Genomic DNA, 1153433 nt, shown 5'->3' with positions numbered 1-1153433 from the left:
ATTTCTGCCATCTCAGCCGGCATTTTCAACATAGCTCCTCTGACAGCTCCACAGAAGGAGAAAAGGAGACTAGAGTAACCTCATACTCTTTACTGCATCAGCCCAGACAGGACTGCCGTAACTTCCACTCACAGCTTTTTGTACAGAACGAATCACATGGCTTAAACATAACTGCAAGGGAGGCTGGAATATGTAGGGGAGCATGTGGATTACTTGGTAAGCATTACTATCTCTGCCACAGGTACCATCTGCTCATTTAAAAGATATAGTAGTATAACAGAACTGGGATCCAGAACTAAGTGTAGAGTTCCAAACTATTTTTCCAGTCATGTGCTAAATTATTTATAGGTCATAGATTCCACTATTTTTTAATTGTACTTTTATCTTCTACCATGCGATTACATTTGCTGAAAATTCCTTCCCTTCCTTATCCTCCTAGTTAAACCATACTCATTCTTCCAAATACAATTCAATACATTCAAGAAACAGTGCTGTGGTAATTAGCTATCTATTCTAAAGAGAAAGCAATCATCTGAAATACAAACAGATTCTGGGTAAAATAAAGAGTGAATATAATTTTAAAAGACACAAAATTCTAGAAGAAAACATAATATTTTGAGTGAGGATATAGGAAGAATCTCAAAAAAGATCAATTGATTCAACTACATAAACATAAAATTTCTAGACATAAAATATATTGGAAGATTTTTAAAAATAAGGAAAAATACTTGTAAAAAAAGTAAATAATAAAATATTTTACATCTCTGCCCCCAAACTACAAAGAACAAGCCAATTCATAAAGAAAATATAAATAACCATAAGAAAACTTTAGAGATAAAAAATCACTAATTATTAAAGAAATCATTTTAAATTATTAAATAACTCTTAAAATGCAATAGCAATGAGGTTTACTTTTACATTTCTAAAATTGGCACTCAAAATTCTAAACATAAGTTATGAAAACTCATACTTTTTGTGAGTATCATTAGTAGGGAATATTTCTGGAAAGTATTAACTAAGTTCATGAACTCATTCCACAAATATTTGTATACCTACTCTGTACTTGACACTATCATAGGGATTTGAGATACATCAATTAAAATAATAGTAATAGTAGTAAAAGAAAAAATCCTTGCTTTCATGAAACTTACACTCTAGTTGATGTCCTAGTTTGTTTTGTTTTGTTTTTTTTCAAACGCAGATCCTGAGTTTGAGTGCAAATAATTTATTTAGAAGTAGATGTTTTGGAAGGTATAATAGTAAGCAATTGAATTAGGGATATGAAGGCAACCAATCAATGACAAATTGTTATGTCAATTATCATAGTAAGAGAGTGTCAGTATTGGGAGAAACTCTGGGAAATAAAAATTAAACATTCTTGAGAATTAGGCACAAAAGGCTTGAGAGAGCTGGCATAATTGCGGACTAACTCATGGAAGTTGTTTGAGAGCTTCTTTTAGATTGTTACTCTCTCCACATATTCAGTCTCCCACACACAGAACAGTTTTCTACAGATCCAGAGGGAAACTGTCAAGCTCAAAGATGCAGAAACTGGCACTTAGGTATGAGCAGAAATATAGTAAAATATCTGCTAGGTATATGTAAGGCACTTGCAGGTATGCTATACTAAGACAAAAAACAACAAACATTTTTTAAAAAGTTAGCTACAAGAACATTAGAAGGTAACAAATGTTGTTGGCAAAAAGAAAAGACATGGAATAAGATAAGAGGGATTGGTATATCCAGGCAAAGGAAAGACCAGTTTCCACTATTAAGTAGTTGAACAGGGTAAACCCCTTTGGGAGGATGAGATGTATATACAGATTTGAAGGAGGAGGGCGAAAATCAACCAAATATCTGTGTGAGATTATTACAAGCAGAAAAGACATCCAATCCCATTGGATTTTTGCCTGGAAAGTTTGAGAAACAACAGTGAACCTAATGTAACTGGTATTATAGCCACAACAGAAAGAGAGGTAATGAGTTGGCTTGGGAATGATAGTATGTGAATTAGGCAGGATCCTAGAGACTTGTAAGGCCTTTCACTGTAATTGAAATGGGATCCAGAGCAAGGTTTTAAAAAGAGGAAGACATAAAATGTTTTCTGTTTCAAAATGATTGTTTCAGCATTTTCATTTCTGGTCATGAGAAAGTAACTGGTGTCAAACTTACCCTGCCAGAATAAACAAATAAGACAGTAGACAAAATAGACAAGGTAACTGTTTTCATAATTGGAGAACAGACAGCCCAAAACTGTGCTCCTTGAGAACAAAGGAAATTTACAAGCTCACATAAAAACACTTAGAAATAGATTTAATGAATGTCAAGCACAGCCTCTACACTAAAAACTACAAAACAATGGTTAAAGAAATTAAAAGAGGCCTCAATAAATGGGTAAATATACCATGTTCATGGATTTTAAGACACAATATTGTTGTGATATCAATTTCCCCAAATTGACCCATATGTTTCAATATAGTCCCAATCAAAAGCATAATAAAAATTTTGGTAGCCACTTAGAAGCTAGTTCAAAGTGTATATAGAAATGCGAAGATCTTGCATAAACAAAATTATTTCTTATAAAATTTCCCCAGCTTTATTGAGATATAATTGACACAAAACTTTGAATGAGTTTCATGTGTACAACTTGATGATTTAATAAATGGATATGTTGCAAAATGATCACCGCAATAAGGTTAATTAACACATCCATCATCTCATGTAGTTACAATTTGTATTGTGTGTTGAAAACTTTTAGGATCTACTCTCTTAGCGACTCTAATATACAATACAGTATTGGTAATAACTAAAATCACCATGCTGTATATTACATCCCCAGAACTTATTTATCTTATAACTGAAAAAAAACTTTTTTTTTTAATTTATGTATTTATTTTGAGAAAATGAGAGAGAGAGAGTGAGCATGTGTGCATGTGTGGTGCACATAAGTGGAGGAGGGCCAGAGAGAGAGAGGATGAGAGAGAGAGTCCCAAGCAAGACTCATGCTGTCAGAGCAGAGACCAACTCAGGGCTCAAACCCATGAACTGTGAGATCATGACCTAAACCAAAATCAAGAGTCAGAGACTTAACCAACTGAGCTACCCAGGTGCTCCTGGAAAAAACCTTATTTAAAAACAAAACAAAACAACAACAACAAAAAACATTTGAAAGACTTTCACTGCCTCATTTCAAGAATTTCTAAAAAGGTATTATAATCACACTGTGAAATACTGGTATAAGGAGAGAAAAATAATTCAATAGGCCAAATAAAGTTCAGAAATGGAATTTGCAGAAAGTTCAGAAATGCAATGCAATTCATTGGGGAAATGGAAATCAACAAATGGTACTGAAACAACCGGATAAACATATAAAATAAGATACATAGCAGGAGCTACCTCACACTATACACAAAAATTATTTTGAAATTGATCACAGACCTAACCCTGAAAGCTAAAAGTATAAACTCCTTGGTACATTCATGAGAATATCTTAATGGTTATGAAGTAGACCAATATTTCCTTGAACGGACACTGCAAATCATAGCTATAAAAGTTATAAATTAGGCTTGATCAAAATTAAACACACAAATCTCTCTTGAAGTATAAAATGATACTACTTTGGAAAACTAAAAAAAATTGTCACCGACACTGCACCTTAATAATTTCACTTGAGTATTTACTTCAGAGGAATTAAGACACCTGCACACAAAAAAAGAGTTGCACAAAAATGTTTGTAGCTGCTTTATTCATAACAGTCACAAACTGGCAACTACCCAAATGCCCAACAAGTGGATAAACGATATATGGTGGCATATATAGACATTATAATACTACTGAGCAATTTACAACATGAGCTATTAATCCAGCCAATACCATGGAAAAATCTTTAAAATAATTATGCCAAACACAAAAAAGTAATGAATCATCATTGTGCTTGAATTATATATGCAATAAGAAGTCGGAAATGTCTGTGATGTAAATTCTCCTTAATTACAGGTCTACACAAGAGAAGGAGAAGATGACTCTGAAGTAATTGAGAATGTTCTTTCAGATCAGATTATTCAAGTACATTGTTTCTCAACTCTGCAATTATGACGTCATAGAAAGTATTAAAACTGCCGAAAAGAAGAGTAGAGTTATACATTTTGTTGTTGTTATTGCTTTCTCTCAGCATGGCAATACTTGCCAGACTTCTGCAGTGTCTAAAACTAATTCTGCCTCCTGAATGTCATTTAGGGGATGACTCAAGGGACATCTGTGCTGTTCTGCAGTTCTGAGTGCAAACCTGATGGTATTAGAGAGAAAGTTGGGGAAAGCCAGAGCAGTCCAAAGAACCCTGTGTTGAGTTTGGAAGTTTTTGCCTTTCTTGCTGAGATATATATGACTATTAACTCATTTCACCACAATTCATGATTGGGGTGGAGTTTTTGTTGAAGGCAGAGGAAGGTGTGATCTACTTTGGCTCATGAGCCTGTGATTCTCTGGCATAGTTCTTATCACAAACCTAAATTCCAGATGGACAGTGTGACATTTTTATAAAAAGAAATGGCTGCTGAAGTTGGAAATAGAAGTCTCTAGTAAAGTCTTATTTAGTGTGTTCAGATTTGGGCTTAAAAGGGGCAGCTCTGTTAGGAATGAAAACATCCTTCATATCTGTTGTTTCCAATGTGTTCAATATGACCTGAACTGGGTGGAGCTAGAGTTGATGTAAATGATTCTAAACTCCAGGGACAAAAGCTAACAAACAGGATCTTTGGATCCTCCCAGAGAGTCCACACAGAACATATTCCTCACTAAGATTGAAACTTTTCCTCGTATTCTGCCTGGTTGTAATAACTCTGAATAGGGATTGGAAGATCAATGGAGACTGTTTCAGGTATATTCTGTGGCTCTTCCTTCTGAGTTCGTCTCCCACTGAGAATCTTAATTACTCTTAATTACAGAAAACTTAGTCTGTCCACCATTCACTGTATTTCCCAATTGAAAAGCTTTATTATGTAAAGCTTTCAGAGGAGGCCCACATAATCCGGAAATGTAGGCAAATATGACTCAGCTCTCTAAAACGAAATTCTTGATGGGGGAAAAAAAAAAAAAAAAAACTCCCCTGGAAAGAAATAAGAACCAATGCTGCAGCTACCTATAAAATCTGGGAAAGTATGTTAAGTGGGTGTCCTTACAAGGAGTTAGATGGAAACACAAACTGTGAACACAATGGGGTTTGCTTTTGATTTCCATGTAGTTTTAGCTGTTGCTATTTTTAGCCCCACAGGTACTTGCACAGGTGCTGCTTCAAGGAGCAGCTGAACCCAGAGGCGTCCATGGTTTACTAGAGTATATCGGTAAGAGTATATTTCCATCAACAGAGCTTGGAAATTTCAAGGGCTTATGACTGTCAGTAGCCATGTTGACATTGCCCAAGATTGCAGAGACAATCTCATCAGTCTTCTGATGCTTCTCTCTGTTGTTCCATGTCCACTATGTCTTGGGAGTGCAAGGCCATTGTCACGGTGAACGACATTCAAACTGACTTACTGTTTTTCGCTGGTATTTAGACTTTGGCTTCCCTGTATTATTGCCAAAACACAGGTTTCTTCTATGTGTCCCAGTGTATTCTGATGTTCAAAATGACCTGAACTGGAGAGGTAGAAAAAGTGGCCAAAGAAGTCCATCAGGCTATAAAAGACACTTTTAACTTTATGACAAGGGGCTGCAAAAGTTCATCAACATCATCCTCTTTTTTTATAACTCAATCTAAAAACTTTATTCCTCACCTAATACAACATTCTATAGTTTTAATAATTAGAAACCTAGTGCCGTCTCTTACCAGTCTCAAAGCCTCTACCCCCCAGCAAACCTTAATTAAATTTCTACCCGTCCCTCCCCTAATGAAAGTGTGACACAAAATGATCATCATTCTCATTCTTTCTGTTTCTCTCCCTTTCTTTCTCGCTTGCTGTATCTCTTACACACCTGCGCAATCCTGTTCAAAAAGCTAATATTTTTTCTTGAATATTTGTACTACCATAGCAGTGGCACCAGCAACATGGTCCTAAAAAAAGGTACATCTAGGAATATACATGTGAACACATCTCAATCATGTCCTTTCACTATGAAAATTAAGATTTTGCTCGGTTTTTGCACTTACAACACCCAATTCCCAGTGGCATTGTTCTGGTTTTCCTCAAAAGGTGGCGGCAAACACAATGCTATCATCCCTTCTATTAACTGCTCAATACTGTGCTGGGCTGACATAGTCCATGAGGGTGGGGATGGGGAATGGTGCCTAATCTTGGCCAGTGTGGATCCCATTACAGGGGATTAGGTTGACACTAATGGGCTTGATTCTGCAGCCTGTTCATCCTGTCTGCCAATAGTCAGAGTGAGCAGCCAGAGAACAGCACATCTGAGTGTCCGTGCCAAGACAACTGCAGTAACTGAGGCTTGCTGCTATCAGAGCCCCCGCAGAATGGAGGCAGAAGGGAATGCGGACAAGAGGAGAGAGGAGGCCAGCAGCAGGGGTCTCAGATTCGCCTGACATGAAGAAGGGACATAGAATGTCAGGTGACGTTTTTGCTGTCAGCGCTTCCTGTTTAGGAAGAGTTGATGCTCACTCAAGTGTACCCCTCAGGCTATAAAGGTTGGTTTATGGGAAAGCCCAGGATTATCACAGATTCAATAAATAATGTTTTCTGCTATGCTTAGGAAGAACTGTTTTCTATATCTGGTGTGTTACAGATAGATGACTTTCATCTTTTTTTTTTTTTTTCTTGGCACAAAACCTGACAGAGAGGTAGAATTTGTGCCCCAAATGGAAAGTTTCCTTCCACATGAACTTTCGTTGGTGCCAGCTGGTGCAGCCACAGCTGATATTCACTGCAGGTAATAAGAGCCAATTCTCAGAAGCAAAAAGGAGGGACAATTAGGTCCAAAAGCAGTTTCTAAACGTCTAGTCCCTCAAACACACAAAGAGGTCACAGAATCATTGACAATATATGGTCCTTGATTTATTTGGTAAGACAACAAGGGGAGGCTTTTACTCAAAATCAGAGAACCAAGCTAATAGTCTCTTGATTGGAAGATTGGCACTTTCGTTTCTGTTCCTTAGATGTCTCTATATTGTCCCACCTGTCCAACCTTGCTGAGAGAGTTAAAACTAGCACACTGTCATGTTAATATTGCTTCAAATATTAGAAATGATCATTTTTAATCTCTTTAAAATGTTTATTACGTGTCAATTACAAAGTGCTTCAAGTTTATTATTTTTGTATTTAATTTCGGACCTAAATATTTGCATATTACTTTAGTCATTTTCTTGAAAGTGCTATACAAATTTGTCAGCCTCCACTCAAATCTTGGTGTCAGTAATTATGCCCATGACACAACACTTTTTTTCCTTACAATATCGAGGCTACCAGTATTATTCAAGGATAACTGTGTAAGATGAGGCAAAGTACCTAACCTCCAGGGACTAGCAATCCAAGTGGGAATTTATGCTAGACTAATGGTTCAAAATATATATGTCTATATGCACCTGAATACAGAGAGATGTTAAATAAGGCTGAATTTTTAATTCCTACACTTGAGATGAGAAGGAATGAACACAGTCAACAAAAATTTAATGATGTGCCTAGACCCTTTTTTATACGATTTAATCTTCTTAATTATACACACTTAAATATTTACCAATGTAGCAATCCTTATCCCTCAAAATATTTTTAGTTAGATGATTTCCTATTTTTGCCAAAAAACGTATCATGTAAGTAGGGCGAGAATAACTATTTTACTGTTTTAGAAGAAGAAACATGTTCAGAAATACATTCAGAAATATCCCTCAGTACCGATTCCTTTTCTAATACTATAATCTTTTCATCATGTTTTCTTCTGCCCTGAACCCTTATTATCATGTCACTCATTACCCTCCCTGGTCTGCAACCAAGAAGCTCACCGGGCAATTCAAGAATATGCGAATGTGTGGCTAGAATGAGATCACTATTAAAAAAAGAGGATTTGTTTTGTTTCATTTTTAACCAAAGAGCTGAAATTTGTGCCTTTGGGATCCACATCAGAAGGCCACTTAACTCCTTCTTCCCATAACTCTAAGGGCTCTTTTAGAAACTGAAATATAGCCTGAAATATGCCTTAGACATTTTAATTAGCCAGTGATTCAGTCCTTCTTTGTTAGTCACAATCCAGTCCGGATGTAGAAGTCGCATAAGCTATGTGAACAGAGAGAATTTCACATAAATAAGTGCTCACCAGGTATCAGAGAACTGAAAAGGAAAAAAGAAACATGGAGGTTTCAGGAAGTAGTAACTGCAGGAAGCTAGTGCTAACCCAGGGCCCGGAGAAGAAAAGGACAAGGTTGATATTACTAAAGTTTAGAATCTTGGCGAAGGGGCCCAGCGGGACTGTGAATCAGATCTCTGCAAAAGGATCAGGGTTCCAATATTATTGGAGCCTCAGAGGAGGGACCCTAAGGAGTTGGGATTCAGAACTCTGAGAAGGATGTCTTTAATGAGACTGGTTCTGCTATTGCTGGAAAATCTGTAACTCAGAATTGGCTTCTTCAACTGTAGCAAACTGCTGCCTTTAGGTGAAGAGATGTTGCATAGTAATATCCTAAGTCTCTTCCTCCACCTCCAACCCTCTAGTCTCCCTGTGTCACCCCTACTGGCAGAACTTAACAGGAACCAGCTGGCAAAGGAGAAAACCTAGTTTCCAGGGTTTCAGCACCAGCTTTACAAAGCAGAGTATGAAAGGGTGGTTTGGAAGCTGAGAGAAAACAGTTTAGTAATTATCACACATACAGAGGGCATAAAGAAGTAATATAGATCTTCTGATAGTTTATTTTGCCCGTGTTTATTCTCCCAATTTCACAGAAGGGGGCTTAAATCTGAAGGTGCATGTTTAAGAACACAAAATACTTATTAATGAATTTCAAGTGGTTCTCAAACCTGGTAAAACATTATTAACCCATGAAGCAGTTTTTCTAAAAAATGCCAGGGCCCATTCTGGACAAATTAAATCAGAATTTTCAAAAGCGGGACCTAGATATTAGTTCCTTTGTTTTTTTTTTTACTTAGAAGGCTATTTTCATGTTCAACCAAAGTTAGAAATTATTGGTAATAGTAGATCAAAAGAAGAAATATAGATTAGCAACAGAAATAAGACCTCAAAAATAAATAATAAATAATTCAACCTCCACAATAAAGAATTCAAAGTGTATACGGTATTATTTTTTTTATCCAACAAATTGCCTGTATTTCTTTTTGATGTAATCTTATTTTATTTGATGAATGTTTGAAAACAGATACTCTCATCCATTGAATTAAAAGTTAAAATAATATTTGTGAAAGATATTTAGTTGTTTGCTTCAGGAGACAAACCTTCATTACATTTGGTCCAGGAATTCTACTTCTAAGAATGCATTCTAAAAATGTCCATTTATTTATTTACAAAATATTACCGAAAGACTACTATGTTCTCAGTGCTGTTATAAGATATAGGAACATGGCAGGAGACAGCAATGTCACTACTAATATGGGGTTTGTATTCAAGAAGGCAGAGGCATAAAAAATGCATAAACATATACATAATCAGATAATATAGTACTTTAATGAAAATTAGTTCAAATAATGGGTATAGAATGAAATTACTTTAGATAATAGTCAAGGATGGTTTCTGAGGAGCTGGTATTTAGAGTCAAATCCAAACAAGTCTGTTATAGTTGAAGTGTAGGAAGAAGTTCAGTGTAGCCAAGCTCAACAAAGGGCAAAAGAGGTGGGAAAGAAAGTCAGAGTTACTCAGGAACCCGTTCAAGTAAAGCCTCAAAGGCCACAATAAGGAGTTTGAACTTTAATTCCAATGAGAAATAATTTGGAGAGTTTTAAGAGCAAAGTGACACAATCTAACTTTGGTTTTAAAATGTCACTCTCAGTTCTTGGTGGGGGGAGGCGGGGGAGAAAGGGGTGGTAGGTACAGAATTAGGATGACTGGTGAGAACAGTATTAAAATTATCCGGGTACAGGTCTTCCGGCTAGTTCAGTCAGGAGAGCATGTGACTGTTGGTCTTGGGGTCATGAGTTGGGCCCCACATAGGGTGTAGAGATTATTAAAAATAAACAAAAAAAAATAAGATAAAGTTATCTGGGTGGGAGATGAGAGTGGTTCTAGCTAAGTAGTAGTTATGGAGATGTAATAAGTGGATAAATAGAAAAAATAAATTTGAGGTAAAGGATTGGATAATGAATAAGTAAAAAGGAAAAATACCTAGTTTTTTGTTTTGTCTTGTTTGTTTCAACTAAGATGAGATACTAAGGCAAAACAAAAACTTAGGGTGAAAAACTTTTAAATGCTTATTGTAGATTTTGTTTGGGAGCAGATGCCAGCATAAAGGCTGGAAAAAAGAATCTATCAATGTAGGGAGTAGATTATAAGTATGTATCTGGGGGTCCTTAGCAAATAATGGTAATCAGGGATGCTAATAAATGTCTTCACAAGGTCACTCATTGGAAAGTTTTTTTTAATGGAAAACTGGAAATAATATGATAAAGATTAGTGAGGGAATATAGTGTAGATAAAAAGAGAATCAGATTGACTTCTGGTCTACAGCTACCATCACATTTTCTCTACTTAGACAAAGTTAGAGTCGAATAACACCCTTGTGTGGCTCTGAAGCCACATATATGATTGTGACTAAGAAAGAATCTATGTGGCTTATTAATGTTCATTCATGATCATATAAAGATTAAACGATAAATGCAGAGACACCCATGATTCGCAGGAAAAAGTTTTCTGTAGACACAACTGTACTCCATATACTAATGCATCATAATTAGAAAGATTTTCATTCTTTCCAGCACATCTTGGTTGGAAGTTATGATCCAATCGATAGCAGTTAATGTCACACTATTTTGGACTTTAAGTGTAAAATATGGGCCCTTCTATTTGTTTATATTTAGATCTAATTGTTCAATTCTGCCTTTATCTATTACTCTTTATTTGGAATTACTCGTAACAAAAGCTCTCAGATGAAAAGGATTCACTGTGTAAGTGCCAGTGTATATTTCCTGACACCAAGCAACAGACAATAGAGTTCTCACATGTGTTTTTGTTTTTTGTTTTCTGTTTTTTTTAGCAGCTTGAAACAATGCAAATTTCTTATCTCACCTTTCTTGAAGTCAGAAATCTGGTTTTGGCTTGGCTGCTTTCTCTGCTCCAGGTTTCATAAGACTGAAATCAAAGTGTGGGCCAACTGGGCTCCTTGGAAGACTCTGGGAAGAATCTGCTTCCAAGCTAACTCAGGCTGCTGGTAGTATCCCTTTGCTCATGACTGTTTCTTCACTGGCTGTCAGCTGGGAGTCCATGTCTGTTCCCGGAGGCTACTTACATTCCTTCTAATGCTTTCCATGCAGTCCCTCTCCAGCAGTTGATTGAATTCCTCTCATGCTTCAGAGCTCTCTAATTTCCCTTTCTGACACATATCTGACTGACTTTTTTACCTTTCCCTTCTGCTTTCAACTATTCATGTGATTACATTAGGCCCACCCAGATAATTCAGGTTAATCTCCCTGCTATAAGGTCAGTTGATTTTGTTTTTTAATAATAGTAATGTAATTCACCTTTTTTTACTTTAAAAGTCACACCTGACCTCAAAAGTAAATTACTTACCAATTTGAAACCAATCTAGTTGAAGTAAATTCAATGACTTCTCAATTACACATTTCTAATGATTTTCTTTCAGCACATGTCAGTAGTTAGATAAGATTAACCCACATCTTAATGCCTATATCTGCTTTTATTTTTGTTAAACTATTCATGTGAGATCATTATTATTTAATTATTTTTATATGGATGTCACAGCATAATAATAAATATTATAAAATTCTAATATGGACCTCTTCATCAATGAGCTATTACACATACAAGTCTTTTGTCTCTCCTAATGTTTAGTAGCTGTGGAGGTGGAAATAAGTTTGCATACTCTTCCAACACTAACCAGAAACGATTTACGGTAAAATACTTTGTATTAGCCTTATTTCAGTCCAAGTCAGTACTGACTTTTCCCTGATTAAAATATCGATACAGACTTTTAGAAAACAGTCCTAGGTCACATTTTCCTCCAAGCACAGACTTCTAAAGAAAATAAAGAGAATATATACCTCTTGCAGAGAAGCAACCTTCAAAATCAATAATGAATTAATAACAACTAGATAGTAATAGAAATAATGAGTAAAGAAATAAAATAAAGCATGACACATCGGAAGCAATTCAGGATGTAAAATAGAACGATGTTTCTTCTGATAGCTTTTTATTCCCCATTTTCCCCAAGATGCCCTAAATTAATCTTAATCTCGGTGAAGTCAGTGGGAAAACAAGAAAAGAGAGAAGGACAAAGTGAAAGTTTCTTATATATTTGGTATAGTATAGATGGCACAGAAACAGGAAAGACGGGACAAATTTCTAATTGTCCTATATTTGGAAATCTTGTGCATTACTGGTGGGAATGTAGATTGGTGCAGCCCCTATAGAAAACAGTATGAAAGTTCCCTCAACAAAATTAAAACTAGAACTACCATATGATCCAGCAATTTCACTTCTGAGTATTTATCCAAAGAAAATGAAAACACCAATTTGAAGAGATACATGTGTTCCTGTTTTATTGCAGCATTATCTACAACAGCCAAGATACAGCAGTAACCCAAGTGTCTACTGATACATGAATGGATAAAGAAGATGTGGTATATGTGCGAGTCTATATTACTCAGCCATAAAAATGAATAAAATCTTGCCATTTGTGATAACATTGAGGGACCTAGAGGGCATACAGTAAGTGAAATAAATCAGACACGAGGCACCTGGGTGGCTCACTCAGTTAAGCAACCGACTCTTGACTTCATCTCAGGTTATGATCTCACAATTAGTGAGATCAAGTCCCAGATTGGGGCTCCATGCTCACTGTGGAACCTGCTTGGGATTTTCTCTCTCCCTCTCTCTCTATCCCTCCCCTGCTCACTCCTTGGTGTGCACATGCACATACGCTCTCTCGTAATAAACAAACTTTAAAGAAATTTTAAAAATGAAGTTATTCTCCTTGTTTTTCAAATGAGCTTTTAAAAACACAATAGCTTCATTAATTAACTTGAGGGATCATGCATTTTACTTTAAGTATCATATTTCCTCTAACTTAAAAACTATCTTTCTAAATGAAAGCATTTGAATTACAAGCAGTAAAAAAGAAAAAAAGAAAGAAAAAGTGACCTCACTATGTAAATAGAACTATCCCTTTCGTTATATTGGCCCTGCTTCTCTATCACATATCCAATATATGATAGTTTTCCTAGAGATACTTTTACATATTCTTCCACATACTAAATAAAGAATGAAAATTCTGTATCAATTGATTCAGAAAGGAAATATGATACTCTCTTCATTATATTCAAAATATTGAGAGATTATCATTCATGTATATACACACACTATACACTAAATCTCTGAGCAGCTCAGTCCCACAATTCTGTAATAGTAATTCTTTTTTTTAATTTTTTTAGGTTTATTTATTTAGTTTGAAAGAGAGAGAACGTGCACACAAGTGGGGTAGGGACAGAGAGAGAAGGGAAAAAATATCCCAGGCAGGCTCCACACAGCCAGTGTGGAAGTCAAAATCCGACACTTAACCAGCTGAGCTGCCCAGGTGCCCCTATTAATGGCAATTCTCATCAATTTTTCTGTAGTTTCGTAAAAATTCTGATTCACCACAGGGTTATGAAAACACTGCCACAGTTCTCTTAATGTAGTGTTAAAAAGTTCTTGATATCTAAAATACCCATAGAATGCAGAAAAAACTGCTTTTGGTGTTTCAGAGCTAATTTCACCAATTCCCAAACAGAATGAAACAGAATGACTGGGGGAAAACAATTCTTCCTCAACTAAGCATCAAACTCTTGATATTAAAAAAAGAGGTGGGGGTGGCACCTGGGTGGCTCAGTCGGTTGAGCTTCTGACTTTGGCTCAGGTCATGAGGTCATGATCTCGCTGTTCGTGAGTTCGAGCCCTGCCTGGGGCTTTGTGCTGAAAGCTCGGAGCCTGGAGCCTGCTTTGGATTCTGTGTCTCCCTCTCTCTGCCCCTTCCCCACTCATGCTCTGTCTCTCAAAGATGAATAAACATTAAAAAAAAAATTTTTTTAAACTTAATAGAAAAAATAAATGACGTTGGTGGGGGTGCTGCCTGGGTGGCTCAATTGGTTAAGGGTCCTCCTCTGGCTCAGGTCATGATCTCATGGGTCATGGTTCAAGTCCCAAGTCAGGCTCTGTGCTGACAGCTCAGAGACTGGAGCCTGCTTCAGATTCTATGTCTCCCTCTCTCTCTGCCCCTCCCCTGCTCATGCTCATCTCTCTCTGTCTCTCAAAAATAAATAACCATTAAAAAATAAAAAATAAAAAGAGAGAGAGTAACAATTTAAGTAAACTTTCAACACAAGTAAAATATTTATTTTATTCATTCACTTGTTGAACAAAGTCAGTAGTGACTACTGAGGTTTTTTCCGTGCACAATGTTATGGAAAACACAAAATAGAAGAAATGTCCTATTCTCAGTTTAAAATCTGGCTGAAGAATCAAAACAGTGAAACATAAATGAATCAACTGGAAAACAAAACAACTGACACAGTAAAAAATACACATAAATGTGTATGAAATATCAGATAAATTGTGGTTATCGCAGACTGAAATTCAAGATAAAATGATTTGGGGCAGAAGGAAATGTAATATTTATTCATTCCTATAACCTACCTCATTAAGTACAATTTTGATGATTGTTGGATTTTTGCTAACCCCGGATAATACCAAACTGAATAGAAAGTAATATCTAATTTGTACGTGTAAACTAATTCTTTTTTTTAATGTTTATTTTAAAGAGAGAGAGAGAGCAGAAGAGAGGCAGAGAGCAAGGGAGACACAGAATCCTAAACAGACCCCAGGCTCTGAGCAGCCAGCGCAGAGCCCAATGCGGGGCTCAAACTCACGGACCATAAAATCATGACCTGAGCCAAAGTCAGATGCTTAACCAACTGAGCTACCCAGGCACCCCTTGAAGATACTTTAAATGAAAGAGATTTGACTGGCAAAGCCCACTACACATATATAATATGGACTTAGTATGTATAATATATTGTATGGAATATATGTAATATGTATATAATATGGACTTAATGCCTTCCATTTTTCTGCTGCAAATTCACTACTAATATTATTGGCAATTCTTTCACCTTCTATTTTCCACTGATAAGTTTCCTTGTTTTGCCACCTTGAAATGGTGGCATCAGGAAGACATAACCATTGTTTTATTTTGATGTAATATATCATATTTCCATTGAGATATTTATCCATGGCATTTATTTATTCGTTTATCCATGGGAAATATTTTCACAGAACGTTGGGAAGAAACATTTGGGGGAAACATTTAGCCCCCAGAGCAGAGCTGCAATGAGACAGGCAGAGCCATTTTTCACAATCGCAATGGGAATGTATACCCAGTATATATATGATACTTGGAACACATAAATCTATGCCAAAACCTCCCTCTATTCCACTCTCTACCCCTGAGCCCCCAAAACCCTAGCATATTCATCTCTTTTCCCTTCTTCCCGTTTCCAGAATGTATGTTGCTTTCACAATTCTAGCTCAAACATTCCTGTCTCATTTAAGGGCTCAGTACCCAAGCAAATAAGAGTATAAAAGAGTGAGAATCATAACATACTTGAACCAGTATGCTTTACTAAGCAAAGACGATATTCCTTAATCAGAGGGACTTCTAGTATTTTAACATGATTCAGAACAATTAGAGAATATCTTTATGCAAAGTGGAGATTATGAAAGAGTTGACACTTTATAACTCCTAAATTATAATTTCAATACAATTTGGGGTTCCTGGGTGGCTCAGTCCGTTAAGCGTCCGACTTGGGCTCAGGTCGCGATCTCGCAGTTCATGAGCCTGAGCCCCGCATGGAGCTCTGTGCTGACAGCTCAGAGCCTGGAACCTGCTTCAGATTCTATGTCTCCCTCTCTCTCTGCCCCTCCCCCACTCATGCTCTGTCTCTCTGTCTTTCAAATATAAATAATAATTTTTTTAAATGTTAAAAAAATAAAATAAAGTTAAATACAATTCAGGTTTCATTTTCTCATCGAACACATTGTTCAGTACTATACACGTACTTTCTCCTCATAATTATCTTAATAGCATTTCCTTTTCTCTAGTTTACTTTATGGCAAAAATAAATTATGTAATACATACAATATACAAAATATATGTTAATAACTGCTTGTGTTATTGGTAAGGCTTCCAGTCAACAGTGGGCTGTCAGTAGTTAAGTTTGGGGGGAGTAAAATTTTATATGCAGATTTTGACCTGCATTGTTCAAGGATCATAGCCTTCAAAAGGGACCAATTCTGCCAACACCTTGATCTCAGACGTCCAGCCTCCAGCACTGTGAGAAAAGAACTTTCTGTTGTTTAGGCCAGTCAGGTTGCAGTACTTTGTTCAGCAGTCCCACAAAAATAATACAGTTGGAAATATTCCCAAAATTGATCTCCTGATTCAGTACAATTCCAATAAATACCCCGGCTGTTTTTTTTTTTCTTTTTCAGAAATTGACAAACAGATCCAAAAAGATACAGCAATTCAAGGGGTACAGTATATCCAAAACAATCTTAAGAGGAACAAATTTGTATCTGGTCTCAAAACATACTACTAAGGCATACTAATAACAATGTGGTACTGACATAAGAATGAATACATAGACCAATGGAATAGATTGAGAATTCAGAAATAAATCCTTAAATTTTGGCCAGCTAATTGTGACAAAGGTGACAAGATAATTCAAAGGGGAAAGACCAGTCTTTTCAACAAATGGTGCTCTGAAAACTGGATATCCATTTGCAGAAGAATGAAGTTATATCCCTTCCTTAAACCTTATACAAAAATAACTCAAAATGGATCATGGAATCAAAAACAAAAGCTAAAACTATAAAACTATTAGATGAAAACGTAAGAGCAAACCTCACGGATTAGGTAATGGTTTCTCAGATATGACAACAAAAACACTAATAAGAAAAGATAAATTAGATAAATAAAACTACATAAAAATTTAAAACTTTTGTACTTTTTTTATATTTAATCTTTTCACATGTATACATCTCTCAGATTATTTTTGATCATAGCCAAAAAGTTATTATGCACAAAAATATTTAATTACTCATCCCACCATCACAACATAATTATTTTCATCATAACCTCTAATTTTAGGTTTATCTATATAAGGGAAATTATGGTACATGCAAGTCGATATTTTTGTTTTATGTTTGCATTTATAGTATGTATTTTTATCATCATAACAACTGTAATGAAGTGAACAAAGAAACAGAAATAACGGCCTAGTGGTTGGGTCTTTTTAATCATGTATCTGATAAAGGAATTGCATCTACTGTATATAAAGAAACATTGCAACTCAACAATAAAAAGACAAATAACAAATTTAAAAATTGACATTGAATTGACATTTCCCCAAAGAAGATATACCAATGACTAACCGGCATTTAAAAGATGTTTAACATTATAGTCACCAGGGAGATTATATCAAAACAACAATGACATGCTACTTCACATCTACTAGGATGAAAAGACAGATAAGAACAAGCATTTGCAAGGATGTCGAGAAATTTGGAATCCTCAGACATTGCTGATGGAAATATATAAAGCTGTTGATGTTTTGGAAAACAGTTTTCCAGTTTCTCAAAAAGTTAAACATAGAGTTGCCATATGACCTAGCAATTTTACTCCAAAGTACACACTCAACAGAATTGAAAACATATGCCAATACAGAAATTTGAACATAAATGTTAATAAGCAGCATTATTCATAATAGCCAAAAGTGCGAAAACAACACAAATTCCTGTCAATCTATGAATAGATAAGTGAAATAGGATGTATTCATACAATGGGATATTATTTGGCCTTAAGAAGGAATGCAATTCTCATATTTGCTACAACATGGATGAACCTTGAACACATTGTGATAAATTAAAGAAACCAGACAAAAGTACTATGTATTACATGATTCTACTTATATGAAATGTCCAGAACAGGCAAATCCATAAAGACAGAAACTTAGATTAGCATCTTTTAGGAGCTATAAGAAGGGAGGAATGGGGAATGACTGCTAATGTGTGATGGGTTTCTTTTGGGGGTGATGAAAATGCTCTGGAATTAGATGATAGTTGTACCACTTCATTAATATTCAACACATGTACATTTTAAAATAATGCAAGTGAATTGTACACTTTAAAATTAATAATTTTAACAATAAATAAACTCTTAAAAAATGCCAGCATTGGGCACTACTCCAGACTCATGAAATCAGAAGTTCTAAAGGTAAGCTGATTGTTAATTATTTTGGCAGCTCTTATATAAAAACAAAAGGTTACAAGTAGTTCACTTCCTCATAGCCAAATGTATAGGACTCCTAGCTCCATAATTACTTTGAGACATTTCTTTTCTATATGAAGATTATTTTTTAAGTGTTTATTTAAATTCCAGTTAGTTAGCATACAGTGTAATATTACCTTCAGGTGTTCGACATAGGGATCCAACACTTCCATACAACACCATGTGCTCGTCACAGCAAGTGCATGCCTTACCCCATCACCTATTTCACCTACTCCCCCCACCCCACTTCCCCTATGGTAACCATCAGTTTGTTCTCTATTATTAAAAACCTGTTTCTTGGTTTGCCTCTTTCTTTCTTATTTTTCCTTTGCTTGTTTGTTTTGTTTGTTAAATTCTACACTGAGTGAAATCATATGGTATTTGTCTTTCTCTGACTGACTTATTTCGCTTAGAATAATACTCTCTAGCTCCATCCATGTCATTGCAAATGGCAACATTTCAGCCCAAGTGTCCATCTACTGATTAATGGACAAAGAAGATTTAGTGAGATGTGATGTGATATACATATATATTTCATATATATATTTCACATATATAATTTATATATTATAAATATACTTCATATATTACATATATGATGGAATATTACTCAGCCGTAAAAAAGATTGTTGCTTTCATTTTAAGGGAGAAAAGGCTATAAATGCTCAAAAATGTTCAATTACTCACCATTCCACCATTATAACACAATTATTTTCATTTTAACATTCCTTTCAATCCTTGACCTTTTCCATATAAGGGATGTTATGATACACAGAAATTTTTTATGTTTTTATTATTACATGATTATAATGTAATAAAATTAAATAAATTATCCAGTGCTAATTAAGGTAACAATACTTCAATGATAAAGATAATGCTAAAACTAGAATCTCAGTACACACAAATTTTCTTTCTGCTATTGTCTTTTTAAGACTATCTTCCAGAAGTGGGAATTTGGGGCTTTAGCATTTGTATGGTATTCCACTCTGCTTTTCAGAAAAGGTAGCACTAATTTTGTTTTAATGTTCGTTTATTTTTAGGGGGAGGGAGCAGCAAAGGGAACGGGAAGGAGAGAATCCCAAGCACTGACACTGCAGAGCCCAATGCAGGGCTTGATCTCACAAACCACGAGATCATGACCTGAGTGGAAAGTGACCCAAGTGGTCACTTAACTGACTCAGCAACCCAGGCACCCCAAGGATGATACTAATTTATGTTGGTGCTTATGTAAAATTTTTTTTCACACTTCACAAGTGTGTCATTTTATTATGGCGATCATTTTTTTTTTTTTGCAAGTTTAATGTTATAACAGTGTTTAAAGGTCAAATCTCTATTCTTTGTTGTGTTGTTGTTGTTTACACAGGAGTGAAGTTAGGCCCTCCTACAGTGTTACTCATCTAGTGCCAGATGATAATATGCAACCACAATAGTAGGTTAATTAAACTAGCAGTACTCCAGCATAATTTTTAATACCATCTGTTTGGGGAATCATCACAGCTGAACCTTCCAACCTACATACTACATTCACAAAACCTTCATTAATGGGCCACATTAAATTTATTTCACAGCCACCCTGTGACATTCACAGAGTAGTTCTGAGTAAAATTATAAAAACTGTAAGGATCGATGTATCCTATAAATGATCCCTTCCTACTTAGTGGCCCTCTTTTCTCCTCACTCTATTTTTTATCTTCATTTTTATTATTACCAAATAATACATATTTATTATAACACAAAAAAAGTGCAAAAATATATAAATCTTTAAAATCATTTATCCATCCCTGTTATTCAGTCAAACCCCAACTTTATGATAACCAATATTAACAGTCTAGTGTGTATCTTTCAATTGTTTCCTTATGTTCATGCAAGCATATATTGAAATGTTTAACATCTTTTCTTTTTCCTCTATGACTCCTGGGACTCTCATAATCATTCCACAAGTTCCCACTAAAAAATGTCCTCCATTTTTTAAATTTACATGAATGACTAACCACTTAAGATATTAATCTCCCAGTAATAATTATTCTTAACAGGCCAAAAAGCTGTAAATAGAAATTAAATTCTGACAGCAGAATTGCAAGCATCAGTCAGTGGAAAAAAGAAGATTGTGGACAGTTGGACTCGTGGAAGGGGCACTATGTAGCCTTCCTAAACCTCAGAAATATCTTTGAGTTCTTAGCCTTTCTTACATGTAAGGCAGTCTTTAAGCAATTCTTATTCGTTAAGCATACACGATCTGGAAAGTTTCAGTTTACAGAAAGATGTTGATATAATCTCACATTCACATACATACATAGACTTGTACCCAGTTATTCTTTCATCCATTGCAGAATATACTAGTCCTTGCATGTTGCTGAAGAGCTATACATGCTCATCAATGAAAAGTGTCTGTTGTTTATGCGTTGACTTTTTATATGAGGACAAACCAGGTGGAAAATAACATGTAATGTATTAAACAATAAAGATGATTATGAAATAATAGAAAATAATGAGGAAAGAATGAGGTAACACAACAGCAATGTTTAGGCAACTCCTCTCACCCCAACTGCCCCAGGTAATATGTGGGAGAAAGGAATGCAGGCAATATCTAAGGTTTGCTTTTGTCTGGATCTTTGAAGTTCACACCTGCTCGTTATACCTCTATTCATTGAACTGTAGAGCTTAATTGAAGCACTTACTGGGATTAGAGAAAATATAAAACTTAACTAGACTACAATATTAATATAAAATATTAAGTTTTCCTGTAATAAAATCAAAATTTCAAAATACCATTGGAAAAAAATACTATAGTTCTAGAAACTGTAATAGAGACAGTTTAAGTATTGAAATAAAATCTTACCAAGTGTCATGGGAACATTGTTTAGAAACTCTCAAGATAGATAATCTCAGAAGAGAAATGATTAACATTTCAAACATTCCTCTAGAAATATTTTTATTTATATTTCTTTGGAGAAGAGAGACTTCATGAGACTAATATTATTGTGCCCACATAAAATCAACATGAATTCTTGACATAAAAGGTAGCTGAGTTCACTTTGGTTATGCATGCATTCTAAATACTGAAGCAACATTTCAGCACTGAGAGTCTATGATTTAATTTTGTGAATTACTTTGTGTACTATTTCTCTAAAATATTATTGGGTGTTTCAATCTTGCATCCATTTTTTTATCTCTCTTGCTTAACACGAACCTATTCTGTTTTAAGGAAACTAGTAGAAATCTTAGTCAAATAGGAAAGCCAAAGATGAAGACAAGAGAAACAGTACAAAAACCCAGGTTTGAGGGATGAAGTAAGATCCAAGACATTAAAAGTGTTCATGAAAATAGCAGCTGAGGATTTTGGAAATAGGTAGGAAGAACACAAACAAGAATAGGGTAATAGTTAATATTGGCGATCCGGAGCATTACAAAAGAGGCAAAAGAAGGATTTTATTGTCTGGCAGCTAACCTCCCTGGGATGGACCTTCAAGGTTAACATAGCTATAAAACTGGATTTCTATGTTAGATTAGGGCACTATTTGTGAATATCCACTATTAGGCTTACTCGACCTAATATTTTACAGTCATTAGCATATTAAAAATTGATTTATTATGTAATCTTTGGAAATGGGACACAAAGTATGTCGTAGAGGTAAAGGTTAGAGCCAGAAGATAAATCAAACATACATAAAGTGAGATATCTAAAATCTGGTACCTGGCAATTCCTGGGGCAGCATAAGGCAATTGGTATCTCAAAGGACAAAATGCAGACATGATTAAAGTTATCTTATACTGAGCATAAATATATATTTTACTCAATGTAGATAATAATAAATTTTCTTGATATTTTTAGAAGTGAAAATGGTCTTAATAAAAATCTCATCAGATTATAAGAAGAATTAGGGAAAATAATATTTTTAAAACATGAACAAATTTTCTAATATTTTTTTTAAATCAGGTGTCAGATTTAAATATATCCTCATATTTTCGGAACATATCATAAAGGTTTTAAATATCATGAATTGTTTTCCAAACAAAGCAAATAAAAATATGCAGATAATCTAGTATAATTCTGCCTAAAATTAGTGAGTTCATGATTTGATGAAATATAAAATTCAACTAGAAGATACATGTCCTCTGTCTTTATGCACAAAATTATTATGAGCATTAATGCTTCACAGGAGATATAAAAAAAACCATTATTTCCTGATAAAATACATGTCATTATCTAAATTTTAATTTATTCTGATCCATGGGAGGGAAATGAACACCCAGAGGCCGATGAAGAATTACAACAATTAGAAATGTTAAAGTTTTGACATGGTTATTAGATTTTAGACAATAATGAATGGACCACTATGATGACAAGTATGATTTGTTTAATTTCTGAAGCAAAATAAATATTAATTATACAGTCCAATTTTTAAAATTGTTAAATATTTCTAGTTTTGATAAGCTAAAAAGCCTGCATATCTGAAATTACAATTTCTTAAGTTTAAAAGATTATTTCAAGAAATTCAGCTGTATAGCCTTTGAGAAAATAAGTTAACAAGAATTGCAGTGTAATACGGTTAATAAATAAACTGTATTTATCATACCAAGGAACTACCTTGTCACGCCTAGGATCAGATCTCAGTGAACTGATCTGAAGTACTAAAAAGCAGTTGGTTCTTTTATAAAGGTAAACACTGCCCTTGACACTGCCTTAAGCTATTTGCTTAAAACTCCTCCTCTTCACAGTTAGGTCTAAGTAAGCCATAACTAACCCTTGTTCCCATTATCACAATTTGAGACGTTCGATGTAGTGAAAAGGGCACTGAAAGGAAATATTGGAGAAACACCTCAGTGCAGGTCATTGCTTATTATAAGTTTTCTGTAATGCTTTGGTCACATCACCTAAATCTTCAACTCCGATTGTTTTCATCTCAACAGTGAGTGAATTGGGTAACAGAATCTATTCATATTCTTCTAGCCTAACTGATAATGTACTAACTAATGAAAAATAACTGTGGTAGACTGCTACTTGATTTAATACTCTATCATACATTGATGCTCTAATAAATCAACCAAGACAGTTGGTAGTAGATACAGTATAACGTAAGACGGATGCTTAAACTTTAATAGTTGTTTAGTATATTTTAACTATATTCAACTGTCAGCTTTTGTTAGAAATATATAGCCCTAAACTTTTTTTTTTTAATATCTAAGACAGAGGTTAAAAACCAACAACCAATGAGTTAAACCTCTTTAGCAGTTGATGTCCAGTGTTCCCTGTGCTTAAAAGAAAGAATACATCATTTTTTTTTAAGTCAAGAGACCTATGATTTAAAAATACGGATATCTGAATATCTAATTTCTTTTTTAAAAAATGGAAGATTTAGGAACACTGGTCCACTCATTAGTGGAGAGAAACAATTGCCTGTTGGTGACTAGCTGGGGCCCTTTGACGGGGTGCCCATTTCAGCCCCCACCCAGTCCCACTTTCTCACTTACTTTGTAGGCTTTTGTTTTTTAAATCTAAATCTCTCTATTTCAGAGATTCATCAAAGGACTAACTGAGTTGTGAAAATAAAATGAGGCTTGGTCGACAGAGAGCATTTCTTTGAGGAGAGCTATTCTTCAGGATTTTAGGCAGAATTCTTGAAATCAGCAACAGTGACTATTACCTTTTGCTATTTGCCACCAAGAAACATATCATCCTAGTAGTGTGCCATCAAAATGTCTTCCCCCAAATATGTGCAAACAAAAGGGAGTCCGCCTATTTTTTTAAATTTGTTGGATAGAATATACACCCAAGCCGCATACAGTTTTGAATTGTAGCTGTAAAAAATTAGCTGCGTGAACAGGAACCAAGAGACAGACTGTGCACTATATTTCCTGCTCATATGTTGTCTCAGCTGTTTTGCACTTTACAGTTTCAGCTGAAGAATGTCCATTTATCACGTAATGCTAATCAGTTATCATTCTACTCTACATTTTGTACAAAACGTTGCTGGGAAGTCTGTTCTGGATTTGATGGATAGCCAGAATGGGACAGCACATAACCAAAAAAGGCATAAATACTCACAGATGTCTGGTCATACAGATGAGTTAAAATCAAAGAAAATTAGAGCTGGGTAAGACAGACGTGATCATAGAGCACATCAGGGGAGCATAAACTTGCTTTTTCTTCACCTTTCTCATCCAAATGGGCTTTCTTCTCATTAAAATAAATATTCAAACCAGAAGGTCTTTCATTTGTTTCCTTAAACTAGTAGGTTTTCCCCCAAAATGTAAACCCTGCATCAAGAAGACAAAAAGCAGAAATCCTTTTTATTACCAAGGACTTCCAAAAGCTGTCCAAATCTAAATTAGAGCATATGGTGCAAACTCCCCCCTCTTATATCCTTCAATATTCCCTACACCACCCCCTCATCCCACTATTGTTCTGGTTTGGGAAATCTGTTTATATTTTCTTATTCAAGAGCCACTGAATAAAAGTCATTTTTGCTGTGCAAACTAATTGGCTAGCTAAAAATAAAGCAGTAATTTTCTGTTTTCTTATTCCATCAATGGTTTTGTATTTTTGTCAAGCAATATCTGATTATTACAAATGTTTCTCACATGTTAATTTTTATTGTTGAATATTATTATTTTCATATGTTGTTATCTGTGTGTCAGCCTTGTGTTTATTCCAGTGGTGTCCTTTTCACATTGCTTACCAACCATTACTCTTATAGCCACCTATGAAACTATTCCACATTAACTAGACTCAACCAGATCTTATTTCTGTATGTTATTACTTTTGTCTATAAAAATAAGTATTGTTGTTTTCTTTTGTATTGCTTTAACGAGTAAAAATTTAAAACTAAAGAATGGCTGTTCTTTATTGTTTTGTTTATTTATTTTTGAGAGAGAGAGAGCCTGCGCACACACGCACGCACACATTCATGCACATGTGCATGTGCGCTCATGCATGGGGGAGGGCCCGAGAGAGAGGGGGACAGATGATCCAAAGCAGGCTCTGTGCTGACAGCAGCGAGCCCCGTTCTGGCTGCCAGCAGCGAGTCCCATGCAGGGCTTGGACTCAAGAACCATGAGATTATGACCTGAGCCAAAGTTGGGGGCTCAACTGACTGAGCCACCCAGGATCCCAGGAATGGCTATTCTTTTGTTAGAAGACAACAGTGGTTTTCTTCTTTGGCATCGTCCTGTCACATTGAGATACTTCAAAATGCAAGGTAGATAGATTTTATTTGGATATTCTGTCATACAGTTAATTTTCAGTTCACCCATAAATATAAAGTTGGCCCTCTTGAAGTTGTATTGGTTTTTTTTTCCATTTTTTGATTGACTTATAATATTTAACTAAATAGAAGATAACTTTAAAGTACTGCACCAATTTGTCTAACAAATGTCAAAAATGCCAAGATTTCAAATCAAGTGATGACGGCAATCCAAGGAAAAGGTTTGGTGATTAGGGGAGTTCTGCAGATTAAACTCCTCACCCTAGATTTTTTAAAGCTTTTTTTTCTTTAAATGTTTTATTTATTTCTGAGACAGAGAGAGACAGAGCATGAGTGGGGGAGGGACAGAGAGAGAGGGGGACACAGAATCAGAAGCAGGCTCTAGGCTCTGAGCTGTCAGCACAGAGCCCTACGTGGGGCTCGAACTCACAAACCGTGAGATCATGGCCTGAGGTGTAAGTTGGACACTTAACCGACTGAGCCACCCAGGCACCCCCTCACACTAGATTTTTAAAGGGCAGTCTGGTAACTTCCGCAGGCCATTAATAAAGACCAATGTAAGTGTTGTGACAGAGAATTCTCAAAGTAATCATTCACTTCAAACTGATGTCTTCAGAAATAATTTCTAAGAATAGATTTTCTAATATAAATTTCTCTATGTTTTAAGTGTGAATTGCTAGCAGGAAATTGACTTTAATTTATATGAATATACTATCTTTCCAAAAACAAACGATAACATCACATTATTAAGCAGAAAAAAAGCACCATTCCTCAAATGAAGCAGCCCATTTCTCACATATATAACCACTAATTCTATTTCCATTTTTAATAGAATTGTACAGTTGTTGCCAATACATTTGCTAAATGAGTTAGTAAATAAAAACCAGCCCCCCCTTCTTTTAAATTCAAATATCTAAAAAAAAGATAAAGGGGAAATTATAAATTATAAAATGCTGACGTCATGTTCTACATGGTAGTAGCAAGCAAGAAACATAGCAAATGAAAAAGGGTCATATAAAAATCTAAAATAAAAAAATTTAGACTCATCTTTTCAAAATTTAAAATAATCATTTGATGATTTACATATATAACTCTAAGACATAGCCTGCTTCATTTATCCATCTAAAATTTTTATTTATTCAGTACACAAATATTGAGTAACTCATGTCTAATTCACTAACATGTGAAAACATGTTATTAGGACCTAGTATCCTAGAGTCAAGGCAAATTAATTTTAGCTTGATTTAAAGCCACAGAGAATATACCTTATTGTTCCCTGTTTGAGAAAGAATAGGTTTGGAGCAATCAATAATATAAATTCAAGATCAGTATTAATTCACTAGACCTGGATATGTGACCAATAAAGCCTAGCAACACAATTTCTTATGCATAAAGGAGTGCAGTTAACTTCATTTGTCAAAACTTGGAGGAAAAATAGATAACCTCCAATGCTTCATAATAATGCTTTTTACTGTTTTGACAAACTTCTTAAATGTATTAATTCATCATTAATTTTGTTCACCAATGTTTATGGAACACCTAAAATATGGCATGTTTCTGTGCCAGCTGTGACAAATAAGTATAAAGATACAACAAACTACAGAGAAAGACAGAAAACAGGCAATGTCAGTATAAAGTGATGAATTAAGGGAGGCATCCCAGAGAAGATGGAGGGGAGGGGCCATGCTTAGGGACTTCAGGATTTATCCTGAATGCAATAGGAAGGCACTGAGGGTATATAAGCTAGGAAGAAATTTAATATATTTTGTATTCTTAAAAGATCACTCTTAAAGTTTGAAAAAATGGAAAATCTAATAGAAAAACATAAGACTAATGCAAGAAGACCAGTTGGAAGATTCTTTCCAGAAATAAGATGAAAAAGAATTATTGTCTGGAACTAAGGCCATGATTATAAGGATGGAAAGAAGTGATTTGATAGGAAGTAAGAGATAGAAAAGATATGCTAAAGTGATCAATTTGATGTTAAGGTCGGTGAAGAGATTAAAACTGACATTTAGGAATCTGCACATGATTCAAATTCACCATATGCAAGACTCATTCATTTCCATGAATAGTCATCACATATATTTATAATTTCTACCAAATTTCTATACCAAAAATTATCTTACTGATATGATATATAATTTATTACTCCTCCCAAATTCAGATATTGGTCTACATTTATGCATTCATTCAGTTATTAACTTGTGAAGCATTTATTAAGAATTTTCTGAGTGTTCCACACTGTATTAAGATAAATAGGACATAACCAGTTGAAAAGAGATAGAAGAATGGAGGGAAAAGCATGAGCAATTGTGACTAGAGGGGCCACGTGTACAATGAACTAAAATAATGTAGTAGATTAGAACTGAAATTGAAAGGAAATATGATGCAGAAAGGAGCTGCTTGAGAGACCATACTGAGACCTCTATTCAATACATTAATTACCATTAATCTAAGAAAAACTGGTAAACTTCAAATTTTTAAACAGGAAGAAAAGTAGTCCCATTACTATATTTGTGTTTTGAAAAGGTTATTCTGACTGTGGTGTCAAAAAATGGATTCGGGTTGCTAGGATATAAATAGGAGACTGCTTTTTTAGGAGATATATTTAATGGTAATTAACAGCAGGATGATGAAATGAAAGATGCGGAGAGAAATAGATGAAGATATTTAGGAGATAAAAGCTACAAAGCTTGGGAAAAATGTAAAAGGAGGGACAAGGGGAGTATATAGATTTCTATCTTATTCTGTGGATAAAAGTACCATTCATTGAGTAGGTAACATTAGAAGGGAGGCAATTTCATTTGGGGAAATGAAACTTCACATTTCTAAGGTTCCTTTGAAATCTACAATATGAAAAGTCTTCCAGACAATTAGATATGCACGTGTGTTCCAAATAGACTGGTATGCCAGACCTGAAAAAGGTAAGTGATTCTATTTTCCCTGTACAGGGGAAGATAATGGAGCAGGAATGGAGCAGAAAACAAAGGAAGGTGGAGTTTGTGAAGGGTAAAAAAGTAAGTTTTTAAATAGTTGGATGACTGAATTGGCGAGAGAAATATAATAAGGTTGACAGTCATTGTGGACGTAAGTATCACACACTTCTAGTGGAATTTGTTTTCACTGGAATTTCTCTTTCCATGCTGGGATATAGACAACATATAGCTGGGTTCATCCATGGTAGGGGAGTTGTCACACAGGTATGGTTTTAAAAAAAAAATGAGCAACAAGACATTTGGTATATTTGTAAGAGTACAAATGAAATTATGAACCATGGAATTTAATTCGGATAAGGAGATAAATGAAGAAGAAAGCTGACATATTGGGGAAAAAATAGAGTTATAAATGTTTTCTCATGATTCTGAGAAAGAGTTAAACTGGCAGTCATAGAATATGCAAGGTGGAAAAGAGTGAAATCACATACTTAATTGTGAGGATAATGCATGTATAGGTGATGATACGGTTTAAAGTGTGAATGTGGGAGAGAAACCAAAGAAAACAAAGAAATGCATAGAGAAAACAGATTATTGGAGGGTGAGACATTGAGGGTGGCTTTGGAATTATTAAAGATGAGAACAAGTCTTGTAAATAAGGAGTTTACATTTTTGCTAAATAAAGAAGAATAATCAGGTCAGAGACTGTCAGTAACCAAGAGAAAAACATGATAGTAGAAGCTTGATTTCCAAAGGTGCAAGAATGAGTAGAAGGGTGTTATGAACAGAATCGTCTCACTCCCGTCACTAATTCATATGCTGAAGCCCTAATTACCAGTACCTCAGAATGTAACTGTATCTGGACATAAGGATGTTAAAGAGACAATTAAGGTTAAATGAGGACTTTAGAGTAGGTCTTAATTCAATATGACTGGTGTCATAAGAAGCAGCAATTAGGTCACAGATGCCCACAGAGAGAAGATGATATGAAGATCCAGGGAGAAGACAGCCATTAATACGTCAAGGAGAGTGGCCTCAGAAGAAACAACTCTCCTGACACATTGATCTGGCACTTCTAGCCTCCAGAACCATAACAATAAATTTCTGTTGTTTAAGCTGCTCAGTCTGTGTTACTTTGTTATGGAAGCAAAGGAATGTAGAAGAATTCGAGGAAGAATGGCCGGGAAGCAACAATAGAGAGCTGCCAACCCCTATTCTTGGTCCTGAGTTCATGGGATATCGTAAAAGAAATTACACCCACTTAAAAGAACTACAGAGAAAATTAGTTCTCAATAGGAGAAATGACCCTCAATATGAGTACCTTTCTATTTCCAATAACTAGAACTCAATTCCAAGAAAGAAAGCAATCAAAAGAAATCAAACTCTCCTCGCATCTGAGGTCAGGGTATAAGCTGGTGTGCATCAACACTTCTAATAGACACTGCTAAGTACAAACTAAGTAGTTTAATTAAGTGCACTCTTTAGATCAATCCAGATTTAGATAGCCAGTTTAGATAGCAGCTGGTCTGGCATAGAATGAGAGAAAACCAACAATCTCCATCTTTCACATTTCTTCTATTTTCATACTGACTAAATCATGGGATACATTTAAAACAAACAAAAAATGTGTTATACATCCTCAATAAGAATAATGGGAAAGGGAAATAAAAGTGAATGCAGACACACTAATTGACCTGTGGAAAGACAAATTTTCTTAGGGGAAAGGAATTCTTAGATGCCAAGCTAGAGAGACATGAAAAGCAAACAATGAAATACCAATTACAAATATTTTTAAAGAAGATTATTAAAAAAGTTAAGATATCTTAATTGTTTTCTTAGAGAATGTGCCCAGGATTGAAGATGATTTAATAGAATGTGGAAAGATTTCATAAAGTAAATTGAACTGATTTCCCAAGAGGAAGACAAGATGAAGAAAATATTTAGGCTGTCCTGAAAGGAAAGAGTTAATAATTGATGCAGTTGGGGAACTTATTCTTCATGAACGGGTCAATTTCTTTAGATGTGAATATATTTGAAAAAGAAAGCTAGAAAGATCAGATAAGAATACTTCAGAAACCATTTAATAGTTTTAAAGGAATCAAGTTATTGTACCTGGGAAGGCGGTTCTGCCCTGTGTTTAGGGAAGGTGAAAAGAAAATTTAGGAAAGATTAAATCTACAAAATAAAAAAATAAATAAATAAAAAGAAAGAAAAAAAGAAAGAAAGAAAGAAAGAAAAGAAAAGAAAAAAAGCCAGATGAAATCTTATAAAGTCTTTTATAAAAATCTATCTCCTGTGTGAAAATGCCACAATCAGGAAGAGGGTAGTGGGAAAGTGTTTCATTCTGTTTTATGTTGTTTGTTTGTTTGTTTGTTTGTTTGTTTAAATTAACAGATGATTTGGAGAGACCTCCTAGTCCTTGGCTCTTGAAGAAACTGAGGCAAAAAATAGAAGAGTATGCTCAGGGAATAAATATCTAAACCTGAAACAAACAAAATAATAAAAAGTAAATTCTACCAGCAATATGTGTTCTTCCTATCAAAAACAGAAAAGAAACATGTGCAATTGAAAAGTAGTTATTTTTTTTTTTAATTTGAGCTTTTGGGAGGATTGGGGTTAATCGGGAAAATTGAAGAGTTAAGAAAAGGAACCTTGGCTTTAGAAGTAAAGGAAGTCGAAAGTGTTTTCCTCATTTCTCTGAAATGACTCATAAAAGATACTATGGCTTGGAAAATTAAAAACTCTGAAAGGAAGCACAATATGTGGAGCAGCCAAAAAAAGGTATTTTTTTCATCCCCTGAGTTGCTGAACATGTAAGTTTAGAAATGTCAATAGCGGCACCTGAAATTCAGATATCTATTAACAATGGCTCTCTCATTCATTCAGTGAGGATCCCAGAAGAAAATCTTCTCAGAACGTAGCAGTGATAGTCACTATAGCACAGAACAAAAAAAAAAAAAAAAAAAAAAAAAAAAAAAAATAGGGCATCCCATCTGTGTTGAAAAAATACAGACAAAAGCCTAAGTTTGGTCATGTGTGGAATTAAGGCAATTGATGTCAGCAGACTTGACTGCTACAAATGGAGAGTGCCCTATTTACAGTGTAGGTAGAAGCTCTAACACCAGGAAGCGCTGGCAATAAAGCCAGCTTTGGAGTGGGAAAGTGATGCAGAACGGTTTTTATTTCCTATTCACCCATGGGAATTTTGGAACAGTGAAAAAACACAACAGTTTGGAGATGAGAATTTATTCCCTTTCGGAATGGGAGAAGGTTTAGGCTAAAGCTGTCATTATTAGCATATAAAGGAGACCTCTGTTGCTGAAAGGGTTAATCGGTATGCACGAATTCAGGGTTTAACAGCTTTGAAATTTAATTTTTCTAATTATGAGGGGAATTTTAATTTTATATTATGATTTCTCTCTGAAAATGTAATAGTGAGGTTTAAGTCATGTTGCCAATGGCCCTTTTACATGGTATAAATTGGATTTATTTCTGGGCTCTCAAGTTTTCTGGGGGAGCAAGACAGGTAGTAGGACTTCAAAAGTTGAAATATTTAATCCAATGGGAGTTAAATGTTCACCTAATATATAATACTTTTTGAATTGATATAATTAGTCTTATTAAGTTCTGTTTCAAAACTTCTGAAAAGTAGACTAGACCTGTTACCCATTTTTGTGTTCTCAATACATATATTTCTTATTTATATTTATATGTATCTATTTGCAACAGGAAAAAAAAAATACTGGAAGAGAATGGACATCTTTGAGGATGTGCTTCTCTAGACCTTGGACATTCACTGGTATTTCAACATGGATTATGTGAAATTAAGTAGTCAATATTAAAGTATTTTTATAATCTCAGAAAGACAAGGAAAGGTATGTAGAACAAGTCAATTTATAAAAGGGCAAGAAAACTGAATGTTGGCTAGTCCTCGGTGAAGAAGAAAGAACTAAAAAGGAGATATATGGTGGTGTTAAGAGAAGCTTAACTATTGTTAAGCTTTTATTATTATTATTATTATTATTATTATTATTATTAATTTGCCTATGTCCCAATTTTTCTTGGTAGCTAGGCTTACTATGTAAGTCTTGCAACATTCACAGTAACCCTTAACAAGCCAGAATGAAGAGAATGGACTCCTGATATGAAAATAATAAGCTGATATAGCTCTAACCTATATATCCCACACTAGTAGTAAAATTATGTAAACTGATGTCTTGCTTTTGTACCTGTTACTGGAATGGAGCATCCAATTCCTGGCATTTTTCTGATATCCAAAGTTAGCACATGTCACATCTGCAGGCAGTTTCAACAATAAAACAACATCAAATAATGTAATTACTGCATTAAAAAAAAACTGAAAGGGGGTGCCTGGGTGGCTCAATAGGTTGAGCGTCTGACTTCTACTCAGGTCATGATCTCATGGTCTGTGAGTTCAAGCCCTGCGTCATGCTCTGTGCTGACAGCTCAGAGCCTGGAGCCTGCTTCAGATTCTGTGTCTCCCTCTCTTTCTGCCCCTTCCTTGCTCATGCTCTGTCTCTCTCTGTCTCAAAAATAAATAAAAACATTAAAAAAACTTTTTTAATAAAAAAAGCTGAAAGATACAATTTAAAATCTTACAAAAGCAAATAAAACGTAAAAAAAAAAAAGACTGTCCCACCCAATTACTAGTTTCTTCTTACAGTTATGTTCTCCTTCCCTATTTGTATCTTACTATCAAAAAAGTTCTGTATCTAGGGGTTCCTGGGGTGGCTCAGTAGGTTAAGCATCCAACTTCGGCTCTGGTCATGATTCGTGTTTTTTGAGTTCCACCCCACGCATCAGAGTCAGAGCCTGGAGACTGCTTCGTATTCTGTCTCCCTCTCTCTCTCTGCCCCTCCCCTGCTTGCTCTCTCTCTCAAAAATAAACATTAAAAAATTTGAATAAAAAAAGTTATATACCTAAAACTTAAAGCAAACTTAAACTATGTACATGTAACTAAAAGCTAGCCTTTCACTTCCTGTGACTTCCATATTTTATGTATTTTCCTTTCTTAACAAGTGGCTTTCATTTGTGCTAAATGACTAAAATTGAGCTCTCATTATAAATCACTTGGGGGGTGTGTGTGTGTGTGTGTGTGTGTGTGTGTGTGTTTAATTTAATGCATAGAGTAGTACTGGGTATGTAAGATAAAATATTCTGTTCATCACAAGGCTTTTAAAAGCCACTGGCTCTAGAGTAAATGTTTAATACTTTTGTCTATATGGCAAATAACTTTGACTAGTGTTAATAAATGTTATAAATATCTTCTCATGAACTAGTCTTTAAATCTGCTTTACCATTCCAAATTGTCCAGATATGCAAAGGATTTCTTATTTGGAATATAATACTGGGTAACTATCAAGCTGCCTATGATGTAGCCAAAAAATACAAATAGTTCCACTTACCAAGGCCTCTCTTGAGGATTTTAAAGACCACAATTTGCTGCCTTCTAATTCTGGATTTCTGGCATAAAAATAAGACAACTTTGGAATGGGGGAGGTTTATAATCTATCCGTAAGGCTATTGCCAGAAAATAAAGCATATTCAATTTCATTTAACATTCAAAGTGGCATTGCTTTATGAGAAATTTAGTCTTATGAAATTATATGGCAATGTTTTGTTGAGTTTGAATCCTGTAGGAAGAGATCATTCCACTATACATTCATTTGTCTAATTGAATATTTTCCACTGACAGTCAAACTAAGCTTATATTATTTGGCCAACAGCCAGATGTAAACTTTTGAAGTATTGTGTCACATTCAGAACCCTCCAAGATTGCACTAAACTTATGAAGCCGAGTCTTGCAAGACTGACATGGGCTCAGGAAATCCACTGCTGAAACTTAATGACCTGTAGTAACTTCTGTGTTCTCAAAATATGAGCTACGTGAGTCTGGACAAAGCTATTTGCTGTATCAGGAAAATATTGTTAGAAGTACATTCCAATAATTAAAAGAAAGTCTGAATTTTTCTCTTAGATGCATATTCCTGAACCACAAAAACATACTCATTGTACATACACATATCCATACCCATATGATGGGTGGAGTGTTACACGTGGTGACGTCAAAATATGTGCGTGTGTTTGATTCATCATATATTTTAAAGTATGCGATACACACACACACACACACACACACACACACACATAAGCATGTACAAGCATAGATAATTCTGGATAGATACACTAGAACACTAGAAATCATTACATAAAAAGTACTCTGAGAAGTGTGACTGGGGAGTTGGGGATTTAAGAGAGAAACCTTCATTTTTCACCATATGTTTCTCTGAACTATTAATTTCATTTTGAGCAGCAATAACAATTTTATAATTTTAAAAGCTAGTTATAAATATTTACATCTGAGATTAAAGAAAAGATGTTATTAATCTTGACTTTAGATGAATATACAATTAATTTTCTATAAAAATCAAGAAAAATTAATTCCCAATAGAAATTTTTGTCATATTTACAGATTTAAACGTGCTCAACAAGAAATTCAGTCTGATTTTTTTTTATGTTGCATATACACCCTTAATACAGATGTAGCTCTTTTTCAAAATTTTATTTGAATTTTATAGGCTATTTAACCCAGAGAGCACAGACTCACACAAATAGTTAGACATACTGATGACAATGTTCTCCTGCTCTAGCTAATTTAGCCATCTTTTCTAACAGTGACGTAGTTACTTTTGATCAACACTGGAACTTTCATCCCTTGCAGAAGACTCACAAATAAATTAATGAGGAGTCTCCAAGATCAAAGTATTTTAAGTAGGCTAAGGACTATTACCATAAGAATGTGGCACAAGAGGGATAAATATGGTCTGCATTGGGCTACAACCGGTGAATTCCAGCAATCTCAAATATTTTCATAAAATACCCTGAAGGGTAGGGTGCAGACAGAAGTCAGAGGGGTGTGCCATTATTTCATGGAATATGCTGTTTGCTTTAAGAGGCCAGTGAAGGACATAAAAATGATTTCCCCTTCAGATAATCTGTGAAGAGATTGTCCAAAGTGCAGTGACAAGAACTGAAGAAGTGATACCTCATGAAGGCAAGGAAACCAGACTCCATCATGATCCTTTGCCACAAGGTTATAGTCCACCAAAACTCAACCTGGAAACTAACTCTTTTGGTAGACCCCAGAATCTCTGTATCAGACTGCTGGTGGACTCTGTGATTAGAACATTATTTCCAACTAACAAGACTACAAATTTATGAACTTTGTTTTTTTTGTTTTTTCAGAGAATCCCCATATAAACTTTATCTCCCTCCTCACGGTTTCCCCTATTGTTAACATCATGCATACAATTTGTTACAATTGATTACATTTGTGGTACATTTGTTACAATTGATGAATAAATACCGATACATTATCATTAGCTAAAGTCCACAGTTTACATTAGGATTCACTCTGTGCTGTAGTTTGATGGGTTTTGACAAATGCATGATGTCATTCATCTACCATTACAGTATCATACAGAATAGTTTCACTGCCCTAAAAGTCATCTGCGCTGCACCTATCCACTCTCCCCTTCTCCCTCCTTCCTCCAAACCTCTGGCAATCACTGATCTTTTTACTGTATCTGTAGTTTTACTTTCCCCAGAGTGTCAGGCAGTTGGAATCATACCGTATGTAACCTTTTTAGAAGGCTTCTTTCCCTCTGCAAATATGCATTTAAGCTTTCTGTGTCTTTTTATGGCTTAATAACTCATTTCCTTTTATCGCTGAATAATATTCAATTGTATGGCTTTGCCACAGTTTGTTTATGCATTCAGTTTTAGAAGGACATCATGGTTCCTTGCAGATATGTGCACTTTTAATAAGTACAATTATCTCTCTGCCAGCCCTTCTCTGAGTTTAACTGGTGTTTCAAGTGGGTGATCCACAGCTACATTATTCTTTCTTCCTGCCTTTTCTTGGGAAACTGAGTTATAAATGATGTACCTTTAGTTTCTCACATCCAATATTGCCTGTGTTTTCATTATCCTTTCTGTTTTTTGGCACCTTCTGAATGAAACGGTATCGCAGGATACACTTGGTGCTCCACAGACCACTTCCTGCATCTTAACACTTTATAGTCTATGCCTGAAATGGGGGTAGATCTGCTCCTAAAAAGTATTTCATGGAAAGAAATAGAATTCCTAATGTTACCTTTGGCTTTACAGATTTAGATGCATCATCCATCTATGCTCATGGAAACCATAAAGACGAGTCTTAAACTTAGAGATCTTAAATCAAGAGTGTAGAAGTTGGACCCCAAAAATTCTGGGAGGGAGAAATAGAAAAAAAGAAACAGCATAAACTTCAAGTTTCTCATACGGATCTTAAATAAAAGACGTTTGGAGCTAATAGCCCTGTGCAGAAAGTGGATCAGATGATATTACTTATTTACCCTTTAAGGAATATATATGAAACAAGCACATATATTAGCACCAGCCAAGTTCCTTAATAGATAAGATTCTTTTTGAAGGTACAGACCATTGTCAATATTGCTCTAGATATTTTATTAATATTAATATTAGTATTAAAATAAAATTTACTAATTTTCTATGCAAATTAATGTATTAAGATATTTTTAAATTATTTTCATAAGTAAAGTTATATATTAATAGTAATGTCTTCATATCTGAATATTAAGACATTATTATAACTTTAAGTTTTTGTGTATATCTAACCTCTAATTTGAAATTTCTCACAGGATGATGTCAGAGAATTCATTTAATAAATATTGATGACTTATTTATCCTTTTGGTCTTGCATTTAAAATCTGCCAAGCAAGTAACAATGGCTTATATTTGCAAACTGAAAATTTCCAATTGTCAGGAAATCAGAAAAATATTTATCTGTTCATATCTTACTTTTGTATAGTATAACTCAATAATGGGCAATTAGAGACAAAAAAAAGCCCACTACAACACTGGGGTAAAGGCTGTGGTAGGCAGAATACACACACACAGACACACACACACACACACACACACACTCACTCCACCCAAATATGTGATAAAATCTTAATTCCTTGAACCTATGAACATGATACCTTGTATGTCAGTAGGGACCTTGTAGATGTGATTAAGTTAAGGATCTTGGAAAGGGGGGAGTAGGGATGCCTGGATGGCACAGTTGGCTAAGCATCTGACTTCAGCTCAGGTCATGATCTCAGTTTGTGAGTTTGAGCCTCTTGTAGGGCTCTGTGCTGACAGCGTGGAGCCTGGAGCCTGGAGCCTGCTTCGGATTCTGTGTCTCCTTCTCTCTTTCTGCTCCTACTCCACTCGCGCTGTCTCTCTCTCTGAAAAATAAATAAACAATTTTAAAAAAGGGAGAGTATTCTGGTTTATACAGGTAGGCCCAATAAAATTACAAGAGTCCTTATCGTAGGGAGGCAAAGGGTCATAGTTTAGAAAGGAAGTGTGAAGATGGAATCATAGATGAGAATGATTTGGTCACAAGCCAAGGAATGTAGATACCTTCTAGAAGCTTGAAAAAGCAAGGAATATATTCTCTAAAGTCTCCAGGAGAGCTCAGCAATTAATTTTAGTCCCTTAAGACCCATTTTGAATTCCGGCCACCAGAACCGTAAGATAGTAAACGTGTTATTTTAAGCCACTGAATTTATGGTAATTTGTTATAGCAGCAACAGAAAACTAATAACAAAGAATAACATCTTCTGCCAGTTATTTCCTCGTTTCCTCTCAGAATCATGGTCTACTCTATTTCTAGCTCTTTTTTCTCCAGCTTCTAAAGAAAGGTAGCCAACTAAAGGATGGGTGGGTGACTAGAGAGTGGGAAAAAGGAAGGATCCAAAGGACTCTACTCTGTGATTAAGAAGAGTTCCTTCCAGGGCATTCCTCCTCTATGATGCTAGCATCTTGCAGGATGGTTCATCCCTATTTATTTAAAATTAGAATTAATAATTCATACAGCCCAGAAAGATGAGACCAGGCATTTTAAGGCACTTATAGATTTGTTTTAGTACTAGTTTATTAGCTATCATATAATTGTATATATAATTATTTAAAAATATGTAATTTTAAATAATTTTATAAATTATAAATTATATATATAAACGTAAATTATAAAAATTATAATCCCAAAATCAGATGCTTGTGCTACCTAATGTTGGATTTTTATAATTTGTTACTAGTTCTCAGCTCACATTTTAGCTTGAAATTTCCAACGGCCCTTCCCAGTTGGAGCTGAGTTTTCACAATCTGGCCCATGCCATCTCCTTTCCATTGTCACACCACCTTTCGACAGACCACATCCTCCTCAAATTTGACTTGGCCACACTATCGGGCTACCAGTCCACTGAACGTTACCTCCAGCTTTCATTCCGGGTGTTCCATTAAGGCGATTGGTCTTAAAAGCTATGACACGTGCAATTTTTTAAAAAGATACAGAGATATTTCTCATATTGTACAAGCTGTTAATAAAAGTCTAGAGCAAAATACCCATCAATCTCATAAAATTATGATAAAGTGATGCAAATGTGCCACTAAATGATTCTTGATATTTTAATAGATAACTATTAAATATGTATTCTAATAGATATTTTAATAGAAAACAATGAAGAGCAACACCAGTTAAATTAAGAGAGCAGTAAGTCTGTAGATGTCAACGAGTTGTCCAGGTCCTACATTTTTTAAGGCAGCTTGTTTGCCCTGATTTTTTAAAATACTAAAAAAAAATTCCTTTGAAATATCAATAATTTTTGAGTAAATTTTTATTCTAAATATTTTCAGAAATTTTTACAAAGGAAATATTTTACCAATAATACAAATGAAACATTTCTACCATATTTTTCTACCATATAAAAGCGTTTTTTAAAAGTTAATATTATTTTATTTTTCTACTCACAAATGACTAATAGCCTTCCCAGATATGAATTAAAATTCTATAATATCTTCATAATATGGAAGAATGCATTAACTCACAGTCCAAATATATCATCAACACCTTGTCCACTTCCTCTCAAAGTAAACTTGGGTTTCACAGTAGTATATTCTCACAAATTATTTTTTTCCTCCATAAGCCTATATGAATATATTACTTGCAGGCAAAAATAAAAGTAACATTGATCTGTATTCAATTTGAGTCCAATTTGAAAAAAAACCTCCAGACAAACAGTATTGCACAATTTGCATAGTGCTTTTGGAAAAGCAGCAGGATGTCCAAGTATGATTGAGATTGGTCCCCTAAATCACAAAATTACATCAACTCCAGGAGTTATGGTTACTTTCATCAGAAAGGTGAAAGTTGCCTGCTCAGTCAGATTACTTTCAGCAATATGCCAGGGCTTGTTGGCCATATGTTTCAAGTTGTAAGATGTCCTCTTAGAGTTATGGATGCAGTTTTGCACTCAGGAAAATGACAGATTTCCCTCCCTTGAAGACATTAACTTTATTCCACTTTGTTCTAACACTGTGTGCAGACAATGAGAATGATATAGTAGTCCCCTGTTTTCTCAATGAATATAATTCAAGATGAGCCTATTGCTACATTCTCACATGGCTCCTCTTTGACCTGATGAATTCCAACTTACTCTCAGCCTTGTTTTCTACCAGTGTTGTCTCACTTATGTCACTCTCTTTCATTTCTTATTCACTCAGTAATAATGAATTATTCATTTGATAAGAAAAAGTATTATTTATTATTATTGCATGGTAGCCATATTAAATATACACTTAAAGTAAATATTATTTAAATATAAATATAAATTTAAATATAAATACAAACTTAAAGAGTCAACTAAAAAACACAACTTATAACTGTTCTCATACAGAACACTTTGCACTGATAATGAAAGTTCAAAATATGCCAATTTTTTAATACAACAATGTACATTTATATATTAATCCACAGAGGTCTCTTTCTTTCCATCCTAAATGATGAAATTTTTTCTTTAATCCGAATGTATTTATCCTTTACTTACATTTTAGGTCTTTAATTAGTCATCCTTAAACGAATATGCACTTAAGATTTCTTGACCCCAAGATCATGCCAGCTACCCAATCTTTCTATTCTACTTAAACATCTTTTTTTTTTTGCACTATTCTATAAATTTTGCTTCTTTGATTCATGTCAATTAACAAATATATTTTAAAAATAAAAAATAAAATTTTATTTCTTTACTAGACTGAAACAAAGATCTATCTCCTTTTCTTTTTCTTTCCATCTTTTATTCAAATATAATTAAAAAATGAAAATTCCATACTAAAGTGTGCAATATAATATTTTAATATGCACATACTCTATTTCTTTTTCTTAAATCATTTCTTTTTATTTATTAGTCCTTATTTTATTCATTTAAAATCATAAACAGCTCAAGAGCATAATCATATAGTGATTTTCCCCAGCAAGTCCTGTGTTTCAGCAGATAGTTAATAAATGGAGTATGATCATGATGAAAAGCAACCTTTAGAAGAAATATTGAGTCATCCTGGAGTATCAATTCATTTTATTCAATAAGTACTGAACACCTACTAGGTGTCAGGCACTGTCAGAGTCATGGTAAATATGGCAGAGAAGATGCCCCGCCATCACAGAGCTTACATTCTTACATTCTTGTTGCAGAAGACAGACAATGAACATAAAATGGATCATATAAAATCATGATGGAAAAAACAGTTCAGAGAGTAATACATGTTAGAAGAACATAAAACAAGATGTTGTGATAGAAAGTGAATGGGAATGGGATGCTACATTAATCTGAGGATGAAAAGATGCTTCTCTGAGAAGATGACAACTAGGCTGAAGCATGAATGATACAAAGATGTCAACTATGCAAAGACCTTGCAGATGAGCATTGAGATAATAAGAAAGCTAATAGGGAGAACCTAAGGCAATGTTTTTATTTTATTTTTTTAAATTTTAGATAGGGAGGAGAGCATGAGTAGGGGAGAGAGGCAGAGGGAGAGAGAAAACCTTAAGCAGGCTCTACGCTCAGCATGGAACCCCACATGGAACCCCATCCCAGGACTCTGTGATCGTGATCTTAGCCAAAATCAAGAGTTGCTTGCTGAACAAACTGAGACACCTAGGTCCCCTAGCACTGTTTTCAAAACAGCAACCAGGCACAAAGTCAATATACAAAAATCTGTTGCATTTCTATATACTGATATTGAAGCAGCAGAAAGAGAAATTAAGAAAACACTTCCTTTTACAATTTCATCCAAAAAATAAAATACCTAGAAATAATTTAACCAAGGATGTGAAAGACCTGTACTCTGACAACTATAAAATACTGATGAAAGGAACTGAAGATGACACAAACAAATAGAAAGATATCCTATGCTCATGGATAGGAAGAATTAATATTTTTAAAATTTCCACACCATCCAATGCAATCTATAGATTTAATGCAATCCCTATAAAGATTTCAATGGCAATTTTCACAGAAATAGAATAAATAATCCTAAAATTTGTACAGAACCACAAAAGACCTCAAATAACCAAAGCAATCTTGAAAAAGAAGAACAAAGCTAGAAGCATCACAATTCCTGATTTCAAACTACATTACAAAGTTATAGCATCAAAACAGACTCATACAATGCAAACTGGTGCGGCCACTCTGGAAAACAGTGTGGAGGTTCCTCAAAAAATTAAAAATAGACCTACCCTATGACCCAGCAGTAGCACTGCTAGGAATTTCCGCAACGGATACAGGAGTACTGATGCATAGGGGCACTTGTACCTCAATGTTTATAGCAGCACTCTCAACAATAGCCAAATTGTGGAAAGAACCTAAATGTCCATCAATTGATGAATGGATAAAGAAATTGTGGTTTATATACACAATGGAGTACTACGTGGCAATGAGAAAGAATGAAATATGGCCCTTTGTAGCAATGTGGATGGAACTGGAGAGTGTGATGCTAAGTGAAATAAGCCATACAGAGAAAGACAGATACCATATGTTTTCACCATATGTTATGTGGATCCTGAGAAACTTAACAGAAACCCATGGGGGAGGGGAAGGAAAAAAAAAGCAAGGTTAGAGTGGGAGAGAGCCAAAGCATAAGAGACTCTTAAAAAACTGACAACAAACTGAGGGTTGATGGGGGGTGGGAGGGAGGGGAGGGGAGGTGATGGCCATTGAAGAGGGCATCTTTTGGGATGAGCACTGGGTGTTGTATGGAAACTAATCTGACAATAAATTTCATATAATAAAAAAAATTAATTAAAAAAAAAGAAAGAGAAAAAAATCAGCCCACATCTTTGATGAATATGTTAAGCAGCTGCATAAACTCTGATCAACCCACTTCTGATCTTATTATTACAGCAGAAAATAAACCCCTTACTTTGAGCCATTGTTAAAAAAAAAACAGATTCATACAGTCATAAAAACAGACATAAATCAATGGAACAGAATAGACATCCCACAAGTAAATCCATGCATACATGGCAATTAATTTATAACTAAAAAAAAAAAAAAAGAATATACATGGAGAAAGGATAGTATCTTCAATAAGTGGTGTTGGGAAAAGTAGACAGCTACGTACAAAAAATGAAACTGGACCACTATCTTATATCATACACAAAAATTAACTCAAAATGGAATAAAGACTTGAAAGTGAGACTTTCAACCATAAAACTCTTAGAAGAAAACATAGTAAGCTCCTTAATATCAATCTTGGCAATGATTTTTTGGATTTGATGTAAAAAGCAAGGCAACAGAAGTAAAAAAAAAAATAAACAAGTGGAACTACATCAAACTAAAAAGCTTCTGCACAGCAAAACAAAACATCAGTAGAATTAAAGGGTAACCTACCAAATGGGGGAAAATATTTGCAAATTATATATCTGATAAGGGGTTAATATCCAAAAAATATAAAAACTCATTTGGGGCACCTGGGTGGCTCAGTTGGTTAAGCGTCTAACTTCAGCTCAGGTCATGAGCTCATGGTTCATGAGTTTGAGCCCTGCATCAGGGTTTGTGCTGACAGCTCAGATCCTGGAGCCTGCTTCTGATTCTGTCTCCCTGTCTCTCTGCCTCTCCCCTTCTCGTTCTCAGTATCTCTCTCTCTCTCTCTCTCTCTCTCTCTCTCTCAAAAATGAATAAAAACTTAAATAAAACTGAATTAAAAATGGACAGAGGATCTGAATAGATATTTTTCCAAAGAAGATATACAGATGACCAACAGGTACATGAAAAGGTGTTCAATCAGCATCGTTAATTATCAGGAAAAGCCAATTAAAATCACAACGAGTTAACACCTCATACCTGTTAGAATGGCTATTACCAGGGGCACCTGCGTAGCTCAGTTAAGCATTCACCTTTAGCTCAAGTCATGATCTCGCACAACATGGGTTTGAGCCCCACGTCAGACTCTGTGCTGGAGCCTGCTTTGGATTCTGTGTCTCCATCTCTCTCTGCGCTCCCCTGCTCACACTCTGTCTCTCTCTCAAAAATAAATAAACATTAAAATTTTTTTAAAAGAATGGCTTTTACCAAAATTATAAAAGATAAAAAGCATTCGTAAAGAAATGGAGAAAAGAAAACCCTCGTGCACTCTTGGTAGGAATGAAAATTGGTGCAGCCACTATGGAAAACACTATGGAGGTTGCTCAAAAAATTAAAAATGGAACTACCATATGATCCAGCAATTCCACCTGTGGATATTTATCTGAAGAAAATGAAAACACTAATTCAAAAAGATATATGCATTATTTACAATAGCATCACTATTTATAATTGCTAAGATATAGTAACAACATAAGTTTCCACTGATGGATGAATGATCAACAAAATGTGGAAATCTATTTGGAATACTATTCAGCCAGAGAAAGAAAATGAAATCTTGTCATTTATGACAACATGGATGAAACTTGAGGGTATTATTCCAAATGAAACAACTCCAACAGAGGACAAATATCATATTATCTCACTCATATGTGGACTCTAAAAAACGTTTTTTTGATTTAAAAAAAAAGAGCTCATTTATACAAAAACAAAACAAAACAAAAACAGATTGGTGGCTGCCAGAAGTCAGTGGAGGGAAGGGTGTAAGAAAAATGGGTGAAGGGGGCAAAAAGTAAAATCTTCCAGTTATAAAATAAAGAAATCATGGGGAAGTAATGCACAGCATGGTGACTATAGTTAATGATACTGTGTTGCATATTTGAAAGTTGCTAAGATGGTAGACCTTAAAAGTTCTCATAATGGCACCTGGGTGACTCAGTCGGTTGAGTGTCCGATTTGGGCTCAGGTTATGATCTCATGCTTCACGAGCTCGAGCCCCGTGTCAGGTTCTGGTCCGACAGCTCAGAGCCTGGAGCCTGCTTTGGATTCTGTGTCTCTGTCTCTCTGCTCTTTCCCCACTCATGCTCTGTCTCTCTCTGTCTCAAAAGTAAAATAAACATTAAAAAAATAAAGTTCTCATCACAAAAGAGAAATTAGTGACTGTGCATTGCCACAGATGTTTACTAGACTTACTGTGGTGATTATTTCACAATATATACAAATATCAAATCATGTTTGACACTGAAACTGATATAAAGTTATATGTCAATTATAGCTCAATAAAAAAATAAACGCATAAGTGAAATAAAACAGCAGCCAAACAGCTCTCCCTGCAGCCTAGGAGGCAGGGGAAGAGTGACAAAACAGTAATGATTTCACTTATATGTGGAATTTAAGAAACACGACAGGAGAACATAGGGGAAGGGAAAGAAAATTAAGATAAAAACAGAGATGGGGCGCCTGGGAGGCTCAGTTAGTTGAGCGTCCGACTTCAGTTCAGGTCATGATCTCACAGCTCCTGAGTTCAAGCCCCGTGTCAGGCTCTGTACTGACAGCTCAGAGCCTGGAGCCTGCCTCGGATTCTGTGCCTCCCTCTCTCTGCCCCAACCCACTTGCATTCTGTCTCTGTCTCTCTCAAAAATAAATAAACATTAAAAAAATGTAAAAAAAAAAAAAAAGAGAGGGAGGCAAACCATAAGAGAATCTTAAATACGGAGAACAAACAGAGCACTGCTGGAGGGCAGTTGGGGGGGGTGGTAAATGAGTGATGGCCATTAAGGAGGGCACTTGTGATGAGCACTGGGTGTTGTATGGAAGTGATGAATCACTGACTTCTGCTCCTGAAACCAATATTACACTGTATGTTAACTAACTGGAATTTAAATTAAAATAATAAAATAATAGTAAGACTGGAAGAGTAACTAGATAGGGCTCCTAAAAAGGCTTACAGTGCATAGTAAACAGTTAGGTTTACTCTACATGCAATAAGAAGCCTTCAATAAAGTGAGGTGACATGATTTGACTTCCTTTAAAAAAAATCAATGTTTATTTATTTATTTTGAGAGAGAGAGGCACAAGCAGGGGAGAGGGGCAGAGGGAGAAAGAGAATCCCAAGCAGGCTCCATGCTCAGTGTGGAGCCCAACGTGGGGCTTGATCTCATGAGTGGTGAGATCATGACCTGAGCAGAAATCAAGAGTCAGTCACTTAAGGGACAGAGCTACCCGGGGGTCCCTTGACTGAATTTTTAAAAGGATCACCAGAAAATGAAAGATATGCAGGCAAGATTGAAACAAGCAAGTCAATTAAGAAGTTATTATAACAACCAAAAAGTTTAGTTATAAGAGAGATTGCAAAAAATGGAGAGGTACAAATTATATTTCATTACAATGCTCTTGCAAACTCTAAGTCATCAGCACTGGGCTATATTACTCTCTACCTTTGAAGACTTTCATTGGTTAATATGTCAGTAATTCCTCTACATCCTAAATGAACCCTTTTTGGTTGTCTTATTTATCCATTTTCTTCCCAGTGAAACAGTGGAATACTTGCGTCATAAAATTAGGTTTTAAAACTGCATCATCCTGATATAAGCATTTTGTCCTTTCTATAGATATATGGAGTCAGTTAAATAACAGCAAACCATAGGTTAAGAGCAATTAAAAGGGGAATGTCCTGCTCAGTTTCAGCTTTCAAGTGTGGAACTGCTATCATATCTACCCACATTTTAGAGCTGTGTTTGAGACCTGATTTTATCTATTTTTAGGTGTACTTCCATGTATTTCATATATAATCAGAACCCTGACTCTTCCTATTAAGCTAATGTAGTTATTATTAAATAGTCTTTTATAAAAAATTATATTTTCTTTTAAATTTGTGTTTTTGGTAAGAAATGGGTCTGAAAGCAAGATGGCGAAAATAGTTTTTTTCATCTAACAAACTGAAGATAATTGTATTGATTTAATGTGGTGACATCAAACTGAGAACAAACTGAGGGCTGATGGGGGGTGGGAGGGAGGCGAGGGTGGGTGATGGGTATTGAAGAGGGCATCTTTTGGGATGAGCACTGGGTGTTGTATGGAAACCATTTTGACAATAAATTTCATATATTAAAAAAAAATGTGGAGACATCATTATGCCTCCAAAACACAGGATTATTAATTTATAGTTTTGTGGAGGAGGACATTAATTGTTCATATGTAAACACCACCCATAATCTTGAAAATTTTTCAATTTTTTCTCAACCATTTAATTTTCTTCTGAGGTTAGTTTTTTCTTTGAACTTATTGCTTTAGGGCAGACTGATAAATCAAATATTTGATCTTGAAACTAGCATGAAGTTTCCAACTTTCATTCAAATCATCCAGTGTCATAGGACAAGACTGGGGAAAGGAGACAAGCCTGTATAATGCCTAAAGCCAAGACCCTCCCTGACATTCACAGTGATAACTAAACCAAAGGAAATTTCACAGTCCTAGGGATGTGACATTGAGTAGGGTGGTGCATTTGGGAACTAGGGACAAACGAAGAGGAAGGGCTTTGGAGTGAAGGATAACACAACTGGATTTAGTTACAAAGTCCTAATGAAGGCCAGGAGTCCAGGTGGAGCTCAGTTCTAAGGAGCAGTAACAAGTTATATGACAAGATTTCCATGGCTTCCTCCCTACTACTGCAATAAAGAATTTGTTGCAGCTAAAATTCAAACAAGATTAAAGTATATTTGACCTTCTCTGAGACCCATCATCACCCTATTTTCCCTGTCAGATACTCAGAACTCAAATTCTTTCATCTAGCCTTCCTGAGTGTTGACAGATGGGGAGAAGAGACATCCCCCATTCCAGTCACATGCAGATCTGGAGGAAAAAAGGACAGTAGCAACTACACAGAACTGCTTTCCAATGTGACAAACACACCAAGTTAAGAGCCATCATCTGCCTTTGTTTCTGCCCTGAATTTTAATAAACAAAACTAAGAGTTTTGCTCATCCGCCATGGTTGGTGTTGTATGCTCATTCTTCTGAAAGAAATGTTAAGAAAGAAAAGTCACAGAATAGGCTAATTTTCTGAATATGCCTTTTTTAGAAGGGATTCTGGAATATGTCTGTGACTTGATTTCTGCTTCTAATTCACTCCTGAGTTGAGGGAAGGGGAAACAAATGCTTCAACAACTTTTCTTTTTCTCTGGTTGATGTCAGTGGGAAAGGAGCCTTTATAAATGTCTACGGCAAATTAGTTGCTGACACAATGGTGATGAAAGTTGGTCTTGTTTTATGGCAATACAAAATGAGTTTATAAAATTACGAAGCCAATATTTACTAATGGTAAGATATAGTACAAAGGTGTATATAATGTTAAATAAACATTCTCTATCTTCCCTATTTCCTTCACATGACCTCCAGTCACATAATGGTAGCCTTTAGTAACACCTCCTAGTGTGTTCTTCAGAATTTTGCTATGCATGGTCAACATATATAGGGATATCTTTCTATTTAAAGAATGATATTCAAAACAATACTTTGAACTTGTATGTTCACTGATAACATTTAAAAACATAAATGCTTCTATTAATTGCCAAATTAATGGTTACATTTATTTATAGCTGTATCAAAAGACAATGCTAAAAACTCACAAATTCATTGAAATACAGGTGCTTTCAATATTTAAAACTATTTATAAATTTCTTAAATTAGTAAATAATTGAAAGGAAAAATAAAAGAAATTTGAACTTTTGGCTCAGAAAATAACAAGGAAGAAAAAACAAAAATCCAACCCTTCACTCAAAATATGTCTATATATTGGCAAATTTGGAAATAAGTAACAATATGGAACTTTTAAGAGGAATATCATTTTTACTGGGATTGAAAAATAGTTAAATAGAGATATTGGCTAAATGAAGTGAGGAAAAGCTAATGACTCCATTGGTTAGATTCTCTTAGTCCATAAGTTACTCTCCAGAAATTTAAGTGTTTTGACAGGAGCATAAACTCAGCATCCTGCAGCTGGAACATAGTCCCAGGAGCAAAATTTACACACAGAATTTCTGGCTCACCATCAAGAAAACTTTTATCCAAATAAATCAAAAAAATTACAGTGCTGGAAGGGACAATAGAATTCCCAAAAGAGATATAGCCCATTCCCCTACATCGAGACATTCCATACCTTCCAAAAGCATTTACCTTCCTTGCTTTTAAAAATCACCAGCATCAGTAATTCTCCCATATCTTTGTGTGATGCAGTCCATAACCTCAAACCCTTATGGTTAGAATCGTATGGTTTTCTGGAAGTCTAACTGCAAATTATTTCAGCCATAATTCAGTCAATTCATCCTCCGCTGTTAATGAAAGAGAACGGAACACAACCCCGCAGTTCATTTAGTCTAAGAAGATTATTAGCACGTGTTAGTCTGCAATATTCTCTAGAGAAATATTTTTTCCAGTTTACCATCATGCACCTAAAAGTTTTAGCAATGGTTTTGTAAAAGCATCTGCATTATTTGCATGTGCTCCGCACAGATGGGTGAAAACACATTTTTGATCACTGTTCTAGTATCCCTTACATGGCAGGAAGCAGGACAGAGTGTATAAAGTGAGAGATCTCATCCTTTCCTGAGATCTGTTTACTCTGCGGTAGGGAAGAGGTAAAAGTCATTTTGAAATGTTTGTTTGTTGCTGCCCCAGAAGAAATAGGTTTGAAATAAAATAAAACAGCTGAAGAGCCTTCATTCTGAATGGAATGTGGATCTGTTGGTTCCAAAACAAAAATCTTACAGAAGGTCCTTAAAGAGCAGCCAAACAAACCCCAGGAGGAAGAAGGCACAGTGGGATAAATGTGTGTTCTGCTAAAGGAAATACATTGAAAAACGGACTTGTAAGTGGGATAAAGCCAAGAAGAAAACATAAAGTATTCATGGGTTGATTTCAGGGAATTCAAAGAAATAAACTTTTATGTGAAGTTGTAAATGAGCCATATGAAGGACCAGGGAAATGGAGAAAATGATCAAAGGAAAAAAAAAAAAAGGTACCTAGGATATTAACCTTGCAGAAACAGCCTGTTTGATTTAAAGAACACACGAAAACGATCCAGAAAGCAAAGGCAGAAAATGAAATGGGGACTACAAAGGGCATTGAGATAGAGAATAAAAGGTTTTACAGATAAATAAAGCAGCAATAAGCTTATGAGAGCCATGGTTGCCTCTTGAGAAACCAAAAGGCAACTGGGTAATGGAACAGGGAGATAGCATGGGATGAGTTATCCCTCCTTTCTCCATCAGAAAGCAGAAGAAAACAGCTGAAAGTAGATTCATTTCTACCAAAGGCAATGAGATACTAAAAAAAAAAAAAAAGGAAATTGAGTGTAGCTCAAAAACATGTTAAGAAAACCAATTCTTAAGCCAGCTGAAACTAGAAACCTAAAGAGACTACTAGTGATAGAAGAAGAAATAAATATTTGCATAAGCTGACTAGTCCTGGAAAGCCAAATGTACAGTGGGTACAGTACAACTTTACATGGGCTAACAATTTTCTTCCATTAAACAGTAATATTTTTAGATACAGTATGAGATGTGTTAGCTGAATGAAATATAATTTCGTTTCTATTTGAAAGAAATGGAAATAAAGAAAAGGTTGATGAAAACATTATTTTTGAAGTATCCACATGACATAGTTTTACTTCAAATTTAGTACACCTCTAACATCTTGCACCATAGCAATGGTATAATCTCATGACAATCTGGAAAAAAAATTAAATTATCAATATAGTTCTTGTAGAGATATTGTGGAGACATGCTTACCAAATATCTTTGCTAACTGCTTGCTAACATCATTTCTATTATGCTAAATTGTTTAGAAAATTTCTATAAATATCTGAACACTTTCTGTTCCTCAGCATTCCACTTTAAATTCGCTGCAAAAGTAAAGACAGTCAACATTTTATGTCAGTATGGTGAGTTATATAGAAGCATATTCACACATTCATTCCTGTCAAATGCATACAGATGACCAGAAAGAGTTATGCAGTTAAATCTGAATAGCAATTGCAAAAACAAAAATAGGCAGCTTATATGCACAATCTCTAGTGCACATCTCCACATCCTCAAATTCTCCGTATCTGATGGCTTTCATATTGTCCTTCTCATTTTAGAATTAATTTTCTACTTTAAATCCAGTCAAATCTGTGTACAACGCTTGCTACATCCAGGTCACTGAACCTAGATATTTAAGATTATCTCCATTACTTTGTATCCACCAGAAGGAAGAAAGGGAAAGAAGTTTACAGGTTCTCAAGTTATTACCCCTTTTGTAGATTGAAATTAATTTATCACCTTATTGTTACAACATACAAGTCCAAGAAGGATCTATTACATGGTATTCTCATATTTTAAAAGTGTCACATCAATTGTATTCTCTTCATGACAGTATGAGAATACTTCAGATATATACCAGAGTTAACAGAAAACTTGAGGAAATAACTTTAATGTGCTCTTCTGAGTGTCACCTCAACTCTCAGTAGAACATTACCAGAATGAGTGGCTTTTCTTTAGTAGTAAGTTTTACAAGCTATAGAGAAAATGTTTTCGATTGCAGCATAATTGTAATAGAAACAGATAGGAGGACATTAGTTCCTTCATCTGTCAAACATGAATAATTTCACTAAGGCTTAGAAGTGTTGCACTCCAAGAGAAGACCTCTGTTGACCATTCAATCTTATATTATCTCCCATCAGTAAGTGCTCTATTAAGGTAATACGGTTTATACAATCTACACTGCAGCACAGTGTTGATTTTAAATTGATTCAATTGTATAATGCATACATTACCATCAAAACAAGTATTCCAAAAGGGAAAGACTGATACAATGCAATGCCTTATTGATATAATTAACAACATAAACTATTTACCCTGCAATATCTAACCATGCAGCTAGAAGAGTCTGAATATATGAACCGGTCATCTTCTGTGATGGATGATGAGAATCTGATTTCTGCCAAATACAGCATTAATTTCAGTGCCAAAGTGACACATAGTGCCGATTCTTTAGTAATATTTACTTGACAATTAGCTGACTATCAAGAATATAAAATGGTTGAGGAAGGTGTCTCTTTTTCAGTGAATAGTGTCATTCAGACTTCTCTGAATTTACTTTGCCTTTTAATCAACAAGTTTAACTCCACCTTGTAAATTAAATATCAGAAACGAATTAAGATGTAAGGTATCTTATTCTCATGTCTTTCTAGCCTCAATCAACTTAATAGGATACGACATAAGGCTGACCTTGTCAAATTACTTCAAACTTAGAGAGATGAATTTTTAAAAACAGGGGTTTTTGCTAAAACTAGTTTATTTGCTATTAGCAAAACTATTTAATATCATGGTGAAGAAAAAACAGTAATTTCTCTTGTACCTTTGCAAAGCATATCAGAAATAATACTATCAGTTAAAAACAAGGGCAATAGAAATTATCTTATTTTTGTATTAAATTTTACTTCCTTTCACTAGGTTCTATATTACTCTTAGTTTCTAAAGATATATATTTAACTAAATATGTTATAAATTTTATATAACTACTACCTTTTTTCTGATTCACCCCCAAACAATCAAGGCAAAAACATTACCACAGTTATCTTTTAAAGCCCATGCATCTTTACAGTGTGAAGAAAATACAGGGTCCAAAATATTTTAGAATCTGCCCAACTGATGTGTTCCACATGGTATGAACCATGTTTACTATGTACTCTGTGAAGATGCCAAATAGTCATGGACTGAACAGAAGCAGATATGTTATTTTAATAAGACAAATTCTAAAGAATTCCTGTGATATTTCTAAAATTAAAATCACTCTCAAATGAGAACATCCTCCATTGCCTTTGACATTCCAAAGGCTAAGTTCAATATTTTGCATATGATGCTCAGCGTATAAAATTGATGAATAGAAAAGACCGTATCTGCTTTTAATACCAGAGGGGCAATTATCGTGGAAACTCTGGTTGGATACATAGATAAGACTAAGAAAAGGTAGAGAGACACCTAGGCAGTTCTGAAAACAAATACTGAATAGATAAATACATATCCAATTTAAACTAAACCCATAGAAAGTGTCTGGCAATGCTAATGTTTTCCCAAAGCTTTGTGGTTAAAAGTATTCATTTAACATAGGTCCAACTTTAAATGCCAAACAAAGAGAGTGACATTGTTTCCAGATGTAGCTTTTAGCAGATCATGTCTTGAGTAATTAAGTGCAGTCAGATCTGAAAAGACTAGTAATTGAAGCAGCATAGAATACAATTTATTGCCAAACAATTCCAGACAGTAGGAAGAAAGTAGAATTAAAGTGCTTCAAACATGAGACTCCATGTTCTTGGAAGCTGATTTTATGCCTTGAAGTAACAACATTCATTTTCTTTTAATATGCAAATGCACACATGCATATGCACACACACACGCGCACACACACACACACTAAATAAATAATAAATGTATTTGACTTTAAGAGATAAGGGAAGTTCCTGGAAATATGTATCATTCACCCCCACCTTGGGGGCTATCCATTGCTTTAGTTTTACTTTGTTTTTATTTGTTGTACATATATATGATATTATTTAGGGCAGTTAATTGCACAGATAATGAAAACTCTTTAGATGCCCAATTAACCCAGCCCTACTTAGTCCAAAGGACAGACAGTTTGACTCCAAACATGAACATCATCAGCTCTTAGCTCTCAGCTCTGATGTGCTCAAAATAGTTTATGCCCATGTATAAACTGAACCATCAGAAATAAGACCTCAATCCATTAAAACGTCAGAAGGTCAAGTTCACAGTGAGACGATGGCTACATTTCCAAGTGCAGAGCCTGCATCATTGTCAGAATCTCAGGATTATTTAGGTGCGTTGATTTACTAACACGGCAGCCAACAAGATTTGTGTTCTTGGACATTGATTTATAGATTGAATTCATTGTGTGCCACAAACTGTAAATAAGGTCTACTTAGAAACAAAATTTCAAAAAGACCAATTTTCAATATCAAAAAAGCATACAAAAGTCCTCAAATGTATTATTTCTGTTCAGTAATGGATGTGAGAGCTGTAGGCCAAATCTGTTTTAACACATTCTTACTGGACTAAAGTGATGAAAATAGATTTTTCTATTCTTTATAACTGTCATTTCTCACTTTGATGCTTTTGAAAACACAACTGACCATAATATGTATAAGAAAAAATTTCCACTTTATTATACTCTTAATCTTTGCTACATTTTTATAATTAAATACTAATATCTCTCTATAAACTTCTGGGAAATCTAATCTATCAAAGGCCAATGTATTATTTCTTCTTATAGATGTAATGGTTTCAGTCCAATTGGGCTGAGTCTATATTCAATTTTTTTTCACATTCAAAAGTATTGGGAAAAGGTTAAATTTTAATTTTTTCCTGGAATTTAAGTTTTGCCTGGTATTGTAGGCCAACCATATGCATTGTTTAAATAATAAATTTGGATTTGAGCATTTTTATATTTGTCTCTCGTACATAAAAGATGAAGAGGTTAATTTATACTTGTCAACACAGTAGCCATTACCTATATATTATGAGTTGAACATTGTAAGCAAAATGTACATGAGTGATATAACAAAAATTATCTATTAGAGTGCATTTGTCAAAACTGTTAAGGAATTAAAATATTCATTTAGCAAAGCCTTAATTAAAAATGAAGCAGCACTGGTTTTAGGCAAGAAATAGATAGGAGAAACATGATTTGCCCTTTATTTCTAGTATACTTTTGTTTTCATCTAATAGCATTCCTGCTCTTCTAAGGAAAAATGTTTTCTGTACTTTAGCCTTACAAATCAGCATATAACCTAAGGCTGAGGGAAGACAAGTATTCCTTGGGGAGGTTATTGGCTCAAAAAAGGCAGGTAGACAATGCAGGTGCATCACAATCCTCCTTGGTCCATTCCACCTAAGATATTCAATAAACTGTTTTTTGTTTTGTTTTGTTTTGTTTCTCCTCATATTACAAGCTTGACAGTATGTAACTCTTGGGGAATGAGAGAATTTTTATCTCATCATGGCAATCAAGAGTGTCCAACAGGTGAGGAGAAAAATGGAACGCTGGTGCTCTTTGAGCCCTGGATCCAGGCATACCAGAATTAAATCAAATGCTGATTTATCTCATTATGTGAAACAGTAAATGTCAACTTATTTTCTTTTTGTTAACTAGAATTGGGTTAATTTTTCTTGTAGTTGAAAGAATTTTGACTTATGCTAATATTAGAATATGTGATATCTAAATATCAGTTCCACATCTTAATTGGACCAACCAAAATTCCTTTTTACTTATGGCTTTGCTGATTACTAAGTTTACTGGGGGCTTCTTTGATATGCTTTTTGGGTGGGATACATTATAAGACAAAAGGAATTCACCTATCCCATAATAATTATTGATTGCTGACCAGAAGCCAAATGAACTACACCAGCATGGCCTCCAGTTTCAAAGAGCTTACATTCCAGTGAGGAAGATAGACCAAATCAAAAACAAGCAAACAAAAGAAAGTACTAATTTTGTAAGTTTTATGAAGAAAACATGAAAGAGCATATTTAAAGAGGAAGATCAGCAAAGATCTGTCTGAAACATTCATACGAAGGATGAGCTAAAACTCACCATTTGGAAAGAGGAGGAAAAATATTCCAGGTAAAAGGAATAATGTATGCAAATATCCCAAGGCAGAATAGAGAATGTCTTGTCCCAGAGCAGGAGAAAAATCTACTTGACTGGACACAGTCAGCAAAAGAGAAAACAATAGGAAAGGATGATTTTGGAAAGCGAATGAGGGTTCACAAAACAAACCGGATTTTGAGGATCATCATTATTACTGTGGAATATTTTCATTCTTAGTACATTGCAAAATTATTGAAGATGTTTAAGCATGGAATAACATGATTAGATTTATGTTTAATAAAATCACTGCTGATATTGTACAGGTGAATTTCAGTGAGTAAGTGTAGGGAAAAATGAGGCAAGTCAGAAAACTGTTACATAATCTAGGTGACAGATGATAGAATAAGGATCCTAGAATAAGGAAATAGTTGTGCTCTATAGGAAATATCTTGAAGATGAAATTAGTAGGATGTGTTGGTGGATTGGGATATTAGAAGACAGGGAAAGGACCTAGATTTCTAACCAATGTAATTATGGGGTTGCTGGTATCATTTACTCCCATAGATAATATGCAGTGAGGGGAAGATTCGGCGTAAAGAAGTATGTAAGAGAAACACGAGAGTTTTAGACACAGTAACTCAGAAGAGTGTATACTTACACTGATTGCTTACCAGAACCAAGTAAGCTCAATGTTTATGTTATGGTGAGGAAAAGGGATTCCTGAGCGACTCAGTTGTTTAAGTGTCTGACTCTTGATTTCTTTCATTCATGGGATCATGTTCACGGGATCAAGCCCCATGTAAGGGCTCTGTACTGGCAGCCCATGTCTCCCTCTCTCTCTGCCTCTCCCTGACTTGTGCATGCACTCTCTCTAAATAAATAAATAAACAAACAAATAAATAAATAAACAAACAAACATTAAAAAATATTGTGGTGAGGAAGATCAAAACAATACAAACAAAAACAAAAAATGAAATAGCTATGAATTTTGTAAGTTTCATGAGAAAAATTAAAATTTGTAAGAGAATGAGGAGTGGACAGGTATGGTGAGGGTCAAATTGAGAGACTTGGCCTGAAGATATAAATTAGAGAATCATCAGCATGAAGATTATGTTTGACTCTGTTGCACTGAGATCACACTAGAAGAAGGGGAACACGGATCAGAAGAAGGGCATAGAGAATGCAACAAAGAGACACTGAAAGAATAATTAGCTTCTCACATGATGGCTAAAGCTATGCACTCAAGTTTCCCTGAGTTTCTGTCTGATAATTGAGAAAATGATAGTCAAAGAGTAAACTTTTTTGATAGAGCTTCAGTCATATTCAATTGTATTTTCATACTGTTTAATCCTTGCCCAGTTAAAAGGTTCACCATATGTATTATTTTATTATTTATGCCTCTTTAACATATCAGGTCTATATGAATAAGGTAGTCATAATTTGTCTAAGAGTTCCCAACGTGTGAGAGATCAAGAACCAAAACAAGAACTCTGACATCGCACTCTAATGTATTCATTGCCCAGATTCCATATATTTTTGAGCAGTTTTCTTGCCTCTATTAAAGACAACTAGATAATATCTCAATGAGTAGTATGAAAGTTCACTAAGCCTTTGTGAGATACCACTGGTTGCTTTGGAATTACTTAGGAATTTACTTAGGAATTACTGTGAATCATAGACTTAAAACTGATCGATGGCTTGGTTTCTGAACATACAATAATTATTTGTGCACTTTTGGAAATATGACCCTTCTCACTGAGTGGTAAAACCACCATATATATATTGCCAGTATTGATTCACACTTACAGAACCTGTGCCCTTCACTTCAAACCATGAAAACTAAGGCACAGAAATATTGCAGACAGGTTTGAGAACGGGATTATATATGTGGTGAGAAATATATTTAACTTTACAATGTGTCACCATTTAAAATATGTATCATTTTAAGCAATACCAAGTTTGAACATAAGCTATTTTATATACAAACCTATAATATCTAAGAAGCCATTTAGAAGATATAAATACAACTGACTATTATCCCATGTATATTATTAAAAGATAAAATATTTTTTCTTCCTTGATATCTCTATCTTTCTATATAAGGCCATTACTATAATCGCCTTTAGAATAAATAAATAGTAATAACTCTAGTCTTAAATGCACTAATTTGCTTTACTGTAGAATTATACCACAAAAGCTTGATAGTAACTTTTAAATTGAATCACACATATTATAATTAATTGGTAGATTCTCATTATAGATAAATCCATAAAACTGAAGCTGAATTAAATTATGTTTTCAGAGAATGCAAAATAAGTTTTTTTGCTCCCATGATGTTGGGTGAGGTTTTTTTAAAGTACATTTTTAAAAGTGAAGCAGAAGATATTTGGGATGAATTTTGAGGATTTCTTATCCACCTTCCCCCTAAAATGAAACTGACAAATGGTAGGCAGTAATTGGCTATTGCTAAATTTGCCAAAAAAAAAAAAAAAAAGTTGATGATGAAAGAAGTTTTCACTCTTAAAAAAGACTTATAGAGAGTTGTGTTTTACTTAGGAAGGTGCTATATGTTATCACTAACTCACTTTTATTGCTGTCTATATTCTCAAAAAGTCAACTGAGACATTCCAATCAAGTACGTGACAATGATTGTATTTTGCACAAACATGTCTATGTTTTGTTTTCTGGTGAGCAAAATTCACAATTGTTTAACTCTCATTACACATCACCCAAAAGCTTTATCAGAGGTTAGATCTGATAAAACATGACAATTGAGTATACTAATATATGATGTCTATTCCTGAGCCAGATTCTGATTAACTAGAGGTAGAAAAGGTTCTTTGATATGCATCCTGAGTACAAGACAATGTCAAAGTAAGTTTCTAAGGCAGATTAGATACTGCTATGAACACCAATATAAAATCCATAATGCTTTAAAACATTATAACAGCACACTGTATATTGTTTTTCATTTCATGCTCCTTAAACACTGGACTCATTTTCTGAGTCAATCTTCTTCACTCCTTTATATGCCTTTGGCAGCTATTGTTTTTCTTCATGCTATTTACAAGCTGAATTTCCTTGCTTGTCTTTGAGATTCTCAGGTTTTCCCCCCCGCTTTGGTTTCCCTCAGTCTTATTTTTTTATTATTAAAAAAAATTGTTGAATCAAGTATATTTGAGCTTGTGTAATAAAATGCCTTAAATATCTTGATTATAAATAGATTGAAACCTAAAATAATATATGGATATATTTTCAATCTATAAATACATTAATAAGGTACACATTTAGGCATTTATTCTAGATAGCATATAAATATATATCTATACATTTTGCCTAATTCATCTTTCTCATCACACTAACAAAGTTTACTTTAAATCTCTTATGCAAAATCCATTTTCTCATTTTATTCTCATCAAAGTAAGCATTAATTATTTATGCTATGTTAATAATACTAAGTTCCACCTATGCCTTTTGTTCCATAGCAGTATTATCTCTGAGAATTTTGGCTCATAACATGGGGTCCATAGGAAAATGCTAGATGCTGCTATAAGAGAGAAAAGTTTGCAGCAATTGGCACTTCAAAGCCAAGATGAAACCTTTTAGGGGCTTATCCAGAGTAGGTACTCAATAAATATATTATTATTATTATTATTATTATTATTATTATTTATTACTATACACACACTTCATGTTTTATAATACTGTGACAGATACAGTGCATATTTTCAGAAAAAAAATCCTTATTTGTTATTTCACATATTTTTTTGAAACTTTTTTGAAATGTAGAGGCAGATAATCTACCTTATCCTGGTCCTCTATTAATTCTCCTCAAGTGCAGGGACAATATCATAGCCAGAGAAGTATCTCTATCACCTAATCACATGACCAGTTACATGACAGTTCAAAATCAAATAAATAAATTTAATTGAGGACGCTAACACTTAGGAAAAATAGTTTTGTCCATGGTCACACGGTTTTAAAAAAAGGAGAAAGCCAGAAGGTGATTACAGAAGTGCAGACACCCTACCTTTCTCTCCACTAGACACCCTGCCTTTCTCTCCACCCTACCTTTCTCTCCAGTTATTTATCTGTGGGGAATGGGCAGGAAGAATTCATTGCCTAGCATCTGAAAATATATATGTATCTCATGTCAAAACCCAAGAAAAATGTAAAACTGTGTTGTCAACCTAAAAATCCAAAGTTGAATGCTTTTTGTGCTGTTATCTCCTGCTGAATTAAGAATATCTTACCAAGGAACTAATTACTTGTTTGGGGATTTGTTTCAAGTTAATCAATCTGCTCCCAGACTAGCTGACCAAGGATGTGTCTCTAATTGTGAAGCATGACAGCAGTCTTTGACTCTACAGTGGACTGAAACTCTATGGCTGTATTCACATATCCAGTAGGGTCCATGCTCCTCCCATTGGCCATCCTGGGATTGTTTAATTAATTAGAAAGTTGAAACACTAAGAATAATCACTCTTTCCATCACTCTTTGAAGACACAGCTGTCATCAGGCATTAGAGAATCTACTATCCTATAGTTTGTTTATTTTCTTCTTATTCTTATTGTGACTTCTCATTCATAGAAAATAAAGTTGTTTACTGTTTTTCTTGCTCAAATTATACTTCAACTGTTATTGGTTGAAACCTGAAATTGACATTTTTAAGGGCCAAAAATATAGTTCAATCTGTTTACTTAGTACCTGCTGATTCAACACAAAGATTCACTTCATATGTTTCATATAGTAATTGTTACAAGCATACATCTGAAATTAGACTGCCTGGGTTCAAATTCTGGGTTCCCTACTTATCCACTGTGACTTTGAGTAAAGTGCTTGATTTACTATGTGTAAATTTTTTATGTATCAGTTTCTTTTAAAATGAGAATAATAATAGTCTTTACTTCATAGGATTATTTTAAATATTAAATGAGTAAACATTTGTCAAACATTTAGAACAATACCTGGATTAAAAGTATTTGTTAACATGTGCATGTGTGTGTGTGTGTATGTGTGTATATGAGAGAGACAGAGAGGCAGAGAGAGGGAGAGAAAGGGAGAGAGAGAGAGAGAGAGAGAGAGAAGGAGAAAGAAAAAGAGGTTACATATATACATATAATATGTAATTCATTTCCAGAGATATTAACCCCATTTGATAGATCTAAAATTGATAACTTGATGATGAATCAATTAACCTACTCATTCATCAAATTTATACTGACACTTTAAATTCTAAATACCATGGTTACTAAAATGTTTTTACAGAGTAGTGGTGCAGTTAAGATATGTATTTTTTAAGCTAATTTTATGAAGAATATGAGAAAGAAACATAAAAAAACAAAAAGTAATCTGAACAGCAACTCAGAAAAAAAATATTTTTAATGACGGGTACTGAAATTCATGAACTTTCTATTATCACACAGTTGTCAGAATATCTGCCTATCTATGTTTGGCACAATCTAAATGATTATTAAACAACACAGAAATCTGAGGGAAAATTGGGCTTCCTGGCAAAGGCCATTTTTGTAAACCATCTCTCTACATGAGAGCAAGGTCAAAGACTAGGAGAAATCATGTGGTGACATCCAAACTGTGATTTTCCAGCTTTTCTTTTCTTTTTTCTTTTTTTTTAGGATTTTCTTTTTAAGTAATCTCTATAGCCAATGTGGGGCTCAAACTCACAACCCCAAGATCAAGAGTTGAACACTCCTGTGACCGAGCCAGCCAGGTACCCCTCTAGTTTTACTTTTCTGTCTATTCTGATTTATAACTATTAATTGAAATGAGATTTCTAAAAATCTACACATTTACAAGCAGTGTTGTAAGGATCGAGTGAACATTTTTATTTAATTTGCCTTGAAGTGATCATTTTGCTCTAATTTATTAAACTATAAGGATGAACTCATATCTATTAGCTTAAAACAATAATAGGCAAGATTCTGGAAGAGTGTGTGGGACAAGAAACGTTGCTGAAACCATTTTTTGGAAACTATTGTCTACCATAGTCTATTCTCTGGTCATAATAATTTACATCCCCTTCATGTGCAAAATACAATCATCCCTTCTTCAAGATTCCACAAAGTCTTATCCCATTATGGTATTAGTCTGGACTGAGGTCCAGGATCTCATAATCAGTCCAGTTATAGATGAAACTCCTCAGGTATAATTTGTCTAGTACAGCTTCTAGAGAATAATTCTTATTGACCTAAAGGACTGTAATCTGAACAGACAAGTTATCTGTGCTCCACAACACCATGTGTTCCAACACACCATGGTTAGGCATGCTATAGATCATTTAGAGTTTTTTCTTTTTTATTTTTGAGAGAGAGAGAGAGAGAGCAAGTGGGGGAGGGCAAAGAGAGACAGGGCAAGAGAGAGAATCCCAATCAGACTCAGAATTATCAGCACGGAACTCTATGCAGAGTTTGAACCTTGAACCATGAGATCATGACCTGAGCCAAAATCAAGAGTCAGATGTTTGACTGAGCCACCCAGGAACCCTTAGATACTTCCGTTTAAAAAGGAGAAAAATCTAAAACACCAAGGAATCACAGGTCCATATAAATTCTGAATTCCATCTGGACACACATTGCCAGAAATGATTCTCCATGGCTCTTGGCTTTGCCTTCTAGGTTTCTTGTAGCTTCTTCTAAGGCATTCTTCATTTGTCATAGGAAAAAAAAAATGTTGGTGTTTGCAAATTAATGTGTTTGTTAGCCTGATTCCTACCTACAGAAGTTTGAGGACCCAAAGACATCTTTTATTTTTTTATTTTAAAAATTTTATATTTTTTAAAATATTTATTTACTTTTGAGAGAGAGAGAGACAGAGTGCAAGTGGGCGAGTGGCAGAAAGAGAAGAAGACAGAATCTGAAGCAGGCTTCAGGCTCCGAGCTGTCAACACAGAGCCTGATGTGGGGCTCAAATCCTTGAACCCTGAGATCATAACCTGAAAGGAAATCAGGAGTTGGATCCTTAACTAACTGAGCCACCCAGATGCCGCTCAAACCAGTCCACCTTAAACTTACTTATCCTACCCACTCCTTCCTATGGAGGAGTCTCTTCCATAGATTCTTATGGGGGAATCTCCATATCTTGCCCACATTTTCTCCTTGCTCCCTCTGCCTCCAGACAGATCCTATGTGGCTTTCTGTGGTATGGTTGACCCACTCGTTTTACAAACTGTACATATAACAATGTTTTCAATGACAGCCCTCTTTTGGCCTTGCCATACCTAAATCGTAATAAAATGTATATCTAAAAATCAGTTACATAACAAATCATATCAAAGGTATGACTTAGTTTAGCTTACAAATTAGTAGAAGAGCATGTGGGACCAGAATAGTGAGGAAGACATTTCTGAAAAATAAAATCACCCACACGGGTCACAATTTGAGAGAGAGAGAGGGGAAAAAAAAAACTAAACTAAACCAAATCACATTTCTTTATTTCTCTATGCTGGTAAGTCTACAAAATAAGCCAAACCAGATATCTGTAATACTGTTAAAATTTGAGTTAGAGTAAATTAATTTAGTTCATGAGACACTCACTCCTCTTGTCACTACTTCATACACTTAATGTTTCCATTCTGGATGTTTTAGTCCACAATTTTGACCTGTACAAACGTGTTATGATTTGTATAGACTAGGAAAACTGCCCCTTTGCCACTTACACCCACAAAATGGGTGATGAATAAGTTTAATTTTTTTATTGAATCTTCCTATCAAATTATTGTCATATTTTATTTTTTAACTACCCCTATAAATTCACAAATACTGATTTATCATCCAACTTTGTAAGAAAACGGGATTCAATATTATGGAGTCTTTCTGATAATTAAAGTTTTCACCTCCAGTACCATCCACTCATTTATTCAACAGCTGAGAATAAACAGTGTATAAACAGTGTTTTTCCTTATAATTTGGTACCTAGGATCTTAGGGATTATCATAGATTTTTATACCAAATTCTGAATTCACATTGAAATTTACATATGTCTGATTTTAAAAATAGTGGTTTGATGCTGTATATTTTAAATTGAATTTAAATTAATTTTTCCTGTTGAGGTTGGGAATTGTATTCTATCTCTTGAAATAATCAAACATCCCCTGGGGGTATTGCAACAGCAATCAATTAAACATTCACAGAATTACTATTCTAATAAAATTCTAATTAGTTTCTATCTCTTCCTGTCTTAAGTGGTTGCTGGTGTTATCATAGAATTATCTAATAGTTTCGGAGATTTTTATTTTTCATATACTCAAGAAGAAACATCTGGGGGAAAGCAACGATCTGATTAGGCATATGATACATACTTGAGAATTCTACATTTATAAATTGTTTACTTTCAATAATGTTAGAAATACCCATTTAATTTATAAGATTAGCTTATAAATTTGTAGCTAAGTGAAATAAATTTAATTCAATGAAGTTGAAAACAAGGCTTTTTTGTTATTATTTCTCTACTCAAGTCTGAAAAGATGGTAATGCAATACCTAAATGCCAAATTCCTACTTGGAGTGAATAAAAACACCTAAGGAGTCTTGAAATCATTGTAAGAACTCTGAGTTAAGTCTACCTACATACACTTTCCTTCACATAACGAAACTGATCATCGCTGACCTGTTACTGGAATTTCCTGGTGGTATATGGAAGATTGCATTGCTGTTATTTTGAAGTATACCCTGAAGAGGGGGGAGACTTTTTAAACAACAGAAATCATTAATTTAATGTGTAAAAAATAATAATGTAGGCAGAACATGGAATACTGAACTCTCACCTGCAGAGAGTAAACTGAGAGAACATTTGGTATACCGCAAGTCATGCTGAAGAATTTCACACGATGTGAGCTCCATAGAAGATAATGAGTGCAAATCATGAGAGCTGTGCAGAAAAGTTAACTTACCATGTCAACAGGAGAACATTTGTTCCTTTTATGCAGTATCAGCTTTGCTTCGGGCAATTCAATGCAGAGCAATTGATAAATCAGCATGTATTCAGGCACTGCTTTGAGCGAAGTATTTACATTTTTATTTCTGAAGCGGTCAAATGTAGCCTAATATATTTTAAAAGAAAAATCTCATTTCCACGTGGTTGGAGCATAATAGTTTCCTAATCGGTTAGAAAATTCTAAACTGATGATTAATCTATATTTTGAAACACAAAAGAAACATAATTAATAATAATAAGTTCAAATTTTTTCTCTCACATTTTTCTTGAAACCCTCCTTTTGTTATGGCTTTCTCGAAACTGCTCTTTCCGCTTACTGGATCTGTACTATTACTCTGCTGCCCTTCTTTTTCTCCACTGAATCTCTTGGCTCACTTACTTCAAATCCTCAAAGGAGGATATCTTTGTTTTATGTTGACATGAATAGGGACACCATTCAGGGAGGCAACTATATACAACAGACATTGTCCTTCAAGCAACCTACAGACAAAATCCAAAGATATTAAATTTAGCAAAAGATTCAAAAATCCAACTAGCTTACTAAGTCTCATGATCATGTCAAACCAAGCACTCTTCAGACCCAAAATTAACATCAATCTAGGACTTAAGTCACTTTATATTATGGATTCATAGAATAATGTTCAGCATAAGGAGAAACTATTTCCTAAACTATTTATAAGGAGTCTGCAAAAACTAAATGCATAGATATAAAACTGAGGATATGCAACTCAAATGTAATCATATAACTAACCTACAGCTGCAAGAACTGGAAAGAAATCAAAATCTTACACCAGAGACGAGATGGCTTTGAAAACAAGTGCAATGGAAGATATTCTACTGGCACGAAACCAACTTACTGCAATAGATAATCTAAAGAAATAACCATTGAGAAGTATGTCTCTACCAAAACTAGAAACAAGCACAAACTTTTGAAGCCAACTATTCCAGATGTCCACCCACAGGCACAGAGCCGCAAAATCAGATGGTATGACCTGAGTGCCAGAGAAAAACCTTAAAAAACACCATGAACAGAAAAAAAAAAGGCAGTTGATCTTAATGCCATACAACAGATGGCAATAAAATGTAGAAACAATTATTTTTCACACCTTGTGCCAAGGTTGGAGAGGAAAGGACGTAAAAAAACATTCTCATTTGTGGTAAGAAAGTATATTGTTGTCAGGTCAAATCTAGAATATTCTGCGGTCCTTTTCAAAATAGATTACAACACTGAGAACTAAATATTTTAAACCAGATTATACATTTTAATTGAGCAAAATTATATACAATGACGTCACATGTATTCTTTTCCAATACATTTATAGGATTTGATGCTGCTTGGAAAACCCTTTCTAAAATGTAACAAGTAACACAATGAGAAGAGAAATGTATGGAATTTACCATATTAATGGGATAGATGATGGAATTTTTGATCAACATTTTACTTTTTTACTTCATAATTTTCACAACTTATTTATCACTCATCATATGCAGAGCTGAGCACCAAGATTTATGTTTTCCTCATTGTTCACTTCAGGTGGGCAATGCCATAACACAGGTGCAGATGGTGTAAGACTATGGAGGACCAGTTTTAACACCAACTTAGTGTCAGTTGGCAATATGGATTGACGAGAACATACAGCTTATTCATAATGACCCAGATTTAAGGAGTCCATGAAATCATTTAGTAATGCCCAGAGTACTTTGGCACTCGGATACTACCTTCCTCATCTGTTGGTATGAATTCAGAGAAGGCAAACTGATGATGATATTACTCAAAGTAAAATGAGAATAGAAAAGCATATGTATAGAACAAGTGGACAAACACATAATGCAGACCAAAACAAAATGACAAAGCCTTTTATCTGTTGCTTTGATTATGTGCCATTGTTTTCCAATGTATTTTCTAATTAGAGTGTAATAACAGACAGTACATGAAGTCCTTCCTATGTACCACACACATTGTACGTGTTCTCTTCATGCTCATAAGTCTTTCTGGAAGAGTAAACCAATGCTTACTGAGGTAACAAAAATCGGCTAAAGCAACACAACCAATAAGCCTCATGACAGAAATTTAAAATTATCTACACGTCTCATTAGTCTAAGGAAAACCCAGGAAAAAGTAAGGAAGCCTCTATATACCTAACTCCGAAATAATGAATGAGGTTTGCTGTGTTCATTCTATCTGCAGCATGTTGTTACAAATCATTAAGACATCCAATGGGAATTATAAATTTCTTCCCAAATATTTTAACAGGTATCAATATCAATGATTTGTTAGGATACACAGTATTTCAAAACTGAGTTTTTTCCTTGAACGCTTAATTAGGCCAGATGGTTGATTTAAACAGACTGAATTTCTAAGCTACAAGGCAACAAATATTTTTATTATCAAAAGTATTTCTCTGGCAAAATAAACTAATAGTGATGCCCCAGAAATGCTATATGTGCAACTAAATGGCTTATGAGCAATTTCATGCTGTATTTTTTTTTGTGTTTTTAATATGTCTTTGTTTATTTCATATTTTGACATCTTAAGTAGCTTTGCAGGTGTGCAAATAAAAAATGCCTTATATTACCAGGCAGGTAATATAAATATGTCAATAGGCTGATATCATACAACAAGGAGTGGTAGATACATACATCAAGGTCTAAATAATACTATTCAAGGTATTTTTTAAATCATTATTCAGAGCATTAATAATATAATATAGTGTAATACAATATTCATGCACATACAAACATTTTACACATTCCATTGGAATTAACCTCATTTTACAGATGTAATATAAATAAAATGACCATGAATTAATTTACTCATTCATAAAATATATATTAAAATTTTACATTCTGAAGTCGATGGTTCCTGAAAACCCATCCAGAAAGACGATTATGTCTTACATGAAGCTCCCACAAATAATTTAAGAATCTCAATACTTTACGGAAACTTCACTGATTACTATTTGGGACTTAAAGCATTATGCTTTCATTATATGTTCTATATTTTATATAATTCTATAAGCATCATAAGCTCCCCCAAATTGTGACAACGCATTTAAACATTTAATTGATCATCTACTACGGTATTATGAAAAGGATCAAGCATCCGTGGATCCCTGTTATTTATTAACAATAAGGTGATTGATCATAACATATATTCTCTAAAATATAATTTGTTCCAAGAATTGAATGTCAGTAACTCTATTATGGCAATGAACAGAATGTATCAGACAATAGTGAAGAGCAAATTTTGAATGCTAAGGAAGAAGTAATTATAATCAACTAGTCACGTCCTACTAGGTGCTATTTTACTATATATTAATTTATAAAGAATTAAGTTCAGAATAGGCAATATAAGGTTAGGAGGATATGATCTCCCTGTTGATAGCTCTAACCAGTAATTGAAGCCTGCTTCATTCTGTACCATCTGTATACTCCATTTGGTCATAGAACATAGAAAGCAGAATCGGACCCTTAAGCATAGATTAATCAATGCTACTTCATGGTCTGTCATAATTCACTGCAGTTACAAATGTTATGGGGGAAAACTGGTATAAAATTACTCTTTCAAATAAAATACAAAGAGAAATATAATTTATAAATTTTAAAGAGTAATAGTGTAGAACCATTAGGGCCATTTCTGGCTTGTTAATGTCTGATCTCTAAATTATTGGAATATTTTTTCTGGTGTGTTGATTTTGTGTTTTTACGAAGTAATATTTGTTTTTATTTCCTTCCCCTTTCTTCCTCTATTTCCTCCCTCAGCTTGGATGCCAGACAATGCAATCAAGTCTGTTCATTTTATTAGTTGTGTTGTTGTTGTTGTTGTTGTTGTTGTTGTTGTTTTCCAACTTCTGGTACCAACATCAGCTGTATAACAAAGGAAAATAGAAAAGGTATCTGGGAAATTGGCATTTAATCCCCTCTTTTGGAAAGCTCTCACCTACACCTTCACTATTTCTTACAAGAATAGTCAATTCTCTGCAAAAGCCCAGCACTTGTAACTCCTCGCATGTACCCAGAACAGAACAGCTCCTAAGTATAGAGTCTTACTTGGGATGTTGTGAGAGACAACTGCTCCCACTTGAGCTATTCAGAGATGACTGCAATTATTAGTGAGCTTGTAGGACTCAAGGAGTTGCAATAATGAAAGCACATTCCATAACAACTCGGAAAGTGAAAATATCATGGAAATTGTCTTGCTCCCCCGTCCTTTCGAGCCCCTTGGGGATTTTTGGTCAAACACCATTCCTGCTTTAAAACATTCCTCCCACAGACCAATCACCTGGATAATTGCATTTCCACCCTGAAACATGTAAGGGGGAAAAACAACAAAAAAATAACACACAATGACGCATAGTCATTAAAAGAAACATTTTTTATTTGATTTCATATGCACCTTACATATTTCTAAAGGTCTTGGATCTTGAGTTAAACTGCACTGAGCAAGCACCTTTATTATCACCAGGTGTGTGTGTGTGTGTGTGTGTGTGTGTGTGTTGTCAAGGCACTGAGTATGATAAACTCCAGTAGGTAGACTGAAAGGCAAAAAAATGAAATCTCTTTACCTTTTAAGTCTTGGCTGGATAACTATGAATTGAGAATTTATCTCTCCCACCCTAAAGAGGCATAAATAACAGTCCTGACAAGGGGAAAGTACACAAGACACCCCCTCACAGGCTGAATTCCTTTCCAGCAAGGTCTTCTTTGTGATTTTTTCTTTTTAGTCCAGGTGCAAGCTATTACCCTGTTTGTGACAACAAAACATGTGATCTTAGCCTGAATATTTACAAACGAGTACAGGTGGCATTACAAAATAGACTTTGGAATAGATATTAGAAAGCAGAAAAACAGCAGTCTGTCAAAGAGATTTGCTTCTAAATTGTTTTACTTACAGTTACAATCTTTTGTCATTCAAAGACCATATTTTCTGCCTGAAATCATTATCATTATTGTCAACATTATTGTTACATAGTATTATTTATCTTATTATTATGAAAATGTTCACCAAAGCCACCATCAATTGTTTTTATTATATTTACACAGGTAAAAAAGGAGTAACAATGTAATAAAATCTGAAATTAAGGCAGACTTTAATGATCAACCCTTTTGCAAGGTTACTGACTTTGAATAGAGCTTTGCTTCCATAAAAATTATTTGGGGATATCAACACAAAAAAAGAGATAAGTATCAGAAAAATGATTTGAAAATGAGGATGAATCAGTAATCTAAATCCCTTTTATATCTCCTTTTATCTCATATTCTTCATCCATTGAACCATATCATAAATGTCATGTATAACAAACTGACTGATGGTCTCCCTGGCAAATAGTCATTGCACTACAGATACTAGTTTTTTGAAGTCATGTAATTTTCCCCCCAAAGAGTTATTCACATATATCTAACTTTGGTTTAAAAAAAACAATCAAATGTTCTTTTATTTTTTTTTATGTTTTTTTATTTTTTTTTTAACGTTTATTTATTTTTGAGACAGAGAGAGACAGAGCATGAACGGGGGAGGGGCAGAGAGAGAGGGAGACACAGAATCGGAAGCAGGCTCCAGGCTCTGAGCCATCAGCCCAGAGCCCGATGCGGGGCTCGAACCCACGGACCGCGAGATCGTGACCTGAACTGAAGTCGGACACTTAACCGACTGAGCCATCCAGGCGCCCCACAAATGTTCTTCTTTTAAAAAATTAAGAAAGGTCACAAAAAAGGAGACAATGGACATATCTTGGTGTTTTATAGTATTAGGTGAAGATTATGTAAAACTGAATGTATAGTTGACCCTTGAACAACACAGGTTTGAACGGTGTGATTCCACTTATATGTGGCCTTCTTTCAATAAATGTATTTTTCTTCCTTATGATTTTCTTAATAACATTTTCTTTTCTCTTACTTTATTGTAAGAATACAGTATGTAATACATGTAACGTATAAAATATGTTAATCGATTGTTCGTATTTTCTGTAAGCCTCCCAGTCACTAATAGGAATTAGTAGTTAAGTTTTGGAAAGTCTAACGCTATATTTGGATTTTTGTGCAGAAGGTCAGTGCCCCTAACTCCCATGTTGTTCAAGGTTCGACTCTATACTGTCCAACTCTGACCTATAAATTTTTAAAATTTCTTTAGTGTATTTTATAAAATGTTTGTGGTTTTTTGAAGTTACAGTTTCTAATGGAAACAGTTTTGGGGTAAACATGTTAGAACACTTCGCTCTTGAATGTTTAAATCAACAGACTATACTACTAAAGATTGTCATATCATAGTTCATAAAACTATTTGTAAAATAAATGAAATAATGTAGATTAGTCCTAGACTCAAAAATTTATTTTAAATCGTATTTAATTTCTAGCTAAGAGAATTGTTTTTGAAGATACTCCACTATTCCAAGACCATCATGCAACCTTTCAATATATCTTACCTTAAAAAACAACTTGCATTTGAGCAACTTTAAGAAAAATTATTTTTCTTCAAACACTGAAAGAAATCAACACTGCAGAACTCTTTTTATAAAATATTAAATGGAAATAATTTTTAGGGCCTTGGAGCAAGACTCATTAAACATAAATTTCCAAATTTTGTTATAGCAAGTAAACACTGAGTTTGAACTCATAAATAAGTAAATTAATTAGCTCAGTAATGTTTTTAAATTTTTGTTTAATGTTTATTTATTTTTGAGAGAAAGAGACGGAGCAGGAGTGGGAGAGGAGCAGAGAGAGAGGGAGACAGAGAAATGGAAGCAGGTTCTAGGCTCTGAGCTTTCAGCACAGAGCCTGATGCAGGGCTCGAATCCACTAGTGGTGAGATCATAACCTGAGCCCAAGTCAGGTGCTTAACCAACTGAGCCACCCAGGTGCCCCAGTTCAGTAATGTTTTTAAAGATCAACAGTATTGTTTAATTTTAAAATGTCCTTGAAAGAGTTATTTATTCACTTTTTCACTATTTCTTCATTCTTCTTTTCCATAAAAAATATCTACCAGATTTTTTAGATTTCTCCAATTGGTATGCAAAGAAACCTTTCTAAATTCACAGCTATTCAAAATTTTGAAGATCTGCTGAATAATTCAAGATGATAATGTGTGTTCATGTGTCTTTCTTATGATTTTGAAATATAAATATGAAATATATGGCTCATAACATCCATAAAAATTGAACCCAAATCAGGGGATAAAGAGTGTTAGTAAACTTGGCTAATTAGAAAGATCTTTTTTTCCATGATACTTAAATACAAGGAAAAATGTATTAAATATCTGATATTATAAATCACCTATCCCAAATGAATCTGATGACTAAAACATTGCATTAAAAGCTAAAATCAGAGAGTATGACACTTTTAAAAATGTAGGAAGATTCCAACTTATCAAACTATAGTTAGTTCATCTATCAATAAATGAAATAAATCTCGTCAGTATCTCCATAAAGACAAAGACTATGACTTCCACTTAGATTTGTTATGTTTCTTCATTTCATAAATGCATGTGTACTACCCACAATTTTACACAAAACCACCACCACCTTTCACCATCTCTAACTCCCTTCTACCACTATCACTTTAAAAATACTTTAAGATGGGGTGCCTGGGTGGCTTAGTCAGTTAAGCGTCTGCCTTTGGGTCAAGTCATAATCTCAACGGTTTGTGGGTTCCAGCCCCACGTGGGGCTCTGTGCTGACAGCTCAGAGCCTAGAAACCTGCTTCGGATTCTGTGTCGCTCTTGCTCTCTGCCCCTCCCCCACTCACGTTTGTGTCTCCCTTTCTCAAAAATAAATAAGCATTAAAAAACATATAAAATAAAAATAAAATACTTTAAGAGACTATAACCTTAACAGATTTTAAAAGAATATCATCAGTTGAAAATATCCACATTATCTGTCATTATTCAAGGATAATGTAAACAGAAGCTAATAGTAGAGTTATATTATAACAACAAGAGGTATAAAATTATATTAACCCTAGTATATCTCACAAGGGAATTAACATTACTAATTCAATACTTTGGTAATACTGTAAAGATCATTGAATTAATACATGAATTATAAGAAATACTGATTATAATAAAAGTAAATCAACTGTTATAATTTTAGATTACTTGTAAAAGATGAGTCTTTTATGATAAATATACCCTTCTGCTATTTAGTAAGTTCAAACACTTCTCAGTTGCCTATTTTATGCCTTCTGCTATAAACTATTCTTGTAATAATATTGACAAATTTAAAATAGTCACCATTAAAGTTACTGGCTGGTTGTGAGAATTTATTATGTGAAGTTATTGAATATATGATAATTCATCTATCTTTCAGTATTTTGCTTTATTTCAAAATTCATTTTCTCAGAAACATAAAGAATTTCCCCAATATGCAGAGTTTGGAAATGGATTTAAATATTTAAAAAAAAAAACACGGTAGAAAAATTTCATTATCTCATTGAATAAACAAGCCACGGTAATAACTTGACATATGCTTGTATTGTTTAAAAAAGAAACAGATGGCAAGAATTTTTAACTCTATTCTTAATTAATGAATAAAAGTAGGAGAGTACATAAAGAGATAAATATTCCTTGATCTCGCAAACTAGAAATATAAAACAATGACTGTATTTTTTACAGATTGTTGAATAGCACATGTTGTGTTCTCAGTTACAGTCCGAGATCGTGCATTTTGTCCCTGTTATATAAGGAAAACCCCTTTCTGAGGTGAGGTGAGAAAACAATGACAAATTCTTGAAGGAAGCAATGTTTTGGCAGTATTAAATTTAATCTGAAGAAGAAAATGACCTAAAATGCCTATTTGCCAATTTCTAAATTCATACTCCTACTTGAACAAAGTAAAAACATTTCAACAAGGACAATGTATAAAATCTAGCTACAAAGTAAAATTATCTAATGATGTATATATACGTCATCTTCTAAATGAGCAGATTTAATATCAGTTAGCTTTTTGCTGCAAACCAAACTTTGGGGGAACTCAGTGGCTTAAAACAACAACCCTTAGCTCACTACTCTGTAGGTCAGCTAGGGCCAGGCACAGCTACGCAGTTCTTTTTATTTCAGCTGGGCTCATTCACATGTCTGCAGACATGAGGTAGTTGTGCTCATGAGGCTTAACTGACTGCTGCATGGAAGACAGGGGAGTCTGGGCAATGGCAATCTTATCATCCGGCAGGTTTTTGTTTCCGCCTTGTTACTGTGGTAGCTGGACAGGTTTTCCAGCGAGGTTCTTGTGTGTTAAGGCATCTTGAGGTCTATGCTTAGAAACGGCACAGTCTTGCTTCTGCCACAGCCTCCAGTCCAACAAATGTAACAGTGCCAACTCAGATTCAAGGAGTGGAGAAATAGACTCCAAAACATAAAAAGCAAGCTACAAAGTCATAGTGCAAGGAGTGTGGCCCAGGTCAGGATCTCAGGGTTCGTGGGTTCAAGCCCCACGTCAGGCTCTGTGCTGACAGCCCAGAGCGTGGAGGCTGCTTTGGATTCTGTGTCTCCTTCCCCCACTTGCACTCTCTCTGTCTCTCTCTCTCTCTCTCAAAAATAAATGAAAACATTAAAAAAAAGAATACAGTTGTTCAAATTCCTTTTTCAATAAAATTTTCAAACACTTGTTTTATAGTAATTGATCTCATTGAATTATTTATGGCCTTTAAATAGGGTTTTTTTTTCAGCCTAATTTTATCAAACTAAAAACATAAAATTAATAAGAGAATTAAAACTGATTTTATGTATATAAATAAGACAAATTGCTAACAAATATAAGAAGTTTTACATTAAAAACCTTACATTCAGGCAAGATTTCAACATCTATATTTTCAACTACATTTTCAACATCTATTCTTTTCTCTCTTCAAAATAAGAATGATTTGAATATGTCTTTTTTATCCAAATTGCATCTTCATTTCTGCTGATATATTTCTGTAAAATGAAGAGGACTCTGATAATAAGTTTTAAAAAATAACAACTGGAAATCATCCCAAATTAAACATCTGCCCACATGCAACACATCTCAAAGAAGAGGCACAGATCTGTGAAGGCAGAAACAATGCAAAGATAATTAAATATAGAAGTAATTTTCATAGGAGCTTTGAAAATTTGGCTATATATGACAATGTAGACCTCAAAAGTATGATGGTAAATACTTGTTCAAATGCAAATGTGAAATGCTTTAGTTTAGAATGCATGCAGAATATGGACTTGATTTTGGCTGGCATCCTACTTTGGTAGGTCCACATGGTAAATTAGGTTCAATCTCATAATTGCACTTGCAGTTAGCATACCAGTACAGAAAGGTCAATGCTAGGTTACTGTTCAAGCACAGATAAGGTGCAAGGTTTGATGGTCTCTTAGCCTGCTCCACTGTGAGACACGATTAAAATTTCCACAGAGCACAGCATTATACAGAGCTCAATCAGAAAAAGGGTAATGCCCCTTTGAGGAGTTAGCTCATTTTCTTTTTATTGGTTGTAATGTGTGTGGTGCCAATCCACTGGTTTCATCTTCGTTGCTTTAAAGAGAGGCTCATCTTGGGGCGCCTGGGTGGCTCGGTCGGTTAAGTGTCCGACTTCACCTCAGGCCATGATCTCGCGGTCCGTGAGTTCGAGCCCCGTGTTGGGCTCTGTGCTGACAGCTCAGAGCCTGGAGCCTGTTTCAGATTCTGTGTCTCTCTCTCTCTGACCCTCCCCCGTTCATGCTCTGTCTCTCTCTGTCTCAAAAATAAATAAACGTTAAAAAAAAATTAAAAAAAAAAATAAAGAGAGGCTCATCTAAGTCAACATATAAATTAAAACACAACTATGTCTACTGAGTTTTTTTGGATTTTGTCTATAAGAAATTTTAGTTATTAATCTATTTGTTTCATTTCATTGCATTGGTGCCTCACAGCTGCCTCCTATACCTTAGAGGTAGAAGAAAAAATTTGAGATTTCAAAGAATCTGAAAATTCTCCACAATGAATCCATTTGAACTTAACTCATATTAGGAGTGACAAGACTATTCACAGTAACTTTTAAGAGATATTATATATGCAGCCTATTAATATCATTCAGAAGTCCTCCCTGGCTACACATAACCAATTTGTGTGAGTGTGTGTGAGTGTGTGTGTGTGTGTGTGTGTGTGTTTGTGTACACATCAGCATACAAATCATACAGCATATGCCCGTTATCTTGCTCCTTCACTATAGTTATAGACTCAAGACTTCATCATTACAAATAAAAATCTTCCCTCTAACTTAAGCAACAATGTATTTCATTTACAATATCCGTGCAAAATAATATCTTTCTACTTGATCACTCCATTGAAGAAGTTGGTGGGTTTACATAAGTGAAGAAAAATGGCCTTAACATTAAATGAAACTATCTGAAAAACCCACACAGGAAAGTCAACCTGTGAGTAATCATTGAATACATGATTACTTTTTTTCAAAGAAATTGGAAAAGTCAATAGTTAATAACCTTATTCCACGTGAGGGTTCTTATACTCAGAAGTGTGATTTCTCAAAGTACCAAAGAATAGAGCATCAAAATCTCCTGTCTAATCTCTTCACTCAGACTCACTGTAACAACAATTACAGTGATTTACAATTTAATTGTAATTTATCAATTACAATTGATAAAGGTTGCTTTATCAATGTCATCTATGCTTTGCTTTTTGGCCAAGGCTCAGAATTACTTTACAGCAACATTACTTAATACCAACTCAACAGCATCTTAACAACAAATAAGAGCATATTTAAGACAGAATATGTATTATTTTAGTTTCTAGAAATTATGATAGTCCATATTTTATTTTATTTCTTTTTTCTAAGTTTTACTGAAGTATAATTGACAAATAAAACATAACTTATATTTTAAATATTCATTTTCTCAAACAGGGAATGTTTTTCCAAAACATTTTAGAAACAGGGTCTTTAATGTTGAAATGAACTATAGATAGTGTCTCCTTGACTCTCCCATTCACTCTAGTGTTCCCTGATATATGACCTTTTATGTGTGCTTTTAGAAATCATCTGGGAATAGAAATTTATTATTTCATCTAGGAAGACCATGTAACTTTGTGTCAAGTTCTTATATTGATTTAATCTTCCTCATTTTAAGCCTAACCCACCATTAATAGTTCTGCTGTATGAAACCAGTCAGAATTCTTTATTCCTTTCCACATGAACTTCTTTCCAAATATTTAGTAGTATATTAACAAGAACAATAATAACCACAATTTACTGAGCACAATGTTCTAGGAATGGTTCTATATGTTTAGTGCATATCTTTTAATGAAAGGCTAACAACAATCCTAAATATTAGACCCAGTTGCTAATGCTGTTTGGAAGATATGGGAAAATAGGGGAAAGATACTGAGGTTATCTACCAAAGGTTAAGTAATTTGCCCAGTGGCACTGGATTAAACCCAAGAAGCTTCTTTGCACAGCTCTTCAAGCTAACTATTGTGCTGTAATAATACAGCTCTCATATTACCTTTCCTTCTCAAACAAATACATTTAATTAGGTCACTATATCAAGAATTAGAGCATCCTCACTACCCTTTGTATTTTTCTATTTATAAACTGCAGCTTTTCAAAATTGAATACAATAGGTCAGATGTGGTGTAACTGTGGCAGACCCGTGACGATTGATTTTCCTACTTCACCTAAGGACTATTAATGTAGTATTAATACTAGTATTAAGGTAGTTTAAGCCAGCAAAAGCTTGGGAAGACAATACTAGTAATGTTATTGCTTTAGCGGAGCCAAAGAGAAATACAAAAACTCAAGACTCATTCACACAAACTTTTGGCAATCAGATCTCCCTCTCTTTACTTTGTAGATATAACATTAAACCTATGTACAAAGCTATACATTTATACACAGTAAATTTGTCCCATTCAATTTAACCTGTCAAAAGCCTTTTGAACTCTGTTCTTTCATCCTGTATGTCAACTATCTTTTTAGCATTATATGATTTATCTTATTGTTGTTATCATCAAACAATTTCTGTTCATCAATATTTCATTTTTGAGCTAAAACAATGGTTTCGGTCTAATGGTCAGCCTAAGGTTACTCAAATATCTTATATTTATTCTCACAAAAGCAGTCAGGCAAAACTTATTAAAACTTAAAATAGTTTTGAAAACTCATTTGCCTTTCAAACATTCACTTTCCATTAAAATTGCAAAGGAATTGCACAGGAATTACTTGGTAAGGATTCACTTGCTTTCTGACTTATTTACCTATTTTCTTCCAATTTATGAGATTCCTAGATGAAGAACAAACTTTTGCTAGCAGAGAATAAATGTAGTTTCACTTATAAGCAGGAAACTCTTTTTTCACATGTGCTATAATAGGAAAAACATAAAAGAGAATAAAGTCACCATGATTGGAGAAATTTCGCTTATTTTGTTGTTGCAAACTCTGCAGAATTCCCATTGGCACAGTCATTTTTCTTGAAGTCACTTGGAACTTTGATTGTTTCTACAGCTTCCTTCTGGGATTATTTAAAAATGCATATGAGAAACTTAAAAAAGCAATGGAAAAACAATTTAAACTAATCAGTGTCTTTATTCAGTTAGCATTACATTTCCAAAGTTTTCCTATAATACTTTCAGAAAACACATTCATCCTGGTCCAGTGATAATTCTTGGTATTCACCAGTTAGAGAAAGAAAAAAGTCAAATATACTACAGAAAAATATAGAATAGTGCAGGAAGACCAGGTTTTTATTTTATGTGAACCTGGAACATAGGAATTTCTTATCTGATACAGAGATCTGAAAAATAAGTGAAAATACAAGTTTTAAATTAATGTATACCAAGAGCAATCTATTCTTTGGTAGAAACTAGACTTGTGTAAAGCCTTTAATAATATAATTAAGAATTCAACAACGCCTCTCTATGTAATTCACAGCTCCAAATGTCTACAGCTCTAATTCTGACCTTTCAAAACCCCATTAAGCTATGTAAATACAGTACAAAGAAATGTGTACTGTGCATAAACAGTATTCTAATGTCAACCAGACAAGGACACATTGCCTCACTGTTGTCCCCAGTGCTTATAAGGGCAGTGTTGAGGCATTAATACATCCTTGCTATTGATTTGTATATGACAGATCTACCATGGGACTCATGTTGTGGCCTTTCTGTTCAATATGTGGTTCGAGGGTGACCCTTACTTATATTATTCTGATATATTGGACACATTGTGATGGTTAATTTTGTGTCACCTTGACTGGGCTAAAGGATGCCTAGATGGCTGTTGAAACATTATTTCTAAGTGTGCTTATGAGGGTGTTTTTGGAAGAAATTAGCCTTTGATTCAGTAGACTGAATAAAGAGATTTGTCCTCACAAATGTAGGTGGGCATCATTTAATCCATTGAAGGCTGAAGAAACAAAAAAGGTGAAGGGAGAATTTTCTTTTTCTCTTAAGTTGTTGATGCCCATCTTATTCTGCCTTCAGATATTAGAGCTCCTGGATCTCAAGTCTTCAGATTGTAGATTATAGATTTTATATTATAGATCAAACTATACCACCAGCTTTCCTGGTTCTTCAGTTTGAAGATAGCAGATTGTGGGATTCCTGGCATCCATACTTGTGTGAGCCAATTCTTATACTAAATCTCCTCATATATATCTATTTATGTCTTATTGGATCTATTTCTCTGAATAACTCTAGCACAGATATTACAAATACTTTTAGCAGTTCAATGAAAATAATAACAATTAATTTTTTTTGAAAAGAGAAAGAAAATAAAACTTAAGGTCCAGGACCTCATATTAAATATCTGGTAGGAAAGTGCTTTTTTAGTTTCCTATGTATATATTTTTTAGAATCCACAATATTCACTATAGAAACTAAGAAAATATAAATCACTTCAATTGCATCAACCATCAAAAATTTTCATTGACATTTTGGTATTTACCTTGCAAAGTATCATGTGTGTATATAGGGTGTGAATGCTTATATGCTTCCAATTATATAAACACATACCTAGGGGCACCTGGGTGGCTCAGTCATTTAAGCGTCCCCCTTTGGCTCAGGTCATGATCTCATGGTTCGTGAGTTCAAGCTGCATCAGGTTTGGTGCTGTCGGCTCAGAGCCTGGAGCCTGCTTCAGATTCTGTCTCTCTCTCTCTCTCTCTCTCTCTCTGCCCCTCCTCCCTCCCCCACTCTCTCTCTGAAATAAGTAACAATTAAAATTTTTTTCATTGACATTTGGTATTTACCTTGCAAAGTATCATGTAGGGTGTGAATACATAAATGTTTACAATTATATATAAACACATATCTAGAATAAGAAGGAATCAAGCACTGAACACGTTTCAAAACTTTTTTTATTAACAATATATTGGGAACATATTTTATGTCAAGAAATATACTAAAATATCTACTAAAACATCACTTTGATGAATAATCAACATATTATTTTGTGTGTAGTCCAAATAAAACTCCTTCTTACCCATGCCTTAAGGCTTACCATGTTATGTGATGAATTTAAAAGAAGCAAAAGTAGAATTTGTTGAAGTCTTGGCAAAGAATGTAAAGAAAACACCACTTATCCAACTGTATTAGTTTTCAGTCTCTGTGGAACAAATTACTATATATGTAACAACTTAAAACAACACTAACTTACTATCTCATGGTTTCTGCGAGTTAGGACTGTTAGTTAGCTGGGTCCTATGCTCAGGGTCTCCAAAGCTGACATCAAGGTATCAACCAACCTGTGTTCTCATCTGGAAGCTTGACTCAGAAAATACCTGTCTCTGAGCCCACTTTGGTTTTGGCACAATTTGCCTCCTTGGAGGTATGGGAGGGAGGTCTCTGCCTTCTTGTTAGCTGTTCTGGGGGTTACTCTGAGGTCCTAGAGACCACACATTGTTCCTTGACACATGATCCTCCTGGACAGTTCAACACCTGGTAATTCATGTCCTCAAGGCCAGGCGGAGTGGTCCTCTCCAACTTCTGTGTTTACCAGCCAGAAAAAACTCTTTGCTAAAACAAAAACAAAAAAAAAAACAAAACTAACTTACCTTGATTAGGTCAGGGTCAATCTGGAAATGCTCCTTTTTACTGTACAATATAACATAATCAGGAAAGTGATATCTCATATTCTCAGGTCCATATATATTCACAGGGAAGACATTATACAAGGGTAGGGTTGCTGGGTATAATCTGAGAATTCTGTCTACTACAGCCACATAATTGAGACCAGTAGTTGCTCAATTATTTGGAAATAAGTTTGTATACATATGCAACAAATAAGTTTATATCTGTTTGCAATTTTACCTAAAACAAAAATAATCATATTTATTCACCAACATTTTGATATGCAGGTATATTTATTAACAAATCATGCATATGGGGCACCTGGGTGGCTCAGTCAGTTAAGCATCCAACTCTTGATTTCAGGTTAGGTCATGATCACATTGTCCATGGGTTCAAGTTCCACATTGGGCTCTTCACTGACAGCGCCACTCCAAGTGGAGCCTGCTTGCAATTCTCTCTTTCTCCCTCTCTCACTGCCCCTCTCCTGTTCATGCTCTCTCTTTCTCCCTAAATAAATAAATAAATAAATATAAATAAATAAAATCATGCATATATCTAGTTTTGAATGCTTTCAAATGGAGAAAAGCTTATGACTCACATTTAAAATTGTAATCAGTATTTCCTTTTTTACCCAGATTTTTTTGAGTTTATTATTTATTTTCCAAAAATTAACTGGTAGATCTATATAACAAAAAACATGAATTATACAATCTTGATTGTATAATTAACTTTTTTTTTGGCCTGGATGAAAAAAAGCTTCAAAAATATTGCCTAAATGTTTGAAGAGGAAATGGAATTTAGGTTTTACAATTAAAAAATTGACTTAATTGATAAAAGAGTGCTTTTTAATTATATAACTTAAGTTGGTTGCACATAACATAGTATTATGACCACTGTGATAGATTAAAACAAATATTTCTTCCATCTGGCCAAACCAAAGACCTCTAAAAACCTCCATTTCATTTGTTTGTTCCTGGCTCCTTGTCTCCCACTTTCTATTCTTTTCAGTCCTCTATATTCTGTGACAGCAGTTGAATGATTTTTAGGTGTGTAGTTTCTATTTTACTTTTTTATGGTTTGATCATTTATAAAAACCCTCTTTTTCCTATTTGGTTTCTCCCAGCAGCATACTCTCCTCCTAAGAAACCCTCACCAACTTTGACCCACTACAAATATTTGAGCTTAGTCAATGTCAAATGACTCATTACTTGCTTTTTCTTTGTCTTTTTTCTTTTTTTGAAGAGAACCATTTCCCTAGCTATACAATATGCAGAAAAGTCTATAAACGAATTTATTATTTATTTATTTATACAATAAATTTATTTTTGTAGCTTTTTTCAGTGACTTATCTAGCTGCACTAATGTTAGTAAGACTCTCCATTTATTTCAACAGCCCAAGAATTCTGAAAACTAGCCATGAAGAATTGCAAGTTCTTACATAGAATTCAATGGGAACAAGTGACTACACGCTCCATAGAATACACCAGAGAATTCTTAGTAATTTCTGTTACTCTCAAGTCTAGTTTTTTATATCTCTACAGATAAAATGGATCTTTCAAATGCAATGGCTTTTGAATCATCTGCATATTAGGAATATAACTAAGTCAACTGTGAATGCAGTACAAGGTATAAAATTGTGTTACTATATGTATTGCAAAAATGAAACTTCAATCAAAACTGTTAGAGAGTCTGAAGAGTAAAGTCGGGTGTATTTTCCATCAAATTAAAGATGAGGGAAGAGACATATTTTACCTGTGATTTTAAGGCTAAATATATTTATGCCAAGTACCCCAGAAGCAGACCTTGATTTGAGGATCTATATGTAAATGATTTATAAGGAAATGCTCTTGGGGAAACCATTCAAGTGGTAGGGGAAACAAAAGAAGGAAGAATAGACAGGCCTTCTGAGCCCCAGTCTCAGAATGGTAGTTTCAAACTGACCCTGCAGAGATATTCTGGAGTATAAATTGCCCTGGAGTTGCCTGGAGCCAAGGCAAGGAGTCTGGGGCTTGGGTACCCCAGCTCCCATTGGCCATTACTTAAGGAGCATCATCCAGTTGTTTGGGGCAAAGAGATCTCTGAAGTGCAAAGGCAGTCCTCCTTAAATGTCTCAAGTTATTGAAAGCAAAAGCAAATAAAAGGGCACCTTCCAAACACAGAAACATGGCAAAAAGGAACGCTAGGGGATCTGGGGAAAGCATGTAAAACAATTCTTATTTGCATTCTAAGATGTAAATTGGCCAATTAAAACATTTTATACGACTAAAATTAGGCATACAGAATGTGAAAAATGTTGCTGAATATACTTTTTCAGTAACTATTTGTCAAACTTGGAATATATATGTATATGGTTTTATTCTCCCTCGTTTTAACAATAACAAAGTCTATATATCTACCAGAGACTCCAAAAGGGAAGATACGATCATAGTATGATTAAACTGAGAAACACAAATCAGTAATGCTCTCGTGAAAAAATTGGAATTGATCATTGTGATCTAGGGTCAAAACATTTCAATGGTTAGTTTCAGCTTGAAACTGAAGTACCCGCTGAGGCAACAGCAATACAGCAAACGTATTAGATTCAGTATTGGCCAGAGCATTATAAATTTCATTTGCTTATTTATGCCTAAATTTTAAAATTAGTACCAATACTGTTATGAATAATAACACGAGATTTACAACAGGCTGCCCCCCAGAACACCTTCCTGGTAATTTAAGTTACACTCTCAGACTTACATGGACCAAATGAACATAGGTAAACTCTGGCTCATTTTGACATCTAGAGCAAATTTGTAAAGGATGTGAGTGTATGAAGGCATATTTGCATTCAGAAGGAACATACTGAGCCTAGGAATGGACAATTTATCTTAGTTGAAGGGAAAATTCTGTCTAAGTTAGTAACTTTGGGGGGGTTGATGTTTTGGAATTTATGTTTTGCTTTATTTCCTCTTTCCTCATGATTCCCAATACTCTCCATCCAGTCATCCTGGCCATTCTGTATCCTTCGCCTCAGGGAAGAGCTGTAATTGTGTATAGCAGAGGGTTGTCTCTTTCCCTCTTTTATGATTCCAATGTACAAGCTTTAAGAAACTAGAAAGAACATGACTGAGGGGGGAAAAAAGTTAATGCAGAAAATATGGTAAATAAAATGTTGAATAAACGAGTAAAGGATGGATACTCAGTTGTTTTAAAATACAAAATTTGATTAATAAAATTTCAGTACATTACTAAAAAGTCTCAGAATCTATTGTCATTTTTTGTTGGTGTGAGTTCTGAACCTCCTAGCCACATTGTATTTTAAATAAAAAATGACTCAAAGTTTTCTATTTGCTAAAGTGAATACCCTATTTGTGTCATACATCTATATGCATACAAACATGCACACATACCTGTGTGCACGTGCATATTTAAACTTTGTATCCCAGTTAGAGAATACATATTATTCTCAAGTTCACATGAAATAATGTCACATATTGGCCATAAATACGTTCTCAACAAATTTCAAAGACTTGTCATAGGGATCACATTCTATAACCATTATGAAATAAGATTAGTGTGATGGTTAATTTTATGTTTCAACTTGCCTGAGCCACAGGGTACCCAGACATTTGGTTGAACATTATTTGAGGTGTATCTGAGAGATATTTCTAGAAAAGATCAACATTTGAATAGGCAGGCTGAATAAATAAAGCAGGCAGCCATCCCTAAAGTGGGTAGGCTTCATCTAATAGAACAAAAGCCTGAATAGAACAAAAGTCTGACCCTCTCCCTACCAAAGAAGGATTCCTCCTGGCTGACTGTCTCTAACCTGGGACAGCAAGTTTTTCCTGCCTTCCCACTCAACTGAAACATTAGTTTTCCTGTCTCCTGCCTCCTGATTCACCCTGCAGATCTTGGGACGTGTCAGGCTCCAAAATTATATGTGCCATACATACATCCGATTGGTTCTGTTAATGTGGAGAATCCTGACAATTAGATATTAATAACAATAAACTACAATTTTAAAAAATTCGTGTATATTTGCAAAATAAGAAATATATGACTAAACAATTCTTGAGTCAAAGAAGAAACCATAGTGAAAACTAAACTATTTAGAATGAAATGATTCAGGCAATAGCATATATGAAAATTTATTAAGTAACTGTGAGGAATTCCCTCTTCCCCGGGCATCAAAATTCATTATGGTGTAAAAACAGCAATTTTGTTTTCCATTTTAATAACCACACTTGAAGCACTTCATATTTACTCAATAATCGAATACTGGTTTATAACTTCCATTGCTTTGAAAAAAGGTAATAGTTTGTAACTGTGTTCCTATACTACCTTTTATCCCCTGTGTTGCCCCTGTGCCAGTAGATTGTAAATTGCCTGTTTTATGTATCTGTTTCTCACTAAAATATGAGCTCAATGGACTGACAGTTAAGATTATGAATTACTCAACTTCTTTGCCATAGCACACAGCACATAAGAACTAGAAAAAACTCAATGGATTGGTTAGAACTATTTTGAAATTCGAAAAACAAAATATCTATCAGTCCTCTTGAGACAGTTGGGGGAGAAGCAGACCTGCAGAATATACTGAAATCAGTACCAATTTATGGTCTTAAATGGTTACATTCCAAAAGAAAGATATGGAAGATTAATGAAATAAATATCCAAGTTAAGATGTTAGAGAAAGAACAGAGTATATGCAGAGAAAGTAGAAAGAGGAAGATAGTAAAGATAAGAACACAAATAAAAGATCTAAAAGCAAAGATAAAATAAAGCCAAAACTTTGATGGGGGGTGAGGAAGTATGATATTTGAAGGAATAATATAATATGTAAAAATTGGGAAAGTCTGATTAAGAAAACAGGAGAGAAGTAACCAATAAACAATATCAGGAAAACAAGAGTACATAGATACAGATGCAACAGAGAATACAAAGATAATAAAATGAGACTAACAATTTTATGTCATTCATTTGAATATTTACATGCAATTACTAGATTCTTATGTAATTAAAACATCAAACTTTACTTAACACTATATCGTCCTCTAACAATTATAGACTCTGAAGCAAAATTCACACACACACAGACATACCTCTAGCATCATATAGTTTGGGGGGAGGTTCCATGCAACTTTAAAGAAATATGTCTTTCCATCATTATAAAAGTCTTCCAGAAAGTAAAAAAGTTGACCATTCTCCATTAACTTCAAAAGAGCAAAATCAGAGAATGACAGTAAAGAAAGAAAAACACAGGCCAAGTTGATTCAAAACATAGGTAGAAATTAATTTTCTTAAGCTGATAAACATTTATTACCAAAACCTTACAGCAAATATTCTTAGTGGAGAACTATTAAAATCTTTTACTTTAAAATGACAAACAAGTCAAAGATGCCCACTGATTCATCTATTAATTCATTTACTTACTAAAAACATGTTGATTAAACCTATACTAGGCATTCTTCTAGGCACTTGTGATATAGAAGTGAATAAAACAGATAAAGATACCTGATTTCAAGGAATTTACAGTTTGGCAGAGGAAAATAGAAAATAAACAGTAAATACAATTAATAACAACATAGATGTTAGAATCTGAAAATATTATAAAGATTTATAAATGTTATTTGTTTTTTTTTAGTAAGTTTCATGCAAAGCATGGAGCCCAAGATGGGGTGAGATTTATAAATGTTAAATATATATGACAAATGTTATAATATGAAATATGAATGAAAATGAGGAAAAGTAAAGCAGATTAAAGAAAATCAGGAGTGGAAGGGTGGAAGGGACGTGTGTGATACAGGTTGTATCATTAAATAGGTAGTCATGCCCCAAATGTGAGACCTGAAACCATTACAATCCTAGAGGAGAACAGAGGCAATAACCTCTTTGTCATTAGCTATCACAACTTCTTGCTAGATATGTTTCCCGAGGCAAGGGAAACAAAAGCAAAAATAAACTATTGGGACCACATCAAAATAAAAAGCTTTTGCACAGCAAAAGAAACAATCAACAAAACTAAAAGCAACCTACAGAATGGGAGAAGATATTTGCAAACATATGTGGTGAAGGGTTAGTATCCAAAATATATAAAGAACTTATAAAACTCAACACCCGAAAAACAAATAATCCGGTTAAAAAATAGCCAGAAGACATGAATAGACATTTATCCAAAGATGACATACAGATGGCCAACAGACCCATGAAAAGATGCTCAAAAACATGACTCATCATCAGGGAAATACAAATCAAAACTACAACGAGATATCACCTCACAGTTGTCAGAATGGTTGAAATCTATAAGATAAGAAACAACAGGTGCTGGCAAGGATGCAGAGAAAGGGGAACCCTCTTACACTGTTGGTGGGAATGCAACCTGGTGCAGCCACTCTGGAAAACAGTGTGGAGCTTCCTCAAAACGTTAAAAATAGAACTACCTATGATCCAGCAATTTTACCCCTAGGTATTTATCCAAAGTATATAAAAAATACAAAGTACTAATTGAAAGGGATACATGCACCCTATGTTTGTAGCAGCATCATCAAACACTAGCCAAATTATGGAAACAGCCCTAATGTCCATTAACTAGCAAATGGATAAAGAATATATATATATATATATATATATATATATATATATATATATATATACATGCATGCAAAGGAATATTACTTGGCCATAAAAAAGAATGAAATCTTGCCATTTGAATGATGTGAATGGAGCTAGAGAGCATTATGCTAAGCGAAATAGGTCAGAGAAAGACAAATATGTGATTTCAGTCATATGTGGAATTTAATAAACAAAACAAATGAGCATAGGGGAAAGAAAGAGGGAGGGGAGGCAAAGAGACTCACAACTATAGAGAACAATTGATGGTTATCAGAGGGGAAATGGGTGGAGAGATGGGTTAAATAGGTGGTGGGGATTAAGGAGAACACTTGTGATGAGCACAGGGTATTGTATGTAATTGTTGAAACACTAAATTGTACCCCTGAAACTAATATTATACTGTATGTTAACTGGAATTAAAATTAAATGTTAAAAAAATAGGTAATCATGATAAGCCTCATTGAGAAAAAGGTATTTGGGAATCATATGAAAGCTATGAGAAAAATGAAACAAACATCTGGATAAAAAGAATTCCTGACAGTGAAACTATTGTAAGACTTTTATGTTTGAGAAATACAAAGAAGACAGCATGGCCAAAGCAGCATTCTAGACTGGGTTTCCCTGATATTAATCCCATTATCGAGAACTTGGATGCTCAGAATTTATTTGAGAGGTGATCCTGAGAAGCATGCAAAAGGATGGGAGGAATGTAAGGCAGAGAAACAGTGGCTGATAAAAGGTGAGTTGATGAATCTCGATTCTTCTGAGGACTAGCCCAGGATGCATCTTAGAATTACCACCGAGAGGGAGGCAAGAATATTTATCCATTAATTTCCATACCTTATAGGTTAAGGGATGTGTTGGTTGAAATACCTACCACATAACTGGCACTTCTGCTCTGCCCCTGCAGTGGACTCAGTGGTCTTCTGGCTGCCAGAGTCAGGCAATGGGCAGAGAAACAAGGGTCAAACAAGGCTCAAGACAAACAAGTATTTGAAGAAAGATGGTGCTAGTGGGCATTTGAAATAACCATCACCATAGCTATAAATGAAGTCAGAGGTACACTTATGTGGTGTGTGATGGGGAATCAACAGTGTCTGCTGCAAGCAGCAAAAACAAGGGGAGTGGAGATAAGGCGAGGGGAAGAGGATTAAGGGAAGGGTGATCTTACAGAGCACTGTACCTCTTGTAATGACTTGGCTCTTACTCTATATTCAATGCAGAACCATTAGAGAGTTGTAAAGTCATTTAGCTGTGTTATTGAGGAAAAACTGTGGGTGACAGAATGGGAGCAAAGGTAAGGGCAAACTTTTAGGAAGCCATTAAAGTAATCCTCACGAGAAATAAAGACGGCCTAGGCCAGATTGGTATTGAGCACTAGGAGAGACAAGGTCAGATTCTGGATATTTTGCATAAGGTGAAGGTTTTTTTCTATTTTAAATTGCACTAAAGGTTCTTTACATTAATTAGGACAAGAAAAAGAAAGACCTAAAAATTGGAAAGTAAATAAAAGATTCATCCTATATGATGACTTCACAATCTACATGGAAAATTCAAAATACTCTGGAATCTAATTATTGCAAATAACCATATCTTTGGCAAGATAGATAGTTAAGAGATTGGTACTTTAAAAATCAATTGCATTTCTATATATCAGCAACACATAACTATTTTAAAATTATTTTAAAATACATATTACCAACTGATGAGATATTTAGGAATATGTCCAAAGGAAGATGTGTAAGATCCATGCAAAAAAAAAAAAAGAATTATAACATGTATTGATAGACAATCAAAGGCTATGGAGAAATATCTTGTGTTTATGGACGAAAGCATTAGATTAGGGAAAAGATGTAGGGTTACACCAAATTCATCTACAAAATCAACTCAATCAAATTCTAACAAGAATTCCAAATGCAGATCCTAAAATGTTTGTGGAAGTATAAAAAGAAAGAATAATTGGGACAAAGATACAAGAATAAAGTGAGGGAACTTCTTCCAGATATCAAAACCTGTCACAAAGCTATAGTGTTTGAACATGTAGCATTTGTGCCAAAAGATAAAAACTAAGCAATGCAACAGGTTAGAGAGCTTGGAACTGGGGAAAATATGAACATAGTATCCAGATTGGGAAGAAAGAAGTAAGAGGGGAGAAAGGAGAAGAAGAGATGTCAATAAATGTTGTGAGCACAATTGGTGAATCCATTTGAAAAAAAAAAGTATTCCTACTTCACACTTATTTAGAATCCATTTCAGATGGGTTAAAGAATTAAGTGTGGAAAACAACACAGAATCTTTATGCATAAAACTATAGAATAATATCATTCTGATTTAGAATGAGGAAATCATTTTTAAATATGGCCCCTTCACACCATTAAAAAAAAAATCTATTAACCTGACTACTTAAAATCAGTTTGTCAAAAATACATCAAAGAATGTGATGCCATATAGTGCAAGAAGATACTTGTAACACACATAACTGACAAAGACTTAGTATCCAGAGTAAAGAATGCTTACGTATCATAAGAAAAATACAAATAGACAAAATAGTCCCATTTCATATCTACTTGCTTAGCAAAATTTTTAAAATCTACAGTTGGAAAGGATATGAATCAATGGAAACACCTATACACTACTCATGAAATGCATGATGGCCTTTTTTTTTTTTTGAAAACTCAAGCATTCACATACTCTACTAACCAACACTTTGATTCCAGGGTACATTCCAAGAAATGTATACTAAGTACACATTCACATGTATACTAAGATACATGTACAAGGTTTACAGAAGCACTAAAACATTGGGTTCAAAGTAAATGTCCATAAACAAGAGAATAAATTTAAAACTACAGTATTATACTAACACAGTGGCATACTATAGAGCAGGGATAATAAACTATAGCTACATTCAACATCATAGGTGAACTATTAAAGCATAATTTGGGGATTAAAAATAAGTTTTAAAAAACTAAAATATATGCAAGTATGATACATTTCTTTAAAGTTAAAAAATAAGCAAAACAAAACAGTACTTTATTCAAAGTCTACTGATTTAAATGTTCATTCTATCAAAAAACCTTTGCAGAAACAGAATGAAATATCTGTGTCCATTGGCCTACTCAAGTTGACACATAAAATTGGCCACCATGGTAAGTATTGCCAATATCATTTTGTATATATCACATACATTATATGAAAAAAGCAAATAGAGAAAGAAAATGTGTTGGAGATTAAGGTGAGGGAGGGTACGATAGTTGAAAAGAAAGTGAAAGAAATGAAAGGGATAGTGAGAAGGAGAATTGTTAATGAGATGGGTCTCTCTCTGGGCTACAAAATCAGATGTTATTGGGGAGTATTGAAATTAACCCATGAATTTTAAAAGTTCAATATTTCCAACCAGTCACTTAATCTAATTTACTGTGTGCAAATTATTAAGCTCTCAGTGCCTCCATTTCCCACACATCAGATGAGAATAATAATAATAGGTTTTTTTACTTAAGGGATTGAATAATTTGGTTTATTTAAAAGGTGGGAATAGCCAATACTAGGTACATCACTAGTGGGTAATATTCAATTGACCTTTCTACCCGTTAAATCACTTTTAATAAGGAGCAGGAAAATGAATCTACATCTACTTTATTTCATCACAATTTTGGTGTTTCTTTCAATTAATGATAGGGATAGAGGAGTGTATTAATTTTATTGTATATTTCATTATTTCTAAAGCCTTTGAGATAATATGCATTTTCTGAAATTTTTACTCAGTGGATAGTGAGCATGATTTTCTTCTGTGCTCATACGACTGCAAATAGTTTGTGAAGTACTTACACATCAGCATAAACTAGAAACTAGAAAAAATATGTGAAAATATTTTAAGATACCCAGTATTTACGAAAGTTAAGTTTACATTTTTAGTTATATTATTGAATTTAATTCATTTCATAAGATTGATTACAGATATCTTTTTCATTCTATCCACCACTTAGGAAAATATAGCAAAGGCTATAATAGTTATTTATCTATTAAAACTGATTTCACAATTAAATCAGGCAATATATATAAAGCCTAAAGAACAGTGCCTGGAATATGGTAAGTGTAAAATGTTACCATTTTAGTAAGATTAGATTTATATTCATACCCATATTCATACAATATTTATTGTTGTTGTTAAATAGAGGTCTGAAGTGGTATACTTTCTTCATAAACACTATTTTAAGTCTTAGACTAAAAGGAAAGAGAAAAGTTTTTGACTTCCTTCTCAATCTGGTAGAAACCCTTCTACACAGAAAGCATTATGTGCCCACTAGGTGCAAAAAGACAAGGAGAAAGCCATAGTAACATGTTTCATTCTTGTTTGCTATGTGTAGTCATGTTTCTTCTGTTCCTTCTTATATCCTTGACGAAAAAAATAAAGAAGTTATAGCTAATGTGTAGGTAGTCACTTCCCACCACTCCATATTCCAACAGATGCATATTGTATATGTAACATTATTCTAAAACAGTTTTATTTCCTCACTTTATAAAAGAGCCTTTTAAAGCCATCACAAAATAATAACCTAAGTAAATAACTTTGTATTACTTAAATCCGGGATTCAGAAGGTGAAGATAATTTTTAAGATTTTATTTGAAAATGTGTATATTAAAAAATGTGGAGATAAAAAACTCACTTCTGTGATCTCCCCAGTCCTTGAAAATGACATTGATCATTCAGAGTAATCTCAAAAAGTATTCCATATTTTGCTGAATCACAATTTCCCCCAGAGAAACCACCAGTCTCAGAAAGAGTAGTCCTTATCCATTATAAGAATGGTATGAAAAGAGTTTTCTCTCAGTATAAAAATAGTAATTCTGCTGGATTATGGGTAATTCAGTCAAGTTATCTACATTAATAAATGGTGCCACCTGTGTGATCCTCTTTTGCTTTCAGAAATTGTTTTGAAATCCCCAATGTCCCTTCAGAGGCCCACTTGATATTTTTCCCCCTACAATGACACTGGGAATAAATTAAGCTGTTAAGAGAAGATTCATAATGAAGCAACAAAACACAAAACAATTAAGACAAATATTTTATGCTCATTTTATTTCCCTTCATTAGTATTTAAAGGTCAGAAAAACACTTACAATTTGGAAAAAAAGAATAAAACATAAATGCTAGTCTCCTTTTGGTTTCACTTGGAAAAATATTAACATTTTTCTGAAATGTAAGCCCAGAAGCAATTAAAAAGAAATACTAATATTCAGGATTAATGTATGACATATTCTTCATTTTCAGTTAAAGAAATCTCGCAATAAGACTCGCCATAATGCTAAATTAAGAGAATGGTAGGTTTTAATCCTTATTCTTAAACAATCAATCAACGCTCCTTAAAGTATTATTTAGAATTGAGGTACAGAACCTTTTACATGGCCGATAGGATTTGCATTCTAGGTGCTAACTCTTTATTATCTTACTCAAATAAAGGCCATGCAATCTAGGATCATCTAGTTAATCATAGAACTAAGAAGCTCTGATCAAAGTGAAGGTTCTTGGTTAGGTCAGAAAACTAATAATTCCATTACTGATTTTTAAGTTCATACCATGATATTGTTAATTTATTATTCCTTGTAAGAACTGAAATCTGTATTTCATTTCATTTGGGGGAAATTTATTGAAGAATTATATCAGTTAATACTGCTAAATACTAAATGAGGTCCATTTGAAATGGCCTGTTCCCCGTAGCAAACACTGGTATCCCCAAGTTAAAACATATTCCTATAGAAAAGACTAAAATTTTAAACAAGTTTACAAAAATCACATTTACATGCTTCTTCTTTTCTAATGCACTAATTTTAAACTACCAATGATATTCCTGATATGATATTTGATGTAAAAATAATATGACAATAAGTATACTACAGAATTCTACTGTGAGGAAAAAGTATACATTCCAAAGATTAACATAAGCATGATAAATTTTATTAACTCACAATCCCTTGGAATTTTCAATAATTTAAGAGGGATTTAAACTGAAGTTTACCTTAGTTTATCTAGCCAATCCTTTTCAGATTCTATAAATGTATGGTATAGACAAAATAGCTAAGGATTTATTTTAAATAATCAAATCAAAGGCCTATTTTCAAGAGTTTCTCAAACAATTTACATATAAAAAATACATTAATTACAATGTTTTCCTAGTTATTCATAAATGAAAGTTCCCATATGGTTTGTACTCAGAAAAATAACTTAGGCTAGTCAGTTTTTTCAGTAACTCCTGTTTGAGTAATTGTATACATCTAAAATTAAAACACTATGTTTCCTTTAAATATTATCTAATTCAATTTTTAATTTATTAAAATTATCTTTACTACCAAGAGGTGTCATTGGAGAGATATTTATAAAAATAGTAAATGATATTTAATCTTCCTACGAGGACAGCTAAAAAGCAGAAAAATTGTTTTGTCTTTTAAGGACACTGCAGGTCCCACTTATTATTTCTTGTTCTATACTGATGATAACTTTTTTTCAGACTTTTTCTCATGTCACTATGTCTCTTAGAAAGAAAACCTTTTTTTTAGTGTTTATTTATTTATTTGGAGAGAGGGAGAGAGAGCGTGTGCAGGGAGGGGCAGAGAAAGGCAGAGAGAGAGAATCTTAAGGAGGTTTCACGGTCTAGTGTGGAGCCTGACACGAGGCTTGATCTCATGACCATTGATCATGACCATGAGATCATGACCTGAGCCGAAATCAGGAGTCAGACCCTGAACCAACTGAGTCACCCAAGTGCCCTTCTTAGAAAGGAAATCTTAAATCTATTCAATTCAGAGGACACAAAGAACCCATTTGCAAGCTTCAGCCATACCTATTGTCAGTGGTTCTTCATAACTACCCTGCGTGATGGTTACCCTGTGTGATGGTTAGTTTTATATGTCAACTTTTCTAGGCCATAGTGCCCAAATATTTTATTCTAGATGTTTCTGTCAAGGTATATTTTGAATGTGATTAAAATTTAAATTAGTAGACTTTATGTCCTCCATAATGTGGGTAGGCTTCATCTAATCAGTTGAAGGCCATAAGAAAAAAATTAACCTCCCCCATGAGAGAGAGGGGCTTCTGCTAGAAGACTGCCTTCACAGTCCAAACTGTAACTCTTCCTTGGGTTTCCAGTGTGTGGGCCTACCCTACAGAGTTTGGACTTGTCAGTCTCCAACACCACTTGAGCCAATTCCTTAAAATCTCTGCGCCTGCCCCCCCTTTTTTCTTTCATTTATATACATATATAATATATATTATACAGCAAGAGATAAATACATATTCATATATCATATAGAGATATTATATAATATATACCATATATACCATATATATAAAATATATATGATATATAGGATGTATGTATACACATCTTATTTCTCTTATTAAACATCTGTTTCCCTGGAGAACACTGACTAATACAATCTATAAAAGTGGGAAAAACAAACAATTTGGAGACTGTTATTTTACTCTCCTCAGATGTAATTGTTTCAGTTAAAGAAATTATTTGACTATTTTAGATTGTACACTCCTTCATATAAGAAGTTAATAGCACTAATTTTGACCATTGCATCTATAATTATTTGTAATTATTTTCAGTATATGTAATGTTGAATTTTCATTTTATCCTGTCTTCTATATGGCTTAGCAGTTGTCTCTATAATCAATTCCATGACCACAATGCGAAAAAACAGTGGACTTCAAGATTTTTATAATTACAGAGAGGTTGGAGGGAAGATGGCGGCGTAGGAGGACGCTGGGCTCACAGCGCATCCTGCTGATCACGTAGATTCCACCTACACCTGCCTAAAGAACCCAGAAAACCACCAGAGGATTAGCAGAACGGAGTCTCCGGAGCCAAGCGCAGATGAGAGGCCCACGGAAGAGGGTAGGAAGGGCGGCGAGGCGGTGCGTGCTCCACGGACTGGCGGGAGGGAGCCGGGGCGGAGGGGCGGCTCGCCGGCCAAGCAGAGCCCCTGAGTCTAGCTGGCAAAAGCGGAGGGGCCTGTCGGACTGTGTTCTGACAGCAAGGGCGACTTAGCGTCTGGGAGGTCATAAGTTAACAGCTCTGCTCAGAAAGCGGGAAGGCTGGAGGACAAAGGGAGGGAGAGCTGCTGAGCCCCCAGACAGCAGAGCTCAGCTTGGCGGCGAACAAAGGCGCTCGCCAGCGCCATCTCCCCCGCCCATCCCCCAGCCAAAATCCCAAAGGGAACCAGTTCCTGCCAGGGAACTTGTTCCCTCCGCGCAAACACCCAACTCTGTGCTTCTGCGGAGCCAAACCTCCGGCAGCGGATCTGACTCCCTCCCGCTGCCACAGGGCCCCTCCTAAAGTGGATCACCTAAGGAGAAGCGAGCTAAGCCTGCCCCTCCTGCCCCCGTGCACCTTGCCTACCCACCCCAGCTAATACGCCAGATCCCCAGCACCACAAGCCTGGCAGTGTGCAAGTAGCCCAGACGGGCCACGCCAACCCACAGTGAATCCCGCCCCTAGGAGAGGGGAAGAGAAGGCACACACCAGTCTGACTGTGGCCCCATCGGTGGGCTGGGGGCAGACATCAGGTCTGACTGCGGCCCCGCCCACCAACTCCAGTTATACACCACAGCACAGGGGAAGTGCCCTGCAGGTCCTCACCACTCCAGAGACTATCCAAAATGACCAAATGGAAGAATTCCCCTCAGAAGAATCTCCAGGAAATAACAACAGCTAATGAACTGATCAAAAAGGATTTAAATAATATAACAGAAAGTTAATTTAGAATAATAGTCATAAAATTAATCGCTGGGCTTGAAAACAGTATACAGGACAGCAGAGAATCTCTTGCCACAGAGATCAAGGGACTAAGGAACAGTCACGAGGAGCTGAAAAGCACTTTAAACGAAATGCAAAACAAATGGAAACGACGACAACTCGGATTGAAGAGGCAGAGGAGAGAATAGGTGAACTAGAAGATAAAGTTATGGAAAAAGAGGAAGCTGAGAGAAAGAGAGATAAAAAAATCCAGGAGTATGAGGGAAAAATTAGAGAACTAAGTGATACACTAAAAAGAAATAATATACGCATAATTGGTATCCCAGAGGAGGAAGAGAGAGGGAAAGGTGCTGAAGGGGTACTTGAAGAAATTATAGCTGAGAACTTCCCTGAACTGGGGAAGGAAAAGGGCATTGAAATCCAAGAGGCACAGAGAACTCCCTTCAGACGTAACTTGAATCGATCTTCTGCACGACATATCATAGTGAAACTGGCAAAATACAAGGATAAAGAGAAAATTCTGAAAGCAGCAAGGGATAAACGTGCCCTCACATATAAAGGGAGACCTATAAGACTCATGACTGATCTCTCCTTTGAAACTTGGCGGGCCAGAAAGGCTTGGCACGGTATCTTCAGTGTGCTAAACAGAAAAAATATGCAGCCGAGAATCCTTTATCCAGCAAGTCTGTCATTCAGAATAGAAGGAGACATAAAGGTCTTCCCAAACAAACAAAAACTGAAGGAATTCATCACCACTAAACCAGCCCTACAAGAGATCCTAAGGGGGATCCTGTGAGACAAAGTACCAGAGACATCGCCACAAGCATGAAACCTATGGACATCACAATGACTCTAAACCCGTATCTTTCTATAATAACACTGAATGTAAATGGATTAAATGCGCCAACCAAAAGACATAGGCTATCAGAATGGATAAAAAAACAAGACCCATCTATTTGCTGTCTACAAGAGACTCATTTTAGATCTGAGGACACCTTTAGATTGAGAGTGAGGGGATGGAGAACTATTTATCATGCTACTGGAAGTCAAAAGAAAGCTGGAGTAGCCATACTTATATCAGACAAACTAGACTTTAAATTAAAGGCTGTAACAAGAGATGAAGAAGGGCATTATATAATAATTACAGGGTCTATCCATCAGGAAGAGCTAACAATTATAAATGTCTATGCGCCGAATACCGGAGCCCCCAGATATATAAAACAATTATTCATAAACATAAGCAACCTTATTGATAAGAATGTGGTCATTGCAGGGGACTTTAACACCCCACTTACAGAAATGGATAGATCATCTAGACACACAGTCAATAAAGAAACAAGGGCCCTGAATGATACATTGGATCAGATGGACTTGACAGATATATTTAGAACTCTGCATCCCAAAGCAACAGAATATACTTTCTTCTCGAGTGCACATGGAACATTCTCCAAGATAGATCATATACTGGGTCACAAAACAGCCCTTCATAAGTTTACAAGAATTGAAATTATACCATGCATACTTTCAGACCACAATGCTATGAAGCTTGAAATCAACCACAGGAAAAAGTCTGGAAAACCTCCAAAAGCATGGAGGTTAAAGAACACCCTACTAACGAATGAGTGGGTCAACCAGGCAATTAGAGAAGAAATTAAAAAATATATGGAAACAAACGAAAATGAAAATACAACAATCCAAACGCTTTGGGACGCAGCGAAGGCAGTCCTGAGAGGAAAATACATTGCAATCTTGGCCTATCTCAGGAAACAAGAAAAATCCCAAATACAAAATCTAACAGCACACCTAAAGGAAATAGAAGCAGAACAGCAAAGGCAGCCTAAACCCAGCAGAAGAAGAGAAATAATAAAGATCAGAGCAGTAATAAACAATATAGAATCTAAAAAAACTGTAGAGCAGATCAACGAAACCAAGAGTTGGTTTTTTGAAAAAATAAACAAAATTGACAAACCTTTAGCCAGGCTTCTCAAAAAGAAAAGGGAGATGACCCAAATAGATAAAATCATGAATGAAAATGGAATTATTACAACCAATCCCTCAGAGATACAAACAATTATCAGGGAATACTATGAAAAATTATATGCCAACAAATTGGACAACCTGGAAGAAATGGACAAATTCCTAAACACCCACACTCTTCCAAAACTCAATCGGGAGGAAATAGAAAGCTTGAACAGACCCATAACCAGCAAAGAAATTGAATCGGTTATCAAAAATCTCCCAACAAATAAGAGTCCAGGACCAGATGGCTTCCCAGGGGAGTTCTACCAGACGTTTAAAGCAGAGATAATACCTATCCTTCTCAAGCTATTCCAAGAAATAGAAAGGGAAGGAAAACTTCCAGACTCATTCTATGAAGCCAGTATTACTTTGATTCCTAAACCAGACAGAGACCCAGTAAAAAAAGAGAACTACAGGCCAATATCCCTGATGAATATGGATGCAAAAATTCTTAATAAGATACTAGCAAATCGAATTCAACAGCATATAAAAAGAATTATTCACCATGATCAAGTGGGATTCATTCCTGGGATGCAGGGCAGGTTCAACATTCACGAATCGATCAACGTGATACATCACATTAACAAAAAAAAAAGAGAAGAACCATATGATCCTGTCAATCGATGCAGAAAAGGCCTTTGACAAAATCCAGCACCTTTCTTAATAAAAACCCTTGAGAAAGTCGGGATAGAAGGAACATACTTAAAGATCATAAAAGGCATTTATGAAAAGCCCACAGCTAACATCATCCTCAACGGGGAAAAACTGAGAGCTTTTTCCCTGAGATCAGGAACACGACAGGGATGCCCACTCTCACCGCTGTTGTTTAACATAGTGCTGGAAGTTCTAGCATCAGCAATCAGACAGCAAAAGGAAATCAAAGGCATCAAAGTTGCCAAAGATGAAGTCAAGCTTTCGCTTTTTGCAGATGACATGATATTATACATGGAAAATCCGATAGACTCCACCAAAAGTCTGCTAGAACTGATACATGAATTCAGCAAAGTTGCAGGATACAAAATCAATGTACAGAAATCAGTTGCATTCTTATACACTAACAATGAAGCAACAGAGAGACAAATAAAGAAACTGATCCCATTCACAATTGCACCAAGAAGCATAAAATACCTAGGGATAAATCTCACCAAAGATATAAAAGATCTGTATGCTGAAAACTATAGAAAGCTTATGCAGGTAATTGAAGAAGATATAAAGAAATGGAAAGACATTCCCTGCTCATGGATTGGAAGAATAAATATTGTCAAAATGTCAATACTACCCAAAGCTATCTACACATTCAATGCAATCCCAATCAAAATTGCACCAGCAATCTTCTCGAAACTAGAACAAGCAATCCTAAAATTCATATGGAACCACAAAAGGCCCCGAATAGCCAAAGTAATTTTGAAGAAGAAGACCAAAGCAGGAGGCATCACAATCCCAGACTTTAACCTCTATTACAAAGCTGTTATCATCAAGACAGCATGGTATTGGCATAAAAACAGACACATAGACCAATGGAATAGAATAGAAACCCCAGAACTAGACGCACAAACGTATGGCCAACTAATCTTTGACAAAGCAGGAAAGAACATCCAATGGAAAAAAGACAGTCTCTTTAACAAATGGTGCTGGGAGAACTGGACAGCAACATGCAGAAGGTTGAAACTAGACCACTTTCTCACACCATTCACAAAAATAAACTCAAAATGGATAAAGGACCTGAATGTGAGACAGGAAACCATCAAAACCTTAGAGGAGAAAGTAGGAAAAGACCTCTCTGACCTCAGCCGTAGCAATCTCTTACTCGGCACATCCCCAAAGGCAAGGGAATTAAAAGCAAAAGTGAATTACTGGGACCTTATGAAGATAAAAAGCTTCTGCACAGCAAAGGAAACAACCAACAAAACTAAAAGGCAACCAACGGAATGGGAAAAGATATTTGCAAATGACATATCGGACAAAGGGCTAGTATCCAAAATCTATAAAGAGCTCATCAAACTCCACACCAGAAAAACAAATAACCCAGTGAAGAAATGGGCAGAAAACATGAATAGACACTTCTCTAAAGAAGACATCCGGATGGCCAACAGGCACATGAAAAGATGTTCAACGTCGCTCCTTATCAGGGAAATACAAATCAAAACCACACTCAGATATCACCTCACGCCAGTCAGAGTGGCCAAAATGAAGAAATCAGGAGACTATAGATGCTGGAGAGGATGTGGAGAAACGGGAACCCTCTTGCACTGTTGGTGGGAATGCAAATTGGTGCAGCCGCTCTGGAAAGCAGTGTGGAGGTTCCTCAGAAAATTAAAAATAGACCTACCCTATGACCCAGCAATAGCACTGCTAGGAATTTACCCAAGGGATACAGGAGTACTGATGCATAGGGGCACTTGTACCCCAATGTTTATAGCAGCACTCTCAACAATAGCCAAATTATGGAAAGAGCCTAAATGTCCATCAACTGACGAATGGATAAAGAAATTGTGGTTTATATACACAATGGAATACTACGTGGCAGTGAGAAAAAATGAAATATGGCCTTTTGTAGCAACGTGGATGGAACTGGAGAATGTGATGCTAAGTGAAATAAGCCATACAGAGAAAGACAGATACCATATGTTTTCATTCTTATGTGGATCCTGAGAAACTTAACAGAAACCCATGGGGGAGGGGAAGGAAAAAAAAAAAAAAAGAGGTTAGAGTGGGAGAGAGCCAAAGCATAAGAGACTGTTAAAAACTGAGAACAAACTGAGGGTTGATGGGGGGTGGGAGGGAGGGCAGGGTGGGTGATGGGTATTGAGGAGGGCACCTTTTGGGATGAGCACTGGGTGTTGTATGGAAACCAATTTGACAGTAAATTTCATATATTAAAAAATAAATAAAAAAAAAGATTTTTATAATTACAAAATATCAGAAACAACTAAAATATCCAACAATAAGTGGAATGGTTAATTAAAATTTGGTCCTTCTATATGATGAAATATTACTAAATAATTAAAACTAGTATTTATAAAATTCTTCATAAACAGAAAAATGTTAATGCACTATAGGTAAAACAGGTGTACTAAGATGTATATGAAGTACACCCTTAACTATAGTTTTAACTGTAAATATAATATATATATGAAATACAACATAAAGGAAAAATGTCAAAATGTAAATAAAGGTTATTTCTAGTTGGTTGGATTGCATGTTATTATTATTCTATTCCCTTTTATATTTTCCAGTTTTCCATCATAAACCTGTGTTGTTTTAATCATTAGGGAGAAAGTTCTAAGGTTTGAGCAAAGAAGACATTGTGTCCAATTTGCCTGGGTATGCTCTCAGCACAGCAGAGTTTCTAATATTCAGTAAATGTTTTTTTTCATGATAAGAAATACATACACCTATGGGATAATAATATTGACTATTAATAATTAATCTTTGAATCATGTCTGTTATCAACAGCATTATTCTCCTAGTCAACAGTACTTTATTATTAGGGTTTACTGTTATATGAAAAGGCACACAGAAGAAATCATAGTGGTAGGAGTAACCCTTAAATGGTCCTCCTTCCCCCACCCCCTACCCCCATGATTTCTTTCCCTAATCCACAGGACTGAGAAGGGGAATTTGATGAGAAATAATGCCTATGATTATGTTAGGTTACATGGTAAAAGTGATTTTACAGATTTAATGAAGGTTACTAGTCAACTGAGTTTTAATCCAAATGGAGATAACTCCATTAAATCAAACAAAATCTAATCACATCAACCTTTAAAAGCCCAGTTTTCTTTAACTGGTAGCAGAAGAGGAAATTCGAGATATTGAAAGCATGAAAAAGACTTGATGTGTGCCATTGCTGATTTGAAGATGGAGGGGGCCACTTGAGAAAAAAAAATAAGATTGCTTCAAGGAATAGAGGGTAATCCCAGGCGGCACGAAAATGGGGACCTCAGACCTACAATCCACAAGGAACTGGATTCTGCAGATGATCTGAATGAGCTCAAAGTGAATTCTTCCCCAGAGCATACAGGTAAGAGCTCAGACCTGTTGAGACTTTTCATTTCTGCCTTGGAAGACTAAGCAAAGAACCTAGTCAAACTTGTCCAGGCTTTTGACCTATAGACCCATGAGCTAATAAATGCATGTTGTTTTAGGGCACTAAAATTTGTGATAATTTGTTCTAAAGTGATAGAATCCTAATACACTAAAAAATTGTCCTTGTTTTAATGCAGAGGTTCCCAATTTTTATGATGTTTGTCATATGCTATGAGTAAGATTTTTCTGTGGTTATAAGACCCAAATGTGTACAGAATATCATATAAACATGGAGGATTCTTAAATTTTCTCCCACAATATTCGAAGGTACACAGAAAAATATTGTTCCTTTGTTCTCTAAATCTGACCTGATCTTCTGCCAGAGCCCATCTGATATAGAAGAAAACTTATTCCTACCAAATAACAGTATTTCAGTTACTTCTGATTTTTATACTTAAAAGTCCAAGTCCCTCACAGAACTCTTTTAAAGTTTTGTGGGGTTCGGGGGGATCTGGGGGGAGGTGGACTGCTCAGGCTTTTCAGGTAGATGATCCATCTTTACATTCTTACCTTTTCACTCTTCTCTTTCTCAAAGTGGGGTATATGTATATCAGGGGGCATACTTTGTTCTCATGACTTCAGAGTAGGACGGGTACTGGAATGCCCTGTGTCCTTCGGCTCCTCTGGTGTCTGAGGAGATTTCTTATCTGTCTGGCTACTGCTCCTTGGGCTAGAATCCCCTGCTGTCATTCATGGCCAGGGCTCTGCAAGGCTGCGTCAAGACCTAGTGGTGAGCTAGGTCTTACCTGTATGCTCTGACTCATAAGGCCTCACCTCAGCCCTTGCCAATACTGCCAATCTCCTTGTATCTGTTCCATGTGTTCCATCCAGAACCTAGAAAAGGCTACCCATCCCTAAACCTCTAACCGCTGCAGTAGGGTCATATCCTCTCAAACATTCCCAGTGGGAGCAGGGTCATGCTAGCATTCTGCCCATACCTCATCGTCACTTCAAGCAACTCAGCAAAGCTAAACCACCTCTCTTCTTCAGGCAAGAATGGTGAGTTACAAAATTTAGCTTTGTATGGCCATCTCCTAGAATTCCAGAGATGAATGTAGGCAAGGGTTCCTAAACTTGGCATTCCTTCAACTTATATAACACATTTTCTCCTATACAAAACAAAGTCTGAAAATGGGATATTGGGGCCCAGATTCTTCACTCCTTTTCTTTTCTGTCTTTCTCCCTCTTTATTTCTCAAAATTCCTTGGGGCCAAAAATGAATGGGCTTTGAGCTCTCTATCTACTGCTTTTACATCATACCTTCTACCATGGGTACCAAGCCAATAAGACGGAAGTTGTGTCTTCTCTACACTTAAGGAAAATTTTCAAGGTAACCTGGGTGGCTCAGTGAGTTAAGCATCTGACTTGATTTCAGCTCAGATCACAATCTCCCTGTTCATGGGATAGAGCCCCACATCAGGCTCTGCCCTGACAGCGAGAAGCCTGCTGGGGATTCTCTTTCTCCCTCCCTTTCTCTCTAAATAAACAAATAAACAAACAAACATTTAAAAGGAAGAGCAGGAAAATTTTCAAAAGTTTGTGCATTGATGTATAGACACTGGTATATTAAGAAAATTTAGAAAATAGCCACTCCAAGGTATTCTTTCAAACCTATTTTCTTGTGAATTTTTTTGATTTTCAGAAATTAAATATTAATTCAATCTTAAACTTTGCACACTGCCACAAATTCCTGATCCCATCTACCCACTGTCTGAAACCAACAGAAGCTTCAGTTTAGCTAGATAAAAGTCCTTATAAATAGAAAGTCAAAAGAGAAAATCAGAATAATATAATCAAAATATCATATATATATGAAACACCATAAAGTTGAAAGCAGTCTCAGTGTAGATAAATATTTTACTTTTCTCATCTTTGATAGACATTAACTAGTTACCAAAGTTGTAAAAAAAGATTTTACCTGAATCTTACTGTGTCACAGGAGGAAAAACGAATGCTATTTTACTAAATACTGCATTAAATGCTATAATGAGACATCTAGTCTTCACATGGCATTAATGACCTTATCAATAGTAAAATTTAAAGGAATTTTCCATGGGAAAACTTATGATTGGCTCAGGCTATGTCACCATAAAACATAAAAGGTCAACTTGGAAAAGTCTTCCTTCTCCAATTTAAAGCAAAAGTAATATTTCCACATACCTGGAACTCTTTAAAACATCCAAGACCACCACTGTGGACAGAAACAGACACAGCATCATGAGGGGCACTTCTTCGCTGATTCAATCTTGGCTTGTAACTAAATCCTAGCGTTGGATGAAATGTAAATGCTTATAAATTAAAATCTGCTGGTTTTGAAAGCTTTCCTCATATATGTAGTATTTATCCAGCTTTCTTACAGAGACTTGGCTGGGAATATAAAGTAAGAAATGATCTTTTCTCTATATTTTCAAGTCTTTTAGTGTAAGAATAAAATAGAAGTATAGGATTGTCCTAATTTATTTTTAATCCTTTCCTGTGATTTATTATGTAGGACACTGGACACTCCCTAGAGAGCTAGAATTCTGCACCATAGCATATTCAACACTGCCATTTATTCATTTAAGTCTATATGTCTGAAATCGCAGTATCTGATATTACCAGGAAGTTCTCACAGTCATAGAGAGTTTGCTAAATGGAAATTTCACTGTGTGGTCTTTCAGCTGCAGAGAATTCCACTTTCTATAGAGAAATGTCAGTAACAACTTAATTTCCTCCTGTTGTGTGAGCATCTTTTATCAACAAAAATGTTCCCAATAATCACATCACATTTTAGAACGTTGCCTTTGGTTTATACAGGCTGAGGAGTTAAGTGAGAGAAAGAGCAAAGGGAATTGGAAAAAAAAATAATTGTGTGGTAAAGAGAGCTCAGTGACTACTAGCTGTGTATGAAAATGAAAAGTGTGCAGATTAACGGATCTGATACCATTTCTATTACTCTCATTTATTAAAGTTATAGCAAACTGTTTACCCTGCTGGTTAGCTCTTGCAAGAGTGACTCTGATCTCATGAATGTCAGCACTTGCCCTCCAGGTTTACTCAGCTTTCAGCACAGATACCTTTCTTGTCCAGCTCTTCAAAGCAAAGAAAAGAAGAAAGAAGAAGGAAAAAATCATCCAGTGGGGGATTACAACATCCTCCACAGGGAATCCCTCCTGAGATCTTCTGGCTGTAAGAATATGTTGAGAAGCAGCTCAGTGTGCCATAATCCATGCCGAATGTGACTGGAACCTTCTGTGCAAGGCAGGCCAAAGGTCACTCTGATGCCAACACAGAGCAGGAAAAAAAATGCATATTTTGCATCTCTGTCGAATAGTTATTATCTATAATTTTTTACTGTCAAAAGTCAAGTTCATTCTTTCCTAAAGAATTTCACATTTTGCCAGATTAATAACAGCAAGGCAAAATATTTGCCAGAAAGTATGTAGGCAATTATAATTTTGTTATTTCAATCCATGTAAAATAATAAGTCCCAACCCCAAGAATGTGGGACTAGACTTTTGGACTAATGTTCTAGGTAATCCCAGATGTAGATAAATCTCTAGAAAACTTGAGCAATTTAATAACTACCTTAAAGAAGAATCTGTGAAACTGTATTCTTATTCCATTCAGTTTGGTTTTTCTAAGTCTACTTCATCTCAGCCCATTTGAGAGACTGTTTTATTACTAAAGCTTTGTCAATCTAATGAGAGAGGAACAAAATAATTTTAGACAAATGTCTATGTATGAGATGAATGTAAGTGATTGGTAAATTGAAAATAGGATTTTTATCCACTATATTGAAATGTTACAAATTCTTTTATCTGTTCCTTGTGACCTCTATGTGTTTATTTCTCTGTTCCAACTGTTATTTCCTCACTCCAAACCTGCTTAATCTCTCACATTAAATGTTTCAATAGCTTCCCATTGAGAGAAATAAGAAGCTCTCCTCTCTGCTATTTACTCATTTACCATACCTCTACTCCAGCATCCCATTTAACTTTCTAAATATAGTTGTGATCATGTCACTTCCCTTTTGGAATTTTTACAAATTTTCACTTCATACAAGTCTGTTTTTTGCTTTGTTTTGTTTTTGAGAAAGAAAGAGAGAGAAAGACGCAGAGAGAGAGGGAGAGAGAGAATCCCGAAGCAGACTCCATGCTGTCAGCACAGAGCCCGACACAGGGCTCCATTTCAGGAACCGTGAGATCATGATCTGAGCCGAGATCAAGAGTTGGACGTTAAATTGAGTCACCCAGGCTCCCCCTCATTTCATACAAGTCTAAACAACTCACCATTCAAATACATTTGCAATCTCTGAACTATCCTTTCAGGCTCATCTACTCCTTCATGGTCACCCCCACTTAAAAACTCCTCACACAATTGCTCACTCCTTACCCAAATCCTAGCTTCTTTCATTTAACTTCACACAATCTTTTAAAAGAAGGGTACTTCTATCTCTATAGATAGGGCCTTTACACATACCCTACACCCCTAAAATGTCAGTTATCTTCTCACCCTCTTACTCTTAGCACAAATGTTATCACAACCCACCCTGACCATACAATGTGTAATATATTTCTCCCATGATTATGTCCACCTAAAAGATAATTCTTTGTTTGCAGACCCCTATCTCTATAGACTTTGGCCTCCTTAAAAATTTTGTAAATGTCCATTGAATAAAAGCATGTAAGTGTCTAGTAAACTAATATCTGCTATTATTTCCTATGGATTTATCCATCCCAAAATATTGATACCATTGGCTCATTAGTTCTAAGGCAATGTAATCCTCCATTAATACCTGTGATATAATTGCTGATTCTATTGTAATTTCATCGATATAAATAAATTACAATCATACCAGCTGTGGTAAACAGACACCAGGGCTTTACTCAGATCTTATTATTCAATTATAAATGAATTAGGCTGAGATGATACAATACAGAGTCCCAGTTAGCAGCACTTTAGACTTATTTGTGGCAGTATCATATGGCTTTGCCTGAACAACATATTTCACAGGTCCTGAGTAATCATTAAGAACACCCACATGAAACGATGAGAATATATTTTATGGTTTCACATCTAATTCTTTACAAATATAAACCTGATCCTCTTGAGTATTAGCTTTTATAATCTCTAGTAAATTAGAGAAAAACACTTTTTTCACCCTCCTAGAATTGCACACCTAAATATCATCAGTTTATATGCATTTAAAAACATAGAGTTCACCTTATTATTACACAACAATGGCAAGGCAGATGGCAATAATTGTTTTGCTTATTAAATAATTAATGTGTTGTTTTTTAAAATCATTTTCTTGAGTTAACTTTAAAGTATTCAAATTATTTCGAATTTATAACTAAGGATAAGATTCACAATCTTTCTCATTTTCTTACATCTAAAAAATGGGTATCATCTGATGTAACTCTAAGGATTTTTGAACATATGAGAAATATTTAATAGGCCATTATAAAAGTGCTTTAGAATGCAAAGATATTGATTAAAAATGACAAATCCTTAAATGCGTACAGAATGACGAAGGATTTAAATTCTAGGAAACACAATATTCAAACAATTAAACATGGATTTCTTTTTCTTTTTCAAGCTTTTATTTAAACTCCAGTTAGTTAATATACAGTGTAATAGTAGTTTCAGGTGTAGAATTTAGTGATTCATATGTAATACTCAGTGCTCACCACAAGTGCCCTTCTTAATACCCATCACCCATTTAACCCACCCAGCAACCCTCAGTTTGTTCTCTATAGTTAAGAGTCTGTTCTATGGTTTGCCTCTCTCTCTGTTTTCCTCTGTGTTCATCTGGTTTTTTTCTTAAATTTCACATATTTTTTTTTAAATTCCATGTATGAGTGAAATCATTTATTTGCCTTTCTCTGACTGGCTTATTTGCCTTAGCATAGTAATCTCTAGCTCCATCCACATTGTTGTAAAAGACAAGATTTCATTCTTTTTGATGGCTGAGTAATATTCCATTGTATATCTGTAATACATCTTCCTTATCCATTCATCAATCCGTGGATACTTGGGCTCTTCCCATAATTTTGCTATTGTTGATAACGCTCCCATAAAATCAGGGTGCATGTGTCCCTTAGAATCAGTATTTTTGTATCCTTTAGGTAAATACCTAGTAGTGCTATTGCTGGGTCATAAGGTAGTTCTATTTTTAAATTCTGAGGAACCTCCAGACTGGTTTCCAGAGTGGCTGCATCAGTTTGCATTCCCACTAAGAGTGTAAGAGGGTTCCCTTTTCTGTGCATCCTTGACAACATCTTAAACATGGATTTTTTAAAGGCATTTTACAATCTATTTCAATTAAGAACTAAAATCAGTGACAATGAAACATAGCAAACAAAATTATGGTTCTATATTTTTTTATTTCACTAGGAAGTCTCAACCAATTTTGAAAAACAAACTTCCTTGTGTCACCTCTCAAGCAGAACATATTTAAATGATTATTTATTCCTAACCAACCCACAGCTTTTACAGGCCTATTGTATTTTAGTTCCATCCACCTTTGAATGCATTTCATTTTTGTAGTGTAAGGGAAAACATTTTAAATGAGAGGCTTTAAAATAAATGTATGTATTTAAACGTATTTAAATACATGTATATATAAAAATGAAAGAACTCTAAAATCATTATAAGTAATAAATAGATAAACAAAAAGTAAGGAAAGATATCTGAATTTTTTTTTAATTTTTTTTTAACGTTTATTTATTTTCGAGACAGAGAGAGACAGAGCGTGAACAGGGGAGGGGCAGAGAGAGAAGGAGACACAGAATCTGAAACAGGCTCCAGGCTCTGAGCTGTCGGCACAGAGCCTGACGCGGGGCTCGAACTCACAGACCGTGAGATCATGACCTGAGCCGAAGTCGGATGCTTAACCGACTGAGCCACCCAGGCGCCCCGTTAATCAAAGCAAAAAATACCTTTAAGAACAATGATCAGTAGTAAATAAGAGTTTGAACCTTAAACAAAATAAGATGTTAGACATTTCAAAATGTGATTAAGCATTATGTATGCATTTGAGAGACCAATTGTGTGGTCCACCTGTGTTTATTTTTTTAATTTTGTTTTATTGTTTATGTGAGAGAGAGAGAGAGAGAGAGAGAGAGCATGCATGAACAGGGGAGATGGAGAGAGATAGAGAATATTTTTTGTTTTGTTTTGTTTTGTTTGAAGTTTATTTTTGAGAGAAAGAGAGCACGAGTGGGAGAGGGGCAGAGAGAGAGAAAACAGAGAATCCCAAGCAGGTTTCACACTACACTGTCAGTGCAGAGCCCAACACGGCGCTGGAACTCACGAACTGCGAGATCACGACCTGAGTGAGCCCAAGTCAAGAGCCGGACACTTAACCAGGCACTCCAAGAAAAAGAGAATCTTAAGCTGGCCCCATCCTGAGCACAGAGCCCAGTGAGGGTCTCAATCCCATGACCCGGACATCATGACCTGAACCAAAATCAAGAGTTGGACACTCAACTGACTGAGCTACTCTCAGAGCTGAGCTCAGTCTGATTGAGCTACTCATTCATAAAAGTAAACAAAATCAAATTGTATTATAATTTCCATGAAAAAGAGCATATCTGCCTCAATAATTTTAACAGTTTGAGCAGGCCAACAAGAACCTTTCAAGTCATAGTAAGCTGAGTGGCAGAATTGATTGACTTGGTTATCATAGTTGAACACTTCCTATAGTGCACTTTCTTTAACCAATTTCATGTGAATTATGTAAGTCTGCATTGTACACTAGAAATACTCTGATGTTTCTAGTATGCTAATATTTCTTATTTATTTCCCTCACAAGTGATTTAAAGAGAGACATTTTTACCAACCAAATTTTTCCAAATTTTTGGTATTTTAATTCAGTAAGACACTCATTTTATAGATGGATAAAATGAGGGACATGAGCGAGGAACTACTTAACCAGATAAATTTGGTCAACCCTTCTAAATCTGGGAACCACAATTCTAGGTTAAGGAAAGGGAGGGAAACTGTTAGGGCCAAGGTCAGCATAACAAATGGAAAGAATAGACAGACATATACATAATATGACATATTAATAATTTATATTTTTTGAGAATGAATTAATCCAAGTAATAGATAAGAATGAGAGAAAGCAGGTGCAAGGGGTAAATGAAGGTGTTGGCCTCCCTCATCATTTTGTATCAAAGGAGAGGGAGACAGGTAAGAATCAGATGAGACTACTTCAAAGGTATTTCAAGTCTTGTCTTTTAGCGGGTGCAGTCGGTTAAGCCACTGACTCTTGATCTGGGCTCAGGTCATGATCTCAGTTTCAGATCCAGCCCCACGTGGGACTCTGGGCAGACAGCAGGGAGCCTGCTTGGAATTCTGTCTCTCCTTAACTGCCCCTCCCCTACGGGGTGCACATGCGCTCTCCCTCCCTCGCTCTCTCAAAATAAATAAACTTTAAAAAGTTCCTTAAAAAATACTTGAATATTTCTAATTTTTTCCCATTTCATACATATATCACCATTGGCAGCACCTATCTCATTCCTTCCTGATTATTCCAAGTGTTAAAATATTTGCTTTATTTTGGTTTCTTTCAGGGAGAAGTTCTTTGCATGCCTCTTCTTCATGCAGCCAAGAACACTTTTAAATTAACTCTGTCCCAAGCTGGGATCTTATTCACCTTCACTTGCATGGGTTTGAACGGTCTGTAGTTCCACATTCATAGGATTCTGCCATTCTTGTTTTTAATTACATTCTTAAACTCCATTTCTGACTTATTTTTGAGAACATTTTTGAAAATAATAGCAAATGACTACTCATATAGATCCCCTGTCTAAATTTTTCCTTAAATTAGATTTATACATTTTACTTTAGGATTATATAATGATAGTTTATGTGTTACATGTTCTAATAATAAAATTATATATAAATATATCTATTTTTTAGATATATACTACATTTTTTTAATGAATCCCACAATGAAGCAAATAGACAGGAAATCCCAGTCAAGAAAGACTCATTATAAAAATGTCCCCTTAAGAAACAACTATTATGAATGAAAGGAGTTGAAACAAGTGTTGGAAATGAACTGAAATTTGATCGCAGCTTTCCAAAAGGCTCTAGTATATTATTCCCTCCCAATTTCCATATTATTATCTTTTTAGTAATGAAATTAAAGGAAATTAAGAGTATGTTGTTTCTTTATCTTAAACGTCCACTTGAATACTCTCAGCTAGCTTGTTATTTATTATACTTCTTTAATTAAAAATGTAATGACAATAATAATATAAGAAGAATATTCTGAGTCAAAAGATTTGACAAATATTCCTCTACATGACTAAAATTTTACTGTGAAATTTATTACATCTATACTTGAACACACTTATTATTTTCTTCCCATCACATATATTCATGAATTTTTTTAACAACGATGGAGTTCACCTTTGTGTCTAAAGCTTTTAATCTCAAATCTTCTCAATTTTAAAATGCTAATAATGACAACATGTCAGACACAACAAATTCTCAAATTCAAATTATCTATAACTGAGAAATTATTTATACATTGTTACCAAAATTTTACTTTTTATTTTAATATCCCAACATAAAAGATGTTAAAACTTTAATCTCAAACTATAGACATAGAAAATAATAAAAATGTTCATATCATATATAGTTCTGAGAAATATTTATTCAAACAGAAAAATGAAATTCTGCTTTTAAATATAACTATATGTAATCAAGACTTGCACATTTTAGTTAGCTTCTCACAAGCAAACTTCCACTGCATTTGAAACAATACTAAATAGGGATCAATGTTTCAGGGACATTGTCAATAAATAAATGCCTAGATTCCAGCCTGGTAAGAAAAATTTTTTTTAATTTTTTTTTAACGTTTATTTATTTTTGAGACAGAGAGAGACAGAGCATGAACAGGGGAGGGTCAGAGAGAGAGGGAGACACAGAATCTGAAACAGGCTCTAGGCTCTGAGCTGTCAGCACAGAGCCCGATATGGGGCTTGAACTCACGGACCGTGACATCATGACCTGAGCCGAAGTCGGACGCTTAACCAACTGAGCCACCCAGGCGCCCCAGAAAATTTTTAAAAGGAGAAATTTTAAAAATTTTTAAAAATTGTTAAAAGAAATGCGAAATTATACACAAACATTGTAAACATTAAATATCCTTTATAGTTGAAAAAGTCTGGAGCAAAATTGGGTGTACATACATATGAATAGTATTTTTAACTTAACCTGCCTCTGGAGACTTTTATACAAGACAGATAACATAATTTAGGACAAACACGGGAAAAAATGGAAAATTTTCCTTCCTGTGTTTTTTTAAAGTTTTTAATTTATTTATTCATTTATTTTGGGAGAAAAAGAGGGCAAGAACAGGGAAGGGGCAGAGGGAGAGAGAATCCCAAGCAGGCTCCACACTGTCAGCACAGAGCCTCACACAGGGCTTGAACCCACAAACCCGTGAGATCCTGACCTGAGCCAAAATTAAGTGCCGGATGCTTAGCTGACTGAGCCATCCAGGTGCCCCTCCTTCCTGTCATTTTCGAAATTGAAAATGCTTTTGTTTTAATTATGTTTTTTAAAAAACAAAAGAATTATGTTACATAGAACATGTAATTTTACTGATAAGATGATTCTCATCCATAATTTTGGATGGAATTTGCCTAATATCTGCCTGATTCTGTGATCAAAACTGTTGATCATTGTCTATTGTCAAATTCTTAGACGAGAGTACCCTAACGTTTTGGAAGTCAGTAACAATGAGGTTCAAATTAAGGTCATTTAAAATCGAAGCCAAGTAAAAACAGAAGTAACAGCATTAAGAAATTGAGCTGTCATGTATTTACCACTTACTAGGGCACAGACATTGTTCAGAATGTTTTACAAATAAATCTAATTTAAATCTTACAATAATCATGTGAAGTATGTACTATTTTTATTGTCCCAAATTTACAGATGGGGAAACTGGGGCACAGAGATGTTAATTAAATTGGTCTGAGCATACAACTAATGAGTGACTGATTGTAGGTCAGACCTAAGCAGTCTGGCTCTGAGCCTAGACACTATACTATTCAGTTTCTTGTTATGAAAAACTGCAGACATCTAGGAAAAAATAAAAATTGGAGTTTGCATAGGACTATAAACACCAAGCCACATATATTTTATTGCATATCATAAAATCTGCATAGCACTTTATCTCTCTCTCTCTTAAGGCACTTATTTCACTCCATCTAGTATTATAAATATTTTTACATATCTTTTTCCATGTAAGTTTACATTAAGACCCCAAGTTCCTTGACATAAAAACTGGGTCTGATTTTTCGTATCCTCCAAAATCTCTAGTAAAATTTTCTATATCCTTTAAGCATTTATTATTTTTGAATGATAGAACAGAAATCTCTCTCCTTCATTTAGAAACCGGATTTAAAAAATGTAGTTAATGCAATGCATAATACAGGTCTGGATTAAATCTTGCCTTTCCATATAATTCTCTCCATGACCACCCCCTCTTATTAAAAGTAGAAATAGATACCGACTCTCCCAATGACTGGATTCATTTAATAAAAACTGAGCAAAACTGAATATAAAGTTTCAACCTACAGTGATCTAATTTTACATTTTTTATAATTTTAATAACACAACTACTTTATTTAAAATTCAATATACTTGTACTTAATTACTAATTTCCAGTCTTTCTAATTAAACTGGTGAAATGTTTTAGAAGCCACAGAATGTATGCAACCATTGCATTTTTAGCATTTTACCATGTAAAGATAGGGAAAGAACTGAGACCAACAGCAGAGGATGACCCAGATAACAGAGATCAGAAAAACTGAACATGTTGATAATATGGTGGTAAGTTTTTCCAACCTTAAAGGTAACTAGGAAATAATAGGAAGTAGTAACGGAGAAGTAGTAGAAATTAGGGATAAAGATAGAATTGGCATTTAACCTCATTTGAATGGATAGTTGAAGAATTCAATAATGAAAGAAAAATAAGTATGAGAGAAAAAATGAGAGAAAAGATGAAGACAGATCTTGAGGATTAACTGTGCTTCATGGGCAGAGGAGAAGATATGCAAAAGAAAGGAAGATGTGGAGGGGAACTCACTGGCATTTTAGCATAGTTTTGGTGTTTTGTTTGTTTTTGAGTAAAGATCAGTTGTTGTTTTTTTAACTGAGGTATAGTTGACATAATATTACATTAGTTTCAAGTGTAAACCATAATAATTTTATATTTGTATATATTGTAAAATTATCACCACAATAAGTCTAATTAACATGTCATCATACATAGTTACAGTTCCTCGTGATGAAAACTTGTAAGGTTTACTCCATTAGCAACTTGAAAATATGCTTATGGTATTATCAACTACAGTTGCCACACAGTATTACATTACATTGCAATGACTTATTTATTTATAACTGTAAATTTGTACCTTTTTACTCCCTTCACCCATTTTGTCCAGCCCTAACCCTTGCCTCTGACAATCACCAATCTGTTCTCTGTATCTACAGCATAGGACATTTCAAATACTGTAGATAGTATAATAAGAATAAGAAGTGAAAAGAAGTCTTCAGTTTTGGTGACTAAACAGTGCTTAGTGACAATAAAATAGTTTTATTTTAATTTGGGGAGCCAAATATGGTTGATAAAGAATGAAGATTGTATGCATACTGAGAAAGAAAAAAATATATGTATAGATTACATTTGAAAAGAATGAATAGTGATTGAGTGGTGATCTAGAAGTTTACAAAGTTATGATTTAAGCACTAAAAACTGTTGTTAGAACTCCTAACAGAGGGAAAATAATTTTAACTAAAAAAAAAGCCAAAAAACAAAAATGGAGGTATGAATAGTTTTTGAGATGAAAGTCACTGTAGTTTTCTGAATATCTCCAACCATTAATCTATGGTATATTTGAATCTGAAACACCTTTAGAAATATCATCTTACATTTATGTAACATTTCATATTTTCCAAACAGATTTCTTGGCCCTCAAAGTGTTGTGATTCTCACAATAACTATATGAGTAAGAAGGATGATTACTGTATCTTTTCAAGTGAGAAAATATGTTCCCTGAGAAATACCATTTGACCCTGTAGACTTAGTGGTATTGCCTGGGCTAGAACTCATTACATTGAATCCTAGAGGTAATGCTGTTTCCATTAAGAGTAACAGGATTCAGGAACAGTTGCCTTCAGAGTTTATAACCAGGACTTGACTTCAAAAACCCAATAACCCAAGTATGTGTAAATGCAAAAAGTTAAGTATCCTTTCACCTCCAGTCTCAAGGCTATGAAGTGGTTCAATAGCAATCATTGGCCATTCGCTTTTCATTCCTTTTTATTCATTATTTTATCTCACAAAACCATTAGTTGAGTTGATGTGACAATCTCTATTTTAGAGCAAAAGTAAACAGAATGAGTTATTTGTGTATGTTCCCAAAGCAGGGCAGTGACAGAACTGGCATTAGAACTAAAAAATCTCAATCCCTTATCCAGCTTCTTTTAATATGCACCCCTGTTCCTCACAAAATTAGTTCTATTTATTATAACAGGTTTATTATGTTACAGTGAATATATAAATATATATGTGTACATATATACACATACACATATCAAATATTTGTGTATACTTGAATTATGTATTTTCAAGCAACTGGGAGGAACAGAAGTTCATTTTGCCCTCCTAATCATGCAAAACCAAGAACTGAAACAGATTTCCCTTCATTTTGTTACTTAAGCAAATGCATCCTGTTCTGAACTTGGCTTTGATGTCCATGATGCTACATAAACTGTTAGATTAGCTACTGATATACTTCACAGTAAGTGGAAAAAAGCATATAAATATGTTATATCTAAGTAAATAAAAGATAATTACGACTTAGATATCATCCATGATTTCAAAATATAAACAATGTGGGTTCAGATTGTCTGGTTCCTTATCACTACCTGGGAAAAAAATAATGACTGTAAACCTACAGTACCCATGAAGTTGTAAGAATACATTGTGCAGAGATATCTACTGATTGTGAAATTAACTTCACGGGGAAAAAATGAATGTATATTGCACCAAAGACAGAGGAAGCATAAAATATATAATACTGCATTTACAGGATACATTAAATCTTATTGGATCAGTGATAAATATTTGTGCTTCAGCAGTTTTATTATTTTACAGACTACCTTCCTTGAGAATGTTCACAAAATACATGGATAATTTATTAATCAGTATTTAGATACAGTCATTTTAAATCCAGTAGCATGAAATGTGTGCAAAGCAGCCATTCTTTAAAAAAAACATTTAATTAATGGGACAATTTCCCATTCAAGTTATTTTCTCTGAATAAAGTTCTCTCTATACAGAGACAACATTTATGAAGGCTGGAAGGCCCTTGTTCAGAAAATGTGTACAAATAAAAGTTGTTTTGATATTAATCACATTTTAAAATACATTGATGTACACATTAAATACTGAAAAACAAGTTTTTATTACTTATGACAGTGAGATATTTGCACTTACTTCTTCTGATTCCTGAAGATTTAATTCTCTTATCATTATTATTATTATTCTTAGTTCTTATCATTTCAGTCAATCAAACTCTACTCAGGTGCTACTGGTTCACAAGAATGTCAAGGAGCTATTTAACTTTCTGCTTCACACTCATACGGTTCATTTGGAATGATGAGAATGTGCTTATTATTTTATGAATGAATTATTCATTACTAAAGACAACATGATCCATGAATACAAGCAAGTAGTATTAATCAAGGAAGACTTATGGCCATAAAGTCATCATATTTAAAATCTTAAGACAAAGAAGAGGAAAATGAAAAATTTTTTAAATGCAATGAGCTGGAAAATGAACCAAAAAATTCCCTATATATCTTGAATTCTCCCCCAAGCATCTTATACAAGTCATGACATCTCACAAATCTCATATTTCTAAGGATTTAAATTCTTATTATGCCTCTATAACTATGTGGCCACTCTATTAACTAGCACCTCAGCCCACCCCAATCTTCAAAATGAATCCAGCTTTCTCATCTCTACTTCAGATTTAATAGACTCTCAAATTGTGATCCACATTCTCTTTAAGGCAGATTTTTCCTTACCAAAAAGGCAGAACAATAGCTTGAAATATAATTGGTCCTTGTTATTTGAAGAATCTTATTCAACTCAAATAATAATATTAAATTATTAAATGGCTGAAGAATTTGAACACTGATCTAAGACACTTGGGGCCATATTGATTTTATTTCGAGCCAGGATGATGATGATAATGATGATGACGATGATGATGATGATGATGATTACAGCCACAAAGAAACAAGCCATGAAAGCACTATACATATATCTTTTCTCGCGTAATACCAATGAGGTAGGTATTATTATGTATGTTTTCCCATTGAGAAAATAGTGGCTCAGAGAATTATGTAACTTCTTTATTATAGTACCATCAGTGTAAGACTGATTCAATCTCTTAACCAAGATCTGTTTACGTGAACTTGTATTATTTTTAATTTGCTGACCTAGTTTCAAGGGGCCATACTTTAAGATCAAATATAATAAATTAAATAATTGCATTTATCTTTGTTTCCTTCAAAATCCCACCAAAATTTCAGTAAAGGAGGGGGTGGAAAGCATAAACTCAAAAACACAAAAAGAAGAAGAGGAGATAATATATAAAATAAGCAAATATTTGGAAAACAGAAAGCAGATTGAGGGTACTCATATGGCAGCTAGGAAAAAAGAAATTTCTGTTAGAAAGGCTTGAGAAGATTAAGGCCAAAATATGAGTTAAGGCTAAAAAAATTGATTAAAAACTTTTTAAAAAATTGAAAACGTTAATATTTCCCCCCCAAATCCCTTTTGCTACATTTCCCATTTAGGCAATTACTCTGTCTCCACCTAGAAGAGGACTCTAGTTTCAGAGAGACTGAACCTAAAAAAAATCTAGTCTTGAGAACATGGGCACAGATTAGGGTGGTAGAAAGATGCTATTCTTGAAAAAAGAAGATGAAACATTCACATCTGAAACGGTTAAGTCCCTCTCAGGCCCACCCACCCCTCAAGCTCTCAGAATAGTTCCCAGTTAGCTCAGGCCACACCAACACTACCCAATCTTGCCACAGACAGGGGCTGGAATATTCCTCTTTGTAGTAAGTAACCAGCCCCAGCAAAAAGCCCTTCAGTTACTGCATATTGGTTCCTCAAGAAATCAGTAGTATTACTCAACCACTCTGGCTTTTCATATATCAATTCATTTGTTTCAAGTCTTTTATCTGTTTGTAATAAAGCTGCTTCATCTCTTTTACAGTTGCTGCTTGCACGATACAGTTTTTCCAACCTTTTATTTTCAAGTATTTATATCTTTAAATTTAAATTAAAGTATGTCTCCTAAAGACAGCATGTAGTTGACTCCTGGCTTTTTTGGTGCAATTCCATACTATCTGACTTGATTACTTAATTCATTCATATTTAATGTTACTGTAAATATAGATATATATCTATTATTTTACATTGTTTTCTATGTGATTCATATCATTTTTGTCCCTCTTTTACTGCCTTCCTTTGTGTTAAATAGTCACTTTCTAGTAACATCTTAATTATTTTAATAATTTTTCATTATATTTTAGAGCTATTTTCTTAGTGATTGCTCTGGAGCTTACACTATATATATATATATAGTGTATACACACACACACACACACACGCATAGGTATATATGTATATATATATATCTATATACACATAGGTATATACATATATATATATCTATATACCTATATAGATATATATATATGATAGATATATATACATATATATGATAGAGGAATCTTAACTTCCAGAATTTACTTCAGATTTATATTGATTCCAGTGAAATTTAACAACTTTCTCCCTATTTTTTTGTTATTCTCCCTATTTTTGTGCTATTATTGTCAAACATATTCCTTACATATATGTTACAAACCCTACAATACATTAGTATAATTAGCACATTTTATAATCTTATATCTTAAAGGAAGAAAGAACAGAAAATATGTATTTTTAGAACTTGTATATTAATCTTCCTATTTATCATTTCTAATTCTCTTCATTTCTTCCCTGTGCAGTCAAACTACCATATGATGTCATTTCCTTGCTCATATAAAGCTTTGCTCCCACCCATCTCTTTTGTGCTGTTTTTGATAAATACATTACATTTCTATATGCTATAAGCTGGACATAATATATACATATATATATATATATATATAATTATATTATATATTGGCATTATATATAATATATTTTTATGCAACAATTATATATATATATATATATATATATATATATATATATATATTGTCTTATGCAAGTACTTTTAAATTGTTTTTTTATAAAGGAGAACAAATATGCAACTATGCTGTTATATGTAATTACATAACTGCCTCTATTGATACTTTTTTGTGTGTATGTTGATTTGAATTACTGTAAAGTGTCACTTGCTTTCATCCCAAAGTACTTTCTTTAATATTTTTGTAAGGTTGAATTGCTAGCAACCAAGTCTCTCAGTTTTGCTTATCCTGGAATGCCTTTATTTTATCTTAATTTTTGAAAGATAATCTTGCTAAATATGAGATTCTTAGTTGACAGTTTGGTTCTGTTTTTTATATTCATTACTTTGAATATTTTGAGTATGTTGCCCCACTGCCTTCTGGCCTCCACTGTTTCAGATGAAATCATTGGGATTTGCTTATATGCAACAAATCATTTTTCTCTTACCGCTTTCAAGGTTTTTTGACATTCAGCATCTTGACTATGATGTATCTGGCTATGATTATCTTTGTGTTTGTTCTACTTAAGATTAGTTAAATTTCTGGATGTATAGCTTATTGTTTTCAGAAAATTTAGGGAATGTAAGGAGACAGACAGTATCATGGGTGCTATTTTTAAAAGATGGTAAAGAAAGGCCAATCTTCGGATGTGCAGCTTGACCAGACATTAATTAAGCGACTGTAATTACAGCTTGTTCATGTACTCAGAGCTTCTAAACCACTTTGTGGTGTTTCTTAAATAGGAAAAGACAAAGCATGATATCAGATGTATTAGTATTATATTGTTGTGTAAGATATTATCACAAATTTAGTAGCTTAAAATAACATCCTTTAACTAGCTCACAGTTCTCCAGGTCAGAAGGTCTCTAGGCATTGCTCAACTGGGTTCTCTGCTCAAAGTCTCAAAAGACTGAAATCAAGACATCAGCTAGACTGTGTTCTCATGCACAACTTGACTAAGGAAGAATTCATTACCAATGGTCAAATTGGTGGTTTCGGTGGCTGGCAAAACTCAATTTTTTATGGTTGTACAACTCAAGTTTTTGTTTTCTTACGGACTTAGTTGAAGGCCACTCTTAGCTGCTTGAGACAAACCTCAGATTCTAGCCATGTGGTCCATTCTACAACAAGGAAGTTTGCTTCTTCAAGTCCAACAGAAAAATCTCTCTCCAGTCTGCAAAGTGGGAGTCTTTTATAACACACGGGAATTTCATGAGTGACTATATTCTAAACAAAGGAATGACTATCCATATTCGCAGGTCCCACTACAGCGAAAGGGAAAGGATTATACACGGTATATACACTGAGTATGAGAACTTGCTTAGAATTCTGCCTGCAAAACCAAATGTTTCCAGATATTTGAAAAGCCTCTTATAACAAATTCAGAAAAAATAGCAGTAATTTAGCAAATAAAAGAAATTAGGAGAAATAGTGACAAATTAGGAAGCAAAAGAAAACCTCCAAAGAAAAATTTATAATCAAATATAGCTTTTCATATTTATATATGTTCATATATAACATGTATGTTACACATCATATAATTATAATTAATATCCTCAGAGAGAAGAGAATAAAGATATCTTAGAAACTAAAATTGTAGTAAAAAATTATTCAAAATCAATAGAAACTTTGAAAAGTAAAGGAAATTTTTAAGAAAATAGAACAAAAGAAAAGACAGATATTAAAAGAGAAAAAAAGATAAGAAAATTAGAGGCACAATCCAGGAACCCCAACATCTAAATATTACAATTTCTAGGAAGAAAAGAAAAAATTAAAAAGAAATTTAAAAAAGAAATAATAACAGAACACTTCCCTGAATAAAGAAAAAAATGTTTCCAAATTAAAAGTACCCATCCAAAACCCAGTTAAATAAATGAAAATATATTCTCAACAAATCATAGGATTGTGAAAATTTTGGGACTATGTTAAACATCCTAGCAGATTCCAGTTATAAATATAAAAACAATGTCACATGAAATATCTAGTATCAGAATGGCATAGAACATATCAATAGCAACGCTAGAGACAGAGGACGATGGATGAGTATCTCTAATATTCTCGGGGAAAAAATATTTGCAATATAAAATTCTATATCCACTTGAATTATCAGTCATTGGGAAAATAGAATAAAAACTATTTTGACATGTAGTATCTAAAAAGTTATAGCTCTCGTGCACCACTTATCAAGAATCTAATATAAGAATGTAATAAGAATAAACCAAAAGAGGAAGAGATGATACCTAGGAATCAGGATTCAACACTAGAGAAAAAGGAATTCCAAAAATTGAGGCAAAAAGAACTCTCAGAACAGTATTTATATTCCAGCCTAGAGAGCAATCTATATTGTATAGGTAAAGACCTCTAAGAGAGATATGTAAAAAAAAAAAAAAAAAAAAAAAGTTAGATGACCTAATGTGGATACATGGATTGATAGGAGCATTATAGATTTTCCAGAAACCTTGGAGTGCATTAGTGACAGGTACACAGAAGACTGCACTCATCACCAAAAACAAACAAATGAAACAAACAAACAAAACTAACTACAGTGGGGGTATGCATAGTGGCCACAGATCATTGTAATAAAGGTTGATCATACTTCACATACTTAACTATTACATACTGTAATCATATTTACCTATGTAGTCCACCTTTAAAATGAATATTAACTAGGGTGCATTTCTTAAAGAAAAGCTTCCTTGTGTTTTAAGAATGAAGTTGTACCTCTCTCGCTTAGAGTTGCAGTAATTTACCATTATCTTTTTAAAAGCCCAATGCCATTCATCCTCCATGCTGAAACAAGATAATTAATATAAACCCTGTTACATAAAATGCATTGACAAAAGATGGCTCCCTTTCTCTCTTTCTATTCTGTATTAGATTTTGTCACTCTTCTGCTTAATTTCCTGAATGGCTTCCCTTGGTTTTCATAAACAATTTGCCGGTCTTTGTTTAGCATTCAAAAATCTCTGAGATTTTACCTCCACCTACTTTTAAAGGCTCATTCTGCTCTCTGCTCCCTATCCCCTACACTCACATCTCCAATCACAGCTCCAGTAGCTGATTTAATTAGGCTTTGGATGGGTCCTTTTAATCATCACTAACTCTGCTTCTCTATCTATAAAATTCTCACCCTTCCTTCAAGCCTCCATCCAAAATTCAATCATCATAGGTATTTTCCTGAATATTTAATCCCGAATATCTCCTCCTGTCCCTTCTCCAATGGTTTCTAGCTCAATAAACAATATTGAAATCCAGTTTCCCAAATTCTAAACCTAAATATTATTCAAGATTCCTTCCTCTCCTCTCTACCCCATGTGAAATTAAGGACTAAATTCCATCAATTCTGACAGTATCTCTCCAGATCTCTTTTATATATCTCAACTGCCTGTCTCCATCTCAATTTATGACACAATCAGTTCTCCTCTAGAATATTACAGCATCCTGTGCTTTTATTTCCTTGTCTTGCCTCCTGTTCCAATCCATCACCCATACTGGTACTGGAGTGTTAAAGGGGTTGTATGTTTACTGTTACTTGAGAGAGAAATTTTGAACTGATTATATCTAGTCCTATAGTGGACGTGAAGCAAAGCTTTCCTTTCGTTAATCAACCACCACCAAATTGTTCAAACCTGTATTTTCTGCTCTGACAGAGGGCTCAGTTAAAACTGTAAGGGCCCTCTGTTTCTGGGTTCTTCGCAAGCAATGAGATAATGGAGTTGAGGGGAAGCAAAAGCTGCGAGGCAAATGCCACTTTGAATTGATGGCAAATGAGCTGCCCAATACAGATTTTAATTCTCTCTGGACAGTTGTAAGAGTTGGGCACTGAATCAGCTTCCAAGCAGCTTCCTAGTACTTTGTACCTTTGCTACTCAAAGTGGGGTCCATGGAACCCTAGTAATCTCACTCCTGGTATCTTAAAAGAAATGCATATTCCTGGGCTTCATCCCAATCCTACTGTTAAAATATGCATTTTAACAATAAATCAGGTGACACATATGTACATTCAAGTTTGAGAAGAAGCTATTCTCTAAAAGAGAAATTTTCTACTAATCCACAGCACCCCACTCCACTCCACCCCTCTTCCAGGAATAAATGTCATTCCTTCTTTTTCAGTTGTCATGGTTTCTTCCTCTATTCTCAGTCTGAATCTTCTCTACTTTCTGGAAGTGGAAAACTCACTCTGCTAGCACACATCTAAATCTTTGTGTCTGTAACTTTGGCCAGAAGCTTCTTTTGAATCCTAGCTTCTGTGCTTCCAGAACCTGTTAGTCATACTCATCAGAGTAATCTGGCAAGGGAAAAGGCCTTTGCGTTGCAGGTGAAAGAATTCTGTTAGTGCTAATGGGAAGTGAAACTCACAGTAAACAACAGTGTAAAATTTTGAAATTAATCCTGATACTGGAATATATTTAACACAAATATAAGCGTTCTTCTTGACACAATAAAAAGCCTCAGTAGCAACCTGATGCTCTCAAGAAAGAATACATTACCTTCAAAATGGCCTGCCAGGTTATGTTGGACATTTATTATTTTTTGGCCCCAGAAGATTTTCTTCTGATCTTTCTCAGAGCAACTATACCTCTTCAACTCTCAGTCCAGGTACTTCAGATAAAGCTAGTTCCATTTTTAGTTCCAGGGGTGGGCATGAAACCTAAACCTGGCCAATCTGAACATGATCAATGTGACTAGATAGTGACAGTCCTATGCCCCAAGCCAATTCAGTAATAATCACAGGACTTTCACTGAAGAAAGGGAGTTGGGCCAGATGACAATATGCTAGTTTTTGTGGGTCCAGCCACATACTGTCTCAATTACATTTCCATTTTTGTTTTTGTCTGTTTGTTCACAAACCTTTAAAAGTACAAAAGGCATTCTTAGCCTGCTGGCTGTCTTAGTCATTTCAGGCTGCTATAACAGAATGACACAGAGTGGGTGGCTCATAAACAACAGAAATTTATTTCTCACAATTCTGATGGCTCTGAGTCCAAGATCAGGGTGCCAACATGGTCAGGGGCTCAAGAAAACACTCTTCTAAGCTGTAGATGGTCATTTTGTTGTTTTATCTTCATGTGGGTGAGAGTGAAAGAGAGCTTTCTGGGGTCTATTTTATAAGCATTAATCCCATTCATGAGAGTTCCACGCTTATAACCTAATCACCCAAAGACTCCACCTCCTAGTACCATAGCATTGGGGGATTAAGATTTCAACATATGAATTTGGGAGATGGGGGACACAAACATCAGTCCATAAAACCAGGCTTACATTAAAAGAATCTAGGCAGGGTGCCTGGGTGGTCCGAATTCGGTTCAGGTCATGATCTTGCAGTTCGTGAGTTCAAGCCCTGTGATGGGCTCTGTGCTGACAGCTCAGAGCCTGGAGTCTGGAGCCTGTTTCAGATTTTTGTCTCCCTGTCTCTCTGCCCCTCCCCCACTCAAGCTCTGTCTTTCTCTCTCTCTCTCTCAAAAATAAATAAACATTAAAAAAATAATAAAAAATAAAAAAAGAATCTAGAATTGATTTGGCCTTCAGGCAATCCCTTGTAAGTGACCAAAACAAAAGAATTGTCCTTTATACTGGAAGGACACAGAAAGAGAAGATCCTGGTTTTGAGTTCAAGCTTCACATTGGGCATAGAGCTTACTTTAAATAAATAGATAAATAAATAAATAAATAAATAAATAAATAAATAAATAAATCTGGATTCATTTAGTAAATGCAACACTTTTTGCCATAATTCTAAAATGTTTTCCTTGCTTTGAAATTTAGAGGCTGGAAGGAAAACGCACATATTCCAAGTGTTCATCAACCATATGGTTGGATGTGTTTTTCTTTTTTGTAAAAATCACCCTCGGTGCAATGGAGTGCTGAGGCGACCAAATCAAGGAAGTAGCAGAAAGTTCTACTCTATGATACTCACAAACAAAAGGAGTCAAATCTCACGAATATAATGCACAATTTGAAAACAAAACATTACCAAGTCAAATTTAATAATGCATTAAAAGAATAAATAATGGGGCACCTGGGTAGGTTAGTTGGTTAAGTGTCTAACTTTGGCTCACTCATGATCTCACAGTTCGCCGAGTTTGAGCCCCACATTGGGCTCAGAGCCTGCTTGGGATTCTCTCTCTGCCCCTCCCCATTATCTCTCTCTCCAATAAATAAATAAAATTTAAAAATAATAAGTAATTATTATCTTTTAACCCTTTTTACATTTCAGGGAAAAGAGACATGATGTATAGTCTCTTCAACAAATGGTATTGTGAAAACTGGACAGGTATGTGCAAAAGAATGAAACTAGACCACTTTCTTCATCACACATTGGAAGAGGTAGTATATAATGCAATGGAACATTAGCCATAAAAAAAATGTAATCTTGCCATTTGCAACACCACGCATGGATCTAGAGCATATAATGCTAAGTGAAGTAAGTCAGTCAGAGAAAGATAAATACCATATGATTTCAGTCATATGTGAAATTTAAGAAACAAAACAAATGAACAGGGGTGCTTGGGTGGCTCAGTCAGTTAAGCATCTGACTCTTGATTTCGGTTCAGGTCATGATCTTTCCGGTCCTGAGATTCAGCCCCATGTGGGGCTCTGGGCTGACAGCACAGAGCCTGCTTGGAATTCTCTCTCTCTCCCTCTCCTCCTCTCATCCCGTTCTCTCTCTCTCTCTCTCTCTCTCTCACTCTCTCTGTCTCTCCCTTTCTCTCTCTCTCAAATTAAACTTAAAAAATAATGAGCAAAGAAGAAAGAGACAAACAAAAAGACTCTTAACTATAGAGAACAAACTGATGGTTGCCAGAGTGGAGGTCGATGGGGGGAAGGGTGAAATAAGTGAAGGGGATTAAAGTTATACTTACATAATGCGCACTGAGTAATGTATAGAATTGTTGAATCTCTATATTGTACACCTGAAACTAATATAATCCTGTGTATTAATTATATTTGCATTTTGAAAAAGGAAGAAAAAAGCAAAGAGACATCATGAGGCTACTTCAGAGGATAATTAATTTAAAAAATAATTTAATTAAAAATAATATTTAAAATAAACCAGAATATAAGAACAAAATAGGAACAGCCCACAGCCAGGCTTCTAAGGGCATAGGACACCTTTTAGGATACTGCTGAAATCACAACCAGGAATTATTGGAAACTGGACTCATATAGAGGACTAAGGATGCTCCTGAGCCCTCACTGTGCAGTCATCCTTTAGCAGCAAGAATCCCCTGCTCATTTCTCCATTGCTTTTTTATTTCATTGACTCAGCTACCCTCTGGCCATGCTTCTACACTTCCTGTGCCTTGACTCTAACTTTCTTAGAGTTTCTACTTATCATAGCATCGGTTGCCCATAACTTGTAATAACCAAAAAATGTTTAAAGGCTGGAATATATGACATATATCATGTTCCCAGATGATAAGATTAAATAATATAAAGGTATCAATTCCTGTCAGATATATATTAGTAAATGTAATACATTTGTAATGAAAACACAAGAGAATTTTCTTTTAAAATGCATGCATGTATGTGTGTGTGTGCGTGAGTGCGTGTGTGTTTACTTATACACGTGTTTATTCTGAAGTGTATCTAAAAGAATAGAGTGATATTAACAAAAGTAGTTTGGAAAAAATATTAATAAAAATGAGAGAACTCTACCATGAGCTGTTAAAAGATATTTTAAAATTATAATTATGAAAGCAGAGTAGAATTCTGGCAAAAAATATTTACAAGGCTATATAGTCTCTAAAAGCATCACCTAGTATCAATTGTAAAAAAGTATTAACATATTATTAATGAAGTATCACAGATCAATAAAGAGATGACGCTAAGGAACAAGTAATGTTGAAAAAACTGGCTGTCAATTAGGGAATGTTCCAAGTGTATCCTCACTTCACCTCAAACGCCAAAATAAATCCTAGCTAGATTAAACTGATAATATAAAAACCTATATAAAACCAGATGTTCACCTTCAATATAGGTAAATAAATGTAAATTAAAACAAAAAATAAATATCATTTTTTACTAATCAAACTAGTAAATATCTTTAGTAATAGTGATTTTTATTTTGGGGATAGGTGCTAGATACAGACACAATGATGGACTCAATTCAAAGTGTAATTATTTACAACTCTTTTTAGAAAGTGACTTTTCAGTATGAATAGAGAGGTTCAAAAAAGTCAGACCCTTTAACCAGAAAATTTCCTTACAAGGAACCAGAAATATGTACAAATATGCACGTACAAAAATGTCCACTGGTCTACAATTAAACATAGATTTAAAAAAATTTTGGGGCGCCTGGGTGGCTCAGTTGGTTAGGCGGCCGACTTCGGCTCAGGTCATGATCTCGCGGTCCGTGGGTTCGAGCCCCGCGTTGGGCTCTGTGCTGACAGCTCAGAGCCCGGAGCCTGTTTCAGATTCTGTGTCTCCCTCTCTCTCTCTCTGACCCTCCCCCATTCATGCTCTGTCTCTCTCTGTCTCAAAAATAAATAAACGTTAAAAAAAAAAGTTTTTTTTAATAAAAAAATTTTAAGGGCACTTGGGTGGCTCAGTGGGTTAAGTGTTGGACTCTTGATTCAGCTTAGGTCATGATCATATGGTTCCTGGGTTTGAGCCTCACATCACGCTCTGCATTGGCAGTGCAGAGCCTGCTTGGGATTCTCTGTCTCCCTCTCTCTCTGCCCCTCCCCTGCTCATGCTCATGCTCTGTCTGTCTCTCATTCTCACTCTCTCTTTCTCAAAATAAATAAATAAACATTAAAAAAAATTAGGTCCATACAATCAAATATAAAATATTACTTTACAACAACAGTACAATTCTTTTCTTATGACCAAAGTTATTAATAATTACAGATTTCTTTAAATACTTACATACTCCTAAATTTGTAAATCACTCATAATTAAAATACTATCTTGGCAGAAAAGGATAATTCGAGATAGTTTAGTGTGATAGATTGAGCTTTTCGTTATACCATTTACTAGTTTGGGATTATTATACAAATAATTCTTGCTTTCTGGGCTCTGTTTTCCAGTAAGTAATGAGGGGCAGGAGGGGAGAGGCTTAACTCCATGAGGGTTTTGAAGATTATATAAGATGATTATAGATGTTTAATAAATGTTAGCTCTCCTTACACTCTCCCAATTTTTTTCTCCAGAGATATATATCTAATAAAAATGCGTGTGTGTGTGTTTTCCAGTTGAGTTGTACTACTTTATATACCACTGCATAAATCTAGTTTTACTTAGATTAAAACCCAGTTTTACTTAGGAGACATTTGAGACTAAGAAATATGGTGATTTGTCCGTAGTCACATAAGCACTAAGCAGCATATCTGAGATGAGGAGCCACGTCTCCTGATTCTCAGTTTATTGCAGAGCACCCATGAAATATCAGTGCCAAAGCTGAGGTAGCCTGTAAATACCTGAATGCCTAAAGGACATCTTCCCACGTTTTAACAATTACCTTCTTGTTTCTGTTATCTGTGAAGCATCCTGACTTGGATGCGTCCCAACTTATTGTCTTAGTTCTGTTTTGTTTTAAATAGGGATTCAATATAAGGCCGGCAATAATAAGGCTTGCTCGAATTTGAAATGCAAGAGTAGGTTTTTCTTGACCGTCTAGATTGGCTACCTTTATAAGGAGGAGACTGATGGTAATGGGAAAGAATTTATGCCAAAAAACCTAGCATTTATTTAAAAAACAGTGGGTGAATTGATCCCTACCAACGAAGAGTTAGTTTTAAAAATTGAACAACCCTAGGAATGTATTTGCTGAATATTTTAAAAGACTTTTTATGACCACAAAGATTATTACAACATCATCATCTTTGTATCTGCCTACTCACCTTTAGAAAACAGGGATATGAAACCAGAATAGATTGTGCTTCACTCTGCATGATTGTCCCGAGCTGTGTGGGAGAGCCGTGTGTGTTCTTTCTTGCATATCTTTGTGAAAATACATGATAGTGATCCTGATGGCCTGAGGAGTGGTGGGTGTTGTGCCATGTGGAGTTAGTGGTGTGTTTGTGGGATGGAAAACTGTAGGAGGCTGGTGTGATGTGTTGGGAACATGCATCACTGTATGAGTTAAGGATGAGTCAAGTGTGTACCTAAAAGACAGCAAAATTTTTCACATGTGCTCAAGTGGGGCAAAATTTATTCTCAGTACACCTTGAATTATATTTGAGCCTGCCCATTGAAAAATTCATGGAATCACTTCCAATATTATCTTTAGAGTTAAATATAAACCAAAGGTAGCCAGAAGGAACTGATTTTCCAAGATATGGAAGCACTCCACTTCTATCACTACCAAGAAAGCAAGCAAATTTCCTAATTTACCTCCCACTTAGAATCAATGCTGGGTTTTAACATACCGAGCACAAAAGAGCTGTGGAAAAATTCAGAATTTAGTAGGGAATTATGTACAAATTAAATGTTTAAAATTTGTTCTTCAAAATAGAATATGCCATGTGACATTTAGATCAATCAAAAACATACTTTTAATTATTCATTACAACTAGTAATTCTGCTCTGGTAATTTATTAATCAATGTATTGCGAATTAATTGAGATCATATTAATTGTTGCTAGGTATACAAAGCGAACAACATGTTCTTCCAGCCCTGAACCCCTCTCTAAATTCAATGCATTGTCGGGTTTTTTTTTATTGCAGCCAGTGGACATTTCTATGCTTCTATTTCACCCAAAATATTAAAATTCTAGTTTGCCATCTGTTTCCACAACAAAACTGCAGATTCTTTAAATGATACTATATTTTTGTCTGTATGCTAATCCTAGTAGAACGTGTAATACAAGACAGACACTCAATAAATATGGCCAAATTGAGTTCATATAAAGTGAACATGCGATAAATGAGGTATGTAGAAAATATTATGCATGTAGAGAAAAAGGAAAAAGAAAGCAAGAAATTGCCTAAATCACAAAACCTGAGCCTTGATGGGTGAATAGCAGTTTGTAAGATAGGTCTTGTAATTCGAGTCATTTGTCTTCCCGAAGTATTATGGCAGCAATTGCTAACACATCTTGCTCCTATCTACATAAAGAAGGTATCTGGTGGTAGGCTTTACTGGCTTTCCCAAGGAGATGGTTTCCTAGAAGGTACGGTAGCATTAAATCAACACTGAAGAACAACATGAACAGAAGGTAAACTTATTTTTCAGCCATCAGCCACATCAAAGAGATGTTTCGTAACAACATAAAATTAAAACTTTTTAAACATGGATATCCTAAATGGTGTTTTATTTCATTTTTCATTTAGCAAATATGTATTGCGCAACTACTGCGTCCCAGCCACTTTTTAAGGTCTAATGGGGAGAGAATTTTTCCAAACTTTTTTTTTTATTATTTTTGAGGGCAGAGACTGTGGGCCTGGGAAGTGACATGCCTCATTCAGGATAACAAAGAGGACACATTTTCTCCCAGTTTTTGATAGAAGCATCCTAAAAAATTAGCAAAAATTATTTCCAAACAAAGATAAATCTCTAAGAGAAAATGGATAGATGCCACAAACAAAACATCCTTTAACTTACCAAGATCAGTAGTTAGTTTTCTCTGATTTCCCTAAAAGAAAAAAATTATAACTGAAGTGTCAGAGAATCTCAGCACCCATAAGGTATATCCCCAAGGTATTCCAATAACTAGCCCTTGTTTACAAGGACTCTTCAAAGTGACAATTTAATAAGCATGCCCATAAGAAAAATCCCAAAAGGACATGCATAGGAATTGCCTGTATATACTGGTGTCATCTCAAATCATATAGTAAAACACTGCATGAGGTCCTTTTGAAACCAATATGCAATTAATCCTTATAAAGGTCTAAGTTCTGGACCAGTCATGCTGAAGTCTCCTTGTTACCTGGCATACGTCCATTTCCAGTTAATACGTATAAGAGTTCTGCCTAGAAAGCCATGCTCCATTACCTTTTGGCAAGTCAGCAAGAGTCTCCCATTTCTACTGTCCCCACCACAGGGGCTGAAAGCCTGGGAACTACATTTCCCAGAATCTCTGGGTTAATTCCCACCAACGCGAGGCATTCCTAGGAGATTTGGAAGGAAGAAGAAAAGCAGAATAGTCTTCACAGAAGTGAGGTTTTGCTGAAGACTCCTGTGAGTTACTCACCTCAGTTCTGAAGCTGTGATTATCACCAAGTAGTTTACTATACTTTCTTAAAACTTCTGAAACAATCCAGAAGCAATGATACAATTTCTCTTTAAAAAAAAAAATTGATTAAAAAAGATTTATTGAGAACTTATGAGCCAGGTACTGGCAAGGCTCTGTGGTTACAAAGTCAAGTGAACATTTCCCTGCCCCGAAGGAGCTTATTATAATTTTTTATAACTATCTGACTACAACAAAAGACTCAGACCTACGGAGACTGATCTTCTCTCATTTACAGATGGGAAGAAGAGGCAGTGCTGCTTTTGTTTTCACTGAATACTGAATGCAGCAATTTGATCCTGCAAAGCTGCCAAGGCAGTGCCAACTGTCTATGACAGCATATGGGGGTAGACAGACACTCACATACACAGACACAGTGATTTTGTAAGCCTCCTTTATAAGATACCAAACTAAAAATAAAAGTTTTCATCAAGACTATATTTTATCACGTTAAAATAGCCTAATTTGCCAGGCTGGGGAGAAAAGATGCCGAACCACTTCTGGCAGTTTGAAATGTGATCTAAATGTATTAGAGGAGGAAATTTCTTTTGCCTCATCTACTCCAGAATCTCCTCACTGACTAGTGTTACAAGTAGCATAAAGAACAGAGTAAGAATGTTTATCATGCTCTTCATTCCTATGTGACTTTACCCACTTCCTCAAATCAGACTAAAGAAGACAATAATGAGGAAATGATGAACAAATCATTTAAGCCAAGTGTCTTTCATATGTAGTTTAAGCCATGATTTTAAAACTCAAGTGTTTATGATCCCAAAATACTTTGAGATGGATTCAGGATGTCAATTTTACTTTAAATTCAAACAGGAGACACAGTTGTTTTCATAAAAGATGAACTAAGATAGCACTAAACTTTTGATGCTGTATTTTCACTGAAATCAATGAAGAGGCCAAAAGGAAACAGAACAATTTCCTTTTCATTTTTTATTTTAGTGTGCACATTTCTGCTAATAAAAAACCTTTTACTTCTACCCTTATGACACTACTTAAGTGTGAGTATTATATATGGAATAATTCATTAGGTTAACAAAGAGATTAACAATAATGTATTCAGAGCACTTGATAAAGAAAACCAGGGCTCAAAATAATCTCAGCCAATATAAGTCACTGACCTTTTCAGAATATAAACTTTCTCTCTATTCATGGCTCTGTGGGTTCTCCACAGACTTGCTGTAGCAAAATGTCTGCATTTTCCTTCTTCACCTTGTTAAGAAGGACCAAAACAATTACCTTTTAAATGAAGAGGCAAAGCTATATATACTAGAAATCTCAAACATAACAAGATGAAAATAAGTCATTAACAACAAATTGAAAACTATATACAGAGCAAATAAGGAAGTTCAACTTTAAGTTATCTTAAAAGAAACCTAGTGTTTTTGTAGAATAATATTGATAATATGTGATTACAGTGGAAATATAACCACCAAAGGACGAAATATAAGAAAATGGAGTCCACTTCATGGCAATGAGATGGTTATAAATAAGGCTACCCTAGCCAATGCCACAAGTGCTCAGGATATTAGTTAAAGGAATATCATGATCCTTCCAAGAAAGGCATGTCTTCAGTTTGATCCCTATATAGAAAGGGACATTAAATTGCTTATTACCATGCCTGAACTAGTGAATGAATGAGTGAATGAGTGAATGAGTGAATGAGTAAATATAACACTCCCAGTCAATCCAAGAACCCACAGGATACAGAAAATAACAGCAACACAAATGCAGAACAGCAAACTCCAATTACAGAGAGAATCCATTCTTAAGTTAAATAGTCATAGATAGTTTGTAGGAACTGTCGCAGGGAAAAATATCCATGGAAAATGTTTGATTAAAACTTCATGCTTGAAACAAAATACTATCACAGACAAAAAGTGTTCTGAAACCTGAAAATAAGAATCCTAAAATAATAGCAAGGCCAACTCACAAAGAACACTCAGCACTGCTGATTAATACCCTGCCTCCCGTCCTCTGGTGTTCATCAAATGCTTAGAGATTATTTTTTTAATACAGATTTGTTAACTTGGCAAGTATATTTTGAAGAAAAAACTGCAGATGATTTCTCAGTAACCTCATCATTACAAAGTCCTTCATTGGGAAGAACTGGAAGTTCATATCACAACCAACAACTATTTTTATTGTTGAATATTTGTATGCTTAGGCTAATGCATCATAAAATGTACAATGTTCTCATTCCAGAGAGAACATTCAATTGTATTTTCCTACTTTCATTTTATAACTGCTTAAGCTGAAAAATTGTTTCAAGTATTGTTTTAAGTAGTTCCTGCAGTGATACAATTCTACCTGACAATTTCAGTTAAAATTCTCACATTTAGAGTGTTAAAATGAGGTGAGCATCATCTCTTAGAGAATTCTGTCTTAGTCTTATTTCTATCTAGGTGTGATATATGTTACTAAAGAAAAAAAATGTTTCCACCAGGCTTATAATGTAAGTCTGCTCTTAGGTACAATCCTGTGCATTTATATTTAATCTGTGTAGACAATATAATAATTTCTATATAGTTTGGGCTGCTGGGACATAGAGATTCAGAAATAAGAGAGTAATAATTTCAATATAGTTTGGGCTGCTGGGACAGAGAGATAGAGAAATAAGAGAGAAACTTGTTTCTCTTTTAAGTAATAGCCTAAATACAAGCACTGGACTCTGTTGCAGAGGTTCTATGATGTCTGGTATCCAGACTTCTGTTGTATTTTCCCAAATCTGCAAAAGCCTTCTTCTGTGTGGTCAAGATTGCTTATGTCCATCCAGTGAAGAGAGAAAAGGAACAATGACAAGATGTCCCTAATATTTAAGGGTACAACCTTGAAGAGACAACAAAAATTTCTATCCACATTCTATTTAATAAAGACTGGTTACATGCTCATATATGGCTGAAAAAAGAGCAGAGAAATCTAGTCTTCATTGTGAAAAGCCATGCACAGCCCAAACTCAAGGCTTCTATTCAATGAGAGATGTCTTTGCTTTGGTTGCCCCGAAAACAAATGCTTACACAAAGAGATGATTTTAGATCATTATCTTAGAAACACAAATTTTAAAAATGAGAAAAGAAAGAAGAAAATCCCCGAATCACATACCAACAATAAGCAGATTACTTCTATAGGGTTATAGTCTTTTAAGTACACTCGGAGAGATGATATGAAACTTGCATCAGAATCACTGCACCTGAGGGGCGCCTGGGTGGCTCAGTCGGTTAAGCTTCGGATTTTGGCTCAGGTCATGATCTCGTGTTTCATGAGTTCAAGCCCACATTTGGATCTGTGCTGACAGCTCAGAGCCTGAAGCCTGCTTCGGATTCTGTGTCTCCCACTCTCTTTTCCCCTCCCCTGCTTGTGCTCTCTCTCTGTCTCTCAAAAAATGAATAAATGTTAAAAAAAATTAATAATAAAAAAAAGGAATCACTGCACCTGAGAAAGGGAGCCTGGGGCATTCCTTGAAGACCACTTTCCCATTGGACAAGGTTTCCTCTGAGAATATTCATGACCTTGTACTTCTTGGTTGCCATGTGCTATAGAACAAGCTTGCACCATAACCAGAGAAAGACTTTAGGCAAAGAGGAAAAGAATCCCCACCCTTGGGATAAGAAGGAGAAGCACACTGGGAATTTCATTGCTTCTTTTTTTTTTTTTAATTTTTTTTAACGTTTATTTATTTTTGAGACAGAGAGAGACAGAGCATGAACGGGGGAGGGTCAGAGAGAGAGGGAGACACAGAATCTGAAACAGGCTCCAAGCTCTGAGCTGTCAGCACAGACCCCAACGCGGGGCTGGAACTCACGGACCGTGAGATCATGACCTCAGCCGAAGGTGGATGCTTAACCGACTGAGCCACCCAGGTGCCCCATGGGAATTTCATTGTTAATGCATGTAATCCCAGGTGGGTCACTGGGATATGGGATGCCACCAATAGCCACAACAGGCAAAACTAGCATTCTTTGTGCTTCATTAAAATGACTTTTTTTAGTCATTTAGAAAGTTTGTCTCTTATCTGTCAATATTACAAGCTTAAAATTATAATATCAAAAGAACATCTCCTGCAAAATTTACATTTTATATGTCTGCTTGTGTAAAAACATATCTCAAAAAATTGTCAAAATACCACAATTTTTAGAACACATTCATATAATTGGCTTGAGTACCTTTTATATGGAGAACCATAATCATATTCTGTTCTGCCTAGTCAAATCCACCTATAATGACAATCATTTTTTAGAGCCAAAACTGCATGCTCTAATAGTTTTGAAAATATAAGACAGGGATGGTTTTTTAAAAGTTAATATTAATTATCCTGTTTCTATTATAGTACTCCCAGAATTCTGAACTGTACATATTAATATTGAGTTGTATTTCCCATCATTATAAAACACTTGAAGACAAGGTATTTGTCTTATTACCTTTCTAATAGGTAATAATTTGTCTCCTCATGGAGACAAATCTATGCATTGTTTATAATGAGTATTCAGTTAAGGCTTCCTGGAGTGAAAACATTCTCCCATTTTAAACTTCACTCACATCCAGAATAATGAACAAAAAGTCATAAATCCCATGCCGCAAATAGAAGTCACTGGCAGTGAATAATTTAAAAAAAAAAAAATAGTAAACAATAATAATAGTAACAAATAGAGAAAACAAAATTATTTATACTAGTAATACAATAGAGAACAAGTAATATTAAAAATGCATTTCTTCCTAACTTTTATCACTCAGATCCTACCCTAAAATTAGGTCTTGGATGGAATTTGGTTTACTTAAGGACATGATATTCCTGGCCACGTCTTGAGAACAGCATGCAAAGACCAAAGATGTAGATTAATATTTGGTTTGAAATAAATTAGTTACTACCAGAAACTTAAATATCCTCTGGAGAACATAACAATGTATTGTATCAGAATCTCAGAAAAAAATATTTTCTCTGAAGAATTCAATCCAAGGTTAGGTCCATCTTGAGCTCTATTCATATTTCATTGTCTAGAACAGCAAAATAACCTTTTAGTCAAGGAAGTAAGAGGACTTCATAGACCTAACACAATATCATATTCAACCTACAGTACCCATAAATTTCAAAATTTTTACATTTGTTTTCTATTCCTAAAGTTGGCTATTTTTTTTAAATCTTTATTTATTTTTGAGAGTGAGAGAGAAAGAGAGAGAGCAGGGGAGGAACAGAGAGAGAGGGAGACACGGAATCCAAATAGAGTAACTGAGCTGTCAGCACAGAGCCAGACACAGGGCTTGAACCCATGAGCAGCGAGTGCATGACCTGAGCAAAAGTCGGATGCTTAACGGACTAAGACACCCAGGTGCCCCTAAACTTGGCTATTTTTAAATGTTTTCAATTTAACTCACATCTATTCTGCAATGTCTACAGAAGTATGTTTCAGGCCAGATTCTACATTGGAATCATCTAAGGAACTTTTCAAAAGTACCTAAAACCTGGCCCCATCCCTAATCAAAATAATCAGAATCTCTTAGGTTGAGATACAGTAATCTTTTCCAAAGACTTTCTAGGTTATTCCAGTGTTGCAGGTATGGTTGAGACCTGTCAAACTGGATAGAAAACAAGTAAATGCCATATTATTAAAGTAACATCATATCTCATTACAACTACATGGTAAAAGCATAAGGACTCTATTATGTGACACAAGAAACTACTAAAGATGGGAATTTAGCATTCAAAATATCCTATGAAAAGGTAAAACACTGAATAAGATAGTGTAATAATAGTTGCTTAAAGAGTAGATCTTCAATTTGTTGATCATTTTCCTTGACTTCTCTGTTATCTTACCTCTTCTAGACTGAATTATAAACTACTAACCTGCTTAAAGGATTTTCAACATAAAAGAGGAGCTGCACCATCAAAATGAATGAGGTAATAGTTCTTTTTTTCTTCCTAATTTTTATTTAAATTCTATTCCATTAACATACAATTTAATATTGGTTTCAGGAGTTGAATTTAGTGGGGCTGCTAGGTGGCTCAGTCAGTTAAGCATCCAACTTGGGCTCAGGTCATGATATCGCAGTTTGTGAGTATCTCAGTCTGTGAGCTCGAGCCCTACATTGGGCTCTGAGCCTGGAGCTCAGAGCCTGGAGCCTGCTTTGGATTCTGTGTCTCCACTTCTCTCTGCTCCTTCTCCACTCACACTCTGTCTCTCAAAAATAAATAAACATTAAAAAGATTTTTTTTTAAAATGAGTAGAATTTAGTGATTCATCACTTACATATAACACCCAGTGCTCATAACAAACATCCTCCTTAATACCCATCAACCATTTAGCCCATCCCCCACCTACCTCCCCTCCAGCAACCCTCAATCTGTTCTTTATGGTAAAGAGTCTCTTATGGTTTGCTTCACTCTTTTTTTTTCCTTTTCCATATGTTCATCTGTTTTGTTTCCTCAGTTCCACATATGAGTGAAATCATATGGTATCTGTCTTTCTCTGACTGAGTTATTTCACTTAGCTTAATACACTCTAGCTCTATCCACATTGTTGCAAGAGGCAATAGTTCTAAACAAATAGTTTTTAGAAGTAATGAAGCAAATTCAATTATAACATACACTTTCCACTTTTTTCAAGAATACTCAAGATTTGGGGCACCTGGCTGGCTCAGTCGGAAGAACATGTGACTCCTGATCCCAGGGTCATGAATTTGAGCCCCACATTAGATGTAGAGATTATTTAAATTAAGAAGAAGAAGAAGAAGAAGAAGAAGAAGAAGAAGAAGAAGAAGCCTCAAGAATTTACCTAAGCAAACTAAAAATGAAACATCAAAATCATAGATGGAAATCTATTTTTTAATTTATTTATTTTGAGAGAGAGAAGAAAATGCTCTCGAACACATGCATGCATGCTTGAGCAGGGGAGGGGCAGAGAGAGAATCCCAAGCAGGGCTCAAACCCACAAACTGTGAGATAATGACCTGAGCCAAAATCAAGAGTTGGATGCTTAACCAACTGAGCCACCGTGGTGCCCCTATAGATGGAAATCTTAATTAATATTTGTCTTGTAGATTTTTCTTCTTTCAAAATGAATAATTACATTGACTTATATATACTAATAATTGTTTATAAACATCTTTTTTTAATATTTTTATTGTGTATCCATTAAACTCAACTAAAATACATAGGTCTTTTACATGTTTTGAGATTAATCATAACTCTTCATCCTACATGTAGCAATAAATTATCTTCAGGTTCATTTATTTTCAATTTAGGAAAGGATCCTCAACTTCCTCAACTATGTTGTACATCTGAAGCTACTGTAACATTGTCAAATATACTTCAATACAAATAATAATAATAACTTCCTCAAGACTACATAGGAATTCTCAACAAAGAGTCTCAACACATTATCAGTAGTAGTTTTGAACCATATTGCAAGTAATGTGTTATTCAGAATAAAATAAAAACAAAATTTTGTTAATTTTCAGTTTATTTTCAGTTTTCTAGAACAAAGAACTTCTCACTCAAAGAATTTCTCACTCACACAGAGAATATCTACATTCATAAATTTCTCTCTTACCTCAAAGTCAATATTTTTTTTTATTTCAGAGAAAGAGAGAGAGAGAGAGAGGGTGGGGGAGAGAGACAGAGGGAGAAAGAGAGAATATTAAGCAGGCTCCACACTCCGCATACAACATGATGCAAGGGCTCAATCCTACAACCCTGGGATCATGGCCTGAGCCAAAATCAAGAGTTGGATGCTCAACTGACTGAGCTAACCAGGTATCCCAATATGCTCTTTTGAATAACTGCAAAAGTATCACATTTATGACTAGGATGATTAAAATTATGTGTGAGAATGTATCACATAAGAAATTTTCATTTATTGTGGGCATTTTGACAAAACAAAAAACCCAAAAATGTTGAAAAGTTCTAATATAAAGAATCTGTTGTAGATATAAGCTCAAAAGCTATAGTTTCTGATAGTCTACTTAGCAATCTTTCTATGTGGACCAGTAAAAGTCTATACATTTTGGTGCAGCATCTTAAACATACCCTTGTAACAGAATGCTAAAATGGAAGCTTTAGGGGCACCTGGGTAACTCAGTCAGCTAAGCATCCAACTTTGGTTCAGATCTTGATCTCACAAACCGTGAGTTCGAGCCCTGCGTTGGGCTCTGTGCTGACAGCTCAGAGCCTGGAGCCTGCTTCAGATTCTGTGTCTCCCTTTCTCTGTCCCTCCCTGCTCACAGTCTGTCTCTCTCTCTCAAAAATAAAATAAAAACATTAAAAAAAATTTTTTAAATGGAAGTTTCAGCTGAGACCTTAAGATAAGAAGTGTCAAATACCAAAGTGAGATGTCAAACTAAATATAAATCTCAAAGTAGGTGGTGAAGAACCATTTGAATGAGCCTTAAACTCCTCACCAACAGTGAGAATGTAAGAGGGTTTCAAAGTTGTATAGAAAAGAAAATACTTGTTAAAAAAGATTTTTGAAAAGAGCTTTCAGTTTTCTGTGAGTCAAAAAGAAAAGAAAAAGAAAAAGAAAAGGCCTGGAAGTTGTCCCTCAGTGTGGATTCTGTCCACCATTTCATCATCTGTTTACAATCTGATGATCAAATGTACTGGACAATCTGCCACCAGAGCTCTCCATGCCTACCCCCTAAACAAAGCTTTGAACTTGGATACTCTATGTTGGACTGAGGGTTTGAAGGAAAGATCTTGCCCCTTCACCAAAGAAAATTAAATTGAATCAGTGGGAAACTTCACTTTGAGCAGAGGCAGCAGTGCATATGGTACCATAATAAATCCCTATTACATTTTTCCTGTTCAATTGTGTTCTTTACTAGATAATAAAGACCATTTTATTGACTATTCACACCAGCTTTATTTAATGCATAATTTTGATATTCATGTCATCTAGAATATTAATGATTATTTTGAACAGGGTAGGGCTAAGGGCAAAGTCTTGTGGCATAATGTTAAATACATTAAAAATTCTTTCCAGGGGCGCCTGGGTGGCGCAGTCGGTTAAGCGTCCGACTTCAGCCAGGTCACGATCTCGCGGTCCGTGAGTTTGAGCCCCGCGTCAGGCTCTGGGCTGATGGCTCGGAGCCTGGAGCCTGTTTCCGATTCTGTGTCTCCCTCTCTCTCTGACCCTCCCCCGTTCATGCTCTGTCTCTCTGTCCCAAAAATAAATAAAAAACGTTGAAAAAATTAAAAAAAAAAAAAAAAATTCTTTCCAGGTTGGCCTTGATATATTAATCATATCCTCTAGGGAAAGCTTTTCAGCTACCATATGTCATTGATCATAACACCTCCTTTTTTTCACATCTTAACATTTCTGAAATCAAATAGTGTCTCATAATTTCTGTTGACCAGGCCATGGTCACTAGTGTAGTTTCACTGCCAGTCCTTGTACTAACATCAAAATGGGCAACATGAAAACTTACAGAATGGTTGACAGCTATTTAGTAGAAAGTTTTGGAGACAATAGTGGAGGACTGTTCTTTTTTTTTTTTCATCAAAAAAAATAATTTACTGACATGTAATATACATACCAGAGAAGGGTGCATAATTATATAGCTTGATGAATTTTCATAGAGCAAACACATCTGGATAACTTGTATCCACATTGCATCAGCTCTTTTAACCATCACAACTATTCTACCTGGTATTGGAATCGATCTAAGGGAAGTCAGTTACAAATGGATGAGCTTGAGGGGCGCCTGGGTGGCGCAGTCGTTAAGCCCCCGACTTCAGCCAGGTCACGATCTCGCGGTCTGTGAGTTCGAGCCCCGCGTCAGGCTCTGGGCTGATGGCTCGGAGCCTGGAGCCTGTTTCCGACTCTGTGTCTCCCTCTCTCTCTGCCCCTCCCCCGTTCATGCTCTGTCTCTCTCTGTCCCAAAAATAAAAATAAAAAATGTTGAAAAAAAAATTTAAAATAAAAAAAAAACAAATGGATGAGCTTGAATTTAAACTAATCCATCAAAATCCAGAGTTCTTGGTAACACTCATAAGCATTATTTAGTGTTGATCCAGACAAATCCATATAAGCATTGTCCACCAACCACATGTTATGTTTTTTTGTAGCTTCCATTTTTCTACCTAGTGGAGGACTGTTTAATAAGTACTGCATGACCAGTTCTCTTGAAACCACAAAAGACAATACTGTGTGGAAAAACACACACCTCAATGACTAAGCTAAAACATAATTCAGAAGAATCTGAATGTGAAGACATTTTAGAGATAAGCCAAGAATTAATGTCATTTAAATGTTTGTTTTAATACATATATGAGTGATATATGAAAATTTTATGTCAAAAATTTGACTAATGAAACTCTTTCAGGGGCACCTGGGTGGCTCAGTTGGTTAAGCATCTGACTTTAGCTCAGGTCATGATCTTGTGGTTCATGAGTTCAAGCCCTGCATCAGGCTCTCTGCTGTCAGCACGGAGCCTGCTTCAGATGCTCTGTCTGCCCCTCTCTCAGCCCCTTCTCTGCTCATGTTCTCTCTCTCAAAAATAAATAAATAAACATTTAAAAAACTCAGAAAATATAGTGTAATGCTTCCAGGGAATAAATGCATTTATTTTCTTTCTTCATGTTATATAATGAGGAAACATATAATTAATATGTTAGATTTATAATATAAATATCATATACTAAAATTATTATATTTATTATATCTTATTAATATAAAGAAATATAATTATATAAAATTTTAACTAGCAATCAATATAAAATATACTATATAGTTATATACAATAATTAATATACTCAATTGTTAATTACATGATATATTTTATACATTAAATTTTATAATATGAAGTATTTAATTAATAAATCTAACTTTGACTCTCAAATAAGTAGGAAAAAAGGCAAACTAAGTCCAAAGTTATCAAAATTCAGGAAATAATAAAGACCAGAGAAGAAATAAACAAAATACATACAGAAAACTAAAAGAAAAAAAAAGAAACTGAGTTGGTCTTTTAAGATCAACAAAAATAATAAAACTGTAGTTAAACTAAGAAAAAAAAGAAGATTCTAATAAATAAAATCAGAAATGAAAGAGACATTACAACTAATACAACAGAAATGAAAAGAATTATGAGAATAGTATGACAACTATATCCTGACAAATTGGATAACTGGAAGAAATGGAAAATATCTAGAAACATCTCACCTATCAAGACTAAATCACAAATAGAAAATCTGAACAGACCAATAACTGATGATAAGATTGAATCAGTAATTAAAAGCCTCCCAAAACAGAAAAGCCCAGGGCCTGAATCCTTCATTGAAGAGTTCTATCAAACATTTAAAGAATTATTTGCAATTCTTACAAAAATTGTAGAGCAGGGAATACTTTTGAACCCATTTTCTAAGACTAGCATTACCCTAATACTAAATCCAGAAAAGGATAATTTATGAAAACTATTTGCCAATATCCCTGATAAACAAGATGCAAAAATCTTCCACAAAATATTAGCAAATTGAATTCAACAGTACATTAAAAGGATCATGAATCTTGATTACGCGGGATTTATCCCTGGAATGTAAGAATGGCTCAACATATGAAAATCAATAAATGTGATACACTATATTAGCAGAATGAAAGACAAAAATCATATGATTACCTCAATAGATGAAGAAAAAGTATCTGACAAAATTCAGCAACTTTTCATGATTAAAAACTCTCAACTAGGAATAGAAGACTGTATCAACAAATAAAGGCCATATATGACAAGTAACAGCTAACATCATAGAAGACAATGAAAATCTGCAAGTTTTTTAATAACATCAGGAACAAGACAAGGATGCTCATTCTCATGACTTCTATTCATATTAGTAGTGAAATTGCTAGTTATAGCAATTAGGTAGGAAAAATAATAAAAGGTATCTAAATTTGAAAGGAATAAGTAAAATTACCTGTTTGCAGATGACATGATCTTATATGTAGCAAATCTGAAAGACTCCACAAAACCTATTATAATAATCATATTTAGCAAGGTGTCATGAAACAAAATCATCATACAAAAATTAGTTGCATGTCTGTGCTCAAACAACTAATAATCTTAAGAAGAATTATATTTTTAAATGTTTATTTATTATTGAGAGACAGAGAGAGACAGAGGATGAGCATGGGAGGGTTAGAGAAAGGAGGAGACAGAGAATCCAAAGTAGGCTGCAGGCTCTGAGCTATTAGCACAGAGCCCGTCGCGGGGCTCAAACTCACAAACCGTGAGATGATGACATGAGCCGAAGTTGGACACTTAACCAACTGAGCTACCCAGGCACCCCAAGAGGAATTATTTTTAAAGCACATTCACAATAGCATTAAAAAGAATAAAATTTTTCGATATAAACTTAAATAGGAGACAAAAGATTTATACACTAAAAACTATAAAACATTCCATAAAGAAATTAAAGAAAACACAAATAAATGAAAAGATGTCCTGTGTATGGACTGGAAGACTTAATATTGTTAAAATGTTCATGCTAGGGGCGCCTGGGTGGCTCAGTCGGTTGAGCGTCCGACTTCAGCTCAGGTCATGATCTCACGGTTCGTGAGTTCGAGCCCCGCGTCGGGCTCTGGGCTGATGGCTCGGAGCCTGGAGCCTGCTTCCGATTCTGTGTCTCCCTCTCTCTCTGCCCCTCCCCCATTCATGCTCTGTCTCTGTCTGTCTCAAAAATAAATAAATATAAAAAAAAAAAAAAAAAAAATGTTCATGCTACCCAAAGTGATCTACATACTCAATGCAATCTCGATCATTATCACAATGCCATTTTTCACAAAAGTTTTAAAAAAACATAAAATTCATATATAATCATAAATGACCTCAAATAGGCAAACAATCTTGAGAAAGAGGATCAAAGAGGCAGCACACTTCCTCATTTCAAAACATATTACAATGCCACAGTAATCAAAACAGTATGATACAGGCATAAAAACAGGCATATAGACCAATGGAATAGAAAAGAGAGCTCAGCAGTAAGCCCATCCATAGATGGGTCAAATGATCTTGAGCATGAGTGACAAAAATAACACAATGGGGAAGAATAATCTCTAACTAATGATGTTGGAAACACTGGCTATCCACATGCAAAAGAATGAAACCAGACATTTACACCACAAGCAAAAATCAACCCAAAATTGAATAAAAATTTAAACCCAAGACCTGAAACTATAAAACTCCTATCCTACAAGGAAGGAAGAAAAGCTCCACGATATTGATTTTGGCAATAATTTAATGCATATGATACCAACAACACAGGTAACAAAAGCAAATGTAGATAAGTGGGACTACATCAAGCTAAAAATCCTGTACACAGCAAAGAAAGAAAGCAATAGAATGAAAGGCAACCTATGGAGTAGGAGAAAATATTTGCAAACCTTATATCTGATAAAGGGTTAATATGTTGAATGTATAAAGAACTCCTACAACTCAGTTGGAAGAACAACAACAACAACAACAACAACAAATATGAATTGCTAACGGGTGTTCAACATCACTAATCATCAGGGAAATGCAAATCAAAACTACAATCAGAAGTCACCTCATATCTTTTAAGATGGTTATCATTTATAAAAAATAACAAAGGTTGGCAAGGATGCAGGGAAACTGGAATATTTGTACACTGCTGATGGGAATATAAAATGGTACAGCTGAAATGGAAAACAGTATAGAGGTTCCTCAAAAAATTAAAAGTAGAACTAGGATATGATCCAGAAATCCCACTTCTGAGTGTTTATCCAAGAGAACTGAAAATAGATTCTCCATAAGATATTTGCACTCATTTTTCATTGCAGAATTATTCATAATAGCCAACAACCTAACTGCCCATTAACAGATGAATGGATAAGAAAATGTAGTGCACATATACAATAGAAATTATTCAGCCTTTAAAAAGGGAGCAAATGCTTCAATAATCTACAAAATGGATGAATCTTGAGCCAGTCGGTAATGAATAAATACTACACGATTCCATTTATATGAAGTATCTAAAGTGGCCAAACTCACAGAAGCAGAAAGTAGAATGGTGCCTGCCAGGGGCTAGGGGTGGGGAATATATGGAAATGGGGAGTTGCTATTGAATAAGTATAGAATTTTAGTCAAGCAAGATGAAAAATTTCTAGAGATCTGCTGCATAACAATGTGCATATGTTTGATGTTGTCCTACACACTTAAAATTTATTTAGAGGGTAGATTTCATGTTATGTGTTTCTCACCACAATAGTAAATAAATAAATTCTATTGTCTAAATATCCCATCTGTAAAAAATGGGATATGTATATGGGTAAATGTATACAAGGTCAATACATATACATCATAAATTTACTATGAGGGTTAATCATTAACATATGTAGAATGAATGGAACAATAACTGGAATGTTGTTAGATGATATTGTTTCTTTTTACATAAATTCACAAATAAATAAAATATATTGATTTTTGTTGTTATATAAGTATCCTATTGATGTTTACTAGATATTGATAATCGATTGACAATTATAAAGTCTAAAGGTAATGAGCCAAGAAGGTACCAACAATGCTATCATTAACTAAACCAACAGTAATATTTCCCAGTGTGGTAGTTGTTTGAAAGTTGTATGATGATATCTGGATACTGCACTGTTCTTTCGTCATTATTAACCTTTGTTTTTTGAAAGCAACTGGAAAAAGGTTAGTACTATTATTGTTTTCTCATGCATAAACATTGAATTAAATTTGTTTTCTCATACCTAATATCAATTTCTTTAATAACACCCAATAATAAAGTGAGCATATTAATACCATGCAACTGTGTACCACTAACTGAGATTATGTATAAATGCTGAAATATGAGCAAAGATATTTGGATCCTAATACTAGGATTTCCCCTACTCACTATATGACCTCAGGCAAATTATTTAAACTTCTCTGGGTTTGTTTTTTTCTCTAAGAGAATGAAGATGGAAAACTGAGGTGTATTCCAGGGCTAATGTTTTTGCCTAACTAACTTGAATACAACTATGCCTTCTTGTTTCTGTTTTGTGGCAAATTTCCATATACTATCACATTCAAAAGATAAAAGTATAACCCAAAACCACTGAAATATATTCTTATTCACATTTCTGAAAGACAAAGGGAGATGCATGAAATGGCATGACACAGAACAATATGCTCTAGATTATGTCTTTGCTATTTTCTGTTCCCCAATATCCACAATGGCTTGCTCAGGAACTCTCTCCTCTCTCTGACGCTGTATTTGATTTCCAAAAATCTTTCCACCTGAAACAACCTCTACTGTTTCTGCATTTTATTTCATTTGTTATACACTCTCTCTGCATGGATCCACATTCAGCCATATGTTGTATAGATCAACTTAGCCTTTTTAGATTTCAATCAATACTTTTTACCCATTATTGCAATCAGCCCACAGAGCAAAGTAGGCAAACACTTATAACTTAATTCTTTTCCTTTTATCTGTATGAAATTCTCAAATGTTGCCAAAAATCCTCTGTGTCCCAATTCTGATCCAATCATGCATAACACTGAATATACCCAAGGAATATCCTTGAAAAGAGACTCACAGATTTGGCAGTACCAGTAGTGACATTACTGCCAGACCCAAGATGTGTAATTAATATGGATGACACAATGCTTCTCTTCTTAGGCAAAATGCTGGTTGTTGAGAGCGCATTGCAGATCTTGGCTGAGAAATATAAAATAATAAGTGAGTTAGAATTATACTTTCTTCCATTTGCAGGAGATTCTTACACTGTGTTTAAAGTCCAGAATAAGACACAGTCTTCTCACCAAATTGTCTTTGGAAAGAAGTTGAAAGATTTGTTACCAGATATCACATTAAATAAATTGCCAATAGTCTTAAAAACAATCTTCCTATCATTTTGCCTTCTTTTATTTTTATTTATGTGTTTATCAGAAAATAAGTTGTTTAGTTTTCATTACAGAACAGTCTCTAAGTTAAGAAATCACAATGATATGAAAAAACTTAACTGACTAGAATCATGTAATCATATTTCACGGAATAAGACACTGAAATGATACAGAAACCTATATAAAATATAGACTGAGAAGCCTGGGAAGATCACAGAGTGGAAGAATCCTAAGCTCACCTCATTCACAAATACACCTAGATAAAAGCCACATCAGTATAACTGACACAGAAAATAAAACAAAGCCTATCAGAACATACTCCCCATAATTAATCATACAGAGGAGTCCACACTGAAAATAGTAGGAAGGGTAGAGTCCAAGCTAACCAGCAAGACTAACCACAAATAGGAGGGATACCACAAGCACAGAGAAGGGTGAAGAACAGACCCCACCCCAGACACCTCAGACATAGAGGACCCACACTGGGAAGACAAGTTCCTAAAACATTAGGGTTTGAAAACTGCAGGCGCTTAACTTCCTGAGTTTTTACAATCACTGGGCTTAACACCAGGAACTTTAACAATCTGTAGCCTCAACTCAGAAGAGCCTTAGGGCAATGGGAAACTGAGACCCTGCCCTTAAGGGTACAGCATACCAAAACAACTCCACCAAGATACAGCATAAAAGCATCAGTTTAAAAAAGAACCTGGAGGATAGGGAAGATTTATTTACAACTAATCTCAGAACTTGCAAAGAAGTGGCAGAAATCCTTAGGAGACTTTTCCAAGAACGAAAGAGCTGGTGGGCACCATTGCTCTCCCCTGCCCCCCAAACCTACATACTCAGACACCTACAGGAACTAGCATAAACACTCACCATTTAGCTTGCTAATGCCATGCACACCGACCCTATACTCTACTGCAGACTCCCCTCACCAAACTCACCTCACTCTTGAGGAGTTCCTCCAAAGTAGTACTAGATGCCTATCGTTCATCAAGCAACCCCAACAGTAGCCAGCACCATTCCAAGGTGACTCTTGCTCTGAGGAGAGAGGAAGATTAACACACACACCAGTACTACTGCAGCCCCAGTACTAGGCTGGAAGAAATGTCTGATCTGACCACAGGCTCCCTAACAGACAGCCCTAACAGACTGGAGGCAAACATCTGGCCTGACTGCCAGCCCCACCCACCAGTGAAAGCCTCTCAAGGGACAATGCAGGGAGAACACCCTGCAGTTCAGTGCAACTGCAGTTCCAGCAAACAGGTTGAGGGCAAGCATTTGGTCTGACCAAGACTGGCTCTTAATAGCACAGGGACCAAACCCTGCCCACAACAGACAAAGAAGGCCATTGCAAATGACTGGATTAAAGGCAAACATGGTTCAACCACAGTAGGGTGCATGCAAAACACACAGGAGACACTCATGAAGCACCAGGTTCTGGTGAATGTGGGACTTTGCACTACAGGGCACTACAGGACCTCTTCTTCATAAGGCCATAGCTTCCAAGATCAGGAGACATGGTTGATTTTCCTAATACACAGAAACAGATATAGAGATTTAGACAAAATGAAGAGACAGAGGGATATGTCCCAAATTAAGGAACGTGATAAAATCATATCAAAAGTACTAAATAAAATGGAGATATACAACTACGCTGAGAGAATTCAAAGTAACAGTCACGAGATACTGGACTTGAGAAAAGAGTGGGAGATCTCAGTGAGATGTTTAACAAAGAGAAAATATAAAAAAGAACCAACTGAGATGAAAACTCAATAACTGAAATAAGAAAAAGACACTACAAGGGATAAATAGTAGACTAACAGGAGCAGAAAAAATGCTTCAATGAGCTAGAAGACAAAGGAATAGAAAACAACCAAGCAGAACAGCAAAAAGAAAAAAAAAATAATAAGAAATGACAATAGGTTAAGGGAACTCAGCAACATCATCATGAGATAGAGAAACTGAAAGGGCCTCATGAAAAAACATTGCTTTTTTTTTCCATTTCTAGATTCTATTCTTGCTAGGACCTGCACCCCACCATATACATGTCTTATAGTACTGATAATGTGTTTCCTTCTTGTAAAGGTCTAGGTGTTAACAACTTCTCTGGAGTTTTCCAGGACAATACATAACATCTAAGGAGTGAGGTTGTCATGTATATTTTTCAAGACCACTGACTCCAGACACCTTGATGCCAAGATCCCTGGCTTCAAGGCATAAAGGATTTACAGAGTACACTTGGGCACTTGCCCATGTTTTAGCCAGTTCCTAGATGCCTGAGAGGACATGTACATTAGACTATCTTCCTCAGTAAAACCCCAGACTCCAAGCAAAAATGGAACTCATTCTTTGTTCCCTTTCTGAGTCTCCCAGATATTCTGTCTATATCTGCTCTCTCTACATCTTCAATAAACTATTTTCTCAACTTCCTACCAGCTCACATTTAATTTCCATTCTACATGAATCCAAGGACCCTCTTGGCTGGTCCTATAAGGCACCCCTCTGGGTCCTCACACCCAGTCAGCCTACATCAATCAAGCATAGTAACATTCATATTAGAGGGATCCCAGAATAAGAGAGAAAAGGGGATAGAAAATTTATTTCAAGAAATAATAGCTGAAAACTTCCTTAATCTAGGGAAGAAAACAGAAATCTAGATCCAGGAAGCACAAAGAGCCTTTAAGGAAAAAAAAAGAAAAAAAGCAAAACATCAACCAAGAAGGTCCACACCAAGACATATAATAATTAAAATGGCAAAGTAGTGATAGAAAAATTTTAAAGCAGCAAGAGAGAATGGTTACCTACAAAGGAAACCTGAAAAGCCTATCAGCTCATTTTTCAGCTTTGTAAGCCAGAAAGGAGTAGCATGATATATGCAAAGTGCTGAAAGGAAGAAAACTGCAACCAAAAATACTCAATCCAGCAAGGATATCATGCAGAATAGGAGAGATAAAGAATTTCCCAGGCAAACAAAAATTAAATAAATTCATCACTATTAAGCCAGTCTTATAAGAGATGCTAAAGGAATTTCTTTGAATGGAAAATAAATTCACAGATATATACAAATACAACCAAAGTAACATATCAATCATTTATAAAACCAGTATGGAGTTTAAAGCACAAATGTAGTAAAATTAATTATATCTATAAAAATCAGTCAAGAGATTCACAAAATAAAAAAATATAAAATATTATATTGTATACATAAAACGTGTGAGGGGAGTAAAGATTTAGTGCGTTAAGAATGGGTTCAGGGCACCTGGGTGGCGCAGTCGGTTAAGCGTCCGACTTCAGCCAGGTCACGATCTCGCGGTCCGTGAGTTCGAGCCCCGCGTCAGGCTCTGGGCTGATGGCTCGGAGCCTGGAGCCTGTTTCCGACTCTGTGTCTCCCTCTCTCTCTGCCCCTCCCCCGTTCATGCTCTGTCTCTCTCTGTCCCAAAAATAAATAAAACAAAAAAAAAAGAATGGGTTCAAACTTAAGTGACCATCAACTTAATATACACTGCTATATGCATAGAATGGAATATGTAAACCTAATGGTAACCTCAGATCAAAAACCAGTAGTGGATATGCAAAAGTAAAGAGAAAAGAACCCAAGCATAACATTAGAGAAAGCCATCAACCCACAAGGGAAGAGTGCGAGATAAGAAAGAAACGGAACTACAAACAACCATAAAAAAGTCACAAAATGGCAATAAGCATATACCTATCAATAATTACTCTGAATGTAAATGGGCTAAATGTTCAAATCAAAAGACACAGAGTGACAGAATGGATAAAAAAAAGAAGACCCATCTATATGCTCCCTATAAGAAACTCATTTCAGAACTAAAGACAACATGAAGTTTGGAAGTGAAGGGATGGAAAAAACATTTATCATACAAATGGAAATGAAAAGAAAGCCAGGGTAGTAATACTTATATTACACAAAATAGACTTTAAAACAAAGACTATAACAAGAGACAAAGAAAGACACCACATAATCACATAATCATAAAGTGAACAATACAACAAAAAGATGTAACAACTCTAAATATTTATGCATCCAACATATGAAAACTCAAATACATAAAGTAGTTAATAAACATAAAGGAAATAATTGATAGTAATACAACAATAGTAGAAAACTTAAACACCTCACTTACATTAATGGATAGGTCATCCAAACAAAAAATCAACAAGGAAACATTGACTTTGAATGAAACACTGGGCTAGATGTATCTAACATATATTCAGAACATCCGATCCTAAAACAGCAGAATACACAATCTTTCCAGGTGCATATGGAACATTCTCCAGAACAGATCACATGTTAGGCCTCAAAGCAAGTCTCAACAAATTCAAAAAGACTGAAGTCATATCATACATCTTTTCCAATCACAATAGCATGAAACTAGAAATGGGCCACAAGAAAAAATCTGGTAAGAACACAAATACGTGGAGGTTAAATAACAAGCTTCCAAGCAATGAATAAGTCAACTGCAAAATCAAAGAGGAAATCAAAAAGTGTATGAAGACAAATAAAAATGAAAACACAATGGTCCAAATCTTTGGGATGCAACATAAGTTGTTCGAAAAGGGAAGATGATAGCAATGCAAGCCTCCTTCAAGAAGCAAGAAAAATCTCAAATAAACAACCTAAACTTACACCTAAATTACCTAGAAAAAGAACAAACAAAACTTAAAACTGCAGAAAGAAGGAAATAATAAAGATTAAAGCAGAAATAAATTAAATAAACACTTAATAAACAATAGAGCAGATCAATGAAACCAGGGGCTGGTTCTTTGACAACATCCACAATTGATAAACTTTTAGGCAGGCTCATAAAAAGACAGAGAGAGAAAAAAATAAAAAAATATATAATCAGAAATGAAAGAGGAAAAATAATAATCAACACCATAGAAATACAAAGGTTTATAAGAGAATATTGTAAAAACTATGCCAAAAATTGGACAACAAATTAATGGATAAACTCCTATAAATATCACCTCCTAAAACTGAATAAGGAAGAAAAGGAATTTTTTAAAAATTTTAATGTTTATTTACTTTTTAGACAGAGAGACAGAGCACAAGCCGGGAAGGGGCAGAGAGAGAATGAGACACAGAATCCAAAACAGGCTCCAGGCTCTGAGCTGTCAGCACAGAGCCCAACACAGGCCTCAAACCCACGAACTGTGAGATCATGACCTGAGCCAAAGTCAGATGCTTTAACCGACTGAGCCACCCAGGCACCCCAGAAAAAGAAAATTTGAGCAGATCAGTTACTAGCAATGAAATTGAATCAGCAATAAAAAAATTCCCAAAATACAAAGTCTAAGATCAGATGGTTTCACAGGTGAATGCTACCAAACACTTAAAGGAGAGTTAATGCCTATTCTTCTGAAACTATTCCAAAAAAAAAAAAAAAAAAAGAGAAAGAGAGAGAGAGAAAGAGAGAGAGAGAAAAAGGAAGAGAGAGAAAAGCTTCCAAATTCATTCTGAGGCCAGGATTATTCTCATACCAAAACCAGAGAAAGACAGTACAAAAAAGAAAACTACATATCAATATTTCTGATGAACACAGATGTAAAAATCCTCAACAAAATATTAGCAAACTAAACCCAACAATACATTTAAAAAAATCACTGACCATGATCAAGTGGGATTTATTCCAGGAATGCAAAAGTGGTTCAATATTCATAAATCAATCAATGTGATGCATCACATTAACAAAAGAAAGGATTAAAACCATATGATAATTTCAATAGATGCAGAAAAATTATTTTACAAAGTACAACATCCACTCATGATAAAAATTCTCAAGTAGGTTTAGAGAAATGTTCCTCAATGTAATTAAGGCCACAGTGAACATCTTACTCAATGGTGAAAAACTGAGAGCTTTTGCTCTAAGATCAGGAATAAGACAAGGATATCCACTCTCACCTAAATGTGAAACTTGAAACCATAAAATTCCTGGAAGAGAACATAGGCAGCAATCTCTGAAATCAGCTGTAGAAACATTTATCTAGATATGGCTCCTCTGGCAACGGAAACAAACCAACATTAAGCTATTGAGCCTATACAAAAATAAAATCTTTTGCACAGTGAAGGAAACCATCCACAAAACAAAGAGACAACCTACTGAATAGAAGATACTTGCAAATGATATATTTGATAAGAGGTTAATATCAAAATTATACAAAGAACTTACTCAACACCAAAATAACAAATAATCCAATTTTAAAAATTGGCAGAAGATCTGATAGACATTTTTCCAAAGAAGACATATAGTTCGTTAATAGACACATGGAAAGATGCTCAACATCACTAATCATCAGGGAAATGCAAATCAAAACGACAATGAGATATCATCTCACATCTGTCAGAATGGCTAAAATCAAAAACATAAAAAATAAAAAGTGTTGGGAGGGTATAAAGAAAAAGGAACCTCATGCACTACTGGTGGGAAAGCAAGCTGGTGCCACCACTGTGGAAAAACAGTATGGAGGTTCCTCAAAAAATTAAATATAGGATTACCATTTTACCAGTGATGCCACAAAGAAAATGAAAATACAAATTTCAGTAATATATATGCACCCCTATGTTTATTGCAGCATTATTTACAAGCGCCAAGGTAAAGTAGCAACTCAAGTGTCCACTGATAGATCAATGGATAGATGGATGGATAAAGAAGTGGTATATATATACACAATGGAATGTTATTTAGCCTTAAAAAAGAATAAGATCTTACCATTTGCAACAACATGGATGCATCTAGAAGGTATAATGCTAAGATACATAAGTCAGTCACAGAAAGACAATACTATATGATTTCACTTACATGTGGAATTTACTAAACCATCGAAAGAAAGAAAGAAAGAAAGAAAGAGAAAAAGAGACAGAGAGACAAACAAAACAACACTCTTAAAAATACAGAACAAATTGATGGTTACCACAAGGGAGGTGGATGGATGGATGGGTAAAGGGGATAAAGATTACACTTACCATTATGAGCAGGTTGAATGACTATGACATAACATTTCACCCTCACTGGTAATCTGGTTAAAAAAATGTACTAGGTGTACTACAAGTCACAAAGATTTTTTCAAGACCTTTGATAGATATAGGCATTATTAATCTTAACTTTGGTTTAATCTGTAAATTTACCATAATTGCTCTTCAATCATTATACACCTAAAAGCTAGAACATACTTCCAATCAATATTGTTATTCAATAGTTTGTCCTCTGGCAAATTGAGTAAACATATATAAAGTTTTCTAAATTGGATACTATTTTTTATTGTATGCCTACAACTTCAGACTTCCAAAGCAATAACACATACCTTCCTCTGAAGTGTGGCTTACTAACCAGAAACACACACATGCATACACACACACACACACACACACACACACACACACACACACGATTCAAATACCTATTTCCTGTTATTCCCTGGAAGCAACCCTCTTTTACTCATAATTCTTCTGATTAATTGGATACCTTACTAGAATTATCTACTAATCAACCAAAAGAAAAATGCCACATAGCTATATCAGCATGTCAGTTCTGATATCCAACACTCCCCCTGGCTCTCTTTAAGTGAAACCACTCCATTCACAGCTCCTGATGAGGGGGTAGTCATAGATGGCCATGACTTATACAATTTGTCTTAGCTCCCTTGTGTTTGAATTAGAAACAGATATTTAATTCAAGTCCAACAATAATCTATAGGCTCACCAGCAACACATGATGTTGGGTGATAAAGCAAGATAAGTGTAATTAACCTGATTTTCTCTGGCATTTGGGCTTGGAGAAAACTGAGCAATTGATGGAAGCTCCTAAACCTGAACAACTGCACACAGAAGATCAAAAGGTGTCTAAAGACAGGGAAGCTGAATCTGGGAATGAACAATCACAGAGAGCCAAATTCATGAGGACACAGACATTATGAGGTACCAAAAAGTAGAGTGGATACAAGGGAACAAACACTGAGTCAAAAGCAGAAATAAGGAAAGAGGAATAAATGAGATAATAATTAGATGGAAGATAGAAGCCAGCTACTTAATGACGAGGGAGAAGATATATGCCCTTTGGATTTCTGTAAAAGCATCCTAACTGTAGCTATGCTGTTGTTATCTTTGCCCACTAACATCCATCCATTCTCCATAAAACTGCCAGTGCAGTCTTTTAAATTATGCATCCTATCACACTTGAATATTTTCCTGAAATCCACCAAGATCTTCCTATTGTATTGAGAATAAAATGTAAGGTCTCATATGATCCACCCAGGTCCTACTCGCCAGCTCATATTATACTACCCTTTCCTCCTGCTCACTGAGCACCTGTACCTGGAATGTTTTGTCTCCAGGTCTTTTCTTCAGATATCAGCTCTTCTGAAAGGACTCCCCTAATCACCCACTTTAAGGCATCCTCATGTATTTCCCAACCCCTCCGCTAGTCGCTAACCCATCATCTAGTTTTATATTCTTTTCAGCACTACTCACTACCTGCAATTCTTACTTGTTTGTTTTGTTTTGTTTGTTTGCTTGCTTGCTTGCTTTACCACCTGCAATCCTCTTATTTGTTTACCGGTTAAGAGCCCTTATTTTTCTCATCCAGGAGAATGTAGACAGAGATCTTGCCTGTATCCCCAGTGATTAGAATTTTGTAGGAACTCAAAATATCTAAGAAAGGAGAGGAGGGAGGGAAGAAAGAAAAAGGGAGAAAGGAAATATGAGGAAGAAGGAAAAAAGCTCTTCTTGAAGAAACCCCAGTGCTCCTTTGAAGTCTTAATCAGACTCTTTTCAGATCTTGTTTTTTCTCCGTGAGTCCTTGTATGTTCGCAGGTTCTCCAGTTCTGCTTTGTCTGTGAGTTGATAGTTCATATTTTCCTAGTAGTGTGATGAACTTGAGCTTTACATTAAACTCTCATATATATAAAATAGCTTGCATAAGTTTCAGTTCCTTCTTAATAAAAGAAGAAAAACCCTTATAGGCCTAGCAGTAATGGCAGAGAAAAACCATTTTTAAGGATAAAATGACCTACCTATTTCTTCACTAATCAAAAAAAAAAAAAAGATAAAATGATTAAATTTGTTTTTAGTTTCTATTATCCTGTCACACAAATTATTTCATCTAATTAAGGTTCTCCTTAATAGAAAAATATGTTCATGTTAAAATGTTTATACAGTATAGAAAAGCACAAAGAAAAAGTAAAAAATGTGTCATAACTTTGTCACCCAGTAAAGATCACTGATGTTTTTTGCACACATTTTGTTTGTTTGTTTTTAAGTTTATTTATTTTGAGAGAGAGTGCACATGCAAGTGGGGGAGGGGCAGAATAAGAGGGAGAGAGAATCCTACAGGCTCTGTGCTGTCAGTGCAGAACCTGACTTGGGGCCCAGACCCACAATCCATGAGATCATGAGCTGAGCTGAGATCAAGAGTCAGACGCTCAACTGATTGAGCCACCCAGGCACCACTGTTTGTTTTTTAAAGTTTTTATTCAAATTCCAGGTAATTAACATACAGTGTTTTATTAGTTTCAAGTGTACAATATAGCGATTCAGCAATTCCATACAATACCCGGTGTTCATCACAAGTGCACTCCTTATCCCCATAACCTGTTTCACATATTCCCCCACCTACCTCTTCTCTGGTAACCATCAGATCTTTCTCTGCAGTTAGGAGTCTGTTTTGTGATTTGCCTTCTCTCTCTTTGCATGCATTTTAAATAAAAATGAAATCATAACCTATATATTTATAACCTGACCTTTCAGTTACTAACATAATATCCCCCATCTTTAAATATTCCTCTATACCCTTCCTTTTCATGTTTACAGTTTAAAATTTTTTATACAATATGAATAATTTTATATAGTTTGCCATTTTTTACATTTCAATACATTGGAATTTTCACAAATATAAATAATACTGAGATGAACTTCCATAAAATTAAATTTTATATGTCTCTACAATGTTTCTGTAGGATAAATCAGAGTTATTTTTGCCTTGTATTAATTTTGTCTTCTGAGTCAAAATCATACAACTATAAAATACTAAAAATTTAACAATCAAAATTAAATTGAATTATACTCATTGCTCAGAAAAAAGCAGGAGTGGGACAGAATATATGCACACAACATAAAATAGTTGGCTTATTTTTTTTTACAATACTGTAGAACAGTGCAGATATAATGACCAGGTTAGATAGGAGAAAGATACTACCTCAAAATATCACATAGGAAACATTAGCGGGAACTTAATGAGATTTTTTAATTGCTCGGGTCTTTTAAAAACCTACAGTGAGGAAAGATTTATAAAGTGAAGTTGCCAATCATATGATGAATTGACAAAATTCTTGTTTACAATCCTAGATGCCCTTACAGTTTGGCATTAAAAATAATTTTGGGGCGCCTGGGTGGATCAGTCAGTTAAGTGTCCAACTTCAGTTCACGTCACGATCTCCCAGTTTGTGAGTTCCAGCCTCACATCCCGCTCCGTGATGCTGTCTTTTGGGATTCTCTGTCTCCCTCTCTCTGTCCCTCCCCCACTTATGCGCACTAAATAAATAAATTTTAAAAATAGTCTTATTAAAAACTCTAAACCTTTCCATTGACTTAAGATCAGTGTGTGTTACTTTAATTTAAAACTGAGACAAAAAAGAGGAGAATAGATAGAGGAAAAGCTTTCCTTTCCATATATTTTTCAAAGAAGCCTGCAGTTTGAAATCCCCTGGAAGAAGAACTGCCTCATGTATTGAGGAGAAGAGTCTAGGCCCTCTTTAATCAGAGATGACACAAAATCAAGACTTTTCAGGGCAATACCTACAGGAAAGGATAAGTATTCTGACAATGTCATTGTCTGCAAACATCTCCTAATGCCACCAGGTAAAAAACAATCACCATCAGCAGTATCCAATGCTTATTCAGCTAGTCATGGACCTAAATGACCCTTACTCAGATTTCTGCTACAAGATTTACAGAGGTAAAGAAACTGACATTCAGCTGAAAAAGAAAAGTCACTAAAACAGAAAAGAATCAAAATAGGATATACGATCACCAATAATCAGTCAATGATATCCAAAGGGCCAAACAGCAGGCAGTAGGTAGTGATCTTTCTACTGACGATTTTGGATCTTGTTATGTGTTATTAAAAGCATTCTTTAGATATGTAGATACTGCATTTGTATAGTTAAACCTCTGGTGTGCTGAAGCTACCCCAACACCAATATTGACAATCTTTTCCAAACTGCTTTTTTAGTGACATCACATTGGTAGCTAGGAACTGACCTTGGTGGGACTAGTTACATGGAAATTTATTTTTTCCTTTTTTTAGCATAGTGCCAATTGCTAACTTACTCAACACACTACTGGAAAATTGTATTTTTGTGAATTACATACTCAGATTCATAAACTCTCCTGATGGACAAAGTATAAAACAATGAAACAGTCAGTATAAAACAATAAAATAATGTCACAGGCTATGGTAGTTAATGATGTTAGTATTAGGCCCAGAAAGCAAATTTTCAATACAGATCCTTCAATGAGAGCCAAAAGGCAACTTGATTTTGTTTGGCTACATCTCCTGCTGGAATGACAATTTATAAATGCCCTTTTTATAATTAATTTTATTGAGATATCCTCTCCATAAATATCCTCTCCATAAAGGGTACCACCCAATACAGATACCTGAGTTTTAATATATGTCACTCCTGTAACAAACAAGAAAATCAAGATATAAAACATTCCCTTCTCCCCTGAATGCTCCCTTGTTTTCTTTTCAGTCAATAATGACATCACTTCCTACTGCCTGCCCAGGCAACCATAATTCTGATTTCTAACATTATGAATTGGCTTTATCTATTCTAGAACATCACCTAAACAGAATCATACAGTAAGTACACTTTTGTGTTTGACTTCTTCCACTAAAAGTAGTATTTTAAGATACATCCTTGGGTTTTTCAGTATTTATTTTTCTTTTTTAAATAATCTTTTATTTGGAAATAATTCCAAATTTAGAGAAAATGTATAAGAATTAGAGTAATAACACAAAAAACTGGATATCTCTTACCTAGATGCACTTATTGACAGAATTTGCCTATTTATTTGACATTTATGTATGCACTCTCTCTCTTGTTTTATACATATATAAGATTAACCAATGAACAACATGGAGGTTTGGGAGCACAGTTAGGGGGTGCCAACCCCTTATGAAGTCGAAAATCCAAATATAACTTTTGACTCTTTAAAAACTGAACTATTTAGGCTCTACTGTTGACCAGAAGCCTTACTAATAATATGAACAATCAACACATATTTTGTATGTTATATATATTATATACTGTTAAGCTAATGAAAATTATTAAGAAAGTCATAATGAAGAGAAAATACATTTTCAATACTGTAAGTAAAAATATCCATGTATAAATGGGCCCACACAGTTCTAACTTGTACTGTTCAAGGGTCAACTGTACACACACACACACATAGACGAATACATATGTATGCACATATTAATATCTCCATCCTTACATTTTATACAATATATAAAATTTTTCTCAAACATTTGAGAGGTTACACATGTCATGGTTCCTTATCTATATATACTCAGTGGGTTATCTACAACTAAATATTCTCTACAAAATCACATTATATTCAATAAATTTAACACTGATAAGATCCTTTAATAAAACTATCCCATATTCCAATTTTGTCAATTATGTCCTCTCAAGTATGTCTTTCTCTGCAATCTTTCCCTCCTATTTAGGATCCAGTCTAGAATCAAACTTTTCCCTTTTTTATTGCTGAGAAGTATTCCTTTGATGATAGATTTAAGTTGCTTATTCATTCTTTTGTTCAAGGACATTTGGGTTATTTTAAGTCTAAGGCTGTCATGAATAAAGCTGCTGTTAACATTTTTGTGCACATTCCTGTGAGAACTTATACTATCATTCTCCTGGATAAATAACAGTAAAATTCCTGAGTCAGAGGATAGGAAATGTTTAACTTTGTAAGAAATTGCCACACAGCTTTCTAAAGTAGTTGTACAATTTCACAGGCCTTAAAAAGATCTGATCATTCCAGGTGCTCCATACTTTCATAAACATTTGTCATTGTCAGTCTTCAAGTTTTAACAATCTAGAAAGATGTGAAGCATTATCTCTTTGTGCTTTAATAATTCCCTGATGACAAATCATGTTAAGCATATTTTCATGTCTTATTGACCATTTTTATACTTTTTGTAATCTGCTCAAGCCTTTTCCCCTTATTTTATTGATGTGTTTTTATTTGTATTAATGATTTATGGAAGTTCTTTATATGTCATTCACAAAAGCCAAATATATGTATTGTGAATGTTTTGATTTTTATTGGAAGGGTATCTTTTGGTTAGGAAAAGGTTTTGATTTTGATTAATTGCACTTATTTTTATGTTATTTTCCTAAGAAATATTTCCTTAATCTAAGGCCTAGAATTTTTTAAAGTTTTAACTTAATATGACTAGTTCTATGATCTGTCATGAATTGATTTTGGATAATGTTATTCAAAAGAGTCGACATTCTTTTTTCCCCCATACTTATCCAATTGTTTCAGAAATATTTGTTTAAAAGCCTTTCCCTTTCCTCTTGAGATTGCATAAACACATTTATTTAAAATAATCTGTATATTGTGGATCTATCTCTGTGCTTTTCTTACATTCCATTGATGTACTTGTCTGTGCTAATACCAATGTCACACATTCTTGATTATTACATCTTTAAAATAAGTCTTAGAATTAAGTAATATAAGTCTTCTCACTTTGTTCATGTTTAAGATTGTTTTGTTTCTTCTGGGGCCTTTACATTCTTCTATACATAGTGGCATCAGTTTATTACTCTCTCAGAAGAATCATTTACTAGGAGTATGATTGGGTTTTCGTTACATTTATAGCTAAATTTGAGGTAAATTCACATCTTATATAGTGAGTCTTTTTTTTATATATTTTTTTAATGTTTTATTTATTTTTGAGACAAACAGAGACAGAGCATGAGTAGGGGAGGGGCAGAGAAAGAGGGAGACACAGAATCCGAAGCAGGCTCCAGGCTCCGAGCTGTCAGCACAGAGCCTGATGCGGGGCCCGAACTCACAACTGGCGTGATCATGACCTGGGCTGAAGCCGGACCCTCAACCGATTGAGCCACCCAGGCACCCGAATATAGTGAGTCTTTTAATAGCAAACATGGTATATCTCCCCATTTATTTGTTCTTTAATTTTTCTCTGTAATTATTGTAATAGTATACAGTACTATTCAGTGTAGCAATGTGCTGTTGCTAGTCTACAGAAGTACAATTCTTTTTTTTTTTTTAAGTTTTATTTATTTTGAGAGAGTATAAGTAAGGGAGGGGCAGAGAGAAGGAAAGGGAAAATCCCAAGCAGGCTCCATAGTCAGCACTGAGCTGCATGTGGGGCTCAGACTCACGAACCATGAAATCATGACCTGAGCCAAGGTTGGACACTTAACTGACTGAGCCATCAATGTGCCCCAATGCAACTCTTTTTTTTTTTTTTTTTATTTTATATCATAGGGAGATGCTACATCCAATCTTTATGCCCCTCATTTCTTTTTTGAATTATTGGACTGGTAGGACTTTCAGAACAATGTTGAATATAATGGTAAAAGCATATATCCTTGCTTTATTCCTGACCTTAGAGAAAGTGCATTATTTTAGATTATTGTAGATGCCTTTTATCAGATTGATGACATTCTATTCTACTAAATTACTGAGAGTTTTTGCTATCAATAAATGGTAAATTTTATCAAACCTGTTTTGTTTTGGCTGAGGTTTTTGTTTTGTTTTGTTTTGTTTTTTCTGATCATAGTGTCCATGTGATTTTTCTCCTTTATTATATATATGTAGTGAATTACATTTTATGAATGTAGTTTAATGAGATAAAACTTACTTTTTAAAACTTCACAATATTAAGGGAATAATTCAATTAGTTTGATCAAATATATACAGTCATATATCAGCCACCACAATCATGATACAGAATATTTCTATGATCCCAAAAAGTTATCCTGTGTTCCTCTCCCCTCACTTTAGTCAAATTTCCACCCTTACTTTAGGCTCTGACAATCACTGACTGGTCTACTTTGTATCCCTATATTTTCAAATTTTTTAGAATTTTGCAAATGGTATCAGATAATATAAAATTTCTGGTGTCTGGAGTTTTCCATTAAAATAATGGTTTTGAGATGGGGCGCCTGGGTAGCTCAGTTGGTTGAGTGACTTCAGCTCAGGTCATGATCTCACGATTCATGCATTCAAGCCCCATATCAGGCTCACTTGCTGTCAATGCAAAGCCCACTTTGGATCCTCTGCCCCTTCTCTCTGCCCTTCCCTCACTTGCACTCTCTCAAAAATAAATAAATGTTTTTAAAAAATAATGGTTTGAGAAAACACTGTCCTTCCTTATTGAATTGGCATATTTGTCAAAAATCAATTAACTGTGTATTTGTGGGTTTATGCCTTTCCCTTGATCTATGGTATCCTTACACCAGTGTCAAAAGAGTCTAGATGACTATCATTTAGAATTAATCTTAAAGTTATGTAGTTTGGTATAAAATCTTTCAAGTGGTATAAAATATTTCAAAAAAATCATGTTTCTATGCATACTCATTTAGGATTATTTTCTTGATGAATTGATTTCCTTATCATTCTGAAATTTCCCTCTGTATCCTTGGCGGTATTCGATGTCCTAATCTATTTTGTCCAATATTAATATGAACACTCCAGATTCCTTCTGCATATATTTTTCTATCATTTAGTTTCATTCAATATTTTCTTTTTCATTTAATCTGTGTCTTTATGTGTAAAAGTGACTTTCTTATAGGTAACAGTTGGATTTTGCTTTTTTCTTATCCTGACAATTTCTGCCTCTTAATTGGATTTATCAATCTATATATATAATGTAATTAATGATGAGAGTGGATTTCAGTTTACAATCCTGATATTACTTTCCTATTTATCCAACTTGAGCTTTGCTCTTTTTATTCTTTGTGTTCTACCTTCATTTGGATAAACGGAAGACTTAGGTGTCATTTTATCTCCACTATTCTCTTGCTAGTGATACTTCCTTTCTATTTTGTTTTGTTTTGCTTTGCTTTGCTTTGTTTTTAGTGATGTTCTAGGGTTCTAGTAGTGTTCTAGTTTAATAAAGTTGAAACACTATATTTCCATTTTCTTCTCCCATTCTTTGGCTCATATTTTCATAGCTTTTATGTCTACATATGTTATAATCCCCACAATACTTTCTTATTATTTGCACATTAGTCAATTATCTCTTAAAGACTCTAAAATCGGAGCACCTTGGTGGCTCAGTTGGTTAAAGATCCAACTCTTGGTTTCAGCTCAGGTCATGATCTCATGGTTTCATGAGTTCGAGCCCTGCATCAGGCTCGATGTTGGCAATGGGGAGCCAGCTTGAGATTCTCTCCCTCTCTCTCTGCTCTCTCTCTCAAAATAAATAAACTTTAAAAAGTAGAAAAAAGTAAAGACTCTAAAATCATTTGGAGATAGCTTTTATATTCATTTTCCTTAACACTATTTATTTTTTTCTCTAGGTCAATTTTTTTGCTGACATTTTTCTTTTCTGATAAATAAAATTCCATAACATTCTTTGGAATGTGTTTCAAATCTTCAAATTTTATTTTGTGTTTACTTTTGAAAGATAATTTCACTGGACATAAAATTCTAGTTACATAGTGTTTTTTATTTGTTTTTAGCACTTTAAAGATGCCATTTTGTTGTCTTCTGGCTTCTGTTTTATGACCAGTCAAACATGACTGGTCTTCTTATTGTTCCACTATAGATAATATGGTAATATATGTATATGGTACATAGGTAATATGTCCTTTATTCCTCTACTTTCAATTATTTCTCTGTATCTTTGGTCTTCTAAAGATGACATTCCTATATGTACCTTTCTTTGTATTTATCCTACTTGAGTTTGGCTGAACTTCTTGGATCTGTTATTATTCAAATTTGTGATATGCTTAACCACAAAGTACTAGCTTATTACCTTAATTTTATGGAATCTTAGTTGTCATCTTTGGTGGTCCTATTTTTATTTTTCTCTTAGTTCAAGTGTCTAGCTCTCATCCTGGAATTATTTCTACTCAAAGGCATGTGTCACTGTGTAACCCACTGTAAGATTCCTACTGGCTGTAGCACTTATTACAGCAAAAAGAAAAGCACAGGGAGCCATAAGTGAAGCCTTTCTTTCTACAATGTCCTATCAGATCCTTTTACTGATAAGGTCTAATATTGGGCCAGATGGCAAAGAAAAAAAAAAATTTTTGCAAGTCCAGTTCCAGCATCATAAAGCAGGGCAAAGAAGGATGAATTTTGATAACTAGCACAGATGGTATAATACTTTCTTAATTATTATAAAATAGAAAGAAAAGAAATCACAGTAATTTCATTTTCAATTTCCAGTCACCTGGCAGATCCAATCTCCAAACTGTATCTCTTCATCCTAGTAAAACTGTTGTTCTCAGTTTAAATTCTATTTACTCATGCATCATACCAAATTGAGAAGTGCCTTGTCAGCCAGTTCCAATATCTAGGTCATCTGTGGATTTATGAGAACCTAGTTGGGATTCAGCGGAAAACCTGAGGTGTTCAGTAAGACCCTCTTACTTAGCAGGGCTTGAACTCCAAACTCTTCACCATCATCCCAGCAACAGCTTCCTACAAAGTCTCACCAGTACACGAGTGCACAGTATCTTCCTGGGTCTTGCTGACACTCCAATAAACAGTGTAGTGAGTTGCTTCCTAGAACATTTTTCCAGAATCAAAATGGACAGTGACCTAGAGAATTTCCCTGGAACCCCAGTAGGTGTTTTCCCCCTCACCGACCTTGGTCTGTGACACTTCAGGAAACCTCCTCCATCCAGTGTTCCTTCTTATGAAGAGTGAATTTCAGCACTGCTATAGGTAGTATCTCTTTCAGGTTTGTACCTTCCTGTGTATACTCCCTCAACCTTTCACTTGCTATTCCAATATTCTCTAGAGCTCTCTTTACCCTCTCTTAGTAGCTAGTCCCATTTTACAAATTAATAATTCTTTTCAAATTACTAGTCTGCTGTCTCCTTGAGGACCTGATGTCTTTAAACAACCTCAATGCAACATGACTTAAAATGTTTAAAGAACCTTCTCAAATGGTTCATAGTTAAATTCGATTCCATTTAGGATTTTACCAGCTATGTTTGATGCCTGAAATGTCTATAAATGGAACAACAGTAAGAAATGTAGATTTAGTTAGAATGGTAAAATTAGGGAGACATGAGGAAACACTGTTCACCCTAAAGCCTACACTCATTCTTCAAAAGTAGGATCTAAGAAATACAGTGCAGATGTTAATATGTGATGAGCCTGTGAGGGTAAGACATTTGCATTCTAATATGAGGTTTAAAAAAAAAACGTTATTTCATGTAACTCACCACATCTGTATATAGTTGAAAATAATATGAGGTCATTTAACAAGAGACAATACAAAACTTAAAATCTCCACCCTATGATAAATAGGACTTCTACATGATTACTGATATTTCTTTTCTATGTGAACATGGGTTCAAATTCCTTCGAAGCCCATTGCTCTAAGTACCTGTTTTCTTCCTCACATTCCCTTTTCCAAAACAATTCATTTTTCCCTCCTTCTTCACTCTCACTGCTGCTCTTTCTTTATGCTTGCTTGTAGTGGTGTTTTTCATTGTCAGGTGGAAACCCAGAGCCTGGAAAACTGGTAACTACTGGATTTTGTTTTACCCCCTAAGTACTTGAAGCAATGGATTCCTTTTCCACTGCTGTGAGGCCCTGAAACTTGGGAGGCCCGCTGCTGTTTGCTCTTCTAGAAGCTTATTGACTATCAGTGACTCTGGGAACCACCTGCTGCGGCTAGGGAATGTGATCTGGCTTCTGCAGTTCCTAGTGAGAAAGTACTCATTTTCTTAATAATAAAGTGTTTCCCTCTAAAATATTATTGAAAAATCATTGCTACTGGCTGCTGCCCTTCTCAGGAAAAGGTGCTTTTCTTTTAGCAAGATACTGACTGATGTAGATAAATAAGCTTGATTTATCATATGGGCTTGCAAACTCTTCTTTACGCTAAGTGATAGCAACTGTTGAGTTAATAAATATTCTAACTGTTAAGCATATAAAGTCATTCCATTCAAATCAACAGGCATTTATGAAGTATCTGGTACATGTTTAGAATCATTTTAAAGCAGTAGTATTCATAATTAAAAAAACATTAGGCCCTGGAGTCAAACTTTTGGTATTTGAAATTTAACACTTCTGTTTACTACATATATATTACAGGCTGCCTTTGTAAGCCCCAAATTCTTCATCTGTAAATCGATATGACAGTATTAGCTACTTCAGAGGAGGAATACATAAGATATATCTCATAGAGTTACTTATAATTTTTATAATTTAAAATATTTTTTAAGTATTGGAGAATTGTGTGAAATTTTTCCTGCCCTCAAAAAATTTGCATGAAGGAAAAAATAAACAATAAAAGAAAATATAAAAGAATAAATCGCCAGGTCCTATAAAATAAATTTTATAAATTACAGCACTACTAACGTATGAAATGAAGATTTGAGAAATAGTCATTTCCTAGAGTTTTCCAAATAACTTTTTTTTAAGTTGAAAGTGTAGCTTGGCATAAATAAAAGTCGGTTACACAAAAATAATTAAAATCTTTGAATTTTGTTTTATATCCAAAAGTTCCTGGTCTCCATAAGAGCATATATGGATTTTAAAAAGTAATAGTCTATCATCTAAAACTCATGAGCCCTCAAAATGATCATTTTGTGCAATATTATGAAAGAAAAAAATAACAAAGTAAGAAAGTCTTGGTCTCTGCTTCCTTAATGAAGTAGTGTCACTACCTGGTAGCTGAGCAAAACTCCCTAATAGGAAAACATAAAAAATTGGGGCACTTGGTTGGCTCAGTCAAGGGTCCGACTTTGGCTCAGGTCATGATCTCACAGTTCATGGGTTTGAGCCCAAAATCGGGCTCTGTGCTGACAGCTCAGAGCCTAGAGCTTGCTTCGGATTCATTCTCTCTCTCTCTCTCTCTCTCTCTCTCTCTCTCTCTCTCTCTGCCCCTCCCCTGCTTGTGCTCTCTCTCATAAATAAACATTAAAAAAAAAATTTTAAGTACACTAAATTATATATGAGCTACATATTTGTAAAAGACATTTGCTAAACAATGATAATTTATGTTCTAGTGCTCTGTGCAATGTGTTTTGCTTCATTTTTGTTTTATTTTTATAAGTCTTAGCAGGAATGTCTCCCCTGTGAGCCAATTACCCTAACACTGTTTGCCCCTACCCTTCCCTAAATTTTGGAGAACAGTAAGTTCCCTGCCCAGTTGTGGACACTTAGTAAACTAAAGTGAATTGAGAGGAAGCCATGATTCATTTACCCTACCAGTGAAATTGCATTTTTCCTGATGAATTTTTATTAATGACTACCGCTCCTGTTAGGTGACCTTGGAAATGACATAAAATGTATATAGAATAATGCCAGTTCAGAGGTAATTCTGTCACCTGACACCTTCCTGGGGTACAGTTCCTTGAATGTCTTGTGGGAAACTACTCCACCTTTCATATAATTTAAGTAGGACAGCCAAGGACTGGCATAAGACCTAAACCAGAACAATCAAAACCTCTCTCCTGAATGTTTGTATCTTGAGCAGAATGACATGAGGTAAAACAACAATAACAAACAAGCAAACATTAAAAAATGGCCTTTTTCCACCATCTAGGTGTGAGCGGTTGACTCCATTCTTGACCATGTCTTTTCACAAGACTTTCAGGATCAAGAGACTGCTGAACAAGCAACAAAATCAGAATCATCCCATTCCCTGATTGATCCATATAAAAACTAGTAATGAAATCACATAAAGTGACACAAGAAGATGCTGAGGAAGACCTGAGCTGGGTCTGTAAGGAATTGAACATAGGATGGCACAAACATTTATGCTGTATCAAGGTCACTCGCATCTTACCATAACAAGCTCTAAAGGTCACCACTATCTGGACAGTTGGACATGTTTCACTAGAAAATAATGAATTTTCTCTGTTTCTGCATTTCTGTGCTAGTAGGTTACTTCAGTAATATGTGAGACCTTTTGTTTGGGGCAAAAAAAGAAACCAATTCAAACTTCCCCAAAGAAAGGGATCTAAAGAGACTTTACTGATAGTTGACACTGCCCTAGTTCCTCTCCTGCCAAAAGCTTGGTTGTTCAGATTTTTCTGTCAATTTTGTGAGCTTCTCTGTGTATTTCAACAAGCTACTCTTTTACTTAAATTAGATGAGTCAATTTCAGTTACTAGCAACAAAAAAATCCCTAACTCACGAACATTTGTACAAAGAATATTTCTAACATCAAAAGAAAAAGAACACATCCAGACGCTTTTCCAAGTTTTCTAATCCATGTCCAATATAATGCAAACATGACAGAAAAGAATGATTAAATCCTCTTTATGGCTAAATAACAAGTAACATTCCATTGTATAGATATACCACATTTTTAGTCATGAATTAGTTTGTAAACATTTATATTGTTCCCACTTTTTGAGCATTATGAACAATGCTGCTGTCAATATTCATATTCAAGTTTTGTGTGGACCTGTTTTCAATTTTCTCAAGCATATACCCAGGAGTGGAATGGCCATGGCATATGGTAATTCTATGTTTAATTTTTTGAGGAACCACCAAACTGTCTTCCAAAATGGCTGTGAGGTCAATTTGAGTAGACAAACCAGTCTCTGAAAATGATGCTTGCAAACGAGTTACTACCATGTCAAAGTCTCCATGATATATTTGACCCTAAAATACTCCCAGATGACAGCTGTAGTGCTGCTAGAGTGTCTTGGTTCCTTTTTCTGCACCTGTCAGGAGAGGCCCTACTAATGAGAGACTGTTATACCCTATGATTGATCAAGTTCTCAAAAACAATTTTCTCTTCTTCCTGTTATGGGTAGTTCTGAATATTAGATATCTTTTTTCCCCATGGAGTCAAAAAGTACCTAAGTATATATGATTTCAAGTTGAAAAACTGGAGACAGAAATCAGGTATTGGCAGTTTATCCATTTTCACTGGTGTGTGAATTGTTAATATAAATGCGGGAACATAAACATTACTGCAAGTCAAAATGTTTTGATGAACAAGTTTTAGCACCTCAACTTTACAACAATTATAAATAAATGCGTTACATTTTTCTAGACAATGCCAGCATTTGGGTTTTTTTTAAAACAAGTAAATTTCTTATTGGTGGGAACTATATGGTATTTATAGCATTTTTATCTTACAGTAGATTCCTTCCATTCATTATATTTTTCTAACTGACTTGTCCTACATGTTTTTAACATTGTCTGTCTTCTGGTTCTATTCCTATTAGTTTGCTATGGTTTCAAGTGTATTAAACCATAAAAAAGACATTAGACAGTATGAGTATATCTTAGGATATTTTTATAAGTTTTAACATTATACATTTAAACAATCAGAAAATTAGATTATAAATTGTAATTATATAGTCAATCTGAATTTTACTGAAGTGTATTTAATATTCTCCCTAACCCTAAGAGACAACAAATTATTCTAGCTTCTAATATAACTTCAAGTATAAAGAAATAATTCCTCTAAATATTTTGTTGCTAGATATGTTTGCATATATGCCATATCTAAATTGTGAGCTCCTTGGTTGTGAAGGCTGAGAAGCCAAGATGTAATATGATAAAGAGAGCACAGAGTTGAGTACGGGATTCCAGAATCTGAATCCAGAGTCCGTTTCTTACCACCTGAATAAATGTGGTCACAGACTCAAACCCCCTGCCTCTCATAATGCTCAATGAAATAATGTATGTAATTATACCTCCTGAAAAGATTGTTGGGGGATTAAATAAAATGCTATATATAAAAATCATTTAAAACAATGCTCAAAAAGTATGTGTTCTTTTCTTTTTTCTTTTTATAAACCTCAGACCATAGGACAGTTCCTTGCATGGTAAACATTCAACACAAAATGTTGAGGATGATGTAGTATTCCTATAATTTTTTTAATGTTTATTTATATTTGAGAGAGAGAGAGAGACATAGCATAAGCAGGGGAGGTACAGACAGAGAGGGAGGCACAGAATCCAAAGCAGGTTCCAGGCTCTGAGCTGTCAGCACAGAGCCTGACACAGGACTCAAAGCCACAAATCATGAGATCATGACCTTAGCCGAAGTCAGACACTTACCCGACTGAGCCACCCAGTCACCTCTGTAGTATTCCTTTATATCACTAGATCTTTAGTAATTATTTTCCCATATATCCTCAAAGATATAGCAAATAGTTGCTCTACTTTACATATATGTGCTGAAACTACTAATGATTAAAGTCAGTGACCATTGTGAAACATACACTACTTTTTAAGAAAGAAAAAAAATATTTATTTCCTCACAAAATGTATAACTGTGATTGTCATTAATCCTGGTCCCTAATATTTCTTACTCTCCTCATAAGAACATGATAGGACTGTACTTCCCTTCCTTCTGGAAGTTAAATATGGCCACGTTTGGCCTGTCAAGTATAAGCAGAAGTGGTTTGAATCTCTTCCAGGCAAAAGTTTGAAAAGCCAATGTGCAGTCCTCCATGGGCTCTTTCCCTCTGTCCTGACAGTAGCGTTTTGGAAGTAGTGGTTCTCAAGCACTACTTGTGCCATCTTATGGGATGTTTGACAATGTCTAAAGATAACCTTTTTGGTTGGCACAAGTTGGAGAGTAGACATCTAGTTACCTGAATCTAGTAAACGGAAGCCAGATCTGCATGAAGTATTCTGCAATGCACAGGACAACCCTAGCCTCTCCCTGGGGCAATAAAAATTATTCAGCCCAAATGTCAACAGTGCCACTGTTAAGAAATCCTGGCTTAGAGTAAGAAAGATTTGATGGTAGCTCCTAGCTATCCAGAAATGGGCAGGAAGCATAAGCAAGAAATAAACCTTAGCTATTTCAACCCATTAAGAGGTTTAGATTGTGTGTTATCACAGCATAGCCTACCTTTTTCTATGTTTATTTTGCAATTTGAATGAAATGAGAACACAATGCACTTTCCTGAGTAATGCTTAAATAACTTAGTTCTGGTATTTCTGTACTTAATAAACACTGAATATATGAGTGCTGAGATTAAAATTGAGGTTGAAATTTGTTTAAAATTAAAAATAAATTGATCAATTCAGATTTCAAGATAGGTTAGCTTATCTTTAGAGGGAAGTCATTGTTCATGAGAAGCAACTGCTTTTAATGCCTAATGTCCTTGTTCCAAGAAACCCAACAATCCAGTCAAATGTTTGGGGTTGTGGGTGGAGAAAGTTATTGCAATTTGCTTTTGAAAATAAAACTGCAGGTTACAAGCGTATTGAAAAAAAGTTGAACTTTATATCACTTTTAGTTTAGATCAGGAAGAGAGCCCGAGTCAGAAACCAAATTTTCCAGAACCTTTGGACTAGCCTCCAGAACTGTGAGAAAATAAATTTCTATTGTTTAAACCACTCAGCCTGTAGTATTTTTTTATGGCAGCCTGAACAGACTGATAAACAATGATGTAAGAAAAAGGAACTAGATCCAGGAAATTCAATCTATAGAGGGAAAAAAAGACCTTAAAGAATTCATGATAGAATAAAGCAAACAGATCCAAAGTAATAATCGAAGAAATAATAGAAACATTCTTAAGCTAAAAATAAACATTAAGTTGAATATTTAAAAGGTTCACCACTTACCAAGAAAAAATAAATGCATACATATATAAAATATTTAATGAATAAAAAATAATTATGCAAATATCAAGAGAAAAAAGTTACCTACAAAGAAATAAAAAAATGAAACTGCATTCAAGTGTCTACTATATGACAGTAAGAATGAATTAATCAATACTAAATGACAGTAAGAATGAATTAATTAATGTATGTAGTATTTGAAGAAAAATTATTGGTACTTAAGAATGTTATATCACAGTCCCTAACATGTTTGTAGGGCATGTACTAATCAAGTTGGGCTACATGTTATAACGAAACACTTCAACATATTAAGATTTATTTCTCACTCACCAGCATTTTTTTTTTTTTCTGTGAACCACAGGCAGAAAATGTCTTGGTAATAAAGTTGTGATCTGTTTCCTTTTCTGTTTTCAGTTTGGGTCACCTAAGTTTTGGTTCTCAATTCTGTTTGTGCATTTGAATCACCCAGGGGACTTTTAAAAATACTTGGCCCTACCACATAACAATTAAATAAAAATCTCTGAGGATGAGCCATGGCAACCCTATTCTTTATAGTTCCCTTGGTAATTCTAATGAGCAGCTAGGGTTGAGGACTATTGCCTTAGATCAGTGGTTAGATCAGTGGTCCTCAAATGCTAGCATGTGTCAGTATCGTCAGAAGGGCTTATTAAACTCAAAATGTTTGGCCCCACCCCCAGAATTTCTGATTCAGTAGGTCTGGGGTGGTGTTGGAGAATTTCCTCTTCCAACAAGTTCCCAGGTGATGCGGATGCTGCTGGTTTGAGACCATACTTTGAGAACACTTGCCTTAGACCAAAGAATGGTGCTTTTTGCAGTCCCTTACCAAGGTTTTAAAGAGTCAATCTGTTCTGATACTCTGATATTTTCTACAAAGTCTCCTAAATTTCTAGCCACAGGCTCAGAACCTAAGCACCAATATTTAACACATAATATTTTAGCCATTTGCTGAGGGGGGTCATATCACAAACTCCCAAATTGGCTATTCATTTTGCCTCTAAATTTTTATTATTGCCAATAAAGCCCAATTAACATCCTTAAACATATATCCTATTGCCTTGTGCAAGTGGTCTGCATTCTCCAATATGAAAGCCACCATTCACACGTGGCTATTTACATTTAAATTCATTAAAATTAAATCAAATATTCATTTTCTCTGTCACACTACCACATTTCAAGTGCTAAGTAGCTCCATATGGCCAGTGCCTACCTTATTAGACAGTACAATAGAACATTTTCATTTTTTTTAATTTTTTTAACGTTTATTTATTTAATTATTTATATTTATTTTATTATTTATAAAAAAATTTTATAAATTTTATTTATATTATATTTTGAGACAGAGAGAGACAGAGCATGAACAGGGGAGGGTCAGAGAGAGGGAGACACAGAATCTGAAACAGGCTGCAGGCTCTGAGCCGTCAGCACAGAGCCCGACACGGGGCTCGAAACCACGGACAGTGAGATCGTGACCTGAGCCGAAGTCGGACGCTTAGCCGACTGAGCCACCCAGGCGCCCCGAACATTTTCATTTTTAAAGAAAGTTCTGTTGGATAATTCTGGTTAAATGTTTGTTTGTTTTATTTTTAACTTGTTTCTTCACCTGGGTGTGCAGCTAAACACATTTTACAGTCTCTTACTTTGAGAACTGGCCATGTCCCTAGTTATTTTCCATGAATTATGAGGGAATAAAATGTCTCTTCTAGGCTAAGCATGGAAGCAATTTGTCCCAAAGGATTGCATGAACAGAGGGTGGGCCCTCTCCTCAAGCCAAGATGGTACCAGGAAAGTGAGAAATCTGAAGGCCCTGGCACAAGCCTCCTGAGAAAGCCTCTCTGAAACACATTGTGGGATGATGTTCTCTTAGACTCCCGTCAAAACCCAGTGCTGCTCAGTGCTCTGAGGAAGAAGCCAGGGCCCAGGTGGGACAAAGTGTCATGTCAGTATTCATGTACACAGACTGGGGAGCCAAATTAATTCAGTTGAATTCTGGTTCTGCTTCTTATTAGCGTGTAACTTAGAAAAGTAAGTGAACACTTTTATGCCTCACTTCCCTTCTCTAAAATAGGGTAATACCATTTTATCTTCCCTATAGTGTTGCTTAGATAGAAGAATGAACTACTGCATTGTTAAAACATTTAAAATAGTGCTGGACACTTATTATTAGACTTAGAAACAAGATTAAAAACACAGTCTATGCTAGCAATTGCCAAGAAACAAAAACCAAAAAGGCAGGTCAATATTAAATGATCATGAGTTAGGCATTGGTTACTAACCATAGAAATAATTTTGCACACATTAAATATGATACATAATTATGTATATATAATTATATATGCATACATATAGAGACATAGATAAAATATTCCAGATACCGTTCTAGAAAAGAGCAATGAGCAAAACAAAAGAAAGCCTTATAATAAGAGAGATCACATTCTAGCACTTTAGTAGGGTTATAGAAAATTCACAAATAATATATAATATCAGGTAAATATAAGCATTATGAAGAAAAAAACAACATAAGGTATAGGAGGTGACATTTGAGGAGCAACTTGAAATAAAAGAAGAAAGTCATGTTCAGATCTAGGGATAGAAAGAGCTGAGGAAACAGCAATAGAAAATCCCTGAGGCATTATGAGCTTGAAGTGTTCAGTGAATAGCAGGAAAATCAGTGTGGTCAGAATTAATTGAGTAAGGTGGAGCCCATAACAGAATGAGACTTCACAGATGGTTGTGGTCAAGACAGTAGAGTCTTATGGTCAGGATTTAAATTTTATTTTAAAACAAAGAAACAATAGGATTGTTTGAGCAGAGAAGTTTCCTTTATCTGATATACAACTTTAAAATATAATCTACTCTGGCTGCTGAGTCAAGAGTACAAGTGGGAGGCTAGTTATGAAGCTTCTGTATATGAAGCATGTAGTCCAGTCAAGAGATTATGTTGGCTTAAATCAGAATGATGGCTGTAGAAGTGGTGATAAGTACTCAGATTCAGGAAAAAAAAAAACAACAAAACTTGGATTTGTGCATAAATCTATGATTTATAAGAGTGTTTGGCCTGAGAATATGGGTGAATCATAGAGCCAGATACTAAGATGTAAGAAGACTCACTGGTTTAGTCTTGTTACATTGGAACTTCCAAAGAAGAGTTTGGGACGCAAGTCTCATGCACAGGAGAAATGTGGGATGTTATATATTTACTGACCTTCATACATGTGCTTAAATCTGTGAAAATACATGAGGCCACCTAGGAAGTTAGTGCAGACAGAAAAAAATCTAGTTGCCTGGCATCCAACCAGTTACTTAAGTATTTGCCACCCAGGCCTGGCTAACAAAGGCCTATGACTATTTAGTTTCTAAAGCAATTCCAAGATTTCCCAAACTCATGTAAATGAGGAAAAGAACTTCCAAATTGGTGTTGTCCACAGACAGGAATCTTTCCAATATCCCTCTGAAGAGTCATTATGGAGGATAGAGGTGAGGGGAGCTCCAGCCATTTTTGCTTATAGGAAATATGGCTGCTCCCTTGTAGAATTCACTCTATAGCCAGGGAGGAAATAATTTAGAGACCAGTGTCTACTAGAATAAAATCTGTATCTTGGAGTTCTGATCTCTGCATGTTATATTCCATTTTCCCTGTTTCTAAAAGAGGGGTCTTACTGTATTTGTTTTGTGGTTTTATTTATCAGTTAGCACATAAATGGCCAGGTCATGAGCTGGTACATATAGACCTTATTAAGGAAAGTGAATATAATCCAGAGATTCTAAAGCAGTAACTGAACAATATTTTAGATACAAGAGAGTAAATGTGTTTTCAGATACTCTTTGTGTCTATCAAAGAATGAAATATAATGAATATTTTTATTATTACCTGTTTGGAAACTCCTCTTTTTCCCCCTCCCCCAACTTGTCCTTTTGTGAACTACTTCTTCAATTCAAAGGTATTCTATAACCCACCTGAAAAGGCTTAAAAGGCAGGCATATAATCCAGGTCTAGATTCATTTTGTCAATTCATTTGTCCACAGTGATTGGTCCAAGCCGATTATATGGTATCATATAGTCCAGATTTCTGCCTTGAGTTTTTTGTCTGAAGCAAGTGAAAAGGGTCCTTCTACTTAAGGTCATGGAGTTTTATGAATGTGAAGCCATTGCCTTTCACTCCACATGGGAAAAAGGTGTCTGATGTAAAAGGAAATGAAGCCAAGCAGTAGCAATATCAGATGAGAGGAGGCTAGATGGAGACCCAATGTCATCAGACCTCTGCTTCTGGAGTCTGATATCCCCAGACCTGTTCTCAATCTTGAAGCTCTTTCTTTGAGTCCATGACCTTCCAATTTCATCACATGATGAAAATCCTTGTATAAGCAAGTTTGAGTTGCATTTCCGCAACTTGTAACTAAAAAAATACTCTTGTGGGGCGTCTGGGTGGCTCAGTTGGTAGAGCATCCAACTTCAGCTCAGGTCATGATCTCACGGTCCATGGGTTCCAGCCCTACATCAGGCTCTGTGCTGACAGCTCAGAGCCTGGAGCCTCCTTCGGATTCTGTGTCTCCCTCTCTCTCTGCCCCACCCATGCTCACACGCTGTCTCTCTCTCTGTCTCAAAAATAAACATTAAAAAATTTTTAAAAATACTCTTGAAAAAGTATTAGTACAGAAACCCACTGTTATCACATTCAGATTGGAAGTTCCCAGGTGAGGATGCTGTATAATTCATATGCCTATGGATCACAAGAACTAGAGATGTAAGAACATGAGAGAGACAGGATGCAACATTGATTTCGGAAAACAATCCCTTGATCTTATTCTAAGCCAGGATTCCCCAACTAGTAGTCCCAATATTAGTGGTTTGCATGAGGTTAAACGATATGCTACCAAAAATTATTTGTATAAGTTTAAACAAAGAAACAAGATTCTTTTCTGTAACATTTTTCAAAGCTTCTAATTGCATTGTAATTCTTGCTGTGGTGTAAGGCAGCCACCGTGCCATCTATTCAAAGAAAACCATATCATTTATTAACATCTCCACAGAACACAGTTTGGGAAATACTAGACGAGTTTTATGTTGTAGATAGGGAAAATTGTCCTTAGGAATCTTATTCTTATCGTATTCATTCTGATTTAAAGCCTTAGAAATAAAGAAGAATGAGGCCAGAAGGAAAATACCATTTTTCCCCTGTGCAAAAACAGTCCCAGATAAGGATGCAAACCAATTCAGCCTAGATACCCTACATCCAGGTTGCTAAATCAAATCACAGAGAAGCAAAGCCCTAAGCCAAATAAACAAATATCTAGTGATGGAGTCACAGTGACTTTGACAGGAAAATATGGGAGTATTTATGAATAAAAGAAATTTTCTAGTTCCAAAAATGACTGATACGCCTAGATTCAGCAGTCTATGGGTCCTAACTGATAGACATCAACTCTCTGATAAGTAGAAGTTTATTCAAGCTGTTTTAGGTGTTAAGGATCTTCTGATTGCTATATAGTTATGAAATGATAGTGATTTATGAGAGAATTGTGGTATCTTTAGCTTCCAGATTAATCTCAAAATATAAAGGAATCATTTTCAGTTTAAAGATAAACTAAAAAGAGATTAAATCCTCTGCTCTCAACTGTTAGGTTTAGTACTAGCCTGAAAGCATGAAGATAGACTAACACCCTTGAAAATCCTTGTGATCAGTCTTCTTCTAAGATAAAATGCACTGGTATTTTGCTAATAATTGATATTCAGGTCATTTTTTTTTCACTTCAGCTCTGGCCAGTTTTTAAAGTGATGAGTATTATTTGAGAAAAAATAGATGTGTGCATAGAACTTGAAACTGAAGGAATTAAAATTGCTCTAAGGTCTCAACTAATAAAATCCAATTAAAACAAATATCCATATCAGTAGCTTTGGTGGAAACAAACCTAAAAACTGTCTGTGTATGACTGATATGTATAGTACCATAAAAAAAACCTAAGTAGACCTAAGTTATATCTCATGGAAATTGGATTGTAATTTCCAAGTTCAAAAAGTGGAAATCAAATAAATTATTTAGAAAAAGATTTGATGAAGAGAAAGGTAATAGCAGAAGATAGAAAAATTATGTCAAATAACGCTCAAGTTTGCAATGTTTAAAAGTACTATGAAAGTAAATCACAAAATATGGTAAATATCATTCATCAGAATTCACTATGGCCCAGAAGAACTATACTTCAAATCATGTACTCTATTAGTTCTGAGTCCATGCATAATAAGCCATTTTTGGATTGCCACAATGACTTGCCACATATAACACAACATGGAATAATCTGAATGGAAGACAAAAAGCAATTCAGTGACTGGAAATACTTGTTTCCTATGGTAATTTGCCACATTTCCCAGTCCAGGGTATAAAATAGAGACATATTAGCAATAAATTTTACTTATTCTTGCTCTGAGCGGCAGTTTCTCCAATTCTTGGCAGAATTTTTTCCAGTTATATAGCAAATGCCCCAGTAGTTATCTGCATGCATTCATGAGCAATTCTGTTCAGAAACTATGTGACAACTCCATTTGTATATTATTTGTTTTGATTTGCCCCTGGTCATGACTAACATCAAATCTTCCTTCCTGCTGAAAGGTGGGAAGGCACTTCATCACTCTTTTAGGATGTGCTCCATAGCCTGAGTTGAGGATTCTTTTTGGGTGCTTTTTGGACAGTGCTTTTATGAGGAGTGGGATGAGAGAAGCAAGACAGAACAGGAGGGTGAAGGGGAAGCTAAGCAAGGATGTGTCTCAGTTGGTGACTACCTTCCTTCTGATCCTACAATTAAGTTCTGAAATTTAAATTTCACCAAAAAGGTAGCCCACCTTAAGGCAAGAAGTTTCCCTTTTGAACACTCAATGTCACACAGTCATTGGCCAAGGTCTATATGTAGGAAGTAGGGGAGGTGGTTTCTGTTTGGCCAATAATTCATATGCCCATGGATCACAGGAACTAGAGAGGTAGGAACACTAGAGAGACAAGATGTGACATTGATTTGGGATAACAATCCTTGATCTTATTCTAAGCCAGTATTCCCCAACTAGTAGTCCCAATATTAGTGGTTTGCATGAGGTTAAACGATGAGGCTCTACCCTTTTGGTAGAAAGGGAGAGCAATGAGTTATCATTAGCCAACATTCAGAGCAACAGGAAGATGAGTATATGTGATGCCAAAGGAACCCAGATGAGGCACCAATACCCATTTATTGTATAACTCAAATCCACTTGTTTGTCACATTAAATGTACTTCATCTGAGCATAGCTTTTCTAGGATTCCGGTTAATCTCATTTCCATAACCCTTACAAGAGAAGGGTTAGTGGGATGAACTGCCTCACCTGCTGCTGTACCTGTTCCTAAACCCATAACCAAAACATCTCCCTCTTCCATTACCCTTTCTACGTTCTCTTGCTCACTTTCTGGTGTTTCTGATTGTCAGAATTTCTTGTTTGCCTTGTGAGATAACCCTTGGTTATCATGCCTTTTTCAAACCATGGTTACTATACTTATCATTCATTTTGTTACAGCTATAGAGATGTCCCAATGTATAGTAGCAACTATGCCTCCTCATGATGATCAGGATCAATTATCCCTGCCAGTATGTTAGAGTCAACATACTCAGAAACAAACATTTCCTTGTTTACTGGTCTCCTAGTTTGAAGTGTACAAAGAAACCAAGTAGTATCTTTAGGTTTAAGTTTGGTGAAAATCTCACTGTGTCCTCTAGCGAGGAATCTCTGGATCCTTCTGCAAATCAGAATCTCAGGATCTATAGAGGCTGAAGTTGCAAAGATCAAAATCTCAAATTCCTAAATGGGTAATGATTAGAAAAGGTGAGCCACTCTTGTTTCCTAGACCTATGTATTCTAACTATTGGATACACAGCTCCATATAGTGTTACCTATTAGTTAATGGCTATTCATTTCAGACGTCTTTGAGGACAGCACCCAAACAGCTCAGTGATTCATCACCAAACTGATTCTCTCAGCCAGCAGCTTTTAGATGGTGTGCTATGTGGATTCTATGGTTAGAATTCACCACTACAACTTATTTCTAAAACATACGTATATGAAGTCAGGGCAATATTCTACAAAATCCCACATTGTTGGGTCAGATACCATGAGCCCTTAAATAATGTTGTGGAGGGAGGAACTGAAGGGGAAAAAAGCAAACCTGGATCTGGATCTCAGGTCAAGCTCAATCAGAAACATTTTCTTTTTCATAATGTGTCAAGAATGATATAAACCACTTGACACCAAGCCACTTAAGTGGTATCCTCAAAGAATTACGCTATGCTGGGAGCTCAATGTCATTCTTTGTTGTGGGCAGCTTGAATGTCCAGCCTTCATGTAAGGGAGCCCATGCTGCCAGGTCCATGTCTCCTTCACTGCCACCATAGGGCACTAGCATTAAGAAGGCCAAGGACATAATCTGACTGATATCTATTAACTGAGACATTTTGTCCATCTGGTTCTTCAATTCTTCTTCAGCAGTGGATGCTCTCTGGTGGGCATCAGAATATGATACAAAAAGCCTCACCCTTTGTGCTTACTCATTTGGGCCCATCCACATGTTTCTTTTCCAGACCTTCTTATCCCTAATCTTCCAATCTTGAACTTTCCAAGCCATTGATTATAAGGTAAGCAATTTGATACTGCTCGTGTGCCTGTATACACATTTTCCTCAGGCCATTTTTCTCTTCACAAAGAGTGGATGGGGTGCTACTCTTCAAAATGCAGTATAGACTTTTAGCCTATGGTAGTTGTATGGTGATGTGTTCCTAATAGTTAGAATACATGCGTCTGGAAACCAAGGTTTAGAAGTTGAAGTGACCCAGATGGAAAATTCGCTTCCAGATATCAAAGAAAGAAGTCACCATACTGGCAATAATTGACCAGTGGTCATGAGCCACTGTTCATTTGCAGCTGCATGCTAGGAACGGTGAGGAATATGTTGGGCAATTCTATAGGTAAGGGACCATCTGTGAGATGAAATGAGATAACACATACAGCAACTAGGGAATAAGTGTCTGAACCAGTCAAGAGGAGCTGAGAGAAACACCAACAGCATCTACTACCCCCATTGCTTCCAGCAGTTAGAGAAAAACTGCTTTCCATCAGTCTATCCATTTCTGCCTGGTACGAACTCTGCTGCTAGGTATTGTTGCCATTTTGAGTGCATATTACCATCATGCCTCTTCCAGACAATGCTCTTTCCTGTGATATATCACCACTTCCACAGAGAACTGTCCCATCTGTGTACACTTCCACCTCTCCCTCTGAATGTTATTCAACAGCCTCATGCAAACACTGCTGCCTCCTCACAATATACCACCAGTTTTTAAGGAATAACTGATTCTGCTGACATCTATTGCTGCTCTCCACTGCCAATATTATTGATACATGGGAGATCTTGAGAAGCCAAACTCCATTATGATCTTTGGCTACATGGGAAAGAATGTCTCTTGCTTTTTTGTGTCTCTTAGGGAAGAATTTAAACAGCACGGCCATGGTCCCCAGTATTTTGCATTATGTACTCAGAGCTCTCTTGACTTAGGATTCAAACATGAGTTCATGAAAGGCAGGATAGGGATTAATTTATATGGCAAACCTTTACGAGTATTCTCAGCATCATTCCTTCTATTTGAAAACTGAGGATAACTCCCTCATCTCTTAGGAGATAATTCTTTCCTAGAAGGCTTCTCTGTCATACAAATAAGTTTCTGCAAGCTCCACCTGCTCAGTCTGTCTGTCTGAGATTTCCAGATGTATCTAAATCCCAAAAGTAAATATTGGTTAGGTTTAAGCCAAAACAGAATATATAATACTTTGGCAGATATTTTATACACTCAAGTGTCTTCTAAATCTAATTGTTTCATCTGTCTCCCAAGTCTGGTCAGAAGCCCACTGAAGACTGAGTTTATACCCTGAGCCTCCATGAATTTTCTCAGGCAATGCGATGCCATTAGGCCTCTCTGGGGACTTCAAACAAGGTTTCTCCTCTATGTACCCCAAACTCATTATTGTCTCATCTCCTCCCTAAAACAAATGCATTTCCTACTCTCCTTGTTTTTTCGTTATATTCTTATGAACTACATTTTTATCATTTTTATTTAATTTTGTAACAGATGCAGATTACAAACAGCAGCAATGATTCAGAAGCTACCAAAAACAAAACCCAAAGGTTGTAAAACACATGCTGCATATGGTTTATAAACGTTTTCATTTCCTAATTGTCTCTGTGAAGATCTGAAATGTTTGAATCATGCTTGAGGTTGATAGTATTCAACAGGCTTAAAATTGTTATTTTTTTAACTGCTTTTCAAATGTTAGATTTGCTATTACCTTATCTATCCATCTATCTAATTTTCATATACAGATAATGTTTATATGTAAATATATAAATTTATAAATAAATATATATAGATATAGATATAGATATAGATATATAGATATAGATATATAATCTCTACAAACATTAAATCAATAGGGGCTCCTGGGTAGTTCTGTTGGTTAAGCATCCAACTCTTGATTTGGCTCAGGTCATGATCTCATGGTTCATGAGATTGAGCCCCACATCAGGCTCTGTGCTGACAGCGTGGAGCCTGCTTGGAATTCTCTCTCTCTCCCTCTCTCTCTCTGCCCCTCCCCGCTCACACAAATGTGCTCGCTCGCTCTCTCTCTCTCTCTCTCTCTCTCTCTCTCAAAATAAATAAGTAAACATTAAAATATTTATAAAAGAAGATTAAGGCAATAAGGTATATCAAATAGTAAGTAGTAGTCCCTGGAAAATAGACATAATTTTTAGATGACTCTAGGTATAACACTTCCAGTAATGTGTTTTGAAATGAACAAATACTATAATCTGGTAAGCAACAAAAGGAGCATAGTTTCTCATATAAAATCTTTGGTTTTAACTTCATGATATATGGTATTCTTGTGACTCAAAAATTATTAAATATATTAAAAAAAGAAAATAAGGTTAAATAATTTGGACTTACATTTCATCTCTCAACAATTTATTGAAAAAGATCAAAATGTATTTTCCTAGAGAGACATGTCATGAATATTTCTGGGGGAAAATAGATTAGAAAGCTCATGCTATTTTAGCATTTGTTTGAAGTCTGAAAATCTGAGTTCTATTTACAACTCCAATCAACATAATCAGCTAAGACCAAACATTTCGCTTATTCTTCCTGGAGTTTCTATTTGTGTACTATCAAATAATAATTGCTGTGCTGAATTAAAAGAGTAACAGTAAGTTCTTGAAGTAAGTTTGGTACTTTAGAAATGGAGCATGTATTACTGGAGAACCTGTAACATGGTGATATCGAGCATACATTCCACACAGTCAGTCTACCTAAGTTCAAATAACAGCAACAACTGTACAACTTTGAATAAGTTATTTATTGTTTCTCTGCCCCAGTATCATCATCTACTAAGTAAGGAAAGTATTAGTACTCATCAACTACAGTCATTTTGAGCATTCACAATGTCAAAATCTATAAAGCTTTAGAAGAGTAATTGACACATAGTAAATGTAGTACATGAAATGTTTGTTTAAAAATACTTTCAGGTAACTGTCAAAAATTTAACATTGCTTAATTTATATAAATGTCTAAGACAACAGAAACAAATCATCATTTTTTAAATATATAAAATAAATACACCCATAGCAGAAACAAAACAAAAAGTGTATTTTTCTTGTTGTTGTTTATCAGCTAGTAAGCCATCAAGTATAGTGTTTCTGTCTCTGTAGTGGAAAGAATGGTATACCCAAAGTATATGATTTGAATTAGATTTTTAAAAAATGGTTGAAATGGTGAAAATCAAATCTATATATCTTATCAACATAAATTTAACTTAAAAAGCACCATGGAATTCTCTAGGCTTCCTAAATAACTTCAAAATAGTTCATAGAAAATTTCAAGTTTTAGACATAGAAGAATCTGAAATTTTATTTGCAGCATAGGGCTTAAAGTATAATTTTCTTGCACCCCTAGTACCAAGTATGTTAATGATGTGACTCTGTGCTGATAACTAACATCTAAACATACGTGCTATGTAATTTCAGCATAGTTAACATACAACATTTTATTAGTTTCAGGTGCACAATATAGTGATTCAACAATTATATATTACAATGTACTCTTAAAACCCGTCACCTGGGGTGCCTGGGTGGCTCAGTCAGTTGGGCGTCCGACTTCAGCTCAGGTCATGATCTCACAGTCCGTGAGTTCGACCCCCGCATCGGGCTCTGTGCTGACAGCTCAGAGCCTGGAGCCTGTTTCAGATTCTGTGTCTCCCTCTCTCTCTGACCCTCCCCCGTTCATGCTCTGTCTCTCTGTCTCAAAAATAAATAAACATAAAAAAAAAAAAAAAAAAAAAAAAAAAAAAAAAGAGTGACAACTGTTTAAAAAAAAAAAAAAAAGTCACCTATTTTACCCATCCCCTCATCTGTCTCTCCTCTTATAACCATCAGTTTGTTCTCTCTAGTAAAGGGTCTGTTCTTTGGTTTGTTTCTTTATTTCTTTGTACGTTTTGTTTTTTAAAGTCCACATATGAGAGAAATCTTACGGTGTTTGTCCTTCTGTGACCTACTTCACTTAGCATTAGATTCTCTCTAGATCCATCCATGTTGCAAATGGTAAGATTTTACTCTTTTCTATGTCTGAGTAATATTCCAGTGTGTGTGTCTGTGTGTGTGTGTGTGTGTGTGTGTGTGTGTGTGTGTGTACCACTTCTTTATCCATTCATCTATCGATGGACACTTGGGCTGTTACCATAATTTGCTTATTGTTAAGTAATGCGGCAATAAACAAGGGGCACATAAATCTTTCAAATAAGTGTTTTTTGTTTTTGTTTTTTGATACAAATATCCAGTAGTGGCATTCCTGGATCATATGCTAACTCTATTTTTAAAATTTTTGGAGGAAACTCTACCCTGTTTTCCACAGAGGCTGTATCAGTTTGCATTCCCACCAACAGTACGTGCAGGTTCCTTTTTCTCCACATTCTCACCAACACTTACTGTTTCTGGTATTCTGATGTTAGCCACTCACACAGGTGTGAGGTGACATCTCATCATGGTTTTGATTTGTATTTCCCTAATGATGAGTGATGTTGAGCATTTTTTCATATGTCCATTGGCCATGTGAATGTCTTCTTTGGAGAAATGTCTGTTCATGTCTTCTGACCATTTTTAATTGCATTATTTGTGTTTTGGTGTCAGGTTGTATACATTCTTTGTATATTTTGGATACTAACCTTTTATTGGATATGTCATTTGCAAATATCTTCTCCCATTCAGTAGGTTATCTTTTAGTTTTGTTAATATTTCCTTTTCTGTACAGAAGCATTTTATTTTGATATGGTCCCAGTAGTTTATTTTTGCTTTGTTTCTCCTGCCTCAGGAGACACATCTAGAAAGAAGTTGCTGCGACCAATGTCAGAGACATTATTGCCTGTGCTCTCTTCAAGGATTTTTATGGTTTCACATCTCACATATAGATCTTTGACCCATCTTGAGTATATTTGTGTGTATGGCATAAGTGGTCCAGTTTCATTCTTTTACATGTAGCTGTCCAGTGTTCCTAACACATTTGTTGAAGAGACTTTTTCCCGTTGTATATTCTTGCCTCCTTTGTCAAAGATTAATTGGCCATATACATAATCATGGGTTTATTTCTGGGTTCTCTATTCTGTTCCACAGATATCTGTGTCTACTTTTGTGCCAGTTCCGTGCTGTTTTGATTACCACAACTTTGTAGTTTATCCTGAAATCTGGGATTGGGATACTTCCAGTTTTGTTCGTCTTTTTCAAGATTGCTTAGGCTATTCAAGGTCTTTGGTGGTTCCATACGAATTTGGGGACTTTCTGTTCTAATTCTGTGAAAAATGTTATTGGTATTTTGATAGGGATTGCATTAAAATTGTAGATTTCTTTGGGTAGATGGACATTTTAACAATATTTGTTCTTCCTATCATTGAGCATGGGATATCTTTCAATTTGTTTGTAATGTGTTCAATTTTTTGCATCGGTGTTTTACAGTTTTCAGAATACATGTCTTTCACTGCCTTGGTTAAGTTTATTCCTAGGTATTTTATTCTTTTTGTTCAATTTTAAATAAGATTTTTTTAATTTCCCTTTCATTGGTGTAGAGAAATGCAATGGATTTCTGTATATTGATTTTGTATCCTGAGACTTTACTGAATTCATTTATCAGTTCTAGTAGTTTTATAGTAGTGTCTTTAGGGCTTTCTATACAAAGTATCGTGTTACCTGCAAACAGTGAAAGTTTAACTTGTTCCTCACTCTTTTTCTTGTCTGACTGCTGTGCTAGGACTTCCAGTACTATGTTGAATAAAAGTGGTGAAAGTGGACATCCTTGTCTGGTTCCTGACCTTAAGGAAAAACTCCTAATTTTTTACCATTTGAGTATGATGTTAGTTATATATTTTTCAAATATGGCCTTTATTATATTGAGGTATGTTCTCTCTAAACCTACTTGTTAGGGTTTTTATCATGAATGGATGTTGTATTTTTTCACATGCTTTTTCTGCATCTATTGAAATTATATGGTTTTTATTCTTTCACATGGTGATGTGATGTATCACATTGATTGATCTGTCAATATTGAACCACCCTTGCACCGCAGGAATAAATCCCACTTGATCATGGTGAATATTTTTAAATGTATTGTTGAATTCAGTTTGCTAATATTTTGTTGAGGACTTTTGCATCTATGTTCATCAGATACATTAGTCTACAGTCCTCTTTGTTTGTAGTGTTTTTATCTTATTTTGGTAATAAGGTAATTCAGGGCTCATAGAATGAATTTTGGAAGCTTGTCTTTCTCTTCTATTTTTTGAATACAGTAGGTATTAATGTTTATTTAAATGTTTGGTAGAATTTACCTGTGAAGCCCTCTGGTTCTGGACTTTTGTTTGTTGAAAGTTTTTAAATTAGTGATTTAATTTCATTGCTGGTAATTGGTCTGTTCAGTATTTTGATTTCTTCCTGATTCAGTTTTGGGAGGTTATATGTTTCTAGGAATTTATTCATTTCTTCCATGTCATCCAATTTGTGGGCATATAATTTTTCATAGTTTTTGTAATCCTTTTTATTTCTGAGGTGTTAGTTATTATTTCTCCTCTTTCATTTCTGATTTTGCTTATTTGAGACCTCATTTGTTTGTTTGTTTTTTGTTCATGAGTCTGGCTAAATGTTTATCAATTTTGTTGATCTTGTCTAAGAACCAGCTCCTGTTTTCACTGAGCTGTTCTTTTTTTTTTATAGTTTCTATTTCATTTATTTCTGCTCTAATCTTTACTATTTCCTTCATTCTGCTGTCTTTGGGGTTTTTTTTTGTTCTTGTCTTTCTAGTTCCTTTAGTGTAAGGATGTTTATTTGAGGTTTTTCTTACTTTTTGAGGTAGGCCTATATTACTATAAACTTCCCTCTTAGAACAGCTTTTGCTGTATCTGAAAGATTTTGGACCACTGTGTTTTCGTTTTCATTTGTCTTCATGTATTTTTTAATTTCCTCTTTGGCATCTTGTTTTACCCATTCATTGCTTAGTAGCATGTAATTTAGCCTTCATATATTTTTTCTTGTGGTTGATTTCTTGTGGTTCCAGATTTTTTCTTGTGGTTGATTTCTAGTTTCATAGCTTTGTGGTTTGAAAAGATGTATGGTATGAATTTAATCTTTTTGAATTTGTGGACACTTGTTTTGTGGCCTAACATATGATCTATCTTGGAGAATGTTCCAGGTGCACTTGAAAATAATGTGAATTCTGCTCTTTCAGATGGAATGTTCTGTATATATCTGTTAGATCCATCTGGCCCAATGTGTCATGCCACTGCTTCTTTGTTGATTTTCTTTTTGCATGATCTATCCATTGATATAAGTTGGGTGTTAAAGTTCTCCACTATTATTATATTATTATTGATTATTTCCTTTATGTTTGTTATTAACTGCTTTATGTATTTGGGTGCTATCATGTTGGGTGCATAAACATTTAGGACTGTTATATCTACTTGTTGGATTGTTCCCTTTCTGATTACATAGTATCCCTTTTTGTCTCCTATTATAGTTTTTATTTTAAAATCTATTTTCTCTGATGTAAGTATTGCTACCACAGCATTCTTTTCACTTCCATTTGCATGATAAATGTGTTTCCATGCCTTTACTTTCATCCCTTCACTTGTCACAAGTTTGAAATGAGTTGTAGGCAGCATATAGTTGAGTGTTTGTTTTTTTTAATCCTGTCACCCTATGTCTTTTGATTGGGGCATTTAGTCCATTTATATTCAAAGTAATTATTGGCAATAGGTATGTACATATTGCCATTTTGTTACTTGTTTTATGGTTGTTTTTGTAGTTCTTCTCTGTTCCTTTCTTTTGCTCTTTTCTCTAACAGTTTGCTGGCTTTTTTTTAGTGATATACTTGTATCCCTTTCTTTTTATTTTTTTGTGAATATCTATTACTGGATTTTGATTTGTGGTTACCATCAGGTTTATATATAATACTTTATGCTTATAGCAATCTACATTAAGTTGATGATTGCTTAAGTTTGACCTCATGCTTTCTCCTTCTCCACTCCACAGTTTAGGTATATGGTGTCATACTTTATGTCCCTTTTACTTTGTGAATCTCGATTGATTTTCATAGATACACTTAATTTTATTATTTTTGTATTTCTTACTTTTCTTACTGCTGCTATGGTCTTTCCTTCCCACCCAAAAAGTCCCCTTTAATATTTATTGTAGTGCTGGTTTAGTGGTCATGAATTTCTTTAACTTTTGTTTGGGAAACTCTTTCCCTTTCTATTCTGAATGATAGCCTTGCTGGGTAAAATATCCTTAGTTGCGGGGTTTTTTGTTTTGTTTGTTTTTTTGGTTTTTTTTTTCCCCCTCTCAGCACTTTGAATATATCATGCCACTCCTTTCTGGACTGCAAAGTTTCTGCTGGACAATCTGCTGATAGTCTTATGGTGTTTCCCTTGAGCGAACACATTTTGAAAGTTCCTTACATATAAATATTTTCTCAAAACTTCGTAGTTAATAATTGAAGAGGCAGTGACTATTTTCTGTATTGCCTTTATGTTTCTGAAAATGTACTAATTATATTTATTCCGAAGTAATTTTGTTGTATGAAGTTGCTAGATATACTCTATATCAGGGGAAGTTTGTATTATAGTCCTCATCTACTTCCTCATTCAGCACTGGACACATAGACATTGAACTCTTAACAGTAAAATATTTTCACCATAGTTATGAATTGGTAAGCCTTTTAAAATGCAAATATTTGGGTGCCCATCTTTTACCATACAGGAGTGTTTTAATACATATTATTTACTGGTTCAGAGCTCAAGCTACAAAATGCATTTGGATTAGATACTCCTCATTTTCCATGTCAGTTCTTGCTCATTCTATTATAATGTCTCTTTTCAACAGTTTCAGAAAGAATGTCACTTGCTGCAGGTTACACAGTTGATTTGTTTTCAGAGTCAGATCCACAATCTATGTCTATTGACTTATAATCCAGGGATGTTTTGACTACATCATTTTGCCTCCTAGTTGGTAAAAGAGAATATATACTATTTTCTGATGAAAGGCTCTCAATATTAAATATTTCTTCAGAGAAATATCAGGTTCTTAAAATTAAACTTTGCCAGTAAAATCTTAAGCTCTTTCTCCTCTATTGCCAGTATTTGTTTTCTTGGCAAGATTTGTGTTTTCATCAAAAATTTCTCTTAATTTTATTCTATTTTAACTATATAAAATGGTATCTAACTTGTGCACTTGCAGCTTGCAAGAAATAAAGACAAGGTGATAGTACTTCAGATATTGCGGCAAGTCAGGCATCAAAGTGAATGGTGAACCAACATACAAAAAGCAAGTCTTTTGGAAAGCATTTCTTGGGGGGAAACTCACAGAAACTAGTGCCCTAAAGTCTACTGTTGACCATCACCTTCAAAGGCAGAAAACAGATGTATCAATGACAGGAATCTAACTTGAAAATTTGAGGTCTATTAAATATCTTTATTAGGAAATCATTAGTCCTTCCTATGTCATGCATCATCAGGAGCTGGGATGTAAGAGTAGCATCATGGTAGAACAAGCCTCAGACTCTCCCTTGACGTAATCAGGGAGGACACATTCCAAGATTCCTGCTACAGCCTTCCTGAGCTAGTCAGTAGACCAGTGACCTGGTAGACCACCTCCACATCCTGCTAATATTGATTGGCTTACACACACAGTTGCAGCCAATTTCCATGGTGTTCTAGAGGAGCCCTGCTTGATGGTTAACAAGTAGTTTAATTTTACCTCTCATGCAAGTAAGAAAAACAGAAAATAGTGTCTAAGGTTACTAAGCTAGGTCTCACAGAAGTGCGGCCTTGTTTAGAGAGAGTAGAGTCTAGAGATGGAAGGGTAAGTCTAATGGTTTCCCTCAACTTTGATGTTCATAATGACTCAGTCAGTTATGTGACTCAGTTTATTTGTGTGTTTTGAGTATAAACCTGAGAGAGAGGAGAATTTTCTTGTTTAAAGATTATCCCAAATACCTTCCCACATCCTTAAATCATCTTTATCAAGTTTATAAGAGACAAGTAAACTGTTATATTAATAATTTTTATTTGTCAAAAGGATTATTTCTATATTTGTTTATTCCAGTCTCTTAGACAATATTTTTTGAGGTGTTTAAAATAACTGTCTGCATGGTCCAAACACTCGTCACTGCAGGCAAGAAGAAACTCTGCAGAGGACTAACCTGAGGAAAGGAGCAGCCAAAACACAACAACAGAGTACACATTCTGAAACACTTCCTGAATCACCAGATGCAAAACAGTACAGGAACTCTTCTTAATATAGCCATTAATATAGCCTGCTCTCAGGAGCAGGAATATACCAGGCTTTCCACACACACACACACACACACACACACACACACACACACACACAAGAAAACAGTAAACTAGACAAAATGACAAGATGGAGGTATTCACCTTAAAATAAATGTCTATTCAAGATCACCCAAATCTACTCCTAAAATTTAATTTTAGCTCACATGTGGCTGGAGGCATAAGTATTCAGATCATCCAAATCTTCACAGCCAGCCATGTCTTTGAGTAGTTGTTGATCATGACACCAGGCTCTGGCAATATCATCCATTTTATTCATTTTCATGATTGATGTAGATTACATCAGACTTACAGTGGTTGATATCAGCTGTTATATTGGCTGAAATAATGGATTAATTGTGCCACAATTAATATATTTCATATGTAAAGACAAGACTTTAAATAAAGGTCAGAAGAGAGGCTGAAATTTCAGACTTTAGTAAAACTGAAGTAGTCATGATGGAAAATTTCAACTTACAAATGAAACTGTTCTATCGTCATATTTTGGTTGTAATATAAAACATATATATATATATATACACACACACATATATATATGTGTATATATATGAATATATATGTGTGTATATATATATATACACACACACATATATATATATGTATATGTATATGTATATGTATATATATATACACATATATGTGTGTGTGTGTATATATATATATATATATATATATATATATATATATACACATATATATGATCTTTTATTTGAAATTGTGTTTAACTATTTGATTATTGCCATGGACTCAAAATTCTGGAATTCTGGGATTTGGGTAACAATGACTTCAGTGAAACTTGACCTTTAATATTTGATTGAACATTTATAATATACTTGTCAAAGTGAACTTTGGAGTTTAGGAACAGTATAAGTCTTTTGCTTTGCAATTCAGAATTGTAAAATCAATCCCTATGAGTCCAATAATAGAGAGAAATTATAGTTGGAAGTTTTGTTTTACCATCATACTAACCTCCATTAGAAGAATGCAAGGCTATTGTAAAGAAGCACATCATAGAAGAGACTAAATTTTAGTTCTATGATTTCCAGTTTGATACATTAGGCCACTTGTTGAATAACTGTTAAAGCAAAAATAATGTTTCAATTTTTAAGAATAGTATAAAATTTTGAGTCTGTATCATTTAACTCCTTTTTCTTTCTAATAAAAATCCTCAGGCATCTGGGAAGAAACAGGGAAAATTTTTAAAATATTTTCTGTTGCTGGGGTGCCTGAGTGCTTTGAGATTCCAACTCTTGATTTCAGCTCAGGTCATGATCTCAGGGTCATGAGGTCAAACCCCGCATCCCACTCCATGCTGGATGTGGGGTGTGCTTGAGATTCTCTCTCTCCCTCCCTCTGCCCCTCCCTGATTGCAGGCTCTCTCTTAAAAAAATATTTTCTCTTGCATTTGGTTAAGTATTACCACCTTTTGAGATGTTATAAAATTCTCAACCTTTTAAAATTATGCAATTTAATGCCAAAATATTATCGTGAGATCAAAGGCATGGATTTTTTATAAGTGAGTAACTTCTTGACATTATAATAATATTTCTGCACATACATAAAGAAATAGAAAATTGTCACCAAAAAGAAAAGTTAAAGATAAATGATTTTGTGGTTGGATATTCTTGAAAGAATAAATGGACCTTCCATGTTACAGTCTGCTCTTTCAGAACATTATCCTTTTGGTATTATTATTAACCATATGGCCTTTATAATTGCTAAATATGTTGATCATTTTATTACGCTTTCTACTAATAAGGTTACTGATTCTCCTGTAGTATAAAGAAAAGAGGCTTAAGCCAGGCAAATAGCAGTGTCTTGCTGTCCTTATTTTTCTTCCAGAGGATATTTTCTTTAACATGGGAATAAAAAAGGTCAAATAAGTTTGAGAAACATGAAATTGAATAGAGTTTATAAAGTTCATTTTGTAGTATTTCTTTGAGTCTTTACCATGCTAGTGTGAACTATGAATCATCAAATAAGGATTTTGTCTCTTTCTTTCAATATATTTTATAACCCTCACCCATCACCACAAAGTATCTGTCAGCTGGGGTGTTTTGAGCAACACACTTTGGTAAATATTGGTTAAGTTTGAGAGGTAAAAGGTCTTGAGTAGATTTTCTTTTATCTTTAATGAGAAAATGACTCATACTTAATTAAAGTTTGTATTGTACACTTCTGATGTCAGACAAAATGTTATTTTCTATTTGTTGATAGATATTTGTTTTCTATCGCTATCATAACAACTTACAACGAACTTAGAGGTTTAAAGCAACACAGTTATTTTCATGCAATTCTGTAGGCCAGGACCCTGACACAGGTCTCACTAGGCTAAAATCAAGGTGTTAACAGGTTGTGTTACTTATTGGAGGCTTTTGGGTGAAAACCTTCCCTTGCTTCCAGTTGTTGCCAGAATTCAGTTCCTTGCAGTTGTAGGACTGAGATCCTCGTCTTCTTGCTGGCTGTCAGCTGAGGGCCATTCTCAGCATCTAGATTTCTCCCATATGCTTTGGCTCCTCCTTTTTCAGTCTTCAAAGCCAGCAATGATGAGTTGAGTTCCTCTCTTCAAACATCTACTCCATCTTTTATCTTATTTTTCTGAGCCAGGAAAGGTTCTTAATTTTAAGAACTCTTGTAATTAGATTGGGCCAACCTGCTGTAGTCCAGGATATTTACATCTGAAAATCCTTTTTTGCTATTAAAGTAATATACGCCTAGTTTCCAGCCATTATTCTGCCTACCACAGATGATAATAGAAGACTGAATGAGACTCTGCCCTCCAATGACTTTTAGTTAGTATGGGTTCCGTGCTCCCCTAACTCATATATAAATATTAATCATTAATATGATATTTCAAGACATTTATGATGAGATCTGAAGGTCACAATATTCACACATCCCTTCAGTATCAGAATACTTGCTAGAGCAGCTGTGATATATTTTCATGTTAGGTTCGAGTGGATATTCCCGAGAGAAATTCTACCTACCTGGCCATGATAAAGCATGTATCCTCAACCCATTCCCCAGTCCTTATTTGGAAATGACTGCACTCGCTCTCTCTCTCTCTCTCTCTTTCTCTCTCTCTCTCTCTCTCTCTCTCTCTCTCTCTCTCAAATTCTCATAGTCTAATATATGAATCTGGACCCAATATGTTTGAGAGTAAGTTGTTCCTACATCTAAGGCACTCCATTCATAATCCTTTGAATTACATTTCTCTCCTCTCTCCAGGACAGATATAGAAATAGGATTTGGTAAAGACAGATGCTGATAAGATTGTACTGAAAATATACTACTCTCTACCCTGAGTTACTGCTTTTTGTGGTTACACACTTTTTCTCACTCTCCTCCTGCCAAACATCTTTTTGATTTCTAGTCATAATTTTGCTTTTAGTTTCTTTTAATGTGGATGACTCTTTTACACATGGTTATTCAAAGCAAGAGTGTGTCCTTTGGATAAAATTAAGTTAAAGGCTGCGTTTCTCCCACCTACTTCTTTGTTTTAGTAATATTAGCTTGTTAATTCTTTGGGCAGTGCATTTTAAATGAAATAGGATGACAATCTCTTTTGAGCATGCATTTTATTGAGTGTAAGGAACTCTTTCTTTCGTCAGATCTAGTTTCCATTTTCCTTGAGAAACACTACATAAATATTCCAACTGTTTTTCTTTGGATTGGCCTTTCTAAACTCTATGCAGACCATTTCCCTAGGGTTAACATATTCTCTCAGCCTTAAACATGGAAATTAGTTCAGTTATTCTCCCTCAAGACTATCTCCTGGTCACTTGTATTAGAATTTGAGTTTCACCAATATGTGACCCACTCTTTTACAGATTATTTTTCAGAATGGGTTACTTCTATATCCTATTAAGCCCAGTGAGTACTTATATAACTCTTGAATTATGAACATGGAGTGATTAATTCTGTTTCATCCTTTCTGTGAATACTACATCTCTATTAGGCCTGACCTTTTTCATATCTCTGAAATAACATTCTCTCTCCAGCTTCTACTACTTCTTTCCTAGGGAAAAAAAAGACAAACAAAAACAGTCTTTTGTGTGACAGAAGATCCATTCGTTGATGGGCTTTCTGAAATCCTATAACGTTAGTTATGGCTAAATAAAACTATAAAAAATATTGTTTATGATAAGGAATTGACAAATCATACTGCAAATGTATCCTCAATATTGGCAATATTTAAAATCACTGTTTTTAGAGAATGGGCAAGCTATTTATTCCAGATATTCTCACCTAATACGGTTATTCATTTTGATTAGACCTATAATTCCCACATAAGTTTTAGAAATTATTTCTTGGGAACACATACTTAAGGTGAATCTTGTTCAGTGGAGAAAATCAGCAAAGTTTTGATTATTAAATAAACATCTACTCCGTGTTATAATCATTGGCTCTTTAAGATATGTTCAGTATTAGCCCATTAGGTTACTGCACCATATAAAAAGAAAATAAAATTAGATAAATGTCCTCAACCTTCTTGCTCAATTCTGAGTTATTTAAAACTTGACTCTAGACATATACTGAAAAGTAGCTCCTTTCCTTTTTTTTAAGTTTATTTATTTTGAGAGAGAGAAAGAGACAGAGTGTGTGTGTGTGTGTGTGTGTGTGTGTGTGTGTGTGTGTGTGTATGAGTGGGGGAGGGGCAGAGAGAGCTGGAGAGAGAGAATCTCAAGGAGTCTCTGCAAACTGTCAGTGCAGAGCCCAATGCAGGGCTCAATCTCATGATCCATGAGATCATGACCTGAGCCAAGATCAAGAGTCCAATGCTTAACAACTAAGCCATCCAGGCACCCAGCTCCTTTTCTAATAACATATTACCATCATTAAGGAATACTTTTTGGCCAAATATCATAACCAAAGGAGGCTGTGGCATCTTTGGTGCATGAACACTGTCAGAGACACTTCCTGGACAGTAGATGCCAAAGCTCCAATCAGTTTAAGGCAAGGAATTGTGGCGGGACTGGTGCTATGGAGAGGAAAAGGGGCATCAAGATGTTACATGACTTCATGAACAAGGAGCCCAGAAATATAAATACCTACCACCCACCCCGAGAAGGAAAGGGAATAAAACCAAATTTTCTAATTTAATTTCCCCTAAATTCCAAAGCAGCAAATCTGGGTAACTTGAACTGGATCACTAGAATACTTCTTTTTGCTAAGATACATGATTTCAGACCAGAGTAGAGGAATAATGCCTGCTTTATTTCATATCCCCTGCCCTACTCCTCTCTATACCATATGGATCTCAGATCTTTCCATATTTCACTGAGTACAGGAAAGAGACAAATCAGCTTATGTCCTTTCTGTAGGAGTGGGCCTCTTTAAAGACTAGATTTGGCTGCATATAAGGAAAACATAAAAATGTCATTGGTTTAATTAATGCAAAATTTAATTTCTCTCTCAAAATTAAAGACATGAGGTAGGCAGTTTTAAAGGCAGGTTAGGTGGTTCCACAAGTGGCAGTTCCCCTATCTCCTACTAACATTCTGCTCCACCAGCCACAGCATAATGACCTCCATTCCCAAGGTAGCCACATAGACAAAAATGGCTATTGGAGGAGCCACCAATACATCTCCATTACTAGAGTAGGAAAGGGGAAAAAAAAATGTGTCTTTAAGCAGACATCTTAGAAATCTCACATAGTCAATCAGAAAAGAAAAAGAAATACATGAAATCCAAATGGTTAAGGAGGAAGTTAAACTTTCACTGTTTTCAGATAACACGACACTTTGTATAGAAAACCCTAACACCTCCACCAAAAACTACTAGAACTGATAAATGAATTCAGTAAAGTCTCAGGATACAAAATCAATATACAGAAATCCATTGCATTTCTCTACACCAATGAAAGGGAAATTGAAAAAAAAAACAATCTTATTTAAAATTGAACAAAAAGAATAAAATACCTAGGAATAAACTTAACCAAGGCAGTGAAAGACACGTATTCTGAAAACTGTAAAACACCGATGCAAAAAATTGAACACATTACAAACAAATTGAAAGATATCCCATGCTCAATGATAGGAAGAACAAATATTGTTAAAATGTCCATCTACCCAAAGAAATCTACAATTTTAATGCAATCCCTATCAAAATACCAATAACATTTTTCACAGAATTAGAACAGAAAGTCCCCAAATTCGTATGGAACCACCAAAGACCTTGAATAGCCTAAGCAATCTTGAAAAAGACGAACAAAACTGGAAGTATCCCAATCCCAGATTTCAGGATAAACTACAAAGTTGTGGTAATCAAAACAGCACGGAACTGGCACAAAAGTAGACACAGATATCTGTGGAACAGAATAGAGAACCCAGAAATAAACCCATGATTATGTATATGGCCAATTAATCTTTGACAAAGGAGGCAAGAATATACAACGGGAAAAAGTCTCTTCAACAAATGTGTTAGGAACACTGGACAGCTACATGTAAAAGAATGAAACTGGACCACTTATGCCATACACACAAATATACTCAAGATGGGTCAAAGATCTATATGTGAGATGTGAAACCATAAAAATCCTTGAAGAGAGCACAGGCAATAATGTCTCTGACATTGGTCGCAGCAACTTCTTTCTAGATGTGTCTCCTGAGGCAGGAGAAACAAAGCAAAAATAAACTACTGGGACCATATCAAAATAAAATGCTTCTGTACAGAAAAGGAAATATTAACAAAACTAAAAGATAACCTACTGAATGGGAGAAGATATTTGCAAATGACATATCCAATAAAAGGTTAGTATCCAAAATATACAAAGAATGTATACAACCTGACACCAAAACACAAATAATGCAATTAAAAATGGTCAGAAGACATGAACAGACATTTCTCCAAAGAAGACATTCACATGGCCAATGGACATATGAAAAAATGCTCAACATCACTCATCATTAGGGAAATACAAATCAAAACCATGATGAGATGTCACCTCACACCTGTGTGAGTGGCTAACATCAGAATACCAGAAACAGTAAGTGTTGGTGAGAATGTGGAGAAAAAGGAACCTGCACGTACTGTTGGTGGGAATGCAAACTGATACAGCCTCTGTGGAAAACAGGGTAGAGTTTCCTCCAAAAATTTTAAAATTAGAGTTAGCATATGATCCAGGAATGCCACTACTGGATATTTGTATCAAAAAACAAAAACAAAAACACTTATTTGAAAGATTTATGTGCCCCTTGTTTATTGCCGCATTACTTAACAATAAGCAAATTATGGTAACAGCCCAAGTGTCCATCGATAGATGAATGGATAAAGAAGAAGTGGAATGTATATAAATATATGTGTATACACATATGTGTGTGTGTGTGTGTGTGTGTATACACAATGGAATATAAAGAGTAAAATGGAATATAAAGAATAAAAACTTACCATTTGCAACAACATGGATGGTTCTAGAGATAATAATGCTAAGTGAAATAAGTCAGTCAGAGGAAGAAAAATACCACATGATTTCACTCATGTGTGGAATTTGCTAAGCAAAACAAAGAAAGAAAGGAAAGAGACAAACCAAAAAACAGACTCGTAACTATAGACAAGAAATTGATGCTTACCAGAAGGGAGGTTAGTAAGGTGATGAATGAAATAGGTAAAGGGTATTAATAGTACACTTATCATGATGAGCACGGAGTAATGCACAGAATTGTTGAATCGCCGTATTGTACACCTGAAATTAATATAACATTGTATGTTAACTGTTCTGCAACTAAATAGAAGAAGAAAAATAAATAGATAAAATGTGCTCATTCTAAATCTAGTAGCTCTTTAATCTACATGCCATTGTTTTTGTAAAGAACTTGAAGGTGCTTCACAAGATTCCATTCATCCATTACAAAGCTTTAATTTTTAATAAAGGAAAGATGTCCAGATATGAAATAGCCACGTTCATAAATATTAATAAGTATGCCCAAATTCAGGATTTTAAGAAGAAGAAGAACACTCCCTGTAATACCAGTCTTAGTTTGACAATTTTTTGTTTTGTGTTTATTTTGTTTTTCCATCATGCTCTCTTTTGGAAATTTTTTCTTTTGAGAAGATTTTCCATCTTATTTATTTAGAGATCTATTACTTGGAGTTCTTATAAGTTAATGATTTTAAAACTTTATAATTAATAATAGCAAGGACAATTTATTTTTAGTTTAAGTTAGTAGATTATTTATTTTAATTATTTATGTGACTAATATTGTCACAGACTACTCCCTCCCGACAACTATATCAGGACATCTTATTTTGCTGACATTCTGGATTTTCACACAACTCTTTGTCTTTACTTTTAAACCAAGAAGGTGGAAGATGAATATAGTCAATGGTAATGGTGACAACCAGCATGAGAAGGGAGGATGCCCATGTATATGTGTGTATTCTTACAAATCTTTGTAGTTGTTAGTTATCATCTCCTTTCTCCCTCAGTTTCACTCTATTGAAATCCCATCTCTATTATCCTGGCATGTTCACGGATGTTTCACAGACTGAGAAACATTGGGAAACAGTGATATATAGAAACACCAGTGTGGAGAAAAACAAAAACACACCCTGAGGAGGAGGACTACTGTCTTGTCTCAACAAGATGGTGGCAGCATAAACTGGTTCAATGTATCTTTAAAAAAAAACAATTCTATCAGAGTTCTAGATGAGTGCTCTGTCTCTGCATGCTATTAGCATATTTTTGACAATCCATGTTAATGCTCCTGAGCTATAGTTAAATGTTAGAGGTTCTAGATCTTTTTATCAAATTACATAGTATTCCATAAGTTTACAAAACATTCTGAAATATATTTTCACATGGAATAATCTGAGTAGCACTTCTCCCGTCTCTTTTTAAGTTAACTTTTTGTCTCAATTCAAGAGTGATAGTTTTACATTGTTTTATCTTTAATAGGAAGGGTATTTTATTCCAGGAAGACAGCTAAGGATGAATCACAGTCTTTTATTTTGGAAGATATGACAATCATCCTAAATTCCTAATTCTGTACAAATAAATAGCAGAGTTCTCAGAAACATATTTATCTCTTTAGAAGTATGAAACTGGTTGAGAGAAAAACAAATGCAATTTTTTAAAACTCAGAGTGGGTTCATAACTCAGCATTTTATTTTAACTGAGAGCCTCTTTTCCCTATTTCTTTATTGGTCAACTCATTGGTTCATTTTAAGAAATATTGAGCACATTTGTCTGTACAAAGAACTATATGAGATGGCAAAAGTAAGAAACAGACTTTATCTTTCAAAATTTTTACAGTCCTCTAGGAAGAAGGACAGTAATACAGAAAACTATAACATAAGATAAAATATGGAAGTACATACTAAAAATATTTCAAAATAATTTTTTAATGTTCATTTATTTTTGAAGGAGAGAGAGACAGAGCATGAGCAGAGGAGGGACAGAGAGAGAGGGAGACACAGAATCCAAAGCAGGCTCCAGGCTCTGAGATGTCAGCACAAAACCCGGCTCAGGGCTTGAACCCATGAGCCCTGAGATCATGACCTGCACCGAAATCAGATGCTCAACTGACTGAGTCACCCAGGCGCCCCAAAACTAAAAATATTTTTAAGTGATACAGAAATGATTAAAGAAAATGGATACATTTACTTGGGTGGAATCATGAAAAAGTAACTGAAATTGTTCTGGAAATGTTGATGTAATTATGTTCTCTATAGATAAGTTGGAGAAAGCTTTCCCAACAGAGAATTGAAGGAGCAAAAGCTCAAAAGCAATAAAGGACTGAGTATGCTTATTCTATTATGGGCCAGACATTGGGCTTATTACTGGCCCTACAATGATGAATATGAAGGAGTTTCTACATGATGAATTCACAGTCTGTTAACAATCTGAGAAGAGCAAGTAGAGAAGTTTTGTCATTTAGACCAGGACCATCCAATGGAGTGACAAAGTAAAGGATACTGAAAGCCAGGAAAGGAGATTATTTAGCAAAATGATTGTGTGTGTGTGTGTGTGTGTGTGTGTGTGTGTGCGCGCGCGCGCATGTCTGCTTTAAGCATGTGAGACACATAATTATAGTTGTGATTTAGGAAGATTAATTTGGTAGAAATAAATAATGTGGAGTTGGTAGAATGGAAGTAATGAAACCAGAGAGGAGTTTACTTCTGCATATTAAATTCACTTTTTTCTAAGTAAGGTTTTACATTTATCTCTCTCCCTTTTAATGTTTTTATTTCTTGGGTTCTGGCCTTTGTTTTTAAATGGGAGGTACAGGGAAGTAAGCAAGGTCTCTTGCCCTTTCTTCACTCACCACCTGCTTGGGCTTCTCTTATCATATAGCTTACATGGTCTGTCTGTTGCTTCTCACTGTTTATTCCTGCATCCATTGTTTTTTGTTTTTTGTTTTTTTCTGTAATCTCTTTTGTCCGTGATGCCAATTCCCAGTACTCAAAAGCTGGTTGAATATATTACTGCCCACTTCTGATCTTTAAGTTCTTACATGAATGTATGTTTCATTCAGGTTGGCAGTTCAATTTATTATAAGCAGAGCTTATACTGACAGAACATATATTCAGGTCTTTTCATTTAAAAAATATATAAAAGAGAAGAAATTCTGGTGCCTCCGATAAAAAGGCTGCCCAATTACAAAGTGGGATAGGACCAGATGTATGAGTATAGAGGAGAAGGATCAGGAATCATAGCAGATAAGATGACAATGGGACACCAGTGTAGGACTGTAGTTAAGAAAAGGAACATGATAGTGGGATACATGATAGTAGGATCATAAAATGTAAGAGCCATAAGGTAATCAGCATTAATCAGTCCCTACAGATCTGGGCTTAGCACCAAAAGGAGTGTGATGACAGGGCCTGCCTAGGGCACAACTGCAAGGTAAGTGAATTTGGCTGCAGCAGCTGCTGACCAGTCTTTTCCACACCCTTTTCCATTGCAGTGATGCCCACCCCTTTGGTAAGTTATCAGTCAGCATTGCCACCACCCTATGGCCAACCACCCTGGCCCTACCTTACATTGCAATATCATCTGGCTCTCTGACTCTCTTTCTACCATCCTCAAAATTTGCAGTCAGGATCCCAGAGCTCTGATAACAGCTTTGGAAAAAGAATGTAGTTGTGTTTTCAAAGGACAGCTTGGAACAATAAGACTTAAACTCAATGTAATGTGACTCTGCAATGGTGCAATTTCAAACAATATGGCACGTAGTTCAGAGATATATTGGGATGGGGAAATACAGTATTTCCCTTAGTAGTGTAGTATATATACATATAGCATAGTAGTATAATATACTACTGGCCTGTAGTATATTTTCTTGTCCTGTAAAACAAGATATTTTACTATTTTCTTACTCTATAAAAATATTTAAACCAAAACCACATTATGCATGCAACTGTCTACCATAATACATAAATCTGGCACATAATATTTTACAATAGCTTTAGGTAATTAAATGGGTACAAAAACCCATTATTCATTTAATCTCAAGACATATTGCTCTGTACTTTTTCTCACTGAATTTCAATCTATTTGTTTCTGACCAGTTCTTTAAGTTAATAAGGATAATTTAAATTCAGAGTGCACTCTGCAGGTACTGTGCAAACTAACAACCCTATGTTAGGTATTATGAGCAAACTATATATGTATACACCCATATGTCAGTATGTATGTATATGTATTCATATATTCTCCTGTTTGAAAGCCAAGTCATTCACTAAAATATTTTAAAACATTAAAACATATTAGAAAGTGGTTGGTCTCACTCATTCCTTTTTTCTATACTAGAAAATAGGACTGTATATATTGAAACTCAAAGCCACATCTCTTGAATTGTCCCTATTTATCTCAGCATATATAAAAGTCTTCAGAACTATATTTTGAAAGTTTTAATCAATATGATGATTCCAACACATCAAAAGAAAACAGCTGAGGAATAAGTCTTTTAAATCCATGATCTTTTACAGGGAGTTCTATTTAAAGCAAATCATCACAAATAGTGTGCTTTCATCACATTTTCTACTAAATTCAAAATCTGCCTTCTAGATATGCACATTCATTCTTCCACAAATTGTTTATTAATATTTTTATGTACCAGTATAAATAAGACAAAGTCTTTGCTTTTATGACTTCTAAATTCTACTTGAAAGGGAAAGACAATGAAACACAATAATGACTATCAGATGAGAATGGGTGCTATGAATAAAATAAAACACAGTGACAGGACAGTGAGCACATGATATGATAGCACTTCATATAGGAGGGAAGTAAAGGCCACTTAGAGGAGGTGATCTTTGAGGTGAAACCCGAATTTTGCCATGGATCTAGCTATGCAAAGATCTGAAGGAGAAGCAGTCCATGCACAAGGAAGAGCAAACTCCAGGACCCTCAAAAAGGAACAAACTTAGGAGATCTGAAGACTAGAACGTAGACTGATGTAGCCATGGTGTAATGACTGAAGTGGCGAGAAAAAAAAGCAATCAGAGAGAAAGGGGTTTGCGCCAAACAATGGAATGCTTTTTAGGCCTGTTAAAGAACTCCGGTTTAATTCTAAGTTAAAGCAGAAGCCGGTGAAGAGTGTTAAGCTGGAGAGTGAAATTACTTTTTTTTAAGAGATGGTTTCATTGCTGTGTGAGAGATTGCAGGGGGACAGGAGTATAGAAACAGGGGCTACTGGGAGACTGTAGCAGTTCTTTTTTTTTTTTTTTAATGTTTATTTATTTTTGAGAGAGAGATAGTGACAGCACACAAGGGGCAAAGAGAGAGGGAGACAGAGGATGCAAAGCAGGCAGGCTCTGAGCCAACAGCAGACAGCCTGAGGTGGGGCTCGAACTAACTAACGTTGAGATCATGACCTGAACAGAAGTCTGACGCTTAACTGACTGAGCCACCCAGGCGCCCTGAGACTGTTGCAGTTCTTAAAGAGAGTGTCTAGGTGGCTCAGACTAGGGTGGTAGTAATTGGGATGGAGAAAAATTCAGGCTATATTTTAGCAGTACAGCGAACAGAATTTGTTTTATATTGGGTTGTGTGACAAGGCAGAGAAAGGAATCAGATTTAACTCTAAATCCCAGTCAAGCAATGGCACTTACTCATACTTGTGACAAAGGTAAAAAATAATTAAAAACTAACTCATATTAAAGTCACTTGTTAAACTAATACTATTGGAAACAAGATTCCTTTCATTTTAATATGATAAAATTCTATTCAAAAATATTTGTTAAGTGCCTACTGTGTGCAAAGCACTTTGGTAAGACTTACAAATCTAATACAAAAGATACCAATCTGTGCCCTCAGTAATTACTAAAAATAGAAGACATAGAATTAGCTGGAGAACTAATTTGTAGATAACACTTTCAAATCGAGTAAAACATTTATTAAATGCCTACCGTGAGCACAGCACTGCTAAGAATAAAAGGTGGTTATACACAGATGAAAAAAATGTGCCATCGGCAGCAAGTAATTTAAAAGCTAAATGAAAAACATAATTTCTCCTGGAATTAGCTACCAGAAATTGTAAAATATGTATCTATCCATTCTATCTTCAATAAGTTGGGAATCATCATTACATCACTTTGGAGATATATCTCTCTACTTACCAATAGCACCTAGCAGTCATATTCCTTTCCCCTTTTTATTTCATGGCTCAGCAAAACATGTCAAAGGGACTACAGCAATCAGCACATTGTGTTTGTCTTATACTTTGCTTGGCTCATGCTGTTTTAGGTAGAGAGGCTGCACTGCTAAATTAAAAGGCTATGTACTCACAGCAAGTGGGTTCTGATGACCTAAATGATTGGAAGGAGAGTAATTTGCTATGCCATCTGAACTCTGAGTGTGCAGAGCAGAGTTGTGCATGGGGCACAGTTCTGTGCTTTCCTGTGCATTCATGCATTAGGATTTCCCATTCCACATAATTAGTCACTTTATATTAAAATAATCAATAAGAAAAGGTTTTAGGATCTTGTATGTTGCTAATGGTATGTTGCCACCAGCATAAAAATGCTTCAAATATATCTGTGGAATGTGAAATGTTTTCAAACTATCATCAGACATTTTCATGGCTGGGTGGGAGGACAGCAAAAAAGGGTTTCAGTTTTACAGAATGACTGAAGGTACGTTATCTGCTACGTATAATTGTAGGTGTTAAATGCCAATAGTCTGTTTTCATTGTGAAGAAACGTTTCGTATTATGTCATAGCCAATGAATGGTATGTTTATATTCATGAGGTTTGTGGCAAAGGTGTGTAGAAATGCTTAAGGAGTGGAAGTCCTACATATGGAAGCAATTGAAGGTCAAAGCCCAGAATCTTACAGGTGAAATCTATTCTCAGGGACTTGGTACAGCTGACTCCTCTCTGAGTTCAAATGAGTACCTAGAGGCTGGATCTGGCCCTCACAGTGATAAAAATAACATGTCCTCACACTTATGATGATAGACACCTGTTATTTAGACAATTTCTACCAATGGCAAAAAAATGAAAAGCAAAAATCCTCATTGCCAGCGCCTCCCTACTCACAGCTGCTTCCTTTCCATACTAATCACAGCAAACAGACACCCATCTCGAAATTGACCAGAGAATGCAAATGGAAATAAAAATCTTCACTAAAGCATCTGAATATGATAGCTGTCTGATGACAGTGCTGAGGAAAAAGGGGAAATTTAAAAGAAGAAACGGAACTGAAATGGAACCAGAAAGAGATAAAGTAAAAGTTTAATATATTTCAAATTAGGAAGTCCATCTTCAGATTTCAGTGCCCTGCATGGATATGAATATAAAGTAAGAAAAAAATCTGAGCAGGGATGTTTATCTTTTTCAAGATGACACCACTGTATTCACTTAACGTTTAGAAGAGCCTATCACGAGAAAGGAGAAATTATTTCTTCTTGTTAGATTGAACTGAGCCTTATGGAAATGATGGCATTTGTCCTGGGTCTTAAAGAACCAAAGTCTTTGTGCAGGAGAAAGATGGAAGAAAATAATATTGAATTAACAGCCCTTTCCATTCTGTGGACAAGTATGATCAATCCTATTTTGGTGAATGTCTCCACTAGGCCTGGGGAAGCTGCCTTCTAGACTCAAGGTTGTTTTTTTTCCTACCAATAGAACTGATCCAATCCTGACATCCATTGGCCAATTTTCCAGTTGCACTTACTTCTAAGTTATCTAGAGCCGTATCTTGTGGTTTAAGATTGTGCAACTCAGAAGTCCATCTGCATTTTCAACTCTCCTGAAATTGTCCCAGCTGAACTTTAAACAAGGCAGGTGTTCAGATGTTCTGCTGTATTCCACTTTTCACATTGGCCTTGTCCAGCTTATGATAATTTTAAACATTATGGTTTAATGGTGTCAGATTGTCTATGTTCTAGGACCAATGTTTGCATTGGTCTTGTACTGTCACTTGATATTCACGAAAGTAGAAAGAACCTGGTGTCACAAAAACACAGATGATGAGAGAAAATAACTACCTTATGGACGTTTTGCTTAATATGGGGTTTACTGCATATTTGTGAGGGTAACTCGCAAGCTAGGAAATTCTACACAAATATAAGACAGTAGTTGCAGAAACAGTATAATGCTGTTGGCCTTCCAAAGGATAAACTAACCTTGAGCCAATTTTCTCTCTCATTTTCAATGATGGCATCATTAAACAATACAGATATCTCTATGTGGTGTTCATATGACTCATACCTAAACCCTGCCAACCATGAGTGAAGTTTGGTTGCTGCAACTTCTAAGCACATTCAGCTCATTGAGAACTAACTTACTAAGGTTGTAGTTGATAATATGAACTATTTTAACTGGGCCACTCTCTAACATCAGCAAAGGGAGCAGAGAGCTACCTGCTGGTTCTAGTTACAAGCTCACAGGACGTCAAAGGGACCCAAGGGACGATCTGGCTGGCAGGTCCCAACATGCAGCTTCACAAAGTTTCTAAAACTTATAAAAGGAATTGGACATTTTCTGTATAATAATAACACACATGGACACAAAAATAAGGTTTTTATTTTAATTATAATTATATATATACTATTGGGGAAAATAATAAATGGATTTTGTGAATTGTTATAAGTAATTATGAACTAATTTAGTAACCATTGTTTTGAAGCAAATAAAGCTACTAATTTTTTTAAAAATCTACTTGTCCCTTGTCTTATCCTCTTACTAATGGAGAATGGATTAGTGGCTGACTAATGGCTAACACTTTGCCATTTCTAAAACATCAAAGATCGAGAGTTTCCTTATTTATATATCCCTTTGAAGATTCTCATTTGGCTAAGGGACAAAGCCCAAACTCTTTATCAGACTGTATAAGACATTCAGTGTCCAAGTCCCAGCCTACCTTTCCAGCTACTTCTTATCAAGCTTCTCATTTTCTTCTCCCACTCATCCACCCACTCTTCTCAACCTCAACTCATACAATACTGCATGCCTTGCAGCTCTTCAAAAATGCCAGGATATTGCACACTGCCTTGCTTTTGCATACACTGCTGCTTCTGCCACGAGTGTTCTTTCCATCTTTGTTTGCCTACCAAACAAACACCTACTTGTCTTTCAAAATTCAGCTCAAGCATTTACCTTCTCTGAAAAGTTTCCAGATCCCTACCTCCTGGATGTCCACCCCAGTGGAATTCTCACTCTCCCATCTAGGGTGTACGTATCATAGTGCATCTCCCATCAAGCACATATCCTCATTTACAAGCCTGCTCTGGCACCCTCACTCCCTTCTGCCCGCCTTCCCACCTCTGCCTTGTTCCTTCTGATGGTAAGGAAATTTGCCATAATTACCTCAGGATCCCAAATACTAGCACCCTGCCATTCAGCATTTGTGCAAGAAAGGAAAAAAGGGAGGGAGGGAAAGAAGCAAAGCTAGAAAGTCCTGTCAACTCGACTTAAAAATATATTCCATATCTAACAGATATGAATCTAACAGAGCCTGAGCATCTCAGTTGCTACCACCCTCATCCTGGTCACTCTCATCTGCCCTTCTGCAAGTCTTTCTTGTTGGTCTGTCCTCCATACAGCTACCTTTGAAGTGTTCACATTTAACAACAACAGAAAGATCTTCACAATCCATCTTACCTCTCCAATCTCCTGTTGCATGGTACAACAATGTACTTAATTCAGTACCATCCAGCCACACTGTTCTTATTCTTTTCTCACCGAGACGTCAGAGTTTTCCTGTCTGGGGGCCTTTGCACTTCATGTGTCAAGAATATTCTTCCCTAGATCTTCACATGGCTGCTTCCTTCACGTTATCCAAATACAAGTTCAAATATAACTTGCTAAAAAGAAGTCCTTCCTGACAATCTGGGGTAGCCTCAATCCCAATCCAAAGACTTATTGTCTAAATGGAATGCATCACTATCTAAAGTTATCTTTTATTTGTTCAGTTATTTATTGCCCATGTCCCTCACTGGTAGAATAAAGATGAGCTTTGTCTTCTTTAATACTCTGTCCTCATGGCTTAGAACAAGTCAATGTGCATACTCTATGCAGTAAGCACTTAATACACATTTGTTGAAAAGAGAGGGAGAAAAACATTAAGATGCTGATATAGTCTTTATCTTTTTCTAGTTCACTTATGCTCTCATTTTCCCAGATAACTACTTCATGATATGTCTCTCCTTAAACCTACACTTCCTCTCCAAAACTGCCAGTGTCTTCAACTGCTCCTACCTCTAGGATACATGCCCTATCCTTAACTACTCTGGCCTCTGGGAATTGACCCTATAAATTTACCCAGAGTTTGCCAGTGGCAGTTTTCATCAGGATATCAAAGTGTCGAAGAAAGGGGTCATAATATCTCCCTGCTGCTCACTTTCTGCTATAGACTGTGGTTCTACCATTTGCTGTATCCTTCCAAATCTATAGCTTCAGAAGGGCAGTGCCTCCACTTACTACTGTTTTCTCCCCTTTCCGCTTTAGGCCTAAGAGTGAAACATCTTTCTGATGGTGTTTGTCTCCTTTGGGTTTTCCTTATATTTTCCAAAACATTAGTAAGGGTCTTGAACAAACTTAGATTCTATTTCCAATGTAGTCCAGACTAATGCATTCATCCCAGGCTGAAAATATTACTTCCAACTTCACTAATAAAATTGGGACACTCAAAAGAAAATTCCTAAGACCCGCTCACCATGTCTAATTATCAACCAGCATTTGTTTCAATGTCCTCTACCAACCTGCCTGTGACTGTAGAGCTGCCCGTCTGATATTGCCACTAGCCACTTGTGGCCATGGAGCATTTAAATATAGCTAGTATAACTGAAAAACTAAGTAATCTTACTTCAATTTACTTAATATGAATTTAAATTTAAAATTACTCAATTCAGTTATTGGTGATTTTAATTATGTCTGGAACACTTGCACATATATATATACATATAAATGTGCTTTTAGTACATTTTTTGAAATCTAAATAACAATCAAGTATTTTTGATAAAAATTTAGTGACCAAATTAAAATGTTCACTATATAAAGTACACACAGGATTTTGAAGATCTTATATAAAACAAAGAATATAAGTTACTCATTAATAATTTTTATGTTATTACATGTTAAATTGATAATATTTTGACTATATTAGATAAACAAATATATTAGTTCATCTGTTTATTTTTACTTTTTAAAATGTGACTACTGGAAAAAAAGTGAATTACATGTATCACTCATATTCTCTTTCTATTTGCATAACACTGATCCAGATCTAGTCCCTCCACACCTAATGTAAGTCAGTCTCTCACTCATACCCTAGCTCATCTTTTACCTACCTAATCACAACACTTTAGCAATTCCTTCTTCTCTATCCAAAATTATCAAATTCTCCTGTCAACTGGATCCTTCTCATGCACAAGTAGATATGCTGTTTTTCCCCTTTCAAAAAACATTGTTTTTACTCCATTTCAACCGTTTTGCTACTCCACTAGGCACCAAAATTCCCTGAAAGTGTCTGTGTTAATGGTCTCTAATTCCTTTCCTCCCATTCTCTCTTAAACCACTTAACCCCTCCATTGCTGTTTTATTTCTTCCAAGTTTTTATTTAAATTCAAGTTAGTTAACATATAGTGTAGTATTGATTTCAGGAGTAAAATTTAGTGATTCATCTCTTACATATAACACCCAGTGCTCATCCCAACAAGTGATGGGTGTTCCATCACCCATTTAGACCATCCCCTGCAACCCCATCCCTCCATCAACCCTGTTTGTTTTCTATAGTAAAGAGTCTCCTATGGTTTACCTCCATCTCTGTTTTTATCTTAGTTTATTTTTCCTTCCCTTCCCCTATGTTCATCTGTTTTGTTTCTTAAATTCCACATATAAGTGAAATCATATATTTGTCTTTCTCTGACTTATTTCACTTAGTATAATACACTCTACCTCCAACCACATCATTGCAAATGTCAAGGTTTCATTTTTTTGGTGGCTGAGTAATATTCCACTGTATATATCACATCTTCTTTATCCATTCATCAGACATTTTGGCTCTTCCCATAATTTGACTATTGTTCATAGTGCTGCTATAAACATTGGGGTGCATGTGTCCCTTGGAATCAATATTTTTGTATCCTTTGTATAAATACCTAGTAGTATGATTGCTGGGTCATAAGGTAGTTCTATTTCTAACTTTTTGAGGAACCTCCATACTGTTTTCAGAGTGGCTGCACTAGTTTGCATTCCCAAGGACGTAAGAAGGTTCCCCTTTCTCTGCAACCTCACCAATACCTGTTGTTTCCTGAGTTGTTAATTTTAGCCATTCTGACAGGTGTGAGGTGGTATCTCGTTGTGGTTTTTATTTGTATTTCCTTGATGATGAGTGATGCTGAGCATTTTTTCATGTGTCTGTTAGCTTTTATTAAAGTAACCAATTATTTCTATACTGCTTGCCCACTGGCCTATTCCAAGTCCTGATGTTAGTTGATCTACCAAATAAATTTGAAAAATTGGGTAACCCCTTCCTCCTACTATACTTTCATCCTTCTGATTTCCATCAGATTCTCTTGGTTTTCCTCTGGTATCATATATTGCTTCTTTTTGGTCTTTTTAATTGATCTTTCATCATTTTTCAACCTCTTAATATTGGAGTGGTCCAGGATTCAGTCATTGGTCGTCTATTTCTCTACCTTCATTCCTTTGGAGTTTGACAGCTAGTCTTGTGGCTTTCCATATCTTCTGTTTGCCAATGATTCCAAAATTTGTATCTTGATGCCAGAGATTAATCTGAATTCCAAGTCCTATTTCTTACTGCCTACTTGACATTCTGAACTTAATTTTTTCCAAACTGGATTCCAGTCTTTCGGATTCCCATCCTTTGTGTTGCTTTGACCAAAAAATCCAAAGTCATTCTTCATTTCTATCACACAACAGCACGACAGTCAGGAAACCCTACAGGCTCTATCTTCAAAATATATCAAGAATTTGATCACTTTTTACCACCTCTACTTTACCATGTTAATCCAAGCCCCTATTATTTCTTACGGGGATCATTGAAACAGCTCCCTGTTTTCTCTGCTTTATCCTTTGCCCTCAACTGTCTATTCTCAACACAGCCACCAAGATAAGCATGATAACAAGAAAATCAGATCTTGTCTTCCTTCTGATGAGGAAAACTTAATGATTAACATTTTGTTTCGAGTAAAAATCAAACTCTTAACAGCAGCCAATGAACCTCTACGTGATATGGCTAAGACCACATTTCCCATTGTTGTCCAGTTTTCTCTCTTCAGACACAACAGCTTCCAAGTTCTTTCTAGAGAACACCAGACATGCTCCCATCTTGGGCCTATGCGCCAGCTATTTTCTCTGCCTGGAACAATTTTCCAGATATCCATGTGCTACTTCCCTCATATTTTTCAAGTCTTTACTCAGAATTTACCTTTCCTAGGAAGGATTATCTGCCCCCCACCAACACTTTAAACTATGACACTCACCCAAATCCTAACCCCCTTATCTTGCTGTTTTGTGTTGTCATCTCCTAGCACTTATCACCTTCTTACATACTATATGTTTGAATTATTTTTATTTTTTTTATTTCCTACTGCATTAATATGTACACTCCACAAGGTTAGAGATAGTGTAGCTGGCACACAGAAAATATTCAAAACTGTTTGTCAAATGATATGATAGCTCAACTTCTTCATTTAGTCTTAATTATTCAATTCTTAAGAGCCACGTTTTCCAATGCAAATCAGGGGCCTAAGCTCCACTATAAGAAAAAAAAAAAAAAAAAAAAAAACACATTCCAGACTCATCCACTTGAAAGTCCTGGTACCCAGAGATCATGGTATGAAGATGGTGGTGCTTTTTAAATGCAAGAAGATAGAAGGCAAGTGATCTATTGAGGAACTGCAGCCTACCAGTTGTCTTGAAGACTGACCAGTCTGCAACAGCAGCTCTTCATGAAGCCTAAGACTTTTACTCTGTAAAAGAGTTAAAAGTGACTTCTGATTTCTTCTAGTAAACAAACAAAATAGAAGCATAAAACTCCCCACCTTGAAAAGTCTGGGTATTATTTGGTCCAATTTCCTCGCACAGATATTCACTAGTAGCACGTGATCTCGGTAGTAGTCTCCCAATTAAGGGCTAGTCCCCTTATCCCACACTGCCTCATCTTATGTGCATGAGTGTCTATCTTTACATGCACAGACAGGGATTTTAAATGCAGGTTATTGGTTAACAGACAGAAAACTTGTGGGGTTTTTTTGTTGTTTTATATATATATGTGTGTGTGTGTGTGTATGTATATATATATATATATATATATATATATATATATATATATATATATAAAATGCAGTTGTGAAGAAACTGCACATTTTCTTCCTGGGAAAAAATAATATTATGCTTCTAGGCAAGCAAGCCCACGTAAGCATACTTTACCTAGAACTTAGTTAAGTATAATATTAACGGTATTTCAGCACCTAACCACCATTTGTAAAAGTACCACTGTGGGAAACTGTGCACAAGGTCTTACTTCGTTGCACTGAATGCACCTCACTGCAAGATCCATAACAAAGAAAACCCCCGAAATGTTTCTGTTGTTTCTCCACAGTGAAGGTACATCATGGACAACAACACCATTGCTAGAGTGGAAGGGGCAGCATTTCGTGATAGTTGGGAAAACAGTCTTTCACAGGTTTGTTGTCAAGGTATCATCATTGACAGAGTAATAATTATTAATATGATTATGATTATTTCAAATGTTTATTTATTTTGAGAGGGAGAGAGCACGAGCAGGGAGGAGCAGACAGAGGGAGAGAGAGAGAATCCTAATTGGGCTCCACAAGCTCTCGGCGCAGAGCCTGACACGAGGCTCCATTTCACAAACCATGAGATCATGAGCTAAGCCGAAACCAAAAGTCAGATGCTTAACTGACTGAGCCACCCAGGAGCCCCTTAACTGCTGTTTTCCGTCAACCTTATTACCATTTTGTGTTTAGGAGTCTGCGAAAGAATAGCTTAAGACAATGCAGTGGCTGTTCCTACCCGGAGGGGTCTTCAGGGCCATCTCAGTCGCCAGCTCAGCGCTCCAATTGTCCTCAAAGAACTGCTGAATAGGCCCAGAGGGCGCTGCATGCCTTCAGGTGAATCTGCAACCTCGGATTGAGTAGCAGAGTAGCAGAGTAGCAGTAAATTCGGGAGCTGAAGCAGTCCAGTCACCCTAAAATTCCTCATTGGTCACAGTCTTTTCAGCAGTGGTCTGCTCTACCTTTTCAGGATCTCCGTAGAAGGAGAGCTGGAGCCTGAGCTCGCGCAAGTGTTCACGGGAGATGGCGCTGTACTTGCGCAGAAACTCCGGGACCAGCATGCACCACATCAGTCCCACTAAATGAGCTTTTTCTCTCTCCTTCTCTCTTTCTCTCTCTCTCTGTATGTCTTTTTTCTCTCTTTTCTCTCTCTCTCTCTCTCTCTCTCTCTCTCTCTCTCTCTCTCTTTTTTTCTTGCAAGAGACAGCAATGCCTGCATAGTGCCAAGAAGAATCTGGGTTACACAGAGCAAAGGTAAGCAGGTTAACCTAAGACCTCTGTGGGAGCCTGGTATCAGCCCTAGGGTCAGCTACTATCAGAAGTTGCAATCCCAGAAAGCTGCCTGGACCTGGTTAGTGAAGATTCCAGGAACGAAGTGGCCAGCAACAGGAGTGGCTCCAGCAACAGCAGCAACAGCAGCAGCAGCAAATTTTAGCACAGTCACTGGCCAGTATTCCTGGACTGATATGCCACTGACATTAGCCAGGTTTTTCATGGTAACTTCAGGAGTTGCTCCCAGGTTCTCTTCAAATTTCCGATGCAGATGCCATCACTTTCCCTTTTATTCCATTTAGAAGTCAACCCACCTAACTGAATTCCTGCTGCAAGGAATTTGAGGACACCCTCCTCCTTCATTTGCAGAACATCAAGGGCTCCAGGGAGGGTGAAGTTTCCCCTTCAATTTACAATGGGAATCCAGAACAATGCCATATGGACTCCTTTCTGGTTAGTGCAGAAATCTGCTCTTTTTATTCAAAGATGAGAAATACGTACAATATCAACAGGATACAAAATTCCTGAGAAAGGATTGTTTTAGAGCCAAATAGTGCCCTCACTTCACATATGCTGCTACTCAACAAAAATATGTTCTCTAATAGTTTTTTTTTTTTCCATGCTTTCAAAAAGAGGCAATTTCTTAGGAATAGAGTTAAGAATGTAAAAGATATACTGGATCTTTATTTAAGAAGCCATACTAAACTTGACTTGGCTTAATCAAGCTAGCTTACAAAATCCATAGAACAAGAAATGTTTTAATTGCAGACAAATTAACTTGGAACTTCAAGTGTTAAGATATATTTAGCCTATAAAATTTTGTAGCTCCTATAGAAATACTAACTAAAGTAAATCACAATACTAAAAAAAAAAGATTCAAGCTTAGTAGATCTATTTACCACAAGATTTTTCACAATCACAATGAAAAATTGCTATAATTGTCAGGATATATGTAAGAGGCATTTGGTGAGTTGTTAGGTTTTTAGAACAGATTTCTCCAATTGATAGGAAAGAATGGCGACAGTAGAAAAGCAGGACACTAGTGTATCATTTGGCTTATTAAAAGAAAAAAATTACTGCTTCTACTTAACTAAGGTGAGTTAGAGGTACTTTCAGAAACAAAACAGAAAACGTAAAGATTATGCTGCTTTGAAAAGATTTCCAAAGAGACTACATGTCTGCAAGATACTTGAAAAAATTAGAAAGAATAGTGAGGAGTTTAATATTATTTATTAGTCATATAGCTTGTGACCAATCACCCTAGTGAGGTTCAACACATGTTGATTCCTAAAGCAACAGTCTTTTCAAAGACTGGACAGCGTCTAGTGTTTTTCCTTATCCCAAAAATGTTTATCTAATATATTCTAAGTGCAAGGTATTATTCTAAGTGCTGGGTAATGAACTAACACACTATATCCAGTCCCTGACCACCATCACCAAAAAAATTAAAGAATAGGACATTATTTCTGCTGAGGTTCAACTTAAATACCTAGTGGGCCATATAAGACATGTAAACCAACCATGATAAAAACAGTATTTGAAAGGTGCCTACTGAGTACAATAAATACTCCTCAATAGATGCTCCAAAGGAAGATGTGGCTAAATGAACAGGGAAAGATTAATGGAGGACAAAATATTAGGCAAAGCATCAATCCCACCATGGTCTTCATCAGCCATGCCCTCTTGTGACATGATGGGGAAATCTTAAGCTTCAGAGTATGAGCTGGCTTGGTTTGAATGCTGGTTCTGGTACCACTACCTGTGAAAGGGTGGTAAACTTCTTATCCTGTGTGAATCTACTTCTTTTAGTAAAGTGGAAGTAAACAATATCCCCATGCCTTTTTCAGATTTCTTTAGGGACACAACTGTCCTCAGTTGGTTGTTTCTTAGCCCTTCCCAGTCTGGTTTTATTCCACATCTGACCACGGAAATCAGTACTCAATAGGCACCACTTTATTATTATTTTATGATTGTTAAATCCAACTGAGGCCTTTTAACCATTATCTTAATATTTCTGCTGTCTTTGACTCCCTGTATGAATCTCCTTAAGATTCTTAAAACTCCTTAAAACTCTTTCCTCTCAGGTCTTAATGGCTCAACACTTGCAGCTATTTTCTTCAGTAGAAGTATTTTTCAAAGTGCAGGTCAAGACTCACTAGTGAACTCAGTGGGTTACCACCACAAATTTGTGGCGTTTTTTAATAAAATAAAAGAGAATTGACTTGAAAACATCTGATGCATCACACTAATGTTTGGTGACATTTGTTTCATGGTGTGTGTGTGTGTGTGTGTGCACTCACAGGCATGTAGATGGGTGATTATGCATGTGTATACCTGGCCAAAATATGAAATGTATTTCTCATTTCAAGTCATGATGAAAATTTTGCAAGCCACGATTCTAGAGCCATTCCCTCTCAGTTTAATTTTCTAGTTCCTAATTTTAAACTCACCTCTTTGATATTGATTCTCTTCTAACTCTGTAAAACCCTTAATTATCTCTTTGCTAGTTCTCTCACCTGAACTTCCCACCCATCTTACCAGCTGGTTTTTTATAGATACCTAAACTCATTATAAATTATTGATTATTTTAACCGAGTGACAAGAAGAAAGGGACATGTTAGCATGCTTAAACTGACAACAGTATGAAAGACAGGTTTAAAGAAGAGAGACTGGAAGCAGGACATCAGAAAATTATTGCTGTGATCTAGTTAAAGTGATTAGAGAATGAATACGAGTGAAAGGTTTCTAAGAGAAAACAATATGTGCAATAGCAATTTCAGAAAGAAATATCTATATATAAAGGTGGTGCATGGCAAATTTGATGCGAAAAATAAAGAATAAGAAGATTAGATTATTTTTCCAATGATTCCTATCTGAAGATGAAGCAATTTCAGTAATGATCATCTCCAGGGGCACCTGGATGGCTCAGTTCAGCATCTGACTCTGGATTTTGGCTTAGGTCATGATCTCATAGATAGTGAGATGGAGCCCCCCTCGGACTCCATGCTGACAGCGCAAAGCGTACTTGGGATTTTCTCTCTCTCTCGCTCTCTCTCTGCCCCTCCCCTGTTTGTGCACACTTGCACCAGAGCGCTCTCTCTCGCTCTCTCTCTCTCTCTCTCTCTCTCTCCCTCTCCCTCCCAAAATAAATAAACTTTAAAAAACACAGAGTTTTAAAATAATAATAACAATCTCCAGTGACAATAATATCGTGTTTATTTTATTTTTAACTTGCACTAACAGGATACTACAGCTAAGCAGTTAAAAACCTTAAAATCCAGGGCACCTGGGTGGCTCATTTGGTTAGGCATCTGACCGGCTCAGGTCAGGATCTCACAGTTCATGGTTTTGAGCCCCGCATCGGGCTCTATGCTGACAGCTCAGAGCCTGGAGCCTGCTTCAGATTCTGTGTCTCTCTCTGCTCCTCACCTGCTCACACTCTTTGTCTCTCTCCCTCTCTCTCTCTTTCTGAAAAATAAATAAACCTCAAAAAAATTCTAAGCACCTTAAAATTTTTCCAGAACTAAGCCCAGTTGGTAACTTAGTTTCATTAAAATGTTGGTTTAATAAACAGTATTTTTAATCAAAAATAAATATATATTCAGCAAATTAGTTCCCCTGAAATTCTAGTGTTGGCTGAACCTCATATCTGTACTTGTACTATAATCAAACATACAAATAGGTCATATTTTTTTTTAATTTTCCCAGTAGTTCTTTGTTTTATAAAAATTATAGTAAAAACAAGATATAGTAAAATCCAAATGTTTGGATTTTAAGTTCTAGATTTATAAGTGAAGAGATTCTTGTCCCAGATGGGTTCCCTTTATGTCACATTAAAATATCTCTTGCTCTTTTCTAGAAATGGTTTAACTTTCAAATTATGTGTCAACAACAACAAAATCTGTTATACTGTTATATCAGATAATTAGTACCTCGTTTTCTCTTCTTCAGCTAAAATTCATAAAATGCCCTCTAACTATATTTTAACAGGGTGAGGACACTCTAATTAGATCAAGACCTCAGCAAAGAAGACAGTTATGGATGACAGTTTGGGGTTTTGCTACCCTTCAATGAATCCAGCAGCTATATAACTAAGGTCTACCTTAGTTATAAAGTCAATGAGTGCTTACAAATTCTTCTTTTTTATTTTCATACCAGTAAAAGAGCCAATGAGATACTACTTATCTATTGGACTTAAAAATCAGAGGACCCTTCTTTACATCTGATTTTATCATTTGCTACTGATGTGGCCTTGGAGAAAGCACTTAAACTCTCTGAGGCTCTTTTTTTTTTTCACTTGTAAATAAAATTAATGTATTTTATAATTTATAAGGCACTGACACATAAAGTACCTAAATAATCTTCTTTCAGGTTTTCTGCTGAAAAGCTCTATGAAACAAGCTTAAGGTAAACGAGACAGGCCTGCCGTTGAACTACCAGTTACAGTAAGAAAAGTAAGGAAAGAAAGTCTAAGTCCAGAGAAATGAAAGTGGCTCTTTGTGATAAAGGCAAAGGGAACATGGTCCACACAGTAGCTCAAAGTATGCAAGGTGAATAAATAAGACAGAAGAAGGAGAAGAAGAGGAAGAAAAGAATGGATTTCATACAAATGGATACACTGTAGTAACAGGAAGCTGCATTAGAAAGTGCATAGAAGCACATAAGGATATAATTGGTTTCGCAAATAAGGGGTGCTACCAGGGGCATGGTTTCAAGCTGAATATGTAAGATTGTGTAAACTTACCGGGAATCATTTAGTAAAAACATGAGATTGTCAGTCAAATAGTAGGTAGACGTAAAGTAGGAATGCTGTTGTTACATTTGTATCCAAGAAAAATGGCATTACAACACTGCTGATGGAATATTATAAAAGAATCATACAAACTGCATTCATGACTTGTTTCTTTTACTTCAGGTATGTATTGAAAAATGCAGAGTGGAGAATAAGCTGGAGCATAAAATATTCCATTGTCAAAATATCTTATATAACGTAAAATAGCAAAAGCCACATAGGAAGGGAGTAAACCCAGGTTTGTGTCGGCCTCTCAAAAATAGAAATAACCGTGGGCACCAGGTCCATCATTCCACCAACACACTAGTCCGTAGGGCAAGTTACTTTCTGATGGCTAGGTTCCCTAAGGAAACCTTTTTTTTTTCCCCCTGAATTCATATCAAACAATCTTATCCCACCACTGATGGGAGGTTGCTAAGCCCTGGGAAATTCTTGGAGGTGATAATTCTACCAGTGTGTCTATGATTCAAAAATATATATTCTTTCTATGAAACAAGATGTCTTTTATCAAGCACTGTGAACTATAACTCAAACTTTCTTTCAGTTGAACGTTGAGTGAGCTTGGCTTCAAAGCAAGCATGATGAACAAGAAACATGGCTAGTGGACAAGAGGAGGAAACGAGGACCATACGAGAGAGGTAACTGAAAACAATTGATATTTCTCTAGGGCAAGACTCTGAAGGAGGGCACACTGTATAAAGAATAGTGCCCAAAGAGGCCATGTTTTTTTTATTTTTTTAAATATTTTATTTACTTTTGACAGAGAGAGAAAGACAAAGCATGAGTGGGGGGAGGAGCAGAGAGAGAGGGAGACACAGAATCTGAACCAGGCTCCAGGCTCTGAGCTGTCAGCATGGAGCCCGACGCAGGGCTTGAACTCACAGACCTTGAGATCATGACCTGAGCTGAAGTCAGATGCTCAACTGACTGAGCCACCCAGGCGCCCCGCCATGGTTTGTTTTAATAGCCACTGAAGATGGAGGAACTCCAACCAGACAAGTAAGGGCACAGAGTCAAAGTTCAAAGAAGCAGGAATGACTTGAAATCAGGTGTATAACAAAATCCTGGTATCAGGCTATGGAGTCGTTCAGAAGATACGAAACAGGTAATAACTATATCAGGAATAAGACATATACTATGGCAATACCACAAGTAAATCAAAGTGTTATTTTCTTTTTAGGTAAGTAGTTGAAAAAAGTTACCCCCTGGAGAAAATTAGTAGTTACCAGTACATGAAGGCACAATTGAGCAAACTGATGAGGTCCATATGGAGAGTATAGATGGGTAAACATCCAGATACAATAAATTCATTTTAGGCATATCGGATCCTGATTGAATAACATCAAAACTATTTCTAGACCCTGTCACATTGGTGGGATGGAAATAACAAATGTGTTCCTGTTGTTTGCCAACATGAGTTCAGGAACTAAGCAAGGATGCATCTTCACATAAAGTGCAAAGAAGTCCACAGCTGAGCAGGAGTGGGAGAGGCAGACATCACCACATATGTAACAAAACCTGTCCTTGTTCTGAGTCAACAAGATCTTTCATATCACATAAACCTACATCCAGAGGAAGAGAGAAAGTGATAGGATAAAAAATAGAAAATTCAAGATGTCTATTTTCTCTATATTTTTCCCACTAGAGACTTTTTTCCTAGATGAACTAAGTTTAGCCATTTAGTTTATGTCCCTGAATATATCAAGATCATTCCAGATTTATACTAGTGATATTTCTATGTTATATTGTTTCTATTTCTCTTGTTAATGGACTGGGTTTTATTCAGCAATATTTAGAATAAACAACTTGGGCTTTCAATGTCAGATTCATAGCATTCATACTAAATTAAGCAGTACCTTTTTAAAAATAAAAATGAGTTAAATATTGTTTTCATCTTGTAATTTACAAATCGAAAGCATAAAAGAAGTTAACAAACTTAGGATCATCTTTGAGTCTTGGGTCCTTAAATGGAAACTCAGCTATGAAATTGTTAGCCTCTAAAAGGAATTGCCCACTGTTGATTGTGGTCATCTTCCTGGATTCTTCTCAATTTAATCCTGTTCTTCCCACTTCTTTATCCATGTTCTATTTCATTTCTCTTAACCACATTTGCACCACATTAGTCATTTGATCTCTACATTTTGATCCTTCACTTATCTTCAAGGATTTTGACAAAGATCACTTAATTCTTCCCTCACCATGGCTAAGTCAGAACATAAGATCATCCTTCTTATGGATTGACTGTTTGTGTACCACCCCACCCCCAACCCTCCCATAATTCAGATGTTGAGGCTCTAACCACCAGCATGGCTGTACTGTACTCCTGAAGTATAGAAGTAATTAAGGTTAAATGAGGTCATAAAAACTGGGCCCTGATCTGATAGTATTATTGTCCTCTTAAGAAGAGATGGAGAAAGATCACAAGCTTTATCATTCTCTCTCTCTCTCTCTCTCTCTCTCTCTCTCTCTCTCTCCCTCCCTTTCTCCATCTCCATCTCTCTCTCTTTCTCTCTCCCTCTCTCTCTCTCTGCCCAGGCTTAGAGGAAAGAACATGAGGGCAAAGTGGCTGTCTGCAAGTCAGGAAGAGACCTCTCAACAGAAACTGACTCTGCCAGAACTTAATTTGGAACATCTATGCTCCAGAACTGTTGAGAAAATAACTTCCTGTTGTTTAAGCCACTCAGTCTACAGTATTTTGTTATGGCAGCCTGAGCCACACCAAGATGTTCCCAATATGCCACTTTTAAGCAAAGGATATGAGTTGGAGGTGAGAATCCACAGACAAAATGTAACTCATAATAATATCAGAAACCATCACTTGTTTGTACTCTCTTTATTACTAAAGGATGCCAAATCTGGGGGAAAGGCAATCCAAAGATGTATAATTAAAAGAGTTTTCCCTCCCTCAACATTGTAGTCCAGAGTTGACACTATTAATAGTGTGATGTTTATCTTTCTGGACATATTTTTGAAAGTCAAGAATTAAAAAGTCAAGTGCATTTCATAGTTTTCTAGTTCCTGCATCTAAAAGAATCATTGGAGACACTATTTTACAGAACAGATTTTTGTGATTCACCTTCACAAATTCCGATTTATCAGATCTGGGGTATGATCCCGGAACCTGCACTCTAAGCATCCAAGTAATTCTGATGATGTACTTCAAAGAGCACATTTGGTCAAGCACTAATTTAAATATTCTAGCTATTGGTTCTCTGTTTTTATTAATATTACTACATATTTTAATGTTCAGTTTCATGCATTTTTACCATTACTTAAACACATATTCATTTTATGACTTCTTCATAATATATTATTTGTGTAACAGTCTTTAAACATTTATGTCTCCCTTTAGAAAAACAGAAAATCATATTTTAATTGGGCTGTGAAGTTGGATGCAGGCCTACAAGAACTCATAGGAAAAAGGTGTTTCTCCATTTTATTTTCCTTTTTATTAGTTTACAGTCACCAATTACTCGTTTATTCCCACATTTTATGGTTGAACAAATCTGATCCCATAATCTCAAGGCATTCATAAAGACAGAGAGATTAGCAAAATAAAAGACAACCAAATGTGCTTTTTTTCTCCTCCAATGAAATGTGAACTAGAGCAACTGAAGCTAATTGTGAACTGCCAGTGATAAAGAAAAAAAACACTAGAAATTTATTTTATTGATGAGGAATAAACAAATAAGAAACACTCTGCTCCCTTGTAGTTACCATTAACAGTTTTAAAGCAATTAAAAAATAGTCCATTAAAGACTACAGGTGATTTGTAATGTGAGTTGGACATTGTTGTCATTGGGGTCAGTCAAGATAGATTTTCATTCAATTACCTACACATCTTGCCTCCCCAAGGATACTTGAAGGAGTCATCTATACCAAACTCCTCAGTGATTTTCAACTTGAAGTTCATTAGCTCAATGGCAGATTGATGTATTGCACTTAAAATACACTCAAATGTCATCTTTTTAAAAATCTACTAACACAGCCTTACACTATGGAGTTAAATTCAATCACTCAATTTAGCTTTTGGTTCTTTGGAGAAATTACTTTCCTTTATCAAATTCAAGCTGCAAGGCTGCCAGAAAAGGTGTTAATCATGTCATTCGCTACCATTAATGTAAGCTTTGTTTTTATCCAGTTCTCAGCTCAACATCCTTCTGCATCAATTTTTTTCAGCCAGAGTCTTCCACTGTATAATTACTTCCTAAGAGTAACTTATGTGCATTAGGAAGCATATTAAACAATCAATAAATATTTATTAAATGTCAGCCATGTTCCTGAAAGACCTGTGCCCTTTACTCAAAGAATATATCCTCTTATTGGCAAAATATGATTTTGCATACATGGAATTATTAAAGGGGCATAAAATAAAATTAAGTGTTAAATTATGTGGCTCAAAGAACTATATGCTACACAAGTTCAACAATGGAAAGAAGGTCAGAAGATTTAATCTGGGCTCTGAGGAAGGAGCAAGGTTTTTGCATTACGAAAAAACCATTACGGAAAAAAAAATGGTGTGAGCACAGAAAGTGAGCTCAGAAGCAAGGACTGTGTGGCCAAGGTGAGGTAGAGTGAGCAGTCAGCCTGCCCAGACTGGAAGCTTCATTTATTAGATAATATTCTAAAAAGAATTGCATTCTTGCTTCTTTGAATTATTCACCTACAGATTTTTCTCTGCACTTCAATTTCAGTCATTCTCTACCATCATTTGATTTGCAGGATACCAGAGAAGAATTTAAACTCAACTTTGATTGTTTAAGCCTATCTCCTCCTTTTTCTTCAAAGGTTGGGAAGTGATGGATTCAACTCAATGTAATTAATCACTGACTGTACTTTATTATAACAGCCAGACATTTGTTAGGACCAAAATGCTGCATTGTTTTAAAGTAGAATCGTTCCCTGTGAGAATTATGAATTGGGAACTATAACAAAGAGGAACTTAATTGAGAATATCTTAATCATAACTTAAATGAATTTACCATGGGAAGAATGTGTATATATATGTATATATATATATATATATATATATATATATATATATATATATGTGTGTGTGTGTGTGTGTGTGTGTGTGTGTGTGTGTCTATATATATATATGAATATTACATTTGGATTTGACCATCAATTCCTGTTTATCTAGGGAGCTGGAGAATCTCTTGTCTCCAATTTTTTTCACCATCCTCTTTTTGAAAGGAGGGCTTGATTTATTGTACTTGACCTCTCTGCTCTTCTATTTCTTCTTTGGTGTCATTGTCAGGGTTCGTGGGGACCCTTGACAGTGATACATAGTCTAGTTAACCCACACATTTAGACTTGGTGACCTTCTTCAGAATCCCAGCCATCCCCCTTCCCACCCTCCTTCACAGTCTTATGTATTGTTTTCATTATGTGTATATAAGTGTTTGCTAAAAGTGTCGGTTGCCAATTTAAGCTATTTATTGTCTTCACTCCTTCAGCTGCTGCTGGATTTCTGAACTTAATCTGCCAAGAACTTCCATGCAACACATGCTCACTGCAGTTTTCAAGTGGTTGCCAGTTGCTGAACTCTTTGTACACGTTTGCAATTCATTGTGTTACCCCCTTACTGCTGTTTCTGGCATCTGCTCTGACTGCTGGATTTTCGGTTATGGAGAAGTTCAGCAATTCTCTTTACAAACTCTCTGCCCAGTGGGAGGTGCTATTATTTTACTTTATTTGGAGAAATTAGCAATTCCCCCAGGAAATCAAACAAAACCCTTGTCTTTTATACTTCCCCATTTTCTCACTCTGACTGAAGTCGAAAGGTATTTCACCCAGGGGCTACGAGGATAGCAGAAACATTTTTTGTTTATTTTATTTTAAACACCAGACTCTCCACTAAATGTGGGTATAAACTCCAACTTCACAGAATTAAGATCTAGCTAATGGCTAATGTTGCCTGAGTACCTAAGTGCCAAATTTGTATGCTAAATATTCTACCCAATTTATTTTAATTAATTTCTACAACAAACCTATAAAATAAGCATCATTATTCCCCCTTATTCAGATAAATAAACTAAAGTTTGAAAGTTAACAAGTTTTCCCAAGTTAACAAAATCTGACATTTAAATATAGGTAGGCATAGGTAGTAAAGAAACAACTAGATGCCAGTTTACTTCTGTATTACATTGCCTATCACCCCATCAACAACACTGAGGAAATCAATTTAGAGTGAGATTGTGACCTCCCTGTCCATGACCATTATTTTTTAAAAGGTAGGCAGCTCTCTTAGAGCTTAGGACAAGATGAGAATAATGGACAATGGACTTTACATTATGGGATGTATTATTTAGAAAAGGTACAGCTATTGTTACAAATAGAACCTCACATATAATAGAAGTTCATTATTCATTCACATAACAGTCCAAGGGGAGAGAGTTTAGGTCAGCAGGGTAGTTCTCAATGCTGTTATTCAGGCACCAAGACTTACAGGGTTGGTCATTTGTAACATATGGTTTCCAACGTCCTTCTGGTCACCTTTGATTATCACCATTCAAGCCCAAAGAAAAGTGAGAAAGAGCATACAGGGGCATGTCTAGGAGTTTTCATAGCTTGCATCAGCAGTGACACACATTATCCCTACTCATATAGAACGCTGGAACCAACGTGAAGAGCATGGTTTCATGACTACACCTAAATGCAAGGAAAGTTGGGAAACATTGTGTTGTTGGCTGGCCATGTGCCCAGCAATTCTATCCCAATGGAAAAAGGGGGAGTAGGTTATGAGGGACATAGAGTCCTCTCCATCACAGTCTACCTCTGTGATCATCAAATATCTGTATGCAGATAAAATAGACTCTTTCTCTTCTCCAAGGAGACAACTCACTGCATCCACTCCAAAGTCCAGTATCTCTGGAATGTGAAGTTTCCCCACCAGGGCTCAATGGGTTATTTTGTTTTGCAGCACAGAGAAGTATCATAAAGGTTATCTTCCCCAAGTCCAGTCAATATACATTCATGAAGCAGAATAACCACAACAAAAATATGTGTTAAAAAAGAAAAAATACATGGAGAAACAGAAACTCTCTTCATTACTGGGAAGAATGCAAAGTAGGAAAGCCACTCTAGAAGACAGTTTGGCAGTTTCTTACAAAAGTAAGCATACTCTTACCACATGACCCAGCAATCGTGATCCTTGGTGTTTATCCAAATGAGCTGAAAACGTATGTCCACATAAAAACCTGCGTATGAATAATTCATAATTGCCAAAACCTGGAAGCAACCAAAATGACCTTCAATAGGTGAATGGCTAAACAGACTGGTACATCTATAAATGGAGTATTATCCAGGAATTTTTTTAAAGGAGCCATCAAGCCATTAAAAGACATGGAAAAATCTTAAATGCAGATTGCTAAGTGAAAAAGAAAGCCATTCTGAAAATGCTACATGCCATATGACTACAACTATATGACATTCTGGAAAAGGCAAAACTGGTGACAGTAAAAAGATTAGTTACCAGGGGCTAGGGCTGGGCCAGGGTGGGTGGAGGTTTGAAAAAGAAGGGAGGCATGAATAGGTGGAGCACAGGAATTTTTAGGACAGTGAAAAAGAAACTATTCTGTGTGATATTAAACTGGTGTCTGCAAGTCATTATATATTCGTCGAAACCCACTGAATGTACATTACAAAGAGTAAGCCCTAATGCACACTATGAAATTTAGTTAATAATGTATTAATATTGGCTCATCAATTATAACAAATGTACCACAGTAATGGAAGAGGTTAATAATAGGTCAAACTGGGGTGAGGAAGGCTTTGGGATGAAGGAACACAGAGGAAATCTCTATACTTTTAGCTCAATTTTTTCTGTAAACCTAAACTGCTCAAAAAAGAAGTCTATTTTTCTTTCAAAGAGAATACTAGGGAATTCAGCAATCATAGTCCATTAAAACAATGCGCTCCTACTGAGCTGGCATTGTATAAAACCTTGACCTGGTAATAGAAGGAATCCCCAGATTAGTTAGGATTCTGCTCTGTGGGAGAATGTACATGCGTTCCTTGATTATGATCCTCAGAGGCTGCTGAATTTGCCTTCTGAGAGATTCCTTCTTCTCTGCCACACTCCATGGCACATTTGAGATGAACATTGTGTGTATGTCTTCCTTACAGATCAGAAAGTCCAAAGCTTTCTCAGGTGAGGCTTAAGATATCCTTAGCAGTACAAGTGCCTCAGAAATGAAGTAGGTTTTTGGTCTGTTTATTTCCTGTCCCATCCAAGTGTCGGTAGCCCATACTCAAAATAATTTCTTAGAAATAATCCTTCAGCCTGTTTTTTTTTAACTTCCTTGCAGGGTGTGTGTATGTGTGTGTATGTGCATGTGTGTGTGTGTGTGTGTATGTACACTTAATGATAGCTACCCTAAGGACATCTAAAATAATTGGGTAAGGAGTGCCTGGGTGGCTCAGTTGGTTGAGCGTCCAACTTCGGCTCAGTTCATGATCTCATGATTTGTGAGTTTGAGCCCCACATTGGGCTCACTGCTGTCAGTGCAGAGCCTGCTTTGGATCCTCTGTCTCCCTCTCTCTCTGCCTCTCCCCTGCTCATGCTCTCTCTTTCTCTCTCTCAAAAATAAATCAACATAAAAAATCAATAAAACAGTTTTTAAAAAATAAAAACAAATTAATTAAATAAAATATAGTTGGATGAGAAGATATCACTCTTTATCTGATTTTTTGTTGGAAGGTTGAATACCTTCATGTAACTTAGACATTTTATTGGGCCTTTGCATTTGAAGCCTTTCTCAATCATATTTCCTATTAGGGTTTCAGAAAGAAGCAGCTAGCTTCTCCAACCCTGTGAGGCCCTTTATCTGTGAATTTTCTCTCTCCCCATCAATCTCTGTACACAAACCAGCCAATTCTTACAGTATCTTACTTGAAGCAATGAATGGCAGCCAACATGTATAAACATTCTGTCTCTTTTCAACTACTACACCTAAAACTATATGAGCATGTGGTCTGTATTCCAAGTTATAGTTGGAGATGGTTTCCATAAATGCTAATGTTTTGCCATGATATCATATATTTCTCCAACTTTTAGCCTGTGGCACCACTGCCCAAACATTAACTTCTGGATTGGTTACAATAGGCAAACTGGTTGAAACAAACACCAAAAATTTAGTGGTTTAAGAAATATGTCTTTTTCACATAAAAGTCGGAGTGAGGGTTACAGGCCAACTCTGGCTTTTCTCCATGCAGTCATTCAATTAGTCTGATGGTGACTCTGCCATTTCAACACATCTGAGTTCCAAGATCTCTCTGGTCATTGTCATACTAGTTAGGCAGAAGTAGAAAAGAACATGGCAAAATATTCTGATAAACCAGGCCTTAAAATGAAACGCACTTCCATTCACATTCCATCAGAGACAACTCAGTCATATGTCAATATCTAACTCTACAGAAAGGTGAAGAATGTAGTATAGTTGACCAACCAGTTGTCCAACATTTCCAGTCCAGAGGAAAAAGGGAGAATACATTTTAATAGGCAGCAATATTGCACAACTCACAAAGGTCCTTAGCCCCACTGCAGTTAAATTTCATAGGATATTGAACAATTTATACCCCCTCCCAACCATACAGGAGGATGGAAGTCATCTACTTCCATGTCTGCCCACCCAAAGAGTCCTTTCATCAAAGCCAATAAACAATTTCCCTTCCACCTCACTTAAAAGTTTACCTTCTAATTTTCTGTCCCAGAATCTTTCTGTACTCAAGATAGTTGTGGGTGGGAAAGTTAATAATAAAAAAAAAATACTCCCAGGAACAGACAAACATGGCAGAGCATAGTAGTGCATATTACTCTAACCATTTGGGTTCATTATGTGTACAATCAACAGCCATTCCCATGTTGCACTTGCAGCCTTAGACTTTATACAAGGTCTTGCTGCAACAAGCAAAGATCAGATTTACAGTACATTCAGCCATCTTCTTTCAAAACAAAGTACCCACATCTACAGGAAGAATGAAAATCCATTTACTGGCAAATGGCAGTCCCAATAAAATGAAACTTTTCTTTCAAAAAATAATGATATTCGCAGAAGCATCATCCCTAATATTACACTTACTAGATGTGAGACCCCATTCAAATCGGTTTACTTGTATTACTTTCTTTAATCTTCCCAGATATTATTATCCCTACTTTACTAAGGAGGAAACTGAGGCTAGGAGACTTTCACTAACTTACACAAGCAGAGGCAGATTCAAACATTAGCAAACAGCACACTTAGCTGCATAGTGCAAAATGTTTTTATTCAGGTGAGCAATTACATCACATTTTTCTTCAAGAACAATACATTATTCATAAGTGATTCTTGCTTTACATTTATGCAATTAAAGGCCCATTCAGAAGGTTTTCCCAGAGTGAAGGAACAATCAGCTTCAAAGCAGTCTTCAAGTCCTTACCCGTTAAAGAAGCTGCCTGTAGCTTTTTATATGACAGTTTTTACAGCTTCTACCTACCAAGATTTCAGAACACACTGTTAGAAAACCTTGCAACTGTAGAGAGTTGTACGATAGTGATTTTAGCTTCATCCCATGTAATATTTGAGTCATCTAAACCTACTGCTTCTAATTCTACACTTGCCAACCAACATTTTGATTATGAGTTGGCTTCCCATGTGGTTCTGCAACAGAGAAAGAATGTGCTGATCAAAAGGATTTTAGAGCAGTTATGGTTTCTGTGACAATACTTTCTTATGGCAAATTAATAAGTGGCTTAGATTACAATATGACTTCCCATGCAAATTACAAAGAGAGGAAACTGCAGCGATCATGCAAACTTGGATAGTCTCACCTGCACTAATTAAATTTTTCATTGAAAACCAATAGACCAATATTCTGGGATCTAGGAAAGAGGATTGAATGCACACACAGCAGAAGACCTCACTGGCCATTCTGTTTGGTTCAAAGATATTTGACTAAGAGTAAAAGAAAAGCAAACAAATAAACAAACAAGAAAAGAAGAGCAATGAGAAGACTGCAAATTAAGTCATCCAAAATTCAAATTGGACACAAATGTCAACAAGGAGAAACTACAGGATTTTAAGGAAAATGAGGATTTGGTCAATTAAAGAGTATATTTTATAATATTACACCACAAGAAAGGAAAGCTTTAGAAGATTATCAATAAAAATAATTTACAATTTCCTACATGATTATTATTCAGACTCAGGTGCTAAGAATAAAGAAATTGAATTTAACTGAAATCCGTGCAGGGGAAAAAAATAAAGAAGCAAAGACTAATATAAGTTTCATGTTTGAGAGCAATGGGAAAGGGGTGTGCTTCCAACAGTGTTGAAAATGTCAAGTGGGGAAAAAAGGTTCTGTTTTCTGAAAAGTTTTGTCTCCCTGTGTTCAGATATTGATAAATTTTTTCTGACAGATGTCTGTTGAACATCCATTTAAGCCCAGTGCTGTACTAGGCACTGGATAAAATATGAGAAAAATAGAAATGAAGCTTTGAATTCCATAAGAAGCTTTAACTAAGACAGTCTATATGAAGTTTTGATTATTATTGAGTAAATAAGACAGATACACATAGTTTCATGGTAACAAGACTATAAAATGAGTGATAAAGATTGCAAGCTTCATAGATATTCAAAAAGAAAGACAACAAGGAAGACAAAAGTTGGGAGAAAATTTCATGAAGAAAAAACACTGAATATGGGTCCTTCACAAAAGCTTTCAGTTACCGGTATCTGAAGACACACAAAAAAAGACAGCTAAATTATGTAGCAATTGAAGGAGAAAGCTCTGGAACCATTAAACCCTCCTCCCCGACCATAAACAAACAAGTAAAATAACATATATAATTATATAACTCATGTCAAAATAATTGTGAATTCACAACTTCTATTACTAAGAAGTAATGATAAATGACTGGAGATTCCAATTAGTTATGTTCTGACAACCCTCCAGGATTAAAAGTTTGCGGATGCTTATACTGGGTGCCAAATTTGCTAAGACACACATGTATGTTTAGAGAATCAAATAAAAACCATAGAGCATTTGTGGTAGAATAGCAGTCTTCCTTGGTATATTTCAGTTGTCTGTCAAAGGGAGACCAACAAAATTATTTAACATTTTAAATTGATTTCCAATATCTAAAAATCAGAATGGCTCAGCTAAATATTCAGATTCTCAGATTGCATATTTTAAAAATCCGAAGATTCAGGAACACTCGATCTGCTTAGTCTCATGTAACCAATTTACTCTTTCATTCATAGAGTGTCCCCTGAGCTCTGACCATGGGCCAGGCACCATTCTATATGCTGAGCATATATCAAAGAACAACAGCCAAAAAAAAAAGGGGAAGGGTGGTAAAGAAAAGTTTCCTTGATTTTGTAGAGACCATTTCAGTAGAAGGTACTTGAGCTAAGTAGCAGCTATCATTTTAAACACATAGCATGATGGGCCATCCTACCTCTCTGTGTTCTAATGGGAGACAGAGAGATAGAGAGATAGAGAGATAGAGACAGAGAAATAGATTTTGGAGAAAAGTTTAAAAAATTAACTCAGTCCTTTAACAAGGAAATAAAATGAAATACTGAGATTCCTTTTATTTTTTTTCAACATTTATTTTATTTTGAGAGGTGGGGGGAGAGAGAGAGAGAGAGAGAGAGAGAGAGAGAGAGAATCTCAAGCAGGCTCCAGCACGCAGAGCCCAATGAGGGGCTCAATCCCATGAAATGCAAAATCACAACCTGAGCCGAAATTCAGAGTCGGATGCCAAACCACCTGAGCCACCCAGGAGTCCCTGAGATCCCTTTTATTTGTATTTATTTATTTATTTATTTATTTATTTATTTATTTATTGGCCTTTTGTTTGTTTGTTTATTTTCTTGAGAGAGAGAGAGAGAGAGAGAGAGAGAGAGAGAGAGAGAGAGAGAGAAAGGGGGCATGGACAGAGGATCCAAAGCAGGCTTTGCACTGAGAGCAGAGAACCCAATGTGGCCTCAAACTCAGGAACCCTGAGATCATGATGTAAGCCAATCTTGACTTAGCCTACTGAGTCATCCAGGCACTCCATCCCTTTTATTTTTAAGCTGCTTAAGTCATTTAGATAGATTTTATGGTTCGCGGAACCCCTAGTTTTGGGAACTGTAGGGTTCACTGATTAAAGTCAAGATCTCCTACCTGTCAAAGATGGGGCCAAATCTGGATCTGAACTTCAGTCTGCTTGTTCTTGTAGTTCGTATAAATACAATCATGCAGGTATATACCCTTCTGTGTCTGGCTTCGATCACTCATCATTATGTTTGCGAAGTTCATCCACATTATTAGTTAGACATGTAGATCATTCACTATTATAGCTACACAGTGTTCCATTGTATGAATGGAGCCACAATTCATAATCCATGATGGATTGTATTCATGATGGATGTGTGGGTGGGTTCCTGTTTCTGACTATTGAGAATAGTGCTACTATTTGATGGGGTCAAATCTGGATCTGAACTTCAGTCTTATTACAGTTTAAAACCTTCCCAAGAATTTCTACTAGTTCCTACAACCTATTTTGTCATGGTTTTCTCTGCCCCCATCACATTGCATCCTTGAAAGTTCCATCCCTTGCCTTGAGACATCCTGGAAACAATTCAATCTCTTCATGATTCAATCTCTTCAAGACTTGGATAGAAGGCAAAGGTGGGATGGGATCTGTAATCTCTGCATCAGGAGCTCACTCTGCTGCCCGTAGGCACAATTCTAGGCACTGTGGAGTGGGAAGGAGTCAAAGGCAACCCTAAATGAATGGAAAATGGGCTTAGGGGATGCCCCAGCCTCCCCATCAAACTTATCCTCCAGTGGGACATCTAAGAGTTTCTAAGAGGGCCCACACTGGGGTGGATTCCATAGCAAAACATACTTACTAATGCATCTTTCATTGCATTGTTACCTTCCTTGTCTCATTTCCCCCTTCTTCACATTTGACTATAAAACCACTTCCCAATAAACTACCTTCACCGAAGGCAATATCTCAGATTCTTACATTTAATGTTTTTGTTCCTCTTTTTGTTTGCTATTAATTTCTGTTTTTCTGTTGTTCTTGTTGGGGTGGGATACTGAAACTAATATGGTGTCCTAAATAGTGGTTATATGCAAGGGCTCATGACCATGACTTTGCAGCAGCTCTCTGATTCCTCTTTCCTTCCCTTGCTCATCCTGTCTCCCCTATGCCTTTTTGGAGCAACAAACAAATCTTTTACCCTCTAATTAGCAGAACAGTCCCATTCATTCCTGTAGATTCAGAGTCCTGTTCTATTCACAAATGTTTACTTGGCTTTTTCCAAATAAATGTAGATTCTTTCCTAAGGTGGATTTGAATGTCAATTGTTAATTATTTTTTCCATGTTATTACAAATATTGGTTGCATAAAGATAGAAGGAAACAAAAGAGAATACACAGTTTGAATCTAGGACTAATGTCTTGAGTTTCAGAAAAGATTGTAAACTAGAAAAGATTGTGGGTGATGCAGGGGGAAACCACCAAGTCAGATTTCAAAAACTTTTTTTATTCAAATAGCAGCTAAGTGAAAATGAGTGATAGAGTTAGGATTTAATCCGGAAAAGAACTTACCTGAACACTGGCCATAAAGGAGAAAATAACTTAGCTCAGCTTAGAAAGAAGCTTAGCTTCTTTCTGTAGATAGAAATGAAGCATAGACAAATGATTGCATGGTTCAAATTACAGGATAAACTAGGCTTCCTAAGGAGAAAAATAAAGGAGACCTTGAAAAATGCTATATGAGCTCATTGAATAAATTCAGACAGTATAGTCCTAATTTACCTGCTTCTTTTTATGCAACAATTGTGAATGGACCTCAAGATTCTTCACAATGGGATAAAAATAAATTTGTTCATTTTCAATAGCTTGCTAGAAATGTTTAAATGCAGAGATTACTGGGAAGGAATGAATTCCTGTTAAAAAAAAAAAAAAGGAAAGTTATGATTCCTCCTCCTATAAGTTCACCTCCATTGGCTGCCCCCACTACCATTCCTTTCTGGGTGGCAAAAGAACAAAAATGTTCAAACAAGAGATGGGGAAGGAATCTTCCTGAGCACTGTGCTGAGACCCATTTTTAATTGGGAATTCAGAGTGTAAATGTGGTGTATGGTGAGCAGAGAAAAAGGAGCTACTTTTAAATACAGGACCCACCCACAGATGTCAAAATCAGGAAGAAGAGTACTATCTAAAATGCATTTTATTTATTTGCTCTGAAAGCACTTTTAATGACTACTTGACAAGCAACAATTATCTAGTTATGTCTAGCAACTTTCTGAATTTCATTATGGGAGTAAAAAATGCAATACAAAAAAAGAGTGGATGAGATTTGCTTACCTTCTAGAAGACAGATAACTAGGCTTCGGTGCAGATAAACAAAGAGTTACTTTCATGAAAAGAAAACAAAATCAACATCAGTGTGTGCCTGGACAAATTTAATTAATACAGTTTAAAAGGTAGATTTGGAAACTCCGTAAGTATAGCCTAGACACCGATGAGTTTCTTATATATTATGCTAATAATAGAGATGCACTTTGAAAAGTTTGCCAAAACAGAACAAATGTTAAAAACCACCCTTACCTTTTTGGCATATTACCTCCACATTTCTTCCTACGATAAGTTAAAGAAGCCCAGTCCTTGACAGCAGCCACATCTCAATGGCTGACATGACCAGGAAACCATCTATGCAAGACGAATGCTGTGCAAGCAATCTGGAGCATCTCCATCTTTCTTCCCTCATATTCAATCCATTTCCAAAATCTGTCACCTTAATTCCTAAGGATTCTATTTACTTCTCTCCATGTCTACTACCACCACCTATGTCCCAGCTGTTACCATCTCCTACCGGAAATACTGCAGTAGGCTTCCAACTTCCAATATCCTCAACCACGCTCGCATCTTCTAACTGCATCTTCATACAATTTCAGGGAAATCTTTTTAAAAATATCAACCTGATTGTTTATCCCCAAATTTAAAATACTTAAAGGCTTTTGAATGCTACATGATGGAAGACAGAATTTCTTCATATAGCCTGCAAGCTTTTTGGAGGCCTGTCTCCAAACTATGACACTAGTCACAGCTGGCATTGAATTCTCTTTTGCTCACTATTTGCAAGTGTTCTGGAGGTAACTTCCAGTTAGAAGAATAAGCCATGCAAACTCTAATCATATTCAGACACTGCTCATTCTAAAGTATCCCCCCTTTTTTTAAATCATCTTAATTGTTATATTTGGGAATGCAGAAAATCCTCAACTTACCATAGTTCGGTGATCCATGCTCAATGCTCCTTCTGGAATTAATTAGGTTCAAAGCATTTGATCAAGAAAGATTTATATAATGTATTAGAAATATTCAATTTTTAACTAAGGGTAAAGAAGGCTTAAAGTGGTAGTTACTCAAATCAAAATAATAATATCTTAGAATTTTAGTCCTTTGTGTTATAAAAGTTTTATATCTATAATAAATAAACTTCAAAAATGTCTAACGAACTTTGAGGTAACAGAAATAGTAAAAAGTCATAAAATTGAGTAACTTACAACACATTTGAAATCACTTTAAACTTCCAATTTATTCAATTTAAAATAAATATATATATGTTTTATCAATAAAGTTATATCAAAGTAGATAAAAATCTAAATGGTTTAAACACCTTAAAGTCATATTTAAAAATGGTAATATTCTGACTAGAAACAAAACGAAGGTTAAAACACAAAGCAGAACACAACCTGAATGTTCTTGGAGAAAAAAAAAATGACTTTTGAAATTTGAATTTGCACACTAAGGCAGGCAATCATATACAACATTGGAAAATCAAAGCTATCAAGCAAGAAAAAAGCTTTCCATTTCAAAATAATACTTCAGTATGTAATAGACTTTAAAAGAACACTTTCAGGGTTGTTAGGTCATTTTTGTGTCCTCTCTCAAGGGTTGTTATGTTGTGAGACTCTTTCCCAAAGAAATTCAGATATTTTATGACCAATTTATTCTTCCTCTATTAGAAGAACAAGGAAGGAAAAAGTCAGATTGGCCTACAATTTTTTCCAGAAACACACCATTACACCCATTCTTTAGTTCCTCTTAAGAACAGAAAGATCTAGAAGTAAATTTCTACTCTTTTTTAATCTAAAGGCATTCTGCATAGTAGATTCTTGCAATAGAACTTTATTAGATGGTGGAAGTACTGAATGACAGAAAGAATTATCAGCATACTTACAAAACAAAGTAATGCGTTTGTCAATGTGTTTTTGGCCTTTTTTGTTCAATGTAAATAGCAAGATCACAAGTTTATGTGTTAAAGATAAATTAGATATATGAAATAAAGTACAACATATATTAAGAAAGAGTATTACTGGGCAATCAAAAAAGAATGAAATCTTGCCATTTGCAGCTAACATGGATGGAACTGGAGGGTATTATGCTAAGCGAAATTAGCCAGGCAGAGAAAGACAAATATCATATGACTTCACTCATGAGGACTTTAAGATACAAAACAGATGAACATAAGGGAATGGAAGCAAAAATAATATAAAAACAGGGAGGGGGACAAAACATAAGAGACTCTTAAATATGGAGAACAAACAGAGTTACTGGAGTGGTTGTGGGAGAGGGGAAGGGCTAAATGAGTAAGAGGCATTAAGAAATCTACTCCTGAAATCTTTGTTGTACTATATGATAACTAACTTGAATGTAAATTTAAAAAAAAAAAAAAAAAACTAAAAAAAAAAAAAAAAAAGAAAGAAATAGGATGTGAACCACGCCAGGCCAAGAAATAATGTCGTTACTAAATAAAGGCACAACATCTTCGGACTTAGTTAGCATGAACTTTCTTATATAAGCCATATGTAAAAATTGTTTGTATGATAGAAACTAAGAAATAATATTCCTATTAGAGATGTGAAAATTCAATTCAGAGTCAGAAACCATTCTGGTGCTAGCCTGAACTCTATTACATAAGTATATCATTTAAAAATAAACCATTTTCACTCTCTCAGACATTTGGTGTTCCTGTGACTAAGATATTTTATGCTACCAAAGAGACTTTCTTATTTTGACAGACATAAAGGTAGCTTATGAGCCACCAAAAATGTTTGCATGTGACACTAAACATGTAAGCTTGCCATCAACACACAATGCTTCTTGGCTAAGGCCTTTACCAAAGTGCATAAACAAGTTCATAAGGGTTGATTGTTTTGCTGCTTCAACCGATTTGCCTGCTTGCCATAAAGAGCTCCAAAGTGCAACATCTTGAAGATATTCCTTATATTTAACACCACAGGAAACCACTTTGGCACTCTCAATTTGTTGAGATTTTTTTTTTGAAGTGGGGGGCACTACATGGTGGAAAAACATGCCGGGGTTGTTTGTTTCCCACAAACAGGCCATCTTGCTGTGAGAAAAGGGAAGCTCCTATCACAAGCTTCTGCAGAAATGCACTGATTGGCACTCTGCTGACTCGTTGATCTTAAGCACAGCCAGCAGAAGCCTGATTGTAATTATACTTGTTCCTGCTCTCTATGTATACATCAGGTGCAGCGGGGCTCTCGGGATGTGCTGTTTAGTATCAAAACCCAACAGGGTTGGAGAGTTCCCCTTTCTCATTCACTGGTAGGCAAGGAAACACATTTAACATGGCTAAGTTGTTTGAAAGCCAAGTCAAACATAGCAGGGCTCATGATCGGAGCCTAGCCAAGTGCTCAGAGTGGGTGGTCAATGCACATTTGTCTAATTTAATTGAATGATCACAGAGAGCTTTAAGCTAAATTGGAGCTTTAAAAATTTTCCATTATAAGCGCCAGTTTTTAACACTAAAATATGGTGGAGGATTCATATTCTCAGAATGTGATTACCGGAGTCTTTCTGAAAATCTCCTGTGGTGTAGGCTAAGATTAGCATATGGGACCAGTATGGTCACAATGGAAACTTCTGCCATAATTTTTTAGCCCTCCTATAAAGGTAATCAGCTATTCAGTATCCTTTTAACAAAACCATTCTCTTTTTCAATTATCCAGTTATTTCTGTTTCTTACAACTGAGAATCTTGACTGATATCAGAGATTCATTAAGAATATTCCCGAATTTGAAGCCTTTAGGCAATTAAAACAGAGAAAATAAATTTATGAATTAACACAGAATTGGCAAACACCGTGATATTAAAATATGACATTTCAAAATAATATTTTTAAATTACATCATAACACTAAAAATGTAAAACAAACATAATTTATTTAAAAGTCTTTTAGGGTTATCATTTAGCCTTATACAAAGATAACCATTTTTGAGAGTGCAAAGAGTGCTCCATAAGCATCTGGGAATAACCGCTCTAGAACAAAGTATATTCCTAACTGCCCTTCTCACCATGCCTCATAAACTACCATTTTATTTCATCTTTATTACCCCCTAATTTGTCTCCTTTTATTCCTTTGTAATGACATTGTAATGGATTTAAATAACATTAGTCTGTGGATAAACTAGGTTGGGAAAAATGGCTTAAAAAGAAAAGAATCCCCAAATCAATCCATAGAGGCAACAAATCTTTATGAAAACCCAACTGGCCTTCTTGTTGAAACTGACAAGCTGATCCTAAAATTCATAAGGAAATGGAAGGGACCCAGAATAACCAAAAAATACATATTGACAAAGAACAACGTTGGAGGTTTTCCACTTCCTGACTTCCAAACTTACTAGAAAGCCACAGTAAACAATACTGTGTGGTATTAATATAAGCATATAGATTAACAAAATAAAGTTGATAATTCAGAAATAAACCCATACATTTACAGTCAATTGATTTTCTACAAGGAAATCCAATAAAGAAAGAATAGTTTCTTCAACAAATGGTGCTGGGACAACCACATAGTCACATTCAAAAGAATGAAATTGAACATGGATTTACCACCATATACAAAAATTAACTCAAAATGGGTCAAATACTGAAATGTAAGAGCTAAAACTCTAAAACTCTTAGAGAAAAAAAAAAAAAACATGGGTGTAAATATTTGTGACCTTGGATTAGGTAATAATTTCCTAAACCAAAACCATAGAAAAAATAAGTTGGATTTCATCACAATTTTAAACTTTCATGCTGCAAAGGATACCACCAAGAAAGAGAAAAGACACCCAGAATAGGAGAAAACCTTTGCAAATTATATATATGACAATGGTTTATTATCCAGAACATATAAAAACTATTACAATTCAATAATAGAATGTCAACCCAATTTAAGAATTTAGCAAAGGAATTGAAGACACATGTATCCAAATAAGATATACAAATGGCCAAAATACACAGTAAAAGAGACTGAATCTCTTTAGTCATTAGGAAAATGCAAATCGAAACTAAAAAGAGATGCACTTCAAACCCACTAGGATGACTACAATCAAAATATCAGACAATAAAAACATTGGTGGGGATGTGGAGAAATTGGAATACACACACACTGCTGGTGAATATGTAAAATGGTGTGATCACTTTGGAAAATATTTAGCCAACTGCACAAAAGATTGAATATAGAGTTACCATATGACCATTCTGGGAAAGGTAAAACTTTAGGGATGGAAAACAGATCAGTGGTACCAGAGATTGGTAGTAGAGGTAGAACTTTGCCTTCAAGAGTCTGCAGAAGAGAATTTTACAGTGATGGAACTTTTTTACATAGTACTCTGGTGTTAGGTACATGACTCTTGCCTTTGCCAAGACACATAGGATTATTCACAGCGAAGATTGAAGTTTCTAGTTTGCAAATTTTAAAAAATCAACCAGGATGTCAGTTAATTGCATGATGGAATATAGACTGTGACATAAAAAAATCTTATTAGATTACAAATATAAGGCATAATTTCACTGAAGGCTAAAAAAAGTCAACATAAATAACTGTAAAACAGTGTTTTGATTAGATATTAAAGCTAAGGACAAAAAGAACTGTATACAACCACTGTTGTCTTGTTGGTAAATTTGTCTGTCAGGGGCAGTTTAGCAATTCTAAAACTACTTTACATGTATATAGGGTTGAACATATAATTAAATAAATTGTACATAGTGAGACCTAGTTTCTCACTGCCTCACTGAGAAGGAAGTTACAAATAAGGAAGGAAGAAAGGCTATAATGAACTTCATGGTGCTGTTAGTTTCAAAAATATCAGTATGAATTTATTTTTATGTTAATATATATACATACAGGTTCAGTAGATATATGTGTATCCATGCATACATACAGGTATTTTCTAACTTTGTCAGCTAAGGACCTAAAAGTTGATATCCGGTAACAATAAGTACATCTCACACCCAGATCTTGGTTTCCAGATACCTAATTCCAAAAAGACTTAGAGATCCTTGAAGAAATGACTTGTTCTAAGGCTGAAATTGAGAAAATACAAGGTGAGCCTGGAGTATCTTACAGTATAAAAAAAGTAAGAAAAGGCTTGGGGTGCCTGGGTGGCTCAGTTGGTTAAGTGTCTGACTTCAGCTCAGGTCATGACTTTATGGTTCATGGGTTCAAGCCCCGCATTGGGCTCTGTGCTGAAAGCTCAGAGCTTGGAACCTGCTTCCGATTCTGTCTCCCTCTCTCCCTGCCCTTTCCCTGATCACACTCTCTCTTTCTCTCAAAAACAAATAAACATTTTTAAAAATTAGAAAAAAGAAAGAAAGTAAGAAAAACCTCAAGAAAAGGAGACTGAGTAGGAGTCCCTGTCTTAAGGGCACAGACGTGAAACAGAAAGAGTTCCCAATAGCCAACCTGAAACGATTTCTGCAATACAATAAATAAGGATCATATTGAATTACAAACCCAAAGAATATAATAAATATGCATATGCCCATGCTAATATAAATAATTGAATAAATAAATAAATGAGGAGAAGGAACAAATCTCTTTATGGAAAATTCCAATAACTAAATGTAGAAGGAATGAACAATACACAGGCAGTCCAGTGATGAATGCTAAAGCTAATAAGTAAACCTGTAAGCGAAACAGAATGTTTGCCAAATTTCAAAATATTTCCCCAAAAGTATTTATTAAAAATTGTAATGGTTTTTACCATGTGTCCACAAATGCATTGCTACTTCTCCTTCCAGATAGTGAAATTTAATTACCTTCCTCTTGAGTCTAGATTGGCTTTAGTGACTTGCCTGTAACAAGGGAAGTACAATAACTTTACAGTGGAGAAATTTAGAAGATACCACCTTAAGTAGTATGTTCGTTTTCTAAGACTATGGTAACCACAGAGTGCCACAAAGTTAGTGGCTTAAAACAACAGAAAGGCATACTCTTACAGTTCTGGAGGTTATCAGTCTGAAATCAGTTGCCGGCAGGGCCATGATTCCTCTGAAGTCTCCAGAAGAGAATTCTTCCTTTTCTCTTCTATGATGGTTACTACCAGTGTTTGGCATTCCTTGGCTTCACTGCAATCTCTGCCTCTGTCTTCCCATGGCTTTATTCACTGTCTATCTGTGTCTATTGCCCAATTTTCCTCTTAAAAGGATAACAGGCATTGGTTTTAGTGTCCAACCTAATTTGTATGACTTCATCTTAACTTGATGTAACTGCAAAGACCTTATTTACAAAAAAGGTCACATTTTCAGGTTCCAGGTGGATATGAATTTTGTGAGACACTATTCAACCCAGAACAAGCGATCAAGAATAACGCCAACAATAAAAAGTCATATATCTTTCCACTAGATTTATAAGGACTGATTTAATGTATTTTTAGAAAATTCCTACATCTTGCCGTTAGAGTCTGTTGATCATCTTTTCCATGTGAGTTGTCATTTTCCTGGCTCTTCACATGTTGAATAATTTTGAATTTTACTCTGGGCATTTTGAAAATTGTGTTATGAGACTTCGGGTCTTATTTTAAGTATTATGGATAATGTTGAAGTTTCTATGTTAGCAGGCAATCGACCCCATGGGGTATAGGCTTCAAGAACTGACCAACATTCTATAGGTTTTGGTTTCCTTGTCACTTCAACTTTTAGAGCCTTTACGATGTTATTTGGATCTGTTCTCTGTGTGTTCCACTCATTGCTCAGCCTGGAACTTGAGTGGGGGGTCTATCTCTTAGTTCAGTTCTTAAAGTTGTTAATACACTATTTAGGATTACATCCATGCGTATAGAACTCAGTGGTGAGCCCAACAGTTCATGACACATTTATGTAGGTTGCTTTTTCAAGCTCCCTCTTCTCCATAAGTTCCCTTGTACTTTCCAATTCCCAAGGACTCTCCTTTTCAGTCCTCCATCCTGAAAGCTGGGGCTATATTTACCTCACTCAGCCACATAATTCTTGCATACAGAGTGGAGTCACGGTAGGGTGGAGAGAGACTCAAAGCTGTAAGGGCTGCTCCCACCTCTTGGGAGCACAGTCCTTCTGATCGAAGAGAAAGTTTCCCCTCTCTCATTTTAGGCATCATTGTAGTAGTACTATCACGACTGTTGCTACCAAATTTCCTTCCTGCTCCCTAAACATGAAATAAGGGGCTCCTTCTAGAGATCTCTATATCGTTGCTGATGTCCACTTCTGGATAACCAATGACTTGAACCCAAACTAGAAATAATGGAAAAAATGGTAAAATCACTACCAGTCCTGAGTCACTAAAAAGTATTCTTGTTATTTTCCTTTCAGAATCCTCAAATTGCTGCTTAATCATTATGTCCGAGTTTTATAGTGTCTTAAGCAGGAGAGACAGGGTAAACTATGCTTATTCCATTTACCTGGAATAAGAACCACTATAATGAACACAAACTAGAAATAAATAATAGAAATATATTACAAAAATCTACAAATATTTGGAAGTTAAACAACATATTCTAAATACACAGAGCATTCTAAATGCTTCAGAAGACCCTAAAATAGATTTTTAATTAAATGTAAATGAAAATACAACATGTCAAAATTTGAGAAAAGCAGCTAAAGCAGTGCTTAGAGTAAGAATTATGCCATAAATATTCATATTAGAAAAGAAGAGGGCACCTGGGCAGCTCAGTCAGTTTAGTGTCTGACTGTGGCTCAGGTCATGATCTCGTGGTTCATAAGCTCTGAGTCAGGCACCCACATCAGGCTCACTGCTGTCAGCCTGTCAGCACAGAGCCTGGTTTAGGATCTTCTGTCCCCCTCTCTCTCTGCCCCTCCCCTGCTTGCACTCTCCCAAGAATAAAAAAATATATATAATTTTTTAAAAATAATTAAAAAAAAGAAAAGAAGATATCAAATATATAAACTAGGTTGTGAAGGGTAGCAGAATATGCCACCCCCAAATATACCACTTTGGCATAGTGATTATTTTGAGCTGTAAGCACATGAAAAACAGCAAATACATGGAAAGGTTTTCTCTGAATTCCCCTTATCTGCCTAAAGACAGATCCTCCAAAAGGAACTCTATTGTCAGAAATCCCTGCCCTAGGAGATCCATCAACCAGGAAACATCCACTTCTTACAGGAGGGGAGACTAGAAAGCTGACCCCACATCCAGACAGATTTTGTCAAAAACTATCATAGTTCCCATCTATTCCTCTATGGACCTATTCGCCTTTCCTAAAAATCATTTACCCTCCCCTAAGACACTTCCCTTTTCCCCATTAAGATGGTAGGTATGCCCGAATTCTAAGCCAGCTCTTTGAGTGACTTATATTTTCCTGGTTATTTTCCTTATATACATAAAGTATACAGGTTAAAAACTTGTGTTTATTTTTGGCATGCTAATCTGCTTTTTATTACAGAAATCCCAGCTGAGAACTCGGAAGTGTAGAAAGAAAATTATTTTTCTTCCTTTACTGTTTTCACTCTCAGAAACTGGATAAATAAGAGTTGAATAAAACTAAAGCAAGGGGAAGGAAGGCGATAATAAAGACAAAAGCAGAAATTAATACAACTTAAGAGAGAAGAGAAACAATAGAGAAAACCAGCATAACCAAATGTTCTTTGAAAAGATGTATAAGCCAACTGACTTGTTGCTTGGATCAAGATGATGATAGAGTAGAGGTGGTGAGAAATAGTCAGATTCTGGATATATTTTGATGGTTGAGCCTATAGGACTTTTGATACATTAGCAGAAGGCTATGAGAAAAAGAATCAGGGATGTCTTCAAGGGTTTGGATCTAAGCCACTAGGAAAATACATTTGCCATACACCAATAAAAGGAAAACAGAAGAAGGAGCAGGTTTAGGAGGTACATCAGTCAAGATATGTTTTTTCTCTGAACATGACAGAGGAAACCATATAAAAATTACTTTAACATTATGTAAGTTTATAGTATAGCTCATGTAAAACAAGTCTGGAGAGAGATAATCAAAATATTGGAGATTCAAATTCACATATTTATGCTCTGCTATCCTGGCACATGTTTCTCCTTCTCAATTTCAACTGTTATTATTCAGATGAGACCAAATCCAGTAAATATGTGCTCATTCAAGCTGAAAGAAGGAAATTCAGGCTCTCTTTATGGGAACCCTTTCAATTGTGTTAGTTCTCTTTAAGCAGCCACGCTGAAAGTCCCATGTAATAGATCCATTGATATCACATTGGTTAGAGTTAGATGCAGGACAAGCCCTTTTGCAAGAAAGGCTCTAGACAAAGTAATATCTGATACTGGACACTGATCTATTCAACTAAAACCATGGCTCCAGACGGCACATGCTAAAAATTCTGTGGAATAAGGAGGAAAGGGAGATGGAAATTAGGAAATATACAGAGCCACATGGGGATAAAATATGGCAATGAGAAAATCTTGGAAATTCTGTGATAGATGCACACAGTGATATGACATAATGACATGAAGAACAGTATGAGAAATGTTAGCATTTGTAGTGATCCAAAGGCAGCAATCTAACAATCTAGCCTATTCAAAAAGCCAGTCAGATGGTCACAAACATTTTGAAAGAGAAAATTCAGGTGTTAAAGAACAGGATAGAAGTAAGAAAAAAAAAACAGGCAAAAGAGTTTAAAGGAGAAGACAGAAGACAGAATCTGGAAAAATTATCTGAAAAGGAGCAGCAAAGACTCCACAGAGTGCTTGTAGACCAAGGAATGGAGTGGAAAGGAGAGGGGAACAGTAACTTGTACTAAAAACTTTGGTCGTTGTTGCAAATCTAATTTCGATTATAGAACAGCTCCGATATACCATCCATGGTACAGATGGGACACAGTTACATCTTTATCACTAATTACTGGTAACTAACAATTATTGGTAATATTGGTAATTATTAAAGATATTTTGGTCAAGTAATTTAGCATAAGAAAAAAATCATTTCATTTACTTTTTATAGGTAGCATTGGATTTGAGAGTTTTTTCAGCCACCAAGTTTCATTTGGTCACTCTGAATGCATGGTGATACAATTTATACATTAATTATTACAAAACACTGACAACTATCAACAAAGGCTGTGTTTTTATTAATATATTTTAACAAATAATATAGAAGGGATGTTGTATGCATACATGGTAGTTTATTGATTCAATATATTTTTGTTTAGTACATGAGACAGAAAAGGAGTAACATTTTGTTATTTGTATCAATAAAGAATTCTTTCATTGAAGGCACATTTCATCATCCATACCAATGATAAGGGAATTCCTAAGAAGAAATCTATACAAATGTAGAATACAGGAAATAGCTGGGCAACCTCCTTTATGGTTATTTCTTATTATTATTTACAAACACCTATATAACAATTGTCCAAAAAAAAAACATTCCCCTTCCTTACCTTTCTTCTTTTCTTTAAAGAATCTTAACCTATGTGAAAAAAAAAGAATCCAAAATATTTTACTTGCGACTATATTACTTGACCCAATGTTATAGAAATACCTAAGTTTTCGTTGACAGCTTCCTTTCCCTTGTATTGAAACGAAGCTGCTGGAGAAATTATTTCTTGTAGGTTTGAAAATGATTGCAAATATCAACAATTGGTTCAGTAACTACTGGAATTATTGTTTTATTTAAATATAAACTATTTTATTGTTTTAAGTGGATCAAGGATAGTAACAGTTTTATAAGAACAGAGACTTTAAAAGATAATACTTCCACTCTTGTGGCCTAAAAACTGTCTGAATAAACCTCTGATGAAGGAGGTTTATCCACAGTTATACACCCCCCATCTATAAATGAAGAATTGAGTCTCCATAATATAGACAAAAGGGAAACATGTAATGAAACTTGAGCAATGTATTAAAAAGGAAACTGCCCTTTAGAGATAATGGATCTATTCTCTACTCCATGCATGAATGCAACTCTCATTAACACTAATGGAAGTTACGCATGAGCATCAAGAAAATATACCTGGTATAACGGATTTCCAAAATGGGTAATGGCATCTAATCTATTCCTAGTATGGTTGCGTCTTTATGTAGCCAAACAAAAGTACCTCTGAAATTTGGGGATAGAGATAAGCATTTAAGTAAAGAACTTTAAAGTATTAAGAAACTCAGAACACAGCAGTACCTTTGCATGTTTTTCTCAAACAACTTTTTCCTCAGGGTGCCTGGGTTAAGCGTCCTACTCTTAATCTCGGCTCAGGACATGATCCCACAATTCGGTTCATGAGATCAATCCCCACATCTAGAGCTCCACGTCCAGCTCTGAGTTGACAGCATGGAGCCCACTTGGGATTCTCTCTTTCCCTCTCTCTGCTTCTCCTCTGCTCGCTCTCTCTCTCCTTCTCAAAAATAAATAAATAAACATTAACAAAATAATAAAACTGTCTTTAAAAAAAACTTTTTCCAGTCACAGTGATTTACTTATATTCGGCCACTGCATAGATTTTAGGAGACTGGTTTCAAACAGTGATGTCATCTGATTAAAACATCATAACCTATAGTGCACTACCACGATGCCTGACACAAAATTAGTGCACAGATAAGTTTGGTTGTTTTCCCAATTTCATTTGGATATTCTGTTTTGAAAATTGTCATGATATTAGCTATCAATAATCCAGAAAACTGTTTTTCTCTTCATCAAAGATTCCTGATTAAACATTACCTATTGATGTGTTGGTAGCTTCAGTTAGCTGCCTGAAAAATTTTTACTGTAAAATTTTTAAAAATCAGATAGTCACAACATTCAAGTAAATGAAATTTTTTATTAAGCAAGTTATAGATATAATTTACCTAATTTATTGAAAATAGTCAAGTTAGATATTGATAGAATATTCCAATATACATCAAAATAAAACAGGGAAGTTCTGTTAACCCTTCACCTAAATATCCTCCATGATTTCTGTCAAAAGTGTAATGTCAGTATTGAACACCAGTACTTATGTTCAGAAATACTTAAGGACAGGCTCTCTGTAGATCTGTTCTGTGTTCAACCATAGGACAGAAAAGAGTCCATTGTTTTGAAATCAGTTACTTCACAGTTCGTGGTTTTGGTTTCTGTATAAGTAATTAATTCCCCAGTTTATCTAAATGAGTTCTTATCAGTTTCATGTATTGACATTTTAGGAGTTTTCTCTGATCGTTTCTCTGCAATTTTTTCCTACTAAAATTAAGTTTCAGACATTTGCCAGTCACATTTCTTCTTGTTCAATAATGGGGATTGCTTTTGTTCAACATGTAGATCTTTCTTTCTCTCACTCAATCTTCTTCCCTCTCTCTCTCTGTCTCTCTTCCTCTCTCTTGCCTTTTGCTTTCCTCTTTGTCAACTGTACATAAAACTTAAGCATTTCTCCTCTTCTTTATTATCTAACAGGGTAAAACAAATTAATTTTATTGAAGCTTTCAAGAATCGTGTGCAAGATAGAAACCAAACTGGCTTAATGCAGATATAAACAACTTCATATTTTCCATGATAATCATATATATATAAATACACTAATAAAATTTTTTGCAAAAGATTCAAGCCATTACTTCTGAGATCTAAAACTTGAGAAATGAGAGAAAAATAGAGATTTTGACATGGAATGTATAAGCATCATAGATCAAACAAGTAGTAGGGGAAGCTGGCAAGAATAGAATTAGCTGACTGAAAATTTCCTATGTGTATGATATTTGAAATATTAAGTAGTACTATCATACATTTAGGATCTCTTTGAATGCAAATATCCTGAAGCTTAGAGAGATTTAGTAAAATTCCTGAAGACATATACATTATAAATAGTATATGCACATGTGCATACACACATATGGGTATATATATATATATATATATATATATATATATCCAAAACTCTTGAATTTTCCACAGCTAGACAAGGCTGCCTCATTAATAAAATGGAATTTTATTTACCCAAAACTCCCTAGCCCCTGAGTAGGTAAGGCAAGCCAACGAATTAGAATGCTTTTGGTCTCCTACAATACTTCTAACTATATGCACCTCTAAACTACATGATCTATACACTAGAAAACAACTTTTATTTATTTGTTTGTTTATTTATTCATTTTTTATTGAGAGAGTGATACACAGCACATGAGTGGGGGAGGGGGAGAGAAAGAGAGAGAGAGAGAGAGAGAGAGAGAGAGAGAGAATCTCAAAGTAGGCTCCACACCCAGCAAAGAGCCCCATACAGGGCTCAGTCTCTCCACTGTGAGATCATGACCTGAAGCAAAAACAAGAGCCAGTTGTTTAACCTACTGAGCCACCCAGCACCCCCCAAAAAATATCTCATTTTCAAAAGTCTACAGTGGCCCAGTTATTTCATATCTCATATTGCATGTTTATTGCTATTAATCCCAAATATAATTTTTTCAAGGGCATGTTTTCCCATTCCGATTCAGAAGAACCCTATTGGTTCCCCCATTTCCTAATATAAAATGAGGATAACCTGCCCTCTACCCTCACACAGTTGTTGAAGGATAAAATTTATGCAAAATAATCTTTTTTGTTGGAGTGAGCTATGTTGCAATTTTTCAGTTCCATTGTTAGGGACTGATCTATTCCAGCTGCTAACTCAGGAAAGGAAAGGTAAGCCCTGGAACGCTGCCAGGGCCAACTGCTCAGACCCAGAGAATCCCAAGGGGGCTGGACAAATCAAAAGCACAGCTCCTGGCTGGTTTTGCCAGCAATGTTTCCAAACCAACTCAGATAAACTCATCACAAGAGAAGCCTATAATTCAGGAGAGGAGGGTTTAGAAAAGAGAAAAGGAGAAATTTATTTCGGGTGCTGGCAGCCAGAGAAGGTGGCAGGCTCAAGCCCCAATAACCGACTGCTCCACCAGCTAAATGGACACCTAGGTTTTATAGAAAGGGTTTGGGGTGGCGGGCAGGGTATGTGAAAGAGAGCAAGCAGAAAGCGTGTGATCATGAGTCCATAGGTGTTCAGCCCAGGATCGTGGGCAGGGAAGGGGGTGTGTTGGGTGTGGTCTCCTAGGCATTCTGTTGCTATCAGGACTTTTCTGGTCTGGAGGTTGGAATGTTCCTGTCAATGCAAAACATCTTCATCATGCCTCAAGAAAGTGTTACGGGAAATAAGAACAATGAGTTTCAGTTACAGCACCAGTTAAGTGGTCTTGTCTATTTCTGGTTTTAACTCTTGAGCAAGAGGGCTTATTAACACCATGACCTAAAATAATGCTTTACACATAATAACTCTAAATAAATAATTGAATGGATGATCTTTGACCTCTTGGTTCCACATACAACTCCAAAGAAGAAACACCATAAAAACTATTACCTATTACTATATTATAATTAAAAGAAACCATTTTTAGTGTTCTAAAAACAATATACTTTACATAGGTAACTATCATTCTCTTTACCATTTTCTTTATATACATCTGTTAATTTTGCATTTGAAGGGGCAAGAGGGCATAATAGCAAAAGCATGGGAAATCCCCAAAAATACTTGTTCAAATCTCCAAAATATTGTTAATAGTATTTATGGTCTTTATGAAAGTTAAATAACTTGTTTGTGCTTCAGTTTCCATAGCTGCAAAACTGGAGCTAAATATTTACCCCATTGATTTGTTATGATAAAAAGGCACTGTACCTGGTACATATTACACATAAAATAAGTTATTATTACTTTATTGTCATCACCATCAACATGTTCAAGCCAATACAATGAAGTTGGAAAGAATTACTTAATAATCTACCATTTATATGTACAATTTACTGAAATGTGTTTTTTAGGTGTGAACAATATTCGATAATTGATGGGCATTAAGTTAATTAGAGTGCACAAAGCACTAATTGCAGGGAACCAAAAGGATTCCCTAATACAAATGCCTCTCAAAATACAGAATTATTGTAATATCATCTACCATAGTGTAGTAGTTCTATCGGCACACCATTACATATTTTTTCTCTGCAAAATCTAAATTTGCATACTCAAACGATGAATTTGTGCCCTTAGATGTTTAAACTGAATTTTTTTCCTTTCTTTCCTTATTGCTTTCCTTCGTTTTTTCCTTTTTTTTCTTTTATCTTTCTTCCTTTTTTTTTCATTTCCGAAAATTTAAACTTCATTCAATATTCCAAGAAAATGAAACATTTTGCTAACTTCCTCCCCTTATTTTGTTATTTTATTCTCTCTTTACCCAAACTCTATTTTTAAATCCCTTTACTTCCAAGAAAGTCTCAAAACTCATTCATTCTAGAGTATAAACATATAAAGGCCAGATAAGAATTATAGTGATATTTGTGGAAAGGAGAAAGGTGTTATTTTACATTGGTTTAAACTAAAGTACTCAATCATCTAACAAACACCACCAAGTATAAAAAAATTGGCCCTCAAAAATCTCACCCACTCATGGCTGGCTCCTGCCGAATTTTCATAACTGCATCTCTACAAAGTCCTAAATTATTGACTCAACACTTAAAGAAAAAGTATAACTGTCAGAAACAAAATAGAAACACCAAAAGCACAAGAAATCAGTTACATAACTTTTAAAGCACACATTATGAGTTTATTCCAAACTTCTTGTCAAGGTAGAATATTGAATATTAATAATAGTTAAAAAGACCCGAAATACAATTTTGTGTAAAAATCTACCACAGCTATATCCAAGTTATCCTTCCAAACTTTTTCTCCTTGCTCATATTGTATCTGTATCTCCTAAAAATAAGAATATTAGTTGTATTTGCTTAGGAATCAGAAAAGAAAATACTCATCCTTTCATTTTGGTTCATATTTACCAAAGTATTACACCTTCATGTTTATTGTAACAAACCATATTCCAGTTAACACCTTAGCTATATGCCCTTCAATCTTTGATAAATGTAATGGAATTCTGAGTATGTCTAAAAGAATTGCCTTCTGGTCTATTCTCAACCGGCATTATATTACACCATGTTTCTTTTCAGGTCTGAATAGCTAAACCTTAAATTTGATAGATTAAAGCAATGCTTTTTTTTATTATTAAAAACACATACTGAGAAGAATAAACTTAAGAAAGAATAAAGATTGACTCTGTAAATTGGACCATACAAAGTGCAAACCACAAAAGAGAATGGAGTTACATTAAAATAAGTATAATTTAAAAGTCAAATTTAAATATATGCAGAAAGCATATGAAATTGTGTGTATTTTAGCCATCAAGAACAGACAATATTATTTGCCTCCAAATTCTTAAGTTTCTTTAATGAAATAATATAATGTTTAAAATATGAAGAAAACCACTGTAAAAACTGAGTTACTATGGCAACAGAAAACCATTCAACTAGTCTTAGGCACTAACGAAAGTGAAAATGAATCCTTGCTCCATGAGAAACAATTATTAAAGACGGATATGCACGATGCTAGTTACACTTTTGAGTTAAAAAATATTGCAGTAATATTTAAAAGCATATTTCTTACATTTCTTATAGGAACATTATGTTCTGAGTCTTTAGAAATAAACTTTTTAAAAATTAAGAAAACATAGCTCTAATTCTGAAGACAACATGTGATGTCTCTTGGAATAAAAATGGTAGATCAAAACAATTGATTTCATTTTCTGCTTCACTCAACATATATTTATTAGGCTTCTATGTCCTAGCACTGTGATAGGTACTGTGGATAAAATATTGAACAAACAATACAATCCCTATTATCTTGGTTACAAAGTAAAGTAGGAAAGACAGCAATCATTTAATCATATATATATATATATATATATATATATATATATATATATAGTTACATGTAACCATAGGATCTTTGCATATGTTGTTTCTGCTGTCAGAAGCAATGGGTGGAAAGGAGGGTAGGAAACAAATTCCTGACATAGAGAGAATGTTTGGTGATTTCTAGAAACTGTTTTTAAAAAATCCGGTAGGGGCCCAAACATTCACGACCTTCGAGACCAGTTAAGACTTTGGTATTTAGTCTGAACGCAATAAAGAACTAGTGAGAGAAACGATTCAGAAAAAAAATGAAATAGTCATATTTTCATCTCAGAGAAAATTAAATTTCAGTTTTGTTGGGGAAACAATTATCAAAATCTTACAAAACAACAAAAGATTTGTATGTGAATGGCTGAGTTGCATGTCAGTTCCGGCTGCCAGGCTACACTTCTGCTCCCCACCATTTTTTTTCATTTTCAGATTATGCTGAAGGAGCAGCTCCTACTGGGATGTGTTCTTCTCATGGCACAACAAAAAGTTCTCGGCAACTGGCAATGTCCTAAAGCCTCTAGCTTTAAAGTGAAACAAGATCTCTTTTGCTCCAATGCCATTGGTTCCCACGAGCCAGATGGCCAAGACTGACTAAGTAATCTGAAAACCTACTTTATCCACTCAGAGGCATGGCAAACTACACGGCAAGTGGATGGGAGAGGAGATATGTAATTATTAGAGAAGGGAGAGTATGATTAGGAATAATAAAACAATCTACTGTAGAGAATATTCTAACTTACCCACATATGTATGTTTAAATACATTTTTGTGACTTCAATAAAAGTATAAGATCATTGAGCAAGGTCATACCATTCTTAAAATCACCTTTCTTGTTATTTAAGTATGAGGAGACAGGTGGTAGATCTATCATTAATGAAGCATTTAGAGGAAGTATTCAAGGATGACTACTTCAAGCAATAATTTGAAGACATCCTGCAAAATGTCATAAAATATGTATCTTCTAATAAAACAAAACAAAATTAAAAATCTTCTAGCTAATGGATTTTGAATCTCACATTGTGATTCATATTTGTTGTTTTGTTTTATCTATATCAAGCAATTTACTTTTAAAGGTCCCATGACCAGAATATTAGGGCTTATTCCCAGCTATTTGTGCCCATACATATCACAAATATACACAGTAATATCTCATGTAAATAAACCTTAAAACGTAGCCAACCACTTCCCATAAAGTAGTGCAGTTAATTGATGAACATAGTGAGGGTAATGATTTGGCATTTAAAATCTGAATCATATTTTATTTGAGAATTGATAGTTTAACTTTATTAGAGATAGATAACCAAAATATATGTGCTAAGGTAGTAACTTCATTTTGTACTTTTTAATGAAGAAGGAATTTCTAAAGCCATAAACAATTATCTCTTTGCCACTGAAAACGCTGCCTAATGATCTGGCCTCCTGGAAATTTCACCAATTTTTCTGGAAATTTGAACACCTCCTGCCTGATCAAACTGCACAGGAATTGTAACATTTCTTAAAAAGTATCTTATTAATCCTAATAAATACTAATTTTCATAAGTATTATTTCATGGAAGTTTATATTCATTGGGTTTACCTTTTTAAAAGCCACTCATTTGTAATGTTAGTGTTCTTTTGCTATGTAACAAATTATTACAAATTTAGCTATTTTGAGCCATACAAATTTATTGTCTCACATTTTTCTTGGGTCAGGAATCTAAGTACAGATTAAGTTGGCTCTTGTGCTAAGAGTGTCACCAGGGTGGAATCAAGATGGCAGCCAGGAACCGCAATCCTGGCTATTGGCAGAATTCAGTCTCTTGAGGCTGTAGGCATGGAAGTCTCCATCGTCTAGCTTATTGGACGTCAGGAACACTCTCAACTCCTAGAAGCTCTCCTGAGGACCTTACCAATCTCCCACAACCCCCTTAAGGCAGTTCACAACATGGCAGTTTGTTTCTTCGAAGACAGCAGGATCTACTGTTTGATTCTTTGTCTTAAGGGTTTGACTGATTATATCAGAATCACTCAGGAAAATCTCCCTTTTCATTAATTCAAAGTCAACTTATTAAGGAGCTTATTTATATATACAGAATTCTTTTTGCAATATATGGTCACATAATCACAGGAATGATATTCCATCATATTCACAGGCCCTTCCCACAATCAAGGGGAGGGGATGGGATCCTCAGGGCCATTTTAGAATTCTGCCTACTACACACAGTTATACTTTTGTTGTTGTTGTTGTTGTTGTTGCTTGGACAACTGGCCCTGCTGACTCACTCAACAATCTAAAATTGTAGAAATGAAATTTCAATCCACACAATTCATTATAAGTACAACTTGACAATCTATACATCTAGAAGGTCCTTGAAAAAAAAAAAATGTTCACAATGTATACCATGCTGAAAAACTTTTATAATTAAAAACTCACTTCACATAAACACATATTTAAACCTAAAATAATTTTATTATAAACAGTGAGTGAATCAGAGGGGTTTAAAGGGGAAGTAGGATGGGTTCTTTAATCATTTTACTCTCACAAGTTTCTCTAATTCAATCCTTCCCTTTCACTTACTCCCTTTTCTCTAGGGATGACCCTGGGCAAACATCAACACAGAGAATCTCTACTAGCAATTTTATTAATTAGTAAAAACCATAATCCTAGGGTACTCTGGGTTCCTAAAAATTGTGAACTAGATTTTTAGTGAACAAGCAAACAAATCAATGAGAGTGAGAAAGAGAAAGGGAGAATATTGGCTGGCAACCCTAAATTTATCCCAACCCAATATAAGTCCTGAAATTTGTATTTTAAACTGAATGCTCAGTAAATTTCAAAAGTTGCATTTATTTCCCTTTGTTTTAAATTCTTAAGGCAGCCTTTATATATTCAAAAAATATATATATATCTGAACTATTTTTTTTCTTTCATTAGATGTGTATAATAAATTGAATATCTGAGGATGGAAGTTGATAAATGTTAAATGATGAAGGAAATTATTACCTTTAAACGTAAGTAGAAAAATCCAAAGGCTTAAAAACCTGGACACCATTGGTGTTGCCATTTATTAGTAAAAAAATATATCTAATTTCATCATGGTATACATTACAGTATAAATATTTAATTGTTGATCAAAACCACTCAAGGGAGAAATGGGTTTTTAGGTACATTCTTCAGGCAAATATAAAGAAGTGCTCAATTACCCAATTCAGTTAGAACTTGAAATCTGAACACTTTTGAAATTCATGGCCAATTTAAATGGATTGACACTAACCTTCTTATTATTCTGTAATACTTTTTTATTGTTTATAAACTCCCTTTACTGTTATATATTTTATCCTATCATGAAATATGATTCAGATTTGAAAATATGGAGATGTAAACTATAAACAATTAGCTTTACCATACTGGATAAGATAAACCTATATATATGTATATATATGAATATGAACTGAGATTATTAATCAAAATATAACTTAAAAATATAATACCATTCCACCTACCAGACTGGCAAAACTATGAAAAATGTTTGGAAAAATGCACTGAAATTTCACTGTAACACTTTAATCCTAAGAAAAATTTAACAAAAAGCAGACTATCATTCATTTTACCGGAGAAGTTTAAAAGGTAAAGATAATAAAAGGATCTCAATTCTAAGGTGATCTCTTGCTCTGAGCCCTTGAGGACTGTATTACAAAAAGATTTCACAGTATCCCTTTAACCATCAATAAAATGAACAGATATTCAGAAATTTAGGAATTTATTCATAATTCTGAAAATATCTTTGTCAGCTCTTCCTAAAAACCATTTATACATCATTCTACCATTTAAGGTAAGAGGAAAAAATTAAGACAGTACAAAAAATAAAATCATCTTAACAAATTTTTTTATTCTACAAATTTACTTTAGCATAATTGATCTTTTGGGGTGTTCAGTTCAAGAAATTGTAACATGTGTATAAATTCGTGTAACCACCATAACGATCAGGCTTCAGAATAGTTCCATCGCCACCCAAAAAACTTACTGGGCTATTATTTGTAATCACGGCATGCCCTGACCCCTGGAAAATACTGATCTGTACTCCTCACTAGGGCTTTGTCTTTTCCATAATGTCACATACATAAAATACACAGTAGGTGACCTTTAAACGAAATGTGGAATGTTGGATAGGTACAAACAAGAGTAACCACCCCCCCAAAAAAATCTTAATATAATCACATAGAGCTTATTAAAAGTAACTTTGTGGAAATAGAGCTTAGAATTCCTCTCGCAGGCTTAGAACCGAAGACAAAACTAGTCCTATAATATATGAGGTCAGAATGGAAGGATGGAAATGATGCCTTCTGTTACCAGAGTAAGACAAGAAAATGTAAAGCTGTCCTCAAATTCACCTCTCAGGAATATTTATCTTTTAGATATGTTCTACAACTTTGGAATTTATTTTAAGCTGGCTGTACGCATTTCCCCCTTTGGAACATGGGGCACAGTATATCCACCTGTTAGGGTCAATTAATTTGTGAAAGAGCTCCAACAGCTTTGAGCAAAAGCTCTTTTCCATTTATTAAGGCATCAGAGAGTTGCCATATGTTAATTGCTAATCCATTTCTCACTTTGAATAGTGAGACAACAAAAAGACATTTTTTGCGCAGCATATTAAATTATTTTTTAAAATAGCAATGGATATTGCTCTATCCATGTGGGATAAACTTTTCCCTAAGAATTTCTCTCTTATTTCTGAACTTGTTTTCTCTATTCCAGTTTTTGGAGACAAAAATATGGACAAAGTTAAAAAATTCTTTTAGGGGCACCTGACTGGCTCAGTCAGTGGAGCATGAGACTCTTGATTTCCAGGTCATGAGTTCAGGCCCCACATTGGGCCTAGAGCTTACTTTAAAACAAGGATGGGAGGGGTCTTTCAAATGATTTTGATTCATCCTTAGAAATCGGTTGAAATCATGAGTATAATAATTTATAATAAGGAACAACTCCAGGGGTGCCTGGGTGGCTCAGTTGGCTAAGCATCTGACTTCTGCTTATGTCATGATCTCACGGTTCATGGGTTCGAGCCCTACATCATGCTTCTGATTCTGTGACTCCCTTTCTCTCTTCCTATCCCCTGCTCATGCTCTGTCTCTCAAAAATAAATAAACGGCGGGGGGGGGGGGGGGGGGGAGAACAACTCCCTAAATATTGGCTTATGATGAAAATCACATAACTTTGTATCAATTAAGATATTGTTTTGTTAGCTAGACCTTTCAAATAGCAAATTATTGGAGCAGACAACATTAAATAAAATCATTGCAACTAGCTGGAGCTGTCACATCTAGAAATTGATAAAGAAGCTTCCACATTCCTACTTGAATTCACGGTATTTTATTGGTTGTTGGATGGTTTCAATGACCACTTCGAACTCCATAAAAAAGTAAAGGAGAACATTTCCAAAGTGTTTAATTATCTACATAAGGATCTCTATCCATTACAGATGTATGTTTAAAATAATTCAAGGATTTAAAAAAAGGAATACATATTTATTTCAATTTATACTTCCTATTATCTTCCCATTCCTTAATATAATATAGAACTTCAAAATCCATCGGTCATTATATTTATAAAATGGCGAGAATATCCTGATTCACATACTAAACTTCACTATCTTAGAAGGTTGCAAAGTCTTAACAATGAAAACTGCTCTCATAAATAATAAAATAACAAAGGCTTGTCTTGAAATGCTGTTTTCTGTTCACTGCAGATTAGAGAGCTGTCACAGAAAACTACACAAAGATAAAATCTGGTCCGCAATCTGCAAGGCCTTAGGAAACAGCTATTTTCCAAATAAATCTCAAAATATTATTTTTATTTTGTTCTTGGGCACTTCACACTCATGCTGCAGCTGGTTCATTTCTCCACTGAGGACAGTTAGACAATTCCTGTATTTTCCTCTATTGTATATTGTATTCCATAAGCTACTTAAGAAGTCATTGGCCTAGACGAACAACAATAAACATTTATTGAGCCTCAACTATGTGTTAGGTACTTTATTAGTCACACGGCTTAGAACAGAGAGTCACTTCAAAGCAAACATACCCAGTTGGATTTCCTACTTCCTATCTTTCTGAGGACTGTATCTAACCAACCACTTGGAGCAGTCATTCACAAGAAAAAATTTGTTGTTCATCAGTTGATGAATTTTGTGCTCCTGAAAATATGATATAGAAGAGTCAGCACTGCATCTGGGGAGTAGCTAAGGATTAGTCATCTGAGTAAGCAAATAAGGAGAGGACAGGAGTAAGGGCTCTGGCTAGGAGTTTATGGGTCAGAAAGGGAACTTGGTGTGGAATGAGAGTATAACGAAAGAGGACTTGATGTGATCTGGTGGAGAGAAAAGAGGGACCAATAGTATGCAAAAACGTGGAGTGGTGTAGATTTACTATGTGCCACTCATTTTGTATTTTCTTTGGCTCTGTGGACACAACAGTTCCTTTTTACTTACCTCATATAACTAATATTTCTCTATCCACCCACCAACAAAATTTGTTCTTAAAAAAATAGAACTTCCTTTGCTTCAAATTCTACCCCATTTGTCAAATGCTGGAAAAGAGTCAGCTAAAGATAAGACTCAATGCATTATATATACAGCACCCATAGATCCTGCCACCTTAAGGTCAGCCTTTGCCCTTCCCTTAAGGAAAAAAAAAACAGTGTTTAACCCAACTCTGGACATCCCATTCTCCTTTTGAGGATTTAGAATACCAGAAGAGAAACTAAGCAAGAGCCGCCTTCTTCAGGGGAAAAAGGGAGAGAGTAAAATTTTAAATGTCTCGTTTTTCTTCTCTGGTTATTTCAGTTTTATCCTTGACTTATTTTGGGGTTTGGATCCTATTAATCTGTCTTTGCATCTAGTCGCTGTAAGCTCATAAAAGCAAATCACAGATGACAGCTAAGCAATGATTCAGAACCCACATCCTTCTCCAAACCCACCTAGCCTGCCTAATTGCACTACATACTCCTCCTTTCGAATTCATGATTCCTTATGGTAACTTCAATAGTCTTCTTCAAACTTCACCCTCCCTCTGCTTGTACTGGTTTGCTAATAGACTTCAGCATTTTAGATGCTGGTGATTCTCTACTACTTTTGGCATTATCTGTGGGCAGCAAATGGTTAACTCAGCAGTCTGAGTTGCTTAGAAGTTGCACATTCCAAAACACAAAGGTCTGCCTTTAGATCTGGTCATGGGCAGCTCTTACAAGATAATCTCTGGACACACACACACACACACACACACATACTAGTAAAAAAGTGCTTTTTATTAAAAGAAGCAGCAACATGAAGGGCAGACCAAAAATAAATATCCTTAACAGAGTGGCACTTAGGTCTTTTAAAATGAAATCTATACCTCATTTTTGCTTTGTGTCCCACCCCCTCCTCCTTCCCCACCCAACTGTGGAATCCATCTTTAGTTATAAAATGTCACTTATTGTTGTACGATCATATGCCGCCATGCCTCTATGTCTCTGGTCATTCTATTGCCTGTGTGTGGAAGATCTATCCTCCTCATTTCTAACTTTTGAAGTCTTACCCTTCAAGACTCAGTTCAAGTATAACTTTTTTGATGACACGTGTCATAATCCACCAGTCAGAATCAGTTGTTCACTTTGTGCTGCTTCAGGCGTTCGGCTCACACTTTTATTATGAATTCACAGTCTTAGGATTGTTGTTTGTATCTCTGTCCATCAGCTGATTAAAGAACAGGAAAACAAGTGTTTAAATTGTTTTTATATCCTCTCATTTGTGGTGGTGCCCATGCGCAGGTGGGTTTTTAGCCCCCTCTATATCCTTTTCACTCCTCCCAGTTCCAACCTATCAATTTATAATCTAAGTAAAAAGCATAATTGTGACCCAAAAACAGTGTCAACATGAGTCTTCTCATCTCACTCTCTCATCAGATTGCAACCAATATACACAAATCATATGAATTTTTTGGAATCACTTCTAATTCTAGTGCTTTGTTCACAAGAAACAGTGTTTCAATTACATGTGATTGAAGGCAAAGGCCACCCAGTCTCTCTTTAACTATTCTCCATTGACCCACAATTAATCAACCTCCTAGTTAGATGGCAAGTTATTGAAAATTAATGTTTTAAGTAACAAATGTTAGTGCAAGACTATAGGATTAAAAATGTATAAGCATAAAAGTGAATTTAATTTGGGTACATTATATAAAATATATAATTTTACATATATGTCTAAATAAATAGAAAGAATTAAATAAATGGGTTATAAGTCATACACAAAGAAATTACAAAGGCCACTTTTAAAAAAATAGCACATCCAGGGGCGCCTGGGTGGCGCAGTCGGTTAAGCGTCCGACTTCAGCCAGGTCACGATCTCGCGGTCTGTGAGTTCGAGCCCCGCGTCAGGCTCTGGGCTGATGGCTCGGAGCCTGGAGCCTGTTTCTGATTCTGTGTCTCCCTCTCTCTCTGCCCCTCCCCCGTTCATGCTCTGTCTCTCTCTGTCCCAAAAATAAATAAAAAACGTTGAAAAAAAAAATTTAAAAAAAAAATAAAAAAATAAAAAAATAAAAATAAAAAAATAGCACATCCATAATCAACATAATTAGTTCTGTGACCATACCTATTGCTGTCTTTTTACAGAACTATGACTACCAGGTCACAACCAAATTTGTCAGCTGAATTCCAGCTGTAAAATTCATGTTTCTCAGAGATATATGAGGGGGAGAAGAAACACGGCCTCATTTTCAATCCCTACGTTGAGACCACAGTGTCGGCTGGAAAATGATAAACTTTAACTTTTTAAATGAGTTCATTTTACGTGGATATCACTTACAAAGAATAAATGTGAAGCAGTAATAGTGTATTTTCTGATACATTTCAGACTTCAGCCAAAGCTAGAAAGGGTGGCTGTAGCATTACAGAAAAAAATTTCCTGCCTACCAACACATATTGCATACAGCTGTCTAAAATAATCTCATCAAACTGATACATAGTATACAGTTACAGATCTTCATAATATAAATAATCACTGTAAGGCAAAAATGATCACATTAGATTTTTAATTTGATTTAAACAATCTATTTGTGCTTTTACTTTCATATTTTTTCCCAAAAGCTGAAATTTATCCCACGACCTAGTAAAAAACAACATTTTCTAGTACATGTACAATTGGGATTTTATTTTACTTTTTTTTTTTAAACTTTTAGTTTCAATCCTAAAATTGAAGTGGTATTTTTTTAATCTTATACTTTGTTCATTTTTTTTAATCTGAGTTTTTAAAATTTTAAACAATAATGTTCAATCTTTAAGCACATAGATGCAAAATATGGCATTTAAGATCTCCAGTGTCAACCCATGTACCTACTATACTTTCTTAGCTAAACTTTCTTCCAAATTGTACAATAGCAAGATGATTTAGTTATGTTGACCTCAGATTGCTGACTAGTTCAAGAACAATGTCTTTCACCCATAAGATGTATTAGTCACAGTACCAAACACTGTATACACTCTAATGTAAATCGGCATAGTAACATGATTTAGGGGCACCTGGGTGGTTCAGTCACCAAGCGTTTAACTTTTGTATTTGTCTCAGGTCATGATCTCACAGTTCTTAAGTTCGAGCCCCACATTGGGCTCTGCACTGACAGTGCAGAGCCTGCTTGGGATTCTCTCTCTCCCTCACTCTGTCCCTCCTGTGTGAGCTCTCTCTTTCTCTCTCTCTCTCAAAATAAATAAGTAAAAACACTAAAAAAAATAGTAGCTTGATTTAGACACAGATATTTGAGTTCAAATACCAGACCAAACAATAGTCATGTCACCATGGTAAACAACTCGGACCTCTTTGCACCTCCCTTTCCTCATTTGATTTGTGATTTGTGATTTGATGTGTGATTTGATGATAATAGAGTACTTAATTCATGGAGTTTTTATGAGGATGAAATTAGTATATGAAAAGTGTTACACAACTTGCAAGTGCTCAATAATTGTTAATTGGTGTTTTAGTTCTAGCTCTGTCACCAAATAATGTGGAACACCAGGCAAGTCATTTACTCTTAAGCAAAGATAATAGCACTTTCACGAACTAGTTATTAAGGATGCCACAAGTGCAAAATTTTAGTAATTTATGTACTAACTTAAAAAGATTTTTTTAATATAAGTAATCAATCTTAACGGAAATGGAGTAAACAGAGTTAACAATGTGCTGAAAGAAAGTATAATGGAAACTGGGAGATTTGAGAAGATAAAAAAAGAGAGAGAAAGAGAAGAAAATAAACCAAAACATTGCCTATTCCTGAGCTGGGAACTCGATAAACTCAGAATAGAATGTGTGACATGTACAGGCCAAAAGTAAAAAAGTTTAATAAAACACAGAAACCTGGAAAATATTATGAACTTATGATAAGGTAATTATTTTAGAAAATGTAACATGATAAGTACCCAATAAATAATATGAATACACATGTATTCAGAACAATCTTAGCATGTATGTATTTTTATCTCCAATTGATTAATTGGAAAACAAGTTCCAAAAATTTAAGTTTTTTACCCAAGATCCACAACACAACTTGAACAATGTTAGAGCTGGAAGTCAAACGTAAGTCCTTGCCTATAAAGCCTGTGTTATTTCTAGGATATTAAACTGCCCCTCAATTCCATGAAATCATATTAGAAGTGTGTCTGAAAACAATGGCAGAAACTGAGGCTGAAACAGCCAATACATAAAGTGCCAAACATTTTAGAAAGATTATGTCTCTTTTCCATTAAAAAGAAATGAAATGTATGGTTCAGGTGGCCAGACAAATAAGTGGTAATGGTATCATCAATATCCTAAAGGAAGAAGTTGAATAATTAATTAACACTAGGAAAACATTAACAATGCAAGAGTGAAAAGAACTGACATAATCTTCTATAAGGTTGTATAAGGTTGACTTTGTATATTATATTTTATATTGTACTATGTTATATATATATATATATATATATATATATATATATATATATAATATATCAACTTGTATAGGGAATTCCAAAAATAGTTCTGCCACGGGCAATTTTAACCTTCATATTGGCTTTAGAACCTAACATTACACTTCTTATCCACTGGTGAGAAGCAAATTTAATCTATCATCCTTATGACACTCTGTGTCTTATATTCCCTATATTAGTGAAGATAGGCTTACTTCTTACTTGCTGTAGCCCACAAGTGTCGAAATTTCTGTAGCTTACAACAGAAAACATTTATTGCTCATTGAAAAATACCTAAAATGGGTTTTTCTAATCAGTGGCCGGCTCTCCTTCAAGCTGTGATTTGGGGATCTAGGCCTCTTCCAAATTGTGAATGTCATCTCTGATCTTCATTATTTGGCTTCTGATATCCAGAGACTATGCATCAAGGAAAAGAACAGGGCAAAAATCATACATGGGAGGTTTTGTAGGCCTGACCTAGAACTCTGTAGACTTCATACATTTCTACATTGTGTATATATTCCTTTGGCTAGAATTCATTCACATGGTTATACCTACCTACAAGGGAGGATGAAAAAGGTAGTCTAGTTCTACGCACAGGAAAAAGATTTGGTGAGAAACTAGCCAGTCTGTCTACTTGAAGATGATACCTCATTCCAAAGTTCCACATATCTCAATGAATTGAGGTCCATTAGAAACGCATCCATCCTAAGACGCTTGAGTTCTCCCAACATAGATGTGATTTCTGCCATATGTGAGTCATTAAACAAGTTTGTAGGGTTTTTGTTTTGTTTTGTTTTGTTTTTATACTACTTTTAAAAATTTCATCTTAAAGACAAAATAGGTTAACAGTGTGATTCAGAAGCCAACATCACAAGTTCAAATTCCAACATGCTTACTTATTAACTTTCTGACCTTGAAAAGTTGCTTTAACTCTCTGTGACTCAGTTTACTTATCAATAAAAGAATACTCATCTGAAATACAGGTAAAAGGCTTGATTGGTATAATGTATATAAAGCTCTTAAATGAGTGCCTGACACAGGATGAGGATTCAGTAAATGTTATCAATTATCTTACATACGCATTTATTATCTATTTACAAATCTCATTACTTTTACTAAATCATAAATCTCCTGAGGGCCACCATCATGCCTTACTCATTTGGGACTCTATGTATTCTTTCTATAGTACCTTAGGAATATTAGGCAATCGAATATTTATTGGATCAAGCAAATAATATCTTTCTTAGTTTTTAATACAGGTTTCACACACACTGTCGTTTTCATCTGATGAAAACGATAATATATCAGAATAAAATATATAATGATGTTTCATATTCAGTTGCAAAATATTAAAATATGTTTATAGTTTCCTCATTATTTCACCCAGTTTAGTACAAAAACATCCACTTAAATGTATAGGGTGGTATTTATGATTGAGTTTTACCCTGTGTGCCCTTTATATTAGCGTAAACTCTTCAACAGTGACCAAAAATTATTACAGCTTGATGTCTTTTCAGTAGCCAGAATGAAATGAATTGGTCTCAGTCCAATTCCTAGTGGACAAGTGTCTAAATCAAAAAACGCCACCACAATTAGCATTACTTTAGTTAATAGTTTTAACCACTGAGGTCAAGGATAAGCTGAATAATAAAATTTGAACTAATCTTGCAATGTAAATTGTAACTGTTTCCAAAATAAAGGTTAGGTAAGCTTGGACAGTTATCTGTTAACTAGTTAATTCACAGAATAAAAGGGAGAAAAGTGCTCTAATGAGGCTGACTAGGAAATAATGTAATTTTATGAAACTGAATTTTCTTTAGTAGTCATTCAAATGAGGCTGACTAGGAAATAATGTAATTTTCTGAAACTGAATTTTCTTTACTAGTCATTCATTTCCACAAACAACTTTAATTTTTTTCATGAAAAATTAAATTTCTACCAAAACTAACAAGAATTTTCAGCCTACTATTAATTTTGAAAATAAAGTTGAGAATCTAAATATATGCGCATTTATTTCACTCCCAAGTCACAATATAGACAACTCACAGGGAAATTTCTAAAAACAAGGAGAAACACAAATGTTGCCTAAGGTCCACACAGAAAAGTAGAAGAAACAAAATTCTTGGCTCCAAGGAACTTCAGCAAAGACTTCGAAGTACAAAGACTAAACATGTTTCTAGTAGCAAAAAAGGTAAAAGCTGAATATTCATCCCTTCACAGAATGATGGGATTTTCTATACTTTAAGGGAATCTAAACATTTTATGTTCACATACAAGATAATTAAGATTATTATAAATTGAGTTGATTTATCCAGAGTTATATAGTGACCTTCACTCTTCACATTGTTCTTAGTGTCTACCCTAGACGATTATGTGCTAACAAAAATCCATATGTATGCATGCATGCATGTATGTATGTGTTTGACATTGTTCAAAGACCTGAGAAAAACATCAGTGAATACAGGAAAACTCCCTGCCTTCATGGAATTTACATTCTAGTGATGGGAAAAGGACAATACATAAGAAATATATTTAATAATGCGATAGTACAATGTCAGGGAGATCAGTTTGTGAGGTGATGAATTGGTTTGATAGAGCTGCCTTAACAAAGCACCACAGACTGGGTGGCCTACACAGCAGAAATTATTCCTCACAGTTCTGGAGGCTGGAAGTCGGAGATGAAGGATTGGTTTCTTCCGAGCCACGAGGAAAGTTTTCTCTTGCAGGCCTCTCTGGTCGGCCCTCTACTTCCTGTATCTTGACGATATCTTCCCTCTATGTGTGTATCTGTCCAAACTTCCTCCTCTTAAAAGGATACCAGTCATACTGGATTAGGGCTCACACTAATGACTTCATGTTAACTTAGTTAACTTGTTTAAAGATTCTGTATCCAAATACAGTCACACTCTGAGGTACTAGGGGTTATGATTTCAACAGGTAAATTTTAGGAGCTTTCAACTCAGCTCAAAACAGGAAAGGGAGTAAAACTGGCATTATTTAAAATGCCAAGTCACGAAGTTGGGTTTGAATGGAAAGGGGATGTTTGGGCAAAGTCATGAAAGAGATGATTTGTAAAACAAAACAAAAGCTACAACATTTTTGCAATAAAAGTTTGTAATAAAAACCAAAATTTGGCTCTAGCTTGGCTTCAGGAAGGCGTGAAACTCAGAACCCAGAATACCTCCAAGACATTAGGCCACCCGTGCTCTGTTTATCACTCATCTCTGCTTCTCTCTGGACATCTGCTTCGTTCTTTTCCTATCGACCTCCTCTCTCTGCTTGTCAGTCCACATAGTTGTCAAAGGCTCTTCATGGTTTGCAGTTAATACATAGCCTATTTTTAGTTTGTTGTAGAGATGTACTAGCTCTTCCTAAATGCTAATTCTAAATTCCCAGGAAAGAGAGTCCATTTGGCCCAGTCGATTGTGAACAAAGACCTAGGACATGTAGAACAAATATAGCTGCCCAGGATCCTTTTCTGTGGAGGAAAGATGAGGGTACAGCTTGTACCCATAATGTAAATAAATGACTCCAAAATAGTTTGTGACAGACAGGAAAGATTTTCTCCTCAGCCATTAGATACCACATTTTTTTCAATTTTATTTATTTATTTTGAGAGAGAAAGAGTATGAACACTTAAGCAAGAGAGGGGCCAAGAGAGACAGAGAGAGTATCCCAAGCAGGCTCCACACTGTTGACATGGAGCCCTACTTGGGGCTCAAACCTACAAATTGTGAAATCATGACCTGGGCTGAAGCAAAAAGTCAGCCGCTTAACTGAATGAGCCACCCAGGTGCCCCTAGATACTGCATTTTTTAAAGAAACTTCATTGTTCCAGTTCTTTCTCTTTTTTCTACTCTTATACTTTCTTTATCCCAATTTGCCAATTCTGTGTCAAATCACTCTGAGCATTTCTTCTCTGTTGGGAAAAAATAGAAAGAGCACAGGAAAGGGGGTCATAAAAATAAGAAGAAATCTTAAGTTTCATATCCATAGTCCCTTGATCTTAACCAGGCTCCTTTACACCTGGCATATATTAAAGCTCCTATCTCAGTATAGTGTAATTGCTTGTTAATTAAATCCCCAACTATTTACTCAAAATTCATTACAAATATATTTATTAATTTTTCACTTTCGGCCAGGCACTCTGATAAGCCAGGATATCCAATGGAGGGAGAAGGAAGGGGGACCTGATACATTATCTGCACTTAGAAATTGCTATAGACTGAATGTTTGTGTCCCCACCCCTCAAAAAAATTCATATGTTGAATCATACTCTGAAGCGATATTGTTAGAAGGTGGGGACTTGTTAGAAGGTTGTGAAAGTAGAACTCTTATGAATGGGATTAGTGCCCTGATAAAAGAAGCTGAGAAAGCTCCCTCACCCTTCCATCAGGTGAGGTTACAGTGAAAAGAATACCATCAATGAGAAAGCAGGATCTTACCAGACACCAAATCTGCAGGTGCCATGATCTTGGATTTCCCAGGCTCCACAACTGTTAAGAAGCAAATGTTTGTTGTTCATATACCACCCAGTTAGGATATTTTATATATCAGCCCAAATGGACTACGGGAGAAATTATTACTATTTGCAGTTCAAATTTTTAATCTGCTTTACTTAGGAAGTTTGAAGCAGGGTCCTCACATGAAAGTGAAACAGAGAAAGTGAAGACAGAGACTGTAAGTTTCTAAAGAACAGGATCTGAATCTTGCTACCTTAAGTGCTCAGGATTTCACATTTTTTAAAAGACTAAGTAATGATCTTCTGTAGAGCATATACCCCGTTCTCATATATTTCATTTATAAGCAACTCTTGAGGGAAATTTCAGACTAGATGGATAACAGAATGATTCTATGACAGACTAGTGGGGGATAAATAAACCAATGTAAAGGTAGGACTGTAACGTAATGTGAGAGAAAAACATTTTGGTTGTCACATACTAATCATATCATAGAATCTTTTAAATCTCAAAAGATGTTCAATCTTCGTTTACCTCTACATGGTTTACCAAAAATGTCATGTATGGTGATGATTTTGTTTTATTTTACCTCTAATTTCATCCTCCAACCTCAACATTTATATCTCTCAAATATTAACAATCCATTAATAGCTATCCAATTTAGGGTTATTAATTAGAATAAAGTTGGCAGTTTGACTTCAGAGTTCAGCCTGTTTTCTTGTGATTCTTTAATGTGGTTGACTGCCTGCAAACATTTAAATGATTCCCCTGCCACTTGTCTATGTATTTAAGCAAATAGACTATTACAAGAACAAAGACCTACTTGGTTTTTCTAATTGGACAGAGGATAAAAGAAATCTTTTCCAGCTTTGTTTTATTTCTAAACTCATTTAGCACCAAGTGCATATCCACTTCGACTTTTTTGGAACAGGTTCATTATGAAAATGGTCTAATAATGAGTAGTTGGACCCAGAGTTTTTACACATCCCTAAATGAATGCAAGCTTGTTTCTCATCATTTCTTTGTTTCATAATTATGTTCCCTTTCAGCCCACCCTTTCTGGGGTATCTTCCTAAACGTACTCTCTTTTGTACTATGTTTCCTTTGATTGTGAATACCTCGTTATATGTAGTAATTTCCATTATAGGTCTACAATATAAATTCATCAACTAATTTCTAGCTGTCTTCTTTTCTTAAATAACTCATTGACAATCTATAATATAGGTCTTGTTCAAAATCTTATTACTTGTATGAGGGAAATATAAGTAAGTAAGCCTTTAAATAAATAAGAATATAAAATATAAATGTTTTGTAAGTCTGAGGTTGAGGAATTCCCAAGCCAAAGATGCACATACTTGGGTTTTTTTTGTTTGTTTTGTGTTGTTTCATTTTGTTTTTTAGGGAATGTGACTCCGGGAAGCAGATCTGAGGAGCAGGGACAGAAAACATGGAAGGAGGAAAAATAATGTAAGATTGCAGGATCTTAAAAACTAAAGATTGGGACAACAGAACCTTCACTTCTATATAAGTAAAACATGTTTTTGTAAAGCCCTTCAGTTGTCTTGTATGGGATCCCAATTGCTGATGTTTGATTTTCGGGAATTTTACATGTTGGTTTTCAAACCATTGGTAGTTTGAAATTAGCCATGGTGGTGATAATTTATACCACAGAAATCAGCAAACACTCCCTTCAGGGCATTTATTTTTACCCCCAGAACACCACTCATGCATATTTTCATCTATTCTATCAGAGTCCACAGACTAAAGTGACATTTTGCCAATACAGCTTCACTGAAACACAGCTACACCCATTCCATGACTGGGTTTGCACAACACAGTTAGATGTGAGTAGCTGGGACATATATCACATGGCCTGCAAGCCCTAAAATAATTACTATATGCCTCTCTACAGAAAAATGTTTTCAAGTCCTGTGTTAAATTATGCTGAATGCATTTTCTGCTTTGATATAATAGACCCCTACAGCAAGACTATTCGATTTACTTCTTTGTGTATCAATGTGGTAAGTAGGCTACCTTCACTCTTCCTCAAGTAAGGTTCATCCATATCTGTCCCAATCCTTATGCTTTGCTCTCCCTATGTGGGTATATTTCTTGGCTCCCTAAATTTATCTGGCACTTATAGAAAGATTTCAAATTGCAGCAGATTTTAAGGTCCCAGACCCTGGTATAATCACATCTTAGAAAAACAGCATAACAAAATTATCTTTGTGTGTGTGTGTGTGTGTGTGTGTGATGGATTTTACTCTTTTTTCCCCCTAGCACTTTATATATATATATATATATATATATATATATATATATATATATACATATATATATGTGTATATATATATATACACATATATATATGTATATATATACATACATATATATATATATATATATATATATATATACATATATATATATGTTTTGTCCTTTGTATAGATGCTGGCTTAACCCACGAATCCATTTTGGTCTTCTGAGTTTTGTATGATCCAAGGTCCCCACTATATCACCCATTGATTTTAGTATGTCTCTGATCCAGGAGAACCAGGGACAACTTTGATCTTCAAAACAATGACGGTAAGCCTCTTCTTCTTTACTTGTTTTCTAGGACTTTGTTCAACTCTATTTTTCCTCTTTTATTTCTTATGCTCATCATCCCACCACTAAAATAAAATGTCCATAGCTCATACATACCTAAAACAATATATAAAGCTTCTCTCTAAGTCTTGGGTCTTTCCTACATTTCATTATTCTCAAGGAATTTTTTGAAACATTATTTAATTCAATATTTGCATAACTACACTTATTTTTAAGGCACAGCTATTCTTCTCCATACTTAACTGTTTCACTTATTAACTTCTAATCCCAACACTAATCATAATGGCTGATCAGAATTTAATAAAATTCAAAAACATGAGAAAATCCCTGAAGAATTGGATGCCAAATATAACTCATGCTCATGATTAAAATTCATTATATTTTTTCAAATAAATTTTGAAATTATCTTGATTCAAAATGCAACCATAAAGGCCAAAACTAAAAACATATCATTTGTTTTTATTTTCTTTTCTAAGATTTGGAATATCAGAAGAGTGTCACCTTCTCATAATTACCAGAAAAAGAAAAAGGGATGAGTTAGTTGTCTTGTTTCCATCATCAAAGCACATTTGAGGTGTCATATTTGTCAAAATCTTGCAATGAATGAAATCCAGCTTATTCTGTTTAGAATAAAAATAGGATAAAAGTGAAACCTGAATATATTAGGCTAGCTTCAGAATTCTCTCTCTCTCTCTCTCTCTCTCATATCTCTATCTGTTGTCTCTGCTTCCCCTTCTATTGGCTTTATTCTCTACATGTAACAAAAATGATGTAACATCTAACAAAAACTTAGAATGTTTTTAACTTACATATTACCAGTTAGGCATCACAGAGTTTTAAAAAAAAGTCTCTTTACCAGTAGCTCAAGAAAATGTGTCCTAAAGGTACTTTGTCCCAGCCAATAAGAGCATATTTGTCTTTTCCTGACCTTACCAGTATGGCCAGAGGAAAACGACATACTGTGACTGGTGGGGACTAGACCACATGCTCTCACCTGTAGTATTTGAGGGAAAGGCAAAAACCTCAAATAATAATGAATTCTCTTCAAAAATACAAAGAGCAGGAAAAAGGAAAAGAGGATCATTGTACCTACCAATCTCATCCCTATGAACTATACACAGCTGCGTGTTCCTAATGTGAAAATGTCCACTATGATGAAGGTATATACTGACATGAAATAAAACTAAAAATTGAGCAATACTGCTATTCTCTTAAAGGGTTTGATTCATTTCAGGTGAAAGAATAATGAGTAAGTGGATGAATGAGTGAGTTTGCATGGACTTGTCTTCTTTGTCCAACCTGGCCTGCATTCAGAAACTTCAAGGTCAAACTGAACACTTGTCAATTCTTAAAACTGGTTTATTAAACTGGGTGTTGAAGTCACCGTCTGCCCCACGTGTATCCGCACTCTGAAGCTGCTCCAGTCCCAGAAGAGCTAACAGAGACATCTTAGGCTTGAGAAATAGCCAAATTTGAACTCAACAGCAACATTGTCAGGATCACGAATGTTAAAATTTTTCTTCAAATATCCCTGTAAAGGGAGGAGGTCCTCATTTTAGGGCTTGCTTGAAACTTATGAATCCGTAGATATGGTAAATTGTCTTGTTTTCCAATGACTTAAAATCCCAATCACGACAGATTTTTAAGACAATGAAATTTATTATTTAACTTGATCAACATAGAACATTCAATTACTTATTCATTCATTGAAATTTTTTTGCCATGTTACTTTGAACAAATCACAAGTCACCTTTAAAAAGAATATATTCCCCATTCTTCCTCCCATCACCTGAATCTTCACCTCCCATTTTCTCTCCCCATTCTTTCCAAATTCCATACTGAATACTGTAAACTAAATGAATCTATTTCATGGTAAACACAGCACTCAATTTTAGCATTTATTTTATTAACTTGTAATTGTGTCTGTATGTATGTGCATTTCTCCATTAGATGGCAAATATGTTAATATCATAGACTTATTAATAATTATATGTCTAGCCCCAGGTCCAGTGGAAGATTAACAATTATTCAATAAAATAATTCAGATTATTTCCAAATTTTCAAATGAAAGCACCTGTTTCTGGTGTTTGGTATAAAATTATTTTTAATTTAGAAAGAATTGAAAGCCTTCTGAGGATTCTGAGATTTCTTGGTAATTTTAAGGGCCCTAGAGATTATTTCCTATGATTTCAAATTCAAAATGTAAGACTTCCTTTCCTTGATAGGTGTAAGAAATCATATTTCTCTCTCTGTTTAGGATATAAATAAAAATTGTGTGTTCTGTAGATAAAGGCAAAAGTGAGGAAAGAGTAGAGAGAATGGTGAAGAGATGCCTAAGGAATCACATGTATAAACATTTTACATATGATGGATGTTTACATATCATCATTTTGGAGTCAGTTTGATCCTGTGTGAAGTGAGAAGGAAAGATATTGTTATCTTTACTTAACAAATCAGTAACTGGAAAATTAGAAAGTTAAGGGACTAAGACAAGTTCATGAATCAAGTTAATACATGAGTTCAGCCTGTGATATGGAGCAAGATTATAATTACAGTGAAGTTTTCCAATCTCCTTCACTTATTATTGCATTACATTGGGCCAGAAACATCATCCCTTTGAGCATCATTTTTCTTCATTTGGGAGTAGGGATTAAATAGCAGCCACCTAATAAAGTCATCATGAGCAAAAGGAAAGAATACCTAGAAATAATTGTTCAATAGGAAGAATGGTTTTACAGCCAGCCTCTTTGGCTGTTCACTCTGACTTCACTATGTAAACCTGCCTGTTTAGAACGTGTTTGCCTAGAAGATGTCAAGCAAAAGTGGAAAATAACTGTATGTTGTACTTGCTAAGATGTAAAAAGAAGGGCATTAGAAAAACCTTTGTCTGCAATTCATTCTGCAGACCAATAAGCAGTGTTACTGCCTAGGAATGGTTTGATTTCCATGGGAGAAAGGGCTTGTGGCTCAAGATGATGAAGTAACCGCAGGGTAAGATGGGAAGAAGGAGAATATATGAACACTGAATACTATTTACCCATGAGACATTTGTAGAGAGGTTGACTGAAATATTACCCAGGACCTATCTTGGCCAATACAAGGAAATTTTTTCAGCCTCATAAAAATCTTCTATATTGAAATGCTGGTTTTAAGGACTAAAACACTAGATTAAAAGACAAACTTGATGTGATCTAATGCTGGTGATATGGTGCATTTTTCACATGTAAGTTGCTTGATATTTACAGACCATTAATATTTAAAACCACAAAGTTGTTTCAGACTTTTATATTAGATGTGAGAAGAAATTGTGTGTGTGAGCTAAGTGTTGAATGAGCTAAATATTGTGAGGTTTGGGTTAGCAATGTAGACAATTTGTTAAAATCCTCCCAGATCCATCAATATCACAACTTTCTATTTCATTTAATATTTGATGAATATATACTTTAATTCATTCTAGTTCTCATTAACCAACAGTACTTCCATTTTAAAAAGAAAATATGGACATTTTAAATGTTTTTTCAAGTTTATTCACATGATTTGCTTGATCTAACTGGAAAATAAAACTTAATGTAGTAAATAAAGCAATCATCCTAATGTTTGTATTTTGATAGCAAGTAAACATGTTATTTACTTGAACAAGAGTATATACCTCTGAACTGAGAGGTAAGATATAATTTCTCACAATATTCCCTAAAGTCAAAGATGATCATTTGGAAGAAAATATAACTGAAGAACAGAAACAGATATTTCTGATATTATTATTTGAAAGACACTGTTGGGTTCCCACTTCAATCTTGATAATGCAGTAAATTCTAGGATTTATAATGTTCAGATGCTCCTAGAATCTGGGACACATGCAAATCCTATCCGTCACAGATCATGTTCTTTGACCCTTCAGCTTCCCCCACCAAACATCCCACCTTGTGCAGTCCAATCCTTTTGGGCTGCAGAATCTGACACTGTGCAGAGAAAGATGTGAGGAATGGGAGAAGAAAAACCACAAGAAGCCAAATAGATACATGTAATAAATCTGAGGGGCAAAGAGAGAAGTCACATGGGCTAAAGTAGCATGAACAAAGAGGGATATTTTTTGATGTCTGGGTGGTGGAGGTAACTGAAACCCAGAGTAAAGAAGGGATTCTGACTCTGTATTGAGCTTCCATTAGATGGAGCTTTATCACTCAAACACTGGAATTCTTTGGACACATGGATCCAGCCCTTAGAGGGCTATCCAAGATTTCAAAATAATCCTCAGATAAAAATCAGTACTGCTAGGGATTTAGGATGATGATACAATCAAGTTTATGTACCTTATAAAGTTTAAGAGCCATTATGAAGATGACCATACGAAGTCAAGGATGCAAAATTGAGAAAAATATCTATTTAGAAGTGGATATATGAGCCATAAATCCAAACAGATGTAGCCCCACATAGTCCACTACATTGAGAAAAGAAGCCTATTCCCTTAAGAAGTGTCGAAAGTGAGGGGTGCTTTGGGTGGCTCAGTTGGTTGGGCGTCCAACTTCGGCTCAGGTCATGATCTCACAGATGGTGGGTTCGAGCCCCATGTCAGGCTCTGTGCTGACAGCTCAGAGCCTGGAGCCTGTTTCAGATTCTGTGCCTCCCTCTCTCTCTGCCCCTCCCCTGTTCACGCTCTTTGTCTCAAAAATAAATAAACACTAAAAAAAAAAAAGTGTCAAAAGTGAATATAGTCTTTGCTTACCCATTGACGACACATCCACATATCTCCACATTCAGTTTCTTAAGAAATTGGAGTCCTTATTATAAATAAGAAGAGTTCCAAGTTCACCTTGCATGGATAAGTGAGTGGCTTCTTCTCATCTCTCTGTGGACAAGACCAAATCTTGTGGGGGGCGTGGGAGGGCAGGTGTGATAACAGAAGACTTATAATTAAAAGAAACTTTGAAGTTTTTGTTCAAGTTATTTGCCTAAAGAACTTGGAGAACAAGCAAGAAATAATATTTTCCAAAGGCTGTTAGATGCTGAATCATAACTGGAATATACTACAGACATTGAGTAGAAATGTAAAAAATTACAGGCAGAGAAAAGCCACCATTTTTAATTTGTTTTCAAGCCTTACAATGGGAATTAAAACTGTAAAAAATAGTACTTCTACAAAGACACTAACTCAACTGTGGTAGAACAGGGGTAGGCAACTATGGCTCAGGGGCCCACTACACATTTCTTTCTTGTTTTTTAAACCACTCACAAGGGGTGCCTGGGTGGCTCAGTTAAACATCAGCCTTCTGCTCAGATCATGATCTCAAGGTTTGTGAGATTGAGTCCCACATAGGGTTCTGTGCTGACAGCTCAGAACCTGGAGCCTGCCTCAGATCCTGTGTCTCCCTCTCCCTCTACCCCTCCCCTGTTTGTATTCTGTCTCTCTCTCTCTCTCTCAAAAATAAACATTAAGGAGAAAAAGTTAAGCCACCCATGAAAACAGTTTTTACTTTTTAAGTGGCCAGAAAAAACATCAAAAGAAAAATTATATTTGGTAACGTGAAAATTATATGAAATTCACATTCCAATGTCCATAGTAATGTTTTATTGTGACATAGTCACACATTCATTTACACAGTATCTGAGGCTATTTTCATATACAAGGCCAGAGTTGAGAAGCTGGGATAGAGACCAGAGGTGGCCTCAAAATCTAAAATATTTACTACCTGGCTTTTTACAGAAAAAGTTTGCCAACCACTTCACTAGAACAAGTATACAAGAGAATAGAAGACACCTCTGTTCATAAATGTACATTAAAACCAGGGGGAATGTATTCTCTCTCATGTACAAGCTGTATTAACTCTACCTGGCAGTTCCACAGGGGACAGTTGAACAAGACGTTGAGGCTCAGAAGTTAAAATGAAAGCAATATAAAGAATTCATAAGCCCTATTGGAAACCATGGCTCTTTTGAAAATCTCGCAGAATCTTACTGTTGGTAATACAAATCAGAGCTGTAGAGGAAAATGAGGACAAATTAGAAGCTATCAGGAATTCGGATCAACTAAAGAAATTCCAACTGAAAAATGGGATGAATCTGATAAACCAAAAGGGCTTTGTCTCTGGCTTTAAAAGATGAAAGATCCCAGATGGCTGAAATAAACAAGTTACCTGGTCTTAATCAGTGAACTCCACTAGTTACAGGTTAAGAATGGCCCTAAGAAGAATCACCATGCTTACTTGGATATCCATTCAGAACTCAGCTTGGACAGAACGAACCAGTTACACATTTGCACTGGTTTTCGCAAAGATCTTTCAGTGGTTAACAGCTATTAATATTGTTATAAAGTAAACAAAATTTCTTTCTCAAACTACAGTTGTGTAATACCTGAAAAGTGAGGGAAATAAATCATAAATAAGCCCCCTTCCCCCAACATAAAATTAGAGAGGCAGGACTGTGATGAACACAGTAAGTCTCTTCTTGCTACTAGTTCTGGAGTTTTTCCAGGTAAATTACACAGCACTCACCAAGCCTCCTCCTCCTCTACCCCCAGTAGAAGAGTAAAAAGAAAAGGAGTCAATGCATGATAGATTGTCAATAAAAGGATCATCTGGAAGTCCTATTTAAATATTGGATTTGCCTTTGAAGGCATCTGTGAAGATTGACCAGGGTAAGTGTGTTAAAAGGGTGAAAATATTAACTCATAAATTTCCCAGTCTTTGTACCTCATTAACTAAAGAGAATGTACTGTCTCTCTACTTAGTTTCTCTGTGCCATCTTCTCTTTTATGCGGTGTGTCTTTGTCAGAATATTATGATACAGAATCAGATAATAGGCTGAGAGAAAGAAGAAAGAATATATGGAGTAGGAAAAGACCTTTTATGAGACACTAAGATTGTCTACATAATAAAAGTAATTAGAGACTGGAAAATAAAACAAGAAAGGTGTGCATTGATTAGGAGATAGTGAAAAACGTGGTTCATTATTATTTATTTACATTCAGCTACACTGTGAGGTATTCATTGTAGACAAAGACAGAGTCCAAAGCAATATAGAGTAGGAGAGAACTGGGGAGAGAAGAGAAGAGTTTCAGAATTGAAGTAAGTGTCTGCACATCTATTCGAGTATAACCATAAATACGACGGATCTGGAATTATAAGATTCAGAAAGGTTATAACATACTTCTATCACATAAATCATATATTTAGTAGGTAACTGCTGCATTAGATCCTTTACCTGGAATAATACTCCTCTCACAGGAGTGAAAAAGATCCATAGCCTAGGTGACCATCCACAAAATTTCACAGCAACCTGAAGATTTTTGGCTGACCTGCATTCGGCATTCCAGCTCAAGCTTCCGTTGCTTTCTGTGTTAGTATTGACAAATGAAATTATTTTTCTATATCTTTTCCCTCTAATTTGTAAACATATACCTATAAATCCTCACTTTTAAGGTGATACAATGACTATTCACTTCTCTGGAAAAACAATAGACTCAATTTTCTCTCTTCTCAAGAATATTTGACAGCATATTTGCCTATTATGCTCTAAAAGGGTGATAAATATAATCAATGCAAAGTGAAATATTTATGTGCACAATTCCATTTCTAATGCATTATCAAAATATCTGTTAACTGCACTTAAATAAAAATTTAAAATATTGTGTTTCTTCAACCAGACAAAGAGTATGCCACAAAATCTTTAGAATGCAAAGACTAGCACTTTTATGTAGCATTTTAATACATTGGTGCGGCAGCCTGACAAAATCATCTCTAATTAGACCTTCTAGAAGTGAAGAAATAACTTACGCTGAATGATTGAATTTTTTTTTCAAATTGGAAAATATTGTTTTAAAAAGTGTCTTTTAAATATATCCTGCTACTGGATAGTAAGGGTTATTATAAGTGAAAAGCAAACATATCAAAGAGAATGACTTTTGATGAGTGGCAATTACTCCTCCACTGCAAAGAATTATTGTGTCAAAGAATCAGCAAAGCAGGATTCACACACACTCATTCAATTCAACGATTATTTACTGAGTGTCTTCTTTATGAAAGGCAATGTGCTAAGCGTTCAGGTGCAAAGCTGAGAAAACCACAAGCTAATGTGAAATAAATGTGTCCGTTTCCCCCCTGTGATACCAAATGAGCTATAGAGCTGCACTGAGCTAGTGGAGAGGGCAAAAAAATATGCTGCATGCCACATGCAGGTTTAAGCTGGACTTCAAGGATTGTAATTAGCTGTGATATGGGGGGAATGTAGGGGAAAAGCGAGCAAAAGTAGAAAAGCAGGCAGGGTCTGACATAGGGAGTAGAGATGTGAACAGATTAGAAGAACTACTTCCAAAGACACTTCAGAGACTGAATTAATAGGACACAGAGCATTATGGCATAAGACTTGAGTAAGAAAGTCAAGGTTGGAAAGTTCTGTTTTGATACATCTGCTTGCAAAGTTATGTCCTTAAGTGACACTAAAAATCCGGGATAAAAGGAAAGTTTTCAGCATAAGGAAATCAATCCTGTTTTGAATATATATTATATTTGGGGCAACTATAGAACATCCAACTGGAAATATCCAGCAGCTTAAAATCCTAGTTTCTGGACATAGGAAAAGCTTCAATCAATTATTTATTCAATAAATAAACATCAAGTAGCTACAATGTATTAGGCACTGTATTGGAAGCAGGAAGTGTAAACAATAATCCACATGAATCCACTCTTTAAAGACTCCCAATCTAATGGTAGAGTTAGACCTGTAAACACCTGTATTTACAAATCAGTGTGGAACGTGGCCTCTTAAAACAAAAAAAGGCTATAGAAGGAAATGGGAAGAGAGGGGAGAAAGAATTCCACCTGAGAAGAGAGGGCTGGCTTCAGGATCAAGGCAGTGCTAACTATGAAAAGGTAGACTCTGCCATTTGTTCTTTTTGGCCAGCGCTCCTCTTTATAAATCTTGTTACATTCTGCTAGGAACTTCCACAGTGTGCCCCTCCAAGGCAATGTTTCCACATTTAACATATTTCTACACCCATCCGTATCTGAACATCTGCACCTACCACTTGGAATGAAAGTTTTCTCATAAGACTAAAGTAGGTAGCAGGATATTAAAGATATATATTATTTCCACTATAGGGTTTTTCCCTCTTGAATTCCGAAGTTGTCCATACAACTGTCTTTTGGTTATCTTTACTTGGCCTCAGACTTATGATATTCAAAACAAATTTGCTGGTAGCCTTCCATCCCTCTCACCTTGCATGACCCTTGCTTCTCTCTCAAGATTCCTCATCTCAGTAAATGACACCTTTGTTCTTCTGGTTGGAAGGACCAACCAGTCAAAAAAAAAAAAAAAAAATGTTGGAATCTGTTTTTCTCACATCTCCACATCCTCCAGTGGTCTTTCTGATTCTGCCCTGACTCTTGTGGGAGCAGTTAGAGTTGGGTTTTGTTTTTTTCTTTTTTTTTAATATCCATTCTAGTTTTTCTTCAGTTTTAGCTTTCCAGTCTTCTCAGAGTAAAAGCCAGAACTCTCACTATAAACTATAAGACCCTAAAGACCTTTCTGATTTCTCTCTTGAATAACACCAGGCAGTCACTCACACTTCCCTGAATTTTTTCAAACACAACAGGCATATTCCCATCTCAGGGTCTTTGTGCTTGCTGTTTCCTCTGCATCAAATGTTCTTTCCCCAGACATCCCTGTACTTGTGCTCTCACCTCATTTGAAGCTTTCCTGAGTTTCTTGTTTCCCGCAGAACCTACGGTGCTTACGCTATCTAAAATTTTAATCGCATCCTTCAATCTACCCTTAAGCTCAAACATTAGTCACCTGGAACCTGTATCTTGATGACTACAAGAAATCTTGTGCCTTCCACCAGTACTTCTGATACTCCTCATCTTCTTTGACCAGTAGATACCTATCAGTCCAAAAAGTCGTAGGGCTCTTTGACTTATTTCCACTACAAAATACAACCTCTCCCTCCATTCTTTAAATTACTACTCATCTGAGACTTTGAATTGAACATCCTAAGAGCTTAGAAATAACATAAGTCAAAATTCAAAATTAATCCTCAAGTCTGAAAGATCTCCTCGAACTGCATGTCCCTAGTGGTTGTCCTTCCTCTTTGCCCAGATTTGTCTCCATGGTCCTAGAACTCACATTTAGTTAAGCTAAACTCCCCTTCTTAAATTCTGTCTTTTCTAACTGCCCAAACTCCACATCCAGTCTGAGCCCTCAGATAATATAATAATTATTTGTACAAAGATATCCCTACCTAAAGCAATTCCATTACAAAACAGATTGTTTAGCTTCCCAGCCCGAAATATTTCTTTTGGATTATTCTCAGTTTGTGTGTCTCTATAGAAAAACAGACTTATATTTTTGTTATTTACCTTACATGTGCATGACTACGAAGATCCTTTTTTTTTTTTTAATTTTTTTTAACGTTTATTTATTTTTGAGAGAGAGACAGAGTGCAAGCAGGGGAGGGACAGAGAGAGGGAGACACAGTATCTGAGGCAGGCTCCAGTCTCCGAGCTATCCTATCGGTGCAGAGCCTGATGCGGGGCTTGAACTCAGGCGCCGTGAGATCATGACTGAGACGAAGTCGGATGCTCAACGGACTCAGCCACCCAGGCGCCCCAGCTATGAAGTTTCTTAAATGTGGTCACTTCCAGAAACAAGGGAGAGTCCACCACCAAAAATTTACAACCTCTACCCTTAGAGCTATTGAGAAATCAGAAAAATTGGAATTCAGTCCCGAAACAATGTATTAAATAAATTAATGTAAGCACAGCAATGAAAATTGTGTAAAGTGGTAGTTAACCCTGAGGACTCTTCAACTTAGTACCAAGGAGAATGGGACCATTTATAGATACCCTGAGACATTCAGAAATGCATTCAGGTTCCTGGAATATTGCAGCACGACACCTAAAACAATTTTTGAAAATAAGTAAACTTTTTTGAGTGCTTATGTTATAAAGATATAAACCTCTCTGTTCAATGAAAGGTGATAATTTTAAATTTGAGCTGAAGTTGTTTTCTTAAAATTTTCACTTACCAAAACTTTCAGTTAAATAACAATTGCTTTAGGCTACATTTTGAGAATGCATGCTCAAACCTGTGGCCAGTTGCTTTGCTTAAGTGTTTTTGAATCTTCACAGCCCTCCAAGGTGTGTCTTACTTTCCTATTTTTTCAGATGAAGACGGATTAAAAAAAAAAAAAAGGTTTAATGTCTTTACAGCTCATCTACTATACTACACTACTCCAAAGAGAGCAAATATAATAAAACTGTTTACTTCTCTGATCCTTGCATTATCGAAGAATCCCATGAAGTTAAATATAATACAAGGGGGAACCTGAAGATAATTATTGAAGTGCAGACATATTAATTGTGAATATGAGACATTTTTATTATTCATCAATATTTCCCTTACCTTTGTCATTGTGCTTATATATATTTAATAGGCATGTGAACACTAACATTTCGTTTTAACAACAGCCTGTCATCTGAATAATCTGCCAATTCCGTCAAATGTGTTCTTACATTTATAAAACACAAAAACTATACTTTCTACTCAAATAAATTTAAAATACAATCTGTATTCATGAGGGTAGTTATTATTTAATTCTTACAAAAAGCAAAGAGAGGCTCTCCTTATTTCCACAAAGATTTTTGTGGGGGGTGAGGGGAAGGGGGTTGGATAATTTGAAGATTTTTACATTACAAAGGTCATCCACAACACAAAGATTAAGGAGCTCTGTAAAACAAAATTCAGAATGAAATCTTTCTTGAGATCTGAAGCTAAGAAAGTATCTTTTGTCTTAAGAATGAACTGCCTAAAGTACTTAGACTATTATGCACAGTTGGTACTTAATAAATACTATTTTAATAATATGCATTGATTTAATGGTTTGTAATGAATTGCAAAAATGAGAATATGGGCATTTTCACATATATCTGGTTATAACATTGTCACTTAAATGCTTTACATTAAGATTTATAAAACATCTTTAAAAAATGTTTTTCATGTGTGTGTGTTGCTTGTATAGTGTGTTAAAGTGCTAATGGGATTAAATAATTAATGTATTGATTTTTGTAATTGCCCAACTGCAAGTAAGCATTTGGCATATTTTCTATGAATAGTTAAATGCACCTAAAAATTAGATACTTATATATAATGTACTTAATTCAACTGAACTAAAAATGGAATTTAATTTTTTCATTATTCTTTTTTTTTCAATTTCTTCTCAGATTAATTATATGAATTTTGGAGTGAAATAATGTGTCAACTTGGTTAGGACTAGCTATTTAAAAACTTTAAAAATAATCACACTCAATACCCAGAAAACAAATAATCCAGGGAAGAAATGAGCAAACGACATGAAGAGACACTTCTCCAAAGAAGACATCCAGATGGTCAACCAACACATGAAAAATGCTCAACATCCCTCATCATCAGGGAAATGTAAAGCAAAACCACAAATGGGATACCCGCTCACACCTGTCAGAATGACTAATGTTAACAACGCAGGCAAGAATAGATGTTGGTGAGGATGCGGAGAAAGAGGATCTCTTTCGCACTGCTGGTGGGACTGCAAACTGATGCAGCCACTCTGGAAAACAGTATGGAGGTTCCTCAAAAAAATTTAAAAAAAAAGAGAGAGAACTACCCTACGACCAAGCAATTGCACTACTAGGTATTTATCCAAGGGATACAGGTGTGTTGTTTTGAAGGGATACATGCACCCCAATGTTTATAGCAGCAGTATCCACAATAGCCAAAGTATGGAAAGAGCTCAAATGTCCATCGATGGATGCATGGATAAAGAAGATGTGGTATATATATACAATGGAGTATTACTCAGCAATCAAAAAGAATGAAATCTTGCCATTTGCAACTATGTGGATGGAACTGGAGGGTATCATGCTAAGTGAAATTAGTCACTCAGAGAAAGACAAATATCATGTGACTTCACTCATATGAGGACTTTAAGATACAAAACAGATGAACATAAGGGAAGGGAAGTGAAAATACTACAAAAACAGGGACGGGGACAAAACATAAGAGACTCTTAAATATGAAGAACAAATGGAGGGTTACTGGAGGGGTTACTGGAGGGTTACTGGGGGGATATGAGCTAAATGGGCAAGGGGCATTAAGGAATCTACTCCTGAAATCATTGTTGCACTATATGATAACTAACTTGAATGTAAATTAAAAAAAAATAAATTTAATTAAAAAAAAGAAAAATCCCAGCCCTTCCTGTAAATAAATGAACAAATGAACAAAATCTATACATAAAACCTAAAAAAATAATGAAACCTAAAATTTCAAAATAAATAAAAATTTAAAAATTCTAAGGATTCAAAATTTCTAGTTGGTATATGTTACAGGTTGTGGTAGCAATACTAAGATTTCCTCCCTCAAAATCTAGAGGAATGCCAGAATTAATGTTTCCTTAGTGCAGAGTAACTCCAGAATTTCGCAAGTTTTCTAAAGAACATTAATTATCCTATTGACTGAGTTTATCCCAGTATGTCATCTTTTTTAAAATAGTTGCCTTCTTTCTAAATACGATTAGAAATATTTTTATTATTTATAGATGCTTCAATTTAATTTGGTGAAACTGAAAAAATGTTCAAAATCCCAGAGTCTCAAAATCCCAACGTGATTTTCATATGTATTTGATTATAAATATTTATTTTAAAATTTTTTTTTTAACGTTTATTTATTTTTGAGACAGAGAGAGACACAGCATGAACAGGGGAGGGGCAGAGAGAGAGGGAGACACAGAATCGGAAGCAAGCTCCAGGCTCTGAGCCATCAGCCCAGAGCCCAACGCGGGGCTCGAACTTGGGGACTGCAAGACCGTGACCTGAGCTGAAGTCGGACGCTCAACCGACTGAGCCACCCAGGCGCCCCTAAATATTTATTTTAAAATATTATAAATCTCGGGGGGCCTGGGTGGCTCAGTCAGTTAAGTGTCCAACTTCAGCGCTGGTCATGATCTTGTGGTTTATAGGTTCAAGCTCCATGTTGGGTTCTGTGCTGACAGCTCAGAGCCTGGAACGTGTTTCAGATTCTCTGTCTCCTTCTCTCTCTGCCCCTCCCCCACGCGTGCTCTGTGTGTGTGTCTCTCTCTCAAAAATAAAAAGATTAAAAAACATTAACCAAAATCTATAAAGAACTTACTAAATTCAACACCCAAAAAACAAATAATCCAGCGAAGAAATGGGCAGAAGACATGAATAGACCATTTTCTAAAGAAGACATCCAGATGGCTAACAGGCACATGAAAAAATGCTCAATATCACTCATCATCAGTAAAATACAAATCAAAACCACACTGAGGTATCCCCTCACACCAGTCAGAGTAGCTAAAATGAACAACTCAGGAAACAACAGATGTTGGCTAGGATGTGGAGAAACGGGTACCCTCTTGCACTGATGGTGGGAATACAAACTGGTGCAGCCACTCTGGAAAACAGTGTGGAGGTTCCTCAAAAAATTAAAACTAGAACTACCCTATGACCCAGCAATAGCAGTACTAGGAATTTATCCAAAGGGTACAGGAGTCCTGATTCATAGGGGCACATGTACCCCAATATTTATAGTAGTACTTTCAACAATAGCAAAAGTATGGAAAGAGACCAAATGTCCATCAACTGATGAATGATAAAGAAGAGGTGGTTTATATATACAATGGAATACTACTTGGCAATGAGAAAGAATGAAATAATACCATTTGTAGCAATGTGGATGGAACTTGAGGGTATTATGCTAAATGAAATAAGTCAGTCAGAGAAAGACAGATATCATATGTTTTCAATCATATGTGGAACTTGACAAACTTAACAGGAGACCATGGGAGAAGGGAAGGGGAAAAAGTAGTTTCAAAAAAAGGGGAGGCAAACCATAAGAGACTCTTAAATACAGAGGACAAACTGAGGGTCGATGTGGGTGGAGGGAGGGAGGGGAAAATGGGTGATGGGCATTGTGAAGGGCACTTGTTGGGGTGAGCACTGGGTGTTGTATGTAGGCAATGAATCAAGGAATCTATTCCTGGAGCCAAGAGCACACTGCATACACTGTATGTTAGCCAAGTTGACAATACATTATATTTTAAAAATTTTGTTAAAAACTCTTTAAAGATATTAAAATCTATATAAAAATAAATGAATTAAAAACCAACATAACCGCATCTAACAAAACCAACATTCTGATATAGACATTAGCCTGGTCCCTGCACAAGAATGATACACAAATTCATGAAGAGTTCCATATTAAAAAAAAAAGAAAGAAAACAGCATTCTGATATGAGTTATACAGAGCAATTACCAAACCAAGGAACCAAGAGATATCATCTTTGTGAAATCACTTTTTGTTTAGTGAACTGAGATAATATAAAGGATTAAATCATGGCTCGCTATTATTGTAGCTAGAAATTTGTAACTCAAGGATTGTAAAGACTTAATGGGGATGTCTATTTTCAAGTGGAATGGAGCAGCTTGCAACACAATGCTCCACCTAGAACAACCAGAAAATCTGGATAAAGTGGAAAGCTCAGAGAGTTGTTTAGGCAGTGAGCATCAAGGTCGATAAAACTCCAAAGACAGAAGAACCTTGAAAAAAGAAGTTTACTATTACGATCATTTTTCCCCTGGAGCATTTGTCAATCATGAGAAAGGCCTTGAATGTGACAGTTATCATTCCTGTGATTTGGTTATGCAAAATGGTATGGTTGACTTTAGGAAAGAGAGATTATCCCTGATGGACCTGATCTAATCAGGTGAGCCTTAAAAGGGACCTGGCTGTTCCTGGTGAGAGATTCCAGATGTGAGAGGTAATGAAGGAAATTCTCCTTTGCTGTGTTTGAGAATGGAAAAGGCCACACAGCAGGGCATAGCAGATAGTACCTAACAGCTAAGAGTAACCACTGGCTAGCATACATCAAAAAGTTGGGGACCTCAGTATTACAACTACAAAAAACTAGATTCTGCCAACAGCCTGAATGAGTATGAAAACTGATTCTTCCTTATTCAACCTTCCAGGTAAACACACAGCCCAGCTGCCACTTTGGTGTCAGTCCGGTAAAACTGTGAGCAGAGAACTCAATCGTGCCATGCCCAAACATTTGACCTACAGAAATACAACCTAATAAGCGGGTGCTGTTATTCATGCTGCTGAATTTGTGATAGTTTGTTATGCAGAAATTCTAAGCAAAGACAGAAGGCTGGAATCTGATATTTATACTGATGAAAAACCCAAGAACTTCTTTGCAAGAAGAACCTGAACAAGCTTTTGGTGGAAACTTTTGCAAGACTCAGGCCAGTCTCTGTGGGGTTGGAGACTAAAACCTTAAGTAGAAGGCCTCTGAAAAGCTGATCAGATTTTTCAGCAGGTAAGACAGAAGTAAGGTCCAAGAAAATGGAGTGCACTTTCAGTTGAAAATTCTGGAGAAACAGGGGTGGATCAGAAACACACTGGTCTTACCAGGACTACAACCAGGCTTTATGCAATAAACTCTCTGTTGGATTAATGAGTCACTCTCTTCAACTAATGGAAAGGGTAAACCCAAGATAACATTATCTGGAATCTCTATATCCATCATTCAGTCAAACATAACTGGTCATGCCAAGTCAGGACCATGTGGTTGAAAACAACAGAAAAACAGTAAGTGATAAAAGAAGATCCACCAATAATTCAAATGTTAGTTACTTAACAAAAAGATTTAAAGTAACTGTTATGAAAATGTTGTAGAAAATAAATGAAAACAGTCACAAGGGTGCCTGGATGGCTCAGTCGGTTAAGCATCTCTGACTTCGGCTCAGGTCATAATCTCATGGTTCCTGAGTTCGAGCCCCTCATCCTCTGTGCTGACAGCTAGAGCCTGGACCTGCTTCCTCTCCTTCTGCCCCTCCCCTGCTCATGCTCTGTCTGTCTCTCTCTTTCTCTCTCAAAAATAAATAAAACATTTTAAAGTTAAAAAACACAAACCACAGTCACAAAAAAATAAAGTGAAGAATTTCATTAGAGAAGAGAGATATAACAAAATATTATTATATGGAAGTTATAAACTGAAAAAATACAATAATTAAAATAAAGCATTATAGTCTTCTATTATTTATGAGAAAATTAGCATCAGAGTTTTTTGAAATGAAAAAAAAAAAAAAAAAGACCAAATAACCATTACTCAGCCTATGTTGTTTTTAACTAAAAAAGCGTAACATGGACATTACAAAATGACACTTACGGACCAATTTCCAAATTCCTCATGACAAGTGGATCAACAGTTAATAACAGGTTGATAGTTATTTAGATGATTCATGTCCAGCTCTATACTTGAGAAGAGTTTAAATTTTTGTTCTTCAAATCTGGCAAATCAAATCTACATTAACCAAGAGAATACCCAATCTTTAACATTAAAGTTACCAGAGTTCTGGAGGCACAAGAACTCCTAGATTGGTAACGTTTAGGAGGAAGTCCCAAAAGTTTAAAGCTAATTTCTCTGAGGACTTCCAGTTAGAAAAAAAAAAAAAATTCAAGATTTATTTTGAAAGATACTCCTAATGACTACATTTCAAATTCATAAACCTTGTCATCAGTATCCTATATGAAATGCCTTTAATGAGATTCCCCTCAGAAATGTAAGAAACTTGGGGTACCTGTTTGGCTCCATTGGTTAAGCATCTGATTCTTGATTTCAGCTCCAGTCATGGTCTCACAGTTTGTGAGATTGAGCTCCACATTGGGCTCCACACTCACAGCGTGGAGTCTGCTTAGGATTCTCACCCCCTCTCTCCCTCTTTCTCTGCCCCCCTCCACTCACACTCTCTGACAAAATAAATAAATAAACTTAAAAAAGAAAGAAATGTGAGAAACTGAGAAGATTGTTGCCATATCTGGTCAGAAGGAAACTCAGAAAATGCTTAACAATAAATAAGAAGCTCCGTGAAAATCATATTCTACTCCATCTAAATAAACTCTGATCTTCATTTACCTATGAGGTATTGATTCTACTTATATGCTAATTGTTTTTGTTTGGTTCTTGAATATAACACTGAAGATTTTTTTCTAAATATGTGAATTAACTAAAATGTTTAGGAATACAAGAACAAGCATACAGTAAACTTTTTCTTTTTTCTTCATTTCTACTTTGGAAAATTTTACTTACCCAAAATGGTATCAACTTTCTTTTGAAAGATTGTTTTTTTATTAGTAAAAGCCTACTTGTTGCAGAAGTTTTGAGATATTACACTAATAATGGATATTATCTAGATATAAAATTATTAATGCCCGAATAAAAAGAAAAAATAAGATGCAAAATTCCTTATTCTGGTTAAGAAAAATGTATTAATATTTAGTAATCAGAGGACCATAATTTTATTTTTTTCAAAAATCAAAAGCTTTTCTGTGATTATAGTTAACTATATCCCACAAGGTTTGAAACCTATTTTACATAATATAAAATAGTAAAAGCTATCACAATAATAAAATTGAAATCAAATACAAAATCATGTTGGAAATCGTAATAACAAACGTAGGCTAGAAATATGTGGGATTATAGTAAATTGTTATGAAATAGTTAGATTACAGATTTATTCATATATATGAAGTATAAACCCTTACCTTTAAAACAAGCCAATATTCACTCTCAACAATAGCCAAATTATGGAAAGAGCCTAAATGTCCATCAACTGATGAATGGATAAAGAAACTGTGGTTTATATACACAATGGAATACTACGTGGCAATGAGAAAAAATGAAATATGGCCTTTTGTAGCAACATGGATGGAACTGGAGAGTGTGATGCTAAGTGAAATAAGCCATACAGAGAAGGACAGATACCATATGGTTTCACTCTTATGTGGATCCTGAGAAACATAACAGAAACCCATGGGGGAGGGGAAGGAAAAAAAAAAAAAAAAAAAAAAAAAAAAGAGGTTAGAGTGGGAGAGAGCCAAAGCATTAGAGACTGTTAAAAACTGAGAACAAACTGAGGGTTGATGGGGGGTGGGAGGGAGGGCAGGGTGGGAGGGAGGGCAGGGTGGGTGATGGGTATTGAGGAGGGCACCTTTTGGGATGAGCACTGGGTGTTGTATGGAAACCAATTTGACAGTAAATTTCATATATTAAAAAAAAATAATAAAAAAAATAAAAAAATAAAACAAGCCAATATTAACACCTATTATTGAATATTACAGACAAGTCTCCTGAAATGGGGTAAAATGAATTCTTTCTGCCAATGCTTCCTTTTTTAGTAGTCATTAAAATGAAACAAACCTGTAAAACATTTAAGATCTGAGCTTTAGACGTCAATGTGAATTACCTTTTCTGAATTTTGGACCCTTTCAATAATTCAACACGTGTATTTATTTCAAGGTTGGTCAGTATAAAATTTCACACTGGTATGTGAACGGTTTTTATTTCTGAACTAGATCTTAAACTGTGTACTACAGGTGTATGCTAAAAATTACTTAGCAGAGAAAATCATATTGAAGTTTCCAGCTTCCCAGATTCTAATTGCTAGATTGAGGAATGACTAATAAACACTAAATAAATGAGAGAATATCCAAGAACTCTTTACCCACATTTATCATGATTAAATATGGTTTATGGTTTATGTAACTCATGTCTGAGATGCCTGGGGCTTGCAGTCCACTTTATTTTGCAGTTGGCAGGGTGAAGAAAGAAATGACATTTTGGTTGGCTTGAGCCCCTGTTCAACACTTGGGTGGAAAAACAGTACTTTCTTGGATTCAGTTTTACATGGAGAATGAATTTTGGAATTGACAGATCTTTGTTCTAATCCTACTCTTGCCCCTTGTTAGTTTTTGGAAGTTAAAGAAGTTACTTTGTTTTAAACTGAGTTTCTTTTATCTGTGAAATAATATCCATGTAGGTAGTCATATAAATATGTATAAATATACATGTGTGTGTATATATATATACATATGTGTGTGTGTATGTATATATGTGTATATATATATACACATATATACATATATATATATATATATATATATATATATTTTTTTTTTTTTTTTTTTAAGTTCTTGGCCCTTAGTAGGCATTCGATAGATGGATAGGTGACAGATACTCCTGGGTGGCCTGCCCCTCCACCCACAAGTGTCTTATGCAGTGGTTCAAAAGAGTTAATAGAAAACAATTTTAACAGTGTATCTGAAATATGTGTAAAATGACTAAAACTAAAATTCAGGTATACTGTGTCTATTGGAATCAAATCCCACAGTGTACATTTCTCATCTTGCTAATATACAAGTGTCATGATAAGTTTCTCAAAGGTTGCTTTCATGGTGAGCCCTCCCAGGCCTTGGTCCTGGATATTACTTTAGCTTAGGCACTCAAGACAATTTTGCCTGGAACACATTTCAGGCTTAGATGAAGGAAGCCTCTGTATTTACTCAGAATGTTTGTTGATACCTTTGTTTCCTCCTCCCTGCTCATGAAAATTAGAAAATGTGATGCATCTATAATGTGCCTCTCCTTGCCAGACTCTTTCATCGCAACTGCCTGTCTTCACCTTCCGTTCCCTGGGAAAACACCGATTTCCTCCCCCCCCTTTTTTTCCCCATAAAATGAGGTATATGTGACTTAACAGGTTTCCTGGCCATCTAAAAGTAGAGCGTTCCTATGAAACCTTTCACAAACTGAAATGGCATAAAGTGAAAAAGCAATTACCATTAATTTACATGGAAAATTTTTTGAGCATTCCCAGAGACAAAAAAATAACCTCTCTTAGGCTTTTCTGATACCTTAAGACGGGATAAACAAAATCAATCAAGATAAAGCACAGATGCTCACAGAAACAGCTCAAAGCTATTGGGGCTTGATGCTGAGATGTTGAGTGTAGTTCCAGGGAAGGAGCTTGCTGAGCCACTCTGGCTGCTTGGGGTGCGCGCGCTGCCTCTATAACAGCTCGCTGCAAACAAACGCTGAAAATTATTTTCCCTTTCCGCCTTATTTCATAAAAGTGAAAATTCTCTTCAGACTTCTTTCCATTTGTGGGAACAGGTACTAACAATGCAGGTCTTTCGTAGACAGGAAGTGGTATAGCACAAACTTTCAAAAAGTTGGGGACACCTGTGTTTTTCTTTGGGTCTGTATCTCCTATTTGAAGCTCATTTTCCAGACTTAGGATCCTTACAAAAGAATTACAGAATTCCTAGGGAACATCATGAATGTACTTATTGAAATAATGTTAAGACCTGTGTTACTGTGCTAAATGTGGCAAAAGGGGATTGAGTTAAAGGGTCAATGCCACCATTAAAGTTTCCAGAATCAGTCCAGTCTTCCTCTGAACTCTACCCAATAGCAACTTATAACACGTTCAGGTCATATAATACTTGGCTTCATATTACAGTTTTGTAGGTACATGGCTTCAGTTGTTTGTTTTTTAAAGCACCAGGGACCAATATGAGGAAGAAGAAAGAGCGTGAACTTTGGATGTCACACAACCCAAGGTAAAATTTCAGTCTCACAATTACTGGCTTTGTGACCTTAAAATAGCTATCTTAATCTTGACTCAATTGCTCATTTACTGTATGACACGTACCCTCTACGTGTCCTGGTCTCCTCACCTATAAAATGAAGATAACAATGTCTACATATATATTTTAATATCGTAGTGTTGTGATGAATAAATCAGGTATTTCATATTGTGATTAGAACAGTTACTGATTACAATAAATGCATCAATATTAGCTTTTATAGCAATATTAATAATTATATTACTAAAGTATATTATTAAACTCTCTTAAGTTTTAATTTTCACATGCTCTGACAGGTTTATAGAGATAAACAAGTAAATATATATATGCTATTCCTAAAATGCCTACAGAGTGAGAAAATTTAACTTCTAGTATTTTAAATTTGCTTGAATTAAAAAAAATGTCTTCTTACAAAAAGTAACTCAGGGTTCCTGGGTGGCTCCATCGGTTAAGCATCCAACTCTTGATTTTGGCTCAGGTCATGACCTCACGGTTCGTGGGATCAGTCCCCGGGCCAGGCTCTCTCCCTCTCTGCCCCTTTCCTGCTTCTGTGCATACACATGCATGCGTTGTTCTCTCTCTCTCTCTTTCTCTCAAAATAAATGAATAAGCATTTTAAAAACATAATTCTGGTTTAGTAAAAACAAACCATGCCTTTTCTCTGACATAGTTTTCAAATTTTCTCTATTTTAAGTATAATGAAAGAATATAGTTTATTCCATTTGGACTTGTTCTTCTTTTTTTTTTTAATATTTATTTATTTATTTATTTTGAGAGAGAAAGAACAGGTGCTGAACCTGGAGCCTGCTTAAGATTCTCTCTCCCTGGGGCTCCTTGGGTGGTTCAGTTGGTTAAGCATCCGACTTTGGCTCAGGGCAAGATCTTGTGGTTCATTAGTTGGAGCCCTGGATTGGGTGAGCTCAAGCCCTCCTCCCCCTCCCCCCGCCCAGGCTCTGCACCCTCTCTCTGTCTCTCTGCACCTCTTAGGATTCTCTCTCTGCCCCTTGGTCACTAGCATGCATGCACTCTCTCTCTTTCTCTCTCTCTCTCTCTCTCTAAAATAAGAAAAAAAAAAAAGATTCTCTCATTCTCTCTGCCCCTCTCCCCTGCTTGCTCTCTTTCCTCTCTGAAAAAAACTTATTAAAATATGAATTTGTATTCAATTAAATTGAATCATTGTTCTGAAACTTGTGATTTCAAAAGTAGTTACATTTTGTAGATAATTTCCAAAATCTTTTAAGGCACCTTAAAACTTTGGATTAATATTGAATTAATTAATAACCATTAGATACCTAATTAATTTGTAAAATAGAATACTGAAAAGTCAAAACCATTGATTAATACTCAACACATAAAGTTTATATATTTTACTTATTCTTTCTGTGCTATACAGAGATTGTATCTTGGGGTGATGTTAATGAATGCTCATTTTTGCCACTTCAAGAAAGTGTAAAAGGGATGTGTGACTATCAAAAACTTTATTATTTATTTTCAAAAACTTTGCAATCTGTTATAATCGTGTAACAGATAGTTCTCTATTCCACTCTTCAACCCACCTAGCTTTCTCTGTGAGATAAAAGTTACTTGGGGTGCCTGGGTGGCTCAGTCGGTTGAGCATTTTTGACTCAGGTCATGAACTTGTGGTTTGTGAGTTGGAGCCCAATGTTGGGCTCTGTGCTGACAGCTCAGAGCCTGGAGCCTGCTTTGGATTCTGTGTCTCTCTCTCTATTCCTGCCCTGCTTACACTCTGTCTCTTTCTCTCTCAAAAATAAATAAAGAGTAAAAAAAAATGTAAAGAAATAGAAGTCACTTTGTTAAAAGTTATAACTGATATGAGTGGTTGAGATCAGGCAATATAGTGAGAATGCAACTTTTTTGTTTTTTTGTGGGTTTTTTTTTTTTTTTTTTTTTTTTTTTTTTGGGAAAAAGTAATTTGTCCACATCAGGAGTTCTCAAACTTTTTGGTCTTTTCCTACCTTTATGATTGAGGATCCCCCCCAAGACTTTGTTTATGTGTAGTTACCCATAGTTACCACATTAGAAATAAAAACTGATGATTTTTTTTTATTTCTCTGAAGAGAGTAATGATGAATGCATTGCATGTTGACAGTAATAATATCTTTTTTTTTTTTTTTTTTTTTTTTGGGACAGAGAGAGACAGAGCATGAACGGGGGAGGGGCACACAGAATCGGAAACAGGCTCCAGGCTCCGAGCCATCAGCCCAGAGCCTGACGCGGGGCTCGAACTCACAGACCGCGAGATCGTGACCTGGCTGAAGTCGGACGCTTAACCGACTGCGCCACCCAGGCACCCCGACAGTAATAATATCTTAAAATAATTATGAAATTAGTTTTTACCTGGTGGATTCCCTAATAGCTATCCTAAAGTAATGTGTCACTTCTAAAATCTGAAAAAGCATAATGAAGAACTAAACTTGTATACAAACTTATTTATCTTGGATTATAATATTTCAATCTGAAGAGAAGCTATGAAATATGTTAAAATTTTAGCAATTTGTTCAATCCTGATTCCTTGGTTTACTAATACCTTCACCTACAATATGAAAGGTAATTGTGTACCCTCTGTGTTATCTGCCTACATTGTAAAATTCTGTGATTTAGCAGAAAACTTTTCTGTGCTTTATGTGAACTTTATTATAGCCTTGATTTTTTAAATGGGGGGAAAGAAAAAAAAACAAAGTTATAGCTTATCAAAGAACTAAGGTTCTTTTCAATCCTGTTATCATCTAAATTTTTAGTGCTATATTATCACTTTAATTAAATAGTTAAACCAAGTATTATTTCTCAGGTACCCATGATCCTATCTAAACCAAATGTCCAAATCTCTCCTGAAACATTTTTTGATTTCTACCTTTCAAAACTCAGATCTTAAATGTAAAAAAATAAGATTAAAATTTCAGGATATTTTTATATCTAAAACTATCAGACTATTTCAGAGGGTCCCTGGAAAACCACAAATATTAGCTCTTTCACTTCTTAAAAGATGCTAGAAGTATCTTAATTATATTAGTTTGATAGTTGCATGGGAAGAATTGTCAAATCAAAAGAGACCCTCAGACTTCCTTAGGTTAAACTGAAGAGTGGTAAAATGTTATTAACATAAATATTCAAGAAAATTCACACTTGATGGGAAGCCTTTAGGCATTTGTTAATGCCCTTGCTTTCAAAATGTTTCAACCTTAGGGAAAACATTGATCAAAGCTCTTAAGAAAGAGTTTTTTCAAGTTTTCCTATATTTCTATTTTTTCAGAATTCTGTTCATGCTTTAATATTAGTCAATAATAATATAATGTCATCACTCATAGTTTTAGTTATTACTTAAAATGTTCATAGGCCACCTTACTTCTTTCATTTGAATATACCATCTTCTAGGCCATTTGTTCTTAAATGATGATACCCATCAAATTTATAAAACTGTAGATGTCATAGGTCCTACTTCAGTGTTTATTTGATATTTTTTTGTATACTCTTGATACATGTGTTTTATTTCAGTATCATTATATATCTCAAGATTTTTTCTTCTACAAAAAAAATAGACCATTTAAAAAAATAAGATAAAACAGTCAATGACATCTTTAAAAACAAACAAAAAAAACCATCAGTCTCCTTCAACAAAGCACAGTCTCAAAGCCTTTTGGAAAAGGACTGTACTTGGGACTTTAGACTATTGACACTTTAGGTAAAAGAATGTTGGATACACGCTTCTGAACTGACACTGTTTAGACCCTCTTTCTTTCTTTCTTTCTTTCTTTCTTTCTTTCTTTCTTTCTTTCTTTCTTTCCTTTTAATAATTTATTGTCAAGTTAGCTAACATACAGTGTATACAGTGTGCTCTTGGCTTCGGGAGCAGATTCCCATGATTCATCCCTTACATACAACACCCAGTGCTAATCCCAAGTGCCCTCCTCAATGCCTGTCTCCCATTTTCCACACCCTCCTACCTCTACCTTCATCAACCGTCAGTTTGTTTTCTGTATTTAAGTATCTCTTATGGTTTGTCTCCCTCTCTGTTTGTAACTTATTTTTCCCTCCCTTCCCCTATGGTCTTCTGTTAAGTTTCTCAAGTTCCACATACAAGTGAAAACATATGATATCTGTCTTTCTCTGACTGACTTATTTCACTTAGCATAATACCCTCAAGTTCTGTCCACATCATTGCAAATGGCAAGATTTCATTCATTTTTATCGCCGAGCAGTATTCCATTATATATATATACACACATACACACCACATCTTCTTTATCCATTCATCAGTTGATAGACATTTGGGCATTTTCCATAATTTGGCTATTTTTTATAGTACTGCTATAAACATTGGGGTGCATGTGCATCTATGAATCAGCACTTCTGTATCCTTTGGATAAATTCCTAATAGTGCTATTTCTGAGTCGTAGGGTAGTTCTAGTTTTAATTTTTTGAGGAACCTCCACACTGTTTTCAAGAGCTGCTTCACCAGTTTGCACTCCCATCAATGGTGCAAGAGGGTTCCTGGTTCTCCACATCCTCCACAACATCTGTTGTTTCCCGAGTTGTTCATTTTAGCCACTCTGACCAGAGTGAGGTGGTATCTAGACCACTTTTCAACTGTGCCAGTGGACTATGTCAGGATTTCTAGGACTGTATGAACTGATGAGAGGAATTTTTATGTAATGCTTAAGTAGGGACTATTGTTCTATTTCATGAATATGTAAGAAAGGTTTGTGGTTTTTTTTCTGTTTGTTAAGCTATCTGAAAACCAGAACAATTCAGTAAACTCTATTTTGGTAAATTGAAATGCAGTCTCTTAAATGATACCTAATTCTCACTGATCACCAAATTGAGAAACTCTTATTACTTCTCCTTACTTTTTATGCAATATAGTTATTTACATAGGTTTGATAAGAAAGTCTTTCTTTTTACCAGATGTTAATAGAACAAAATGATTGTACAACCATGGTCTTATCTTGAGTGTCATATTTGAAAACAATGCTTGTTTCATCAGACAGACAAGATGCTTTTGAGAAACAAAGGCTAGCTTTATTATGAAGACAATGCTTATAGAGCCCTCCTGGGGAAACTGCCTGATGGCTGGTTTGCAGGGTCCAGCCTAGCAGGTAGTAAGGAAGGGTACTTCCCATTAGGTCAGGAAAATTTGGATATTTGGATCACTATGAGAAGAGAGAAAAATCACCCAAATTTAGAACTAATTCAGGTGAAATATAGTGGAGGGAATATCATGAGCTTCATTTGGTCACCTTGTGATAGTACATAACAAAAGCTTTTATAAGTCAAATTTGAACTGACTTATGAAACTTTTCAGAAAGAAGTTAACCTTATGCTGTTTGTAATGGTTAAATATTATATGGCTCTTGATTTGTAAAAAGTTTAAGAAGGCCTCTGTGGTAAATTAATACTTTTAGTGTACATGTACGAATAATCAAGTCAAACCTAGTGAGACCAGACTTATTTCATAATCAAGAAAATCTTTCTTGGGGCTCCTGGGTGGCTCAGTTGGTTTAGCATCTGACTTCAGTACAGGTCATGATCTCAGTTTGTGGGTTCGAGTCCATCAGGCTCTCTCTGTTTCTCTCTGACTCTGCCCTTACCCCACCTGCAGTCTCTCTCTCTCTCTCAAAAATAAATAATTTTTTTAATTTAAAAAAATAAAAAAAAGAAAATCTTTCTTTGTGACTATCACAATTTTAAGATAAGCAGAGACTGTCAGGGAAAACTGTGAAAGACTTTCAAAGGTATCAAAAAGATTGCCAACTGTTTTCAGTAGAAAACTGTGCTGTCTAGGGGCGCCTGGGTGACTCAGTCGGTTGAGCGTCCGACTTCGGGTCAGGTCACAATCTCCTGGTCTGTGAGTTCAAGCCCCGTGTCGGACTCTGTGTTGACAGCTCAGAGCCTGGAGCCTGCTTGGGATTCTGTGTTTCCCTCTCTCTGCCCCTCCCCAGCTCATGCTCTCTCTCTCTCTCTCTCTCTCTCTCTCTCTCTCTCTCCCTGTCAAAAATAAATAAACATTAAAAAAATTAAAAAAAAAAAAGAAAACTGTGTTACCTAGAACACACCCTTCCAGGTTATCTGACTCTTTGGGGTTTGTACTATTCATTGTCTTTAACCTATTTTATAATTTTGTAAATTGTAGAATATCAAAATACAGTTGACCCTTGAACAATATGGGTTTGAACTGCATGGGTCCCATTACACAAAGAATTTTTTCAATACATTCAGTATAGTACTATAAATGTGTTTTCTCTTCCTTATAATTTTAATAACATTTCTTTTCTCTTGTTTACTTTATTGTAAGAATAGTGTATATAATATATGTAATGCACAAAATATGTGGTAATCTGTTTACGTTATCAGTAAGGCTTCTGGTCAATAGTAGTTAAGTTTTGGGGGGAGTCAAAAGTTATATGTGGATTTTCAACTGCATGAAGTAAGGGATTTTCAGCACCCCTAAGTCCTATGTTGTTCCAAGAGTCAACTGTAATGTGAATAATACTCGACCATCGAAGTGCAAATTGTGTTTAGTGGATTATTGCTCTGTAGATATTAACCAGTTTGCCAGTTGTACATGTATTAAGCAAATTTATTTGAACATGCACCATAGGCCTTTATGGGTACAGCTCTTTGGATTCTCATGCAAACTGGTAGTAACATCTTACTTGTTCCCTCATTGCTTAGTGATTTATATAGGATTTTTGGCATGTGTTCATTTAAAATATAAGAAGTAGGTTATAAGTAGAATAGTTGAATAAGTAGAAGGATGGTAAATACATTTGGATAAATAGAAAGAAGATAAATATACCTTCACAGGTTCAAGATAAAGCATCATAAATAAAGTCAAAAGATTACAAAAAAGATAAAATGTATAATTAAGCCTTAATTTTGTACTCATTGATGCTATAAAGACAGAAGCCATTCAATAAAAAGCTTAGATTTTAAACTTGTATGTTGGCACATTTTATATATCTTTATTTTCCATAGCACTGGTTGGCCTACCTGTCAGAAACTACTTTTATGAGCACCATACACACAGTTTCATTGATTTAAATTGGTTAAAAGTCACAACGGTTGCATTTCTGAAGCTGTGTAAAAGTTCTGTCACCTAAAAAATGATATCTCTGAAATGAGAAAAATCAAACTCTATACATTGAGTAGTGCCCTGTTGAAGATGGATTTCGAAAAACTGACAATCTTCATCAACCCATAAAATGTCATGTACCTGCTCTTGCCAGTCTCATGACAACAAGGCACCCAATGTAGAGAACATTTATAGTCTTAGGGACTGATAACCCTTATTTCATGCAAAAAGGGTTCAGTGGCAACTAAAATTGGGAAAGAAGATTGCCAATGAAAATTAGCATACTAGAAGTTCTGTGTATTCATAACATTATGTCATGCCTATGAAATCTTAATTAAAACAAAACTTTCCAAACCTATGTGAGGATTTGCCCCTAGAGATACCTATTAACAGCACATGGAATAATATTCCCCACAACAATGGTTTGGGGTATCTGTACTATGTCATAGGTCATATTTTAGGTTCTCACTAAATCCTTAATAAATTCTCTAAAAATTTAGGTATTTTTAATGATAGGTATTATAAATGCTTATAACAGAAGTATAAACATACACAAGAAAAAATAAAAAGTCACATGTAATCCCATCATGTAGAAGTCACCACTTTTAAGACTGCTTTTTTTTGTTTGCATTAGTAAGTACATCTATTTTTATAAAAAAAGGAATATCATACTGAATGTTCTTTTCTACAGCCTCTACTTTTCATTAGAATATTACAAACATCTTTCTAGCTGTTAGATATTCTGAAACACAATTCTTTTGAAAGGGTCAGAGAGAAGCAAATGGAGAGAGAGAATCATAAGTGGGCTGCATGCCCAGCACTGACCGTGATACAGGGCTTGATCTCATGAACCCAACCATGAGATCATGACCCGAGCTGAAATCAAGAGTCGGACACTTAAATGACGGAGCCACCCAAGCACCCCTCTAAAACACAATTTTTAATGGGTTCATGATATTCTACTTACAAATGTACCATAATTTTATCAGTAAGTATTCAAGTTAGTTTCAGTTTTTCAATATCCTCAATTCTACTGTGGATATCCTCATGGTGATATCTTGGGTACATCTATAATTACTCATTTAGTATAAATTTCTAGTCCAAACATAGTAGATCAAAGAGTATGCAAAATTTTAGTGCTTTTGATCTGTATGCGTTTAGCTTTCAACGTCTTTTGGCTCCTCCAAACTGAAAACCTGTATTATTATGTCTATATTTTACTAGCAGCTCTCTTTCTAGTTTTTGAAGATATTTAAAATCATGCCCACGCTCTTCAAACCTTCAACAGTCTTCATCCTCAGCCACCTGACTATATCCTTCTTTGGAGAGAAAATGGAACACACCAGCAAAAAAATGTCTTAACTTCCCTAGCTAAAATAATTCTACTTACTTATATCACCCTCTATCCTTTTCACCTTTCCTCAAATTAAAATATAAATCTTTGTCCCACATATTGGATTGTATTCTTCTGGCTTTCTCAGAAGACGTTCATGTTTGCTCAATTACCTGTTCTCTATTCTACATCATCAGCCCCTCCTATTTCTTCCCAATACATTCTCCCACACACCCCCCAAAGAAAACCCCAAAATTCAACACCACAGTCCACCCCACTTACTAACTTATACTTCTTTTCTCTCCACAAACTTCTTCAAAATGTTGTCTCTACTTCCTGTCTTCATTTCCTTACCTCCACTTACAGCTCATTGCACCATAAGTGTGATTCACCTCCTTCTCTTCCACTGCTCTTGCCAAGGTCACGTTTTCACTTATAATTCTAAAGGAAACTCATCATTTGGTCCTTTTCTTTGCCCTCTCTTCAACACTTAACACTCTTGATTATTCCCTCTTTGAAACATTCATTTTCCTTGTTTTCATGAAATCATACTCTTCTGTTTTTCCTCCTACCTTTCAGACTCTCTGATCACTCTCATTTGACAGCTTCTTTTACTCTACCCATGTTTTAAAGTTAGCTACTTCTCAAGTACTGCACCAGGCTCTTTTCTGTCTCCTCTTTTTTGTTTTATTTATTTCCCATACAACATATTGTCTCTAAAATATGTCATCCACATTCACGAGTTTGAGTATCATCGACCTCATCTTTATCCTGTGCCAACAGGATAACTTTATCCTAAGTGACTAACAATTTTCATGTACCACCTATAACTTTAACGAAGTTACTTAAGCTTTCTCAACCTTAGTTGTCCCATCTGTAAAAAGGAATAGATTGTACATCTGCCGTGGGTCACACTATAAAGTGCCAGTGAGACAATTTAAATATTTTGGCACAGTACCTGGCAAAAAGCAAGTGCTTAATTGTACCCTTCATTAATAGTAATTCAAATAATTTTGGATTAAAACATCACAAAATTCAAGTAACTTGTAGTAAGAAAGTATTTGGTAAATAGAAAAAATTAAGACCAAAGTAATGAATTGATGTTTACACAAAAGACTGTATTAGTTTATGTGGCACTACCTGCAATAACATATGAACCTAAATTTTTAATGACCAACAAAGTAGAATTTCATTTTTCACTCATTTAAAATACAACAGGTGGGTAGAGGCGTTGCCCATTCATTAATTTATTCGGGTACTCTGATGGATGCAGATTTGGTAAACATACAGTTCACCTTCCAGGATTTTGCAGCTGGTCTTGCCAGATATTTTGCCACTGTATACCTTGGGTCTCCATCTTTCTAGCCTCTTACACAAATTTTCTTGCCATCCACTGACGTCTTACCAAGCTAAGAGATATATCTTTTAGGCTTTTGTTGTTGTTGTTGTTGTTGTTGTTGTTGTTGTTGTTGTTACAGCTCTCCTCACTTCTAAGTACAATTTGGGTAATAGTTCTAGTAACACAGGCTGCCTAAGAGATAAATGCCAAAATCTCAGTGGCTGAACACGGTGAGCACAAAAAATTAACATCACTTGTATAGTATCTTTCTCAACTTCTTGCTAAACTATAAGTTAAGAAACATACATCAATTCTTGCAGTATAGGTAATTAGTAACAAGCAGCATGACTTGGGTGAAGTTATTTACCTTTTTCCTGTCTGGGGTGGGGGGGCACTTTCTATTGCCACGTATTTTTGAAAGCACTTCATACCTATTAACTTATTTAATAATCACAAGGACCCTCTATTATTGGCCCTGAGTTACAGACAAGTAAACTGAGGCCCAATATATCTACATTCAGAAACACTGTCTTTCTGATGTAAAATGTTACAGATGATCTAAAAGTTAGTATTTGAAACTTCTTAACAAACCTTTTTGGGGGTGGGGAACCTTCACACATCATCACGTGTATCTCATGTGGTTACTTTTTAACAAAAGCCTTCTAATGACACACACTTTGTCACACTCATAGGTTTGGGTAAATGATGAAAGAATAGTAGAAAGTCCGACAAATCTTTAATCACTGCTTTTAAGACGCACACACATTTCTTTCATCTCTGCATAAAGTCAGTGCAGAGGTCAGCACTTCTCAGAAGTTACCCTGGGTCCAGCTGCTGGAGAAGAGCATAGATCCATGTTAATGTCCCACGCCGTGTGATCAGGATGAAAGGGGCCATTCTAAGGCATCTACTGACTCCTTCCTCCAGCACCTTAGGTTACACCGCCTTACGCTTTATGAGATCTGGAAAACACATGGGCATAATGTCTTTATTAAGTTCAGAGAATAATAGAGGAGCCAGAAGGCGATTTAAAACCCAGAACATAGCATGTTAGGAACTCTGGTATTCATCTCAACTGCCTGATTCAAGAATCAGTGAAATGTCAAATCAAGCAGTGACATCTCTGCACTGAGTGAAAGTTGCCAAAAACACTTACTATATTGTATTCTCTACCTTGAGATAAAACATTAGATACATATGACATATGTAATACTTTGTGATATCTTGATTTCTGCATGATGCAAGAAAAAGTTCACTTTTTATTACCTATAAATAAAAATACATACCTAGAATATATTGAATATCTTTCAAATATGCAATAATACTTACATAAAATATTGCTTTACTAAACTATATATTGTGTATGTAATTCTATATTACTACAGTTGGGCCAGTATGGTTGTCTTTTAAAATTTAATCTTCATGAAACAGAAACTTACGTGTCTTATACACCACCGTATCCTCTAAAACAACTTTGTGCCAGGCATATACATTATATGACAATATTTATACATTTAATAAATACACATGACTGCATATTATTAACAGGCAAATGAGCTATAGAGAGGGTAAGTAATCTATTCAGGTTCACATGCCAGCATACATGTGTTTGAATTCAAGATTATTCCTAAAATAATCCAGTACTACCACCACTATAAAAAATGGGGAAACAAGGGGCGCCTGGGTGGCTCAGTCGGTTAAGTGGCCGACTTCGGCTCAGGTCATGATCTCATGGTCCGTGAGTTCAAGCCCTGCGTCGGGCTCTGTGCTCTCAGCTCAGAGCCTGGAGCCTGTTTCAGATTCTGTGTCTCCCTCTCTCTGCCCCTCCCCCGTTCATGCTCTGTCTTTTTCTGTCTCAAAAATAAATAAACATTAAAAAAAATTTTTTTTTTTAAAAATGGGGAAACAAGTGACAGTGACAGCTAGTGCTCTGCAACTCACAGAAGTCCCTAGGTCTAACCCTGAAGTGTGCCACTAGGAAACATGTCAGCCACAAAATTTGAATCACTGTCAAGACCCATATCTCTCTCCACTTATATCATAGGTATTTTTGTCTCCAGCATGGACCATGACTCCATAAAGAACAGACTTCATGTCTTATTTGTATTTGTTACTATGGAGCTAGTATAGTGCCTTGTACATGGTAGAGATCCAGTAAAGTTCTGATGAATTGAATCAGAGAAGGACAATATGTCAGTGGCACAACTAATTTGTAGAATGGAATATTCTTTTTATTGGATATGGCAGAATGTAAGTATATACATATAAACATATGTAGGTACATGCAGGCAGGCTGACCTAACCTACTATCAACATAGCGTCAAAGTCCAAACCAAACTAAAGGGCTATAAAGCAATGTTTCCTTCTAACTTTTTAGAGAGATAAAAGAATTTAAAATGAAACCAGATTATCCTGCTGTGTGTTAAAGCTGGCAGTGGTGGGCATGAATCTCAAAGTAGACATAGATGCTGTGTTGTAAAAGGGACATTGAAAGGCAAATAGCAAGGCAAAAGCCAACCAACTAAAATGTGGCACAGATAACAGAAACAGCCCAGACAGTGGTTAGCATTAATATAAATACACACCGGCACCTTCTATTAGACTTTCTTAATATCATTAACATGCATATGTGTGTATGTTAAACATGTGTGCATACAGGCGTGTGTGCATACATATACATAGCAACAGACAGATGGACAGAGAGGCTCATATTCAGAATTGGGGCTATCTGGCCAAGGATAACAAGACCTCCTGTGTAGATCTGGCATTCAGAAAGAAGGCTCCAATCTGGGAAAAAGACAGGCTGTAGAAAAAGTTTGACAAAATAAAGAAGTGCTCCATTCCTAAAGGACATGAGATATGAACACATGTTGTCAAGCACAAAAGAGTAAATCAGTTGTCCCAGCTACTCCAAGTTGCATACAAAGCAAGACAGAAATTATTAACTTAAATTGGAGAAAACAGGGCAGAACCAAATTTGATGCAAAACTGATGAAATGTTTAATTTTCCCGCGTCTCTTTCTGTCTCTTTCAGTCTCTTTCCTCATCTTTTTTCTTTTTTTCTTACCTCCAAAAAGAAAGGGAGGTCTCTTACAGATTAAGGTCACACATGAGAAAACCGTAACATCATTTAAACAATGACAACAGACAAGTAATGATGGGAACAATAATCATCCCAGACAACGAAGTCTAGGGAAACTATTGCTATTGTGCACAAAACCAAATGCTTATCTTTCAGGCATTCAAAGCAAAAGGGAAATATAATAGGATACATCACTCTCAATAGCTAATAAGGCAGAAAACCAAATTATCAGGAAAGAGATATTTCCCTAGCTCTGAAATCTGAGAAGAAGCATTGCACGGGTCTACACTGGGACTTCTTGGAATCACACAGATAGTATTGTAATAAGTTCTTTCAGGAGGACCAAAAAAAAAAAAAAAAAAAAAAAAGAAGAAGAAGATATAAAGAAACTTTGGATAAGTAATGAATTCATAGAAGTAAGATAGAAAAAAATCAGCAATGCAAGTGAAGATGCGACATATAAGACTAAAGGAGACAGGCAGAAATAAATCATCACAAAAGGTAAAGAAGCACAAAGAATATAAAAATAGTAGAATCATTTTCACAATTGACCTGGACATGACAAAATACGGATGTAAAAATGATATAAAATTCCATGGACCAGTATCTGTCACTGTAAATGTCTTCATTTTTCTTAGCAATGTATTCATTATTTTCATATAGGTCTCTCTGGCAGATCATTATGATTCAAAATTCTTATTTTAATGTAGTGGCTACTGAATTAAAATTTAAGCTACTTTATAAAAATTCATTATGTTATCTTTCAATATCTTGCCTTAAAAGCATCCTCCATTCCTAAATGTCATATTACTTTGTAGAGCTGATCTTTTGTTCGTGTGAGAAAGAATGTAAGTTTTGGTATTAGACAGATTTAGGACTGAATTTCACCCTTTAACTTATTGGCTGTTTGACCTTGAGCGTATTAGTCAGCCCTGGCCTTTTTTAATTTATCATATGAAGTATATAATTCCTATATCTCTAAGTTGTTGTTATTATTAAGTGAGATCATGTATATAATGTCCCCAGCAAGTTTCCAGGCAAGTATTAGATAAGTAGATAATGGGTCCATCTTCTGCCCTACTCTGACAGGGTTGGGACCCCATATCTTAAGCAGGTAAACGAAGCAGATACATGTCAGGTAGCAAAAAAAGAAACCTTCAAAGGAAAGAATTTCCTAAATATTTATATAATGAAAACAAGCTTAAGAAAATCACCCCATGTCCATAGTTGTTAAATCATTTCACATTCAACAGTTCATTCATTGAATATCTATTCAATATGAAAAGCATCATGCTGGGTGATATATGTACTAAAATAAACTGCTCATGCTTCCCTCAACAGTCTAATGGGGGACAGACATATATACCTAAATATTGACTGTTAGTCAAGTTCCAAGAAAAACAAATAAGACTGCTGCCTGTAGAACAAATGGGAAGTTTCACAGTAGTTCCAGAAAGGGTAAGAAAACCACCATGAAAGTTCCTCATCAGCTGTAAATTAGAATATTCTTCATATTATTAAATGTATGCAACACTGTAATGATTTTTGTCTCCCATGAAATAACATTTCCTCTCAAAAAGGTTTTAGTGGCCACATTTTATCCTAAGAAATTCATAAGTACCAAGATTCTTCAGTAAAAAATAAGCTATATTTTACCCCTGCAAGTTTAACTTCGGTTTTCCCAAATCAAATTGAAGGTCTGATCTCCCCTTTTCTAATAAATACAAATCAAATTTAGTCATTCTCTTATCCTTGCTCTACCACCTGAGACCCACCAATTTTCATGGCGTTTTTTTTTCTTTTTTTTCATTAAAATGAATCTCTGTAATATGGCAACCACACTAGTTTAGTTTTATAAAATTATCTTAAGCATTTTCATGACTTATTTCGTTACTTAGAAGATATTTCAATATTATGGTTTATTTCAAGCTGGCAAGATATTTTCTTATAATTGTTTAAGGAAGTTTTTTTAAGTTCAAAAAAAATGTTCCTTATAGTATTTGTAATAACTTCCTGACAGAGCATAGAACTTTACAGAACACCAAGAACAGATACAGAGGAGTAATTCCTCTAGTTCACTCCCATGGTTCCCAAGAGTTGTATAAGGTTGGAGTCCTATGGTTAGTTCAAAGATTGTTTAGGCTCTTAAAGAATTATTCTTGAAGTTTTAAGTATTCAAGTGGAAATAACAGTACATTCTAGGTTAGGCCACACAAACCTATTTCACTAAGGGAATGGCAAACTAATGGAAAATCAAAATGATATTTTTAGCCACTTGTATATTCAGCAAATATTTATTGAACATTGCTATATGCCAGGCCCTGTTTTACTTGCTGGGGAAATATCAATTGGTAAAACAGACAAGAGTCCTTATCCTCCAAAAGCCTACCTTCTGATGGGGAAGCAGTTATAAACCCAGGGCCAAGTTATCCATTATACATGGGGCCTAATGCCCAGGATCCTTCTGGAGGCCCACAAAAATGTTTTTAATTGTAATTTCTTTTAAAACCAGAAAAAATGTGAATATTACAATAATGCATCCACCCTGGATCATATTTTTCTTTATATCAATGCAGTCATAAAATACAATTATAAATATTTTTTTTAATGGAGGAAGAGGCCATTAAGGCAAAATTGCCTTGAGACCACAGAAGTCATACTGCAGATTGTAATAAATGCAATGAAGAAGTAAATTACATGGTATATTAGAAGGTGAGATGGGGCATCTGGGTGACTGTCAGTTGAGTGTCTTCAGCTCAGATCATGATCTCGCAGTTCCCGAATTCAAGCCCCGCATCGGGCTCTGTACTGACAGCTGATTTGGAATCTGTGTCTGCTTAGGATTCTGTGTCTCCCTCTCTCTGTCCCTACTGCACTCGCACTCTGTCTCTCACTCTCTCTGTGTCAAATATAAATAAACATTTTTTTTAAAAAGGTGAGAAGTTCTATGGAGGGAAAAAATGGATGGCGATAGAGTGTGGGATAAGGTTGTTTGTAATTTTAAATAGAGTGTTAGAGAAAGCATCACCGAGAAGCAACATTTGTGCACAAATTAGTAGTAGGTTAGGTAAAGAGTGGTGCAGAGATCTCTAGGTGAAAAACATTCTAGGTAAACAGATAAGCAGATGCAAAGCCCTGAGATGGGGGTGTGTCTGGCAAGTGAGGAAGCAACAAGGAGGCTACTATGGCTGCAGGAAAGTGATCTCTAGGAGAGGAGAGGAGTGGAAGATCAGGCCATTCAGGTTTCAGGGGTCAGACTGTATAGTGCTTTGCAGGCCACTTCAGGTTTACTCTGAGTGATATAGAGAGTAAGTGGAGGATTTGGGGCACTGCTGTTATGAGTTGAATGCTGATGTTCTAAAGTTATGCTGATGTTCTAGCTCCAGGTACCTGTGAATATGACCTTATTTGGAAATAGGGTCTTTGAAGATCTGATCAGATTAAGATGAGGTCATTAGGGTGGGCCCTAATTCAGTATGTCCAGCGTCCTTACAAGAAAAGGAAAAGACAGAGACCCAGGAAGAATGCCATGTGATGACAGAGGTTGAGTTTGGAGCAATGCAGCTGCAGACCGAAATGTGACAAGGATTGATGGCCACCATCAGAAGCTAGGAAGAGGCAAGGAAAGATTTGATTCAGACACTCAGAAGGAGCATAGCTCTGCTGACATCTTGAGCTCCAACTTCTGGCAGAACTGTAAAACAACAAATTTCTGTTGTTTAAGCCACCCATTTTGTGGTACTTTTTTATAGTGACTCTAGGAACCATATAAGCATTTAGTTCTAACAGCATCTCTCCGGCTGAATGCTGAGAACAAACTATAGCGAGGTCAAGGATAGGAATGAGAAGCCTATCTTAGGTCAAGTGTCCTGGGAAGCAGATTCTGAGACAGAGGATTGCAAATAAGAGATGTATCTAGGAGTGCTCTCAGGAAAAATACAGGGTGGGCATGAGGAGGTGGGGGGAGAAGGGGCGGGGGAGAGGGACTTAGGAGGAAAAAGTGGAATAGCAGTAGAGCCCTCAGGCACTCCAGTGGGGATTCACTGAACCTGGGATGGTCCTTCAGAATCATCATGAAATAGGAAATAGGCCTATTATAAATACCCCTGTGAAGGTATTGAATACAGGTTGACCTCTGGGGAGGCAACAAAATCTTGAGTAAGACATCTCCCTTCAGCAGAGAGAGGGAAATACTTGAGGGACTCATTTGTGAGCAGCCTACATTCCTCCAGCTGTGCAAATGAATACTTTGGTCCTAGGGAGAAGGACAATGTAAGGTGTTTCATAGCATCCCTGAAAGAGGTTATTACATTATAGAGGAGAGAGTCAAACAGCATGGGAAAACATGGGAAGTAGAGTATACACATGGAATTCTATGTGTGCAAATAGCATAGTTGTGTGTGCGTGTGTGTGTGTGTGTGTGTGTCCTAAGAAGGATCTTCCATTTGAACAGCACTCTACATTTATAATATATTTAATTTGGTAGTCACAATAAACTTGTAGTGTAGGTAGAACAGATATTTTAAAAATTGCTTTGATGTTTATTTTTGAGAAAGACAGAGCATGAGCAGGGGAGGGGCAGAGCAAGAGAGGGAGAAACAGAATCTGAAGCTGGCTCCAGGCTCTGAGCTGTCAGCACAGAACCTGACGTGGGGCTCGAACTCACAAACTGTGAGATCATGACCTGAGCCGACAGACACTTAACTGACTGAGCCACCCAAGAACCCTGGTAGGACAGATATTTTAATATACAAATTTTACTGATAGGGAAAATAAAGCCTAGAAATATTAAGTGACTTTCCCAGTACAGAGTGAGTCAGTGGTAAGAACAAAACTGAAAATACAGTCTTCTGAATTCACATCCTGAGCTCTTTGTACCATGTCATGTAGCCTAAATATCACTTCAATTATTTGGCAGTGATTGGGCTACACAATTCTCCATATTTTTTTATTTCAGAACCACCAAAAGAGTATATGGCAAGAGCTGCATAGTTGCTTATAAACTTACATAGGTTTCTTCCTGGACCCAAAGCTAGAGTATATTTGCCAACTTCCTTTACAGTTGGGTGTCACCATATGACTGAGTTCTTGTGAACAGAATCTGAGTGGATATGGTAAGGATCATGCAGGCCCATAAATAAAATGCTAAGAAACCTTCCCTCTTTTTGGTTACCTATAGCCTGTCCAGTACAACCTCAAAAGCTTTGTGTAAAAGGCTTATATATCACCCCCCCGCCGGCTCCACTTTCCATGTTAGAGTCCTGACCCAGGATTATCCCAACCATTATAGAATCAGAAACACAGTATGCATACCTTAGTGTAACATGTACAGTATAGATATGGAATGTTATTCCATAACCTTTCATATAACTAATATATCTCATTACAATTTTTTTTCAACGTTTTATTTTTATTTTTGAGAGACAGAGAGAGACAGAGTGAGAGCAGGGGAGGAGCGGACAAAGAGGGCGGCACAGAATCTGAAAGTAGGTTCCAGGCTCTGAGCTGTCAGCACAGAGCCCAATGCAGGGCTTGAACTCACAAACTGTGAGATCATGACTTGAGCTGAAGTTGGATACTTAACCGACTGAGCCACCCAGATGTCCACTAATATATCTCATTTAAATCTAATATTAAATAATTTAAGGTAAGAATATACCAAGCAATTAGCATGTATACATTCAATCTCTTCACCATTTGTGAGAGAAATTGGAGGAAAGTTATTATTCTATTTTTCTAATTGTTAAATCCCTGAGAGAGAGAGAGAGAGAGTGCTTGAAATAATATAAATAAATAAATAAATAAATAAATAAATAAATACTTCAGATTTATACCATTCCAACTTGAAAACACACCAGATGTGTTTCATCTGGAGGGAAAATTTGCTCATATAAAAAAAAAATCACAGGAAAGTAATCTGAATATTCAGGTTTAAGTCATGTGGTCATCTGTAACAAATCTTGGAGAGAACTATTTACAGTATCCAATTTGGCCTCGATCATGTGCCTTCCCTCTGTAGGCTGGGTATCAAAATGGACAGATCATTACCAATATATAAAGTGAAGAGGAAAAGGACACCCCAAGGAAGAGATATACTATTTCCAGAAGTGTGAGGAGAGAAATGACCAGACAAAACCCACTGATAACTACTTTTGGCTTCATCAAAAAGAAGAATGAAGTACAACACCACTAGGGCTATTTTCCAATTAAGTACAGAAATGCAGCTGGATATGAGGAAAGAAATAGAACCAGGGCCCAGAAAGCCATTCAAAATCTCTCTCTGCGGTTTATCTACATTCCTCTCTGTGAGTGTATTTTAGCTTCTCTCTGCAACTTAGCCTTCTCATCGCTTTTGCTGGGTGGAAAAGCAAGTTTAACTGATGATAGAATAGTCTATATCTCTCCTCAAGAGTGAACCACCTCTGATTCTTGAATTAATATGGCAGGAAAAAAGGGTCACACCACAGTTTGGTCATTTACATGGCCAATTCAGAGAAAGAAACAATGACTCTCTCAACCCCAATTCCAATTTCCCTAGGTACAAGACTTGATTAGCTTGGTGATCAAGCAACTTACGTCCACCCTTCCATGATCCAATGAACTGTAGCTGAGGAGGGAGCATCTCATTGTGAAAACTTGCTTTTAGGATCTCTACCAATACAGGCAGAGGGGTAGTAAGATAAACTTGTCTAAATGGTATATTCTACTGACTGTTTAGCCTTGAGAAAGTTATTATACTGTATACAGTATCGGAATCTTAGTATTATTATTAATAAAATGGGCCTAATATGTTGCTGGTTTCTTGGGAGGATTAGACCCATCCCATAGCAGGTGATGATCATTACTTAAAAGAAGTTACAGTCTAAAATTAATCAACTGAAAGAATTAGTCATATTTTATTTATTCTGAACAGAAAATGTTATCCCCTGGCTTGATCACTAATTAGATGATTTCCAAGCTCTAATACAGTTCTTTAATGCTGATGATTTTTTTAAGTCGATCGAAATCATTAGCCCAGCAACAACAAAAAAATCAAATGTACTTTAAAAGCAAGAGATTTGCTAATGTTGTAAGGCTATTCCAAAGCATGCTATAGTATAAAATGATTTTGAAAGAGTTCAATTTGTTTTGAGCAATGGCTGCTTACCCTAGTCAAGGTGACTAATTTGAATTTGATGGCTCTCATTTAGATGTACAACTTCTATTAATATATAATCTTAATAGAATGATAGATATATTAATATTAATTGGACATAGTTTAATAGATATACCTTATGTATTTGATAGTATATATGATGTAACACTCACCTTGAATTATTTCATTCACCAAACATTTACTGAATATCTACTATGGGCCAAGTACCCTGTTGCCAAGTAGACAACAGCCATTATTTTTCCTACCACGTCTCATTTTGCTTTTATAAGAAAAGAAGTGAGGTGTATGATTGAAGCAGATACCAGAAATGAGAAAATCATCTAACTGGGAGTCCTACAAAAATAATGTGACCAACATTCCCAGAAGAATAATGCAATATGTCTTCTATGAGTTCACCTTTCTGGAAAATCCAGTAGGCAATCTTAAGGGGAACCTAATTTCCTAGGTACCAACATAACACAGATTGCATGTTAGCACTATAACAACATGCACTTAGAAAAATCTTCCCTTGAGTACATCTTATCTGATAATTTATATATAGGTGCAGAAGAAAAAAGAAGTTCTGATTAAGACTAACCATTTTAAAAATCTGACTGCATTCTTCAGGAAATTATTGCACAAAGTCAGGTTTAGGTAGCACGATATAGCAGCATATATGGCCGTGGATAGCTGCTGAGCTTCCTCCACCCTCAGGGATATATTGAGACCCTTTGGGTAGTATAGTCTGAAAAATCCTAGAGAATGATTTTGATTAGCCAAGCTTGGGTCGGCTGCCTTTACTGAACCAATCAACCATGGCCAATCGACAGGACCATATAGTATGGACAAAGTCACCTCGCATGTAGGAACCATTCTTAGAAAAAGGGAGATAATTATGAGGTAGGTATCTACTCTTGGTGTCTACTATAGTCTTAAAAGAGAGGCTGGCGAGCAGAACCCAGCAGAGTGGCAATTTTTTACAAAGGAACAAAAAGTCTATTTCCTTCCTTTCGAGAACATGGCAGTCATTATTGATTATCTCTGGTTGACCATGATATTTTCATTTACAAAGTACAAGCATATTTGTCTTCTTAAGAAGGAGGCCTTAAGAAAACAGTGTTTGGTTTTTGAATATCTTCATATTTCTAGAATCTAGAATCTAGACACTATGATGTGCTTCTTTTAAGACAACTGTGTTTGTATATGTGCTGAGTACTTCTGTAAGAGCCAGTGTTCTATTACTAACATTTACAGTATATGGCTGAAAATATTTGGTGTTGAACCTAATTTGCAGCCATGAAAGGTAATTTAATTGTTGGATCTAAGGGAAGGCAATGGGGAAAGTTACAAGAAGGAGAAGGAGAAGAAGAAGAAGAAGGAGAAGGAGAGGAGGAGGAGGAGGGGAAGGAGAAGGAGGAGGAGGAGGGGAAGGGGTAAGAAGAAGGAGAAGGTGAAGAAGGTGAAGAAGGAGAAGGAGAAGAAGCAGGAGGAGGAGGAGGAGGGGAAGAAGAAATAGAAGGAGGAGGAGGAGGAGAGGAGAAGGAGAAGGAGAAGAAGGAAAGAAACAGAAGAAGCATCATGTTGTTTCTTTCACAGTCCTCCAAAACTGACATGCACGTAGGCAAACATTAGCGAAACTATGTCACAGAGTTCTAAGGAGACTCTTTCATTGGGAAGCAAAAAAAAAGGATTTGGAAAAGTTTAGGATTAGTTAGGAGAAGCTGTTTTAAAAAAATATCTAGAGGTACCTGGGTGGCTCAGTCAGTTAAGTATCAGACTCTTGGTTTCAGTTCAGGTCATGGTCTCATGGTTTGTGAATACCAGCCCCCATCTGGCTCTGTGATGACAATGCAGAGCCTGTTTGGGATTCTCTCTCTCTCTCTCTCTCTCTCTCTCTCTGCCTCTCTTTCTGCCCCTCCCTCCTCTCTTTCAAAATAAATAAATGAACTTAAAAGAGTTTAAAAATATCTAGATCTAGATTTACCTTATCTATATGTATAGATAAGCTTCCAGGTCTTGAAGAATGTAGAATACACAGATCCTCTTATGGGTTGAAAAAGAATAAGGGTAAATTGCTTGAGGCAGGAGAGAAAAGAAGATACCAAATTAGCAGGTCGATATAATCTGGGTAAGATTTTACAGTCTTTTAAATGGCCCTTTGATGTATATTCCAGGGAACAGAGAGCATCACCAGGCACTTCTTAGACTTAAGCTATCCCTTAGGGCAATCAAATAGGTTGATAGTCCATATATTCTAAATTTAAGTAAATATTCTAGTGAACCCAAGGCCTCCTAGAATTCTCATCATGCCATGGCATACTAGGAATCTGAGTACTATGATTTGCTACCTGCTTTGCAGATGTAATTTAATCCTGATTACCTGGATTTGTCAGTGTGTCTGGGCCCAGTAGCATTTACAATATTAACTGTCCACTGATATTTGATCAGCTATTAGAGAGTATTTTTCTTGATGGCAGAAGCTCAGTAATTTCAAATTTTGTGAACGTTTATATCAAGTTGAACCAAAAGGTCACTTCATGTGAAGGGGACATTGTCTAGTGTCTGCATTAGCCATTCAGTCAGTTACTGAAAACCTAATGTATGCAAAGCTCTGTTCAGGGTGGTGCACACAGATAAGTTATAGTCTTAGGAAAAAATAAATATGAAAAAATCTGATTTTGAGTTGGGCACATGATTGCCTGAAGTAGTCAATGTTTTCCATTAGCCTTGTAGCTAGCTAAGTGTTACCATCTCAGCATTTCTGAGGATGAAATGAAAGAATGGTGTGTACAGCTCTAGGAAAACGTCACGGGTTTGAGTATACCTTTATCTTCCTCCTTTTCTTCTTTGCTTTTGCAATGGAGGCATGATTGCTAGAACTGAAACTGGGAATAAAGGTCATAGGTGGCCACACAAGAAGATAAAGAAGGCATCTACACCCAGGATGTTTTGGGGGGCCATAATAACTCTGGATCACCAACTGATAGACTTTTCACTTGAAAAAGTAATAACCTTCTATCTTGTTTAGGTTGCTGTTATTTTGTGTTTCTGTTGCTTGCAGCAAAAATGAATCCTAACTAAAATAGAATGTATGGGTCATTAAAAAAAATTTTTTTTTTTTTTGCTTTAACCAACATTTTTCCCACTAACTAAATACCAATCCAATCAGATAAGAGGGCTTTTACTGAGCATGAAAAAACAAGATCTCTCTGAATACATACATACCTCACATACTCACTCCCCTTACATAACAATTATGACTGAGATGTATATCATTGTAAAAAATCCTTGTCCATACCTCTGTTTATTTCTGTAGAAGTTGTATCTGTAAATAGAAACATTGGATTAATGACATCCATATTTTATAAGTCAGTTGACATACATTTTCAACTTTCTTTCCAGAAAAATGTGTCAGTGTATGTTGTTAGCATAGGGGCATGCCTGTCTCAACACACTTTTTTTTAGAGTTTAGAGTAGGCCCCTGTTACTTTTCACCTAATTTCCTGGGCAAACCATGAAACCTGGTAGATCTTGTAATTGCGTAAATTTTTATGTATGGGATTGTTTGTATAGGCAAAGCATCCTTCTCTACATTTATTGGTTATTTATTTGTGTTTACCTATTCTGTGAACAGATTATCTATGTTCTTTTCTTCATGTTCACCCTGTTGGGGACCTTAGTGTATTTATTAATTTGAAAGAATCCTTTGGTCAGCGAGTTTTACTAGTTATTAAAACATGTTCATATTGGTTATCCTATTTCATTGGATATTCAGCTTTTTAAATTTAGGAGAGTTCTTTTACACATGGTAAATATTGACTTTTTTCAACTTTAATAGAGCTAAAGTCAACTGTGCCATCATATTCAAAACCCACTCTAGCACACAGCACTACCATGTATAATAGTTATCTTTGCTCAGTCATCATCTTGGATACTATCTTGTCCCTGAGAAAATGTTAAATATAGTTGTGTAGCAAATAAGGCACAGAATTTACTAGATTTTATTTTTCTAGAAGGTTCACCATAGAAAGATATTGGCAAGAGTCATGGATTTCTTGGCAATGGAGTAGGATGCTTTGTGTCTTAAATATAGAAGACTATGCTTATCAGATTGAAGAGGATTTGGAAGCATGAAGTTTGAGCCTAACATACAGGTAGCTGCTATAAAAGCTGCTACATTGACATTTGATTAAATTGTATAAATAATTAACCTATTCTCTTCCTTTCCATGCTTTTCTTTAACTTATTTTTTACTCACTTCCCCCCCCCCCCCTTTTTTGGTTCTTTCTTCCTCGTTTTTTTTTTTTTTGTCTATAACTTTATTTGTGATCAATTCTTTGGTGAATACTTTCAATTACTTATTTGACTTAATATGCTTACTTTTCAGTTACTATGTTTCATATTTAATAACTTAATATATATAGTTTTCAGTTAATATATTTTATTTCTTGAAATACTAATTTCCATTTGAAATTTAATTTCTCTCTCATATACCTCCGAAACTGTCAAGATGTGATAAGATTGATTCTAAAAATTGGTCTATAGGTACCGTTTACTTATATTTCTGCTGCTACCATTAATAACATTTAATACCTATACCATACCTTTCATTCCCATTTTATTATTTTATTGCTTTTCCACATATATCCATTTAGGAGATGAATTGGGTACTTTCCATTTTGCCTCCTTTACAAATAAGAGCCTCTTGTCACAACTGGCTAGAGCCTACTATTTCCAAAATTATTTAAGTAACAAGTGACTTCAGATGTCAGTTTATATTTTCTTTATGTAATCGGGGGAGTTCATGGATGCCTTATTTTAGGCAAATTCAAGTAGCCTAATTTAAGTGTGTGAACATCTCAGTCAGAATCCAGCAATATCATGAAAGCCCTCTCCCATTTTTTTTAAAGGAATTACAATGCAAAGTACTGTGGATACATAGTAATCTAAGGTTATACAGATGATTAAAATTTGGAATTTGCATTTAAGGAAGATCCAATAATCTGAGGAGGCATACAGACAAGCTACGCGTTATTTAAAAGAATAAGAAGAAAAAAAAAACAACAGAATGAAATGGGTGTTATCCTAGATATACCACCAAAGTGCTATGGGAATATAAGAAAAGGGGTGATTATTTTGATTGGGGTTGGTAAGAAAAGGTTTTTTGGAGCATTTGGCACTGGAATTGAGCTTTGAAGAACCCATGAGATTTTGATAGTCACTTGTATTGGGTATGGTCTGTTAATGCTAATGAGGTTTTGGGTTCTTCAGATGTACTGTGGTTGATTATACCTCCAAAGAGCTCTGGACGGGCATTAGACCCTTCTGAATATATACATTCAAATACAATTTGGATATAATGTGCTTGTTGAATGCATATAATAAATCTTACTTTCTCTCATAATTGTAACTCGAATTTACTGGTACAGAAAATAACACCTTAGTCTTTTTAGATCATGAAATTTTAGAGGAGGAAAAGACCTTATAAATTACCCGCTTAACCTTCTATCTTATTTATAAAGAAAGCACAAAGGGCTCAGTAATTGACCAAGGTCACTCAGTTAACTTGAGAAGGCTTTCCCCACCATCAGAAGGCATTGCTTTGCAATCGGCACCTTTCTATATCCGTTATGGCAATTTTTACTGACATTGTGAAATAAAATCATGAAATCCCCACGTCCGATTATCAGAGGATACTTTAAAGTCTGCAATGAACTTGCACGTTGAGGTAAGTTTGAAGAAACATAAAATGGACCAAAGGCAGAAAACGCACCGAGACTAGGTACCTGCATAATGAAAATATGAAATAATCTGCACCTAGAAAAGGAGAAGCTGGCAGGACTTTCATTCTGACGTTTACTCACCTGGGGTGGAGTGGAGGAAAAGAAGAGGGGCGAGAGTGCGAGAGGGGAGGGACAGAGACAGAAAGAGAGGTAGAGAGAGAGGGGCTGAGGTAGAAGCGTGCCTCAAAGCCGGGAGGAGATGTACCCTTTGTTTGACAAACCCTGAAAGGGAAGCCTCTTGTAGCAGCCCTCTCATTCCCACCTCCAAGCGTTTGCCGAGCTGCTAGGTGGAGTCCGCGCGGCGGAGCCCGAGTGCACTCCAGATCCGGGTTTTACCTGCCACCCCCTTCCCCCCGCGCGAGCCCCCTCCCCAGCTCTCGGCGCTCTTGGCGCTCGCCAGCCCGCGGCTCATTCTGGCCTCGGCTCGGGCCCCGGCTGCGTCCGCCGCGCGCAGGCTGCACGGCCCCGGCGCGCCCGCGCTCCGACCCGCTCTCGGCGCGTCGCCGGGTCTCCTGCTCGCCCGGCACCGCTCGCCCCAGTTCCCGGGAGCGGGGATGCAGATGCTGCCGCTGGTCCGGGTGGGCGCCGCCGCTGCCGCTGCTGGTTTTCCCCGGACTGCTCGTTGCCTCCGCTCCGACAGCTGCCGCTGCCGCCGCCTGTGACTCGCCCCCTCCCCTTTCTTTCTTCTCTCTTTTTTTTTTTTTTTTTGCCTCCGTCCTCTTTCTCCGGGTGTGCGCGCGCGCGGATTGCACGGTTTGCTTTGGCAGGAGCTCGCTCGTGTGTGCGCGTGTGTGAGTGTGCGTGTGTGGAGAGCGCCAGAGCCTTGCTCGCTCTCGGAGAGTCGAAGAAGAGAAAGAACCGAAGAGGCGGCGGCGGCGGCGGCGGCGCGGAGCTCGGGGCCGCGCGATGAAGCTCCCACATGCCCGCAGCTGCCCGGCCCGGCCGGCGAGCTAATCTGCCACCCCCCGGGCTCCGGGCTCCGCGACCCCCGGGACGCAGCCCTCGGCAGCCGGGCGCCCGCTCCGCCCGCGCGCCCCCACCGTGCACTCGGGAAGGAGTTTGCGTGGCCCTCGCTCCGGCTCTCGGCGCAGGTTGCGGGCGCCAGAGGAGACCCTCCGCGGGGAGAAAACCTCGGGAGAAGGAGGAGGGTTTGGCGGAGAAGAAGCCACCCCTGGCTGTCGCGGCTCCCCCTACCTATTCCACTGCTCCCTTTCCCAAGCGGAAAGGGGAGGACGAGGAAGAAGAAGAAAAAGAAAGAGAAGGGGGTGGGGTGGGAGAACTGGATATAAAGATCGGCTGGGGGGATGGTGGAAGATTTTTGGTCTCTCCAGCAGCGTCTTTTCTTGAGCGGCGGCGGCAGCAGCAGCGGCAGCGGCGGCAGCAGCAGCGGGAGGAGAAGCAGCCCCAGCTATGACTGCCGCATGTTAATAGCTGCCGCTTGGGTCTCTCGGCCGCTGCTGGAGACGGAGCCCGACTCCGAAGTTGTGCAACTGTGGACTGGGAGAGACATTTGAACCTTGCTCTCTCTTTGCTCCGTTTTTACCCCCTCGGTGTGTTTGAAGCGAGACAACGTACAGGAAGACAAATCTTTGGTTCTTTTTCCCCTCTTCCCCTTTCTCCGTGGCTGTGTAGCAGAAGAAAGGGGGAAGGAGAGACTTTTTTGTTGTTTCTTTGGCTGGGGTCTCCACCCTCCTGCTGCTTTCTCTGCGCTGTGGTTATCATTCCTTGCGGCGTGTGGTGGGGGTGTCTTCTCCGGGGCCGGCCGGTCTTTTGCCCCGGGCTCCATGGCTGGATTGTGGAAACTGCACTCGGCTGCAGGTTGTTGAGCAACTGATGGGACGATCTCAGGGACCGGCGGTTACGAAAGGTAATTTATTCTTCTCACTCTTCCTAATAGTGGTGGCCCTGGCCCGGCGCAGGCGGCGGCGTCCGCGGGGCGGGCAACCGAGGGGGTGCGGGATTCACGCACACTCACCCACCCACTCACACAGTCGCCCTCACACACTCGCCCGCACGCACACTCATCCGATCGTGATGCGGGGCGGGAAAGGGAGCCTCCTGGCTGGTGGGCGCTGGGGTTTGGCACGGGTTCGAGTTCTTCCAGCAACTGGGCGATTTGGCGGAGGAGAGGGATGAAGGGGAGAGCAGACCCGGCGCATTCGCAGTCCGACACGCTGCGAGTAGGAACTGGAATTTCCACCCCGGGAATTCTCCCTCCACTCTCACCCCAGTGTCATCCCTTGGTGGGGGCTGAAAGCAGACCAGGGGGCGCCTTCTCTCCGCTGACCCAGAGCTGGTGCCGCTGGAGGCGGGAGCGGGCTGGAGAGCAGACAGGGACCGGGTGAGAGCTGCGCTCTGGGGTGATGGGGACTGAGGGGCGGCGAGCTCACCGCGATCCTTCCTAGACGCCCGTCTGGAGCATCCATGGTGGCCGCGGTTGCCCAGGTCGCGCCCCTGAGTGGCAGAGCTGCGCTGCCTTTCCGTACCCCGCCCGTGGTGTCCCCTTCACGGCAGTTTGGTTTAGAGCTGCTTGCCCAGGCTTTGTTAGGAGGTTTTGGTTGGAAAACGCTGCTACTTTCGTGGGTGGCCCGGGGCGGCGCGGTGTTGGGAGTGGGCACGGGGCGGGGGACGGCGTTGCACGAATCGGGGCACCGGGGATGCCAGGGCGGGGTGGAAAGAGCACTGGTATCCGCGGTCGGCTGGGTTACAGGTAGGAGGGCGGGCGACCCGGAGCCTCCAGCGGGAGAAGGGGACGCTCCGGCTCTGGGGAACGTAGGTGCCTCCGCGCCCCCGCCACTGGTCCCCCGCCGGAGCTCAAGGGCTGAGCGTGCCAGGCCCCCACTTATAGGTGGGTGTGTGTTCCAGGGGTGGGGGCGACCTCTGCTACCAGGGTCAGTTGGCGGTGGGGTCGGCGTGTGCGTGACAGTGTGCGCGCGTTCCTGCGCGCTCTGGGGATGGCCGGAGGTATTTGTGGGGATGGCAGAGCCGATGCTAGTTGAGCTGATCTTGCTTATCGAAATCGCCTGGGATCCGCTTAACTCGAAAATCTGGTTTGAGGAGGCCGCGAGGCCCCACAGGGGTTGCAAGGAAGCCACACGGTGTCCCCTCTGCCCCCGTGAGGAGCACCTCCGCGAGGTGCGTGGCGCGCGTGAGTCTCTGGTGCAGCGCTCTACGCACCCCAGATTGGCCCTGATGAGGACCAAGGGATAGAATAGTCATCTCCGGGGCACATTCACATAGCCGAGTCAAGCCAGCACAACCCTAGTTCCTGTAATTCTCTGGTCACTTCCCTCAGTCTGATAGAAACCCGCGCTGCTTTATTTACGGCCAGAGATATCCCAGAAATTGGGCGAACTGGAGGTGTGTGAGCCACCTCTGGGTGTCTCCTCCCTGTGCCTGTGTGTGACCCTGCCTGCGGTAGTTGGGGCACATTGTAAACAACCGTGTAAGCACCCCTGCCACAGTCTCCTTTACAGCCGAACCTGCTGGTGTCTGTTGTGTTTACTTTCCTGGGTGGATTACTCATTAGGAAGTATAAGCCTTCTTGCACCTCTGATTTTACATCCTTCCAGCCAGCTGCTGGGGAAATGAGGAGACGCATAGACTCTGGCAGGAAGGAAAAACTGCCTTCTGGGTTTTGCTCTGAAGTAAATAGGCGGTCTGCTAATTTAGTGTCATATGGGCTATCAACACTAGTTAAAGAATGACGTTGTAGAATCTACAAAGGCACACTTTAGTAATTTTTCACTTGCAGAATGCTCTTCATTTCCCTGTGAGATTAAACAGAATTTAGATAGATTTCCCTGGTTTGTTTTTCAGTCTGTAATGGTACCAAATGACCCGGAGTTCTGGCGCCCAAGTTGTCTGTTCGTGGATTACAGACAGAATTGTCAGTTCTTTTATAGCATCACCAAGGTTTCCAGATAATTTGTGTAGGAGCTAAAAGGATATTTGTGTTGAAATATCTCTCAGCTTTGTTTCCCTCTTTTTTTTTTTTTGTCACCAAAGCAAGGGTTAAAAATGTACAAAGATGAATGGTTTTTAAAAAGTTAAAAAGCTAAACTGCTTTTCAGTTTCAGTAATGAAAAGCTACTAAATTCCTTAGTTGTAGATCAGCTCCGACTGCTTTGGTGTTTGGTACAAATGACTGTGTTCTATTTTGTTTTTAAAAGTATAGCACTGTAAGTGTAAAAAGGTACTTATTTTCCAGGTACTCTAATTCTTTCTTTCTCCTTTCTTCCTTCCTTCCTTCCTTCCTTCCTTCCTTCCTTCCTTCCTTTCTTTCTCTTTCTCTTTCTTTCTCCCTTTCTTTCTTTCTTTCTTTCTTTCTTTCTTTCGTTTGATCTTGACTTCTTGAAAAAGCTTAGGCTTTTGCACACAAAAAAAAAAAAAAAGGAATAAAGAATCACTGATGCCTGATTCTGATTAAGTTCTGTTTTTATGCACGATTGCTAGTGGCCGTCATATTCATAGAAAACTTAGAGAATTGTGATTTAATTTATGAGGCTCTAGCTTCATACATTTGTTTGATTTCTAGGGGATATGTGTTAAAGTCTTTACACTTGTAAATATTTCTGAAGATTAAGGGACACTTGTCCTGTCATTTCAGAAGATCTAATCGTAATGATTCCCAGCCCTTACACTAGAAGATTTGATCAGATCTGTTCTTTGTTTCCTAGCAGCCTGCTTTTGCTAGCAGTCATACATTCCACAGGTCCTGATGTCATTAGAACCTAGTCTGTCAGTGTATTGTGCTGTCTTTAGCTGAAGGTGAATGTGTCAAAGTGGTGGAAGGCCATTCCATAGCACTTTCATATCACTAAATATTCAATAACCTGCTCCATTGGTGTATATGGTGGCCTAGACTATTTCTATACACTTGGGTGGGAGGAAAGATCAGTATAAAGGTTTATGTGAACTATTTAAATATTTTAGTTTGACCTGTTAGGCTGTATCAGGCATCCCTGGCCTGAAGAGTGATAAACCAGCATGTGATTTGCCTGATGGGTAAATGCTTTTGATGTCTCATTTTAAGTGGCTTGGTGTGATTATCCTTCAGAGTGAGAGCTCTCCTCAGAAACATGAATGGAAGGTTTTCTTAATGATCTTCTTACAGTTTGGAGATTTAAATATTCCTTTCCACAGGGAATAATAGCAAGTGTGAGACGTACTGGCTCCAGCTACTGTGGCTGGCATTGTTTCTAGTAATTAAGAAAGGCAAATTTTTTATGGTCTTGATTTGTCTTTGATTCTTTGGTGAGCTGTATGTAGCCTAGGAAATCCGAAGTAGGAGATTTAAACATGTTATAAAAGCAAAAAGGTTGAAGTTAGTCAAATAATACAATGCTAAACTGAATTGTTCTTCAGATTTCATTTGGACCACTTTACCTGCTGCTTGAAACTCTCCCTGAAAAGGGTTGCCAAGCAAGAGTGACAGTGACTGTTAGAAGGGGGGCATTTTTGCCCAGAAATCAGTAAGGAAAACTTAATTGCTTTTTGTATTTAAGAACAAAGAGCAATTTTTGAGAAATGTGCAGCCTTAATTTAGCATGGTATGGATGGCTAGAGCAGTTGGAATTAGAGGGAGGTGATCTTAAGTTTTGCAAATGGCTGTTTTCCCTTGGATTTCTTAGATTTGCATTACATTCAAATATGAATTTGCTCACATAGGGAGAAACCCTGAAGACAGAGGCTGTATTGTAATTTAGCTTTTGTTTACATTGAAGGACATATTTACACTTAGATTATTATTGCATTTATGTCCTTTCTTTAATGCAAATGAATTTCTTTATAGAAAGTCTATTTTATAATAAAATATAAAGTAGAACATTCAAATGCAAGTAAGGTCCTCCTGACATTTTCCCGTTGTTGTCTCCATTTGTGTGTGTGTGTGTGTGTGTGTTGTTGTTGTCGTTGTTGTTGATCAATGGGGAGAGAAATCCAGATTTTTCATTCATTGTGATTTTGGTATTGCTGCTTATTGGCCAGTTTGAAAAAGTGGTGTGAGCATGCCTCTAGATAGCGTTTATGAGTCCTAAGATGTGCATATATCCCTTCAAAACTCTTTAATGTCATGCTGACTATCTGTGTGGCCCTATAAAATTAATTCAACTGCATAAGTGGCCATTATAACTTTTTTCTTAGAATTATGAAGTGTGCTCATGCAGTAACAAATACATTAAAAATTAGCCATCTACCCAGAATTAATTGTGATTCTCCATTTGTTTTAGGGCACGGGTGGAAGAAGGAGAGTTCTTTCTACATTTGATCATAGAAGATTCTGTAGATCCTAATAATTTATGTCTTGCTTATGTCTTACTGACATTTAAAACAAGAATTTAGTTCTAGTATTAATGAATTTCTTTATCAGAGTGATTATATGTACACATTTGAAGAAGTTACCATTTGGTCCATATTACTGAAGAATCTAAATGGAATAATATTGGTGGTAATTCTGTTTTTTGTGAAACTTATCTCAGAGATGGAAAATTAAATCCCCCAACTGAATATTTCTTTCTGGTAAAACTTGTGGGTCAGTTATTTTGTAGAGCAGGTTCAGGAAAAGCTCTCTTCAGAGTACGTAAAAAGAAATGGAAAAAGAAAACATTTTTGTAACAATGCTATGATGTTATTTGCCTTTACTCTTATACTTTTTTTTTTTTTTTTGAGAGAGAGAGAGAGAGAGAGAGAGAGAGAGAGATGGGAGAGAGGAAGATGGAGAGAGAGAGAGAGAGTCTTAAGTAGGCTCCATGCTCAGCACAGAGCCCCATGTGGGGCTCAGTCTCACAAACATGAGATGATGACCTGAGCCAAAATCAAGAGTTGGAGGCTTAACTGACTGAGCCACCCAGGCGCCCCTTACTCTCATACTTTTACAAGTGTACCATGGAGTTTTCCAGAAGGCACATGATCTGTGATGACATCGTTGCTCTGATAGCATATGTCATGTGTGCTTGTGTATTCTTATGTTTTAAATTTTTCTCAGTTTACCTATTAGTACATAAATATTGATAGCTATAATCAACACAATCAAGTTGCTTTAGGTCATCAGTTTTTAAGCATGTGAAAAGGCCCTGGGACCGGAAGGTCTAAGAACCACTGGTGTTGGCTTTTGCAAGATCTGTCTCCTTGTCCTTACAAGTGTCTCTTCATCTGACCGTATAAGGAGTCATCTAGGATAAGAAAAAATAAGTAGACTGTTCAAACTTTAAAAAGACACAAGTAGGTTGGATGTTTTATTATTTGACATTTTCAGTATTCTCTTTCCAGTGTAGAAAGCTTGTTTCTCATTTTTTGGTTCCCAGTTACTGAAATAGAAATTTTAAAGATGCAGGTCTCCAGCCTGATTTGCTGACAGTAGCAGAAGAGTTACTGGGAATACTTAATATCTGGGCCCTGGGTCTGGATATTCTGATATCTGGAGAGACAGAATGGTGTGGTGGTGAAGAGAAGGGACTCTGTGGTGTCTTTGCCTAGGTTTGATAACTTACTTGGCTTTGGGTCAGATACTGGATCTCTCTATGCCTCAATTTCCTGATATGTTTTTTAATGTTTACTTTGAGAGAGAGTGCAAGAGCATCTGAGTGGGAGGGGCAGAGAGAGAGAGAGAGAGAGAGAGAGAGAGAATCCCAAGCAAGTTCTGCACCATTAGTGCAGAGCCCAGTGTGGGGTTCAGTCTTATGAACCCTGGGATCATCACCTGAGCAGAGATCAAAAGCCGGACGCTTAGCCAACTGAGCCACCCAAGTGCCCCGTTTTCTGATATGTTTTAATTGGTCATAACAGTTGTTCCTGATTCATTGCTTGTTGTGAAGATTTAAAGGGAAAATATATGCAAAGTGCTTAAAAGAGTTCCAGGCACATAATAATGGAGATGCAACTATATGCTGCTGTCATTATTACTATATTTGCTGAGTCCCAGAAGGGTCCCAGAAAACTTTAATCAACTCCCCATGTGATTCAGATATGCAGTTATGTTTCACCTCATTGCTTTAGAGTATGTCTGTTAAGTGCTCTTAAATTTGAAAATTTCATATAAAACATAATCTTGGCTTTATTTTACCCTCCCACTTTAAAAGTCATGAAAAGTTCTGTTTTTGTTTATGTGTTTTTTTTTTTTTTTTTGTTTTTTGTTTTTTTTTACTTATAGTAAGAACTAGTAAAACACCTTTCTTGGCTTAGGCTAAGTTTGAAGTTGGGTAGAGAATGAATACCCAATTAAAACTAGATTTCAAAGACCCTAATTGAATATTTATGTATCTTGGGAATTATTAGGGAGGAAATCACTTTTCTGAAGTGATATCAAGACGACTCACTGCACTCTTAGTCTGTTAATCACTATCCAAGCATCACAACAGGCCATTTTCAGTGAAAACGATCTTTGGGGTAATTATCTAATGTAACTCAGTTTGTTTGTGAATGGTAATATGCCTAATGAGTAACGGAGGCTCCACATAGAGATTAGTTTTACTAGATGCTAAAGTTTGACTGGTGAACTGTAATACTTTTGAATGACACATCGACATCTATGCAAAAGCTTTAGAGATCTATTATTTATAAATTAAGTACATTTGGGGGGAATATATTCCGTGGCTGGTTTAATTTCTGACCTAGGCCTGCCACTATGAAATTAGTGTTACAGTACTTGTCTTTTCCACTTTGGTTAATGCTGACAAGTGTTGTAGAAACTAAGTTATATTCCTTAGATGGGCATAGCTGGGCACTGTCCCTAATTATGAACTTCTCAGAAACGGCCTTTGGAATGAGAGGCACTTGAATACAATCCCCTTTCCACAATTTTCTAGCTCTATCATCTCTATCTGTAAAATACAGGTAATAAAAGCTACGTTGCTGATCTGGGGAGGGGAATAGGAAGTAAACAGAAAAATACCTGACAGTATGAGCACTTAATGAATGGTACCTGATACTGTTAGTTACAGTATTATTAGAAATGTCCTTAAGTGCCATTAGTAAGAAAATTTAGCTAAATCAGATATCATTTTTTTTAATTGAAGCGTTCTCGATGAACTATGAAAATCAATAGCATTTTCTTAAGCAGTTGAGAAAGGTTTCAGGGATCTTCTTGGCTTTCCCATGTTCTTTCCTTCTCTCCTTTCTTAACCTTTTGTTCAGTACCTATTTTTTAGTTTTTCCTCCTAATCTTAAAATGTTATGCTCTGCTACTAATTCCCCACCAAAAATCATATAATCCTGATAGGAAAATATTTTTGACAGTCACCAAGTGCTGTGCCTGAAGATTGACTTTAAATCATGTATAAAATGAAAGTAGCAATTTAACTTAAGACATTTTAAATTAAACTCCTGATCATCTTTTCTCATGGCATCAGCAGCTCTTTAAGCTTTAACTGCATCAGGATTTTCTACAATGTTGTAACCAAATAAAGTCATCATCAGCTTCCAAGATTTAAAGATTTCTATAAATTTAAAAGGTTTATAATCCTAAAGTTCACGTCCTCAGAAGATTGCTATAAATGCAGGCGGACCCTTAAAATTCAAATCCCAAAATTGCTTTAGAGACCTGAAATATTGAAAGGGTCATGAATAAGTCCACATTTTAGAAATAACATCTGTATGGCAGTGACAGTTGCCAATAAAAGACGTTATTAAGGTGTGTGACTCCTACCTATAATTATCCAGCATTTTTGTTAAAGCAGAAAGAGTGTACCACAACATGGTAGGTGGTGAAAATGAATGAAAAAATAAGCTGAGCGTTGGACAGCTGAGTGGCTAAATTGTACCAGAATCAAGTGTTGTAAAGTATGACTCGAGAAAACGAAAGCCAAGTAGAAACGACACCCCCTTCTGTTTGATCAGCTTGTGTTGGTGTTTATGTGTCCCGCAGAGGCAGAGTGTGTTACTATTCAGGACAGCCCCAGTGGCTCCACAGAAGCCTGAGCCTGTGAGAATAGGGGAGAGACTCAAGCCCAGTTTTTGATGTTCTGCATGGGTGGGTAACCTGAATACTAAAATGCATTCCATTGACAGCTGACCCTGTAAGAAGTTTTTCAACAGTCTCTTGTTTTGTTTTGTTCTATTTTGTTTTGTTTTTCCCCCTTTTCCTTTCCTCAAAGCTCTTCCAAATACTTTTGAATAAGAGTAAATGGTCTTGACTGATGGTCATCTTTTTGTCTGAGATTTTATTGCTGGCAAGAGTGGAAGGGCTCAGCTGGTTTATGTTTATGTCTTCTGTTCTCTTCAAATTTTCAATGTTCTTGATTTGTCAATGACCGATGGTTGTTGTTTGAACCTTGACTCAGAATACTGATCATGACTTCAAGGAGTGGACAAAGAGTCTATTGAGAAATAGTTTTGTGTTAACATGAGGCATGTATGTATCTATAGACTTTCTTCTTTATATTGGCTTTAACTGTTCCGTTGAATTTGTTTATTGAGGTTTAATCATATTATTGACTGTAGTTGACTTTGGAAGAACAGCTCAGACAATGTTTTCTTTTAAAGTAATACACATTTTTTTGAGTTCCAGTTAAAGTTCACTTTAATTTTCAACAATTTCTATGTATGACAGTTAGATATTCTTAAAGTCATTCCAGAATGCTGCATATTTTATCACATGTCAGTTGTCCTATGGACCTAAATTCAACATACAAGATTTAGTAAAATGAATGTATTCATTATTTCTCTTTTAATTGCAATGAGACCTCCAGCTAGCTTTAGGCTGAAATGATTAATTTATTGGGAGGTTATTGTGTTTCTTACCTAAAGAATCTTAGGGAAGAATGAAGGCTTATGTAGACATTTGAAAAAAAAAAATAGTACCTTGAATACCACTAGGATTCTGCTCCAGCTGCATACCCCTACCCAAGCTACTGTGTTTCCTTCTCTCTGCCCACTGGCTCCTTTCCCTTTGACCACAGTTTCAGGTAGATATCAAGTTTAGATCAATCTACTGTCACCAGATTAGTGGAGTCAGTAAGGTGGTGTAGGTCCTCTACGGACAAATATATAATTTGCTTGAAGAAGGAAAGACTTAGTTAAGAGAGGGATTTTGTGCACCAAAAAAGTCAGTTAAAACCCAAATGTCCACTGCAGTGATCTGTTGTTAACTGAGACAGATTAAACATTAGGAAAATTGGTTAAGAAAACCTTTAAAAATGGTTTTTATTCTCTTCCTGTAAGTGGCCAGGGTGATTGTGGAAAATGCTTCCCTACTTACTTGACCTAGAAAACTCAACAAACACATGCAAATCGGGGGATTCGAGTCTACAGGTTCAAGAACACCTGTGAAACTGCCTGAGTTGTCAAGGCTATGTATATCTGAAAAGCCACCAAATATTTGAAAGATGTGACTTTACTTAACATATGCTGGTCTGTCCTATGATGGTAGAGTTACCACTATACAATTTCAAACAGGGGCACTGGACACCAGTTTGGTGGTACATAGAGAGCTGGATTTTTGCTACACATGCTTCAAAATTCAGAGGAATACTGACCTTAATGTAGGTGCAGGTTTAAATGTAAATTATTGAGGCATTGAGCATATCCAGGTGAATAGAGCTCCCAAGATGTGCCATCGGACACAGAACTCATGGTTAAATTATCTTATGTATGAGCTCCACCAGCCACAGTAAAATGGCCCTTACTGAAACGGAAAAAAATTTTTTTTTCTAAACTACATGGAGAAAAAATTGTCCCAGAAGAAACTGAAGAAACAAAAACTTATGGCATGGGAATAAATACAGTGTAGGGGCACCTGGGTGGCTCAGTTGGTTAAGCATCCAACTCTTGATTTTGGCTCAGGTCATGATTTCACAGTTTCATGAGATAGAGCCCTTCATCAGGCTCAGCGCTAACAGTGTGTAGCCTGCTTGAGATTCTCTCTCTCTCCTCTCTATCTGCCCCTCTCCCCGCTCATGCTCTCTCTTTCTCTCCCGAAAACAAGCAAATAAACAAACTTAAAAAAATACAGCATAAAAGAAATGCAGATAGAAATGAAAGCAGAGGGGCACCCAGGTAGCTCAGTCTGTTGAATATCTGACTGTTGCTTTCAGTTCAGGTTATAATCTTACGCTTCGTGGGTTTGAGCCCCACATAGGGCTCCATGCTGACAGCATGGAGCCTTCTTGGGATTCTTTCTCTCCCTCTCTCTCTGGGCCTCCTCTGTGCATAGTTCATTTTCTCAAAAATAAGTAAAGAATTAAAAAAAGAAGTAAAAACAGAAAAGATGAGTTTGGAGCTATGAATCCACCCATTGAGACATCTAATTATTTTACACTTGATAGTATACTCATTATGACATATTACCCATGGGAATATATGTTTAGTCAAGTAAACCTTATGTTTAGAGCAGAATATTCAAAAGCATATAAAGTAAGACATTTCAGGTAATTGAGTTAGGATAACTTTATTAGGTGTCTAAAGAATGCAGTGAAAATATACTTCAACCTATCTAATAATAATGTTATTCACATGACAGGCATTATTGAAAATAATGGATCCATTATTACAAAAACTAGAGTTTGGGTAGTATTTAATGCGGACACTTGACCGGCTCAAATGAAATGATGCTTTAGAAGTATTATTTGTAGAAGTTGGGAAACCTTCTAATTTTAGCATTTTTTTGTCTTTATTCAAAATGGAAAGTTGTATTGACTTTCCATTTTTAACTTCCAACTCAATATAAATAGTAATATATGAAGATAATTTGGGAGAATTTTAAAAGATTAGTATAAACTTAATTAGAAGAACTCCCATGTGACTTCATATTGTTGCATATCCTAGAAGAAGAAACAGTACTAAAAATTAGTAGGCTGTCAACATTGTATTTTTCTAATTTGACATTATTAAGCAAACTTTGTGGGTATTTCTTTTTTTGTGTGCATTTGATTAAATGTGTGATCTTATCATGGTGAAATAGCCTGCTGGGCTGCAGACAGTCATGTTCAGAAATGAAATTTGCATAGAGCCTCTGAAGAGACATTTTTTCAAAATTTTTTTTGAATAGTGGATGATAGATTGCAGTGGTGTGTATGTGCATTTTCTTCCTTAAATATAGGGAGTGTTGATACGGAGCAACAACACAAAAGTATTGGGGTATGAAAGAAAGCATTAGGTTTGAAACTGACAAATTAACCTACTTTATTACAAATGAATGAACTATATGTATCAGGGACACGGTATCAATGTCAGAGGATGGTTGTCTGTCTGCTTTGTTTCAGTTATCTGGCTGTGTTAACTTCCTTTCCTGCTACTCTGTCTTAGCATGGTAGATGCTATTCTGGAATTTTGGTATTATCCAAGTGTTCATCATGTATGTGTGCTCTTTTGATTCTACTTGGGTGCCCATAATAGGTGAATTTTGATTTCCATTCATTCTTCCCAATGCAGCTCATTCTAAATTCTGAACAATCATATTTTAAAAAGTTTTTTTTCCCTGATTATAGTACTTGCTCATGTTGAATACTTGTGAAATATGGAGATACATAAAGTCAAAATAGAAATCACCCAATATATCATAGTGGTATATCTCAATGTTCACAGAGATTATTTCACACATATTTTAGCTTGATTATCCACATATTATATCTATATATTATCTATATTTTATGCGTATGCATGTTTGTTTTAGTAGAATTGAGGTTCACCTGTATATACTGTTTATATAATTCTAATTTCCCAATGCCATTCCTTTTTTTGAAAGCATAATTTTTAATATTTCATAGTGTGACACACTGATTTATTTAAACATTTCTGTATTCATGTGGGTTGTCATATTTTGCTAGGACAAGTAATGTTAAGCTTGGCTCATTTTCTGATGGTTTCTATAGCACAGATTCCTTGAAATGCAATTACTAGGACAAAGAGTAAATAATTACTGTCTGACTTTTACTGCTTGGTCACAGTGATGCACATGCATGGTTGTTGTCTGTGCATAAGTGGTCCTCCTAACTTTCTGGACATTCTTTCTTAAGAATTGTTAACTCTCGGTTGTGTATAGTTAGTAGCTACTAACTCTAGGTTATTATACACTAAGTAAAGTTAGCAACTTGTGTTCGGTAGTTCATAAGAATTACTAACTCATGTCTATCAATGTGTAAAAGCTGGGGTTAGTAAAATATGAATAAAATAATGAAATTTACTGGCCATTAACATTTTAATAGGACCATGCCTAATGTCTTTGAATTTAACATAATATTAAAACAAAACAGTATAATGAAACTGATTTATGAAGAATTAAGAAGTACACCATCCAATTTATGTCCTCATAAACTTTCTTAGTTTTGTTCTCTGCTCTGAATAGACCTCTTATCTCTTGAGTTCATCTAAAACATCAACTTGACAAAGCTGTCCTTTTCCAAACCCATATGGAACAAGAACAGTGGTGGGGTTGGTTTGGACTATTTTAAAATTTAAGCGGAAAAAGTAGAAGTAAATTGTCAGAAACCACATGTAAAGTAAATGAAAGTTGTCCATAAAAAGAGAAAGAGGTCAGTACAGAAAAGTAAGCAGTACAATGTGGCTCGTCATTAGTAAACATGCACTCAGATTTTGCCAGGTGTAAGTTCAATTAGAGACCTATCCATAAGAATAAGAGTGGGGTACAAAATGTGAGGTGTTCAGAGGCTCTAAGTAAAATGGAAGAGGAAACCAGCAGGTGTGTAATTCAACTTTTAATAATTTTTATAGTCATGACAGTACCTGTTGAGTTTGATTTTAGTAATTCACTCTTTGGTCAAAGAGAGGAACAGTTGTACTTTAAATAGCATCTGTGTGACTTCTGCTTCCAGTCTTAAAGATGTAAATATAAGGTATATTTCTAGTGGTGAGATTGGTAACCAATTCTTACTTCACTTTCTATAATGTCTTTAAATCTGCACCAGAACATATTTATAGGACAGAGTTTAAAGCTTGACAAATAAGTGAACGTATAACTGCATGAATGTGCTTTATGGACCTAGAAGAAACAATTGAACATGAAAGCAGTTTTTGAAGTTACCGTTCCAAGATAAATTCAAGTACCACTGTAAATTGCTCTGTACCTGCATATGAAATCATAAAGGCATAGAAAGAATCTTAAAAAGTACACCGTAGCACACTTTATTTCCTGAAAGTAAATATTAAATGGCTGTTGATTAGCAACTCCCCATTTGGTAATTAGTGGGCGTAAGGTTTTAGTTATGTAAGACGAGGAAATTCTAGAGATCTGCTACGATATTGTTAACTATAGCAACAATATTGTATCGTACAGTTAACCTGTTAACAGGGTAGATCTCATGTTAAGTGTCTTTACGACCATAAAGTAAAAGTTAAAAGACATTAAGTTGTCAAGGATTGAAGTGACCTGTCTAAAGTGACATGACTGGTTTATAACATATGCTGCTGTTAGTAAGGAATTTCTCCGTCCTGCACTTGAGTGGCCTCATTTCTGATTTTAGGCATGGAGGAGTCACTGTGTAGTTGGATCACACTGGTCCCATAACTTCTTTTGGTCTGTTTCATTTGTAAATTGTGGATAGGCCTAGGGGCTCTTTCTTATGAGAAACATCCACGAGGTAAAATAAAATGGTATAAAGCTCATTAGAATACCTGTGCTTGCAAGTTGCTATTTCAGAAAACATTATAGGTAGTTGTATTTTTTTAAGAATTTTCTTTCTTTTAAAAAAAAAAAAATGTTTATTTATTTATTTTGAGAGGGAGAGAGCGCCTGAGTGGGGGAGGGGCAGAGAGAGAGGTAGTGCAAGAGTGTCTTAAGCAGGCTCTGCGCTAACAGCGCGGGCTGGATCTCATGAACCACGAGATCATAACCTGAGCTCATATCAAGAGTTAGGCGCTTAACTGACCGCTCGCCCAGGAGCCCTGGTTTTTTAAGAATTCCGCCTTACATCCTTAAAGGGCTGAAGCACAAGATTGCATGCGATAATAGTATATTGTAAAACAGTAAAATGTTAGACATTCTAGTTGTGATGGTTTAAAAAGAATTGGACGTAATGAAGATATTTTACATTCTTTAAAAATGTTAAGGACTCTAAGAATATTATCTCAAATTTCTCTGTATTAAGGATGCTAATTTTTAGCAATAAATCATTTTAAGATTTGATATGGGATTTGATAAAGTTCCTCATATCAGTTTTTTTTCCCCTTGTGTTTATATATCAAATGAATTCCATATCTAGAGCTTGGGGCCCAAGGTACTATTATCTTATATTAAGGCAATTTCAACATCTCTTTATTTATAAAGCAGAAGTATAATGTTGAATTATTGATAATCAGTGTTCCCCCATCTCCCCCCCCCCTTTTTAAATACCTGAATTTATTTACATAAAATTATTACACATTTTTTAGGGTTGAAACATTAATGTACATTTAGTTCCCTGTTAAACAAATGATTTTTACTGAAAGTAATAAACATACATGAAGAAGCAAAGAAAGAGAGTAAACTTGGGACTAACAAATGCATGATTTCCAAACCTCTGTCTTTAAAACCTTGTAAAAGTTACTTAATTTCTCCATGCCTCAGTTTCCTCAGGTTTAAAATGGGGATGAAAACACTTACCTTTAAGAGTTATTGTGGGGGGGCGCCTGGGTGGCTCAGTCGGTTGGGCGTCCGACTTCAGCTCAGGTCACGATCTCGCGGTCCGTGAGTTCGAGCCCCACGTCGGGCTCTGGGCTGATGGCTCAGAGCCTGGAGCCTGCTTCCGATTCTGTGTCTCCCTCTCTCTCTGCCCCTCCCCCGTTCATGCTCTGTCTCTCTCTGTCTCAAAAATAAATAAAAAAACATTAAAAAAAAAAAAAAGAGTTATTGTGGGGGTTGGAGGGAAGGGAGGGTGGATGATGGGCATTGAGGAGGGCACCTGTTGGGATAAGTACTGGGTGTTGTATGGAAACCAATCTGACAATAAATTTCGTATTAAAAAAAAGTTATTGTGAAGGTTAAATGAGACGATATACGTAAAACATTTAGCACATAGATGGCTTTTATTATTAGTGTTAATTTTTCATCTGTTGTTGAGGTTGGTATCTCCTAAGTGGGTCTCTATAAATTGTTCTGCTTTTTTCTGCAGTTTTCAGAAGACCAGCTTCATTAAGGCATTAATTTTGTCATTCACTATATGTATATATGTATACATATATATATATTTGTTTTTTTAATTTAATTAAATTTTATTTTTTTAATATGAAATTTATTGTCAAATTGGTTTCCATACAACACCCAGTGCTCATCCCAAAAGGTGCCCTCCTCAATACCTCACCCACCCCCCTCTCCCTCCCACCCCCCATCAACTCTCAGTTCTCAGTTTTTAAGAGTCTCTTATGCTTTTTAAATTTTTTTAAAATGCTTATTTTTGAGAGAAAGAGAGAGAGAGACAGAGTGTGAGTGTGGGAGGGGCAGAGAGAGAAGGAGACACAGAATCCAAAGCAGGCTCCAGGCTTTGAGCTGTCAGCACAGAGCCTGATGTGGGGCTTGAACTCATGAACCATGAAATCATGACCTGAGTTGAAGTTGGACACTTAACTGACTAGAGCCACCCAGACACCCCCACTATGTATGTTTGTTAGCACCAAATGTCTGCAGGATCCTAGCATTTATATGGGGCATAACATGGCAGAAACAGCCTCTGATTTCATAGCACTTGCAAAATCTTGGAAATAAAGGGGCGTTAAACAATGCATCTATTATCATGAATTACTCAGTTAAAATTGTGGTAAGTGCTACAAAGATCAAGTCCAGGATGGTATGAGAGTTACAGCAACAGGATCAGACCTTGTCTGTATTGGAGGGTGGGTGGGATCTGGAAAGACTTCCCAGAGCAATTGACATTTGAACTGAGATATGAAGGTTGACTAGGCACCCTAGAGAGTATACTGGTTCACTGCTCCCTTCACATTCTGTCATCAGAAGAGCTCATCACAAACCCACACATGTTCCAGTGGAAGAGGTTAATAGAGCTGCATAAAGAAAAGAAAATTGAGCATAGTAGTTTTGATTCGGCAGTAGGGACAACACATCTGAATTTTTCCTTTTACAGACAAAGTAAGTTAACAGAGAGAATATTTTAATACCAGTTGTCTGCCCATAATATTAAATTTCAGGATAATAAAATAAACTATCTGTTGACCATAAAGAATGGGCAGGTAGTGTAGATCTGAGATGAGGAGAATACTCAAGATCTATACAGATGTTGAAACCAAGATTTTTTAGTTTAGTTTTGGAGATGTGTGTCTGTGTTTCTGTGCCCGGGAGGTTGTTTTACTCTAGAAGGTTGGTTTCTGTTCATCCTTATCCAATTTCTCCCCATCCTCATTGGCTGCTATCTTTTGTTCCTGAGGAATTCTGTAGAAGTGAGGAACTAGCTTTAGGAATACCAGTACTAACATTTGGTAGTGCTCTGGTTATTATCGCTTCCTTGTCAAAGAATAGCAATTGGCAAATTGCAATTGGCAAATCTGGCAAACAATTGTTAAAGGAAATGTGGAATTATCATTAACTAAGAAGAGTATACTTTATGTATTATCTCTTCACTTCTGGAATTAAGCTTATTCTTTAAATTCTGGAGGCTTCCCACAGTGTTTGAGGAGAAAGCTGATTTTATTGTTATTTAGTACAAATCATTTCATATTAATAGAATAATAGTAAAACATATTTTAGAAAACAGATATTAGTTTAAGAGTCTGAGAAAAATGATCAATATGGATTAGGAAAATTATCTTAGGTGAATAAATTTAAAAAAAAAATTAATGTTTATTTTTGAGAGAAAGAGAGAGCATGCTTGTGGGCGCGCGCATGTGTGGGGGAGGGGCAGAGAGAGGGGGAGACACAGAATCCAAAGTAGGTTCCAGGCTCTGAGCTGTCAGCACAGAGCCTGACGTGGGGCCCTAACTCATGAACGATGAGATCATGACCTGAGCCAAAGTCAAATGTTTAACCGGCTGAGCCACACAGGCATCCCTGCAAATAAAATTTTTAATAGAGAAGAAATACTATAGTAAGAAGACAGTAAATTTGGAACCATTAATCGCTTTTCCTCCATTTATCAATGTTAGTTGGGTGCTTCCTATGTGATAAAATTAAATACAATTGTGATAGAGATAAAAAAAGGGAAAATACTGAGTTTTATGAGAATATTAGGCTCAGGGATCTCAGCCACTCTAGATAAGAGGGTTTTTCATCCTGCTGAGCTCTGGAGTATAAGTAGGAATTGGCCAAGCAGACCACCTTCTTGAAGAAGGCTGTTTCAGTCTGTAGAATAAGAAGGAGCTTGGTTCATGTGAGAGAAATTCAGAGAAGGCCTAGTGGGGGGAACATTAAAGACTGAGAGAGGTAGTGGCATGAAATCTGGCTAGTAAGTAGGAGCCCTGAATTCGCAGTTGTTTTTTAAGGTTAAGTATTTTGAACTTTATCCTAGGAGCAATGGGAAGATATTAAAGGCTTTAAGCAGGGCAATAACGATATCAGATTTTCATTTTACAAAGATCATGTTGGCTCCTCTGTGTAGACATAATTGGAGGAGGCAACAAGAAAAGGTTGTGGAGAGACCAGTTCTATGAGAGTCCATGCTTCTGCTGTGCAACTGGGAGGTGTAGGACACAGCCTGCCTTTTTCTGGCATCAGTTGGGTCATGTATAAAGAAGAGATTTGCATTAACTATGCCTTTTTTATTTTTAAAGTTTTTATTTATTTTTGAGACAGAGAGAGACAGAACATGAGCAGGTGAGGGACAGAGACAGAGGGAGACAGAACCGAAGCAGGCTCCAGGTTCTGAGCTGTCAGCACAGAGCCTGGCGCGGGGCTCGAACTCACGGACTGTGAGATCATGACCTGAGCCGAAGTCAGCCACTCAACTGACTGAGCCACCCAGGTGCCCCAGTAATAATGCCTTTTGACTCCAATATTCTGTACTCTAATTTGATTGTAAGGACACAGGTGATCTAAGTGATGATGATCAGTGGTTAAATGATCTCATCTAAACTTGTTACTCATTGTACTCCTGTTACTACCTATTGATATACTGGTGTAGTTATAATACTCTATCCCAATTGTTCAGTCAGATGTATTTTTACCTGAATGTTAAAATTTCTTCCTTCTTTGGAGACCTAAAAGTAGAATTTTTATATGTTTGTATTTTATTTATTTTTAAAATTTTTATGTTTGTTTCTTTTTGAGAGCGAGACAGAACACAAGCAGGGGAGGGGCAGAGAGAGAGGGAAACACTGAATCCGAAGCAGGCTCCAGGCTCTGAGTTGTCAGCACAGAGCCTGATGTGGGACTCGAACTCACGAACCTCAAGGTCATGACCTGAGCTGAAGTCAGATGCTTAACTGACTGAGCCATCCAGGCACCCCTATATATTTGTATTTTAAATGCTTCATAAAAGTCCTATGTTGGAGCTATAGTTAAGAGGGTTCAAACCACAAAGTTCTTGCATTATAGTTCAAGTAATATATTTATAAATTCTCATTATTGAAGTCATTCAAAGGGATTCCTGTTTTAATGACATATGAAAAGACTGTAAGTAGCATATGTTTCTTGCAACTCTGCAGTGGTGTGATAATCTGAGTGACAAATGCAAAAATATTAATTGTGTATTATTAAAGAACATTTAAGGCATTTTAGCTTTTATCTTTTCCATTAATAATTTAAATATTTTATTTTTCCCTGTGCCTCTTCTAGTTCTCCTCAGCAATTTGTTATATGTATTTTATGGCATTTATGACATCGTGCCATGGCTTCTGATTATTCCTTGTTTTGCTTTATACCTCTGTGGAAATATAAATTCATTGAAGGCTGGGGCTGCTTTCAGCTTTTCATAATCTGGAGCACCCGAATATGTAAATAAGGTTTGTGTTTTATGTTCATATGTTGCTTTTTTTAAAGGTGATGATATAGTGTGTAAGATAAAGCATCATATATGAAATGCATCTTGTATGATTTAAAAAATTAAGAGCCCATATTCTAATAACTTGGTTGTGTCTATGAGACTTAGTGATTTAGAACATGCTATAGAGGCGGATGAACTTCAGGCTAAACCTTGGACCTACTGTATGAGAGCAGGGTGACTTTGGGTCACTTTCTGAGCCTTGGTTTCCTCTCTGTATCATTGGGCTATTGATATCTATTTCACAGCAGGATTGTGAGAATTAAATTCATTCATATAATGTAGTGCATTGTCATAAGGTTTGATTATTACATATGAGAGTCAGATGGGAAATATAGGAACTATCGCCCTTGCTCCATGTAGCAAGAAGGAGTGGAACACAGTGATTCAAGCCATCTTTTCTTTTTCGTTGCTTGCAAACTTTTTGTAAGATTAACATCACATTTCTTATCTGTTGCCTTCAATTTTCGTGGCCTTCCATTTGGAATCATTTTGCCGTGTTACTTCATGTACACCATACTATCTTTTATCTCTGACTTATTCTGAAAAGGATGATTATCCAGCAATTTATGAGATACAAATGGAAGCCTGAACACTTGTAGGTGCTGTCAGATAAGAATGCCAGAAATGCCTTTATTACTTATTTCTATCGATTCTGTAGGCATACATACCTAATTTAAAATGCAGTTTGTCTGCAGTGTTTCAGGGAGGATTCACCTTCCCTTTTCCCTACTGTACCTTTTCCCCTAAATCATTTATTTTTTAGAATTTGAAGAAAATTACTCATTTTAAAAGTGACAGTCTGGGGTGCCTGGGTGGTGCACTTGGTTGAGTGTCTGACTTTTGATTTCAGCTCAAGTCATGATCTCACCATTCGTGGGTTTGAACTCTGCATCGGGCTCTGTGTAGAGAGTAGGGAGCCTGCTTGGGATTCTCTCTCTCTGCTCCTACCTTGCTCTCTCTCTCTCAAAATAAATAAATAAAAAATACAAGTGACAGTCTAAGAAAATAGTGTTATTGTCACAGAAATAATTCTTTCAGAGGACAGTTTATGAACTCAGAGTCCTTTATCTTGAACCAACTTCTGTCATGTTGAATGAAATGATTGTTTCATAAACACATATAAGACAATGAGGGATTATAATGAAATAATATTCAGCAAATGTATTGTCACCTTCGAGAAAAAATATACAATTGACATGCATAATTAAAACAGTATAGTTTTCAAAAATATTTTCGAGGCAGGATTCTGAAAGCATTTGCAGATGTGCATGAACTAGGAGTTGGTGCCTTTTATATTTAGCCTGTGAGAACTTGCCCTTTAGGGATAGGTTTGTAATATGATGTCAATATTTGTGTCCTCTTGAAGAACTGTTATTTCAGTATAGGATATTCTCTGTTCTCAAATTATAGTATGTAGAGGAGATACAATTTTAAACCTGTGTTGACAGCTGAAAGGACTTTTTAAAAGAACATAAAAAACCTTAGGTTCTTATTCTGGGTAACCAAATTTCTGATTTTACTTATAATCCTAACTGCTCTAAAATTTAGTTCATAATTTTTCTATGAATTTTTGACTTAATACTTTCTTCCATAACTAAGTTGTTTAATTTTTAATTTTTTTCTGAATGTTGTATTAAAAACAACTGTTAAACACAGTGTGACACAGTTAAACGTATTAAAAAAACTTATTTTGAATAATACAGGGTAATTGTAGCAAACCAGATGTTGCTAAGTTCTTATTTAATCAGAGATAAAAAATATTCACAATATAGTTTTGTCTAGCTGTCAGCTTAGATAAATGAATCCATTTCAATCAGCATGCTCCTAGCGAGAAAAGGAGGCGATATAATAACATTTTTCCAGCTACATTTGTTGAATATAAATATTAATCTTCAATGTGGTTAAAACCATGCTGTGCCAATTCCATCATAACCATAATTGCAGAGAAGCCCTTTAGATTTTTTATTTTTATGAATTTTACTTCTTTTTATCCTTCTGGAGGCATTGAGTTAGATTCTACTTTTCATTTAGATTATATATCCTTGTAGCTTTGTGTTAATCTTATATCATCTTGAGGCTACTTGTTAAACACTGTTGTGTAGTTTATTCTGCAAACATAATACTATCATATTGTCAAGGTTTTTTTTTCTCCCAAACCTACATCTTTATCTTTACCTTTTTTAAAATCCATTATAATTCATGAGAGAAATTTAAATACTAATATTTTATATATTCCTTCTTTTGTTTATAGTGTTAGTTAAGAAAGACTGCTTCCAGAGCTGTACTGACTTCTCAGGAAATGGTGCATAAAGTGAGACACTTAAAGGAAAACAAAACCCAGACTAACAAAACAAAATAAAATAAGGCATAAAGCCAAAAAAAAAAAAAAAGTTAATTTCAAGCTCCATTAGAAATGCCAGTGAGAAGAATGGCAGGATATCATGATAGGTACAGGGACCAAACTTGTAAGGAATGAATGAGTTTACATATTCTAGTCATCTTATTGTGTAGTCAAGAAAGGTGGAAAGGAGAACTCAGACCAGAAAGTGAATAATTTCCTCTTAAGACAGGATCAACAACATTGCTTTTCTATCGCAATAAAAGTTTTGAAATTTAAATTTATATTGTTTTAGGGGCCTGTACACAAGGGGTTATATAGTAAGATGTTTGGTATTATGGTTCTAATTGTTGATTTTTGTCATATGTATGAAAAGCTTGTAGAGAAAATTGCTGGCATCGTAGAAAACCACCATGAGCTGTATAATAATTACTGGAGCTAATTGATTGTTCCAGTTTACGTGGATGTTTGTCTAGGCCATTTACTGAGGAAATACAGAAAATGAAGATTGAAGTTGGAATTTTATTTCTACCTCTAAGGGTAATTCTTAAGGATGAGTCTCAGATATTTTTTCAAAGTCATGTTCTCTCTCTTATCTTGGTTTTATTCATGTCCTCTTCAGAAAGCAAGTTTTGAAAGGGTTCTTCTTCACGGGTAGATAGGAAGTTGGTTGGAAGCATGTCACAAAATTCTCTTTAGAGAGAAATTAGAATGCTAAGGAAGGAGGGGGAAATCATAGGACTAGTTTTATCTCTTCTTGCTTTGATTATGGAATTTTGAGAAAACAGCAGAGAGCATATTTGACGGGCTGTCGCTTTGCAGCCCTAGATACTACCTAAAATATGAGCAGTGCAAAGACAGTGATGCAAAATTGTCCTTTTATGGATTGCTCATTGGTCTTCTTGCTTCAGTGAGTTGAGTGAGGAGTGAAACAATACTCTTAGCTTCTCCTAGAACAGGGTGGTTTTGGATGTAGGTGTAAAACCAGATTGGTGAGTGGTGCTGTCAGTCAAATGCCTACTTGTGTTTAAGATTTATATGTCAACATGTGGGTGTTTTGCCCACACGCTATGGGGTAACAACCCATATTTGATTTTTATGTTTTTCCTATGGTGTGGAGGGTGTGTGTCTGAGTGTTAGTGACTTAATGATTGTCTGGGCAAAAGAGGTAGGTCATTTGGAGTTGTCCTTCTTATGTTGGCCAGTTTCTGTCTGCCTCCCTATGCCTTATGAAGCACAATAGAAACAACAATCTAGAAAGCAAGTAATCAGCTTCCCAGGGCAATGTTAACAGATTCCAGATTTTGAATGTATGATTTATGGGAGTTGCCAAACATAACATTCAGAAATCCAAATTCACAAAATACTAGGTAAGTGCCTTTATATTTGTTAACCTCTCATCTTAATATTTTAATGTCTTGTTTAATTAGTCAATACCTTTTGTACTCATAAAATTTCTATAGTGGTAAGTGAAAACTTATATTGATAATAACTTTTTTAAGTTTATTTTTTATTTTTAAAATTTATATTTATTTTGAGAGAAGGAGAGAGAGAGAGAGCATGAAAGTGAGGAAGGGGCAGAGAGAGAGGGAAAGAGAGAGAATGAATCCTAAGCAGGCTCTGCACTGTCAGTGGAGAGCCCCATGCTGTGCTTTAACTCATGAACCATGAGATCATGACCTGAGCTGAAATCAAGAGTTGGCCACGTAACCCAGGTGCCCCTTGTTGTGGATACCTGAGTGGGTTCTCAAAGTCAGAGCTGATGGGAATTTCATGCCATTAACTTTCTTTATTATTACTCTTTATTCCAGCTTTCAGAAAACTTTAATATGTTTATTTTTCATAGGTATAATTTTTTGGGTGAACTTTTAAATATCTAAAATGTGTTTATATGCCTTTATTTGGGTCTTTATTGACATTAAAATATATGTTACATGAATGTGGGAGACACTTTTTTATTCTTTTAAAACTTATTACAATTGTGATTTAGTAGTGGTCAGAAACTTTAAATGTGTGGGTTGACTTTGGTCCACAAATTAAAAGTTCCCAAATTATAGATTTATTGTTTTCTTACTAAAACATTGTGTGTTTGTACTTAGTTGAAGGAGAAAAAAGTGGACTGGGTTTTCCAGATTTTCTCTGGAGGGAATAAAGAAAAATTGTGTTATAAACCTTCCTTTTTTTTTTTTTTTTTTTTTTTTTTTTTAAAGTAAGCTCTCAGTCCCACATGGTCTTGAATTCATGACCCTGAGAGCAAGAGTCGCATACTCTACCGACTGAGCCAGCCACGTGCCCCAAACCTTCCATTTTTTAAGACCAGAAAAAAAGTGTATGCTTAAGGAGTGGTGGTGTTTAGAACGCATGAGAAGACGTTAATAATTCATAGTGGTCCCGTAGAGGTGCAGAAATGAACACACAGCTGCTCACTTTAGGGACCCACCTCGAATCCTCTGCAGACCTGGTCCAGGATCAGCAGCCTGGCTAACTTCAGGGCTGCCCTAGGCTTGTGGTCATTTAGGAATCCTTGGGTGGGCACCCAAGTGAGTAATGGTGGGCTCTGGGGACCTGGGAGCATTATCTCACCACCTTCTCTGATTAGACAGTGACACATAATGATTTCTGACACCTTCTGTAAGTCTGGTGGAGCTTGAAACCGTCTGTATACAATGGGGGAGGGTCCTCCTGTTCATTAAACTTGATCTTCAGAATGTGACACCAGCCACCCTTTCCTGCATGATCCCCCAAACATTCTGGAGAATGGGAGGGAAGAGTGTCTCCCTTCCATGGTCTCCAGGCCTATCACTTCTAAGCCAGAATCTGCTTTGTATTTTATCCCTTGGCAAAAGGAGGGGAAAAAAAGTCAATTTTATCATTTCACCCCAAGGTTATAACTCCTTCCTGGAATGTAACAACTTGCACTCTGCTGCTTTCAGTGCAGCTGCCTGGTGGGATGGAAGGGCAGTCCAGTGATCCCAGGGAGTGGGAACAGCCATGTTCCTTTGGTATGGTGTTGTGACCTGTGCTGTTCCCTGAATGGTACTATGGACTCGTTAGTTCCCAACCGAACCCACCTTCCTGGAGTTTATGGCCCCAGAGCTGAGGGGCTGTGTAAGCCTGAGAATTTTAGAAGCATGTAGCTACTGGGTTAGTGCATGGCCTTTCCATTTCTGCCCTTCATATTTCCATACTGACAGGGACATTATCCTTTCTGCCCGATCCTCTTCAACCTCAGTGCTGTCCGGGGGGCATTAACTTAATGCCATTTAACTATCAAGCAATGTGATTCACTTTGCAAGATGTACAAAAATCAGTTTCAATACCATGGTAAAGATTTATCTGTATGAGTAATTACAAATACCACCTTGTTATTTACTTTATTAAGGTATAGATTATTATATTTTGACAGGCATCTGTTTATTAGGCATCTCTGTTTTTATTTCCTTCTACTCTTTTAGTGACATCCAGTTTAATTCTGGGGCTAATCTTACTTCATTCTTAGAAGAAGGGTCATTCTCTGAGGCTTATCAACAGCCAAAACTGACCTTTCAGTGACAAACTTAGCTCATCATGTTCTTTGGATTTGGTTTTGTATCTGTTTTTTTGGTTTTTTTTTTTTCCTGGCCCATGGTCACAGTGAATATTCCAGTGAATATTTTCCTGGTCTTCTTAATTTTTTTTTTTTTTCATCACTGCTCTGTACCTTCTTGTTCTCTGAATCCTTTTCATAAAAACTCTCATGCTCTCATTTTTTCTGTAGCAGCCACTCAGAGTGCTGTCCACCCCTAATCCTTGTCTCCCCAAGAATTACCATTCAGAATTTATGATGACTCATCTTGCCATTACAGGTTAGTCACTTTTGCCAAGCTTAGATTTAGTTCTCTATTGTTCCTCTTCAGTTCAAATATTACCATAAACATTAACATTTCTAAACCCAATTACAATGCTCATCCTTCACATCAGACATTAGCACAAACCTTTCTCCTAGCTTTGTGAGGACTGCCTCAGAATCTATAGTTATCCAATTGGCTGAGATTAATGACTACCTCTTTAAAAGAAAACACCGTTAGTTTATTTTAGCTGTAACTAGACAACCTTTAGAATTTGGAAGAGCAAATAAATCATTTCATTTTGAAGTGTTGGAGACAGAAATCTTTTTTTGTTGTTGTTGACCTATCTCATTGCTTTCCACAATGTCAGGACTCTCTTGTTTTCTTTGCATGTGTGATTATTTTAACTTTAGGGTCTTTTTAAAAAAAATTTTTTTTAATGTTTATTTACTTTTGAGAGACTGAGAGAGGCAGAGCATGTATGAGCAGGAGAGGGGCAGAGAGAGAGAGGGAGATACAGAATCTGAAGTAGGCTCCAGGCTCTGAGCTGTCAGCACAGAGCCAGATGCAGGGCTCGAACTCACAAACTGTGAGATCAAGACCTGAGCTCAAGTCAGACGCTCAACCGACTGAGCCATCCAGGCACCCCAACTTTAGAGTCTTTAGTAGCAGAAGTGAGATTTTGATGTGAAGTGTATAGCAGAACAACATTCATTTTCTAAGACTCTTTTTAGATTCTGGACCTTAGGAGAAATGCAAGTACCACTCCTGAGGTGAATAATCTCTGAATTAGGAAGTAGAATATATTTGACCTTTGTGTGTTGGCCTTCCTTTATGGGAAGATGGAAGAATGAAAACTTGGAGAGGTTTTCTGCTTCTACTTCAGATTACCTGGCAGAGTAGTTGAGAGGCACCTCAGGTGGGATTGTGGCATGAAGTTGTACTTTTTTTTTTCTTTTTAAAATTTTTTAATGCTTATTTATTTTTGAGGGGGGCGGGGAGAGAGCATGTGCAAGCACAATTGGGGGAGGGGCAGAGAGAAGGAGACACAGAATCCGAGGCACGCTCCAGGCTCTGAGCTGCCAGCACAGAGCCGGATACACGGCTTGAACTCAAGAGCTGTGAGATCATGACCTAAGCCCAAGTCGGACGCTTAACCAACTGAGCCACCCAGGCGCCCCTGAAATTGTACTTTCACCAAGCTCTGGAGATGTTTAGGCGTTAGTTTCGAAAAACAAAGCAAAAGCAAAAACAAACAAACAAACAAACAAACAAACAAACCTGATGGAAAATGGGCACTTTACAAAATTCAACTCTTTTCTGCTATCTCCAGAGTTAAAAAAAAAGGTATATGAAAGTGGAACCTCAGTATCTTCACAACTGAGATACTTACAAACTCTCCGTGAGGGAGAAACAGAAACAGAAGATATACCCTACTGGGAAATCATAGTTGACCTTTTTTAGATATTTAGAACTAGATTATTTTACAAACCTGTGCTTTGGGAGTAAGTTCTATATCTCAATGAGCATAAAAGCTTTTTGTTTTACATTTTGTGTTCTGGAGCTTACCATTAATTACAGTGCCTAGCACAGAATATGTGCTTCATAAATGCGTATTACGTGAACGAAGGGGTGCAGCTTTGATTTGCCCTCACAAGGGTATCTGCAAAGGTGACTTGAGGAATTTTTGCCTTTACTTTTGGCAACATATTTTCCCATAAAGTGTTTCTTATCTCTAAGAATTACATTACAGTCATAATGGAAAAGAGTGATCAGTTTTTTTAATTCTTTCCTGAGCCGAGCCTTGGAATTTTATAACTAATGAAACACAATGTTTTTCTCCACAAGTTCAAATGTAGCACTTAGATTTTCATTTTTTATTCATAGATCTATCTTTTGTAAAACCTTTCTTTTGTCAAAAATCAAAGGTTAATAAGCTCTAATTGTTAAACACAGTCAGTAAAAGCTCTGATATGCTGATATTCTAAAGCTTTGAATACTTGAAATGGTCATCATTTGATGTTCTCTGACATCTGACTGCTCAGCAAGCTACTCTAAAATTTTATGTTAAAAGAAATGAGAATTTTCTTAAACGTTTTATTTTAGCTCAATTTGCAACAATAGAGAAAAGCTGTAAAAATAGTACAAGAGTCCCTATATACCCCTTAAATGGCTTTTCATAATGTTATCACTTAAATAACTGCTATGGTCTGAATGTGTTCCCCAAAAATTCCTATGTTGAAATCCTAATGCCTGATACGATGGTCTTAGGAGGTGGGGTCTTTAGGAGGTTGGTTAGATTGTGAAGGTGGAGCCCTCATTGATAGGTTTGGTGCTCCTATAAAAGAGATGTTACAGCGCCTGGGTGGCTCAGTCGGTTAAGCGTCCGACTTCAGCTCAGGTCACGATCTCGCGGTCCGTGAGTTCGAGCCCCGCGTCGGGCTCTGGGCTGATGGCTCAGAGCCTGGAGCCTGCTTCCGATTCTGTGTCTCCCTCTCTCTCTGCCCCTCCCCCGTTCATGCTCTGTCTCTCTCTGTCTCAAAAATAATAAAATAAACATTAAAAAAAAAAAAAAAAAAAGATGTTACAGAGTTTCCTAGCCCCTTTTGCCATGTGAGGACACATGGTCATATATGAACCAGGAAGTCTGACCAAACACCTAACCTTCAATGCCATGATCTCAGACCTTTAGCCTCCAGAACTGTGAGAAATAAATATCTATTGCTTATCAGTTACCCAGTCTCTGGTATTTTGTTGTAGCAGCCCAAAACAGATGAAGAAATAAGCATTAGTGTAATACCATGAACTCAATTCTACAATGCGGATCTTACAAATTTCACCAGTTTTTCCACTAATGTAGTAGGGATGTATTTATATGTGGAGGAACTTATAGTTGGAGCTATGTATGCTGGACAGTTATTGCCATTATTTGTTTTTTTTCCAAATAGTGGTGACAGAAGTTTGATCAGCCTCTTTTAATCCATGATGCCATGAGAATGATGTCCCTTTTTTCTTATCCTGAAGTACATATCTGGATGCTATCATACGAGAAAAGGAATACCCTACTAATGTAGGTCTTGTCTAAAAGCAAAGTGGCATGAAATGAACTTTCTGATAGTAGGGAAGCCTATATCATTACTATTTTAGGAAATCATTAAATATTAATAATGTTAACATTTGTTTGTATCCCCATTTAAATGATCTTTTCCAAAATATGATAAATTCTGTATTTCCTAGTGGTTGTGGATGTAGAATCAAGTTAAATATTCTAGTTTGAGGTTAGAACCATAACACTGTAAAAGGTAGGTACTTCATTAATCTCATCAGTCATAATAACCACTATTCTTATAGTAGAAGATAGTAGGTGCTACAGTGTAATTGTTCCAGACTGAAACAGGACTTGAGAGAGATTCTCAATAAAAGGAAAAGCTTTAGAGGGCTGCCCTGTTGTCCTCTAGCCCGTATGCCTTGGCCCTGGCCGTCACATTCCCATACATCCTGACCCATACATTCCTCACTCTCATCGGTCATATTAGGCTCCCAGTGGTTTGCCCAGTAAGCTCAGCATTTCATGTGTTTGTGTCTTTGCTTTGGAGCTTATTGAAGCCTTGTTCATCTGTTTATGAATAATGCATAGTTATAGAATGGCCTGTGCCACGTGAGTTTTATAGATGCTGAATTTTTGAATTAAATCTTTCAAATTAATAAAGCAATGGAGACAATTTCTCTGGTCGCCCCATCTAGGCATTATTAGCCTCATAATGTTGTTTTGAGAAAACGTGAATTTTTGGCTAGCAGAGATTTGTCTGATTTGAATTAAAAAAAAATTTTTTTTTAATGTTTGTATTTATTTTTGAGACAGAGCAAGACAGAGCATTGAGCAGGGGCAGAGAGAGAGGGAGACACTGAATCTGAAGCAGGCTTCAGGCTCCGAGCTGTCAGCACAGAGCCCGACGCAGGGATGGAACTCTCAATCACGAGCTCATGACCTGAGCAGAAGTCAGATGCTCATCTGACTGAGCCACCCAGGCACCCCATGTTTGATTTAAATTTTGATATATTTTCCTCCTTGGTCTTCAGATTAACACTGGGAGTATAGTTGTTGTTGTTTTTTTATAACTTTTTTTTTCCACGACCATATGTGTAGTCATTTAATTTTGTAAATGGATGAAAAAAAGCCAGGCTAACATCAAAGGACTTTATAAATCAAAAATCTAAAATGTACTTAAAAATAAATATTTAAATATCTGATCTTCAAATGTTTCTAACTGTAAAGACTTAATAATGTTTGGAAGTCAGACTACCCTGAATTTAGGACTTGGCTTTAGCATTTTTAGCCATGCAACATTGGCATGTTCCAGAGTCTGGGGAAAATCAGGGATGCTAAATGGTACGTACATCCACAGTATTAATGGGAGAATATATCTAAAGCAGAGATAGATATATCTAAAGATATAATATATCTAAACAGCAGAGTGTTTGGTCCCTAATGAGGATTTAATATTAATTATTATAATCTTTAAAGAAGGCATCATTTTAGAATTTAAATCAGAGTATACTGTATGGAAATAGTTTGAGAGAGTATTAAGGATAAATTAATGGAAGTATCATTAGTTAGAAGTAGACATTAGAAGTTACATTATTAAAACTTGTAGTTTTAAGTTACATTATTAGAAGTTAGAAGTTACAGTATTAAAACTTGTATCACATAATTTTGGTATTTTTGCTATTTTCATTTTAGATAAAGAAAAGATTAGTTAATTTATTTTTAAATGAATTTAGAGATTGTTATAAATGTACTTGCTTTATCAAAATAGGGCAAGAATGGGCAGATGATCAGGCAACCATATGAATAATGAAAAGTAGAGAGATGAGAATAAATTCGTATGACAATGAGAAAAGGGGGAAGTTATACAATGGTGACTTTAATACATCTTCCCCTTATTACCATGGTAGTAAAAGTACACACACAGGAGCGTTTTTATTTTGCTAGGCTCCTGGAATAAGAATATTGTTAATCCCTAGTGAAATAATGCATGCAAATATGCTTAAAGAGATTTAACCCAATAGACCTTTATTTATTTATTTTTTTCATACAACCATGCATCCCGAGGTGAGCGGTCCAAAACTAGCGCAGCAGGTTCATGGTGACAGTAAGACCCGAAACTCCTGTTCTTTCTGGTCCCTTAGCCTCATAATGTCGCTCTGGTATCGTATGTGCCCTGGTGGTCACACCTGGGATACTTTACTTTCAGCCCCTTACATTCCAGGCATTCCTGGCAGCCATGTGCCGAAGGACAAAATGTGGTTGGGAGGGTTTGGAACCAGTATTGGGAGAGGAACACTTTACGAGACAACATTCAGCTTATCTGTCTTTCATCATAAGACGGGCCACCCTACCTGCAAAAATGTCTGGGGAAGCAAGTGACGTTCCCATAATACTTTCTCATCCTGAACAAAATTAAGATTCTGTTATTTGGGAAAAGGGGGGGTGGGTGGTAAGCAACCTGTCCTGTTTACAGAAACCCTTAACAGTTCCTGCACATAGTGAGTTTTCCATGTTCGGTAGCCAATCTACTGTCGTTATCCTTGTTACAGTATTGGGTGGGACTAATTTTAAATCATGAAGATTAGTCCCAAAAAATTTGATTAAAGTAGAACAGTACTTAGCAGAACTCTCAAATATTGTAAATATCCCTAATGTGGCAGCCCTTCTTTATCATTTCTGAATTTGTAGTGTGGGGTTTATTGCATAAGTTATTAAGAAACTATAATGAGAGATTTTTTCCCCCAAGTCATTTAAACCTTTTCAATCCCCAGTGTGTTTCTTTTATTTGCATGTTATGTTTACAAAAGATGCATATTACTGTTTATCTCAACCGCCTGTCACATGTGAGTTTTATAGTAGTACAGATTTACTTACCCATTCAACAAAATATTTACTATGCACTAATGAGAAGTCTGTATCTTGATATGACTAATAATTTATTGAGGCTTATCGAGCTTGCAGATCAGTGTCAAATATTTTAGTCTTAGGTAAAAGAATTCAGATAGCCTCCTGGGGAAGAAGAGCAGGGTGGCTTGGGCCCAGTCAGGCAGGCTTTTGTCCCACGGAGGCATCCAGGCCATACAGGTGTTTATTGTGCCAGACAGGGAAACTGAGGCAAAAGCCCCGTTGTGTGGAGTGGCCTGACACAGTGAAGTTTGTCGGAACGATGTCTGTGAGGAGATGGTCCTAACAGTGTACAGGGCTGGAGCCAGGCACGCCACATAAACGGTTTGTGGCAATAAAACTAAATCTACGAGACTTCTGTGGGTGGAGTTAAGCTGGGCGTACTTGCAGGCTTGTCTGGCAATAGGGTGGGGCAGAAACTGAAGTTGGAAGACATCCTGTAGTTCCAGGTGAGAGGGTTTGAAGAAGGAAGAGGCCAACAGAAGACTAGTGATTCACACAGGGAAATAATTTGTGGAGGTTGTTGGGAGGGGGTTGAAACACAAAAACAGTCTCACGGTGTGAGGCCTTTGTTTTCTTTCTTCAGGAACACTGTATTTTACAACCTCAATCTCCTCATCCTTCCCTCTTCCCCTGGCTATTTCAGCCTTACCCTTCAGGGCTCCCATTAGACCTTGCATCCCCCAAATCTGGATAAGGTTGTCCATCTCCGCGTTGTCTTAGCAACTGCACTTCCTTTGCCACAACAACTTAACAGGGCTTTTTGTAACTATCTACTGTTTTGTTTTTTGTTTTTTTTTCCCCGCACATAGTATCTGTGTTCCTCCTTTTATCCTCTGGATCTATCTCACTGCCTGGCACATGGTAAATTATAAATACAAATCAAGCAAAAGTTTCTGTAGCCTGAGACATTTGCATTGTAATTCACAGTACCTGACTGAATGTGTATTTCAGCATATCCCAGTGAAGAGATACTTCGGACTGTGCTGTACTACTCCCATGCCAGAGTGAAACCACTAGCTTGGAATAAGGAAAGGAAGGACACTGTTTGAGAGAAGCATTACTAGATGGATAGATAGATGAGGAAAATTGTAAACATAATGACCTTGTTTTAGTGGCTAACCTCTCAGAGCCCCAGTTTCCTAATCTAAAAACAGAAGAGTGGTGATATCTTCCACCTAGGATTGGTGTTCGAATTAAATACGATGATGTGTATGAAGCAGCAGAATCAGGCTTGCAATTGACTAAGCGATCAACTGTTTTGTATGTATTATTTTACTATATTATATTATGTTAAGAGACTGGCCCTCAGTTGTCATCAGGGCATTTTGAAAAAAACACAGCCGAAGGAGGCCATGCTGTATTGTGGGACTTTCATCAGTACCATGATTTACCCAAAGTTGTAGTCAATCAGGATGATTTTGTTGCCTCTGTGTCAGCTTAAATGTGGAGAGTGATGATGCCTCAGTAGTTCTGAATGTTATTATACTGTTGAATTATGTGCTTGAGTATTTATTATTACAGACTTTTAAAACAGATTTACTTTATAATTAAAATTATGAAAAATCATTATTCAGTTTATTTGACTATGTTAATGAAATGTAAATATTCCCCAATAATAATAATATAATAATAATAATAATAATAATAATAATAATAATGTCTTATATTGCAGGTATTAAGCTTAGGTTTTAAGTTCTTTAAGATGTTTAAATGCTTTCATTTAAATGCTCAGATTTTCTTTAAGTGCTCCCCTCCCTTTATACTGTATACTAATTTTTCTTCTTTCATCCATTTAGTTGTAAGATGTGCTAACTGTTCTTCCCAAGCTATACTGCTAAAATAATGCAATGTTTGTATTTTTTGACCCTGATAGAATATTACCTTTACCATCCAATGCTTCATTTTATAGAGCCAGAAGTTGAAGTTGTTGGAAGGTTAAAATAACTTATCAGCAGGGCTTCTGAGTGGCTCAGTCTTGGTTAAGCGTCCAACTTTGGCTCAGGTCATGACCGCATGGTTCGTGCATTCTAGCCCTGCATGGGGCTCTGTGCTGACTGCGTGGAGGCTGCTTGGGATTCTCTCTTTCCTCTCCCTCTCTGCCTTTCCCCACTCACATTTTCTCTGTTTCTCTTAAAATAAATAAACTTAAAAAAATAACTTACCAACATACACACACTCACAGAGGAACAAGCTGCGATAACGAAGTCAGCACGAAAGCCACTGTCTTTGGCTCAGTTGAGTAGCCTCTGTGGCAGTGATCTCTCTGTTATGGCAGGCAGACAGCTTTGGAAACTAGAGCTCCTGAGCCCTGGAGAAGGATATTGAGGAGTGTTCTGGGGTTGGTCCCTACAATATATGAGAAGATAGATGAGGTTAGTCCCCATGGTGCTGACCATAGGAATGTTCCAGGGTTACAAGTCTCGCTTTCATCATAGATTCCTGTAATGCTTATTAACCAGTCATTAAGAGACAAACAGGTGAATTTAAATTATGTAGTCTGCACTCAACAATTATACATTTGGGTACCTGTTCAGAACCAGGCATTAGTCTGGTTACTTGGGGGCAAATAGACAACAGACAAAGATCCCTGCCCTCGTGAAACATTTTTGTAGAGGAGAGAATATATATATTCAATATGTGTGTGTGTGTGTGTGTGTGTGTGTGTATAAAGTGCATAGTAAACTTAATAGCTGAGTCAATTCTATTGCCCTTGGAAGGTAATTGGTGTTATAGAGAAACAGCAGAGAAAGGTACAGGCATTGGAGTGACAGGTTGGGGGGTTTGAAGGCAGGTTGTCACACTAAATAGAAGTTCACGGTAAGTTTCATTGAGAAGATAACATTTGAACAAAGACTTGAAGGATGTGAAAGTATATAAGAAAGTTTAATCCAGATTTCTCTACAGCTTTTAATTGTATACAAATTAGAAAATGAATACGGAAATGAAAATTATCACTCTACCTCTTGGGTATTGTAATATATAGTCCATAGCTATAGATATGAACCCTGTTCTGTAGGTAAGTAGTAGAATTTCAAGGACCTTTGTTAGGGAAAACTTAATTGACTAATAAGGAACAGGGCAAGTTTTACTGAAAGAATGAAGATGATAAATATAAATGACCTGCTTAGGCTAAGAATTTTATCATCCTCCTTCCACAATGAGAACAGTCTTTTTGAGAAGAAGATACTTTTTCCTTTTGAAAATTAACGTTTCTTTAGTGTCACAGTAAGTTTATTATATCTTAAAATGTGTTTGGTATAATAGTTACTTAATATATTTTTAATCAGTTTTGGTAACCAGTTGCATAGGAAAGTAGTATGTTATCTGAGTGAATGCAAATTTTGGCTTCAAGGCTCAGCATCACATTTAAATTTTGTCTTGACACTGGAAGTTATAGAATGTCAGAACTGTTTGCTAATAACTATGAGCTCTAGAGCCACATATTCAGTATTCCATCCTAAATAACATTACTATGTTGTTAGTGTAGTTTTTTCTTATGGAGAGCCAAAACTGCTAAGTAATTCAAAAGTCTTGGTATGGCAAAATACGAGCCCAGTTAATAGTGGTGGATGTCTTAATTTGTGACAGAGAAGAATATTTTAATACCCTTTGCTCAAAATTTTTGCTGTGGTGGAAATTGTGGTTTGGCCCATGCTAAACTGGCAAAGTGAGAATTATCTGTTGATATTTAACTGGGAAGAGAATTTTACAATGTCAATAATTATATTCTGGTTTTAACACATATCGTGAATCAGGCCAGTCAACAAAAGAGTTTGTTGAAATTGGTTTGCTGAGGTTGTGTTAGGTGTTGGATCAATGTGGCACTGACCTGAATATTGTGCTCTATGCTGTGACAGAAAGAGTATGAACTTTTGAATAAATTTTGTGTGCGTGTGTATTGGTGTGATTTTGGGAGGAGTCAGAATAAATTCTGAGGATTAGAGCTAGAAAGATAGTAGGTATGAGCCTATTCCTGGGCCTTGACACTCTGGTGAGAAGTTTGGATTTTCCTGCAGTTAGCAGGTGTAGAGTATGGATGGAGAGCTTTAGACTTTGAAGAGAGACCAGTTATATGCTTCTTGGAAAAGTATTAAGGACCCAAGGAAGCAGGAGCCATGGGAATGGTGAGAAGGGTGCTGATGTATGAGGACCTAAGGAAGTAAAAAATTTATTCAGGAATTGATGATTAAATTAGATAGAGGTGGACAGTAAAGTGGAAGACAAGATTGATTTACATATTGCTTACTTATAGTGAGGGGATAGAGGGAAGTGTGGTGTCCTTTTATGAAAAATTTGTGGGAAAGTATTGCATTCAATGTAGGACATTTCTTTCCCTTACACATGAGTATGGGCTGGATATAAGATCTGAAGCGAAGGGGAGAATCCGGGCTAGAGATACAGATTTGGGCATCTTTGAGTGGAGGCTGAGGTCAAGATTATGGATTGAATTACCAGGAAGAATTTAATGTATAAAATGTGGGCATTGAATATGGCCAAGGATAAAGTCATGGGGAAACTCCTAACATTGAAGGATGAAAACTAGAAAAGGGAAACAGGAAGGAATGGCCAAAGAGCTGGGAGGAGAATCCCTTTGGTTTAAAAATGGAAGCAGAGAGGGGCGGCTGGGTAGCTCAGTCGGTTAAGCGTCCGACTTCGGCTTAGGTCATGATCTCACGGTCTGTGAGTTCGAGCCCCGCGTCAGGCTCTGTGCTGACAGCTCAGAGCCTGGAGCCTGTTTCAGATTCTGTGTCTCCCTCTCTCTCTGCCCCTCCCCTGTTCACGCTCTGTCTCTCTCTGTCTCAAAAATAAATAAACGTTAAAAAAAAATTTAAAAATGGAAGCAGAGAGAATGTTTCAGAAGGTCTTGCTTAAACGTGATTAGTGACTTTGCCAGAGCAGTTTTAGTGAAAGGTGGTGGTGCCTGAGAGATGACTACAGTTGGTTGGTGACTGAATGAAGGGTGAGTAAGAACAGACAGCAAGTTTAAATTACTTCCCCATTTGTTGGGAAAGAAAAGGGAAAAATTTGGTGGTGTCCAAAGGAGAATTGTAGACATTTATGAGAGTTTTTTTTTCTTGCTGTCTTGCTCACTTGCACCATGAAGATGTGAGAGGCTAAAATGGTATTGAGTTCAGAAGTCAGAAGTGAAAACGTGAGCAAAAGAAGGACTAACAACAAAGCAAGTTCCCAGAAGAGATGGCGGGGGAGGGAGCTCAGCTTGCTCCTTTGCATGTGCAGAAACAGTACCTACCTCACGGCTATATCCCAGATAAATGTTCTCATTTATCTGGCCAAGGGCCTGCTAGTAATAGGCACTAAATAAATGTTAGATCCATTCAGCCTCTAAATCCACACTCCAAAAGTCAGCCTTATGGACTTAAAGTTTGCATTCTGTAGATAGGTATTTTTTTTTTAATGTTTATTTATTTTTGAGAGAGAGAGAGACAGAGTGTGAGCATGAGCAGGGGCAGAGAGAGAGGCAGACACAGCATCAGAAGCGGGCTCTAGGCTCTGAGCTGCCAGCACAGAACCTGAGGCGGGGCTCGAACTCATGAACCATGAAATCATGACCTGAGCTGAAGTCAGAGGCTTAACCGACTGAGCCACCCAGGCACCCCTCAGTAGATATGTATTAAATGACAGTATTCAACTTTTGTTTATGATATTGAAAAAAAGTATTGAATTAGTTGATCTCTATGTCTTAATTTGCAACCCAAGCCCCTGATTTGGCTAATTTCTAAATTACCAAATCTTTCTGGCACGTCATTGATTGAATAAAGCTTTAAAACTATCAGCTTATAGTTCTGAATGATAGTGCAGTGTGTTAGAGCTTGTGGACCAAGCCTGGCTTACAGAATTGAGAAAGACACAAAGCAAAAATTCCTTAGATAGTGAGATGAGCACAGAATGAATAAAGTCTAGGTGTGTAAAGCCATCTCAAAGTGATTGAATTGCTCCCTGGGCTGAAGCGCTTTGCTAGGGCTGGGTTGAAGTTTTACTAGACTTGAAAGAATGTGTTACTGCAGAGAATTGGTTAACCGTGAATATATGGAAAATTCATGGTTAACCGTGAATATATGGAAAAGGAATTCTCCCACTGGTGAGACTGTCACTGTGGCCAGATAGATAACTCGACTGGGCATGGAGGTCTTTAAATACTTGAGTGAATTGATTCCTCTTGTTTTGATTCCTTGCTTGACTTTCCCTGAAGTCTGCCTTTAGGGATGGAATGGACTGTTGGATGAGACCTCTAGTATCCTGGTCCCTGTGAAGGTTATTTCTCCTTGTAAATTAATAAGTTGACATTCTGTTTATGTATCATCAGTCCCTGTGGGCTTGGATATAGTGAGTCTGCTCTTGACAGATCTTTATTTTATTTTATTTTTTCTGGATATACAGCCTTCATCAGTGTTTCTAAGTATGTGAGATTGAATCCTCACTAACATGCGTCAGTGAGGAAACACCCTGAGCTTTTTCTTTGGTGAACATACCAGCCATTTTTCTACTCTGCATCTTGGAGATAAAAATTTATATCACTCAAAGCTGTTCTTGTTCATTTTTTTTTTGGTATTATATGAAAATAGTCTTTACTACATATGAACGTTATTCTAATAAAGCTTTTTAGGGGTTATACATATGATATAAGATTTTTGTGAGCATGTATCAATATTATGATAACTATTTTTAATGATTGTTAGCCTTTGTTAGTGGAGGTCAATGTAAGATCTGTAGATTCATGTTGACTATCTTATTAAGTGTAAGAAAAACATGATAAATTAGAGTAATAATTCCTTTGAATTACAGTTGTCACATGAAGTTGTTATGGGAAACATATTATTTATTTCATAATTCAATAAAGTGAGTTAGTGCTAAGTTTCCGTAGTGTGGTATATATCAAAACTCTTTGTCTGCCTGATGAAATCATTATTGTAAATCTGTCCAGGACTATGTTCTTCCTATCTTTTTAGATAAGCAAGTCTATGAATTTGACTTTCTATTCCAGATGTTACTATATTAATATCTTTTTGCTGTACACATGAATTTACATATAATTATTTACTCATTTTTCAAAATGAAAGAAAACTTACTTTACTCATTTACAGTTGTATTCCATCTTATAGTTTTATATATATTTTATTGTTGTTACTGACTTAGTAAGAAATCATGTAAGTTTATTTTCCTTAAACTGTTTTCTTTTTTTTTTAAATTTTTTAATATTTTTATTTATTTTTGAGAGAGAGAGAGAGAGAGAGAGAGCACGAGTAGGGGAGGAGCAGAGAGAGAGGGAGGCATAGAATCTGAAGCAGGCTTCAGGCTCTGAGCTGTCAGCAGAGCCTGACGTGGGGCTCAAACACATGAACTGTGAGATTATGACTTGAGCTGAGGTCAGACACTTAACTGACTGAGCCACCCAGGCTCCCTTTGCCATCTCTTATCTATGCATATATCACAAATTTTAATTCTGTGGGTTGGGCTGTTTAAATATTCTTTGGCTAACTGAACTAGGATAGCTGCATTTTGCTCCACCAAGAGAGAGAAGGCTCCAGTAGTCTCCATTCTTTGACACAGGGAAGAACACCGAACAAGATGGGAGAGATCACCACCAACAAAATCCAGAAGTCTTTTGTCTATGACAACTTCATGAGTGAAGCTGAGAAACATGCTATTTTTCTTTGACCTGAAGTAGAACTTCAGTCTGCCCTTTAGATGTTCTGAATATTGATAAAGAGCACAAAAAAGGAATCTTAGGTTAGCTTAAAAAAAAAAAAAAAAAAAAAAAAAACAGCTGTAAAATAATTAATGCAGCTGGGCTTTTCTGCAGTTATTAGTATTCTGGAAATATCTCACTAAGTTACATTAGCTTTTTGAAAAGTCTGCAACATCTATTTTAAAAATCTGGTCAGTAATCACATCTCTAGTGCATTAAATGTAAAACAAGATCTCTTTAAGAGCCGGATAATACTGTGATATTGCATATAAAAACAATTATGTAGTGAAATGGTTAGGGTGAAATGAGGAAACACAGCGAAATACATCTCTGAGTAACTTTTGTAACAATGTGAATCTGTGTTCCTGAGGCATATAAATTGACACTGGCTCTTTTGCACTCCTGAGTTTGTGCTGAAGGCCTACAACTTTCTCCTTTCAGCTGATTGATTTTGAGTTTTTCAAACTGATTAATGTTTTCATTTGAATGGTAATGCTGACTTTGCAGAAGATGTGATCTTTTAATTAGCAGATGCTGAGATTAGCATTAGAGCTGAACAGTAATTAGCATTTGTTCTTAAAGTACAAGAGCACAGACTGAGTGCTGCAGCAAATAGGGCTCCGTGTTTTCTTCTCATTGCCTCTTTAGATCTTCTTTATGAGAGAGGCTACAAATTATTGATACTCTCAATCACTGTGTCACCAAAAACATTTCCACAAATTGAAGTTTCACTTAAGAGCAAAGTATTTTCAGTCCCCTTTTACTATATGTGTAAACGTAGGGTTGTTTTCAAGGTCTATCCAAATGTTTTATACTGGAACGTAAACACTAGTGAAAGGGTAAATTCTTATACTGTATGTATGTACATACATACATGTTAAAGCTATCTGTAAAAGTCATGACTCTTGGTTTCCAGATTGTGCTGATTTCGGTACCACCCACTCTATTTCCAAAGGTATTTTGAGAATCAACTTAAGATCAATGAGCCCCATCTGGAGACACAGAGTTGCAGAGGTTAAGGATTGGGGTTAAGATGTAGGCAAACCTGGATTCAGATCCTTTCTATGCTACTTCCGAGAGCATATTATTTGATAATTCATTTTTCAGTGTTTTTATCTATAATTTGAAGATTGTAATCGAATTATCATAAAGATTAACACTGGTATTTCATTAAAAGCACCTAGGCTATGTTAATAATGAGTAACTATCACTGTTTTTAAAAACATACTATGTATATTAAGTAATATTCATTCTCATAACCTACCTTTAAAAAATATAGAAAAATGATTTATTTATTTTAGCTTAGTTAAACTTAGCAAAGAAAATAATTAACACCTAGAGAGTAGCTAAATCCCCTTAAAATAAATATGTTCTCTTCTTTCAGACAGGCAGGCTTTTTATATTATCTGTGAGCAGCATGTATGTATGTCTCTACTTCCTCTCCAGAAAGCCCTGTCCGGTTATGTGTACCTATTCTAGTTCTTTTTTTTTTAGTTAGGAATTCTTATGGATGCATTTAGGTGTATCCATTTTTTTTTTTGTTCTTGTTTTTTGATATAAATGTTTTCTACAACCAATGTCAGACGGAGAATGTCAAAGCATCAATGATAAAATATTCATATAAATTCAAGTCAGTTTGACCACATATACAATGTTAGGCTACATTTTTAGGTTGAAGGTAGAGACTGGGATGTAAACATGTGGCTGACTGCTTAATATATATCAAATTTCAATGTGATGAGACTTTAGCCAGTAGCACTGAAAGAGGAAAATTATTGCCGATTCCTAGTGCCCAGAGAAACATGGTCCTATAGAGATTCTTTTTTTTTTTTTTTTTTTTTTTTTTGTCTTTTTTAAACTAGTGGTGACATTTAAAATAGCCCTACAGTAAGTGCATTTACATTTGTTACTATGGATGTTACTCTCTCCCAGGAGACATCAAACAGAACACTTAAACTCTGAGTGAGCAGAATAATTGATGGTCTCTATCTGTATCCTCACTCTTTGCTGCCTACCCACTAAGATACAAAGGCAGAGAAAAAGTCACAAATGAGTCAAAGTAGATTTACAGGAAAACAAAACAAAACAAAACAAAGCAAAGAAGCTGCAGCAAGGTATAATGCTTTATTTCTTTAAGAGTTTAAGTGGTGCTTGAATGTAATGAAATTTTAACATGAAGAAAAAGGAGGAGGATTTTCTTGCAGGGTATCACTTCTATTGAGAGTAGGTAAAACATCTGGATGTCTTCTTTAGAGGAGTGTCTATTCATGTTTTCTGCCCATTTCTTCACTGGATTATTTGTTTTTTGGGTGTGGAGTTATGTGAGAGGGAGGGAGCCAAAACATAAGAGACTCTTAAAAACTGAGAATACACTTCGGGTTGATGGAGGGTGGGAGGGAGAGGAGGGTGGGTGATGGGTACTGAGGAGGGCACCTGTTGGGATGAGCACTGGGTGTTGTATAGAAACCAATTTGACAATAAATTTCATATAAAATAAATGAATGAATGAATGAATAAATATTTTTAAAAAGTAGGTAAAACAAAATGTGAAACTGAAGTAGAAGGGTTGTTACTTTAGAATTAGAAAATAGTTAAGAAATACATTCTTGAGAAAGAACTGGCTGTTTTAAGTTCATAAACTGATGTCTGTTTACTTGCATTTGTATTTAGTTGAGTGTCAAAAGATAGTAAGGCCATTGAATATTTGGCAAGCACTTTGGTTTAGTTTTCAGACCTAATTAATAGGAGTGTTCCCCCAATTGATCTTCGAAGATCTTTTCTTCTCATCTCTAAGCAGGACCTTCAGTTCCACAACTTTAATATAAAGAAAGGTTCATCTTTCAAATAGAGCTTACTTGGACATGTTTAAAACAGATGTAAAGATCTTTATAATTTTTTAAAAAATTCTGTTAGTGCTGAAAGAAAATTTTGTTGAATAGGTGACAATTTTCTATGTTTACTACATATCTTATTAGCAAAATTTAGGAGAGTTCAATGGATATATGGAGCTATGTATAGATATTTTGATAGAGATATACTCATGAGCTACTGGCAGTGTTTCCATAAATGTTTATTTCTTCTTAATGCATGCCAAAAGATGATTTTTTTGTTCATGCATTTACTTGTTTAGTGTAAGTTTCATGAGAAATAAATCTATCTTATTCATTATAGTTTTATGCATAGTACTTGCTATAAATATTTGTTGAATGAATTAATGAAGGATTTTGTTGAAACTAATGATAGGTATGATTTTAGTCGATATTAACAGTACTTATTGAGCACTTAACTGTTAGGTCTTTATGTTCATAATTTCATTTAAATCATATAAGTAATGTTCTTTTGTACTTATTTTTACATGAAAATAACTGTATCTCTATGCACACATATTCATACCAAACCTATATGGTAGGATTTATAGTGAGAGTATAAACCTTTGATAATTCCTAGGAATAGTGTAATGAACTATTAATGGAACAAATATAGCGTGTGTTGGGCCTAAAGGGATAGAAATAATTTAGGGATGAGATGAATAAAGGGATAGAATGGTTCAATAAAGATGACAAAGACTTATATGACAGGTTTATAAATGTTTAGGGTAAAGGTTTTGGAAGAGGCTGTGTCAAAATAGATATCAAAAGATCTTGAATGACAGGCATAGGGTTAGTATTTCATCTGGAAATTGGACGTCATGTAGATTCTTGAGTGAGGCATCAATATTTTGAAAATACATTATCAATACCTTTTTTAGCCAGATTAATCTTTAAGTGTCTTGGAAATACTTTTGAACGAAATTATTTTCATTATTTTTAGGACGCATATTATAAAGAAAAATATTTTTAATTGTGCTTTTTATATCTGATTGTCATAAAATTTGTAAGTTCCTTAGAATCTGTAGATTTTAATTAGAAATGTCCTCCCTTCTATCCCTGTCCATTTTTGTTTATTTAAAGTTAATGTATTTATTTTGAGAAGACAGAGACAGCATGACCGAGGGAGGGGCAGAGAGAGAGGGAGAGCTAGAGTGCCATGCAGGCTCCATGCTGCCAGTACAGAGCCTGACGTGGGACTTGAACTAATGAACCCCAAGGCCATGACCGGAGCGGAAACCCAGAGTCAGACTCTTAACTGACTGAGCTACCCCTGTCCATTTTTAACCTGGGACCTTTCTGAGATTTTAGTAAGCAGCGACATATTTATCACGTGGTTGCAGCATAATGTATTGACTTTTCAAATTGTGTGCGCAAAAATGCAAATTGGATATACCATTTACTCTTAGTATCATTTGTACTCTCTTATTTTGCATAGGAGTGCACTAATAGAGGAAAATATGTTTTATAGTTCATAATGTATCTAAATATTAAAATTTTTTAAATTTGCTGTGGTATGTGGCATGATTTGCATATCAGAACATATCTGATCATGAAGGCCTTGCTCATCTCTCACCTTGCCCCCATTTTTCCCGAGTGACAATCAGTGATGATTTTATTTGCTTGATTTCCTGTTTAAAATCTCTTTGTACCAATTATAGCTTCAGTGTGGATGAGGATTGTGTTTATTATGTTGCACTGCTCTACCTCCAGTTCCTGCAGAGGACAGGCATGTAGTTGGTGTTGAGTAAATATTTGTTAAATGAGGTGAATAGCTGTCCTCCAGACCGATGAATTTGTGCTTCAGTGTTTTTTGAACACACAGGATTGTTAATTGCCACAAGGAAACCTGTGCATAGCTAGTAGAATGCTTCTGCAGTTTTCCTCTTTATTCTGTTATCTCATACAATGATTTATATTTGAAACAAAGGGCATTTGCATTATTTTAAATATTAAATCTCTTATCTACATGTAAGCATAAAATTAGGATTAATGTGAAATCCCAAGAAAAACCAGGGTCGGGGTTTATCAGTGAGGAGCTTTCCAATGAAACAGTTGCATGCATTTTTCATGAACATTAGAACTAGCAGTGCAGAAAATACATAGAATTCCCAGTGCACAAGTTATCATTGCCTGAAGGCTGTTGGCTAACAGTTTCCCCCAAACTGTTTAGGAATGTACTTTTATTTGTTGGGTAAATAGAATGTATGTAATGATTTCATTTTTGTAGACTGTCGTTCTCTTCCTTCTTCATAAATACATTCTTTAATTTTAATATTTTAATATTAAGGAATATATGACTTTTGGAATTTAACAGTCATCAAATAGCTCTGTGCAAGACACTGTTTAAAGGGTATAGCAATAATGGATTGTTTTAGGGTTTAAGGAGTTTATTGTAAGCTATAACCAAACTATAAGGTGACATGAGAACATTGAGAAGAAACATGTAATTTCAACAAGGGAATCAGTTAAATGTTCACTGAAACAGATGATGTTATATATAAACATTTAAAGATGAGTATAATTTCAGAAACTGGATTAGTAAGAACACTGTGACCCCACTGTGTGTTCGGTGGAGAGAGTTGAATTTCAAACCAAGTGGGAAATTAACACAAGTATCAGGTAGAGATCCAATCATTTACTCTATTATTGTTAGGTCTCAACTAGAAACCATAGTCTGGACCCGCATCAAAAGGTTTTTCAAATACTTCTCCCTTTGAGTTAAACTTATCCACACCAAGAGAGAAAAGAGCCCTAGGTTATGGGCAAATGGTGACTTTTTACACCTTTCTCTTGCTAAATTAAAGAATGTAAATGCATGGACAGACTCTGGAGGTCCTCCCTACCATGTAGTTTCTGCTTCTCCCAGGGGCGGCAGTGACTAAGAAATGAAGAGGTTGTGTAATGTGTTTTTCTCTTGGGAGTAGAAGTTTCTGCATGAGAGGGCATTGGGGTTCCTCCTAACAGCATATATCTTAATAGAAACTGGCTTAAGTTTTAAATGATATGTACTTATAATATTCAAATAAGGCCTTTTTAGTTCTAATATTGGCTTTTGTTTAAAGGCATCATTGAGTTTCGAAGGAAAATTATTAAATTTCCATTCTAGTTCCTCTTCTTTCAAGGACCTTTAAAGGGAAATCATGTTTGTATTAGTAGAAATCTTTGGCAAGTAATATTAAAAGGCTATTATGTCTGATTTGTGAATGAAACCCAAGGTTGATTTTAATACCATCATCATAAAATAAGTTAAAGGACATTATTGCACCATGCAATCTAATAAAGCTAACCACACTATTAAGATTGATTTAAATTCAATTTTACTTTACTAATAACATATTTTAATGAAATACTATCCTTGGACTTAATTTTTTTTATACTGAAGGTAAATTTGTATTGGCAACTTTAAATACAGTTCATTGATAGAATGCAAAGATTAGGATTATTTGTTGCTATTCAGATCTACCTAACTCTCCCAATCTGTCATATTTTATAGAGCAAATATTTGTGGGTTATGGACTTCAGTGTGAGACCTTTGGCTGTGAAAGTTTATTAGCTGACTCCAGTTACACTGATTTATGTAGTTGTAAATATGATGAAAGGGGAGGGATTCCACGTTACTGATCAGAAAACAGATTGGGGATTAGACTCGTATTTCGGGCCATCTTCGCTTTGGGGAGTATTTTCCTTATAAAAATGTTTTAATGATATAAACACTCATTTGATAGAATAGAAATAAATAAAAGTCTCTTAAATAGAATCATAGAGGAGTTGCAGAACTTGTTTTTCTTTCTCCGTGAGGCTTAAATAACTATACAAGTAATAAATAAACATAAAACTGATGTTTCTCTTTCTCTCTTTAAATAGATGCATGCATGTGTAAATATATGAATGGTATACTCTCTTATATTATGTGAGTTTAAATCTGGGACAGTGAGAAAATAAAACTAGCATTTAATCTTTTAGGGTTATTGTGCAATAACAAAATAAACTCATAAAATAGAGCCAAATAAAACCCATTCTTGGTTTTCTTACTCTGGAACCGATGTATCCTGAGTCGATAATTGGAAACACACAGATGGGATCAGCCTCCATAAAAACACAGACTGGAAGTTGGTAGAATGTATGGACTATGGTGGACATAGAATGATACTGGGGATGTTGTACACTGGCTGGAGAAGTAGGCAGCCAGATTAATCTTCACCTAAACATTTGCACCTATCACCTTGCTATGACTTCACTGGATGACTTTTGCTCTTTCTGCTTGTCTATTCTTTTATTTCCGCCACTCGTCTTTGCTTACTGTGCCATGTACTTGGTGTTCTGTTTTTGTTTTTTTTTTTTAATGTTTACTTATTTGTTTTGAGAGAGTGAGTGGGGTAGGGGCAGAAGGAGAGGGAGAGAGAGAACCCCAGGCAGGCTCAACTCTGTCAGTGTGGAGCCAGATGCAAGGCTCAGTCTCATGAACTGTGAGATCATGACCTGAGCCGAAATCAAGAGCTAGATGCTCAACCGACTGAGCCACCCAGGCGCTCCCCATCCCTTTTTTAAATGAAAGATCGCCTGTATAGAGAGAAGTGAAGGGTTTGGTAAAAGGGGAAACCCTCCACATAATCCTCTCCTTACCCTCCTACTCTTCTGCAGATTCTGGTGTGAATTGGGCTGTGGACCATTGAGTGGGTAAGGGCAGTGTTTAGGGTCTGGTGAGTGGATTAGGGCAAAGACAGCATCCTGGGCATTCTTTCTGTCCTTCCTTCTCATCCTCTTCTCTCTGAAGCACTTTCAATTTTGCTGTCCTTCTGCTTTCCTTGCCAGACCGTCAAGGACGGCTGAAGAAAAATCAAATAGACTTGTGGATCAGTGCTATTACACATGTAAGGTGTTTAGCCTCGGCAGAAGCTTGAGTACTGCTCCACAAATCCTTTTGCTGCCTCCCAATCAGCTCTCTTTCCCATCTATCATGCTCTTGTATTTGCATGTGCTGTTCTTTTCAGAAATACCTTTGTAAAAAGTTTCTTTTCAGATAAACCCTAGTCATCCTTCAAGACCAGCAGGATGTTACTTCAATTTATAAAGCCCATCTTCCTCCTTCCTGCCCCTTCCTCCTACCCATCTTCCGATGTCTTGTTGCTGGCAGAGCAAGTCTCTTCCTTTTGTTCATTTTTAGCATATCACAAATAGTGTTGTTGCCTAGTGTTCATACCTGTCTCTCTCACATTAATGTAGGCTATGTCCATGCTTCATTAATTGTTGTCAACCATGTGCCATGTACTGGGCTAGACATCAGTGTGGTTTGCTAGGTAAATAAATGCCCGTGAACATGTTATCGGTCTCAAAATGCAGTCTGCTGGAGAAGCCAGAGTCGTCATAACATTTGTCGCAAATCTCTTCCTGTTTATAATTATCATACTTTAAATATATCACTACATAGGAATAGCATTAAGTGGTACACAGATGGAAGGGTGAGGAAATAGTTCAAAAGGTAATCTAGTTTTCCTTTCAGGTAGGACAATGAAATACCTTCAGGCAGATGCCTGTTTTTGTTGTTTTTGTTTTTGTTTTTAACGGTTTCTTAGGTTCTAGGCTGCCATGATTTCTGCGAGTCATTCCTGCCAGTTTGTTAGCATAGCTATGCTACCACTTGTTTTAACTTTTTCTGTGATTCTTTCCCCCCTTCACCACCTCTTCCCTTTGCTACTGTCTGTTGCCTCCTACCTATGGCTCTTTTCTACATAAAATCTACAACTCTGTTCGGCTCTCATATTCGTCAGCCACCTGCCAGCTGTTGAGGCAACAGCTGATTTTTGTTATATGGTGAAAGGGTAGGGCCACTGGTTCACAGCTGCCAAGCTTCTGGTTCTTTTCCCTCACCACCTTGAAAACCCAAGTCCCTGATTACATAAAAGAGCCCAGCTGCTATCTGTCTTGTAACAGGTGATCAGGGAAGAGTTTTCCGTAAGATGATTAATAGTAGGGCTAGTCTGGGAGAAGCTAGATGGTGCCTGATAGAACTTCTGTCAAGCATCAGGGGTGAGTGTAGTCGTTGCTACGTTGCCGCACATTTGGGACTCTTAAAGGGTGTTGTGTTTTGAAAAAGTGCAAACCTTCAGGACCTGGCTATTTGCATATGCCCAAAGTTGTCAAGTTTCACCATACTCTGAAACTTAAACATGTACTTAGGTTGGAACTTAACAGTATTGGCTTTGAAGATCTCCCAGTCAGATACAAATTTTACTTGTTTTCATTTGTCTTATTTTTGTCAATGTTACTGTTTTAATTGTGTTTTGTCCAGAACAAATGAAGATTCACTATGCTCAAAATAATAGATTTATGCTGGTAGCCCTTTTCCTGTGTAACATTTCAATCACAAATGAGGTTTTAATTATTTTTTCAGACTGAAAATTTTTTGTCTATTTATTTATTTATTTTTGGTAAGGGATCAGAATTGGGATGAGTGCTTTTGACTAGGATTACCTATTGCGTGGTCTCAAATTTTATCATGTGCTTATAGGAAAGATGCTCCATTTATAATCTATAAGACAAGACAAATTGAATGCTACTACTAGGCTATCTTGCAGGCAAATACTATATGTGAAAATAAAACAACGTGACACGGAGATTTTTTAAAAAATAGTTTTCTATCATCTGGTTTAGTTTCAGATGCCCTTATTATGAGCACGTTGGCTTTCAGAGAATGATGAAAAGCAATCACTTTTGGTTTTAGCTAAATTTATTTAGTCAGTAAGTTAACATAAATTTATTGGGTTCCAGACACTGAGCTACATCCTGGGGACAGAGAGGTGAAGACAATCCACAACGAACCTTCATTGTTTTCTATATCAATTCAGGGGCACTTTTATAAGTAGAAATGTTGCCTGTATACTCTTTCCTATAGGCAGACGAAGATATATATGGTCATTTGTGTGCTGTAAATTCTAGAAAATATTTAGCTCTTTTCTGAAAGTTCATGCGGGCATTCACTTTTTTGGTAATACAAGTTGTAAAACATGGTAGGTTTTTAAATATTGTCTGCACAGTTTGTGATGGGAGTTAAACTATTTCAAATGGCTTATTTTCCACCATATTTCCCACCTATTGCCGTAATTCACAGTTACCTGTTTCCCTGCCTCAGAATGATATTTAAGTATTGAAATTTTTCAGGCAAATTTCAGTTAGTTGCAGGGGCTTCTGGAGGAATTACAGAAGAATGATTCTGCTATCATTTACATTCTTTATTTTTAATGTTTTTTTTTTTTTTTTTTTTTTTTTTGAGAGAGAGAGAGAGAGAGACAGAGCATGAGCTGGGGAGAGGCAAGAGAGAGAGGGAGACACAGAATCCGAAGCAGGCTTCAGGCTCTGAGTTGTGAGCACAGAGCCCGACGTGGGGCTTGAACTCACAAACCGCGAGATCATGACCTGAGCTGAAGTCAGGTTTTTAACCCTCTGAGCCACCCACCCAGGTGCCCCTATCATTTGTATTTTATAGAGTTTTATATTTTACTGTGTTTTCACATTAAAAATCAGAGTGTATCCTCTCAACTTTTCTGCAATTTCTTATATAATAAAATGATCCTCAAAGATGTCAATAATAGTAATAATAATAATAATATTAATGATACTTGTCATTTATAGACATAGACAGTACATAGACAAAGTACATAGACTAGTACATAGACAAATATGTACTATATGCATTATAGTAGCCATGGAAGTTATACATTATTAACTTATTTCTACAGTTAAGAAAATTGAAGTTCAGGCCTTCAAATGCCTTTCCTGTTCCCTGGCTACTCAGGATTTGAATCCATATCTGCCTCTAAAACTTTTTCACTGCCTTTCTGCCTTTGTGTCTCTCTTGAATGAGTTAATCGATATCATCCAGCCAGTTATGACTAGTGCTGCAATATCCAGATCCTGTGGAACATAAACTGGTGCATCATTCATTGACTCCTTATTTATTTGAAAATTAATGTATTGCATGCTGGCTCTGTTCCCATGATTATGTTTCATTGCTCACAGAGCTAATAGCAAAGAAACCGATTTGAATTCTGTTTATTAGTAAAACTTGAAACAAACATGAAACCATTCACAACAAAGTTAGTTTGATTTATCTTTTAGAGCTATTCTATTTACTGCAGAACCCCCCCCCCCCCCCCCCCCCCCCGCCCACCACCACTACCACAAGGAGGGTGTAGTAACTTAGTTTGAATGCCACTTAAAGTTTTAGAGGGGCAAACTGCTCTATGTGTGAAATGCAGTGTTGACTCACTGAATCTAAACATTCTCATTTACTTGTCTTTGCTTCTTTAGCAGTTAGAGCCAGTGCTACTGTAGAGTAAATTTTTTTTTGTCATTCTTATAGATTCCTGGATTATCTTCTAAAGCAGACCCATGGTGAGTTGTTGAAATGCTTCATTTCACAAAGTTACATATGACTAGGCATGCTCTAAATTGAAAAGTTAAATTACTATTCATGTAACATTTCTTTGCAAGTATTGAGTTTGATTTCCATTACTTACGAAGCAGCTCATCAGTGATTTTATTTCTATTGCCTAGTCCATTTATTGTTTGTTTAAAGTCCTTTAAAAAACACATTTCACTGCTATTTGATAATCAGTTGACTACACCACAAATACGGGGTTAATATTAAAATATTGATTATTTTACCTTTCAGTATAATTTGATTTTCAGTAAAACCCAATCTGACAAGATTTGTTTGTGGATTGATGACCGATGGGCTGCAATGGTTAATAGCTAGAGCATTTAAAATTAGCTATCTTAGATTTGTCTAAAGTACTCTCTTTTCTTTGAGACCCTAACAATTTTTCTTTTACCAGCACATCTAATCAATTTCAAAGTGAAGAAAAATAAAGCCTGAGCCAGTTTTGAAAATTATTCCTCCTTGAAGTGTTCTGAGTGCTGGAATTTATTCTACAGTTCCAGCTAAGCAGGCTTCTAGACTGAAAAGAAGGGAATGAATAGTGTCTAAATCTGCTTTAGGAGAGAGCTTGTTTATCGAGCTACACCTCATTTTCCTTTATCTGTCACTGCGTAAATAATAGGTAGAATTTCTTGGTTGGTTGTATTCTACGTGCACAGCATAAAGCTTAGAGTCACTAACTGTAGCATTTCTGATTCTCCCTTAAGCTATCTTTTTCTTGCTAAGCTCCTTTACCCAACTCACCTCCCTGCCTGCAATATGATCCAAACAGAGTCATACAGTTTAGACAATTATGGCCTTCAGTGCCAATCTTTAAATTTGTACATTAATTCTTGAAGTATAGGTCATTTGCAGGATTAAATAGAAATTACAGTAACCTAGACTATTAGGTATGCATTGATTTTTATAAAGGCGTTTTCAGCATTTTGTTTGGCAACGTTTTTCTGGAAAGGTAATAGTAAGGATTTACTGTGTCTAACAGTTTTGTTTGGCAAGGAAACAAACCTTTTTCTGGAAAGGTAATACTAAGGATTTATCAGAATATCCAGCATATTAGGGGTCCAAGTAGTACAGAAGTTTCTTTTTCTTTTCTTTTTTTTTTTTTTTTTCCTGTTTTGGAAGAGAAGTTTATCAGTAGGCAATGAATCACTCTGTTTTGTCTTCATGATCTTCAGAGTCCAAGGCTCCTGCCTCCTTCATCCTGTTGGCTCTAACTTTCATTGTCAGGATCATCTCATGTTACACGATGGCTGCTAGGGCTCTAGCTATCTCATCTACATTCCATGTTGCAGGAAGGAAGGAAGCAAAACAGGGAGGACAAAAGGAATGCATTTTTCGGCTGAATCTGTAGCCTTCCAGGGAATTCAACACAACACTTACATATATCATTAGCCTGAACTTAATAACATGGCCAACACCTAACTGAAAGAGTAGTTGGTAAACCTAATCACCCTTAACTGGGTGCAATTGCCCCATTAAATAAAATAAAAAAGTTGAAAATGGATTTTATGTTCAGCCAACAATTACGTTCAGCTAGTCATTGTCCATATACGTGATAGTTACTTCTCCAATTTTCAGTTTCCTTATCTGTAAAACGGGAAAAACAGTGTCTTCTCTATGGTGTTTGTATGAGGGTTAAAGGGAATATCGTACGAATGATACTTCGTCCTGGAACACAGTAAATACCACCATGGTTGTTTTCTCATTCTCATTTCCCTTATCATTATCATAACATTAAAGCAGTAGGAAGTCTCCAGGCTTTATGGACACTTATGACAGGATGATCCACATTAATTTGTGAATTACTTCACTTTTGGGACTAATCTGTGCATTGTAACTGGTGTCTCTTTGTATTGTCTCTATTCTATATGCTTTATACAACGTGGTTATTTCTATCTTCATGCCCTATATATAAAACTCAGAACTGGGGATTAGTCATTCTTTGAAGTGGAAGAAGATTAGCCACAACAATGATTAATCTATTCTGAAATTTTGGGAACTACAGAGTTTGCGGGAACAATCAATCTATCTAAAGAAGAGCAGAAGCTCTTTAGTGAAGGGCTCTGTATGGGGGTCAGAAAAGTGCCGCCCTGGGCAAGTCACATGGTTGTTCTCCTTTTCAAAGGAAGGATTGGATTGGCTAATCTCTGAGGTCCTCCTTTTTTAAAATAATATGACTGTGGGGATCTCATTTTCTTTAGATCTTTTAAGGTCAATTAGGTTCTTGTGGTGTTTGCTTCCTTTTATATGAAGATGGATAGGGAGGGGCTTATCTGGTGGGCTTTAAGGAGCCCTTACAATTTTACACTGTTGATTTTTGCTGTCTAGATGCTAACTTCTTTGTTTTCCTCTCGTGAATTCTAAGAATTACAGATTATTCCAATTTGAATTACTCCAAGTAGATACTCTGAGAATGAAATATAGTCATACTAACATTAATATTCTTTTTATTGCCATTTTAAAATGACTATGAGATTGATTGTACATTATTGTCCTTTATAGTAATACATTTTTGACATGCACTTTATGAAAGGAACTGTACTTGTTTTCCTACCAAATGACCAGTGCTTTACTAATAAATAACTGACCTATCCCAAATAACTCCAGATAAATACTTGTTCTGGTGTTTGTTAGTTCTGGCTCCTTGGGAAGATTACTTATACTCTCAAAGACTTAGTTTTCTCGTCTGTAGAAATGGGAATATGTATTATACTTGTTTTATCGGTCTATGAGGGAGAGTTAAGTACAATCATGAAAACGCAGTGTTAACAGTATATCTGGAGGAAGAGACTATTACAATTATTTTGTTAGTAGTACTACTACTTTTACTATTTTAGAAACAGGCTTAGATAGCCAGCTAATTTAACGAGGGTAATGGTCCATTTATTGCTCTGTAACAGACTGTTCCAAATCTGATGCCATAAAACAACAACCATTTTATTATGACCACAGATTTTGTGGGCAGAATTCTGACAGGGCATCGAGGTGATTCGGGGTGTCTCAGGTCTGAGGACTGGATCATCTGGAGGCTCCTTCATTCTGGTTTCTGGGCTGTGGTGACTTGAAGGCTGTGTCCAGCTGGACCATTGACCACAGAATGTACACATGGCCGCTCCACATGGCTTGGACTTCTCCCAGCATGACAGCTGTGTTTGGAGGGGGAACATCCAGAGGCGGAGTGTTCCAAGCAACCAGGGGGAGACTGCATGGCATTTTATGACCTGGCTTCGGAAGCCACATAGCATCACTCCTGCCACATTCTATTAGTTGAAGCACCCACAGACCCTCCCGGATTCCAGAGGAGGGGACATAAACCTTCTGTGTCATTGCAGAGAGGTCAGAGATCTAGGGGCCATCTCCAGTGACTGCTCCTTGTAGAAGAAAGAAAGATGACGAGGAATAAACATGATTTGGTATGAACATAGTTTCTTGGTAAATAATTCTCCAAAGTAGTGTAACTCTAATCTATTTCCCTCTAATAAGCATTAAACGTTTTCATCAATGGCCTAAAATCACTGTAAATGTAATCTTATCTTTTAATCCTGCTAATCTTGGATCTTTACACTCCTAACACTAGGGTAAATCTTCCTTTTAAAAGGTTTAAAAGTCACTGTGGTTGTCAGGCAGGCATACATTATTTTTCTTACACAGAAGTTTTTCTAAGATTTTTATGAAGATGAAATTGCCTGTTTTTAAAATTTAGTACAACTACCAAGTTTACCATAAGTCCAGTATAAATGTTAATTAAATTAGAAAAAAAAAAAAAAAGCTTGTAAACCACTCTTAAAATGCCAAAAGGAATAATAGGAAGCAAATAATTCTTATGTCAATATAATATTTGCCAATATTGTACCATTATGATTATCACCACAGTATTTTGTCAAAAGATTTGAAAAATGAAAGTGACTTTGATGAATTTGTCTTAAAGGTCAAAATCCATTGTCAACAAAATAGTGACTCAAGTTTTTTAATGACCGCGGATGAACATTCTTTTTTCTAAGGTCTGTACTTACACTTATGTTTCGGATGTGAATATCTCATTAATTTTCCATACTCATCCGTTATCTATTTGGAAGCAACAGCATATCATCAAACTTAGTTCTAATAGCTCACTTGTTCAGATTGTTGCACTTTGGATCATGATTTGTATTCCAGTTGTCTCAAATTAAATGGGCCCTGATAGCTTATTTCAAAACCTGGGATTATAGTATCCAGTGGTTAATGATACTATTGTTACCTTACTAAAAGGAAATACGTTTACATCCAAATGACCATACTTTCTTCTGTCTGCTATCAGGACTGCTATATCGTTTGTATTTATAGTGATTTCATACTAGGAGCACTTTGCATTAGTAGGAGACTAAAAATTCTTTGAATAGCCAGGGTAAAAATGCCTTTTCTTGATGCTTTTTCTCCTCTGAGTGAGGTGAGGAAACAGAGGTTAAAATGTGTCATGCCTATTTTTTTTAGTTACTTATTCTTAGTCTAAGCTGGTTATATGAGCAGTCCTGACAGTTAACTTTGTAAATCATTCAGGAATCTGACTGCTTTCTCAAAACATACCTGGGCCTTTAGGCAGAGTCTACAGGTGATTGCCCCTGGATGTTTGCCTAAAGATGATTTAGAAAATTGGTTGGAAGCTTTGCTGTTCCCCAGCTATCAAAAATTAACCTGCCAGAAATTTGCAGACACGGCAACATTATGTTAATGATTCTGACTCATGCACCAGACTTTTTTTTTTTTTTTTTTTTTTTAAGCCGGCTTCTCCAAATTCCAAAGATTCAGCATTTATTATTTGGTAATTTACTTTTGTATTTGCACTATGAATAGGACAGTCATTACCAGCCTCCTTGATTGTCTTTAGGGTGTTGGCTTAGTGTATTTATTACAGGTAGGTAACCAGCGTTTTCTTTTCCAGTGGTGAACATGGTTCTCATTTGCTGGGAAAAAAGAGAGGAGAATCTTGAACCAAGACTGAATGCCAGGAGGGACTGTTGTCTGATTTCCAAACAGGCCAGGGAATATATTGTGCTGTAGGATCCCCTTGCGTATTCATTAAAGCATCCTGACTGGGTCACAGGGGTGAGAGCACAGGGAGCTGAGAGGGGCCTAGCGTGTGACATGTCCACAACTTTGTTTATATATATGTTCAGCTTCACTCATATATGGAGATATACATGGCTTAGAATATAGTCACAGCCTTTTTGTAAATTTATAAATTACTAAGTTCATTGCTAGGATTATTATGTGCTTTATAATTAAAGTAAGTTTCTAATGCTTTGAAATTTTACGTACAAATTAGTTCATTCTTAAATTGAACCAGATGATCTCCAAAGGCTTTTGTAGCTGTAAATCCCTATGGTTCTGTGATCCTGATTATTTTTCTAAAATAAAGCCTCCAATTTTATTTTTTACCTTTACTAAATTCTGAGTGTAAACATTACCCTGATCAAAGTGTTACACAATGAAATAGCATTAGCAGTATTAATGGTTGAGTAAAGGAAAGCTTTCTACTGTTAGCTTTTCCTACTTTAACCACTTCTCAACCTCACTGTGCATTTTTGTCTGCCCAGTTACGTTTGTATTTATATTCAGAGTCAGTTTAGTCAGAGTGTGTAAGAAGGATTTAGTGTTCAGTCCCACATTCGCTCCCATCACGTGGGAGTGTGGTCCAGTTCTGTAGAAGTTTGAAAATTCAGAAGCTTCAAAGGGCCAAGCAGAAATCCTTAATGAGTTAGGTATATATTGCTTAAGTGTTGCCAGATTCTCAGATTATTTTTCAAGAAGCCAGAAGCCCAGGTTTTATTGTTAAATACTCCACTTTCTTAGTGCTGTTTGAACTTACTTTAAAACTCCTAAGAAGAAGAAAAAGAAGGAATATGAGTGACTCTGTAAGACCAGGTCTGTTCGTTCTTTAATCTCCATTGTAAAGCCAGGCATGCTGTTCAGCTTCATGCTGATAGATACTCTGTTGTGAATCATTCCCCCAAATAGACTCCTCCCCTTGGGGGGGATCTCCACTCCTCATTGCTATGTTGTACGAGTGTGAACTTGCCCGGTAACTATAATTATCCCTGGATTTTGACGAAAGTTCCTCAGAGGTAGTTACCATGCCTATTAAATTTCTGAACAACTTTCTTGTCTCCCGGACTAACATCAGGTTCACAGGCATCCCAGATTGATGCTGACCCTCTGGTAATCCACATACTCAAAACTCTCCCTTTATACCGGTCACATTTCTTTCTTGTGGATCATCCTAGAATGTTTTCCCTGTTTTCTGATTTATTCTTTGTCTTTCAGAGTCATCCTGATCTTGACTCCGTGCACATCTCAGCACTAGCAGTCCCCTTCTTACTGTCATTTCATTACTGTCATATGTCCCTTCTTATCGCTGTTAACACTCTTGTACTTTTTACATTAATGTGAAGAATGGAATGAATCATGTACACAAAGTAATTACAAGTGTAACGTAAATATAGTGACCACATATTAGGTTAAAGAACAGGGCTGTGGGCTGGTATTAGAATGACGTTACCTGATGGCTGAATCCATTTGTGGTTGGCAGTCAGGGTTGATATAGCCGTTGTTCTTGAACACAGACTTGCTCACTTCTGTGAAATTTTAAAGTGGAAAATTCTCAAGAAAAGAGCTTCTGGTCTGAAGGAGCTCATATGGCACCAAAATTATAGTATACATAGACTGGTGCATTAGAGTCCCTGAAGTGATTGAGCTGGTCCTCTTATGAAATGATTTTTGGGTTCTTCTCTCAAACATCAGTTTGATTTTGTCTGTTTTCCAGTGTATGGACGAGACTGTCATGAGTGATCTTGCCTATTGCCTTGTTGACACCAGTTAAACTCTATCCTCTGCGTTTCCCTGCCATACGTGTCTGATGTGTTCTGAAAGGATGATGTTATAGTCAGATGCCATTTTTGATTATTTACTGTGAGAGAGATGTGCATTATTGTCTTATGTTGTCCTGGGGATCTATTAAATGCATTTATTTTTTCACAACAGTGTTATGTAGAGGGGCTGTTATTACTGTTCTACAGTGGGGAAGCCAAAATATAGGAATGGAAATTACTCAGCAGATCACACGGGTGGTAAATTAGTCCTGGGAGGTTGAACACAAAGCTCTTACTTTTAACCACTGCACTCTACTCTTTCTCATTGGTTTCGGATAGCCCATGCTTAGTATTGCCACGCTATAAGGTAAACAATAATCCTTTTCTAGCACCACACACATCATTTCCTAATAAGTTGTTATGGAAGCTTTTAAAAGAATAAAGTAAAACTCTTCTGTCAATATTTTGAAGAATTTACTGTTCCGTTTCACAAACTGAAAATGCATTTGTCTGTCTGCCTGCAGTGTTCTGGCCCCACTCCAATCTTTTAAGCTCCTTCAAAGATTACTGCAGTTGTTGGATCTATGCTGCAAGTTACCTCAAAAAATACATAAATAAATAAAATTAAATAAATAAATAAAACCAAAAAAAACAACACAAAAACAGAAAAACACAAAACTCTGGTCAGGTGGTCCAGGAGATGGGAATACTTCTCCAGCAGGTGAGTGTTTCTCTACATTTTCTTCAGCTTCACTTTTTCTTCCTGACCAGGTTTTCATCTGCTCTTTTCAGTCAAGTGGTCAGTCATTCTCTTTGATAGAGAATTCTGAGACAAAGCGAACATTAGTTGTTTGGCTGTCTTTTAATTATCCTTAATTTTTATACCATTCATCTCAAAATGTGTGCCTTTTCCTTCCTTGTTTGTGATTATTGCATGTTACTTTAAATTACTGCAGCATTTTCTTTGTCTTTAGCTGGGAGAGAATTTAAAAGTAAATCGGAAGTTATCTTTTCTGCAAAGCTGAGTAGACTTTACGAAAACCGCAAGAGTTTTCTCTTAGCTGGGACTGATAATTACCAACATTTTTTTTTTTTTTCTTCTGGGTATGAGCCCAGTAAAAGGACTTGACATAAAAAAAAAATTTTAATGTTTTATTTATTTTTGAGAGAGACAGAGTGTGAGTGGGGAGGGGCAGAAAGAGAGGGAGACACAGAATTTGAAGCAGGCTCCAGGCTCTGAGCTGTCAGCACAGCCGAAGTCTGACGGTTAACCCATGAGCCACCCAGGCGCTCCAAGGACTTGACATTTTTAGGAACATCATTTATATCTCTCAAGATAAATCTCCAGAGGGTAGCTTCTTTTGTTTGTTTGTTTTGTGGGAAGAAGCATTGTCAGTTAATGAAGACTGAATCAAACACAGGAAACACATTTTTCCTTTGCCAGTAATTCACTTTATGTTAATTTTTACCTTCCATCAAGTATAATCTGGGAACAAACTAGATTTATAAACTCGAAGGATGACTGAGGACATCCAGGATAGAATCACATTTTTAAAATGCAAAGCTAGTTAAATTTGTAGTGCATTTGACTATCTGTAGTCATATCCTGTCATTTGTATTTATGGAAAAAGAATCTGTACCTTTGACAAACTAAATTTAATATCTTTACTATTAACAAATCCTAACACTTTTGGGATTCGCTTTCTTATTTTTTTGTGCTTGAGGTCTTTTGTACACACACATACAGGTACACTTAAAACCAAATTTTAGCATGTATTCAAACATGAAAATTTTAAAACAACATTTCTCAGCTGAACACAAAAGCATACTGAAAAATTCTTAATGTCCATTCCACAAACCTATGACAAATCTTGCCCATAGCTCTTAGCGTCAGTTTCATTGTAAAATATATTCACTGCTTTTACTTTACTTTCCAATATCTTGAATTTCTCAGGATTGAAATGCAGCATTTCTATTAGATCCATATTCCCAGGTCTACCCCTGACACATTTGCCCTCCTATGAATAATATCATAGTAGTCTGTGATAGATCACAATGTCAAGAAACTGATCTTGGTCCAATTTTTAACTCTGCTGGAAGAAATAACAAATTCCATTTGCTTCCAGATTTTGGAGAGGAGAAAAAAGACAGTTATTGAAAATATAGTTTTAATGTTTACTCATGGTTTCTAATTAGTGCTGTTTATTATTGGTATTTTGTAAGCCATTATAATCCTTTGGTAGCAGGTTTATATTGTGTGGGCCAGCAAACCTATTTGCTTACATTTACAGATGAGGTGTGTATTAAAAAAGATCCAAGTTCTTTGAACTTCAATTAGACACATTAAGGTAGTTCAGGAATACTTTAAATGTATATTGTGAGTTCCATTTTTAAAAATTGGAGATAAGTATTAAAAGTCAACTAAAAAAACTTACTATTGCTAATATTTTGGTGTGTATGATTTGGTTAATAGTCTTGAAGTTTAAATCAAAACATTGTAATGTTATGTTATCACTGTTTTCTGTAGTCAGCTTATATGAACTTATAAAAGATTATTTTACTGGATACTATTTGGGGATCCATTTTGCTTAATTAAGGTTGTGTGTGTGTGTGTGTGTGTGTGTGTGTGTGTGTGTGTATACGTGCACTTTTGAGCAGAAGGCATAGTAGTTTGTGGGGGAAATGTGCATGTGGTCCCAGCTGCCTGTTTTTTCTCTGAGAATAAGAAGAGGTATGTGAGAAGGACATTTTAGCTACTGGTTCCCTGATTCCCCCAGGACTCATTTATTTTTATAAACTTTAGGCTGGGCATTAACATTTCTACCCCATCAAAACTAAATAGTAGTAATCCCAAGGGATCTTAGCGCTGAATGGATTCACGGACCAGGCCCCTTGGTAAATTGCAGTTGGGGTTCCAGGAAAAAAACAAAACCAAAACAAAAATGAAACAACAACAACAACAACAACAACAACAAAACACTTCCTTATGACATCAGAGAATCCACAAATGAAGACACACTTTCCTATACAAGCCACCATAGTTTTGGTACTGATGATTTCTTTTCCATCTATATCAGAATCCTGTCTCCATCCATATTGCTCTTGCAATATTTAAAACTTATCAGGACCCTCGGATGTGTAAGCATGTGGCATATGTGACATCATCATAAAATGGCTCATGGGGCCTTAGGGTCAAGATTTTGATCTACTTCTCTAGGATGTGTGACTTTGGGGATGTTACTTTATCTCCCTGATCTCCATCCATATGCATAACGACCATGCAAATAGTACCTGCCTTCTGATTGTTATGTTAAATAACATAAGGTACATAAAGTGCTTAGTTCTGTATCAGGCATACAGTAAGTGCTCAGTTTTTTGAAAGCAATGAATTGTCACTGAGATTCTTGAGATGTTGTCTAACTAGTGGAAGAGTAAACCTCGAGTACTACTACACATACCCATCCCTTGCAGCCCCCAAACTATACCATGAATACGATTATAAGCAATAGATAAGTTAACGACCTCAGGAGTAATATATCATTCATACATGTCATAAAGATAAAGTAACTCAGTTTTAGGAAATATAATTAGATACCTTTGAATATTGCAAGTGCAATAAAAATAGTCCATATATACTTTGCTTTCTTAAATCCCATATCCAAGATAAGAAGATACTAATGTGGTTTTACCTGTCTTTCCAAGACTTTAAAACATTCCCACATTTGCCTCATTAGCTCTTTTTTAAAAATAAAATTTATTGTCAAATTGGCTTACATACAGCACTCAGTGCTCAACCTAACAAGTGTCCTCCTCAATGCCCATCACCCATTTTCCCCTCTCCCCCACCTCCCCATCCACCCTCAGTTTGTTCTTTGCCTCATTAGGTCTTAATATCACTTCAGGCATGCCTCTCCATCAGTTGAGCTTATCTCAAAACTAATTCATGATCTATTCCAATAAAATCTCTGACCAGAATCTTCTCATTGCCACCATATTTAATTATCTTTTAATCAAGACAAATGGCATGACGATTTAATAGAAGACTGTCACTACTCAGAATTGGTGAGGGTTCTTCCTAAACCAAGCAACCAAGCAAAGCAACCTAGAGTCTTTGCAGTTTTATCTTCATGGTGTTTGTATTGCCTGAAGTCTCACTGAGCTGCAAGTTAGCCTGACAAGCAAGTCTCACCGCTGACATGGTGAGAGGAAGGAGGGAAATGGCAGTGTTCGCTTTTCATATCTTACTCTTGTACTTCTTTTTTTTTCTTTGAACATGTTTATATTCTAAAATACTCACTTTCATTGGAAATCTATGTGATTCTATTATAAAGTGATGCAAATCAATGCAGACTCAAATAGGTTACCAAGATATATGCCAGGGACATACTAGATTCTCTCTTTTCTACAATTTCAAAAATCATTACTTTATGATTCAATTTAGGAAACATTTGAATAAGTGCTTCTTATCTAACACTGCTGGAGGCTTCAGGGATTCCTAAGGAAGTATAAAAATCATTCTTACAATCAAGGAATTTCAAATTTAATTGGTGTTTATGAGATGTGTATGATTAGATGTCAAAACACATGATGGACATACCAGATACTAATCCCATATGAGGTCAGAGTTGGAAGAGATGAGAATAATTCAGATATTTGAAGATGGTTTCACTGAATATTAAACCTGTAAAGATAGGAAACATTTGAAGAATATTTGGAACTAACAATAGTTTGGTTGTCTAAACTATATGGATGAGGGATAGATGAAGGCTGTATCTCCTACCAAAGCATTTAGCCAACAGCTGTTTATAGGAAGAAACACAGGTGCACATTTCTGTCTGTTTTTTCCCTGGGCATTGCTTGATCTACTTGTTAATAAATAATGAAATGACTAGAGACAGTGCAGTGTAGTGTAATTTATGTCAGAAGTAGAGTGTGATGGTAAAAACAAAGGCTTTGGTGTAGATAATGTAGTTTTGAGTCTTATTTTTGATATTTACTGACTTTCTGATTTTGGAAACATTATTTAATGTCACTGAGTATTATTTTTTTTCATCCATAAATGTGTATTTCAGGGTGGCTGTGATATTTTAAAAAGGCGCCTTGGTGGCTTAGTCGGTTAAGTGTCCGACTCTTGAATTTCGGCTCAGGTCATGATCTCATGGTTCGTGGGTTCAAGCTCTGCATTGGGCTCTGCTGACAACAGGGAGCCTGCTTGGGATTCTGTCTCTCCCTCTCTCTCTTCCCCTCCCTTGCTCATGCTCTCTCTCTCTCTCTCTCTCTAAAATAAAATAAACATTAAAAAAAATAAAAAACAAAAAAGTAAATGCTTAGCAGTTTCTGTCACATACTACACCTTGACCCAAAATGATTGAACTGTGACCTTATGTAAGAGGCTTGCTTAAGACCTTTGTCATCCGTGCAACCAAATCTAGTCTCTTCATCTGTATTTAGAGAAAGATATCAATTTATCAAGGTCTTTTAAAGACTTCAAATGATTGGTGTTTTGAAGTCAGTCGAAGTGATGTGTGGTGGTGCTGGGGACTACAGATTAGAGATCTTTGTTTTTTCAGGAGGTGGTTTACAAGCACAGTGTTGAGTAAAAGAGACACGAGGTTAAAGAATCACAGTAAAGTATGATACAAAAGCATAATATAGTGTTCCAGTGTAGTATTTACAAGGGCTTTGTAACCAGCCAGGGAAGTCAAAGAGCATCTTCTTTGAAATGAAGTAATATCTAAATGGAGTTCTGAACGGCTCTAGGATTTACCATGCAAAATGGGAGGAGAAAAGTCTTTGAGGCAGAAGGAAACACAATGTATGAGGGTCCAAAGGTAAAGAGGATTGTTCTTTCAAGCAACTGAGTTCAGTGAGGCTAGATGTTAGACTTCAAGGGGAGATAGAGGACTTAAGGAAAGAGGAGATTGAAGAGGAAAAACAGAGATCCAGGAAGGGTGCAGCCAGCCATGGTTACAAGTTTCCACTTTCAACATTACTACACATTGAAGGAATCAAGATTTCTCTAAAAGGGCCATCTTTAATGTGTAACAGTTATAAAAATTATTTTATTTCTTAGCAGTGCCATAGATTCTGTGAAATCTATGGTCTTTTTATAGCCACCTATGTTGTATGGGTATTTAGCCATCCAGGACTACCCTAATTATACATTTTTCCTTCCTATGTATTATGTGTCTTATTTTGTAATAAGGACCTTTATGAAATTCCATACAGATGCTGAGTATCTGAATTCTTCCTGATAACAGTAACTCTTCAAGTTAGAAAATAAGTTCAGTTTGGGGTCACCTTCTCGGGAGTCACCCCTTTCTTCTGTAATGCTAATTCTATTTTATAGCTGTTTCAGTTTTACCAGGAAGAAATATTGACCTCACCATGGCGTTATTTCTAGACTCCAGTGTCTTGAAAAAATTTGGGCAACTTTTGCTTTCACATTCTTTGAACGGTCTATTAGTAATCACCGCTGTCAGATGTTCGACTAACCTGGGCTACTTGTTGCCTGGACCTGAACTTAATTAAAAATCTCTTCCTTGGTTTCTTCCCATGACCTTTATTTTGGGCCCTCGTTTCCTCCTAATCATATTTGTTCCATCAGAGTCAATATTAAGAGCATTTACCTTGATTTAGAAAAGAGAAGGAAAATATGAGTTGAAAACTTCTGTCTCCTCTGATTTTGTCCTACAAAATTACAATGCCACCTACTCATCAAGAATCGTAGACGCCTTACGTTCTTATTTTTGGATAATGAGGAACCTGTTCATTACTTTTATCCTGTGATGCACTACCACCATTCTCAAAATCTGCTAAAATTCAACCACAAAAGGACATGTCTTTTACAATATTTCTGGACAAAGCACCAGCACCTCTGGTCTCAGCGGTAGTGCCAGAGGAGATTTACAGAAGAGTATTCAGATGGATTAGGAACTGTGCATGTTTAGATGAGTTTAGACTCTAGTACCAAGGAGAAAAAATTCACATTTGAGATTTCTGAAAAATTTTGAATGTAATCTTGGTATATTTCGTCATTAGGAAGATAATGAATAGCTAAATTTAAAAGTTCAGCAAATGTAAAATCATTGCAGAAACAGTTCATTCTCAAGTTGCTTTATGCTATATTATTTTCTAAGTATAAAATATAGTTTCACTAACATTATTAACTGTAATAATTGGAATGAGATTTACAATGTGTAAAACACTACTTAATAGAAGTTTTGTAGTAAAGATACCCCTAATTCTCCCAGAAAGAAAGAACTTAAAATAATGTATTAATTCACTTTGGCAGTAAAAAAAAAAAATTGAGAGGTGCCTGGATTGGAAGTTTGCTTGGGGCCCTCTCTCTCTGCTGGCAGCACGGAGCCTGACATGGGGCTCGAACGCACAAACCCTGAGATCGTGACCTGAGCCAAAATCAAGAGTTGGACACTCAACCAACTGAGCCACCCAGGCACCCAAAGTAATTATTCTTATAAAAAAAAATGAACTATTCCTAGGGGAGAGGAACCTAATGGTTGGTTCCTGGTACATTAAAAAAAGACCACAGAAGAGTCTGATCTTTATGGATTTTTAAGTTTAATTCTAGCCCTTCATTGTGCAAGAAGAATAAATACTTCTAAGCTTCTCCCATTTAGATGGCATGTCTTTCTACTGTGAGGTGGCAGAAAAAGCCTTAAATGATACATGGTGTGCCCCTAGGCATGTAATGAGGCATTCAGTGCAACGTGATTATGACTATGTTACTTGGTCATTTTAAGTTCTGTCTATCAAAACTGTGGGCACAGGTTTCTCAAATGAATCGAAAAACGTTCCCAGGGCCAGGGAGACATAAGTACTGGAATAGTGAGGAACAAACTGGCCATAAAGTGGAAGCGATGGGTCAACAGCAAACGTAAAACAGAGAACTTCATAGTTGTGGAGAAAATAGCCTATGTGTATTTAACCATTTCAGGGAGATTTCCCTCATTTGATCCAGGTTTAAATTGACTTTCTTAGAAATAAATGAAAATTATTTTGAGATGAACTTGTTGATATCTTTGATTATCTGTGTAGTGTCTGCATGAAAGAATAAACACATAGATTTCAGGAAGTTTCCATAATAGTTACAGATGCAATCAAACTGGCCAATATTGAGAATTACTGCTCCATAAATAATTGTGGTTGGTTTCTAACTTTGATTTTATTCAGTCTAATAACAAGTATTGCTCTATAGATAATTGTTGATGGTCGCAGACACTGATTTCATTCAATTAAGCTAGTAACCTTTTTAAGAAACTGCCTGGGAGAAAGCCAAGAATCCCAGTCAACTGATTTCCAGGGGATCTGAATTGAAATTGTCCTAGCCTAGAAAATGTTCCATGTAGGTCACAGCTGTGTTAATTAACCTTTTCCTTAAGCTACCCTCTACACACAGAACTCCAAATGGGCAGATGTAGCAAAGAACCATGTTATCTGGGTTCAGATTTTGCTTAGAGTGATTATAAACTTGGAAAGACATGATGAAATATATTTGAGACATATAATAAGAGTATGAAGGATGCTGTCTTTCTAAATCACTTCAAAATTCTAATTTTCTCTCCCTCTCTTTCTTCCATTCTAAAAATCACTGATGTGTGTATTCAACAAAAGCAAAACCAGTGTGAATTACACAAAGATTTGTTTTCTTTATGTCAAATTATAGATCCATAATGATAAATGTTGTGCCTGGAAGACATTGAAAACCTGGTTAAACATAGTTTTACCTAATGAAATGGACAATTATCAGAGTAGTGTAAATTGATCTATGACCAGTACTGCCATTACTGAAATTTTTCTTATCTTTTGTGCTTTCCAGAACGGAAAAGGAAAAGAAAAATACATTGTATGGAAACCATATACTATGTCTGGGGGAAAGAAAAAAGCTTCTTTAAAAACACCACAGCCTTTGAGTAGGTACCAATACAAGTTTGGAAGGCCAAGGTCTTAGGTCCAACTAACAATGTCAAAAAAAGGGCATCTTATGTTTCAGGGCTACAGCCAGTCATCTGTAAAGCTGTATTGTTAATCATGTTAGTTAGAGGCAGAAAAGTATTAGTGAAAATTCACAACCATCTGTCTCTACCTGGGAAAGATGGAAAGAAAAATCATAAACCCTTCAAAACGTGCTCATCTGAATGATCAGTAGTGGGTGTTATCTTTATATACAGAATATTAGAACTAATTTTCATTAATTGAATCAACTTGATTAATATTTTTGCATATCTTGGAACTTAAGACCTACCAAAGAACAACTGGATAAAAACCATTCATGACATGGATACAGATAGTGGGTTTTAATAAGTGAAACTTCATCATTTGCTGATGATCTTTCTTCATCATGTTCACAGTTCAGAAGGTTATTTCCCACGTCTCTTTCAATAACTGACTTTTCCCTGGTTCCTTGGCGGGGCTGGCATGTACGGGACCATTCTAGGCTGTATCTTCCAGGGTTCGTGTCTACCCCTTGATAACACTAGTTGTTCCCTATCTTCCCAGGCTAAACAAAAAGAGAACAGTTAATAAGGTGGCTTTGAATAGTGGCAGAACAATGTAGCAGATATACCATGGGTTATAAACAACCTCTAATCTCTGTGGCCAAAAGCTCCAAGTAATATAAGATAAAAAGTGTAACATAAGGAGTTTTGTTAGGGGAAGAAAAAGGGAGATAATTGGCTAAACTGGACAGGTTTTGAAATTTACTAGCCTTGAACATGATGAAAAGTGCTGAATCAAACTGGCTTTTGAATAAAAGCAATATAACAAACTGTGGAGGTCAGTCAGTTCCAGTAAGTGGGAGGTCCTGGCACACATAGTAAGATAATGTGAAAAATTAGCTTCAATCTAAGATTTTTGACCTTCAATACAGTTTCATTTGAACTTAAAAGATTAACTTAAAAAAATAATGATCTTCAAAGTTTGCATTTTGAAATTGATCTTTTCCTTAGTCCTTACAGAAAACACATTCATCAATGCACGTAAATATTTTGGGAAAATTATCCACAGTGGTGTAAAATTAATAAGGAATTCTAACATATTAATTTTTGCATCTTTACTATTTTACATCTTTAAGTCTTGATATATTTATAGAATTTTATTCAGGCAATTACAATTTGATAACAAACTCAACGGTAGCTTGTACCATTTCAGGTTAGATTTTTATTTTTAGTTTTGTAGTGAGCCGAACAGTGATTTTATTTTCAGAGAGGTGCTCTGGGTTTCTTCCTTCAGGCCTCCTTTAGCCACCCTGCACAACTCTATCCAAAGCATCTTTTAGACCCTGGACTTGGTTCTTTGTTTTTTGAGCTTTCAGGCTTGGTACTACTTACCACAGAGCTCCATTTTCTAGGCTTTTTCCATGCTTCACTACTGTGTTACCTTTTTCAATGCATTTAGGGATAATTTAGAAAGATTAAATTGTGCTCATACATATTCATAAGGCAGAAAAAAAGAGATGACTTTTATTTGGGGAGACTTTTAGAGAGTAGGGATTCTAGACCCTTAAGAAACATGCCATTCAATTTTAAAATTATTTCTGTTTGAAGAGCTTTGTCACATATTGGTTTGATTGACTAAACACCAGTGTTTTTCGATAGAATTTGTGGACGAGGGATGTTCTGCAGCAAATCCTATGTTGAGGTTTGTAGTACATACATTTTTACAGACAGTTATAAAAATATAGGGATAAGAATTTTTAGGAAGCACTTTTTTTTCCTAATCTAGTTATTTAGAATTTAATGCTTATCTTTATAGAATGAAGGTAGTTTGATATGTGTAAAAATTTAATCATCCTAAAAAATTTTATGTCTGACTTAAAAATCTTTTGGATCCAAGTGGTAGTAGTCCAGTAAGTAAAGTAAACTATAGACTAATATTAGTGCCTTTGTTCTTTAATAGTAAATTCATAATAACATTATTGTAGTAAGGCGGTGGAGAATTAGTGTTTAGTATGATATTTTCAGTAATGGAAATGTGCAGGATTATTGCTCATAAATGAATTTTAATTTAGTTTTTTGGTATTAGTAGTATTTAGTATATAATGTTGGTATATTAGTAACATGTAGTATTTTAGTATTAGTAGTGTTTACTATTCAGTAGTTTTGCAAATATTCTTAATTTTGATGTATTGTGTGTATGTATATAAATATATATATAAACATTTATTTATTTATTTTGAGAGAGAGAGCATGTGTGTGTGAGTGGGGGAGGGGCAGAGAGAGAGAGGGAGAGAGAGAGAATCCCAAACAGGCTCCACACTATCAGTGCAGAGCATGACACGAGGCTTGATCTCATGAATCCTGAGATCATGACCTGAGCCAAAATCAAGAGTCAGCCATCCAGGTGCCCCAGTATTTTCCTTAAATATTATCATACTGAGCCTAATAGTAATTTTGGTGCATAAAATGCTATATTTTTAAATATGTTTAAAAGGTTTAAGCAGACATAAATAAACTGTATAAATGAAAGCAGCTACAGTTCTAGTTGGAAAACTAAACTTTCAACTCAGTTGGAATATACCTATAATAACTTTTGTAATAGCAAAATAAACACCTCCTATAATAAATTACTGGCTTGGGATATTTGTGAGTCATCAATCAGCATTTTTGTATTTTCCATGAGGGTCCCAGCTGCAGCTTAGAGTGAATAAAAGCCTCTGTCCCCTCCCCCCCCAAAAGATTTATCTGTTTAAAGTAAGAGTTACATAGAAAGAGTACTTGTAACACCACTGTACCATCACTGATCTCAGAGACTGGCCAACCTGCAGGCACCCTCCTCCCATTTTCCACTGTCACATTAGCCGTGGAGAGTTGAGGAGGCCCAAATTTGATTCATTTGCACCCAGAATGTCCCATTTCCTTATCCTTCTTTTGGTTTTAGCTTACCTAAAATCTACCCTCAGTGTTTCAGCACAGACTAGAAAGATCAAAGTGGGTTATTGTTAGCTTGGTAAATAAGGATGCTGTCCCTCTGTTAATAGCATAGCTCTATAAGAAGAAAAACAGTGTATCTGAAACTAACATTGTGTGTCAACTATACTTCAATGAAAGAAAGAAAGAAAGAAAGAAAGAAAGAAAGAAAGAATGAAAGAAAGAAAAAGAAAAACAAAAGCGCCTTTTCTCTCTCACGTACTGGTAAACAAAAACTTTGAACTGATATTCAGTTAAAAGGCAGACTGTCTATGGACTGAATCTCTGTATCTATTTCAGAGAAGCATTATACGTCTTAAATTGGAATAGGGTATGGAGTATTTTAGTTATATTCACTTTTTTATTTCCACAATTTGATTAAAATATTGTAATTGTGCAATAAGTACACATGTATCTTCAAAGAGATGTTGAAAGCTTTAGAGATGTAAAATCCTAATCAAGTAAGTTTGGGGGAAGTATATGAATATGACCTTAGTTTAAAATCTTGCCAAGGAAAATTTGATAATTCACTTAAAATTTATAAATATATATAATTATCAGGTTGGCCAGGATACCATTTTTTATGATCCCATGTAAATGTATGATTGATTTTCTAAAACATATGAATCTACTTTTTAGATAACCCATAAAATTTATTTTGCTTTTATTATGAATCCAATTTATTGACCGATCAAAATGAAAAAAAAAAAGTATAGAGAGTTTGGGAGGAAAATATGTATTTTTTTTTTTTTTTTTAGTGTTTATTTTTGAAAGAGAACACATATGAGCAGGGGGAGGGTCAGAGAGAGAGGAAGACAGAGGATCAAAGTGGGCTCCACGCTGACGCAGAAAGCCAATGGTAGGCTCAAACCTGTGAACCATGAAATCAAGTTGGACGCTTAACCAACTGAGCCACCCATAAGCCCCAGGGGGGAAAATATATCTTGATTAATATTGCTTCAGATCTTTTGAAAGTTATTTGTATTTTGAGTGGGCAAAGTGAACTTCTTAATGTAAAAGTTATAGGCCCAGTATTCCAATTTGAAGTAATTCTGGCCTTTCTCTGGTGAATTCGTTTTTTCCCTCAGTTCAGATGCAGTAAACTTCATCTCAAGGATAGTTATTCCTTTTACTTTCTGATTAATCTTACTAAATCTACATCTTCTTGCTATCAGTTATGTTTTAGGGTCTAATAAAGTGTATAAGAATTTATTGGACTCAGCCAATTTTGAGGGAAATTCTGTGGATTGAGGAAGATACTCATATATCTTAATTTCCTATGGAAATGCCCTCTGGAAAGTTTAACATAGAGTTGTGGTGTACCTTTTTAGTGCTAATAATCTACTCTTAAAGAGAAAGAAATGTCCTTCCTTTTCATTTTATTCCAGTTGCGTGTGACATATTTAAATATGACACATATTTGGAAAAAGACCTTAGGTAAAATTAAATGTTAAACCTCTAATATATCACTTATCAATTTGGCAAGAGAATTTTTTTGAGAAACATTGCTACTACACTATTGGAAATATATGGTAAGAGTTTTTCAGATGGCAAAAACTATATTCTATAAGACTAAGGATATTTACTTGGAGTTTGGAGAGGACTCTTGGGAAAACGAATAATTTTGCCAACTCATTAATTATTTGCCCTTTTATAGTTAGAGCTTTAGGAAGTGAATGGTAAGTGATAGTATATCCACTGTTTCCTGGGCATTCAGATAGTAACTTGTTCAATTAAAAATTCGTGTTAGGTCAGACATAATGGATTCCTGTTGTTACTTTAGTATTTATTCAATGAAAGTGATCAATATTTGTGGCCCCAAGGGAGCTACACTGATAAGAGACTCTGAAGTAAGTCTCTCTGTTCATTATAAACTTTTGGCTAGTCAGTGCAGTGTCTGCTGTATGACTAATATTAATTAGAACATCAAGGTGGAATGAGAATTCAGACATTCTTTTTCTCCCTTTTTAAAAGCACATATGCTTTATTGGTGCATTTCACATTGTCCTCCCTGTTCTCTTGTGTGTGCTTTTTTGAGAAGGGATTTCTAAACGAATTTGAGAACAATAGGTCTGATTTTGAGAAATTTAACTACATGCACTTGAACTCTGCACAGAGCCTATTTGTTTCCAGTTTGAATAGATTAAATCTTATCATGCTAGTGTGCAGACTGGTTGTACCAGAAAGGTAGGGAAATCATCATTCTTCATTATCATAGTCCCTTTTGCCAAGTTTTAAATGTGTCTGTGTTTAAATTTAATGAAACTGATTTGTGATTTTTCTGAAGCATGGCATTAAATAAAGCCATAATAAAATCTATTTTGCTTTGCTACTTCAAGCACTTTCCAAATATGGCCTAATGCTCTATTCAAGTATTAATGTCATTTGTAGAACAAGCTGTCAGATTTGACTGGCTCTAAATTTGGCAAGAGCCATTATCTTAAAAATTATACCAAAATGCAAGTCTTTGCCATTCTTGGGCAAAGCCTTACTCAGACCATCACATTTAATATAATAGATGATTTATTAACTTGCCATTTAACTCATCTGAGTAAAAGATTTAAATGAGATCGATTTGAGAGCTGGCAAGAACTTTTACAAATTATATAGCTCTGCTCCTTTGTTTTACAGATGGATAAACTGAGACCAAAGGAAATTAGGTAGCATGCCCAAGTTAAATATCAAATTTTTGCCGGAAAAACCAGTTCTTCCAACTTGCAGGGTTTTTTTTTTTTTCTTCCAAAATATCATGTCTAAGAGATTGGTTACTGTGTTTATAAGACACAATAATTGTTTAAAATTGTTTATGTAAAGCAATTTGTTTTCAGATACCAATTTGTTTCTATCAGAGTACAAACAATTTAGACCCCTGGAGCTTGCCACAACAGTCACATTTAAAGGTCAGAATATGTAAAGGTTAAATGTTAGAGGCCCAGGAATAATAGTTACAGCTTCTAAGACTAAACTGAAAATTGTAGGCTCCTGAGTGCAGGGACCCTGTTTACTTCTGTATTTTCATAAAAGGCAGTCTTTAGGGTTAAAGTGCTCATAGCATGTTGTTGCATGACAGATTCAATTCTGTAGAGGGTGGGAATTTGAGAGAATTTTACATGCTCAGCACCAATATTTCCCACACTGGAATCATATTGTTTGTATTACTTTTCAGTTAATGTTCTTAATAAGAAAAAAAATCTGTTTATGTGAGATTAGATATTCCTGGAAACATATGTCTGTGTAATCATGAAGGTCCTAAGTAAGCATTTTAAGGAGGGAGTGGCAATTACAGCGGGTTTGCATGTAACACTGCATCAGAGGAAAGACATATACAACGCAAAGGCAGTTGGAGAGGTTGTCAGGAAATTAATGTTATCAGAAGCATGTTTTTATTATCACTGCCAACAAGCAGACGAAATGTAAGAATGGCCAAGAAATGCAGAATGTCCTGAACACCTGCCTCTGAGAAAGTGTTTCCTTAAATATGGAGTCCTTGCTATGTCAGAAACACCCGATTTTCGTTTCATGATTTTCCTGATCAGTTCCCTCATTGACCATAGTTATGTCAACACTTCATTTTGGAAGACCTGATGCTGTGGTTTCCAAATTCTTTTCATACTACAAATATGGGAAATGATAATATTTGTGTGGCACATTCATTCCTAGAAAACTCTGTCTCATAATAAACTGAGGAAATCTGTTGTTAAAGGAAGCGAGAAGAAAGCAGTAGCTTTTAGTAGACATTATTGAACGTCTGTTATATGAGAGGAACATTAAGAGACCTTCTCTTAGAAAACGCTAAAGATAGGTATTAGTGTTTTGGTTTTTTTTTCCTATAAAATTGGGACGCCTGAGTGGCTCAGTCCACTTCAGCTCAGGTCATGATCTCACAGTTCATGGGTTCGGGCCCGATGTCGGGCTTTACTCTGACAGCTTGGAGCCTGCTTTAGATTCTGTGCCTCCCTCCCTCTCTCTCTATCTCTCTGGCCCTCCTCTGCTTGTGCTCCCCCTCTCTCTCTCTCTTTCAAAAGTAAATAAACATTAAAAAAAATAATAATAATGCTCAGGGAGTTTCAACTAAGAAGTAATGGAACCAGAATTCAAATCCAGATCTTTAGAGTCTAAGTTAGGACTATAAGCTCAAATGCCCTTAGGAGCCAAGAAGGTAAATTGAAATTGTGAAATTTATTATTTGTGGTAAATCTTTGTTCTTCACAATTGTGTTGCATCGAATGTCTAAAGTCCTTGCCTGTCAAGATTTGACAGAATTGAATGCTACCCAGTTTTTCAAAGACCTCATCTCACATGAGTTTATATACTGTGGCATTAGGAGATATAATTACCCGAGGCTCAGAATACAGAGTATTGTTAAGTTTTTTAGTATTTCAGATTTTAAAATAAATGGGAAAAATTTGCAAAATGAAATCTATGCTATGTACATAGAACTTTTATGTACACATTGGTATGAAGTAGGTCTTTATAAGATTGATTTTGTAGCATTTAAGGAAAAAAATAAATTACTAAGGGCTCAAATGGGTAAGGAAAATAGAGAAGCCTACTTCTTTTCTGATCTCTGCTGAAGGCAGCTGCGTCCTAGAGCTCACTAATTTACGGAAGAGTATTCACTGCTTTTGGGCGTCAGATTATTCAGAAGCAGCATTCATGGCCAGCCCAGAATTAATGTGTAAGTGACCTTTCTCAGAACTGGGACAGAGGAAAACGTCACTTATCATTGGAAGAGGTAGATTTTTAGATGTCATGAACCTCTCTTCTGTTTGCGCTAAATGGTAGAAGGGTTTCCTTTTCATAGATGTTCATTCTCATTAGAGAATGAATGGATGATATATAGTTCTATCTAATTCTAGATTCTTGCTGTTCATTTGTGTGATGTTTAATGCAAACCAAGAGGGAAGAAAATGATGTGTCTGTTTAACAAAGAACCCTTCAGTATGTATTAAATTTACCATTACAGGCGAAACACATTGTTTTGTTTTTTTTTAAAGTGCTTGATCTTTGTAAGGTACTCAGATAATAGAATGAATTCATAGTCAATTCCATATAATTTGTATATTTGAAGATTATTTAGAACAACTGATTTGTCTAAGTAATGGTGTCTTATAGGACATTAAAACATTTTACTTTCTCATAAAAATCTGTGCTTATGCTAAAGCAGAGCTTTTATAGAATTTTAAAACAAGCTGTGTTTTGAGATACTGACTGTTGAATTTTTGTGTGTCCATTTTTTGGATTTTTCTGACAAACTTAAATTTTTGATGAAAGCAATTTACGTTCAAAAACATGAAGTATGTTCAGAAACTGTATGTTTTAAAAATAAGCAAAGGAAGTGAGTCTAAAAAAAGGCAGAGATAGGGTAAAATCCTACATTTTTCAAATGAATTTAAAGGTAATTTGTTAGTAAGATTAATGTTGCATTCACATAAATCAAATATCTGTGCAAGCACTGTATTTTATATATTGCAGACTGTAGAGTAGATTTTACTTCTTGAGCATCCTTTTTAAAGGGAAAAAATGCAATCATGATTTTCATTAAGTGGAAAGTGCTCTATTCTAACGTTTCCCCAGACAGCTAGGGATGCACTGCTGTTAAGAATACTGCTGTGGCCTCGGCGAGGACTCCATGATATGATGCTATACCTAAAACTCGCAGTGCTTCTGCTGTTCAATTGACATGTGAAATATTTAGGAGGAAAATTAAGTCTTGAATGATTTGAATTGTCAATCATATTGAATTCATTTTGATGTTTATGAAAAGGAACCTTCATTTAAAGTAAAAGTTATCAAGATTCTGTGTAATCAAATGCCCATCGAAGAGCATTCAGATTGGTGTGTAAAGTATATTCTACATAGATAATAAGTTGAAGGTAAATAAAATATCCTTTAAACTATTATGTGGAGTGATGTAGTATATTATACTGTAGATTCTAACATCTAACTGGATTTTTTTTCTTCTTCTTGCTAGCTATATGATTTGGGGTAAGTTACTTATACTTTCTTTTTTTTAATTTTTTTTAATGTTTATTTATTTTTGACAGAGAGAGAGAGACAGAGCATGAGCAGGGGAGGGGCAGAGAGAGAGGGGGTGACAGAATCTGAAGCAGGCTCCAGGCTCTGAGCTGTCAGCACAGAGCCCGATGAGGGGCTCAAACTCACAGACTGTGAGATCATGACCTGCGCCGAAGTCGGATGCTTAACCGACTAAGCCACCCAGGCGCCCCAATTATACTTTCTAAGTCTTGATATTCTCCTTAATAAACAGGGAATAATGATTAAACCTACTTTGTTGTTTTGTTTTGTTTGGGGATAGAATGAAAAGGAGCATGTGAATGCTCAATACAGTTTCTGGCATAAGTGTTAGCTTTCTTATTTTTGTTGTTGCTATTGTTTTTAAGACAAAGGTACACGTTGACTCACTCAGGACCAGATTTTAGTTTATTGTGTGGAATTTATTTGATTTGGAGTGGAAAATAAATATTTAAGATGACTCTTCCGCTTCTGAAGTTCTCTTTTCCTGAGTATGGTATTTGAAGCAAACGGTGTAATATGTGCCTTTTTGCACTTGGCAGGGGCACTGTCCTGAATATGGAGAAAACCAGCCTAACGTCTTTACTCCATGCAAGTGTGTGTGGCTTAGTTGCCACTCTTGCCCTGAATATGCCCATCTACGGAGCCATTTCTGCAGAACTGTACAGAGATCCTGTACTTGCCCCACAATAGGCTTGTATAGAAAGGCCTTGTGACATATTTTGTGGCATTTAATTGTTTCCATCTGTTTTTAGCCAATGTTAAAAGACAAAGAGAAAAAGAGAAGTGCACTAGAAAATGGAAGTGTAGTTTTATAAAAGCTGTAGTAAAATTTTTGTCTCTTACCCACCGCCCCCCCCCAGCATGTGGCATGTGAGAACGGATTCTACACTAGTTCAAATTTACTAATTCTGTGTATCATAAAAACATTAAAGCCAGGTTTTAAGGCACATTTTCTCTTGCTAATGTCTGTCCCCCCAAATGGAATTTCTGGTGCAGATCTTAATGACACTTTGTTATTTACCTAGTGCACGTTTTAATAGGCATTTGGAAAATACTTACTGCCACAAAGATATCTGTCTGTAGGCATAAAGAATGTCATTTTAAAATAAATTGATAGAGTAGATATTAATGGTTAGAAAAATTGCAAAAATTCTGACTTTTTCAATAAATAATCTATTGTCTTCTGCAATCGTGGTTATAATAAAGGATGCTAAAATGACCTTCATCTTGTAGGTGAATCTACATGCAACATAATAAATGAGCAAAGAATTAAGAAATCTCAAGTGCATATGTAGCAGTATTAGAGGAAGAAGCCACTGCGATTTGAATAACTTTGGCAAGAGAAAGTTAGCTAAAGTGTGGAAGTCTGAGAAATATTTGATGACAAAGTCCTGGCACGAGTGGTTTTTTTTTCCCTACCTTTCAACATGAAGAATCCCTAACACTTTAATGAGCAAATATAAAAATGATAAATGTGAACATTATTATATAAACCGCTGGAGAGACTGCCATCTCCAGTATGAAACTGAGGAGTTCCAAATTGTATCCCATTAGTGGAAGACAAGAAGAGAAGAATGTGTTATGAGCTTGAAACTATGTTGGCCCCATGATGCAAACATCCAGTTCTCCATGACGCTGAATTTCTGTGAGGGCAGGACAGTTTATGCTGTATTTAGCAACTTGTACTCCCAGTATCTAGCCTAGAACTCCTCAGTTAATGTGCTGAATGAATGACTATTTTATCAGAACAAATGTTTAAAAAATAACATGTTTAGGATACATAATGTCTCTTCTTTATGTGTTTCTGTGACTGTCAGAGGTAGAGTGCTGGTGAGTTAAGAACAGCTTAGAAATCAGCTCCTGGCTTTGCACTAATTTTGTGACCTTTGGCAAGTCACTTTCTTTTTCTGGGCTTTACTCTCCTTTCTGGAGAACAGTGGTCTCGAATTGCAATGGAGTACAGTTCCAGCCTTCAGAGTTTATGTAAAGAGGGTAGAGTCCATTTCTGTACTGTTCCCAGACAGTAAATATTGTCCTTATAGCAGGAACAAAGTAGTTCTTCTTTGCTGTCAGGTTTTGTCTGCTGTACTGAACTTCACTCCTTTGTATTATCAGATGACTATCTCCATCTCCTCTTTGTGCTGTAAGTTTATCTGAGGGTAGGAATCTTACCTTTATCAACTTGGAGTGATGCCTGTGATGTGTGTTTTTTTATACTAGCCCTAACACCTTCTTTAGTAACAACAAAAAAGTACCTTTTAGTAATAACTAAAAAAAAGTACTTCCAAGAGCATCAAACTAGTGTGGTAGCCGGAGGGCTTCTGTTTTAATAGGATGTGCATATAGGAGTTTATGTTGATTAGGAGTAACTATTCTGTCACTGTGTTATCCTAAGGGAGCACTGGGTTTCTGGTTCTTTTCTCCAGGAATCTCAGATGTCCTGCGTGATCTATCCAGTCTGCAAAGTTTGTCTCTCCATGTTCTTTAGAAATTTGAAGTAGATTGTTTTAGAAGGAACATGCATTTTTCAGTTTACCATAGCTCTCACTACTCCACATTGTTTCTGCCCGGCCCCCTTGACTCATTTACATAACCTGCCAGGTTCCTGCAGGCCTTTGAGTGTTAACCATGTCTAGACAGGTCAGACTGGGCACTTGGTTACTTACATATCTAAAATAAAAGTGATGTCTGTTGGCCTCAGGGGAGATCCTGCAGAGTCAATTTGTTCTCTTAAAAATAGAAGTAGAACACTAAATACAGATTAAAGAAGTAGGCATTTGTGACTCTGCTTTTTATTTTTTAAAGCATAAGATCTGGGACTGTAACACAGGTCAAAGACAGATGTTAGGGAAAAGACAATAAGCTGGCATCAGAGTGCATAATAATAAAAGTGTGGGCCAAAAGCAGAAAGACGGGAGAATTATTCTGGCAAAATGAGGAATAGTTACCTGGGGGCAAAGACTTTTAGACAAGGGAAGTTGATTATCCTATTCAGCAAAGTGATCCATTTAAATAAAGGTCTTGCTGCTGGGCCGAAAGGAATATATTATATATTTTTTCAACATCTTCAGAATGTTGCTGTCCACAACAGAAGCCCCCCCGCTCCCCAAGATAACTCTAGAGCTTAACCCTGACCTACCCCATTAAAGGCATGTCATCCACAAGCCTAGATGTTTTTATGCCACTTAACGATTTTGGTCCATACAACTCTTGGGTTCACACGTGTAATGGTTGCAGTGTACAGAATGTATTGTTTTCATCTGCTATGCATTAACCTCTTTCTGACTTAAAAGAATAGCGCTCAGTTCTGCTATATGTGCATTTAGTGAATGTCTATTCCCAGTAGTCATGATTTTATTCCAGATCTTGACTATATTTTTTCTTCGTTTCTAGCTTTCTGGGCTGTAAAGTATTTTGTTCTCTAGTGGGGTTTACACAGATTTGTTAAAGAATCATTTTGTATTACAGATTTTGGAATCCCTGCTGTTCATTTCTAATTCATTTTAGTCATCTGAGTTGGTAATGTGTAACTGAGCTTCATTTTATGTTGGGTTGCCTGTGTTCCTTAGACAGCCGCCCCCCACCTTCCCACCCCCCACTTTTTTGCAAGCTGGTACATTAGTAAGAACACAGCTAAAATTTAGGGGGGAAGTGTATTTTAATGTTTTTTTTCTAAAAGATTTTTAAATCTTAGGCCTGTAATTTGACTTTCTTAAATTCTTGTGAACTTCATCTATAATATTGAGGTAATGCCCAATATACATAATGGATATTTTTGTGAAAATCAGATAATTAATGATTGTGAAAGAAAGTGGAAACTTTGAAGTACTAAACAAGTTTAAATTTTTATTTCTTTCTTATTTTCTAGTTATTAGAAAATAAATTCTTCAGGTTTTATGTATTTACTTTCAGAAATAATGTCTGAACTTCCAGCAAGTGTGTTTTGATGGTTTATGGCTACCTATGGGTGGGATTTATACTATATACATTATATTCCCTTTTAAATATTATGAGGGCCAGAGACTTGATTTCAGTCTCTGACACTTTTGAAAAATACGTCATTTGACCTCTTGAGCCTCAAGTTCCACATTTTGTGGATGATAATATAGGCCTGACCCACTTATACGGACTAGAGTTACGTATGTGAATCTTAGAATAGCACATGAATTAAAGTACTGTAGTAAATGGTTGATATTGCTTTATTTTGATGAACGCAGGTAACATATGAAGTACCCAGCATAGGGCATGATCCTAACACCAGTGTTGGTTTTATTTTCCTCTTCTCATTAAATTATGGCATATTTATTTACTTGAAATACTATTTTTTGATCAACGTTTCAGTTACTTAGATAGAGTCAACATCTAGAGTCACCCTTAGCATAGAATTGACTAGAATCCAGAATCTAGAATCACAAGGATATAGTGGAAAGAATGTTTAAATAGAAGTCTCAAGATCTTGAACCCAGCCCCAGAGCCACACCTAGACAGCTGTGTTCAGAACAACTTACTTAACCTTTGTGGATTCCACCTCTCTCATTTATAAAAATGGGGTAATATGATCTATATTGTATACCAGCAAAGTCTGTTGTGGGGATTGGATAAATTTATACATGTCAAAATGTATTACAGGTTCTATTGAACTACAAAAATAAGCGATGCTATTGTTCGTATTAGGCCAAGCAATGCAAATATCAGGAGGGGACACTTCAGCAGAAGAAAGCCAGACCTTCATACCTATAGAAGAAGCAGTAAGGGCCAAACCCTTGAGGGAAGCCAGCCAAGTATTTATACCTGCTGGGTAAATTCTCAGTCGAAAGGCTTTGTGACTGTGAGCGGTCAACAATTTCCAAAGGACTGGTCAGGAAATTAAGAGAACAGATTAAAGTAAAATTGCATAATGATTCCCCAGGATCTTTAGATTTGAAGTTGTGCCACTGAGACATAGCCGATCCTTTCACTTCTTTGTTTTAACTTTTTTTAGCCAGGTTTGTCTACTTACGGTGATGGCATGGATCATGTTTATATTCTGAAAAGATGGTCTTTTTCATCTGCCATTTCTCTTGCCCTCCAACATGGAGCTAAATTTTAAAGTTGTTTTTTTCCTCAGATCAGAAGTCTGGAGTTCTGAGCAAAGATAATTCATTAGCGAGTCACAAATGGAATTTTGGCTTTTCTAAAACTATAAACACATACGGTATTTCTGGTAGCCTTAAGGGTTGAAGATAAGAAATGATGTCAGTTGCAAAATATCTTAGGGTGCATTACAGTGATATTTCAAAGGGGAAAAGAAACGATTTATTAGTAGGAGATAGTTTTGAGCACATATACAAAAAGGGGTAAATAAGAGCACAGTGCAGCATCAATGCCTAGTTTACTCCACAGGTTTTGTATCTTTTGCATACAGACATGCCAACGCTTAATTCATACTGAACAAAACTCCTTTAATAATAAGGTTCTTATGTGAGTACAGTTTAGTGCCTTAAACATGTGATTGTTCCAAATCTGTTCATGATCATAAAAGAAGAATATTTCAGACTCCAGCAGGTTGTGTCTGTCTAGACTGGTTTCAAAAAGGATATTGCATTATTCGATAATGGAAATTGTAAAATTTCAGCTTAGGGGCAGCTCCTTTTAAAATATAGATCTCCTGAGGGGCGCCTGGGTGGCTCAATCAGTTAAGCATCCGACTCTGGATTTTGGCTCACAGTTGTGAGATCTAGCCCTGCGTTGAGCCCCATGTCAGGCTCTGCACTGTCAGTCTGGGATTCTCTTGCCCTCTCTGCTCCTCCCCTGCTCACATTCTCTCTGTTTCTCAAAATAAATATATAAGCTTTAAATATCTATCTATCTATATATGTATATATACATATACATATATATACATACATGGGTATGTATATGTATATACATATGTATATATACATATACATATATATACATACATATATATACATATGTATATATACATATACATATATATACATATACATATATATACATACATATATATACATATGTATATATACATATACATATATATACATATACATATATATACATATGTATATATATACATATACATGTATATGTATATATATGTATATGTATATATACATATATAGATAGATAGATATAGATATAGATAGATAGATAGATATAGATCGATCTATGTGGACTGGGTGTTGAAGCCAAAAAGGTATAACTTCTGAAACTTACCTTACTTGTATGTAACTAAACTGCTCTATCAAAAACTGAGTCTTTGTTGACATTTCGGAATGTTATTTTGTTTTGTGTTCATTAGCTAAAAATGTTTGTTTCCTTGAACAAGAGTCATTTTCTCATAGCAGCCAGCTGACTATCTTCCCATTCATCCATTCAGAATACATTTACTGAGCATCCAATAAAAAAAAAAAAAAAAAAAAATTAACATGAGAGAATTTTGAGTGTGAGATCAAGGAAATAATTTTTGAACAGATGATATTTAAGCTCAGGACTAAAACATTAGAGCTAGCCCTTCATCTCTATAAGGCTGGATTTTTGATAGGTAAGGTCACATCTATGATTCTATATGTACATGAGTAATACAATAATCTCCTATGTTTGGCTTTCCCATGTTTGTCCTCAGTTTGTGGACTTTACTGGTTTCTGCTGCTGTTTTTCTTTTCCTCCTTTTCCATCTGTTTTTTGTTTTATTACCCCCTACCCCTCCTCCCCATCCTTGCTTTATGACAAAAACAGTTGGATTTAGGAGATTGATGTCAAATGTGTTGTTCTTACATTGGTTCTTAATAAATATGTGATTATGGCCCAGTTACTTAGCCTCTTTTGGCCAAAGTTTCTTCATCTGGAAAATAAGGATAGTTATGTGTTGTAACCACTAGAAGGTGATTAATATTTCAGCATTAAATGTAGTAATACATGTAAAAGGCATCTGAGAAGTATAAAATATGTTGGAAATATATGTTGTGGTACATTCACCCCAGGAGGGGCTGATACTATTAGAGGAGATATAAACCCAGTTGATTTGTTGCTCTCTAAAATCAGTTTAAAGTATTTTTTTAAGGGAAAGGATAAATTAATGGAAGTAAAAGAGGTTTTTGTATAAGGTGTTGTTTCCTGTCCCTAATACACCTAATATACTGCGTTGCTCTGAAATACAGCACTTACTTTGGGAAACATTAGTGGAGATTAAATGTTGGATAATGTTAAATTAAAATCCCCCGTCCAAGTTATAGTTTTTTATTATCTGAGATTATTTTTCTGAGAAAATTATTTCAGAGTAGATTGGCTTTCTAAATTAAAAAAAACTGTCACTGTTTAATGATTAAGATGACATCCTATACCTCTTTAAAAGGAGGTAGTTAGCTACAAAAGTCCATGTAAAGATGTATATTTTAATAGCAAGATATCAGAATCAATTTATATGTCTTACAAAAGGTTTAATTAAATATATTGTGATGTATCCACTTGGTGGAATGCTTTGGAACATTTGAAACATTGATGCAAAATGTACACTTATTGACCTGGAAAATAGCTGTAATATTTTACTGAATAAGAAAGATGAGTCACATTATATGACCTATTTTTATAGTAAAACATACTGATAGGTATAATGTAGAAAAAGGTCTGGAATATTGTCTATAAAGATATTATATTTTGATAAGTCTTCTAGTAGTTTCTGATATCTTTAAATTTTTATGTGCCTTTATATCTGTCTAGAATTTTGAAAATTAGCAAATACCACTTTATTATCTGACAAAGCAATAAAGCTATTTTAAGTTTTTTTAAAAAAATCAGATAGGATTATTTGCCCAAACGGGGTACTATTCCAAAGACCAGTAAGATTATGATATTCAAAACTGAATTTTTAGGTATATCCATTGCTGCTATTTTTATTTTTTTTTATTTTTTAATTTTTTTTCATTTTTTTTAACATTTTTTATTTATTTTTGAGACAGGGAGAGACAGAGCATGAACAGGGGAGGGTCAGAGAGAGGGAGACACAGAATCTGAAACAGGCTCCAGGCTGTCAGCACAGAGCCCGACGCAGGGCTCGAACTCACAAACCGTGAGATCATGACCTGAGCCGAAGTCGGCCGCTTAACCGACTGAGCCACCCAGGTGCCCCTATTGCTGCTATTTTTAAACTTTTTACCTATAAAGTTCCTTTTTTAAAATGAGTCTGACAATATTTCTCTGAACTAACTTTTTTTTGCCTCAAGAATACTATTTCTTACACATAAAATTATTACTCTAATGAAGAGCTGAACATGTTAAGAGAAGGTACATGTAGTAAAACTTATTAATCATTAAGAGTATCTACGGGGAGTTGATTCCTGGATAAAGCATTAAGTTACAAACAGGTATGGAAAGGAAGGCAGAATCTAGACATCAGAGTCTTTAGGCTGAAGGATCCCTCTCCCTTTGATTCCTTCTGTATGTCATAAGGCCAAAGAAGCAAAGGAAAGAGAGAGTGGGGCAAAGTAATTTCATTTTTAGATCTGGGCACATTGGCTGACCTTGACTGAACATTGGTTAGTTGTCTGGTTACAGTTTTGTGTACAACATGCCCTTTCTTTTAAATGACAACACCATAACATTGATTTGGGGGGAAAGTTTAAAGGTAGTGTTAGATTAGAAGAGTACATTTTTTCCCCCAAGGCTTAGAAAATTTGTTCAGTTATTGTCAGTATCATCTTTCTAGAGTAACCACTGTGACTGTGTCTTCTGGACTACTTGTTTTGTTTCTCTGTGCTGGAAAGGCACTTGGCTTTTAGTTTCTGATTCTTCTAACTTTGGGAACCACATCCAGTGGAAAATACAAATTTTTCTTTTTGCTCTCTAGACTTTAGAGTGGGCAGCTGCTTGCCTTCCGAATGTGGAACATGTAAAAAATATATAATACAATAAAATAAAGTCTCTCCTAATCATTCATTGAGAGGAAGCTTGGGAATTATTTGCATATCTTAAAGTTCTAAGTAGCAGGCTTCATGAGTGGTCTTAAAGAATGCCATTTATATGCCTTCATTCTTTCTCTGAAGTACTGGTAGCTGATAATAGAATTTTTCAGTTAAAGAGGATTAAAAAAAAGGTAAGTCTCATAATTTTAAACACTGTGTTTAATGGCTACTTTTGCAAGATCAAAATCTGTACTGGATAATGAGGTTTCATATCACATTTAAAATCCACATTTGGTTTTTTAAATTGATTGGTAATCATTTTAATATTCGTGTAAGATAGTAAGAGAGTGCAAATGTCTTTTGCATGTGTGATACTATAGATCGGTGGAAAGTTGGCTTTGGGATATGGGAAGTTAGATTCATAATGCTTTTGAATTCCTAACATTTTATGAGTTTTTTGAGTAATTTTTTAGATGATTTGTGGCTGCATTACAGAGATCCTAACACTTGTCATATTTAACATGGTAAATTCTTTTTTGGTTCCTATACTTATAATCTTTTTGCCTAACACATTGCCTAGAATTGTTTATTGTGGGTGAATATTGGTAGCAGATTTAAAATAAATAGCATTGATACAAATAAAAGTATGAAATTCTACAGTAATTCAGATTTGATATTGGTTGTTATACTCACGATTTAAATTTAACAAATAGTTGAAACCTGTTGCCCAGAGGTTACAACTAGTAGTTATTTCATTTATTATTACTTGGCAGACTCAGAATTTCTGTTATCCATTGAAAGATTTCAAATATGGAGAACTGCCTCCTACTGAAAAGCACACATTTTCATATTAGATCAAATCTTTTTTTTTTAAGTTTATTTATTTATTTTGAGGGAGACAGACACAGCACGAGTAGGGGAGGGGCAGAGAGAGAGGGAGAGAGAGAGAATCCCAAGAAGGCTCCACACTACCAGCACAGAGCCCAGTGAGGGGCTTGAACCCACAAAGCCACAAGATCATGCCCTGACCAAAACCAAGAGTTGGATGCTTAACTGACTCAGCCACCCAGGCGCCCCAAGTCTCTTTTGTGTAATCATGGTCCACCTACTTTTTTTTTTAATCTGCACAGTTCCTTAGTAATGTGTTATTATGCCAAAGAGAACAAATATTAAGGAAACACAGTAAAAGATTATTTAGCAAAGTAGCTAATCACACTTTGTTAGGGGTCTTCAGTAAGGCTATCAGTAATTGCATCACACAATGTCTAATACAATTGGAAAAATAAAAGTATCCTCTGTTTCGTTTGCATTTGTGTTTTCTTTGCAAGTTGTGACAAATGTATCGCTTGAATGTATTGGGATTATTAGCTTTTGCACTTATGACAACTATACCTACCATTGGCTTGATGGTTAAAACTTAGCTTCCACAGAAATAGCCCTAAAACCTGAAAGTTTTTAGGGGAACTGTCTTCATTCGTACTCATGAATAGGCCCTTCATGTTCCTCAATTCCTGCTTTTTCTTTCTTTACCTTTTCTTTTTCTTTTCTTCCTTTCTTTGTTTCTGTTTGCATCAGTTGCCTCAGGCACTGACGGTTTTCATGAGGTTTGCCCTTGCCTGTACCCTCAACTGTGCTGATCACAAATACTGTCACCCTTGTGGCCTAGAAAATGAGAGATATTGCTCTCCCTGTTTGCAACTAACTTTCAGAAATGGTACAGTTCTCCAAAGTACAGTAGAGATTAGACTCTAATGGTTCAGACATTACTGGTAAAGTTCAAGGATAACAAGGGAAAAAAAAAAACCCCAAAACAACACTTGGTAATTTACAAATGTTACAGAATCTCAGATCTCAAAGGCTTGCATTTGTCGTCAGGCTCTTCTAGTACCTACCTGTTTCCAAATACCCAGGGCAGCTTACTCTCCACCAGGTGGAGTAGTTCTGGCACCTCACTGCCTCTAAATCCTGGCCCACTTTTGAGAGGGACATGTCCAGAGTCCGGAATGTCTTCTGACGTTGAGATGATTCATAGGGTTCAGGTCCATACTCTAGAGAGCTCTCTCCCTTTAGACTCACCAGCTCTATAACCATACCTGTTTGCATCCACAGTCACAAGGCTGTGGTCTTGTCCCCAGTATATAGTTGACCTCAATACATTCTGGATTGTTTATCATTGATAAAATAACCTGCCATTTCAGTCTTTCAGTGGCCTTTAAATTAGTGTGAGATGATGCTTATAGTCTGAAACTCCACATTTCCTGCAAGCATCTGCTTGAGCAAGCAATATTTTTTCTGTGATAGCATTCCCCAGAAGTAACAACTCACGCATTCTCCAGAAGTAATGACTCACCATAACTTCATAACACATATAAAGAATATTAACTGATTTAAGAGGTATAACCAACTTCCTTAATCACTGAGACTACTCGCTTTCCTTCTGATATATCTGTATCAGTTTACTCCACTGCTTTTAAGTCTTCTACAAGGAAAAATGGGCAGTTGTTTTCTTCATATTAACCTAACCTAACTAATAGTCTGAAGTCTGCACAGATAGGTACAGAAAATTTTATGGCAAATTTAAATAAAAGCTTAGTGCCTACTCTTTGCCAAGACATCTCACCACGTATCATTTTTGAGCTACATGGGAGTGATGGATCCAGAGATACATCTTCTTTCTGTCTAAAACTATGCAGAGTTTTAAAGTTTATTAATCAGTGTTTTTGACTACTAAGGAAATTGGAAGTTTATATTTAAAAATAATATTTTGGTTTAATTACTATGGACATTTTAGAAACCCACCTCTAATTCCTCTTAACTAAAGTTTGTCTAGCTGTCAAAATAACTGGGGCGGGGGGGATGTATCCCAAATTTTACATTGGTACATTCATTTATTGTATTGTGCAATGGAAGTCTTCTCCTTAAAATAATTGTGTATTTTCCTTAAAACACAGAAACAGATGATGAAATTGCATCATACTGGGGTGGAGCAGGGTGGGATATCAAATTGGAAAAGGTATCAGCGTATGTTGTGAATTAATAAAGAGATTGTTCATGCTTCCTTTCCTCCCTTCTCTCCTCTCTTCCTCCTTTCTTCATGTCACTTGAACTGTCCTTCCCCTCTTCTCTTCATTTTTTTGTACATTTTACACATGGCTTTGTTTAATCTTTCTATAATAACTTGATGATCTTAGTATACAAAGTATGTATTTTTGAGGTGTTTGGCTATAGGTAGTTGTGTATGGTTTCTGGCAATGAAAGAAGAATTACTTAATCTTGTAGAAAAAGAAAGAAATATGACCTTGGCTTTATTTGGTATAATGCTTTAACCAGCCGGTATAATGCACATAAAAGACCGTATCTCTAGATGTTAATTGTAACAGAAGGTTTACCTGCCTGTGTTGATTAAATCAGCCTTAAAAAAAAAAAAAAAAAAAAAAAAAGGATTGCAGATTTATCTTCCGAAGTAAAAATACAGAATGTTTGTCAACAAATGGGGGAGGGATATAAATGTTTTTAGTTCTCATTTACGGGATGCTGCATTGCATATATATGTATATGTGTGTGTGTGTGTATATATATATATATATATATATATATATATATATATATATGACAGACTAAAGGGTAGATGTGTCTGTTTCTTGTAATTTGCTTATTGCTAGCTAGAAATAGTTATTTTTCTGATCTTAACAAATATGTTTTCTCAAACGTAAGATGTTTATCTGTACTTTTCTCCTGTTTTCTCCGCGATGCACCGAGGTTGCTGATGAATCCATTGACTTGACCCTCATGTATTTAAGTTTTCCCTGGGCAGCACTGTTCTGCAGTCACACTTTGCAAATTCCAGTGTTAGTGTCTTGCTCAGCGCTGTTCTGTGCCCCTTGGTAAACTCTGTGCTCCAGAGGTAGGAAAGCAGGACAGTCATTCATTGTTGTAAACAAAAAAACATGTGTTTTCTAACCTCACTTTTAACCTGTTCTCGTTTTAGGTAGGGGTTTAAAGGAACCCGACTGGGAACATGGCATCATGCTAGAAATTGTTGCAGCTTTTGTGAAGTGCATTGCTCTTCCTGCATTCCAGTGAACTTAAATTCATTTTACATAGGACCAGAGAAGAATAGAGAGGAGATTAGTCCCCTTTAGGAAATTTCTTAAAATTCAGTTGCTTTTTCTTGGCAATTTTGACTTCTGCTTTCCTTTTTCCTTTTCCCATTTCTTTTTTTCTCCAACTCATGCATAGGAGAACTGCAGAAGGGTATTTAATTCCCTCAGAATCCTTTAAAAAATGAAACTAGATCTTAAATATATTAAAATACTTTGATTTATTCTGCTGTAAAATTAATCCTCTTTGTGGTCAACTATTTCACAGTTTCTTGGCATGGGGATATATAGTGTATTTTTTAAAATACCATTATTTGAAACTTGATTTATCTTTTTGGCATAGATATTTGAACCCATAGAATATTTCACATGGATTGTAATGCCAAATTCATGTCATCCTCAGAAAACAATGGAGTTTGTTTTTTGCTTAGAATATAGAGTCACTTGTTTAGTGTTTTTTTCTTTTTTCAACAATTAAGATTTTCACTTTGTCATGAAAGCTGGTTGGCATTGGCAATGAGAGTTTTAAAGAAGGTTTGATTTTGACAGCCTTTGTTTCTTTTGGAAGTAATATTGAAAAGTTTTGTTTTCTAGAATATTTTAGAGCATTTGAGATAGTGACAAGTCATTAAATGAGAGAAGATAAATTCAGTCTGACACTTCAAGATGGTATCCATGTAACTAGGGCAAATTGGTGAATTACATATGATCACCTGGTGAATTGGGAACTATGCAAACAGTTCAATATAATAATTCCATCTGACATGAATTTTTCCCTCTATTGTATTTCCAGATAAACTTAGTGGATGGTTGTAAGTTCTTAATGTAAATTCATCATATTCATTGATTTTTTTTTTTAGCAGTATGTTCTTTCTAGAGGTTCTAATTTGAATAAGATAAGAAAAAGGGTAAAAGAAAACAAAACAACATGCCCCATACCTACACCCCCCCCCCCACGCACACTTTCTAGATGTATAATGTTGGTAATAATATTTCTTTTAAAAGTATAAAGTAAATCTTTTTTTAAGTAGAGGTCACTAGTTTTATGTACATTTTCTTTATTTCAAATATTATCCTCTTACCTTTTCATAAATAGGACATTTGTGTTCTTTGACAATTATAAAGGTCAACAGCCACTCTCAAATTATTAAGACAAAAAACAGCATCCAGTTTTACTTTCACTTAACTCATGTTTAATGATTCAACAGCCCTGACAAACCTGGGGAGAGCTATAGTAGAAATTTTCAGTATGTAGAGGAGACTATATTCTCTGTATGTCAGTAGAAAATACATTTGCACACACCAAAATAAAAGCAGTCCATATACAAAATATTTAGCTATTGTAGTCATAATGTAGAAGTTGACTAGTAGAGAAGTTGCACTTTGATGACCATTTGTCCCCTTGAACATCTTAGGATTTTAGTAACAGTCGTCTACTAACATAATCTTCGGTGCTGTGGTCTTGCACCAAGAGTACAAATATGTTTGATGATGACATTAAGGTGACATCCTGTTCCAATATATTGACATTTCCATTTTAATGCATTATACCTGTCTATTGAGGATTACTTTAATGTGCTCTTGAAACATTAAAAAAAATTACCTGAAAAGATAAAAAAACCACAAAAAACCCACTTTAAGGGAGGTAATTTAACTTACTACTTCTTTCTGCATTGTAGGAAATAATTGTTTGAATAAATGTCACTTGATGTACATTAACTGAACTGTAAATGAATTCTGTAAGCAGGTTCGTGAATGGTAACCAGGAGCATAGAAATATAAAAAAAAAATTAGAGAGAGAGAGAGAGAGTGAGCAAGTGGGGAAGAGTAGCAAGGGGAAGACGGGGATAGAGAGAGAGAGACAGAGAGACAGAGAAAGAGAGACAGAATCTTAAAGCGGCATTGGATCCCACAACCCTGGGATCATGACCCAAGCTGAAAACAAGAGTCAGATACTCAACCCACTGAGCTACCCGGATGCCCCTGATCAAACATTTTTTAAAGGTATTGTTTATAGCTTTACCTCTTTAGAAGAAATTGATAGTATAGGATTACGGATTAAAATTCTTGGTAACTTGAGAAAAACTTGTTCTCCTTGAGGAATATGTATCTTTTGATATATGACTTTAGTAAGCTATAACAAATTATTTAATATTTGTTAAATGGTTGAGGTAAGATTTGAAATGCTATGGTTAAGCAGTGATGATGAAAATCTGACCTAGATGACTTAATAAAATCTGTGAATGTATTGATGCAACTAATAAGTTGCAATTTTCTGTCTGGCTTCAAACGACAACTTTAAACATGAATCAAGAGGTATGATCAGGACCAGATTCGTCTTTCTCCAATTCTTGGTCCTGCTTCCTCAGTGTTCGCTCTCTAATTTAGTGATTCAAAGATGGTGCCCACAAAGGACTACATGCTTTTTCTTTAAAATTCTGATAAGAAAGAGGAAAGTTGTCTTCCCATACTGTTTTATAAATGTCTTAGGATTAATGTCATTTGCTCAGACTGGCTTGATTTGGAGAGTATACCTCTCCCAATCCATCTGTATGGCAATGAGGATGGCACGTATTAATTGGCTGATATCTAGATGGATGTGAGACCAATTTCCCATTGTTAGGAAATTTGGGGTACTATTTAAAAAGATAATGGATGAGGGGCTGGCAACTAATAGATGTTCATTGTGATACTAAGTGTGTTTCATTTTTTTGGAGCTCATGGACATTGAGAATATTGATAGGTTGAGAGGGCTTAGCATACATTTTTATACTTTTGGACAGTGACATTCACACTCTTCCACTGATTTTTATGATTTTTTTGTTGTTGTTAATATGATTTCACCCATCCAGTGTATTGGGAAAAGTTAGTAGAACACTATAACTAGAGCAGAATATAATATAATTCTTTTAGGCCTCCCCTTAACACAGGGCTGCTTTGGAGAGGATCATTTTCTCAGTGTTATGTAGTTAATAGTGTGAGTGGGTTTTGCCGGGAGAAAACCTTGCTCTGTTTTTTCCAGCTGCCATGCCCCTCCCCTCACCAAAGGATGTTTTTACCTGGTCCCTAAGATATATTTATTTCACCAAGTAAATCATTCTCTTTGATTGAATCATTTAGGGGCTTTTTGCTCTACACACCAGAAGACCAAGCTGGCAGTGGCTGTAAATAAAAGAACACTTGTGGGGCCCCTGGTTGGTTAGGTGTCCGACCCTTGATTTTGGCTCAGGTCATGATCTCATGGTTTGTGGTATCAAGCCCTGCGGCAGGCTTTATGCTGACAGCGCAGAGTCTGCTTGGGATTCTCTCTCTCTCTCTCTCTCTCTCTCTCTGCCCCTTCCCTGCTCACACACACATTCTCTCTCTCTCAAAATATGTAAATATGTTTTTAAAAAGGACATTTGCTTACTAAATACAAATTCCAAAATAAAGGGGTATCTGTGATGGTTTGGCCTTGCAACTGAATCATCAAGGACCAGTCTCTTTTCAACATCCTTGCTATGTAGTTTTGTTAACTCTAGGTAATAGGATGGTTTTCGGATTATCTTGGCATCAGGTCCTGACATAACAGCATTCAAAGATGGAAATGGTGGATTTAACAAATATTTTTCTGAATTCGCCCAGCAAATTGCCTTTCCATATCATTCGCCAGAGCTAGGATATGTAATAATTCCTATCTGTAGGAAGATGATTAAGTAAGTAGGTTTCCAATACCTATAATGGGGATTGTGCCAGGTAGAACGTGACTGAGAATAGTTGGGTGACCAATGTCTCCAACTACTGCCAAAAGTTAGGAAGAGACAGCTCCTTCTGTTTTGTGTAGACACATGGAAGTAAGAGGCCAGGTCCCCACTGAAGACTTAGTATTGAGATCCACCTTTTCTCATTTAATTCTTGTGCTTTTTCAGTGGTTCTGAATTTTTAGGAGAGTGCCATTTTACTAAAATACTTGATATAATAAAAACTCATCATGCTAAACTTATTATATTTGTAATTTTCTTCACTCAGGACACTAATGGTGAAAACACATTGGGTCAAACACGTTGGTTCACTTTTCAAAAAAGCAAAGTGAAATTATACACGTATATGCACAATGCACCCATACAATATTATATACACCTAGAGATGTGTAAATGCTTCTATGTATTATAGAAAGATACATTTTTACAATGTACCCCAACTGAGGAATTCTTGTAATTTAAAATAACCTCATCATATTTTCCTTTCATTTCCTACTTGTCAAACTTTTCTCCTTTCATGGGCTTAAATGGACACCACTTTCTATATCCTTCTATTCCAATTACATGATCAGTGTAATCTATTAGGAAGAAACACTTTATGTATATTTTCACCTATGGAAAATATTAGCATCTTCTCAGAGAAATGTTTACATTTCATGCCATGTTTCTGTTTCTCTCACAATGTGGCTATTAAGATACTTATCATTATATACCAGACGTAAGTAATTATGACATAGATAATTTTGTTTCATTGGTCACTTCCAACATTAGAAGACTGTTAACATGCTGAATAATAAATTATAGGGATATATATTATGGCAATAATTATCTTTATGACATGGTCATAACTTATACTAAGATATCCATTTAGAGATAAGTTCTAACATAATAGTTTTTTTTTCTCATGCTATTAGAATCAGAACTTCTAAATCAGTTTTTTCAAACTTTTGAACAAGGCAGATAATTGGATGTTGATATACCAAAGATTGTCTCCATGACTGTTGTTTTTTTTTTTTTTTTTTTTTCCAGATTAGATCAATAAAAAAAGAATAAAGGCATATTTCACAATTCCAATATAATGTTAGGAGATAGTAATAGGGTACTGAAGACAAAATGTCAGGGCTAATAACTCAGCTTACCACTTATGAGCTCAGTGACCTTGGGCCACTTACTTTAGCTCTTTGTTCCCTGGGTTACTTTACTGTTAAATGGTTGTTATGGAGATTAAATGAAATTAACCACACAAGCAATTAACATAGTGCTTAAAATATGGTAAGCAGTAAGTAACTTACCTCCTGTCACTATCATTTGATTTGTAAGACTTGTAGAATTGGTACTTAGACTTATATTTTGAAAAATGGAAAACAAACAAAACTTACCTCCCTTTGAATTCCCAAAGTGTTGTGGTTCTTCATGTGTCCATTAAATATTTGATCTACTTATAAAAGGATTTTAACACTCTTAGGCTCCATAATTGTATATGGTCACCAAATTATATTGATTATTACCACATTTTTGTTTTTGTTTTTGTTTTTTTAATTTTTTTTTTTTTAACATTTATTTTTGAGACAGAGAGAGACAGAGCGTGAACAGGGGAGGGGCAGAGAGAGAGGGAGACACAGAATCTGAAACAGACTCCAGGCTCTGAGCTGTCAGCACAGAGCCTGACGCGGGGCTCGAACTCACAGACCATGAGATCATGACCTGAGCCGCAGTTGGCCGCTTAACCGACTGAGCCACCCAGGCGCCCCTATTACCATGTTTTTGAATGTGCCCATTCTGATCAGCCACAACGTGTGTAACTTATAAAGTTTATCTGAGATTAATTTAGCATAAATGACCTCTTGGAGTTGTCCTTCGTATTATCAGAACACCCAGTTTGGCTAACAAAAATTTAAATAGTTAATTATGAAATTCAGTATTCTAATTATATGGCATTGTCATATAATTAAAAGCTTATTGACATATTTTATCTCTCTCATTATTCATCCCATTATCTGTCTATGCACACACACACACACATACAATGTTAAGGAATATAAGACTATATTTAAGTTATTTTTATCCTGGTATGTGATTTTATTTACAATGAATTGGGCCTTGACCAAGTCGACCTTTGATTAATTTCATGTTCCTCAGTTGTAAACCTGTAGCATATTATTATTGTTTTAGTTCCAGAAGTTATATTTCTACATATAAATAATAGAACATATTATAAGCACCACATATTATAAATGAAATGTTTAAGAAATGAATGAACTCTAAAAAATGATTTAAGAATGCACTGCCTCTTTTCCTTTAAGTCACTTAGAGTCCTAGTGAAAATACTGATCTTGACTGAAAGAAGTTAGAAATTGGTGAAATAAAGCTCATTGTCCAGGGCATCTGGGTGGCTCAGTTGGTTAAGTGTCTGACTCTTGATTTAAGGTCAGGTAATGATCTCACAGTTAGTGGTTTTGAGCTCCGCATCTATCTCAGTGCTGATAATGTGGAGCCTGCTTGGGATTCTCTCTCTCTCTTTCTCTCTCTCTCTCTCTCTCTCTCTCTCTCTCTGCCCCTCCCCTGCTGATGCTCTCTCTCAAAGAAAAATAAACCTTAAAAAAATATTAAAAAAAAAGATCATTGCCATACCATTATATTTCCTTGTAAATAGGAATTGTGCTATATTTATTTTGAATTTCAAAGGCATAGTATTTCATCTGAGTTAATAAATGTGTGTGTGTGTGTGTGTGTGCACATATTTGAATAAATGAATGAATGGTTAACTACAGAAACCACACAATAACTTCTTATGGAAGATGTTTATGTCCTTATACCATTTTCAGTATATTAAAAAAATGGCTACTGTTGAGAGGAATTTAAAACAGAGACAATAAGAATAATATAATGACCATTTTCAAATTATTTAGGAGAAGGTTTTGTTTCTTTTACATCTAATCTGCATTTTTTTAGGGTAGGTCTTTATGTTTTATGGTATGATAATTTTTGGTAGTTGGAAATACACTGCTTTGTTGAAAGCATCAGTTTTAAGCTCTGATGTAAAAAAAAAAAAGTAGTTTTAATTGCCATTAATTTTTAAATCATGCAACTGAAAGAGGAAGAGCAAATATTATACCCTTCAGAGTTGAATAAATAAGATGGGAATGGTGTTTCTTCAGTGTCTGTGGACTGGTATAAAGTTTGTGGGGTCAAAAAGTATAGAGCCACAATTAATACCAAAGTCTGCACGAACCTCAGTAAATAAACAGGTATAACTTATAAGGAGGCCAAAATCATAATTAAAATGACCCTAAGGTTTACTGAAATATACTCATTTTTCATTATGGTTGAAGTATAAAATACCATTCTGGGAAAGAAAGTAAATTTAATCTAGTTTGTTTATTTCAGTGAGAAAGTCTTCTAAATTTGATGACAAAAAACATAATAACATAGAATAGTGTCTGGGGTTTTGAGGCTACAGTTATGATACTAGTAACATTTACTATGGCTTATTCTGGAAAGCACGCTAAGATTTGGGAATCAGATTATGGTTTAACTAGATGGCAAGTGTGCACATGTTTGTAATTATCTTTTGTTTATGTAAAAACATATCTGTGTGTATATGTATAACTGTGTATCCATAATTTGAACATGTAAAAAAAAAAAAAACATGAATTTCAAGATAGCCTGCAACATAGTCATTCATGACCATGCTATACATCCCGTGCATGGTGGTGTTGGAGTGAATAACATAACAGAGGGTCTGCCTGGGGGCTTTTCTTTGCTAAATACCAAAGTTAGAGACCAGAGTCAGAGAGAAAGTCCTGAACACTGGAAGGTAGCTGGAAGGCAGGAAATAATCTGGTTTACAAAGGTGGAGAGTTTTAGATGCTTTTTTATGGTCTCTTTCATGCCCATTCTCAAAGTACTCCCTGTCTTCAGATTGCACTGCTGGGAAGGCAAATAGAACCTTCTTGACCAACAAACCAAGAATAATTTTAACAAAATGTGTACCTGAATGGCTTGACTATGTCATCTGACCCCTGATTTCCTAAGATCGCCTGTCCAATTTGAGGCTCCAGTGGAACAGTACTGGGGGACATCACAGGCTACTCAGGTGAACCATTTTCACGGCTTTGTTTCCATCCCATCTATAGCTAGTTACCACACACTGAACACCCGCCTCAGCAGAGCAGCCATGAACAAGAAACAGAGTTGGTTAACTGCTGACACACATTATGTAGCAGCTGGAGGTTTTGTGAAGTAGAAGACACCAAAGTCAAACTCAAGTGCTGTAGTATCGAGGGGAAAAGAGCCATGGAGCTGACTCATCAGAAGGAAGAGTGCAGATATTTGGAGTGGAGAGAATAGTTGTGTTCCCTTTTCTTTTTTGTCCTTTAAACCACTATTACCATAGCACTTTGGAAGGGGTCTGCATAAAACATAATTTCTGCTAGGTTTGTATTCAATATGTTGAAGAAAGCCTTCTTGATTTCACCTGTAAGCCATATGATTTAAAGCAGTTGCTCAGACATTTCCAAAATGGATTTATTTCCATTTCTTCATAGTGATGTTAAAACTCTTCCTTTTCCTGTAAATGGAAGTAAATACAGACCTGAGGTACTCAGAATTCAGGCTTACGGACTTATTTTACTTGTTATGATATACGCAGTTGTGCTGTGTATAATATTAGCAAACACCTTACCTGTGTTTTCTACATTACAACGGTATTTGTTAATCAGAAATTATTAGATTCCAATAAGAATGTCCTGATTAATGCTCTATCCGTTGATAATCCCCGAAGAAAGTCACTGGATAGAGAAACATTCTGTTGGTCCCAAATATTTGTTTACCAACTTTTAAATAAGTGAATCTGATTTCAAGTCTGTTAATAATTCAGATCTAAGAAGCAGTAAGCATTGAGGAGGGATCAGCCAATGTGGGATTAATTTTAACTCCTAGCTGTGACCTTCCTAGTTGTGTTACTAGAGCAAGTAACTAAGTTTCTTTCCACCAGTGTCTCCACTTTGTGGATATGAAAAGCTCTCTAGTGGTGTTTAAGAATAAAACAGATAATGACTAGAACATACTGTAATTTATCAATTTCAAGACCTACATTGTATTTATATTTCAGCGTATCTGAAATTGGATGCATCATAATAGTCCATCAGTTTAATTGGCAACATATTTTTTCCCTTAACGATACATAAAATTATGTTCTGTCTTGTAATCAGAAGCAGCTTATATTTGTTGAAACATGATTCATAAAGTGGCATATAAAATATATTCTGCCCTTTAATGAGAGGTGTCTTAATCTCTTTGAATATGGGAAAATGTGCACCATAACTCTGTTCGTCCCCTTTCCTTTTCTGTACAGCTAGTATTTGGAGTTATCAGACAATGTCTAATGTTAATGGCTACGTATGTCTCAATCTAGGCTCTTTTTGTGTTTTTCAAATTAAAAAATAGATAAACAACAAACATATTTGTAAATGTACATGTATATGTGTGACTATATACATGCTTTTTTATTAATAAAATATAGACCTCATAAATATAAAGCAAATAATAAATGTACTGAAATTTTTGTGACTGAACATCAAGTTAATAATTGCTATGATTCTGCTGAATCTATTTTCTTTTTTAAAGAGATGATATTTATTTATTTATTTATTTATTTACTTATTTACTTATTTATTTGTTTACTTTGAGAGGGAGAGAGAACAAGTGCATCAGCTGGGGAGAGGCAGAGAGTGAGAGGGAGAGAGAATCCCAAGCAGGCTCTGCACTGTCAGCACAGAGCCCAGTGTGGGGAACATGAGATCATGACCTGAGCTGAAATCAAGAGTAGGATGCTTAACCTACTGAGCCACTCGGATGCCCACCCCCCCAAATCTATTTTCATACCTCACCAAGTTTCCTGCTAAAGATTTGATCACCATATAATACATAAGAGGTTTCAAAAACTAGTTTAATATCTTTTTGGGTTTTTTTGTTGTTGCTTTGACAAATTATGTGATGAGGTAGACTTGTGTCAGAGTGCAGCAATGAAAATCGGACCCAGAACATGGCAGGTTGAGAGTCACAGGAAAAGATAAAGAAGGTAGAGTGATTCTTTACCTTTTCTTTTTTTTTTTTTTTTTTTTTACACAAATATCTCAGGTTAACTGAAAGTCTGGGGCTGGGAACAAAGAGGAACTCAACTGCTCTTTCCTGGTAAATGCCTGCAAACCTAGCCCTGAGGGAGCTTTTGATGCCCCGGTGTGCCTTTCAGCAGGTTTGTAAATTCAGCAGATACATGAAATAAAAATTAGCAGTTGGAAGTTAGTGCGTTGCTTTATATTTTGATAGATAAATTGCTTAAGGATTTAAGATCCATCCACAGTGAGGATGATACATACTGTATTAGAATGAAAGGATTTATTTGGTCTTCTTTTTCCAGAAAACTGAGATTACTTCACATCAAAACAGAGAAAGTGTAAATAGCAAAAGTCTTTATTTGAAACTTCATTTGGAAATTAAGACTCTCATATTTCCAAAATATATTATCATAAGGTAAGATTTTGTGTCCCTTTATTTTTGGAAGTAAGTAGCTTGCTTTCCACAAAGCAAAACCTGTTGAATTATGTTTATAAAATATTACTTTGGAAAGTAGCAGTGCTCAAATATATAATTTATATGTCAATTCTTCGACTCATTACTTCAAAGTTACTTTAATTAAATCTATGCAATTACGAACACATTATTATGGTACATTTAGGATACTCATACTATTTGAAAACTATCACCAAGGTATTTCAAAAGGTAATATCACTTTTATAGTAGTTGGTATTCTCTCTATACCTCCTTAAGAAACTATAAACAACATCAAAACAAGAGATCAGTGCATAGCACTGTAATTGAGAATTGCACCCTTATCCAAATTATTATTGATTTCTTACTCATAATTATTGAGCCACTTTTTGAATCTGATGTTATCTGTCATACTTTTTGATTGCATAGCTAACAGTTTATTTTTTAAAGCTATTGTTTTACTTATTAGATAAGTTGGATAATTTTGATCTGAGTGGCTGTGTTGAAAATCATTACTCAAGAGATCCCAGAGGTGTTTTTGGAAAGGAGAGTCTCTCTCTCTCTCTCTCTCTCTCTCTCTCTCTCTCTCTCTTCTTGGTGTTCCTTTAATTGAATTGAATATACTGCCAACCTAATCAATTTTTAAGTTTGGCTCTATGCCTTATATAATATATGCGAAATTGCTTATTTTAAGCCTTTGTCTGTAGAATGGGAATGTTTATATGTACTTTGAAAAGCTGTGGAAAAAACAAAAATATTTAAGTTAATTTCTAATTTATTAACAGTGATGATAAGAATTTGCCACATTTTTCGTTTCTACCTTGAATTTTTATAAAGCTTTAATTTGTTATTTTTATAAAGCTTTTTTAAGCTTTTAGTTTTTATTCCTAACAAAGGACTTTTCTCCCTTCTTTTTTTAATTTGTGTCATATCCCTTTAATTGACACAAGGGTATCCTGGGGAAAAGGTGGGCTTTTGAGTGTCACAGAACTCACTGAATGCCATCTTATTTATTTATTTATTTTTTTACCTTAGATTACCCCATTGTCTCATTTCTGATGTAGGGTATAAGAGCAAAACTAATTTTTCCTCTACTCTTCTGAGTTCATGGATGAAAGCCACGTGATAAAAGACAGGTCAATAAGGGAAAAGCAGAAGTTTATTAAGACATACATATACGTAATTATACCTGGGCAATACCCAGGGAAAAATGAGTAACTTCCTGAGGGGGCTAATTCAGTATTCAGTACCATCTGATTAGAGAAGTTTGAGGGATGTAGGCCTCACAGAGGTGTAAGAGTCTAGGGAAGGCTATCCAAGATGGGCCACTTTGACATGAAGATTATTTTGAGTTAAAAGTAATCAAAACCCAGCAGATGCAGGAAAAGCTCTCTGCCTCCCCCTCAACTGCCTAAATTTACATTGGAAAGGAGAGCCTGTACCAGAAAGAGAGCTATTAATGGAGACTCCCCTTTGCCTGGGAACGTTATCTGCATAACAGGACAACCTTATTTTTCCAAACATCTCTTTTCACCTTCTTGCTAATAAGCTTTCTCCTCTATGTGTCTTCAGACCCTGCCTCTCTCCTTAGCTCATATAAGCTCATGTTGCCTCATTACCTTTGGAATTTCATGTCTGTGTGAATTCCTGGTACGTAGACCCATTACGTTTGATTTTTTTCTGTTCATCTGTCTCATGTCAGTTTCATTCTAAATCCAGCTAGAAGGACCACAGGGCAAAGGAAGAGTGAATGACTTTTAGGACAGATGAATGGGCCGTTAGAAAAATAGTTGGGAGGTGTGATAGTTTGTGACAAAGTTTGTTTGGGTGTGGTGTCTGTTTTTCATGTCCTCTCTTGTGATAATGGTCAGTCTTCCCTGGTTCACAGAACTCCCCAGGAGGCACAGTGAGTTTCTTCTGGAGAATCTGTCTTTAGGTAGATAACTGAGTTCAGAGAAAGCCTCTCCCTGCATTTGCTGTTTTTCATGGGCCTACAGCTCAAAATAATTAGTATTCCAAAGCAGCATATTTCAGAGTGAGATGTCCTAAACTCCTACAGTCGTATTTTAGGGTGGCATATTCTGCTACCCTTCAAGGGTTTGTTTTAATTATCTCAGGAGATTCTTATGAGGCTTAAATAAGATACCCTCTGGAATGGCACTTTTACCACTGTTTCCTCCATCACCAGAAACCAACATTAATATACTTACCGTTTGTCAGGCTTTCTGTTTTGTGTTTTACTTGGAGAGGCTTGTTAAATTCTGTAGATACTCATTTTACATGTATGGAAACTGAGCTTTAAGAAGAATCAGCACCTCAAGATCGCACAGCTAGTACATATTATACCTAAGGATTTCAGTTCTTTTTTAAACATCTTTTTTTACAATTTATGACACTTTCATTACAAACTAATTTGAGTGTACGTTTTTTTAATGTTTTTAAATTTATTTTGAGAGAGAAAGAGCATACAAGTGGGGCAGAGGCAGAGACAGAGAGGGAAAGAGAGAATTGGAAGCAGGCTCTGTGCTGTCAGTGCAAAGCCCAATGCAGGGCTCAATCTCATGAACCGTGAAATCATGACCAGAGCTGAAACCAAGAGTAAGACACTTAACCGACCGAGCCACCCAGGTACCCCTGAGTGTATTTTTTTTAATGTTTATTTATTTTTGACAGAGACAGAGACAGAATGTGAGTGGGTTAGGGGCAGAGAGAGAGGGAGACACAGAAGCAGAAGCAGGCTCCAGGCTCTGAGCTGTCAGCACAGAGCCCGACGCGGGGCTCGAACTCATGAGATCATGACCTGAGCCAAAGTCGGATGCTCAACCGACTGAGCCACCCAGGCGCCTCCCCCCCCCCCACCCCGAGTGTATTTTAATGATTGAATATTCTTGAATTAATCATTAACCTGTCCATGCAAAAGTTATTTAATGATTCCTATTTCTATGTGCTTTTTTTTTTTCCTTGCACAAAAGCATGAAGACATTAAGAAAGCTGTCATGAGACTATCATAATAATATTAAGGGGAATAGAATCAGACTAATTCCATTTATATCATGTTAACCAGCCTGCATTTGTGATCCATCTACTTTGGCACACAAGCTGCTTGTTGGATTGTGCTGGTAGAGATAACCCTTAATTCCTGTGTCTCCTGTTTGTGAATCATTTCATTAAACAAAAGCCTTTGAGTCTTCTTTTGTTGCCAAGAACAAATGGTTAGATTTTAGGAACTGTAGCTACTTTTGTTATTCACAAATTCCATAGCCTTTCAAAATTTATCATTCACATTCTCAGCTCTGCACACAATCAGTCATTATGTCAGCAGCTGCCCAGGGAGCCTCACTTCAATTCACTCAGCCAAATAATAACCATCAGGACATTGCTACATTAAAAATAATAATAAAATTAAATCCTTAAATAGCAGAGTTCTTTACCTCTGTAGTTAAAAATTAATTACTTCTATTTAGCAGAAATCCCATTGTACATTTTGACAGGGAGAGAAAAGCAATATCTGTGCTGAAAATTAAATTGATTAGATTGATATGTTTTAAAAATAGAAAAGGTTATAAAAGGTTCCATTTCCAAATAAATGACTTCAAATGATTTATTGCAGGCTACCATAACTTAATCAGATGTCAGCTTTTGTTTTTGTAGTTCAGTGAGTGAGCAGTCAAAACTCTGTGACTATTTGAAGAATTATTAATTTTTAAATAATTTTAATGCACAGAATTAGCATGAGTCTTTTCTACATTGGAAACAATAAGCACATTGCCACATTGAACCTTTAGCCAGCTCTCAAATATGTAATACAGTATATTTGTGATTAAATTAGAAAATAATATTTTAAGTTACAAGTTGAGTGTTCCCCTCCACCCTGCTCCCACACCTTGTCTTTCGTTCCCTCCCCCCCTTTTTCTATGGCGTTCCATGGCACATCACTGTTCAGAACATTGAAATAACACTCTACATATTGCAATCAAAGCATAAATATAAATATTAGTTTGTACAGCATCATCGTGAGCCTGTGTCAGGGACACTTTCATAGAACTCATTTGTGTAGTGTCAGGTTCTCATTATCTTAAATGCCCTTGATCATGTTCTTTTCTACTGATGTCTTAAATGAAAGCCCATGTTTTTGTCTGCATCTTCACTTAATTTCCTTCTCATTCCAAAAATAAAGGAAATGAGATGAAATGCTGACTCAGGATGTCAGTTTGCTGGCAATTTTCTTTTAAGTCACATATGGAATTAGAGGCATCAATCTATGCACAATGATGCCACCTTCTGCTGAACACTTGACATCTTTGAAAAGATTTGCTTTACTTTTGGAGTATGGACTTGAACAAATGAGGAGCTTTATATGAATTTGAATTCAGCTTTGACTAGATGAAAAAAAGATGCATACATGAACTGACCTGAAGGCTCCTTTTCTTTTTCTTTGATGTACATGAGGGCTATTGTTAAGAATCTGGATAATCCTCTTACAGGTTTATGTTTTATATTTTCTCAGTTGTTGACAAAAGCTTAATAATTAACAATTCCCTGTTCATTAGCAAATCCAAAATAATAGAGATAATTTCTTAAAAGCTTACCAAGAATATTAAGTTGATAGTAGAAAATGTATATGGTATCCTTTATTATTATTATTATTATTATTATTATTATTAACTTTAGAGTTTTCAATTGTGTTATTTAACATCAAATATTGTGATCCAGGTTTCTTTTTTCAGACAAGCATAGCAGAATGCTGAAAAGTAGATTTTTTTTCATAGATTTAAGAATATATTTAGCTTACATTTATTAATAATGGATAGGTCATACTATTTTATTATGTTTATATTAATGAAAGGAAAAAATGTAGTTGAAATTTATCAACTTCTTAAAAGTCATATTCACTGAGTAACTCATTCTCATATACAATGGCTGTGTTCTATCTCGATGTGATCCCATCTTACTGGTGTCATGGCCTTCATTCGGTGTTTCAATGCAAATGTTTCTAAAGGGTTACTAAGATTTTGCATATACTTTAAAATCTGCCAAACAACTGTACATGCTCTAAATGCATAAAACTTCCAAACATATCTGATACAGGATTAATATGAAACTGGAATGGGCCAGCTTAATGAATGCCAAGCTTAATGTACAATCTATTCTTTGAATAAATCATACAGGAAAATTGCAGAGTGTGTAAATTACATAGCCATCATAAATCAATATCCTTTAGATTGCTCTGCCTTAGATAAGGGGTAGCAATGCTGAGGCCATGACATCCTTGAAAGTGGATGAGAGGAAAGCAGTTAAAGTGAGAGAGGAACACCCATTAAGGAAAGGAAATGCTCAGAAAATTATTATAAAAGTTGAGTACACAAATTACACATCCCTGGGCAGTGGTTATTTTATGCAGAGTACATGGATGAATGAGAAGGTTCATGCTGGTTTTTAACATTGACTGTTGCAGAACTAAGTTAAGATGTTTGAACTGTTCCTGCAAATTGACCTTAGTGCTTAAGAACGAGTTCTGTAAATCCTAGCATTGTTAGAGCCATTTCTTAAAAGAGAGTTTGAACTCACTGATGAAGATGTGCATCATGGTCTCTGTTCTAATCTCTACTTGGTATAAGAAAGTTAACTTTCAAGGAGGGCACTGGTAATCTCTTAACTATTGCACTATGGATCATTTCATTGTTTTATTATAAAAACAGGTCTTGCCGTCCATTTTACATGTGTATTGGCTAAAGGAAAAATATTAGCTAGCAATAAAAAGATCGTGAATTTAAAACAAGGCTTTTGAAAATACCGTCTACACTGGCAGAACAAGTTTTGTGTCGAGAAGTGAACACTTTTTAAAAAGCCTTTCACAGGATCATATGAACTGCCAGGAAGTTTTGCCAAACAGATTTTAAGGGGGAAATCAGGCTATCCTAACTGTCCAAATGTTTTCTCACGTTTCAAACAAGCAGCTGCTGGGAGTTCCTGCCAGTAGTAAACCTTTCAGGCCGACTGTGGGCAGCTGCCAATCTTGTGTCAATATTTTAAATTCACTTACAACCATCCGAGCTGGTGTAAAAATTTCTCTTTCTCCCCAAAGGGCCAACAGATAACTGTTTGTTGCTCTTCCTGGTTTTACTCCCCTAGTGGTGAAATAACCAAAGCAGCAATTTTGGTAGAGAAAGAGAGATTTCTTTGAGTATTAGGAGTAAGAACAAATCTCATTCTGTCTGTTGGTGAGGACAAATCTGCAATAATAAAACCAATAACAACGATGGGAGAAATGTAACAAAATGTTATCTATGACCAGTTCAGCAGATACCCAGGTAATGAATTTATTTATTTAGTGGTTATCGCTAGAGTGTGTGTGTGCATGTGTGTGTGTTTTGTTTGAAAGAAGGAAAGTCCAGAATTTGACCTTCAGAAACATGCAGATCAAGATTGGCAACGGCACGAAATAAATGCCTGGAAATGAGTTTGAAGGTAGTTATTAAACGCTGGAGAATAATTATCTGCTTGAGTCTTAGATTACATTATAAAGATTATATCATGATCCGTGCTCTAAAGAAATTTTCTTTGAGGTACTTGAGACTCACCAGTGCATAGTATTACTGCAGACGTAAATTGAGAGGAAACAATTGGCGGAAGGTTGTGCCTGAGACCACATTGGAGGAGTCTGCCTTTCCTGCCATAGGGGGATTTTATTTCAAAGCTGATAATAGGTAATCGTGGGGAAAGAACGATGAGGGGAAGCGCTGAAGGTATAGTAAGATGAGGGCGATGCGCTAAGAGCCACTTGTTTGTTGGGACAGTGAGAATTTGCCCCGAGCTAAAGATAGTACAGTGGAGGCTACTTGCTTAGTGGAAGCAGGTGTTTCAAAATCTGTCTGGTCGTTGCGTGTTTTTATCTAACAAATAGGTATTGGGAATTTTTAGTAAAATTTGAACAATATGTGGAACTGGGCATCATTTACTTCTGTTTTGAACAGTCACTGTCTCTCTTGTTCTTCTTTTTAAAAAATTTTTGTTGAGTGCTGGAAACAAATTCCTCCAGTCATGGATATTAAAAAAATTTTTTTTAATGTTTATTTATTTTTGAGAGAGGGAGAGAGACAGAGTGCAAGCGGGGGAGGGGAGGGGAAGGGAAGGGAGAGAGGCAGACACAGAATCCAAAGCAGGCTCCAGGCTCTGAGCTGGCAGCAGAGACCCAGGTGGGGCTTGAACCCATGAACTGTGAGATCATGACCTGAGCCCACGTCAGATAACCGACTGCGCCACCCAGGTGCCCTCAGAGGGCACCAGAGGTTTAATTTCACCTCTAAAGTATGGTGGATTTTTTTATTATTCAGGTTCCACAACTTAATATATATCATAATGCATATTCATATTTTTAAAATACCATTAAAAATCCTAATTCGTTATTTATCTTAGATTATGACATAGACCTACAAGGTAATGTGATTTTTAAAACCAAACTTTCAGAATTAGTGCAATTAATGCAAATAAGACCATCTTTTAAAGTAGTCATTTTGGAAAACTACACATTCTAGTGGTGAGGATATTGCTGAATCATTTTTGAAACTTCTCACTGGAATTATCTTTATAATCAGTAATGGATAAGAAGGTAAGTACTACTGTTTTGCAAAAAACTGCATGAACTATTTCTTCCTATCACTTCACACACCTGGCTTGGCTCAAAATGCATTTTGACTTTCCAAAAAAATAAAATCCACTCCCAAGAGACTGCAGTATACTATTAAATATGGTATAGATCTCATCGGTATCCCAAAACATTAGTGATTAATGAATGTGAAAATGAGTTCTAACAGAAATGCTGAATTCAAAGAGGAGTCCCAATGTATCTCTTTTTAAATTAATAAAAAAATTGCTGCACATAAATTTTTTAAAGGCAACGTATAAAAGGAATCATATTCCTTAGTATGTATACATGCTAATAAACTTTTTAAAATAAGTTAGATTAGTTTATAATATAAACTCATGTTATTTTCCAGATTTGTAACTTTTCAGTATGGAGATAACACACCGAACATTTGCTTCTTGGGAGAATAGCTTAGATACTAACTGCGTAGTAGACTGTCAGAGCCTGGGAGATGGAATGCCTTCTTCAAAAGCCCAGCTTTAGCTTTTCCTAGCTGTGTGGTCTTAAGGGGAAAACAAGGCACCTCATTTTCCTGTAACTCAGTTTCCTCATCTGTAAATCGGTGTTGAGGTGCATAGGTGGCTCAGTCAGTCAAACAGCCAACTCTTGATTTCTGCTCAGGTCATCATGTCATGACCCATGGTGGGTTCTGTGCTGACAGTGCGGAGTCTGCTTGGGATTCTCTTCTCTCCCTCTTTCTCTGCCCCTCCCTTTCCCTCTTCCTCTCTCTCACAAAATAAATAAATTTAAAAAATAATAGTGTCTTTCTTATAGATTGTTTTAGAAATTAATAATTTAGTACATGTGAAGTACTTAGAACAGTACCTTGCACATGGAAGATGTTACCTAAGTGTCAACAGTTAGTAAGGAGATACTGATAGATTTGAATATATCCAATCTTTCTTCCTCTCTAGTGAATATAATATTAAATGGTCCTGTGATTTTCACCTGAAAGTAGGTGTGACATAAACTGATTATGGGAAAGTACTGTTACAGGACTGACTCTATCATTTTCTTTGATTGATTGCTTGGAGTTTTATACTTTTATACTAAAGACCAATTAATTAGATGTATATTCCTTTTGCAGTTCAGGTGGCAGTAATAAGTGTCTCAAACGTGGGATTTTTAAAGTTAGTACAGCTTTCTTTCTCAGGGTTTTGAAATAAATGATTGTTTTACAAAAAATGTTTATTAAGAGAGAGAAAGTGAGTGGGGGAGCGACAGAGAGAGAGGGAGAAAGGGAGAGAGAGAGAATCCCAAGTGGGCTCCTCGCTGACAGCACAGAGCCTGATGCAGAGCTCGAACTCACGAACTGTGAGATCATGACCTGAGCTGAAATCAAGAGTCGGATGCTTAACTGACTGAGCCACCCAGGCGCCCCAGAAATAAGTGATTCTTAAACATCATGGTGAATTTTATGAATGGTTCCACAGACTACTTTGTATCTATCGTTTGTTTTCCTCATTTAATTCAATAAATACTAAAGAATGCACACTAGTTTTGGATGGTTACATAAACTATGCATCCAACAACAACAAAAAAAGACATACTAAACCTTGCGGAAATCACAACGTAAAGACATGTATTTAAACACAACACAGACTCTTTGCACTCTTCCCGTCATTATGTTCAGCATTAGTAGATGATAATCGATAGGATGTTTTTTCAAGGGTGTGAACACGTTGGTTCTGTGCCTGGGGTCGCAGCTGTGGCTGCTGTGCACAGATGTGACAGTCTCTCCAGGTAATTGAGAGCTACAATGTTGTTTGTGGAGTGCTGCTGATAATTGTAGAATGTAGCCCTCCTACTTTGCTCTTCTGCTGCATTTGCAGTAGTAAAGACTCCGTTGTGTGACTGGGTTTGCCTTCAGGTAATCGACTCCATCCTTGTTTCTCATTTTGTAGGGAAATACATTTGATTTTAATCCAACAGTTGTGCAACTCTCAAGGGAACACGCAGTGTATTATTGAGATGGAATCCTCTCTGCGCACTCCAGGTCATGACGGTTCCAGCTTCTTTGTTCGTATTACCGGATAAAGCGATTGAGTACCCCACTCTGCCTTTGGATTATGCCATTGAAAAACCAACTGTTAAATGGCAACAAAGCAGTGAGGAGGCCCTTTAAAAAACAGAAAAAGTTCTGTTAAGCTTTATACCTGAGGTGTTTTACTTAGTGTATTCCCACTCAGTTTTATAGCATATGAATATTTTTTAGCTTCTGTATGCTTATTATCCCTTTATTATTTTGTTTGTTGTTATAATTTTCAGATTTTCCTTTAGGAGAAGTTAATTGTGTGTATTATGTGTGTGTCGTGTGTGTATGTGTGGCTTTCTTATAATAACGTGTGTCTGTGGTTTTCGTTGTGTCGGTTTTAATCAGCTCCAAAGGGCCTTGGTGTAACTTCTCCTGGGTGCCTTCTCATTGATTTAAATCTCATTAATGAGTATTGCTAATACAGTGACTGCTTACGGAAATCCCAGAACGTTATGAACCTTTGACTAGGAAGGTCCTTCCCATCTTAAGAGAAGAATCATGATCTGCCAGTCCTAGAAAGGAATCACGTTTGATAATGTAGCACACTGGTGGTAACTCCTGAGTCTTTGCATACTACTGCTCAAATTTAGCAAAGAAAGAGTTCTGGGTTATATTTATAAGTCACTAAATTATGAGACAGGATTGAATTATTCAATTATGAAGATAAGATTGTATTGTTCAAAATTTTAAAAAGCTAGTGTTCCTAGCAATCTTAAACCTTGCGCCTTGCATAAACCATTTGTAAGAATAATTTAAGGCTCTTAATTCGTTGAAACAACAGATGCTGTAAATGATTTTTTTCAACCATTTTACTTTGTCTATAATAAACAAGATATACTTTTGTTAGAATACTTCAGTTTTGAGTATCTTCCTTTGAAAAATGAGTTTTAGGCTACATTTGGGCTTTCAGTCTTAGGACATATATATATTAGAATTTCTACATTATTATATCCTAAGAGGACTTAAGTAGCATCTTGTATCTCTTCTAAGGAGAGTTTCAATTTGAAGTACCAAGAACAATGTTACATATGGTATTTTAAAATGGGTTACAGTATCAGTGAGATTTCTGTTTTCATGAGTATGGATAGTTGATGGAGGAAAACACTAGATTTGGGAGGGGCCAGGGCAAACTTTTTCTAGATGGTTAGTTTTTATTCAATTTTAGTGACTGTTGCCTTGAGGAAATGTAGATTCACTCTTACCAAGTCTTCTGATTTTTAAAGAGAAGTAGGATATTTAGGTTTCCCTGTGATCTTTACTAGTTTTTAAATGTTGCCTACTGTTTCAAACTTTTTTTCTGTGATTATTTAGTAACCGTTCCTGGAAAGAAGATGGACAGTATCTTTTCATAAAGTCTTTTGTTTTTCTAATTCTCAGATTAGCTTGAGTTTAAAAACATTGAGACTTGATTAAAATAAAATAATATGTATACCTCTTAAATGTTCTTTTCAATCATTATTGACAGTTACATACAACTGTGTAGGTAGCACCTAAAACACAATTTATAACATTCTCAGGATGCCAGGGGGCTCATGATTTCACAGTTTGGAAGTTCAAGCCCTGCATCAATCTCTGTGCCGACAGCGCGGAGCCTGCTTGGGGTTCTCTCTCTCCCTTTCTCTGCCCCCCCCTCAAAATAAACTTAAAAGATAAAATTCTAGAAAATGGGGGAAAAAGAAAAGTACGGAAAATTCACTGGAAAAGGGCACTTAGGAAACATTCAGGGGAGTTGAGAATGTTCTTTTTTTTTTTTTTTTAATGTTTATTTATTTTTGAGAGTGACAGAGACAGATCATGACCTGAACTGAAATCAAGAGTTGGACACTGAACTGACTGAGCCACCCAGGTGCCCCTAGAACTTTTTATTTTATTTTATTTTATTTTATTTTATTTTATTTTATTTTATTTTATTTTATTTTATTTATTTATTTATTTTTAAATGTTTTTTAATGTTTATTTGCTTTTGAGAGAGACAGAGACAGAATGTGAGTAGGTTGGGGCAGAGAGACAGGGAGGCACAGAATCTGAAGCAGGCTGCAGGCTCCGAGCTGTCAGCACAGCCCGATGCGGGGCTCGAACTCACAAGCTGTGAGATCATGACCTGAGCCAAAGTCGGACGCTCAACCGACTGAGCCACCCAGGTGCCCCTAGAACTTTATTTTAAAGGGTATCTGCCTTTATAACAGATAAAGCCCAAAGGCTACAATTTCTATTGTTAGTCTCTTGCTATAAAGCAAAAAAAAAAAAAAAAAAAAAACTCATTCTTTTGGTCAAGTGAAGGAGGAAAGGGAAATAATATTTATTTAACACTAATTCTGTACTAACCACTTCATATCCATTATTAAATTGCCATATACAAAAAATCTGCAGTTTCTAAAGCATCATTTTTTACATGCAGGAACTGAGGCTCATAATGAAACAATGACTTTACCCAATGTCTAACAATTAGTGGGCAAGACGAGAATGAAAAACCAGAATCATGGTTTTAAAGATTATTTTTCTACTTTTCTATTTTTCCATAAGCCTGGAAATGTAGTTTTTGAAAATTAATATGATAATAAAATGGTTATGTATAAGATTACCCTATGATGCTGACAATATCTAAAAGGTGTAAACCATTTATTAATTGCCTAACACCATTCTGAGATATTATTTTCAACATTACCTTCAAATTTATGAGGTAATATTGTCATCCCTATTTCACAGATCAGGAAACTAGGGATTAGAGATAGTAAGTGACTTGCCCAAATTCACATATCCAGTGAATCTTGGAGGTGGAATTTAAACAGTGGTCTTTAAAGACTGAGCTCTTTGTAAAACTATTTTACTTGTTTTATTTTTATGTTTTAATGCTACTAATTTTTATTTTGACAAAACTATTTTTGATGAGTTACTCATTTTATAACAAATAAGTTTATGAATTACAGATATCGATGAATAAGGAATATGACAATGCAAATAATATAGATGTTCATAAAACTATGGGAACAATGTGGATGAAAGGATATATATTTTTATATAAACATAATATTTTTTTAAAGAATCAGAGTACAATTCAGATATATAACATACTGTACTGAAAAGTGAGTTCTATAGTCCAGACACTGGATAATTAGCAATTTAATTTTTTATCCCATTGGTGGAGTGTTTAGTACAAATTAATTGTACCCTTCTGTTTCATTCCTGAATTAATTAGAAATTAAGATCAAACTGTTACTTTTAGAATCATCAAAGCTAATTTAAATAATGTGGATTCAATGAAAAAGCAAGTTTTCCAGCTACATCCCCCCAAACTGGTCTTACCTACCTATTTGTAGAGTCAGAAGCTGGAGAATCTAAATCTCCCTGAAAGCTAGCATAACAAGGCTTGTTCTAATGAATTTGGAGTGGGAAGGAAAAGATACTCCTGGGCGTGCAGGTCTGTGCAAAAGGGAAAGGGCCCAGAAAAACGGAGAGGACCCTGGCATATGAACTCTGCTCTAGTTGAGTACGATTCACTGAAAACTAGCTTTGTACCAGTTTTTCCACTCCTTTTCGGGGAACAACTATGGGATAGAGAGAGCAGGATCTCCTCTCTGACCTGCTCCTAAGTATGGAAAGATTATGGCAGAGCACCAGCACTGCCCAAGAAGGTGTCATAAGAAGGAGAGAGAAAGGGGCTCATCTGTGTTCATTGCTGCTTATGGCTTTCATATACCTTGAGGTTTCAATGAAAGTGACCTTAGTGTGTTTGCATATTTATGCTCTAGAATTTTAAAGACTTCGACAGGGGACACAACTCTGCTTAACCCATTCACTCACTTAAGACTGCTGCTGCTAGTGTGTGAATTCAACCTGGCACCATAACTGCATTTGAGATTCACAATAAAATAAAAACCATTAGTGAAGGCATCAGTCAGTAATAAAAATAAGGTCTGCAAAACTTGTACTTTAATTAAAAATGGAGGCTGTTGAAAATGAGAGATTAATGGAGTCATAAAGTAGAAAAATGAAAATGCATATGTAAAACTCAATGGAATAATAGTTCTGAACATTTGCCTTGTCTTAAAAGGGTGTCTGAAATCTTACTCTCATCATTAAATTACAGTTCTGAAGGTCATGAAGCCAAGGAAGGAGAAATTTGCACAATCAACATTATTTAATTGATAAGAGTATTATAGTTTACTGTCTTATAGTGGAAAGCAATACCATTTTCCCTTTCCATTTTATGTTTCCTTTCTTTATAATAAAGTAAAATATTCTTCTGTTATACTTTTGCTGCATATGTAGACACAAGAATACTCCTTCAGAAAATTTCAAGAGATCAGAATTTATTTTGAGTCATGAAAATGCAAAGCTTTAAATGTTGCTCATTTCTAATTGATTTTCTAGAGGGGGGAAAATATGGAGGAAGAAAGGAACTCATTTCTGTCGATTATTTTTGTGGAAACCTTTTTGAATTCAGTAAAGTAAGACAGTTTGGTCTGCTATGTGGTTTAGTATCTCAGGTCAGCACATCTGGTACTCTAATTTGGTCCTGCTACAGTTTTATAGTGGGGACTTAAGTCAAATCATTTACCCCCCTCCCCTTTTGCATCTACAGATTAAAATATGGAAGAGTCACTGCTGGGATGTGTTACTAGCATCTTATCTACTCATTGTCTATGTGTGTAGATTAGCAAGAGATTTGCTTCCACCATAACAGTTCCATATTGCGATGTAGCAGTGATCATTTATCGTGCTAAAAAATTTCATCCTTCTGTGCACAATTTTCTTAATAAATCATGTACACATAGCAATGTCTTTAGATAAGAATGATAACCTCATGCCTTAAAGAGGTTTGAAGGAAAGGGAAGATAGGTTGCTGGTAATTCCCTTAGTTCAAAGTATTGCTTTTTTAGGCATTTCTGCCATTGGACCCACAATAGATGGACATTCTCCACAGAAACCTCACTACCACAGTCTTCCACATCCCAAAATGAAAGATCTGATTTGGTTGTCCCATAAATCATCTTTTCAAGAAAGCAAGCTGTTCTTGCAATATGATGGCAGATGGAGCAGCTTTTTACCAGTGGGGGGTTTTGTTCTTTGCTGCCAAGGATATTGAGGAAAGAAAGAATTATGCTAATTTATCTGTTTTTCTCCTTTGCAAGCAACTTTACATATATCAGGAACTCATTTTGGGATCTGAATTATTATTTTTTGGCATTTGGCACAAATTGTGTGCTGAATGTATATATACTGTTTAACCTTTAAACGTTAGATATGAATGCAATATACTGTTAAAGGGTCTTCTGCTTATTGAATTTCAAAAAGTCATGGGAAGGTTAAGGTCTAGAAAACATTCTAGGTAGTCTCACTGCCCAGTTTCTAAGATCATGTGCAGATTATGAGAGCTCTTAAGTAGAGACCTCCTTTCTCTTGGATAAAACGTAATAAATAGAAAAAAGTTTTTAAAAATGGGCCAACTCTTATTCCAATTAACCATTCGAAGATAATTTATTAAATGACCAGGCTAATGGAAGAATAGAGTGCTGAGGCTCTTTGTAAACTATACCAACAGTGTTGGCTTCTGTACAGATAGTTTTTCCATCTCTCCTGACTATACGACGGCTGCTTAGATGAAGAATCTGCTTTCTCTTTATGAAGAATACCGATTTTCCATTCTTTGCCAAGGGCATGGGTTATTCCAGGGTGTAGTCAAGTGATCAATCCATCAGGACATATAATTATATCCTTCACTTTGGTGCCTTCAAAGAGAATATCTTGTGAGAATTATTAGTTTTCTCAAACAGTCACACATGTATTGAAATTGCAAGATCAAATCCAAAATCCTTTGAGCTTTTTTGGAATAAAGATAGCATGTGAAAATGATGAGCATCCTCATTACAATTACTACTTTCTAAGAAATGCTTTTTCCATGCCCTCTAAGATCAGCTTATTTTTTTTTAAGACTTCCTTTGTTCCCTTTTCTTTCATCTGCTGCTTTTTACTTGTCCCACTTCAGGGGAAGATAATTGAATCACCTCAGGCTGAGTGCTTGTGGACCCTACAAATTTAATGCCTCTAAATAAATTATGCATGTTCCACAGGAGTTAGAAAGAGTGGAATGGGTATATTCTAGTCCAGGTTGTGACTTCAGATGAATAGTTAATATCTTAGCTGTCTTGTATTATTTTGATAGAGAAAGGATAAAGGATATCCAGATCTTAAGTAAGGACATTCTACTTTGTGCCAAATTTCAACTTTAGGTACATTTTCTGTTTTCTGAGCTTCTTACCCTGTTGAATGATGTTGACAAAAACAAAACAAAACAAAACACAAAAACAATAAACAAAAACAAAACGAAAAAACAACTACTATTTCTAGGGTATTATTCAGGATAATGTAGGATATATTGCAGTTAAAAATAAAAGTTTTGATGCAATAAAGATTTGTTTCTTGCTTCTAACTGATACGTATCAGGAGATTTTCTTGGGTTACTTCTTCCATAAATCAAGATTTGTAGACCCAGTTTGCCTCCATTTTGTTGTTATTCCTTCTGGAATATATGACTCCTAATCTCACTGTGGTAGTACAAAAAGAGCTAGAAGACCAGAAGCTATATTTTAAGGGCCATCTCTGCCCACAGTTTATAATGTGGTGAATGAGCTCCATTGTCTGCCCATAGTTAACGCTCCCATCAACTCATTTAACAAAACCTATGCTTTTGCCCTGAGAGCTACTTTCAAACCATATTATGCACACCTAGATACTTTAGGTTTCTTAGTGCTCATAAAACATTAGCAGAAATCTAGAAAGAGAACAAAGCTAAAAGAATGACACTATCAGACTTCAAGATTTACTATAAAAACTGCAGTAATTGAGACAGTATGGTAATGGTGGAAGAATAGATAATTTTTTTGTTAAAAGATAATGGAACAGAAAAGAGTCCAGATGTATACCTTCACAAATAAGATCAACTCCTGGTCGACAAAGGAGAAAAGGCAACTTAGTGAAGAAAGAGTCTTTTCAACAAATGGTATCGCAACAACTGGCTATCCACATGCAAAACGTACGAAGCAAGAAACACGTTCATCTTTCACACAAAATTAACTCAGTAAATGGATCAAAGACCTAATGCAAAACTCAAAACTGTAAAACTCCTAGAAGACGATGTAGGATAAAGTCTAAGTAAACTTGAGTTTGGTGAAGACTTTTTATACAACAACTAAGACACCATCTGTGAAAGAAAGCACTGGTAAATAGGACTTCATTAAAATTAAAAACTTCTGCTCTGTGAAAGAGACTGTTAAGAGGAATGAAAAGAGTAGTCATTATCTTGGAGAAAATCTACAAAACACCGATCTGATGAAAGATTGGTATCCAGTGTATACAAACAATTCTTAAAGGACATAGGAAGAAAAAACAATGCACTTAAAAAGTGGGCAAAGGATCTGAACAGATAACTTACAAAGGAAGATATGCAGATGGCAAAGAAGCATGTGAAAATAGGCACAGCATCGTTGGTCATTAGAAAATGGTAAACAAAAGCAATGAGATACCACCACATAGTTCCTAGCATGATTAAAATCCAAAGCACTGCCGCCAGACAATGTTGGCAAGGGTATGGAGCAACCGGAACCCCCATTCATTGCTAGTGAGAATGCATAATGATATAGCCACTTTGGAAGACAGTAGGGCAGGCTTTGTTTCTGTTTTTAAGGCGTTTATTTTTTTAAAGTTTTATTTATTTACATTTAATAATCTCTACACCCAACCTGGGGCTCAAATTCAGGACCCTATGATCAAGAGTCTCATGCTCTTCCAGCTGAGCCAGCCAGGCACCCCAGTATGGCAGTTTTTTTAAAAATAATACTCTTGGGGTGCCTGGGTGCGTCAGTCAGTTATGCATCCAACTTTGACTCAGGTCATGATCTCATGGTTCGTGAGTTGGAGCCCCGCGTCAGGCTCTGTGCTGACAGCTCAGAACCTGGACCCTGTTTCGGATTCTGTTTCGGATTCTCTGCCCCTCCCCCGCTTGCTGTCTGTCTCTGTCTCTCTTTCTCTCTCTCTCTCTCAAAAATAAACAAATATTAAATATAAATATAAAAACAATACTCTTACATATGATTTAGCAATGATGCTCGTTGGTATTTATCCAAATGAGTTGAAAACATAGGTCTACATAAAAATCGGTAAATGAAGATTTATAGGAACTTCGTTTGTAACTGCCAAAACTTGGAAGATATCCTTTGTTAGGTGCATGGATGCACAAACTGTGGTATATCCAGACAATAGTATATTATTCTGTTATTCATAGATAAAAAGAAATGAGCTATCAGGGCATTAAAAGACATGGGGGGGGGTCTTAGATGCATATTTCTCAGTGAAGAAGCTAGTCTGATTCCATACTCTAGATTTCCAACTATGTGATTTTTTTTTTTTTGGTGGTGGTGGTGGTGGTGGTTGACATCTTTATTGCCTTGGAAGTAGGGGCAGGTGCCCAGAAGCTCTTGGGTGGGCAGCTGCCTCTGCCATCACGGGCTTCTGGCTGCTCAGGATGGCGCTGAGTCTGCGAATGGCAGCCATGTATAGATCTGGGCAATACTTCTTGCAGATCATAAGCCTTGTGGATCATAAGCCAGGCATTCTTTTTAATGGTCTACTTGTAGGAGGTGGTGGGTTTTCGCCGGCCTCATCTCTACTTCGTGACCACCACTACACCTTTGCTATCTGCCCATTGCAGGAGAAGAGGATGTGAGCCTTCCAGGCTATTGGGCTTGGTGTTGTATGTCTGCATGTACCTCTTGATCAGGAAGCTGGAGCTGTTGCAAAACACCATCCATTGCAGGGGGTCAGACATGGTGGCAGTTCCTCTCACTACCATGGCTGGAGACGGAAAGAGCCCAACTATGTGATATTTTTGCAAAGGGAAAATTTGAGAGATAGTAAGAAGACCAGTGGTTGCCAAGGACTCATGAGAATGGGAGAAGGAGGGAAAGGTGGAACACAGATGGATTGTATGGCAGTGAAGTTGTAGTACAGTGTAATGTTGATATATGTCCCCATAACTTGTTATAACGCATAGAATGCACAGTACACAGAACGAACCGTAATGTGAACTATGGCCTGTATTTAATAATTAATATTTGCTCATTAACTGTAACAAGTATATTACACTAATACAGGATGTACTAGTAGGGGAAACTGCGTGTGTTTTGAGGGATGGGGTGAAGTAGTTATAAGGGAACAGTATAGTTTCTGCTCAATTTTTTTTTTTGGTCAACTTCTCTAAAATAAAGTCAACTGGTTAAAAAATAATTTAAATACAACAGTCATTTCTCCTTAATCTAACAGGTGAATGTGTCTTTTTCTTTATTGAGCATGAACCCACCCCTAGCACATACTGACTTTGTGTTTTCTGAGCATATCCACCTTTTGCCATGTAGTAACCTCTTGGACACTTTAACTTTTCCACTTGCTGGAGGTGAGGACTTTCATATACTGTTAGTTCGTTGCAAAGTATTAATTTTGCAGCAGATTCTAGTTTATTCAAATCCAGTGGTTCTCAACTGGGGACAATTTTGCTTTCCAGAAGATATTTGTCAATGTCTGGAAACATTTCTTGGTTGTTATGGTTGAGGTGGGGAGGCAATGTGTACTGTTGGGATCCAGAAAGAAGAGGTCAGGGATGATGCTAAACATTCTGTAAAGCACAGGGCAGCCTCCCATGGCAAAACAAACAAAAAACAAAAACAAAAACAAAGCAAACAAAAGCGTTCACTCCCAAATGTCAGTAGTACAATGGTTAAGAAATTCTGCTTAGCCTTAGCATTTTTCACGCTTTGTTGGAAATGAAATCTATTACCTAATCATCTTCATCACTCATTAATTCAGTCATTGGATACTTATTAGGTAGCTACTATAATAAGAACTTGTAATTAATGTTTTTAAGTGCAAATACATACCTGGGGGCTTGATGCAACCTAGGGTATTAGGGAAGTCTACCTAATAAGTTGAGATTTGAAGGGTATGGGATAGTGAAAGTTGTAAGAGAGGCCTGGGGAAGGTGTGCACAGGGAGGAGTGTTCAAAACAGAGCTAACACTTTCTGAGACTGATCAGAATCAGGTCTGTCTTCTCAAGAGGAGGAACTGATCAGTTTTTACCTCACAGGTAGCTTACAGGTGCCTTGTCCCTGGATTCACACCCTTACTTCTGATTTGATATCCGGTCCATGGTTGACTGTAGACAGTGTTTGATTCTCTACCCCAATTCCAAGACACAGAATTAATAACTGTGCTTTATAGGTCACTCCAAACCACTCAAGGAATCGAGTAAAAGTTCTAAACTAGCCACAAATACCCTTGTGGTGAGCCTCAGGGTATTAGGCAAGGGCTCTGTATAAAGCCATTTTCCAGGACGTTAGGGACTGAACCTCCAAAGACAGTGTTAAAAAGTGTTGTTCAATCATGATGAGTACTGACTAATGCATAGGATAGTTGAATCACTATATTGTAAACCTGAAATATATCATACTGTATGTTAACTATACTGGGATTAAAACTTTTAAAAGATAAATAAATTAAAAAGTAATTCAATATAAGCCTAAAAAAAGTGTAGTTCAGTTAATCCTGAAGGAGGGACTGCGAAGGCAGGGAACCAGGATGGGCTTGGTTGAAGTCTTGGCTATGTAGATTTAACAGGACACTTCCTCTTCTTACCAGCAACTTCTGGAAATCCTGGAAGAAGAGTAAGGACCAAACAACATATAGGAGCCAGACTTGATTGGCTTTATGGGCCTTTTGACTGCTGTTTCCTAAAATGCCATAAAACCATTTTTAGATTGCTCTCAGTAATGTCCTGAAGATGACACTACTTTTTAGCAAGCACACTGTCCAGTGAACTTATAGAATAAGTGTCTTGTTTCTCCCTATTTTCCAGATACATATCATGTGTAAAAATACAGTTCTGAAGTATTATACTTTACTGTTTCATTTGTAGCTATTTATTGAGAGTATCTATTGTGTGTCTGAACTAAGGCACTGAGACATAACAGTAAGTGAAAATTTATCCCTGCTCTCAGGAAATTTAATTCTATTTGGCAGGGGCTGAGGGGTGGGAGGCATAGACTGTGAAAAAAAAATTATAAATAGCTTATTGAATAGAATGATTTCAGATAGTGCTAAGTTCAATTAAAATAGTACAAGGTAAAGAAATGTAGAGTGATCTGGGAATGTTCACCTAGGTTCCATTAAGGACTAAGATTTAGAATGAGACCCAGATGATAAGAAGGAAGAAGCCTCTTGAGGAGCTGGAGGGATTGCAAATGCAAGAGCCTTGAAACAAATTTGGTTTACTTCAAAGGGAGAAAAGGCCAAACTGGTTGGCATTTAGTATGGCAGGCCAAGTGGGATAAAATATAAAGTTAGAAAGACTAGGTCTGAATTACGTAGGGTCCTAAAATGCCACAGTTAGAAATTTGGATTTTCTTGTACTTTAAAATAAGTTTAGATAGTTAGAAGAAGGAGGAATGGTAGATCTTACGTTTACATTGTAAAAAATCATTCTGGTTACTACATGGATAATGAACTGGGGATGAGTTGGGGGTAAGAGTAAAAGGCAGGAGATCAATTACAATGCTTTTGCAATTTTCCAGGTGAAAGATAATGGTAAGTTTCTAGAACTGTTGTAGTGAACTATAAAAAAAGTTAGTTTGATTCAGGATATGATTTGGAATTATTCCATTTAGTTCTGTGTCATTTTCATATTTATAGGACTGTTCATCTTGGGATCATTTTAAATATTTGAGTACATTTTTTTGTGAACGTATCAAGTGTCTGATGTATAATGTTGTACCTCCCTTTCTTTCTCCCTCCCTCTCCCCACTGCCCCCTTCCCCCCTCTTTTGAACTATGAAAAGGGAGGTAGACAGTTTTAGGCCATTTCTCTAATGTCTCTTACCCAAGATAAATTTTGTTAAAGATAATTAGCAATTAAATTCCTGATAATACAAAAATTTTAAAGTGTAAATGGATTTATTTTTAAGTGTTTTTATTAAGGTTTTGAGACTTAACTTTTGGGAGTATTTTATTACCTGGAAAAGTATTAAACCCTGAAACTTGTAGAAATGAAAACACTGTTGACTTCTAAATTCCCTTACAACTCTGAAGTGGCGCCTGAGTGCTCAGTCAATTAAATGTCTGACTTTGGCTCAGGTCATAACCTCATGGTTCCTGAGTTTGAGCCCTGTGTGGGGCTCTGTGCTGACAGCTCGGAGCCTGGAGCCTTCTTCAGATTCTGTGTCTCCCTTCCCCCTTCCCCACTTGCTCTCTCTCTCTCTCTCTCTCTCTCAAAAATAACTAAACATTTAAAAAAAAATTAATTCCCTTACAGCTCTGAAAACTGTGGTCACTTTCTGGTTGTATGATTGTTTTGTTATCCACCGTGTGGCTTGAACTGGAATGTATGGTTTTTAACCACATTAGTGTATTTCTTAGAGCTAAATTCGAGAGAGGATCTGGCAGACTACTCTAAGCTGCTGGTCCCACTAAAGAAGTAGCAATTATTTTAACTTTTTAAAATATATAGCAGATTTGTGGTGGAACCATTTGCAAGTACACTAGTAGATTGAAGGCACTTTGACCCAAAGATTAATAGGAACCTCGCAAAGGCTTTTGCCGTGTCATTATTCAAAGAGTGGTTAGAGTACATTCATTATGTACTGCCAGGATCCTTAAGGGGTTTATAGGAGGGCTGGAAATGGATCTCTTTACATCAAAAGCTATTAACTTGTTTTTTTCTTCTTGCATAAGGGAGACATTAGTAGGCTTTTCTTTATGCATTGGGTTTGGTACTTTTTTGAAGGGCACAGTAAGTATGAATTGTGAAATGTGAATGCAGATTAGTGGAAAGTGAAGTAGCTTGTTTCCTGGTCATATTTTTTGGTTGCAGAAAGAAAGGCAGAGTGAAGATTGTAGCTTCTCTTCTTATAGAGTATGCAGGGGCTAGATCAGCCACTAACCTGTCACGCTAACAGCGTTAATAGCAAAATATCTTCTGAAAATCGTTTTTCCTCTTCTCCACCCTGACGTAAAACTTTAAAAAGAGAGCTATTATTTGGGGGCATTCTAAAAAGAAGATAAATAGGATATTAGTGAAAATAAATGATTTCTTCAAATTCACTCTACTTTGGAAAAACATTGTTACAAGCAACACTGGACAAGGAGATTCTGGTTTTGCTAATGGGCCAAATTTTTACCATTTCAGAACTCCAATTATCCAGCAGCCAGAGGACCATTGTATTTGCCTTGCTGTCATGTCAAGATTGTTTAGAGGATCAATTGAGATAACGCTCAAGAAGATTTATGACTCATGAAGTAGTGTCATATCATCACAGTGCTCATGATTTGAGCTATCACTCCTTTCCTGAAGAACTCACAACACACACACTGTGTGCTGCAATGTTGTCACTCTCTTCTGTGGAGTTGTCTCCTGCTAGTTCGCAGAATGGCAAAGATGCTCCGAACAGTCTTCAGGTTAAGTGTCATCAGGGAGCTTTGTCAGGATAGCAGCTTTGCACCACCCAATACACTACACCCGTAGGGCACACCACACTCTGACCCCGTTACGACACCTCGAAGATTGTCCAAAGATGAAAACTCCTTCAGTTGAATTTTCCTGGTTGTTTTGCTTGGCAAATTTATTATTCCAGAGAATTGAAAATATTCCAAATAGGATTATTATGTTCACAGTCACAATGCTAGTGAAATCTCCTCTTTACTTAGCAATTACTAGTTATCAGATATTTGGCAGGTTCTATAAATTACTTCTCTAATTTAATTATGATAGCCGTCTTACATTATTATGTTCCTTTTAGTTAAAAGAAAATGGAAACTTTAGAGATATTAAGTAACTTGTCTAGATGACAACTGGTTAAATGGTGTAATTACGAACCAGGCTGCCTGGTTTTAAAACAAGCATGAAACTACCTTACACTTCCTTTCCAAAGTTATTTTTTGGTGAACAATCTAAACAAAATTTTAGATAGAAATGTGGCATTTTTGGAAACTGAAAAAACACCAATCAAGGAAAATGCAATCTTTTAGTTTTGTTTCATTATGGGGAAAGAAAATTTTGGTCCTCTGCAATCACTTGGACTAAATTGCTAAGTAATTTGATAAAAATATGTACAACAATATTTCTTTCTGTTGTACATGTCCAAGCTATTTAAAATTTTTCTTTACCTTTTATTCTGTTAAGAATCTTGGGTATTCTTCCATGTTTATACTTAGGTGAGAAAAGGATGGGAATATCTGGCTAATTCTTGAAAATTGACTTTATGCATTTTACTGGTTTAGAAAATGTCCCCCCTCTCCCATAGGTTGCATTTGATGAGCACTTCTGAGCATGCAAAGTGTGTAAAATTTAGAATCAAAGGGTGTAGATTCAATCCCAGTTCACCATTTGTGAGACTCATATATTGAGAATTAGTATATCCCACTGAGTTCAAATTTGGCCATCCATAAAATGAGAGTAACTATTAAATTTTTTTTGTAATGTGTTTGAAAGTGCTTTTTAAACTATCAAATGGTATACAAATGATTTAGTTACATCATTAAGTGATAAACTGCAGATCCCCAGCAACTGCATAGGGTAGGGGGTTCCTGTCGGTATAATTCTCTTAAATTTTAAATATGAATGTATTAAAATATGTGCATGTGCTTTGCAGAATTGTTTCGCCTCTGCTATACAGTGAATTTGGTCCCCTGCTTCAACTCGTGTGTTGAAGCCCTAATCTCGATGTGACTGCATTTGGAGATAGGATTTGTGAAGAAGTAATAAAGGTTAATGAGGCTGTAAGTGTGGGACCCTAATCCTATAGGACAACCGCCCCCATAAGAAGTGAGAGGGACATTAGAGCTCTCTTCTGCATGTGAGGATACAGTGAAAAGTCAGGAAGAGAGTCTCACCAGGAACCAAATTGGCTAGCATCTTAATGGATTTCTCAGCCTCTGGAACTGTGAGAAATATATTTCTGGTTGAGCCACCCAGTCTGTAGTATTTTATTTATGGCAGCCCAAGGCACATTTTTTGATATACTGATATACCTAAGGATAGTAGTAACAAATAGAACTAGTAGAAAGTCACTAGTAATAAGTTATACACACACACACACACACAGAAAGGGAGATTGATTTTTTTTTTTGACAGAGAGGGCGTGTATGCATGAGCAGAGCAAGGGCAGAGAGAGAGGGAGAGAGAGAATCCCAAGCAGGCTCCATACATAGCGTGGAGCCTGACATGGGGCTCCATCCCAGAACCAGGACCATGAGATCATGACCTGAGCTGAAATCAAGAGATACCCAGCTGACTGAGCTACCCAGGCATTCCACGGAAATTTATGTTAAGGAATTTTCACAGGCTGGAGAGTCAGGTTAAGAGTTGATATTGCAGTCTTGAGTCTGAAGGCTGCTTACTCAGGTAGAATTTCTTTGTTGCAGCCTGGAGGTAGAATTCTTTATTCCTTGTGAAACCTTGATCTTTGCTCTTAGGCCTTCAATTTATTGGAAGGGGCCCTTCCCCCATATTATGAAGGGTAATCTGCTTTATTTAAAGTCAGCAGATGGTAGGGGCTCTTGGGTGTTTCAGTCGATTAAGCGTTCGACTTCAGCTCAGGTCAAGATCTCGTGGTTTGTTAGTTGGAGCCCTGCATCAGGCTATTCGCTGACAGCGCCTGCTTTGGATCCTCTGTCTCCCTCTCTCTCTGCCCCTCCCCACTCACACTCTCTCTCCTTTTCTCTCAAAAAAAAAAAAAAAAAAACAAAAAACGTAAAGTCAACAGATTGCAAATGTTAATCACATCTAAAGAAACACCTTTAGAGTAACATTTACACTGGTGTTAGGCCAAGCAGTTGGTCATTATAGTCCTCCAAGATGACATAAAATTAACCATTACACTGCTGTAACAAATTACTACAAATTTAGTGGCTTAAAATAACACAGACTTATTACCTTACAGTCTGGAGGTCAGAAGTTTGGAATGGTTCTCACTGGCATAAAGCCAAGATATTGGCAGGACTAAGTTCCTTTTGGAGGATCTAGAAGAAAATTCTTTTCTTCTCCTTTCCAGTTTCTAGAGTCTGTCCGCATTTGGCTCATGGTTTCACCTCTCTGTCTTCAAAGCTAAGTTTTGTTGCCTTTTCCCTGGTTTCCTCTCTTTCACTCCCTTGCTCCCTTTCTAAGGGCTCTTGTAATTACATTGGTCCACTTAGATAATCCTGATAGTCTCCTTGTGTAAGTTTAGCATCCTTAAATCCATTTGCAACCTTATTTTCCTTTTGCTATGTAACATAAGATATTCACCAGTTCTGGGGTTTAGGGCAGGGACATCTTGGGTGGGGAACCCATTCTTCTGTCTACCTCATTAACCTATCTTTGTGGTCAAAGAAGCATATGCTAATTGTTGTGACTAGAACTTTAAGTGAAACCACCTGAATTGGCAGCCCAGCTCTTCTTCCTTTTAACTGAGCTCCTGGCAGGTGATTTCATTTTGCCCCAGTTTGCTCATCTGTAAATTGAACTCATAGTTTTTGAGAAGATTGAGTTGATACTTGTAAAGTACCTAGATGTGTGGTTAGCATGTATCAAGAAATCTACTCATTTGTCTGTTACTTTTTGATTATAGATTTCAATTGTAGTTGTTTAAGAGAATTAAAAGTAATGTAGGGGTGCCTAGGTGACTTGGTCGGTTAAACATCCAGCTCTTGATTTCAGTTCAGGTCATGATCTCAGGGTGGGTCGGACCCCTCTTCAGGCTCTGCACTGAGTGTGGAGCCTGCTTGGGATTCTCTCTCTCCCTCTCTTGCTGCTTCTCCCCTGCTCACACACACCCACTCTCTCTCAAAATAAGTAAATGTCTAAAATAAATAAATAAATAACGTAAATTGATTAGGGGGAAGTAGGTAGATCTAATAATGATCAGTTCCACAGCTTTTCTTTAGGTTTTGTGCAACCCAGGATAAATCACTTTGCCTATTTTACATTATCTTGCAATCTAGAGACACTGTGACATGTTCTATATATACACCTGTACCTACTAAATAAAAGATATTTCATGCCTGGAAACGAAGCATCACCAGAAAGGTTAATGAATATATATTAAAATAAGTGTTTGAAGGAGGGATTGATTGTGTTCTGATGTTCTTCTGATTTGAAGGAGGATGTGGGAGTTTTAGAAACAGATAGTAAGGTAGGCTTATTATTTTAAAGAATATATAGCCCTATAATCAAACATTAAATCACCTCAGAAAATCAAAAGCAAAACCAGATTTGATTACAAATTCAACTTCAGACATAGGTTTGTGTGTATTTGTAGTTTTTATTGTTGGAAATGAGAAGTAATCTGCCAAATATTTCACCTGTTAGGACCTGGCAGCCTAACACACAAGTATGGAAATAGCACAGATGATATATCTTCTTTATACTGAATTTGAAAATATTTACAGAACACTCTGGTGTGCATTTTTTAGATTTAAGATTTTGATAGCAATGGCTGCATATTAAACGTGTTTGCGTTTTTCTGTTTTAGCTCTCACAATTCCTGTCTGTGACAAATGCTGTGAATTTCGTACTACTATTGGCATAATTAGGGAGAAGCTAAATTTTAACCAAGCACCTGGGTAATATAATCCATTAAACCATACATGAAATAGAATGTTAAATTCTGAAAGTTTCAAACAATAACCTTATTCTCATAGTTCTACTAGAATTTTTATTGTGGAAAACTGACTTTACAGATGAGTTCACTGAAATGCATTCCTTAAAAATAGTGTATACAAGATTTATAACAGATTTTGTACTGTTATTTTTATTTATGTTACAGTGCAATATTTGTATATTAACATATGCTTATATTCTAAGGCAGAAGTACTACTGAAGTGTGAGTAGAAATAACTTTTTTAGTAGCTCAATAAAAAACCATCACTTTGAAAGTTGTATATAAATTCTTATTTGCTTAACTAGCTTTTCCTTTTTTTTTCTTTTAACAGATATTTATTTAGCATGTTCCAATACTAATTCTGGGTGTTGAGGACAAGTTAAAATAGAAAAGATCCTGCCCCTATGCATCTTATATTCTAGCTTTTTCTTTGTTTCTTTCTTTTTTTTTTTTTTTTTTTTTGCTAACAAAATTCTTTATATTTCTTGGTAATTTAATGGTAGTCTTTTGTTACTAGATACATGAAATAAATTATAGGAGTAAAACTATAATAAATTATTATATAAAAAGTTAATTTTCAACTACTGTGATATAGGAGGAGAAGGGGGTCAGTGAGTGAAAATAAATATTGATTACTGACATATTGCAGAGAATTTTGTCCTTTTAGGAATACTAGGACCTGTTACATTGAAAAGTATAACTTCCATATAGGCAATTAAGAAAAAGTATAACTTGCATATAGGAAATTAAGAAACCAGGACCTAGAGAGTTAAATTGTTTGCCTGTGGTTGTACAAGCGAGGAGGAAGCAGGACCCTCAGCTGGGACTGGAAACCAAGTGTATTTCATTCCAACATAAATACTCTTAACCCAAATGAAACCTGACATCTTGGTTTGCAGGTTACCAACTCTCTTGAGTGAGATATTTCTGGTGTTTGTGTGCTGTTAATATGTACTGTGTTAAGAGGAATTTGAAGTCTCTTTGGCCACATTGCATGTATTATCACACAGAAGGAGTCCTCTGACATCAGAACCATTATAACCTATTGGAATCCACATGAAGGTAATAAAACAGACTCATTTGTCTGCATCTCAGTGGGAATTCTAGGAAATCTGGGATTTGCATATAGGTTTCAAATGAGCACTTATTTGAGAATACCATAGGTAAACATGTGTAATTTGTTTCATTGTTATAGAAAAAAATAGATCCTGTATAAACTGTTTTTAATCATGTAATTTAATTTTGAATCTCCATAAGCATGAAATAATTTTCTGTAGTTAAAATTTACTTGTAATCTTTTCTCCTTTATTTTCACATACCTGGAAAATTTTTGTCATTGTAAAAAAAAGTACATTTTGTTAATCTAAAAAAATGCTGCATATATAACAAAATCTTACAGGAAGCGTTTTTGAGTAGCAGCCATTTGCTATGAGCTGGGTGTAAGAGGATGAATTTGCTAATCTTTTTAGCAAGGAGCTAAATATGTGGCAATACGTTCACTTTGTTTAAATGTTGTCTGAGACACATGAGGAAGTATATGGTCATTTGGTATGTTTTATTAGATATTTTCCATAAACCATAATCATGACTATTTTAAAACTATTATAAAAGATAGAAATCGAGAACAATTTAGTTAGCAAACTAGTATTATTTCTAGCAGTAGCTAAAATTACTTATGTGGCAAAATCTATAAACCATTATTAAATAGATTTTATTTAGAAGAACTTAATTCTAATTAAGAATTGTTTTTGCAACATTGTTATATATCCAGCTAGCCAATTATTCCAGTTAGGAATGTAGTTAAAAAAAAGAATTCAGAGTTTGATATCGGAATATATTTAGCCTGAGAATTGTGTGAGTGTTGGTATTGTCCGAGAGTGGTATTTTTTGCCAAACTACTTTTATATTTTATACAATAAGCTCTAAATTTAAACACAAATTTAAATTTATGAGCCCAAACTTTGGAAAATATGTAAAACAGAAAGTTGAAGAAATAAGATACAAAAACATTTAATGCTCTCTTTGCACTGAAGGTTATCCACAGTAAACAGAAAGCTATATAGTTAACATAGTATATTTTGGTAAGCACAAGACTATTTAGCCATCCAGCAACAAAGTTTTTGAGTGAAATCTTTAAAAAATACTTTGAGGAGTTTCTCTTTCTCTTTGAGGTTAATGGGGAACAGAACCGTCATTATCAAAATGTGCTACTAAACTATTTCATTGTTGCTTTGAAGATAAAACAACTCCTGTTAAGGGAAAGAATACCAATTTGTATTATAAATTTAAGAATGGTTAGTGGGAAGGCACCTGGGTGGCTCAGGTGGTTGAGCATCCAACTCTTGATTTTGGCTCAGGTTGTGATCCCAGGATCTTGGGATTGAGTCCCACATGGAGCTCCATGCTGAGAATGGAGACTGCTTCAGATTTTGTCTCTCTCCTGGCCATCTCCCCAGCTTATATGCTATCGCTCGCTCTCTCTCTCTCTCTCTCTCTCTCTCTCTCTCTCAAAGAATGGTAAATGGGTAATTATACTGAAAAAGCCAGAGTTGTGTTGGAAAATTTTAAATCTCCTTTCTTTGGGGGAGCTTTTGCACTGATGCTTTGGGGTAAATTTTCAACGCAGTGTGTGTTAAGATTGAACCATGTAACTCTCATTGATGTTAATGGGAATCTCTGGGCTAAATCTGCTCATGCTGTGCTGAAAATGTACCCCCTAACGTTTGAGTAGTTTTGGGCTATCATAGATACTAAAATAAAGTTATTATGGTCCACAGTATAAATATATATTTAGGTAGTTTTAAGCATATTTATTTGATACAGTGTTATGTGAATTGTTGTATAAGAGCTCAAATCTGATACACTGCCTCCTAATATTGAAAATAGTTGTGTTTAATGAACTAAACTATATATTTTACTTCAAACAAGACAGGGATGCTGTGGTTTATTTTGACTTCATTTTATTCCATGCTATGATTCTGAAAAGAAGTCACTATGGCACAAAGTGAAAGCACCCAATGGATTCGTTAATGTAATGCCATATGTTAGGAATATTCTTAGAGCTTCCTTCTTTTTCTCCATTGTCCTTTTTAAAAAAAATTTTTTTTTTAATGTTTATTTTTTTGAGAGAGATAGAGACAGACAGACAGAGTGTTGGTGGGGGAGGGACAGAGAGAGAGGGAGACACAGAATCTGAAGCAGGCTCCAGGCTCTGAGCTGTCAGTACAGAGCCCGATGCAGGGCTCAAACTCACAGACCGCGAGATCATGACCTGAGCCTAAGTCGGACGCTTAACTGACTGAGCCACCCAGGCGCCCCTCCATTGTCCTTATTTTTAACCTAAGTACATCCAAGTCTTCAAAAACATATCTAGCATAAGCCATATCTTGAGCTTTATCATCTTCTTTTCTTCATTTTGCTGGTTGAGGCAAAGAACATAAACATCCTTATAAATGTGCTCCTAGTTTGTTTTCTTTTCTATTTTCGTACATGTTTTCTCATTCAAGTGCTTTTTCATTGCATTTTTTTTTTTTGAATGCTGGATTTAGAGAAACTCAAACTTATTGGAAAGCTAATTGGTCAGATACTGACTATATTATATTTTGGTTTGGGATAGTATTATTTAGTTATAGATCCTTGTAACTCTGTCAATAGTCAATCAAAAACAACTTTTTTTGATCATTTAAGAATGATAAGAGAACTTTTCTTGTTTGTACTTTCTGGTTAGCAGATTATTCCACGTAAGAAACTTCCTAAATTTTGCTGTGATTACTAGTGTTATCGGCTTCTATACAAAGAGGGTCTCATGGGTTTGGTTTGTTACACTATTGAAATCTCCTGGTCCTCTTCCTGCCTTATTGTGTACTGTTCTTCATAGTCCCTCAAACTGAAAATTGATCTCCAGTCAGTAGTGTGCAGTGATTTGACCTGCTCCGTGATCAGTCCTGCTCTGACGATGTGAATAAAATTCATAGTGGGAGACTTGATTACTGTCTCTGTTCAGACTGAACTGGTTGAAAGGGCTGTCAAGCTGCCTGAAATTTGGATGCTTTGGATGTTTGCCATAAAGAATTCTTTGCCCACCAAAGAGCTAAATTGAGCAGAGATGAAGGACTGGTGTGTATAGATTTCTTTTCCCCCTTGCTTCTGAACAACTGGAGGACAGGATACAAATTTAAAAGCTATACCCTTAGCATTTAAGTAAAATAACTCCTCTATTCTTGCGTGTCCTCCTGTTGTGGTTGCAAATAACTTTATAAAATAAAATAAGTGATGTACTTGGGAAAAAAAAAAGAAGAGCTGGTTAATAGAAACTCAGATCTTCAACAGTATGGTATCATAGCTTGTCCCTGGTCTTGAAAGCTGATAGTAATGTCAGAGTTTCCTTCCTATAGGGATCAAACCATCCTTTGTTTGAAATGAAAAATCAGTCCTTTGGTCATTTACACTTTTCTTCCTGTTCTTTCTTTTCTTTTTTTTGTTTGGATTCTGATTTTAGTGTAGAAATTTGATTTTTTTTCTCCTGATTTATATAAAAAGAGAGGGATGTTCACTGAAAAGCCAATAATATAGAAAATTCTAGAAATTAATAAAATCACCTGATATTGATACACAAATGAATTTTGTTAAATTTATTATTATTTTCTTAATGTTTACTTTTTGGGAGAGAGAGAGAGAGAGCACGTGAGTGCAGAGAGAGAGGGACACAGAATCAGAAGCAGGCTCCAGGCTCTGAACTGTCAGCACAGAGCCCACACAGGGCTCAAACTCACAAACTGTAAGATCATGACCTGAGCCAAAGTCAGACACTTAACCGATTGAGCCACCCCAGTGCTGCAAATTTTGTTCAGTTTAGATCACTGTTCTTCCAGATATCTCTCTCTGCATGTTTATTAAATTGATGGTATTCCATAAACTGTTTTTCTTTACTCAACAATATGTCATGACTCTTTTTTAAGACAATATATGTAGGTCTGTGTTCTATCTTTATGGCTGTACAAGATTCAGATATTTAGCTGATTTTCTAATGGTGGACATATGGGGGTATTTCCAGCTTTCTAATACCATAAACAAGGCAGAGGAATAACTATGTCTAATTCATTGTTTTGTGTCAGGATATAGCTATTTAAGCTGTCTGAGCACGTAGAGATGGCTTAGAAGGGTATAGATGTACCTCAGAGAACCTAGGGATGTTCAAAGTTTGACATCCTTTAGGGCCTGAAATCAAGAATAAATGAATTGGGGTCACTTTTGGGCATATTTCATCATCTTCGCTTCTCTTTGGCATCTGTTGGTAGTCTTTGTGTTGGGGTTATTTAGTGGAAGATGATTGTTGCATAACTATATGTCCTCACAACTTGAGGTTGATTAATGTTTTCACTTTTATTTCCAAATTCCAAGGAGAGAAACAGTATCTGGTTGGCATTGGTCAAGGGGCTCTTGCTTTCTAATCAGTTAGGTTCAAGGAGGGGAGGAGTACCGCAGATAGATGGAGCACATAGTAGGAGCCGTGGAGATAGTAGGTGGGCAGGCTTTCCGAAGAGAGGGAATAATGATGGAAAGGATACTTCTGCATGTATTTTTATGTTTGTCTTATTATAACTCTGGGATAAATACCTATATGTAAAATTTCAGGATAAAAGATGTGTATTGTAAATTTTAGCATGTCCAGCCAATTTGATTATCAGAAAAGTTTTTCCAGGAGGCACTCTTTCCAATAGTACCTGAAATAAATGCTCTTTTCCTTGGTGCTTACACCAACAGCCCTTGGTTGCCAGTCTTTTAACTTTGAACTATGTCATAGCCAAAAAAATACTACCAATTATGTTTCTATAACATTTTTTTAAGGGGCACCTGGTGGTTCAGTCAGTTAAGCATCTGACTCTTGATTTCAGCTCAGATCATGATCTCACAGTTCTTGGGTTCAAGTCTCACATCAGGCTCTGCACTGACAGCATGGAGCCTGCTTGGGAATTTTTCTCTCCCCTTCCCTCTGCTCCTCCCCTGCTCACACACACCCTCTTTCTCTCCTTTCTCTCTGCTCTTCCCCCCACTATGCGCACATATGCACACGCTCTCTCTCTCTCAAATAAACATTAAAAAAGTTTGTATGCTTCACTGAGACAGATAGGCACCCTATTTAAATTTTCATAAATTAATTTTTCTGTGTCACTTTTGGCTCAATTTGTAGGAATTTTTTTCTCAGTATTTGGATTATTAATAATTTGTCTATCATTGATTATAAATTATTTTACCACTTAGACTTTCTATCTCATTTATTATGGTTCTGCTATACAGGCATTAAAATGTTTTACTTAGCCCATTATTAAACATTATGGAATTTTGAGTTTGAGGAATATATATACTACATAAGGCTAACTTTAGCCTTAAGTACTTAACATTACTAGATCTAAATTGCAGGTAAGTATACAAAAATGTATATAATTGCTCACAGAATTTAGTAGTCATTTTTCTAACTTGAATGCATATAATTTCAAATCCATCTTTCTTTCCTGGTTTGGGGAACTAGGAACATGGACTTTAAGCCTCTTTCATGGCACTGTTGATAAAAAGGTGGGCACATTCATTGTTCTATGGGAGTGGGCCAAGTCTCTTAGACAATGTGGTTTCATTTCATCTACTGTAAAAGACATTTGGAACTGTAATTTCTATAACTGTGTATTGAGTATCTATAATTTATCAGGCTATTTATATGTGCTCTTTATTTATTCAGTGTTTCAACTGCATAAGGTAGGCATTGTTGCCTGCTTTATATGTATGGAGAATCTGAGGTTCAGAGAAATGAACTAAATTTTCTTATCATGCTGTTCGTATATGATAGAACTGAAATGTGAATTTAGTTCTGTCAAAATGTACAACTGTCCTTTCTGTGATTATATCATATATATTATACTATATGATATATAAAAGTGATACAGACCTGTGCTCTATAAACTTGGTTTCTAATTGGGGAAGAGAATGTATTTAATGGATATTTGCCATCCAGGCCAATGATTCTTAACTAGAATAGTACCACCCTTGTAGCATTTGAAAACTCGCAAGAACATTTTCATTTGTCACATTGACTGGGAGTTGCCACTGGCATTTAGTGATTGGGACACAGGAATGTTAAAACATTTTGCAATGCCTTACTTCAGGCTCCTAGAACAAATAATTTTTCCCCACATTTGCTTTTGTGCCCCCATTGAGAGACCCTGTTTTTCCCTGTGATAGACATGACGGTAGGGTACATTTCTTCTTGTTGTGTTATATTACTGCCTAGTAAATGTGCATTGCCTTTAGGTTTTAGTCTTTCATTTCCTGTCCTGAAACCTTTCTAGAATCATAACCACAAATAGGAGCGGACATACTGATTGGGACAGTAGCTTTTACCACCCTTTACTGTCTAACCCAGAGTTTCGATACTGGACGTATTTGTTTGCTAAGAGACCATCCAAAGCCTTCGTGGTATAATAGATTGTACGTCATCATCTGCTCCTGTGATCTGATTTTTGTCTGTCAGAATATTTCACTGATTACTTTCTTGCTCACACTTATCTTCTGTTAACATCGAGCTACCAAGAGAACTCTGCTTTCATGCTCTTTTCTGCTATGCTCTCGGGGCTTGTTCCTTTCTCCCATTTTTTTAAAACCTCTGTAGATCTAACCCATTTTTTATTTTTCAGTTCAGGTATATTCTCCTCCTGGAAGCCTCCCCTGAAGCTGGAGGTGTAGGGGTAAACGTTTGTCCTCTACAATTCCAGAACACCCTATTCATTGTGCTTTTAAGGCATTTACCAACTTACAGTTTCCTGTTCTTGGTTCCCCTCTAGCCTGTAAGCTTCCTAAAGACAAGGAATTATGTTTATTGCAGTAGATAAGAGATTGTAGAGTATTTTCCCTAAATTGGAGTTTCATGAATGTTTGGACTATTCTTAATGAATATACCAGCAAGGTAAGAACCTTGAGAGTGATTTTGGAGTAAGCTGTCCTTGCACTGATTCTGACTATTCAAACATTGGCTTATGTCTTGGGCTTCTTTTCATTGGAATGAACCTTGTAAAATCTTAGTACGTGTCCTTTTCACAAAAGAGATATTTATATGGCTTTAAATCCATCATGGTTTTCTAAATCTATCATCAAGTTTGGCAGTAGACACATTTTTTTGGCTTAATAAGGCTAAATTTTTATTAAAATTTACTCTCTGCAAAGGCTTTATTCCAAAAAAAAAAAAATCAAATCATTTGCTTTGAATAAGCAATTTAATCAAAGTAGAAGATAATAACGTATACTTTGCAAGTAAAGTAGGAATAGGAATTACACCCATGAATGGGAGAGAAGCTCAGAGTTTTATTAGTGACTTCTATTTCTATTTTGAGCTATTATCATAAATTGACTTACAAACAAACTGAGCACTGGATGTTGTATGTAAGTGGTGAATCACTAAATTCTACACCTGAAACTAATATTACACAGTATGTTAACTGGTATTTAAATAAAAATTTGGAAAGAAAAAAAAAGAAGAAAAAAAATAATGTGGATTAAACCTTAAAAAAGAAAAGTTTTAATGGGCACATGCCACTATTAGGAATGCAAACAGTTAAAATTCAAAAGTATAAGAAATCACTGAGAAATGGAATTTTTGGATAATTAAGTATGCTGATTTAAAGGAGCTTCAAATTTATGAAGTGTGAACTAGTTACCTAAATTTTTCATTTGTATTACAAATATTTCTAAAATGCTTTAGCACATTAATTTTTAAGTAGGGCATTATAGAAATGATATATCCTCTTTGATATGAGATCTTATAGTGCCTAAGGATCATTTTTTGAAATATGAAGTTTCTAATTATAATTGTGGGTTATGAATGAAATTATGTGACATATCTCCTGAGTCCAGGACCTACTCTGGCTACCAGCGTTTTAAGAATAATGATTTATAATGTATTTTCTGGTGATTTATCTCTTTCTCTTAAAAATTGTATACAATAGGGGCGCCTGGGTGGCTCAGTCGGTTAAGCGGCCGACTTCGGCTCAGGTCATGATCTCGTGGTCCGTGAGTTCGAGCCCCGCGTCGGGCTCTGTGCTGACAGCTCAGAGCCTGGAACCTGCTTCAGATTCTGTGTCTCCCTCTCTCTGACCCTCCCCCGTTCATGCTCTGTCTCTCTCTGTCTCAAAAATAAATAAACGTTAAAAAAAAATTAAAAAAAATAAATAAATAAATAAAAAATTGTATACAATAAAAATAGAGTTTAACTTAGCTGGGGTTTGTTGGTAATTAAGGTTTTAATGTGTCTGTGAAATATAAGCTCTTTTGCTGATCAATGCTAATGACCAAAATGAACTACGGAACATTAGTTCAAATAAGTAAATGGTTAGAGGTTGACAGAATAACTGAAAATGTCACTTAAATTAGTGAAGTGCTCTTTCCTGTTATGATATATATCTGAGTTTGCTTTTAGCTTATAAATAAATGTATATACTTATGTATGGTAGTAAGGAAAATTGAAGTATTCCACAATTCTCTTAAAATATTCTACTTTTTATATAATTAATTGAAAAGTGGATACATTTCAATGAAAATAAAGCTGCCACCTCACATTTTGTGGATTTTTGTCTTGAGAAAACCCACTAGTCTATGTTAGGTCAAGGTTAAAGAATTTATTGTCTTTGATGGCCCTGACCATTGGATTGCTGGCATGGTGAAAATCCATAATGCATTAATGGGTGAACTTCTCACCTATGTGATACTTCTCACAAAGAAGTAAAATGATGAGATTTATTTCTTCTGCTTTGGGGAAATGAGGCAAGGTGCAAGAGTTAAAAAGCTGTCTCCTTACCAATAAACCACAGATAAAAATGGTTGGTTTGAGTCTAAGTCCTAAGCACATGAGAATACTTACTGAAGCTTTTTTTTTTTTTTTTTTTTTTTTTTTTTTTTTTTTTTGTAAATGAAAGAGCATATATAGGGAAATTTTAACTTTGGTGTAAGCATGCTAATATTGCTGACAGAACTATATCTTTGTGATAATTAGCTATGCTCTATAAGGCTTTACCACAGCACTGTAATGACTCAGGGGACATGATTTGAACTCTGGAACTTTTGAATCCTTATAATTAAAAACTAATGGGATTCTACTTTATTCAGTGTTCTATTGTTTAGGGTACAGGTAAAACATCACAAAATATATAGTATAATATCCTGGGAATGTACTAAATTAGAAGTTCCTCAATTTTATTTGAGACTGTCACTTCTATGGTGTTTATTCTGGATATGTTCTTATTTAAACATTGAATTTTATTGAACTTTCTGATCTTAGTATTGCCAAAACATCATTCAATATAAAATTTTATTTGCAAAAATTACATAAGAAATAGTTTCCATTGTTTGCAGATACTTTAAATGTATTCCTTTATCTGAGGATTAGAGTAGTTTTTCTGGAATATTAGGAAGGAAGGAAAGAAGTTCTACCCTTGGAACATTTTGTAAACTGCTTTCCTCTTTCTGGTATAATCAGGAAAGAAACTGAGAAAAACACTCTGTGTTGAAGAGATACTAATTATGTGTAGTAGAGTTTAGTAGGGTGAATGAATGTTGGCATAAAATGAAAGTAAAAGGAAGCATTCTAAAATTAAATACCTAAAGCTTTCAAAGGAGAACACTGTGGTCACTATCGCTAAATGTCCTTTGGGGCAACCTTCTTTTCCTTAAACTGTGACCAGTTTCCATAGGTCTAGAAAATGTGCCTTAGAAGCAGGATTTCCTGAGCCATATTTTGAGACTCTGGAAAACCTTCTGCCTCTGTTGCTAGTTGGGTTTGACCATGTTAATCTTTTTAATTTTGATTAGGAACAATAAACGTAAATATGATTTTATACACTACATAGTTTTTAAAAAACTCTTTGACAAGACCATAAAATAATGTCTTTTTGAATTCTGTCAAGTTAGATTGGTGAGACAGCTTTGTTAGGATTTTTCTATTCACCAAATTGGATTTAGAAAGAGATTTGTCATCCTAATAGGTTAAATGAGGGCAAAATCTGGTCTTAAGTGGTATTCTATTATGATATTGAATAAAATATCCTAAATTCATATAGGAGGCATGCTATTTGCTTCCTCATTAAACACAAAAGAGTGACTATAATCTATATAAATTTAATTAATCTATATAAATCTTTTAAAAATACATTTATAAACTATTAATGAAAAATAGAATTATTTACTTTTCCTTGGAAAACTTGCTTAAAAATAATAGGACCAGCTTATTAAAAATTAATGAAGTGTTGGGTTAGTAACAGTTATTTATTTTTTATTTGAAGAAAACTTCTTTTAAAAACACTTCATGGAGAATTTATATCCAGGTTGTGAGGATGGGCTTGTCTCATGTAAATAGGGGATACCTAGAAAAGCACTGCTCAATGCATAGATTCCTTTTCATTCTGTTTCATTCTTAAAATTATGCAGCTTTTAAAGACATATCGTGACTGTTTAAGATTATCCCTGTAATGAGAAATCACAGCATGCATCTTGAAAAATGGTTCTACTTCATCTTTTCTCATTCATCTCCTAGTGCAAATTATAAATGCATGAGTGCAATGTATGGCTATTCAGGTCAAATTCTCTTTCAGGACTGATGTTCCTGTTATGCAGTTTATCCATCTATTAACATCCTGAAATGTCAAAAGCTTCATTTTTTTTTTAAGAGTGGAATGTCAGTTTCTTTTTTTTTTTACTTAGAGCAATTTACCCAGGAAAAAAGAGATTTGACAGTTGCAGCCATTGGGGCAAAGACTGGCTGAAAGGAGTAAATGTTCAAATAAGTATCAGAGTTCCCACAGTTTGTGCATTTCTAGGACAATGCATGAGGTAAAATGGAAGTACAGATAAAAAATATCCATGTATGTGTATAAAACATCTGATTCCCAAATTTCCATTTTGAGAAATATTTCTTCATTCCTGTAAACACTTTATTTCAAACTCTGAAGGGACTTTTGTGTTCTGACCTGATGTATCATTGATATTGCATGAAGGTAGAGAAGTTTTCAATTAACTATTGTTTACATCTAAATATCTAATGTAAACTGTGATTAAATGTTTTTCCCTGATTATTATATTTTATTTATTGTCAGATTAGCAATAAGGAAACCAAGGATATTATGTATATGGAAAATAGGTTGGATAGAAAACAAATATTATAGATACTAGTAATACTAGAAAATATATGATGTATTGTATAAGAACTTAATTGTAATATATAAAATGCATAATGTATACAACATCGATCTTCCCTTTAAAACAGTTCAAACGAATGTGTTAATTAACTTAATTGTGGTAATCGTTTCACAATGTACATATCAGATTGTACACCTTAAAAATAAAAATTTGGTGAGTAGTATTTAGATCAGTGCTGGACTACACAAGCTACATTTTCATATTGGCAGTCAAATCTAAACAAAACGCTCCCACTCAAATCTCTGAAAATTCTCCTTTTGTGAGGAAAGGGTTTGGGATAGCTGTTTTTCTTTTCCATTTCAAAAATGAGTTGGACCTGAGAAATGATTTGTTTGTTATCCCTACTCCATATGGATTGAAAATACCTTCCAACATGCCCATGTTGTAGAATCCAATCAAGTCTATGCAGTCCTGTAAGGTCTGTGAAGCTGAGCCTCTCTTCCTTTCTTTTATTTTAATTCTCTCGTTAGACTCTGCTGACTGAGAAGGTCTGCCAGTTTTAGAGTTTCCCCTCTAAAAGCAGTGTAAGGAGCATGGAAGGTAGCAGGTTATTTTGGTAGCTTATTTGGTATTTTGGAGTGAGTGAGTGAGTGCCTGTGTGTGTGTGTGTGTGTGTGTGTGTGTGTGTGTGTGTGTATTAGGGTGGAAATCGGGCTCATTATGCCTTTCAGTTTATTCGTTTGTTGGTCCCCTGTCAACCTGCCAGCCCTCTCTGTGGGATAACTGCCCTTTGTATAATAATCTGCCAACATTCATGGTGGTTGCATTCACTGTACCCATTCTACTGTGGAACTCCATTACAACTGGGGTTTGAATGCAAAGCTTCATGATATCTGGATATAAACAGTGTGCTGAGCCACAAAGGCATTCTTTGTATTTCTTAGTCTTTTTATAATCCCTAAAAAAATAGCTTTGAAGACAGGATTTTCTGGAAATGGGGAGGCAAATACACGCAAGTTACCCACTCTGTTCCATACTTTCATAATGTGATGTGTTGAGGGAGGAGGGAAGTTCCTAGTTTTAAAACCTGATTCATTTGTTAGGCTAAAGTGGGCAACATTTGAGGCCAATTTCCTACCTGCGGAGGTGTGGGTGAATTGGCCTTTGTTTTCCTGCAGTTACCTTCCTTGGCAGGTGGCCACATTGATTATTCTTGGCTTCTGCTTTAGAAGTGCCTCTCTGATCCTTATAATCTCCTGCTTTGTCCACCGCAGTCCTTTAGAATTCTTACCCCTGAACTGCATTCTCAAAGGAAGAGGTGCCTTTGACCTCTTTATGGTTATATGGTTACCTCCTTGGTTGATTGTCTCCTCTGTGGATGACTGAGGTGCTTTGGAGAATAAAAAAAAAAAATGACAGAATCTTCAGCAGATAAGTGACAATTACAAATTAAACGGGCTTGTTTTCCTTTCCTCCACACCCTCACCCATTACTTTAGAGACAGAATTAAAACCCTGAGTTACGAAGAAAAGTAAGACAATCGGGATGTTACAGCAAGCTAATGAAATACTATGCCTCTGCCTTTTATCATTCCCTGCGGCCCCTCCTAGGGAATTTGCAGAGGCTTTGTGAAATTCCAGGTACTTTCTTCCTTTTTTCCTCTTTTCTGTTTTGTCGAAATTTTGACTTAGATGGAAATGGTGCATTCATTTGTTCTGTACAAAAAAATCTGTGTAAGCTGATACTTGAATGAACACATTAAAGTATTGAGCACATGCCTAGTACTCTGCTTCACATGTGTTTCCTCATTTAATCAACTTAAGGTGTGACCATGACAGTGCTTCCTTGGAGATTCTTTGTTGTTGTTGTTTTTTCTTTAAAGACATGTAAGTCTGTTCATATTATTGTACCTTGGTTGTTTATGCAGAACATTGACCTGCATAAATACCTAAGAAAACCCTTATTTAAACACATGCATACACTAAAAAGATAACCATGTCTACTGATATTTTCATAAATGTAGATAGATACAAGGCAGGTCCTAGGTCTTTTAGCTACTGTAATTAAAAGAGGGGCTCCTGAATGGTTTGGTCTGTTAAGTGTCTGTCTCTTGATTTTGGCTTAGGTCATGATCTCACAGCTGTGGGATCGAGCTTCACATCAGGCTCCATGCTGAGCATGAAGCCTACTTAAGGTTCTCTCTCAGTCTCCCCCACTTGCACGTGCCCTCTCTCTCTAAAAGAAAATATATCATGATCTCTCTAACACTGAGTTTTTTGAAAGCTTTCTGCCCAACATGGGGCTTAGCCAGCCAAATGCCCCTTAACGTTGAGTTTTAATTCATCTTCTGAGTAGTACTTCAAGACCTCCATGCAATGCAGAATACGCCTTTCTGTTCATTATGTTTGTAGGTGATTCTCAAAATCATCGTGCCTCTGATTCACTGGTATTTGTGTATGTGTATGAAACAGAGAAGAGATTGACTGGATATATCAGGTACTGTTGTGGCACAGAGATTTGTATGTAAGTAGGCAGTTTGGTTTTCATACAAGAAGTTCAGAAACCATAGCAGAAGGACACTGAGAAAGATTGTCATGTGTGGTATCTAATGTTCTAAATCATTCTCTATGCAGCTCTGTTCATCAACTTGGCTGATTTAATTATGTATTTCTAAATTTGATCACCGGAAGAACACTGTATGTACACACACACACACACACACACACACACACACACAGCTTTTGTATATATTTTTAAATATTGTACAGGTAGCACAATATATTTTCTATTCATCATAAAAACAATTGAATAACTACTAAGTGAAAGTCAGTGTAATAAACTATAATGGGCATTTTACATGAATGTAAATGCCTTACTCTAGTCTTAGGAATTTTAGGTAAGCTAAAAGAATGTAACAGTATTATGAAAGTGTATTTTACATTAAATCTTACCAAGTAATACTGTTTCCCCATGCCAGCAAACTTGACTCATGATCATTCCATGGGTCACACATGCACTACTGTGATGTGATTAGATTCCTAATCTCTGGCACTGTTCTCATGACTGAGCACTGATGGTAGTATTAGGGAGATTTAAACATTCTCTTCATAGGCCCACCAATATAGTATTTAAATGCTTTTCTGTCAGACTGACTCCAACAGTGATTGATCCAAACTCACGCTTCATTCTAGCCTTTGCTCAGGACACTTCATTTCTCAGTACTTCCTATTAAACAATTATAAGAATAGTTGTAACTCCTAGATATTTATTTTGAGACTTGGTGAAAACATGTGCACAAGCCCTTAGTACAGCGCGTCATAAATACTCAGCCTTCCATCAGTCTTTAATTAGGTGATCAGGAGTGTCAAGGAAACATAGACACTCTACAGACTTGTTGATTGTGGGTCTCAGCACAGTTTTGTTTAACTTAGATGTTTGTTAAGCTCAACAATGCAGTTAGATCTGTTTCTTTTATACTAAAGGAGATCTGAGAGATTTTTAAGTAAACACCCATGCCACCATCTTTCATTTCAGTAACTGAGGAAAATGTATACAGAATAATGAATGAGCTGGTATTGGATTGTTTTATTTGATTCAGATATAAAATACATACCTTCTAGCCTCACTGTACTTTTGATGATTAAGTTATGGTGCCCCAACTCACAGAGGTTGAATTCATTGTTCTTGAATAGCATCCCTTTGATTATCATTTACACCACGTAAGAGGTTTTTCATGTATTTTAAATATTACTGGGAATGTGAACTTCTTTTATACTACATTTTAAAAATATTTTTTTCTTTTGAATTTGTTCTAGTGAGAACATATAGCTCCACAGATATTTAAATAGTCTTAGGACTAAAATTGTCTTGCCCTCTGTATATTAGTATGAATTGGCAGAGATGGTTCCATAGTTTGGAATTGGTTCTGTGTGATGATGGAGCCCAGGGGGACAATCTCGGATTTCTAGGTCCTTGGGTTTGTGAAGCTCAGGTTTTTTTGGAACCCGTCTGCTGCCAGCTGGCTTATTCTCAGAGGAGGTACTCTGGCAGGAACTCTTCAGGCGGATAGAAGCCGTCAGTTCGCTCAAATAACTGAAAAACAACATTATTGGAATACTCGTTCGGGATTTATTTTTTTCAACTGGCCGTGGCTGCCATGTAAAGAGGAGCGTGAGATGGGGTAGGGTATCTAACTCGGCCTGTTCTGCACTTCCTTAAGTTCTCCATCTGAAGATGAAGTGCTTTACTTTCACACTGTGATGTGGTGATTAGGCTTGTATTTTAGACAGGACATGCATCAGAGCCATCATCACTCAGATTCAAACTAAATTGGACATTCTGCTCTAGGGAATAATTCTGCTCTACTCACATCTGACTGCTTGCTGTTCACCAGAGGGTAGCCCGACTAGCTCTTAATCCTCATTTGAAAGTCCAGTCCAAAAAATCACCTTCTCGGTAAATCCTTTCTCACCTTCCTCATTCCCACCATATCTTCCATGCTTGTCTTTGTTATAGCAATTAACAACTTCTAATTGTTTTTGTCTCACTTTTGGGGGGCAAGGAGAGTGGGATGGGCATTTATTTCCATACTGTCTCTTTCTGTGTAGGTTTATTTTTTTCAAATCCCCAGTTTAAGGTCAGGCACATACTAAGTGCTTAATAAAAGCAGAATGAGTTAATGTGTCATTTGGCTACCTCTCTGTATTGTAGACTTTAATATGGTGTCACTGGTGGTGACTGAACAATATTGCTTTTGTCCAGTTTGACTAAATGCAGTATATACCAGTTCATCTGTCTTACCTTATTTATCTTGCTCTGTCTGGAATATTACAACTCGTCTGGAGAATTATGCTGAACTTTCTCCTTTAAAGACTTCTTTATGAAGTTGTTTTTCACTAGTATTTAGCAACAGTAGTGGTAATAAATAATGATACATCAGGAGCCAAAGGACTTTGTTTGTTGTTTTTTATAGGTTTTTTTTTTCCTCCTTTGAACTGTGTCTGTGTGCATGGGGGTAGGGTGGGGTGTACAATGCTGGGAGTTATATTAGTTTGAAGCACCATAGTAACTTTGAGGCCAGAAATGGATTGAATAACAATTCTTTTAAAATAGTTTGCTTTAAATGCACTCTCTGAGATGTAACTTTGTCAAAATAACATTGATATTTTTAAGATGTATGTATATTTTGTCTTGTTTGGTATAATGAGTGGGGTGTGGGTCTTTTGTTCTTGTTTTATGTAAAACTATTTTTTTAAGTATATAACCTATGGAAATCAATGTAATTTTGAGGAATAGCTATATTTCATATTTTCAAAACTATTAATCCATGGAGATATTTGTTAACATGGGAATATTCATATTTTTATTTGGGTAAATTTTATTTGAATATATTATTACTATAGGAATTTACGACTTCTTAGAAAAAAGCATACAGGTGTATCAAGTTAAAGTATAAAACTCCAGCCCCTCCTGTTGCCCATAAGTAAATAAGGTAAATGATTTACTATGTATTTTTCTAGACTTTTCTCTGTATGTACTGTGTCCTATATGGGATTGTTATTTATAAATGAGATATTTCTGTGCATAAATATGGCATCTACATATAAAGCACATAAAATATTCATTTAAGAATTAAAACACAGTTGTTATACAGAATGTTCCCTCAGATGTTTTTGTGATTTCAAAACTTATCTTAGAAATATTCCTGTTAGTGTATGTAGGTTTCTTTTATCAGTTTTATAGTAGTCTTTTATAAACAAGATCCACAATTTAGTTATTCAGTCGCTTATAGTTGGAGTTCTGGGTTGTTTTAAGTTTTTTCCTACTTTGAATATAAATACGGCAGACATCATGGTCATACCTATTGGTGTCTTGGTGCGATTATTTTGGGAGAGTATAATTGTAAAAGTGGAATTATAGGGGGAATCATGAAATAAATAGTGTTTTGCTAAACATTGCAAACCACTCTAAAATGGAGGTTTTTCTTATACATGCTTATTTTAAAACTAGGATCTTGGTATTTTAGGGCAAGTACTTTTATTTCTGATTATAAAATAATGAGTATTCATTGTAGAAGTTTTAGAATTATGAAATGTTAAAGAATAAAAAAAAGGTTTATATTCCTACCATCTAGAGGCAAGCATTATTTTTATTGTGATATGTTTACTTCCAATCTGTATTTCCCTATGCATAATTTTTACTCTGTTGATAGCTCACAATTTTATCTTTTAATTTCCTATTTGGCATTATAATGTAGGCATTTATACCTGCATCATTAGAAACATTGAAACACCAATATGCTGATTATCCTATTTATCATATAGCACTACTATGATACTTCGTGTCTTTATTTTTATACTTAATAGGTCTCCATTTTTAGCAATCTTGAATAATAAGGTAAGTATCTTTCACGTAAAGTTTTCTCTGTATTAATTAGTCTCTTAAGTCATAGAAGTTATATAAATATTGGGTTAAATAGTAGTCATATTATAATAGATTGATGCTCTTTGCCAAATTATTTCCCACATAGATTGTACCAATTGCATTCCCTACTGTAGGATTAAATATGCCTATTACAGCATTCCCATGCTGCTGGTAAAGGGTTTTTATGATGCTTGAAGGGATACAATCCATTTCACTTCTTGGAGTCCCAGGGTATTATTTCTTATTTGTTATAGGCACTTTATAGATTTGGCTTAAAGTTAAAATTTGGGCCAAACCTCTGGAGATTGTCAGTTGACCAAAATTATTAATTCATGACTATTTACTTATTGTGTAGCTTCCCTTGCATTATCGGGATAAACAATGATAAACTATTGAATTATATAAATATTTAATAGTGATAATGAAAACTCACACTCTATCTCCAGAGAAATGTCATGTAGATGTAAAGTTTCCTTTCTAATTTGTATGTTTCTGAGTGACCCCGGAGGAGAATGTCTTGGGCATCCATACCTGACATACCCCACATAGCTCAGGGTGGGGAAAAAAGGTATCACCGTCTCCTTAGTGGCCATTTTCTCTTTCATATTTCTCTTCTTTTTGTGATAAGCCATATTCTTTTGAGATTCTTGTCTCTGGGCTTTACCACCTTCTTTCTAATTGCTGAAATGATGAATCTAGTCATTTTTTCATTCAGGAAATCTTCAAGGGTCAGTCTCACCAAGTCCTTAACCTTGTTTTCAGTAACTTCAAACAGCTGTGATTTTAACACCTCTCAATTTTTTCTTTAAATGTTTGTTTATTTTGAGAGAGAGAGTGAGAGAGATAGTGTGCAAGCAGGGAAGGGGCAGAGAGAGAGGGACAAAGAGAATCCCAAGCAGGCTCCATGCTGTCAGTGCAGAGCCTGATGTAGGGATCAATCCAAGGAACCATTAGATCATGACCTGAGCCGAAATCAAGAGTCTAGTGCTTAATCGACTGAGCTACCCAGGTGCCCCTTAACACCTCTCAGTTTTGAGGCTTAACCATTTCTTATTACTTTACCCGTCTGCTGTGATTATCCTATATCTTATCATCACCATATATTTATTTCAACTTTCATAACCACAAAAATTAGACCTAACCTTTCTGACTACAGTCTCCTCTCCTCTCCTCTCCTCCTCTCTCCTCCCCTCTCCTCCCCTTCGCCCCTCTACTCCCCTCTCCTCCCCTCCCCTCATAGCATCAATACGTTTAATGCATTGATATTTTTTTCCTTATCTATGTTAGATCCCATATCGTCATTTTGCTAATAGCCTTGCAACTACACTCAAAAGCCTTGCTCCTTCTCCCTCTATCATACCAACCTGGCAAGATGTCCTACTATGTGTCACAAGTGATATGTTGGGAAGACCCTGGCCAGGACGGGTTCTAGTCTTTGCTCTCTTGCTGACTAGTATTATAACCTTGGCAAGTTACTTCACTAATCTAGGCTATATAAATTGTGATGTTTGGACTAGATCATCATTTTCTAAAATATAATAGATGCTAGACCCAGATGTTACATAAAAAAGGAATCTCACAGTCAAATGAATTTGGCAAACACAGCATATTATTTCCTCTTACAAATTTACAGTGCATAATAACATCTTAAAGTCTGAGAATTCCTATAGGGAGAAAAAACAATTTAACATTGTTTATCCTAGCATTTCTCAACCTATTTGACTATGGAGCCTCATACACTTAATTCAAAGCTGCAGAACTTGACTTCAGTTAAACACACTTTGGAAAATGCTGGCCCAGATTATCTTTGGCATTATTTATTTTTGATCTTTAATTTCATGATTCTTTAATTTACTTTATATGCTTGTTCAGTCACCAAGAATGTCTAGGATAGATGCACTTCAGTATCTCCATAATTCAGTGAGATGGATTTATGCTATGTATCACCCACAAATAAAATAGTGCATTGACAGTGGTCCTTCTTTAAGAAGACTTTTTTAGAGATCAGCAGTATTTTATATGGTAGAGAGAGAGAGAGAGAGAGAGAGAGAGAAACAGTTCCTATGATTTATTAACTACAGCATGGCAAGTAATCCCTTATTCCACAGTCATCACTCAGGGAAAATGAAGGTTTCTTTAAGACCTTCCTTCAAAGTCACTTAAATGAAAAGATGCCTTTTTTTTGAAATGCATGTATATATAAGAATTGCCAATAGTTGCTTTGCATAATCTAGTGATTCTGATAGGTTGCTTGAGTAAGTACAAGTTAAACAGATGCACGGATGTACAGGATTGTAAAGTTCAAAGGAAATGCAAACTTGATTAACAAAAGTCACTGTCAGAGACTAATTGTAATTCTGCAGCATATGAATCCTTGAATAATGTCCCCTAAAAGGTCAGCCAAAAGTTCTGCTTCTGTCTACTGTTCCCTTGAAGAGAGTTTTCAAATTTAGGTATTTCCTGGCATCATAAAAGTCAGAGCTATAAAGCATTTTTTTTAAAGTTTCTTTTACAAGTTAAGGCAACATGAAATTCGTGAGAATAATTGTTGAACCTTATTTAGTCATTAAGTAATAAAGAGATTTAGCTTTTAATTAAGTTAACTAAGTGTAGTACATGTGAGTGAGAACTATATAAATTGTATACATCCCTTTTTTGTTTGCTCATTTCATTGTCCTAAATTTATCTTTTAAGAAAATATTTCTAAATTTGACCTTTCTTCAGATATTGATTTAGCATATTAAAGATTTATGCCAATGTTATTAGTTATGCATTTTTAAATAATTATGTTAGTTTTATTATAAATATGGGATATAATTTCCCAAGAGCATAGCAGAAATAATGAATTAGTACTTAGACATTTTTCTAGCTCTAATGATTAAATGATTGCTTCAATAGTGTAATTTTTCAACTCTACATAATTAATGACTCTGAATAAGCAATTAAATTATGTTTAATTTTGATAACTGTTATGATTAAATAATTACATGTTTTGTTATTTCTAAAAATTAATTGTTTTATCGGCTGTGATGCTGATTGAGTTCTCATTTAATTTATTGATTTTTGTTTTATAGGAAACATTTCTAAGTCAAACAAAAAGCCCATGTGATAGCATTGGGAAATCTCTGTTTATTGCATGGCCAGGAATAAAAACTCTGGTCTAAGTACAAGGGCAGTTATTATTAACAGATTCAAGAAATCTACCTAGAGGATCGTCATTATTGATACTTTCTGACAGGAAGTTTTCTGTGGCATACTACACTTTTGTGTCTCTTTTGTCCTCCTATAAAATGTTCAACATTTTATTAATGAGTTGAAGAATGACATCAAATGTAATTTCTCCTTATTTGCAGAGGACACTTACTTGGTAGCAAAATGATACATTTCAGAATAAATTCCAACATTGTTCTCTTCAGGCCATAAAATTTGCATGAGTTGAAGAGGTTCATGGCATCTGATTTCTATGATTCAAGAAATCATCTGAGGAATTACTATATTGACATGAAGTGGGTTTGGAGCTACTCATGTAGATAAGACTGAGGGGGTTTAATTCATTTGGCAGTTCTGATCGAGGGCTTACTGTATGTGTGGCTCGGGTGTTCCTGTACCTGCAAGGAATTTATAGTACCAGCTGAAACAGATACATTTATCTGTTTTCCTATGCATTTGATCTGTCAAAAGTGGCAGGTTTGCGTAAGAAAAGAACCAAAGTTATTTTAACCGTGGGCATCACTTTGGAAGTTTTAGGTTTCAGTTACCTTACCACGGTTTGACATTGTGGTGGTGTCATTAATGAAAATTAATCTTATCCAGAATAAAGCAGTTATGCTTGGTATTGACATAAAGAAACTTAAGAATGACAGCCATTCTTAGAGGTCCTAATTATGAAAAATTATGATGGTGAAGAAGTTCCAGATCATATTATATAAAGAAATGTAGAAAAACTGTTTAGCCTGAGAAAGAGTATAAATACTTGGGGGCATGACAACTTTGTATAGATGTCCTTAGATGCCATGATCCGTGCTTTACTATTCTGTGTCCTGTAACTGTCCAGGATGTTTGTGAGAGTTAATGCAACTTTCAGAGCACCCAAAATTACATATGTGAATGTACAAGAAACTTTAAGCTTTTCCATTGATATGTGAGACCTCCCTAGATTAGTAATGAGAATTGTTTTTAATTTTTTTATATGCCTTTCATTACATCAAAGTGAAAACTTCCAGCTTTGTAAGGGAAAAAAAAAAGGAGAGATAGCTCTTTTTTTTTTTTTTTTTCATTTCCTTCTAACAGGTGGGAAGGTATATTAAATTATATTCCCCCCTCCCCGCCCCCTGCCCCGTGACTAAGTCACTTCCTACAGCTAGAGGAAGGTGCATTAGCTCTTTCAGTCCAACAGGTATCTCTTAATGCATTACCAAACAGTAGAGCCCAGTGTGTTATTAACACTGTTTTGGTTTTCAGTATATAACTCACAACTACTCAGAATGGTGTTTTGAACTATAAATCCTTCAGTATGATGCCTGACTTCACTAGAAATAAAGAAAGCTAGTGCAAATTATGCCTGTGTTTAAACCCCTCGATTCATATTTAAAAGCCTAGTGAATCCATTCATCAGTTGATGGACATTTAGGCTCTTTCCATAATTTGGCTATTGTTGAGAGTGCCGCTATAAACATTGGGGTACAGGTGCCCCTATGCATCAGTACTCCTGTATCCCTTGGATAAATTCCTAGCAGTGCTATTGCTGGGTCATAGGGTAGGTCTATTTTTAATTTTCTGAGGAACCTCCACACTGCTTTCCAGAGCGGCTGCACCAATTTGCATTCCCACCAACAGTGCAAGAGGGTTCCTGTTTCTCCACATCCTCTCCAGCATCTATAGTCTCCTGATTTCTTCATTTTGGCCACTCTGACTGGCGTGAGGTGGTATCTGAGTGTGGTTTTGATTTGTATTTCCCTGATAAGGAGCGACGTTGAACATCTTTTCATGTGCCTGTTGGCCATCCGGATGTCTTCTTTAGAGAAGTGTCTATTCATGTTTTCTGCCCATTTCTTCACTGGGTTATTTGTTTTTCGGGTGTGGAGTTTGGTGAGCTCTTTATAGATTTTGGATACTAGCCCTTTGTCCGATGTGTCATTTGCAAATATCTTTTCCCATTCCGTTGGTTGCCTTTTAGTTTTGTTGGTTGTTTCCTTTGCTGTGCAGAAGCTTTTTATCTTCATAAGGTCCCAGTAATTCACTTTTGCTTTTAATTCCCTTGCCTTTGGGGATGTGCCGAGTAAGAGATTGCTACGGCTGAGGTCAGAGAGGTCTTTTCCTGCTTTCTCCTCTAAGGTTTTGATGGTTTCCTGTCTCACATTCAGGTCCTTTATCCATTTTGAGTTTATTTTTGTGAATGGTGTGAGAAAGTGGTCTAGTTTCAACCTTCTGCATGTTGCTGTCCAGTTCTCCCAGCACCATTTGTTAAAGAAACTGTGGTTTATATACACAATGGAATACTACGTGGCAATGAGAAAAAATGAAATATGGCCTTTTGTAGCAACATGGATGGAACTGGAGAGTGTGATGCTAAGTGAAATAAGCCATACAGAGAAAGACAGATACCATATGGTTTCACTCTTATGTGGATCCTGAGAAACATAACAGAAACCCATGGGGGAGGGGAAGGAAAAAAAAAAAAAAAAGAGGTTAGAGTGGGAGAGAGCCAAAGCATTAGAGACTGTTAAAAACTGAGAACAAACTAAGGGTTGATGGGGGGTGGGAGGGAGGGCAGGGTGGGAGGGAGGACAGGGTGGGTGATGGGTATTGAGGAGGGCACCTTTTGGGATGAGCACTGGGTGTTGTATGGAAACCAATTTGACAGTAAATTTCATATATTAAAAAAAAAAAAATAAATAAATCTAATTTTTAAAATTAAAAAAAAAAAAAAAAAAAAAAAAAAAAAAAACAATAGCCAAATTATGGAAAGAGCCTAAATGTCCATCAACTGATGAATGGATAAAGAAGTTGTGGTTTATATACACAATGGAGTACTACATGGCAATGAGAAAGAACGAAATATGGCCCTTTGTAGCAACATGGATGGGACTGGAGAGTGTGATGCTAAGTGAAATAAGCCATACAGAGAAAGACAGATACCATATGGTTTCACTCTTATGTGGATCCTGAGAAACTTAACAGAAACCCATGGGGGAGGGGAAGGGAAAAAAAGAGGTTAGAGTGGGAGAGAGCCAAAGCATAAGAGACTCTTAAAAACTGTGAACAAACTGAGGGTTGATGGGGGTGTGAGGGAGGAGAGGGTGGGTGATGGGTATTGAGGAGGGCACCTTTTGGGATGAGCACTGGGTGTTGTATGGAAACCAATTTGGCAATAAATTTCATATATTGAAAAAAAAAAAAAAAAAAAAAAAAAAGCCTAGTGAAAGTAGTGAAAGTAATGACTCCAGTCAAATGAAAGGACCTATCACAGACATTGGCAATTTATTAAGTTAGATACTCAAAGATGTTGCATATTCTGTGAGAAAAAAATGTTGAAGTTTTGTGCTGTGCTCAAAACCAGAATCATAAGACAAGGAATTGGCCTGTTGATCAATGCTATCTTTTAAAATGAATCTTGACTTTGTGTATCTTCTATATGGAGAAATTGCATTTATTTTACCATGGTGAAAAAAGTCAGCTTGAGGTACTTGTTAAAAGTACTATTAGAAAATTTATATCTTTATTCTGCAGTGATCAAAAGAAGCTATATTCAGATTGTAATTTTTATTTCTACCTCAATGGATTATTTCTTGTCCATCATTTCTTAAAGACAGACAAGCTGACTTTTTAATGTTTCCCCATCATCTAAAACCAGCAGCGAATACTCTTAGATATTTTTGTACTTTTTCTCAATATGTAAAAAAAGCAAATATTATTGAAAAAATAGAAAATAATGATTACCAAAAAGAAGGCAAAGCAAATCAAACTTGAAAATCCAGAGATAAGATACTCTTTATTTTCATATTCATATAGGAATGTTTTTAATCAAAATGATCATAATATGGTTATTTTCCAATGCATTTGGCTCTTCATTTTGCATTTATTTATGTTGTTTGAAATTGCAAGGAGGGTAAGTTTTGAACCAGTATCAAGATACTAATCTTTTTCTTTTTTATTCAAAAAAGCCACAGCTTTCTCTTTTTTTTTTTTAATTTTTTTTTTTAACATTTTATTTATTTTTGAGACAGAGAGAGACAGAGCATGAACGGGGGAGGGGCAGAGAGAGAGGGAGACACAGAATCGGAAGCAGGCTCCAGGCTCTGAGCCATCAGCCCAGAGCCCAACACGAGGCTCGAACTCACGGACCGCGAGATCGTGACCTGAGCTGAAGTCGGACGCTTAACCGACTGAGCCACCCAGGCGCCCCATCTGCTTTCTCTTTTTAACATTCTGCAATTATTCTTCCCTGGGTACTTCAGTGAGATCGTGTAATAAATATTCTTTATTATTATAAAGCAGAGCTGTGGGGAGAAAAAACATGGCATATTCAAACGAGTATCCTGGTAGTACTACCAGAATAAATGTATATTCTTAAAATACATTAACAAAACTTATATTCTCTGGAACGTGGACACATAATTCTCCAATTAAACTTTTACAAGACAGAATTAAGGTTATTTAATGAGCAAAAATAAATTTCTATGATACAAAAAGCTTAAATGTGAGAAAAGGACTAGTCAAAAGTGTAAAATATGGTAGATATAATAATGAATTTTAAAACCTTAGTAAATCATGACTGCCATTTTATTAGACATTGTTTCATAAACTGGAAGACCTGGCAACCTGATAAATCTGCCTTTTAATATTCAGTGGTTAATTTTTTAAATCAATTATTCCTTTGTCTCCCACTGCACCAGTTAGCTAAATTTGTCTTAAGGAATGTAGAAATCTGGCGTAATGGCAAAGTAATAATACAACTGAAAGTAAAAAAAATCTAGACTTAAAAAGTAAAAAACTATTATTTTAAACGTTTTTAATATAATTTCAAAAGGGAATTTTGAACTGAAGTTGAAGAGGTTGGGAATACGGTTATTTAAGATATATAGATTTAGCTGCCTTAACATATTTATCTTATTTCTATTAGAATTGATTATGGTTGAATGATAAGTAAATATGATTTTTATGATATTCCTAGTTACCATGTATAAAAAAGCAATGCAATTTTTAAATGTAACCAAACATTTTGAATCTTATGAAATAGTAAAACTTGATAATAAACAGACTTTTATTTTGCTATTTAAAAATATGTTCCATCCATATGAGGATTCTTTTCCTCCACATTTTTTTTTGGTTTTTTTTTTTTTTGTTTTGTTTTGTTTTTTGTTTTTTTTTGAGAGAGAGGGAGAGAGAGCACACACAGAAGGGGCAGAGAGAGCAAGAGAGAATCCCAAGCAGGCTCCATACTCAGCGTGAGCCCAATGTAGACTCTATCTCAGGACTGTGAGATCACGATCTGAACTGAAATCATGAGTTGACCGTTTAACTGAATGAGCCACCCAGGTGCCCCTCCTTCACAATTTTTAATATTAAAAATTTTTTTAATGTTTATTTAGTTTTGAGAGAGAGAGACAGACAGAGCACGAGTGGGGGAGGGTCAGAGAGAGAGGGAGACACAGCATCTGAAGCAGGCTCCAGGCTCTGAGCTGTCAGCACAGAGCCCAACTTGGGGCTCAAAGCTGGGGACCGGGAGATCATGACCTGAGCTGAAGTCGGTCGCTCAAGCAACTGAGCCACTGAGGCACCCCCACAATTTTTGACATTTAATAAATGTTCCCCGAATAACAGAACACAATAGCAATTTTAAAATGTCTCCATTCTACTGAGAACCATTTATGATATAATTTTACTTTTAAAGGTAATTAAGTATTATTGTTTTTCTTTCAGTAATAATAGAAATTATAACACAGCAATAATCCAGGTTATTTTAACCACAAATCTCTTCTTCCTAAAATGACACACCACAGTTCTCTATTTTTTTCTCTTTATAAGGTTCACCGTATTATAAAACACAGTGTCCCATTATCAACTTTAATCAAGTCCAGACTCCTTGCTGGATCACACAAAAGGCTATAACTGCTTACCTCTTTTGACGTCTGTTAAATAATATTAGTACTTGATTTATAGGTTGCAATGAAGATTGAAGGAAATGATGCTTGCCAAGTACTAGTACCTTTATTATATAAAGTAAGCACTCAAAAAAATGTTAGATATCATTATTTTCCATTAAACTGTGGGGTCTGTGAGGCTTTTTTCTTTGTGATATTTATCCATGGCTCATAAAATTGTGCCTTATTTATAGTCAATGTTAAATGAATCAGTAAATGAATGAATCAATGTTTCATAGATGGTATTTTCACACTATACCTTGCTCCTGCTTATTTTTTTTTAACGTTTATTTATTTTTTTGAGACAGAGAGAGACAGAGCATGAACAGGGGAGGGGCAGAGAGAGGGGGAGACACAGAATCTGAAACAGGCTCCAGGCTCTGAGCCGTCAGCACAGAGCCTGACGCGGGGCTCGAACTCACGGACCATGAGATCATGACCTGAGCCAAAGTCAGATGCTTAACCGACCAAGCCACCCAGGCGCCCTGCTCCTGCTTATTTTTGAGTTAGCCATCAAAAGCATAAACATTCACTACTTCTTAACATTTATTCTACAAATATGTATTTAGTAATCACTCAGGACCAGGTCACTTTCTAAGGTTGTCAATAGGTTAAGATATATTTAGTTATTTTAGAAATTTATTAGTTTGACAGATACATGTTGAATGCTTAATGTGTATGGACCGGGTATTGTAGAGACAGTTTCAGAACGGGTTCAGGTTGGAAGCAGCGAAACAAGTTCAAATACAATGCTGATAATCAATTAGAGAAAATTATTTGAGGTCCTGACATCCATGGAGCATGAACCCATATGTGTAATAGTTTCAGTTAAGAAAATATACCTGTCATAGTGCTTTTAGGATTTTGAATTCAATACTGAAAAGTAATTATGTAGTAGAGAGTATAATTTTTATGAAAAGGTGTGCTTCTTCCAAAATACTGTGATGATTTTCTTTCTTTGTAGGCAAACCTGGATCTTTATAATAACTGTCTTGTCAAAAGTGTAAAATTAAGGGTAGTGATGCAGTGGTCTTTCGGTTATTCCTAATTACTACTTTCATACATTGGGGCACCTAATGATTTGAGTGATATGTTATGAATTGAAAATTTCTGTGCTTGGTAGTTCTCAGACTTACAGCTGAACATGAAAGGAAAGAAACTGAGTCTCTTCATTCATTTGACTCCCCAGGTGAAAAATCCCAAGAGAGGAATCTTCTAGGTTTAGCTGCTCTGGCTTAGGGAGACAGGCCCCTCACACTTCCCAGAAGGAGAAGTTGCTGCTGTTCTGGGCAGACAAAGTGGTCCAGGTGGTGTAAGTTATCGTTAAGATGTGTGCTGTTTTGAATAAGGAAGTAAGTCTGTGTGTATATATATTTTATGTGTGTGCATATATACCTATATATGTTTATAGTTATATGCACACATATATAAACATATCAAACTCTGCCATTTTACATAGTTTCTATTTAAAATGCATTTTAAGTTTATTTTATGAATTGTTTCCACGGAAAACCTGGTGAAAAGCCTATTTAGCCTATTTAGTTATTTAGATATTTGTGTGCATATGGATAAAATATGTATATTCTTGGTTTTATCCCAAGGAGGTAGCTTTTATCTTAATAGGTAGCCTTATCTTTCAAACCATTTTCATATAAATGTGTACATTATTTACCTATGCATTTTCTAATAAATTCTGTATAATTTTCTCAATTAGTCATAACTTTGAGGCAAAAGGGAAGCAGCGTGTTTTGTGTTCCCACACGTCATCTTAATGTTTATATGTAGATTGTGATGTTAAATTTGTAGGAAGATAATGGGCAAAGGAGGAATTTGATGGGCATCATTACTGGATATAATTAGTGAGAGTTAGAAAATTTAAGTTAGAAATGTCAAATTTTGTTTTGCGATACTGATTTGAGATGTTGTAGTTGTATTGAAAGAAATGAAAAATTTTGGGGAAAAAATGGAAAAGTATTTATAATTACATCAACAAAGAGGTCTGAACAAAATGTGTAAATCAAAAATGCTCATCAGTTGCCATGGCAGTGGTATATTGATAAACTAGTTGAGGAATAGAAAGCCAAGAGAGTAAAAGATAGGAGGTGGTGATGATATGGCCAACATAGTGATGATTTGAGAAAGTAGATTACAAAGGCTCCTCTCCTCTCACATGTCCCTTCTGCTCCTGCTATATTTCCCAACATAAAGACCTTTCAAAGTTGAGAAGAATACGAAAATAAACTGGAGAGAAGATTAATTAATTGATTAACAATGTTTGAGAATTCCTTTATAAGAAAGGAAAGGGCAGATGCTTCTGATATAGCCTACTGTTTGTGATGAAAGTATGTACTCAATGAATATTTGTTGATGGGGTTGACTAAAAGGCTAAGGTTTCCTGAATGTCTTGTGGTTGTATCATATAAAAGTAATAGATAAGTCACCCTAACCTTGGAGAAAGCAACTTTATCATCTTTTCTTCACTCTGTACTAAACAATCCATTTCTGGAAATATAAACCACAGTGAGATATCACCTCACACTTTTTAGATTGGCTATTATAAAAAAAGACAAGAAATAACAAATGTTGGTGAGGATGTGCAGAAAAGGGAGCCCTTTGTGTGGTGTCGTTAGATATGTATATTTGTGCAGCCAGTATGGAAAACAGTATGGAGAATCCTCAAAAAATTAAAAATAGAACTAGTATATGATCCAGCAATTCCAGTTCTGAGTATTTATCCAAAAAAAAATGAAAACAGTAACTCAAAAAGATATATGCATCCCTACGTTTATCACATAGGGATATAAAGCATTATTTATAATAGCTAAGAAAGGAAACAATCTAAAGCATCCATCAATGGATGTATAAAAGAAATGTGGCACACGCATGCAGATGCAAACACACACACACACACACACACACACACACACACACACACACACACAGGAATATTAGCCATTAAAAGGAAATCTTGCCATTTGTGATAACATGGCTGGACCTTGAGGACATTATGCTAAGTGAAATAAGTCGGAGAAGGACAAATACCATATGATCTTACTTATCTGTACAATTAAAAAAAAGTAAAGAAAAAGCAAGTTCATAGATACAGAGAATAGATTTGTGGTCGTCAAAGGCACAGGATGGGAAGGAGAAATTGGTGAAGCGAGACAAAGGGTAGAAATTTCCAGTTATAAGTAAGTCAAGGAGGGAATGTACAGCATAGTGACTATAGTTAATAATACTGTATTACATATTAAACTTTGTTAAGAGTCAATCTTAAAAGTTCTCATCAGAAAAGAAAAAAATTGAACTATATAGTGATGATGGTTAACTAGATTTATTGTAATTATTTTGCAATATATGTAAATATCCAATCACCATGTTCTATACCTGAAACTAATATAATATTTTATGTCAATTATACCTGAACAAAAAATAAGCTAACTGCGATTAACATTGGAAAGGTGCAACTGAAAAATATTCCACATTGTTAGCATAGCATAATATATAGAGATGTTGAATCACTATATTGCATACCTGAAATTAATATAACATTTGTGTCAACTATACTCAAAAAAAGAAAATTCCACTATTGGAGGGAGTCTTTATAGATTAAGAGACCATTAGTAACCATATGTAAGGGGCACTTGGGTGGTTCAGTTGGTTAAACATCTGACTCTTGATTTACATTCAGGTCATGATGTCATAGTTTGTGAGTTCCAGCCCCACACTGGGCTCTACCCAGGCTCTGCACTGATATATTGGAGCCTGCTTTGGATTCTGTCTCTCTGCCCCTCCCCCACTGGCTCTCTATCTCTCTCTCTCTCAAAATAAATAAAAATAAGCTTTAAAAAACATTTAAATACTGGATCTAAACTTTTACTGGATCGTTTTTTAAAAAAATGAACAATAAAACAAACTGGATAGTGGGTGATATTAACTAGTTATTAAATCAGGTGTAAAAATAGAATAATGGCTAAATAGAAAATATTTTTAGATATAAGTACCAAAGTATATATGAGTTAAAGGTCATTCTAAGGGTAATGATTTCAAAATACTTTAGCTTCCACTCACCCTCCAAAAGAGATGACAGAGTGAAGGTTTTTAGCAGTTTTTATGTGTAGCTGATGGCTATAAACCCATGCTTTGCATTTTTCTATTTACTTTTCTTGTTGGAATTAATTCTTTTAAAGCAATAAAGTTAACTAGTATTGTTTGCCACTTTTCTAATACCACAAGTGGATTTAATAGTCTCATTTTCATTTTCATGGTAGAACACTTACCCAGCCATACTCTGCATTTGTGTTTTTCTTCTTTTCTCTCAGAAACGTGTAGTATATAACTAATTGTAATACCAAGTATTTATTTGTTTTTACTGTGTGCCTTGTGTACTCTAAGTGATTGACTTTGTTACCTCTTAATCTTCACAGCCACCTTATGATGCAAGTAATGATTATTCCCTTTACATGGGGGAGCAAACTGAGGTGCAGAGAAGTTAAGTGGCTTGCCTTAGGTCTCAAAACCAGTGGAGGATCAGGGATGGAATCCTTGGCAGTCTAGCTGCACTGCTGATGTTTTTAACCACTAAGCTATGCTGCTCCTATCAAATAGTTTATTCTAAATACCTGGAAGTTCTAAGTTAATTACATTACAATATAAAATGGACTTACAGGAACACAATTGTTTAAGGAAAAATTATGTTAAGAGCACTACAAACAATTATAGGAATAAAGGAAGGGTTTATTTGAGAAGAATTTTTAATGGTTGAGGTTGTTTATTCGGGAAATGGGGCACAATGGCATATATTATATACTTCGTATGAAGCCCTCTATTACGCGGAGATAAGACTTTTTTTTTTTTTTTTTGATGCTGTAGTGACCCAAATAGAATACAGACTTTGAACTCTGACTCAATAAGCTATTGTAACATATATAAAATTTTTAAAATTATTAATCAGGAATGTGAATAATCTGCCCATTACCTCTGGGTTCAGAGAGGCCAGGACAGTGGGTTCTGAAGAAATTGGCATGATTTATTGGTACTTCCAAGTCTTATTCATTTCAATTTATCAGCATGACCTTGCTAAGACTCTTTAAAAAGCTTCTAGTGTTCACCTTGAGTTCTCTGTTCTGCCTTGGTTTGAAGAGTGGTATAGTTTTATGGCCTTTTTTCTCCTTTCAGTTTATATTTGCTGGAGTAGGTCAGTCTCTGGTTTCAACTTTTCCTTCAGTCTCAGTCTGAATTGATCGGAATATTTAAGGTCAGTGGACCAGAATAATTTGTCCTTGGCCCTTTTACTTAAAAGTGGAAATATAAAGACTAGATTTATTTTATGAAAATAGGAATCTTTTTCATAGTGAAAATAGTGACTTCTTTTCTAAAGCGAATTCTTTTATTGCCTGATGGGTGATATTAGCTGAGATGCAACTAAGGTTTGACATTCTGATCTTAAAATTTGGCAAAATGAAATCTGTTTATTGCTCAAAAATGTATCAAGTAAAATAAAATACTTTCATCAGCTGTAAACAGATGCCACAACTGTGTGCATTATATTATTAGATTGTTAGTATTGTGTTAATTTTACTTTAAGCCTCTTCTAAGAAGTCTTCCTCTGAGACATGTATTTCACTCTCCAAATATGTATTTGTACCCATAGACTATCTTTTTAAATAGTTTCTCAGTCCTTAAATGATAATAATGCAAGATCCATGCCACAGAAATTGAGCTGGTTCCTGTTATGTATAAGCAGATACTGTATTTGGTTTAAGAGCATTTTGTAGTTCTCAGGTGAAGGTATGTATCAAAATATGAAAACATCATATGAAAATATGAAAAACATCTTTCTAAAATTGGTGATGTGAAAATTGGGTATTTTTAATTTGTAGAGGGTGTGTAACAGAGCCCTTTGTGGCCATGTCTGTTTAGACAAAGCCTGCCTTGGCTGTCCCAGCAGACCATTGACCCCACTATCTCCTCAAGATATTTGTGTATAGGTGGGCTATTTGAGCCTTCTTATGGGAGTTGTGTATCTGGCAGAGAAGACAAGAAGTGGCAGGTTTTCAATAAATGATGATTAAATGTAGGGAGAATAAATTATTTTGAGTATAGTCTTTTGGGTGCAGATATGAGGTTCATGGTAATATTCAAGTTTTGAAGTAAAATCCTGAATCTATTAGTTAATTTGGTTCCTTTTATTACTTTAAGATTTAGTAATAATAATTACATTTTTGTCAATTTGGTTTCTTTTATTAAAGATTCAGTAATAATAACAATCTAATAATTTATTAATTATTCTATCCACACAAGTATATATGTGGGTGCTATTTGTGTAGGAAAACGTAACACTAGAACATTATTTATAGAGTGTGATACTTATGACCAGTGGAGAGAGGAGATTATATGAATCTGACCATAATTTTCTTTCTTTTATTCACGGTAAATTCCTTTTCTTTTTTCTAAAATTTTAAGAACATAAAAGCTTTTGCCCCTGATCAAATTACTTGCCTCTAGTATGTATTCTTATTGTTGTCTACTTGTGTGATTATAGATTTCTGCATTCGAAAACAATGATATTGGAAGAGAGTGCATTTAAGCCTTAAGAAATATGTTACATAAAATTCTTTTCAGAACACTTAGGCTACTTCAAATGCACTGTCTTCTGGTAGTTCATTAGTGAAATGGAACATTGTTTCTGTTAATGCAGTAAAAATGATTCCACATATTAAGAGGAAGAATCCAATATTATTTTTTCCTTAAAGAGGAAAAAATAGTTATGTAACTAATGGCCATCTACAATAGCTTTTTTCATTTCCATAATACTAATCATAGTTTTTATTTCATTTTTGTAAGCATTTTGTAATACTCTAGTGAAGCAAACACAATTCATTCCATGGGATATTCAACAAGGTCATTATATTAAATAGCTTCTTCAGTTTTTGCTTCTTAATTTTCTTTGCTTGGTCTCATTTTAAATGAAAAACAAACATTAAAATTTTCCTTGCAGTTTCTCTCCATAAAGAAAACTTCTTGCAAATCCGTTTTATTATTTACCATCATCAGGAAAAAGACTCGTGTAAAAAAATAATCAATTAAAATATCATGTCTGTGAAATCCTGTCCTGAAAAAGGTTTGTTTGTTTGTTTTCTGTTTCACACAACCAGTTGAGACATCAGGTATTTTTACCTCAGTGAACACTTTGAGGCTTTATTTCAACTTACTCCTTGGTATTTGACAGCTTGGTGATACAATTTACTGACACAATATACTGCTTTGTATTTTTTATTTTCAGTAAAATGTTGGTCATATTATATGTGCAAAGATGATTGAATTAGTCAATTAAGTGACATTAATTTTAAATCCTGTCATTACAAATTCAGTCCATTATCCACTGGCATTAGCAAATTTTCAAGCTTATTTTATCATGTTAATGTGGGACAAGTAATGGTTCATAGCCTTCTTTATCAAGTGATTACATTTTCTGATTTTACAGTATAAATGTCCTAAATTAAATTGATTTTTTTAAAGATCAATATGTATTTCAGTTTGTATATTATCATTAAAATAGTTTGGACTAAGAAAAATATTAAAAAATTTTTTTTACATGTATTTATTTTTGAGAAACAGAGTGAGACAAAGAGTGAGCAGGGGAGGGGCAGAAAGAGAAGGAGACACAGAATCTGAAGCAGGCTCCAGGCTCTGAGCAAGCGGTCAGCAGAGAGCCTGACGTGGGGCTCGAACCCATGAACTGTGAGATCATGACCTGAGCCGAAGTTTGATGCTCAACTGATTTGAGCCACCCAAGTGCCCCAAGAAAAATTTTTAAGGGCAAGAATTGCAGTACAATTAGAACTAAATAGTGCAGTAGAATTTTTTGTTAAATTGAATGATAACATCACATGTTGATATTTTTCCATTATCGTTAATGTGTATCTGTTAAGGGATACAAAAAACGAAAATAAGAGCTTTTCACTTATAAGGTCACCAAATTTTAAAAATATTTAATACTATTTTACCATTTTTATATGTGTTTTAAAACAACTATACTGTTGTATCTATCTATATCTAAACCTAAAGCTAGCTATATATCTATATCTATATCTATATCTATATATCATGTGTATCTATATCTATCTACCTTGGTTTCTTGCTTCTTTTATGTTGTAAGTATTTTTAAGACTTTTATATTTTTTATATCAGGGATCGTTTCATTTAGGCATCAAAAGCCACCTGTGTGTGTGTGTGTGTGTGTGTGTGTGTGTGTGTGTGTGTGTGGCTATTTGGCATTCATGACTGGTGAGCCTCTTGATAAAAATATACAAATATCACAGTTTTCAGACACATGAAAATTGTCAAAAACCAATTAAACACCTTGATCTCTTTGGGAAGAAAGGCAAGAATCCAGAATTCATGGAGAAAATATTCAATATATACACAATGGAGCATTTCTATGAAAAAAGTTACTCTAACAGAAATTGGAAATAGTCCCCTACACATGACATGCGAAGGAAGTTATAATATTGCCAGTGGTTCAGGTACTGACCTTAGAACTGGGGTGATTAAGTACAGCAGTTTACTTAGCTTTAGTATTCCCCTAGTTATGCACAGGTATGCAGGTGAGAGGTGCTGACAGAAATTTCCTCCTTCCATCCTCTTTTAACCATCCAGCTTTAATCCTGACCATGTTCATGCTGTGGATCAAAAGATCAAGTCTTAGTTTTCTCGTCTTGGTCTTTCAGTAGCCTTCAATACTGGTCATCTCTTCCTTGAAACATTTTTTCTGCTGTCTTTTAGGGCACCACTTTCCTTGTATTTTTCTGGCATCTCTCTTAATTTTCTTCAATAGTTTCTCTCTATTGTCCCCAATCTCAGAGATGCCCAGAGCTGTGTTTTTGCTACTTTTCTGTTTTCTGCCTGTATTCTCTTCTTTGGTGATCTCTTCTAATTTGACATTAAATCTTATCTAAGTGGTGATTCCTCCCCAATTTTCATCTTTGCCCAAACATTTACAACAACTCTGGGCTCTTTGTGAGACACTTTGTGAGACATCCACACTATGACTTGTAATACCTCCAACTTAATATGTCTAATGCTAAACTTCTGAAAGGTTTTCTGAAGCTTTTATAGCCTCAGAAAATTGCAGTCCCTTCAGCTGCAAATGTAGAAAACATTGACTTCTTTTCCTCTCCCACCTCCTATTCAATTCACAAACAAATCCTATGGGTTCTTCCTTACATACATTGAAAATTCCACCTCTTCTCACTGCTTACCCTGTCACTACCTTGTAACTAAAATGCGTCCTCACTCACCTGGATTATTGCCTTGTCTTTCTAACTAGTCCACCTGGCCCCTGTAATCTGTTCCCAACACTGTAACCACAATCATCGTTTAAGAATGTGTCATGAATTGTAGTATGCCCAAGATTTTCCTGTGGCTTTCTAACCCATGTAATAAAAGACAATATGAATGATAGCCTACAAAGTTGTACCAAAATAAAGATTTAGCTCCCTGGTAGCTATCTGATCTCTTCCACCATTTTTTTTTTCCTTTCTCTACTCCAACCTGTTAGTCTCCTTGCTGGTATATAAAATCCTTTCACCTCTTGCCTGAGGGCCTTTGCACTTGTCCCCTCTGTTGAGAATGTTCTTGCTAGAGATAATCCACATACCTTGCTACCTTCATTCCTTTAGATTTTTTTATTGAAATGTCACTTCTTACTGAAAGTTTCTTTTGTCATATTACCTAAAACTTTTAAATTCTTACACAGTTTTATTATCACTGCACACTATGAAACATACTCTATATTTTATTTAGCATGTTTTGTTATCTAATTCCCTCAAAGTCAGGAATATTTGTTTTGTTCATTGCTTTGTTCCCAGCACCTAGAAAAAATGCTTAGCACATAGGAGAGACTCAATACATTTGTTGAATTAGTTAAGTATTTACTGGATGAATGAATTTTAAATCACTTAGTACATAATCAGTTCTTAGTATTCACTCTTATCCTGTTGTTATTTTCATTAATGTACATAGTATTATATATAATACTGATTAATCATTTTCTGCAGTATTGGTTTTCTATCTTGATCGGATTTCTATGGGAGAAATATCTTAAAAAATGACCTACTTGTACTCTTGTATCATAGGATGGAGGGTATTTCTTTCAGTCTTTTCAACAAAATGTATGAGAGGTAGGACATAACGGGAGATGCCTGAGGGCGACCCAGAAGGAAATAGTCTATGCCCCAGGTGGCCTTGGGAGCTAGATAGTGCCATGTTGTGATGTTAAAGATTATAAATATTTCTAAGGTAACTTTGAATATAGTTTACAGTATTTAATCCAACATAAGTGCTATTTATTAGAGGTAGGCATCTTAAAAGTGACCAAAATTATTAGAAAGGACGATACATGTGAAATTCCCAAAGAAATTGAGATTATTCAGCCTGAAGAAAAAAGGGTGATGGCAGCCTTCAAGTATATGACAGAGGGCATGGACCAAATAATTTTTATAGCTACCAAAAAGAAAAGAACAAAAGAAATTAAGAAATGGTCTTTGGCCCAAACTTCTTACGAGTTAAGAGCTGCTAAGTAGGAGGATGTGATATTAATAAAATTATCTTCACATGGTAGTTTTTTTTAAAAGAAAACCTCTTTGTTTAGAAGCCTCCAGAACCTAAACCCTAAGAGGGTTTTGGATATTAGATGGGTAAACATAGTTGCTGGATACAATATATTTCAATGGACTTTTCTCTCTTAGAGTTACAAATAGTGAAGGCTACAACCCTTCAGACATTTAATGCAACAGTTTTGAGGATATGGTTACTTTCAAAGCTCTTCCTCTAGAGGATTAGCAGCATGTACTTGTGTTATTTCGTTCTGTAAACAATACTGTGAGGTAAACGCTGTTTTTATATTCATATTACCAGTGAAGAAACTGAGGCTAAGAGGTACTATAACCCACCAAAGGCCATGAATCGAATATTCTGAAAAGGAGACCCTGGATATGAGCCCTCGTCTCTTCTTTCCAAGAGGCAGTAGAAGGTTGTGTGTTCCGCATGGTATGTTGAGCGCAGCTGCTTGGGTTGAGTCCTCAGTGGCCCTTTGACTTCCTGTGACTTTTTAAATGTCATTGGCCTTCATTTCTTATGTTTGTGGAATGGAGGAAACTCTATTATCTATGTCATTTGTGTGGTGATGTGTGTATAAAGCAGTGCCTGGTATATAGCAAGTATTTAGTAAGTGGAAGGGGTCAGAGAAGAATAGCTACATATTCTGAGAAGAGAGAAGGAGCTTTGTTTTGACTGATTGCATGATTTTAAAAAGCTTTATTGAAATATTTGCTTTTGGTTTGAGTCTTGAAATACAAACAGCGTTAAGCCAGTCGAAGAAAGTAGAGAGCAAAATGAAGTGGTTAAGAGCATGTGCTTTGGGGTTAAACAGGCTTGATTTGTAGTCCAGGTCCTGCCAATTATGAATAAATTTCTCGGCTTCTATTGCTACATCTTAAAATCAGGGCAGTAATGATAGCTACTTTCATGATGTTGTGAGGATTAGATGAGTCACTGTATGTAAAGGGCTTACAACCAGGCCTAGCACATAGTAAAACCAGCTACTTTATTGTGAATTTGCCTGTACTTTAGGACAGATACTCTGAGAGCCGTGAACGGTATGAATTGGCAGAGAGTAGTGGGTATATAGGAAACTGATAGATTTCTATAAATTAAAAATTAGAAAAAAAATTATAAATGTAGTTAAGAATACTGCAGTATGTTGTTGTTGTTGCTGCTGTTGTTAGAAATAAGCACAGGGGTGCCTGGGTGGCTCAGTTGCTTGAACATTTGACTCTTGATTTCAGCTCAGCTCATAATCCCAGGGTCGTGAGATTGAGCCCCATGATGGGCTCTCTGTTGGCTCTGCGTTAACTGTGGAGCCTGCTTGAGATTTCCTCTCTTTCTTCTTCTCTCTCTGCTCCTACCCCCCACTATCTCCCTCTCTTTCTCTGAAAATAAATAAGGAAAAAAAGCGTAAGTCATAAAACCTGCATAATTGGTCATAAAATTGAAGAAAGAGATCCAGAAACAGTTGAAGGACTTAGAAAATTAACTGTGTGCGAGCTGAAGTGGAGAAGTTCTCGGAGGAAGGATGTGTTTTCTTTTATGATACAAGTGTATGTTTAAAAATCTCTTTTTATTTTATGTATATAAGGTAAATCTATGTAAGGAAAAATGATTACTTCCTGGACACTTCTGCTATATGTCAGTGTCTATTATTAATGCCTATTTCTCAAAGCTTTGTACAGCTATTTACCAATGAAAACCTGATCCTTTTTATATTTTAATTCAGAGCATAACATTTGTCACCAATGCCTCCTGAGTAGCTCTTACCTTTTCCCTGAGTTTAAACTCTGTATTATTGATAAAACTGTCTAGCTTGAGGAATTGATATATCTTATTAGAACTTTATATTGAATGTGTTACTATAACAGTGGCTTCTCTCACAGTTTATTGGCATGAGTGGTGTTTGTCCTAACAGTTTTAGAGGAGATGACTGTGATAATCATAATGTAAGACTGGTAATGCCCTTAGAGATGTCCTAGCTTCCCACTCCGGTGAGGGGAATTTTAGGTTGTTTTTTTTTCTTTTTTTCTTTTGACAGAAAGAGCATGAGTGGTAGATGGACAGAGAGAGGGGGGCAGGGGGGAGAGAAGGAGAGAAGATCCCATGTAGGCACCACACTGTCAGTGCAGAGCCTGACGTGGGGCTCGAAGTCAGAAGTTGTGAGATCATGACCTGAGCTGAAGTCAGGTGCTTAACCTACTGAGCCCCCCGGGCGCCCCAAGGGAATTTTCGGTTTCAATTGTTGAAACAATTACTGTGTTTTTGAAATTGTATTGTTGAAAATGGTTATAATCATTCTTTCTAAGACTATAGGACAAAGTTATTAGCCTAAACATAATTAATGAACTAAATTAACTAAATGATTATAAACTTGATAAGAAGCAAAAACAAGTATATAATTTCACCTGAAACACTGTGAATTTTTATATCTAAATCTTATATGATCTATGTAAATTTTATATCTAAATTGCATATTTACTCCAAAAGACTTGAAGATTAAACTTCATTGAAGTAATTTCATGAATGATGTAATACAAAATATCAGAAGTGATTATATAATATTCTTCCTTTGCTTATTAATAAAAAATCCAATGATATCTATACTTCATTTTATCAGGTTTCCTGAGACAAAGGCCTCGATTTAAAAAAAGATCGATTGAATTAAAAGCTGGTAATATTTAGCTAGTTAGATACACATCAAAACCACAATGAGATTTTTTTTTTGATATTTGAAGAAGTTTTGCTGTTTGTTGCCAAGAATTTTTCTGGTAGTGTTACTCATCTCTTGAAGTGGCTACAGTTGTGAGCATATTGGTTATGATGCTCAATATGTGTCACTTATTTCTGTCTTTTGTGAATATTGTGGATGTATTTTTTCTTATGAATCTGCCACTTAGTAACTCTGTTGTGTTGAGAATGTTTTACATTCTTTGTGCTGCAGATTTATCACCTATTGAATGATACTTGTGTTATATGATTTATAAATTATGATTTTAAAAACATATGTATGTAAAATATCAACTATAACATTTAATAGGTTAAAAAACTTGTCTATTTGCTAAAGACAGTTCTGTGTTTTCAGATGGATGATTTCTTTTAATCTTTTTAACAAACTTTTTTTTAATGTTTATGTACTTTTGAGAGAGAGAAAGAGAGAGAGACACACAGAGTGTGAGCAGGGGAGGGCAGAGAGAGAGGGAGACACAGAATCTGAAGCAGGCTCCAGGCTCTGAGCTGTCAGAGCCCGACGTGGGGCTCGAACTCACAGACTGTGAGATCATGACCTGAGCTGAAGTCAGGCGCTTAACCTACTGAGCCACCCAGGCACCCCTTAATGTTTATTTTTGAGAGAGAGACAGAGTGTAAGCAGGAGAGGGCAGAGAGACAGGGAGACACAGAATCTGAAGCAGGCTCCGGGCTCTGAGCTGTCAGCACAGAACCTGACAGGGGGCTTGAACTCGTGAACTGCAAGATCATGACCTGAGCCAAATCTGGTGCTTAACTGACTGAGCCACCCAGGCACCCCTCTTTTAATCTTCTTAATAACACTTTAAGATAACTTGCAGTGTTGATTTTACAGATGAACAAACTGAGGCTCAAACACTTTAAGTTCATTGCTGCTAATATCAGAGGTAGAATTTGTAATCAGCACAGCCAGGCTTTATGGGCTGTTTATTATTACATATGTATTTTATATGTTTTATGGATTATTTGTGATAAATAATTGGGGGAGTGGTCAAACTACTTAGTAATGGAATATCCTGTTATTGTGTGGTAATCATACGTGAAATATGAAGTATTGAATATACAAGGCAAGATTTTGTTATGTTCATTTTGCATAAAAGCCTGTTGTGCATCTATGTTGCTATCAGTTCTTTTTTTTTAATAGTATTTACCTCATGTTTTTTAATATTTAATTACACAACGTGTTTCCACAGGGCATTAAGTTTGTTAGAAAGCAAGACTTTCATGTTCTTTATTTTTATGCCACACATAATATTGCAATGTCTAGAGTAGAGTAGATTTCAAATAAATGTAGAATGAATGAATGAACAAATAAGTGAAGCCATTAACACAGATGGAGAATCTGAGGACACTCTAAGTGTGGGTTACCACGTGTACAAACAGGTTGGTGTTACCGGTGAGGACAGGACATTTGAGAGATCACCAAATTCAGAAATAATGGTAAAGTTACTATAGTGTGATGTGCCGTGGCCTTTTCTCTTTAATAGTATCTCAATGTCATTATCAAGTTTTGAATAGCTCTGTTGTGATTGATATTATAATAGATGTAATAAAGAATAATCCTGCAACTATGTTCTTCAAACTCTTTTAGCAATTATGACAAATCTTACTTTAGCCTTAGGTTGAATTTCTAGAGGGAACATTAAGCAGTAGGATATTCTCTAAATGACCCCCTACCCACCCCCACCCCCGTATTTATCTGGTAAAGAAAATGGAAGATGAGATGAGATGGGTATTGTTGGCTAACACCATTATGCTCAAGTCATAAAACAATGGCTATGACATTATGACTACCATGCAAATGCTACAGCCTAGGCATCTTCCTAACTAAAGTTGTTCTGAACAGAAACGAAACAAAACAAAGAAAAAAAAAAAGCAGAAAACAAAAAAGGGAGATTGTAATGTTGAGTTTACTTGACTACTTTGGAGATCACAATGCAAAAAAAAAAAAAAATCTTTAATGCTATCAACTACTCAGAAGCATAACTGGCTTTTCTAAGTTGGAAAATCTAATTTGCTTGAGTTCTACGGAGCTGCTGAAGGGACTCATACTTTGGGAAATGGAAAGGCATAGAGGAGACTCTCAGCAAACACAGGCTATTTGATGTTCAAGATCATTTAAGCTAAAATACCTCAGAAAGAATCCTATCCACATATTGGAGGCAAGGAAAGTGTGTCTGTCCTCTCCAGTGCCATCCCTGCCCTACATTTTCAGGTGGTCCAGGTGTCCTTTGCACGGATGCTGTTGTGTGTCAGGAACTCTTAGCTTTTGAATCAGCAGAGTTTTGAGGGAGTGCTTTAGGGCCATAAATCTAAAGTTGATTCTGCTTCAAAACTGAAAGCAATTCCAAGAACTCAAGCTCTGCAGCCCAATATTTCCATTTCTAGCCTAAAATGGATAGAACTGTAGGACACCAATTGGTGTCCTTGGAAGTGGCAAATACTAACCAAAAAAATTAATTTGCCTTATCTTCTGAGTCTCTTCCTAAAATATCGGCAAAAAATAGTCTTTCTGTTTCGTATGGTTAGAACTCTGTATAATGCTTGCAACATGTTCAGTACACAATGAATGTGGATTGATGTGAGTAATGATGACAGGAAGAAAGATGATATTTATAGGGCTTAGAAAAGTAATTATCTTAACTCTTCTTTTGAAATTGATTATAATCTTTTTTTTTTTTAATTTTAAGTTCCAGTATAGTTAACATCCAGTGTTATATTAGTTTTAGGCATACAATATAGTGATTCAACACTTCCATACATCATCTGGTGCTTATCAGGACAAGTGCACTCCTTAATCCCCATCACCAATTTCCCCCAACCCCTACCCTCCTCCCCTCTGGTAACCATGTTTGTTCTCTATAGTTGAGAGTCTATTTCTTGGTTTCTCTCTCTCTCTCTCTCTCTCTCTCTCTCACTCTCACTCTCACCCTCTCTCTTACCCTCTCCCCCCACCCCGTCTCTCTCTCCCCTCCTCCCTCCCTCCTTTTCTCTTTTGCTTTTTATTCTTTTGTGATTGTGAAGCTCATTCACTTTCTCAACAAATAAGTCTATTTATTAGATAACTGATTTGAACTAGGGCTCACAGTTTACAATTTGATGATAGCAATTTCATGATATGCTAGCTACCCTGAAAAATAGGGTAGTAGTATTAGGGGGGAAATTAAGACATTTTATTTAATTTAATTATTTATTTATATTAAAATTTTGTACTGTTTATTTTTTAGAGAGAGACAGAGTGTGAGCGGGGCGCAGGTGGAGAGAGAGAGAGAGACAGAGAAAGAGAGAGAGAGAATCTGAAGCAGGCTCCAGGCTCTGAGCTGTCAGAACAGAGCCCAATGCAGGGCTGGAACCAACAAACCGTGAGATCATGACCTGAGCTGAAATCGGATGCTTAACCAACTGAGCCACCTAGACAGCCCCAAGACATTTTGTGTTTTAAGAAGACATAACGGTGTTTTAGTTGCTTTATTTTAAAACAACCCTTTTCCTGGGGCTCCTGGGTCGCTCAGTCGGTTCAATATCCGACTTCAGCTCAGGTCATGATCTCGCAGTTCGTGGGTTCAAGCCCCATGTCAGGCTCTGTGCTGACATTCAGAGCCTGGAGCCTGTTCCTAATTCTGTGTCTCCCTCTCTCTCTGCCCCTCCCCTGCTCACATTCTGTCTGTCTCTCTAAAAAATAAACATTTAAAAAGATAAAACAACCCTTTTCCTTACAATATGTATAGAGTCAAAGGTTCTAGTTGTCTAGAAAGCCACACTTTTATGGATTAAGTGGCAATAATTAGGCTAGTTTTACCATCAGCTGCATAAACATCAGTGTCTATTGACCCACTGTAAAGGCACAAGTGGAATGCAGCCTGGCACGCTGCTGTCTGTGCTGAGTTTTAATAGTGCATCTGTAAGATTTTTCCCAGTGGAAAATAACAGGATGTCGCCTTGTAATTTTTTTTACTATTGTATAATAAAATATAGCCATAATAAATAGCATCTAAACAAATAAAGTAGATTTGGACTCAATCCATTTTGCCTTCATCACTTAGTACGGCCCAAGCTTTTAAGTAGTTGTGTATCCTAAATTGGCTTAATTGGATCAAGTTGCATTTGTCTTTCTTTGCCTGCAGTGAAGTAGAGAAAGGTTTTCGTTTTATTTGCTATTTAATATTTAGGTAATATTTTCAGTATATTTGCTTGTGTACTCCATTGTGCTATTAACACAGTTTGTCCAGATTGTAATCTAAATCGTGCTTTGATTAAGTTAGTTGACCTCTTAAGCTTATTGCTGTTGTTTTGTGACTGTTGCTATTATTATTCTTATCCCTAATGTTGATAATTAAATATTTTCAAACCAAGAGTGCTGTACGTTATTAAGAATTTGCACAATTGGCTGTAAGTGTTCTGGCAGCAGGAATAATGTTTAATTCAGTTTTGTGACTATTAGCTAACCCAGCTCCAGGTTTACTGTGGCTTTCTTTGCTGGATTGATTATTGAATGAAAATGGCTATAAATAGTTTTCTTTACTTGAAATCTAAGTATATATATAGTTTATGCATTTTAAACTTTCATCCATTTTAAACAAATATAATTTAAATTGAAATACAGAATGTAAAAGCAGTTGCCTATTATTAGGGATTTTGTGAAGCAATAGAAGAAAGAAATTGATTTTACAGGTGAAAAATTATTTCAGCCAAGTTTTGAAACCTCTTTTCTGCCACTATCCTGGAAATATCTTATTCTTCTTTGGTCATGATTTTTGGCAGTAGTAACCATAGCATGCTATTCTGATAGTCATAATAGGTGTATAATCATGTAAGAGAAGATGGAGATAAGACTGTGTTTTCTATAAAACATGGTCATTTAGCTTTAAATAGTATTTGAAGGGATAAGAAACACATTAATTTTCATTTATAGTTATAGGTCAAGTCATATTTGTGTATTTTATTCTGTATGAATCTGAGAAATTAACTTTATTTGCTAAGAGGGAAAGTGGCAAGAATAGAAACATTTTTCTTAGGGCCCCTGTGTGGCTCAGTCGGTTAAGCATCTCACTTCACTTCATGATCTCACAGTTTGTGAGTTCGTGCCCTGCATTGGGCTCTGTGCTGACAGCTCAGAGACTGGAGCCTGCTTCAGATTCTGTCTCTCTCTCTCTCTCTCTCTCTCTCTCTCTCTGCCCCTCCCCTGCTTACACTCTTTCTTTCTCTCAAAATAAAGTTAAAAAAAACACCATTTTTCCTATTTTAACTATTAATGTTTCCTTTATATCTTCTGCATGTATACTTCAAAGTAAATTGGTCCTACTCAGTAGCAATGTAAACTATAATTTAGTACTAACTAAATTTAAAAAAAAACTTACTATTTTAATTCACCTAAGAAATTTCCCTTGTTAAATTCTTTTACTTGTTATTCTGAAAAATACTGTTCTAATTGGATAGCCCTTACTTTAAAAAAAAATGTTGAATGCTTGCAGGCAACATTTTTTATTTTTAAAAGTCCTATGAAGAAATATGCTCAACCTACCACCTCTCCCCCCCAAAAAAGACAACTAATTAAAAAAATATATACACTGTTTGGAACGATTGATATGGATTTACTCCATCATGGATATGTGATATCAAATTTATATGTGGATTTATATACTCTTCTTTATATCTATCTATCTATGTATATATAGATATAAATAAAATAAATATGCTTAAAAAGTAATGTCCTCAAGAGAGGTGGATAAATTCACAAAAACATACACATATCCTTTATACTTTATCAAAGCTGTTAACTTTTAATTGTCTTATTATGCCAGCATAATTGGACCTTATTGATTGATGTTTAGTTTGAATTGTACATGAGTAAAACTTCAGTTAAATAGAGTCTTGCTTCGGTGGCGGCCTCTTTGGGTACAGAAAAATTCCTGAAAAATCGAGGCAAACATCCACTCAGTTAACGTGACAGAGCTCCAGATGTTTGACAGTTTGAATAACACTGTTTCCACAGTTCTTTCTAGGTACTTTTCAGTTTTCCTCAGATCTTAAGGTATTTGTGGTGGTTGTTAAGTCTGTTTGCTGCTTCTGCTTCTGATTTCTCTTTGTTAGAATACTGGAGAACATAAAGAATAAGTTTTGACTGAAGGCCTCTCTGTGAGTCAAGTTCACTGGATTTTCATGCATTGTGAGATTTTTTTTCTTTTTTCTTTTAAATATATTTCCAGATTTAGGGCTGTGTGTTAAATTGGTCTGATTTCCAGATGGTGGAGTCTCAGATAAGGTGCTTATTACTGTGTAATGTAAAGCATACCATTTTAAAGATTTCAGTACTGATGATTTTCTGCTTGAAATCTTACACGAAGTGGGGAAATAAAGTTTCATGTAATGAACTATGGGCAAGGCAAGAATGGGACAGAAAAAAGAGGAGAAAGCAGCGTAGCAATGCAATGGAAATCTGATATTTGATATGTAAGCTAATCCCTTTTAGTTCTCCAGCTAGATTTTTTTTTCACTTGCTCAGAAACATTTCTTTACTTCTTCTTTCTGCTTTTTGATCCCACACCCTGCCCCCTGCACAGTTGGAAAGCCCCCAAGAGACTTTAGCAGAGGTCATTTCTCAGAAGCTTTTTAAACTTTGATTTACATCTATTGATTTTTTTTTTTTTTAATGACCAGAGGAATGAGAATTTTTGGAAGAAGCTTATCTGAGATTCAGTGTCTGGCTTGGCAATCCAAACTTTCTTAAACCTTTGAGAACACTTCATTAGACACTAGGTTCTCACCGTTAGTAATACTTAGGATTCTGGCATACTGGATTTTCCTTAGAATTGAGATCAGGTGACAGGGATTGAGAAATGGGAGATAAAAATCATTTTTCTAGAACTGAAAGAAACTATAAATCTATAAAAATTCAATCATGAGTCTGTAGAAAATATTCAGTAGCACATAGGCACAATAACTTGTTTTTAGGCTATTTTCACTACATTTAATAGTTTGAGATTAAGCTGTTTTATTTGTCTAGGTTTGCCACGAAGGGGAAGTACATTTTTGTGAACTAAGAACCTGATAATTAAGGATAGGATAATGTTTAAAGTAAAAGATGTTTTCATGTATCAGAATTGTTGTTTCTAGGCATTTTTGAAGTTCCCTGTTTAAATTTTGAACATGCGATAAAACACAACGAGATATAAGTAAAAAGGCAGATTTCAGTGTGTTCTACCAATAAATGATTATTTAAAAGGATGGAATGTAGGCACATTTTATTACAAATGAAAATAGCATCATAGCTTCTTATTATAGAATTTGGAAACTTTCATTAGGATGCGAATGTGTTATGTGCAATTATAGTTATAACATAGGCACTTTTGAGGGGTAAAAACACAGATTACATTGAATGATTGCTTTGTATATTGATAACATGGAAGCTGTTTCTCAAGCAGAGAAAGAAGACAATATGTTGCTGAGGAAATAATGTTCCTGGAAACCCACCAAGTCTTCTTAGAGCAGTGGCTGCATAGTCCTTACACAATATAAGCTAAAGCATCAGTTGTTTCATTCCTAGGCTAAACTCTGAGAAAGAGGTGTTTGTAGGTATGAAAGCTTTGCATTCGTTTTGGATACCTGGTAATGAATAATGTCCCTGCCTTTTTGTATCTTTATAAGCTGAAGGAGTACAGAAAAAAACCCCATTCCTGGAAGAATTACCATTCAAGGGTACTACCTTAGTCAAAACCTGTTGGGATGAGAGTTTTGGTTATGGATGCCATGGACTTCTGATAAATTGATTGGTTAATCAGGACATTGCCATTTCTGTGAGGGAAGAAACAATCTCCATCTAGGTGAATTGAAACTAAAGGAAATAAGTAAAAGGACTAATCTCTGAAATTTGATCTTAATAAATACAAAACTCTCTTCTATGAAGGCAAGGTCTTTGTATATACTGCTCTAATGCTTGATATCACCCAGTGGCAGGGTATATGGTAGACATTAATTAAGCATACTTCTTTTCCCTTCCCTATCCTGTCTTACCCTACTTTATCCTATGTTGTCTTATTCTAGGCTATCTTCTGTTCTCCTCTCTATGTGTGTATGATGGCAGACTGTCACTATAATAAATGTTTTCCCTTATCTTTCATTAATTATAACTTCTTTTGATAGTCATCAAACTAAAATGTAAAAGGGTTAGCCTTTTATAAGTGAAAATGTGTGTAATGTTGATTAAGCTTTCAAGATTATTTCTTGTTTTGGATTATCTATGGTCCTTTCCCTCAGTTAATAAACTATTAGTTGTCGATGTAGTGCATATTTTTAACATCATTTATACTTTTGTTTGCCGGTCCAGAAAATATTAATTGTATTTTTCAGTGAGAAGGAGGGTTGTGAATAATTTATTCTAATTATCATGTTAAAGATGAAGATACTAAGGGCTAGAAAAGGTAAGGGATTTTAATAACAAGCAGTAGGAATGTTTTCATATTACCGTTGATATTCTGATCACTGTCACACATTCTTTCCTTTCATTCTTCCCTTCTTTTTGCTTAGTTTGCATTTAGTTTGCTCTTCTTCTCTTTCTTCTTAGATGTTTCAAGCTATGAATTTACTTTTAAGCACTGCTTTAGCTGCATTCCATTAAATTATGGTATACTCTGCTTTAGTTTTCCTCAGTTGAAAACTATTTTCTAATTTCTCTTGTGATTTTTTTTGCATAAGGTACTTATAAAAGTTTTTTTTTTAATTTCCAATTATTTGGGGATTTCTAAAAAAAATTAAATTTTACTCTGGTTTGGTCATACAGTTTACTTTGTATAATTTCTGTTCTTTTAAATTCATTAAGGTTTGTTTTATGATCTAAGTGTCTAGCTGGAGGTTGGGGTGAGAAATAACAGAATTTCCAGGCAAAAATACTACAGGAACCCCACAGTTCTTACCAAAAGAAGAGTAATTTTTCTGGCAAAAACGCTTAATTTATTGGATGACTGGCCAGTTCCACAATCCTGAAACAAACTGTTTTTGTCAATGTTGTCCAGTTTTATTATCGATTTAAAATTACAACCAAGATACCTTCCTTATTACAATGGCTTGCATTCATGGGGGCAGAAAATGATTTTATATGAAAATTTGACCCATTGAGGACTAGGCTTTGTACTCTTGATTTAAAATGCACCATAAGTTTACAGGTGTGTTTGTGCTCTAAGTCTTGAGGCTAATTTCTTTAGAGGATGAGACCTTCACACACTATTAGCATAGTATTCAAAGTATAAGTAGTCGGCTAAGCTTCCGACTTTGGCTCAGGTCATGATCTCACAGTTTCTGATTTTGAGCCCCACGTCAGGCTCTGTGCTGACAGCTCAGAACCTGGAACCTGCTTCTGATTCTCTCTCCTCTCCCCTCCCCTCCCCTCCTCTCCCCTCCCCTCCCCTCCTCTCCCCTCCCCTCCCCTCCCCTCCTCTCCCCCTCCCTCGCTCATGCTCTCTCTCTCTCTATCTCAAAAATAAATAAACATTTAAAAAAAATTATAAGTGTACAGAACTACACAGCATCCTTGGTGCATGAACAAACCACTCTATTTGGAATAATCTGTCTGAGGAACCAGTCAGCAACCTCAGCTGGCTGATGCAGAAATTCTGTCTGGTAAAGTAGAGTAGTGTCAAAAAGGTGTTCGTAATAGAAAAGAATGTACTCATCTTGTAGAGGGTCTTGAAAACCAGACCCTGTGAAAAACAATAGGATGTTTTGTGGATTAATGTGCAGAAATCATCATGGGGAAAATGAGGTCTAAGATTATTCTGGCAGCTGTTTGCAAGGTAGATAAAACAGGGATAAAATGGCACTATAAGAAATAACAAGTTGTGGGGCGCCTGGGTGGCTTAGTCGGTTGAGCATTGGACTTCAGCTCAGGTCATGATCTCATGGTCCGGTCCGTGAGTTCAAGCCCTGCATCAGGCTCTGTGCTGACCGCTCAGAGCCTGGAGCCTGTTTCGGATTCTGTGTCTCCCTCTCTCTCTGACCCTCCCCCATTCATGCTCTGTCTCTTTCAGTCTCAAAAATAAATAAATGTTAAAAAAAAATTAAAAAAAAAAAAAGAAGTAAGTTGCTATTGTAGTATTCCAAGTATGGGGGCCAGTGGTGACCACATGTTGGCAGGAGGTCAAACTAAGTGTAAAATGCTTTGGGATCTTGCCTTAGCACTATTACCTTATAACCATGATAATCTTTATCAGTGGCACATTTGGAAATAGAGATGAAAGCCAAATTCAAACAGTCTCCTGAGAACATAATGTGGTGGTACATGCTAATAGTTACTGATATGGACTGAAAGTAGAAGATATTTGAAGATGACTCAGACTAATAGATTGGGAGATGGAAACTGGGTAGTTGGAAAATAACATCACAGCTAGAGAGACAGCGCTGGAAAATCTAGTAATGGAGGTGGAATGTCATAAGTGTAGTTAATGTGTCTATATACAGTTTGACTCCTATTTTCTTATTTAACTTCCAAGTAATTTGAAATGATAGATATGAGGCCATATACCTGTTTTTACAGATAATAAAATTGTGACATCTAGTATTTAACTGTTCTAAAAATGATTTAAGGACTCTCATAGACAAAAAAAAATATATTACCTTATAAGTAGTTTACTAATTCACTCTATTTTTTTTTTTTTATTCTCAGTTCTCACTGATCTTTTAAAACATTTTAGTGTCATCTTAGGCTGCAAACCATCTTTTACCTGACACTACAATGATCTTTTTAAAGTGTGTTTGTACCCATGAGTTATTCATTGCTTCCTGAACCTTTATTGGACAGTTCAGTGGGAGGTGTCACATAAATATAATTAATGCCACACAGACCAAGATAATAAAATATATTTTCATCTCAATTCCAGACTAATTTTTACTTGGATTTCCTGGAATCTTATTTAAATATTAGAATGTGAAGGTGCCTTCAAACCATAATCAATGTTGTGAAATTCTGAGATGATTATTTCGTAAAGAATTCATTTAAGAAAGCCTGTGGTTTTTCATTGCAAGCATCCTCTTATCAAATATGGACAATAATAATCAGCACAATGCTATTTGAGAAGCTGGAGGGTATAGACTGAATTTGGATTAGTTGTATTCAAATTCTGGCTTTGACACTCAGTGTCTCAGAATATTTATTTGTGAAATAAACAAGGAAATGTTCATACTAACCTCAGAAATTTTATAAAGGTGAAGTGAAGATATAAAGTGTTTGAAACCTTAAAAAAAATAAGGTTAAATAGGAACATAGAATCTTCAAAAATATCAAGTGTTTAAAATTTTAAAATGTTACTAAAAGTGTTTGGAGAGTATAAAGTTTGTTTCTTTCTCATTCTGTTCCCATTCCTCAGCCACAATGTAAATATAAACTCTTTGAGGGCTAGTTTTGTCTGTTCAGTTCACTCCTGAATCTACAGCACCTAGAACTGTGCCTGGGTACTGGGTAAAATATTTGATGAAGTAGTGGATGAATGGGTGAATGAATGAATGTTGCTCTACTTTTTAAACTTGCTATCTCAGAATTAGAAAATTTGCCTTGAACATTTATCTTTATTTTGTATTCCCCTTTTTTAGTTAGTAATCAGATCCTTACCATTTTATTTTCCATTGTTGCTGTCTTACATATGTGCTTCATAACAAAGTTTTATCTAAAGTATGAATTAATTTAATTTTTAATTTTTAATTAAAGCTATCTAATATTCAGATATTTCCATCTATAATTTGCAAAGCATAGAGTGAATTTCAATAACTGCTGGTGAATTTCTTTTTATGTCACTTTTGAATGGTAATGAAAATATAAAAATATAAACACACCAAATTTTCTATCCTTCCTGAGTGCTTTCCTTCGAAGTAGTCACATTGCTCAAAAATGATTCTAGTAGTTCGTTTTAAAATCCCTTTTAGGGGTGCATGGTGGTTTAGTTTAGTTGAGTTTCTGACTCTTGATTTTGGCTCAAGCCATGATCTCATGATTTGTGACACTCAGCCCACATTGGGGCTTGTGCTGACAACACAGAGCCTCCTTGGAATTCTCTCTTTCTCTCTTTCTCTGCCCCTCCCCTGCTTGCATTCTCTATCCCTCTCCCTTGCTCCATCCCTCAAAGTGAATAGGCATTAAGAAATAAAAATAAAAATCTTTTAGATCACGTTTACTTATTGGAAAAGAAATTTATCCTAACACTTCATGCTGATGGAACAGTATCATTTGATATGATTTGATATGACCTCTTCCTCCCTTCCTTTTGGTTTTCAATTCCCTTCAGACATGCACTCCCCTTTTCCTTTTCTGCAATTTACCTCAGTCCTGGTCTCCTTCATCTTAGGAAGCTGTGACCCCGTGTAACTTTGTTCTTCTGTCCGAGTTGTCTACTAATTCTTAAATGCCTAAAGGGATATAATTGAATGAAGCATTGAGACAGTTATAGCCAAACTGTAAATTAAAGAATCTCTGATCTTATGGACAAAAAGAAAATGGACCTATAAAGATAGTTAAGCAAACAAACTCAAAGACACATATAATGTTGCATTTTTGTTCTTGGTCTCAATTTATGTGAGGCCAATACAGATGGTTTCCAATAAATACTTAGAATTTTGTTTTGTTTTGTTTTAACTAAAACGAAAATACTTTGTTTACCCAGTCAGAATTTTTGAGGCCCTGTTAAATGCTTAGTTCTTTAGGAATGGGTAATATCAACTGAAGAGGTAGTCACAGCCTCTGTTCTCAAGCAGTTGTAGGGGTTCAGCCAAATAGAAGAATATAAAAAGTGGTATATGATCATCAGGGAACATAGGACTGGTTCTGTCTGTGGTTGAGTGGGTTTGGTGCTGTTGGGGAGAAAGAACTTCATGGAATAAGTCATGTTTGGATTTCAGAATGTATTTCATTATTGGGGGAAACAAAATGTAAAGCTTGAGGATATTTCTAGGAGAGCCTGTGCTTTCATTACCCATGATCAGATGTAGAATGTTAGTTAAGATTGGATGGAAAAAAAAAAAAAAAAACCCAGGAAAAAAATACCTTACATGTACAGCCAAGAATTGACTAAAACAATTGCTTGCATTTGCCTGTTCAAGTAGTCAAGTGTGCCATTCAAATATGGAATGAATTATTCTTATGGTATAAAACCTCACTAATTGGCCAAATATGGGTGGGTATTCACTAGGAAAATATAATCTGAAATCCTCAAACAAAATATAATGCTTTTGTTAGTGAATATATTTACCACTAATTTGTTTTCTTATATATCTGATGGTAATCAATAGTGATTCTATGAAGAGCTTAATTTTAATTTTATGCTAATGAGTTTCTCCACATATCTAATTTCTTATCCATTTGGGGACAAGATTATAGAATACATGTTAGATTTTGTCATTGTTTTGGCACATATATGATTACTTAGGCTTTTGCTAATAGCATATTACTACTAATAGCATAATAAATACTAAGTATCATAGTAATTAACTAATGCAGCTGATGCTCATATAAAGCACTTAAATAGACTCACTAGAAAGTTCAGACTTTGATATGACCAGTGCAGAACCATTAGAAAACATTGAAATCCCAAAGAAAATACTATGAAAGACACTCTTCCTTTTTTTTTAATAAAATGTTTGCCATATTGATATTAGTTTAATAATAAAAGGAATAGAAATATTATGGTGATTTAAAGAAAAATAAAGACTAAAAAAATCCCTTTAAACCTACCACTTAAGTCTTATTTTTTTGTTTATTCCTTTCTACTTTTAAAATCTGAATTTGTTTAAATTATTATAATCACAGTATCTGTGTATATACATAAATTCACAGAGCATGTATTTGTATATACTGATTAAGTGGCAAGATACATGTCTCATTTTTTTTTCCACAGCATTTCTAACGATAAAAGTGATTAAATATATCCCAGGATCTTATTAAAAGTGTCTGTTGCAAAAAAACAACAAAAAAAAACAACCCAGAAAATTCTTAGAAATCATATAATTTATTTTATTTTTTATGGTCTTTTAAAAATTTTTAAAAAATGTTTATGTATTTTTGAGGGAGAGAGAAAGAGTGTGGGTGGGGGAGGGGCAGAGAGAGAGAGGGAGAAGCAGAATCTGAAGCAGGCTCCAGGCTCTGAGCTGTCAGCACAGAGCCCAACACAGGACTCAAATCACAAACCGTGATATCATGGCGTGAGCTTAAGTTGGATGCTCAACCAACTGAGCCACCCAGGCGCCCCTTTTATGATCATTTTTTTAAAATTTTATTTAAATTTTAGTTAGGTAATGTACAGGGCACTATTGATTTCAGGAGTAGAATTTAATGATTCATCACTTACATACAACACCCAGTGCCCATTACAAGTGCCCATCACCCATCTAGTACATCGCCCACCTGACTCCCTCCATCAAACCTCAGTTTCTTCTCTGTCCTTAAGAGTCTCTTGTGGTTTGTTTCCTCTCTCCTCTTTCCCCCCACTCTTTTTTCCCATATGTTCATCTGTTTTGTTTCTTAAATTCCACATGAGTGAAATCATATGATATTTGTCTTTCTCTGATTGACTTATTTTGCTTATCTTAATTGATTATAGCTCCATGCACGTTTTTGCAAATGGCAAGAAGAAATCAGAGAACTTATTACAAAATCTTACATCTTCTTTTAATTAGGAAAATGTTTAAATTCCAATACCTACCAGAGTCATTAATTATTCCCAATGTACATTACAGCAGATTAGGTGGTTGAGGAAGATCTGTCACAGGTGAATTGAATTTCATTTTTATACCATGGCTCTGCTGCTATACCCCAAACATTGTGGGGAAAAAATATAGTTGACCAACAATAAGAAATACATAAGTATACTCAAATAGTCCTACAAAAGTAACCATAAAGTAGTACATTCTTGTCTAATCGTGTAATGTATTTTTTTTTTTTTTACAGGAATGTTTAAATGTTCAGTAAATTGGAGGAAAAGAACATGGACTTTTAGCTACTGAAGAGAAAATTAAGGTAACTATTAGATTATTTTTTGCCAATCATAATTGTTAGTCATTTCAGTGTATTTCAGTGAATGTTTACATTCAAGTTAATGTATGTTTTTATGAGGTTCATATTAAAAACTGTTTAATGAGCTACTTAAATGGAACTTTATATATTTTGTGGAAAATAAATTGACATTTCATGTGGACAAATATGTAAGTAATGTAGTTCAAAATATTTGCCATTGTGAGGAAGTATACTCTAGCTCTATGAAAAATAAATGTGCTATTAAAAATAATTTGTTACATATATTAATAACATAAATGATTTGCATCTTATTTAGCAAATCATTTGAAGACAAATAGGCCTTTATATTTTTTTTCAATATATGAAATTTATTGTCAAATTGGTTTCCATACAACACCCAGTGCTCATCCCAAAAGGTGCCCTCCTCAATACCCATCACCCACCCTCCCCTCCCTCCCACCCCCCATCAACCCTCAGTTTGTTCTCAGTTTTTAAGAGTCTCTTATGCTTTGGCTGTCTCCCACTCTAACCTCTTTTTTCTTTTTCTTTCCCCTCCCCCATGGATTTCTGTTGAGTTTCTCAGGATCCACATAAGAGTGAAAACATATGGTATCTGTCTTTCTCTGTATCGCTTATTTCACTAAGCATAACACTCTCCAGTTCCATCCACGTTGCTACAGAGGGCCATATTTCATTCTTTCTCATTGCCACATAGTACTCCATTGTGTATAAACCACAATTTCTTTATCCATTCATCAGTTGATGGACATTTAGGCTCTTTCCATAATTTGGCTATTGTTGAGAGTGCTGCTATAAACATTGGGGTACAAGTGCCCCTATACATCAGTACTCCTGTATCCCTTGCGTAAATTCCTAGCAGTGCTATTGCGGGGTCATAGGGTAGGTCTATTTTTAATTTTTTGAGGAACCTCCACACTGTTTTCCAGAGTGGCTGCACCAATTTGCATTCCCACCAACAGTGCAAGAGGGTACCCGTTTCTCCACATCTTCGCCAGCATCTATAGTCTCCTGATTTGTTCATGTTGGCCACTCTGACTGGCATGAGGTGATATCTGAGTGTGGTTTTGATTTGTATTTCCTTGATGAGGAGTGACATTGAGCATCTTTTCATGTGCCTGTTGGCCATCCGGATGTCTTCTTTAGAGAAGTGTCTATTTGTGTTTTCTGTAGGCCTTGATATTAATCAACCAAGAGTAACATTGGAATTTCCTTTCTTCTTGAAGTTACCAAAGTACATTTCTGTAAGGTGACTTTGTAATACCTAGAATATAAATTATTATAAAAACACAACTTAAAAGTAGAAATACCAATTTTCTTACTCACATTAAATCATGTTCATTTTGAGTTGTTGATACAATTGGTTTGATTATAAATTATTAAAAATCTATTTTCAGAGATTCTGTAGTTTTTACTTTAAGAGTACTGAGTGTTTTAAGATATGATATTGTACTCACCATTGTAGACCTTAATTTTTCCAATTAGTATTCCTTCCTTTAGATATTCTTGCCTCAATTTCTTTGCCACAGATTTCTTCAGCATATATATTCACATAGGCAAACATCATTTTCTGTTTCCCACAGTAGTTATGATTGAATCTACTTTATTTGTATTTACTAGCTTATCTATACATTAACATATAAATTTTGCAGGCATTCTTTTACTATCTTGAATAGGAAATGTGGTTTGCTACTTAGTGAAATTAGCAAAAAACAGGCTGATTCAGTCATCTTTTTAAAAATTGAGCCATGCAAGACTTAGATGTGCTTGCTCTGGATATACTAAATTCTGGTGGGAAAGATAAGAAACTATGAGATTACTGTATTCATTTCACAAAAGTCCCTGACAAACTGTTAAGGAAACAAAGTTGGGAGCAAGTCACTTTTGCTGGAGGCCCTTGAAATCTTCATGGAAGTTATGAAGTCACTGAGGGGTTGTTGGAGCAGGAAAAGTGAGGTCATGCATTCCAAGCCAACAGAATAGCTTATGAAAGTGTACATAAAGGAGCAAGGCATGGCCAGTGAAAGACTAATGTTTCTAATGTTGCTGAAGGATTACTCACACAGTGGGACAATGTTAGGAGATGAGCAGGTTTGCCGGACTAGAGCTTAATTTTCCAGCTGAGGTGTCTCTAGAGTGCTTAAGGGTATTCTTAGGGTTGTGAGGAGAACGTTTCATAACCTCTTCTTGATACTTATTTTCATTAAGAAATGTAGGAAAGGGGCTCCTGGATGGTTCAGTTGGTTAAGCAACCAACTCCTGATTTCAGCTCAGGTCATGATCTCAAAGTTTTGGAAGTCTGAGCCCCATGTCAGGCTCTGCACTGACAGAATGGAGCCTGTTTGGGATTCTCTCTATCTTCCTCTCTCTCTGCCCCTCCCCCACTCCTACTCTCTCTTAAGCTCAAAAATAAATAAACTTTAAAAAAAGGTATAAGAAATAATTGAGACATTGTAATACTTAACATAATGACTGCTACAGGCACCCATATATGAAGTTTCTGGAAGATTCATAGGGATTTGTTACAGTGTTAATTGATTGACAGGGATTGCTTCATTGTTTTTTAATTGTGATATAATTTGCATCCCATAAATTCATTCTTTTAAAAGGTGTACAATTCAGCATTTTTTAGGAAATTCACGAAGATATGTAACTATCACGAGTATCTAATCCAGAATGTTTTTATCTTTCCTGAAAAACACTTTATAACCCATGAGCAGTTACTCACTGTTGCCTGCTTGCTGTGTCTCATGGCTACAGATTTACCATAAAAAATGGAATCATAAAATATGTGGCTTTTTGTATGTGCCCTCTTCATATAACATAATGTCAACTTTTACCGTTGTTATATAAATCAGAACACAATTTCATATCTGAATAATATTCCATTATTTGGGTATACCAGATTTTGTTCATCCATTTATTAGTTGTTAGACATTGTTTTGTTTTGTTTTTCCTATTTTTTGGCTATTATGAATAATGGCTGCTATGAATATACACAAGGTTTTATGTAGACATATGTGTTCATTTCTCTTGGATATATACTGGGGATGGAATTGCCGGGTCATGTGGTAACTGAGTGTTTTAACTTTTGAGGAACTTCCAAACTGCTTTCCAAAGGGGCTGCACCATTTTACATTTCCCACCAGTCATGTGTTCCAGTTTTACCATATCCTTGCCAAAAGTTATTGTTATTTTGATTATAGCCATCCTTACGGAAATCAGATGTTATCTCATGGGATTTTGATGGCAGTGATTGTTTCTAAGAATATGTTAGTGTACTGATTTGATATTATATGTGTTTGGATAAGTGTGTTAATTGAATTAATGTCAATCTTTAAAGTTTACTGTTTTTTGATAGAGAGTGTGTGTGCACACCTACATGTGGGAGAGGGACAGAGAGAGAGGGAGAAAGAATCCCAAGCAGGCTCTGCACAAATAGTGGGGCTTGATTCCACAACCGGTGAGATCATGACTTGAGCCTAAACACCAGAGTCAGACGCTTAAATGACTGAGCCACGCAGGCGCCTCAAATTAATGTTAATTTTTGACTACACAACTCATATTTAAACAGTTGATTTTACAGTGTTAAATACAAATTACAAAATACAAATTATAAATTGAAGACTATTTGATTAATACATGCCTGAGTAAACAACAACAACAACAAAAAACTGCACAGCTGATGTTTTCCCTCCTCCTATTATAGGATATTTTTCAGATTCATTATTTAATATAAACATTAATAATCTACTTAGATTTATTAAGGATAGTTTAAAACTTAAAATAATCAAGATAATCAAAATCAGATCATCATCATTATTATAACATAACTCAAAATAATCAAAACTATGAAATAGGGATTTGTCTCTTAGATCCTAAGTGATTAAACTTGTCTTAAGGACAAATTTTGTTTTGAGTATAAGTTATTGGTAGAGCACAGCAACGTTAATACGAGACTTAATGACATCTGAAGCACAGATAACCAGGTTTTTCAGCAATGTTTAAAGTCATGTTCAGTTTAATCATTTACAAAGTTTCACTGAACATTGATAAATGTTTAGATGCTTTATTTGAAATTCCTGTAGAGGATGAATCAAATCATTGGAAAAAGCCTAGAACTTCCTGCTGTGGTCAAAATGGCTGAAATCACACATGAAAAATTATATGGGAAAAATAAAAATATATTACATTCTCAGTAAATACTGTTGGAAGACAACATTACGCATACTGCTTTTGTCAAACAAATTATGTTGTATGAAAGATTCACCTTAAAGTATATATATTTCCATATCAATTTATGACCAATTTATGCCACTTTAGGATATTTGCTAAATGATTTTTAAAAATCAGGATTATTGATGTATAATTCATGTGTAGAAAAATTTCTATTTTCAATGTACAATTTTTCTGTTTTGATAAACGCGTAAAGCTGTGTTTATCTTGACACCAAAATCAAGATCAAGTACGTTTCTGTCATCCCTGGAAGTCTTCTTGTGCCCCTCTGTAGGTCCCACCTCCTACCACTATCAGCCCTGGGAACCTTTAGATTTATTCTTTTTTAGTAATGAAATAAAAAACCACTTGTGAGAGGAAGCAGAGCAAAGAGGTCAAAATTTGAAGAGAGACACTATGGATGACTTGGGAGGTATTACTTACTCTCTCTGTACTTCAGTTTCCTCATTGGTAATATGGGGTTAATAAAATCATGTACTACATGTCATTTAAAATAGAGCTAGGCATATCTAAGCACTTGCAAACACTAAGCGCTTGTAAAATAAACTACAGTTTTTTGAGCCTTGAAGGACATACTGGAAAGGTCAACAGTATGGCACCTCTCGGAATGGATTTAACCCCAAAGTGTCAAATTGAAGTTTTCAAAATAATAAACTAATTAAAAATAAGGACCGTTCAGAAACCTCACCCTCAGGAAACTTTTTTAAGTTTATTTATTTATTGTCAGACAGAGAGAGAGAGAGAGTGCATGCACAAGCCGGGAAGAGGCAAAGAGAAAATCCCAAGCAGCCTTCAACACTGTCCGTGCAGAGCTGGACATAAGGCTGGAACCCACGAACTATGCGATCATGACCTGAGCTGAAATCCAGGGTCAGATGCTCAACTGACTGAGCCAACCAGGCACTCCATCACTCTCAGGAAACTTTTGCTTAATAGCTCCATTCTTCCTGTTCCTTAGGCATAAATCCTTGGAGTGAATCTCAGATTTTCTTTTGTATGCATTGCACATCTATCAGCAGATACTGTCTGACTACTTCTGAACCTCTCCTTGGATATTACTTTGGTTCAGATCACAGTCCCCTCTTGCCTAAAGAATTACAACATCCTTCACTTTTCCTTGCTACATCATTTTCAGTGTTCAGAACTCAGAGCCCTGGTCTACCTTCAGTCTCCTCTGCATTCCAGCTACCCTGGCTTCATTACCATTTGTTGAACACACAGGCTATTCTACTTGGGAGACTTAGCATATTGCTTCCTCTGCCAGTTGTCATTCTCCCCGTGCTTATTTCCTAGGCTCTAACTATCCTCTATTAGGGCAGCCTTCCCTGAATATCCTGCTTTACGTTTCTCCAGATCACATATTACCACATGACAGAAAAGTTTATTTATTATCTCTTCCCATTAGTTAATATATTCTAAATATTTTCTCCTGAGAGCATCCTTTTAATTTCTATTTAAAAAAATTTTTTTAATGTTCATTTATTTTTGAGAGAGAGAGTGAGAGAGCATGGGGGAGGGACAGAGAGAGAGGGAGACAGAATCTGAAGCAGGCTCCAGGGTCTGAGCTGACATGCGGCTCTGGGCTCGAACTCACAAACCACGAGGCCGTGACCTGAGCTGAAGTTGGTCGCTTAACCGACTGAGCCACCCAGGCACCCCATTCTTAATTTCTGTTTTTAAGTGTCTTTTATATTGGGTAACTGGCCTTATTCGTGGATTTGGACATTAGAAAGGTAACTCGGGAGGCAATGTGGGTGACTGTGGCCATAGGCAGGAGGATTATGTGGGAAATACCAGGTGAGGCATAATGAAGACCTGGTTTAAGGCAACAACCCTGGGGATTGAGTAGTAGTAATATGTTTGAGACTATTTAGAAGGTAAGTTGGCAGGTCTTAATGACTGCATTTCAGTCGTGAGAGTTGAAGTCTCGGTGGGATGTTTCTCAAGTTTGAAATCGCAACCCCATGGCTTAATGGTGCCATATACTGAACTTTAGGGAGCAGAGTTCTTTGTGTTTTGTTTTGTTTTACAAAAATAATGTTCTTTTACAGAAATAATATCCAGAACTAGATGTTTATTTTTATCTCCAGATAGGAGTGATCTCTACTAATATAACACTTGAACTGAGGGTCATTAATTATTGTCTCATTTCTTTACCATTTGTTTATAGAAATTAAAAAAAAAAAAAGTTTTGGTGTGCCATGAGATTACATTTTCTAATTAATTTGAAAACCAGTCAGAAAGTGCAGGATGTAAGAACTGGCCATGGGCAGAGTAAAAACACATTAATTATTCAGATAGTCTTCCCTGCTTATTCCATTCTTGGAAATATAGTGGCTGTCAGAATCTGTCAGCTGTAGAGTTAGTGCCCTTCAGAATTTACATGCATAAATGGTGACCTTTGGAAATTTGCATAAAGATAAGTCTAGCATTCAAATGATAGCTGCCAGTCAGTTGAGCAAAGCAAAAGTTGTCAGCCACTGCTTAAACCACAGAATGGGCCATGAAGCAGTAGACAGCAAATGGATTATATATAAAACAACGGTAGTACTTTTTTCATCATAAATGAAAATAAAGCCTTTTTAATGGAGTTTTACAAAGACTAAATAAATTATAACCAAAAATTTAGTATCTTTGGATGAGTAGTTTTGGTAGCCGTAGCTTTATTCACTAAACATTTTTTTAAAACTTTTTATATTTTGAAATGACTAAACTTAAATTTTAATCATTTAAAATGTTAGATTTTATGTAGTAAAGTAGATGTATACTAATTACAGAAAATTTAGTAAATATGACAAAGAGAGAATATTAATACGATCCAAAACCTCACAGCCAGAGGAAGCCATGGTTTACATTTTAGTGTAAATTTTTAGTTGCCTTTTAAATAAACAAATATACATGCACATATATGAGGATACAAAAATGTTTAAGTAATTTTTGCTGTCATCATACTACATTTTACTTATAAGTACTACAGAGATACATGTTTATATAAATCTTTTTGTATATAAGTGATTGTTCCCTCAAATAGATTTTCAGTAGTAGAATTCTAGGTCCTAATGTATGACTCTTTTTTTAAAGCTTTTGGTAGGTATTGTTAAAATTGCTTTTCAACTTTTACTTTCATAAGATCTTAGTTTGCTTGTTGTTGTTTGTTTGCTAGTTTCCTCACCTTCCTTTAATCATTTTTAAATGTTATATTTTAAACGTCTGGTAAGAGCTTGCCATTTAGTAAATTAAAACGTATATGAGGCAGAAAAATAATTATGACTTAAAAATTCATTTTTTCTTTGATTATTGTTACAAATGTCAATTTCTGTATAAAATAACATGTCCTCACTTACCTCCCCAACAACCTACACAGAAAACACTTATATTTTAGAACGGTGTTGAATTCCTAAAACTAGTAGAAAAAAATAATAAAAACAGAATTTTAAAACTTTGAGCATTCAAGAAAATTATACATAAATTTTCTGATAAGAGGGACTGATGATCAGAGCAAACACAGTTCATTCTTCATCTCCTGTAATTTTTTTGTAGTATGTCTTTACCTGTTTTAAACACCGTGCCTTTTCCTGCTGTGGCAAACAAGGCAATGAACACCATAATTTTTGAAAATACCTGGACATGTCCTTTAACTCAATACTTTAAAGATAAAACTAAAAGACTAGTTGACAGTAAACAGTATTGATGGGTATACAGCTGTTTCCTTATATAGTTAACCTTGATATGGGTGATATATGGAAAGTACTAGTCCAGTCAAAACTCTAAGAGGATTGTGATGTTCACGTTCCATTATTTCTTATTTTTATGAGTAAATCCTGAATTAGCAGTGACCTAGACAGAATCCTGTGTCCTGAGTCTTATACTTGAACAGATCTTCATTTTAGACTGTTCACTACTGACTTTAATACATGGTGTATTAAATAAGATACAATAAAAAAGGTATTAAGATGATTCAAAAGAGATTGCTCATTTCTGCCTGAATCAGGGGTGCTATAAATATATATATTATATTGTATTTTTATTATTTTATTTTATATATTTATTATTATATTATATATAATATATAATAATATAAATATGTATATATATTTAACGTCTATTTATTTTTGAGAGAGGAAGAGAGAGTGTAAGCAGGGATGGGGCAGAGAGGGAGACACAGAATCCGAAGGAGGAAGCAGGCTCCAGGCTCTGAGCTGTCAGCACAGAGCCTGATGCATGGCTCAAACTCACCACTAGCTTATGACCTGAGCCAAACTCGGACATTTAACCAACTAAGACACCCAGGTGCCCCAGGGGTGCTATATTGAATAGAGAGAGATCTGCTCCGTGCTACTAATATTTATAGGTTGGAATTTTATGCCACAGCTAAAAGTGAAAAACACTTCATTATGGGCTATTGAATTTTTTTTGCAGAAGAATGATTTGTTGATGATTTTTAAAATTAGGTATATACCTTTATATTTTTGATTGAGTATATATGTTTAAAATTACCCATTGTAAATCTTTGAGGAATTTTAAAAAATGTATACACACATGCAGCTGTGACTGTTATTTGTCCCTGTATCTATCTCTGCTTATAGGTTTTTGTTTTTATTTTTTGTTTTTATTTATTTTTTTGTATGCAGTTCTTTGAGATTTAAGACTTGTGTAGAATTGTGTTTTCATCACTACAAGTATGGTACAAATAGTTTTATCACCTAAAAATTTCTTGTGCTGCCCCTTCTTAGTCATTCGCTGCCTCTGTCCGTTACCCATAGCAACCACTAATCTGTTCTTTATTCCATAGTACTTCAATCCATATTTTTAGCTTTTTCAGAATGTCATATAAATGAATCATACAGTGAGTAGTCTTTTGAGACCGACTTCTTTCACTTATCATAATGTCTTTGAGATTCATTCTTGTTTTTTGAATATATCAAGAATTCATTTCTTCTTTATGGCTGGGCAGTATTCTACTGAATGGTTGTCTCACAGTTCATTTATCTGTCCACCTGTTGAAGAACACTTGGGTTGTTTCAGTTTTTAGTGAAAATAATGCTAGTATAAACATTCATATGTTGTGTGTGTATGTGTGTACACAAATTTTCATTTCTCTAAGGTAAATACCTACGAATTGGATTGTTCGGTTACCTGGTAAGTGCATGTATATGCTTTTTAAATTATTTCTGTGTTTTATTTTGTCTTATTGGATTTTGTTCCTGTTTCTATCTTATTTCTATTTTAAGTGCAATTGTTATTACTTAAATCAGTGTTGTACAGAAACTTGTCTTCTTCAAGTGCTAAGTTATTAATTTTGTAACACTAGTCCGATTACGTCAAGACCTGTTTTTATTGGTCTCTGAATTTAAGTAGGAAAAATGATATACTCCAAATAGAAAATGCTACTTTTATGATTTTTCCTTCCATGATAATTTTTACTTTTCTTTAGGAGTATGTCTTGTTTTCTTTAGTAAATTATCCCTAAACACTAACCACAAAAAAATAAAGCTTGGGCGCCTGGGTGGCTCAGTCGGTTAAGCATCCGACTTTGGCTCAGGTCATGATATCACACTCTACGAGTTCGAGCCCCATATCGGGCCCTGTGCTGACAGCTCAGAGCCTGGAGCTTGCTTCAGATTCTGTGTCTCCCTCTCTCTGACCCTCCCCGTTCACGCTCTGCCTTTCTCTGTCTCAAAATAAACATTAAAAAATTTTTTTTTAAATCTTAAATATTTCTGCACTGGATGCAATATTCAGTTCTTTTATTCTAACTAAAGCTTATGTGCTTTTTACATAGAAAAGACCCTCACAAGAAAATGGTTTATAGTAAGTATTTAGAAATACTAAAAACTACATATGAATTTTCACATTGTATATTAAGGATAGGAACCAAGTAACCACTAAAAGTCATCACAAAAATTTTTAGTAATTATAGCAGACTGGATCAATATGTCAGAACACAGTTTCTATATGTATCCAGACCCCTTGAGTTACACACATTTTACAAATATGGTTCCTATTAGGAAGAACTCTGGATCAGGTTACCTTTACTGTAGGTCTGGTCTTGCCATTAACTTGCTATGAGACCCAGGGAACATCACATAATCTCTCTGGATTGTAGTATTCTCATTTGTCCAATTAGTGAGGGCAGCACTGGATTATCCATAAAGGACCTTCTTGCTTTAAAAAAAAATAGGATGCTGCAATTCTGTGATGGTCTTGGATCATTGAGTAGAAAAAGTAATTTTGTGTGTGTGTTTAATGTACTTTGTCATTTGGCAAGGATATGTACAATACATTTTTAAAAACTTTAAAAAATATGTACGATTTTGAAAAACAGTTTTGGTGTTTTGAAAAAATCAACCGACTATTCCAGAAAGTTTGAATATTATACAATTATTAATTTCCCTACTGATTTTTCAGAAGTTTAATAATATGAAAAACTCTGGATTTTCTTTTATGTTGAGTAAATATGAGTTAATGTATGTTCATGTTCCTAGTTTTTAGTATTACATGACTATTTTATTGGAACCGTATTTGAAATTTTTCCAGATTTAATTAGAACTCCCCTTAATTATGAAACTTAGGTTTCATAATAAATTCTCAGTTTTTCAGAGTAAATATGTATTTTCTGAAACAATTTAAAGCTTACACAAATAGGGGAGATTGATTAAAAACATCAACTTTGGTTGCATATGCATAATGCAGAATAACTACTACTTCACAAAGTAATATATTTCTGTTTGTTTGTTTGTTTGCTTGTTTATTTAAAGAAAGAGAGATGGAGAGAATGACCAGGGGAGGGGCAGAGAAAGAGGGGGACAGAGGATCTAAAGTGGGCTCTGTGCTGACAGCAGACAGCCTGATGCGGGGCTCAAATCCCTGAACTGTAGGTCATTACCTGAGCTGAAGTTGGCTGCTTAACCAACTGAACCACCCAGTTGCTCCTGAAGTGACATATTTCAAAGGCTAAGGAATGTCATAAATCCTTAAGAGGAATGAAGATTAAACCACGTTAGTTTTAATTTCTTTTTAAAGTCACTTATTTCATATATATTATATTAGTATCTGGTGTGTGTAAGACCTCTGCTGTGTTCTGGAGTGATAATGCTCTCCTAACTTAAAGGAAATAGGAAGTCTAGATGGGGATACAGAAACATGTACAAGTAGCTACATTACAATATCCCAAGTACTATAGTAGAAGCATGAGAAAAAGGAAGGAAGTACTGGTTGCATATGAGAAGGATTTTACTACTGGAGAACAGAGAATGGCCCCTCTAAGTGATGGTCATCACAAAACCAGAGTATTCATTAGGGAATAGGAAATATTGTGTTCTGGAGGAATATAATTTTTCAGAGTGATAGTGTTAGGTAGAGATACTTAAGAGGAAATTTAAGGACGTAGGAAGAGACCCTTTTTATATTATGTATTTACTAGAGATCTAATTTTAAAGTATTATTGTAATACTGTTGTTTGAAAGAACACGTGTCTTGGAAGTATGAGCGATGCATTAAAGGTAGGATAAAACAATCAGATAAAAAACATTGCAAGGGAGTACAAGTGCCAGCTGCAGTATTCTGCAAACTGTTGGCAAATAGCAGAGCTCTCAGCATTGATGAAAGTTCAATGATCAACTCCCTTCACTGCACTTTAACATAAGCCTTTGAAATATATATACCTTTAGAACTTATTTAACCCAAGGGGACCACATTTTTCCTTCTTTAAAACATAAATGTTATACTTAAATAAACCTTTCTTTTATATCTTTCCAATCCATCTAATATACAGTCTATGTATTTTTTCTTCCTGAGTCCTAAAATGTGTTAGTGGAAGAGAATTTAATTGCTTTTGCAAAAAGAAAGAAACAAATAAATTGGATTTCTTAGTTTGGCTTAGTGCTGCCTTCAATGTTCTGAGAACAATAATGCAATTAGCTAAAATGTTTATCCACAGAATTTAATTCCTGGGGAGTAACTTCTCAAATTGCCTCTTACAAGTGTAATGGAAGCAAGCAGTTGTTTTCTGGTTTTGTTGCCAAAAATTGTGAATGGCTAGATTTTTATAAAACTTGGTGGTGATGCATGTGTAATCATATAAAGTCTCCATTGTAAATTTGAAGAAACTGAATTTTGTAGACAATCACTTTTTGTTACATTGTGTCTCAGAGTTCCCAGCCATGAGTGAAGAAATCCTCAGTGTTATTAACTATTCTACACATTAAGTTTTTAATAGGTTTCTTTTTCATTTCAATTTAATTTCATCCCTGATTAAATGCACTGAATTAGCAATGGTTTTGGATTGTCAGTTTATGGATAATCTAGTGATAAGTTGTTGAAAATGAAAGTTTGACATTTATTCTGGGCATATATAAATATCCATAGAAAATAGATGCTTCTGATTACATTTATCGGTAAATATTTTAGCCGCAATTCCCTCTGATACCACCTTTGAAAAGCATTGCTAATAGGAAAAGAGCAGAGGAAGTGTATTATAAAACCTTTGCTGAGTATATAGCTTCTGAAAAATTATCCTTGGGCAAACGGCTATACAGATCATTCTAATAACTTTGCTTCACCGTACTGTGTTATTTCAGGTGCTTTCTAGCTTTACTGGACTATTTCTTAACCATGGGTAAAGCATACTAGTAGACAATAAATATAATAAAAATATGAAGATTATAATGGGCTATTAAATCCACTCAGCAAAATACCACAGCAAATTAAAGCTTTCATTGAAAAAAATAGCCAATTGCAACCCATTTGAAATAGATAAGAAAATGGTAAGATAGCAGATGTTTTGACTGGCACAGACTTCAGTAGAATGCCAGGCAATAAATTTAATACTGTAAAACACTTTGGAAAACATTGATATGGAGGAGAATAGCTCAACTGTTCGTTTAGAAAGAGTAACACTAATAGGTATTTTTATTCCATTTTCTGAGAGCGCACATTGTGCCAATGCTAAGACACAAATAGGGAATAATGAACTAATGGAGTCTCCACCAAACTGTATTCACCATAAATTGAAGACCACATGTGAATTGAGATCCATTTTTCAAATTGCGTTTACTATAGCTTGTTTTAGGTAAAAAGGAAAAAGCTTTATTTGTGAAGTTATCCCTAGATTGTGCATTTCACCCAAATAATTGACACATTCTCTGTACATACAAGGTATCCAGTAACAAAATTCTTTAAACTTTAGCTGTAGCAGAAAATGAACTTTAACAAAGTTTAAAATTAATAAAATAATATTACATTTTTCACATTATCTATAGTCATGTTTAATATATTTAAAATACAAATTCAATTATTAATGTTGGCCCATTTCTGCCATTAATGATGTTAAAGATTTTAATTTGCTCTCCTTGATAATGCCCTGGATCAACCAAACTTTGGTATTTTAAAACTTTTCTGTGAATATACTTATATCAAGTTATAATAAACACATCTGTCATGTCGATCTAGAAGGAAAGATTCTTGTTTTGACTTAGATTGGAAAACTATTGCCAATTTGATGGATTTGAACTGAGTTTTTGAGTATTTTATCATTCGAAGGGCTTTGATCTCTGAGAACAGGTAGTATGGGTAAAAATCAAGAGTAACCAGCACACTTTTGACTTTCCCAGTCACTGCCTTCTCTGTCACAACCAAATAACTCATCCAAGAGGAAAGCCTTTATTGTTGTTATATTAACATAAAATGTACTTACTGTAAATCCATGTACTTCCCATGAATAAATTCATGTACAAGTTGACCCCAATAACATACATTCGGATAGTGCTTTGACTTTTTTTTTTTAACTTCTCACATTCAAATTCTTAATCACTGGTTATCTGTTATGTCTTACGCAGTATGAAACATAAGTTCATGTAACTTATTTAATCATTTATTAAACTTTTGTAAGGAAGATATCATTACTATTACGAAGAGGAATGGAGATTTGATTTAGTAGAATAAAGATTTATATTTCATTAGTAGTTTTCAATATAATTGTTAAAATCATAAAACAATATATATCAATAATACAATTTCTAGTTCATTTTTATAAAAAAAGTCATCAAATCATTACATCATCACATAGTAATTATTGCAAAATTAGATAAAGTTATGACTTTTAAACACCGGCTTTTTTTTTTTTTAACTTTATTTTGAGAGGGAGAGAGAGAGAGAGAGAAAGAAAGAAATGTCAGGCAGGCTTCGCACTGTCAGCACAGAGCCAGACACAGTGCTGGGACCCAGGGCTTGAACCACCAACCATGAGATCATGACCTCAGCCAAGAACAAGGTTTGGCCGCCCAACTGACTGAGCCCCCCAGACGCCCCAGCACAAGCTTTTTCTTTCTTGCGTGTTAATACAGCCTCTGTTTTATTTTATTTTTTCCCCTCTATAACACTTTGCTTTCTTCTCACAAAAATTTTTGAATTTCAAAAAACTTTTACAAAAGAAATTAAGTAACAGGACAGATGTAAGTGATGCAGATTTGCCTTCCGTTGCTGCGGTCTGGTTAGCATTAGATACTCATAGTCAAAAAGATATCCAGAAGGGAAATAGGGCAAATGTGAGGATATGAAAATATGAGAGCACATGATTTCCACAGGTCCTGATTTTTAAAACCCCTTCAGAGACTACCTTAGTTCCCCAGAGAATTGTATTTTTTTACAGCATCTTTCTTCTACCCCTTGATTTCTAGATAGCTCATACCTATGTCCTGACCAGCTTTTCCTTGCTCTTTTGCACCACAGAGCTAGAATGGCAGTGTTTCTAATGCTCGTTGAGACTACGCCTGTTTTGATCCCTGTATTTTCTAACTGCTACATTTAAGTACCTGTCTTGGGAAATGTGAATAACCACAAGAGCTCCTAATCTCCCACAGAAAATTCGAAGATAGTAATTGGTCTTTTCAGGCTCCTAAGTGGTATATTGGATCTCTTCAAGAATTCTTTTTTTTTTCAAAGAAGTTATTTTAAAGTATATATTAAAGATTCTACTTCTTCTCTGCATTTTACTCCAAAGATGGTTGTAGAAATGGAATGTATGATTAAGAAATTGGTCAGTGGAGTACCATACCACACACATATTTTGAAACGGAAGTAAATCTGGACTTTGTAAGTCGATGCTGTGATGAAATTTCTGGAGTCAATCATTCTTCACAATATTTTAGAAGTCTTTGTCACATCCACCAGCCTAGCCTCTGAATGATGAAATAACAGAGGGATGTTAGTTTTGATGTATTTTACCCTGAGAAAAAGAAATCATTGAACAATGTTTTACAGAAAATAAAATCCTGAAAATTTGTCAGTGTCCTTTGTGATATGTCTAGGTATTAATTAATATTAAGGAACAGTTGAAGTGTGATAAACAAAGTAATTTATTAAAGAAGAAACAGCCTTTGAAACTCTAAAGATAGAAAATATGATTTTAGCTTTGAATTTTGGATTTTGATCGATTGAAAATACCCATCTTATTAGGTCTAATAAAAGTAGACCTTTTATTAGATATCATGGGGGTGATAATTATTAGCCTATAAATATATTAACAATAAATGGCACCAGAGTTCAATTTGAATAATGTAATTTTTCATCGAGATAAGTTACTTTATCTTTTTTTCTCATCTTTTAGCACTTAACTACATGGCAAAGAATTTTATATTTAAAGTCTTCATCCAGACTTGTTTAGCAAGTTTAATTTGTGATAATCCTATCTATGAACATTAACCTGATTCACTATTATGTAGTAAAATAATGTCTCTTTTTATACCTTTCTGGCTGACCACTCTACCTTTTGGGCTTCCTCTGTACTTTTATCCTCCAACTTCACCCTGATATAGAAACCTTTTTTTTTTTTTTTTTACATTTATGTGTTCGACTTGCTTGGTAAACTCTTGAAATATGAAATGACATATTCAAAGAATCTTTCAAAATCTAATATTGATTTCAATAACTGAATCAGATTTGATGTAGAGAACATGTAAATAAAGGAATATGCCCTTTCTTCTCTTCTCTTTTGCATATTTTTTTTTTTTTTTCCTTCCATAACTGTCTCCCTAACCCCTGTCTCCCTCTGCACATTCCCCCACTGGTCCTTTTCTCTCTTTGATTCTTTTTTACAGAAAAGGAAAGAATAACTTATACTAGGGTAACTTGAATTTATTCACATATTCTAATGAGAAATAAAAGTTCTGAATGGACCATTTATAGGACAGGACAATCCCTTACTTGTAAGTAGAGAGTATCCGGAAATAGAAATTGTCTATAGTCAGACATTAATAAAATTATTATTTATTCAAATGTCAAAATGGTATTTGAAATAAATTGCTTACTAAATAGATCTTTGCTAATAAGTAACATTAAATGGACTGTGTGTAACTAGTGAATAGAGATGATTTTTTAAAATATTTTTCATTGGTAAAGGTCACTGCCGACTAGTTTAGCACTGACTTTGTGCATTTTATGGCTAAGATGTAATATTAAAAGCAGATTATTTCCAGTATAAAATCAAAATTTTAAATATCATAAATCATATATTAGACAATAATATAATAACAAAATTATTAATTTATCCCCGTTTCATCTTTTGGATCAATTCCATTAATTTTCAAGATCTATTTTACAAAGACTACATGTACTTTATATTTTTAAGGTATTTAGATTTGTAATAAAAAGTAGAAAAATGTTGTTAGCTAATAATGGAAACGTCATGCTTTTGTAGTAAATGAATAAAAATGCTAAATGAATACTTCAGCCAGCTAGTACTGGTTCCATTACTGGATATATTAAGGATATCCTTTAACTTCTATGGGCCTCAATTTCTACTTTAAAATTTAAGAACATTGGACTTAATGAGCAAGGTATCCTCCTGACACTAAATGTTTAATATTTAAAATCTTCCCTCCTGCTGTGTAAACTCAAACTCTTTCCTTTGGGATTTTAGGAGTGGGGAGGAATGTCATTCATGTTTGCTCTTATATATGATAAGGTAGACAAGAAGCTCAGTCAGAATGACAGAGTATAATTTCCAAATTTAAAATGTTGTGTTGACTAATGCAATAAATTTATGCTTAGTTTTAAGCACAGGCGATGAGAACCAGAGCATATGATCAGTCCAAGTGTGCCCCTGAGACAATATAATTTTCTGCAAATCAAAATAATCAGCAAGAGAGCATATATGTCCTTAATAGAGTCCTGAGAATTTATCAGTTTCTATTAGCGTATTCCTAAAAAAAAAAAAAGAAAGAAAGAAAGAAAGAAAGAAAAAGGAAAAGATCCAGTTGGATTTTTAAATGTCCGATAAATAAAAAGGTTTTGCGTATGTAGTATCTTAATGATGAATATATCTAGAAGGGTTAATTCCATGTTGAGGAGAGCATTGTAATAATTACAGAAATGAATATAATTATTCCACGTGGAGTTGAGGAATTAAAATGTCATGTAGTGTTTTATTGCCTCCGTATATTAGACCATTATAAAAAGCTTTTGTTCCAGTTGAACAGGCAAGCGAAATAGAGAATTTAAAAAGTTCTTACGCTATGTAAGAAGAAAATGATACACTTTATTTTCTAGAGGAGAGTGGAAAGTCAACTAGAAATAATTCCTCTGTTTCAACCCTACATTTTGTCAAAGAGAACCATCACTATATATTGTCCACGAGATGCCCTGTGAATAACTGGCGATGTGAGGCTAGAGTAGTCAGAGCTTCAGAGCTCTTTATTCCCTCCAAACCAGTTATTGTGCTGCTAATTAGAATTGGATATTGGTAGTAGTGGAAATGAGGGAGACTATCAATGTTACTTTGTGTTAAATTTTAATCACACAAGTTAGGACATTCAGAATTATGGTTTCCATGGTGACTACAACACTGAGCCCTGTGTGAAGGCATTACAGTGGGGGTCTTTGATTAAAAGAAAGTAAACCAGAAGTGAAACAAAATGCTCCATATGTGCAGCTAAAGTTACCAAAAAAAAAGAAGAAAGAAAAAAAAAGGGAAAAAAAGGTCCAGCTCCCTTGTCCTTAATTATATTTGCTTAATAGTATGTCACGTGTTTGTGCAGGACACTGAAAGGTCTGTTGTGATTCTCATGGGGCTTCTGTATTTTCATTAGGTTTCAAATGATTATTTTTATAGCACCTTTTGCATTTTTTAATGTATTCAATTTATTTTCATTTTTAAAATATCTGCAGAATCTGACTTTAGGGCTCTCATGATAATTCATGTGGAAAAGAATTTTTTTTCACTGGAAAACTTTTTAAATGCATAGAGTTGTAGTACTGGGTTTTCGCTTATAATCTTTCATTTTGAATATTTAGATTAAGATGCTATTTAAAGTTCCATTTTTATGAAGTTAATTTCATCATCAACATGAAAAGAATCCCAAGCAAGAAATGAGACTAGTTCAGTACATGTAGAGCATTGGATCATAAAATGATTGTAAAAGTAAAAAGTAATTGAAGACACTGGTCACTAAGGGTAAAATGTATTTGGAGAAGATTTTTTTAAAGAATATATTTTACTCAAGAATGGGGAGTAGGGGATCGGTGAAAATGGGTGGTAGGCATTGAGGAGGGCACTTGTTGGGATGAGCACTGGGTGTTTTACGTAAGCGACAAATCATGGGAATCTACTCTTGAAGCCGAGAGCACACCGTGTGCACTGTATGTTAGCTAACTTGATAATATATTATATTTAAAAAAAAGAAGAAGAATGGGAATAATTAAGCTGTTCTGTTAAATTCCTATCTCATTTGGGGTAGAAATGTAACATTTAGTATATATGTTTCATACAATTCAAAAATATATATACATAAACATGAGTGAGAAATGTTTGTGCTGTAGGAACAACTGAGACCTGCTCAGATAAGGAATTTTTCATGTACTGTAGAAATGCTCTATTGAGCATCTATAATGGGCTTGTTATAAGTTTCTCATTATATAAGATACGTTTCAAGGAGCATATGAGCTAGCGACATTTTTGCTGAGAATAAGTGAAGGTAAAGACAAAATTTTTTTCTGTTTTCATTTCCAAGTATAGAAAGTGCTGATCGATAGCTCAGAAACTTGTAACATATATTCAAATAAGATTACAGAGATTGTTTCTCTATTAATACTTAGTCATGGATGAATGCCAATGGGTCATACTTTAAAATCAAACACCATTTTATAGACCATTTGTCTGTTGCAGAGGTCAGCAAACTTTCTAGAAAGGGCCAGGTAGTAAACATTTTAGGCTTTGCAGGAGATGTGGTTTCTGTGCTTACTGCTGAACTCTGCTATTGCAGAGCAAAGGCAGCTGTAGTCAGTGCATTAAAAATGAGCAGAGCTATGTTCCAATAAGAGTTCAATAGACATTGGCATTTGAGGTTCATATAACTTACACATGTCCTGAAATATTTTTTTTAATTTTTTCCAACTATTATAAAATGTGAAAACAAAAACAAAAACATTCTTAGCTGTGGGACATACAAAAGCAGTGTGGCAGATTAATCTCTTGTTTTTTTAAAACCCTGTTTTTCTCTTTTGATTTTTGTTTTGTGTTGTTTTGGGTAGAGGCTATTTGTTTATTGACATTCAAAGTGTGTTGTTTACCTGCATGATAAAAATTAGTAAACACTAAACACTATGCATTCAAAATTATATTTTAAAATTCTATATAGTTCACATTGATCATTTGAATATTTGATGATCCCTTCTATTTTGAAACAATTGTTTAACATCATCTAAGTGGGTTTCATAGGCTTAATTAATAGCACACTTTTCACACGTGAATTTTGATCAAATTGAGAGCTAGACAAGAATTTGGGTAGATTGAGGTCAAAATGTTAATAAGTGGTTGGAGAACATAGCTTACACAGATGGCTGCCGTGGGCTCCCTAATACTCCATCCCAGAATTAAGCACTTTCATGCTCATCGGGATACATATAATTCTCTCCGTGTAGGGTGATGCCAAACACACCTGAATCTGTGCTTTGCTTGTGTGTGCCTAACTGCCCACAGAGGAGAGAGGGAAAGAAAAGACCCGGGTATGCCATGTTCCTTTCCTAAAATCATCGGTTAGAGAAGTCATTTTTTCCTTCTGGCAGAATGAATCAAGTCTGGCAAATGCCTGAAAGTTATATTGAATGCTGTTATTTGTCTCGAAAAAATGAATTTAGGGGAAAGAGGTTTGCTTGTTTGTTTTTGTTTGTTTTCTCCTATCTTTTATCGTTCATTCGCATCTTTTTATTTACCTACTGTATTTGGTCAGGTTGCCATATCAAAATACCATTGTCTGAGGTGGCTTAAACAACAAAAATTTATTTTCTCACAGTTCTGAAGGCTAGAAGTCCCATCTCAAAGTGCCTGTCTGTTTGGTTACTGGAGACACCTCTCTTCCTGGCTTGCAGATAACTGCCTTCTTACTCTATCCTCACATGGCCTCTCCTCCATACGTGTGCATGGAGAGAGAAATAGAGGCAGTGAGCTCTCTGGTTTCTCTTTTTATAGGGACACTAATCCTGTTGGATCGGGGCTTCATCCTTATGACCTTATTTGAAGTTATTTACTTCTGTAAATGTCCCATCTCCAAATACAATCACCTTGGGGTTTGGGGCTTCAATGTATGAATTTCAGAAGGACACATTTCAGTCCATAATACTGACTCTTTACCAGCTTTTTGTTCTAGTAGAGATAGATCAATCAGTTGATCACTAAGTTCCTGGTACTATGTTATTTACATCATATTGGCAGAGACAGACGCTACACAAATAATTTCATGAACTGATGTGTAATTGCAAACTGAAATAAGTTCTTTGAGGAAAGGAACAGTACTTTTGAGAACATTATAGTAGTAAAGAATACATATGTAATGCATAATAAAAAAAGCTAACTTAGCCTGGTAAGTTCATAGAAGGCCTCGTGGGGCCTGAGAATGTTCCAGAAAAAAGCAGCTTGTGAAAAAAAAAATCCCCCTTAACTACAGGGAGCATGTTCCTGTAGTCTTTCCTACAGTTCAGATACTGTGAGGGGAATAGTACCTTGAACTTTTCCAACTGCAACTTACTTTGTGGTCCGCAGAAATACTGGATTGAGTCCACAGTCTATAAAAATTATTTAGTTGAATTTGAAACAACTTACCTGAAAAAGTTTAGAACCGTATTTGACACTTCTTTATTCTCACATTTATATGTATATTTTTCCTTAGCTTTTAATTTAAGACTTCATTTTTTCTGAGCAGTTTTAAATTTACAACAAAATTGAGAGGGTGATAGAGATATCCCATATATCCCATTCCTCCACACATACATAGAGGACTCCCTGATATAAATATACAGCTGCCAGAGTGGTACATTTTTTTTAAACCAAGTGTCATCCAGTCAGAGTCTGCTTCATGTGAATGAAGGTCTCGGCGCTTGGATTTCTCAAGAGAAGATTTCTGTGGGGATTTGCCACTGGAATAAAGACAGCCAGAAAGAAAGTAGCAAGCACTAAGCACTTTATTATCTCTCAAGGTGGGAGAGCTGGGGACATGTTCCTCCAGGTACAATCGGCCTCTCAATTGTTTTGGGATTGCATATTATTGGGTCTCTTTGGTCTGGGATGTGCTGTGACTTATAGTGGGGTGATCTCCAATGGACACGGTTTCCAATTACTTGGGAGACTCCTCCCATGGGTTGAGAGTGGCCCTCCAAGGTTTATACCAGAACTGTCACAACAGCCTTTCTCCATGGGGACAAGGGTGTACCTGCAATGCAAATGTATTATAAAGAGTCTAGAGGTTACGCTGGGGCAGAGGTGGAAGAGAAGAGTGCATGTTTATTCCTGTCTTATGATCTGTCATTCCCAAGGTTTTGGAAGCCTTAAAGTCAGGATGTTGTACCCCCAGGCTTCTGATATGTAGCTTATTTATCACCATCCTTGCCTCAGGCTCATGTCTGTATCATTTCCCTTCCAGGACTTGGGACTCTGACTGGAAGTGTTCCTTCCATTGCTCATGTCTAGCTTCTGTCTAACACAAGGATGGACCTACATTGACACATTATAACTACCCAATATGAATAGTTTATCTTAAGATTCACTCTTGGTGTTGTGGGTTTTCATTGTTATAAAATCATACAAATAATATCGCTATCCTAAAGAAGTTTCTGTGCTCCACCTATTCATTTCTCCCCCGACCCACCCCTTGAAACCACTGATCTTTTGTTTCCGTGGATTGGAAGAATGTTTTTTATTTTTTTAAAAATTTGAGTACAATTGACATACGATATTACGTTAATTTCAGTTATACAACATAGTGATTCAGCAGTACTATATGTTATGCTATGTTCACCACAAGTATAGCTATCATCCTTCACCATACAACACCAACAAAATATCATCGACTATTATCGATGTGGTACCTATTATCCCTGTGACTTATTCATTCCATAACTAGAAGCCTGTATCTCCCACTCTTCACCCATTTTGCCCATCCACCACCCCCCCACCCCGCCAAAATAATCAGTTCTCTATATTTATAGGTTTGATTGTGCTTCTTTTTGTTTTTTAGATTCCACATATGAGTGAAATCATATGGTACTTGTCCTTCTGTGTCTTATTTCACTTAGTGTAATAAGTGGACCTGTAGGTCTATCCAGGTTGCCATAAATGACAAAAAGACCATCATTTTTATGGCTGAGTAATATTCCTCTCTCTCTCTCTCTCTCTCTCTCTCTCTCTCACACACACACACACACACACACACACGTACACACCCCTTCCCTACATCTTCTTTATTCATCTGTTGATGGTAACTTGGACTGCTTCCATACCTTGGCTATGGCAAATCATGCTGTAGTAAACACAAGGGTGCATATATCTTTTCAAATTAGTGTTTTCATTTTCTTTGGGTATATACCCAGTAGTGGAATTGCTGCAAGATATAGTGAAGACCTGTGCTCTGAAAACTATAAAGCACTGATGAAAGAGATTGAAGATGACACAAACAAAAGGAAAGATATTCCATGCTCATGGATTGAAAGAACTAATAATGTTAAAAGGTCCATACTACTGACAGCAACCTATAGATTCAAAGCAATCCCTACGAACATACCAACATTTTTGATAGAACTAGAACAAATAATACTAAAATTTATATGGAACAAAAGACCCCAAATACCTCAAGCAATCTTGAGAAAGAAGAACACATTTCAAGGTATTACAATTCCAGATTTCAAGATATACAACAGAGATTGTGGGAAACTGACCATTACATGCAAAAGAATGAAACTAAACATTACAGAAAAATAAACTCAAAATGGATTAAGGATCTAAATATGAGACCTGAAAACATAGAACTCCTGGGAAAGAACCTAGTAATTTCTTTGACATTGGCTATAGCAACATTTTTCTATGTATGTCCCATAAACCAAAGGAAACAAAAGCAGAAATATTCTATTGGGACTACATCAAAATAAGAAGTTTGTCTATAGTGAAATAAACCATTAACAAAGCAAAAAGTCATCCTACTGAATGGGAGAAGATATTTGCAAATGATATATCCAATCAGGAGTTAATATCCAAAAAAAATACAAGGAATTGATAACCAGCACCAAAAAAAAAATCTGATTAAAAATGGGGCAAATGACCTAAATAAATATTTTTTCCAAAGAAGAAATACAGATGGCCAAAAACCATATGAAAAGATGCTCAACATCACTCATCATCAGGGAAATGCAAACCAAAACCACAGTAAGCTATCACCTGACCACCTGTGAGAATGGCTAGAATCAAAAAGATAAGAAATAGGAGCGCCTGGCTAGCTCAGTCCATAGAGCATGCAACTCTTGATTTTGGGGTTTTGAGTTCAAGTCCCATGTTAAGCATAGATATTACCTTAAAAAATAAAAAAAAAATGATAAGAAATAACAAGTGTAGGTGAGGATGTAGAGAAAAAGGAACCCTCACACACCGTTGATGGGAATGTAAATTGGTGCAGGTATTGTGGAAAGCAATATGGAGGTTCCTCAAAAAATTGAAATGGCTTTAATATTTATTAATATTGAGGATGCCTCAACTGAGTGTTACTGCTAAGCAGTGGAAACATTTTTCAATCCATCAATTTTTTATCACCACCCAGAATGAAAAATAAAAATTTTCATACTGTAAAAAGGTACTACTTATGTTTACTTTGTCCTTTGTAAAAAATGTCTGGTTAATATCAAGGGGGAAAATCTATTCATGTTTTGAATAATTAAGTCAAAAGTATCAGAATCATGATAAAAATAATGGATTAAATAAAAACCTTTTTTCCTTTTTAGAACTCTAGTAGGTTAGTATCATCCTAATATTGAAAAGAATATTTAAAACTATTTGTAATATTCATGAGAGTAACAGAGAGAATGATGGAATGTATCTAGACAACTGAGATACAAATAAAGTTGTGGTGACTGTGCTTACGTTGCACTCCACTTGACCAGAAGTTTTTACTAGCCCTTTCCCAGGTCTGATCTTGGGAAGTTTTCATGGTAGCTACTTCTGTCTTTGAAAAGAAATGGAAATAATTGAAGAAGGAATGTAGATGTCAAGAGTCTTTGGAACCACTGCTCCTTGGCTTATTATGGAGAATACAAAAATAGTGGCAGATTAAGAAACAATCATGATTTTACAGAGAATAATGCTTGCATTCGGAAAAGAGACATAAAATTATGGGTTTGACAAATTTTTCCATGTATATTAGGAACTCAGTCTTAATTATGCTTGATTATAGTAACTATTTACATTTCTTATGTGAAGGGCACAGTTCTAGAAGACATACTATTTGTATATTCCTAGCACTGATTCCTAATTGTATTAGTAGGATCTATGTAGTCCAGATACATATCTGTAGTAATATCCAAAGGGATTCCTTGAGATTTGCAGTGACAATAAAAACTTTTGTTAAGACTGATTGCAGCATTCCTCTGGCATGAACACAGTCTATTAAGTTGAATAGAATAATACACTGTATTCTGGTACATATTATTTATTTCAGTTGATTCAAATCCCCCATAATCTTGAACTAAAAACATATATATGTATATGTTTATGTATATATGTATGTGTATACATACATACATACATACATAAATCATATATGTGTATATATACATACATACATAAAACATATATATGTATATATAAACATATGTAAACATATTTATATTTAAAATTATGGGCAAAAATTAATACTATAAGACATAGATTTTTTTATTTACGGATCCAAAATGGAATTTAAATTTAGACCCTAACTTTACTAAATTGTTGTGTTGAGAGGCTTCTTTGTATTAAATGCAAAACATGTTTTTCACATTGCCAAATGCTAAGCTTTCTAAATAATTAACATTGCTCAGTGTCGTGGTCAACCACAGCAGAAGAAGAAAGCATTTTGATCTGTATAATTCAACATCTGGTTGTCACTGTAATGCTAAGCCTACCAGAAATACTCTTGCCAGATGTGACTTATGGTTGCATTATATTTTATTTAGTTCAGCAAAATGTATTTGAAGTCAGAAATCTTACCAGGAATAAACAAACCTCAAACAGGTTAGCCATTTATTCACTGAAATAGTAAAAACATTCCTAATGAGAATAGTTAACATTTATTGTGAAAGCCCTGGACACCTGTTATTTACTTATATATATTTACTTGTTTAGTTTTCACACCAACTCTCTGAGAACAAATTCTATTTGTTTTTCATGGTATAGATGAGAAAACTGAGCAGAAATAATTTGTGAATGGTCATCCAGTTACCATGCGGGAAAGCCAAGCTTTGAATTGAAACTGAGAACGAAATGCTGCACAATGCAGTCTCCATCTATGTTGCTCTGGTTTGTGGTGTAATTTTTGACCCTGCCTAAAAGAATAACTTGAATGGCTGAATTTCACAGGTCAAATAACTTAATTCTTGTAATATTTAAGAAAGGACAACAGTAATATGTATTACTGTATTACTATAGTAATAGTAATCCCTATGAATTACTAGTGCATTTTAAACATTCTATATATTTTTTTTAATTTTTTTTAACGTTTATTTATTTTTGAGACAGAGACAGACAGAGCATGAACGGGGGAGGGGCAGAGAGAGAGGGAGACACAGAATCGGAAGCAGGCTCCAGGCTCTGAGCCATCAGCCCAGAGCCCGACACGGGGCCTGAACTCACGGACCGCGAGATCGTGACCTGAGCTGAAGTCAGACGCTTAACCGACTGAGCCACCCAGGCACCCCAACATTCTATATATTATTAAGGGAGATAAATAAGGCAATATTTTATTAAGATTCTTTCTCTGGTGAACACACAGAATTTTTTACTGTGTTTTAAATTATAATATATTCTATATATGTATTATATATTCTAATAAATCTGTATTGATGAATCACATTATTTTTTAAAAGTTATTTTCTTTTTAAAAAAACTTAATATTTTTTTGAGAGAGAGAGACAGAGCACAAGTGGGGGAGAGGCAGAAAGACAGGGAGACACAGAGTCTGAACCAGGCTCCAGGCTCTGAACTGCCAGCATAGAGGCTGATGTGGAGCTCGAACCCATGAACCACAAGATCAGGACCTGAGCTGAAGTTAGATGTTTAACCAACTGAGCCACCCAGGTGCCCCTAAAAAAAAGTTATTTTCATGTTTGTATTGCTTTAAGGTCTTTTTCTTATTTTAAGTTTCTTGTTTATTAAAATTCAACAGGATAGGTAATATGGCTGTTAAATTAGTGGAATTATCAACCCTTTGCAATATTACATTCACATTCATATTTGGAGAGGCAAGGGGAGTTCAAACACTTTTAACTATACATAATGTGTTTGTAGAAGAAAATATTCTTGCAACTCATTTGATATTCCACGTTAGTGAAAATATAAAACACAGTTAGTATTGTTCTTTAGTAGGTGAGCTTATCTCCTATAATAGCTAAATGATGTCATTGATATTTCCTTTAGCTAATAACAGTATGCTGTATGCAACAAATCATTTCATGGAATGAAGTGTCATAAAGTAGACCATGCGGTTTCATATTACAACTCAGATTTAAGATAACAAAATAGAATGTTATGGATGTTATTTAGTCTGATTTGTATTGGTTTTATTTTATTCCTATGGCATTGTAAGCTAGGTAAGTAATTATATAAGTAATTCAGCAGGATTTGTGTACTTTGGTTTCAATGATAAAATTTATGTTCAATGGCTAAATCTGATACAATGAAACCTTATAATTGTTATAATTTTGCAGAATTCATAACAAAAATAATTTGAAGTATTTTTTTTACAACCAGAAGCCATGATTAGAGCCACATGGAAAAACTTACATTAAAGAATTAAACCAAATAATATCCTTAAATAATAACCTGCTTTCATATTGCAGAAGTAGGTATGTCATTAGTTTTTCACATATTAATTTTCTCTTTGCTCAAATCAATTATGAAAGAATAGTTCTAGCCCTTTAAGATTTGGACAAAGTCTGAAAGTATAATACAATAAATACAATAGTTAATCCTTTATTCCTTTCTTTATATCTCATGAAGCCCTCAAACTTCCTTTAAGGTTCCCACAATCTTTCTTTATTCCTGACTTGTTGATGGTGTCTTAGAGTTGTCCACAAGAAAAAGGAAAACGGCAGCTGTGTAAATCAATTTTTAGTTTACATTGTATCTTGTTTTACCTTCCAAATGAAGCTCTATTACAACAGCTTCTCTGTCATCTTATAGAACATCTTGAAGGATTGGTAAAAGGCAATAGAGATTCATATCCCAAGAGAGGAAGGAGGCTGGATTAGCTCATATGTAATGGACATACTATACCATTAATTTCACAAACGTCTATTTAAATCTATAAGAATTCTTTGGCTTCTGGCTTGCATTCTCAGTATAAATGTGTGTATTCTATAACTGAATGAATGAATTCACTTGAGAATGAGTGAATAAATAAATAAAGGGATTCTTTTGTTAATCACAGACTCAAAATTATACAATAATTTTCCATAACACTATGTAGACAATATCTATGAGGAATGTATCTGGAAAAATAACCACCAAATATGCAGGATAGTGAGTCTGCACTGTATTTTGGAAAAGGTAGTAGGGATGGGGGAAGGAGGGAGAAGGAAAGGAAAATAAGATACAAAAAGGTTAAAATCAAGAGCCCCAGTACTGTTTGCAAAATAGATGTAGGATTCTCTGAGATGTTTTACAAAATTTAACATCTAGTAAGGGTTTTTCTGTTCTTTTTTTTTTAAGATCACATTAAATTGACTATTATACTCTCCTGTATGCTTTCTTTTTGTGGAGATTTTCCCTTCCTTTTGCCTACAATGAATTCCAAATGTGCCAAACTTATTAGCTTGTCCCTTATTTCTCCTACTGGGCCCCAGTTGGCCAATGAAAAGGCTATTTTAAACTACTGACCCTGCACCTGGGTATTTGCAGCCCATGGGGGTATTAGCTGCTGTCCATTTTTTCCCTGCTCTGCTGCTTATAAAGATTTGCCTGGTTGCAGTCTGTACAGAGATTAATTTGATCATTCCTTGCTTATGAGAATAGGTTACCAGAAGCCTCACATTTATTTTCCAGCTCTTAATGATATGGAGGACTGACTTTGGACTGAAGCCTGGTTTTCTGTCTTAAGCCTTGTGAAAAGTCCTCTACTTACCAGTATTTAACTTGGAAATTGATTTTTAACTTAGATTACTTTATATAAAGTATAAAAACATCAATAACGATGCATTTTAAAATTCTTAAAACTAGTAAGTATGGTTTTCGAGTGAGGTTCAAATCTAAATATTGTGATAGCCTGATTTTGTTTTAATTCTGTAAGAAAACACGGGAGTTTTTATGATGCCAAAGTGTTTGTATTGCCTCTTGCTATATCTAACATGCTATTAAGCTTATTTATGAGACTTTTTTTTTTAGTTTATTTATTTTGGGGGGTGGGGGGGGGGAGCATGTGTGTGGGAGGGGCAGAGAGAGGGAGAGAGAAAATCCCAAGCAGGCTCTGCACAGACAATGTAGGAGGCCCACGTTGGGCTCGAACCCACGAGATCATGACCTGACCTGAAACCAAGAGTTGGACTATCAACCCACTGAGCCAGACAGGCGCCCCTTATTTATGAGTTGTTTAAAGATATTATTATAGATTAATTTAAAAGTCAGCCATAAAAAAAAAGCTGTTGATCCTTCAGCTTAAATATATTGACTTAAAGTCTAAGTAATAAAATTTCCTGTATTTGTCTTTTTGACCCTTAATAGGTCATAAGAACAGTGATTTCAGCTGTGAAATTCTGATAGTGGCATTTTCTATTTATAGACTGGGTCTGCCTGGTTCATGAACTGCTTTTCCTGTTATTTTTGTTTGTTTGTTTGAATTTTTGTTTGAATTTTTGTTTTAATTGTTTTCAATTTTTGTTTGTTTTTTCTTTAAATTCTAGTTAGTTAGCATATAGTGTAATATTGGTTTCAGGAGTAGAATTTAGTGATTTATCACTTACATATAATATCCAGTGCTTATCACAAGTGCCCTCCTTAATACCTATCCCACATTTAGCCCATGCCCCACCCATTTTCCCTCCTTCACCCCTCAGTTCTCTATAGTTAAGAGTCTCTTATGATATGCCTTTCTCTCTTTTTTCCCCTTCTCCTAATGTTTATCTGTTTTGTTTCTTAAATTCTACATATGAGCGAAGTCGTATGGTATTGGTCTTTCTCTGATTGACTTATTTTGTTTCACATAATACACTCTAGCTCCATCCATGTCATTGCAAATGGCAAGATTTCATTCTTCTTGATGGCTGAGTACTATTTCATTGTATATATATGTACCACATCTTCTTTATCCATTCATCAGTTGATGGACATTTGGGCTCTTTCCATAACTTCACTATTGTAGATAATGCTGCTGGAAACATCGGGGTGCATATATCCCTTCAAATCAGTATTTTTCTATCCATTGGGTAAATACCTAATAGTGCAATTGCTGGATTGTAAGGTAGTTTTATTTTTAACTTTCTGAGGAATCTGCATACTGTTCTCCAGAGTGTCTGCACCAATTTGTATTCCCATCAACGATGCAAGAGGGTTCCCCTTTCTCTGCATCCTTGCCAACACCTGTTGTTTCTTCTGTTGTTGATTTTAGCCATTCTGACAGGTGTGAAGTGATACTTTATTATAGTTTTGATTTGTATTTCCCTGATGATAGATTCAGCAAAGTTGCAGGATAAAAAAATCAATGTACAGAAATCCGTTGCATTTCTGTATACCGATAATGAAGCAGCAGAAAGAGAAATCAAGAATTGATCCCATTTACAGTTGCACCAAAAACAGTAAGAATAAACCTAATCAAAAAGGTAAAAGAGCTGTACCCTGAAAACAATAGAACATTGATGAAACAAATTAAAGATGACACAAAGAAGTGAAAAAACATTCCATGCTCATGGATTGGAAGAAAAAAATATTGTTAAAATGTGTACATACACTCCCCAAGGGAATCTACCCATTTAAAGCAATCCCTATCAAAATACAAATAGGTATTTTCACAGAGCTAGAACAAACAATCTTAAAATTTGTGTGGAACCATAGAAAACCCAAAATACCAAATACCAACCTTGAAAAAGAAAGGCAAAGCTGGAGGCATCACAATTTTAGACTTCAAGTTATATTACAGAACTGTAATCATCAACACAGTATGGTACTAGCACAAAATAGACACATAGATCAATGGAACAGGATAGAAAACCCAGAAATGAACCCAATATATGGTCAATTAATGTTTGACAAAACAGGAAACATTGTAGCATCTGAGGTTTTTTTTTTTTTTTTTTAATTTTTCTCTCTATGGTTCAAATTGGGCAATTGTGTGGTTCTTTCCTAAAGTTAACTGATTATTTTCTCCTTCCTATCCATTTGGCACTTGAGCTTATGGATTGAGTTTTTAACTTTGGTTATTGTATTTTTCTGCTCAAAATTTTCTATTTAGGGACACCTAGGTGGCTCAGTCCAGTAAGCATCCAACTTTGGCTCAGGTCATGATCTCATGGTTAGTGGTTTCGAGCCCCCACGTCAGGCTCTGTGCTGACAGCTTGGAGCCTGGAGCCTGCTTCAGATTCTGTGTCTCCCTCTCTCTGTGCCCCTCCACTGCTCACACTCTGTCTCCCACTCTCAAAAAAATAAAACATTAATTTTTTTTTTAAATTCCATTTAGATCTTTTCATCTTATGTTGTTTATGAGACTTTGTATTTCTTTGCTAAAATTGCCTTTTATCATTTGTTTCAGGTATTTTTATAATTGCTCATTGGAACTTTTTTGTGATCGTTGTCTTAAAATCAGATAATTCCAACATCTCTGTCATCTCAGCATTGACATTCAATTTTTTTTATTCGGTTTGAGATCTTACTGGTTATTCAAGTGAAGAATGATTTTCAGTTGAAAATTAGACATTTTATGTATTATGTTATGAAGCTGTGAATTTTATTTAAGTCTTCTATTTTAGCTGATTGGTTTTGTCACTGCCCCAACTGGTGAGGTTGAGTGTTGCCTTGTTCGGTAAGATACCATAGAGCTAGAAGTCCAAATTCCCCAATTAGCCACCATTAAAACCAGAAAGGGAGCTTCTTACTACTGTTGGATGGAGCTGGGATTCCCAGTTCTCACTAGTCCTTTATGGATGGGCCCCTACTTGGGAGGATTAATAGTGTTTTGTTACTATTCCCTGTGTGGCCTCCCATGACACCAAAGAGCAGTGGAGCCTCCTTACCTGTGAGCAGTGGTGAAGGCCTGTCTGTACTTCGCCTCTGCTCAACCTACCCTGTAAGTGGGGCCTCATTACTGTTGGTTGACAGTGAATATCCGGGTTCTCCCTGCAATCTTTACTGGTAGTATGGAGTTGGGTAATCATTGCTATTGCCTAGAGGGATCAAAGTCCAAACTTCCCACTGGGCCTTGTCTGATACCACCACTCTTGGGTGGGCGGCATTGAGGTGCTTTGTTATAACCTGGTGGAGGTAGGGCTATCAGCTTTTCTTGACCTTTGGTGGCATGGATAGTGGTGGGGCTACAGTGTTTTGTTTTTGTTTTTGTTTTTTTTCTGCGTTGTTTGCCTGGGGTAAAGTGGTTTTTGCTAGAAGTTTTCTGAATTATTATGCTGCCTCTTTTCCTAGAGCAAGTTTTAGTTGGACTTTTTTTGCCCATACCTGTTGGCGTTTTCAGGTTATCAGCTTCTTGTGTTCCAAGTCTGGGTTATAGAAGTTCAAACAAACAACAGGGAGCTCACCGCCACATTGTTTTTGAATCTATAGGTCTCTAAATCATTTGCCTTATTCTTGCCACTCCTCATAGTCTTCTGGTGTTTGTTTTATGTGTAATGTTTTTAGTTTTACTTAGCTAGAGAAATAGAAAAAAAGTAAAATACATGTATACCTTCTTTCTTGGATCAGTATTCTCTTTACCTTATTTTTAAAGTTTATTTATTTATTTTGAGAGAGAGAGAGAGAGAGAGTGCGTGAGCCTGTGTGAGTAGGGGAGGGTCAGAGAGGGAGAGAATGCCCAATATGGGGCTCCATCCCATGAACTTTGAGATTATGACCTGAGCCAAAATCAAGAGTCAGACGCTTAATGGACTGAGCCACCCAGCACCCCTAACTTGTTTTTAGTAAGAACAATTCCAGATACCATTCTGATTTCAGAAAATACCAATTTGAATATATTTACTAATATCTGTAGATTCAGGGTTAAGGAGAGTGAATGGGTTATTGCTAATTTTTGCTATTAATGAAAATTATTAAGATAACATGTTTTACTGATAAGTATCTTTGTATATGAAAGCCAGATTATTACTAAATTTTGTCTGAATAGATGGTTCCATCTATTAAGATACCAATTAATAACTTAACAGTTACTAACTTAATGTGGGTTATACCAATCCACACCTTTGCCGTTATTTTTACATTAACTGTCACAGTTGTACATAAACTTTACGTTGTTTTAATTTTGTTTAATTATCTTATTCCTTCTCTTGAATTGGCAGTATTTTTTCTTCTTTAGTGATCCAGACTAATTCATTCATTTGACAAATTGATTCTTTAGACATTTTCTGTATGACAAATAAAAAGAAATCATATTCGCCCTTTGTTTATTCACAGTTTAATAATGGGTTGGCCTAAGTATGAGAAATTACTGTAGTTTTGCTTTTGTTAATAGGAAACTATATTTAAGTCTTATTTCCTTCTTTTACTTCATTCTTTCCTTTATATTGGGTTCTGGACCCTTGGAATAACAAGCCAAACAAGAACCAAACTTATTGACCTGGTATATCTTGTGTCTTACTGATTTCAGATCAATTTATTAAAATTATGCATTTTCAAATAACTTCTGCATAATTGATAGCTATGTATGATTTTCCTACAGTTATTGTGAACGTTTATGTCTAGAGGTTCTGTTTTCAATTTTAGGTTAAACCATATTGTTGAGACTTGAATTCCTAATGTCACTGGGAAACAGGTCAGGGAATTATTTCAGAAGTCACTCTTTCACAGAAAGCAGAAAGCATTGCATAGAAATGGGGGGACCCTGGGAGCTAACTTACCTGATAGAAGGGGAATAATAGTAAAACAAAAGCTTCCACCTGCCTCTGGTTGGGCCTAGTTAAAGTCTATAATAAAGTTTCATAAACTCTTCAGTGAAAAATGCTTCACAAATATAAGAAAACGTTGTCCCTTGCATGTTATTTAAACAGGAACTGCTAAGAATATTCTTTCTCCCACTCAGTGTGTGTTAATTATTTTGAGCATTGGAGCTGATAATTTTGTTTATTCTTTTATATGGTAAGTACATACTGCTCTTATTCCCAGAGAAGGCTTTTATTTACTTGAATCTTTTATTCACCTCTTCTGGTAAAGAGATGAGTTATTTAAAGTAACATAATAAAAATGAGTATTTCCAACAATTGTATTGTTATGCTTGTTTTTTTTTTGTTTTTTTTTTTTCTTAACTGTCTCATTATTGGTTAACCAGTGTTTTTGTAGTTGTATTAAGGGAAAGAGAAGAGAGGAGATAGACAAAATACGAGCGTGGTTTGTTTTTTGCAATAATATATTAAATGAAAGAGTTATAGTTCTGTTTTTTTTCTGTTTTTTTTTTCTTCTGGTTATAGGAGTTGGTATTTGTCATATAAAAATGTGTTTTTTTACTTAGTTGTTTATAAAAGGCAAATTTGGTAAAGTTTAATTAAAAATATAAAAATTTTCAGTTGTATTCATCAAATTAATATTAATAAAGTTTTTAGATTTATATTATCATTTCAGCTTAAATTCTCCAACCTTTTATGGCAATCCTAAGTAAATACAATACTTACTTAATCTATATCATAGCTTTGTTGTTGTTCTAAAAATATTTGACAATAATGTGCAACCAGTATTCTAAGTTGGCTTCTAAATTGTATCTGAATGGAAGGAGATGTTATATTTTTATAGCTATTTCCTAGTTTTTTTCATTGACTTTAGAAAATATTTTATTTTTAATAAATAAATAAATAATTTTTAATAAATAAATATTTTTAATATTTTTAATAAGAATAGTCTTGAATAAAAAGACTAAAAACGTTAAAACTAGGTTTTTTGAAGCATATTAGTGGATGCTAACTAAACTTATTGTGATCATCATTTTCAAATTTATTCATATATCAAAACATTATGTTGTATACTCTAATGCAAAATTAGGTCTATTATATGTCCAAAAAACTGGAAAAAAATTTATTAAAAGTCCTGTACCAAGCAATTGACAGTTATATTAGCTTGCCTTTCATGTATTGATAATTAATTCATTCTTGAAGAATGTTATTTATTTATAAATAATTGCCTTGTTTCTTTATTATTTCTAGTGGATTTTGTTTTGTTTTCATACAGAACTAAAGAGTTATTGAGGAAAGACAAAATGTGTTTCCATCGTAGTGTATCAAACAATTTTTGTAGAACACTTAATAATCATGGAAGCTCCAAATTTAGAAATTTATTACATAAAGGCCACAACAATGTTAAAAGTTTTATCACCTAGCACATCGTTTACCTGAGGTTGAGATCCTGTTTTTTAATGTTTGTTTATTTTTGAGAGAGTAAGAGTGAGAGAGAGCATGAGCAGGGGAGGGGCACAGAGAGAGAGAGAGAGAGAGAGAGAGAGAGAGAGAGAGAATCCCAAGCAGGCTCCGCACTGTCAGCTTAGAGCCCAATGCTGGGCTCAAACCCATGAACCATGAGATCATAATTTGAGTCAAGGTTGGACACTCAACCAATTGAGCCACTTGGGTGCCCCAAGAAATGCTGTTTTTATAAAGATAACCTTCTAATGAGTAGCAAAATAAACCAAACATAAATTTGGTTGTTAGTTGATCTCATTTTCCTCTATTTTTTGTAACTACTACTTCCTTTCACCAATAACTTCTTATTCCTCTCCTTTTTCTCTTCTTCATCTTTCTCATGAAAAACAAAACAAAATAAACCATTTATTTAACTAAAGTGCTTTTTTTCCCCTCTTTTTTCTTTTTTTATGTACCACATATCTTTGGCTTTTCAGATAATCTACTTGATAGAACCAGGGACATACATTTGAATAATATGGCATGACATTTCCCAAAGTAGAAAATCTAGATGAGGACATTTTTGCCATGTTCTGACATCAACTTATCATTCTTTCTTTTCGCTATTATTCCAATAAAGCATTGTAGAATTTAGTAGTAGTCTTGCCTTTTGAAGACTATTTCTTCCCTTCATTGGTCTCTTCTGTGGTTTAAACATCCATCAAAACTCCTTCATATTCATTGTTAAGAAGTTTAAGTTATTACAGAATGGAATTTTGAGATTATAAAAAGGACTGATTTTTGAGTCCTTTTCTCTATGTGTTCATTTTTATAATAAGCTAAATATGTGAAATATGATAATGTATTTGTAATGTGTTGATTTGAAATTATTGTTAGTATATTTTCACAACCATAATAGTGACATGTCTGTATCAATTTTGGCTGAAGACCTATCATAGAAATTTTTTAAAACAAGTACATTTTTAGTAAAAGCTAAAACTTTGAGTGTTTTTAATATTTCTACATCTATTAGAATAAACCAATTAACCTTTAAATTTCTTTCAAAAAGCCATTGAACTTACTCCCCCCCCCCCCAAATTAAGGAATACTGACATTAGAAACTTAGTTTCCTCAAATGATTTCATTTAATTCAGTTCCAATTTGTGGTAAAGAAAAGATGGTTGAACACTAAATTAGATCAGAATGTATAGTAATAATATTTAGAAAAATATTTTTGCCTACATGTTTGAATCTTTTTTTTTTTTTTTTTTTTTAATGTTTATTTATTTTTGAGACAGAGAGAGAGCATGAACGGGGGAGGGGCAGAGAGAGAGGGAGACACAGAATCCGAAACAGGCTCCAGGCTCTGAGCTGTCAGCACAGAGCCCGACGCGGGGCTCGAACTCACAGACCGTGAGATCATGACCTGAGCCGAAGTCGGACGCTTAACCGACCAAGCCACCCAGGCGCCCCCTACATGTTTGAATCTTAATGTAAATGACTTATAAAAGTGGCAACAAAGTATGGGCTGTGGATTTATATGGTGTGCTCACTGCTGGCTTCCAGTGTGTGATAAGGCAAGGGAAACTTTTTTGGGAAACTTTTATAGCAATTTGTTATTTGTTTTACTATCCAAAATCATGAGCAGTGGACTTGTTTTGCTGCTGAGAGGTGGTATATTTTATGAAAGAATTGGTTTATGATAGATTGCATTAAAAAAAGGGGATCCTTCAGCACAGATAGTCTATAAGGCACTACTTTAGAAAATAATCCTATTGTTTGGTTTAGTTGTTTTCTGTATGGTTATTTCTGGGATAATTTAGAAAAGTCTCCCTTAATGTTAATTAAAATGATAATAGATGTTTAAAACTAGTTAAGCCAAGGGTGCCTGGATGGCTCAGTCAGTTGAGCCTCCAACTTCAGCTCAGGTTATGATCTCGTGGTTTGGGAGTTGGAGCCAACTCCCACCTCGGGCTCTGTGCTGACAGCTCTGGTCCTGGAGCCTGCTTGGATTCTGTGTCTCCCTCTCTCTCTCTGCCCCTCCCCTGCTCATGCTCTGCCTCTCTCTCTGTCAAAAATAAACAAACAGGGGCGCCTGGGTGGCTCAGTCGGTTAGGCGTCCAACTTCGGCTCAGGTCATGATCTCGCGGTCTGTGAGTTCGAGCCCCGCGTCAGGCTCTGTGCTGACAGCTCGGAGCCTGGAGCCTGTTTCAGATTCTGTGTCTCCCTCTCTCTCTGACCCTCCCCCATTCATGCTGTCTCTCCCTGTCTCAAAAATAAATAAACGTTAAAAAAAATTAAAAAAAAAAATAAAAAGATTTAAAAAAAAAATAAATAAACAAACATTAAAAAGTAAAATAAAATAAAAATAGTTAAGCCAAATTCCTTTTTCTTTGTTTGTTTTCACTTTAGAGGACGTGTGCATAAATATAACGGAGCATCCAATTTTGTGCTTAAATCGGGTCCATACTCCATAAATGAGGCATATGGATTATGAACTTTGGTGAGGGAGATAGTTTTTGGGGGAAATTTTGACTGCTGAGTAATAAGTCAAGGGGGATCATGTTGATTGTATGTTGGTGGTAGTGCAGTGAATGCTTTCAAGAGCATTTATTGAAACTGTTTTTAAAAAATGAGAGATTTTAGGCAAGTATATCAATTAGCTGTTGAGTTTGGTCCAAATTGCTTAAAGATAGGATTTTTTATTTCTCCTAAGATGAGTCATTCAGACACAGGGTATGGAGGCTGATATGGTTTCATAGAAATAAGCTTTTCTTTTGTTCTTACATGTGACCTTCCTTCTCATGTTTGCAAATGGTCATTGGAGTGACAGTCACCATGGTTTGGCTGGAAAAGGAGAAGGAGAGAGGCAAAAGGCACCTTTCATCTAAGACTGCCATTCATTTTGGAGATTATCTAGGCATTGCACTCAACAACTTACTCCTATTTCATTAGAAAAAAATGATGCTTTGTATTCTTGCTTATCTGAAAGAGTGGAAGTGTAGTTTCTCTTTAAGATGAGAGCAGGCCTTCTGCTGAAAGAAATGAGAGTTCTGTTAGTAAGGAGGAACTAGAGAATGGGTATTGGGTAATCACCCAGCAGTCTCTGCCATAGCAATTGTTTGATATTATGGATTTGAGCATGCTTCAAATTCTGAACATCTGACCTGCTTTTGTCTTCAAATAAGACTTCAAGACTTCAGATAAGACACGTTTTTTTCTTTTTTTGGTCTTGCTAAGTGTTTTATTCTTTGATAAAATGATAGATTGATAAATTCTGCAAAAGAAAACACTTTGGTTTAAAACAGATCATTTGAATAGTGAAACAGTATTCTGTTCAGAAAATTAATATGGCCCAATCTTTGTTTGGTTCACTTTCCAGTAAAATGTTCTATTCATTCAGTTAATATGTGTTAATTAAAGTAATATGGCTCAGTACTTAATTTTATTAGCTGTGGTGAATATTCATACTTCTGAGGGGAGTGTAGGTAGCATAAAGTAAAATTTAAAGGCTCTAATACATAGGAAGCAAAAAGTATTTTAATTTAATTCCTATATTATTACATTATTGACTATAAATAGAAATCCTGTATCATACATATGAATAGTTTCCTTATTTAAGGTGTGGTCTTATGGTGTTTGTTGGCTTTATAGTTCTCAAAATTCATAGCTTAGATAATAATTATTGTGTTAAGAATGTAGGTACAATTCAAGCTGGTAGAGTTTTTAGAATCATTATAACTATATTGATTTTTGTATTTTCAGAGAACTAAAATATAATTTAATATTTTAAATAATATTTTTTTTCTTTTTTCTTTTTTTTTTTTTTTACAACTTTAGATCTGATTGGGTATGACTACACAGTTAAAAATGTTAAGGTCCACATTTGTATTCTCTTCTCTTTTTTTTTTTTTTCTGTCATGATCTCTTTTACATTAGGTGGCTTTGCTATGTGAATGTGCAATAGATTTACTAATCAGTAATTTTAAAACATTTTTGGCTTCTTTAAATACACATTGTTTGGTGTTTCTTCACAGGTATTTTTATCATGGCAAACTCTAGAATAATAATAAATATTTCACTAGACAAAAGTTTAAACATTAGTTCAGAATCTCATTTTGTGGATCAAGAAACAAAAGCATAGAGGAATCAAGGGTCATACCCAAGGTCAAAACAGGCACTTATTTGGTAAGGTGAATTTGAACTTCATTCTTAATTTTTTTTTTTTTTAACGTTTATTTATTTTTGAGACAGAGAGAGACAGAGCATGAACGGGGGAGGGTCAGAGAGAGGGAGACACAGAATCTGAAACAGGCTCCAGGCTCTGAGCTGTCAGCACAGAGCCTAATGCGGGGCTCGAACTCACGGACTGCGAGATCATGACCTGAGCCGAAGTTGGCCGCTTAACCGACTGAGCCACCCAGGCGCCCCTGAACTTCATTCTTCAAATAGTTCTTTTTCTATCACCTGTGTCAAAAAAAAAGAAATTTGTGTACCAGGTAAAAAAAATCCCACACTACTTATTTTAGAACGCTATTGGAAGACCTATATTCAAATTTTAGCTTCGTCTCTCTTAAGAACTGCATAACCTAGGGCAAAATACTTGTCTGTTATCAGTTTTCTATAAAACTGGCAAATGCCATCTTATTAACAAATTAACACAATTGCTGTGAAGATCAAATGAGATGCATGTGAAAAACACTAGATGTCTAATAATAGTGTCAACAAGAAGAATCATTTATAATTCTATGGCAGTATATTATTGCTCTAGTGCCTTATTCATTTGACCTGCTTATTTTTCCTACATTGTATGCAGAGGAAGAATGAAAAATATTTCTATATGCTGTGATGCTGAGTACAAGTAGGAAAATTTACCCTATGATTTCAAAACAATTTTATTTTGTATTTATTTTACAAATTAATTAAAACTAGTTTATAATAAATATGATCTATAGTATCAAATAACTCAATATTAGGAACATTAGTAAAGTCATCTGATTCTACATAGTTCCACAGGTATGATTGATAATCATGAGTCAAAATACCTTGATGGTACTGATTTTAGTATCTATTTTCAAGAAAACAAAAACATAGGGGCGCCTGGGTGTCTCAGTTGGTTAAGTGTCCAACTTCAGCTCAGGTCATGATCTCACGGTTTGTGAGTTCGAGCCCCACATCAGGCTCTGTGCTGATACCTGGAGCCTAGAGCCTGCTTCGGATTCTGTGTCTTCCTCCCTCTCTCTCTGCCCCTCCCCTGCTCATGCTCCATCTCTCTCTCTGTCTTTCAAAAATAAATAAATGTTAAAAAATTTAAAAAAAAAAGAAAGCAAAAACATAACTTGCTGGTATGTATATTTGTAGCCAAATACCACTCACAATTTTATAATTAGATAGGGATTTTTTTTTTTTTTTTTTTTTTTTTTTTTAGTCATCATTAACTTGTTCCATCATCTTTCTTGGTCTTGAAAATACCTCTTTATCCTTGAAGGTCCCAGTGAGAAACCACCACCTTTGAGAATCTTTTCCTGCCTTATCTTTTAATTTGTATAACTTAAAAAAAACTAATTCTAGTGTAGTTAACATACAATGTTATGTTAGTTTCGGGCATGTTGTATAGTAATCCACCAATACCATATATTACTCAGTGCTCATCAAGATGAATATAATCTTAATGTCCTTCACCTAAATGTACTCCTCACCCCTTAATTTACATAACTTTCATAACTTGTACAAGGAGATACTAGAAAATTTGTCCCAACAAAGGCAAATGTAGTGTGCTATTGTTTTGTATATTTATATCTTTCCATATTTGAAGGAGAACAATCATCAGGTGTGTGTGTGTGTGTGTGTGTGTGTGTGTGTGTGTGTGTGTGTTGGGAGTCTTCAGAATCTTTCATTTAAATTAACTATTAGAGTTCAAATGGATCTATAACCCTTCTATGCAAATATTTATTTCAGTATCTCTAGAAAAATAACCAACCAGAATACCTTTAAAATGTCTGCCTTAAAACATTCTTAGGTATTTGGCTTTTTCTAAGTAAGAAATGAGGTTTTTTGATATCTAGTTTATTTGATTTCTCATCATGTATTTTCAACTAAGATTGTGACAAACATATGTTATTACTATACTTATCAATATGTACTAACATATTCACAAACATATCATGTTTATGCATAAATACAGATAAGATAAAATGGAAGTATTATGGAGCATCTTATTTATACTTGGTTATATTATATACTATGGTTTCCAAGATACTTTCTATAAACATGAAACAAGAGAAAACAAAATTAGTCTCTGTTATTTTTATGTGGCATATGCAAATGAATATTTCATGCTAATTTAAATGCTTTAGAATATCTAAGTCATTGATACTGTAAAGTTTAATAAAGTGTAGAAGGGGTATCACACTGTCTTATTGATTAATAGTAATCTGCCAACACAGTTTTCACTTGCATAAAATTTCATTATGTGATTTTATTTTTTATGAATAGTTTAGGATTTCATATTTTCTTAATATCAGAATGATGCATAAAGGAACATTATATACACATTAAGTATATAGACTTAAGAATAGATAGGTAGATGGGGTGCCTGGGTGGCTCCGTCGGTTGAGCATCCATCTTCAGCTCAAGTTATGACCTCACATTTGGGGGTTTGTGCCCCGTGTCAGGCTTTGTGCTGACAGTTAAGAGCCTGAAACCTGCTTTGGATTCTGTGTCTCCCTCACTGCCCCTCCCCTGCTCGTGCTATCTCTTTCTGTCTCTCAAAAAATAAAATAAAATAAAACATGGGACATCTGGGTGGCTCAATCGGTTAAGCATCCAACTTCTGCTCACATCATGGTCTCACGGTCTTATTAAATAAAATAAGACAAAACATTAAAAAATTTTTTAAAGATTAGGTAGAAATTATGAGTTGCTATCTTGATTTGGCCAAAAAAAGTAAGTTAAGCAGATAACAGAAAAACTAACAATTTTCACAGTGAAATTTTAAGAGAAATGTAGACAAGACAAATTAATTTTTAGTCTTAATATAGTCTTAATATTAATATAGTATTAAATTCAGTCTTAATATTTAATCTTAATATTTACTTTTTAGTCTTAATATTAATATTAGTCTTAATAATATTAATTTTAGTCCTACTATTGCTGAGAACTCTAAGAGGACTACATTTTATGAGTTTTGACATTAATTTTGGTGTGAGGGGTTAAATTTTTTTTGAAATTGAGAACTAATGGGAGTTTTGAGGTAAAACAATCTATAGCTTGTCTGAGTCAGTTACTCCATAAATTTTACAATTTGACTTATCTGGCTCACATAGTATTTTGTATGGCAGGAGTGGAGGATTCTAAGGAGTCAGGTGTTAGAGTTGAGAGGCAACTATCCCAGTAAAACTATTAGAAAGGCAATGATCATTTCAGTTAAGAAACAGAATTGTTAAGATTCTGATAGGCAGAGGGAGAAGAGGAGGGGATGAGACTCAGGGAATAGCATGAGCAAGGTAAGAGGCCATGAACCTCCATGGCATTTCAGGGAATGTGAATCTAGTGTGGAGAGGTTAACAAGACATGAGCTGGAAGATATATTGTAGGTGAATTTTGAGAGTGATTGAATGCTATAGTCATATGAAGCCTACTCACACTTGATGAAAACATAGGCAGAGTCCATTTCAAATAGACCTGCCTGGCAGTAGTGTGGAAGATAAGTTAGGAGCCAAGCTTCACAAGAACTTTCAACTTCTAGAATTATAGAAATAAAAGGAAGGGGATGGTGAAAGGGGGTATTTTGTAGTTGGTTTAAAAGAATTCCTATGATTAGGTGAGGGTGAAGAATGTGGAAGAGGAAAGTCTCCGACATTGTAACAGGATTTGTAGCAGGGAAGAATGGAAGGCCAGTGATGCAATTGTAATAGACTGAAATCATGGGGACTCTAAGAGTTGGGGTTACTAGGAGAGGGTAATGGTTGTAGGATATTTAAGTTTTGTAAGACTTGCTGAAAATCTTGGTTGTGTCTGTTGTTCATGATGCGGTTGGAAATGCATTGTTTTGGAACTTAGAAGCAAGACCAGTGTTAAGAGTTGGGCAGGGTGCCTGGGTGACTCGGTTGAGTGTCCAACTTTGGCTCAGGTCATAATCTCGCAGTTCATGAGTTTGTGCCCTATGTCAGGCTCTGTGCTGACAGCTCAGAACCTGGAGCCTGCTTCGGATTCTGTGTCTCCCTTTCTCTCTGCACCACCCCTGGACCTTGCTTGTACCCTGTCTCTCTCTCTGTCTCTCAAAAATAAATAAACATTGAAAAAAAGATAAGAGTTGGGCACAATGTATATATAGTAGCAGTAAACCAAAGAAGGATTGTAGACTAAGAACATGTTTAAAAATGCGACTTCGATGAACACTTCCATTTAAAAAAGTAATAGAAGATGAGGTGTCAGTGAAGGAAGTTGAGAAGGATTAATATTAAGTAGAGATTAGAAGGAGACACAGAAGGGATGGACAATGTCACAGGAGATACTACTGAAGACAGTTTTCAGAAAAACACCGGTGCCAATCGTTACAAAAGTTAGGTCTGGAAAGGAGCTGCTTCATGAACATATAGTTCCTATTTACTTACTTGGGAGCATAGGAAATAAAGGGAATTGAACCTTGACAATTTTAAACTGAGACTGAGCAAAGGAAATTGTGTTGCCCAAAGAAGTACTCCTGGTAAATGGCAGTGTAAAGACTCACATCCGTATCCAAGGAAACATAATCCTAATTTTTTTTCCGTTGTGTTATGTTGCCTTTCTAAAGAAGGAAATATGGGTAGAAAGCAAGCTGAAAAGTTAAAGGTGAAGATGAATCAAGCATACATTAAGTAAATTGGGAGAGAGAGAAGGCACTTCGGCTGTAATCTTAATGATTATGTGGGTTAATATACCATATATCTTTCAGTATATTCCAAGGTAACTTCATAATAGATATAATAGAAATGGATTTTATCCTTGCTGTTGTTGAAAGCTGGGAAAAATGACTTTGGAGTTTGATCAGCTTTTCCCTTTTATCTTTGAAAATAAGAGGTTGCTCTGTAAATTCTCTTGTACCCATTAAAAGTCAAAGGCCAATAAATGGTTAAAGACAGTTACTGTTTTGTAGGCAGTATGATTTAAGAAATTAGGGCAATAGCTTTGCCTACGTATTGGATGTTCAGAGATTCAAGTTATCATAAATTACAGTTCAGAAATATGAATTGGAAATAGTCATTTTAATTAGGAAGATACACTTGGAAATGAAGTAATTTTTTTAAGGTAATTTCCTTGGTGAGTGTTTTACTGATCACTTGAATTTATTTACCACACAGACGTCACAATAAAATAGGTATTTATGGGGTAGTTTTTAATTAGAAATAATGGCTTGTAGAGTTGAAGTGATGAATCATTTTATCCATATATTGGCTGAAGTGGCTGTGGTGAAAGATGATCCCATCGACAGCTTTGGAGTATCCTAACTGAACGCTTTGTCTTCTGAAACACAACAAAAACTGTCTAACATTTCAGTTGATATTCAAAAGCTCGACATCAACAGTGCGATATAAAGATAATCAAAATATTAACCTATCTTTGGAAACAAATAGGTAATTTTGCCTTTCATCATAACTGAAGCACTTTATAAATTAATAGAAAAATAAGTTATATGGCTACATATTTCTAAATGTAAATGGGATTGGAAGGGAATCAACCAACCTTTTCAAATTTATGAGCATGAGTGCAGTAGTCTAGTTGATGAGATGGCTTTGCAGGTATGAAGGATATGTCATTCAGAAGGACACATTGATTCGGGTTAGTTCTTTTCTGTTTGTTTGCATTTAATTATGTCTTAAAAGGATTGGTATAGAGAATAAAATATACATGAACTAGCACTTCTGATTTATAAAAAGTATACCAATGACATTTCAATTTAGAGTACAACCTCTGTAAGGAGAATAAGACTGTGTACATGCAACATGCATTAACAATATTGAATTCAAATGAAAATTTATTCCTATTTCTCATTCTTTTAGCCAAGTTATTTTATTCCTACTGAAATGTACATTTTAACATTGCTTGTACTTAAAACCCACAATCAATAAAACTGAGATATGAAAATACAACTTGAAAAATTTATATGCTGAATTTCATTCTTTTCTCATTCCTTATAAAGGTGGTATTTCTCAGTGTCCCTTAGATAATACAGAATTAAGAAATTGGATCTAACACTAACTCCCTATGCATATTAAGCTTTTCTTGCGAACACACCCCATATCTGATATGTTGATATCAGAATGTATTTCACTCAGTATTTTGTCATTGAGGATAGCGGAGGTTTGGTGACAACATTAAAACCAGGAGCTCAGGAAAGCCTCCAGATGCTTATTAAAATAATAATGAGCCTTAAACAGTTGTTTCATACTCAGTGTCTTTGATGTTCAAATAATCATTGATTGCTCATATCCATTCTCCTTCCATAAGTCTTGGCCTTTTCCCAAAAGTTTGAGCCATGCCAGTGTGCGATAAACTGACTCTCTAAATTTAAATTACTTGCCATTGTAATCACTATTATCATCGGTTGTGACCAAAGAAAAGAGGTGGATTGGGATGCAGCCTCTGTATAGTTTCTGCCGTTTTAATTTTAAACAGTCTGTCTTTGTGAGGAATCTGAGCTAAACTGCATGGACCATGAAACAGGATCTTTAAGGTGCTTTAAACAGTCCCTCTATAAAACAGGACCAATAGATGTGCAGACCATCTGGCATCAGCATCTGTCCCCTTCCCCACATTGGTTGCTCTCATTGGAGAGTAGAAGCTGCTTCCTTTGTCAGGGGAAGTGGTTATCTCCTCAGAGGCCACTCAAGGGAAGATGGCCTACTGAGATACAGGACAACTGTTTTTCCTGAGTGCTCAGTCTTAGGCAACTGGACCACTTCTAACAAGTTTCACGGACATTAAACTGTTGTAATTTTTTTGTGTGGTGCACAGAGAGCAGACCTAAATATCAGCAAAATGGACTGGAAAAGGACAGATTTCTGTTGTAAAATCATCGTATCAGAAGTGTTTGGAATAAAACGAAAACCAGAAAATCTAGAACAAAGGCATTATAAGTTATTGTTGATATCAATTCTACCTTATCATGTACTTGTCTAATAGAGTCTTATAATATTTTAAAAATAATTTAAGCCCTTAATAAAATATATTATCAGTAAACTTTCTGTCTAAGTAACTATGGATAAGTTAATAATTGCTTTTTGGCTTTAGTTTCCTTATAAGTAAAATGGGGATAAAAGTAGTTACTTCAGAGTTTTGGTATGGTGAATGAATCAACGTGAGTGTTCAAAAGTGTTGTAGCAGGATGTAAGTTAAATATTTGCTATTTTAAATCATTAATAATAGCACGGTGAACCTACTAGGCCTTCTTGTAGCCTTTTGCAGAATCACTTTCTTTGCTTGACATATGTAAACCAATGAATTTCTCCCCTAAAGAATTAGTTCAAGACCAAATTCTTGATATTGGATTATTTTGAGATATAATTGAAATCGTACTGCTACGTTTATGATTCTGTGATTATCATACATTTTTATTTGTGATAATTCTAAAGCTAAAAAAGTGGGCTCTTTTAAGTCAAGTTGTTATGTCATATTAACCTGGTTGTGACAGTTTTGCCATGATATATTTCTTCTGTGCTTGTCCATTTTTAATGCATTTCATATCTATGTATTTCCCATCATGCAAATAAGAGTATAAGTCAGCCTTTAACTTTCAAAAGGCAACAGAAATCTGATCAGTAACGAGTATATTGAACTCTCTACTAATCCTAAATTAGCGTTGCAAGTGTCTCATTATTTATATTATAATATTTTTCTTATGCTCGGTGTCTTTGGTGTTTCTGGTGCTTCATTTTGGCGTATAGTTACTAATTTCTTAAAGCACAAGATAAGCATACCCTATAAAAGCAGTAGTCCTTGTAAGTGCTATTTTAGCATTTAGATGTAGATGCAAAATGTGTGGAATAGAGAAATGACATGATTATTTTCCTACATTCTAAGGACTTCTGTGTTTCATCTATACCACTTATACCTTGTATTTTCAGTGTCTTTTATGTGTATTTGTATCACTGCATTCTGGGCCCATTATATATAAAGACTGCATTGGTGTGTTATTCCCCTTTCAATTGTCAGCCCACAGATAGCTTGTCAGTAGGAATCTAATAAAAGTTTGTTAAATTAGTCAATATGTACACATTGGATAAGATGTTTAGATATTGTATTAGATGGTGAAATGTTTACAAAAGCATGACTTTTGATAATTTGATAATTTCATGGTTGTGAATATTTTTCAAATTATCAGGTCACCTCAGTGGCCTGTGTGATAACTTCTGTGTTGCAAAGTATGCTGGATAATTCCCAGTCTCATCTTACTTAAGTCTCAATATTAAATGTCTCACTTGTTCCTTTTTTTTTTTTTTTAATGTGATGAACCAAGTTATGTCTCTTGTATTTCCTTTTCAGTTGTAGGTAATGCCATCTGATTATCCTCCTTTACCTGTTAGTAAATACCGAGTTTACTCTTTTGCTTTTCTTCCTACTTGAACTCTTACGTATCTGTTTTGTAAGTACCGACTCTATGCCACTGACTCACAAAATTTATGGACTTTTCTTCTGAGCTACAGACTCATACATCCCCGCTGCCTACTTGACATTTCAACTCGGATGTCTCATCATCTTCTCAAAGTTAACATTTGAAAAAAGATTTTTTAAAATTTCTCTCTGCCTTCCAAAAGCTGTTGCACCTACCAATCTTCCCTATTTTGTTAAATAAGACTTTCATCATGCGAAAAACTTGGGAATTTTTCTTGATGCCTCTGTCTTACCCCAGAAGCTACTCCTCCATCGGGTCCTATTAAGTAGACCTCCCAAAATATGTCTCCTAGAGATTCAATGTTCATTTTATTCCTATATACCACTAACTTAGTATAAGTCACTTATACTTTTCTGATTCAGTCTCCTTATTAAAATATTAGCTTCTTATGGGCAGGGATTAGATATGTTTGGGTTCTTGTCATTTTTTTAAGCAATTAGATCAGCACCTGGCCCAGAGGTATCACAAGATATTTGTGGAATGAATGGGCTCTTTGGGGTTTCCTGGAGGAACCTCTAATACAATCACTGATAAATGATACCTTGATGATGATGTCTACCATAGCCAAGGGAGCAAGATTTGCTGACAAATCCTGTGTTAATGTACCCTGATACTATTTGGGGTAAATTCAGATGACCTTATTAATGAAGTCTTTCTGGAACTTTGACACTGAGATAAGTTTTGATAGAAGGAGTCATGATTACGATGAAAGCAGTGTTGCAAATACAATGTATGTGTATGTCTTTAATTCCAAATATATGTTATCTAACTATAAAATTCCATGTATCCAAATAGTAATAAAATGATATTCTGATTTTAATCCTTTGTTTCTAAAGTCAGAATAGATAATGAACACAACAGAGAAGTTTTTTTTTTCTTTAACATCAATGAAAGCTTAATGATTATCTTGAATCTTGCTTTTTAAAACTTCTCAAATTTGAGATGTAGTAGTTTTGAATCAAGAAGTGTACTTAATGCTACTGCGTTTAATGAATATTTAACTTCTTATTCATTGAGTAATTTCAAAATTAACTAAAGTTCTTCAGCTATGCCAGTTTTAGAGGTTTTGATTAGAGCTGATTTTAAAACATACAGCTTGGTTTAACTGATATAAATTGTAAAAATTGAGATTTTTAAAACTGAAGAGGTCTATTCTAATTTTTGAAACCAAATGGACTTTGCAAATATTTTCAAATATTAATAGTTATAATTCACTTTTATAAAACTGATTCATATGGTAGTATGGACACAGATTTAAAGATATCAGTTTCTATGAGACAGTTTTCAAACATAAAATTGTAGAAAACAGAATTCATAATTCCATTTATTATAGATGATGAATTAAAAGCAAAGTAACCCACATTTTTAAATGGCAGAACAATTTTGCTTTGCTGTATATGTTGAAAATATTTTATCAGTAATACATATGGTTATATATGATTACAATATTTTGGTGAATTTTTATGAGTTGACCGTTTAAATTTTATATCCTTTTTGCAGATAGAACTATTGGTTTTTTTTAGAACTATTGGTTTTTTATGGAGGTTGTAGTCCCTAAAATTAACATTGCATCATTGACTTTGCCAATTATATAATTTTCTTTCATGAATGAAGTGTTGTTCATTGTTTGAAAAGGAGTTCATACCCCCTAATAAGAAGGAAAAATAACAGCATATATAAAGAGTAAAAGTAGGGGGTCTCTTTATAATCCTATGCTTAAATTTCAACTTCTGCCAGACATATATGGATTCTTCATAAGTTCTTAAGTTTTACACACTAGTATGTTTCTTGATGAATGTATATATGCTCATTTTCAATGTGAAAATAGAAAGGTTGGTTTAGGTTTAGACCCGGAAAGTTATTTTGTCTGTAGTCTATTGTCTATAATACTGTCTCATTCTGAAATATGTATTAAAGTTCATTAATTCTTACCATCTCCTCTGATCAACACATAATCCAAATGTTTATCTCTTACCTGGACACATGTTTTAGCCTCCTGTCCAGTCTTTCACTTACTCTGTTGTCCCCAGACAGTCCATTCTCCATAAAATAGCCAGTGAAATCATCCCAAAGGGTAAATCAAATCTCATCACTTTCCTGCTTAGAACTTTCAAATTAGAAATAGCTAATTAGAAAACAACAACAATAGGGGCACCTGGGTGGCTCAGTTGGTTAAGCATCTGACTTCAACTCAGGTCTTGATCTCACTGTTCGTGAGTTGGAGCCCCACATCCGACTCGGTGCTGACAGCTTGGAGCCTGGAGCCTGGAGCCTGCTTTGGATTCTGTGTCTCCCCCTTTCTCTGCTTCTCTCCCACTCATACTCTTTCTCTCTCTCTCTAAAAAATAAATAAACATTTAAAAGAATTAAAACAAAAGAAAACAACAACAATTAGCTAATTCATTATTTTGAGAAGTCCAAATTAAAGTTATCATTGAGATATTAATCTTCATTGTGTCAGTTTTATTTATTTGTTAGAAGTCAGTTTTGTAATAGTCACCATTACAAAATTTTAAAGATCTCAAGATAATCATTTTTAATACCAGACTAAGTCAGATATTTTTAAGAATATTTCAGGATTCATATTAAAAAACTTTGGAACACTGGACCATTTAATACTCCTTTCCATGTTGGCCTAGCCAAGCATGTCCTATGTATTACAGATTTCCCTTTGCAGGCTATTCTTATATCTAAACTGTAGTCTATACGTATGTGTTGCAGTTTGTGTATTGTAAAATGTTGAGTCTATTCTTGGGCTATTTATTTATTTATTTATTTATTTTAAACTTTATTTAGTTTTGAGAGAGAGAGAGAGAGAGAGAGAGAGAGCGTATGAGCGGGGGAGGAACAGAGAGAGAGGGAGACACAGAATCCGAAGTAGGCTCCAGACTCTGGGCTGTCAGCACAGAGCCTTATGCAGAGCCCAAACTCACAAACCATGAGATCATGACCTGAGCCAAAGTCAGCTGCTTCACTGACTGAGCCACCCAGGCACCCCAAGAACCATTTATTTTTAAAGAGGTTGTAAAACATTGTTGTTTACATAGAATATAGGAGATGTCTTTACTAGATCAGAAAAATTCAATAGGGAAAATTAGATGGGAGAGAAGCTCAATAAGTATTTGAAAATACTCTTACTTACATTTGTGACATTCTTATATGAAAAAAATGCACTTTGCATCTGCTTACACATGAATATGGATCTATACCAGCTTCATAGTATTTGTTATTTACGAGTGCCTCCATTTAAAAAAAAAAATTAATGTTTATCTCTGAGAGAGAGAGAGAAGTGGGAGAAGGACAGAGAGAGAGAGAGAGAGAGAGAGAAAGAAAGAGAGAGAGGGAGACAGAGAATCCGAAGCAGGCTCCAGGCTCTGAGCTGTCAGCACAGAGTCTGATGTGGGGCTCGAACCCATGAACCATGAGATCATGACCTGAGCCGAAGTCAGATGCCTTACTGACTGAGCTACCCAGATGCCCCATGAGTGCCTCCATTTTAATAAGGACAAGGAAATTGAGTGTTTGTGTACATATATGTGTTGTGTATGAATTCTTGTGCATCTGCTCTTTTGATCATATATGTGTAAACTCATATTCCAAGGTTTTTCATGTATATTGATGAATACACATACTGTTGTAATTATTGGATGTTGGTGGTAGGTCACTCAAGGGACAGAGTTACGGTTATTTTGTTAGGAACAGATAATAGTACAGTCTGTCAAGTTGAGACAAAATGAGAGAATGTGTCCATTTTATGAACATTTTCATCCTTTTGAGTTCTAGTGTGTCTTCTTTTCCCTACTCATCACCTTCTGTCTCTCGTGATTTTTAATCTTATTTTCTTAAAATACAAAAACTGAAAAGGAACCTCTTAATCTTATAGAATCTAGCATATTTAAAAATATGTACAAAAAGTTAAAGCACACGTACTTCCTAATACAAAATATATGTAAATTCTGAACCTTTCATAATAAATACTTTTTATAATTTTGGGATTTATTTTAATAATTAAATTAGTATGTAAGTGTTTACAGACCTGGGGTACTCTGAATAACTTCATTAGTATGAAAGGACAAAAAGAGTTAATTTCATTTTACATGTAATCAAGAGTAAGAGATGATGGGTACTGAATAAAGTTTATGATTTCAAATGTGAGTTGCTCATGCATAATTCAGTACTCTTGTCAGTACTGGTTAGTACATCCTCTTTATCTTCTAGGTCTTATCAGCTTTAGAATTTGTTGTTTGGAAGAATTAGAGGCGACAACTCTAATTCATTTTTTGCTTCTCTTTAAAATTTAAAGTATTTCCAAATTTTGACTCATTTTTGGAATAAACATTTATGGACATGCAATTTGATCAGTACCCCACCCTAAAAAGAACATGATCAGTGCCCAGGATCACTTCTTATATGCATAAGCTCATTCTTATTCTTATGTGTTCATTGACTTATGCAGTCCATGAGCAAGTTACTGATGTCACTCTATTTTTCTGTATTCCTGCTTGTGATGCATATCTAGCTGGACAGTTTCTTCTCTCAAAGAGTGCGTCCTTTAGTAGATTATAGCTGATTTGGGAAGAGTGACTTATAAATATAAGATGTATGTACAAGGGACATTGCTGAAATATATAGGAGAACAATTAAATCTGCCAGTATTCACAAGGAAGCAAGTTGTAGGAAAATATGAGATGTAGCTTTGGTGGCTGTTCATTGCAGGTAGAGAAAATATATATATATTTTTTTTTTTTAATTTTTTTTTTTTTTTTTATTTTTATTTTTGAGACAGAGAGAGACAGAGCATGAATGGGGGAGGGTCAGAATGAGAGGGAGACACAGAATCTGAAGCAGGCTCCAGGCTCTGAGCTGTCAGCCCAGAGCCTGACGCGGGGCTCGAACTCACAGACCGCGAGATCGTGACCCGAGCCGAAGTCGGACGCTTAACCGACTGAGCCACCCAGGCGCCCCGAGAAAATATATTAAAAGGCACAGTGGGGTAAAACAGTATGATGTTCCCCAAAGTTAAAGTATAGCAATAGATAGTCTCCCTATAATTGTCAAGATCAGGTGTCTGAAAACTCTAGTGGTAAGATTTATAGATGAGAAAATTAATACCTCATATAAAATGAACGATGGGATCCAAAGCCATTGTCCATCTACAGAGACTGTTAGAAAATTGTATCTAAATGTGTAATACTTGGCATAGAAGAGAAAGGTCTAGGCTGGATACAGGGATTGATCAGCATATATAGATAATAGAAAAAAAAATGTGTGATTACTTGAAATTTCCAGGAGCCTTGAACTTAACAGATCTTTAGCACTTACCAACTTTATTTGTTTCTCTGTTTTTTTTTTATACTTTGTCCCCTGAGACTTATTTCTTTTATAACTGAAGTCTGTACCTCTTAATCATCTCTACCTATTTCACCATCCCCTTAAGCTCCCTCCTGTTTTTTCTTAATCTATAAATATCTGAAGATAGCACATAATGCTGGACTAAATAATTTTGATAGGAACCTAAAAGTCAGAAAATAGAAGATGGATTTATAAAAAATATTATTACATATGAATATAGAAAAATCATATTAGAGGTAAAGAAAGTAATGGGCAGTAGACCACTGATTCCCAAACTCAAATTTTGGTATGTTACAATTAAATTCTTTTCAAGGATTTGATAAGGTGAGTATACCACTATATGGAACATATGCAACATACTGAATGCTTTAAAAATCTTTGAAACATATGCTAAAAGTATGAAGACATCCTAAAAACCATCCATGTCCTCTTTATGACTGCTAAGTTTGTTAAGTAGTAGTCTTTAATGTAGCATAATATTACTGGCAATAAGACAACAAGATGCTTTACATTGTTTTCCTGTCAATGGCAATAAACTTGACAACTCTTTTTTTTTTTTTCTGTATTCTTTTTTTTTTTTTTAATTTTTTTTTTTTCAACGTTTATTTATTTTTGGGACAGAGAGAGACAGAGCATGAACGGGGGAAGGGCAGAGAGAGAGGGAGACACAGAATCGGAAACAGGCTCCAGGCTCCGAGCCATCAGCCCAGAGCCTGACGCGGGGCTCGAACTCACGGACCGTGAGATCGTGACCTGGATGAAGTCGGACGCCTACCCGACTGCGCCACCCAGGCGCCCCTTTTTTCTGTATTCTTAACCTACTCATCTCATCCATCATGTTGTCTTCTCCATTTGCTCGGTAATAGTTTTATATGTGTGTTTTCCTATTGCCCCTGCTATTTGAGCTTCTGTTAAAGCTGTCACCTTCTAATTGTTGTGAATTTTCTCTTTTGCTTTTAAACCGCATACTGGTCTCAGAATCTTCTTGTAAAATATCACTTTCATCATATCATTCTCCTCAGAAATATTGAATTACTAACGGATGCAGATAAAAGTGCATGAACAAGCTTCTTCTCAAGCAAACCTCCTTTCAGTAGAAGCTTCCCTTCCTATAAGGGACCAGCTCAGACAAGCTTAGTCCAGAATCTGTTCATGCTGTTTTCCCTGCTTGGAACTCTTGTCATCCTTCTCCATCCCTTGCCAAAACATGCCCTCATTGTCAATACTGTTCTTCTCTACTGGATATTAGTGGCCCTTTTCTCAGAATTCTTGTGACACATGTTTATATATGGAACTTAATCATTAATGTTGTTAACAGATTTCCGTGATCGACTTCTTAGGCCTCTGTACCGTGTTTTCCCCAGCTACCTGGAAAACTCCATAGGGGCTGACAACATACCTTGTACTTCCTGGAATTCCTTATACTCAACATTGTGGTACCCATTGTCTTTTGCAAGCATTTTTTTTGATGGAATGATAAGTCAAATGTGCTCCCAGTGAGGTGATGAATATGAATATGACAGAGTGGAAAAAAGTTATGAATATTTTAATACTCTTCTTAGGAATTTGCATGCTAAAATGCATACAAAAATATAAAACTGTCCGTAAGTATTGAAATCACTCTGTCACTTTCACATTAATCTATTTAATTCCCTTCATAGTACTAAGTATTATCAGAAGAGATTCTATTATCTGTCTATCTACCTCTCTATTATGTTGAATTTTTCTCTATTTGATATATAGGCTAGGTTCCATATGAGAGACTCTTTTGTCTTTATTGTGTCCTCAGCATCAGCATAGTATCTGGAACTTAATAAATATTAGTTGAATTAATTGATTAGCTAAGCAAAAATATGCAATGTTAATACCCTAAGGTTGGCCCTACAGGTTATGTTACTCTCATTTACTGGATTTTAAATAACAGGAATGATATTGAGCTAAAAAATTATATAGCAAAATCAAAATGCTTGTGAAAATATCAGCAATTTATAATATTCTGTTCAATTAAAACTTGCTGATTCGGACTACATCTGATAAGGAAGCTTCTCTGTAAATCTCTGACATCTATTAACTCTGAGATCACTACACTTAGAAAATATTGGAAGAGTAAAATAGACCGTTGGAGGTTTAAAGACAGTGTTTGATAAGAGCAACGATATATTCTTAGTTTGCCCTTCTGTGGAGATCTAGTCTTAAGTAATGATTGAGAGTGACCCTTATAAATCAGAGGTGACATTTTTCTTGCTAAGGAAAGAGATATAAATATATTGGATGAATTTTTTTTTCTTTAAACAGCTTTCTTGTTTTTCTTACGAAGATGACAGTTAGAAGTATAAATTTCAGGGCCCCTGGGTGGCTCTGTCGGTTAAGTGTCTGACTCCGTCAGTTAAGCATCTGACTTAGACTCAGGTCATGATCTCGCTGTTCGTGAGTTTGAGCCTTGAGTAGGGCTCTGTGCTGACAGCTCAGAGTCTGGAGCCTGCTATGGATTCTCTGTCTCCCTCTCTCTCTGCCCCTCCCCCGCTTGTGCTCGCTCTCTCTCTCTCTCTCTCTCTCTCTCTCGGAAATAAACGTTTAAAAACGTATAAATTTGAGAAAAAATATTCTACCTTTACTGTTTCTCCTACACTTATCTTGTACCTTTGACCCCTTCTTTCTATTTCATCCTTTTTTTCCCCTTGCACAACACACATGGGTATACAATGTTTAATATGTCTACTTGTAATATGCAGTAAAATTATTGCAATTTTAGCTATTCCCTATAATGATGTATCAGTCCTATACTTCTTTTAATAGAAAGTTTATGGTCCTTGCATTTAGATTTTTTTTTTCACATTCATTTGGAGACTGACAAAGGTTAGAAAAGAGGACTTCGTAATTGGGCTGCTCAAGTCATGTAACAGGTGATACAAGCCTATTTATAAAATACCATCTGTTGTCTCATAGGACTTCTCAGATTTATCAGCCATGTTCAGTAGATTCCTTATAGTTTGTGAGTAGCTTTTCTTAAGAGAGCACAATGGGGGTGATTTTATAAGAGCCTAACACCTGCAGATGGTAGAAGTGGAATTACTATTTGAAAAGGTCGAGATGGAAATACATATAATGTAACACAGTATGTTGTTGACCAGCGATGTTCTACTCGTTTCTCCTGTCATGATTTGTATTGTGCTACATTATCCCGATTGTCATTGTTCCTCACCTTTTTCTTTTCCTAATATTAGTGGAGATGATCATGAGGATGACAATGGCAACAGAACAATAATAGAATTACAGTTAACCTACTGAGGTCCTAATATATAATCAGTCATGTGCTGTGTAAGTTAAACATTTTGCATTTCATCTTCACAACATTCTAAGACTTAGAGAGGTTATATTAGTTGTTCAACATTGTGTAAATAAATAGTAGGACCAATGGCTGATTTAGGTCTCTTCAAATGACTCCCTCAAATTTATTTTTTCCTGTTGTTCCTCTTCTTTTTGTATTTCCTCTCTGCTCTATTCTTGCTGTATCAATTTTCATTTCTTTGCAGATAGGTCTTAAAATTGATATCTGTTATTCAATCCCTGTCTTCTGACTTCCAACCTGTATCTCCAAATGCCTGACCAATGCCTCTGCCTGAAAATGCCCTCGAAATTTCATTGCCTCCCTACCAATATTTACCCCGTATTCTTCTTGATTACTATTCTTGTTATCCTTTTAAAATATCCAGACTTAACATTCTTTTTGTCTCTATTCTCTCTTTTGATTGCCATCTACACCTAGGAGGCACATAATGTTGATTTTTATCCTGTTTGCTAGTTTGCTTTATTTTTCTATATCTGCAGCATCCCTCAGATGCATAAAATTCTTTTATACATCATTACTATTCAGCGTGTTCTAAAGCCTGCAAATAGCCCTACAAATTATCCTTACATGTTACTGCTGAATAATCTTTCTGAAATTATTGTAAAGACTCTTTTTATCCCGTAACAATCTTCATTGCCTACACATTTTACAAAAAGAATTAGAGGGCACGCTTGCCATCTTGGTATTCGCCATCACCATAATTGCATGTCAACAAGTATTGGTTACATCCAGAAATCTCCTTCACAAATCATCAACTTAAATCAAGCTAGACAACTTTTCATTACTTTTTAATATGTTCAAGTCCTTGCTCATGGCTCTTTTACCTCCCTGAAATGTCCTATCCTCCATACCATCCTCTTATTAACTGCCTTCCTGAATTTCATCAATCCCTGATTCTGTTTAGATAACTTTTTCCAATGGGAAATAATCTTTTCCATGAATGAACAAGCCATACTTGATTCAGCCTTCCATTTTCCATTGTAGATGTTCAATAAACTTTTATTGATTTGAACAAGCTTCATCTAAATTCTAATCTTGGCTACCAAGATATAATTTCATAGCTCTTAGTTCATATGAAGTACTATATTTGCTGGAATCATATTGATTCTGATTATGAGAAATTGGTTGGATATGCTTTTTCTATAGTATTACCACATTTGACTAGATGGTATGGTTCAAGATGTTCATACTATTCTTATTTAAAACTTGAGAAGATTTTTATGCTACCCAATGAATAATTTGAGCAATGGATTCAACTACTGGAATAATTTGAGTTCCAGGGAGCAAATAGCTATCTTCACCAAAGCTACAAATACTTTTATTCCTTATCGAATAATACTCAGTTCATTAAAACATATTAATTTGATTATTTTGAGTTTGAGAAAACATTTGGAACACTTAGTGTGTATGTTATACTGCATGCCTTAGAGACAAATAAGACCCCTTGGCAGTACTTAAAATAGAATACCAGGCATTAACAAACAAAAATACCTTGATGTTAACTATAATGTTAGTTGAAATAAAATATTCGGGAAATAGGAGAGTTGGTTATTTTGCATGGGACGGTTATATCTGAATTAAATATCGAAGCATAAGTCTGAGTATAGGAAAGATACTACAAGTAAAGGGAGGAGTATTAGATGATTTTAGGAGGTGTGAATGTGTGTTCTGCTAGGGAAGAGTGAGTGGAGTGGGTGAGTGTCAGATACTTGGGAAAAATGATGAGAGGTTAGGCTTAAAAATAGGCTAGAATAACTAAAAGAGCCATTGGGTCCTTGTAAGCAGAGAGATGACACAATCATATTTATGACATTGCCAATCTTAGATTAGAGAGGCAGAACTGAGAAGGAGATCATTGAGCAACTGTATCCATTAATCTAGGAGAGAATATCACACTTGGAGTGGGATAGGGAATAATGATGGAAGGAGGCAAGTGTGAAAGGGAAGAGAAAATCGTATTTAACTGATTGTGGGTTTAAAGGAGAGGGTCACTTAGATGATCATCTCAAACACTAGGTAGGTGATAATGCTACTAATTTAATAAAGCAGGAGAATTTGGGAGAGGGAACTAGCATAATGGATTTGTCTTAAGCTTATTAAATTCTTAGGCTTTTATCTACATTCCTTGAAGTCAAAACACAATTATTTTAATAATATATACTTGAAACACACACACACACACACACACACACACACACACACACACACACAACATAACCATATACTTCAGATCTCCATTCCCAAGCATGGAAGGTCTATTTGTTTGTTTATTTTTTTAATGACTAGACAGAAGAAATGTAAAACATTCTTGTTCAAGACTGCTGTAGGATATTTTTTGACTGAAATTCATTTTTGTCATAAATTATATTTAATGTGTCTTGTAAACATAAAATGGACTGGCTGTCTATAGCATTTTTAAAAAGAAGTTGAGAGGGTCAGATACAAAACCATTTTGTTCTAAATCTAGTGTACTGGTTCTGACCTTTCTCTTGCCAAATTCAGCCAGCTTTGTATCAATGAAGTCACCCAGCTTCCTCAACTAAAGGCCACTTACTCTTTGTTTTTTGCAGCACAGTCTGTTTACCAGCAAATGAAGTAATTTCCAAATCCCATTGAAGCATACACAGCTAGTTCTTTATAAATATTCTATTTTTAAATGTTAAATGAAGATTTACAGGAACATATACTCCAAACAATATTTCAGTACTTGTTATTTAATCTTACTTAAAATATAATGGGTTTCTTTCTTTCAAAGTAATTAAAGCCATATTGTTTTATCATTAACGAAGATGCTATTTATTATTTCTGCTCGTTTGTAAATTTTTATTATCAAAGGAAGCCCTTAAAAATGTCCAAATAAAGTTAGCATACAAGATAGCCAACATTTAATTTTTTTTATCTTTCTTGAAATTTGAAGACATCACTAACCATATGTTATGTGTACTTGCTGTGATGGTTTTCCTTTACTCCAGTCCGGTGGTTTGGGAGTAATACACAAATTCATAACATATTTTGGCTTTCTGTACCTCACTGAAGAATCACATATCAGTTTTTCAAAGGAAGAATAAGATAGAGATAAGCCATAACTAACTTCAAATATCAAAACTTTTTATTGTTATTCACTGAGCGTGATGGTGAGTACAAGGACAAATTCTATAAATTATGTGAAATTTATATGAAAACCTCATTAATTCACTAACACAAGATTAGATGGTTTCATTTTCAGTGGGTATCACTTTAAAAACATTGCACGTATATTTGATTCTCGTTCCTGAGTCAGGGTGTGCTATTAGGTGAAAAATAATGATAGGAATTTATATTATCTAATGTCAGCAAAGGGACTATATTTGCTGGAATAAAAAGGCACTTCTTGTTCACAATATCAAATCAGTTCTATACATTTAAAATCAAAACATTTCGGCATGTGATGTCATTCTATTTTTGAAGGTATATTTGTACTATTCCTCACTTGGTATATTAGCTTAATGTAATTAATTCCTTGGATGAGCAACTTCTAAGAATATTGGAGCTCTGTCTATGGTCATAGGCCCTTAATACCATCCTCCCAAATCTGTCACTTCTTGAATCTCCAGCTTTGTCTCCTGTCCAGACTCTTGGATTGGCCAGTGGACCTCCCCACTCCCAACACAAACCATATTTGATGAATGCTATTTGTCTTGATATTTGGACCCCGCCTCTGACTTGAGCTCACTTTATCTCAACCTGCATTTTGTTTCCTTACTCCAGTTTGTGTATGCCTGCTCTCTGATGTTTATCTCTTTCCTAATCTAATAAATTCCAGAGATCTTGTTTTGGGCACTACATCTTTCTATTTGGTGAATCTTGCATTCTTTTTATCATTTATTTTGTCATTTGATCTTTTATTACAGATATCCCTTTGTGTCACTATTTCTCAATTCATTCAACCTTCACTTTGTTTCTTATAATACAGTATTGGCTCTCACCCACCCCCAGTGTGACCTGTATTGTCATAGATCATACTATGGTCATAAGCTAATCATGAACCAGATTTTATAGTTTTCTTTCCCTCCATAATCCATGGATCCTTAGAATAAACATTTTGATCAGATTTCTTGAACCTGAGAGGTGGGATTGATAACTGACAAACTATTAAAACATGATGTTTTGATCATCATCAAATGATGATATTCCATATGGGATATCTTTTCATGTTTTAGATTCTGGATCTTGAAAGAAAACCTAGGCCCTAGTACATTCTTGATCCTGGCAGTGCTGCCCATAGGAAAAGATATATTCTGCATGTCCTGTCTAGGATAGTTGGAGGAAATATAGGTGAGCATACTGAAAGTCACAGAAGATTTATCACCTATAAAGGCAAGGGTAATCTTGTTTTTGTTCAATCCCCACAATTTTGCTTAGTGGCATACATAGAGCTGTAATATGTATTGGTTGAAATCACTAAAGGTGTGTTGATAAAATCTTCCCCTGCTTCTTTCTCTGTTGTAAACAGCCAGGTGTGTATTTATTTAAGTTCTTATAGGTGTAGGATAGAACAAAAAATGTATTTGCTAGCAAATTATTAGCAATTGCAAAACTGAAAAAAAAAAACAACTATTGAGAAGAAGTGGACAAAGGGACAATAATGAGAGATAAATACTTGGGAAATAATTCTAAGCAGGCTACTGGTTAACAGTGAGCCTGTTTGGGGAATTGGGGCAAGTTATTTTACCTCTCTGTGCCTCAGTTTCTGTCCTTATTTGTGGAGTGAAGACAGTAAAAGTACTTCATAGATTCTTGTGAGGTTTAAATGACAAAATGTATATAAAGTGCTTGGGACAATTAGCATATGAATCATTTGGTCAGTGGTACACATTACATCCTGTGGACTTTACATTATTAGGTTGAAATTTGATTCAAATATATATCATTAATAGCCTTAAAAGACAAAAATGACAGTGGAAGTTGTGTACAGGGAAGTTGAAATTGGGCAGTGCCTCTCTTTTGCTAATTACTGAGGGTAGTTGGGGTTTTGTAGGTCAACATAATAAACTGAAGTGTTCACTTAATCACTTAGGTTTTTTTTTTTATTTTTTATTAAAGCTAGATTTTTCAGCTCACTTTGATCAATAAGTAAGATAAGTAAGGAAGTTTGATAAGTAAGAAACCTTGATTAATCACTTTTAGACTTTGGAGTGATATGGTTTGAATATTTCAGATGAGAAGATAATGTACATGTAGGGGAAAAAATAATCCACTGTTTTTCCGGTCTTTTTGAGTTCTTGACCACAGGTACCATATAATCTGACCATATAATCTATAGAATATATAGTTTGCTAAGAATAATGGGGTATGGATGGATATGCTGCCTGTACTTTCCCTAAAATGGAACAGAAAGAAGGCATTGGATAATATTATTTTTGGGTTTTTCTTTCTCTTTGCTGGTGTTCCATTTGATTTTTCTCATAACAGTACAGTTTCAAAGGCTATAAACAAAATAATCACATGATATTTTTGGACAATATTTTTCATGTGTACTGCTTTCTAATATTTACAAGGTTGTCATGTACAGATGTACAGGTTGTTTACTGTCCAAGTCAAAGAGGCCAATGAAGCCTGAAACCCACACTCTGCTTATATTTATGAAGGCATATACTCTAGTAGGGGGTAAGTATGCATGGATGGGGAGTCTTTATTGAATGAATTTGCACAAACTAATCCTACGGGCTAATAGCAGCCCTGAATATCTGGGTCTAATGTTCATCTAATGTACAATGACAGTAAGCATTAGATAATATAATTACATTCTCTATCATAGATGTATTATGTCCTAGAGTTATTCAACGGTAGTTATAATTATTCTACAGAGATACTTTTACAAAAGAATATGACCCACCCTACACTCATCTTTTAATTATTCAGAACAAACTCTTTCTAGACATTTCATTATTCTTTTTATTAACTTAAACAAATGAAGATTGACTGTGCAATTTTAGTCATGACTTGAATTCATTATTGTAACTTAAACCTGGAGTTGAAGGTTAAGATCACTTTATCTCTCTATATTGCTCTAGATTAATAAGATATTCACACAAATAATGATAAAGGCCCTTGTAGATTGTTAAGAGAAAAAGTCAGATTATATGGGGTTAACGAGTAATGTATTTGTGAGAAAATGGAAATTATTCATATGTGGTTTCTTTATATACAAGGGTAGAAAAAGGAATTTAGTCAAATATGAAAAATACAAAGTAATCAATTTTTAAGTTCAAACTTTCTAGAGGGAGTAGCAACCCTATAGCATCCCTTACTCTAGTTGTGGATATATTGATTCCAGCCTTTTTATATACCCTCACTGGAGTGCTTATTCTGGCTCACTACTTGGTGGGTGTGTGTTTACTTTGTGCCTTGGTTTTCCAAAATACAAAACAAAAGTGATAATTGTAGGGACCGTATACACTTTTGTGAGGTTTAAATATCATAAAACACATAAATAAGAACAGAGGCACCTCGATGGGTCATTCAGTTAAGTGTCTGACTTCGGATCAGGTCATGACCTCATGGTCCGTGGGTTCCAGCCCCGTGTCAGGCTCTGTGCTGACATCTCAAAGCCTGGAGCCTGCTTCAGATTCAGTGTCTCCCTCTCTCTCTGCCCCTCCCCTGTTTGCACTTTGTCTCTCTATATCAAAAATAAACATTAAAAAAAGTTAACAAAAAAAGAACAATGCTGGTCAAAATATGAACTGTTATTTTTTTTGTAATTATTTTTTAACTACTTTTATCATAAGCTATTTAGTCTTTCATCTCTAAATTCAAATCAATGCTTATTTTAATATATTATTTCTATTTCCTATAATAATATGAGAGTAATATGTATATTTTTCCATCTTAGTGTTTACATTCAATTAAATTTTAATTTGAAAGTTTTAAGAGTTTTAAAAAATAAATGGATTAGGGGCGCCTGGGTGGTTCAATCTGTTAGGCATCTGACTTTGGCTCAGGTCATGATCTCGCAGTTCGTGGGTTCGAGCCTCACGTCGGGCTCTGTGCTGACGGCTCAGAGCCTGGAGCCTGCTTCGGATTCTGTGTCTCCCTCTCTCTGCCTCTCCCCCACTCACAATCTGTGTGTCTCTCTCTCTCAAAAATAAACAAACATTAAAAAATTTCTTTTAAATAAATAACAAATGGATTAATGTGTTGACAGTTAACTGCTCCAAGAATTCATTCTTTCAAAGGAAATTATTACATTATCGCTACTTTCACAATCATCAGTTGGTTATTTATAATGACGTATATTCTACTAGTGAAGGATTATTTTTTGGTCTTATATTTTTAGAGATTTTGTAAAGCTATATCAAAATGAATATTTTTTAGAGATCTAGTGGTTAATTATTTAATTTCAATTAATCAATTAAAATTGCCTAAAATTACATAAATATTAAAAACATAAATATCCTGGAGTACCTGGCTGGCTCAGTCAGTTAAGTATCCAGCTTGGGCTCAGGTCATGATCTCATGGTTTGTGAGTTCAAGCCCCACATCAGGCTCTATGCTGACGGTGCAGAGCCTACTTGGGATTCTGTTTCTCTTTGTCCCTCTCCCTTTCCACTCCTATCCTACTTGTGCTGTCTCTGTCTCTCTCTCAGAACAAATAAATAAACTTTAGAAAAAAACATAAATATTCTATTCAGTGCAACCTTTGATTATACATATACCACATATTTCATGGGCGAGACTGCAGACACAAGTTTCTTTCAGTTTTAAGCCTTTACTATTCTTCCTAGACCCAACAGACTTGTTATTGAGAAGCCATAAAACCAAAAATCTAAATAAGACAGTTATTATTTTGGATTAGAATATCACACTGCTTTTTCTAACAGACCTGCCTAGAAAAACACTATTATATCCTTTTTCTTGTAAGATTTTACATTTTCTAATATAATTATTATGTATATTGGAGAAACACAGGTTGCCATGGATTAGTATTAATTATATTTACTGAAGGTGTTTAATATAAACATTTTATTTTTGTTGGTTTCTGGAGTCCTTATTTAGTCAGGTAAAAATTAGATACTCCCCCCCCCCCCCCAAAAAAAAAAATCAACTAAAGAAATTACATTACCCTGTTCTCTAGATGATGATAATTTGTGATGTGAGTAACTAAGGCCAAATTAGAGAATGTTACATAAATAGAATGTTATGTTCATTGTCCAAACTGGGTGTCTCAGTAGTGTGATTTGGGGCAAATCATAGGACTTTATTTGGTCTAGTTATTCCTTGAAAACATAGAGTTTTCTAATTGACATAGAGCCCATTTACATGAAACATAATTATTTATATATTTTGGTTTAAGACGATTATGTTAATGACTTCTATTTTCCCTTTCTGTTTTTTTTCTTCTCTCAGCTTCTTTTAAATGCAATTATTTGTTATTGAAATCGAGGCTTAATAAAGTGACCTGATGGACAATAAAAGTGTTGATTATATAAGTGCCTATGGAGTTGCACAATTATAAGATTAAAGTTTGATGAAATTATTTAAAATTTAATCTCAAGGTATAAATAGTTGAAAAGAAATTTAGTGACCACTTTGTAAGCTCTTACTGTTTACTAACTATTGCATTTATTATCTAATTTAATAGTTTAAATCTGTTTAAAGGAATAAATTTAGTACAAGAATAGTCAGACAATTATTAGAATTAAGTGGTGTGACTTTGGCTCAGGTCGGTCACAAGCAGGTCACAAGCAGACCCTTGTAGATTTTTACATGACCTGAATATATGATAAAATTGACACTCATATATATGTGTGTGTGTGTGTGTGTGTGTGTAATAAGTATTTAAGAACTACTCCTCTAATAATTTGTTAGACATTTCTGTAAAAATGTATTGACCCCCTTTCATACCATATGGCTAATGAATTATATAGATGGTTTAAAGATATAAATATAAAAGATATAATATTTTAATTAACAAAATGGGCCAAATACTACTTGCCTCTGAATGGTGAAGGATTTTATAAGCTTATGAAAATTCACATGAAATGAAAAATGTCACAAAGATGTACAAACACTGTGCTGAATGTCATTTCAACAGTTTCTAGATTGATGGATAGAGTAGCTCAGATACTATCAAGGTAAATAAAAGAGTTTACTTATCTAAGAAATTAAAAACAAATGAAAAGCTTAGAGCATTCTGCAAATATGGCGTAGAGATGAGAAATATTTTCTGTTATAAATGGGCATTCAAACTTTGAGCTCCAGTTCCTGAAAAGGTCAGAGGTGCAGAAAATATCTGATTGGGTGATGCTTACATTATGTCTTCCGAAAGCCTAAATGTAATCTTCAGGCGCTCTTTCTCTGTATGTATACGTAGTTTATATGTTTGAATTAGCCCAACACATAGCCTATTCAGGACATATTCTGGATATTACATCAACTGGTTAGCAACCTCCCTTAATCTTTTCTGATCTCAATGAAACAAGAATAGGGCTCAGTTTCTCAGAAGTCACCAGGACGGTATGGTAGCAAGCAGACTGGCTACAATAGACTAAGGTTAATATATACTGAACTCTGATTTTATATTACTTTATTTCCAAAGCCCTTGTCTTCTACCTACACAAAAGAAATCACTAGTAGTAATGATGTTGTATAGATTGTCCAGCTTCCCCCTCTTTAGTAGTAGTTTCCCCAGTTGCCTGGAGTGTGGCTGCATTAGGCTAATAGCTGAATCTCTCCGTGGGAATTTCTCTCAGGCAGGCCATTGCCCTGTTCAAGGTTATATCTCTGTCCTATGAAAGTCTTCCTCCAATGAGTGGTCAATACTGTGGTACCCAGACCCTCTCCATTGCCTCATTCCATGACAGCCCTCAAGGGCCATCTCACCTTGCAGTCTCCTGGGGAATAGGCTGAATCCTTTCCCCTTATCACAGTTCTGCCTTGTCCTCCCAGATCTACTTCCTCACTCTTGCCTGTTGTTCCCAGTAACCTCCCTACAAAAATATCTCAGTCTCAGAGTCTGCTTTCCAGGGAATCTGACCTAGATCAATAGTCACATTCAGGATAATATTCCAGAGTTTGAAGATATTATCTCAGTTTTTGTTGATTCCTGGAAAAGGGAGACAGTTTTTCTTTTGTTGAACTTGTGATGGTAATGTTTGGGACTCTTTTAACTGTACCTTGCTTGGTGTTTGAAAGCATCCTTGACACCTCGTAAACCATTAACAGGGTTTTAAGGCACAAAATATGTAAGTCTAATCCTGTATCTTTCTCATTATCTCTAAAATTGCAGGCAAGTCTAGTGAATGTGATATGTCCACAATCCATTTTGAGATTTGGAGCATTTTTGGCATGCAAGATCTCATAATGTGCTGTCTTTAGAAACAGAATAAGCAAATGAGACAACTCTTATTTTACAAAATACCTGCAGTATGCCAGCATATAAAATAGATTGACAATTTAATTTTTTTTGATAGAGAATCTCAAGCTGGCTTCACTCCAGAGTCTGATGTGGGGCTCAATCCCAGGACCATGAGATCATGACCTGAACAAAAATCAGGAGTGGGATGCTTAACTGAATGAGCCACCCATGCGCCCTAGATTGGCAATTTATAAAGGACTTATTGTTTTCCTGAGTTTTTAAAATCTATTATATAGATTACTTAGGAAATATTCATCTTAAGTCTCATTTTCCAGTAGCTCAGAAAGACATGCATAAATTATATTATTAGAAATTATATACTACGTTATAATTAAATAATAAAGGCCATAACTACTATTGTAGTTCAGAAGACTCATAGTGTAATTGGGAAAAATTCATAGAAGAGAAGAGACTAGCTCTGCGGTGAAAGATTTGGTAACAGCAATGCAAGAACATTCTGAGTAAGGTCTGATAAAATGGAAGTAGGTTACGAAAGCTTTTGAATATTAGTCTAAGGACATTGCAATTTATTTTGTAGGTAGTATGAAGTTTTAAAGGATTTAAGAGATAAATAGCATGAAAATATATTACAGGTTAAAAAGTGATATATAAGATGAATTTGTACAGGAAGAGAACGGTGGAAAGGCCATTTGGGAAGCAATGTCAAAGTAGGACAGGGGTCTACTTGATTATCATATTCCTAATCACGTTATTCAAAAAATTTACACATATGTTTATGTTTTATATCCATTGGATTGATTCCTGGGGGTAACTATTGACTTGGATTAGTTTATATTATCAGATAACTTTTAGACATTTAGATATTGGCCTGTTGAGTCACAAAATAATCATTTTAGTTTGTAATGGATACCATATTGACGAAAATCAGAAAAATCACTGAAATCCACAGATTAAATATATTGCATTCTTCTTATCTACATTGCCTCTAAGTTTATCGCAGGAGAAAATAAATTGATTTGGAAGTATTTATACTTTACAAAGTCATGTTGGTTCTACCTGGTACTTCATGCTTGGGCAGATAATTGAAAATTGATTTGAATTCACAGGTACACATCAATCTTTAATTTATAATTATTGTCCATTTCTTATATAAAGACATAGTTTTACCTCTGCCACACTGATTGAGGGACTTCTGTTAGCCTTCATTAACCCCTTCATCTTATTTAAAAAAACATAATAGGGCACCTGGGTGGCTCAGTTGGTTGGGCAACCGACTTGGGTCCAGGGCATGATCTCACAGTTTGTGAGTTCAAGCCCATGTTGGACTCTGTGCTGACAGCTCAGAGCCTGGAGCCTACTTCAGATTCTGTGTCACCCCTCTCTCCACCCCTCCCTTGCTCACGCTCTGTGTCTGCCTCTCAATAATAAATAAACATTAAAAAAAATTTTTAAAAACATTATAATAGGTAGAAGCACTAGGGATAGTATCTAAAAGTTGCATAAGTACCTGCACACACACATGTACTATATATATGTGGATAAAGTATGCACAAGTAAAGATATATACATATATATATATATATATATATATGTATATGGAACATTTTATATATACATGTAGATATATATACAAGTAAAGATATGTATACATATATATACATATATATATCTCAAAATATCTGTATATCTCTATTTACTTGAATTGCTTTCAAATTGCTGTCATTGTTCATTTGTTAATTTTAATTGAATTAGTATGGGTTTCCACATAGCCAGTATTTCAAAATTGATCAAATTATTTATTATCTGCATTTATATTTTCTTGTTATAGACTCTATAAACTTCACATTTGCTGAGAACATTACCTATTTCCCATAGAGTTGATAGAAGTAAATAGTATCGCTTTTCAAACTAACAGAAGTGTGATTCCAAACAAGGCTTGTATCTTCCTCATTCCTAGCTATTTCACTTAATTGTAAATAAAAATATTATTAAAAGTATGTAATTTATGTAAGCACAGATCATTTTATGTTACAGAGGTTTAAGAGGTAACTGAAAAAGTAAAAAGCCTGAAGTATAAAGTTAACAGAACTAAAAATAAACTCAAACTGATTATATCACTTTATTTTTAGATTTGTTAAAGAAAAAAAGCTTATGTTATATTGAATACTAGTCAAGATTTTTACAAAGAAGTAGCAAAACCATGAACAATCTATGTCTATATAATCTATATCTGTATATATAATTAATTTTTTTAACATTTACTCATTTTTGAGAAACAGAGACAGAGTGTGAGTGGGAGAGGGGCAGAGAGAGAGGGAGACACAGAATCTGAGGTGGGCTCCAGGCTCTGAGCTGTCAGCACAGAGCCCGATGCAGGACTTGAACTCACAGATGGTGAGATCATGACCTGAGTCGAAGTCGGACGCTCAACCAACTGAGCCACCCAGGCCCCCTGTAAATTTTTATTTTTAATCCTTTATTCCTCTGTCCTCTCCCTGGAGGGCAGAAATGTTGCTAGACATAAAGAAAATATTCATGATTAGAGTATTATTATTGGATATTTTTTGGCATTTAAGGCTAGATAAAGACAAAGGCTACTTTCTCTGATTTATCATAAATTCTGATTTCTAGAATGATCATAATTCTAATAAAATGGCAAAAATAAAAAGTGTATTTTAAAATTCGTAACCAGAACATAAATAAACTGACCTGCTTTGAGGATCACATATAGGTGACTTCATTTCACTTAAGACCTCCATGTTCACCCAGTGGTAGTTGTGAATGGCTGACTCTTGAGGTAATGCTGTGGGCAGAGGGGCAATGGTCAGGCGCATTATTCCTTTATAATGGTTTGCTATTTTTCCTAGCTTTACCTAAAATCAAAGGAATACATTTAAATTTTTTTATGTTTGTTTATTTTTGAGAGACAGAGTATTGGGGGGGAGGGGCAGACACAGAATCCAAAGCAGGCTTCAGGCTCTGAGCTGACAGCAGAGAGCCCGATGCGGGGCTCAAACCCAGGAACTGTGAGATCACGACCCAAGTCCAAGTCAGACACTGAAGCGACTAAGCCACCCAGGCACCACACAAAGGAATACATTTTACACTCTGTTTTTTTCTGAGCTGTCCATTATCTTTAATTTTGTATATACAACACCATGGTAGCTGATATTTTGATTGGGAATACAAAGTTGTTAATGCTCACAGTTTTTAGTACAATATTTTAATCGACAATTCTGTGATTTGGCACTAATAAAAAATTCTTGAGAAAGTTACTTCTGGGATTAAAATTGCTCTTAAGGAGAGTAACAGCTTTCTCCTTGCAATTTATAGATCATTTTAGAATAGCAGCTGATACATAGACATTAAAAATATTTTGAAGTTTGTGGTAGTGAAAAATTCATTATTTTTACATTTTTTCTGGGGAAGAAAGTACTTTGGCATGAAAAGACCTCAAAACCCATGTCTAGACATAATCAATTTTAAATAGCAATTTATTGTGAAGAACAATTAAAATAAGATATTCCTGAAAAGGGGATGAATATGCAAGATAATACAGTTTAAATTCATATACAGTTTGTAAGAAACATTTATAAAGGAGAAGTAAAATGTAGTGTTGTTAAAAGAGAATGTATGTGGTTGAGTCTGGTTTCAAATCCTGGCTCTCCTAGCTATTTGATGAGTGACCTTGGGCAAGTCACTTATATTCTTTGTTCCTCAGCTTACTTACATTAAGGATACTTCGTAATGGTGTTGTGAATGTTAAATGAGCTAATGTATATGTAACCTGCTTAAGAAAGGGCCTGCCAGGAAGGAAAGCTTCAGCTATCATGGTGGCCTGTCTTTGAACCTACAGTTCTTTCCGCAGCTCTGAATAGCATGAAGTTTTAATTAAACAACTGCCATGACTAAGGTTCACCTTAACATAGCCTTGGACAAGAAGTGAAGAAAATTTGTGCCTCTGCTTTCTGAATACCGGTTTCACTGAGAAAGAGAGAAAGAAAAAAGGTATCTTTAGCAAAAATAAGTGCTTTTGGCTTTTCTTCCTTTTCCTTCCTCCTTTCTTTCTTCCTTCCTTCCTTCCTTCCTTCCTTCCTTCCTTTCTTCCTTTCTTCCTTTATTTATTTTCTTAAGTTGTTTTCAGTCCTACCTTTCTTTTAGGATAATATTCAGATAACTTATAACATGACACAGTGCTTTGCATTCTTAAATTTACTTCAGAAGAAAGATTTATTTTTCAAACAAAACAATGAGAATGTATGCAAATAGGATGAGTATTTTTTTGGTGAAAATATGATATATTAATACAGTGTACTGGAGTGTGAAGAGCATGATTTATAACCCTAGAAAGTTAATATGAATAAATCAAACATTACAATAGTGAGCTTATTTAGAGATTTAGAACACCCTATTTTGCTTATAGTCAGAATTTGACTGAACAAGTGGTAGGTTTTTGTTTGTGTTCAAGTCTGTGTGTGTGTGTGTGTGTGTGTGTGTGTGTACATATATGAATATACATACACATATATGGTCTTTAGACTTTTGTCTGTGTAGACTCATATACAGATACTTTCTTTAAATCACAAACTAGACAATCATACAAATATTTGATAGGATGGAATGGAAGATATTTTTTTCTTCTGAGAGGAGAAGAAATGAGAGGAGTATCTATCTTTGGATTTCCTTTTGTTTAGAGCTCACATTACCAGGAAGGCATGAATACCATTCACATTAGAAATCCTTTCTCGGGACACCTGGGTGGCTCAGTCTGTTCGTGTCTGACTTCGGCTCAGGTCATGATCTCACAGTCTGTGAGTTCGAGCCCCACATCAGGCTCTGTGCTGACATCTCAGAGCCTGGACTGCTTCGGATTCTTTGTCTCCCTCTCTGCCCCTCCCCTGCTCATGTTCTGTCTCTCTCTCTCTCTCTCTCTCTCTCTCTCAAAAGTAAATAAACATTAAAAAATGAAAAAAAAATCCTTTCTCACTACAGGTTAGACAGGAGAAATTTCATTATGTGGCTAGTAATATATTTTACGTTTGTTAAAGCAAAAGCAAAGAACAAACAAAAACCCCAAACAAAAAAAACTCTCAAAAAAACACTTTATAATCTTTTTTTTAAAGATTTTAAGTAATCTTCTACACCCAATGTGGGTTTCGAACTCACAACCCTGAGTCTGAGCCAGTCAGGTGCCCCCCAGTTTACAATCTTAGAACTAAGTTTTTGTGTGTCTCCTTTTTGTGTACCTAAATATAATAATGAAAAAAAAAATGTGGTGGCTTGGGACATGAAAACTTTTAGATTTGAAACGTTTCAAAAGAGGTTATTTCCTAATTCATGATGACTATTTTAAAAGTTTATTTTATTTATTTCGAGAGAGAACGTGAGTCTGTGAACAGTGGAGGGGCAGAGAGAGAGAGAGAGAGAGAGAGAGAGAGAGAGAGAGAATCCCAAGCAGGTTCTGTGCATGAAGTGCAGAGCCCAACAGGGGGCTCATTCTCATGAACGGTGATATCGTGACCTGAGCCAAAATCAAGAGTCTGATGCTTAACCCACTGAGCTACCCAGATGCGCCTAATGATGACTCTTGAAGTAGGAAGAAGATCACTTGAAGGTTGGAGGAGTGCACAAGGCAGTGGGAAAGCAACTAAAAAAGTGAAAAAAGAAAATCATAATTTTGGAATATTTCTGTAGTTGGAAATGTTTTCCTAGGATAAGGGTTACAGATAGGACACTTAAAACTAGAAAAAGTTAGAATATGTGAGAGCTTAGCAATATCGTGAAGCTGGATGCTGAGGGCACATGACTCTAAATAATTCATTCATGTATTCTCCAATTTTCCTGAGCATCAGCCTTCTACTAGGCCATGAAATTGTAGGTGTGAAAAAATCCCAGAAAACATTGTTCTGCTTGAATTCATATTTGATTAGTGGGAAATAGACAAGGATTTATAAGTATAATACATCACATTATTATATATTAATAGTCTACAGCTATTTTACTCTGCTTCACCCTACTTTATTCCATCCCATCCCCAAACATCCCCAAACATCCCCAAACATCCCCAAACATCTCATCTCTTCTCATCCCATCCCATTTTATTGTATTCTATTCCATTCTACTTCATTCTATTCTTTACTTGATTCTGAATTAAGGAAAAATATTTTCAGTTAATATTCTACTAAAAAACCACATTCTTTTATATCAGTGAAGTATTTGAAATTAAATAAACCTGTTACTTTACAATTATATATAAAGTACTTTTGATCCATAACAATGTAGAGATACGTGTTTAGTTATTTGTTCAACAACAGCAAAAAAACTTTTCACATAGGTGCCAGGAATTCTGTTTGTTTCATTCTCTTTGCCTCTACCAAATTGTCTATTAATTCTTCATATTACTGATAATACACCAGATATTTGAAAGAAATATTATAAAACAAACATGAAAGGTGCTTAATGACCGAGCTACTTAACTGGTCTCTATTCCATAACTACTGTCTGTCTTGGCTGTGCAACTTAGGCAGATGAAATGTAAAGTAAAACAGCCCCTGGAGTTTTGGGAACAAATAAGGACAAACAAAATAATATGTGGTTCAGATAAAACTGTGTAGGGATACCTTTGGTTTTAGAAGAGGTAAATAGGACTTTTGAAATGAGGTGTATTGAGGTGGGTCTGAAAATATGTAGAAAAAGTTATCAGAAGGAAGAGTTGGGATTTCCCATCTTTTCATTTATTCATTAAAATTTAGTCATACAAATTTTATTATATGGTAAGATTCAGGGAGTTATATAATTCAATTTCTCTTATAAATTTCCTTTTGATGTTTTTCTCCCAATGAATAGCATTTATTATCTTGAGAAAAATATGTATACCCATGATTTTCCTTCTGATGATAGTCTTTATGGACCAGAATACATGTACAGTTTATGTCTTTTACTTAAATTAATATGTCATGGGGCAATGTTCCTGCTCTTAACTATTTTTAGAATGTGAGTCAGTGGCTGTTTCCACTGTTTGAAAACAAACAAAAACAGTGTCCTTTTATTAAATCACAGTTTGAAAATATAAATTTTCCCACTTTAATAATATTTCTCCAGGAGCACCTGGGTGGCTCAGTCAGTTAAGGGTCCTACTTCGGTTCAGGTCATGATCTTACAGTCCATGGGTTCGAGCCCCACGTAGGGCTCTGTGCTGACAGCTTAGAGCCTGGAGCCTGCTTCCGGTTATGTGTTTCCCTCTCTCTCTGCCTCTTGCCCACCCCCCCCACCCATGCTCTGTCTCTCAAAAATAAAATAAACACTAAAAAATAATATTTTTCTAGATATAGAGTTATTTACTAGTTTAAAAAGTTAATTCTAGATATAGAGTTATTCACTAGTTTAAAAAGTTAATATTTTTCTAGATGTAGAGTTATTTACTAGTTTAAAAAGTTAGGGATGCTTGGTATTTATTCTTTCACTTGGTAGTTTTTCTGCTTAACTTGGAAGATTATGGGAAATTAATTATTAAACATGAAGTAATAAAGTTAGTTATTTTTATTAAATTACTTAACTACCTATACGTTAAGAAAAATGGGAGAGATTTTTAAAATTTAGAAATCTATCCATTAACTTCTTTTCTGTGAATACAATTTTGATAACAGAATTCTCAGCTTAAATCATGTAACAGTCATGTTCTGCGGTAGCTTACTTTGAAAACCTCTGTTAAAATGCAAATTACATACTGTTGAATAATGGGAATTTAATCAAATTAATGGGGCTTTAATTTACATTTTTAATCCCTTCTGACTTTTTTCTTGCTCTTTGTGACTGATCAGATTCAGTATATTATTCTAGAATGAGTGCTGAACTGGCAATTAAGATTCATGTGTGTTTCCTTTGAAGGTCTGCTACTACATGCATGAATTTCAGGAAAATCATTTAACATTTCTTATTTAACTGACTTGTAAAATGATTAGATTGGACAAGGTTAAAGTTTCTTAGCTACTTCTGAATGCCTTGAGTTTCTGTATAAAATCATGCACATGCACACACACACACACATTCATACACATACGTACGCGCGCGCGCGCGTGTGTGTGTGTGTGTGTGTGTGTGTGTGTGTGTGATGTTGATTTTTGTCCTGAAGTTCCTAGTCTCCAAAAATAAATAAAAAACCACTGGGTTTTAAGGTCTTGCAAATATAGAATTTAGTCTTTTGGGAGGTCTTCAAATATAATGAAATGCTTTTTGCCACAAATTTGTCAACATGCTTTGTCAATGAGTTTACATATTTATAGACTGTAATTATCCAAAACTAGATTGCATATGATAGTATTTCTTGTTTTTGTCATAATGGGGTGCTTTACACTATAATTTGAGACCACTTCTATTTGACTTGCATTTGTTTCTTGGGAAGTGAATATCACTAAGTAGATATGTCCATAGATATGGTGTTTTAATTCATAAAAATATGTTGAAACAATTGTCAAATATCTTTAGTTCACTTATATTAACTCAATTTTTCCTTAATTTTTCTGAACTAAAAGAAAGTTTTTGCTTGATAATCAAGGAGACTTATGAAAAAGTAATAAATAAAACCTTTATTAGTAATTTTTGCTCAGAATTAATATAATTTGGGGACTAGAAATATCACCTCCAGTGACAGTTCTTTATATACTAAATATGCACTAGATATATGATTTATAAATTTATTTAAGACATGAACCTGATCTAATAATATTCCTGTTGACTTCCAGATGGTGATATGTGTTAGGAGAAAAGAATTAGGGAATGTAATAGACTAGAATAGGTAAATTCCTGAAATTTGATCTCCGATACCCATTTATTCCATCTCTGAAATAGGACAATATAATGCCATCTTGCTAAGAAACTGAACTTGCGAGGGCTTTATTTCCTTTTCAGAATTTTGTTATCTCTAAACATTTTTTTAGATACTTTGTTTTTTGAAATAGTGAAATTGCAATGTGATTTGTATGACACTAGGGTTTCGGGATTTCAGTTCTATTTAGTTTTGTAATTCCTGTGTATCACATTTTATTTTAATGGATTTACTATGTTTAAAATATCACCAATAAGATATTTATTCAAAAACATGTTAATGTTTTATGACATAATTGGTGTTAATATATTTTAGGGGTTCTGTTGAATATTAAAAACAACAAGACTTAAAGAGTAGATATTTTCTTCATATTCTATTAAATAATGTATAGGGGAAAAACAAAAAAAACATATGCTCACGTTTTCAAAATACATGGTAGAATTTTTTTGTACAGACATTGCATTTTAAGCTATTCTTGTATTTCCATTTATTATTTAGTCAGCAAATGTTTAATGATATCTAATTAAATACTCTTTTAGGTTCTTGGTTTATATATGGCAGTAGAAAAAATACTTTCCTGGAATGCATATTCTACTGGGATAGGATAAGCAAAACATTAGAAATAAAATAATATGCATTCATTGAAAAACGATATGGAGGAAAATATGATACACAGCCCTGCCTGTGAGTTATTATAAATGTGCAATTACTAAACTGAGTGGATGAACTTTATATTATAGCCAGAAGTGAATTTTATTTTATCATATTTAGGTCATTTTTCTAGTGCATATGAATTATCTTTATAAATTTGTCATACTAGGAGTGCCGGGTGGCTCAGTCAGTTAAGTATCCGACTCTTGGTTTAGGCTCAGGTCATGATCTCACGGTTTGTGAGTTCAAGCCCCTCATAGGGCTCTGTGCTGACAGCATGGAGCCTGCTTAGGATTCTCTCTCCCTCTCTCTGACCCTCCCCTATTCACACCCTCCCTCTCTCACATACACAATAAACTTAAAAAAATAAAAATAAATAAATTTGTCATATTAAATATTAAGGACACATTTTATTGTTAAATTTTAAGTCCATTCTCATTCAGGACACTAAATTTTTATGCACTTATCTTAAGAACCAGTAAGGACTTAAAAAATTATGAGAATCTGAATTATTTCATTTTCCTAACTCACCAACACAGATCTTGGTAGCTACCATATTGAATGGATATATATAAACATTGTGCTGTAACAAATGGAACTCAGGCTGGAACAATGATAAACCTCAAAATTACAGGCAGTTCTAGTTCTGTGCCTTTATCTGTTGTGAGTCAACTCACAGTTGAATCTTTTCTCTACCCCGAAAGACTGCCTTGTGTTAATTTAAACCAAAAGAAAAAAAAAGTAATTACAAAATCAGATTAACAAAAGCATCATCAATGTCTATGCATTTATTATTAACTGTATGGGATATGATAAAAATATAATATTTATGGATGCCATTAAATAGCATCTTATTATAAAATTTATACTTGACCTTTTATTTTAATAGTCCTTTAGGAACCATTGCATGTGTACATGGAGATAGGAAGAAATATGCTGTCATTAGGTGTTTCTAATTTGGGCCTAACTTAAAAATAGACCAGTAAATTATTGTCTAGGTGTTGTGATGTTAAGGGTGCCAGAAAGCCCTTGGATCCTCTAACCTTTTACTTTGCTAATGAGTGAAGTCTGCAATAAGATGAATTCTTGTCTTTTATTAAAATGCATATGTTCATGGGAAGGATAGCATCTTGAGCCCTGTGGAACTTTATGGTGTACCTAAGGGAGTTCATCACATTGTTTCCTGAGTAAGGTGGATGAGGAGTGAAACTTTGAGATAAGGGGGCCTCTGAAAGGAGAAGGAAATATTAGTGTGGAGACAGTAGCTCCAAAATAGAGGAGACTGGGTGGCAGTCTCTTCCATGCTTTGGGCATATTTTGTCCTTTTCACTGAATCAGTAGGAACATATTATTTACTAAAACATAATCGGCAAGGGATATGATGACACCAAAGAGATGAAAAGTTTGTCACATTTGGGCCTTATCAGAGCTGCTTAAATGGCCCATTGCTCTGATGCTTGCTTTTTCCCCTTCTTCAGGGTGTTCAGTGGGAAAAAAATATATAAACCTCGGTTTTTATAGAGCTCATATTGTTCCAAAGGTGACAGAGTTTAAATTTAAACTGAACATAGAAGGACATGACAAAGGAGCAGTCATAGCCCCTTTTAATTTCCCGTTGATCCTATGTATGGTGACAGGGGAGGGGAAAGGGTGTGTACAATGACCGGCGATACTCAGGATACACTTATACTGAAAAAGTATACGTTGTAATCTGAAATTCACATTTCACCTAGCGCCCTTATGCTTTACCTTAATGTGACAAAGCCTAGTTTAGGGGCACAGAACTCAAAAACTTCATTAAAAAGAAAAGACGAGAACATGATAAATGCGATAAATATGGTGCTTTACTTTGAAAAAGACTTTTGGTTGATTATGGTAACGGGTGTCAGCTTATGAGTTATTGTATGAGTGTTATCTAAAATTTGATGGAAAGTTTAGTCACTAGTTGTAGATGGTCATCACTAATACAAAATAAACTAAAGTCACTGGTAGACATTGGAAGATGTGTTCGTGCATTTTGTGTATTCTCCTGCAGCTCGGGTCAGTTGCATACAGCCATTTTCCTAAAGGGCCAAGAGATGGTCTGTTTTATACTCACCTCTAACCTAGAAGCACGAAAGCAGTCATTGACTATACATAAAAGCAAATACAAGGCTCCAATAAAGCTTTATTTACAAAAACAGACTACTTGCTTGTTTTGCATAGGTTTGCAGACCCTTGACTTAGGGTTTCTTGCCTACAAAATCTCACAGGAGCAAATGCAGACATTGTATTATGCTCAGATAGTTTCCCAAAGACATCAATTGTATTAGAACAAATTATGTTTTCAAAACACATCTTTATACTTCATTCCTAAGTTTGGCATGTTAGGATGAGCATGCATGGAAATACAGAAGAGAGTGAAACTTAAATGAGTCATTAATGCCTGTCCTGGAAATTTAGGTAAGCAAGACTGTTAGCTAGAACATGTTAAATCAGATTCACTTTTGTTGCCAAAACATTTTTATGTCTTAAATTTAACCTTTGGTCTGTACTCTTTATCTATATGATATTTGAAAATATCCATTTACTTCAGAGATCTTTGTAACACCTTTTGCATTTAATTTAGACTTTTGGAAAACATGTTCACTAAAGTTCTAAAATCAAAACATTTAAAATATATTTCTGGGGCATCTGGGTAGCTCAGTCGGTTAAGCACCTGACTCATGACTTCAGCTAGATCATGATCTCATGATTCATGAGATCAAGCCCCATGTCCCACTCTCCACTGACAGCAGGGAGCCTGCTTGGGATTCTCTCTCTCTCTCTCTCTCTCTCTCTCTCTGCCTTCCCCCACTTGGGCTCTCTCTCTTTCTCTCAGAATAGATAAACTTAAAAAAATAAAATATATTTCTATTATTTAAAAGTAACATCTAACTGATACTACAATTCCTAAAGAGTCTGCATTGTGTAATACACATTTTAATATTAGAATAAGGAATATGCTTTGCATGTAACTGATAATGAAGGTATTCTTTTTTGACTGATTGATTTGAAATTGCTTTAAATTTAGATGGAGCCTTTATTATGTGTCCTCTAGAAAACCTTCACATTTGAATCAAACACACACATGCTTTGCTACTTACTCTAATGCAGACAACTGATTTGTATTTATGGTATATGTAATTAGTGAATGCTTCATGCAGTACAGTAGGCACAGTAGTCTGCAGAACAACATAACTGTTCCTCTGATATTAATATATTCTGAATCTCAGGTTGAACCAAAGGGCTTTGGGGTGTCCTTCTTAAATGTACTTTATAAGTTGTTGTGCTCAACTGATTGGGAAAATACCTTTAAATAAGTTTTAAAATATTGGGCCTTTTTTAGAAGACACATATAGACATTACAAAAATTTAATTAATGCTACATTTAAAAGTATTTTAGAGGTGCCTGGGTGGCTTTGTGGGTTAAACGTCAACTCTTGCTTTCTGCTCTGCTCACAATCTCATGGTTTGTGAGTTAGAGCCCTGTGTCAGGCTCTACACTGACAGTGTGCAGCCTGCCTGCTTGGGATTCTCTCTCCTTCTCTCTCTGCCCCCACCCCCCCCCCGCCCAATAGCTCTCTGCATCTTTCTCAAAATAGAAATAAACTTAAAATAAAAATAAAATATTTTATATACGGTGGCGCCTGGGTGGATCAGTTGGTTTAGCGTCTGACTTTGGCTCCTGTCATGATCTCACAGTTCCTGGGTTTAAGCCCCACATCAGACTCACTGCTGTCAGTGTAGAGCCCACTTCAGATCCTCTGTCCCCCTTTCTCTCTGCACATTCCCCACTCATGCTCTCTCTCTCAAAAATAGATGAACATTACAGGGTGCCTGGGTGGCTCAGTCAGTTAAACACCTGACTTCAGCTCAGATCATGATCTTGTGATCTGTGAGTTTGAGCCCCGCATCAGGCTCCATGCTGACAGCTCAGAGCCTGGAGCCTGCTTCGGATTCTGTGTCTCCCTCTTTCTCTGTCTCTCCCTCACTATCTCCATCTCTCTCTCAAAAATAGTAGACATTAAAAAAATTAAAAATAAATAAACATTTAAATAAAATATTTTATGTATCAATAAAAATATCAATTAAAAAGCATCGGCAGGGCGCCTGGGTGGCTCAGTCGGTTAAGCATCCGACTTCGGCTCAGGTCATGATCTCGCGGTCCGTGATTTCAAGCCCCGCATCAGGCTCTGTGCTGACAGCTCAGAGCCTGGAGCCTGTTTCAAATTCTGTGTCTCCCTCTCTCTCTGACCCTCCCCCGTTCATGCTGTCTCTCCCTGTCCCAAAAATAAATAAACATTAAAAAAAAAATTAAAAAAAAAAGCATCTGCAAGTACGCATATATGTATGCAAATATAAAAATACAGGAATTTGCCGAGTCTTCAAATATATTTGATTTAATAGTAATATTTATCTGATTTAAAGTTAGTATAACATGTCCGGAGGAAGATGGGAAGATTTTTATGAAATGATTTTGAGAAGTTCTTTAATAGTATAAATACAATGTACAAATAGCCACATTTTGTTATAAGCTCTAACACAATACATATAATTATGTTTAAATATAACAAATATAATTGCAAAGACATATGGTTGCTCGTTTTATATATAACCTAGATGAATTTTTATTGTATTTTATTAAAAGAAAATCAAATACTATACTTTCTACTTATATGTCCTTTTCTTTAAAGATTTTTTTTAAGTAAGCTCTAGTAGGTTCAGTATGGGGTTTGAATTCAGGACTCTGAGAACAAGAATCACATGCTCTACCAAATAATCCAGCCAGGTGCCCCTCTATTTATATTTCTTATAATTTTAAAATTAAATGTTCAAAAATATCTAATAATTATTATTTGAATATGAGGCATTTCTAACTGCCAAATGATTTGCCCAAAATATGTTTTATCGATTGGTAAGTTTGTCCAACATGATTGTAGAAAATAACATCATACCTCGTTTTGGTTTCTTGGGCTGGCTCTTGAGTGGAAAATAATATACATGAGTTTTACATGGGAAACACTTTTGTTATATAATCAAAATACAATAAAACTTGCAGAGTCATTTTTTTTCTTTTAAAAAACTTTTCATATTTGAAATATAGTTGCTATACAATGTTATATTAGTTTTAGGTGTACCACATATGATTCAACAATTCTATATATTATATAATACCACAATAGCCCCCACAATACCAGTGTAGCTCCCATCTGTTACCATACAGTGTTCTTTTCATCCCTGTGACTATTCATATCTGGGAGTTTGTATCTCTTTTTTAATTTATTTTTTCAATCTGATTTTTTCTTTTTTTATTTAAATCCAAGTTAGTTAACATATAGTGTAATAATGGTTCAGGAGCAGAATTTAGTGATTTATCACTTACATATAACACCCAATGCTCATCCCAACTAACGTCCTTCTCAGTACCCATCATACATTTAGCCCATCCCCCTACACCCCTCCCAGCAACCCTCAGTTTGTTCTCTGTTTTTAAGAGTCTCTTGTGGTTTGCCTCCGTTTTTATCTTATGCAAAATAAAATTTTTATGAATTTTTAATGTGAAAAATTGAAGGGTTTTGAAGTTGATAGTAACATTTAAAATAATTTCTACTAACTGATTCATTTTAATCTTATTTCCATGTTATCTCATACATTAACTAGTAGCAGAAAACAAAGCATTGGGGGAATTAGTCATCTCTAAAATTACTATAGAATGTATTTTAACTCATCATCATATTATTTTTTTATTAGAAAGATAGTTTTTAAAAATCCCTAAACATTTTATATCATTGGTATTTCATATGGGTACCAAGAATAAAAGGCCTACTGGATAAATTCCATTATAGAAGTTATAGTTGGTCTAGTTTGATGGGTATTAAGAAAGACACTCATTGGGATGAGCACTGGTATTATATGTAAGTGATGAATCACTAATTTTTGCTCCTGAAACCATTATTACACTATATCTTAACTGAATAAAAAAAATAAATAAAAATTTAAATAAAAAAAACAAAAAGATGAGATTGAAACAATAAGTTAAAAAAAAAAAAAAAAAAAAGACGTACAACCTTCCAGACCAACTAGGGGCAGATACATAAATAAGATCATGCATGAGTGCATTTTACATTATATTATTTATGCTTTTAAGTTGCCAAGGAATGGGCTCAGTATTACTTAGGAATTAAATATTCTCGAGAGATTTTAAGTTTCATAGGATTTGTTTTGTTCTCTGCTCTGTCCCAGAGATTTAGAATGTCTGGTATAGAGTAGGCATTGAATAGATGTTTGTTGAATGAACGATGCTTTTCCATGTTTATTAAACCAAGGGTTTGACTGAAACAACAATAGTTTGGAAAAATGCATCATTTAAAAATTAATAGGGGCGCCTGGGTGGCTTAGTTGGTTAAGTGTCTGACTTGAGCTCAGGTCATGATCTCATGGTTCATGGATTCGAGCCCCGCATCAGGCTCTGTGCTGATAACCCAGAGGCTGGAGCCTGCTTCAGGTTGTGTCTCCCTCCCTCTCTGCTCCTCCCCTGCTCAAGCTCTGTCTTTCAAAAATGAATAAATGTTAAAAAAAATTTAAAAATTAATAAAATAAATTTTATATGGACTTCATTTTTTGAGAGATAGAGAGTGTGTGCATGCATATGGGGGAAGAGCAGAAAGAGAGAGAGCGAGAAAGAAAAGATAGAGAATCCCAAGCAGGCTCCATGCTCAGGGTGAAGCCTGATGGCAGGGCTTGATCTCATAACTCTGAGATCATGACCTGAGCCAAAACCAAGAGTTTAACCGACTGAGCCACCCCGTCACCCGAAGAAAATAATTTTTAAATCAAACAAATCCCAGCTTGAATGTGAGCTTTGGTGATTTTAGACAAGCTCCTTGTGTCTTTTTGATCCTTAATGGTCACTTTAATAAATGTGCTAATATTTAAATTGCAAAGTTATTACTATGACTGAATGCAAAAAGTGTGTTTAAGGGACTTAAAATGATGCATAAAAAATAGGAACCACACATTTTAAAGGTAACTCTTTTAACACTATACATATGAATTGATTTATTCATCAACCATATGATAATTACCTGTCATACCAAGCTTTGGTTTAGGTCCTGTGGATGCAGACATGAATAAGACACAGCCTGGAGGGGTTCAAAGTCAAGGAGAAGAAAGAGTTATATAAATAAATAATTATAATACTAAATTTTTAATGCTTATAATAGAGATATAGACATTAAAGTCTTAGTGGGGACATTCATTTTATCTTAGATATGTTTTGTTTTAATCTCTCATCTATCAGCGTCAAAGCTTGATAGCTGCCTAAGGACCTGAATGTATTGCTGTTACATTTGACTTCCATTCTCTACTCTTGAAATTATTTTCATGGTATGGTAGACAATACATTTAAGGAATTTAGTGCTTAACATACATTTAGTTAAAGAAATCCAGTGTCTGCTAATCTATAAATAACTGTTGAATGAATTAATTAACAAATTAATGAGAAGTTTGATTGTATTTCACATTGGACACTTATATATGTAAAGTAAATGAAGACTGAAGTAGATATACTTGGAGAATAATTTCTTTTAAAAAATGTGTCAATGAAAGGTACTCATATAAAGTTGAAACACTCTGGAATAGAAGTGATCTCTAGTTTCCTTAGAACAGCTTATGTGAGTATAGCTAGGTCACCTCCTAATTATTTGGCACCTCATTATCCCATTTGTAAACTTTGCAGATTCTACTTTCCCTCAATAATTTCCCCTTTTCATTTAAAAAAAAATGGGACACTTGGGTGGCTCAGTCAGCTAAGCACACGACTTCACCTCAGGTCATGATCTCACGGTTCGTGGGTTTGAATCCTATGTCGGGCTCTATGTGGACAGCTGGAGCCTGGAGCCTGCTTCAGATTCTGTGTCTTCCCCTCTCTGTCCCTCCTCCACTCGTGCTCTCTCTCTCTCTCTCTCAAAAATTAATAAACATTAAAATTTTTTAACTTAATTCTCATTCTCTCATGTATATTTTTAATTTTTGTAACTTTGGAAATATTTGTATATATTCACATATATGCACTTCTCTATTCATAACTATGGCTGTATGCCTGTTTTTCTTTTTAATCAGTGAGCTGATATGTACACCAGGGAGGAATATTGTAATCATTGCAAAAAAAAAAATTGTTCTTGGTACTTAATAGTCTTTTGTCAAAGAAAGGATAAATTAGACCCTGGTTAAGACAAATTTACCATGATATCTCAGATAATAGGTTAAAAGGGACATGGTGAAGAACACAAATGTCCAGAGAAGAGAATGCATGTTATTCTGTGTTGCGGGGATGAATTGGAGAAAGGAGATGTGATTTACCAGGTGTTAGTCAATAATGTAGTATGAGGCAAATGATAATATTTGGAATAGAGAATTTTGGAATAATTTAACTGGTCAAAATGCCTCTTTTGTAGGAGGAAGCTAGAGCTTTAGAAACAAAGCAACAAAAAAACCTATTACAGTGCTATCCAAAGTACACACAATTGATGTCGTTTTGTCCTCTAAACTCTAGCAATCCATAATTATTTACTTCAATATATTTGCTAAATATAATATAAAAAGTGAAGGTACAATCTGAATTCTTTGATAAACTGTGCAATTAATAATCAAAATAAGGATTACAAATATTCCTCTAAAGAGAGATGACACATTCTGGAATATGTATTGGTACTCTACATGTTCTTGTTGTAACTCAAACATAAGTTCTCTGAGTATAATCAAGTTTGGGGAAAACTTATACTGAACATTTTATAGGAATGTGTCAGTTTCTTAAGCGAAACTGTGAACTGCAGAATCTATTTTTCATTGATTGATTGATTTTATGTGTCAGATGGTACTTTTATCCAGAATTTGAAATTTTGTACAATTCTTAACCAAGAGGTTTGGGGTGGGGGCCGCAGGGTGGACCTTCCCTGGTTGGGGGAAGATGAGATTGATGAGAGGGGATTGATGAGATTATTCATGTTTAGCGACCTAGTAACATGTTTATAACCTTATTAAAGTTTTTTGGCATTAGCTTCTAATGATCTAATTGCCTATCTTTTAATTTTTGAAATATCTAAAATCAGCCTCCATTGGATATTTATTTCAAGATGACGCATTTAGTTATATAAAAAATTATCACTGAGGCATTTTTTATAGAATAAAAAATGTATTCTGGTTTTAAAAATATAATTATATGATCTTATGTAAATTTTTACTTAGAATGTTTCCTGATATAAAGAGCTAAAACAATATTACTGAAACTATTTCCTTTTTTATTTTCCAGCTTTTTGTAGTACTAAATGTTAGTGAACACTTGATCTATAGTCCTCTTGACTAGTTTATAAGCCTTGGTGGTACTGTCTGGGTATCAGTAAACTTATCTCTTTATTCTAGTTGTGAGAACTTGCAAACATACCCTTTGGAAGAATTCATTTCTGAGACATTTGATTTCCTATTTCAGATAGCATTTAAACAATTGAAATAAAAAAAAGGAAAGTTAAACCCTTATTGCTGAAGAATAGTAACCCCTTGAGTTTTGATGTTTCTAATAAATATCGGGTGTGCTGGAAACATTGCCAAGTACTGTTGACTCTTTAGCAACGTGGGGTTAAAGGTGCTGATCCCTCACACAGTCAAAAATCCAAGTATAACTTTTGACTCCCCAAAATCTTAATAATAGCCTGCCATTGACTAAAAGACTTACTGATAAAAATTGATTAACACATATTTTGTGATATATATATATATATACCCACATATATATATACACACACACACATTATATATATAATGGTTATATATATAATGTTTATATATTCTTACAATAAAGTAAGCTAGAGAAAAGAAAATATTAAGAAAATCATAAGAGAAAATACATTTATAATACTATACAGTATTTATTGAAAAATAATGTGTGTAAGTGGACATGTGTGTTTCAAACCCGTGTTTTTCAGGGGTCAACTGTGATTCCTTATTAGAACAAATGGATTTAGGAGTTTTCATGGAACTGAGATTCTTTCTTGACAAACTAAATGATAATCACATTGATTTTTCTCCTCATTAATGATGTTTTTCATTAATAGTTGATATTTTTCCTTCTAAATGTTTTGACAGTTTCATTATAATTCTGTATGTCTTTCAAGATATTTCCAGATTTTAATGATGATTGGTTTATGTCTTGAGGAAACTTTAAAATGGCAGCATTGAATATTGATGCATAAGTCCCAAATATATCAAATTATACCTTTTTTTCTTTGAAACATCTACTACTGTCCTCATAAAATAATGCTTTGTAAAAGTCCACATATAACACTTCTATGCTACATACAATGTACAATAATTTCATTTTAAGCGATTCCACATACATGAATTTAAGTTCTGCCACATTCATGCACATATTGCTTTCCTTTCCTTGTGTGCTAGGGAAGCAATAAATAGCCAGGCTCTAACAGGCTTTCCCCTGTAGTCTTTATAGTTAGAAAAATCATTTTAGGCTAACAGCTCTCTAAATCATTGCAACACATATTGCAACAGGTGCTGCAAAGGAATTAAATGTAAAAGGAAATAAAACAAAGTAAAAATCATTGTTGAAACACTGTTACCATTGGCTTAATTTCTTCCATCCCTTTTCCTGAACCCCTACCCATAGAGCTGCCACCATCCCTGAAGCAAGGGTCATGTAACTTTTTGTGAAACCATGTCTGTGTTTTATTGCCAGGCATATAAATACCAGGTAGCTTGCTTTTAGCAGTTGTTTTCCTGACTTTTTGGCTTTGGTGAATCATTAAGAGTGCAGCTGGAAAACCAGTGCTGGACGGCTAGTGAGGGATCGTTTTTCAACAGGTCTGCTTTTGTCAAGTCCACCTGAAGGGAACTGTTTCTCCCTGTCTTTTCCAGAATGTCCTAAATATTCTGTGATCTACAAGATGATTAGCGTTTTAGATAACATTTTACTTTATCAAAACCTTAACCTCAACTGAGTTAAAAATTCCTTCCCTTTGTCCAAAATAATAGTGTCTTTTGAATCTGCATGTTGCAAATAGTGGAGAGAACACTGAGACTCTTGCAGTAGAGGCTGGAAATAGGACTAGGATAATTATTAACAACTGTGAGAAGCCATTGTTTCTTGTTTAATGGACTTAGTAATAAAGGCTTTGTTACAGTGGCTGGCATAAAGAGAGTGAGTGGTATTTAGTAGAGCCTCCACTGCAGATTCAACTGGAGAAAAAAAGCTTCCCTACTTGAGTCATTGACTATCAGCACAACTACCCTTTTGTACTTATATTGCTCCTTTTTCTTAAATAATAGGTAAAATGAAAAAAGAAATAAAAAGCAAAATAGGGTACTAATTAAATTCGTCCATCTTGAGCCAGACTCAGAGTTTTAGACTGTATGTTCTACTTGCCTGGGCTATGTCCTATACCTTTGTCCTAACTCCAGGAAGCATGAGTATTGGATTTTTTTTTTTCTTCTGTACTTAAATGGGAGGTCTGACCACCATGACATTTAATTGACTCCTGTTCAACCTTCAGTTTTTAGAAAGGTTTAGAGTTCAGGCTCTGGAGTCACCCCTTCCTTGTTCGAATCCTTTTTTTTTTTTTTCTTTTTTTTTTTTTTTACCACTATGTGACTTTGTGAACAGTGATACCTTCTTGAATAATTATTTAATTGTTCTGTACTTCAGCTTCCTCATCAGTAAAAGAAATGATAATAATAGTGTGTAACTTAAAGAATTATTATGAGGATTAAATGAATTAACCTTTGCACGTAGTAGGTGTTCAGTATGGGGAAAATTTTGCTAAGTAATGACCTCTATATGTAAGCTCTCACAGCCCCATGGATTTCTCTTTAGAAGCATTGGTCAGAGTTGCAGTTTATTAGTGACTCTTTTGAGGTTGACTTGGATAGAAAAGGGGATAAATAGATTTGGCCATGTGAATCTTCCAAGTTCTAAAGGTTGTCCATTTTCAAGACAATTTATAGTTTACAGCGTGAGAATATTATGCAAAATTCAAGTGCCAAGAGAATGTGTATTATAGAAATTCATTTAAGGTATAGTTTTGGAGGATTTGTTTGGAAAGTCAAATATAACTCCAAGGCTTCTAACTGTATATGCCTAGGATGGAAAAGGAAACAGTATCTTTTTATCATGATAAGAATTAATTTAATTGTTTCCTTTCTGTTAAAAAAAAATACTCTAAAGCAGTGGGTATGCTTTCTACCAGCTGGATGCTTTATTTTTCATCATTGATTATTTATACTAATTAGATAAGGCTAATTTAAATTCAGCTTTACCCTTCTAATCACATTTTTTTAATGTTTATTTTTGAGAGAGAGAGAGACAGAGTGTGAGCAGGGAAGGGGCAGAGAGAGAGAGGGAGACACAGAATCCAAAGCAGGGCTCCAGGCTCTGAGCTGTCAGCACAGAGCCCAATGTGGGGCTCAAATTCACGGACCAGGAGATCATGACCTGAGCTTAAGTTAGGCACTTAACTGACTGAGCCACCCAGGTGCCCCTCACATTTAGATATTATAGTAAGATTCTAGGCAGAGGAAAGCTGTTCATATAATCAGAAAAAAAATGTGATTTTTATAAGGGACTGGGGAGGAAAATCTTGATCCCAGATAATTTCTGAGACAGATCCATTTTTAAAAAGAGAATATGTTGAATTTTATGATCCTGAAATTGATGCTCTTAAAATTATTAGGGAATCCCATGCCTTTTAGAGAGTCTTTCTATAGTCCCAGGGTAGGCACACCTGAGTTTAAAGAACTTTGTATTAAAACCCTTAATAAATAATTGAAAGTAACAGTAGAACCACTAAAACTGGGCAGCTCTTATCTGATTGACAAAAACATTTTGCTAATAGTGACTTTTGGAATTGCAGAAGTAGTCAATATAGGTATTGCTGACAAAGTTTTTGCTAAATCTGAACATTTTTGTAAGATTTTAATACCTGTTTTAAAGGTCTCAAATGTTAAGATCACAAATAATAACAGGAAACTACTAGATCTGTATGAGAAGCAATAAATCTGTTAGCACAAAGTGGAAGATTATGGTTGGCTTTGAGTATTAACTTCAGTGTTTTTTTGCATATCCTTTGTCTGCTATTATGTTTAAGACATTGCTTATGGGATATTGGTTAATAGAAACACACGGTCCATGTGATAGTTTTGGAAGGATGAAGAAGTTGAATTATGCAAACTGGTGTGGGCTAAAGAGGTATTTAAACTATTCCAGTAGTCTCAGGATAAGATGTTGTATTGGTTATCTTTGCTGGGTGAAAAAAAAAAGTACTCTCAAACTACCATCTTGAAGCAAATGTCATCTGAAAATATATATGGATAATGAATCGGAGTGTTGTTTAGCTGAGTGACCCTGGTTCTGTGTCTCTAATGAGGGTGCAGTCAAGCTGTTGGCCAGGGCCGGAGTCTTACCTGAAGGCTCAACTGGAAGAGAATCCATCTTCAGGCTCACTTGTGTGTGTCACTGTATAGGACTGGGTTATGACACGGTGGCTGAATTCCCCCAAAGTGAGTCATGCAATAGTGCCTAACATGGAAGCCATCTATCATCTAGGAAGTGACATCCGATCATTTCTGCCATATACTTTTTGTTAGCGGTGAGTGAATAAGTCCACTCCAGCCTCAATGAGAGGTGCGGATACCCGCAGGCAAGAATCGCTGGGGTCCACCTTAAGGCTGCCTACTACAGATATTAAAACCTGAGGCTCATATTTGGTAGAAACAGAAAGAAAGATCTGTATTAAGATAAATATTGATAAATTTAGGAGCGATATCTCTAAATTTTAACCATGGCTTTATGTCTTACTCAAGGTAAAACCTTGAGAGAACTTCTTTAGGTTTCCAATTTGTAAAGTGAGGTACTGGGCTCAACTATACTTACGTTTCTTTATTATTTGGTGTTATTTCATTATATTCCTTGCATCTGATTGAAATTTAGGAGCTAGGGAATCTGATTGGAGATAAGGGTCTTCAGAGCTACAAATGAATTAAGTTGATTGAAAACTATTTAGAGACCATTGGATTTTACAATTGTAATAAGGCCAGTAGGGTTTTTTTGTTTTGTTTTTTTGTGTGTGTGTTTTTGTTTTTTGGGTTTTTTTTTTTTTTTTTTTTTTTTTTTTTTTTTAATTTTCAGTGAGTGAAGGAGACAGAAACTGGACTGAAAATAGAGATTCAAGATTCAAATAATTAGAGATTCAAGTGGCTGAGATGTACCAGAATCAACATTTATTGGTCACTAGGATGAGAATTTTGGCAGTGAAAGGAAAAAGACACCTATTCGCATGCGTTTGAGGGTGTGTGTCTTTTTTATTCTTTTAAAGCATGAGAGACATTCATGTATTTCTGAGAAAGATAGAGACCAGGGATTAAAAAAAAGAAAAAGTATGAGTCATATTCATCTTTGTACCCTAGGTACTTTGTACAGGGCCTGGTGCAAAGCAAACACGGGGCAAGGGTCACTGGTAAATGAACGGAAGCAGCTTTCCTTCTTCGGTCATCGGAGGCAGAGAATATACAATATACGTTCACAGCAGGTTCTAGATTGTGACTGCCTGACTGAATCCTGGCTCCAGTCCTTTATCAGTTTGGCGACATGTATTTGTGTAAGTTTTTGAAAGTTTTTGTGGCTCAGCTTTGCCATGGGATAATTCCAGACTGCACAGAAAATAAATGAAGGAAAACAATGACAAAGACAAACCCAAAACATATATCATATTTATAATATGGCATAAGACATGCTAGGAGCTTAATATGTATTAGCCCTTATTATTAACTAGTTTTATTTAGGGAATAAAAAAGATTTTCAGGCATTTTCTTTCTGACTTCACCAACTCTAATTTCTCTGTTATCTGGAACATTAATCATGGGCTTGTTGTGTTACAATTTAGTGAAGCAGATATTTATTGACCTTCTATAAGATGTGAGGCCTTGTGCTAGTTGATGGGATCATAAAAATGAGTAAAACATGACCTTATCCTTTTGGGCCTTGTTGTCCAGGAGGAGATATACACATGTGAACAAATGAGAGTGATAGAATTTTGAGTAGGTATTTTAAGGAATTGTCAGGAAAAGCTTTGCAGTGGAGAAATACATGAATGTTACTAAAATGGGGCTTATTTTCTGATGGGAAGAGATTAACTAATGGATTAACAATATAGATGGTTAGGGAACTCATGCCTGAGTCTCTACTTTTACCATATTGGCAGCAGATAGAACATTGTACAAGAGGAAGTTTTGATGTACAATAAGATTGTAAGACAATCTTGCAAAGATTGTAAGACTATAAAATGTAGCCTGGGCATTTAGTTACAGATATTTTGTGTGAATCACTTCTAAATAAGGAAAATAGAAGAATGTGAAAAAGGTCCCATCACCTTTTGTGAATGGTGGTGAAAAATAACAATTTGAATCGTTTTAGAAAATTTTTATTCCAGTATAGATAACATACTCAATAACACTTTCTTTTGCCTCCCTACTAGATGAGGTTCTCAAAGTTAAGTACGTGTAGACAAACAAGTTTCACTAGGTGTTTTAATAGTACTTTTAGGATATTGAGATTATTCATTGATCTAAAGTGGCATCATTATTGCCTTAAAATGTTGATTTTTTTTTTTAAAGAGGGAACTGTTAAAGCATTCATTTGGCTAACAAGAAGGAACAGTGAGAACACTTTAAATAGCAAAATGAATCCTCCAAAATGAGAAATGTCTTTGTTGTACTCCTTTCATAATTTATTTTCACCCTAAATTAGAATGAATATGTTAATTTCATCAGCATCATGATAGACTTTATTAAGAGGAAAAGACCTATATATCTCAAAGCTTTAGCTCTAAGGAATTACCTCATTAGTATAGAAAGCATAAATATATTTCACTTTAGTGTTATTATATTTCACCTGTTTGTCCAAATGCAGTGTATCTCTTCCAAAGATAAATCATTTTCCCCCACAATATTTGGTTGCTTGTTAAATTAATATAAATTACTGTCCAACTCTCATTAAATCACTGTTTCCCAATTGCATAAAGTTACGTTTTTAATTTAAAATGATTAATCTCTCACCAAGGAATGTGTACACATCATAACAATCAATTAAACTATTTTAGACTAATCTAAAACTATTTTATAATGTGGAGGGAAAATACAAAATAAATGTCTTCTCACTGTGTTCTAATTGAACATTCTGAACAGAGTTTTCATAAGCTGGGGAATTTTCTTACAGTGCTTGCTTATCATTGATTTGTTCTTTAGTAGCATTTATTGTGTGACACATGTCATAGCGTCCTTAATTCTCTGTGTAAAAATATGATAGTATTTGTTTCAATCGTACAATTTATAAACATATTTTGTTAGAACCTGAAGAGGAAGGAATAAGTTGTAATACCATTGACAAAACTACTGTTAGCCCAGCTGAGAGAGAAGGAAAATGCTTCATTCTGGTTGAATTCAGAGCTCATTTCTGAAAGTGACAAAGACTTATAGTTTCTCTCCTGAGAGTCGCACTTAGTCCCCATGGTACTATATCTTTCTTGAAGTATATAAGAAACAGTACTAATGGCAAGAAATTTTCTCTAAAGGTGTATTTTAAAGGTGGATTTGGGAAATGTTAGCAAAGCGACTCTGATTTTTTGAAACAGTGATGAATTATGACTACCAACTGTAGGTCTTGATTAATATTCATAAAATATATCTTACATTTTCTTTGTTTTGTCAAAATACCTGCCAAGATCTTGCATTAAATGCTACGACTGTAGAGATTCCTCAGGAGCTTTGATAGTACCTCAAAGATTTAAACTTCAATTCGAGAATTTTAAATCAGGGATAAATGAAACTTCTAAATTCTATTACCTCAGTAGATTTATAGACTATGTACATTTAGTGTTGAAATCTATAGGCATCATCTTATTCATTGTGAAGCAAATCTGTAGATCATCTACTGATGAAAAATAAGGATGACATTTAATTTTAAAAAGCTTCATGATACTACACAAACATTTTAGTTGAAAATTTAGACTTGACTCTTAAAGTATAAAGCAGCATCTGGAGAAGTGTGGGTGAATTAGCAACATTACAATCTGTGTTGGGCCGTGTGCCCTTTTCTGGCTGTGCTTAGTTTGGGTCATAAGAGTTCTCATATTTATCATTGTATCTGTAAGTAAGGTTTTCTGTTGCACAATAGACATACTATTTTATCTTATGGCTAATTCCTTTCCAAATGAAGTATTCTTTCTACATTTTCTTATCATAATTGATTATTCAACAAATATTCTTGCACATTATTACATATTCTTATTGGCAGGGCTCTTCTGTCCCACCTCCTACTTCCCACTGGAAAAAAAAAATTGAACTTAGTTCATGTGACAACACTGAAGAAATACACAAAAATAAATGAAAATATATTGCACCAAATCTTACTCTTTATGATTTGACAAAGCATTTTTCAGACAGAAATATGTTTGATACATAATTGTTAAACATCCGTATTTCATAGCTTTTAAGTAATTATTTGTTCAATACATGTAAACTAACATGAACTATAGCTGGGGCATCCATACAGATAATATAAAACCACAAAGGTACCAAGGAAATTAATGAAATTTCCCGTTATTACGTTAGAATACTCATGGCCAAAATTTTTTATCTGGCAATATGGTCAAGCTTTGGTGTGGTGATCATTTCTGTTTTATTATTACTAAGCTGTGATTACATTTACTTTAAAAGACATAGTGATACTTCATTTAAAAAAATAATGAAGTATTTTTTTAACCAACTCAGTTGGTTGAGTGTCCAACTTCAGCCCAGGTCACCATCCCGTGCTTCGTGGGCTGGAGCCCTGCGTTGGGCTCTGTGCTGACAGCTCAGAGCCTGGAGCCTGCGTCCGATTCTGCGGCTCCCTCTCTCTCTGCCCCTCCCCCACTCTGCCTCTCTGTCTCCCCAAAATAAATAAACATTAAAAAATTCTTCAATAAAAAAAGAAATAAAAAAATGTTCCAATCAAAAAGTATTTAAAAAAAAGAAGATTTAACCAAAAGACTCCTCTTCCCATTTGTTTGTTTGTTTGTAAAGCTATTAATGATTCAAGAACCAATAAATTCTTTAGACAAACGTGCTTGGTACAACAATGTGTGGAATCAAGAATTCGAACTAAACTCTTCAGTTCCTTGGAAACAGAAAGTTACTTCCCAACTGTATTTTACATCATCTTCAGCTTAGGGCAATTGATAGTATATCCCAGTAGTAAGAAATGTGTATAGGGAAAGGACTCAGAGAGCTTAGGGAAGTCGTATATAACATTATCTTCTCCTTCCTTGGTTTAAAGGATTTGAGAAACTGTGGATAATTCAAAATGTGTCCTGGAGTGTATTTTGAGGTTAGAGTCAGTGCATTCTGCCATAATATAATGATACTTCCTTATCTTTATTATTTTAAAAATTAATTCTTTTGGCATAAAATAGGTTTTTACTACAGAATTCATGAAAAAAATAATCAGTTTTCGATGTTTAATGCATTACATTTGTCTTTAAAAAAAAAAGCTTGAAATGGATGATTTTAACAGTTTTCCTAAGTTCTAACACACCATAATTACCCAAATATGGACTTTATACTTTTTATATATATTAAACCATTTTATTTAATTTCTCCATAAAATATCTCAAGAGTCACATGTTTCGTTTTTATTTCCTTATAAATTTGCTTGAAGAATAGAACATAAAATAATAATCACTTCATTTGGAACAGAATCTCCAAAAGCCAATAAAAAGTTGATCTATGTCAGAGTAATTTTTATGGGTATCTAGGATGAACTCTGTGCTAGAAGGATTAATGCTACATTTCTTTTTAGACAGTTGTGTTTCTTCTGTTTAATTTTAAAATACTCAACTTCACATTGAAGTATGTGTTTGTATAAAAGCGTCTGCATTATCACAGGGTGATTCTGGTAATAGTGTTAGTGAACCTTTTCTTTCTTGGCTGAACATTGTGAGTCAACATAGCAAAAAGAAAGAAAAAAAAAGAAACATAGTGGGGTCATGTCTGAGAGTAGCTAATGGATGTTTTTGGTTTAATGATGTCTGAAATGTATTTTTTAATGCTCTTTAGAATTCAAAGAAACTTTTCCATTACATTAACTGTTTTAATCACTGGGAATACTGATGTTCTCCAGACTGCCAATCACTTTTCTTTTTGGCCTCTGCTGTATGTTTTCATGTCTGAATTTAAAAACTGGGAATCCAGTATGAAACAATTTATCTCTGTTTGGAATAAAGATCATCATTGTTTTATACTTATTTCTTGGATTTAGATAAGAAAGATATTTTATAGTTTGATATTTACTGGCAGTATTCAACATATTTGTCCTTAACTATTGATTTGTAATAATACATTCTCTTCTAAGAAACATTTTTTAAAGTTTACTTACTTTGAAAGAGAGAGAGAACACAAGCGTGGGAGGAGGAGAGAGAGAGGGAGGGAGAGACAGGCTCCATGCTGTCAGTGCAGAGCCCCATGCAGGGCTCAGACTCACAAATCACGAGATCATGACCTGAGCTGAAATCACGAGTCGGATGCTTAACCCACTGAGCCACCCAGGTGCCCGGGGTCTATCAAAAGTTTAAATGTGCATATGTGTGCTTGTTTTAAATAGGTTTATATGAAATAAAAGCACATTTTATTGCAGATAATATGTTTTCATGGTGAATAAAAAATGTTGATTTACTCTAAAACATTTTTATTTATGTAGCATAGGTCATATATGAATGACATTCAACATATTTTTGTTTGATTTGTATACATCTAAACTGATAAGGATTTCCTGTTCTTCTCTCCCTTTTATTTTAGATATTGGTTGTTAGCAGGTCAACTCTAGACAAAATTATCAATAAGGTGCATTTTTGACATTTTAATTCCCAATCCATTTTTTTTTACACTAGACTCCCAGCCAGATCCAAGTTTTCCTTTCTGTTACAAGAAAATTAATATGAATAAGCAAATTATCCCTGAGTATAAATCAACTACCCATGGTAGATATTTTACATACTTAAAAAAGGACTTTGTGATAAGATACTTGGACATTTATAAACTTTATGTATGTGGAACACATGTACACATACTCCAAGGTAGAAAAACATATACTCAAAATATACTTGGTTAATATTATCTACCTAACTCCCTATGGAGTTCCTTGGGGAAAAATACATTTGGGCCATAAGACATTTCTTGGATTGGTAAAAATATAAAATGGAGGGTATCAACCTCTCTGAAAGGAGAAATAAAATAGCTCATAAAGGGAGCTATTCTTTGGAAACCTTTCTAAAAGTATTTTTTATTATAAGTAAATGTAAAGAAGTTTAGCAAATTAGAGAAAATATAAGTCATAAACTGTTTATTAAGCTCAGCCTTGGGAAAAACACCCAGGTGCATATGTCTAGATTAATGTGATAAAAGAAATTTGAAGGATAAAAATATAGTGTAAATTCACTGGAAAGATGTACATCAAAGGTATAATGAGCATACAGGGTTACATGATATTTTAAAATGTATAATCCATATTCATATTACTTTTAATGATATTATTTCTACTTTTTAAAATTAACATTGTTATATTCCAAGGATATGAATTTTTTAATCGAGAATATAATTGACCTACATTATTATGTCAGTTTTAGATGTATAACATAATGATTTGCATATATTGTGAAATGATCACTACAGTAAGTCCAATTAGTATCTGTCACCATACATAGTTACAGAATGTTTTTCTTGTGACGAAATATGCAATTAGGGATTATTAATTGTAGTCACCATGCTGTGCATTACATCCGCACGACTTATTTATTCTATAACTGGAAGTTTGTACCTTTTGATTCCCTTTACTTATTTTTCCCCTTCCCCCTGCCTCTGGCAACAACCAATCTATTTACTCCGTGTTTGATTTTTTTTTTTTTAACTCCATATGTAAGTGAAATCACACAGTACTTGTCTTTCCCTGTCTAACTTATTTCACTTGGCATAATGCCATCAAGGGTTTATCCATGTTGTCACAAATAACAAGAAATTTATTCTTTTTTTTTAATGGCTAGATCATATTCCGTTGTATATATATGTCACATTTTCTTTATCCATTCATCCATCAGTGGATACTTAGGTTGTTTCCAAAACTTGAATATTGTAAATACTGCAATGAACATAGGGGTGCATATATCTTTTTGAGGTAGTGGTTTAGTTTTCTTTGGATAAATGCCCAGAAGTGGAATTGCTGGATCATATAATAGTTCTATTTTTAATTTTTTGAGGAACCTCCATACTGTTTTCCATAGTGGCTGCACCTATTTACATTCTCACCAGTAGTGCACAAAGGTTCCCTTTCCTCTACATCCTCACCAACACTTATTTCTTGCCTTTTTGGTAATAGCCATTCTAACATGAGTGAGGGGATATCTCATTGTGGTTTTGATTTGCATTTTTAGATACTAACCCCTTATCAGATTTATGATTTGTAAATATTTTCTCCTATTCAGTAGGTTGCCTTATCACTTGTTGATCGTTTTCTTTGCTGTATAGAAGATTTTTAGGTTGATGTGGTCCCACTTGTCTATATTTGCTTTTGTTTTGCTTTTGGTGTGAAATTTTAATAATCATCACCAACACTAATGCCAAGGAACTACCACCTTTGCTTTCTTCTAGTATGTTTATGGTTAGAGGTCTTGCATTCAAGTCTTTAATCTATTTTGATTTAATTTTTGTGTATGGTATAAGATAGAGGTCAGTTTCGTTCTTTTGTGTGTTGCCATCTATTTTCCCAACACCACTTATTAAAGAAATTGTCCTTTTTCCATTGTAAATTTTTGGCTCCTTTGTCACAAACCAATGGACCATATGTGCATGGGTTTATTTCTGAGCTTCTTATTCTGTTCATTTGTGTTCCTTTTATGCAAATTCTGTGCTGTTTTGATTATTATAGCTTTGAAATATAGTTTGAAATCAGGGTGGGTGGTGCCTTCAGCCTTGTTCTTCTTTCTCAAGATTGCTATGGCTAATTGATATCTTCTGTGGTTCCATTCAAGTTTTAGAATTGCGTGTTCTAGCTCTGTAAAAAATGTCATTGGGATATTTATAGACATTGCATTGAATCTGTAGATTGTTTTGGGTAGTATGGACATTTTAACAAAATTAATTCTTCCAATCCATGAGCACAGATACCTTTCCATTTATTTGTGTCTTCTCGAATTTCTTTCCTCACTGTCTTACAGTTTTCAGTGTACCAGCCTTTCACCTCCTTGGTTAAATTTATTTCTAGATTTTTTTTTTTTTCATGAAATTGTAAATGGGATTGTTTTCTTAATTTCTTTTTGGTAATTCATTGTTAGTGTATAGTAATGACATATATGTCTGTATATCAATTTTGTTTCCTGCAACCTTACTGAATACATTTATTCTAGTGTTTCGGTGGAATGTTTAGGGTTTTCTATATATTGTGTCATGTCATTTGCAAATAGTGACAGTTTTACTTATTCCTTTCCAATTTGGATGGCATCTGTCTGTCTATCATCTATCTATCTATCCTGCCTAATTGCGCTGGCTAGGACTTCCAATACTGTGTTGCATCAAAGTGGTGAGAGTGGACATCTTTGTCTTGTTCCTGATCTTAGGGAAAAAGCTGTCAGCTTATCATCATTGAGTGTGATATTAGCTGTGGACTTGCCATGTTTGGGCTTTATCATGGTAGCATACATTCCCTCTATACCCACTTTATTGAGAGTTTTTATCATAAATGGATGCTCATTTTCATCAAATGCTTTTTCTGCATCTAATGAGATGACCATATGATGATCGTTTTATTAGTGCAGTGTATCACACTGATTGATATGTACAGGTTGTGCCGTCTTTGCATCCCTGGAATAAACGCCACTTGACCATGGTGTAGGATCCTTTTAATGTATTGTTGAATTTGGTCTCCTAATATTTTGTTGAGAATTTTCACATCTATGTTCATCAGGAATTCTGGCCTGTAATTTTCCTTTCTTGTGGTGTCTTTGTCTGGTTTTGGTTATGAGGGTAATGCTGGCCTCATAAAATGAGTTTACATGTATTCCCTCCTTCTCTAATTTTTAAAAGAGTTTGAAAAGTGTTGGTATCAATTCTTCCTTTTGTTGTATAATTGATCACTGAAACTGTCTACTTGTGGACTTTCATTTCTAGGGAGTATTTAAATTATTGATTCTATCTTCTTAGTAGTAATTTGTCCTGGTTTTCTCTTTCTTCATGATTCAGTCTTAGAAGATTACATATTATATTTCTAGGAATTTATTCATTTTTCTAGGTTGTCAGATTTGTTGGCATATAATTGTCCCTAGTGGTCTCTTATGATCCTTTGTATTTCTGTGATAGCAATGTCTCCTCTTTCATTTCTGATTTTATTTATTCAAGCCTTCTTTTTTTCATGGTGAGTCTAGTTAAAGGTTTATGAAATTTGTTTATCTTTCCAAAAAACCAGCTCTTGGTTTCATTGATCTTTTCTGCTTTCTTTTCAGTCTCTATTTCATTTATGTCTTCTCTAATCTTAATTATTTTCTTCTTTCTATTAACTTTGGGATTCATTTGTTCTTCTTAGTTCCTTGAGGTGTACAGAATTCTTACTATTAAATCATAATCAATTCCTCTAAAAGATAGAGTTGATTACTGAACAGTGTATAATGGTGAATATTGATATTTTTATATAATTATAAAATTAAAATGTCCCTAACACACCTCTAGTAATATGCTGGCTGTGGTAATGAACAATCATTTATTTCAGACACCTAGGGTCTCACATATAATTGTCAGTGACCTAATCAATATGCGATGATACACTCGGTGGTGTGACCAAATCAAATGAAAGGATTTCATGCATTTTTTTTTCATTTTGACTAAAATGACCCAGTAATAACAAAGTTTTATTTGCATAATAAATAATTTAAAAAATAACAAGAAGGAGGCAAAATAAAGGTACAATAACGCCCTCGAAATAATGTGTACTGTTGATGATGCCATGAAGTGACCTCAGTCATTAGACCCCGGTTGTAATGAGGGAGGTTGAAACTTTAAATGACTTTAAAAAATCCAACTTTAAAAGACCAACAAGACTCACCACAAACATACATGTTCTTCATGTGGACAAAACTGATATAGTTTGTTAGGATAAAAAAAAATACAAACATGAAAAGATAATGAAAGGCCATTAAATAAAATTAATTAATGGAAACGTTTATGTTAGGAATAATTGGGACTTTATATATTAATTAGGTACTTTTATTAAGATCATGGGTTTGAGATAAATTGTATTTATCTGTGTTTTATGTGAACACAACATATTAAAATATACATTTTTATTAAAGATAAAAATACATTAGGGATATCTAGGTGGCTCAGTCACTTAAATGTCCAATGCTTGATTTCAGTTCAGGTCATGATCTCACAGTCGCGGGATTGAGCCCCTCATGAGCTCTGCACTAGGCATGGACCCTGCTTAAGATTCTTTCTCTCCTTCCTCCACACATGCTCTTCCTCCACACATGCTCTCTCTTTCTCACTCTCTCTCTCTCTCTCTCACTCTCTCTCTCTTTCTTTCTCTCTCAAAAAATAATAATGGGGGCGCCTGCGTGGCTCAGTCGGTTAAGTGTCCGACTTTGGCTCAGGTCATGATCTTGTGGCTTGTGAGTTCAAGCCCCGTGTTGGGCTCTGTGCTGACAGCTGAGGGCCTGGAGCCTGCTTCGGATTCTGTGTGTGTGTCTCTCTCTGCCCCTCCCCCACTCATGCTCTGTCTCTCTCTGTCTCTCTCTCTCTCTCTCTCAAAAATAAACATTAAAAAAATAATAATAATAATGACAGGGGCGCCTGGGTGGCTCAGTTGGTTGAAAGTCTTGACTTCAGCTCAGGTCATGATCTCACTACTCATGAGTTCGAGCCCGCATTGGGCTCTGTGCTGACAGATCAGAACCTGGAGCCTGCTTCCGATTCTCTCTCTCTCTGCCCCTCTCCCACCTGCACTCTGTCTCTCTTTCTCAAGAATAAACATTACAAATTTTTAAAAATTAATAATAATAATACAAACAAATAAATATAGAGAAAAGAGAAAGAGGGTCACTTATCAGAAGACCACCACTTTAGTTGACTAAATAATCTTATGCTTTCACACAGAAAAGTAATGATCTTTCCTTTTTTTCAAACATTTTTAGAATATAAAAAGTAAAGGATTTGTACTGTTTTTAAATTATGTCATCTTCATGCATAGCATTAAAAAAAATCTATAGTAAATCTTCATAAAAGCAATACTGTGTTTTCTTCCTGAATACAATTGTCCTGACGTATTTCAGGGAACACCTTATTTTTTAACATCACTAAAAAATCAATGTCTAAAATGCAAAGTGAAAATGATCTTTAGGTTGCTTTTAACTGTATCTTATTCAATAATCACAGACATGCTGGCAAAAGCAAACCATAAAGCATAGATATATGCTGATTCTAAAACAGGTAAAAGACAGATTTTTAATTATTCTAATTAACACAATTTTTTAACTCTTGAAAAATTCATACACATATTATTATTAAGTTAAGAAATGTTTTTAACATAAAGATGTTTTAACATTTTTCATGATAGAGAATAATCTACTTTGACTCTTTACCTGCTATCCTATCACTGTGAAGTAAATAGTGAGAATATTTAAACAAAATGTTAGTTAAAAATGATCCAGATTATCATACATATAATATTCTTCCAGCTTGACTATCTCTGATGGATTTTCCATCATAGTGAATCCGTGTTCCCCTACTTTATATCTAGCTAGAGCCAAGTATTAAACAATGACACTATATATCTTTTTGTACAATTTGCCAATTTTTGCTACTTTAGAACCTAGGTGCTCTGAATTGTCCTTGTAAAATCACCCTTCTGCAGAGAAAGGACTGAACAAAGAAATGATTCATGTACTGAAACATCAATGTGACTCTTAAATCGCATAACTCAAAGGTATTTTTACCAAAGAGGAAAAAAAAGCCTTTTTGTGGGGACCCAAGCAGTGGTATCTTTAAGTAAATAGAAGCCATTAAGCTAATTTAGATGTCTTAATTATTAAGAAAGTAAAATTTTGTGAAAACTGATGTCTCACAGGCATATACTTAAGCCATAATCTTTATTAAAATAATTTTGGACGGTCACTTTTATGCTTCTCTTTTTCAAGTTTTCATTTCTTATGCATTTCAGTGTCTTTACTTAGATTGGGTTACTATTTGGCCTAAATTAATTTAAATATAACTTGGGGATAATTATATAAGATATCTTATTACCTAATGGGAAATTTAAAAAAAAAAGTCATCCTTTAAAATTCTACCTTGCTTAAATCGGTGAGATGATTTCATTGAAGTTTCTAGTTTTTGAACACTTTGAAAAGTACAGAGGATGCAGTGTAAATTATTATAGGTACGATATGTATGTCACTTTTATGGTTAGCTCATTTGTTTTCACATTTCTTAATCAGGCTGCTCTTTTTCAAGTGTTGTTCTTCCCATTAACCAAGACTTTTTGTTTGTTTTTGTTCCAGTTGTCTTAACTAAGTCACTATTTTTAACCGAGTTTATTTCTTGTTACATCAGAAAATATATTATTTGTGTAGATATCTTTAGGAATCATCCAGTGTAATTTTTAAATGACAACTGTGAAATTATTTAATTTGAGGTGCCATTTATTTTCACTGTTTTTTTGTTTAATGTTTATTTATTTTTGAGACAGAGAGAGACAGAGCATGAATGGGGGAGGGTCAGAGAGAGAGGGAGACACAGAATCTGAAGCAGGCTCCAGGCTCTGAGCTCTCAGCACAGAGCCTGACGCGGGGCTCGAACTCATAGACAGTGAGATCATGACCTGAGCCGAAGCCGGAAGCTCAACCGACTGAGCCACCCTAGCGCCCCTTATTTTCACTGTTAAGTATACCGGATATACACTGAAATGTAGTAGTTGACTAATGACAGCTTTTAATGATTCATAAACATTATCTTGTAGTAGTTTATTAAAACCACAATAATTTTGAGTTGCAACATTTATTGGATAAAAATATGAATGAATGGTATACTAAAATTATATGCCCTTGTGTATAGTTATGTGTATGTTTATATAAATATATATTTCAATATATGAATGAGTAAATATGTACATTAATAAAAAGAAGTATCATACATTATCTTATAAAACTCTTTAATTATGGAAATCTAAACAGGATCTGACTTGGAAGTTACCTCTTTTCGTTTTTTTCCTTTTTTTTTACTTTTGATTTTTTTTTTCTTTGCATACAACCCTTTACTTACTTATCCTCAGACCTAATTTGGTTCTTTTTCCTTTTCCCTTATTCTATTTAATGTTAGTTTCTACAGTGATAGGACAAACAGAAGTAAGAGGAATGGAGCAAAAGGAGAGTTTCATTCTGATTTCTTCTTTTTACTCATTTGGTGTTGGCCTACTAATTAAAGCTCTAAAAGTTAAGGAGGTATTTTTGATGGGCTTTTTAATACTGAAAGCTGGAATGCCAATATCTCCATGTTACAGTTGTTTTATATATTAGAGTAAAGTGAAATAATATGTGTAAAATGCTGTCACTGTGTTAACACCTATTAAGAACCCCTAAAGAACAGCTTTATGATGATGATTATTTCTACAAAATTATATGCATTTTAGTATAAATGTTAAGTTTACTTTAGTTTTTGTTTGTTTGTTTGTTTTTCCCTTCCCCATGAAGAATATATTTTGAGATCGAAGGAGCTGTCTTAAAGGTTAACTTTGATTGTTGCTCCTGGCTGGCTCAGTTGGTAAAGCGTCTGACTTGGGCTCAGGTCATGATCTCGCAGTTTGTGAGTTCGAGCCCTGTTTCAGACTCTCTGCTGTCAGCACAGAGCCCAGTTCAGATCCTGTGTTCCACGCCCCCCGCCATCCCTCCCCCGTGTGTGCACTTGCTCGCTCTCTCTCAAAAATAAACAAACATTTTAATAAAAGTTAACTTTGTAGAAAGGCCTGTTTTACAAGTTGGTAGCTACCTATAAATGCTAATTATCAAAGCATTACTATAAAAATGTACTGATGCATTCATATTTTTTTAATCTGTGTCTTAGGGTCATGCTAAACCTTACTGTGGTAGCTATTGCTTTTAAGACCATACATATGTATTTAAATAAACTTCTAGTCAGGCTAAAGTTACAGCAGAAATATTGCATCATATGCTATAACCTTAGAAACTCTCCCTTGGCAGTAATGGTCCCTGACTCCCTTTGGGTATTTTAGGCACTGATACTCCATAATGGGCCATTAAGGAAAATGTTTAATTTGAGACTTATCCAGGTGTACCCTACTGAGATGAGATAATTTCAAAACATGTGTATTTTCTCTCCTGCCTGGTTGCCACTGATATACTAACTACAAGGAATGAAATATGGAAAAGCTCTTTTGGAATACTTTGTGAATCACAAAACACAATACATTTCTCTCATAATCTCAAGAAGTATATTTAAAACATAGATACCCTTTTTATTTAAGATGGTTCTAACAGAATTATTTTTAGACCTTGTCTGATACACATTTTTTAAATGTCCACTCTTGTATTATTTTCTTATTAATACTTGTTTTAAACTGCTTTTGAAAAGGAGACTTAATGAATTTTTTTTTACAATGTGAAATATCATGTTTAAAGTCAAAATATTTGTATGAAAGAGATGAATGGAACTGACCAGTCATGATAACTAAGCCACAGTGAAACTGTGATATAGTCCACTAGCTCATAATGAAATTTAACTTCCCCCTGCATTCCTCTCAGTTTTGGAAAGTCTTCAAAGAAAGTGTGAGTAGATGTGTATTTTTCCTTATCTGCCTGAAGGAATTGGAATAGAATGATTTTGACATTACTACTTCATTTCTTATAACTTCGCTATTCTAGACTTTAAGTCCGTTTCTTTGTGGCTAGAATTGTATTCGGAGAAATAGTGTTAAGAATAAGATGTTTTCTAGCTCAGCCCTGAAGCCATTAATGTGGCTTGATACGATTCTGGTCACCGAATTTGACGTTTAAAATTCATTGTTCCCAGCTATGGAAATAGCTTTTTAACAAATCTCAACTGTAGTGCTATTTGCATTGAAGATATTTTTTTTTAATTTTTACAGGAAAAATGTGACTATGGCAGTTTTAAATCAAACTCTGGAACTTTAATTATAACACAAACTTACACTAGATGTATTATATTATCATGGTTTTCAATCTTGAAGTACTCAGGTAATTTTAGTTATAAAATTGCCAACAAGAAAACAACAGAAGACAGTACTAATCTAGCCCAATCATAAAGCCTCTGTAGATAATAAAAATCCAACAAATGTTAGAAACATTTGAGATTAGTTTGACTGATCACTTGTCAATTTGAATCTTGACATTAGAATAATTATGATAAAGTCACAACAATTCTACTTTGAAGATCTATCTGCTTTTTTCGGTAAGAATCAGAGTAATCTCGGTTCCCTTTTTAGAAAAAAATACTTCAGTAATTAAATAGTCATGCTGATTGGAATGAGATTGATAGGTTTTGAAGTATCCAACATTTTATTTGGAAGATATCTTTTTATTTTATTTTTCTGATTGTTTTCATCTTTTTGTATAATTTAAGAAGTACTTTCTTGGCACCTAAGAACCTCCAAAATCATCATTCCTGGCTTGCTCTCCTAATGAAGTCTGTGGTCTTACCCCATACCCAAACCAAGCATGAATAAAATGGGTCATTGCTGTCTATTCAAATGTACCAGACATACAGCATGCTAGGTAGGAGTTATTTAAAAGTGAAGTTAATGAAGGCTTTTTGTTGATTGCATGATTCTCTCAATCTGAAGCTTGTTTGAATATGTCAGTGTAGGCCTATATCCTAAATCTTCATCTTATTTCCTACAACTCCTAAATTAAATGCTAACCAAACCTAGCTAAAAGCACCTTACGTTTACGTAAAGTGCTGCCTTAGCACAGGAATCTATAACAAAAATACCATAGACTGGGTGTCTAATAAACAACAGAAATTTATTTTTCACGGTTCTGGAGACTGGAAGATCAAGATCAGGGTGCCAGTATGGTTGGGTTCTGGTGAGAGTTCAGTTCCCTGGTGATAGACAGCTATGTTCTTTCTGTAACTTCACATGGTGGAAGGGGCCAGAAACTTCTCTGGACTTTGTTTTATAAAGGCACTAATCCCATCCATGAGGGCTCTGCTCTTGTGACCTAATTATTCACCAAAGGCCCCTCCTACAACTACCATCATATTGGGCATTAGTATTCACCATATGAACTTTGGACGGGGGGGTGGTGACACAAACATTCAGTTTGTACTAGTACTGCTTTGGAATCAGTGGTCAATAGAAGTATGAGACGGTAGAATCAAGTGAATGGAAGCACACACTATGGGTCTAGACTGTTCAGGTGTAAATCTGGGCTTGTTTATTTTTAGCTATATGACCTCAGCAAGCTCTTTACACTCTTAGCCCCTCCGTTTCCTCGTTTCCTCTTTTGTCAAGTAGGAATAACAATAGTCCCTTTCTGGGGGTGCCTGGGTGGCTCAGTCAGTTAAGCTTCCGACTTGAGCTCTTGTCATGATCTCACAGTTTGTGAGTTCGAGCTCCATGTCTGAGCCCCACATCAGGCTCTGTGCTGACAGCTCAGAGCCTGGAGTCTGCCTCAGATTCTATGTTTCCCTCTCTGCCCTTCCCCTGCTCATTCTCTCTGACCCCCCCCATCTCTCTCTCTCTCCCTCCCTGTCTCAAAAACAAATAAAACATTTAAAAAATGAAAAAAAAATATTAGTCCCTTTCTTTAGAGTTTCTATAGGAATAACCATAATGCTTATATTTAAAATCAATTAAATGCTTGATATATTAATATGTGAAGAGCTCTTAGGACAGTGCCTGGGTATGTAAGGGCTCAATAGCTGTTTACTGTTGTTATAAAGAAGATTATCTTGCCTACTGCACTTTAGATTTTGAAATAGATTCACAGGCTCCTATTAGAAATGAAATTAGACTTATTGATTCAGACTAACATTGATAATAAAAAGTTGAGATTTTATGAGCATAGATGACTCTTGAGAAACATGGGTTTGAACTGCATGGGTCCATTTATACATGGATTTTTTTCCCCCAATAAATACAGTACAATACTATAAATGTATTGTCTCTCCTTAGGATTTTCTTTTTTTAATTAAAAAAATGTTTTCCTTTTTTTTTAAGTTTATTTATTTTTGAGAGAGAGAGAGCAGGGGAGGGGCAGAGAGAGGGAGAGAGAGAATCCCAAGCAGGCTCTGCACTGGCAACACAGAGCCAGGTCTGGGATTCAGAATCAAAAACCATGAAATCATGACCTGAGCTGAAACAGAGTCGGACACTTAACCGACTGAACCACCCAGGTACCCCTAATTTTTTTTTATTAGAGAGCATGAGTTGGGGGAGAGGGACGGGAAGCAGGGGGGAGTGGGAGGGAGAGAGAGAGAGAATGAGAAAGAGAGGGAATCTTAAGCAGGCTCTGTGCTCAGCCTGGAGCCCAACGCGAGTTCCATCCCAGGACCCTGGGATTGTGACCTGAGCCGAAATCAAGAGTTGGATGCTCAACAGACTGAGCCACACAAGTGCCCCCCTTATGATTTTCTTAATATTTTCTTTTTTCTAGCTTTATTCTAAAATACAGTATATAATACATATAGCATACAAAAATGTGTGCTAATCAACTATGTTATTGGTAACTATTTATTAGTTAAGTTTTGGGGGAGTCAAAAGTTATACCCGGGTTTTTAACTGCACGGAGTTGGTTCCCTCAACCCCTGCATTGTGTAAAGATCAACTGTATTTTTATTCTTAAAGAGTGAAGTAAAGGATCTATTGACAAATCAGATGTATGGAAAGAATATGAGATCCATTTCCTAATTTCTTCTCATTTAAAGCAGTTGAATTGTTTTCCAAACTAATTGCATTAACATAATTATTTCTACTTACCTTAATCTCAAACTTATTTTATTTCCTATTGCATGTATCAGTAGAAGCAAATATTCTCTTATTCAAAGCCTGTTGGAAACAGACTTCAGTCAAATGCTTTGTAGGATCTTGGGGAAGAGGTTAACTCAAGGACACTTTGCAAGAAAATGATCCTGTGTAAAACATCAATCTGTTTCATGGTTAAATGATATGCTGCCCTAAAGCCAAAAATAGCCATGTTCATTAAATCCAAATTTGTTCCTAAACATTAATAGACACTTATTAGATTATAACATTATCTGAAAGACAATTACATGGGACTTTTACTCTAGAGAACTTTCCTATTAAAATGAGCTTCCTGGATTACTTGTTTTCTAACGTAGCATCAAACTGTATTTGAAATATAATCATAAGCAGATAGGTGTTGTACTTAAGCAATGAAAAAAGTCATTTGCTAGTTTTTCAGACAGTTTGTTGAGATTTAGCATTTCCTTGCTTGAAAAGTGTTGTAAGTGACCTTTAAAAAACACTAACTGAATACAAAGAGGTCTTTCTTTGCTCAGACCTCTCTGAAACTTATGGAGGGAGGGATAGGGAAGAAATGAAGGAAGAACGCAGACTTGAGTGAAAATTCTAGAAAAATCCAGTTGTATTCCTAAACTACTCTTCCTACTTCTAATTTGATTTAACTTTTTTTTTCTGTATCTTCTGTGCCCATCCTTCATTTTTTCCCTCAGTTTCCCATCCTGATTTCTTTTTCTTCCCACCCCGAAAAACATATAACTGATATTTATACAACTTGCAAATGTGTTGTCTTGACTTTCTTCAAATAATCTTTATTTTAAGTCACAGTTCTAGGCTTCTAGGTCACTGTGGACTCCTACCATACTAACTCTGAAAAATGTTGTCATTGACATGGTAAGGTAGTTTTTCTTTCCTCTCTATTTTCTTCTATAGACCACTACCAATTTAATCTTCTAAAAGCATAGTGTTTCAGTGTATCTTCTGATTCTATCCATTCTCCCACTTAACCATTCACAAACTCCTATCAAATGTTCTTCTGTACTACTTACCACCAGATGTCATTTCATTTACCATTTTTAACCCTACTTTTGAGCATAAAACTTACGTTAAATGAGAAGAAAGATTTTTCTATGTATTAAATGCCTACTCTTGCCAGGAATCTTTATAGGTACTATTTATATTTACTTAAACCTTATAACCACCTCGTGGAATATGTATTAATTTCAGATGTGAACATTAGGGTATAGAAAATTGAGGTAATCTGCCTATGGTCATACAGCTTACAACTTGGAGAAGATTTAACACTTTTTCTCATTCCAAAGTTCATGTTATACCTTTCATTCTTGCTGCTTCTGATGGTTCTGTCTTATGCAATATCTAATACTTGAAGACAGGAGCTTAGTATTTTTTTTTAAATGCAGAAATAAAGGATTAAGAGGGGTACCTGAATGGCTCAGTTAGGCTCGGATCCCCTGTCTCCCTCTCTCTTCCCATCCCCTGCTCATGCTGTCTCTCTCTCTCAAAAATAAATAAACATTAAAAAAAAGGAAGGATTAAGAAAAATATAGCTATATCCACATCTAGGCCAAGGCATACACATACGTAATATGTTTGAATTTCTTCCAGGTTGTGTTGGATCTGAATGTGTTATAAAATATACATCTATAAAGCTAAATAGTACAGTTAGAGTTTGTCATTTGGAGGTAATGCATTGCCAAATGGATAGCAGTACCATTGTATCTAAAAGTGTTGTGATTCTCTGGAATCAATATTTGATCTCAAATAGTGTAATAGCCACTAAGAAGTGTTAGGGAAGTTTGGAACCCTGACAAAGCATCGTATTATGAAAATGCAAAGATGGCATTATCTTGGTATGGTGTCATGTTGGGTACTGTATAAATACTAGTTAGTTCATCAATTTAATGATTCGTATGATATCTCTATTTAGGTTAATACCTCTATTAACTCAAGCTCTTTATTTTAAACCAGAGATCATTTACACAAATTAAACTCAGAACAAAATGTTCAAGCGTTCAGGAGCAATATAGAGGATTCTAAAAATTTTTGGAAAATATTCACAATAAATATTTACTCTCATTCTCCAAAGATGGTACTTCCAGTGATTTTTATGTATTTATGTTATGTTTGCCTTTCAATGCATTGCAAAATGATATTTAAATATTACAAAAATACACAGGTGAAAACTGACCAAATTGGATTCAAATTCCTTTGTGAAGCTTTCAAATCTTTTCTTCTGCTCCTCCAACAGGTTGTGTATTTATTTTCTGCAGCTCCTCCTTACTCAGTAGACCTGACAGACAGAGACCTGGCCGTTCTGTAATATGCTATCTTCTATCACCTTTACCTTTTTCACAGCAACCCTTAACCCACAACGTTCGTCCTTCAGTCACTGTTTAGTGAAATCTCACTCATTTCCTCATATTCTAGCACAATTACCATTTTCTTCTAGAAGGTCTTCCAGATCTTCCAAGCTGGATTATTTCCTCTATTTTTTAAAACTCTTGTCTTTATTATATTTGAATTTGTATTTCATTATTTGTATTTCCTTTGTTATCTCTTCCTGTAGCCCTCCTGCAGTGTTCTCTTCCTGCTCTTCCTTTTCTTCCTCTCCTTTCTATAATGCATATATACATATATGTGTGTGTATATATATATATATATATATGTATATTATGTATATATATATATGTATATATGTGCAGGGCTTAAACTCGTGTGTGTATATATATATATATATATATATATATATATATATATATATATGAGACATATCTCCTATGACCAAAAAAAAGTTTACATTCTTTGTATTCACTGAAGATCTCTTGGTACATATTACTAAAGGAACACATGTGTAGGTAGATTGAATTCAATATTTCTTGAAAATATTAAACAATTTTGGGATGAGCACTGGGTGTTGTATGGAAACCAATTTGACAATAAATTTCCTATATTAAAAAAATAAGAAATAAGAAAGAAAGAAAGAAAGAAAGAAAGAAAGAAAGAAAGAAAGAAAGAAAGAAAATATTAAACAAGATGGTTGTATTATCTCTCCTCTGAATCTCCAAAGGGATCAAGTACTAGTTAAGATAGTATTTATTACTAAAATGTTCAGCTCCCTATTGCTACTAAGTAGGCATGGTAGTTAAATACTTTTTTTATAAATTTTGATGCAAATAATTTGGTCACTCAGATGCAATTAAGGTATGTAGTTGAATATTTACCTTGTTTCATTTGTTTTTATCAGAGGCTCAATTTTATGTGATTCCAAAAATGAATTCATACATAAGAATTTTATATTCTTCACGTCTCCATTCTTCTTCCTCATCTCTGAAACCTTTGTCTCCTTCCAATGCCTTCTTCAGTGAAAGGAAGAACATCTTCTCAGTACCAATATTGATCCCTGTATCATTTATCATTGTTTCAAAATTTATTGGGTACCTAGTACTTGGCCCAATGCTAGACAGTGAGAATATAAAGGAAGAAGACAGGGAAGTTCTGCCAGAAAAGTTGTTTAATTGCATTTTGAAGGATGAGTGAAGTTATAAAAAAGAGGATGGAGGCTTGGAGATGAGAAAACAGCATATTCAAGAGTCTGCAAGTGCCCTTGTATGGCTAAAGCACAGGGTCATCTATGAAACTTAGTAGGACTAACCAAGTATCAGTAGAATGTGTATGATTCGTCTGCATGACCATCACCATTTTCTTCTTGTGTGTGTGTTTTTGTTTGTTTGTTTTAATCTATGGAAACTTTTTTTTTTAATTGTTAAGTTTTTATTTTAATTCCAATGAGTTCACAGCGTTCTATTAGTTTCAGGTGTACAATATAGATAATTTAACACTTCCATAAATCACCCAGTGCTCATCACGAATGCATTCCTTAATTCCATCACCGTTTTAACCCATCCCCCCATCTCCCTAGTTAAATACTTGTTAATAGTTACTTAATACAACGTTGTTGGTTTTTTTCTCCATCAATAAAGAAAGAAAAGATTCTTAAACTTATTGCAATGCTTTTGTTTTCAGAGTCAAAATGTTAAAGTGTTTAATTTTTAAAACAGAAATATTTTTTAAATACTTTTAAATAATTTTTAAAAACAAATACGAGGACCAAAGTAATAGTATAGTCACCTGCACTCTCTCAGTTAAGAAATAATAGATATAATTCTTTTAGCAAACACCAAGAAAACTTTAAAAGAAACACAATATGTATAGATTTCATAAACTGCCAATTATAGCTGACATTAAAATAATAAGATCATTAAGGGGCGCCTTTGTGGCTCAGTCAGTTAAGCGTAGGACTCTTGATTTCTGCTCAGATCATGATCTCACAGTTCTTCAGTTTGAGCCCTGCATTGGGCTCTGTGTTGACAATATGGAGCGTGCTTGGGATTCTCTCTCTCTCTCTGCCCCTCCCCTGCTTGTGTGCTCGCACGCTCTCTTTCTCTCTCTCTCTCTCAAATAAATAAATTTAAAAAAATACATATTTACTCAGTCTAAACTCCTTTAAAATTCTTTTTACTTCTACCTAGTGATGATCACACCAAACATTTTAATATTTTTAGGATTGTGGTGGGAGGAAGCTATCTTATAATCTAATAGCTTGTCTTGCTAACCTGCTTCTTTACCTTAAGAGTTAACTATTTCATAGAATATCCATTCACATCAGAAGGAGTCGTCCATGTAAAACTACTTTTGGAAAGACACTTTTGGGAGAAAAGGTCGTCTGTCATTTCATAGGACATGGACTATGAAACATTGCTGTATATGTACTTATGATTATGCAGCACTGGTAAATCATAGAAATCTTGCAATCTTAGATTTGAATAAAGCCTCTCATATAAGCATTTGTGCCACACTAAATAATTTAGGTGAAATATATTTTCCAGTCTTATTAAATTAATATTTCTCAAAAACACTTGTCTTTTTTGGGCTACAATTGGTAGATCTTATTTATAAATGTAGTGAGCTATGTGCACATAAATCAGATTACATAGATGCTCTGTAATGGATATTTACTTGTTAAGGTAGTGACAAATGATAGAATAGCTAGGTTAATCACATTTATATTTATATTATTTTTCATAGGTTACCATATGCCAATTGTGTATAACAAAAAAGATAATTTATGGAGAAGGATTGTGGTAAATATTTGATTTGTTAATGAATGTAATTTCAAATCATTCAAATTTCCGAATCCAGGTACTAACCCTGGAAGAATTATAGATAATACCCAAGTGATATTTGCAAACACTTCTAAAGTAAGGGTTTTTTGGTGCCTGGGTGGCTCAGTCACTTAAGCTTCTGACTTCAGCTCAGGTCATGATCTCATGATTTGTAAGTTCGAGGGTCACATCAGGCTCTCTGCTGTCAGCACAGAGCCTGCTTTGGATCCTCTGTCCCTCTCTGTCTCTTTGCCCCTTCTCTGTTCATTCTGTCTCTTTCTCAAAAATAAATAAATAAATACAAAAAAAAAATCTCAAAAAAAAGTAAGGGTTTTTTGTTTTCCTTTGAGTTAATAGCTATGATTTCCCTATATGAAATAAGGAAAAACAAACCATGTTATATAGGACACTCCTATATTATAATTAGCAATGGGGCTATAGGACTATAAACCAATTAATTATTAAAATAGAGCTACGTGGCACTTTATACATCTGGCGTGCACTAAACATGTAAAAAGATTGACCTCTGAAAAAGATTTACATGGCAAAAAGAAGCAAATAGGCAAAGTAAAATATGGATTAATTGAAATTTATAAAGTTCATATGAAATAAAGTTCATAGTTAGCAAAACTTGTGATAAATGAACATTTATTACTTGGGAAAATGTACAAATAACACAAAAAGGATATAGTATCTTCACTAGATTATTATTATGAGTTTAATAATAAAATGCAATTTTCCTTGGAAAAAGATTGAGAGAGTAAATTATCTTACAGAAATGTGATTAAGAGTAGCTAAAATGTTGGGGTGCCACAGTGGCTCAGTTGGTTGAGTGTCAGATTCTTGCTTGTGGCTCAGGTCATGATTCCAGGGTCATGGAATCGAGCCCTGTGTCCAATTCCGCACTGAGAGAGAAGACTACTTAAGATCCTCTCTCTCCCTCTGCCCCTCTCCCCACTCACACACATACTTTCTCTCTCTCTCTTAAAAAAAAAAAAAAAGAGTAGCTCAAAGGAAGGTAATAATTCCAAGATAAATAGTATTTGGAGTGTAGAAAAGAAACGAATATACAACAAAAATTAAAGCTTCCAAATATGATTTAAGAAGGTCATATCAAAAACTTAAACAGGGAAAACAAATTATGACACAACAATTTAAGGTGAGAATTTGCCCAAAGTAAAATCAATGTTTTAAATTTAAAAGAACTTTTGTTTCAGCAATAACAAGAAAAGTTCAAATACTTTCAGAGTGTAAGTGTATTGGATATGAGGGCAGGTTAGTCTAAATCTAACAAATAAGGGATGATCTGTGTAGTTTATGACAGAAGGCTTTGGTTACATAACACATTTGTAGAATATCTTTCCATTTTGTGATTTTTTTTTAACTTTTAATGGAACATCAGTCAAATAACACAGTTTCATAATTATAATCTTAAATATTAATGATTAATGATTTGTATAGGGTAGCAGGCAAAACTGTTTGCCATAATTGGTAATCTTTGATAAAAATTAGAAATGCCACCTTTTATGAATAATTTTTAAAACATTAGTGTGTTGGTTTATTATTGGAAATTAGTGTCATAAATAGTATATTTTAAATGAGAGAAACACTGAAAATTCTCCTTTATGAAACCTCACATTACTTTAGTGTGCATTGTTCAGCTATAGAATTCTCAAGGAGAGTGTACATACCCAGATACCTGTGCTATTAGTCATCAAACTTGGAAGTGAGAGGGGTGGAGATCAGGTGTTTCCTTTATCCCTCAATTTTGAAGGAATAAAGGAAGCAAAGGAAGTTGGTGAATGACAGACACACACTAACAGACATGCATGATCAGTGATAATCTCTGTCACGCTATATTTTGTGTTATCTGTAAACCTCACAACCAATTTGCAAGGTGAATATTGTTCTCTCTTTTATACTTGCAGTAACTGAGATTCAGAGAGGTATTCAATCTTGCCTTAACACCAGAATATTAGGTCGGCATATTTTTTTTTTTAATTGAAGTATAGTTGAGACACAATGTTACATTAGTTTCGGGTGCAAAGCATATTGGTTGAATAAGTCTATATGTGAGGCTCTGCTCATCCAAGTATATCTACCATGTGTCACCATACAACACTATGCTGATACTATTGACGATATTCCCTATGCTGTACCTTCTATCCCTGTGACTTATTCATTCCGTTACTGGAGGCCTATATCTCTCACTGCCTTTTGCCCATTCTGCCTATTACCACTCCCTCCCTCTGGCAACCTTAATTTTGTGTCAAGTATAATTTTTAAATCCCTTGCATTTACAAAAGAACATCTGACAGCTTTTCACTTTGTGTTCCTAGAACATCTCACGTAACACATCACATTTTGCACAGCGCTATAATTATTGGTAAATATACCTTTTAGCATTTATATTTTACTGTCAGTGGTTGTAAAAGGGCTACTACATCTTAGACTTGTAGCCACACTCTTCCCCTTGACCCACAGTGTTAGCACAGTGTGTGGTACCTAGAGAAGGCAAAAGAAATTTATTGTAGGTGGAACTGTGTTTTGAAATTGACTGGTTAAATGCTTTATATCAATAGCGAGTCTTTTTTATGTGTAATTTTCTTGTTATATGTGACTTAATGAGTCTTTGGTGCCTTTTCTTGGTTTTTCTTCTCTGTGTGTGTTTGAAGAGCTTTGTTTCAGAGATGTCTTAAGTGGAAATCCCTTTTGTATGAAACTGATTGTTTTGGTAGTTAATAGCATAAATTAGAAAACAAAATATCCCTAAAAGTTTCCTATTTTTTTTTCACTGTTAGTAGGCAAGCAGTAATGGTTTGTCTTTCTATAGGTTATGAGCAATCTTGTCTTTCAAAGTATCTATTAAAATTTATATGGTTTCGGGCGCCTGGGTGGCTCAGTCGGTTGAGCCTCCGACTTCGGCTCAGGTCATGATCTCACTGTCTGTGAGTTAGAGCCCCTCGTCAGGCTGTGTGCTGACAGCTCAGAGCCTGGAGCCTGCTTCAGATTCTGTGTCTCCCCCTTTCTCTGACCCTCCTGCATTCATGCTCTGTTTCTCTCTGTCTCAAAAATAAATAATCATTAAAAAAATTAAAAAAATTATATGGTTTAATTATTGCAATTTTATTATATATGCCCCCATATTAGCACATTATTTTGGGGCTGTGGGTGAATGATAGGTGGGTGGTGTTACTGGATCGTGAGGACATGTTACCCTCTTTAAATAATAGCTTCTATTCTCAATTTCTTTCCTCACCTCTGTTTACCCGATAATCATGAAAACAAATTCCTGTGCTCAAACACAATGAAAAATATCTGAGTAGATGTGGTTTCGTGTCCTGCTATGATATCTTAAAACAAATCATTATTATAAATAATATGTATTTTCTTATCTTTTCTATAAAGTAACTTTCTCCCACTGTTTTATCATTGTGGAAATACATAACGTGAAATAAAATATTCTAATTTCCACTAAAACAAGAATTCACAATAGTAATACTCATATTTCACTATGGAAATAATTTTCCCTGTTCCTCCGAAGGATACCATGTTACAATTAGTCTGGTTTCCTTTTTAAACATGTCTTCACTTTTCTGTTTGCCCCGCTATGTCTACCTAATGTATCCATGCTGTTCCAGGTTCTCCACTCTTCACAATCAAATGACATATTTAAGGGGCGCCTGGGTGGCTCAGTCGGTTAAGCATCTGGCTTCAGGTTAGGTCATGATCTTGTGGTTCGTGAGTTCGAGGCCCGTGTCAGGCTCTGTGCTAACAGCTCAGAGCCTGGAACCTGCTTCAAATTCTGTCTCCCTCTCTATCTGCCCCTCCTCCACCTATTCCCTCTCTCTCAAAAATAAATAAACATTTAAACAAATTTAAAAAAGAACATATTTAAGAAAGGCCTAAATCTTTTTGGGAAACTTGCTACATTGGCCCCTTCCTTTGCACAATTAATACCCCTAATTATCCTCTTACATTTTCTTGTTTATTTCTACTATAGAGAGAGCAAAGAACACTGGTGTTGGAATCAGACATTTGGTTTGGAATTCTTGTTGCATAACATTTTTGATTTTCTTCCTCAGTAAACATGAAATCATATTATCTGCTTTACAGGTTTGTATGGAGAATTAAAGCAGATAATTTTATAATATCCAGAATACTTCTTGATATATGATAGGCACTAAAATAATTAATTAATAAAATAAATAATTAATAATTAAAATAATAAAATAAATAAGAGAATATAATTTAGTCTCTTCTTTATCTTGTAACTTCCTTTCCTGTGTTCTGTTTTTCCTATGAGTGTGAGTTGTGAGAAAAATTGTTCTCCTTCTGCATTCTCAGTATCTGCCAGAGTTAGTATTTAGTATATATTTTTCAAGTAATGAATAAATAATTCGCCTAGTGGCTACCCACGGTTATTTCCAGTGGCAAAGTAGTTCTGTGTATGTTTATGTGTTTGTGTGTGTCTTTGTGCATACATGCATCTAATGCCAATTTTTGACACTGGAATATTGAATGGACTTAGAGGAAAGAAAAGAAAAGACATAGTAACTAAATGTTGAGAATAAGGAAGTAGTGTTTACTTGGTGGTATATCAGTCAGTTTTAGTATCCATTTTTGAGTGCCCATTAATTATCACATGTATATTAAATAATGTTTTAAATTAGCAATTTTTTTCAAAAGTTATTCTTTGAAAGCGTTACACACATAGCAATTAAGAATAAGTTCTGGGGGCGCCTGGGTGGCTTGGTCGGTTAAGCGTCCGACTTCGGCTCAGGTCATGATCTCACGGTCCGTGAGTTTGAGCCCCGCGTCGGGCTCTGTGCTGACAGCTCAGAGCCTGGAGCCTGTTTCAGATTCTGTGTCTCCCTCTCTCTCTGCTCCTCCCCTGTTCATGCTCTGTCTCTCTCTGTCTCAAAAATAAAGAAACGTTAAAAAAAAAAATTAAGAAAAAAAAAAGAATAAGTTCTGAATGATTTCTTTGTCAGAGTGTGAATAGGAAAAGGAATGGAAATATTTCACATGCTTCCTTTCCACATACCTTCTCTTTTCTCTCAACCACTTCTTTTCTCATCATTCCTATTTGTCAAAGTAAAATATTATTAGACTGTCTCCTGTGAGCTTCATTTTCTTACAATGTGTCTGTGAGATGAAACTTTTTTTTTTAATCTATTGTGTTCAGATTTAGTGTTCTTGGAGCCTGTCTATACCATAGTGAGTCAAAACATTTTTGAGCCAAATTATTGAATGGTCTTGCTTCTTAATACATACATGTTAAAAGGATGAATAGGATAATGTTGAAAACTAATGAGATGTATAATCTGAAGACATACACTTATGTGCTAGACACTGTGCTGGGCAGTACATATTTTACATATATAATTAAAGATTCCAAATTTTAGCTCATTAAATGTTCATATAGGCATATGAATCAACTAGGGAAGTGAGGCACTGAGGGTTTAAATGACTTGCTCAAGCAAGGTCACAGTACTGGTAGAGCTAATAATTGAAATTGGGTGGTCTTGCTCCAGAATCTGTGCTCTTAAGTGCCATGCTATAAGTAACAATGCCAGAAATTCACATAAATCTGTGTAGTTTTGCCTTATAACTAAGGCAAATATTTCAGAAATGTTTGGAATTTATTTCATCGGAATGAGATTTATCAATACAGGCTTCAGTAAACTATCTCTATTTTGTATAACCCTTTCTGGAAAACTTTTAAATTTATAAACCCAAAATATGAAATTGTTTTAAATATTGGGTTTGAAATGCGAACTCCTTTCCTGATAGAAATAAATTTCATTATATGGAGATTTCTATAGGGCTTTCTAGAAGAGAGAGAGAGAAGGAGAACGACCCAATTTGTACTGATTGATCCGTTTTAAAGGTGCTGACTGTGAAAAACATCTTCAAAATTTGGGTCACGCTCTTTCGGTATTTTTACTTCTTAAGATAAATCTGTGCAGTCTTTAAGAGAAGGCAGCTCTATCAGTTTGGTTCAGTAAAATAACTTCCTTAATGCTTAAAGTTTTTAATGTCTTCCATACATATTTAAAACTTTTAAGCAAGATTCCACATCTTAAATTGTAAGATCCTGAAGAATCATTTCCATGTTTTGTTCAGTCTCCTATCCTGTGTTCCTAGCCCAGTGCTTTGTATTTCAGTGGATATTCAGTAAACCTCCTTTGAATGAATTAGCTATATTTAAGCATAAGTACTTAACATAAATCTAAGATCTTCATGGATTAATGTACAAAGATGCTTTGGAAAATAATATAGTTAATATTTAGAATGATTTCTGAATTGAATATCAGGGACTAGAATGAAAGTAAGACTCATACATGTAACTTTTATTTGTTAACTTGTAGTATATGGTGATCAATGAATCTTATGGTAATGGTAATGAATGAATTTTTTGCTTTATTATTCTAATGTTAGTAAAAAAATAGGTTTGTGGAAAATTTTTATGTAAAATAAACCCCAACTCTATACATATTAACAAATTATACAAATCAATTGCTGATTTATTATGGAACAAATTGATATAACATATTGATATTAAGTTTTCCAGTGAGACTGAATTATTTCTTTCAGTCAGTTTGGAAGCAGGGAAATAAACTCTGTGGTGATATATGCATAAATAGTGTCCTGCAGGTTACTTCCTCATTTTTATATATGACGCCTTAATAAATTAGATTGAAGGGAGGGAGGTATACAGATGTTCAAGTCAGCAAATGAACTTTCAAGGAATTAAGATGAGAATATGTGTATTTGATAATCCATTTTGTTTTCTTGTTTGCAGAATTCAAATTTGGGATACTGGTGTTTCTGTTTTTGAGGATTTTTTTTTGAGGGAAAGTTTTTTTTTTTTTTTTTTTTTAATCATCGGTCTTGGAATACAGAAGAGGAACCAGAAATACAGTCATTTTGTTTCACGCTGGGAACACTCAGTTTTGAGGCACTCACGCCCGAGTTCACAGCCATGTGGCCATCACAGCTACTAGTCTTTATGATGCTCATAGCACCGATCATTCAAGGTAAGACCTTTACTTAGATTTTTGTGCGAAGCTTCGTGTTGTCCCTATTTGCACTGGATCCTTTCTTGTAAATCTTTGCTCCATGATTTAGCAGCTTTTGCCTGCATAAATAGAAGTAAATTAAATTAAAAAGGCCATAATATGTACCATGAGCTGCAATAAATACAACTTTGAGTTTGATTTCTGAAAGTAGCTTTTGAAATGTATTTTTTAAGAATTCTTGCATGTTTTACTATTTGTTTTTACCATACATGTGGAAAATCAGCTGAATTGTTAACTATATCATTTATTCTGAATTTTTGGCCTTCCTATTTTTGTAATTACAATACTTTTTAATTTAATAAGTATGTATATTTGAAAGAAAACACCCCCAAAATCTGCTTTCTTACACCAAGTAATTGTTTGTTTCTGAGTGTTTACTACTGTGTTCAGTCTTTAATATACAGAATGCAAACTAAACCTCTCATTTAACCAAAAATTGTTTTTTTCATATACCTTTTAATGCAAAGAAAGAAAGAAAATGCCAAAATGATATGAACATATGCTGAAAGATAATTTTACGGAAGAAAACTAATCACCTTATAAAAAACTGTATATTTTGTTCATTTAGACATTTTGGTATTTATAATACAAATGTGATAGTTAAATGATACATCGTTGCAAATTTTGTGAAAGATAATTAATAAATAAGAGAAACTCTATACGACTGAGTAGAATATTCACTCAATCTTTCTAAAAACTGGCAGAGTCTACATACATATGTAACTTATTGACAATTTAAAGTCTTCTACTAATTATCACTGGTTTTGCACTAAGATGAAAAAGGTGTAACACAGTTACTCTCTCATACATTAATGGCAATTATAGCAAAGAAAGGGACACAGCTGTATTTACCACTGCTTAGGAGGTCTCAGAATAGTATAGTGTAGCAAGCACCTGAAATCAATTTTTAGCCTCTTTAGCTCACTTTTGGTTTTTAATTGACTACAAATATCTGTTGTAGTTTATCAGGGATGCAATTCTGAATTCGGCACATATTCTTGTTTCAACCTGAATTACATTCTGCCGTCACTATAAAAACTGGATAAAATACCTTCTGTGTCTTTTGACATTTTTTCCCTCAAGTTTCCCTGGTTTAGCACATGTTTTCTAAAGTAATCACTAAAATGTAAGGTAGTGCTTTATTAAAGACATGAAAGTAAACCTGTACAACCATCTAGTTTTAAATGATGCAAATTCATCAACAATTTCAAAATGTTTCTTTGATCCATATACTGATGGAGAACTTACATTCACATAATTGGGGACATATATCATTTTGTGGTAAGGGACAATAAAAGAATTCTGTCCCTTTAAACAAGTGTTTTTCTAATTATCTGTATATCTAAAGATTATTCTAATTAGGTTTTTTGGTGTTATAAAGATGCCTCACTCATAAGGTTATTTTGAGGATTAAATGAATAGCATGTGTAGAGAATCTAGCACAGTGCATGACAAGTATTCAGTGTTTGAACATGTTAATTTTCTTCATCATACTATCTGCCTCACTAGTTTATTTTTGTTCTCATTGTAACAACTGGAAATTAGCTAACCGTAAGAGCTATTTCATTTGATGTTGATAATCAGAAAAAAACAAAAATCAAAACTCTTTCACTCTCTCTATATGTATACATAAAATTCATATTTAAAAAGTCAGTCTAAAGTTATACTTGGTTAGGGGAAGGTAGATTAAAAATAGCAGAAATAGACATTGTAAGAGGCTCTCTTTTCAGAGGTGAAATTTCTGATTTCTAGAAACTGATACCCACTATGTATTTCAGTTGGCCCCAAACATGGCTGAGCCATAGATCATGGGACTTGGATTTGGACCTGTCTCACCCCGCTCCCCACCACCACCCACACACACCCATTCACACACTCATCCTCTCTCTGAGTAACTCTGAAAAGTATTTAAAAACTCCTAATAGAGCAAATAGAAAATTGACCTGGTATATAAAATATGTTGGGCTAAAACTGAAGTAATCCTTTCCGCTGCATGTGAACTACTTTATATTATCTTGACTTTGAGCCATATTATGCTACATAATATAGAAGCTTTCTATTTATAAACTTTATCCTTATTACCTTGAATAGGAATTTTAAAACTTCACATCTGAAAAAATGCAAGTCAGTTTTGTCTGTCTTCTATAGAAGGCCTTCCCCACTGCTTTTGTGATGCCATTTCTGACTTGTAAATAAAGGGCTTCTTCATATGAACAGCCTTTTGGAACCCAGATTGCTTATAAATACAGGAATGCATGTACCTTTGATCAGTGTTGATATTAGAAGATAGACTTTTTTTTTCTTTTTAGAATCCCTACCAATCCTGTCTTAAAGGAATACCACATAACTTGGAACTTTAGACAGCTGAGTTAAAATGATGTCACAGTTACAGAAGGACGTACTCTTGTTTCTGAAACATCCCCTGGTAGCATCTCTTTGCCTACTGCTGTTGAGATGTCCAGCTTCATTTGCTACTCCTGACCATAGAGAATTAAGTTATCTGGGTATGACCTGAATTGCTTTTTTCTCCAGAGCAAATAATAACGATGGCTACTGATTTCATAGCCATGAACTTTAGATGTATTGATACAATTAATCCTCACAACATTCTCATGGGTTTAATATATTTACTATTACAGTAAAACCTTGGTTTGCAAGCATAACTCATTCTGGAAACTTGCTTGTAATCCAAAGTACTCGTATATCAAAACGAATTTCAAGAACCATTGGCTCAGTTGTGATCATGTGACATTAGATGTCATGTGCTACTCATATTGCAAGACATTGTTCTTTTTTCAAGTTAAAATTTATTAGAAATGTTTGCTCATCTTGCAGAACACTCACAGAACAAGTCATTCACAATCCAAGGTTTTACTGTATTATTATTATCATTTTTTTACAGTAAAAACATTGACATACTGAATGGTAAAGGAACTTGACTGAAGTTACACAACTATTATGAGACCTAGATGAGATTTAAAATGAAGGACCTGGCTTCTTGAGCTCTGGCCTTACTGCCAGTAGTTAATCAATTACTATGAAGGCCTTTCTTCCCTGCAGAGCAAACCATCTCAATTCTTCTGATCATTTGGGAGAAGGTGAGGCAGACATGCAGATCCCCTGCCTCTTCCAGGTTCTGGGCACAGGCAGATGGGGCTTTGGAAGTCTTACAGACCTGTGATGAAATTTCAGCTCTGCCAGCTACTAGTTCTGTAACCGTGTTACTTGGTAAACTTGTTGACAAATATCCATTATCACCCAATGTGAGCCAGAAAACTGGGCCAGCTACTAAAAATATGGTAGTAAACAAAAGATTTTAATTATTCCCTCAAGGAGCTAACAGCAACTTAAAAATTTGTAAGCCTGCTTTTTATCTGCAAGCATGAACATTTATTCCCTCAGAGTTATTTTAGAAAATAGAATAATATCTATGTATAGCTTCTAAGGTAGTACTTGGCATTGGTAAATCTTTCTTGTATTTTTCTATTCCTAACTACCTTGAGATGGAGCTAACACTCTGAGAATTAGATAAGAATTACAAATTATCTTCATCTTACTGTGAGAATTGAAATACACTTTTTTTGGTACTTGAACCTCGCCATTTAAGTTTTTACAATATATTCTAGGTACTAGTTTCTAAACAAATTCTCAAGCTGGTATGCATGAAGGTTTAGTATATAATTGTCTATATATAATAACATATTATAGTATATGATTGTATATAGTTGCAGTGGTGGTACTACATAACTGGTAATATATAATTGTTGGTGGTGCATTTTGTGCCTGATTTCCACATGGGTAAAATTAGAAAGTAAGCTAAAGAATAAATCTGAAAAGTGTTTATGTTAGTTGAATAATCTCCATGTTATCCTAGAAAGTCTGGCCAGTGTTTGATATAGGAAAACAAAATTAATCAGTACATCCACACTGTATATGTATATATACACAATTTTTAAGGTAGGAAATGTCTCTGGTTCTGTGTTTATCTGTTCATATTTTTTTGTCTCTGTGTACCTCTGTATTTCTCTTTTTTTCTGTTTTCCATGACTGTGCCCCTTTCCCGTACAGCCATAAACCCTTATCTATAATGCAGCAAGACCTGGCAGAAGTAAAAAGAAACCACTAAAGCAGATGGCCAGTTTTTTGCTGTTAACTAATGTAGTGTAGCATGAAGATAAAGGATTTTTTGTTGTTGTTGTTGTTCTATTGATGTGGTTGGGAGCAAGGGACAAGAAGGGAATTGGAGAACAATAATCTGATAATAACCTGGGCACTAGGGCTTATTATGATTGGCAGTAAAGGAATACCAATGTCCAGCGTGATACATGGGCTAAGAGATCTGGTACCCAAGCCACAATGGATTGAGAAGGTGGTTGGGGTGCTCAGATATTTTAACCGTATCTCCTCTTGATTAAATTGTACTTATAAACTGCATCACAATTGAAAAGATAGAAAACAGGATAATTGGAACTTCCTGTGGGTAAAGGGGAACAATATATTTATGGTACCTCTGCATGCAAAATGAGGCTTAAAAAAATCCTTCTCTAACCACCATATGCATATTTTTTCTGACAGTCTATTTTTTAAAGTTGCATGTGTATTTATATATTTGTGGACTTTATAGGCTGTTTTTTATTATGGTCAAGGAATTAATTATAATAATCAGCTATTAAGAGCAAAACTGTTGATCATACCCATATATATTTAGTACTATATTTTTATGTAATTTGCATTTTATTATTAATCTGATTTTTACAGTTATAATACTGTTTAATGTGTCAGTGATTTAAAATAATATGCACATTTCTTAACTTCTAATAAAATATGAAGCTTGAGAAAATATAAAAATACATTTCACTGCATAGCATCTTGCCATATAATTCTCTTTATGAAGTCATATTTTATTGATTGTGAAAAAAGTCAGCTTGACTTCTAAGCTCTGCTTAACTTTGTTATTTTTAGAAATTAATCATCCTTGGAATGTTTATAATGTTTGCCAGCCTAGATAATTTGTAATACTCCCAGTAATGCCACTATGTTTATGGTCAAATATGTTATACAGAAAAAAGTCTTTGTCATGGTCATGATATATGAGGCTACTGTGGAACACATCCAACACCATCTGCATTACCCACTTGGTACTGAATTTCAAAATATATATTTTGTAAGTTAACTGCAATCTCTAATATCACAATATAAATCACAAATACACATAGGTGATAGCTTTCTTTTACAAGAACGTGTTCAGAAACCTTCCCTACCTACTCGGTATGCAGGTTATTTATTGGAAAAGAACTTTTGCCTTTGCACTTGCAAAATGTGTTATATGTGAATTATATGGTACTGATACTCTATGAGTAACATGTATTTACTGTGAGAGCGAAATAGCATTTTCCTATCTTCAGATTTTAGGTCAGACTATTTGGGGGTGGTTAGGATCGTATCTTATTTTTTATATTTCTTGGCCTTGGGGTTGACCAGGACTGCAATAGGGTAGTTGTACTCTTGGTGTAGAGTGAAATTAAAAAACAATTGGATTACATAACTTATAAATATCTACTTATTTTCCTCTTGTTTGCATTGCTAATTACTTTCATTCTCAATGTAAGAATAAGTGTTTTCACATGTATAATTTCATGTAAGTAGCTATAATACATATTTCATGCATTTACTTCCTCCATTCTGATTGCTAAATGGTTCTTTAATGACCACTCAAAAAATTGAAATGCAGTAGTTGAAAGAGTCTCATTGATTTGTTATGTAAATAAGAGACAATATATTGTATTATGATCTATTTTAATTTGGCAGTTTAGAATAAGACCTTGTTGAAAAATAGGGCTCATTCATTCTCTACTTGTTTTTGAGTTTTTTTTAAATGTTTATTTATTTTTGAGACAGAGAGAGACAGAGTGCAAGTGGGGGAGGGACAGAGAGAGAGGGAGACACAGAATCTGAAACAGGCTCCAGGCTCTGAGCTGTCAGCACAGAGCCCAACACGGGGCTCGAACCCACGAACCGTGAGATTATGACCTGAGCCGAAGTCGGACGCTCAACCGACTGAGCCACCCAGGCAGGCGCCCCTGTTTTTGAGTTTTTAACTGATAAATTGAAAACAAGTAACTTACATTTTGTTAATAATTACATTTTGTTTTATCTCTATACTTGCCCTATATTGTTATCATAGCAGGAATTAGGTCCTTTCAGTATAGAAAATTGTCTTCCTATTAAAAAAAAAAAATCTATCTGAAATGAAACATTTGACCAAATAAGCTAGGGTAGTTAATGATTTGCCAGAAAAATTTGATAGTTGTATTTACAGAAGTAATAGAAGTAATCTTTGTATAAAATAGGCTCTCACAATGACATTTGTTAAGCTTTAGGTGTTTATTTCATCTATACACACTATAGTTTGTGGTGATTTGAATGCCCTGAAGTCAAGGTTATAGCTTACTGGTAAAGTACAAGCACATAGTCTCATATATCTCTTTGTTTGTCATTGCCAGTGTCACCTACTTTATTGTCAAAGTAACTCTCCTCATACAAATTTAACTCAGAAAGCAAAAATCCAATAATTCCATGACCCAATGATATAATAAATATTAATGTTTATTAGATTTTCCGTGTAGTCGTGTATGTGTATATATTTTTTAAAATTGGAATGTTAGAAATGAAATTTGTCTTTCATTTTGATTTAACCTTAAAATGTAGATATTTCTGTATTGTATTTAAATTTAAAAAAATGTATCATATGTAGGAGCCATCGGTTACCTAACCATATACTGATAGCTCAAAAGTGAAGGTCATTGACATATTGCCATTATAAATAGCACTATAAAGGAACACACCTGTACATAAAATTTGACTATATCTTTTTATCCCTAGAAGAAAATCTCTTGAGAAATAGAGAGTGAAAAAAAAAGACTTCTTTTTAGGTTCATTAATAACTATCTTAAGTCAATGTTAATAAATTATCAATGCAACCTTGCTTGTTATTAATGCAGTTGTTTAGAACAATTCCACAAGTTTTGGCTACTGTAATAATGAACAATACAAATGAGAATAAACATTCAAATGTTAAGATATTATTTGCCAGGTATGATGATGTATTCAGAAAATTCTAAAAAGAAAAGCTTTCTCAGAATAATGAGAACATTTACAGTTCAGATGTATGATTCTCATATTCATAAATGATTTGAGTCAAAGCAGCAATGAAATGTATGACTTACTTAGGAAATATCATAGGAGGAAATACATAGAACTTATGAGAAGAAATGTCTAAAACTTTACTGGGAGTTATAAAAGAGAACATGTAGGGGCACCTGGTTGGCTCAGTCGGTTCAGCGTTCGACGTCAGCTCAGGTCATGATCTCACAGTTTGTGGGTTCGAGCCCCTCATCAGGCCTGTGCTGACAGCTCAGAGCCTGGAGGCTGCTTCAGATTCTGTCTCTCCCTCTCTCTCTCTCTGCCCCTCCCCCACTCACACTCTGTCTCTCTCTCTCAAAATATAAAAAAATGTTAAAAAAATTTTAAAAATATATTTAAAGAGAACATGCAACATACTATGTTCCTGAATGAAAAGACTGAGTACAACAACAGTAACGAATATTGCCAAATTATTTTGTATAGACTTTTGCGCTACTATATTCAAAGTACCAATATGAGCTTTTCTATGTAGAAATTCAACAGAATTATTCTAAAACCTATATTGAATATTAAATAAGAAAACTAGTAAAAATGAAAAAGAATAATAAGGCACTTGCCCAAGTGATCATAAAAATATATATTTTACAAATACAGTAATTAAAGATAAAAATGTCAAAATTAGGCAAAGTGATCAACTGTAAAAATGAGATCCATAAAATAGCACTGCAGTTTATATGTCTGTGTGGCAATGTGGTATGAAGGACTCCTCAGAAAATCAATTGTCTAGTACTAAAGTAGGGATCAAACCAATTGTGTGTGTGTGTGTGTGTGTGTGTGTGTGTGTGTGTGTGTGTGTGTGTTTCAAAGTATATATTATGAAATTTCTGGAGAAAGTCCTCTTTGAGTTATCTACTTTAATCTCCTTTTTTGAACACCATATTAAATAGTATAAAGTAGGCTGCAGTCACAGCAGATTCCTAAATTAATAAAGGTTTCCAGAGAATGTTTCCTTGTTCACCAAACATTCCAAAGCAGGTAAGTGTTTCTGATCAGGGCATGTGTATATGGTGGGAAATGGTAATAGATGTCATTCTTTTGCTCTCACAGTTATACATAGAACCTGTCTAATATTGTGAAGCTTCCAAAGTCATTCTGAGGGTCATTGCCTTTCCAGTCTGCAGGGAGGAGCAAGGAGCACTGTGGAGATTCTAATCGAAAATTTTTTTGGATATGCTTGGAAATAGTGCACATTACTTCTGCATCCATTTCCATTAAATAAAACTCCATAGCTACACCTATAAAGGGGTCTGAAAGGTGTAGTCCTCTTGAGATAAAGGAAGCTATGTATAAAAGATACCATGTAGCTTTAACAAAGAAAAGTGGATCTAATGCACTAATATAGTTTTTAAATGTATAAATGGAGGGATTTTTTTACAGCTTTATTGATACATTTAATATATCATAAAACTCACCCATGTAAAGTATGTGGTTCAGAGGATTTTATTGTATGCATAGGTGTGTAGCCATCAACACAGTCAATTTTAAAACATTATCAGTCCTTCAGAAAGAAACCCCATACCCATTAGTGGTCACACCTGGTTTCCCCTTTCCCAGTCCCTGGAAACCACTAATCTACTTTATATTTCTATGGATTTGCCTATTCTGGACTTTTTGTATAGGTAGAATTGTATCATTTTTGATCTTTTGTGACTTATTTCACTTAACATAGCATTTTAAAAATTTATGCTTATCATAGCATGTATCAGTAATTGATTCTTTTTCGTTGCCAAATAATACTCCTTTGTGGCAACATACTACATCGTATTTATCAGTTAATAGAAATGTGGATGATTCCTACTTTTTGGCTATTCTGCATAATGCTGTTATGAAAATTCCTGCACGAGTTTTTGCACGGACCTGTTTTTACTTCTCTTGGTTACACGTAGAAGTGAAATTGCTGAGCCACATAATAGCATTCTGAATACTGCTAAACTGTTTTCCAGAGTGATTTCACAATTACACAATCCAAACAATATGAAGCGTCTCATTTTACCACATCGTCACCACACTTGCTATTATCGGCATGAAATTGTGTCTCATTGTAGTTTTGATTTGCATATCTTTAATGCATAATGATGTTGAGCTTCTATTCATGTGCTCTTTGGTTGTGTGTATATCTGACCTGGAGAAATATTCAATCATTTCTTAATGATTTTTTATTATGAAGTTCTGAGTGTTCTTTATAGAAATACCTTTTATTAGAAAAGAACGGAAAATATTGTTAGAATACATTTAGATTTAAGAGTTCTTTTGACTGCATAGTCTAAGAGAAGCTTTTTGCCTGGATTTACCCACTTAAATCTCATCTATTTTATATTCACTAGGAAATCATATACCGTTTATCTAGCCTCATGCCTCCTCCCTTTTACTTACATATTTAATTTCTAGAAATAGTGCATTAATTCAGATTTTTATTATGACAAAAACTAGTAATGGACAGTGATTGAAATTTCACTCTAATATGTGAATTATATAGCAGTGACTTCTATACAAAACATCAAGGTAATTAATTAGATTCTTCTGGTAGTATCCAATTACTCTTGCCTAAGAACATGATAAAGAACATTAACCTTTAATCCTGGTGACCAAAAGTGTTTCTGTTTTTGGTCTAGTCTGAATTCTAGTCTTTCCATATTTTGGAAATCCTCTTATTTATATATTTTTGTATTTTCACTCAAATAATACTGTAAATGTTGAATCTTTCATTTCATTTCCATAGATACTTTTTCTCTAATATGTTCTGCAAACTGCTGGATGCTTCTTAATCTCAAGAAAGTTATGCAATTCATTATTCTATCAAATCTGCATATTGTATAATAGTGACTTTTGGAGCCACTCACATCACAGCTTTATTTTTTTTAAAGATTTATTTTTTTAAAGTAATCTCCACACCCATTGTGGGGTTCAAACTCATGACCCCGAGATCAAGAGTCAGATGCTCTACCAACTGAGCCAGCTTGGCAACTCCTGGACCCACTCACACTGGAGCTTTAAACAAACAAAGATGAGAATCAGAAGAAAACCTGAGATTTTATATGGCAACAATCCTAACAAATTTGCACTATTTCAGCATACTAGGCTTATCTGAAATATTACTATTTGAGAAGAAAAGATGAGGAGAAAGCTAAATAAAGATAATGCATGATTTATAAAGGTTGCTATGGAACAGCTCCTGCAGTTTTAAGGGACCATGAATGGAGGAAGATGTCAACATATTTAGAAGTAATATTTATGTGAAGCCAGAAACTGAAGTTTACAATATTGTCCAATCTAAGCTGCTTTTAGAATCCTAATTTGCATGCCCCTATTGAATGAAAAGAAAGATTTCAAAACTTAGAGTCTAATTGCAATTCTGTGACTTCCAAGGTATGTGACCTTAACTAATGTGATTCACAGTTTCCTTATTTGTCAAAGGGATAATTAGGCCTACTTTGTTATAGTATGAGGATCAAGTAAAATAATGTATAGAAAGGCCCTAACACAAAGCCTCACACATTTAATCCTGGGAGAATGTGGTCATTAAAACATACCTTTTGGAATTAGAATTTAAAAAACAAATGACCTGGATAGTAAGCAAAATTTAAAATCCAACACCATCTTGGGGTCACTTACTTTCCATAGTGTTTTCAAAGACTGCATTGTGTATTTTTAATCCCCAAATGTGACAGTTTCTCTAATTATGAGCCTACACATTTGTACACACATTCTATCTTTATATTCAGGACTCATCCACTGGACTGTAACTAAGTCTTTAATGAGTTACTAATGAACATCTTAAGCTTAGATCAGCATTTAAAAAAATGTTAAAGAGTGTTGAAAAGCTATTCAGAGTGCAAGCCTGTTGCTTTTAATTAGACTATAAACCCAAAAAAAAAATGTCCTGTCTTCACTATTCATCCAAGGTTGAAAGAAATTGAATAGTGAGTGACAGATATACTCTGACTTTGGTATTATTAGTTTAATGTTAAGGGGGATAAGTACAATGAGCTAAATCAGAGAAATTATTATCTTGATTAAATGCAAAGGTAAAAATAATATGTAAAACCAAAATAGCATTTTACAATGATTGAATTTTTTCTCCCCTGTACTCAGATGACTTTGAAACATTGTTGTTGCATTAGAGGATAACAGATGACGTGAGGAACAAAATGCAGATACGTTTAGATCATGTAGATCATGTAGACAACCCCCCCTCAAAAAAAAAAAAAAAAAAACAAGCCTTATATATTCATAAAAAGAATGAACAGTTGGCTTTTACCTATTACCGCTTCTCACCAATCTGTTGGAGGTACCATGAAAGTAGTAATCATAGACACAACCTGAATTAGATCAGGACTATTCTTTTCTGTAGCTCTTGTGACAAATCAACAATGGTGGCAACTATTTTGCAACGACCCTTTGTTTTCCCTTTTGATAGTGAAGTTGGTGAAACCATGCAAACTTTAAGGGCACATGATTTAATAATGAAGACAGATAATACATAAAATTCAAAGCAGCAGACTAGTATGATGCTATCCCTCTGGGGAATGCTGCACATTGGTCTAAAAGGGAGCCTTTCAGATTAGTCACAATAGCTCAGGACAGTGGCAAGAGCTGTGATAGCCTACATGTTTTATAGTTTACAGGCTATTGTTAGGACACAGGTTGGATGTCATGCCTCTGCACTGAGATAAAAACCACTGTGTCAATTTTTAAGCATAGGTGTCCAATAATAATCACACTCTATGTAAATACAACCAGCATAATAAAATAGATCATTTTAACATGCTAGCCTGTTAATGTATCTGCTTTCTTGTTAACCAGCATTTAGACATTCATTTTGTGTGTGTGTTGAGGAGGGATGGTGGGGGTAAAAACCTCTTAGAACCAAAAAAAAAAAAACATACATAAAATTTTTTCATTCTTCTCAACCATCTTCAGAGATACCAGTTATGATTAACTTAAGATAGGAAGAACTCACTAACAAGATAGATTTCTGTCAAAATATATGTTTTTTTCATTTTTAATTTAATTTTTTTAACTTACATCCAAATTGGTTAGCATATAGTGCAACAATGATTTCAGGAGTAGATTCCTTAGTGCCCCTTACCCATTTAGCCCATCCCCCCTCCCACAACCCCTCCAGTAACCCTCAGTTTGTTCTCCATATTTATGAGTCTCTTCTGTTTTGTCCTCCTCCCTGTTTTTATATTACTTTTGTTTCCCTTCCCTAATGTTCATCTGTTTTGTCTCTTAAAGTCCTCATATGAGTGAAGTCATATGATTTTTGTCTTTCTCTGACTGACTCATTTCACTTAGCATAATATCCTCCAGGTACATCCATGTAATTGCAAATGGCAAGATTTCATTCTTTTTGATTGCTGAGTAATACTCCATTGTATATATATACCACATCTTCTTTATCCATTCATCCATCGATAGACATTTGGGCTCTTTCCATACTTTGGCTATTGTTGATAACACTGCTATAAACATTGGGGTGCATGTTTCCTTTCGAAACAGCACACCTGTATCCTGTGGATAAATGCCTAGTAGTGCAATTGCTGGGTCGTAGCATAGTTTTATTTTTAGTTTTTTGAGGAACCTCCATACTGTTTTCCAGAGTGGCTGCACCAGCTTGCATTCCCAAAATACATGTGGCCTTCAATGGTTTTTCCCACACATCAAGTATCATTGGCACTGGATCAGGGAAAGTGCCCCATTACTATTGTTTTAAAGATTTGTAAGGAAGGAAATTATTGACTTTACAACATTCTGAAAGCGTCGCTTCCATACCATTAAAGTTTTAGTATACTTTAACAGGGAAGTAGACACAAGGAAATTAAAAGAAAATCAGTATTTTCTGAATTATAAATTCCAGAGTTTTATTTTTGTGCCATGAATTTATTTTTTTTTATTTTTTTTTATTTTTTAATATATGAAATTTACTGTCAAATTGGTTTCCATGAATTTAAATCCATTTGTATTATGTTTACAAAAAAGCAGATATTTTTAGTTAGAAAAGAAAGTGTATTGGTTATTACTCCTCTGATGAATAAGATATATAATACACATTTTATTCAATTTGAATGAAAATAATGTCTTCATGTCAGAAGCTTCATTTTTAAAATAAATTTATATCCCCAGAAACTTTACTCTGTGCTTATTCATTTTAACCAATACTTGAGGTATTTACATCACAGTATTACGATCTAGGTGGCCGTTCTAATGAACGAACTACAGTTTCCCCCACTGTATTTAGCTTTATTCATAATCAAGTGTTTGACTCTCCCACTATTTTCAGAATATCATCCAGCTTTTATATCATGATTGTTCAGTCTTCTAGTGACAGTTTAGCCAGAATGTATTTTATTTTACTGTAATAAGCTATGTAGTAGAGAAAAATAATAAAGGACCCTACTTGGAGGGAAATTGCTTACCCACATAGGGCGTACCAACACTTCATGAAGCATTTCTGTCTGGAGAAGTCTCTTGAGTTAAATTGAGTAATATCCAGGTATACTATGAAAGTTGCTTCATCATACACAGGTGGGTAATTCATCACTACAGAACCATTTTCTTATGAGAACCGGAACTGAAACAGATTTTTCTCTGTGTTGGAACTTCCATGTTGTAATTTCTACCTGGTGGCTTCCTTGTCAGTTGCTTGAATTGAAACTTTTATGACTATTGTTAGAGATTACTACCCAGCCTATAAAGAAATTATCCAGCTGTCACATACACCTTAGGGAGAAATCAAGAAAGAAGTAATCTTCTTATATGGCCAAAATGAAGGTGCTGAGGGAAAGGCAGAGCCTTTCAGTATGCATAAGGAAGCAGAATTGGAAAACTGCCTTTACTGACAAGAAAAAGAATGAAAGCGATAGTCTGTTTGTCTGTCTCTCCCTCTCTCTCTCTTTCCCTCTCTTTCTCTCCACTCCCTCCCTTCCACACTTCCCTACCCCTCCCTCTCTCCTCATTATGTATATTGCACTGAATTTGGATTAGACATTCCTTATCACTCAACCATTTGTTATAAGTATTTCAGTATAAATTCTAGCATTTACATAGCACTTTGCAGTTAGCTGAACACTTACGCACACAGTAGCTCAATGAATACTTAACAATCATCCAGTGAGTCACAGGTAGTAGTATCAGTAATAAAATGAAAAAATAGATTCAGAGCCATCAATCTAATGATGCAGTGACATTTCAAATAGTTGTTAGAAGAGAAACTCAAAAATTTCCTAAACATCTCATGGAGGCTTCTTCCCATGACATTTTAATAACCTACTGAGCATTTGCCTTATTTTGTAGAACTATGATTTAAATGAGAAATAAACAACTTATGGAAGAATGAGCTAGAATATTACAAAACAAGTAAAATTTTTAAGTTTCATTTAAGGAAGAAAACAATATTGTGTTTATGTAAACCTAGAGATAATAGTGAAAGGTAAAATTGAACAGTGGGTTAGGGTCATAGTTGTAATTATAGTACTGTTAAACTCTTACGAGGCTCATAATTAGCTAATTATTTTAAAAATATGGTAAAATATTGCTCCCAAAGACAAAAATAACTTGTGAGAAAAATCATTAGTATATGAAAGTGAAATCACTAGTAACTCTGATAAATATGTTCTGGTGGGGTTTTGTTGTTAGCATTTCTCTCACCTTAGAAATATCTTAACATCCCATGGTCATTATTATGATCAATAGATGTTTTGGGGGTAGAAGCTGAATCATTGAATAAATTACAAAATTATTCATATAAGGAGAACAAGAAAACAGAAACAGTTGAAATTGGTTAGAAATAATTCTTACTTAGTATTTTTATTATTTATAAGTCAGTATTGATCTCAAAGTATATCTCATTAAAATATGATTTTTTATATTTATTTCAATTTAAAGCTCCACAGATATGAAAATTCTGGTACTGCCATCATATATACTTAACATCTGATGTGCTCATTGTTTTTCCTTTTTTTACTACTTGCCTTAGGTTCACCCTGAACTGTTATTCAGGAGCTTTGATGCTGTGATGGCTTTTGATATTTGGAGACTAATATAAACATGGGAGAAATATTTTGATCATTTCAGTACATTGTGAAATATTTTCATATTTCATGTCTGCCCCCTAGGAAAACAAAATCAAAGTGTTTACATAGTAAAAAATCTGAGTATGAATTGATTATGTAGAGAATTTGGATATGGCAATGACTCATATTACTTATAAATATTAAATATTATCTATGATTAAAGCAATTCAAATTTGTAAAATATGAGTGAATCTCTCTGTTTTAAAAATAAGAAGTCTTGGGATATCTGGGTGGCTCAGTTGGTTAAGCGTCTGACTTTGGCTTGGGTCATGATCTTGGGGTTCATGGATTCAAGCCCTGTGCCAGGCTCTGGATTGTCAGCCCAGAGCCTGGAGCTTATTTCAGATTCTGAGTCTCTCTCTCTCTCTCTCTCTCAGCTCCTCCCCTACTGTAGTGCTCTGTCTCTCCCTCTCTCAAAAATAAATTAACATTAAAAAATTAAAAATATGAAGTCTTAATCAGATATGCAAGTTTTAAAGGGGATAAGATGAAGTCTGTCTCTCTCTCTTTCTCTCTCTTTCTGAAGAAGGTTAGAAAGAAAGAACAACAAGATATATTGGCCTTATCATTACCTCCTGTCCCCAAACCAAAATTACCTTTGAGACATCTTTGTGTACATAAACAGAGTTTGAAAATGTGGTCTCAAATGGAGATGGGAGGGGAATAGGGTGAGAGGGATATACGTGTATGCTTCTAAATTATCTTCCCCCTTAGTAATCTTGAGAAGAGAAGAGACATTTAGAATATAAAGGTCTCTTCAAATATACTTGAAGACAAGTACCTTCCAGGAACAACTTGATGTGTTTTGCACAGCCATTGGTGTAGAATTTAGACAAGTGGTTGGAGAATGCCAGGGTATAGATATCACCCTTCTTGACATGAGGAAGAACTTATTGTTTCAGGTAGAATTGGGTGCCCCAAGGACAGACCAAGCTTCTGATCACTGCCTCTTCGCATGAAATTTGGGAGTTTTTTAAACAGGCATGCTCCAAGGATTATTAGCTAGCATTTGATTTGAATGATTCTTTCCAGACTTCAGATCCTGTGCTTCTAATGGAATACCAGACTTATAAACTCTGATGTTTATCTCAGAGACTTATTTTTATAATAGCTTCAGAAAGACAAATTAGATTTATATTTATAACTCAAATAAATATTTCCCCAGAAGTCATACAATATTTTAACAGTAACATATACAATATTTTAAAACAAAAGTTCAGATTTTGGCTGTGTTCTGTTAGACCTTGACCATGTGGGCAGTGTAATAGCTACTTCACTTTTGCTACACTGATAGGTGATGCTGGATTCCTTTTATAGAGATGATGAGGTTAAAGGAGAGTCAGATCTGCAGATACATAAAATACTCCAGCTTCATAGAACAAATCAGAGTCTAATTTCCTTCAACTTAACAAAGTCAAGTTAACTTTCCAATATTTTGTATTCCTCAGTCTCACTCCATGAAATCATTTAAATCTCTAATACAAACCTGTTCCTTCTAGGTCCCTAGATTTTGCTTTCTAGTGAGTTTGAGAATGTTCTTTTTTCTTGTTTAAGTATATATTCTTTCCTTTAATACAGATCATATTATATTTTTCAGCTGATGATGGTTTCACCTTTTATGCATTTTAAACATGTGTTATTCTCTACTTACTGTAGAGATTGACCTTTTTTGAAATAATCTCTAGTTGAGTAGAGGTCACTATTGCCAAGTCTTTTTCCCTATCCTGCCTTATTCTTCCTTCCCAGGGACTTCATTCAGTATGAGCTCATGATCTAGGTGTTGCTTACCTCTCTGATCTCATTCCAAACCATTCTTCTCCCAGCCCACTGCACATAGATTCATTGGCCATTGTGTTATTCCTTGAATAAACTGTGGTGGTTCCAACTTGAGGAATTGTGATAGCCTGGAATGTTCTTTACTCCTGATTTTGTTGTGACTAGCAAATTCCAGTCTCACTGAGATCTCAGTTTAAACTTTACTCCCACAGATAAGTCCTCCATAAAACCCTAAGCAGAGTAGCCTTTACATATTTTCCTATTTAAACTTTCTGTAGATGACTTACATTTATAGCACTTAAAAATTGCCTGTTTGTATATTCTTTTTCTCCTATACCAGAATGGATGATTCATTAAAATAGGTACATGGTCTGTTTTGCTCACCAACATCTTCCAGCACCTAGAAAAAGACCTGGCACATAATGCAAACTTAATAAATATTTGTTGAATGAACAAATAAGTGCATGCTCCATCACTCCAAGTGTTCTTATATGTTAAATTGCCTGAGGGCGAAATCTTTCAACTCTATTATAACCAAAGCTTTTAGGAAAATGTAGCTTTATCATCTGTTGCTCATTTCCTTCCATAATACAGTTTATAAAGATTTAGGGGAAACATGCCTGTATGTATTCACGTAAAAAATAATTTAAAATTAGTCATATTTTGGGCAATGAGGGCAGGATATTTAGAAGTCAGAAGATCAGAAAATAACATCATTGGAATTAAACATTAAAGGAGATAGAGATTTTGATTTTCACAACTTTTTTGGTCTTGAAACTTGTTACCTTCTTTGACACCTTTTTCATTTACACAATCTATCAAAATAGCATTGAGATTACCTTTTGCCCAGATATTTTAGTACTTATCCATTATAACGAGAATAAATAAAAGGGCAATGGTAAACTTAGTTATATTCGAGACTAGTTATATTCGGAACTATTTTTTTTTATCATAGATGGATTGTTTGACAAATTTCTTAGTATCATTTTTGTTTTCTGTAAGGGCCATATAGTTCCTGTGATTTGGGAGAGAACATGTATTTCATTCTTAATTTGCAAATTTTATATGTCAAGAAATTATAGTTCCACTTTATAAATTTATAGGATTAGAAAGATGATTATAAAATTCTCTTGCATTATTGAATTTCCTACTTTCTCTCCTGACTGCTGAATGATGGCCATATAGCATTATTAATGTGTTTTCAAATATGCATGTTTGTTAAAAATAATTGTGTCAAGCAAAATGTTTTCCCTTGTAAACTCTTTTCCTCTCTGTTAGTGGGGGCATTTTCATTATCATTCGTGTTTATCACACTAGTTGGAATTAGTGTAGAAAAATGTGTATTTCCTGTACCAATTCACCAGCAAAATAAAATCCTGTACTTAAATAGCTCTGTTTTTCATAGCATACAGTGTATTACTGTTTTGTGAATTATTAAAAAAATCCTATGTTTACAATTTTATTTTTTCATTATTGTCTTGGTCTTCCATATTGATTCATTTATGTAATATGTACCATCTGTCAGTAAAATCACTGTGTATTTAAATGGCAAAAATGTTTGTATCTCCTTTTCACCTTAATGTTCATCACAGATCTTAATACAGTGTCTTTCAAAAACTATTAAATGATCTGAAACATATAAAACAATCCATGTAAATGTAACAACACAACACACAAAACAAAATTAATAAAGAATAAATAAATACCTCTCTGAAACTTTTGACACCCATTATCTTATCTAGCTTTCTCTTGAAAATTGTGTCTAATTTTCCAATCATTGTCAGGGATTAGGATGAGGTGTTTGGCTTATTTAAGATCGTGATTAGCTAGGACAGAACTGCACAGTCCATATCACACTACGGACCAGGGGATGTGTTCTCCTCAGCTCCAGGGTTATCTGAGCGGGTCCTGGGGTGGCTGGAGTCCAGGGACTATGGCCCGCAGCAGAGAGCAGCCTTGGGAATAGTCTCTAGCCGGGCTTCTTTGCAGCCAGCCTGAGCTGAGCGGAGTCTGATGGTGCGCCCTGCGGTCCCCGCAGGTGGCAAGCACAGTGAGCGACATCCAGCCCTCGCTGCCCCACTGCGACATGCTGAGCGCAGCCCAGGAGGCGCTCTGCCACCCAGACATCTCCTTCAGCAGCCAGCAGCCGAGCGTGCCACTGCTCATCGTGGACAAGGGCCCCGGGGAGCTACCAGAGGAGTTCGTGGTCCAGGTGCCCAAGGAGCCCAGAGTGCAGCCCAAGGTGCGGCCAGCGGTGGGGAAAGGGGGCTGGGGGTGGCTGGGCAGGGACTCCTAGAGGGCTCAGCCCCAGGCGGTGCCCCAAATGTGTCTTCTCATTTATTGATTATCTGCATCCACTCACTGTGGCTGATTTAATGGACTTCGTGGTCTCCTAGCAGTTTTTTAACACTGCATGCTTGTTTGACATTAGAGACTCATCATTACGTCAAAATGTTTGACTTTAAATTTTTGAATGGGTTTGAACTCTCTTTGCATTATCACAGGAAATTTAAAATTACTTTTAGTGACAATTTCAACTACTGTAAAATGTGATGATTGTAAAAGATAAGTTTTAACATTTCTGATCATCTGCTTGTCTGAAGAAAAAAATTCTCATCAATGGAAACTAGCAAGATTTTGAGGAGAGTATGATGAAAACATCTTGGTTGGGGTTTATACATAGTCATTTGAAGCATAAAATCTGATAGAAAAGTGATGGTTATAGAAGCAACCTGATTTTATTAAAAATGTTGAGAGTACTTTATAACACTGTCTTTGCAGCTGGCAAGTGCAGTGAATGACATCCATCCTTTGAAGGTCTAGTGAGAAATATTATACAATATTTGCACAAAATTCAATACTATTCTTTCCCCAATATTTTTTTATCTTATCTGTATGTAATACTTAGGCAGTGTAATTCTTTTGGCTCACTAAACTCCATACAGTCACTTTTATCCCTCTTATGTCCTTCAGGTAATATAATAAATATAATATGTAATATATATTTATATAATATATGTGATATATTTTTATACATGTAGTACATATTCATATGTAATATATGTTAATATTTATTCATTTATGATATTTATACAAATGGATAAATTTATTAAATACAATATGTATATATTTCACATATTATATTTATAATATATATTATATTTATAATTTTCTTTGTGTAGTACAACATGAAAAAGGCTGGGAAGCATTGGACTGGTAGAACCATGAATATCAAGTCTTTTCCTAAAACAGTGTCACCTCTCCTACCCCTTAATTTCTTCAAGTGGATATTCATACAAAACTACTGGTAAAGGAAGGTAAAATACCAGTGTATTAGCTGAGCTTATCTTCTTAACCCTGTTACGGTATTCTCTGGTAAAATGAGTTAGAATACTTTGTTTTTGGTTCAGGGACCAAGGGAAATGTATCATAAACTCATCTTAGATTTAATAGACTTGTGAGAATTAAATCTAACTCTTTAGTTACTACAGCCACAAAGAAAAAATGACTTGGCACTCACGGTGGGTCTGTCCATTCAGTTATATCGTTCAATCATGTTCTAGAATCTTTCCATTTGGATGAACATTTCTTCCTTGGTGTTGATGATTAGTGACGGATGATTGTCTATGCTTCTACAAAAGTGTGTAAGATTGACTCAAGTATGTTCAAAAAATTGAAAGAAAGTGTAGTAAATATTCTTTAAAAACATTTTTTTCTGCTGTTTTGTATTACCATTTCAAACCTGAAATTGTCTCAATTGGATGCAGTCATATTTTTCTCAGAATGTTCTTTAACAGTCTCAAAGTTTTCCTCATGATGCCCTGGATTTGTATTGTAAAATGATTATATAAAATTAATATTTTTTAATTTACTCCAATGCACATAACACTCATCATAATTTCTAGCAGTAGTGAAGAAGGAATCCAGAAATGAAGTTTAAATTTTCAGTAAATGTTATAAATGTTTAAATCAGGAACTAACATTAACATATACACACTTGCTGGCAATTCAATTTTGAGAAGAAAAAAATTGCAGAATATCAGAATAGTTTTTCCTAGAGAACTTTTACTAAGAAGTTGGCTGATTTTATTTTTATTTTTTTAAATTTTCTTTACTTTTTAAAGTTTATTTACTTTGAGAGAGAGAGCACGAGTAGAGGAGAGGCAGAGAAAGAGAGAGGGCGGGGTTGGGGGCAAGGAATCTCAGGCAGGCTTCATGCCGTCAGTGCAGATCCTGACATGGGACTGCATCCCACAAACCATGAGATCATGAGCTGAGCTGAAACTAAGAGTTAGATGCTTAACCAACTGAGTCACCCAGGTGCCCCTAGAAATTGGCCAACTTTAAATGTTCCCCAACACTTATAGCTTATAAGATTTTTCTTTGATATTAGCTCTTACCGTTTGTGACATATATAGCAGGTTACAGCGTAGTAATGAGTTTTAAATCATGCTTTTCTATCAATTTATGAATAAGAAAATTTCATCATATTTTGCTTTAGACGGAAAAGAAAGTGAGGGTATAAGGCAAACTTCATGTGATCTCCTAAATGGAGACTGAGGTAAATGTCATGTGATTTTAAAAAGGAGACTGCGGAATCATGTTAACCCGTTATAATGATACAGTGTGTTTTGAAAGTTGCCTTGTGCAAAAGTAATTTTATCATCCAAACAAAGAGTAACTGAAGGTAATCTTGTAGTGCTACCTATGGAAATAATAAAGAAAAATGAGTAAATATTACAGGGGCATAATCTTTCCTGATATAGAAGATAATACATAGAGCGAGGGCAGGTATTAAAAATGAAACTGAAATAAGAAATACCGTATTTCTTTGAGCTCTTCAAGTTGAAAAGACAGGGAAGAAGGCAAACAAAATGTCAACCTTCCCTTGCTCCCCTCTGCCTTTCTCAAAATACAAGCAACAGTCTGTTACAGAAACAAGATACTCTACGGTACAGAACACTCAGAAATAAATATAAATAATAAAGACTGATATTAATGTGACTTTAATTGAAAAATCAAACTAATATTCCTTTTAAAAATTGCTAACCTCTGTATTTTTTCTTTTTTTAACGTTTATTTATTTTTGAGAGAGAGAGCGTGAGTGGGGTTGGGGCAGAGAGAGAGGGAGACACAGAATCTGAAGCAGGCTCCAGGCTCCGAGCTGTCAGCACAAAGCTCGATAGGGGGCTCAAACTCATGAACCATGAGATCATGACCTGAGCCGAAGTCAGACGCTTAACAGACTGAGCCACCGAGGTGCCGAGGTGCCCTGTAACCTCTGTATTTTTTCTATAGGTAGCCACAGAAGCAAGTAGAAACCCAACAAAAGCAGCCTTGACAACGTAAAAATAAAAGCAGCCTTAACAACGTAAAAATAAAAGCAAAACAATAGCAACAAAACTCCCCAAAACCTTTTTATTGGTTAAAAATTAAACTTTGTTCTTGTTTAAATTTTATATTCATTTGACTCAGAATAGCTAATAACAGTTCTTAAGAGTTAACGAGTATTTGGATTCCTAGGAATTAGGACTTCACAGTAGAGCAGCAAAGCATGAAGAGTTTAAAAACACTGTTCTCAGAAGACATGTTTCTCTTTAGAGTATTAAGGCAGAAGGAAGTCGAGGGCAGATTGCCCAGTTAATGACTAGATATCAAGACTTTTCCTTGAAGGCAAAGGAATGTTAATGTGTTTTTTATCAACATTTTCTTGCTTTAATTGTGATTTTCATGCAGGTGCATAAAAAGTTCATTGAGATAATATATAAATAACCCTTCTCCAAGCCACGCATGTGGTGTGCAGAGTTCACAGAAGGGTCCACTCGGAACACAGCTAAACCGTTTCAGTCCTGACAAGTGATGAAAACTCTACCCTGTGCTCATTTTAAAATTTACCTTTTGCAAGAGCCAAGATGCTTTTACAAGGGACTTGTGTATTCTATCACTTCTTTTGGAGAATCACATCAAACTCTACCATCATTTTCTTTTCTCATTTTCCCCACTCTTAGGCTTTTATGTTTATAAAGGGGAATGCTTTTATGATAATTATAAGCAAGTAGAAAAGTCCATTTTATTGTTTTGTTACTTTAAGCAAAAGCCAACCTTTAAAATTAGCCTGAATTATTAAATGCTGGGTGTTCCATCATTCATTCTTGCCCTTGTTATTATTTTTTAATGACACTGGATTGAGTGTAAATGATGCTGGGTACTGCACTAAGTGCTAGGAAGACACAGATGGGAAACCCACAAACTTTGATCCTGCAGTGAGTATTGAGAGACAGTAAGAGGGTACAGTATGGCAAATGCTTGCTAGAGGATACTTCTCCCCTGCAATCAAAAGAGGCAAGAACCAGGTGTCTGGGTGGCTCCCTTAGTTGAGTGCCTGACTTCGGCTCAGGTCATTATCTCACAGCTCGAGAGTTCCAGCCCTGCATTGAGCTCTGTGCTGACAGCTCAGAACCTGGAGCCAGCTTCAGATTCTGTGTCTCCCTCCCACTCTGCCCCTCCCCTGCTTGCACACTGTCTGTCTCTCTCTCTCTCTCTCTCAAAAATAAATTAAAAACATTAAAAAAAGAGAGAGAGGCAAGACCCTTGTGTGTGAAATGGTAATAAACACAAGATTTGACCGGCACATATTTGAGGGGGAATGCTAAATGTAGGAGCAGAAATTCTATGGAGAAGTGGTTAAAGATCTGATCAGAATGGCCTGATCAGATATAACATTATGCAGAGTTAGAATGCTTCTGATGGCAGGGAGGGAACAATTAAATTAACCTTAGACAAATTAAGCCAAGACTGACCTGCTGCTGCATTTGAACAATGAACTAGAGGCTTCAAGACTGGAGATAGGAAAGTTATTCTATTACAAGTAAGAAATAATGGTGGACCTGATTCCAGGAGTGAGTGACATTAGTGGCAATGAGGATCAACTGGCAGGAGTTAGAGATTAATGGAACATGGGACTAGGCCAGAGAGAAAACTCAGAGGACAAACAGGTTTTTGTCTCAAAAGCCAGAAAGTATGATGGGGCTCCTGGGTGGCTCAGTCGGTTAAGCGTCCAACTTCAGCTCAGGTCATGATCTCGTGGTTCATGATTTCGAGCCCCATGTCAGGCTCTATGCTATGGGAAGCCTTCTTGGGATTCTCTCTCTCTCTCTTTCTCTCTGCCCATTCCCCACTTGTGCATGTATACTCTCTCAAAATAAATAAGCTTACTAAGCTTATGGGCTCCCCACTGCAAGGGTTGCTGGGAAGTCCTGAGGATCTCTACACGTATCCATCTTGGATCATCTCAGCCGATTATGGAGGTTGATTGCTGCTCTGTGCCTCTGGTCATTTTATAAAGGGCACCCCCCTGGCTGCCACCCACTACGTCCCCTCTGTAGTGTGCCCAAAGTAAGACACACCTACACCTGTGTACAAAATGATTGTACCACTTAGATATGAAAGACAAGATGTGGGTGCCTGGTGGCTCAGTCAGGTTAAGTGTCTGACTTTGGCTCAGGTCATGATCTCATGGCTTGTGAGTTCGAACCCTGCATGGGGCTCTGTGTTGCTTGGAGCCTGGAGCCTGCTTCAGATTCTGTGATTCTGTGTCTCCCTCTCTCTCCATTCCTCCCCTGCTCACACTCTGTCTCTCTCTGTCTGAAAAATAAGTACACTTAAAAAAAAAAAGATAAGATGAAACAGAGAATGTTGGTAAGGAATGATCGTGTTATCCAAACACTTACAAGTAACTTCTTCAACGTACTCCTTTGAATAGAAACCTAAATTTTGGCCCCAAATTTAAGAACTCATAGCTTCATTACAATATACAAATCTGAAAACAAACAAACAAAAAAGGATAATTAAAAATGCTATTTGTTGAGCCTAAGTTATTCTCATTGAAAAGGGGCAAAAAAAGTTATTACCATTCTTTGTTAGGCATTCAGTTTTGGCTTAGGTATGATAAGATAGTCTGTAACAAAAGAGCATCTCCTAGGATTTTTATTTATCCTTCCTTCTGCTTTCCAGTAATACATCCTTCCTTCTGCTCTAGTGGAGCCAAGATTAGATCTGATTTTAAACTGTCCTGTGTTCCCATGAAACAGCTGACAGAATTCTTACCATATATGTGCGTCTGCAATATGTACTCCTTATTGCTACGGTGAGGAAACAGGTTGAACAGTTAGAACAGGTGATCTGCAGGCCTAGATGTATTTGACATTCATTCAGTTCTCAGTACAATGTTCCATGTCAAAACTTGGAAGAATACAGGAGACTAATCTCCTATTTATACTCACTAACAGTGTAACATGACACACAGTTTAATAAAATAATAACAATATAATCTCCATGTGCCTTTTGAGAGTATCTCAAAAATGAATCTTGAATTATGCTCTTGCCTAATTAAAACTGATTATTAAAATAGCATATCCTTTGATGACATTGTAAAGTGGTGATATTTCGTGAAGAAATGTCTAATATTCTCACTGGTTAAGAGTACAGAAAATCAAAGCTTCATTAAAAAAAGATAACTTTTAAAGTCATAAATCTGAGAACATAGTGCAGAGCTCACCTAATTGTACATGCAACGGCGTTATAACAAACTGATAGAGGCAGGGAAAGAGTAGCAAAAGCTCATTTGTTGGGTTACCTGTGACAAAATGATTTGGGAATGGAGTCAATTCTTTTATATACCATGAACTCACCAACATGTTAGGGCAAATCAATGGACACTGGAGTAAATGAGGAACGGGGAGAGGTAAATGTGAGATGCTTTAATACCCATGGGCCAGAACATATACACCCAGTAAGTAACATTTCCTCTTATCTCAGACTATACATTTCCACACATGTCTTTTCTTCAGCCTCATGGAAGTTCTGTCAAATTACCAGACAAAACATTCCCCCCCCCCATCTTTGCAAATGATATTATCTTTGCTGGTTGGAATGTCCTCTGCCACCTGAGTCCTCTTCAGCTCAGCTAAAAATTCGATGTAGAGTCGAATTGAATTGATTTTCCTTCGTATTCACCCATCTCTAGCCCTATTCTTGACATAACAATTCCTATCCTTCTCCCCATTCTCAGCTAGAATGTTCTGAAAGTTGTTCATGGGCATGTGGTAAACCATTTCTCTTTGTACTGGTTTTTATGTTTTCATTTACTATAACTGATGATCATTGGAAAATCTGAGACTGTGTTACACTTGCTATGTTTATATTAGTGTTACTTATATTGACTTTGATAAGTTATCCTTCTGGCATGTTCTCATAATCTGACTCCCCTTACTCCCAAATTTTTGGCAAAGCTGGTTCTAATTTTGTTATTACATTATAGTCTGATGCATGTAGGTAAAGTCTAGGAATTCATGGGGAGGTAGGGGATGAAGGAACTTGTCACAGAAGAACAGAGAGTAATATTGCTACAGTGACGGAAAACCCTGTTTTACAAGCTCAGCCTTTTGGGTGTAATTGTTACTGCAAGAGAACAGTATAATGTGGCCTTCAAAGTGCTGTGTTAGCTTTTTGTTTCATATGACAATATAATATTATTTCAGATAAAAGACCCTGTTCACTTGTATTTGCCTTTCAGTGAGGTTTGCTACTTTAGACAAAATGTCAGGTCTAATTGATACACAAAATATATTATTGGCTCATCACTCTTTAGAATTCTTATATGCATTTAGGGCCATATTATATTTTTATGTGGGCAGAAGGGTAATAGGCCTCTAGGGAAATAGAGCTAAAAATAAAATAATAAACCTCACATCCCTAAACATGATTTCAAAGCATTTCTTTAGGAGTTTCTTTTCCAAATGGTCTAAATACCAGAATGATGAATCCAATTGCAAATAAATGTGTTAGTGAGTTAGGCCTTCAAGTATTTAAAGGAAAATAGGATAAATTCTTTGTTTCTGTTGGTGTAAACTATATTTTCCCTTTCCGTCTCAGTAGTATGTGAGTAGCTTTTCAAAATGCTTATAGAAATTATATTTTTCACCATTAGGTTTTTCTTATCACAAAGAATATGAATAATGGGAAGTAGATGTTAATCTTTGACTATTAGGCAAAACAAGGTTTTGTTCCTTTGATTTAGTTAGGAATGTATTGCACACTGTTTCATTAATCCATTAATTGAGTATCTGCCATGTGCTAATAATTGTATGTATGTCCCAAGGAACAAATTTGACACTACTAATGACAGATACTTTTCAGAATAAATTAGTCAATTACTAGTAAATCCCTTCCTTTTTCTTCTGTTTTTTTCCCCCAACTCAATGTATGTGGTAAAAGAGATCAGTGTACCTCAGATACAGAGAGGAAACTTCCGTTGTATTTATAGAAGTCTTAACCCTAAATTAAGATGAAAGGGAAGGGCATGACAGGTACTGTGCATAGAACATCATACTTTCATAGATCAGCTTATGTCTGGGTTTTTAGGTTCTGAATGTTTCATATTGTCTCCACTCCAGAAATATAGAAACTTGGCCAGGCACTCTGTTCTTTCTTTCATATATATGGTTACTTAAGTTGATGACTTTCCCTTCCAACTGTTACTTCCTAAGAATCAATTTCTTTTTCTTGGTTATTAGAAATATCTTTAATTCTTCACTATTTTGCTTTTACTGCTACAGACAGATATTAGTATGGAATTATCATTAATGCATGAACTTTGGGTTCATTCCTAGCTTTATGTTTTATTAGCAGTCTTAAAACCAAGTTCAAGAACTTATGTTTAAAAAAAAAATCTTTGTTATCTCTTCTGTATAGTGTGATAATAAAAGTACATACATTGTTGTTGTAATGACTAAGTATCATATATAAATATATTAAATATGATTAAGCCTATAGTCCTTGAGACCTAGTAAGTGTTACCTACTAATATTTACCATTTCTTTGGCTCTTTGTTTTGTAATAATTATGTCAGAGATATGTAATGGAAGATCCATGAAGAATTTTCAATGAATTTGTTTAGTCCTTGTCAATATTTCTGTTTAGATTGAGGAAGAGACACAGTAATTCTCCAAAATACTGGCTCTGTTTTTTGGGCACCTTATGGGTTGATAGCTTGGATAACTGAACATTGAGTATAAATGTTTAGAAGAGAAACTAACTCAAGTTAATTCATACACTTTGTGCCTGTAATGTACATAGAACCCTCTGTCAGGCAGTTCCTTTCCTCCAGGATTGCCAGTCCATTGCTGGAGACCCAGCCGATAGGCAATCCAGTATGCATTTGACTAGGATTTGGTCAAAGGTAGTGTTCTGCAAGTGCTATAGTATTTTAAAGAAGGAGGAAATGGCATTCCTGCTGTGACATAAGGAAGGAAGAGAAGGGAGGATGGGCAAAGCATTGTTAGATAATGTGGTATTTAAACTAACTTGTGAAAACCCCTACCATCATTTGCAAGCATAGGTAAGAGGTGTTGGACGATGGGGTGTGTTCCAAAGTATTGAATTATGTGAACAAAATTTTAGTTGGTGAAAATTATATCAATTTTAGCAAATAGTGAATAGTTTAACCAACAATACAGACATGAAGAAAGAAGTATTGGGACAGGAAGTTTGAAGGGTAGATTGTAGCCATCTTGTAGGGGGTCTTAAATGTCAGGGTGAGACTTTGTACATAATTTTGTCCGCAGTTGAGATTCTTTAGAAGCTCTTGATCAGAGTTGCAGTGTAGAGACTGTCAGAATTATGTGCTAAAATTTAGGATAGAGAGAGAGACTTGAAAGTGGAAGAACAGGTAGGTTGTTGCCGTAGGGCAGAAGGTAATGAGTATCTGAACTGGGGAGATAGCAATGGGGATGGAAAGAGAAGGAACAAAGTGAGAGATGCATGGAGACTGAATCTGCAGTGCTTGGCTATTGGCTAATTGGATGTAGGAAGTGAGGATGAGGGAAGAATCAAAGATGCCTAGGTGACTGGGTGGTACCATTTACAGAATTAGGATGTAAGAGGAAGCTTTGGTTTTCAGGGAAAAAGTGGTGAGCCTAATCTTAGAGGTTTTGAACTAGAGGTATAAAAGGTGAGGCAAACTCTCGCATATGAATCTATATATCAAGAGAAAAGTTATTGCTAGCAATAAAGTTAGGAGTTTTCAACATAAAGGTGATAATTAAGGCCATGGGGGTTTATGAGATTATCCAAAGCAGTGATGATAGTAAGCAATGAGAGATCCTGGGGATACATGAACATTTAGGAAAGAAAGAATTATAAGCCATTGAAAGGGATCAAATCACGGGTTGACACAATTGGTAAATTGAAGGGAAGTCCCAAAGTTTTTTTTTATGGTTTGCCCCTCTGGCAACCTCTGCTAATGTTAATCCACAGAAAAGTCATATGTACATAATGATGACAGAGCATGTGCTAAATGGATAAAAATAAATGAAAGTATTTTTGATTCTCAGCGATAAATTGATATCTCTGTGATATTTCTTAACTTCATGCCCTATATATAAGTAGAGCAAATCATAGAGGATTGGGTTTCTAAGTATATATGATGGAATTAAGGAAGTATGACCAAGGTTAGTGATTTTCTCCCTTTTTGGGATTGCATTTCCCTGTTTCTTTTTGATTGCTGGTTAATTTTAATACATTTAATATTAAATTTAATACATTTCATTTAGTTCAAAGTAGTGCTGGAGTGAAAGCACCCAGGGCTGCCTGGGTGGCACAGTCAAGCTAATCATTAATGTGATTTTGGCTCAGGTCATGATCTCACAGTTGTGAGATGAAATCCCATGTAGGGGACTCCACCCTGGGCATTGACCCTGCTTCAGCTTCTCTCTCTCCCTCTCTCTCTGACCCTCCCCTGCTCGCTCTCTTTCAAAAAAAAAAAGTAGTAAAAATTAAAAACTTATTCCTGGTATGTTATAATGCTGCTTGAGATGAACAGAAGAACACAAATATTTTTGGATCACACTTACAAATTAATAATTACACTAAATATCATATATTGTAATACATTTTAAATGAATGAATCTAAATATTTTAAATGTCGCCTATGGCCAAAAAAAAAAAACAAAACAAAAAAGGTGAAGACTTATTTAAATATTTAAATCATTTTGGGGCACCTGGGTAGCTCAGTCGGTTAAGCGTCTGACTTCGGCTCAGGTCACGATCTCATGGTTTGTGAGTTCGAGCCCCGCGTCAGGATCTGGGCTGACAGCTCCGAGCCTGGAGCCTGCTTCAGATTCTGTGTCTTCCTGTCTCTCTGCCCCTCCCCTGCTCACACTCTATCTGGCGTGCTCTCTCTCTCTCACAAATAAATAAACGTTAAAAAAAAAATACTTAAATCATTTTGAATTTAAGAATTATATTATGGCGGGGTGCCTGGGTGGCTCAGTCGGTAGAGCGACCGACTTCGGCTCAGGTCATGATCTCACAGTTCGTGGGTTCGAGCCCCGCATCGGGCTCTGTGCTGACAGCTCGGAACCTGGAGCTTGCTTCTGATTCTGTGTCTCCCTCTCTCTCTGCCCCTAACCCACTCGCATTCTGTCTCTGTCTCTCCCAAAAGTAAATAAACATTAAAAAAAAATTAAAAAAAAAAAGAATTATACTATGGCAAAAATATTTGTCATTAATGACATGTTTATCAAAACTAGGCTTGAAATATGGAAAATAAAATTAACATTATTTCCAGTGCATTTTCTGAAACACAAAAATATTTATATCCTCCTTCATTTCTATGTTAAAAAGTAAATACCTTAAGAATTTTATTTTTTTAAATTTTAAGAATCCAAAAAGATTGACTTCTCAATCTTCTTTGAAACTGTTGACCTTCTTAAAGTAATTTATTCCCACAGTTTCACGTCTGGAAAAAAATTTACCATTTTGTTCATCTGATATTTATAAATTTGATTTCACCCAGTTTAAGTAATGTAATTACTTATAACAAATGAAAAAAATATGATTATTTATAAGGGGAAGATATTCTAGCAGAATTACCTGAACAGCATATGAAGATATGTATTTTGTTGGTTTATTTCTTATCTATATTATATTTTTCCCATTATACAAATCTGTTTACTATCTTAAACACCTACTACAACATAGTAGTGTTGAATAGCTATTTGTGTGAGATCCGTTTTTGCATTTCTCAACAGTATTAGTTGACATACACATTACATAAGTGCATCTCCATAAGCTTACATATAATCATTACATGTGTGAAATTTAAGCGAAGTTGAAATGGTTAGGTAACTCATGGATAGAACTCTAGATTATATATACATTCTGTTAAAACCTTTATTTGTGTTGTGTTGTAGTTAGACAATGTAGAGTTTTTATGAGATATTGCCGTAAATCTAAAGAAAGTTATTATTAATTGAAAATGTCAAGCCTTGTTTTGTTTTTGTTTTTCATGCTGTATAAGGTATTTACTTGTTTTCCCATTTAAGATTGTGATGGAGACTTTGAGTTGTGAGGCGACGTGACAGGGGACACCATAGGGATTTTGTAAGAGCTTCAGTAATCTCATTTTTCTGGGCCCTGCCTAATTGAACAGCTTAATCTCTTACAGTTCCTCCTCATACCCATGGCACGTCTAACTCTTGTTGGTTTGGGTTGTCTCATTGCCATGTCTTTCTCTTCCTCTTTTGCCTTTCTAACTAGTCATATTTTAGTTCATAGCATTTGGGATAAGAGTGTCATTTAGTGATAAAGAGGATAGTTTCTTGGGCCAGAATTCCTGGCATTCAATCTGGACTCCTCTACTTGCTAGATGTCTAACCTCTCCAAGCTTCTCTTACTTTTCAATTAGGAATAATAACAACAATAACTCATAGTGTGTTGTATTAAATGAGTTAATCTGCATCACCTAGAAAATGTTATGGCGTCAGTAAGTAATATGTCCATGAGCCTATTTTTCCCTTCTTCTCTCTTTCATTCTGTTCTGTATTGTCTGGTGTCACTTCCTCTGGGAAGCTTTCCTTGATCCCTGGGGCCATGGTATGACAACACTATCATACCTTGTCCGTTGACTCCTGTTTTCCTCCTTGGACCCTGTTTGATAACAGAGGCTGTGTACTTTCACCTTTATATCCCAAGCACCCAAAATTGAGCATGATCTGTGAAAGGCACTCATGTTTGTTGAATGAGTAAATAAATTAATGAGATTTTGGAGATATGTTCTGTTGTATGGGAATTTATATCAATAAATGATAACCTGGTCGTAAACTACCAGGGAAGTTATAACAGAGGGCATGGAACTTAAAGGCTCACAGACCAAGAAGATGACAAGATTCTGGAACCATGTGGTTCATTCATTCTGTAGTGGGAAGCCAAGGACAAAGCTATAGAGTTGGTGTACACAGTTAGTATAGGGTTCCATGGGATTGACTGAAGCATCACACATTAATTGTGTTTTATACAGTGTTGCAGTATCCATGTCATCGGCTATTTCTCCTGATGTTGTGGTTACGAAGACCAGATAAAGAAGGAAGCTCAATAGTTTCAGGTGCCTGGAGGGAACACTGGCTTACCTTGTTGGAGAGGTGCGAGTACTTGCATACCTGACCACCCTGTAGCTCACCATTCAGTGTTTTATGCTGCTGTAGCTTCTATCAGTTTCTCAAGCAGAGAACACACAGGGTCAGAGAGAGGCCATAATGGATGTCCTCAAGGGAAGAAGGTTGTTTTGTTTTGTTTTACCTTCCTGACCCCACGCAAAGGCGCCTGGGCTGGGCTGGGGGCCGTGCCTCTCCGCCCTGCGACCCCACCTGGACGTCCTCCTCCCTCCTGGTCCGACACTTCGTCCCCACCTCCTCCCCCACAGGCAGCATCTCTCCATTACTTCCCCTCATGGGCCAGGCCAGGCCGGGTCCCCCATCTGGGCTCTGCGCCCCCATGCCCCCTCCCACCCCGCGGAGCTGGGATTCATGGGTATTAAGCTTCATGGCTTTTTACGAAGGATCTCGAGCCCCACCTAGGAGCTTGCCCCACCCTCCCAGGGGCTCTACCCTCAGCCCTCAGCCCACCAACCCCAAGGGCCACAATGGCTGGACCAACCCAGGGCCAGGGCACCTGGGCCTCTTTCCTTTCCCAGCTGCTGGGGAGGGGAAAGGAGGCCTTCCCTCGCCACACCTGGGGCTGTTTCCACATCCCCTTGAGTATCCTGTTAATGTAGAGGTAATGTGATATGGGGTTTATGAATATTTTAGTTTTATGGTCTTCACATCCCATTCTAGTAACACTTATTTGTTCCATTCTTGTTATTGAAGTTTAATAGACCCACATTCCATTAATTCTATATTACTGTCTATTCTCAATACATTTTGTGAATTCTGCCAATGTCTCCCAAATTACTTGCCTATATATTATGTATATGTAAGAAATAACTTTTATCTGTACTGTTTGCTTCTTGTCTCTATGGCAGATTGACTATTTTCAATTAAAACAGCAAATACACATTGTGTGTGTTATGGTGAGGATGACCATATGCCCTGGTTTTCCCAGAGTAACGTGTTGTCCTGCAAGAACCCTTAGGAGTGTCCACTTTCATTTTCCAAAGTGTCCTTATTTGAGTGATAATGTATATAGTCACCTTAGTATTAATCTACCATCTGCTACTTTGTAGAACTATGTAAATTGAGGTAAATTTTATAATACCCCGTCTATAAAATTTGCAGGTTGGCTATTATTTGTAAAGTCCTTGCCAAATCTAAAATTCCTGGACGCTTATGGAAAAGAAAAATAAAGCTTTTATCTCTTGAGTCTATTTGTAGGACTACAACCCTGAAGACAAGTCCATTTTTCCACTTAAAAATGGGTCTAAATGCAAGTTGAATATAAATGCATGCGTTAACTACTTTGAAATGTGCAAAATTACACTTTTAATTTATACTTGGGGCAAAATATTTGAGACACTCTGACCATAGACTTTGAAGTTGAAAAACTAAAAGCACTTTCATTATTTCTTTAAAAAGGGAGTATATTAAAAAAAAGGCTTTGAAATCATTATATGTGGTTTTAAAAATATTTTATGGCTGTGAGTTCAACATATGCTTATATATTCCTTATCTGTACATTGAATTAAATAGTTGGCAAGGAATACTGGTTTCTGAGGAAAGTAATGATTTTACTTTCCAATTTGAAAAATTTCCATGTGTTCATGAGCCAGTTCTATAGGAATTTTGAGAATAATGGGAATTAAAGTAGATCAGATCTTTAGCAACAGATTTGGATATCACCTACAGAGAGAAAAATCAAATAAATGTATGAATTGTCCCAGAAGGGTTAGTATAGATGTAGAAGGGAAGTGAAGAGAATTTGGATAGCATTTCTGACTCTTTTTGCTGGTTTGTTGTTCCCTGGGTCTTTCAAGGTTCACACTAAAAATACCATATAGTAACTGGGTTTGCTCCCCCTTCAAAAAAAAAAATCTCAGATTATATAGATATATGAATTGTTTCATTTTAATACAACAGGTTTTTTTTTTTTTTTTCAGTTTTTGTCATAGCTAGAAAATTCCATGACTTAACATGGAATTTTATGTAAGTTTGGTGAACAGACACTGTGGGGAGATTTGCCTTTTGGAATTCTGCACGTATGTTGTTATTCTAGTTTGAAGTGAATGGGGGTCTCCCCGTTCATTATTCAAGTTTTCCTGCATCCCTGCTTAGGTGATCTGATACTACTGAAAAAAAATGGTACTACCAGCCTGCTGTGGTAATGTGAAAATATCAAGAGATTTGATGGATGATTAAATGACTTGAGTTTGGCAGAAACTTCCTCATTTTGTAGGTGTATGGAGAAGGAAGAATGATGGCAATATATTGATCTGTGCATTATTGGCAGTTTCTAGGAATTAGTATAAGTGTAGATGGCAACGCTTGGCACTTAAATGTGTTAGGGAACTCATCACACTGTCGTATTATAGTTGTGTGTATATGCACCTTTTCCTCCTACTTGATTATAAAATTCTTGAAATAGGGGTGCCTGGATGGCTTAGTTGGTTAAGCGTTCAACTTTGGCTCAGGTTGTGATCTCACGGTTCGTGGGTTCGAGCCTCACATCAGCTCAGAGTGTGGAGCCTGCTTTGGATTCTGTGCCTCCCTCTCTCTGACCCTCCTCCCCAGCTTATGCTCTTTCTCATTAATAAATATTAAAATAATTTTTAAAAATAAAATAATTGAGATACAGAACTGTGTTTTATTTATGATGTATTTGCTAGGGTTCTTAATATCATCTGTGGCTCATGATATTCACTGGATAAATAGTTCTTTAATGGTATATTAATTAAAATGCAAATAGCAAAATATTTGTGATCTGTAGACCACCACCTATGAAAGCAAGGAATAGCTGATAAAATATTGTCATGCTTGTATGGCATATCACTGAGAGTCTCTTAAGCAAAGAATAAGAAAAGAAAAGAAAATGAGTATGTATATTTGCATACATGTTCTTTCACAAACCTGAATCTCAGTAAAATAATTAGATGCTTTGCTCTCATCCTTCCCCTACAGGAGACAAGTTTTGCTCCTAGTCTAACTTGACATTGTACTAACAGGCTGCAGTCCAGATTTCGGTTGTTTGCTTCTGGGCTTGGTGAAGCTGCTCACTAATTCCCTTAGGGCTGCTGGGGAGTTGGGGGAGGTGGGGAGGACAGGTGAGTGCCTTGCATCATTCTGTGACAGCCTCAGGGGTTCATTCAAGAACCTTAGTGGCTTGCTGTGGTGAGAGCAATGAACAACCCTCCAGTTGGAAAGACATTATAATTAAACCATTTCATTTCCTTCATTCAGCAAGCATTTACTGTGAACGTACCGTGTATAAATAAATGACTCTGTTTAGATAAATCAGAGAAATCTGGAGATTTAACCCCTACTTGGGAAGAAATTATAAACCAATAGATTAAATGAAGCAGAAAAGAGAGCAAACCCAATTTAAATCCTTGTTGAAGGATATGGGATGCTTTCTGGAATGGAAGTCTCATATGTGATGAGTTTTCTAATTTTTTTAAATATTAATTTATTTTTGAGAGAGAGAGTGTGTGAACAGAGGACAGAGGATCCGAAGCAGGCTCTGTGCTGACAGCAGAGAGCCTAATGCAGGGCTCAAACTCACCAACCGTGAAATCGTGACCTGAGCCAGAGTTGGACACTTAACTGACTGAGGCACCCAGGTGCCCTGTTTCCTAATTTTTTAATGGTACACCTTATATTTCTTCATGTCAGCATGACCTTTTCTTTAGTGATTTCTGAGAAAAGCAGACAGTTCTTTTTATCCTTCAGTATAATTTTTGTTAGTTAGCCTGTGGTAGTATTATTTCCACCTCCCATAACCCAACTTAAAATACATAATATAGCATCTGTGTTTCAAATGAAGGTGTTGTGTTTTCTGCTACATGTGTATAAAATATGAAAAGGATCATTTTGGTTGAGTAAATTACTTATTTTATCCATTCAGTCTGTTTTTTAATACTAAGTAGCTAACAAGCTAAAACAAAATATTTGGCAGAGTTGATGATCTCTTCCCTTAAGAGAGATCTTGGAATCAGAAGAGGAGCCTCAATTTATCTGAAGGTCACCAGTTTCCACCCAGTGTGTGAGGCAGCACATACTCACAGCTGCATCAAAACAGGAAAAGCCTTGCCTCTATAGCCTGGTAGCTCTTTGCTTTATCTTTGAAGTTAGAATAAAAGCTTACATGACTTGGAGTGGGAAAAAAAAGTTTATCAGCAAGATCATTAATAACTTGGGACTCAGCTTTTCAAGTTACAATTAGATGCTCAACAGCTGTGACCTTCAAGAGCTGCTCATTATTGTTGGTCCTCATTGTTCACTCCCACTCTAGAGCTCTCTTCAGAAATAGTTTCTCTGACATCATTGACCCCGGGGGTCAGAGTGAGAAATGAGTCTTCAAGCACTCATTTGTAAGTCTTGTTTCTGTGGGATGCTGTGTGTGTGTGTGTGTGTGTGTGTGTGTGTGTGTGTGTGTGTGTGTGTGTAATTCAGCCAATAGGTAATGCTTCATTGTAATCCAGCTGTTTGGTCCCATCCCAATTAGGATGATGTCTGTTATATGAAGGGGCACCCCTGGGAGTAGTGAGAAGATTTAGTGGCCTCAAAAACTGAGTAAAACTGATGGTAACACAGGCTCTGTTTTATTTAGATGTTTAAAAAAAAAAAAAAAGGTCTCAATGCACATGCTTGCCAAACTCTGTCATGCACTGTGTAGCATCTCAACGGATCAGCAGGGATTTTAAACGTGCTGTGTGCTTGCCATACACTGCAACCCAAAGAGAAAGTGGGGATTAGAGAAACTGTAGTGAAGTATGAAATGAAAGCCCAGCTGGAAAAGGAGGACTGGATTATGTTCAGCTTCTTTGCCTCAGTTCCTTTGGATATTAAGAACATGGGGCTCTTAGGAGAAAGGGATTTGCTTCCTCGAGGTGCAGTGCATAATCTCTGTATTTTGAAAGGAGTCTTAATTAGGGAAAAGCCATCTGTCGTAAAACAAAGAATAAGCAAACCTACAGGAGGGTTGATAGCATTTGTTATTGATAAGGACTTTTCAGGCCAATTAAAGCTCAGAGTTAAATTTAGTCGTCTTTGGGGAGTCTTGTGGGTAAAATACATCGATGATGAACTTTTGAACATGCAGCCTTGGTATTTCAATCTAAGATCTCGAACATATGAAGTTTGTATGAGGTAGCAAATGGGATCTCGAGATAAGCCAAGGGCGCTGGTTCTGACTCATTTTCTTCCAGAACTTGTAATCCAAGACAGCACCTCTGACCTGTGTGTTTCTGAGTTCTCATCTGGGAAATGATGGGACTAGCTTAGACTCAGATAATAAGTAAAATTTATGGGAAGCTATAATTACTGGGATTGTAATCTCTCTGAGACCATTTGCATCCTCTGTCACCTTCATTCTGTCTGTCTTCCCTAGTTTCACTTTTTAGTTTTAGTGACTAAAAGAACCATTGAATAAAATCTAAATAGATTTTGGAGGACTCTTCCTTTGTTCTCCAGCATTAGCCTCTCTGTCACAACACTGTTATTTGCTTGCTGTGTCTAATGGCAGATGGTTAGGTTATCTATTTTCTATTTTTGAAAAGTCCATATTTATGAATTTTCCAATATTATGATTTCTAAAGCATAGCTCTTCCTTCAAATGTCTGATAAGTTTCCTGAAAAAATAATTTATTAATGATGAGTTTGAAACTATTGTTGATACTTTTAGCAAAGAAAAAAAACAGATGAATAGGAACAACACCAATAGTAATAGCTTATTTATTAAAAATATACTGCATATCAGGTATTTTTTAAAAGCATATACATGGATTAACTTATTTAATCTTTATAACCAACCTATAAGGTAGACACCATTACTATTCCTTTTACAAATATGTTGAAGCATAAAGCAATTAAATGGCTTGTTCAAAGTAATGGCAGAGTTAGGATTTGAACTCAGGCAATGTGCCACCAAGTCTGAAATCTTCATTTCTATACCACATTTTCAAACATTAATACTGGATGAATACAATAGACTTTCTTCAAGCAACCTAAGATTTTCATATGTTTTAGACATTAGAATTATTAAACACATTCCTAAAACTGGATTAAATATAGCAGATTCTTGAGGGACAAGATTTGAGACTACAGCACAGTTGTCAAGTTGAATTTATTGTGCTTGAGGATTAATTAGATCTTAATGGGTTGATGTTTCAAAGGAACACTTTAAAAAGAGATTAAATGTGTGCCTATTGGAAATCTACCATTGCTTACTACAACCAATTAGTGACAGAAAGGGCCATCCTTGGGTATAGAAAAGGAGTTAAAATATAAAACATTAATTTCACTAGACTTTTGTCAAAGGTTAAATTTGACGTAGGAAATATTCCCACAAAGAAGAAGAAAAACAAAAACAAGAACTACCACACACCTTTAGTCACAACCTAATTAGGATCAGTTGGACTGAGCCAAGGAGATAATGACCCAGAGTCTTGATAAGCAGAAAGCACTAAGACGTTGTTATTGGAGCCAGGGTAAGAGGGGCATTCTAAAGTTCACAGAAATTGCTGGTAGCCTGGAGAGCCATTGGAAACCAAAGGTCCAGGGCAGGATGGGCAGAAGGAGTTCATGCCCCAGCAGCACAAAAAGGACTGAAGTAGCTTGATTGCTCAGTTTTGGCTGTCTTTATTTGTTTCACCCCTGGCAAAAGTTCATCCTGAGAGAACCTGGCCAGCAGGTGAGAATAACTGAAAACAGCTGGCTGTTAGTGAGGGCAGGGGTAGAGCAGATGCTATTTTCTGGTAGATGCTTTTTTTTTCCCCCTGACAGCTGGGCAAATCGCATATAGTTTACTCTTTTAGCCAGACATTGTAATGGTTCTTTCTATAATCCCATGCCCACAAGGCTGCCATTTTTATATCCTTCAAGGCTGATGTGTCTCAGGAAATATAAACAGAGAAAGGATTGGAAATGAATTACTGATATTCTTCTACTCTTAAAGTTGATTTGCTCCTATCTCATAGCTAAGCTTCCAAAGTCATTATGATGGGAAAACTGTCATTGCAAAGCCAGACGGTATGAAATGTGAGTGCCATTCAGCTGGATTACCTGGAGAGCCATGCTTCTGTACATTTCCAGAGAGAACTCTCTGCAAAAAAGAAGTAGATGATTATCCAAAGTTCCCTTGTGGCTACAAGTGTGGCCTTCCTTTCTCTCTTATCAAAACAGACAACCTTTAAAGAAAGACACCAAACAGGCCCATGGATGGGTTGAGCCTCAGATATATATACACCAGTATTTCAGTAGCAGAAGTGGTTGAGTTTCTGAAACCACGTTAAATGTTTTGGTCTATCCATACCTGTGACTGTATTTGTTGACATGGTCCTATGGGGTTGTAGCAAATTCATCCAAACTTTGACAAACCTTGATAATTAGAAATGGTCCAAGAGAGTTCACTTTCTTTTTGTTTTTTGTTTTTTTTTCCTGATAGTTTTTACTTTTTTACGATATTTTATTTTTAAGCAATATCTACACCCAACAGGAGCTCAAACTTACAACCCTGAGATCAAGAGTCACATTTTCCACCAACTGAGCCGGGCACCTCTGATAATTTTTGATAGAAGTAAATTATACAGATTTTTATATAATAAAGATGACTACATGAAAATAATATTTGAATCTGAATACTCTCATAATGTTTAAGTTACAACATTTCAGATATTTCCCATCCACTTATTTACAAATGAGGAAATTATAGCCCAGAAGTTTTAATTAACTTCTCTGTAGGTAATGGGCTGACCCAGTTATGAATCCTAGTTGCATTTCTAATCCAGTTTTACAATTTATTTATTGTGCACATATATACATTTTGAAGTCAGATATTTACATTTTCTTTTTTAGTTCAAACAAAAACAGTTTTGAGGAATCTTAGTATGTCTAAGAATTTCCATTATTTCTGGAAAGTGAAAACATTTATCTTCATGAGAGAATATTGGAAAACAGGAAAAATTTAAACAAATCATATATCAGCCTGCTAAAGACAGCCACTATGAAGGCTTTTACATATTTTCTATCCTTTTATCTGTGCATCCACTTATTTTAATTCAATTGTGATTATACTATAATGTTTACCTTTCCTTTTTTCTTTTCTTTTTTTTAATTTTTTTAATGTTTATTTATTTTTTTTTAATTTTTTTTAACATTTATTTATTTTTGAGACAGAGAGAGACAGAGCATGAACGGGGGAGGGTCAGAGAGAGAGGGAGACAGAATCTGAAACAGGCTCCAGGCTCTGAGCAGTCAGCACAGAGCCCGACACGGGGCTCGAACTCACGGACCGCGAGATCGTGACCTGAGCCGAAGTCGGACGCCCAACCGACTGAGCCACCCAGGCGCCCCTACCTTTCCTTTTTTCAACCAAAATTTTGAAAACATACTCTTAGAAAGTGTTTATAATAATTGCATTTGCATGATATTCCATTAAGAGATAGAATAATTTACTTTGGTGCTATTTTTTTTGTGTGTGTGTCATTTCATTTTAACTAGGAGATTTTTGGGTAATAAAAACACATATTATAGATGTGACATTGTGTTTTCTAATCATTTCCTTATCTCAAGTTCTCTCCTCAGTCCACTTGAACCTGCATTATTTGCTCCCACGACCCTCAGACTGCTTTCATTAAGTTCACTAAATGTTTTCATTTTGCCAGATCCATTGATGGTTTCCTCTATCCTTATCTTAATTCACTTCTCAGCATCATTTGACACAGCTGACAATTCCCCATTCCCTCCTTCCCTTTTTGCTACTTCTTCTGTTTTACGACCTCAAGCACACTGAATTTGGTTTCATTCATTCTTCTTTGGGTGTCATACTTATTATCATCACTCGTCCTAATTTGTTCAGTCTTTATTTTTACTATTTTTTATCTTTCCCTGTGGTAGGCAGAATAATGGTCACCTAAAGATGTCTGTATTCTAACCCTTGGAACCTGTGAATATTTTACCTTACTTGGCAAAAAGGACTTTGCAGGTGTGATTAAGTTAAGAACCTAGAGGTAGAAAGAGTATTCTGGATTATACAAATCAGTTTAACAGAATTTTAAGGATCCTTGAAAGTGGAAGTTAGGAGGTAAAAGGAGTCAGAGGGAAATGGAAGAAAGGCACCAAGATGTAACATTTTCGTTTTTATAGGTATGTCTCCTCAGGCAAGAGAAACAAAAGCAAAAATAAACTGTTGGGACTACCCCAAAATAAAAAGCTTTTACACAGTGAAGGAAGCCATTAACACAATAAAAAGCAGCCTGCTGAATGGGAAAAGATACTGGCAAATAATATATTTAATAAGGGATTAATATCCAAAATTTATGAAGAACTTATATAACTGAACAAAACAGAAACCCAATAATAATCTGATTAAAATGTGCAGAGGAACTGAATAGACATTTTTCCAAAGAAGACATGTAGTGGCCAACTGACACATGAAACTATACTCGACATCACTCATCACCAGGAAATGCAAATCAAAACCACAGTGAGATATCACCTTAAACCGGTCAGAATGACTAGAATCAAAAACATAAGAAATAATAAGTGTTGGCAAGGATACAGAGAAATGAGAACACTCCTGCATTGTTGGTAGGAATGTAAATTGGTGCAGCCACTGTGGAAAACAATATGGAGGGAGGTACCTCAGGAATTAAAACAATAATTCCACTACTGGATATTTACCCCCAAAAACCAAGAATACAAATTTGAAACGATATATGCATCCCTGTGTTTACCACAGCATTATTTACAATAGCCAAGATATGGAAGGAACCCAAGTGTCTTACGATTGACAAATGGATAAAGGAGTGATGCGTGTGCACAAACACACACCCAATGGACTATTACTCATTTAAAAAAATGAGTATACTATTGGGTATAATGCTAAATGAAAGAAGCAGACAGAGAAAGACAAATACCATACGATTTCCCTTATGTGGAATATAAAAAAAAATAGTAATAAGCAAACAAAGATGCAAACAAATAAACAGACTCTTACATACAGAGAACAAACCACCAGAGAGGAGGTGTGGGGGAAAGGGTTAAAACAGATGAAGGGTATTAAAAGGTGCAAACTTCCAGTTATAAAATAAGTTATAAAATAACTAAGTCACAGAGATGAAAAATACAGCATAGGGAATATAGTTTATAACATTGTAATTGCATTGTATGGTGACCCATAGTGACTATACCTACCATCATGAGCACTAAGTAATGCACACAACTGTTGAATCATGTTGTACAGCCGAAACTAACAGTGTATGTTAATTATATTTCAACAACAACAACAAAAAAAGTGGAAGTAGGAGGCAAAAATAGAGGGATAGAGAAGGAAGCACAAAGATGCAACATTTGCTGGCTTTGAGGATGAAGAAAGGGGGCTTTTAGAAGTTAGATTTCTCCCTTAAAGACCTGAGAAAGGAGCACAGTGAGAATCACATCTGTTCTCATCTACACGACCGTAAAATAATACAATTTGTGTTGTTGTGAGCCTCTTAATATATGGTGATTTGTTACTGCAGCAATAGAAAAATAATACATATTTTTCATCTTCCCTTTCTCAAGATCTTTTTCCTTCCCCACTGTAGTCCAGTGTATCTCATGTATATTCCTCCAGTCATGCTTTCAAAGTTTACTTAAATGTACATGTATCCTAAAAAAAGAAAAAAAGAAGAAGAAAGAAAGAAAGAAAGAAAGAAAGAAAGAAAGAAAGAAAATAAATGTTTTCTAGATAGTATTGTGCTATTCATCTTATCTGTTTATTCCTTCTTTCACTCAGAGCCATTCTTGAACTCTGTCCATACCGCTGGTTGAAGGGTTGGAAAATTTTTCCATTTTTCCCATCTAGTTTCTTTGGTTGGTCTAATAATTAAATTGACATAACAAAGATTAACAGGAGAAAAAAAGAAGTTTAAGTTATACGTATGGGAGGCCCTTAAAACTATGAGACCCAAAGACATTTAGGCAATTGAGGTTTATAAGCCATCCTGAGGTAAGGGATGGAATATTGGCCTGGGGCTTCAAAGGGGAGGAGGGAAATTCACAAGAAGATAAAGAAAAGCAGATGTTTGGTAATCAGATGTTTTCCCTGACAGGCAGATAAGTCTTTCCGATAAAAAAGTTATCTCTGGTAATATCTCTCCTTCTGGGCCAGGTCTATCTAAATTCTTTTAGGCAGTTAAGGGAGAGATAAAAGTTTACACAAGTAGGTAACTTCACTAAGCCCTGACAGATTGCTCTTCAGAATCAAGGCAACAGTTTTCACTTGAACAAACAGGTCTGGAGAGCTTTCTTTTCCTTTCTGAAGCTTCATGGTAGAAGCCAGCTTTCTGATTTTTGTCTACCTGATAGACATGAAGTAGTATCTCATTGTTTTAGATTGCATTTTTTCGGATTGCTTTTGAGATGGATTATACTCCTTCAGTACTAATTAAATATTTGGATAGTTTCTTCTGTAAAATGACTCTATAGTCCCTGCCTCCACAGTAAGCCTTTGCCATTTTCAGTTGTTTAAATATCTTCTTCCTCTCTCTTGCTCTCTACGTATGTTTGGACAGAAATTTTTCAATGAGGTATAGTCAGAACATTCCATTTTTCCCTGTTAATTTGCGATTTGCAGGTGTTTCAGAAACCATTCCTCACCCAATATCATAGTTTACCTTTCACTCTTCGAATTGCACTTAGAATTCAAATGAATTAACTCGAATCTTTTATGAGTTAGAAATACAGCACTTTTTAGATGAAGTGAGTCATTTTTTTGCAGTACACATTGTCAAATAATGTAAGCTGTCTCTAGTGGTTTGTGACGTTCCTCCTATATGACAAATTCCCATAAACTAATAGCCTTTTTGTTCTGTCTCACTGGTTCATTAACCTGTAGCTAATCCAGTATACCACTATGACTTCGGAATATTGCTTAACACCTGCAGGAACAAGTTCCTTCTTTTTACTGTTCTTTTTCACAATTGGCTTAAAATATTTGAAAACAGATAGTCAGATTCTTCCCAAAATTGATGATTGGATTTTGATTGGAAATTTGTTGAATTCAGATTGATTGTGTGAAGTTCATAAGGGAATCCTACCAATATTCATTTTTAAAAATTGAGAAATCATAGATTTTTCTATTTCCTTTCCCTTTTTCCTTTCCACATTGCCTTTAACATTTGTGGGGCCTAGAACAGTTTAAATGGAATCCTGCATCTCATATGTCATAGTTAAAAGTTATAAATCAGGCTGTCACTGTGATTTCTCAGGTTATCATCCTTCAATCTGAAGGCTAAAGGAGTTTTTCCCTCCTGGGGCCCACCTTGATAAACCTGAAGGTAGTTCTGTTCTGCTTGGTAGGAAAATCCACCCTGAGGCAGGGCTGACAAAATCAAACTCTAAGGAGAAAAGGGTGGGCATGGCCTCTTCTCTATATCTCATTTTTCCAACTCAGGATTTCCAGGCAGTTCTGGGCTTTTCTAAGCAGAGTGTGGGGAGAGAGGGAACTGTGCTCAGACATTGACTCCAGGTGATTGCAGATTGATGACTTTAAACAAAAGCAGCCACACCATCCTCTGATTTTCTGCACCATCTATGGATTTTTAATCCATCCTTGCCTTCCACCCTTCCCCCCACCTCACCAGCTAGTCTCACACTCTCTTCTTGTGCTCTGTGGTCAGTTCAGTGCTGTGTCTCTCTCTTTCATTATCCTTGGATACTGAGCTTTCAGAAATCTTTCTTATGACCTAAAAAGGAGTAGAAATGAGTTTCTATGAATGCGATATGTGGGTCTTCTTAATCTGGTCTAAAATCAGAGGTGCTGCCCTTCAATCCCTCATCAATAAGTCCTGTCCATCTACCATCAAAACATCATTGCAAGGAGTATCTTCTTTTTGAAGCCCTCATTATCTCTTCCTTAGACTTTCACAGTGACTTCTATCTTTCTGGGTCCTCCCTTCCTATTCACAGATGCTTGAAATCAATTCTCCAGACCACTGAAAGGGAACATTTTCAAAGACAATAAGTCATACCTCTCTTTTGATTTCAACCTTTCCCGTGATTTTTTTTTTTTTTTAATTCTTTCAATGAAATAAAAACTCCCTGCATTGGCTTATAAAGCCCTTAGCAGCTATGTCCCTGTTTATATCTGCAGCCTCGTTTATATCACTATATCCACACTAAGTGCAGGAGTCAGCTAGCAATGAACTGTGAGAACCACTTGTTAAATTTGCAGATATTTGGCATACAGTTGTTAAAACCAACTTTTACAAATAGTATATAATCCTACAATTAAGTAAACTGCCTTACAAGCAAATGAAATACATTCTCAGAGCTCATTACTTTCTAATCATTTTACCACCTTTTCCTGTTATCTGTGCTCTTGTTTTGTGTGTGTGTGTGTGTGTGTGTGTGTGTGTGTGTGTGTTTATTCATTATGTTAAATGTGTATGATGGAAATACTGTATAATTATTTGCTCCTGTATAACTCTTTCCAACTTCATATACAGTGAAGCCATGTTGGTAGCTTGGAATTAACTCTACAGGGAATATTTATATCATTGATATTGGTAAACATTATACATCAGGCTTTACTTACTGTTTTGATGATTGTCTAAACAGAAGACATCGTTGGAGAAAACTTTATTAATGCAGAGTAAACTTCACAGTGGGTTGTGCCTAGCCAGTTACATTTTTATTTTATGTTTTTAAATTTACATCCAAATAAGTTAGCATATAGTGCAACAATGATTTCAGGAGTAGATTCCTTAATGCCCCTTACCCATTTAGCCCATCCCCCCTCCCACAACACCTCCAGGAACCCTCAGTTTGTTCTCCATATTTATGAGTCTCTTCTTTTTGTCCCCCTCCCTGTTTTTATATTATTTTTGTTTCCCTTCCCTTATGTTCATCTGTTTTGTCTCGTAAAGTCCTCATATGAGTGAAGTCATATGATACTTGTCTTTCTCTGACTAATTTCACTTAGCATAATACCCTCCAGTTCCATCCACATAGTTGCAAATGGCAAGATTTCATTATTTTTGAATGCTGAGTAAAACTCCATTGTATGTGCTGGGCATCTTTTGTATCAGTAACATACTTAAGGTATGTTTTTATATACACACATGTATATTACTAGAAAGCAGTTGTTAAACATTTATCAGCACATTGCTGTGCTGCTCTTACCCTCTAAACTGGCTATGCTATTCTTTGTTTTTTTCTTTTTCTGTTTTCAGCAAACTTTACTCTCACTTTGGACCTTTCCATTAGATATGCCCTCTGCCTAGGTTGTTCTTCCTGGTTATTTTTGCATGGGTATTTCCTCTGCAATCCTCAGTTTGTTACTTTTCTAGAGACCTTCTCTGGCAAAAAAGCAAGATAGTCTATTGCATCATTCTATTTTAATTCACTGCAGAAGACTAGATGGTAGTAGTAGTAGTATTTATTGTTGCTATTTGTTATCTTCCTCCCAAATTTTACCCTGCTCCTCTTGGGTGTAAGAGACCATGAGATTTGTAAGAGACCATGAAAGGTAAGAGACCACACGTGTTGTCTGACTTAGTAACTGCTGCTTTCACACGATCTTAAACAATGTCTAGCATTTGTTAAACACTAGGGAATATTTTTAACTAATCATTATAATTAAAACTAGATAGATCCTGAATCTGATTGTTAATAAATAATGTGGCTATTGAAGAAGTTGGCCAATTTTATTTTCTTCCAGCAATATAGTGATACAAGCTTAAACTTAGCCATAAATTCTTATGTTTAAATGCAGTTCTCTGTGGTTTTTTCTCCCTCTTTTTTATCATAGAAGTTTACATTTAAAGATTGCCGTTTGGTTTTTAAATTACATGTAAAATACTCAAATATGGCAATCTGTGACAAATCTAATATTGTTTTGACTTGAGAATAATTGTAGGGTATAATTTCATCATATCAAAATGGTATGGGAAGAAAGAAAAGTATTTACCTTTCTGGCAAAACAGCAACACCATGAAATAAACCATTTGAAGGGTTATTCTGTTTTGGGCTGTAGAAACTGTATATATTTGTTGTGGAAGAAATAAACTACACAGGAAACTCTTCCTGGGCTTTAAGTACATGAGATATGTTTGCTTCATTTTCTTCATACAGTATCTTCATTTTTGCAGACAGTAGTTTTGATCAAAATAATTTTACTTTGGGATTCAGTTGAGGTCTAGAAAGTTAAGTAGATTCATGGAAGTAGACTGTTTTCCTTTTGTGGTTTTTAGGATGAGAGGACTAATTGGCATGTGCTGAAAAAGACTACTGTTAATAATGACAATCACCGTGATAAAATAATTCACCTCTCTTAGAAAAGATAATTTTGAAATTTGTGTACTTTCTTAGAAAGAGGCATGCCTTGCTTGTAATTACTTGTAGTAATTCAGAGATGTATGCATGCATGTGTATGTGTTCTATTTGGATGTAACCATAAAATATTATGGGAATACAGATTATTTCACTGTCATATAATCTTTGTTGATTCATTTTATGGAGCAACAGAGAACATTTTTTAGATACTTTGCTATGGTGAGTGGTAAATCAGTGATACTTGCAGTAGTCAAGGGATAACAAAGGAAGGAATATAAATTTGATTCCAGATGTATTCCTACTTGTAAGGCTAATTGATTTTGAGAGGTTGGCTAATGCTTAGTTTTAGAGCCATGATATATTTATTAATTTATGGGCCATTAATCTTGGGAGCTGGCCAACTAAGTAGTTGCCCTGTTAAATAATGACACAATAAATCCAGGTAATTCCTAAATATTTCACTATTTACATTATAAATTGAACTAGTCACAAGATTTTCAGTTCTCTTGTCAGCTTGTGTGTGAGAGTGACTAGGCACTTGTAAATTTTCACTTTGAAGATATTTATCACATTGTAGCAATGCTGTCCTTTTCTCTTAGGATCTCATCTGTTAGTAGGTTGTTGCTAAACACTTGATCCAAGGGTCACTGGGTCACTGTGCATAATCCTTCTAGATTAAACTAAGGATTCTGAGGCTATTTCTCCAGCACAAGGCCTTGACACAAGTGTAGCTATGCAGTCATTCTTCAAAATTGGTGTTCATATGGACACTATGGACATCTTAATGTTAAGTATTTTGGTTATTTTTCCTTATTTTGCTTTTATCATATATCAAAAATAAGAGTTATAATTCTAGAGGAGACTGAAGGACTTGATAACTGAGGAAAGCCACAGCACTGTATTCATATGAGGTAGGGTTAGCATGTATACAGTCTGTGAGTGCATTTATACTATATATTCATGTCAAACAAATATACTCATGCCTGGATTACTGCAAGGAATCACTGAAAGAAACAATGATGAGGAGTAACTAAAATCTGAGAACATGATTTTTTAAAACCTATGTTGGCCATCACAGAAAGAAAATAGTTTGTAATATTCTGAAAATGCTGAATTTATAGAGATACTACATGGAACTGTTATGCCCAGAATTCGTGATCCCCAAAGACCACTAGGGAGCCGAGTCCGATGCAAAAGCAAAAGAACCTTTATTCGAGCTAGCTCGAGCTCAATCCCCTACCTGCACCGACGCAGCGGTGAGATACCAGGGAGAGAGAGCGAGTTTCAAAAGCACAAAGGTTTTATAGGGGTCTAGGGGCAGTTGGTGAGGTAATGGCTGTGGCCTCAGCCGATTGGCTGGGGAAGGGTCGTGGCCTCAGCCGATTGGTTGGGGAAGGGTCGGAGTCCTGTTACGCAGGTCGCTGGGCGTGTTTTGATCAGAAAGTTTGAACGGGTGAGCGGGAGGTTACTCAAGGGGAGGAGGCGCAGTCTGAGGTTTCTGTGAATTTCCCGGAAAAGGGGTCATGTCGGGGACATAGTCACTCAAGGTGGAGAACACAGAACAAGATGAAGTCGGCCGGCGTAGGCCCGCCCTTTCAGAACTACATATTGTGTATGCATTGTTTATACACTTGTATATACACTGTATACACATTGTATATGCACTTATACAGGTATATATATTTACACACCCACATATTATATAATATGTTATTATATAACTGTAATATTAATCTAATCATAGATATAGATGCACAGGTGGAAGAATAATTTTCCCTCTACCCTTCTGAGTGATTGGCTGAGGCCTCCTATAATAAAAGGCAGATTAACAAGAGAATGGCAAAAAAGAAGTTTATTAACATATACATCTCATTTACACATGGGAGATACACAGGGAAACAGGAACAACTCATTGTGGTGGCCTAAGCCACCACCTAAAATACCATTCCCAGCTAAATACAAAATAAACATATAGGAGGTCAACTATGGGAGTTTACCAAGGAAAGCAAGATAAACAAAGGTAAATTTTGTTATGCAGATTTAAGTTAGTGCTTTGATAAGATTCTCTTGTTATTTAATCATCCATCTATTCCTGGTAAATGAAGATTTTCTTCATTAATGTAAATATCCCTTACAAAAGAGGAACTTCTCTGCTTTCAGAGCTTCCTCCATATCTTCTATTTCTCAAAATAATCTGCTCAAAATAGCCATTATGCCAAAGAGACATATTTGGGGTGCAATATTCTGGAATATTGCCAACCCACTAAGGGAGAAACGAAACCACCATTTTTGTTAGATGGATTAAATTATTTAACACCATGAATTTTGGGGATAATTATTTTAAATGTTTATGATACATATTGATTAGAAATACAGAATAAATGACTGTCTAGGGAATAGATGCAATAAATATAGGAGCAGCAGCTTAGTAACATTAAAAGGTTCATATACGTCCTTACTCATTAATTCATTCAACCAAACTGAATGCAATTTGAATGAACCTGCTATAGTATCATTCATTATAATCTTGTCTCTCAGAATATATTACCAATTGCTTTCTTAACTTTCTAATCTGCAGTTTAGGTAACTAGTTACAAATATTTGATTCAGACCTTGTAATTTAAAAGTATTTTTTATTAAAAAAAAACACAAAGGCAAACCAACAAAAAAGGAAATCCTTAAAAGATTACTAAACTTTGCATCACAGGGTAGTACTACCAAACTGAATCATATTTTCCTTTTAATCTGTGGAAGGCTTGTGTCACTTGTCTTTGTTATACAAAGGCCATAAATATATTATTAGACCTTGTATGCTCCTCCCCCCAATTCCTTTTCTGTCTAGCTTCTTCCTCTGTTTTCTTGTTTGTTCTTCATATTCTATCCTATATTCAAGCCCTATCTATTTCTATAAATATTTATGAAAAGTCTGTGAGGGGGGAGGAAAACATTTTACCTTACCCTTCTAGGTTCTTTTGGCTGGTTTATTAATTAAATTGACCTACAACAGATTAACAGGAGAAAAACAAATTTAATTGTCTACGTACAGGAGTCCCACAAAGACATGAGAGGCTTTAAAGCAGTCAGACAATTGAGGCTTATGTGCCATCCTGCACTAAGGAGAAGGGGTTAGGAGTCTGGGGTTTCAAAGGGAAGAGAGACCATTCACAGGTAGATGGGAAGAGTAAATGTTTGGTTAACAAATGTTTGTCATGCCAGTCAGACACAATGGGACACAGAGTGGAATTTGAACAAATATGAGCTTCTCAGCTTTCTGCAGCTTACCACCCCCTAACCCATACTCATTGTATTATTGCTACTTAGCCCATACTATTTGTAGTTATCGCTGGTGACAGTGCCCTTCCTGGACCAGGCCCTCTACTTAAATTCTCAGAAGCATTTAAGGGGAAGGTAGAAAACTCTTTCTGAGTTTTTGGGCCTTGATTGTTTTCAGCTCAAAATAATCCACATGCCAAACTGGCACATTTTGGGAAAGCTTATCCTGAACCTCTTCAAGTCTATAGTGTATCCAATGCCATGTCAAGCTCTGGGAAACAAAGATTAATCTGTCTCTATTTCTCTCTCTGTCTCTGTCTCTATAACTCTATGTCTTTCAATCTTTGCCTAATAGGGGGAAGCAATAATAAGTATTTTTAATTTGATTTATTTATTGATGATGGTTATAAGTAATTTTGTAACTACACTAAGGTGAGTTAATTCCCTGGTAAGTCACAGGTAAAGACTATACTAGGTAAAGTTGTCACAAAACAGAAAATTTATTTGCAGCAAATAAAGAGATCATGGGGAATAATGTCCAAAGCTGTAACTCTCTGAGCAGGAGTGAGTGGGTTCCTTATATTTAGGGTCAGGATGAATATTCAGAAAAAGGAGTTTTGTCGTCATAGGTGGGGGGGGGGGTGCATAAAGTTGCCTATGTGTATTCAGGAAACATGTCTAATACATGCATCCTATGTTATGTTAATGAGGTTTGTGCTCCTAATTGGACAGAGATTTTTAGCATTATAATGAGGCAGAGACAGCTATGGGACACTCCGTTGTCCATCTGTGCAGGTGTGAGTTGGTGTTCAAGCTCAAACTGGTCTAGACCAGTAGGAGTTCTTCCTGTTTTTTGCTTCTAAAAGATAAAGTCAACCTTCCTGTGAAAAGGAAACAGGGTTAGTGGGAGTCTTGCTTAGTGACAATTTCAATGCATGTTTAAGGTCACTGGTTTATTGCACCTGTGCCATTTACAGTATAGGCTGCCTTCAGTCATTTTTAGAAATGGGTGTAGGTGGGGCACCTGGATGGCTCAGTCATGGTTCCACATCGGGCTCTGTGCTGACAGCTCAGAGCCTGGAGCGTGTTTCGGATTCTGTGTCTCCCTCTCTCTCTGCCCCTCCCACGCTCATGCTCTCTCTCTCTCAAAAATAAATATTAAAAAAAAAAAAAAAAAGAAATGGGTGTAGGTTATGGGTGCATATTTCACATTGGGATATGTTACTATGTTCCCTGGACAGGTCTCTCTTAATCAAAGTGTATATAAATGTGCTGTGATGGACATGAAACAGCTTTTACTCCTTTGTTTTCTCACCCTCCTTTAGTTTGAAATTCCAAAGCCAAAGAAAGCATGTCTGTGCACATAAGCATTTCTGTACTTACGACATATAACCCAGATCAAAAATAATAATAAAAATAAGCATAAATAAGTTTTCAGTGCAATAGACAAAATGCAAAACATATTTTTATGCAGAAGAGAAAAGGAGTTTTTAGCTGGATAAAATAACACAACTATTAATTATGCTCCCATAAACATACGGTATGTCCCAGAATGCTAAATAAAGAAAACCAAACAGTGTAAATTATTTAGCATTAAAATAGATTTGACCTCTCCAATTGATTACACAACTGGTTGGTACTGTGATTTTTGAACCATTATTTAATATTTTCCCCCATATGGACTTATTGATTATTGGTGACCTTACAATATAATGAAAGGAATGATTATTTAGCTACAAAGAATAATTGTGGGCATAAAAGGAAATTGCAATCATTCTAATTTATTGAGTGTTTTTCTTTCAAGTGCTTAGCCTGTTGTTCTAAACATCTCACCAGTGGAAGTATTTGGTTAATCAGTGGCTAGGCAACAGGATGTTTTCTAGACTTGGTGGAAATTTTCTAAACTTCTCAATTAACTTCTACAATTGACATCTTTGGGTTTTCAGATTTTCAAGCTCAAAGTAGAGTTAACAGCCCATTTTAAATTAGCTTATGCAAATTAAGAGCATTTGAGCTGAAGCAATCAGAATTTGCATATCAATGTTATGTGGAATTTTCTTTAAATTAGTACTAGGGCATTGCCTCTACTTGATGGAAGACTGAAGAGAATGTTTTTGAGTGAAAGCTGTTCAAAGAAAAAAAAAAGTCAATTTTGTCAATCTTTGTTTTAGGAATTCATTGTAATCCTCATTAATTCATAAGATTATTAAGATATAGTTTTAGCCTTCCCCAATTTGGAATAAAAGGTCTTTAATGAGAATCTCAAAGTTATATTAGTTATAGACTTTAACTGCAAACTAGACTTGGAACGTTTTTTACATTTTAAAAATTTGATCCTATTTGATTTGAAGGGGCAGAAAAAAATTTCCTTCTTCCTTTCTAGATTCTTTGGCTGGTGAAATTAAATTGAAATAAAACAGATTAATAGAAGTAAAACAAATTTGTATGTACAAGAGCTCTAAAAAAATATGAGGCGCCAAATGCAGATTCAGGTAATTGAAACCTCTATAACATCCTGAGCTAAAGGAAGGGGTAGGAGTCTAGGGATACAAACAGGGGAAAAAGCCATTTGCAGGAAGACAAGAGGGGATGAATTGGAAACAAAGTTTGACCTATTATCTCTGGTAATAGCCCTCTTTCTGGGAAGGTCCCTCTTTCCAATATAAGTTTAGACAGTTGAGGGGGTAGGTAAAGAGCTTTTTCTTAATCTGGAGTGCCTTAAAAATAATGAGTCTATATAATCATTATGCCAAGGAGACATATATTGGGATGAAAAAAGTTGGTTCCTTTTGGTCCCACCTTTAAAACTTGAAATAAGAAGTTTCAAATTTTTGTTTGTTAGTTTGTTTTTGAGAAAGAGAAACAGAATGTGAGTGAGGGGAGGGGCAGAGAGAGAGGGAGACACAGAATCTGAGGCAGGCTGCAGGCTCTGTCAGCACAGAGCCTGATGCAGGGCTTGAACTCACAAACTGTGAGATCATGACTGAGCTGAAGTCATAAGCTTAACCAACTGAGCCACCCAGGTGACCCTGACATAAGAAGTTTCATAATCCAGAAGCTAAATTGGTAGATATTTCCATATCCTATAAACTACTTTTGGTCTTAAGAATAGGTCAGCACAATGAAACATTTTGTGTTTTATTTTGGGAGATGCCCTTGCAGGTGGGCTCCCAAAGTTAGGTTTATATTATCAAGCAGTTACCATAAGGCATTTATATGGAAACAAAAGAAAAACAAAGATTGAATAGTTGGAACAAATTATAAGTCCAGTGTCTGAATCCTGAGAGTTGCCAGTCAAGAAGATTTATAGATGTCAGACTCAAAGCATTTTAAGATGGAATGAGAGCAGACAGTGGCAATCTGCTAGATTTTCCTTGTTTGCAGTTTGAATTCTCCTGGTGATCTTTCAGAGTGGCCACAGAGCAACAGGCACAAAGACTGTCCACATATAAGCTATTGTGGTGATTTTTCTGAAACTTCTATCAAATTGGCTAGCTCCAGTTTGCAGAGCTTCAAGAAAAGGGGCAGCTTTAGTTCTCAATGATTCCACATCAACGGGAGAAAATTGGAAATGTTAATTTAGAGATTTACAGTCAGATAAGGAAACTAGATGAATTTAGGATCCAGTCCAGTTTATAAGTAAATAATAAAACCTCAAGGACAGTTAACAGAACTAGAATCTGATACCCACAAGTGTGTACTATAATTTTTACTGAAACATAATTTTTGTCTCTAAAATCACCCTCATTTCTACTGAAGATAACCGAATTAATATTACTTTTTTGGAAAATAATTTTTAATTCATTAAATTTGACTTGATCATTTATGTAAGTGCAGCAAAAATAGTGACTGATCATACAAGCTCTTTTAACTCTGCTATACTGAAACTTTTGATCAGGAAGAGATAGGACTTTTAAAAAGTCTCTTGAGGATCAGGAGGCCAGGCAATGGCCTTGCCATCAGACTTACCCTGTAATATCTATAGATTTGGTAAATTACTCTTTTCTCCAGGTCCCCAAAACATTCTGAGATTCCTGCATCTACCAGGAAGTGATCTTTATTACTCATCTGGTTAGGGTGTTGGGAACTGTGTAAGAAAGGTACCAGGCTGGTTTTTCCTCCCTGACTCCCAAAAGGCTTTATTGGCTTCATAAAGTCAATCTAGTCCCTTAAGACTATCTGGCATATCTGATTCTATGTATATTTTCAAATATGACATTCCAGTCAAAGCCTTGATAATATAACCAGTTTCTGTTTGTGTCCTGTTAACAAGAAGACCGATACTTATTGAACATAGGCAAATAAATATATTGTCACAAAAAATAAGAGTACTCACTCACCACAAGTTCTAAATTCTGGAAGGATCAGGTAAGGAGAAAATTGGTTTCATTCTTGTTCACAAAGATATACTTGTTCTAAAGTTATATGTAGCTTAAGAGAAAAAAAATCCTAAATCTGGAAAAATAAACATGAAAGAACCAGGAATGTTTCAAACAAAAAGTCATAAAGAATTATAATCAATCATCATTAATTTATTCAGTCCCATGTAATTAATTCTTGCTGATCTTGATCTGTTGTTAGCAGTTTCATGAATCCAATTTTTCTATTAGAAAATTTTAAAATTCTTACCCAGTTCAATGGTACGATCTTAAATTATCAGAAATCTGTACTCAAAGTTCTTTCCATGAATCTCAATAATGATAAAGCACTTTTACAAAAGCATCAGAGTAAAAAAACTGTAAATGAGAAAAGAATTCAGAGTGGCCATGATTAAAGATCTGCTGAGTTCATTTTAATACATTTGACAAAGAATTTTGCTTATTTCTGTGACATCCAACATTTTAAGATAATACCTAGAATTATGACTGATAACATTGTACCAGGACACATTAGTTTTCCAGGACTTTCATAAAATTCTTAGAATACTTACATTAGTAACCTATATTCACACAAATATAATCTAAGAAGGTTTAGAATCACTTGTTGGATAATGCCTCCCACATAATTTCACATATCAAGTAAGCCTAATTAGTGTAACATCTCTTTTTATAAACAGAACAAATCTTTTGAGATGTTTCAGGGACCCTCTTGAAAATCCTAAAGTTAGTTACATGTTCAAAAGACTTTATTTAGAATTTAATTTGGAGAACTTTGTCAAAAATATCAAAAGATTGGGACACTTGACTAAGTGAAGACCACAGACCATTATGAAACAATATTTGATTATCTAATTAACCAAAGTGATGATAAAAGATCTCAGTGACAAATTCAAATTGTTACATAGTTGTAAGCAAAACTTACTCTTTTAATACTGACAAGGCTCAATTTTCTTAAGTAATCAAAGGCCTGTTTAAGACAATAGGAAATTATTTTGGTAAGAAACAAAATCTTTGCTTTCTAGACAGATTACTTAAAAAGTAAAGGAAAACCTTTCACAATATCTTAGTATGAAGAATGGACCAACAGTAGAGGAAATCTTTGTCCTTTTAGCAGTTAAAAGGAAATTGTTTTAGCTTTATGTTAAATACACTACTAATTTTAAAGGTTAATTTCTTATAACCCTTTTAATAAACTCATTCAATTTTAGCCCACTTGATTACACATGTAAGAGTCTCTCTTTTTCTCTCTTCCATACTTTCTGTTTAAATTTGTCCTTTATTCTTCCCTTTCCCATTTTTGAAATAACCACTTTTACTTTAGGACAAATTTAGTTTCTTTTCTCTTAACAAAAAGATATCCTTATCTCATACCTTTTTTTTTTTTTTCACCCAAAGACACATCCAAGTTGTCTTGTATATAGATATTCCCTTTTTATTTCTAATAGTTTTAATCACATGTATTAGAATCTCAACTCTTAGAAACCTTAATTTCTAACAAAACTGAAGAAAAAAGTAAGTAGTTGTAAACTGTTATACCAGCAGCCTTTTGATTGGCAAAATTTTTAATACATATCACAATTTTTAGAAATATGTACTTCCTTGTAGTATCATCTTTTAATGGGGCACAAGGTATATATACTAATAGGCTCAAATGTTTTTCATTTCTCTGTAAGAAGCAAGCCAAAAGTAGATATATTTATGTTCAGTAATTAGTTTAGTAATTAATGTTTCACTATTTTATTTCATTTGCTAATAATCTACATATTTGATGAATTTCTCTCATTTCACTCAGCAAAACTCTAACATTTCAAGTTACCAAAAACTAGTTTGGAAGCTATTTTTAAGTATGCCTCCCATAAAATGTAATTATACTAAAAAGTTCACCAAAAGTCTTATCCCACTTATGTCTACCTAAATCACTTTCTCCCAACAACTGTGTTTAGATGACACACAAAACCTACATGAGACATTAGACAAAGTCAGCTATCATCCTAAGCTATTTTTCTTGCTAACAAAATTTGAAGGAGATAAAACATGAACTTATTTGGCTAGTAAACCAGGCAGAATAAAAATTGTATGTCTGTATTATGTTCAGTGTTGATAAATCTAGAGATATGTTTGTTTTAATTAAAACAATGAACTTTAACTTTAGTACCTAATATTTTTTTTCCAGACCACATGAACCTGAAAAGCATTTCCTTTAGTTTCTGAGAACTCTAGGAATAATTAATTTGTAAGTGCTTGATTTTAAGCTAATTAAATAAAGCTCTTTAAAAATTAATTTTACTCTTTCTTTCAAAACAAATAAACTTAAAAAAAAAATAATTTAGAAAAAAAGGGCACCTGTATGGCACAGTTGGTTAAGCATCCAGCTCTTGATCTTGGCTCAGGTCATATCTTGCATATCGTGGTTTCCAGCTCCACATTAGGCTCTGCGTGGATGGTGTGGAGCCTGCTTTGGATTCTGCTCTCCTTCTCTCTGCCCCTCCCCTGCTTATGCACATGCTTTCTCTCTGTCTCTCAAAATAAACAAATAAACAAAAAAATAATTTAGAAATCGGGCACCTAATTGTCTCAGTCGGTTGAGTGTCCAACTTCGGCTCAGGTCATGATCTCACGGTCTGTGAGTTCGAGCCCCACGTTGGGCTCTGTGCTGACAGCTCAGAGCCTGGAGCCTGCTTCGGATTCTGTGTCTCCCTCTCTCTCTGCTCCTCCCCTGCTCATGAGCTCCCCACGCTCATGCAAAAATAAATAAACATTAAAATTTTTTTTTAATTTAGAATTTAATTTTGGCGATACCATTCAGAAGTAGAAACATGTCACATATCTATATACATATATAGACACTCATCAATTTAGAAAGAGATATAAACAGATCTTACAGTTTCAAAATTTTAGCCATGAGACAGTTATAATAATGCAGAACTTGGGACACCTGGTTGGCTCAGTCAGTTAAGTGATCTTACAGTTTCAAAATTTTAGCCATGAGACAGTTATAATAATGCAGAACTTGGGGCACCTGGGTGGCTCAGTCAGTTAAATGACTGACTTCATCTCAGATCATGATGTCATGGTTCATGAGTTTGAGCCCACATCAGGCTCTCTACTATCAGTAGAGCCTGCTTTGATCCTCTGTCTCCCTCTCTCTCTACCCTTCCCTGCACGCTCACGCTCTCTCTCTCTCACAAAAATAAATATTTTTATTAAATAATGCAGAACTCACTATTTTATACAGTGAGAGAAGACAAGTTTAATCCAAACTATGTTTCTGGCAGATGGAATAAATTAAGGTTACCTATTTAGATAGTTGAGGTTTTTACTAATATTTGTGGAGAAGACATTTAAGATTTTTTTTAACCCAGTTTTCCATCTGATGCTAATTCCTTTCTAAATTTGGTAGGATCTTCTGAATGTCAAGGGGAAAGGGCTTTATAATTTAAAAAATCTGCTGCTGTCCAAGGGACATGAGTTCTTTTGGTGAGGCTGTAGGATATATCTACAAAAGACATTGCATAAGAAAGCCTGAAGCTCGCAGAGCTCTGGAAAGTAGTAGTTGTAAGAAATAGCAATGTGAGCCTTAGTGCCTATCTCAGGTATTTCTGGTATTTAGCATGTATGTGAGTAACCTTCATATCCTGGGCCTGGAGATCAGGTTGGAGTGCTCTTTGTGAATCTTCTAAGAAAAGGGAAGCTGAAACAGGCATATGGGACTGGATTTTGAGAAGGGGGACTTACATTGGATGTGAACATTAATTTTTGCTTAAATTCTAATTTCTGTTCTTTCACCTTGTTAAGGGAGTCCCTAAGGCTGCCATTATACTCGTATGTGTGTGTGTGTGTGTGTGTGTGTGTGTGTGTGTGTGTGTGTTTTAATTTGGTGTTAACATAGGTACCAATAAATAATTGTTTTCTTTTAAATGTAGTCACTTCACAGGATCCATTGTCTATGTTGCAGGATTTTTTTTTACCTCAATACCCAGGTTTTGTTGTCTCCCCAATTTGAAGAATGAAGAGGTGGACATAAAATAAAATGAGCAGAAGATAAAAGCTTATTAGAGTGTAAGATTAGAAAGTAAGAATAGTACGAAAATTTTCTTTGCAGAGAGGGATATATGAAAGTGAATGCTCTGACTATAGGCAAGTGTCTTTGTTTTATAAGGTTCTGGTAACAACCCCCCTCTTTTCCCCTTGTTCCTTCTCAGTTTCTACCCTTATTGACGGGATAACTCTGGGTACTGGTTGTCCATTCCTGATGGGCTTCTTTTGTATGAGGGGTGGCTATTCCAGACCTTTCCTTGTGGGTCATACGTTTTAAGGTCCACTACTTATTTTTAGTTGTCTTTTGTCAAATTCCTAAGGGAAACCTGAGGGGAAGTGGGTGGTGTCTGTTCCATTCTTAAGAGGAATCTTAAGCCTGAGGGGGTTTTCTGTGGTCAGTGGCTCCGGCATTGTTCCAAAATAAGTGTTTTCCCCACACAGGGACCTGGGTCCTAACTTTTCCCTCTCCACCCATTTTATTTTGTCTTTCCCTGTCATATCTGGACATTGACAAGAAGGGTCTTGTGTTAATGTCAGTGACTCAAACCATTAAATCTTTTCATGGTTCAACCATGTCCATGTGTGTAAGAGGTATCCTAAATGGGAGTAAAAAAGATGCAGTTGTCACAAAATCCAGAAATTTCACTTTCAGAATTAGCCTAAGATAGAAAAGAACTTCATTGTCACAGGCATTAAGAATTGTATAGTGAAAATGGTGTCTCTGGTCTCCCATGATAATACAGGTTTCCTCTAATCACAGACCTGCTAATCTGTGATACCAGGCAGGTGCTATGGAATGGGAATTTTCTAGCACTAACAAGATAAGAAGGTTGAAATGACAAGACCCCTTATGATGAATTCCTCTGAGAGCTGGCACAATTGAGAAAGAGTGTACTTGAGATTTCGTGTCTCAGGGCCTCTGTAGAGTTGATTGGCGACCGAGATGCATGCCAGTACATGCACCTTCTGGCTAGTGGAGACCAGAGAGAATATTCTCACTGACCACAAAGCCTAGCTTGCTAGATTAGAAAAAGATAAAAAGGAAAACCTCATCTGTTCTTTCTTTCTTTCTTTCTTTCTTTTCTTTCTTTCCTTTTCTTTTCTTTTCTTACCTTTTTTTTTTTTTTAATTCACTTTTTAAGAGCTTTTAAAAGCTCTTAAAAAAAAAAAGGAGACCCAAGATTTTGGTCTCTTGGAGCCAAACTAATACCTGAGAGGGATGTGCTGCTGGGTGGGAATTGTGAGATGTTTTAAAGAGTACCTTACTGCACGGACATTTTCTTGGGGGTGGTGGATGACCTAGTCTCAATCTAACTCATTTCATGACCAATTTTTCTTAACATGGGAGTCTTTGAGTTAGGTGGTGAGTGCCATAATAGCTTTTAAGTGCTCAGCCTCTGCCTATCAGTTTTCTGCCTTTGGCTTCCAAGATGTCCCTTAGCAACAGCCTTTATCTAATTTGCACATTAACCCACAGCAAAGTTTATCTAAACAGGTGCTGGTCTGGTGACAACAGCTCCAATAATAGGCTTATAGGTTTACATGCCTGTGTTCTACACTGTGGTTTTCCTTCTAATGAGAGACATCAGACCGACAAAGCAAAATGGTGACCATCGTCAGAAGGAAAAAGATCAGTGAAAACAGGAGTACACAAAACAAATCTTTATCAGAGTTGTTGTACCCAAGAAACTAGTTCCACAATTTTTTTTTTGTTCCAGCTAATCTCCATTAGAAAAGGAAAATGGGGAATGTATAGGACTCTCACTTCCACTGGACCTTGCAGGCAGAGGTCCAGGAAACTGCTGTGGTAAGAATTCTTACCTCCTGCCAGCTTTGTGTTAGGAGTCCCAGGATCTTTGGGCTGCAGTAGCCTCAGAGTGAGCAGTGTCTAGTCGGTGAAGTTAGTCCCTTCCTGGTCACCTACTGTAGGGACAGAAAAATTTTCCATTCTTCACTTCTAGGGTTGTTTGCTGCTCTAATTAAATTGATATAACACAGGTTAATGGGGGGAAAAACAAATTAGACACATACAGGAGCCCCATACAAATATAAGACCCAAAGTGTAGCCACCAACTGAAGTTTCTACAATATGCTGAGCTAAGGAAAGGATACGGGTCTAGGGACACAAGGGGGCATAAGGTCATTCACTGGAAAGGGAAACAAGGTGTTTGGAAAACAGAGGTTACCCTGTTAAACAGATAAGAGTCTTAGGGTAGAAGGTATTTCTGGGAATAGCTCTCTGGTACAGGCCCCCTTTCCAATGTAAATTTAGGCAATTGAGGAGGAGGTAAAGAGCTTTTTCTGAATCTGTAGTTTCTTAAAAATAATGAGCCTAAAATAATTCTTATGCCATAGAAATGTATATTGGGGTGACGAATTCTGCTCTACTTTAACTTACAAAAATTTCTCTCCTAAATTTAGTTGTTTAGTTCTCTCATTTATATTGATATTTTCTACAAGGAGTGTCCTAACCACCATTTGTGTGTGTGTGTGTGTGTGTGTGTGTGTGTGTGTGTGTGTGTGTGTGAAAGAGCGGTGGGATGAGAGAGGGAGAGAGAGAGGAGAGCGCGCGTGCACAAGCGAGAAAGGGAGAGAGAAGAAAATTAATTTTGTATCTAAATGTATAAAATACTGTTACTGGGCACACTGACTTAAATTTATGCCAGTGTAGAGGAGGCAAAACTTCGCTCTCTTAGATTCAGAAGTTGGAACCTCTGAATTCAGCTGGCAAAAGACAAGATTAGCAGGAGAAAAGGTTTATTTCACATGCACATGGGGTATAACAGAAACAAAGTGACAACCTCAAGGAATGAATTAGACCTGGGGCTAATATTGCATTTTAACAAAGCAAGAAAAAGTGTGGCAAAGACCCCAGGTAGAAGAAAAGGGTGTTCAGACTTCTGGGGCAGGGGTAGTTGGGATAAGGTGAATAGAAATGTAGGTAAGGAGGGTCCTTTATGAAAAGGCGTGTTATGCAGAGTCCAGTAATCTCAGGTGATAACAGTTGTTCCCAGAGTTCTCTTCTTCCTACAGTGGGAGAGGAGGATACCTTTACAAATGGAAATTTCCTTTACAGATGTAAATTTCCTTGACAAAAGGGAAATTTATTCCCTGCTTTTTATGTGGAAAGTAGGAGGGCAGAGAGCTCCTCCTGTGTTTGCTATTTCTTAATTGCCTCAGCTCAAAATAATTCTTATGCCACTGTGGCATATTTGGGGGTGATGTATGCTGATGCCTTTCATTTGCTTTAGAATTTCATTAAATGTCCACTAAGAGAACGGTCTCCCAATTTATGTAGCCATGTTTTAATTTTAATGAATTGTATGTCTTTATTTCCCAAGTAAAAAGTAGCAGGCATCTTTGTCTTGGTGAATGCAAAAGACATATGAAGTGGTTTAAAAATAAATAAATATAATCAAGATTCTACACATTCTGCCTTTTTTCAATAAACATTGAGTACCACTGCTGCAGGAGTTGTTTTAGATGGCAGAGAACAGAGTAGGATAGAGGTGAGCAAGGGGCAGAATATTCTGCTCCCATGAGAAGGCATTCTAGGGAAATGCCTAGCAGACAGAGGGATAAAAAAGTTGAAAATATGGTTTAAAAATATGGTAATTATATTGATGAAGTTTTGGGATGCTGGTAGGGTTCAGGAGGTCTTGAACTGATGGCCAAGAAGAAATTCTTGAAGATGTCTTTGGTACAAAAAGGTGATTTTATTAAAGCACAGGGACAGGACCCTTGGGCAGAAAGAGCTGCTTTGTAAGTGTAGGGGGTAACAGTGTTACGGAATCTGGGAGATAAAGTCCAGAGGTAGTTTCCAGACAGACTTTCACACTCTAAAGACTTACTAGTAGCCTAGCTATTGTCAAGCTAAGGTTGTTTTTATTTCTAGCAAAACATTAAGACAGTAGGGAGTTTCTGGACTTTAGGCCATTCATGGGATTGCTTTTTTCTGGTAAACTGGTGTTATCAGTTTAACCATCTGTTTTTTGTCCTCACCCGTTTTTGGGTAGCCAAGAGTGTTCAAGGAATATCACACTTGTCCCACATGGGAGGGGGGTGCGCTTAGCCTGCACTTTGCCTTCATCTTGCCCCATGTTCCCTCATTAATGATGAGGTTTTGGGGTGATGGTGAGGTTTCAGAGCGGACGGCCAAGAAGGAATTCTTGAAGATGTCTTTGGTGCAAAAAAGTGATTTTATTAAAGCACTGGGACAGGACCCATGGGCAGGAAGAGCTGCACAGGGGTTGTGAAGAGTGACTCCTTATACACTGTGCGCCTGGGGCAAATAAAGTCAAGAGGAGGTTTCTTAAAGGAATTTTCCATATGTTAAAGACTCACAGGTTACTGGAGATGTAGCTATTTTCAGGGTAAGGTTGTTTTTCCCTCTGGCGAAGCATTAACATTAAGACCATAGGGAGTTCCTGGAGAAACATTTTACTCTGCCTGCCTCAAGTGTTTGTCAATGGGCTGCAGGTTATAAAGAAATTTAATTGTACCTGTGATTTCTTTCTTGCCGTTGTTCCCCACATCACTATGTGATGTTGGAACTCCAGGACACTGAGTCTATAGGTTTCTGGATATTAGGTTATTGATAAGATTGCCTCTTTCTTGTAATTTACTAAGATATTTGTAAACTGATGGAAACTCTATCAGTTTAACCATTTGTTTTCTGTCCTTCCCTTTGTCCTTGCATAGCCAGGAATGTCCAAGGAATATCACACATATTTCACCTGGGGTGATGGTGTGCTAGCTTGTACTTTGCCCTCTGCCTGCCTTATGCTCCCTCATCATAAGTGCTGTGCAGAAGAATAGGGCAGGGGAGAGGGATTGCAGAAATATGGGGAGGTTGCAAGTATAAAGTATATAAACAGAGTATCTCACTGAAAAAGTGACTTCTGAGCAATGGTATATCTTGGTGTTGCAGGATTTTTTCTTTTTTTTTACCTTAATACCCAGAGTTTTTGTTTAGCCACTTCAAAGAATGAAGAGGTAGACACAATAAAATGAGCAGCAGGCAAAAGTTTATTAGAGATAATTTCATAAAGTAAGAATAGCATGAAACCTCTCTGTATAGAAAGGGAACAATCCAAAGTTAATACCCACAGACTATAGGCAAGGGTCCTTGTTTTATAAGGTTTTTGTTGGCCCCCTTTCCTTCTCCCTTGTTTCTTCGTAGTCTACCCTTATTGGCTAAGTAACTCTAAATGCTGTCATTCCTTTTTGTTTGGCTTGTTTCTGTTGTATGAGGGGTAGTCTATGGCCATACTGTTCCTAGTGGGTCATACGTTTTATGGTCTACTTATTTTTAGTCCAGTCTATTGTCAAATTCCTAAGGGAAACCTGAGGGAGAGTAGATGGTGTCTATTACATTTTTAAGAAGAACTTTACACCTGAGGAAGTTTGCTGTGGTCAGGTACTCCCGGCATTGTTCCAAAATATGTGTTTTTCCCCACCCAGGGACCTCAGGTCCTAACCTTTTCCTCTCTACCTATTTTATCCTATCTTTTTCCTATCATTTTGGGAAAGAACATTCTAGGCAGAAGAAATAAGAAGTAAAAAAAGGCTGTGAGCCTGGAGTGTGGGGGACAGCAAGGAGATTGGTGTGACTAACGTATACTGAGCAATGAGGTGGGTACTGAGCAATAGGAGAGTTTTGGAGGTAGGAGTGGTTGTGTGTCAGGGGGATTAGATAGGGCAGAGTAAAGGCTTTGGATCTGAGGCAAATGAGAGCACTTTGAGCAGAGCAATCACATGATTTGATTTTCTCTTTTCTAAGGATTCTTCTGCCCTCTGTATAGAGCATCTATTGCAGTGGGAAAAGACCTTCCTTAGGTTGAATTTAAGAGTTTTTAATTTAAGAATTAAAGGTTTTGCTAAACGCCTTGAACTGGACTCAACAAACAAAGATTCCTACAGGGCCAGGAGATCATGTGAAATAGTAAAGCTAAGTGTTGAAAGCAGCTGGGGATTAAGATGAAAAACAGCAGTAGGTAGGTAAGCCTCAGTGATGAAGATTCCAGGGAGTTGTGAAGGCTAGGTAGGTCAGTTTGAGGGAGCCCAGTTTGGAGAGGAAGTCATTTGGTCACCTTCAGTTTTACAGTGTAGTAACCTGGGCCCAAGCATTGCTAGGTCTTCATATTTTTTAAGAGAAGCCAAAATGGGAATTTTTTGTTGTTGAATCTCCTTATTTTTAGATGTATGGACACTAATATATTTAAAGCACTCTGCGGTCCATTACTGTTGGGGTGATTAAAGCAGTTCTGAGGGTAGGATTTACCAGAAAGCTTCCAGTTTGCATTTTCTAATCTACAGCAGGATAAAGCAGATAGTTTCAACACTGAAATAAGAAGTAAAATGAAAAGAAAGGGAGAGAGATCAGTCTCTAAATTTAGATCTTTTCAAGTGAAAGGCTCATCAAAATTTTCTTCTCAAAAATATTTAGTCATAATCCGATAGTGAGTATGACCTAAATTAAAGCATTTTTGTCTCAATGATTTTTAATACGCTATCAGATTAAAATGATTCTTCACACATACACATTCTAGAATACTTCATTCTTAAATAGCAGGAACACTCATACACATATATAATCTAAAACAGATCTCCATTATGTATCCTTAGTGGATGCATGGTACAGTTGTTTTTATTACAAACATGTCATTGATTCACAGACGTCAGGCACCAGGAATTGCTGGAGTTTGTAGACTCACTATGTGGTTTTAGTAAAAATAAAGCAGTAAAAGTCGATAACCCATTTATTATCAATGTGTACCCTCCACAGAATTGGGCATTTTAATGATGGCACTGCCTGTTCCAGTGGACAGAGCTCCTTACAGTGTCATTTATAAGTCATTACTTGTAAAATTCTCCAGCAGGCTGACTGCCTGTCTTTCACTCTATACGGCTAAAGTGCTTTAGGTCTCTAGAGTTGGAATTAATAAGAGCACTCCAATCTAACCTTAGGAATCTTTCAAAGGGTGTAGTTTATTTAGTATAAAAGTGTATACGTTGGTCATTTTACCTTAAGTCATTGAACAGATTTTCAGGGTTTTTTTTTTTTCAATTTTTAATTAAAAAAATTCATTTATTAAGAACTATGATGAAGTGCAGCAATTTTTCATGAGAAAGGAATAACAGGTTACTTGGATAAGAATATTTACAAAACTGGGGCGCCTGGGTGGCTCAGTCAGTTAAGCGTCCGACTTCGGCTCAGGTCATCATCTCCCAGTTCGTGAGTTCGAGCCCTGTGTTGGGCTCTGTGCTGAAAGCTCAGAGCCTGGAGCCTGTTTCAGATTCTGTGTCTCCCTCTTTCTCTGCCCCTCCCCTGCTCATGCTCTGTCTCTCTCTGTCGCAAAAATAAACATTAAAAAAAAAAATTAAAAAAAAAAAGAATATTTACAAAACTGTTGTTATAATATGGATCTTTACCTTAAAACCTTGTGTAGAACTTATGGGTGAAACAGCAATTTTGATATGTGGCTTGTGAAATATGATTTAAAAAGCATCCAGAGTTTTGGGAACGTCAGAGTATATATCTTGCATGTTAGTGCCTCTATTGAGTTAGTTCAAAATTCAAAGTTATTGATTTATATTCTGTTCTATAACAATATCTTGGATTTTCTGGCTACAAAAAGTCTGAGTACAGTTGAATGGAGGTTTTGATAGAATTGAAACACTTTTCAATCATTTTTCTTACATGTTCCTGGCTTCCTTGTAGACTTTTCTAGTGTGCATTGGATGCCTATTTTATTTTATTTTTTATTTTTTTTAACTTACATTTGTTTATTTTTGAGAGAGAGAGAGAGAGAGAGAGACAGAGTGCAAGTGGGGGAGGGGCAGAGAGAGGGAGACACAGAATCTGAAGCAGGCTTCAGGCTCTGAGCTGTCAGCACAGAGCCCAACGCGGGGCTTGAACTCACACACTGTGAGATCATGACCTGAGCGAAGCCGGACGCCCCACCAACTAAGCCACCCAGGGGCCCCCCCCATCTTTTTTTTTTTCTAATTTATTTTTTATGTTTTATTTTTGTATTATTGGATGCCTATTTTAGAGGCTGAGTAAGAAAAGATAGCATGCTGACATTTACATTTAGCCCTTTGGTAAACCTGTAACCCATAATGTTGTTACTGGTGCTACTGTCTTTTAGGGGTGGTGATGGTGGTGATTATGATAAGTAAGGAGCTAAGACAGAACTCCCTGTTTTTCAAGAACTCTTGTAGGATTCCTCCCATGGGACCATTTTATTATAAAGCAAGATCCTGTTAAGGTCCTGGTAGAAATGGGTACCTTTTTCTAGGCCACGAAGAACATATTTGACATATCCAAATCTTTTTTAAGGTATTATAGTGACTGACTTAAACTTTCTGAGTCTTCTTTTCCCGTTGGTAAATGTAGATTATAATACCCTTTGGGTTATATAAGAATGAAAGAAGCCTACTGTGTGTAAATGATCATTGCATTGAGGTTTAAATAAGAATAGTGCTCAGCACAGGTACTGTTGAAGAATGAGGGCTTAGTCATACTTAGGCATTATTATTATCACCACATACTGTGCTATGTGAAGAATAAATGAGAAAGATACAATACATTCGGTGCCGTGTTTGGCACAGAGGAAGCTGTCTGCGTGGGCACTCCTTGATTATCATCATCATCACCATCATCACCACCCAACCGCTGTCACTTTCTCACTACCTAAAATTCCAAATGTTATTCTTTGAATGATAAATAAAATGATTTGTAGATAAATGGATCCATGGCTATGAACTCTTTTTCAGTCCGCTTCATTTTTTGCATGATAACTTGAATGTCTTCTGTGAGCTGCCCTCCCTTTGCCAATATAAGCTGATTTTGTTTATGGCCTGGCTGGATATTTAAATAAAAATTAGAAAATGAAAAAAAGTTTAAAAATAGAAGCTTGGATTGTACCCACCATGGCATTTAGTATGATTAGACTGGATTTGGCTCTTACTTGTACACTAATAGTCAGTGCATCTGACACATTGGCAGTAGGTTTTTCCAGCACAAATGTTCATGCTTTATAATATTTTGTGCTTAGTGTGTGGACATATTTGTTATGTGTTACTTTTTTTTCTGGCAGTACCATAAGGGGATGAAAGTGTGACTAAAAACGTAGGAAACAAGAAAAGCAAGAGTAAAATATTTGTGCCTTTTTCCCAATTTGCTTATGTCCATATTCATGTGCATAATTTGGTGACCTAAAGAGGAAATAATAAAGTATTTATGCACAATCACAATCATGTTATTTTTTTAGTCTAGCGTTATGCATATTTTATGGAACAAAATTAGTTTTGAAGGAATAGAATATGAAACTCAGTTCACTTAGTGCTCTGTGAGCATGCCGTATTCATTCATGTGTATTCACTCGACATGGAATCTTCTTCTTTCTCTTTGATGCTTAACCATCCCCCTCTGATTCACATGACAAACTTTTAATTATCTTTGAAGATACAGCTTCAAGACTCATTACTTCCTAAAGAAGCCCTCCTGTGCTATGACTCCTTCCCTGGCCAGACAACATTAGAGATACCTTGCTGCTCCCGTGGCCTACCCTGCCAGGCTCTATTATGGCATTTACCCTATTATATTGCTATTGATTATTTGTCTAGAAACAAACCAGAAGTACAAACTGGGGAGAAATGCTGGATGTGTCTTTGTGTTGTTATTTTAAATCGCTGGTGCTTAGTATGGTGACTAGCTTGTCATTTGCAATAAATTCTTGTTTGTTTTATGAGATAATGAATGTAATAATGTAATAGTTAATAGGGTGTCTCTTATCTATCTAGAAATGACTTGGTATATAACATCATTCTTGTATATTTCAAAGTAGAAGTTGTAAAAACTAATGGTAATCTGATTATACTTGACCTGTAAGTCACCAAGAGAATCTCAATTTCCAAGGGTCAAATTATTATATCCTGAAATTGTGATGATTGTGATTGTCTTTTGGGAAATGGTGGGATAATCTGAGTACCTAAAATAATTATGGTGACCACATGCTTTTGGAGGTCACTAAGTGGGCAGGGATAGAGAAACCCAGTACTACCAAATTGGCTCAGTTCTCCAAATCCCATTGAAATTTTTTTTAACCTTAATTTAAAGACATGGGAGATAATCTACCTCTTTATAACAACCTATAGAAGTTTTTTTTCATCTTCATCTGGCTGATTCCATATGGCGTCCCCCACTGCTTAGGGTCTGCTATACATGAATCTCCTTATTGTGGCAGTGAGATGGTGGGAAAGAGATAATAAGCCTGTTTGCTCTCCAGTAATAGGTTTGTTTTCATTGTCACCAAAATTCAGATCTTCTGATTTATTTAAGGTTGTAGCAATTTTCTTTAAGGTAAAATGTCATGGTTACTTGGGTTGCTAATAACTTAAGTATCTGGACTATAGAGAAAGATATACTATCATATAACTAAATAAATAAACATGGTACCTTTTATTTTAACTTTCCTTCAAGGTTCTTAAGGAGTATGAGTGTGCCTTATTAATAATATTGATCAGTACTTACTATAAACTCTCACAACAAATTTTTTGCCATCCGGGGAAAATTAATTCTGCCATTGAAGACTCATTTCTACTAGGATGCGTGTTGAATCACTTATTTGGTAGTAGATAAAAGAGAAACTAATTCTGCTTATCTTCCATTATTTAACAATGCCATTTTAACATAATTTTGAAAGAACATTTCCAATTCTCTGGTTTAGGAAAATTGTTGATAAAGTAATGCATGTTTTGGAAGATGATAGACCTTCTAATTATCAAGATGCAGTTATTTCAACCTGTATCTCATTTGTAATCTCATTTAACTCTAGGTACGTTAGGTTTCCTAACACCTCTGCTGCAGGAAGAAAAATGACTGATTTACTGCTTTTTTTAAAACAGATGATTCAGAAGTCTGGGAAAGGAGGAAACAGAAGTCTCTTCAGGGTATTTGACCTAACTCTAGAAGAATTTTTGAATACCTGAAATTTCCACAGCCTTATGCTAAGTAAATACTGGTCAAGTTCTTGCAGGAAAGGCAAATATTCTCTGCATGTGTTCCTCTCTATTATGAAACACACTAACTGTTGTTCTATTTCTTTTTCATGGAAACTTATAAATTATAACCAATAAATTTCATTAAAAATCTATCTATATATATATGAATTCTTATTTTAATTCTCACTTTAGAGAATTTAATTCTTGACTTTAGAAACTATTTTTAGCTGGAAGATCCCATTTAGTGATATATATATATATATATATATATATATATATATATATATATATGGCATAATGTTTATTCTTATCATGCCATCTATCCTATGGTTTGCTAATTCTAAACACAGCCTTGCCTGAGTGAATTTATTACTCATAAGATGGCCCTAGCTCTATATTAGTGTTTTAAGTAGACTTAAAATTTATATTTAAATCATATTTAATCACATATTATTTTGGACTACTAATGATAATAGAGGATAATAACTCTTGCTGAACTGACAATATATTGGAACTAAACTTGTCATTTCCTCAATGTGCTTTGATTGGGGGTCTATTAATATTAGCTGTAATACTGCTAAAATGACCCTCTTTTCCCCCCAATTTGCTTGACTTCGTATGAATTATAAACTGTTTTCTTGAGTTTTATAATTTCTAATTCATAGTTTTGAGGGGGAAAAGTCTAAAAGTCTATTGATTCTTAGAAAAGGAAGATGAGAGAATTTGCCCAAGAACTATAGGAAGTCTATTAGTTTGTTAGGGCTCCTGTAAAAAGCACCTCCCACTGGTGGCTCAAACAACAGAAATTTATTTTCCCACAGTTTCAGAGGCCACAGGTTCAAGATCAAGGTGTTCACAGGGTTGCTTTCCTCTAATGTCTGTGATGGAAGGGTCTGTTCTGGGCCTCTCTTCTTGGCTTACACATGACTGTCTTCTCCCTGTTTCTTATGCAGTCTTTTCTCTATGCATGTCCCTGTGTTCAGATTTCCTCTTAGAAGGACATCAGTTTTACTCGATTAGGCCCTATCCTAATAATCTCATTTTAACTTGTTTATCTTTTTAAAGATCTTGTCTCCAAATAAGGTCACATTCTGAAATACTGGAGGTTAGGACTTTAACTTAGGAATTTTGGCAGGAGACACAATTCAACACATAATAGGAAAGTTGAATTTTAGTAAAACAAAACAAAAAAAAATAACTGATTTTCTCTTTTCCCAGTAGGGCTATACCTGCTATTTCAAGGTATTTTTTACAATATAAATGTTTTCTCTTGGTATCTGTGGTATATTAGAGGAAATTTACAAAATATGTTTTGGCATAGGACTCAATAGTTTTAATATGTCTGGTGAAGATAAGATAGGTAGGATTCCTAAGTACAATTAAGTATTAAATATAACATGCAATAGTTTATACAGGAAAGTTTAACTTTACTTAGACAATGTTTTTAAAAAATAACTTAGTGTAAAATTTGTGCCATTTTTACTGTCATTAGCAATACATGTGTACCCATTTTATTCCCTTCGATTGTTAAAATTAAAATTTTTTTCTTTGATGAAAGCTGATCTATTTGCTCAACAAAAATACAATATCCTAATTTAGATAACATGGACCTGCCCATATTGTATCATCAATCACCTACTCAACTTGGGCTCTAAGCTTAAAGAACATTATTAATCATTTACTTTACTTCCCATGTTTAATGATAAGGAAATAGATGCCTGAAGCAGAGAAGGGACTTGCCAAATGCTATGCAATTAGTAGAAAATAGAGGGCAAGAACCCAGAAATTATAGAATAAAAATTCAACTAATTTTACAACTTTAAATGACCTTTGATTTTATCAACTCTGTAATTTTCCAGATGAGGGAACTAAGGCTCAGAGAAGTTAAATAATTTGTCAAAGTCATACAGTTAGTTCAGTTGTAGAGTAAATATTAAAATGCAAGTTTAACTGGTATACTCGTTTCTAACTCAATTCAAGCAAGTTCAGTGTCAAGGAATGTTTTATGGGCCTTTAGGTAGCCTGATCTTCATCATCCCACCCCCCAGATAACACTTACTAAAGTGCTTAGATACACTTACTAAAAATATTTAAGCAAATGCATACATAAATGGGAAAAATAGAGTATTTGCAATCTTCAGACTGTTTAGTCACAGCTTAATTTGTAGTACTATTTGAGTAAGTAGCTGCTTATTAGGAAGAAAAACTACATTAAAGTTTAAGGATAAGACTTCTGTCTTTCCATCATCTAAACATCTAGCTAGATTGCTGCTCCTTAGCCCCTTCTGGTACTTTCTACCGAATTCACTGATGTCTTTGGTATACCATTCGCGTCGGGGCAGGAAGTCAATTAAGTCTAATTACTAATTTGTTTTGTTGTGGTTTTCCACTTATCATGGCACTTTATATATTTCCTCAGTACGTTTTCATGTATCTTTTAATCTACCAAGTTATATTATTAGTGTATTATCTAACTTTATTTGAAATCTTTCTTCTCTTTCAATATATAATCATTTCCTTTCATTTTTAATCTTCTGGCATGGCCTCACACCAAAAATCTATAAACGTTTTTAAGCTTTCTTAGCAAGACATGCTGAAACAAACAAGAGAATAGACAAAGTAAAATAATAATGATGATAGTTTCCAAAAGTGTATACCATATACCCTATCCTCTTATACATTTTCTCCAACTCATACTGATAAATTTGTAACTGAATATATTCTTTATCTTTAGTGGATCCAAATTCATGTTTTCCTTTCTTTCCTCCTATTCTATAGAACCAGTTCTTGATCAGTAGATGAAAGAATTGTGAAATAAATCCTAACATTCATATCTGAGGCTATAAGGAATTAAGCAATACATTGATCATATATTTAAAAAGTAATGAAGTCAAAATTCTATTACAGAGAATTTCTACCCTCTGTATATTAGCCCCACTCTAATGTACTAAAGCAAAGGGGTTAACTAAACGTCTTATGCCGGAGTCCAGCTCCATCAGGTCCAGGGTTCCCAAAGGATGAACGGCGTCGGCCAAAAAGTGAAAATAACAAAACTAAAATAAAAAACTAAAATAAAAAAATAAATAAAAATGGACACAGACAACACCAGTGTGTTGAACTGGCTGATTTACTGTAGTAAACGTGGCATTATATATGCTAGTGATTTCCTTGTAGCATACGTCATCTATGTTTTCTGGCATTACCCAATTCTAAAATTGTTCCTTTGTGTCATCACCCAATAAGGAATAACATGAGTGTTTTCTCATAACGTTCCCTCCTGCCCTTTGCTTATTGATTAGTTTCTGTTATTGTTTTTATTATATATCTATGTTTATCTATAATCTATAAAGTATTTGCTTTGCTGTTTTCATGAAAGGTCATTTATCTCTCAACACCTCAAGTGGAACAGTTACAGGGACATGACCTCTTAGTTGTTTCCCTGAACCATTCATGGTTTTGAAGAACAAAAGTGTTTGCCTGGGTCCGAGGTGCCAGGAGGGGGCCAAGAGGGCCTTAGAAACCCATGCCTCATACATTCTCAGAGACACAATGAACCTAGGAACCAATGAACCATTTTGTACCTTAACCGACTAGGTTCAATCATCATCTGGAATGCTTCCTGGGGGCCAAGTGGGCCTAGGGGTTAGAGTGACCTGCGTCCATAGATACACTACTTAGTTACTGGAGTGGGGCTTTCAGATCCATATGTCTCTCTTTTGTTGGCCGCCTTTGCTGGCAAATGCATGAGGCTATCCTTCCTGTAAGTAGAGGAGTCTCCATAGGGGATGGCAAGGGCTAAACGTAAGGCCGCTCAATTTCTTGGGAACCTTATTTTCTTTCCTAATGGTTCTTTTCCCAGGGGGCCTGTCGAGGGCAATTCCCCAACAGACAATACCCCAGGTTGTTTTAAGGCCGAATTACCTAAAAGCGGGAGTGCAAGAAGCTTCCGTGTCGGTGGGCCGCCTTGCAGTCACCAATCCGTCCACAGCCCTGGCCTTGCCACTCAGGCTGGGATAGCTTGGCTCCAGCAGTCTTAGTCTTCTTGGGCTGCTATAACAGATATACCATAGATTGGGCGATTTATAAACAACAGAAATTAATATTTTACAGATCTGGAAGCTTAGAGGTCCAAGATTAAGGTGCTGACAGATTTGTTGTCTGATGAGGGCCTGCTTCCTGGTTCATAGCCATCTTTTTGCTGTATTCTCACATGGTGAAATGACAAGGAATATTTTTGGTGTCTTTTTTTTTTTTTTAACGTTTATTTACTTTTGAGACAGAGAGAGACAGAGCATGAACGGAGGAGGGTCAGAGAGAGAGGGAGACACAGAATCCGAAGCAGGCTCCAGGCTCTGAGCTGTCAGCACAGAGCCCGATGCAGGGCTCGAACTCACAAGCCGTGAGATCATGACCTGAGCCGAAGTTGGAAGCTTAACCGACTGAGCCACCCAGGCGCCCCTTTTGGTGTCTTTTTTGTTAGGGCACTAATCCTATTCATAAGGGGTCTGCCCTCATGACCCAATCACCTTCCAAAGACTACCAAATACAATCATATTGGGGATTAAGAATCAACATATGATTCTGGGGGGACACAAAAATTCAGTCTATAGCATTAAAGTTAATGGCCGTTTTTAGTCTTTATCACTGAAAATTTTTCATGATCTGATATTGATTGCTGGTTCCTTCATGATCCTTTTTATTCCATTTGACTCTGTGAAGCATAATGACCGTTCTCCTCTTATTTCTTTAATTTCCCTTTCTTTATCTTTCACTATTTCTTCTTCTATTTTTACCTTGTTCACCAAAATCATTCTCATCTTTCAGATAATCCTCATCTATGTTATTATCTTCTAGAAGATGTTTTTCAATCTATGGATTATGACTGACGATTGAGTTACAAAATTAGTTTAATGTATTGAGACTAGAATTATTTTAATGAACTACAATAGAATTGAATGAACCTTATATAGTGGGTATTGGTTGGAGAGACTTTTCTTTCCATTGTTCATTTGTGTGTATGAGGTTTGTATTGGGTTAAAGATAAAAATGTATTTATTACTATAGGATCATCGTTAAAAAAAGTTTCTGAAACACTCCTCTGTTTAGATTTTCTATTTGGCATTAAAAAATAATAGCTTTATTTAGATATAGTTCACATACTATAAAATTTATCCTTGTAAGTATACAATTCAGTGGTTTTGGTATGTTCACAGAATTGTGCAAGCCTCATCACAATCTAGAAATTAGAATATTTTCATCATTCCACAAAGAAAAACTATAATTATTAGCCATCACTCACCCCTTTCCCTGAAACTCCCAAGCCCTAGGCAACCACTAATCCACTGTCTCTATAGATGTGCCTATCTGGATATGTCATATAAATAGAATAATATGATATGTTCTGTTGTGTGACTGACTGTTTTTACTTGATGCAATGTTTTTAAATTTATATATGTTGTGGCATGTGTCAGTACTTAAGGTTTTTTTCCTTCATTTTAATTTGTCTGTCAAAGTCCAAGTCACATAGTATAAAATTAACTATTTAAAATTACACACTTATATGACATTTAATATACTGGCAGTGAGGTGCAGCAACCACATATATCAAGTTCTAAAACATTGTTGCTGAAAGATATTCCATTGTATGAATATACCATGTTTTGTTTATCCATCAATTGATGGGCATTTGTGTAGTTTCCATTTTTGGCTATTACAAATATTGCTACTATGAACATTTCTATACAACTTTTTGTTGGCAATCTTTCTTAACTTATGGACTTTGCATATCATTTGTAATTTAGATAACCATCATTTATATTTCCCCAAGACTGATTTATATATGTGCTTCAGATTTAAGTGCTAAATATTTCATTAAACCTTTTTATATGTGAAAGTCTTATCTTTAAATCTCTAAATTCTCTCATGTCCATCTTGCTCTTCTCATGCAGATTATTCTTCCTAATATGCAGTTATGTACCAAATCAAGACTTGCCTCAGAGACAGCAATGCCACCTCTTTGAAACACCTCCCTACCTGCCCTCATAGTCTATGCTCCCTTCATCCTGACTGTATTGATTGGTATTGGTACCCTTAGCTGGGAACACATGAGGTGCTCACTTGGGCCTGCATTACTTGTAGTGAGCGCCCATAGACATTTCTGCCATAGGGGTCAGTGCTGTGGCTGAACTGGCCCTTGTGGTTCTTACTATGATCCCAGGACACACTTCAGAAAAAAGAAAACAAAACAAAAAAACCTATCTGGGAACTTTGGGGAACAAGATTGATTACTCATAGGTCCTAGAGGGTACACAGCATACCCGAGGGCCATACACATAGGCTGCAGGTAGAAAGAAAGAGCATTGGCCTGGGTCTCTGCCTCCATTTGGGTCTAAGGGTGGGTGTCTATGGTTTTGTTGTTTCACTCTTTATTGGCCAATATAAAGCATAGGAATGGGAATTAGAACTCTGGAAGGGATAAGGAGGGTCTCTCCAGGACTTATTTATCTGGGCTACCCAGGGTTTTCTGAAAAAGGGAACGTCACGACTGTGGGTGGCTTAGGCTTGTTTGTTTTGCTAGTAGCTGTGCCATACAGCTGGCAATGTTTATTCAAGACGGATGTTTTTTGAAATGGATGTCTCAGCAATCAAAACTTTAATGGCAGGCACTTGTACTACAATCAGAAAGCTTAATGTCAGGAACTTACACTATGGTCTGTTATGTTTTTCACCATAACACTTACAACTAATTGGCACAACATGAATTTATGGCTCATTTTTTTCTCCTCCACTCAGAAATTAAACTCCATGAAGGTGGAGATTTTTGTCTGTTTATCCCTGTGCTCCAGCTCTTTGAACTATCAGCAGGGGCTCAATAATTATTTGTTGAATGAAGTAAAAACCAAACCTTGGGATCTGTTCAACACAACCTAATATATATTTTCACTGGTAAAATATATCATTTCTTGTCTTTTACCTATAGCTATAGCAAATATGACAAATTTGTTGCCATTTCCTGAATAAACCTATATTTTCTTACTGTTTGTTTAAGTGAAACCAAACGGAGAAATGGGTGAGCATGGAAGAGACTGAGGCTGAGGATTAGAAGGAGGGTTGATCAAAAAGGTTCTGAAATCAAGAGTCTCTCAAAAGACGTCTTTAGGTAGTGAAGACACAGAAAAGGACACAAGATTTGGTCTGAGGAAAATCATAAAATCCAAAGAAGATTTACACTGAACTGGAGAATGCAGACAGAAGAAACTACATATGCAGATATCAAGGCAATTAGTGGGCTCAGGCCAGAGGAACATGGATGTTTAGGACAGCATGGAGGCAGATAGTTATTTTACTGGATGCTCTTAGAAACCCCAGATGGCTCTCTATGCTTTTATACCATTCCATCTCCTAGGAATGATTTTGTATGTATTTCTTAAATACACTTAAAGCCCTAGCAATATCAAAACAGACTAGATACGCAACTTTGATTGAGCACTTATTATGTGCCTGGCACTATGGTAGACAATTGATTTAATTCCTATGAAGGAGGTTCAAATTATTATCTTCATTTAATACAGAAGAAAACTTAAAAAGTTTGAGAAAGTTGCTCATGAATAAATAGCTTTTGGATAAGAACCATAACATTTATATTCATTACATTCATATTCATCTCCCTGAGAATAAAGCTTATTTCTTGGCATATAATAAGACTCAACAGCTGTTTGTTGAATGAGTGGTTGAATAGATAGATAAATAAATTGTATTAACTTACAAATAATAAGAGGTTTACATCAGATGATTTTTCCCAAAATGAACTGTTTGCGTGTTTTTGAAGATTTTTAATAATATTTGTTAGGGAGTTTTCGGAAATTCTGTTGGCTTCTTTTAAATCCTTTTTCTTGGCAAAACCTGCTTTAAGAGATTTAATGTTATGGTAAACAAGACCATAAACTATACAGAACACTATAATCATGCAATTCATCACTTTTTTTAGAAGTGCAAACATTATTCCAGTGGGCCTACAGTTCCTCTACTGAACCAGTTCATAGGACCATAAGTACAGAAGAGACTTTAACTCTGTCTTGTGTAGTTATTCTTCCTTGGGTCATCTTTTTGCTTCACTGAAAACCACAATTTATTCAACTTCCCATGGTCTTCTATTTTGCTCTGTGAATCAATTTATAGCTCAATCTGCCCTTGAACTCAGAAGTTAAAATTCTTAGTTTACCCAGATGTAATGTGAGAAAAGAAGCACAATTTTATATGTATATATTTTTTTAATAGAGCAATTTATGAGACAGTATGAATTATCTCAGAGACTAAGATGAACATATTCTTTAATACATATTTCGAAAAACACATTATCCAATCATAGGAAATTTAAACCATGTAACTAGTGGTGTTTATGGCAATGTGGTATCTCAAAAACCTATAAATTAAGTAATATACCAGCAGCTTGTGATTAATAAAACCTTACTTACTTATGTCGCAATCCATTTTCCCCATAAATAGCACTGCATTAATTTATGTCATGTGCAATTACTGCAGAGATTTATAATTATTGCAGATGTGAAAGTTCCATGTGTTTTCAAGGTCCCATTCTGTGATATGACCTCATCTTTGAGACCACCCAAATAACAAAATGCTTTTGGTACTTTGAATCTCCAAGCATCTTTATGTAAATGATCACCTTTTGCCAAAAATTCATATTTTTTTATGTGCCAAATTCTTAGTGCATTTCTGAAATAAGATTTATGGGTCTTCTGAGTGAAATCATGGGCCCAATGTGACAGTTATTTATTAGTGCAGAAAACTAGAGATGTAAAGACATTTATTTATTCAATAAAAATTGAGCACCCACTGCATGCTAAGCAGTGTTAGGTATTAGGATCCAGCAGGATCTGTTCTGTCATATTTGAAAATATAATTCCATAAAATAAATATGATGTATGGTATTACTTGTATTGGCCCCAATATTTTATACTCTTGAATTTTCAGGAAAGATTCAGATTTGCTCTAAGTTTTTGCGGGTTTTTTTTCCCAAATAAGAGCTATTAATTAGTTAAATTGGATTTAATTTTTATTTTAGTACACACTTTAAATATATTTGCATTAATCTTAGTCATGGCTCCCTGAATAGAAAACATTTTAATTTCATTGTCAAACTTTCAAGTGCCTAAACATATTTCATGCACAGTAGATAGACATTTAATGCACATTGAGTAAGAGTGACTGAGTGAACATATATATGATTTCTGCTTCTTCCCATCTCCCCATTCTCTTTCAGGAAAACCTCTATATCCATTATATGATGTAAGGGATTTTCTTTTCCCTAAATTGACATTCATGTCGTATTTAATTACATGTCTGTGAATAGAAGTCAAACGATTCTCACTTTCTCATCAATTTATGAACTAGAATAGGATCTCTTTTTTGGAGAGACTTTGAAAGAAGAGGCTGTTCAATTAAAACTGATGAATATAAAAAAATAACTTTAAAGAAACCTCTACTGGCTTGCATTCAACATGTATCTATAAAAAAACTGCTACATTGTATTCATTATGCTATGGGCTTGGACAGATATAAAACATAACCAGACAAAAGCATGTTAACTGTGGAAAACTAGGTATTATTCTCATTTTATTATGGAATGATAGTTGATTTTTTTTTATAACCAAGGATCTCTTTTTCTTAAAAGTTTATGTGGGAGAAGAAAAAACACATCATTGGCCAAGTAAGTTTAAAAACAAGAAAAAATTAAGAACACTGAAAAAACACATTTATGGTTATTTTTTACTTGTTTGTTTAAAGTGAAATATGTTCATTCTTAAAGCAAGTGACCTCTGTGATTCAGCCTAACTCTGTTTTATGACTAAGACATATCTGGTAACTGGTCACCTTAAAAGCATACTTGAAATCAAAATACGAGAAAGAATATGGCTCTGTCAGATTTAAACCATCAGTAGTAGTAAGAAAATAGGTTAAAACTGCACATTTTCATAAAGCAAATATATGCATGTATGTGAGTATGTGATTTGTGATTCTTCTACATAAAAAACAAGCATAAGTGGGATAAATGCAATGAGGTATATACTTGTCATTCATAAATATTTGTCAATGTATCAATTTAGAAATTTAGTAATTAAGTTGAAATTTTAGTTTTAAAATATTAAAGTTGGCAAAATGCCTTCTGGACTCACTTTATCAATTTGATGGACAAGTTAGTTAAAAAAAATCTTCTTCAAACACTAAGAACAGAATCCTTTTGAAAAGTAAGGAAATACATCAATAAGAGTCAACATTAAATGAGGATGTTGGAAATACTAGAGGATATCCAAATGAAAAATGAATATGAAATAGTTGATCGGCAAGATATAATTAAAGTTCAGTTTAGTGAATGCAATATGGTTGACAGGAAAATGTGTCAACTTAAGAAATAATTTTAGATTTATGTACTTATAATAATGTATTTATGTCTTGGAGTTGGGCAAATTTCTAGGTATTAAAATGATTCATTAAAAATAACTTTCATTTTACCTTGTAATCCTGAAATAATAATTTGGGAACTTATTAAAATCTGTAAGATATCTTTGTTCACATAAATCTTTTAGAAATAGCGTAGCAAACTTGTTTTAGACTACCTCAGTATATAATTTATTATTAATATTAGAAGGCACCTCTATATTATTTATTAAAGGTTACATCTTTTCATAGCTACTTTCTTAAGAATATTTACGACATTCTATGCCAATTAGATCAAATATTTGAAAATCTACTTATAAATGAGCATATTCTTTTATTTATTTTTGAGACAGAGAGAGACAGAGCATGAACGGGGGAGGGTCAGAGAGAGGGAGACACAGAATCTGAAACAGGCTCCAGGCTCTGAGCTGTCAGCACAGAGCCCGACGTGGGGCTTGAACTCCCAGACCGCGAGATCGTGACCTGAGCCGAAGTCGGCCGCTTAACCAACTGAGCCACCCAGGCGCCCCATGAGCATATTCTTTTTATCATGTTTCTTTAAATATTCTTACAAAGTGATATGGTTTGATTGAAGTAGGGAAATAAATACAATTTATCTCTTCATTTATCCTTTTTTTTGCTATGAAGTGCAGAAAGCCATTTGTGACTGTAATCATCCTTTCTGCTCTCTCCTTCAACAACTACTTGATTCAAGTAAATGTCTTTTCATAATAATACATTTTCAGCCTCCTCTACTAAGGGTTTGAGCAAGTATAATAATATGTACATCATAGAGATCTCAGAAAAGAGATAAGAAGACAAAATTTTATTTGAAGAAATAATAGCTGAAAACTTTCCCAATCTGGGGAAGGAAACAGATATTCACATCTGGAAGCCACAGAGATCCACCCCGCCCCCAAAAATTCTGCCTGAGGAGGTCCACAGACACATAATAATCAAAATGGCAAAAAATAGTGATTAAAAAAAAAAAAGACATACAAAGGAAGCCCCATGAGACTATCAGCAGAAACTTTGCATGCCAGAAGGGAGTGGCATAATATGTTTAAAGTTCTGAAAGGGAAAAAAAAAATCTGCAGCCTAGAGTCCTCTATCCAGCAAGGCTGTCATTTCAGAATAGAAAGAGAAAGAGTTTCTTAGACAAACAAAATCCAAAGGAGTTTATAACCACTGAACCATCCCTGAAAGAAGTATTAAATGGGACTCTTTGAGTGGAAAGGAAAGACCATAAGGGAGAGTATGGAAAGTAAAAAACATAAAAGCAGTAAAAATAAATACTTCTACAAAATAAGTCAAGGGATTTATAAAATAAAAAGATGTAAAATAAGACAGCACATACCTAAAATGTTGCAGGGGAAAGGAATAAAGAAAAGGTTTAAACTTAAGCAGCCATCAACTTAATATAGACTGATATATACAGAAGATGTTACATGGAAAGCTACCTAATGGTAACTGCAAATCAAAAAACAGTAACAGATATTCAAAGAAAAAAAAAGAGAAAGGAATCCAAATATATCACTCAAGAAAACCAATAAACCATCAAAGAGAGCAAGAGAAAAAAGATCAGAAAATCTGTAGGAACAACCACAAAACAAATAACAAAATCTCAATAAATACATATTTATCAATAATTACTTTAAATGTAAATGGACTAAGTGCTCCAAACAAATAATATAGGGCGATAGAGTAGATAAAAAGAACAAGATTCCTCTATCTGTATGCTGCCTAGAAAAGGTGCATTTCAGACCTAAAGACACCTGTATATTGAAAGTGAGAGTATGGGGGGCACCTGGGTGTGTCAGTTGGTTAAGGATCTGACTTCTGCTCAAGTCCTGAAATGACCATTGGTGAGTTCAAGCCCTGCATCAGGCTCTGCACTATTAGTGCCTGGGATTCTCTCTCTCTCTGTTTCTTCCCCACTTGCATACATGTTCTCTCTCTCAAAATAAATTAAAAAAAAAAAGTGAGGTTATGGAGAAACATTTACCATGCAGATGGACCTCAATAGAAAGCAGGTAGAAATACTTACATTAGACAAAATGGACTTTAAAATACAGACTATAACAAAAGACAAGTGCACTATATAATAATAAAGGGTACAATCTAACAAAAGGATATAACACTGTAAATATTTATGTACCCAACATGGAAGCACCCAAATACATAACACAATTAATAATAAACATAAAGGAAATAACTGATAATAATAAAATAATAGTGGACTTTAACACTCTACTTACATCTATGGACAGATCATTCAAACAGAAGAGCAACAAGGAAACAGTGGCTTTGAATGACACACTGGACCAGATGGATTTAACAGATAGAACATTCTATCCTAATACAGCAGAATACTCATTTTTTTTCAAGTGCACATGGAACATTTCCCAGAACAGATCACATAATAAACCTCAAATCAAGTCTCAACAAATAAAAAAAAAAAACACATCAAAGTCTACCATGCATTTTTCCTGACCAAAATTCTATGCAAGTAGAAATCTACCATAAGAAAAAATCTGGAAAGAGCACAAATACATAAAGGTTAAATAACATGATACTAACCAATGGGTCAACCAAGAAATTAAAGAACAAATTAAAAATTACATGGAAACAAATGAAAATGAAAACGCAACAATCCAAAACCAATGGGATGCAGCAAAAGCAGTTTTATAAGGGAAGTTTATAGCAATACAGACCTACCTCAAGAAACAAGAACAATCTCAAATAAACAACCTAACCTTACACCTAAAAGAAGTAGGAAAAAAGAACCCAAATCCAGCAGAAGGAAGGAAATATATATATTTGGAGAGAGAGAGAGAGAAAACAATGAAACCAGAACCTGCTTCTTTGTAAAGACCAACAAAATTGATAAAACTCTAGCACAATTCATTAAAAAGAGAGAGAGAGAGAGAGAGAGGACTCAACAAAAATGATAACCAATACCATGGAAATACAAACAATTATAACAGAATATTATGAAAACCTATATGCCAACATATTATACATCTTAAAAGAAATGGATAAATTCCTAGAAACTTATAACCTAACAAAAACCAAAGTGGGAAAAAATAGTAAATTTGAACAGACGGAATACCAGCAAAGAGTTTGACTCAATAGTCAAAAAACTCCCCAAAAGCAAAAATCTAGGAACAGATAGCTTCACAGGCAAATTCTAGCAAACATTTTAAGAGTTAATACATATTCATATCAAACTATTCCAGAAATTATAAAAGGGACAAAAACTTCCTAATTCATTCTATGAGGCCAATATCACTCTGATACCAAAACCAGGTAATGACACCACAAAAAAAAAAAAAAAAAAAAAAAAAAAGAAAGAACGAAAGACAACTATGGACCAACATCTCTCATGAGTAGAGACGCAAAAATCCTGAGTAAAATATTACCTAATTGAATCCACAATACATTAAAAAAAATCATACATCATGATCGAGTGGGATTTATTCCTGGTATGCTAAAGGGCGGTTCAATATTCACAAAACAATCAATGTGATCTGTCACATCAATAAAAATAATAAAAACCATATGATCATTTCAATAGACACAGAACAAGTATTTGATAAAGTACTACCTCCATTCATGATAAAAACCCTCTGCAAATTATGTCTAGAGGGAACATATCTCAACATAATAAATTTAAGTCTCTTAAAGACTCTCCTGTGTGGGATGCCTGGGTGGCTTAGTCAGTTAAACTCTTGGTTTTGGCTCAGGTTATGATCTCATGGTTCATGAGATTGAGCTCCACATCGGGCTCTGTGCTGACAGCATGGAGCTAGCTTGGAATTCATATTCTCTCTGTCTCTCTCTCTCTTTCTCTCTCAAAAAAAAATATGTAGGTATCACAATTTCAGATTTTAAGTTATATTACAAAGTAGAAGTAATTGAAACAGTTTGGTACTGTAATAAAAATACACATAGATTAATAGAATAGAACAGAAAACCCAGAAAGAAATCCACAATTATATGGTCAGTAACTCTTCAACAAAGGAGGACTGAATACACAATAAGAAAAAGACCGTCTCTTAAATAAATGGTATTGGGAAAACTGGACAGCCACATGCAGAAGAATGAAGCGAGACCATTTTCTTTCACCATACACAAAAATATACTAAAAATGGATTAAAGAGCTAAATGTGAGACATGAAACCATAAAAATCCTTGATGAGAACACAGGAAGTAATTTGTCTGACATTACCCATAGCAATGTTTTTCTAGAAATGTCTTCTGAGGCAAGGGGAATAAAAGGAAAAATACTACAGGGACACCTGGGTGGCTCAGTTGGTTAAGTGTTCGACTTTGGTTCAGGTCATGATCTCTCAGATAATGAGTTCAAGCCCCATGTTGGGCTCTGTGCTGACAGCTCAGAACCTGGAGCCTGCTTCAGATTCTATGTCTCCCTCTCTCTCTACCCCTTCCCTGCTAACACTGTCTCTCTTTCAAAAATAAACATTAAAAAAAAATTAAAGCAAAATACTTTTTCAAAATAAAAAGTTTCTGCACAGCAGTGGAAACAATCAACAAAACTAAAAAGCAACCTACTGAATGGGAGAAGATATTTTCAAATGACATATCTGATAAAAGGTTAGTATCCAAAAACACGTAAAGAATGGCTACAACTCAATGCCCCCAAAACAAATAATCTAATTTAAAAAACTGGAAGAAGACGTGAACAGACATTTTTCCTAAGAGGACATTCAGATGGCCAACAGATGAAAAGTTGCTCAACATCACTCATCATCAGGAAAATGCAAATCAACACTACAGTGATATATTGCCTCATACCTATCAGAATGGCTAAGATAAAAAACACAGGAAGCAACAAGTAGTGTCAAGGATAGGGAGAAAAAGGAACTGTTGCACTCTTGATGGGAGTGCAAACTGGTACAGCTCTGTGGAAAACAGCATAGAGGTTCTTCAAAAAATTAAAAATAAAGTTCCCTTGATCCAGGAATCACACTACTGGGTATTTACCAAACAAACAAACAAACAGACACCATAAAAAAACATGAATTCAAAGGGATACATGCATCCCTGTGTTTATTGTAACATTATATACAATAGCTAAACTATAGAAGCAGGCAAAGTGTCTATTGATAGAAGAATGGATAAAGAAGAAGTAATACACACACACACACACACACACACACAAACAGAGTGGGATATTATTTAGCCATAAAAATGAATGACATCTTGTCATTTGCAGCAACATAGATGGAGGTGGAGAGTATACTGCTAAGCAAAATAAGTCAGTTAGATAAAGACAAATATCATATGACCTCATTCATATGTGAAATAAAAAAAAAAAACTAATGAGCAAATTAAAAAAAAAGAGGGAGACAAACCAAGAAACAGACTCTTAACTATAGAGAACAAAATGATGGTTACCAGAGGGAAAGTGGGTGAGGAGATAGGGGAAATAGGGGATGGGAGTTAAAGAGTACACTTATCGGGGCACCTGGGTGGCTCCGTCGGTTAAACATCCAGCTTCGGCTCAGGTCATGATATCATGGTTCGTGAGTTCAAGCACCGCATGGGGCTCTGTGCTGACAGCTTAGATCCTGGAGTCTGCTTAGAATTCTGTGTTTCCCGCTCTTTCTGCTCCTCTCCTACTCATGCTCTGTGTCTCGCTCTCTCTCCTTCAAAAAAAAAAAAAAAAAAAGAAATAAAAATAAACATAAACCATTAAGGAGTACACTTAATGAATTAAAAAATTAAAGAAAAAAGAGTTTGAGCAAGACTTAATGATGTAATTCATTTTGAATAACAGCATTATGAGATTTTGAACTTGTGCTTTAGTAATTTTGAAAATTCTCTTGTTAAAATCATTTTGGACACTCTGAACTTTCTTAGGTACACCAGAGACAGACATATTGTTCAAGCTAGCATTTGGTGACACTGCTATTTTCTCTCAGAGTATCATATTTTGTTCTATTTCTCCATCATGGTTCGCATGGTTATTTGGGGACTTAATTATTTGTGTATTTATTTAATGTTTATCCCTTGCCCCCATCTATATTGCAAATTCCATGAGGTCATGAATCAATGTTTTATTGACCATTGAATACCCACAACCTGGAACAGTGTCTGACACTGCCCTAGTGCCCAATTTATGTCTGTTGAATGAGTAAATGAAGTTAATCATTGATGTGGAGAATTGATATTGATCATTGAGGCATAACAGAATGTGTTTCTCAACCATCACTTTGAAAATGCCTGTTTAGTTCACAATTTATTTGTCTAATGATTTGAGGAAACATTGGGGAGGATGTTTGTAACTTTGACTTTAACCTATTTCAAGAAACTTGCTTTTGTCCCTGAAAATGTATTCTACAAAGAATTTTAATTAATTTTTTTTTGTATGTGGGAAAATATGCTTTACAAACCTCAATGGTATATTTTGTGGTTGAGATGAACAAATATACAAGTGTGCTCTGTATGCCCTATGTCATTTCATGACAGTTTTCTTACGGATACAAATAATCCTTGGTCTAGCTTTTATCACGTATTTCCTGTGATTTTTTTTTTTTTCAAATGTGGTTTGGAAGTCAGTTTATAAGGCTTTAGAATCTTAAGTGTGTGAGCTGCTTTTCTGCCTTTCAGGATATTTGTGTTGTTTTTATTGTTGTTAAAAAGAAGATAAAAATGTGTGTATCCAGAGTGTTTCTGGTGGCTTTGCCTCAAAATGGTGGCAGGTGAGAATTCATTTTTGAACTAGCCCAAAGAGATTTCACTTTCACTTAAAAGATCTTCACTTATTGTCCAGAATTATCCAGTTTGTGCTGTTTTTGTTTGTTTGTTGTTTTGTTTTGTTTGTTTTGCCTAGCATCTGTAGTTTCATTCTGGCTAGGCTTTTTCTCATTCTATTTTCTTTCTGTTTTGGATAGAAAATTGTCATCGGTGTTTATGAAAAAAAAAATTAGCTGGCTACCCTTCCTATCCCACAGTTTGAGTATTTGGCAAGGAACTGGACGTTTTATAGGTTGAGAGATTAGGTTGGTTAATACATTTCCTCATTTACTGATGTTATTAAATATTTAGAGATTCCCAGTCTTTAAGACAGGATTTACTTTTACTATTCAGTGTGAGTCAACTTCTTAATGAAAATCTATTTGCTTGAAAACATTGCTAATAAATATTTTCACTGGGAATAAAATAAAGGATAAGCATTTCATTCTGTAAGCAGCACAGTTAATTTTCAAATACTTATTCCCAACAAATACATTCCAGTGGCATGAATGTTAACTTTTAGCTGCTCTAAACAGATGATCCAGAAGTTTGGTTAGAAAATGTAACAGTGTTGAGCTAACAGATTTGGTCAGGCTCTTTATGGCTAGGTATAATGTTCTACTTCCAGGTGGATTACATAGGTACTAACAGTTCAACACTGGGTGAGTGGATATATATATATATATATATATATATATATATATATATATATATATATATATATATATATGCTGTTATAGAGCTGTGGGTGAATGATTTACATAAAAACTGTTGTATGTTTTTCAGTGTTGAAGATTACCCACCAAGAGGTTATTACCAGGGCTCTTCTGCAGAAGATTTATGCTGCTGTGTTAGAAAGAAATGCCTTAGTATTATTCCTCTTTAGGATAAAACAAAAAATTATAAGCTACTGAAATCTCTTTATCCTTTCGGGTGAATTGTGTGGGGTGGGATGGGGAGGAGGGAGCCAGTGGAAGTGCTGCCTATGTATTTCTGAATGGTGTGTGCTGTGACCTAGAGCATTTATTCACTGTTTAGGAATTCTTTCCTTCAGAATTAAATTTTGCTCCGTTTTAATCTGTGACATCACTGTTCATTCAAAATTTTATGTTTACCCTTCACTAAATTTCTTACGCATTTCTTCTGTCAGAATCTGTATTACTACAGATTTCCTTAGTTGTAATATAAGAATAACATGAACTTTGGGGCGCCTGACTGGCTCAGTCAGTTAAGTGTCCGACCTCAGCTCCTGTCATGATCTCACAGTTCGTGGGTTTGAGTCCTGTGTCAGGCTCTGTGCTAAGAGCTCAGAGCCTGGAGCCTGCTTCGGATTCTGTGTCTCCGTCTGTCTCTGCCTCACCTCAGCTCTCACTCTGTCTCTCAAAAATAAATAAACATAAAAAAATAAAAAATAATAAGATAAACTTTAGGTTTGTTGACTTGAAATAAAGAACATTACTTATTTATATGCTGCAGTGAAAGTAAAATACTACATTTGAAAATTAATGCCACATTTTAAAATTAAGTAATGATTTTCTATCTTACTGCGGTTTTTACACAAAGAAATTTTCATATTAATTTTTGTGATATAATATCAAAGTGTTAGGAAAGAATTTCTTAGAATTGTCAGAATAGTAATAGTAATAATATGCTATTATGTTTTATGCTATTTAAAATAAAACAAACAAAAAACATTGCTAGGAACAATAAATAGAATATTTACTTTACATTTTATATTCAGGAATTAGACTTCGTGTCACTAAAACAGTGAGAATCTGTGAACTTTGTATTACTGATTATTAGGGTGATATTCTCATATTGCCTTATGTATTTCCTAGGAGAAGCCCACTTCCTTTGTTTTTTCTGTGTGGCACACAAGGAGAGTCATTGCATCTGTTACCTACATAAGTTTCTAGTCATCCCTCCCATCCTTACCATTTTTGGCTAAGCTGCAGTTTCCTCGTGTATAAATAGGGATGATAATATTGCCAAGCCTTTATTGTTTGGTTTTGAAATGCAATGATACTTTTAAAGCACCAGCACATGGAAAGCACTCGATAAATGTCAGCAATTATCATCATCATCTCACCCTTATCACAACATCTTCCTCATTAATTGCACACTCTGTTATCTTTCTTTCTACTATCTGGTATCTTTTACTGTTTGAATAATCTATTGGCTAATGCTTTTTAAGATTAATTATATTAATATAGTTATGATATCATATTACACTGTAATCTAATACTGCTGTATATAATTTGGACTGTATTCTGAATCTGATTTTAATGCTCTTTCTGATTTGACCACTGCTTAGTTCTGCCATCTGCTTCTGATTCCCTTGTGAATGTATCTTCTTTCTAACCCAGCTTTATTGATATATAATTGACATATAATATTGTGTAAGTTTAAAGTGTACAGTGCATTGATTGATGTACTTACGTGTGTAAAATGATTACCACAATAGGATTAGTTAATATCTTCATCTCCTCACATAATTGCCATTTATTTTTCTGGTAAGAACATTTAAAATCTACCCCAGCAACCTTTAAGTCATAATACAGAATTGTGAACTATAATCACTGTGTTATTCACTAGATCCTAAGAAGTTACTCATCTTAAGATTGGACGCTTATGGATTTTGACCTCCGTCCTCCTATTTCCTTCATTCCCAGCCTCTGGCAATCACTGTTCACCTCCCTGTTTCTATGAGTTTGGCTTTTTTAGATTTCACATATAAGTGTGATCTTTGTCTTTTTTCCGTCTGACTTATTTCACTTAGCACAATATACTCAAGATCTATCCATGTTATCACACATGGAGGGATTTCCTTCTTTTACATGACTGAATAATAATTCATTATGTATGTATATATGCCACACCTTCTTTATCCATCTGTCCATCAGTGGACACTTAGATTGTTTTCATGTATTGGCTATTGAGAATAATGCTGCAATGAACAAGGAGGTGCAGATCTTTCTTTGAAATCCTCTCAGAACTCTGAATACCTCTTTATTTACTCAGAATTTTGATCTGGATGGAATATTTTGTTATTTCTCCTCCTGTATTCACATATTGTTTCATCTTTAATGTCCGACTCAAGTTTGCTGCCTTCAAGAAATCTTTTTTAAGCACCCAAGCACATATTTATCATTCCGTTATTTTTTAATGGGTTCTACACAATTCATTGTGCTTTATGATGTTTTAAGCCTTGCATAGGTGTGTGCATTCTCTAACTACAAGCTTCTGGAGTTCTCTGGAGACACTTAGGAAGATTCTCAGTACTTTTGCTCTAAATCCTCTGCCCCATCTGTCCTCCTTGCTCCAGACTTTTACTCTTCTGGTCTTGGTGTCATTATCCTGTAACCTTTTGTTTTTAGTAATCATGGATACCATCTCTTGGTTTTTGTGACTTGCCACACTCGTTAGTCTGTGTTTTCCAGATTGTTTTCCAACCATATTGATGAATAAAATTTCTGAAACTATAACATTTTCTATATCACAATTATCCATATAAATGGATCCATATTTAGGGGTATTATATGTGTGTATATGTTATATATATGTGTATATATGTGTGTGTATAGACGTGTGTATAGACATATGTGTATAGATGTGTGTATACACATATGTATATAGACATATATAAAGATATATATACAAAGATATAGATGTATATAAAGATACAGGTATATAAAGATACACATATACACACACATTTATATTATATTATATTATATTCTAATATATAATATTAATATGAAGAGATTTATTGTGAGGGATTGGCTCATGTAATTATGGAGGCTGAGAAGCCCCGCATGATTTAGTGTTTGCAAGCTAGAGGCACAGAAAAGCCAGTGACATAATTCCAGTCCAATTTGTAGGCCTGAGAACCAGGGAAAGCAGTGGTGTAAGTCTCAGTCTGAGTTCAGACGCCTGAATCTGGAGAGCCACTAAGTGTGCATCCTGGTCTGTGTCTAAAGGCCTGAGAACCAGAAGCATCGATGTCAGAGGGTTGGAGAACATGGTTATACCAGTTCAAGCAGAGAACAAATTCATACTTCTTCTGCTTTTTTGTTCTGTTTGAGCCCTCAGAAGATTAGATGATAATCCACCTAAATTGGTAAGGGTGATCTTCTTTATTAACATACTTTATCAAATGCTCTTTTCCAGAGACATACTTGCAGACACACCCAGAAATGATATTTTACCAGTTACCTGGGCATCTTGTAGCCTAGTCAAGTTGACACATAAAATTAATCATCACACACGTGAATTTTCATCATTTTCTTGATTTTATGTGATAACTCTAAAGCTCCTTCTACCAGATTTTTGGAATCCCATTCTGTGCAGAACCACTCCTTGGTCTGAGATAATCCCCAGTGTGGAGGAAGAATTTAAACAACACCCATGCCTTATGGTTAATAACTCCTAGCAGCCACATTGTAGGTGATCAGTATGCATTGAGAATTACATTAGCATATCTTCTTTATTTTTTTTTAATTGTGTAATTCTTTCCACTGAGTTTTTATTTATCTTGAAATTATAAATTGTACTCTTAAGAACGTATTGAACAGCCAGTTTTGAGTTTTTGACATTTAGAAAAAGATTGGAATAATTGTTATAGGTGAAATTTGACACAGTTTTAGAAATTTTATCCCTCATGAATATAATTGGAAGATAGTGTGGAATATAATTTTATTGAATGTTGAAAAGTCATAACAAGTAGATATGAATTCATTTATTCAAACAGTTGCTAAATTTTTAGACATTCTCTGTGTGAACAATTTCACTTGAAGACCACCATTTTGTATATGTATCCTCAAAAAGCACAATTAATGTTACCCTCATGCTAAAGCTCCTTAAGTCAAAAGAATAGCTTGACATTCATTAACTGTTTTATAATATTCCATTCAGTAGTACTTTTTTTTTCATGTAATTTCAGAAATTTTAAATTTCATGTTTTTTGGGGGGTTTGTTTATTTATTTTATTTATTTTGCTTTGTTTTGTATTTTCCATTCAGACCATAATTGTCTTTGGTTATTTCTTTAGTTTGTTTTTAATTAGTTTTGTTTGTTTATTTATTTATTTATTTATTTATTTATTTATTTTAAATTTTTTAACGTTTATTTATTATTGGGAGACAGAGAGACACAGAGAGTGAGCAGGGGAGGGGCAGAGAGAGGGGGAGACACAGAATCCAAAGCAGGCTCCAGACTCCGAGCTGTCAGCACAGAGCCCGACATGGGGCTCGATCTCACAAACTGTGAGATCGTGACCTGAGCTGAAGTTGGTCGTCCAACCAACATATATATATATATATACATATATATATATATATATATAGTATCTTCTTTATCCATTGATCAGTCAATGGACATTTGGGCTCTTTCCATAATTTGGCTATTGTTAATTATGCTGCTATCAACATTCTGTCCACCCCCCCCCCCCCCGCCCCCCGGCTGCGAATCAGTATTTTTGTATTCTTTGGGTAAATACCTAATACTACAATTGGGTCATAGGTCGTTCTATGTTTAACTTTTTGAGACACCTCTATACTGTTTTCCAGAGTGGCTGTACCAGTTTGCATTCCCACCAACAGTGTACGAGAGTTCCCCTTTCTCCACATCCTTGCCAACAGCAGATGTACTTTTAAAGAAAGTACATGATAGGTTGATATTTCATTGGGTTTCAAATGTTATTTTTTGCTGCCAAATATTTCAGACTTGACTTTCAGAGCACATTTTTTAAAACTTGCATAAGTGTGCTGGCATGTAAAATGGTACAGAGAAAATACACATACTTAAGAAAATTATGTCATAGGTTCTCTTGAAACTTAAAATTGGACGTATTTGCTTTGGGGCAGCGTGTAAGTAATGACTTTTTTTTTTTTAAGTCATTGGTGATAAGTAGAAACTAACCCACTTTCAGATAGTTGTGTCCCTCTCCATAATTAAGAAACACCTTTAAAATCATTAACCGTGATTTACAAATAGTTTTACTTTTTTTCTTATAAGAAACCGATCTCTTTCCTTTTTAAAGTTTTCAAAAGAGCTCCCCCCACCCCATGATTATTGACATACGGGGGAAAAATATTCTTAGCACCTAGTAATCATCATTTTTAAGTGCTGAAAACCGTATGTGTGTGTATACACATTTATTTGTATATTTTTTCATATAAATTAAATTATAAATAAAATTATATATGTATATATATTTAATCTGGTGGTCTAAGTGATCATTTGAGCAAAAGGATGGTAATATTAGACTGTCTGTGTGGGTCATTCATCATATTTTTCTTTTATTGATAATTCTTCAATATCTATCTACTGGTTTCAGGGTCCACCTTTTAAACATTTCTTCAGTGGCTTGAAACAATAAGCATTTAGCATCTGCTCTGGTTTTTTAGGTTAGGAATATGGGAGTAGTTTACTTAGTTGATTCTGGCTCAGTGTCTCTCATAGAGTTGTATTTCCTCAAAAACAGGATTTCTGGTATTTGGAGGACCAACCTGCCTTGCTTGGCTGTCCTCTCCATTGACCTCACCATTGGGCTGGTCCAGTGTTCTCAAGATGTGGTGACTGGCTTTGCACAAAATGAGTGATCAAGAGAGAGCCTCAGGCTGCAGTATCTTGTTAATGAACTACTTTTGGAAATCACACACTCATTTCTACCACATTATGTCCATTAGAAGTGAGTGCCTAAGTAGTGTCCTTTCAAATGAAAAGGGAATAAAAATGGAGAACTGTCAAAGAATTGTAAACATATTTGAAAACTGCCATGTGGACCTCTTTAAGAAAATCTGTATTTCCCTCCCTAGGTTATTTTATCTACTGCTCTGATTTCAGATACCACCTTACAATTTTCAAATTTATAAAGATCTCCTTTCTGAGTCATTAACCTGTATTCAACTTCCTACCAGATTCTGTTCATGACACGATAATCTAGCCATTTGCTTATGCCAGAAGCATGGTAGTTATTTTTGTTACCCTCCCTTTTATTCTTCTTGTTCAGCCAATCACCAAATCATGCAGTTTTCTTTTTGTTCCTAAATATAGATCAAATATGTTCCCTGTCATTATTCATTGAAAGCAATCATCTTGTCCTTACTGCCACAAAATAGCCTTCTATTTTGCATTCTCTTATCCATTCTTAAAAAAAATTATTTGGTAGATTTAATTCTATTTCAATACACAGGATTTGGGTTAAACAAAGCACAAAGGTAAAGGAATGGAAGATAAACACAAACATAAGCTGTTTTGCTAATATTTTTATATTCATAACAAACATATAGAGCAGGCTGAAGATTTCAGTCTCTGCTAAATGCAGATTAGTCTACAGGCTTTATTTTTTTGAATGGGTTCTTAAGTATGTGGAATAATTCATGGAAAATCCAACCAGCTTTAAATAGGGCATTGAAGACTTGACCTGGGGAAATGCACACGTGCTTGTGCACGCATGTGCATGCAAACACACACACACACACACACACACACACACACACACACACAGATTCATCTGTCCTATAAGTAAGTTTCCTTATCCTCAAAGCAGTGGTAAGTGGTAGGCAGCTTAGTCTGTTTAATCAGATTCTTCCTTGAATAGATCCACAGAGCCTCTCTCTGTGGGACTTTTCTCCTCCTTAGTGGCTATGGATATTCCAACTTCTGCAGCCATTCCCTTCTTCTCTATAGCTACCCAGTACACCACTTCATGTCCTTACCATGGTTTTAGCCTGTATTCTTCTTCTGAACCCAATTAATAGTTGAAAATTTTTTAATGTTATTCTGACTTCTTAAATTCACCACGTTTAAAATATAATTAATTACACCGGGTTATGCTCTCACTCACCTAACTGGCTGCTTGCCTCTGTGTCTGTGTTTAGCCTTATTCTTATTGACAGATATCCTGTGCCCTAAAATCCTATGTCTCAAGTAACATCCCCTTCTTCGAAAGCTCCCCTCTAAAACCCTAAGGTTCTCCTAGCAGGACTCTGAGCCCCATACTTGGTTGGGATCCATAAAGAATCATTTGACTAGTATTTGGCCACCAGCTTTTACTCTCTGCCTTCACCTCCACCTCCTGTCCCTAGACCGGTGTCTTTGTTATTACCATCCACAGTTCACCAAGGACTTAGGGCATTTTGAGTCAAACGTCACCAAGAGGGCTTAACAGTAGAAGAGAGAGGCCAAAGAGAGAAAGAAGAGGTTTCAACAACAGAGTGGTTGAGGCCTCAGAAAAGCAAAACATGAAAGTAGTTTGTGCTGCAAACAAGTGAGCAAGAAGAGGGGGTTTCTTCTCTTGTTATTTAATCCCTGGTCAGGAGCACTTTTCATTAGGTGTGTGTTTGCCATGGAACGCGGGCAGTTGCTGAGTTTCTGGCCATCTTAGAGGAGATTGATTTCATCCATGACTCCTTAGTTCCATGGTCAGTGGGTAGTTCCATAGTATATACTACATAGTACCCGGTTATCAGATTTTACATCTGAAATTTTTCCAGTTTATTCAGCTAATACCTATTACACATCAAATTATAATACTCTATTTTTTGTTATAACAGATTAACAAATGGAATAAAAGTGAGAAGGAGTTCTAGAATATGCCTTCTTTGCCTCACATTATTTTTCCACAGCCACTTCACAATGCCCAATGTAACATTACTCTGATACGGTATGTAATAGATGATTTCACGGACTCTCCTGCATTTGAATTGTTGACATTTTCCATGTCTTAATCTTTAGGGAAAATCTGTCTCTTGTTAGCACAGTAACTGAATAGTTAAAAAACAAGAAACAACACAACTTTTAACTTAAAGCATATTTTCCCCCATTGGACTTTCGTTGCTGATTAAAGCATTTAGCAACATAATTAAAAGTAATTTAAATAGCTAATTAGATAATGTTATAGTTTCCAGTAATACATTCCTTTAAACAAAGCATCCATCATTTAGGAGTGCAGTTTATCACTAGGTTACTGATACAAATGCAATTATATGTTAAATGGAAGAAAGCATCCACAAATCAACTCTGGCTCTCTGTAAAAATTGCCATATATATATATATATATATATATATATATATATATATATATATAACTTTTGCATAATTCTTACAGGGTCAAAAGAGATACATGGAAAATCTTGGCCTCCACATTTTAGTTGACTTTGCAACTGTCTAGTGTCTGGTTCTAAATCATATTTTTGACAGTTGAGAACCAGAATAAAGCTATGTCTACATACACATGTTTTGACAAAAATTGATGAATTTAATTAACCAAATTGTCCACTTAGTCAAACAGATGCTTTGACTGTATGATTTGCTTATTTGTTTTGTTTCCTTGTTAAATTAGCTTGTTTTTTTTTTAAACTTAATTTAACTTAATTGTTTAAGTTAAAATATAGCCAGATCAATTCAATGTTTGGAAGCAGTTTCAATGGTATTTTTTAAATAGTTATACTGAAGTTAAGAAACAAATTGCCTTTTAGCAAATGCTAAAAAAATTACTGGAAATTCTGATTTCAAAACGTTTTATTAAAAACAAAAAATAAAAACACCAAAGAAACAAAAACAACCTCTATGATTCCATTTAAATTGACCAAATCAGGAAACTGGATTGCCAAATTGGAATATTTTTATCATTCAATGATTCCATTACTTAAAATACTAAGTACAGTAATGAAAATATCTTTATCCTTAAAAATAGAATCTCACTATTAAAAAGGACTTCATGTTTTAACAGCCATCTAATTTCAGAGTGATAGATAAACAAGGATATTTTATTTTAGAAACAATAGAAATGCATTGTCTCTCTATTGTGGGAATACCCTGTCAAAATTTTGGCTCAAGACCAAATGTTAAAAATAATGTTACAACCAACCTCTAATTATGTTAACTCTCCCATGAATGCTGTGGATGTGCTAGATTCTTGTGTGTGTGTGTGTGTGTGTGTGTGTGTGTGTGAGAGAGAGAGAGAGAGAGAGGACACAAAGGAGATGTTGAATGACAACCAGAATGGAATTACCTGTGTGTGCTTCTTGAGAACTTTAAGTGACCTGCTCACAAGTTATGCATGGGGTGTATGGTAAAGTTATAGCTTTTCCAAAACATTATAGAAATGAGGTAAAAACTAATGTCATTCTCAATTTTGAAATAATAGTTATGGTTTCACAAACCAAGTATTTCCTCTAAGTTTCAAGTGAAAATATTTATAGAATAAAATTTCTCTCTTACCCACCTCTACTCTATTTTCACTTCCTTGTTCCTCTCCTCCCTTCCTTTCCTTTCACATTTCGTGCTTAGTAAGAGAGCCACAAGAAAAGTTGCATATATTTATTTAAATACATATTTTTATATATGTACACATTAGTGAATTAATAAAATATTAATGCATATTTATACTTCCCATTTATCTCCATAATTAATTCTTTTATGTAGAAATCAACTTATTAGTTGGTAAACAATTGAGAATTTCAATTCTATGCTTTTAAAAGAAAACCTGAGTTATTACAATTAAACATTTGACTTTCTTCCAATAATATACTAATTATGTTCACAATCTGGGAGTGGGAAACTTAAACTTGACATGAAAAGATGGGAAACTCCCTGTATAAAGATGAAATATATATGTTCAGCAAACATCTAAAATCAAACAACAAACTAAAAGAACATATTTGCCACCAATATGAAGGATATTTTTAAAATTTTCTTGCTATAAAAAGAACTTTTACAATAGCAAACCATGTATAAATATAAGCAAACAATTCATAAATAAAAGGAATATGAAGGGTTGATAAACATATGAAAATATGTTTCATTGTACAAATAGAATACTGAAAAAATTTAAAAAGGACACTGTATCATTCTTTGTCTACCGCATTGGCAAAATTTAAGGGAATTGGTAATATGTAATTTTGAAATGAAAAGTGATCCTGGTAGAGCTGTACATATTTATTAAGTTTTTTGGATATCTAGTTGTTGACATTTGCCAAACTTGAAATGTATTTCCCACTTGATCCACCAATTTCATTTATGGTATAAAATATACCATAAAATATATTGGGATAACTATATTTTTTTCTAAAATACTATAGCTAAGGTATACAGATATGTTTATGCTTTTTTGCAGTATTATGACTAAAACACTCGGACATTCCCAAATGCCCATCAATATAAGATCAATTGTATAATGTTTATAGATATATATAATGCAGCCATTAAAACTGAGGGCTACAATACACAGATGAAAAGAGATATCCATTAAATTAATAAATAGATAAAGGTATCAGACAACATGTGTAGTGTGCTATACCTGAATAAAATGTAAAAAGGAGTAGGAGGAACCATACAATGTCTATTTGTTTTTTCTGTAGAAAATTCAGTAAGAGAGTCATCACAGTTCTAACTGGTTATCTCTTGACGGTGGTGGGGGCTGGGGAAAGTGTGTGGAGGGAGCTGAAGGAAAATTTATTTTTTCTCCATACAAATCTCTATTTTCTTGTAGAACACTTATTATCCCTACAATTAAATCATAAAGTGCACTGATTATGTTAATTATTACTGAAAAATGAAAACTGTTTTAAAGTCGAAATAGAATACTTAAGACGATATGACTCAACAAAAATGCAATTTTGGGGTAATACTTTCTATAAGATAAAAAAAAACACATGCATGATACCCCTGAGATTTACCTGAGAATCTTTCTCTACAAACTGGATAATATTTTTAGTGGGGGAGAGGGGGGTAATATTTCTTTATAGTCTTTATTTCATATAACAGCCAAAATTTTAGAAAATCCAGAGGGTTTTTTTCCCCATGTATACGAAAACTGTATTAGATAGTATTTTTAAGAAATATCTGTTATTCTTAGATTTTTAAAAATCCTGTAAAGTTATTGAAGTGAGAAATACTCTATTTTAGTTAAAATTGTTAATTGCGCCCGGTTTGTGTTTTTTGGTGTTACTTTATCTCAAACACTGGATAGGCAAACACGTGTACTTCTCCTTTGTGCATAATAAAGACGACTTACATTTCTTCTTCCTCCTTCCTGTAGCTTTCAGCCGTGCCCCAATTCCGATGGCTGTGGTCCGCAGAGAGCTCTCCTGTGAGAGCTACCCCATTGAGCTCCGCTGTCCAGGAACAGATGTCATCATGATAGAAAGTGCCAACTATGGGAGGACTGATGACAAAATTTGTGACTCTGACCCTGCTCAGATGGAGAATATACGATGCTATCTGCCAGATGCCTATAAGATTATGTCCCAAAGGTATGATACTTCTAATAATCTTTTTCTTGGACACATTTAATGTAAGCTCTCAGACTGCATCTGTGTGACCTATTGACCTTAAGTAAGAACACAAATAGTATGTGTGTTTTAGAATCATTTGAACTACTTTTTCCATATCAAATTAGTTCCCCATATTACTGAAATGCTAGTATTAGAAATTGCAAATGGCATTTGGACGTTATTAAAATTTATTAGATTAGTTATTACGTTGCCTGGTCTACTCTGAGTGCTTTGGAACTGGGCTGATTAGATGAGAAACTAAATTTATTTTTCACAGTTTTCAAAAACAGACTTTTATGTAATTTTCTTTAGAAGCTACAGAAAAATTATTTTAATGCTAATAAATATTTCCTTTCAGTGTAGGAAAAAGAATAAAAATTAATAAGCAATTTTTATAGCCATTAATCAAAATGTAGCAAAAGACTATTGATTCATGATTTTTTTGGCCTTGAAAACAATGAAAAATTATTTCTTTATTATTTAGTTTACGTAATTCACTTAAACTAATCAAAATATTACCATATTCAAATAAGGTAAGTTAAGGTATCATACGATATCACTGGAAAAGGAAAAGAAGGTCTTCAATTCTGCAGAGACTGTTCAATAGGAATCCATACTGTAAAAGGTTTAAATTATACTAAAATTTCTTGATAAATTGGCTAAATATTACATATCTTACAAATAGTTGTTCACTATTACTATGATTTCTCAGAAATTAGTGAAGTCATTAATTTACTATAAGCATTCATACTTTCTGACTATATGCTCACAAAGTAATTTTTAAATAATTAATCAAATGACCTATCTAGTGAATTTTTTTCATAATTTTTCTATTTAGACACTTCTATTATTTCAAGTGTTCTTAAAATATAGGGGAAATCATAACATATGTAAAAATAAACAAATTTAAGTACATAAAAACAAAATCAATAACTTTAACCTTTTGTCTTCTCGATGCTTAAAATTCTGATATCTATGTGTGTGATTAATAAATTGGTAGAATCACTGTCTTATTTTCTATAAATTACTGTTATATAGGTTATTAATTGAAATTACAATATGCCAGGTTTTTGAACAAAGCATCTGTATTACACTTGAAGGATAATGGTCTCTCTGAGCAAATCTGATGGCTTTTGTTTGTTTCTAAAACCTAAGTCATGATAAGGTGAGTATTAATGAGAAATAAAATTTTTAAATTAGGGATTCCTCTTGATATAAGTTCATTTGGTTTCATTTGGTTCTTCATGTGTTTCTCTCTCATTGTGGATCTCTTCTTGTTATACATTTGACATGCCTCCAACTATAATTAAATTTTCTGATGATCTGCTTAAAAAAGTTGAATTATCATCGTGCGCAAGGTGGTAACAGGTCTGTCCTGCCTGGTTTTCCATGAGTAGAATGAATGGGCACTGTGACTAAATTGTTATTTTATTTGTTTGTGTCAGAACAACATACAAAAATGGATTCTTTGAATCCATTTGAAGTGTGGGTTGAGGAGGAAATTCTGCTTTTCAGTGGTTATTAGCTTTTGATTTCAATGTAGCAGAAGCATTAACTTCACTAGCTCTTTGATCTCTTTATGATTTTCATTGAAAATGTTTTAATCCTTTTATTGATATTATTAATGGCTCCCAAAATAAGCCCTTAATCTTATAATTATTGCAAAAAAATAGTTACAATGGATCCTCTCAAGCGGCTGAATTAGATGGGATGTGTCTGGAAAGTGACAAATCTGCAGAGTGAAATGGCTTTAAGCACCCTGAGTGAGTCATTTGTGGAAGCCCCCCTGGTGGTTTCTCAAAGTGAGAATTGTCAGCTGAAATAACTGTGGTTAATTTTGTGTGGAGGCAAGTTCCTTGGTTGTATCTTGACTATTAAATGTACTACATTTACACTTGGCCAAAATAAATGCTTTTGACTCTTGGATAGATGAAATTAGGTTCCATCTTGCAAGTTCCCGAGAGATGAGATGGCCATGTCTGTTTAAGCTGCTTTATAATTAATGAGCTTTCACTGTCATGCCAGTGACAGCATGTTAAATAATGCTAATAATTTCTAATTACGATATGGATGTATCATATTCATAATGATATGTACAGTTTAAATAATGCATTTGAAACTAAAATTATGAGGAAACTTTTTCTAAAAAATATCTTAGATAATTATTGTTTTCTCTCATTTAAATTTCTAGAAAGGCATTATATTGGCGTCTAAACTTTTTTAAGCATGTCTCTAGATTGGAGGATTATTATTACAAAATGTGAAAGGTTTTTGTGTATCCTTGCATAACCTTGTTAAAAAGGTTTTGTAACTTACTTCAGCCTCATGAATTAGCTGGATGTCACAGGCAAGGACGGGCATGAAATATTATTCATGTAGATGTTTGAATACACATTGAACAAATACATACACAAAATTGTTACTTTTATGTATGTATCTATAACAATAACTGTTAGTTATTTTGATTTCCATGTTTTTCCCCAGGAAAACTATGCAGTCTGATATCTGCTCCAGGAGAGCCAGATTCTTCTTATACCATTTTGCCTCATCCTCTCTGAAAGTTCTGAGCTTTTACCTCTTCTTTCATTATCCTACTTAGAAGACCTCTTAAACTGTCAGAGCACATTTCTTTATCCTTCTTGGAACTTCTAATCTCACTTGCTATTATCTACATCCTTCTTTATTGCATCTAAACATTAATAAACCCATATTATCACATCCTAGACAATTGCCTTGTCTAAAGTAAATTGTAGGCTTCTAGAGGGCAGACTTTCTGTTGGTTTTACCTAAAACTAACTTTTTATGTTTAATGCTATGTAAATGAATAAGGAAATCTGCTCTCCAATTGTGTGATGCCACTTGGAAGCTTTCTTATTTCTGAATGATTTTTGTTTCTTTTTGTGTTACATTTACACACTTCAGTGAGTTTTAAAAAAATGGTATATACAGCTTTAGAATCTAAATGTGAAAATGACTGTTGGCAACTGATAACTGCAGAAATTTTACATTTTGAATTCAGCTGAGGTTTCATGCTATCTTCAGTTATTAATAGATGTATTTCCATTTTTAACTCCACTAACACTTGAAAATACACAACATGAAGTTCACCATGACAGCTTTGGAGTTTGGTGGATAAATAAGCTGGGCATGGTCCCTGCCCACAAAACTATAGCTCTTTGGCAGATAAAAGTAAACAGCTAGATTGTTTGCTCAATATTTTATTTTTATCTCATTTACATTTATTGAGGAGTTCAAAAAAAGGAAAGCTCTTTCAGCTAGATAATATTAAGGAATGTTCATTGAAGAGAGAATGTTAAGCTGATCTTGAAGGATGGCAGCATTGGTGGAACCAGAAGAGACCAAAGTGATAGTAGATATATAAAATATGAGTGCCTGGGCACCAAAAAAGAACATGAGGAAACAGATTCCCTTCAATAACACTTCATCCATCCTGTTCTGCCTTGGCTTCAAAAGCTTATTGGTGTGGGTGGCTCAGTCGGTTAAGTGTCCGACTTCGGCTCAGGTCGTGATCTCACGGTCTGTGAGTTTGAGCCCCACGTCGGGCTCTGTGCTGACAGCTCAGAGCCTGGAGCCTACTTCAGATTCTGTGTCTCCCTCTCTCTGACCCTCCCCTGCTCATGCTGTGTCTCTCTCTCAGAAATAAATACATAAACTTTAAAAACAAAAAGGAAATCTTAATAATATGATGATAAACTAACTTGATGCTATCTATCCCCTTGTCAATACAAAGTCCTATTGGAGTTACTCTTTATAGTTGGACATAAATTCCATCTAAATGTGGGAAGTTTGAATATTGTATGATATGCTCATCCCAACTCTTTGGACACATATTTTGAGTATGTGGTATACAGTCTTACTTTATGCAGAATTGCTTACACTTTTCAAATTGAAAAGGCATTTGCAAACAGGTATATATGTGTACATAGTGTATATTTATTGAGGTATAATATACATATGGGAAAGTGCACAGATCATAAATATATACAACTTAATGAATTTTCACAAACCCAGCTCATCTAAACAACAACCAGCTGAAGACACAGAACATTAATAGCACCTCCAATGTGGCCCTTTCTGCTCTGCACCAGCCATACTCCACATCCCTGTGTTTTGCTGCTACTTAAGTCAGTTTTGCCCATTTTATAATTTAAGTAAATGAATTCATATAGTATATGATTTTTGATGTCTAGCTTCTCTCATTCCTTGCATTCATTTTTATATATAACTTTACTGAAGCATTTTTACACATTGTATAATTCCCTCATTTCAAGAGTATGATTTTTAAAGTAAATTTACCACTTTACCAAGTGATTCGATATCATCATAAATCAGTTTTAGAATATTTCCATCACCACATTGAGAGTCTGATGCCCATGTGATAATCCCCATCTCCCTCCTACCCCATGCAATGACTAAGGTATATTCTGTCTGTATGTCTGTTCTTTTGTGTGTGTGTGTGTGTGTGTGTGTGTGTGTGTGTGTATTCTTAAAAAAAAATTAATGTTTACTTATTTTTGAAAGAGAGAGAAAGAGAGAGACAGAGTGTGAGCAAGGGAGGGGCAGAGAGAGGGGGACACAGACCTGAAACAGGCTCCAGGCTGTCAGCACAGAGCCTGACGTGGGGCTTGAACTCACCAACAGTGAGATCATGACCTGAGTCAAAATCAGACGCTTAAGCAGCTGAGCCATCCTGGTGCCTCTATATATGTCTATTCTTAATGCATTATGTTTCAATCTAAAAAGTGAATATTTGAAATCAAGTGAGACTTAGTGGGCATTTCAGTGGGGACAAATCAAAGAAATAGCAGTTATTTTTGGAGGCATGGATATAAATATGTTGCTTGTATTCTGCATTCTCTTGGAATCAAAGATCATAATCTAGCCATTTAACAAATACCCTCTAGAGTTTTCTACCAAGTAGAAATGTTAAATATATAAAGTAGGATGATTTTTTTTTTCTATTTCAATGAGTGATCTAGGTTTTACTTTTCATCTTCTACCAGCATTTTAGCAAGATTACATTTTCACATGTCATATTCACATCAGGAACATGAAAAAAAAAAAAGTCAGGGAAGGAGTGAGGAAGGGAAGAAGGGAGAGGGAGAAAGCTGTTTCTCACCTTTCTGAAAAAGTTATATTTCAGTTTATATCAGTACCACTGCAGGGGATTTTACAGCTTACAAAAAGATCTTGGCTTTTGTTGTATTCTATCCTGGTGAAGTTAAGAACTCTTTAAATAGCAGTCAAAGAAGAAATGTCAGTGGCAGTTTTTATGTGTATGTAACTGAGTAAATGTTCTGCAATAACTGTGTATACATACATGAGTTTTTCAATTGAGTATTCTCCTTTGCTCCTTTCACCAAATTATTACATTATATCTTGCATTTTTCTTCTGAATTATAACAGATCAAAAATAATCCCTCATATCAGGTACTTTTCCATTGAATGCACATTCTATGCAGTAAAAAGAACTGTTGAGTATAGAAACTATAATATGTAACTCATTGCCTTAAGGATTACTTTTTGTGTGCATGTTTAGTAAAGAAAAAAAAGTAAATGAAGGAAGGAAGAAAGGTAATTATCAATTCCCAAACGTAGAGAATATGGAGAAGTTGGGAAATTCCTTTCTGGAAGCCATTTACCTCCTTTTTAATATTTCAGCCTATTTCAATTCTGAGAATATATTTTGGGAATGTCCTACTAAAATGCTTTCTAGTACTTCTTGCTATTCACATTTAATTTTGAATGAAATTATGTTATGAAATTTGAATGAATTGTGTTTGAAATTTAAGAGTTTAGTAAATGATGAAAATATCTCAGGATTGGTTAAGATAAAAGCTAAAGGGAGTTATGTTGTCTGTCTGTTACTGGCCATGGGGAATGTTAACCCTTTGTGCAGTCATTCCCAAAGTGTGGTTCATGGAAATTTGGAATTCCTGAGCTCTTTGCAGGGATTTCTGGAGGGCCAAAACTATTTTCATAACAATACTGACTTATTATTTGCCTTTTTTATTGTATTAGACATCATGCCAAAGCAGTGGTAGGTGAAACTGATCCCATCTTAGCAGGGATAAAGACAGTAGCAATAATGTACTTTAAAAAATTTCTCAGTTTTAATTGCTAATATGGCACATAATAATATAACTCATATAAACCAATAGTCTTTTAGAATCTTAATAATTCTATGATTTAAAGAGTGACAAAGGGTAGGAGAATTGATACTTAGCAAATATTTTTTTCACTTCCACTTATGGCTGAAAATTAGTTATATTTTGTCTTCATTATGTTTACATTGCATAATACTCAATGTATTTGTTTTAAAATCATCTAGAGTTTTTTTCATGAACTAATTATTATTTTTTAAATCTTTATTTATGAGAGAGAGAGAGAGAAAGAGAGTGAGAGCGAGTGTAGCAAGGACAGAGAGAGAGAGAGGGAGAGAGAGAATCCCAAACAGGATCCGCACTGTCAGCACAGAGCCTGACACAGGGCTCAAACTCACAAACCGTCAGATCGTGACCTGAGCAGAAGTCAAGAGCCAGATACTTAACCTACTAAGCCACCCAGGCACCCCTCATGAGCTAATTATTATTTATATTGAAGTATAGTTGACATATAATATTATGTTAGTTCCCAGGTGTACCACATCATTATTCAATCATCCTATACATTATGAAATGCTCACCACGATAAGTGGATGAACCATCTGCTACCAAAGTCATTACAATATTATTGACTATATTTCTGTTGTATATTTGATTTATAAAGTATAATATTTTTTAAATATATATACTGAATGAGCACCTTAATTGTTTCCCCGCCTCCAGCTCTTTAGTTATTTTTACACTTTGTGGTCAGTCTGAAGAACTTGACATCTTGTGGAAAATATTTAGAAGGTATCACCATGGAAAAAAGGATAAGTTTCTGAAAAGGAGAGTATATAGGGTATAAACACTCTAGTAATTATCTTTAGTATAGCTTAAGTTTATAAGGAAAAGAACGAAGCAGATTATGAACATAAATTCTGTCACTGATTTATTGGATACCGCAGGACTCTGGAGAAAACTAAGTGTTAGTGATATTTAGCAGCCATTCAGTATGATACTTCAGTTGCTCTGTCATTAGTAATTTTAAAGATTGCTGAGGCTACTGAGGGAGTGAGTCTCCAAGTATTTTGACTACCTTCTAGGTTTCATTTTCCTGATGAAGAGACTGAGGAACATGGAGTTTAAAAAGTCACCTAAAATTATTTACTATACAATGGCGTAAGCATGGCTGCTCTCTTTGGGTATGTAGCCCATGATTTTTTTTTTTTTTACTGTTTTTTTTCTTCTTCGAAGATTCTAAAAATAATTTTTGTTATCAGAAAAATTCTTTTCATTTCTCAGTACATCAGAAGAAGCCAGTGAAAGTTTCAAATCCATCCACAATTTATAAATTCAATTAATCTGTTGGTTAAAGAAGAGTAAAGTTTTAATAAGAAGCCAACCTTACAAAATTGATCGATATAGCCATTGGGTTAGATTTTTAGGAAAATATCCTTTCCTTGCCTGCTGATTATTCAGGAATTTTACCTTTAGCTGTAGTTTTAATATTCAGGGTATGATGTGCTTGTATAAATAGGAAATACATTCACTTGTTACTGGTGATAATGATACTTATTTACTTTTATTGTGTGCTTTGTATTTGCCATGAACTCTGGTAAAGAATTTACCTTTCATTAGTTCATTAATATTTCCCCGTAACACTAAGAGATAACCATTATTATCATTCCTATTGTACCAGTGAGGTAGTTAAAGCACATAGAAATTTTCTTGATGACGAATTTATTTTAAGCCAATGTACTGTCTTGCTTGAGAGATTTGAGGCTTTGTTTATTGTCGCAAGGGTGATAAAATGATAAAGTATCAAAAAAAGTTAAGAACTGTGCTCCTGATCATGATCATGATGATAAGAAAAGAAACTCATTTTCTCTCATGCAAACATTCAATCAAACTTTGGAATTGGTTGACTCTGGTTTTATTAATATCCAATTACAGCTGTACACACATTTTTTATTAAAGTCTTGGGTAGAAATAATTTAATAATTGTGAATCTGAAATCCTCCAGACTCTAAACCTCTTTTTTATTTGAATCAATTGTGCTTATAAAGTGTTTTAGGTAATGTAGTGCTTCTTGGAAAAACAAGCATTGATAGAACAGAGCTGATTGTATTACCAATGCTAAATATTTCTAGCTATAAAAATATAAAGCGAGATGTTTTGAGAAGTTCCTATAAGCTAGACAATGTTCTAAGCACTGTCTGTGAATTGACCAATTTAGTTCTTCCCTCACTCCTGTGAAATGGATACTGTTGTCTTCTTCACTGATGGAAGAACTAAGGCATAGAGAGTTTAATTAACATCCAAAAGGTACATAGTTTCCTATAAAGCTTTCTTTTTTAACCTAGGCAATCCAGCTCCAAAATTCAGGATAAATATTGCAATCCATCACCTTCTGTGCTTTGTCTAAAATGTGCACTATTTTTGGGTGCCTTGGTGGCTCAGTGGGTTAAGTATCCATTTTTTGATGTTGGCTTAGGGTCATGATCTCATGGTTTGTGAAATCAAGTACTGAGTTGGGCTCTTGCTGAGTGTGGAGACTGCTTGAGATTTCTCCCCCACCTCTCTCCCCCCCCTGCCCCCTCCCACTCATACCACTCTCTCTCAAAATAAATAAACATAAAAAAGTTAAATAAATAAAATGTGTACTATTTTTAATAAAATAGACTAAATGAAAAAACAGTTGTGAACCAGTCGCTAGAACTGAAAAGAAAATATACATGTGTGTGCGTGTTTGTGTGTGTGTGTGTGTGCGCACGCACACGTGCATGTTCATCCCCCACACACACATATGCTATTAGAGGTTGGTTATCTTTTACACATCCAAATAATGAAAACATGGCATGGAACTTATTAAATCATGTGGCATTTATTTATTTTCTGCCTTAGGATAAATTTTCAGGCAAAAACACTTAAGTACTTGTAATGAACATGTTCAGTTAAAAAAAATCTGTGAGATAAGATTTTGTTTTTAACATTTTGGATTTCATGGTGACACAATTATCTATAGCAATACTTCAGTAAAAATGTACATATTGTTTATAATGGGTATTAAATAGAAATTTGTATGGTTCATGAAAATAAAGGAAAATGAATGTCACTTCATATATAAGCTATGGAAGAGGGCAGGCTCATGAGTTAGAAAACTAAATACATTACATGAGTACTTTGAAATACTTGCAAATGAGAAAATGTATCATGCCAGCCTTTCTTAATTAAACTTGAATATAAGGAACAGAATGCTTTAAAATTTCCAATGTTTTGTATAATGAGATTTTAGATGGCATAAATGTTTACAAAGCTTTTGCTAATAAGTCATAAAGATGAAATCGGATCTTTATTTTTACTACACTATAGTTAGTTTGTTTTGTTATATAATCAGTTTATGCCTGTTTAATATTTTTGTTTTATTTTTCATATCCTCTAAAAATTCAGTTATGCTAAAAATATTGCTAAATTTGCCTCCACGAATATTCTACTGGCCATAAGCTTTAGTTGATTCATAGTTTCTTTACTATTAAGAATATTATCAAATACAGCTAAATGTGAAAAAAACTACAAAAAATATAGTTAGTAAATCATTCTTGGTAATACATTGTGAATCTTCCTGTTATGTGCTGATGTGAGAGTACTTTAACTCTGAGAGAAATGTTATTTCCCAAGTTGTTGCATAATAACTAAATCCCTAATATTTGTTAATGTGAAAAATTGCATTAATTGATGGTTTCCATAAAACTAGATATTTACCTTATCACATGTGTATCAGAAATATATTTATTTGTGATTAAGTTTACCAAATGGCAAAAGCAAAATATGTTTTTCATGTGTATGGAGTAATTTCAATAGATAAATATATGTATGTGTGTTTTGGCATGAAAAGACTTGAAGTCTTTCCAAAATGCTATTACCCATAACTGTTAGTACCATCAACCTTATGAAAATAAACATTTGGAGCTATTTCTTAGACTTATTTGTGTATTGAGGAAGTAAATGTTTCAAAATGAATAGAAGTCTACAGGAAGATTGCAATAAAAAGAGGAAAACATACTTCAGAAGTAATAAAAAAGGCAAGAAGCAATGGGTGTTACACAAGGAGGAAACTAGATGGCTATGGGTTTGAAGGTGAGTAGATAATTGAAATGAGGAGAACCTTTTCAGTTAAAATTATTGATATTGTTAATTTATTCAGATACACTTTGAGGTTCCCAACCTTTACCACTGATCATCTAAACAAGTCTGGATATTTTACATTTAATTAATCTACTTCTGAAGATTTGAATTTACTTATCAAATATAGTATATTAATGCTTTGTAAAAGATTCATGACAGGCCTCTATCAATATGAGCATCTTATCAAACATAATATTCTAATATTATTTCCTATTTTGGTAGCATTGACTTGTTTCATAATAATAGGAATTTTTATTTTCTTTTTAGAATTATACTTGTGAAACCCACCAAAGCCTGGCCGTAGGCAACACATCCTTCAGGCATGTTACCTGTGTACTTCTGATATATGTTTATATCTATGAATTTTTAACTTATATACTAAACTCTATTATATTTCTCTACCCAGACCACAAATATTTTTCTTTTCATTATGGTATAAAAATACCTATGACCAGTTTCATCACTTACAACCTTCTAGAATGTGGGAATTATTTCTCTGTAGGTATTTTAGAAATTAGGGTCAGAAAAATGTACTCTTTTTTCACAAATTAGTCTCTGCAAAATTTGTCCTAATAAAAGGCCTTTCACCTTTCCAAGGAATTCAAGTATATCATCCTTGCCTGAGGAGATAGGCTTCTGAATTACTTTCCAACTTCATTTCTAAAGAAAATGTAGAGTCCTTCAAATGACTTTACATTTAATTATTTCCTCCAATAGCATTTCCCTGCTGTGACATAAAAAAAAAAAAAAAAATCTGCAACTATAACAACAAACATTATGTGTGGTATAATATTTCAATGAAAGTCATGGAAGTGGAAAGGAATAAATTAATAAGAGCAGGACAAGCTCACATGGATATTGGAATGAGATATGAGCCTCCTTCTGCAAACTAACCAAAAATGTGTCTCAGTGAACGTTGTGAGGTGCAAACACATATCAAAAGTGTTACACGTTAGTGCACACAAAGGAAAAGGTAATCCTTCCTGCGATGTGGTTGGATGCATATGGGATCGCTGTAATTGTATTACGAAAGCATGTCAGCAGAAAATGATAAAACGAAGCTGCAGCATAAAATCTTATCTCCTAGATTCTTTTACTCTGTTGTGTCACAATTTCTTGCAGAAAATAATTGAAGAAAATGTTGTTTTGATGGGGATGGCATGAGCTCAGTGTATCCTTAAAAGGGGCAACTCTGAAAGTAGTAGGCCGAGCCTGCCGACATGCTTGTGCCAATGCGCGCATGCGCACACGCACGCGCACGTACACACACACACACACACACACACACACACACACGACACAACTTCTGAGATATAAATGTATAGGGTATTTATCATGTGTATTGCTAAGATGCGGATGAATTTCAAGAAAAATACCATATATTTACCCTGGAATCAAATAGTTAAATTATTATCTCATGGTTTAAGATATCATGTTTACTTTTTCTCTCATTTATTAAGAAGTAAAGGAATATGTTTCTGATCCATTTATTTTATTCTTATGTTTGAAAATATTTATATTTTTGTTAGGAAGAGCGTACACAATTATTTTACTATTGACAGTATTGATGCTCACACAGGCAAAGTGATCCAAGGTTAAATGTGACCCTGTGCTTTTATTTTAATTATATAAATATGTTTTCAGAACTAGTTTCTTTGGAAAGCAGAATAATTGGTATTTGATATTATAAAATATTCTTATTCGTTGGCAATATAGAAAACTTAGCTGAAATCATTAGACTTTACAATTTAAAAATATGTTTTTCTAATTATAACAGGAAACACATTGGAAAGGGAATATTCAACAATTGTCTAGACGCTATTTAAGAAAAACAACGTCTTTTGGAGCTCCAAAATTGTTCTGGTTTTGTGAGGATGTTTAGTAAATACCCCCTATTCTTCAGATATTTATGCCTCATCTTATCTGTTTGGTGCATACACTTTAAAATCTTTGCAGTAGACTTTGGTTTGAAACCCAAGCCCTGCGTCTTACTACATGTTGTCTCACTGAACAGTTTAGAAGTAAACTACTTACCTGGAAGACTCATAATGAAGATAGTAAAATCTATGTTTTTCCACATGTGTAGCAGCACTGTGCTAATGTGGTTTTTATTTACTATTCCTGGAGATACGTGGTTTTCCATTATTCTCTATTGTTGAATAAGAGGTGCCATTCTGGATTTTGATGCTTGTTTTCCTGTGTAGGTCGAAAGAGAAGTGTTTAAAGAATTCCTGTCTCAGAAAAAATCTCCCCAGTATGACTTCAACAATACATCAGTTTTATATTATAAAGATAGGTGTCATGATGTATTTACATGCGTAAATATTTTTCTTGCTCTACTTATTTTTAATTCTTTTATTTTATGACTTATGGGTAAAAAGTTCTGATTCTGGGAAAATCCATGAAGCACATTAAGTTTACCTTTGAAAGTCAAACAAGTTTTTATTGGGGCGCTCTCATTTCTTTAACTCCTGGGACCTCAGGTCTCATGTCTCTCGTATGTGCAGTCTGTCTTTTCCACCCTACTTCTTCGGCTTCATAGTCCTAAGTAAGAATGTCATCACCGTCTTACTTTAAAATTGTCTTTGGACCTATGAATGATTCCAGTCTCAGGCAAAACACATGCCTAAAAATGAGGAAAGAATGCTCATCCAAGGTACATCTGTTATGTTCTTGGCAGAAAATGAGAGAAATGGTTGTTGGGGAGATAATCAAAACTCTCCATTCCCTCATCCAAAGATAATTTGGTATTGTATTTGAAACATCGCAACAGGGTTCACCCTTTAGTAGAAATAACAATGCTAGGCATCATCCTGTAGATTACACACATAACCAGGGCTATTAGCGTCTCTCCAGAGTGTTTGCCTTACACTTAGGAGTTCATCTACACAGCAGCAAGAGGCTGTGTTTTGAGCTGTGAAAATGTCACTAGATTGGTAAGAATGTGGCTTGGAAGTGTCTCCACAGATCATTCCTTTAAGTTCGAGATTGAATAATCAAGTTTTATAAATTTTCTCTGTTTTCTTAAAGATAGGTCCCAAACAATAACCTTCATAGGTTTTTAGAGAAAAGGAGGTCTTATCCTTGTGAATTTTGTCTCACCAGTATCATGCCATTCTGCCAGTGTTGTTGAAAACATCTTGATAGACCACATAAGGAACAGTTACCCACATACTGTTTACATTAGTAATTAACAGAGAATTTTAGGAGAGATTATAGGCATTGTCACCACTCCAACATATTCCTTTTAATGAAATAACAGGCACAGTGGGAAGCCAACTGCATTTAAAACCCAGCAGGTCAAATTGTGGAACAGAAACTATTAAGTGTTACAAGGGTTTGAATACAAAGTGTGCTACTAGTAAAAATGATAAGAAGTACTCTTGCAAGGAGATGCTTCTTGGACAACCCAGTCTAGGAGTTTAGAAAACTTTAGGGTTCTCTCAAAATATATATTACCACACATTTTCTAGTATAGCTGGACAATGTGTAGGCTAACAAGCCACAAAGCCTAAATAGGATCAGAATTCTCCTTGCGAAGACCCTCCTCCATAAGACTAGAGAAAAAATTATTTAAGTAGGCTCTTTTACATAAGCTCATGGATCTGGGAATAGTGTACCCATCTCTCAGCATTCAGAATCTTTTCAGAAAGAAAAAATTAACAAGAAACAGAAGCTCTTTGAAAACCCAAACTTACTCCCTTTCCTCTTAGTTACCGCCCCCCCCCCCCGCCCTTTTTCCTTCTGGCATTCAGTTTAATGGCACCATGGCTAAGCATGATTCTAATCCCAGGCAAAGCACATTCCTAAAAATAAAGGAAGAATGGTTACCAAAAGGAAATCTGTATGTTCTTGACAGAAAATTAGATAAATAGATGCTGGAGAGATCATGAAAATTCTCCATCCCGTACTCCAAAGGCAAGTCAGTGTTTTAAACAGAATATCACAAAATGGTTTACCTTTTACTACAAATAACAATGCCAATGGAAGCCTCAGACCCTCAGAGTGTTTGAGGTCTCTTCAGTACCAGTTCCCCCCACAAAAACCAAACCAAACTAATAAAAGAAGGCAAACATTTTCCCCACGGTAGTATTTCAGCATTGAAAGAAAGAAAACCAGTGCCTTAGTTTTAGTCTTGCAGCAATTAGAGTGTTGGATGCTCCACCATCTGACAGAGATTCTGCAGGAAAGAAGAAATGTTTGGTACTAATTAAATTTAAATTTCAAGTTTAGTTTTGTTACAAGGTGGAATCTCAGTCTTTTGCAAATTTTCCCTCTCTTTCCATCACTGGTCTGTGGAGACTAACATGGAAGCTTTGGGCTGGTACTCTCCCCTGAACATGAGCCAGTGCTTCTGAGCTGAGACCTGGACACGTGTCTGTGTTGCACCTGCTGTGTTGCAACCTGCTGTGTTGAACCTCCACTTCAGGTTGTGGAGGTCAAGCTAATGAAAGAAACTGGGTGTGGGATCATGGACCAGACTTTATAACAACACAGCTTTTAAAATTACTTAATGTTTTAATCAATGGTATTTTCCCTCTGAAATAAAGTGTCCAAAAAGTTAAAAAGAGAAATATCATCATAGTTTGCTCATCGGAATGAAATAACCATGAATTCTATTCTGAATTTTTTCAGCTGTTGAAATTGCATATTATGTGACAGCACAAAAAAGTCTTAAAACAATGTAAAATCTCAAATGATCCTTTCTTCCCCTTCCTCTAGTTCAAATTGCACTTTGAAACTCGATGAAACAATTCCATATGTTCTACTATAGAAGTAATTGCTGCAGTTTTACAGAGTCCTAACATCTTTTGTTTACACCTAGTAAATGAACCATTGTTAGATATCCCACAGCACATGGTATGATTCATTTCTAACAGAAAAAGTATATGTATATATATATAATATATACATACACCTATATACACACACATATATACATATATTGCTATTAACAGTAATTATCACATTAAAATTATTTACTATTTAACTATGAATTAAAAAATTGTAAGTTAATATTATAAACACATGAGGTCTATTAATCTACAAAAAAATAGAACATTTTCATTATAGGAACAAACTACCATGCACTAAAATGGAAATTAAAAGTTAATTCCATTTTTTTAAGTTTATTTAGTTTGAGAGAAAGAGCACAGGGGAGAGACAGAGAGAAAGAGGGAGAGAGAGAATCTCAAGCAGGCTCTATGCCATCAACACAGAGCCTGATGCGGGTCTCAAACTTACTAACTGTGAGATCATGGCCTGACCTGATACCAAGAGTTGGGTGCTTAACCGGTTGAGCCACCCAGATGCCCCAATTATTCCATTTTTTGGAAGCCTTTAAACTTGTTTCATCATGAAAAGACAAGAAAGTAGAGAGTCAGATATTAGAGGAAAGAAAAACATGTTTCTATCCAAAGCTCTGGTCCTAAAAGAATGTTACTGAGTATCTACCTCCAAGGTGTCAGCCTTGGTATCTGGCCAAGGTTCTAAGCCAGAAAGGGAGAAAGGTCATGTGGGTTTCTTCACACTAAGGAGAGGATAGAAAAGAGTGCTATATATAGGGCAGGACCAGAGAGGCAGCTTCCGTTTGCTGTGTGTGTCTGGCCTGGGACTAGTGTCCACAAGAGCCAGTCTTCTGCTTGTCATCCTTCACCATTTGCCATTTCCCCTCTAAGGGATTTTAAATCACTTTGATGTCAGGCTGAAGTAAACAACCTGCAGGGTTTACATTTATCATAAAGGTAAAATGATACCTACCAAACCAAAGTGCAGTTACCTGGATTATCTGTTACTTGGGTAACCAGATGTTCACAGAAGATTGGGTCAAAAGACTGTAGTTTATTGAAGACATTTCAGTTCCTCCTACCACCTGAATAGGATTTTTGTCTAGATTTTCCTTATTCTTTTGCCTTAACTGTGATCTGTTATGGCAACATGCTTTGGTTGTAAAACATAAAGGACAAAGTATCCACCAAAGTGGACGAAAAAATAAAACAGAGAAAAGAAAAGAAGGAAGTACATTTTGCAGAATTTCGATCTTCAAAAAGTAATCTTTTTTCACCTTTTATGTGTATGTATTGGGTGAAGAAGACTATTATGTTTTGTGAGAGAGAACTTGACCTTTACTCAGAAATAACAGTAGCAACTGAGTATCTGCAACAATACTGAATAGGTAATGTGGTGCTACGTCTTAGAAGCATCAAGCTACTCCACTTGAATAGGTCATCATAAATGCAAGAATGTGCACTCTGTTTAGTAATTACATATTCTGTATTAACACTGTGATGGACATGTAGTGCTACTTGTAGTCTGGAGATACAGTTAAATTATGAATAGTTTAGGATCCTTGATTTCAAACTGAAAGTAAGAAAAACCTAAAGGCTATTGTTTTGTTATGTCAATAAAATCACTTTGCTTTAAAAAGTTCAAGTTTCATTTTTCAAACATCTGACAAATATCCAGAGTTTCTGTGTTGCATAGACATTTATTAAGAGCTTATGTATGTGAAATGAGTATTGAAAACTGATGCTGAGCAAGTCCAGGCTTGATAGCACAAATTGACTCAAATTAACAATAGAGATAAGCTATTACTAAAGATGCTTCCACATAGGCTGCTGGGTCAGGAATCATGCTAAATGCCAGGAACTTTAACATGACGAAAAGAGTTCCTCACTATAAGGGTGCTTAATGGGAGTTGGGGGGAGGGTTGCATAAACAATTACATCGACTCAATGGGGCCGATGCAGTGAGAGTGATGTGGATAACTTAAGGACTAAAATCAGGGGTCCTAGGGTAGCCTGAGGTGTACTGGGAAACACAGAGGATGAAATCTGAGCTAAGTCTTAGGGTGTATAGGAGACAGGCATCAGAAGGACATTGGAGGCTAAGGGGCTAGCATGGACATGGGGAGAAGTATGGAATTGCATAGATGCTGTTCAGTGACACTGGAAGTTAAAGTATAAATGAGAGTGTAGTAAAAGATGAGGCATATAGAGGCAAATAATGGCCTTGACCATTATTTTCAGAGTATTAGATTTTATAATGACTTTAATCACTTGCTAGGGCTGGCATAACAAAATTCCACAGACTGGGCAACTTAAACGACAGAAATTTATTTTCTCGTAGTTCTGGAAGTTAGAAGTCCAAGATCCAAGTGTTGGGAGGTTGGCTTTCTCCTGAGGCCTCTGTCCTTGGCTTTCAGATGGCTTCTGTGCATCCTCACATGGCCTTACCACCGTGCATGTGCATCCCAGGGGTCTCTTCCTCTTCTTATAAGGACACTTGTTCTATTGGATTAGGGCTGTCCCCTCTGACATCATTTAATCTTAATTACTTCTTTAAAATCCAAATCCATAGGGGCGCCTGGGTGGCTCGGTTGGTTAAGCGTCCAACTTCGGCTCAGGTCATGATCTCACGGTCCGTGGGTTTGAACCCCGCGTCGGGCTCTGTGCTGACAGCTCAGAGCCTGGAGCCTGTTTCAGATTCTGTGTCTCCCTCTCTCTGTGACCCTCCCCCGTTCATGCTCTGTCTCTCTCTGTCTCAAAAATAAATAAACGTTAAAAAAAAAAATTAAAAAAAAAATCCAAATCCATATACATTGGAGATTGGCGCCTGCACATGAATTGGTAGGGATACAGGTCTGTCCATAACAAGCTTGAAGAGGCACCACTGAAAGATTTTAAGTGAAGAAGTGAAATAAAATCCTGCGTTAGAAAAATTTGTGTCTAGGTGCATAATGAGGATAGATTTGAAGGGGAAAAAGAATGCAGGCCTGAGGACCAGTTAGAAACATGTAACAAATTGTCCAGATATGAGACTGTTCTTGGCAATTGTGGAATGAATGGAGAAAGACTGAGTCCAGAGAAATCCATCATTAATTGGAAGCGGAGGGTGAGAGAAGAAATAAATGAAAAGATAAATCTCAAGGTTCTGTCTTAGGAAAATAGATGATGGTACTACCACAGGAGAACAGGCCTACATGAAAAGGGATTAAGTACCCATATAGCCTTTACAACTGGATCCCTCAGTGTACACACAGCTTTGCCTTTTTGATCTTGTCTCTTTGCTCCTTCGGATCCCGCCATGATGGTGTCCTTGAACATGACAGACACAAACCGCTTAATGATGCTATTCGTTCTTTCATTGACCAAGTTAACAACACATTGTTCCCATTAACTTAATGTGAAATGCTGTAGACAATTTCAAACGTATATACAGAGAAATAGAAAAACATGTAAGTACAGACAGCATTATAAAATAAACTGAGAAAGAAAACACAAAAATTCCAAAACAATCACACAAAAACTGAGGCAAATATTAGAAATGTAGAAGGGAAAACAGCATTTTGCAAACTCATTCAATTTGTGTTTATTTATTTATATATTGAAGTATAAAGATAAATTCTGATGGCTTTAGGGGGACTAATGATAAGAATTGTGTGAAACTGAAGATATGTGCACTGTTTAGAACGTTTGCTATGTTGGAGTGCTATCCATGTGCAGTTAGATTTTTTTTTTTAAATTATTATTAACAAGAAGCCAGAAATTGGATTTTTATGAAAATCTCTTAAATTCTTAAATTTGCACCATTTAAAGAATGCATTGTAGTTCAAACAAGTTAAATTTGAAGAAGAGATTCAACTTGTATTTTACTTCTAATATTACTGTAATTTACTGAATCTGAGGATAAAAATATGAATTATTATGAATGATGGTTACTTTAAGAAGTCAATGAATGGGGCTCCATTTAATTTTTTAACTTAAAGTGCAGTTCAGCCATTCAGGGGTCTTAATTAGTATAAGCAATCTCTCAAGTTCAATGGACAATCTCAGAATTTGTTTCAGTTTACTTTGAAAATCAGAGCATGCAGTTATACTCCAGGGTTATTTTGGATAGTGGTGGTGGAAGGAGGAGGTGGAGACCATCGGGGTATAACTTTGCAGCACATACTGGAGTCCTGTCAAAACTAGGTCCTCATAATTGCATTTGGTCAGAGCCAGATAGTAAAGTAATAAATTATTATAGCCATATTAGAAATTGTTTTCCCTCAGACATGATGTCATTAGAAATGGTATGCTTTCACTTATTTGTAATTTGAGAAGATGTTGCTTAAGTAAATCAAATGAACCAGGGCAAATGATCTTTGATTTTTCATAGTTGAAAAATATAGAAATATAACCGTGACTTTCAAAATATGACTTATTCAGGCACCAGACACCCGAGATTTGTTACTTAGCTATTCTTTTATTTATTTCATGCTTTTGCTGGCCTTTTCACATACTTTACCTCATGTGAACAAGGAGATTGTATGAGTGAGAAAGAGGTGAACTTTTCATCCATTAGTTTCATCTTTTAAACATGTGACTGTTTTATTTTTATGGGCATAGTCTTTTATGGGAAACACTACAAGGTCATAGGTATATGGAATTTATCGTGCCTTTTATTTATACTATTAATTGGGAATGTTCTATATGATTGATATATACGACAGCATAAAGGTATGAGATTAGAAATGCACCTGAGGGTATTGCTAGTGGCATCCAATCAGCTCAATCATGTGAGAGTGTTTTTGAAACAAGGTTATTATCTTTTTGGGAAAATTAATATTTCACTGACTATCTGTGAATTTATTTGGAATTTCTTAAGATTAAGGTGACAGGTAATAATGTGTGTGTGTGTGTGTGTGTGTGTGTGTGTGTGTGTGCGTGCACGCTAAAATTGTTTCTTTTGGTTTTTTTACAGTTTAGCATTCTGTTAGAATGTATGATAATGCTTATTTGTTTGTGTTTATGTAGATAAGCCTTATCAACTGTGAAGCTATTAACTGCATAGAGGAAGTCACAGCAGGGATAAGGCAGGGAAATCATTGCCAACAATTTCTTATTGGTTAGTCCATTTGCCAATTTTACATGGAAAAAAGATATCTGAGTTCCAAACTGTTTAATGTTGAGATTAATTAAAATTTACTCATCAGTATTCCCAGAGAAATATAGGCCCATGTGTTACCCTTCACCTTCTGAAATAATAAATTCTATCTGTGCAGACATGTGCGAATATATAATTAATAAGCAAAGTACAATATGCTGTATATACTATTTTGGACTACACCCTAAAGACTATTTTAAAACCTTTATTAGGTTTCATAAAGTCATTTATGAGTAAGAATGTGTCTGATTAATTTTCATGGCTATTAATATTTAATAGTTTAGCTCTTAAAATTGAAGACATAAACATGGTTCATGGCAGAAAGACCCAAAATATTTAGGATTCATTTTTGAAGAATTGTTTCGTGCCTTAATTGATATTATTTAGTTCAGCTTCTCTGTATTTCAATAGTTTAGAATTCTCCTTCCTGCATTTCCTTTCCTGTATTTATATGTGCAGTCCTGATTATGCAATTCAGCTGCACCTAATATTGTTATGTCTTAATCCTTTCTTCCCTGGGGTATGCCCCGTGTTATTTTCAAATGTGTAACATTGTGATAACAAATTTATCAAATTAGGACCCTCCAGCTTCTGATCTGAATTTAAAAAATGGCCCATGAGTAGTTGGTTTTCATATACAGAATAAAATGGGCATAAATTATCCATGATTTCTTTTGCTGCTTTCAATAAACTCCCTCCAAAAAATAAATTGAAATGAAACAAATATATAATAGTTACCAAAGGTGTGTCACATGTAGGATGATATGTATTTTTATCTAAACAGAGACACTTTTGAAAGCGAAGGTGGGCGGTGTTAGTAATTACGTCAAGATTATAGATGTGTACCAGGAGAGACCTGGCCTAAATGGCATGTGAATTCTAGCCACCAGAATTAATTATATCTTTATGAGCACTTCATGTTAAAATAAGGGAAATGATACCTATGCCTCTTTCATAAAGGGAAACTATTTCATTTTTAATGTAAAGGAATCTATGATGCAAACATTCAATATATAGGTTTATTGACTAATTTAGTACTCTTCTTTGAGATAGTTGCCACATTCCTGAAAGCCATTCTTAATTCTAACCTTACATGAGTAATGCATTGTTTCTTCATCTCTCATGGGTTCTATTTCCAAAGATTGCCCAGGGGCAAGTCAGCAACCTACAGTTTAGAAGATGTGTAATTTCAAATTTAGACATGATAGGTCACCTTACAGCAGGACTGATCCTTAAAGGACATGATGGACAGAGAAAAATTACTTCCAACTTAAGGTACATACAGCCTAATCTTTTGGTAGCGTAAATGATCTAGCAGATTAAAAGAATAACCATAGTCTAAATATTTAAGGGAAGTCCTTTAGAAATAACTTCACAGAGATTATAGTGAGATGGTCAACAGATCAAATTTTTTGCTGATTTTTAGTAAGGATATAGGCAAACGTTCACATGTTATTCTTCTAGCATGTTATCTGCTTGTTAGTGGTAAGAAAAAAGGAAAAAAATGTTTTAATCAGGGGAGCAGAACATTACATTAATACATTGAAAGTGACAGTCTTTTTTTATTTCTTCTAAGTTAGAAATTCATTTCCTAGAGGTCAAAAAGACAAATAATGACTAATGTATAGAGTAATATATAGAATTCTTGAATCGTATTGTATACCTACAACTAAAATAACACTGCATATTAATCATACTTCAATAAGAAAAAAATGTAAATAAATACTGAAGGGATAGTGAGGTAAAGAGTATTTGCATATAATTAGCATTAGTAATTTGACTAAAAAGTGACAACTACTTATCAAGATCTTTTCATATTCTTAGGCATAGGTAAAATATTCTTGTTGTTGTTATTGTTGTTCACTTCAAGTCTGTTATGTTAAAATGCCAATATACGTAGAACCATTCTGTATCAGGGAGGTTCAAGACACTTTCATAGGTAAACCCTGGAATTTTAGTGGCTAAACTCACAGAAGTGTATTTCTTGTCCATATAAGACTTCACAGTTGATGCTTTGGCAGGTAATTTTCTTTCATATGGTTATCAAAGAACCTGGATTCCTTTAACTTGTGATTTCCTTGTTCCCAATGGCCTGGGAGTCCCCTGCCTGTTGGGAGGGCAGACATGGGCTAGATGCTGAGGATCCCTTAACAGCTACCGGAAACCCTGGCCTTGGAAAGGTCACCCATTCGCTTCCAATCACAATCCTCTGGCAAGAACTAGTCACATAGCCACTCCTGATAAACATGTTCGGTTCTATGGTTTCTTTGAGCGGCCACTCCCCACATTTTGGAATAAACAACACAATTTTTATTTATTTATTTATTTATTATTTTTTTTTTAGTAACCAGCTGTCTCTACCATAGTAACTGTGGTAAATTTAATTTGATAGTGAAAGTCCATTTGAAAGATGAGTATTAACAAGCCGTCAGAGTAGTACTTCTACGGAGGTGAGCTGGGCCTCTGAAGGGAAAAAATACCTTCGGTGAATACCCTTTTTACATTTGGAATTAATACCATATACATATTTTTAAAATATTTATTTATTTATTTTGAGAGAGAAAAAGAGAGCACGAGTGGGAAAAGGGCAGAAAGAGAAAATCCCAAGCAGGCTCCACACCGTCATCACAGAGCCCAATGCAGGGCTTGAACTCACAAAAGGTGAGATCATGACCCGAGCCAAAGTTAGACGCTTAATCGACTGAGCCACCCAGGAGCCCCAAGATTTTGACTGTATTTTTAAATTTGTAAGTGTAAATTTAATGGAAAGGAATCTTAGTAATCGATAACTCATCTACCCTGCTGTTTTAGTATAAACCATGTACATTTCCTATTCACTTAGCACATTACAAGATGGAAATTTGATCATTTAAAGAGAATAAAAGTTGAAAACATGAGAAAGGGTTTGCTTAATTTGCCTGTTGGAAAAAGTTCATACTAATTTACAAGCTGAAAGAAAAAAAAAAAAACCTTTTATTCTCATCAAATTGAAATGCAACCATTTTAAGCATATGATGAATACAAGAACTTTAGAAACAAAAGCAAATATTGCATAATACATGGCATGATTTTGATATCATTTTGTCTTTCTGCCATAAAGTTATTGTGAATTGTATCAAATAAAGCATTTACTGGTGGGAAGCTTGTTCTCTTCACCTTTGAAAACTTTCCAGGTGATACAGCCTGCTAAAAGACTCATTAGAAATCAGAAACAATAGTCAAAGGCACCCCAGACTGTAGTAGTGAAGAGTGATGGTCCATTCCTGTGTTTTGTCCTGAAAATATATACCCTTACTTATTTGTTGGATCAACCAAAAATATGAAGTTTTTTTAAAGTAGTTTCTAAAGAGTTCACCTATGGCAATAATCTTCTCCTTGCTTTCAATGACCTCTGGTAGATATTGTAACACACCTTGAGAGACAATGTAAAAGTAAAGGTACTTTTACAAAGCCCTTAAAGGGGAGCCTGGGTGGCTCAGTTGATTAAGTGTCTGTCTCAGCTCAGATCATGAACTCATGGTTTGTGAGTTTGAGACCTGCTTGGGATTCTGTCTCTCCCTCTGCTCCCCTGCTCTTTCTCTCTATCTCTCTACTCCTCCGCTGCTCTCGTTTGCTCTCTGTCTCAGTCTCTCTCTCTCTCAAAAATAAAAAAATAATAATAAAAATAAAAAGCCCCTAAATACAAGCATCAGTTTCTTCTTTTATTAATGGGAAAATGGATTACACAATGTGTACACATTGTCATACACATGGATGTCTGAAATGTGAAATAGCGTGCTCGCCACTTTAGCCAGTTTGAGCATAAGGTTGGTAGCCCCACATGAGGTTTTAAGACATGTAGACCCCAGGGCATGACTGGGAGCTGCTGTCTACTTCAAGGGAGAAAGGGAAAAAGACATTCTTAAGCCTCTTTATATCTTAGGGTGTATTCATTTTTCTCTTCTTTTTTTTTTTTTCAATCATTCCAATTCACTCAATCATCCCATTTCATATTGATATGAAATGATATGATATGATAGTCCCTATCATCATGGAGCTGGAGTAACTTAAACATGTTAAAGGAATAGATTCCCTCTTAAAATTAAATAATCATATTTTGTGCCTTGCATGGCCTTGAAGACTTAATATGATGTGAACCCTCAACTCCTGTCTGACTTCATCTCCCACCGTATTCCCCCATTTTCACCAAATTCTGCCCACACGTTTAGGGTCCTGGATATGTTCCTTCATTATTTGTTCTTTATATTAGGTGGAGGAAGCTTTGAAGACAATGTAAATGAGAACATAATTTTTATGTGTCTTGTTTTGAATATTTTACTATGAAGGATGATATATTTCAGGTCTAGGTGTACAATCCCGGGTTCATCTGGAAATTTTCACTGATGTTTCTAAGAACTGTTATATATTTAAAAAACCCGTCAGGAGTGTGTCCTACTTCCATGTTGCAGTAGTAGATTTAATGGTAACAACGGTAATACAATGTTAAATGAATTGGATAAACTGAGATGCAAATGTAGGAAGATATCATGTACAAAAATGAACCCTGTCACAGCCACGTCACAGCTAGACACAGTTGAGTGCAAGATTCCAGCTGTAAAGAAAGACGTGTCAAATTCCTAAATGGTATGTATCAGAATCATCCATGTGAATTCGTCCAAAACTTAGTAACAAGAATGCCTTATGGATAATGATCAACTTTTAATAGACTTGAAAAAAGAAGTATTTTATAACAAAGAAAATAAAATACCTAGAGCTCCAGAAAATACTACAAAGTAAAAAGGTACTACTGCTCATTGTATTTGCGATATTCACAGTCACCAACCCGCACAGAAGTTGAAAGTTATCACTAAAAAACCCTCAAAGGCTGCCAGCATCCTACTCAATACACTACTTTCACTAATAGCATTATGCATGCTTACATTGAGAATGATCTCAAAAAAATTGAATTTATCCCAAGTGGCGAACTTCAGAAGGGTCTCTTTCCAAACTTTGTAGCATGCAGTTAAGAAAGTGATTGATCTTGTTAAACAACTGCTGTTGTCTGCTATGAGGCAGCTGATGCTTAAGGTCACTGCTTATTCTCTGTGCCATTCATCCCTACTGCGAAAACTTTCACTGCAGGATGTGAGCCATCAATCGGGATCCTGATGACTAAAATATAAAGGCGAGTCTCTGATAGTTTCAACAAGCCACACTGGATTTGAAGCACCTTTTAGCATAGTAATCACCCTATTGCTAAGAGAATTAAGGTAAATTTGTCAAGTCTAATAGAGAAAAAAATCCAGGGTGCCAAGAAAGGACATATTGCACATGGCATGATGCTCACTTAATTTAGTCTCTGCTTAAACTCACCTCATAAAAGAATTCTTCCTTAACTTCCCTGTCTAAAATAGCAATCCCTCTACCCCACACACATCATCAGACACACTTCTCATTCTGTCTCCTTCTCCTGATTTAATTTAGACATGACTACCAGTCAATGTAATCTATTTATTTTTTTTTTTTTCTTCAGTTTTTTTCTTCAGAATATCAGCTCTGTAAGGATGGGGACTTTGTTTTTTTGCTCATGGTGAGATACCAGTGTTTAAAATATTGGAATATAAGAAACATTAAAAAAAAAAACCTTTTATTTGAGAGAGAGAGAGAAAACACGTGTGTGCATGCATGTGCAAGTAGGGGAGGGGCAGAGAGAGAGGGGGAGAGAGACAGACTCCTAAGCAGGCTCCACGCTGTCAGCACACAACTCCATGCCAGGCTCAATCCCATGAATCATGAGATCATGACCTGAGCTGAAATCAAGAGTTGGATGCTTAACTGACTGAGCCACCCAAGTGCCCCAAAGACATTTAAAAAAAAAATTTTTTTTGAATGGTGTGGCTAAGAAGGAATGTACAGTATTGTTCTTCTTTCTCACTGGAACAAAAGTAAGGAACTTTCTATAAGCAATGTAATAATATAGAAAATGTTTTATAAAAAAAAACTTTTATGATGAAAAGGAAACTATTCATTTATAGGCCAATGATAAGGGGAAAAAAAGTGCAGTTTGAAAGGGAATAAAAACTAACATGAGGCATGTATAAGGATGAAGATATTATGAAATCTGTTGTTATCCTGAATTATGACTGCTAAAACTTGTTTGTAATAATTATTAAATTATCTTTAATGTGCCTGACATTGCATTAGACATTAGGCATAAAAAGATTAGTAGAACACATGTCTTGCCCTTCAGGTATACAGTCTAGAGAGGGTTGAAAGCAACTAAAAAATATTTAAATTAATACTGTGTGTGCTAAAATGGAAGCTAGTACAAGACTCTGGGAACAAAGTAGGAACAGCCTTGTAATGTAAAGGGAAAACTTTGAGCAAGAGGTTCTATTTCAATTGGATGTTGAAATATGAATAGGGTTGTGTTGGTTGGTTAGACAGAAAGACAAAAAGGAGCAAAGATGTGAGAAAGAATTTGTGTATTCTGGTCGGAATCATGTATGTGTTATGCGACAAAATAGCAGAAGACTCTGATGGAAAAAGAGAAAGGGAGAGAATTATGGTTTTGAATACCAGATTAGAGAATGCATTTTTGTTTTGTTCTCTAGGTGATAGGAAGCTGGCAAAGAATTTTAAGCTGAGGACTATAACTTGAACAGGCTTGGGTTTTTAAAAAATTGTTTCTATGGCCAGAATGTGGAGAGAGACAATATGACAAGGTAGGAGATGGGTATTTCAGCTCTCCAGTATGTCCCAAAGTTTCAATCAAACACTGGTTTTAGGTGGTGTCCATGGAGAGTTTGTGAAAAAGGATTGCACAATGTGCCATGTTTTAGAAATATTAAGTCAAGCAAAGATAAACAGGTTTATTATTTGTATTATTGTTAGTGCTGTTCTATTATTATTATAGAACTTGTGAGAAAATTCAGTATGTTTATGTCTATCATGCATCTCTAAGATGGCGGACGTGTTGTATGGTTTTTTCCAAACATCATGACCACAGATCATCTACAGTCCCTCCTCTTGTCAACTGCCACCTGCCAAATTTTATATGACATTCTTTTGAATTTTCACTAGGGCTACCATTTAAGCTGAATTTCTCAGCTAGGCTTTTGTGAGAAAATTAAGTCCTGTAGAAATTTATTTGAGTGAGTCTTGGAAATTCTTCCAAGCGTGATCCGTGGGTAATACCATTCTTAGATGCATAAGAGAGAAGCTATTTTCTTACATACACTGAATGTCCCTGGACATCAGAGAAACGATGGGAGATAATAAATTATGAGGGCTTGAGCTAAGAGCAATAGTAGTGTCAATAAAGTGATTGTCTGATACAATTTAGTGACTCATTTTGTTGTTGTGAATTTATGACTTCTGTTGAAAGCTGTTTTCATAGATTTTCTTTATTGAAAATACATAAATACACTAAAAAGAACCTCAAATACATATATATATATATATATATATATATATATTTGAATTTATCAGTCTGATATTTTTCTTCATAATTATATGCCATCAAGGCAGAATTTGTTCAAAAATTTTTGAAGACACCTTGATATAAAGGACAAATTTGTTCTATAGAAAATAATATGTGGAGAGAGTTTATAACTCAGAGAGTCTGAAAATACACATTTCAATAAAACTGGCTATTTTATTTAATCACAGGAAGGACATTGGAAATATAGTAAAGATCACACTGAAAATTACGAGGGAATTAGACACGAATAAAATGCTTCAAAAGATAATTATTTTAAGAGGTTGGTGATATAAGGGGTAGGAAGGAAAAGGTGGACTTGAATAAGTTATTTAATCAGAATGATTAGTAGTTACATAATTACTGCAACTTAGGGATACATTGGAAACCAAAACGTTATTAGAAATAAAAGTTTTTAAAAGCAGTGTGTTATTAAAAATATGAAAATGTGCATGGTGGATGCCTAAAACTCACCCAATTAACATTTTAAAGTATAATTTAAGGGCATTTTTATTTTTATTTTGAGAATGAAAGCTATTGAATAGTTCAGTGGGCAAAACAATTTCATCACTACTGGAGATTGATTTTTACTTCAGTAATCAAGAGAAAAGAATTTAAATTTTGCGGTCCTGAATAGATGTCGTATAGAATTATAAGCAATATGAAGAGAAGGCTTGTTTTTCACAAACAGCAGATTTTTTTCTTTTTTTTTAAAGCAGTGCTATTTTACCAGTTGGATAAATTGTCTCTATCCAACTATTGACTACAACCTCCCACATTGACAAGGATTTCCTTTATAATTTTGATTGATTCCTGGAATAGGAAAGGCCATATTTCTCATACTAATTTGTGACTTTCACTTCTGTTCTCCATACTATACCATGTGACTAATGATAATGACTAAGCTTTTATATGATAAATAAGTTATATTCACTCATGTTGGTGTCCAAAATTTTTTTTAAGATATTAATTTGGATGGATTTTTACTATTTAAACATGATTCTATACTTTATGATTCCTTCGTAAAATAAAATCTTTAAGATACATCAGATATTTCTTATGTTTACTACATTTCAGGAAACTCTGGAGTTGCACAAGTACTTTTATAGACATAGTATTAATTGATTTTGAATCCTAAGGGATTTGGTTACAAAATGCAGATAGTCTGTGTTGTTCATTAGAATGAGATTTCTTTTTATTTTATTTATTCTGAGGAAGAGAGACGGAGAGAGAGTGGGTGCAGACATATGTGCACACATGAGCGAGGGAGGTGCAGAGAGCGAGAGGGAGAGAGAATCCCGAGCAGACTCCGTACTGACAGCCCAGAGCCTGACATGGGCTCGATCTCACAAACCTGTGAGATCATGACCTGAGCCAAAATCAAGAGTCAGAGGCTCAACCAATTGAGCCACCCAGGAGCCCCAGAATGGGATATTTTAAATATTTTGAATATGTGAAAATATAACCTTAAACAGCATAGCATTTTTATTTAATATGTTTATCAGTTTTGATGTGTATGTAACTCATGACAAATGTAGGCCTTCAGAATTTTTGGTGATTGATTGAATATATTCATATTTTCATTTTTTTCCCTTTCTCTCTTCATTTTAACCTGTTACACCATATACTTTTTTTAAACTTCAAAACCCAAAGCACTTACTTTCACTAAGCCGTTTCGTGAACACTTTCTTTCAAGATCTTTAATTTCTCCCATTATTCTTGATGATCACTGACCGGTTCTTCCACCTCTCACTTTTTTCTGCAATTAGTGTGAGGGCTTCCTTTAAGGCCAGCACCTCCGCTCCTCAATCAGAAAGAGCTTTCTCCTACAAAGCTGCTCCATGTTTAGAACAGGCAAGTAAGAGGGAGCAAATACTTCAACATCGGCCTCAACTCAAGTCACGTCAGTGCTTCTTAATAACAGCTCTACTTTGTATTTCTTGAACTGTGGATCTTATTGACATAGCTTGAATTCTGGAAGGCAGCTATGCTCACCACTATACCACCAACACTGCACAGCAACATAGCTTGAACTCTGAAGACACGCTTGGAATCTCCTTATCACAGAAAAAACCTCAACCTGCTCAGTATTTTTGTTTTTAATAAATTCTAATTGAATCATCTACCTACATCTATGACCTACCTAGGGTCTCTCTGACTGCTCTGTATCAGCCAAATCTGAGATCTCATGCTAGTAAACTCAGCTCAATAACATAGATTCAATATCTACTATTTAAAAATATTGAATGCCTGACTGAATATTAGAGTTTCAGTGACAATGAGACATCTTCCTGCTTTTGAAGACTCTAAAATCTAGTGAGAGGAAAAAAGGTACATTACTGGATAATTTCAATATTGTAAGCCCTGGAATTGAGGTGTGATCGGGTTCTAGTGGAATCCAGTAAGAAATTATTGGACCAATCTTGAAATTGAAAGATATCTTCCTGAGAAAAATTCTATCTTGGAAAAATAAGCAAAGTAGGAAGGTATTTCTAATAGCAGAAGCCCAGAGATGTGAAACAGAATGAATATGCGAAAAAACTGTGGTTTACATTCTTTAAATAAAAACCGTTGTTTATTTTTTTTTTTAACATTTTTAATTTATTTTTGAGAGACAAATTGAATGGGGTTGGCTGGGGGGTGCAGAGAGGGAAGGAGACATAGAATCCAAAGAAGGCTCCACGCTCTGAGCTGTCAGCACAGAGCTCGGACGAGCTCAAACCCATGAACTGTGAGATCATGACCTGAGCCAAAGTTGGTTGCTTAACTGACTAAACCACCTAGGCACCCACAGTTGTATATTTTTAATAATTGTTGCAAAATATTTTTTATCCTTCTGAATTTTAGGCAAACTAAGATAGTGCCTAAAATTATTCTATCAGCTGTTCCTATTTAACAATTCGCCCCAAAACTTGGGATCTTAAAACAATAAGCATTTATCAAATCCACAGTTCTGTTTGTTAGCTGTGTAGGTCTTCTGAGATGATCTGGGCCTGCTAGGCTGGGGCTTAATGGCCCAGGATGGCTCTCCCCATATATCTAGTGGTTGGCAGAGTGATTTGTTTGGTTACTGGAGGGATCAAATAGGGCTGCTTGTCTGAGCTTTCCTTAGTCTCTGATTTCCAGGCTTTCTTTTTATTTTTTTTATTTTTGGAAGAGTGCAAGACGGAAAGGGGCAGATAGAGGGCTGCCCCAGATCTGAAGCAGGCTCTGAGTTGTCAGCACAGAGCCCGACGTGGGGCTTGAACTCACGAACTGTGAGATCATGACCTGAGCTGAAGTTGCATGCTCAACTGATTGAACCACCCAGGTGCCCCCGATTTCCAGGCTTCTTTATACAGTGATTGTTTTAAAGTTCCAAAGAGCTGCAAGCCAGAGAAAAGCCCAATGCACAAGCATGTCTCAAATCCTTGCCTGAGTCTTTTTTTTTTTTTTTTTTTTTTTTTTTTTTTTAATGAACCATTAGGCAAAGCAGTCTTATTGCCAATTCCAGAGACAATTTGTGGAGAAAGGAACTCTACCTTTTTAAGGGAGTAGTTGCAGTTCAGTTTACAAAAAGATCATTTATACAAGGAGAGGAAAACTCTCTGGCTGGCTTTGCAATCTACCAGTCACACTGTAGGCTTTATAAAGTTTTATGATCTTTTTCTTTCTTTCTTCATTGTATTGCTTTCACTGAGAAGCACATTCCAACTTGCCTTGGGGCCAATAATTAGTTATAAATTAGAACAAGAAGGGCCAGTCTGTTTGTTTGCTTTTGTTACTAATAACTGAATACATGTTATGTCCTAGTACATCTCCTCTGTCCTTTCTACTTAGCCTCTTTATTGTAATCTTCCATAAACAAATTACCCAAAATACCTTTTTTCTCTAAAAAATCAAAGGCAAGAAAATAATTATTTTCTTTGAAAGGAGATATTGACATTATTTTTTAAAAGACATTTCTGTGCACTCAGATCCATATTTGAAATATTCTGGTTTCAATAGCTTGATCACTAGGCTTTTGTAGAAGGTGTTACAGATTTATTTTTCTGTCATGCTTTTGGATTGATAGCAACTTTTATAATATTTTTGATCCAGTTTTTCCTTAGGGTCCAAGGTACTCCTGGTTAGTAATTGAAACTCCCAAGGGTGCTCACTGCTGCTTTTGGGCCACCAGGGTGCCATTCAGAGCAGTTCACACTTAGAAATTCAAGGGGCTGAACTTAGCTCATATTTTTCTTTCTGTCTTTACTCAAAATATACCAACTGTTTCAAGAGAAACACATAATTTACATTTGGGGGAAGGCAAATTTAATTTCTGAAGGGAACTGCTGACTAAGCAAAAATTCACTGGTACTCATCTTAGTAAGAACAAATAGTTAAAATTTTGTCTGCATTAAGTTTCTGGTGAACTTGAAACCAGGGTTAAGGTTAGGAAGAATAGAGCAGTGAAAAGAAATAGAACAGAGCAGAGTAAAATTATAACTGAAAAGTACTTAAAAGCTTTCTTAAATAATTCAGGATTCTTCTTTTCATATTTTAAGAAGTATATGCACATATTTATATAAAAGTTTGTATTTATACATTTAATTTAATAAATAACAAATTTAAATATATGTAAATTAAATAGGGGTGGCTTTAGGATTTTTTCTTAAAGAAAGCAGTTGGGGGTTCTTAATACAGAACATGAACAAAAACACTTCCCAGTAAATGTAGTCTGTTTAACTCAGAAAACTAATGTCTCTACCTTCTGAAACCCATAGTAAACTGAGAGTAAAGGGTTTTTTTAAGACATAAATTCTACAACAATGGGAAGGATGGTAAAGGAAACAATAGCTAGAGGATTTGGGAAGCTTGAAAGTAGATGGGTGAGCATACCTGAGAAATTTCAGTTCTAAAATGACATTGTGGGGAACCTAAAACCAACTGCATCTGCAGGGATTGATAGTACCAGGTCCTTCTGTCGGTGGACAATAAAATTAAAATAAAGTTACTTAATAAGCCAGACTCTCAGAGAAGTCCGAGTACTTGAATCCACACGAGTGTCTCTTAGATGCCTTTTGTTCGCTTTCCCTCATCTCTTTTGCAGTAGTAGACAAAGAAACAGTTGAGTTGACTGATGCCCAACTCTGGTGCATTGTGTATGTCATATAAATTATGACGTGCTTTAAAATAATTCAATTTAGTAACTCTTGTGATTTTTGGGGTTTATTGTTTTTGTTTTTGTTTCTGTGTTTCTCTTCCTTTTTGCTTTCTTTTTGTTTTAAACAAGAAAGTCTCCTTAGGACTCTGGAGAAGTTCCCTTATCCCAAGAGTTGTACATTTATACTGAATACTCTTCTGGTTTGATTTAATTTTGACTAATGCTTTTTTAACCTTTTCCCACATATTTTCTTACTTTTTCCTAGCTGCTTCTTTACCTATATTCCTTCTGTATTATATAATTTATTTTAACAACATGGATCGATTGAAGCCTGAAGATTATAATGAAATTATCACAGATTAAGTTCTTGTCTGGAGTTGAACAATAGCAATGATGATAAACGCATAGTAATAACTGATCATTTCTAAGAAAGATGTTGTACCCCCTGCTTTTTCCCCAGTGGATCTCACCTCACGATGTAGTGAGCTCCCCAGAAATGTTAGCATTTGTAGTTTTGAGAGTACGTTTCATGATGTTAGTAACACTTAATGGGAAAAAAATTGCTAATTTTCATTTTTTTCATTTCATTTTTTAAAAATTTTTTTTTAATGTTTATTTATTTTTGAGACAGAGAGAGACAGAGCATGAACAGGGGAGGGGCAGAGAGAGAGGGAGACACAGAATCTGAAACAGGCTTCAGGCTCTGAGCTGTCAGCACAGAGCCTGATGCGGGGCTTGAACTCACGGACCGTGAGATCATGACCTGAGCCGAAGTCGGACGCTTAACCGACCAAGCCACCCAGACGCCCCACATTTCATTTTTTTTAATGTTGGGATTTTATCGTTTGTGTTCCTTTCCTCTTCCCTCAACTTTTTAAAAAAAAATATTACACTCAACATTAATAAAATCTTTGTATGTGTATTAATCATTCCCAGTATAACCAACATTACTCTTTTTACTTAATGTTTGCTTAGTTCTTCCAAACAGCTAATTTTCCTTTCACTTACTGTCACCAGGATTAATTAATCTGAGTACAACGAGGCAATTTTTAGGGTTTTGTTTGTGGTTTTAATTTTTTTTTTTAAGAATTTTTTTTTTTAACGTTTATTTATTTTGAGACAGAGAGAGACAGAGCATGAATGGGGGAGGGTCAGAGAGAGAGGGAGACACAGAATCTGAAACAGGCTCCAGGCTCCGAGCTGTCAGCACAGAGCCCGACGTGGGGCTCGAACTCATGGACAGTGAGATCGTGACCTGAGCCGAAGTCGGCCGCTCAACCGACTGAGCCACCCAGGCGCCCCTGTGGTTTTAATTTTTGCTGTGAGGAGCCTCTGGGTGGCTCAGTCGGTTGAGTGTCTGACTTCAGCTCAGGTCATGATCTCAAGGTTCCCGGGTTTGAGCCCCACATCGGGCTCTGTGCTGACAGCTCAGAGCCTGGAGCCTGCTTCGGACTCTGTGTCTCCCTCTCTCTCTGCCCCTCCCCCACTTGTGCTCTGTCTCTTTCTGTCTATCAAAAATAAATAAAAAATTAAAAATATTTCTAATTTTTGCTGTGAAATTTAAAATTAAAGAAAAAGAATTATACCTCTCCTTTCCTGCCTTAAAAGGGGAAAAAGCCAATTACTCTCTACCTCTAGAATTTATTAAGTGAAGACTAAGGGTGGAAAAAATTGCTGTTTTCATCTATGTCTATACTTATAAGCAAAATTTCAGTCAGACAGTTAGACCACAGTGCTAATTCATCAAGAGGTCCCTACATGTCTGTGGCTGCTGTTGGTGTATTTATCTTAAAATGATGTCGCTTTCAGTGTTTTCTGAGAGTTTACAAAGCCAAGTTTGAGGCATGTGTACAAAACAAAGAAGAATTTGGGACTGCATCTCTTTTAAACATTGCAAAATAAGAAGATAGTCTTTTAAACAAAAATTATGTACAACCATTGACCTGACATCAGTGAGCCAGATCTCTTCATTTTAATTTAAAACTTTGTGTTAACCCTTCCATATTCAGATTGGGGATATTCTGTTAAACGAAGATAGTATTAATCCAAACCAAAATTGATATTAGTATTATGGCCATCAGATTTAAAAAAAAAAAAAGTCCATGTAATTTCCTTCCTGGGTGTTACAAAGGACTCCTATCTTCTCACCATTAGCTTCCATTTCCCCAAAGGTTTTCTCACAAATCAGTCTGATCTGTTAAGGTATCATCTTATTTTATTTTAAAAGTTTATTTATTTATCTATTTTGAGAGAGAGAGAGAGAGAGAGAGCGCATGCAGGAAGGGCACAGAAAGAGGCAGAGAACGAATCCCAAGCAGGCTCTGTACTACCAGCATGGAGCCTGATGTGCGGCTCAAACTCACAGACCATGAGATCATGACCCGAGCCGAAAATGAAGAGTTGGACGCTTAACCGACTGAGCCTCCCAGGAGCCCAAGATATCTTTTTATACATGTGGTGGGATAATGGTAATGAAAGTAACACTAATAATGATAAAATGATGATAATGGTGGTGGTGATGGTGGTAGGGTGATCATGGAGAAGGATAGTTAACATTTATCATTTGCTGTGCCTGACATTCTGGTATGCACGTTACGTTATTATTATCTCATTCAATCCTCACAAGGATTAGATAAAATTTTGCTTCCATAAAAAAAAAAAACAAAAACAAAAAAAGTGACCCAGAGAGAGTTTAAAATGTTCCCTAGAGTCACACAGCTAGTAAGCAGTGCAGTTCAGTCAAGCTAGTCCTTTACTGGAACCCACTCTATCTGTGGTAGTCTTTTTCCCCTTTTCCTCCTCCACAGTGACAAGTTTGGTCACCTAAAGTACCTATGATGCCATTCTTCTGAGGAAGACTCAAGCAAAAGTGGAGAAAACCAGCTGGTTAGTCTGCAGTTTTTTCATCTCAAAAGGAAAAATAAAAATGAAAAAAAAAATTTAGTATCTTACCATGGTCATGTTAGTAGGCTAGTAAATAGGTAAGGATTTGGAAAGCTAACATGGAATTGTTGCCTGCTTAACAAATTAATGCTCCTTCCCACACAGGAGCCTGGAGTAGCATCTGAAATTTGAGGAAATGACCCAGTCTCCTGTTCTTCAAACCTTACTCTGCTGTTCCATTTTGTGTTTGCCACCTGTCTTCCTCTCCAACTTAAGGTCCTGAGTTGTTCTTCCCTGATGCAGTGGTATCCATTCACACCTTTCTGATAAATTTAGTCCTTACTCAGCCATGTCCTCATTTTCCAAGAGACTATTCTGATCAATATGCCTTGGTCCTTTCAAAAGTGGATAAAACAAAGGCAAAAAGTAACTTGAAATAAAGAAAAAAGAAGAGGGATTATGTTCAAGCAGATTCATGTGGTCACAACCCTATAATTTGAAAAGACTTTAATATGAGTGAATCAGCAACACAAAATACTGTATTATCTTCTTTTATGAGGTTTGAATTTAAGAAATACTCCTAGATTTCTCCAAAGATAATACACATTTATCTTTCAGGTACTGATACAGTCTCTTTCATCATTCCCTGTGCTCACCATTAATGAGTGTTCATCTTGTCCCTGATCTTAATTCTTGCAGCAAATATTTACTGTGTTCCTGGTATGTGTTAGGCACTATTCTAAGTGATAGGGAGAACATAGTCTCTATTAAAGAAGACAATCGAATAATAACTCCAACAAGTATATTATTAGTCTGATATAAGTGCTCTGAAAGATAGGAGCACTATTCTGTAAGTGTTTAACAAAGGAATCTAAGCTAGTTTAGGGAGTAAGGGCATGTATGCGAAATCACCCTTAAAGAGAAATGAACTGAAATACAGGAGAAGAGTCAGGAGGTGTGTGGTGTTCACATAGGAATAGTGTTTAAAGAAGAGGAAATAGTATGGCTAAAGGCTTTTTTAAGGAACTTAAAGACTACTTTCCAGTGTGTGACTGGGGCTCAGAGTGCAAGGTGGTGAATGAGTACACAGTGATATTAGAGATGCAAGAATGTGTCATATCATGCAAGGTCTTACTGGCCACATTATAGCATTTTGGTATAAACCTAAAAACATTAAAGATTTGTTGAATGGATCTAAGCAGTGGTGCAAATGAATCTGTTAGGTTTGCATTTTGGAAAGATCTCGCTTCAGAGTGGAGTTTGATGAGAGGCTATCCAGGTTGAAGTCAGAAAACAGCTCTTATTAGGGTGCCTGGGTGGCTCAATCAGTTGGGCATCAGTTTCTTGATTTCAGCTCAGGTCATTATCTCATGGATCATGGAATCGAGCCCTGCATCAGGCTGTACACTGACAGCACAGAACCTGCTTGGCATTCTCTCTCTCCCCCCAACCCCTCTCTGCCCGTCCTTCTCTCTCTCTCTCTCTCTCTCTCTCTCTCTCTCTCTCTGTCCCTTTGTCAAAATATAAAGAAACTTAAGAAGAAGACAGCTCTTACTGATTAGAGTCTAAAGGAAAGGCAATAAGCAGTTGGACAAATAGTAATGGAGAGGATATAGTAATGGAGAGGAACATTGAGAAATGTTCAGGATGACTTCTGTTTGTTGTTGTTGTTTGCTTGTTGTTTGTTTATTTTGGCTTATATTGCTCAGTAGATAATAGTAAAGAGGAAAAATTAGAAGACAAGGTTTGGGCAGAAGATTGATTCAGCAAATATTTATTGAGTGCTTACTCAAGCTCTACCCATCCGGAGTTTCTTGAAAAAATTAAACGCTAAATGCCTCATAAAGCATTTGTTGCATATAATGAATTACTATTTTTCTGTATGTCTAGAGTAAAACTAATCTTGTACCTTCCTTGGAAGAAGTTGAGAAGATAGCCAATCAAGTCATTTTTCATAAGTTCTTTTTTTTTTTTTCAATGTTTATTTTTGAGAGAGACAGAGGCAGAGTGCAAGCGAGGGAGGTGCAGAGAGAGACAGACACACACAGAATCCAAAGCAGGCTCCACGCTCTGAGCTGTCAACACAGAGCCAGACGCGGGGCTCGAACCACAAATGGTGAGATCATGACATGAGCCGAAGTCGGATGCTTAACTGACTGAGCCACCCAGGTGTCACTACATAAGGTTTAATTATCTTGCAGAACTTCAGCTGAGAAAGACCGAGTTGTTACATGCTGCATAGCATTCTACCTATGTTCTGAACATAATGAATCAGAGATGTCGTTAAGCATTTGATATGAAGAAAAATCATTCCCATGACAAGATTAACTACAGCAACTTAATTTTATCTAATAGTTAGGATACCTCCAAAGCAGCTTACATATTTTATTATAGGCAGTTAAGAAATACATTTTAAAAACTTATAAAACATCTTTTAAAAATTACACTATGGTAGTAGCTATGTATCATTAATGTACCCTTTCTCAGATACTTTAGAGCTGAATTTTTGTCTTCTACTAAAAAATGCAAATGTGATACACTTGCAATTCTTTTTGAAGTATGCATAGCTTATTATTTTTGAAGTAGAAAACTAGAAAGTATTTTGGAAAATTTCTTAGATGGTGATAAAGATCCCAAGAGAGCCTTAAATGTTGAAAATGAGATGTAGGAAGTGAAACAGTGCCACCTGACTTTGACCCTAAGTGTAATTACATTAAGGTATAAAGTATTGTTTTTCATCCGTTTAATATTTATTTAGTGTGTGGTATATGCCAAGCAGTGTTCATGGCACTGGGAGAAATCAATGAACAAACCAGATAAAATATGTTTTGGGGATGGTATAGGCCAAGTTGCTCTACATATAAGGTGTTCAGAAAAGCCCTTCTTAAAAAATCATAAGCAAGATCGTATTTGTTACAAAAAGTACATCAACTTAATTTATAAACTTCAAGTATTTTCATGATAATGTTTTGTTCTTTTTGGGTAGTAATTTTGAGTGCTAAATGGAATAAAGCCTATATATATATTAATTGCTTTATATATTCCTACATATTAGTTACACTGTTAATTTAAAATGTTAAAAAATGCTATGTGCATATATCACCCCAAACCCAAATGTTTTCTACTCTTTAATTTGAATATTTTTGAATTAGAAAATAGATCAGTTGTTTCCTCTCAGACCTTGTAGTTTTAAGGAGAAGTCAGGCAGAACAAGATGTGCAATACAAAGCTAAGAACGTGGATAGGATTAACACAGGGTGATAGGAGATCACACTGGTGAAGCATGTGATTCAACACTGTGGTGAAGAACACTTCACAGAGAGGATACAAGCTACTTGAAGGCAGAATAAAGCCAAATAAAGGCGTGGCTGTGGGCATGCTACTCATATCATTAAAACTGTGGGGTTTTTTAACAGTAAATACATAAAGGAAAGATACTGCATTGATTGACAGTATTTTCTTTTGCTCCATGCTTTATTCTTTGGCTGTGTACCATTGAGCAAGGATCAAGCAGTTCTGCAAGTGTGTTAACTATTTATTAAGTAGAAATCTAAGTATTTGTAGTTAAATGCCATTGACTTATATTTTCTCAGCATTTTACAGCTTAGAATATGCTAGCATGGTCTTTTATTTGGTCTTCATATCTAGTAAGAAAACTATAGATAGAGATATTAAATACTTTCTCAGGGTTTATTTTTATACAATTTAATGATTTATCCAGAAATCTTACTTTGATAGTGATTAAATGAATGTGTTACGCAGAATAACTTTTTCTCTTTGTGTCTTGAGCTCTGTTTCCTTTTCTGTCAATGCCCATATATTTGGATGAAGCCACTTATCAACCACTTTGGTTTATACTCTCATATAATTCAAAATTCAGCATATTTCTTCAAACATAAAAGCTAGGTAAAAAACAGGAGTTATTGACGATATGCTATTTACATTCTCTTCAAACTTCTTAAAAAGGCTATTTTTTTTCCCCTTTGGACCTCTCTTATATTATCCTGCTAGTATTTTCTACCTTCTGGCAGGGTTGAAGTAGTAAATTTTTTTCTTCCTCAAGAGGGATCAAGAGCAACAACAGTATAATTAATCATTAATTAAAAATTATATTTTAGCTCTAATGATATGTTTTCTTATTTATGCTTACAAATTACCTCCTTTTTAAATTGCACACTCTGTTACCTTTATGAACAAAAACACTAGAAGTAGTTTGGTCTGATGGAAGAACACAGGCTTTAAAGGGGTATGTGCCTAAGTTGCATAACAATTTTTCTTTATCAGTGAAATTCCCTTATTTTAATCTTCCTGGTTTTTACTCTCCTCAATCCTAAAATGGAAATAATATCAAATATATAGCTTTTTAAAAAATTGAATGAAATATCATATACTAGTCACCCTGCAATGTATCTGTCATAAAAGATAGCGTACAATTATATTTCCTTTTGACTTCTTGTCCTCCTTTCTTAAATTCATTGGGCGCCATTATATTCGACCACCTAAAACAATCATATGCTGCATCAGTTCATGATTTTAATCTAGATATTGCTCTTTTCCAGATAAATTAGAAAAACCTTCTACTCTGGGTTGCTTCTGATTAATTTTCATAATTTTTAGTATCGTTTCCCTCACATATCAGGAGGTATTGCAATTCTGCTGTGCTGCAGAATTTTGCATCTCGATCTCTATTCATTTTGCCTTATTTTCTACTTATAGCTTATGACAAATAAAACCCCTCTTTTCTGAAATGTTCACATATTTTCCTTCAGAGCTGGTGCATTGATCACTATTAACAACAGATATTACCTCAGTATATTGGATTACAATAGCAGACTGCATTTTACAAAGTAGAATGAGTCATGCTTCAAAAGGGACAGTTCCCTCAGCCCACCCTGCCTGTGTATAGTGCCTTAATTTTCCAATCATTTATACCTTTTTTTGCATTAATTTTTTTAATAGGAACACATTACTTTAATGATTATCTTTGAGTCATTGTCATATCTTTTGTGATTGGGTATGATAGGGATTAAAGAGAAGAAAGGAAATGAAGAAACAAGGGCATAATGCTGGGAGCAAGGCTGAATAACAGCGACTTTTGGGCCAAACTGGTGCATATTACATGGAAGCCCTTATTGGAATTAACTTAATTATATGGTAGAAAGATGTATACAGTATACTAATAATGGCAATAATAGTAGCTAATACCCACATAACATGGCTATTGTGAGGCTTGCTATCAATTTAATTATTTCTATAACAACCCTTAAATATGAGTACAATTACTGTCTGATACTATTTTATCAGAAAACTAGCACAGAGAGGTTAACTCACTTGGACAGTTATCACACAGCCATCAAGTGCTGAAACCTGGATACCAAGCTAAGCAGGTGTGCTCCCATAGTTTCTCTGCTCTTAACCATGACCCCACACTGCCAATCTGATGAGACTGCCCCAACCTACTGCTAATAATGTGGTGACTTAGTAATCAGTAGGATGAAAATAAAGACAGTTGATTCTTTTTTTTTTTTTTTACAGACTGTTCTTTCCATTTTGTTGTTGTTGTTCTTGTTGTTGAGGTTTTGAGGGCAGTATTTATTTCTCAAAGAGATGTCTGTAAAGTTAAGGAACTGCTTTGCCGAAACTCAACTTTTCTTACTTCAAAATAAAGTTGAGGGACAGGCCTGTTTAAGAATCTTAGTATCGGGGCGCCTGGGTGGCGCAGTCGGTTAAGCGTCCGACTTCAGCCAGGTCACGATCTCGCGGTCCGTGAGTTCGAGCCCCGCGTCAGGATCTGGGCTGATGGCTCGGAGCCTGGAGCCTGTTTCCGATTCTGTGTCTCCCTCTCTCTCTGCCCCTCCCCCGTTCATGCTCTGTCTCTCTCTGTCCCAAAAATAAAAATAAAAAACGTTGAAAAAAAAATTAAAAAAAAAAAAAAAAAGAATCTTAGTATCAAAGTAAATAAAATTAGATGTTGTTCTTTTTGACAGTATATAAAACCCCCAGAGAGTAGGTGCTGCCAGGACATGGTAGTGATACTTTCTGTTTACATGGCACCTCTTTCCTACAAAGCAAATACAGCTTTGCCTGCATGAGAGCCTCTAAGTCTCTGGAGTGTGAGATCTTGTGACCTCACTCCACTAACAAATCAATGCTGAGAAGACCAGTGAGACTTTGGTGAGAATGATATGACTTGCAGATCAGTAAGGTGTGAATGAGTGCAACTTACCTTATGCAGTGGAGACTCACTTTAGGAACCTTTTTGCCTTAAAACTGCTTTGGAGGAAAAAAAAAAAAGATTCATTTTTCATTTTCTGAAGGGACAACTTGTAAGTCACTAGCAACGAATAATAATGATAGTTATAGGGATAAATGATAGCTTATCCCTACAAATGATAAATAATGATAGCTTGTGGGGATAAATGTATATCTCCATATCAACCTGATAAGGTTAGTTATTTCTGCCCCCTCCCTTATTTATGAGCTTATATTTGAATTTTAACACATATGTGTTTTAACTTTATTCAGGGCCATCAGTTATTAGCACTGAAGCTCTATTAGGTGTTTTTCTTCCATTTCTAAGAAAATCTAAATAATTTGGATTTATCAAAAAAATCACAATACAGATTTCCAGAATCAGAGTCATTTTCACTGAACATGTGTCCTAATTGTATCCATGTGTTGGCATGATATTCTGTAGAGACTAATTCTAATCAATTCTGTCTAAACATTCTGTATTTCCCATCAATTACTATGCTAAGTTGTTGACAGAATTCCTGCCAATCTTTGGGCATATGCCTCCCAGTACTGCCATTTTAACACCCCAGAGTGAGAGCAACATGACAGATTTCTTCATCTGTGTATTTTGCATACCCACCTTGTTTAAACGTGAAATATTAATCCTGTGAAATCAGTACTTAAAGGATATTGTACTTTGCATGGCTTTCAGGGTGTTGTATAGATCTGAACAGTTTTCTGAACTGAATTGGCTATTAAATTATTGTAATATGTGTATACACATGTTATATTTCAGGCATACGTTAACCCTCCTAACTAATATAATGTGACTTAAAGGTGAAGTAATTTTTTTTCACTAATGACATTATTAGAATTTCATATATGTACTATTATGCATGACATTTCTGTTTTAATCATAGGTCTTTTAACTGCAGATAATGGGATCTGAGTAAACAATCTATTGGTTAAAAAGGAATTTTTTTTTTGGAAAAGTACTGTGCTGTCAACTGACTTCACATCGCTCTATAATAAAGAATTATAAAGGGGTGCCTGAGTGGCTTAGTCAGTTGAGTGTCTGACTTTGGCTTATGTCACTATATCATGGTATCATGGTTTGTGAGTTTGAGCCCCGCATCGGGCTCTGTGCTAATAACGTGGAGTCTAGAGCCTGCTTTGGATTCTGTGTGTCTCTCTCTCTCTCTTTCCTCTCCCCCACTCACACTCTGTCTCTCCATCTCTCTCTCAAAAATGAAAATAAATAAACATTAACAAAATTAAGAAAAGAAGGAATTATAAAGACATCAGGAACCCAAGAGTTACATTTCTTTCCATATTCTCCCCACTCTCTTTCTCCCCCTTACTTTCTCTCTCTTTCTTTTTCCACTCTATTTTTCTCATTGTTAAAAGTTTGGGGGTTTTTTGGGGGGAGTTGTTTTTGTTTTTGTTTTTTTTTACAGCTAATATGTGTGCATGGCTAAAAAGTCCCATAGAAGTCATGCAGTTTAAAAAACCAAACAAGGCTGGCTAGCCAAATACCTAGGAACAAACCTACCTAGGTTAGATTATAAATCTCAGCCACAAAGTAGATATATGAATACATGCAAAGTGCATATATAGACATGGAGCCTTTTTATTGACAGGGATGTTGACAGTAGTTCTGAAAGATGAAGTAGGCAGACACACTGCCTATCGCTTAGACGAGATTGTATCAGTTAGATGAGATTGTAGTTTGGTCATTAAGCTATAGCTTACTGAAAAAAGGATAATTTTTCCTTCACAGGCCCTCTTCCTAGTCTCCATAATTCTGAGTGCTACATAAATATTTACTGCATGATTAAATAATTGAACTAATGGAAATTAGACACAACTATCAGAATCTCAATTTACATCAATAATTCCATTTTTTTCCATCTCCTAAGCTAAACACCATGGCAGTTATCTTTGACTAGTCCTTCTCTCTAATGCTCTTTTACAACACTCTTAGAGGTTTTTCTTGTAGTTATTGTCATTTCTTTACCATACTTAATGAATTTACACTTTTCTAGGCATTTCCAATGGTATCTCCCTAATTCTGATTTCATCTATCTCAGCACTTTCTAAATTCAGTTTGGTGGAATTGTCATATCCACCAAGATATTAATGAGTGTTCAGCAAAAAAAAACAAAAAAAACCAACCACAAACATTTCTAAGGTCAAATTAATTTGGTCAAGCTGCATATTCTATCACTCCTTGGAGATTCACAGTGTACATTAGTGATCTGAGAAGTTCTACAATAAAGAAACCTGTTTAATGTTGATTATCCCAGCATTGCTTTAAAGCGTTGGACCAATGAATCCTTTTATCATGGAATATCTATTGGTATCTCATGAGACTCATGTTCTGTAGATCAATGTTTGGAAAACGCTGAGGTCGACCATTAGAAGGGATTCTTAACTGCTTTCTCTTTGTTTATTATCTTTCTGAGCCTCTGCATTCTACACGTTGCATTGAAATAATTATGAAATAGCACTATGTAGTAGGCATATAGAAAATGGTTACTAAACCTCTGTGGACTAGACTACCTAGAGGAAGAACACGAGTTTAATTAAAATCAAATTATTTGCTAAAATATAACATATGTTGGTTACTTTTAAAATAAACAAGTTAATTTCAAAAAAAAACGTAAAAACTATTATATACATACGTATATCAGGAAGGTGTCTATGAGAGAACTATGAAACAAAATATCTATACAGCTTTTATAACACACATCAATTCCAAGGGAATAATTGCTGATAGTTAGGATAAGTCAAACCATATTAATTTTGATCATTCATTCCTTAATTTTTATTTGCCTATATCTACATATATGATTTTATTTAAAATGACAATACCAGGAAATGTTTTCCATTTTTAAATTGCTGTCCCCCAAAATATTTAACTTTGTGTACTAGAAATTTTAAGGCCATAATAATTTTTATAAGTTCAAGAAAATGTCTATATAAATATTATGAAAGTCACATTAAGAGTGAGAATATGTTATTGAGTCTTTAAATCTCCATGAGGATTAGCTTGTTCTTTTAAGTTAATGAAAGGAAGCAATAGTCATCATCAAAGCATATATTGTTTAAAAATCAATGAGAGAACTGCCCTCTGTGTTGCTCTTTCTACTTTCAATTTTTTCCCCCCTCTGCCTAGAAGCTTAGAAAGAGTCTTTGTTCAGCCTTTAGATGTAGAGTCTGGTGTCATGCCTGTTAAGTCCATGATAAAAATGATCTAGATACTGGTCCTTGATGTTTTTTATCAGGAAGCTAATTATTGTCTCCCTTTTCAGAGCCTCATTACCCCCAAACAACTTCTCTGTTCTCATGCTTATTTTATTTCTCTTGCCAAGGATAATTGCACATAGTTCTTATTACTTTCCTTAAAAGTGTAAATATAAATTATCAGTACATTGTTACTATTGGCTGAGGTAAATGACCTCTCTGGTTTTCCAGAATGTTTTTCACCTTAGTTGATCTACCATTTATGGGTGGCATTGATGTACTATATACAAGTTTATGTTATTGACATTTTAAAAGGCTCATTACATTTTTTGAGGTTTTTTTGTTTTTGTTTTTAGGAAATAACATTGATAACTTTTAAAGTTTGGAGCTTCCCAGTAATAACAGTGATGTTCACCTCTTACAGGTTTTCAGGTGTGCCTGCACATGTATTATTTTATTTGGTCCTTGCAGTAACCCTGTGAAGATTATAGATATTATTATTATTACTTATAACTGAGGAACAAATTGCATATTGGAGAATCAATTACATTGTGTACTCACACACATAGTAACTTTTGGAGTGGGACTCCAAAGCTAGTTTTCTTCTTCCTTTATTCCTGATTTAGTAACTTGATTAAACCGGATTCATACTGCAGTTTTGGGTTTTATAGGATGGGAAATTACTTGGCATACACACTTAGGCTTAACAGCTATTTCGTATACAGTTCTAAGTTTATCTTTTATGTTCCTCTTTCTAGTGAATAAAATGGAAAAAAAAATAAAATGAATGGAATCTCAATATTAATACTGATTGCAAATCACTTCTCAGTTGCAATAGTCTGTAAGCATATGATTTCCCATCTTCTAACGGCACAGAAAAGAAACAAGTGCTAGTGTTCTGGGAAGTTAAAAGTCTATCAGTCCGGAATTCCTTATGGAGTCAGACCATCTGGGTTTAAATTCACCCCTTTTAAGCTCTGTAACCTTGCCCAAGTTACTTAAGACTCATCTTTCTTGCCTGTAAAGGGGGCAGCAGTAAGTATTTTCCCTATAGAGTGGTTCTGAAAATTAAATGGCATAATATCTGTAATGCCGTCAATACAGTGTGTTTACTTAGTGAACACTTGGTAATGTTAGCTATGAAAAAAAAATAGAATGAAAACTTCAAACAATATAGTGACCCCTGGAACATGAAAACACACAGCCAGGAAGAAAAGAGAAGAGTGAGGGGAACAGGGAAATGAGAAAGGATAATTAAATATAAATGTGGTGAGGCTGCTGTTTCTATTTAGGATGTAGAATTTTGCAAGAGAACATCCCTCCCAACCTAACCATAAAAATAAGCCAAGTAAACAACAAGATCAGTTATTTTAGCCCATCAAAGAGCCAGGCCCAAAGCAGTTGAATAAATCAAAATCCAAGATTTGACAAACCCTTCCTAGGATGTATAGTACCCATGGCTGCTTTCAATTTTGAGATGTGGGAGGAAGAAGTCACTATAGATGCAGTTTAAAAAAAAATAGCACAGCTGAACTTTGAAATTTTTAAATGCCAAGTGTAGGCAGGTCTAGGAGTTTAGAATTCCTAGGAGTCGAAGATACAAGGAGAATCTTTACTTAGTCCCTTTCTCTTTTCCATCAGTCATCACTGGGAGCTCATGAAAGACATTGGGGCAAGAGCAAGGGAACTGAAAGGGCACTGGATGAGTTGCAGGCACGCTAAGTGGCAGAGTGCGGAGAATGAGAACTAATGTAACGCTTTGCAGTCTGGGCCTTCTGTTGAACAAGTGACAGAGAGATTGCCCCCATCTGAGATGCATACACACAAGGCTGGTCCTTAAACTGAGTGCTGGTGGGAAAGGGCTAGGAGAGCTGAGATTTCCCATGCAGCCTGCTAGTGGTTGAGGGCAAGGGGAAAGCAAAGGACCCACAGGGGTCTCCCTTGGGTGAGTCAGTGTGTGTCTTCCATCAGGGGAGGGAGCGGAGAGTTGAGAGAGAAGTCTTCTAAGTCACACATGGCACAGAGCCAGTTAAATGAAGATGGGGCAGAGGTGGCTGCCAGTACCCTGAAGGCAGAGGTGGGAACTGAGAGAAACCCCATAGGCACTCTGGGCCTTAGCACAAGTACCAGAAAGGGGCCGTGTCTCCCAGGGGTAGGGAAAGGAGAGCTGAAATACACCTCTGAGGCATCCAAAGACAAAGTACAACAGCAACGGAAAAAGACACTTGGACTCCAAGTCCTGATAAAGAAAAGTTTTGTATTTTGCTCTCATAATTAAAGCCAGTGGTGAACTGAATTTAATTGAAAGGACAAAAGGGTCCAAACCCATTTTATTAGTTTGAGCTATGCCAGAACAGACAGCTAGAAACTGAGTGGCTTAAAGAACAGAAATGTATTTTCTCATGATTTTGGAAACTACAAGTCCTAGATCAAGGTGTCAGCAGAGTTGGTTTCTTCTGAAGCCTTCTGCCTTGCCTTGTAGATGGCTGTCTTCCCCCTCTGTCTTCACATAGTCTTCCTTTTGTGTGTTGATGTGTATAGATTTCCTTTGCCTGTAAGGACACCAGTCATATTGGATTAGGGCCCACCTTAATGACACCATATGACCTTGATTACCTCTTTAAAGACCCTATTTTCAACCACTGTGAGTGGTAGTGGGGATTACCTCAACCTATGAATTTTGAGGTGACACAGTTGAACTCATAATAATCTATCTACGCTATACACTAGCTTGACTCAACCAGCTATACTAACAACCAGCCCAAACAAGAGATGTACACTTCCTGTCTAAATATTATTTACCTCAGTCTTTATTGTTCTTTTGCACACAAGGTTACAATCAGAAAATCACAATACACAAAAAAGCAAGAAAATGTGCTGCCCTGCCAACAGAGCAGTCTTTGGCAGGACCAGATCCAGACACGGTCAAGATATTGCAGTTATTAGATGGGATTTTGAAATACCTATAAGAGGGGCGCGTGGGTGGCTCAGTTGGTTGGGCGGCTGACTTCCGCTCAGGTCATGATCTAGCAGCTCATGGGTTCGAGTCCCACGTCAGGCTCTGTGCTGACAGCTTGGAGTCTGGAGCCTACTTCAGATTCTGTGTCTCCCTCTCTCTGCCCCTCTCCTGCGTGCGCTCTCTCTCTCTCCCTCTCTCAAAAATGAATAAACATTAAAAACATTTTTAAAGAAAATAAAAAAATACCTATGATAAATGTATTGAGGAACTTATTTAAAAAGATAGACCACATATATGAACAGATGGGGAATTTCAGCAGAGATATAGACACTGTGAAAAAGAATCAAATGTAAATGCCAGAAATGAAAACTACTACATTGGAGATGAATAATTCTTTTCATGGACTTAACAGTAATCTGACACCTGAAGGATAATATCAGTGAACATAGCCAAACACAAGACAATAAAAATTTCCTAACTTGAAACACAGGGAGAACTATTACAGAGTAACTGATTTCTGTATGATTATATTTAAATTGGAATCCTAAGAAGAAAAGAGAAAAATAATGGAAAAAAAAATACTTGAGTAATAACTAGTACTTTTCCAAAATTCATGAAAAACATTGACCCACAGATCAAGAAGTCAGGTAACTTCAAGCAGGGTAAACACAAAGAAAGACATATCTAGGCATGACTTAAAGAAACTCTGAAAATCAAAGATAAAGAAAACTTGTGAATGCAACCACAGAAAAAGGACACATCAGATATAAGGCAAGTGATATGAATGATCTTTTGTTACTCATCCAATGCAGTGGAAGCCATGAAATAATAGAATAGACCTATCTGTCAACCTAGAATTAATATTCCACAAACAATATTTTTCAAAAAATAAGGTGACATGAAGAAATTTTTCTAAATTAAAAAAAAAAAAGCTAAATTTTTCTCTAAGAGTAGTCCACTACAAGATATGCTTAAAAAAAAAAAAATTGGTTCAGTTCAGGGAATGATACCAGTTATGTACCTGGTAATCTTCTAGGTGAAGAACACCTCAAAGATTCACATGTCAATAAATATAAAAAGGAACTTATTATTATATATGGATATATAGAGAGGCACATACAGGAATATCTCTACATAATATATGCATGCATATTTTTATACAATAAAATATATACACATATTATTAATCTTGTTAAAGATATTCTCTGATTAACAAAAAAGAAAAGCAACCTAATACGTTTATAGCATATATAGAAGTAAAATATAAAGTAAGTAAAATATAAGTAAATAAAATAACACAAATGATGGGAGGGTGATTATTGGAAATATACTATTGTAGGTTTCTTATATTTCTTATGAACTAATTGAATATTTTTTGAAAGTACACTGGGATGAGTTCAAGATATGTGTAGTAATGTTTTCAACAACAACTGAAGTCAACGCACACAGGCATTGTTCTAAGTTGAATTCTGTCCCCTCCTCTCAAATTCATATGTTTAAGTCTTAACCCAGTACCCCACAAGGTGACTTTGTTGGGACATAGCATTATTGCAGATATAATTAGTTAAGATGAGGTCATGCTGGAGGATCATGGAACCCTAATTCAGTGTGACTGGTATCCTTATATAAAGGAGAAATTTGAACACAAACAACAGGAAGAATGCCAAGCAGAGATGAAGACAGAGATCAGAATGATGTTTCAATAAGCCAAGAAACACCAGTGATTGTCCACAAATCACCAGAAGCCACGAGGAAGGCATAGAACAGATTTTTCACAACATTCAGAAGAAAACAGTTTTACTGACACCTTGGTCTCGGACTTCTAGCCCCCAGAACTGTGAGACAATTAGTTTCTATTGGTTAAGCCACCAGTTTGTAGTACTTTGTTACAGCAGCCCTAGCAAACGAATGCAGGCACAAATGAAAAGTCAGTAAAGATAAGAGGGAATAAATACTGAAAAGACTGGATTTACCCATGCCCAAGACAAGGCAGAAAAGAGGACAGAGAGACAAAACACAGATTGGATGAAATGAACTCAAACACCTGGATAGTAGAATTAAATCCAAATATTATAATGAATGCATAGATATAGTCCGATTAAATAGTCTGATTAAAAGGCAGAAATTGTCAGACTGGATAACTGGTTGCCATTTTCTCATAAAAATTAACATGCATCAACTTAATGACCCAGTAAATCCAATCCTAAGTATTTATCTGGGAAAACAGATATCCAAAAAAATAGAAGATGTTCATGCTAGTTTTACTGATAGTGGCCCCAAACAGGAAATGGCCTATAGTAGTTCGTCCATTGGAGATTGGATAAACTGTTGCATATTCCTACAATATGAGATTACTCACCAATATAAAAGAAATTACTGATACATGCCACAAAATTAATAACTCTCCAAAACATAGTTGAGTGAAATAAGCCAGACACCACAAAGTATATACTGTAAGATTTCTTGGTAATAGAAATCAGGTTTTTTTTTGTGTGTGTGCCAGCCAAGTGGGGATCCAGTAGGAAGGCATGTGAGGGAACTGGTATAAAGGGAATATCCTATGCTTCACAGTGGTTTGGGTTAGATGAATCTAGGCATTTGTCAAAACTGATTGAAATACATTTAAGATCTCTTCATTGTATTTATGTAACTTGGAAAATAAATGGGAGGGCTGCCTGGGTGGCTCAGCTGGTGAAACATCCAACTTCACCTCAGGTCATCATACCTCACCTCATGGTTCATGAGTTTGAGTCCCTCATTGGGCTCTGTGCTGACAGTGAGGAGCCTGCTTGGGATTCCCTCTCTTTGCTTCTCTCTCTCCCTCTCTCTCTCTCAAAATAAATAAACTAAAAAAAAAAAAAAAAAGGAAAGAAATTGGAATAAAGAACACCCTCACATTTCCTTATTCTGGCATATAGTTTTTGGTGTTTTGTTGTTGTTGTTATTGTTTTGGAGTTTATCAGTGGGCTAATGTACACTATGTTTTAATCTAGTAGTATCTTACTGCTATAAATTGTATTACTGCTTATACTCTGAGTTTAGGTTTACAAAGTATTCTACATACATAGTATTTTATTCAGGCTTCAAAACTACTCTGAGTTAAACAGGAAAGGCTCAGTATGATTTCCTTTTCTTTATAGAGGGAATAATGCCATTCATGCTTATTTATTCAGAATCATTGAGGCAATCAGTGGCCAAGATTCTTAAATAACGGTATTTTGACTCTGACTCACTTCAGTAAATTTCGTCTACTAAAAGCTCAGTAGTATGTAAATTTAGTCCCCCCCCCCCCCCCCGCCCCTGCTTCCTCACTTAACTTGCTTGTTCTTCTGTCTAATTTATGTACAGGAGCTCTCTTTGAGCTTCCAGGGGCAAAAGGCTTGGTGACTTTTTGAACTGACCATTTGCCCTAAGCTGGTTACATGGCACCTACATGTCCCTCAATGAAAACCTACTTATTGAAAGCAGCCAGGACACCAGAGACAAGACTGGGCCTATTTCCTATGTATATGCCCTAGGTCCCGAAGTAGACAATACGCCAACTCGAAGTATCTTTATGCTCTAAAGTAGAAAACCCATTTTTTAAACTGTATTTTTCTGCCATCTCCTTTGCCCTACTTCCCCAAGGCTGTTATGTGTGTTGTGATGATTATTAAGAGACTTTAGGTCTTTACAACATTCTTAAGAGGAGGATAAGACTTGGGAATGAAGTTTAATGTATTATGTGAATAATTTACTCCCTTAATAATAAAATGATCGTGCACAATTTTTTTTTAATTAGAAGAACTCTCTCCAAAAATAGAATTAAACATTAGTGCTGCGTTCTGTAATTGGTTATCAAAACTTACATCCTGATGAGATTTCAAAAAGGACATTCAAGAGTTACATTTGCAACTCAACATAGAAAAGGGTGAATATAAATTAAAATCTCTCTGGAAAGTAGGTTTGTCATCTAAAATAGGACTGATTCATTAGGGGAATTTATTTTACTCAATTAATAAAACATATTATAATCTCCTCCTGAAAACTCTACTGAAGCAAGTCTAAACTGAAGTAGCAGAGAGGTCATAAAATCTCATTAAAAAGGATTTTAAAATCGTAGTCTCAGTAGTGGGTAAAATTAAAGAGAATGAGCCCACACATATTTCTCATTCAGAATTATGTGTTCATAACCCTAATTTTTAAACTTCAGTTACATATCCCATATTAAATCCTAATTAATATTGACCATCTTTTCAAATCATTTTAGTATCCATCTAGATTTCTACTTCGTCCTTCATATTACAGATTACATGGAAAAACAATTGAGACCGTCTATATTTCAAAAAGGCTAACCAATGCTCACACTCATTAAAGGAGAACAGAATTGTCTGAATAAATGACTTCTGACTTTCCTGCAACAGCTGGGATCTGGGGAGCAGTTCAGAGTATAATATCCTTATCTCCCTAAGCAAGAAGTGTTCAGAATAGTTAACACCTCTTGCTACTTTTAGCAGACTAACTACTCAGAATCATTTAAACTGCTGTGGCCAAATAATCAGATTAGATCATGCTGCTGCCAGCCAAAGCTATTAAAACAGAATATGGCAAGAGGAATTAATTGAATATACCTTTATTTTGAATAGACCAAAGCAAGACAAAAGTAATTAAATACTAATACTATGTTTTTAGCAGGTGTCATCTTTTGAGAATAAGGTACAGAACAGATCATTCTGACACAGACAACATCCGTTGGAGACCATCTTTGCCTTCTGTGAACTGAAGTGAGAAACTTAATGTTGCCTTGCAGAAGATTCCTATATACATACATGGTTAGGCATAATTGCCTTTTTAGGGCATTATCTGGGATTTTGTGAGCAAAATATTGTGTATTCTCCATGTGACCTTATATTTGTGACACATTTCCATCATCTTTGATTTGTCAATATCCATCTTTTCTCCATAGAATTAATCCTATGAGTGTCTGCCTATCTATCTATCTATCTATCTATCTATCTATCTATCTATCTATCATAGTGATCCCTGGCTCAGGACTTGCCACATATTTAGGACTCAGGTATTTGTGTATAACACTTTTTTTTTTTTAAGGAAATCTGGGGGGCGACTGGGCGGCTCAGTCATTTAAGCATCCAACTCTTAATTTCGGCTCAGGTCATGATCTCATGGTTTGTGAGTTCAAACCCCGCATCAGGTTCCACACTGACTGTATGAAGCTTGCTTGGGATTCTCTCTCGCCCTCTCTCCGTCTCTTTCTTTCTCCCTCAAAATAAATAAACTTAAAAAAAAGAAAATTTTGTTGACTTCTACCACTTCATACTTAGACCTATTTTTAATATTCTTTATACATATTGATCAGTGGGTCAAATTGTTATTCCTGTGCTACACTTGGATGGGCTCTTTATGTTCTTTTAAACAAAAATGCTTTGTGTTTCTATGTTAAATTTATTTTCCTTTGTGAATTAAATAGAGTTTGAGAGAATGAGATTCTGTTTAATTTTCTCCAAATATTCCGTATTCTGGATTAAATGATACATCTTTCAAAATTTTTTGACTTTATTATTTTGTTAAAACAGTTTTAGTGTTACAACAAAGGTGAGAAGAAGTTAGATTTCCCTGATACCCCCTGCCTCTACATATGCATAGCCATCCCAGTTCTTCATCAGAATCATATATTTTTTACCAAAGAATTTACATTGACACATCATATTCACCCCAAATCCATAGTATACTTAAGCATTCACATTTGCTGTTGCATACCAGATCTGTGGATCTGGAAAAAAAAATATAAGGAAACATCCATCATTATAATATTATACAGAATATTTTCACCTCCCTAAAAACCCTCTGTGTTCTGCCTGTTCACCCCTGCCACTGACCCACCCTTCACAATTATTGATCTTTTTTTTTTATTATGTCCATAGTTGTACCTTTCCCCAAATGTTATATAGTTAGAATCCTAGTGTATAATCTATTAGATTTCTTCTTTCACATTTAAGTTCCCTCCATGTCTTCTCATGGCTTGATAGCTTTCTCTCTCTCTCTCTCCCTTTTTTTTTAAGATCTGAATAATTAATATCTGTTGTCTGGATATACATGGCTTATTTATCCATTCACCTATTGAAGACCATCTTGGCAATTATGAATACAGCTCCTATAAACATCTGTAGACATGAGTTTCAGCTCCTTTGCATAAATACCAAAGTAATTGCTGAATTTTATGGCAAGAGTATGTTTAGTTTTATAAGAAGCCACCAAACTGTCTTCCAAAGTGATTGTGCCATTTTACATTCCCACCAGCAATGTAGGAGAGTTTCTGTTGCTCTGCATCCTTGTTTGCACTTAGCGCTGTCAGAGTTCCACGTTTTGGACATTCTAATAGCTGTGTAATAGTATCTTGTTTTAATTTGCATTCCACATAACATATAGGGCAGAACATCTTTTCATGTGCTAATTTGCCATCTGTATATCTTCTTTGGCAAAACGTCTGTTAAGATCTTTGACCCTTTTTTTAATTTTGACCCTTAATTTAATTGTTTTCTCATTGTTGTATTTTAAAAGTTCTTTGTATATTTTGGATACTTTTTTTTTAATATTTATTGTTGAGAGAGAGACACACACAGAGCGTGAGCAGGGGAGGAGCAGAGAGAGAGAGAGAGAGAGAGAGAGATAGAATCTGAAGCAGGCTCCAGGCCCTGAGCTGTCAGCACAGAGCCTGATGTGGGACTCAAACCATGAGATCATGACCTGAGCCAAAGTCGGATGCTTAACCTACTGAGCCACCCAGGAGCCCATTGAATAATAGTTCTTATGAGATATATCTTTTGCAAATTCTCTTCTAGTCTCTAGACTGTCTTCTCATTCTCTTTACATTATCTTTTGCAGAGCAGAAGTTTTAAATCTTTTATATTTAATCTAGGGTTTTAGTGAGTACCTTTTAATAGTTGAGGAATGAAATCTGCATATAGTTCTTCAATTGATAACAATCTTACAGAGTGTGTTTCTGTTCAGCTATGTTGGAATGACACACATTCCTTTCCTAAGTGATTAAAACAGTCAAGTTAAGGATTTGTCTCCATTGTCATTTTTATCAGTAACAGGTAGCAAGTTTTGTATTAGAAATTTTTTTTGTTTTTGTTTTTGTTTTAGGTTTTAAAAAAGTCTTTCCCAATGCTTAATAATCTTCTTTCTAGTCTGTGAAGCTAAATGTCTAATAAGCTACGTTTCTATTCTCTAATTAGAGGAGAAAGAACAGTCTACAATATGAAACATTATTACCCTTCACTAATGAACAGGGAGGAAAAGTAGCAAATTGGCATTCATGTAGTCGCTGCTACGTGCCAGACATTGTTAGGTACCTTACATATATCATTTCAATTACTTCTCATCTAATCTGGTCATTTAGATATTGTTCCAATTTTATTGACAAGGAAATTGAGGGCTAATGGATCTGGTAATTTTAAAAAATGGTCTTACACCTTTAAAAGTACTAGGTACATCATAAGAACAGTTTCCTGTGACTTCATTCTTCCCTTTCTAGTATTCCATATGCTATCTTTCCCTCTTTTAAGTTCTTTAAATTATAGAAATAATATTCCCCAACACCAAATCCTAATCCTTAAAAGGAACCACTTTAGCAGTCATGTTTTCATACTACACATGTTTATTTCATACTACACATATCCCCTTCTACATATAAAGGGATCTTGCTATGTATATTGCTCTGCAATTAGGTATTTGAAATTAAAAACACATTTTGGAAGTGCATGTTAATAAATATTGTGCTATCTTGTTATCTGTGGATGTGCAATCACTTATTTATTAATGAAAAAATCAAGTTCATAAGTTTTTATACTACGATAACAAGATATGCATCCCTGTAGTATTCAGTATTTTATTAATAATATGCAGATCTATAATTAATTCATCCCTAGTAGCAGCAACATCTAAATTTGCCAAATAAAAAATTTAGGGCTGTAGTTTTCTCTTTATTCTCAGAATATATTTATCTTTTATGCCTTCAGTCCTCAGTGAATTTATAGGTTGAACTTTGCTTTGCCTGTTTATACTATCCTTTGTTTTCTAGAGGTCTTTTATTTCTTATGCTAGATTTATAGTTTATTTATGTACTTTTTCGAAGGGTTTAGCATTCTGTCACATTGTTTCATTTTAAAGATCTATACTTTTTGTAAAAATTTATTTAGCACTTAAGAAAACATAGAGTCTTTTCGAGGCTAATCCTGAAGATTGATTGTCTTATGATTTTACATCCTTGGTTGTTAAAGATGAAAATTTTAGAGAGAGTCCAATCCCCTTATAGATGAGAAGATTTTCATGTATCTGTCGCACTGTTTGTTCCTCAACCTATGAGGAGCAAAGTCAGGATGAGAACAAAGTACCTTTGGTGCAGCTTCTATGTAAATTATTAGCTCTACAAAATACTCACCTAGTGTATGTGTGTGCCTTTATGCATACGAGTACGCATCTCAGTTTTCTTTCCTGTTATAGTGATCCTTCATATTTTAGGAGGGAATTCTGATTCTTGTTACACTAGAAGTGACAAAAATTTACTGATCTAGTCTTGTCTAGCCTTCACTGTGACCATTTTCAGGATGGGCAATTGGAGTTAGAACTATAATCCACTGTGTGAATGGAAGAGTCTTGTGACCCAGGTAACAGAGATATCTATACATCTATATGTATCTATCTATATCTCTACATATCTATATATATAAAGTAAGCATCTGGCAATGTGGAAGTAGAGAAGCAGTTTAGGGCAACTGAATCTACCAAGGAAAATATCAGCTTTAAAAAAATTTTTTTTAATGTTTATTTATTTTGAGAGAGAGAGAGCTCATGTGCATGAGCAGGAGAGGGCCAGAAAGAGGGAGACAGAGGATCTGAGCAGGCTCTGTGCAGTGAGCACAGAGCTCTATGCAGAGCTCAGACTCATGACCCATGAGATCATGACCTGAGCCAAAATCAAGAGTTGGCCGCTTAACTGACTGAGCTGTCCAGGAGCCCCAAAATATCAGCTTTTAGTATGTGGCTTGAACAATAGTAAATGTTGTCATATATCTTCTTATGTTATCAGGATGTACCACGCAAATTCATTAAGCAGGACAATCAATAAAATAAAATACCATTTTATAAACTATAATCAAAATTAAACTTTGAAAAATTCTCAAATATTTAATACTTTTTAAAAAGTAGATTGTAATTGTTATCAATACATACTTAGTAAAATTAGAAAAAAATGTATCGAATAGAAACATAGATAAAGCTTCCAAAGACTTTATCTGGCTCAATATTCAATCATTATTATTAGTACTCTTATACTGGCTAAAGTTTTTCCATTGTATATTTTTTGTGATGATATATTACTAAAACTTAAATAGTAAATTTCAATTTTATTGTTTTTATCACAAGTTTTATTTAAAAAGCTGTGAATACTAGCCTTCATGTTTTATTATTATTTTTTATATTGTTTATATTATATTTTTTATATTTTTATATTGTCTTTTTAATATGTTTTCTAGGTTTTTTTTTTTACATATTTTTTAATACTATGACCTAGATCATCATGAATTGGAGAGGAATAGCTTGACTATCTGCTACAAGGTCATGATAAAGATCATCCTTCACCTTAACCATAGTACATAAAGTAATTTAAATAAAATACAATATTAAAATAATGAAAGTTAATATGGTTCCTATATTTATATGTGAAGTAAGAGTGAGTTGGCAAAATCCATGCTTATTTTGGACAGTGAGTGGTAAATAATTTTAGAAACTTAATTTTTGAATATCTTTTTGATTGCCTACTTAAGTAAAACAAAAAGGAGTAATAGAAAAATATAGCCAAGGATCAGTGGAAGGACAAAGACATTTATTTAAATAATATGATCACCTCATCGTTGTGTTTCTTGGACAAAATGAATTATTTTTTTCTGCTAATTTGATAGTTTTAAAATGTTGGGAGGAAAGGTTTTAGTTTATGGAGGCACTTTCCATATGAGAATGAGGTTAGAAATCTTAGCAAATCATTAATGGTCCATTAGAAAACAGATCCTTTTTGGATCATATTGCAAGGGTAATTACAGTCCCCAAACAATGCAAGTGGAGTGATGAAAATGGGTAAGTGTGCACAATGAAAATAAATCCTTGATATTTACACTGTTTCCAAAATTACTAAAATATCACTAAACATATTTATAACTGTGTTTTAAATAAGTTAAAAATCACTAAATTACTTAAATTTCTGTGTCTTTAACTGCTAAATGAGAGCACTTCTTATACACAAAACCCTTATCCAACAAAGGCATTTTTGAAAACACTTTTCAAGTGATAATGCTTTTACGATTTGGAATGAGAACTCTTCAGAGAGACTAGTATTTCTTGTGGGGAGGGCTAAAACATTTATTGGAGTAATATTTTTCAAAATAAATTACTTTTTAAGATAAGTTTTTAAATAATTTAAAAAAATAAAAATTTATTTAAAAATTTTAAATGCTTATTAAGTCAAAGAAGAGGTAATTAGATTAAGTATATATGTATATATGTATGTATTTTAGCCAATCTTTCTGACAGAGTTTGTATATACATATTAATAAAGAATGTCTTTAATGCCCTATAACGAAACTGGAAAATTTATAAGAGAAAACAATTTGTTTTCTATGTTTTATCAAGTATCCATGGGATGGCCGATAGTACAGATAATTTCATCAGAATATTGCAAAATATTGAAGTTTTTTTTTCTTTTAGATACCAACGTATGAATGGAATGCGTAGCTATATAATTAAAGTGGGGTAATTTTTTGTGTGTTATTTAATGATAGAATGCATAAGATTTTAATAACTTTTTCACCTTAATTTTTACCTGGTCTAAAAGTTAAAGATCACTATTATTATCGAAATAAAAAATGACTGATTAAACAAAGCAGGGGACAGCAAGCAAAAGGCCCTCCTTCCGAATTAGGCCTGTCGTAACACAACTTACTTATTTGTGTCTCTGTGAAGGCTTTCTTTCTGCAATGGTAACATGTCATCTGGCTTGAAGGAAAGTCAACAATTGAAGATTCCATTGCAAGGAGCTCAATCAAGCCTAACTTAAAATGACTCACAAAGAAATTACTCCTTTAACTGAAAAACCCCCGGTTTAATTGACTTTAGGTCTGTCTTCATCCAGGAGCTCTTAGGATACATCAGAAGTCTGTCTTTCTCCACTTCTCTTATCCTTTGTGTTGGGCATCCTTTTAAAGGTATCAGCACATTGGCACACAGCGGTGCCAGGCTTATGTGCTTGATCTTTTAATTTCAGTTTTAGGTTACCAGCCATCTTTTTTTTTTTTTTTCCCCAGGGTTTTCAGCAAAAATTCCAAGTTTGGACATTATTGACTAATCATTGTGACCAGGGAGATGAATTAGGTAGGCATGGTAGACATGCCCAAATGGCTTGAGAATATGGGCAAATGATTCTACAGAACATACAGAACAAAATCCAGATGCTCTTATAGGGATAGGTGCTAGGTGAGCAAATAGATGTCAGCAACAGTCAATTAACATGAAAAGTTGTTCTAGAGAAACTGCAATAATGCACTAAATCCATATACTTAGGATTTTCTACAGTAATGGTAAAATTGTGAATTTCTCAGATTATGTACATCCTGGTAGTTTTCAAAATTGAAACTTTCAATAAATTTTTGTTTTTTATGTCCTTGATAATGAAAATTTTTGTAATCTATGTGACTTTTTTTATTAAGAAAAAATTTATATCTGAACTTTTTCTTAGTACCAAAATTTCCCAAAATCACTATAAAATTTCTGAAAATCATTATAGAATGTAAATAAAAATATGATGTGATTTTTATATTAAGTTCAATTCTCTTACTATTACCTATGTGCTGAGTTTTAAGCATTTTCAGATGAATATATACAATTTTTAATACACTGTAGGATAAATCATTGACTTGCAAATTAAATAGTAAAATGATTTTTACACCTTTGTACTTAGAATTCTATTCCATGTCATGTTCTCTTATTTCCTGAAATAGAAATGATTCTATAATTTGTATTGTATAGTAATAAGACCTGAATCTACTTTAAAGAAAACTTTATTCTTTAATTGTTGCATATGTAAGTATATAGAGATGGGAAGGAAACAATGTTTTAAGGATGTAGTTCTCCAAGAAACATGATTTTTCTTTTTATTTTTTCAATGTTTATTTTCGAGAGAGAGAGAGAGAGAGCAAGCAGGGGAGGGTCAGAGAAAAAGAGAGACACAGAATCTGAAGCAGGCTCCAGGCTCTGAACTGTCAGCACAGAGTGTGATACAGGGATTGGACCCACAAACTGATAGATCATGACCTGAGCCAAAGTTGGATGCTTAACCAGCTAAGCCCCCCAGGCGCCCGCCCCCAAGAGACATGTTCTTTCTAAGTCAGCTGGCTTTTACTATTATTTGTTGTATGGCTCTTATCATCAGTACCATTGATACCTAAAAGAAAGTGTCTTTTTTTGTGAGCAGGAATGTACTTACACATACTATATGACTTGCCTCTTTTAATTGACATGGGAACCCCCTGAGGTGTGGGTGCAATCTGTATTACACAAATGAGGAATTTGAGGCTTAGAGACATTAAGTAACTTATGTAAATTATAATATAATAATAATAGCTGATATTGATGGACCCAAGATTCTTTTTCAACTATGACTAATTTTTAAGCAAGTGTTTTTAACTTATGCAAGGATGGCTTCTTACCTCTGTTATGTAACTTAAAAATCAATATAATAAAAGCACTTATACACATATAAAATCTTTGCTAGCAAATATTTTATGATTGCATGTAATAGTATTTCCTCATGCTTACAATTGAGTCAGTATTAACTAAGATAAATTAAAATAAAAAACAGGGAAACATCTTTAAAATATTCCTTTACAAGAGGAAAAAATTGGCCTCAAGTTTGTGTTGCTTTTATGCAAATACCTGTCTTTCCTATTTAGCATTTTTGGCTCAAGACTGAGGTGGTGGTTATTAGCAACTGACACCTTCATTTTTCTTTAGTTTTATGGATTCATTCAAAACCTTTTCCAATCAGCGATTTCTGTACGCTGACTATTGAAGTAAATTGTGGTATAAAATGGAAACTAAGACCTCTGAATGAGACAAATTCTCAAATAAGACTTATTTTACTTTTCTTCTTATGGAATGCTAAATATTCAGTTAACTTTAATTAAATTAAAACAAATACAGTGTTATGATTTTATATTTTGAGCAAAAACATGTATTTCCTTTGGATTACTGTGATTCTAGATAAATTTGGAATATATTTTACTCATTGATATGAAAAAAAACCTGCTTCCTTGTCAAAGTTGAAATTCAGGATTGGTGACTGACTTAGTCCCATCTGTTTGATTTTCTCCAGTGGCTTTGGATGCACTTTTGCAATCGTATGTTTTTGTTGTTGAAATAAAGCATTAAATGTTCACTTTATTGCCAAAGGGGAATTTGTTATTTTAGTGAAGCAGACTTTCCGTCTTTCACCACCTTTCTTTTGATGCCATCGCTTACATGTATAACTGTAAGACAATATCTTAAAATGTTTTTAAAAGATTAATATGAATCGTTAAGTTAGTTTTTCTTTACGAATTAAACTTATATGTGACCATTTGCCAGCGGGGGGAAAAAACGTTCAATAAAGTTATATGAATTGGTTGAAACATACAAAAAATGTACTCAGGTACACTTTATTTCATTTGCTGCATGCAATCAACTCAGCAAGACCTTGCGGATTAGAATAAGTATTCACTGAAACGTATATACCGTAATTTTGGAATCTAAATCTGTGAACTGCATGTTACGAATGACTGTATAAATGAGTTATTTGGTTCCTCGGTGAAACACAAGTCAAGAAAAGGGTTTTTATTTTTTAACATTTTGTCTTACCATTTTGTAAATTTTGGCAAGTTGAGATGTGGTAGTTGCATGCCACTTTCCTAGAGTAGTCCCACACTAATGTCAAGAAAAGTCATTGTACTCTCTAAATGGAGAGTTGAAACAGTACATTTCCTAGCTTTATCCACCTTGTCACACAGCGTGTACTGTCGTACTTGCTAGTTGACTGTTTGTCCACGTCCATTCAGACGTTTCAGGTCCAGTTAGCCATTGCAGCTACTTAATTTTTATCCCCTTCTGTTTTCTATCTTTGCTAAACTTCTACTGGGTTTCTAAGTTGGCGTGCTATTAATGGCAGTCTCCCAGTATTATTTTCCCTTAGCAAAAGCAGCAAACAAATCCGTTAGTTTGCATACACTTGCCAAAAGTCTGTCCTTTTGATACTTTTTATTTGTAAAATGTGTTTACTTATCAAGTGGATTAAAATGCTTGAAATGTGGTAACCAATAAAAAACTTATGTGTTTTTTTTCTCCTTTGCTCCTGTCCATTCTTATACTTTGCTTTTAGGCTTCTCCATTTTCTTTCCATCATTTTTATGTAACTTGCTTCCAGCCGAGAAGCCAAGAGAGTGGCTTTCACTCAAGCTGACGCAAGTATCCTATCGCTCTATAATTAGACCATAGGGATTGCTGCAGAAAGAAACAGCCACCTATTCCCTGCCTTTAGGGACTGTCTGTCATCTCCACAACGCACTCAAACATCATAACCCTCCAGAGCTAAATCTACAGATATTTATATATGCCTTAGGAAAATAAAAGTTTGTTCATAATTGCATATGTTCAAAAATATATTGCTAACCGATGGTAACTCAAATCAATATCTGATGATAGGAGAATTTTATTCACATAGGTATTGTTCTCTCTAGAGACTCATTTCTTTAAAACGTAGTGTAAAAATTCCCATTTAACACAAGACTGAAGAAACCAGGTTCTCCTTTTCATTCTGTAGCTGACTACTTAAACCATGTCTTGTAATTGCTTTTCTGAGAAATTCGAGTCTTTCTGGCTAATTTGGAAATGGTTCTTTCTTTGGAGAAAGCACAGACAACAACAAAATGTGATTACATAAATGTGTGTGTGGTTTATTGGAAATTGCTAAGTATTTCAGACTATCTATTAAAAAACCAAAGGATGAATACCTAAGTTCTTGATTTTGACATCTGAGATTTAGGTTTATATCTTAATCTCTTTGGGGACAATAAACATCGAAGAGCAAGGGACAGGAGTCTGTTTAATAGAGTGCTGTCGTCTGCCACTCTGCCACGTTATAGTACAATATAGCCGAGGAGTGATTTCTTGCTGAGGGCCACGGGAAGTTTATCAGCAGCCATTCAGAGCTCCTATTGTGTACATATCAACACAGAACCAGTACTCTGTCACCTTCTAATGTAGATCTACTGTAACTTATGCCCCCACATGTATTCTCTGTCTTAGTGTGTTGCACCACCAGCCTTTCTGTTTCCAAAGCCTAGAATATTCCTTGGTTCCTGCCTCCTTTTAATTCCTGGCATTCCTACCGATTAGGAAGACCTTCTAATTTTACTCTCTTGAATACTTCTTCAGTTCACCCATTTTCTCCATTTCTGTTATGAGATCCCTATGTGTGTAGGCCTATCCTCCACAGATTCATTGTCTACAGAAATCACAGATTAACCTATATCAAAAGCAATAAGAGCTTATTAATTCCTTGTTTATAACACATTCCATGATTCCACTTAACCAAATAAATCAAGTCTAGACTCATTTAATAAGCAGCTGGACAGCATTTACATAAATCACATGGATTCTCAAAGCCTGGGTTTCTCACTTAACGCATGTGCACATCTCCATTAGGGTCATTGTAAAGATTGCATGCAATATTATACCTAAAGCACTTTGCACAGTGCTGAACACAGAGAAGCAATCAATACATGTTAGCTACTGTCATTTATGAACATGTTATACAAAATCGCTATATCTAAACCTCTGGTCACCTTTCTAACCTTTCTCTTGTCAGCCTTTGCTTCTATTCCAAGAGCACCAAATGGCTTCTAGATCTCTACATTACCATGCTGTTTCAATTCCCTTTCTGTTTTTATTTGCCTGAAATTCCTTTTCTAGTCTCATTGATTTAACTGAGGTGAGCGCTCTTAGCACTCAGTTCTGGTGTCACCTTCTCCAGGTAACCTGCCCTAATCCCCTTTATTCTGTCCATGTTAACTATCTGTGATGAGTTTTCTAGGGGTGCCATAACAAAGTACCACACACCAGGTGGCTTAAAACAATGACATGTATTCTCTCACAGTTCTGAAAGACAGAGATGCTGAGAAATCAGCAGGGGATGCTGCTTCTGAGACTCTGGATAGAATTATTCTTTTCCTTGGGGTGCCTGGGTGGCTCAGTAGAGTAAGCCTCTGACTCTTGATTTCAGCTCAGGTCATGATCTTGAGAGCTCAAGCCTTGCATGGGGCTGTGCATTGACAGCACAGATTCTACTTGGGATTCTCTCTCTCTCTCTCTCTCTCTCTCTCTCTCTGCCCCTCCCTTGCTCTCTCGCTCTCTCTCTAAATAAATAAATAAACATCAAAAAGAGAAAAAAAGAATTATTCTTTGCCTCTTCCTAGCTTCTGGTGGTGGTTGTCAGGCCTTGGTGCTCCTTGGTTTGCAGCTACATCTGTCTAATCTGTGCCTCTGTCATAAGTTTTTGTTCTCCCAAGGTGTCTCTATTTGTGTACACATTTCCCCCCTCCTGGAAGGACACTATCACATTGGATTAAGGACCCACCCCGCCCCACCCCATCTGACTTCCTCTTACCTGATTATATCTGCAGCAAGGCTAATTCCAAATAAGGTCATGTTGTGAGATACTGGGGGTTAGCAATTAAACATATCTTTTGGGGGGACACAGTTCAACCTAGAATAGTGACTGTATGTCACCCGATGTCACTGTGATATGCTTGTACGTACATATGTCTGTCATTGCACTTAATTCATCGTATGTTAATAACCTGTTGAGGTGTGTATCTCTTCTGGTAGATTTCAAGCTCTTTAGAGCATGAGCCATATCCAATCTATCTTTATCTTTTAGCACAGGCACGTAGTAGGCTTTCAATACATGTCAATTAAATGAACAAAACATCGTTCACCATTTAAAAAACAGGTCTTGTAATACAAAAGATTACAAGGATTGATAATGTCGCATAATGCTTAACAATCTGATTTATATATTCCTGTTGTTACAAAGAGAAAGGAAGTAGGAATACCTTGGATCAGGAACAAAGAGAATTTAGTTATTTTCCCAGGGTCCTATATATGTCATGTTTGAATTTTCACCTGGAGGAAATGAATAAAGGGTCATCACTATCAAGTGAAGATTTTGAGAAAAGGTGAAGAAGCACTATTGAAGCTGGTTAGGAGGGGATCCTGGAGATGAGGGAAACACACACAGGGTTCAAGGCTGATTGGATGTTAGGAGGTAGGGAGGAGAAAGGGATTCAGGAAGTATGGTTGGCAGAATCTGTTGAAAACCTTATCAAATGCCAGGTATTATGCTATAGATACTGGAACCTAAACTTTCCAGACTTCAGTAGAATGATATTTTTTGATCAACACAAGAGGCTTTACATGGTTTTCTCTGTGTTAAGTGTGTATCAGTGAGACCTCTATTGAAGTGACTATACCTTGTAATTATAAAATATTTACATTTCCCTCACTGTTCCCCACTTTTAGTACCTTTGATGTAGGGAAGTAAAGCTGTGCTACATTTGTTTTACACATGAGTAGAGTAAAACTCAGAAGGATAAATGATTTGCTTCTATATTTATTAAAACCGGTCTTTTCAGAATCTTTCTTAAAGTAAAGCATATATGTAATTTTAACCTTACTTTTTTTTTTTTTACTATATACATATAGCCCATTTTACTAACTACTAAAACTCGACAGATATTTCTTAATCATTATGTATCTTCGGGGATAGAGCTACCGTCCTGTAAAGTCAAAAAATACTATATGTATTTGGAGATGAACATGGTTTTAAAGTGGAGCACAATTGTCCCAAACTAAATGGTTTTCTATTTTTGTCTCTGTTAATCAAGAGCATTTTAATGAAGCTGTTCATGAATAAAATCTGATGGCGTAGTGATGTAAAGGTCACTATGTATTAATTTTAGTTCATGGCAATCCGGTGTGAAGGAAGAAAACTGAGGCACATAGTACTAAGTGGCTTCTTTCTACTAACATTTCTAAGTTGAACCCAGGTGATCAAAAGGGAGACCACGAGGCTTGAGGTGGTTTTATTTTACTTGGAATTCCAAATGAAATACTTACAAGAGGCTTTTTCTCTGTTTTTCTCTTTTTTTTTGAAAAGGTTATTTTATTTTTTGCCTTTTTTAATTGTTTAACTCTATGTTTAGAGTTATTATGTTATTAATTCTCTGTAATTAACTGTCATCCATCCTCAATTCAGTAACCTAACATTTGTTGAGTGCCTACACCATCTCAGGTTCTGTGCTGTGTTTTCCTACACATTATTGCTCTGAAGCTCAAAATAATCATAGATTGTAGTTACAAATAAGCAGAAATTGAGGCCCTGAGAGGCTATGTATCTTGTCTTGATTTTTGCAATAGTGTAGGTTCAAATGTAAGTTCGGAGTTTAATTCTAGGGCACTTTCTATATCACGAGGGGTATCTAACCATTTTAAGTATCTTAATATTATTTCACATTCAAGCATTGTCAATAACCTCAATACTTGGTATATTTTGTATATTTTCCAAATATGTATATAATCCATTGTGAATTATACAATATAAATCCATTTAACAATAGCAAAGATAAAACAATCACTTTGATTACAGACTTCTTCAATCAAAATCAATCAATCAAACTGCAGCTACTATTCTGTACTAGAATCATATTTTTCTTAGAAAAGGAGGGACTATATTTTCTTTTTTTTTTTTTTAATTTTTTTAACGTTTATTTATTTTTGAGACAGAGAGAGACAGAGCATGAATGGGGGAGGGTCAGAGAGAGGGAGACACAGAATCTGAAACAGGCTCCGGGCTCTGAGCTGTCAGCACAGGGGCCCGATGCGGGACTCGAACTCACGGACCGCGAGATCGTGACCTGAGCCGAAGTTGGCGCTCAACCGACTGAGCCACCCAGGTGCCCCAATATATTTTCTTTTTTTTAAAAAAAGACTCTTGGGGTGCCTGGGTGGCTCACTCGGTTAAGTGTCCAACTTCGGCCCAGAGTTCTAGCCCCTCCTCGGGCTCTGTGCTGACAGCTCAGAGACTGGAGTCTGCTTCTGATTGTGTGTCTCCCTCTCTCTTTGCCCCTCCCCCACTGGTACTCTGTCTCTCAAAAATAAATAAAAACATTAAAAAAATTAAAAATAAATAAAAATAGAAAAGGACTCTTTCTTGAAAAGCTTGCTTTACATTAGAGCAATCTTTATGTGTTAGAATTTAATTTATGTGTTAGAATATATGTGAATAATGAATCTAGTGCATGATAGGCACATAGTAAGTACTCATAAAAAACCTTAGTTTTTATTGTGTGTTTGCTAGTTGTCAAGAGTACTTATGAAACTTTGTTTCTCTAAAGGAAACAGTCTTGAAAGAATAATGTAATGACTATTGAATAATATCAATATTCATTGAAAAAATATAGATATTAATTGGTATTTTAGCTCTGTTTTAAGGCAGAGGGTAATGATTGTGTGCATTTCATTATAAGTTTTTCTACAATGGTGCATTAGGCATTCTATTACATATTTATATTTCATATTTGTGATTTCATAATCACAAAGGAAACTAATGAAATATAAAAGTGTTTAATCTTGTTTTTGTTCAGTAACGCAAAGTTCTTTCACTTGAAGCTCAAATTGTATATTTGAGATATTCAGTAAATTATCTATCTTTCTATCTATCTATCTCTTCCAAATATAGGAAGAATGTCAAGCATTGAAAATGGCAACCAAGAAAATAAATACATTATATTTACCTAACGGTTGCTTATTCTCTTTAAAAAATAGCTTGTGATACTAGATTTCCCCTTTTTCTCTTTCACCGCAAACCTTAAATTGTTGGTGGCTTTCTCAATCATGCATATATTATGCAGCATGTGTCCCAGATAATTCATTGTGTTGTGTTGAGTAAGTATTACAACTCCACTTGGATATAATTCTCTAAGTTATGGAACAGGTCCACAAGTCTGAAAAAAACAAATATGAAACACTCCTGAAGACTTTGTCTATTCTCATGATAAGATGTCATAATTGTCGTCATTCTAAGGTAGATTAACATTGTTATCTTAAAGCCTTTAGCAACCATCACAGAGATGTAAATGATATGTACTAGCTTGCTAGGTATTTGGCAGCGTTGATTTCCATTGTGCCAGAGTTCCTAGGTGACTTACATCTTTTAATTTTCTCTAGAAAAAGGCTATATCTCATCTCAATATAAAAAAATAATTGTAATGCTTTAGAGATAGATGTGCAGTAAGTCTCAGAGAAACTTTTAGGGAAATTTGCAAAAAAATAACTTACATGAAAGCTGCATTGTTATAGGTGTTATTACGTAAAATTTTAAGAGTTGAAAGTTATCTAAGAATGTAAAATAATTAATATGGATAATCCTGAAAGAGTTATCATTGCCTTTAAATTTTAAATATGCTTTGAAATGATCATGAAATAACAAATGTTCACGCTGTTTTAAAAGGGAGAAAAAGTACTATGGACCAAGAAATAACAATTATCCTACATGTCAGTGATAATCACTGTTGCTACAAGTCCTTCAGAGTTATTCTCTACATTTACACATACATACACCTATAAAACTATTTTTTAATGTTTTCATTTTAAATTTTAATGTAGAAGATTTTTTTCAGGTTAGTAAAGGAAGAGTTACTTCATCATTTCTTTCTTTTTTTTAAGCTTTTATTTAAATTCCAGTTAGGTAATAATATACAGAGTACTGTTAGCTTCAGGTGTACAATACACTGATTCAGCAGTCCCATACATCACCCAGTGCTCATCACAAGTGCCCTCCTTAATCCCCACCACCTATTTAACCCATCTCCAGACCCTCCTCCCTTCTGCTAACCATCAGTTTGTTCTCTATAGATAAGTGTCTGTTTCTTGATTTGCTTCTCTCTCTCTCTCTTCCTCTCCTCCCCTCACTTTGCTCATTTGTTTTGCTACTTAAATTCCATGTATGAGTGAAATCATACGGGATTTGTCTTTCTCTGATTGACTTATTCTAGCTCCATCCATGTTACTAAAAATGGCAAGATTCCATTTCCATTCCTCAGTTTCTCTTTCTGCTGCTTCATTATTGGTATATAGAAACACAACAGATTTCTGTACACTGATTTTATGTCCTGTGACTTTACTGAGTCTGTTTATCATTCCTAGCAGTTTTTTGGTGGAGTCTGTTAGGTTTTCTATATATAGTATCGTGTAATCTGCAAATAGTGAAAGTTTTATTAGTTCCTTGTCTATTTGGATGCCTTCTATTTCTTTTTGTTCTCTGATTGCTGTAACTAAGACTTCCACTGCTATGTTGAATAAAAGTGGTGAGTGTGGCCATCCCTGTCTTGTTTCTGATCGTAGAGGAAAAACTCTCAGGTTTTCCCCATTAAGGATGATATTAGCTATAGGTTCTTCATAGATGGTCTTTATTTGTTGAGGTATGTTCACTGTAAACTAATGTGATGTATCCATTGATTGATTTGCAAATAACGAACCACCTCTGCAACCTAGGAATAAATCCCACTTAATCGTAGTGAATATTTTTTTTAATATATTGTTGAATTTGGTTTGCTAATATTATGTTGAGGATATTTCATATAATTATGTTCATCAGAGATATTGGCCTGTAGTTCTCTATTTTTGTTGTGTCTTTATCTAGTTTTAATATTAGGGTAATGCTGGCCTCATCACTTTTCATGGCTGTCTATCATCCAATAATAGAGATGCATTTTAATGTATTTATCCAGACTCTATACATCACAGTATTTATCCATATTCTTTCAAAGTAAAATGCTGTGTTTAAATTTGAAAAATACTTTCTTATATGTCTCTTCTTTTTAGTAATTGTGCTATAAACTTTATAATATCTTAAATATGAGGTGTTTTCACTAGAGAAAGAAACTGAGAAAACGGATGCTGTTGTTTGCTTTCCAAAAATCCATTCTCTAACCACTCCCCCCTTCTTCCTCACTAGCAAAAGGTTGATTTGTTCATTTTCCTGTAAAGAGTGCAGTCCTTCAGAGAATTCTGTGTGCCCCTCTGGCCCTGTGATGATGAACCTTCACTGGGCAAACCAGTCATGTGGATTTCATTTCTCTTGTGTGACTCTTTTAAGCACAGGCATGCTGACATACGCATAGGCATTGGTTACTTTTGGCTAATGTTCTGTAAGAATGGTGGTGAGTGGCTTATGTATATAACATCCTTACTTTTAAAATAAAACAGAAGATAGGACTTACTTTTTTCAAGATTGTATCATCTCTGTGTAACACCTGCAGATGCAAGTGGTCATCTTAGGACCGTAAGACAAAATCCAACAGAATGTCATAGAATTCAAGCCACGGTGATGCCTGTTAAATCTCCGAATTAACCAAGTTGTAACAAACCATATTCTAATTTTCAATACGTGAGATGTCGCAAGCCTTATTTTGAAGCCACTTTTATTTATGTTTGCTATTTTTTTTTCAGCCTAAAGCATTCTGATACAGAGAAATGTCATAGCATTTATCTTGTATTTATAGCTTTCTGGTGATACCATAAATCAAAGCAGGTAAGAAAGAGATATGCTTGACATGTATCTCTATCTATGCTTGACATGTATCTCTATCTGAGGTCATGAGTGGAATTAATAGAGTAAGCCTAAGAAGCCCTGCTGCCAGAAGTGAGAGATGAAACATCTAAGGGGAGAGGAAAATTATGAAAATTATTGAAATTGAATTATGAAAATCATGAAAATTATTGGTCTTCAATCACTGGCAGGTGTGGGCTTTCTTTCTTAGTTACTGTGTACCATGTCTGTTAACACTATCTTTACAAATTATGAAGACAACTAAAATTATTTTTATGTAATATAAAAAAAAACACTATTGAACTCTTCAAAAAATTTATAAGGACAGAGTTAAACAGAAAACATCATTTCTCTCTGCTGTGTATTCCTGCTTTGGAAGTCTTGTTTTTAATATATAAATGTTGTGTATACTATTGGCATGCATACATATGCACACATTCACACACACAGGTTTTCACTTGCTTTCATTTAGCACTTTATTAAAAGCAAATGTGAGGAAGCCAAAGGCATTGTTCTCAGCTCATCTTGATCCTTTTATAGGCTTTCAGGTTAACTCACTTCAGTATCCAATGTTACTAAAATTCCTTTTTTCTTTGCAATTCTCTTTCTGAAGTTTTATTTTATATATTTTTATTGTTCTCATGTATAAACAGTTTGATTTAGAAATGCCACATATTGAAAAGAAAAAAAAACAGATTTAACTATATGTCTCAGGATAACATTCCTTGTCTTAGCCCAGTCATGCAGACAAGACCTTTTTGTGGCTCATGGAGGAAAAAAATGCCTTGCAAAAGTTTGAGGAAGTATAATGAAGTAAGTCTGTCTCTGACTTAAAAAGAAAAAAAGAAAAAAAAAAGAGAAAGTACAATAACATAAGTAGTCTTGGAAAAAATATATAGAAGTATCCTAACTAGCTCTCAGTAAAGTGGACATTGTCTTCACTTAAGAAAAACATGCATATAATATATATGCATATAAAATATTGTTCCTCTTTAGTTAGGAGAAAATGAGCAATACCACTGTTTGGTGTACTTTCAGATAATGAATGCAGACACACACTGATTTATTTGGTAACCATACATTCAGGTAAAGAATGTTCAGCTCTGAAATGCTGTCCTACATAGGTGGTAATACACTAATACACATGCAATGCTACTTATTTTTAACTGAAAAGGCCCCTTATAACTTTATATTGTTACAGCATTCCCATTGTTATAACATTCAGCTACAAGAAGATTATAGCTTAGAAGTCATTGGTACAGAACGGGACTCAAATGTTTTTCCAAGCAATGTTTGTGAATATGTTAATTTTAAAAGCATATTTCCATTTATTATGGGTGTATGCCTCTATGAATTGTACTCATGTGTCTGACATAGCTAATCATTTTATTTTTGGAATGGGCTCCATAAATATTCTATGGATGTTGACTGATGATTATGGTAATTTGTTCTTTCAAATATTACCCAGAAATATGTAGAACATTGGGAAATTGGACTTCCTTATAAGATTACCACATTTTCAAATGTATTTCTATATTTTTAGAGTATTATTAAATCAATTTGAAAAATTCCCAGGAATAAGCCCTTAAGGTTCATAAGTTTGTAAATTTGTATTGTAGGAAGAGAATCTGAAAAGGCTTCTATTTTTTAAATTGCTACTGGTAAAGTTTAGAACATAAGAAAGCAATATCTTTTTAGTGTAGTAGAGAATTATTATTTTAAATTGGGTTTTGTCAAAATAAAATTATTTCAGTCCATAAACATGAAATAGTCATTTTTTAATTTGTTTATAGAATGGCATAGTAACACAGAATCATAAATTCAGTTTAATATGAACCAATGGGCTTCATTAATAATTTCTTAGTGTTTTTTGGTACTTCATATTTTATAAGGTTTTATATAGGTCCAAAGTCAAACTACATTCCAATTTCTGTAAAATGCTTTAAAAGTTTGCCTCTGTCAAGTAATATAGGTTAGTTTCCCACATCTATTGCAACAAGATTTATGCACTGAGAATTTCTTGGTGATCAAAGAAAACAAACGCTTAATATGATGTCTTTTAGCCAAATTATACTAAAAACATTTATTTGTACTGGGAGATAATATATGTAAGTGGAGGCCTATTCATTCTTTTAATAAATAAAACTGTTCCTTATGGAGACAATGAACACTAACTTAGCCATGCTCTACTGCAGTGACATGCATCTTATTATGTAAGACTTCTTGAAGGTGATCACCTCAGGAGAGAGTTTTCAATATGTTTTTTTACTTAAGTGCTGGCAGGCAATATGCTGAACTGGCATTCTAATCCTTATAATTTAAGAATATTTCCTTATATGGATAAAGGAACTTTCCATAAGTGATGATATTCAGGCTCTTGAGATAGGCAGATTATCTTAAATGTAATCACAAGGGTCTTTATAGGGAAGCCAAAAGGTCAAAGAGGGAGGAAGATCATGTCATGTCAAAGTGAGAAAAGGTAATGTGATGTGGGGCCCAAGCCAAAGAATGAGGGGACAGCCTCTAGAAACTAGAAAAAAAAAAACAAGGAAACAGGTTCTTTCTAGAAACTGGAAAAAAACAAGGAAACGGATTCTCTTCAGAACCTCAATAGGGCACCAACCCTGCCAACAGCTTGATTTTAACCATATAAGACTCATTTTGGACTTCTGATCTGCAGACCTACAAGAGAATAGATTTGCATTGTTTTTAAGTCACTAAATTTGTTATAGATTGTTATAGTCCCAGAAGCAACAAGAAGACTAATACAGTATCCTAGTTTCTATGCTCCTCACTAATCACTTTGGTCTTGTTTTCACTTGCTTGTGTCAGATTACCTTTTTCTAATGTAAAGGAATGTTTGTGAAATTCAATGTAAAGGAATGTAGAAAATGAGAGACTTGAGGTTAGGCAGTTACCTTGCGAAGTGCATACAGTATCAACTTGTGTTCTATGAGATCTTGCATTATTTTTAGTTTATAATTTAGAATAAATTCCTCAAAAATGAAAACACCAAATTAGGGGCCTTATCACTTTCCTTACTTCTTAAATTGCCACTTAACTCGGCCTCTGGTCACACCCTAGTTGTGAGAATGAGACCAACCCAAAGAGCTGACATAGAAGTTCAAAGGCACAATTCCTTGTTGTGGGAAGAGGTGCATTTGCCTTCTGTTTGTCACTTCCTAGTTGCAGGATTTTAGATAAGTTATCTAAGCCTGCTGGGCTTCAGTTTTCTCATGTGAAAAATGGGGTGAAAAATAACTGATTCAAATTACTATAAAAATATAAGTAAAATACAAAATAGGCAACATGAGATACATATAATATTTAAATATATAAAAATTAAATGAAATTGTAATACATAAGGGGTGCCTGGGTGGCTCAGTCGGTTAAGTATCCAACTTTGACTCAGGTCGTGATCTCTCATTTCTTGGGTTTGAGCCTGGCATCCAGCTCTGTGCTGACAGCTCAGAGCCTGGAGCCTGCTTGGGATTCTGTGTCTGCCTATCTCCGCCCACTCCTGTTCACGCTCTGTCTCTACCTCTATCTCTCTCAACATTAAGTAAACATTAAAAAAATTTTTTTAAAAAAGAAATTGTAACATATAAAAAAAAAAGTAGACAGCATTGCCAAACTGTTTTGTAAATGCTTAAGTGTATGGCTACAATGTAAGAATTAATTTTTTTATTTATTTTGAGAGAGAGAGAGAGAAAAGAGACAGAGGCAGAGAAAGAGAGGGAGAGAGAGAGGATCCCAAGCAGGCTCCACACTGCTAGTGCATGGCCTGATGTGGGGCTTGAACCCACAAACAGTGAGATCATGACCTGATCCTAAATCAAGAGTTGGATGATGCTTAACCAACTGAGCCATCCAGGCACCCCAGAATTAATTTTTTTTTAATAATAATGATTGATTTCTTTCTCTCAGACTACTTAGTTCTCTTACCATTTGAGATCTAGATGATTTCTTTATGACATGTATATATTCATATTCTGCCATGAAATAGTTGCCTTCTCATTTCCAGGCCTCTAAGTTCAAAATGAATGCCAGATCAGCAGGTCCCTGAGTGACAGGCAGTGGAAAATAAAGAATGTGTAAGAGTTGTTCTGTTGATTGACATTGAGCAAAATATTGTTGATGCTCACACATTAATCTGTGCATTTTTATATTGCTACATTCTATCATGAGCATTTAAAAAATTGAGTTACTTGATTACCTAAACTGTTTTCATATTTTAAACATTAAAGTATTATGATGGTGGTGTTTTGTTTTGTTTTTGGCATAAACCTATCTCTAAAATATTTTCCTCTTAGAGAATAGTGTTTTATATGATTCAGACACTGATCTGCCATATTTTAGATACTGGGAAATACTTGGGTCTACTAAGTGTATGTGTGTTTCTTCACATACATGCTTTTATATAAATGCTGTTTGAAAAGTGATAATGTAAATTCAAATGACTAATTTTGCTAACAAAAAGACACAAAGCACTTATTTTTCCACTATCATAGCTTATCATTGCAGTGATTTTCAGTGGAGTTTTACACATTTAACACTTACATGGGTGAGGCATCATGTGAAAAGTTTCTTAACATTCCCGGGAATGGCTTGTTTGCACACACTGGTTAAAAATTTTTTTTAGTGTTTTTATTTATTTTTGAGACAGAGAGAGACAGAGCATGAGCAGGGGAGGGGCAGAGAGAGAGGGAGACACAGAATCCGAAGCAGGCTCCAGGCTCTGAGCTGTCAGCACAGAGCCCGACGATGTGGGGCTTGAACTCACAGACCATGAGATCATGACCTGAGCCGAAGTTGGCCGCTCAACCGACTGAGCCACCAAGGCACCCCTGTACACACTGATTTTAGAGTGTAATAAGAATATGTGGTTGAAGTGATTATTAATGGAGAACACCAGTGGATTAGACCCCCAGTACATAAATACAAAATTTTACTTCAATTACTAGAGCTGTAGAAGCAACTAATACCATCCTTGTATCTGTTATATTAGAAGTTTTAAGAAATATAGTTAAGGATCATGTTTATATGCTTAACCTATAAATATGTTGTAACCAAACACGAGACAATAGCCACTGATTTTTTTTATTTAAAAAAATTTTTTAATGTTTATTTATTTTTGAGAGAGAGAAAGAGAGACACAGAGAGAGAGACAAACAGAGAGAGAGAGAGAGAGAAAAAGTGGGGAAGGGGCAGAGAGAGAGAGAGGAAGACACAGAATCCAAAGCAGGCTCCAGGTTTTGAGCTGTCAGCACAGAGCCTGATGCGGGGCTCGAACTCATCAACCCGTGAAATCATGACCTGAGCCGAAGTTGGTTGCTTAACCAACTGAGCCACCCAGGCACCCCAGTAGCTGCTAATTTTTATCTGGGGTATTGAAGTTAAAACAAAGATAAATTTATTGTATTTAACAGAAAATAGGCTAATTAATTTATTTTATATATAATAAGAACTTATCTGAATAGGTGATATACACATAAACTCAGCAATATCATTTTCACTATATGCTGCCCTAGCTTGCAAATAGAGGAATTTTTTTTTCCCCAGAGATGACTTCTTCATATCACACTTAACTAATTTTGTTCCTGTACTGTTCTTAACCATATCTGAATGAATTAGTAAACTGTGAATGATCTGAATGAATTAGTAAACTGTGATGATTTTGTATCCTGTTGCTAGCCCTGGAATTATGTATGTCTTCCCTGGCAGTCATCATAACACACTATTTTAAATTAAACAATATTGCTTTAAGATTACTGCTAATAATAGCATCCAACATATTAAATAACATTTACTAAATAAACCTGATCAGTAGATGGCACCTTGAAGGTTTATATGTGGGTTGAATTAAAAGGACATGATGTTGTTCTTTTCTTTTGGAAACATCTGAATAAATATTCATTCATCCTTTCTTCCTCCTATGCTCAGAGATTGATCTTTCCAGTTGCTACATACCAATTTGGATTGCAGGGGCCTGGTTGTGTAATGTTAATTTGAATTCGGGATCTCCTTGGAATGCCTGATGCACATCACGACCAAAGGAATCCTGGGCCACTTAGATATTTTACGCCTGGTCTGTACCTCATCGGATCATCACAAGTACTCCTGAGAACCTATCAGTGAATTAAGTCAGTTTCCCAAAGTGACCATGAAATGCATGACTCACAGTCTCAGAAGACAGCAGTCCCATGGTTTTTGGGTCACTGTTCAGCAGTCCAGTAACCATGATTTGAATTCTGAGAATCTGAAAAGTCATTTAACATTTTCAAACCTATTCCCTCCTCTGTGAAATTGGAGGTAATAATATTCATCTGATAAAAGAAGTGACAAGTAGGATTTGTGTGAATATGCTTTCCAAGTTTGAAAGGTTACACAGATATAGGGCGTTGTTACTCTACATTTTGGACTTAGTATGTCCTAGGTAAAGTAATTTATGTATAACTAATGATCTGGCTTACAGTTTTGATTTTTTTTAAATGGGAATCTACTTTTCTCCTGTTTCTACTCTAAACCCAAATAGTTTATCTGCTTTTTTGTGTGCTATCTCACTTGTACTCTAAGTTCCTCTCAAAAGACCCAGTGTTTTGGAATGAAGTATTATTAACCTATCCTGAAACAAATGGCTAATGTTAGTCATAATAATAGTTGTGCTATGACAACCAAAAGTATACTTTGTGCATATATATGGTACTTCACACTTTTTCCTAATGAATTTTTATAAGCATAGCAACTTTGTGTAGTAATTAAATAACTGGCTCCATGTTATATATGTGAAAAGTGAAACTCTGAGAGATTCTGAGAATTCTGTCAGTGCCATCTGCTTATACTTGACTGTCTTCTCTTAGCAACTTTCAAATGTACAGTATAGGATTATTAACTAGAGTCCCAGAACTGTACCCTGTATCCCATGACTTAATTATTTTATGACTGGAAGTGTATAAGTTTTGGCCCCCTTCAGCCATTTATCCTCAAAACTATTGTTGGAGTGGATTTTTTTTTTAACCGCATAGACTTTCTGATGAAAAAATTTTGAAACTTTTATCACTGTAAATAAGCCTTAATACTTTCTAAGATTATGATGTTTTCTCTGTGAATATTAGTGGATTAGGATGCTTTAACCATATTATGGCAGTCTTTTCTCATCCTTTATTGTGGGTTATAGAAGTATCTTTAATATCAGGAATACTGAAAATCATTTTTTAATTTATATGTATATTAAAAGTAAACAATGAAAAAATCTGAGTTTAAAGCACATGAGAACATTTGATTATTTCACATTTATCATCTTTAATATTTTAGAATGAATTTACTTTATTTTTTATAACTATAAAAGTACTCTCACTGGTGTAAACTGTTCATTGTTCAATAATGTTTAATCAAAAGTATAATTAATTTCATTTTAATTTATAGTAACTGATGTCATACAAAAAGAGAGGACGGGGGGCACCTGGATGGCTCAGTTGGTTAAAGCTCTGACTTCAGCTCAGGTCACGATCTCATGGTTTGTGGGTTTGAGCCCCATGTCGGGCTCTGAGCTGACAGCTCTGAGCCTGGAGCCTGCCTCAGATTCTGTGTCTCCCTCTCTCTCTCTGCCCCTCCCCCATCTGCACTGTGTGTGTGTGTGTGTGTGTGTGTGTGTGTGTGTGTGTGTGTGTGTATGTGTGTGTGCCTTTCTCTCTCTCATAAATAAATAAACATTAAAAAAAATTTTTAAACAGAAGACAGAACCATTAAATTTCTGTTTTTGAAGTGTAGTTGGTCTTCAAGCAATCAATGTTATAATGTATCTTATACAAAAATAATATTCTAGAGATTGTCTACCTGTCTCCCTGATTTTTAAGAATCTTAACTTATAAAGAACATTTAATATAATGCAATATAATATACTAATAAATACTAATAAAGTATGTAATTATTTTGAAAAGTTAATGTTGTAAAGCGTTGTTTGATCCAGAACAATGATGATAATGACTGCAAATATATTATTGATATAGCATGTTTTTGTTTATATACCTCTTCAATATACTATCTCATTAATTAGAAGGCTTACTTGGCTTATTTTTACAGCAAATGGTCACTTATTTTAATTTTCTTAAATATGCATAAATAAATTATATTTTTATATCTTAAATAATAAGTAGTATGAATACTGTTTGGTGTGCATGTCTAGATAGATAAGTGGATAGGTGGATTAGAATAGTGTTCATATTATATTTTTTAATTGAGACTCTTCAAACATAACCATGTGAAATCTCTGATTCAAGACCACTTTCTGTGCAACAAACACTTCCATAATTATAAATTTTAACTTTTATGCCCTGCTCATAAATAGGGCATAAAGTAGTAGGGCATAGAGTAGTAATCTGTCTTTTGATATAAAACATTGATTAAATAATAAAAGATATGTAGTTGCCCTTCTGTATCTGAGAATTAGAAGAATAGACACAACTTCTAAATGAACTTTATTATATCAGCTGTAGAAATCAGAATGAAAGGTTGATAATAGGGTGTAAAACAAGAGTAGACCAAGAAAGCCGATGATTTAATAACTGCAGATCAGAAATACTACATTTACAAAATATTTACATCTCATTGAATTTTATGATGTATACTTCTTTCATTATTAACTATTACTACTTCAAATGCAATCCTGATGATAACTTTCTTTAACAAATTACAGAAATAACTAAGTTTATATAGCTGCTCCTTTTATAAACATCTGAGATAGATTTATGAGTTTTTTTCCAGGTGTGATATGAAAATTGTATGCCTTAACTGCAAAGAAACATGTATTTTGACTTTGAGACATCTCCTTCCAAAAGATTTTCTTTGTAAAAGGGAAGTACTCCAATTTTTTAAAGTCTGAGTACACTAAAATGGCAAGGTGTCTCCTTGCCTCTTATGTGTGAGGCCAGCCACATTTACATTACCGTTATTACAATCATCCTTAGACATTAAATCTACACAAGAGAACATTAGGGACATGTTGTTCCTCAGGATTAACTATCATGCTAAATTGCATAAAAAGTATAGAATATTGGCTTTTATTAATCTTCCACTGAAAGCACAGAATATATTTTTCACCTTACAACATTCACTAATGAATCAATTTTAATTTAGGTACTAAGAAAAATCCTCATTAAGGCCAACAAATGGTAGCCTCAAGCAAACCCAAGGTATTTTCACAGTAAATCAGAATGAGTTCTTCCTTCGGTGCTCCCTTATTCCACCAGTATGCAAACAATGATTCAGAAGTATTGGTCATTTCATAGAATAAAGCATATCTTCAAGTAGATATAACAGAAAATTCTAGCCATGAGGTAGTATATTTCTGAGATGAATAAACAAGAACATAAAACAGGATAACTGTAGAATGCCTCATCCTGTACACTTAGTGACAATATAATAGTTGGAAAACATTTTTTTTTCTATAGAAAAATGTACCTATCAATAAATTATTGAATGTAGACAATTTCTGAGTAAAATTTACCTTAGCAAAGCCACTCCAAATCAAAGAATCAATTTCATTATACGTATACTTACCCATGATTAAATCTGGGTAGCCCAGATTTGTTTAGCCGAGTTGCCACAAAGGATGCCTAGTGTATATTTCTATTTTAGTAGTGGTTTTTGGTTATTCTCTTTGGGGACTCAAAGTTATTTTAAGTTATAGGATATTGGTATTTGTGAACAGCCATCTGTGAGGTCAGTGTAATTATTTGGCCAAACACAAGGAACATGAGAATCAGTTCATAAAAATGGCTTTACTTATGGTGTTAGTAATATATTAATTGATATAAATTAAATTTTAAGAGATTTTAATACTCAAATATTAAATTTTTATTGATTTAGGTTTGGCCAAAGCATTTCCACATTATATTTTGACTGCCTTTAAAATGGATGTCATGATAATCATTGAATGTATTTTACATATTTCTGATAAAACTCTGTGGTTATATTTTTTCAATTTTTTTTAACAACGACAGTGAGTGATTCCTACCAAACAGTTATTTGTATTCACGTTGGTGCCATCCTAAGAACCAGTGTTGCTTAAGCAGTATTTAATTTCTAACTCAAAGTTGCACTGTGTTCACTGAAAAATCAAATTCGTTAGTATGAGTAAACCGAATGAGTTGATTTTTATTTCTAGGTTTGTTTTTTTTTCTTGAGTATACTACAGATATTTCCTTCCAAAGTCTAAAACTCTAAATTGAGCAAAACCATACTTAAATTTTTATAACAAGAAGCAAAATAAATTCAGCACTGGTATTAATCATGATTTCACTTCCCATAAGTTTATTATTTCTTCTTTTTTATTTTTTTGATTTCAGGTGCAATAACAGAACACAGTGCGCAGTGGTGGCAGGTCCTGATGTTTTTCCAGACCCGTGTCCAGGAACCTATAAATACCTTGAAGTGCAGTATGAATGTGTCCCTTACAGTATGTATATTCCTGTACTTTTCTTGTGAAAAGACATTAAGCATTGTTTTGCGTGCATTGACCAAATATTCTCCATGAAAGTGTAAGAAGTATTACATACATTTTTTTAAAGACTTAAGTTTTCAGGATCATAAATCCTCCCACCATTGGAGGAATTAGACGTTGCCTGAATGATCCTGAAGTATTCATTTTGACTATACATTTCTGTATATCCATACTTATTCTAAACCTTTTCTTAATGCAAGAATATAAAATGTTTAGAAAAGTGTTAAGAGAAAAAGAAGGAGACTGCCTCCCTCTAGGTCTAAGCAAACAAGCAATGAAAATGAATACTATCTTGCATATTATATTATATAAGTATTATATATATAATATAATATAATATAATATAATATAATATAATATAATATATGGCTGTCTATATGATATATATTATTATACTTACATTAGTGGTGTAGAAATTGATAAATTTTGAACTTTGTAGAAGTTGTATTATCTAATCTATAAGTGCTGTCAACATTTGGAGGACTAGAAATATATTCATCCAGAAGGAATAAACTGAAAAGAAATTACAAAAGTTACATGAGCTAAAGCACTCTTCAGAATTTATCTTTTGCAGCCTCAAGAAGTTTGTCTTTGCAGCTTTTAAGTCAGATATGGTATATGCCAACAACATCATTTTTTTTCTTCAGGAGTAATGAAGGATCAAACAATCAAAACTGGAACATTTTTTTCTGACTTTCCACCCAAAGGAAGAATCACCATTTCATAAAAATATTTTTGATCTGGCAGTTAATTGTTCATGGGATTCTTTAGTAAAGATTGCCTAGGAAATCCTACATTCTCATATTAGATAATCAGTTCATCCACAAAGTTCAAAACACCTGGGGTCACAAGTAAATCCCAGGTTCCAACTTCCTTTGACATCTCAGAAGGAAAGTACCTGAGGATCAACAAGTTTGTTGTGCTAAGAGATAGTTGTCAGCTTGCCGCATTTCTGCTCATTTAAGAAGCAACACATTACTCCTAAGCTGTAAGTGTGCATAATCCAATAATAGAGAGCAAATTGGCCAGCAAGAAATGAATTGAAATTTTAAAATAATAATGAAAGCAATCAAGAAAGAATTTCATTTTTGCTTTTAGTGTGATTGATTAGAGAAAGTTTATCTAGTGATGTTTTATAAGCTAATTTTCCTTGTTATGAAAACAGCATGAGTGCATAGGTTTTGTTGAAATCTCAACTGAATTTATGCTTTGTATATATTGTTATCTCTAGGGACCCTTCTATGAAAGTATAAAGCTCTTCCTGACCAGTTATTGTTCATTAGGGAAATTTTAAAAAAGAACATTTGTAGTCCTTTTTGGAACTTCGACAATTATATTTGGATTATATAGTAAGATCTTTGTGAATTATATAGAATAGCTGTTTCCAAAGGCATTTTATAAAAATATACCATAAGGAATACCTCATTTTTAAAGACAGTTTGAGGAAACTTTCAATCATATTTTTGAAACGTGAAAGCTGAAGTAGAAACTGTCAAGCTAGATTTTTTCACAATTTTTAAATATTAAAGAATTTCACAGCTGTCTCTTCAATTTTCTGTATTTCTTCAGAATTTCTTTGAGGATAGTTCCTCCAAAATCCTCTGCCAAACTTATCTTGAAAAATCATTACTTAAATCATTTCAATATAAATAAGAATTTGTTCATATGCTTTTGCATAGAAGGAGTGTGGTTTACTACACATTTCCCTTCTCTCTTATAAATCTTCAGAGATAAACAATTTGATTCCTGAATATCCTATCTATACAGGTTTCTGATAATCCTAAAAATTTACTGGTTGTCTAGTAAGGATGTGTATTATATTAAGGTATTTTTCTGGTTGTTTCATTAAATAAGAATTATAAACTTAGGTGCAGCCACTCGCCAGTTTATATGCTGGTTTGATTTATACGGTGTAGCATGATTGTGTTTGTTTAAATTATCTTCAGTTAAAAGTGTAATGTACAAATAGGCATTCACTTAGTAAATTTAAAATGATTTTATAGGAAAAAATGCAAAAGAATATATAAACCATGAAATAAAGTATAGTGACTTATTTGAAAGGGAGGTTTATTTAGTAGAAAACGACCAGAGATCAAGGAGCGTGGGTTCAGAATATGGTCTGGTTACTTAACAAAAAGCATTAGTCCTTAAGCTGAGAAGCTATTAAAATTTTCTGGATCTCACCTTGTAGACCTATTCCCTGATCTGTAGTAAGTTGTGATTTAGACCAACCCTAAGCTCTTTTTTCTTATCTGTAGCATAAAATACACAGACTTTTTCAATGTTGTAAAAAAAAATCACTTACTTAAAATAGCTACCATTTTTTGGCACTTACTACATCTCATTTACCACATGGGTTAAATGTTTACATACATTATTTTATTAAGTTCTCACAATATCCTCCTCCCTGTTTGGTATGAGTATTGCTCTTCTGAAGAAGAAACTGAAGCACAATAGGATAAGCTAACGTTTCATGTAAAACAAAGAATAGCTGGATAATGACTGAGCCAAGAGTGGAGCCTGTCTCAAGTACCTGTTCTTAAGGACTCAGCTTTGGTTCTCCCCATAGAGTTTCCCATTGATATTTTCATGAGTTATTTAATCTCATTCAGTATTTAACCATTATAATTGTTATCAGTACAGCAATGGCACACGATGAAAACAAATGCTTCAAGAGCCTAGAGTTTTTTTGTTCTTTTGCTACTTACTTTTAAGAGGTTTTAATGCCTTTCTTCAGGCCGCTGAATCACTGCAAACTTCCATTTCCTCAAACACGTAACAAAGCATAATGGCAAAAACTAGTTTGTGCCGTTAAAATGCCACCCACAATTTGGAATGAGGCTCTTATCTAAGTAGTACCTTAAGAAGAAGTTATTTAAACCAATTGTATGATAAGAGAAATCCTAGTACTTAATATGCTTATTGAAATATCCCTAATGTATGATTAGAAGGTAAACTTCAGATGTAGGATTCATTATTAGTATTTTAAAACTTTCTACTTGGACAACTGAATAAACAAATTATGGTAGGTTCTATTTGTTATACAATTCAGTAATATCCATTTTCATTTTTAATTTAAGACAAAAAACTTCACTGTATATAAGCGATGCATTTGGTATTTATGAATGTTTTCTTCTTAATATTAACCTATGGAAAAAATGTTAGTATTGGTATTTTCTTTTTTTATATATGTCCTGTGTGTGTGTTCCCATGGTAATATTGATTTTTTAAGATGATATTTCCCCATGGAAAAACATAGAAAGAATGAAAATATAGAAAGAAATATAGGAAAAAATATGTGGGAAAGCGTATAAATAATGATATATAAGCATATTACAGGTAATATAGATAAAAATTCAGCAAAATTCTTTGTATCACACAAGGAACGTGGAGTTAAAATATCTAAAGTGAGCTTGCAATAAATTTTGCACAGAGTTTTAGGAGTCAGTAAATACGTATATGGTTAAACAATGACAGTTCTAGAAGAACCTTAACCTGAATCAAATGGTATGACTTTTTTTTTCTTTCTTTCTTTCTTTCTTTCTTTCTTTCTTTCTTTCTTTCTTTCTTTCTTTCTTTCTTTTAGATGCTGATGGGAAAGAAAATGAGAAAAAAATAGTGATTATAAACAATTTTGTGAGGCCACTTTCTTAGAGTGTCTTGTCAACTTTTCTGAATCACTAAAGTTATATTTAATTTTTTCTAAATCTCAATTTCTCCCTCCAGTCTGTATTTTCTTATTTCGGCTCACAGAGACCCTGTTTGTCACCAAATTTGGGACAGATGAAATCAATACTTTTCTCTGTTCTTGTCACACCTTAGTTCCAGTGTGACTTTTACAGCTTTCGCATTTTCTTTTGAGGTTTTTCTTCCTTAGTGATTTTTTTTTTCTTCTCCCGGGAGATGACCCAGATATTCCAGAGGTTAAACCTCTGCGTTTACCGGGGCCACACTTTTGCTCTCCCCCCCCTTCTTGCCTCACTTCCATCCCTTTTGGCCTGATTGGGGATGGAAATTGTGGCATCTTCCAGTAGATTTACCCTTGTTTAGCAGGTTTACAGGGAAGATTTGTGTTAGGGAGAAAACAATAAAACAACTAACCACCTACGTGGAGTATTTTTTCTGAACAGAGAATCTTTACTTTGTATCCTGCTGACAATTTGTCTTTCTTCCAAGGCATACAATTTCACGCGCATTACACTCACAAAGTGCTTGTCTTCTCTCACAAGCCAGCTTTTCTCTTCAGTTCTTTGTCTCTTCCTTTCAGGAATACAAAGCACTTATTAGTTATTCTAGCAATCTTCTCTCATGGTGGATTTTCTTAGGAAATGGGGGGAGGAGGAAGCACACGATTTGGAGAGCTATTCGAAATGAGTGTTTGATTAAACCAATCATGTTATATAGCACTTGCAGGCTTTCTCACCATACACATTAGCCATCTGAAGAGTTATTTGTGGTCGTCTATGGAAAGACAAGCAAAATGTATCTTGTTGGAAAATCAGTATTTACAAATAATTTCATAATCTGTTAGTTTCATCTCTTTTACTGTAAGAAAAAGTGCTGCGCTTTTCTTCAGCATTTGAAACAGACCAATTCTTTAATTATAAATAACTAAATATATTTTTGCAACTAATGGTCAAATCAGTTCATTTTTAATATATGCATTCTTTGATTCTTATCATGTAAAAAATACAGATTTTAAAGATCATGTGCGGAGGGGCACCTAGGTGGCTCAGTCGGTTAAGCACCTGACTCATGATTTCAGCTCAGGTCATATCTCAAAATTTGTGGGTTCGTGCACCACATTGGACTCTGATGCTGAAAGCATGGAGCCTAATTAGGATTTTCTCTCTCTCCCTCTCTCTCTCTCTCTCTCTTTCTCTGCCCCTTTCTTACTTGCATGTTCTCTCTCCTGCTCTCAAAAATGAATAAAGTTTTTAAAAAAATTTAAAACTCATGTGCTGAAATTAACCCATATGTTTAATTTTTAAGATATCACAGAAATGTCAAGATATAATTTGAATAACAGTGCTTCACCACCTTTTTGAGTTTCTGACCTATAGGAGACATTCAAGAAATATGTATTAAATGATTGAAGAAAAAAGAAAATTTAGTCAAAATGGCTCCTTCTATTTATTGCTCTAATGATAAATTCAAGAAGCTCTTATCTACAGAAAATACCTTATTAGTTCAGAGGGAAGATCTATGGTAAAAATATAGATTATATGAATTTTAGTTCTTCCAAATTGGTGATTGTATTCCTCAAGAATGCTAATAGCAACCCATTTGTTTTTCACATTATTCTTCTCTATGCCTCCATGCAACATAGCAAGTATTGTCCCATAAATATTATTCCATCTGTAAGAGCAGTTATCTAAATTCTCTTTTTTAGAATGATATTTGTAACAAAAGCAACCAAATTCTTCCTTTCTTTGTTTTTCTCCTTTTGCTCCCCCCCCCAGTTTATTTCTTTCTCTTTCAAATAGTTTTTCTTTATTTCACAATATCTTGTACCTAACAGATAATCCATAAATTGTGTGCTGATAGTTAATTTAAGTTCTGCTTATATGCCTAAAAATTGCCCTCGTTGGTACAAAACAAGAAACTTAGATGGACTGTACTTTCTTGGAGGTCCTAATCCTAAACTCTCTCATACCTCTGTCTATCTGCTCATATGTTTATGGAAATTATTCTCAACTAAATGATGTCATTTGCTTTGAAGACCTCCCACTTATCTGTCGTCACTCAACATCTGTGATATACCTGGCATTGCTGCATATTAGCATAGAAAACTCTGAAAAAAGATTCTGTGCTCAAAGAATTTAGTCCGGTGGGGCTCAAGGTCCCCAAAGTTACAATGTCATTAGTTCAGCAAAGCAAAGGAGCATTTCACGTTAGCAGTGTACAGAGAAGGCACGCCCTTCCCATAGCGGCTAGTATGGGATGGGGATGGGTATCTTCCGGGAAGGTTTTCTAGAGGAGATGACCCTTGAGCTGAGTCTTAAAGAATGAGTAGACTCCAGTGAGAAGGACAGTCATTTGTTTCTTTGTTTGTTTTAATTTTTTTTAACATTTATTTATTTTTGACCCAGAGAGACAGGGCATGAGCGGGGTAGGGGCAGAGAGAGAAGGAGACACAGAATCCGAAGCGGGCTCCAGGCCCTGAGCTGTCAGCACAGAGCCTGACGCGGGGCTCAAACTCACAGACTGTGAGATCATGACCTGAGCCGAAGTCGGACGTTCAACCGACTGAGCCGCCCAGGCGCCCCGACAGTCGTTTTTAGCAGATGGGACCATGTAAGATAAGAAACTGTATGGTGAATGTAAAACCAAAAGTGTTTGGTGTTTTCATAAAATACAGAACATAACAGTGACAGGAGATGAACCTGTCGATTGGCAGGTGGAAATCATGACCTCTGTGTATGCTGTGATCCCTGTGAGACCTAATTACTTATTGCAGTGTGGATCACAGAAAAGACAGTAAAACTATTTCTGAAGGCAATTAACTGATATGTTAATAAGACATGCTTGCAAATCTTTAAGAAAACAGTTTTGACTGGTTTAAGTTAAAAAAAAATTTTGGGGGTTGGTGGGGGATACAAAGTAGCAGTTCCAGAATCAGGTAACAACCAGGTCCAGAAAAATAAGATCCCATGAGCCACAGAACAAGAACTGGTGGAGAGTCTCTTAAGGGCTCTATTATGTTCAGATGAATTAGTTCCAAAAATGTTTCATCTGGTGTAATTCCTGTAGTGATCTAGGTTGGGACATTAAGACTGCATGACATCTAGTATCAAGGTGGTGTTTTCATACAAAGACAGTGGGGCTGGAAAAGAGCCTAAATGTGATCAGGAGGACCAGATCCCTCCATAGAATCGGGTGCAAACCTGTCCTGTAGTGGCTCTGGGCCAGCTTCAGCCTGCAGAGGGATTCTGTAAGCCTCTCAAACCCGGGAAAGACAGATTTAACATAAAGTCTGGAGCAATACTGGGCCTGCATTTCCTTGGGCAATGATAGACTGAAGCTGGCTGGGGGCTGCTCCCTCTTAAATAAGGGGCAGCTGGGTGGCTCAGTTGATTAAGTGTCGGACTTTGGCTCAGGTCACGATCTCATGGTCTATGAGTTCGAGCCCCATGTTGGGCTCTGTGCCGACAGCTCAGAGCCTGGAGTTTGCTTCCGATTCTGTGCCTCCCTCTCTCTCTCTGCCATGCTCTGTCTCTCAAAACTAATAAATGCTAAAAAATTTTTTAAACATAAATAAGGTCTGTTCTTCTCTATTTGTTGTATTATCCAGCATTTATTGTATTTTATGTGGTTCACTATAATCACTTAAAATGTCTCCTGGCTTCTGAAGATACTTAAATTTTGCAACTCTTGTTCTAGAGTTTGGATATAATCAGTGCTAATACATGTAAAAGCACTCTAAATTGTTACTATATTTCTTAATTTTCAAAAGATAGTAAGTTCTTATACCAAGAATAATTCTACCAACAGAAGGTTTTTGGTGCCCAGTATGGGTCCGTCCTTATGTTAGGTGCTGGGGAAAAATAGATTTCGGCCCTGTGAAGCTGGCAGGCTTGGGGGATAAGGCAAATAAATAACACATGAACCAGTACATACAATCATCAAAGATAGCAATAAAATGCAAGAAGAAAATAAACATGACTGTATGATAGAGAGCAGTGAAAGGACCAGCTTATTATGTAAGGTGTGGTAACAGACTTCTCTGAAAGACCTGAAGAGTGGGGATAGGACAATCAGACAAAGAGCCTGGGAAAGAACTTCCAATGCAGGGAGAGCAGCAGCAATGAAGACTGCCAGGTGGGGAAGAGGTCAGGCAGCTCTCATACCTGATAGAAAGTTGGTGTGACCACAGTCCAGTCAAGATGGAGGCCAGTGGATTGGAGAGCTACAAGCCTGCAATTAATATTGTTAATAACATTGCTAGTGAAACAGAAATTTCTTTGAAGATTCTAGGATTTATTAAGAATCAAAGTATGTTTGCTGAATGAAATTAAACTGGCATTCTCTTTAAAGTATATATTGTGAAACATATTGCATGATTCTACAGTAACATAAAGGTAAACTTTCATCAAATAAGCCAAATGTCACATGGCATCAATACCGAGGTAAGCTTTGTATATAGTTAGAGTAGATTAATATTATGTAAATGTATGCTTAGATGCTGATTATAAGGGACGAAGATAAATTGAGGGTATTAAAGAATTAATTGCAATGCCAGAATCAGGAAAAGATTTGGTTTAGGAACTACAATGTTATATAGACATAAATAAACTTTGAGAGGTTAGCTTAAGTATGTTCATTTGCTTTATTTGAAATAGTAAAATTATAGAGCTTGTGCACTTAAACTTAATTCAAAGAAATTTTTATAAGGTGCTCTAATTGAATTGCATAAACATGTAGGATTAAAAAAGACATGGGATATAGCATTTTGTTTTTAAAATATACTGCATATGGGAAGAAAACTAGTGAAAACATGTGAAGGTAAGGCTATTTTCCAAAGTATTTATTGCTAAAAAGGGTTTGTAGCAAACATCATGATGTATTTTACCTGTGGAGTTAGTTGTCCAGGTATTTTTTTTCTAAATACATGTAAAATCAAAATACTATAAAAGCGCCTAGTTATTTTTTTTTGTATTTTAATCATTAATTTTATGAAGCTAGAAAAATTGAATCAGTTGGTTTGAAAGTATTTCATTCAAATATTAAAATTTCAGCACAATATCTCATTAAAATGCTAAAGTGTTGATGCTCCTGGGTGGCTCAGTCTGTTAAGTCTCTGACTCTTGATCTCAGCTTGGGTCTTGATCTTAGGGTCATGAGGTCAAGTCCAACACTGGGCTTTGTGCTTGGCCTGGAGCCCACTTAAATTAAAAATAAATAAATAAATAAATAAAAATAATAATAATAAAGTGATAAAGGTAAAATATATGTAAATTTTAATAGTTTTGTTTTATTTTTGAGAAACTTCTCAAATGGTAGGATATCACAGTTCCTATGAATGCTGTAAAGATTTTTAATTGCTTAATAATTTTTTAAAACCCTTCTGTAAGCCCAAAGACTTTTTAACAATTAAATTCTTATATGGCAGACTCAATAATGATGCCACCCCAAAAATCTATATCCTCATCCCTAGAACCTGTGAATATTTACCTTAAATGACAAAAAGGGGCATTGTAGAGGTGATTAGATTAACAAGCTTGAGTTAGGGAGATTATATTAGATTATCCCAAGTAGATTGACTGTAATCACAAATGTCCTTATAAGAAGGAGGCAGTGTTAGAAGTAGGGATATATGACAACAGAAGCAGAGTGAAGTACATGAAGATACAGAAAGGGGTCACTAGTCAAGTAATGCAGGTGGCCTCTGTGAAGCTGGAGAGAACAAGGAAATAATTTTTCCCCTAGAGCCTCCAGGATGAACGTAATTCTGCTACCCTCTTTTTTTTAAGTTTATTTATTAATTTTGAGAGACAGAGAGAGCATGAGGTGGGGAGGGGCAGAGAGAGAGAGAGAGAGAGAGAGAGAGAGAGAGAGAATCTGAAGCAGGCTCCATGCTGTCAGTGCAGAGTCCGAGGTGGTGCTCAAACTCATGAACTGTGAGATCGTGACCTGAGTAGAAACCAAGAGTCAGATGCTTTAACTGGCTGAGCCACCCAAGTGCCCCTCTGCCACCCTCTTAATTGCAGCCCTTAAGACCCACACCAGACTTCTGACGTAAGTGTTTGAAACTACTACTACATTTGTGGTAATTTGTTACAACAGCAGTAGGATACCAATAAAACTTATTATAATATTATCTTTTCCCTAAAATTATTAAATTGTTTTTTTAATTGTTGTTTACTTAGGATGTGGACTAACAAAGACATAGTTTTTCTTTCTAAGTAAAGATTATCGTATTTTTCTCATATTTTTATTTTTTTTATTTTTTTAATGTTTATTTTTGACAGAGAGAGAGAGAGAGAGAGAGAGAGAGGGTGAGGGGGAGAGAGAGAGAGAGAGAGAGAGACAGAGGATCTGAAGCAGACTCTACACTGACGGCAGAGTGCCCAATGCAGGGCTCAAACTCACAAATCATGACATCATGACCTAAGCCAAAGTTGAATGCTTAACTGATTGAGTCACCCAGGTGCCCCTCTCATGATACTTTTAAAGAAAACCATTTAAACTTTCTGTAATAGACTTGCTAGATGTAGGATATGCAGCACGTCATTATAAACAGACAGAAATCATGTTACTTCTTTTTATAAATGTATCAAACCCTAGGCAATCCCAAGTCAAGTTGGTATTTAGTATAATTAATTTTGCTATATTACACATATCTACTATTTATATGAGGCAGCAAAAAAAATGAATTCAGTAAATAAGGACTTGATTGTGAATATATGAACTACATAAATAGTATGAATAAATGTAGTGAATTTCCATGTAAATTTTCTTGTATCTTTAAAGAGGAATTTCTCGCAATAACTGACTTATAATACTTGAATTAAGCCCATATATATGGCCTTCCAAGTCTGTTCTGTATGTATTAATATAATTTAGTTTTACCAACATTTAATGAAAACCTAGTTATCTTCAAAATATTGCACAGTGTTCAAATGCCTCCAATAATAATGCCTCCAACTATGAGTGGTTCCTAACCTCCAAGAACCCATAATCTCCTCACCATTCTGTCCTCCTTCAAGTAATCACATCAATGTAGAATCAAAGACTGGCAAGGAAACTCAATACCATTTAGTTTTTATTAATATGTATTATAAACATATTATCTTCTCTCTATGCTTATTGCTTTTCAGCTTCAATTAGAACAAAAACCAGGGCAGAATAGAATAGTAAGTGATACGGAAGAAAAAGAAGTGGCTGTTTCTAAGTGCATCTCTATGGCAAAGACATATTACCTCTGCTCTTTATCAGTTCCTACCACATTTTCCCTGTCTTCGCATTACCAAGTTCTCTCAAGCATTGGAGAATATAACATAGTGGTTAAGAATGAGAGCCTTAGAATTTACGTTCTGATTTTGTCAATTACTAGCTATGTCCTAATGACGTTGTTTTACTGCTCTGTGAACGAAACCCTTCACAGAGAAAATAGGGATGATAATCAACTCACAGAGTTTCTGTGAAACTTAAAATTAAAATGAAATATATGTTAAAAGCTTTGTACAGTGACAGCCACATTAGAAATGCCCAGTATATCGTAGCTATTCAGCTTAATATGCCTGGTGCCTTTCAGCCATTTTCAAAGTCTTTTGACAATCAGTACCATCATGCACTGCGGCTTGAAATTATTTAATGCTGTTAACTTATCCCAGGATTTGGGGAGCCCCAGGCATTGTAGAGTTACATCTTTCTCTAGTTCTTTGGACTACTGGTATAATTTTCCCAGACTTCTGTCTTAATTCTCCATTTTTCATTTCAGATCACCTCTGGATTTTGAGTCCTTCTCAGAGCTCGATCAGGGCATCTGGCATATGCTTTAGATTTTAAACCAGTTCTTTCTTATGGGGATATTCTTATTAATCCCAAAGTGATAACTAAGACTTGTCCAGCAACTTTTCTGAATCCACATTCAGCCCACTGGGTTTCTGTGAGTTCTTTTATCACCTAAATTTCAGGCTCTGCACCTCTTTGGATTTGACTGCTGGTACTGGCAATTGCATAAATCACACCAAGCTTGCCGTGGAGTTTGGGCATAGTATCTTTTATTTTCATACTTTTATCATTGGTGTTAGCTTTTACTACCAATTAATTTATCTCCAGCCCTATTTCTTCTCATAGACAGCAAGAGGTACGGATGTATCAATGTACTCAAATGTGTCCAGATGGATCCTGACTACATTCATTTATTTCATTCAACAAATATTGGTTGAGCCTCTATTATATGAGTCTTCACATACTGTCTCTAGGTAATAACAGTGGAATTCAATTTTAAAGCAATCTAAACCCATCTTTAATTTTTTTTTTTTTTATGGGTGAAGAAACTGAGACTCAGAATAAGTAAAATAATCAATGTTTATGTAGTTAGAACTTACTGGCTCTTGATTGTCAGTCAAGTTCTTTTTCCATCATGCTACTCTATTTTTTTTTTATTTCAAGTAGTCTTTCTGTAGCTTAGAGATGGAAGGAGTGAGTAAGCTTACCTTCAAAAATATAAATGATCTGAATATATCATTTTTAAATGAAATTTGGCAGTCTAACCCAGTTCCTCATTTTAATTCAAATTCTTCCAGAAAATTTTTAGAATTCAAAATGGTCCTAATGTGACTGCTTGATTATTTGGTTTTTGTTTGCCTTCATATAGCCCATAACTAACACAATTAATGATGGCATGCTGAGATATCAAAAAATCCAACTTTCTCCATATTATAAAAGGATAGTCTTTTCTGTGAAAGGAGCTAGATTTTAAGCTGCATGGCATTCCTCATAAATTTATTTCAAAATCACCTCCAGAAAGCCCCTGAGTAAACATTTTTAGAGAAGGTTGGCTGTCCAATTTGCTTTAATGTTCGCTATATACCAAATAACTACACACTAACCATTTGCTTTTTGAAAGCCTTCAAATAGGCATCCAAATTTGTGTGACAAATGTTTTCTTGTCTTAGTTTTTAGAACAGTTTGAAATAAGTTCAGTGCTCAGTAATAGTGAAATTTCATAGATGTCAAAAACTATCCACAGTTAAATGCACACACACACACACACACACACACACACACACACAGCTAATGGGATTATAGAAGAATTAATCTCTCCCCAAAAACCAGAACATAAGGTTTCCTTTACTATTATTTTCCTTGACTTATTGTTCCCTTTCCTGTTCTCCTGACCTCTTAGAGAACTCATTGAGTTAAGTTCATCAAGATAACAGGAAAGTCTCAGGAGGGAGATCATATTCAACTTTGTTGGAAACAAAATGCATTTATTCCTACAACAATGAATCCATTTTATTTCTTCTGGATTCATTCTGATTGCCCAAGTGCCAGTAGAACTGATAACTGCCTACTTGTGTGTATCAAAGTCTAATAGAAGGCTGTTTTTTTTTTTTTAATGGCAGTATTTTGGTCTTATTCTAATCTTTTATTTACCAAGAGATACCTAATAAAGCATAATTAAAAAAAAAAAAACTTCCGGGTAAAAGAATATTATTGGGTATATTTACAAGTCAGAGCTCTAAGAATTCCCCATCCCTTCTTTATCATGAACTCTCTAATACTCATATTAAATGGGTTCAAATACCAAGCTTGAATCTCCTAAATTATGAATAACTGGCCTGCAGCAGATGACTTGTTTTACTCTTTTTAAGAATGAGTGATAAGTGTAAAGCAAGAAACATGTTATTCTGTGAAGCAAGAAACATATGTTATTCTTTGTCTTTAGGACTCAGCAATCCTCATTTATCAATATTTGCCTCTCAATTTGTGAGGAGCCCTGATTCTAATATAAAATCCGAGAGTTTATGATGAGTTATATTAGTTGATTGGATACCAGCTGCTGCTCCTTGTGAGAATAAGATGATATTTTCTAAAATGATGAAATACCTTATCTTTATCCCTAGGCAGTATCTTGAACACCAGTAGGAGCTATTCACTAAAAATCCTACTTATCATAGGTTCTAACTGTTGAAAATCCAGAGTTGATAGGAACCAACATGGGAAGACCATGATTGTCATTTTATTTAACTTACATAGTGGAAGGCCAGGACTTATTTTTAATTCTATGTTGGATATTAGGGTGAAGAGTCTAATTATTTACTAGACATCTCCAAATGAATCTAATGCTTTTGAAATGTGATTTATATCTTCAGTCCAAACACGTCAAGGTTACTTTTACTTAAAATAAGTGATATACACAGTAGAATTAGAGTAAAACGTTGGATTGTGAGTAACTTGGTCTACAAGTGTTCTGTGAGATGACATTTCTAATAAATTTTAACTTGATAAACGAGCGATGTCTTGCAATACAAGTAGTACGTGATGCAGAATGTCACATGATCACAACTGAGCCAATGGTTATTGAAATTTGTTTTGGTATACAAGTGCTTTGGATTACAAGCATGTTTCTGGAATGAATTATGCTTGCCAACCAAGGTTTCACTGTAGTTTCCAGCACACAATTAGCACTCAATAGGAATTTGCTATTGTTATTTTAATGTCTTCCCTACCATATAGATATTTAGCTTATTGTTGAAAACACTGTGCCATAAAACTCTGAATACCAAGAGATAAAAAATATTGTACCCTCCCAATATGAGCTTTTGAGATTATCTGGGTGTGTTTTTAAGAGTTAAAATTCTGACATTGACTAGTATTCATCTATCTTTGAATCCTTTTAGTAGATTATAGACTTGTACAGAGACTCTGATCTAATTTTATATTAGTGGTGGTTGCTAGGTAACTCTCTGATGCAAATTAATCATTAAACATTTAGCAGCTCATTCCTGATTGGAGTGGAAACAGGAATGACTTAGAGGCTGACAACCCAGGAAACAACTGATTGAAAAAATAATATATTGAGGTGTTTAATAAAAACAGACTATAACTCCTCAACTTAATTTCTTCCTCTTTGTCCTAATCAAAAAGGAAAGAAAAATTTCAGAAGAAAAATAAGAGCTTTTTTTCTGATAATAGATACGGTTCACTGAGCTAGTACCAAGTGTCAATATTACATTAACTACTTTGTGTAAAATATCATTTTTTCTCACAGCAATTTGTTTATTTAGGTGGTACAATTCCCATTTAAAAATAAGAGTGTGGGGTAAGTTGCCTGTATGGGTCAGTTGGTTGAGCATCCCACTTTGATTCAGGTCATGATCTCACAGTTCATGAAGCTCTCTGCTGTCATTGTGGAGCCCACTTTGGATCCTCTGTCTCCCTCTCTCTCTGTCCCTACCCTGTTCACTCGCACATGCTCTCTGTCTGTCTGTCTGTCTGTCTCTCTGTCTCTCTCTCTCTGTCTCAAAAATAAACATTTAAAAATAATTTAAAAAAAATAAAAATAAGGGTGGTACCTCAGTGGCTCAGCCGGTTAAGCGTTAAGTATTTTACTTCCCTCTATTCTGGTGCCTAAAAGGTAGCCTTGTGCTTGACTTTATTTTTTATTTTTATTTTTATTTTTTTATTTTTCAATATATGAAATTTATTGTCAAATTGGTTTCCATACAACACCCAGTGCTCATCCCAAAAGGTGCCCTCCTCAATACCCATCACCCACCCTCCCCTCCCTCCCACCCCCCATCAACCCTCAGTTTGTTCTCAGTTTTTAACAGTCTCTTATGCTTTGGCTCTCTCCCACTCTAATCTCTTTTTATTTTTTATTTTTTTCCTTCCCCTCCTCCATGGGTTTCTGTTAAGTTTCTCAGGATCCACATAAGAGTGAAACCATATGGTTATCTGTCTTTCTCTGTATGGCTTATTTCACTTAGCATCACACTCTCCAGTTCCATCCACGTTGCTACAAAAGGCCATATTTCATTTTTTCTCATTGCCACGTAGTACTCCATTGTGTATATAAACCACAATTTCTTTATCCATTCATCAGTTGATGGACATTTAGGCTCTTTCCACAATTTGGCTATTGTTGAGAGTGCTGCTATAAACATTGGGGTACAAGTGCCCCTATGCATCAGTACTCCTGTATCCCTTGGGTAAATTCCTAGCAGTGCTATTGCTGGGTCATAGGGTAGGTCTATTTTTAATTTTCTGAGGAACCTCCACACTGCTTTCCAGAGTGGCTTGTGCTTGACTTTAAATGACTTTTCATCAGGAAGTAAGAATCACTGTTTGGAGCCTAGCATTAGAACAAGTAGGGAGAAAAACTGCAGTTGGTGAGTGGAATGGTCGTTATCGCTTAGTCTGTAACTCTTGTCCTGAATTGGATATTATTTATAATATTCTGTTGCTGTTAATAGTTGAGATTTTGCACTAGTTTTCTAGTGTTACTATATTGAAGTACCACAAACATGGTGGCTTAAAACAACACAGGTCTATTCTCTTACAGGTACAGAGGTCAGAAGTCTAAAATCAGGGTACCGACAGGGCTGCTTTTCTTCTGGAGGTGGCAGGGGAAAACCTGTTGCCTTGTCTTTTCCATCTTCCAAAACCTACTGGCATTTGATGACACGTGGCCTCTTCTTCCATCTTCAGAGCACATCGCTCCAACCTGTACTTCTGTCCTCACGTCTCTTTGACATCGACTCTCTTGCCTCCCTTGCATAAGGACCCTTGTGATTAGATTGGGCCCCCCTGAGTGATTCAGGATCCTCTCATCTCAAATCTTTAAATTAATCACATTTGAAAAAGTCCAAACCATGTTTCTGCCTCTAAAGTTAAAACATTCACAGGTTCTGAGGATTAGGGTGTGGACATCGGGTGGGGAGAACATAATTCAGACCACCACAAGTTTGTTTTAGTTAAGTACAGATGGTTATTTTTAAAACTTTAATTTGGTACAGAACACATGTGAAACTCTTTTTTTGATCTACAGTGTTGTATTAATTCCAGGTGTACAATACAGTGAGGCAGCCATTCCATACAACACCTGGTGCTCTTCACAAGTGCACTCCTTAATCGCTATTACCTATCTCACCCACACTCCCACTTCTCCCTTCCCTCTGGTAACCATCAGTTTGTTCTCTATAGTTAAGAGTCTGTTTCTTGGCTTCTCTCTCTATTTTTTCCCTTTGCTCTTTTTTTTTTTTTTTCTTAAATTCCACACGTGAGTGAAATCATACCATCTTTGTCTTTCTCTGATTGGCTTACTTAGCATTATACTCTCTAGATCCATCCATTTTGTTGCAAATGGCAAATTTTTATTCTTTTTTATGGCTGAATAATATTCTATATATATCAATATAGGTATCTATATACACATATAGATATATAGATATTACTTCTTCTTTATCCATCCATTCATCGATAGATGGACACTTGGGCTACTTCTGTATCTTGCCTATTGTAAAATAATGCTGTTATGGGGGCAGGTGGGTGACTCAATTGAGCATCCAACTCTTGATTTTGGCTCAGGTCATGATACCAGGGTCATGGGATAAAACCCCACCCACCTCTGCCTCAGACTCTGTGCTGAGGATGGAGTCTGCTTGAGAGATTCTCTCTCTCTCTCCCTCTGCCCCTCCCCCTTGCTTGTGGACTCTCTTTCCCTCCCTAAAATAAAAAAAAAAAAATAAAGAATAAAATCATCCTCCTATAAACATAGGGGTGCATGTATCCTTTTGAATTAGTGTTTTTGTATTGGTTGGGTAAATATCCAGTAGTGCAATTGCTGAATCACAGGGTAGTTCTATTTTTAACTTTTTGAGGAACCTCCATACTGTGTCCCATAGTGGCTGCACCAGTTTGCATTCTCACCAGTAATGCACAAGAGTTCCTTTTTCTCCACATCCTCATCAACACTTGCTGTTTCTTGTGTTGTTGATTTTAGCCATTCTGACAAATGTGAGGTGATACCTCATTGTGGTTTTTGTTTGCATTTCCCTGATGGTAAGTGATGATGAAAATCTTTTCATGTGTCTGTTGGCCATCTGCATGCCATTCTTGGAGAAATGTCTGTTTTCTGTTTCTCAATAATCAAGTATACCTGATTATCAAGTATCAGTAATCACAGAATACTCATATAATATCTAGGAGGAAGTGGACTTGGGCAGTCCATGCTGATTTCAGACTGGTGGATAAAATTGAAGCCAAGCCACTTGCCTTTTGATCCTACAATATAATGCCTTTTTGTCTTTCTGGTTACCTGAATAATAAATAAGCAAATAATGAAAATGCTACGATAACCACGTATGAAGAAGAAAGTAAAGTTTACTTGAGTTTCGACCACTGGACATAAATTCAACTAATCTTGTAATGACCATTCTTTTAGGCATCACTTCATGCATACATACACACAATGCGTTTCAAGGAAGGATAAATATTTATAGGTACGCCCGTGTGTATGTGTGTATACATGTATACACACACCTAGTGTATATTCTTAATAGTTCTCTATATACTCAGATGTCCTTTGGAGACTTTTGCATGGATACTGATTTAAGTAGCTCTGTGTGTGTATATTTACAAAAACAGGATCATGTTATATACATCTTGCTTTTCTCACTATATATGTCTCACTATATGATGTCTTATGAAGTTCCCCATGGGTCAGCTGGAATAATTTTATTTAATTCTTTTTAAGGTCTTTAAGACAGTTCATGGTTTGATGTAGAGAGTGTATTTAGGCATTCCCCTATTGGTGGAAATTATTATTATTATTATTATTTGTTATTTATTTATTTATTTATTTTTAATTTTTTATTTCTTTTTTATTTTTTTTTCAATATATGAAATTTATTGTCAAATTGGTTTCCATACAACACCCAGTGCTCATCCCAAAAGGTGCCCTCCTCAATACCCATCACCCACCCACCTCTCCCTCCCACCCCCCATCAACCCTCAGTTTGTTCTCAGTTTTTAACAGTCTCCTATGCTTTGGCCCTCTCCCACTCTAACCTCTTTTTTTTTTTTTTTTTTTCCTTTCCTTCCCCTCCCCCATGGGTTTCTGTTAAGTTTCTCAGGATCCACATAAGAGTGAAACCATATGGTATCTGTCTTTCTCTGTATGGCTTATTTCACTTAGCATAACACTCTCCAATTCCATCCACGTTGCTACAAAAGGCAGTATTTCATTCTTTCTCATTGACACGTAGTATTCCATTGTGTATATAAACCACAATTTCTTTATCCATTCATCAGTTGATGGACATTTAGGCTCTTTCCATAATTTGGCTATTGTTGAGAGTGCTGCTATAAACATTGGGGTACAAGTGCCCCTATGCATCAGTACTCCTATATCCCTTGGGTAAATTTCTAGCAGTGCTATTGCTGGGTCATAGGGTAGGTCTATTTTTAATTCTCTGAAGAACCTCCACACTGCCTTCCAGAGCGGCTGCACCAATTTGCATTCCCACCAACAGTGCAAGAGGGTTCCCGTTTCTCCACATCCTCTCCAGCATCTATAGTCTCCTGATTTGTTCATTTTGGCCACTCTGACTGGCGTGAGGTGATATCTGAGTGTGGTTTTGGTTTGTATTTCCCTGATAAGGAGCGACGTTGAACATCTTTTCATGTGCCTGTTGGCCATCCGGATGTCTTCTTTAGAGAAGTGTCTATTCATGTTTTCTGCCCATTTCTTCACTGGGTTATTTGTTTTTCGGGTGTGGAGTTTGGTGAGCTCTTTATAGATTTTGGATACTAGCCCTTTGTCCGATATGTCATTTGCAAATATCTTTTCCCATTCCGTTGGTTGCCTTTTAGTTTTGTTGGTTGTTTCCTTTGCTGTGCAGAAGCTTTTTATCTTCATAAGGTCCCAGTAATTCATTTTTGCTTTTAATTCCCTTGCCTTCGGGGATGTGTCGAGTAAGAGATTGCTACGGCTGAGGTCAGAGAGGTCTTTTCCTGCTTTCTCCTCTAGGGTTTTGATGGTTTCCTGTCTCACATTCAGGTCCTTTATCCATTTTGAGTTTATTTTTGTGAATGGTGTGAGAAAGTGGTCTAGTTTCAACCTTCTGCATGTTGCTGTCCAGTTCTCCCAGCACCATTTGTTAAAGAGACTGTCTTTTTTCCATTGGATGTTCTTTCCTGCTTTGTCAAAGATGAGTTGGCCATATGTTTGTGGGTCTAGTTCTGGGGTTTCTATTCTATTCCATTGGTCTATGTGTCTGTTTTTGTGCCAATACCATGCTGTCTTGATGATGACAGCTTGATAGTAGAGGCTAAAGTCTGGGATTGTGATGCCTCCTGCTTTGGTCTTCTTCAAAATTACTTTGGCTATTCAGGGCCTTTTGTGGTTCCATATGAATTTTAGGATTGCTTGTTCTAGCTTCAAGAAGAATGCTGGTGCAATTTTGATTGGGATTGCATTGAATGTGTAGATAGCTTTGGGTAGTATTGACATTTTGACAATATTTATTCTTCCAATCCATGAGCAGGGAATGTCTTTCCATTTCTTTATATCTTCTTCAATTACCTTCATAAGCTTTCTATAGTTTTCAGCATACAGATCTTTTACATCTTTGGTTAGATTTATTCCTAGGTATTTTATGCTTCTTGGTGCAGTTGTGAATGGGATCAGTTTCTTCATTTGTCTTTCTGTTGCTTCATTGTTAGTGTATAAGAATGCAACTGATTTCTGTACATTGATTTTGTATCCTGCAACTTTGCTGAATTCATGTATCAGTTCTAGCAGACTTTTGGTGGAGTCTATCGGATTTTCCATGTGTAATATCATGTCATCTGCAAAAAGCAAAAGCTTGACTTCATCTTTGCCAATTTTGATGCCTTTGATTTCCTTTTGTTGTTTGATTGCTGATGCTAGAACTTCCAACACTATATTAAACAACAGCAGTGAGAGTGGGCATCCCTGTCGTGTTCCTGATCTCAGGGAAAAAGCTCTCAGTTTTTCCCCATTGAGGATGATGTTAGCTGTGGGCTTTTCATAAATGGCTTTTATGATGTTTAAGTATGTTCCTTCTATCCCGACTTTCTCAAGGGTTTTTATTAAGAAAGGGTGCTGGATTTTGTCAAAGGCCTTTTCTGCATCGATTGACAGGATCATATGGTTCTTCTCTTTTTTTTTATTAATGTGATGTATCACGTTGATTGATTTGCGAATGTTGAACCATCCCTGCATCCCAGGAATGAATCCCACTTGATCATGGTTATTATTATAATTATTATTATTATTATTATTATGATTGCTTCTTTATATCATAGGGTGAATGATGTTAAAATCTTTACTAGTAAGGTTATCTTGATGTGCTAGAATCATTTGTTTTATCTTACTTTTCAAACAGTATTGAGATATTTGCCATTTGACACAAGAGAACTTGTCTGCTGACCAGAGTTAATGGTTCAAGCTATAGAGTAAAGCCAAGCGGGATTGAAACTGTGACCTTTACTTCTCCAGCAAAGTGACTGACCCAATACTATTGACAGTTTCTAGCCTTTGCTGATGTTTGAGACATATGTTTTATGTACCTGTACAGTCATTTGATTTGGAGAATTGTCATTACATAAACTGTGGGAGTGCCTCATAACATCTGTCACAGGTAGTGCAGATCACTTAATGAAAACATGTACCAAAGGAGAAGCAAAATAACTTTGAACTACTCAAAAAAAGGAGGGACTGTGACACATATGAACTAATTTCCATAGTGGCAGCAAAGCTGGACATTTTGTTTTTATTTTTTACCTCAATGACACACTTTAAGCATTTAGTAGCCACCTCCTTGCAGTCTTTTGCCTCCCTGAATTTACTGATAATTTTTTATCAAAAAATCATCTGAAACTTTCTTTTGGGTCAGACTTCATTTTTCACAGAAGTCATCTTTATCTCTGCAGTGGTTGTGACCATGTATCGCCTCCTCCTTTACTAAATTCTTCCTCGGACTTACGTGAAAGTATCTTCTACATAATATCTAGTTGCATTCTCTCATTTCTCTTTCTTAGTTCTTTTTGGCATTTCTTTCTTTCCCTCTTCTCTGTACTTTCTTTCTTTCCCCTCTATTTCTCAGACTCCATGTAAAAAACTATAAAATCACAGTCCTGGTTGTTGGAGTTTTATGTATGTTCTACCTGACCATTGGTCATTCAGTCTTTCTAACTCTCTCATTGATAGTGTCAGTATGTCTTTAAATTTTGAAGAACCCATCTCCTGTTCAATCTCATATTACAATTATTGTACTTAGTTGGATTTTTATACTTTGAAGAATTCAATGATTCTACTCCTTCAATAAACGTGTGGTGGGTAGCTTCAGTGTGTTCCTGACTGGCATGGAAACGTTTGAATTTTTACCACGAATATTATTATTGCTTTGTAATAATCCCTTCATGTCCCTAAACTATTGTATAATGTCATTTTCTGTAAAGCTTCCCCATGTGGAAGTAATTTAGAACTCGGGGGGAAAATGCCAAAATCCATGGCCAGAAGTACTTAACGTTAAGGGCAGTTTTTGTTGTTGTTTTCTTCTTAGCTTTGTAGGGCTTAATGCTCTTTGCTTTTATGAAAAGAAAAGCAATAATTGGAAAAATAACACAAAGGATGTCCTTTTGTTTCACACCATTGTATTATCATGCTTTCACTCACTGTTAACACTGTTTATTTAAGTTTCCTACATAAAATAACCAGATTATACTTTAACTGTCATGTTCACTCTTCCAAAGCTTCGAAGCAAGTGGGTAACTTTAGTCCCACCAAAATTTATCCTGTGTTTTCATATGCGTTTTAGACAAACTGAAGATTTAGCACACTAGAATTATAACTGGCATGCCTAAAGCTTGTAATGTTAGACCCTTAAACTCAGTATTATTAAATCACCAAGAAGTTTCAAAGTGGTAGAATCAAGATTATGTAAAGTCTGAGATTAAGCTGTCACATCAGAGTAATTTGATTTTAAGTCTGGTTCCACCACCTCCATTAGTAATCACATCCCTGACAGAGACAAAGTTCATCCAATATGAGTTCTCATTGCGGATGAGGTATTGATGTTTTCACGTTACTTTGGTCAGTCAATAAGGTTAAAAGGATAAAGTTTATTTAGTTTTCAACATTGCCTTCTTGAAGTCAAATGTCTATTTAATTAAATTTTCCAATATTTGGCAAGAAAAGACTGGTCGTGTCAGCTTTCTTCAGCTTGATATTAAATAGCATCTTGTGAAATTTGGTAAAGACTATGTACAGTAATATGGAACAGATATACTGTGAGTCTATTTAAGAGAACATTAAGAAGTCCAAATTCTTTGTCAAGGTGGTTAATGATTTCTAATAGTCTCCCAGTGCTGAAAGTTTGAAATATATCTGCAGGTCTTACATATTATATTTATTGTCTAACTGGTTTATGATAATCCGTATACTCTGTTTCTTCAAATATTGAGCATTTTTGTATATGTGTGTATATATTATGTAATTCTCAAAATTATTTCTGAAGCAAGCAACTGAAAATGATTTCAAAACAGCATGTCTTCCACATTTTACTTGTAATCCAGCACCTATCATATAATGATCTCATTTTTTTGCCGTGCCTTATCGAAAAATTTATAGTCACTTTCTTAATATTCTGACTTTATGTCTAAAGAAGAAACAATAAGAAATTTAATTTACGAAAAACTTGGTCACATTTGAGGTGTGAATATTCTGTTTACTCAATAAGGTTATGTTTTTGGTTTACTCAAAAAGTTACAAAATTTGCACAATAGTTTAATCTTGTATGCAATTAATATATAGACATCACGCTAAGGAATCATCATAGAACAATGAATAAAATGGAAGAGATTCTTGCCCTTAAGATGTTGTCTTTGTAGTGTAGCAAATGGTCATTAAATATAGTCAGTAACTACATTTGTAATACATATTACAAAGGAAGGCTCTAGCAAAATGTTTGGTGGTACATTTTTGAGGGTTAAATTTCTTAATTAAATTTATTTCCAAATCGACATCTGACTTTGAATCCACAAAGTCAGGGGACATATCCTATTCCAAGAAGCAGTTGGCCTCCTAGGACAAGATTTTAGCCATCTGAATTTTACCAGTTACCTGCAGGTGATACTTAACCTTCATGGTCATTTTCCTTCCATAAGAAATAGTAGGCCAACTGTGATTTTAATTATCTACTTTCTTTCTTTTTAACCACTGTTATCATGGACTTAAGTGATAATTCATTAATGTAATTATTTAGGGAACTTGTCCAACGAGGTTCTATTTTAATTGTACTTGTAACACATGCTATATTTTTAAATTCCACCTAATACAGAAGAAAAGTTTTCTCATATACCTTCTACAAATATTTATTAAATGCCTTTGGTATGAATAATAAGTGATATATCCCTCAAGTCCCACGTGGTCATGAACTATATATTTCTTGTCCATGAGGGGGCATGCAAAATTTCAGTGAACCATCACAGCACCCTGTACAAGAAGCAGAGGTGTTTTCAAGAAAACTATATCACCTGGATTTCTGTCCATTTCTAAATTCTCCAAGAGCTGGCCTAAGAATTGTACCATAGTTTGGTTCTACTTAAGAGACTTTGCTGTGTCTTTGAACTTGAGCCAGTGCCCTCTTTGGAAACCCATAAGGCAGGTACAAAGCTTCCGCTCCAAGTCGTCTTCAGAGGGCCTGTGCTATTACATGAAACCTCACTTAACTATTCTGAAAGTAGCTTGTTACATTTGCTGTTTGACCACAGAGACATTTCTGCCACATGCAGCCCAGGAGAGATCACTCGACTGTAGCAGAGCAGTGTGATCTGTATCATTATCTCTCAGGTATGGAGGGATGTTTAGAATAAGTAAATGCTGTTCAAGGTGCTTCCCACAATTGAAAATTAGGATTTGGAGAAGAGAGCATTACTCATGTTAGTTTTGTCTGTTGGGTTTCTGACTCTTCCTTTGATATGCTAGCACCCAAACAGACTTGTTATATGTAGTTATACAGTTTTAATGATTGTAAAATTTATGATTCATTAAAAAAAAATCACTTACTGAGCTTGAGTGCTATATGCTAGACATTGGGCGAAAAGCTGAGGCCCAAAGTGAAAAACAGTTGGTCGCTGGCCTTGCAGAGTGGAAAAGAGATTATACTCATTCAAGTTCTTTTGACATTCTCAAATACTTATTTTGAAAATGTTCTTAATTACACATTAAATACATTATATGCATAAGTTTTAGTAGAATGTGAGTTTTTCTTAGGAAAAATGTGTGATGAAGTATGTTCGAGAATCATTTTGGAGAGTGCGTCTTCATCCAGTCACAGTGTATTTCGATCTTTGATTCCAGCCCCTGCTTATAAACTGAGATAATTGCATATTACATAGACTTCCAGAAAATCCACTTTAAAATTATATCTTATGTAAATGGCAGAGTATTCTTACGCGATGGGTGGCATTATTTAATCCAGTTAAAATTACTTTCTTTTTTAACTCTGGAGCTTTGACTTAAATTAGTTTATCTTGAGGCTTCAGCATCTCACTTAAACCATTAGTGTGCGTCTTCCTCCAGGGACTCCCATTTATACTTTCCCAATCAGAATGTAATCCTATCATAAATGGTAATAATACTTTCTACTTGGTAACATCTTTCATCCAAATAAGTCTTGAGCACTTCCAATATGACCTTGTTCATGTTTGCAATGTTACATCCGTGAGACATAGCCACAAGCTGAGAAGGAGTCTTTCAGATTTACAGATGGAAAAAGGAGATGAAGGAGAAAAGCTCAGTTTTCCAAAAGCGATTTTAAGACGGCATTCTGATTATAATGTAATGAACATTTAAAAATGAGGAAAAAAAACTGGAAGGAGTAAGCTGAATATCAGATGTACTGCAAAAGAGTGTATGATGTTTTGAGAAATATTTTTTTTCTAATCAATTCTAACATTTAATTTTCTTTATCATTTTTTAAGTAATTTATTAGCTGGCTACTCTGTGTCCTGTGGTATTATGCACGAACTGCAGCAGGAAACAAAATATAATCAGGAGAGGTTAGAGAGGAGGACATAGGATTGATTCAGATCCTATAGGTACTGTGAGCTAGAGAACAGGTTTTAGACTTGATTTAAGTTTATTGAAGGGCTTAAAGCAGGCTTGGGATTTAAAAATTCATTCTCAGTCAAATTGTGAAATAGAGGATTTAAGAGTACGAACATAGAAAACCCATTAGGACTTTAATTTCTAACATTGTATACTGGTTGTTGTTGCTTTTATCACTTAACCACATGCTAAATGATTCCTAAACAGATAATAGTCACTTCTAGAAATCTATTCAATTATATAGGAATAAGTAATGTGAAATGTATTGAATTTTCTAATAAAATATGCTATTGCATTCATTCGGGAGCTACTTGAAAATTGATTAATTTAAAAGAAAGTATTATGGATAAATCATGTTTACAAGAAGTTACAGTCTGATAGGAAAGTGCTCAGATACGTGTCATGTGGGCTAGATATGGTATTGTAGGAGTTCTGAAAATAAAACCATTACTTTAGTGAGAAGTGACTCTCTCTACCATTGAGAGAGAAAGAGGTTATATATGAATCAATTCATGAAACGTACATAAATAAATTCACATACTGTGTCAGTTATTTTCCAGACACTATGGAAAGTGATTTAAGAGGAAATAGGTGACGGGGAGTAAGAGTACAATTATCTTGATGAGCACTGAGTAGTATATGGAGCTATAAAATTACTACATTGTACATCCAAAACTAATATAACAATATATGTTAACTACACTGGAATTAAAGGGGAAAAGGAACATATAAATGTGAATAAGACAATGTTTCTATATTCAGAGTGCTTATGGTCTATCAAAATAAGTAAGTAATTTCATAAAACACTTGAATTAGTAGACATAATGCCCTGAGTGCCACCAAATGGCAATATGAAAGAAGAAATTTAACAGGACTAGAGAACCCAAGGAAAATTTATATTAGAGAATAGTAGTATATAAAATACCAAGTTTTGATTGAAGAGAGGACAAATCTTCCTTTTAAATATCAATTTAAAAGCGACAAAAGTATTGCCAGAACACTTTTAGGAAATACTACGTCAGTTACATTCACATGCCTTAGATTTTGGTAAGAATGGGTAGGTGAATGAATCAGTAGATGAGTGCCACAATCTAAATGCTGAGTAATTCCACCTGAGCCAAGGCACCAATGACAGTCACGAAAAGGAATGAGATTGGGGTGAGGTGGAAAGAAAATTTGACAGAAACTAACAAAGTCTTTTTTTTTTTAATTTTTTTTAACGTTTATTTATTTTTGAGACAGGGAGAGCATGAATGGGGGAGGGGCAGAGAGAGAGGGAGACACAGAATCAGAAACAGGCTCCAGGCTCTGAGCCATCAGCCCAGAGCCCGATGCGGGGCTTGAACTCACGGACCGTGAGATCGTGACCTGAGCTGAAGTCCCAACGCCTAACAGACTAAGCCACCCAGGTGCCCCAGAAACTAACAAAGTCTTGAATGTGGTAAAAAAGTAAAGAACTGAGTTTTGAGCTGTAGTGTTCGTGCAAGTGCTAATACCAATATTTACAATAGGAAATCAAGAAATGTTGATTTGTAGAGTTCAGTGATTTGGGGTTTAAAGGAAGTCTTAAATACATTAAGTTTGAGGTGCCAGTGACGTCTACAGTGTTCCACAGTGATGACAGCCTGAAGGGTCAGAATAGAGCTTGGCTTAGGAAAGAAAAATAATAGCTAATAATAAGTATTTGAGATGTTTTTGCCTGAAACCTAATTTAATTCTCAAAACTTGTTGAGCAAATAGTACTGAAATCCAAGGTCATACAGCTACTACATAGACTTGAGATTTGAACTCCTTCAGAGTCAATACACTGAACCACACCTCTGTGCTGCTGCTCAGGAAGGACTAAACATCCTAGAATCATTGGTATAAAGGTACAAGTGAAATTTCGAGGGTGATGGGAATGTCTGAAAATAACCAAAAAAAAAAAAAAAAAAGGTAGACAACAAAATATGGAAAATTTAATGGGCTGGAGAACAAAAACAAACTGAAGATGTATATGGAGAAGGTATGTCAAAGTTGAAACCAGTTAATCCAAAATCTAGGAAAGAACCTAATGTCACAAAAACCAGGAGAAAGAAGTTTAAAGAGAAAGAAGTACATTACTTTATAGAATTCTGTAGAGCAGCATTTCTCAAAGTACATCCTATGGAACATAAACCATGCTGGACATTGAAGGGAGACAGGATTCTATCCATCCTTAAATAAGTTTATAGGACACAAAATAATAAGCTCTCACTACCCTCTTTCCCCTCATCTTCTAGAACCACAAATGCAAATTAGGACATTAAAGGCAAGGGGAAATAATTAAAGGAAGTTATTAACCCCATGGTAGCTTAGAGGCATCTTCCTTTTAAAAAAAATTTTAAGGGTGTCTGGATGGCTCAGTCGGTTGAGCATCTGACTCTTGATTTCTGCTTAGATCGAGGTCTTGAGGTTGTGAAAGCCCCCTGTGTTGGGCTCTGCACTGGGCGTAGATCCTGCTTAAGATTCTCTCTCTCTCCCTTTCCCCCTACCCCTCTCCCCGGCTTGTGCTGTCTGTTTCTCTCTCTAAAATTAAATAAAATGGAAAACAAATTAACCTAGAGAATACATATTTGAAAATATTTTTATAAAAGGATCATGTTTGGTGATAGAACAAGGATTCCAATAGAGAGAAGCTCTTTAGTTATTAAGATATGAGGAATGTTCAAAGGGTGGGGGTGATATGAGATAAAAGAATAGTTTGAATCTGAGCATGAGGATTAGGGATAAACAAATGAAGAAAACTCACAAAACAGGAATTGTGGAATTAGAACAAAAGGGTAAAGCCAGTAGTCTGATGATTGAGTGTTAAAATCTCCCTGGAGCCGGGTCAGTTACAAAGCCCACTTACTGGAGGGGACTTGGGATGTGGAAAGAGTGGTAGGAATACCAGCCCTGACAGACTTCCTCCTGCTAATTGTTCCGGTTTCTTTTTTCATGGTTTCTGTATCCCATTCCTTTCCAGTTTCATTCTGTGGTCTTGTCCACTTGATGGATGTTGCTCTCAAAATATGTTGCTCAGAACTGAAAACAGTACTTCAGTTGTCTTTTCTAAGGCACTGTGTGTTTTATCTCCTTTGACAACATGATCAGAGGGCTTGTTCCCTTTGAATTTCAGTCAATTGTATTCAATTTATATGAATTTTTAAAATTCTTCTAGTAATTATACAACTTTTATACATGAATGAAACACCTTTTTAAGGTTATTTTATAACTTTACTTTAGAATTTGCATTTACATTTTATTACTATCAGCCCTTTATTCTTGCCTGGCATTTAAAGGACTTTTTCAAATATTCATTCTGAATTCCTTTTTATTAGAGCTCCTAGCTTTGTGTGAACAGATTTTACTTTTATGTCTTTGATTTCATCAAATGAATATTAATATTAAAATGATCAGTATGAAGGACAGAGGTTTGCTGAAAGCCACAAGAAATAATTGTGCGACTTTAACTTACCCAGGAATCTCTTTGGCTACAATTATTGTGCCCAACCCCTTGGGTGTCCCTTTAAATCCTCTTAAATCAGTCATTCCTATTGTTTTTGTTGGTGTTGTTGTTTGGTTCTTGTTTGTTTGTTTGTTTTGTTTTATGTCTATGTTCTAGCCACTTATGTATCAGAGTGAACTTTGTCAAAACTGTTTAGAGTCCAGTAAAATATTTATACCTGAGTTTTCTGATTTTCTATCTATAAAGAAAGTTGTACTGATTTGATACAGTTTGTAAGTGATTCCATTTTCATGTTTAGGCATTTAGGAGCCATTTCCTCATTCATGTTAGAATCTTGATTTGCCTTAACTCAATGTCACTAATATGTTTCTCTAAACATACATTTCCTTCTTTGTACGAAAGGCACCTGTCTGTCTTGTTTCCCCACAACTTGACTTTGTGTTTTATTACTTCATTTGTGAAGTAGTTTTATCATAGTGGCTTTGGATTCTTGAGTAATTTGCCCAAATTTTTTGTGCCCCAGTTTCCTCATCAGTAGTATGGGGATAATGATACTATCTATGGTATAAAATTGTTGGAGAACTAGATAAATTGAAATGCTTAGAATGTACCTTACACAAAGTAAATGCTCAACAAATATTGCTTTTAATTTTTTCGGTACACTAATCTTGACTAAGAAACATGACCCATTTCCGACCCTAGTGTGAAAATGCTTTGGGGAACTGTAAATGGTTTAATAAATACAAAAATTCCCTTCAGTTACTAAGTCTGAGGAGTGTAAGGGTTTTTCTGGGAACCTAGTATTTAATTATTTTTACACACACAGCATGTGGGATACATCCATCCAGTTTAAAATATGTAATGATGCAGGGTTTTGCTTATCCATCCAACATCTGAAAACACAAACATTCTGAGTTTGAAGTTAAAATGCCAGGTATTATTAGAAAGACAGGATCTGGTATTGGGAAAAATGGATCAATTTATAAAAGTGGTAGACATCAAGACTGTTATTTCTATTGTTAGGGAGAGCAAATTAGGACGGTCTTGCTGGGCAGTGAGTCAGAGAGACAGACGAAATGGGTGCTAAAAAAAGACCAAACCCTGTCACCAGAGAATCTATATCCCCTTCCTCCACCAGACTATATGATGCTCCTTTATGATATGTCTCTTCTATTGTTTGCTTTGATGTTTATTTTAGCCATTTTCCTTTTGACAAAGAAAGGTTTGTTTGGAAGCCAGGATGGACGAAAGATGAGGAATAGTATCGGTGCCCTAGGAGGAGGGAGGAGTCAATTGCCATTGAGGACCCAGAATCACCTGCTCCAAAAGTGCTGAGCGGGGTACTCTTTCTTTGGGGCAGCTCCAGTGCTCTGTAGAAGACCTAATGTGTAACAGTTTTGAAATCTAATTACCAGTGCTTCATGGGGCAACACCATTACTGGCTGAAGGATTTTAATGGGACCATAAAAATTATAATTGCTAAAGAAGGTCAGGTTGGCCCAGGCTCTGTTATTTGATATCACGGCAAATCGATGATTGATTGAAAAAAATGTACCAGTCTCTCCACTTGCCAATCGGTAAACATTTTCACATGACGTACCTTTCTGTGAGTACTAATACTTGCAAAGACAAGTGAAATACAGACTGACAGTTTTGACTTAAAAAATTAAATGGCAGTTTTTAAATTTCTTTTTAAGGTGTTGATATTACTGTCTTTTCAACGGATTTTAAAGGCGTGTGCTTGACCTTGATTTTCTTAAGGCTACGTTGCTTTAACCCTGTTCAAGCATGTGGACATCTTTAGGTGCCTAATCAGAGCTTAGAAATTCTTTGAAGCACATACAAATAAGTGTACTGAGAATCTTTTTAAGCAAATGAAAACTAATTATGGGTAAGAAATGAAAACCCAGAGTTTCGTGTGCTTCTCTCTCTTTATGTGTATCCCAGCACGTACTCTGTGGTATGTAAGATCATCCACTGTTCTGAGACCCCCTGATGATAGGCCCATATGTGCGCACATACCTGATGTAAGCCTAACAGGACCCCGTTAACAGGCACCATGGAGGGCTTACCTCACCATGTCACTGCTTGCATTGCTTTGTTTCAAACTCAGTGTGGGTCACCCTGTTTTATTTTTACTCTTTCCCTTCTTTTGTGGCTATAGTGTGCGATTTAAGTTTTCTTCAGAATGCTGCTTTCCACTTACCCAAATTTCAGATACTCCCTTCTGAAATTCAAGTTTCATGGGTCATTTGGCACAGTTATTGGCTTATTTCCAAGCTTGCCATCTCCCTTTTGTTTAGTATTGCTGACATTTTCATGTTTATTCATAAAAAATATCATGTGAATTTACACTGGCACTGGGAGAAGGTGGCGTCTGTGCCAACAATAAGTGTCATTTGGGATGTAGAGGGATTTAGAGCTATAATAAATTGTCTCATTCTACGTACAGTAAAATGTATCACAGTCATAAATCTTACCTTTCAAATGCATTTCTTTAATTGCAGTTGCTGGGTGCTTTTTTTTTTTCTCTATCACTACCAAAAAAACTTGAGCATTCTTAAAATTTTAAAGGGAGGATTAAAACATGTTTCTACAGGTACTTTTTTTTCCCCCTAAGTTATTGGTTGTTTACATTCTTCAGGTCTCAGATTTCCTTTTAATGCAAAATTTCCAAGTTGAAAATCCAGACTTTCTTAGATGTATTTTTTTTAAGTAGAAATAGGAAAATTCAAGAAAAATTCAGAGAAATACATGATGATGTTTTTTACTTATATTTTTTTTTCAGTTATAAATGAAAATTGATGAGATTTTTAAGATTTTCTATCTATTCCATTCTTAACAATTCTTGAATTTTGTTTAAGCCCTACTTTACCCATAGACATTTCATAGAGTCTTAATTGATCTTGATATTACACCCTTCTGACAATTTGTATCACATTCATAAATTTAGCCAATTATCTTAGCCCAGTTTATACTTTACATGGTACTTTATTTCCTATTTAAATGTTATTGATTTTTCCGATGTATTTAATGTTCTACTTATTCAATGAGGAGGAATCATGTCTTTATCAAACAAACAACAATAGTAATAATGATACCTGGTAGTTACCAGGTGTTTACTCTATGCCAGGCTCTGTTTAAGCTTCATAAATAGCTGGAGAGGTAGAGAATTTTATTATACTTTTTTTTTTTTTTTTTTAGCCAGGACACTGAAGCACAGAAACATTATGTAACTCATCCAATGATACACAGCTATGCAGTGGTAGTGGCAGGATTTGACCTCATTTGAAACTATTGTGACTCAAAGCCTATTCTCTCAACTACTGCACTACCCTGCCAAAGAAAATAAACCATCCAATGAATTATTTGTTGAGTAAATTATTTTTTCATAGATCAGTCTGAATTCTGCCAGTAATGATTAGTATAACCATTGTTAATGATTGCAAATCAAATGACTGCCTTATTCAAGGTGTTAATACTTAGGCATATGGAGCTACACATAATTGTATAGGATTTAGGTAGGCAAATACTTCTAATTTCCTAGAGTGACTTGTGAGTCCCAGTGACCTTTATCAGGATGTGGGCATGCTATTCCCTAGGCAACAGTTACTTGAAGAAGCATAAGGCTTTGCTATAGCCAAGTTGGTTTTGCTATGGTTGAAGCTTTGAAATAATTAACAGAAAACAAGCTTATTATTTCTTAAACTGAATTTGGTTAATGGAACATGAGATGGGTATTTCATCTTATCCAAATATCTAAACAATGGCATTAAAAGCAGTTCTGGGGACACCCGGGTGACTCAGTCGGTTAAGTGTCTGACTTCAGCTCAGGTCATGATCTCACAGTTCCTGGGTTCGAGCCCCGCCCCACGTCAGGCTCTGTGCTGGCAGCTCAGTGCCTGGAGCCTGCTTCAGATTCTGTGTCTCCTTCTTTCTCTGCCCCTCCCCCACTCACAATCTGTCTATCTTTCAAAAATAAATAAACATTAAAAAAAAAAAGCAGTTCTGAATTCAGTGGCTATGTGGTACGTTTGCCCTAGCCTTTGGAGTTAAAGGCTCTGTGAAATTCTATATTTCTGTATTTATAAAAGAAATATTTTTAATAACTTTATTCAGAAACAATAGTGTGATATTGTGTGATATGTACACAAAGAAAAGCCAATGGGGTCAGTGGTGAGGAACAGCCATTGATCCAGTCTTAAACTTTAAAATAGCCTTAAATTTATTGATGGGGAGACCCTGGCCTTCTATGGCCTGTCTTCGTAATGTCCCTTTACTCTTCTGGAGGCCCTAGCCTGCAGTATTCCAGGTATCTGCCCATAGGAGCCATTGTCTTTATCCTGGATGGCTGATCCATTAATTTGTCTGCCCAGGTAGCAGGCCAACAGGTCTAATTCCAAAAGAATTATATTGAGTAAGGGTATTATAGATTATGCTTAGAGTATACCTCAGTGGTTGTGAACTTGTGTATATTTAAATCACATCCAAATACCAGAATGTTGGTGGTTCTCTTGAGTGCATTAAATTTCATTCACAAATATAGCACTGTATATTCATTTAGTGTGCTGGCCTGTCAACATAACTATTTGCTGACCTATTACACTTTCATAATTGTGAAGCAAGTTTCATACATTTCAAGTAAATATTACAGGGTTTTTGTTTATTTTGTTTTATTTTGGTGTTGGCTATACTTGGAATAAGTTGTGCCCCACATGTTACCACATGATTCCACTCAATTTAACACCCCATGCAACAGATATAATACTTCTTATTAATGTATTAATGACATATTCTGCACATTGATCAAAATGTGACAGCACAGAATGTGAAGGAGTTGTGATATATAATGAGTTATATACACTTCTGTCAACTGTGTAGGAAAGTTACCAAAAGGTTGATATTATTCCTAGGTAAAGACCAATCCCATTATTTCAATGACCTATTAGACACATAATTTTCTTTTTTTTTTTAATTTTTTAAATGTTTATTCATTTTTTTTGAGAGAGAGAGAGAGAGAGAGAGAGAAACAGATTGCGAGCAGGGGAGGGGCAAAGAGAGAGAGAGGAAGACACAGAATTTGAAGCAGTCTCCAGGCTCTGAGCTGTCAGCACAGAGCCCAACATGGGGCTCAAACTCACGGACTGCGAGATCATGACCTGAGCCGAAGTTGGACGCTTAACCGACTGAGCCACCCAAGCCCCCCTAGACATAATTTTCTTAATACAGCTCCTCTTATATCAGAGATTGCTTTTTCATAACACACCTAGTGTAGCATGATTGTCAGTAATCACAATGTGATCAAATATTATTTGTCTGGTATTTTATTAGAAGAATGTATTTCACGGCACCATTTATAGATGGTGTTTCATCTGCAATGTTGAGTTCCTTCTACATAAAGAGTAGACAATATTTGCTGGTGCTTCCTTCAGTTCTTTCTGTGCATTATTAAAGTTAGGATCCATTTGGCAATAGGGTATGCTGCAAACCTAACAGTGCTGTCTCAAAACATATGCCTCAGATATTTTGCTGTAATTATAAAACTAAGAGATGTCACTGTTTCAGTAAGTCAATTAGAATACCCCTGGCTTGAAACAGTATCAGGGAAAAACATTTTGGACAGTTTTAGGAATCCTTGCACATAAAGTTATATTAAATGTTTGCATTTGATACTATCCTGTGTTATATCCATAAATAGCAGCATATCATTTTAGTTAGAGTATAGGTTTTGAAATCATACAGATCTGGGTTGAAATCCCAAGCCTGTCAACTGGGAGCTATGTGTCCTTGGACCATTCTGCTCATGAGCCCTAGATCCCTCAACCCCAACATGAAGTTATAACTACAAAACGAATAAATGAGAAATTATATGTAAAATATTTAACCCAGTGCCCAGTATATAGTAATCAATCACTCAACTCAATGGAATTTAAAAAATTAATGTGTGTAATGTACTACAGTGTATCCCAATTCTTGCAAGTTTTTATTTACAGTTATCTAGGGGGAGGAAAAAAATTATTTTTCCTACTACCCATTTAGTTTCTCTGGGTGGGAACCTATATGGTGGATTGATAAGACAGATTAAAAAGAGAAAAACACACAAATTTAATATAAGTTCTATATGGCAATAGAATCTTTATAAGGAAATGATGACCTTATGAAATGTTAAACCTGAGTTTTTGTACTAGGTTTGACAAAGAGCAGAAAGTTGTGGGAAAACAGGATATACTAAAAGGGTATGAGTGAAGGGTAATAAACCGGAGGAAATTTAGGCCTGTTCTCTTGGATTCCTCTTGACATCCTTCTGTCTTCAGAGATAAGGATGCTCCTTTTTTCTGGTTACAGAGAGGGCACCTCTTATAAGAGGGCCTTATGACCTGCTTCAGGTAATGAGGGGAAGGTTAGAGAGTCCTTCTTGCACCTGTTGTTTCACACAAGCTTTCAGCTTAAAATCTTTAATATGTCAAGGTGCCATATTTAAGGAAGGATATTCTCATCCCATTCATGGTCCTTACTGTTACATGGCTGATGCCATTATATGAGCATACTTGTCACCTATTTAAATTCAAGAGCTGGCTGCCATCTGCATAGAGACAAATGAAGCCTTTTTCTTTGCTGTGATTTTAGTTCCTTTTGTCTCTTGATATAGCACCATGTGTACACTTAAGTTCTGCATTTCTGCATTGAAATGTGTTGTTTTAAAATTAAGATTATCCTTTGTGACAGAAATGACTGTCATATGCTTTCAAGATTGTCTATCAGTTAAACTCAGGTATCTGAGTTGCATAACACCCAGATACTTGGAAAATTATGGGGACTGATGTTGCAACTATTTCTAAGTGCCTTCCTCATTAAAAAGTACTTATATATACATATAATGATAAGACTTTATTATTATTTAAGTATGCAAATATGAATGCCTATTACCATATCACTAACTTGATTCTGGACTCTATTTTTACATTCATGCACCTAGTGTTGTTTTATATTAATTATATCAGTAGTTAATCATTGTTTTTGCTTCTTCCCTCCAATGAGAAAACATTTTGGAGCCAATTATGCTTCTGTGATGAGGACTGAGTATGCCCTCCCCCTTTTTTTGGTATGTTTTTCCTTAGTCTAGAAATTAATTTTTATTAACTCATCATTATGTTCATTACATCAATAAATCAGCAAGTATTTATTGTGCACCCAGTATTCACCAAAGCAGCATTTTGTTGCCTTTAAATTGCTTATAAATATCTCAGTTACTTGCTAATTCACTGTGTAGATTAATTGACCTTGATCTAGTTATAGATTTAAATTATGTTCTCCTGGAATCTTAAAAGTTTCAAGGGCTCACTTTTCCAGACATAAGTTAGTAAATGAAAGTATATAAATTAAAATTGTAAGCATGCCTATCTCTTTCATACTATCTATTCAAGAATCCTGCTAGTGTTGCACTGTGTTTTAACTAGCTGGTCTATGTTGTATTTTAAAAGGCCAAAGAAGTAAGTCTCTAGAAAAAGAGCTATGGTTTTTATGTGGGAAGTATTTCAATAATTTCTTATGATGGAGGCCTCTCTAAACACATTTTCTCTTACCAGAATAGGAAGGGCAATCTGAGGGCTTCATTTAACTGAACATTATTATAGCATAAAAGTAATAGAAAATAATTATTATTTCTGCTGAAGTTCCACTTGTCAGTTGAGCCTTAGCTGCTTGTGAACTCAAGAGTCATGATCTAAGTGATTTATCTTCTTTCTCCATTCCCAACATTGACATGAGAGTAGACAGAATCAGCTACAACAAGTTCTATTTTTCCTCTTTCTGTGCCTGTAGCAGTAGCTCTGTGGAATGTGTATGATTTCGACCGTTAGCTACAATCTTTTTCTGAACTTGCACTCTTAACTGTATGTAACTGGAAAGGCTGTTACAAAAATGAGCTAGAAATATTGCGGTAGTATTTTTTTTTTACCTGGAGAAAAAGTGAAGAAAAACTGCTATGTTAAAACAAATTTTTGTGGTATCCAAAATCGAAATGATACTAATTAATGTAAAATGGGCATTATGAAAAAAAGTTCAAGATTAAGGTAGGTACTGTTTTGCTTACATATGTGCATATGTGCGCGTACACACACACACACACACACACACACACACATACACACATATTTTGCAAGTATTTAATGGCCCTGAATTCACATAGACAATATATAGTTGACTAAGCTAAGGGAGAAGATTCATTAGACCTGCTGGCTCCTCCAAATGCATAAATTTAACTTAGACATGATGTGCAGACATCAGTTCTTCAGTAGTCATAGAAACTACATAGATACTCTTAGCAGATGCCTCTGGCATACATAGTATTCCCTTGGCTCAACTCTGTTTTCACCCAGACCCAAAGTGAACTATTTTGTTGGCACTCAGGCCTATCCCAGTTACCTAATTGTCAACTCAAATGCCTCCTACTTGTCTTTCAGCATTCTGCCATAAGACTTCCTGAGGACCAGTAGTTTGCTCAGCTAGCACCCATCTGCTTATGTGCAGCGAAGTTCATGCCAGTGAAGATTGTTTTCAGTCACTGGCAGAAAAGTCCTGTGCATCATTACCCCAGTTTTATATTTTTCAGAGATCTGGGCAGAATTTGGTCCTCCTTGCCAACAGTGACAACTTCAATAATAACACATATTGTAGCTTTTCTTCTTTTTTCATCTCTCTCTCCCTGTTGCTTAACACTTAGTTCCTGGGATCACCTCCCAAATAAACTACCTGCATCAAGGTCCTTACCTTGTCCTCTACTTTCTGGGGATTCCAAATGAGAGTATTATGCCATATAGGAACATTTGAATTGATTATGTTTGAATACCTCCAAACATTTGTAGGCATAATCAATCCATAAGTATTTGCCAACCATTTAGTTATTTAGTGTTATTAGGAAAATATCACACAGCCTTTTGTAAATCTGATTTGACAAAACGTTAATCTTCTTACCACCTCTTTTAACATTTAACATACTGTCTACCTTCTTGGAAAGCAACTGTCATCTTGTTGGTGCAGTAACACTTACATGTTTGAAACAGTTGGCCGATACTATGAGAATCTGTGCCTTTCTGCCATTTTACTGATTACTGAATTTCTTGGTAGCACACTAATTGGAGTGATGTCTTACTCCAGAAGTCTCAAGGTGATCAATTTCAGCAGAACTTTCTACCTAAAGCTTATCTTTCAAAAGCAGGCTCTCTTGAAAGGTATGGTTCACATAGGAAGTTGTGAAAAACTTTGTAGAAGAGGAGGGATTTTACCCAATTTTAGATAACTGTGTTGGAGACTGTGAAAGTCAGTATTAAATTAGCGGTATGTGCAAGGGCACAGATGTAGGAGAATCATTATGTTTCATCCAAAAGAGATGCTTAGGGAGAAAGTAGTCCTATAACCAACTTGCTTTTTCTTGTGTAAAAATGGAAGTTTATGTGCAAAAAAAATAGTATATAAAAATGAAAGCAAGGCATCCATTCACACACAGCTTTTCAGAGGGAAAATAAAATGTGTCATAACAAAAATGCTGGCATATATTTACTTAGATATCTTGGACTTGTAGGTGTGTAAAAGATGTAGTATAGCTATTTTACATTTGCATACATGATCTGGCTTGATGAATATCAATGTTTTTCTTCCATTGTATTATCATAACCAAGGATAAAGTAATTATCACAGAACTGGGAGAAAACAGGTTGTATTATCCCATGCACCTATTCTAACTTTTGCATGTTTGACTACCTGGTCAGAATGGCTGTGGAGGATCAATTACATAAACCATGTCCACAACCATCTTCTGTGGGAGGAAAGGGACCGGAAAAAGCAAGAATGTGTTTGTCTTCAGAGTAAACAAAACAAAACAAAACAAACAAACAAAAAGACAAAAAAAAAAAACCCTCTCCCTCTACAATACTGTCAAGAGAAGTGCTGACTATTTCAAACATTTTGTTTATCCTTCCATTATGAGTTTAAGACTATGGACTGAATTTGCTTTTTTATTTGTCCAAATGCAAATAAACTAAGTTTGTTAATGACCCATTTTTTTCTGGTGGTAGCTTTAAGAAAGGCATCAAACGTCATAAAATTAAACCAATTAACTTCAACTGTCTTGCTTCTTTCTCTAGTGAAGGAGTCATATGGCTCTAGAAACGATAAATAAATTCTTTTAAAGTCTTAATATACCCTTCATTGGCCCTTTCTGAATATTCCCAACTACGTATCAGAAATATAGATCTGGTCCTATTAAACTGCCATTTATTAATATTAACAAAGTAGCATTGCTGCCAGAAGCAAAAGCAGAAAAACAATTTATCTCTCTGCCTTCTTGAAGTGTGCAAGATAAATATGTACCAATTTTAAATGAAAGTGAACATCAGTAAACTAGACAGATTTATTGAGTTAGCTTGTAGCAAAATGAGCTTGTTCCGTTTTCACATACTTTTTCTGGTAGTAAATGTTTTAATCTATTGATGCCATGGAGAAATGCTACATTAGCTATAAAACAGAGAGAGGGCACCGTTCAGTGACAGGACCAATAATATGTATAGAGCAGTAAACACTTTGCAAGTATTTAATGGCCCTGAATTCAAATAGACAATATATAGTTGACTAAGCTGAGGGAGAAGATTCATTAGACCTGCTGGCTTCTCCAAATGCATAAATTTAACGTAGACATGATGTGCAGACATCAGTTCTTCAGTAGTTGTAGAAACTACATTTGATTTCAAAAAGAAGGAAAACCCATTCTCATAGGCTGCTGCACACCAGAATTTTATATTCTCTTTTTCCTTTGATGGTATAAGCTCTTGATTCTTACTGTTGTTGTGAAGGATTTATTATTTCCCATCTCACATCTCTCCTCTCTAAAACTGGTAGACACAATAGAGCATAGAACCTCACCATGATCTGATGAACCCATGTTACACATGTAACAAGTGAGCTGATATTCAGGGAAGACTTGTGAGTTAAGACGCCATTGTTTGGGATGAAAAAATACCATGTGAGAAATCTAAGAAACGTAAAACTTACCTCCATACTCTATTTCCAAATGTATATGTCATTTACTTAAAAGTAGATACCAGGGGCTCCTGGGTGGCTCAGTCAGTGAAACTTCTGACTCTTGATTTTGGCTGAGGTCATGACCTCATGGTCTGTGGTGAGATGGAGCCCCGTGTCAGGCTGTTTGCTGAGCATGGAGCCTGCTTAAGATTCTCCCTCCCTCTCCCTCTGCCCCTCTCTCCCACTGACATGCTCTTTCTCTCTTAAAAGAATGATAATAAAATAAAGTAAAAGCAAAGTAGAATAAAAGTAGATACCAGATTCGGAGGTCACGTAGTTTTTCGATAAGTGGCAAATCAGCCAAAATTCACAACTTGAGATTTCATGCAAAATATCATACTTTGAATCTATTTTTCAAACTTTGTTAAGTTTGAAATAGTGTATCGCACCATTGTGTTACTTCATTTTCTGGGTGAGAAAAATTAGTCAATATAAAATGACCAGTAATCTTCTTGGGAGACTATGCAGACCATCCAATGAGCATAAATCTTACAGCCAAGATTATCTTTTTTCAAATCCTAGTTCTGTTTCTTACTAGACTTGTGACCTTAAGATTTGTTAATTAATTTCTCTATCCCATACTTTCTTCATCTATAAAATGGTGACAATATATACTTACCTTAAAGAGCTGTTTTGATAATTAAATGAGTTAATAGTGTTTTCACACAGTAAACATTCAACAACTGTTAGCTATTGTTGTCGTAAATGCTTGTTTCAAATTATGCATTTATTCATTCATATTTAAAAATGCCCAAAATTGCAAGCTATTTTGTTTTCAGTATTCATTATTGTAAAATGTAGCACAATGGAACAGAGTATAGTAGTTTTTTGTTTTGTTTTGTTTTAGTAATTAGATATTAAGCTAAAAATCACATGGATTTATTAAACCTCATATTTAGAAAATATTCACTTCAGCATAGCAGTTACACAATCCACATCTACATTTTATTTTAAAATTTCGTTTCCCTTTATTTTGCCTTTGGTAATATGAGTAAAGTTATACCACTTATTCAAAAGCATCAAAGGTAAGAGATGTACTGATTCAACGAATTCAAACTATTTACTGAATAGCTTCCACATTCCAGGTACTATTCTGGATGGTGGGACACAGCAGTGAAGAAAATGGAGAGAGTCCTTGAATATATACAACTAACTTTCTAGTAGATTAACAGAGTATGTCACAGTGTGAGGGTTTCTAAGGAGATATATTTTCTATCTGAAATGTATTTGTATTTAATGTTGTATTTTTTAAAATAATGACCTAATACAGTAGACATAATAATAGTACTTACATAAATACTTCATAAAAATTGTATATACTTCATGTTGTGCCTACACATAAGAAATTAAAATTTTAATAAATACCAACTGCAGTTGACTAGATATCAATTGCTTTTTTATTTAATTTTGTCTCCAAGGAAGGTTATTTCACTAAAAAGTAAACAACAACAATAGACACTAATAATATTATACCACTGATAGTGCCTTACGTGGTGCTCTAACGAGCAAATTCATTCTTATGATCCTTTACAGGGAGCTGCTTCTACAAACAGTTGGAGGCTAGTTAGTTTAAACAGACAGTGAAGTATGTTGCCACCAGTCCAATAGGAAAAGAATAATGTAATGACTTGTTTCGTTCCCTAAAACTCTGTTTTTCCTCTCAACTGACACATTTCAGTAAAATAAACAAAAAGTGCATTCAGTGAATTACTGAACAGATGTTGGTTGAGTGTTATAAAGAATGGGAGGGAAAACACACTTTGTTGTCTGTTTGTTTTAATTTAATTTTAGATTTAATATCTTAGCTTTGGGTATTGTACTGCATTACATACATTTGGGGGGCTGTCTGCTCATTTTGTTACCTCACTTTGACCTAGCTAATGCACAACTCTCGTTTAAGGAATCTTTATTCCTTCTGTCACTGTCTTTCAAAGGAAGGACATAAGTCCATAAGGAAACCAGATTGTGAAGAATCTGCCCTCTTTCTCAGGAGCACACAGTTCCTGGGTCAAATATTATAACATTGTTGAGCTAGACCCCATTGTGAATGTTTTCCACTGCAAGTCGGAAATAAGTAGAAATTGTTTACTACACAATTAACTATGTTTGGCTGGGCCAAGGGCGTCTTGACACAGAATTGTCACAGATACACTATGATGGACCCTGAAGAATTAAAGAAACAGGAAACTCCTATGAGAAAACTGCTACTTCTATAGTTTTCTAAGCTCCAAAATTAATAAAACATGTTTTTTTCCCCTTCAATTAGGAAAAAAAGTAGCAAACGATTTTATGTATGCCACTTTCCTTTTTGGCACATTTAATCCTTCTACCCCTGCATTTGTTTCACCTCTGCAGACATTATTGATTTAAGTCAAACACTGGCCCCTCACTTTACAGTGACCAACTGTGCCTTGTGAGTCTGGAATCTGACACTGCCCTAAAAGATATCCAGAGAAAGCCTCTTGTCTGAAAACAGATCTTAACTAGATGGTTCTGAGAAGTTCTTTAGCAAAAAATCAGTATAATAATTTTTTTCAATATGCATTATTGCCAGTTATTAATACTAACTTTAAAAAACTTTTTGTTTCTTTGTTGCAATCACAATCAGATATTGTCACTGACAGCAGGACATCAAAAACGGTATTTTCTATACCCATTAAATATAACTTAATGGGTGGAGCAGGGCTGGCACTTAGAAAGTAATAGAGGTAGGTGAGAACTCTATTCCCTCGCTCAGTTAATGAAATTATTCAACGATAACAAATAATGCAAGTACCATGTACTTGTAAGATAGTGGTTTAGCACTTGGTTTCTGATATCAGAGGCCTGGCATTGGATCCTGGTCTGTCATGTTAATTTATCTGTATCATGGTTTCTTTTTTTCCAATATTGAAGTAGTAATACTGTCTACTTTATGGCAGTAATGTAATTGTTAAGTGGATAATATGTGTAAATTATTTAAAACCATAAGCTAGTAAACAGTAAGCACTCAATTAATATTAGTTATCCTCATTATTTTTGCCCTAATCCCTTTCTTATTAGCCAAAGAGCAAAGCATAGAGGTTAAGCGTGTAGGCTTAGAAGTTCAAATGCCACCTCTACCAATTGCTAGTTAGTGGCCTCTGTACTCAGTCTCCCCATCTGTATAATGGTGACTATAATCTCAACAGAGTTGTTGTGAAGATTGAATAAGATGATATAGATAATATATTTGGCAAATAGGCTAATATAGTATAAATGCTAAGTAAATAGCATTATTTACTATTTTACTAATATTAAAACTTATTGTTTTAATATTAAGGAGAAACTTCACAGAGATTACAAAATCATCCTAGCAATTGATTGTAGAATAAATATTTTGCAATGTGCAGTTGTATAGGTAGCTAAAGAGATAATGGACTCCACTGTAGAGGGATAAGATGTTCTACCTACGGAGAATTTTTGTGCCTTCTTAGCGGAAATAAAAGACACGCTTTGCTATAAGTAAGATTTGTCTTCTTCTCTTTTGTTGATATCATTGAAGAAACCATACGAAGTTTATATTTGGAGCCATTTGCCTGTGGTTTTAAAAGCATGTCAGTGCCAACATTTATTTACCACCACTTATAACAGGACAATGAAATCTAACCCAGTAATGCCTGGGTGTATGATAGAGACTATACTGCCTTCAAGAACCTTCAAATGTTTCCAGGAGAAGGCAAAAATACCGGGTGCCAAGAGAATGGTAAATGAGACAGTATAATTGAAATGAACTAGAATAGATATTGGCAAGCAGTGGCCATGGGATAAACATCCATTGGATTGTTTTTCTACTAGCCCATGAGCTAAGTATACCTTTTACATTTTTTAATTAAGAGATGTTAAAAAAAAAAAAAAGATGACGACGACAACGGTGATGACAGCAGCTATGCAGTGCAGCCTGTATGTGTCTCTCAAAGTGTCACTTACTATCTGGCCCTTTGCAGAAAAGGCTTGCCAATCCTCAGACTAGAACATTATTGGACACCTCCCTCCCCACAAACTAAGCTGAAATCACACATTTATTCAACATGGGACTGCTAAATAAAGCAGTAATCATGAAGGAAGAACTTCAAACCTACTGTAGAATTTGGCTTAACTAGAAATAGGAGAAGACATGAGGCATTCTGAACAAGGGCAACAGAGTGAGAGAAAGTTGAAAAATATATGGAAGTGTGGAGTATATGAAATAAGAATGAATAAACCATTATGAAGAATATGATTAGGCTATAGGATTAATAAGACATAGAAATGGAAAAATCCTGTGTGTGCTCTCTCTCTCTCAAAAATTTAAAAAATAAAATAAAGTAAAAAAAAAAAAAAAAAGTAAAGTAACTTGATTTCTTTCAGCTTCTGATCTTTCTCATCAGTAAAATTAGAGCAGTCGTTCCTGCCCTCACAATACATAAAATTGTGAAACAAATAAAAAAAAATATTACATTACTTAATAATTTGTTTTTAATACTATTAAGAGTTTAAAAGGAAATTGTGATTTGGGGCTAATATCTAATTCTCTGGCTTCATTTGTTTTTTTATTTGTAACATATTGGCTGAGAATAAATGACATCTAAAAGAATTCAGCCCCCAAACCACAGTAATTACAACATATTTACTAAATATGTAGGATTAGATTAGATGAATTTTAAAGATCTCATTTATTGCATCTCCAGAGCTGGATGCATAGAACCTAGTAACAGGAATCAGTCAAAAATATATTTCTCAGGAACAAATGGATGACATTTTACACAAGAAGTTAGAACAGTTTGTAGTCAAACTGTTGTTTTATTTTTAACTACAACTTCTCTTAACGATGCCTTCTCTCTGCTACTCACTTCTATTTTTGTATGTTTTTTATCTCTTTACACAAGTTCCTCTGCAAGCATTTCAAAATAGCTTATTGTTGGTAAATAAGTGCACTGAAAATCACCAATTGTTAGACTGCAATTTTTCCTGAGGCAGAGATCAGTTCCTTCTCTGTAACATGTTCGTAAAAGAACCACCAAATCCACAAAGTTTCTCTGAGGATTAAATAAAATGATCCTCAGGAAAACTATTCACATAGTTACACATTCAGTAAGTTAGGTGTTATGATTATAATTACATGTCTCTGTATTCACAGCTCTAAAGGTCTTGCAAATAACAAGTACATTCAGTGGACCTAATATAAATATACATTATAGTCTTACACACTCTGAGGGGACTCTGCCTTTGTTTCTTGTTCAGCAACTTTAAATGCCATGCTGTTGTTACACAGTGGTAACAGGTCGTTATGATGGGGGTACATCATTGATGAACCAAATGTAATGTTGTCTTTACTACCAATAATATTTTAGAAAAATTATTATTTTTACTAGAAGCTATTACTGATATATTCTCCAAAGAGCCTACTAATAGCACCGTTTTCTTTTAAAAGGCTAAATTAGCAGGAAGATTTTACAGATCCATCAAAAGGATGGCAAGTTAATACAAAATAAAAAGTAGTTTCAGTTTCTGCACCCTCTATTGATATTGTATTTAAGTGTTTGAATTAGAATGTGGCTACTGAAAGCATCTTGTAAATTATTGACATTTTCAATCTACACACTCCAAGATGAAATTCATTAGAAGGTAATAATTTTGGAAACACATTATATAAAGCCATTGTAATACAGAGGTGCTTGGGCAGCACTTTTATTCACCAGTGCACGGCTATTACTTGAAAAACATAATTTAGAAGCTGAGCTGCAGAGATTACCCATGTCTTTTCATTAAATAAAGGATTAGCACCTTATTTACTGAAAGAGACAGATGTCTGTCAGAATTTTTGATATGAAGTATACCAAAATTAATGAACTTCACAGGTCTTTTTTATTTCTATTTACTGAAGTGCTTCTGTATTTTATTGGTGTATGTGAAATAGAAAAAGAGAATTTTCTCTGTTTCAGAATAATGAGAATTAACAGGACATGAGGTATTCAGCACAGTTTTGTTTCTGGTGATAAGAAACATCTTGTTTCCTTGGGCAAGAAATGAGGAAACTTTTTTTTTTTAGAAAATTATTATTATTTTGTCTTCTTTGGAGAGGCTTTGCATCAGTAGTCTCAGGGTTAAAAGCCCTGAAAAACATGACATGCAGTCTCATTCCCTGAAAATACTACAGTACGACTCATCATTGCATGGAGGCTTAAGAAACACTAATTGAACTTTTCTTACGTGCTGCATATTGGAGATGCAACAATGGATAAGATCACTTGTATTTGAATTTCAACTCTACCACTCACTAATCAGAGAGCAGTGCCTCTTTGAGACAGATGGAAGGGACCTGTTTCTTCATTTGAAAAGTTAAGATAAAGAGAATATCTACTTCATAAGGTTTCTCAGAGATGATTGAATGAGTACTGTATGAAAAACTTCAGGGCAATATATGGCACATGGCACATGCTTAGCGAATGTTCTTGTAACAGAGTGCTTACCCTCAGGAAGATTCCATTTGTGTTAAATATGTCCTCCAAAGTGCACTCTCACATGAATTTCTTGACAGAAAGGAAATGGAGAGCAAGAATGCAACAAACACTTTCATTGAGTTTACAGGTAGTGAGAGCCAGTGTTTATTACACAAATGACAGACTCTTCCATCTGTCAAGGTTGTTCTTAGTCAACTCCTTTAACCCTTGAGTTTTTGTTGAATCATCTTTGATGTAGGAATAACAAATACCACATCACAGTGTTGTTTGAAGAACTAAATCAAGTGATTCATATGAAAACATTTTGTTAAAGTATAGAGTGGTATAGAAGTGAAAGTATTATTGTAAACTTCTGATTATTCACTTATAGATGGCCTTTTTTATAGATGATACACCAGCAAATTTTCATCCAAGACTGATTTTTTATTACTCACTTAGTTTCCTTTATTGCTGTCTCCTTCACTGCCCAGCTGGCCAGTGATAAGGGTATTTTAATAGTCCAAGCCAAATGTAACCAAGAAAATAATGCTGTTTAAAATAATAATAAATTTAAATGATAAAAAAGGTACTTATAATTTTTAATGTCGTATAACTATCTCTTGTTCCCCATAAATATTTTTATTTGTATGTTACAGAAATATAGAGGCATCATTGGATTATATAACATGGATGGGAAATATCTAGTACGACTTACAGTTTAAAATAAAAGAAAATTTAACCTATATTAGAATTAGATACAATTTCATAGTTCTTAGTTATGACAATTTAGTTCTAACAATTTTTAGCACGCAACAATTTTATTTCTCTGTAATTTGCAATGCAATTTGGAAAAGACTGGCAATGCGTGCATATGCTCTCTCATCCATACCTTTTCTAATTAAAAAATGCAATTCAAAAGTACTGCATATGGTATAGATATGGATAGAACTAATAACATCTTATTTTTTCTAAACAATAACATGGCTATTGGCTATATATTATTTCTCTTTTATGAACTGTTGGGAAATAAAGACAAAATTTACTAGTCTTTTTTTCTTTCCTGTTTCTGCCTTTTATACAGAATAAAATTACCCTTAGTTTGAATTTGTCATTTACTCTAACCACAGGATATAGCTTACAACATTAAGTTTGACAAAGGACAACAATGAAATCACTTTGAGGAAATATATAAACATATTTGCAGAGGCTGAATGGACAATAAAAATAGTTTGGGGATTAAAAGTGAAGAGAGAAAAAAAGAGAGTAACTAGTTCCACAGAGGATTGGAAATGAACAGTGACACTATAATGCCAGAATTCAGGATATTGGACCAGACCAAAAGACAGGAGGTACTGAAGAAGGCTGAACACAGTTTTCATCGTACGATTCATTTATTTATGATCTCATTACAGAGAGGAGAGAAGGGAGTATTTTTGGTCTGTGTTTTTAGATCATTACAGGCTGTTTTATAGCAATACTTTGTTCTCTCCGATATAATTCTCAAGACTATTCGTATAGTTTTTCTTATTTCCCTTTTTTTCCCTCCAGTTTTACACTTAATTAGTTGGAGATACATATTGCACATGAATTGCACCTTCCTCCACATCCATTAAAATACAAAGGCATTGTACAGATAATACATTGCACATATGATTATATATAGCAAATCTAGATTCTTTTCACCATTTTTTTTCTTTTTACTACATGCTTAAGACATTAAGAAGCAGAATTAATCACCTCTATTTTGATTATATATTAATTCAGCAGCTATTCACTGAGTACTTATGCACCAGGAATTATGAAGGATATAGTGTCAAGGGTGTTAACTTGTGTCCATACAGTTTGTTTGTATGAGTGTTTTTTGTTTGTTTGTTTGTTTGTTTGTTTCCCCAGGGGAAAGAAGCTTCTAGAGTCAGAACCACATGATGGACAGTGACTGGCTAATCCTCGATCTTACTAAGCTTTTCAGTGACAAATTATGTTTGCCTTGCCAGTTTTTGTTAAAGGGAATATGATTTGTGTATGCTTGTTTCCACTTAAATTATAGGATTGTTTTACTAGAGTCTTGAAAATAGCAAATAAATGATAAATGAGCTACAGCCAGTCATGACATAGGCAAGAACATAATAATTTTCTCCAAAGTGAAACTGCCTAATAAATCTTAATTTTGAGTAACCAGCAAGTAACAGAAACACGCTTTACTTAAGCCACAGCTTATACCAATTCTTAGACTGAGACCAGAGCATTAAAATTTTACCTAATGACAATTGAGAAGATAGAAGTAAAAGTTCTTTAAAAATAACAATATCCAGGGATAACTGGGTGGCTCAGTCGGTTGAGCATCTGACTTTGGCTCAGGTCATGATCTAACAGCTTGTGGTTTTGAGCCCTGCATCAGGCTCTGTGCTGACAGCTCAGAGCCTGAAGCCTGCTTCAGATTCTGTGTCTCCATCTCTCTCTGCCTTCTCCCTCGCTCATACTCTGTCTCTCTCTCAGAAATAAATAGCCATTAAAATTTTTAAAAATAATAACAATATCCATTAAATTATAAGATAGTATTTACAGAATAACAAATAACACTTGATCTTAGCCAAAAGGCAGAGAAGCGATGAGAATAACAAATATCAATACTTTTGATCACATATCCCATCTTCCTCATTTAGTAGTTGTTGAAAAGGGAAATACTAGTTGCCAAGAAGTTAGGGTAACTGTGCTTTAGAATAATATGAAGAGTTTTATGTAAAATAAAACTCAAGTTGTATGAGTACACATTTGATGTTTCAGAATATAAACCTTCTATATACAGTTCTCAAAAGGATATATATTTAGATGTATTTCAAGGAACAAAATTAGTTCTAGAAATTCTTTTGTAACCTAGTTGTTGAAAAAATGTCAACTTTAGTATGACTTCCCACTCCCAACCTCCATTTTCATTGTAATGTGCCTTGAGTCCAAACTTTTGAGACTATTGATTGAATAATTTCTTAAGGTGCTTAGTTATGCTTCTTCTAGTTGTCAGTCTGAACCCAGATTTGTTAGTATTCTATTCAGAGCATGAAGTGCATGTCTTAAGAGTTTAACTGATATGTAGTGAGGCATATAGTCCAATGAACACTGCAGTCACTCAGTAAAGATTGAACATAATGATAAATTGTAAGAGTATAGAATTGCTAAAAGAGTCCTAGAAATACTATTAAAATAAGATTTGTATATTAATGAGATAAGGAATCTTTTTAAAAAACTACATTTGCAACTTCTTAAGCATAACTTTTGGCATATACTAGCTTTGCGTTCTAACACATGTAATATTGAGCTTTCAAAAAAGTGAATGGGGAGAAATGAATGTGATTTTGACAATAGAAGACAACAGCTTAGGTCAAAGCACAAAATCTCACCTAAATGCAATTACCCAAACAGTATTTCTCCTGTGTTTTGAAACTTCCTTAGAGTTTTATTTATTGTGCAATACTATTTTGGTTTATCCATTCTGTTCAAAGTTTTTTAGACTTCTATCATTTGCAATCTGTGATTTTTAAGTTTGTGTTATGAACCCATTCTCCCTCCAACTCTTCCTCTTGTTTTTTGTTGGTCCTTTTTTCTTCTTTTTGTGATTTGGGCAAATTGTCTCTAATGAGAGAAATGTTCATAAGATAAACAAGATGCTGCTTGATCGGTTACATGAATGCTACAATTTCCCAGAATTTTCCCTGACCTGAATTGGTCAGTACCTTAAAAATAATAATGGGATCTAATTTGAAAGATGCATAGCCATAACACGGTTGAGGATCTGAATTTATTCTTACAAGAGTATGTTGATTCAGTTAAGAATTTCAGAAAAGGCCAGAACAGGTGGCTCATGATTTATGTCAACCCTCTGATAACAGATTTTTCTGAAAGATATTTTTCCATAATATCAAATATTGATGAGTGGGAGGGAGAGAAGTTTCTTCAATAAAGATTCTGAATCCATTATTTAGTGTGAGGAAATTCCGTGTTAATGTGTACCACATGAGGTTTATTTCTCATAAAACTGACATGGAAAATCTTAGGCCTTATGAAACAAGTTACAGAGTAGTTTCTTCTGAAGAGATCAATCCTTGAGATGGGTAAAAAGCAAGACTATTATGTTAAATGGTGATATAAACTATAATATTTTATAAATGAGGCAAGTCAAACTATTTGAAAGCTTTATATGTATAATTACCTTCCTAACTTTAAAAGGGAAATATTGGTGTTCTTATTATGAATCTTAATTTCCTATGTCTATAGTTTGGAATTGTATGTTGTGTTTTTTGTTTTTTGTTTTTTGTTTTTTTCAATCTTAGCTTGATTAACTTTTGCCTTACATTTTCCAAGTCTGTACTATATTTTTTTAAGTTTATAATATGGTTGCTTTTTTAACAAATAATTTTACTAGGGAAATGTTTTTTTAAAAAAAACATTATGTTCAAAAAGCAAGTGTGAATGAAGTAAATTATTAACTTTCAGTTTGGAAGAGGTGAATAAAAAGTGCTTGGCCAATACCGTACCATTAATCTATTCTCTTTTCTCCTTTCTCTCTGTACTTCTCTCTCTCCAATAGAAGTGGAACAAAAAGGTAATTAAATACCTTTCATAAATTATATACTATTTATAGGCTAAGTTATTTAACAGTTTAACATTTAGTTCAAATAATTTTGTATTAATTCTTATCGATTTTATGAAAATTTATTTACTACTTCTGCTGCTCAACTTCACTTTAATCTGTTGTGATGACCAGTGCTGGTTTGATCCTTTTATCCTAAAACAGTTTAATCATGTAAAAATTTCAACCGTGCATTTTCTTCCTCTTTACTTTTAAATAAGTAGTTAGAAATCCGGTAGACGATGATGGATAGTGAATACTTTAGATCTGTTTTTATTTCTCTAGTAGATAATTTTCCATAGCTCTGGTGTGATTTTCCCCATTCCTTTAATTTTTAACTACTGGGGGAAAAGGGGAGATAGTTTTCTGAAATGCCTTATAATAAATTAATTTAGTTACCATGGGCTGATTATTAACAAACCTAAAGTTTATATGCAATGGTGACACAATGCCTATCCAATTCTTTATAATTATAGCCATCATATTAGAATCCTGTGAAATTCTTCTAATCATCAACTTTATTATTGAGTATAAATTGATGATGGCCCTCTATCTTTGCTATGGAAGATTTTGGTAGCCAACTTTGCCCTCAAACTTTTCATTTCTACAAAAGTAAAACTTTGGGCACTTTAATAATATACTTTCCTTTTTAATAACCTGCACATCCTAGCTGAGTTTTATCTTAGATTGTTTTCCATTGGATCCAGGCTTATAGTTGCTGTTGAAGACCTAATCACTAATAACAAGAGAATAATACTTTAATCATTAAAATATGGGTCAACATTCAAATTCCTTATGCTTTCTTAATTGCTCTATCCAATACAGTTCTAATCACTTCAAACATAACAGTGGACTGCATGATTATTTTTCAGTGTGTTTTCTTTGCAAAAAAATACTAGAGCAGTGTTTCCCATAGCAGGTTCAACAGAACACTACACTTTAAACAGGCTCTGTGGAAGGGGGCTCCACGATCAAATTAGTTTGTGAAATTTGCTCACCCCCCCCCCCCACTTCTGCCTTGGAGATTCGCTAATGCACTAAAGCTATTCAAGTCTCTGCCACAATTCTATTTAATACGATATTTCTTAAACATATGGCTAAGGATCTCTGTTTTCTTTCTGTGTAATATCCACTTGAAACAGGTGCTTCAAGGACCACTCTCTGGGAAACATTGCTTTATGGTCCCTTCATTACAAGCCAGCCAAAACTTCTTACCACTATTCACAGAATGCGCTACTGAATCATACTAAAAATCAAATAAATCAGATAATTCCTGCCCATTTTCGATCTGAAGTATGAGCAGCAAAATATTGTAGCAAGTAATCTTGTTTTTTAATGTTCTTCTCATGTAACAGTAAAAGGTACATGTTTTTAAGTTCCAATACTACTGTATTTAACAGGACATTTTTAACTGATTAAAATCTAGATCTTGGGTTCTTCTCTGTAACCTTTCATCTTTTCTTCTTATTCCTTCTTTCCTTTCTTTTTCTTCCTTTCTCTTTTTCCTCCCAGTATCCATCCATCACTCATTTTTAATTGTATGGGTTGCATGCTCTGTGTGTGCTATAGAAGCTTTAAGAGTTTTTTTGCTAGAAGATTCAGTGGCCTGTACTACAGGGCTTTGCTTTTCCTTTATTATTATACTTATTTACTATTGGATTTATATTTATTTCTTAATGATAAATTATTGAATGGCTAATATCAGAGTGAAATCAATATACATATATTTAATTTCCAGATAAGATAAGTAAAAATATTCTATATAAACCTTTGTATTTGTAAAATACATAGACGTACATCACATCTATATATGTATATCCAAAAATATTGTATAACATGTTTACAAAGGTAAAAATCAAAGGAAAACACAACTACTCATGGAGAGGCCACATTTTTCAGCAGATGAAATCAAAATGATTTTGAACAAAAGTCAAAATCAATATGTAAGACGGTTTGCATACTCAGAAGAATGCAGCAAAATAATTAAGTGGTGGTGGGTATCTCTTGTTAGAAGTACAGTCCATTTGGTAAAAACTAAGAATATGTGACAATATTCAAATTAATATATTTATTATTTTAACTCTTTCCCTTCCAACAGTTTTTCTTTGCCCTGGACTACTAAAAGGAGTATACCAGAGTGAACATTTGTTTGAATCTGACCACCAGTCTGGGGCATGGTGCAAAGACCCTCTGCAGGCTTCTGACAAGATTTATTATATGCCCTGGACTCCCTACAGAACTGATACCCTGACTGAGTACTCATCCAAGGATGACTTCATTGCTGGAAGGCCAACTACAACCTACAAGCTCCCTCACAGGGTGGATGGCACAGGATTTGTAGTGTATGATGGAGCTTTGTTTTTCAACAAAGAACGCACCAGGAACATAGTAAAGTTTGATTTGCGGACTAGGATAAAGAGTGGAGAGGCTATCATAGCAAATGCCAATTACCATGATACCTCTCCTTACCGATGGGGAGGCAAATCTGACATAGACCTGGCAGTGGATGAAAATGGGCTCTGGGTGATCTATGCAACAGAACAAAACAATGGTAAAATTGTCATTAGTCAATTGAACCCTTATACTCTACGGATTGAAGGGACATGGGATACTGCATATGATAAAAGATCAGCTTCCAACGCATTTATGATTTGCGGGATTCTGTATGTGGTCAAATCTGTATATGAGGATGATGACAATGAGGCCACAGGGAATAAGATTGACTACATTTATAACACTGACCAAAGTAAGGATAGTTTGGTGGATGTACCATTTCCCAATTCATACCAGTACATAGCAGCTGTGGATTACAACCCCAGGGACAACCTTCTTTATGTTTGGAACAACTATCACGTCGTGAAATACTCTTTGGATTTTGGACCTCTGGATAGTCGATCAGGTAAGTTTGACTTTTGATGATACTCAAGGGGGAAATATTTATAGTTTGTTTTCAATAAGTTTCTTGTACATATGATTAGACTACCTTTATTGTCTTCCTTCTGGCCTATGTACCTGCAAATTGTTCATTGTCTTTTCGTCTAAAAATGTTGTCATTAATTACTTTCAGCTGTTAAAAAAAGGTATAAGAAACTTTCTCTTCTTTGTATAGCTAGTCTCCACTCTTAAGTCCTTCTTTGAAGGACATTTTTATTATCAGCTGGTTAGCTCTTTGTGTAGGGAAGTGCACAAAAGCTTTGCTAAAATAGAATGCCATCCTGTCTAATTAATTGTGACATGCCCTCTCCACTTTGAAAAATGTCAAGACCTGCCTTGATATGATGCTTCGGGAGCCCTACGCCAATATATTCACTTTGCAGACAGCTTTGTATATGACCACTCCTATTGGGAACATTGTCAGTTCGCGTGTAGATATGTCTGAGTGTACCTAATTGGACGTATACAGAAAAATGTTTATAACTGGTAAATAGAGGAAAAAACACACCTCAATTTTGTAAGAAACAACAATGCAAAACACTGTTTTGAACAAACCACAAATAGTTTTTAATTTTAATTATTTGAAATTGTCTTTTTCCTCTCTAGGACATACTGTTTCCTTTTAATATTGTCTAAAGATAGTGACAAATTGCTCTATTATCTTAAACTTTTATTTATATAACTGAAAAGAATTATCTTAGTTTAGAGATTCAATTATTTTAACTACCAATAATGCTCTTCTTCATGATAAAGTGTAATGGAAAACTAAGGTACAGGTATCTGAATTTTGATAGTAATATAGCAGTTCATAGATTATATTCTGTCTTTCAGTGCTTACATGTTAATATTACTTATTTTCTGCATTGCTTTTACCATGCTTTTACTAGCATGCCATTCTGCTTCCTAACTATTTCATTATATACATATCTTCTTACACAAATAGATTGTAAGTTCCATATGGCCAGTGACCTTTACCCATCCTTTATATATATATATATATATGTGTATATATATATATATATATACACATATATATATATATATATATATATATATATATATATAATGTGGCCATTATTTCTGCTTTATCAGACACTAGTATATATGTGGCATATATAAAATAAAGGGTTAGTAACTCTTTGTTGAATAAGTGGATGAATGAATGAATGAATGAATGAATAGCTTTCCACTTCTTATTCTGATAGAATGAGAAATTAGTTGGCCTTTTCTCTAATCTGAAAGGCCTTGGTCAGAGTGACAGCAGTTCTTTCCATGGCCAGTGATGCTGGTATTATATTGAACTACCTCCTATGGAAGGAGAAGCCTAAATATGCAATAGCAACAAAAGCAACTTCTCCTTACTAAATCCTCAAAAAATCTCCTAGACCTAGTACAGTACCTGGCTCACCACTGTATAGGTAAGTTTTTTTTTTTTCAATTCAAGACACCCTTCAGTTGAAAACCTAAGCAAGAATCAACCATCTGCAGTACTCTCAGAAAATATTTTTTTCATAGCTGTGATATTCTTAAAATTTATATCTTGTTAGTGAAAACTCTCTGTGTGGTTCTTAGCCTTTTCTGACGTTTAAATTACATTAGGACGTAATTTCTAATTGCCTCCAAAGAAATAATAATTCATATTTTGTGGTTAATCAGTGAAGAAGGGATGGTAACATACTTCAAATTTTATTTATAGAAAATATTATACATTATTTTTATATAGAATAATGAATAGGTTATATTTAATTAGCATTCTAGATTTAGATTTGATGAATTGAAGCAAATTCTTAGCTTTCTAAATTATCCTTAAAGAGCAAGGTGATACCATAGTCTCATTTTAGATGAATGACACAAAGATTTTTCTAATGTACAGTAATAAACTCATATGTGTGTATACATATATAGGATAAGTCTTTGTAATTGTGGACATAAGGAAAAGTGCACTATTTCATTTGATGTTATGTGTCTGTCTCTTTATGGGAGTTAAAATATGAACTATTTTGCCCAAACGTACTAGTATTCAGGTTTGTTAAAAGGATGATATTAAAGTGGTAAACATTGAGAAATGATAAAGTTCAGCTTTTGAAACAAATTCCTAACTTATGCCAGGAGATTCAGTTTTCTCTCTTTTTATAAGACAATAAAGACCTTGTCTGATTTGCAGTGAGTAAGATTCCATCTATGAAGACCTTGTCTGTTTTGCAACGAGTAAGATTTCATCTGTATTAAATTTGTAAATATAATCGCAAGAAATATTATCAATTTCCATGCATGAATGCTGAGATTGAAAAGCTAGTATTTTGGTGTGGACTTACTGCAGTTTAAAGGTGAAAGAATAACTGTAGAAGTAAATTTTATGCATCGTCGGTGTGGATGTGAGAATTTCAATTAGCATTGATAGAGGCTGTTTGTCTTACTCCTCACAGACAGTTTCAGGTGGGTGTTTTTCTTTAGTAAATTAGGCTGACATTTTTCAAAGAAATTGCCTGTAGTAAATTCTTACTATGGATCTTCTTACATGTTTATGTACAGAAGCCAACTCCCCATGAATATGTTAGGGTCAAGAAGTCTAATTCTGAGTTTGTAATCTGAAGCGTGTTTGCTGTTGCCATCTGTTGGAAGCAGGCTATTTTTGCTCTAAATCAATGAAAATTCACACTTCTGAAGCTTTTATGCAAAGGGGTATCTGTGCTCTACTTCTACTAAATATCACTTTTCTATACATTGAAAGATCTGGGTATTAGAAGTTAAGGGGCAAACATGTTCCCCTTGTATATATAGCAATCCTTGGGTGGAACGTCCACACAAGTAGCATGCAGCTCTGTAAAAGCCTGGGAGTCTGAAGGACTTGGTCTTGAATTCTGCCTGTGGTGTTGACTGTGGACACATTGCTCAGCCTCTTGGTCTGGGTTTTCTCAACTATAACATGGAAAAAATAACACCTACCTCTGGAAATTATTGTTAGATTTTAATGAGACGATCTATGCAATAACAATCAAACAGCTGCACACCAACCCTACAAAAATCATTTCCAGCCACATTTTCTAAATGAGGAAACTAAGTCACTATAACTCATATTACTCAAAACCTGCCCAGTGATTGAAGGGCAGCTCAACTCCAGATTCATGTTCCCTCCTGTGACACTTGTCGTGGAAAGTGTGTTTCCTGAGGCAGTGTCGCCAGATTTGTTCCTCTGGTGGAAGTGACCTCAGTATCCCCACAGGCCAGGCACTCTCTAGATGCAAATCTAATCTGTCATTCTCACTGTAGTCGTTCTCACACATTGCTGTAGATGTGTGCTCTAAAAAGTTGTATCTGTTCTTCAGCCATGAAATCAGATGCATTTTCTTTTTTAACAAGAGTCCTTTTTAAAATTTTGAAATGGTAAACTTTAAGGAAGAATATCAAGGAAAATGGTGTCTCAGAAATATCCTAAAAAGTAGCTTCAGAAGTCATTTCACTTTGCTCCCTTACTTTTCCCAGCACCCATTCTCAAAGGGCTAATCCCGCTGCCTTTTGTTAGGGACATTTGTTTGTATTGTTTTTCAAATGAAACCATCCTGGGAATGGTGGTAGGTGAAACAGGTTGTTTTCAACCATAGCCATTTAAATTAATTAATTTTATTTTTTAAACTTGTCTTTCAAATGCTCAGTTGTTAATTTTAAGTGAAGTTTCTCCTTGAAAAGTGCTTTAATGGGCCTATTCCTCTGGACAAAGTTTTAAAATGCTTCAAACTTGTTCTCCTTTCTGCGTAAAAACATTTTCAAAACTGTCATCATTTATTCTGCATTATATTAATGCAAGTTTGCCAGCATTTTCTGTAGTTTTCCAGCATGAATGTAGTGGAAAATGAGTCCGTATTTATTCATATTGCTATTCACATAATTTATACCTGCACATTTTGTAAAAACAATTTTTAATAATAGAGTTCTGCCTCAAATGGTAAAGAACATACAAATGCAAAGAATTTCCAGCTTATAAAAAGCTTTTGTTCCAGAACTAATGAGATTTTGATTCACATTGAAATAATCTTGCTGATATAGCTTCAGTCACTTTGGTTTACAGGTCTTTATAGAGTGCCTGGTAAATAAATAGTAGGTGCTCTGCCAAGATTTGTTGAATGATTTTGGAAATACAAGAATGCATTAAAATACATATTAATATTCAGAATATTATGAAAATAAGAATATTAGTCCTAAAATTTGTTTAATTAGATTACATGTATGCATGGGGTGTCTGGGTGGCTCAGTCAGTTAAGCCTCCGACTTCAGCTCAGGTCTTGATTTCATGGTCTGCAAGTTCAAGCCCCACGTCGACTCTGTGCTGACAGCTCAGAGCCTGGAGCCTGCTTCAGATTCTGTGTCTCCCTCTCTCTCTGCCCTCTCCCATTCGTGCACTCTCTGTCCCTCAAATATAAACATTAAAAAATTAAAAAAAAAAAAAGATTACATGTATGCAGGGGCGCCTGGCTGGCTCAGTGAAGTGTCTGGCTCTTGATTTCAGCTCAGGTCATGATCACCGGTTGGTAGGTTCGAGCCCTGGTTGGGGCTCTGCACTGACCGCTCAGAGCCCACTTGGGATTCTCTCTCTCCCTTTTTCTGTGCCCTTCGCACAGATTCTCTCTCTCTCTCTCTCTCTCTGTCTCTCTCTAAATAGGCTTAAAAAGAAAAAGTCGCACATATGCCTCTCAGGTTGTCATCTTCACTATTTGCCGCACTCTCCTATAATCTAGAAGTTTTATGAGTCATTCCAGTTATTCCCCACCCCACCACCTGCACCCAGCTTCTTCCCTTCTTCACGAAGATTATATTGAGCTTTGGTAACCTAAAGGAAGTTGAGCAGGTGTTAAGGAGAAGTGCCAAAGCACATTAACACCTAATGCGCTTTCTTTCAGAAGTAATTAGAAGAAATTAAAGTCACTAGTCTTAGAATAGGGAAGAAAGTGAGCAACTGTTCAATGACTTTCACATTCAGAACGTATTCCCAAATTTTTCAGTTGACGAGTTCCAGGATTTTCTTCAACTCAGAGAAAATGGAACGTGTGGCATATTCAGAAATGAGTAATAATCATGCTCTGTTCAAAATACATTTTGTCTGAACAGCTGAATCAGTTCGGGGCACCTGTATCAGAAATGCGTGTAAGCATTAGCACCTGAGTATAAAGTAAATGCAAACGTGAATGCAAAAGTGCTTTCTCTGTTCTTTTCTGAGCAGAAAACCAAACCTAGAGCTATCAGATCTAGAAATTTCTTCAGATGCACTTTTAACTAAGCCTTTATCCTTCCTATCTTAAAAGATTCAATATGAACTATACATTCTTCACTGCTTTCAGTTAGCTGTTTTGTAAGATAGACATTAAAACCCTCCAAACAATACTAAGCTGTTTCACAGGTTATTTGAATGATTCTCAGGTTGGCATTATAAATAATTCTAGAACTACCTGAATCCTGATACATGCAGTGTGGGGGAATCAGTGGCATCACTTCCCTTTAGCTGTTATAAGTGACATATAGACTGACTTTAACTCTTTAGTTCTTTGTCACAAACCGCCTTGTGCTGAGTCCATTATTCATTAATGACTGGCAGTGGAACGTGGGACCTTTTTGTTGGCTTTTCCAGTTTGCTTCTAAACTGCCCACAGAACATCTGTACTTCCCTTGTCAAATATACAGATGTTTTCCAGTATTTTCTACTAAAGAAGGAGGGAGTAGATTTAGGTTGACAGTAAGAATAGGCAGAGAAGCTCACTTCCAAAAATTTCCTAAAATCAGCATGCCTAACACATCTCAAAGTCTACTGGTTGAGATTTAGTGAAACACATCAAACAATCAGTATGAACGACAGAACAATAAAGACATGTAGTTACTGTCTTATGCCTGTTCTTCTGCTTCCCTAACACAATCCATATTTTCTTGAAAGCCATTTCAGATTATGTAAATGTATCCATTCTTATATATGCTGAGGATAATAGAATCTAAAACAGCAACAAAAAGCCTACACATAACAGTTTAACAATGCAGATAAGGTGAACCTTCTGTCCTTATAATATGCTAATTAGGTGCATTTGCGTCTCCAGTAAAAGCTGTGACTATGTAGTGATGAATAAGAACTTTAAACACACATGACACCTCGTTAAAATGTAATTTTCACATCATATATCTGAGCCCTTTACTTTGACAGCTGAGTAATGTGAGTGCTGGGCAGAGAATCTTGAGCATTTTGAAACTGTCACGTGTTTAATAGGTAGCTGAATTCGCTTCCTGAACGGTTTAGTTAAATATGATGCACCCTAATCACAAAACAGAGCCTGAAAGTAGTGTGATCTTAAATCAAACTTGTCCTGAGCCTCTGGGTTATGATTACTTCACAGTTCCACTTGAGATACCACATTGTCTCTAAAGTTTAATTTACATCTATCTTAGTAACTGAGTGAACTTTACAAAAAGAAAAAATAGTCAGCTACTTGTTGCTAATTTCATCCCAGTCTGTATTTTTATGCATCAGCTGTTTCCCTGTCTGCAGAGGAGCCCCCCTTCTTCCTCTCAATGCTGCTTCATTGCCTGTAGTGACAGCTGCTGCCTGAAGGGCGTTGCTGCTGGTGATTTTTCAGGGAGCACAGCCAAAACTTGCAAAATTTGCAAGAGCTATTCCGCTGCCGTTTCACACCAGCCGAATTCTCTTGTGTTTGTTTTTACTTTTCTTGTATTTTCTGTCTTCATAATTGAAGGTTAAACCCTTTCAGAATGACACCTTTTGCTTCTCAGGCTCTGAATATCAAACCACAGTCCTGTACAAAGCAAAACTTGACCTGCCTTTCTACAGCCGATGAGTCCAGTGTTAGCCATTAATCTGATGTGTAGAAGATAAGATGCCGAGGATAAAAAGGTTCACAGATGATACTAACTTATATTTTTTTCCCTACAGAGTGATGTCCCTGATAAATGTAGCATTATTAGAAGTGTAATCAAAATCATTTCTCCATGTAACACACAGTCATAAAAAGATGACTTGTGAATAAGCTTCCCACTCACACCAGCTGTCCCTTCTGTAGCCATTTCACTGCTCGTTAGCACGTCCAGCAGAGGGCAGACAGGTGGAAGTGAAATAGTTTCGTTATTAGCACATCTCCTCAGGGTTGGTGATAGTGACTAAAATGAGATTTCTGATTATCCAAAGTTTACGCTTCAGAATGCTCTGCTTCCGTCCACAGTGCCACGGATAAATGAGAATTGATTTTGTTATAAAGCAAAGTCTGACATTTGCTTTATTTCTTTGTGTTTTGTTTTGTTTTCAAATTTTAGATAATGTTCAAGTACTTGAGAATAGAGTGACAATCAAAAGTACGAATATAAGGACCAAGGTATTTCCTTCTTAATGGCTTTTCCATCAGGAAGCCTAATTCTCAAATTATACTGATTAATGACCAAATAATTTAAGATGCATAAATGATAGGTAAAATACATGCTGTATAATTTTTGGGAAGAAACATGTCAGATTTTCCTGAAAACAAGTGGAGAACATTTCCCTTTTATTTGCTTAATAAGAACTCTGCCTGTTTCTCATTATTCTCTTCAGTAGTACAAATTCATGGGCAACCTTTTTGCATCCACATATCTCAGGTGAGAGACAAATTAAAATTATCCAGTCCTTTCTCTCCAAAGTGTCTTGTGATGGAAATATTTTAGCCTTAAAATTTAGATTTTTAGAAATAATGTTAGAAAAAACAATTCTACCAAAAATACACAAGCATGAATGAAGTGTTAGGTATTGGTTGATTTCATGACTTAAACTGATCTTTTATGCTATTTTTTTGAAAAGGTAAGAAATGTCTTTGAAGAAACTTTTTCCTTGGAGAAAAAAAGAAAATGGCACTTTTATTTGGAAACCTGTATTTAATAAAAATATAAAACAGACTGATTTTTAAAACAGTGAACTTTTCAAAATCTATAATAAGATTGCCATATAGCAGACATATTTACATATTAAACAAAATATTTAGAGTTTTATATTTTATAGAGAAGCCCACCAAGAGACATAAGTGGTAATCGTTTGTGGAAAGGAAGCTTGAAAGTGGAATTGGAAATACTAAGAAAAAGCCAGAGATGAAATTCATCCACAAAATCTGACCTGCTGTAGAAAGCAGAAGCAGGAGGTCAAAACTGGGTTTAAGTCAGAAGACCAATAATTGATTGGCCCTTCTTTCCTTCCTTCCTTCCTTCCTTCCTTCCTTCCTTCCTTCCTTCCTTCCCTCCCAGCCTCTCCCTCAGGAAACAGGTCTTTAAGTATAGTTGAGGCCAGGCATTGTGCTATGCTCTGTGGCTACAACTATGAACTATGACCCTATCCTCACAGAGATTACAGAATATTAAAAACAAATTAAAAGAAATAGAAAAGGGGGTGTCAAAAAAATAGTAGCATCACGTACTATTTACTGAATGTTCCCTTTTCTTGCCATTTACTTAAATTATCAAATGTAACCCAAACAAAAATCATGCAAAGAAAGCACCATCTTCATTTCCAGATGAAGAGATTGAGGGTCAGAGAAGGGCAATAACACGAACATCACATACATGGTCCAGGGTTGCGGTTAGAATCCTAGTCTGTCTGACTTTCTGTTATGTCCTTTAGCATCTGGCAGTGATTGAAAGGAATACAGGTACCACAGCTAAGGAGCAAGGCAGAAGGCAGGGAGGCATAAGGAGCAAGGCAGAAGGCAGGGAGGCAATATACATGTACTAGAAGGTAAGTAAAGCAGCTAAGCTGAAGTAGAAATGCAAGGCAGCAAGGACGCACTGACCTTCAGTTAGAGTAAGGACAAGAAACAGCAACTGGTACCGTAGGGGACTGTCATCCCCACCAAATTGCACTAGGTTTCACACACACACTTTCACCCTTAAAAAAATGGTCTGAGGTACAGGTGAGGAAACTAAGTCTCAGAAACATAGTCACCTGGCCAGGGAATCCTGTAATGTAGATTTCAAAGAAGCTCAGGTTTATTTGACTGAATCATGGAGCCACAACATTTTATATTTACAATGGAAAAAATTATAATGCACACAAGCATCCAATAAAATGTGATATAATGGCACATGGATATGGTGTGGGAGATATGTATGTGTGTTCTTGGAAATGCTTGAGGAAACAGATGTAATTATTGGAATATTGGAAGAATTAGAAATTTTTGCAGAAATTCTGAACAATTAGAAGGTCCACATGGAGGTTTGGGGACTGGCTTTTATTAGATTTAATTCTAGTTAACATATATTATTATTTCAATTTTTATCATTTAGATGTATGGCTAGCACAACTTTTCTGTTTTCTATAAGTAAGATTGGCAAAATGGTGAAAAGCAAAATGAAGGAAGAAAGAAGTTAAGGAAGAGAGAAATAAAAGGGAAATAAATATTTTTTGTTTCCTAAAAATAAATGGACAAGAGGGGCTTCTGGGTGGCACGGTTGGTTAAAAGTCCGACTTCAGGTCAGGTTATGATCTCATGGTTCATGAGTTCTAGTCCCGCATAGGGCTCTGTGCTGACATCTCAGAGCCGGGAGTCTGCTTCAGATTCTCCCTCTGTCTCTCTGCCCCTCCCTTGTTCATGCTCTCTCTCTATGTCTCTCTTTCTCTCAAAAATAAAATAAACATGAAACTTTTTCTAAATGGTCAGGAAATGAATGAGTTCACTTTTCTCAAAGGGAAGGTGATGAAAGAACATGCCTTTAAAAATGTTAAAAAGCTATTTCCAAGATTGATTTAATTACCTTAAGTGGTTAAAGATAAAATAAAGGACAAAGTATGGAATGCTTATACCTCTATGGTTGGAATGTAAATTGTCATAACCATTTTGGAGAGCATCTTGGCAATGTCTGGTAAAACCCTTATTTAAATGATAGGCTTATTTTGTATGTTAGCATATCTATTTCTAGGTTTCCTCCCTAGAGAAACTTTCATACTTATATGAAGACAGGCTTGTACAAAGGTGTTCGTTATAGCGCCGTATAAAATAACATAAAAGTAGATTATACCAGACCGTCCCTCATTCCGTGAAAGGGTACAGGGCATGGTAGGAAAGGATGACAGAGAGGCTTGCGTGCAGTTGCACAGGTGTATAATAAGCAACTGGAATAGAAGGCATGGATGTGACAGCTATCTGGCTGGCACCAGAGACTTTAAAAGCCCTGGTCAGTGTGGATGGCAAAGTCCCACTACCATCCACACTGACCAGGTAATGTGATCACTCCTCCCTTAGAACCTGATACATCAAAGCAACTGTTGGTACCTATGAAATGGTAAGTCAGAAAAAATCTTCAAGTGGCATTTTCCCTTTCTAGTCATATAGCCCCATGTTGCTTTAATAACTCAAAGAAGCCAGGATTATAATTTCCCCAGAGCACCAACATCCTTTACCTCCTTCTTTGAAATCATTACACTTCTAGTAAAAGAAGCCCTCTCTTGTCAGAAAAGTAAATTTTTACTCTGGAATTTTAATCAAGCATGAACCATAGTAGCTTATCATGTGTTGCAACTATTGAATGTATTGAGCAATTCTTGAGAATTTAATTTCTTCAAAATTATTTTTATATCACCTTCACTGAATTTTTTTTCCTAAATATGAATGTGTTAACTTGCCATGCATTCTGGATTCCCATGATATCTTTTAGTATGACCATACTTTTTAAGTTTTTAGGAACATGGCAGAGTATGTCAGTGGATGAACAGGACTCCTGAACATGTTCCAGAATTAGGAATTTAAAATACCACAACGCAGGTTCAAGTACCCATTTTTGTAAGCATGAAAAGCTAAAATTGTCTAACCCAAACAGTGAACAGGAAGATTTATATATGAATGAAGATGAGGGTTTTAGTTCTCTGGTTTAATGAAAAAGATAAACCAATCAAAAGAGATGTGCCATAAAATGTTGAACTTCAAGACAAAATTCACATAAAGAATATAAAAAATATTAATCTAGTGAAGTTGCATTATACATTAAAGTATGAAAGTAAAAATTAAAGAGAAGCAATTGATTTTTGAAACTCCTTTATAGTTTATAAAATACAGTGAATCTTTAACATACATATCCCTATAGAGTACAGATATAATATGACATATTATTATGCAGTGTATATTCTACATACTAAAAAGTACATTTACAAAGTATATTTTATAGTATTTTAATTGCCTAACATAACTTCTTGAATTAATGTCAGTTAAATGTATCTGTGATGCAACTCTTCTATATTAACAGAGTCCCATAGTTATTTCTGTGTAATTTTGTTCTCTGAGAACTTTCCCCCTAAACAATACATCTATTCTTCTTGAATATATTGACTTTCACTTTCCAATTAAGCTTCCATGTAATTATTGTATCATTGATTAAAATATCTTAACAAGACAACTAAGAAGGTTATATGGTATAAGGATATTTAATATGAGAAATGTTCATTATGTACTTCTAAAGTTGTTGATGTTGTTGTTGTTTTAAGCAGGTTTAAATGATATGGAATTTAGATCAGTATACTTTTTTCTACTTTTGTTTATATTTGAAAATTTCTATATAAAGCTTTAAAAATGATTTATGAGGACAAGCCTTTTAGCAGTCCTAGTAGTAGTATGTATTTTAATAAGCATATAATTCAGAATTTTAGTGGTAGTTAAGCTCTAAATTATTCAGGTTTGAGCTTTTTTGGGTTTTACCAAATTTCTTTAGTGAATATGTTCAGTCTTTCAAGTAGTGAAATACATTTCTGAAAACTGATCCACATGAATAGAATACTGATAATCTATTTAGAATTCTATGAGGGAATGTAAGAAGGCCTTCAAATTGTGTCAGGATAGTTACTCAACTAATTAGCACCCCCTGGTGACTAGGACACAAATAAGAAAATGCCAAAGTCGTACTGACAGAGCAAAACTAAAAGAGAGAAGACCTAATCTATTGTTAGTTTTTTTTGGTATTTTCTTTTTTTTTTTCTTTGCTAAAGAAGAAAAACGTGTAGTTTTTCTTGGACATTCCTAGAAACTTTGCCTCTACTCCTTGGTTACAGAGCCCTACAAAACTATGTAACCCAGATTGAATCTACTCCCGTACAGAAATATGGAATAACAGAGTAGGTTGATCTCTCCAGAGACCTTAGAAATAGTTCCAATGTTTCATTACATTATTTGGTCTAGTGGTACTCTCTATTGATTTTGACTTTTAAACAGTTAAAACCAGCAGTTTTCACCAGTTGCTTATAAGAATAAACACTGAAAAAGGAAAAAAAAAAAAACATAAAAAGAAAACTAAGCTTTGTTAAACAACAAAAATTCATTCAAGTAATATTTTAAGATCTACTTGGTTTTATTGAACAATTTATGAATTGGGCAGCAAGCCATCTAGGAAGTAGAAAGGAGCACTAGGAGCTGTACAAAATGGAAGGCTTTTTAGGCTAGAAGGGGAAGGATTAAGGAAAGAACAGTTTACCTCATCTTTCTTTGGGGGATAGAGAGGGTCCATGTGGCAGATTATTTTATTGGTGCTAATTAGAAACTTCTAGACTAACTGGTTAAGACTACATCCCCACAGAAAGTTGAAATTGGAATTGGGTTAAGTATTAAACCCTGGTTTAGTGATGTGGATTTAGCACAAGTGACTCCATTTTGAGTCTGTCATTTCTTTTTAATAGCTTAACTATGCCAACATTGAATATGAATGAAAGGAGAGTCAGCTATTCTAATCAGAATTGACAAGTCTTTTTTCTTTTAGCTTTGACAGTGAAACAGGTAAATTCACCCACCAGGGAGAGTCAATATTATTTGTTTTATGTATACAACTATGCCCTTTTTATGCCCATCCTTATATTTCCTAGGAAAGGGTACTTAAGTATGTTCTTTGAACATTGACTTTTAGCTTTCAAAACAAGATTATTCAATGAATATTTTTGATGAGAGAAAAGCACTAATAGTTATTTTCATGGTATAATGATATTAAAAAATTATTGTAGAGAAAGTGTTAGAATGTTATATCACAATTTTGTGTAATTATTTTGGGAGGCAAGTAATTTTGTTCTAGTAATCAGTGGGTTTAAATATTTTGGTTTACTGGAAGCTTCTTTTTATATTTCTTTGTATGATAAAACTTCACTCTGCAAATCAGTTATAAGTAACTGATACCTAAGTTATATGGGGTAATAGATCTCAAAGTGTGGTCTAAGGAACTTGTTACAGATGCAAATTGTCATATTGCATCCCAGGTTAACTCTGGAGATGAATCCCAGTAATCTATTTTTAACAACCTGCTAAATTTGAGAATTACTGCGTGTGCCATAACCCCTACAAGGTTAGTATATACTATAGAGTGTAATAAACATATTAAACAGGTGCTTTGTTTTGTTTTTTAGAATTTATGTGACTGTTTTGTTGATTACCTTTAAGTAAGTGTTTCCCCATCTCTTATCTAATGACTACTGGAAAGAGGCCATATAACTCACTGCTGAGGGAAACATGTTAAAATGCAGGTTTCCTGTCTGTTTCCCACCCCATCATTGATTCAGTATATGAAATGAGGCCCAGGGATAGGGTTTTTTAGAGGTGGTTCTAGGTTTGGAAAAGAATCACTCCTCTAGATTCCCTAGTGGTTAAACAGAATTTACATTTTAGCACAAATATTGTCTTAATGCATTAAGAACCTGTAGAGCAAATATATACTAACTACCCCCTCTCTGGGCTAAGGCTACTCTGGAAGTAAAATGTATCACTTTGCTTTATTAAATGAGCCTCTTTTGTGTCCTCATAGAATTACTACCTGTGTGGTTGACAGAAAAGAACAGCGTCCCCTCTCAAGCTTGTCCTGGCAAAAGCAAGGTGCCATTCATCTTCACCTTGAATAGATGGAATAAATTAACACGGTGAGAACAGCAGTAAGACTCTAGGCAATCATGCAGTGCTTTGCAACCACTCATGGTCTGTTTGTGGGTTGGGAAAGCAAAACAAAACAAAACAAGTGAAAAATGAGCAGCAAAATAAATTAGTCCTGTCACTATAGTTGAAGGAATGTAGTAAGCAGGAGAATCCTATCCTCACCATGAACAGAACCTCACACTTCTATATTTTAATTTAAGGCAAAGGTTTCTTTCATACTCAAAAGTAGGAGTTGGTAGAATTCAGAACCTTTCATTTATGTTTGTAATTTTCCACATGTACTAACACATAGTCTGTGGCACATGATGGTTTCTTCTTCTGTCCATTTCCACTTACTTTCCTAAACATGGACAGAGGAAGAGGTGTGAGGGGTTTGGAAATGCTGTGCTGCTGCCTGACTCTAATCACTCTTTCTGACTGTGGTCATTTATTCTGGCTGTTCAGGGCTGCTGTGAGTGGCCCTCAGTTTTGCCAGCTGAGATCTGGGTAAGTGCAGAGAATGTGCCCATCCTGAATCAGGCTGATGTGTAACATTTGGGCCAGCCCGTGCTGCTCTGACTTTTTTCCTTTAAGACAGAAATATCTGGTGGCTTTGACCCAGTAAGATTCTAAACTTTAAAAGCCATTTTCAGACGTGAATCTGTTTAATTAAATATTCTGATATGCTAAAGGATACTCAAAATTTTGTATCTCTTTTTCATTTTTCAATTAAAATTGTGCATGGGGGTGCTATCTCACTTAATGAAGCAACTATTTTTAAGAGAAGCTTTTCTTTATGTTAGATTTTCCTGTCACCTATTTTTTTACATATCATCAGAATTATCCCTGGAAATATTTGGCTTAGTGGCTAGGGTGAGTAGGAGTTCTTTGTTCTAAAGATCTTTTGTTTAGTTTCCTTTAATTCTATTAATTTTATGCCAACTCTCCCCCCAATTTAAAGCTAAAAATGCAGTCATTCGTTCTCATTGTGTGAAGTTTGATTTATTTGTTTAGACTGTATTCTGATTAGGATGTAAGGTAATTCTGCTATTATCCCTAATTAAAAGAATGTGAAATAGGGGTGCTTGGATGGCTAAGTCTGTTAAGCATCTGACGTCAGCTTAGGTCATGAACTCATGGTTCACGAGTTCAAGTCCCATGTTGGGCTTTGTGCTGACAGCTCAGAGCCTAGAGCCTGCTTTGGATTCTGGGTCTCCCTCTCTCTCTGCCCCTCCCTTGCTCATGCTCTGTCTCTCTTTCTCTCAAAAGTAAATAAACATTAAAAAAATTAAAAGAATGTGAAATAGTAAAAGCAATAAAATGATGTTAAAGCCTCACATAAATGTAAGTTTTTTTCTAAACTGTAGGAGAAAGGAAAATCTAAAAGGTGGATCAGTTTCTTGTTTCACTATTAGTCATCGTGATTACTTATTTTAGATACTAAATATATTTGCTCTGAGATAATTTGGAGGGCTTTTAGATTTCCTTAATTTATATAATAAAGCTAAAATTTTTTTATATAATGTGCTATTCACAAATACTTGCTGAATTCTTAATTTTGTGTCTAGCTCTGTACTCAAGATCTTAAATGAATAAGAATGAATATGTGATGGGATTGATTCTTTTAAATTCTGAAGCTATTCTTTTGAGCCTCCAAGTGGACTGATTATATTTTCTTTGAAATGGGATGAGCAGGGCATAGTTATCATGTGGCAGAGTATCGATGAGTGCCGGAGGCAGAGATGCGATGCTGATGCATCCTGAATTTGTGAGCACTCTCTTATTTTGACATGCTTATACTAAATTCCTTTCTTCTTTCCATTAATGAGAAGGAATAATATTCCCTGATTCAGTCTGCAGCACTTGGCTATTATTTGCTGAGCTGTATAAACAATGAGCAGCTGTATCATTGTTTATATTCCATGATTTTGTTTATTCATTTAAAACATTTTATGACAGTAGTGTGGCGGGGCAGCCTGCTTATGGTAATGAAGAAGTTAATTAGCAATATTGAGCAAGACTTCAAGAGATGAGTTTTAATAAGTAGTGCTAAAAATATTACAGTAGTCATCCACAGATACACATAATAAGCCTCAGACAAATGAGGAAAACAGTCAGATTACAAGAAAAATTAGGTTAGAATCCTTTGCTTTCAGTTTCAAAAGAATAGTAGATAAACACATACTCATTCATGTCTGAGGACAGTGACTGCCATTCCCCTGTTCTGTTTTGTTTTTCCGTAACATAAAGCTACTACATGGGTAGAAAAGGGAAGATTACTTTAACAAAAAATAAGCAATTATCTTTTAATAACGAATTCACTCCGATAGAAGAAGACTCTGCCAGTAAAGAAGTCAGACAGCTTACCAAGAATCCTGAAATTCTATGAGCTCTCCAGCCCAGAAATATTGATAGACATAGTCTGAGTGTGTTAGTCTGCTTCATGTTAGAGCCAAAGAAATCTTAATTCAAGCACCAGGAAATCCATAACTGGAAAGAATCCCATAGTTACTGCTGATATTTTCCTCTAATTATAAGTGACTTTGATGCATCATAAGCCCACTTAAGAACTCTGGATTTTGATAAGAGAACTATTCCCAGGCTCCATTGACTAGACCTGGTGTTATCAGAAATTCATTTTTGTTGGCTATGCATTAGAGTGTCATGTAGTATTTGATATAATGATATGAAAATGCTCATACTGGAGTATGTTAATACAGCATCAATTTTGCCTAAGGGCCAAACAGAGGTTAAACTTATATTTCTTGGCATTAATAACTAAGCAGATACTATGACTGATTTTGTGAATGCATTAGGATTACGGCAGGTGATGTTGCTTTACTTTATTCTTTTTTCATGCCACCATCAGCAGTGTCTCCTCTCCAGGCCATGCTGAATGGGTGATTAAGTATTCCCATAGACTGGAGAGGTTACTTTTAATCAGAAAAAGGGATTTCTTTTCTTATTTATAAATGTCCTATATATGGACTTCATATGAATAAGAAGTGCCAAAAGTTATTAAATCAAAGGGAAGTTAGATTGGTGATAGGAGAATATTTTAAAAATAGATAGTTCCAGGAAATTGTATATAAAGCCTGCCAATGAAGAATCTTTGTTAGATGAGTCATGGCCATACTCAAAAATATTTGATTTCATTTTTTCATCATTTAGTGAATATCTGTTGTGGGCGAAATGCATCCCTGAATGTCGTGGGAGGTGATGTAAGAGCGTGGGCCCCATAGATGAGAAACTTATAATTTAGTTAGGGAGATAGCACTCTTGAATAAAATCTAGGCATGGCAAGTAACCAAATTTTGTATTATTTTTTTAATAAAGCCTACCAAATTAATGTAATAAATCTTGATAAAATAATAAATCTTGCAAGATTGATCAGAGTCTGCCTAGACGGTGGTCTTCCGGGCATGTTGACAAACTTTGTCATTGGTCATATTTTAAATCAATAGATTTGATGAAGATATAGAAGATGTGACAATTTGCAATGCTGGATGGCAGATTATAGGGAAAGAATATTCTAACAGACCAGATAATAAAATCAGGAATCAAATGGGTATGGACAGACTTTATCAAGGACCTAGAACGAAAAAGTTGAAATCTAACACAGATAAATGTAAAGTCCTCTGTTTAGGTTTGTTTGCTGTAGAATTCCAAAATGAGAAGATTTTGCTAGACAGTTGTTCAATGGGGGAAGGGGAGTGGGGAGGGGAACTTCAGTCGTTTTCAGCCAACAAATAGTTGACTTAACTCTTTGCCAGTCATTGTGTAATATACTGGGGATGCAAGGCCTCGAACAGTCCTCTCAACAGTCAGTCAGTAACCAGCTTACAGGATTTGAAGAGCCACAGATTAAATTTGTATCAGTATTTTGCGGTATGACGTGGTAAAGATGAAATCAGTCTTCAACAGTGTTGATGTGGATGACGACGACGACAACGAAGATAAAGCACTTAGAATAATGGATAAAATTTCATGTTTTCCCCATTTGGTCAGACCATTTCCTAAGATATGGTTCCTAAGAACTTGGTTCAGAACTTTTGGGCACCAGATTTTAAGCTCAATGCCATCTAATGGAGGGCATCTCCATTATTTTATATTCTGGGAACTATGATACATTTGATGAAAGTTTGAATGATTGGAATATTTAGCTAAAGTCTATGAAATCTGATTGCCTGGGTTTGAAAATGGCTCCTTCATTTACTAGTTGTGTGACTTTGGACAATTTACTTGGTCTCTCTTGCCTCAGTACCCTCTTATATAAAATGGGAATTGTAATAGTACTTACCTCTCAGTTTTGTTGAGGAGAAGTGAGTTAATATATATATGTATGTAAGTTATAATGAATATAACATGGTGACATACAAGGGTTAACTGCATAAATGGCTAGATAGATACGTGGATGGAGAGTGAGATTATTGATAAATAAATAAGGGGGCTTAGGAGGGAAAGGAAAAGGTGTCTTCAAATATCTGAAGAGAACTCTGTGGATGTGAAAGTATTTATACTCCATTCTTTTTACAGTCAGCATTAGCAAGTGGTTCAAAACCATAGGGTGAGGATAAACATTCTTCTCTAAAACATAATTTAATTAAAAAGATAATTCAGCCAATTTTAACTCTACAATGCTCTCCTCCTTCCTAAATGTTGGTCACTTCCAAAATGATGCAGAATCTGCAAAATTAGCTTCAACAAGTCTGCAACATGAGACCTTCATACGAAGTAGGTGACAGTGTTTTTAGGGTCTGAACAAACTTCAGAAATATTATATTTTTTAGTTTTCTTTAAATGTTTTTATTTATTTTTGAGACAGAGAGAGACAGAACATGAGCAGGGGAGGTGCAGAGAGAGAGGGAGACACAGAATCCGAAGCAGGCTCCAGGCTCTGAGCTGTCAGCACAGAGCCTGACGCGGGGCTCAAACTCATGGACTGTGAGATCATAACCTGAGCCGAAGTCAGATGCTTAACCAACTGAGCCACCCAGGTGCCCCAACTTCAGAAATATTATTAACTCCTAACATGGAAACAAAATATATTCTTAATAATGTTTTGGAATCTAACTGAGTATATGCCATGTTGAGTCATGACTTCCCATTAACTGATAATAGAACTGACTTAGAGAGGTTACCAGAAGCCATAGAATCTGTTCCAGGAGCTTTTCTGCCAGAGATTCTCAGAATAAATTCAAATAATATTCTTGGTCTCTCTTTTTCTTTTTCTTCAACCAAATAAAATCTCATCAATGCAGTGCTCCTACTAACATTATCAGAGATTTCTTATGGTAACTGGTCATACTGCAGTGACTTCATCCTTCTCATACTGCTTGATTATTCTTAATGGTTTAAGTGTAACCTCTCTTGCTAACATTAATTTAATGAAAATGCTAACATTTTCAAAGTAAAACCCTGGTCATGAAGAAACAGTGGAGCTTTTAAAATGATATTTTAAAAAATTACTTCCTTAAAAGGGAATTGCTTTTTTTTTAATATATGAAATTTATTGTCAAATTGGTTTCCATACAACACCCAGTGCTCATCCCAAAAGGTGCCCTCCTCAATACCGATCACCCACCCTCCCCTCCCTCCCACCCCCCCATCAGCCCTCAGTTTGTTCTCAGTTTTTAAGAGTCTCTTATGCTTTGGCTCTCTCCCACTCTAACCTCTTTTTTTTTTTTTCCTTCCCCTCCCCCATGGGTTTCTGTTAAGTTTCTCAGGATCCACATAAGAGTGAACACATATGGTATCTGTCTTTCTCTGTATGGCTTATTTCACTTAGCATCACTCTCTCCAGTTCCATTCACGTTGCTACAAAGGGCCATATTTCATTCTTTCTCATTGCCACATAGTACTCCATTGTGTATATAAACCACAATTTCTTTATCCATTCATCAGTTGATGGACATTTAGGCTCTTTCCATAATTTGGCTATTGTTGAGAGTGCTGCTATAAACATTGGGGTACAAGTGCCCCTATGCATCAGCAGTCCTGTATCCCTTGGGTAAATTCCTAGCAGTGCTATTGCTGGGTCATAGGGTAGGTCTATTTTTAATTTTTTGAGGAAGCTCCACACTGTTTTCCAGAGTGGCTGCACCAATTTGCGTTCCCACCAACAGTGCAAGAAGGTTCCCGTTTCTCCACATCCTCTCCAGCATCTACAGTCTCCTGATTTGTTTATTTTCGCCACTCTGACTGGCGTGAGGTGATATCTGAGTGTGGTTTTGATTTGTATTTAAAAGGGAATTGATCTTTTCTACTGGTATGCTAAGTCTACGATATTTTTAGGCGATCCATAAGTAATCCAGAAAAATAAGAGTGTTGCCACATCTAGTGACACTGGCTCGGTGATATTAGATGTGTAGTGTTATATAATTGGACAATGGAAGATTTCCCTTAGAAACTTGAAGGCTACATATCTAAGATAGTGATATATTCTTATATTTACTTGCTGAACAATTTTTACAGCTTCATCTGTAGAATTGTTAATTTTGTGTCTCCACTGATACGTATCTACATTAATGCTAGTAGAAATTCATCCATTGTTGTTTTCAAAAGCACCCATTTCTTCTTATTAGAAATGTGTAAGGTTTGGAATGTGATTGGTAAAAAGTTTTTAGCATTCAGTATATAGTTCTTTTATTCTTCTTCCTAAAGTTCAAGCATCCATTCATGGATTCATTCATTCTGTTTTGAGTGAGGTTATTTGGTGGGCATCGTGTCTGGATTTAACATACATAAAGGTATGATTCTTGCCAAAAATGAATGCAGTCCAGTTCAGGACACAGACTTTAAATGAGTAACCAAATGGAGAAAGGATAGGAAAAGTATTTATAAAATGATGAAATAGTACTCAAAAAAGTAAAAGGTGTGAGAGAGCAAGGAGAGGGGAAAAAAAAAGATATTTGATAAGGCACCCTTACTTTGGTTACTATTGCCTTTAGCCAACCAAGTATTATATTCCATATATATATATATATATATACATATATATATGTGTATATACATATATACACATATGTATGTACATATATATGTATATATATATATATATATATATATATATATATATATATATATATACTTGTTTGTTTTTACCTTTTAACATATCACCTACCTGAAAAAGACATCATCATGTTGGAGAGTGGGAACATTGAATATTTAAAAAAATGATTTTTTTTTTGTTTTCCCACAGACAACCTTATAAATTAATAGGATAATTTTTGATCATTATTGATAAAAGCAAATATTTTACTAAATATCAATATTTAGTAAATATTGATGTATACTCATATTAAAAAAGAGAATATGACAGTGAATTTGAATTAAATAATATTTTGTCAGATCATATCTAGCACTGTGTTCTTTGAAAATCTTATTGTTATGTTCTTTATAATATTATGCAGTAACACCTTAGTGTTTTGAGGGATTTCAGTATTAGTTTATGCCTATGAAGAGAAATAACAATCCAATGGAATTTAATATCTAAAGCAAACCCATTACAAGTAATTCTAGGGGTGCCTGGGTGGCTCAGTCAGTTAAGCATCTGACTCTTGATTTTGGCTCAGGTCATGATCTTACAGTTGTGAGATCAAGATCTGCACGGGCTCCGTGCTGAGTGTGGAGCCTGCTTGGGATTCTTTCTCCCTCTTTTTCTGCCCCTCCCCCACTTACCCTCTGTCCTCTCTCCCTCTCAAAATAAACAGATGCACATTTTATTAAAAAAATCTGTTTTTCTTACAGTCTACAAGAATTGTGAAATTGTAAATTGCCAGAATTTCTTATGAGATATGTTTTCTTTATTTTATTTAGACTCTACCTTCTTTTAAAAATGTCTTTTCATTTTTTTTAATGACAGAATAAATTATACATAGTAAACAAAAGTCACCCATTTTGGTGTAGGTTTCTGCCAATTTTGGAAAATACAGTCATGAATTCACTACCAGAATGAAGATATAGAATAGTTCCCCCCAAATCCAGAAAGAGTTAAGATGGCTTACATTGGTACTTAAAACAGAATGAGAGCACATAAATTAAAACTGAAAAAGACTAAGAAAAATAAAGAAAATAATGTAAAGAAGTAATGATGCTAAAAATGCATACTACATAACCTGATATCTGGCCACAATTGTGACAATAAGGATCCATTTCTATAAATGAGAATATGAGCTTTTAAATATATATACATTTAAGTATATATATAGTATAATATAAATATAATATTTTAATAAACATATATATAACATATTTATAATATATAAATATATAACATATTTATAAAATAATATAAATATATATATTTAAATATATATATAAATTTAAAATTTATAAATAAGTTTATAAATAAAATGTATATATAATTATATATGTAACTGCATGTATGTGTGTTTATACATAATTATGAAGTACTAGAGTTGACAAAACAATGAGCTATTATTATATCCATCTTCTTTCCCTATACTGAAATACCTGCTGTAAATGTCCATGGTTATCCTTTTTCTGCCTTGTGTGATGTGGGTTCCACTTTTAAGATTGGATTCCACTGTAGAGAACTGACTTCATTGTTCCAGCCTAGTAAGTTCTTCCCACTTCCCTTTGGAGCTGGATGCAATAAATCAGCATTTTAAAAATATAGAATGGCCCATCACAAACTTAATAATTGCCCCTGTCTCCTCTTTTCTTCTTCAGTCTGAACATCCTTAGTATTCAACCATGTATCTTTATGACATAGTTCCCAAGACTTCTTATCTCTCTCTCTTTTTTTTAATCTCCATTCTCAAACTAGGCCCAACATAGACCTATAATGTGATCATTGTAGAGGTTGTTTGACAATCAACAGTAACCACTAAAATTTCTTGAACTTTTCAATTAACTGTGAGGTTTTATTTTTCCCATTTTACAAATGAAGAAACTGGGAACTACAAGCTTTAACTCTATCTCCATGATCACGTAGCTAGTAAGTCTAGTAGCCAAGATTTTAATCTACATCTGACTTTGTTCAGAATACTAAACCATTTTAACATAGAAAAAAAGGTATATTAAAGTTAAACATTTGCATCCTTTTGTTGATTCATGATGAGTTTATGGTTAAGAAAACCAACTACAACTTTCCAAAATATGATTTCTTTCTATGAAATATCAAACTATGTTTCCTCCAGATATGTATATGTGTGTGTGTGTGTGTATATATATATATATATATATATATGTATATTACATATTTTAAAACTTCAGTCAAATTATGGGATCTTATATGAAGTCAGTTCTTCACTTTTAAAGTTTAAGCAGAGAATAGGAATCATTTAATGAATTTTAATATAGAAGCTTAGAAATGTATCCATTTATGGCATAAACACATGCATTAAAATGGTGCTATTTATACTGTTCACTTTTTATTTTCAGAATATTTTTCTTAAAATAAATATACCTTAGATTTTAGAACAGACCTATTATTGTAATAAAAAGTATATATTTTCTGAATTTATATTTTCTGGGCATAGTTTTCACTAAATGATTCAAGTGAAAAATATGGATATAAGGTCTTTATCAAGTCTTTATTAATAAAAGAAGAAACTCTCAGAAAGCAGAAATGTCCTATGTGGGTTTTATATGACACCCTTAAAAACAGACCAATTAATTATCGAATTTGCTGAGGAAAACAATTGCTTTATGGTTTGATAAAGGAAGATCTCAGATTCTTTTCTGATTTTATCAAAAATGTTGGCAATTATATAACATTTAAAAGTTTATTTATTTCTTCATAGTTTAAAATGTATTACTGTTTGTTTAGTTTTTCTAATTATGCATGGGATATTATTACTACATAACAGCAATACTAAGCTTCTTTTTAATTGACAAGTTTGAATTTTAAGTATTTAATTGGTACTTCATAATAAAAATGACTGATAGTCCACTTTCAAAGAATTCTCTAAGGGGTGAAATAAGTCTTCATTACCAGCAAGATGTAATTAATTTTTAATTATTTTCATTTTTTCCAAAGTATGTTCATACACTAGAACATACATTATGTAACTCAACTGCTGAAGGTTTTGAAGATACTGAAAAAGTGTTGCATAATTAAAACTGGAATATACAATGTAAATTGCAAATGCATAAATGAGCCATGCCCTTTTCTCAGCACCTATCATTAAAAATAGAATGAAAGTTTTCCTATTTGAATCCCTCAGAAAATGAGTCATTCTGAATAGATAAATTTTCCAACTAAATGAGAATTTTAAGCACTACAACATTTAAGATACATTTTAATCATTTTGGAATGATCCTTTCTAAAATCTTTACATGACACTTTTTTTTTTCCTTAGCAAAGTTAACTCAGTTTAACTTTTAACTTTTTCTTGGTCACTCCAGATCATTATGCTTGTAGGTTTTGACCTGTCCTGTATATTTCATATTTAAATTTCTCATTTAAAAATAAATAGGTTCTTTTCTTTACTGTGACATTGTTTACTCATAACTTAAAACGAATATTCATTATAAACAGTTATAATTCTAAATTAAACTCTGGGAATATCACACAGCTCTTCTGACAATAGCTGGGCTCTACATCTATTTATGTAATCATATTATTTGGATTACACTGAAATGCATTTGCCATATTATTTAAAATCATCAAAAACAGAAGGTAGAATAGTGTTGACACAGTAAAAACACTTCACTTGCATCCATTCTCTTCAAATTTTAGAAAACTAGATTTATTTATTTATTTATTTTTAATCACATATTCTTGGAATCCCCCTTTCTACTCCCATTGTATTAGTTCAACGACTGGTTCTCTATTCAGGTGGGAGGTGGGAGGGATCAGTGTATTATAATCACCTCAATACACATCAAGAGTCTGAAACCCCTTCATCCTTCAGAGTTTTACCTGTTGAGAATGGCTGCTATTATGTGTCGCTGTTTCTGATGGAAGTGTGTCTCCTTTAAGTATTTGAAGGGTGAAAAGTGAAACTATCCCAGGCTCCCAGCCTCTCTTGCCTATCCTCTTGACAACAACTAATTCAAGTCCCAGTTTCTAGTCTCCAACACTCCTCTCCACCTTACTTTCCACTCTCAGATTGTCCTGTGTTACCACTACCAAATATTTCCTAAACTCAAAACAATAATTTAAATCCTGTAGTTTATTTTCTTGACTCCCTATTGTTCTATGAAAAACCCTATGAAGTCTATCATAAGAAATATGACCTCAACTCATAGTCTATACCAAAAACAATGTGCAGTCATAATGTCATCTAATTTCATATTATAAATGAGAATGCATTCTGTATACTTGATGTTTAAAAAAGAAAAATAATAATTTAAGTTTAAACTTAAAAAATAGATTTTGAATACATTAAAGAGCTTGAGAAGGTAGAATAAATTCCTAATAGTATATATAACGATCAGCATATTCAATCATAGGTAATCTGCTTTACACAAAAGGATGCTAGGTGCCATCTTCATGATGCCATAACTTACTTTACAGACACAGTCATAGTTGATAACATTATATTGCCTTAAGAGAACCACCCAGATCATATTTCTTTTATGTGGTTAAAAGAGTCTTAAACTTGGGACCTAGTTTCATTGACAATACTCACACAAAATGTCATTTTGCTATTTCCTCTACTTATAAGCTTGTTTGTGGGAAAGGGGATCACTTGTTACCCAAACATTAGTCAGGGGATAATTTTGTCCTCACAAAGTAAGCACGTAAGTGGATGAATTATTGCACCATGGTGTCCTTAGTATTTTTTCCACTGTAGGAGCTTGTACAGTGGAACTGTACTTGACTAACATATTCAAAACAGGAAGGAAATTCTGCTTATAATACTTTCTGAAAAGACCAAATCGGTTGGTTTAAACCAATTATTCTAAAAAAGAACACCTGTCTCTTCTTAAATAATGAGTGTGATGTTTTCCTGTGAATTAGGTTTAAAAGATGATGATAATCTGAATAGCCGTGATTCATTTCTGGTTATCTGTTTCTCACAATTTGAAACAAATAAAAACTTCCTGTTATTGAGTTTCCTGGAAAGGAAAGACGAGTGATTGTTCACTATTGCCCGTGGAGATATTCTTAGTGAAGAGGAACTCAAATATACTTGGCAATGATTGACTGCCTCGAAGAATAGAGCAGCAGAGTTATAAGAAGCACTTGCTCATTTGTAAGTCACAGAGCTAAAATGAAGTAAACTGTTAGGTGATGGCTCCTTCAATTTTCTGTCATGTTTGCTTGTGAACTAATGACCATTTTCGGCATAGATCTTAACTGCAAATTATTCTAAGAAAGTCACTTATTGCTGTTGCTTTCACAGTTACTTCCACATAAATAACTTCATATCTCTTAACCTCTTTTCATGCCTAAGCAGCTCAGAAAAATTCCTGAGCAATAAATGCATCTTACGTGAATAATTTTATGTCAGGCCACTGTTGAGAAATTGAAGAGCTATTGATTGGATTTTTCTGTATATCAAATAGGGTCAGTAATAACTAGTTTCTAAAAAATGAAAAGAATCAGTTTGAGCTCACCCTGGATTGAGAAAAGAACAGATCAAGAATGATTAGTGAGTGACTACTGACTGGAATTCTTGAGGTGCATTCCTTCAGTTCATATGTGACCCTGAAGAAATCATTTGAACTCCTCTCCCTTTAACTATGGCTAAAAGGTATATATATTATGCAAACTTTGAAAATAAAATATATAATGAAAATTAGTTACTTGTCCAGTGTACCAACTACTCTCTTCAAAGGAATACTTTTCAGCTATTCCTGGGGTTCCATTGTTTCTTAGAGGTGTACTGAATTCAGAGAGAAACCCAAAGAAACTTACTTTTTGAAAAAGGATTATTATTATTTTTTAATTTCACTCCCCCAAACAGTTATTCTGCAACATTTTGGAAAAGACTGCCATCATCTGATCCTGCTTATGGCTCTTATCTCATAACTCCTAGTAGTTTGTACCCCAACACAATGGACCGTTGTGTTCCCTGTGCTATTGCGTGCAAATCAATCTTTCCACAGGGTGTTACCTTGATGCTGCTTTCCTCATTCAAGAGGCAAACTCCTCAGGACTTTTTAAGATTGTGATGATCTTACCATTTATCACCCACATTGGAACATTTGAGAAAAAAAAGGGGAGCCAACCAAACAGGAAGTCTGAATGTGGGTGTCAGTAGGATCTTATGGTCACGTTACTTGAAAGCCATCTGGAGCCTTATCTCTTCTGTGATGGTTTCACCCAAAACAGGGATGCTTGTTTCCTATTTTTGTTGCTGTTGTACCTCTTATGGCAATTAACACATTGTAAATTTACTGTCTGGATACATGCCTGTCTCTCCCACTAGAAGGGATCTTTTAGGAAAGGTTCTTATGCCATAATCATTCTGAATCTTCGTCATACTTTCTTCACAGTTTTTTTCCACCCCAAAATATTTAAGGGACTTCCTCCTGTCATCAGTGTCTGTGCCTCATTACCAGAATAATTCTTGGTGGAGATGGGGAGGTGTCTCTCCCTGAATTAAAGATGAAGGGATCACATCAGAAACTGAAGTCTCAGGGTGCCTGGGTGGCTCAGTCACTTAAGCATCCGACTCTTGATTTCTACTCAGGTCATGATCTCATGGTTTGTGAATTCAAGCCCCCCCATCAGGCTCTGAGCTGATAGCACAGAGCCTGTTTGGGATTCTCTCTCTTTCTCCCTCTGTCTCTGCCTCCTGCTCCACTCACTCATGTGTGCACCCTCTCTCTCTCTTTCTCTCTCTCTCAAAGTAAGTAAACTTTAAAATAAAGAAAAGAAACTGAAGTCAGAGGTCTTATGAAATTTGAAAATGCCTTGAAGGTGATTCTGAAGGAGATGTGGCTAGATAATCATTGGCTTAACAAATTATATGGAATTAATAAATGTTTGTTGATGAATTAATAAAAGAGGTACCTATTCCAAAAATTAAATTAAATGTATTATGACAGAAAAAGGTTTACTGATTTCACTTTTACCTCAGTTTTTTTTTTTTCATGCTAAATCTAAACACTACCCCCCATTTTTGTGTTTGTAGTTGTATTTAGTTTTGTTGTTTTAGTTAGCTGTGTTAGTTTCATTTTGTTGTGGTATAGGTTTATTGTGTAGTTATGTGCCACATACAATTTTAAATTTTTCCTTAGAATAGTTTAAAAATTGATGGGTCTCATTCTAACAAATAGAAACAGATTTCTAAAACAAAAACAGGAAAAAAAGAGGAGTTTTTGACCCTTCTATATTTCAGGTTTTATAATTAAACAGTGTGATTTCATGGTCGAGCTGTTTTCCCTTTTTGAAGGTCAGCATTTATAGCCTTTGCTTTTGTTTTGTCTTCTCTTAAACTGGCTTTCCCTTTGCTTCTCAAATACAGCACCCCTTTGCTTCTTCAAAGAATTAAAGAGATTTCTCAAAAGGCTTTGCCTTTTTTTCTTTACGTGACTAATTCGAATAAAATTTGGTGATACTTTCCTTCTTTCAGCTCTCTGATGGCTTTGCATCCACAGAGAAGTTAAGGAAGGTAAATTTATAATGTAAGAAAATCAGAGGTTTGGCTAAACTCTCGTATCCAAATTGGATATTCAGACTTTATGACACATGATGACTAATGTTTCAAAATAATTACTTAATTTTAGATGAATATGGACATTAAGTAACCTTCAAAAGGGTATTCTAAATCAAAGTCCTTAGTATTTATTTGGGAGGTTCTGTTTTCCCTGAAATTGCCACAGATTTGAGGTAAAATATGTGGGGGAAAAGAACAAACAAATATAATTTAAACTGAGACTTAGTGTCCTCATTGGTTAAGCATGGATAACAATAGTAACCAACTCAAATTTATTATTAGGATAAACATGAGATTATAAAATACTTAACAGAATTTAGCAGAGTTATATATTCAACAAATATCATCAATGTTATCATTATCCTCATTGTTTTTTCATTATCCTCATTTTCATATTACCTTTATAACAGTTTGTCTTTATTTTTATTTATTTATTTTGCGAGAGAGAGAGAGTACATGAGCAGGGGAGGGGCAGAGAGAGAGGGAGAGAGACAGAGGAAAATCCCAAGTAAGCTTCCTGCTGTCAGCACAGAGCCCCATATGGGCTCAAACTCACAAACCATGTAATCATGACAGGAGCCAATATCAAGAGTCAGATGCCCAACCAACTGAGCCACTCAGGCACCTCTATAACAGTTTGTCTTTAAACAAACCAATTGATAAACCAAGAAAAAGTCTCCATGTTTAACCAAATGTTCATGCTGTTGGGGGGAAAACCATAAATACATATCCCTTTTTAGTTTAAATTTGAGTATCATGTACATGAACTCTCAATTCTTAATAGATGGATTAATTTTCTCTTTCATGTTCAACTTGCACATCAGGGGCCGTATCATTATTAATGTTAAATAATTAAATATAATTAAATAATTAAATTTAATTAAATAATTAAAATATATTGTCATTCTTGTTAGCTATTTTATTTTTATACCTACCTCTTGTGGCCCTCTTTGTGACTTTAGAGTAGTCACTAGATCACTCCTATGTATTAACATCGGAAAGCATAGTCTTCTATTACATTTGGCAAGTAGAAGGGTTAGGAAGATCAAAGAATGCCTAGAAAATGTATCTCATCTTTATTATTCACACTGTTTCATTTTCACCTTTGTACCTTTTGGACAAAATTTGGAGCATACATTTTATGAAGCAACTAACCCCCACTCTCTTGTCTTCCGTTGTACTGATTAGCAATAAAATAGCAAGAGAGACAGTCAACAGTTACTAGTTTTAAAATTTTCTCAGAGCTAAAATCATACCAAATAACATTGGAAATTTTTTATCATTTCTGACTGCCATAGTATGTGATAGTCCATTATGACAAAATTGAACAAACTGTAGGTACACACAATGCAGCACCCACAATACTTTGTATGTGTGTGTGAGTTTATGTGTATATGTGTCTCTGAATGGAGATCTTTTTTTTCAATATATGAAATTTATTGTCAAATTGGTTTCCATACAACACCCAGTGCTCATCCCAAAAGGTGCCCTCCTCAATACCCATCACCCACCCTCCCCTCCCTCCCACCCCCCATCAACCCTCAGTTTGTTCTCAGTTTTTAAGAGTCTCTTATGCTTTGATGGAGATCTTTGATGTAGGACTCCATTAAGTGAAGCTGCATGAAACAAAATGATCCAAACTGTTTTTGCCAAATGATTCCTGGCAAAAATAATATTGTATATTTGCCTCTGCCTTATTTAGCATATTTCTTTAACCAGAGAAGGAACACTGTTGAAAGTTTCTAACGAGTTTAGAATATAAGAGATTTCCGCATTAGCAGTTACAGGTGGCCCAAGAAGAATTACTGCTTCCTTTACTGTTAATGTGAATGCTTAGAATGTCAGTAGCAAGAACATAGCTACAATTATATCAAGTCTTCTGTTTAGCATATTTCCTATATTGGCTTCTTGCGTATTCACAGTAATTCAAAGACAGGGATTAGCAAACTTTTTGTATAAATGCCCAGATAGTTAATATTTTAGATTTTGCAGATTATACCTGGTCTCTAGTGCTGCTGGTACTGTTGGTGGCCCTCTTCCTCCATCGTCCCCTTCTCCTTCTACTTATTTTTCTTCTTCTAACCTTTTAAAAATTGAGAAACAATTTTAGAACACAGATCATGCAAAATCTGGCATGGGCCAAATTTGGCCCGTGGACTATAGTTGGCTGTCCCCTCGTCTATGAAATATCTATCACTATTCCCGTGTTACAGATGGAGACGTGGAACCTCTCAGAGGCTAACCAATCTGCTCGGTGTTCCTCACTTAAAGACAGTGCTGTGATCCTCAGCTAAGAAGATCAACTCCAAATACCATCTCCTAATCACCAACTTAAGAAAACAAAACAAAACAACAACAACAAAAAAAACAACCTGTGCTCAAAGGGATTTGATTAGCTGTGTTGGTATTGTTTGTCTCAGAGGACACATGTGTGAGATAATGATGATATAAGCAAGGATAATGACAGTCGTTCAACATTTAGGTACTTCTGTAGAAGGCACACTGCTTCGTATATATGTCTTAAAAAAAAAAACAAAAAAAAACACCTTACCACAATACTGTGAAACAGGATTATTATTGTTTGATTTTTACGGATGAAGAAACTGACACTAAAAGATGAGTATGACTAAGGCCACTGAGTCTGTAAGTGATGTAACTACATGAAAACATGCAGGCCGAGTGTCTCTAAAGTCCTGTGTTCTTAACCATGACATGACACTGCTTCACCACGGAAGCTTATGTGTTCTAGAATATGTGACTTTGATTTGGGTTCGTGAAACCTATCTCAGCTCAGCCTTGTAAGGTCCAGCCAAGACTAAGCTTCTTAACAATTTAGTAACAATGAGCAAAGGAATAAAACAGAAACAGGCTCTGTGTGTGTGTGTGTGTGTGTGTGTGTGTGTGTGTGTGTGTGTGAATGTGTGTGTGTAATCTTGAACTTGGTATTGTTACTTTTTAAATATTTTCATTTCTATGATAATTACAGTTTTTATAGATAACTGTAAATGCCCTACTGCCTCTAAATTATGCTAATAGTGCTTCCAAGACTTTGAGTGTAAAGCTAAATTCTAACTTTTTCAAATTCCTTTGATTAAGACTGCAAACATAAAAGTAGGATAAATCTGTCAAAAATGAACAATTTTCACAAAGAGTTCAAATTTTTCAGCTGACAGCATTTTAGCACACAGAGGGGAGTTGTCAAAATTTCACTACAGGCAGTTTCATTCTATAGAATGATATATTTTAGAGTTTATTGAAAAGAATTAGGTGGTAAGTTTTGCTCTCATCATCCTAAGAGAATACCCATATCCTTTTATTTCTCCATGTGCCAATCTGGTCTTATTATGCTTGGGTCATTCTTATCTCCCTTTTGTAAGGCTATGCATATAATACTTTTGTGTGGAATTTTCTGAAACCAGGTAACTTGGGGCATATGTTGATCTCATTCAACTAACTGACCATGCTGGCAGCTCCTTCTGGGCTATCTTCTTGAGAGATTTTCCCCCAGGCCACATGGATTGATAAAAAGAGAGATTTTGACTTAATTGTGGCGGAAATGAGTGTCTCCCTGTCTCTTTTCTTAAAAACACCAGTTAATTTCACAAATCTTATATATATTCTTGTGAAAACCTCCTCTGGTTCTTCATTATCTTGCCTCATTCTATCATTATACATATAAAGAAATTTGAACACTGTTCCTGTAATATATTTGAATTTTTTTTACTCTTCTCTGAAGTAAGTTGAGGTACATTTAATTTACCTTGACTGGTATCCAAAGGTCTCATTCTAACCTTCCCATAAATTTACCTTCTCTAAGTTTTACCTACTTGGAAGCTGACAGGAAAAATGCCTGATGGGCATCATTTGAGAGTAACACATGATGAGTAGCTTTTACTTTGAGATCTGTTTCATCATACTCCTCACTGGTAGCATTTATTCAGTCCAATCCAGGCTGCTACTTTTCATATTTTGGACCCTTCCTTGGGAGGGGAGGTGGCTATAGAGGAGGTGTTAACCGTTTTGTTGCTCTCCATTTATGAACCTTGTTTCAGGTACCTTTAACATGCTTTACCATTCTTCTTTTTGAGTTAGTGTTACTTGATGTTTTCTGATCTATCAGCAGGGAGGACAGGAAAATTTAACATTTTATGTTTTTCTTAGCATGCTGGGTTAGTCTTTGAAGCAGAACTTTAAAAACATAAGCACAGCAGGCCAGTTTCCTGGCTCTGTACTCTGGAGAACAAACCTCTTTGTTGTAAATACCCTGGTCTATACTTTTCCTCTTGCCACTTGCTTCTGTGGCTCTAGAAGCAAATTTTCACCTGCTAGTTTTCCTTTGAAGTAATTTTAATATCACTTTTCAGGCACCATAGCCTTTTCTCCTGAAAAGAGAAATTCAGTCTTTCCTTTAATGGCATCAACTATTTTCAGTTCCATTACGTACAGATAAATAATAGAAATATGGTGTCACTTTATCCGGGCTTTTCACAGTTTTTCATAATGATGTAATTGCCATTTACATAATAATTATTTTACCAGGGAAAATAAGATCAATAAAAATACATCAGTAGATGTTTGGTAGAATAGATATTAACTCTTCTTTAGATGTTTGGTAAAAGACTATTTTTTAAATCTACTTTACATAAATACACTAAATTAAAGTCTATATTTGGGGAATTAGTATGTGTGTCCTTTGGTAAAGACCTTTTCAGAAACCCCATGAATGTTTTCTGTGAGAAATGAGCAGGCTGAGAAAGTTAATGGAGTTATCAAATTTGTAACATTTCTCAAGTAAGCAAAATTAGTTGCACTGTGAATTTGTCTCCAGTTTTGAAAGAAATTTTCCTGGAGCTTTACCCTTTGCCTTATTTATGATTAGAAGTATAACAAAGTTAATAGTTGTCTTAATTTCTTTTAGGTCATTAATATGAAGTTTCTCCAGAAATGAATTGAGTTCTTACAGTGTCTGAAACATTCAAGTGGGTCCTAGGATGACAGAGAAGGCATGGAAACTGTAGTTCCTATGCTTCCAACCCTCATAGAGTTTTATATCTGAATTGTCCTCTGTAAAGTCTTTACTAAATGTGTACATTTAGGAGCTCCTAGGTGGCTCAGTCAGTTAAGCATCGACTATTTTGGCTCAGATCATGTTCTTACGGTTCATGGGCTTAAGCCCCATGTCAGTCCCTGTGCTGGCAGTGTGGAGCCTGCGTGGGATTCTCTCTCTCTCAGTCTCTCTCTCTCTCTCTCTCTCTCTCTCTCTCTCTCTCTCTCTGTCTCCTTTCTGCCCCCGCCCCCACTCACGCTCTCTCTCACTCTCAAAATAAATAAGATTAAAATAATAAAAGTTTTAAAAGATGTGTACATTTAGATTGCTATTCCAATTAAGACTGATTAGAAAAGGGAAAGGCTGTTTCCTTTTTGTTGCTTATAAAATTATAGCAAATGTTGGGGCGCCTGGGTGGCTCAGTCGGTTAAGCATCCGACTTCGGCTCAGGTCACGATCTCGCGGTATGCGAGTTCGAGCCCCGCATCGGGCTCTGTGCTGACCGCTCAGAGCCTGGAGCCTGTTTCAGATTCTGTGTCTCCCTCTCTCTCTGCCCCTCCCCCGTTCATGCTCTGTCTCTGTCTCAAAAATAAATTAAAAAAAAAAAAACGTTAAAATTATAGCAAATGTTAAAATAGGTTTAAGAAATCCTAGAATAATTTGAAAGTAGCCTAGATGTTTGTGCACATATATGTGAACGTAAATATAATTATAAATGTAGACACATACATTCCATTTACAGTTGTTCATGTGGTACACAATTTCTGGAGAGCACACATTTTTAACCATCATAATAGATAAAATAAGTATAAAGCTTATTTCACTCTTTTTGTTTTTTTGGAATTTGATACCTAGGCTGCATATTAAAAAAAGTTAAATAATTGGTATCTTCTTTTGACATTGTTTTGATAGGTGAATTGAATTATAAGTAAAAATATAGATTCAAGAAATTCATGGACTATGCCCTTTATGTAGTATTTAACCATAGGTAAAATATCAAAAAACCACCTCATCTTTTTTTCTCTCTCTCTCTTCAAAAGCACTTTGTAATATGGCCAATCATATTCCCAAATATTAAGAGAATTAGGAGAGTTAACATAACAACTTTAGTCTTACAGAGTTCTAGCATCCTTCTTGTGATCATTCCTCTGCCACCCATTTATTTGCAATCATTAAGTTATTACATTGACTTTTGAAGTGTTCTACTTCTGATTAAAAGAATATCATGAAATCTGTGCCATTGGTGACATTTTAGATCATGGTGCATTCTTAAAATGCAATGTAGGGATCAATATACATTAAAAAAAATTATGGTTAAACAATTGAAGCTCTAAACTACCTTTTAGAACAGGCTTAACAAAATGCAGAATATCAGTGTGCTTTAATAGGCAACAATTCAAATATATATATATATATATATATATATATGATCATGTGAGCATATGTGTGTATGTGCAGGTATGTGTTATAAAGATATTGAATAACTCCACAAAGATATACAAAATACTGGAAAGAGATATTGCCTGTGGGAAGTCAGCAGGTGGGTTAGATGCTATCATTTTGTCCCAGTTGAATATGTATCATGTACATATAATATCTATTCAAATAACTAGTGCATTGAATAACAGGAGTTTTTAGAATTAAAATAAATGCCAGTTCTTAAGTTGTATATTGGAACAAATCACCACATACTTTGAAGCTTTAACAATGTAAATTTATCATCTTATATTTTTCTAGAACAAAAGTTCAATACGAGTCTCACCAGGCTAAAATCAGTTATCTCTGTAGACTCTGGGAAGGATCCTTGTCTGTTTAAGTTTCTAGAAATAACCATCATTCTTTGGTTCTGGTCCACATCCTCTGTCTTCTAAGCCATCAATGACTTGCCTTGTCTCTCTTGCAATATATCCCTCTTATTCCTCTGCCTCCCTTTTCCACTTTCAAGCATTCACATCGTTAGATAGGATAATCTCCCATTTCAACCTTAATCATGTCTGCAAAATCATTATGACACTTAAGATAACACAGACACAGATTCTGAGGATTAAGAAGTGGGCATCTTTAGGGGGACCATTATTCTACCCAACATAAGCTATAAGCAAAGTATCTGAAGTGACTGTAATTCAGACACTCAGAATTAAATCAGAGTTGCTCTGGCAGTGAAGGAGGCTTAGGAACAGCCTTTTTTATGTCCTTTGTTAATTAACCAACTAGAATTATTGATCCCTAAGTTCTTGCTAACATCACAGTTCTCCTGATTAGGTTTGCCTACGTTACTCAAAATCTTTTCTAATCTAGTTTATCATAGCTGCCCACCCTGAACACACATACCCTCAGTTCTATACATCTGAATATTAACCTCTTGGATAGTAAAACATTTTCTTCTTACTTTACCATGTGCAAACATGAACTCAGTACAATGATGATAAAAAAAAAAAAACAGCAAAGATGTGAGTGTGTGTATAATTTGGAGAGGAGGGGATTGAAGTCCACTTGAAGTCTTTTTTTTCCAGTTTTTGGAAATCAGAATGATTCAAAGAGATCTGTATTACTGAACCCTAGCCCTGTTGAAGGCATCCATTTAAAAGAAAAAAAAAGAGCCAGGAGAGGGCTAATATACCTACATTCCTGTTGAGGAGAATTTAATGTTTTGCTCATAGTCTAAGAAAAGTAATTTTATAAACCTGATTATTCTGTGATTTAGTCTTTTAGTAATATCAACACTTAAATTTAAGTAGTCTAGAAATAGAGAACTAAAAATTTCTAATGTTTCATAAATTATAGTATATTTGTCTTCTCTCTCCACCCCCGTTGGTATATTTATAGGATGTGAAGGCAGTGAGTTATAGAGTAAGAACATGGTCTCTGGATTTGAAACCTGATTCCCACACACACTATTGTGTAACCTTTGAAAATACACTTAACCTTACTGAGCTTTAGATTTCACGTTTTTAAAATAGGAAACAATATTTGGCTCGCCGGGTGCTTCTTAGTATTAGGCTCTTAGAAAATAATCATTTTTATTAACACGATCTTCAGTTTTAATGTATTCATTCCCATTTATTTTTGGAGGATTATAAAAAACTAGAAATTCAGGGAAGATAAATGCCCCAATTTTTTTGGTTTATTGTTGTAATGCTTGCGACAATAGGTTTTTGAGGTTTCATGGAATAATTTTTGAAGTGGTGCTTCCAGAATTCGATGTTTGTCATTTAACTACCAAATCTATTTTTCATGCTTGTGAAAGAGAGAAATATATGTGTGTGGTTTTGTCAAATACATTTCCCTTTATATTTGTGAGCTCCTGAAATTCATCATTAATATAAAGCATTCCTCAGGCCAACACAATTTCAACACTAGGACCAATGAGATATTTTGCAGGCCAGCAGAATTCGTTTCTTTCAGATTGTTGATTTCTTCCAGACAGTTGCTTTCCTGAATTTGACATTAAATTGATTTTTCATAATATAACTTCTTAATTTAGGTATCATAATGATCTTATGGTTGTTTCTAAAAAGGCCTTATGTTTATAGATACATACTCAAATAATGTACAAGTGAAATTATATGATGTTTGGGATTTGCTTCAAAACATTCTGGAATGAGGAAGGGGGCATTGAGGGACAGAGAGGAAATCACATAGGCCCTGAATTGACCATTGTTTAAACTGGGTAATAGGGATATATTATTTATTCTTTTTGGGGGAGGTACATTTCTGAAAATGTTTATTATTTTAAAATCATCTTTTTTTTTTTGCCTGCTTCCACCTGTTTTTCCCTGTCCCCTATCCCTCTAAGTCACATGATCTGTAAGCATCCACGCGTAATGTTCCTTCTCCTTCTTCAACACCTGACATTGTGTCCTCCAGGTACTGTTTTTTCTTACTTCAGTTACCTCAGTTAGATGCTGTTGTCCTGCCCTTCTCTCGGATCTCTATCAAAGTATGTATCATGCTTCACTATTGTTGTTTAATCCACATCTAAACCTAAATTTCTTTCGTGGAGGGGTATTATCTTGCTTATATGGTATGGTTAAGATTGGCCACTAAAGGAAGTGAGTCCTGAAAAATCATTTGCTGAATGAAATGCACACATGTACACACAAACAAGAAAGTTACTTTTGCTTCAGATTACTCCATCTGTTTTCTGTGTGCAAGTAATATCCACTGGGGAGAAGGCCATCAGTGACCTTTGCGCCTCCATCAATGACTTTATATCTTCAATAAGTCAAGCATGTTGTGATTTCTTTGCTACCTCATATTTTACTAAATTCACTGAGAATAAGTATGAATAATAAGATAAAGGGGGAAAAGGAAGTCAGTATAAAAAGATAAGTATCAAATTGGCGACTTTACAGCTCTTTTCTTTGATGATTACTTTTGATTGGTGTTTACGTCTTTACCTTAAAGCTGACTTTATAAATGCCAGATGGTTACAGTCAGACTGGGATTTGAAGACAAAAAAAAGCAAGCTGTTATAATGCTAGGCACACCCAATTTTCCATCAGCACAAACAACATATTGACCTCTGATATTTTTTATCAGTAGCTGAGATTATTTTCAACAAGAAACTAAACTTTTTTTTTTTACCATTGAGAAGGAGACTTAGCTACTTTCAGAGTATTTGAAAAACTTAGAAAAAGTCCATATGCCATTCTTAACTGTAGTTTAGTAAGTAGATTCTCACATTCCGCATGAAATCATTATTATCGTAGGATAGAGAGATTCAGAGATGTAACCTGCTCTCATCCTAAAGGTTGTAAAAGGAAAATGATAATATTATTTAAAACTTCAAGAGCAAAAAATGTGAGATCTATTTTATTGTTTTTTAAGGAGGGGGAATGTCATGCCTCTAGAGGAAATAATCAAGTTTAGCAGTTGAAAATTTAAAGCAAACAAACAAAAGGCATGAAATCTGCCTAGAGGGCCATATACTACTAAACTTGTTTACACTACTGTATAGAAAATGAGAAAAATTTGAATTGAAAGATGATGTAACTAGAGAAACCAATGGGGACTTTATGGTGGGAAGTGTGTTTTTGCTTTAGGAAGAAAGTTGTGTTCATTTCCAAATTATACCCATATTTTATTTATGTCTTCTTTTCTTCTTCGGTCATTGGTGATAGTATTAATATGTTTATCAATATGTGTACAATTTGAAATACAAAAGCATGGGGAAAAAGCATCTGATACAGTACATTGTGTTATTTTATTCTTCATTATTAATATTAGATTTGGGCCCTTATCTGTACTTTTATCTTTTAACAGTTTCCTATCAGAGACAGATATTGTCACTTTTCTCTTGAACTCTTCAAATGCTATTTGTAGAAATCACATTAGGCCTTCCTTGATCATCTGTTTAAAATTGCAGCTTGCCTCTGCTGCTCTAGATCCCCTTTAGTGTGTTCTGTTTCCATTGCCCCATCTTGTACATAAAGTATCATTGATGTATTATTGATTGTATTAATTGCTTACTGTCTCCCCTTACATAAGACTGTGCATTAGCCTTTAATTTGTTGTATAACGTATGCCAAGTATCTAGAAAGGCATTTGTCATGTATCAGGTACTCAACTAATATTGGCTGATAAATTAATTAATTATATAATGAATTTGTAATAATAATAATAATAGCTAGAAATTTTAAGTACTTACTATGTACCAAGCACTGTTCTAATTACTACATATGCTTAAGTTCATTTAACCTTCAAAACACCCCTATAAGTAAGTGCTATTATAATCCCCATTATACACATGAGGAAACTGAAGCACATAGAAGTTAAACAACTTGATAGTTCCTGGCTGATTAGTTATATGGCTAATGGTTAAATGGTTAAAAAGTGGCAGAGTCCAGATACCAACATAGGTAGTTCTGTGCCCAGGACATGATCTTATTTTTATACTAAACAGCCTTTGGTTTTTAGATATAGCCTTACAGGAGAAAAAAGTATGTAGTTTCATAATAAATAAATAATTAATGTCTTAACACATCTGAAAGATTATGCCCCACATGCCTTGAAAATAATGGCTTACTAAATAAAGCTTCAGAGTTAAAAGACAGTGAGGGTATGTTTATTTTTTTCTGCAGGCTAGCTGTAAAGCATCCCTTTCTTACCATCCTCTTGACAACTACCACCTTGATTTGACTTTTGAAAGTCACCAACTTCTCAAGGTGTCAGTTTCCTCATTCTAAAATGTGGGTTGGGGCTATAAGCTATCAAATATCTTTCTCCCTCCAAATTCTGTGGTTCTAAAAATGTATTTCTGTGCTCTGATGTACAAGTAAAGTATTGACGGTAGAAAAAAAAAAGCTTTTCTCTTCTACCTAATGCTAGTCAAGCCTTTCCTATATTTGAAATTGGTAGAAATTGAACAGGATTCCTCAATAAAATAGAAATTAGATGAAAGCTGAAAAGACATGGAAAATAAAACATTAATGGCTTTTCCAGAATCCATAAGCTACCCAACAATTTCCCTATTGCCATTGTTTTCCTTGACTCTTTAGCAATAAATCATGAAGCTTTTTTTTCTCTCTCCCTTTTAATTCTTTTATGAAACCTATCATTCAGTATTGTTTATTCCTTTGGTAAATACTTTGTAGGAACTTACGGTAAAATGACAGGTGAATAGCAGCACCAGGAAACTCCTCTAAATTGCATTAATCCTATAATATAAATGTGTGAAATTTAAATCCCATGGCACAAAATAATTAAGTAAAAGGGTATATAGATAAATCTTAACCTGGGAATATATTTCATATAAGAAACAAAGATCACAGAAAATAACTAAGCTTGGTTATCAGTGTATCTACCTTGAAGGAACTAGAAGATCAAAGTCAATAACTAATAAATCCAACAATAGCCATCAAAAAAGTTCAATGAAAGTTATTAAGAAAATTTCAAAATTTCGTTTAACTGGGGAAAATAGAATGATTAAACAATGAAATATTATTATAACCAAAATACAAACATTTTCAAAAATTATCTTATTCCAACTTATTTAAAGACAATTCAAACAATGGAGATCAATTTGGAGATCAAAAATGGAGATCCATTTAAAAGAAAGTGAAGACAAAATATTTTAAAAGTTTATCCTCCAAATTAAAGAATTAGTGCAATTCTAATCAAAATCTCAATATGATTCTTTGAGTTTAAAATCCAAAAAAATAAAATAAAATAAAATTCAGAAGAAAAAAAGTAAACAAATCTATATCTTTTTAATTTGGAAAAGTAAGGGAAAAATTGGAGCAGTGGTTTCACACTTGGACATATAAAGCTTCTGTTACAAGAACAAGACAAGTCTAGTGTAAGACAGTAGAGCATGGTAAAGAAAGTGATAAATGAGAAGGCAGGTATATTCCCTGTCTAAAATATTTTAGTCAAATCTTTAAAACCAGTATGCATTTGCCTTGCTTTTTATCTTCCTATGCTCTTTTGAATTGATCACATTTTTATTTTATTTTATTATTACTGTTTTTTTAAATTTATATCCAAGTTAGCATATAGTGCAATAATGATTTCAGGAGTAGATTCCAGTGATTCATCCCCCATATACAACACCCAGTGCTCATCCCAACAAGTGTCTTCCTTAATGCCCCATTGCCCATTTAGCCCATCCCCCATCCGCAACCCCTCCAACAACCCTCAATTTGTTCTCTATACTGAAGAGCCTTTTATGTTTTGTCCCCTCCCTGTTTTTATATTATTTTTGCTTCCCTTCCATTATGTTCATCTGTTTTGTATCCTAAATTCCACATATTAGTGAAGTCATATGATATTTGTCTTTCTCTGACTGACTAATTTTGCTTAGCATAATACCTTCTAGTTCCATCCATGTAGTTGCAAATGGCAAGATTTCATTCTTTTTTGATCGCTGAGTAATACTCCATTGTGTGTATATGTGTGTGTGTGTGTGTGTGTGTGTGTGTGTGTGTGTGTGTGTGTCTTTATCCATTCATCTGTCAATGGATGTTTAGGCTCTTTGCATACTTTGGCTATTGTTGATAGTGCTGCTATAAACATTGGGGTGCATGTGCCCCTTCAAAACAGCACACCTGTATCCCTTGGATAAATACCTAGTAGTTCAATTTCTGGGTCATAGGGTAGTTCTATTTTTAATTTTTTGAGGAACCTCCACACTTTTTAGCAGAGTGGCTGCACCAGTTTGCATTCCCACCAGCAGTGCAAAAGTGATCCTCTTTCTCTGCATCCTCACCAACATCTGTTGTTGCCTGAGTTGGTAATGTTAGCCATTCTGACAGGGGGGAGGTGGTATCTCACTGTGGTTTTGATTTGTATTTCCCTGATGATGAGTGATGTTGAGCATTTTTTCGTGTGCAGTTGGCCATCTGGATGTCTTCTTTGGCAAAGCGTCTATTCATGTCTTTTGCCCATTTCTTCGCTGGATTATTTGTTTTTTGGGTGTTGAGTTTGAGAAGTTCTTTATAGATTTTGGTTACTAACCCTTTATCTGATATGTCATTTGCAAATATCTTCTCCCATTCATTTAGTTGCCTTTTAGTTTTGCTGATTGTTTCCTTCACCTTGCAGAAGCTTTTTATTTGATGAGGTCCCAATAGTTCATTTTTTCCTTTTGTTTCCCTTGCCTCTGGAGACATGTTGAGTAAGAAGTTGCTGCGACTGATGTCAAAGAGGTTTTTGCCTGCTTTCTCCTCTAGGATTTTGATGACTCCCTGTCTTATTTTAGGCTCTTCATCCGTTTTCAGTTTATTTTTGTGAATAGTGTAAGTAAGGGGTCCAGGTTCAATCTTTTGTATATCACTGTCCAGTTTTCCCAACACCATTTGCTGAAGACACTGTCTTTATTCCATTGGATATTCTTTCCTGCTTTGTCAAAGATTAGTTGGCCATACATTTTGGGTCCATTTCTGAGTTCTCTATTCTGTTCCATTGATCTAAGTATCTGTTTTTGTGCCAGTATCATATTGTCTTAATGATTACAGCTTTGTAATACATCCTGAAGTCTGGAATTGTGATGCCTCCAGCTTTGGTTTTCTTTTTCAGGATTGCTTTGACTATTTGGGTTTTTTTCTGGTTCCATAAAAATTTTATCATTGTTTGTTCTAGCTCTTTGAAGAATGCTGGTGTTATTTTGATATGTAGATTGCTTTGGGTAGTATTGACATTTTAACAAAATTTCTTCTTCCAATCCATGAACATGGAGTATTTTTTTCACTCTTTATATCTTTTTCAGTTTCTTTCATAAGCTTTCTATAGTTTTCAGTGTATAGATTTTTCACCTCTTTGGTTAGATTTATTCCTAGGCATTTTATGCTTTTTGGTATAATTGTAAATGAGATCGATTCCTTGATTTCTCTTTCTGCTGCTTCATTATTGGTGTATAGAAATGCAACCGATTTCTGTGCTTTGATTTTATGTCCTACAACTTAGTTGAATTCATGGAACAGTTCTAGCAGTTTTTTGGGTTTTTTTGCTTTTTTTTTTTTTTTTTGGTGGAATCTTTTGGGCTTTCCATGTAGAGTATCATGTTGTCTGCAAGGAGTGAAAGTTTGACTTCCTCCTTGCTGATTCGGATGCCTTTTATTTCATTTTGTTGTCTAATTGCTGAGGCTAGGACTTCCGATACCATGTTGGATAACAGTAGTGAAAGTGGACATCCCTGTTGTGTTCCCGACCTTAGGGGAAAATCTCTCAGTTTTTCCCCATTGAGGATGATATTAGCGGTAGGTCTTTCATGTAAGGCTTTTATGATCCTTTTATCTCTACTTTCTTGAGTTTGTTTTTGTTTTTTTTTTTTACCAATAAAGGATGCTGTATTTTTCAAATGCTTTCTCTGCATCTATTGAGAGGATCATGTGGTTCTTGTCCTTTATTTTATTAATGTGATGTATCATGTTGATTGATTTGCAGATATTTAACCAGTCCTGCATTCCAGGTATAAATCCCACTTGATCATGGTGAATAATTATTTTGTGTATTGTTGGATCCAGTTGGCTAGTTGAGAATTTTTGCATCAGTGTTCATCAGGGAAATTGGTCTGCAGTTTTCCTTTTTAGTGGGGTCCTTGTCTGGTTTTGGAATCAAGGTAATGCTGGCCTCATAAAATGAGCTTGGAAGTTTTCCTTCTATTTCTATTTTTTTGGAACAGCTTCAAAAGAATAGGTGTTAACTCTTCTTTAAATGTTTGATAGCATTCCTCTGGAAAGCTGTCCAGCTCTGGACTCTTGTTTTTTAGGAGATTTTTGGTTTTCACATTTTTGGTTGAATATTCTTTGCCATAATGTCTAGGGGGAAGATACATGGAAGTTAGTTATTGTTTTAACCACAGTTTATTATTATTATTATTGTTATTATTATTATTATTATTATTATTTTACAGTAATTCTTAATGAGGGGATAGATCTTTGATAGTCATTGCGTTGTTTGTTTTTTACAAACTGTAACTCCTCATGTTGTGCAATGCTGTCCCTGATGAGAAGTAATTACCTCCCTGAGAGTCATTACCTTAGTTAAGCACAGATTAGAATAGGTTTTATAACTTTTTATGTATATTTGTGGAGACAAATGCATGAGTATCATTGATCTAAAGTGAAGCAGAAATCTTTCTTTCAGTATTTGGTTTATGTAGTTAATCAACAGCAACCTCCAAAATTTCTGGATTTTATTCTATGGATCAGAAATCTCAATCACCAAATTGAAGTGTATTGCTGCCTTTCTGCCATTCCTCTAAGGCTGAGAGCCCCTGTCAATTCCTGCCACTGTGGCTCTTCCTGCCACAACTCAGCCACAGTTTGCTAGAGTTCTCATTGGAGAGAGAATGGAAATTACGGCAAACCAAGTTCAGGACTTGACTGTCAATATCCTCATCCCACTCTGCTGCCTCTTTGATATTCCAACCCCCTTAGGGATATACACAGTGAGATCTCGTGCTACCTGAAGTATCCCTGTTGAGCACTCTTGAAGTTACATGCTTATCCCAAGAACAGAGGCAAATGTGACATTTAAAGGGACTTTTTACTTCAAACTGAATGTAGGGGTGACAGTTGCACAAGCAGTTACTTGTCAGAGTTTAATCACTAAAATCTATAGACTTTTTCCCCAGGTTTAGTATACTGAGACCTTCTTTGAGAAAAATATTCTGATTTACTTGAAAACACTTCAGATTTAGAGTCAAAATACTACTGGCCTTGCAATTTACTAGCTGTGTGTGCTTGAGCAAGTTACTCCATTTCCTCTGTTTGTTCCTTTGATTTTAAAATATGAATATATTGACATAATACCTACCTTTATTTCCCATAGTGACATGGTTGCATAAATGGAGATGATGTCTGTGTGAATGCATGATACTTATTATACATGGTGAAAGTCATGTTCCTTGCTTAGACATGAAATCAATATTATTTTATATGCTGAGATTATCTTGAATCAACATAATGTAAAAGATGCTTATTTTTATTTACATGATCAATAAAGTTTCAAACCAGTTCATTTGTAATGACACAGGACCTTAAAAATAAAAAGTGATTTTGCAATCAAGTGTGCAAATAAGGTAAACATTAGGCATTTTTATAATTAAGATAATGTGAAGTTTTTAATAAGCTGTATTACACATGGACTGCTAACAGTGCACAGTCACTGTCTTACTTCTTTTATAACAGTGCCTTTAGTGTTCCACTGAAACATGGCCAATGAATGTACAATATTCTTAGTTACTATTATGAGGGGCTCTGTATATTACATCTCCACTGTGTCTGCCGTTAGCTAGAAAAATGCTGGGAGGAACAGCAGCTTCTATCAACAGGGAGCCATATTAATTATTTGAAATGTGCCTCATAAGAGGAATCAGCAGAGTTTATTGCAAGTCGAATATTACTTGAAACGGGAAGGTTACTCTAACTGTTATCATAATCTATGTATCATTAACTTTCCTTGTTTAGGAAAAGAGATTAACAACCCTGTAAATGGCTATAGTAAATGTGTAAAATATAACTGCATATTCCCATTGTAGAAGGAAAGTGGTGGGTCTTCCACTCATACCCAAACCTTTTTTAGAAATAGCTTTAAAAAGTAGCTTTAGCAATTGGACTGACTCTGTGATCGTGCTTTCTTACCTCATGATTCTAATTGCTTACAGAATCATCAGTATGCAACGAGTAGCTACTTTGAACATTAGAAAAATTTTTAGTTTTTAAGCTAGCAATTTTTTCAATCAGCATCTTGGCCTTCAAATCAACACCTTAACTCGTAAGACAGAAAGTATATTACAAATATGTTTGTGAGCTGGCAGAATGTTTTACAAGGAATAGAAAATGAATTCATCTGCCTACTTTTTTTTAAACATTTATTTATTACTTTTGAGAGACAGAAAGAGACAGAGCACAAGGAGAGGTGGGGCAGAGAGAGAGGAAGATACAGCAGTAGGCTCCAGGGTCTGAGCTGTCAACAACAGAGCTGGACATGGGGCTCAAACCCACAAAATGTGAGATTATGACCTGAGCTGAAGTTGGACGCTCAACCGACTGAATAACCCAGGTGCCACAATCTGCCTACTTTTTATATCATGGCTAATTATTGTTTTTTCCAAAAAATACACTTAGCACCAAGGGGTACTTTTCTTCAAATAACAGAAGTAAATTATAAAAAAATAAAATACAAATTAACTAGTTATAAAGTTATCTAAGTAAGTGCTATCGGAGTGTTATTTGACATTGATGCCAGTCTGAAGACTGTATATTACTGGTCTGCAATGAAATAAGTGCGTAAATTGAGAATAAGTCTTTAGAAACAGGGCAAATTGACAGATTACGTATTGTCTGTTTAATAACAATAAAAAATGTGGACTTGTTTTTTCATGTCTTTTTTCCTTCCATTTTATTATTTTTTTGTAAATCATTTATATTGTATTTTTAAAAGTGTCATTCCACAATGAGTCTGTAATCCAATAATAAGAAACGGTAGTTAAGAAGGACTGATATGGGGCGCCTGGGTGGCTCAGTCGGTTGGGCGGCTGACTTCAGCTCAGGTCATGATCTCGCGGTCCGTGAGTTGGAGCCCCGCGTCGGGCTCTGTGCTGACCACTCAGAGCCTGGAGCCTGTTTCGGATTCTGTGTTTCCCTCTCTCTCTGACCCTACCCCGTTCATGCTTTGTCTCTCTCTGTCTCAAAAATAAGTAAACATTTAAAAAAAAAAAAAAAAAAGAAGGACTGATGTGATTGGTTGGTGTTTGGATGATGCATAATGCTCCTGTGTTTGAATAGATCTGTCGACACAGTTTGATGACAGTTATTTCAGTGTGAAGAAAGATAATGTGATATCACACAAATCAAATATATATATGTATAAAGGCGTAACTTCAATGTCTTCTTAATATTTATTTTTGGGTCAACAGGGCAGGCACATCATGGGCAGGTGTCATACATCTCTCCTCCAATTCACCTGGACTCTGAGCTAGAAAGACCCCCTGTGAGAGGTGAGTTGTTTATTATTATTATTATTACTATTACTATGGTTATTATTATTTAAAGAAAAAGAAACTATTTGTTATTTTGATGGAGACAATTAAATTATAGATAGTTATAAATATGTATTTTGCAATACAGTACCTGTTTAAAAAGCAGGGGTGGGGGGTGGGGATTGTGTATAAAGAATTTGAGAACAGAAAGAGCAAATCTTATTCATAAACTAAAATATGAAATACCGTTCTGAGAAATATTCATAAAACAAAATAAGAAATAGAGCTATATTGTGATTCAACTAATGGAGGACTAGTTGAAAACTAACCTAGATTCAGAGATCACCAGATAACCATTACTTTTTTTTTTCACTAAAAGTTTCTTCTACTTATTTTAAAAGAAATTAAGATGCCTTAAACTAAGTCATATTGACATTTATTTCCTTGCAACATGATATTTTATATTTTATTATGTTTTAAAAAATCATTATGGCATTAATATCATCATTTAGTTTTTAAAATATATGTTAAAATTACGTTTTTTAAATTGATACCATCAGTTTAAAGATTTTTAAAAATGACCAGCCATACAAAATAAAAATTAAAAGTAACATTTGTTTTCCCATATCTAAATACAGAATTTTTATACCTTTAAATAAATATTATTAATTATTTTCAAAATGTATTATAATGTTCAAAGTTGATGAAATTGATATAGACTTTTTTTTTTATAAATACCAAATATTCTAAGGTTAATTTGTTTTTTCAGATTTAAGTGATTCAGGATATTTTCTTATACCTTCAACAGTATCAATCACTTGATACAATAAAAGTCATTAGGTCTGCCTTTTATGAGCAAGTTTTCTGTACATGTTTTTTCCTCTGCCAGGAATCTCTTACCTTTTCTTTTCTGCCCAGTTAGTTTCTGCCAGTGTTTGAAGGCTCTGCTTTATCTTCAGTTCCTCTGTAAAGGCTTCCTTGGCTATGCACTAGGGAGAAGGGAGTGTATCTGTTCTCTGAATATCCCCTGTGCTTGCCTCAGTTATTACATTTAAGACATCCGTGTCTTATTTTTCAGCATGCATATTTCCCTTTCCTTCTGTAAGGTCCTCAAGGACAAAACGTGTCATAATTATTATTTCTCCTTCAGCCACTGCTCTATGCTTTGGACATAGGAGGAACTTATACACTGATTTTTAAGTAACTGAAAGTGAAGGTGACAACCTAGGTTCTGAAGGATGCATCCTCCTTTTTCAAGAAGAAAAGGAAGAAGGGATGATAATGGAATTCCATGAAATGGAAGCAGAACGAACCAAAACACAAAATTGTGAAAGTTGTGACATTTTAAAGAAATGTGCTTGGTGCACAGTAAAATGAGAGCAGTTCTCAAGGAAGAGACTGAAAAGATGTGGGAAGGCAAATTGGGAAGGATTCTGTATCACATGACAAGGTTATATTTTATCCTGGAAAAAAAAGGTTACGAAATACTTTTTTTTAAAGTTTATTTATTTATTTTGAGGGAGACAGAGAGAGTGAGCAGGGGAGGGGCAGAGAGAGAGAGGGAGAGAGAGAATCCAAGCAGGCTCCATGCTCTCAGTGCAGAGCCCAAAGGGGGGCTCAAATCGACAAACCATGAGATCATGACCATAGCCGAAACCAAGAGTCAAATGCTTAACTGAATGAGCCACCCAGGCACCCCTGCAATACTTTTAATTTTTAAAATTTTTTTTCTAAAATAAAATGAAAATAAAAATTGTTTTTCTAAATTAGTGAGGTTTTGCGTTATAACACTATGTTCTTGGTATAAGAAAAAGATCTCTGAAGCCAGTGTAGATAAGAAGAGATTAACAGAGGGGAGGGAGTTTCAGTCATCCGGGTAAAAGATTACTGGGAAATTAGAAACGTGTCTGCTACTATGGCAAGGTCTTCAGTTCCTCTGTCAGGGCTTCCTTGGCTATGCACTAGGGAGAAGGGAGTGTATCTGTTCTCTGAATGTCCCCTGTGCTTGCCTCAGTTATTACATTTAAGACATCCGTGTCTTATTTTTCAGCATGCATATTTTATACTGAAGAGACATAGCATTTGAGTGAACAGACTTAGGGAAAAGGAGCAGAAATGCCTCTAAATTAATATGGATTAACTGCTTGGATGCTTAAGACATAATCCTTCATCATGAGGAATAGATGAATTTTAAATTGGTGCATTGTTTTAGACATGTTAATCCTTAGTAGAATATTGTCCCTACCAAAGATGGAGGTCCATTTATGCAAGTTGGTGACTTTAATATAATTCATTTCTTCTGACATCCCAGTCTGATTTGGGAAGAGTGTGGTAAAATCAGGCGTAGGGTAGTATAACAGTACACTCCAAAATGTAGTAGTTTAAAATAGGAAACATTTATTATAGTTCTCACACTTACTTGAGTTGTGTGTGTGCTAACTTGGCTGAAGTTAGATGTTTAGGAGCTAGCAAGTTGGTTGGTTTTATAGGGGAAGGAACTCAGTCACATGCTTGATAGTCACCTTAATGTCATCTGGGATGAAGGCCGTATGGCTGTCATCACCAAGCAGTCTAGCACAGGCTCATTCTCATTATGACAGGATTCCCAACAATAGGCAGACAAGTCCCAAAGATCAAATATTTTTCAAGACTCTGCTTGTATCATGTTTGTTATGTCTCATTGGCCAAAGTAAGTCACATAGCCAATCCCAGACATAAAAAGGGAGAAAAAGACTCTATATGTTGATTGGGAAGCCACAATCCAAAGGACCATGGATATAGAAAAGAGGGGAACTGGGATCATTTCAGACTACCATAGCAAAGCTGAAAAGGGTAAAATGAATTTAGAGTGAAATAAGACAAACATTGGTAAAATGAAGGGATTTAGAGGCAATTAACTTAAACATGGGAGTTCCAGACATTTTATCATTAGTTTCCTCAACTACTAGGCAGAAGATCAGAAATAACAACTTTACAGTGTCTTTGTGAGGATTAGGGATAATATAGAATAGAATTTGTCATGTGGTAGGCCCTAGATAAAAAATGTGGCTATTACTATGTACTTTTGTGGTCACTTCTATAGCATATGGGAGGAAATTGGAGTTTGAAGCCAGGCAAACCAGTTAAGACCTTAAACAGCTTCTGTCTGTCATCTGTAAAACAAGGATAATAATGTCACCTGAGCCAAGTTCATTAGGGTAATTACATAAAATAATAAGTATCAAGTTCCTGGCAAATACTTGGCATAAACTAGACCCTGAAGAGTTAGAAGGTAGGTAGGCATTATTAAAAGTTACCCCTTAAAATGGCATGGTCTTGGGGTGCCTGTGTCTGACTCTTGATTTCAGCTCAGGTCTTATCTCACGGTTCATGCATTCAAACCCTACATTGGGCTCTGCACTGACAGCTTGGAATTCCCTTTCTCCCTCTCTCTCTGCCTTTGTCTCTCAACATAAACTAAACTTTTTTAAAAAATAAATAAAATAAAATGACATCATCTTGGTCAAAATAGTGATGGTATTGACCTGGTAAGGAATGAATTACTAGAATCCAACACTCGTCTCTGCTGCTCTCTCCCTCAAATCGCACTCTTAGAATGATTGTCTTGATAACTTCTAGTTCTCTTAGCATTCCTTTCCATGCATTGACCCAGAGTCATTCCTAGACTGTTCTGTGATTAATACAATTACAGTTAAGAGTTATTAGCTCATGTGCCACAATACTGCAGTATTCAAAAGAGGACACTTCAATAGGTAAATAAAGAGATTTGTATAAATCACCATAACACTGAAAAAAATCTTGGCCTTTAAAAAAAACTATCTAGTAATTCATTTAAAAACAAATATTAATAATGGGATAGAGTTGCCATAGTAACGCCATTACTTTGGAGCCACAACGTATTTCCCTTCAACTTTCAGCCATCACCCCTCTTCATTTGTTATTTTTAATTAACTATATACTGTAATTGATATTTTGTATGCAGTCAAATTATATAAATGAACTCTAGATATGTCTATTACTGTCTATATCTAATACAGAGAGAAATTCTGAGGTATATTCTAGGTTTTTATAAGAATTTATACAATAAGATATCAGGTTCTTTAAATAATATGGAATTCTAGCTCCAATACTTGGATTTTTTTATGTGAGATATATAAAAACATCCTTTGAAGTATCTAAAAACTGACATTACCTAACCTGCTTTCCTTTTTCCATTTTTCTGCTACTATAACTATATACATATTGAGAATATAAGACATTTGAGCTGATATTTCAAAGTCTATATTCTGTGTCTCTATATTATCTTATTTTCCCTTCCTATACCAATTTCCACTAGTCTACCTGCATGTTGATGTCTTAGGAATTATTGCTTTATATGTTAATTCTTTATGTATTTTGTAGGCTTATATTTTTATAAGAAACGCATATTTAATTTTCTGACATTCATTAAAGTAGCCATATAAAACAGCAATGTCTCGGGGCGCCTGGGTGGCTCAGTCGGTTAAGCGTCCGACTTCGGCTCAGATCATGATCTCGTGGTCCATGGGTTCAAGCCCCGTGTCGGGCTTTGTGCTGACAGTTCAGAGCCTGGAGCTTGTTTCAGATTCTGTGTCTCCCTCTCTCTTTGACCCTCCCCCGTTCATGCTCTGTCTCTCTCTGTCTCAAAAAATAAATAAACGTTAAAAAAAATTTAAAAAAATAAAATAAAACAGCAATGTTTAAAATGTTATTAATATGGTTACCAATATTAACACAAGGGACTCTTCAATAGAAAATGTTAACTACCTAACACTCAGAAACACATCAGATTGCTTCAGATATCTTGTCATTTTATTCTGTTCTCATCTGAAATATTTTGAATTAGTTGGTACTTTTTTATGTATATATAGTGATTGTGCTCTGAGTATTTGAGATAGTGAGCTAATAATTGGTAACTTTGGAATTGTGTTGTGAAATAATATTCTGAAAAATAATTAAATAATTATATCTCAGGGGTGCCTGGGTGGCTCAGTCGGCTACGCATCCAACTCTTGATTTCAGCTCAGATCATGATCTCACAGTTAGTGAGATCGAGTCCCACATCAGAGCTTGGGATTCTCTCTCTCTCTCTCTCTCTCTCTCTCTCTGCTCCTCCTCCCCTCTCTCTGAAAATAGATGAACATTTAAAAAAGTAATAATGGGATACCTAGGGGTCTCAGTCAGTTGAGCATCCGACTCTTGATTTTGGCCCAGGTCATGATCTCACAGTTTTGTGAGTTTGAATCCCATGTCACTGACAGTGCAGAGCCTGCTTGAGATTCTTTCTCTCTGCCCATCCCCAGCTCGCACTCTTTCTGCCTCTCTCAAAATCAATAAATAAACTTAAAAATATAAAAATAAACCAATAATAATAATTATTATATGTCAAAAATCACATTTTTATCATATTTTCTTTTTTTATCCCCTCAAGTTCTTTATCACCTGTGAATCATTTTGATTTTAATCCACGTGTCACTATTTTCCCTCCTTTCGGTTGTCTTGATTTCTTTCAGCTTTCTATCATTTTTTAGGGAAAAAAATACGACATTCATGCATTTGTTTGTCATAATATGTTTCTTTTTCAGTATTGTGCATTTTAATTCTGACCAACATGCTCTTAGTAACCATAGGAAAATGTACTAGCAAGTTACTAAATGGCCTTGAATAAAATGTAATCTACATTTCAAAATAGCAGGAGTTTATTAATTCTGTGGAACTTACCCACAGATAAGTAAATTTGAGAGATTCTGTTCTTTAAGTCTAATGGAATCATACGTGGCATTTGGTTACATAATTTATGCCTGTGATGGCTTTATCTGCATTCTTCAATTTACAGATTTTATTACTGAATAGGGGTGTAAATTCCAATAGTTTACTAGTGCATTAATGTCACAATACATTACAAGGTAATTAACCAGAGCTGCCACTATAAATAGAAAAATTGTCACAGCCCTCACTATAAACTACTTAATAAAAATAAGATCCTGAATCAGCATTCACCACTATAGTAATTTTTCTTGCCATATGTCTCGTTAATCAGGACTTAAAAAAATAGGCTCATCTAGAAGCACTATTATTTTTAAACCTTTCATTATTAAAACTAGTTTGTTATAATTTCTAGTAAATTTAATGGGATTGATTATATGTTTCTGAATGCAAATATGTTCTACATGCTTTTGAGACATGTTTCCCAATTTTTTATACTATAATTGGGAATGAAAAACTACTTCAGTGGTTTTGTAGCAGATTTGTGAATCAACGCATTGGAGTTCTTAGCAAGATTCATTAAGAGTCGCAGTTCTGGAAAAACAAAAACAAACCAAGTTGCAGTTCTGAAGGTCATGTGTCCTCTCCAACTGTGCTTTGTCCCTGACCTTTCCTTTGCCTCCCTAGTACTCATAATACAAAACCTCTTACCCCAGAGTGTGTCTGTATTATGGGCAGAATGACTCAATGAAGTGCTTGGGTGGGAGATTGTTTGGAAGCTGAATCAGAATCCTATCAGCAGAGGTGTCTATTATTTGAGATTCAGATACACCAGTTGAGGCATGCCCTGGAGTTGAGACCTTATTGTTTTGTTTTTGATGTTGTTTTGCTTCATGGTTTTCCTGTGTAATTGTGTGAGAGCCTTAGCAATTATAGAACCCAACCTAGGAATTCTTCATAACATCACTAGCAGTTCAAATTAGATAAATTCCTGTCAAGAACTAAGAAAAGACATTCTTTTCTGAAAAAGTCTGAATGATACTTCTGATGTTCTACTGTATAAAAAGTTTGACAGTTACTGGTACTCTCCACCTTCCAATACAGTAAACAACTAGTAATAAAGCTGGTGAAACCAGTATGTTTACTTTGTATAATCTTTCTTTAGGTAAGATCTTATATTTAATTAGAAGCTTAATGTCAAATAAGCTAGAATATTTGGGTAATTGGGAGATTACATCTATTTTTTTTTTAGTTTGCTATAATAGAGTAATATAAATATGGTTCAGTTGGCACATAATCAATGAACTAGAATAATGCCAGGCATTAAGTTTCATGTGCAAATGGAATTACATTCAGCAAATCCACGTTGAAAATATTTTGTAAAGTTCAAAATAAACAGATGGTCCTGCCTGGTGCATCTATATTAAAAATAGGCTATAGCCAAAGATTTAGCATCACACATTAGAGACATTAGCGCACGATATTGTCTAGTGGAATGTAAAAACATTTGAGATTGATTAAAATAAAATAAGAACAAGACATCTGGCATTCTTATTGAGGAGACTCCAGGCCTATTTTTTAGTATTCTTCGTGTGTTTTTTTTTTTTTTCTAACTTATCTTGTTAGCAGACATTATATGGTAGAACATAATTTCCTAGTTTTAGCCACCCTTAACCCAAGGGAATAAACATGAAACTTACATATAACAGATTGCTTTGACCACGTTAAATAACGTGCTTTTCCCTCACTTGTAAATGCCAAACATTTTTTTGTACTGTGTGTTAAAGTACACTGCGAATACCTACAATATAGAGATTGTTAATGGTAAACATCATTCCCATTTATGGAGTATGTGTCTTGTGTCAGACACAGGAAAAAGTATTTTATCTGCATTGTCTCATTTAAGTCTTACAAGGACACTATCACTTTTTCATTCAGACTTACTCGTCATCATCATCGTATTTCTAGAGTCATGTATACTCCTGTAACACTGTATGGTAATAATTGAATTGGGTTGGATTTAATCGAAATTAAATTCTAAATGGTAAAATATACTTTTTATTCAATATTGTAAGGATAAGTGACTGTTTTATAAATTATAACATACTCTGCAAATATAAGTTATTATTTAAAAGCCAACATTTATCATTTGAAACAACTTAGCACAATCCTGCAGGCCCTTGTGGTACATAATTCATATGTTGAGAATAATTATTCCAGGAGTAGTGTGACCTGGTAGTTTTTTGCAGTAGGTTCTTGGTCATCTTGTTCTGGTAGTTTCTCAATAAGCCTGCATGAGAAGGGAGATAGAGATTGTTTGGATTCTACTTCCACACTGGCTCATGGAATGATATTCTTAGTACTCAAAAGGTATTAAATAGAGGCTTGATATCGTTGTGATCTGAACATCCTCCTTCAGGTTCAGTGTGGCTGGTGGCAGATCCAGCGGTAATGATCCTTGACTCGAATGTGATGTTTCCTCCATGGAGCCTGTTGCTCAGGGAATGGAAAGTCTCTGGAACTAGGATGTGTGTCTAAGCAGCTATGACCAGGGTTCAGTTCCTTGAATTTCATACTTCCCTACCTGATGCCCCTCCCCAGCTCCCTGTTTTCTCTCCTAAGATTGCTCACTAGCCCAGCCCTCCTATGATTGCTCCTATGGATTCCAGGACTGACTTATCTTTGTTTTATCTGGCTTTTATTCTCATTCAAAAAGATGAGAGTGTAGCTGCTTTATCTTGTTCAGAGAGAAAATATTTAGCGTTTTCTGAATGTCACAACTTCTTATCGGTAGTCAGTAATAATGATAGTAATAATAATAATAGTTAACATTTATTATTCAAATTAACTTTTAAAAATTGTACAAACTGAAAATTATCCATATGTCCTCCTCTCTCCCAATTCCCATAGAAAACCAATCATAATATTTTTCTGAATATTCCAGTAGATACCATCTTTTTTGAGTGGACATGGTTAGAACATTTAATATTTACACATAACATTTGTGCCTGGCTGTATTTGAAGCATATGATATGGATCGTTATTTCATTAATTTCCTGAATCTCATGAAGCAGGTAGTATTCTTGTTGTAATTTTGTGAATGAAAAAACTGAGCCGAAGAAAGATTTTTTTTTTAACTTCATAAAGGTCAGATTAAGTATTACACATTGGAACCAGGTTCAAGCCCAGGCATCTATAAAAAATCTGCTCTGTCAGTTTTTCATTTATACAAAAGGAACTATGACTTAATTTCCAAAACAACATACTTTAGCCAGTAATTAGTAATGAAACATATTACCACAAAGGATGGGGTGGGGGGGGGTCTAACTATCCACAGTATGGCATTTTAAAGAAAAATCCTCACCCATTTCTATTAGTCATCTTAAGAACAGAATATGGCACAAAAGTTGTTTGTGTGTCTGTTGTCTTCTTCAATAAAGTAGAATATCTTTGTTCTAATGTTACACTGTTCCTTTTTGCTCTTTTCATAAAATATCTTTCTGTTTCTCTCAAAAGAAATATTTGAAATCATACCATAAAACAAGAAATCAGACATTGTGATAAAATATCCTATTTTTGTAGTTTTAAATATTCTCTCCCACAAATGCTTCTTATTATTTATGAAAATAATTTTATACTAGTATACTAAAAATAATTGTCTTATTGCCTGGAGGAGACAGCTAGCTGACAGTCGTGTTGACTGCTACTACCAAAGCCTGGCATGGGACAAAGGAGGAGGTTTTGACTTCCAGATGGAAGAGTCACCCTTATTCCCACCTACTGAATGTTCACAGCTGCAGGGTTTCCAATTTTTTGGTGTACTCATGCACATGATCCTTCCCTTCCAGAGTATCTTCTTTAATATAACAATTCTTTACAATAGATGTAAAAGACAACATGATAAAATTTATATATGATAAGTCCTTAAATTTTAAAATACCTTTTACTCTGAGTCAGTTGCCTAAGATTAGGTAAGATCTCTTTTCTCTAGATACATCTGGATCCCTAGACAGTAAGGACAGTAAGCGTTGGGACTGTTAAGGACGCAACATCCACTTACATATCACTAGTCAGCAAATGAGGATCTTGTTTCTTCCGCTGCTAAAAGGCACATTCTTCTCTATTGAAAGTGTTGACTTTGGCTATTATTCATCCTGTAACACCCCAAAGAGTGTTACCTTCACACCAAGAGACACTTATCTCCCCCAGTGTGTACTAAGAAGTACTTTTCTCTGTTAGTTGTATTTCTGCGTCCAGCAATTATTTTCAGTCCTTGAGTTCAGGGGAAAAAAAAAAAAAAAGACAATTTCCCTCACTGGAGCAGATGCTCCTGTTAAGTTTGGCATCACATTCTCCTAGATGGAATTACATGGAAGTATACAGCTTAAATATTAATGCTTGTTAATCTGATAAATCCACCCCGGTTGCTAACTATATGATCACAGAAAAACTTGCATAGCCACAGCAACAACCTGTTTCCCAAGATTGTTTAAGTATCAAATAACAAATATTATATGTGAAACTGACCCATACCCTATAAAATGCTATGTAAATATTGCTTAATATAATTTAGAAGCAATCTTTATCGTTCCAGTCTAAGACTCAGTATAGCTCAGACATGGTGAGATCAAGAAAATAAGTCCTCAAGATGGTTTGCAATGTTCTTATCCTCCTCAAATCCTACTGACTTAATTATGATGTAGTTTTACATTAAAAATAACCATATTTTTTTTCTGTAAATGTCTATGCCTTTAATTTCAAACACGTATCAGACAAGAAAACTATATGTTAGCTTTTCTCTGTGCCTCTCTGAAAGACTAACTTTCCTTCAGTACTGACCAAATATTTTCTATGCGGTTGCATCTTATGCATGGGTTAGATTCTGAAGTTAGTGAGCAAGGTCAAAACAAAAACAAAAATATAACCCATCTTCAAACATCCTCTAAATTATCCATAAAATACAATATATCCAACAGTGAGTTATTCCTCGATATCAGGAAATGTGAAAATAGAAATACCTAAAACCTCCTTTGGCTGTGGCAATGCGTGGTGAACAGTGTGGGGAAACAGAGAACTGAGGGAACACTGTCCCTATCCTCCTGTCACTCTGGACCATGCTGTCATTGATTAAAATGCTAAGTGGATTTTCCCCCAAATTCTTTCTGAATGCATATCGTTGAATTTAAGTCAGATGAATTTTGATGTGACAGTACTATACTGCCAGCTATTTGCCATGCATTTTACAGGGGACTGGCAATACAGCCCACATGGGCTTTACCGTGTATCGGAGAAAGTTAACGATAGATCAATTATGTAATGACATAATCAAGGGGTGCATGGGTGGCTCAGTCGGTTAAGCATCCGGCTTCATCTCAGGTAATGATCTCATGGTTCATGGGTTCGAGCCCCATGTCAGGCTCTGTCCTGACAGCTCAGAGCCGGGAGCCTGCTTCAGATTGTGTGTCTCCCTCTCTCTGCCCTCCCCCACTCGTGCTTGGTCTCTCTCTCAAAGGTAAAATAAACATTAAAAAAATCAGAAGAAGAAAAAAAAGAAAAGAAAAACCACTCTAGGGAGGTGACTATCAGCTGAATTGTGAAGGATGAAAGTGAATGTGTATTGAGTTGTATCAGTTCTTTATATATTTTGGATACTAACTCTATCAGAGATGTCATTTGAAAATACCTTCTCCCATTCAGTAGGTTGCCATTTAATTTTGGTGATTGTTTTCTTCGCTGTGCTGCTTTTTATTTTGATGTAGTTCCAATGATTTATTTTTGCTTTTGTTTCCCTTGCCTTAGGAGACATAATCTAGAAAAATGTTGCTACAGGCTATGTCGGATTGCTTTCTATGCTCTCTTCAGGGATTTTTATGGTTTTAGGTCTCACATTTAGGTCTTTTATCCATTTTGACTTTATATTTGTATAAGTGTAAAAAGTGAAAGAAGTGGTCCAGTTTCATTCTTTCCTATGTTGCTGTCCAGTTTTCCCAACACCATTGTTGAAGAGACGATCTTTTCCCCGTTGTGCATTTATTCCTCCTTTGTTGAAGATTAAGTGACCATATAATCGTTGGTGTACTTCTGGGTTTTCTGGTCTATTCCACTGACCTATGTTATCTGGTTTTTGCCAATACCATGCTGTTTTAATTACTACCACTTTGTAGTAAAACTTAATATCTGGAATGGTGATACCTCCAGTTTTTTTTTTCTTTTTCAAGATTACTTTGGCTGTTTAAGATCTTTTGTGGTTCCCTACAAATTTTAGGATTGTTTGATCTAGTTCTGTGAAAAATGTTGTTGGTATTTTCATAGGGATTGCATTAAATCCATATAGATCACTTTGAGTGTATAGACATTTTAACAGTATTTGTTCTTCTAACCCATGATCATGGAATGACTCCATTTCTTTGCATTGTCTTGAATTTTTTCATCAATGTTATATAGTTTTCAGAGTACAGGTGTTTCACTTTTTCGGTTAAGTTCATTCCTAGATTTTGTTTGGTTGTTTGTTTTTGGTGCAAGTATAAATTGGATTGTTTTCTTAATTTCAATTTCTGCTGCTTCAGTGTATAGGAATGTAGCAGATTTCTGTACATTGATTTTGTATCCTGCAACTTTACCGAATTTATTTATCAGTTCTAGGTTTTTGATAAAGTCTTTAGGATTTTCATATATATAGCATCATGTCATCTGCAAATAGACTTTTATTCCTTCTTTGTTAATTTGGGTGCCTTTTATATTTCTTTATGTTGTCTAATTGCTGTGGCTAGGACTTCCAGTGCTATGTTGAGTAAATGTGATAAGAGAGGGCATCCTTGTCTTGCTCCTGACATTAAGGGAAAAGCTTTCATTTTTTTCACCATTGACTATGATGTTGGCTGTGGGTTTTTCATATGAGACCTTTATTATGTTGAGGTATGTACCCTTTAGACCTTCTTTGCAGAGGGTTTTTATCATGAAGGATGTTGTACTTTGTCAAGTGCTTTTTCTGCATCTATTGAAAGGATTTAATGGTTTTTATCTTTTTTTCTTATTGATGTGACATATCATGTTGATTGTTTTGTGAATTTTAAACCACGCTTGCATCCTGGGAAAAAATCCCACTTGATGGTGGTATATGATTTTTTTAAATATATTATTGGATTCAGTTTGCTAATCTTTTGTTGAGGACTTTTGCATCTATATTCATAAAATATGTTTGCCCATAGTTCTCTTTTTTTGTGGTGTCTTTATTAGGCTTTGGTATCATGTGTCTTTATCTGACTTTGGTATCAGGGTGATACTGGTTTCATAGAATGAATTTAGAAGGTATATATATATATATATATATATATATATATATATGAGATATATATATATATAGGAGATATATATATATATAGGGGATATATATATAGGAGATATATATATATATAGGGGATATATATATAGGAGATATATATATATAGGGGATATATATATATATATATATATATATATTTATAGGAGATATATATATATATCGGAATAGTTTGAGAAGAATAGGTATTAACTCTTCTTCAGATGTTTGGTAGAGGGGCACCTGGGTGGCTTAGTCAGTCGAGTGTCCAACTCTTAATTTCAGCTTAGGTCATGATCCCAGAGTCGTGGGATACAGCCCTGCATCAGGTTCTGTGCTGAGCATGGGGCCTGCTTAACATTCTCTCTCTCTCCCTCTGTCCCTATCCCCCACTCATGTGTGTTCTTTCTCTCTCTAAAATTTTTTAAAAAGTTAAATGTTTGGTAGAATTTGTCTGTGAAGCGATCTGGTCCTGGACTTTTGTTTTTGGGGAGTTTCTTGATTACTTTTTCAATTTCATTACTAGTAATCAGTCTGTTCAAATTTACTATTTCTTTCTGCTTTAGTTTTGGTGTTATATGTCTCTAGAAATTTAATCATTTCTACTAAGTTGTCCAGTTTGTTGGCATGGAGGTTTTCATAGTATTCTGTTATAATTGTTTCTATTTCTGTGGTGTTGGTTGTTATTTCTCCTCTTTCATTAGTGATTTTGTTTATTTGGGTCCTCTCTCTTTCCAAATAATTCAATTAAAAATAGGCAGAAGACATGGACAGACATTTCTCCAAAGAAGACATACAGATGTCCAACAGACATATGAAAAGATGCTCAGTGTCCCTCAACATTAGGGAAATGCAAATAAAAACTGCAATGAGATAGTAACTCACACCTGTCAGATTGGCTAAAATCAAAAACACAAGAAACAAGTGTTGTCAAAAACATGGAGAAAAAACCCCCTTATAATGTTGGTGGGAATGCAAACTGGTGCAACCGATGTAAAAAACAGTATGGAGGTTCTTCAAAAAATTAAAAATGGAATTCTCTATGACCCAGTAATTGCATGGTTGAATATCCAAAAAATACAAAAACACGAATTCAAAGACATACACACATTCCTATTTATTGCAGCACTGTTTACAATAGCCAAGCTATGAAAGTATCCCAAATGTCTATCAATACATGGGTAAAGATGTGGTGGTGGTGTGTGTGTCTGTGTGTTTGTGTGTGTATAATGGAATATTATTCAGCCATTGAAAAAAATAAAATATTGCCATTTGCAATAACATGGATAGAGCTAGAGAGTATAATGCTAAGTGAAATAAGGCAGAGAGAGAAATACCTTATGATCTCATTCATTTGTGGAATTTAAGAAACAAAACAAGCAAGCAAAGGACAAAAGAGAGAGAGAAAGAGAGAGAGGCAAACCAAGAAACAGATTCTTCAATATAGAGAACAAAATGATAGTTACCAGAAGGAAGGTGGCTGGAGGGATGGGGAAATACGGGATGGAGATGAAAGAGTACACTTACCATGATGAAAGAAAGAAAATAAAATGATAACATGATTTAAAACAAACAAACAAACAAAAGAACATGAGTCAGCCACGTGAAGTCGAAGGATGGTATGATCAGGGCCCTGAATTGGAATAGTCATGGTATGTTAATTCATTTGTTCGCTAAGCAAATACTGATTAGGGCCTCATATATGCCAGGATTTGATGGAATTGTGCAGTTTACAAATCTGTCAAGACTTGGCTTTTCATTAAGCATACACTCTAGACAAGGGAGAGAAGTTAAAATGAACAAAAATTAAACAGATAAATGCACATGATACTTCTGGAACATAGCGAGATGAGCAACTGGAGATATAGACAGAGTACTTACATAGGGTTCAGATCAGGCACTTTTTTTTTGTTTCCAAAGATAAAAACAAAGATGGACAGTAGTTAAAACGGTATAAACACATTTTTTCCCCAGAACTATTGCAATGGGAGAAAAGAAACCTTGGTATATAGTGGGCATCAACTTCAAATACAGCATGGACAAGTGGACATGCATAGCCAAGGAACAGGGTAGGAGATCCCTGGATGGAAAATTATTAAGAAGAAATGTCAGGGGCCAGAGGGACTCTGGAAGCAACTTGATAGGATTCTTGCTAAAGACAGGCCAGAGTGATCAGACATCACCAAGGGGTTGGTAGAGGATGAGGAACATGATCAGATACAGAGGGTGATCAGATATGGAGAGAATGGGGGGTTGTGGCTGACATGACTTAGTAGGGTTCTTACTGTAACTGGATTTTACAAGGAAGTGCACAGAGGGTCATAAGAGAAGGTTCAGGTGTCTAATTAAAGTTTGGTCAAGCAAAGAATTTTTGTCAGCCTAGTAGGTCTTGAAAGGAGCTGAGTTGTTGTTGTTGTTCTTGTTGTTGTTGTTGTTTTTCTTTTTTTTTTTTATTCGTGGGGGGTGGAGGGGCAGAGAGAGAAGGAGAGAGAGAACCCCAAGCAGGCTACTACTGCACCTTCATCAGGAACCATGAGATCATGACCTGAGCCAAAATCAAGAATTGGATGCTTAACTGACTGAGTCACCCGGTTGCCCCAAGAGCTAGGGTTTTAAGATTGCTGAGGGGTTTAAAAACCTCTGAAGGGTTTTTACACAGAGTACTACATAATCTGATTTCAATTTTTAAAAGATGATTCTAGGTGGAAAGTAGCTTAAAGAGAGATAAATCCAATCATATTGGTATGGCTTTTCCTTAAAATTTCATTTACAGAATTCCCTCTTGCCACTTAAATTCTCTGAAGATTCTCTTCCCTTCTGTCCCTTCCATTTTCCACATTACTAGCCTAAGATAATGTGTGACTTCTCTTCTGTGATTAAGAAATAGCAGAAGGATTTGGAAACAGGCAAATTCACATTGCTGTGGGACCATGTGCTGAGCCCTTTGGAAGCAGGACCTGATAGAACACTTGCCTGGATTCCAATAAATGCCCAAGCGAGGGGTTATAGTCCCTGCAGGGAAGAAGAGCACTTACTAATACATAAGCAATGAAAAGACTACATTTGCTAGACCCATAAGGATCATATTCTCATGCTACACACAGAATACTGATTCTGTTAAAACAAGCATCATTTGAGACTGTTGGCTGGTGATTGGGAGGCTGTTAATCTGTTGGTCAGGTTAGTCTGAATTGCCTCTGGAACTAGACACAATTGTGTCCACAATTGATGTGGTATGAACTGCGAAGGACGAAACTGGCAAAAGGGCTTATAGCTCAGATTGTAGTAGATTTTTATGTGTACTAAGCCTAGCATTTCTAAGTGTCCTATAGACATTGGGAAACTACAAAGGACATAAGCATAGAAGGCATAATTTGCATAGAAATGTTGATTAAAATGCGTAGGATGGATTGGGAGCAGAGAGATTAGTAAGTTATTTCAAGAAAGGTTTCTTGAAAGTGCGAAATAAAAAACAGTAGCAATAGGAAGAATACACGATAGATTCCTAGACATTGTAGTTAAAGCATAATAAGACTTGGTGATTGGATACGAGAGAGAAATAAGAGATAATTATTTGATTTCCAGTTTGGATAATTTGGGTGGATATTGATGGTGTTCTGGAAGACAGAGGTAATTCATATCCAAACTAAAGATCACCCATTATCAATTTTTGGAAATACATGTAACATAAAACATGATTGGAAATTGTTTCCTTTCAGTGTATGGGAGATGTAAAAAAAATAATTTCAAGGGTATCTGAGACCTTTAGCCTTTTACAAGTAATTGAATTGGCCCTCTGGTCACCAGGTGGTTAGTTATCACAAGATGTAATTTATTTAGAAAAGTATGACTAGTGGATTTATGTGATACTGAGTCTGATAAAGTTCTTTCCTGGAACCTGAAAGGCATGCCTGCCAGACTTTATTTAGGTTTTAATGAATGAATAAATGAAGCCAAGGCTATAGAGTGAAAACCACCTCTGGTTACCAAATGGTCCATGCCTTTCCTTTGTTTCACTATTTTGAAGGATTTTACTTCTTCATTTCAAATGTGTGTGTTCATTTGAGAGGGGTGCCTCAGGGCACACTTGTTTGTTGGTTAGATAAAACCATTCTTGAAGATAGAACAAAGAACATACAGGCTGCGCAGCAAGAGTATAAAACTCAGAACACCAGATGGAAAATGTCTTAGCTTTGTACTTGTGATTTCTTAAAAAGAAGAGAGGTAAACATTCACATTTTGCTTCTGTTGTTTTTTTTTTTTCTCTTACATAAAAATGTGACGTTGAAATCTTAGAAAAAAATGGACTTAGAAGCAAACCCTCGGAGTTTTAAAATCATCTCCCCTAAGAAAGATTTGTAGTATTATTTTTCTTTGTAAAATCTACCCAGCTAAAATATTTTCTGATGAGCTTAAATGCATATGAACTACTGCTCTGGAGAATTTCTTAATTGAGTACTTCATTTTGGACTTTATTGAAATGTGTACTTTGAAAACATTGGTGAAATTTGCCATTTCCCACCTGGCACCAGCAACAGCTGGAGCCTGGACCGTGTTCAATGGCCTACACTCATGCAGCACTAATCTAAAGCAAATGCCACATTAAAAACTACCTCCCTGCCCCTTCTGTTAAACGTACCTCAGGTAAAAGGAAGAGCAGAATATTTTATTTGAGTTTGCCTTTCTCCTCTTTCCATTCCTACTTCTCTAAAACTATTATGAGTGGTCATGCTCTTAACTTTGAAATATTTATAGGAAAAAGATTCGTTTTAAATGAGCAGATGGGCCAGTTCTAAGACAAGCTGCTGTATTAATAAACATGTGTGGTGCTTTATCAGCAAAGGAGCCTATTTTGACATTTCTTCTGGATGATTTGTATAGCCTATCACTATCACACCTGGTGCAGGGACAATAAATGGGCAGTTAATAGTCAAGCAGTGTGCGAACACCTTCCATTATAACTTCATTATGTCAGATATAATCATCTATTACTGAATGTCAGGCACTTAATTTATGATCAGTTGCCCTATGGAATTAGTGGCCATACAAATGAATGGTCCATTCATGTCACTTTCACTGTAAATTTCCTTCTCCTAATGCTGGCCCCTTTTGCAAACACATTTAAATAATTTGATACCTTTTTGGGTTTTTTAGAATACAAAACTATTTGTTTATATTTAGCAAATTTGAGAAAAGAGCAAATGTGAATCACATATGATATAAAATTCCGTATGTGAATGTACCAATCTGTCCAAAATAATAGTGCAGTTTTTCATTTTTCTTTACTAAGGAACTTTAGTTTGATTTTGGTAAAGTGACAGTGCTTTAGGGAAGAAACAAACAAACAAACAAACTTCTCCCTAGAGATCTGTTGTACAACGATGTGCATATAGTTAACAATTTTGTAGTATACGTTTAAAATTTGGTTAAGAGTCAATTTTTATATGTGTTCTTTAACACAATTAAAAAACTTTTCCGCTGGACAGCGTAAACAAGTATATGTTCACAGGTGGCACTGTCATCAAACAGGCTGATATATACAGGACAGAGAGTGAAAAGAAAAGAGAAGCATAGGTTTATGAGAGGGAAGCTGAGAGAAAGAGCAAAGGAACTACTTTGTAGGATTTTAACATCAGTGTTCTCAGGGCACCTGGCTGGCTCAGTTGGTTGAGCAGTTGACTCTTGATTTTGGCTCAGGTCATGATCCTAGAGCTGTGGGATTGAGCCCCGTGTCAGACTCTGTGCTGAGCATGGAGCCTGGTTGTGATTCTCTCTCTCTCTCTCTCTCTCTCTCTCTGCTCCTTTCCCCTGCTCACACTCGCTCTCTATAAAATAAAAATAAAAGCAAAATCAGTGTTCTCTACTATCATCTTCAGAATCTTCTGGTCCTTTTCTTTGAATGTGAGAACATACAGTCTATGTGTATGTGTCTATTTTCAAGATCACTCTTAGAACTTCAGTTCTTGTTAAGATTCCTGATGAATTATTACCTATGAAAAAGTTCCCTTTAGAGATGTCTCAACTCCTGTATAATGATATTAGCACTGGGGTGGTGGTAAGACCCACTATTTGGGGGGAAAAATCTCAAAAACTATTTAACAATCAATAAAACTATTGGACCCACCAGATTAGAAGGAAACAGTGTTACAGATAGGAAAATATTAACAGACTGATAATAGAGTTGGGTGGTGTGAGAATGAATCTACATTTACTACCAATACCATAGCAGGATTATTTTTTTACTATATGAAGTTCAGCCAGAGCTGCCAAAAAGAAGCTTCTGCCTATGTCATAATATTATGGACCTGGCTGTCTTCCATTCAGTTCTGGCTTTCAGGGTGATGAATGGTACCACTTGCACTGGAAGCATTGTGGCCGAAGACTGACTTCTTCCACGGAGTCAGAAGCTTAAAGGAATCATGTATTTAGAATGTTTGTCTTACACAACTGAAAGATGTCATCAAGAAGAAATAAGGGGAAAATGCTATAGGTGGTATATAACAGTGAATTCGTTTCTAATATCCTAAAGAATTTCAAAGCCCTGGTACTGTGAAAGAATGCAATTGCACTAATAAATTTGTATTTGGCATTGACCTAACTGCCTCTGATTTCTACTCTGTAGTTGCCAGTGGTCAAGAGACCCATGAGTCTATAGACTATCCCATTGACTTGAATGACTGTAAAGTGTAAAGCCCAGTAAGAGACTCAGGTTACAGGAGATGATCTTTTAATGACCAACCCAGAAAATATTGTTCAGATTTATTTGGTGAAAAATCACACTAAGGTGACTTAAAGTTACTCTAGCTGAGACTCTTTAGGGATGCAAACTCCCCAGATGAATGGATCGAAGACAGCACTCATTTACAGATCTGAACTCTTGGGCAAGTGTAAGCAGAATCAGGGGGGAGCTGGCAGCCAGTCGCATTTGGCTAGCAAAATATTCCAAACCCTGCAGAGTAAGCTTCACATAGAAGAGCTCTGAGCCAGTTCAAGCACTAGACACTGACTAGACCTCAGTGCCTGTTCTAAACCACCGATCTGGTACTTGGCAGAGACCTCTGGTAAATTACTGTCCTTTCTCCCATTATCTTACATCTATTTTTTTCTCACGGCTTCATTGGATCTGACACATCAGATATCTAGCTTGTTCATCTGGAACCTTATTGGAAAACTTGTTTTTTTATAATCACTTGACTGGTTTAGAATCATTGTTTTTCTTACCTTTCTGAGCATCAGCTTTATGTAGAGGCGCATATAGTTTCTGCGGTGTCTGCAGGCAAGACCTTGATTGCTCTTCTGTGCAAAGTAAAAACCATTAAGGGATATTACCATGTAGAAAATAAAAGAAAAAATACACATTTATTTGTAAACTTATCCTCAAATTCATTTTATTTGTTACTGGTTTTGCCAAGACTAAATTGGGAATAGAAGCATATATCATGTTATATAAGTGGTAGGAAAAATGTGGGTTCCACTGAGATTTTGTTTGGAAACTAGCATAATTCTTGCAAGGGCACTTGGTTCATACTAAAATTGTGCAGTGGTAAATACTGCCTTTTTGTTCTACCTATGTTTATGGTCTTTGAAAACCATGTGAGTGGTTTCAGTTATCATAGACCCTGATATTGGGCTTAACCCCTGCAAAGTGACAAAGCAAATGCAAGAAAATGTACTTTAAAATATTTTAAGTGTTTAATAAGAGAAGATGTTATTATTAAAGGTGAAAATCTTTTTAATTTTTTTTTTCTTTAATGAAACAGCACAGAGTGGAAAATACCATAGCAGTCATTTGCAATCAGCAACATGGAAGAAACCTGTGGTCCAATTATATAGTTGACCCTCGAACAATACAGGGGTTAGGGCCACCAACCCCACCCCCCCACCCTCAGTCAAGTATCCACATGTAACTTTTGACTTCCCCAAAATTGAACTACTAATCATCTACTGTTGACTAGAAACCTTACAAATAATTGAAAAAATTAACTCATATTTTGTATATGTATTATATAGTGTATTCTTATAATAAAGTAAGTTAGAGAAAAGAAAATGTGACTAAGAAAGTCATAAGGAAAATACATTTACAGTACTGTACTGTATCAAAAAAAATCTGTATATCACTAGAGCTATGTAGTTCAAAACCATTGTTCAAGGGTCAACTATAATTTATTTAGGGTGTGTATGGTCACAATGAAAAGACTATAAATAATGATATTTACATATCTTACCTTGAACACTAGTCATCCAATAAATTTTTGATGAATTTAATAGCCAACTTTGAGATATAGCATCTCTTTTAAGCTATAGGGCAACTAAATGTAAATTACCTTCAGTTCAGTAAGAAATGGAGTAATTCCAAAATGTAAGCAGCTTTCTTTTCCCTCTTGGGTATAATTAGGACCATTATTGTAATCATATCCATTAAACTGGGATTTGGGAATAATGGATTTCTTTGCAGAAATTGATTAAATAATATCTAAAGAAAAATGCCATAATTGTTTGAGAATTTATACTTTTACTATTGATTTATTCTTTTTTTATGTTTCATATAGGTCAAGTGACTTGATCTGTTTATTTTCTAGAGTAGAAAAACCATTCATACATTAAAGTTTCAAAATCCTGTGATCCTTGAGAAAAATGTTTTATAACAAGGTTCTATCAAGCTATGTAAACTCATTGTTGTATGTGCTGTTCAAATCGTATCTGCTACACAAATAATTTGGACCTTGGCATCATTAAAGTCATAGAGCCAAGTGGAAACCATTTAAGTGCATCGTTTCCTTTATAAAATCCACTGGAGTTTTTCTTTTTTCTTGTATGATTTGGAGTAGTGCTATATGTTTAAATCATTAGTGTTATATGATTAAATGAAACTTTATAGTCTTTTGTTCCTTTTACCAATCAGATCCTGAATGTGTGATATTCAGGACATTGTTCATTTCTAAAACTATATGAATCTGAAGTACCATAATTTAAAGTCAAGAGAAATGTAAAACCCAAATGTCTTCCGTATGCTAATATTTTTCCTTGAATAACAATGTTATTCATGAATGCTTATTATAGCACTTATTAACATTTTGCTTTTAAACAACAGTATTTATTATGAAACAAATTTACTTCTGTGGAACTTTTCTAATACATTCTCAATTAGGAAAAAAAAGGTAATGATTTCCATTTATTCGGTCATGTGAGATCTTTGCCTTTATAAACATGTAATTTAAAATATGACTTTTACTCAGCTTCTGTCCAACTGTAACTATAGGAGTAACACTGAATAATAGAAGAAAAATTGAAATCCAAGACTTAGGAAACATCATTAGAAATGTCATTAGCAAATAAAATAAGAACTAGAAAGGTCACCACTGACTGAATGGCAATTTTAAGCCTGGTACAGTGTTTGGTGCTTCATTTGGTTATATCTAATTCTCATGGAAACTTGGGAAAGTAGTATCATCATCTTCATTATACAAATAAGAAACTGAGGCTTAGAGAAGATGAGGTCGCTTATCCAGAACTATTAAGTATTAGAGCCAGGACTCTGGAAAAGATTGTAAACAGTAATACTGTTATTGTAGTGAGTAAAAGATATGACAAAAGTAGCAAAATACTAGTATGTCTTAGAAAACAACCTAAAAATTAAAATTAAGATAGCCTTCTAAACAGCCAAGATCACACACACTGTTATCAGTAATTATGCCTTATTTCCCAGAGACAGGATTTCAGGGGGATGGCCTTGCATTGTTATTTCAGAGTTAAAAGAAGTGAGTTGAATTCCATTTGTCAGATACTTATATGCAGTCAGGAGTAAGGTTTAGAACTGTGTTGTTTGTTGTTGTTGTTGTTGATAAAGTTTGTTTCTCATCAGATTCTCATTACAATGGGTCACATTACCCAGACCCCAAGCTGAAGCTAAATATAAACCACATTGTGATGATTTTTAGTAATAATTACACTTTCTGGATTTCATCACAGGGGGAAAGAAGTGTTCATGAACCACTTTGACCATCTCATTATATATAAAGATAAATATCAAATTTAAAATGAAGAAACCTCGTGAGTAGTTCTGAAAATGCAGAGCTATTTTAAGAGTGTGTTTACAGGGGTTTGAAATGACTTACCAGAAGCAATGTAAACCTAGCTCTATAAAAAAGGAAACTTAGAAATAAACAGGAAATTTTTATAGAATTTTTCATGGTGGTGAAGCATTTGTGTTATTGAGGATTCTGTTTAATATAAGATTGTCAAGCAGGTAAAACTCAAGACCATTCTCCTATTTGTTGAAACTTCAAATTTTATTTACATGGAGTAAACTAAAACTGCATAGGAACATGTAAAATTGAGTTAATTTGGTTAACTATAGATAAAGATATCTAATATATAAATATGTATATCAGTCACATCTTAGAGTAGAAAAATTGAAACATCATCAGCTGTATTATGTTAATGACTTATCACAAGAAAAACTATGACTTCTCTGGTTGAAAGTGAAAAAGGTCTGTGTCCTTCATCTTTAAGAGTAAGACTGAAGATGCTGATTCATTTGATTACTTCCTTTTGTTATATTTTATTGTAGAAGAGATAAAAGGATTGGTTCAATCAAATGAGAACTAAATGGCTCTGTCTATAAACTCTCATTCATTTCTGTGTCTAAGTGCCTAAAGCAGATGGAAACAATCTTTTAAAAAATCTGAGTTGAATCCTAGTGAGACTAACACAAAAGTGATCTTCACCATCACTAAATATGAAGAGTTGGGTTGAGAGAATGATTTTCTTTAAAGAAACTTGGTAAGTAGGGTGTGGTGGGGGAGTGGAGCAGGAAGAGGGTGTGTGCTACAGTATTGAAAACTCTCATACTTTTGTGGTAGTTTTAAAATGTGTGCTGCTACCCACGGTATTCTTTGTTTTTATATGACTAAAGTTCGTAGTTATACTGTGGTACTTGAATTAACTAATGAGAAAAATTATTCTCATGGTAACTTTTTCATTGCCATAGTGTATCTGGTTCTTTTAGTTAGTTGGTTGCTTTTGATTCAGTTATAGGTTCTGGAGATAAAACATGAAAGATTATAGTCTGCCAAAAAAAAAAAAAAAAGGCAAATCTAGGTTCTCATGTAATATCATAGAATGATGTTACCTTTTTTATTTAAAGGAATTAACTTTTAACTAGTTGTGTCATTTAGTTTTCACAAACACACATGAAATGATATAAATTTCTATTTACATATGTGAAAAGATAAACTGAGGCATTGTTTTTTTTTTTTTTAAATAAGAGTTTACTTAAGCAACGCTCAGTTCGAATCAGGCAGCATCTAATCGAGCGGATAGAAAGAACACCAAGGAGCTATACAAAATGACAGATTTTTATGAGCGGAAGGGAAAAGGAACAAGAAAATTATACAGTAGTTCCCCCAGCAGATGCTTAAAACCGCGGGTAGTAGTAAACACTATGTGCATTATATTTTTCCTATACATACCTGTGGTAAAGGTTAATGTATAAATTAGACACAGTAAAAGATTAACAGCAACTAATAATAAAATAGAACAAGGGCACCTGGGTAGCTCAGTTGGTTAAGCCTCCGATTTCGGTTCAGGTCATGATTGCACCCTTCATGGGTTGGAGCCCCACATCAGGCTCCTCACTGACAGTGCAGAGTCTGCTGGGGATTCTCTTTCTTCCTCTCTCTGCCCCTCCCCCACTTGATTCTCTCTCTTTCTCTCTCTCTCTCTCTCTCTCACAAAATAAAAAAACTTAAAAAAATATAGAACACATACTGTAATAAAAGTTATATAAATGTGGTCTGTCTTTCAAAATATCTTATTGTACTTTACTCACCCTGCTTATGATGGTGTGAGATGATAAAATGGCTACCTGATGACAGAAAGTGAGGTGAATGAGGTGGGCATTGTGATGTGGTATTAGGCTACTACTGACTTTCCGATAGTGGTTCTGAAAGAGGATCATCTGCTTCTGACCCACAGTTGACTATGAATAACTGAAACTGCACAAAGAGAAAATGCAGGTAAGGGGAGGGGACTGCTATTCTAGGGGGAAAAAAAAAGCAGGTTGGATACTGCAAGGTTACTTTCCTTACAGGGGATGGTAGGGGCCTATCAGACCTAGACCACATACCTAACTAGTGCTGACCAAGCCACTTCCTGTTTCACCAGTTCAAGGTTCCATTTCTGGGAGAGCCAAAACTGTAATTAAGTCTTGGTTTGGTAATATGAGGCTTAGCAAAATGACTCAATTTGGGGCCTTTTGTCATGCGTTTTAACAGATTAGGGAAAGGGAAGGTCTAAGAGTTCCTGAGTGGTAATAACACATCTGGAGTATACCCTTTTGGGAGTCTAAGTGTGAGCTCACTCTTCTAAATCACTTTAACTGGCCAAACATGAATGAACTTCTCTATTTTCACTTTTCTCTTTTTCAGTGTTTATTTTACTAGTTACTGTGCTGGGGCCTTTGGGAGGTTATGATAAAGGTGTTTGCTGTTATTTGTTAGTTTTCCCACTGTCCCCTCTTGAAATGAGAATTTTCCCCTAAAAGAATGAGTCAGATAATTTGGGAAATAGCCCAAGTTCATGAGTTTGCATCTGAATTTGGAAGAAGGAAAGGGTTAAAAGAATTACTGCTACTTCTGGATAATCTACCAAAATATGATACTTAAGACAAAGTTTCCCTCTTCATTGATAGGACCAGAAGTTGTTTGCGGTTTGTTTGTTTGTTTGTTTGGGTTTAAATTTTATCTTTTAGAATTGTTTCCCTCCCTCTGTCCTCTTTTTCTATTCCAAGTCTAATGAAGATTTCCTCCTTGAACTTCCTCTAATCTCTAGGGACAGTAATAACTAAATTCCAGGTGTCTGTTACCAGCATAAACTAAAAATTTACATTGGATAGGTTTTTAAAGTCAAATATCTAACATTCTTCTGAAAGACAAGCCATTAGCTGGTCTGCCAGCCCTGGCCCTGCCCCTTGTCTTTCTTCACCTCTTACTTTCTATATTCTAGGTCTTTCTCCTTTTTCTGTCTCTCATTTTGCCTAATCAAAAACAACCATGACAACAATAAAAATCCTAGTTTAAACCTTGAATATTTGAAAATTCAAAGTATGAAACTCCTTAGGCATAACTAAAAATTACTGGTTCCCACCAGGACTTTCCAAGAAGCTGGAGGCTCACTTATATATTTGCATATAAATTATGTAGTTTCTTAAATTTCCATATACATCCTTAGGCCTTACAAATATTCTCAGGTGATTTTCAAGTCAAAATCACAGTAGCTTGTGCCATTAAAGAAATTCGTTTTGAAGTGTCTATTTTCCATACCTTTTCGGCTAACTGCTCATTGTAAGTGACCTAAAACTTTACATCAGCACCACATAGTTGAAGAGATTTTGAAAATGGAAATGAGAACAAGAAGTTAAAGAAGGTATAAGGGCAGAAAAAACTTTCCCTTCTCCCCTTCTGGATTTATTGGCTGATTTCATCAATAATTTGATATAAGATTAACAAGAGAAAAGCAAATTCAATTTTATTTGTACGGGGACCCCAAAGATATGAAACTCAAGGGCAAATCAGTCAGTTGAGGCTTATATACCTCCTGAACTAAGGATTGAGCTGGAGGCCTGCGACTTCAGTGGGGAGAGGGTAATTCACAAGGTGATGAGAAGAGTCTATGTTTATTAATTAGATGTTTGTCTTGCCAAACAGAAAGGGCTTTCAGATAAAAAATTACGTCGGTATTAGCCCTCTTTCTGGACAGGCCCCCTATCTAAATTCTATTAGGTACTCAAAGGAGAGGTGCAAGGTTTTCTTGAGTCTGCTAGGTCTTGATTGACTTAAACTGGAAATAATCCACGTGCCAAAGTGGCACATTTTGGGGTGGCAAATTCTGCCTCCCTGTAAGGGCAAGACAGATTTGTTTCAAAGAATATGTCACACAAGAAGGACACAGTGTTTTTGAGGAGAAGGAACACAGCCGTGAAATAATTCAACCCATGAGATAATTTCAAAATTGTAGAATGGAAGAAAAATTTTTGTCGCATAGAGTAAAATAAATTACCATGAGGAGAAAATGATTTCCATTGCTGCATGCCTGTATGAATACTGAAGTTAAGTGTAGGTGCCTGATGTTTTCTTGAAAGTTTTTAATTCCTTGCTGCCTAAACTTCACTCTTACCTTGGCACACGTTGTTATTGTAGTAAGTACTTGTAGTGGGAGGGTGTGGGGCATGGGGAGAAGCAGGCATACATAGAGATAGATGACTGAAATTGGGCTTGAGTCAGTTGTAAGAGCCAGCAAAGTTGACGCTGTGGGTATTTTGCAATCATTTGTTTAATTAGCTGAAACTCCTAAGGGAAAATTTTATGAAATGGCAAACTCCCAAAGCCAAATTTAAATCTGTATTTCTATGTGTGCAGAATTTCATAACACAGAGATGTAAAAAAGGTACTAGTGAAAAGCACTGTATAGTTGAGACCTTTAAATACCAAAAGCAGTATCTTAAAGAGAAATGTGAAAATAAATTATATAAGTTAAAATATTATTCATGTGAGAGAACTAAGGTAAAGGTTTACAGATGGCTAAGAAAATCGTATTTTGGCTAGGAGCGTTTTTTAAAATTCCCTCCATTCTCCCCCACCCTGTTTTTGTTTGTTTCCTGTGAATTTTTCTACCTAGTTAAGTATATAATCAAGTTTATATTCTGTTATTGTCTAATGGATTTTTTGATCTACAAGATATCTACTTTTTAAACAACTAAAGGGATATCTCTAAAAGCTGTAAGTCTTCATAGTTCTGCTTTGGTACGTTCAGAGGTTAGATTTAAGTGACTGGTTGATTGAAAAGGCCAGTGAGCCGGGTTTCTTTTACACTTGGTTACGCAGGCACAAAGACACTTGTGGACTTTCTCCTGCAGGAGAAAAAAGCATCTGGCCAAAGAGCCATCTTCTCAGGTGTATGCGGTTAAAAAAAAAAAACAAAAAAAAAAACCTACATATCATTTAGAAAACCAAAACCTTATTAATGTATTGATTTCAGATGAATAAAATCCATCAATTTTATCATAATCCTAAGGCTAGAGGATGAGTCTATATAAACTCTACTCAAAAGCAGCTTGTGTTTTGTATGAGGATGCATCATTTGCTGTTTTCAGTAGCTGATGACTTTGGTATCATTTTCTTAAAAAGATCAGTTAAATAGATGCTTCTCATCATGATTGCATGTGGTCTGCACTGAAGATGTAGTTTATACATTGGAGATTGGAAACAGGTGTTCCAGTGCTGATCCTAAAAGGGCTATTATAAATTGCTTTCAGTAGTAGGCTATGAGGAAATATGTGCAAGAAAAGAAAAAGAGCAACTTACAATTCTTATAATAATTACCCCCTCTGTAAAAGTATTGAGTGATTTAAATGGACAAGGGAAATAAAGAGAACCAGGGGAGTAAATCTTTCAAAATGTGGGTCTAGGTGGGAAGGGTGTAATAGAACAGAGACAGAGAAACAGATTTACTTTTCATGCTATAAAATGGTTTAATTTCTTTCACTTTTAGAAAGTGGGTCAAAGTCAATGTTGTTTCTTAATTTATAGATACAAACTTATAGAGATGCAAAATCCATGTAGCATAGACACCTAGCTAGATGCCCACTAGTATCTGTTTGCCCTTTGTTCTGTGATAACGGAGCCTTCATTTTTAGCCGGACTCCTGACTACTAGGAGTAAAGAGATTTTGTCTTGCAGCTAAGGTATGATTTAACCAATAACACATAAATGGAAATGATATGTTCCACATATCTGGAACTGTTCTTGAATAAAGGTGTCATTCTCCCTCCCTTTTTTATTCTTCCTATGGGCTGGTTGCAGTATGCTACAGCAGCCATTATGGATCACAAAATAGACCCTTATGTATTAAGGAAAAGTAAAGAACATGATAGAAGATACCTGCTTCCATACCAGCCCAGAAACTTGTTTTAAGAGAGAGAAATAAAATGATCCCTCGCATTAGCCATTTGTTATGTTGGATTTTCTGTCACTAACAGAGAAACTTCATCTTTTATACTCTAGCATAAGATCCAATAACAGTTTCACGAGTAGACTGTGCCTATATCACGTTTACAAGGATCTCTGCCTCTCAAAAATGCATAACAAATGTGAAAATTATATATATTTTTGTGTTTTCTATTTCATCTTTGTTTCCTTTATTCCTGTGCTAGTTTTACTGATAGCAGTCGCTGTCAGTAAAACAAAAGTAGCAGTCAAAAGAGGTTTGAGAATAAAAATTAACTATATATACTTTTTTTTTCCTCTCTAAATTAGGAAAAGACTGTCTAAAAGTGAGTGCTGGCATTAAACTCACTGTTTTGTGGTTTGAACTGCTTTAAATACTGCCATTAATGTAGCCTTCATATCTATTCCAACTACCTTTGCCTTTTTGCAAACTCTCTTCACTTGTGTTATTCCAACAGACTCAAACCGCACTCACTGCTTTTGGACTGTTTTCTTTCCCTTCTCTGACCAGCTTCCTCTTTCTCTCGTGCTACCATGCATTTATCTCTCTTTAACACTTAACCACACACTGTGCAATTATTGTTGACATGTCAGCCAAAGACAACTGAACTGTTTGTTCCTGCAGGGGATTTGTGTGTCTAGACTAATGGTCACACAGTAGCAGCCCATTAAAAATTAGGAGAGAAAAAGGAATGACGGACAGTAGGAAAGAAGGAAGAGATTTTTCTTTAAGAAAGCCAGCTTTCCAGTTTATATTTATTTTAAAATTTTTATGTGGATAAGCGCAGTCATCGAATACATTCTAATATGTATGACAAACAGCTTTATTATAATTTTGTGTTTTGGTATTTTCTTTGCATTTTAATTTTCTTTGAGGCATAAAATCTCTTGGAACACCACCTTACCTCTTCCTTTTTGGACAATCAAGAGACTGTTCGTGAAAAGTGGTCAGGTCTCTCATTATCTTTCTCTCTTCTCTTTTATTAACAATTATCACTCCACTGTGCACTGTTTAGTAACCCAGAATTGGCTCAGTAGTATTATGAACCTTTAATGATAAAAATCAGTAGTTTCCTGGGAAATATGGCAATTTGGGGGAAAATTGGAAGAGATTAGAGGGATCTAGTAACATATTTAAACTGAGACAATGTAGATATTTACATGATGACAGGTAAGCCAACTCTTGTCAGCAATTGTCTCCACCAGTACTATTCTATTGATGTGTAGTCTTAAGTATGCTTTCACAGCATTTATTGGCATAACATTTTTTTATCCTTTATTCTTTGTGAAATTTTATATTTACATAAAGTCTTACTTTTTAATTAAAAACATATACATGCTTCAGGGCACCTGGGGGACTCAGTTGGTTAAGCATCCGACTTGAGCTCAGGTCATGATTTCATGGTTCGTGAGTTTGAGCCCCACGTCAGGCTCTCTGCTGACACCTCAGAGCCTGGAGTCTGCTTCAGATTCTGTGTCTACCTCTCTTCTGCCCTTCCCCGCTCACTCTCTCTCTCTCTCTCTCTCAAAAGTAAACAAACATTAAAAATTAAAAAACAATACACATACTCATGTAAAGCATATTAAAAAAAAGAATAAAATTCAAAATTACTTGTATACCCATTTCCCAGAAGTTACTGATATTATTATCTTATTTTATAGCTACCTAGCCTTCTGTTCTATTTATACAGGGAACACTATTGTACATTCTGTTTTGCAACCTATTTTATCAACTTCAAAATAGGTCATGGAAAAACTGTCCACATCAATAAATGTTTTTCTACAAAATTATTCATGTTGTTATAATATTTTATTTGTAGGGGTATAATATAATGTATTCAACCAATCTAATATTATGGGACACAGGATAATTCCAATTAGTTCATGTTATAAATAGCACTGCCATAAATATTGCAAACTGCATGATTATATTTTTTGTAAATATCCATGATTGTGTCCTTAGACAAAATTTTTAAGTAATGAAATGTCTAAACAATAGCAAAATGCCATAATACCTTTTTAAATGTTCATTGATAATTGTTTTGCAGAAATATAATACCAATTTATAATCTAAGCAGCTCTGTATGGGGAAGCAGACAGAGCTTTACCCAGAATCTTACCAACTCTGTAGAACCATTAAAAAAAAAAAAAAGTTTGCCAACTCAAGGGGGAGGTACTGTGTGTGTGTGTGTGTGTGTGTGTGTGGTGTGAAAGTTGATATTACACTTTTTTTGTGAAGATTTGTTAAATTTTTATCATAGAATTCTGTTGCTTAAAAGTCCCAAGTCGAGGGGTTGCCTGGGTGGCTCAGTCAGTGGAGCATGTACCTCTTGATCTTGGAGTTGTAGGTTCGAGCCCCACATCGGGTATTGCGCTTACTAAAAATAAAATCTTAAAAGAAAAGTCCCAAGTAGGAATTTATATGAAATGAAAATAAATAAATATAAGTAAATATATATGTGTATGTATACATATATACACATATATATTTAAACAGTGATAGAAGAAAGGCAGAATGTTCTAATGTTTTAATTAAGTCCTATATCTAAAATTTTATCTTATAAAACCAGTCCTATTTTTGGTGCTGAGTTATAGTAGTTCTTATTTTTAATTCTGAAACCATGTGTATTATTTTCCTAGAGCTGCTGTAACAAAGCACTCTATATTTTAATGGCTTCAAATAATAGAAATTTATTCTCTCCATAATTTTGAAGGCTAGAAGTTCAAAGTCAAAGTAACAGCTGGACCATGATCTTTCCAAAGTCTTTAGGAAGAGATCCTTCCTTGCTTCTTCAAGCTTCTGGTAGCCTCAAGAGTTCCTTGGCTTGTATCAGTGTAGTTCCCTTTTCTGCCTCCATCTTCCTTTCCTCTGTCTGTCTTTGCACACCAGGATATGGGTTTATGGCCCACCCAACTTCAGTTTGACCATATCTTAACTTGATTGTATCTGACAAGATGCTAATTTTGTACACTTATAGGTACCAACTTTAAGACTTTAACCAAGCTCTTTTTGGAAGACACATGTCAAACCATAATACCATGTATCCAAATTTTTTTTCGATATATTATAACTAGTTTTGGGAATGAGATAATAGTAGTTTTTCCTCCTATGTTGATAATTTTAATAGTATTACCTCATGCAAGGAGAAACTAATTAAATGATCATACTTTTTAAAAGCTTAACTTAGCATCCTATGACTACTGTTTCAACAACTCTCCTGCATACAAATAAGAGAAAAATCGAAATATATTGAGGAATTTTCTGAGACATGCTACTGATGTCACAGGCATCTAGATCATGGCAGAAGGCGGTGAAGAGAGCTCCAGTGTATTCATATTTCTGTCCATATCACTAAAGGTCTGCTTTATGTAACTGTCTAAATAGTTCATAATTACTGAATCGGCTTGGATAAAGAGGAAGTATAGTATAAACATTCTAGTAAGTTAAGCTCTTAGCAATACACAGTGAAGTTTATGATGGTAATAACCAGTTTTCTTCTAGTGAAATGTCTTAGCCACTGTTTTAAAAATATTATTCATTTTAAATTGGTCTGGATTCCTTGTTTCTGCTGTAAGTTCTATTGATTATTTTGTTTTGTTTTTATTATTTTTTTTCATTTCTCACAAAAAGATGAAAATGTATGTCACTTTCTTTATTAAGGCCCTTACTACAATTTGTGAAAATCCCATTCTGCCCATAGAAATGCTCAAATTTCACTTTAATTCAATATTTTTTTTAAGATTGCATTACCAATGAAGTATTGCTTCCTTAGGGCACAAACTTCTAAATGCTGCCTGCTCTCTTTATTACCAAACTTCACTTAGTGCTGAAGCTCTCTGTATCATTAAGATAGATTCCAGTGTGTTTTCTACTTTTCTGTGATGACAGTGATGTTTTATATAATTTTTGAGAGATGTGGTTCAAACACTGGATCCCCCTTCATTCAATGAGCACAAGCTGGCATGTCAGCTGCTATGTAACCCCAATAAACAGTCTCTGTGCAGCACTTTTGGAAGGTGTTCTTATCCATTTTACATAGAAGTTATATGTAGCCTTTAGAGATAGTTCTGTATCTTCTGTTCCTTGTCTCTGATTTTAATTCTCTTTGGGTTAAATTTCCAATTCTTTCTCATAGATATTATATCCGTTTAATATCTAAATGCCAGCTGTGACTTCATTTCTTACAAACAAAGAGAAAATGCAATCAACATAACTAAACACATTTAGTTTATTCTTAATTTGAGGACTGCTTAAAATATTTTCATATTCCAGTAAACATTGCCTTGGGTATTTTAAGTATAAACACATTACATGTAAACAATGCTTTTGCAAAGCAGACTGACTTAAAAATATCCACTTGAGTTGTATGGCATAATATAGCATATTCAGGCAGATTTTCAGCATTATTGCATTTTCCTACCTTCTCCTTTTGTGGACATCAGAATCTGAACTCCTAATAGATATGTACTGTCATCTGATACATGTCTGGATGAAAATGGTGAGCAGAGGAACTCCTTAATTCAGAACATTGTGATGGTCAGTTCACATGCGCTAATATTTGTTGAGGATACACCATGGGCCTTATGCACTCTGCTAAGCACCTCGTGTTTGTTTCTCCTTTTATACTCATAATAGTTCTGAGCTATTTTTTCTTCCATTTTATATGTATAGACACTAAATCCTAGAAGAATTAAGTAATCAAGTTTCTTGTTCTAGTTTTAAATGCTATTATTCCATTTAACACAAACTTATCAGCAGTGAAATAAAAACACTAGAATGGGTTCTGCTGTGACTTGAGCTTCTCGTACCATCCTTACTGAGATGACAAACTTAACTTGAGGAACTAACTAAATACTCCGCATCCATTTTAGATCCTTTGCCTAATTTTGTTCTAGGCCAAAGATTTTCAGACTGTGAAAGAAAAAAGCGTATTGCTAATGACAGATAAAATGTCAGCATGACAGCACTGGTTCTCTGGAATCTCTCCAGACACCTTTTGTTTGTTTGTTTGTTTTCCCTCAGCATTTTACCCTTGAAGTGGATAATCTATTTGGGTTTGGTCTGTGACTTCTTTGTAGCAGCATTAAATATCTTCCATGTCACAAAAGATTGTAATTAAGTGAAAAATATAGTGCAACAAAGGGCAAAAGACAAAAAAAATAACTTTTTATAAAGCAAATTTATAAATCACTTACTATGAAGATATACTACTACTGAAAATTCTGTCCTCGGGCACCTGGGTGGTTCAGTCAGTTAAGCAACAGACTCTTGGTTTCTGCTCAGGTCATGATCTCAGGGTTCATTCCTGGGATTGAGTCCCAACATCTGGCTCTGTGCCTACACCTCAGAGACTGCTTGGGAATCTCTCCTCTCTCTCTGTCCCTCCCCCTGCTTATGCATGCATTCTCTCTAAATAAATAAATAAATAAATAAATAAATAAATAAACACTTAAAAAGGAAATTCTATCCCCAAATGGAATCATCTCCCCCAAGGCATTACCTTACTGGAAAAAAAAAAAACAAACCACATTTCTTAATAATGAAAGTGAACTAAAAAGTGAGTCAATGGCATTTTTAATCATTCAGCGTAAAAAAGAAAATTTGAATTAAATAGTTCATATCTATTACTCTAAAAGATGTAATTCTATCTTGTGTATCTACTATTTTTATCACATATATTGTTTTAATATCCAAGTTTTATTTATTTTTAAATACAGTGATTTATATAAAAGTCATATTATGCAGAAAAATTATGAAAATCCTTAGTAGCCACTTAAGTGAGCAGGTATGTATAGCTCAGAAAGAGATATGTATTCATTTCAGGAGCATTTATTAAGTACCTATAGTGTGAATAACAAATTAAGGTTCTTGGTTTCATGCATTTGAGTGTCATTTGTAGGTGACAGTTATACAGAGTAACTCTGGTAGAGATTTTGTTAAGAATATCACTATGGGGCACCTGGGTGGCTCAGTCGGTTAAGTGTCCAACTGTGTATTTCTGCTCAGGTCATGATCTCATGGTTTGTGGGATCCAGCCCCACTTTGGACTCTGCGTTGACAGAACAGAGCCTGTTTGGGATTCTGTCTCTCTGCCCCACCCCCACTCACGTGCACTCTCTTTCTCTCAAAAGAAATAAACGTAGGGGGGAAGAAGGATATCACTCTAAACTGGTGTTCCCTGAAATTATATTTTGAAGATTGTTTTCCTTTTTGAGATATTATATAGAATCAACTTCTTCAATGATATGTGAAATAATTTATGTGTTTTGGGTAGAAAATAATGGATGCAATAGATTTACCTTTTAGATCTAAATGACATTGTCACCATACAACATAGTGAAGACTTGTTTTGCCATACACCTAGAAAAAAAGATCAGCATAACTTTCAGTTCGTCCAGAACTGATTATGTAGTTATGTATGTGTTTATGGAGAAAAAAAGGTCATAGTTAAAATATATATTGTTAGTGTTTAAGTTTTTCTGAAACAATTTAAAGTTTAGGTCTTAAAGTTTACATGTTGGGAAGCTTCCAGGATGAAAAATAACAAATTTGAGGGTGGTCATATTATTGTTTTCATTTCCTTGTTAGAACAGATTTTTTTTTAAGATTAAAAAAGTGGAAGTTTGTCTTTCTAAACTCTGCCTAGTTAGCATAGATATTACATTGATGCATCGTTTAGTATCATAAAAAAACCAGTTTTTGGAGTACAGATGTCATAGTTTATTTAGTCTGCTTAGTACATTTAGTTAGAATGTGTACAATTAAATATGGAAAATCTTTGAATCAAGTCTCAAAATGTTTGGAACTGCTGGGAAGGTATATTTTTCCACAAAAGAATCCAGTTTTAGAATTCAACTTCCTGCTTTTTAAAAATGCATTTAACTCCCTTCTTTTGATCATCACCAGCTATTGGCTATAGAAGAAACTTCTTTTGTGCCCTAGAAGTGTGTCCCCATCTGCACCTTATCCTTCTCTGCGCTCCTTGGTTAGCACAATGTCTATAGTCTGGACTCTTGGGGGCAAAATTTAATACTCTGGTTCTCACTGATTGCCTCAAGCAATTAATATGTTTTTAAAAGAAACGTAAACCTGTAGAATAAATGTAAACCAGTATCTATTTAAGATGGTTTTCACATTTTAATATGCATAAGGATTATCTGGTATGGAGATTCCAGTACCCATCTCAGAGGTTCTGATTCTTTAGGTTTGTGATGGTGAAAGAGAATTTGCTTTATTAACAAACATTTTAGGAATTTTTTTTTTTTTATAATCAAAGCCCATTTATTCCTCTGATCCTGACCCTAACCCTACTACTGCTATTGCCGACTCATGTTACTAATATTTATTAACTATGGGGCATGTGCCAGGCAGCACTGTGTGCACTTTTTTTTAAGTACCCTTTTTTTACATTGTTAGAGCAACTTTATTCAGTAGGCACTATGTCTCCGTTTTGCAGGCAAAGCATAACTGAAGCCCAGAGAATATAACTTGTCCCAAATTGCAAAGCTAATAAGTGAATTTATGGAAATCCCTTGCCTTAAAGTTTTCAATATTTATTTAACAAGTATTAATGCCCTCAAGTGGTTTTCACAAAATGAGTGAAGCAAACAAAAGCAATAAACCAGACCGAACTAACATAGACGTAATACATGTGCAGTCTAATATCTACTGAACAATGAGTTAATGTCTCTCACTAGAATGGCAGTGATTTTTAATGCAAGCTTGGAACAAACATCCTCTTAATCACCCTCGCACTTTTCCCCTTAGGAAAATGGTCTAAGTCAAGATTGCACCTTCTTGTGGTAATAACCCCTTTTCTACAGTCAGTAATGACCACAGCCACCAACAGTCCTCACAGACATTTGCCTGTTCTTAAGTAACTTTAAGAAATGCACTGCGGATTGTTTTAAATCCAACTCTGTGCTCCAGCCTTGTTTCTTAATCTGTTACTATCCTTGGCACAACTCGCCCAAATAATGCTAACAATTACAGGCCCTAAAGTCCCTAAAGGAGACTTCTTGTACCCGTAAAACTTAACCAAGTAAATATATGTATACACAAAAAAGGGATAAGAAACACAAGATTGACCAGTTTTTACTTTTGCCAAATAAGGATAATAATTATATATATTCTTATATATGTAAGTATGTATATATAAGTATGCAAGTGTATATATATGTACATATGTATGTATATATATTTACATATGTATATATTTGTGTATATGTGTGTATATATATGTATGTATGTATATATATATATACACACACACACATAAAGAATATATTAGAACCTGTACTGGACCTTTTCTTACTGGGGAAGGGGAGAATAAAGGTCACAATCTCAGAATAAGGATATAAGGATGTTGTTTTGAGTTCTGGTAAAAATTGAAATGGATTGGTATGTGTTCCTGGGCTGGCATTTGGGAACCACTGTTTTAGGCAGTTAGCTATGCGGTCTTTTCAAGAGCTTCCTTAGGATTTACTCCCTGCTTTTATATTTATTTATAAAATGGCCTCCTTCAAATTCTCAGAGTTTGGAAGCATGCAGTATTTTAACATTCCATTTAAAGTTTAAAGTTTTTGTAGCATAATAACTGCATCATAACTGCCCAATCTCCTAAGTGGCTAACGATCCATAGCCCATGATCGTGCTTTTTCCTTTTTAATTTCTGTGAAAAAAAGTATCCCTAGTGTTTCTCTCTCAGTTTGCTACTTCCTTCCTTTGACTAAAAATATATTTAGAATGCTACCAGTGCCTAATATTATGTTTAAAAAAAAGTTTTCAGTTGTAATTTCAAAATAACAATAGTTCCTAGTTCTTTGGTTTGTTTTTGTTTTTCTTATTACCGAATTGAAGGCACGAAAAAAAGACAGTCTTAATGGAACTTAATGGGACTGAATGCTGTATCTTTAATAAATATTGTCATTTATTTAAGGTCTGTTTCCATATTGTTTGTATGTGGTGTTTTCTGATACTAACTGGGTTTACAACAATTCAATTCAGTTCTGATACTAACTCCCAGAATAAGAGCAGACCACACAGGTTTGAGACTCAGGCCATGCAAACTGTCTACGCCTCTGACGCCAGGCACAAGTGGGTGCCCAAGCTACTTCTGCCTAGCTGACTACAAGTTCAGTTTCAGTAATTAGGTAAAACAAAGCTCATAGAGCTTTGAACTCAAGAAAATTCTCCAGTTATGACCACAGCTTTAATATAAGGGCACACCTCAAGAACAGCCAAATGGAAGTATTTTATAAGGCAGTGTATGGGGAGGGGGTGGGGTTCCTCCCTCTCTGAGTGTACAACTCTCCTGGCATATCACTGTGTTTACTAACCCAGAAACTCTCGAAACCTGTTGTTCAAGAGTTTTTACAACCCAGTTTCCAGACCCTGCTCCCCTCCCAGGAGGTTGGTGGATGAGACTAAAACATCCACTCTAATCATGTATTCGGTCTTTCTGTTAACCAGCTTCCTCCTGAAGCTATCTTGGGTATCCACCCTGAGTCACCTCATTAGCAGAAACTCAGGTATGCTAGAAAGATTTTTTAATGCATAATAAAAGACACTCTATCCGCTTGAAAAATTCCAAGGGTTTTCAGAGCTCTGTGCCAGTTACTGAGGACAAGACCAATTTTTTTTTTCATGCCACCATTTGATTTCTGAGGAGAGTGGAATATTATTACTCTATTTTTATCTCCCAAACCACCAGTAAGCTTTCACAGTGTGAAGCAAACAAAAGCAATAAACCAGACTGAACTACTGCCCCGTCATTTGCTAATTTTCTTATATTTTACTACACAATTTCAGTTTTGGCTTCAGCATAATGACTATGAAAATACCTGGAAGAATTTAAATACACTCTCTGTCTATAAAGTATTATTATTACTTTAATTATGTTAAAATGCATTTTTCTCCTACAGACACTACAGAAGCACGTTTTGTCCTCTGCCTCTGACCCACCTACTGAAGCAGTTTCTCTTTACATGATTTGCGTTCCTACACTGATATTTATATGTATTTGAGATTTATTCTTATTTTCCAGTATCCTCAATCATAGTCTCAAGGGATAGGTTCATTTGTAAAACTCAACAAGAAAGAGCCAGATGTGGGAAGTATGACCTATAATGAACATAGTTGTTTTTATTTATAGACCCTTCTGAGGCCTGTATTTAGTAGATCTGTTGCTTGACATTGAAAGTATATCTAACTTTTTGGGTAGTGATGGGTGTTGATGCATTATAATTATCATTTTCAGATATGGTTTGGTATATTTTCTAAGAAATCTTCTATCTTTGCATATTTAAGCCATTATATCTGGGAATTTATTGCCTCTTTATTTGTAGAAGTACGTATGTATGTGAATATTGTATTCATATTCATTAGAAGGAGTGATTGCTTTGTAATGGAGGACATCCAGAAATTTCACTGGTCCATACCTTCCTCACAAAACTGAAGTCAAAGTAGAAAATAAAAGAAACCATCCAGCACCCACGTCTTGGTTTCTAATAGAATTCTCCAATAAAAGGAACTAGGATGGGTGTTGTATGGAAACCAATTTGACAATAAATTTCATATTAAAAAAAAGGGGGGAACTAGGCTCCTTGGAAAAATGTCTGAGTCTGGGGCTGGGCAGAAAATATGAAAATGAGCCTGGAGAATCTTGTAGTACTAGAGAGTAAGGAAGTGCTCAACAAATAAAATGATGGGAATATGCCAAAGAGAAGAAAGCAACCAACCCAAAACAGTTTTCATAGCCAAAACGGAAACAATTTGTGCAACAGATTAAATAACATAGCATTGGATTACATCACAGAGTATAAAATAAATATCTATGAGTCCATACTGATACAAGTGAACCACTGAATAAATAAAGAAATGGACAGGAGAAACAAATCTCCTGTGGAAAAGAATTCCAAATTCCAATTTATGTAGATACTCCCTCCTCAATGAGATGGAGCTTAATTGTCACACTTTTAGTGTGAGTCACACCTAATAACTTGCTACCAAAAACTACAATACGAAAGAAAAACAACAACAACAAACAGGAAGTAAGTTTAAAGGGGAGAAGCTTGGGTAACACTACCTCACTCAGATGACCAAAGCTAACACCATCATCGATAAAACATGTTAATAGTATAGACACTTGATATGATGTAATTATCAATGATGATGTTAGCATTGATCATTGTTAACATCTGTAAGAACAAGGAAAGGGTGGAAAAGTGTCACAGTCCAGAAGAAGCTAAGGAAATATGACAAGTAATGTAATGTGATTTCCTGGATGGGATCCTAGAACAGAAAAAAGACATTAGAGAAAAACTAATGAAATTCAAATGAACTATGGAGTTTATATTTAATAATAATTTGTTAATACTGGTGGGAGTTTTTAAAGCATAATTGACATATAACATCATATGACTTTCAGGTGTACAACAGAATTGTTGAATACTTGTATACTACTGATAGCATAATCTACTTAACATCTTCAGTATGTGTGTGTTACTGCTTGTGACAAGTTTACAATTGTGGTGTAAGACGTTAAAAATAGGGGAAACTGAGTGCTACGTATATAGGAATCCGGTGCAAAGAATCTATACAACTCTTATGTAATAACTAGAACCTGGTTCTTTTTATTGCATAATAAAAAGGTAATTAAAGAGAAAATAAGTAAAATTACAGGACCAAAGTTTCACATTTCTAGAATTGACTAAGTTTTTGTATGATTCAATACTTTCTGGAAGCATTCAAATCCAGAAAAAAAAAAAACTGAAAAAGTGTATGGTATTTGCTTGCTTTCAACAGATAAGAGTTCTGATAAAAAAGACCTTGTTTAGTGAGTGAACTATCAATAAAGAATGTAGAAATAGCAATAGGGAATATTAATAAAGATTATTTTTTACTTTCAAGAAATTTCCTGGGACTATTGAAAATACCTTGACAGATTTACATACCAGCAACTTGTTACCAATAACATAGACAAATGACCCACATTGGGACTTAATAATCCATTTTAAGTAATCTGAGGTAGTTCTGTGAGGATTATGAGCTATCAATGAAGAAAAGAATACTTACCGAATTGTCATCTGAAAGGTGATAGATGCAGTTCCCTTCATTTTTTCAGCCAACATTTCTCTAATGCCTACGAATTGCTATGTCTTGGGATACAAACTTAGTCCCTAATGTCAAGGAGGTTATAATCTAGTAAAGGACAATGAACATACAGTCAATAAGAGCAATTAAGTAAGTTAGTTGTCTGGGTGCATTGAGAGCATTGAAGGAGTCCTCAATTCTAGAGATCAGGGATAGCTGAAAAGGCTTTGCAGAAGAGGTGGTCCCAATGCTTAGGTATATTTCACCATGCCAATAGATCTGGGAAACCAAAGGCATAGACATAATCCAGAAGCACTAGGTCACACTTAGGCAATGTTAGTGTTTGAGAATTCCTCAGTCATTCTGGAAGCAGAATTTGTATAAGAGAAAGGTTCTAGAAAAGAAAATCCTGGAAATGCATGCATACTCCAGTTATAATGGAGCTTATAAGCCTAGCTAGAGTTTTAAATAAGGTAATAATGTGATCAAGTCATTCTAGCAGCTGTTCATCAAGGACAATGAGGGTGCCTTGACTATTGGAGTGTCTTGGAACTGTATTTTATCTCTCTACCACCCAAACACTACTAATTTCCTCCACTATGATGAAACAATACACCTCAGAGTATTGTTACAACAACCCTTAAGTGTGATGGGATAGGAAGTTGAGAACAACTTTAGAGGGAGATGAGATTGTAGACGACTGAGAAAGTGTTGAATGACTTTTAATAGCCCATGTGAGAGGTCTGAATTAAGGCTTTAGCAATAATGATAGAGAGGAAGATAAATGCAAGAAACTTCAATGAGGCAGAATCTCTTGGAACTTGATCCATGATAAGTGGTAAGAGTAAAGATGTCTCAAATGACTTCATTATTGAAAGGGACAGACTTTGACTTGTGAGGAAAGATAATTCAGTTTTAACATAGTGAGTTTGAGCTATCTATGGGATGCAGAGGTACCATGCCCAAAGGACAGTAAATAAAATGATCTAGAGCTGCTGCTGGGCAAACTTCTACTATAAAGAAGCAGGTGTTAAATATTTTCATCATTAAAGGCTGTATAAGGTCTCTGTCACAGCTACTGAGTGCTGTTTTAATAGGTGGGAAGCAGCAATGGAAATATGTAAACAGAGGAGTGTAGCTGCATTCTACTATAACTTTATGAACGCTAAAATCTAAATTTTATATTGTTTTCACATGTCTTGAAATATTATTTTTTTCCAACTATTAAAAAATGGGAAAATTATTTATGGACTGTACAAAAACAGCCAGTGGACAGATTTGACCCAAGGTCCTTAATTGGCTGACCCCTGACCTACAAAGAAATGTGTTTGTAGGGATAGGAATGGTTTTGTTATCAGCATATAAGGAAACATCTCAAGTGATGGTTGTGAATACCAGCTCACCTAGGAACTGATGGAGGAAAGAGTATGGCTGAGACATGGCTAAGGAACCAGGAATTTAAGAGATAGGAGTCAATAAAAGAGATTTGGGAAGTAAAACAAATCCTGTTTTGTAATGGATAATCCCGTAATTATTTTATAAATATATTAGCTATATAAAATATTTACTATTCCGTCAGCATTTCTTGCCTCACCCTTTTGTGTATTTTTCAGTGCTTAATGCACCACCTGCAATAGAGGTATTTGAAAAACGTCTATGGCATGGATGGTTAGATTGTGATGCCTTATTTAGAACTGTTTCACACCTGAACTTGGGAGCTGTTTTTTTTGTTTTTTGTTTTTCTCCTGCCTACCTACAGAAGCAGAAAAGAAACTAAAATTCTTGTCATCGTTGAAATAATTTTCAGATCAAATTAGTACTGTGTTAAATGTTTTTGTTCATTTTTTGTAATTTTGTGGTGTTTAAAAGTGATTAAGACCCTAATCATCAAGTAAGTTTTAGTAAACCAAACTCTATATTTTCTCAATACTATTTTCCTCTTTCCAGTTTTTAAGTTGTTGAAAAGCATGACATAGAAACAAAAACTTAGTGCAGTTTTGTAAGAAGTAGAGGAAATTCAGAGGTCAAAAAAATTTAAAACAGGGGCGCCTGGGTGGCTCAGTTGGTTAAGCATCTGACTTCGGCTCAGGTCATGATCTGGCAGTTCATGAGTTCTAGCCCCGCGTTGGGCTCTGTGCTGACAGCCTGCAGCCTGGAGCCTGCTTCAGATTCTGTGTCTCCCTCTCTCTCTGCCCCTTCCCTGCTCATGTTCTATCTCTCTCTCAAAAACAAATCAACATTAAATTTTTTTTTAATTTTTTTAAACATGTATTTATAATTTTGTTCTGATTAAATTCTGGGACATAGCTGTGATTAGGGATCTGTGATAATCATCTATTTCTACAGTATGTAGCATGACAGTGCCATTATTTGCAGTCAAGAGGGAACCACTAAACACGGCCAGTTATCTCATCAGTGAAACCAATTTTAAGGGAGGCAAGTTAGTGCCTGATCATTTATGTTAAAAAAGTAACATTATCTTTTTCTGATGCTTGTCTTAGTTGGAAAAATATGGTCTCATTTGCTTTTATGTTAATAAAATAACAGCATACTAAAAGAAAATGGATATCTTTCAAAGTGGAAATCTTTATAATTACCTTGAAAAATAGAAATTTAAGGTGCATATCTATGTTTGTGGTTTTGAAACAAATCTTCTAACTACTGGATATACTTCAGAATTACTTGTAGAGAGTTTTGATTCAGTAGGATTGAGTCAGCAGGGCATTTAATTTCTTTTTTTTTTTTTTTGATACAGAAGGATTTTATAATGTAAATTGCAAATATCATGAAACAATGCATATCAAATATCAATGCTGCATCTTAAAATCAGTCAGTCAGAGAAAGACAAACATCATATGACTTCACTCATATGTGGAATTGAAGATATAAAACAGATGAACGTAAGGGAAGGGAAGCAAAAATAATATAAAAACAGAGAGGGAGACAAACCATAAGAGCCTCTTAAATACAGACAACAAACTGAGGGTTGCTGGCGGGGTGTTGGGTAAGGAGGACGGGCTAAAGGGGCGAGGGACATTAAAGAGGGCACTTGGGATGAGCACTGGGTGTTATATGTAAGTGACGAATCACTAAATTCTACTCTGAAATCATTATTATACTATATGTTAACTAACTCACTTGGATTTAAGTTAAAAAAATAATAAATAATAAAAAAAGAGTCTCTTATGGATTGCCTCCCTCTCTGTTTTTATCTTATTTTTTGCTTCCCTTTCCCTATGTTCATCTGTTTTGTTTCTTAAATTCCACATATGAGTGAAATCTTGTGGTATTTGTCTTTTCTCTGACTGCTCCCTAGGGGCCTTCTAACCATGCAGCTTAAAGTTAAGAAACACAGTCGTGGGGTATAGGGGGTGTGGTGGGTGTGCTGGGTATGTTGTGGTATTTGTGCGTGTGTGTGTGTGTGTTGTTATGATGTGTGTGTATGTGTGTGTGTGTTTTGGTATGCTGTGTATTGTGTGTGTGTGTGTACATGCACTTCTGTATTCCTTCTCCGTGTCTATGGTGGGACAACTAACCCATTCTCTCCTTTCTTTTGTCTTTTTCCATAACAATATGGAGATAAACTTAAGCCCTTCTACTTCCTCGCATTGTCCAAAATCATATTATCAGAGTTGGAATGAAATGTGGAATTATTTGCGTTACTGATCAGAAAATGAACAAATTTGCCCACAAGCAGAGATAGGATAACAACAGCTGCCAGCTAATCTTTTTATCTCTCTGAATCTGGGTGGAGCAGAGACTTTTACGATGCTGGCATTGACACAGTGCGCTGATGCCAATATCTGGGCCCCTTTGTTGATGCCAGCATCATGCCAATCTTCTCATCCACTCCACTCCATCTGCGGTACCTCCCCTGGGTGCTACGCTCAGAGTTGCCACTGAAATGCTCCATTGCAGGGCAATCGTCTCTCAGAGCTCCTTCATGTTATTAATAGCTGCCAGGAGAGTGCCTGTCATGTGGCAACTACTCTTTTGGGAACTTTATATTTTCTCGTTTAGTGATCATCGCAATATTACAAGGTAGTTGTTATCATCACTATCACCATCATCATCATCCTTCTATTACAAGTAAGAAAATTAAGTGTCAGCAAGTGGAAAGTAACTTACACAGCAATAGAAAGCGATAGAGCCAAGATAAGAACTATATTTGGTCTAATCCTTAGTTCTTTGCTTTCTTCCCTGAGCCAAGCTGCCAAATATTACTCTGTTAAATCACTCATCACATTGTATCGAATTGGACAGCATGTCTACATATGAAATATTAAAATCTATTTCCTAGTGTAGTGAGCATGTAGGGAGGGTGCTGCTTTGTGCCAGAAGACACAATTTTGGAATAGGAGAGGTATAGAAAGGCAGTTATGTGCTCTTGATTTTTTTTTTTAAATTTTTAAAAAATCTTTATTTTTGAGAGAGAGACTCTGTGAACAGGGGAGGAGCAGAGAGAGAGGGAATCACAGAATGCAAAGCAGGATCCAGGCTCTGAGGTGCCAGCACAGAGCCCGACGCGGGGACTCAAACCCACGAACCGTGAGATCATGACCTGAGCTGAAGTCAGACACACAACTGACTTAGCCTCCCAGGCACCCCAGTTATGTCCTGTATTTTCAAAAAAACACAGGTCCAGGAGTGCCTGGGTGGCTCAGTTCAGGTCATGACCTCACAGTTCATGAGATTGAGCCCCACATTGAGCTGTCCACTGTCAGCACAGAGCCTGCTTCAGATCCTCTCTACCCCTTGCTCTCTGTCCCTCCCCTGTGCACTCTCTCTCTCAAAAATAAATAAACATTCAAAAAAATAAGTCCAGTTAAGAAAACCGGTTTCAGGATTACCAGGTAAGGACTGGGGAAAGATGATTGTTAAAAGCAAAGATTTGGGAATGAAGCACATATTTGAATTCGGAATCCAGTGCCAATAAGATGTCCCCTTGAGTGTGAAATGGGGATAATAGCATCACAGGGTGTTGGGAAGAGCGCATAAAATAGTATAGGTTATTGAATTAGGGTAATGCCTAGTGAATAGCCAGCGCTTTTAATGTTTAGAGAAGTATTCCGATAGAGTAGAGTGCTGGATTACATTAAATCAAAGCTTCAAAGGGTTGGAAGATTAAATGCAATAGCGAAGCAGCATGCTTGAGCAACAGTCTTCACAGAACCAAGTCTAAATAGAAACAAGGACACTACCTTTTTGAGTAGATGGGATTGTGGTTACTTATTAGTGCATAACAGACCACCCCAAATAGAGTAGCATAAGCTTTCATTTTATTCTGCCCATGAATTCTGAGGTCAGCACTTCACCCAGAGCATGGTCGAGTTGATTTGCTTTTGCCCCATGATATTTTTGGTCCCAGCTGAGAAGACCTGAACAGTAGAGGTGACTTGAATGACTGAGGTGGAATAATCTAGAAACTTCTCCATTCACATGGCTACTGCTGGGGCTTGCTTACTTGAAGGCCAAACACACTATTGGAAGCTGACAACTGGAGCATCCATTTACATATGGTGTTTCCATGTGGAAGTGACTTCTCTCAGCATGGGTTTTGCTTTCTGAAAGAAAGTGTCCCAATTAAGGCACTCAACACGTGTCCCAAAAGAACGGTAGAAACCTCATAAACTTTTCTGACCTTGACCTGCAAGTCATATAAAATCACTTCAGGAACATTTTCTTGGTGCAAGGCAGTTATTAGGGACAGATAGCTGAGACTCAAGGAAGGTGAATTAGACTCTTTTTTTGATGGGGAAATGGCAGGGTAGAGTGGCCAACCCTCTACGTTTCCCCAGGTCTGAGAAGGAGTTACCATGACATAATTCTTTCAGTTTTAAAAAAGGAAAGTCCCAGAAAACCAGGACAGTTTGATTTCTCTGTGGCAAGATCACATTCAAAAGAGCTTGGGAGGAAGATATTGTTGCTCAAAATACGTCTGCACCAAAGATGGAAACTATGGAGTAGAGCCGTAACTATGTCAAGCCAGAGTCTGGATCAGCCAACCAATGGCATTGGCTTGTTTCAGCTGGCCTGACCTACTTTTTACTAGAGTTGTTTGTTGGCATTGTCAAATGTGGGTTAAAAGAGGAGACCGGCCTGTGATGATAAGATACTGAGTAATCTGGCCCTGGGTGAGAACAAAGCCTACTCTTGTCTGCTCACACATGGCCTTGGTGTTACGTGTAGCCCCACTGCCAACACTACCCCGGGGAAACCACTGCTCCAAGTCTTTGCATGTACCGATCCTCTTGTTCTTCACAGCCAGTGCAATCCAGAGTACGGTCCCTGGACCAGTAGCATCAGCCTCCCCTTGGAGCCTATTAGAACTGCAAATTCACATACTATATCCCAGACTGACTAAATCAGAAGCACTGGGAGGTGACCCAGGACGCTGTGTTTAGACAGCTCTCCAGGCAATTCTTGTGTTTGCTGAAGTTTGAGAAAGTTTGCTCCAACACAAGTACTGGGGTAGCGTTACTCATCCCAGGATGAGTAGGAGGTGGGAGGAGGTTTTAAATCACCCTGAATTCGGCTTCCTAGGTTTCATCACCAGAATTATCCTGTTTCAGTAGATTGGGGAAATAGTGGCATAGACATCTTTTAGGCAAGCGAGGTAAAGTGGATATTTTATGTTGATAGCAGTACACACACAAGCACACACTTAAGTACACATCTAATTACTTTATTTTCAAGCATTATTTAACCCAAGTCTTACAAATATATCACATTAGTTGTAGGAGGAATTAAGATACTTTGTTAACTTCAGGGCAGTGATTCATTATTTTCAATAAAGACACAAAACCTCACTGCCAGCATGAGGACACAGTTTAAACAATTGAAAACATACAAGCATCACTTCATAAACATCTGTTTTTATGTGGCATAGTTGTAGAAAAGACTGATTTTTACCTATAAATTAATTACACTCTAACAGGTGTTTGCAATGAAATGCAGTTATCCATGTGAAGCTTTGGTCAGCATCGATTATTCTGAACGCTTAGCTCTGCAAGGAAAGTGTTGTTGTGTTGACAAAATTTATCATAAAGTACATTGTATATGACTAGTAGTTAGGCTCTCATCAAAACCTTGAAAATAGTATCAATATATTTAAGTGAAAGATGGTGAACACTTAGCTGGTACAGGAAGGAGCTGTATCTACGTATCTCATCCTTGAAAATTCAGTTACTGAGGGGTGGCTGGGTGGCTCAGTCAGTTAAGCGTCTGACTCTTGACTTCTTCCGAGGTCATGATCTCATGGTCATGAGATCAAACTCTGAGTTGGGCTCTGTGCTGAGCAGGGAACCTGCTTGTGATTCTCTCTATCCCTCTCTCTTTCTCTGTCTCTCTCTGCCCCTCCAGATGCACACACACACACACTCTCTCTCTCAAAATAAATACATAAATATTAAAAACAAGTTCAGTTACTGAATTAAAGTCTTTAGTGTAAAAACTTTAAAAAAATCCATTTCAAATCAATTTACTCATGAATGATTGTCATGTATTCTAATTTATCAGTAAATTGGCAAGTGATATTGGAAATTGATCTAGACAGATAACTTCTCTAAGCCAATAACAATTTCCCCACTGAATTCAAGCTATCAAAGCAAGAAGGCAAGCTAACTAGTTTTCTCTTCAGTGCAAAAGGCCTTTCTTGAGTCTCCGTAAATATTGGCATGTCCGATGTAAAATCTTGGTTCTTTATCTCACATTTGATTTGAACATTTTCAAATCCCCAGAGTATTAGATACTTATGTTAAATCAAGCTCATTCACCAGAAAGCCAAGCTTTTAGATGTTATTGTGACCATCACTTACTGCCTAAAACACATGCAGAAACTAATAATTCTGGCTTTAGAAGGGCAGAATTTTGATCTTCTATTTCCTTTTATTTGCAGTTAGAATAACTTCATACGGGTGAGGCACCAAATAAAGCTAAAGTCACCAGCAGAAACTGGAGCAAAAAATGGAATCTTTAAACAAGATTCTTTTGAATCTTGTATAGAACTGACTGAAAAAAAAAATGTTACATTTACTGAACTGAAAGGCTTCTGTGAATAGTGTCACAGAGACACATAAAAGGAACAGGTTGGAAAAACATAAAATTGTGAATCTGTTGAACTAAAATGCAATAATCAGAAACATAGTATTTATATACTATTATTGTTTCATTTAATTGTACTTTGTGGTTTTGTTTAGCAGACATACACTGTCACATGTTTACTACTTTGATCCAGAATGGCCTAAATATCTAAATGATAATGCAGAAAGCATTACAAGCCTATTTTTAGGCTGTTAGGTTAGAATAGAAAAGATATTTTTTAAAGGAATATAGAAGATATTACTTATATATAAATGTAATTTGCTAAATATTTTACCTATACCTCACTGAATGAGTTTGATTTAAACTAGGCATAAACTATGAAAAAAATTTTTTTGATCTTAAGAACAAAATGAATATTTCAGGTAAGAAACTTGAAACCATCCAAGGGAAAACAAAACAAAATAGAATTGAATGAATTTGTTTCTTCAGGGCTTTAGTTTAACTCCTCCGTACCCTGATATCACTTCACCCAGGATGCAGATTCCCAGTATATCTAGTTGGGTCTAGCTTGATTCACAGACCCACTTCTGGTCCAGGGAAGGGGAGGGCATCTTCAGTGGCATTTTATCAGTTTGTAGGCACATAGGCTGGATGGACAGTTTGTCAAAGCAAAATGCAATGCTTACCCAAGAAGAGGGAAGCAAAGTCAACAAATATTCAACACAGAAAGCAAAGCAGGACTTTGTTTTTATTAATCATACTAATGTAGGATAATTTTTTACTCATCTGACACTTTTCCACTTCAGATTAACAGGTAAATTTGTCAAGTATCCCTGAAACAACACACACACACACACACACACACACACACACACACACACACATTTTATTTAATGGCAAAAATTAGTCCAATAAGATAGATTATGCCCCTTTTTTCTCCCTCTGGCCTACTTCTCAACTCCCTTTTGTCAACCTCAACACTTTGGGCATATGCCTATTTTTCATTTTGACACCTGGGGTGGGATATTTCTTTGTTCTAATGGGCTGTCTTGAACATTGTGGGAGATCCTTGGCCTCTATTCACTGGATGTCATCCCTCCCAGTTCTTATAATCAAAAATATCTCTAAATATTGCCATTGTCCCTATGGAGACCTGCTGATCTCCTAGACTATATTTGAGGCTAATCTCTTTTTTTCCCTAATGAAAATAAATAATAAATTTGCTAATATATTTTAGCTATTTAAAATAACTTTCACACAGAGGAAGGTTGGTCAAGGCATAAATAGCAACATTTATTTTTATAATGGTTATTTCTTGGTGTGATTTTTGTTTTGATTTGCTTTTTGACATATCATTGGTATTATGAATGATTATTTTAATAGTCTATTGTCTTTAGACCAGAGTATCTGAGATATGTTGGTTGTCTAGTAACTAAAAGAAGTTAGCAATTGCCTCCTATCCCCATTCTACAATCAAAGCTACTTAAAAAAAACACAAATACACAACAACAAAAAGCCCCTAAATATCAGGTCATAGTAGCTTCAAAATATTATTAGGCTTTTGCCTCCTATCAACTTGGAGTTGGTAGTACCTGGGACAAGATTTTTAAAACAGCATGGATGTCTGAAAGGCTGTGGTTCAGCATTTCAATCTACCAAAATAATCAACTGACTGCAATCAGCACATTCAATAAAGATTCCGAGTCCAATCGTAAAACACATTTATTCTAATTCTACCATATGCTTCCCCTGCCCTTATAGCCACCTTTGCTTCATGATCATAATTTTTAGTTCTAAGAACAATCCAATTTTAAAATTTCAATGTATAGTTCCATATGTAGCAAAATTTCTGAACTTCATTTGCAATAAAATTTCTTCATAACTTACCCCTCTCCTCAGTGATGTAGGTAGGATGCTTGCCATGCAAAATGGATGCTTAGAGGCTTTCTCTCCATTTTGTTCACTTAATGCTTCCACTTCTCTCCTGTTGGTGCCTAGATGGTTAAGTGTGGGAGGGGAGAAGGGGAGAGGGGCTAAGGCACAGGAAAAGTCTTGTCAAAATAGCTTTCTCTTAGGAAGATGCATAAAGATGAATCTCTGGCTTAGGCAGATTTTTGAAAGCCAAATGGCCCCATTGAAAAATACTTGACTGTGCTTCATGTGAATATGAATGATTTTCAGCTGTTGACCACTTACATTTCCTCCTTATGCCCCTGGGAATGTAGATACCACTTTTCACCTCCAAAAAGTCACCTTGTGCTTCAAGGACAGCCCCCATCCCTTCTTGGTCCCTGATAAACTCATGTAGCCTTGTTTTCATCTCTAGAGTAGAATTATAGCTAATTCCTTGTGCATCCTGGTCTTTCTTTCTCCTCTTTGTCCCCAGACTCTGGAGCACACATACTGAGCTCCCATAAATCCTTTCTCATTAGGTTTAACCAAAGGGAAAACAAATAAGTTAGTCTTGATGGTGGAGTATCTCACCATGCTTGCTGTAGTATGTTCTTCATGTTCGTTACTTAGGATTGTCTGCAGTCTTTAATGACATCAGATTGGTCTTCTCTGGAGCTGGTGACTGAGCATGGATGTTCTCCATGTGAGGAGAAAGTCAGATGCTATTGATATTGGCTCAAAGCTACTCTATTCTCTTCTTCTTGTCAACAGTGAGTCAGGAAAACACTCAGATTTCAAAATGTCTCCAAGCTTTCAACTGTGCCTTCGGAAGCTTCATAATTAAGGAACTCCCTATACTCAACTCTTTTCACTGAAGACTCTCCCCTTTCTGGCATTAACTAAACTGCATTTCTCCCCTGAGCATGCCCTCAAGCCCTCTTGGAGGGAAGATTATTTTCTCACTTCTGGTGTAGTTCTATTTTAGGGATTAAAGGTAGTGTCACAAGTTCTCCCAAGTACTTGTTAAATAACAAAACCAAATAAAAGAAAAACTCCTCTGCTCTTTTGAAGCTTAAGGCATTTAGCTGTACTGTGAGAGTCAACTATAGGCACAGCAGAGATTATGTACAGACGGTGTAAGTATCATACTGACTGTGTTGCCAGCTTCTCTTGGTTACAACACAGAAAATTCTTTAACACTTGGCCTTCAAATTCTGTCTTTTTTAACGTTAAAAAAAACAAAAAACAGAAAAGGGATTATATTAGCCCATATCTGTTTTCTTTAACAGATATGCTAAGGAATATTTGCATTATTACGGGTTAGATTAAACCAAACAGAAACCTACATCTAAATGGAAATATTTTTTTGAGATATTCATATTAACACCCAGTAGTAAGTTAAGGAATTAAACTTAAGAGGAAAAGAGAAGGAAGACTATCATGAAGGGTGGAGAGACAGGAGGTGGAGAAGGGAAGCCTGTGAGAGGGTTTTAAGGCACGTAAAATGTGATCAGGAACTTAGCAAGGTAGTAAGGGGTGAAAGTAGCAAATTTCACCCAGTTAAGTAGAGAAGACCCACCTTAGGAGTCAGACAGACCTTGTTTTGATTCCCTGCAATATTTCTAAGGTAGTTTGTTTTTTTTTTTTTAAGTTTATTTATTTATTTCGAGAGAGACAGTACGAGTTGGGGAGGGACAGAGAACGAGGGAAGGAGAGAGAATCCCAAGCAGAGTCTTGTGCTACCAGTGCAGAGCCCGACGCGGGGCTCAAACCCACGAAACTGTGAGATCATGATCTAGCCAAAACCAAGAGTGGGTCACTTAACTGTCTGAGCCACCCAAGAACCCCTCTAAGTAGTTGTTTTTGATAGTTACTGACGTTGCCTTTCCAAAAGGTTGCCATATTTTTTTCCCCAAAACATTACCAAACAAATGAATTTAAATGAAATTGATTTTAAGGAGGAGCTAGTGGCGTCTAACATCAAATAATGTATACATTCTTTAAAGTAGGTGCTTGGGGCGCCTGGGTGGCTCAGTCGGTTAAGCGTCTGACTTCGGCCCAGGTCATGATCTCGCGGTCTGTGGGTTCGAGCCCCACATCGAGCTCTGTGCTGACAGCTCAGAGCCTGGAGCCTGCTTTGGATTCTGTGTCTCCCTCTTTCTCTGACCCTCCCCTGTTCATGCTCTCTCTTTCTCTGTCTCAAAAATAAATAAATGTTAAAAAAAATTTTTTAAATAAATAAAAAAATAAAGTAGGTGTTATAAAATGCAGCTTGATTCATGCATTCATGGTATGGTGTCTTTTAAGCAGCACATTAAACTGCTAAATTTGTCCAATGTTTATAATAAAATGTGAAAAGAGTTTGGGTTTGCTCTTTGAAGTTGTTCTAGTGAGAAAAAACAGTATTACTTGTTAATTTTTTTTGAAGTTCCTTAAATAACTTTTATCTTAGAGTTTTACTAAATACATGTGGAGTACTTGATGAGAGATAATGGATTTTTGCCTTCATGATAAAGGTGAATTTATATCTTTTCTTATTTAGGGGAAATATCACTTAACTGAAATGTTGCCATTGTACATTATTTTTTAATTCCTAAGTGTCATATTATGCAGGTTTACAGAAAAGGACAATCTTTTATTTAGGTTAGTTAAATATATAAGAGTAAGAATGACATTGTTGTTGCTGTAGAGTTTTCTCATTCAGTATTAGGGTAATAAGTGATATACACATGATTTAAATAAGTTACAGTATTGGTATGACAAATATAATATTCTTGATAACATTGCTATATAAAGTCATACCTATAAATATAGTCATGTATTTAATTCCCAGTGAAAGAGATGGGATAAAATCAAAGAATATAAGATAGCCCATAGAGAATAATATGAACAGCAGAGATTTTTTCTCTATTGACTACTTAGCATATCTACATAATTCAATCCAGAAATGTAAACTATGCCTTTTAGCATGTATTTAGATGTTTATAATAATTAGGTACGTATTGTTGGGTCTTGTACTTTTTTTAAATTTTTTCTTCTTAGATTTTGTATAAACTCTTAGGTATATCTGTGTAGGTTATATATTTATCACTATATCTTTTGCACTTTTCAAAGTGGCAATAATCAGGAGGCCACTTTCTCACACCGTGTTTGCATTTTTTCATCTCTTCTCTAATATGCAGTATGAATATGCATCACTTTGTATAAATATATGGATTTGTTTCATAAAATTCTCTTGTAATATATTTCCTTAAGTGGCACCATAAAGAGAAAGGATTGTATTGTGGTTTTTTTTTTTTCCATTCTGTGTATGTTATCGTTTATTATCTAGCTTGAAAATTTATAATATCCTATTTTAATCCTATTTACTTATAGAAAATTCAGCTTAGCTAATGTTTTAGATATGCACACATAACAAAAAAAATGTGAATTGAGACATATATGTTCCCAGGGACAAGGGAATGTGTTTGCTTTTGTTTACAAATGAATAAAATATGTCTTCCATTTATAAATGTCCTAGAAATATGAAGGCAATTCAGTGATTAAGACTTTCATCAAGATTCTCTAGCTCTTCACATATTTTCCATCCTTTTCTTTCTCTTTAGGCTTCAGGAAATCTTAAATTCCAGTTCTGATTCTTTTAAACACCAAGAGATTTCTCTCTTTTCCTGCCTCCTTCTCTCCTCATTAACTTCATCTGTCCTCACATGTATTGCTAGCGCATTTGAATAGATAATTACCAGATCTACACATCTAACCCAAACCTATTCTGAGCTCTGGTTATGAATTTCCAATTCAGCATTTGACATCTCTGTTTCAATAACAAACTAATAATAGGAATGCATTTTAAAATGTACACTATCTTTTCCATTACTAGTGCTGTTGTGACCTTATTTTGTTTTAACTCTACTGTTTATTATAATCACCCTTATACTCTTCTTTCTACCTCTTCTTCCTTTTTCCCCTTATATTCCACATTTTGTAGCGAAATTAATTTTCCTAAAACAGAACTTCCTTCTCTTTTCCTAAGCCTCCACAGAATCTTTCACTTCTAATTTAGTTGGCAATTAAAGTCCTTAGCAAGACATTCAAGATACTGGAAAGTATCCCTTCAACCCACTTTCATAACTTCGCAACCTAAATTTAAATCCTTTCACTGGTACCATTAATCATCAGAGTACTACCAATAATTTGAGATCCATTCGAAATGTCCTTCTTTAACTTATCCAGCATTACTAAGAGCCAATTATATAACAGGCACTGAGAGATTCAAAATGAAAGAAAGGCAAACAAACAAAAACATAGTTCCTGTTCTTGGGAAACTCTTTGCACTCATGTGAGATTTAAAATTACACAATTCTATGCGTGTCTCAGCCAGTGAATAACTGACTTTGGCTCAGGTCATGATCTCCCAGCTCATGAGTTCAAGGCCTGTGTGGGGCTCTCTGCTGTCTGTGCAAAGCCCGCTTTGGATCCTCTATCCTTCCCTCTCTCTGCCACTCCCCTACTTGTGCACAACTGTGTATGCTCTCTCTTTCTCTCTCTCCTCTCTCTCTCTCTCAAAAATAAATAAACATTTAAACAATAAAGTCACACAATTCTATAACTGTTGACAGCATGAATGGAAGTTGAGTTGCTTTGAATGATGAGTCAGACACAAGAATTTAAGGACGAAGCAATTCAATGGGAAAAGGATAGTAGTCTTCTCAACAAATAGTGCAAGCACAATTGGATATCCATATGCCAATGAATGGAGTTGGACCCATACCTTACCATACACAAAAATGAACTCAAAATTCATCTTAAACATAAGAGCTAAAACATGTTAAGTAATGATAACAGCTAAAGGGAAATGCCAGCAAGGAAGAGAGAGGTGTGTGGCAATTCTAGAGAATGTACCCAGAAAGGCCCTCACTGAGATGATACTTGATCTGAAGGAGGAATGGGCAGACAGCAAATCAGAAGCTTCAGCCCAGCTGGTGATAGGAGCAAGCTATTTTCTTGCTCTATCAGGCACAGGGATGCTGTATCTTGTGTGTTTGTGGCACCTGTGCTTTCGTCCACACCAGTTCAGTCACCTCTGCCTCCTGCCACAGCACACTGTCTTCATGACTGGGGCATCTCTGTGTTGCTCTCCTGTCTCAAAAGAAAAAAAAAAAAAGAACGGAAGAGACAGAGAGAGGGAAAGAGAAAGGAAGGACAGAAGGAAGGAAGGAAGGAAGGAAGGAAGGAAGGAAGGAAGGAAGGAAAGCAAGGAAGGAAGGAAGGAAGGAGGGAAAGGACCCACGTTTTAATTTATATAATAACACTAAGAGGTAGTAGGTATTGTGATTATTATTTTCCAGGAAAAAAAATAATAGTATCTCACTATTTTTAAAATTTTTTAAATGTTTATTTTTGAGAAAAAGAGAGAGAGAAAGTGGGTGAGAGGGGCAGAGAGAAAGAGAGAGAGAGAAAGGGAGAGAATCCCAATTAGGATCTGCACTTTTAGCATCAGAGCCCAGTACAGGGCTCGAACTCAGGAACTGTGAGATCATGACCTGAGCTGAAGTCAGAAGCTTTAACAACTGAGCCACGCAGGTGCCCCCACATTAATTTTTTAAAATATTTATTTATTTTTGAGGAGGGGGGAAAGGGACAGAGAGAGAGAGGGAGACCGAATCCTAAGCAGGCTCCACACTGTCAGCACAGAGCCCAACACAGGGCTCAAACTCACTAACTGTTCGATCATGACCTGAGCCTAAATCAAGAGTCAGATGTTTAACCGACTTAACCGGGACACCCAGGTACCCCTGTATCTCACATTTATTGAGTGCCTACTGTATGCAGGGCAGTCATGTCAGTTGAAATGCTAGATTCTCATATCTACAATGATATTTAATCCTTACAACAATTCAGTTGAGAATATGTGGGAACAACAGTGAAATTTCCTGAAGAACATGCAGGTAAATGAAATAAACTGACCAATTTGAACTAGCTAGTAAAATTCATACATTTTTTTTTTAAATAATTAACTTCCTCTGCAAAGAAACTACGAGGTGAGATCACTCTTAATTACAACTAAAATAATTTAGGAATAATTTCTGGGACCTACGTAAGTGACAGTTTATTTTTTATCTTTTTAAAATGTTTTTATTTATTTATTTATTAATTTTTAAGAGAGAGAGAGAGCGCAAGTAGGGGAGGGGCAGAGAGAGTGGGAGACACAGAATCTGAAGTAGGCTCCAGGCTCTGAGCTATCAGCACAGAGCCCGACACAAGGCCTGAACTCGTGAACTGCAAGATCATGACCTGAGCCGAAGTCAGAGGCTTAACCGACTAAACCACCTAGGCACCCCATAAATGGCAGTTTAAATACAGTAAACATAAACCAAATAATCTCATTAAAACCTGTCTAGATAAAACCTGTATGACAACCACAAACTGGTTCACCTGGAGCAAAGTGTATGTAATACAGAACCAAAATGTAAAGAACAGAATTTGGCAGAATATTTTTTTAAGCTAAAACTGTGAAACTGTTATAAGAAAACAGGAATAAATCTTCATAAACTTGGATAAGGCAGTGGTTTCTTAGCTATGGCAACAAAAGCACAAGTAATACAGAAAAACATAGGTATATCGGACTTCATCAAAATGTAAAACAATTGTGCTGCAAAAGGTACTGTCCAGAAAGTGAAAAGACAACTCACAGAGCTGGAGAAATTATTTGCAGATTACATGACTGATAAGAAATGTGTCTTCAGAATATATAAAGGATTCTTACCACTCTATAATAAAATACCAATAGCTCAATTAAAAATTGGGCGTAGTTCTCTTAAAACAATATACAAATGTCTGGCAAGCACAAAAAGATTGTCAACATTATCAACCGTCAAGGAAATAGAAATCAAAACTATAATGGGATACCACTTGGTAACCATTGGATAGGCTGTATTCAAAAGACAGATAACTAAGTGTTGAAAAGGATATGGAGAAGTTGGAGTACTCTTGCACTGCTGGTGGGATTATAAAATGGTGCAGCCACCTTGGAAAAGAGTCTGAAAGATCCTTAAATGATTAAACATAGAGCTATATATGACCCAGCAACTGATCTTTTAGGTATATAACCAAGAAAAATTAAAACATTTGTCCACATTGAAAAGTGTACTCAAACAAAAAGTAGAAACAACCCAAATGTCTGTCAACAGATGAATGGTAAATAAAATGTGGTATATTCATAAATAGAATATTATTCACCACTAAAAATAATGAAGTACTGATTTCTGATATAACATGGACAGACCTTGAAAACATTATGCTACATGAGGTAAACCAGTCACAATTCTGTTTCTATGAAGTGTCAGGAACAGGTGCATCTGTAGAGGTAGAAGGCAGACAAGTTGTTTCCTAGAGCTATGTATGGGGAAAATGGAGAGTGACTTCTAATGGGTATGGGCTTTCCTTTTCAGGCCATGAAATTGTTCTAAAATAGATCGTGGTGATAGATACACACTTCAATGAATATTCTAAAAACCATTGTATTGTATACTTCAAATGGCGTAGTTATAGGGTATATGAATTACATCTCAAGAAAGCTGTTATTTTTTAAAAGTTAAAGCAAGAAGGATGCAGAGAGTCATGTTCCTTTTGCCTGCCATCCCCTCTGTATGCAATGAGCTTTCTTTGTTATCTGTGTGGCTCACTGCTTCATCGCCTTCAAATGTCTCCTTTCAGTTAGGCCTGCTTTGGTCACCAATAAATTTCAAAATGTTCTCCTTTGCATGTATTACTGTCTAACATGCAGCTATTTTACTTATCTTATTTATTATTTGCCAAGCAAAAGGGAAGAACTTTTGCTTGTTGATTTTATTGCTTTATCTCTAGTCTCTAGAAAATGCCTGGCATGTAGTGGATATTCAGTACATATTTGTTCACATAAAAAAAGTGACAGATACACCCAGATCTCAAGCAACCTGGTATGTTTGGGCACTACCAATGGTTCTCAAATAGCTGGATCAGAGGGGTGATCTGTGGAGGGAAGAAGCCCTGAGACTGAGGATCTGTTACAGACACACGAAGGAGTTCAATCTTAGACGCTATAAATAGGAGAGAACCATGGAAGAACCAAAGCAAGAGAATGAGGTGATCATTGTTCCTTGTGTTGCCTTCTTGAAGGCAGGCAATTGTGTGTCTTTTAAAATTTTTTCTCTCTGTGTGTGTCTCTCTCTTTATCTCCCCCCTTTCTCTTTCACTCAATCTCTTTCTTTCAAGTAAGAGAGTGTCTCTGAAACTATTTTTTATTTTCCTACCCTATCCGTAATCGTTTATATGATCATGTACATAGAAGGAAAGGTGACACTGAGGATATATGATGGGTAGCATGATTTACATATGTTTATTTACTATTTTCATTTGGACTTTTTTCTCATGGCCTCAATCAGACTTTTATTTAAATCTATTCACAAGTCAGTTTCTAGTCTCAATGTTAACTTTATTAAAAAAGGGATAGAAATTCAGGCAAGAGAAAACATTTTATCTTCCAGAAAAAAACAAACAACAACAAAGAGAGTATTTTTCCAATTTAACTTTGTTTACCACACTATTTAGATTTTCCCATTAAAATTGGGGCAACTTAACCAGTGACCATGGGCAAGGTGGGAAAAGTAGTAATTTTCTTTGTTTCGTTTTGAAATTATTACATCGTCCAAAGAATGCACACAAAGTGATCAGAGTTTATTTTATGCTCTTAGAGCAAAATCTGTTTATCAACCCATAAGGAAATTACAAGCTCTGCTTTCAGTTCTTTGTTTAAAATGCACTGTAGTGCAGTATGATTTGCATGTTAATGATGTGAAGCCGACTGTATAATAAATGGGAAGGGGAAGATATAAACTAGTTTCAGAGAGCTGGTTTGTGTGTTTTTCATATTTCTTCCTTAAATGTTTAACTTGAGAACACATCTACGAGGTATGTTTATGTGAAAGGTAATAATTTGTGATCGTTGAATGGAGCGGCAATGAAGCAACAAGTGTCATCCTCAGATATCTCACTCAGAAAGCAACTGGACACGAGAGGCATTTGAACATCTTTGGAAGGCAGACATACTGTAACAAACAAGAGGCGGGCAGAGTTCATTCTGTGTAGTGTAATCTCTGAACTCAGAAAACATGAAGCCGCCCTGATTTCTCTCTCATTAACTCCTTCCCCCACCCCCATTCTTGAGTGCATTCAGGCATGCAATTGGGATGCTTCATATTTTGTGGTTTTCGTTGGTTTCCCGTTACATTGTGATGCATGTCCTCATTAAGTAAAACAGCAAAATGAAATCAATTTTTAAATATTAATGTGTGATTTGTGGAAGCGTGTCTTAGGCACATTGAATTACTGAAATTGAAAAGGCAGAATTGGTGTTTTTGAAACCCATTCAACTTCCTTTTATTTACAGCCTTTGAGCCATTTCTCAGGTTGAGAAGCAACCATAGAGACATTTCATGTGTAGATTCATTTGTATTTAAAATATCCTAAAACCATTATCAGCATGCAGTAGCCCTCTCATTGAACAAATACAGATTAGAGGTAAATGGAGAAATTCCTGTATATCAGTAGTTCTCAAACAGAGCTAATTTGATCCCAAAAGGACATTTGGCAATTTCTAGAGATATTCTTGATTGTCACAACTGGAGGTGTAATGAGCACTACCAGTATCGAGTGCATAAAGGCCAGGGATGTTGCTACACATTCTACAATGCACAGGAAAACACGCCATATACACACTCACACAACAAGGAATTGTATATCCTAAAATGTCAATAGTACCAAGGTTGGGAATTCTTGCTGTAAATAAAGATATGAAGCCAAATCACATCCTAATTCACAAAAACTGGGAAAAGAGTTAGGGCTTGTATTATCTACTGGTCTATAACAATGCTGCTACAAACGTAGTGGCCTAAAACATGCCTATGTATCATCTCAGATATTCTGTGGTCAAGAGTCCAGACTCAGCTTCGGCGAGTCTTCTATAAGGCTGCAATAATAGTGCCACCCAGGGACGAGTTCTCATTTGAATGCTGGACTGGGAAATAATCTGTTCTCAAGAGCATGTGGTCATGGGCAGTATTATATACTCTGGGACCTCAGTTTCTTGCTATCCTCAGCTCCTTGTCCTCTGACTCTCTCTAAAGGCAGCTCACAACATGGCAGCTTACTTTTTCAAAGCCAAAATGATAAGTTTTTTTCATAAGGCAGACAATATATAATGTAAATGATGTACATGATCACATACATTTCATCAATTTTGCCATATTCTCTGGGGTAGCAGCAAGTACAGATCTCACACACACTCAAGAGTAAGGAATTACACTAAAGTATGAACACCAGTAGGTACTGATCATGGGGCCACTTAACAGTTTATCATAGGGAATCTATATATTCTGTTTGTTTTTGCATTTTAAAAATGTTGCTATTTCTGTATTACAAAGCTGTAGTCATCAAGACAGTATGGTATTGGCACAAGAAGAGACACATGGACCAATGGTATAGAATAGAGAACCTAGAAATGGATCCACAGATATATGGCCAAATAATCTTCAACAAAGCAGGAAAGAATATCCAATGGAAAAAAGACAGTCTCTTTAGCAAATGGTGATGGGAGAACTGGACAGCAACATGCATGAGAATGAAACTGGACATTTTCAAATACCATACACAAAAATAAATTCAAAATGAATGAAAGACCTAAATGTAAGATAGGAAACTATCAAAATCCTACAGGAGAAAACAGACAGCAACCTCTTTGGCCTTGATCCACAGCAACTTTTTACTTGACATAGGCAAGGGAAATAAAAGCAAAAATGAACTACTGGGACCTCATCAAGATAAAAAGTTTCGGCACAGCAAAGGAAAAAGTCAACAAAACTAAAAGGCAACTGACAGGATGGGAGAAGATATATGCAAATGACATGTTGGCTAAAGGGGTAGTATCCAAAATCTATAAAGAATTTATCAAACTCAACACCTGAAAAACAAATAATCCAGTGAACAAATGGGCAGAGGACATGAATAGACACTTTTGCAAAGAATGCATGCAGATGGCAATCAGACACATAAAAAGATGCTCAACATCACTCATCATCAGGGAAATACAAATCAAAACCACATTGAGATAACACCTCAGATCAGTCAGAGTGGCTCAGATCAGTCAGAGTGGCTTTAATTAACAACTTAGGAAACAACAGATGTTGGTGAGCATGTGCAGAAAGGGGAACCCTCTTGCAGTGTTGGTGGGAATGCAAACTGGTACAGCCACTCTGGAAAACAGTGTGGAGGTTCATCAAAAAAATGAAAAATGGAATTACCCTGCAACCCAGCAATAGCACTTCTAGGAATTTATCCAAAGGGGACAGGAGTGCCGATTCAAAGGGGCATATGCACCCCAATGTTTATAGCAGCACTGTCAACAATAGTCAAAGTATGGAGAGAGACCAAATATCCATCAACTGATGAATGGATAAAGAAGATGTAGTATGTATACACAATGGAATACTACTCGGCAATGAAAAAAATGAAATCTTGCCACTTGCAACACTGTGGATGGAACTGTAGGGTATTATGCTAAGTGGAGTAAGTCAGTCAAAGAAAGACAGATATCATGTGATTTCACTCATATGTGTAATTTGAAAAACTTAACAGATGACCATAAGGGATGGGAAGGAAAAATAAGATACAAATAGGGAAGCAAACCATAAGAGACTCTTAAATACAGAGAACAAACTGAGGGTTGATGGGGGGTAGGGGATTGAGGGGGGTGGGGAAAATGGGTGATGGGCATTGAGGAAAGCGCTTGTTGGGATGAGCACTGGGTGTTGTGTGTAAGTGATGAATCACGGGAATCTACCCCTGAAGCCAAGACTACACTGTATGTTAACTAACTTGACAATTGAAAAAAAATAGTTGCTATCCATTAAAAGTTAATTGGCTAAATGTAAGATACTTGACGGTAAAATACACATATTGTCATTCAGGGAACTAAAAGGGAGATCACAGATGACTGTCACATGGTGACTATCACTGCTACTTTTTTCACATGTGTAGAATATTTGAAATAATCAAAGTGCTCTTTCTATAATCAACTCACAAAATTGCCTAGTTTATTTGTTCCTCTCTTTCTGTAGACCTATATTTTGTCACTTTTACCTTGCCTACCTCTCTGTTGGTTTCATTTTCGTTCTCTGTATTAAGAATCTTCACATCATTTGGTGGTTGGTGTTGGGGGTTTTGGGGAGCAGAAAGGCCGTCTTGGGTCCATTACTGCTAGTGAGTCATGAAGATCGTTCTGTGTTTAAAATACATAACTGTAAAAAAAGTAAAAATAAAAAAAAATATGTGTAATCGTAAATAGGATAACTTGAATGACGAATAACTGAAAGTATTGTGAGTTACATAACACAAAAATAGGTATTGAATCCCTCTTTCCATAAATTAAATTTAGCTTGTTATAATAAATATGTTGTAATGAATTTTGTTTACTGGGCACTTGCTGGGGAACTGTACCTGTTTACTTTTACTTTAAATGTGTGCTGCATCTTTATTCTTTGTATGCAGCTATGTTTCCTTTTGTCTTTAAGCCATATTAATTTCTACATTGTTGGAAATTAATGCTAGTGATGGGAATGTAATACTACAAAGGTTGTAGTATTATAGAGATTCATTGTTAAGCAGTGAGGTGCAAATATTAATAAGAATTTTATGATTACATCGAATCTTTTATCCATTTGTGTCCTCTTAAGATGTGTAAATAAGTATTGTTCTTTTCAGATACCATTTGATGTACTAAATATGCTATAAGACATATTCTGGGATATTTAATATATATGTGATGACCAATAAAGTATTATCATAGGTACCAAGTGTGCTTTTCACTTTCATAGGAGAATTCAGAATTTCTAGTTTATATCATTTGTGTATATAATGCATAATTTTAGGGGATGTGGAAATTATACAAATAGATTTTTTTGTTTCCTTCATATGATTTCCTTTTATGTTCGCACCATTTGCTTATCTTCAATGGATATTCGCAAGTACACAAAACATTTGTTAAGCACCTATTATGTGCCAGGAACTATACTGGATGTAGAATATTGCATTATCATTCATAAGTCTACTTTGCCAAATTTTTCAAAGAGAACTAATGCTCATCTTGGTTTAGAGATTTGCCCAAAGTGTCATAGCTAGAATGTACAGGAGCTAGTACCTATAGGCAGATGTCTCTTCATGTGGTTCTATGTGGCTAGTGGTGTAATAAATGATCACTCTCAGAAAGAATGCAATCTTAAATTCTTGTTGTGAATTTGTATCCTAAAAATAATAAACATTTGTTGAATACAAGTATGAGTAGTCTAAAATAACAGCTTCATTAATTTTTTCCCATTTCTGCTTACAATTACTTTAAATCAGATATCAAAAGGATTAGTGATTTAACCAAGTAAAGGGAGTGGGACACGGGATGGAAGAATACCTAAAACTGAGCATAGAGTGTTCCAGAAAGACATTTGCATCATTGAAGATGAGAAGGGGCCTTTCTGGGGACACAGGAAATAAATCCAGGATGGTTAGAAGAGAGAGAGAGCAAAGGCAGGGAGGCTTAAGTGGTGACTGGAGAGGTAGGCGAGCTGAGGATTAGTGGGCTTTTTAGGTCATGTTTAAAGATTTTGACTTTATAGTACGATCAGTTGGGAGCTTTTAAAGAGCAACAGCATCAGATTTGCATTTTTCAAAGATCACTCCAGGTACAAGGTGAAAGATAGATTATAGGTATTCATTTGATGATGTCGGGAGATGACTTCACTACTGATAGCCTCAACTACCTGGGTGGCCCTCAAGAACATTATCCTTAGTGGAAAAAGTCAATCTCAAAAGGTGTCATGCTTATAATTCTATTTATGTAACATTCTTGAAAGAATGAAACTATAGAGATGGAGAATAGATAAGTGGTTGCCAGGCGATAGCTATGGGGAGGGTGGGGGCGGATTTGAATACAAGGAGGTGGCACAAGGCAACTCTTTTGTGTGATGGAACAGTTCTGCTTCTTGAATGTGACAGTGGTTATACAAATCTATACCTGAGATAAAATCTCATAGAACATAAGCATGCACACATAAATGAATGCAGGTAAAACCCTCTATATAAAGCCTGTCTGTAGTCAGACCGGTACAGCCATGTACCAATGCCATTTCCTGGCTTTGAGATTATACTGTAGCTATATAAAATCGTGTCATTGAGGGAAGCTGAAGGAAGGGGTTGTTCTTACTATTTTTGCTACTTCCTATGAGTCTATACTTATTTCAAAATAAAAAGTTTCATTTTTAAGACTATTATAATAGAACAGGCTTTTTAAAGAATGGGAACAGTGATGAAGAATAAGTAAAGCAATGTTCTCAGCACATCAGTGATCAAATTTGCAAGTCCTGTTATGAATATTTTGCAGTGAATCAAGGCAGTTGATGATAAAGTACATTTATTGGACAAATACTAATTGAGCCTCTCCTCTGTGTCAAGTCGCTGAGGATGGTGGTCAAGCAAAACAGCAACAGTCTGTCTTCATGGGGCCTTTGGGCTACTTGGCCTGCAGAGAGTGTTACACAAATTTTGACACTCTTCTACGTTAAGATCAGGTTGTATTTCCAAGAGATCAGGCTCCAGGAAGAATTTTATCACTTGTGGACTCCTAAATTATATGGACTGTCTACAATTTTGAATCCAAAATAGCGTGATTTTGTTCATATTATATATTTCAATATTGACTTAAAATGGTTCTTTTCTTTCAAGCCCCCCATTTTACTTTCAAAGCTAAATACTAATTTTTTTTAATGTTTTGAAATATCTTTTATGCTCCCAAATCTGATCATCTTAAAATTTGAAATACCACAGAGCAGGCACATGATTTTGAAGTAATTTTTTCTTTATTTATATTATTTTTTGTCTTAAAAAATAATTTCCCATTGGAGCACAACTAACAATCTCAGTTGTCTTTTCTAAAGCTGGGTTGGATAAAGTGGGTGGTAAATTACTACGGGGGTTTTAAATGTCATTCAGAGACTGAGGTGAAAAAGATAAGCTTTATGATTTTATTTCAGGCTGGCCTATCTTCTCTGTTAATAGACTCGCAAAAAGTATTTCACCTTCATAAGTTAGATGGCTGTTGATAATTCTCCTGAAAGAAAGTTGATGGCATCTTGGGATAACCTGAATTTGATTATAATAATGTTATATTATTACTGAAGGTCTATCCTGTGTCAGTATTATCAAAGTAAACATAGAGATCCACATTGTTAAAGATAAGGAAATTTTGACTTTCTGGAGGATTAATTTGCCCAAAGCCAAATAACTAGTGATGATGATCTAATATTTGAACCTAAAATCAATGCTTTTTCCAGGATACCACTGCCTTTTACTGTATTATTAATACAGTAAATGCACTGTTTTATGAAGTTTTTGAGGTTTCTTCATAGATCTCTGAAAATGAACATAATTCTTTTCAAGAAGAAAAATATCCATTTTATTTACTTTTTTTCCCTAGCAGTTTGGAATATATGTGTGATGTGCATGTATTTGTGCAGATACATGTATATTTTCTTTCTCTGTTTTAATAGAAAAACCTGAGAATCATCATCCTGTGGGCAGATTCCCCCTAGGCAATTTGCTTCTCTGACCTACTTATCACTACCTATGGAGTGCACGACTCCATCCTCTTAAATAACAATAATAACCAGGAGAAAGCAAAATCAGGAGGTTTTATTACCCTATTAATTTGGAAGGTGATGGGTAGGCATGGTTGGCATGATGGTTGAAAGAAAAATAGTTTGGTGCATAAATGAGTGAGGAGAAGCTGCTAAATTCTCAACGTGAGGACTAGTTGAAACATTTGCTTTAGATGCCCTGAATTCTGTTCCTCAGTCTATAACAGAAAATACCTTGGCCTAATCATTCAGTTGCCTAATTCTCAGTTCAACAGGGCTATTTTTACCCTTTCCTTTGTTACAAAGCAAAATTTAACTGAGGTAAAAGATCTAATTGGTTTTATTCAATGATTTCATGAGTTGGGCAGCACACCATCTAGGAAGGGGCTATACAAAGTAGAAGGTTTTTGTAGACAGAAGGGAACAGGAAAAGGAAATTTCTGGCGAAAAGTGGAATATTTTAAGCAAGGTGACCTTCCTATGGGGAACAGAAAGAGTCTATCAGGGCAGGTTAGTCATTAACGCTGACCAGGTATTTCCAGACTAACTGGCTAAAGGTTACATTCCTAGGAGCTGCTGAAACTGCAATTAGGTTAAGTTTTAAGTCTTGGTTTGCTGACTTGGGACTTAGCACAATGGACTCCATTTTGAGTATATTGCCTTTTTTTTAAAGACATTTATTTTCAAGAGAAGTAATTATAAATTAATAGCATCTATTTAAATATTTAAGTTTCTTGAGTCTATATAGTTTCTGACAGTTGTAGTTTGGCTTTTGAATATTGTGTATGTAAAAATTTGAAACTGTTGTATATCAAATCTTACAAAATGTAATCTGGAGTAGCTGATCAAATTATTTAATCCAACTTTATCAAAATGTCAATGTAATTCAGATATAGTAGTATATATACATAGATCTTCAGAAAATTCTTTTCAAAATAAAGCATAGATATTTATTCCCACTCACCTAACATGCATGAGTGAGTACTCAATGTATCCCAGGTAGTATATTTGCATGGAAACAAAATAGAATGTCAAATTTCCTTGTACTCAGGAAGAATTATAGAGTTTAATTGCGATTTTGGCAGATAGACTTAATTCATATATCAAGTCTTTAATCTATATGTTGATTAGTAAGTCATTTAGAAGGCTATCCAATATGGTTGTGGTTGCATTTGAAATTAATCATTTATATGCCAATTACACAGCGGCCTTCCTTTTTATTATTTAAATTATGTGAAAAAATGGACTGTTTCCTGGACTCACCAGTGTGAGAGAAATGATGGGCATGGTGAAGAGCCACCCTTTGATTTTCTACAACTGATGATAAAATTAGATTGCCCAACCTGTAAACTCCTTGAAGAGAGGGACTATGTTTTATGCAAACTCATATGCCCATTCTAGCAGCTAGTTGGAACTCCTATTCATGGCACTCTCAGGTTAGATGAAAAATCAATGCTAGAGTTTTTTGGAGGGGGGGTGGGTTAAGAAATATTTCAAGATACTTAAATAGCAATGTAATATCCTTTATTTTTCCAGACCGTAAACATAAACAAAAACAAATAACCAAGAACAGTAGCTATCCCATAGTAGAGGCTTACGTTTTATCAGTTTCTTAGAAACTTGTGCAAAGGTAACAAGGACAAGGATGTATATATTTTTCAAACATCTGCAATAGATCAAAATTACTAAAATTGCATTCCTTAAAAAAAAAACTTGAAGCATAAATGATGAACGCTTCTTCCCTGTTCACTTGAATATTTCATTTCCAAATACAGAGGATAATTTTGTTTTTCTTGAATTTATTTTAACTTTATGCTTATAAATAAATCATGCATAACCCTTCTATTTCAGTATCACTTTATCTTTGTAGGTAAACTACAATTCACAAGTTAATAATAAAACATATGTCACTGCAAATCTCAGGCAATAACTCCAGTAACTGGATAATAATGATGTCAAATCTGGGGGAATAAAACATAATATTGAGGCTAGAAGTAAGGAATTATTCTAAATCCTAACAGCAATTCAACTACTTCCCCTTCTTGAATGTTTTACTGGTCGTCGAGAAATCAGCAAACTCAAACCCACTTGAACTGATTTCCCCAGTTTGCATGGTTTTGTCACCACCAGGGTTTACTTAATATTCTCATAAATTAAAACTTCTAGAAGGTTTACAGTAAAGAGCACACTGAGATGTCTCTGTTGATTATAACTCAGGAGCCCTCAGGAATATTTTTATACAGTATGAGATCAATATGTTTATGTGGTTGTTTTAAGTTTAAATAAATGATAATAATTGAATGGAGCTAGAGAAGAATTCACATGAGAAGGACTAACTCTCCTTTTGTTAAATCAGTTCAATTCAGTCAACAATTATTGAAGGCCTACTATGTGTCAATGAGGATCATCGTATCCAGACCCAAAAGCCATCACCTCCTCTATCAGACCCTGTGCTCTCGTGGGTATATGTGGATCCCCACAGCATGCTGGTCGTTATCATCGTCACCAGCACCTCAGATGTATGGCCACACAAACACTTGTTCTTCCTACTCCTGCTCTTCGCCCATTCAGTTACTCTTAACCACGGCAGTGTAAGCAAACCTAAGTCGGATCATGTCACTGCTCTGCTCAGAACCTTCCAGTGAATTTCCACACCAGATAAATACCAAAGTCCTCACCATACCTATAAATTCCTATGTGCTACAGTCCCCACCACCTTTCTGGTCTCATTTCATAGTTGTTTTCCCTCACACACATTCCTCCAGCCACACTGGCCACCTCACTGTGTGTAGGCCTTTAGAGAGGCTGACTCCTCTAACTGGAAGGCCCCCTGTTATTCCTGATTCTCAGTCCGCCACTTGTCACCTTAACAACAAGTCCATGCCTGACACCCAATTAAAACTTGTAATTGCCCTCTCCCAGCACTTTCTATTATTTTCCCCTGCTTTGTCTGTTATTTTTATCGTTAGTACTTTTTAATATACTGTATATTTGAATTTTTTATCCTGTTTATCTCTCCTACTAAGATGTAAGCTTCATGAGGACAGAGATTTTTACTTTTTTTGTTTTTATTGTTCACTTCTATGTCCCCAGCATTTAGAATAGCACTTGGCACATAGTAAGCAATCAGTAATTTTTGGTTGAAGCAAGGAATAAGTAAAAATATTATTACTGATAGTAAATATTTATTAATGTATTATTCACTGTCATTTAGTTTGCTATGTACTTTAAATCCATACTGCCATTTTTTTCTCAAATAAGTATATTTTTTTCTCACATAAGTATATATATTAACTCCATCTAAGTGAAAAAAAAAAACTAAGGCACAGAGAGTATTATAATTTGTTCAAAGTCACATCTCTCTTAAATGATTGAGTATTTATCTAAGTGTGTTAAAAGAAGACATTTCTGTTATTATAGTGTTTTACCAACTTTAAGATTCTCATGATTTCACCTTTTAATATTTCATAAGCTAGAGTGCACCTAACAATTGAAGACATGTCAGAGTTTAATTAGAGATTTTTTTTATAAGTGGTACAAAGAATAATTGATGATGTTGTATATTCAACAAAATGCAGTATATTAAAATCTTCTTGAGGGTGGTACTCTTTGCTTTGCCTCTGGATCTTTGGTGCCCAGCACAATGTGTAATATGAGACAAACACTATTAAATGTATACCAAATGAAAAATATAGTTGGTGTATTTCTCTTCTTTCTATTTCCTATCATTTTCAGTAGCGTTTTCTGTAAAAGCCTCTTAGAGGGGGCATCATGAGAGCAAGGAACATGATAACTGTATTCAACATTGTATTCCCAATACAACTCCTGTCACATGATAGTTGATTAATAAATATGGATGGAATGAATTTATCTTGTAATTCCTAGAACTGAACTCCCTTATAGGCACATAATGTATACCATATATAATACTTAAAAAAAAGGACTTTAAACCTTTTGTCAGATAACATAGATACACAAAGGTTTGGGAGTGAAACTATTTGTATTTAAATGCTGGCTTTATCACTTATGGACTATGTGAAGCTAGGAAATTCACAAAACCTCTCTGTACTTCCATTTTGCATGTAAAGCGTTAGCACACTGCCTGGTATATAATATATGCTCAAAGAAAGCCAACTATTATTTCACATTATTATTTGCTGCTTGTTTATTATCTACTTGAATGCTGAGTAATGTATTAAATTTTGTGGATTCTACAGTTTTTTTCTCAGCCAGTCCTGAATCTTTAGGAGAATTAGAAATGATAAACAGAAATTAGCTCAAAGATGATTACTTCCTCTATTCTTAACAGCAGAGGGCAGGCTGCTTTCTTGTGGATCAAGTTTAGGCTCTCAATGTTCCCTCCAGGTTAGTATGGTTAAGAGTGAGGTCTCTCTAACCATGCCTCAGTTGTTTTTCTATTCTTCTACTTATGAACTTTTAACCTTTGAGAAATTACTGAATCTGTTGGTGCTTCAGTTTCACCATCTGTACAATGAAGGCAATTAATTGTACCTCCTCACAGATTTGTTGTCAGAATTAAATGGGCCAATTCCTGTAAAGTGCTCAGAATAGTGCCTGATCTGATAATAAGAGTTCATTAAGTGCCCAAGAGGTCTGAACCATAGTAATACCCATAAAAGTACATGTGAGTGGTGTTTGGGACAAATTAATTTCCACATTCATTAAGAATTTTTACATATGTGTTTCTGTTATTAAATTTTGTCTGCGTGGTTAACACCACCACCGTCCTAATGAAAAGGGAAGGATTTTGATGGACTTGGTTTGGACTTTGATGGACTGACTCCTGGTTCTGTCACTGGACAGTCTATAAGCTTGGGAGAGTTACTTAATTTGACTTCTTTCATCTCTGAAATGAAGGTAAATATATCTACCCAAAGATTGTTAGGAGCACTAAATCAGAACACATATAAAGCATACCACATAGTTCCTGGCATAGTAGGACTCAATATGTAGCAGATAATTTTAATAGGTTGCCCCTAAATCCCATATTTTAGCTTATTATTTTACATAATAAGTCTATTACAAATTCATGTTTAATTAGAACAGATATTTTCCTCTATTTGCAATAAGAATGATAGGCTATGAAAAAATCAGAAAATGTAAATAGATTAAATTACAAAAATAAATATTCCTTCACATTTGTGGAATTTCACTATCTTAAGAGGCCATTGAGCCAAATATAATGAATGGATTCTGAAGAGAATTGGATAATTTCATGACAGATAAAACTGATGTTTCTCTTTAAAAACTAGGTATAATCAAATCAGCTGCCACCAACTGATATCCATGGAGACCAGGCAGAATTTCTTTCTACCCAGAGCACTACACAAATAACCAAAAGCCACTTGGAGTATTGTTATAGTTTTAGTTTTCTTATTTCCTATATCAAACCCTTGGGAAGATTTCTTCAATAACTGACCTTGGATTTAAATAAATACTTGGAGGGTGGGGAGAAGGAAATGTTTCTGTAGTTAGCCAAATGTTATATGTTGGAATGAAGTTAACACAGATTAGAAAAGGGAAAACCATGAAGGGGGATACATATCTTAGACAAGAAAGGAAAAAATAAAGGCGAATCAGAAAGAAAGTTCATGCACTTTATGAGCAGAAGGTAAACATTTCTTCTACTGTGAAATTTAATCTTCTGTTTTAAATTTTATAGTTTTTTAGAAGATGCCTGTATTACTCTGCTAGGGCTGCCATAACAAAATATCACAGACTAGGTGACTTAAACAACAGACATTCATTTCCTCACTGTTCTGGCAACTGAAAGTCCAGGATCAAGGTGCTGGTAAGTTGGTTTCTCCTGAGGTCTTACTCCTTCACTTGGAGATGGCTACCTTCTCACATGGCCTTTATAGAAAGTAAATCAGTTTCCTCTAATTCCTCCATGTTTTTATAATAAGCTATCAAAATGAGCATTCTGTGAGCATGTCTCCCTAGTATCTCTTCCTCCACATTTAAGGACAACAATGCTATTGGATTAGGGCCACACACTTATGACCTCATTGAACCTTAATTATCTTTTTTAAAGGCTCTGTCTCCAAATGTAGTTATAGGTGAGTTAGGGCTTCAATGTACGACTTTGGGGGGAAAAATTAACAATGTCCATCCCAAAAATAATAAATATGGTTTGTGATCAAGAGTAGTAATGTCTTTTTTAGAATCATTGTATTTACTTAAGTCCCTTCTTAAAGCATATGATAGACTCATGGTTGTGGAATGCATGAAACAATTCAGAATGTCATTTTGATAGCTTATTATAAAAACATGGAGGAATTAGAGGAAACTGATTTACTTTCTATATGTTTAATTATGATTCACTTACCATTTGAGCCTATGTTTTCTCATTTATAATATAAGGAATTCATAGTTATAATTATTCTGCAATGAATTCAGTCAGATAATAGAGATAAAGAAGGACATTGAAAAATGTAAAGCACTGTACAAATATTGGTGATTTTCACTGTTTTCCATGAGTGTACTCCACAAACTATAACCTGTAGTAATATTCAAAATAATATTTATTCCTTTCAAGGAAATTGAAGGAGACATAAATTAAACAAAATAAACCAAAATGTAAGAATGAAATAGACCATGGACAATATATTTCAGTAAACAGGAGAATTGAAATTTTCCTCTGGAAATAGGTTAAGTATGAGGGAAATTATTAATGTGGAGTTTAGTTACTTTTATGAAAATGCTAAGCTACATAAGTACAATAAACACAATAGCAATGACAAAATAGTAACGAAAATTACCCAAGCTTGATAAAGTGTTATATGCAGATAGTCACTTGCACTTATTTTCTTTTATATTCTTTTAAACTTTCCCTGATACACAACCACACGAGGCACTTAATAACATAGTTTTATTAAAGTAGCTACATTATCAGGTAAGACTCGATAACAGAATCTAGTGAAAAAGTGTCATATCATTTCTTCCTTACTGGAAGATAGAAGAATACAAACTCCTGTGGCTTACGGTATGGGCTGGAACTTGGCCAAAGTGTGCTGCTATGACTCTTCAGTGATTCTACATCTTTTTTTACAGTATCTACAATAAGACAGGTTCTTTCTTGGGCACTGGTGATGACATGTATATCACTAGTACTTATTCTGCCGAAGGATGGCACTGAACAAAACTCTTGAGAGTCTTACATGGCAGTAAATGGAATAGAAGGGTTGGGGAATCAGGAACAGCTTTTAAATCTGACTTTTATTCTGCTGAAAGTCCAATGATATGAAATGGCCCTGCTTGTATACATCTCTCTGCAGCACAGTTCCAAGGAAATAAGTTCTATATCGATCCTGAACATTAGTATGTCTGTATTAAACTGAGTCCTTGTGATGTACTGCATAACAAATCAAACTTTTAAAAAATCTCTTTTATCGGTATCATTGCTTCACAAGAGTGTATTCAATTTAAATATGAATGTTGTAAGATAGAGTCAATTTGGGGAAGAAGAGTTCTTGCTCCTTTTCATTTGAGTTATCTGGTAATTTTCTTAATGATAGCATTAAAATGCATTTATAAAATAACTTTTTTAGCCTATCAACTATAAGGACTCTTAATGACCCCATTTGTTATTTCCCTCTATTTATCTTTTTTTCCTTTTTTGTGTGACATTTCAGAACTGGACTCTCCCCTGCCTCTTTCACCTATCCCTGATAGTCATCTATTTTGACTAAGACCTAATTTATTGTAAGTCAGACAAAAAGCTAAAAGCTGAGGAAGTAATCGTGTATAAAACATATTAGTATATAACCTCATCTTGGTTCTTTGAAAAGGTCCTTTGGTGGAGATGGCATCCAAGCAATCCCCAAAGGCTAAACAGAAATTAGCCAGGTGGAAATGGGAGCAGGAACACTGCAGCATGTGCAAAAGCCCTGAGGCAGAAAGAACAGGGTGCAGTTGGGGAATTACTGGTAATTTTGTATGGGTTAATAGTAGAGCTGAAAGATGAAGAAGCATTACAAATGAGCTAGAGGAATAAACTCATGAAGGGCTTAAGGCACGAAGAAAAGGAGTCCAATCTGTGTTCAGAGGGCAGACAGAAATGATTTAAGGGATTTTAATCTGGGGAGTAACACATTTCAATTTATACCCTACAAGATGCCTCTGGCAAAAGGTAGAAAATTATTTCAATGGGATAATTTTAGAGAAAAATAATGAACATTGATTTCCATTATGCTGTGCTATTGTTAAGTACCTTTTGGTGTGATACTGTAGTCTTTAAAAATCTGAAATCCCAATCATTTAAATAGGATATATATATTAAATCTATGCTAAAAGACAAATCTATTCAAAATTGGCAAGTCCAGAGTCACAGTAGACAAGCATCTTGTGATAATGTGTCATCATTCCTTTCCTATGATTTGTGTGATTGAGACAATAGGCTGGTCCATGTTTTCGCTACATGGGGTATTGTGCAGTTTTATCAGGGCAAAAATGTTTGCAAAACGAATCTCCTCCCTCATAGAGCATTGTATGCTAATTAAAATATCTAAATGAAAAGAAATTCACTCATTTAGAAAGCATTCTGGAGTATCTATGTAATTCTCAAGAAACTACAAATGAGACATGGCATTTTTTAAGTTGAAGGAGCCAGAAAAAATACTTGGCGTTAACTTTTAACTATTGCCTTACTATTTTATCAAGTAATATAAAGTTAAGGAGAATTTTTCCATCAGCCAGAAAAATTTGCACAAAAAGGTTCTTGTATCCCAGCCATGACACCACTGACATGTTATTTTTAAGACTAATACTTAATATTATTAAGAACAATATTATTTAATTTTAATATTAATTTATTTTAATAATATAATGTTAAATAATATTTAATTTCAAGTTATTAATATTTCTTAGTTTTATTTTTCTTTTTGAGATATTTCAATAAATTTAAATGCAAACAACATACATTAGACTCATGTTTCTACTATTTATAATTTTAAGAATTCAACTTTAGTTATGTTGCTAAATTTTATATTTGAATTGTGTTAAATTGTGTCAATTTTATTTTATGAGTTCTGAATTTTGCTTTTGCAAAAATAGATACTGAAATACCAGTATTGCCATTCTGTTCTAGTATTGCTTTCACTGGCAAAAAGGTTAAAAGGCTATTGTATTCATCCACTGATGATGGTGGGGTGAATGCAGATAGTGGTGATTGGGGAGAGAGAAAAGTAAAAAAATGAGACAGAATCAACAAGACTTGGCAGTTTGGGGAATATGGTATAAATGGAAGAAGAGGAAAAAAGATACCCTCTCTTCCTTTATGAATTTTGAGTCAATGAATTTATGAACATTACATTCACATAGAGAGAAAACACAAGAGAAAGAAAGAAAGCTACAAAGAGGAACAGAATAGGCAAGACAGCTAGAAAAATAGCATCACGTCAGAAAATGCTACAATTCAGTGATTAAATGTTCAGGAAATCCATACCCCCTTGCAACCGCGATCTCTGTCTTGTTTGGGGAAGCTTTATACGTACTAAATACACTGTGATGGATGTGGCTTCTCTTCTGGGATAGCAGAGTCAAGTTGATGACATGTTAAAGACGGCAGACAATGAATGACAAACATCTGGAGGCTTAGCACAGGACTCCCTGAGTTCCATAACCCTGAGCTACTTTGAATCTGGTTAGAGCCGGTGTCCCTAGGTTTATTGCAAGTAAGTGAGGTTAAGCGTAGTTTCTAACCTTACAGTGAGGAATGCAATGTATGTACGTGGAGGACTGGCATACTCTTGCATTCCTATGATGGAAATGTGAATATATTTTCCCAGAAAGGTGATTCTCTGCAGTGATTATTTCCATAGTATTGTTAGAACATTCCTTTGAGTACTTCATAGGCTTAATAACCTATTATCATCTGGTCAAGGAGCCTTACTAGTTTTATTTGGAATTTGGAATACATACTAGACTTTAACAAATCTAGTTAGACAATAATTAATGGCACGACTGATTGGAAACCACTTATACTTCACACAGTTTTGTTAAGATGGGTCAGTTCTAAGAGCATCGGTAGATCGTCAAGTTAAAGAGACTCTACTCAGAATTGTCTTTTCTCTTTTAGCTTGAGAGCACTTTAATTTTTGAGGCCCTTTTTTTCCGATCCTTTCCCCCTAATTGCTTCATCTTTAGAAACTCATGTTATACTTAATGTGAAAAGTCTAGTTTAGATAGCTTTCTCCCATTCTATGTACCAGGTTTGAATATTCTAAGGTGAGGGCTTTAAGTATTAATCCTCTAATTGTTACAAAGGCTTGAAACATTAAGAAGCTTACTAAAGAGTTGAATTATGCTGTTAACTTTTTTTTCTGCGATTCGAGCTGAGTAGAACCATGAACAAGCCTTCATTTGTCACTGGTCAGCTGACCGTCATCATCCTGAAGTGCCACTTTGATACCTTGGCACTGGCTTATTTTTCCCATGTGGAGGGCTCTTGGAATTTTCAAATGAAAATGGTTTCTGAAGTATGAGGACACCTTGAGGCGATGAGCAAGCAATGTAGGTCTTTTCTTTTGAATTTTATTTCAGAAATCTCTACCACAGGACCTCTTGGCATGGGAAGTACCACCACCAGTACCACCCTGCGGACCACAACTTGGAGCCCAGGCAGGAGTACTACCCCATCAGTGTCAGGAAGAAGAAACCGGAGTACCAGCACCCCATCTCCAGCTGTGGAGGTGCTTGACGACATTACCACACATCTGCCATCAGCAGCGTCCCAAATCCCAGCCCTGGAAGAGAGCTGTGAAGCCGTGGAAGCCCGAGAAATCATGTGGTTTAAGACCCGTCAAGGACAGATGGCAAAGCAGCCGTGCCCTGCAGGAACTATAGGTAAGTGTGTCCTAGAGCCAAGCTAAAGAAAGGTATTCTGTTGCTTTAGCTTGCTTTTCTCGCAATTGTTTCTTTAGTGTTTTTGTTTGTTTGTCACTACATATTTTTGTTAGTTCACTTGAATTCTGAACTCAGCTGAGTGACGATTTCAAGCAGTGTATTTTCAGAGTTTGAAAATACATTCCGAAGAAGTCACTGGTGAGGATTTGGTGGGGATACACGTGAGGTCAGTATTTTCGCCCACGGGGGGAGGTCCCTGGGTGGAGTTGCAGTTAGGCTGTGCATGTCCTGGCTACTCCTGAAGGCCAGCCCTTCTGTGCAGCAGCCCAGAGCGAATCAATGGATTGGAAGGGAGTTAGTTCTCGTCCTTGGCACCGACCATCAACTGTTGATTGCAGAAAATGGGGTCAAGGACTTTTACATTAGAAGATGATCATTGAAACTACCTAAAATTTAATGGAAGAGGAAGTTTGACTCTCCTTTTCATAAGTCATCATAGCCATCCTTTAACAGTCAAGGGCTCTTCACATAGACAGGAGTCAGACTCCCACTACTCAATATCCACTAGAGAGAGCAAGCTTCATTGTTTCCTCTGAGAGACAGTTAAGAGCTAAATAGTTCTACTCTACTTCCCCCCCTTTTTTTTTTTACTGTTGCGATTCATAACATCCCCCAATGGTAACCATATTATTATTTACAATCGTTAAGCCAGAAAATGCCTGGTTTTCTTATTGTCACATACATTGATCTTCATAAAGCTAATACTTGATACACTAAATAAAATGTGCCTTATTCCATAAAATATGTAAAGAAAGCAAATATACAATAGATGTCACTATACTAACAATAGTGACTACGCCTTTGGGTGTTATTGATCTGGTTGCTTCAAACAGGTTTCTCTTAGAACTATTCCAGTGGGGATATAGCATTCTGAATTCTATAGTATATGAACTGGTAGAAAGACCAAAAAGAATATTGACTTTTACACAAGTGCACATTTAATTTTTTTTCAGCAAAGTGTTTAAAAATATTCTGAAATCTTTTTTCCCTTTAGGAAAGGGTGCAATTCACTTGTGTTACTGGACTCAGTGTGATTCCAACAGTTTGAAACCTTGCCTCTTAGCACTGTACCCTTCGTTCTGGGCCTCATTTCCTTCATTTCTAAAAAGAGAAATAATAACAGCCCCCCCCCCCACCACCCCATCAAATGTTTGTTGTGAAGGTTAGTGAAGTACTTTATTTGAAAGCAGTTTGAAAGCACGACAGAAATATGTCACCATTGTTCTGTGAAAATTGGGAGAGAGATTTAAAGGGAGCCTTCTAGAGCCCTCCCAGGTGAATGTGCCTATGCTGAAATCTTATTTTTAACCTTTTCTTTGTCTCCTTTGCTGTTTAGACCCACACATGCTGTCACTTGAATTTTTGCGATAGTGTCCCCCAAACCTTCACATCTCCCCCTCAAATTCATCCTTTCTGCTGCTGCCACAGTTATCTTACTAAAACCTTAATCAGCTCATTTCTCTCCTCTGCTTAATGTTCACTGATTTTCCAGCACCCACAGGTGGCAGACCAGGCAGTTTATGATCTCACTATGCCTGCCTTTCCAAGCCCGTTACACATAACTCTCCTGTACATTAGACCTCAATTTAAAACATTTGAGGTTTCCCAAGGACAACATATCTTCTCTGCACCTGGAGTGCCCTTTCCTACCTTGTCTTCCTGAAAAACCTGCAAACTGATTCCTTTAAGACTCAACTGCTACCTTGCCTTGTGTGAAAACCCACACGATAAGCCCCATGGCGGCAGGCACCGCATCTATCTCATTTATGAAATTGTCCTCTGTAACTGGTGTAGTTGCCAGCAAGTGCTTTAAAAATATTGAACATTTTCGTTTGGTTGGTTGCATTTCTCCAGTGTCCATTGTCTGCCAGGCTTTGGATGTGGTGTTTCAATAAACATTAGCTTAGCTTAATGATCTCCATTTTGCCTGTGTTCATATTTAAACATAACATGGATATAAAGTCATTGTAAGAAACATGGTTTGAGTATTTAAAGCAGACCTTTTTCTCTCATTGTTCTAGGAGTGTCAACATATCTATGCCTGGCTCCTGATGGAATCTGGGATCCCCAAGGACCGGATCTTAGCAACTGTTCTTCTCCTTGGGTCAACCAAATAACACAAAAGGTAAATCACGTGACTGACAAGGAAGGTTTTCCCAAACTTAGATCCTCTGCTGTTGACTCTAGCTGGTGCAGACAAACTGGTTAAGATCTTTTTTTAATTAATGTGGAAATATTCTTCCATTATATTTTTATTTAAGATTTAATGACACCCTTTGGTATGCGATGAGCTAATCTAGAATTTTGTTGTTCTTAAAGGGCAAATCCATGAACTTCCTCTAAACCAGGCAGTATTGCTTATGATAATTTTATTAATAATAAAATTTTTATGGTATTGTGAACTATAGGTATAAAAGTCCAAGAGGTATTATAAATCAAGCAAGCAAAACATCTAGCATACATGCATATGGATTTTCCTGTGAAAATAACAATTACCAAAAAAAGTCTACCTTTGGAATCTTAAGCTATTTGATAAATGTTCTGTAACCTAATCATTTATCAGTGTTAAAAGTATATGTACGTGTGACAAAATCTTGCAGACTCAAATTTTCAGGGCTTATTTGGTTGCAATATGTTGAACATTTTTATTATTAATGCACTGTGGGGCTTTGAATTGATTTCATTACAAACAGAGACCAGATGTGCATTTATGCCAAAAGGGCTATGGGATGAATCCTTATTATAGCAATTTGTGTGGATTTATGCACTCCTAAAATGAAGAGTCCTTCTATGGCACATTAGCTATGCTGAGGAATTTCTGAAAGAGATTTTTTCCTGAGAAATATTACGAATGATGGCCTTTCTAAAAGCCTGTCTGTGCCATTTGCCCTTTTCTCTATTTGTTTTTAACCAGGCTGATCCTCAGTAATATACTGAATAATAATCCATAAATATCTACCCAGTAGATTATTTAGCAGATGAGCCATAACTATCTATTTACCCTAAATCATGGAGAACAGTGGTTATATTGACTCTAGTTACCCTCTTACATATGCATCTCCACACTTGTTGCTGTTCATAATGATGCTTCTCCAATTTCAGCACTGTTCCTGCCACAGTTTTTATGTCCTTTGATTTTATTACAGTGTAGCTCAGACCCCAGGGCAAATAACTCTTGCTGGATGTGATCAGATTAAGAGATCAGTAGCATATCTCCTTACATTAGCAACTTTTAAAAAATACTCCCTACATACTTAGCCCAGGGGTTGATATTAATTCAGTAATAATTCACCTAGAAAGCTGAGTGTTTTCATGATAATTCCTGAATATGGTTAGACTATTTCATTGCAGGAATTACTGGGTGACTTTAACTGATAATGATGCTTAATTCTTTTCTTTCCTCTGCAGACCTCCTAATCTTATGACAAAAGAGATAATTCTTTGCAAAGACCAGACAGCTGTTGCCCATTTGATTTATGGATGGGTGTTTTGTTTTTTTTTTTTAATATAACAAATATGTTCCATTATTCTGGAGCAATTCTGTTTAATCCTGTAGAGTCTGTAAAATTGTGTAAGATTATAATTATAGTAAGATTATAGAATTTAGGCAATGAGAATTTATAATAATACCTTCACTGCAGTTTTCATAAGTTTATAAAATCTTCAAAAATAACAGGAGGATTTGGAGTAGTCTGAATCAGATTATATAAGTAGCCCAACGTCAGTGTTGGAGCTGGGGTTTTAGCTGGGTCTACTTTTATCAAGATATCACGCATAGCCACAACACTGGTTAAACTGCACAGAATTCCTGCCTTTACATCACACTTACTTCCCTAGTCTCTCTTCACTTTTGTCCACCCTTTTACCTGGTGTGCCCCTCATACCTCCAAATATTTATGCTATCCGTTGAATATAAAGTGTAGCTGAACAGGTTTCTTTACCATAAAACTCCAACACTTTTAAATATTAACATTGTAAACCTCCAAGAGAGAATTTGTGTGCAGTGTTCACTGAGCGATTTGTCCGTATTATCTCCCTAACTCTCCAAAGCATCTTTCACAGAATTCATACTTCTGCTCATTTCCTCCCTCAGTACCTGAGTCCCAACAACAGATAGAACATTGGAAAAGGGTTTGTTTCTAGCAGTATTGGGGGAGCAAAGGTGAACTGCGAGGGATTGAGCAAGAACCCAGTGCTAGTAACAGAGGTGGAGCTATTCCCAACCGCAGGCCCACTGTTGCTGGATAAATGGAGTGACAAAAAATTGCAAGCGGATGTCTTTGAGAAGAAAGATGGCCTACACACAAGAGACTCAGCCTAGCCCCAGGCAACTTTTCAGAAGAAGACCAAAGGGAAATAAATACACTGACCTCACTCTCCCTCCTCCTTCCATTCCCTTGCCCACCCTCCCCATTGGACAAGCCCAGTGGAAGCCAGAGAAGAGGGGCGCTCTGAATAACATCCTTCTGAGTTCACCCTCTAGGGCAGAGAGCAAGATGGAGGAGGATGGAAAGTGGCCTTGACCCAGGAAGTGGCCTTTCCCCCTTTTTCTAGTGGATTTTTTTGTCATGTTGAAAAATTAAAGTGAAAGAGTTATCTTTCATGGTTCATTCCTTCTCTCTTCCCCCTTTTGTAGTCTTGTGAACTTCAAACTTTTAAAATAAAGGAACATTTTTGACCCCCAATGACAGCACAGATGAGAAAAGAAAGGAGGGAGTGATTCAGTATAAACAGTGTATTCAATGTCCCCATCTTCGTGAGCTCCTGAGTGAATGCATCATAGCCTGTGAGGCACCTCCCTTATGACTGTACAGTGCTTCTCAGGGAATTCCTGAAGGCTTTCAAGGAAAGAACACTTCTGGATCACAGTCTCAGCATCTATACCACAGGGAGGACTATTCTTTTCATTATCACTAACACTATCCACCCACTGTGTGTCCGGCACCCCTGTAGACAGCAAGTATACACAAGTACATGCATCAGGATGCTTACTTTAGTTTGAAAATGCAAACTATATTTTCATGTTTGCTAAGAAATGAGTTATGCACACACACCTCTGCCCCCACCCCTGCAGTCAGGCCAGAAGGGAGAAAACGGGCAAATAATTTTGATGGCTTCTGATCCATGAATGAATTCAGGCCACTTCCATACTGGTGAAATTATAGATTAAATTTTGTGTGGTGATAAAGTGTAGCTTATATTTTATTAGCGAAAATGTAAGCCTTTGAAGTCAGAATCTCATGAAGAAATTTGTTACAAATGAGCAAGAATACTTTCATAATGATGAGGTTTAATAAAAGCATAATATGTACAGAAAGAGCAAGGCAAAAATTTGTGCACAACGTGGCCTTTACTCCAGCAGCAACAGAGAGGGAGGTGGGAGAGAGAGGGAGAGAGAAAAATTGGTAGGTAGGTGGATAGATAGATGAGTCAAGGGTTAGATGGGTGGGGGGATGGATGGATGGATGGATGGATAGAAGGAAAGGCAGGTTCAAAGATAAATAGATGAGTGGATAGAAAAATAGATTAGTCTTCAAATTAATTTTTTAAAATATTTTCGAGCTTTTCTTGACAGCAAGCAGATTGGTTCAGAGCTCGGCCTCTTCACACATATATAGCAAAATATCGTATTTTCTCGCCATAATGACTGCTTACTAAAATACAGTTTCTCACTTCAGCTTGATCTCTAGGTTAGACTCAGATTCTCCGAAAGGAGTTTATATTTTCTGTGTTGCATACCTTTAAAGAGCTGATTGCACTTTACCCTCCCTCCAGTCAATTTAAAATTCTTTGAAATTACAGTTTTGAATGGCTTTCATATTTCTTTGCATGTGAAGTGAGGTAAGCTTCCTCCTTCATTGCCTAGTTCAACTATTATATGGAAAAGAAATGACTGAATTGTCACTGGAAAATAGTCTTTCTGTTTCTAACAAACTGAAGAGTCTTGTCTTTTGTTGGTTCACAAGCTACTGACAGATTTTGAGATAAGTAGAGTTCTCCCTGCGTTTTCTAATGAAGGATGTGAATACCTAGAATTTTTGCTATGTAATTGTATAAAATAAGCCAGTTGCCTGCCTTGGAGGAAAAAGTCGAATCCTGTCACCCACATTTTAATTTCTCCATTCTTTTAATCTCCATAGAGATTCTGTAAATTGCTTCTTAATTTTATCAGAGATTGGTAGGGTTTCTAGGACTTCAGGCTTATTTAACCTACTTTCAATTGTAAGATAGAAGCATTTAATTGTCTCTATACCTACTTGACTCTGATTTACAGCAAAATAGCATAAGTAGATCTTTCAAAGAAATGATAGCTATATACTTAAACACTATGAGAAACTCCTTCATGAATTGGTTTGGCACCCGATTAATGTTTGATGTAATAAATCTCATAAAATGTCAAAGCTTATTTCAAAGAAAATTGTTTTTACATGTGTCAAAATTTGACATGTAAATAGTATCCATCTCTGTCATAATTATCCTCAACTAAAGCTGCAGGGTTTACCTTCCCCTATTCAAGTCCTGAATATAATCCCACCATTTCAATACAGGTATTAATTTACTAATCCTCACAGAACTCGTAAGATTTCTCAGTGTATGTGCTTATTGCTGAGAAATAACTTCAGTAGAATTTAGTGAAAGAAATGTTAGAGACAGACATTTTCATTAGGTCTGTAAGCTAAGATATACAGAATAACATTATTTCAACCCTGCCTCTGTGCAGAAGCTTGAGGCAGATTCTAGATATGCATGTATTTGTTGTATAGAAATGAGATACTTGTGGTCCCTGACTGCTGGGGTGAGAGAAGTAAATAGGGCCATCAGGACAGGGGAGTAACCTCTGGCTGCCACTGGAAAGAATATGGTCAGTGAAAGCCTTATCTGGAAAGGCAACCTTTGAACTGAGCGGTGAATGTTGAGGTCATAATGGCTGTTGGAGAATCCAGTTAATGGCATTACCATGGAGTGCCTCTCTTCCCTTCTCCTCCCCTCAGAGAGTAGGCCTGTCAGTGTACTTATAAGTCTCTCCCAAATCAGCCCACTTTCCACTGTTCTCCACTGCTGCTACCCTAACCCACAACAGCGTCTGCGGCTGTAGCCTCTTAGCAAGTACCCTGTCATTCATTCATTCACTCCTGAACCCTCTAATCCATTCTCCTGCATTTGATTTCAAACACAACTCTGATTAGATCACTCCTGTTTAGACGTATTAGTACCTTCCCTTGATCTTAGCATGATCCACAAAATCTTCATCATGACTTATGAAGGGGACAACTTAATCTGCCCCTTGCTCACTTCTCTGGCCCCCTAAATTCCAGTTATAGCACCCCTTGTGCAGTTCCCCTAGGACCCCATGCCCCTCCCTCCTGAAAGTGTCGTCTCTGCCTAGAGGCCCTCACCTATATCCTAACCCAATCCTTTCTTTTCCTCACACGAAACATTCTTCCTTAGAAAAGCATTTCCTAAATTATTCCCTAACTTCATACAGTCGATTAAAAGGCCCTTAAACTTGGATTCTGTATTGCACTCCACAAAATTAAAATTAAATAATTTTGTAGCTAATTTATTAAGAGTTCTTTCCATTGCTAGTACGTAAGCTCCTTTTTATTGGGAACCATTTTCTTTAGTATTATAGCCTCAGTCTTTAGCATGATGCCATTAGAAATTCAAATTTTAGTTAAAAAAGCAAATGAACATGTAGAGTGAATAACTGTTGAAATTATAGAGACATTCATCCTATTTTTAAAGCAAGATACAGTACATATTTACCTCATAGACAATATAATTTATACTGTGTAGGTATCAATATTGAGTTCTGAAGGTGGAAAAGTGTGCTTTTCCTTTCTGTTGTACCTACAGTATCCTGTCTTCCCAAACCATGGTTATTATAGTTGTTTACTTTGGTTGCATTCCCACCCCATTTCCAGATGTTTTCTACCCCTCTACTAATATTCCCATAATACCTCACATACAATCCTGTTATTAAAATTGTCTCGTTGGGGCCCCTGGGTGGCTCAGTCTGTTTAGCATCCAACTTCGGCTCAGGTCATGTTCTCACGGTTTGTGGATTTGAGCCCTGCATTGGGCTCTGTGCTGACAGCTCAGAGCCTGGAGCCTACTTCGGATTCTGTGTGTCCCTATTTCTCTCTGCCCCTCCCCTGCTCGTGCTGTCTCTCTCACACAAATAAATAAATAAACATAAGAAATAAAATAAAATTGCATCATTGCATTAATGTTATTTACTTGTATGCCTCTAACCCCAGATGCCTCTCAAACTTTGTTCAACACGGACCATTTAAGTAAATCAAAAGACTCTAGAGGTCCGTCTGCCCTGACCATTCTCATAGAAAAACTAATACATGTCAATAAAGAAATAGAAGAAAACAATATAACAACCAACAAAGGTATAGAACAATTGTACAGGGGTGCTTGGGTGGCTCAGTGTCCGACTCTCGCTTTGTGCCCAGGTCATAATCTCAATTTTGTGACTTCAAGCCCCGCACTGGGCTCTGTGCTGACAGTGCAGAGCCTGCTTGGGATTCTCTCTCTCTTCTTCTCTCTCTGCCCCTCCCCCATTCACACTGTCTCTCTCTCAAAATAAATTTTAAAAAAAATTTAAAAAGAACAATTGTACAACAGTGATTAACAAAGTAAAACCATAGAATTCTACAAATATATTCATTATTAGAGGAATAGCATAGATAGAAACTACAGCAAATGCCAGCCCACTGTGTATCATGTGTTGATTAAAAGAACATCCTCTTGGAAAATTATGGGAATTCCAACCACTGGATATTCATATGCACACTAAGAGTTTTTCAAAGTTACCAGGCACTTGTATCATGTGCACCATTCAATAAGTCTGAATGGAATACTGAATTTGAAATCTTTGCGAATACCTAGCTTCTCACTGATTTAAATTAACGAATACTAAATTTTGTAAATCACTTACAGATTATTGGATTACCAGTAAACAGCCTTACATTGTATATAAAATTAAAATGTATGAATTATAACCACATTTATTTCACTCTGAGACCACTTGAAAATACTTTCATGACAGTCAGTGGGCCATGAATGCTACTTTGATCCACATTGAATTTGTTATGTACTTATCCTTGAACCCTATAATATGTTCCATTTGGTTACAGGTATCTAGCTATGTAGCTCTTGACCATATTTTACAAATTTATTAAAGTTAGTGTGGGTGTTTATAATTTTAAGGATTTCTAAAAAACACTGATTATATATAATAACTACTTTAACCATTCTTCTTGTAAAATTTAAACATTACAGAAAAGGATTTTTCCTTTGATTCCCATCTTTCAGACTTCGTGCTTAAATATATGTAAAATAAACACATAAAAATATCATGTTTTATGTATTGTATTTCTTTTTCATAGATAGCATGTTTATATGCTACTTACATTTTATATTTTTATTTCAAGTAGCATGCTAATAGATATTAGCGTAAATAAATATTTTTTATACTTGCATTTATTTTAACTCAGCATTGCATGTTGAAATTTGATGTTAATGACATTGATCTCCTTTATACTTTTAAACCATTGTACAATATTCCATGATATTTATATACATGAGCAGTTTTCTGCAGGTCATAATCCATTTTGTTTTGTATTTTAAACAAGCTAGAATAAACATCTTTGAATATTTCTTTTACATCTGTGGGATTATTTATTATGGTTGATAGTGATAAGAGAAATCCCTCAGTTATATAGTCTTCGCATTACAAAATTTAATGGACATTGGTAATTAATTCTACGTGGGGCCTATACAAATATATATGCCCAGGAGCTGTTTGTGAGGGTGATAGACATTTCCACAAATCCTTCCCAACATTGTGTTACTACTATACTTGCTTCGTTTTCAATTTGGATTTTTAAATATACTTGAGGATATGATTATTAATGATATAGATGTTCCGATAACCCTAACTTATTTATTTGTTTCTTAATAGTCAATCCTGCTGTAAATATTTATTGAGCATTCCTGAGGAGATAGTGTTAACTTACATGACTAAGAGTCTTAGTCTTGCTCCTTATAGCCTGAATACCTGCTAGAAGATAACCTTACAGAAAGGACTTTTCTCTGTGTGACCCTAAGTTTTATATAGGACTGTCCAAAAAAAAAAAAAGTTTCCGGGGCACCTGGGTGGCTGACCGACTTTGGCTCAGGTCATGATCTCGCAGTTTGTGAGTTCGAGCCCCGGGTCGGGCTCTGTGCTGACAGCTGGGAGCCTGGAGCCTGCTTCGGATTCTGTGTCCCTCTCTCTCTCTGCCTCTCCCCCACTCATGCTCTGTGTCTCTCTGCTTCTCAATAATAAATAAACGTAAAAAAAAATTTATTAAAAAAAGTTTCCTAAACATGACACTATTATATCTTTAACTTGTAACACTGTAAGATATCCCTATCTTCTTATTACCCAAAGCTATCACATTTGTTCACGTGAGCATGGGTTATTAGTATCTGTCTTTTTAAATAACATCTTTGGGATATTGACAGTTTGATATATCTTTATAGAATATAGTTGAAAAATAAGCATGTAGCTTCAGAAAAGGAAGATGCTAGAAACAGCAGTAATTTGCTACCTAGTGCAGTGGGAACAAAATCCCATATTTAGTTAAGAAGAAAATGAAGACCCTTTGAAAAACAGGGATTGTATTTGGGACAAATTTTTACAGACTTTAGCATCAGTCCGTATACATTGTGTATTAAGTGCTAAATTAGGCACAACGGAAACTTTGTGCTTGTCTCTTAGAACTTAGAATATGGTTGGGGATTCACAACTGCATCATCACAACTCATCAGCATCCAATTTAGAAACTCACAGAGAAAATCATAGGGCAAACCTTAGATGTGACCACTCAAATGGATAATTAGGGTGAGAACAATTTTTAGAAGACTCCTCAACGGGGACTTTCCTAAAGATATGAATTTCAAGTTAGGTATTGTGGGAAAAGATGGATTAGTAGGAAAACCTGAGACTATCTTCCAGGTGAAGCTGGAGTTAAATAACTATGTCTTGGCTTGATGATTATAATTCCCATGCAAAAACAATTGTTCACAGAGACCAATAAAATCCCTTACTTAAGATCTCTTTCCTTTTTATTCTGTTTTCAAAAAACCGCAGTTGAAATCTGGAGAGACAGCTGCCAACATAGCTAGAGAGCTGGCTGAACAAACAAGAAATCATTTGAATGCTGGAGACATCACCTATTCAGTCCGTGCCATGGACCAGCTGGTAGGGCTCCTAGATGTACAACTCCGGAACTTGACCCCAGGTGGAAAAGATAGTGCTGCACGGAGTTTGAACAAGGTAAGGACTTCAACTATATATTTTTAAAGCTGTAGTAGGATCAGTGAGCCTTCCTTGGTTAATTTCTCTCTATAAAATTCGTTCGTTCTAAAGAGCATCACTAGTTACATTCAGTCTGCTTCACTATTTTATTATTAATGATGACCCACCCTATTTGGCCTCTAAAGACACAATAAATGATAATCTCTCTCTTTACAAAAAATGTAAATTTTTTGAATTTACAATTCTATTTTCTTTAGTGTTTACTGTTTTGAATGCTAAATTCTGGCAAGGTCAATACGAGTAAATGTGATTTATTTTGCTTCTTTTCTTCCTTTTAAACTTCTATTTTAAAATGATTACAATAAAACAAATGTCTAATTGCAATAAACAAAAGTCTAATAAGTATAAATTTAGAAAATAGCAACAATGAGAAAGGATATTAGCAATTCATTAAAGATGTTTTAAAAATGAAATGACTTAATCTAATTAATATTATACTTAAAAACTCATGAGGCAAGTAATTAGGTTTTAATTTGTATTTCCTTTTGATATTTAAATTACTCAGATTTTACTTCACTATGTTAACACTTAGAAGGTTTAATTGTATTTCGCAAATTTGAATAATGAAAATAATACATTTTTAAATTTCAGAGGAGATACATTTTATATATTCTTATTGATACTTATAAATATACAATATATTTATATACATTATATAAACATATACAAGCATTTTGTTTATTGTATATAACCTATACACCATATAAGCACTTAACTTACATAACTACATAAAATACATACAATATATTTTACATATTTATAAGGAATATAATTTATTACTTATAAAATCACATGGTGAAATTACTCCATGATCAAAAACAAACTAGAATTGCTACCATCAAATGACATATGTTCCCTGAAAGATATTTGTGCAGGAGAAGTGATCAATTATGGAAACTGGATTTTAAGGCCTTGAATGTCTGATAGTCCTACTACTTTATAAAGCAAGAATTTGGCAGTAACAGACTAAAGTCCTCAATGGAATTCACTAAATGAACATTCCCCTTTAGAATGACAAATGACTTCTGAGTGGTGTTTTAATATGTTAAGTTCTTTTGTGTCTTATTAGACTAAAGTCTCACTGATAAAGATGGAGAAATTTTTCCAATAATGATGGTTGGATATAGGAAAGCCTACTATTTTATCTGGCAAATACAGTTTTTCCTGCAGTTTCATCCTCAGAAAACAGATTCTGTTTTATCTAGTAGATATAAATTATTATTAGAGGTTTGTTTTTTTTTTTTTTCATGCTGAACATGAAGGAGTTATTTTTGTCACTTATACCCCTGACAGAATCACAACCAAGTCCCTGATAAAATGTAATCCACAGCGGCCTATGTAATCTGGGCATGCTGTGATTTTAATGTGTTATTACCCAGGCTGACTGGATGCTATTAATGAATATTGCCGCCAGCTATTGTTATCCTAATGTACTGGAGGTAGTAATTTCTATTAATGTTACATATCCATAACATTACTTGTTATAGCAATACTTTGTATCTTTATTTAAAAATGATGTTGATGTCTGACAATATCAGGTAAAGCTGGCAATTAATGTCACATTCTAACTGGCTACAGCTAATCAGCTTGCCTACTCTGAATATCAAATAACTACATAATGGGCAAATTTCCATTTGTGAAGCTTTTTAATGCTTTCTTTTGTTTCCCATTTGGCTCTTTTCAGTTGTTTATATAATGTGGTTTGTCATATGTTAATTTGCATGATGGGGTAAGGAGATGGGAGGGCAAAGGTTATTCACATGCTTGCTGGCTTGCTCTCATATCCTGTGGTTCCCACTGTTCCCCGAAGCAGTTATAACCCATCAGATTTGCAAAGTCAACTTGGTACAAATCAATTGAACTCCACATTGAAATTCTGAAGGGTTTAGAGTCCTGCAACACCAAGATGCGAGTCAGTGATCCAAATGACAGCGCTGGCAATTTACTCGCACTCATTCCTCACTTAATTCTGTAGAGAAGTAACTGCAGTGTGCTCTTTGAAGAATGCATGAATTAAAGTTGGGAGAGTATTAGCCACACAAAAGGCATCAGAGTAACTGCTTCTTAAACCTGGGTAATTTTCTCCTTCAACAATCAAGGCTACTGAAGGGAAAAAAGAAAATAGGGAAGTGGGAGAAAATCACAATCGAATTTATAAAATTTTGTGTCATTTATTTAAACAGGGCAATTAAACTTATTAATTATTCATTCCATCATCAGAAAAAAAAATGTTTGGGATTGAATATGAGTTGTTGTTAACCTTTTGCCCAGAAAAACATCACTCAGTATGCAAACAAATAAAAACAGGCTTCTTATCCCACAGAAGTTTCTAAAATGTATAAATTTTTTTGGTCAAAACTGTGAGAAGAAATTATTCAAGAAATAAAAGCAGTGATAAGTCAGAAGATGAATCACATTCTTCTAATCAGAAGTTACTTATCTGTTGGTATCTTTCCCTTGGAATCAAATAACCATAATGAATGGACATTTCTATTTTTCTGATAAACAGAATTTTTTGTGTTTGAACATACGGTTTGTGGTGCATATTAACCGTCTCTATAATCTCTAAACCACAAACAATGTGGGTTCCAAAGTTTTGATATAACTTCCTTAACTTCATGTCTTCATTTGTGGCCCATGAATTAACCGCTAACCTGATGTGAAATGAATCATTTCTAATAACTGAAGTGTAATGATTATTACTAATTTCTACTACATTTATTCCCAGATTTCCTCCCATCATTAACAACTTTATACCATACAGTTTCCACCTGGCTTATTCTGAAAGGGCGTTGGCGACTGTCTTTCAAGCCATGGCTTACATTTTGCTGCTGCTTAGCTTTCATTCTCCTCTAGAAAGTAGTGTACAACAGAATAAGGTGTTTTGTGTAGATGCGTTCTTTTATTTTTCTTGTTTTCTTCTGTCACTAACTTGTTTTTTCTATTCTGTGTTTAATCTGCTGTCTTAATGGATTCAGCTTCAGAAAAGAGAGCGCTCTTGCAGAGCCTATGTCCAGGTACTTTCTGCGTTTTTATAAATGTGTTAAGTTGTTGAATTGTCTCTGTTGGTGATAGCATTGATGGGCATCTGATAGAAAAACGGTAACGTAACCCTGTTGAGCTAAAGGGATTTCAGGGAGGGCATGAAGGGTGGGGACAGAAAGACATATGAAAGGGTATGTGCAGAAAAGGAATCTGGCAGTGCCCATGCTCTGTCATCCAAGATGAACACAGACCAACAAGGAGGTGTAACTTGGAATGTGAGAATTTTGATCATAACTAAAAGGTGAGTTGGGTGCAATACGTAAATCTCTAATTTCTTCACAGAGGTGTGTGTGTGTGTGAAAGCATTTCATTAATACACTGGGCCAGCTAATATTTGAGTAGCAAATCATTCAGAAATGACATTTAATCAGCCATATAAGACAACGAATAGTCCAGAATACTTGGAACATCGTGCTTCTGTACCAAAATATTCCACCCACATGGTGACTGTCTTACCTTCCCACCCATTATGAACATTTTAGTCCTGATATAAATATAATTTTTCTCCAGCTAACATGTTGTAATTTGTTTTTAAGCAGGGTAGAAATCATTACTTTGTTTATGGGGTCTGTGTGAAAAGAATGACAGAAACAACCTTTATAGTTATTTTTACAAGGCAGGAAGGCAGTGTAGAGGTTTGAAAAAAAATTTTTTTTCCTTTTTCCCCTCTAGGTTCTTTGGCTGGTCTAATAATTAAATTGACATAAGACAGATTAACAGGAGAAAAAAAACAACTTTAATTCCAGATGTACAGGAACCCCCCAAAGACATGAACTGGAAGGCAGTCAGGCAATTGAATGTTATTCTAAGCTAAGGAATGGGATAAGGACTTGAGGCTTCAAAAAAGAGGAGAGACAATAATTTACATCAAACAAATATTAGAAAGATAAGCTTTTAATGTGCATTTTACTGTATAAATTTATGAATCTTTGAATGTAAGTAACATTCAGTTGTTTTTTTGTTTTTTCCCTTTATATATATGATATATATCTTATATATATATATATATTATATATATTCTATATATATATCTTATATATATATTAGATATATATATATCATATATATATCTTATATATATTAGATATATATATCATATATATATATATATGATATATATATATCTTATATGTATATTCCCTTAAGATATATCTCCTGTCCTCTTAATATGTATAATAGGTAGAGAAATTGAAGTATTCTTCAGCAATGAAAGCTGAAGATCATTTTTTAGCAATTTTAGGATTGTTTTTGATTGCAATCTATGCTATCCCTTTAATAGGACCTTGGAGATAATTAGCCTTTTGGTATTTAAATCTGTGAAATGCATGGTCATTCAAACATGAATCTCTGATGGAAAATTAATAGCACAGTTTATTCAATGGCTGATTTCCTGGTGTTATAATTGCCTGGCTATGAATAAATGTTTCAGTTATTGACTAAACATCTGATAAGACCAAATACAAACAGAATATTTGTGAAGTAGAAATGTTCTGCTCACTAAGACATGGCATTACTTCTATTCATTTTAACATAGATGATCACTCTATGAAATTCTAGGGTAAATAACACTTTAAACTTTATTTGAATTTTAAAGACTTGTTTTATGTTCCCTATTGTTTCTAGGTTTGGAGCACTTTCTGAGCTATGTGTATGATAGGTTTAAAACACACTAGAAGTGCTTTATGCATTAAATTTGAAAAAAATGTAGCTGTTTAAACATGAGATTCTTTAAAAATGTGGCCTTTACATCGGTATAAACAATGATTCTTCTAGGTTTGACTTTGACCATCAAATCCATTTAGCTTTTAATTGTTTACAGGTACTGTGTCTATTCTATGATTTATCTAGATCAGTCTTTTACTTCTTCATACTTCCTACATTTGTTTATTAAACATAAAAAGCACAGTAAAAACTGAACTATCATCTGGCAGCCATGATAACTGAATACTGTTCTGTAGGTAAATAATTAAAAGGTGATTGCTTTGATTTTTTTAAATAATATGCGAATCTCCTAACACTAGTATGCTTGTATCTCAAAAAATTTAACAAAAACAAACAAAAAAATTGGGTCCAGTATTTTTTTCATTTAGTTTTAATATAGATTACACTAAAGTCTTTGTTCACTACCAAAAGATAGAAACTGATACAAGTCATAGTAAAAAAAAAAAATCATTATCATGTCTGGGGCAAAATAGATACCTTCATTCAAGAAGAGAGTGTTAAGTATTATGCCAAGAAAGAGAAGTAAGGCTTGTGTTACATCTGTAACACATACTGTGATGTCCTATATTAATAAAAGGTACCTTAAAAATGAAAATGAGTTCACTGAGATCTGGAGAGATGAGATGATTGGCCCAAGGTCACCCACTAGCACCGAAGGCACTAATGCTGTTGTCCTAACGTGTCTGTAATGTTTTTGCAACATCAACAGTGATTTATTGTTGAGAATAAATGCATTTATCAGGCACTAATTCTGTGGCCTGTGGAGCAGTTTGCTGTGGAGCAGTGTGGAGCAGTTTGCATAAATTCTTATTTAATATTCACAACAATCTTTTGATATAATTATAAGAGAGAGAGAGCAGGAGAGGGATGGAGGAAGAGAAAGAGAGAGAGAATCCCAAGCAGGCTCCACACTGTCAGAGCAGAGCCTGATGTGGAGCTCAAACTCATGCACTGTGAGTTCATGTCCTGGATGGAAATCGAGAGTCAGATGTTTAACCTACTGAGCCACACAGGCACCCCAATTATTGCTATTTTTAACTTAGAGTAGAGAAAATGAGACCCAGGGAGAAAATTAAGTGACTTTAACAAGATCGTACCATAGTAATGAAGGGGGTCCTGAATTCAAAGCTTGGACTTCCTGATTCTGAAGCTCATGTTCCAAATCCCTAAGATATGGCTATTCCAGAACTGACTTCATTATTTGGTGTTAGGAGTCAGGATAGATCTACTGGTTTACATTTACTGATTTATTTTATTTTATCTCAGGGATGATATAGAATAAAATAGTTTTATTTTCCTTCTTGTTTGAGGTTCAGTTCACATGGCTGTTTGGTAATAATTTTGTACTGCTAAGTTCAAATACACACATAACTTGCTTTGAGGTCCTTTTGTTTTCAGAGGACACTGTGATCAAAAAATCATCATATTAAGAAAGGAAAAAGCAAATAGAAAATACGGTAACGCTGTGTTAAAGGAGGAACTGTAAAACTGTTTTCCAAAGTGACTGCACCCTTTTACACTTCCAACCAGCAATACATGAAGGTTTCACTTCCTTCACATCCTCGGCAACACTTGTTATTTTCTCTCTTTTTTGAGTATAGTCATTCTAGTACAGGTGGATTGCAAAAGTCCTTAACTCCAGTCATGGAATGGGGGCTTGGGTGGGTGTGGGAGTGTGGTACGTGAACCAGTGAAAAGTCATATGACTCCAAAGAGACATCCGTGGTTTTCATGAGACTCTGGGAGTACAGGTTGACCTCAAACCACTCAAGAACTGCTTTCATGTTGTATAAATGAAACCAGAACTTAGATTTTCATTTTTTTCTCAATTGTCAACCCTGTGCCCAGTTTTTAAATAGTAATGTTTGTTAGCATTGTTCTCTTCTTTAGAAGGAAATATTAAGACATACTGGCATTCATTTTTCACAGTTTTAAAAGCAGGACATTTTCCTAGCTAAGCATTATATATATTTAAAAAAATTTATCAGCCATTCTTTTTGTTCTCCAGATCTCAGAGGCAGCACATATGCCCTGTAGATTCTGCAGTTGACCTTGCTTAATGGAAAATATAAGAACATACAGTTATGGATATGAATCTTTTGAGTCATCCTTTGGAAGCTGCTATTACCTGCACAGTCAGGCTGAGAACTGATTGGAAAAAATTGGTAGATAGATGCAAATGAACACACACACAGTTTTATTCCTTCCTTCCTACCTTCCTTCCTCCTTTCCTTCCTTTCTCCTTCTCCTTCTTCCTCTTCCTCTTCTCCTTCTCCTTCTCCTTCCCATTCTCCTTCTTTTTCTTCAAAGGCAGATGGTTTGTGTTCTTTAAAGCTTACAAAGAATTTGAAACACACTTTTAATTTTAATTCATGACTATGATTTGCTCATTATGGATTTGTTAATTTAGTTTGTTTGTTTTGCCTTAATTATCCACTAGATATCTCTGGGCTAGGCACCAGCAGTGCCAAAACAATGTCTGTCTCCGACTATGGAAAAATACCACGTAATAATTAACAACAAAAACATTCAGGAGTTAATAGTTGAGCACATGAGCCCAATAACCTTATCAGCACTGGGATACAGCAACACACATAACAGGCAAAATCCTGCTGTGATATTTCTAGGGGCAGAATATAAACAATACAGTAAGTATGTGAAAAATATGGCCTATGAGATGATGATAAATACTAAGGAGAAAAAGAAATGCATCACCAAGTTGATATTTGAGCAAAACTCTGAAGGAGGTGAGGGAGTGAACTATGCAGATACACGGGGAAAACCACTCTCGTAGAGAGACAGAAAATTTCTGAGGTAGAAACATGCCTGTGGTATTCCAGGAGGCCAGTGCAACTGGTGCATTGTAATTTTACATTTTTTTTAACGTTTATTTTTTTGAGAGAGAGAAAGACTGAGACAGAGTACAAGCAGGGGAGGGGCAGAGAGAGGGAGGGAGACACAAAATCTGAAGCAGGCTCCAGGCTTGGAGCTGTCAGCACAGAGCCCAAGGCGGGGCTTGAACCCACGAACTGTGAGATCATGACCTGAGCCGAAGTGGGACGTTTAATGGACTGTAACTGGTGCACTGTAAAAGAGAAGAGGGTAAAAGAGGTAGCAAGGGCTCAGATGTGACAGACCATCATAAGGATGCTGGCTTTTATTCAGAGAGACACAGTAAACCACTGTAGGTTTCAGAGCAGAGTGATGACGTGACCTAATGTGTTTTAAAAGTAAAGAATAGATTACTGGAGGAAAACTAAAGCCTGAAACAGGGTGACCAAGCACAATAGGGTCAAATAGACTCATTTGAGTCTCACTGAGACTCACTGAGTGTGAGATGCTGAGATAATTACTCAGGTTCAGGATTTCTTTTTAAGTGTACCAAACAGGATTTGCTATGGGATCATATGTGACATGTCAGAGAAAGGAGTCAAAATGACAAAAAGTTTTGCCTGAGCTTCTGGAAGGATGAAGTCACTATTTATTGAGACTGTCTGTCTGTGACCAACTTGGGACCAGAACAAAAAGCACTTCACTTTGGGGCATGTCAACTTTGAGATTCCCGTTAGTTGCGCAATGCAGATGTTAAATATGCAGTTAGTTATATAAGCATGCAGTTCGGCTGAGAGATCAGGCTAGAAATCATCATTTGGCAATGTTTCACTTCAAGTGGCATTTACAGCCAACGTGCTAGATGAATACATCAACACAATGAGTGTAGAGAGAAGAGGAAAGAATCTAGGACGGAGCCCCAGGATACTGCCATACTCTAAGAGGTCAGGGAGAAAAGAAACCAACAAGAGAGGCTGAAGAACAGCCTTGAGGAACAAGGGAAACCTGCAGAGCATGACATTCGGGAATCCACTCCAGTTCGAATTTCACAGAGGAGGTAATAATGTCAATGTCTGAATCCGCTCAGAAATGCTGACACAGGTTTTCAAGGATAAAAGTAATGTCAACTGTTGATTAATTGAAAAAAATCCCAAAGCCCATATATCTATATTATTATGTGTACTTTCTGATTTTTTTTTTTTACCTATTCCTTTCATTCTTTTGTCTCCAATGCAGACTTTCTTGTGAACCTAAGTTGCCACTTGCATCTTGGACAAAGTGCAAATTGAATTATGCCCGTTTTACTTGTCTGCCTTTGGTGCATGAGACAGGAAGGATTCTAACCTCCATTTATACTGCTAGGAAGAAATTAATGAGTATTTTCAAGTTCCTTGTTTGGTCACTTAATTGGCTGTGTGACAAAGAGCTCCGTGGTGCATGTCAAACAACTTTCAGAGTCCTCTAATGATTTGTGCTTTGCTTGACTTGTGATACTATTCTGTGTGGCCTGTCAGGCTGGATATCCTTGTTAAAGTGGCTAGAATAAATTGGCTAGTGGTGTGCATACAATGTAGTATATTAACTACAGCAACAGGGAGTACTTTTAGCAGCTCTTTCAAGAGATTTCGATGTTTGCCCATAAGCATCAAAGCCAACCCAAACTTTCATTTAATATAATTAAAAGGACATCTGAAAGTAGTTTGAATCACAGCAGGTTCTTGAGGTTTGGTAACCCTTTGTTAAAACCCTGTGAACTTAATATATTTCACAGCTTGATAAATCTGCACTTGATTTGTGTCAGTAAGAGAGAAAATATAAATCTGCACCCTGCGTGTTTCTGGTGCCCTGAACCTATTGCTGAAAAACATTGAGATCAAAGAAAGTGACTTCCATCGACAAAACCAGAGTAGTTTTCTTCAGAGAAAGAAGTTGTAAGAATTCTCTCCTGTTAAGTTGTAGTTATTAAATGCTGTGAGAAAGCAGTCGTTGAATCAAAAGACAGTGAAACAGCATGTAATGTAGCAGAGTAAATTATACAGGTTATCATTTAAAACATGGACAGGTCACTTCATCTATCTCATAATTAAAAAACCTCCAAATGACAGATGTTAATGATGGAGATCCTCCTTTGACGTGCATTGAACATCATTCTGGGGAAATCTCTCAAAATTCCTGTGGTGAATGTGTCAGGTCAGGCAGTGATGGCTGCTTTACAGTCATTTCCGACTCTTCCATTTTGCACATTCCTATAAATAAACAAAATGTTCCAGCTGCTCTTTGTATATACATGGTTTATGAATGCTTCGGGAAGTAATTCTTATGAGGGTCAAAAAAACCCCTTCTGTTTTTAAATAAAATAGTTTCATCTGAAACAAAAACATTTTCCCACTTCTTTTCACCAAGTTGTATTCTCTCTTATAATTTTCTGACCAAAGCCTGGGTCATTAATTAATTGTAAATTTAACATTCTTTCTAATGCATCATTGAATTCTGAATGGTTTACTTTCAGAAAAGTTTTAAATACATAGACTATATAAATATTATTTCTGTGCAAAAAAAAGGATAGACATCAGTTTACTTTGTTATTTCTTTAATATCTCTATGATCACATAGCTAACCAGAAGGAAACAGATATTAAAAATAGCATTACAGATTTAAGACCCTACTTTCTGAAACTATCATTACCTTTTCTGATGCAGGTCAGAAAAGAAATGGAAGTTTTAAGGTGTAATTTGCAGTAAAGTAGTTGCCTGATGGCTTGGAACCAAACAAATGATTTTTTAGTACTGCTCCCTACAGAGTTATAATTTTGATATTTTCCCTTATCTAATGTATGAATTTTATACAGCTCGTAGTATCACAAACTTTACTATGGTGACTTAAACAAACCAGGGTTTTATTCATATGCATAAAAAAGAAATGCAGTCCAGGACTAGCATGAAAATTCCACATCAGAGACCAAGACTTCATCTGTTTTTCTGTTCTATTATCTTTAAAACATGCGCTTCCATCCTCAAAATGAGACAATGGCAGGGGTGCCAAAGTGGCTCAGTCGTTTAAGCATCGGACTCTTGGTTTTGGCTCAGGTTAAGATCTCACAGTTCATGAGTTCAAGCTCTACATTGGTCTGTGTGCTGTTAGTGTGGAGCCTGCTCGGGCTTCTCTCTCACTCCCCCTTTCTCTCTCTGGCCCTCCCTACTTATACTTTCTCTCTCTCAAAATAAATAAACTTAAAAAAAAATGAGATGATGGCTACTTAGGTTCCAGTCATCACTTCATGCTAATCTCTAAACAGGAAGATCTCCCCATCATCTCCCTAGGCATTCAGCTCTTTATAGCAATCACTATTATCAGCCTCTTAAAAATCCTACCAGAGAAGACTATTTTTATTCTTATCCATGTTTTTGTGATCAATTTTATTTTTATCAATCTTGTCATACAATCACAAAACCATATTGTTCTCTCTGCCTACATTAAGGACTTTGGGGTTAGCTTGTGGCAGAACCATGCAATGGGGCAGCATTCCTCCACTGAAAGGAATGAATGTGTAGAGATAGTCACAAGGTAGACTTGCATCATGGTTTACGTCAACAAAACAACTTAACCCTTCATCAGTAGGAAATGGGTTGAATAAACTGCTACACCAAATAATGGAATACTCTTTAGCTATGGAAGAAATGAGGTAGATCTTGCATTGATTTAGAAAGGTAGGTGTGGTACATTAGAGGCAAAAAAACAAATAACAGCATACTTGTAGTAATCACATTTGTTGGTATATACATGTAAATATTTGTAAGTCTGGAAGGATCCATGACAGTTAGAGTGATTTCTTTTTCTGGTGAGGTTGGTGGTGTTATCCCATAAACCATCTTTCAGGTTTTAATTTATATACTTCTGTATTAAAAAATACATTACAAGTGTATACTTTTAAATTTTTTATTAATATACATTATTTTATATATTTAGATGCCCTACTTCAAAGTGAAATTTCATATAACTGAACCGATTTTTCCCTCAAGAACAGCTTCTCTGGGTGTTTTTTCTCTTTATTTTATAACCATTCTACCAGTTCTCATAAAAATATCTAGAGTCATTATTATTTCAAGAAGAAGGGCTTTTTGGATATTTTTATGGTTGAATTCATTTTGAAACCATTGGAAACTCTCCTCCCTTCTGTGATACAACACTCTTCTGGCTCCTTTTTCTTCATCTCAGGTGTTGACAGTTCTTTCTACGTTTTCTCTATCATTAATGTTTCTGGGCCATCAATTCTTCCTCTACTCAGTTTATCTGGGTAATGTCGGATGTACCAATGGCTTGTTTCTTACTTAAATTTATGTTGCCTAAACGTGTATGTCAAGAATGGATGTTTAAGTAAGCTGCAGCTGAGGGGGGTAAGAACATGCCCCAGATGTACCACTTTGGCATACTGATTATTTGAAAGCAACAAACATACTAAAATAACCCTTATCTTCCATTAGATTCCCCTATATATTTCCTAGTCAGTTTCCCACAATATACTGTTCCTGAAAGCTTAAACCCTTTTCCTTTATCTTGTCACTTCTTTACAAATATATTGTCCTTTTGTTTAAAAAATCATCTAAGCTCACAGTCCTAACTGCTTCTTTAAATCTTTTTTCCTATGTGAGTTCCTATATGCACATAAAAATATTAAATAAAATGTGTATACTTGTCTTTGGTTTATCTTATGTCAGTTTAATTGTCAGGTCCCATTATAGAACCTAAGAGATTGGAGTTGAGGAAAGATTTTTCCTCCCTTACCAGGCCTCTGTAGACCTTTTAAATTGATGCTGTTCAAGTACATAGCATTCAGAATAGGGAAACCAAGAATTCATTATGTTCAATGCCCTCTGCATTTTAATAGACAAAGCTTTGCTTCTCTTTTAAATCTCTACTTTTCTTCATCCCCATAGCCAGAATGCATGGATTTGAACCCTGGTTCTGCCCTACGTTAGCTAATTAACCTTAAGCAAGTTACTCAAGTTCTCTCAGTCTGTTTTCTCACCACAAGATGAGGATAATAATCACTTTTACCTCCTTGGGTTATTGTCAAAGTCAAAGGAGCTGATGCATAAAGCATTCAGATCAGAGTTTGGAATATTCTCAATAAATATTAACCATTATAATTTACATCACTCCTCTACTTGAAATTTTTCAGTGACTTCTTGTTGTCTTTAAGAAGAATTGCACACGTGCTTTGCAAACATCTTTGAAAACTAGCCTTCACATACTATCTTGTCATGGAACCCTCAGCACTCTTTGCTCTGCCATAGGATATCTTTTCAGTTCCTTGGAGGTGTTTGTTCTCTTTCACCTCCAGACCTATATGTACATGCTCTACCTTTTGCCTGTTTGGTCCATGTTGAATTTAAACTTGGAATTGTACTTCACGGAGCCTTTTCGATACAGTACTTGAACACTGTTTCCACTATGTTAATGTTTGCCATGTTTGTACTTGTGTAATTAACTGCCCTCACTATATTGTCATCACTTTTAAGGACAGGAGAACATCTGACTTTCTTGCAGCATCTCAAATGAAGGTACTTAGTTAATATTTGGTGAATAAATGTTGAATTAGCAAGACGTTTGAATCAAGTTTATAGCTCTGTTTACCTCCTATAACACAATATAGATTTGACAGCATTCAATCATTTAATTCTAAATTAGATTTTTAAATAGTACAATAAATTATAGTTTGCTAAAAGGAGTACATTTTTAAGCAACAAGGGATGTCTTAAAGAGGCAGCCTTTTCTATGAAATTTTAGTTTCATCTTGTTCTACTGTTAAGGGCTCTTATTACTATATTAAGGTCAGTCGTGTTATATAATCTAATTTTAATTAAGACTTGAAAATGCCAACACTTCACTGTAATATAAAAGGGAATTCAGAGATTAGTAGTTTTTATATGCTTAATAATATTAAATGACAGTGATTGTAAAAAGAACCTTAGGTTTATTGATCAGATGTGTAAATATCAGTCACTCAACTTGACTTCTAATAAAAAAAAAAAATCCAGCAAGTTCAAAACTGTTTTTGAAGACTCCTCTAACATTTGACCTTTAAAACTTTGATTTGAATCAATATATAAAGGTAGATTAGAATACAATGTGCCGTATTCAGCAACAATTTTAAACTTTTGCTCTATCTTATTTTATTCCCAACTGATAACTTTCATATCAACAAGTCAAAAATGAAGAATTAAAGAAAGTTGTTTAATTTTTAAAAGTATAAATCGGTATAAACTATATTATGTATTATATATGTAATTATATATTGTATGTTTTATAATATATGTCATATATTATATAATATTATATACACACATACATATAGTTAGAAAGCAGGGGTTAGGAGCAATGAACACATTTAATTCTCTTTGTCTGCATATCCTGAGATTTATACGTGAAGAAAAATATTTAAACATAACTGTATATATAATACATGAGAATAAAATAGCAATGTTCAGCATAATGATTACAGTATATATTGGCAAAGAAATACTATATTCAGGAGAACACATCAAAAAACAAAGATATGGAAGTAAAGAGTAAAATAAAATTTCAAATTACTGGAGAGTTTGTCAAAAGTTTGTCAGCAATTTATTACCTTAAATTTATGCACTAAAAGGGAATAATTGCTCTTAACTTTGTAATGGGCTGCCTAATGATAATTTGCACATTTATAAATGTTTGTTCTACTGTAATACAAAATAACTTTTAAAAATAATGAGTAAACTTAATATAGAATTACTTTTCTATTCTGTTTTTTTTGGGGGGCAGGAGGCATCTTCATAATTCTGCTTTCAATTCATCCTTTGATATGTTTTCAGAGAAAATTTTCTAAAAATAGATATCTAAACATATAGCTCCTTTGTTAAAAATACTTAGTGGCTTAATATTGTCTATGCAGTAAAGCCCAAACTTCTATCATACTGAATGAAGACCTTCTAAGATCTGACTTGTACCTATCATTTCTCCCATCACACTCACCTTGTCACACTCTCTTTACAGGCACCACACACTTTCCTCATCCCAAACTCAACACATTCCCTGCCTTCCTACCGCTTTGGTTTTGTTCTAATCATTAACTTGCTTATTATGTTCTTTAGCCTCAAATTTCCTCATCATAATCAAGGAAAGTTTATTCATCTTTTAGTCTCTAACTCAAAATCAAACACCTTCTGGGATCTTTTCTTGTTCTTCCTGTGTAAGAATTCATTACTTTTTGTCCCATATGCTGTGAGTTTTTAGCTCTATTTTGTGCTTACCTTCTGCCTTGGAGTGTAGACAAACTGAAGGCTGACTCTATGTTTTTCTTCTCTTTCCTAACCTCTTCCAACAGTGACTTCCCTAGTTGTTTGCATATCATACATACTTAATAGGACCTCATTGCATTACATTGAAAGTGCACTTTGGTATACTTAAAAACATTTTGGAAAGCTGTTCTGTAGAATATATTGTTGTTATGCATAGTGGATTGCACTTACTACAATAACCTGTGGTTCTGCTTTTCTCCTTTTGAACTCTGATTGTCTTCTTAATTCTCTCTAATTCAGCCTGTCTTCCTTCCAAATCATGTGATGATATCTGAGCACTTTATACCCTCAGAACACCTCTTGGGAGACATGGCAAAAAGTTATAGAACTAGATGTTTTCATTTTCCTATTGTATATAAGGTCATTAATGATTTTGCTCAATGAGCACTTATTGAGTACCTAAAATATCTCAAGGCACTAAAATTTACTTTGGGAAAACACCAGTGAACACAGTCTCTCGCTATAAACATTGTAATCTAGTGAGAAAGCCAGACCACAAGTATGGATAGTTATAGTCAAGGTGAATAAGTACTAAAATGGGAATCCATTATGACATTGAATCTCTAAATGGTAAGGATACAGGTAATATTGGCTAGTTCCTAGGGTTTTTTCCTTTGTACTTACATATCTTTTGCTCTTATAAAACCAATACCTTCAGAGATTATTTTTTCCTGCTAGCATGAAAATGGAGAAAACTCACTTAAGTATGAACCTTCACTGGATGGCAGTCATTCAGCAAAAAGTTATTGAACACTTCTATGCCACACAGTTTTGGCACTTCTAAATGACATAGAGTTGCTGCCTTCATGAGACATACCTTTTCTTGAGTGAGAGATCTAAATTAGTCATGTGGATAAGTAACTAAGATAAATATTTTATATACTTTAGGTAATGATACATGATACAGAGAAAACAAAACAGATAACAGATTTACAGGCAGGGGGATTCTCCCTAGGTATGCTGATAATGGAAGAACTCTTTGTACTTGAGCTAAAACCTAAAAAGAGCTTATGATTAAAAAGCCTATCTTCAGACAAATGCAATGGTGGTAAAGTAATATATCTTTTTACAAAGCATTCATTCTGTTTGGATCTTTGGTGGTTTTCAAGTGAAGAGAGAGGGGTCACTAAGTTCTCCAGGTGATTTTGCTTTCCTAGTTTGAGATTTACTCCCCCCTCTTGAGTAAGAAGTGCCATTGACATGTTTCTCATCACTGATCCTAGGCTATTTCACAAGCATGAACTCTTGGAATAATGACAAAAGCTGTTACTAGAGAGATATATAGCTGGTTTTCCCCCAAATTTTTCACAGTAGTTATAGCAATTAAGTAAATGCTTCCTTTTGAAATAGTATTATCATACACTTCATAACATTTTTTAGCAAACATACTACAATTATATGCTATGAGTAAAACTAGTCAAATGAATTTGTTTAAGATCTGAATTTTATGATTGGTGGTCCAATAATGGTGTGTAACGCAAATGTGTATCCAGAAGGATATGGGATGCCCATGATCCTGGGGTGAGTTCAAGTGACTTTTACACTTTCTAATTTATTTTTGATTTTTAGAAACAGTCAAAAGTCACTTTAGAGTCTATCCATAAACTATACAACTGTATAATAAGAGTAATATCTAATAGTCAAAAGCCCCTGACTACCCCTCATGTTGGAACATAATGAGATTTACTTTCTTGTGTAGTTCTCACTTTGTTGACTGGTTAGAAAACATAAATATGTTCAAAGACACACAGAAATTTAGTGACTATTAGAATGCAAATTTCCAGTGCTGTCTCCTATCCAGTTTCTAGTGTTTTACAAAAAATAATAAAGTGAGTTAGCATTTTGTTTCTGACAAGTACATTTTTTATTAAATTTACTTTTCTGAATTTTAGATTATTTCAGTCTGTACCTGTCAAAACCATTAGGTGATTTTTTTTCCTCCCAGATCAAATCATTTTTTTGAGAATATAAATTTAAGATAAATGCAAGACCAAGCATATTTTCTTCCAAACTTATCATATAAATTTTAGATTAGAAAAATATAGCAGAAAAAGAGAAATCGGTGAGAGCTGTTGGACATTAAGTGATGTCCCAGTACCTTACTTTAATCAAATTTATTGTGCATTCCCTGTTTAATTTTGGTTCTAAGCATAGGTAAGCTCATTTCCTTGTAACCAAATAAAATGAAAGTCAATATGTTTGTAAGGAGATGTTGTTGAACTGATGAAAGCAATGCAAATAACTAGTTTGACCAAACACACACACACACACACACACACACACACACACACACACGCACTGACCTCATGTCAACATTTGTGGGTAAAATATACAAATGCAGAAATGTATAAGGAAAACAAAATATAGATCTTCTTTTGTCACTGAAGAGTTGTGACTATTTAATTGGCATCATTAAACTGGTAACAGGGACGTATCAGCAAACTTTGGAAAGTTTAAACACTGTATTACACTAGCAGAAAACAGGACTGTTTTTTCAAACCTCTAAAATACACATTATGAATTATTTAATACACATGTTCCTGTACTCTCCTATTCTTCACAGCTTAAGGTGGCATAGTCTTACAGCAGTTAAGTAGTGAAACAGTTTATGAAGATTGCATTGTAGAAGTTATTCCTTACAGATCTCACTTCAGAACGGATATTTTGTAATTATCAGATAGGACATGTGCTTCATTCAGTGAACACCCCCCTCCTCCCAAACTGGATTTGGATATCCAATGAAAGTCAATGTAAGATTATACCTTAAGCACGGGTTATGAGCCAGGCAACATAAATGCATTTATATTGCCAAGCAATATAAAATGGTTATATCATCATCTCTAATTTACAGATGAGGTACAGACAAGTTAAGTAACTTGCTCAACATCACACAGCTAGTAAGTGGCACAGTCCAGGTACAAACTCAGGAGATGTGGTTCCAAATCCCATACTCCAGTTTTACCACTACAGGATTCTGTCTCCCAATCCTTGTGTTGCCATTTCCTTAAATTTACACTTAAGCAGTCACAATAGATGCTTTTTAAAGAAGAATGAATAAATATTAGATTTGTGTCTTAACCCATCCAGGTTTTAGGACTATATGTTATGTCTCCCACTTCTACAATAAACTTGGAAATCATTTGGGCTGTAATAGAAAGCTTCCTTAAAGATTATAACTTATTTGGGAAGTTGCAATGGTACTTAAAATTTGTAACTATAAAAAATACTGCACTACATACATTTTTTGGGTGCAAAACGAAGATAAATTAGTAAGGGGTACCTTTGGTTTGTTACCCATTCAAACATGGTATTTTACCTAAAGCAGTCTGTTGTAAATGGGTAGCCTTTAGAACGTTTTCAGAGTTGACTACAGTTGTTTGTTTTTCTTGTTTTTATTGTCTTTTTTCCTCCTTTTGCATTTTTTGAAATTAAAAAAAAATAAAAACAATAAAGGGTGGAGCAGAAATACTGCATTTATCCCTAGTAAAATTTTCCCTGAGGTAAGGTTTAAATTAATCAGTGTAAGATTGTTAAATAATGTTAAAATGGCTGCTCCTTAAAGAGCAGGCATACTTTCTGTTGCATGTGGGGTTTTCAGAGCATTTCCAATGAGTTCAAAGGATCATCTAATCACAGAAAGAATACTGCTTTGCACTTGAGAGATCGAGGTTCTCTGGCTTCTGAAGATACCTAAACTTTTTTTGTTCATTTATTTCCTATGTGGCACCTCCTTTTTGGCATATCCTGTTGGCATTATCCCTATGGAGGACGTCCTGAAAAGCAGATCGTTTTGTTGTGATCGGAAATGCTTTTGTCTGACTTCTAGGTCATGCTTTAAACTCAGAACACATGACAAAACTAAATGACAGAACTATGTCAAAACGCCCAGTCATTAAACTCATGAGAGATTTTTTTGGTGTTCTTTTGCTAGTTTTTTTGTTTTAAATGATGCAAAATATTCAAGTTGCGAGTGGGACTATTTTAAATAAACGTCCAGTGATGTTGCTTTTTGGCCAGAACTTGGAATCGCGGGGGAAAAATATCAAGAAAAAACAACTCTTATCAAAAGGCAAATTAGTTTTTGAAGCTGGTGTTAATTGGCAGCCAAGGTGTTTCATTATGAAGCTGAATTTTTAACAGTTGTTACTTGGTTACTATGAAAACACCAGCCAGAAGAAAACACTGCAGTGTAATGGATATTTCTTCAATCTCTCCTAATCCTTCTTCCAGCGTGTCAGTAACGTGAGTCTTGTTTTAAAACACCCATGCGCTCTGTAGAAAGTGCCTGTGTTGGCCGTTTATTCAAGTTTATTTCACGATTAGATACATATTTCATAATCAACGGGATCAGGGATGATCACTTTAAAACTGCAGGTTTTATATTTTTCTATTTTGCAATTCTCCGTTTGAATGAAACCTTAGGAAGACCTTATTGGGAGAACTTTTTTTTTTTTTTTTCCTTTGTAACCTAGAGCATAAAGCTAACCACGGGAAATATATAAATTGTAACTAGGGAGATGATTCTTTTGGATGAAGCAATGAGAACTCTGGTGCTTTATCTCTGTGGGTACCTACTGCTGGTTTTTTTACAAGGAAAACACCTAAGGGCTACAGGTAGCAATTTCCAACTCTTTACTCCCCTCCCTAACAGTAAACAGCATGAAGAAGGTTTTTCTTCACACATAACATATCCAAAGCCCCTGGGAGTATGTATGCTTTGATATATTTTTTTCCCATTCTGACATTTTACCAGCTGGTTAAGAAAAAAATTTCTTTGCTCAGTGAGTCCTCAACCTATAGGCAACTAATTCTTATATTGTCCTGTCTATAGTCATCCCTTTCATCTGTTGTATTCAGCATGTAGTTTTATGGTGATGTATAGGAAAAAAATCTTTTTTCTTCCTGTGGGTAATATGATAAAAGTGTTGGTTTCAATTACTTGCCAACAGTTCCCCAGCCAAATAATTTAATTATGTGATTATAGTCTTATTGAAGCCTTTGCTATTGATTCTAAGAAGCAAGCACAGATCTATTTGTTGTCCTTCAAAACAAAAGCTGATTTTTCTCTTGCCTTGCAGTCTCAGCTAGGGTTTTAACAGAAAAAAAAAATAATGAATGCTTCTGCTGCAGCATGTCACAGGGGAGGCTGGGACAATACTGAGCTCATGCACACCGCTGATCCTTGCTTGCTGAGCAACATGTACACCTGGATTTCTGACAGCTCTGTGAGTTCACTAGAGACCTCTGTCATTCTGTTCATCCTCTTGTAGGCAATGGTCGAGACAGTTAACAACCTCCTCCAGCCACAAGCCTCAAATGCATGGAGAGACCTGACTACAAGTGATCAACTACGTGCAGCCACCATGTTGCTTGACACTGTGGAGGAAAGCGCTTTTGTGCTGGCTGATAACCTTTTGAAGACTGACATTGTCAGGGAGAACACAGACAATATTCGTAAGTGGCCTTTGTTATACAGAAGGGCCAGAGACCCTTGTACAGCAGAAGAGAGAAAAGAAAAAAAATTCTGTGGTAGCCCAGATATTATGAGTGATTTTTATTTCAGTGGAGATCAGTGATTTTTTTCTATAATTAGAAGGATATCACCTGCCATTGGCTTAAAAGGGTCCTCATAATCAGGTATGTTATCCTCCTTAGGACATTCCAATATTGGATATATTAACCTGAGATCAATCACAGTGAGGTCCTTTGCTTTGTATGTCTGAATGTATCTATGCATGTATTTGTGCTATTTAAAGTTTTTATCCTCCTAATACAGTGCTTATGGGTCACTTCAGTTATAATAAGAATGTCTCTGAATTATATACTATAAAGAAATCAGTCATTTAAGTGAAGGTGATAAAACCATTTTTTGTAATTGTGTTATTGGCTCATAAGGAGTGTAAATCTATTTTTACTGTGCATAAGGATGTAGCTGACAGTTTTATTTCAGAAGATTTGATAAAGCTGTTTCAAGCTTATTAGATTTAAAGACACATCAATTTTGATATCATAGTGCAGCTCTAGATTATAAAAAGATTTTTACTTAATTCACAAGATAAAGATACATTTTGAAAATAAACTTAATGTAAATGACAAAGTATAAGGATTTGAGCTTGAATTTTAAATTTTAGGCTTTATAATTGATACATTTGTATTCTTATTTACCTGATTTTAATAGCTTGGTTTGCTTTACTTTAAAATACTAAAGAAATACTTTCTAAATGAAACATTGAAGTACTATAAATTTTGACTACTATAAATTAATAGAACATTAATTCCAGTGTTTTGATTTCAGAAATATTTTAGTGATTTAGGAAATCATCTTAGCTTTGATGCATTTCTCAGTGAAGACTGATAACTCTTTCCATTAACAGAACTGGAAGTTGCAAGGCTGAGCACAGAAGGAAACTTAGAAGACCTAAAATTTCCAGAAAACATGGGTCATGGAAGCACTATCCAGCTTTCCGCAAATACTCTAAAACAAAATGGTCGAAACGGTAGGTTAGCATTTGTTTGTTAAGCGTGATGAAATTGAACTTATCATCAATGCCTTGTTTCTTGGCTTGGGAGTTTATATCTGCTATCCAAAAGCTCTCCTCTCATTCAACTATTGTCTTTCTCCTCTTATCTTCTGCACCAGCAACACTGCAATGTACGTGTCCACAAAATTCTCAGTCAGATTTGGAAATTGTTCTGTTCCTTTTCAGTTGGAGTAAAATGTCAGACACTTGAAAGTGAGGAGAATTAATGACCAGCAAAATCCAGATATCTGACTTTTTTCTTCAAGGGAGTAACTCCCCCCGAGTTGACAGATTTAGTTTATAAAATTTTTAATGGACATTTTAATTCCAATTTTAAAATTGTATGTCTTTTTTTCCTTATTCACTTATTTTTGAAAGTGTTTCTGATTTTTCTTTGCAACACATACAGAAAACTTAACTGTGAGAAGATGACCTTGGGGGTGCCTGGGTGGCTGAGTCAGTTGAGCCTCCAACTTCGGCTCCAGTTCATGATCTCACAGTCTATCAGCGCAGAGCCTATTTCAGATCTTCTGTCTCCCTCTCTCTGCCCCTCCCCCCTCACTCTAACTAAACAAACAAACAAACAAACTTAAAAAAAAAAGATGACCTCAGGAAAAGGAAATGGTAAATGTAGGTCGGTTTAATACTAGAGTAATTTCTAGAGTAAATTCACTGAATGTAATTAGAATTAAACTCATTGAGAACTAAACTGTGGAAAAAAATTTAAATATAAAATAAATCCAGAGAAAATATGTCTCAAGTGTCACTAGTATTACATTTTTAAATCATTCTTTTCACTACTATTAAATTTTTAAAAACATTCATTTTCTTTTTTTTTTAAGTTTATTGATTTATTTTGAGAGAGACAGAGACAGTGTGAGTGTGCGAAGGGCTGAAAGGGAGGGAGAGAGAGAGTCCCAAGCAGTCTCCTCCACACTGTCAGTGCAGAGCCCATCATGGGGCTCAAACCCACAAAACTCTGAGATCATGACCTGAGCAGAAACCAAAACTCCATCGCTTAACCGACTGAGCCACCCAGGCACCCCTAAAAACCATTCTTTTTACAAACTAAGTGAGATCCTCTGACCTATTAGGTGATAATGGGAAGATAGCCTCAGGTTGTAGCAACCAACTCAGAGCTGGTGTTTCATAGTGTCGGGTGAGGGATTAAAAAAAAAAAAAAAAGAAGAATACCAAGAAAAACAAAATATGGCTATTGTCAGCTGAACACAATTATTTTTTAAGTGTTGGAAATGTTATAAGACTAAGCATATAAATTGTTCTATTCTAATCTGACTATGTGAATTTTGAGGCAGCATTCAGATTTTCTGTGGAGCAAAGTCATATTTCTACATTAGCTTTCTAACTGGTTTCCCTCCCTCCACTCTTTCCACCCCCCAATAGGATATCCTGTTGACAAAGGGATCTTCCTGAAATGTAAATCTGACCAGTTCTCTTCCAGTTACACTCAGAATGAAATCAGATAATTTCACTAGGACACCATGGGCTCATCCCCTTTTTCCTGCCTCATCTGCCCCATTTTATGTCTGTTTTTCACATTCTGTCTATGATCCAGTCTATTCTTGATTCTTTTTTTTAATTGAGATATAAGTGACATATAACTTTATATTAGTTTCAGGTATACAATACAATGATTCTATATTTGTATATAGTGTGAAACTATCACAAAAATAAGTATAGTTTAATAAGTATATTTATCATCACATATAGTTATAACATTTTTTCTTGTGATGAGAACTTCTAAGATTTACCCTCTTAGCTACTTTCAAAATATAAAATACAGTATTATTCACCGTGGTCACAATGCTGTATATTATATCCCCATGACGACATTTATTTTATAACTGGAAGTTTGTACTTTTTGACCTTTTTCACCCATTTTGCCTACCCACCAACCCCCTGCCTGTGGCAACCACCAGTCTGTTCTCTGTTTCTATGAATTTACTTTGTTTGTTTTGTTATTTTTAAGATTCCACCTATATGTGAGATCATACAGTATTTGTCTTTCCTATCTGACATATTTCACTTAGCATAATGCCCTCAAGGTCCATCCATGTTATCACAAATGACAAGATTTCATTCTTTTTAATGGCTGAATAATATTTCATTTTCTTTACCCATTCATTCATCAATGGACACTTAGGTTGTTTACATGTCTTAGCTCTTATAAATAATGCTGCAATGAATGTGGAGTCCAGAGATCTTTTTGAGTTAGTGTTTTTGTTTCCTTCAGATAAAAGCCCAGAAGTGTAATTACTGAATCATATGCTAGATCTATTTTTCATTGGCAGGGGGCGTGGGGAGGGGGCTTCCATAGTGTTTTCCATAATGGCTGCACCAATTTATATCCCCACCAACAGTGCACAAGGATTCTCTTGTCTAGTCGTGCTTCTGTTTTTTGAATACCAAGAGTATTTCTGTGTATGATTTTTGCATTTTGATTTTCTTCCTAGAATGCAATTTATACATTTTTTTATTTAGAAGCTTCTCTATCATTTACTGCTCAGTATAAATCTTGCCTCTTTAGGAAGGGAAGTTTTTCTCTGTCTCCCTGAAGGTCTACCACTCTTTCCTTTTTTAAAATTTAATTTTTTTTCAAATTTTAATTCAAATTCTAGTTAGTTAACATACAGTGAAATATTGGTTTCAAGAGTAGAATTCAGTGGTTCATTGCTTACATATAACACCCAGTGCTCATCATAACAAGTGGCGCCCTCCTTAAAACCCATCACCCACCTAGCACATCCCCCCCCACCTCCCTCCATCAACCCTCAGTTTGTTTTCTATCATTAAGGGTCTCTTACGATTTGTTTCCCTTGCTTACTCTCTCTCGTTTTTTCTCTCCCTTATGTTTATCTGTTTTCTTTTTATTTTTTATTTTATTATCTTTTAATGTTTATTTATTCTTGAGGGAGAGAGAGACAGAGTGCGAGTGGGAGAGGGGCAGAGAGAAAGAGACACAGAATCTGTAGCAGGTTCCAGGCTCCAGGCCTGAGCTGAGAGCTCAGAGATCGTGACCTGAGCTGACACTGGATGCTTAACCAACTGAGCCACCCAGGCTCCCCTGTTTTATTTTTTAATTTCCACATGTGAGTGAAATCATATGGTATTTGTCTTTCTCTGACTTATTTTGCTTGGCATAATACATTCAAGCTCCATCCATGTCATTGCAAATGGCAAGATTTCATTCTTTTTGATGGCTGGGTAATATTCCATCAAATTATAGCTGGGTAATATACACATACATACATACATACATACATACCACATCTTTTTTATCCATTTCTCATTTGGGCATTTTGGCATTACTTTTTCATAATTGCTCTTTTCCTATTAACCATTTTGTACCAATACGTCTTCATAGCAGTTATTCACTTACTATTCATAGTATTCACTTACTATTCATAGCAGTTATTCACTTACTATTATATGAAACTTTATTATTATTCTTTTTAAGTTGCCCATCTATCATCTGACTTGCCTTCTAGACAGTAAGCTCCATGAGAACAGGGACCTTTTCTTACCTGTTCACTGATGTAACCCTAGTGCCTGGCACATGGATAAACTTCTAAGAATTTATCAAGTAAGCGTGTGAGCTAATGACAATTAAAATATGACTATATCAGGGGATACCTGGGTGGCTCAGTCAGTTAAGTGTCTGACTTCGGGTCAGGTCATGATCTAGCGATTTGTGAGTTCAAGTCCTGTGTCCAGCTCTGTGCTGACAGCTTAGAGCCTGGAGCCTGCTTTAGATTCTGTGTCTTGCCTTCTCTCTGCTCCTCCCATGCTCATGCTGTGTCTGTGTTTCTCAATAATAAATAAACATTAAACAAATTTTTTAAAAATATGACTATATTAGTCATATTATGTTTTGTGCTCATTTATTTACTAAAGTAATGTGTGCGTGTGAGTGTGTGTGTGCGTGTGTGTGTGTGTGTGTGTGTGTGTGTGTTTGCATGTTTTAGGTCACATTTAAGCACTAATTTTGGAGTGGAGAATCTGTAACAATTATATGTGACCAAATGCATTGGTAAAACAAGGCAAATGTGCATATGACACTGGCCCACAGGTGGAAATTGATAGGAATTATCAGCCAGTTATATACCAGTTAAAATAAAAGTTGTTACTGTCAACAAGAAAAATACATAGATGTTCTTAAGTATAGCCTTGCAAAATTTAGTATTTTTGTTTTGGATCTAGAGAAAACTAAAATTTAATACTGTGTTATAACAGACCGGAAGTATTTAATGAATTACTGTTGTTTGCTAAATACTGGGTTAACAGATATGGGTTGGAAGTTTAAGAATTCCCCTTTTATTTATGAAGCTCTTATCATAATCTCTTTGCTGAATTACTGAAAGGATAATAGATATTTCATGGAATCAGAGAATGCTAGAGAATCAGGCCCAGAAAACATACAAGAGCAAGGAGGCTGACAGCAGTCTGGATCATCACACAGAATCATTGCTGTGAGATGTCACTGCTGCCACAGGTGAAGCACAAGTGAAGGCTGTGTGCTGCTCCACTCCTGCTTCCTTGTGTCACCAGCTCCTCATCCGAAGTCAGAGACTAGTGCATCTGATGGAAGGCATCTAGCTGAGTTGCCCAGGGTAAGCTCTTTGCAAGACAGGCTGAGAAAACAGATATACATCCATTTTGTGTCTATAAATCCCTAATAGTAGAGAATTTTCCAAACATGGGAGCACAGTGTAGATGTTGCACAGCCTTCTCCTTCCTCAAAAGAAATATATTAAAATTTATTTGTTTTTATTCTCACTTGACTCTAAGATTCAGGGATAAGGATGGAGATACCCTCATCTTAGTAACCACAGTAGTCAGGATAGTGCCTGGCACTTGGTGAACTGATATGAATTCATACTGGAAGGAAGACATAGGGATTGATTTATTTTAAGAAACAAATCCATATGGGGGTACCTGGGTGGCTCAGTCAGTTAAGCATTGAACTCTTGATTTCAGCGCAGATCATGATCTCAGTGTTCATGATATCAAGCCCCACATCAGGCTCTGCGCTGACAGCACAGAGCCTGCTGGGGATTCTCTCTCTTCCTCTCTCTCTGTTGCATGCTTGTCCCTTGTTTGCATGCACACTCTCTCTCAAAAATAAACATTAAAAAAAAAAAAGAAAATGATATGATAAAAAATATGTTAAAAGAAGGTTCATTTTACAGAAGATTGCATGGAAAGAAATAGTCATAAGGGAAAAGATAAGGTGGAAGGATGTATGGAGAAAGTGACCTTGAAAGAACATGGTAATTGAATTTTAAGACAGATAAGGATTTTGAATTCTTGTTTGTTTGTTTTATTGCAATTGAGATAAAATTTACATACAATAAAATGCACATAGCTTAAGTATGCAGCTTGATGAATTTGATAATTGTATTTCTTCTGTAATATTACATAAAATAAGGTACAAATCTCTTCTATTACCTAGAAATTATTACTCCTTTCCAGTCTTCTTACCCGTTCTCCCCATCTGATTAAACTACTTTCTTCTCGCTCTTGTCTCTATAGACAGATTTTGCCTGTTCTTAGACTTTATACAACTGGCATCAGATAGAATGTACTCTTTTCTGTCTGTATTTAACTGAACGTAATATTTCGGGGATTCTGTCATCATACTCTAATAGTAGTTTGTTCTTTGCTCTATCAGTCATTCTTTATTGATGCATAGTATAATGCATTATATTAATATTCCATCATTTATTTGTCTATTGATATATTTTTGTGTTATTTCCATTGGGGGAGTATTATGAATAAGAATGCTATTAACAATCTTACGCAAGTTTTTTTTTCTTTGCCGATATATGTTTTCACGTATCTAGAAGGGGTAGATGTTTGACTTTGTAAGAAAGCACCATTTTCCAAATAGTTGAAGCATTTTCCGTTTGCCTCAGCAGTGGCCAGGAGCTCCAGTTGTTCTACGTCTTTATAAATATTAGTGTGATCAGTCATTTTGATTTTAAAAATTCCAGTGGTATCAAATGGTATCTAAATGTGCTCCTTCATTTTTATTTCAATAATTATTAATGATGTTGATAATGTTTCATGATTTTTCTAACATATATGTTTATGTTTTTTGCCACTTTCATGTGTTATTTATTCTTTATTTGTCGATCAGCAGAAATGCTATAGAGAGTCATGAGTTTCATATATATTATTGTTAATACTATATTTTGATAGACACATTTTTAAATTTCACAAAGTACAGTTTACCACTTTTTTTCTTTTATGGTTAATATTTTTGGGTCTATCCAAGTCATCCTTGCCTACTCCAAGATCACAAAGATCCTACATTTTGTTCCAGAGACTTCATGGTTTTTATGTTGAGGTCTATAATCTGTCTTTAAGTTTTGAGTATGGAGTGAGGTAGGGATTGGCATTCATCTTGTGAAATACCAAAATGTAATTTTTTTCAGCATCATTTGACATTTCTTTTCTCATGAATGACTTGGCACTATAGTTAAAATGAATGTTTAATTTTGTTGTAAATAAGTACTGTGTGGATTTGATTATCATGTAATTAGCACTATCTAAATTAAATGGGATGTATGAAATAATCAGAGTTTCTTCCCAACTTATAATTCACATTTACATTTTTTTCAGGAGAAATTAGAGTGGCCTTTGTCCTGTATAACAACTTGGGTCCTTATTTGTCCACGGAGAATGCCAGCATGAAGTTGGGAACAGAGGCTATGTCCACCAATCATTCTGTTATTGTCAATTCCCCTGTTATTACAGCAGCAATAAACAAAGAGTTCAGCAATAAAGTTTATTTAGCTGATCCTGTGGTGTTCACTGTTAAACATATTAAGGTAAGAAAATGGCATGTTAAATTTAGCTGTGTGCATTATTTGTATTTGTTACAGCATGAACATGAAGTATATTAATTTTCCCTCAATTTTTTTCTTATTATTCAACAGGTAAGCAATTCATTATGTATAAAATGATAGTGGTGATTTTTTTTTTCAGAAATGAAGGAGGATAGTAATTCCTTAACGTGTAAATGCTTCTGGTAAAAATATTTGTAGATGGATTTATAAATGTGTCTCCATAATTAAAAAGAGCTAGCAATACATTTAGTGGAATTGGACGTGACTTCATATATGATGTTACAAGTAATCATGTCTTTGTACATAGGTATATTTTTATGTATGTAGAAAGATTATATTGTAAATTGAACAAAGATTTCTGAAGACCATGTTTTCAGAAGTTGATTGTTTAAATTCGTTATAATGTACACTACTTTGAAATTAGTTGAAGGCATTCTGAGACATTGATACTAGTATTCCACCAATATTAATTTTTTAAAAAGTAAACTTACCTCTACTCAGAGGAAATAAACAACATATATTCAAATTTGCTTAGGCTTGATGAAGCTCACTTACTTTAAAAACACTGGTATACATATGTTTTCACTCTTATGTGGATCCTGAGAAACTTAACAGAAACCCTTGGGGGAGGGGAAGGAAAAAAAAAAAAAAGGTTAGAGTGGGAGAGAGCCAAAGCATAAGAGACTCTTAAAAACTGAGAACAAACTGAGGGTTGATGGGGGGTGGGAGGAAGGGGAGGGTGGGTGATGGGTATTGAAGAGGGCATCTTTTGGGATGAGCACTGGGTGTTGTATGGAAACCAATCTGACAATAAATTTCATATATTAAAAAAAAGAAAAAAAAACAAAAAAAAAAACCAAAAAACACTGGTATACATCTCCATAAAAGTTGGAACAGAGGATGAACTTGTGTTAAATGTAAAGAAAAATGCCTATCTAATTTACGTGATCATAAAGTAGTTATTGGCTTTATTGATTTTTTTTTCCCTGTAGCAGTCCGAGGAGAATTTCAACCCTAACTGTTCATTTTGGAGCTATTCCAAGCGCACAATGACAGGTTACTGGTCAACACAAGGCTGTCGGCTCCTAACAACAAATAAGACACATACTACATGCTCTTGTAACCACTTAACCAATTTTGCAGTACTGATGGCACATGTGGAAGTTAAGGTAAGATACATACCATAAAATAAAGATGTCTAAGCATATGGTCAGGATACCATTGTAAAAAGCCCTAACTCCACAGACCAGTCTTACTCAAAGATTTTCTACTTTTCTAGTAATGCTATTCAGAAACTCTCTATGGTTCAACCCATATCCTCCTGGATGATTCAAAGAAGCCTTTTTTTGTTCTATTATCAACATAGTTTATAAAATTGAAGTTCACTTATAAAATAAAATTGTGCTTATAAAATTCCCCTTAGTCTCATCTGCTCTTACTTTGTATGAATAAATGAGATCTCATGAACAAAACAAACTAGGACCCCCAGCATCTGTGGTAGGTTGGAAACTAACAAGCTATGCATAGGATTAAATATGCCAAAATGACTCTTGGGAAAACAGCCATTAGCACAATAAAAAATGCCTGGCAATGCAAAGGGCTTAGCAAATTCTAATATAATGTAGTGGGTTTTGTCCATTCGAGAAAACCCTATTCTAAGGAAAAATCCAGGTGATAGGTAGTTTCCGAAGTCAAAAACATAGCTAAGTTGGCTGTATCAGTCTCCTCCCGGTATGATGTGGGCTGCCATAGGAGACATGAAGAGGATTTAATTTCAGATATACTTAGGACATAAAAATACAAAGAGTTTATTAGCTTGGTTATAGAGATTGATGGGTTAGTACCAAGAAAGTATATACTTACAGTTTCTCTTCTCATCTCCCTGATGTCAATAAAAAGAGAGTAAGGATTACTCTCCAACATGTTTTCAAAGATAAAAACTGTGGCAAAGGTTTTATCTACTTGATGTCATTTTTCCAAATGATTTCATCCAAAATATTCTTTGACACTGTTGAATTTAGAGATAGTATGGATATCCCAGAAGGAGACCCAATCCAAACCCTGTTAGCATCTTGAAAGTAAATTACCTTAGCTGTGTCGGCGCAGTTGAAATTTTGATCTTGAAAGGACTACATGCGCTATTTTCTCAGAGTGTCACAAATTGATCTAGTTTAGCAAGACTGGCTATACCAACAAATGTTAGATTTAAACCTGAAATGTGTGAGTGTGGCTCTGGGATTCTATTTTTCCATTTAGGGAATAAATTCAAACACAAAATGGATCTTATTTGAAACAATAAAAAAAATATCATTTTTTGTTCAAGGTTTTGTATATCAACATCTCCTCAATCCATTATGCAAGGATTCGGACGATGACAATTATTGTAGGTCAACAAGAGATAATATAAATGCAAAATATTTTCCCTTAGCTGTTAGTCAGACACCCTAGATGTCTTGGTTTTCAGTACCATAGTCTCATGATTGCCAGTCAGCGTCATTTTGATCTCACAGCATGCTTTTGGCACTTGAAAAACAGAAAACAAGCAGTTTGAACAACACGACAAGTCCCAAAGAAATACACTAACCGAACTTACATTAGACTAATTTCTAAAATAGAACACTAATTTAATCTGTGCAGAGTGAGAAATACAGCAGCCAGTTGGAATAGATATTTGTTGTTTGCTTGTCCATCACTTTCTAACTCCACAGGAAAATATATGAAGGAAACGAAATTACATTGGGTAGTTTTGTTTGATGAGCTTGGGAAGAGAGCAAGAGGAATTGAGTAATCTCATAGCAGTTGCCGTTAAGCTGTGGTACCCTGATGCATGGGTACCCCAGTTCCTTCCAGACTCCACATGTGCACCATACGTGCTGCCCTTACCTATCATCTATGTTATCTTTGCTGTTTATATGGAACTTTTTTTTAAATCAACATTTTGAACACTTAAGTAAAGGTATTGACATGTTGGCTGCTACACGGGAAGCTCCCAGTAATTGTAAGTTCCTCTTTCCCATCTGCCAGAGATAATTTTTGCTCCAGCATTCCACGGAAGCTTCTGGCCATCAAGAAACTCACATTTTTGATGGGGAGAGGGAAGTAGGCAAGGGAAGAGAAGTGAAGGTGCAGTCATAATTTTGATAAGTATTGTAAATGAGATTTCCACTGTGATTTCATAATGCAGAGGAAGGTCATTTATTAAGGCAGGGCTGCTCAGAAAAGGTTTATCAAAAAATGATTCTGTTCTGAAGGATGAATAGGATGCATTTAGTAAGGCAACGTGAGGAGAATTTGCACTGACCGCATTCTTGCAACACTTTCTACACTTTACCTTGGGTATACCCCTCCCTCTTGTTTCTTTCCTTCCTCAGTGGCTGGTCCTTCTTAGATTCCTTTGCTGGTCCCTCCTCATCTCTGTGACCTCTCATTGCTTCTCTGGCCCAAGTGTAATCTTAGATCTAGAATAGGCATTATCTGTTCTTTGTCCCTAGATGATCTCATATGCTCATATGGCTCTAAACATCGTATGATTCCCAGACTTCTATCTCCATTTTTTAACTCCAGACTCCTAGATTCAGCTGCTGACTTATTATATCCACTTAGGCTTCTAATAAGTGTCTCCATTCTAGAGCTACACTTCTGTGTAGTTCTGCCCTTCCTGGTGTTCAAGCCCTAAGCCATGCACCATCCTTGATTTGTTTCTTTCCTTCGTTCATACCGCACACCCACCCTATGAGCATATCCTGCAAGATCCAGGATCTGACAGATTCTCAGCATCTTTATCACTACCACCTAGATTCCAGCCACTGTCATCTATCCTTCTGATTCTAGTTATAGGCCCTTCATTGGTCTCCCTGCTTCCCTCTATGCCCCCTCTTAAATTTATTCTCAGTATAGTTGCCAGAGGGGTACTCTTAAAATGTGAGTCAGACCTCACTCTTGTCTGATTCATTCTCAAAAATCAGTTCTGTAATCCCTTCAAAATGCAAATCATGTACTTCATATCTTTGGTTGAATTTGAATGAGTCCTTATCTCAATAAGAGCAAATCCCAAATTCTGGCCTCTTGAGCATCTCTTGACCTTTTTTCCTATTACTCTGCCTCTTGCTCACTTGGCTTCACAGACCTCCTTGCTTTCCACAAACACATCAGGTATTATTAGTTAGACCTGAAAGTCCGCCCCCTCCTCTTACCCCCCAAACAGCCACATAGCCAACTTCCTCAACTCCTTTAAGCCTCTATTTCACTGTCACCTTTTAAAGAGGCTCACCCTGTCCACACTATTTAAAATTTCAGATTACCCTACCCGCCCCCCCACCAAATACTCTGAGGAATAAATAAGGCAAAACAGTTCCCTGACCTACACTTTGTAGTTTATCAAGTCGTAATTTATCAAGGGAAAGAAGGGCTAACATTGATTTTTGAATGGGGTGGTAAGAGAGATTTCATATTATTTTTTTTCTGGGGAGAGTGGGGGAGAGTCAAAGTGAGAGAGTGAGAGAGAGTGTTAAGGAGCCTCCATGCCCAGCTCACCCAAATTGGAGCCCTACAAGGGACTCGATCTCACCACCAAGGGGCTAGATCTCACAGCTGTGAGATAATGATCTTAGCCAAAATCAAGAGTTGGACGCTTAACTGACCGAGCCACCCAGGCACCCCGATTTTGTATTTTTAAAGAAGAAACAGTCAACTAAGTCTGAAGATCTAATTGGCCTTAATAAGCGATTCATGAATCAGGTAGTGTCCCATCTAACAAGTAGAGAGGAAACCTGATGATTTGTACAAAATACAAAGCTTTTATAGGAGAGGAGAGGACACGGAAGCTATTAGCAAAATAAAGTAAAGGACTGTTTCAGGCAAGGTCACCTTCCCTTGGGGGAAGGGCATGGATCTATTTAGGTGTAATGACCTCACCTTTGGGGGATGGGGGATGGGGGTGGTAGAGGGCCTATGTGAGAGATTACCTCATGGGTACTAACCAGAAAATTCCTGACTGGCTAAGAGTTACATTTCTTAGGGTAGGTTGAAACTGCAATTGGGGTTAGGTATTAAGCCCCAGTTTGGTGATTTAGCCTAAGTGATGCCATTTGGGGGTCTGTGGTTTCTTCAACAATAGCTGGGTCAATTGAGGCAGGTTAAAAAAGGAAGGAGCTGCTTCTACCATAGGGTGGCAATCTTGCTGGTTAATTATTTGTGAGTTTGCTTCTATTATCTATTGTCTATTTACTCTAATAAGATTGTAATAAATGCTTTAAAATAAAGTTGACCATTTATATCACCTCTAGCTCCTTCCTCGACTCACATTGTAATTCTTTGAGAGATTAAAAAAAAAAAAAAAAAACCCCGGGGCACCTGGGTGGCTCAGTTGGTTGAGTGTCAACTTCAGCTCAGGTCACAGTCTCATGGTTGGAGCTCACATGGAGCTTGCTGCTGTCTGTGCAGAGCCTGCTTTGGATCCTCTGTCTCCCTCTCTCTCTGCCCCTTCCCCACTTGGAGGAGGCTCTCTCTCTCAAAAATATATAAATGTTGAAAATAAATAAAGAATAACAAAAAATTAAAAAAAAACTTTTTCCTGTCAGTTCAACTCAATATTGATTTTTATTATTTTTAAAAGTCTTTACTTTCCTTAGTTTGATGTTTGCATCTCTTTCTTTTTCTGTGTTTTGTGTATTGTCCCCACCCAACTTCACTCCAGTCCAAGTATAAGCATTGATTTTGCTGTTTGAAATCATTGCATTTATTTCTTTATTTGGTAATGATTCAAAATAGTGACAATTTAGAAAACTTTAGTGTCATATCATAGATTCTGTGTGTCAAATATTTTATAGTTAAACTTTTACCAAGCTCCAAGAAAATAGATAGTTTTATGTTGCAAGTTTCAATGGTTGCTCCTGAAGGAAAGTGCTTATTTTTTTAAAAACAGTATTTTTATTTATTCTTTAAATGCCAAAATAAAAATTGTTTTGAATTTAAGCAATGATTTTATTAGTGAAAAATAAAATGCTTAGTTTATGATATTTAAGGTTATATACTTCTATTACCAAATTTTTATGCTCATTTTTTAAATTTTACCATATAAATTTTTTTATTTTTTTTAATTTTACCACTCAATATAGGGTGATGGGACTGAGGGAGAGGTAGAGATTAAAAATCATAATTGGCATATAGTACTTTAAACTATGTGTTTATTTAAAGAAAAAAAACCTAGAAGCTGACAGGTTGAATACCTTCCAAATACGGGATATTCCACAAAAAAGAAAATGGTCAAACATATAAGACTTTGTTATATTACTTATCTTGAATAGTAACTTTATATTAAAAAAATGACAGCCTTTTTGGAACCAAGAATTATTCTTGGATTTTTGTAGTGAACCATTTTATAATGATGTATTTCCTTCATAGGTTTATTAAAATTTGAAATTATTTCTTGGCTAGTATGCTGTTTTATTGTCTACCTGTCTCACTATACACTAGTGTGGTATTAAGGGCAGAGAGAAATCAAAGAGTCAGCCATGCAGATCATCTGGGGAAACACTGTTCCAGGTACATGGGACAAGAACAATATCCTGAACCAAGGGTGATTCTGATGTGTTTGAGGAACTTCAAGAAGAACAGTGTAGTGGGAGTGGAAAGAGTAAGAGAGAAAGTGCGTTAGTGGAAAAAGCCAAAGGGTCTAGAATGGAAGGTTTTATAGGACCTCAGAATGAATTTGGGTTCAGGTTTTACTCAAAGTACAATGGAAAGCTGCAGGAGAGTTTTGAGCATATGTTATATAAGTAATATATTAAATGGCTTATATCTACAAGATTGAAATACATACGAAACTTCAGCCATACCCAGACCTTAAATGTTATATATACTTCCTTAAAGTGTGGGTTAGTTTTTACACTGAGGAATATATACTTTGCAAGATAGCTTATCTCTGTGTCTCTTTTAGCTCCTCTGAATTTTAAGTTCCTTGAAATCAGTTACTATATTTAGTCTGAAGTCCAACATACCTAGAACTAAGTCTGTACCAGTTTGTGATTTTCTAGAACTCATTACATTTTTGTCTAGGCATTAATTTGTCTAAGTTAATTTGTCCAAGAAGCAACACATCCCTTTTAGTTAATGAAAGAACGACAGCACCAACTTCCTCAGTGACCTACACCCCTCCCTCTGTACCAGACACTTGCAAACACACATCTTTTAATTTCCTAGATCAGAGAGAATATTTACGATTTCATATCACTGTGAGCAGTAGGCAAGGGAGATGTTTCAAAATATGAGTGAGTGTGAAGGGAGAATTTTCTTGTCACCACCATGGCTCCCAGAGTACCACATGATCTCAACTCTAATGCTCCTTTGCATAAATAAGGAACGAAGAGTGCTGTCTCCCTGTCACTTCCCTCTAAACTACACTGGATCACCAATTGCCTACAGTCTTTTTCGTGTGACTTCTGATGAAGTTGCTCTAAAAGGGGGAAATTATTAGAAGAGGAAAGTTTTATGGATTCTTCCCTCTATCTCTGTACAGGATAGGGAGGAAAAGAAGAAAGGTAACCTATCTGGTGATAGCAAGGAGGATACTTTTTTGCATATGCGTTTGAGAGGAGGAATTGGCAACTGGCCAGTGTCAAACTTCTTAAGTTTGTGAAAGGAGCAGGTACATCCAAAATTAGCTATTTATTGGGGCGCCTGGGTGGCTCAGTCGTTTAAGCGTCGGACTTCCGCTCGGGTCATGATCTCAAGGTCCGTGAGTTCGAGCCCCACATCTGTCTCCGTGCTGACAGCTCGGAGCCTGGAGCCTGTTTCGGATTCTGGGTCTCCCTCTTTCTCTCTCCTCCCCCGCTCATGCTCTGTCTCTCTCTTCTCAAAAATAAACGTTAAAAAAATTTTTTTTAAATAAAAAAACCAAAATTAGCTATTTGTAGAGAGAGAACAGCTGAAATTATGGATTTGAAGAAAAACCATTAAAAATTCTTTCTTTTTTCTTTAAGTTTATTTATTTATTTTGAGAGAAAGAACACAAGAGGGGGAGGGGCAGACAGAGAGGGAGAGAGAGAATGCCATCAGCACAGAGCCCAACACGGGGCTCTAATGCAGGAACCCGGATCATTACCTGAGCCAAGATCAAGAATTGGACACTTAACAGACTGAACCACTCAGGTGCCCTTTTTAAAAATTCTTCTATCACTTTTCCCTCTAGTCTTTTTATAGAACTTTTATTAAAAAGTTGAAGGGGACCTGGGTGGCTCAGTCAGATAAGCGTCTGGCTCTTGATCTCAGCCCAGTCGTTTTCTCATGGTTTGTGGGATGGAGCCCTGCATCAGGCTCTGTGCTGAGCCTGAAGCCTGCTTGGGATTTCCTCTCTCTCCCTCTCTGTCTGTCCCTTCCCTCATTCTCATTCTCTCTATCTCTCTCTCTCTCTCTCTTTCTCTCTCTCTCAAAATAAATAAATAAATAAATGTTTTTTAAAAGTTGAAAGAATGGTACAATAAACAAAAAATATACAATAAATTTATACACCATTTTTCTGAATTTACATTTAAATTTTTGCTGCATTTGACTCTGACTTTTATGTGTATGTATGCATATATATTTAGCAGTATTGTTTGATTTTTCAAAAGTAAATTACTGACCTTATAATACTTAATTCCTAAGTCTTCCAGCATACATGTTTTAAGAACACAGACATTTCGTCTGTTCCACGAATGCACACAGGAAATTCAACATTGATAAAGTACTACCCTCTAGTACAGAAGCCATTACAATTTTTTCCAATACTTCTAATAATGTCCTTTATAGCCTTTGATTTTCCATGTAGGTCCCAATTAAGAATCACACTTTGCCTTTAATTGCCACATCTATTTAAACTTATTTAATGTAGAAGCTTTCCTACCTGTTTTTTTCTTTCAGGAAAAGAACATTTCATAGAATCCAGGCCATTTGTCCTGTAGGATGTTCCACAATTTCAATCTTTCTGATTATTTTCTCATAATTAGATTTGGGTTAAACATTTTTGGCAAGAAAATCCTGTGGGCAATGCTATATATCCTTCCTCTTGCATCAAGAGGCCCCTTATTAGAACATTGAATAGGACATTGAACTTTTTGTAACTAAGAGGAGTCTGTTGAAATATATTTGAAAACTTGATTTTATTAATCTCATTTTAAAAATTGTAATGTGTTTCCTGTACCCTTTATTTGTTTCTCAAGTGGTTGATGATTGTCTTTGTGAGAGGCAAAGCTTATGGTCTAATTAGTAATACAGATAAGTAATCACTAAAATCAGAATTTCGTGAGAAGTGTCTTATCATTGTGGTATAGGATGCTATGGAAACACATAAGAACAAGCTTTAACTTGTCCTTGAAGTGTCAAGGAATATGTTCTAGATGAAGGCACATAACTGTTTAAGCAAAATGAGAGAGACAGGGTTGAAGTAGCATGAAATGAGCCTAGGTTTTTGTGGTTTTAAAGTATATTTTTTCAGTAAAGTTTGTATTTTTAAGAGTACTAATAACACTCTCTCTGTTTTAGTTCTGGGTTGTAGTGGAATTTTTAAGTAGAAAGAGACCTGTGGTCTTCTCATACCCAGAGTGGATCCTCATACTTACAATTTTTAGGTTCTTTATCATCTTCAGTAAATAAGCTTGACTGAGAATAGGAACTGGAGATTCATCTGCAGTTCTAGTGAGAAATATTTTATAAGAAATAAGTAATCAAGGTGTGCCCGGGTGGCTCAGTTTGTTAAGTGTCCCACATGATCTCACAGTTCATGTGTTCAAGCCCCACATTGGGCTCTGTGTTGACAGTTCAGAGCCTGGAGCCTGCCTCACATTCTGTGTGTCTCTCTCTCTGCCCCTTCCCCCCCCCCCCCCCCGCAAAGATAAATAAATAAACATAAAAAAAAGATAAGTAACCAAGTTTATGGAGATTCCAAAGCTGGAGATTGGGTGAGGACTTCCCCTCTCAGAAAGGGCACCATATCCTATAATAATAGGGATGAATATCATGTCTCTAATGTCTACATACATTGTTTCATTTAGCTCACAATACCACAATAGGTATTATCATCATAATTCATTTGTCCACTTTATAATCTGAAGAGAATTTAGAACGAGAATTAAAAATCAGGAGACTTAGAGTCATGATTCCCGTTCAAAGGAAATTGCTTCTTGTTCTCAGGCAAAATCATTTGAACTTCCCGTTCCTACTATTAAATCAGTTACATAAGACTAGTAACTTTTTCTAACATTATCTCAGGATTATTTTAGGGATTGAATAAAAAAATATTAAAATCATGTTGAGAATTATAAACTTTACTGAAAATTTTTTTAAGTTTATTTATTTATTGAGAGAGAGAGAACCAGCAGGGGAAGGGCAGAGAGAGAGGGGGACAGAGGATCCGAAGTGGGCTCGATGCTGACAGCCAGAGGGCCAGCAGAGGGCTAGCAGAGAGTCTGATGTGGGGCTTGAACTCATGAACTGTGAGGCCATGACCTGTGCCAAAGTCAGACGCTTAGCCAACTGAGACACCCAGATGCCCCATTTAAAATATTTTTTAATTCACTATATGCTTGCCTGACCTCCAAACCCTTGAGCTCTTGAGCCTGGGAATACTTAGCTGTCAAGACCCAAATATTTAGTTTTATTTCTAATAAATTATAATGATTTTTATATAACCCTACACAGCTAAGTTTTCCCTAAAAAAGAGAAGAGTGTAGGCCAGTGCTTTGCATCAATTTTTGAAGTGACAGATTCTTTTTTTACAACGAAATAGCTAATACTAGATCTCCAGCAAGATATTATCATAACTGCATATAACTTTCCAGCCCTTCAAAGTGTTGGTTAGACGGACATTGTCAATTCCTGCACTCTCAGCACTCCCAAATTCCATTTTAAGTGAAATTATAAATCAATACTAATACAATCAACACATAATCTTTTTTATTGATTGTGTCTCTTCTTCATTCGTGCAACAATTTTTGGCACTGACTAACTGAAAGATTATTTTTTAAATTATTTTAAATATAATGACTTTACTTACACAATTTTCCCATGCTTAAGGAGGTATAATCAACCAACCAAGCAAATAAACTAAGCATAAAAACCTTCTCCATTCTAATGTCCTAAAAATATCCTCAATTGCTTATACTGTTCTTCGTTAGAACTAGTTGATGTGTTTACTAACTGTATTCTATTTGTTCCAGATCACAAAATTTTACTTTCTTTTCTAACATTGAGACTATTCAGCGATTGTTCTTCTTTTTGCCTAGCCTATTTCATTCCATTGTGTGTAGTAAATAAAGTGATAAAGCTAGAGAACTATTGGACTCCAGAGGAATTAGGCTAGGCTTTCCAGAATAGTTATTTATATAGCTTTCTAAGGTAGGCAACTAGGTCTACTTGTATAAATGAGATTTGAAAAGCATTTGAACAAAGATATGGCTGAACTGAACCACTTTTCCTAACTTGTTATAGACAATTCAAAGAATTGCCAGTTTACTACATGTATCCTTATAGTGTAAGCATTACTATTTAAAGGTTTTCTATGGTCGCTTGCTTACTGATTTAACTACCAGTTCATAGAACTTTTAAGATGTTAATTTTGTAAAATTTAATGTTAGCTTAAGTTATTGTCTATAGGCCTGTGTGGTAATTGTCCCCAGGGTTATTATCTGGAAGACCCCTATTCTGTTTAAAATGCAATAAATTTATTCATGAGAGTGGAAAAAAGAAAGCCTAGTTACTATACCATTTTTCTTTCTCCTGAAATTGCTTTAGTTAAGAAAATCAAATGAAAATGGAATAATGGTGTAAAAATAAGAGGTGTGCACGTGTGTGTGTATCTGAGTGTTTATATCTACATTCTGTTTTATTTAGTACCTGAAGTATAGCAGGCATACAAGGAACATTCTTAGCATGAATCTACCAAAATTTTAGTATATATTTAGGGTTTGGTGTAGTTTCTATCTGTATGGTTTTCATAATCTAGTTATGCAAAATTACTTTCTCTTTTAAACCTAAGTTGATTTGTTTCTATTTTAAAACTTTTCTTTCTTATTGTGGTGAATTTATCTTTGCTTACATGCAGAAGGAAATTACTGGATGAGAAGAATGATACATATATAACAATGAACGTATCTGCGTAATTCAAGTCTGGCTATTCCATTGTTTCCTTTCATTGTACTTCAGCTCCTCTATGATATTCCATATCATCTAACCCCTTTAAGATGTAGTTTCAAAAAGTGTGTGTGTGTGTGTGTGTGTGTGTGTGTGTGTGTGTGTGTGTTAATGGAAACAATCTTAGTAGAGATTACCCATTTTGTATGAGAATTAGGAAATTTGCTGAATAATCACTGGCAAACCGTGTTAATAAAACTGTTAGATTTACTCATTGCATTCAAAGGATATTTTAAGGAAGTTTTTACCTTTGAAAGCCTGGCCCTGTCCATTTCTAAGGAACTTAGTAAAATTGGTCAGAAAAGGAATATAGGAGAGGATCTGTGGTTCTCTCCACTGTTGGTGAAGTTGTTAAGAGCATGGAGTAGTTGGCCACCAGTTAGAGTGAGCAACTTTTTGGAGAGCTCATTGGGAAACAGCACTACCAGATCAAAAATATACTTAATATTTAATGAGTAATTATGTACATCTGTGTTATTGCTACTGAATAATGACATTAATAGTTTTTAACACTAATAGTAGGGCTAATAAGTGTGAAAAACTATAAAACATTTTTATATGTGTCTTTCTGTCCTCTGATATTGTGAATTTTATTGGATATTTGAATTTTGGGACTATGTTATTGTGTATTTTTAAGATATGTAAGTGTGAGACTTCAAAAAGTTAGTACATAATTAAACAGATATGACTCATATTTTTTAAATTTTTTTATGTTTATTTTTGAGAGAGAAAGACACACATACAGAGTGTGAGTGGGGATGGGCAGAGAGAGGAGGAGACAGCACAGAGCCTGACGCGGGGCTCAGAACCACAAACTGTGAGATCATGACCTGAACTGAAGTCGATGTTAACCGTCTGAGTCACCCAGGCACTCCCTTAAAAAAATTATATTTATTTTTGAGAGAGAGAGAGATTACTCATATTTAATAGAAATAGCTCTGACATGTTTCTTTCTTTTTCTGTCTTTTTTTTTTTTGAGAATTAAAATTGAATAAAGTCAGAAGTAAAATTCACTTTGACCTATGGTTCTGCTCTTACCAAGCCCATATTACACAGATTCCTAGTATTATGTTTTATCCAATGTGATGACATCAAACTAAATATCTTCTCAACAGAAATGTTGAGCCTAGGGGTGCCTGACTGAGTTGGTAGAGCATAAAACTCTTGATCTTGGGGTTATGAGTTCGAGCCCCACATTGGGTGTAGAGATTACTTAAAAATAAAACCTTCAAGAAAAATATTGAGCATAGAATACAAAGGATTTTATTTAATATCTTTACCTAGTAGGTTTTTAGACTTGTAGGAATTAGTTCTCATCTCTCTAAATATGCCCTTCCACTTTGTATCTAGAAACTTCTTTTGGTAGACCAGCTGTTTGTCAATCAGTTCTTTTGCATCTGTGAATTCATCTCCGTGTCCAAAATATTCATCATTTTTAAACACTTCCAAGCACACTGGTTGTTAAATAATGTAAAACACTATCAAGGATAATGGTTTTAAAGCAGTGAGGTGACTTGACTTTATGAAATCAAGATTGGTTTCCAAATAATAATAAAGGTTTTAATAAAGGAATGAGAAAGTCCTGTTTAACTTGATTGCCCTTTCTAGTGACTTTTTTTTTTTCGGAAAATCTTAAATCCCCAATAATGTTTTCTCTGTATGGGGTTTTGTCCTAACCTACACAGAAATTCATGCAACTCAAATGGAGTCAGTCTTTTTCTCGGTTCCTTATAGCTTTTTCAGAGTTCAGTAGCTTTGGAGAAACGTCATAAAAATTTGTTTTATTATAATCTTTTTCTTCATTCTTATCTGTCGTATAAGACATTCTTAGGGAATATCATTAGGGAAATTAGGGAAAGACATTCTTCTTGTCCCACACTTTGAAAATATGATTTTATAGAAGGCCAATATTCTCACATCTTCTCTATGGCCAGCAGCAATGATATCCACCTTGTAGGTACATGTCTTAGGAGATTGTCTCCTTCCCTTTCTAGAAAATTAAAAAAAAAAAAAGAAGAAAAGGAAAAAAAAACCACCTTTGCCCATTTTGAGGGAACTGAAAAATGACCAAAAAGTTTCATTATGAAACTTCATTATCATAGTAAGCAAACCACATCTCCTTATAGCTACCTTGTGTACAAGGTATACAGGACATTTAGTAGATAAGAAGTTTATAGGCTGGATTGACTTTTCCAAAATTTACATTTGCACTGTCTGTTGAATATGCACATAGATGCGCAAAGTCTATTTTGTGCCTGGACAACGTGTCAACAATCTTTTGTTTTATGTCTTCTGAAGTTCCATTAAAACTTTTATAGAAATCAAGAAAATGATTTCAAACTCCATGTTTCAGGACACCTGGGTGGCTCAGTCAGTTAAGTGTCCCGCTCTTGATTTGGGCTCAGGTCATGATCTCACAATTTGGGAGTTCAAGCCCTGCATTGTGCTTGTCAGCACAGAGCCTTCTTGGACTTTTCTCTCTTCTTTTCTCTCTGCCCCTCCCCTCTCACACAGGTTCTCTCTCTCTCTCTCTCTCTCTCAAAAATAAACATTAAAAAAAAAGAAAGTTCAAACCCCATGTTTCAAATCAAAATACCTAAGAGCTAGGGGAAACATGTTTTGTTGCCATGATTCAATATGTCACCTGATATACTAGAGAAAGTATGGTCATTGGTTAAGATCTGACAGAATCAGCTCTACACTATGAAGGGACAAAACATTGGCTATCCAAATTTCCCCTTTTGTTTTCTCACAGCACTGCAATGTGCAATCTCCAAGTCAGGAACAAAACAATAATGGGAACAAACAGTAATGAATGTTTATTCTTATGGTATACTCCAATGCATTCAATGAGTGTTCATTTCAACTGAGCATTCGTGTCTTTTTTGGGGGGAGATTAAAAAAAAACTTTTGGTTTTATAAAAACTTTCCTGCCTCATCCTAAACTTGTGAGATTCAACCTCCATATCCACATTCATACAACCTTCTCTCTCATGTGTGGTCCCAAATTTATTTCTGCATGTTGTACGAAATGCTCTACTTTGCTTACTTCTCCAATATGGTTTCATGATTTCTTCCATGTGTCTTTATTTTTTTTTAACGTTTATTTATTTTTGAGACAGACAGAGACAGAGCATGAACAGGGGAGGGGCAGAGAGAGAGGGAGACACAGAATCGGAAACAGGCTCCAGGCTCTGAGCTGTCAGCACAGAGCCCGACGTGGGGCTTGAACTCACGGACCGTGAGATCATGACCTGAGCCGAAGTCGGACGCTTAACCGACCGAGCCACCCAGGCGCCCCCTCCATGTGTCTTTAAAATAGCACAGTTGTTTGGCCTGTTTTAGTATTGTCATCTTATTATATTATTGTCATTCTCAGTTTCAGTAATGAATTGTTAGAAACATGGTCACAATATTTACAGTGTTAAGACTTGAAGTAGCACAAAGCACCATACAAATCAATCCATACAAAGCAATGGATACATACAAATGGATACATACCAAAATCAATCCAAAGTCAAAGAGGAAGACATGATCACAAGCAGTGAAACTGTTATCACGCAGAGGGATGCAACATTGGATGATCCGATACTGGGAAGTGCAAATAACGGATGCCAACATCAAGAGTCAGGGTGAAAAACAGCAGGAGTCGCTAAAGAAAATGGGTAATCAATGCTACATGAATTTGACACTGCAGATAGTATAGCTTCCAGCCTGTGTTCAGCCAGACTATCATACAGATTTTATAATTTTCTCCCAAACTTCTGAAGCATCTCTAAAGGTTGAGATCCTTTCATGAAGGATCTTTCCCAGCATTCGAAAACATAAAGCTAGGATAGTCCTGAGCAAACCTCGACAGTTACTTACCCTACCACTAATCTTTTCTCTGTTGCATACTAGGTGAATCATCTGGAGTAAATTACTTGTTCTTTGTGCTTCAGTTCCTTCATCTATAACTTGGAGATAATAAAAATATCACATCATAATGTTTTATGTGATTGCATATCCTAATAAAACAAATAAGCACTTCGAACACAGTATGACATTTTAAAAGTTATGTTTTGGCTATCATCATCATCATCACCTTACTTTACTTAGAAACACTAAGGATGGAATTTTCTGTCTGCCTAGCTTCATTCCCTACCCTCATCCCAGATACTTATAAAATCTTCTTTCTTATTTACTGCTCAGTCATTTCATTGCCTTTGAAAAGTTCTAACTGATCACTAATCTATTATTGGTTCATCAACTTTAATCTACCCTTTTTAACCTATTACTGTGTTTAATGCAGCGCCAGTAAGATACTTACTTAGTTCCTACATTTTCTACTATCTTCTTTTCCGTTTCCTTACTTTATGGTGGTTGTAAATTTGGCTCACCAAATGTGGTGAATTATTTTTTTTTAATTCAAAGCAAGAAAATGTCAAATAACTTTGAGGCTGCTATGCTACACTTTTGAAACCAAGATTTGCTGAATAAGTTCCGTTGAATCCAAAGGACAGTTGGTTATGTATGTTTTTGTGTGCTCTTAGGTGCCAGTATTTCTCTCTTAGCAATAAACGCCTGAAAATATTTAGATTGTTTTTTTTTCAGTGTAATACAAATCTGAAAAATTTTGCTGATTTTTTGGTTAATTTACTGTGAAAATATTAAATGCGGTTATGTTGTTCGTCTCACTGTCTTACTCAACTTTGACCTTCATCTTCTTCCACAAGGAAATCCTAATTTCCTGAGTGCATTGAACCCTTTATTTTTGCAAGTATTTGCAGAGTGAACTGTGTCTGATGACCTGTCTCCCAAGAGTTAGAGCAATGCTAGGAACTGATTTACACAGTTTACACAACATTCATCAGAAAATAGCCTTCTGTAACCTTACTGGCCTTATGCTTTTGTGATACATTAATAGCAAAGCAAGTGCTCATATTTTTGCAAAAAAGAAAGAAAGAAAATTTATTTTAGTTATGTTCCAAATATTTCAAAAAGAGATAATGTTTAAGAGGCAATTTAAAAAATCATATTATTATGCTTTAACAAATCTGACTGAACATTTAAATGATACATTATTATGCAGAAAGTTAAACAGGTTCTTGATAATTACTGGCCCAGAATTAATAATTATATGGAGTGATTGTTTAAGTAGTGTCTAGAAAATATAACTTTCTAAAATTATGATAAAAGAAAAACCATCCGGAGGGTTTACAAATTAATTCACATAGTTCATGTCCCATCTGGAAACACTTATGCAGTTAAAATGAAAAACATTTCACAATCTATTTCTCCATCTTGTTTGTTGACTTGCCTTTTGGACAATAAAGTTAGAAACATCAAGACTTCCACCAAAGGTCTTAGTGTACTCAGATTAATTATTTTAAAATCATGAGACGAAAGTCACGTTTTCCTTTTCCATAGATTTGGATTTAGTTTCATTAAATGTACCTGTTTGTATCTTTGAGTATTTTACATTGACAGAGTGTCTTCCACAAAACATCATTGTTTAGGGCATTTTTCCCCCAAATGTGACACTCACCCTTTTGTGACATTTGTGTTACTCTGTAAGCTCTCCATGGTGATAGGCAAAGCAAATTCACTGAGACAAACAGAAAACAGAAAATCACACACTTTGTGTAGATTTGACAAAATATTTGGCATTTCAAATATAAGTAGAAATGTCATAGAAAACCTGAAAAACAAATATTGTTTTAATAAAAATTTCTTTCTAGAGAGTATAGAATCATTTCATTTTCCAAAAGTATCTTCTTTCTGGAATATCATTCTGGGAATCATTCTGTCATTCTGCTTGAAGATTTCCTTTCACACCTCTCCATCTTCTCTTAAGAAGTTAATCTCCTTGAATCTTTGGATTTTTTGTCTTAAAAAATTTTTTTGTGAGTTTTTCAAGAATTCTTCCCAACAGATTATAGTAATCTATGTATGGTCAGACTCTGGGTTGGGGGGGTGGGGATTAGGTATATATCTTCCGTTGCTGCTTTGTCTTTTTGTTATAGGTTAAAGAAGAATATAAAGGTGAAATTGAGCACCTTTGTGTTATATTATGTAAAAGTTATAAACACATTTGTGCAATAGTGTATGTAGAATTCAGATTCTAAAGTTAAAATCTGCCTCCTTCAGATAATGCAGGCACTTTGTGACCTTAATTCATCAATAGCACAAATATAATTAACATAAAATAAACTGGCAATGTTACAAAGTGAACTTAGGTAATTCATCAGTTGGTTGGAATAATGTTTTGTGTCCAATGTTTAATGTTAGTTAAAATAACATTAACATTTATTCTTGTCACAGTTATTATTTTTCTGATCCAACACTTATCATTCATACAGACTTTTGATTATTTAAATGAAGGCTGCTGTCAAACAAGAAAATAATCCAGACTATTTTCAAATTAAAAAAGGAAATAAGAGGGGCACTTGGGTGGCTCAGTCGGTTAGGCGTCCTACTTCAGCTCAGGTCATGATCTCACGGTTTGTGAGCTCAAGCCCCACATCAGGCTCTGTGCTGATGGCTGGGAGCCTGGAGCCTGCTTTGGATTCTGTGTCTCCCTTTCTCTCTGCCCCTCCCTGGCTCACTCTCTGTCTCTCTCTCTCAAAAATAAATAAACATTAAAAAAAAATTTAAAAAAGGAAATAAGAAACATTGACTTTCTTGCTTTCATATATATTATCTTAATTACTTATCACAAGACGCTGAAGCCTCAGTCATTTTATCTCTATGTGTATGGGGCTTTTGACACTCAAAAGGTTAAGTAGTTTGTTCAAGGTAACAATTGTGAAGTTAGAGTGGCAGGGTTAAATCCATGCCTTTAGACCCTAAGACTTATTTCTGAAGTCTTCTTGCTTCGCTGCATAGTTTGGCCTCAATTGTCATAATTAATGTAACACCTTGACGTTTCAACATATCTTAAAATATTATGGTGTAACATCCTTCTCATTCTTCAGCTCTAATTTTCTTTACCTTTTAGTTAAGATTTTAGAGTGTGTGATTTAAAAACCAAAGAGTTCCAAAGATTGTGCAATGGACAGCATGATACAAATTTTAGTTTATAATTTAAATCCATTCTAGAAGATGGGGATAATTAGACAGTCATTCAGTCAACATATTGTGCATCCACTCTATGGTATATAATTTTGTGTTATACCTGTGGATACAATTGTGATTAGAAAGATAAAACAATTTATTCTCTTGGAGTATAATTTCTAGAGGGAGACACAGACAGTAGACAAGCAATATTAACAAAATATATACTGTAGATAAGTGCTGATGAGAAAAATAATGCAGGAAAAGTAATAGAGAAAGAGTCAGAATGGGGAAAATGTGGTTGCAATTTCAGATATGGTGACTCAGAAAAACTATGAGAAGGTACCATTTGAAAGAGGGACTGAAAGAGGGTATCAAGTAAGCCATGCAGCTGCCTTTTGGAAGAGCATTCCAGGCGAAGGGAACAGCAAATGCAAAGATTCTGAGCCTGGAATGTCTTTGACATATTCAAAGAATGGAGCAGGACAACTCAGTGGAATTAACTGAATGAAGGGGAGAATAGGAAATGGTGCCATGGAGATGCTGATGTTATAGTGCCTTGCAGACCTTTGAAAGACTGGTTTTTACTGTCATTGAGATAGAAGACATTGGATGCCTTTCATCAATGAGTCATATCATCTGAATTATATTTGAAAATAATCTCTCTTCCCTGTTGTATATAGAGGGAAGGGGGGTGAGGATCAAAGTGGGGAGATCAGTTAGGGGGCTACTAAAAAAATGGATGGCTCCAACCACTTTGGTGTAGTTGAAGTGATGGGCATATACCAGCTTTAGAAGGCAGAGCCCACAAGATGTCCTGGTGGATAAAGTGTGGCATGTGAAAGAGAGGAATCAACGTGACTCATAAGTTTTTGGCAAGAATACCTCAAAGAATGTTGTTGTTGTTGTTTACTGAAATGGGAAAACAGAGGGAAGAAAAGTTTGTTTGCAGGGTGGAGGGAGAAACAGGATATGATGAGGATCTCAGTTTTTAACATGTAATACTTGAAACCTTTTTAAGCATTCAGTGGAGATTAAAGGGATGTTAAACCTATACTGATATAGGTAATTCAGCTCTAAGGCATTTGGTCTAAGCAGAGTGCGATTATCATCATCATTCAAAAACAAATATTTATTAAGGATTTTTCATTTGTCAAACCTAGTAGTACTACATGTTGGGTTAAAACATTAATAAGATATAAGATTAATAAGATTTCAAGGCACATAATGTTACGTATAGTACATGTTATGGGTGATTGAGTTATATAGAGCTCACAAACATCAAACCTTGGAAATAAGAATACTTGATCCATCATCATACTGTTACACCATGCCTAAGTTTTATTCAATTGGCCATCCTCTTGAAGGGGATGTGGTTTTTTTCGTAGCTTGGCCTTCTGAAAGTTCTGTTATGGTACGCTATGATAAAGAAGGCTATACTTACAGCTTTTATTGGCATTTAATATCCATTGTTCTTTTCCTTTCATCTTATTTATAAAATTCAAGTGGTGAGTTGTATCCTGAAGGGTGCTGCTATCACAGTATAGTAAGCACAGGGTGGTTGGTGTTGATGATTTCTGAGCTAGACACGAATACCTGAAAGGTGAATTAATCACTAGACTTTTTTTGTTCTGTCTTTGAGTGTAATGTACTTTTTCTACTGATGTTTTGACATCTGGTATTCTTCTCTTAATAACTCTGCATGGGGTTTTTGACGGGCTTATGAAGGCACTGAGTAAAGTAAATACATTTCTAATAATGCAACTACCCAGACAAAGGCAGGAGTTTTTTGGTTTCTTTCTTTTTCTTTCTTTCTTTCTTTCTTTCTTTCTTTCTTTCTTTCTTTCTTTCTTTCTTTCTTTCTTTCTTTCTTTCTTTCTTTCTTTCTTTCTTTCTTTTTCTTTCTTTCTTTCTTTTTCTTTCTTTCTTTCTTCTTTCTTTCTTTCCTTCTTTCCTTCTCTCTCTCTCTCTCTCTCTGTCTCTCTCTCTCTCTTGTTAGTGTTTTAGGTCTTTAGGATACATTTGAGAATGTATTATACCTGCCATCTTTCCCATTATAGAAGACTGCTGTGCTGAACATTGGTGCTTGATACTCAAACACAGCATCTTTCCTTTGAGTCAAAGAAGAGAGCAAATAGCCCTCTGTTCAGGGAACCGGGTAGCACTAACCACTCTCCACATTCAAATAGTAAAAGTAATTTAAGCTATCTGAGACCCAACACTATGTTAGTAGTGTCCCCTGGAGAACAAAGCAGTTAAAGCAAAATTTCATGTAGTTTTCTTTTCATGATTTCAGCTCCTTCCGAGAAATATACCTAGAGTTATGCAGGAATATTTCAAAACGGTTTCATTGACAGTGTGCTAGCAGAGTTCTGTATCAAATAACAACTGTGAAGTCTCATCTGGCAATCTGAGAAGAGCTATGATTTAGGTTACAGCATAGGGACTCACTTGTAAGAATTTTCATATTCAGAATAATCTTTGTATGACGTTTGTAAAAAACCTAAAAGTATGAAGTTTGAATAGACACAAGTAACCCTGGAAAACCTGGATATTTATGTATTTTGAAAGTGAGTTAACAGTGTGGAAGACAACCAAATGTAGTAACCTCCATCCTAAAATAACAATCAACGTGTATGATCTACACAGTGGAAAAAGATGTCAATTAGAAATGCATTTCTTTGTTTTTAACTAAAAAATTTCCCATCCTCATATTACACTTGCACTGCTTATGCACATATCCATAAAAATCGAAGTCACTGGTTTTTTTTTGTCCTTTAAAATTTTGTATAAATGGCATCATAAAGATCCCTTTGCCACTTACATTTTTAAAAAATCTAATGTTAGGTTTTTGAGAAGAAGTCCTACTTATGGAAGTTAGGTCTTCACGGCTTTTCCAGAAACCTGTGAAGAAAAGAGGCATTGACAGTCATGGACAATTTCTGAACTCTGCTCCAATACCTTGGCATGCTGCTGTGTGGGCCACTATATATTCTAATGCTTCACAGAAGTGTTTTGGGTAGAGTCAGTCTACCATAAGGAAGGAATAGAATCTGGAATCTTGGAACAAGGACAGAAATGAGATAGTACAAAGAACAAGGAACATGGATGGTTTGGAACTCACAAGATTATTTTAACAGAACCAAAAAAAAATGCAGTTTTAGTACAGAAGCTTTTATGAGCTTTTTCTTTTTCTTAGCTCTATCTGTTTTATACTGCTATGGGGTATAGTAATACTGAATGCTTATTTTCCATCTATGTATAACAGGCTCTATTCATGCAAACCCTTCAAGGATCAAACTTCCTGATCTCCTTAAGCCATTCAATATGAATATAAATCCAGTGAATATCCTCACTCTTTTAGATCTTCCACTAAATAAATGGTGTGCATATGTGGCTGTTCATCAGAATTAACTGGGAATCTTTATAAAAATACATACTTTTATGAACTCAACCTTAGAAATTTTAATAAAGAACCTACAGAACAGAGGAATTGTATTTTTTTATTAAAAAATCCCTTGGTGATTGAAAAAGCATTTCAGTTGAGACACCACTTCCTTAAGCATATAGCTTAATTTTTTAAATAGAGTATTCCCTAGTGGGAATTGTCAAAGAATTAACCTAAAAAAGTGATATGAGTTGAAAAAATAAAATTTTCCCTGAAATCTTAGGCCAGAATTAAGTTAGGTTGCTTCAACCATTTGCATCCTAAAAGCATATTTAATCAAGAAAGGTACAAACACCACTGACATCCCTGAATAGCAAACTGATTTAAACCTCAGAAAATATAAAATCTTTTACCTGTGGACTAGAAAACCTGAACAATAAGTTATCTTATTCATTGTGTGTGCATAGGATATTTAGCGCATTATGATAATCATGCTTTATGAATCCAGGCCCTCGTAAGACTTCACAATCTGTTATGCTAAGTGCAACTTATGGCTTTTCTGTTGTATTTCCAGCACAGTGATGCGGTCCATGACCTTCTTCTGGATGTGATCACGTGGGTTGGAATTTTGCTGTCCCTTGTTTGTCTCCTGATTTGCATCTTCACATTTTGCTTTTTCCGTGGGCTCCAGAGTGACCGTAACACCATCCACAAGAACCTCTGCATCAGCCTTTTTGTAGCTGAACTGCTCTTCCTGATTGGGATCAATCGAACGGACCAACCAGTAAGCAGCTTCCACTGATGTTAGGAAAAAATGTCTCCATCTCCAGCTTTCTAATACCCAAAATATTCTTGTTTGAAAGTATCCTCTCTTCTGGTTGTCTAAGATAATTATTAATTTTCAGATCTTACTCAGTTTCCCTTTTTCATACCCCATTGTTGTAAAGAGGCAGTGAATGTTAGGGATGTATGAATGTGCATTTCTTGAGAAATTCTGTTCGTAACCTTGCAATTCTAAGGAACTGTATCTCCTCATTAGTTTGTATGTGTGGGTGTTTGTTTCATTTTGTTTTTATCAGAGCAGAATATTGATGAATGTTAAATAAAATCATGTGGGGCATTGAAGAATATCTCTCCTGATAGATACAATTGTTATTTTTCAAAGTTTATCACATACTCTTTTTTTTTAAGTTTATTTATTTATTTATTTTAGTAATCTTTACACCCAGTGTGGGGCTCCAACCCACAACCCTCATAAGAGTTGTATGCTTTCCTGACTGAGCCAGCCAGGTGCCCCCATCATATACTTAAAAAAAAAATCAGTTTATATCACATTAAAAACTTCATGTATAAAATGAGTTTTTTTAATTGAACTATTTGGAAAATAGTTTAAACCGTAGGTCATTTTTAGAATTTATAAACTCTTCCCAAATTTTGTTTGACACACATTTGTGCAAGTTCTGTTTTTACATCTTTAATGCCAGCTTTGTACTTTACTACTAACTATGTTCGGTCATCAGAAAATGAAAGAGAGGAAGGGAAGAAGTAGAAAAAGTAAAAGGGGGAAAGGAACTGCACCAGCCAACTGTTTTGGGTGAAACCAAACAGAAAACGTGAATAACAGATAGTATCTAATTATTCAACAGACTCTATGCCTGCTTATACTTTTTGTGAGGCCCGTTCTATTTACTTAGGATTCATGCACATAGCGCAGGTTTGCTTCATGACTAAACTGCAATTGAGAAAAAAAAACTTCCATTTTTTTAGAAGATGTGTAGGCATAATAAATAATTCATTCCCTTAATGCTGTTCTCTGGTATGTGTCCATAAATATGGAGTACTTTACAATAAAAATGCAGTTGGATTCATGTTTGTGATTACACATTCATGATTAATGGTTGTAAAGGGTACAATTATGGTGATTTTACTTTTAATTGGTTATCATACACAAATGTGACAGCTTTTCCCATAAATGCATACATATGAATAAGCAATCAAAGTGCACATTGCTTTCCCAAAAGAGTTAAGTCTTCTGATAACAAAAATTAATAGTTGAGGTTCTAACTCTAAAAAGCAAGAAATGGAAAACTGTGCTATTTCCAAGAAGAAATCATTTCATTCTCTTGTTAACCTGCAATTCGAATGCTGTGTGATTTCTTTTCATTTAGAAACCTTATTCATACTTTTGTTTCCTAATGTACATGTGGTATGACAAACTTCACCACACGTTGTGTGCCGCACAAACTAACTTCTGACAAGTAGCCTAGAGAACAAAGATTGATATGAAAAAGTTGAGTAGAGTGCATCTTAGCCCAACTTGTCTTTCTTCTTGTTGCTGGATAAGTGTCCTCTTCCTGCCTTTTCTACGGTGAGTAGGCTCGGCTTTGTCTCTAGCCTGGTGACGTGAGACATCCTCATCGCCATCTCTCTTACTTGGTGAAACTGACTTGGCCTTTGTCTCTGTCTCAAGGATCATACTTATCATTGAATCTGTAATAATCTGATGATTTCTATAAATTTGTTGCCTTTTTCTAGTAGGAGCTATAGATTTTTAACTAGAATTTCTTAAATTAAAAATAAAGACTGCTGCTTCCCCAAGGAGTGAGAATTCCAGAACTCACATAAGAAAACTAATATATGGTCAGCTGAAACTCGTAATGCCTTAGAGAATATGCCAAGGTAGGGGCTGGCTGTCTTCTAGGCCAACATTTTTTACAATAACAGAAAGAAAGAAAGAAAGAAAGAAAGAAAGAAAGAAAGAAAGAAAGAAAGAAAGAAAGAAAGAAAGAGAAGAAAGAAGAAAGAAAGAAAGAAAGAAAGAAAGAAAGAAAGAAAGAAAGAAAGAAAGAAAGAAAGAAATAGAGGGAAAGAAAGTACTCTGGAGCCTTCTATTTTATTTTATTTTAAACCTACTTTTATACTTTTTAGTATGAACTTCCCAATGCCACCTTAAATCCTTTCTGAAATCAAGCAGGGAAGAAATAAACAAGCAAATAATAAAAATGAATTGGTGATCCCATCACAAAATACTATAATTATTTTATTTTTATTTTTTAATCGTTATTTATTTTGAGAGAGACAGCAAGCATGAGCAGGGGAGGAGCAGAGAGAGAGGGAGAGAGAGAATCCCAAGCAGGCCCCATGCCATCAGCACAGAGCCTGCTGCAGGGTTGCAACCTAGGAACTAGGAGATCGTGACCTGAGCTGAGACTGAGTCAGATGCTCAACCAACTGAGCCATCCAGGCGCCCCTCGTTTTGAATTTTACGAGCTTTTATTCTCCTTGGTTTTAATGTTTCTCTTTCATTTACAATTGAAGAATTTAATATGTTAGAACACCCATGATTAAGGCCAAGAAAAATAATTCATAGTTGTATTTTTAAAACGTTAATCTCAGAAATAATTATCAATAACTAGGCTCTTATTAGAACTTTTTCCTAAATTTTATTATTTTTCCTTATAATACTATGCTGTCATCTGTAAGACATTATTAGCAGAATGTTAGATATAGTTTTGAAAGGTAGGTTATACTTAATTAGGTTTTAATATCTGAAATTTAAGAATCTTATTTAGGTTATTTTTTGGCAGACCTATTGTATTACCGCAGTCTTGATAAAAATTTTTTAAGTTTATTTTTATTCACTTTGAGAGAGAGAGAGAGGGAAACAGGATCCCAAGCAGGCTCCATGCCATCAGCACAGAGCCCGATGCGGAGCTCGAACTCACAAACCATGAGATCATGACCTGAGCCGAAATCAAGAACCAGACGTTTAACTGACTGAGCCACCCGGGCGCCCTGATAAATATTTATTTTGATGTTATGGTAGTTGATGATATTTCGTTTGGTTGTCATTCAAATCATTTGTTCTCTTTCCTAGATTGCCTGTGCAGTTTTTGCTGCCCTACTACATTTCTTCTTCTTGGCGGCCTTCACCTGGATGTTCCTGGAGGGAGTGCAACTCTATATCATGCTGGTGGAGGTTTTTGAGAGTGAGCATTCACGGAGGAAATACTTTTACCTGGTTGGCTATGGGATGCCTGCGCTCATAGTGGCTGTGTCCGCGGCGGTAGACTACAGAAGTTATGGAACAGATAAAGTGTGAGTTTATGTTTTCTTTCCTTTTCTTTTTCTTTTCTCTTTTGAAATCTAGTTCAAATAAATGCCTTGTATTTTCTTGGAAGCTAAGGTCTTTATGTCACCTCATAGCAATAGATGTTTGAACTGGAGAAGCAAATGGGGGTAATTCAATTCATGAGTATACTTTTGTTATGAGGTAGAAAGAGGAAAAACCTTGAGATTCAGTATGATTCTGTTAGAAAAGAACTTAATTGTCCCACAACTACATCATACCCTTGAGTAATTATAAGAAGATGATTGTTTTAATATCTTTCAGAACATTGAGACATTTGTCAAATGTAGAACTAGCTATGTCAGAAACTGTGTATTCAGAGGACAGTGTAGTCCCTGATATTAATGGCTTCTGTTCTTCCTTACCTGTCAGCTCTAGTTACTGGAAATAAATTTATATCATTAACAGAAAGAGAGACAATAGGAACAGGGGCAGCTTGTATTTTTCCCTTTTTTTTCCCTAGGTGAGTAATGGGTCATAGAGATGAATTTTGGTTTCAGTATATGTTCAAATTGGTGAGACATACATGTAGAGATGTCCAACATACTGGAAAGGAATTCAGTGAAAAATATTTTTGTAATCCACATCAATATAACAGTTGGAGCCCTGAGCATGAATGAAAGTTTCAATAGAAAAACATTAGAAAGAAGACCAAGATAGATCTCTGATGAATACCCACATTTAGGACATAGATTGAGGCGGGAAAATAAAAATAGAGAAAGGCGAGAGGTGACCAGAGCCTTGAAAGAGAATCATGAGGAAAATGAGAAGGCAGTTTCAGGATGGTGTTTCAGAACACCATCTGTAGTGTTCTATATCAAAGATAATTCAAGTAGGATAAGCACTGAGGAAAAATGATTTGTCCTTTGCAACAATTATTTTGCTAGCGCTGGAAGCAGAAACCAAATTGTAAGATTCAAAGAGAGAAGTCAATAGCAAGAAAGTAGAGTTTTCAAGTATTACCTGCACCCTGAAAAAGTTTGAGAAATAATGAAAGGATTAACTCATGATAACAGTAGTGAAGAAGAATTTTTAAAAATAATGTCTGAAGAATGTCTAGGGTGGGAAGAATCAAGTTGATAGGAGGAGACTAATAGAGAGAAAATATCTTATGCTTCATTTGTATTTAATATAGAGAGAGGCTGAATGAAAAGGAAAGGTCCTGGGGGATAGAAAGGCATAAGATTGTACATAAGATTAGGAAAACCTTATTTAATAATGAAAGTGGCATTGGAATTCACGTGGTCCAAGACATTAATTTTACAGATGAAAAAAAATCAAAGATCAGATAATTAATTGCCAGGCCCATGATGCTAGAGCTAGTTAGTGGCAGATGTGTGTGATAAAACAGGTCAGATTTATTTCCACTAAACTAGGATGTTTTGGGAAGAGTAAAATGACCTCTCTCTTCTGAGATGAGTATAAAGGAAAGAAAAGGTAAGGTAAATTTCGAAGTGGAAGAACTTTTCCATCAAGCAGAAGAACCTGACTTCGGCTGAGTGAATAGGTGAGGTCATTTGGAGAGGACAGGAGATTTGAAAAGCCTTGAAATGAGCACTATGGAAAATGTGTTAAGGAGCCAATTAGACATTAATAAGATTTCCAAGCAGTAGTGAAGGCTCAGATGAGGTTAGATAACATCAATTTGTACAGAAGTTAATAAGCCAAATTTCATGACTTGCCACCAGCAATCAGCAGCCTGAATATGCTGGCAATAAAGCAGCTCACTTCCCAGAAGAGAGAATTCATAAGGAGAGAAGACAAGCAGAAGTGTTACTGGGAGCATAGTTAAAGTGGAATACATGTCTGTTCCGAGGCATGAACACTGTGATTGAAAGAAGACTGTCTCACTTCTGTTGATTGTCCCCCCTCCCCACCCCCTGCCCAGAGTACGGTGAAGGCTATATGAGGCCATTTGTCTAAATGCAACAATAATAATTTCTTAACCTGACCTTTATGAATTGTGGTCAAGTCTGAGTTCATTTTGTAGATCCCAGTGACCACTGTAGAACAAATTAGGATCAAAGACATTAAAAATGTTTGCCTCTAAAGACCTCTTAGGGGTGGGGGGATTAAATCAAAAGTTTGTTGTTGTTGTTGTTGTTTTTAATAACACCTTTATTGATATAATCCACATACCATAAAATTCACTCTTTCAAAGTGTATGCTTCAGTAGATTTTAGTACATTCACAGTTATACACCCATCACCACCGTCTAATTTTATAACGTTTTCATCAACTTAAAAAGGAACTCTCTAGCAGTCACTACACTTAGGCCATCGGATTTTATACTTTAATTAATGTACATCCCCTCTCAGATATTAAATTGAGTGATATGTAATTATTTGTGACCTTATAGCATTCGAATATTCTTCTCAATAATTTCATTTTACTCTCTTGCAGTTCCTGATTTGCTTTTATTTTATTTATTTTTTTCTTTTTAGATATTTCCAAATTTTCCTGTTACTAAACTGACTCAGACTTGCTTGCTTTGTGTTTTAGTCATTTATTTTGAGAAGATGTCATTTTCTGGATAGTAGGAATCTATCTTTTCTTAGAATCAATAATATGTAAGTCTCTTGTGACTGTTCAATCTTTGGCCATCATTGCTTTAATTTCCTGCACCATAACTGGAAGCTCTCATTTACTGACATTATTACTGTGTGGGAATAGAGGCTAATTTACTTCCCAGGCACTGATTTAAAATAAGCCTTGATAATAGTTCGGTTCCACAATTATGATTTTTCCCAACACAAAGAGCAACAAAGCAGATATAGAGAAAAGGAAGGATAGATGAAAGAGGGAGAGAGGAGAATAAGGAAAATTGCTTAAAATTCTATCATAGGCAGGCATAGAGCATTTGGTGGCTCTTTTGTGCATCTTAAATACATTGTCCACAGAGAGACCTTCAGAATACATGGAAAAAAATGTTTAACTTCTACCGATTGGGAATTCATCCAATCCAGTGTCTATTTTGCCCATTGAAGAAGCAGGTGTGGAGAAAGAAACATTATTCAGTCATTTGTATTTACTTGAGAAGCTGAAATGAACAGATCATGTTTTGTATCAGGTGTTTAATCAAGATATCTTCTCAAAGAAAAATATAAGCAATGAATTTTTACACAACTCGAAGGATTTCTATGTATAGAATTATATATCTTGTTCCTTATTATCAAATCTGTCTTTGTTGTTCCAGTTTCTGTTACTATTGTTCATTGCTTTTATTTGACTTTGGATGGCATTCCTGACTCCCTGTTCATCTCCTGACTCTTTTTTTCATGTAAATCTACTATCTCAATTGCACTGTTCCTTTTGTTTGTCTGTTTACCAGCGGCCCCTTCTTATATGCTACATTGACTTTTTTTAAAATACAAATCCAGTCTTAAATAAATTGGAATTAGCCAGAATTCAGAACATATTATCAGCCACTTTCTGTAAATTCTTAGTAAGCTCAATACATTGAATTTTTATGTCTTGGAAATCTATTTCACTTATTATTGGAACTTTATTATTATTATTAAGTTTTTACTCCTCAGTTTCAACCACTTAGAGTACATCTAGAATAAAACCATTGAATATATATTATAGTAATCCAAATAATAATAAACCTTTTTCCCTTTTCTCTCCTCTTAATGTACTTATATTTTACTATACTGCCAATGAGATTTTATCTCTGAAACCTTTAATAATAATAATAATAGTAATAATTGCTTACATTTCTAAAAAGTAGAGAAGCATATCAATGGTAGGAGATAAAATCAGAGATAAAATTACTTTTGTAGGTTAAATAAATGTTATTTTGATGCAGATAGTGGTAACTATCATATTTCATATGGCTGACGCGTTATGATGTGTTTTTCTATGAAATGTTGTTAGGGTTGTTGATTACTAAACACAAACACACAAAACACACATAATTTGTTTTTGAGAAGTTGCTTAGTTTGCCATCAATTTACAATGCTTGTAAGATAATTTTATTATTATTTTCTGATATCGTTTAGTGAAATCTTTTTATCTGTGCTGACAGTATTCTCGAGAATGTACTTAGAATTACATTTAGTCACAATAATTGGACATTCAAAAAATGAGTTTAGAAGACCAGTATAGTCATTTAAAAAAATAAGTAACTCTCAGCTGGTGGACTACATTCTAAATTGTACCGTTAACAATGGGCATTTATTCAATTTTATCTCTGTTGTTGTTTCTTCTCTTAGTCTCTCTTACACTCTTATCCGTATGCACGTTCAGTGACGTCATCCAATAAATGATACTGTCAGACAATAAAGGCTGGCATTGACTTAACGATAATTTAAACAGAGCTGATTTGGAATTTTTGTGCTAGATACTTTTATTTTATGACCTGAAACTAATTAGTTCATGTAAATTTTAATTACCTCAATATTACCAAAAAAATGCAAACCATTTTAACAGTTAAATTTTCTTTAAAGAGAAAATCACATTTATAGTTTATACCACTTTCCTCACAATCAAATAATATAAGAGAAAGGAGTGGTTAACATGATGGGTAGATGGGAAAAGGATTGGGAGCAGGTTCCAGGAGGAGGGAGGGCTTGGAACAGAGTAAAGCCCAAAGAATAGCCCAAGATTTAAAACGTGGGCTTGAGTATTTGTAAGGGGTTTCCGAAATACGTCAATTAGGTCATAAACATTTATAGTGAATCAGAACATCATTGAGTACTAGAAGCATAACCAAGGTCTTAAAAATAATTGAAATCAAATTTTATGATCTGAAAATTATTATAAATCATCTATTAAGTCTTATATTTGTCTCCCTAGCTCAATAGTTTAAGAACAACTCTAAAAGAGGTAGTCTCCCCTGTGCTGGTTAAAAACCCCCACCCCCAGTTTTTTATTTTCACTTCATTATTCAACCAATGTAATCATTTGGGTAGAAAAGTGAGTATTGATTTTTTTTAATTGTTTTTCAATGTTTATTTATTTTTGAGAGAGACAGACCATGAGTGGGGGAGGGGCAGAGAGAGCCAGAGACACAGAATTTGAAGCCAGTTCTAGGCTCCAAGCTGTCAGCACAGAACCTGACACTGGGCTTGAACTCATGAGTTGTGAGATCGTGACCTGAGCTGAAGTCAGATGCTTAACCAACTGAGCCACCCAGGCACCCCTAAAAATATTTTTTAATATTTATTTTTGAGAGAGACAGAGCATGAGTCGGGGAGGGGCAGAGAGATGGAGACAGAATCCGAAGCAGGCTGCAGGCTCTGAGCTGTCAGCACAGAGCCTGACTCAGGGCTTGAACTCATGAACTGAGAGATCATGACCTGAGCCGAAGTTGGACGCTTAACCAACTGAGCCCCTTGATATTTTTTAAATACTAGATTATAATATTATTAAACAAGGAGCCCAGCTAAATAACATTGAATTGGATGGGGACTCCTGGCCGGCTCAGTGGGTAGAGCATGTGACTCAGATCTTGGGGCCTTGAGCTCCAGCCCCACCTCAGGGGCTGTAGCTATGGACAGGTCACTTAGATTTCCAGAGTTTCATTCTCCAATCTATAATTCCAATCTATAAGCATCTTGCAAAACTATTACAAAGTTTGAGAATATGTGTTTTTGTATATATGATTAAATAGATATGTATATGTGTATGTGTATGAATATATATATATCTTTTTTAAATTTATAATAAATAAATGTTTATTTCTGAGAGAGTGTGAGCAGGGGAGAGGCAGAGAGGGAGAGGGGGACAGAAGACCCAAAGTGGATTCTTCACTGACAGCAGAGAGCCCAATGTGGGGCTCGGACTTAGAAAGTGCCAGATCATGACCTGAGCCAAAGTCGGATGCTTAACTGAGCCACCTAGCGCCCCTATATATAAGTAAGCATATATGTAAAGTATCTGGTATATATAAGCATTTGTTGAATTAGAAATATTATTATTACTGGTACTATTATTTGTCTGATACAAATAAAGAAATACAGATTTTATGATTAGCAACATTGTTCTAATTTAGTACAATAAATTGTATTAAAAACATCCATTTATAGAGTAGTGATTACAATTCTTATGTTGTTGCCTCAATTAACTTAAGCAATGTGGGACCGTGGGAAATATTCCAACATTTAGTAATAATAAAGCTTTTCTAACCTTTGTAGTCCACCCTAAAAGTGTAGGATGTATTTTGCTGATGAAGTAGTGAAACATTTATCTTTCAAGTAACATACTGGGGACATGAAGATAATATAACCTGCATTTCATGTATGAGATCTAGTGCTGAATTCTACGATCCCAAGCTGTAGGTGAACCACAAATGCTAGTCTTGACTACCACTGGTCACACTCCATTCCTGCATCACTCTGCTAATATTTTTTCCAGTTCATATACTTGCTCACAAAGTATTTCAAGATTAGATGCATGAGTGTGCTGTGATGAAAATGGCATTAAAAAATCTGAACAGGGCGGGACCTGGGTGGCTCAGTCAGTTGAGCGTCTGACTTCAGCTCAGGTCATGATCTCGCAGTTCGTGGGTTCGAACCCCACATCGGGCTCTGTGCTGACAGCTCAGAGCCTGGAGCCTGTTTTGGATTCTGTGTCTCCCTCTCTCTCTGACCTTCCCCCGTTCATGCTCTGTCTCTCTATCTCAAAAATAAATAAACGTTAAAAAAAAAATCTGAACAGGGGGAAAAAAAGTCTTAACAAGGGCGCCTGGGTGGCTTCAGTCAGTTAAACATCTGGCTCTTGATTTCAACTCAGGTCATGATCTCACAGTTCATGAATTAGAGTCCCACATCAGGCTCTGCACTGACAGTATGAAACCTGCCTGGGATATTCTCTCTCTCTCTCTCTCTCTCTCTCTCTCTCTCTCAAAATACATAAATAAACTTAAAAAAATCTTAACAGACATACTATGCACTGAGTTTAGAACCAAAGTTATTATGCTTGAAGTATACATTTGCCCCTTTTCCCCCTCACTTCCTTTTTTTCTTGCCCCAATTCTCTTTACTCCTTCTTTTCTCTCTCAATCTTGCTAGATATTTGTAGTACAAATATAAAGAGATCTGCATATGTTACAGAGAAAAGAAATATTATGTATTATACAAACTCTCATAAACAACCTGATATAATTAAGCCTTGTAAGTTTTATGGTCTAGTAGTAGCCAAATATTGTTTGCTGGCTACATTTAATACTCACCAAGGATGGTTCAGTCTGCAATTTGGAGTCGAGTAGAAAATGAAGAAAACACCATTGTTAACTTACGTTGTTTCAGACCCTGGAGAATAGTCAGATATCTAGTTGGATAAGAGTAAATTAAATAGGCAACAAAATATAATGTCCCAGAGCATGTTAATGACACTATATTAAACATGCTAACTTGACATAAGGAAGTAGATTCTGATAATGTTACTGAAATCTAAAAGCATTGTAAAACAAATGTTTTAGGTGGCACTTAATATACGTTGGGTAATTAACTTACCAGTTTTCTAAATACAGAATCAGACATTTTTTAAAATGACTAATGATAATAAAATGGTAATTTAATAGTAAAAGAAAATAAGCTTTAGAAGTATGTTCTTGTCTATTTCTCTTGTCTTGTTTTGAGAAATTAATTTGTTTTATTATTTCTGTGTATACATGAAGGTGATAAAGGCTAGATTGATAATTGACATTTTTATGGAAGACTGATCCAATATCAACACTTTATTATTTAATTTGCAATATGATTTCTTACATTTTTGAAGAGAATAATTCTGCAATAAAATAATAGTATGTCCTTGTGGATTAGTGTCAGTTCTCTTGAATATTTAATCAGTAAACTTGTATTAATATAGTAAGACTTCATCAAATATATAACAATATATTCTGGTTTTACAATTTGAAAAATGCTACAAAAAGATAATTTTTATGACTTCTTTGTATTAGACAAATGGGAAAAAAGTCAAGGTTTATGGTATATGACAAGTGCTCCTTTGAATTCCAAAATATATCTGATCTCACAATATTTTTCAACATGACTTCAAATAAGCATGTAGTGAGGTCAGAATGTACTTGCTTTTTCAACTGCAAGCCATCTCTTTTGTACTGGTATAAACATCCTTTATAAATTATATTCGTATGACTGAATTTCATTAGAAAAAGAAATTGACATATCTTAAAAATTAGCAAGAATGGTCTATTAACATTAATGACTTCACAAATTAAATATTGCTTAGTGGATGAAGGCAATTTTCAGATAAATCATATTCTTCAATAACAGGTCTGTCTAGCCATTTGCAAGCTGGACTTTATTGTGCTTCATGAAGTAAGTTGTTCCTCTCACATTTGTCTCCTCTTAACCTGAGCATTTTCACTATAGCCACATCACACTGAATGGCCTAGACTTCTTGAATACCATGACATGGGATATATGTGTCCATGCATGTAATAAACACCTGACATAATACTCTCCTTTACCTTAAAGCCAGGTGAATTCTTTCAACATTGTCACAGGGAACTCGGGGCAGGAATCATTCAAACTTTTAAGGTAGTTAATGGGAAAGAGAGAAAGCTTTGAGAAAACCAGCATGTGGCCAAAAACAACAGCAGGTGTGGCCATATGGCATTCGAATTAGAAAAGGGATTTTTGCCACACTGCTTTCCAGAAGATAGTCAAGCCCAGAGAGTGCTCAAGAAGGGATGATTTACTCAGTACATTTTAAGTGTTTCATATTGCCTCTTTCACTGATCCTCTCCAAAGGGAATTTAAATCTATTACACCAAATAGATATTGTAGCATTTTCTTAAAAAATAAAAAAATAATAATTTCTAAAGTAATTTCAGTTCCACATTTAAAGATCACTATGCCAAAAGCATGTTTATTTCCAAATAAAGCATTTGCTGAGACTGTTTTCCAAAAAGTAAAGCTTTGTAAGGCTAAAATTTAATGGCATTATTTCATTTTAACAACACATTTGGTGAGATGATTTAAAATTTTTAAATTCCCTACCTAGTCCAAAGCACTCTGTAATAACATAATTTAAATTATCTTTATAAGAATCCTTAACCTGTAGAGTAACATTTTTTTCAGAAGTTCTTGAAGCACATTTTCTTTTAAAAAGAATTTGAAGATGTGTTTTATGTCTTAGATTAGCTCTCAAAAACATGTTTGACCTACAAAACAACAGGAGCTATACTATTAACAGTCATTACAAAATTTATTAGTATTGTATCATGTTATAATTTCAGCAGCATTCTTGGACAGTGTGTGTGTGTGTGTGTGTGTGTGTGTGTGTGTTCGTGTTCTAATATGGGCAAATGTCCATGCTTTGTCTTTTATTGTTCTTATCTTGAGGTCTTGAAGAAAAATATGGTCTTTGATGAGAACCAAGAAAGATTCATGAATACTTCCTCTGTTCTGGTCTTCCCCCTCCACACACACACACACCTGTATTAGGGTGATAGCAAACTACCCTGTGGTCAGCATGAAGATAATATTCATATTTCAAACCTGAATTTTCTGGTTTGATTCTGCTTATTGGCACCACCATACTTTTATTTTCCATGACCACAGTTTTTGGACAACAGACCAACAAAAAGATAACTAATTACTCAAGCAAGCTAAGAGCTAGCAGTTTAAGTGTTTATTGTTTCCATGATAGCATGTTTTCAAGTAGGATTGTTATGTTTATCTTGAATATAGGAAAAAATATCCATCTATGTAAAAAAATATGAACTTGTAGTCAGTTTCTTTTTGGTGGACAAATATTAAACTTCTGTTGAAATTACATATATTTAACTTAGTAGAAGAAAGCTGGATTTTTGTTGTTTTAAAATTGATGTTTTCAGAGTATATGGTTATTTTTAATTTGCTTAAAAATTTAGGATTTAACCTTTTTTAAAAAAATAAGTTATGGAAAAGTCAAAAGAAAAACATAATAAACATCACTGCCTCAATCACTCAGATGTTAGACTGTTGTATTTTGGCATGTTGTTTCCAGTAATTATTAAAATAAAACATATGGTTAAGCCCTTTGGTCCACTTTTAGTCCTCCTACTCTCATATGAGAGGCAAACACTAATATGAGTTTGATTTTTTCCCTTTCAATTAAATAAAATTACTTATATGTGTGTGTATATCTGTCAAAAATATAAGTAATATTTTAAATATACACTTGACACTTGAAGAGCTCTGAGTGCTGACCCCTGTGCAGTCCAAAATCTGCGTATAACTTTTGATCCCCCCCAAACGTAACTACTAATAGCTTATTGTTGACCAGACAGAAGCCGTACCGATAATATCAATAGTCAATTAGCACATATTTTATATGTTATATATATGATACACTGTGTTCTTACAATAAAGTAAGCTAGAGGAAAGGAAATGTTATTAAGAAAATCCCAAGGAAGCGAAAGTACATTTACAGCACTATACTGTATTTATCAAAAAATAATCCACATGGAAGTGGACCCACACACTTCAAAACTATGTTGTTCAAGGGTGAAATGCATGTTCAAAGGTGTAAGGCATTTGTTGTTATGATCTCTCTTGTTGACATATAAAAGTCCACCTCCTCCCTTTTACCTGTTTTATAACATTTCCTCATATGAATAGAAAACATTTGATTGATCCATTCCTCTACCGATGGACATTGATAAGTTCCTTTCTTCATACCTTCTCTGGTAGTCCATTATTGCTGAGATTTAAGTAACATTTTCATAATAATCAAATGTTTATCTACTTTGGACTTGCAGTTTTAGACTACTTAGCAAACCACTCTTGAATATTTTCCACTGGAGGTGTTTTCTTTTTTGATTATTCTTCAAATATAGCAAAATGGCAAATAATTCAAGATATGATTTTTAACATCAAATGTAATTTGTTCAAAATTTACATTAATCTTTCTCATAACTAGTCACTTCCATTTTGTCTTCCTGTCATCCTGAAGAATGAAAATGTAATTTCCCAGAGGCTTTAAGAATTGGGGGAGTATTAAATGTGACTGAAATTAAGTGATTAATAATTTACTTTTGGGTCATGAATCAACTTCACGGGATGCTAAGGATCATTTGCAACCCCAGAAGCATTGGCAGTAACAATGCACTTTTTCAGACTCAAGAACTCTCAAAGGTTGGCTGCCCAACCTAATTAAACTTCAATCTTCTGATACCAAATTTATTTCTTCTTTGTACTGAATTTCCTCAGATCTTCTTGACAGGAAAATGTCACTTTGCCTGACAGCTGATAGACAGGTTATGTAGCACCATAATTGGAGAGAAAAGGATAGCTTAAAGCTACTCGATTTAATGGCTATGTGTATGGCTTTTTCTCTCTTTCTTTTCTTTTTTTTTTTTTAAGGGTCCTATGACAGACACAAAAGGACTTAGCAAATAGGCCTAGTGCCATTTTTTCCCTGCTTCCTCCAGGGGTAATTATCTTACTCCATCAATAGTGCTGTCAGAAATTGGGCACATAATTCAGCATTTAAATGAACAAGCAATGTAATATTTCCTGTCTCCCAGTGGGATGCTTTGCAGTTCACATTCTTCTCTGTCACTCTCTCACTTTTGATGTATGTCCCATACCCAGTCCTTAATCCCTTCTCTCCCTTGTGTTTCATTGCAGATGTTGGCTCCGACTTGACACCTACTTCATTTGGAGCTTTATAGGACCAGCGACCTTGATAATTATGGTAAGAACTCCTCACTATGTGTCTCCCAGGTCAAGAAATAAAACTTCTATGATCTGGCCATCTTTAATTTACATAGGTGAATTTGGGAAAAGCATCTACTTTTTGACCCTATATGACTCAAGCAATTAGACACTCATTAGAGTCTACTTTTATCTTGTAAAAAATGTAATCAACACTGTTGGAGTAGAAAACATGCCTTTGCAAATATTTGTGCAGTACCATAGTTCCTTAGGAGTCTGATCCAACATAATCTATTTGGTTTTGTAGGATTTTGAACAGCAATGACTTCAAGTTTCACAACAGTATATTTTTCCTGTCTTTTATTTAAATAATTTGAACTATGAATGAAATCAGAAATTGGAAATGTGGCAATATACCTTACTATTCCTTCCAGTTTTGTTTTTTATATAAATCTCAAAAACTTTAAAATTCAGAAGGATTTCACTTAAGAATGGCACAAATAAGTTACACAAGTGTTCGGAATCATACTTCTTTTTGTATTTTTAGATGCATAATATCTTGATTTCAAATATGAATTATTTATTGTAATTTAGTTTCTATTTTTGGCATTATTTATATACTCATCATTTTATAATACAAAGTCATTCTCCAGATAAAATGGCCTCTTGATTCTGAATAAGATAAAGATATCCAATTCATTATCTGAAATCCTTTGAAGCAGGCATATTTTAGAATTCAGAAAGTTTTCAAACTTCGGAAAGACAATATGGTACATGTACTGCATATTAGATAGAATTCCTAGTAGAGAATAAACAGTTGCCCAAAGCAAACACATCAATGAATATCAACAGTAGGGACAAGGCAGGACTCTAAAACCAAACAGTAATAATTCAGCAGAAAAAAAAATGGGAAAGTAAAAGCAAATCGAATAAAGATAGAAGAACCCTATGTCAGTACAAGTTCGGTTTTCCCACCAAATAGATTTAGTTAAGGTTAGGCTTTTTGGCCACTCAATTAATTTTTTAATACTCTCACTTTTCAGACTTTTTGGGATTTGATAAAGGATTGTAGAATTGTATTATTGAGAGAACTTCAGTAGGGCTTATAACTGGATTTTCCTCGACCCCACCAATCCTAAATTTTGGAACATATTAAAACAAACCAGGTCACAAAGGGCAGTTCAATATATTTTCTATAGTTTGTATATATGTAATATGTGGAATTTACACTGGAACTTTTTGTTTTGTTTTGCTTTAAGTTCTATCCTCTCTCTGGTGATTCTAGTGATATAACAGTATCATTGAGTGTTTTCTGGACTTTAATCCTAGTTTGTTGTAGCATTAGAATTTACCACCATTTTATAATCCTTTTGATCTAGCTCTTCAAAAATATATTATTGATTTTAGTATTTATGTTTTTGGAATGTAACATTTCAAAATATATCCCCAAATAGTAAATTTGGGGCTGTGTTCACAAAATATATCCCCAAACAGTAAATTTGGGGCCACGTTCAGTGGGCAGAAATAGTAACACACCTGGAATAATTTTTTTTGGTTTTTTTTTTTTAATGTTTATTTATTTTGAGAGAGACAGAGACAGAGAGAGAGAGAAGACAGAACACGTGCGCATGCACAAGCAGGATAGGGGCAGAGACAAAGGGAGAGAGAGGAATCCCAAGCAGGCTCCATGCTGTCAGCATAGAGTCTGACATGGAGCTTGAACTCACCAACCAAGAAATCATGACCTGACCAGAAATCAAGAGTTGGAACCTTAACCAACTGAGCCACCCAGACGCCCATTTTTTTCAACATATACCTGGCTTTGAGTTATTTTACAATTTCCACAGCATCATTCCAACTGCTGCTGATTTTTTATTTGTATGTATTTTGGCATAATGGTGCTTTGTAACTCATTGGTATCCCAACTCCCTAAAGTGGCTTCTTGCCTTTGCTAAAATACTAGGCAATCATCTATGATCCAATTCCTTTATAAGTATAGTGAGAGCTAATTTCCCAGAACAACTCATCTGTTATGGAGAATAGACTTACTTTTTTTTTTTTTTTTTATTCCAGTTATGCTACATAATAGTACCTTTTACATTACAGCTTAATGTAATCTTCCTTGGGATTGCTTTATATAAAATGTTTCATCATACTGCCATTCTGAAACCTGAATCGGGCTGCCTTGATAATATCAAGTAAGTGATTTTTCTTTTTGTTTTCTTTAGCCATCCTAAGTTTGGTACTCTAAATTATCCCTACTTTTAATTCTATTGAAATCTTGTGACAGAATGATGAGGATCGATGTGTTGTCTTTGCTGAATAAGATCATTTATTGACTACTGAGATGACCTGATCTGCCTGAAAATAAGTATAATGAAGCTTTGTCTTCAAAAAAACTTTTTCCCAAAACTCTGATTTTCAACATGAGAAGCTCTTAAGATGTACATTTATTATTTTTTTCCTGAGCCAATACAAAGTTTCTGTATCTGGATAGACTGTTGTTTCTTGGAGCAGTAACCACATCAGTTACCAATACCCCATCTCCCCCTTCAGAGCAATGTGAAGAGAGTAGAATGGTGACCCTGTGAGCAGCACAAGGGAGATTTTACACCACAGGAGAAGAACCCCAAGATTATTAATCTGGGCAATTGTAGAGGAGCTGTTATGAAGCTGGCCCCCCTCTCCTTCTGAGAGAGGAAGAGAAAACCCAACTCCCCATGGAAAGTCCTATGGTATATAAATATATAGCTCCAGGCTTTAACCCCTTTGAAATGTTAACGCTTCCCTCTTGGGAGGTAAATCACTCCAGAAGTCTCTCTATCTACTCAGCTATCTTTTAACTTCCAAGGTTTGTCCTTTAATCCAAATTCTATTTCTCTATGCTCAGAAAGCCCTTGCCATGCAGAGGTATGAAAATATTCACATTCCTTTCCACACTAGTAGTACTTGTTTTATATATATACAAAAGAAGCTAATTTACATTTTCTGAAAAGAAAAATACTTTCTCAGTATAACCAAATTTTTATGTTGTCCCTTCAGAGGCTGGGACACTTGAGAGAGATTGTAATGGGGAGATGTACATTAGTCATTAATATATGTAATATATTAAATTGTAATTGTATATAATTTGCCTGTGCTATGTATTAACCTGGCTAAATGTTTTTATTTAAATGAATGTACTTTCAGACGTTTCATGAGGTCACCTGTGACTTTTGAACATTCTCCTCGAACTACCTCAGATAGCAGCTATGTCACCCATTTTTCATCTACATTTAGTGCCTGACACAGTTTCTTGCCCATAGTAGGCCTTTAATGAATGTTATAGAATAAAGCAATACATTAAGGACTTTAGTGACAAAAGTGTATTGACACTAAGTGGTTAATTTTGTTGAAGGAGTCATCTGTTTAAATTTACTGAAAAGGATAGCTAAGAAATTAGAGAAATAATATAATGGAGGAAAATAAGAATTATCTACAATGAGTAGTAGACTTTTGTAGTTCGTAATGTTACTTAGTTGTGATAATAGTCATTACTTTCTTGAATTATGTACAATTAGACTGCCCTTCTAAACTGTAGTATTCGTTCCTTGGACTGTCTGTTCCTGATGAAATTGAATTTAGATAAGTAAGTAAGTAAATAAATAAATAAATACATAGGCTTATAAAATAAGTTTTCTTTGCCATATCATACTTTTATTACTTTAGTATAAATGATAACTTCTTTGTCTCTTATTTTATGGTATAAAGCAAACTGCAAGTAATACTTTATTACCATTTATGTTGTTTTTAAAGTACTATCAAAAGTGAATACTTTGGTATCTATGTAACAGCTTTTACAACATAAAAAAATCAAAAGCACAAAAAAAAGCACAAAAAAAGGTCTTGTGCTTATTATAGTCACATATTTTAAAAGACCAATTTGTTCTGTAATTATTCATATATATTTCTTCAGGTGATATGGGTCAAGTCTTTATGATGTTATTGCTTAGAAAAATAAACACACAAATGGCAATAATTACATGAATGACATTGATGGCATTAAGCTTTATATTACAAAGCAAAGTAAAGCCTTAAATGAGAATATCTTGATTTAAGTTCTGTCCAAACTGCTTTATAGTTTATAGCCTTTGGAAAATTTATCTAACCTTGTGAAGCCTTCCTGTCCTTTTAAAATGAGTACAATAATGGGGCACCTGGCTGGCTCAGTCAGTAGACATGTGACTCTTGATCTCAAGTTTGTGACTTCAAGTCCCACATTGGACGCAGAGCTTACTTATAAATAAATAAATAAATAAATAAATAAATAAATAAATAAATAACCTACTTGTAAAAATAAAAATAAGACAAAATGGGTATAATAATGAAACATACCCAACCATCAAATGAGCAGAGGAATATATATACAGACTTTGATGATTTTTTCTAAAGAGTCAATAAGGCAAGAAGAAAAATTAAGTAGTTATTAGAAGGGATAGTTTTGAGATGGAAAAAACAGGGTACGGACGTGCTGATGGAGAAGAACAGTAACAGAGTGGTTAGAAACATAAGAAAGGGAATCATTGTTATAGCTGCGACTTGAGGAATTGTAGAGAATGAGATCCAGAATAGCGGTCAACCAATTCTACTCTATTAGATTACATGAAGGACGCTTTTCTACCTAGGTAAGAGAAGAAAGGGTGTTCTTTTCCACTGAGACTGGATGAAATAAGTAATGTAGATGATGTAGATATGGTAGAGAAGCAGGGCAGGGCAGTAAACTGAGGGATTTCTGCCCACTCTCCTCTATCAAGTAGGAAAGAAGGCCATTTGCAGGGCACAAGGGCATGTGGGAAAATAGGAAAGCAATCTCAAGAAAATATTCCTTGCACTTCCCAGAATCTGAAGGACATTTCATTTTATTTAAAATATATTAACTATTTAAGAAGTACTTGTAAAGAAATCAACAGGGCATAATTGGTAAGGAAAGAAGAATTTTAAAAAGGTAATAATGATTTTGATCACTAAGGAAAGCACAAAGCCTGGCATCCTTTTTATTTTGAAAAATTCGCAAGGATCTGTATAATAATGTAGTTTTAAATATTACAGGTGATATGAGAGTATTTATTTATAAATAAATTTTATAAATTTATAAACTTATCTGGATAATCTTTTTTTCAGTATATAAGACAGGGTATAAAATTTAATAATGTTTTCTTGGTTTTTTTTTTTTTTGTATTTTTGTAAAATGATTAAGATGAGCCACTTTATTAAGATTGTTCACTTTATTGAGGAAAAAAAGCCAACATATAAGACCTTTCGAAAGTCAACATCTTTCTAAAACCATTCATTCAATTATCAAATATTTACTGCCTTCATTATGCATGTTCTTTCACACATAGATCTCTCCTTTATCTAAAATGTGTTTGCTTCTCCCCATATTCACTGCCACCATTTAGTTAGTTAGTTAGTTAGTTAGTTAGTTAGTTAGTTAGTTAATTTTTTTAAATTTATTTCTGAGAGAGAGAGAGAGAGAGAGAGAGAGAGAGAGAGAGAAAGCATGAGCAAGGGAGGAGCAGAGAGAGACAGAGACACAGAATTGAAAGCAGGCTCCAGGCTCTGAGCTCTCAACTGAGAGCCCAAGGCTGGCCTCCAACTCATATGAGATCGTGACTTGAGCCACTTAACTAACTGAGCCACCTGGGCACCCCTGCCACCATTTTTTAAAAGCCACCATCAACTTCTGCAGAACCACTGCAGTGGTCTTGTAATATCTTTCCTTGTATTGATTCTTGCTGCCACCTTCAGCTAAAGCGATCTCTTTAAAAGCAAATCCCACTGTGCAACTCCCTTGGGTAAAACTCTTCAGTGGCTTCCTGTTACTCTCACACAAAAGTCCAGACTCCCTACCCCACCCTACAAAACCTTCCTGGTCTAGTCGCTTCTTTCTTTCTTTAACCTCTTGTTTTGTTTTGTTTGTAAATATTTATGCATTTATTTTTGAGAGAGAAAGAGTGAGCAGGAGAGGGGCAGAGAGAGAGGAAGAGAGGGACTGAACCACAAGCAGGCCCTGAACTATCAGTGCAGAGCCTGATGAGGGCCTTGATCTCACAAACGGTGAGATCATGACCTGAGCCAAAATCAAAAGTCTGATGCTTAACTGACTGAGCAACCAAGGTGTCCCTGGCCTCTTATTAAGCCATTTGCCCCTCTGGCACTCTGGATGTACTCTCTTTTGCTTCAGGTTTTAACTCTGCTGTTTCCCTTCCCTAACACTTTCTTTTCCCTAACACTATGCCTGGCTGACTTCCAATTTACCTTAGTTAATTTAATTTTTTTAAAAATAATTTAATTATATTTTAAATCAAAATTTATTTCATCATCAGTAAAATAAGCACATTTTTGTGTTAGTTTAGAGAATTCATTTGGCTGGCTCATTACTATATTAATGTTATACTCTGTAAAAAATAATAGAGTGAATTACTATAGGTAACATGATTACTGAGGAACTGAGGTATGCCAATTCTCAGATTTCTAAATAAGTAATTAAAATTTAAAACTACATTTCTATTTACTGTTTGCTTGTCTTTTGTCTCTTTTTCATCAAAATAGGTAATCATTTGAAAAAAAAAAAAGTAATTCCAGTCTTTATAAGTTTCTGGTTGAGTTTCTGACAAGTTGAAATTGCAGCTTACAGTAATCATAGCAAAAATCTAATTTTAAATACATACATATGTGTAAATATGAATAAAATAATTATTGAATTATTACCAGCACAAAGTCAACCTCCATTGTTGCTGAAGTATAATGATGTGTAAACCTATTTTTGTTATTTTTAAAAATGTTTATTTATTTTTTTGAAAGAGAGAGAGCATGTGCATGAGTGCACAAGCGGTGGGGGGGGGAATGGTTGAGAGAGAGAAGGGGAGAGAGAATCCCAAGCAGGCTCTGCACTGTCATCCTCACAGAGTCCAACATGGGCTCCATCTCAGGAACTGTGAGATCATGACCCGAGCTTATATCAAGAGTTGAACACTTAACCGACTGAGCCACCCAGGTGCCCCCTAAAACTTTACTTCTTGAGGAGCATTTATAGCACTCTTGACAATTACCTTCAAAATAAAAATGTATTGTTTACATGGTTATCAACTATTTCTTCTATTATTGGTTTAATAACATCACAGGTACTTTAAAGACTAAAAAGTCATAGTAGAGGCTTTTAGGCCTAAGAAAGAAAATCAGTGCCTGGATGGAGGGACAAGGAGTCAACTTAAGCTTCCCTTTCTTGTGTTTGTCCCTTTGCCCTTTCCCATATATAGAATTTGGCATCGAGACTTCCAGTTTTGGCTTAGTCATGTTTTCTGATTTCTGGTCTCTCCTCTTACCTTAGGTTTAGCAGGAGTGGTGGGTTGGCAAACATATTGTCACATGGTTTAAAGAAATACTTTCACTTTTCTTCCTTCTTCCCTGTGCTCTAATTGCTAAGGGAAGACAATAATAGAGGGGAGCGATGACTTCAGTGTCAGACACACTTGGGTTTGATTTTCTTTTCAGTCTTGTAACGGTTATATTACCTTGTAAGTTTCATCATGGCTCTCCTCTGAATTGGGTATAATTGTGTCTACTTTGTAGAGCTTTGAGATAATTAAATATAATTATATGTATAATGCATGCATCACATAATTTGTGCCCATACATAATGGTATGATTATTTTTAACTATGATGTAGAAATACACTGCTTCCTTTGGCTCTTTGTGTTTTCCATGGTGAAATCTGCTCAACTTCATATCAAAATCCTGTTAGAATTTGACTGCCTAGAATTTGTTTACCATGGGGTATCATTAAGAATGTTGTTCAGGATGGCTTTAAAAAAAAAAAACGAACTTATTCTATTATGAAATAATTGGCTATAGGAGTAAAATGTTCATTTAACTATTAAATAGCAAATTTTATAGTTAGTCCTGAAGAAAAAAAAGTATGCTCAGTGAGTTTGGACACCTGCCATACATAAAGAAATCTAAGAAGGCTCTAAATAACTTAAGGGACGAATAATAATTTTAAAAAAGTTATACCTCACCAGTGTCAGTAATTACTTATTCTGTTCCTTAAAGGTAACTTTCACTTTGAGGACTATGTTTCTAGATGTTGCTGGAAACAGTTAACTCAGAATTACATTCAGCTTGAATATAATATGTTACATTATTACATTATTACTAGTATTACATTATTACTTTATGGAGTTAGGGTGTAGGGTTCTGTAAATAGAAGACAGAAGAGCAAATTGACTTAATCTTGAAAAATGCAACAATATCACCAGAATATTTTAAGGCTTTAAGTTTTCTCCTTATGTTAATACATTAAGATGGCTATATATGTATATGTAGCTAGAAGAGAGAGGGTATGTGGGAGAAAGGAGAAAGGAGAGAGCCAGCCGCCGTTTCAAACAGCAGGTATCATCTTTATACTGTGGTCAGAGCAATATCCTAAAAAGAGTTCGAACCTTTATGAGGATAGTAAGTCTAGTTCTGAGTTGTGTTTAGTAAAAGTATTGATCCGTTTCGAAGTTTCCAGATGAGTTTTTATGAAAATGGTTTTAGTACTTTCTCATTTTTCTCTGAATATTAGCTAGTGATATAAAAATGTTGAAATATTAAGTTTTTTACAAGGAAGGTCAGTATAGTCCATATAGTCCATGAAGACTTAAAAAAATAGCTTATATCTCCAAGCAATTGATTTTATTCATAGTTTACCTTTCACCACGGATGCTGCTAAATTCCAATGAAAATTTTGCCAATTTCTAAGTATTTTACATATTTAGAGATGTGGTTTTTAAAAACTGTCACCTCTCTTATAAAAAGATTACTGGGTCAGCACACTATAGTAAAGATGTGTTTCACCAAATATATTTTTTTTAATCAGGTAAACCTGCTCATCCCCATATATCCCATAAGCACTCTCATTCTAGAAAGAGTAGAAATAGCCATTGATTTATTTTATTGATTATAATAAGATACAATAATGTTCAAGAAAATTCTGAAACGTATATCATCTATCTGTTATTTCATTTTTCCCAGTCTTCCTCCACTTCCTTGGTCTGTGGTTAAAGATCCCTGGGAATGCATCATAACATTATCATAAATGATCCAGGTGTTTCTGAAGAGTAATAGTCTAAAAAACACTGTGTGCAGTTCTGTGTATTGATATAACACCACTAGATTTGTTTCCAACAAGTTAAGGTAGTAAGTAGCCGTTAGTCTTTTACTGAGTAAGTTAATTTCCACAGTAAAAGCATTTCACAATTACTTATCTGGAAAATGAATTTCAGCCACAGATTCACAAAGGTGTGCATTCTGCAAGTGTTGTTGCCAGTCTCGTTGAATCATGCCTTTTAAAGTTTTCTGAAATGTAAAAGTGTTTGTCTCTCTCTTTTTTTTCCTAATTTTTTTTTCATTAAAGTGTATTTAAATCCCCATATGATCTTTCTAGAAGCCAGGTGGTTTATGCATCACTGTTTTATACACTGGGAGAGCTGACATTTGAGGAAAATAGTTTGAAGCATGACTGTCGTAGGCATACTGGAACTGTTCTGCATTATACTTAAGATCAAATAATAGTTTCACTTTTCCCTAAAATAATCACATAAAATTGATATCAAATTTAGGAGAGTCAGTTACAGTCTAAGGATGAGAAAGCCTGAAAGGCTGCCTACCTAAGGGAAAAGTAGTTCTTCTTTATAGTAAAAAACATAAAAATTAGCAGTTTTTTTTTTATATGTGACTTAGACTGAGATTTCCTTTGTATCCTACGTGAGGTGTGCAGTCAGAATTTGGAAGAGCTTGGGAAATGGAATTTTTTTATGAAACCAACATTTCTGAAGTCAATAAGATTCATTTTCCCCAAAAATAGTTAAGTGCAAATTTTCATAAGAGTGGAAGACGTCTGAGTGAAAATTATAAGTAAATAACATTAGTATTCCATCTTATTCAGATTTTATTTAATTTTTATATAGGAACTTTTATTTGATTTTTATTTTTTAATTTTTCATTAATTTATTTAATAAATCAGAAGTACTAAAATTTTGGATTTATTTTGAAGACAAACAATTTGTGAATTTATTTTATATAGGCTATAAGAGAAAGGAGTGGATCGTGATTTCAAAGTTTGTTGCTTGGGGTACTGGAAGGGTGAGTTGTTATTACTAAGATGTGGAAAGCTGTAGGAAAAATACATGAGGTGTCAGTCAAGAGAGGTTTTTTCAACAACATAACTTTGAAAGACTGAACATCTCAGTGTCGACGTGGAGTAGGTCGTTGGAGCAATGACAATGAACCCTGGAGATTTCAATTTGGATTCATCACTGTGTAGGTCTGTTTTATTTTATGTTTGCATGAAGTGGTTTTATATTTTATTGTGTTTATTTTATTTTTAAACATTTACAATTATTTGTTTTTGAGAGACAGAGAGAGACAGAGCACAAGCGGGGAAGGGGCAGAGAGAGAAGGAGACACAGAATCTGAAACAGGGTCCAGGCTCCGAGCTGTCAGCACAGAGCCTGACATGGGGCTCGAACTCACAAACCGTGAGATCATGACCTGAGCCGAAGTCAGATGCTCAACCGACTGAGCCACCCAGGCCCCCCAATTGTGTTTAGTATTGATTTCTCTTTCTGTATATTTATTATTTTCCATAATGTCAAATAATCCTTTTTTGTTTGTCACAGCGATACATCTCCTTTAAAAATTAAGCAGAGTGAAATGATTTGAAAAAAAAAAAGCAGTAAAATAGTAAAAGTGGTTTGTGATAAGTATGTGGCATATATATATATATACTTTTTTTCAAATCATTTAATATAATATTGAATATAAATAATTTAATATCATTAATATAATATTTTTTTCAAATCATATAATATTCTATATATATAAAAGTGGTATGTGATGGTGTAATAAGATAGTGATATTCTAGTCACACTGGTTTCCCTCACTAGTCACGAGAACGTATGTTTCTGTTAGGATAGCTCCTACCGTAAGTATCAAATGCTGACCCATATTGTGGTCTAAATTATGACACTGATGATTTATGGGCCCAAACAATCCAGAACTAGATGGTTCCAGAGTCAGTTCGGTAGCTCACTGATGTTAGTCAGGACCTAAGCTCCAGCTATCCTTCCCACAAACAGCTTCCCTGTGGCCACTCCTCAGACCTAGAAGTGTGGGTACTGGCTGCAATCTCAGGAAAATTGGTCAAGGTGGATTTTTTTTTTTTAAATCTATATGATACTGGATAAAATAAAGGGATATTGGGTAAAATAAAATAAGAACACCAATGACTATAAATAACCCTGTGTCACTAAATTTTAGACATATTAGAAATTCCAAGCCTACAAAATAGATTTAGAAAAAGCATCCAGTGAGAGAGGAAGAGGACTAGAGATTCTGGAAGCTAGGTGAATCAAGCCTTTCAGTTAAGGTGGGAACTTAACCATTATCACTGGACCACCTGGAGATCCCTGTGCATTTGACAAAAGCTGTTTTAGCAAAGTGATTGACAATGCCTTATTAGAGTGGATTGAGGGGAGAAAAGGAAGAGAGGAGTTAAAAATGACATGTAAACACAACTCTTTTCAGATCTTTTTCTGTAAATAAGAGCCAAGATATGTAGTAGCTGAAGGAAAATGTAAGATCAAGGGAGTTTTGTTTGTGTTTTATCCATTGGTTAATTTTCAGCATGATAGAGATTACAGCCTCTTCCTTTTAATCTGGTAAGAATGGACAAGTAGTTGATGTTGGCAAGAGGGGAGAATTGTGTGGTTTCTACATTTGAGTAGGCAGGGGGATGGGATCTATGTGTACAGTGAAGGTTCGTCTTATATAAGAAGGAGTATAGACAAAACAGTTCTTCCTTTATATGATAAAATTATGACTGAGTTCTGTTAACTTACTGGCCAGCAGATGTTTTCCTTTAAAGTAATGTAGTAAACTATCATGACTCATACGTATAAGTACCCATTATGTCTAGAAGTATTCGTCTACCTGGGAAGAAAGTTATATAACATTGAAAACTATAACATTATTCTAAGATTATTTTAATCTTCTACTTCCCTATTTATATATTAACATGAATATTAATATATATACTTGTTATAAACTTAAAATTCTGTGTCTCTTTCTCTCTCTCTCCCTCCCCTGGTTGTGTTCTCTCTCTCTCTAAAGTAAAGAAATAAACATTAAAAAAAAAAAAAAGACGCATAAGGGGGAGGGACTGAGTTGGCAGCAGTGTAAAACTTGCGTGGCTTCTCTGGAGTCTACCCTCCAGCCCTTCTAAAGTGTTCACCAACCCAGAAGCTCCTTGAACTGCAGCATCTGTTAGGGGTTTTAGTGGAGGTTTCATTACAAAGATGTGATTGATCAAATCCTTGGTCAATAATGATAGAACTCAATTTCTGGGCCCCCACCCTTTACTAGGGGTGGAGTTGTAGGTAGGAGTGGGGCTGAAAGTTCCAAGCCTCTAATCACGGCTTTTTCTCCAGACCTGTCCCTTCTGCTCACCTCCACTCTTTCCTATTCTCTCTGCCCATCATTCATTAGCATACAAAAGACACTGTTATCACTCAAGAGATTTCAAGGGTTTGAGAAAGTCTGCCCCAGGAACAAAGACCAAATATTTATTTTTTTGTTATACCACAGCAATCTTGATTTTTTGAAGTTAGTATGGTGAATATTATAGTACTCATACAAAATTTTCCTTGAAAATGGCTTGCCCTACATTATGTCCATAAACATTTAGTGATAGAACAGCCTAAGAATGTCATTTTTCCGAGTCATCCTATATTTCTAACTTCTGAAAAAGTTTCCAAAACTCAAGTCTAATTTTCTATTAATATGCTACTGTGTGTATAGCTACATAATGAAAATTTAATCAAATCTTCTGAAAATGAGAACATTTAATTACTGTAAAATTCATTTGTCTCCAAATAGTGTTTTAAATTGCTTTATATATATCATTTAAAAATTAATGTAAGAATCTAGTTACAATTTGGGGATAATTTTTTCTTATTTGTTTTAAGAGGCACAGAGTGCACTCAAATTGAGGAGGGGCAGAGAAGGGGAGAGGCAGAGAGAGAGAGAGAAAAGCAAGCAGGCTCCGCTCTGTCAGTGTGGAGTCCAATGCAGGGCTTGAACTCATGAAATGCGAGATCATGAGCTGAGCCAAAGTCAGACTGAGCCACCCAGGCACCTCTGGGGATAAAAAACTTTTAACCTCCTCTATGTTTATATTTTTTGTTCATTTAAAAATATAATTGGTCTTTATTTTCCTTGAATTTTAAACATTTGAATAAAGGTTAAAAATATTTAGCAATGTCTTAATTTTTTTTTTAAGTTCATTTATTTATTTTGAGAGAGAGAGCACATGAGTAGGGGAATGACAGAGAGAGGGAGAGAGAGAGAATCCCAAGCAGGCTTTGCACAGTCAGCACAGAGCCCGATGCTGGGCTCTAACTCACGACATGAGATCATGCCCTGAGCCAAAATCCAGAGTCAGACGCTTCACTGACTGAACCGTTCAGGCACCCGGTATTTTGTTTAATTCTATTTTGTAAAATGAACTCGTATGTACTATGGGTAAAACTCACAAACATGATTTCATTTACTTTTAATATATTATTTTAATGTAGTTTCAGCTTATAAACAGTTATATAAGGAATGAGTAAATTTGGAATTGTAGATTCCAAATGTAAATGAAAGCATTTGAATCACTTTTGATTACTTCCAAGCAGATCATTGTTTTTCAATACAAAAGCCATTTTTTACCCAGTCATTATTTAAGGGATAGTTCTTTGAAGTATTATGTAGAAGATATGAGTACTTCCAAAGGCTGAATGAAGTACACAAGAAATCTCACTCGTATCATAATTTTGGGGCTTTTAAAAGTTTGTTTTGGTTACTGTAATCAGAACTAACTGGAAATACTTTTTTTTTTCCTAACAGAGCTTTCTTTAAAATGACACAAATTATTTTAAATTGTAATTTTTATTTAGTTCGGTGACTATATATAAATTTGTCTGAAAATTTAACAAAATTTACTGATTTTGAAAATGTGTTGTGGGAAACTTTGAATAAGTAATATTGGGCTGAAAGACTGTTAGCTTCCAAGTCCAAATCAACCCATTTCAAATGCTTCTTGAAGATATTTAAAGTAAAATATTGTAGGCAATATTAAGTTAAATACTATGGTGTATTTTCAGTCACATACTGTAAGTAAAAATTTAGTCATAGATTCCACTACTCCCTGGTTCTGCCCCTAAATCTACTGTAATTGCTGTACTTGATCAGATAGCACTTTGAGATTTTATGTGTTGTTTCTATTTGAAATTTTGTGCAAAATAATAAGACAATTAGTTAACTTGTTGAAGTTTTACTGTGTGCTAGGCACAATTCTAAGTCCTTCTCATGTGTAAATTTAATCTTTGCAATAAACCTTCTAAGTTTCTAAGAGGGTAATTAACTCATCTTTGGATCTCATAGCTAGTTAGTGCCAGAACTAGGATTTCAGCAGATTGTCAGACCTGAGGGTCCATTTCCTTAACCATTACTGTATATTCCTTGTTATATCACATTGCACATCTATTAATAAATTGCGTTTAATTTTAAAAGAGATGATTTTCTTTTCAGTAAGCATCATTTTATATTGAGTATGTGCTTATGAATCTTTAAATCTAGTGATTGGATTACATGATCACTAAGGGCCCCATCTTTAAAAACCTGTGATTCTATTAGTATTTTAAGTTATGGACCGTAAAATCATGAAGGAAAATGCAATTATCAGGATTTTTAATGGCACAGCAGTCTTGTGAGGATTAGAAATAGAGATTTCAGAGTTACTGTTATTTAGGGTGAATTACTGAATAAAACCACCTAAGAAGAATGTTGTTCTGGGAATGGTGATTCAGAAAGTATAGTCAACAAGGTAAATGTAATAACATTATGTCATGGAAGCCCAAGAATAGAACAAGTTGTCAACCATAGAATATTTCTGAGTGGGCAAATATAATATGGAAAAAATTAACAATGGTTCTGTCAATGAAAGGGGCACTGTGGAATTTTGTGGGTAAAGATGCCTAAAGAGAGTAGCTTTTAAGAAAATGAGAAGTGATCAAGTATGGATTACTTGATAAATTTTTCAGTAAAAGATAACGCTTAAGATTCTTTGAGAGTCTGGAGAGTGTCTGAGATCTAGGAAGAAGGTATTTTTGTTTCTTCAAAGTAAAGAATATTAGAGTATGTTTCCTGGTGAGAATGAGCCAATAGAGAAGAAGACATTGATGAAGCAGGAGAGAGAACAATCACTACAGAAGCACAGTTCTTTAGAAGCATCTGGATGAGCAGATATGTTGGCTTTATAAGAACAAAGGCACTTCTTTCATTATAATAGGAGGGAAGATAGTGTGCAGGGGTGCTGTTGAAGACAGTTGATTGATTAGTGTTGGAAGATGGGAACATTTCTGTCAGTATTCTAGGTAGAGTTCTCCCAGAAGTGGACTCTGAATCAAGGATTCAGTCAAACAATTTATTTAGGAACTGCTTTCAGAAGAAATCAGTAAGAAAGTAAGGGAAAGCAGTGTAGGAAAGAGGGAAAAGCGCGCAAGGTTGTCATTTTGGGTGAAGTCTCAGACTGACCCAGATGCCAAAGGGAGCACTGGAGTGTAAATTATACTTTGCAACTTTCCAACCTTGAGGCAAAGGAGCTGGTATTGTATAATTTCACACCTGTTAGTAATTGACCACAGGCTCCCTGTGTGGTGTGAATGGAATGTAAACTCCCAGGTACTTCTGACTCTGTGGCATAATAGCACTCATGCCCAAAGACAGTCATCCGTAGGTCACAGGGGTAAGCCTTTAGCAGCTGAGCGTGCAGCAGCTAGAGGATAGATTCAGGAGCTCTACAAGAGATTGTGAAGTCTGCACAGTGCACCAGTGTGTTTGCAAATATCAGGTTGCTTTCATTTTTTTTTCAAGCAAATAGGTGACAATATTTAACTGAGAGCTTAGGATGACAAGAAAGTTTGACACTGAAGGAAGATGGAGAGTAGAAAAACATATGCTAGGAAAGAATAGTTGGCATGTCAGCCATTGTTAAGTGTCACTGTTGTGTTGTCATGAATTTAGCATGTCTTAAGTAATCATGGTTGTGTGTTTTTTGTTTTGTTTCTTCCTGGTTTTTTTTTTTTTTTGGTTGTGTTTTTATTTTTTCCCCCTAACAATGCCTGCCTATCCAAAGTTGGGGCTTCTTAGAATCATTAAAGGTGAAAGAGGAGGTAAGAAAGTAAGAAGTCATAGGATCAAGGTTAGCCATGGAGGAAAGTATGAACACAAAGGGAGTGATTTAAAGTGAAAAAGTGAAGAGTAGGAAAAATGGGAGGTCTGAAGTGGTAATAAACATCTGATGGTAAAAACCTCAAAGGAGCTGGGGGATCATGGTCTCGCCATGGCACTTCTACTGCCAAAAGGTTGTGAGAGAACAAATATTTGAGTTTGTGTGGTCTTTGGGGAAAGTGCTGTCCTCAGGGGACAATTTCACTTAAAGCATGAGGGTTATAGAAACACCTAGAGATGAAGTTTAGTATAGAGGGGGAATGGTTGATATTTGACTGTGAGTTCCAAAGGACAGGATGGAATGTGGGGAGAGGAAGGGAAATGGTGGAGAGTTGGATTGGATTAACAGATATACCCCCGCCCCCAAAAAATAAATGGAAGTAATAAGCCTGTAACCATTTTTGTTGTCCAAATTCATTACTTACTATCTTTTTGCGGGCACTTACCATCTTGAGCAATAGAGTCCCTATCCAGTATCAACTGGTGATAGAAAAGTCCCTGGATGGGTGACAATGCTGCTTACACTCTGCCTTTAGATAAATACATATTCTCCCCAAATCCTAGAAAATACTGAGATACATAAGTCTTAAGAATCACAGCTCAAACTACTTAAATATATTCCAAATTATAAAAGGAGACAAAAATGCTCTATGATTAAAGAAAATAAATAAATGATCACTGATTAGCAAATTAATCATCACAAGGGTTTGTAGACTACACAGATGGACTGAAAGTCTTACCAACATAGTCTGAGTGCATTTCAGTTTCCCCTAATTGCAGGGGTGTACCTCTCATTTAAGTAAAAACAACAACAAGGGAATAAGATAATAACAACTCTTTCAGACTTCAACTTTTCTCATTTTCCTATTTCCAGGAGTGCTTTCTTACAAGAGTGTTACCGTGTTTTAAAATGATAATTTTTTTTCTTTACCTCATTTTAAAAAGTGGTGAAAGCATATAAATTGTAGTTACTTTAAATAAAGGATTATGTATTAAATCATTGAATGTGTAATTAAAATGTGCAGACAGTATTGTAGGATGTTGTGTCTTGAGCTTCTCAGTCTGCACTTGAAAATTTCCTAATCTAATTTTCTCTTGACTGAGTCCCAATTGTTGGATTTTTCCACTACATACAATTATGTATTTTAAATAAGGTCTGTCATCAAAGTCTCTGGAACTTTTATAAATGTGCTATTTGAGTATGCATTTTAGAATACTCTGGAATGTTTTCTGTGGACGTTAATATTTTCAATCAGATCCTTCAATGTGCTAATAGAAAAGTCTTCTCAGTTCCAGAACTGAAGATTGATAGTTTAAGGTTGTAATTTAAAACTGCTTAATTACGAGATCAAAAAAAAAAAAAAAAACAACAACAAAACAAGCCTTGAGCATAGAAGGTAATAAGTTATCAGCAAAAGTATTGACATCATTGGATAGTAATATATTACTTCTACCAAGATGTAAGTCAAAAATGACATTTTTCTGCCTTCTTTGAATTTGCCACATTCTATTCAATTAGCTGCACAAAGGTTTCTAAAATTGCCAGATCTTGCATTCAGTAACTTTCATTAGTACAATATAATGAAACAGCACATATGTAACATCTTTAGTAATACTCAGAGGAACCCTATTAGTAAAATATTTATGCCCATTTGTTCCTGCTAAATTTTCTATTTTTTAATGTTTTTATTATTTATTTTTGAGAGACAGAGACAGAGAGAGAGAGAGAGAGAGAGAGACAAAGCCTGCGTGGGGGAGGGGCACGGAGAGAGGGAGACATAGAATCCTAAGCAGGTTCCAGGCTCTGAGCTGGGGCTCAAACTCATGAACCGAGAGATCATGACCTGAGCTGAAGTTGAATGCTGACCCAACTGAGCCACCCAGACACCCCTCTGCTTTTTTGTTTTTGTTTTTGTTATAACAAGTTTTAATGTTTTCCTATTTTTCCTATTATCTTTCCTGTACACTTTTTCTTTCACTTGCTGATACACAATTTGAATGCTTTTGCCATTGTTATGTCTCTGCCCAGTGGGTCCAGTCTTTATTAATTTGTCTTTGTTACAAAGAGGTACATACTTTTAAACAGTTAACTTTTCCCTCTACAGTGTGTGCCTTTGTAGTCTTTGGAGGACATTTGGAATTCTTTCTCTAGTGAGCCAAATTTCCAACATCATTTGCTAAATAATCCATCTTTTCCCATCAGATGTGTGCTGCCACACTATCCTGTATCAAAGCTTTGTTTCTGTGCCCTCTCTTCTGTTCCATGGAGTACACTTTGTTCCTCTACTAGCACCATGTTATTACCAGAACTTGCTTAATATCTGTTCTAGTCAGACTTCCCATTTTGATTGTGTCTTTCAGAATTGCCTTAGCTACTCATAGACTTTTATTAGTCTTCCACATATTTTCCAGAATTAGCTTTTAAATTCTTTTAATGCATTCCTTACCCTTCTGAGATAAATCGTAATTGATCATGATGTTTATGTGCCATTAGATGTTGCTATTTAATAGCTTATTTAGGATTTTTATGTAAGTTCTTAAGTAAAACGTTGTTATAATTTGTTTTTTTATTCTCTTAAACTTTCCTTACTTGCTAAGTTATAGTAGTCTCATAAAGTTTTTCTTCTTTTCTTTTTAGGCCTAACCTATGCAAGAAAAGAATTATTTATTACTTGAATATTAGATAGAATTTATTTGTAAAATGTTTTGGGGGGCTTGAAGAATTTTTGGAAGTAGCAACAGATAGATAATTGCTCATGTGTATGTATGCATATTTTATTAGTAATTGACTTCTAATTTGATTTCATTATCATCAGAGAATACCTTCTGATTAATATTGATTCTTAGTACTTTATTGAGGCTGCCCTTTGGCCTGAAATGTGATTGAGTTAAAATTTGTTAACTTTGCTATTTGGAGCTTTTTATATATCTACAAAATTGGATTTACTTATTATATTGCTTAATTTTTTTCTTCATTGACATAATTTCAAGATTACATTCCCAGTAACAAATTTAATTGTAAATAACAACATCTTATTAAAAGTAGGATGTGGTAGAAATCTTGGATCATTAATTAGGCCTACTCACTGTCCAAGGAATTAGTTCTTATGCCCTATCTGTGTGGGGGCAACTTCTTCAAATTCTTTACCAACAGACCTTCACTGTTCCTATGAATGAAAAATTCAAGAATTCAGAGTGTTTTTCAATAGCTTATACCAGCTGATAACCTAAGAGCCATAGGCTATTCTTTCCTTGGTTCCATTTAACCCTGAAAAGATCCTAGCGAGATTATTTTACTCATTGTGGTGGTGAGTAAACTAAAGCTTATGAAGGTTACCTTACTTGTCCACAATTAAATAAAACTTGTCTGCTTTCTGTTGTATTTCAGTGCCTCCCTTGGTTCCATTTATTGGAATCTTTAGTAAGTACAGACATGTTTTAAATACTCGGTTGTGCTTTTTTTTATGTTTTAGTTGTTCTTACAAGCAGTTTATAATAAGGTGTTTATTCACAGAAGGGGTATGATGAATGTTTCTATCACAAGTTGTTGCAACAAGAGGTGATGATACCATATGGCATGAGAAAGAGTATAATAGCAATTCAACTTGTCAAAACACATTTGGCACGAATACAAAAAAAGTTATTAATTCCCTGAGTTATTTTACTTAACTTAAAAGTTTGTGCATCTTCTAAATTGAAAAAAAGAAATCCTGAAAGTATGTAGTATATTCTTTAAAGAACTTCATCTCCTTGCATTGCAATGACCAAATTTTACCAGCCCAGTAATCACATGTTCTGAAGAAACAGAAAATTCTAAAACTCTGTGGGAGTCTAAAAAACACTGGCCCTCAGACAATGAACAGTAAACATTGTGGTTTTAATTACAAGTATCAATAAAGAAGATATTTCAACTTGTAGTTATTACTTTATGGATTTTGAGATATTATGGACTAAAGCCACATTTTTCACTGATTACAAGATAAAACATACCAAAAAGAAACACAAATTTCTCTTTATATAGATAGCATTTATCTCATCTTTTCCTATTCATGATTTAAAATTTTCAAAAAAGTCATCAAAATATTAATGATGCCCTATTTTAGAACAGATATCTCTTAATGAGTTTTTATGAACATTTCACATGTGATTTTATGTCTTTTATTCTGTATATTCAAATGATTTCATTTAATGGACATTGTGGTTCCTCAGTGCACTTTTTGACACTGAGGATACACCATGTTTATGAATTAAATTTAGCTTTTTCATCTAATTCAGAGAATTCTGGGATTTGACTTTAATGTTCATTAGGAATCCAGATATACCCCATTTCAAATGAGAATGTAAAAATTCACAGCATTTACTATGCCCAAAGAAAATTTTCAATGAAACATTGTATAAACTGAGGCTTTTTAAAGGTAAAACCAAGGATCATTTCAAAAAGAGTCAGTGACTCCCTTTTCCCCTTTGGATTTCTACTTAATATATGAATTTCCAAAACACTTAAAAGGAAACCTGATGTAGCACTGTGTTTGTATTTTTCCCTTGATCCCTTTTTTGAAGTCAGAAGGTCAGTATACAGCAGTAATTATAATAGCAAATATTTATATGGTACTTTTGTAAATTAAAATTTTGTAAATTTGCATATTTTTGTGTGCGTTGAAGATTGCCAATGAAGCCCTTTTATTTAATATACACAACATGGAAAAATGGGGAAAATTTTGTGTATTCATCCATATTTCACAGATGAGGAATGTGAGGATCAGAGAAGTCAAATAATTAGCCCAAGTTTGCAGAGTTAGTAAAAGTCTCAGCTGGCTTTCAAACTCAGGCCAAGATGATTCACAAGTCCAAGCTTTCAGTTACTATGACAGGTATCCCCCTACTTTCAAAAGTTTTTGCTAATCTATTTCGTTTTTGCAAAAGGCCTACATTGGTAGCTATTTTTGCTAATTGAAAAAATCTGAACAGGATATTCGTTTTATGGAAAAAAAAAAGGTGAAAAGCAAAACTAGAGCTCAGTGTTTGTCGTGCAGCGAGCTGTTATAGAAGCAGTGCACATCCTGAGCAACAAGAGCGGTGCTGCCAAGCTCCTTCCCTGGGAACTACGCTCAGCATCTCAGCATCAAGTCACCATAGCTTTGAATTGTATCTGTGAGCATCTGTGCTTTGTCTCAGTTTATGTTGTGCATCTGTTAGCAAGATGTGTTGTAGGGGATCAGAAAAACCTAAGAGAGAGACACGTGGCTAAGTCAGTCAGAAGAGCATGCAACTCTTGATCTCGGGATGGTGAATTCAAGCCCCACACTGGATGTAGATATTGCTTAAAAAAATAAGTAAACTTTAGGGAAAAAAAGACAAGTCCAAGAGAGATTACTTTTGGGGTGTAGGAACACTCAAAAAATTTACATATAAATTAATGTAACTCCTTCATTGCTTTACACCATCTGAGTTTATGACAGGTTTCATAGGATAGTGGGAAAAACCTGCCTATACTATCTTCTATACATTAAAATTAACACATTATCATAGGGTGATATTATTTGCTTTCAACATAAGATTCCAAAATTTGATATCTTATTTGCATGAATCATAAATGACCATAAATGACCAAGTCATTTTTTATAAACCTGGTAGATGGAGACACTGAATTGTAATAAAATTGTAGCTATGTACAATATATGCTCATTATTCATTCTCATAATTGATATCCTTAATTTCTTTCATATATAAATTAATTCTTTAACCATATTATATTGGGTTGTAAAAATTTGCATAACATTGAGTTGTAAAGATAATATAATTAAAGTTTTATCAGTCATTGATTTAATATTTATTGATCCTGATTTATTATACTCAATTCTGCTTAATTTCAGACTTACCCAATTCATCAGCAGTGTGAAATCTGTGATTAAAAATTTAATATTGGTGTATGCTTTCAAATCTGTAATATTATTATAGGGACATTGATTCATGGGAATGAAAGTGTTCATGATATATTCTAAGCTATTTATTTTATTTATTTGGTTCATTTCATTCTCCTCTTAATAAATTTTGTATGAACAAAATGTAGCAATATAGCTTTTAACAGTAATACTGTCATTGCAATAAAATCCATAGTTGAAATACAATCATCTTCTCTGCCGTTGATAATTTCTACATTGATGTTATATGACTTTCATATTTTTCTAAGAATTTTTAATGTCTTTAATACTTAGTGATTTAAACATATGACCATAATGAAACATTTTTCATATTTTACTCAGAAATGTTGAATTATATTCTAAATGACTTTTCTTTAATTTTCCTGTAGTGGTTAAGAGAGAGAATTGAATATAATTCTAGGATAGTATAGTCCTGATATATAAAATACATTTGAAAGAAATATAAAACAGTCACGATTTCGTCCTGTTACTAATTGATTAAGCATTTTTAACAGAGTGAGGTAGAAACATGAAATATTTAGATTTTGCTCTGATCACTACTCTTTGAGCCATGCTATCTTAAATATTCCTTAACCACTGGGTAGCAGATCTCTAAATGCTGTCTTAGATGTGGCTACTTGACCAGGCTATTCTGGTGTTTAAATGTCTGATCAATTTAAAACTCAAAAAATATATCCCATTTAAAACATTCCCATTGTCTGCTAAGATTTGTTGCTGGGGAATTAGTACAAGTAAAGGTGTTACTTTCCTTTTTCTTTCCACTGCTTCCTGTAGTCTGTGAACATTATAGTCCTAAAAGACCTTGTCTCTATGATTCCAGTTGTAAAGACTGGGGAACCCCAGATTGGTAGTTTGGCAAACCAGTGTCTCAAAGATTACTTCTACCTGAAGTCCATTAGTGTGGGTTGTTGCCAGATCCTTTTAGAATGTGGGTAACTGAATCCTTCTTAGTCCTCAGTTGGGAACTGATTAAAGAACAGTAGAAAACCTGCTTATCATACAGACACAGAAGTATTTGTTAGCTTTTTATTTTTTCTTCAATGAAGAATGAAGAATACACTTTATATAAGATACATATTTATATAAGAAATTCACTGACAATACCTTTCTCATTGCTATGGTAACCTAAACCAAATTCAAGGGGAAATGTCTTTATTCCTTTGATACAATTAGTTTCACACCAGAGAAAGTAAATTTAGCTGCATACTGAATGTGGAAATATTGGGATACTAATCAGGATATCTATCTACACTTTGATAGCTCTCTTTCTCACTATTAAACATACAGTTCAATTACCAACAACAATTAGCAAACTACCCAATTCCAGAGGATCCCAGAATGCATTCATCTTTTTTTTTTATGTTTATTTATTTGGGGAGAGAGGGTGTGAGCAGGGAAGGGACAAAGAGAGAGGTGGGGGGCAGGATCTGAAGCAGGCTCCATGCCGACAACAGAGAGCCCTGTGTGGGGCTCTAACTCAGGAACTGTGAGATCATGAGCTGAGTCGAAGTTGGCTGCTTAACCAACTGAGTCACCCAAGCAACCCAGAATGCATTCATCCTGATAGGATGAGTGGGATGAATGTTGATGCTATCTACAATTCTGCCTAAGCCATTCATTTTCCTTTACCTGCTGTGACTTAATGATCAGATCTTTTGGCATGGGGATTAAATTCTCAAATACACCTCCCATCACTCCATCTTCCTTCACACCAAACATTACCCATCCCACTACTTAAAACAACAACAACAACAACAACAAAAATTCTATATGTAAATATAATAGAAGGGAAAGTTCTAAATTATTTAACTAATCTATCTTCCTTATATCTTGAATTTTAGATATTTCCTTCAAAAAATATCTCCCAAAAAACGTTCTCTTTTGAACTCTTAAAATTGAAAAAAAATATCCGACAATTAACTTGACTCATTCACATTATTTCTATCCTTTCATTATCTGTCTATACTGATATTCTGTATTATGAATCTTTATATCACAGTATTAGTATGTATCAGTTAATATTTTGGCTAAGAAATCAGTCCTCTTGAAGATGTATTCTGAGTTGTTTCCATGGGGCTAGATTTTAATAGCCCTTTTGTGGGCTTTGAAATTGTTATAAAATACATAAATATATGCATAATTATTATCAACCTGTGCAAAGACCCATAAAAATTTGATTCTGATATTGATTCTAATGATCACAGTTTAAGATAATTTTATGACATTAATATTTAAAGCTTTTAATTTTAGATGTTAGTTGAATAAAATAATAAACTAAAATGTTTGGCAAAAAAATATATTTGCTAAAGAAAGGATGGTTTCTTTTTGTTTCTTAAAAATTGTATGTACAAGACATTTTACTTCATTTTCAGAAAGTCACCACTTAGAAATTATAAGGTAACCTGAAAATTCCTGTTAACATCTGCCAAGAGCATGTTAGGCCTTTGTGTCCATATTTTTATAAAATCTTAAGATAACTGCACTGAAATTGTTTTCGTCATACAGCATGGAATGAGACTTTATTTCAATAAGCTTTCATTGGTAAATCAGAATGAAAATTATTGAGCTTTAGAGACTAGTTTTGTAGATAAATAAAAAGATGAATCAATAGCATACAGTTTTGCCGCCATAAATGGTAGCAACATTACGATCAATTTAACTTGAATTTAGTAGAAAGACATTATTAAACTAGATCCTCTAAGCCAACAGAATATCTGACAAGATGATGGAAAGCGCTGATATATTTTAGGTAATCCTCAGTGTTCTTTAGATTTTGAATTATTGTATATTATTTATTATATTCTAGAAATAATGAATGGTTCTTTGTCCGTGAGCATGGATTTCATATTCAATATGAACTGGTAATTCTTATGGCTAAAATATACAAATTAAATGCTTTATCAGTTATTGCACAGGCTAAGCCCCAGTTAAAAGAATACTCTAAAATATAGTGGCCTAAATTTGTTGTTTAAAAGTGGTCTAAATCTAATACGCCAGCTCCACATCAGTAAACAGCTTCCATTTCTGAATCTGAGGCTCTCCTGTCATTTTCTCCTAGCAAAGGGGGGGGAGGAAAAACTGGTCAAGGGAAGCCCGACTGCAATCCTTTAATTGGCAAGACCCAGAAATGTCACAATTCGCTTCTGTTCGCATCCCAGTGGACACTACTTAAATGCATGGCTGTAGCTAACTGTAAGTGAAGCTGGGATTACAATCTGGGTTATTGAGTGGAACAACTGGTGCTTTCCCACAATTGCCAACAAAAACTGCTGAATTGTACCCTGTTTTGATATTTCCCATTAATGGGAAAACATCTCACTCCAGCGATTACAGTGCAAGTTTTGTATTTTATTTTTTGAAACGTTTAGATAGCTCAGTACGATTTCGTACAGTGCGTTTGCATATATTCCTATATGCCAGCCTCTGAAATTTTCTTTACTTGACGTTCCACTATACCGATGAAGGTAGAAATAGTTATTCCAATCATAACCTTGGAATTACAGGTGGAATATATGGATGCAGTGGGAATGCATATAATGGGATAAGTCTCATAGTATTATGTTCTATAACATTTCAATATTAACCTAAGTACAAGATTTTCTTTGTAGGAACAGTTTACAACTATTAAAAACAATCAATTCTAAGAAATCCTTCACTCTTTACCTTTCACATATCCATGGCATTATTTAAATATCACTTGGAATTCCATTTTCTGGCTTAAAACCTTCTTTGAATGTCTTAGTCCAGCAATGTCCAATAGAAATTTCTGTGAACACAGAAATGTTCTAAAACTGCACTGTTCAATATGGCAGCTACTGAAGCTTTTGAGTGCTTATAATGTGACTAGTGTGACTAAGGAATTGAATTTTAAGCTTTATTTCATTTTAAAGAATTTAAATTTAAATAAACCCATGTGGCCAGTAGTCACCATATTAGACCGCACAGTTAGTCATTCCCTGCTCCATTTACAAACTTATTTCCGCCGCATCTATTTTACTGCATAATATTGCTCCTGAAATGTCCTCAAGTGAATTTGACTACTCAATGTCTATTATTTGGTGTTTTATTCTTTGGGTGAGAGATTCTATATTTTCAGTGTGACTTTACTCGAGCTTTAAATAGTCTAATGGTAACAAAATATTTACTGTACACAATACATACCAGGAACCATTCTGAGAACTTTATATATAATATATAATTCCATAATTACAAGAAACCTATGTATGATTATTACCATTTTATAGATATATAAACTGACACAACCACAGGTTAGTTAATTTTTGCCTGAGATCAAATAACTGGTTAAGTGGCTTATCTAGGATGTAATTTCCAAACAAACTGGCTTTAAATCCCAGGATCTTACTCCATTCTTTATTCTGTCATCATTTTGGAGAAGCGAGGTTTCCCATCAGTTGTTCTCTTTAATCAAAAATGCATCACAGTTGGGGCCCAAGGGCTTTATTTGTGTATGCGTAATATTGGAAATGATTGCCCCTAGCAAGAGAAAAGAGCAGAGAGTTTCTCTTTTCTATTCTGTCACAATTCACTGAACAGATTGTTTACAAAAGGATGATCTGAAATGTTCCCTAACTTAATCTTTACTAATTTGGCACTGGGATCTTACTTTATCAGAATGATACAAAACAAATTAGTTAACATAAGTGATCATGAACGGGTGCTGTATGTTTGCTCCTATTACTAGAAAAAAATTATTCAGATTTTTTCTTAATACACTAACAGAAAGAATTTTAAAGTGGTCAGGATTGATTATTTTCAAAGGGCTATAGTGTTCAGTTTTATCTCAGATCAATCATCTGCAAGTTAAAATTACTTAGAAATGTACTGTCCATAATTAAGTAATCTTACCTACTAATATTACAGAATAAGGATACCTTTAGGTGACAAGGAGTCTGTCATTCTAAGTATCCCCCCAAGCCTTTTCCAGATTGCTCATAAGATTTCTCATTCTCTAGAGAAATGCGATCTCTAAGAAATAAATGTCTATGTCAAGTCACAAGTAATATGAGCACATGATGAAAAAGTGGAATTTTTTAGTCTCATAAGGGCTATTGCAGTATTGTAAAATTGATTTTATTCCTTGTTATGTAAGTTCTCATGGTCATTTTAGGATTTACCTTCTGGATACAGAGGGAAGGCTATGATGCCTTGTAGGGAGGTGGGGTACAGAGGCTTTTGGGGACCAGGAGAATATTTTTCATATGAAATCTTTGTCATAAAATGCTAATGTTGGTGTTCTTGTCTTTATGTCTATGCATTCTTTAGCTATGAGGATAACAGACCCTTCATCAAGTAAGAATGACCTGAATGGCTGATAAATTCCATTTATCAGTGTGGTCCCATGAACCAGCTGTCAGATCAGTACTGAAAAATCATTAGAGCTTCTGTCATTCACATTGAGGCAGAAAAGCAAACTGTGCAGGAAAATAATCAGGCATACAACTTGTATGCAGAATAAATATGCTGCAGGTGTATTGCCAAAAACAAATTCTGCTTCACCTCTTTTAATTGGATATCACCTGAAATCAGTGCCACAGTAATAGCAACTTCATGTGGTACAGACTTGTTTCGCTTTTCGTAGCTTTCTCCTTTCATTGTGACGTGTTCCTCTGTGCTGCATATGTTGTCATTTCTGTTGTTTGTTTGGACATCACTCATCTAAAATTATTTTGTGATTTAGCGGGGTACCTTCAAAATGACCTTACGAGTATGAAACTACCCGATTGCATTGGTTATTACTGGATTTCTCTTTTAAATATCCAAAAAGGAAAAAAAATGCCTCCTTCAAAAATTCAATTTTACATATGCAAATTTACCTCTTTTAATTTTGACACATGCCATTGGATTAATGATCTAATTGTTTATGAATATACCTTTTAAATTTCTGACACAAAGCTACAAGTCTGTACTAATCTGATAAGAGTAAACATAAGTGTTGATATTTGGGCTCTTTTCTTTTGTACATTTTAAAATTACGTGTCCTGCCACAATAAACTTGATTGGCAACCAAGGAGTGACCTTACTGTAGACTTTCAGTTTGTTCTTCTGGTGAAGAGTCCTTTGTTTTCATTTTCTCCAATGACATTTCACTTACTTCTTCATGCTCTTGGTTATTTTTTTCTTTAGAAATTGGGCTCATTGCAGTTTTATATTATTAACTCTTGGGCCCATCATGTGTTTACAAGTAGATACTAGTAACTTGAGGATTTTATCCTATACTTGTATTTCTAAATTTAAATAGCAATTTTGCCTTGATTTAATGGTATTCTTTCCATTTTTCCTTTTTCCAATGTCTGTAAGAAGAAGCTGAGAGCTTTACCTTGAAAGTTCCCATATTTTTAATCTAGTTATAGAATAAAATATTAATATCTAAGATGTTTTCTAATTCATATAAGCAAACATTCCACATACAATGGCAAACCTCCTGTAGGGATTCTTTATTCAATAATGTTAATGTTTTAAATTGAACATGTTAAATTTAGTGGATATTTAAATATGGAATATAGTAGCTGATGGTTGTTGAAGAAAAATAGTAAATATTCATGATTTATTTTAACAAGACTTTAATATTAATTGACTACTTTGGGACCATATCTTTCTTAAGATGTAGTTCTTTCTGAAAACTTTACTCAACCCAGCTTCAGATTATAGTAAATACATGTGTTTTCTTTTTAACCCCTTCATGTTGCAAAGTTTCAATCCCGATAAACATTTCTTCCTTAGACAATGCAAGTGGAGGAGTGTAGTCTGATGAAAAGAAATATTAGTTTACTCTGTTCAAATGAGGTGTGTTGGGAAAGGAAAGGGTGGTTTCATGAGGATATAGAAATCTAGACTGGTTTGGTCCTATTCTCCCATACACTTAGAGAGGAGTTGAAAAGGATTCCATTTTCACATATTGAATTCCCATCTATTGGAAAGATTCATTCTACCTTGATAGTAAGTACATAACACATGGCCACGAATATATGGACTTATGTCACCCGTTGATTACTATTGCGAATGGCAGCTGGAGGAAACTAAGGGAATGGAGAGTGAGAATTGTCTTCCATTCTAGCCTACTTTGTTCATGCCGCTCCATCCCATTCTCAGCTCCATCTTCTCCTTCGAATTTATAGACCCTTCAAAGAGATGAAGGTGCCCTGAGCTTTTAAGATTCTTTTCAACAAAGCTGCCAGTTGCCTGATTTTCAAAGTCTAGTCCAGCTTAACCTAGAAGACAGCAATCCAAAGGCAAAGTAGATTGCAATGCAGAGTGGAACAATTTTTCCCACCCGCTGTATCACATTTGTTTTACATAACTATAGAAACAGACAAATAGAGCTCTTAAAATTCATACATATATTCCATATACTGGCTCCTTCTAATATGAGCTCTATTTTTGTCAGTAATACTAAAATTTTTATGGAAAAAGAGGAAATTTGGAAAAATGGGGTAAAAGCGTATCAGATGAAGCACTAATGGAGAGAGTCCAATCAAACAAATGTTATCATAACAATGAGGCCAGTGAAAACTAACATAGCTTTATAGACTTTTTCCCCCTTGCCATTCACCATAATTACATCTCCATATCATTTGCATATGTGCTGCAAATACATGAATAATTGAATAGTACAAATCTGCTTTTGCTCAAACGAATTTCTGTGTTCATAACATTTTCATTCATGTATATCTCCTCAAATTTGAAAACTTGTAGTCCCCATTAAAATCTTAAAGTACTTATACCACCTGTCTTACATTTTCTGTCAATAAACTTACCGTAACATTTTTTTCAGTGTCAGTATTGTTGATATTATATGATTGTGTTAATTAATGACCGATCATTTGATAACCTTTAATTTTCTTTTCTCTCTACAGGTCATGGGTTATAGGTGCAATAGCTCTTCTCTGCCTGTTAGGATTGACCTGGGCCTTTGGACTCATGTATATTAATGAAAGCACAGTCATCATGGCGTATCTCTTCACCATTTTCAATTCTCTACAGGGAATGTTTATATTCATTTTCCATTGTGTCCTACAAAAGAAGGTAAGCAAAAATTCTCTGTTCAAGAATAAATGGCATATGTATCTCATGATAACAAACCAACCATAATATAAATCATTCTTGATATTTTGGCCTCTAAGAAATGAATATATTACTTTATTAATTTTATTTTTACAATAGTAAAAATAAAAGACACAAAATAGATGTGTAATAGTGAATGTATTTAACTGCAAAAATAATCAAAATATTTTCTGATTTGGACAATGAATAAAAGTATATTCTTGTAGGCTTGACCTTATAGACTTTAATATTGTTATTGTCAGACACATGGAATTTGTGTATTGGAAATAGCTTTCTAAGATATTATGGAGCTGTGAGATAGTGTATATGGCGTAAGAAATATGTTTTTTCTGTTTTTCTTTAAAAAACAGTTTGCATATACTGGAAAATATAAATGTTTAACATTTTATAATAATATTTGTTTCCTAAATGAATAATGAAGTACTAAGTAAATGTCTGTGTACTTCTTTTCTTTAAAACCTATTTTTATAAAATCTATGAGTTAGATGATTAGAATGCAATATTTAATTTTTTATGCTGGTCTATTTTTGTGATTTTTCACATTTACAATGACTTAAAATATTCATTTTCAAAGTTAATTTTAGCCCCTAAATACTTTAATTGCATTTTTTAGAAATCTCAAGATTGATTTTCTCATCTTATACTTTTTAACTCTATTAAAAATGTGGTCATTATAGTTCCAATCACATAGACCCCTGAGCCAAGACTGTCTGGGTCTAAATCCTAGTTTTTCTACTTAAAAGCTTATGTGACTGTGGGCAAGTTAATTAACCTTCTCATGCCCCAGTTTCTTCATGTGTAACATGAAGGTAAGAAAAATAATTATGAGATATTGAGAGGTGGCTCTGAAAATGAAATGTCAAAATGTGAAAATATTTTCTAAGGAAGAAATAACACCACCTAAAATTTTTCTTTGGAAAACAACAAAAAAATAAATAAAAAGTAAATATATCAATGTCTATGAATTTTGGTTTGAGAGACTGATGGGATCTTAGACAAAACTTGAGAGGGTGTCTGCTTGTCAATATGAGTCCAGTTGTCTTCTGTTTCAGTTGTATGTGGTGGTATGTATCAAAAAATGTGTTGACATAATCATAAATAATTATAAATTATTATAATTATATATTATAATTATAAATTATAAATAATTATTTATATTTATAAATAACACATAAATGTGTTGACATGATCATAAATAACGCTAGAATAGTAATGATAACTCAGACCTATAAATGTAGCTTACAGAAAAGTAGAGGTTATCAGGGAGTGGATGGATTCTAACCTAATGGATTAGAATTAATGTAGAAAAGAGGTTGTATTAGAATGGATGATCCTCCCAAATACTTAGTATACACACCCCTAAAATTGCAGTTGCTTAATTCAGTAAATATTTATTTTTATTCTTATGGCCCAGTTGATGGTGGTTCCTCATGGAGGGATGTAGGATGATGAAATCTCAACCAACATTAATATATGATTTCCACAGTCAGTTTGAATATTGGCATCAAGTAGGTACTCTGAGTAAGAGGTGATCTTGTGTAAAAGGTCTGAAAGAGGCTTACTTCACTTGTACTCACCTTCCATCAGATAAGACCCTATCAATGGTACCACCTAAACTACAAGGAAGACTGGAAAATATAGTCTAGCTTTTTTGCCTCAGGAAGATGAGGAATTAGGTATTGTAAACAGCTAGCAGTCTACCTACTCTTTGAGTATAAAGAGTAGGACATGTAAATGATGCATAGGAATAGAGATGGAAAAAAGGAAGTGTCCGATGAGAAGAATGAGTATAAAGATGATACACTAAATTAAAGATAGGAGAAAATGTCGAGAAGTAGACAACAGCCAGTATTATAAAACATTTCAGAGAAGTCAGAGAGACTAAGCTCTTGGGAAAAATTTCTACATTTTGATAGAAGAAGGTCATAACTGATTGTCACAAGAAATATATGTAAAAAGATGGGAGCAAAATCAGGAGATTAAGGAAAAGGTAGCATTTGTCTGTGTAAATAAGGGAATATTGAACCTTGAGCCATCATAAGCAGTTATAACATCTTCAAATATAGTGAAACAGATTTACCTATTATTTTTATTTTATGTATTAGCTAGCAATTTGGGCTAGTAAAATTAAAAGTTTGAATGTTATATAGAAATTTTCTTTAGAGCAGAGAATACTTTTTGTACTGTATATATTAATTATTTTGATGTTGAGTATTTTTTATTGGCCAGTATCTAATAGGGTTTTCCCAATAATTATTTTTATTTCTCTCATCTTACAAATATACATACTGGTATAGGTAGGAATTGCATTTGGTATCCAGGAAGAGATATTAAACCTCAGAATCCAAAAACAAGTCTAGAATTTTTAGTATATTTAACATAAGTGAAATTTTAAAAAATATATGTGATCAAACTCAATTTTGTGATTCATTAGAACAGAGTTTAGCAAACAGCTCATGGGCCTAATCTGTCCAGCTGCCTTTTAATTTTTACAGCCAGTTAGCCAAGAATGGTTTTTATGTTTTTAAATGGTTACATTTAAAATTTAAAATAAGTACATAAGCAGCATCTCTAGTTGCCTCTTTGTAGACAAAGCCTGAATGTTGACTATCTGGCCCTTCATGAAAAAATTTACCAATCCCTGACTGAGAAGCTTTCTTTTATGCTTTATAATAACAAGTAATAAGCATATTATTCTTTCATTCATTTTTATGTTTTGAATTTTAAATTTTGATGGCATTTTTATTGGGTATCAAGAACATGACCCAACATCACAGAATATAGAAAAGGAATTGTTTAACCTTTCTCCCTACAAAAACAAAAAACAAAACAAAAAACAGGTAATTTTGTTCGAAATTGCAGAAATATCTTAGGAGATTTTTCTTCTATTCCTTTATTTAAATTGACATATTAATGAGATATAAATATTGTGCAAGTTTAAGGCATACAGTGTGTTAATTTGATACACATATATTGCGAAATGACTGGCACTATGGTGTTATCTAATACTTCCATCAACTCACAGGATTACCATTTCTATTTGGTGGTGAGAACATTTAAGATATTTCAAGTATATAATACACGTTTGTTAACTATAATTATCATCCTGTACATTAGATCCACAGAACTTATTCATCTTATACCTGGAAGTTTGTACTCTAACCAACACCTTCTCATTTCCTCCAGCCGCAACCTTTGGTAACCACCATTCTACTCTGTTTCTATGAGTGCAGCTTTTTTAGATTCCACATATAAGTGATATCATACAATATTTGTCTTTCCCCATCTGACTTATTTCACTTAACACAATGCCCTCAAGATCTATCCATGTTGTCACAAATGGCAGGATTTTCTTCTTTGGTTGCTGAACAATATTCCATTGTTTGTATGTACCACATCATCTTTATCTATTCACCCATTGATGAACACTTGGGTTGTTTACGTGTCTTGGCTATTGTGAATAATGCCACGATCAACATGGGAGTGTAGATATCTCTTTGAGTTCCTGATTTTATTTCCTGTGGATATATACCCAGAAGTGAGATTGCTGGATCATATGCTGGTTCTGTTTTTATTTTATTTTTATTTTTTAAATATGTGAAATTTATTGTCAAATTGGTTTCCATACAACACCCAGTGCTCATTCCAACAGGTGCCCTCCTCGATACCCACCACCCACCCTCCCCTTCCTCCCACCCCCCATCAGCCCTCAGTTTGTTCTCAGTTTTTAAGAGTCTCTTATGCTTTGGCTCTCTCCCACTCTAACCTTTTTTTTTTCCTTCCCCTCCCCCATGGGTTTCTGTTAAGTTTCTCAGGATCCACATAAGAGTGAACACATATGGTATCTGTCTTTCTCTGTATGGCTTATTTCACTTAGCATCACACTCTCCAGTTCCATCCACGTTGCTACAAAGGGCCATATTTCATTCTTTCTCATTGCCACGTAGTACTCCATTGTGTATATAAACCACAATTTCTTTATCCATTCATCATTTGATGGACATTTAGGCTCTTTCCATAATTTGGCTATTGTTGAAAGTGCTGCTATAAACATTGGGTACAAGTGCCCCTATGCATCAGCAGTCCTGTATCCCTTGGGTAAATTCCTAGCAGTGCTACTGCTGGGTCATAGGGTAGGTCTATTTTTAATTTTTTGAGCAACCTCCACACTGTTTTCCAGACTGGCTGCACCAATTTGCATTCCCACCAACAGTGCAAGAGGGTTCCCGTTTCTCCACATCCTCTCCAGCATCTATACTCTCCTGATTTGTTCATTTTGGCCACTCTGACTGGCGTGAGGTGATATCTGAGTGTGGTTTTGATTTGTATTTCCCTGATAAGGAGCGACGTTGAGCATCTTTTCATGTGCCTGTTGGTCATCTGGATGTCTTCTTTAGAGAAGTGTCTATTCATGTTTTCTGCCCATTTCTTCACTGGGTTATTTGTTTTTCGGGTGTGGAGTTTGGTGAGCTCTTTATAGATTTTGGATACTAGCCCTTTGTTCGATATGTCATTGGCAAATATCTTTTCCCATTCCGTTGGTTGCCTTTTAGTTTTGTTGATTGTTTCCTTTGCTGTGTAGAAGCTTTTTATCATCATGAGGTCCCAACAGTTCATTTTTGCTTTTAATTTCCTTGCCTTTGGGGATGTGTCAAGTAAGACATTGCTACGGCTGAGGTCAGAGAGGTCTTTTCCTGTTTTCTCCACTAGGGTTTTGATGGTTTCCTGTCTCACATTCAGGTCCTTTATCCATTTTGAGTTTATTTTTGTGAATGGTGTGAGAAAGTGGTCTAGTTTCAACCTTCTGCATGTTGCTGTCCAGTTCTCCCAGCACCATTTGTTAAAGAGACTGTCTTTTTTCCATTGGATGTTCTTTCCTGCTTTGTCAAAGATTAGTTGTCCATACTTTTGTGGGTCTAGTTCTGGGGTTTCTATTCTATTCCATTGGTCTATGTGTCTGTTTTTGTGCCAATACCATGCTGTCTTGATGATGACAGCTTTGTAGTAGAGGCTAAAGTCTGGGATTGTGATGCCTCCTACTTTGGTCTTCTTCTTCAAAATTACTTTGACTATTCGGGGCCTTTTGTGGTTCCATATGAATTTTAGGATTGCTTGTTCTAGCTTCAAGAAGAATGCTGGTGCAATTTTGATTCGGATTGCATTGAATATGTAAGATAGCTTTGGGTAGTATTGACATTTTGACAATATTTATTCTTCCAATCCATGAGCACGGGATGTTTTTCCATTTCTTTATATCTTCTTCAATTTCCTTCATAAGCTTTCTATAGTTTTCAGCATACAGATCTTTTACATCTTTGGTTTGATTTATTCCTAGGTATTTTATGCTTCTGGGTGCAATTGTGAATGGGATCAGTTTCTTTATTTGTCTTCCTGTTGCTTCATTGTTATTGTATAAGAATACAACTGATTTCTGTACATTGATTTTGTATCCTGCAACTTTGCTGAAATCATGTATCAGCTCTAGCAGACTTTTGGTGGAGTCTATTGGATTTTCCATGTATTATATCATGTCATCTGCAAAAAGTGAAAGCTTGACTTCATCTTTGCCAATGTTGATGCCTTTGATTTCCTTTTGTTGTCTGATTGCTGACGCTAAAACTTCCAACACTATGTTAAACAACAGTGATGAAAATGGACATCCCTGTCGTGTTCCTGATCTCAGGGAAAAAGCTCTCAGTTTTTCCCCATTGAGGATGATGTTAGCTGTGGGCTTTTCATAAATGGCTTTTATGATGTTTAAGTATGTTCCTTCTATCCCAATTTTCTCGAGGGTTTCTATTAAGAAAGGATGCTGAATTTTGTCAAATGCTTTTTCTGCATCGATTGCTGGTTCTGTTTTTAATTTTATAAGGAAACTCCATACTGTTTCCCATAATGGCTGTACCAATTTACAATCCCACCAACAGTGCACAGGGACTCTCTTCTGTCCATATCCTCACCAATACTTACTATCTCTTGTCTTCTTTTCTTTTTGTCTTGCCTTCTTGATGATAGCCATTCTAACAGGTGTGAAGTGATATCTCATTGTGGTTTTGATTTGCATTTCCTTGAGCAGTGCTGTTGAGCATCTTTTCATGTGGATCATTTGTATGTCTTCTTAAGAAAAATGTCTATTCATTTACTCTCTTCATTTTTTAAAATGTTTTATATTTATTGAGAGAGAGAGCACGGGGGATGCAGAGAGAGAGGGAGAATCCCACACAGGCTCTGCACTGTCAGTGTGGAGACCAACGTAGGGCTCAATCTCACTGTGAAAGGATCACCTGAGCTGAAATCAAGAGTCAAGGTTTAACTGACTGAGCCACCCAAGTGCTCCTCTTCTGTTCATTTTTAATTAGATTGTTTGGTGTTTTGCCATTGTGTGTTACAAGTTCTTGATATATTTTGGATTTGAACCCCTTAGAGAAATAGGATTTGCAAATATTTTCCTCTTTTCTGTAGAGTGCCCTTTCATTTAGTTGATCTTTTTTTTTTTTTTTTTTTTTTTTTTTTTGCTATGCAGAAGCTTTTTAGTTTGATGTAGTCCCACTTATTTTTGCTCCGTTGCTTGTTCTTTTGATGTCATGTCCAAGAAATCATTGCCAGCACCAATTGCCAGGAACTTTTCTATTTTCTTTTAGGAATTTTATGGTTACAGGTCATATGTTTAAGTCCTGAATTTACTTTGAGTTAAATTTTGTGAGTGGTGTAAGATAGGGCCCAGTTTCATTCTTCTGCATGTTTAGTTTTCCCTAAACTATATATTGGAGAGTTTGTCTTTTTCCCCACCAAATATTCTTGGCTTCATTGTAAAATATTAGTTGACAGTAAATGGAAGCATTTATTTTAAGGCTAATTCTGGTCTCTTGGCTTATACTAACACCATACTGTATTGATTACTGTAGCTTTGTAATATAGTTTGAAGGCAAGAAGTGTGATGCCTCCAGCTATGTTCTTTCTCAGAATTACTTTCTCTGTGTGTGAGAGTGTGTGTGGTTCTGTACACATTTTAGAATTGTTTTTATCTGTATCTGTGGAAAAAAAAACATTGGAATTTGGAGAGATTGCATTGAATCTATAGAGGTCTTTGGGTAGTATGGACATTTTAACAATCGTAATTCTCTTAAGAAGTTTCTCTTAAGCCATTTGATCGAATTCAATAATATACCCATACTAATGTAGTTGTCATATGCTTTGATTAGAGAAATATGAAATATTCCATTTTTGAAATATTTTGGCTTATAGGGTTATTTGTTGATTGATTCAACTCATTAACAAAAATCAAACTTTGAGTTATCAGTCCTATTCTGAGTGTGGATTGCATGATATTACTGATACCAGTAATACTGGAGACATTAAAGTTGTTACTTTTTCTTTTGTTATACAATCAATTATGTGATAAATCTCAGAGGGTATCATATTACATTATTTCTGATCTGAGAGTATATTGGTAAGATACAGTTTCTTTCCCATCTTCTTTATCCTAGAACAATATTAGTAAAATAAGATATATTGATTGGGATAAGAGGAATATCATGTGAATTAGTGGATTAGAATATGGATATGATCAAACAATCAAATAATTTTTATTTTAATCCAAAGGAAAATCTGTCATAGAAACAGCCCATGTTATTTTATTTTTTCTCTTTTTAAAACACATGCTTAGTGTTTCAAATCTAATAGCAGAAAAATAAAGTCAAATCAGTAAAGATTCAGTAAGAATTATACCTGAATTTGGAACCTGACATCACTAGATGTCTTGATTTGCTGGTTATTTATATAATCAGTTTAGAACATATAACCTTTGTTGAAAAATATAAATAGTTCATGATGAATTCCTACGGCTTATACACTATTGCTGCCTTTGTACCAGGAGTGGTTCCTTTGTTCCAGGAGTGTACAAAGGGAGTGGTTCCTTTCTCTCTTTCTTTCTCTATCTCTATCTCCTAAAATATTTGTTTAGATTTAAATCACTTCATTAAAAAACACTTTCTTTTCTAAAAAGAAAAATATACTTGTTGAGTACTTTAGGAAAAACAAAGTGGGATGTAGGTTATGATCAAAATTTAGGTTCTTGGAGATACTTTATTAACTCAGGACTAATATTAAACTATAATTGATAATGCTTACCTTTGGGTGGAGATTATTTTAAGTTTCTCAAATTCTAACTAAAGCATCTGTCCTTATTTTTTCTAGATACAGAGAAAGGGATAATTTAATAGATTAATAATAATGTTAATATACTAATATTAGAAATGTGGCCTCTTAGAAGGAACTTTCTGATCGTAAAGCACCTATGAGAAGTGGATTTTTTCACATAAGGCATATATTGCTTAATCTTTTCAGTCTTTCAGTTTATTTTCATTGCTTAACTTTTCAGTGCTCTTATCTGTTCAATGTCGGTAATAATTATTCCCCAGAGTCATTTTGAGGGCGGGACCTAGCACAATTTCTAGTAAATAGCAATTAAAAATCAGAAGCTTATTGGGGCACCTGGGTGCTCCAATCTTGATTTCAGCTCAGATCATGATCCCATGGGCATGGGATCAAGCTCCATGTGGGATTCTGCACTGAGTGTGGAGCCTGCTTAAGATTCTCTCTCTCTCTCTCTCTCTCTCTCTCTCTCTCTCTCTCTCTCTCCATACCTCCCTCTCTCTCTCTGCCCCTCTGCCCCACTGATGCACTCTCTCTCTCTCTCTGTCTCTCTCTAAAATAAAATTTTAAAAAATTTAGAAGCTTCTTCATTCCATACTCCCTAGTTCACATATATCTTGGATACACACACAAGTGGGTACAGACATTTCTTTTAAAAACTAACAAAATATGAATTGGCTTTTAAACACTGAATAGAACGAATCATTTCTAATTAATCATAAATGTAGCATAGAAGAGATTGAAAAACATATCAATATAATTTCAAGTATATTAAAGAATGTAATGTTGGCATCCTGGGTCAGAGAAAGTCCTCAAAGTTGCTCACACTGTTCACAACACCTGGAATGCCTTTGTCTCTCTTGTCTGTCCTTTCTTTCAACCTCGTTGTCCAACCTGAAAGGTTCCAACTTGTCTTTTGAAGGTGCTCTCAAAAGTCCTCTTCTCTGAGAAGTCTTCCTTGGGGCTCTGACCTACTGTCAGCAGGCACTTCTCCTCCATGCTTTGATTCACCTGTCTCCATATTTTTGTTCTGGTCACAGAATAAACATTTAATAAATGTGAATTCTTCAAACAATTCTGAATCTATTCTATCTCTGATTCTGCTATATCTTTCATAGAAGGAGCTTTCCAATATTAAGATGTAATGTTTCAGTTTCGAATGCTATTATTAATGTATGATCCACATTCCTTTTTTTTTTGCTTTTGCTTCTAAATAACATCCCTTAGAAAAGCGTATAACGTCGCTTTAAATAAAATTACATTGGAATATGACATTGTCATGTATTATGGAATGGATGAACTCATGTGAATTCAATAGATAAAGAGCTAAGAATAACTATATATACAGCATTATTTCATAATGAACGCAAATTTGGAATGTAGAACCAATAAAATGTCCCAGAATGTGTTTTTAGTTGATGAACACAGAGTAAGGGAGTATTTTTGTTGTAGATAGTGGAAGGATGATTTAGGGCAGTTACTATTTTATTTTTGTATGTCTTGTTTAATTAAATAGGCAGTAATAAAAATTTTAAACATGATAAAAGTTTTCCCAGAAACTGTTGATAGGTCTTCCTGCTGGAAAACATCCACTAAAAAATGTTTATCTCCTGTTTTTCCTATGATTTTATACTACAAGCAGGATTAAGAATTTAATAAAGAAGAGTGAACTGTAATTATTCAGGAGAACTATTATGAGGGCATAAATTTAAATTATTTTGAATTTTATACTCTAAAGTTTATAAATTTGACCTCTTTTAAGAGAAATGAAAGAAACAAGGAAATTCCTTTCTCCTGTGTTTAGACATTCCTTTCCTCTCTCCCTCTCTCCCTCCCGTCTTCTTTCTGTAGCTTTTTCATTCAGTTTCTCTTTAAAGAACAATTGCACCAATAGGCTACTTCAAATCAAATTTATGAAGCTAAAAATAGGGTCGTAAAAAGTCTTACATTTTTATTCTTCGAACTAAGAGGTAGTATCATTATGGCATGATTGGGCATGTGCGTGTGCATGAGTGCATGTTTTAAAAGGCTCCAGTTATGCAAAATTTCAAGCTTGATGACTTGAGTATCATTTTATATTGGAAAATATATGCTGAACAGACTTTCTTGTATCTGAAAAGGGCAAGGAAATAATTATATTAATTATCTAAAAATAAAACATACATTTTATACCACAGTTCCCAGCTGAAATGAATTACTTGCTAACAGAAGTTAATGTTTAATTGGCTAGGTACGAAAAGAGTATGGGAAATGCCTGCGGACGCATTGTTGTAGTGGCAAAAGTACAGAGAGTTCCATTGGCTCAGGGAAAACATCTGGTTCTCGAACTCCTGGACGCTACTCCACGGGCTCACAGGTAACTAGCATTTGTTAATCAAAATGAGATATCTCTTACCTATATTCTGTTACACGTTGCTGTCCTCGATCAGAACTATCTTCTATCCCAAGTGTTTAACACATCCAGTTTGTTGTTGTTGCTGTTGCTGTTGTTTTAGTGTCTCACACAAGAACCATTATGACAAAAATTTAAGAAGCCACATTGCAATAAAATTATGAAACTTAGGGTCTCAGTTTGCATGATAATTAATGATTTTAGATTATTCCTAGTTGAATGAATATAGATGGTGAGGAAAGGAATTTGGCACTTTCCCCAAAAGTCTAAGAAAGGGATATTTTATATATATGATTCTTAAGTGAATTACCTCTTTTAACCAGGAGAGTAATTCTCTATCACATACTGAAAATATGTACTTATTGAATGCTATGTTTAGTAAAAACAGCCCTAATTCATATTATATTTATCATGTGGTGATAAGTTGAATACAGTTCAAAGCTGTGAAGGACACATTAACAGCAGCATTGGCTTAACTGGTCTACCTGTTGTCCTTGGCCATCCAGCACTCCAGGTAGCAGCTGCATTGACTGTCACCTGGGAAGCTGTAAACTTTTGAGTAACCTGACTGACATTTTTCCCATGCCACAATTTGAGTCCAAAGATTATTATATAGAAATTTCAGCAACTCCAGGATGCTAAAATGAGCCAATCAAATAAGACAGGATTGGGGTGCTTTGCTGGCTCAGTCAGGAAAGCATGAAACTCTTGATCACAGGATTGTGAGTTCAAGTCCCACACTGGGCATGTAGCCTAACTAAATAAAATGATAAAAATAAAAAAATAAATAAATGCCAAGATTATGTGGGCCATGGGTGAGTTTGAGCTCAGACTAGCAGACTAATATTTTGGAGATTTCCTGATCCAGTGGGAAAAGCAATCATGTTTTCAGGGTTGTCAATTTATTTATTTTTTTTTCTAAAGAAGGCTTAAATTTAAATTGATAAAGTTGTAAATCAGGAACTTAGTTTTTCTTAACCCTTTCAGCTCAACCTGTGGATCTTAATTTTTTTATAAATTTGGTAATTTTATATGAAATAAGAAAGATCACTTTAGGTGTTCTTTGTTTAATGCTTGATTGTCTTGTAAACTTAACAGATTAAATTTACCAACAATTCCATTTTTGTGCTTAGAAAATTAAATATCCTTGGACTGCCTGGGTGGCTCAGTCAGTTAAGCGTCCAAATCTTGATTTCAACTCAGCTTATGATTTCACGGTTCCTGAGATTGAGCCCCATGTTGGGCTCTGTGCTAACAGCACAGAGCCTGCTTGGGATTCTCTCTCCCACTCTTTCTGCCCCTCTCCCACTTATGCTTTCTCTCTTCCTCTCTCTCAAAAGAAATAAACATTAAAAAATAAAGAAAATTAAGTATCATTGACCTTTGGATATCATTTACAAATTTAATATGTCTGATTTATATGTCAGATTGGACAATTATGTACACCTAAGTAGCACTGGAATGACTCTTACTTATAAATGAAAGATAATGCACAATATTTTCATAAAGAAATACTTTCTTCAAACTGATGGAGTTCTCTTTTATGAGTAAAACCACATATTTAATATCAATCTAACATTTGTAACTAAACATTTAAAACTAACGTGTAACTGTCAAACCTACCCAACTATTAACACTTAAATTAATAACCACAAATTATCATAATGATCCTGAAGCTTCTCCCTACATATAATACACAATCATTAACAGTTTGAATTTTTTTTTTTATTTATATACCTTACTGAGGTTACAAAGTTGCAAATTTGGGGGAAACAGATGTATCGATTTAGGTGGGCTGAGATTTCTGAGTGTAGGACTACTAAATACATCAGCCAATTAGAAATCTGAAGTCTCTGGGCACTTGGGTGGCTCAGTCGGTTAAGCGTCCAACTCTTTATTTTGGCTCAGGTCGTGATCTCATGGTTTGTGAAATCAAGCACTGCATCAGGCTCTATCCGTGCTGTCAGTGTGGAGCTTGCTTGGGATTCTCTCTCTCTCTAGCTCGCTCTCTCTCTCTCTCTCTCTCTCTGCCCCTCCCCCACTCACTCCCTCTCTGTCTCTATCAAAATAAATAAATAAACGTTTAATAATCTGAGGGCTCACATAATTTTATGGGTACACATGGATGATGCTTCTAGCATGAGGCTCTTCTCCTCCACACCTTTACTTTCACACCAATAATCCTTACCTCCCTTTTTGTAATAATCTTTTCCACAACTTTGAAATTGACATTGCTTAGATCCTGTGTGCCATCTAGCTTGATTAGTTCCTACGTGCTTTTCATATAACTCAGTTCATCAGCCACCATCTTGTGACATTTGACAAATGTCACTAATGAAACAATCCAACTTGAAAGTTTCACGTATTATGTTACAACAGAGTTGTGTAATGTTTAGCCATACTTTTAAGGTAAAAGAGCAATGCAGGTTAACAGAATAATCATAAATTTGCTGTGTGGTAGCCCATGGTTAGAAGTCTAGCCTTGGCATGTATCATCCATGACCAAAAACAAGTTACTAATGTTATTGACCCTCAGTTTTTTCATCTATAAAGCAGTGGTAATAATACTTATTTGTTATGTTGTTAGGAAGATTGAGGTAATGTATTCAAAACACTTAAATTGTGAGGACTCAATAAATTGGAGCAGCTATCCCTTATTAGTGTCATTATTACAGAATAGAATATCAGATATATATTTCAAAGCTGTATCATATTTTTTCTTCACTATTATATTTCTGATATCACAATTCTAGTCCTCCAAAATAAAAAACCTTACATTGTTTCCTTATGCTGACTATAATACTAATTCTGATTAACTGACCATCCAACCTTACATAAAGTAATAGTTATTTAAATCATCTTTTCAAGTAAAAATCATAAATGTATTTCATATAAACTGTGACCTTCCATAGTCTAAACTACTCATTGATATTTAGATAAAATCTTGAGACTACGGATGCCTTATCCATGTCAGAAAACTTGTAAATTAGCAATCCCTAGATGTGTGTGTGTATATATATATATATATATATATATATATATATATATATATATATATAATTTTTTTACTAAAAAATATTGAATGTCCTGTATTTAATGGCAGGACAATCTTCTAAGCTCTCAAGTTACAGTGGTTAAAAGACAAATACCTTCCCCTGTGATCTAGAGCTTTCATTCTAATTGTGGAAGATAGAAAACTTATTAAAAAATAAACCAACAGAAAATACCAGATTATAAAAGCTGGTAGAGAGCCAAGTATGGTGATTTGATACAGAAATTCCAGGTGGCTACTTGGATTAAGTGCTGGAAAAAGACTATTTTGGAGGATGATATTGACACCAAGATTCTGAATGACAGGAAGGAAATTCAGGGGAAGAGAATTCCAGGTGAGAGAACATCTAATGCAAAGCCCTTAAGGTAGAGGAGACAGGCAAACTCAGGAATGGAAAGAATGTCATTGACTAAATTGGGTGAAAGTGAATAGGAGATAAGTCAAAGAAGAAGGCTAGACATGGATCAGTAATTGTTTGTAAGAGTACGAAAATTTAGATTTTATTTTGAATACTTTAGAAAGCCAATGAGATGATTTAGGACAGGAAGTGGCAGGAGATCATCCACGTATGACAAAGATCACGTGGCTTCCATGTAGGTAGCGGAGGGGCATTGACTGGCAAGACTAAAAAGTGAAAGTCCTCTCTACCTGTTGCTCCCCCTACCTACATGTTGCTAATAAACACTTACAAAAGCTCTGTAGTACCCAAATCACACAGACAGATATTCACAGCCATATGTATAGAATTGGTTTGTGTTTTGTATGTGTTTATAAAAACTATGGACTAAAGTATTATCCTTCCTCTTTGACCTTTCTTTAATCTGTCATTTGTTTCCTATTTGTTTTGACTTTTTAGGTATATTTATATTTATCACATGAATTTGAAACATAAGCCGTGTATGTAATGTCTATTAAATTGTGAAGCATCGTAATAAAATGAATACCTGTGAACATCCAACTCAGAAACTGAACATTTTCCATATATGTTGCCTTCTTGAAACCTCTTTTGAATTAGTTCCTGTGCCTCCAACCAGAGAAGACTTCTGTTCTTCATTTCCTTGATGTATTCTAATAGTTTCTCCCCCTCCAAAAAAGATGTTTGGTGTTACTTTTTAAAATCTTTTTTTCTAAGTGGTATATTACTATATGTTGTCTTCTGTGACTTGCTCTTTTCACCCCCACATTATCCTAGTTCATTCCATAAACATTTAAGTGTTGTCTCTGTGCTATATAATGTATACTTTTCCTCTGCCTGCAATATTTCACCTTTTTCTCCTAGATCAGGAGCCAGTTGAATGGATTCAAATGTTGGTTTTGTCATTTATTAGCCCTGTGACATTGGACATGCTAATTAAATTCTGAACCTCAATTTTCTAATCACTAAGAGTACTTGCCTCAAGGAACTCTTGTGTGATTTCAATGAGTGAATAAATGAAAAACACATAGTATATAACCTAGAATTCTAGGTTCTAATTCTAATTCCATAGATTTAATTAAAGTACATATTTTACATATAAATACATATTTTACATATACATACATATAATCTTTATCTTGTACCACATAGTATTTCAGGGTGGTGATACATCAATAAACAAAAAAGACACAATTTCTCTTTTTTGATAGTCTCAGATCTAATTCAGACATTAGATGTTAAATAATGGACATTATATATAAATATAAGAAATAAATACATTGTAGTTATAGGTCATGTTGTATAACATAATAATGACTATGGGGGGGAAAGCAGGGCTAGGTGGGTGGAATACAATTCTAAATAGGATGATCAAGTTAGGTCCGTTCAAGGAGAAAATATTTGAGCAAAAATTTAAAGAGAAGAAGGAGTTATCCATACGTGTATCTGAGGGAAGAACACTTCAGGCCGAGGAAGCAATTGTACCAAGCCTGAGGCAGAAGCATACTTAGCTTGTTAAGGAATGGCAAGAGAACCAGTGTGGGTACTCAGGTTGGGGAGACTAACAGAAGCTGAGATAATGGGGTAGCTCATACAAGTGTCGCCTAACAACAATCATAACTTCATCAAATCTGTTAAGAAATCACTTCTTCAGTGCAGTGCTCACAGACTTCCCAGCCAAGGATGTATCCTCTCATATGCACTGAAACGTTTTGTTTAATTATGTAGTATAACAAACATTAACAAAAGTATACAAAAGATAAGTGTATGCACAGTGATTTAGTACCTCTCCCCAGGTTAAATATTAGAATGTTGGGGGTGCCTCAGAAACCCTTTGGACCTTTCCCCACCATTCGCCTCAAACATATCCACCATCTTAATTTTTCATGTATTTTGTTTTGCATGTGTGTGATACTTATTCACAGGACATCATCCAGCACATATTCTCTTCTATTTTCTTCCTGTCCTCAGACATCTATGTTGCTGCAGAAAGCTATGTTGATTTTCTATTTTTCTTATTCTGTATCATTCTATACATCTTTCTACCACTGACAGTCATTCGGGTTTGTAGTCTTCAGCTATAATAATTAATGGTTCTGTGGAGATTTGTGGGCACATTGTTTACTTTGGCATTTATTTTTGTGGTAATTTGTTGTATCTATCACTTACTAACCTAGTAGTTCCACAAAGATAAAGATATTTTTTTGTTTGCCTTTTCCCTTTGTATTTTCTGGAGTAGCATTTGGTATGCAGTAGAGGGTAATTAATATTTTTAATTTTTTTTATTGTCTATTATTTGGGGGGAAGAGAAAGAGAAACATAAAGCAAGCAGGGAAGTGGCAGAGAGAGAGGGAGACACAGAATAGGAAGCAGGCTCCAGGCTCTGAGCTCTCAGCACAGAGCCCAACGCGGAACTCTAACTCACAAGATCATGACCTGAGCCGTAGTTTGTCGCCCAACTGACTGAGCCACCCAGGTGCCCCCTAATTAATATTTTTAATTAATTAAATGACAAATAGAAACAAATGTGAGAGAATTGTCCCCAGTATTTCAGTTTGAAGTTTTAAAGTATGTTTCAATAGAAAGTGTTCAAGTGCTGAGGATCTATAATCCTGCACCAGTTTTCTTATTCTTTTCTTTCTTTTTCTTTCTTTCTTTCTTTCTTTCTTTCTTTCTTTCTTTCTCTCTCTCTCTCTCTTTCTCTCTTTCTAAGTAGGCATGAGCTTGAACTCATGACCTTGAGATCAAGAGTCAAGTGCTCTACTCAGTGAGCCACTCAGGCACCTCTCTTATTCTTTTATTTACTAGTTTTGTTCTGTGTGTGTGTGTGTATGTGTGTGTGTGTGTGTGTGTGTGTGTGTCTGGTGTCTACGTGTGTTTCTTTGTGTGTGGTTGCTGACCTATAAAACAATATACACAATGTAGAAATGCCCCAAGATTTATAAAACCAATTGTCTAATATTTTAAGTTTAGGTACTCCTCTTATTCACGGTGTTCAAATATCTTTGGAACATAATCCATTTGAGAGCTTGGTTTTACCACTACCATGACTAGGAGTAATAGTTCTTAAAACTATATTCATCCTTGGAAAAACTGAAAATATTTTGTTTCCTCATCACAGGATTGTTAATACTTTTTTGATCCCTAACTCAATAAAATAGCAAAACAATAAAGTAGAAAAAATCCACCTCCCAATAATAGACAAATATTACACTGCTTCAGTTATCTGGCACTTAGAAACTGAATTTGAGAATATAAATAATGATGTAAGAATTTTCACTTCTCTACAAATTACCTACTGTGAAGAAATGAATAGGGTGAACTGACTTCCTTTATCTCCTTTGAGAGAAAGAAAAATCAAAATCATATATAACCTGTGAAATTACACTGATCTTAAAAAATTTATGGAAAATATTGAGTTTAGTCACATTTTAATAATACTCTATTCTTTTCTTACTAACCTTTTTCTCTCTTGCAAGTTTCTGAATTCTTGAACTAAATCTTTTGTTAATAAAACTGACAATTTAATACATATTTAAATATCCATTCCCATAAAAGTTACAATGAAAATAATTGTTTCACTCTGGAAACTAAAATTATTAAAATTCTAACTGTCTAGAGGACACTTCCATATACTTTCAACATGTTTCAATTGGTATAGTACATTACATTTATTGCTTTTTCAGTTACAATTATTTTTGGTATAAGCATTTCAGAAGACACTTAATGAGAACCAATTATTGTCATTAATTTAGTTTCTGATATTCTTATGCTACCATACTGCAAGCATGTAAAAGTTACACATTTGCCAGATGCTGGACCAAAGGTCTCGTATAACTACAACAGAAAGAAACAGAACGATTTGTGTGAAACTTCACTGCCTGGTGAGTTCATTTCCTTTTGTGCCTTTACCCCATCCAGAGCCGAATTCGTAGAATGTGGAATGACACAGTCCGAAAGCAGTCGGAGTCTTCCTTCATTACTGGAGACATAAACAGTTCAGCGTCACTCAACAGAGGTAAGTAGAAATGATTTTTCCTATTTAGTATGTTTGTGATTACTTTATGAAGTTCTTAAATGCATTGCTTTTTTTTTCTTTTTTTTTTCTTTTTGGAACTTCTGGACCTTGTTCCAAGTGATAGGAATATTGCAAGGATATAAAACCTGGCTGAGTGTAGCACTATGTTCCATTATTCATAAGCCTTTTTTTTTTTTTTTTTTGAATCCTGAGTTTTCAGGAAATCTTTTCTGAAAGGAAGTTAGAAAATGAGAACTTTCCTTTTCTAGTCATCTGCCACTTTAATAAACTGGTGAGCTGTCAGGCCTCATTGGAAGCAGTGAAAATGGGCAATTATGTGGCTATATAGTCTGCTAAGCATCATAGAGTTCCACATTGTCCCAGGCATAGAGCAATTTCATAGTCTTTGTGGAAGTAAAAATATACTGTCTAATACATATTTGAGACAACCTGTGTATTTGGGGTAAAAATCTCATCTGATCTTAGTATCTACAAACTTATCCAGCATATTTAAAGATCTAGGAAAAAATATATATATACATATATTATGATTTGTGTGTGTGTGTGTGTGTGTGTGTGTGCTTCTGGTTATCATGTGCCTAGGGCATCAATTTAGACTTTGAAAGTGAAGTTTCCTTAAGCTACTATTTTGTTTGTGGTTGATTTTTTTTATTCTTCTCTGTCTTTCCGTCTCCCTCTTTCCCTCCTCCCCTCCCTCTTATTCAGTGTATGTGTGTGTTGGGGGCAGGGGTGATTAGAATTAAATCAACTCCAGTCAAAATGAGTAAATGCTATGTTTGTCTAGAGCTAGAGGACACTGTAGACATTGCTGGGGAATACTTAGAGTATAGTTTTATCTGGAAAGGTGGAATTTGCATAAGCCTATTCCAGTCACAGTGTCCTAACAGATATTTTTGATACATATATTAAGTATATATTGAGTACACATATATTGAGTACAACATTGTTTTTTTCCTTATCTCCGAACTAGGATTATTAGTTGGTTTTAAACCTGCTTCTGTTAGCTTTTTGTTACATTAAATGCTACTTAGAAACAAACAATTAACAATCATGGGTTATGATTCAGAAAAATTTAGATCCTGGTGTGGCTCTTAATTACTTTTACTCAATTAATTTGCATCTTATTTACATAAAAGAAGTTGGGACTAATAGTGTCCAAGTTGAACCTGATACAGGGACCCATGTTATATGTAATCTTAATATGTTATTTGGGGCAGTGATATAACAACTATAACCTAATAATGATATTACATTTTCTCTGTCACTTCTGCCTGAGTAGGAATAGTGAGTGCAATTATTCCTCCAAAAAATACCTTTTTGTATTTTGTTTCTTTATTAATCTGTTTTTATTTGCTAGATTTTGATTTACATAGTATCATCTAAATATTCTTTTTCAAGTTTTATTTTAATGGTTAGTTTGTGAAAATTTATTTTAATATGAATACTCTAACTTAAGACATACTTTCAAATCATACAATACAAATTACTTACAGATGCCTTCAACATTTAGAAACTAATTTGCTTTCATAGTGACAGACTTTGTTTATTGTCTAATCCCACAGATGGAAAATTTACAGTATGTTACTAGAAAGAAAGCTACCCTTATGAATAGGATTTATTATTAGAAGTATCTTGCATCTAATGATCACAGTAACCATAGAACAATTGTTGTTTCAACAAAAGATGAGAACATGTATTCTAATGATGTACTGTTTATTTGCCTACCGCAAAGATGGTTAAAATATGTAAAATTATTATGTTGTCTAGTATTATGATCTAAATTTATATAAAGATTGTAAGGTATGTGACTTTACTAAAAATTGTTTTAAATGGACACGTTTTCATGACCTTGATTTTCAGGTCAATCACAAATAACATTCTGTACACTTTTTAGTCCCTTGTAACGAATTTCATCAACTTGGAATATGTAATTATGTGGATGACTGGGTCAGTTTGAAGTATATTTAAAGGAAATAATATTTCATATTGACCAATCATATGTTTAAATCTGGTTACAAAATCTTTAGTTTTAAAAGTATTTCTTAAAGTTACTCTTGAAGAATGGTATAAAATTTCTTGTGACACCCAATAAGTTATTCTAATGTTGACTTTGGGGAGGGGGTTAAATTGAATTTATGATTTGAAGTGTGTCTAGCCAGTAATCTCTTCCTTCAGGATATATATTCTTCCTTTCACTCAGTGACTTTAATGGTGGTAGACATCAGAGTGATCTTCTTGATTTCCCACATTAATTCCCCATTCCCCCAAGTCAGAAACTCATTTTATTCTCATCTCATTATTTTTTTGTCTTAGATGCCTGGAGTACTTTAAAATTTTATTTCTTCATAGTATATCTCTGAAGTTCGTCTTTAACCTCCTTCTTTAATCTTGTCTTATTTCCCAGGGTCCTATCTTCCCTGCATTCAGGCGTGTGTATCATATTTAGGTAGGTGGAATCCAAGATTCACCTTTCGAGATAAACCCTTCAGTCACCTCAGCAACATAATTGTTCACCATTATTTAATTGAAAGATTATATTCTCTGTTAAATAAAAATTCTAGGCACTGCATCTTTGCATCTTCATATATTCTAACTTCCCATTCATTCTTAGTTTCTTACCAGCTGGCAATTTTTTGTTAATTTAAACCCCATTTTCCTTTCTTTCCAAGTCAGTTATATTAAATTTCTTATTTTTGTCTTTAGAACAGTTCTGGCCCTTGAAAACTACAAGAAGTTGTCTAAAAGCTAGTCCTATTTTTACTTTAGGTTTTCTTTCGTATTCATACCACTGCTCAATTCATCAAAAGAATAATTATTTTATAATTCTGTATGTCTTACCATCTATTCTTCCAAACAGGAATTCATCATTATCATCTTTGGGATCCATTAAGAATAAAACATCTACCATGCAGTACAGAACTCTTTCTCAAGGGTTTTTATTTTTTCAAACCATCTTTAATATTCTGTTCTTGCACCAACTTGTTATATCCTATGTATCGGATTACCTGCCTAGATTTTCCAGTGTGATCAACTTGATTACCGTTGGGATTTTATTCCTTAGAATCATGCAAAACCTTGGAAGATTTATTGATAATTTTCAGTTCATGTAATCATTCTTATATATTCTCTTTGGAATTTTGTTATTTGGTCACCTCATCTCTTTAAAACCTTCCATTACATTTGTCCTTTGAATCTGTATATTCATGAAGGGGTTTTTGCAAAGGTTCCCTGTGCGTTTTAAGACATATTTTCTGCTTCTGACTTGTTTGCTACAATGCTACTCACTCATAAATTAAGAATTCCTTGAGGCCGGTACCCCAGGGCAACTATCAAGTTAATTTCCCTGATGCCACTGCCTACACAGTTTGAAGGAGCTTTTCAAGAGCATTAATGTGGTAGTTGAGTATAAAAAGTTTTAAAGAAGTTTAACTCTGATCCAAACTCAAGATTTTACAAATGCCACAGGAGGGTTCATTTATTTGTTCATTTAAATATTTACTATTTGTTCATATCTTGAAGTCAGGCCTCAATCCCTGAGCCTCCCCCAGGTGTATTGGAAATCTCACTCAACTTTCCAGTAGCTCCAACTTCCCAGCAGTGCTAGAAACAATATGTAGCTAGAGTAATCTTCACCTCATATCTCCTACCCACAATCTCTACTGGCCAAACCTTGCCCTGAATGAGTTAGACCATCAATGCCTCTGAAACTTGAGTTTCATCCCAAACTGAAGCATTTCTGAGAAATTGCTCTGCTAGTTCAGTTAATGGTTAAACATTTCCTCTCTTTTTATAGATCCGTATAGAAATTGGGGTATTTTCTGAAATTAGATTTTATTAGGCTTTATCTCATTGTGAATAATATAATTGCATTTCCCATTTTCTTTTTATTTCATTAGTTGAGTTGACATCAGAAATTTCAGTTTAAAATCTAGTTTTGCTAGATAGCTGCTACCAATATGATGTTGTATGAATTATGACAAGTGTCCTATGCCCACCCCTCCTCAGCTGTGGAGTTATTACAAAAATGTAACCCATTGTAGTGGCAGGATTAGCAAAAAGGCATTTCTTCTTTTGAAACAATAGCTTGACCAGCAAAGGTGGATTTTTGTTTCCCCCTACCTCCCACCCTCTGTCTTATCAACCTCCCACAGAAATTAATGCAATTTAGATTTTTATACATGGAGATCTGACTGGTAAAGCTAGATTTATTTAAGCCAAATCTATGTGTTGTATGACTGAAAACTGTCTCTTTTGTAGATGTCCAGCACTTATTTATTAATGTTGATGGGATTCTCCATTCAAGGTGCAGATTCATATTAATCTACACATGCATTCTCAGTAAATTTATGTAATCAGTACAATTATGATGGCCTACGACGATCTTTTCATCAATTTTAGGGGTAAATCTTGGCTCTCAGTGGCACAACTACCTACTGAAAGGCATCACCTGTTAGGGACATTGTTGATACAAAGGGGGAAAGCATCATCAAATAGACATTTGCAAATTGTTGACTTACTCATTGTAGTTTTCATAGTAGTTTTGAGAATGGGGTTTCGATCCAGTGACTTTTGGTAAATTGCTTATTTTCTCAGTGTCTATGCAATAAGGATATAAATAGCACCCTCTTCACAGGGACCTTGACAGGACCAAGTGAGTTTACATATGTTAATTCCTTACTACAGTGCCTGGAACACAAGTACTATTATCATTATTTTATTCAGAAGTTCACTTATATCTTCTAACAAATAAAAACTGATCCTTGTCAGTGCTCTGAGATAATTAGATATAAAAATTCATCATTCACTACTGAAGGTTTTCTTTCCCCTTTTTTTTTTCTAGTAATAGGTAGTCAGAATACAGTAGTTACCTGAATGCCAAGTAAAAGAAATAATAATTTATCTAAAGTGGTGCTACCCTTGAGGCTAAAAAAAAGAGATAAACTAATAAAACTGAATTGTCTATTCTAAATTAGAAGTTAAATGCACATTACATCTGCCTAGTTGTGCTTTCCACTTTTGATTTGTAACCATATTTTAGCATTGAAGCAATAAAGGTAAAATATTTCTTCTCCCTACCTTAGATAATAAAATAAGCAAACACTGTCTTCTCTTTCCTCCAAGCCCTATCCTGCCCTTCAGAAGCTTAGAGAACACTAGTTCAATTCAAACAGTCCTGCTAAATAACCAGTGGTGTAGCAGAGCAGGGATGTGACTCATTCCCATTTTAAAACTCATGTCTTCTCAGAGCCTGTATTGTCTTTCCCGGGAGGTTGGTCACTGAGGCAGAAGAAACTTCACAATAAATCACCTGTCACCTCATTAATATTCAGGCTTTTCAACTTATTTTGCTTTTGTGTTTTTAAAGAAAAATGCAAATGAAGATGTGTAAGTGGTGTTTCACAGCAATTAATGATTTCTATAAATTAGAGCGCACTAGGGTGAAACCCTATACTCATTCACTGCACTTTATTAATGTCAGTAAATAAAATTTGGCTTATATGCATAAAATATGTCATATTTCTCAAAAGCCTTGCTGCTTTGAAGGATTATAAAATTGTTTGTAAACATTAACCAGATCCTGCTATAACTTGACGTCTATTTGAGGAATTTGCAAGAGTTAAATGATGTGCATAGCTAATAAATCAGAGTACAACCTGTATAACAAATTACTTTTTGTTATGAATAAGCATTGTGATATTATGAGTACAAATATAAGTATATATGACATGGATAAAGTTTTCATATGAAATTCACATTACATTTATATCTAGTATTTTTTGATGTTTACATTCTTCATTTGTAAATGAGGCAACATTGCTTCCTGTGTTAATTCCTTTCCTTTATACATGTCATCAATAAAGACATAATCAGAAAATGTACAAAAAATAAGGAAATCTTCTGTGTTAGGAAAATCAGTTTAATAACACAAAAGTAAAATAGTTACAGGTTGTAAAAGTGAAATGCTATGTCAAATAGATAAGTAAACAATGCTATTAGTATCTTGATTCCTAACTCAAGGAGACCAAATAACTTTCAGAATAAATTCTCCATTACAAAATTAAGTATATTAAATATTGATTTCTACACAATTGGGGCAAATATTCTTGCTATAAATTGTTGGTAGGAACTGAAAAAGAAGACTTTTAAAATGCTTGTCCAGTGAGTCCTTCTTATGCTTTGCTTTTAAATTTGTCTCTTTGATGTAAATCATTTCAATCATAACCATCCAGCCTCTCATAATCAACTCTACAGTAGCAAAAATGGTTTGTATTTTACTACTACTACAACTACTACTACTACTATTATTATTATTATTATAGCTTTTATAGACCCCTTCACAAAGAGAATTCTCTGTGTAGATTCTTTTTTATTATGGTTTATTATCTGACTGCCTTATATATAGTTCGCACTATCTCTTATCTCTTTATTTCTTTTAAAGCTTATTTATTTATTTTGAGAGAGAGAGAGAGAGAGAGAGAGAGAGAGAGAGAATGAGAGAGGGGAAAGGGGCAGAGAGAGAGGAAGAGAGAAAATTCCAAGCAGGCTCAGCACTGTCAGCTCAGAGCCCAACGCAGGGCTCAAACTCAAGAATCGTGAGATCATGACCTGAGCCAAAATCAAGAGTCGGATGCTTAATTGACTGGGCCATCCCCGTGCCCCGCTCATACCTCTTTACTATTAGTCAAACAAGCTGCAGTGAAATACCTTGATAGTTTCTAAATGTAACACTATAAAACATTTCCACTGATTTTTGAAATATTACTGTTGTTTCATCGCTGAAGATATAATTTTTCAAAAAATATATATTTTGAACAACTAAACACACATACTCAACTTCTCTTCCGAAATTGCTGGTATTCTTTTTTCTAATAGAACACAGTATGGCTCTTTATAGTTTTTGATCAACTTGGGATTTCTCTTTTAATGTGTACAGCTACAAATTTGTCTATTGTACACTATTCATTATTCATCCATTGTCTTTATTTCCATGAAGAAGCCAGGTTTGTGAAATGATTCCTAAAGGACAAAATCTAGATCCCAAACGAGATCTATCTGAGCACGAAACCCTATTCATGACAACAAAAATTTTCACTCTTTTCTTATGACAGTTTTTCATGAAGCTTGCTAAGATTAGAATAAAGATATTTTCCAAGAATGTATTTCAAAGTGATTTTTATCACTTCACATGGAAATAAGATATTCTTAAAACCACAAGTTATAACATCTTTATTTCTTAATTTCCTTCATGTACCATTGATTTCCTTCTACTTTATTTTGCTCTAGGTATAGTTCTTTAGTGTGGTTTCAGCCTATTCATTTAGTGAAAGAAAAGCTTTAAAACACTGTAAATATATGGAGAAATGGGTTGGCCATACTTTTCAAAACTATTTGGTATGGAATATGCTGATTTGCTATGCATTATTGTCCTAGTTTTAGGACTTAGGTTGCAAGAAGATTTTTATAATCATTGTCTTCTTTCCTGGAAGGCCTCAAGGTACTTTACTGGTAGAATCCTTTAACTTTAATTTTTTATGTTTCAGTAAAAGGATGAATGAACATTTTGGTCAGGGAAAAATTTTGTTAAAAAATCAGGTAAATAGCTTCTGCCTATAATGATTTAGTATTAGAACCAACCAAAGATACAACTTTCCCCAGCTATTTATACTTCTGAATTTGATATTGTCCCTTGTCAGGACAATGTGAAAATGCCTAGAACGAGTAGAAAATCTGTTTGAGTTAACTTCAAAAAGACACTGATGATGTATAAATTAAACTATTTTATGTGCTAATTCCAGTTTTCACAAAAACTATGGACTGTCTTAAAATTTAAAAACAAAACCTGACTGTACCTCTCATCTGGAAAAATGTTTCTACTGGATTATAAACATAAAGGTTCTGATGATATAATGTAGTTTATAGCATCCAAAGTTAATTAACAAAATCATTACTTGTTCAAATTATTTTTTCTAAGAAATAGATTGTATTAACTTATATCTGCTACTTTCAAAGTAATTAGAGATTAATTCAATTATATGAAAAATTAAATTGTGGAAGAGGGTTAGCCAAAGAGAGCCCTCATTAGAAAAAGATACTTATGGAGCACCTGCGTGGCTTAGTCAGTTAAGGATCTGACTCTTGACTTTGACTCAGGTCATGATCTCACGGTTCATGAGTTTGAGCCCCACATTGGACTCTGCACTGACAGCACAGAGCCTGCTTGGAATAATCTGTCTCCTCTCTATATGCCCATCCCCCACTTGTTTGTTTCCTCTTTCTCTCTGTCTCTCAAAAAAAAAAAAAAAAACACTAAAAAAAGGAAGAAAAAAGAAAGATATAGTACTTAAATTGTCATTACCAATAATTGTGTAGTATCTGATTAAAATAGCTTCTATTTTATTGAACTACATTACATACAGAAGCATATACTTTACATAGCTCAACCTTATATACTGCATGTCATTTGAAAGTAAGTGTTTATCTGATAGGTTCTCCTATGATTTTCCTAATAGTCTTTCTTCATAATTTATCATTATAAGGAATGTGGGTGCTTCAAAAACTAAGATAAGTTACCCATCACATTCATAGGAAGTAATTTATAACCCTGGAAAATCATTGGAGAATTAAGAAAGATTTGAGAGGATACACAGATTGAAAGAAGATAGTTAATCTTGATGTAGACAAATGGAAACAATGTAAGTTTCCTGAAACAGCCTCATTTCTAAGAAGGACAAAATTATGATTATATGATGAAATAGGCCTTCTCTGAACGTTATTAAGAATCTCTTTGTTCATAGATAACTTCTTTGAATTTACTTTTCTCAGACATGTTTTTAAAATGTTGGTTCTAAATTTAATATTCAGGTTTTAGCCAGGATAGACTTTCTGCATGTAAGCTATACAATTTGTTCAATATAGGAAAGTCTGTCAATATAGTACAGAGCATTATACAAAAAGTCAGATTTTTTTCACATTGGTAAATCATTTCCTATTGTTAAGTAGTTACTATATTTTCGTTTTTTTTCTGAAGTGTGTTTTATTAAATGAAAATGCACAAGCTGTGTGTGATTTATAAATAAATATAGCTGTGGAATTGGCTACATACCATTAACAGATATCAAGAGATAATCTGATGTAGAGAAAATGAATTAAATATAGTGTGAATGACAAAGATAAATACTCTTATGCTAAATGCCTTTGATTTACTAAAAAGAACTGTAATTTACCGCTATTTTGCCTGTGGTTAAGCAAACTCAGCTGGTTATCTTTAGGCTTAGTATTTTTTGTTTTCAGTACTATGGAATGTATTCACAAATGTCCAAATGTATTCAACACGTCCCAATTTAACAGCACACAGAAAGATATCCCTTTGATTACAAAGGATGAGTTTTAGAGATGAATGACTGAATAGTATAGGTTCATCATTTCCGTTACAGATTAACCACTTACACTGTTGTGCAGCCAAGATTCACCAAGAATTCTAAGTTCCAATTCTACCATATTTGTCTTGAGCTGTCAGAAAACCCAAGATCTTTGAGAAGCTTTGCTTTCAGCTAATTATGTAAAATTATTATATATAATTATAATATGTAATGCAATATATATTATATAATATAAAATATAAATATATAATACAAAAAATTAAACTTTAAAGCTATATATATGTGTATATATATACACTTTAGATTTTAGATTAAAGAAGGAGTTCTTAAAAACAAAATAACAAAGATTATGAACTATAACAAAAAGTAATGTTCTTGCCTCAAAATGTAAACAGTATTCATAACAGTAAGATATTGGGAGAAAGAGTAAACAACATTTAACACACAAAATGTTATGCCTACATTGTATAAAGAATGTCTATAAACCAATATATACAGGCAAAAGATAAGAATGGGCAATTCACAGAATGAGAGACCCTTATGGCCAATAAACATGAAAAATGACCCCATCTCTTTGGTAATCAGGGAACTGCAAAGCATAATAGTAATATGAGATATCGTGTGATACTTGTATGAAATTGGCAAAAATATCAGGCTTACAATACTAAGTCCTAGTAAGAATCTGAGAAATTTAATTTCTCATGGAAGTGTAAAGTGATACAAATACATTTGACAGAATTTTGGCAATATGTTCTAAATTGAAATGTGAGCAATATATGGCCCAGTAACTTGACTTCTAAGTATTTATTGTAGAAAAAACCATGCGTCTGGACAAGAAGACCTATATAATGTCATCTAGCACAAAATAAAGACAAATAGACAAGGTAATGTCTAGGGTTCCCACATCTAAATCTTTGAACTTCTATATTACAATAGAACAAAACCTCTACATTCAGAATATTTAATTTCGTATTGAACTAACAATAACCAAAATCTGTACTTTGGAGAAAACATATCATTGAAGTCCATGTTAATAGATTCCCAGTGAATGAATTTTCTATTAAAAAAAGCTGAGGTATCTCCGAACCATTCGAAAGAAATTTAATAGGCAGGTTGATTAAAATTTAATAGCAAACTTGTTGGCTATTAAAAGTGCACAGTGTGATAAATCAAGATGTCAGCTCTTCAATTTATGACTTCAGAAAAAAATGATGAAGGTTTCTTGGCTTTCAATAAAATATTTCTTCTTTGACACTTTGTAATTTCATTAATTATTTGAATAAAAACAGTACAAAATATAAAATTATGGTTTCTGTGGTTTTTAAAATTATTTTATATAATTTTTAAGGATAGCATGCAGATTCTTTTAGTTTTGTTAATGATTATAAACAACTTGGTCTTGATTTATATGGCTGTTCCTATTTTATAAAATAAGCCTTTAAAGTTGAACTTACCATTTTTGCACTGTCTGTAGATTGTGTGTGCATGTTGATATTTCATTGTTACACAGAAAAAGAAAAAACAGGAAACAAAGTACTTAAAATAGACAATGCCTATTCAATCAGTTTTCCATAGATGTGCAAATCTCTTATCGATTTACTTTCATTTTTGTTTCTTTGTGTTATATAAATTAACACATGAATATGAAAATTAAATAATTGACCATTACAGAAAAGTAATGCACTCCTATAAGGCTCCTAATAAAATGTTATCAAAACATGTTTGTGGGGTGCACCTGCATGGCTCAGTCAGTTGCACATCTGACTTTGTCTCAGGTCACGATCTCGCAGTACGTGAGTTCAAGTCCCACATCGGGCTTGCTGCTGTTAGCCTGTTAGCACAAAGCCTGCTTTGGATCCTCTGTCCTCCTCTCTCTGCCCCTCCACCCCTTGCAAAAATAAATAAACATTAATAAAAAAACATAATTTTGGGAGAGGATGCTAAAAATATTCAAACATCACTGTTTAAATATGTTTAAATAAAATCACCAGAGTCAGGTGTGACCTTGAACAGATTATGAATGTCTTTGGACCTGTTTCTTTATGTAGTAAATGATGGTAGTAGATTAGATAATGTTAAAACCTTATTCACTTCTAAATTCTGAGTTATAACTTTCTTCCATTATGTTATACTGCAATTCATCAGGTAATACCTACATACATAAGATGTCTGTGGGGTCCTTCTGATTCATTTTTTCCAGTTTTCTTCTTTGTATTAAAGTTAACTCACTAGGGGCACCTGGGTGGCTCGGTCGGTTAAGCGTCTGACTTTGGCTCAGGTCATGATCTCACAGTCCGTGAGTTCAAGCCCCGCATCGGGCTCTGTGCTGACCGCTCAGAGCCTGGAGCCTGTTTCCGATTCTGTGTCTCCCTCTCTCTCTGCCCCTCCCCTGTTCATGCTCTGTCTCTCTCTGTCTCAAAAATAAATAAACGTTAAAAAAATTTTAAAATAAAGTTAACTCACTAAAGAAAAAGGCTTACCTTTTTTATTTTTTCTTTATGCCAGTTTTCTTAGCTCTTTGAAAAGGAAATCAAAGCCATAGGACCCTTTCACCAGAAAGAAAAGCAGTCATGTGTGGGTGCCCAACTGGCTTCACAAACATGCACCTAAACCATTTTACATACAATTTTAAGGGGGTCACAACTTGACCCCTCCATCTCCTGGTAAAAGACCCTTTGTTTAACGCTCAAGTTAGTATTTTAACTCTGTAGAAAATACCGTCACTAGTGAAGCTATTTTTTACTTGTACAAAATGAAGCCTCCGTGATGGGCCAAAATTATGTTCTGAAGACAGAAGCACAGAGGCATTATCCAGTAGTAACTTTGCTTTATTTATAACTCCAAATGATATGCATTAGTCAGTCCATGTCATGGAAATGGCTTCATAAAACAAAAAATATGTCGAATCAAGGGAGAGAGAACCATGAGGGGATGGAATGGAGGACAAAACATATTAAAGAAGAAAGAATTATCCAGGTGAAACTGTTTTATTGAAATAAAACAAACAAAAAATTTATCATCCTATATATTCATAAATAACAAGAATTTGAAAATTAGACATGTTGGTATGAGACTCTCAGGAATGGGATATTCAGTTGGTTCGTTAGAACACCAGGGTCTAGAACTATACACCTTTGCTTGTCCAATAAGACAAATAAGAACGAAAGTACATTTAAAAAAAAAAGTGAGGGGCAGAGCAGAGTGACAATTCAAGTTATTTTAAGAGCTTTTCAGCGTACTGTGGTTAGCCTGCTGTCAAGAAGAAACGTTTGAAAATGTTTCTGAATGATATGATATGGATTCAAGTGGGATTCAACTGTCATCTTTTTTCAGATCTTTTTTTCACTTCACACTTTCAAAGCCTGCAGCTCTTCCTTCAGTTTTCAGGCCTCAATTACGTGTATCACACTGAACTGGCCTAGACAGTGTTGTCGTTCAAGGCCTGCCCGTGTCAAAACACCTATTTTATTTTCATAAGGAAAAAAAAAATACAACACTTTTGTGGTAAACCTGTGCATTTGAAAAGGGTGTACTCATTATTATCCCATTCAAATTTCACTCATTCAGAAACTTTTATGTCTATCTCTATCTTCAGGTATAAATAAAGTAAAAAAGACTCTTCTTAAAATGACTATGATTTTACACTTCGTGTTTTTCAGTAGGTTTAGGATCTGACTTGCAAATAATTGTCAGAAAAACTTCCCTATGTTTTTCAGCATGGAATATGAAAATCCCTTTTTGCTTTGTATCATGCTTTTACTAGAAATAAAGATCTCTTGGTTGGCTCTCTGTTGACAGTTTTGTTGACGATTCACATATATTGAAAGTCAACTTAATTCCTTTTCCATGGTTTTATTAAAGACCTTACCCTTGTTTCTGACAGCAAATAGGCAGTTTTGACTAGACTGTACCCAGGATTTAGTGTGTCAGATAGTTAAGAAACAATTATTCTTATATTACTGCTTTGAGATTTTTACCTTGAGCTTTTTTTTTTTACCCAATTTGAGCTTTTTATTTTAAGTCACAGTAGGTTGTGCTGAGTTTTCCCCCCGTCTTGTCATATTATCTGCAGCTAGTATTCAAGTAGCAATTTGTATTTCCAAATAATTACATGAGTGTTTTTTTCCTGCTTTAAATATACCTGGTATAGTGTTAGAAGGAAATAAATCACATTAGGAATTAGACAATTGGCACTTGTAAAAAATTTACTCAAATTATAAAACTGCTCATAATTGGTAAAATGACTTGTGTTAGTTTGTTACATTAAAGATGCCATAGATTTCACATGGGCTTTTTTTCATTATTTAAGCAAGTATTTACCAAGCTCTGGGAACTATTCTAGACCCTTGGTATAGAGCGGTAATAAAACCCAGTGTATTCCTTGTTTTTCTGGCGTTTACATTCCAATGAAATTTGTACATAAACATTCTTTTCCCATATGTAGTGTTGTAACTATCTTCTCTACCCAGCAACATCAGCTTATTTGTGTCTTCAACCTGACTAACCAGTAAGCTTAACTTTTTAGCTGAAAAACAGTGACAGATGGTCTGTAAACACCGATCTTCTTGGAAGTCTGCAGCAATTTCATAGCTATTAGAAGGGAAGTTTACAAATCAGAAGTTAGTTGGAAGGAAGAGGAAGAGACAGGATGGACAGTACCTTGGAAAATAGTATCGGAATTCAAAGTGACCTGGGTAAATTGGGGAAACAGCCAGAAGCAAACAGAATAGGCTTCAGCTAAGACAAGTGAAATGTAGTGCAGCTATGGAAAAAGACAAATGTAACTTTGTACACAAAAGACCCAAGAAGACAGGTTCTGTACAAGTTTTTAGTTAAGAGATCTAGGCATTGGCAACAAGCCAGTGTTTTTGACACAGGGCCACCTTTCAAAGGTACAATTGAAATGCATAAATGTGAGCATGGACTGTAGGAACCATGCGAAAACACCTTATCGCACTTGTTTGGAATGGCAACAGGAAAAACGGCCTCTTGCAAGATTTGAGTGTCCATAAAATGATGGAAAATGATTGCCTTCTAACACTAGGGAATCAAACCACAGATAACTGGTTACTCAAACATATCCCTCATTCTTTCAAACCAGCAAACCCATAAAGCTTATCCACAACTTCATACTCTGCAAAACTCTAATGATCAAATTTGATATCCTATTCCTCAGTTCCTGTTACTGAGCCCTCACTTATATTTTAACTCAATTTTTAGGGTTAAAGTCAGTTATAGTGACACTAATTAACTTGATTTCAAATGGGGCATAAGATGTAAAAAGGTGAGTCATCATAAAAAAGCAACTTTAACCAATGATCCTTCTTCTATCAGGAAAAAGGCTCTTAATACCAAGGATAAAGAAGAAAATGTATTTTGTTGGAAAGTTCTAGATTATTTTTGTCAGTATTTGTGTGGTTTTAGATTTAAAAGCAGGTGGATCTTAATTATGACTGTATGTCACTCATTGTGGCTATAGATCTGTACCTGATCTGGGTTACACTTGGTTTTGAGGAAGCTACCTTCCAAAGCCACGTGGCTGGGACTGAATATTGTTCCATTTAGTCAACATTGTATCACTCCATGGCTGTATACCAATAGCATTTCTGTTATTGTTGCTGGACTTTCCAGATTAGCAAGAATTGACAAATAAAAAAAAACTCAGTCTTCCTACATTAGTAATTTCACTAATAAGAGTGTCTTTAGGTATATTCAAAACTTAGAACACACTTAGCAAAACTAAAAACAACTTTATGCTAGGAAAGCTATGACCAGATGGCCTATCAAAAATTTTGATAGCTTCATTAGAATTCAATTACAGAACTCCATTTTTGTGTGATTAAATTGTTTGTTCTTATATTTTTAACCTTTAAATAAACTGAATGACAGCCAGAAAAAATATTGAGCCACATGCTTTTTGCTTATGTTTGGTTCTTCCTAACTCAATTGTTTCCTTATTTTAAATCACAGAGCATATTCTTTTACATTGGTATAGAAAAATATATATACATATAGAGAGAGACAGATATGACAAAGGAATATTTTCTTTGGCAATCTACGTGAAGCAAGTGGGCAGAAGTAGCATGCAATCTTCCCAGCTTGTTTGTTTTTTAATCAGTTCAAATTAAGAAATATGTAGTAATGAAGGAAAATATATAGAAATACAGATATAGGGCGCCTGGGTGGCTCAGTTGGTAAAGCATCTGACTCTTGGTTTTGGCTCAGGGCATGATCTCGTGATTTGAGTTCAAGCCCCACGTTGAGTTCTGCACTGATAGTGTGGAGCTTGCTTGGGATTCTGTGTCTCCCTCTCTTTCTGCCCCTCCTCTGTTCGCACTCTGTGTCTCTCCGTCTCTCAAAAATAAATAAACATTTAAAAAAAGAAGAAGAAGAAGAAGAAATACAGATAGATGCTCCAGCCATAAAGATCTAACCCTTATTTGATCTATGAGGGAAAATAATGAATTTTAGCAATTTTATATATTTAGGGTTTTTACCCTAGTTCATTTTAAGTTGTTTACACCTTTCATTTTCTGTTAAAATTCTTAGAGTAATTTTAGAAAGTAATTATTTGTATTGGAAGGCTAGAATTGTAATTGTATTGTAACTTGAAGGCTAGAATAATAAACATTAGTAGCAGGTGCAATTTACAGGTAGTTTGCTTTTTTAAAATGTTGTGCAGGCCAAATCTGGTCTCTAACAATCATAAATTTGTGTAACATCAACGATACACATGTTTAAGATGTATAGTATTCTGTTTCTTATCTGAATGGCACAATAGCCAACTCTTTGTAGTTTTTCTTGCTGGTATTCTATATATTTATCAGTGGGAAGTGACATCCTGATTGATCCATTGTACGATAAAGTGGAGATCTGCCGTCTCACTCTGTTAAAAACATTTAAATGTGTATGTTGTACAATTTCAGCAAATACTCATCGAGCATTTAATAAGTGGAAAATTTTGTGCTACTTCTGTGCTAGTTCTGTGTGGAATGTGTAGGATGCAAACACATGGCTTATTTCCTGAAAGAATTGTAACCTTCCAGTTTTATAAATCCGACAAGCTATATTGTACTTTAAATCTAGAGATGTTCACTTACCCAATTTTGAGGTTAAAATATCTGTTATTTGGGGTGTCTGGCTGTCTCAGTTGGTAGAGCATGCGACTCTTGATCATGAATTCAACCCCAACATCGGGTATAGAGCTTACTTAAAAAAATAGATAAAATAGGTGTTACTTGATTGATAATTTGCTATATAACAAAGAACTATGATTTTGAAAAAAAATAAAATAAAACTATCATGGCCAAGTTTTTTCTTCTCATTTTTTGCATTTTCTATGAATAAATATTTTTGTTTCATTCAATATAGATTACTTATTTTGCGATAATTGTAGATTCACTTACAGTTATATGAAATAGTGAAGAGATTGTGTTCCTTGTACCCAGTGTTCTTCAATAATACCTTGTAAAACTATACTACAAAATCATGCCAGAATATTGACCGATACCCAGCAGTCTTGTTCAGATGTCTTCAATATTACTTATATTTCATTGTATTTGTGTGTGTGTGTGTGTGTGAGTGTGTGTGTGTGTGTTTAGTTCAATGCAATTCTATCTATCAAGACTCGGTTTGTGTTATACCAGCATAGCCTACATACAGAATAGCTCCATAGCCACAGGGAAGCCTCATGTTGCCCGTGTATGACCATTTCCACTTCCCTCCCCCTTGCATCTTTACCCCTGTCAACCACTAATCTGTTCTCCATTTCTATCATTTTGTCATTTTAAGAATCTTATGTATATCTATATGGAAATATATTTTATATATATAAATATATATTCCATATATATATATGGAATCAGTTAGTACATAACCTTTTGGATTGTCTTTTTTACTCTGTATTATTATCCAGAGATTCATCCAGTTTGTTGTATCAATAATTGTTCTTTTTTTAATTAATGAATAGTGTTTCCTGGTAAGGATGTGCCACAGATTGCTTAACCTTTCACCAGCTGAAGGATATCTGGGCTGTTTCCATTATGGACTATTATAAATAAGGCTGCATGAACATTCATGTATAGGTTTTTATGTGAACATAAATCTCCATTTTATCTGGGATGAATGTCTAAGAGTACAATTGCTGGGTGGTATGGTAATTGAATGGTTACTTTTATAACTATTTTCCAGAGTAGCTATACTATTTGACATTCCTCCAGCAAAGTAGGAAAGATCCAGTTTTCTTCACCCTTGCCAGCATTTAATGTTGTCACCATTTAAATTTTAAGTGTGTAGTGATGTCACATTGGTTTCTTTAATAATTTTTTTTAAAGTTTATTTATTTTTAAAGAGAAAGAGACCCAGCACGAGTGGGGGAGTGGCAGAGAGAGATGGACAGAGAATTCCAAGCAGGCTCCACATTGTCAGTGCAGAACTCGACACAGGGCTCAAACTCATAAACTGTGAGATCATGACCTGAGTCGAGATCCAGTCAGATGCTAAAACAACTGAACCAGCCAGGCTCCCCACATTGTGGTTTTAATCTGCATTTTCTTAATAGCTAATAGCAATTCTTTTCATGGTCTTGTTTGCCACCTGTATATCCTTGGCTGTAAAATGTCTTTTTATGTCTTTGGCCCATTTTCTAATTAGATTGGGTTTTTTGTTGTTGTTGTTAGTTTTTTGCTTTGGGTTGTTTGGGTGTTTGTCTGTATGTTTGTTTTTACTGTTGACTTTTAAGAGTTCTTCCTGTATTCCAGATACTAACTTTTCTTGGATTGCAAATATTTGTAAATTTGTTTGCAAATATTTTCTCCTGGTCTACTGATTGTATTTTCATTCTCTAATGTATATACTGAATTAACAAATACTTGTGTTCAATCTGACTATCCTCATACAATTTGTATTTTCCTCTCCTCAGTCACATTTTCTTTCTTTATCATCTAACATAAACATGCATTCTGCCTATCATTTTTTACACATGGCCTAATTATGTTTAATAAAACTATTCCTCTGATATTTTGCTTTTTTTTTTGGTTAAACAATTTTGGAGGTTGGAGGTTGCAACTCATACTAATGATATATTAGGCACTAGGTACATCTATTTACAAAGAGATGAAATAATTTAGCTTTCTTACTTTATGTGCCAAAGTTCAAACAACCAGTTGGAAAATGGAAAATGGAATTATATATATGCTGGATATTATGAAGTCAATACTTTATTTGAAATATTTAAAATAATATCCATATGATTATTAGATTTGTAAAATCACCTAATTAGTATGCTTACTACAGTGTACTAACGAGAGTGATTATATCTTATTTTGATGTAAGGGATTCCTTTTCTTAGAATTTTAAGAAATGTCAAATTCTTCTGTTGTGTCCACAACTGCTCTCCAAATGTGTGTTTTATTGTAAATGTTGCCTTTTATTCTTTTTTACTTTCATTGAAAACAACCCAACGGTTTCTGTGAATGAGGGAATGTTTTGTTTATTTTGGCTTTTCTTTCCGTGTTTTAAACTTTTTTTTTCAGCTTTTGTTTTGTGTTTTGTTTATATGGAAGACTATATTTTGCTTTCATTTTTTTATTTTTTATTTTTAGCAAGCATGGGAGTATACTCTTGCTTATACTTTGGGAAAGAGAACACCCTATATATGGCTTAATCAACATCATAAACCATTTTCTTTCTTTCCCATTGACTCTTGGATATGTGCATTATTGGAAACATGTGTGCTTTAGTGGCATATATTTTTGAGTCTAATTAGCTGCCTGCCTGTAATCAGGACTATATCAACTGTTGTCATTCTAAATGTTTCCTTTCTTTTTTTCAAACACATTTGCCTGATTGACCTTTTTTTTTTTTTTCTCTGTCTTTCTATGGGGCTGCTCCAGGAGCCATGGCTAATCATCTTATAAGCAATGCTCTGCTTCGTCCGCATGGTACTAACAATCCCTATAATACATTGCTTGGGGAACCGGCGGTCTGTAACAACCCTTCTGTCAGCATGTACAACGCACAAGGTGTGCTGGAGTTTATCTTAATTTTTTCAAGTGAGAGTCCCATTTTATGTAGCTTTTATGGCCACATTCTATTTTGCGTTCTTTCCACTGCCTTTTCTTTCTTTTGGAAGCAGACACACAGACTCCCTTTGCCTTCCACCCCTCTTGGTGCTTTTATTTTCCATTTTCCTTAGGTTTCCTTTAGTAACAAATGGTTTCCCTCCTTCTGATAAACAAATGCTTAATTCACCAATACGTGTTTGTTTCTCTGTAATGTTATAAAATGTATTGTGTCGTGTCAGTGCTTGTCTTGTTGTTGATTGATTTCTATATTAAACACCCATGTATGTATTTTGAGAAATGAGAATTTGCCTAAGGTAAGTAAAATAAAGAAAGACTTGATTTGATAGTCTTAATGGTATAAGATCAAGAAAGTAATCTTTGTTATGCCATGAAGAATACTCTAGGTGCAAGGCATCAGTACTGTTGAAAGCACTTAGATCAGCTCCATGGAAAATTACATTGAGCTAAGCCATGGAGAAAAGATCCATTCCGTTTGCTATTGAACTGAACAATACCAAGTTAGGTTCCACACTAGCTTGCCATTGCCTGTGTGAGTGACTCAGGACAGTCGGGATTTTTTTTTCCTGCTGTGGCTACCTGTGAAAAACAAAGCTTTGGGATATGGTTCTTCTGAATGATATGAAAATTTAATTACTTTAAATGATATAAAATTTTAATTACATCCCAAACAAATAAGCATAAATCTCTTTAAAACCACTTACAATATGAGTGTTTGGACAGGCATTACCTTCTCTAAGAATAAAGATGTACTGGGGCACAAGAAATTAAAACAATTCATATCATTTGGAAGAAACCACAGGAAAAAAATTAGTCAAATAAAACTTTCCTAAAAGAAAAGTCCTAGTTAGGGATCCACTTATGTAATATTATATCTGAAAGAAAATTCACTATAACAAAGAGACTTAAAAGTGGTTGTTTGAAGTTGGATGTGACAGATTAGCAGTATATTAGCTTTCCTAGGCAATTCTGAATAAAATTTCTATTATTCTTTATGGGAATCTCTGTGTTTTCTTTTCCTTCTCAGTCAGAGATAAAAGATTAGTGGCATGAGTGTGTAAAACTTGGTGTGAGTGGCCATCCCATGAAAGTTTGCTTGTTGCAGAACTGAAATTGGGTGTCTAAAACCTTCTGAGTTTCCCAGATACCTTGCCAGGGACAAAGGATGATTTTAAATTATTTCAAAATTTCTGAAGTCAGTAATACAGAGTGACTTCAGGAATATGCTCAAACTGTATCTCAGTAGGATGAAGTAATTAGCGAATTTTTGAATTATCAAGTTTCAGAAGGCCTGCATGTCTAAGAATCAGACTTTGAGAATCAAAAGCAGGGTTAGAGCTCATGAATTCTCTTCACCACATTGCTGACATTCTGTCAGCCTGTGCCCATTTCCTTTAATGGGACCCTTCTCCCCTCAGGATTTCATACATTCAGTTGTTGAAATCCTCCATTTGTTATGTATATTTTTTCCTTCCACTGAGCTGAAATTTGCCTCTGACCATGATACTTTGATTTGCCTTCTAGAGCAAGGAAGAGCAAAGTATTCTGCTTCTGTGTCAATCCTTTTAAATACTTTGAAAGCAATTGATCTGGCTTCTTTGAGTCCTCCATTTCCCCAGTAAAATCACCCCGGTGCCATCAATACGAGATAGTTTCTGGGTCCTTCCTGGTGGTTCCCTCTCTAAATTGTCTCTCCTCTGTCAATGCCCCTATTTTATTGTGGCCCTCAGTGAAGTGTACATAACACTTGTTGTATATTTCACAACATAACAAATGTGGCTTAACAGAACAAGTCAGCAGACCTTATACAGGCTGGGTTTTTTTTTGTTTTTTGTTTTTAAATTAGGTTAAGTTACAGATAATTGTGTCATTATAAACATTTTGCAATGTGCTGACATCTTAGTACGTTTTCAGTGATGTTAAGTGAAGATTTATACCATATCTGCAAATTAAATCTATTCTACATTATTCACTTTACGCAGAGTTGGAGAAACACTAAAAATTGTTTTACTTATTGAATATTGTTTCAGAACATGTAAAAATTTAGACCACATTTTGTTTAGCTTTTTTGATTATTCAGATATAATTTCTAATGTCTTATGTAACAAAAAACTAACAATTATTAATCTGTATGTCTTCCCTAATTCAATATCTCCTTTCTTGTCCTGTTTTATTTTTACTGGAATCATAAATTAGGCGATTTTTCTAAGGATGGAACACTATTGTAAACACTCTCAAAGTGAAATTCTGTAGATGCGAATTTAAAGTAATACCATATACATATAAGGTTTTATTCCTGTGGAATTTATTACTGGATATTGCTATTACGATGATCAATAAATACACAAATTCTTCTGAATGGGTTTATTGTTTTTCCCAGCAAATTAAATAAATACTACTGACTTTTCTTAAAAACAAGAGCAAACAATTTTTATTAATGTTTCTCAGAGTCAGAGGTGAAATTATTTAATGGCTTAATGTTTTAATATTTTTTAAGATATTAAACTATGGTAGTGCTTAAAATCATTCTTTTTACCACTGACCCCAAATAAATCTTAGTGATTGTCATATTGCTACTAATCTTATGCTTTCAGATGAATGCACTTAATATTCTTACTGGCAAGGGGAAATCTTACATGAAATATAGGTGGCTCGGTATGTACTGGAGTGGTTTATGTTGAAGTACCACTTGGTTCTGTTCTATTGGGTCCTCTAATTCAGTTGCACTAAGACCATCCAAGCAAAGGAGCATTCAGATATAAGTATCCATATTTGTTTGTAATGCCTTTATTTAAAATATGTAGAGATGTGTTCATAGAGTTACTGAAGCATATAGAGTTAGGAATAAAGATGACTAATATGCTTTTATTATATTGGATTGAGATTCTATCTGTGGACATTTTTGAAAACTTCATGCATTGTATTTCTGGACCATTATATTCTTATCAGGATTAGAAAATTCAATTTTTGCAAGGTAAATCTTGTTATAGATTAACCTATCAAGAGAGCATATAGAGCCGAAGTCATGATTTCACAAAATAATTTACATTTTAAAGTAACTAATTCTACCATAGAACTTAAAGAAAGACATACCCTTAGGACAGGATATAATGAAGAATACATGATAGGTGGTAAGAATACAAGATTATATTATAAAATATATAAATAAATGTTCTATGATGGCTTCAAAGCCTAAGGCAGGTGGAAGAACTAGATAGTAGGGCACAGAGGAAATCTACAAGATTTTCTTTTTGATTTCAGTTCTTCCACTGTTAGCAGGGTGGAGTTAGATAAGGTTCAGCCTATTTTGGCTGGAGTTCCCTCATCTCTGAGAAGCAGGAATTGAGCTTCAGTTATCTCTCATAGGCTTTCCAGTTCTAAAATTCTGTCATTTAAGGAAGGAGCCATAATGAGCTTACTAACGATTTGCATCTGTTAGTATACTGGCTTGGCTCTTTATTTCAAATTATTTTTTCTAAAGCTATTTTGAAACTTTATTAAGAGAACCTTCCTCTCCATCCTGAAATAAAGTCAGTCTTTTTTCTGAAAAGCAAATCAACTTGTAAGTGCAAAAACCATCTCTTAAAGGAATGGTGAAATTCTAACAAGCTGGAATCTCCTGAAACGATCTAGCCCAATGAATTTCCTGGTTTTGATTTTAGGATGATTTAACCTTCCTGTAAACAAAATCAGCAAGAGCCGTCCTTCATGACCTGATTAAAATAGGAGTGTTTTTTAAAAAATAATTTTGCCAGGATTGTTTTTTAAAGGATCAGTTCTAAAAATGTTTGATTGCATGATTGTGCAAGAATCCAGAAGAAAACCGGACACTGATGGTGGTATTTTTCTTCCCCTCCTGTTGTCTTGATACAGAATAACAGTTGGATTTAACCATTTTCTTTTTTCAAAGTTTCACGACTTTTGAATATGAGCTCCAGAAATGACAGTTCTGATCAGTATTATTCACAAATGATAAGAAGCATTTGGATAGTTATAATGGGGGAAATATAACCTTTTTACGTGGAAAAAAAAGATTCATAAAGGAAAAAAGACACAAATATGGAAAACTACAACTGTGTTTTTTTCCTCTGTGTACATGCTAAAGATTTTATTTATAATTTTACTGAAAATTTTTAAAATTAAATAACATTTCTTAGAAGCAGGTATGTTCAAACATACATACACGTAAATATATGCAATATTGAAATGCAGTTGTGGGAATCGTCATGGCTTGCCTTCGAATCTTTACTCTCCTTGGTTGGTGTGATAATCTTAACTTTAAAATAGATGTGTTTTTGTTTAAAATTTGTTATAAACTGTAGAAACGCTTATTAAAGACTCATTTTATTAGCATGTGTTAAGGGGGGGGTTCTTATTTTTTGACTAACATTTCAGTATTTTTAATTATGATAAACCATGTAACACAGACTCATGAATTTGGGGGCAGTGGAAATTATTTCCTTTGACTCTTTTTTCTGCATATCATCAATTTGCTTTTTACTCATGTTTCTTCTACTGTCGCTGTAAGCTTACTTGTTGTTTTTTCTTTCCTTTTCTTCATGCTGTCGTTTAGAGCCCTACAGAGAGACAAGTATGGGAGTAAAGCTAAACATTGCATATCAAATGTAATTTTTTTTAGTTCACTTTTATTGCATCACATATAGATGATGTAGTTATTAAAAACAGTTCATCTCACAATTTAAAAACTAAAGAGCCTATGAATCGACTTATATAAATTTACGTTAATAGAGATTAGACGCTTTTGTTGTCTGATTCTTTTACTGTGTCACATAATCAACATAGTTGTTAAGTCTCATGTAATGTTTGTGTGAGTTAAATTGTTTTTAAATTAAGCATTTATTTTTGCTAAGTAATTCATAAGCTTTTATTTTTTATTACTACATTCCATCATACACATATATGTCACATGCAGCATATCCACTTTATTTTACTATGGTTGTTTCCGACCTGTACCTAATGCATTGACAACGGAAGTAATACACACGTTTCAATGCATCAGTCACTCAGCCGTAACCATCATGCATACCATGGCAGCCTCCACAGCAGCAATCACCCATCACATATGGCCCTTTAAAGAACATTTACTTTTATTTTTCTTAACATTGTGGATTTGTCTACAAGATATCTTATAACATGAAAATAAATCGCTTCACCCTATGTCTGTGATGGCTGCTTTTTAATGAATTTTATGCATTGCTGTCTTTAGAAACTGTTACTTGAATACAGAGTATGCAGCAAAAGTCCATATATAAATTGATACATTTGGGACACTTTATTTAAACCAGCAAAGAAGGAGTTCAGTTTTGATAAACATAACTGCATCACAGATATAGAATGAATGTTATATTTTCACAAGTTAGCAGTGTATTGAGAAGTTTAATAGAATTCTTCAATTAATTGTTCTGTAAAGAAATATCCTTTCTTACTTATGAGTATTGGTTAAATGTTTGTGTTTTATTTTCTTTCGTGGTTGCATTTGAACTGATTTTGGAACTATTATAGATTCTTGGATTTCTGTTCATTCAAGAGAATGCAAAAACCTTGAAGAAGCACGTGGTTAAATTTTATTTCACTGCAACTATTTCTTCCCAGAATAAAATGTTCAATCTCTTTTAAATTCAAAGTTTAATATGCACACAAAGTCATCACTCATTATGACATGGAATCTTTAATACTGACACTATGTTTTTAGGAATCAGATACCTGTGTCTTTACACATTCTTTTGTAGTATTACCTAATGACCCTAAATAATCGCTAATGGGTTAATATGTAGAAAATGATATTAGAAAGTAAATCTAAATATTTTTGTTTTGAAAGTTCCTAGATGCATATTATTTTGATGTGCCATTTATTTGACTAAGCATTATTTCATGACTACATCATTTTGACAAATTTAACATAATCCTTTTGTGGTTTTGTGTGTAGGAATTATGTTTAATCTTGCAAAATTATATATCAAATTATTAGAAGCTGCTTGATTCTTTCACTTTTGACCAGAATATTCAAAGTACCACACATGAATTATGTTAATATTATGCCTATTTTAATGTTAAAACAACATGTAAAATTAAAGGTAATGAATTATTAAATTGACTTTGATGTGTATAAATTGAAAGCTATGAATGATTACACCAAAATTTTGCGTTATTTTTTTTCTAAGTTATAACCAAATATGTTTCAAATAGTATCAGGCAATGTTTGTGTGGAAACTACAAATTTATAGGTTTTTTAAATTGTTCTTTTAAAGAATTATTTTAGATACTTTTCCATTTATAAGGTTCCTATCAATTGTCCCCGAGTGTATATAGAAATGTGTACATGTAGACTTAATAGTATGTTTTGTTTCCAACCATTTTATAATTAATTAAACGTGCTAGCAATTTATACATACTTCATAGTCGGATGTTTCTGCCTTTGTGTTTGTGTGTGTGTTCTGTGGCCAAATGGATGTAAATGTCATAGTGTTTTGTAATCTTTTTCAGAGGGGCTTCTGAACAATGCCAGGGATACAAGTGTCATGGATACTCTACCACTGAATGGTAACCATGGCAATAGTTACAGCATTGCCGGTGGCGAATACCTGAGCAACTGTGTGCAAATCATAGACCGTGGCTATAACCACAATGAGACCGCCCTAGAGAAAAAGATTCTGAAGGAACTCACTTCCAACTATATCCCGTCTTACCTGAACAACCACGAGCGCTCCAGTGAACAGAACAGGAATCTGATGAACAAGCTGGTGAATAACCTTGGCAGTGGGAGTGAAGATGATGCCATTGTCCTGGATGACGCCACCTCCTTCAACCACGAGGAGAGTTTGGGCCTGGAACTCATTCATGAGGAATCTGATGCTCCTTTGCTTCCCCCAAGAGTCTACTCCACAGAGAACCACCAGCCACACCATTACACCAGAAGGCGGCTCCCCCAAGACCACAGTGAGAGTTTTTTCCCTTTGCTAACCAACGAGCACACAGAAGATCTCCAGTCACCCCACAGGGACTCTCTGTACACCAGCATGCCAGCACTGGCTGGTGTGCCTGCCACAGAGAGCGTTACCACCAGCACCCAGACCGAACCCCCACCGGCCAGATGTGGTGATGCCGAAGATGTTTACTACAAAAGCATGCCAAACCTAGGCTCCAGAAACCACGTCCATCAGCTGCACACCTACTATCAGCTAGGTCGCGGTAGCAGTGATGGATTTATAGTTCCTCCAAACAAAGATGGGACCCCTCCAGAGGGAAGTTCAAAAGGACCAGCTCATTTGGTCACTAGTCTATAGAAGATGACACAGAAATTGAAACCGACAAAACTGCTAACACCTGGTTGACTGTTCTGAGTTGATATAAGCAGTGGTAATAATGTGTGTACTCCTAAATCTTTATGCTGTTCTTGAAAGACAAACACACACTTTCAGACTTTTTTTTTTTTAAACTGGGATTTTTAGGTCAGCCCAGGGGAGAAAGATAACTGCTGAAATTCCCCTGTGCCCTCTCCTTTCTTGTCTTTTCCCCCTCAGATGGAGACTTCATTATGTTAATGAACGAGATATGAAGAAAATGGCGCTCATTGTGGCCTTGTTGAATTATGTTGTGTTTGTTCTAACATCTCTGATGCTCTGTTACTATAATTACAAGGACCTGATTTTTAAAAGGCCAGAACAGTTGTTTGACATTAGTAACAATGCTGCATCTAGATTGGAGTGCTGCACAAACAAACATAAAAACAAAGCAAAACTGTATCACATAGTGGTTTTTAGTCACTCACAACCTGAATTCACCACAGTGGGAATAGCTGTGGAATACAAAATAAAACAACAAATTAATAATGAAATGGAGGGGAATTCTAGAATTATATGCTAAATGCATATTTTATGATTTGCTGTATTAACTGATGATAAAACTAATGGCAGAAAAAAAATTGAACAATTTCTATGTAATGTACAGATACTAGCATTGCACATATAGTCAGCTTTCTGTTCCTCCAGAATTTGAGTCCTGTTAATGTAGTGGAAAAAAAGAGATATTTTTTCTTTTTCTTTCGTGCTGGTCTTGCAAGTTTGTCTGCCAGTAAGAGAGCAAAGTTTCCTTCCTTCCTTCCTTCTTTTCTTTCTTCCTTCATTTTCTTTGCTTTTTCTTCTCTTTTTCCTTTCTTCTTTTTTTCTTTCCTTTTATTTTTCCTTATTTTTTCTTTAAAATTTCACCTGGCAAAAAAAATAAATAAATAAATAAATAAATGAAACTATCACTTTATAAGAATCATTTTCTAGTAATGCAAACAAATTATTTTTTACAAAAAAATAAAATAAATAAAATTAGACTTCCTTCCCTCACTATATATCTTTATTCAGTCAGAATATTTCCAAGAGCATTTTTGCAGATTAGAGCAGGACGAACTTTTATGTTTACAGTATACATCTGTTGTAATGCAAAGTATATTTGGCAAGCAGTTGATCACCAAGACAGTAGCTATGATTCTAGAAGTCAAGAGGCGTCAATAGAACTAGTGGGGCTTCTGCATGTGAAAAAAAAAAACGGTATCCCATAGGCATTAAAGTGCTGAATGCTCAGTCTGATCCCCAAGTGGGCACCCGCACTACCAATTTTTAAAGGAAATTCACTCCCTTGTAGTAAGAAATGAAAGGTCAAGTTATTTTGAAGTGATTTTTTTAAACTCTTCTGTTTATTAACAGGAAAATTTATTTATTTGACAGGATTTTAAGTAATGTAGGAATACAAGAGGTAAATTAGCAGCACATATAATTTTTTTTTAAATTTATGATCCATTTTGTATGGTCTCAAAGTTGGATGACCTCATTACTAATATTTGTTGTAAAAGTGAAACTTGTTTGCCAACCAATAAACAACTGATTGAGATTTAGAAGACTTTGATGTATGTACTATATGATGAATTATTCTTTTCATTTTTCTCGTCTTTCCTTCTGTTTTCATTATATATACTTTGCTAATCGATTACTCTATGGCCCAAATGAGCCATGCAATAGAAATCAGATCTGCCTAGAAGAATAACCTAAGCACAAAATTTTACCATTTTTGCAGACAAAGTAAACCAGAAAAATGGGATGGGCATGTTTATGTTGAATGAAATAAGATGCATAACTTACTTTTAAGCAGGTTAATATAAGCTACTATGTGCTTATTTTATAAGCAGCAGCCATCATGCTTACTATAAAAACCAGCTTCAATCAGAGATTTATGTATTGAATTGAAGAGGGGGTGAGTCACTTATTTTCCTTTCCTGTAAGTTCTATTTTGAGGTCAGAAATTTAAAGTCATTCAGTTGGCTCAAAGCTGCCAGTTTAATGGCAAAGAGAATATCCATTTTATAAAGATAGTAGAAGACATTTTTATTCTAATTTTTCTTGCCCCATATATGAAACAAAGTCCTTTCAAAGAAACTTTCTAGATCTCCAATTACTGAAGAACCTTTACCAGCAGTGTCTAAACATAGAGTCCCTTCTAGAGCAAAGCTAGAATGAATTTGCCAAATTGTAATTTATCTTGTAGTGTATGATATTTTGGTGACTTCTTCCCCCCCCCCCCCCCAAATCTGAACACCACCTACCTATTAATTAATTTCTTAACTTAAGATGAGATGGAATAGTTTATGGAATAACCAGTAATCTCTATATAGTTTAAGAATATATGACAAAAGAAAGAATTCTGTGCTGGGCCAGAGTACATCATAATCTTAATATTCACCTCAGAATATTTTATGCATCATTCCTTTTTAGTCACTTAACACGAGTAATTTTTAAGTCTCTAGAATTGTTCTTGAGTTGCAGGAGAACCTCAAGCTTTAATGGTAATTAGGTTTTCACATCCCACACTGTGGCAATATTAGCACCTGAAAGGTGGTTTGCCTATCTGTTGCATAGAATACATTTGGTAATGAAAAAGCCCCTTTTAGACAACTTGTCTAAAGTTGGCCTGTGGATTATGAGCGCTTATGCTTGTTTCGCCAATTCAGCAGAGATCTATATGAAAGCAGCTCGTCAGTAAGAAGCTAGTTTCACAGAACAATGGGGAAACTACCTCAAGTCAGCTTGCTGAGGCTGCCAATTCTGATTTTCTGATATTGCTACCTCCCTGCCCGCTATCTTTTATGTGTCATTACATGGAATTTGAAACAGGTAGCCTCCCCAGCTTTACACAGACCAACTGAAGAAAATCACTTGAATACATAACTGGTGCAGAAGGCCATTTAGGACTGTCAGTTACTACCAAGCCCTTGCATAAAGATGAAAGGGTGAGATGTTTGAATTCGAATACATCACAATTGATGTGCTATCAGAGAGACAAGATCCCAAAGACTTTTACAGAGATTGTTCCCTCAAGTTTTATGTGACTATACTGAAACAAAACAGTAGATATAGGAGCTAATTATGTGTACATTTCAATAGAAATTTGTGTATATCTAACATGTATTCATTTAGTCCTTTTTATACTAGCAAGGCTTGAGTTCCTAAACTTGACTTTTTTTCACATGTATTTTCATGCATAGCTATTGATAAATTAATAATTTTTAAAAAGTTTATTGTTTTTTGCCACCTTTGGTTGACTATACTTCAATACCCTGTGCCATTCATGACTTACTTATCTGCCTACTTCTGATATACTTATCTGAAATTCTATAAAAAACTAAATTTTCATCAAGCAGACGGACTGTACCTACATAGCACATCATTTGGATAGCTGGAAGTAAAAGTTATGCCAATAAAACAAACCAATTATTATTTCCTAGTAAAATAATATTTTTGTAATATTTTACTCTCGAGCTTTTTTTTTTTTTTTTTTTTTCTTTTGAGGTCTATCTCCCAAGGTACTTTGCAGGACACTAGCTAACAGATCTCATGTCTAGTTGACTCACAGACTGTTGGATTGTTGCAAAGCCCATGTTCCTAATTGATAATATTTATGGAGAAAACTACATTTTGTGAAGGAAAAATAGATTTGAATTTCAATTTAAGTTTTTGAACATCTCTCCAGTTCCACTCTATTAAAAGTAAAAAATACTATAGTTGAATAATAAATTGCCATGCTTAAATAATCATGACAAAAAAGAACTTGCATGAGAACAATTATGTCAAAGTGAAAATAATCAGGAAACTGTATTAATAAAATGTAGATAATGGAAATATCCTTAACTTCCTATCAGGCAAATTCACAAAGACTCAAAACTAAAGTGTAGTTTATGATATATACTTTGAAAATCCCCATTAACCTAAAAATGTCAACATATTGATAAAAGATCTTTAAGATTTAGTGTTTTTAAAAAATTAGTTGGTGTGACGAAACTTTCCATGGTAATAGAGATAAACATATAAGAGAATTAGTAATAGTCATATAGAACCCATGGACTTAATTTTAGCCAGTATCTTCAGCTTTTTCCCCCACACATGTTCCAATCCATTGACAAAGGTTTACTTAGTTTAAAAAATGACATTAAAAACTTTTAAAGACTGACTTTCTGCAGTATAGAGAACAAAAGGGAGAGGGAAACCAGTTTCTGGGTTGTCTAAAGATCAACTCCAGACTAATCAATAATCAGCTCCTATTAGTGAAAGAAGCATTTGTTTTCAGAAGTTGTGCGTTAGTATTATACCAAAGTGCTACTGATTGAGGTGTTTTAGAAAAAACAAAAACACTACAGAACTACTATATTACTGCAAATTTAGAGAGAGAAAGAAAGAAACCCAGACTCTGATTTTGAGCAATTCTAAAAATACTGACAAGAATGTCCTTTCTTCTGTTACAAAACTATTTGAGATAAAATAACAATATGTACGATCTTCTAGTATATGTAGTACCAAGGTATTAAGATTTGATGAGTTCATGTTTAGTGGTTCATAATTATAACTCACAACATAAAAAATTACTATGCATTTCTAAAAATACTTTACATACATCCTCTGTTAGATTTCTGCACATTAATAAATTAGTTAGGAACATGGGAGCACAAGAGTGAAACAGCAACATTAGAAAATAGCTTATGGAAGCATTTTTGTGCAAATGAATTCTACGTGGAAAGCTTCTTTGAGCTCATAAAATAGATTTGATGGATCCCAACCAGAAATTCAATTTTGTAATCAGCAAATACATACTTCTGAAGCCATCTGAAAAAATATTGATAAATATCTAAATTTTCATTTCTAAATTAAAATGTTGGTAGCTGCTTCTTTCCTGCTTAGGCCATAAGAGGAATCTTTCCTATTTTCTAATTAACCTGATTAGTTTCTACTTCACTTTTGCTTTAAAAGGGAAATCAATCTTTAACTTTCACCTATACACTTACATACTTTGATTCCTTTTATTTACAGCTTGCAGAAGAAATAGCTTGTTTACAATATTGCAAACTTTGTGATTTTTGCAATATAACAGGTAGTTACTATAGTTTTGCATATTTTCATTTTCAATAAACTTATTGCCCTACCCTCTTTAAAAAAATTAAAAGCACGTCTCCAACATCCAGGACCTGTAGGTTATTATTCAAATGTCTTCATTTCAGCTATGTTTTGATGTTTATTTCTCTCTTAATAGTATGTCACACAAACTTTTCTCATTTCACTTGTGTCCCATCAGAGTATTTCAAAGGTAAAGGCAAACTATGATTTTTAAGAAGGCACGTGAAAGGAGAACTTTGATTTATAATGGAGAAGTTGAGGAAGACTACACAAGGAAAAACCTCTGTTGGGATAAGCAAGTCTTTTCCATCACAATATGAACAGAAGGGCAGATCCAAGTTGGCATACTTATGGTGAGGCAGCAGGACCTAAATTCGAGTTCAAAAGAAAAAAAAAATCCAGGAAAAAATAATGAAATTGTTTAGAGTGGTAAAAACTTTAAACAGTGTAACAAGTGCTACTGGTGTGTTAAAACAAAAATTGAAGTATACCATATGATAATTTTATCCTGCTGTTTACACAGGAAACTCTAAACACTTTCAGCACTCCTTAGATATTTCTTGTCTAGCCACACCTTATCTCAAGGACACATGGATTTTTATAAATGTTTCTTAAATATAAGTATTTTTGCCTCAATTCACTTTCACTCTCTAATCTGCTTATTCTATTGTATGCCAACACAGTTAATGCTACCAGTAGCTATGCACCTTTTAGAGCTTTATTATGAATCTTTCTAATAAACATTAAATTAATATTAAATTGGAATTACGTACATTGTGCAAAATAATCCGTAACCAAGCAATATGCATATTATAGGCTAATTTATTATATATATGAATATTACATTGAGACTGAACAAATAATTACACAGCTGAAAATTTTACTCTCAAGTCCTTTCTCTCTTCAATTATTGTAGTCCATTCGTAAAATTCTGCAGACAGTTGTATGACATGTATCAAAGTACTCCATAATCCAAATGTGTCTAAAAGTATTCCCAATGCTTCTTTCATTCTAGAATGCTAAAGAAAAGAGCTTGAAAGAAGAGGAAAGGAAAGCCGACTCCTAAGGATCTAATTTAGATTAACATTGCCATTCAGAATGAGTGATTTTAAAATGAGAATGTTCCACTCTGTGATCTGAGGTTATTAAAATTTTACAGTTAGTCCAATATTGGAGGATTTTAAATTTAAAAAGAGTTAAGTTTGTCTCAATGGCCCAAGACTGCAGAATTTCACACTACATTGGCAAGGAAATGTGTTTGAAATCCATACCTGAAGTAGCTTTTTAAAGGTTAAAAATTCCCTGATTCTTCTGAAGGTAAAACTGGTAAATGATCCTGGCTTCAAAATGAAATGGACTGGTTGACTTCAAAAGGTGTTTGGCAAAAATCAAGAATGTCATCAACCCTTTAACAGTAGGTAGAGGTCTTTGGGGATACAGAATACAGTGACTAGAACACAATGTCCTCTTCTGCTGACCACTGCCTCATGTTGGAGAGCATTTTTAATGCCTTGAATTTCAAGTTGTCACAATGTCTTATGTTTTAAATACCATCATGAATCAAGAAAGATGAGGAAAAAAACATTTAAAGTTGATTTTCATGCCTCATTTCAGAATAAAGATTTCCTTTACCATTCTAAGTAATAAAAATGATGTGTCTTGAAACAGCTGTAGACAATCAGAATGTGTTCATTTATAAACAAGTCTTTGTATATTCTAACACTATTCTTTGCCTATGACCTCCAAAATCAGTAAGTGTAGAAAGAGTCAGCTGGATTTCCTTTCATTTGGCTTCTGTAAATGCATTGGAAGTAGAAGGATAATCTGGGACATTTTTCCACACTGTTTTCCCACTTGCCAATCATTAAATCTAATTCAAAATATATCTTTTTTTAAAATGATAGTTTATTTTTAAAAATAACAACTAATTAAGTTATTTCTCATTGATAGGAACGATTTCTCTTTTTAGGAACAAGAATATAGCTATCGCAGGCTCTGGTCTCTTACCATTCTCATATATTTACATGTGGAATTAATCTTATCATATACACCTACCAGGTTTCTATCTATTGGATTTTTTTCCCTTGTACAACCTTTCCAACCTCTTTTTTTTTTTTCTTAAATGCTCTGTACAATCACATGTAAAATCATGAGCTACAAACCTCAATAAAAAATGTCAGTAAACAATAAGTGATGTAGTCACTGTTATTATATGGGAGTACCAAAACTTTGGTTTTGGGACAGTTTTTCAGACTGCAGGATAATTGAAACATAGACTCCTAATATATTTCCTTGCTATCCCTACACCCTGCCACCCTTCTCTTCACACATCCAAAGTAAAATGCAAGGGCTTTTATTCTTTTTTTCTCTTTTAACTTTTTCAGAGAGCTGCCACCACCCAAGGTATCTATGAGGTTATTTGTTCTTTCCAGAAAAGATAGGAAGTTAAATTAAGAACTGCGTGCCCTTAAAGTCGGCCGATACTGAGATATAATCAAATGTAGTCATATCTGTCCCCTGATCTTATTTCTTCCCACCTCAAACTAGGGTATTGTTGGGTAGAAGTAAGGACAGTCAGTCACTGATGACTTTGGTGCACAGAACACTACAGAGGTCTGTGCTGTGACATGCTTTTCCTGTTTTGAATAAAGGGCCCTATCAATATTAGTGTATGTTGCGGATCACAAAGATAGACATTATATAATCATCATTTTGTAGTGTCAGGGATTCTGATTATTTAGTTTACTAACACTGAGCATCAGAAAAATGAACAAAATATCAGCTGGGAAAATCTAATCCAGATATTTCTCCCTTATAATGTTAAAAATACATTTTCATAAGAGATATTTTGAAAAGAAATTAAGAGGAATCCTCAGATACTGAGTGCCCAGGATGTGCCTGGTACTTTGCATTGCTTCATTTAATCTCTCTAATAATACAGTGAAATGGATTTTTATTCATGCTCACTTTACAGAGGACATTGAAATTCAGATCTCACAGTCATAGAGCTAGTGAGTTTTGAAACACACTCTCGCAGCCTAAAGTCCATTTTGAGTTTTTTTACAATGTTATACTGTATCAACTAAATGATTCGTTGAAAAAAAAATTAACCCAGCCCTTTTCATTTAAATAAGAGGCCGGGGGTAACAGACAGCCAAGGAATCATTGAAAACATACGGAATCTACTTTTAAGACAAAGTTTATGTAAACTCCATTTTACTTGGCGGACTGAGGTTTCACCAATTCTTTATCTTTGAACAAATTACTTTTCTAAGCTCATTTCTAAAGTAAATATAATATCTGAAAAAATAAACAAAACAATGTAAATACACTATTTTGTATGTAATATATATGTGTAAAAGTGTATTACATATATAGCGTGATATATATGTATTACCATATATATATATATATATATATATATATATATGCTGTACTTGGTGCACATGAAACCCTTATTTAGAAAATTCTGAAACACATTCTGAGTTAGTACTAGTATCTTGTTTGTATTTTTACACCCTCACCCCCAATACACATAATGGATAAAGAATAGTACTATACACCCACATCAAATTCTAGTGAAAGGTTCACATTGATCTATAGGATTATTTCATCCCTTATCAAAACAGCATAATAACTGCACGTTTCTTTGTCTTTATGTATGCAATTTCTCAGTATTTAATCTTTATAAAACGGTTTTAACAGCTGTACTTCTAGTGATCAAATACACCATTTTATAATCTGTTTTCAAATGGTCTTATTTGATGGAAAAAAATGGTTCTAAGTTTAATTATATTTGGAGATGCCAGATTAAACAAAGTAAAATAGATATTTTTTTAATTGCAGACTTCAGAGAACACACTGCAAAGAGTACTATATATTGCGCTCTTTCGTAAAACTATCTGGCCCTGAAATCCTCAAGGAACCTGAAGAGCAATGCATTGAGCACTATTAACCCATGGAACTCAGTTTGTGATACACCACCCAAAATATTTTTCTTACAACTGAGTTTTTTTTCCCTAATTTATGTTAATGAAATACTGGAGGTGTGACGCCCTCCAATATTAATTTATAACTTTATAACTCATGATAAGATAATGTTATAGTAACATTATTTCCGCTAATGTCTGGTCCCAATCTTTAGGTGGAGGAAGAACAATTCATGAAATGAGTCCTGCCGTAAGAATTCTGCCCTAACCATTGACTCCCTTCCTTTTAGCATAGTTCCCTACCTTCTAATGCTACCAGTCCATTTGGCTACAGCAACTGGAGACAGAGTTCATTCTCAGCAACTGTGGTTCTCATTTGTAAAGTGCACATGAATAACATGAGAATCTTGTTAAAATGCAAATTTGGGGGGCATGTGGGTGGCTCAGTCAGTTAAGTCTTCGACTTGGGCTTCAGTCATGATCTCCCCTGTCAGGCTCTGTGCTGACAGCTCAGATCCTGGAGCTTGCTTCGGATTGTGTCTCCTTCTCTTTCTCTCTCTCTCTCTCTGCCCCTCCCCCATTCGTGCTCTGTCTCTCTGTCTCAAAAATAATAAATAAACATTAAAAAAATAATGCAAATTTTGATTTGCGTTAGTCCGGTAGTCTGGGGTTTCAATCTCAAACAAGCGCTCACACGTTTGCGTGGCCACTCCTCCCAATACCAAGGTTTTCGACTGTCTCGTTCTGTTTCTTCCCCAGTAACACATTATGCCTTAGGGTATTTTTCCCCTAACTGGTTATTTTTGGATACTAAGGGATATATTATAGAAAAGGGGAAATGAGTTTCTCTTTGTGGACAATCAAGAAAGTTCTCAATTTTACCAAAAAAAATCTATTAATATTTTGGAAAATATATATGGAGTGGATTCTCAAAGTAGGTTATGGATATAGTAGAACTGAAGCAGAAGCCATTACTGTTGTACTCCATCATTTTGGGTCCAAAATAACATGGAAAAATGGGGAGACTGTGTGTGTGTGTTTCTGTGTTTGTGTCTATATGTAATTGCATGTATATGTAAAAGACATATATGTAGCAATTGCCTATAAGAAAGATCTTAGCAAAGTGGAATTTTCCTCATTAACATTATATATAACACACTAGAAATATTTACTAGAAAATTTTAAACTGATTTTTTGAGTATGTAAAAGAGTTCATTGTTGCAGTTAGAGATACTTGCTGGTCTTCTATTTGTATGTAGAGTGGGAAATAGTCACACAGGTAGATGCAGCAAAAATCGAAAAGTTAAAGAATGCCCAGAAAGTTACATCATCTTGAATTTTATAGATAAATCCATTTCTAAAAATAGTTATAATTATGTGTTTCATTACAATACTAAAAAGTTTCTTGTTTATTGACAGTGAAGAATCTTGTCTCAGTATAATATCTAATGAGGTGAAAGTCAGCTCACTGTTTTCTACTTACTTGGGATGCTTTACCTAGGATTCACTCCCAGTCACAGGATCAGAAAATATTAATATCTATCCCAAAGTATCAAGAATGTTAACAGGCTCCGAAGATGTTATGTATAAATTGAAATAAAAGATCTTGTCTATATTGGTAATTGTGTGTTAAGTGTGTTGAAGTCAAACACACCATGGTATTAAACACAAATGCCCGGATAATTATGAATTAGATTATAATGAACATGATCTTCAGATAATCACGATTCTTTAAAAAGCAAGAACCCTGTCTGATCTCCAAAATAATAATTCTCCTTATATTTCCAAATGGTGAAAGCATCTCACTAAACCTCATTATTATTTTTATTTTGATATTCATGCTTTGCTTATATAAGATATGACAATATGTATTTTATACTTAGTATATACTGTTGATTCTACCAATTAAGTCATGGTCTAGAAATTCACAGTTATTTTTAAATGTGGGGGGGGCATTGTGGAAAGGTAAAGTGAATTAAAATATAAGCTTTATACGTCCTAAAGCTAATAATTTCTCACATTCTTAGAAAGTCTTTAGCACAGTGGTGATTGTCACAATTTCATTGTAACTGATGAAAACAGAATTCCATTAATTCTGTTAATGCAGAAAAACCTACCAAGAAGAAATAGGAAAGTGAAAAAAGAATATAAACTTTCTTTTTAAGCTTGGTCTTTTGTTTTAAAATTTTAAGTATAGGGGCGCCTGGGTGGCTCAGTTGGTTACGCGGCCGACTTCAGCTCAGGTCATGATCTCACGGTCCGTGAGTTCGAGCCCCGCGCCGGGCTCTGTGCTGACGGCTCAGAGCCTGGAGCCTGTTTCGGATTCTGTGTCTCCCTCTCTCTGACCCTCCCCTGTTCATGCTCTGTCTCTCCCTGTCTCAAAAATAAATAAAAAATGTTAAAAAAAAATTTTTTAAATAAAATTTTAAGTATAGAATGTTATTTTTCTATAATGTACAATTTTTAAATTAATGTGTTTACAGTTGTAAATTGAGTACATAGTTTCTGTAGTTTATAAATTGCCTAAAAGGTTAAAAATAATAACTAATAACATTTGGCTTTAAAAATTCAAATCGGAGTAATATCTAAGATTGAGGACTCAAGACTAATTCAAATCCCTGTGTAAAACACACTAATTCAATGTTATATTTTATTCACTTATTTTGAAAACAGAATGATATTAGCTTATTTTGCTATGTTTATATGTTATTATGAGGGTCAATAAAAATAGTTCAGTGTTTCCCAGCTCTGGCTTCAATTAGAATCACCTAGAGCATATTTAAAAAACAAATAGCCCATGTCTCACTCCATATCAATTAAATCAGAATCTCTAGGGATGGTGCCCAGGTATAAGTTAATTTTAAAAGCTCACAGGTGATTTAATGTGCAGTTTGGGCTAAGAATCACAGAGTTAACTGTTTAATAAATATTGGATAAGTATCTGCATTAATCATGTTTAAATATTACACAACTTTTCTTTTTTTTTTTGAAGCAGGGAAGATGTATGGGAAAGACCAAAATAGTAAACTTCTTATCCTCAGATGAATCTAGTTAATCACCTAAATATGCTTTTCCTCCCAATTTATGAAAATGGATAACATATCGTTCAAATAAAATTCAGCTAGATTATTACCCATATCTTTCATTATTTAATGAACGGAAGAAAAATTCTTATTCAAAATATCTGGGTTCCTATCACTAGTTTCAAAGTCCATAAATACTATCATAGCAGAAAAAAAGTCAGTTATTAATTTTACATCAGGCAAAATTCACAGACACATATCAGGAATTGTTTACATGGATCAAAAGCTTCTTCAAGATTTCTCTGAATATTTGTTATCAGACCATGTATATACACGTGGTATTCAGCACAGTATCACAGCTATCCCAAAATATCCTTGTTAAAGTGAATTCTAAATTCCCTAGATACTTAACACATAACGTTCATGGATAGAGTAACAGAATGTCAAATAAGTTTTTATTCTCTTGGCAACTGATAAAATGGTAATGCCTGCTTGGAGCACTGTCTTCAATAGGCTTTACCCAAAATTAGTAAGAAAGAATTCGATGATGGATTATTTGTATCTGTTACAATCAGGGAAGGGGACCAGAGGGGAAATGATCCATCAATTCACATGGAATTTATATGCCCTCCCTGGGAGAGAAGTTGTGAATAGAAATATCAGATGTTCCTATTTTAGAAGAACCTAGAGCCCTAACTCCTTTGTAAAAACCTTTTTATTCTTGCACGTAATTGACATAACAATTACACTAGTTATAGTAATTTCAGGTGTGCTACATACTGATTTGACACTTGAATGTGTGTCTCATTGCTCACCGCGGTAAGCGTACTCACCAAACAGCATTAGTATAATATTGACTATATTGCCCGCGCTGTACTTGTCATTGCCATGACTTATTTATTTTATAACTGGAAGTTGGTATCTCTTAATCCCTTTCACCTATTTTGCCCATGCTCCACCCCTTCTTTATGACAACAGCTACTTCAGTTATGCAATAATAGAAAATAGTGCACAAGGGAAGAAGAAAAGTTATTTACATCATCTATTCCACTTCTTCCACATGTTTGTTTTATGTTATCCACTGGGTTGAGTTTAGAATGATTTTCTATCCCATTATTTTTCACAAAGCCATACCTGAGCTCTTCTCTGCTCTAGCCGGTCATCACCTCCAGCTGACCACATCCCTCACCAGGCTCCCTCACATTCGGCCTAAATTCCATCCAGTTCTCATAGAAATGGGGAAGCCTTTTTCTCTTTTATAATCTTTCCTACATATCAATCTAAGTCTGCCTCTTATGTTTAATCTTTTTTTTTCAATATATGAAATTTATTGTCAAATTGGTTTCCATACAACACCCAGTGCTCATCCCAAAAGGTGCCCTCCTCAATACCCATCACCCACCCTCCCCTCCCTCCCAACCCCCATCAACCCTGTTCTCAGTTTTTAAGAGTCTCTTATGCTTTGGCTCTCTCCCACTCTAACCTCCTTTTTTTTTTTTTTTTTTTTTTTTTCTTCCTCTCCCCCATGGGTTTCTGTTAAGTTTCTCAGGATCCACCTAAGAGTGAAACCATATGGTATCTGTCTTTCTCTGTATGGCTTATTTCATTTAGCATAACACTCTCCAGTTCCATCCATGTTGCTACAAAGTGCCATATTTCATTCTTTCTCATTGCCACTTAGTTCTCCATTGTGTCTTATGTTTAATCTTAGCCTTACTCTTTTTGCCCATTTGTTTCTGTGTTTTGTAAAGGTCATTTACATATTAATTGATGTTTCTCTGCTCCATAAATCAGCATCTTCTCTTACTCAGCCTTGAGATCAACTCACCAGCCAGGAATTTGCTTTGTTTCCCTTCTTTCTAATTTTTAATATATTTTTTACTGTTCATACATTTTTGAGAGAGAGACAGAGACAGAGACAGAGTGTGAGCAGGGCAGAAGCAGAGAAACAGGGAGACACAGAATCCGAAGTAGGCTCCAGGCTCTGAGCTGTCAGCACAGAGACCGATGCGGGGCTCGAACCCACAAGCCATGAGATCATGACCTGAGCCAAAGTCGGATGTCTAACTGAGCCACTCAGGCGCCCCTGTTTCCCTGCTTTCTAAGCTATTCATTTATTTACTTATTTTCCATGTACAGTGTAAATTCACAGAATTGCAGATGTGAAACAACCCTTGAAATCATTTAATTCAATCCCTTTACTTCACAGGTGAGTACACTGAGGACTACAGAGAACATGTGATTGTTCAATATCATACCTCATTCACACTGGAGCTAATTCTTGGATCAGAATTTCCTGATCAGTTCATTTCTCATCTTCATATTTTCCTGGCTAAGTCCTCCTACTACAATATGTCTGCCTCACATGTGATCTAGTTTCTCTTCTCTTACTAGAGTATTTTTTGAGATCCTTTGTCTTTATTTTTTAATGTTTATATATAGGAGAGAGAGAGAGAGAGAGGGAGAGAGAGAGTGCAAGCAGGGGAGGGGCAGAGAGAGAGAGGGAGACACAGAATCGAGGCAGGCTCCAGAACCTGTCAGCACAGAACCCAAGGCGGGGCTTAATCTCATGGACCTTGAGATCATGACCTGAGCCGAAGTGGGACGCTTAACCTACTGAGTCTCCCAGGCGCCCCTGAGAGCCTTTGGTTTTAAATAAAGAACCATAATTCAAACTTAGTTAAGCTAAACAAATAAAAACATAAAATACCTTTAATGAGATTTATTGACTCACCTTAATCAGGGAAGGAAAAGGTGAGGCAAGGGCTAATTGGAAACTAGACGATGAACACAAAGACTTTCCCTGTGTCTGATTTCTCTGTTTTTCCTTGTTTTCCCTATGCGCCAGCTTGATTTTTTTCCCACTAAGAGTCAGTATTTTATGGTGGTCAAGTGCCCAGGCTTTGAATACAGGCTGCCTGGGTTGAAAGCATCCTTCTCCATTTTCTAGTTTTGTGACTAGAAAGTTCCTCTCTGTATCTCAAATTCCCTCCTCTGTAAAATAAGGATAATGATAAAATCTACTGAATAGGGTTTTTGGAATAATGGAGTTAAAATCATGAGTTACTGGAGTGTTTAGGACAGTGCTTGACACAAAATAAATCTTAAGAATTGTTCCCTATTCTTATTGTAGTAACAGGCCAATCTCTTTTTATAGACAGAGTCATGTTTGGTAGAAGCTTTGGATTTTCAATCAAATAGCTCCATGGAAATATATAAAGGCTCCGCTTAGAAAAATCCAAGGATTGCAGTGCCTGGGTGGCTCAGTTGGTTAAGCATCCAACTCTAGATTTCAGCTCAGGTCATGATCTCAGGGTCCTGAGATGGAGCCCCATTTCAGACTCCATGCTGGGCATGGGGCCCACTTGAGATTCTCTCTCACCCTCTACCTCTGCCCCTCCCCTGCTCTCTCTCTCTCTCTCTCTCTAAAAAGAAAAAAAGGAAAAATCCAAGGAAACTGGGACCTGGCTGGCTTAGGCAGTAGAGCACACGACTCTTGATCTCAGGGTTGTGGGTTCAAACCCCACGTTGGCTGTAGAGTCTACTTAAAATGAAAAGAAAAAAAGAAAATTAAGAAAAGAAAAGAAAAGAAAAGCCCGAGGAAGGATTTAGATTCACCATGATTGGTTTACTCCTTACCCTGGACCAGTTTTTGCCTGAGGGATTGACTACCATAATATAGGCACAGCCTAAGTTACTGGTTACATCTCCAACTAGGGCAGCAAAGTCCTACCAGAAGCTGATGTGAGGGGGAAGCTGGACAAAGACACCTAGGCTACTATCAGTTGTCACAATGCTACAGCTTGCATGGTCCATCTGAGACATGAGCCTTGTAAACTTCATTCTTTCATATCTATATTATGCTTCATATTCAACTGACCTCTGTTATCTTTATTCAGTTCCATTTCTATCTCACCAGTGTAATGCTAATTTAAAACAACTATTAAACTCACAATTCAATTGCAATTGCAAAGCTGCATATTTATGTTGGTTACAATTAATTTCTATCTTCTCCTTAATAAACTTGAATTGTAAACATTTGAAAATCAGAAATGAATACTTAGTTTTTCTATGGACTCTTCTCTTATACCGAGGTCCTGAATTTCACTCTGTAAGTTTGGAAATTTGAAGTAGAGAAATACTACTTTTTCTAAACACTTACATGTCCTTGAAAAGATAATTAAATTGGTTTTGATGAAAGCTCTTCCTGAAAAAAAGGGTAGAAATAAAAATGCTATTAGGTTTAATCCAGGATTAGCAAGAGATAGCCAGAAAAGCTGGTATTCTCACCAAGCCTGAAGGCTAAGAGCTGAGGGATACACCCCACCACCATATATATATCTAAATAAAATAACAGTTTAAAAGAATGCTGCTACCAGTTAGAAATAATCTTTGAGATAACATTGTGGGGATTTTTCCAAAGGTATACTTTGTAATGAAGCATTTTTTAAAATATGGATTGCTTATCTTATCATCTAACAAGCACACACACACACACACCCATACACATACTCACACGCAACTGTTAGAAAGAAAAATAAGTTAAACAATATTATATATATATATATATATATATGCAATTCTAGTAAAGAAACAGAAATCTTAGCATTCCCTCCCCCCACTTTCACAAATACTTGAGGAAGAACATGTATGCAGTGTATTTCGTGAGTCAAGGGAAATATCCAACGTCTCGTATAATGCCATAGGATTTCCAGCACTACCCAAAGAATGTCAGAAGTGAAAAACAATTACAGTTCTGCCTCTTTTGCTCAATGAGCCTTATGTGTGTAGAGTTGTGTTTTATTTATTAGAAGCTTCAGTTTTATTCTAAGTGGAAGTGGTTGAGTTTTTGTGAATAAACAAAGTAGAAGTGCTGCTAAATTTTGATTTTTCTTTTGAAGCATTTCCAGCATTTCCATAGACAGAAGGAAAAACTAATTGAGTGGCCTCAATAAAAAGATAGATTGAAGTGTTCCAAATGTGAGATGCAGACACTTGGACATACATCAGAAGAAATTACTTATTATTTCCAGTAGATTTAATTTAAAACAAACTACAGGGGAGACCATCATAAGGAAATGATACGAATCTTTAATTAGAATAATTAAAGACTAATTGTGATTTAATTACACATACGATTAAATTTTGCCAAGTTTAAAAACAAAATTCAGTTGAATGGTAATGCTTTATTGAAGGTTTGCTAGATTTAAATGCCTAGATTTTGGAATTGTGGAATCTGATTGCTGAAAGGGGCTATTCCTTTGTCTATGTATATGGGCTTTATGTTAGAGCAGTTGCATACTTTAAGGACACTAACATTTTTAAGGTGATAGGATGATCATTTCTCATTATCCTACATAAATGCGAACAACATACAAAACCAACATATACTTTCACTAGGAATAGCACCTTCAAGAACAAACCAAAATACTGAGGATTAAATCACATTTGAGACTTATATAGTCTCATGCCCAAAGTGTTTGAAAATGCTTTTAAGAGAAGGGAGAGCTTAAGAGGATTATAACTCTCAAGACTATTGTAACAAAGCATACCGTGCTACAAATAAATCTTGATGTGACTGTTACAGAAAATAGGTGCTGTAAAGGCCATCCTTTAGAGGGAAAAGATAAGCTGTCTATGCAAATAATAAAACCCTATTGAATAAATGAGCTGAAGCTCTGATGGCTCCAGAGTTTTAGTATGCTATTCGGCAATTATATCCCTATTGAGATTTAATTATCCCATTAGATATTTATTTACTACTACATATTAAGTTACAGTATACCATTAGAGTCAGTAGACTAATAAATACATAACTACTGCTAGATAGAAACAGCTTACCCAAATAATTATTTCCAATTATTTCACAAACATTTAACATTATACCCAGAACAATGCCTTGTACATAGCAGGCATCCTCTTAGTGCATTTCTTGTTCTTTTGTTTTTTGTTTTCCTAAATGAGAAGATAGATGGCCTGACCTGCATTTTATTTGGCTGGTATTATCTGTCTTCCTTTGTAATATATACCTATAGCGATCAACTTAGAACTTTAACCTGAACCCCAAACTACATTAAGCAGGTTTGGGGAAGAAAAGTAACAGAGAAATGAAAGAATGTGGAGGGTTGCTGGCAAGAAACAGGTTTTATTCTTTCTTTCTTTCTTTCTTTCTTTCTTTCTTTCTTTCTTTCTTTCTTTCTTCTTTCTTTTTTAAATACATCCTCCTAGGGTTATTTTCTCTGCCAAAATCTACCATAGCTTGGCAACAGAGTGTTTACTGTGTTGAAAACGGAGACACAAAGCACTAGAGATAAAACCTTTGGATAACTATTTCCATTTTGTAGTTATTCAAAAGAAAAGAAAAAATGATCTACTGAGCTCAAAGGTTAG

The 1153433-nt window shown here is 35.2% G+C and overlaps 1 protein-coding gene and 2 long non-coding RNA genes across 3 annotated transcripts; 2 read left to right on the top strand and 1 right to left on the bottom strand.

Annotated features, from left to right (window-relative positions):
- Nucleotides 1-219387: 219387 nt before the first annotated feature.
- On the top strand, nucleotides 219388-221746 carry LOC122217138. Its single transcript, XR_006201307.1, has 2 exons — nucleotides 219388-219475; nucleotides 221373-221746. It is a non-coding gene; the product is annotated as an uncharacterized LOC122217138 (long non-coding RNA).
- A 91611-nt stretch (nucleotides 221747-313357) lies between these two features.
- LOC122217137 lies at nucleotides 313358-317235 on the bottom strand. The gene is made up of 3 exons (XR_006201306.1): nucleotides 317214-317235; nucleotides 314648-314674; nucleotides 313358-313424 (listed from the first exon to the last, which is right to left on the bottom strand). It is a non-coding gene; the product is annotated as an uncharacterized LOC122217137 (long non-coding RNA).
- A 128258-nt stretch (nucleotides 317236-445493) lies between these two features.
- Nucleotides 445494-1135819, top strand: ADGRL3 (adhesion G protein-coupled receptor L3). The gene is made up of 26 exons (XM_042936279.1): nucleotides 445494-445647; nucleotides 473512-473674; nucleotides 500599-500667; nucleotides 621228-621462; nucleotides 640597-640800; nucleotides 721328-721541; nucleotides 802784-802893; nucleotides 854100-854114; nucleotides 856240-857040; nucleotides 903945-904025; nucleotides 981360-981662; nucleotides 983744-983847; nucleotides 992872-993057; nucleotides 996078-996116; nucleotides 1013306-1013489; nucleotides 1014410-1014532; nucleotides 1021202-1021410; nucleotides 1022421-1022597; nucleotides 1044591-1044800; nucleotides 1047894-1048114; nucleotides 1059728-1059794; nucleotides 1061861-1061952; nucleotides 1089924-1090092; nucleotides 1100516-1100641; nucleotides 1108066-1108162; nucleotides 1134150-1135819. Exons 4-26 carry the CDS (start codon nucleotides 621408-621410, stop codon nucleotides 1134947-1134949), a joined length of 4587 nt encoding a protein of 1528 aa, XP_042792213.1. The 5' UTR covers nucleotides 445494-445647; nucleotides 473512-473674; nucleotides 500599-500667; nucleotides 621228-621407; the 3' UTR covers nucleotides 1134950-1135819.
- Nucleotides 1135820-1153433: the final 17614 nt, after the last annotated feature.

This window comes from Panthera leo, chromosome B1 (assembly GCF_018350215.1).
Source record: "Panthera leo isolate Ple1 chromosome B1, P.leo_Ple1_pat1.1, whole genome shotgun sequence".
NCBI classification, from domain to species: Eukaryota; Metazoa; Chordata; class Mammalia; order Carnivora; family Felidae; genus Panthera; species Panthera leo.
The sequence above is the reverse complement of the archived record's forward strand: the minus strand, read 5'-3'. Positions and strand labels throughout refer to the sequence as shown.

What these genes read in the sequence shown, in the direction of transcription:
- ADGRL3 (XM_042936279.1), top strand. Translation starts at nt 621,408, where the DNA reads ATGTGGCCATCACAGCTACTAGTCTTTATGATGCTCATAGCACCGATC. An exon ending in GGAGAACACAGACAATATTC is followed by an intron (nt 1,013,490 to 1,014,409) that starts GTAAGTGGCCTT and finishes TTCCATTAACAG; the next exon opens with AACTGGAAGTTGCAAGGCTG. An exon ending in TCAATCGAACGGACCAACCA is followed by an intron (nt 1,044,801 to 1,047,893) that starts GTAAGCAGCTTC and finishes TCTCTTTCCTAG; the next exon opens with ATTGCCTGTGCAGTTTTTGC.